At 41.7% G+C, this 967193-nt stretch overlaps 11 protein-coding genes and 2 long non-coding RNA genes across 22 annotated transcripts; 8 read left to right on the top strand and 5 right to left on the bottom strand.

The window, feature by feature from the left end:
• The first annotated feature begins 122374 nt into the window (after positions 1–122374).
• On the top strand, positions 122375–740071 carry nrxn2b (neurexin 2b). Its single transcript, XM_034615320.1, is given in 23 exon segments — positions 122375–122766; positions 200976–202395; positions 243209–243229; positions 292325–292354; positions 330449–330466; positions 399804–400105; positions 413643–413666; positions 422036–422197; positions 428713–429151; positions 430318–430553; positions 430555–430702; positions 433408–433611; positions 436789–436815; positions 459696–459815; positions 462312–462693; positions 463836–464026; positions 481718–481891; positions 486225–486344; positions 640893–641074; positions 695737–695908; positions 721318–721643; positions 727792–727870; positions 737090–740071. Coding segments are annotated over 22 exon segments (4959 nt in total). The 5' UTR covers positions 122375–122766; positions 200976–201683; the 3' UTR covers positions 737980–740071.
• A 5308-nt stretch (positions 740072–745379) lies between these two features.
• On the bottom strand, positions 745380–772006 carry LOC117779278. Its single transcript, XR_004616973.1, has 3 exons — positions 771769–772006; positions 763907–763914; positions 745380–745391 (listed from the first exon to the last, which is right to left on the bottom strand). It is a non-coding gene; the product is annotated as an uncharacterized LOC117779278 (long non-coding RNA).
• A 6992-nt stretch (positions 772007–778998) lies between these two features.
• On the bottom strand, positions 778999–816541 carry LOC117751798 (mitogen-activated protein kinase kinase kinase 11). The gene is made up of 10 exons (XM_034568719.1): positions 814605–816541; positions 796451–796631; positions 793247–793395; positions 791990–792165; positions 791194–791440; positions 788217–788333; positions 784620–784791; positions 784407–784519; positions 783602–784213; positions 778999–781589 (listed from the first exon to the last, which is right to left on the bottom strand). Exons 1-10 carry the CDS (start codon positions 815359–815361, stop codon positions 780988–780990), a joined length of 3126 nt encoding a protein of 1041 aa, XP_034424610.1. The 5' UTR covers positions 815362–816541; the 3' UTR covers positions 778999–780987.
• A 5740-nt stretch (positions 816542–822281) lies between these two features.
• On the bottom strand, positions 822282–830227 carry drap1 (DR1-associated protein 1 (negative cofactor 2 alpha)). Its single transcript, XM_034568727.1, has 7 exons — positions 829589–830227; positions 828860–828932; positions 828173–828266; positions 826458–826583; positions 824124–824214; positions 823943–824031; positions 822282–822708 (listed from the first exon to the last, which is right to left on the bottom strand). The coding sequence occupies exons 1-7, from the start codon at positions 829628–829630 to the stop codon at positions 822519–822521; spliced, it is 705 nt and encodes a 234-aa protein (XP_034424618.1). The 5' UTR covers positions 829631–830227; the 3' UTR covers positions 822282–822518.
• c18h11orf68 (chromosome 18 C11orf68 homolog) lies at positions 829836–831990 on the top strand. Its single transcript, XM_034568726.1, has 3 exons — positions 829836–829854; positions 830192–830265; positions 830746–831990. Exon 3 carries the CDS (start codon positions 830772–830774, stop codon positions 831513–831515), a length of 744 nt encoding a protein of 247 aa, XP_034424617.1. The 5' UTR covers positions 829836–829854; positions 830192–830265; positions 830746–830771; the 3' UTR covers positions 831516–831990.
• An 812-nt stretch (positions 831991–832802) lies between these two features.
• On the bottom strand, positions 832803–844027 carry rela (v-rel avian reticuloendotheliosis viral oncogene homolog A). Of its 2 annotated transcripts, none has more exons than XM_034568721.1 (11): positions 843781–844027; positions 842015–842047; positions 841617–841750; positions 840223–840368; positions 838447–838538; positions 837628–837762; positions 836746–836850; positions 835136–835351; positions 834959–835039; positions 834242–834325; positions 832803–833890 (listed from the first exon to the last, which is right to left on the bottom strand). In XM_034568721.1, exons 1-11 carry the CDS (start codon positions 843785–843787, stop codon positions 833055–833057), a joined length of 1869 nt encoding a protein of 622 aa, XP_034424612.1. In that variant the 5' UTR covers positions 843788–844027; the 3' UTR covers positions 832803–833054. The 2 variants fall into 2 exon arrangements, with proteins under 2 accessions (XP_034424612.1, XP_034424611.1); XM_034568720.1 differs by having other exon boundaries at positions 841617–841753; positions 843781–844024.
• A 2875-nt stretch (positions 844028–846902) lies between these two features.
• LOC117751801 (serine/threonine-protein phosphatase PP1-beta catalytic subunit) lies at positions 846903–866796 on the top strand. Its single transcript, XM_034568725.1, has 8 exons — positions 846903–847082; positions 861112–861243; positions 861334–861564; positions 862330–862434; positions 862781–862852; positions 864781–864932; positions 865185–865319; positions 866211–866796. Exons 1-8 carry the CDS (start codon positions 847031–847033, stop codon positions 866313–866315), a joined length of 984 nt encoding a protein of 327 aa, XP_034424616.1. The 5' UTR covers positions 846903–847030; the 3' UTR covers positions 866316–866796.
• Positions 866797–868948: 2152 nt separating this feature from the next.
• On the bottom strand, positions 868949–886827 carry LOC117751800 (equilibrative nucleoside transporter 2). Of its 3 annotated transcripts, none has more exons than XM_034568722.1 (13): positions 886625–886827; positions 878171–878227; positions 877789–877870; positions 876795–876940; positions 876223–876362; positions 876009–876143; positions 875700–875797; positions 875160–875229; positions 873792–873970; positions 873272–873374; positions 872748–872833; positions 870914–871113; positions 868949–869793 (listed from the first exon to the last, which is right to left on the bottom strand). In XM_034568722.1, the coding sequence occupies exons 2-13, from the start codon at positions 878200–878202 to the stop codon at positions 869682–869684; spliced, it is 1383 nt and encodes a 460-aa protein (XP_034424613.1). In that variant the 5' UTR covers positions 878203–878227; positions 886625–886827; the 3' UTR covers positions 868949–869681. The 3 variants fall into 3 exon arrangements, with proteins under 3 accessions (XP_034424613.1, XP_034424614.1, XP_034424615.1); XM_034568723.1 differs by having other exon boundaries at positions 886567–886819; XM_034568724.1 differs by lacking the exon at positions 868949–869793 and having other exon boundaries at positions 870910–871113.
• Positions 886828–889140: 2313 nt separating this feature from the next.
• Positions 889141–891910, top strand: LOC117751806. The gene is made up of 3 exons (XR_004611922.1): positions 889141–889151; positions 889307–889311; positions 891800–891910. It is a non-coding gene; the product is annotated as an uncharacterized LOC117751806 (long non-coding RNA).
• A 2107-nt stretch (positions 891911–894017) lies between these two features.
• Positions 894018–901848, top strand: LOC117751805 (tyrosine-protein phosphatase non-receptor type substrate 1). 3 transcript variants are annotated; one of them, XM_034568729.1, is made up of 7 exons: positions 894018–894569; positions 894977–895080; positions 897252–897256; positions 898935–899161; positions 899482–899607; positions 900888–900988; positions 901511–901848. In XM_034568729.1, the coding sequence occupies exons 1-7, from the start codon at positions 894512–894514 to the stop codon at positions 901574–901576; spliced, it is 687 nt and encodes a 228-aa protein (XP_034424620.1). In that variant the 5' UTR covers positions 894018–894511; the 3' UTR covers positions 901577–901848. The 3 variants fall into 3 exon arrangements, with proteins under 3 accessions (XP_034424620.1, XP_034424621.1, XP_034424619.1); XM_034568730.1 differs by lacking the exons at positions 894018–894569; positions 894977–895080; positions 897252–897256 and adding an exon at positions 898306–898419 and having other exon boundaries at positions 898826–899161; positions 899482–899601; XM_034568728.1 differs by lacking the exons at positions 894018–894569; positions 894977–895080; positions 897252–897256 and adding an exon at positions 898306–898419 and having other exon boundaries at positions 898826–899161.
• Positions 901849–904148: 2300 nt separating this feature from the next.
• LOC117752026 (protein S100-P-like) lies at positions 904149–907320 on the top strand. 2 transcript variants are annotated; one of them, XM_034569134.1, is made up of 3 exons: positions 904149–904360; positions 904744–904921; positions 907240–907320. In XM_034569134.1, exons 1-2 carry the CDS (start codon positions 904223–904225, stop codon positions 904882–904884), a joined length of 279 nt encoding a protein of 92 aa, XP_034425025.1. In that variant the 5' UTR covers positions 904149–904222; the 3' UTR covers positions 904885–904921; positions 907240–907320. The 2 variants fall into 2 exon arrangements, with proteins under 2 accessions (XP_034425025.1, XP_034425024.1); XM_034569133.1 differs by lacking the exon at positions 907240–907320 and having other exon boundaries at positions 904150–904360; positions 904744–904994.
• Positions 907321–918857: 11537 nt separating this feature from the next.
• On the top strand, positions 918858–932447 carry kiaa0232 (KIAA0232 ortholog). The gene is given in 10 exon segments (XM_034615453.1): positions 918858–919173; positions 921574–922148; positions 922557–922697; positions 925197–925266; positions 925375–925459; positions 925579–928942; positions 929132–929207; positions 929210–929240; positions 929934–930029; positions 930079–932447. Coding segments are annotated over 9 exon segments (4131 nt in total). The 5' UTR covers positions 918858–919173; positions 921574–921911; the 3' UTR covers positions 930110–932447.
• Positions 932448–933951: 1504 nt separating this feature from the next.
• Positions 933952–965023, top strand: tbc1d14 (TBC1 domain family, member 14). 4 transcript variants are annotated; one of them, XM_034615286.1, is made up of 14 exons: positions 933952–934774; positions 937516–938281; positions 945537–945660; positions 956634–956758; positions 957943–958025; positions 958581–958698; positions 959503–959609; positions 960509–960589; positions 960705–960793; positions 961175–961246; positions 962365–962493; positions 962896–963005; positions 964231–964489; positions 964578–965023. In XM_034615286.1, exons 1-14 carry the CDS (start codon positions 934732–934734, stop codon positions 964632–964634), a joined length of 2163 nt encoding a protein of 720 aa, XP_034471177.1. In that variant the 5' UTR covers positions 933952–934731; the 3' UTR covers positions 964635–965023. The 4 variants fall into 4 exon arrangements, with proteins under 4 accessions (XP_034471177.1, XP_034471178.1, XP_034471180.1 ...); XM_034615287.1 differs by lacking the exons at positions 933952–934774; positions 937516–938281 and adding an exon at positions 940770–941004; XM_034615289.1 differs by lacking the exons at positions 933952–934774; positions 937516–938281; positions 945537–945660 and adding an exon at positions 949668–949831.
• The last annotated feature ends 2170 nt before the right edge of the window (positions 965024–967193 follow it).

Genomic DNA, 967193 nt, shown 5'->3' with positions numbered 1-967193 from the left:
TCTTGGAGCAAGCTGGCACAAGAATTTTCTGTGGGATTAATAAAGTCTTATTTTATCTACTTGTGCATATGTTAGTAGTTAGTGCAATGCCTAATTATCTCACTAGATGGCGTTTAGAGAAATCTAAAATCCCCTGGAGCTGCAGAATAAATCATGCAGCCGAGCTAATGCTAAACTTATCTGCTACTCCACGCTGTTCAGCAGGTTTGTCACTGGCCTATGTATCCGTAGGTCTGAGGCCGACAACATACACACTGTATTTTTTCTGTCCTTTGCCAATCACATGCCCATGGAGACCATCAAGTCCCAAACGGTGATGGTTTTAATCTTGTGCACAGTTATTTACCCGATCGCACTAGAATAAAAATGTTTTGGTTCATTATGAAAGTGTGGCCGGACAAATAAGAATATCGCAGGCCACTGTCTTGATATTAAATAATGGAAACACTGCTTTGACTTGGTGAAATAGGCCTTAATCCTTGGCGACGGTATGCACTCTCAGATAGTCCTTTTATGGTTTAAGTTTGTCTGTTTGTTAGCAGAATTACGCAAAAACTACTGGACGGATTACCACAAAGCTTGGTGGTAGGATGCATTATGGGTCAAAGAAGCCATCAGATGTTGCTGTGGATCCATTGATTTGGATCTTTCACTTTCTTAACACTTTTTTAAAAATTAATCATGATATTTCACACTGCAGTGTGAGGATGTCCAGTAAAGAGAGCCGGTCAGAACCAAATGAAGCAGACCTCTGTAAAGGCAGTGGATTCCTGACCAGCCGGGTTACGAGAGCGCAACAGGTAAGAACAACACGTGTATTAGATGTTTACTTTGCAATATTGAGCTTTGGACATGGACAGTAAAACCATTTCTTAAGGTGGGGGCATTATTATTGACATTATTGATCAGTTGCAACAGCAGTTTGTGACTTGTGTCCAGAGGGAGAGCGAGTGGAAAGTGATTGATCAATGACATTTCATGTTACATTCTGTTGGAATGCCATGGTGTGGAGATTGTCCCACTGGGATGTAAACCCATGACAATACAGGTGTTACTGATTACACTGGACATTTTTACCAGAAAAGAATCCTTTTGACTCGGTGTCTGCCGAGCGCTTACTGAGTGAGATCTGTAACGTTTGAATTTCACTGCGAGATGCTTCAATCGTCCTCTAACACCAAATCCTCAACTTGCCTGTCAGTCAACTCTCCTCTCATGTGATAAGACTCTGTTACTCTGCGATGTGACACTGCTTTAGAGCGTGACTACCCGACCTGAACCCGACGGGACACATGACGGTTTGGGCCGGGTTCGGACAAAAAAAATCAAAACATCTACCGGCGCGGATCGGGCTTGGCTTCGGCTCGGCTGGGTTAAACAGAAAAATGCTGCTGCAATCCCACTCTACTCTGCTGCCGTGCAGAGCAGACACTCTATCTTTCACTTTATAACTGCAGCGTCAGACTAAGTATTGATAACTAGTAACGTGGATGCTACAAGTGATATACAAAAATTAACCAAACCAGATTCATGGCTTTAAAATATGAATAAATGGTGTAGCTGGTGGTCAAGGTATATTATCAGTATGTGCCGTAACACTGGCAACATCGATGACTGCGGCAACCCCACCATATACCCCCACCATATACCTCTTCTTTAAAGTCACTGCCCCTCTATAGGTCTCAGGGTACATGAACATTTACTTGACTATTTTATTTTAGGCTGCCTTTTAATTCTAAACCACATTTTAAAGGAAATTTCACAGCTGAAGTTCACAAGTTACTTTTTAAATGCATGACTTTTCCTTGTTATGTAGCATGTAACATTGTGACATTAGTTCAGTAAGTAAAGGATCGAAATACCTCCTCCACCGCTGGACTCATTTATTGGAAATAATGCTCCCGTTGCTATCAGGCAGGCATCTCTGGCACAGACATCAGAGCAGTAATTTGAAACAATAAGACCCAATTTGTGTGAATTTGTTCTAGTTGGAAATGAAGCTCATTACGCTTGAGGTCTTGTTCAACCCAGAGTGAGAGAAGGAACATGAAATTGAAAAGCTTTTGAAATTCCGATGGCTTGCTCTGCTTTTGCTAAATGAAAATGTGAAAGCTTTGCAAATCAAACCCCCGTCAGTCTGGTGAAATCCCGTCAGCGCTGTGTAATTCTTCTCCCCAGGAAATACCTCCCAAGTCGGACGGTTTATTCGATCCTAAAGTGCCATGTATCTCCACCAAGAGTACTGTATGTGTGCATGAGGCAAGATTCATGTGTGCAGAGCTCCGCCAGCGAGCTTTGAAATGAAGAAAGCGCACACAATGCAGGATTAGCAGCTCCACGCACAGCTGGAATGATACCTGTTGCACATACAGTGATTTTGTTAAGTGAATCTCTGCTTTTCTCCTGCAAGGCCAATCTCTGCTGGCCCGTCATGCTGGACAAGTACTTATTGAGCAAAAGATTGAAAGTGAGAAAGAAGGGATTGGTTGAAGGAGCGGGTGAAAGAGAGGGGAGGGCGTGAGGGCAACAGGCATGGCAGCAGGAGAAGTGAGACGGCGAAGGCAGAGGATGAACGAGGCGGGAACGAGGGAATGACAGAGGAGGCAGACGAGTCAGAGAAAGAAGCTGTAGAGCTAATAGGAAGCACAGAGAGAGAGATGGAGAGATGGGTTTGACTGAATAAATGAGAAATATGGGGCTGACAGGGACCACGGAGCAAAAGTGAGAGACTGCCTGGGAGGCAAAAGATGTGGTGGAAGGAGAGGACAGCTCAGCTCTGCTGCTTGCTATTCCAGGTGTCATCTTTCCCAGTCACTGCTGATTAGTCCCTGAACATATCTCCCGGGGAGAAAATTAAATATTGATCTATTTTTCCTCTCTCCGTTCTAAGCCCCCATCCTCCATTTTTTTTACTCTACTTCTTTTTTTATTTATATAGGAAAGACCCACAACAGATGGAATTTTAAATGTGACTGGTCAGGGGAAAGCTGTGTTTTCACATGTGACAAAACCCCCCCCAGTCACCGCAAGTCCATTCATGCAATGGTTTGTTCTCCCAGCCAGTGAAAGTCGCTGCACCTTGCATGCTTCCATAAGCGTGGCCGTGCACCCTCTGCATGTCTAGTGGGTATTAGGCTTTCAGGAGGTATTTCTCATACTAAGACAAAGCTGTAAATTTTAAGTACTAATCTAGTTTTTCAAGTTGTATACAGTGCATGTTATCTTGAAGTCAGATGAGAACAAAGAAAGTATCTTGTGAGAAATCTGAAAATTTCTGAAAGTTAAAACTAGAAGACATTTGGGATTAAACGTGTTCATCCGACACAGTGGCTGTGGCTGTATGCAACAGTTATGTGGTTGCAAGATTTTAAAGCAGTCCTAGATTTGTATGGCCACTAGTGGGCAGCACAACAAGCTTTAAATAAAATATTGATATTATTAGCTCTTGAAGATTATATGGTGAATAATTTTGCAAACATTCATCTGTACTTCCTTCAAACAAAGTTCCAAGTTAGTGTTTATTTGAAGGCCAAGTCGCAAACCAGTAGGCAAAAGTAGCTGCCGACAGGGGACCAGGGCATGCCTCCGCCATAAAAGCTCAAATTCTGTGCCTCTGGTACACTTTAATGCCCCTGTTCATTCATATACACTGATCTTAATTATTGAAATGTTTTTTTTAGTTTGTATACCTGGTGTAAAGATCTATTGAGTTATTGTGAAGGAGAAGAATAAGGAAGTAAAGAATGGTTATTCACTTTTTTTCCACATAAACCAGGAGAACATGATTAGGTAACATGATAAACCATGATAAAACATGATAAAGCAAAACATTTATGATATGGTGTCACAGATCGGTAATAAATATGTTACTGCAGGTACTGTTGGTACTTCCTGAGGTGAAGATTTAGAGGAAAAAGAACACAGACAAGAGTTAGTATCTGTCCTCTGCCCTCCTGCTGCTGCGATTCACTGTTTGCAGGTACCATTGGTCGAGGGAGTGAAGGCGGGTTTGACTCAGACAATAGATACGTTTATACATGTTTACCAGAATCTGTACTGTTCCCTCTCCTTGGAGCTCTCTTTTGGTCTGCTCCAGCTCTTTGCTATTTGGTGCTGGGAAGGTTAGTGTTCCTACCACATGAAAGTGATCCTACAACCACTGGCTGTAGAACATTTGGTTCTCTGTTGGTTCATCATCACAGTTATTCAACCCATTCTTAAATTAAAAACATTGAGTCGTGAAGCTCTATGTGAGATGCATTAATCTTATGGACTGTTCAATTATGTAACTAGTAAAACGGCTTAAGCTTACTTATCCCTCGGAACCCACATTTCTGCTGTGGGTTCAAGAGATGCCTGAATGTACTCTGAATAAGAGAATTTAGTGTGGAACAAGAGAGGCAGAAGGAAACCATGCTACTCGTTAGATAGTGCTCTGTGTAGTATATCGTTTGCATTACTGAGTGCACACTGTTTGCTTTTGTACGACTGCTCCGCTGCCATTGATTCCATCTGAATTTACACAGAGGAGGCCATAGGAGGACCACATGAACAGACGGTACATCACATATGGTGTAAAAGACAAAATAATAAAACTATTAATATCCTTCACACCCACTGCAGCCTCATATCCTCTCCGATAGTATCATAAATCCTCCTACTCCACCCGAGTCCTCTGGGTGGCATAAAATGAACAGCCACGCATGTAAATCCTCTCCTTTTATACCTTGTACCTTGTCCCCCCCTCCCCTTCGCCGCGTGTCTTGTTCCTCTCCTTGGCGCACTGGCTTTTCAGTGTGACGGCCTCAGCTGTGAGGGACCGGAGTGGTTGTGACAGGCCGGGATAGCAGCCGTTCCCCGCTGTCTGGGAGGATTAGCTCTCCTCCTTCAGGATGACTGGGGATGCCTCCTGGCCCACCTTACCTGGTTCCTATATGGTCTATTCCACATAACAGGGCACACTGGGCCACTACGGACTGTATGATGAGCAATGGAAATCCTGCTCAGATGATGATAAATAGTTTTAAAGTTTGTTTATCTTTTAAAAATATGCAGTGTGATTAATCACAATTAAACATTTCCAGCCTATTTTTGTGTTGGTTTGCCAGCCCCTCTGAGAGCGGTTAGAGCACAGTGCCAAAACGTACCTGGAGGTGCTCCATCTACTTGTTTTTAACTGAAATAAACCACCACAGTAATGCGAGACATTACTTTAATTACTGTACACAAATAAGGCAATTTCCAGGAAGACTAGCTGCTTCCAACCACTCTCCACACAGCATTTTACTGTACATTTGAGTCTGTTTAATGGCACAAACCAGGAGAATAAGTACACACATTATACAGACGAGTGATTTCACTTCTGTCTGCGATTTCCCTGCGAACACCTTTTAGGCCGAATGGACCTCTTCAGGGTCTCAATCAGTGGGCCATATTCAGGGGTGTATTTACTGTAGGAGGGTTATTTAATCTACTCAAAACAGTGCTATTGTTGTGATGGAACTGTTTTTCTCATCGGCTTAATAATTATCTTGGTTTTAGCATCTTTCTCACATACAGCTTGGAGTCTTATACACTGTGATTTAGACACCTGTGGTGGTGTAGGGTGTTGTACTGCATGTATATTTGAGTAACTGTTAAGTTTTATTGTACTTGTAGTACTTTAGTAATTTATATTGCCTGCCTGCCTCCGTTAATAATCTTGTGGAGGATAAAATCGCTTGAATCGGAATTTAGTTCTCCTGAGTTGTGTCTATTCCTTGGTGGTAGTTTTCGATGCACTTGAGCAAAACAGTGAGACTCTATCATTATTGCCACATTATAGGTGTCACTGGTTTAACCTAACCCCTCCGGAAGTAGCGACTCTAATGAAGCGAGTGAACGCACCAAAGCTGTTTTTAGTTTTTTTTTCAGACAACAGTGTTAAGTCTGGTAACTTGTTCGTTCGTCTTCACTGTATAAGCAAATAAGCACTGTGGGTAATAATGAACACCTTTTTATAGTGTATTTAAATGTTAATCTTAATCTACCAAGAAATTGGACATCTGGTTTGTGGGAAGAAGCAGAGTGAGTGCTGCATGCTTTTCTGTCCTTACAGCCATTAAGACTTATTGTCCCTGACACAGTAACTGTAAAGCATACACTTGCAAACCTATTCCCACTTTTCCCCCAATCAACATCTCTTTTCCACATTTGTGGGCAATCGCTATGAAAACAAATGCCTGACCTTTTTATGGACCATTTGCAATATTGAAAAACAGTAATTGTGCATTGTTTGATTCTTCTAACTACCAAGAACTGAAGAAAACACCATACAGGGCCTTTGTAGTGCTTTTGTGTGTGTGTACAGTAACTGGTATCGGTACCTTTTATCCCCAAGTTCAATTTGAACTTTCACGCATCATGAATAGCCATCAAGCGGATATAGTAAACTCATGAGATCTGAGGAAAGGACGGCTCTGGTATTAAAAAGACAAACCCAGAACAGATGGGATGCTTTGCTCTACTGACAATGCCCAAGGCCTAAGACCAAACCCCATCATGATGCCCAGTCCACCGTAGATTCCACTGGAGAAATGGCAAGTAAATCTTGACTGGCTGACATCCAAACATCCAATTATTCAGTGTCAGGGAAAAGCCTCTCCTCTCTCGCAGCCTGATTTGTATTTGAAAAAAAATTGAACAGTCCAAACAGGAAATGTGCTTTCATTTCCAGAGGCAGCCAAGAGCCAAGATTGAACGCCATTTTAATGAGCTTTCCCAATGAGGTGCCACCTGTTTTATACAGATAATTGGATGATTGGCCACCCTTAAACGACCCCTGCTTAGCAAGCAATCCTTTCTTTCTTTCTTTCTTTCTTTCTTTCTTTCTTTCTTTCTTTCTTTCTTTCTTGCTTTCTTTCTTGCTTTCTTTCTTTGTCTGTACTCTGTCTGTCTCTTTTCTTTATTCTGTCTTTTATTCTTTGTCTTTTCATCTGTCCATTTGTTTCTTTTTTTTCTGCCTTTTCCTTTTACTGTCTTTCTTTCATTTTTCTGTCTGTCTTCCTGTATGTCTTTCATCTGCCCATCCATCTTTCTTCTTTTTTCTGTCTGTCATCTGTCCGCCTGTCTGTCTTTTTTCCCTGTCTGTCTGTCTGTCTTGCTTCCTTCCTTCCTTCGAGACAACAGACAAATCATTCAACCTCTGTGTCTGAAATTAGCCGTGCCTGCTACTGGAGCCAGGCAAACTCAGCTGGAGAAGTTGGATGTTTTTTCTATTTACACCATCAAACATAAATCCTTGCTAATGAGAGTATAAAAGAAGGGAGGCTCTCTGCCTGCTTTACATTTGATATTTGCTTCCCATCTTGTGTGCCAGTGTAGCTACCTAGCCTACTTGATGGCACCATGATATACCCCGTTCTCAATTTGACCACAATTAGAAACACCGCAGCTCACTGATGGCTTTAACTATAACCTTACACTTTTCTGAGTCATTATAAATCCATTTGCTGCAGAGCAGATACAGGACTCCCTGCCGAGACAATTCACATGATTATATTCATTTCACCTTCCACACTGCACTTTCGAACACCACAGACTCTTATGATCTTGATGGTTATATCATTTCACACAGCTGCTTTACATACAGCAGACAGAGGGGGCACATGCTCAGCAAATGGATACAACTGAAGCTGATTGCAGCTTCTTGGTGACTCTGTTGGACAATTATATAAAATGTATGGAATAAGAAATAAAAAGCTTCTTTAATGTATCTATGTAGTAAGTAACATGTTACTGAAATACAGGGATTTAAATAAATAAACAACCAAATAAGATAGTAGACTTGGATAAATGCAGTACCACTGTAGAGGAAATAAATATAAAATGGATTCGATGTCGGCTTGTAAAACCATAATAAAATCATACTGAAAGTACAATGGCCTCTGTGACATCGACATTATTATACAATATATTATTAAACTAATACCAATGTATCAATGTGCAGCATTTCACTATTTTAGTTGCTTGAGTATGAAATAGTTACCATTAAAGTAGTACTTTTTACTTCAAATTCTGTCAGGTATTTTAATCCTGTGGCTCCCAGTTTACAGGACAGATCTGTCTCACATAAATCTCAAAGAAACAAACTTGTTGGCTTTACCTTGTGGACTTTTCCTTGATCTTCTATATTACGATTAAAAATCAAATCACCATTTCTGTCATTTCTGCTTCAGATGGTAACAAAGATTAGTGGTATTACTTGGTAGTACTTTGTGGGAACATGCTTTTGACACAGTTTGCGGTGCATGCCACTCTGCTTCTTGTCGGACTTTAAATAGCCAAAATATCTCCACACTACCGAATTCCTCTGACCCTTCCTTTCGAAAATGTCCCCGTCTTTTGAGCCTTGGGCTGTGTCCGTTTTGGTTTCTTCTTCTGTAACACTGTCACTCGTGTTTGTCATCTTAACATCTTCTGTACTGGTGTGCTCTGCTGCAGTAGCCCAAACATTAGCACGCTAATGCTCCTATACTCTGTGCTGTGTGCGTCAACCTCACCTGACGCGGCTGTAACTCTATGCCATTATTGGTTCGGCTGATCTCATTATCATAGGCTGTTCGTGTTGTCATGGATGAAATGAGTACTATCGACGTTGTATAAATCATGTCATATATTTCTATTGAGGAAAAGTAATTTTGTGATAATTATCAGTATTGTTTTATCGCCCAGCCCTATGGCAAACTGATATAGCGGTCAATTTCTAAATGGATTTTTAAACTTATCATGTTTCTGTGTAAAATCTTAGTCTGGGAAGGTAACCACTTACTGCAGCAGTCAAGTAAATATCGCAACACAAACAGTACAACATTACCCCCTGAAATATAGTGGGACAGCAGTTTTTAAGACAGCCCGACAGCTAAGATAAAACAGCTTGTTATACAGCTCTACATTCCAGTAGCCATTACATCTGAGCAGTGTGTTCATCAGCTACTGCAAAGCAATGATTTCATTTATAATCTTTGCCCAAGTAGTTACCTTCTAGCAAAACAAACAACTGAACTGCTCAATACAATTGCTCCCTGGAAAAAGTTCATAACGGTGCTTTCATATTTTCTATTCAACTTAAATATGCAAAGACCTGAGCTGTCTGTTGTGGGAAAGAATGGAAACAGCTTGAAACAATACAAATCTATTAATTGGGGCAGATGACAGTACAGCAAATGAATTAATTCAAAAAGGATGAAGATAAATGTGGTAGTGAGAATGCTTGTCTCTGGGGAAACGGTCTGTGTCACTGCTGGTTTGTGTCACATAACCTGCTGAAATCTGTTGCGATTAATTCACTAATAATAGCAGAATAATACTGAAGCCCGAACGCAGATGAGTGAGGTCAGTCTACATTAGTGCCTTTGGGCTACTCCTTTTAAAATCACCCACCCTGGTCCCCATATAACCATCAGAGGGTTACATGTATGAAAGACAGTAATAACTGGCAGAGTGTAATAAACAGAAACCATGGCACCTTCCTGACTTGGGACCTGACCTTTCCAAAGTAGCTGCCCCTCAATTTGCCAGCCTAGAGGCCCTTGCAGGCAGATAATAGGCATCCCCTAGAGCTACTATAACATCCATGTGTCTACATAGTGAGGCTTGGAAACACATGGCCGACTGTACTGGTGCTTTCAAATGTCAGGAGATATTTGCTGGTAGCAGCGGCATTTGGTTGTTGAGGAAAGGCTGTACTCCGAGGTAGATGGAATGGACAGAGGAGTGGAAGTTCACTGTGAAGGGACGATTTAGAGTGCAGTAAAGGGTTGAATGAAATGAAAAGCTTTATATTGAAGTGGATCTCAAATTGGGATCTGGGGAAACTCCGAGAAAAATGAAGAGAGAGCAATTTCACATGATAAGGTAATACCACAAATAATTATTTGTTATTTGGCTATGATTGGAAATTTTGTGCCACAAGATTTTATGAAAGGTCTTGTCTTCATGAAATAACACATTTCCACTAAACTACAATGTACATAGATTGAGAGCAAACCATGAACTATTAGTCTGCAACCTGTTTCAGCTAGAATTATTACTATTTAAAGAAAAGTAGCGAATCAATATTTTTAATTTAACGGTGGATTACGTGAGTACTTACAAACGAGTCACTCAAAGAGAACTCTGCAGCTCCCCGCATACAGAACTCTCCATTGACTTCCAGCTCATTGTTCTGTTAACCGGGCCTCAATTTTACTGCTTCGATTCACTCTCTTCTCTCAGCAGGCAGCAGTTTTCAACAGAAAAGCTCTTAAGACCCACTGTACCCGACCTGCCCAGCACCAAAAGGCCGCCAGACAAACTTAGCCACTAGCTGGTGGACATAGTGGGGCAACTTGTTTCCACTGCTCCAAAGGGCTTAAAAGGTTGTGGCCAGGTTTTAGCTCTATTTACTTTTCATGTAAATAGCATGAAGCAGAGTTGAGGTTGCTGCTACTACTTCACCTGCTTCCAACATGCATGGAGAAGGGGAAACCGTTTAAACCTAAAACTTTCAACACTTGCAATACACAGAACAACTTTATTGTTAGACTGACAGCTTTACAACAACAAGGTAAAGATCATGGTTTGGAATAAAGTAAACTAAATTGGGGTGAGGGTGTCTTCTTCCAATCTTTGTCAGAGACCCACAGTCTCAGACTTAGGACTTTAGGACTGTTAGACTAATGGTTTTGATGTAAAAGAAGAGATGTTGCACAAGTTGTTTCGTATATTTAGGGCCAGAAAAGGAGAAGTTTCATGCGTTTTTGTGTTTATTCAAGCTTGTGTATGCATGTGTGTCAGATGTTTGAACCTGAAAGTTTGTGGGGGGGTGGGCTGGGAAGATTTAACATGGTAATTGAGTGCGTAATGCCATCAAAGACTGCTTCATGCCATCCGCTTCTCCAATAATCTGCCCTTGATTACACACACACACATACAGAGGGCATTGTTCGGCCTTAGTAGTTCATCTTCAGATTATTGACGATCTATTGTCCCCATGGGAATTAATTCATCTGAGTTTTTCCACACTAGTGTCCTAGTAAAACCTAATTCTAGGTTGTTAACACGCACAATATCTAAATATCTCTTGTCTTTATGCCAACCTGTGTGATGTCATGTAATGTGTTTGGCAAGATAGCTTTAACCTCTGGACTTTATGTCTTTGGATCAGAGAGAATATATATATATATATTTTAGGTTTTATTTTATATCTGCATGACGTAACCCTTTGTGGGTGCCGGCATAGTTACTCTCTTGTTGATGTCTACACTGTCTACCTTTTGTAGTACATACAGTAAAACCTCCAAATTTATATCTCCATCCATTCTTTACAATATCATTGCAGTCACTCACTTGTTATGACTGTGTCACACTCGCATCGCAGAGAGAAATCCATTCCGGCTCGTATTTGGTTTCAGGTTGTCCATGGTGATACAAAACCATTCGTCTGTCACAGTATGATATACTGTACACACGGCGTGTGAAACACACTTAACCTGTGGGTCAGCGCAGTGAATCCCAACACCGACACATCTTTGATCAAGCTACTAAATGGCTCCAACAGGATAGTTGTCCCACATAAATCCTAAATGGTCCAGGTAAGCCGAGGAGGAGGGAGAGAAGCAGGAAAAAGGCTGGCATGGCCAAAGGGGTTAGTGCTGATGCTTGTAAATAACATGGTAAATATTGACTTTTTTATTTCTGAGCACTTCCACCTGTCTGGTACAAGGAGGGGAAAAATACTGCTGGAGTGGAAAAGGGTGATGAACCAGCAGAGCTGGCAGCCCATGACAAATGTAGACTGGTTTGGGTCTGGGAAAATTTGGTAGTAAGTGCATAAAACCTGCACCGTCTGCTAGCACCTTTGTGCCCATGAGCAAAACACTTCACCCCCTCCAAGCTGCTTCAGTTGAGCTGCTGGTGGCTAAATATTATATGAATGTAGTTGTTCTCTGCAGATCTTCGATGTTGATGTGTTTTAGTATGTGACCTAGAGGGCGCATACCTCTACCAGGTTTAATGCCCTATCTTGCCATGTCAAAGCAGTGTTTTCTGCCATATTCAAAATGTTCCTGCCACAGTTTGATAAAGAACTGAAAAGGTGGTTTACACTTCAAGACATTTTGCAATAGACTTTCGTTGTGCCCAGAATATATCTCTTAATGACTTTGGAGCTCCCCTGACTTTACCTGTAGCGCCACAAATCGTGGTGACATTTGAAGTTCTGACTGAAATACCTCAACTACTATTGGATCGATTGCCATGAAATTTAGTACAGGCATTCATGATCCCTTTAGGATGAATTGTTATAATATTGATAATCCAAGCACGTAAGGGATTTGTCCCATATATTGGTTGATGACCAAAATACCTGAAACGTCCTCAGCTGCACTTTGTAGTCCTTATGAGCAAATGCAAGCATGCTAATTTACAGAAATATGATGGTGAATATGATACATGTAAGAAATGTGAATGCATTGTCAGGGTTGGAATGTTAGCATACTGATGTTAGTATTTAATTTAAAACACCCCTGTGCAAAGTGCATGTGCTCCCTCACAGGCATACAAGCATAGATGTAGACTGAGGCTTGTAATGCATTGTCTCTTCTGGAACACGTGGTTTCATGTAGACTGAGAGAGAGGTCTCTACAGCAAGAGTCCTTGTGTGGACTTGAGTCGGGGGTTTTGCACCTTTTACATGGAGGCCTGTAATAGTTGCAGCACAATGTTGTTTCAATCACCTTTTATCACATCTTCTCTTTTCAATATGCCAATTTTGTTCCATTGCAGCCAAGCATAACCCCTTTTTCCTCCAATATATCCGTATGTACACTACAGGGTAAACAAAATGGAGAGACTAGAGATGAAAGGGACAGGAGCAGGAGAAAAAGCCAAAATGACAAGATAAAGAGGACAGCTGCCAAATATGAAAACCCATCGATTGCAGCAACCGCACACACTCGCAAACAGTTACGCAAGCTGACCCCTTGTTGACCCCTTGTCTTGCTCAGGTGTCTATCAGCCGAGACAGACAGAGAGGGAGGGAGGTTGAGGGAGAAGGCAGAGAGAGAGGAAGGGGAGCAGGAGGAGGATCAGTCAGAGGAAACAGACTGCCAGATCGCTGTGTGGCAGAGCAGCGTGGCCTCTGGCACTGTCACCAACGCCGCCGCCACCACTTCTGTTGTTGTTGTTGTCAGATGACGACAGGATGAAGAAGAACGAAAACATAGGAGTGTCGGGTTCAGGAGGACAGTTTTACACCCAAAATAATAAGTCGAAATGCTGTTTTTAAAATGAATAAGGAAAATTGGTAAATTGTTTCTGAAACACTTACCTTATGTTTTCTTCACATCCCGATAGCCATCAATAAATAAAATCTAAAAAAACAGAAGGAAAAAAAAGTCTGTGGTACTAATGAACACAACTAGGGCTGGGTTTAAAAAAAATCAATTCTCTGATTGAAATTGATCTTCTTTTAACTAACCTGATATCGATTCATAAAAAGGAGGAATTGATCTTTTAACATGTGCCTTTTCCCATGAGTGACACCATTTTACATAATATCAGCAGCAACATTTTAGCGAGTTAGCGTGTTGCTTCTCTCATCTCATATCTGTGTCTGGGGACGGGCAACAAGCAGACACACACACACACACACACACACACACAGTCCTAGAGGAATACTGGAATATTTCTGTAACAGAGCCAAAGAGTCCATTTTATTTATTGTTTTAGTTGTGTGTGGTTTATTTTACTTATGTTTCATTGATTTAATTCAATATTTGTAATTCTAATTCAAATGTCTGACTGAATATTCTTAAGAATTCAAACTTTATTGCTCTTTGAAATTATTATGCTATAATATTATCATGATATCAGTGCGATGAAATTGTTTAAAAAAGATGACAATAATATAATTTCCGGGACAATATATCATCCAACAAAATTTGGTAAGACAGGCCTATGAATCAAAATGGCTAACACTGCGCAGGACCAGAGCAAACCAGAGAGCCAGAGACGTATTTACCTCTGAATTAGAGACGATAGCCAGACGTTAGCGAGTGAGTCACAAAAAAGTCGGCTTCTCGCAGTTTTTAGAAAGTGCATGTTTAAGTGTTTTGGGGGCATAGCTTTGAGGAGAGGGCCTATGGGAGGGGATGGGATGTATCAGTTTCCAAGTACAACCTGCTCTTGTAGCTTTTCCAGTATTACCAACTCCAGCTTTAACCGGCCTTTCTCGTTGAGTGTGTCTTTTTGCATTAATCAAATGCTCGGTATACTTCGACAACTGACTACATGAACATTTTAAGGTGCTGCTGAGATGAGTCGATAAAAGTCTCTAAGTGCACTTTGGAATTTTGGCTGAAAAGTCTTTATATATTTTTCTCTAAATTTGGGCATAATCTCTGGGCATTGAACAAACACATCCAGTCGTAGTGAGTATTCTGGTGTCAGCTCAAGTGCCTCATTCAACAGCAATTCCAAGCCTTTTACAAAAAAGCCCAACCGTGTAGGTGCAATAAACTCCATACTAATTCACTGAGTAAAAAGGTCTCGGTTTCCTCCCTCAACCTTCAACGCTCTGCTCTTTAATTCTCAAGTTGGACTCTCACTGCTACTGCCTCAAGCCAAGGAAGACAAATCAGTCAGTTGTAGTCTTCGACCACTGGCTCTGGGTTTTTTATATCGCTCTTCTTGGTTTGTAGTTTTACTGACAAAATGGGCTCAGTCATAACACCCCCCCCCCCCCCCCCCCCCCCAATAGACCTGGACACACAGAGACCTTCCTAAAAAAGCAACAACATGTGAAGCAAATATCAGGCGGCACTAAGAAATCAGACTTTTTTAAGGGAGAATATACAGCTGACATGAGTACAGAAAAGAATATCGATAGATTTCAGTTACTATCCCCTTTTCTTCACATTTAACTCCAATATTATTTATCATAGATTCCTAACTTCAGTGTCGTTGGACTACAAAGTTGTTGCTAATGGTGAGTGAATCATCCTTCTCATTAAAAGATGCAGCTAGGCAGAAAATGTCCTCATCTAACGAATGTTGTCAAGAGAACAGAGTACAGAGAGAGACAATGCTGGAGAGAAGCCTGGTTGACTTGAGGCAGGGGAAACACTTTAGAGGGTCATATTAAATACATCATAGAAATGTATCTTATTTATTTTTAAGAGTTAGTTTTTCAGAGTTAATCATGTGCAGCCTTCAATGCCACTAGTTAACCGACAAACATGGTAAAGATAAATATGACTGATGCAACGTTTTATACTCTTTTTGTCACAATACATATATACAAATCTGAAGTATTAAATCACATGTAGTTCAAATACAGTAGCAATAGAACAGAGCATGCTTTTTCCTTGATATTTGCATAATTAGAGCGTGCTTCTTTTATATCTATAAATACTGATTCAATCAGGCTTTTTGTTTACATCTGACAATATTAAAAGCAAGATAATTTTAATGTTAAAAAAAAAAGATGTCTCTATTAGCATTAAGCTACATTGTATCATTATAATTGTGAAGTTCCATTTTACATAAGGAATTACATTTTTTGTTATATGATGCGCATAGTTAGTGAAATCCCTGTGTCACAGGTCACCTGTGTCTCCAAAGGGAATTCGGGATGGTCACAATGGTAAATGGCTGTAAATATATGTAGAGTATATAGGAAAGTCCCACCCCATAGGTTGTTTGAATAAGCAGCTTTGTACGACCCATAATTAAGGTTCTATTGTTAAGCAAGATCTAGTGTTCATGTGAGACGCATCTGTGGTCAGCAAATGCCTCAACAACATGTTTACGTTCAAGTAACAAAGGTCTCTATTTGTTACATTACACAACATCACATTTCATTTAGCTGATGCTTTTATCAGTAAACTTTATTTAAAGAGCTACATACACAACTTTCAACTTTTGAAGCTTACGTATGTTAATGCAGCCTCTTTGCAAAAATCAAAGCCAAGAAAGTGAGTGAAGAATCTGTTTGTTGATACGATGTAGTCAGAAAATTAGAAGAGGCATTTCAGAGTGTGCCTAAAATACCCTCACACATTTGCCGACAGACAAAACAAGAAATTCCCCATTACATTTTCCACTCATGCCTGTCAAACTTACAAATCCACCCACACATATGTGGTGGGGACGTTTACCTGGCAGTTATTCCAATTATCTGTGTTCACACATAGTTAGCAGCGTATGCCTGTAAAAAGTTCCATCTGTTTGTATACCACAGCTTTGTGTTCCTCATACCAGCTTTCACAGGTCATTCAGTTCCCCAGCAGAGAGTCAAGCTTTCACAAATCTCACAAACAACTCCATTGCCATTGCATTATTGTTGAAACTCCTTAGACAGAGGCTCTGTGTTCACAAAGGTGGGTGCTGCAGCAGTTCTGAGTGATGACAGTGACATTTTTATCGTGTTGTCTTCTGTTTGAGTTGCAGCTGCTGTAGACGGCTTGACGGTTTTTCCGTGGCCTGACATGAGTGGGCTATGTTTAGCAAGAGGACATTTGATGATTTGATGAGGATTTCAGTGTCAACTGAGCTTTTCTTTTATAGGAAATGTGACATGGAGCTAATCCTGCAGTCACACAGATAGACAGGGCGAGTTTCATCCTTGGAATGACAGTCAAACCATCTAGTGCATGTGGGTGCACGCACGCACGCACGCACACACGCACACACACACCACACTCCACTCTACTCCACACCCTTTATGCACCCTTTAGGCACACAACATGTACGCTATATACGAGCACCAGTTCACCCCACCCATCTGCATGTAACAGATTTAGAATTTATTCAGTAATATAGGTATTTCATTATTTGTGCAACCTGATTGGACTTTCTGATTTAGCAGCTTCAGTGAAAATACTGTGCAAGATTTTTTTGGGTTTGTCATTTGCAATTTACAATTTGTTGATATAGGCAGGTTTTATGCAGATTTCTAAATCTGCAATTATACTTTGGTGTAGCAGGTTGTGCCACAGATTTGTTTGGTATAGGGAATTTGTATAGAAATGAGTTTTGCGCAGTTTTTGTTCGTATAGGGAGGTTTAATGCAAACTAAGAAAGTTTCCACAATATATTGGTTGTATAAATATGTGATGTGTGATATAAGTATGTGATGACATAAGGCAGCTGTTCACAGTGAAAATGCACTGTATACTACCTGCACAGCACCAAAAACCTGTCAACACCAGTTAGCTTCAGTATACACCTACTTGGCATTTGACTGCTCAACAGACAGATATTTCCCTAAGGAATTGAAGAAGACCAAAACAGAGCTAAAAGTAGTTTTGTTAAGTGCAAAACACAACTCCTTGCCTCTACTGATTGCACCATATGATGGTGTGTGTGTGTGTGTGTGTGTGTGCGTGTGTGCGTGTGTGCGTGTGTGCGTGCGTGCGTGCGTCCGTGCGTGCGTGCGTGCGTGCGTGCGTCCGTCCGTCCCCTTGTGGCTGCATTGTGGATATTTTTCCTTTACATCTGAGGTTGTGAGAGACATTTAGGAACCAAGGCATCGCAGTGTGTCCTGTACATAGACAGGGGTGAAATTCTTGTTTGCAAAAGAAACATACTTGTGATGATAAAGTGTGTGCGCATATATAGTGTGAATATTAAGAAACTGTGGCAGGTCAAACTAAGACTATGGCATGCCACCACAATCTAAATAATTAATGGAAAAACACTGCATAAATTAACAACATATCCTCATTATGTTTTCAGAAAATGTAATCTGGTCAAAACAAGAAAGTATTGTTGAAAGTTGTTGCAGTTGAGTTGTATAAAAACATAGCAATATTTAGTAATATTTTTGACTTGGCAAGTTCTCTGTTTTTTTAACCACCAGCTGCATGTTTGCAGGCAGCACCCTCACAACCCCTTATCATAACCCCAAACATAACAGTCAGTGGTTTGTGCATCTGTGTATGCAGCCAGCTGGAAAGGCTGGGAGAGTCGTGGCTGTGAGCCTGCAGCTATAATTGAAATGCTGTCGGAGCCACTGGAATTGTAAAACACATCTTTTTATGTGTGCGAGAGGAACTTTTCCTCGAGTGACTGTGAAAGCTTTTTATGAACCAGCCAGAGTTTGAGTCACTAACACGTTGAACACCGAGAGAGTGAGTGTAAAACAATGGCCACGGTATAAAAATAAAAAAAAAGCCGTAGATCAGGCTGCTACCTTGAGAATGCAAAGACATAGGGAAACTGCATTCTATAGCTTCTCAGCTCCAGGCAATAGATTGTGTCGGTTAGACGCTTCATAACTTGGACAGATCAAACCATTCTTTAATTACCACACAACCGTGGGTACTGGCGGCCTTCAGACAGCCATTTTTGTTTTTACACCAAATTGCAGAGCGTTAATGGTGTTGACCGCCGCCATTGTGTTGTTTTCCGCCTCTCTTATTCTCTGATTGTGTGCAGTTATATTGTATCATATTGTGTCTTTCAAATTTTACGAGGTTTACTTCAAACAACATTGCACATTCTGTGGTCGTTAAAGGGATATTGAAAATAACTTAACTACAGATGCGTTGTAAAAAAGTAATGTTATAAAAAGGAAAATTCTGTCCTCATGTGTCCTCAAAAATGATGGATTATATTTGCTGAGGGAGGAGAATGTTTCTCTGAAATGTTTTAATAGATTTTTGAAAACACAGGGAGAAGATGACTCCAGCTTCTGACTGTGATAAATACATGGGTTTTTAATCATCACTGCCTTTTAATGTAATTGAGGATACTGTGTAATGGAAAAAAATCTTCAAATTTCCTGGGCATGAATTTGTTCTCATTACACTGTATATGTCTTAGAAGAAGCTTGAGCCTATCTGCTGCAGTTATATGAGAACCCCAGTCTTGGATCTGCTGGGTGCATGTGTGTCCTGTCTGCTCTGGCTGCACACGCACCTCAATGTGGCGTGTGTTTATGCACATGCGTGTGTTTTGCCGCCTGTCCCTCCCTGTGCTCGCTGTGTTGGCAGGGCCACCACCAACCCACTGTGACTGTTCATCAAAGTGCCGCTCCCAGGCAACCTTGTCGCCTGGCAACACAAGCGCGGTTCACCAAGGTGACACGTCAACCTGGCCCAAAGGGAGAGAAAACATAAGGAAATGGAAAAAGGGGCACAACACGCAAGCGCCACCTCCCAGCATTCCAGCTTGTTCTTTTCATCTGCATGGCTCTTCGGTGTTGCCCATTGTCTGTCTTCACTCTCTTTTCAAATCTGGCAACTCCAGAGTTTGGCAGTCGACTAAAAGCAGCTTGCAATTACTCTCTCAAACACATATGAACCCAAAGACAGGCAGGTACGGTGTCAGTGCCATTTTGTTAGAGGTCTGCTGCTCAGTATCCCTTTAATGCGTCAATGGCTAAATTTACCTCTGTAGGTGTGATATGGGACTACATGTACTCTAACCCTTCATCAACCGCCGCCACATGCACATGGATCCTCACTGGAGGCTCAGTGATCGAATGTGAAATGTTTCTTCATTTTAGAGCTTTTACACCGCAGAGCTGCAATTACCCACTGATGCCTGCTTACTGCCAGGCAATCAGCACTCCATTAGCCCCTCCGCACTCAGCCTTCAGACACACACACTGTATGAGCCGACACCCACAGTCACATACACACACACACACACGGGCAGGTGAACACACGTACGCACAAATGCACACTCTAGTTTCTCCCTTCCCAGCAACCACGGTTCTGGAGCCGACACAAATCATTGCTGACTGCTGCAGCAGTTTTTCCCTTCTCTTTTTTTTTTTTTGGTTGATCTTTTTTTTTTTTTTTCTGTCTCTTCGAGCATTTCTTTCCTCAAACCTTAAAACCACGCTGCTTCCCCAGCCTCTGCTTCCTGGAGGAACGCAGAGTTTTTTTCCCCCCATTTCTAACATCTTCCAGCAGAGGAAACAGATCATGTAATACTTTGCCCGAGGTACAGTAGAGAGTAAATGTGTTATTCATTGCCAAAGGCATTTCTATCATGTTAAGTGGAAAATCTGCAGCAGAGAGGTGACTGGGATGCAGGTGGTGCCCAAATGAACGCAAACAGACACACATGCTCACAAACACACACACACACACACATATGCACTCAAACATGTTTATGCATCAGTGCACAGTGCAGCACAGACACACAAAGTACAAACAGACACAGTTAAAAATAGTGAGATAAATGTGTAAATCTGCTTTCCTGGTTAAAATAGCACATCTCTGCTGGGAGCAGACTTGTGCATTCTAGTTCACAGCTTCAGATTGATATATGTTCCTGTTTGCTTGTGTTTACTCTCCCTCAACTTTGTAATCCAGTTGAGCACACAGGCACCCTCCAAGAATATTTTCCACCCACAGCACATATTACTTTCCTGATCAGTCCTCCACTCCCAGCGTGTGTGTGTGTATTGTCGCTGCCTGTCACCTTTCAGCCACTCTTGGAGAGAAGCCGGCCGTCCTTCACTTTGCCTCCTTTTAAATTGGCGTTCTTTTGGGGGAACTGTGAACAAACACTCCGCCCAAGGTGTCATTATTCATACTGATGACTCACAGACAAGGAGATGTTTTCCCATCTGAACGCTGCCTGACGTGGAGGCAATCGATGTCCCGCATGGCAGTACATCTGAGTGGTAAATCATATGTATCACAAAACACACATACATGAACCGTGAAGCCTGCCATGAAATTGTCATCACCGCGTTAATGTTTTTCTCATGAACAGTAAGTTATAACCACAAGGACATTGAGTCACCTCAGATTAAGTACTGCAGAGACTGTGGAAACAACACTGAATCACTGTCCTCATCCTTTTCTACAGGAATGGTGGCGCTTGACTTTGCGGGTCAAAAGAATTACACAACTCCTTACAGTGTGTAATCTATCTTTTAATTTGAACGTACACCCTTTGATGTCAAAATAACCTTTTGTAACTTGTGAAGAGGTCCGTGTAGCTGCTCTGGAAAACGGATTGCTGCAGCTGAACTACACTACCTGTCAGGAAAGTTTACTTTTGACTACACAAGAGAAAACCAGGCAAACTGGAACAACGGCACCTTTTGAAAAGAATGTTATTTATATATGCCATTTTTTAAGGTATAAAATCCCTCTTTGAAGCACCGTTAAAGATGCCTCACATCCTTCAACTTCACCTTACACTTTCTACTAGCAAGTACTGAAAATTCAACGACCTCCATATAGTGCATTAGAAGCCAAATGCTTTTTATTTCCTATGGTAGACATGTGTATCCATGGTTCTATCATTTATTTAGATTGTGCGAGTGGCACACAGGAGGTCACATTCCCGTCTCCACAGTGTATTAATACAAATATCTGAGATATGGCCTTAAGCGTGCGGTATGTTAATTCAGTCATGATAGGCTGTAGTTTGAGTGGTTTCTTCATGAGGAAAAGTACACAGGTTAATTTGGATTAATGCTGTATGTTCCGGGAACTGAGCTCCATGTTAAACACAGGTCAAAGTTATTTAACTAGAGAGCAAACAGATTAGCTGTGGTGTTCAGCACCGGCGTGTGTGTGTGTGTGCGTGTGCGTGTGTGTGTGTATAGTGGTATGCAAGTGCACAAGCATACACACACATCAAACAGATGATTAGAAAGTCAATACTGCTCCAGAAACTCAAGTAATCACTGTCTGTCAAATGATCTCAACCACACATCGTTACTTATTGTGTATGTAAACGTGGTCAAGAAACTCATCATACCGCATCATTAATCCAGGACATTTTATTTGCGGCAGTTTCATTTTGAACATTATGATGGATTTTTGGGAGCCATTTCCTCTTTCAGGTGCAAGGGACTCAATTCTGTTGACTCAGAAGCCAAAAACCTTCTTCAAACTAGAGTAGCACTCGATAGAGCGCATGCCTCTGCCAAGGTCAAGGCCAAACAGTCCTTAGATTCTGCCAACCCACACCAAATTGTAAACACTCATCCGTCATTCCTCTGAATTATTACCTGGAAAATTGGTGAAATGTTAAAGAAACTGAAAAGCTGAACTGAAGTTGAGTAAAGCCAAACATCATTGAATATATATTTTTTAAATTATTCTTTGTCCAAGCACACTGTGTTCTTTAAAAAAAAAATTTAAAATAATAATTAAATTAACAAATTGTCATATTTATTGATAGTAATTGGCTTTTCTTTTTTTAGTAAGACTACTCATGGGACAGGGGCACTTCCGGAGCAGATTTTATTTGTGGCAAGTGCCCCCCTGGTACACGCCCCTCGATTCTGCCCTACCAGGATTTTATAATATATTATAACATAATATAAACTATAAACAGCTTCTGTCCATTTATAAGTTATACACTGCCGTTTTGCACTGTATTAAACAGAGACACAAGTAGAGGGTAAAAGTAGTCTCTGATAGAGCAACTATGAGAAGTGTTTTTCGTCCGCTGTGCCAGGAAGATGAGCTTTCCTAACAACCCTCGTGTTTCTCTTTATATGTTTAAAATGTTCCTCTCTCTTTAGCCAGTCACTCAGTTTAAAGTTGTGCTATTCAGACGCGAGGGTTGGAGGGCTTAATTTTAACTGCTGCCTTATCTTTTCCTCCCACTGCACTGTTAGTATATTCTTGTTCTCCTGGTTCACTGCAATTCATTCTTTTTGTTCTACATTATGTATTGAGCTGATAGCTACAAGCCCATTCATTGAATTTTTGGGCTGGCTTTTTAATAAGTTCCTCCAATGAGTCAGGTATTGTCAGGCATGCAGAAACTCATCTTGATACCACAGGAACACCTTTAGCCGCTTGGAGCCAGAAAAAGAAATTCAACCCATCCACACACGCTATCTGTGGTTTGTCGTATCAGTAATTAAAGTTAGCCGCTGTCGGTTTGTCTGTGACTGCACGCAGTTGTGAGTACTTGTCATAAGCTGCATTCAGACATGCACTGAACTCTGCGGATCCTCTGTGTTTTCTCTGGAGGAGGTGCATGTGTGAACGCAGAAGTCTGAGTGAGGGGCTCCAGGTTATCTCTGGACTTTCTCCGCCTGTCCTCCAGGTATAAAGTCCATAGGAATTTGGGAGAATCGGATGTGAGAAAACAATGGGGGATCCCATGCTGGATTCACCGCGAGCGAGTGGGGGAGCGTTGATAACGCCTATAACACGCGACAGATGCAAAAATGAAGAAAAGCAATGCCATACACGTACAGTAGAAGACACCGATGAAGGTGTCTGTGTTTTCAGGAAAATCGCGTGATCTACGCAGCAGAATTAATAAGTCACTTCCTGCCTCTTCCTGCTGCTCCACGTCACGCCTGAATAATGCGGATGATTTGATGCTGTTGTGAACTTATCTGTGCAGAGAACCTCCCGCTGCGTCGTGCATGTGTGAAAGGCAAACCGCGGGCAAACTGCTAAGCCAATTCTCCGGACTTTACCCACAGGTCATGTTAACCACAAGTGTTTTTTCTGTTCAAGCAAATCCAGAGTGACACATCTTGTTTCATGTGGAAAGGATCACATCCCTGTCAGAGGTGGTATTCTCCCAACTTTGACTTCTATTATACTCATAAGTTTTAAATAATATAATGTATACTTTTCATATGGACTATTGTGTGTATATACCACATTTTGGAATCATCATCCTCAGTATTTGAATTAAGAAGCTCATAAAAACAAGGTTTATGAGATTAAAGAGTCTACAGCTGTGTCTATTCAATTCCTCGTGCTTTTAAATGTCTCCCTGTTTTCCTGTTATTATAGAAAACACATTATATTGTACATTTTTATTCATACACACAATTTTTCAACTATGGAGCACATGTGCTTCTTAAAAACAAAAGTAAGCATCAAACCTTTGCTAAGCAAAACAGTCCAAACAATGTAATGTTTGCTAGATAGCAGTGTTGTAATCTGTCTTCAGCCAATTTCCTCTTCCTGTTTGTTTTCACATTGATTTTTCAGATGTCAGTGATGACTTTTAAGGCTTTTCGCCACCAATCCCCTGTGTATATGGAGGATTTACTAACTCCCTATGACCCTGCATGTCATCTTAGATCAGCTGATCTTCTGATAGCTCAGAGCCCGATTGGTGACCAAAAGCTATAATGCCTTTGAATTACGTGCCCCCAAACTCTAATGGCTTCCCAGCTGAGAACAGAAACTCTAGCTTCTGCTACTGCTTTTAAATCCCTTCTCATGACCTTCTTACAGAAGCTTTAACCTCAAAATGCTCATTTAATTTTAGTCGGTCTTTTAATGTTTGATTTTATTTAATTGCAATCTTTTGTGAAGCACTCTGTAACTTTGTTACAAAGATGCTATACAAATAAAGCACATTATTATTGTCATTATTATAATAAATGTAAAACCCCAAGTTCACACAACTGAATGTTACTCTAAATAGAGCCTCGTTACAACACATCACTGTTGCACAAAGGGTGCTGGGATCTCTCAGCTGAGCTAAGACATGTCAATTCGACATTGAGGGCCACTTAATCATAAATAACCATTATAATATATTTTTTATTTTCATTATTTTTGTTTGCCTAAAAAAAGAATAATCCTTATATAAGAAAATATAAATTCCTTTGCTTATTTTGCACAAATTTATAAAGCAATATATTTAGCCTTTCTTACAGTATCACAATACCAAGAAATACATTGAATCATGACCCCTGTATTATGCTATGTATCGTACAGCCAGATTCTCGCCCGTACACAGCCCTATCAATCAAACAAGTTGCTTTCATTACAAATGCTCACTACTCACTCAAAGTCAGACAGCGAAAGTTGTCATGTTTCCCCCCCTCCTCGCTCCCTGCCTCCTATACTTCCTAGTGACACTAGCGACGTAACTAATTGTCCATAGTACTGAGAATGGAGAACAGAAAGAGGAAAAAAAAAAATCTCCCCCCTACACAAACATCTCATAAACCACCACCCTGTCAAAAATGAGCCGCTTTCCCAGTTGCAGTTTTGCGGTCTGTATTTCAGTGTATCGCTGAAAGTCGTAATTATGTTGTCAGGGAGAGAGCATGCAAGAGAAACATAATAAGCTCCACACACACAGACAGACACGCATGCACTCACTCACTCACACATACACACAGACACAGACACACACACACACACACACACACCCTCTTACACAGCTTGTGTGGAAGGGACCGCTGGGGGACAGAAGAGCCATTACGAGTGAGCTGATGGCTGTGACACTTTTGCTCCTCCCTGCCAAAAACATCGATTATGTATTAACTTAACTTTTTTAATTTCCTAATTGAAGAACATGCACATCACTCACACGCCATTTAGATCTAAGTATGTAGCCTTTAGAGCAGTGCTGTTTTCAATTCAACCTCCTATACTGATATATCCTTAGTTTGGAAAGTACCCAGCAAAATCTAGAATTGGAATTTTACTCTGATTTACCAATATTGCAACTCATTATATTGACAAATATTGCATACAACATTGGAAAACCCCGTTCAAAAAGACCTCACTGAATTGACACCACTGGTATAGAATCTATAAGTGCCTTCAGGAGGTCAAGTGCATTTGTCAGTCTTTGCACATTTGCCGGTGAGTTCAGTGGCTCAGAACTGCAGAGATACCTGAATGACCAGGCAATAGCCATGCAGGAAAAGGATATTGCTAACATTTGACAGGGACTTCACAAACGAATGAGTCAGAGATGGAACCGTAAACAACTGGAGAAAGAAATCTGCCGTTCAGTTGGCAGGAGCTGGCAGGAGCTGGCAGAGCCTGACACGTAGGGACGAAGCGCAGTCGTAAAGGGATGTGAAGCTCCATCTTCCGTCGATCAGTCTCCCTCACCCATGGCTCTTGTTACGCCCCAGCCATCAACCACACGCAGAGTGGCTAACTAGCATCCCACAGTTCCCCTTCCAATATGACAGTGTTCTTAACAGCAGCGGCATGATGGGGCAGGAAGTTCCAGGTCTCACATGCGACAATTACAGGAGGCGTGTGCATTCCAGTCGAGGCTAGGAGTTAAATAGGTAAATGTAAAAGTATATAAACACATTTACACAAATTGATCACCAAGCTTAATATGTAAATGTCTTGTAATATTATGCTCGCCAACAAACACACCCACTAAACTTAACATTGCATCGGTAGCACAGGCGTTATAAAGATGGATGAGGTCTTTCTTCTTCCTCCCACCATCCAGAAATGAAGCCAAAATGTCCCACATACAGCCGCTGCCATCTTGCGCTGAAGACGTCATTTGGCGCAAGAGTCTGCACAGTAGTGATCGTTCAGAGTCAGGTTAGCCAGACCCAGCAATGTTTTTATTGTTTGTTTTTATAGCATCAAATAACGAATTAACTAAACCAAACTTACTGGAAAAATTGGCACTTTAACATGCATCAGTGCGATGAGAACAACCTTTAATAATAGAAACCATCTTTGTGTGTATTTTGACTTTTTATTATGGAGATGGCGGGTTAGTGACCTATGCCGCAGCGAGCCACCAGGGGGGGCAATCAAGACCCTTTGGCTTCACTTTAGGGGAGCTATCATGTCGTCCATCTTTATATACAGTTTATTATTTGTTACTTTTTTTTATCACTTAAATAATCAATTTTTCCTCAGACAAAATAAAGAGTCAAAGTAGACATTCTCTAAGATGGTTTCTATCATTTAGTTTGTTCTCATCACACTGAATGTTATCTCATTATTACCTTTACTGCAGCCAGCAACCAGGGTGGAAACAAGATGCTTTGGCTTCACTTTAGCGGTGCCCTTGCCCGTATGATCGGTCTTTACATTTTGAATCACTTAATCATTTTCCTCCAACGAGGAAAAATAATAATTACAAATTTCAAATTGAAGGGCTAATAATCCAGTTTAGGTTGCACGATAATTTAAAAAAAATAGTTTTCAATGTTTCTCTTGCTCCCATGTTTTGAGCCAGTGCTCATTTTCCCACTTGTCCTTCATAGATTTCCTTACATTTGTATCATAGCAGAATATTGAGTTCAGATAATAACACTAGAGCACAGTCAGTCCCAGGCTAACCCACCTAAGTGTATTAAAGTCTATAGCCTTTCAACCAATCCATACACAAGTCCTGTCACATAATGCTCCTCTTTTATGTAGTACATTATTGAAAAAATCTCCATGTCTCCTCCACCACCATCCTTTTCCTCCAACGTCCCCTCCTCAGCTGCTGCCTCTCAGCATGCATGCTCCCTGGAGATCCAGCTGGGATAATGTGCAGCTGTTTGCTGGGCGGTGACCTCAGCACGTACATGCATGTTCACGTAACAGCACATAAACTCACACAGCATCAAATGCAACCCTGTATAAACACACAGTGACACATGCACCCACACACTCTGTCGCATAACATATACAGCTACACTGTAGTTGTGTATTTAGTTCAGTGAGCTCAAGTATTCATGCTGTAAGGTGTACAAATGTATGTGACCAGAATAAGTTACAATATAATTAGATGGTTTAATTAGGAGAATGTATAATAAGGTAGTCATCTCTTGACTTTTATTAATTTAACATTGCAGCAACATCCATGAGATGTGAGTTCAATCTGATGTTCATTAGAAAGTTTTGATAAACTGGTAATAAACTTAATTCCATTGTCTTTTTCATCAACTTGCAACATTTCATGAGCTGTTGTTAACATAAGCTGAACTTGTTTTTAGGGTAGGACTCCTACAGTGTTGGTAATTCCACAGGTTTCTACTGGGTGAGACATTTTTGTTCTATTCTTTAAACGACTGCCAACAGTAGGGGGCCCAGGTGGTAGAGCAGGTCATCCTTAAAGAGAAGGTGGGCGATTCGATCCCCATCTCCCCTATTCAGCAGTGTCCAAGATACTGACCCATAAATGGCTGTGTAGGCGCTAATAGATGCACTGTATGAGTGTGCGTGACTGAGTGAATGACAAAACTAATGTAAAGTGCTTTAAATTGTCATCAAGACGAGAAAAGTGCTATAAATAATATCTAAGTTTTTCCCAAATTCCAAATTTAACAGATACTAGAAGGAAATAGCTTTCATTCATGTTGAGATCAGATTTCAAGACAAATCTGGAGTGGACTGTTCTTTTTTTTTTTGCTGTAACCCTATTCTCAGAGATGCTACTTCTTTTGTTTTAAAGATATTTGCATGTGTACTTTAAGTATCTCATGTGCCTCATATTCTTTTTACTATTTCCACAGAAGGTGGTCAGGGAAGCTGAGCTGAAGCTCCTTCGCCAGTCTTTACTCTCCTGGTCTGGATCACAGCAGAAGGAGGTGAGTGGGAGGGCAGAGAGCAGGAGAGGGGAGGATGTGGATGAAAGAGGGAGGGGATGGCACCGGTGGTGTGGGTGGGGCTCTCTAGGAACTCAGACCACTTGACTCTGGCGCACGCTTCACAGGGGAAGCTGTCATTTCAATTATGCCGGCAGTCTGGCCTGCAAACACACGGGCGCGTACTGTACATGCACTTTCCCATGTAACACTCCATTGCTCCACTCCACCCAAACATTGCAGACATATGTAGGCACGTCTCCACACTTTGCGCCGACACACACACACACACACCTATGAAGACAGCTCCAGCTGAGACCCTGACTATCACCACATCCCCGCTCGGTGAGAGTATCACAGCAACAACATGTGCAGCAGGGGGTGTGAATGTCTATCCAGCTAATCAAGGCATCTAAGCACCGGCATCTCCACACATAGTCAGACACTTCAAAGCCCTGCTGTTGTATGCCGCCTGCATGCCTGTTGTAAATTCCTCTTTCGAATGCTACAACAAACCCTTTGAACATTCTTCCTGTTCTGGCTTCCTTCTCTCTCTTTCTCTTTCTCCCCCCCTCTCGCTCTCTTTCCCTGCATCCCTTCTGTCTTGGCAATCTGCCTCTTTCATTACAGCTTGTTTACAGTGCGGTTAACCCTTCTCACCAGCTTTTCCTCGTGCGTTCTTGCATCCTATTGCGTTGCCTGACTGTTGCAATCATGTCCTGTAGAAAGCATCACAGTGTCGACTTTCTACCATCCTACATGAAACGGGGCAAGTTGTTCTGTTTTAGGTTCCGTCAAAAAGGGGAACAAACAAGTAATCCCGTTACAAACAATCCCTCCTCCAATCTGAAGTGGTTTACAGCACTGAACCTGAATGCAGCATTGATAATACACTACAGGCAGCACATGGATAGAAGAAACCAAAAGTCTGGAAGCAGCATCAGTGTACTGCTCTTGATCTTACACTTCACACTCATCTGCACTCACAGTGCACTGCATGGGGTACAGTTTGTCCTCACATGTTCACTGGTCAGATGAGCTGCAGTAGTCCAAAGTAAAATCCAATGATTTTGAACTGAGCTTAATAATATACCTGTTGCCTGAGTTTTATTTAACCTTTGGCCTCAGTGTTACTTAGGCCCTAAGATAACAGTCAACTTGACCATTGATGATATGACATTTAAGACATGGCATCACCTCACCTGTATATGACGGCTACACGTCAGTCTACTGCTACTTACTGCAATGTATTTCTACAATGAGTTTGCCTTGGATAATCGCCGTCAATAATAATTGCTCACTGTTGAGTAATCTTAAAGCTAGGGTTGGTAATCCTGGACAAAATGTCCTCTCGTCAAAGCTACGCCCATATGAGCGTGCTCTGCCTTACAACTGCTAGAAGCCCACTTTTTCGCAATCCGCTTGCTAACTTCTGGCTATCGTCTCAGCTTCAGTGGAGTATGTCTCTCTGTTGAGAATGGGCAGGTCGGTTAGTGACAGACAGGTATACCAGTCAATAATTTAATCCGGTCAGTGTCACAGATGCTTGGTGTTATAACCAGAAAGCCCCTATGTGATTTATGTGTACCCTCATCCAGAGTAAAACACCTTTTCACCAAATATATTTGAAATTGCTAAAAAGTTTTAAATATATAATTTACATAAATTTACTTGTTAGATTTTTTTGTATATTCCTCCCAGATGGACATAGTTTTTCCAACTACTTCAAAACTAGTCTGATACTGATGAATATTAATGGTTCGGATGGTTTGGATGGAGTCAAATCTCCTCTGAATTACTGTTGTAGCCCCTGATGTAACCTTTCAATTTAGAATCACGATTCACTAATTTGGGACCTGGTTTTCTCTTTTTCAATCTTCCTGTGCCTCCAGCCACCTATTTGTCTCCACTCGTCTCTCTCCCGTGGTGTCTGAGGCGCTGAGGATGACATGCAGAGCAGACAGGCCTGTCACAGAGCAGGGGCACAGAGGAGGAGAGAGGAAAGAGGGGAGGCCACAGCAGATCATGCCGGTAGAGGCATCACATCTTAAATATGTTTTTAATAGCTTCGGGACCGAAATATATATCTCGGGTAAAGTACTGACATTTAAGTAAAACTTTGACCAACCATTCTTAAGGAGGAATTTCATTTTAAAACAGACTTACACAGTTTTTACGAAGATTCTGACATTCACCTGGGACTTGTTCTTATGTAAGAACATAATCTACGCACACTGAAGAGCACCCTTACACGCACTTGACAACTAAAGTCCATGTGTAACGTAATCGTTATTGTGTTTTTTACTTTTAATTCTACAGTTGTATGAGATTGAAATTACCATAACATATAATCATTTTTATCTTAAAGAAAGACCGACAAGTTTCAGTCCATATTATAATTCTTTTAAACGCAACTGAGATCACACTCACATAATATTTTGTGTATACTGCAAAAGATAACACTTTTAAACACATGAACATGTTTGAATAGGAGAATATTCAGTCACAAAGTATTCACCTGTACACAAAGCACTGCAGTCTCATGCCCTTTTAAGGGCATCGGAGGGGCCTTTACCTCTGCTAATTACGAATAACTTTCGACTTACGAACACATGGCATTCATCAATGTAAGAACACAGATGTGAACAATTCTGCAGTTTAAGTATACGTCCTGAATCTGACATCGAGCTTTCTTAGGAAACTTCTTGTTGTAAAGTAAATAATGCCTCACTACTCTTCCAAAGAAGTAGTTCAAGGTAAATTGACTTACTCTGATAAATGTGATGATTATACATGTTTTAGGTATGACAGCAGTTGGTTGGTCCAGATTGAAATGTCCCAGCAACTAGTGGAATGCTGCAACATTTTGCTATTCAAGTCTGACAGGCTAAATCCAATGACTTTTTTTTATCTTGTCAATTACTTTAGCAGCAGGATAAATCAATTGAAATGCAATGTCTCACTGGTCCGAACATGCGGTTGACATTTGTAACAGTAAGATGAGGTTGACATTTTAGTAAATATATTCATATCTGTTGGTTGCTTTGCCATGGTAATTTCCACACACGTATCCATGGCACCCATGGAGGAGTTCTCCTGACGTTGTTGATCCCCTGACTTTTCATCTGGTGCCAGCATCAGGTTTTCTATTTTTGAATCACTATCATCCCAACTATTTAAATGCCTTGAAAGTTCCTACACATATTGAAGGATCCTGACGGACACATTCTAATAACGCTGGTGATAAACTCCATCTAATGGCATCATGGGGTCAACATTTAATTTGTCCAATGCACTGGTTGATGAGCAAAAAAAACTAAAAATATTCACGTCAGCCTCTGCTTATTTGTGTTAATGAGCGAATGCTGGTATATAAACACCCTAAATATTAACTGCTAAACATTATCATTATCATTAGCATAGTGATTATGTCAGCATGCTGATGTTTAGCATTTAGCTCAAAGCACCGGTGCATCCAAGTACAGCTTTAGTCTAGCTACAGATTTCTAATGGCCTCTTTCTGAATGCTCAGACAACTTGAACAACTTTTTTTAATTCAAACATAAATTTACAATGCATCTGGAGAAAATACTCTCTCTATATATATATATTGTGGCATATAAATTACCATGATATATATAATGTAACTGCCATTTTTTTCACTAGAAAAACATTTAAGACATTTAAGATTCTGTGTGGTCCACAGAGTAACTGAGATACTGTCTTCACTTGTCTAAATATAACTGACTAGGTTTACATGATATATATACAGTCCATGGATGTGACTAATGTCCGAACACTCCACATGTCTTAAATAGATTGTTTATTTCGAGTATGACCTTAATTAGGTTAAGTTAAGAAAATGAGAAAATGCTGTTTACATGGCAGTGTCTTATTCTGACTATTCGCTCAATCTGCCTAAAATCTGAATATTGCTGTCCATGTAAAGCTAGTCACTGTAACTCCTCATTATCCACTGAAAGCTAGACTCCTGTTGCACATGGCTAACACTAGGACACAATCGGGTTGATTTAGAATAGCTTTGAGGAACAGTCTATTTCTGGGTGTGACACAGCTCCACAGGTTGTCCTTAACACCGAACCTTTTGTTTGCAGCCTGTATCATTTTGTCGACCCAAAGCAAAGAATGGAAGGTGGACACAGGAGGTGAAGGTGCAACCTTGGTGGAAGTAGATTTTTTTTTCCCCCCTTCTTCCTCTCGCTGAAAGGAAATGTGTGGAAGAAGAAAAAAGAAGAATGTGATGAGATTAAAGAGGGAAGTGAGAAAAGGTGGGGAGGTGTGAAGCCTCAGGTTGAAAGAGGTGGCATAAAAGTAGAAGTGGTGGGGTAAGAGGAATAGGAGGCAGAGTGCACCGCAGCTTATATGGAAAGCTCTGGACACTTGTCACACGAATCCACGATGAAATCACTATTAATATGTGGTGCTTTTGCTGCAGTGGTTTCCTATTTCTGTGTGATTTCAGCTGGCTCCGACATACACTACATGGGCGTGTGACTGGGACCGAGTGGTTGCCTTTCTTTGACATTTTAAACACTGCACACTAAAAATCATGTTGTGATATTTTTCACCAGATCGAAAAAAACGGCACATTTTCACTCCCACTCCCACATGCCCCATGTGACATATGATAATGAGTTTTATGCGCACCGTTCCAATGCGTGACATATATCTCTGTCACATGATGATAAATGCGGGACCTCTCTAAGCCAGATTGATTTTTTTATTCAGTGATTTCTCAGCTGAAAAAAATAGCTGTCAATGTCTCTTGTTCTCCAGGCACTTTCCGAGAAGGTACACGCCCTTGTCAGCAATTAAACCGCTCCAGAATAAACACTGCGCGGGCCATGGTTTACCCCTCGTCCACCAACAATGTAGCAGTTCATTTTTAACCATTAACATTTAAATGGCTGCCTCGATTGATTGACCAAGTTTGAATAGCAATTTTTACACACAAGTGATTCCTCTCATCCCCTATCAGCGCTGATGTTTTCACAACATTGCGTCGCGGCTGCTTTAGCAATTATGTTTTCACCGTGCACGGTATTTACTGTCAGACACTCTCAACAAGCCCCATTTGTAAGAGTGTGACACATGCCACATGGAGGGATGGCGACTTTAAAAAATAGTCCTGCCGAGATCAAATAATCGTCGACCAACGTGAGATTTTCAGTGACCGATGCTTATATTTAGAATGGCACCGCTGATGGTTGATTGAAAATGCCAGTGTCATGTTATCGTTTTTTATATTTGCATCCATAAAATAAAACAAATATCAACAAGTAATCAAAAACATTTTACTTCACTATCTGAAGACATCTTCGGGATCGGCTGATACCAGTAATCTCACAATGTCAGCTATCGGCCATGTTTGATGAGCGACTGATCAATTAGCTTATCATTCATGTCAAGTAAAGCCAGTCATGGCCTGTGTGGAAACGCAATCCTCAGATGAGCGCTTTCACATCTCAGTCCTCACAGAGAGCATTTTCACTGTCAGCCAACAGTGTGTCACATTGCTCCAAAAAGTAACAAATCAATGATGTGTGTAAAGCTTTATTTGAATATGCTGAAGATCATTTAGAAATGACATTGTGTTTAATGCTCCACATATAATACGATTTGTCTATAGAATTCCTTGGCCTAAAGGGCCATTCATAGAGGTTCAGTGTGTTCAGCTCAGAGGATCCATTCATCTGCACCTTCCTCATCTATTCAGTGTGATGTCTTGATTTATATTTCCATCCGAGGACGGTTCGGATTTTAGTATTACTTTCTTCTTGGGACCATTGTGATAATACTCCAGAGAAACTTCTGTGGATTGTGTTTAATGAACCAGACATGCCGGCGGTTTAGTGCAGAATGCCAAAATGCATTGCAGAGTTAACTTGTCAGAAAAAAAATTGACAGTCTTGATTGGTGCATGTCTTGGTTCCAGCTCTTTGGAGAATACATTTGAGGGGTCCAAAATATTAGATATGTCTATGTGGGCTCTTTCAGTGATATTTGATATGAAATAGTCAAATGCCTACATTATTCAGCATGTATTCTCCTGTTTAGCTACTGGAGTTGACTAAAGTGATACACAACTAGTGATCTAGATGTATGCATGCATTCTTTAGATAAGCATTTTATTTTTGTTTGAGGTTTTCTATGACCTGTCCAGAGTGTAGCCAGTCAATGTCAGCTGGTATTGACTCCAGCCCCCCTGCAATTCTTAAATTATATAGATATTATATCTATATATACATATATAATGGTATATGCGGTATTGATAATGGATGGATGGAGAGCTTGGTCTTTAAGTTTCTTAAATGTATGTGTAATGATCGGTCGCCATTACGAGAAACTGACACATGAATGGACACAAGGGTTATATTTAGAAACTCATTTGACTGATTGATGGTTGTGGTCAGAGCGGGAGTCGGAGGTCTCACAACGGGGACACCACAGGGTTGCTCCCTCTCATTGTTCGTCTACGAATGAGGAAAAGGACTCAATAGAAGTAAACTTTTTTTTTGCTAGACCTGTTTTGCTAAATTGGAAACAACAACTAAGCAAAATCCATGGAACAAACAAAACTTACCTGTTTGTGCTGCTCCTCTCAGGCTGCGCGGGACATTCAATTCCTTGGGGGCTAGCGCACCTGATATTGGTTCGGGAGGGGTTTTATTTTTGTACAATGTTTATTGAACTATTTTGGATCCGTTTGGGGTTTGTGTAAATATTTATTTAGGTTTTGGTTATGGTTTTATGCAATTCTTTTATTGTATATATTGTTAATATGTATGAAAATGTTAAAAAAAAGTTTTTAGTGTTATCCCTAATTTCAAGCAAGGTAACAGTATGAATTAATCTATTTTAATCTGTGAATTAACCTAGCGCTGATTTATTTAAGTCAAATTATTGTTCACACTCAGAAACACAACTAGATATGACCAACACTCGTCAATTTATTCATGTTAACTTTGTATCGAAATGATGAAAATCATTTGTGGCTGTAGAAGCTGTACAGTGTGACGAATAGGGCTTCAATACATAAAAAATCTGCCTGGTTATCTTGGTTGAAATAACCAACTGTGAAAGAATTCAGTGTGTGAATCAAAGTTATTCCTGATTCGTTCATGTCTGAAGAAGGAACTGCTTCAACGAGCAAACAGTTTTAGTACCATCTGCTTAAATGAGCCTGCTCAGTGTTTTAAAGTAGAGGACTGAGGCACGTTTGTTTGCACATGTGCAGTGTGTATAAAAAGTGTGGAATGGTTGCAGTTAAATACAGCAGAGCAAAGCAATTTTCTATATGAAAAGTCACATGTGATGTTTTTCAGATTCCTTGTGTAATCATTCGAATCATTACAGAGCACATATCTTTTTAGATATTATTGTTATACAAGCAGTGGCAGCAATTCACTTGAGCCTGAAATATAAAATAGCTGATTTTGAAACGAAAACTTTTTATTTCTCCACATCAAATTCTACTGAAAAACCCGGGATTGAATAATACAGCAGGGAGCCTTTTACGATATATAACGTTGAGGTGAATGAATTGAATGTGGGTAAAATTGGAATAGATGTGATTGTCTGCTCTACCTCTGCCACAAAAGCTTCAGTGCTGCTGTCGAACTGTCACAGCCTTCAGCCAATGGAGAAAAAAAAAAACAGAACATGTAAGACATACATCAAATGAATCTCTACTTGTCGTGTGCCATGCCTGAGGGGTTCATCAGTGACAAATGGCCTCCAAACCAACTCATGTGTGACGCAGGTGAGGAACGAGTATCTCTACACTCAGCATTTTGATGGCTCCTCAGATGGTGGTCGAGTATTTGTGTGTGTGTGTGTGTGTGTGTGTGTGTGTGTGTGTGTGTGTTGTGTGTGTGTGTGTGAGAGAGAGAGAGAGAGAGACTGATGTAAAGCGACGGAACCCAAGAAAAGCTTGTGATGTCTCTGGTGACGTGTTGGCTTGGTTGTCACGTGCCTGACTGCTGGCTGTGCTTTGGTGGCATGTGGCCACTCGAACATGAAGTCACATTACGCTGATTTATGCATCGCGTTGAGCATATGTATAGGTTTGGTGCTGTGGGAAATATGCTGTTGGGATGTGCACTGTGCGTTTTGTGCGTGTTTTGCTACTCTTGGTGACTACATGTGCATGCATGTGCGAAATATTAGATTGTATTTCAAGTGTTTTCCTGCCAAAGAAAAGCTATAGCCTACAGCACGTGTGTATGTATGTATATATATATATATACGTGTGCTCAATTCACATCTCAGTTTTCTGAAGGTTTAAAAATACATTTAGGAATCACTAAAAGATATGACTACATTCACCTGAGTTATGTCTAAGATCTCAAGCAAGATGACATCCGGGAAATAGTACTGTAATACCATAATAGTACAGTTTTACATAATGGTAGAATAAGTATATAAAACCATGTAAAAGCATTTGAACATTGTCAGCTGAGGAGGTGATCTACGTCTTACGTTTCCTTTCGGGGGCTCAGACCCCTAAACATGTCCTGGAAATGGTAAGTCCCCAGATAAAGGGGCTACTCAAGGTCTTAAGAGTCAGGATCAGACAGGAGGTTAGCCGACTGGCGATGGTTAGCATGCACTGTCGTAGCAGTGGCCACAAAAAATGGCAGGAAATTACATTAACTGTGGTTTAGGTAGTGATTAGCAGATTGTCAATGACTGTATTCAGGCACAGCAGAGAAATGCTGAAGTCAGCATGCTAACACGCAGGTAAAATGTTTATGCATGTTCACCATTCTAGTTTAGCATAGTAACGTTTAGCAGGAAATGCACAGTACACCTGAGGCTAATGGGAATGTCATTAGTTCTGCTGGTTAAAAATAACAAAAAGATATCACCTGATGTTTAATGCTATGAAAGTGTCATTAATTAATTAATTATTGTTCTCATCTCTCAGTTGCATACTCCCCATTATTAATTCTTCCCAACATATTAACATAATAATTTAATTCATCCAGTTACTTCATTCATTCTTTTGCCATTGGACCTTTAGTGTTTTTGTTGATATACCTTTTGAAAAGTGGGCAAAGCCAATGTGATTTGTGCATGACTAGGAAAAATTATTTCCTGAATCTAAATAATCCAGTTTAGTTATAAGTTATCCTGAACCGCTTCATTTGAAACTTCCATATGTCTTTCTTGCTTGGTTACAGCTTTCAAATACTGTCTGAACAAGCTATTACACAAAATATCAACTTAAACTCATATAGGAAAGTAAAATGACTCAAATATAAATAAAACATGATCCTTGAGTGTGTGAAACTACTTTTGGGAGCAAGATGCACATTAGCTCTATCTCTGAGAAAATGACAAGAAGCAATTAGAAGCACTTAGCATTATGGGGAACAATGGGAACATTTTCCCGTCATGGAACAACAGTGATGCTGTTTTTCGTGTTCCCTTTATTTTAGAAATGTGTCAATATCACTGTAGCTCTTTTCCCTGCAGCCAGATGAGCGCGGGGAGGTAGGATCAAAATTAACCTGTGTGTCTGGCAGCTGTGGGAGCACAGATCGAGTACCATCACAACCGGTTTTAGTGCCTCACAACACACGCTGCTGCCTTCAGTGGCACAAAGGCAAAGTGACTGGAATGGCTTTCATTTATGGATTTCCACCTTTTTGATTCTACTTTTAATTAGGTTTCCTGCGCACTCACATGTGTGCAGCGTATGCTCCACAATATACACACACACACACACACACACACACACACACACACACGGCCAAATGACAAATGAACAGAGCAAGTTCTTTCCCATTGATTCCTGCTTTTCATTATGCTGGTGAGGGCATTGGGGGGTATTTCACAAAGCGCTCTTTATCGCCCCGCGCTCTTTTATGAAATGGAAATTATAACCGTGGGAGAAAACCCTTCCACCCATCGTTGTCGGAGCCAGTCCAGCTCCGTCTGCTGGGAAACATTCTGAAGCCTGGAAGAGACATCCTCATTCATGGTCAGTTACTGATCCGGGCTTAGTCACCTGTTTCCAAAACGCTTGGCAGCCGCGTTTAAGGCTGATTAGTTACTGAGGGGACTAATGAAAACATTGTCTGTAGTCCTGCCTTTGAAATTGCTCCTCTGTGTGAGGATCCATGCTGATCGAGAGGAAGTCTCCGAAACGAAAAGGAAAAAGTGGGTGGAAAAGGTGTGAACATTTTTCTTTCCTCTGAGTGCTTTGGTGCTTTTGCCAACATCTCTTTGCATCCGCCTGTCGTTCTTTTTACCTGCACTCCTCTTTCGCCTACTCCTGCCTTTCTTGTCTAGATCTCAAAAGGCAAGCTCCATCCGGTCCCAATCATCCCCCCCCCCCCCCCCCCCCCACTTACACCCACCCATGTCCGTACACTACCTTTGCTCCCTCTTCCACATTTTTATACCAGTTGCTTCATCTCTGCTTTCACACACACACACACACACACACACACACACACACACACACACACACACACCCCACATACACGCACACACACACCAGCTGCCAATTCATACTCCAGAGGAAAATATTTTGTCCAATGAAGAAGACAACTCACCGTTCCATATGTCGTCTTTGCGCTTCACTGTGACCCAACCCTTTTTGTAATTGGATCATCTCTCTTGCAGCAAACCCGACATCTGTTATTTTAGACGATTTTACCACTCCACACTTACCGTTCACATCTGTCTGATCTTATACATTTTTCTGCCAACAGAACTAATATTTTGGATCTTGAGCTGTTCCTGTCTACATGGGTTGACCCCCCCCTGAACAGAGTCCACAACAATCGCAGCATCTGTTATTCTTGGCACATTCTAAAGCCTCTGACCAGGTCTAGCTTATGCTCCTTTGGACTTTACTGTTTTCTGTTTTCACTGCTGACCTCTTCCCTGAGTCTTAAAAGAAGAAACTTTGCTTTTACACCATCTTGCCTTCGAGTCAAGCTTTTGAGACTGAATAATTACACACATTTTCACTAAGAACATCTTGGGCATACAAATGTAACAGGCTTTCTCACAGAGGACATTTTGACATATCACAGTAAAAGCACAGTTGTAGTCATAAAATCAATGATGGTTGAATTCAATTAAGCCACTTCACTACCATGGTCATGCTATTGAGTAAGCTGGCTCACTGTCACACTATCATGCCTTACTTGAATAGAGCAGATCCACCATGAATGATAATAGTAATGCCTGTGCTTTGACAAGTCAAAATGGCTCCTGTGAACATAGTCCACTGCTGTGGATAGTAAAATAAAGTTAAATTAAAGTAGCATAAATTCGAAGCACTTAAGGAAAGTACAAGTACTTGATAATTGCAACTGTACTGAAACTGAAGCTTTAGTTAAGTACAAGTTTCTAACTGCGTGATAAACCAATCTCAGCATCAAAGTTATTTTTACCTCCTTCAAGCAGGTTGTGTTTTTGTTTGTTTGTCTTTTAGCAGGATTACGCAAAAACTACTTTGAAATTTTGTGGAGGGGTGCTGCATGAACTAAGGAGGGACCCGTTCAGATCAGGTGCCATATGCAGGATTTTTTTTTAGACTCTCTTTAGCATTGGAAGATGGGATATATGCCTCTGCACCAGCGACAGCCAGTGGCTGGAGGCATTATGTTTTTAGGTTGTCCATCTGTTCGTCCATTTGTTCTTCCGTCCCATTCCCGTGAACGCCATATCTCAAGAATATCTTGAGGGAATGTCTTCAAATCTGGTACAAATCTGGTTCACTTTGACTCATGGATGACCTGATTAGACTTTGGTATTCAAAGGTCACTCTGACCTCTCAAACACGTCTTGCCTGACTTGGACACACTGATTAACTGCAGATTTCAGTGGTCGAGGTCACGGTCACGGTGGCCTAAAAACCTCTTGAATGTGATACATGAGACCAACTTGAGGGAATTTCTTCAACTTTTGCTCAGTTGTCAATTGGATTCAAAGATGAAATGATTACATTTTAGTGGTCAAATGTCACAGTGACCTCAGATGAATCTGGAAATAAAATATGTAGAAATATGTACGTGGCAACTGTACTGGTTTGAGGAGCCATACAACGCGGTAATTCTAGATCAACATTTTCTTATATTTCTGTGTGTATAATTGCAGTGTGTGTGTGTGTGAGTAATTTGATGCAGATCTAAATATAAATCTGATCTTAGTGGATCTATGTCCTCTGCTAAGTGTCATTCTAGTTTCTTAATGCAAAGTGGTTGCATATGTGTGCATTTTGTCGGGCAATCTACTGCATGGCTTATTCGTAATAGGAAACTAAAATGAAAAAAGATGTTTCCTCTTTTGCATGTACAGTTGATAAACAAACGTGTATGAAATTGACCTAAAAAGAAATTAAGTGGAGTATTTAAATATTTTGCAACCTTAGCCAACACGTTTGTTTATGCATTTTCCAAAACACCCCTGTGTGTCCTTGTGATCACCACCATGAGGTTGACGCTTGACTGCTCTCGTGGCCTCTAACAGCCCATATTTAGAGAGAACTGCATCCCGACTTCAGCACTCACATCCTACAACGTCCCAGATTCTCTTCTAGATCACTAGACTCTTAGATCACTCCGCAGACCCTCTTGGTTAGTACATGTCGCACATGATGAATACGGGTGATTAGCAGATGTAATGACCTCTGCTGTGTGCATACAAATCAGAGCACCTCTGTCTAACCTGCTGCTTGCGAAAGCTACAGTCATGCTCTGAGGTGTGTGTTTGTATGCTCCGTGTTAACGCATAAATAAGTCACATGAGTTACTAACACACCCAGATATCACTGCAGTATATTCCACTATCTCTACAGTCATATCTTACAACGTCAGGGTATTAGCGAAGGCAGCATCAGCGTGGTAAATTGTGTAACTGTGTCATCTCAGCAGTTCTTGGGGATGTGAATAATGAAGGATGTTTACATGAAAGTGCAGCTAATGGAGGCACCGCATGTGGTCTGTGTGGGTGTGTGTGTGTAGGTGGATCGAGTTGGCTGATATACGATTTGCGTCCATGCTTGTTGTTTGCTGATATGTAATTTGCATGTTTGTGGGGTGATGTGTGAACATGTATGAATATGTGTGCGGTATAAATACATGCTCATGTATGAGGTACATAAACACCATGAAGAATTCTACGTCTTGTTGCCCAGTCCCCACTGGCTGTTTATGTTCTCTCGTTCTCTTCTCCACACACACACACACACACACACACACACACACTTGCACACACTTGTGTCCATCCTTCCACCTCCATCATACTTCTCTCCACGGACCTGCCAGAAAAATGGGCGTCTTTTAAATGGCCCACTCAGCATGGCGAGATGACTCGCTTATCATCAAGGTCTGCACTGTGTGTAGACGTCACACTCGCACACAAAAACATTAACACACAGCAGAGGATTTGTGCAAGGCTATGCATTTGCATACACACATATATTCACATGCCACCTAGCTCTTCATGCATGTTTTCCTGCACATAGTCAGATTCACACACACACACACACACACACACACACACACACACACACACACACACACACACACACATCTGCCTGCTCTGAAGCACATTTCTCATCCTCATTTTTTCCACTGCACACTTCCTCCCTCTCCCACCCTCCTTGTGTTACCCTGTCTGCCCCATAGGGGAGATTTCACACAGAGTGAAATACAGCATTGCCAACATATGTCTCCAGCAATCAATTTATGCCACAGGGCTCTCTCTTGGCTCCCTCCGCTTAATACACTGCCACAGAGGGCTGCGCAGACCGTCTTGGCTCTATTCTCATCATGTTTTCGGGCAGAATTACTCTAAAAAGAAGTATTTGCATTACTCTGAGTGACTTTGTGCTTTATTCATGAGCGTATTGACAAATGACAATAAGCAGCCGGCGTCAGCGATTGTCAGGAGAGTTACTGAAGCAGACGGTTGTGTTTGATGTGCTGCCTTTCATTTATGACTGCAGTAATATGGGAATAGTAATCGCTAGGGCAAAGCAGGTGAGTTAAAGTAAGAGCTGTTTATTTTTTGGGAGGGGTGTGTGTGTGTGTGTGTGAGAGAGAAATTGTGATGGCGCACATCAAAAAGAGCCATCTGAATTGCTTCTGGCATCTTCCCTTAGTATTTTGCTTTTAAGGTAAAAATGTGTCGCAGAAATTGTAATGATCTGTCCTGTGCAATGTTTTGTGTTCCGTGTCGCCCTGCAGCACGCCAGTAATTTCTGTGTTTCAGCACCAGTGGAGTGGACAGTTCCCTGCGAATTTCCCCTATTTTGGGCTTTTTTTTTCTCCTTCCAACAAAATAAATGTCCACTTTCAGGGTGAGGGCAGCAATGCATTAAGAACACAAGGCTGAGGGAAAGGGGGAGGAAAGAAGGAGAGAGATTAAGTGAAAGAGTGGGGAGATAATCTAACACAGGTGGCTTTTTTCTGAGGGGAAATATGTCTCAGCACTGATCTGAGCAGTGATGTAGGATCATTAATTTGCCTACTTCTTTTCTGTGCTCCTGCTGAAGCCCGCCGTTTCAGTCGATTGCCTTTAGCCATTAAGACAAGAGGCAGGATGGAGGGAGGAAAAGTGGTGAGGAGACGAAGAAATGAAGCACAGATTTATGTGGACATGCATGCATACCTACAAATAAAACACACAAAGGGTTTGTAGAGATACACACATGCCAGCTACACAAAGACATTGATTCCTTTCAGTCTGGCACATGCTTCTGGATGTCGGCCTAATCGCAGCTCCTGTGCAAAATGGAATGCTCAAATAAAGAGCCGGATGGACTGATGGACTGTCTTCATTATGTTCCAGCTCGTCTCTGCAAACCACGGGGAGGAGATGTGGAGGTTGGAGAGGTTTTAAATCACCATAATCCCTTACCAGCGCCGTTTCACTCTTGGTTTTAAGTTGTCTCTCCTTCCTCGCATCTCTTCCTATTTGTCCATGTCAAGCTACCCATGTGAGGAAAATGGGTGCCCTTCACTGTGAAATAACCTCAGCCTTTCTCTTCAAATAACAGAAAGAAAAAGAGAAAAGGTCACTGCTGCGGTTCTGCAGGGCTTCCAAACCAATCAGAATATCCCACTGTACCATGCATACATTTATAAGTGGCAGGGACCCCTGCAGATGCCTCCCCTCATTGACACAGTGGTGTTATTCAAGGCTGTAAATGCTCCTATCAATTAGCGGCGGTCTAAGAATTGCTTAGGGCAGCAGAACTACACCTCGGTGATTCAACCTGTCATCTTTTATAGATGTTGCTGAGTCCAAGGCGTGCCGGGCCTCAGAGGTACCAGCGAGCCAAGTGGTCAGCTGTGGAATTCACTCTTCCGAAGGGCTCCAATATAGCAGGGGGAATATTAAGCAATGGAGTGTCAAAATGTGAGGCTTGGCTAAATAACAAGGTCACTATTATTGCATGGGCATTGTTGATATTGATGGGGCCGAGCGATCTTGGTGGAGATGTGCGGCTTTTCCGAGCTTTTATCAGGTCCAATTACACGAACTGACATGGATTGTGTTTTAACCAGAAATGAAAACAAATTAGTGCAGCCTCAATGATATTAAAAAACATAATTTTTAAGATAAATGTGTCATTAAAACATTCTAAATCAACCCTGCCTTTTCAGAGGAGTAACAGCTCTTTGTTAACTGTGAATTCTACATCTCTGCTCACTAATTACACGTGGGAGTATCAAAAATAAACTATAATTCAAAAAATTACAAGCTTAACTAAAGAAAGTACATTTGAATTGAACCGCTGATAATTACGGATTAATCTTTTTCATAAACGGGAGCAAATAAATAGCCCTATTTTAAGAACAGTTATTCACAAAAGACACAAAAGATGTGACTGAAGCTGAGTACACAAAACAATAATACCTATTGGCAGTGATAATAACATTCAAGGGGTGTGATAAATACAATGAATCGAGTAAAACCAGTCATGATCCAAACCTTAGGGGTTTATCAGTAGGGCATTTATCCGGCCTGCCCACTGACTATTGTTCCCCACACCCAGCTTGACATCCCCACAGAAGCCATTGTTATGAAGGTCACTTTACAGAGAAAAAAAATGAAAAGGGTCTCATTGCAGAAAGTTCAGGGTGAGGACCTCCGCTTCATTCAGCTTCGCCTGCATTATGCTCCTGTGGATGGCATACACTATTCACCAAGTACAATGCAATGTAGCCTCTGCAGACCCCAGTTAGCCAGCATGAATGAGGCGACCTGCCAAGCCATTGGTACTTTGTGAAAAAAAAGTTACCCAAAGTTGTGTATCAGCTTCCTGGGAGGCAACACACTTCAGATTCAAGTGTGTGGACAGGAAAATGTTTATTCTCTTATACCAAATTAGTGGCTGACTTAAAAGTTTGTGTGGTTTTGTATTTTGTCCAAATAAGTTGTGTTGGCAAATGTGTGTGTGTGTGTGTGTGTGTGTGTGTGTGTGTGTGTGTGTGTGTGTGTGTGTGTGTGTGTGTGTGTGTGTGTGTGTGTGTGTGTGTGTGTGTGTGTGTGTGTGTGTGTGTGTGTGAGTGAGAGCGATGAGCGAAAACATTTGATGCATCAGTTCTTGACACATGCACGGCTAACAAGTTTTTAGTTCAGCCCATTTTGAGAAATTACATTTAAAAAGTGTGGCAAAATGTGATAATACTTTTTTAGCATCACTTCAATGACACTACAGTACATTGAATTTTGTATCAATGATTTGGATATCCACGTGTTATAAAAATGAACCATGTACCATAGCTGGAGTAAATATCTTTTGGCTCATGACCATTGTGAGAAATCTGCTATCCCACTCCCACACACACACACACACACTTGTGGGACATTAATGAGGAAGCCTCTTCAGATCTCCAGCTCTGAGATGAAGTGTAATGACCGTGTGAATGAGTGCGTGTGTGTGCGTGTGTGTGTGTGTGTGTGTTTGTGGACGGTTGAGGACCTTGTTCACGTTTCATAAAAGTTCTGCATAGACATGGGACAGCTCCGACTCTCTGCTTTCAATTAAGCTGGTAATGAGCTGACATTAAGGTCAAGCATGGACAGTGGTGCAGTGGGGCTGTACACATTAATCAAAAGAAGCTTCTCACAGTGGCCAGTGAACATTATTAAATACACTATTCAAATTTTTCTGTGTTACAACTAAACCTATATATGGTACCAATAAAATATCTCTGCCAGTATATCAGGCCAGTGGAATTTAACGGTGTATTGACGAATATATATATTTTTATTTAAAGTAGTAAAGTCTAAATAGCACTTTTCAGATTGAAGGGGTATCTGGGGGGGTTTGGACGAATGTTTTATTAATTGATTATACACTTATTACTGTCCTGACTTTAGCAAGTTGACTTTATTCAGACATTAAACAGCTACAGCTCAATGTAATATTGACACAAGACTCACTGAATAAGTTATTGCCGAATGCACCAGCCCATCACCCCTAAAAAAGATATTGGTTGATAGATGATGGATATACAAATATACATCATTATTCTCAGGAAATGGATTTCAAACCCCGATGTTGCTTAGAGTCTCCTGGCACAGAGGCTTGTGTACAGACGTCACATCAGGACCAGCTCCAGTCGCGTCTGTACCTTAATTCACATTCAGCATCTACTTTAAACTCTTGAGGGTTGGTGCTCCAGTGACAGATTTGTCATTTATTTCAGTTAATGCATTTACTGAGATATTCTTACATTTATACAAACCTAGAAGTTCCGGTTTTCGCTTCACGGCTCTATAAACATCAAACCAACAGGAACAAGCTCAAAGATAGATTTCGACCAACAGCGATGTTTTCACTGACTCCAGGAGAACAGACATCCTTTTGTATGTTTCCGATGCTCCGTTCAGCTCAGGTAGCTTGATGTGATAATGAAGTGACAAAACACGAGGGGCTGATGCAGAGGTCTGGGCAGAAGTCATATTTTGGATGGGCTTGTAAAAAAGTGAGTGGCCGTCTTTTCCTACAAAAAGGGACTCATAGAAACTTCAAAGTAGAAGTAAAAAAAAATGATACAATTATTTTTGCAACAATCTGCATTACAAAGGCATTGCCGATACAACGGAGCTCAGTCTGAAAAAGGGTGCACACACCAGTGTGGACATTATAACCCATTCATTCCAACTGCATGGCCTGGATGTTAAAAACCTTATTGATGTTTTAATGGGCCACTAATGGGGCAGGATTTCTGCCAGTGGTACCGATAGTCAGTGTGACTGTGTTGCTTCAGCACTATTATCAGCTCACGGATAGCAGCAAATGCGCAGGCACTGTTTGTCTGTGGGAATCACATTCCAGAGGCTTCCCATAGCTTCTCATAGTTCTGTTTTATTCAGAAATATGTGTCTCTTTCATAGGATTTTGGTAATATGTATTTTGATCATAGTTGGCTGAGGTGGGCCAGGGAGTAATGTGGATGGGCTGGTGCCACCCTGGCACATTACTGGCTCAGCGTCTCAGATGATGGCACATGTTGCCCATTTCTTGTCTAAATCCAACACATGGAGTGTTTCACCCTCAGCCAAATGTCTGACATGGAGACTCTCTGACCCTTCTGCCCTTTTCATACTGTACCACACCCACATCTCTCCCCAAGAGCAACTGCTACACATAACATGGAGTAAAGATACAGAATCTATCTGCCATAACTGCTGTGTCGTGCATTATTCGAGCACAGGGTTAAAAAGGAGCCTGAGGAGGAGAAGTTGGCAAGGGTGCCAGCTACCCCAGCACTTTGACGAGATTACCCCGCCACCCAATTCAATTAGAAGCCCACTTTAGTCACCACTCACCCCTTCAGGGTTTCCATAATCATAACAGATGGCTCTCTAGGAGACACCGACCATCTTTCACCTCCAAGAGGCCTGAAGAGCAGCCGAGCTGGAGAACTCATAATGGCACAGCAGTGGATCATGCTGAGTCTTTTTCACTCTTTTGTAGCTGATGATGTGTGTGGGGCACAGAAATACTGCTTAAATAGAAGTGAAGGCACAGTCAGTTTTACAAAAATAAACCTAAAACTGCGAAAAAAAAGTCCAGAAACAAACAGGAAAAAAAACCTGCATGTGAGTAAATGTAAGTAGATTAACCTACTTATGTGTAAGAATTAAACATGCATTCATTCAGGTGTAAACTTGATTGACTTGACAGACTGACACTTCATTGTTTCACGTTTTATAGGAACTGGGCTGTTGTAATACCCACTTCATTTTTTCTTTGATCTCGCTGTCAGTTCGCTATATAACACAGCAGAGCGATCAGCAGTGATTTGACATTGATACAGAGTTGTTTCGAATCGTAAGCTCTGTTCAAGGCATATTTCTTTTCGTTGCAGTGTTCTATTCTGGATAATTTGTACGACTCCTAGCTGCCCACTGCCAGTGGCCAAAATGAGCATGAGGGAATTCCTTTAAATCTGGTACAAACTTTCAATGTTTTTCTAAATTTTAACCAATTGTCACTTGGAGTCAGACTGATGATGAGACATCACTGGTCAAAGCAGAGGCATTCAACAGCAGGGTGGTATTTGTAGTTTAGAAATAAATTCTATATGATGACTGTCATGGGACTCTAGAGTAATTCACTTTTCTTGGTTTAAGTGTGACTATTTTTGTTTGTAATGTTTATAATTTTATACGATAGAACTATTGGATTAAAGAACACATTCAGGGTTCTAAATATAAAAAAACACAACATTGCTGATTTCCAGGTGACTGAATGTACTGTAAACAACCTCCTTCCTCAGTGTAGTCTATCTAGAATTAGCAGGAAAATAGAATGAAACTCAGACAATCATGGTAAGATTAATGATGTATTAGCTACATTATTAGCTACGTTTGTAACAGATTTGACAACAGAATATAGCATCAAGGGTAGACGATACAGAGGTGTATGAACAGTGTAAACACAACAGAGACTGCATTTTATGCACATACAAACACATAGGCCTATTGTATGAAAGCAATAAGTATTTACACACCACATAGCGTGCACATGGGTAGAAATCATTCAGTTTGTTCTGTCTGAATGTCAGAATGTCAGACAAGTCGTGCACGTCTTGCTGAAGTTCAGGTTGGTCAGTAAACAGTTCCACCACGTGCATGTTAGCTTGACCCAGCACGAACCTGCGGGGTGCATTCGATTTGAGTCACTTAGTGTGCCACTAGAGCGGTGAATTAAATCAGAGATTAATTAATGTGAGCGAAACACTTTTGAAAGTTATGCTGAGGTACAATAATGCTAATCATCCTCCCCAGAACGACACTATTATTAACTGTGTAGCATTTTTGTGCATTTATTTGTGCTGTTCACAAACTGCCATCGGCCCGGCCTCTGCTGAATTGCTCTCTTTTCTTCCATTGTCACAGCTTTTCATGACTGGTTAACATGATAAAACAGCGCTGTCGTAGAAAGCATGACAGCATATGCTGATCCTAGCATTTTCCTCAAAGCACCATCGATGGCTTTGGAGAAACAAGTGTCGCGATGGACGCTGCATGATGTCATTTTCCATTTTCGCTTAGTTTTCCTTTTGTTGACAGTGACAATAGAGACAAAGTTGCTATTCTGCCCTGAGCCAGATCTGGATGTTCACCCAATTGTTCCTACAGAGTTTATTTTGTGCCTTTTGTTCGTATTCCATCGTATTATCAACAAGTAGTGACTGTTTGCTCACTCTTAGCATCCTGATACAAATATCCCTTTGTGCGATGCCTGAAGGCTTCCCCATTTTTTTCCCCCTTGTTGAGGAAATGTGGTCATATTCCCATTGGCAGGGAATAACAGAATACAGACGAGTAAGTAAATCCCAAAACCTGACAACCAAGTGGACCATTAGTGTCCTGATCCGGCATCGAACTCGAACTGAAATGCCTCCAGAGATAGTTTCCTTTTTTTTGCGTGTGGAATAGCTCACTCTATTTTTCATGTAAACTGAGAAATCCCTCCGTGTGTGTGGCTCATGCACAATGAATGAAGCCCCAGTCGTGTCATTTCAAAATAAATGCTTTAAATAAGCAACACACTGGTCCCTTTGTGGCGCCCCGGGCTAAGGCACATGTCCTCACGTCATTAGGACTCTGTGTCCAGCTCCAGAGCCCTGTCTAATACCATCCCTGATTTCTTCCTCATGTCTCCTCCTCTTACTCCACACAACATGACTTGAAAAGCAACGGAAATGGCATGAAACTTTATATATACATAAAAAGAGTGCCCTGCTGATGGCTGTGTACTGTATGGACTCAGCATTGTGACTTCTTTTCACACGAGGAATCATGTTTCCCCCGCTGAGGGAGAAGTTGGCACGAAAGTGCCTCTCAGGTCTTTTTGTTTTGGTAAAATGAGAATGTTCAGAGAATAGAAAGCAAGCATCCAAACAACAAGCGGATCAGGGATATCACTCAAGCCTTTTGCTTTTTCAGTACCTCTTCACTTTTCTCTTTTTTTCCTTGAACACAGATAATATGCTATTGTGCTCACGTTAATTGTTTTCAATCTCATTCCAAGGTAAGACACAAACAACAAATGCCTTTGTGTTGCTGGCACAAGTTATTCGAGACCTGGAATGAACTGCACAAGAGGAGTGAGGCAGCAATCATCTTTCTCTCCACAGTTTGTGTGAGTGTACTGTATGATCAAAGCGGCTCTACCCCACCATGTGCTGATCCATCCTCGGCCAGATAGAGCTACTTAGTCCCCATAATGTCCTGGGGTCCCCTCTCATTGCTGCCTTTGAATCCCGTCACAGATAACGCTGCAGATTATATGCCTCTCCTGAGTCACTTTCAAGTTGACTGTACTCCAAAATCTCCAAATCTCTCAATCTGACTGCACACACGTCGGCAGTGAGAGTGGAACTATCCAGGCTCCTATCTGACTCTGTTGTTTCTGTTGGTGCACCAATGTGCGGAGATTTCGTATGCCAAGAAGTTAATTTGGAGAGACATAGTTGCTTCTGCAGAGCTAAAGTGCTAAAGTCCTTGACAGGTGATAAGAGGGTCATTTTATATAAAATTATTAGATTATTAGCAAAAATGAAGAGCCATCAATGGTTTCATTCATAGTAAACCTTCATACAGATCTATCTACAACTTTGCCTTTAAATACTTAACACGAATCCTGGAATTTAGACCTAAGAATCTGATTCAACAACCACATTCCATGCAGTTATGAGACTGTGACTTTAGTGTTTAATGTGACCACACTACCAGTTTTTTTGTATTTATTAATATTTGGGCCATATTGACCTCTAGGTGAGAATTTCCCAGTAAAAGCAAATTGGTAGAGCACTGGAAAAGGATATTTGCCATTTTTAACCTTTTTTGTGATTTTTTTTTAAAAATTTCATTGAATTAATAAACTAAGAAATAAGCCCTTTTGCTTATTAATTTGCTGATCTATAGATAACCTTAATTACAAAGTAATTCATTATTTGGTGTTGTGATGAGAATTAACATAAACATTGTAAAACAATATATCAGCTAAAATACCATCCATCAATAAATCATAGAATTTACGAAGAGGTTTGCAAAAACAACATTAAAAAGTGATTGTGTATAATTTTTAAATACATTAAATAATTGACAAATTAGAAACTGTTATTTAAAAGTCTGCTTGAAAATACAGTTCTAAAAAGAAGGAAATAACTAGATTGATTAAATTTAGAATACAGATTTTAATCAGTCATTTAAAAGGGCAATTTCAATCCCTATTTTAATTTCCATATTTATGCTACGTTTCCTTTTGCTTAGTCATGTACATCAGCCTCTCCATTTAGCCTCTGCACTTGCTGATTTGTGCTTGCGTTGTGACTTATGACCTGGGTACGGGAAGGAGCAGGTCATAGAGAAATAATTGTGCATTTGCATGTGACATGTCAAGCGATAGCCAATCAAAAAGCTTGATGCATCCTTTGGCTCATTTACATTGTTTTACCTAATTTGTCCCCATGCAAGGCTCAAACTGTCATGGAGAGACAAAATGATGAATATGCTTTCTTTGATGTGTCGGTGTCAAAGTGCCTGAACATGTGTGAGTAGAAGAAAAGTTAAAGTGTAAGATTAGGGTTTTCTTAGTTGAGAGACATGAGACAGACGGACCGTGATGGCAAACGTCCACCTCCTGAAAATGTGTAAGACGAGATGAGCAACAGTGTTCTTGATCTGTAGCTGAATATGCTTCCTATGGCCATGCAGTGTGAAAAGCAATTCTATTTTGTGAATTCTAAGAATACAGATATAATGTCAAGTGAAATGTTATAACTAAGTATCAGGTGTAAATTGTAATCTAATGTATACATTTGCATTGAAATGTTAATGACCATCTTTGCTTTTTCCTGTACCTGCTGCAATCATTTGAATCTTTCAGAGGTTGGAGTACCACATTTTCACACTTAATGTGTTCCCCAGACATAAATGGTGTATGTGGGGGACGGCCTGTGGATATGGTGAAAAGTGCAGTCCATGATGAAGCAGGTTCAAAAAGTGTGCACTCACTGTCTTTTTTAAATAATCATCCTGACTGTTGCAGCTGTAAAACTGCATTTTAAAATGTGAGGAATCAATGGGCGCCTCAGTTCGAGAGTAAAAAATCTCTCTGGGTGCATTAGGTGTCTGCGTAGAGGACCCATTTCTGATTCCAGACAGTGTCACTGGAGCAAATTACACCACGCTATGCCACATCGGCAACTGAATTAAATCCCTCGACGCTACACATCACAAAGCCAAGGACATTACTATCTATCAGGTCCCCACCCACTGCCAAACTATAACCGTCCTCTTCTCAATTCTAGCTCCGTTTATTAATGGAGACTAAGCGGCACACCATGCAAGTGTTTCCAGATACTAATGGTCCTGTTGTCTGGCCAAGGAGGGAATGAGCCCGAACTCTGTCAAATTTAATCTTTTAATAAGGTTTAATACTTAAGAGTGTGAAAGCCTCCGTCGTCCTACTCCCTTACCCGTTTCTTATCCAGGCCCGGGCCGCTGCTCCCCTCTATCGTGCAAGCTCGCCGCAGCAGAGCTTTAGCTTCACCCTGGATGTGTCAGCACTCGGTGGATGTGGCGACTGAGAGGCAAAGGAAGATGAGGATTGGTGAAGTGGTGGGAGGCGGGGGGGGCTGGGTTGAGCACAGGGCCTTGTTAATGGGTACACAATGTGCCGAGAGACAAGAAGCGGCGTACTCCAGCCGGCGGTGCTGTCATCACAGAGGGAGAGACAAAGTGGGATGGTGTGGGAGAGAGAGAGAGAAGGAGAGAGGGAGGGTTATTATTTCCCCACTTCGTTTATCGGTTATCATTGGCGAGCACACAGACACAGGAGGACCACAGCCTTGAACACAAACTCAACACACACGCCGGCAGGGACACGGATTGACACACACGCCTGCAGACACACGTTCAGGTACGCGGGCCATGAAAGACTTAAAAGAAATGAAGGGAATGAGCAGACACACATTCACACACACATGCACACAGGATGCATGGTTAAGTGAGTCTCCTAAATCACAAGCCAGTATTCAATTCATTAGGGAGCTCATAGCAGCTGTTCTTGTCTAACCACATCAAGGCAAAGATGTAACACATGAATCTAACTCCGAACACTTAAGATAAGTCTGCTTTTCTAAGAGACGGGGGAATTCGCTCAGCAATAGTCTGCCCAGAAATTGGTTTTAAACCCTAAGTCATAAGTATCATTAAGCCAGCAGTGTCGTCCAAATGAAATCAAAATCAATTTATTCTCATAGGCAATCCAAAAATGGAAAAGAAATAGTGAATTTAGTTCTTGATGGCAGCAGTCTATGCAGTCCTCGAGTGAAACACATAATTGTACCATTGCTTGCAGTTAGCTACAGTAATTTTATGTCATTAGTTGAGCTTTGTCAATGTGAGCTAGAGGTATGTGTTCATCTTCCTATGTGGAGTGGTTGTGATGATTCATTTGAATTTTTATAGCCTATAGCTTATTACTATTGAGGTTGTATTTCCTTAGCTTAAGCCTGAATGGGGCAAGAAGCACAAGCAGTCAGAGAATCTGACAAATTGCAGAGAAGCTCAACAATTTATCCAGAAAACTTAAAAAAATACCTTGGGTTGTTTTTATCTTATAACCAAGTATCAGGGTCAGTTAAAGAGAAACAAATCAGAGATTTTGAGAATAAAGTGGTGATTTTACAAAGAAAGAAAAAGAAAGTTACAATTTCATGAGGATAAAGTTGCAATATTAGTTATTCTGTCATTTTACAGGGGTAATAGCCTGTCGTTGACGTTAGAATGAGGAATGTGGCCATCTTGTTAAGTTAAGGTTTCACAAATGACAAAAAAATGCTTTTGTCACATCAGAGCCAAATAATTAAAGAATCAGGACGTTTAAACGATTTTGTAAGAAACTGTCTATCCTGACGAAAGAACCACAAAGACTTGGAGTAAATTGCCTGTTTAGTGGAGGAGGACATGTTTGGTAGTGGTAGATTGCAAGGCAATCATTTCTTACGTCTGCATGATGTGTAGTTTCTCAACAAACAGTGAGATTGATGGCTAATCACGATTTTGGCCATACTCATCATATGTAGTTATAAAATTAGCACCAAAGTAATTCCTGAGAAGTAGGGGAAACAGCACCAACACTAAAGCAACACCTGCCAGGCTTAGAAATGCTCAAACCATCTAATGATTTGTAAACCAGCAAACATTTCAGCTAGATTACCTTAACAAGTGCTATTAGGAGCTCAGACGTAACTAGAACATAGCAAAAGCATCACCAATAAACCTGCCGTGCACAAGAAAAACTTGCACGCACAGAAATCTGTAAATGTTCACAACAGACTGTTTATCAGACTGTTATCTGTCTCTTTCAGATAAATGTGTTAATTAACATAATCCATCCATAATGTTGATTCTGTGTATATATAATAAACTCTTCACCGATGACATGTTTGATTTGCGTTTCGATAATATCCACAAACTATAACTAACGCACAACTACAGATTATTTAGTTAGGAACTTTTTTCCAGCTCGGTGGTCTTCAATTTTTTACCAACTTTAACCGAAGAGCTTTAGTTGCTTAAACCTAACCTCACATTGATCTGGATTCGAAGCCCAGTCTCTACAAACTATAAAAAGTTTCATTAAAAAAGGCTTTTCATAAAGTAGGGTATGTTTTATTATTTAAGTTGGTAAGAAATAAATCCTCTATACATACATACTTGTAGCGGTTAACTTTAATTCAACAACATTTTCTCAAGAGCTTCATAGCAATACATACTGTTATCTACATTTCCTATACATGTCACGCTCACTGTAGAAAATCCCTGCACTTGAGCGCCATCCAAGAAAAAACTAAATGAGAGGCGTTGGCCATATTTATGATGAATGTTTTTGTGCCCTGATTCCACAGCAGCGTTCAGATTGCCTGTATTAGGAAAGAATTACGCTCTCATCAAGTTTCATATGTCCAGAAACCTGCTCTCATCTTGGGCCATAAATAAAATGCAGAATTCACCAAAATATATAGCACCGGAGATTACGGCAGCTTCATTATTTTGTGACTGTTTATTGCTCTTTTCCAAGTGATGGATTGCTTTAAAAACGCGATGGATAGATGAAGAAGAGGATAGAGGATGGAGGAAGAAAATGTTAATGAAAGCAGTCACTCACTTTGGGAGACTATAAATCATCTGTCCTTTTTATTTAGAGTTCAAAAAAAAAAAAAAATCCCTCCGGTCAGCCTCATTGCTTGGTTCGGTGATCAAATGTTCCGCCCACTTTGCTTTTCTTTGCTTCTCTTTTATAGAGTAGTGCAAAAGAATGGAACGGTGTCAATGCACTGACAAAATGAGCCACTGCATTTTAGAGCACTTTCATTGAACTGGTAGCTCATCCCCAGAGAAGCTCAAACTGTTCAACTTGTTCAGTCAGGTGCATTGTTTCCGTATAGCTGCAAATTTGTGTACAGCCGGAGCGACTGTTGCCTTTTGTTTTGGATTTCACCATCCTCCCCAACCTCGGGAGAGACAGGTTAGATACTTTTAACACGCAATCCTTCTTGGCTTCCACACAAATGCCAAGAAAAAAAAGTCTCCCGGAGCCAAATGGCACCAATTTTCTGCCTCCACAAACTTCTTATTCCAAAGAAGCAATGCTGCCAAACAGATTAATGTGAAAGGACACATACTGCGGCGCACACATAACACACAACACCAGATAAAAAGTGAATTTTCTCCTGATTGGTTCTGGGGTGGTTAGAATTCAGAGCACCGTGTTTAAGAATAAAGAATCAACTGCTGTTTGCGGCTCACACACTGTGCACTCTCTGATTAACTGAAGCAAAGGCTCTGTGTTTATACTCAACCGTCAAAGACAATAAGCCCGTGGGCAACATGGTGGGTTCAGTCTGGTCGAGGATGCGGGTGTGGTGGGGGGTGTTGAAAGGTTGCCGGGAGAATGACAATGAAGGGAAGGTAAATAACACTGAGGATACAGGGGATGAGAGTGGAGAAATATGTGGGACTGCTTTTGTGTGTGTGTGTGAGAGACAGACCGTGAGACATGCCTCCTCCAGTGCTGAGGGCAGCAGGTTCTTGGCAGAGCCAGCACTTTCGTGGGTGGAGAGAAGAAGACCAGGACGAGAGCGTGGGGGAGATGAAGGAGGAGGGGAGGGGGAATAGAGGTTTTGGCTGCAGCACTGGTGCCCGGACATGTGGCGATGGCAGGGTCATGTCAGGCCTGATTTGCTGCAGTCTCTGACGGAGGTTGACCTTGATCACTCGCTGCTTTTAACCGACTCTGCGTGCTCTGTGAACAGCGCACCGACACGTTCCCATGCTCACTCCCTGGGGCAGCGGTCAGCGGGAGGCGGCCACACTTGTGCACTTCACATACAAACACACACATGCTGCTTGAAGTTAGTGGACCTGGCACTACAGCAAGATGTGTTAAAGGGTAATAGCAGCCAATTAAAATAACACTTTTTTCCCAGTCATATCAACCAATGCCAATAGGTTTGGATTTATTAAGCTGTGAGATGTCTGACAATTCTGCTGCCACACAAAAAAGGAAGTAAACTGATACTGACATTAGTGCTTAAAAGTCTCATGTTTCCAGAAACTATTCAAGTGTATTTTTCATAATGCTGTGATGATTCAATAATTAGCACATTTGACACTAATTTCAGCATAAGGATACTGTGTTCCACTTCATTTTGTTGGTAAGTTATATTCATAAAATTGTTACCCTAGTGTAAAATATAATTAATACAATTTGAAAAATAAGTGGTAATATTAGAGGAACTTAAACAATTAAGAAAATATTAATACAGCCACAAACAACATGTCATAACAGCACTTTAATTATTTCAGCGATCGCATGATTCAGAACAAGGATCGAAAAGACTGGTCTTGACCCTTATTAACATCCATTACCCCTCATTTTTAACTAGATCTAATTTTAAGCTCAAGCACTCATCTGACATGAATTCATTTAAAGGGTTATGGGCATTTGGGCTTTGAGGGGTTACCCTGTTGTGTTCTCCTTTTCAGGACAAATTGGTGTGAAGATGCACACAAACACACACACACACTTTGTCATCCTATCTAGTGGTGAATGAATCTGAAAGGATAGTCGGGACATGAGGCACCTGTGGTGGTGAAGGTCACACATCAGAGTGCTTCCTGAAGGACACGGGAAAGTGATCCTGCCTTTAAAAAAACCCCACTGACAACACATTAGCTGGTGCCCGGGGAGCAGCAGTAATAACACACACACACACACACGGACTCACGTTTGTACATCTATCTTAGTGAGGACATTTATTGGCATAATGCATTCCCTAGCACCTCACCCTAACCTTAGCCATCAAAATGCCTTACCCTAACCCCCCAAATCTAAAACCCTCAAACAGCCCATTAAAAGTGGGTGAGAAAGTAAGGACTGGCCAAAATGTCCCCACTTTCCCGAAATGTCTTCACTCCGTAGGTTCTAGGCTCAAAATGGTGCTCACAAAGATATGTGTGCAAGAACACACACACATACACTTGCAGAGCTGTTCAGGGGATCCTTTTTCACCAGTAAACATGTGATTTTTGAGAAACCCTCTCAGATTGCACACATGGTCCATATATATATATATATATATATATATATATATATATATATATATATATATATATATATGATGCTAGGATTTTGCCTTTTTGTTGAAGCTGTTTTAGACACAGTGTAATACACACCACACTTATGCAAACATACCAATCAATAATCAAATCCTATTCTGATCCTCTTGTCCCCCTTCCCGCTTTTGTGTGAAAACACCCCACAGTGTGGCCTTGATTGTAAAAGTGGCTGTGTGTGTGCAGCACACCTCATTTCAGATGCATTTTCTTCTACAGCTTTCTGAAAGCCAGTCGGCCTGATGAATGCCTTTGTTGTTTAAAAATGCTGCTGTTGTCCAAGCCCACGTTTTGAGATAAATGTCGAGCAATTTTGTGAACGAATTGGTCCCAGCATTTTAGGATAAAAGAAGACTGTGTAAGCCAAGAGTTTTCAGCTTTAACAAGGGAAAATAATAATAATGGTGGATGATTTGACACTTTGATCACCTGGCATTCATGTAAGGTTATGTACACAGCTGGAGAATAGGGCACATACCTCGGATAACACTTTACCTTTTCACATAGTCCAAAGCAGATGTTCAAAAATATTTTGTTTTAAATGCAGTTTAGAGGAAGATATATATCGCCAAATATTTCAAAGATTTATTACTGCATAAACATTTAATTCAATGTACACAAGTAGTTCAGAGTGAGACCTTTCCATTTGCTCTGCAGTCTGCTTCGTTTCAGGGGTAAAATATGACACGTTTTTCTCCTCTATACATTTATGCCAGGTAGAGAAATCCTCCACAGGCAAAATGTAACCAGAGCTCATACATTATGATGCATAGCTGTAACATAAACTGGCCAGTAATTAGAGCCAGTTCTACATCATTGGAATTCTACACTGTGCTTCAACATTGTAGGAGTGAAGAGTCTGTCGTCTCTTTAAAGCAAACACATAGTGATGTTGATAATTTTTTGACAGGTGCACAAGTCTAAACGCCTCCCAACATAAATGGATCCATCCAGATCTGACACCTAAAGCACTTAAAATACTCTTGGGTGTTAAGCACGTTGAGAGCAGTCTTTTACTGTATCTGCAAGGCAAAAGAAGCAGTAGAAGCACATGCAAAAGCATTGTTATTGTTTCTTAATTTTACAACATAAACCTCTATCTGTCAATTTTCTGACACTAATTCCGGTTGGCACCCCACTGGGAGCGAGTAAGGTAGCCACATACGTCCCTTTATCCCATCAACGTTTACCAGCAAGAGAGTTATCATCTCACCAGCTTGTTCCTTTATTCCTCATCTTCTAGCTGGACAGTGAAGGCAACACACATGTGCCTTAAACCTTCCAATTCTAATGACCAGCAATAGTAACAAGAAGTTGGGTTTAAATGGACTCGGCAAAACTTTTTAACCCACCAAGCAGAAATAGATTAATGTGCAAGGCTGCCACTTAAACAAGAAACATTTGAAGCCTTTTCACGAAATCTTTGGCACCAGCCTTCCACCTCATCTTCCTGTGCTGCAGGTGCAGGTTCCTCTTATTGCTGTGATGACCTTGTAGCTGTTCCCAGTGATCCAGACCATGATTTGATGAAAGAAATATTGTATTTGTGAGAAATCTTTGGTAGTGTAGATTGCATAGAGAGAAAGGCAAAAGACACAGCACCAAACAGTTGATAGAAAAAAACATTATTCCCTTGTCTTATTTGTCTGTTCTATTGTTTTACATTAAATAACAATAGAAGAGAAACCAATACATACCTTTTGGCATATGAGTGCACATGCCCTGATACTTCCCAGCACTCGGTAATGTTCTGAAAAGAGAGAATCATTTTTAATAGATGTTCTAACAGGCATCAAGATGGTGGTGATGACAAAGCCAGAAAAAATACCCCACACACACTTAATAGATACACTTAATATTTCACACATAACTTTGAGAATACTGTAATTTCATCTGTGTATTTTGCTGTGAATCGCACGCGGTACATGGAGAAAACAGGCGAGACCTCGACCCTCCAGAAGAGCAGCGCAGCACATGCTTCTGCTAGACTGTTAATCAAAAGCCCTGCCAGCTCCATCTTCGTCACAACAGTTCGATACAATGTCCACTTTACTGCTGACACTGCACAGGATCCTGCTATTGGTCTCCCAATCCATCCTACTCTAACTCATGAATGAGATACTTCAACTAGTTTTATGCCTGTGGCGCAGATATTCCGTCCCGACCCATTTTGAGCCATCCAGGGCACAACTTACACTTATGATTCTATAAGTGTTTAGAGTTTAACATCCCTTCAAACTCTGTGTAACTTTGTCTACTGTAACTGAGTAGCTGTACAGGGTATTTAGGGTCACCCCACATTTTCGTCACCTTGGGAAACTTGAGTTTTTTTGTACAATAGAAAAATACAGTTAAACACTATTCTGCATTTACAGTTGTATTTCCATATGACTCCACTTTGTCACGAAGAAGATCAACTTTAAAAGATAGTATGAGATATATTATGCCCCCTGAGAATTCCCACAGGTCTCTATATGTTCACATTCTATTGATGCTATGTATTTTTCATCACACAATCTCTGTTGGATCAGCTAGCAGCCTGGATTATTGCCCCCAGCTACAGGACATGCACTTGATAAAATGTGTTTGCAGTCTGTTGACAAAGAGCTTTGCAACATGGTAACAAGAAGTGGAAAAAAAGGACATAAAAATCTATATGAGTATATTCAAGCGAGCTTAGACTTCAATGTTTTTTCAAATATGTTTCTATCAAATGCTTTTCCTAGTGCAAATGTTTTCCTGTTCATCTCCTGCATCCAAATATAGAGATAGAGGAGAAGGTGAGAGTGTGTGAGAGTGAGAAAGAGACGCATCTCATGCTGGCATGTTGTCTGATCATCTTTTTTGTTTTATTTGTGCAGAATTTTCCAATTACGACTGAGTGACATGTATTGTAGCGAATGGTGAGGGTGTTGGCGCTCCTTTCACCGCAGACAGCAGTTAATGAGCTTCATATCATCTATTTATGTGATTTCTGAGAGAGCAGATGAAAGTGAAGATATCGCTAAAAATGCTTCGCAGACACCTTTTAATTGTGATGAAACGAAATCTAAATTTTTAACCTCCTGATCAGCTTTGATCACATCGTCTTTTTTTTTTTTCCTCCTTTGTCATTTTTAGAAATGCTAAAAGCGTGTGATCCGTCACTTCATAATCTCCCTTGTAAGATGGGATAGAACCTGGTGACATGATTACAGACACTCATATACCCACCATATGGTACCTGTGTATGGGCCTCATTACTGCAGACACATTTGATTGATGGAACTGTAGTACACTACCACTATGTGTTTAACAATAAAACCTACAGAAGACAATATGCTGATACTTGGGGTTTAAATGGTTTTTAGTTAATTCTGTGAAACCAGAGTCTGAGTGAAGTGAAGTCTGAGTACTATACCGGTAAAGGTTTCATCACAGAGAAACAGAAGAAAACAGACAACAAAAGCCTAGTCTATACATTGTCCCAACCATAGATTATATATAAAGATGGACGACATAAATGAAGCTTAAGCATCTCAATAAACCCTTTGTGTCTGGCTGCATTATAGGTCATAAACCCTGCCTCCTCAATGTTAGAGGCTGGGATCAAACTCAAAAGGTCAAAGTACATGTTAAATAACAATTAAATGTTCAAGGGCAAATTGCTCCTGTGAGCCTGGTTTTAATTAGTTATTTGATGATATCACAATGGGGCATAATGTCATGATTGACAGCTGAGACTGACTCCCAATTGGTCGAACGCATGGATTGGCAGAACCCTCGATTACTGTGGCTCCATCCCCCAAACGCTACTGTGTATACCAGTGGTCGCCAACCCGTCGATCTCGTCAGTCTTCACTGTCGATGCGGTTGCTCCGCAGATCAGCTGTGTGTCGGTTGTATGTTGATCACATTGGCGGCGGAGCTGCTGGTTTATCTACTGCATTTCCTTCAATTCAAGTCGGATTATGTACTAGACTAAATGCCAGGACACTACGGTATGAAGTCACGCATCTTTTACACAAGGAAATAGTCATATTTTTGGCCATATTCAAGGCAAAGCCTATATGTAAAAACATTGTGCTGCAGTAGCAGCTCCCCTGCAGAACATATAGTTAAACTGAAAAGCAAAATATTGTGCACTGAGCAGATGCAGTAAATATGAATTGATATAAATGTGAATATTGTGCACTGAATAGATACAGTTGCATAACTGTCTGTCTGTGTATATTTATGCTCGTACATGCTCGTGACCACTGCTGTAGACTGTGGCTCCAAAATATGTAACCGGCGCAAGAAAGCAGCGTTTATATGCAGGATATTTTGGCTTTATTTCTGGATAGTGGGAAGAAGTGTCATTCGTCTTTATGTACAGTTTATGATCTGTACACTGTTTGCTTGTTTACAACCTGTCTGATCGCCTGACTGCATGTATTTCTTAACTCACTAGACTTAAGACACACCAGGGCCGGGACCATGTCTGGACCTTTTGGTGCCCTAGGCATCACATCCACTGCTGCTCCAAGGATTGATATTTTCATTATATTACTTTATGAGGAGTGTGTAATGATTTTTGTAATGATTTATTCTTTTAAATTAACTTAATTCAACTTCACTCAACACCTGTCAATTTTTAGATTTTCATACACAGTATTTCCTGTAATGTCTGGTTAAATTAGTTGGATAATGACATCCTTGTATTATTGTGACATTATCCAGGTTATCACTTATTTTTAAGCATGACTAAAAATGTTCACATGCCTAACAGTCTCTGTCATTTCTGTTCCGTATTGAGGCGCAGGAGACTTTAACTTATGGCTCCTGACCACATTTTATTATCCAATATTTAGTTTAACTCCTATTTTTGACCATTTTCCCTGCATCATGAAATTTGAAGTGCACACTTTCGGCAAGCATTAAAATTTGTGAAACAATTTACAGATGAAAATATCTTCATAAAAATTCTAACGTGCTTGTTTCCTATTTGTATCGTGTCCTGAGGTATTTTTTATTATCTCATTAAATTCAGCATTAACAACATAATGAAGTTTTCAGCAGTACATCACAGGTGTGGTTCACCTGCTGCTTGATGTCATATAGTGTCCATTCTGGACTCCTGTCACCATCAGGTGGTCTTGTGAACACTGCTGTGGAGGTCACGGTTTACCCATCCGTTTGCCTGTGTAATTGTCAGCAGGACTAATCTGGCTAAAAAGGTGGACCCATAATTTATACACCTCCTATGCGGGTAACAGCCAGTGGCTCGAGGGATTATCTTTTGGGGTTGTCCCCATTTTGTGAACAATGCGATATTTCAAATACTTTTTCATTCCATCCGGCAAAGACTTTCACTTGGATTTAAGAATGATAATTAGAATTTAATTAGATTTAAATCTGGAGGTCAAAGGTCACTGTTACCTCACACTGCTGTCTCGTGAACGCATTATCTTAAGAACCGTGTTGTACGTGTATGTTAACTTTGACCCCCAGATGAACTGATTAGATTTGGTTGGTCAAAGGTCAAAGGTCAAAGTCACGGTGGCCTCACGATCATGTTTTTGGTCTCTTGGACATGATATCTCAAGTTTGCCTTTTGTGATTTTTCTTAATTTATCAGATTTCAATGGTCAGAGGTCATGGTGACCTCATGAGTTTGCGAAAAAAAAATGTAAACTGAAACTTCTTTGTTGCTGGAGGCATACAACCTCAGTGCAGACATATTTATGGTATCGACATCTACCATGAGTTTTTATTAAATTCATCAGAGTACTTCCTTTGTCCTTTTTATTTTTCTAGTCTAAGAGCTGGACTGCGAGCATGGATTGTTTGGCCTAGGCAGAGGTATGCACTCTACTAAGTGCTAGTTTAACAGTGTAATGCACATACCTGACATCAGTGACAGACTTTTAAAAGTGCACTGGGAATCTGAAAGTAACTAATGCAATCTTGCTAGTGGACACAGGTGCCCACTTGCTCACCTGCTACTAAAAGCAAAAACATAGTTAGATTTAATGGAACTATCGGAGCAGCAACTAGGATTCTGTGGGGAGAGCTACCCACTCCCCTCATAACAAACACCTTCCAGCTAAACTCTCTACAAACACGATTACTGGTCAGGTGGTAGCTAAGCAGCTAATGCCTGGCTGCTCAGCTCTTGAGTGCTACATCAGTGCTCAGCCTAAACTAATGCAATGCTCCATTAACGACTGATTGATTGATGACGGGAAAAAGGAAATGTGACGCAAGCTGTAATAAATCATTATTGTAATTTGCACGTTGGCCCCAGAATTCCTTCCTTACAGGGTTGGAAAGCCATCATTTTAATCTGGGATAATCATGATAATCACATCATACAATCATATTTACACACACGGAATCTAAATATCTCATAATGAGAAATTGATTTGAATCTTTTCAATACTCCAGATAAAAACTAAATCAATCAGGTCTCGATAACATTTGAAAAGCACACAGCTCTTTTATTGTTTGAGATCTAAAATCAGCTTATTGATTAATTGAGTTCCGTAATTTCCAGTGCTTACCGACCTGGATGACTTCCTGTAGACGGCCAGCATCAGTCACCACATAAGGGGACACCACAGAACTTAGAGATGAATCATCCCTTAAGAGGAAAATCCTGGGAGTCCTCTATCCTCCTCTCTTCTCCATCCCACATCCTCACCCCCTGGGGATGTGTATGAAGCGCTGTTGCAGTTGAGCTAGGAGGGGTGAGACATGCACATCAGGCCTCAATGATTGAGAGTCCACATCCAGTGGCCGTGAACATCAGCTTCTACAACACACATACCCTCCAAGTGCTCTAGTCTGGTAGAGTGTGAACCCTCCCCACCTGCCTCAGTCAGAGGGGGCGGCGGGGCGGGGGGAGGCATGCAGCCCGTCATCCCCCACTGATGGATAGGGGACATTACGGCTCTTGGGGACAGGTGCCACTAACGATTAAAGGCCCCAGCCAGTGGCTCGGAAAGAATGGAAGTGGAAAGAGGAGAGGGGAAGGAAAGAGAAACTGTTGCCGCAGAACGAGTAAACACAAACGCTGCAGGGAAAGCAGACGTGAAACGAGAGGCGAGGTGGAGGGGGAGGAGGGGGCGTTGCAGGTAGAGGAGAGACAGATGGTGAGATCCGGGTTTTTTTTTTTCGGTCTCAGTGTTTGGATTTAGTGTTTTATATTTTAAGCCTGTGTACCAAAACAGTGATCACACATGCTAACAGGCCTGTTTACAGGTGTGGAAACACTTTGCAGCCCCCTTTGTTTTTCCGTGTGTGGCCGTACCGCGGCAGGATAGCTCACCCTGTCAGTGAGCTATAGGGTGAAGTCTTACCTCCCCTGTCTCAGGGGCAATTTAGCGGCCCATCATTGGTGCTCCCTCGCCTCTCTTTCCTGTCAAAGCATCAGTGTTGTGCTGCCTCATAATTGGTCAGGACCCAAATTGTTTCCCCGTCCACGGCATTACCTGTGCAATATCTACAGGTAAATATATAATAAGCAGGCAGGGCCAATTCTTTTAAATTTGTATCTCCCTCATTAGTGCAAACCCAACAACCTGCAGATTTATCTGCTATGTGCCAATCTACTACCAAATTACACGTTGGTTGTCATGTCACAAGTGGGACCGGCCGTTCCTGGATAATAATCGCAGCCACTAAAATGAACCCCCTATGGAGATGAAATGTGACAAAAATAATCAGTGCTCTGCAGCTCGTTTCCATTATCACTTCCAATCATGGAGAGGGGGAAAGAGGCGCTGTTGAGAGGAAGACATGTGAGTGAAAGACAGAAGATAGGAAGGAGAAAGCAGCTGTCCACTGGGAGCGGGCCGCTCTTTGTTGATGCCAAGTTCAACAGACTGATTGTGGAATTGAATCTCTACAGGGCCAAGGCAATGAATAATAGGCCCCAGCCGAGAGAATGGAGCTATACTTTAGGTTTCAACTGCGGAGTGAGAAGCACTGCCATCAGCAGAAAAAAAAGGACAGGCGTAAGGACCAATGTCTATCTCCACAACACCAGTGATTTTGTGGAAATTGCCTTGACATTCAACTATAATTTGCTTTGTAATGACTGAAAATAGCTGCGGATGAGTCCTCCCAGATTGCTATGTTATCAAAAATTGTGCTCGTGAAAAAACGTGAACAACATTTGCAAACAGCAAGGGGGAACCACTTCATCACCCACCCCCACCCTGCCCCATCAGCCTCAGCTCCTCTTCTGATCCCTCCATTTTTTTTTTGTAGTCCTTTTTTTGAGCCAGCCTGTCAGTGTTTACTGTTATAATGTCTAATGTTTGCTCATCTGCTTACCCATAATCCGTCAGCACACATTCCCTCTCCTCCTTGGCCTCTATATTAAGGCTCTGTCGTCATTGACGGATTAACTCCTCTGAACTTCTTGAGGCTGATACAGAGCAGAAACATGGTACTGAACCCTGCCTGGCTGTCATACCCACAACTGTGCGCGTGCGTGCGCGTGTGTGTGCGCGTGTCATGCTATCAGAGGAATTTAACATCAGAAGTCCTTCCAAACGAAAAAGATAAAGCTTTGATCAGGACTATATTACATTTACCAATAAGCAAGAAGTAACAGTCTATAGCTTCTTATTTACTTCTTGACCTCTTTTTGACCAACCATTGAGTCTCATTAAGAACAATTCTCCTTCACATGCTGCGACAATCAAAAGTAAACAGAAGCTGGAGTCCACCCTCAGCTGATATTTTCTTAAAGTACTTCCAGACAAAATAGCGAGTAAACAAAAACTTTTTTCTTCCGGCTGCACTCTTAAAACCAACGTATCCCACCTAATTATAATGAAAGGATTGTTCCCTCTCAGTTAGTTCACTTCTGATAGGTTGTCATGTGGGTTTCTGCCTCCTCTCGAAAGTGTCCCTTTTATCAGCGAGTCCGCACAGATACTGCTCTGAGTCTCTTGCCAGCTTATCTCCGTTATGCCATTAATTAGCACCAAGTGTAGCAATTACACTCAAATATCCTGAGCAACAAAGGCACAAAAGATGCCCCCCCCCCCCCCCACACCCCCACCCCGTCGTACCCTGGCCTTAAAAACTAGACCAGCTCCCACAAATGACGGGAAGGGGAGAAGGGGTGAGGAGAAGAAAATGAGGAAGGGAGATTTTTTTTTTTTAAGCAACACAAAGACAGAACTTGGATAAGACTCCACTGTCGTTTTTAATTGGTTTGTCTCTCCTGAGAGGAGCTCCAGATCTGGAAGGTTTTAGATTGCGAGCCTCCTCTTGTATATGCCGGTAAGTATGTGCATATACATGAGTGCAATTTTGCATACATACATACATGCCGCAGTGACTGAGCTAAAATTGTGAGAATTGGAGATTCACAATTGGATATAACTTACAAAGGAAATCCTACAATTCACTGTGTCTGTGACGGCTCACGTACACAGGCTCTCAATGTTCCTAGCATTTTTATTTCATTCTTAACACTCAAGGACAGGAGTCTTTGTAGAAGTGCTAACTTGTGTTTATTTCCTTTGTTGCATTTGTAGTTATTGCAGTCAGAATCTTGGTGTCGGCATACATCTGTCATCTTAAAAGTAAATCGTATACTTTAGTTATAATTGACCATAGAATTTGTGCCGTTTGATACAGCTGAAATTTTAATTTCCTCCAAAGGAGGTGGATATTTCTTGCAGTCAATCTGCAAACTCTTTGCAAACTTCTGCTGTTGCGATTAATGAAGTCTCTCCTTGACATAAACATTCACAGATGTCACATACGAAGATGCCTGTGCGTGATGTTCGAACAGTTCTCTTGCTTCTGCGGGAGGCTCTTAGTAAAGCAGAGGACCTGCCTGGTATTATCTGACTCACTGAAAAGCATCTGTCTGCTTTCTATGACAGTGTCCGTGAGCTGCGGAGAGCAGGTTGCATGCTTCTGTTTGTGAGTATTGCTTCTAACATGCTGTTCCTAAACTGTAGGTTAGCTCCAGTCAATACCAACACTCAGTGATTGCTTGTCATGTGCTACAGTGCATTTGCCGTCACCCTGGAGAATAAAAATCGACTCACTTCACATGAGAAAGAGTATAAAAATAACAAGATGAGGACATGTAGGGAGGGCTGTTGCTGTGGTGAAGGGGGTAATGATTATGGGGGCCAATACTTCGGATGGGGATTAGGGAAATTGGTTGAGTTTGGGATTAGGGTCTTTTAAGATCCTCCCAAGTACAGTAGGACATGTTGTTGGATGCAAACGGTTTGTTGTATGTACTTATGCTCCATGGTGTCTGTCAGCATTTGAAGGGCTTTGGGTGTTAGCCGGTTTCCCCACATGCGCAATTGGCCGCCCTGTGTACAGCTGACTAGACGGCAACCGTCTGGGGATCCCGGTCCCCTCCTCTAGCATCCATCAAGACAGACAGAACTCTGGGGGAAAGCAGAAGCACAAATTAGGATGTAGCACATAATCTAAAAGGTTCTTGCAGTGTTTTCAGAATTACTTTTAATTCAGGAGGGAGTTGGTAATCTACATCAGACAACATCTGTGACTAGGGGGGGTGTTTGTGTATCAGCAAGCAAAGCATTAAACAAGCAGCCGTGAAAAGCTTTTCAACTTCATATTATAAGTGCCAAACTGCAGCAAACATCTGGCTTCTTATGACGGCTCTCAAGATTTTGACATTAAACTGTAAGAGGACCACAGTGTATTTTTTTCCAATTACCAATGTCCGCTCTTGGGATTTTTTTATTTCATTTCTGCCACTTTTGTTTTGTCTACCAGTGAAGCGTTGAGTGCTGTTCCTAATGTTTATTTGATTTGGTTTCCACAGCATGAAGCCCTACCCCTACAGAGAAGAGAGAGGCGGAGGTGTGATAAGGACTGTTAAGGAGCCTGCAGTTGTGTAAGATTGTGGTGAACTTATACTCAGAGTAATGCAAGGTCAGTGCATTAGAAAATAGACATCATTACAATATTATTATTATTATTATTATTATTAATATTTACTAGGAGTACAGTGGCTGTTCTTGCATTTGTTGCCCTTTAGACATGATCATAAAGAAGCACCAGACATCATCATTAAGCTACAAATATATGATATTTCTGTATTCTAACCAGTATGCAGACAGTGTTTAATAAAAATGAAAGCCAACACACTAAAACACCACACAACAGAAACCCAGTCACAACGGAGGAGGTCAACAAAGGATGTTGTTGAGTTATTGCCAAGTGATGGTTGTCTGTTTGAGGTGTGGTGAGGATGGTAGAGGTGCTCGGAGCCCCCAAATATGAAGAACACAACAGTTTTTCCTCAAATAGGAAAGCATCAAATAATAAGTGTCGACCGGCTTGTCCAGGTTTCCACGAGTATTGGATTGACTGCAGAATGTAACTCTGCTTGTTTCCTTGTCAACATCTGTTGTCGCTGACTTCTGCTGTGCTTGTGTTTCTGTTGTGTGGCTTTTGTAGTTGTGTTGTGGCCCTTGCATTTTTTTTTTCTGCTTGTGTGAGACATCTCGGCCACCGGACTAAGAGCTTAGGGCAATATGTATTTATAGGCAGTGCATATTTTAAAAGATTGACAATCACTTGGCAGAGTGTGGTTTTTAACTGGGACAGCAGTACAGCTTAGGTGAATTCACATTCAGCCGAACGGTGAGGGTGAAGGAAGTAAATGGGACACAGCAAAAATGAAACAGAAAATCTACTTCAGAGTACTCTGTATGCGTTTCTGACACTTGTTGTTTTCCCGTGGTGCATTCAGGAGCCGCAGGAACCTCAGAGAGTTGACACAACGCTGATGAGCAATGAAAGACCTATCACAGTCACAAGCACCCTTTTGGTCTCAGCCATGATTCCCTTTTAAATTCATGATTTTTAAAAGGAAATGTAACTGCACCGCCTTTTCGATTTCTGTGAACCCCATTATTATTACTGTCGCCAACTCAACACATGCACAAATATGTAAATAATACAGTTGACTCACAGCACCAACAATAGTCTGATCATTTCGCTTCAGAAATATGTCTGACAATGGAACACTAGTGATTTTCCTTAATGACGGTAATCATGACCTTTTTTTGGGTTCTACCGCTCTACCTCTTCCCACACAGAGCTCTCAGGCTCTTTGGTTGCACATTAATTTGCTCTTATGAGAACCAAGCCTTATTATGCCTGAAGGTCACCCCATTATCCCCCGCAGTCAGACTGTCTGAATCCAAATATTCACATGCTTCACTGTCATTTCTGACAGGCCGTGGAAGCCAGGGAGAGATGTGACGTCACCACCTTTTGCCACTGGTGAAATTCAGATGCTATGCCAGACGGAGGTAAATGCTCGCATCTCTAAAATGCTGGAGGTGAAAGACTGAAAATAGGCAGCTGTGAGAGATACCCACCCTATTTCAGGGAATGCCGCAGCAAGGGAGGCACGCAAGCCGAGTGAGAGGGCTGTGAGAAAAGGAACAGGAGTGTCACATCCATTTGTAACTCCCACTGTGATGTCAGGATGCTGGCAGGGGCTCAACAACTGTGCACAGTTACGTTGATGGATGCAGGTGAGTGCTCCGACTCTCTCCCCACACACTCATCTGTGAAGATCTGTCTGTTTGTCGTTCCTTTATGAACCCGTAGCTGATAGTCAGAGACAGCAAAAGATGAGAAATTGGGCTGGTAGGATAAATGAGAGTGACAAAGATAAGAATAAAGGTGAGAGTCGGGCGGAGTGACGAAATAGAGTAGCAGAGATTGGGAGGAGAAGAAAAAGGTCTGTCAGAGAAGTGGTGTTGTGACCAGTCCAGAGAAAGTCAGACGTAAAGGGAGTACATTGTAAAGTTTGTGTTTCTTTGAACCTTGACTTGAACTTTTTCCCTTCGATTCTGTTTAAATATTAAAGGTTTGTAATTAAAAGGTGACAGAGTGGGATGCCACAGGGGGCTCTGGCTTTATTGAGCGAGGAGTGACAAAGCATCGGCCGCTACGAGTTGCAGTCTGCATCGGGGGCGAGGGCAGGGCGAAGTGAGCACTGTAATGTTTATGGTCTTTTGTGTTGTTGTGTAATCTTAACAGTTTTCGTATATTGTAATGCGACAATGTTCTGTTTGGTTCACGAGGGGGCACTCCAGGTTTGTTATCACAGCAGGCGAGGAAACGGCCTCACGGTGAGAGTGTGGGAGAGCCGGGGGAATTATATTTAGCCTGCATTGATTGTTTCATAAACTTTTGATTAGTTCACTAAAGAGTGTTAATGTCTGTGCTGTCTGCAGTGTGTGGCAACTTTTTCCACAAATATGGCTGCTGCATCCGTCATTCACCGCTTCTGATATCGGTGAAGATCAAAACTCACCCGTTCATTGGAAGATGTGGCTGCAGTGCTTTGAAAACTCCCACGTGCAAGGCTTTTGCATAATGCAGGGGCAGGTGTACACTATGCTTACCATCACAGGGGAAGCAAAGCAACAACAAATGCATCCATGGCGGACACGAACATGAACAGGACTGAAATCCTTAATGGAAAAACTCCAGTGCCAGGCCCTGTCCTCCCCTGAGTCACAGTCACATGTTCATAAATACCCACTAAGCATGAACAGAGGACCCCAGTCTGACTTTGAATGATGTGAAAGGACTGAAAGGCATAATGGAAAGGAAAGATTTGACTTGGACCAGCTAACAGTTGTTGTTCATCAAGATCCGAGAATTATTCTCTGAGAAATAAATAAGAAATTACTGGATCCACACCAAAATCTGATGGGCTCTTTCCTGACCCATGTCGCATCCTTCCATGGTAACATGTCGAGTAGTTTTTGTGTAATCTGTCTTTCACTATCAGACGAACAACCAAGTGCAGATAAAAACACAACCTCCTTTGTGGTGGCAAGTAGAAGTATTTTGGGCCTTTTGTGATGTATTTTAATGGTCTTTAGTTGTAATGTGACAGTGGTCTGTTTTATTCACAAGGTGGCACGTGTGGCTTATCATTCCTGCACACTTGGAAACGGACTTAGCGTGAGACTAAACACGGACAGTAAAGGGATGTTTTGCCTGTAGCCAAGGGTAATGAGCAAATTGTAAAAAAAAGTTCAAGGAGTTTAAACACTACAGCTCTGTCTTGAAGAGTGTTTTGGGAATTTTACAGGCGCGCGTGGATGTTGAGATGTTTTCATCTGTTTATGTCCCAGCGAGAGCCTTCGCCAGCCTCCCAGGGTGCGCTGACAGATTTGAAGCGTGAGCCCACCATGGCAGATACTGTATGTATTTCTGAGCGTTTCTATATTGCTTAATTTGTTTCTCCCCTCCACATGGGATTGCACTCTTGCTGAGAGATGACTGGCAGACAAGAAGAAAAAAAGTCAGTTTTCAGCACTTTATAGGAGCGTGTACGCAATGGCAATCCCCCCGCCACCACAGACTCGATTCCGCCTCGGAAATACAGGGAAATTATTCACTGTGTGGGGCCCGCTGTATGTTGTCTGAATCCTGAAGTTGTTTATCCTTGCCTCTCAAGTGTGTCAGCTTTGAAAGCACACTTCAAGCAGACAGTTATTGTTGTGGCCAAATGCCCAACGCCTTCCTCCTCAATGGCAGCCAAAGAGCCAGATGGTCGGGTGTCAGAGGTCGATGGACTTACCACCTCCAAACACAAAGCACAATTATCAACGCAGTAAACGCATTCTGCTGTAGAATGATCTCGTAACGCCTCAGCACGATGTACAAAAGCGTTACTGTACCTTGAAACGCTCTTGGTTAGATGAGAGAAACCCGTGTGCGTGCATTCCTCCCCCATTAGAGTTTTGCTGTGTGTTGTGAAGTTGTGACACAGGCACAGATATGGTATTGGATTCTTACCTTCATTAATCATACATGCCTTTGAGTAAATTCACAGCTCAATAAATTTAATAAGAGACTGCTGGTAGGCCCAGGCAAGTCCCTGTGTCTCATATATACCAATGTAAGAGAGATCATTATGGAAATTCGCCGACTGAGGTGAACTTTAATAACTGCTCAAAATAAATCAAGAGGCGATATGAAAAGTGACAGGCGTTTCTCCCCCTCCAGACTTCAGATAGAGTGTGCAATTGAAACAACACCCAGCGTCAGAACATCTCAAGTAATATTGCTTCTTGAGGGAAATTCAGATTATGCAGGTTAGAATATTATGTGCCACTGCTTCGGGTAATCATGTAGTGCTGCAGCCGTGCTACTATTGCAATAAATCACAGTTTATGATAATGACAGGAGGAAATCATTGACACCTATGCATCTGGAACACAATGTGTGACATTCGTGCATATTCGGCGCAGACACCTCCGTGTGTTCCGACGCTTCCACCATCAGAGAATTCCAGGGCGAGGTGTGAGAGTATGAGAGAAGATGTAAATCTGGACCAGACGACAAAACACAGATGACCTTTCTTAACAAATCTGAGATGACCTTAGTGTGTGGATGCAAATGTGTGCAATGACTGATACGTTTTCAAAGGGCAGTTGTAGCTACAGACCTATCTTAGGGATTTCACTGATACCTGTTCAGGTACATGGCTCCGATGCCGGTTCTCTGAGTTTCTGAATTTCTTAAACCGTCATTAACTTTCAGTGATGCGGACGCTTGAGGATTTGCAGTTTTCTTACTTAAAAATCCAACACAGAGGCAACCCCAGCGGTTTGTATTTAGTTAGAATCCCTGTTAATACAAAATTAATTCCAGAGCCATGAGAAGTCTGAGAATAACCATAAATCGTGTAGATTTCATCTTTTTTAACCACATGTGCTGCTTTGAAAAGTTTTTTCATCAGAACATTTGCTCAAAGTGCGGACATGAACTCGCAGTTGTGTTTGGAGAGTGGTTGTATTTTTCACACCTTGATGTTTTTTTCGAATATATTTTTCAGCGGCAGAAAAACTTTGAAAATCAGGTTCTGATCTGTTGGATTTTTCCATATTTTGACACATTTTGCCAAAGGAATATATTTTTATTTATTTAAACCAGCGGTGTAACTACCACCTGCGGAGGTTGAGTCATAAAAAATACAGGAGGAATAGTAAAGAGATGACAACATCCATGAGATCAGTAAATGCAGCTGCAGCGGCACATAAACAAACCACTCAACTGAAGACAGAGGTTTTTTTTAATCCTCAATCATGGATAAAAAGCAAAGTAGATGATAACACCACTGTGATTTTGTAAGTGGTGTCTGTTTTCCTGTCATTACCCCTCACCAGGCCTCCTTACAAACTTAACAGAGATCAGGGCAAGGTGAAAAGATGATAACAGTCACAATGAGAAGTTAGAAAAAGCTCACTTAAGGCTTCATAACAAACTGTTACAGTTTTTATTTTCGATTTCTGTTTCTACTATTTCTTTTTTGGCACTTTTCTAAAACAATGTCAATCAGTCACCTGCACAGGCTCACTGGTGTGTCTCTAATAAAATACAATAAGTATTTATCCTTTTTCTCCTCAGCTAATCAAAACGCGTCCTGACCTGCCGTGCTCTCTTATCACCACAAACTTACAATGGGGTTTATAAAAGAAATATAGTTTTAGTTGTGTGAGTGCGCAGCCCTCTGGGGATTTGATGGAGGAGCTGACAAGTGGCGAAAAAGTTTCAGGACTGACCCCTGAAGGTGCCGGGGTGAGAATTAAGCAGGCGGAGTGATGGACCCTATTTTATTCCGAGGGAGCAGATAAGGGCTTGAATCGGAATCACATATTTACAGCCGCGGTTATTGAAAAGCAGGGTCACTGCACTCAGACGAGCTCTTCAGATGGAGATTGGGAGCTCGGAGGAAAATTAACTAAGAATGGCTCGTCTTTGTCTCAGCCGGACTAGAATTTCAAGGACTTTTTTTCCTGCCGATCCCATTCAAGAAATGGACTCTTAATAAAATCGGTCACACTGCTGTGCTGTTATGAACTTACGTGCTTGTGTTGTAAGTGTTTAACATTCTTAAGAGGCAGAAAGTCTTGATTTACTGTGGCAATTACATTCTTTCTATCATTGCTTACCATTGCCTCTACTGCCCACCAAAAAAAACTTGGGACTTCAGAATAGAATATTTTATTTTTATGTCTCCGCGCTGGCAACAGCTCGTGGCCCGAGGCATTATGTTTTCAGATTGTCCATCTGTCCAATTCTTATGAAAAGGATATCTCAAGAAGGCCTTGAGGAAAAATCTTGAATATTGGTATAAGCATAAAGTTGGACTCATCGATTAACTGATTCGATTTTGCTGGTCAAAGGTCAATGTCATGTTCTTGTGAATTTCATTACATCTGGCACAAATATTCATTTGAACTCAAGGATGAACTGATTAGAATTTGGAGGTCAAAGGTAACTTTTTTTGCCTTTTTGAAAGCATTAATGAGTTAAGAATGCCTCGAGAGAATCCTCTGAAATCGGGCACAAATGTTCACTTAAACTCACAGATTAACTCAATAGATTTTGGTGGTCAAACTTTACTCTCACACAACATGTTTTTGGCCTCTTGAACATCACATCTCAAGTCTTTAAGCCAATATGTAGCCAATATTTAGCTTGTTTTTAAATTAATTTTATGTTTAATTTGCCTCAACTTATAGTTTCACGTTGGCACCCGCTCCACAGTCCACACACACATAAGCGACACTTGAGGCACCAACAGACGCACATTCACACTCTGACCAATCGACTGGCATATAAGCAAAGAACTGTGTCATAAATAGATTCTGATTGAGGCCACACTGTGGTGGAAACGTTTTCAATCATTAGTTTTAAAAAAAACTCTTGCGCCCTATCCCTGTGCACCTTGGCGCACAGTTCAAAGCCCAGTTAAATATCCAGTGAGCAGGGAATCTCTGCACATATGGTATTTTGGTGACATAATGCGCCCCCCCCCACCCCTGAAAATGCAACTAAAGTGTTCACACAACTGCAGTCATAAATTTTCACCTCATCGATCCCTTGTGGACTTGGCCAGATTTACAAATCTCCATCACACAGACGCTTGTGACTATGTTGTCCACTATTTACTGTGTGTCTGTTCCATTCAGACAGTTTGCTTGCTGCAAATACCAAGCTGAAAGTAAACATCATTAGCCTATTTGCTCTTATTTGTCTCTGTCCTTACCTTATTTGTTTGAGGAAAATATCATGGATTCAGACAAGCGGTGACAATGACGAGCAGGACTCTTTGTAAATGTAACTCTACAAACATTTACAAAGACCCAAAACTTAATCAGAGCAACACAATGCGAGATTCACTCTCGGTTATAATCTGTCTCCGCCTACAGGTGGGATGCGTAATTCACTGTTGTAAGTATGAGTTGCCAAAGAATGTTGTGGACAAGGTTTTGGGCGTCTGGCAGTAAGTGTTCCACATTCTCTGCACTTAACTCGTAGTAGAACAGTGGCACAAAAGCTAACAAGCTAACACAGCAAGCAAGTGGCCGACAAAGTTATCAATATCCGAGCATGATGTGTATCCAATCCAAAGGAATTGTTTGGCTAACTTGCCATCTAAACCCTTTTTCAAAATAATAAATAATAATTTAGCCAGTCGACTTCACTTCACGCCCAACGTCAAGCAAGCAAAACGGTGCAAGACATAGCAAACAAGCAAACGTTATTACATCCTTGTCCAGTAATTACAACTCCAGGTGGGCCTATGTCCTTCATTCGTTGGCCTCTTGCAGCTCTCACCAGCGAGTGATACATGCTCCGATTTTCACTCTTGTTTAGTTTCCTTCTCTTTTTCCTCTTCTTCGTTTTCTACGACAATGTCCTTTTCTACGATTTCTTTGGTGTTGCCATGAAGTCCATACTGTGAAGCTGCTAGCTCTGGCTGTTGGTGTGTGACATATGCTGTAAAGCAGGTTGTAATGTTCTAGCATGGTACACTAGAGTTAAGTGCAGTTCCAAACATCCAGGTCATGCTGTGGTAATGACAGACCTATGCCATTTTCTCTATTATAAGTTTGTGTTACATCAAAATCATTTTGAAGTTCTTATTTTAAGGTGTAAAAACTACCAAGTGTTGCTTTAACTGCCAAGTTAATCTTCTTTTCAAGCTATACCCTGGACATTAAAAGCAAACACAGTGGATTTTACTTTCCTTTAGTTCATTTCAATGATTTTAACATTATAGGGTAACTTCTTGCTGCTGCGCATTATGCCAACTGATTATATGTCAGGAGGAATATTTTCACATATTTCCACAGTTTCTTGAGGCACCACATAATGTATGAAAGCTGTTTACTGTTAGTCCAAGCCAAGAAATGATAATACCAAAAAATATTAAGTCCTGTATAAACAAGGCCCTGAGGTAATAATGCAGCGAGTAATATAAAGCTTAAGGTGAGCAGCCACCTACAGTAAGTAGAGGCTAGAATATGGCTGCTGTTGTTCTCAGAGGCTGGTACATAATCATTTTCTCCTTATCAGCCTTGAAATGAACCAGCCAGCGACAAGATGAATCATGCACTTCTAATATTCAGGAAGAAAATATACATGGAAAAACACAAAGGTAATATTACTGTTTACATAACATTTTAAGAGGGACTGAGTCAGCCCTCACGCACAGCAGTGCATTTCTCTCTCACTCTCAGTTCCCCTTGGCTCAATAAAAATGATTCAATGAGTAAACCTTTAACTTTTAATCTCCGTCTCTATCTCTAGTTTGTTTCAAGGTGCCAGGCCGTGAGCTTGCTGGCGCTTTTCCGTCTTTTTAGGTATAAATGTAGATGGAAGCACTCAAACTCAATACTATGCTTTATTCTCCTAAATCAAATAGTTTGCCTAACGCTATCTATATTTATTTGTAGCAGGCACAAACCAGAGGCCCCCCCAAGGTCAAAGAAAGTATCATCTTGCCAATGCCAGAAATCCTGCCTCTGATAAGAGCAAATACCAAAGCTGGAGAGGCCACAGACACAAACCACAACTACACCTCAGAAACCTCAGAGAACTTTCCCCACACTGAACCAGCTCGTGATTGATTTTCTACACAGATCTCTTAACGGGCGCTGCTCTCCTATCTGTAACAGTAATGAATTTCATTATAAGGCCCTGGAACACACAGAGACAGATAGAGATGCTGGCCAATGGCGGGGGGGGAGAGAAAGACTGAGAGAGAGGAAAGCAGCGCTGTCATTCAGGGTCTGTCTGTCAAGACTGACAGCGCATCTCCCCGCTGGCTGGGGACTGAAATAACAGCCAGATTCAGAGCAATTATAAACGCTGCCTACTGCTTTTTGGCAACCTAGATACCCCTCAGCGAGCCTTAGATTCCTGCTGTTTTGAAAATATATATTGTAACATACATGTAAATATAGACGTATGAGTTTCCACCCTACTTACTTCGGCAGTATGTTATAACTCAAGTGCCCTGTAACCACGGTGACCAAAGATGTCCCCGGGCAGTGGATGTATCCAAGCCGCAGTGAGTCAGGACGCACGATTGGATGACTCACCGCTTTCTTGGGGCTAAAAAAGCCTCTTCATCAGTATATCTCACTCTCCCTAACTCCCTTTCTTTCCCCTTTCTCCTCGCTCCTGCTCCCTCCTTGAGATCGTGCACGTATCCGCACCTCGGCGTTTCCCCCCTGTAGGCCTGAATAAAGGCTATTCGTTTTTTCTCCCAGACCCCGGGGGGGAAAGTGTTGTCGTCTGACGCCACAGAGAGGTGTCGGAGCCTTCAGTTGACTTGCCAGTCGTCTTATTTTCATATCTGCTCCAGCCTTCTGTTTGGTTGTTAAGGAAGTGAATTTCAGCCCTATCATTTTCTGGTCATTAGTATTCATGGAGGGCCGGGTCAGGTACCCCAGGAGTGATTGGCGTTCATGAATAAGCCAAATGCCACTGGAGAATTTGCAGAAAAAATTGTTACTGCAGATTTCAATCTCAAGTGGACAATCACCACAGTGTATAGCTTGTAATTTTTAGAAGTTATTCAAAAGGCTGCTCTGCTTATTTTTTTTAAATTCTTTATCATTATTTAAATCATGGCCCAATTTTTCACTGTGGGATCAGCCATTCTTACTCGGAGCTCACAGTCATTATTTATGCAGCTCAATTTCCTCCTGGACAAAATTGATTTGACTCTATTCACATCATGTTGCCTCAGAAATGATTTCCCAGATGGGGCATAATGTCATACGAAAATATTAGGTTAACACTTAACTTGGACTCTGGAGGAATTTTATTTTGAAATAGCTGCTCGATAAGTTGGCTCCCTGTTCTACGAGTACATCCAATATTTTCAAGCCAAGTGACTGCTGTATAAAAGGTAAAGATCAGTTTTAATGAACTCTTCCTTATCCATTATATATATTATATGAACAAGTTAATATTAAAACATCAAGCAAATCAAAGTGTAGTACATGTGTGTGTGTGTGTGTGTGTGTACATATGATAATATATATTTATTGAATGGTGTCCGACAATTACCTGACAATTATTGATTGTTAGGTGATTGATTAGGAGATGGTTGTATCTATAAGCTATATATATTTGTTAAAAGCTTGATCAAAGACGGAGATTTGGAGAATCTACATTCTTTCCATCTATTTTAGACACTTGATTAATATGTGGCCACCGTCGTCCTCCCTCTGTGTGACTGTTTTAATCCATCTACTTCACTGCCGTCCCTATCGCCCATTCTCATTTGGGCACTTTGATCCCTTTCCTCTGCCCACTGTTATAGCTTTTCAACAGTACATTGCCTTTTTTTCTTCTCTCTTTTTATTCAGCTCCTGTTCTTTTTGTCTGATCTTTTAGTCTGATTTGATCACTTAAACCTTTCTTCCCCAGAGTATCTGTGTAACACTCCCTCCTCTCTTTATCACCTTGTTCCTCTTCATCACTCTTCCTCCTCCTGCCCTGCAACCAGGAATTTCGCCATCACCTCCCTCCCCTCCCCTCCACGGCCCGTCACGACCTCTGCTCCATTCACCTCAGGCTGCTGCTCTCCCCTTGACACACAGTGATATGCATATATACTATACATACTCTGTCCTTCAGTCGCTCCATGTTTAATCTCTTGCTTTAATTTCATCCTAACCTTTATCCTCTGAAAAAAAGAAAAAACGACACCGCCAACACTAATTAGTCCTCTCAAGTATAGGGTTCCAAACGCTCATCCACTCTGCCCTACTCGCTCTTGTTCTCTTTCTCTCTTCCACCCATACACCAATGCACATGTTGAAGGCTTGTTGCCTCACTGACGTGGCTGCACTGAGGTGACACTGCGTCTGTCACTCTGACAGCTGGCATTTCACAGCGATCCACTGACTACGGCACTCACAAGGCAGACAGCAGCGATGAAAGAGATAGAGAGGGGGGCACTGCACGAGGGGGAGGGAGGGTGTGTGCAAAGCAAAGATCAGCAAAAAGCATTAAAATGAAACAGTACGACAGATGGACAGTTTTGCTTTAATATTTCTGCCCTTATCTTACCCTTGTCCAGGAAGATAAAGTAAACTGTATAAGCTCTGTGTGCTGCACAGTGCACAGTAACACAGTGTAGTATTTGTTGGAAGGACACACGTTGTGGTACATCAAGAAGGGAGTTTTTAAGTCAGATTCAAATTTTTTTAACCATATAAATTACGCTTGAATTGTAGATGACTATTATATAGTGTAGTATTTTGCAGTTTGATAAGGTTGTTGTTGTCAGCATAAGTGGTGACAAAGATGACGTCGATAAAAGATCTGACTAGAATATTAATTTTACCCTTAATTAAAAAAAAAAAAAACTGAGCCTCTTACTGCTCTACTGCTAAAATAAGACAGTGAATAACAATAATCTGCATGTTCATGATCTTGCATTCTGCATGACATTAGCATTTATCTTTACAGAGCCAAGTTTGGTTGTAGAGCCTCAATCTTGTTTCTTAGAAAACACTGTATATTTTAACTCCAGTAGAATTTTGTTGTGAGGCATCCTCAGTGGAATATATATATATGAAGTCCATCTGTGTAATAGCCATCCCATATAAAACTGAAAAAAGGAGAATTCAGGCTTTCAGAAAGAGTTCAGAATAAACAAGGTAAAATGAGCAGTTCCATCTACTGTACTGCTATGAAACAGAAAAGTTTGGAGTGTATTGAGTGAGCTAGCAATCCCACAAGTAAGAAAGTTTAAGTCATAATAAAAATGGAGAGCCCTGGTGTGCTGGAGAATGAAACTCAAAAAGTAATGGAGAAAAGCCTCAGCAGCACTGGGAAAGGGAGGAGTGAGCTTCAAGATAGCTCGAGCCATTCCACAGAAGAGGCAGATAATCTTTGAAAGAAATTAGAAAGAAGGTGTCAGCTGGGACAGAGCCCGACAAGGAATTATTTTTTTAATTGTCACAAACCAGTAATCACTGGGGAGAATTTACCCAAACAACGTTAAAAACATGCAAAATCCAGTCGTACATGAAACCCTAGTGTCTCTCGGATCCAGTATCGAATAGAAGGTTGTGTTATGCTAGACACACGAAAGAAGAAAAAATGAATGTAATGTAGAAGAAAGAGTTATTTTCTTTAAATAAACTTCTATCAGTGTTCTTTCTGTAACTGCCCATGAAGTGGCAGAGCACAGGTGAATAAAATACTTCTAACTGGGAAAAAAAACTAATTATAAACCAAGTTCTTGACACATCGGAAAACAAAATACAGGACTACTTGTCGGCTCGGGGCACTTATTTTGTCAAGCTAAAAACCTTGCTGTGTAAAAAAACATCAAGTTATAGACCAATTTCAAGAGAAAATGTGCAAAATGGAACATTCTGCACAACATTGGATTGGCACTTGCCAAAGCACGACAGCACCTGGGAATTTGTATTATGGCAGGGTGCACCATTTTCCCAGCAGCCTTTGCACTGACAATGGAGGTAATTATTCGACCATCAAAGTGGCTCGTTGGTGGAGAGAGAGGCAGCAGAAACGACACTTTCCAACAAACAAGGGTGGCTAATTATGAGCTGCGGAAGATGGAACGTAGTCCGACACTAAAATGAGATTTAAATTTCATTATTTAGTCTGACACTGGCTTTACTTTTTCCTCTGTGGGAGGGGCATTATATATTTCCTCAGGATTGGTCGAGACCTTGCGACTGCGAGCCCTTCCCCCTGTTGCTAATGCGCAGTCTCTGGCTTCAAATGGGGCAGGATGGCATCTTAATTTGTTCTAGCTTTATTTCTGGATAGTGGGAGGAAGAAGAGACAAATTTATTATCTTCATATGCAGTCTATTCCTGAACTGGATTTGGAGTGCTGAAAAAAAATGAAGTAGTTTAGATGCAGAAGATGGAGCACAAACGCTGTTTTCTTGTATCTCCAAATAAGCGGTTTACTGTATGGCTAGCAGCAACTTTAACACACGGTGTGGTTAAGGATAATTAAAAGGTAAGCAGTTGTTGCACGTATGTGAATCCTGAGGGATGGAATTGTCCCACATGGATTGAATTCCTTTGATACTGCTGTTACAAGAATGGGGACCACTGGGTGTATACTGTATACAGACTTAAAGAGGAGATAGTACAACCAGAGTTGACGCTAATAGAATCAACACCCAATAGGGACGGCCGAATCTGAGTAGATTACGTTCTCGAAACTGTGAAGTGAAATGTTCTTTGTCTGTTACTCCACAGAGAGGCGGCAGCTCTTCCTGCTAACGATGCACTTCTTGAATTTCATTTCAAAGTAACAGCTGCAGCTACCAGAGGAGGGAAAAAAAAAATATTATACTTAATGGTCGCCAAAGCATTTTTGGCTGGATGAAGGAAGATTTTATTTCTTTTTAAAAGTTCTACCTCACGTAAGCGGAGCGAGCGACTTTGTGGTTGTATAATGTTCCGACGGCATCTGTCAGACATCTGTGGGTATGTGATAAAAGACGACTCAGAAGCCACTTGGAAATTTAACTGAGACGAGCTTTATGCACTTTGTTTCTCCACATAATTAAGCAAAACCTCTGCTCCGGGTTGAATAAACTTTTCGCTTAATACACAATAGTTTTTTATTCTCTCTGTCTCCCAGGAAAGACCAACATGTTTAATTAATCTGCTAGAGAAAGCAGGAAAAAAACAAAAAAAACACTTTCACCCGGCAGGATACAACGTTCATCTGATAAGCAGACAGGCTCACCTGATGTGTAAAGCAACATGAGAGGATATTGTTATCTGTGCTGATGCTGCCGTGCAGCTCGAGAACGCCAACAGGCAACGGGCCTGTCTGGAGAGGGACGGCAGCCTTATCAGACCTTCAACAGACGACTGACGTTTTTCTTAATTTATTTTCGCCAGATTGCCAGATCAAGACTGGCATTTCCATCAGGTGTTGCGGGCCGCGTGCTAACATGCGAGCGCCTGGCTGCAAGGCCGTGTGTTATGTGAACAATCGATTTATGGTAATCCAGGTGAATATAAAGGTGGTAGCCTAATCATGTGTTATTTTTTATGTAACACTTGACTTCTCATTAATAATAATATTAATATATTTACTGAAGGTGCTGGCATTTCCTTTGCTGAGGAGCAACTGTCTTTGTCTCAACACTGGAGTTGCGATTACTCTGCATCGTGTGTGTGTGTGTGTGTGTGTGTGCGTGTGTGCGTGCGTGCGTGCGTGCGTGCTTGCAGTACTTGGCTCGTTCCAAAGTGCCTCAATCTTTCTGCTTCATTGCGTCCACTTTTCTAATTTTCACTTCCTCTCCCCTGCTCCTTCCTCCATTCCTTCTCTAATTATCTTTGCTTTACCATCATTTCCCTATTTAGCATATGAATTGGACCCGCAGCGTCTCTGTGTAGTTCGCTTATCATGTTCGCACCTGTGTGGATGAAAGACCGTGGCTCTCATAATGAAATGCGCGGAGAATAGCATTATAATCAATTACGGCAGTGACTGCAACACGAGTTCAAAGTTGGTAAATATGTCTTTTGTTTATACATTGCAATGTATATGACCTTGAATCATAATTAGATTACTCACAGGGATGTTTGTTGAACGCAAATGTAATTGCAGTTGAGTTTGTTTCACCACAGCTTCTATTATGTTGTCTCAGCTTTGCTCTCTCCTTTTTTTTTTTACGTCTTCATTTCTTTCAAATGGTTGATGTTATTTCAACAAATACTTGTGCTATTAATAGAAAACACTATTTATTCCTTATGTATAGGAGGGAAGAATAAAGGGCGGTGTTTTGTTTCATCCCATTAATTGCCTTCTGTTAGCAAAAAACAAATGCCTATCATGATTAGAATGAGTTTATGAGAGCTGTTCGTTCTGGAAGTACTGGAGTTACTGATGGCTTTTTAATATAGCTCATGAAGTACCATCCCATGGCCTATATCTTAATATTTCTTATTTTTCAACAAAGTTTTTTAGGATTGGCCTGCGGTAATGCTGGTTGCAGCTTTTCTTTCTGAAACTGTAAAAGTGACCTGCAGTAATTGAGCCACAGCAAGTAAAGACCTGCTGCTGGACTCAGTCCACAGAACCCGGAAGCTGCAGCACTACTGCTGCACAATGAGCTGTTCACCTGTTTATTCACAGTTCAGTGTGTACAACCCGAACTGGGGAATCAGTTGTCGTTACTGTGAATGTGCCGTTCTTGTGAATGGCTGTTGTCATGATTTGCTACGTCACTTATATCGATGCTACAAAGCGCTGGTCGCCATTTTTTTCGAAGTATATAAAGATTAATCATATTGCGTGTTCAAACACTGTACTTCTTGGGCCTTTAACACTACACACGCCAAGCCTATCTTGTTCTTCTTCTCTTTTCATATTATTATTATTATTGTTATCATTATTTAATGAATGGGTAAATGTAGCAGTAATTAATATCAGCGCCAATGAGAAATTAGATAATGGAACAAAATAACCAGTGCAACCTATTAAACAAAAGTGAATAATACTGTGGAAGTTACAAATACAGTTTATTCTACTGTGTATTCTACATTCTACAAAAAAGGAGCATTGAACCCTGATTAAAGTGTTCAACAATATTAGGAATTTTCTAACATTTTGGATTGAAGTGACATTCCAACATAATAACCCCAAAATAATACAAGCCCAAAGGAGAATGTGGCTGTTAGCTCGATCTGTGATCAGGGCGGTCATGCCAAAGCTTGGAGGCTTTTCAGTCTTGTCTTTTTATGATTTCAGCACAGATATGAGCAGCCCACCAGAGAATCTCTAATTAACAACAATTTACACCCTTTCTGTCATGTTTTTATATTAAACTGCCTACTCCCTGTTTCTAAAGCAATGGCAGGGGAAAATCTAAATCGAATCGGCCTTTGCATTTTGAATTAGCGAGAAGTGCACAACTATAAAATGAATGAAATAAAGAATTCCTTTTCTTTTTTGGGGTGTTAGGTTGCTGAAGTCAGTCAGGAAACTCCATCATGCTACATGGACAGACGAGTGGACACACTTACAGTAATGTCAGGGATTTGTACCTATGTTATTACAGTGAACACGGATGACAGACTCAAGGCAGTGAGTGGGAGGCTTTGAAGCAGCGATATCACACATTACACCCTCTCAGATTACTACCTTCTCACATAGCGTTTCTCACCCATTTCCTAATGAGCTTAATGGACTGAGAGCAGAGTCTCACCTCCTTTAAACCTGATTAGGTCAGGCAGAAAATGTATCCGCCTGGAGGGCTGATAAATGCTCAGGCGAAATTAGATAGATGTAGTGTAAATTTCTATAATACGGATCCTTTAATCCTCAAAATGAAGTACAGCGTCATTGCTTCATGTAGCATACAATAGTCTCAAACCCCCGCTTTAATTCCTGAAGTAGGTCTTGTCAAACACATAGTGTCCTTTGAATGATGTTCTGCCATGCAGCTCCTCAAGTCTGTCTGCATCAGGGTCCCTATCACCACCTAGTTTCACTCTTTATCAATATAGTGTTCCATTTTCCATCTGGTGAAATCATCGTTTCTCCTAAAGGTCACCTCCTCAAACCGCAAGATGAAAGCTTTTTTTTCCAATTAACACTCACAGTTTTTTTTAAAGGGCCTTTCCTAGCGTTCGGTTTGCCACAATGTAATGAAGCGTTTGACCTATAAATGTAGGGACCGCATGGAAATTAAGTGTCAAGGATTTTTGTCAGTGGGAGAAAATGTTACTGTCAATCTGTAAAATAAACAGGGAACAGGGAATGACGGCACAGTAAAGATGTTGATAGCAGGCAGCAAACAGGCCTGTTTAGAAATATTCAGACATAAGACATTGGCTTCTGAACAAGCTCTCCTCTCAAATGGAGCTTTATCAACAGCAAGGTATCTTTGAAAGTTATGGGTACAAACACACCACCTCATGACAGAAGACTTGTGGCAATTATACAAAGAGAGTGTGTGTGGGAGATCAGAGTCTGCAGGCATGTAAGGGATCCGGGATGATCACAGCCTTCACTGGGTCTCTGAGGGTCTGACTCCAGGGAAGATATCAGATCAGAGCCAGGCTTTCACCACCCTTCACGTCAGAGTAAATTGTAGCCTCAGCTCCTTTTAAGTGAATGGAAAACCATCCCCCAACAAATGACATCACTCACCTTGGTGATTCGTAACAAACTAGATTAATGGCACATCAGTGACATTTAAGCCACAAGAAGGGGATGAACTGATGGAATCAGTGTCTCTCTGCAGCCTTGATTCCATGACACTTGTGAGTGGCTTTCACTCCGACCTTGTTTGGTCATGAACTTTGGACTTTTCAGTTACCAGGTGTGAAAAGTGCCTCAGACAGATAAGAACAAAATTTTGCACGAACAAAAGAGGTGGCCTCGGTCTTGATCAAACTGAGCAATGGTTCGGTTTATTTTCAGTGTAAAAAAAACGTTTTTGGACAGTTAGGATTTTTTGACCAATTGCAGGACGTTGAGACAGACTGAAAGAAGCAGAATCGGCTGGCATGATTGTTTGCAGTCTTTGACTATAATGTTTAAAGGAGAAGGACATTCACTTGGTGCATTTGAATTAGTGTCGCATGCAGCACCTGAGGTTGGTGATGCTCATAGTCACACCATAATGATAGTACAGTAGCAATAGAATTAACAACTGGTTAATTAATTTTCTCCATTAAAATGGAAATTACACTACCCTCTGCACTGACCACACGCTGACCTCAGACACACACCAATCAAAGTATAAGTGGACGCAGCCCATGTAGGTGTTGATGACAAGATGTAGGTATGTCCTACAAAAGTCTTTTGTCCTCTCCTAACTAACCGGATCAAATGCACACAATTTAACAAACACACGAGTCCTAGTTCGGACTTTGTTCTGGACACTCAGGTGTGAAAAAGCCCTTACTGTACTGTGAGATAATCCACCCATCACCTTTTTTCCACACTTCAAATGGCAGCCATCTTGTTGACTCCCATGCAGTGCCCCCCCAGGAACTTTAAACAGCCCTGCATCGACGTTTGTTTGTTTGTTTGTTTGATGGCTATTTCAAGCTTGTCCCTCCCTCCTTTTTCAAATATACCCCTTTCCAACACATTGGAGGAGCACTGATTAAAGCTTTTGTGACCGCAAGGAGCTTTCTATCATGGCTGCACACGAGCTATCAAAAACCTCAAAGCCCGCTTGCTCCATGCTTTGTCTTCCAATGATGAGCAGGGAGGCACATCAAAAGGCTGACAAAACCTGTGCAAAAAGGGAATATTTTATTCATAGCTGTCAACGGAAGGGAGTGGTAAGATATTAGGGCAAGAAGGGACCTGCTGCAATTTAGATCCTGATCCCTTAACATGGTGTCACTTCCAGGATGGTGTTTAATGAGGAAATGTGATCAAGGGGGGAAAGGTGAGATCTGGGCTGGGGGACGAGAGGTGATGATATTTACGTCTCTCACCTCCACTTTGCTCACTTTCACATGAACCTTGGGTGTATTTTTTCACTTGTTACTGGGATAGAGTTCATATAACATTTTAAAACTCTTAAATGCTCAGGTGTTTAAGGAGGTAGAGCGGGTTATCTATTCATTAGAAGGTTGGTGGGTCAATTCCCAGCTCCTCCAGTCGGCATGTTGAATCGACACTGAACCTCAAAGTACCTCAAACGGCTGTGCCAGTAATTGTGAGAAAAGTGTGAGGATGGAATGAGTGAACGATAAACCGCATGGTAGACAAAGCACTATGTGTAGCAAGCTCTGAATGAATGTGTGTGTAAATGGCTGAATGTGATATGTACTGTAAAGAACTATGAACAACTCAAAATATCTATTAAAATGCAGTATTTTTAAACCTTCACTCACCATAACCCTACGTAACCTCTGTGCAGTGTTTACAGCTGATTTCAAGCTCTGACATTTGAAGCATGATTTTTATTTTTATTTATCTGGAGTAGTAAACTGTTATGTCCACAGCAATTTCTGCAGTGTAAATGAGGCCTTGTTTCCGAAAAGTCACGACTGAGGTTTTTTAAAATTGCATTAGAATGTTGCCTGCACCACAGATGAAATCCCATTCACCTGCAGTTTGCTTTGGTCTCAGTGCCACCCGTTTGTGCGTTTATCCTGGCTCGGGTTGCAGAGGTAGCCGGCCAAGTATGGTGTCCTCGATATCCCTTTCCCCAGCCACGCTTTCTAGTTTTTGTGAGGGATCCCAAGGCGTTTCCAGGCCAGCTGGGATTTGTAGTCCCTCCAGCAAGTTCTAGGTCTACCTGGGGTCTCCTTTTAGTTTTGAGTGCCCGGCAAACCTCCCCAAGGAAGGTGCCCAGGACACAACCTAACCAACTCAGTTGCAAATATCTCCAAACCTCAGCAGAGAACAACAGATCTATCACTTAAATCACTTTGGATCTATCCACTGCCAGAGGAGTCACTTAACCCCTCATCGAGCCCCAGCCTTTGTGCCAACATGGATCATACAGTGAACATCCAGACAGCTGAGCGAGTGTTTAACAGCCAGCTGAGTTGTCCCAACCCTCGCCACAATGAAATAACATCTTACAAAAATGACCACACACAAAGGGAGAACAGAGAATCAATGCTGTACTTTCGGTCGCTGTTGCCTTCTCGCAGCTTTTGCTCCTCGGTCTTGTCACCTGAATAAAAATAGTCTCGTGCTCCGTTCACACACGCAGCCGCAAATATGTGAGGATGATATGTGAGTTGAGAAAATAGCAACTTCTAAAGCCTCCGATGCACGGAACTGTGTAAAGCAGCACCCACCTACCCAATTCACTACAATACAGCTTAAACCAGCCACATAGGCTTGAATGAAAAACAAATGTGTGGAACCAAGTGGCTCATTCAGGTGCTAGTATTGCGGCAACATGGGGGGAAAAAAAATCCAATCGGCCCCAAAGGAGCTGAGTATGGAAATAACAGGAGGCATGAAGCTTGATTTTCTCAGCTTTACAGACTCCGGCTCAAACAAGTACAATATTCGTCACACAAAATGCTTTTGAAAAGCAAAACATGTCAGCAGAAGCCAAATTCTTCTTTGAGTTCCTCAGCTTTCCACTGAAACTGCAGCTCGCTGATCTTCTATTTGAAGAGAAGAATTGTCTCTTTAAATTCAGCATAAATGAGTTTTACGCCTTTTGGACCAAACCCGTGTTACAGCAATTCTCCTCCAATATTGTGTTCTTTCTGTTCTGACACCGCAGCTTCTCCTCCTTCTCCTCTTCCTCCTCCTCCTCCATGCCACCACGGCTCCTCCCCTTAGATTCACCTACTTGGAAAGAGGGTAAATTTTGAGCAGCAAGCTGTCAGGAGATAAAAGGTGCTTTTATCGGCCATTAGCTTAAGAGCATACACAGCTTCAATCAAGCAGTATTAAGCCATGTATCACATCAAGAGAAGCTAAGTGTCCATACATGGGTGATTTAATGTGTCTGCAGGCATTTTGGTAACGTTTGTGTGAGAATGCCCATCTCTCTGATCACTGATGTAACCTTTGGATAAGAAATACAGGAGGAAACATGAGGGATCTGACCTTGAGTCTGTGCTTGTGCTGTAAATGTGTGTGTGTGTACTCCAGGTATTACTCATGTTTTGGAGACCTTATTATGTTTACACAGTCACATTACAGGGATTTGTCTTCTTTATGGGGACAAAAAGCAAGTTCCCACAACTTAAATTATTAATGTTTAAGGTGTTCACTGTTTTAAGGTTTAGGTTTAGGTTAAGGTTAGGGTTATGTTATGTATGGCAAGTGGTAACTATGGTTAAGCTTAGAATAAGTCTCCAGGAAAGCAATCTAAGTCAAAGTCGTGTCCTCTGAAGTCATGAAGACGCCACTGTGTGTGTGTGTGTGTGTGTGTGTGTGTGTGTGTGTGTGTGTGTGTGTGTGTGTGTGTGTGTGTGTGTGTGTGTGTGTGTGTGTGTGTGTGTGTGTGTGTGTGTACACTCTTTTTTTGTTACCCCTTAAGGGCCTTTTCCAGTTGAAACACTGACCTTGTATACCTGCTTAAGGTTTGGGTGAAGATTAGGTTAAGGTTTGTGTGAAACAAGAAGTGGTTGATTAAGGTTAGAGATACTCTCTAGGGAACAAATGTAAGTCATTGTAATGCCCTCTGAAGTCATCAAGTCACGCATCTGTGTGTATGTGTGTGTGTGTGAGACAGAGAGAGAGTACACATGTGTGTTCAGGGAGATGTACTGTATGAGTCAGGGACAAACGCGAGCGTGCCACACTGACAGTCTCCATCACAAAGGCCTGATGTGAAGGGACAGGACGTGTCAGAACACAGGAGCAGCACTTTCATCATCCAAAGGCCAGATGGACGAGAAAAAGTCCACAAAGACACATACTCACACTTAACAGACATGTTTGTCCCACACTCTGATGTGCAAATGAAAGAAAATGCATAGAAAGACGCAGTTAATCCTGCGCTTTATCACACACAAACACACACACACACGCGGAAGAAGAAATCTGATTTATATCAGTCAATCGAAGACAGCTTTCAGACGGGGGAGTTGCCAGTAGAATTGGAAGCCTCAGAGCAATGTCACCCCTGTCATCCCAACAAGAGGGTTGCTTTTCTTTCCTCCACAGGCAAACACATCCACATGATGCGCTTGGCTGAGCGGAGAAGCTTGAATTCCTGTCGCGGGCTAAGTATTTTCAATGGATACAGTCAGGCCAGTGCCTAACGTTGTCATCAAAATGCACACAGGAATTGAGCGATTGTTATGATCTTACCATCGGAGGGTCTTTCTGGACTTTAAAAATAAATAATTTCTCCAGCTGTCTAGTGTTGCTTTTACTTCCTGCTGCAGTTTCTTTCCTGCCTTTGGGATTATTGTGTCTTGTGCCTTCCACCCGTCTCTATTCATGTCTTTTCCTATAGATTTATATATCAAGGATATTTTTTGGTTATCTGGTTATCAACTGGATAAGTTAACTCAGGGATTGCCAGCTGTGCTTTTTTATTTTTTGAAGGGATGAGGTTTTTGAAGGTTTGAGCATATGAGTCAGTCTCCTGGCAGTTATACTTTTTCTTTTCCACATTTATAGTTTTCTCTGCCCTTCCCTTGAGTGTTTGTCGGTCCCTGGTTTATACCTCTCCTTGGATCTGCGTCTACTGGGTGTGGCGACCTGGTTTTGACCAATCCATGCTAATCCTCCTGAAGTATTTAACCCCCAGTCCATCCATCCATCCAGACCCCTCCAGATTGTTCCGGCTACCACACTGTATTTGTGTTTGATGCCTTACCTCCAGTTCCATTCTGGTCACCTGCTGTGGGATTCCTGTATCCGTGTTAGCTCAGTCCAGCTCCTCTTCCTCCTGCCACACCACAAGACCCATTTACACCACAAGACCCATTTACACCACAAGACCCATGTCATGACCCCCCACCCCCCAGCCTGCTCTCCTTGTCGCCCCTCCTCTCTAAAGTCTCTGGTGATAACATGCCATATTAAATACTATACTAAATACTATTTGCTATTTCTCCTTTTTGAAACTGGCTCAAGTCTCGTGTTCTGTGTATTTGGGTCCAAAACTGAGTGTGTTACAACAAATGCATAATCCAGTTGCAGCTGCCAAGTGCAGGAAGGACAGCTGGCAAAACATCCCAGACTGTGTCAATGCGTACGTTAATAGGCTTATAATATCACTGCCCCATCATTACACCATGAGTAGATGTGACTATAAATACATGTGTGTATTCCAGTAAATTAATGTGTGTATTTTCATGGTTTGTATGTCAATTTCAGCCTTATTTTTCAGCCAGAACCCTGGTGGTGTCAAAAATGACTATAAAACATAATTCATATTTTAGAATTATGAAAAGTAAAACGTTGCAGTGATTCTGAACTGTGTTGCCGGATGATCTACAAAAGCATAATGGAAAAGGCTTTGATATTGCTGCATCCAAGAGGAAAATAATGAAATAAATAGAGTAGTGAGCCCTCCTACACTCATGTTGAGGAGCTGGCCCCCTGTAATAATGAGGGTCACTCACACAAAACAAATAGTTTGCTGGTCTCTCAACACTCGTGCCCTCTGACGAGACCCTCTCATGATCCGCCCACAGGGCTCCATGGGATATTGTACAAATGGTAATGTCATTGTCCAATAGAAATGACTCGGTAGTAAGTGGTGCTATAATTCGCATTGGTGTGTTATTTCGAATAGACTGTTTCTAAAAATGGACGTATACTCTGGGTTTGGACAGTAACGTGAAATTGAGAACATGATTCTACTTCTCTCTTGCTTTACAACGTGTGTAAACATTTTAAGGAATCTTTCTATATGTCATAATGTTCTTTGTATAAATCATGGTCCCATTTTGAGTCAATAAACAATATAGCATGGATACTGCCTGATTGACAGCTAGTAATGACCGATGGGTGTAGGTCACCGATAAAGGTCAAACCCAGCTCCTCCAAATATCGCCTCTTTGGTTTCAATAAACCAAGATGCGTCTGCGTTGGTGTCTACAACAGTCTTGTCGAAATGTGCCAGGCTTCTTTCCTTTTAAGTATGAAGTTTAACTACTTACCATGTCATAAATTTGAAGGAAGCACTTCTCAAAATAGCTACTATGGATTAATCTCCCCACACATCTCCTCATCTCCTGTTTATACAACAGACATTTCCGCCTGCTTGAGCCACTGATGCAGCAGCACTGGAACAACGCAGGTTAAATGTTTTTCTCAGGGCCATGCGGTCATGGGCGAGTGAAGCATTTGTCATCCTTCACTGACCAGTGTTTTTTTTCTGACTAACAACTTTCTGACACGTTTTCATGACATTTGGCTTGACTGTCGACTCAAATTTCTTCATGCTGGATAGTAGAACTTTTTGAAGCCAGTCCTTAGTTGTGTGGGAGAGGGAAAATATGTCAGAGAAAGACAGATAGAATTAGACTGCATGACTTGTGGTTGTGCTCTTCCTAAAAATACAACACTCAAGAAATATTCAAGTTTTGTATTTTGGAAGCGATCTTAATCGTGTGCTTTTTATTTTCTGTCTGATTTTTTTTTCTGCTTCTTGTTAGTGATGCCAGCTTGATAACTCTGCCTTATTAATCACTCTGCCAAAAACAATGCTCACTGCAAATGAACCTTTCTATATTTGTCTCTTTGTTAAATAGCTCCCATTGTGCTTTGAAACATATGTTGTGCTTGTTTCACGAGGAGTGATTGTAAAATATGTCACTGACGCCAACACTACGAGGGGAAACTCATTTCTGCTGCCGTGCCAAGTGCCGTAACGTTGAATCAACCGCTGAGGCTGACGTGCCAGGAAAAAGAATGCGAGATTCTCCTCAGGGCTTTAATTGTCTTCAAAATAAAAAGTTCAACCTGAAGAGAAATCAAAACAACAGTTCAACAACTTGTGGTCAGGTACTTTCACTGCAAAGTGGAGGTAGCTTTCGGAATGCAGTGCCGGCGAGGATATGTATAGCACTGAGCGTGCTCCACTTTCTTCAGACAGCACTGACCTTTCCCACAATGTCCTTCTCAAACAAGAAGCGCCAGCAGTCATGTCTGAAATATACAGTATGAAGGCAAAACACCCCCCCACCCCACCCAGCCCCAGTTCCTCACACAATTAGCACATTTACCGTAAGCAGGACAGTGCCTTAGTCGTCTCTGGGTACAGCTAATCATGATGCACTGCTTCCTGCAGGAAGCACATGATGAGTGGGCACATGCACAGAGGCTGACCGACACAGACACATTCATGTTGGAGTGTTTTGAATGTGTGTAAGAATGGGAGGGGCTATGGACAATGGGTAGACCCTTAATTGAAAGTGTGGTATTGGTTGGTCAGGTCTCACCAGCTAATGGTCAGGTCTCACCTGCTAATGGTCATTCAAGCTGAAAGTTAACCACCGTAACTGTTGTGTTTTTTGCAGCTAATACCTAATTAATGGGGTCCAAGGATAATTCAATGATTAAAATAACGTATCAGCTACGGGCAGGCGCTATGACCTTGGCTAAAATTAATATCACTGTATTTTATTTTAAGTTTTGGGCAGAGAAGCCTGTCCTGTCTAGTGATATCCTTCCACCTTTTACTAGTCCTGTCATATATGGCGTGTCAGCAGTAAACAATGCCTAGGGTGGCACTGATGTGGTGATTGGTTGTCCGCAAACTAGCAACTTTCCTCCTCATATTCACAGAGATGTGAATGATTATGCAATCAGGGAAAACAAGCAATAACGTGCATGTGTGGGGACACAGATTTTTTTGTGAAGCTTATATTAACTGCATCGGTTTCAAGTCAGGTTTGGATAAAAAACTGAGATTCCTACCATTTTGGTCAGGCTCTTTTAGTTTTGGACGGGTTTTGACAGCAAAATACAGCCCAAGCCACTCTCTATTGCATAGTACTGTAGTTTGCGACATGTGGGATGATTAAAAACCAAGCCAACGAATATGACCGTTTTTGGGGAACAGGCATTTCCTCCCCTGTGGCCGCCTTGCTGTCCAAACATTTTCTCTTTAAAGACCGTGTAAGCCAAAATCAGTCATTCGTCTCTTAAAGCTCTAGCATGTCAGTAAGTGATTACTGAAAACATGTTAAACAATGGGAACTGCTGAATTGTGAAGTTTGTGTGTTTTACAGCATTCCTTGGTTCCGGAGAGGGTGTTTGAGAGGGTGATCGCACAATGTCATCATGAATATTTTTAGGCAGTGCTAGCGCCTACACGGAAGCACACATGCAGGTGATGAGTTCTAGTATGTCAGGTCGAAAGGAAGCTGTGAACATATGATGCTGCAATTCAACACAACACTGATGATTATTTTTATTGATACAGGTGTAATTAATTCAATATGTCAAAAAACAGTCCAACAGCCTGCTTTGCTTAAGTAAATGTGCAAAGTGTGTACACCAGGAGACTTTAACTAGGTTGTACTCTGTGTAGTGCTTTGGTGTTTCGACAACAACTGCAGCCGGGCAAAGGAGAGCTGTGTGAGAGCAGCAGAATACTGCTCATTTCATGATTTTGAACCCTATTTTGGGGTGGTTGGCAATACATTGCTCTGTGTTGTGACAAAAATATACTTTTGATTGCTTTACACTGTCTTTAAGCTTAAGTGGCTACTTTTGACGTCACCTCGCTTTACTTGTTCAGGTGGGCTGCTCCCTTTTCACAACACACTATGCATAAAGGCAGTGGCTGATATATTTTACTTTTTAATTTGCTATAAGATATACTGTATAATGACACGTATTCAGAGCACAACTGAGCATTTGAAGTATTTTATAATGAGGCTTTTGGTTTTCAGTGATCAAGATATTGCAAAATCCATGTTTTGCTGCACTACCACACTGGTGATGAATATGACACCAATGTACCAGGCACCCCTAATATCAGCATTAAGTCCTTTGTTGTGTTTGCCATGATGGATTAAGTTTAATTCTCAAATAAGAGACTGTGGGTGCTGAATACTGAGCCTGGGGATTTTGCACAAGAGGACCGCCAGTGATGACACTGAATGTTTTAAATTTCTTGGGGTCGGCCCTCTCTGGTGTGCACTTTTGCTTCTAGTACAGTGTCTCTCTGCATCAGGGAGACAGGAGCATCCTTCCCCTCTGCCACCATCATTCTTCATTTCCATCAGCTCCTTTTCCCAAACTGTAAACACTCCCTCGCATCCTGTCTGTGACTGTGATCTCTAACCCCAGTGGCCTATGCTGCCGTCTTACTGATGTGTCCAGGCCCCAGTCACCTCCCTGGTGCATCATGGCTGAGTGGAGGCAGTCTCAGAGGGTTTTCTTCTGGTGACAGAGGCCGACCAGACCCGGGTCACTTGCTTGGGGACAGCTTGCTCACCAACACTCCACTGGGAAAAGTCGGCCGACCGTTGGCCATTTATTCAGCACATTTGTCAGATGTTCACTCTAGATGGCATGTCAGCTGCAATGCAGTGCAAAGACAAACTGCTATTTTAAAGAAGGTAAACACTCCTTGCATTAAGCATGAGCAAGAAATGCCACAGCTAAGGTCAGATATACAAAAGCCAAGCTGCACGAAGCGTTGAATACATACATTACAAGCAAGAATATTCCCCCTGAATCAATTACTGTACATTGTAGCTACTTGTTGTATTGAGCTAGCAAGGGGCCAGTAGCCCTGAGCAGGTTTCTTAAGTGCTGGATGTCAGTTTCGAAGGCAGCTTTAAAAAATATAGAATTGTTCCTTGTAAGTTTATTTGTTGCTGTGTTTATGTCCATAGTCTAAGAAGTAGAGTCAGACTGGTATATTGGTTGTCCAATTAAAAAAACGTCTGACAGCTTAACAGACATAGTAGTATATGTGTTTATTTTTTTGCCAATATGAAATGCAGAATAAGCAAAGAAGAAAATATGTGAATTTCAGCAGATCTACTAGTATCGGAAATGTTTTGCCCCCTAATATCGGAGTCCCCAAAAATCTGTTAAGCTCTACTGAAAAGAGGACTTGATAACAATCACTGTTGTAATTATGCTGTCAATAATAGCAACTGTAATAACAGCCTCTAACTTGTCTTCTTTGGCTTGTTTCCCCAGACTCGACATCCTGTGGCGGTAACTCTGTGTACTGTGAATTCATCCCCGTACTGGAGGGAATCATAACAACAGAACTTTTTGTGTTTGATTTAATTTACATAATCTGTGACTGTGTTGCAGTTGTTCTTGACAAATGCAGGTACTGTGTATAAAAGTTTGAGAGACCCAGCACAAATAACCCTGGAGTTTATGAAGCTCAAACAAATTGTGTTTCGACCATCACGGGTGTCCACTGTATTCAGTTTCAAGTTTATTTGAATTTAGTTCCAGACTAATGAATTCCATTTCAAATTGTGCTATCCAGATTGTTTTTATGACATTTTAAATAGGTAAGAAATCCAAATTATATGTATATATGTAATACAAAGTTTCCAGTGACACATATTTCTGCGCAGACTAGTTTGGATATGTTTTTCCAACATGAAAAATGCAACTTTTTAAAAATCTCAGACATGGTGCCCTGCGGCCAAGCATACTGTATCTCCCCATGCTCCATCCTTTAGCTTCACCCCCCGACCCCCCGCTAGTACCTTCACCCCCTGCCAGTTCTCACCCGTCACTGCACCAGTGCAATTACACTGCATCACTTGCCAAGGTTAGAGAGAGTTCAGTGCTCTCAAGCTCGGCCCCTGGGTCCCTAAAGGACATTGATTCCTCTGACCTATGTGTGACTGCTCTTCCTCCGACTGAGGTTCACCAAGCTTCTTGCGGCAGGCCTCAGTGCACAGCTAATTTCCCAAGGCTCAGTACAACGCGCTATTAGCGCTGAGCCTAAATTCTGTCTGCTACAAGCTGCTGCCTCTGTGAGATCTATAACCAGGCTGGTGGGGGACCATGAGAGCTCAGACACACTAAAGGCTTCCACCGTCTACTCATGCATGTAGTTGTCTCCTCCTAAACCTGTGTTTGCCCTTAAGGATCATTTCACCAGGTGTGTTCTGCTCGTGAGCCAACTATACCCGCAAGCATGCAGCTGCTGGCCATAAAAAAAAGTGTCCTGCCTATTATCAATGATCAGATATGAAGCACCTAAGTTTCCACATTTGTAATAAAATCAACAACATTCGTCACTCAAGTTGACACAAGTTATACTAATGAGCTCATAATTAATATAATTAATGAACTATTTAGCATATTTTTTTATCTACTTATCTTCACAACATCCTTAACAGGAGTATTAAAGTACTTTTCTTGTGTTAAGCCATTATGAGCTGGTAGCACTTATGAGAAACCGTTATTAATTTTCTTGTGGATGCTCCAGTATGATTAAAACCATTTTCTCTGTAGAGGGTACACGTATGAATTACTGTGTGTCTGTGATTTTTTTTATAGATATTGTGTTTATTGAATGTGTCAAGGATTCAGTATAAAGGAGACAACTATGGTATTATTGCTGAAGTATAGCTTCCTTCCCAACAGTGGTAGAATTGAGTGAGCTGCTGCCAAAAATCCTACCCCTTGTGGCACCGCTTGGAGGGGACACTACCCAGCAAAGGTTTAGGGCTAACGGAGAGGAACTGGGACGGGGCCTATGTGTTGTTGAGGGTTATTGTTGTTTATAATGATACTACCGCTAGGAGTCCCCAAAGTCAGAAATACCGTACTGTCTGTGACGTGGAATGCTGCAGCCAACTGACCTCCCCATTACCGCACCCTCTTCGTTCAGCTGTGGCAATGAGGCAACATCAAATCACGAAAGGCCCTCACTAGAGCCAGTGTGTGGTTTGTCTGTTATAGCCTCATGTTGAAAAATGTCGTTGCTAAATGGCACACTCCATGGTCTGTGCTAAAGTGATAAAAACGCTTGTGGGTTTCTGTCACGGAGGCTTTATAAAGACAGACATCTTCCTCCCACTGTACAAAAATGAAGCCAAAATAAGCTGGATACTGCACCTGACATGTTTTGACACCATTTTTAGCCAGAATCTGCACAGTATTGATTGTGGTGTTGAACCAGGCTATTGATGTCCCGCCGGTACACTTGTTTGACCAATCATAAGTTAGTCTCAGTTGTCAATCATGACCTTTCACCCTATTTTTATTGCATCAAAAAACTACCTTTAATGACTTCTTTGAGAAAATTGTATTCGATGTATATTCGTTAGACCCCTGTCCTATCTGCTAACATGGAGGAGTGCTAGGTGATTTGGTTTCACTTGAGGGAAGCTGTCATGTCATACATCTTTATAAACCGTCTATGGTCGCTGTGATTAGACACTAATGTAAGCATAATTACAAATAGTTTATTTATTATCTGCCAATAGATCCAACCAAAATCCTACATGCTGCAACTTTCCGTTCTGTGGTTGCTTGCCAACATCCAGCTAAGGTGGTATAGGTCACATCAACCTCTGCTTCCTATCAATGAAAAGTGCTGTTACGCATAACAGTATCTAATTAAAATATGACAACAGAATTACGTTTTGTGTATCAAATTATCTTTACGTGGACACTGTGTGTAACTAAATCCTCTGTGGTATTTATCAAGTCCATGGAGCTCTCTGCTGTCTTTACGTCAGAGGTGTCACACAGTGGGGACAGACACTGCCTCCAAACAAATAACCTATATCACCATGGAAACATTGACCCTGACCCAAACAACCCCCTCCCGCCCTAAGGCTGGGGACCCAACTGCAGGATAAGCAGCTTTCCAACCTCGACTCCGGTCTGGACTTTGTGTCCCTCCCAGTCCATCCTGTTATGAGGCCAGTTGCCAGAGGCCAGAGTGAATCTCATATACAGCAGCCGCTATCAGCTGGTCCATTGGGGCGGCTGGCACTCAGTTGGGCAGGAGATAGTGGCAACTGCAAGCTCATTTTGCCGCCACTCTCTGGTACATAGTGCAACAGAGTAATCATACCAATAACATTCTGGCTCTGTTACAGCACAGGGGCTCCGAGGAAGGAAATTAAAGGAACAAAGAGAAACGAGGCTCTGCTCCGGATCTCACATCATTTTTCTTTTTTAAACCCCACCCTGTTGTATGCGCCACCAAAGGAGGCTGTCCAAGGCAATAAGGCTCACAGCCTGCGGAGGGATTTGTTTTGCCAAAAATATTTGCTGCTTTCAATAATGTGGCTGTTTGTATTGAGGAGAGGAGAGAAGAGGAGAGATTGTGGTTCACATGCAATCTGTTGTAGCATCCTCAGTTCACCGGTGATGCCTTATTCTCTTACCCGGGGGATATATTGGGGAAAGAATAAGATTTTTATGACTTGTCTGTCTGAGCCTTAATTCTGCTGCGTGTGTGCATTTTCGTCTTTGTCCTATTTCCATGAAGGACACTAATCACCACCTACCTTCAAAACGCACCATGTTGGCTGAGTGCTGTTGGCTTATGGCTAAGACTGGACCCACTTAAAGACAGTGCATCCCCTGAGACTCACTTGCCAACACAGTCTCTCATCGTTCTGGTTCTGACAGGCTCTTCCTTTGCTAATCCTTTGGAAAGGTGCCTAGCCCTAGGTGCAGCAGCCCAAAGAGCAGCTCCTGTCTCTGGAGGTTTGAACAGGAGCCCCGAGGGTCTTATACCGGCCTCAGAGACACAACCCCCAATCCCCAGATATCCTCGGGATGAGCCAGGAAAATGCTGCGCCGACGAGATCTTCAGCTCAAGCGAGCCAATGGCAAGCAGTCACATGAGACAGCAGAAACTGAATCCCACTCCATCAATGATGGAGGAGAGAGTGGGAGGCCCGAGATTGGACTAACACTACTGGTCAAAATAAAAAAGGACACGCATACAGTACAAAGAGATACACACAGAGCCCTTTCCCTTCCAGCGCACAAACTTTCACTTACTTAAGGCTAACATTTGGCATGGGGATATTGTGGTTCGCTGCAAGTGGTGTTTCTCTGAGATTGAAAAGTGTGCGTGCGTGCTTGTGACTGAAGGATCCCTTTCATCTCGCCTCCACTCCCAATCTTGGAGCCCCCCCCCCACCATTGCTATCACCCAGCCACCCACTCTCCAGACTCCTGTCTTCCTCTTACAGTGGCTGCCTTAAAAGCCCCATCACTCTTCGGGTGATTGTTCTTTCTAATGTGATGACAGAGCAAGCGGTATGACCATACTTCTTTATTTGTAGCAGCCACTCTCTGGGTATAGGTGGGAGTGGTTCAAAGTGAAACGGAGAGATTGGAGTGAAGTGGTACATAGGAAGCTGCAAGGGAAAGTGGAATGAGAGGGGATAATAAGGAACAAAGTGTTTAAGGATAAAATAAAATAAAATATCCTCACATTTGAGAATGGGAATTTACATTTGCAGGTTCGTTCAGTAAATGACTCTTTCCTCTTTTACATTTTAGATGTAAACTCGCTAACAAAAGGCTTTTGCTTTCTATTGCCAATAGAGGTGTTTGCCTTTCTGCTGTTTTCCCCTCGGTGCGTCACGATCGATGTCACAAAGGCTCAGACAGCTGAGGCGCTCTCTCACCTTGCTTGCCAAATTTGCACGTTCACCAGAGTGTCATGTTTCCATTGCTACTGATTGGAGACAGAGACGATTAAAACCGGTGTCTACTGGGGGAGTCATTTGACCCCGGAGTCAATGCTGATTGTATCTATTCCCATTGCAGATAAAAGCCAGATGTGAGTGACTTTTTTTGTCCAGTTGAAAAAAGGGCTTTATGTGATCAATTGATGATGACAAAATTGTTGTTACATTATATTAACGTTAAAGGCTGCTGTAGCAACCTTTCGTCGCTGCCTTTGAGGAAGTGGTAGGATTCAAGGAAAAACATGGATGGCTGCCTTTGCTCTGGCCTCTAGGTTAAGGTCCTCACATACTGACACATCAGACATCAAATTCCACTCCCAGGATAAAAAAGAAGTGGCTGCTGTGTATTGGGGCAGACACACGCTCAAATAACTGGGAGTAAAAGTCTCACAATAAAGAAGAACAGGGATTGTGAAAAAAATTAATCGTAAAAACTATGATCATCTGTTTCACATTATCTAAATGCACCGACCATACGATCATGTCCCAGTGTCTCATACTTTGGTTGTGCAAAATTGATTTGTTGTTTAGAACTATACAAAAAGTCCAACAAGGACAATGAACTCTCCCCTTCATGACCTTTAAATTACTGTTTTCCTACAGGGCCTGTGACTTCTTGACTGTTTAATTACAGTCCTGTACAGCATGCAGCGTGGGAGGCTCCACCAAGTTAGAACAAATGTTAGTTGACCATCGTTTCTTCTTGCATCCATCATGTGGTGAGGTAGGAGATTATTCAGTAACAAAACCCCTTGTGATTTGGACGCTGAGGCAAAGTGAAGCCTTTTCCATAAAAGTGACAAGTGGAACATGGGGGTGGTTTTAGATAACACATGGAGCTCAACATGAGGGAGGAAAGTGGAAGCACTTTTCTGCATTCATTACCACAGCTAATTAGCATAATTAGTGGTTATGCAAACCTTTTATGGGGGAACCCATTGAAGAAAGGTTAGCTTTTTAACTGCTGAGGAGGAGTCAACAGATCACACACACAAACACACTGAGAGAACGACTGTATTTCAGGACTAAATACAAATCCTCACTGTCCCTGCCTCAACTCAATTGATGATATTTAGATACAGGCCACTCTGGCTCGGGAGGAAGAGGGGGTTGTCCGCTAACCAGAACGCCAATGGTTCGATCCCCAGCTCCTCTAGTCACCATTCCAAAGCAGAATGGTGCGTGATAGAAAAAGCACTGCCTATAGAGGCGCTTTATGAATGTGTATGTGAATGGGTGATTGCAACTTGTACTGTAAAGTGCTTTGAGCGGTTGTAAGTAACTATATAGTAGATGATTACTATTTTCCTGCCTTGTAGAAGTCATATATTGTAAACGTTAGACTTTAAACTTTGGTTTTAGACCCCATGAGAACACAATGGAAGCAGTCCTATGAATTAGGAGCTTCAGATATTTGTAGGATACTCCCCCCTGGAACCTAGATGCTGGTGGTGATGATGAGGAAGGCAGTATCAAGTGTGGACGTCTCACGAAGGCCTCTGATTGGACTGTTTGTGTGGAGCTTGACCTGGTATCCAGAGTTGAGCCTGTGCAGGGGGTGGAGGTGCTGAACTGACAGCTGAATGACAGGATGGAGAGAGGACATTTTACACTTTTACAGCTCACAGGTGATTGGATGAAAGCGAGCATGTCAGGTTGTGACTTGATGAAAAGAGAGAATGAGCTGGTGGAGCCTAGAGATGGCAGGACTTGGGAAGCAGTCACAAGAACTAAGCTTCATTTAGGACCCATCATTTTAACTGATGACACCGTTTTTAAAGATTATCAATAATAAATCTGTCTTACATATCTAAAAAAACATCCAGAATAAAAAGAAGTCTTCAACAAACATACTTCTCATCCCTCCCAGCTGACTGTGGGTTTGTCTCCCTTACAGTGGAATAACAGGGTCAAAGTTACAGCCAGGCTAGGGGCAGGAAATGATTCAAACACACACGTCACTAACCTGTGAAACGCGTCCCGCTCCCCTCATGACACTGTGCGAGCAAAATCACAGTTTTCATGGATCGTATTAGAAAGCCTCCACACTGTGCCTGAAAGGAGAAGGGGAGGAAAAGACCAAAAAAGAAAGAAGGGGCACAGGGAGAAACAACACTTGCCATCTGAGTGTCAGGGAAATATTTTTGATCTTTGCTGCAAGAAAGGAAGTCAGCTGCTCATCAGTGAGCCCTGCAGAGATGAGATGTAAAGAGGCTGCAAGACACATATGATTAGGGTTAGGCATGACTGTTTGTCATTTTTCTTTTGTTGTCGCGCATCAACTATACCTCAACCATGAAAGGCAATTAATGAATGCTACAGCATGAGGCTCTTATTCTTACAATGTATTACAATACATCCTCATCAACAGTAAATCCCGGTGCTTTAAAGAATCACAAAAAAGTTCTATCATGACGAGTGTTTTTATCAGCACTTGCCATTTTCAATCAGCCTATCAATGCATCTATATCATTGATGTCGGCTGGGAATTGACTATTTACTACCCCCACCCGTGGACATAGATTAATAAGCATAAGTAGGCATGACAGGCCCGTCAAGCTTTGGATTTTTCCACACGTTGAAATGGTTGAAAATATGAAGCATATATCAACTCTCTACATTGTTTGTTTGAATTTGCCTCACTGTGGTGAGCGTAGAAAGAAAACCATTTAATACAGCACAGTAATGCAATGGCGAACAAGCTCCTGTAAATACAGGAACAATGCCTCTCCTTTATTTCCATGTCGTCTTCATGGATCATAAACTGGTGATGCAGACTTTTTTGCCCGCAGCATTAGCTTCCTCATCTTTTAGTGTCATATAATTCATGCGCTTTTCAAGTGCATATTTAGGATCCTTTCACAGAATCCCATTCTTATTATTCACTGAAAAGAAGAAAAAAAACAGTTGTCAGCCAGAAATGAGGCCTGCTGTTTTTACTTCTGTGTGAAATGATAAAACACGTTGTTTCAGACATTTAATGCAGCAATAATTACGCCTGTGTTTTCTGTATATACATCTGTAAACTCTATATGTGCTATGCCTGGATGGACAAATTGACAAGTGTAGCAACAGAAGCTAAGGGACTCAGTAGATTCTAATAATATTATTGTACATTTTATTTTGGGTTGTTCTCTTTGGGGAAGGGGAAAAAGCATAGTGGAAATCTGCACAGCAGGGCACATCCTGGACAGGTCACCAGCCCATCACTGGGCCGACATACAGAGACAAACCATTCACACTCACATTTAGTCTCCTCACGCCAATTTGCATGTATTTTTCAACTGTGAGATGAAGCTGTGGTATGTGGAGAAAACTCAGGGGAGAACATGCAAACTCCACACAGAGGGACACCAATCAAACCCAAGAACCTTCTTATGAGGCGACAGTGCAAGCCACTGGACCACTGTGCCGCCCACAGCATCATAAATGAATCCAATTATAGCATGATTTGAAACCATGTCACATGTTTGGAACATATTGTTGCAAAATGGGGCAAACGTGACTCTCGAATTATTTCAAGTGAAACAAAAGCAGCTTTCAGACATGAACTCCAGAAAATGGCCACACAAAAGTTTGTAGGGATTTTTCCTGAGTTTTGTGTCAGTCACGTGCTGGATCACCATGCCAACTTACTTACTATGAATTTCCCTGCTGTATTGTTACATGGGCTTAGTGACTCAGACGTGTGCTTACACTTACAGCCCCTGTCCGCACTTTAGTACATGTCTGAGAGCAGCTTTAGTGAAAGAGGCAGAGGAGAGAAGACAGAGGGATCGGAGGCAAACACACTCACACACAAGTAGGCCACGGGTGTGATATGTCTGGCATCCAGAAACAGGGTTCAGACACTGACCTCGCATCCTGTTGGTGAAGCAAACCCAAGTCAAACACAAAAACAGAGAGCATGTGCGATTATTCTCCCATGTTCACATTTTCACACACGCTACATACACTTTTAAACCTGCTCAAGTTGAAAGGAGAGACCCATTACACTCAGTAGGGTCTCTCCCCCCCCCCCCCCCCCCCCTATTGTTACCAACAAACATGTTCTTTTCTTGTCCATGGCGGTTGGCATGAGGAAAAGAAACGTTGCAGGAAGGAAAATAAGAAAGATTTGTTTCTGAACATCCAGCTGTCCCACTGTGTGCAAAATGAAATGGCATGCTTCGATTCCAAAAGTAAAATAAAAATTGTTTTCAGTGGGAAGCCTTCTTGTTCAGGTTTCTCAGACCTGTCCAAGAAACCTCTTAAAAATATGGTGATAGACACAGAGATTTCCTTGGCACAGGCACCACTGCTGTCCGTGAATGATGTCTATATTATTTATTTTCTGTACATCAAACCAGCCCTGGAGAATAAGAGAGGAAACTGAGTTAAACATCATTTTAGGAAGAGACGAGCGGTAAGTATGCTCGCTTAAGTTTGTGCAGAAGTTTCCCAGGATTTGGGGTGAGCATTTTTAGACTCTGCATAAGTGTGTGACTATGAGACGTACTGTACCTGTAAGCACATCGGCTGCTCTCTAACTAAGTTGAAATTCCATTTCATGACACAATGACAGATAAAGACCTAACAGCATCGCCTCCCCCGTATCTTCCTCCTCTGGCTCCGTCTCTATATTCCTATGCCGCGCCTCAAACCAGCTGCAATAAACCTCAGAAATCCACTCGGCTCAGTTTGCATACCCACATCTCTGCCTTTCAGAAAATGCTCACCAGTACTTAACAGACAATTATAGCACATCACACAGAAGTATGGAGAAAGAACCTCATAATATGATTGAGGTTGTATTTACATGTTCAATTTTGAAGCCAGCACTTAAACATGGTGTGGAGTGCAGTTTGCAAGCATGTAGTGCGTCTGACACAGTGTTGGAATTCTTAACCTGCTACCTGCACACATTGGAGGGTAAGAGCTTAAGATATCCATGCTTCAATTGAGAAGAAGAAATGTATACTGTGCTTTAGTGTCAAGACCACAAAGTAGTCATTTTCTCATAGACTTCTATAGAAAGTTACTTTGGAGTTGCCTTCTCCAAAGTAAGTTTCTATGAGAAGAAGTAGAAGTCTATGAGAGTCTACAATGTTTTTTATATACAGTCTATGTCACTGACATAATTGTGAGAAGTGATCTATAGAATTGCTCTGTAGATCCGAAGAACCCATAATAAACATAGCCAGTGATTTGATATGCTGGTCACACATAAACATCTTATTAACCCGTTGGATACTCAACAGCGAGTAAGTGCACGAGAGATGTCATTTCAATTAAAATGGACAAATGAAGTGATATTGGGAAATGGAGAAGGATCACCAAGGCATCATACATGAACTGCATGGAGCAATTTATCCACCGGCTCTGCCCAATATTACCATTTAATTGATTTCTCGTGAATACAGTGAGACTCGGGATTTAGGTTTCCTGTTAAAGGGAACTGAGGGAAATGAGAAGATGTGATCATCGGTGCCACAAAACAGAACAGACGCACAAATATACCAATTATATTTCACGTCGATAGTTTGTTTGATTTACACTAGATAGCATTTTTTCCTATCGTTAAAAGTGGTGAAATTGGTAGGGAATGCAGAAAACACATCCCCATTTAATGACTTGAACACAATACTGTATAACAAAACCAACTGATAACAAAAATATGTGCTGCAAAATTACAGACAAAAGCAATACAGGTAATATATACTGGGTGTAATTATGTTAACACCCAAGCTTTACCTACTGGCGCACTGTATGACAAGTGAACTGCCAATATGACACAGAGGGAAGGTGTAGTGAGGAAAAGGTTTAAAAGTCTTATGAACTACAGCAACTTTATTATTAACTGAAACAAATTTGACTCCCCTCTTTAAATACTTGAATTGTAGAAATTAGTGGTGCACCGATGTATCGGCCGTATATCGGTAGCGGCCGATATTCGCCTCGTTTACTGCTATCGGCGTATCGGTAATAAATTTGACTTTCACCGATAACATTGGCCGATATTCATTGGTATGTTTTCTGCAGCCTGCCAATCTGGCATCCAGATTATGGTACACTGACGCCGGGTTTACACCGGGCGCTGAAGCGCCGCGCCGCGCCAAGGAAAGCCAGGCGCCTCCCATCCACCCCATTGTTAAACCTTTGTGCGGTTCACATGGGCTGCGATGCGCCGCGCCAGCGCCCTTCACCGATGGTTTCGGCGTGCGAGCGAGCGTATCGCGCCAGGAAACAGACTGAAAAATGATTTTAAACGATATAAATGACATATTTGATATGATATAAATGATCAAATATGCATCCCATACTTTGTATTCCCCTTCTGTTGTCCTGGAGTTTTAATTTTCCCAATTTTCCCAATCACATAATTAAATGTTCCCCTCTGCCCATCCACTACAGCCACACAAGCAGTCATATAGATAAAAAGAGAGAGAGGGGGGGGCTAAAGGCTTGCTTGGAGAATACGTCATTTACCCCCGACACCCGACATTGAACGGGTTACATACAACAACAAGCGGAGAATCACGGGCTGACCGACGCGGAGAAATGCGGGTCCGGTGTGAACAGCCAGGCGGCTGCGCGCTTGAGAATAACGCTGCGCGGCGCGGGGCGGCGCTTCAGCGCCCGGTGTAAACCCGGCGTTACACACCAAGAAGGCCACATGCAAGTAATAAACAAATATCGGTATCGGTATCGGCTATCGGCTAGATTGTTGTTTTAAATATCGGTATCGGCCAAGAATTTCCATATCGGTGCATCCCTAGTAGAAATTAAACAGCAGCACATTTTGACTTTTGTCTGCCAAGATATTACTAGTGTGAATAAGCTTGTGTGTTATCTCCACCGCCTCCTTCCAATGTCTTACAATAATATATGAGTAATATTATTAGGTTGTCTGAAAGAGAAATGATTGGAGTGATTTGATCAAATCTGCAGTTGGTATCTTCTTAGGGTTTAACAGTAGAGGCAGTTTATTCTTAGTATGATGTGTTTTTAGCTTTACTACCCTTTTAACTACGATGGCAGAGATATGTTTGTAATGATATAATAAAAAAAAAAAAGGGTTAGGTCATTACAAGCCAAAAGATGATAGATATAAAGGACCAAAAATGGCATAAGTATAAATGAATAAATAAATGAAAATAACAAATAAATAGATACATAAATAAATGAAAATGATATTCAGTTTGCGATGAAAAATGCTCTCTGTTTCTACATTTATTCATTGATTTCATCATTTTTACATTTATTGATTGATTTCTACATTTATTTATATCTGTATTTCTACATTTATTTATTTCTGTATTTCTACATTTATTTATTTCAGTATTTTCACATTTATTTATTTCTGTATTTATTAACTTCTGTATTCTATTAATATTCTACATTTATATATTTATTTATTCATTTCGACATGCATTTTTTTATTTCGGTGTCCCTACGTTAATTAGGTAGGGGGGTGGGGGGTTTACACAGTCTGAAGTCTTATCTCTGCATTTATTTATTTATTCCCACTTCAAACGGTGTCAAAATAGAATGTGTAGAATGTGTTTCTATGTCTTTCTGACTTTCTCAAAATGACATTACACTAATCGTCTGGAGCTGCAGTGCATTTCGATCCCTGCAGGCTGTTGCTATAGGAGGAGTCCGTTATCCATGTCCTCCTCCTATGATTGTTAAATGTCAGAGTGAAATGATGGCTTTACAAGCTGTTGGTCTTTGACACCACCACCGGGCCATTACTTGATGTTTTAGATTATCGCAGACCGCTAAAGCTTCTCTGTATCTGCTCAGGCAATCTCCCAAAAATTACATTCATCTGCAGTTTCTTTAGATATCAAAGGATATAAGAAAAACGTATCACTGAGTTTAAAAAAGAAAAAAGGCCCAGAAATATACACACATACGAAAAGTTATTTTATCCTACTTCAGGGAGGGTTTTCCTTTGGAGATTAGACTACCTGTAATTAAGTCGGAGCTAATTTTAGACTGTAATGAGAACGGATCATTAAGATCCTCTCTTTGCTTCATTTCCAGTTTTCAATATTTAAAAAGTATATTAACTACAGACAGTTGGAAATGAAATACTGTGAGTATGAATATTTCTACTTTTTAAGTTTTTTACTGCAAGAGTAAATATTTATTTTGTAGTGACATTGTGAAATGATTTTCAGAGTACATAAGATAGTAGAACCTCGTATTGAAGGTATTTTACCTTTGCCAGATGTTTTAGCTGTTCATTTTTTATATAACAACAACAAACCTTCCCAGAAAATATTGTAAATACAAGACCAGGATCTGCCTTGAACTGTAAATCTTGCACTTTGTTGTATCTGTTTCATATGTGAGAGATGATGCAAGGTGCTGTCAAAGTTTCACATCATTTGGCTTTTTTTTTTTCTTCTTCTCAAACCACCTTAATTTAAATGGTGTCTGACAGACAGAGGTGGCAGAGGTTGCTATAGAATGGAAACAGCATTCTGTATGAACTACTTTGCAGGTTGGAGTTAATACTTAAAACACTGGCAGTAGATCAAACTATATCTGCAGATTTCTTTCTTTTTTTTCCATTTGAAATAATTGTCCCAATTAGGTTTTGTGCAAATTGGTCTAAAACAATCAGCTACAAAAAGGGTAATTCCAAAAGAGCTGTAAAAAGATTGTAATTAACAGAAAAAGCCGCTGTGGAAAGATGCACGCAGTTTATTGTACCTTAAAGATAATTAAATTGACTAACACATAGGTTATGTGGTAAATCCAGCACCGGAATTAACTGTGTTTAATTAGCACCACAGCATGCATTGAATGAAATGCAGAATGTGAGCAAACGGTTTCTTTCATTTTAGTTAATTCTATCATTATAGGTTTTTATCTGCAATCAAGTCAACTAAAAGTACAGGGTGACATCTCAATCTTATTTATATCTAAGCTCATTTCTGGAATAAGACGACAGTGCCACAGCAAAAAAAAAAGCTTAACCAGTGTGGATGTGGAATTTGAATGTCTTTGAAGCATCTTTTCTAGAAGAGAACCCGACACCACAGCTCTCCCTATTGCTTTAAAGCTGCTTCCACATATGCACCGAAGTCCAGACATCCTCACAAATGTCAGTGTGTGAGTACAGAAGGAAAATGTCCAGGAAATTCAAAGCAGGCAAGTGAGCGTGTGGATGAGGGTGAAAAAGAGGAGCCATACACGTAGAGGACGCAGTGGAAAATGTCAACTCGGAAAGGCAATGAGATTCGAGAGGTTGTAGTGATAAGGGCCGATTTCAATGTCGATGTGCTGTAAACAAAATATGTATCAGTCATATCCTGCTTTTTGAGTGCTCTGTGTCTGTATGTGAGAACAGATTCAGTTGCTCAGGACATTTTCCAGATAGATGTTGGAATACAGTAGGAAAATGTTGGAAAAATTCACATTGAGGGAGTGGGCGTGTTGATGATGTTTCTAACACGTGGTGGATGCAAAACTGTAAAAAACGTAAAGATTAGAAATATCGCTTGTGAAATACACGTAGAAGATGCAGACAAAGATGTCATTTTGGAAAGACTCTTGAGAAGATTCATGAGATTTTGGTGTTAATGGCTCACGCTGTAAATAAATTCACATCTTTACATTGTGTGCTGCCCCCTGCATGCTCTACCCAGAAGCCACCTCTCACCTGCATCCTCTGAACATTTTCCTGTTGTTGCAAATGTATCTGACCTGGACAATATCCTGCTGCGTTTGTAAAAGGTGAAGCTGGTTTGGGTTCATCTCGAAAAAGCATTTATCATAAAATCGTATCTTCTCCTTCTTTTTTCAGTGACTAGCACTTACAGTGAAAACTGAAAGATGTGCACCCATGCATCCCTTACTGAGTCACAATGGAGCCACTCCATGAGTTGCATGCTGTATATCTGATCCTCCATCACAAATGTGTTACAATGGCAAAACTCCCAAACGTCAGCTTCCTTCGTAGTTCTACTCTTCGATCCAGGCCAGTCCTGCTGTAGACAGTACAGGCATTTGGAGGGAAAAAAAGGAAAAGACGGTCATTCCCCTCCTGGAAAGTGGCACGCAGCATTGAGCGTTCCCTTATTTAATGGTTCAATAGCGATACCTACTCCCTCCTGTTTGAGAGCGTTGTTTCCCTATGGTTATTGCACCATCAGTTACCCCCGCGGATGCTTGGCTGACGCAAATGCATACTTCCACGCCATGCCGAGCAAATTAAACTGAAGAGGAGGTGGAGAGAGAGAATGGGGAGATTAAGTGAGAGCGAGGGAGAAAGAAAGAGAGTTACAGGAAGGTTAGACGTGGAACAGAATGAGGGACTTGCAATCAGGAGGAAAGGAGGCCATCTTAGTATCTCTTTGAAGACACACACACACATACAGGTCAATCTTTCTAGTAAGGCCTATTTCTCGTACTTTCACTGTGTGTGTGTACAGTGTGATCCAAGTTACTGTTTGAGACCCGTTTCCTAACTAACCCAACAAAAGCAACGTGAAGTTGAGCATCCCGATAGTGCTGAAATTAAACTGGTAAATTAAACTAGACATTAACTGTTTACATTACCTGAAAGGGACATTTGCCCAAATGATGAACTATCCACCTCCTATTACCACTGATGTCATTCTTTCTTTCTGTGTGTCTGTGGATCACATATTGCATGAATTGTACGTCTTATCGGTTTCACACTTGGCATGTGTATTTTTTAAGAGCCCGAGAAAGTGCAGTGTCAAATCTGGTGCGATTTGGACACGCAATATTTTTAATATTAACAAATTGTGAATAAAGTGGTGACCAGGGCAGTCTGTGGGCGGGGCTTCAGTTGAACATGTCTTATTCTTATTCATATCTTTCTTATCTTTTAAGGGGTGGTCAAATTTTATTAAAAAATACCACAGATTGTTTTCAGTAGATAATCAAAACACAGTGATATATTCTAATTCAAAATCCCAGTCCATAGTCTTGAAGGGAATGCTCAGACCATTTTGTAAATTGGCGTATTTGCTGTCAAACTCAGAGTGAGATTAGAGGATCAATACCAATTTCATGTGCATATTCAATACAGAGGTGGCTGCATGAGGTATTTAGCTGAGCTCAGTGCCAAGTTTGTGACGGGGGGTGGACAAATGGCCTCCTTCAAAATGCTCATCTCTACCTCTTGGCAAATTAGAGTCTTTCTTTTAACTAGTCCTGATCTTGATCAAAAACGTTCACCCTTTCAAACTGCCTCTGACAATGACAGAACCAGAACACAACATAAGTATGCACACACAGACACACAACCACACACAAACACACACACACAATCAGGTAAACACTAGCACATGTACACGTGTTGCCTCACAGGAGGGGCCTTGGGGAGATTTTCACAGCCGTGAGAGCGCGGCACAAAGGCGGCATTGTTCACCATCAGCAGGCGCTCCCCATCTCGGGGGGGGGATAAAAGAGAGAGGGAATAATTGCTTCCCCTCACACTGTGTGTAAAGTGTGTCCCCTATCAGCAGCCAGGCGCGGTGAGGGCGATAGTGGCGCTTCACGCACGAGACTATGCCCCCCCCCCCACTTCACCTTCTCAAACACAAACATAAACACAACACACCGCTGTCCGTGTTCACCGCCGCAACAGCGATCACCAGAGGGGGCCCCCTTGGAAAAACGGCACCCTCCTGATGAGGATCTGTGCACACGCTGTGGCGAGCAGCGCACTCAGCGACAAGCGACACACTCGCTGAGACAAGTCGAGTCAAGTTTATTTATCTTGCACGTTTCGTACAACACTATTTGACACACACACACACACACACAGAGAAATGTACGCACACAGGATTCAATCTTATCTGTGATCTTTATCGCAAAGTGTCATCCTTTTCCTACTGTTAGTAAATGTACGTATTCTGACGTGCGTTTCACATGCAAACACCATACAGATCCACATCTCCAGTGGTGTGTGTCTGCCGCATATCTTTGTTCTTCTCTCTCTCGTGTGCAGAAGCAACTATCTGCAAATATGCTGATGTTGTCACTGTTGCATTACACCCACACACACACACGCACGCATGCACACACGCACGCACGCACGCACACACACCATGTCCAAAGGGCTCCATGGGGTAAATATGTTCGGAGCCATCATGCCTGATCATCTAATCATGACTAGGCCTTTAGGGAACAGAGCAATGCCTGCTCTCCATACATGCTGATCACACAATTTTCCCACAATGCCCTTCATCACTGCAGATTCATATCTAAGAGGCAGGTTAGATGGCTACAAAGACGGACTGAACAAAGAGAGGCTGGGGGTTTTTTTTCTCCGCCAATTTTCTATTCTGTTTTTTTTTGACAGAGATAATTGATGTGCTCTGAGTTTTCCCATCACCGCCTTTATTTTCTCTCGCTCCTTCAGTCAAATCCAGGTAATGGTTCAGCACATACGATTTGCTTGTAGTTGCATGTGTATTTTCTCATTACCTATGGCTTTTCATTGGCTCTCATACCATGTGAAACACAGACACTTCATTACATATCCTGCTGACAGCACCATGCGTTGATTTATAACAACACTACCTGGTCGACGCCCAATCAGCTGCTCTGCCTTTCTGTATAACGACGGCTGTCGGCGTCCTTTTGGGGATAGTAAATATGATAAAGAGGCAGAAAGTTCACGAAGGAGCGACGTTAGGTGTAAAACAGGATGAGCTAAAGTGGGAACAATATTATAGCTGTAAACTTTTATGTATGTTTGTTTATGAGGCCGTTAGTTTGTCCAAACTGTTTGCTTTTTTTATCTTCAATCTTCAATCCATATCATTTTTAATCGTTTTGGGAGATGAATTTGTCCGTTCATAATCTCATTGATGTTCACCTGATATATGTTCATCTGTAATTTATTAGTAGGTTAATTGATGGTTACAATCAGTGGAGCTCACACAGGCATTTTGGGCCATGCACCATCCAGTACACACAGACAGTGCAGTGTGTCTTGTTCTCGTGGTTCTGTATTTCCAGGTGAGCAGAGACTAATAGCGTGTATAAAAGTAGCAGTGCAAAAAAGAGGATTGAACTGTGAGCAATGCAAATAGGAGATCAGGGTTTGCAGGGTAAACGTGTAAATGTGCATCACTGAGCTAATAAGAAATTCAGTAGTGAAACCGAATGTAGCCTACTGCATGTATGTGTTGTGTGAGTGTGTTTTGAGAGTTCATCTTCAACTTTATTTAGATAGTTTTACAGTGTAAAAAGTGTTTTTAGATGACTTTGAAAACCTCCACTGGATGATGGGAGGGAGGGAGGGAGGGGAGGGAACTCCATCTAAATATATTTTCTCATTAGTGATCATGAAATCGACCTGTCTGGTGTTTACCCCACCTCTTGCCCAGTGTCAGCTGGGATTGGATCCAGCGTCGTCCCTCGCGACCCTCAAAGGATAAGCTGTATAAATGGATGGATGAAAATGCGAATCAATGTAAAAAAACAGCTATAAAAACATAATATACCTGGAAGGACACAGCAAACAAAATATATTATTGTAATCTTTCCCCAGGACGATAGAGGAGGATTTTTCTGATCTGACATTGCAGTGGTTCAGGTTCGCAAAAACAATTTGTAGGGTTTAAGAGATCTTTGTCGTCGTAGGTGTTATAAAGAAATAACATTGGATAAGGTTGGAGAACAATCACAGCTTAAAAGAAACTGGTGCTGCTTATTGGCAAGAGAAAGGAAAAGAAACACTGTGTCAAAGTCTTGACATTCTGTGGATCCGTCTGTCTGCACTCTGAGAAACTTTGTGGCTCAAAAAACAATGTATTATTTTCTCCTTCACTCTGGACGCACAAGACTCATAATTCCTCCGGTCGCTGGAGGCTTTGCACAGAAACACGTTGTATGTTGTTAATGGGCATTTGCTAAAAACGACTGACGCCGTCATTTTTCTTCCGAGGACACATCTCAAAATTTGCCTCAGAGGGCAGCGGCGCAGATTTGCAGCTGAAATATTCAACTCCCATTTCTCTTCACGGTGTCAGCGCGCCGACCACATCTCTGCCTTTTTTTCTCCATCATTTGTTGACCATTAATCAACATCCGTCCTACACACAATGGAAACAGATCAATTTCCATGACAAGCGTTGTGTCTCAACCCACCTTGCCTTGCCCTGCTACTTAATGATCTGAAAGGAGGCTTTTAGGTTTCTCCCCCGTCACGGCAACACTTTACAGCACGTGCACATTGATCTGCGAGCGCTCCTTCCCTGAATCCCGTCCTGTTGATCCCGCAGCTGTTTCCTGTCGGCCTCTGAGCTCACCCAGTAAAAAGTTCTAACCTGAACGTGGCCGGGGTTGTGTTGTGGATTGTCCTTGAGACTCAGCTTCCACAGGCTCGAGGTGACTCTCTCTCTCTCGATTGCTTAGACCGTGCGAGAGCTGCTTCATTCTATCTGATTGATTTTTATTGACAACATAATGTACTCACTGCTTGTGGCCGTCAGCCTCGTCTCACACATAAACAGCAATGACATTGTATATTTAACGTATCTTAGCCGGCCCATATATTACCTATGATAAGTCAATCTAACAGAATTGCTCATAAATTGATGCTAGAACATTTCACTGTAAAAACAAAAACCTTGAAATTGCTCACCCAAATTAGATTTTGGAAAACACTAAGCAACATATGTTCAACGGCATAATTAACTTGATTTTGCTTCAACTAACTTTATGAAGTTTCTTGTGTAAACTTGGTCTCGATGCATAACTTAAGGTGGTAAAATGCTCAGTTTGAACCAGAGTGCACCACAGGTAGTGGGGCCAGTTTTAGAACAGGGTCTACTAGCAGTTGTGCAGGGGTTTTCAAGGGGGTTTCCACCAACTGCAATGAATCAGTCTTTCTGACACAAACATCGCGGCTCAGGAGGTTGAGTGGGTTGTCGATCCCTGGCTCGTCAAGTGTGTTTGTTGTGTGAATGTTCTCTGAATGATCTATGATAGAAATCTATGGTAGAAAATGTGCTGTTTAAGCGGGTGAATGGGTAAAAGCACTGTGAGTGGTTGTTTGGTTTAGAAAGGCGCTTTTTAAAAAGCAGCCTTCAAAGAACTGTGGTAAAATATCTGGCGGAAACCCAGTGAATAGATGTTAGTAAAACCACTGCTTTGATTCGTACAACTTTTATTTTTGGGAATTCTTACGTTGAAGTCAAAATTAGAAGTTTCTGTAATCATGAAAGATAAATAATCAGAATTTAAGATTATTAACCAGCACAAATTTTCTAAAGAAATTTGACAGTTTGTCATGTTACTGCCTTTTATTTAACTTGATTTATCTGTATTTGTCTTCATTCCCTCTTCACTGATTAGCTGCCCACCTGTATTTGAACCCATGTGTTCCACTGTGTTCCTCACCAGTTGTTCTTGTCAGATTCCTCTCAGCGATCCGGTGTTTTCCTCACTTTTTTTTCTCTGTGTTTTCTCTGGTAAGTTTTGACCAAGCTTGATTTTTTTTGACCATGCTTCTTTGCTCGAGTGTTTTTGGAGAGGCTCCCCCTGCCTCTACTAAACCTTTTTAGTCCTGTTGAAAACTGTTTCCTGGATCTGTCGTTGAGTGTGACATCTAAAAGTGGGTCCTCATCTTGTTCTGGACATAACTGAGTTTGAGTTGTCCTCAAAATCCCAAAATCTAGTGCAATAATATGCCTGGAATTTTGGAGTTTCCCCAACTTTGAAAATCTGTCAAAGACTATAAAAGTTATAACCACTACCATGAATAAAACACAAATAGCACGCAGCTATACTGCTTAATATCTCAACTTCCACTTCCTCTATAAGTTAGCTTGACCTCTCTGTCACTTGTAGGATATTCTTTTATCACATAACTTGTGTCAACTAAACTTGTCTTACATTGTGAACCTGGACATCGTGTAGAGGTAAGAAATAATATTCTATGGACACAGTAAGCTAGTGCTGTATCTGCATACACCTACACAGCATTACCATAATTTGTGCTATTTATATTATACCATAATTGTGTTCTATGAGTTGAATTTGTCTACGACATTATTTCCTTGTTATAAAGTTGATTTCTCTGAACTTAGTCTGTAGGTCTGGCAGTATTCTTTTCAAGCTAAGAGATTTAATGTGGGTATAAGAACCACTGTCATATCTAAGGCGACCCAATTTACTTGTGTTCAAACCCTCACCCTCTGCTCCTTTATGCCAAGTTATCGTTTGTGCGTCTGATGGAAATGTGATAATGTGCCCACAACAATAACAACAGACAAGGGAGATGGCTTCTTTGGTGTGTTGATGTTTTTTTTTGTTTGTTTTGTCTGATTACACGGCACACTTGATTTGTCTCATTTCAGGGATGAGCAGGACTGCGATAGTGGCGCTGTGATTCGGGGGCTCTGTACCATCAATTCAATTCAATTAGTTTTAATTAGCGCAATGGAGACAAAAAGCAAGGGGGAAAAACAACAACCTCACAGGGTCCTCCGACAATGAAATGAATTACTCATGAGTGAAAGCTTATCACATCAGCCAGCTTTATATGTAGAGAATATTAAATCAAGGTGCTGGAAGACGTAAGACTGGAATGAGTTATGCCGATATTTAAAAGCCATGAAATCTCTATTGGATTCAAATCAGATCGTGATAACAGGGCTGATGGTTATTTGATGATATTTGGTGTTTTACACACTCAGGTGACTACTACTCATCTGTCTACTGTGAGATATTTTCATGTTTTTAGATGTGGCCTTTGAATGGAAAACTCTTGTTGAACCAAATAGTATTGACTCACATTTGATTGAAGTATACATCTAACAATGAGTGCAGTGACCTGCAGTTTTGTGAAATCCAAGCCGCTGACAAATGTCGTATACATAAGTGAGCCTCAGACGATAACTCAGACCTCCAGTATGTATTGAGAAGACATTTGTAAACCAAACTACAAGATTCAAGATTCTTTCCTGTCACATGCACAGTAAAAAAAACACTCAGTACAATTAAATTATTGCATTGCCATTCATCTAATGGCACAGAAATAAAGATGAAACACAATTACAGAGATTGAACATAAACACATACACATGTTCATACACATGTGTTTTGTGCAAGACCAGCAGTAGCGTAATCATAAAGTGACGGCAGACGAGTGTTATTGCAACAGATCATAAAGTGTATTAATCCTATTGTTGAGTGTGTGATATTGGAGAAATGGAGAAACTATATATAAAATATATACACACACACATATATATATGTACAGATTGTTTTGATAATTTTAATATCTTAAAGGGTTTTCCTCTCATTTGAATCCATCTTATGACCAATCAGATGTATCTGTGAGCCCTTGGAGGACTTCTTATTCTTTGCCCTGTGTTTGCTCCTTGTGTTAAATGTTTTTTTTGTCTCTTTTTGCACACAGCGAGGACTTTACAAGTGTCTGCTGTCTTTAGAATTTGTGGGGAATGAGAACTTATCTTGGACCCACCACAGTAACCAGCCTTTAGCCCCGTAAACCTTTTCATTAGAGATTTCAATCCCCACTCACTGTCACCAGCGTGAATCCCACTATTCCTGTGTGTACATGATACAAAATATATCTGATGTCTCATTATGTGACTCAAATACAAATAATTGGTATATTTATATATATTAAATATAGAAAAAAATAGTAAATCACAAAACAAACAAGAAATCAAGACAGATATTCTTTGAGCTTTAAAGAAAAAGTGATTTTACTAAGGGCGTTTCTGATACAGACTGGTAAGTTATTATTCGTGCAATACTGGACGAGACAAACTCTGAATACTGTAATATATATAATGTGAAAGGACGGACAAAACAGGAAAAATTGATATCACGGTTAAAGTTTGACAGCATCAGCTTTATATATTGAATGATCCCCTCTCAGGCTCATCTTCCACACAGATGCAGGTATAACTATAAAAATTGTCGCAACACAACTTTGTCCAGTCACAATGGGCCACCTACCCTCCACCAGCACTGTTTTTTAATCTTATATTTTGTCCTGAGAAATTAATTCTGAGAGGTGCCAATATCCTTTTGACAGGCTTCTCCAGCACCACGCTGCTCAATAAGCCAGTGATTGATGCTCCCCCTCCAGGTTCATTGACTGGGACTGAGATTTCTCCGTTGGCACACTGCTCGCCTCTGACGTAGACGGACTTTTAAGGCAGTGCACGCTGATGGCTAGATGGATGGGATACACTGTAAAAGTACTCCGAACACACATTATTGACTAACGTGTCAATTGTGTATGTGTGCAATGGTTCCCAATGGTTTCTGATTGATCGCCCGCTGAGGTGTAAACTGGCTTTTTATTTCGTTGATTTTTAATTCTCAACATATTTCAATGGAAATACAACAATTGTAGAATCATCAGCGTTACATGAAAGTCAATGTTAGTCCGACCAATAAAGATGTATCCTTTAAATGGACAGAACAGGTGGAAATGAAGACTTTTACTGGGACATGATGTGCGACATGACGTGGGACATGATGAGCAGACTCAGTCGCCGTCCAATTGAGGCGAGACAAAGCTGCGGACCACAGTGAGACCAAGCAGGGCTACTAATGAGGAACCCTGTCAGCCCCGCCGCGTCTGACACCATGAAAAGAGGAAATGAAGAGAAAGTCAGAGCAGAGGGAAACGCAGTTTCAGCTTCAAATGCTCTCCCCGACTCAAATGACCTTCGTCAAATGCTCCCACGTGTGCAGGCGACACCTTGTTTTTCTGCCTGGAGCAATAGCAGCGGGTTAGTCTTTAGGGTGACATGTGATGGTGCTGCAGCGAGAGAATGGCCTGGCTATAGTGAAAGCTGACCCTTCTTGTGTTTTTAAAATAATATGCTACAAGAGAAGTTATTAAAGCGCAGCATGGTTCAGAGCCCTGCTGGTTTTCATTCAAGCTATTCATCAGAAACTCTAACTTAACACGTTTAACCAAGTAGAAGAATAAAACTGGCTGCTTTTTTTTTAATAAATGCAGAGAATTGAATCCAATTAGCAAACAGAAGAGAAGCTGTAAAACTGTTGCTGTTCAGATTACCTGAGCACATTTGTCCAGTTGCACAACAAACAGCAAACTGAGCCATACCTGTGCATGCATGGGACATTTGACAGGTGGACATCTTTGGATACCATAGAAAGCATTTTATTTTAGGGCTGTCAGCTTTTGCAAAAATCAAATCCAAATGAATTTGACATGTCACACAATTCGTTCGGATATATAGACACAGGGGCACCGTGCACTGCTCCACTATGTTCACTTACAGTCATCATTTGGGTCTGTTCATGCATGTTCGAATGGTAGAGTTTTTACCGTCAGTAATTTACTGCACCTCTCTATCATTCCCACTGCACACTGCCAACCAAATTGAGCCAATCCGAGCTCCCCCTCCATCTCCTCCTGCTCTCCATCCAATGACTAACTTCACACATTCTGTTGTCTTTACCCAGTCAAGGTTCTGGGACTATCATACTGAAGCTACTCAATTCTTTTGTAGTAACCAACCACTGATAGTGATGACAAATGTTATCACTCTAAGCGGTTTCCACGGTGCTAGAATTTTGTCGGAGGTGGCTGCCTCGCAATTCTCTGTGCAGGAAAAACTCCCCGATTACTGACATACTTTCTGATAGGGCAAGAGGGCAGGCAATAGGTCAAGCTGAGGGTTATCGCCCCCAGCTGGATCAGGAGACCAACTACTCCTGATGGTCTTCTACACGGTAGAGTTTATTTGATCCAGCCATTACAGTTCGACTGAATGTTCCACTTTCGAGTAAAAAGTGGCAGCCCTAGTTTGTTTGGAATATCAGCAATACTTTAATCATTTGAATGAACTCTACATATAACAGTGATGTGTCCATCATAAACTTAATCATGAGTATCACAGAGAGACTTCAGTTAAGTTTAGTTAAGTTCAGTGTAATCCAGAAACAATTTTATTAAACAAAACAATATACCTACACATTCCATGAATGAAAAGGCAGCAGGGAAATCTACCTGCCCCTTTCATATATATATATAACACAAGGTAAATACAGATGACCATCCCTCTACAAATCACATAAAAGTGAATTATACATTAATTAATTAATAGTCATCATTATAACATATACACACTAATGGCCTGTTGGTATATGGCAGCATGTGGACAGTCTTATTTGGATCCTGTTCCATTGTAATATTGAAACATTTCATCTCTCAGATATAAGTTCCTGTCAGCCGACGTGAATCCAACTAAACTCAGTGCTTCCACCTCTTTATCCATCAGGTTATAATAAGTCACTGAACAGAGTTATATCACACTCATCTCTCTGTCATGGATAAAGATGATGCCTCTCAAAGCAGTTTTTTCTGGTTCTTGGTCAGTCAGTCTTGAGCAGACCTGGGTCTTAAGAGTCAGATTCTCCTCAGACTGGGACGACTCTCCGCACATTTGGTTCAGAGGGAGGTCGTTTGAGCTCATCATTGTTTTGCAGCTCAAGGATTTTGTGTCCTTGCTTGTCAGACGCATCAGCTGGCTCGACTACTTTGTGTTATTTACTTGCATCACAGGAAAAAAAATAATTGCTGCCATGAGAATTTTTCAATGTGTCTGAGTTTCTTTTTCTGTTAGTTTTTTTTTAATATTATCTCTGGGCCTGATCAAATTGTCTCAAGGGGCCCTAATGTATATAAAATTGTTTACTCACTTTTTTTAAGCGATCTTCAATCTTCATGAGGGAAATGTGTGTGTGTGTCTAAGTAAATAAACTAATTAGGATTATGTCGTCTGTGGAAGAAGAAAAAAAAAAGGATCTTCTTTTAAGTTGTTTTTGGACGAACTGTTTGGTTTACATAATTGGTTGCTGAAAAGTGGTTATCGGCAGTCATTAGCAAATAATAGCAGCGGTGCACTTGATAGTTATATATTTTTTTTTGAGGAATATTAGTCTGTGACTCATTAGTAATTGCTCCATTTTGACTCAGACAAAGTTGTTTGTGTAATTAGATCCGCAACTTGCAAATAATATCGCAGACAGTTCCATCCTTCACAGTTATTAGAGTACGAGGTCTATATGTTGTCCTTTGGGTATAAACGGATTTTTAAGGGGATACAATAGATTTTGTCCCCTTTGAATTCGTGTCATTTTGTGATTCCAGTAGATCAAGATGGCGTTTTTCTCTATCTTCGCAAGTGAATGCTATAATTGGTTCACATTTAGTCCTCTGGGGTATGTTTGATATTAACATCCTCTTTGACCACCCTTTATTTCTCGCGCCTTAACTGCCCTATTAGGAGCGACGATACTTGTGCAGAGCAGCAGCCAGCAGTGCACCGCCCTCCCCGTCTCCACCCCGGGGTGAAGTAGCCCTCTCCAGCCGGAGCGGGGCGTATATCTCTGCGAGTGCGGTGCCGCTGCCGCTGCTGCTGATGCCGCTGTGTCTCCTTCTCCAGCGGATGCAGGTGGAGGATCATGCGTCAAAGCGCACCGAAACGAGCAGGAGCATCCGCCAGACGCAGGGCGACGGCACCTCCGCAGTAAAAGCTTCCTCGGTGCACTGCAGCGGAGGCGCTTTAAATCTGAAAAGGAGGATCTGAAGTTGCATCTTTCTTTCCTGCCTCGCCGCTGCGTTGACGGCAGGGGATGCAGGTGGAGCGACTCAGCCAGGAACGTTCACATCTGTCTTAAAGGAGAGAGAGAAGAGGGGGGTGGAAAACCTGCTTTCTGGTCTGATCAACGCTCTGGATAAAATAAAAAAAAAACAAAAACAAGAAACACTGAAGCGCAAATTGCACCCAGGCTATATCCAGGGATTTGTACAAACCTCCTCAAGTCCTGGAGAATAATATCGGGAGGGATTGCTGCAAAACACAAGTAAGGACTTTTCCCCTCTCTGCTGTGGTGACAATATGCGTCTCAGTGCGTTTTTTTTTTCTTCCATCCCCTGGCTGTGAGGATGTATCCCTCTCTGCAAAGGCACTCATCGCCTGTCATGATTTTGTAAATGATGACAGGTGAAAGAATTTAAAGATGAGACTAAGAATAACGAGCAGTTCAGTTGCTGGCTTTGTTCTGTTCAGTGCGAACGATGCGTAATGGGTCAATATTTGGAGGAGATTTGGGAGGCGAGTGGATCCGCGGGTCTGCTGTTTGTTTTCTGCGGCTCCGGGAGCAGACGCGTTGAATCCGCGTGTGTGTGTGAGAGAGCGTGCGGAGGAGGCAAGTGATGGACATGTATGTTTTTGGAGCCACGCGTGACAGCAGTGGCGTGGAGTGGAGTGTGGGAATTCGGCAGGAAAGAGAGAGGGAAAGTCAGTTGTTGTGCTTCTTGAAGCTGTGGCTGTGTTTACGCAGCGTCCAGACGACTTGCGAGGGATTGTTTCCCCCGACACTCGTCGGACCCGCAGACCCCACTGTAACAGCTCCGGGTTAGAATGAAATATGAGCCTGAATTGTAGTGTAGCGAGTACAATGTACTGATGGATCTTAATTTCCACACACAGCCCCACTTTCTTCTCCCCAAATCCCTTCAACCCCTCTCATTCCAGTGGTTCTGCCACCGGAGAGTTCATTCAAATAATGGGGCATTATAGAGCAGGTTTATTATCATTTTTATTCTAGTAATATTTAACTGAATTTTCTCTTTAAATTAAAAAATATATATATGTATGACACAGGGAATTAGGCCACCCGGGGGTATACTTTCTTTACAGAGCAGCTGCGTAATGATTGGCTGCTGGAGAGTGAAGTGGCTGTGATCGGACCCTGTGTGTTAATATCCACAGTCTTTTCCCCACGTAAATGTGAGGACTGCGTGGCACTGAGCGTGGAATATGTGTGCCGTCTTATTCTGGAGCTGACTGTACGGCCTATCCTTTGCGGCGACTGCATGTGTCTCCTGCGCCACCGCGTCGCCAAACGCCCACTGGGGCGCGTAATGGTGTCTTTACACAAAATCCCCCGACCCAGGAGCAGCCTACAAATCACAGCGGTAGTCCGAATCAGCAGATAGCTGCGATCATGAGGTGCAAATGCGGACTGTGGGGTTTTAGCTGCACCTTCGGAAGCTCTAATTAAAGCGAGCACATGCTGTCTAGTGGAGCCGCGCAGAGGCATGAGACGGATGGGAAGGACGCGACCAGAGCGAGGATGGGAGCAGACACCACACGAGGAGAGACCTTGTAAACGCCAGTGGGGATCTGACCTATTCTGTCTTTATACAGTGAAGCTGTGTGAACTTTTATAATACATAAAATCCCCGTTATATTACATATATAACATTCTATTTCTACTTCTCCATCTCCTGTTGGACTGTGCAGCAACGCGGGCAGACCGTTACTGTGGGACAGTGGTACTAATTACTACAATTAGTACTGTTAACTACTTCATTTGAATGCATTTGCTCAGTGACACTTACAAACAAGGATTTCCACTCACAGCAGTGAAGTTGGATGAATCCAGAGAAGTGTCCCAGCTCCGATTGTTGAGACTTTTGCAAGGCAAATACAATCATGTAAAGATGATTGGCCTAATCAGACAGGAAGTGGAAGTGCATACTGAGTCCACATTGGAATTAATTAAGCAAGGTGTTGTGATTCATTTCCTGAGTGCATGCTCATACAGCCACTATGTTAAAAGACCTCACCAGCTCCACTGGGGGGGTGGGGGGGGTGGGGGGGGGGGGGGGGGGGGGGGGGGGGGGGGTGGGGGGGGGGGGGGTTTGGTGAGGGAATTTACTTTTCCCTCGTACACTTTGGCATCCAGCTGTTAATTTCCAGTCAACCAAAACAAAACCTCACAAAAAGGATTCCTCCATCAATGTAGTCCAACAACATTTTGACAATGGCCTTTTGAATACTTAAAAGGCTTCTCCCCTTTCGTAATAATAGGCCACACTGAGCAGGGCCCATACACGATTCCCCTTTTGTTCTCAGAGCTTTCAGCGCACTTCATGAAGGGTGCTTAACATTGCCTTTGTGAGTGGAGATGACTTATAATAATTGCAAATTCCCCTGCAATTTGAATAATGTTTCCAGACCTTTTCGGTGTTTGTTATTCGGCAAGTGCAGGAAGTGGATTTGAGGTCCTGTGCCTCCCTCTGTTTTCACTCGTTCCGCTGACACGAGGCTTCCAACAACTTTCCTGCATGTAAATCTCTAGCTTTTCCGACTCAAATGCAATCATTCTGGGTCAACACGCAGACAGCATGCCGTTTGAAGGCAGCAAGAAAAAAAACAACAACCTGTTTCAAATGCAGATTGTGACTTATTGCTCTGTGCTTTTCTGTGGGCGGGATCTGTAGACCTAGTGTATCGGACTTATCTCTGAGAATTAACTCAGTGAAGATGAGACGGATCTCATGTGAGTCATAAGAGATTTGGTCTCATGATGGTATGTGCAGGTCGAGCGCAGCCCTCAGAGCAGCTGTCAGATAGGAGGCATCAGTCATAAACACCATCCGCTCACAGGTCAGTGTTTTGAGCAGCTGTCATCTTCCCCTGACAGAGAGCGGAGCCACTGTCTTCTATCTCACCTCTATCACAACTTGGGCCCTCACAATCCCCCCCACGCCCTGCCGCGCCCCTCCAGTTTACCACGGCAGAGACCGGGAGGGAGCGAAATTGGACGCGGAGAGAATCCGAATGGGTAATCTGCCTGTAATCCCTCGCACGTCGGCAAAGAGAGCAATCTGCCTCATTAACTCACTGTTCTGCCGCTCGACGCCTGGCCCTCATCCGTCTTCCCATCCATTTGCCCACAATCCGCCCACAGAGTGGGACACAGGAGAGGTTAAAGGAGCTTAGGGGAGCTATATAGAAGACACTTTCGCTTGCATAAAAAAGTGGAGAACATGTGATAGGAAAATGAAAGATATCCTCTTTCCCCTCCCTACTCCCCTTCCATTTTAGCCATGGGGGCCATGATGGGGGAAGACATGCCTGGCCTGCTCTTACTCCAACCCTTCTATTTCTTTTCTCTTTTGATTAAGACACCAGAATAGGGGTGGAAGAGCCAGTGATGGAGAGAAGGAGTGTAGGACCACTCATTGTCTCTGCATGGATGGATTTGTGAGCGAAAGAGAAGGGGCGTTAGACAGAGAAGCACAGGAGGGAGGAGAGGATACTGTATGGCCTATCGATCCTATCACTTTTACGCTCTTCCCTCCTGTGGGGCCGTGGCTGTAGGATATCCTAGTCTAGATTGGAACTAACATTAGTCAGTCCGGCAGGACATTTATTATGGGAGATGTCAGAGTAAGAACATCTCTCATCAAGCTGTCAGCTGCAGAGGGAAAAAAGCACAAAATTGCCTTGTGATGGCACCATTTGAGTTGAAAGCTCTGTGCGGCTTTTAACATCTTGCCTTTGGTCTTTCTAATTGAGAGAGTGGAGGGGACTTGGGTGTTGGAATCCTGGAACTGTGCCACAAACTCCACTGTATTCCACAACGATTGGGTCATGAATTCGTTCAGCACAGCTCGCAAGTACATCTGAATCCTGGATGAGGGTTTTTTTCCCCCCGCTCTGAAATAGTTGAAATTAATGTAATCCCAGCCCCCTTTTTTCATATCTGAGTATCAACCCCCCTCCCAAAAGCAGCCACTGCCAATGAATTAATGAAGATGCTCTTTGTAGCTTCAAGTGAGAGACTGATTTGAAATATTTGCAATACCACATCGCTCGCCTGTTAAGAGACTCAATCGCGATCCTTGCTGCTATGGATGAGTTGGACTTTCTTAAAGAGAGTAGGAGAGAATCAATAATAGAGAAATAAAACAGACATGTCAAGCTGAGTAGTCACGTCTGCACCCTATCTCCTTTTGGCCTCCACTCAAATGCCTTCCCCGTCAGTTGTCCCCCCGGCCCAGACCGTGAGAGGACTCATTTCCTGGACTGGCCTGTGTTTCAGGTGTGGGACGTGTCTCTTTAGCACCTGCCAGTGAGCTGCTTTACCTAAATTAGTCCGGCGCAAAACCAGCTGCTGTTTCTCAGATTTAAAAATATCCGCCCAGACTCACCACCTCCCCATCTGGAAGGGCATGTTCGGAACAAAGCGAACCGGTGTAACCTCACCCTCTATGACGATGCATCATGTTCACCTGTAACCCGATGACAGTTCATCCTCTCGGAGTCAGTAGTAAATGCTAGTGCTGTTTGATTTTTTTTTTTTCAGCAGCAAAGCCTGTTACACCAAGCCTCATTTGGCTTTGCATCATCACACATAAACAAGAGCGTCTCTATCTTTGTATGAACTGTGCCTATCCAATCCAGGGTGTGCTAACATGTGATTAGCAGTGAAAGGATCCTATTTTAAAGTGGAGCAGGTTGCGTAACAGGGATATTGGACACAAAAAAAACCCACATAAGAGTTTTATGCTCATAATTGAAGAGTGGGTGTTAGTAACTAATCCTTATGCTGTGGGATATCACTCATCCACACTATTTCGAGTTTTGCATAATCACGCAATTTGTTTGCATAACACTTGCATATCTAACTACACAATAACATCCACTTGCAAAGACAAGTGCTTGGACATCGCCATCAGTCACTTAGTTGCTGTTTGGGACGATAAAATGCATCCACATTTTCTTTCTCTTAGGGAATGTATCATTTATTATTGTGTGGCATTTTAAAAGAAATGTAAGCAACGTTGACAGTCTGAGGAAATCCCATTCATCACTTCAAATGCAAATATACTTGCTCGTTTGTACATAGGCTGTGGCGATGGCCATGGACATACCACCAAGCTTCCTCTAAAGCACTTTAATACTTAAAGTGTCTTTGTCAGGGAATGTGTTACCTATATACCCTTCAATTTCTTTAATATTACCAATGACATATTTATTGCCTGACTCAAATTATGTTGCACAGATGGTTGACCTGAGATGTTTGAAGGCCTCAGCAGGAATGTTTGAGATCAGACATTTTATGTTTTGTGTTAGGAGTTGCCATCCTGTCTCTGATGTTGTGATACGGGGAATCTTGAGAGTCTGCACTCTCATAAGGATACTGGGCATGTCGACGTGATTTATAGTGGCCTAGTTTGCTTAAATCCTGAACTGTTCTATTGTATACAATTGGGATGGACTGTCAGCATGTACGTTTATCGCATCCAGAGTTGTTGACAGATCCACGTTGTGTTATTATTCAATATTCAACACTCTTTTATTCACCACTGTGAACGCCGAATAGAAATTCATCCGTCTTTCATCAGACTTGTGTGCAGAAGATTTTCTCTATCCATTTTTTTTAACTCATCCTAATTCTTAAATGGACTCTCAGGAGAGTTTGTTGAACAACTGGAGGTACTGCTCTCCGTCAAGTATTCTTCAGAGAGTTGCTGCGCTCCACCACAGAGTATTCCCCTCTACCAGTAAATCCATAAGGCTTTTGTCCATCCTGTCATGGGTGAATATTTTTTCAAAGAACCATCCCCGCCCCCAAATCAATACAAGATGTCCAAACCTGAGCTATGCATGCTAAAAATAAACCCTCCCAAGCTCACATCTCTTACCCCTCGCTCAATTCTGATATGTAGCTATTTCCAATACTGGAATGTACCTGTTCCTTTACGCTCTATTCACTGGCTGAAATTAGGTTGGATTGTCTTCCCCCGTGGGAAGAATGAGCCGGGCAACAGGGGGCACTCTGGGGCTGATGGGGTTCATGATGTGGAGATACTGTCCACCACTGCACCTGTGGCCACACTCCGCTGCGCTTTCTTTGCCAAGCGATGAAGAGGGATGGCCATTCTGTGGGCCACAATGGCCACTTCAGCGCGGAGAGGGAAAGGCTTTGGCAGGGCACAATGGGTCCTTTTAGAGAGGTGGTGCTGCCGCTGCCCGGGCCTGCATTGGGTTTGTGCAGCCAGCATACCTTCATCAGGCTCGTCTTGTCACAGATACGACGATGCTCTCTTTGCACACGGCCCCCGGGGCAGAGCACGGGAACGGCCACCATTTATCCCACAGACCTCTCCCATCGAGAGCTCTCAGCAGCCGAAGGACGTAGGTTGAGCAGGCAGGGTCAAACAATTACCCAGCACTATTCTATCATTTGTAATGAGCCAGGTTTAGAGAAGCTCAATTGAGCGACACCATTTGTGATTCAAAGATGAAACACAGGAATAGAAATGGGCACTCAAATTCAATCACATACACCGTAGCTTTATTGTGTAGTTGTTTTGTATGTCGGTCTCAAAAAACGAGCACTTTTACTTTTGTACTTCTGACAGCGGAGATTTTCACTTTCTGTTTTCATCACCTGCACTGCTCCAAACTTTAATTTTAAACGCTTCTCTAGTGTTGATGCAGGTAGTTTTTTGCTTTTTTTTTTTTGTTGCCATTTTCGTGGTTGTCAGGGGCAAATGAGGCCTGTGTCACATTTCGGCTTTCCTGGTTTGAAGGGAAAAGGTAGAGACACGAAGGCTGAATGTGTCAGAAAGACGGTAAGAGGAAAAGACGGCGAGGGAAGAGGAACGAGAGGAATTGCAGCGTCACAGGCCATTCTGCCCTCCCTCCATCTCAGTTCAGCAGTTTCAGTTCAACCATCCATCCAGAAAGCTTTAGTGGGACTTGCTGACTAACTGCTGTGATGCAGTGCGGGCTGTTCTCAACTCTTTTGGACCTCATCCCTATCCATACTTTTACAATTTTAGCCATTCAGTGCACCTGTGTTGGTACGTTTTTCTCCTACACTGTTTTTTCAATTATGAATCACGGTACCATTTATAACATAAACTAATTCACAACTCAGCACACCCAGTCCCTCCTTGTTTTGATATTACATATTTTAAAGTAATCTTTCTGCCCAGTTTGATCAACCCTAAAGCAAACATAACACAACCAGTGATTCACTAGGATTTTGGTGTTATCACTGCTCCCCAAGAAAATATTCTCTGCCACAGGATAAAGGGATGAATGCCCTTTTCCAGCTTCTGATTTGTTCAGCTGTAGGAACATCTTCAGTTAGGATGCAGTAAAGATTGTCATGGCTCATATACCAACAAAAAACCACAGACAAACGAAATCTAATACTTGATCAGCAGACAACACTTGTGTCACATAACAGGATGGATTGGTGGATTGACAGGTGAATCATTAGCTGCATCCTTCGGAGGACGTGGTCTACCTGGCCAGTGAAAGAGGTGGTCTCTCTGAGAATGCCGAACCGAAATTAGACGGTCTGGTCTACAGGGGCTCTTTGTGATATTGCTGTTGGCTTGCAACAGAGCTGGGAATGTTTTAATACCCTTGTGTTTGTGTAGTGTTAGCTGTTAGGTTGAGTTGAAGCGTGATAATCAAGCGTAAGGTTTAGGGTTAAAGGAGCCTTTTCAATGGGACATCATAGTCGCGCCACTGTGATGCGATGAATTTAGACACACAAGTGTGGCTGCAACACCACAGCACTGGCAGCGCAGATGCCAAAATGGTTGTGTCATGTTCTTATACAACCTACAGTATTATTATAGCCAGTAGTGTTTGAATTAATCATTGCTATTGAATATATCTAGTTTAGTTCAAACAGTGTGACAATGCCCAGAGCAGCCTCTCATAAAATGGCCCAGAAATTAAATAAGCCCAGATCTGATTGTTTTGGGATCAGAGCCACTTTTCCCATCAATGGTGCTAATTGTGAGGGTTTAGCACTTACCAGGTTTCCAAGTCTCTCTCTCCCTCTCGCTGTCTCTTTCCCATATCTAAATAGAGCAGTCCAGGATTCATCAGTGTTTTCTCTCTCTTCCAAGCTGGTGTGACACACCATTTGGCCCGGGTGTTCGGGGACTGGCATGTATGGTGACTTGTGCCTCCCACTCCCCAGCGAGTCCCTGGAATAACTCCGCGATTTGACATGGCCCCTGGTGTACGGCAAGCTGTAGAGTGTGGGCGGCTGGAAGTGAGCGTGAGCGTGTGTGTGTGTGTGTGTGTGTGTGTGTGTGTGTGTGTGTGTGTGTGTGTGTGTGTGTGTGTGTGTGTGTGTGTGTGTGTGTGTGTGTGTGTGAGAGTAGTATTAGCAGCAGATACGCTTGTGCCTATTTTGACAGACCGAGTCCCTGGGAATGTATCAGAGATTTTCACCACGGCTGCGGCCTGTCAGTCTGTCACCCTTTTATATTTTTCTATAGCGGACACATTACAAGATTTCCTGACACTGTTAACGTAATAGTTTCAGATACATATTACCTGGGAAAAAAAACATGCAGACATATCGAGAACATGCAAACTGAAAACAGAAGGACCCTGGCAACCACATGTGAGTAATAACTAAAACTAGTTTAAATAGAAAGGTTTCAGATGACACATATAGATCTATAATAGAGAAGATAAAACGAGATAAAAGCCAGTTTTTACCTGATACATTTGAAATTTGAGGTATGAACCTGCCCTCTTGCCCAGCTGAAGCACAACAAGACAAATAGCTCTATAAAAGAGCAAGAAACAAACAAACAAGAAAGTAAATAAAGATACAAAATAAATAAAAACATGATTCTATTCGATATTACATTCACAGAACAAGTATTACACCAGACATACAGTTCAGACATAATGTCTGGCCATACAGTGAGAAAAGAGATCAATATCATCACAGTGAACAGCTTCCAGGCTGGTGGAAAATCTGAGTAGTAAGTGAGAAGACAGGGAAAATGCGAGGGGAGAGGAAGAGAGAGATAAGACAAACAACACAGGCAGATCATAGGAACCCAGCAGACCTCTTAGGTCTTCCGAAACACAGAGGCTGTGTTGAAGTCAGCCCCACCAAAGCCCTTTCAAACTACCTCAGCGCACTATCGATCGAAAAGCATTCTCTCTTGCCAAGCCATTTTCTCTAAGGATGCTGCTATCTGCAAGGCGGGCACTTTGCTCCAGCTACCCACTATTCACTCGCTAACCCCCGCTCTGCCATCAGCTATGAATCCATAAGACTTAGTCACACCTGTGTGGCCTCGAGCAAGAGGAGAGCGAGCGAGCAGGCGTGTTGTTCTCGCCACAAACATTAACATCTCCATCTTCCTGCTGGTTTATTTTGTTTTTGTCTTCTCAATGAGGAAAGAAACAGCAATGAGGTCACTGCGCCCTCACAGCACAGCGGCTCTTTTCACAGTTTCCGGGAGCTTTTGTAGATTTGCAAGAAAAATAAATGATCATATTAAAGACAGAAAACTTTGTTGTTGTTGTGTTGAGGATGTTTTAAGATATTAAATAAGAATGTGAGATAGGAGATCCCTGTCAGTATGGCGAGGTTATTCCCTTGATGTTGTAGCTGCAATAATAGTTACTAAAATAATATTGACTAAAGGCAGTTGTTGTTAGCACTGTTGTCTCAGAGCCAGAAGGTTCCCGGTTTGAATCCCAGTCTGGCTCGTGGCTTTCTGTGTAGTCTTTGCATGTTCTCCCTGTGTTTACGTTGGTTTGAACCCGCTCACCCAATGTCAGCTGGGACTGGCTCCAGCTGCCCCTAAGACCTAAAGGATGAGTGGTATAGATACTGGATGGATGGGATATTTATGAATATTGCAAATTATGCAACTTCAATTTTTTTTTTACCTTACATTTATTTTGGAAGAGGTTTTGCGGATAGTGAGAAATAAGAAAATATTTTTATAATTCATATTTTTTTATGGTTTGAAATCTGGAGGTTAAGAGCGGTCCATGAAGTGATTCAATTATTCATCCTCTCAATTGTAGAAAGTATTTGTATTAATATTTGAGTGAGTGAAGAACGATTGTAAATTAACCTACTTGAAAAGAAAATGCCGCCTTCAAGGTTTAAACATAGCAAGGTGAGGATGGGTTCAGTGGAAACAAAAAGGAGATTTTCAACTAAGCTTCATCTGTTGGGTTGGTACCTCTGACACAAACATTGCATACATTTAACATTTTTCTGAATACCATTCGTTTATAATTCTTTTATCCAGGTCCCTCTTTTGTCCACTGCCTACAGTGAAATGCTGAGTGTCAGTTCTGAGAATTTCAGTGACCTTCCTTCATGTCATTTAGTGCTTATGGCACATTCTGCAGTGCATCGCCACCTCCAGCATCTCCGGTTCAGAGCTGTGCGGCTGAACCAGAAACAATGGGTGCAAGATGCACTGCGGGGTAGGCCGCAAGAACACCATGACCATCAAGGAAGGACATGCTTTGTGCACACAATCCGTCGGCACACTTCAGCACCACACACTTCACAGACAGCTCCCCGTACGGCACTTGTAAGCCGCTGTCAATTCAGCGCCGCGGACAGCTCTCTACCCACATGAGCCTGCCTGTCTCACACAAAAGACGATTGGGTTCGTCGCTTAACATCAGGTTCAACCCTGGCACAAAGGAATCTTCATTTAACTGTGTTGGATCACCCTGGTAGACTATGCTGCTTTACAGAGCTCAGATAGTAGCTTTAGTTCAGGATTAATGCATCATTCCTGCAGAAAACCCAAATCAATTCTTTGAAAAAACTCTCTATCCAGCTGTAAAATGTAGTGTCTACGAAAAAGCCAGCAGATGTTAGTTGAGAGTAGATATCAATAATGAATTAAATTTAGACTATTAATTGTGCTTCAAAACTCCTAACATCGATTGGTCCAGTGTAAATTGTTGCACTCATATTTCATCACTGCGGCTCTGGGGAACATGAAACCAACTTTTTAAATAGAAATCTCTCTACAGAGTCAATACACAGTGCAGTATTAATGCAAAATAAAGTATGTCCACGGTGTTCTAATAATGCTGTGCTGCTAAGCTTTTTATTCATGCACTTACATAATCTCTACATCACTCGCAGTAGCCCTTGTTGGCCTCGGCTGTAGTGCTGTAGTGTTAGCATTGCTCAGACTAAATAACAATATCCAAAGCTTAGTGATGCTTCATGCTAATATATATATATATAATTATTTGTTATAATAGTCTAGCTTATTTAACACACTGAAAATATTTGGCAAAGCACAGCCTATACGTTATGTAGCTTTTGATAAATGGAATTCTAAATTTACATACATGAATTATACATTAACAAACACAGGACAACTACTTTTCCTTTTTTACCATTAATCCATTATTTTCTTTTACTCGTATTGATTCTATGTCCTGGAATCAGCAGGATGTCAACAAGTTAGGTCAGTCTAATAGGAGACAGTATCACCCTTTTTCAATCGTCTACTGTGTCTGTGAACAGCAGACCATCTGGAAGATTCACCATTGGAAAACTCAGTCAGCATCAAAGGTATAAGTAAACAGTCTGACAGGGTCTTATCCCTTTAATGCCACCATAGCCGGTGTATGAGGGAGAGCCATGCTGTTGATTCAGTAACTTGGACAGCCCCCCTCCTCTCTCCACTCTCCACTTCCATCTCTCCTTCAGTCCAGCCAGCTGTTTCTCAGGGAGGGTTTCAGCACCTTGGGTAGCTCCAGATCCCGGAGTGCTGCTCCCCCTTTCCCACTGCAGTTCTTTACTAAAGCGTCACAGGGGAGCTGTTCTTTCAGCACCAACTTCCAAAGGATTTGCAGCAGAGTTCTCACTGTCTTTGTGTGTGTGTGTGTGTGTGTGTGTGTGTGTGTGTGTGTGTGTGTGTGTGTGTGTGTGTGTGTGTGTGTGTGTGTGTGTGTGTGTGTGTGTGTGTGTGTGTGTGTGTGTGTGTGTGTGTGTGTGTGTGTGTGTGTGTGTGTGTTACATGGAGTGTACTCTGAGTTTGTTGTTAGTGGAGCTCCCTGGCCAGCTCACTGCAGGAGAAGCGCTGCTCCTGCTTTTTATGATAGATTAGAGGTGTGCATGTATGTGTCTGAGAAGAGGGATGGTAAATGGTAAATGGTTTGTATTTTTATAGCCCTTTTCTAGTATTGATGACCACTTCAGTTTTACATTCACCCATTCACACAAACATTCATACAGTGCATCTTTGTGCAGCACTTTTCTCTATGAGAACAGAAAATGTGGGGTTCAGTATCTTGCCCAAGGACACTTCGGCATTCGGAAAGGGGAAAACTGGGATCCTAACCCCTGAGCCACAGTTCAGGGGTGTGCATTGTTTCAGTCTAGTTCTCGGTCTCTGCTTCTATTTCTCTGTCTTTTTCTCCCTCTGAATCAGTGTCTGTTTACCTTCCTTACTGTGTTTTTTACTGTTACAGAAATTAATTGTAAGTCTTGTGAAGTACACAAGCATGAAACTGTGGATTTGTGAGTGTTTGTGTATATGTGTGTGTGTGTGTGTATTGTGCCATTTTTTTCCCCATTATTGACTAGTGTGAATCCAGGAAGGGCTTGCCGTCCCTGTGGCTTAAGACTTCTATGATTATGTGTGATTTACAGCCCTCAGCACCCCCTGTGATGACTCTGCAGGACTTTTTTCTCTCCCCACACTTCTTCCTACCGTCATTTTGTTTTCTTCCTTACCCCAGTTTTGCCTTTTTTCCCTAACATTGCTTTTTTCCCTTATTTAAAAAAAAAAAACTCAAGCCAGACTTGAGACCAGCATAATGGAAGCTTAGGGCGAGAACTGCTGACTGGAGCCCTTTGATGTTTGGACTCCTGGTTTCGCAACAGGTCATGGTGTAAATGTAGTGATGAGGTCACGTTAAGCCCAAGCCTCTTAGTGCACTTAAGGTAGCTGTAAAATATGTAAGCTTTGGAAGTGCGCACATGGCGTGTGCAACAGAAGTCCTTTTTCAATGAAGGAAATGTTGTAGTGATTTATAGAGGATAATAATGTAGCAGTTGTACTCAGTGTGCCTCGCCGTTCTGTGTGTCTGTGCAAGAAAGCAGATAAGTGGATTAGATTTCTATCGAATTAGAAAATGCTGTCTTCAATATTCATCATGCGGCATTAAGAACTATTTGCACAGTGACATAACAATGTCAACAATTCAGTTAGAAAGTTCACATCCTTTACTGTGCCTTAAAGTCCTGTTAGAGGAACCTTTAAATGCAAACGAAAAACAGATGCATCTAAGTATGTGTGTACATTTTGTGCATGCCTGTGCCCTTTTGACGTCCCCCGTGCAGCACCTGTGACCTGGGGAAGGGTGAAGTCATTGTGCTGATGTGGCAGCTGATGCCCACCCCTGCATATGGTCCTGATAGGCCACAGCACAGCACAGGGACAGCTGCTGGGTGTCATAGCGACACACAGAGAAAGAGAGAAGGCTGCAATGAAGGCAAAGACAAGGGAGCATTTAAGATGGTTTTTATGTTTGTGTTGTATGCACTAACAAAAGCTATCTGTTTCTGTATCTCCCCTCTTTTTTGTTTTCACACTTTGTACACATCAGTGAACATTAAACATTAACACCCTGAAGGGAAATGAGACCAATTAAACTGCGTGTTGCATTGATGCATGAAACAATACTAACTCTATTGTTTTGAACACATTTTAAGAGGTGCTAGCCTGTAGATGTGACCTTGTAGCTGCGATTGCATGTCGGCATTTGCAAGGCTGTTGCATTGAGCTTCGTTACAGCACATGTTTGAGCATTTTCAATTGGTTTTAAATGAGCTTAAGTGGCCGGATAATTTGCTCAATGCATAAAGGGATGAACTAGCTTGACATTATTTGTGCAGCAGTAACAAAATATGTATCCACCCATTCGGTTTCTTAAGAGAATAAGCTCACTCTGATGAAGAAGAATCGAATCGGTCATCACCTCCTCTGCAGTGACCCTATCTTTGTGTGTGTGTGTATAACTGTTAACTATGGAGCCATTATTAGTTATGTCACCATTGTGCAGCGGCACACATTACAAAAGGCAAAGTGCTTTCAGTCAGGAGCGCAGACAGCTCCCAATCAATGCTAGGGTGGGCTAGTATTGAGTCAGAGGAGAAAGACGAGTGAGGAGTGTTAAGAAATTAGGTAACGGTGAAAGAGAAGTGATAACAGTAAAAAAGAGGAATGAAGAGAGAATGAGGCAAGGTAATGGGAGCGATTTTTGGAGGAGGAGGAGGACACAATTTGGTGTGAGGGGAAAAAAATGTTAAGGGAGGAGAAGGGTGAGAAATATGTTTCCTTTATCCACTTAACACAGTAAGAGTCTACCAAGAAAAGCGACAGACAGAGAGCAACCTGTGGTTTGACATTGGCTCACCTTGGCTGTCAGCGGAGTTGGACGGAGGGGTTATCTGTCTCCCCCCTGGTCCACTCCCTGCTGCTGTAATGAATTTATTGAGGCCTAGGGAATGGCTAATGCTCTTGTTTATGGAGGCAGGTAAACAGGTGGCAGCGGAATTCACCTCTCGCCACATTTCCTGGGGAGATCCAAATAGTTCTGCAAGCTGGGGCTCATATGCAATTTGGTTAATATTTTGTGGGTTTTGAATACAAATCATGACCACAGGAATGTGCTCCCCTAACTCTTCTATACCTCCTTAAATAGTCTTTTACACCTACCTTTTAGCGTTTTTTTTTTTTTTTTTCAGCCCCAAGTCACAGATTGGAAAAAAATAGGTCCCATGGTAATAATAAAACCCAGATGAATCCCACATGTGGGCTGAGGATTTTCTTTCTGCTCCGTCTGCCTTCTCTGTCTGCGTATCGCTACCAAACCACCCTGTCCTTCATTCATACGCTCCACTGGCTGTGCTGCGTCAAATCGGCCGCCCGAGAACTCTGGGGATGGGATGGTGAGCTGCAGGGTGCGGGGGCAGTTGGTCCATTGTGGCTAGTGATGTGGAGGAGTGAGGAGAATGTAGCTATCATCCATTCCCATTAAGAGGAGAGCAGAAAGAGGGAGGAGGGCCAGCAAGGGAGGAGAGACAATAAGTCACAAGATGCCAAGACGGCACGGAATATGCCTCTGGATGCAATGTGAGCAGGAACGTATCACTCATAGTCCGCGTTCATGCCAAGGCGGAGGGGAGAGGCGGAGAAAGCGAGCGCAGACAGAGAAAGAGGAACTAATTCTCACGGCAGAGACCTTTACTTCCTGCGCAGTGTTAAATGCTAAACATGTTACTGCTTACTGCAGAGCACAGTTTTCTCAATCCTTCGGGCCTTTTCCTAGCCTCTGACTCCTGAGAGGGGGGGGGGATGTCAGAGCTAGCTGTAGGCTGCATGCCTGTCTGAAATTGCTAATAGATCTGTCTTCCTTGCTGTCTTCTCTCCCTGGTTAGCATAGTTCAGTTCAAAGCACATAGCCATTGTCTAATTTATTTATTTCCTTCCTCATTTTTCTATGAAGCACTTAAAGCTGCAGTGGGAATCGCGAGAAACATACTTTCTTTGTAGAGTCGAATATCCAGGGCGTTCAATATTATGGGTAGGAGGCTGTCTGTCTTGAGCCCCTCCCACCAGATGAGCATGGGCATATGCACAGGCTTTCATAACGTGTATGTGACAGATGTCCCACGTGTGATTTATTGTGTTTATCATCACTCTTTTAGGTTGTTTTGGCAGTTGTTGCCAATGCTGGAATAGCAACCTGTCCTGTAAGATGTTCCGCTAGGACGTACACATGCAGCTGCCAACAGCCAATAGGAGCAGCCTCTCTCTGAGCTGCCTTGTGATTGGTCACAGTCTCCCCATCACACGCCAGGAAGAGGAGCCTGGATGAAGTGCAAAAGTCTAGATTTTTCACAGATCACTTGATTTAAATTATACTGAGAGTTTATTATTGTTTTATTGCTTAATAGGGCCAGAATATGTTGCCTACCCCTGTATTAAAACATGCAATGGTTAATGTTATGTAATGAAATTGACAAGACTGACTCTGATATGATTCTATGAATTGCATGAAAAGAGAATAAGTGTATAACACAGCGGGAGAATCATAGACACATTTCTCAAATTATTATTATCATTTTATATTTTGTATTATTTGTGAGCATGACCATCCACTGCAAACTTCATTTAAACCCAGAAGTTAGATTCATATTTTGATGATTCCACCTGAAAAAAAGCACCTGGGAAGCTACCAACATGTTACAACATTGAAATGTGTAGAGCTGCTTTTGATTTCCCTTTACACAAGTGAAATATGATGTAAATCTACTTGAAAAGTCCAATGGTCTTTAGAAACAACTGGTGCCTGTCCCCCCGCTGTGAGAAATGCAGAGGTTCGAACTGAGCAGCACCCCCCCACCACACACACACTGCCAAAATGGTACAGTCCGGGTTCACCTGACTAACAGGTGACAGCTGTGTGGCAATTAGGTGCAGCTGTTGAGAGGGCGGATACACACCTGAATTAACGAGGAGGACAATCATGGAGGAGGAGGATGAAGAAGAAGAAGAAATGTAAGAGTTTTTGTTTTTAAGATGGACATATTCTGTGTAGGTGAACATTAAGTGTTTGGTGTTAGAGCAGCGTTAATTGGCAGAGCAGGTACATTGCTGGTTTAATTGTCTCGACGATGGCGCATATAAAAAAAAACACTAATGCAGCTGGAAGATGTAAAAGTGCTGCACGTCAACCTGGCGAGTGTCGTCTATTCTAATATTCACTAAAACTATAAACTTAATTTAGCACATCTCATCTTTTAAAGCTGCATAAAAATTAAAAATAAATTCCCGACGGAGTCACCAAGTTCAGCTGCTTTTAGCGCAGTGACGCAGTTTGGCTCAGCATAGTGACGCAGTTCGTGTCATGTTGAAGAGAAAAGTCGTTTTTACCTGTTTCTTCTAACTCTTTTTAAACCGGACTGGTATAAGCAGTGTTAGGGTCTTACAGGTGATGTGTATGAAGTGGTGCAAAAACTACAGCGTCATTTAAATATGATTAAATATAGAATCATAGGTAGAGTCCTAGGTTTCAGCTCAGGCAGACTGGACCCCTGCACAGTTAAAGGCCCAGTGTTTAAGATTTAGTTGAAATGGATCTATTGGCAGAAATTGAAAATAAGTAGTGTTTTTTCTTTACCCTAGAATGGGCCATTTATATTTAAATACTTTACTTCACTAGGTCTTTAATTAATGACCATTCTGATAGTTGATTAATTCATTGATTATTGAAAGGATGAATCGACTAATTGGATTAATCACACAATTACTCAATGGCTCTTATTTAGCCATCAGCTTTTAAATGGAGCTTGAGGTTGTTTTTGGTATGTGATGACTAACAATAAAGATAAATACTTAATTTAAAAATGTCTTATCAAACTTTGCTTTTTGTCCATTTTAAAACCAAGCAAAGGCAAGTGCTGATATAAAAAAATAAATTAAAACTCAAGTATCTGTTGTTTCTTTGAACCCAGAACAGGCAAAATGCTAATATATAAAATCAAGTATCCATTTTTTTCTGTAAACAGAGGACAGGAAAAGTAGCAGCAATAAAAGCAGCAAACACACAAAACAACACTTTCCCTCAACGGAAAGAAAAGTGCGTTTTTTGTGCGTGGCAGTCTGTTTGCAAGATGCAACTACATGAGGCCACATGTCAATCACTGTTCATTCAAACTGAGGGAAGTTAGCATCTCCACATGGTGTCGTGTGAGGCTTGCCCTCTTCTGAGAGCAGATATTCCCCCCGCTGCAGAAAAGATTCGCTCTGACGGGGTGGATTTTGCAGGAATGCACAGAAAAGATCATGCCAGCTTTGAAAGTGTGGGAAAACGTCCGTCATTTCCCCTCCACCATCTGAGAGGGTCTTCTTTTTGGGATATTGCAGGCTCTGCAAAGTACATCTGAATTTCATTTCTCACCATTTGGATCGGTAGGTCCTCCTGGGTTTCATCTTCTGCCTCCCTCAGACTACCTGTGTCAGATTGAAGGAGGTTATCCAGTACTGATTTTTTTCCCCCCTGGACATTGTCCTTTTTCTGCTGTTACTCTGAGTCGCAGCCATGTATCCCAGTCTCCTTTGCTTCTATGATAGAAAGGAATTAAATTGTCCCTTGCACCCTTGTGCCATCTTCTGCGGCCAAAAAACGCAAGCTTTCTGAATCTTTGGTCAACGGCAGCTGCAATAAGAACTGGGTTGTCTCTCTCTGCTGAGATGGTGTTCAGCCATCTCTCGGTTGTCCCTTTTCCTGCACTGCAAGGAAACTACAAATATTGAAGGCAGTTTTTTGCGAGATGGCTCAATCCTCACCTTCCATGATTGCCTCCGGTAAACGATGTTTAGTTCAGCTCAACAGCGTGAAAAGACGTGCTATTTTAATATATGTTTACATGTTTAACCTGGTTAGACGTCTTCCTGGGACTGTGTACGCATGCTCGGTCATCCATTTTGTGAGTATACAGCAGTGTCAGACCTTGGTTGTTAGAAGTCTTGTAACAGACTATGCTGTTGTGTTATAGGTTGTTCATATCACTGTGTTTAGAAGGTACATTAGTGCAGTTTACAGCGTCAACGAATGTGTGAGAAGCCTGTCAGTGGTTGCTACTTTGATTGGAAGAAAGCTGGAAGGGGCATTGATGGTTTTCTTACTGATGATTTGAGGCGAGACTGTCAATAGAGAGATTGGTATAAGATGCTAGCTGAGAGCACACGCATGATCAAACAGGCTTTTGTATTTGTGGCATTGGCTACGGCCTACACTAGCCCGTGTTCAGTTACTGAATTATAAATAAAACGAGAAAAGCAGCTGATTCCTTGTAGCTTCATTTCTGAGGGACACTACAGTAAGTTTCAACTGTACATGACCCTTTTTATTAAGTGGCACCCATATTCTTATGGTCATAACATCAGTGATTGTCTGCTGTAGGCCAACAGTTTGTTTGTTTTTCGTAACAGGGGGTGTCTGTGTCTGTGATGAGTTAAAGTCTTATTTTGAAAGTCTTTGCTTAAATGGTGCATTCGCTGCTTTACAATGACTGAGCTTAGTGGTTGTGTGGCTTTGTGACTTAAATGTCACTGTGTTGCAGTGTTATGCTCCCTGCTGTTAAAGAATCACTCTCAGCCCCATCATTTGGGCATGGGATTGGGACGTGCGATTGTTTAATTGAATCTTAGTCGCTAAAAGACAAATATGTGAGTTTAAATTAATCAACAACCCCCTGCCCATAATAATAATCATATTCCTTAAGGCAAAGGCTGAGAAAGAGCTACTTTTAAATCTAACTGGTTAATAAATCCTCAACCTAAATGTATTATAGCAAATTTGAAAGCCAAATTTCTATCCTTTTACACCCAAGCTGGAAATCACAAAAAGCACTTCTACTAGTTACTGTATAGATTTTCCAACTCCGCCTTCCCCTGAACTTATATCTGGATCGTCAGACTTTTTATCTGAGTCAGTGCTTTGCACAATTAAAGTAATTACAGTAATATACAGTTTTGGTTTGGCTCTAGCAGATAGACAATGATTGAACAGTATCCTTTCTACATTAAGGTTGGGAAAGTCAGAAATTACCGAGTTGTACCTCTTCTCCGAATATTTAGTTTTGCTTTGTTCAAATGGTGAGATTGCATTTGGAGTTTCCATAAAGGACACGGCAGGGTTTGAAGAGCATTTCCAGTGCCTCGAACCTAGTGGCTCAGCCGCTGTTGCTCATCAGTGATGTCATGACTGGACAAGCGACATCTTGAACGTAAAACATGCCCAGCGGTGCCAAATTAAAAGGTCAATCATCTCGAATGTATGCTTCACTGGTTTCCTCCGTGAACTCTTACTTAGGTGTGTGTTTGCACTGCAGTTTGCCTGCGCCTTCGTTTGCTTCACCTTAATGGGCTCTTTGTGTGTCAGTGTGTTCGTAAAGTAGAAGCGCTCATATTTTTGTGTGTGTGAGTGAGTGGATGGACGAGATTATTCACGGATCTTAGCCTGCAGGCAAGAAACATTGTCTTTTCTCGTTTACAGGGAAGGGATGTCTCAGAGTGTAGGGGGCCCTCTTGCAGAGCTGCTGCCCATTGGTATGTGAAGGCTTTATAATTGAATTAGCCCAGGCCTTATGGCCTAATGTTACTGGCATGCTGAGTTCCAACGCAACACTGCTTGCTCATTATTTGTGAAAGGAGGTCAGGGGGAATTGAATGTCGAATTTTGCGTACTTTTTAAAGATGGTGCAGATGTGGGGCGGCGTATATTTTTGTGGGAGAACACGAGAATGATTTTGCTTTGATGCTCATCATCTTTAGTATTCTTCCACCAGGTTGGCTCATCCTGTGTGTGTGTGTGTGTGTGTGTGTGTGTGTGTGTGTGTGTGTGTGTGTGTGTGTGTGTGTGTGTGTGTGTGTGTGTGTGTGTGTGTGTGTGTGTGTGTGTGTGTGTGTGTGTGTGTGTGTGTGTGTGTGTGTGTGTGTGTGTGTGTGTGTGTGTGTGTGATGGGTCTGGCTGGCTGCTTGATTTACGTCAGACCTCTTGATGTGTGGATGATTGCTTCATCATGAGGCCCTGCGTAAATGTTTAACAGCTGTCGGCCATGTCCATCAGTCAGAGCTTACGGGGCACATATGGATTCTGAAAACATCTTTGTATATTAACAAGCAAATATATTCTGTTGGAACTACCATACATACAGTATGAATACAGTCCCAGATTTTGCAGTTATGTAGGCCCAGATCCGTTTGCACCAAATCTCCAGTCTGTCCCTCCTTTTTTTTTTCATTTTCACACCAATTCATGCTTCCACACAGGGCATAGTGGTTGCCCACAGACGGTGGGGCACTATCATTTATTTCAATCGGCCTTCTGTCAGTTTAGCATAGTTTAGCATAGCCACCTGAGGACTGAGGAAAAATATATGCAAATTTGCCATTACTCAGGGATATCAGCTAAACAGCACTTTGCCTCCCCGATCAATTGTGTGTGCTGTATTACATCACTCTGAGATAATATACTGCAGCCCACCCATCAAATTCCCTCATACTTCCTTTCAGCTGCATTTTCTGTTCTATAGACATCTCCTCTGTGCTGCTGGATGTGTTCGGGAATCTGCATTTGCATGCCCCTGCTTTTTGCATTCACTTATTGGCTGCTTTCACCGACTGTCTTTTTGCTTTCCAGCCTCGCGGCGGATCACACAAAATGTGCTTAAGACACATTTTAGCCTCACACAATGCGGCCGCAGTAATACGTTCGCTTGTAATGGCCCACAATCGGTTTGGTAGACTGCGGCTTGAGACGGTGGCACTGCGGAGGATGTCGGCGTGTATAATGAGGATTAAATCATAGTTGGGTCGGGAGCATTTACGAGAGCAGTGTTGAGACACCGCTGTGGTTTGGGTTTCAGTGCAGACTCACCCACTCTAAGGACGCTGAGCATTCAAGGCCCCACAGCATAGCAGACAAATGCATGTGTAAGATGTCATTGTGCATAATTTAGCAGTAACAGGCCGCCTTGCTGGTCATCCTCCTGGGCTGTGTGAATTGGATGGTTGTGATAATGAAGCTCACTCGTATGGAATGGTCCTACATGAGTGGGCTAATCTAACCTGTGGATTGCAAATACAATTGTTTTGTGAATTAATGCACAACTTGCATTAGCTCCTGTACGGATAGAGAATGGAAACCTCTTAGTTGGGTAAACATGATGGGGAAAGTTAAGTCACAAGGGAATTATGGGGGACATGATGTCACATATCTTCACTTAACACCCTCACACCCCACCACATCTTGTTTGTACTATAAAGCTGTTATGCTTAACTCGCTTTGAGCCCTCTAGTACCATTTTAATGACAACATATTCATTTAGCTGTGTTAACAAGGAATTATGACACTTAGTTGGGGAGGCACGGAGGAGGAAGAGGAGTATAGGCAAAAGGGAAGAGGAAGCAGATGTGAAGGAAGGGGGGGAAAAAAAGGCAAGGCAGGAGATTGGAGCTGATTGTCAGTGGGGACATGTAAAGTGGAGCTTAAATTCACTGTGGTAACTGTTACTTCCACGAAAGCACTCAGTGCTAGTGAGTCCTGCTGGAGAGACGGGCAGAGAAAATTGCTATCATTTGATATTCAAATAATATTCAAATACCCAAATAAAAAGCCTGTGCTTTACAGTCCCTCTGGCTTTCTCTCAACAACCAGCCTCTCCATCCTTCCTCTCTTCTTCTCTATGCTTTCTCCGACTGTCTGTTGTGCATCTCCTCTCCCACAGAGTCTGTTTTAACACAGTCTTATTTCAAGGCAAATGCAGCTTAGGGGGCATTTCAGCTCTCACAGGCAGCATCTATGTTTAACTGTTTTGCATCCAGCAGTTAAGACAAGAGACTGTGCTCTATTCTGTCTTTCTTTCCTTTTGTAGTTGAGTGTCCATCTGAATGTGATTCAAATTTTAAATGAATGATGAGTAATTAATCAAAAGAAAACCCCAACACGTGCAACAAGATCATGCAATTAAGAGTCAAGCCTCAAAGGGTGAAGCATAATGTGGAAAACAGGATGTGAATTTGTTGCTTGTATTCATTTAAAAACTCCGTATGGATCTGATAGTAGAAGCTTTTATTGTTTTTTAAGTTTTCTCAAACAATGTTTTAATGATAATTCAAGTTTTTCTTTTTTTTTTATCTGGAAATTTCCACTTACAAATTGACAATGTGCATAATACAAGTGGGAAATAGCCTTATGTAACCAGTTTACTTTTCTCATTCTTTTTCTTTTTGTTTAGCTCAGTGCAGTTTACTCTGTTGCTCTTTGAATGCTAGATGACTGATGGCTATTGCTCAAACATCTAAATACAACAAAATTAAATAAAAAATGCTCATAACAGTAAACATCTGCTCCATTTGCATGAATATGTGCAAATGTGCGTGGGAGTGGTAATGAAGGAGCTGGGAGCCTGTGTAGTTATTCTACAGTGGCTTAATATATTGTGTATGTGCCGAGGGTATTTTTAATGAAATGCTCCGTGTTAATGTTCAAATAATGGGTCCAAGTAAACCAAACCAACAAGCACAGGCTGTCTTTCCCCTCTCTGGGTTGCGTCACCCACAGTTTGGCACTGTTTGTTTTGGCAAATGACTGATCTGTTTATATGATATGCAGCGAGTCATTATGGCTGCCTGCCGTTTGGGCGTCATGTCCCTTCCTGTGTGGTTCCTGGGCACATTCATCACATGCCTAATGACCAAAAACGAGGGCCAGGCCACAGTCTACTCCGGACTTGTGGTTTTGGCCATCATGTTGCAATATGCAGATGGAAAGATGATTCTGAGAATCCAATAAGTCCCAAGTTGTGTTCCTGGTGTGAACCTTATTCCAACTGATCTGACTAATGTAGATGAGGAAACCTTCCACTATCTTTTATATTTGTTTTCCTATTTTGATTTGAAAGATTCTTTAAAAAATGCTGGATGATCAAGTTAATAGTTTTTGTTGTTGCAAAACAGTTTTTGTTTGGATATTCAGGTCCCAGGTCGATGCCAAAATTGTGCAATTTCTCACGGTAGTTTTTTTGACAGTACTGTGGTTTTGGTAGGCATCATGTATGTTGTAGTTACTGGAGATGTGATTCGTTCAGGACTAATTCGGGCTATAACTGGTTTAGTCTGAAGAGAATTAGAGCACTGGCACAGTAAACAATAACAACAATTGTAAAATGGCGGTGGCAAGTGTGGATGCAGGAACGGGTCCACTGTGGCCTGTGAAAAAACACGCCAAAACTGGTGTATGGAAATGTGTTGCATTTGACACGGATCATCAGGGCAAAGGAACAAACAAAAGTCAGTATAGTCAAGACAGTATACCACTGGTGCAATAGCATACTGTCATTTGATCATCTCAAAGAGAGACTTCTGTACACAGAACTCAGAAAGAGTGTTATTTATTAAATGTTTGTATTCTCACAATCTGCATCTGCTGTGAAAGTTGTCCTTACACAATATACACCACTAACGTTTTCTTGTCAGGCCTAATGTAGCAGGGGATCATAATGTAAGCTGGGTGCTATCGTCCTGGTTTCCCATTAATTACCTAGACTGTAGCAGCCCGCCACAGTTTCATGATGGCCTGGAAATTGTTTTACTTTTCTCTTAAAACAGTGAAACATCTTTAACTCTCTTTCTCCCGATCACATTGATCCATCTGTCATAGTTGGAATGGCCAATGGCAGCACCGGGAGCAATCCAACCGTACCTCCGGGCCATCAAAAACATCTGTAAAGGTGCTGTGCACGTTCCTGTGACAAGCAAGCACTTCAGCGAACAGGCAGACTTTGGCAAAACACCTGTCCTCTCTGTGTACCCATCATTCGGCTGCACATGACAGCGTACTACGTGTGTTCACAAGGCAAACTAAACAATACATCTTCTGTGCTTACTGCAGTGGTCAAGCTGTCGCCAGTGATGTACGTAGCCTTGTCCCTGTCTGTGCAGTCTGGTTTAGCCTTAATAATATAGGAATGTAAGTGGATTTGGTTATACATTTTTTTATCTCTTTTTGTTTTTTTGAATTAAACATTAAAATGTGAGTGGCCTGGTGGATCTGCTAGAGCAGATGCATTTAATTAATCCATATAGTAGACGTACTTCTGTGTTAGACTTGGATATGGCCACAAGACAGATGCCAACATTTGTGTAGATGGGATTCAACATCTCCTTTTGAGTGAAACACGTCGATATGATCTGTCAGCTCAGCATGTTGGCAGCTCCTCTCTTCATTCCCGCTGATATTACTGGCGTGACAGAATCACAGCAGTGTTTTTACGACTGGCAACAATGGTGAAGGGAGTTACAAAAACGCTGACATCAACATATCTGCACAATGCTTGACACCAAGCCTGAATATGAGTGGCAGTTCAATTTTAATCACCCCTCATCAGCTGCGATCATCTACGTAAACAGTGCACTGGGATGGGATAATTAATCACCAGTCCCTCATCTTCAATTAGCCGACTATTGGAGAAGCGGAAGGGAATATTCCAATTGCCGAGCTGCTATAAAGGCGGCATGTTGATGACACATCATAGTTAAAGACTTCCACCATCCCAGGATCTAATAGGCAACATCCTGTTAGCAGTCCTTCATTGGATAGTTTAGATGGGCTGAGAGCTAGAAAAGAAAGAAGGGAAGAAGAGAAAGCAAGGGACAATGGAGAATGCAAGGGACATGGATAATTTGTATCATATAATTCATAGCTGATATAATTTGATATTTATATTTCTCAGTGCAAATGGCTGGTCCCCATGTAAATACATCCTGTGGGTGTGCACTTGAGGTGCTTTTTTCATCAGAGGCAATAAGGAACAAATCAGTGTGGTCTGACTGCTTGTGTACGAGACTGCACTGCATCCAGCATTTTCAGACTGGAAACAGGTGGCACCACTCCCCCTAAAATCAATCAAGTCATGAATTGATCAATCAGTGGGTGCTATACTCAATCCACTTAGCTTAGGTAACCTTTCAATCAGTTTAATAAGCTGTGTGTGACACCGCAGTGACTGAGCTAATGCAGGGCTAGTCAGGATGCATGGTGACGGCAGATGATTTACCAGTAAGTTATTTGGCGTACCCAGAACATTCTGTCTAATCTGATGTTTAATTATCCCATGTCAGGATAGGATAACTGTCTTACTCAGACCATAGACTCTCAGATTTATTTGACAAGGTTTCAGGCTTGTCCTCCCTTGAGGATGTGATTCTTTCTTTGAAAAGAAAACCTCATCCAACATGTCATAGCTTATCGACAAAAATAAATTAACAATGTTTTTTTCCATCTACTTAACCCCCTAGTCAGCTGTCATTATACTTTATTTCATTGGCAGAGGGAGGAAGGAATGGTATTGATCTGATGTCAGGCAGGGAGTAGACACAGAGAGGGGGGGTGGGGGGGCGGAGGCAGCAAAAAAGAGAGGAAATGTAAGAGCAAGGAAGACGGGGTGGCAAAGAAAGTCTATATGTTAAGATAAAGAGGAAGAGAGGGCACGGAAAGAAACAGGCTTCCCAGGCAGGCTGTCGTACAGCAGCTGTCAGATTAGTGCAGGGGGAGCGATGGTAAACTGAGATGAGGACGGCTGAACTTTTCACTGCCTATCCCCCAGTTCCTTTGGTGGCATTGTGGCCACTTTTTCAAAAGGCATAGGCTGTCACTGAGAAGTGAACTGGGCATCACGCTCTTCCCACTGTCGGTTCTCGGTGCCAGTCCCCTGTGATGCTGGTTAGCTGGCAGCACAACAACAAAGGATGACGACAAGGGCTATACCAAACAAGTTACCTTAGATGGCTTTCTGCTTCATATCTGATCCTCCTATGGGAGTCCTCGGGTGACTCTGGCAGCTAGTTAGCCGCGGAGCAGCCACGGGAGGCGGGCATTCTCTATCCGAGGATCATGGTGCTTATTTTTACATTGCTTATAAGCTGTTACTGCTCACAGCTTCTGATATTCTGCTGTATTGGACCTCTCAGCACTCTTTGACTTTTCTAATGAAATACTGTACAGTAGACAAAAGTGGTCGTAACAACCCCTGCCAGCCCCCTGTCAAATCACCCCTCACCAGATATGTTGGAGACTTCCTCCTTCATACATCTATGAAGTATTTAATTGTTGGGTTGTTGGATTCAACTTCATGTGTAATGTTGCACACTATCAGCTGCTTTATATGGTTGGTTTTCGAATGATCCTGATAAACATAAAATAGTTTGTACTCTTCTGTTGCTTAGTTTTGATACAATCTAATGTGATCATGCTGTGAAGTAGTATTGAGCACACTATTTTAGCTGTAATAGTAGTAATTTCTAGACAGCTTGATTATTGTTGTTGTAATGCATTTTACCATGATATTTTAGCCTTATATCTGTTCAAAGGAAATTTGATACTGCCATCTCTTTTGGGAGCAGGAGAAATAACCATTTGTTTGAATCTGGATTTAGTAATTCCATTTATACCCTGAAAAGGAATTTATTTCTGTAAGAAGACATACTATTTCTACTTCAGATTTTTAGAGACCAAACAAAGTGGACACAGTGCTTATTTTTCTTTGTGACAATGCATAATTGGCACCGGATAAACATCTGTAGTAACAGATATGATATGTCACTGTTATTGTCATTCAGGATGAATATATGTGTTGAAGACAGACCATTTGGTCACCATTAGCTGAGAAGGAGTTCTTTGTAGAGGAGGATATATAATAATAATAATAATAACAATGGCTTGCATTTATATTTCACGGGCCCCAAAGAACGCTTTACATATGTCTGTACATATATCAAGCACTTCAAGTGTCCATTATATCAGGAACGGAATGGTCACTTATGCAAGAACTGAGGTACAGGTTGATCGTCTGAATTCCTGGAAATGTAATTCTAATGCTCCAGACAAATATAAGCCTTAGACGTGCTCAACATGCAGATGTAATTGCTAAGTACAGCATAAAAAGGCTGAAAGCTATATGTCTTATTAAGATAAGTATTGGATTATGAAAGTGCACTCTGGATCTAAAGCCAAAACCCCTCTTTAAAATACTGGATAATATCCAGGCTAAGCACTTCTACAGTACCTGAGCGGCAGCTTCACAGGTAGAGATAGGGCAAATTAATTTACAGTTCAGAAAGCAGCTAATGATAAATTACTGGATTGATTCACAAGGATTCAACATGCGTTGTCTTCTGATCATTGCCATTCTCCCATAATATGAAATCAAGAGAGTTTAGAGCTTCTGAACTGTTTGCTCATTTTCCTTTCACAAGTATCAGCACCTCAAAGTATCAGTCTTAACTCCTCTCAGATACACTGTGCATTTGCAGTCAGAGCACTCTTCAGAGCGTTAAATAAATTTGACCTTTTAAAGATGCAACCCCCAGCTCATTGTCTCCTTCATTTGTTGTGGTGTTCCTTTACCTCAGATGACTTACTGTAAAGCAGGATTATTTCCTGTGGGATTAAATCATAGAGTAGAGGCAGGATTAGTGATGTATTCTTTACGTCTGATTCTTCATCTTTGGCACAGGTACTGGAAATTCATTGTTCCGCCACCAGACATTTGCACACCAAACAGGGGTGAAATTAGCCTGGGCTTCATGGGCTGTCCCTGAATAGGGTAATACAAGAGCATAATCTGCAGAAGAAGAAAAAAAAGTGACGGGGGACCAAATCCACCGCTGAACTCAACAATTAGATGGGACCGTGCAGTAAGTCCCATCTTCATTTTACCGTAAGTCTCATGTGAATGCAATTGTTTCAGCCACAATGGAATCGCTTCAGTCAGTTACTTAAAGAAGGAAAAGGACAGAGACCAGAGGGAGTCACATGTCGTCCATAATCCCTCACATTATATATTTGTGATTTGATCTTGCTCAGTCTGAGCCTAATGGACTCTGGATAGAAACACAATTCATGTTGAATAAATGTTTACTAATTCATCAGTGTGTAGCAGGAGACCTAAACTTGAATGTGGGTGAAAATGATATGGATTCCTGCTCTGAAATAAAAGTCGGCCTTCTTTTGGTGTGAGCCACGATTGAGTCCCCCATCGTTACCACTTCTGTGCAAAAGTGCAAAGATTTCTATCAATTTTTGTGCACATAACTGTCAGTTTGCTATAATGTTAACACAAAACAAAGCTGACAAGCTCTCTGTTAATGGGGGCTGTGTGCACTTAGGTTCCTTCTCCAGATTAATTCATTCACAAGTTTTGCTGTGCAGCCAATAGGAGAATGATTGAAGTGGAAGGGAGAGGAAATTAGAAAATGGCTGCCTGACTCAGCATTTTGGGGCATAAATAAACAATGCAGTTGATCAAACAGGTTTTAACATTTGTGCATGCTTGCTAAATTGCTGCACCTATACATGATATCAATTTTCCGTATTCGTAAATACATCTTTAAGTAGACATTCTACCATAGAAATGTTTGGAGAAAGTTGTGTGTTTTCTAGAAAATATTTATACATTTTTTGTATTTCAACCCATTTACCATTCGTGTATATATAAGACACTTTAACCCTTGAGTATTTCAAAATTTAAGAGAGATTCTAGTCAATTATTTTTCTATCACTGTATTGATCAGTGGTGACAAATCCTCAGTCAAAAGAGACACTTGTGGCTACCAGTGGATTTACAGTAATTCTGCTGTCAGCTCCACACAGCAAACACAGATTAGTCATTCAAAGAGCAAACATTGTAGCTGACAATATTGAAACCCTCAGAACACTGGTGTGTTTGACATATGAGCTTGTCTGCCTTTTTCACCTCCCAGCTATTAGTAATAATATTTATTCAAACAAAATCGTCCTCTTGTTTTTTTCCTCTCTTCCTTTTAACCTTGGAGCTTTGTGTTGGGGCTTTGTGTCTGTTTGGAAGCCTGACAGCCTGAGCTGTTGTTGTCAGAGGCTTTGCTCTCAAATACCACTCTAGGGTTTCATTCAATCAGTCATTCTCCCTGTGTCTCAGCATGCTGTGTATCGATGTTGGTTTGGAGCCCCTCTCCCACGGTGGGTCGCCGAAGTTGATGTAGTCTTAGGGCAGAATAAGCAGCTATCCAGCTGTGGATTGATGGGAGGGAGAATTCTCGTGCGCGTACACACACACACAGGCGATCTGCTGGACTGCTATTGATCGGATCATCTTATTGCTGACTCCAGTGTAGTGCACTCATGCCAAAAGGGTTGTGGAACGCCACTCAGCTACACAGGGTACATTCAATCAAAGTGCCCACAGCTGGGTTAAGAAAGTCGAACATCACTTGAAGAACTGTAAATAAGGCACTTGTTTTTCGTTGTTTTGTTGTGAAGAGTTTGTTGCCAAGGTTTTGATGGCAATGTACCACTTTGGTACCAACATGACCAAATGACTCATCCATTTCTATGAAGCAGAAGTAGTCATCAGCTTAAATGGTCTGTTTGGTCTAAATCCCCCCCCAAAACACTCTTCCTCTTGCCCCAACTTGTGATTAAGCCATGCTTAAAGTTTGATGTGCTGTCTTTGGAGCAAAATGCAATCGAAGAAATATGAGCTGAATTGATTTTTATTTGTGTAACTTAATGCATTGAAATAATAACAGTGTTTTCATAGAAACAATGTCTGAGATGTTAAATATATTCTTTTGTGTGCTGTTTACACCGAAAATCATTTCTTAAGTAGAAAGTACCACACAACAATGGCAGGAAAACAGTTTTCTTTGTGATTCTTGCCATCTGCAGTATTTGTATAGATTGTACTTGAAAGAATACACTGCCACAGTCTGAAAATACGAATCATCTGTTTCTTTGTTATGAAGATCAATCTCTCCAACATTTCCTCCTGTGCTTGATGGGTAAGAAACAGTTGGTGAGAGATACTGATAGTAAAACGTGTACCACTGTGGGAAGTCATAAAAGGGCAGTGGTTCATTACCGGGCTAATGGACAAAGGGAAAGATCCTATAACCTAGTTAGAGAAGAGCTGTGTGTTTATGAGGCCTGGTCTCTAACGTCTACGCATGCAGAAAGAACTATGGACTCTGCACACATTAGACCAGGTCCACCCATATTTTAGTTTCATCCCTTTTCCCCCCTGAGTTATCACTTGGATTTTGATATACCTAAACATCCCTAGATGGTTTGACTAGTGTGGATGTTTTCATGGCATAGTATATCCAAATGATAAATTATTTGGCTCCATTAGACAAAGGGCAGACAAGCATGCACATGCACACACTTACATGAACTTTAGCCTGCACACACAAAACAGAAAGTATGGGTGACTGATCAGAGTGTAATGGATCCTCCTCAGGTTTCCCCCAATGCACACATCTACATGAGCAGCGACAGGGCTGAGACGAGGGTGGATAGGAGACAGAAAGGGAGAGTGAAAGCTGCAGACGGAGAGAGAGATAAGAACTTGTAAGTACTCCTCTTTCTATTATCCACCTAAAGGAGCCATTGTTACCACTTTTGCACTTGCTCAGTTGGGGCAGTGTTACGTTTCACCCTGCAGTGTGTGCATGTAAGTCTGTGTGTGTGTGTCTGCACGTGCACATGCGTATTATAATTTAAGTGTGCAGGATTATTTGGTTAGTCCAGAGGCATCACTTCAATGACTGTGTACCTACAGCAGGCAGGTGATGGAAATAGCATTGTCTCTCCTTTGAGGCAAAAGAGGTAGTTTTAACTTTGATAGCTGCATCTGGATGTTTATTTTAGGAGGGCCAATTTAGTTAGCAGCATTGAAATGGCTTAGTTTTGTCTTTCTCCTACTGACACAAAAGTATGCAGTTCTAAAGTAAACTGATCACAAAAATGTAATTCTTTCCTTGCAGTTCATTCCTGCAGTTTTGTACTCTCCACTCCCCTCCTCTCAGTCTGATCCTCTGTCGGCCTTGCTTTTTATGCAGACACCAATAGTAGGGATCATCTCAAGACATTACCTATGCAGACAGGGTAATAGAACCCACGGATTGAACCCTTCTTTCCTCCACTTGGGAATCTTTGGCCAGAGGCTCAGGTTACCAAGCTGACATCATCTTTAGTACCCCCACATCCCACAGTCAGACTTCATCTACCCCTCTAATCCTGCTCCTCCAGCTGGGAAGGATTTGCATGAATGAATGAGCAGCTCTATTGGCCCACATAACAAATATGGATTTGTATGAAGGTGGATGTCAAAAATACAATATAGTTAGTTTGGTGCTTTGTGGAATAATTCACCTGCTGTTGTGTGTCCTGTTGTTTTATCTTTGCATCTACCAAGATGCTCATGTTAAAACTGTTTAGAATTAGAATAATAGTGAAAATAGAGTGAACAAGCTCAACAATCTCGACAATGATGGCATATGCTAATTGGTGTTCAAGGAATGGAAATGTAGAGTTACCCAGTTTTTAGCAGAATATACTTTTTAGGGTAAGAGTCAGTCATGACTGGAGACCTAAATATTTGCTATTTATAATTGTGGTTTGGCTTTATGATGACATGGCCATAGGGAAGGTTGATAATGTTTGCTCTTTCTCTCTTGCTTGTTGTTTGGAGATGATGGGGTGAATTTTGGAGGAGGCATCTGGATAGGTCAAAGAGTCATTTAGTGAGTCACTATTAGTTATTAAATATTAAAAGAAGATAGCTGAAAGAGGTTTTTGCCTACGACACTTCATATGGCAATTAATCATGAAGATGGAAGGAGATAATGGCTGCGGTTACAAATTCCCATCTGCAGATATACAGTCGAAAAAAAGGTGTGAGTAAAGAGATGTATCTTTATCTGGATATTTTTGTCATATCACACTGCCTTTTTTTACAGTGATATTTTACCCTTCATGCAGCAGCAGCAGCAGCAGACATATTTCATTTGCAGAAAAAAGGTTGCCTAGATTGGCACATGATACTATATACGCTGGCTAATGCCAAGACAAAAACGACGTCAGTATTTACACATGCATAACAAACATACAGGCATTTAAAGCCTCAATATAAACAATAACTTGATATCAAAATCTGAGTGGATGCCTGATAAATGAACGTCTTCAGTCCATAAAATCAAAAGCATTGGGCATCTAATTGAACTTATTTTTTTATGCCCACACATAGGGCAGGGCCAAATGGATAATTTTTTTCATATCCGTCGATATCGATTTATCACTGTCTGTGCACGTTGTTTTGTCTGTCAAAACATGTTCTATTGATGTTCTATCGACCATGTCTTTAATTTCTATCAATGAAAAGTTATATTGCAAAAATTATCACTATCTGTACAAGTTTGCGTGAGAGTCTTCATCTCTTTGAGAGTTATTTAAATGGCATCCCCGACATGAGCCAGGTGTGTGATGTATCAGTTATGAGTCTCGGTCAAGGCCAACCACAACTCTGTGATGATTTTGTGTCCCTCCACAACGGGGTAGGAGCAGTGCGGGAGCTTAACACAGCTCAGAGATCTCCAGAAATACAAGCTCACAGATCACAAAAACAAATGTTTTGTGGATAAAAGCCTCCTGAATTATTCATGGTTGCTCATGGGCATGTTTCATCAAGTTTTACCTTTCCCACTATCGCATCAAGTGGAGTGTGAAACATGCTTGAAGCCTACAAAACACACTGTATGTGGAAAGATGATGACCAAAAAAACAGGAAAACAATACCCCCAAAACAAGAGCAGTGGAACTTCCAGGAAAAAGGCAAATTGCCAAACAACTTGATCCCACCCCCCTCAGCAGACTGACTGTAACAGCTCTAGTTCTTTGTATATTTCTCTCTTTTGTATATTTAATGTAATTCAGTTATTTATTTCCAGGATTGCACTTGTTTGATATTCTCTCCAGTAACCTTGGATGGTGAAATGGTAACTTGAATGGACAGCCGGCATTGACGTTACAGCCAGGAGTGCTTTTGGCTTGTGGTTGCCATGGATGCATTAAGGAAAAAAGGAATTCTAAATATAATGTCAAAAAGGAAAATACTACCAACAGGCAGTCCCATACAATCACTGTAACATAGCTGTGATGAAAGGAAGACGGCAAGAATGCCGGTGCTGTAGTGCTGTATGAAAGCTGAGTGGAACCAGGGCTGCTCATGGTAAAGAATCTATCTGGGAAGGTCTCTTTCAGACTGTGTCTCCATAGAAACACTGTGTGGACAGTTTATGTGAGTACTGGACTGTAAAGACAGACTCTTCTCATCCTCGTCTTCACAATACTTAATAATAGTATTTAATATACAATAATAATAATATATTGGACTACGTTCAGTTGTTTCTTCATAGTTTTTTTGTGTCTTTTTTTGTGGATTGGTAGCTCAATAATAAACGGATGTACAGACATAGTGGCTTCGGAGCAGAGGACAAACTGATGGCTATGCTGTGAAATAGATGACGAACAGTCCAACAGGTGAAGACTAATTTCAAAATAAAATATTGTAGAAATTTGTTTCAAGCCAACCTTTACCCTTCAGCCATTAGCAACAGATTGGGTCCTGACCCAACATTGTTTGTTTATAGCCTGGCAGGCTCCAAACCACCACCAGCAGACACTGGGGTCACTGTGCGCGTTAATACATGGGAATGATGTCAGTGCCATTATGCTTCTTAATACACATAATAAATAATAGAGCACTGCCTCTCCCCAGAAACCAACACACACACGCATATACAACCCAAAATGCTCATCATCTGTTCTTGCTCTTAGCACCATTATAGCATAAATCAATAGCCTAAAGCTGCCTGTTAAAGACCTTGGTGGGAATCCAACTTGGCTCTCTCAAAGCTTGCTTTTAAAGTGTTGAGATGCAGGATATCATTTTACCAATAGCCTGAGATTTTTAAATGTGAAGTCTTTTGTGAAGTGCTTTCAACAAAGTGTGCATATACTGTATATCTGTGAGGCATGTGAGTTGAATCTGTGTACAGTTCATGGAAATCAGATTTCATGCTATAACTGAATTCAAAAGAAAACTGTGTGGCCAAAGCATTAGTGCACTCACAGGTCCTCAATGGACCCCACTGCCACTTTAGCAATGGAGTGGGACAGATGAAGAGATGGGAGGGAGAAGATGGAGGAGGAAGGGGATGGTTAAGGCCCCTCAATAATTCATTTCCATCTGCTGATATAAAAGTTCTTCATTCCACTTGAAATAATACATGAAACGTCTGCCACAGACACACCCGTGTCAATTTTTAATGGTAGTCTCTTTTCCAGCGACTACACCAAATCAATCATCATCCCAAAGTCAAAATTTGGAAAGTTCCTTCTTTTATTGCTGTCCCCTGTTTCATCCAATCAAAATTATTCACAGAATCCAAGCATGGACGCTTGGTCTCGAATGGTTTTACTTTGAAGGGGCATGCAGGGACAAATTCTTCACAGTGGCATGGAATTCCTACATAAAGATGACATTTTTACTTCCCCCCTCTTTTTACTTCTATTGCAATATGCATCGTGTTGCCAGAGATCCCTGAGTACCTTCTCCTGTCTCTGAGTTGAAAGTGGCCTGCACTTTTCTTTCTGTTGTGTGCCAGATCTAATTCTCTTTTCCTCTCCAATAGTGTATTAATGCATGCACGGCAGAATTAGCAACACTCGGCTGTCCACGCAATGTTGGTGCATGCTGCAGTCTTTTAAGTAGGTGGGTGGGCTTGTCCTGGATTTTCTATGCATATACAATTTTAGGTACGGTAGAGGTATGACTAGACATCTAACGTGTATTGTGGGTGTTGCTAAACTTGTGGCAGAAAGTTGAAAGTGGTGTCAGGTGTCAATTTACATCTTAGGAACATGGACCTGCTTGACACTTACCCAATTATTTTATTGGTTTGTCAGCAGAAGACGTGTTTAATTTGTTTATAGTGAGGGAACAAAGTCTGGACTTTCTGGTCCATGGATGCATCATCGATAAGAAATCCTCAGTCAATATGTTTTAATGCGAGTGATATTATTTGGTCCCAAGGCTTAGCTAAGTCCATGCACATTTCCTCTTCTGACCTCAAATGGCACAAGACATTTTCTGGCCCTCGTTACCTCCCCTCACTTCTGCTGTTTTTGCTGACTTGGCGTCTGCGGTGATATAACCGTGACTTGCACTCCAAATTTGTTTGTTTGTTACAAACCTGTCTTAATATTACTGTGTGTATCTTGGCTTTTGTCCTGGATAAGTGTAGGTGGCATCCTGGCTGTCCCTGTTAAACCACAGTTTCTGTACATTGCATATTTTATAGATTGTGGGCCTGTCACTTGGCACCTCTCACCAGCCCTGACAGGTGTTGTCTGTGTGGCCTAAGCTTAACCTATTTCTCTAGACTTTCATAAATATAAGTGCACACCTGGATCACATGCACAGCCTTTGCACAACTGTGCTGATGAGGGCAGATTTGTTTCCAACTGGTCTGGTATGCTTCCAATGCCATAACCATCATGTTGCTATTGATTTAGCATGAGATGGTGAGCGGTTATTTTTTCGTACTCAAAAGGACACAAGGAAAAATAATTAATTGTTAAATCAATTATGCTGAGTCATATTGGCGTCTTCCTTATCAGCTGACTATGTATAATTGGTTCATGATGGCATTCTCTTTGCAAAGCAAGGTGGCCTTATCAAGTGTATCTCTCAACACAGTATAGGGCAACACAGATATGCATTTTAATCCCAGATACATCCTGTGTGCATTATGATCACACTAGACATCTATAGTGTGATCTATACTAGTTCTCCATCTCATGATGCCAGAAAGTGGCATATAGATATATCCTGGAAATTTGTTTCACTACTGCTGAGTCCTTATGAGCACAGAACCAGTGAAGTGTAAAGAACTGCCTAGTGAGGGTTCATCTATCTTTTTCTCAGCACATTTCAAGGCTTGTTTCCATTCCCATCGCTGTGGCCTCACTTCTATTACCCTATCTGCTCTGCTGGCGAAATGAGAAAATGGAAACGTGGGAACTGACCATCACAGGCTACTGCAATAATTAAAAGAGAAGCTCCTTGGGGTTTCACAAAGCAGAGACTTTGTTCCTCCACATGGGTGTCAGATTCAGGATAGACGTCGAGGACGACTAACTGTGAGAGAGGTCCTTGTCTTACACATTCCGGGGTCTCCAGCCACTACTACTTAAGCCTTTACACCTCAGGCCAACCTGATTAGGCCACCTCTGCCTTGTTTCCATCCACTTTCTCTTTATTAGCTAATAGGCTTAGCTCTCTCAGGGGGACACAGACACATTGGATCAGCACACCAACCTGTGCTCTGTCTATCTCTGCCTCATTTCCTCCCCCTGCCCTGTTCTCTCTTTCTTTCTCTGCCTCATTAACTGTCTCATGCAAAGATCTCACAAGTTTCTTTTACTTTGAAATACAGTGGATGCTTCACTTGCTGCAGCTGCCTGAGACACATGAAGGAATACAACAGATCTTTAGATGCTCTTGTTTGTGTATCGTCTCTGAGAACACATGCCTGCACAGACATGCACATTATATTCACTCAACTTAAAGGGGATGAATTATTAATGCTGTTTCCTTTCTGCATTTAGGGACCCATCCTCCTCCGTATCTTTTCCCTTGGGGCCGAAACACAAACGCACACGCACACTCAGAAAGAAGGGCAAGCTTTACTACTGCTTTGCTGATGCTTGGTGCGGAGTCATAAAAACAGACCGCATCATCCCTGACTTATCACTGGCAATATAAACATAATAACTCCACTGGGATGCTGCATTACACAGTAATTGACCCTTCCTCATCTGCAAAATTGAGCCCATCATTTCCAGCTCATGTGTGGCAACTCTTTAGTCCGGATGAAGAATTAAATTAATATCTTTCATCTTTTTTCTAAAAATAAATGTTAATTGTAAGATAAAAAAATGAGTAAATAATGGTGATATGATGACAGGGTTATTGTTCCTTATGTATTTATATTTAAAAAAAATCATCAGACATCAGTTAAATTCTTTATCATTATACAGGGAATGTATTTACAAATTAAATAAACTGTATTTTACTCTTACTCACTAAATTTCAATGCATAATTTAGACTCTAAATGTGTACATTTTCTGAAAACTGGTGATTAAAACTTAGTGCAAATGAAAGCCTGCTACAGATCATCAGATATGCAAACTAATTTGTCTGAATGTATTGTCTGGATTGTTGTATTTTAAGTAGGAGGTGCACAGACATATTGTTCATTTAAAAGTTTGAACAAAGGAGGAAAAAAAAGACTCCAAGCCTCAGGCTGTCTTTGATAAATCTTTTCAGACAAAATGGCCAGAGATGGATATTTTCTGGTGGTGGTCTTGTCTCATTGAACCTCCTGTTTAGTGATGATAACAAAACGCTGATGGTGGTTGACTAGCATAAACAGTTTAAATATGACAAGACGGCTTGTGAAGTTTAAAACACAGATTTACATGATGTGAAAGGTTTTTACTCCTCCACCACAAACAGAGACTGACAAACCTGTTTCTGTATCTTCAAATCCCTAAAGGTTATCTTGCAGTTGGATTTATGGAAGTGTAATGTTTGTTTTAAGATTGGGGAACATTTTGTCATACGTTTGTAAGCACCTGACCCACACAGGAAACCCAGCAAGATATCTATCACTTCTTGCTCCTCATTTGACTGGTTCATATCATTGCTGTTCTGGCACAAGCTTTCTGCAAAGTCAAATCAGTCCATCACGGAATCACTACATAACATGCTATCATTTATTCTTCATGCACAAGTTTCTCCAGGTCCCTGAGAAATGAGCTGTGTTGGACGCCACCCTAATGGGATGGATGATGCTTTGAGACTCCCTTGCTTTGTATAATCATTGGCGTGCTATAGACCGTCGTGGTTGAAATGAGATAGTCCCATTGATGCGCAGATGAGATTACCCAAGGATTGTGGTGCTCATGAAGAGCGTGACAGAGGAATGCCGTGCATATGCAAAGTTGAATAGAACCCAGCAGAGGGGTTTGAAGGAGGAGCGAAAAAGAGACGGTGTACATTTTGAGTTTGTTTGCACCAGATGAACGCTCCAAAATGGCAGCATATGCCCACGCAGTTCACCCAGCGCCTTTTCGTCTTTGTGTTTGGCAAAGCCTTCATCTCAGCAGCTCTAGCGGTGCCCCTCTAGCCCTGTCCTGTTGCCTGCTATGCAGCTGGGGTTATGACAGTGCCCCCTTTTAGCTACAAGGGCTAACGTGCAAGTGGAGAACAAACAAAACCAAAGGCTGTGAGCTGAAACTATCTGTGTAATGGCATCAGCGAGAAATGCTGACGCCTGGCCAACTTAACCTCCATTTTCAGCCAATTGCAGAATTTCCACTCTTGATCCCTATGGAGTTACCTCGGTACCGTTTTCTTCACACACTCGCTGCATGTGGGCCAAGCATTATAACTTTGATTGCAGGTCACAAGTGGACAAAGCGGATATGTGAAGTTTATTTACCGGTACACATACTCACAGTGATCAGCCACAACTTTAAAACTAGTTACCTGTTTTAATGTTGTGACTGAGAATGTTGTGAATGTGTGTGTCTCTGTGTGTGACTGAAATAACAAACGTGTTAAACGCAACCAGCACTCCACTTACAGAAAAACACAATTTGATTTAAGGAGCAGTTACAAGGAAATGCTCTGATTTAAAGGAATATTCATCTGAAAACCTTAAGTTATTATTTTAATTTGATTTACCAGTTGATTCCAGTCCTTCTGTACGGTATGTTTTGAAAATCTCAACCAGGCAAAGACGTTTTATATATAACTTAATATCTTCAAGTTTTGTTCCAGTAAACGGAGGCACACAAAAGTTTTATTAATAGCAGTTGTAACACGTGGAGCTGATGTGATCCAGAACACATGAAATATGAAATCCACCTCAGCAACAGGTCTCCAAATTGCATTAGTTTATGATAATCATGCTGATTAGGTTATTGTCAGGAAAAATATCCTTGTTTCGCAGCAGAGCTTGTTTTTGGAGTCTGATACAAACCTGTGTTTTCTGAAGTTCTAAGTCCTTCAACAGTGTCATTTGTTTGAACTGTACAGAACTATAAGAGAATTATAAGATACATTTAAAAAAAAAAGTGGGGTTAATGTTATATTTTAGACCACATTACTAGGGCTCCAGACTAACTTTTTACATTGGTTGCACTGGTGCACCCAAAAGAAAAAAGTTAAGCGCACCAGCACTGCACCTTACATATACATACGGGATTTCTTAAGCGGCGCTGGGTATCACAACTGATTTCCCAAAACGATTTGATTCCGATTCACAAGTTCTAGATTAAATTTCCGATTTGATTCAATGTTGATTAAGTTAAGGATATTTCCTTGTACAATACCAATTCTGCTTCGATATGAAAGAGTTTCTCAGAAAACTAAAGCTATAAACACTGCAAGAAAACCTGTAACTCCAAGCATTTTATGCCACTGGTATAATAACTATATTGCATAATCATGCAAGTTCCCCCTTTTTAAAAGAGCAATTGACTTTTAATTCTCAATTCAGTCTGACCGTTGAATGAGAAAAATATAAATTAAATATAATAAATTCCTAAATAAATAAAACATTAACAAAATATACCACACACAACCAAAACAATACATAAAATGGACTCTCTGGCTATGTCAACTAAAATTGCTGTGTGTGTGTGTGTGTGTGTGTGTGTGTGTGTGTGTGTGTGTGTGTGTGTGTGTGTGTGTGTGTGTGTGTGTGTGTGTGTGTGTGTGTGTGTGTGTGTGTGTGTGTGTGTGTGTATCTCTGTCACTCTTCACACACAAACTGACGATCACATTTATTTAGTATTTAATTGATGGTGTCAGATCATGAATCCAGATCGTTCTGGTCACTTAAACACTGATGTCCTGGCTGTGTGCTTCTCGTGTTGTGTGCGTTGCATGCGCAACAAATGTTTGAGTTTATTTTCAATGTGTTTAAATAACACATACTCATAATGACAAACTCTGGAGCAAATCAAACACACACAAAGTAAACTGCAGTACTGGCGCGCCTCCTAATAACTTGTGATTAGTATTGGTGTTTATTGTTAGTGTAAAGTTAGCGCAGGCAGGAGTTGTGGAGGTAGGACACACAGACAGGAGACTGTGAGTGTAAACTCCGCATAAGGAGATGAAAGCGAGGCAAATAATCGATGTGATCAAATGCACGTAGACACACCAGCTAAATGTTTGGCGCACCAGTGCGACCAAAGAACATTTTAGTCACACTTTCCACGATTTCTGGTCGCACTCTGGACCCCCTGTTATTATTATCATTATTGGACAAGCTGCTGCGGGGCAGATGAGACTACATGAGGTTGCCACACTCTCTAGGTAATTAATGGGAAACACTGCTGTCTGCTGGCTTTGTAATCTTAATACTGTATATCTATACTAGTGAGTGTTTTCAGTCATTGTTTCATTGTGAGTCAGGTCAGCACAGTGTTTTGGTTAGTCCAGTTTTACAAGAGGTTTGTTTATATTCACGATGAGTAAAATCCAGGTCATATTGCTGTTATATTATTCCATCGGAGTGTAGTAGTGTAGGACAGTTATTTGCATAGTAAATTAATTAATCACTGAAAATGGTGAACAATATCCTATTATTCCCTGAAGCCAAAGTTAACAGTTAAACAGGTTTTACTGAGCGACAGTTAGAAAATATAGTGTGTTGTGTTCACTGTCAGAGATTAGAAAGACAGTTGAAACCGCTGCAAGAGCTAAAGGTTGAATGTGCTGTTGGCGGTGTTTCATGTTTGTTGTGCAATGAATGTATTTATGCTTTTCAATAGATAAAGGGTGTCCAAATCCTGTTCAGACACATCTATGCTGGCTGGTATGCTCCGACAAACAAGGAAACATTTCCAAGATACCTATAATGCAGGCTGTGTTTTTCTTACTGCAAAGCAATTCAGCATATTTGATTTAAAACTTTATTAGGACATCATATACATTATATCACACTTGCAGATTGACTGCCCTTCCATTACCCTTGATGAGTTAACTAGAAAAGAGAATAGTTTGTGTGAGGAGGTCTATCAGTAGATAGTGACAGGGACAGCTTGTTTTATGAAAGACTTTGAGGGCTCTTACACCTATTTTGTTTGGTCCAGAACTTTGTGTATCTCCATTTAGTAAGAGCAAAAACAACAGGTGTGAAAGGTGTCTTGGACCATGGACCGCACTGGTCCAAAAGAGTTGTTCCAGATCAAACTAACCCATGGTTTGGTTTGTTCGCAGTGTGTCAACACTTGATTGTTTTGACTGTAAGGCCAATTTCAGGAAGTTGAGAAAGCATTTAACAATAGAAGAAACACAGCAGCTCGCAGGTTTTCTTGTATTCTTTGCCTCCAATGATATTACCTAGATATAATGTTTGAACGATGAGGGTTGTTCATTTGACTCATCGGAACTAGTGTGGAGTACTGCGCCTGAAATTTGTGATAGTGGTAGTAATACCATAATGGTATTGAAATTAACCAATTTGTTAAGTCTCACCATTCAAACAGTAAAACGACTACCTGCTGAATTGACAACACACCGACATCAGACACACACCAGTCTACAAACCAATCCACGTCAAGTAGACTGAGACGAAGCACACAAAAGTGATGACAGGTTGTACGTATGTCATACAAAGGTATTTTGTCTGCTCCACAAATTACAATGTGAAAGCAAAAGTGAGCAGATCAAAAGTAAACAATGTGATAAATACATGGACCTTCTGAACTGAATAGCACAGTGCAACCGTTAATTAAAGCTGCTATAGATAACGCAGCATCAGAGTTTTAATTTCCAAAGACTAGTTTAATTAGTAGACAATCCAAGACAACACCGATGTTGGGATTCAGCAAAACCAAAAAACAGGAGGAAGCACAGATGGCTAAAGTTCAGACAAAGACTGAGAGATTTACTAAGCTGGAAGGAGGAAAAGAGAAAGAGCTCAATGGGAGAACGTGTCGAGAGAGCTCTGGTCTTCCCTCCTTCGGAGAGACGCTGATCATAGAGTGCATGGCTGTTGTGGGATCAAAGGCTTTGTCAGTCAAAGCCCCTTGACTCCGTCTCTACAGAGCCGACTACAGGTAGTCAGGGAGGCATGGACGTGGAATAATTCATGACCAGAAAGGCTAACCCTGCGATGCACTCTCTGCCCAGAATGAGACGGCTCATCTGGGGTCACAGGTCTCCATGCCTCCCCTTATCAGGCCCCAGGCATGGAGATGAGAACAGCTGCTGGGTTTGGCCTCTGCTGCTCTGCTGTATTATCCGCTACACATACATACATCACAGTCGTATTTGGCACAAATGCAGTCATGCTGTGCATTGATTGTGTGTGGCATAAATGGCATGCTTTGCATGTATATGGGTGGGCAGGTAGGTGGATGCTTGGCATGGGATGTGATGTTTTTCCTTGTATGCGTGTTGTGTGTTTGTAGCTTTCATAACCACGGTGGCACTGAAATAAAGAACATATGATATACAATGATATTCTACTCACATTTCCAAGTTTCAAACAACACATGGCTTGGGCTAGCTGGAAGCCTATATGAATACTATTAAGTCATCTTCTGGCAGTTCTGTTACGCAAGGCTGATTGGAGACGCTCGGCCAGCATTTACGTGAACTGAAATCCCTTTTTGTAATTTGCATTTGAATGGCTGTCATACTTAATTTTACAATATTGTAGTGGAACAGAAGTAAAGATGTTCCAATGTTTGGTTTCTTAAGCATTCGATCATTGTCCTGAATTTGGTTTCAGTCTACCCACTAAACAAACTTGGATATTTACGTTGCAGTTTGAACATGCTCTGGTAAAATCAATATTATCGGTGGAATTCAACAGCAGGTTTTCTCGAAAGAAGGGAAAGTCACTTCATCCACTATTTTACACTATCCTGTAAAATAGATGTCTGCGCTTTTTTGATTCTGCATATTTACTTATTGAACTATGAAAATAATTGTGCATCACTGAGTTGACGGTAGCTAGAAACTAAAGCCTGCCCTCTGTTGTTATGGCCTAATAACCGCCATTTTCACCTACTGTACATCTGTGGATTTAACCTGTGAATCAGTCGGTGTAGCTCCCTGTGCACCAGAATGTTTAGCCCTAGGAAGGGAGATAAATATTCTCAAAAATACTATTATTATTACATATCTTCTTTTTTTTTTTTTTTTATCACTTGGTGCAAATTAGTAAAAGCCCCTGCGAGCAGAATGAGTCATTAAATAGTAGCAAATATATTTTACACCTAGAGAAAAGACAGAGCTTTTGAAATAAAATGGTTTTTTTGTACATGGACGTATAAAAAGGTAGGCTAATAGGCAATAAACACTGGGACACAGAATTAAATTGGACCTTCAACCAAACATTTTGTGGGTGATACCTATTCCATGAAATCTCATCGATTTTCGAAATCCAATTCGATACCACGGCCAAAAACTAAAAAAAAAGAAATCCTGTGTCCTTCAACACACACTTTATTAAAAATATTTGAACATAACAAACAACAGCGGCTATGTAGCCTTAAAAATGTTCCAATGTGTTAAAATACGTGTGTTTCAAACTCTAGAGCATATCAAACAAAGTCAACATCAGTACTGTACGTGTCCTAATAGCTTCTGATTAGTGTTGGTGTTTATTGTTAAAGTGTAAAGTGAGTGCAGGTCAGCAGGTCAGCGAGGAGGGAGCACATGTAAGGCGTGTCTGCCCTGATCCTGAAGTAGCGGCGGCAATCATTTTGCGGCTGCGGGCCGTATTGTTCTGTACCTATGGTACTGCAAAAATGAGTTTGGTTTCAAAGTATTGGTTCTCGTGACATCTCTATCACTAACTGTCACTAGGTGCGTTCCTCTTTCTGCCGCGCTGTCAGTGCGGACTTAACATGCTGCATGCCGTGTAATTGCTGCACCTTGGGGCAACACTTTGGGGCTGAGTGTTTTTATTCTGAGAAATTCAGATCTATTTTCCGCTCCGTATATCCATTAATGTAAGTTGTTAAAATCCAAACACTCTTTCAGGGACTTTCTCACTCTAAGGTGGACTTTTCCAGCAAGTTTCTCCAGAGCTGTGTACAATTCTCAATTGCATCAGGTCAGGTAGTTCTTAGAAAGGAGGCAGGACTTTTTGTTTGTAGCTACAAAGTGTGGTATACCTACTGGAGCATTAGGACAGGAAGTGATTGCTAAATTTCACATTTAAAAAAACATTTTTTTTAATATATATTATTTGTGATATTTAGTTTCTTTTATTTATTTGACTTAAGCTTGTTAGAATATAGTAACATACCAAAAACCCAAGCTTGCCCTCACTTTTTTTGTACATTGGTGTATGTAGTACACTGTTGACCTCTGGCTCCTCTGAGGACACATCTTTGTTAGCAACAAACAGTGCTCAGAATATATATATATATTTTTTAAACATAACAAATAGAGCTGTCCACATCCAAAGCTCATTTTATTTCGATCATCTCTGAAATCATTTTCTGTTCGGTTGCATTTTTGGCTTTATTACAGTTTTGAATGAAAGAAAACGGTTATTCAGAGCAGAACAAAAACAAATACTACCGTAATCACAGATCTGCAGTGGAGCTTAAGCCCAAAGTTAAGACCATTGTACAGATTAAAGCCATGACGTCAAGCCCGAATTTGTTGTTTCTGGCAGCATTTAGCTGTAGACCCTTCTGTGATGGTTCGCTTCAATCATGTGATTGTGAGACAAGGTAAATCTGACCACGTCTGCCGTGCTTCTCATCACTGATACATTTGTGATAGTGTTCTCTGTGATGTGCTTCCTTGTTTACTTGCCGATGTGATCTTTTCTCATAAAAAAACGGTTTGACATCACACGTGCAGAATGAGTGTTCAGTTTATCACTTCAAAGCTTTCTGGCTGAATTATTTGAAATACTACATGAATAACCACCTCAAACGCAGCACTTGGAAATCTATTAAATCCATTGCTTTGTTTGGATGATGAGAAACTCTGAAGGAATTGTTTTTTCATTTCATATTTGATTGAAACCCTCTTGTTAGAGCATGCTAGGTAGTGATGTTAACATATCAGAGAATGTTACTTTATAAAAACAAATTTTGCATCTCCTCCTATCGCTTTCATTTCTCTTTATTGTCTTAGTGCTTGCATTAACCCTGAGAATTACAACCAGCTTGTCACATTTTGTGTGTGCATCCAATTGTTCCAACAGTTGCCTTGAAAAAAAAAAAATTCTGTTTGTTTTTTGTGAATCATTCAAATCCAAGTGACCCTGGTTTTTCCAAATCGTTTTGGAAGGCATCACCACAAGTAGGAAGGTTGTCCCACCAGCAGATAAAGCAAAGAGAAGCAGAGGGGTGGGGATGGTGTGTTGGGTGACGCTAGTGGAGAAGTAGTAGTGGAATGGGGGAGGCACCCAGTATGCGCTACCGGGTGGTGCCTCGTGAAACTTTTAACTTTAAATTCTTAATGCAGTTTTGGATTGGATCAATACAATCATCTAAAATTCATCACAATCGAAATACTACTTTTGTTAATCTAGGTTATAAAAACATCTGAGCACATCACCTGCATCATGCTGATTTAAAGTTAGATTATTGTGGGTTTTTTTTGTAATTGCGTGTATTTCTTTGAGGGCTGATATGAAATATTCAACAGTACAAAAAACTGCAAAGTTTCTGTCTACTTCGTTATTCATGATTACCTGCTTTTTGTAGCTTTGTCTTTCACAAGCGTGTGAACTTGACTACATGTTTTGGGTCTTGCACTGAAAACCCAATTAGTGACTATAATATTAAACAGAGTAGGTGATAGTGATGAGGATGACAATGGGTTCATGATGACAATGATGCAACATTATTATAGGATACATGTCTGATGCAACCTGGTTTTCTTTGGCACAGAAATAAAAGAATGACCTTGTAGCCCTGTCAGGCTTCCCTGTTGCCCAAGCTTGTCAGCTTTTGGTGAAGGATTACAGGATTATGCACTGATTTGTATCGCAGCACAGGGACACCTGCAAACCTTCTCTGTGTGCTTTCATCTTCGTCTTGACAGGAAAAAGTCCCATGTTAACCCATTATAATATCTCTTTCTCTCTCCACCGTTCTTTTAAGGAATGAATGAGAGGGGAAGGGGAAACTGAGCAAGTGGGTCAGGGTGAATATGCAGTGTAAAGTGTGGGGGAGGGAAAACAGAGCAAGGGGGAAGAATGGGGTAAGAGAGAGGGCACTAAATTCCAAGGCAATAATTAAGTGGAATATGGAGCACGCCCCCGAGGGTACATTGAAATCAGCACTTTGCATTTTGATGGAATGTGAGACTGCATGTAAGCCACTTTATTAATGAGTTTATTTATGTGTGGGTGGATGGCATTCGCCCTGACTCCGCGACACGCTTGGCCGGACTCTCCCTCATACTTGCAAATTGCTGGCAGGGGGCAAACAAAGGTGACTCGGGGTCGCATCTACTCAGTGTACTACAAGCTGTGGAGACCAACCGTGTAATGATCAGTTTATTTACATAATGTCCCCTCAATGTGCCCAATCATATGGATTTGTATAGGTTCATTAAAGTTTGACCGATATGCATTTGTGAAGCTCCATTTCTTGGGATTTGAGAGACTGAGAGCTTGGGCTATACGTGCTAAATTTAGTTTTGGAGGTTTGACATGAGATACTTGAGAAAAGATGTAATAACTTGACAAACTTTTGATGTTGAACATTGTCATTATTTTCTGTCTGCTCTGCTACAAGCCAAATTCCCTCTATTGGGACTACAAAGTACTGAATTGAACTGAGCACAGGATAATAAGCATAACACGAGCTGGGTCTAATTTGAGATGCTGCATCAGTATTCATTTGGGTGCAGGGCTTACCTTAGATAACCATTGTTGTATTTAACTTTATGACTATAACGGTAACTGCACATATTTGAAAATAGTTTCCGTGCAGGAACTCTTTTATCTTTAAAATGGATTCTTAATTGTCGTATCCTAATGGGCTCCTGTGAAAGCCATCGGAAAAAGGAGTTTAATGGAAATTGAAGTTCAAGTTTTACAAGAGTGTTATATTTCCTGCACAGTTCTTTCTTCTTTGAAGTCCAGGGGTTTGTACGCCTCTTAATAAAGAGTGTGTCTGAGCTGTTAGCAAGCCTCCCCAGAGACATGTATTTGTGGTGTAGTTTATGAGAGCACTGGTCATAAAGATTTAAGATGGAGCTTTTAAGGCTGTTTGCTACATAAGCACAAGTATTGAGTGGAATGGGGGATTATTTAGTGCTGCATCAATACAGATTGTACATGATGGAGCTCCGCGCTTCATGTCTGTCTCCCTCTCTTTTTGTCCTCATCCTGTCAGGCATGTAGCATTTTTCCCATTAATTTATCATCGCAGACATAAACATGGTAATATGTCATTTGAGCTCCTGATAGAATATGATGTGGTTTTCCTTTATCCTCACATGGACAGACATGCCCCCAAACACCCCTCATGTATTGTAGTCAAGAGATTATTCTGTAGGTCTAAATTGCAGTTCCTAATTGGAGAGAATTGAACTAATGTTAAGCCCTTGGGTAATTGGTTCTGCCATTAGCACTTGGATGTTATTCACTTAAATCCATTCTGCAGGCATTTAAATTCAGCAACTGATAAATACTTTACAAAAAGAAAAAAGTTTCTAGCTGTCTGCAAGTGGGGATGTCTTCATTAGTGTTCTGCAATTAGGTTTCTGTTTACATTCTTTCGACTTCAGTAATGGTGGATACATTTAGATGCTTGGAAGTATGGGTTTACTTAAGCAAAGTAAATGTGACAAACCAAGAGCTCTGCACACTTTTAAAATGTCTTATTGAATATTATACTGGACTTAAATCAACTTCGAACATATATTGCCCTTTTGAGATGATATATTCCTTAACTAGTCCCACAACGGAGACGTTTGCCACGTTCCAACTGCTCGGACTTAGTTGATCAATTGAAATCCTCTTCCTGTGCTACGATAACTGATGTTAATGGAGAACTGATTTCAGTGGACTGACTTCACACACAGATGTTAGCGTTCTGCTCTCCTGAGAGGGCATGAGTGAGATCTTCCAGTGTGCCTAGTGTCTTGTTGATTTCCTCCAGGATGTCAATACCCTGTCATGTAGGACTGAAGGGACTAGTCTACAGATCAGAGGAGAGAAAATGAATTAACAGTTTGCTGTTCAGTTATCTGCACGACAGCTGGATCCACGTTTTTTTGATCCACATCTTTCAGTTTTAAGCTTGTGTTCCGCGTGGCTTGAGCTCCTTTGGGGTCTTGGCAGGCTCCCACTGCTGCCTCCCACTATAGCTGAAGCAGCACACTAGCTTTTTACATAAACCCACACCACAGTCAATCCCTGAATCTTTCATTGTGTGCTGCACTAAATCCTACCTTTGTGACACTTATCACTGTGTTTGAGAGGTTTTAATTCGACTTAATTACAGAGTGTGTCATGTTTTTTTTGTTGAACCCCAAAATGACAATAGTTAAGTCAACACCCTTGACACTGGTTATAATGAGCTTCACAAAGATTGGTTATTGTATAGCCAGTTGCTGCTATGCTATATATTAAAACAACAACAAACACAGTCTTAGAAAAAAATCTAATGTAATTTTCCTCAAATTCAAAAGCATTTAGATTTCAGACAAATATTGTGATGCTGGTACACAGTGTGTGTGCTCAACAATGTACATCAGGCTCAAACATCTAACAATGTGCTTACTTTGGTCCCCGATGCTTATATATCACAGAAATGACCCAAAGTGGCCTCTGACGTATTTGTTTTAAAACTGAATTAGTTGACTCCAGCAGACTGCAGGCAGGAGGTTTTGAGGATTGGTATTTGGAAAGGGCACCCATTCAAATCCCAACACCCACAACAACTTATCACCATCATAATTTCACTGGCTGCATCACTGAGGTGTTTCAACATGTACATACTGGCCAGCCCAGCCATATGCTAGTCACTTTTGTTTAGAGCGGTGATTATTTTTTTGCCTCATGTTTGTCCACCAGTAAGATAACCTTTACATTTATTGGCTAGCAGCCTTGCTGCCTCTGGCTTCCTTCCTGGCTTTAATTAAAGCTGTAATTGTGCAGACAGGCTCTTCTCTCATTATATCTAATCTTTTCTTTCAACCTGCTCGCTGTCCCCCGTTCAATTAACTGAGCTCACTGCTGTGGAGGCAGGATGTTTGGTGAAGTGCGGGAGGAGAGGGAAGTGAATGACGTTGGAATCTTGAGCTTGACGATTTCTGTTCTGACCTCATTGAGCTGCTGTGCTGGCTGCATGTTCTTGTGACATGTTTGAAATCCTATGTGGAGTGTCGCACACAGAAGCTGCCAGTTACTGTGCAAATAGGGCTGCAGCTACATATTATTTATGTTATAGCTTATGTTTTAGCAATTCAACAATTATTAGTGTTGTGAATGATAAATTGTTAAAAGTGAATCAGCTGATAATTTTTGCAAAACCAAGATTCATGCTAAAATCTTGTACATTCATGCTTTTTTGGAATGGATTAACAGTAGCTCTGTCTTTGTGAAACTGATGTTGGTGAAGCATGCCCTTCCGTTGGGTGTGAACACTGTCAAGGTTATAACTTAATCACAGTGGCTGTTCTGAGTTTCCTCGGGTGGACAGTCTGCACTGTCGCATGCTGGTTGCTGCCTGTATCCTGCTGCTTTCAAGTCTTCCTGTTAAACATACTCCAGAAGCAGCTGATTTGTTAGTGACGGAAAAAGTGATATCCAATATCTGCAAAACCCTGATTTTCTTTTCTCCCGCTGACTCATGTGGGGAGGATTGAATACTGGGAAATTTGGAGATGGATGGAAAATCCAACCACTGTTTGGAACAGAGGGGACCCCTGCCCTTTCTTGCATGTCCCCTGACACTCCCTGCACACATTGCCCTTGCCTCATTGTGATTGAAGTGGATTGCATTTCAAGTGGATTTGATGTAGAACAAATCCTCTTGTGTTAGTATTAGCACTGTCTTATTGATTAGATCCTCAGAAGAGGTATGTGAAGGGAGAGGACTGATCAAGGGGTTAAACAGAGATTTAAGGATGACAGTGGGTCTGTGTGTGTGTGTGTGTGTGTTGGTTGGTTGTTGTGGTTTCAAATAAAGTTGACCCTTGGAAGGACAAGGGATGGACTGCAAACCTGAGATCTGTATCTACAAATTGATCTCTGCTTTGGCCTTGTATAGCGGATAGACAGAGGAAGCCACACTAGGTTGTGGATTTACGTATATGATGGTAAATAACATTTCACAGCCCTAAGTATATAAAATAGTATCCTTAATTCTAAATTTCCACAAGTAGATCTGTATCTAAGATGTGTAAAATACTAACTCAACTTAAAAAAAAGTGGTTTATCTGCAGCGACATCTTAGTGTAACAATGTGTATTTGTAAATGGGTTATTTCATTAAAAAAAATCAACAAAAACACTTGTTTTTTCCAATTAAACCACAGCCCAGATGCTTGCTATACCCAGTGGTAACAAAACAAAATTACAGCCGCCTCCACAAATCTTTTGTGCAGTCAGGTATTGTGCCAGTCTGTCACAATTATTTGCTGAAAACAACGTAAAAATGCCTTAATTATGTTCCTTTGAATCCTCCGCACCATTAAGAGCCAAACACTACCCCCTTTTGTTGTTTGGCAATTACATTGCTTTCTTTGCTTATGCTCTTTTTGCTTTGTGTGTTGTCCATTTTCTTGAATAGCCTCCATCCATGTGCTTTAGATGTGACCCGCAAATAGAATGGAGATGAGGTACTGAGAGATTACTAAAGAAAGGGAAAGCAGCAGAGGGTGAAGTCAGACGGAACAACACAGAAGACAATTACCGATTACTTTATTGTTGTGGGACATCAGAGTGCATGCGTGTGTAATCTCTTTGGTGAAGCATGAGACATGCCAACTGTTATTGACGACACGCTGTAGGATTTCTGCTGCACTTACCCACTCCCTGACTGTTGCCCCCTCACCCCTTCTGAATAAACTATCTTGTATACCAGACGGAGGTTAGGAGGTCTTCGTATAGCTCACCTCATTAGATCTCACACTGGGGAATTAACCCATTCATTTAAACATGCAATATGGAAGCCAGTAAATGCAAATAAAGGAGATACAATGCACCGTGCTCATGTGTTGCCACAGATGCACACACAATGTCCGTAGAGTATATTTAAGAGCAGCATTACCCTTGGATAATATCTCAGCTGTATAAATGGCACACTTAGAGGTCAAAATATACATTTCAGATACAAGCATTGACCCTGATGCCAAAAGGTGCTGGTCTGTGCACTCGAAATTGCACATTGTTAATTTTAGTGTAAATTATTCCTCAGGCTATACATAGTTTTGTGGCCCAGCTTTGTGGCCCCCAGTCAAGGCACTTTAGCCCGTTAAAAGATCCTGTTTAATAATTAATCAGTTCCATCAGCTTCAAAGGCAGTGCTCAATCGATTGAGCAACTCCCTCACTCCAATTCACGATGCTACAGCTTCCATGAAATTGTTTCCCTCCTTCTCTAATGATTTATTATCACTGCTTCCAACCAAACATGTGAAGACTAAGAAGTCAAATGGCAATTATGCAGAAATGTGATGTCTACCATCATATCACCCTTGATCATCCCATTTCAAAGGATTAGTGGTGGTACTGTGTTTTTTTTTTAATGGAAGCTGATTTGCACTGATCCATCAAAGACCGAGGGAGGAGAGTTGGGTGAGACTGACGGCGATTCTTGAAAGGTCATCTGCCGTGAGTTACTCTGCACACAGGGAGAGGCGATGATAGTGTTGGCTGCTGAGGAACCGGGCCCCTAGGGACTGGTGCTTTGCTGTCAGCTCTGACCCTTGCCGCGGGGTCAGCATCAGTGGCGTATATATCCCTGCCTCTGGGTTGCCTCTGCAGTGGAGACCAGACAACACCCATACTTTTTCATCCAGTTGGCGCAAGCATCGTTAATCATCCACATCTCCTTTGCCCACCTCCTCTTGGTCCTACAGGCTTCATCCTTCCATTTTTATTCTTCTTCGGTCCCTCACTTCCTTGCCTGCCCTCCACTTCTAAGTAGTCTTACTTTTATCACATGAACCATGGAACAGTGTACAGTATGCTAAGCGTGGCACCGTGAGCATGGACTGGAATTCAAGTGTCTTACTGGTGTGCTTGAAGGTTCATGTTCAGCTAGTTATTGTTGTGCAGAAATGAACGTAAACATGTTTGCGAACATTTTTATTCTGGAAAATTCTATTGCCAAACAACTTGAGTGTGAGAGACATCTTTTCATTCAGTGTGAAAACACATGTATTCATGATGAGCACAATGCCGTTACCGGCAGTCTTGGCCAGGTCCACACCAAACAGGCTGGACTCTACTTAATTGCAAATTCATTTCAGATTCATGTGACCAAAGCATCTGAAGCATCTCTCAGGCTTCTTTAAATTTTCCATTTCATTTTGTGCTGCTTTGTGCGGTTTTCTTTCATCTTGAACACCATCAAGTAAGGTTGACCTGCAGTGTCCTTCGCTGATCTGATCAGTCAGTGAAACACCAATTTCCAAAGATATCACCTGTGCCAAGTCAGAAACTCTCATTCAAATGTTTTTCAGTGCAAGGTTGCGTAAATATCAAATTTGACATCATCTTTGTTGCATTGAAGTTGCACTTTAAGCCCTGTCTTTTCAATGTAGTCTGGCTAACCTGTCTTTTTTACAAAATACTAAACACTTCAAGTGTAAAATTACTTTTTGTGTTTTGAATAGTTGAACATTTTACCGCACAGATTTGTCCTCAGTTTTGTTGTGTGTTCTATATCTTGAGGTATTGCTCATTACAATACATCAAGCAGTCAATAGAATACCCACCATCCTCCAGCACCATCTATTTCTCAAATCAAACATTTTTGCCATTTCTTTGGAGCAGCATCTTATCTTGACTATCAAAGGACATGTTATTAAAGGATTTCTTAAATTATTTTGCGCAAGTAAATCAGTTTTAAGCATTGTGGTATTGTATGAGTTCTTTTACCACTGACCCTCCAGTAAAAATCTGCTATGCAAGCTCTCACTGTTCAAACAGCTCCTGATATTATCTTCTATGAATGTTTATTAAGTAAAAACCCAAAGTAACTCAGACAGATCTAACGGTAGAAAATTACATTTGTGAAAATTGGAAAAGTTCTGTGAAATCGATATTATCTGCAGAGCAGAATAATGGTTTATGTAGATAGTTTTAATGACATCTTAATGGAAATAATGGAATTCAGATTGCATGCTGATAATTTTACAATTTACCGATTATATCATTGCTTTGCATAATGAGTCAACATGAATTAAAAAGCAAGAATATGATGAAGTGATTTAAAACTGCAAACGACCCACTGGCTTTTTGTCTGCATGTCTTTAACGTTGGTCGCATCGCTGTTTCTGCAACAATGAGGTTAATAAACACTGCATTGCCTCATAATCTGCGGGAAGGACTTCTCTCCTGTGTGTGTGTGTGTGTGTGTGTGTGTGTGTGTGTGTGTGTGTGTGTGTGTGTGTGTGTGTGTGTGTGTGTGTGTGTGTGTGTGTGTGTGTGTGTGTGTGTGTGTGTGTGTGTGTGTGTGTGTGTGTGTGTGTGTGTGTGTGTGTGTGTGTGTGTGTGTGTTCTCATTTTAGTTATTAATCGATGTCCGATCATGAATCTGGATCGTTCTGGTCACTTTATCCCTGATGTCCTGGCTGTGTGCGTGCATGTGAACTGCGTCCACGCAAAATGTTGGACATTTTTTCAATGCGTTTTAATACGTGTCTCAACTCGAGAGCGAATCAAACCAACACAAAGTAAACTTCAGTACTGTACATGTTCTAATAACGTAGTGCAGGTGTTTATCGTACTGTGTAAAGCGAGCACAGATCAGCTGGGCAGTGAGGAGGAAGGATATGTGACAGGGTAATACAGCACGTTACAATGTTAGGACAGTTTGTGAAAGCACGCATCTGGGAAAGAATTAACCGACATTACCATGATTAAGTTGGTTAGAGGTTTTAAATGTTTGTTTCGATACATTTTCGGTTAATTACCCAGCCCTACTCCTTGTGTGTGTTTCTTTGTCAGTCTCTTCTTTTTCTCTTTTTTTAAGGTCAAGAGATCTTTCACAGATGAGTGTTTACTTACAATTTTGCAGCCACACACAGAGCAAGGAGCCACTGTGTTTGCCAGAAGGGAAGGATGATGAAACGAAACAATGAGTTTGAGTGGGAGGGAGTACACACACTGACTCCTGAATGCCTGAATCTTCCTCACCTAAATCAGCAGAGCCTTTTATAGGCAGCCTTTACTACACAGGGGGAAGGGAGCTGTGCTGGTTCAAGACACCTCTGGTCTGTCTCAGTGCGCCTTTGAATCATCCCAGGTATTAGGCGTCACTATCCTAGATCTTTAATGTCCTTGATGGAAACACTGTTCCTATTTCCTAATTCCAAAGTGAATTATTTTCTTCTGATAGCCCACAACAGAGTCAGATATAAAAGCTGCAGAAAACCCAAGCTCCAGGCTATTCTCGTGTACAGTTAGGGTTATCTTTCAACATAGATGAAGCTGTATGAAACAAAACTGTGGACAGATTCAGAAGAAGTGAAAATGTTTGATCCTCTACACGAAGACTGCTCTGTCCTTTGCAAAAAAAACGTTCACATACAGTTTTTTCCAAGTCTGTGCTTTACGTGTGTGGTCTTGAGGCTCATTGGGTGTAATGGGCCATGTTAATTGTGTTAACGGCTCTATATTCTACTGGGCCACATACGATTAAAATCTGCACTGATCAGCCACAACATTTAAGTCGACAAGGGTTGTGGTACATCGGAATACGTATATCTGTGGCCTGTTCAGAAAGAGTTCCTGTATGGAATTTTTTCACATTTGGTACAAACATTCACTTGACAACAAGGACAACCTCTATTTGGTGGTTTAAGATAAATATCACTGACTCCTCGAGGTACATTTTTTAGGTCAAAGATCAGCTTCACTGTTACATCATCGTTATTCAATGTTGTCACTCCAAAACACAAGGGAAGATAGTGACCAAATTTCCCACAATTTAGCTGACATATAACTGTAAGATTGTTATTTTGGTTCTTTGTGGTTAGTTTTTACTATTAAGATACAATTTTGACCTGAATCCCAGTGGAATAATAAAACAGGTTAGAAACATTGCACTGTCAAAACAAATGTATGTACTTCAGACAGTTAACTGGGTTCTCATAGTACCCAGCCACATACATTGGTAAGCTAGTTAGCTGGTGACGTGGACTTTCAGGATAATGTAAAGTAACTCATGAAAAACTGAAACATAATTTTACAGTAAATGAGACCTAATTAGGTTCCTCTTTGCTTTTTATACTTGTCTTTCAATAAGTACATTTTCTTCAATAAATTGCTACCAACTAACTCTAGTCTATTACCGAATGAAATGTGAAGCAAAGGTGCTCTTCATTTCCAGCTCCTGTATGACCATGACATTTGTCCTTTCCAAGCAAAAACAACAGACATTGATCCGTGTCGAGCTGGCTGTCCACTCCTTTTAACTTTACCACCACTGTCTCATTGTAATGGCTCAGTGTCCTACAGGTGTCATTGGATCCCATTACTGGAGACAGTCTTGATTGGCTATGCAAACTCATTAGAGGCAATGGAACCGGTGAGATTCTCATTTTCACGGCTTCCCTCATTCGCATATTGGCTGCAGAGTTCTGCGATGTGCCATTGTTTGACTGGCAGGATGAAAGTGACGGGCAATTTCCGACGGATGATTTCTGAATGACAATGCACTGTTGCCCTAAAAGTGTGGCGAGCAGCTGATGACCACACATCTCAGACGTCAGTCTGTAGGATTTAGAGGGATCTATTGGCAAAAACAGGATATCATATTAATATATAGTCATTGGTGTATAATCACCTGAAAATAAAAAAAAATGGTGTTTTCCCTACTTTAGAATGAGCCCTTTGTATCTACACCAGGAGTTGGTCCTTTTCCACAGAGCTCGCCATGTTGCACCGCCATGTTTTCAACACTGGCTGTAGATAGGACATTTTGTGTTTTTAGTATTACTTGAAATCCATCATAAATTCCCCTACTTGCTTGGAAAGGGGAGGTGGTATTCAGTTGGTAATTTCTCCTGCACAGTGGTCCTTTAAATGTCTGTATTGGTACTATTGACTGTATTTAGTAGATATATAGTATATTCAAAATGTGAAGGTGAATACCTCATCATAATAAAGCCTGCACTGTGTTTATCTGTGCACTTGGATTTAACTGCAGTTTTTCATACAGCACTTAAACTCGCAGCTTTGAGACAGCAAGGTTTCAAAAACTCACATAAAGGACATACAATACATTCAGAAAGTATCCAAACCCCTTTACTTTCTTCACGTTTTATTTTACAGCACTATGATCAAATCATTTAAAATGATAAAGATTTCCCGCATCAGCCTACGCTTAATGCTCCATAGTGACAAAAGCGAGAACATCATTTTAGATAGACATTTTAAAGTTAAATATCACATTGACATAAGTGTCCAGCACCTTTGTATGGCATTTGGAATTTAACTCGGTTGCATTCATTTCTCTTGATAATCTTTGATATGGTTCTCCACCTTGATTGAGGTCTATCTGTGCTACATTCAAATGATTGGGCATGATTTGTGAAGGCACACACCTAAACAAAGTCACCTGTTCATGTCAGTCTGTGAGATACTGTTGCCTTTCATGGCAGTAATGGATTTGACGTGATATATATTTATCTTGACGCATCGAACTAGGGTGTGTGTTGTGTAATGCGTTGCAATTATTGACACCCCTGACCTTGTCTTTATTCTCGTGGTTATAAAGAGCTACCAGGCTTAATCCACACTGGGTATACGATAGCCTGCTAATGTACTGACTGCACACATACACATGTACATTCAGATGCATAACCCCCCCCCCCCCCTTTCTCTGTCTGTCTCTATGACTTAATTTGTTAAATTCCAGAGGGAAATGATGTGTAATTTAGGATTTGAGAGATTTCTTACTAGCAACATAATCTGCCTTGCACTCTGAAGCTTCTTAAACTCAGTGTAAGAAGTTAAAACCCACCAGACGTTGGTCAAAGAGTATCTGCTAATCAAAGTAGTTGTTATGCTTCTTGGAGTCTGATTTGTAATGTCCAATAAATCACAGTATTGGATTGGTTAAATATTTCAAATACATTTTGAACTATACATACTATAAATTATATGTTGGTCCAAATATAGGACATCCCTGATTATGAGACTATCTTTCTTTTTCCAACAACTATTTTGAAATACTTCAAATACTTTTTGAGGAAAGGAAACGCTAGGGTTAGTAATCCTGGACAAGCTAGCAAGAAAAGGCTTCACTTTGAAAATATGCATCTGATTTATCCCACCACCTCCTATTGGCCCTCTTGCCAAAGCTATGCCCAAATCAACATGCAGTGCCTTATAACCACTAGAAGAAGCTACTCAGTAATTTCTGACTATCGTCTCTGCTTCAGCGGTGAATGTCTCTCCCTGAAGTCTCTGGTTATGTGCAGTGAGTACAAACAGGGTGGGCACAGGCAGGCAGGTCGGTTAGTAACAGACAGGTCTGCCAGCGAACCATTTCATTTGGTTGGAATGAAATGATTGGTCTTATTTATGGTCCAGACGACTTTATTTATTCTTGGCTATTGGGACGTGAAGAGGATATCAACAAGTAGCTTTAAGACAGCCCTGCTGGCAAAGAGAGTCCTCGTCTTTGAAGCCTTTTCTCTCCAGTGAAAAATGAAATCTGGCAAAAAATAAAATACAAATTGTTGGATATAGTCACATTCTCATTCTCCTCTCAGGCTCCAGTTAAGTGCTCTGAGATATGTTTGGTCGCCCGAGGAGTTCTGCAGGGCTCTGTTCCAAACAGCACTTAATTTTTATGAATTGTTGCCAAAACTCTGTGGCACACTCACTCAGCACAGCACCGAAATCATGGGTAATGCTTTGGTGACATGTCTGAACATCCCTAAAAAAATACTTCTAAAAAGGCTCCAAGTTATACAGTAGTCTGCAGCAAGAATTATTACTGGTTCTGAATCCACTGACAATATAATACCCCTCTTCATCCAGCTTCACTGGCTCCCTGTGTGCTAAAGGATACTTCAAAAAACTCTCCTCCTCACATTCAAAGCCCGTCACAGCCTTGCCCTCTATCTCTTAGATCTTGCTAGCACGGGTGCCATCTGAGCTTCTTCTTGTGAGCACCTTGGATTTGAAATTCTCAACCCCTTTATATCCACCTACTGAATGTCGTATTGGGGGGCAGATGCTGATATTTGGGTCTAAAAATATTTAGATATGGATATTTCAGCTCATACTTATATTTAAAAGAAAATTGGCAATGATTCCTCAATGGTTATCAAACAAAAATGGCAAAATTAATCATATTTATTATTGTTATATTTCATTAGTATTATTTCTTGCATTAGTGCTTGTAAATACATCTGAGATGGAAAAATAACAAGTGACACAGAACTGGAAAATTCATCTTGGTTTTTCTTTTCTTTTTTCAGATTTTCCTAAACCTCCCTAGAATGCTCTAAAATAAAGAGCCTTATTCACTATTAATAGTTTTATCTTCAAAAAGATTTGAAGTGGCTATTCTGTTATTATTTTATGAAGCATTACTGACTTATTGATAATGATTACATGCTGGGAAATTTAGATGACTGTTGGTAATTCAGGGTTTACTTAATCTCAATTGGTGTACAAATGGATCTGTTAATTCAGAGACGTTATGACCATCTCATGAGTGCTAGTCAATTAATGTCACTGTCTTGGGTGGGTAGTTGACATAAAGAGGTGTGTGTGTGTGTGTGCGTGTGCGTGTGTGTGTGTGTGTGTGTGTGCGTGTGCGCGCATAGATGCCTAATTTGTGCCCTTAGTCCCTTCATTATCATCTCACGAGTTTACCAGGTCAATGACACTCCCCAAAGACATGCACACCTTCACAGCCGTACATATGTCATATATTCACCTTTCTCTGGTGATTGTTTCAGTTATACACAAGTTAATAACAGCTGTTCTCAGCTCAACTCTACCCACAATTAAAAAGCCGTTTAGATTCACTCGTGTAGTGCATCATACATCCATCCTTCCCTTCTTCCGTTCTGCTCCTTCCTTATTATTCACCCTCTGTGTTGCTCACTGAAGGGAAGCTACTTCATCACGCCACAGTTGACATCCTCCTTTTTGTCAAGGTCGCCAAGAGGCTCCCAGATGATTGTTGACACCTGTTGTTTCTTTATTTTCTCCACATTGTTTTTTTCTCTCGGACGTGCTGACAGCGTGCAAGCCATCGCGGAAGGCAGCATTTGCTCTGCTGACACACTAATCATATCCTCCCTGAGTGCAAAGGGTTTTGGCCAAGTCACTGTCTGAGCGCATGTGGTGATTTGCAAAGGCTGTTTTTTAATGATGCTTTTCATAGGCTGAGTGTCATGTCCTGCTGGCTGAGCTTCAGCTGATCCATTTTAGTTCTGGCGAGACACTGCACCTTATTTCATAGACGGTAGTTGATAACGGAGCGCACTGACTGGAGTGAGATCAGGTGAGCTATAGAGGTCAATGTTTTTCATCTCTCATCCAACTGAGCTGAACCTTGACCCCCCCATCCCCTCAATCCTTCATGTTAATCCCTTTCAACCCCTTCATGCTCAACTGTGTATCCCAGTTCACCTGTGAGCTGCTGGTGCACCCTCTCTTTTTCGGCTTCATCCTTTTTCATTCTGTCCCACGAGTTCCCAGAGGTGACGGGCAGCGAGTGAGGACACTCATTGTTACGCCAGCTAGAGCAAAGCCATGCATTTTTTAATCCGCTCTGACACTATTCTCCATCTCTCTCTCTCTCTCTCTCTCTCTCTCTCTCTCTCTCTCTCTCTCTCTCTCTCTCGGCAACCTATCACCCAGCCACAGCTTGATTCACACCCAGAGGAGAGGCATTTCACCAGGGACCAAACACCTGTCTGCTCCTGGTACTTGTGCCCTGCTGTGTGTGTGTAGGCTTGTGTTTGTTTGTGTGTGTGTGAGCGACACACACCTCTCCTGTGTAATCGTGCTTTAGGGCTTCACAGCTTGTGTCTGTGGGGGTAGTGGTGGGGTCCTGCATCCACCGACCTTCAGCGATTAGCAAAAAGGCTGCTATTGTTTGCTCTCACACACTCACGCAAACATTTTGTCCACTGCAGGTAAAATTCCATCCATGATACTAATGGCAGTTTTACTCAAGTCCTCTGCTTGCCAACTGACAACAGTCTCTTGTGTGAGTAGATCAATTGATTCATCAATAAGACACTTGGCAGATATTTAGCAGTGTTGATTGAGGAAATGAGAATCCCATACAGAAACTAAATGCATCCACTTTGCTGATCCTACAGACGCTTACGCTTATTTGATAGGATAAAACGATGCAAAGACTCTAGTCTACTTCCTATATGTCCTAAGCTGTTTTTAGACATGACATGGCTCAATGAGGTCTGAACTTTGTCCAGAGATCTGCACATATGGTGAAACAGCATTTTAGGCAGTAATAACTCCCCATTATCTCTCCTTAGCCCCCAGTAACCCCCTCAAAACAATCAAATAATAACTAAATAAAATAGTAAATGAAATTACAACAGGTAAACACAAATAGATATTTGTGCCATTTCGAAATTACAAAGACATTTCAGAGTTTTTCTTGAAGAACCCAGCAGGAGATTCTGCAGTCAGAAGCCTTCACAACAACACAGAAATCTCTGGAGTGTTGAGGCGAGGGAGTGGCGCAGCATATGGGAGGCAGGACAAAATGTTTAAATTCTGCTGCAGAGATGACATGTTTCTGTTTACTGCACATCGACACTGGCTTAGGCCCTTATTACCAAAACCTCTTGTATTTTGTTGCCTTCCCAAAATTTACATCTTCTACATGTATGTCACCTCTTTTTTCATCCTGAGTATTTTTATTCTTTTTTTTTTTTCCAGTTTTGCAGCCACTGCGTGTATTAAACATCATCAACAAGTCTCTCGGTGAATCCTCCAGACAATCTCCTGCTCTATTCTCCCACATGGTCTCATTTGCACATTATCCAGAGGTTCAGCGCATGTCTGAAAGAAGCTCTGTGTGCGCACATTAACTCAAAATATAGTGTTTACATTGGAGGCATGCAATGGTCCCACTTTTTCTGATTCTAACACTAATGACCGGTATTGATCTGAGGGTGTTTATTAATAAGCTGTATGCTTCACAATGTGGAGGAGACCTGGATAATTTTTAGCTGTATAGCTTGTTTTCATAACGGAGACCTCCATTTTATGTCAAGTCTCCTAGCAAAATGTATGGGCGTGCTGATGCATAACATAATACATGCACATATACAAAATAGAAACAGATTGAACTGAATAAATAGGCCCGGTTGTCACCAATAACTAAAACAGCTATTTGAATCAGTATCGGACCTAATATGCGATATCAGTAGAAGATCAGATCTGTACATCTCTATATAAGTAGAAGGTACTATTAGAAATGTGGAAGCTGTATCTTACTCTTCTGTCTATCAACAAACAAACCTATTTCTAGCCCCACCCCTGTACAAGGCAGCCAATGATTTATTTATAATATTGATCACTTAACGTGTAACAAGATTTATGAATGCAATAGCATGCTTCTGTTTACACCATGTTTATTTACATGGGTCTCACATGTGTGAGGAGACTATAATGGAAGTCATTACTCTCTTTCCTTGTGCTCCATAATAAGAGGGCGTTAGCATTCTGTAAGTGGCGCCGCTGGTATTGAACTCTCTCTCTTTCCTTCAGAGCAAACTGGGTCTTTCCCCGTTTCCACCCCTCCTTTCCCCTCCTGATGTCACCTTGCTGCTTTTCCTCGCAGATCTCCTCGTCTCTCCCTCTCTCCATTCACGCCCATGCCTACCCTCTGTGCTGTTCTCCCTCTCCTCGTGCTTGAAGACGGTGAATTAACTCCAGCCTTCAACAGGGATCTGCCTGTAATGAAGCCTTTGTGTTTGTACTCTGAGCCGGCGCCGTTTGGAAATTGAATTGGATGTTCTCTCCCCGCTCGGTTCCTCTTACCTTCCTGCTCCCAACACAGCTCGGGCTTTCTCTATTATCTGCTGCATTCCCCCGCCACAATGCTCCACATTGTGCACCTCGATATGTGGCCATGTTTTTTGAACGCATTGCAAACACTTCCCGACGCCCCTCAAGGATCCTACACCTGGTTGGATCATATGCTACAAGTGCAATCGCATATAGAGTAGCAGCTTCCCACTTTGTGTCATATGAATACACACACATTCCTATTTCCATCCAATAAACAATTCCCCTTGTCATGGCTATGGCCTGACTTACACTGATGCTGTATTCTGGCAGCCAAAGCTCCCCATGCATTTGTACTTGCAGCCTCTCCTGAGAACTCCTCTTCTTCTACTGTCACTATCATCACTGTGTGTCCTTCAACTTGGTTTATTGTTGCTGTTTTCAATGCATTATTCCCCGTTTCCAGTCTGCCTGAACTCGCCTTATTCTTCCCACGTGGCCTCCCTGCTGTCTGGAAAGCAATCAACATAGATCTGCACTCACCAAATCCTGTCTATGTAGCAGGGGGCCTCTTTGTGTCCCCCCGCCATGCTTAGCCTATTACCGAGCGCTTTAGTCTCACTTGCCTCCTCTTCGTCTACTCCCAACTTTCTCTCCCCCTCCCCTCCCATATTTCCTACTCTACTCTCCTGGTAATGGTCGGGGATGAAAGGGAGAGCTTGTTTCTGTTCACTGACGCCCCAGTTGGCTGCTTGCCTTTCTTCTGCTATTGTTGTTGGGTCTTAACAGTGGTTAGTAGGCGCTTAAGAAGGTAAACACAGAAAGAGGGCTGAAAGGAACATAATACAGGGGGCCGCAGGTTTATTTAGGGAGATGGAGAAACCAAATAGCAGGTGGAGTGTGATGAATGATATATGATGATTTCATATTCAGAGAGAGAATAGGATTGCATAGGATGAGGGCTCTGTGCTGCAGCAAAAGGTTCCCTGAGTACTACCTAGAATTAATTGTATATGTCAAAACAAGACTTCATGTCACGTTGTCTTCTTCACCTCTTCAGAAAAAATATTATCAAACAATCACTGCCAGGTTTTTATGAAGCCAGTCAAGGACACAAGAGGACAGGAAATTTCATACTGATACACGCAATGTTTATTATGTGGGTAACAGTGAGGACAATGTCCAAACCTGACATGCAAACGGTCTGTGGAATCATAACTTTCTTTTTCAATATGCTCTTTTAACCCTCACACTTCACCCTCCACCTGGAGGAATGCAATATTACAGATTTTCAACAGCTACAAATAGAATAATGTGGTTGGTTTGCTTCTAAAATATTGCTGGGTCACCACTATAAAACACCAAAGGAGCAGAGCTGCTGTTGGAAAAGTTCCCTCTTTTAAACTGTTACAGTCAGTGTTCCTACCTCTACTGTCTCCTCAGGCTACCTTGAAGGAAAACAAACATGTATTCCTCAGACCTTCAAGACTCTGAAAGACAGGCTGCTCTTTTCTCTTCGCTGCTTTGTCTTCACTGACGAATAAATACACTAGAGTGCAACCGATTTATCTGTCAACCGATACTAACCTTTCCATTTAATGTAAAAAGAAAAAAAACATTTTCTTAATTCAACTTCTACAAAGCTTGTTGTGTTTGTTAAACTATAAATAGCAAGCCTCAATTACACTTTTTGTATCATAAGGGTTTGATAACAACATCCCAGGAATCATTACTTTTTTTCAAGCATATTTCAGCTGATATCTTGGTATCGGCATTTTTACTTCCCAACATAGTCCCCTCCAAAAATCCATATCAGTCAGGCCCTAGCATTTACTATTTCCACCTAACTGTGAGTGATATGCTTCATTGGATACATGTCAAAAGTATTATGTTTATATATCAAATGAACATCATGTTCAACATTCAACATTTGAGATGCAGACGCTTTTCATGGGCCACAGGCTGAGAAGTGAAGCAATTGCAGAACTAAAGTGTGGCAGCTGCAGTTCAATTTCAGTTCATTTTTGTCTTTTAATCCTGTTTTTATGTTTTCCTGACATTCAGCAACTTGACAAAAATCCAATGGAATCGCCTCTGGGCCAACATGTCACATATCTACCAAATACCTCCCTAAACTCTCTCTGACAGGGACACTTTATGTAAGGATTACAGAAGAAAATGCAAACATGACATTTTGACTCTCTGTTTGACTTGGCAGAAAAAATAACCTAGAACAACAATAGTCAGGCTGCAAAGCAGGCACAGACAGCATTGGAGGTTAAAGTCGCCAAAAGAGGGTGAGCGGGGGAGGATAATGGGAGGTTATGGGGAGGTGAGAAAAGTCATCTTAACAACGCATTTCAAAAATAAATACAGGTTCACCTCGGTCTCTAACCCCTAACATGAAGTGTGTGGCAAATAAATCCAGTTTTATCCTGGACTGTGACTTGAACCATCAGCGTAATGAATTAAGTCCAGTTTTGTAGTTTATCAACTGAGGAATATTTCCAAAATTTAGACAATTGTCTTGAAGTAACAGAGATATGTATACATGCTGTATATCCTCCCGCCTTGATTACTGTAATGCCTTGTGTACTCACCTGAACATGTGTGTGGGCAGCTCAGCTCAAATTTAGGCAGCTAGATTATTAACTAAAACAAAACCCTCCTCACACATCACCCAGATCTGGCTTCACTGCACTGGCTTCTAGCCTCTTTTGAATGAAGTTCTTTTAATCATATACAAGGCTCTGAAAGGCTTTGGCACCGGAGACATAACCTTTGCAACTTGCAGCCTTCAATCCAAAGAGGCCTTTGAGTACGGGAAGTGGGCATTTAAACTAAAGAAAATCCTCCTTTCGTAACCACTTAAAAACACGACATTACATCGTTCCTTGATCTCTTAAGGTTTTCCTTCGAGGTCAAGGAAAGATGATAAGAAGACTTCTTAAGGACTTAGAAAAACATTACTTCAGTGCTGAAGAATCAGACTGCACTTACACTGAACTTAGGTTTGGTTTTTAAATCAACTTTATCTATAACAAACAAAAGATAATACAGTGACACACACAATGCTGTATACATACAGTTAGGGGTGGGCGATATATTGAGTATACTCTATGTATCGCGGCTTGTTCCACGTGTGATGTATAAAATGACTATATCTCGACCATTGAGTATAAATTGTCACGTGAGTGTTTTAAAGCCGTCAGCATGAAATTCTCTTGAGTTTCGCCTCTCTCACTCTCTTCTCATGTCCCTCTCACAGCAGACTGCTCACGATCGCCACCCATCCAGACAACTCCCCTGCACGCATTCATATTTTGTATCAGGAGAGGAGGAAAGAAAGTGTCCCAGCGAGTTGACGAGTGTTCAGAAATGGTTATTGACAGTCTGTTCATATCCTTTGTGAATTTTTTTTTTGTGAACAAATGGAAAGGGTTGAAGAACATAACTTTGTTGTTGGAGTTGAAGAAACAAAACAAACAGGATTTAAATGTTAACAAGTTAAACTGAAAGTGTATAAAAAGGATTTTAGTCTGGGTGACGCCATGAGTTCTGGATCAGGTCACAAGCACACACTTGGTTCTCTGTTGTTTCGACATTTGCCTGCAATGGTGTATCCTATGCCAAAGGAAGCAGATATTGAAGTGTCTCTCCTCAGCATGCAGAGAATTTGACCTGCTCGTATCATGGCTGCCGCTAAATACCTGTGACTCATTTCAGTTAAGGACTTTCTTAAACAAAAAAAAGACAATTTTAATATTTAACAGTACAAGTTAAAAACAAAGGGTGATCCAGCCTTTTATCCAGTTCTAGTTTCTGGAGCAGCAGATTAGCTGAATGTGTTGTTGCTTTTAAATCTCAATTCCTACTTTTATAGAACATCTTTTCCTACCAGCTGAATAAATAGCAGACTGTATTTTTGTGACATTGAGCTATTTTCTTTTATTGAGAGTTTTATATCTTTTATTTTCTTTTATTGACTTTTCCTCTTTGTTCATTTTGTTTTAAATATTCTCTCCTTTTGAAGGCACTATGCGCTTATTGCTTGAAAAGTGCTCCGTTAATACAATTCTAATCATTCCGCTCAATGTAAATCAAGGTTTTCCCATTGGTGCGTGTTGTTTTATAGGACTTTACATTTAGTTTGGTTGCTTGTCTGTGTACAGCTCGCTGTGGTGACTCGACAGCTGAGGTACTGAAGCAAGTCAATCCCTCTCTCACTGTCTCATCCCCCTCGTATACATATTTTCTCTGATGGTTAACACGTTGTTCAGCTCACTATCTTTGACAGATGTAATTCTTGGCTGTTTGACATATTTTCCTCCTGGTTTATTTCTGCAGTAAAGCTAAAGACCTGGTTTTGCTCGTCATGAATGTATTTCCTCAGTGGCAGCAGAACCTGTAATACCAAGATTCAGAAATATCTTGATTTAAAAAAAATCAGGCCTGTCTGAATGCATTTTTATTATTTGGATTAAATTAGGGTTAAGTTTAAGGTGAAAACTAATACCCATACTAGGCTATATAACTGTTTTTATGTTCGATTAGGCACAGCACCCAAGTCTTGTAAAATATAACCCTGCAGAAATGACTTTTCCCTTTTACGTATTCATCCATTGGCCCCTGTCTTGTAGTTCACTGCAGCATCATGTAATAATTCATTACTGCTGCATTATAGCTAGTTTAAAGCTGATGAATGGGCGCAGTGTATACTTTTTGTAGTTCAGTCAGCCGTGTGTCAGAGGGGATAACCCCTGGGGTGTCGAGGTGTAGCTCTTCACGTGTCTGTGATGCAAAGTCACTGTCAGTGAGAGGACGTTGTTTTGTGTACAGTTTGTATTCATGGCGGATCTGTGGGAATGGGTGCAAATGTGCTTCTTCAGATTAATTTGTATGATAAGTTATTGTTTCACTGGCTCCCTTTATAGTAGCCTGTTTGTGTTTTAAAGAAAGCGAGGCAGTTTGTAAACCTTGCTGAAGGGAAGAGATTTGTCCTCAGCTCATATGCTCCTTATTGCAGTGTTTTGTTTCCCATTTATCGAGGCAAATGTACATGCACATAATTTGTTGGATGAAATTGTCAGTGGTTTATTTCCTGGATGTTATTTTCTAAATCAGTACTTATGTTCTCTTTCTCTCTGCTGTATTCATTAATACATTTTTCAGTTACGCTGACCCGATTTCCCATGGAAATCAAAAGTTTCATCTCATCTCACAGCTGCACTCATCCAAACACACTCACACACGAACATGACAAAGCACATAATCATTTAAATACTTGGACAAGGTACAGACACTTTAAAATGCATAAGCACACAATCCAAGGTAATCAACCTCCACTGAAACTACCTGTTTCAGGTTCATGGTGGTAACTCCGAAATTGCAAAAATGATTGATTTGATTATTATTTTTCAAAAAGATAATCTCACTGGAGTGATTCTTCTTTCTTCTTTCCAGATTCTTTAGCATGCTATATCATGCATTCCTTCTCGATACTTTAACATGATTACAAGTTGAGTGGCAACGAGTGTCTCTCCTACATGTTAAGCTTTTGATAATTCCTGTCTTTACTAAAAATAAAGGAAGAATCAGGAGAAGTGATGCTACAGTGTGGAACTTTTCCCACTGGGAAATAAGCTTGTGACAACGCTGGTGTTAATGATGACACCAGTCAGCTCAATATCTGTGGAGCGCTTCGATGTTAAGAGTTCACTGCAGGAAGCCTCTCTCTTGTGGAGTACATCAAGGGGTGTGGAGATTAGAAGTGTTGGCTCCATTTGCTGCCTTTCCTCATCTGACAAAGTTTGCAGATTGCCACATTAATGTTCCCAAGCTACCTTTTGGCATTGGAGTTCAATGTGAAATATTACCAATTAGACTGTTTAGCTTTTTGTTTTTCGACATCAAATCCTTCGCCCTTTGTCCTGTCAGTCAACTCCTCTCTTCACAGGATTATACAACTCTGTGATTTGACACTCTACACATTTAGTTCACAACTGTAGAATCCAGATAAATGCAATGTATGACACAGTAGCTCAGTTTATGTCATGCGCCCAACTACTGAGACAACATGTCAGCCGCTGTCTTTGTTGCAGATAGGTAAAGTGGGTTTGTGTTTGTTTTAGATGTGTTGTGAGGGCATAGAGGAAAATATGTAACGCACACAAATAGGCAAACATACAGCATTCACAACAGTCCATAGGCAATGAGCTGCACAAACATCCAGCCTGTGTTATGATGCAAAATCAATAGGTGAGCATATTGACTTCCTCTCAAGATAATGTCATCATCAGCACCTTACATTACTAAACAAACACACCTGTGATGACATCCACACCTTTTTACAAGGTCATACTCAGTGCATTTTCATTGATCAGCTCAACCGCTGTCTTTTAGATTTTCCATTTGGTTTGGCACTGAGTGGTTTCAGTTACCCCCAGAGGCAGCTGGTGTTATATTTTTTATTTTATTTCATTTGAGGGGTCATAATTTATCCTTTAGTATCCCCACTGAGGCTGTTGGGAGGAGGATGCAGTTTGTCTTGTAAGCTTAGTCGGATGCTTTTCTCTGCTTTTTTTTCCTTTAAGAGTTTAACCCCCCCCCCCCCCCCCCCCCCCCCCATATTCTCTCTAATATACTGCTCCCCAGAGGATTGCAAATGCATGCATATTCTTTCCCCTTTATCACTGCTCCTTGGGTTTGTGTAAGTGTATGTGCACATACAAGGCTGCCTGTCATCTCATATCTTGTTCCTAGTCGAGTCACAAAGTGGCATTGCATGCCAGAGCATGTTTCTGCTTCCTAAGATTTAGCGCTGAACTAAAGGAGACCTGAATCAATGTTTTCAGAGCAGTGTTAGTTCCATTTTTCATCAAGGATTTTTAGTGACTTCATTCTTTCCTCTTCATAAGAGGAAGACAACATACTGCTGGGACTTATGGGAGAAGAGAGCTGGATGAGAGGTCTTTTGTAAGACATTGCTTTCAACCACATTGCCCAGATCAATATGCCAGCATAGGAAGGGCTCTGAGTGAATTGAGAGGCTAATAATGAGCTCAGCGAGTCTACATGGTCTGTGAAATTAAACACATTGCTCACCTGCAGCAAATGCTAGTGGGCCTTGACTCCCAGTAATCATATCGGTGCCCTAACGTCAATGGAAATCACTAAGATGGAACTTTGAGTAGAAAATACACACCTCTGTGTATTGCTTGTCACTCCCCCCGGTCTTCAGTGGGCTCGTGTTTCTTTTGATTCCTCTGAAGTGTTTCTATCAATATGATCCTTCATCAGCCTTAGCTGTGATATTGAAATGTCAATTCTGTTTACAAATCTGCCATCGCCGTGATATCCTCTGAAAGTTTTAGAGTTTTTAACGTCTTCCCCCCACTGAGTTTTACTAGCTATTAGGTCTAAAAGCCAATAAACATTAAAGAGGCTGGTAATAATACCAGGTTTCCTTCGATTAAGATTGTCGCTAATAGTATTTTTATGATAGCTGCAGACAGCCGATAGACACTTAACAAAATTGATTAAACTTTTCCAACTTCATTATTCCCTCCTTGACTCCCCCTTGCCTGAATTAAACCATGCAGTACTCTTACACAAATATATCAACGTTCCCTCTGGGAAATCCCTATTTTTTTTAGAACGGACTTCCATTATAGTGATTAGTGTCAAAAACTATCATAAGGCTTATTTAATTTCAAAATTTTTAATTGGGGTTACATTACTGGCCTCCCCCAGCGTTCAGCCTTCCATCTCTCCTTTCACATAAAAAGGGGTCCTCTATAAGACGAGTGCACAGGTGACTTATAGGCAAATGGATACTTGGGGAGGTTGGGAGGTTGGCCCTAATAAGGTGCAAATATCAGGCCTGTGGCATGAGGGAAGAAAATAGCTTTTTGACACTATATTTAAGATGGTAATCGACTGTCATTTACCACAGCCAATTCACTCTGAATTGCTGTGTGTCTCAGTGTCCCTCCCTCTCCTGCTCTATCTCACTTCCTTTTCTTTCAATCTGCTGTCCTTCCTACTTTGCCTGTCACATTCCTCCATAATTCATTCGTGATGAGAAGGCGAAGCAGCCTGTGAAGCAGCCGGTTGTGATAATATTACAGCCAGCTGCCTCTATGGCGTTTGACTTCGTGGTGGCTCCTGAACCTGGATTTTACAGAGGAGCATGAACAAGCAGCAACAACATTTGCCTTTTAAGTATGTTTCCAGGCATTTAAACGTTGTTGAAATTACAAACATTAATGAAAATCAGCCTTGTATACTTAATTTTTAATTCCTCATTTCACCAACTTCCAGTGTAGCTCTTGATGGCCTTATAAGAAATACAATAACAATGCCTGTGTTCCCTGAAGGGGATCGCTTTACCTATCCGTCCTTTTATATGCTTGTTGACTGCTGCTGCTCTTATTGGCCACTCAGGTACCTGTGGCCCATAATTGCACCTGCCATTGCCCCAATAAACACGCAAGAAAGATGGGATAGCTGCGACTATTTACAGCTGCTAATGGCCCCTCTTTTTGTTGCAGCTTTCTAGAGGCAATCTCACAGTTGCAAACACAACAATTTAGAAGCAAATGCAGTTTCAGTCTCATGTATCCACAGGTACTAAAATTGATGATCAGTACTTATATTCCTAAGTGTAGCACAGAAGGGACACAGTAAGTGTGTATGTGTGTTTGTTACGTAACTGACTTGTCTGAAAAGGTCTGGGTTGTTTTTTTGGGGGGTCATTCTGAACACTACCGAATGCCATCCACAAATAATCTATTCTAAAGGAAGTTTTATGAATTGTATTGAACATTTTTTAGGATCAACTATTTGTTATTTTTATTAAATCGGTTCCCCCTCGCAGTTAATTAAATTAATCCTTGGACTGAATTAGGTTTACCAATTCACAGTGTTGTCACTTTTTGTTCATTATTAAAAAAAGCTCATGTACAACAACTGACTGATGCTAAATTTGTCTTTTTTTCCTCCCTCTAGTTTACAATGACTACAGAAAAGACCCAGTGTCTATATTGACACTGCAATGTTTTCTTCCCAAAAATACACACAATATCTTTGTCAACTGCACACTATCAGTTCCTCACTTTCCACACTGAGGTTCGGCTGTGTCTGATGGGGTGAAGATGAAGGAACGAGTGGAGGAAAGATTGTTGGCGTATGTGTTTGTTTGAAGGGGTAGGAGTTGGAAGATAGGGAGCATATGCAGAAGTACTGCTTGGCAGGATGTCTGTGGGGTGACTTATCCCTTTATTCTCTCGCTCCTCTTCCTATTGCCTTGCAACCCCCCTCTGTCTTTCCTACATGCTGTCTCACTCTGTCACTTCCTCCTCCCCTCTGTCTGTCTCTCGCTCTCTCTCTCTCCCTATCTCTCTCCCTCTCTCTCTCTTCCTCTCTCCCTCCCCCTCCCCAGATAAGGCCAGCAGAGCTGCAGGCTTGTGGGCTGTTTAATTGGAACGGGAGAGTCTTGAGGCCTGGCCAGTGAGCCTTGCGCTTCCTACCAAAACATCTGCAGGCACCGAGACAGCCACACGCATGCTGCGAGGCATATGCACTCAAACACACAAACTTAATCGGCCACATTCTCGCTCGCCCCCAGCAAACATTTAACATTTCCTGCATGCAAAGCAACTTATAACAGTTGAACAGGTAGGGTTTCAGTATCTTACTCAAGGAAGCTGAGAGAGGAAGGCAGCACTTCTAAACATGCATACCGAAAATATACTTTTGATGCCTAGAGCTGTGTTTGAGTACTCACATGCGCTTCACTATAAATATGTACACATACACAAACACACTCACACACCCAATAATATGCCCAAGCACAGTATTCAAAGTGCAGCCATTTTCACCTGCTGTAATCCACTGGCACACTGATACTCATCTAGGACCACTGTCTCCCCCCCCCCCCCCCCCCCCCCCCCCCCCTACGCAACAGTGATAACATAACAAAGCTTAACCTAGGGCTCAGACAACGGCTAATCCATTTTTCTGCAGCATGCACGCAGCACCGATTCATTTAGAATTACACTTTCAACGCTGGCCACACCTGGTCGTCTGTGAGCTTTTACGCTCCCATACAGTTGCAAGTAGGTGGAACCAAAGTTAGATGATGATGGATGGCCGCATGAGCCGAGAGAGGGAGTACGAGGAGGGAGGGGTGTGATGGGGAAATGAGAGGCATTATGAGGAGGTTAGTGTCAAACGGGGAGGAAAAAATAGGAGAGAAGGACAAGTGAAAGAGGTATTTAGAGCTCGGATGAGCAGGGGGCCAGACGGTAATGTTACAGTGCGAGTGCAGAAACTCCCTGTCAAGCTTTCCTTCCCTCTGTCTCACCGCATTATTGCTACATTACACTGCAGCGTGATGAGGCTGGCTGATGGCACGCAGATCTAATGGCGGAGTTATGCGGGGGATGATGTGTGTAAGTGCATGTGTTACTACATGTCACTGTGATTGTGTCACAAGTAGCATGGCAGGCTAAGTGTCACTGATGTCTCCTTTCCGTTTTTTTTATTTTTCCTCTTCGTTTCTATCCCTCGTGCTCAGTCTCACTCCCTTCTCTCCCGTTGTCGGCCATTTTGTTGGCTCGATCAGGGACGTAATAATGTCTTTATGAGTGATTTGCTAACGCTGAGAGGCCTGTTTCTTCCAGCCTCTGCTGTCACTGCCCGACATGATGTGGCTCTCTGTGCCTTCATGTTTCCATTTCTGTCATCTATGGCTGTCAGCACTGCCATCTACAGAGGCGGGTCCACTGCGTCTTGTGTCTGCAATTGATCTGCAACCAGCCGGACTAGTTGAAAACAACCTCTCCTCCCACACAGTCCCAAAGCCTCCAATCCGGCCTGCCTCTGCCTATTGATTGATTGATTGATTGATTGATTGATTGATAAAGGAGAAATTTGGGTGACCTTTTCCTGCAGAGCCTAAAACAAGCTGCAGAATGTTCACTCTATCCTCTTTTTTTTAATACTATTTCCCAGCTCACCCTGTATGACTGCTTTCACTTTGCGTCCTCACAACATTTCAGCTTGGATAGCAAATTCATTTACTCCCCATGATTCAACCTGCCGAGGTGTCACGGCGAAAGGAGCAACAAGAAGTGCCTCTAAAGTCATTATTAATCTGGTGGTTACAGAGCTAACAGCAAGGCTAAAGCCCCTTGATCTGTTTCATTAGCATCTTCTCATCAGGGCTAAGTGCTGTTAGCAGTAACAGCCAGCGCTAGTCACTGGCGGCTTACAGCTGATGAGGCTGATCAAACCCAGTAGTCTGATGTAGTATAAAAGCAATTCACCTCTGTGTTAGCTCACATGGTGCACATGACTGGGGGACTGTGTCATGGAGCTCAGCTTCCACAATCCTGATTAGCTCAATTTATTTTCAACTAACTTCAAGGTGTTCTGTGTCTTTCATTTCTTCTTTGGAATGTGGGTTTGTTCTTTTTTTTTTTTTTTTTACATGATCAAGTCTTTGTCATTTTCCCCCGTCAATCCCAGAGTCTCTTAATCATAGATCTCCATTCCATTAATGTCAGACTTGAGATTGAAAATCATATATACAGTTTCTCTACCAATTAATCTGACATCAAATCAACATGGTGTTATGATAGCAAGAGTAAAATAAAATGAAGATGTTTGCTAATTAGGCTGATCTCAAACTGCACTGAATTTATATTAGGACATGTAGGGAGTGTTTTGGCAGGAGAAATATAGCTCCCACAGAATTGTCTGATTTCCAAACCTTCCATTCCTCTTACCTCTCCAGCCTTCTCTCCTGATCCATGATGTTCAAGAAATCTTGACACCACCTCTTCCATGTATTTGTTTTTTTTCCAACTCCCTTTCACACCAGCTCTTTTTTTCAAGTCTGTGTTCTCCATCTTGACCAGGAATATTAAAAGTGGCTCAGCAGGCTTCTCTGGTTAATTAGAGCACAGCAGCGGCGGGAGCAGCAGCAGCCTCATGCTGACGGATGGCACACTGCTGAGCTTCTCACAGGCCAGGATTAATGGCTCCTGCCTGACTAGGATATGGTTTGTGTGTGTGTGTGTGCACGCGCTTGTTTACATGTGGAAACTGTGTTTATAATGCATATGAGTAGGTGTATTTGTGCACTGAAAAAAACAATTTATGTGTAAATATTTGTGTGTGCTACACCTCTGTTATCGTTTCTCTAGATTATTGTGCTGTATAAATATTGCATACGCTTCAGCTGTTTCAAGTGCACTTGAAAAGTGATTCAGTGTCATATTTACAGTTCTAACAAAGGTGTCTCCCCCCTCAGAGGGGGGAAAAAAGAAAAAGGCACTGCGCACTGAACTCTGTGTTGCACTAGTGGGCAGTGAGGTATTCAAACCAGACTTCAGATGATTGTCTTTGAGCCGAGTGTTTGCAGAGGAAGGAAGATGAAAGCCTGGCACAGCTTCACACAACAGGTGTAGTGTGGTCTGTGGGGAATCTGAAAACCTGGGGACTTGCAGTCGATGCACTGCAAGAGATGGATTAAACACCAAAACACAAACATTTATTCCAAGAATAATACAAGCCTGCACACACAGTGGAAGTCTTTATTCCACAATACAACACCACAGAAATACCGTGAAAGTCCCCCGACTACACACAAGAAAGCAGTTGGTCATATAATTTTACTACATTCAGACTGAAAACCTCCACAACCAATTAGACATTGTTTACCAGATGCTTGATTTGCTTTTACTCCAGCATGTAAACGGTATATGGCATCATAGCAGTTGGAGCTTATAGAAGAAAAATGCATTCACTGTGAATGCATAAATCTAACCTTATACATTTTGTATATGTACGATTGATCTTTAAGTTCTTCTTTTACCAACGTGTTTGTCTTTGTGCATTGCTGCAGCGGGCATGGAAATAACTGGCTCAAATAAATGATTTACCATTATGGCAGTTGCAGAATAACCTGCTCCCAGGTGTTGCATTCAGATAAATTGGTCCATATGACTTTTCTGTGTGACAGACTTTAAAAATTAGATAGGTTTTGCCATATTCAAAAACATCCAATCTTTGTCACAAGTGAGGGAATTAAGATAATAAATGAATGGTTTCCACTGTGGCGTGGACTCGGTTGGAGCAGAGTTTCTGTCAAGCTCATGCCAACACTCCTCATGGGATGATGTGAGAGGAAATGGGTCGGTGGTAGCTCACATGACCGTGCAGTCATCCTGAGGGTTGCAGAGCTTTGCTTGGATTAGAAGGCATGTCAGGCTAAATGAGACTGGGTACACATTGCTCTTTCAGCCTGGTTGCCTTACTCTGCTGCAGCTAGCCAAGCACTGTGAGCAAGATAGTTGTCCTTTTTCTCCAGGAAGGAATTGAGGCAAATGGATGTCACGCTAGCAGTTGGTGGGGGCGGGCGGGGGGGTGGCAACATTTTTATTTTTGGATTGAAACTGGACCAACGCTGGATTGTGCAAGTCATTTGTAAAACAATGCTGCGGTGAGGTGCTGGAGAGGAGACATTGTGGCATAAAAGTATGACAGAAATCGTAATCCCAAATGCTGGCATAAATATAGACACACACAAACTCAAACTGTTCACAGTCCACATGAACACCTCACTATCACACTGCTGAATGCAGACAGCTGCACACGCAACTAGAATCAATCAAAATCAAACACACTTCCAAACACAGCACAACCCTTGGAGCTCTGGTTATCTCCTGAGGCTTGTTATGCTTCCTCAGTGTCCTTGGGTTTGAATAGTACCATCAGCCAAGCCCGCCACAACCCCCTAATAACTGGCAACACAATGCTTGGAGGATACACGGAAACTCGACATACTAAATTTTGATAAACACAACACTGTGAAAAGACAAAGAAACCCTGCTTCGGTCTCGCGTGGTAGATAATCCCCAACCAAACAGAAATAACTTAATGAATACCCATTTTGGCATGGGGATATCACAAATCAATTTACCCAAAAGGGACACAGATTTGGTTAAAGAATGGTTGATTTAATAAGCGTAAGCTCTCTGCTGGTATCCACCAAAGTAACGATACTAATTGATTTTTGACACTGTGGCATTGCAAATGTAGCTGTTGGTCGTCAAAACCAACCCGGTACCACAGCCAAGACAAAAAAATGTATCATACATGTGAAACATATTTGATTTAGTTAAAGTTTTAGTAAATGTCAATATGACTGGTATTAATGCCATAATGGGATCAAGCAGCACATAAATGTAAATTTCACCCTTTTGGTAGAACTGTGAAAAAATGTAAGATGTGCTATGAATCTATCATCAGTGTGTTCATGTTTGTAGTAGAGCTGGGCAATTAACATGTTATGTTTTATCGTAACTGATGTTTATAACCTCACTTGCTCGTGTCGGTTAATTCAGTTAATACTTTCCCCATTGTGTGCATTCACAAATTGTCGGGTTTCCACGACGTTCATTTTGTGGCGGCGGCCCCGACATGCTGCTTCAGGTTCAGGGCAGACGCACATTACATGTCCAGTATCCTTGGACCGTCCTGGATCACCCTCCTCGCTGACCTGCGCTCACTTTACACTTAAACAATAAACACTTATGATAAGTTATTAGGACGCGTACAGTACTGAAGTTTACTCTGTAACATTGTGCGCTCACGCAGTTCCCCTGCCACAGACAACATGTGATGTGACACTCACCGCTAAGACCTCAGGGTTAAAGTGACCGGAACGATCCGACGTGGGGGGGGGGCGGCATAGTATAATTGTTCCTTAATCGTAATCGAGGTAAAAGTTTTAAATGATCTTGAGCCAAGCATGAAAAAAATACAACCCTATAAAGTCCATTTGAAGACTGTGTTAGTCTCTGTTGTTGCATCACTCAGAGAAAGAAAAAATGCCACAACATTATTAGTTTTCCTCCCTTTTTTTCTTTCTCACAGGTCTGTGTGCTCCCTCCATCTCACCCCTCTGAGATCATGATTTATGCTCCCTCTTTCTCTCCCCCTCCCTCCCTCCCCCTGCATGTATGCTTTTGTCAATGCTGTTGCCACTTTGAAGTCGTTGCAGAATAGCACAAGGGAACGTGAGCAGGGGTGAGCCTAGCTTTAATTGTAAACTGTCTGTGAGGGAAATTAAGTCTCACACAAGAAGTAATGGCTTGGGATTAGGTCAAGCCCTTGGGTCAAGACACAGCTATAGACTCTGCAGCACTCCACTCTGAAACACATTTCATTTTAATGATGTGAGCATTTGCATACGCATGTCCGTAGTGTGTTTGTATTTGTGGGGCAGAGTGGCGGGGTGTGATTCATCAATTATATTCGGTCAAAAAAATACTGCACATCTATGACAACTCTCCTAACTGCAAATTTAATCATTGTGTTAGGGAAATAAGACATTCATATTGCTCAGGCTCCTCTGGGAAGTATGCAACCACACTAAACTCAAAAAGCTTATTTATTGCTTGGCTCCAGACAAAGTTTTTATTTTATTTTTTTTGAAGTGTCAGCTTTCAACTGAAAAGAGCATAGGGATTTTCATATACAGTGCATGCTGTCTGAAACTGCAGGCGAGAGGAAACCAAAGGCAAAGCAGACGAAAGATAAAATAAATTAAAGTCCATGTACAAAAAAACCTTCCAAGGATTTCAACAGAGTAATTGCTAATTAACTTGACAGAGGATAGGTCACAGTTTTACGTGGACCCACTTTTTTTTGTGAACTGGATCATGTCCGCATGTGATTAACAGTTTCTGTGTCTGTGTTTCTTTCAGATCCCGGCCTGCCCCCACAATGATGGGACCCATACCTGCATAAACCTTTGTGGTCGATAGGTTTCAGGAGAAGCATGGGCTTTACGCTGAAACCATGAACACATCACATGCTCTATCAGACGCCGGCAAGCTCTAATACCCGTCTTCTCTACCGCTCCCTCTCTTTTGCAAATGTTCTTTTGCTTGTACTCCCCTTGAAGAAAGATCACAATCGGATGACTCTTCCCCCAAGCCTTTGGCAGCTGCTCACATTTCCTGGAAATTGCTTTGAGATCTGGATTCCAGAGACAAAGCTTCTATTTTCAGTTCAGGATAGACTAAGAGGCTTTTGAAGAAACGACTGTTTGGCAATTATCATACCCCCCCCCCCCCCCACCCCCCCTATTGCTCTCCTGCTATTGCTCATTCCTTTCCTCCAAGTCCCAGAGGCACCAACTGATGGAGAGACTAAGGAGAGAGTCAGGATAAGGACAAGCATTTTTTCAACATCAGAGAGAAGGAGAAATAACTGCTGATTCATCAGAAACATTTTAGAAGGGCCCCTGAGAGGATTACTTTCCCCACTGAGCTTTACATCCCAGTTGTTCAGTGTGATATAATAATTGCTGTTTACATTTCAAATCTGTTAGCTACACTGAACTTAGTCTCCGTGGTTCAGTAGAACTGTAAGGCATTAAGTACAGAAGGGGAAACTTGGGAACTTTGAGTATGACAAGGGGGCTAAGATTCCTGTGTTGGCCCCTGTGGCCTCTGGCCCTCCTCAGCCTACTCAGTACAGTGACGATGCTGGAATTTGGTGGGGCGCCTGGTCAATGGGCACGCTATGGACGCTGGGAAGCCGGATCAGTGGGCGAGCTGAGCTTCAGCCTCAAGACCAACATTAGCAAAGCCTTGGTACTCTACCTGGACGATGGCGGCAACTGTGACTTCTTGGAGCTGCTGATTGCTGGCGGGCGCCTCCAGCTGCGCTTTGCCATCCACTGCGCCGAGCCGGCCACTTTGCACATGGAGACAGGAGTGAATGATGACCGCTGGCACATGGTCTTGCTCACCCGCAACTTTCGCGAGACCCTCCTGATGGTCGACGGTGAAACAAAAGTGGCTGAGGTCAAGTCCAAGAGGAAGGAGATGGCGGTGGTCAGTGACCTGTTTGTAGGCGGCATCCCTCCCGATGTGCGCCTCTCTGCGTTGACGTCCAGTACAGTAAAGTACGAGCCACCCTTCCAGGGCTTGATCTCCAATCTGAAGGTCGGGGAGATGCCTCCTACTTTGTTAAATAGCCAGGGCATTCAGAGCGACCTGGAGTACCTCTGCACCAAACAGAACCCGTGCTTCAATGGAGGGTTTTGCTCTATTCAGTATGGAGAAGTTCACTGTGACTGCACCCACACCCGCTTCAAGGGGAAGTACTGCAAGGAAGGTAAGGGACCATCATATTGTGCTAGCTTTACCCTGATTTATTTCTATTGTTCCTGTGCAAGGCCCCTTTTGTATATTAAAACCTCCATCTGTTGTAGGTAAGGATATTATTTTTGCTTAGGTCCTCAAAATCTCTATACTATGTCATTAGATGCGAGAGCTGGCCTTTACCTTTGAGGTGTTGGGATGTCTTGATAGCAATTCATTTTCTTGATAGGACAGTGCTAGGAGAGGTTATGCAGAGGAAAGTTGCATCGTGCTGATGTGTATAAATGAAACACAAATGGCCTTTCCGTGGCCTCTCTAAGTCTCTTGCAGAGAGGTCATAAATGACTTATGTCTTAGTGTGGGGTGGAAGGAAGTTGTTCTAGGAGAGTCTTTTACTTGAGGTGTCGACCTCATGAAAGCTCAGAGGAGCCGTGTGTTGCTTTCTGAAAGAGCTGCTTAAGGCAGACATTTTGCAGTCTTTTATTGTCAAAATAGTTTTTAAGAAAATTCTTTGCTTGGAAAAGAAAAAAAGCTTGCCTAGGATTATGTGACTCAGGTGCTACATTGAATGTGGCTGGGATTTTTTTTGAAAACAATACTTAACATCAAAGGTGCTGAATATCTAAACAGAACATTTCAAATGCAAAATCGCACATTGTAGGTCTTCTTTTGACTGGCTTTCTCTCCTTCTGTTGTCTCAGTCTTTCCTTCTTTCCTCTCTCCCTCTCTCTCTGTGTCTTCTTTCCAAGCCTATTGTCTCTGGAATACACCCTGCTCCTGCCTTCACTTGCTCTTGGGTTGTGCTCCTGTGCTGTCAGTTCATGTCAAACTCTGTTCTGTTTTAAACTTCTGGCTCCCTCCTTCACTGACGCATCCCATTTCCATATCTGTGGTTTTTTTCCCCCCTGTCCTTCATCCATCCATCTCTCTGTTTCTCTTTGTCTCGCAGCATTTCCTTTACCCGCCTTCTCTTCTCCGGGCTATCTGGGTTTTTCCATCTCTCTTCACCTCCCTCCTCCTCTGTGCCTCTCCCGAGTTCACTCCCTTACTCCACTTATCTCTTTTTCACCTTTGCCCGCTGTCAGCACTTCGTAGTCCTGCCTCCCTTCCTCTCGCACTTAACTCCCTCCTCCCTTTCTTTCCAGTCTGCATCTGCACACCTTCCTTGTGAATTCAAAGTAAATCCAGTCATTCCAAATGCAGCCATCAGGAAAGGCATTATCACTTTATCCCTCTTTTTTTCTCCTCTTATATGTTCTATCATTATCCCATTGTTAATATATGTACTACAAAAGCCATATATGATCAATAGCCTCAGCAGCTCTCACATTGTTCTGTTTGATGAAATGACTTGTAATTACAGAGCCTTCAAAAGGTAGATAATAATTACTTTGCCGGTTATGTGCCGATTGTTTGAAGGCTTCGCAATTTCGTGGTACTCGCAGAGAAGCTGTGGCTGCGCTGAAAGAGAAACAAACAAAACATATTTTGTTCATATTTTTGTTTGTAAATTGCTTTTGATAGATCTGAAGTCATACGCATATAATCAGCCTGCAGCCACGATTTAGATCAAAGTCTTTAAGTTGTTTTGATGTAGAAAGTCTAGAGCCGGCCTTAACAGTGCAGCTCAACAGTCTGCATTGTTTCGTCTACTGCTTCCTTGAGGAGGCCAAACAAATGCTCAATCCTTCATTTCTTGTGGATGAGTTCTAGGTGGTTAAAGCCCCCTTAGCACAGCACATGATGTCACGGCTGGACAGCAATATGTCTATCTGCTTGTCTGTCTGTCTTGCGCCCTGTCTCTGTCTCATATTTCACAGTTCCTTAATTCCTCAATCCTTTCCTCCCCGTCTGTCTGTGTGCTCTGTGTCAGATTGCTGTGTGGTTGCTGGGAGCAGATACTGCTGCCTGGCTTGGCTAAATTGAGAGCAGAATACCAATGCAGTGCTACAGTGACTGCAGGAAGCATTTGTCCTTTTGAAATGGAGAGAGACAGTATGATGGAGTGAGAGGGGGGGAATGGAGATGGAGGCAAGGAGGAGAGGAGCGGATCACGAGGAAATTGCGGAGAGAGCGGTGGCTGATCAACAGTGAGAAATGGAGAGGATAGCAAGAATAAGAAATACCGCATGAAGAGATTCATTTGATCAGCGTTAATTTATTTTTAGAGATGTTCTTTGGTTTGAGCACCGTAAATTGGGTCATTATGGCTGCCAGTGCAGCGGTGTATTTATTCCTTTTATCCGACACGTGGGGTGGGGTGTAAAGGTCTATCGCTCGCTCACTTTTAGTTGGTTTTAAGACACTTTAGATGTCTGAACTAACAAATCCATGCCGCGCCGTGTTAGCTCTGTGGTGAAGGGGCGATGTCAAAGCAATGCTTGTTTTTAAAGGACTGCTGCCTGCTCACTACAGAGAGGAAGAACGCATCACTTCATGGGATCACTTTTAATGATGAGACGTGGCACTTGCGATATACAGTATTCATGTGTCTGCGTCTAGATGATGCATGATATGCTACTTGATCATTTACGCATTTAGCTGATGGTCCTTTTCAGAGATTTAATATCAGAAGAACAAGTTTGCTTTCTTGGATCACTGAAACTATAAATTAGAACCCCTTTGACACTGACATTCATTCCCAACGGACCCTGCTGTAATCACAGGTAGTTATTGGCTCTATCTCTATCTTTCGCCACTTTTATGTTTTGATCCTATTACACACATTGAAGTTCCAGATGTTGGTGCATAAATAGCTGTAAATAACCAGAACACGGTCAGTGGCCCCCATGCTTTGTACTGTTTACTGACCCCGTTTTCTGGCATACTTTTGACATTGAATATGACACACTTGGTGTGATCTCTTGATCACTCATGTTTGGACCAAAACAGTCATGTGAAATCAATAAAATAATAATAATGTCTAATATTTACCAAATATACAGATAATTTAAAACCGAAGAATAATTTAAATGAGGTTAAACAGATCCTGGAATTTTCATTAGTTTCATTTCATTCTCTGTTTTAGCCCTGCTAACAAGTTGTTTTATGCACCTATGTAGCAAGATTTCTGCTTCTACTCTGAAGTGCATGTAGTGATGAATAATGCAAAAATAACTAATAGTATTTCTGATTAAAGTACACATACCTTGATAAAGGATTGCATATTTATTACCCATTCCTAAATGGAACTCTATTTGTTGTGCTAACTTCTGAAAATACATTTGTAGATTTCAGCAACCCCAGAACCATTATTCCTGTAGGTGTCATAGGGTTCATTTTTGCAGTAAAACCTAGTTCCTGTAAATGCTGTTGAAATTGAGTTCTGTGGATTATCTAGAGTAGCCACTAGGCCCGACAATCAAAATATTAAAATGACACTATCGCTGAGTCCAAAACCCAATTTACAAGAGCTGCAATTTTTCTTGATAAAGGTAAAGTGTGTTACGACTTACCATTATAAGTCATTGTGGTGCAAAAAATATCATCTCCTAAAGAGAATTTAATTGGTTCAGTTAAAGAATCATGAATTGTGAGTTCGTCCTTAATTAAGAGTAAGCAAAACATATATTTTTGAATTATAAAAGTATTGTAGGTTTTTTTATTATTTCTGCTTCAAATTCATTCCACAGTCTTTAATTATTAACAATGATAGGAGAAGCACCTAATAAAAAAGTTGAATTACAGTGAAATAAATGTCAGCAGGATGGCATCAGCAAGCGCTTGTTTGGTTATCATAACTACAAAAATCCTATTCATTTCACTTATTTTTACCCATTGAATTATCTCAGTCAGAAGAGAAATATCAGGGCGTACCAATTATTACCTTTGCTGTTACGTTTAGGGATATAATAGTAAATTGATATTTGTGAAGCAATATTTGTCTCAAATTAATCGGTTCAAGGTTTAACATGCATCCAGTTTGGCTGCCACTCAGAACAGCCACTCATTAGCAGCTCTGTCCAAAGATGCTAAAACAGACAGTGATCTGAGGGATTGAAACTAATACGTTGTTATATATTTAGCATTGTTTTTTTTTTTTAAACCCAGTGCATTGGCTGTAAATTGGCTTGCTATAAAATTCACTCTTGATTGGCAAATAGCATGACTTTTTAAAAGCTTCTTAATAGCATTTACAAACTAAAGTCATTCCTAAAACCGAACATTAAAAGTCATTGTTTTATTTTTGGACTGGTGTTGGCTATGGTTTATAACAATTAATGTTAATAATTTAAGAAAGTGGGGGATATTTATTTTTGCGAAAAACACCTAAATAAATAAATCATAAGTACAACAACACCAGTATTAACATTTATTTGGACCAAACACAGAGAGAGTTTAATCGAGACATTTAGGGTTTTCTCTACCCTCCTCTTTACTTATAAATGCTGTATGCTTATGAACACAAAGCTTTAGAAGTGGCAGGCCTTGATGTGTATATTAGAGCATACTGAGAGAGAATGAATTTCGACAGAAATAACTTCCTTCAGGTCTGTCTGAAGCAGAGATGGAAAGGAGAAGAGCCACGTTATTACAATATAATCTTGGCTGTGTTACATAAATGAATAACGATGCACATTTAACACTCGTGCTTTGATAGCCTGTAGTGCAGTTGGACAATGATTGAAATACAGGCTATTAGCCACAAAGGTCTAATTTAAAACAAAACATATTGTCTTCCAGACTTTAGAAATCCTTTGCAATGATGAATGTCTGCCTAAAGTAGAGTCTGTACAATCTGTAAATTGAAAATGACAGCTGAGGTTTTCGTAATTTAAGGAGGTTCTGCCATCTCATCTCCCTCGAGCGCAGGTTTTTATCCTGCTACTGTCTTTTGTAGAGTCTGTATCCTCTGTTGCACTGCATTGAATGCTCAAAGAGAAGCAAGCTAACATACTACCTTGAACATTTATGTGTGTAACTGTACCTTCCCTGCTATTATCAGAGATTCTGTCCCCATATTGAAGTAGTTATGTGCCAGCCTGTTGCTATTGGGGACTGTGATTATAGCCTCTGCGGCCCATTGTTTTTATAATTGATGCTGACCCTGGCTTTAGTCTCTGTTGACCTGTAAATGACAGTGCAGGGCAAGGCGGCTATGAGCTCTCAGGGATAATGACTGCCTGAGATATTAATACATTAATTTACTCAACAGGCTGAACAGTCGTTCAGGTTGCTACCGGGGCTGGATTAGCCCCTGATGTTAAAGCCATTTGTCAGGCTTGAAATGCATAGTCACCTCATTAGAATTCAATAAAAAACAACAAATAGAAAAACAGGATTAATGTTTGGCTAATGTGACTCTTGTATTTATGGTGACAAACTGGAATTCCATATAAAACAAAACCTATAATCAGCATTTATTGAATTTATTGATCTCTGTGGTCATTTCCCTGTACCAATTTGCAAATGCACCACTCAGTGAATTTAATTACTTTACATTGATTTCAATTTTAAGTATTCGCCACCACTTCAAGGCCAATGTTGGCAATAAGAGCTGTTTACTCACCATTCTAGGAGAAACATTGCGAGTTCAGCATAAAAACCTAATTCCTGTACCTTTCAGGCTTTTTCTAGAGTGGTTGAAAGCGACGCCAACATTATGTCTTTACTTATTTAATTTACATATAACTTTACTTATTTTGAACTTAGCATTCTAACCAGCTAGCCTTAGTCAGGCCAGACAGTCTAATTCATAGACTGAACTCATTAGTTGCTGTTGTGAACGCGTCTGTGCAGAGAACCTCCTGCTGTGTTGTGCATGTGTGAAAAGCAAACTCTGGGTAAATTTTGTAGCCAATTCCCACAGGTCATGTCTCAAAACGGCTTATGACTACACCCCAAAAGTGACGCCAAATCGTCCCTATCGACACCTGGTGGCTTGAAGTGTTTCAGCTAAAGACATGTATCTGAATCTAAAGTTTTTGACCAACACCAGCTATCTACACAGTCATAATAGCTGGGTAATGGCTGGCTTTTCACTTTCACAATTCATTAGGACATGACACGATGGGGACTACTCTTTTGGGAAATGATCAGCATTCAGCTATGATTTTGCATTTGAAAAGTTATCACCCCTCACCTACACAGTTATATTGCATACAATTTACACCTCGTTCTTGGCTTGTGACAAGAAATGGTATCTGGCAATGTCACAGAAAATGTGATGTTATTTGTCCATATTCTCAGTTTTCTCTGGCCGTGATATAAACTGTATATCACCATTTACGAGGTAAGAAAATGTCGACGCAGCAGGCCTTTCCACTTGACAGTGCCATGTAGGAAACTGTTCCAAAACAGCTGCTTAGCTTATTACTGCTCACCGCTCTCCAATTCACTTTCATCATCACTTTCTATTATATACTTGGGAATATGGCAGAAACCTGGATCCCTGAGGGAGCCCTGCAGTTAACCGGGCTGGACCCCGCGTGTCAGGAAAAAGGCATCCCTCCTCCCTCCGCCTTAAAGCAAGAAGCCGTGACCTCAGGCGAGCCTCTAGCTGCAGAGTGGAAGAGACAGGGAGAGGCAGATCTGTGTTCAGGGAGTTAAGGCGTCAACTTCAAACGCACACTGTCCTTTTTATAGCCTGTGGAGATGTTTTAACAGGGTCTGCCATGAACAGATGCTATTTCCCCCAACAGGCCAGACAAATCTAGGTTTATCAGCTGCTGTAATTCATAAATGTCAAAAGCTCAGCGCCGTTCTTTATACCCACGAACTTGGTGTTTTTATATGCCTTTGTTCGATAAGAAGCTGTATGGTGAAGTATATGAACCTTTTGAAATGACCTGGTTATTTTTCATTAATTCTTCAAAACCGATCGGATCATTATCTAAATCACAAGTGTAGACAAACACTATGTCCCTAAGTTGATAACACACAAATCATTATGTTCTATCGTGTCCTTTTTTAACCTATCCACGCAACATTCAGACACCTGGAGGGTAAAGTAAGTGGACCCTTAGATTTAACAAGTGTTCCGACATCCTCTGGCAGCAATAACTTCAAACAAGAGCTTTTGTTAGGTACACAATAGTCAGTCCTGCACAGCTTCCAGGAGGAGTTTTTGACAGTTCTCTTACAGACCCATTTCAGCTCAGCCGTAGTCTTAGGATGAGTTGTTGTGAACAGCGCTCTGAGCTCAATCCAAAGCATCTCTCCTGGGTTAAGGTCTGGGCTCTGTCTGGGCCACTCCAAAAGGTGGATTTTCTTTTTTTTGAAGTTGTGCTGTAGTAGATTTACTTCTATGGTTAGGGTCATTGACCTGTTGCATCACCCAGTTTCTACCCATCTTCAGCCGGCGGACACCCACTATAACATTATCCCTTAAGATACCTTGATAAAGTCGGGAATTAATTTTCCTCTCCGTGATGGCGAGCTGTCAGGACCAGAGGCAGCAAAGCCAGATCAAAGCAGCCTCAAGATTTGATGCTCCCTCCACTGAACTTCACCTTTGGAGTGATATTTTCAAGTTGGTATGCAGTCCAGTATAGTTTCAAGAGTGTTCAAAACTGATCCAATCATATCTTCACTTTTTGATTCACTTGGGACTGTACTGTACTGACATTGTGTTGCTGTTTTATTTTTTGAAAACCTAACTAGGAAAATGGTATGGGGCCACTGTTGATATGTCAATGTCAACCACCATTGACATATCAAGTTTCTATTTCATGACCGTCCATTCTGCGTTTTGTTAGAAATAAACACTAAGTTTTCATACCTTTACAGAAGATGAAACAATATCGTTTTTAGTGCGTATTACATTCTTATTGCGTGCTCGGCCATTGTCTGCCATTTCTAAAGGCTTTAGCTGCATTTGTACTGAAAGTATAGTGCTTCTTTCTTTCAGTTGTAACATCACATTCCTCTGGGCAGGAAAGCATTCAAGCATATTTTCATCAAATTCGACCTTATGGCTCAATAAGAATGCAGGGCTGGTATAAATGATTCTAATCTTAAAGCCTTACATGTGTAAAGATATAATCCATAGTTCTTAACAGTGAGTTGAGTGAGGCAGGGCACTGAATTTGAGTGGTCATATTTGGGTTAGATGGTGACAGAACTAGGCTGGGAAGTGGCAGGGGACACCCTCATACTCCACCATTCATACATCATGGTGATAATTGCTCTTCCCAATGGTGAGGGAGGAGACGGAGGCAGTTGGGACTCAGTTTGTGGAGGGTGGGGGGGGGGGGGGGGTGCTTACTGCCTGATAATTGAGCTCCCAATTAACTTGTCCTGTATACATAAATAAGTATGGTATAGTGCTAATGATGAGGTTGTTGCCTTTAAGGTGTCCTGAACAAATTCTATTGATAACCTTATCAGCAATACAGTGGACAGAATCCAAGTCATGTCTTTAAGCCTGTACCAACCAACGACACTGATAAAGTTTAATGAAGCCCCCATGCTTATAGTTTTAATTGTATCTCATTACAATTGGTCTTCATCAGAGCGGCCGTGCTACGTTCTTCTATATATATATACACTTAATTAAAAACTATAATATATTGCAAAAAAATGCCGTAAGCCACAAATAATCACTATGATTGGAAGTAAAGGGGCACCTTTTTAAGAAAACCTACTGAGTAACAGTATGTAGGGTTTTATGGCATTTTACTCATTCTTTAATTGTATTCACATGCTTGCATATCCATCTTTATATGGTAGGGATGAATTTTCTTGCTAAATTTCACTTTACTAGAGCTAATCCAATCTCATTGAATGTCTACACCAAAGTCCAGGAGGTGGACACATTCAGTTATTAGAAAAATAAAATTGAGTCAGAGTGATAGTGGATTTTTATAGGATGTATATTAACCTACAATCTAAATCTCTAACTCTAAATTTTTGAGCTGGTGTTTGTTGCGTTTGAATAAAACTGGGATGACATCAAAGAAACAAAAGACAACTGCTCCAGATGAGTCCATAACCCCTCGTATTCGTGCTCTTTGTTGAGCTGTATGACAACTTTAAGTAAAGCTGTCTGACTGAAAGAAGTCAGTGAATGTTAAAAACAATTCTAATATTTCTTTTGACTTGATAAAAAGACGTGGTGGTGTAGGATGTTGGTCGGTTAGGTGCATAAAAGCAAGAGCCTTCCTTGGATGGTGTCAATCGGATTTTCCGGTCTACCACCATCTTTAACCTTTTCTCAGGTGAGTCCTTATTGGCTTGAAGGTCCCCGCCAGCGTGATCTGCTGTCACACGCAATTAAAGCTTGCTCTTTACCCCTGCTGTCTCTCTAGGAGTGGAAAAGTGAGTGAGAAGTCTGGCTCACACATCCCTGTCACTTGTCACTTGCTATCCATCGCGTCTATCACTGAGCTGCAGGAGAAACATATGGCTAAAACTAGAAAGGAAAATATGTCCTTGTTGCATTAACAAGGACATATTGTTGCATGTTGAGACCATGTCTGTGCAGCATTACAATTATTCAAACATGATATACAATATGTACGGATGAGACGATTATTGACATTTATGACACTGGTGATTTAATAGTATGTCTAACAATGCATGGCTGGAGTACATTAGACAGCTTTTGTAATGGAACAACAAAGCCGATCAATAAAGGGATTCTCTGATGGCTTGTTTTCACTCCGTAGCATCAGTGCTCTAATATACTCACGTCAATTGCTGAAGATTTCATATACATGGATTTTTTGAGTATATCCGGTGCGCCCCTAATGCAATTTACTTCATTTTCATACCCTCAGGGTCTGACTATTTGTGTACGCCGTTAATTAAGAGACAGGTGGCTCTCCAGAAGCTGCAGTCACTAGAGAAGGGGGGGCATTTTTATCAGCCGCACAGTGAAACATGTCCCATTTCAATATCAGCGACTCCATCCTGCCATTTGTGAACGAACTGAGACCTTACCTGCACAGAGAAATCATTTCATATTTAAAGATTTGAATACTGAATATCTAAGTAACTCGAATGTAGGATACTTGTTTGCTTAAAGGAAGTGCCATGAGTGCAAGGCCATGCACTACCTTTTAAAGTTGTGTGTGTCCATATGATATTGGACTGAAAAAGGGCATTGGGATCCAAAGTCATTATAATGCACAGTGTAGAGGACAATATGTTGGCGAGGAAATGTGGTGGGGAATACAACGTTGTAATATCTTTTATGCATGATTGCACATTAAAATGCTGCAGTGTTGGCTCAGCGATTCCTCTCTAGCCTTAGTCAGATGTATTGCTATGGTTAACTCTGAAAATGCTCTATATTACTCACTTTTTATTAAAACACTTAGTAATCATGAAAGAGCACAAATGTGAGCAGTCCATTTCCATCCCCAATTTTACAATGGATGCTGTGGGCAAAATGTCAGTTGATTGCTTTTATTGTTTGCTTATTAGAACATTGTGATTCTCCTTTTTGTATTGTCTGCATTTTTTTCAATTGGGTTGAACACTAACTATCGTGTCGTAGCTTTGAAGGGTCACTAGTGAAACCAAATAAATCAGTCGGTTTGCAAGGCACACACCAGCAGCATCATATTTGCATTAATATATTCAACTTGCAACCTTTTGTAAGTTCTGCCCTTCCATTATATCAACTCAATCCTCTGAGGAGTTATTCCTCATGTTCGTTTGTGTTTATCACAGTCCAGCAACTTGAGCTTCATTAGCTTCTGCACTCTAAGCCTAAACCTGAAGGGAGCCAACCACAGCTCGGTTTATTGAACCCACGTGTGCAAGGATGTAGAAAGAAAGTCCACAAAGAGAGGAAAGAGAAAGATAGCGAAGCATTGAACACAAACCCGACCCTCCTCCCTCAGTTCCTGCAGACTCTTAATTTTGCTCTGCAACCCCAGGCTGCTGGTGAAAACGATGACTGACTGGATTGTGACCGATAAGAGATCCATTTATCAGGTGACCCCCTGTGGTCCTCTACTGGACAGCTTGTTTGTGCATTGACTCCGGAAGGAGATATACGTGGGAGGCGGAGAAGAAAGGTTCAGGGGGGGAAAAAAACAGCATGGTGTAAAAAAAAAAAAGGCGTGAGAGCATAGAGGAGTGTTGAGACTCAGAACATGTTGCTGTCGACACAGACTGTGGGAAAACCTTCACTGTTCCTGAGCCCCTGCCCTCTTCCTGGGATCCCACTTCAATCAAGCACCTGCCAGCTGAGCTTCAAAAGAGGACTGTAATCCCCCTCCCTTCGCCTGCCAAAGACCCCTGCCACCTGTAATATGACAATATTGATAAATGGAGCAGAGAAGTTTCTGATGCCTTCTATCGTGCCCCATAACCCCGACTGAGCATGTGGCTTATGACACTGTTGATGCAGGTAAAAAAAAGACCCTGCCCCACAGTCAGCATGCAAAGGAAAAGGCCTTGATCACAACACGCGGGACTCAAATAGGCCCTTAGAGACTACTTAAAGGAGCAAAGCTGCCATCGCCGCTGATTTCTGCACAAACAGGGTGGCATTCATTATTAGTTTATAGATCTCCTGTGAACCGCAGTGGTTCTATGACATTTATTTATTTATCGAGCCTTCCAAACAGACGGGACCACCTATGGAGTTAATACAGCGTCGGCGACATCAAATTACTAGGAAATGAGGTCTGATTGCTGATGTGCTGCTGCTGTAATGCCGTCACTCAAGTTGCAAGCTGTTTGCGCTTGTGGCTCATCAGAGCTCTCCCGCCTCGCAGCTAAGCGAGACTTGACAACATCAAGGATAAAACCTCTGCTTTTATTTATTTATTCATTACGTTGCTTCCAATTTGACTCAAGCATTTTTTTAATGAAATAAGTGGGCTTATCGAGGAGCTGTGGCTATCTGACGCAGCCTGTCCGAAAGCAAGAGACATAATTCCCTTCCTGTTCTCACCGACTAAACTACAATTAGACCCGTGTTCTCCGGATTGGGCAATAACCTCGTGAATCAGCCTAATTTCCTGACGTGTCGAGTGCCATGTTGTACAGAAAACAGGGCAGTGAGTGATAGAGGTCACAAATAGGATTGCCAGTAATGTTTCACCTGCAAGGTTGAGATAAGAACATGATGCTAGTAACGCAAGAGTTTTGCCAAAGGTGGGAGCTCATCAGTCATACAGCAGAGCATGGGGATAGGCTTTAGGATGGTGCATGCAGAGAGGACAAAGTTGTTAAGAGGGCTGGTTTGTGGACAGAAAAAACGCTGCATGACATAACAACACGGCTGTAGTAGTGACACAATTGTCCCATGCCCCCAAGAAGGGGCTTATGTCCCTGATGGATTGCCCAGAGTGATATTTGTCAGGGAAAATGAAACCGCTTGAGGGGCACACTGAGTGCTGGGGGCAGCAAGTAGTGATGCCAGCCTGTAGATTGTGAGTCTGCGGAAATGCATAGACCAGGGGATGTATGTGGGGGAGTGGAGGTCTGACTTTGTGCCTCAGTGGTGTGTCTCACAGGCAGGATGATAGATGGTTGAAAGAAATTTCACAAAAAAGGAACAACAAAGAAACGTACAATAGGATAGTCTCTGACTGTGTGTGGAGACGTTTCACTTTTGTTCCTCTGTAAACTTGTGTTTTACCACACAGGCGTGAACCTTAATGGCAGTTTTCAGTTTTAAAAGCGTCAATATGATAATACGCTAATATGATGCATGAAAACAGACATTCTGAAATGATTATTGTAATTATTCAGTCTTTGGATGCTTTTTCGAGCAGTAGTCATAACATAGCACCGCACATTTATTCACAGCCATCCTTCTCAGCAAAAAGACTTAATCACGCATTTCCATAAACACACAAACACATTGACACACATCTCTGGCGTCGCTGCTCACAAACTTAGCAGGGAAGGTAAATATTGACTCAGTCTTCTTGGTAAAGGGCTTTTTGACTATTGGAGCCTGAAAAGGACATATAGTACACTAATTGTAAATAGCAGAATGCCACGGGCAGTGTGTGCTAGTGATAGTGGTTGACCTCTCTCTTCTCCCCTCTCCACCAAGTAGGCTTATTGCCAGGGGGGGCGACTTAAACTGAAGGGGTGGGTTCAGATTGGAGGTCATTCTGGATGTTAGGAATTACATGACTTCACTGTCAGTGCGGAAACATAGTTCCTGTAAAAATAGGGTTAATCTCGTTATGCCAGGAGTTCATGCCAAGTTTATACAATGAGCACAGCTTCTAGTCTCATTTTCACTGCCAGCTGTTGTCTCTGTATTCCACTAAGCCATGCATTTATTTGAATCATCTTTCACAGCTCGGAGATACAATAAATGCATTGCCTTCCCCCGCAATGCTTGTTGTTTAGCCTTGGTTTAATTTGGGCCCGTCCGTTGCGACAAAGTCATACAAAGTCACCAGTGGCATTGTAAATTGTGAAATACTGTAAAATTAGACTTAGCTCATGAATATGGAAGACAGAACAAGAGCGAGAGAGAGTAGAGAGAGCAGATAAAAGAAATCACAGTCCCAAAGAGAATTGTTCTGCTGTTCGCATGTCTGATCAAGCTTAAAAATGCTATTACTCTATTGTCACTGGAGCTATTCTCTCTGGTTTAACTCCAGAAGATGCTCTGACCCTTTCAACACTTTACCACATCTGGTCTATTACGTGCCGACAGCTCACCTTTCCCTTTTCTTGCGCGAGGATAATGCCAACTCCCCGTTTTATTGTGATGAAAAGGCAGCGCTGGCTTTAGTGTGATTCCATTTCCCCTGCTCTTGGAGCTTCTATAGGCAGAAGCCTTGACAGTACTTTACTTGAAAGCAATCACCAGGAACGACTGTTGCTTTAGTGTGTGATTGAATACCAATAAATCTGACCCTCTTTATTTCCCTTTGAACACCGGATGGTGGATGGATGCCAGCTTGTATAGACAAGAGAGTGGATTATCTTCCTTAGTGGACCTTAAACTACATGATCCTGCATCATGACGCAAAGCTTCCATCGGGGACATTTTGACCGAAGCCGAAATTCATGTAATTCTTGTAACATTTATAATACCTCAGCCATTGTGGTGGGTCTCTGTTGTTGCCCCCACTGAAGCTCCTGGCCCTTCCATCTATTTCTATTCAGTTTTCTCTTGACTTTTTTGTGTGATCTTGGCTTGCATACAAAACAAGCACAGACAATCACTTTCTGCATCTGCACACTAAAACGTGATGATTTTGTGAAGAAAGGGCAGATGGGGCAATGATTAATTCCATGTTTTATTTGTGCTCTTAATGACAAAGACAGTTTTGGCCCTTGAGAGGGGAGATCAATTGAACAGGCAAGCTCTGGACCCCTAAAATAAACATATTCCCATGATGCCTTCATGACAATGAGACTTAATAGTTCTTCCCACTGTCTCGTAATGAAGGATCAACCTGGTATTATCCCTTTATCTTCTCCCACTTGGGTGTTAATAAAGAGCTATGACTGTGCTGGGTTTTTACCAAGGTGACACATTTATTATTATACTTATTTCACACACAAACATGCATGCAGGGGAGAGACAAACAAACCAGCCCTCAACCGGACACGGATTCTACACGAGCCGGTGGGCAAGAGATGGATCTGTTTATTTTGTCTGTCTTTAGCCAGGTAACTACTGCGATATGGCCTGGTTTTTCCAGGTGATGTGTGTGCAGGCCTGTGTGTGTTGTCGCTCCGCACAGGTGGCGGGCAGCAGGGATGGGAGCAGGCCAGTGAGCAGGTAGAATACCACTGAGGTGGAAATAACACAGACTGGACTCCTCCGCTGTTTGGAGAGGCCTAGTGTGAAATGTTGCACGTAATGCTGACCGCACACTGTTCTTCCCCCTGCGCTGGAAAAAAGTCTGGTACAGGTGTAGCTGTGTGTTTTTGTATACCTGGGGAAGACATACAGCTAGTCACTAACATGAAGGCACAGAAGAGCCAAGAAGAAAGATCCATGCACCATACTGCTTATGCATAAACAAAAAATAGCAGTTTTATTTTGGGATCGTCAAATGTTTCTACAATGGTGATTGGTGACTTAAAGCTATTTTCCATGACTGGAGCTGATGACGGTAACTGAGCTTGCTGCTATTGTCACGCAAACAACAAAAATCTGAATTTGCATTGCTGAAGTTGGTGCAGACATTATTTTGTAATATCAGAGACTATACCTTTTACTCTAACAGACATTCTCAAGATTTGACTCACTCCTTCTCTCTCAGGAAATTCTTGGAAATTAGGAACATATTTCTTATACATCCAGTATTCCTCTCCAGTCATGATCCCATCTGATCGACATACTGTACATTTGAAATCTGCATGGCTGTGATTGGTAGGCACATAACTCTTCATTTGAAGATCAAACAATTAAAAGGGAAATAAGTGATTACAGTTTTGGACAAAATCCAGTCCCTGACATTCCACTGATATGAAGAGCTTTGAAATGTTGCCTTGGAAGGGAATTCATTAAGATAGGTATCATAAAGAAAAAAAAGAAGCAGGGTGAAGAAGAAAATGAAATAACATTTAACAGAAATCCAGATTTAAACCCACTGTCAAATGAGTATAACAATGAATTATGGACCAAAGTGTTAGCAAAGATTAATTGAAAAACTAAAGCCAGCAACATTGAATATGTAGGAATGTGTGGAGAAGGCAGGAAAGATGCTCGCTTCAAGATCTGAAGACTAGGGAGGAATATAAATGCCGTGTTTTGTATTTGATTATCAAATAACTCAATAAAAACTTTAACAGACTGATAACAGAATCTGAAAGGGATCATATACATTAATCAATGCATGGATTCTTAAATAATATCAATCTTCCCTGCATGTCAGCGGATGAAGAAATGCATCAGAATAAGCCAATCACTATAATGATATCTCCTGGACAACCAGATGTTTCAATAGGATCTCTCCCTCCTGCTTTTGCAAGTATATCAAGCATCTTCAACAGTGGAAACTTTTCACCGATGTTTAATTATTTCCGTTTTTACTTTAAATGATAAAGATAAAGGCCCTCTGAGTTGTAATAACTGTCGCTCAATATTATAAGCAAATCTAGAAAGTAGCAAGATCAAACCATGTAATCGGAAAGCTGATACACACTGGTCTCATGAAAACTCCACAATCATCAGATAACATGAGTGAATTGTTAAGTCCTATTCTAGTAGTTTACCTTAGATATGTAGAAACAGTCTCCAATCAAAAAGTGGCCTGTTATTTTCAGTGCTTTGCAGATATATGGGTTTGGTCAAAATTGTATGCAGCGGATCTGGGTGATCTATTCAAAGCCCGTGGCCTCAAAAGGATCCAATGACCTCAATTCAAAATCTTTCATCTCATATTGAGGAACAAACCACGAATGTCCAGCTGCAGAGCTTTCATTCATTCTACTTATTGAACCATTAGCCGAGGAAATGGGAACTGAAATGAATTTTCATAAAGAGGTGTAGAAATTCCAATGTATAGAATAATACTGCATTGTGATCCTTTACCTTTCCAATATGAATTGTCTTTTTTACATCAATCAGATTATCACTCAATGTGGCTCACTCTCAGGGTTTCAAAGTCACTTGGGGGAAATGTGAGTTGTTGCCTTCAAACAGACGCTGCAGTATCATGCTCACAATGTAGAACAATTTAATAGCATCAAAATAATAAAAACACTTTTAGGATTGCAAATCAAATCAAAAAGTGAACATGAGACCTAAAACTCACAGAAATATTGAATAAAGTAAAGGTAAATATAGATGGAGCGTCCAGGTTTCCGTCCTGGTTTAAAGCCTTTGACAGAATGATCTCATTCTTCATATTGAATAGAAAGATTTTCACACCGAAAAGATGTTTCAATGTTGTTTTAAAAAATATGTTTTAAATCAATCACTCAAATGTAACAAGTCATGAAATGGAAATAATGAAAAGATGTACTGTACAAGTACTGTCACTTTTTTTATAAAAAATGCAAAAAAAAACCCTCTTTGAATTAATCAATGACCACGAACCTTCAAAAAGTGAATCCTTAAGTATCATCATTTTAATGCTTAATGCTTTCCTCCTCTGGACAAATTGAGCATAGACACTCACAAATTTGAAAACATGCTCTTTACTTAAAACTAGTTCAATAAAATATAGTTAAATATTTGTACACAATATTAAATTAAAGCACCATCAACCCATTTATGACTAGAGGATGGTATCTCCTGGAATGATAGATGAAATAATCAAGGCTGCCCCTTGTACAAAGCTCAAACTAAGGCAATTTAAAATACTTAATAGATTACATCAAGCTGTGTTACAGCTGTACAAATGGGAATAAGGGACAACTGCAAATGCTTTGTGTTGCTGAAGGAACTCTGCTCCAGCTGCTGTGGGACTGTTTGGCAAAACAAACCAACCAATGATCAACTGTAGTCACACACCACAATCATGTGTACTGGGAAACTTGCATTATTAAAAAATATGTTTATTAATGTACACAAAAAAATGTATCCAAGTTGCAGAGTTGGAAAGAATAACAGCAAAATGACAGAATATGGTATAAAGTAGTTTGGCTTTTCAATGACGTCCATTTGATCATTTAAATTCAAAGATCCCACAACAAAATATAACCTGTAACCACTGGTTGGCTGGAAGGTGGAAACTCGTACCAACATCTTGTGGTATGATTAAGAAAATGTTCTATATTAATAAATAAAACATTGATTTCCCTTGATATCAGGCACAACTTATATCTAGGCCAAAACAACACACATAATGTTATTTATAGAAAATAGGCTAAACATGCTAAAGGCGTTGTGTGGATTTCCTCTCCGAATGGAAACATATTTACTGTTCATTAAATTATTGCGAGAACAGAAGTTGGCTTTTTAGTATTTTATCACTGTGTCACTGTCTGCGTCCACTGTCATCGTCCTTCGACCTGTTGCTCCCGACCAAAGCCACCACACAGTGACCAGCTGGGCAACACTTGAATTTTTAATACACCGGCACCACTGCCATAAATGTCTCATTCTCTTCAAAGCTTCCTGTTTTGTAGCCGTCTCCAACTCTGATTACATCAAACACTGGCAGCAGACAGATGAAGGACAGCCTAAGTGAGAAAATCAAGCACACTTACCAGCTGGTAAAAACAGTAAATTCTAACACTCACGCTTGACGGCCTAAGTTGCTGAAACATGTATTATACGCTTGACTCTTTCTGACCTGCATACATGAGTGATCAAGCTTTTTGGAGTGTGAAAGTGGCTGCGAGGAGGAGGCAAATAAAGGAGACCAGTCAACTCCCTTCTGTTCCGTCTCCTCCAAAGCCCTTCTTTTGTTCTTAGGTTTTTGGCAGCGTGCCTCGAGTCCAGTCAACTTTCACTGCAGTGATTTGTCTGTGACACATCAGTAGCTCAACACTCTCATCTTAGAGCGTTTAGGAGGGGGGGGGGGGGGTGAGTGAGGGGTGAGCATGACTGCCAACAATAGGTATCCTGTAAGGCCTGCCTTTGGTTGAAGTTGTCACTTCAGAGGGAGTTCTCACCAGAAAATAAGTCCACACTAACTAGCAGACAGAGAGAGATCGATAAACAGGCAGGCAGCTGGCCATGCAGTGTGTAATCCCACCAACCAGGTGTCTTCGATACTACATCCGCTCTTATACCTGGAGATTCAGCATCACGTTGTGTCAGTTAACATTCCTTTTGAAGAACGATGTTAAAACGATACTAATACAGTTGGCCATTGAACATGTCGAGGTTGCAAAGTATGAATACAATTGTCATGTTCATGTGCAGCAAAATTTAACAGCACCAGCAGTACAGAGAAAGCAAGAAATCAAACAAAAAAGCAAGTATAATTCTAAAAAGAACACACACACACACACACACAGTATGCTATCATATGTGGTTTATATGCAAATACAATGTCCATTAATGTTGGATAGATATCATCGCCTGCTCCATTACTGTAAATATGTACACATCCTGAGTCTGTGTTCATCCATAGCTCATTTGGAATTACATACTATATTGCCTGCTGCATTTTACTGACTGTGAAATATTTTTGGGTCATTTTCAGTAGAAAGGCTGTACATCTGACATGCCACCCATCGTTACACTTCTTCATCCTGTATGCATTCCAGCGGTGCCTCTTCCCGCTGTGCTCCCAGCGGAGCCTTCCTGTTTGGTGACTCACTGACCCCCTTGCTCATATACAAATCTGCACACTGTCCCTTTACATAACACCCACAGCCCATTTCACTTCCACTCTGTTGAACAGGACTGAAACAATGGCTGGGTACACCCTCCACCCCACCTCCTCCTCCATATTCCCTCACTATGGTTCAATGACTGCTGTCTCATTGAGGGACGGTACAGAGCCTATGTGCCCGTTGCTACATTCACATACGGGAATGATGAATGTTTTCCTCCGATGGGGGACAGCGAGGGGCTGGAGATGAGGTCATGGGTTGGGAAGGGACAATAATGCATAAATTTCAGGCAGACATTCATGTCCCGAATCCAGAACAAGAGCTGGAGCCCTGCTCTGGGTACGGCACTGCCACAGGCCAAACTCATTTCCTCCAACACATTTAGCTATTTCTGAAACGTTGAGGCCGGAGTGTGTCTCACTCACTGTCTGTGTCTGGCAAACACAAAGTACTTCTTTTAGAATTTACATTTATTTTCTGGTGCAGAACTTTTATCAAAGTTTCTGTTGAGCAGAGGGGGAGCCTTTGTTAGAGATGGTGTTGGTGTCACAAACTAATCCTGTTGGTGTATGGGTCCTGAAACGGAAAACATCAGTTCGTCTGTGAGTCGACATATTAAACTGGAGATCTGTTAAAATGGGAAGGGGTTCATCCTCTTCTAAGAGAGGGAATTAAACTGATGATTGGTCTTGTTTTAAGGCTGGGCATATTCTGCAGTGGTTGACCTCCACATAGAGAGCATCATTTTGAAGAGGTTTTTTTTCCTGGTTGTGGATGTGAATCTCTGTTTTAACCCCGTCTCAGGCTGTGTTCACACTAAGCACTTTAGTCTGATTTTATTTTATTTTTTAATTCACTGGGGCCGGTCACAACAAGGCCAGATTTTAACATTGGTAGCATCAAATACCTGCTCTTAGATGACTGAAAGAGCACGAGTAAGTCTTTTAACAGGAGGAAGGGTAGTGTGCGTCATTAAGAGCGAGAATATATTCTGAACCAAGTACAAGGATGCTAAGATGCAGGGGTTGATGGGTACAAAACGACAGGTGATGACATGCAATAGCTTTTAGTTACTCATCCGTGGAAGGCCGAGCAAATCAAATTGAATCAAGGGCAAACCACAGTCGAGACTGATTCACATATCCTGCTATTGGCTCATGTGCTCTTGAACTGAAATGAAGACTGCAGCCAGGTCCATCATCTTTACCCAAAGCACAAAGCAGTATTCAGAATAATGTTATTCCCATTCTCATAATCATTTGCTTGAACCTCTTTCAAATTTCTGACTATAACACATATTTTTACAGTCCTGGTTATGTATGTATATGGATATGTAGTTTGTCTTGATTATGAAAGTGTAAATATTGTTTTAGAGAAGTGCTGTACATATAAAGTTATTATTATTATACTTGATTCCCTTTGCAACCAACATGAATTATGGAATGCAAAATGGTGCTTGAAGCTCCTTGAGGTAATTTACATCAAGATTGAAAAACAATACACTTTGTAATAGCTTTTGAGTTGAGATCTATCTTTTCTCGTCAGCATCTGTCTTCCCTGCAATATTGGATTCCCTGTTCTCTCAGGGCTGAACACAGTGGCCCACAGCAGCAGCCATCGCCCCCCCCCCCCCCGGACCCTTATTTTTCTGACATGAAAGGCAATAAGATAATGGAGCTCCTTCTAGTAAAGAGCAGGCTAATAAACCTCAGGGCCATCCACTAGGCCACATAATGATTGTGTTAGCAATGATTCAGTTTATGACTAATTCAGAGGGAGAGGATTTGATAGGGAGGGTTTTGGAAGTCCTATTCTTGTTTTGAATTAAGTCCCTCGTTCACAAATTTTATTGGTATCAAATTGTTGTTTTGTGATTGTCCTATAAAATTCCTACAGTAGTCATATCAGTGAACAGCTACTAAATATGGTGGAAACAGAATCAAAAAGCATTAGTTTACCTACACATCAGTGATATCTGCTTTACTGCTTCCACCAGACTAGAAAATATACTACAGTGGATACATCACATTATGAGCAGACCAGGTTTTTACAATGTTATTAAATCAAATATTTGTAGTTACTCCTTAGCGGACCATCATACTTTACCCCTTTGCAATGTCAGCCACCAATGTACTCTGTAATAGCAGAGTAGAGTAATGCAACTCCCTGACACACTGCATCGGGTTTTTACAAGTAACACTTTTACATTTGATGCAATCGAAAAGCAACTCTCCAGTTCCGTTGGACCCTTCCACCCAAAAGCCATTGGCCCTGCCTGTGCCTGGCAGACTGTAAAGCACACTTCATTTTGACATTCGTCACTTACTGACTGCAGGGAGCTGCACCAATGTAGGCTCACTACCATCAGCGGCTCCTGCCTCAGAGTGCGGTGGCATTTTGGGAGATCTATGAGGGTGTTTATGAGCAGCTTGAAAAGGGCATTTTGCAGATTTATGGATGACAAGGCTAAATGATCTATGGAAAACAGGGAGGGGGGGCATTGATGTTGATTGGAAAGAGTGTGTTTGGCAGTGTATGCTTTTTTTGTGTTTTAAGAGGGGTGTGTCAATCCCTCCCAATCCCAGGGTATTGGGGACTTTCCACAGTGCACGTTTGACAGGAGGGGGAGGGGGGGGGGGGGGGTAAATGAATAAATAAAAAGGTCACGTCAAGCCATTTTCATAAAAGCTCATTAACTTTTATTTGCTGCAAAAGATGTCTGTGTAATTAGAATAACAGTGATTGAGCTAATGAAATTACAATAAGTAGTGGTGAAGTGGAACCAAAAAATAATGATGCACAGCTTACGCATGTGTGAGACTTAACTGCACGTTACTGGCAGGTGACCTTTCAAGGAGATTGAGGTAGATCCCAGGTGTTTTTCTTTTGCAAGGTGTGGGTTTAGTTTGTAGGGTTTGTGTGCATGCATGACCATGTGTGTAGCCAAAGTGTTTGAGCACACAAGACTTTCTCCTGCGTGCGTCTGTGACGAGGCGCAGTTACGGTAACAGAGAGCAGTTTTTATTGTTGCTCTGACCTTTATTTATTGGCCCCCATCATTGTGTGGTGGCGAAGAAGTAGAACAATATATGTTCTACAAATGGCAAGTTATCGAAATGGTTTTCTCCACACATTGCTCAATAAAAATTAATAAATCAGGAAGCCCGGGCTTGTCATTTATTAGCTGGGTTAATAGAGAGGCTTCAGTCACAGTTGCTCAGGCTCACAAAATACAGTGGCCTTGCGGTGTCGTGCTAAAGACGGCCGAGACAATGAAGGTTCCCACCGCAGCCAAAACAAGTATTCAGCACAATTTCAGCTTGAAAAGAAGGACATCCATCTGTGAAGTGCGCTTGGTGCAGTGATGCAGGAGATGCCTCACACCCAGCCCGACGTGATCACACTCTGTGGTTGACATGATTGGACGTTAGCGCTCTGCTCCCATATATTATTGAATGCGGGCAAGTATAGGTTTCACCGCCGTCATTAGCAGGGGACGCCATTAATGATGAATGTTGCCTGATCCCACGTTTGCAAGAGGTCAATGAGTAAAGCTCTCTGAAAAACAGTAATCAATGGTCAGCCAGTTTAATCACCGCCATGGTCTGTTATCTGTCTGCGACCTTCAGAAGGGGAAGTCATTCAGGTGCAGTGATGCTGAGACATCAAAGCAAAGGGAGATATTTCATTAAAAATTTAAAAAGAATGTGTGTAATTGATGAATTAGTGAGTAAAAGAGGTTGTTATTTGGATGAGATCAACGGACTCGCCTGAAAGTCGCTTTGACACCAGCAACGTGTTGTTCCGCCACCTCATCTTTCCAACCTGCGTGATACGTGGCTCGGTTCCATAGATATGAGGGAGATATGTCAGCCTCCCTGTCTGCTCGCTGTGTGTTCTGATAGCCTGGCAGCCTGGGTGTTTGTTTACTCCCTGTCTAGGTCAAAGCAGATGCCCTCACTCTTCTTCTCTACCTTCCCACTCTCACTGAGCTTCTGTGAATCGTGGTCTCTTGCACTCGTATTGCGCTGACCTTTATAGAGAACTGTATATGCTGTAAAGTAATGTCACAACACTCAATTTTCAAATCCTGTGCAAGTTGGCCAAAGAAGCTAAGGGTTGTCTCTGGTGGTGGGCAGACTCGTGAAAAAGAGATTAAGGTGAACAAGTCACATGGCTTTGCGAAAGCATTTGGAATCCCAATGTTGAGGTCAGTTTGCTTTCAGTAGCTACATTGGGCTCTATACAGTTTTATTTCCTGTATACGCACTATTGTATACAAATATAGTTTGGAGTGAATGGTAAAAAGAAACAATAGATAAAGCCTGAGTTGACCGTAGTGACCTCTTATTTCAGCAGGGTGGTGCAATGGTTAGCACTTTGGCCTTGTTAGGCAAGAAGCCTGTTTCGCCTGGGGGGGGGTCTTTCTTTGTTCTCCCTGTGCACAGGTTTCCTCCAGGCCCTCCAGCTTCCTCCTTCAGTCCAAAGACATGCAGAGTGGGGTTAGTTTCCATCATAGGTGTGAAATTGAGTGTGAATGGTTGTTTGTCTCTGCATCTCAGCCCTGAGATGTGCTGGCAACCTGTCCAGGATGTCCCCCGCCTCTTTTTTCCCAATGTCAGCTCAAACTGTCTCCAGCTTCACCAACAGCACTCAATAGTGAGTGGTAGAGCTTATGGATGGGTGGATGTTTTAGGGGTGGGTAGTATACCTGTTTATGTTATGTCACATCGTGCCATGTTGTGGGTTTTGCACTACAATTGCAAATGCACATGCACGTTTTATTCTTATCACACACAGAAGGGAGCTCCTTCTCCACCGACACCTGATAAACTACGTCACACCTACTGGTTATATACAGACAACAGGGTCATCTTGAGTTGATCCGCACCGTCACAGATCTTATTGAAATTCGGCACACTGAGTTAAGATTTTAAATTTCTGTTCCATAGGTTTCTTTTATGACCAAATCAGCATGCTAAGAGGTCTGTGATGGTGCAGCCCAGAAGTGTGGTTATTTGACATGGGATGACCCAATTGGCTCATTCCACCTAATGCAGCACTGACTTAATCTGATGCTGATGCTAAATCTAAACCACTTCATGCTCATTAGAAATATTTGTTTGAATAATCTTATACTCCATTTTTGGCTGGTATATTTGTGGTATGTCGGATCACGAATGATGTGGGGACTTAATTACAGAGTTGGACAAACTTAATGAATAATCTTATTATAGTAAATGTGAAAAATACATGTTTTTGCCCCAATTTCATGCTCACATCCAGGTTGCACAGCACCACAGTTCACAGCTCACACCCCCAAACAACACCATGGCTGTTACTACTAACTCTGAGAATGAATCACATAATATTTACTAATTAACCTACATTATATGGCAGGCTACTCCTCCCAATACACATGTTGGCCAGGCCTTCAACTCATTTTCATTTCTATTGTAAGCCAAACACATGCATATTTTTAAAATGTTTCCCCCTCCATAAGAAATGTTCATTTACTTTACCAATAGAGAGAGAAAAGGTCGAATTATATTTTGAGTTATGTATATTTAAAATGTGGCAATACTGTGATATTATAGAATCATATCCCTATATTTCTGACTCTTATTGTGTGCTGAATGTTAACAGTTGAATGCTTAATTTTATCCAAAGATTTAAAAAAGTACATTCATAACCTATAAAATGGATGAGGACATATTTGGGACTGATAATGTCCTGCAGATGAGCTTGTACCGGGAGAAAGATTATCCTCATGATTATATTCTGAAATATTTCATGAACATGGCTTTGATGTAACGCTCAACCAAGAGGATTTAAATCCTGCAGATGAGAACCTCACTAGCTGCTGTTTCATTTTGTCTTCTGCTGATGTATTCAGAAATGTTCAGCGGACCTGAATCATTTGAAGCCTGGGCGTTATGCATCACCGCAAAGTACACAACCTTGACTTGCTGTCAATAAGGAAAGTCATCATCATCCCATCCGTCTGAAACATTTACGTGAACTCGTGGTGCTCTGTCTCAACGACCTCCTCAGATGCTTCTCACACACACTCATCAGTGCAATGTGCTAGAGTTGAAGCTCACTGATAGCATGTTAGTGTTTCAAAAAAATACGTATAAAGTGCAAGCTGCGCTATATGTGTCATTCCTTCTGTAAATATATTTTGTTTTCTTTTGAAATGGATTCATGACTCAAAGTTAACTCTATCTCTCCGAGGAACAGCGAAATAGATAAAACACAAATATAAATAACCTATCTTGCAGAATAAAACAAGGGTATTAGAGTTTTCCCACATGATACCCGCATCAATTTATAAGAAGAAAAAAGACAGGATAAATTAAAATAAATGATAGCATTATACCAATGAAGATTGTGCATATGTAACGTACCCAATCTAACATTCCCATCTTTTCAAAAAACTTGCATTCTGATTCAGCTGCAAATCGAATACTGTGCACTGTAGTGCAAATGTTCCAACAGTACAGTGTTGAATGTAATACTGTGTGTTTCCTGGTAAGCTGTTCTGAATTCTAACCATGTAAAGTTATTCTAGTATTGAGTCATACGTTATGTAAGATAATGTAGGTCATGGCAACTCACCTGCTTTCATTTCATGTACAGCGAGTATTGATTTACTCTCATACACCTTGAATGAAGGCAGGGGATGGGATGCCCCGCGCATCCAACTGTTTTTCAAAAAACTTCACCTATTTCCTGCATTGTTTTCTTTCTGAATGCATATTTTCACAAAGACGGCAGCATTTCTGTTCACACAGCACTGAGTTAGACACACACTGGCATCTGGGACGATGGTTGAGTAGGTGTTGAGACTGTGAAGCATTCGTTTTGACACTGAAGTGTCTGTTCTTTCTGAATTTGGGCTGGGTTCAAAGTTAGTCGGCTGGTATTTTTTTTGCACTCTCTACATTTTTACCTTTTTTTCCTGTCTGCATCTGACAGAGATGCAGCCTCTTAAAAACGATGGTACTTGAAAGCTCAGCATTCCATTTTCCCACTTGTGACAACATCTTTCACATCTCTTTCTCTTCGAGGTGAAGAACAGAAAAATACTGGACCTGCAGTGCACTAACACAGCAATTGACATTCCCTGTATTTGACCTTGCACTCACAACAGTAACTTGCGTAGTTTGATTTTTAATATATTTGTATGTGCCTGGCTGGAAGGTGCGTTCATTCAAAGTGAGGTCAGCTGACTACAGGGGGTCGTTTATAATGGCTTCAAATGTGCTCAAGATGTAACATGAAAGGAACATTGTGTGTTTCATTGTTGTCTACTATGTAAATTCATTGGAACTCTTCAGTGGGTTAATAACCTTCATGCCTTGACAACAACTGAAAGATGAACATGGACCAAAACCCAACAAGCATTTGCTTTTTTAAATAAAGGGATGCACAAAAAATACCTTTCCCCCCCTAAAACATAAATGTAAAAATTAAAAACATATCAACATAGCATGAATGTGCAAGCAGTTCAGTTTCCTCAGTGTAAAGTTCAGTGTCATCCTAAAGATGCTCTAATTGTGACTTAGATAGCAAGATATTGTCATCATGCCCCAATTTTCTGCTGAGCAACTTTTAAGGAAAACTATGAAACGCTTTGACTAGAAGTATATATATTATACAGATATGCCTTTATGTAACCCTTAGAAATCCTACATGATCCCATGCTGTGAACAGATAATAACCCTTAAACCTGTTGGACAAGCAAGCAGAAATGTATATTTATAGATGAATACAAGTATGCATGACGTGAATGATTTGAATGGGCTGATATGTTGCAAAGAAAATGGAATATCAGGTTGTCCCAATAGTAATTTTTATAAAAATACAATTTATAATTATTTTTACTCCAGAATGATTACTATCAGTTTTCCAGTGTGTTCTTTATAATGTATCAAGAGCATTCAGTTGCCTAGAGGCATTAACCCAAAAAACTGTTTATTAGACATTAAAACCGCTGGTTTGTATTCCTTTTTATTTATTTTGTTTAAAATTTGCTGTTTTAGAGGACAAAATAATCTCCCAAGCTGGAGACAAATGATAGGTGTTCTCTGCAGCACATTGCTCTGCACATAACACCTCATCTTTCAAAGCTGTGGAGAAACAAATCAATACTCCTCTGTTGATACAGAAAGCGAGAAATAAAACAAGAATTCCAGCTCACCTGGGCTCAAAAGGTTTTGCTCTTTGTTTAGCTTTTGCAAACAAAGAAAAAAAATATTTTCCGCTTCTGCCTACTCTGTATTTAATTCTTGCACTGTGTACTTTGCTATTTTAGAATCCCTTCGTCCATGTAATCCAGGGGTGTGCTGCGCCGCAGCTCGGGGCCCACCGGGCTGTTCCAAACAAAGTCACATTAGCTTCTCTTCACTTCACAGCTGCGTTGGGCTCGTGGCGAGGGGGGGCGCATTTTGCTAGAGTCCTGTACTCAATGTTAATAGTTTTGCAAGCACAAGACCAAGAATGTAGAGCATGGACGTGAGGGTTACAACAGTTTACCTGGAGATTACAGCATCAGCAGCTCTCTCTCGATATCACCCCGTAGGATTTGAAAGCCATTACCCCACCATGGTGATTTTTTTTCACGCCCTCCATCTGTGGTAGTCGGAGATTGAGTGTAAATTCAACGGGCAGTTATCAGAAAGAGGATTGATCTGTGGCTTTCCATCCCAACGGAGATTCCTGACAGTTTGAGCTGCTGTCCCCTTAATTGGAGCATCCTTTCTATTACATGCCATGATCAGCCATTTCCTTTCTGCTTTGTTACTTGTGTACAGGCTTTGTTTTGTCTCTGGAGGCACATGGCGGAATCCTGTGAGCACGCCACACGCTCAAAGATTTAGTTACAGTGTATCCACAATGAGGTGCTTCAGACAGTAGACGGCTATTTCAGAGACGGATGTTAAGAAATGCGAATTGGCGCCCCTTCTTTTTCCTTTCTGCAGAAATCCCAAACAATACCAGCCATGTTGTGGGACTGGAGAGGCTGGCTAGCTCAATCCTAACTCTATCGAGGATCATCAACAATTGTCACTAAATCAGCCCCTTTAGTCTTTAGCCTCTCTCAATTCATTACAAGTGAATGGGCTTTTATTGGCGTGACCATTTTAACAGGGACTCAGGGAGTGTGTAGAAGCTTGTAAGGCTGGATCGACACAGGCAATTTACTAGGGGATCGAGGGGCGACTTCAGGCCAAAACCAGCACAAAACAAACAGAGCGACAGAGAGATTAAGAGATTTGTCACCCCCCAACCCACTGTTCCTCCTTTTATTGTCCCTCCCTCTTTTCCTTAGCTCTCAGCTTGTTTGTTTTGCTCTGCTCATCCCCCTTCAATCTTGGATGCTGTTTGGTCTTCAAGGCTCTCTTGTCCCTTTTTGTGCGTGTTTTTTTTTCCTTTATATTTTCTCTGGCAAATACATATCCCCCACTGAGACTGATATTCAAACTGTATTATCTTATCCCATGCCTTTTATATTGTGTTTTTTTTTATCAAAACTGTGCTGAAGGCTGATTCTTTTCAAAATGCAACAGCAAACAGCAACTCTTATGAGCAACTTTGAGTGGGACTTCCCCCTTGCGAGCAACTTACTGTTTCCAGTAATGTAAAAAAAAATATGATTTTGTTTCCCCAAAGCATTTTGTGAAAACACAAATACAAAATGTGGTTGTCTCTTCCAGTGCCTTCTTTTCACGAATCCGGTTGATTTTGACTCATTTGCGAGCTACAGCCATTCTACAATGTGAGAGGTCTCGGCGAGATTGTAGGAGTTTGTGTCAGCAGGTGGGATTGAAAGCACCAGGACCTACTGCACAAGAGGTCTGAGCTATCAGAGAGGAAAGGATGAATATGAAGAATACAATTTTCTTTGCAGTCAAACGAGTTGAAGCGGGTCAAACTTTTGAAAAATCTCTTTTATGACTACTGGTGAGTCATACAATGCATGCTGAGTATAACACATTATTTCCTGTCAAATCATCCTTGACCTATTACAGTGGGTTCTGAGTGAAATCCATAATGATGAAGAAAATGATTCAATTTGAACATTCATTTGTATTGTATCATGACCGTATCATATTTTGGGGTCAATTATCATATTCTTCTGTACTTCTGCTTTGCTCTTGCAAATGAAAGCTTATTTTTCTAGACCTGAAACATAACTGTGCTACTAGTGGAGCACACACCACCATTAATTTTACACATTCAGTCATCATTCATATCTATTGAAAAAAATTGTCATATTGACATATCACCGACCTCTTTCTGAATCTCAGAGGAAAGTAACCTTGACATTCTGCATTCAGCAGTTTAACATGCAGTTATAATAGGATAATAATTACAGAATATCAGCAGGGCTTGCAACTGTGTTTACACTTGCCATATATATATATATATTTTTAACTTGACTTTGACCTTTTTAATTAATGTGGCACACAGCTTTCATGTCAAAATAAGCAAAATAAACCACTAGTCAGATAATCAAGTACCTTTTTAGCACCTCAAACTGTGCCTGTACCTGTCTCCCACTCTCTGTCTTCAAAACTAAAGAATGGCTGGAGGCAACTAACAGGTGGGGAGGGAAACAAATATGAGGTCAATGGATCTAATGCCAAAATAATCACAACTCCTTGCAGTGGGTTGAAATTCCATTGTAGCTGTTCTGAATGTGACTGGACATAGAATTTGTTCTTCTCTTTTTCACGTCTACATCTGGCCAATCATATCCATCCATCCATCCATCCATCCATCCATCCATCCATTATATTTCCCATTTATTTTTGTAATGGTCATCAAGGGAGCTTGAGCCAATCCCAGCTGGACAGGTGGCCAGCCCATCACAGGGCCAACTAAAACTGCTTTCAGACTTTATGAACTCCAGATTATTATCTTAAGGGCCTTTATGTGAGAACAACATTGTCTGAGTCTGTGGACCATCTCTGTAGTTTCTCCTGCCAGCACCCTCATAAAAAAACTAATAATTTAATAATGATCATATCCAAGTGAGCCCATGTGAGAAAACAGCTGGAGAGTATCCAGAGGATTCACCGCGAGCAAGAAACAAAAACATTTGATATGTCTAGAATGAAAGAGGTGTCATAAACATAGAAGACACGGACAGAGACGTCATCTTGGAAAGACAATGCAGTTCGAGAGGTCTTGGGGATATGGGCAGATGCCGGTATGGATGTGTTGCATGTTTGCAACAGAATTCACATGTTACGCCACAATTCCTTTATGCTGCTCCACCCCCCTGAAGGCTCTGGAGGTGTCTGTGTTGTGAACATGTACGGTCGGAGAATCTCCTGCAGCGTTGTTCATATGGAAAGGCAAACTCTGAGGAATGTCAGCACAGTTGGGTCCAGAATTTGACCGGTGTTCATGGCTAGAAACGGCTATACCATACCATAGCGTCTCCATTTAACCTAATCTGCTCCAATCTGCTTGTTTTTGAACTGTGGGATGAAGCTGGAGTAGGCTACCAGAAGAAAACGCAGACAATGCTTACTCCACAACCATTTACCATTGCACCATTGTGCCATCCAATAATGCCATCAAATGACAATTATATTAAAGTTAGTTACATTTCATTAGACACGTTTTCTTTACAGTAGTTTCAACGTTTTCCTGCATGGCTTGTGTTTTCACCGATTTCTAGGGGAATTTCTACCCCTTTTATAAACAAGTCTTCAGTCTCATCCTGATTCTTATTTCACATAAGAGATAAGCCCTCTGCCAAGGTTTCTTACATCTCATATCTCCTCGCCCCCCCCCCCTTTTCTCTGTACTCCCCCCACTCATCTCTACCACTCCTCTCTTTACCCATTATCTCCCCCTTCCTCCCATCTCCCCTGTCTTCCTAGCTTGGCAAAGATAAGATTCGCCGTCCCCAGTGAGTTCTTGGTGTCGATACTAATGTGCTGTTATCATCGATGAACTGTCAGGCCACCTCCTCCCGTTCCTCCCCTGACCTTCCTGCAGTGATACAAAAAAAAGTAAAGCTTATGACATATGTATGCTCCACATGACTTTGTTTTGAAGTACCAGAGTGAAACCGAGTGAAATCGCCCACTCAGTCAGGGGTCTGGTGGAGAAATGCAGCAGCAAACATGTCACTAAATGTGTGCTGATGTGTCTTTGCTCGCAGTTGTCAAGCTCAGGGAGAGAGCTGAGTGGCGGCCAGCTAACAGTTAGTGACATTTATGAGGTGGATCTACCGCTGCTGATTGAACCTAACTATATGTGTCATCCTGGTGAAACCTGGTGAATCCAAATCCACCTCACAGCATCACAAGTATGCATATTTTTTAGCACCGGGAACCCAAGTGGGACCGGAGTCTCGTAGCCATTAGTGTAGAGTAGAGATACTGGGCCCACAGGGTGAAATGTCACTGCAGGGCCCTGATGTCAAATGGGAGCCTTTTTCTTTCCGGCTGCCACAGAATCAGAGCGCATGAATGAAGGTTAAAACACTAAAATCTTTAAAGTGTGGCAGCCACGCTTGCAGTTGATGCTGGTGCTGATGACTCAGAAAGTGGCTTCAAATAGGCAGTGACTTAAGAGATTATGCTGGCAGCCTGTCTCGCGCAGCCCGTGATGTCATCCTCTCTTCGTTTCTCCTTTTAAACCAGTTTTGCAGTCAATACTTGTTAATCTTGTAAACGCCGGCTTTATTACAGGCCTGTTGTAGCTCTGTGTAAGAGTAAAAGGCCTCATATTGGTTTCTTGAAGGCTCACAGTTTAATGTGTAGCCGCAGATTGTGTGCACCATGACAGTAGTAAGTATAGTTCATGGGGTTTATTTTGACTGATACCTGACTCTTTTTTTTTTGACTTGATGTGTAGTTAGCCCTGTTTGCAGAGTTTACGAGCGATGTAAGTTATTGTTTCACCATATATAACGTCTACATGTAGAAAATGAACACTAGGGCCACTACAGTAAACATACAGTACCGTCATTATGTAATATGAGGGAAGAATATAACATCCTGTAGTAGATTAAATGCTGATTTAAACCCCCCTCCCCCAAACACACCGTTAATCTGAACATAGCATTGTATATTTGAATATTTGCGTAATCATCTAAACTTTGTTGTATTGTATAATCTGACAAAGGATTTTGTAAAACCAAAAAAAAAACATGATCTCTTCATGTCATTTGATGAGTTTGTGATCATAGTCAGAGATGTTATGAGCAGTGGAAACAAATCTCTTTTAGGTCATCTTGAACAGGGATTAGTTGGAGGACAAGAACTCATTTCAAATTTTCATAAAAAGTCAGATTTGTCGAGAGAACATGGTGTGTATTCTGGGAGAATAAATGTCACCCTTACCCAGAAAGTTTTGGATTACCTAATGTGTCCAAACTAAAATCATCCTTCTAAAATATCACATCTGCTGTTTGTCAAGTATTTTGACATGATGCCACGTTAAGATACTTCCAACACAGCTGGAATACACTTTAATAGAAAAACAAAACTCAATACGAAATGCCACCAGTCAGGTTTGGATTTCAACAACTTTTAAATAAAGAGTAAAGGCTTGCTCGAGCCGACTATAGCTGCCATTTTACATCAGTGTTGAGTTGTCATCCAGGGAGAAACTCATTGCGGTGTAGAAAATAGCAGAAAAGCACCACTGACAGCAACCTTAATAGCCCAGAGTTCCAGGCAGCCACAAGACATGTTTTGTTTGGATTGTGTACCTCAGCGTTCGTGTTTTTTTTCCACCGGATGAAACCGCTCTCAGCTGTTGCTTGTTTTTTTGTTTCTACCTCCATGTGTGACCTCCAGCATTGTTGCCTGGATGGAGTATCGAAAAGTGTACAGTCGGTGCAGTTTGCTTTTTGTTAATCCAACAATCTAGTGAAGTCAGTCGGTGATGAATGGCATCTCTTTGTGAGATAAGAGTATTATGAATTCCAGCTCATCCTGCAGTGAATAGTGATTGCAAAAAGAAACGCAGTTCATGCCTCTGTCATGGCAAATCCTGAATAGATCCGTGAATTTAGTTCTCTGCGGCTCTTAAGTGGATCCGTTCGCTAACTGAGCACTGGCTATTGCTTCAGAATTTTATTGCGGTGACATGTGAATTATATTAATACCAAATTCAATGGAGTATAAAAATCAAGGTTAAATGTAGTGAAAAATCAGCAGAGTTGAACAATCAAATGTCATTAAGTCCGCGAGGCTCAAGGGCCCTAATGGACAGGAAAGCAGCCAAATCAGGCCAATGCTTGACTGATGAAAGATACACGCAGGCTTTGCATACACACATGTGCACACACACACACACACACACAACTAAGTACCTGCTATTTTTTTTAATTTGAAAAGAAAATCAAAAGTGTTTTAATTGTGTTTTTAAGCCATCTATAGTCCATTGCCTACTGGTCAAAAAACGTACGAACACCCACTAACATCTGACTTTTGTCGGCAATGGGAATGGATTTGATAAGCCTAAACTCCTGGGTCAAATCGGCACCAGCTCCAATTGGCAGTGATGCAAACATGACACCAGGGTGAACAAGCTAATTTGTCAAGACAGCAAGGGGAGACCCTCACCCTCAGTTGTCAGTGAGTTGGTGATGTTGAACATGATGATGATAACATCTGTGAATGAGAAAGGAGTTAATCACCTTTTTCGGGAGCTTATCTGCGTTTAAACAACCATTGTATATGCGCTAATTTTGGTGTGAAGGAGATAAATAGGTGCAATATATTTCACATGTAATCAATCATGATTCATTTTTTGTAAGTGCTGCTTCTTGCTGTCAGCACAAAGTCCGATTCCTTATATCTACAGATATCGGGCTCGTTTTCTTCTCTTCACGCGAAGCATATTCGCTGCCATCCATTCTCGTTCAAGGTGAAGAAAAGTTGAAAAGACTTTAAATAGTGGACAGATAAAAGAGTCAGATAAGTCGTTGCTGTGCCTCAGAGGAGTGTTTTGCTTATCAGTGCTGAGTTTTGTCACACTTTGCTTCCTGCCAATCACCTGATATCCACAGGAGAGATAATCGGGAAGATCTATTTCAATCAAGTCGTCTTACAAACTTTATTGTACCGTCCATGTCTTTAATGTAGGTTGCCTTTAAGTGGAACACAATTTCATGCTTTTTATTGCATCTCTTCACAGAACACAGTTTGGTTGTAAAATCTTGTGTTTTTGATAAGTGCCCCCCCTCCACTACCATATCTTATCTGAGTATTAACAAATTGTCTTTCTCTGCTGTCTTTCTGCATACTCCCGCCTCCTGCCTCTCTCCCTAGTAGTCAACGAGCGATCATCTCTTATCGAAGTAGCCTCCGTGTCATTTAAACAGTTTGGATTCTGTTCTGTTTGCCCCCCCCTCTACTGGAATACATCATTGCTGCTTTCCTATAAACAAAAAAAGGGATGCTCACAAGATATGACAACTTTATACTTTAGATCATTGACTGTGTAAAGATGCACAATGTTACGGCTCATGAACTCCATCCTCCAAGTTAGTGAATGGGGCATGGGCCAAACTAAAAAAGTCAAAACACACATCAAATAAATGTTTTTCAAAAATGTTTTCTGCCATCTACAGTGCAAATTTTTTCCGGATAGTTTGGTTTGAATTACTTGACAATTACTTGCATAGATTTGTTATGATGCTATACAAACAGGGTAAAACATGATTGACAGCTGAAACTGTATCTGTGGGACCTTGAAACCATGACTCCATCCCCCAATCGCTACAGCACACATTGCAGTTCTGTATGATGTCTTCAGTGCAAGATGGCAGCGTTCATATCTAGGGTAGTATTTCTTCATTTCTGTATCGTGGGAGAAAGTGGAGACACGTTGTCCATATTCATATACAATTTAGCTTTACATTGAATTTATAACCCATACACCTCACAGCAAAGACATTTTTATCTCCACCTTTAGTCTACATACAACCTCACAGTATCTTCCTGTCACTCTTTATCTCTGTTTATTTCTGTCTGACCTTGTCTATGATGACCCTTGTCCAATGTCCCTGATACATTTTAACCTTTGCCTTTACCTACATCCTCAGACTTTAACTCGCTGAGCTGTTATGACATTGGCAGAAGAGACACCCCCCCATTAATATATCTAAAGTTATTACCTCCTCCTGACCTCCCTCTGAAACCTGCTTTTGCTTTATGAGTCACCACTGTGCAAGGTTGTTTCCGGTAGCAAAGAGGAAAACCAGTAATAGGCAGACAGTGTTCAGAATGAACCACCAATGACAGGCTCACACTTACTGTCTGCATCTGAATCTTGATCTGCACCAAAAAATAACCACTTGCTCCTTGGCTCATGGCCTAACCTTTCCACCAAATGTAAAGTCTGTCCACAAGGTTTTTCAGATATGCAGGTTTTACCAAACTAACAACAAACTTTCACCCCAAAAAAAAGTGCCCCTTGGCAGAGCTGCCCCAAGTTCTCTGTTAACCGATTTTTAGACGAATTTTTAGGAACGTTTTTTTAGTTTTTGATAATCTTTATGCAAATGCTGGGTATCTGCCTTTAGAATGTAATTATTGCTTTTGTTTTTATAGTTGTCACATTTAAAAAAAATCTTTTGACATTGCTTTAAACAGGTGGAATATACAGTTTAAAATGTTTTGACACATTAAGTTAATCAAGGTCATTTAAATATACCAGAGACTTAACACAGCTTTTATGTTTCAGAGAGGAAAACCCTTAAATACTCTAATCCCTTCCATTTGACCCCAGTTCCCTCTTTCCCTTCCTGACATCCTACATTAAATGAGGAATACTGTATATGTTGTGCTGTTGCAAGATAAATCAGTCAATTTGTTTATTTTCAATTTTTTTCTTTATCAGGATTAGAAAAGCCTCAACTACATTTCCACATTTGTCGTGTTGTCGAGATTCGGTATGGAATCTGCAAAGGCCATGTCGTGCGGATTAACTTGTCACTCAGAGAGAAAGTTTCTGACAATGTGGGAGAGTTCAGGACAAATCTTCCCTCTGATTAGAATGTAAAGAGCGAGGGGAAAGGGGTGCATAGGGAGTTTGTCTGTCTGTCTGTCTGTCTGTCTGTCTGTCTGTCTGTCTGTGTGTGTGTGTGTGTGTGTGTGTGTGTGTGTGTGTGTTGGGGGGGTATTTCCGTGCACGTTTCTCTCCATCTGCCTCTCCTCTCTGTGTGCACTCCATCTCTGTTACTCACTAATGTTGTCATTTCTTTTCCTCCGTGCCTGTCTGAGGACATGTCAAACAGCCTTGGATGGAAACTGCCTTTTCTCTGTCTCTCTCCTTTTCTCCTTCTCACCTTTTGAAATCACACTTTCCTGAGTGACACTGCGCTGGCCAAAATAAAAGACTTTAAAAGTCTTGCCAGTGCAACTACACAAACTCACAAGATGGGGACCATGTAAAAATAATGGTCTGCATTGGAAGTTTAGAATAAAAGGCTGTGTTCAAAGATCTTACACAGTTTGTGAATCAGCTGTCCCTTCATGTGGCTACACTGTTGTGTATTATGTAGAAGTCAATACAAGTTATGCTGAAGAAATCAAAAGAGCCAGTATTGTTCACAGCGCTGTGACGCCTGTGTGTTTACAGCTGTTGGCCAAAAATCACAAACAGCCCACTCTCACTCCAGCCCAGTGTTGTTTGGGTAATGTGCTGTGTACAGATCCAAAGAAAATGTTGTGCTGTGTGCTGCCCTGGTGTCCACTCTGGTGGTGTGTTTGCTTTATGATACATTTCAGCTACAAACCCCAGGTTAGCTACACTGCAGCTGGAAAACAGACAGAAACACGAGCCAACCGGACAAATGTGTTTACACTTATTGGTATGATGGAGATATCCAAACAATACCATTTTTTCTTTTTTTAAATGTAAAACCAACTACTCCCTCTGAGAGCAACCCTCCAAACAGTTTCCCCTTTTCAATCGTTTCAGGAACTATAACAGAGTATCAGAATGCAATACATCATCTGACTATACCAAGACTGTCATTTATCTAATCATATGATTACTTACATATAAAATAAAGTCAGCTGGTTAATAAATATGTGGCCAGAATAAATGTGATTTCTTTTTTTTTTTAAAGCAAAAACGAAAGTCCATAGTTCAGCATAATGTATCTTAACTATACTGGATCCATCTTAAAATACATTATATCCAATTACTATATAGTTAATCTCTAGGTTATTGTCTCTACAAGAAAAAATAATACTACAGTGTATATGAGATGCTCCTCATATATCCTCATACATCAATATTTTAATTGGCATGTACTTTGTAAGAAGTAAATAACTGAAGAATACATACATCCCCATTACAGACAAAACAAAGACTCAATGCTTCAGTCCTTTATCTGTTGTGAAAATATTATAAAAATATAAATTAATGATTATTTTAGTCAACAGGACATCAACAGTCGCACACTAGACACACTGGTGGATCCATTGGTTACCTAACAGTTTTATTTTTGTTTTGTCTAAATATCTATTGATAATTATAGCTCCTTAATTAATTTACTTGTATTTAACGTGCTGTTCAAGAATGATGTTTTTACAATTCTACTGATAATATTACAAATCTATTCAAATTGATTTGCATGTTGAACCTGCACTATTACCCTATGCCCCCTCATAACCTTTGTCTATCTAACCAGCAGTTAATCGTGAAGCTCCCTTCACATGTGAGGAAATGGGTTGATAGTGATAGAGAGGAGATTGTTTTTCAATGCAGTCGTGCTTTTTCTCCCCTCTGTAAATCCTTTAGTTAGCTTGGTGAGGATTAGGTCTGAAAAGTCTCTCATTTGCCTCCAAAGCCTGCAGGGATTCATTGCTGTAGAAATCCAGTTTCTTCAGAGCTTCCATCTGAATTTTACTTTGGTATTTATTTGCTTATATATTTTCATTGCAGCCCATGTCTGATTTCTGCTCTTTTATATCCCATGACTGCCTTCTCGCTTAATTTAGACTTTTTTTTATTGCGTTTATCGCTGGAGGTATTGCACAGTAAATTAGAGATATATACGAAATAAATGACACATTTCACTTGCTGTCAGTTTAACACAAGTTTTTGTCTACATTTCATCTTTTTAGAGTTCTTTTTAGTCTTGGATTGGGTGAAAAAGGTTACAATAAATAATGTGTATTCCTCTTTTTTACCCCAGAAATAATTCTAAGGCACGGCTATGAGCCTCTTTTTTTGCACGGAGACATCTCTTATAGTACACAGAAAAGCTTTTGAGCATTTTCATTCGTTCTCCATGCTCCCATATGAATCACAAAGTGCATTCAAAAGACTAAGATCCCAGTGGAGCTCAAAGCCTAAGGCTATGTGGGATAGACCATAATGAAAAACAGCTCTGGGATAAAGATAATGGGTGGTAAAGACTACTGGAAACTATCAATGGCATGAAAAGGGACACGCTCCAAAGGGTGGGGCATACCCCAGCAAGTGTCTGACTGAAATCATATTTCATCCTTAAGGCTAGATTTCAGAACTATTTCCAGGGAGAAAGAATGCTTGCTCAAAAGGATTATCTGTCAAGTCAGAGTCAACCTTAAAATGATATGGATTTAACAATTAGCGGCGCTTACTAAATCTTATAGTGGGGCCTCTTGACGGATCATTCTTAATGTCCTCAGCAAACGGGGAGTATCTTTCTAAGTGCAAAATCGGGGATGCGACAAAAGTGCAGATGAAAGTTTTAGAGCTTGAATGTGATTTGTTGACACACTATAGATGCATAGGAGAGTCTAGTGAGGGCTACTCCCCATGAATTTAAATGTAATACATTTCAGTGTTACAGAGCATTTAAAAACCCTGTTTGTCTATTTCCCCAAAGCGGTGTCTCTCTTTTTTAGCGAAATATGGACTTCTATGAAGCTGAGTTTTGACTGCGAGACAGAGGGAGCACAAAGAAAGAGGGTATGAGGGACTTTGTGCAGAGATGAATGGACAGAGTCATGGCCGATGATGATGTAAAAAAACCTCTACTGTACATCAAACATCCTCTGCTACAGCTTTGGATAGAGAGAGAGAGAGAGCTGGGAGGATATGAGGGAGGACAATGAAAAAAAAAAAGGATGATGGACTATGATCAGAAATGAGATGAGGGAAAGGCAGAGTCACAGCCAGTGATTATATAAACAACCTCTACTCCACACCAGACAAACTCAGTCCCCATGCTTTAAGCTCCGATAAGCCCGCTGGTTCCTTTCTGCTACACCACACCCCACTCGAACACTTACAGAGAGCATTCATTATTATCAATGTTGATGTCTTTATGGTAAACAGCAGCACTCGTGACTATCGCCTTGACTCGTCAAACTTTCTCGTCTTTCTTAAATGTCCTTGACTGTTTCTGTTGTGCGTCCTCCACATCAAGGGGGTCATCGGATAATTATTATCTTTTCCTCCTGGAGTCATTATTTATCAACCTTGTGTTTTCTAATAAGTATAAACCTCTATTGTTTGTGCTCAAAACCCTTTGAAGATGCTTTCATAGAGGTCGATAGTAGTACATAATTCAAAAGCACATCAGCGATTTGCTTCATGCAGAGGGTGCATTCAAGAGAATCCCTTTTCAAGAACACCGCTGGTATGTTGTGGGATATCCGCTTCTCTCACTCCTCAGCCCCGTCGGGGGCCAAATGGTGTGTTTCTGACTTTTAAATGGCCGCCGTTATCATCAAATCTTAATGTTAAAAGCAACTCTAACTGTCTAGGCTTCCCAACACACAAGCAGCATATGCACCATATATGAAAAATAGATTTGCCCTTTCCAACTCTAAAATGTAGTATATTTTTCAATTTGCTTGACCTCACAGTTTTAGATAAATTGTGTGCTGCTGTGGCACAAAAAGCCTGTGAGGATTCTGTATGCTTCTTCTGTTTCTGTTATTATTCTGACTGAAAAGCTGTAGCATGCAAACACAAGGAACCAGCTCAGTATCGTCACATTTGTGTATTATTGACCATGCTACCACTCTTTACAGCAGCAACCCACGAAGACCCAGGTCCCGCACCCACAACAGCAGATCAAAATGCCAAGTTTTCCTCTGGGATGCAAAGCTCCAGGCTGCTTTACATTCTCCATCTGAGCCTCATCTTCTAACATGGGGTTTCTAGAGTGCTCGGCGGCAGCAGTTTTATATTCTGGCATTGCAGGCTGGCCTCTGCTGCTGTAGGGTAGATTTTTTATGTTAAGCGTCCTGGTTGAGCCTCATCTCTTAGACTCCCCCTCACTGAATCATTAGCTGGAGAGAAGTGTGTGAGAGTCGCCCTCTCTCAGTCGGGGATCCTCTTTGACTGAAGCCTCCTGCTCCCTATGGGGGGGGTAGGTAGTGTGGCTATGGAATGCTGGTCCTCCACACTCTCGTTGTGTATTTCTTAAATAAATAAATATGTGTGTTAGTGGGATTATTGGAACAGTCACAGCATTTTAAGAAAGTCAGATAATAGACGTGAGATTAAATATTCAGGGGAGTAGACTTTATTTTGTTTTGCTGTCGAGGCTCCAAGATCTCAAGCCTCGTTGATGGTCTTTATTTAGATTTTATCTTGTGAAGGTTTTCTTTGAAGAAAAAATAGAAAGACATTTATTTGAGGAAAAAGTAACCAACTAATGACTCTGCTCTCTGTCTCTTTTCCATGCACTCCTGTTGGACCCTCCCCTGCAGCTGAAGAGTATGCTGTTGAAGGTAAGACAGATGTTTTCCTCCTCAGGCCCTCTGATGGCTTTCCTTAATGCTGTCATGGATTCTGATGCTGGCTGCTTATGAATGCTTTTTGCCCTCCCTCCAGGGAGGGGCATTGTCAGTTTGGACTGCGGTTATAAGTGACTTCCAGGGGGCCTAAATTATAGTTTCCGAATAAGACAAAAGCAATGGCTTTACAACCAAAATCATCCCTGTTTAATCTTGTTTATTTATTCTTGTCCTTTTTAATTTGGTTTTGTTTTGACTTTTTATTATTTCTATAGATACAAGCATATGGCAGCATAATTCACACAAACATGTCAAGATGTCTTGGCAATCTTGATCCAATTTTGCAGTTAACAAGGTTTTGTCAAAGCTAACAAGATATGGCATGGTGATTTTGAGATGCTGTCTTCCTGCGTTCCTCCCTGTCCTATATCCAACAACAGTGAACTAGGGCTGCAAGTGGGGGCCCTTGAGGGGCCTCATTAGCCCTTGGGCCAGGCACTAACCTTGTGCTGGATGTTGCCTGACTTGATGGATAGATCAGCTTTAGCTTATCTGTCTGCAGGCTCCTGTCTTTCTCCACTCTGCTCTGATCTGGAAGAGATTCACCTTTTGTTTTCTGTTTGTCACACTTAAGAGAAACAGGCTTTTTTGGATCTCTGCTCTGCGTGGCAAAGCGTTGTCTGGGTGTATGAGTGTGTTTGCATGTTTTTTGAGTTGCATTTCCTCCTCGCTGAGTTTGAGATGATGGATTACCTATCACACAGCCTGAACCGGCAGGGGAAATCACTATAACAAACACCCTCTTCCACCAGGTTTTCTTTTAAAGCTGAAATCTTAAATGCCAGTTGTCTCTCAGTCTTTTATACAGCGCATTAGCTGTTTATCTTGTGGCATTTTGGAAATATGGAATCATATATCATAGTATCATTTCATTGTTATCAACTAACCCAGTGAGTTTTATTTAAATCCTGCTCTCAGCTTGATATGTAGAAAGTGTACACTTGTAGCTGACATTTTCTCAGCTTGTTCCTTCATGAGAAATGCAAGTCTCTTGTAAAGACCGTTTATGTGTGTGTGTGTGTGTGTGTGTGTGTGTGTGTGTGTGTGTGTGTGTGTGTGTGTGTGTGTGTGTGTGTGTGTGTGTGTGTGTGTGTGTGTGTGTGTGTGTGTGTGTGTGTGTGTGTGTGTGTGTGTGTGTGTGTGTGCGCACGCCCTTGCAGCCGTGTCCCAAGTCAGTACCACTGAGGCCCTTGATGAGAAAATGTCAGGGGGAAGGTTGAGAATAGCAATAAATGGTGGCAATCCTACGATTCCTGGCAACAGGGCTTGACAGATTAGCGCCCCTAGACTGATGTGGAGTGAGGTGAGGGGCAAGAAAGCTTTGTTTGTTAGGTAGAGGAGGTGGAGAGGAGCAGAGGAAGGGGATGAAGAGGAGTGACCTCCTCAAGGAAGGGTAGGGCACCTCACAAGGAACTAGGTCGTCCTCTGTAGTTTTTCACCAGACTGCAGAAGTAAAACTAGACTCTCAAACACATTAAAATGCAAAATTAAAGTACTTTTGTACGTGTGTATCAAAGTAACAAATAATATGGACTGGTGTGTGTGTGTGTGTGTTTACATATGTCAAGGCAATGTCACTCAAGCCGGCCTTTTTTAGGGCAGCAGCTTCAGTTTTCAATACTATTTGGAGAATGATCTGCAGGTATTTCTTTGCACTGGGTCAGGACATCTGTTGTAGGTTAATTTTCTTTGATTGTGTGCTCCCAGCACTATGAGAGGGGGGCAGGTGCAGGGCTCTAGCTGTTTTCTTCAGTGACATCATAACACTAATGTGAAAGTGAGAATGAAAGCTGATCTAAAGTGTTATTTTTTTTATTTCATCCGATGTGGGATATTCTTATGTGAAGGTACACAAATTCTAAAATACACATGCTAACATCTCAAGTAATGTGTGCTCTCTGAAGTCATGTCATTTAATTAAAGACAAGGAGTTGTGTTCCCAGTTCCCAGTGTGTTGTGTATCAACAAGACAGCTCAATAGATTTATTTAGTGGCTCATTGTCTCTGATTCCAAATCCACAGAGTGTACCTGCACTTCTTCCTCCTCTATTTTTAGGGTTTGCCTGTGACCGTATTTGGTCTAATTAGTGTCGGTGACCGTGTAGTCAAAGGTTGGTTGAGATTGATGATGCAAAAAGATGTGGAAACACCCCGGGGAGGCTGGTGCCCCTGGAAGGTGGCTGGTGGCCCTGGCTCCCCCACTGTAGGACCTCGATTGACGATCTGCTTGCAACATTGACCTGTTTTTACCGGTGAGCTAGCCACACGCCTCCATCTGCGTACCGCCAAGCATGTCCTTTCCCCAGAGGACTGCATGTGTGATGTATAGTTTCATTATGTAAACTCCATTGTCCGTAGCAGTGGTGTTCCTGTGGAGGTCATTAAAGAAATGTCACGACGTGCTGAATGCAGTCGTAGGTTAGGTGAAGGGGGTTGTGACCTCAAGGTAGCCTTTTCAACCACCTGGATCTGTTGGTAGCAAACTGTTGATAAAGTGCCATTGTGCAAGGCATTTTAAGTCGTACTGAACTGAATTGTGTTGTGGCGTAGTCGTCGGCAAAGACAGACTCGATACAAAAGAAGAAAGAGTGAATAAATACTATGTTACTAAGGCAGTAAAATGCTGTTCATTCAGATGCTGAAGGATAGTCATATTTTAATTTAACTTCAGCTGATGGTCTGACAGACTATGACCATGGCTGAGAGAAAAATGCCTTGTATACAATTGGATAGTAACAGATCAAATCTAACCGTGGTCCGTGTGGCTGGCCCCTGAGACTGGCTGATAGATGTAGTGACCCACTGCTGTGTTTGGGTGAGGGATGTTCCGAGCCGGCCACGCTGATCTTAATCAATCTGATCAAGGCTAATGATCTTTTCTCTCCGAGCCACGCAGACCTTCAACTTAATCTCACCCGCGGGGGAGGGCAGTAACATTTTTTTTCTTTTCCCCCAGCGTAAAAAAAAAATGGAGTTTGATGTTTGCCAGAGATATCGGATTATAGATTTGAGTGGGGGTCTGTAGTTATAGGAGATTACTTTGGATCATCCAAACGAGATTATGGATTTTGTTCTTATTTGCTCAGGAGAAATAAAACAGAATCATTGACTGAAAAAATTTACTGTTTTCTAAATGCGTCTGCATCAAGGCGACAGAAGGAGAAAACACAAGAGTATGAAGCAAATATTAAATGTACTGATGCCATTGTGGTATTAACCTAGATTTGATTTGTTTCTGGAACAAATGGTGCATGTACATGATCCTTATTAGAACTCCAGCTGCTGTTGTTTTGAATTCCGTTGGCGAAAAAGGCTCACCACCTGTGTGCTGAAAAAGGTTCTGGTCTTGCCAAGAAATGGTACATTGCTATAGCAATGAAGAACGATAAGGCATTTATTCATATAATAGCATTGCACAACAAAACAATTTGTCCATTCTTTCAGATCAATAAAGCTTAACTGCATTTTTCATTGAATGCACGGGAGATTTCCAGTGTTCAAATAAAGCAATCGATTGTGGAAGATTGCTGGCAGCCATTTTACTCACGTGCAATTGAAGAGAACAGGTTTTATATAAGCAAGCACATATTCACACAGTAACCTCATTGAATGGAAAAAAAATTACCAAGGATGGAAAGGGTGGCACAGAGCTGAATGACTTCTTTCTTCAGCTCTGAAATTGCTCAAGAGCCTTTGGACAGCAGGATGCCTTGATGTTCCCTCTGCCTGCCCAGCTACTGCCAGATGTTGCCGGGAGATTATGCATCCCCGGGTCCTGGAAGAGCCAAAGTCCAGCCATGCCTGTTCTCACAAGACGATAATTTCACCCCACACAGCTCAGAATTTTTTTTTTTTATTCTCTCCTCTCTCTTTCTATTTTTCTGCTTTGTGATAACCAAGTCTAAGGGGATGGAGTGGGCGTCCACTTGTGAGCAACTCCAGATGCTTCAGTGTCAACATGCATGGCCTTAGGCAATATTGTTTGCCATGATGGAGAGAGAAATGGATTGGACAATGCATGGCCCAGAGCTCTGGTGGGGTTGTAGTGTTTGTGTGTGAAGGAGAGCATTGCGTGTGCCAGATTGTGCTGCTCTGCTGGAGATTCTTCATTTTTGTATCTTTTCAAGTGTAGTACAGCTCTGTTAAACTTTGAAATGGCCACATATTCCCTACTTAAGCCTGTATTTGACAACAATAGTGTACATTTTCTTTTCCATAGTAAAGCTATTACATTTTTAGTAACATGTTAGTTTTTGTTGAGTCACTCACTTTTAACTAGCCGAAAGGTTGCAGGAACTTTTGTACACCAAAACAAACCAACAGCACCATTTTGACTTTATTATATTCTTCAAAAAATGTTTTAATCAACCCTCTTTTAGTTTATTATTTGTCTTCAACCTACAACACAAAAATTTGAACCTGAGCACTTTTCCTGTATTACCCTGACATACCACAAGGAGCTTTGGGAGGGATTTTAACACTCTCATCAAAGTACTTCTTTCCTCTGTGTGCTAAACGAACATTTGTTGTGCACGTCGGTACCTTTGTTGCTTTTGAAATAGGATTAAAACAAAGGCAGACTTTTTAAGCATTTCCCAGTGGACTTTGGGGTTGTGAGGTATTTGGAGTTTATATTGCCTCATCTCTCGCTTTGTTGCCTGCACCAGCTAATTTATGCCCGGTCAGGGATACAGTGGTGGTAATCCTCCTGTTTTTGATCCACCCATCTATCACTCAATGATGTTTTGCTCTCTTCCTCTTCTCTTATCCCTTCGCCCATCTTTAGGCTTTATCCCCGTCTCATCAATCAAAGTATTGTCTTCTTGCCACCTATCTGTACCTTTTTTGCATCTCTCTCATCCTTTCCTTTAACAATTCCTCCTACTTTTTGTCTGCCCTCTCTTTGTCATCACCTTCATCCCTCTCCTGCTAGATAAATGTATAGGTTCTTGCTAAGAGGCTTACTGGCAGGATGCCTCTATAGGAAGTTATGAAATGCAGCTTTAGGTTATTAAAGGATATATAGAGTGGACACACTCACAAAGCACTATATTTGGAACACCTGCACACCGCTATTCTCACAATTATCAGCAGTGCACAAAATCACAAATATGTAGGTCAGGAGCTTTAGTTAATCAATCAATCAAATTTGATTTGTACAGCCCATATTCATGATTCACAATTTGAAACATAGAGCATAACAAGGTGCGGCATCCACTGTCCTTAACCCTCGACAAGAGCAAGGAACAACTACCCAAAAAAACGTATAAACCTCAGGAAGAGCCACATGTGACCGATCCCTCTCCCAGGACGGACACAAGTGCAATAGATGCTGCGTGTAACTGAGAAAATCCGCTATATAACAGTATTTTCAGCATTGATTAGAAGAAATAGTTTCTAACATAATGGAGAAAGTGGGTCAAGTGAATGTTCACATCAAATGTCAGAATAGGGGGGGACAAATTATCTGTGCATGCGACTTTGACCATTGCGTGCTTGTTGGGGACAGCTGGGTTTGTTTGAGGATTTCTGAAACTGCTGATTTGTGGAAAACACTCAACAACAAGTGAGCTGCTGTGCAAAGAAAATCCTTGTTGATAACAAAGGTCAGAGGACAATGGCCAGTTGAAGGTGACAGAGACGCTAAAACATCTCAGTGCGTGTACACTTGTACAGTTCACTTATACTCTATAATACTTCATATAACTCATTGTGATACAGAGCTCAATCCCAATAAAAGCTCTGCAATGTGGTAGAACAGGGGATTGGCAGTGTGAGCGTGCAGCAGAAATGATGTGATGCAGTCATGTTAATATGGAGAAGAATCTCAGAGGCGTGTTTCTAACATCTTGTGGAATCTATGCCAAGAAGAACTGATGCTGTATAAAGAGCAGAGGGAGGAAGCACTCAGTACCAGTATCAGTGTGCTGTTCAGTGAGCTAATGGCATGCAAAGGACTAACAGGCTAAACCAGGTGTCTTAAACGCCCACACTGTATACCTAATATGGTGAAATAAAAATTAGAGCTATAAAACATAATAGGATTGCCCTCTTATTGAAATGTGTTCAAGTACAGCACCTCATGACACAAGTGTTAGCATCCAGTGTAAGTCCTTAATAAAGGCTTAACCTTGTTCCTTTGGTGGCTCCTAATGTTTGACACTATTATAAGAGATCATAGTAGCTCATTTACAAAGTAGGTGATTAACCTAGCAGATCTAACGCCGGCAGCGGTGATGGTCTGGAGCTTACACCCTACTGGGCACAGCTCAGATTAACACATGAAGGTTGGTAAAGTAATTACTACCAGAGCATCTCAGTCATTTCTATCCCTTTTTAAAATCCCCAATCTCATAGATATTTGCAGGCTGTGCTGTTAAAGATGCTGCCAAGTGAAGTGCTGACACATCTTTTTATTGTGTTAATTTTCAAATTATGGTAGAAGCAAGAGAGCAGACATCTTTTAACTTTCGGCCATATACAGACCACATAGCTTCCAAACGGAGCAGTGTCCATATTCACTGAGCACGTTCATTAAGAAACCGCTGAATACAGCATGAGTCGAGGCTCCTGTCAGTGGAGTTTTTATCAAAGAATACTGGAGCACACATTTATGCTCTGTTGTTTCCTTTGTGTGTCCAGACAGGACTGCTGACATATTTAGAAGCTTACACTCATCTATTTATTCTCCTGACAACGACAAACACTTTCGTAACCAGATTTCTCCATAGTTCAAGCCAAGAGTCATTGCTTCACATTTTTTCCTTTCTCCACCAAACCTGCTGTTATTTGTGTCACAACGCTCCTGTTGTGCACCTGCATCCTTTTCTGAAGTCAATTATGCCATGAAATGCCACTGACTGTAAAGCTAAGAGTCCATGCTGGCCAGGTGACACTGAGAGATTGCATTTGGGCAGAGCCCAGCAAAAAAGTCCATCTCCTGCCCGTCCCCGAGCCGACAGCTAGTACTAAGGAAATAAAAGCACTTGCACTCACTCTCACTTCCATCTGACCGCTAAGCCAAAAGGTTGAGGCAAGTGGTTACCACCACATGTTTCTTTCTTGTAAGTGTGTGCATACGTCATTTGTGTGTAAATGGGTTCCTCTCAAGACACAACAGACTTTGCAGCTCTTTGTGCACAAATGTGTGACACATGCATATGTGGCTGTGTGTGTTTTCCCATCACTGTAACTTGTCAGAGCCCCAACCCCTCTGATGTGTAATACCATACTGAAAATTCAATTTCACTGCCTGACTCTCAGTCCAAATTGCAAAGGATCTCAAAGAGAATCTGACGCATTCAGCAGGTGAGCATTTGTTTCAGCCGTCTCGTTTCAGCCTGGCCTTTATTTATTGTCAAACATTAATTTAGCACGCCTCCAATTATGTATGAAGGGCTGTTGGTGGCACAGAGGCAGTGCAGAGAGAAATGGTCTGGTAAAATGGAGATCAATAGCCCGGTGAGATGAATAAGAGTGACCAATAAAACAAGGGATATGGGGAATACAGCTATTCTCTCCTCGTCCCTCCCTCCCTTTCATAATGGGAAAATTGTAACACTTGAGTGAGCTTGTTTTGCCGCTGAGGACCTCCCTCCCGCCGCCTGAATGTAAAATGATATTAGTTTGGGATTCAAGGAGGGTAGATTGGAGAATGCATTTTTCTCTTGCTAAATCCTCCCCTTTGTTTCTCCCTCTCCCGTCTCTTTTTTGTCTCTTGCAATCACCATCTCGCTCTTTTTCTATCGTTTGATTTTTCTTGCGCCTTCTTTCTTGGCGGTGCCTTAATTCTTTAGTTTATTTGGTGTCTTTGAGTCATCTCCTTTATTTCTTTTCAAGTTAAATTCAGAAACCTTTAAATGAGGTTGGATTTAAACATAAACATTAAACACAGATAAGTTTGTGTGTGCATTAATGGTTGATAAGGTACATGGCATTGGCCACTACTGATTACTGGGTTTCATTGCATACAAAAATAGCATTTAACCTTAATCTCAGGGGGAAATCAAAGCAAGCTGAAGCATTTCGGCTGTGAAACAGTGTTCACTGCTGGTCTAGAACACTGTGCAGTGACAGGAAGGCAGTCAAGCAATGCCTTTCACCCCAGTTTAAGCCTTTTATAAGCAGACACTTGAGGCAAGCGGTGGAAACGCCTTCAGCGAGACACTGAATCCCTACCAGCTGGTGGAATGCAGCACTGTAGCAAATCCTGACCTTTGACCTTGCGAAGGATGAGCAGCAGACAAATAAATACATCACATTTAACCCCCCCACACACACTCACACAACTTCTCACTTACTCTTCAAAGCTGCATATTTGTCTTCTCAACATGTCATAATCTGTACATATCTTGTGTAATAAGACAGCTTTAAACCAAATATACCATGCTGATGGACACATAGTAATCAAAGCCCACCACAGCTTTAACCTAACCTTTGGAATAAATAAGTAGATGTATAAACAGCTGAATGAAAAAAAATACATTTCTAATTCATACCATGGTGTCTCTTGATGCAGATTAAAGTGTATGCTCAGAGGAAGAGAACAAAAACAACCCAGTGTTTTCCTTTAAAGTGACAAACATCCTACCAAACCTGTCAGAGCTGAACTTGGCACCCTTGTCGACCACCTACATAAACCTTTGTTGAGAATGGTTATGCAGGGGCAAAAAGCATTAAACTGACAAGGAGAAGAAAATAATTTATCCAGTATACAAATTATAAAAATTGTGAATACAGTCACATCTCCCAAATATCTTTAGGCTCATCCTGACAAAATGTTTGACTTGAGAATCCAGATGTACGCTATGTTTGCCTCATTAATTCTGTCTCTAATATCCAACTATATGGTGAGTTCCTTAGAGATAGACTGGGGGAAAAAAAACTCCATATCATTTCTCATATGTAGATAACAGGTTTTTCGTTTGACAGTTTGACATAAGCTCAGGATTTAGTGTTTTTAGATTCAAGCCAGAAATTTGGGTAAACTTTTCACAGTCACACATTTAGTCCGTTTTAGTCACTTTTGCTGTACTCCTATAAGATTACACCTACCATTAACTCATATTCACACATGACTGTGCAGATCCCGAAGATATGTTACAGTTCTGTGTCCTGAAACGTATTTTTTTCTTTTTCCAACTCCAATTCATATAGTAGTAGATGGGGGTGTAGTGATCCTGTCTGTGTCTGTAAAACATTTTTAGCTCTTTGGTTGGCTTTTAAAATCCACTATCGAAATTCTACACTACATTGAATGTAATCAAAGAAATGTTACTTATCATCAACATCATAATTTTGCTCCATTTGCATATGGTGAGTAAAAAGAAGATTCTCAAAAAAAGATGTGCTTGTTTTAAATGCCATACTAATTACCTAACTGAATAGACACAGAGGAAAAAACACATTTAACTGAAACTATTTTATATACATGCTATACACCAGTCTGACAGCCACAGTTTACAGAACGTAGAGGCCATTATGTCACATTATTAATATCTGAACATTTGTGTGTTTTCATCTTCTGTATAAAATTTACTTTTATAAGTTGAAATGGCCATCTTAACAAATACACATTTAGTAACTTTTATTTTGAAATGTAATTACCATTTACTCATGATTACCACTGATAAATGAGTTCGTCCTGGATTCAAACTGCTGCTGCTCTGCATCTGCAAACACAGCTCTATCTTCTTCCTTTGTGGACTGGTGTGAACTAATGCTGTTTTTACATTGCGCTGCAGTATGTATGATCAGGTCAACTCAGGGGTTCTTAAATACAGTTTGTGAAGTTAAAGCTTAGTTTACATTAAACAAACCAGACATCTCTGAGGAAAATGTTTGAATTGTCCCTTTTGCAACGTCCCTGCAGACAAGGCTCCTCTATTTTTTCCCTTCACTCTAAGTGTGGCCTAACCGCTATGATGAGTTGTTATCAGAAACACCATAAATTTGTTCAGCAGCTGCCACAAAGCCTCTTCGCCCTACCGCTGTTATTTATTTATCTGTTGTGTCTCTGATTCTCTGAGGGCCACAGAGGAGGAGCTTTAATACCAAAGGCACTCAGTGCTCTCTTCTAGTGGCTTCGGCCTGGCCTACTTGATTTCTCAGCATGTGATCATTTGGAGGGGGAGATGTAGAAATGAGGGGAGAAGTTGTAGACAAGGGTGAGAGGGAGATGAGGGATGAACAGCAACGGCTTGTACTGCAAAGAGGAAGGAATGGACAGATAGAGATAGGAAACAAGGGACAAAGGATAGAGCGAGGTAGAGGAGGGGTTAGCGGGAACCTCAAGAGCTGAGGCATCAAAGCAGCAGGCTGTTTCAGTAGGAGGAGACATGGCCTAGATACTTCACTAGGATTCACTGTTAATGACTGTTCAGCTAGACCAGGGTTTCTCTTTGTCAAGTAAGCCACCGTCATCTACAAAGTGTTAGTATACACCACGTGGCCTTTCAGCCCTGTGTGTGTGTATTTGTATCTGAGTGTGTACATGTACGTGTGTTTGTGTTTCGGGCGGGAATGTCTGCAGGGACGTCACTGTTGTTGACTGTCACTGCATTAACCTTGGTGTATGTATTTCATACATTAAGCACTAAATAAATAAATAACATCAATTATGTTTTGATAATTTTGACACTCCACACGAATGTAATGAGGCTTATGTGGTGAAAAACTCAGATTGTACTTTACAGTATCCAGGTGGGTCCGCTGGTCAACAAGTGATTCTGCTCCTCGGCTCTTTTCTAATCAATCACACTTAGAGCGGATCTTTATAAAAACCTGTGGAATTCATATATATGTGTTTATGCATAAACGGGGCTTAAAACACTGCGTTGCGTCATAATCTCCTGGAATTATCTGTATAATCTCTCTTGTCTGCAGGAGTGTGTGTGTGTGTCTGTCTGTCTGTCTGTCTGTCTGTCTCTCTGTCTCTGTCTCTCTGTCTCTGTCTCTGTCTCTGTCACTCTTCACACAAACTGACCATCACTTTAAATCTGATGTTCTGGCTGTGTGCGTCGCGTCTCGCGTTTCAATGTGTTTTAAATACGTGTCTCATGAACTCAAGAGCGAATCAAACAACACAAAGTAAACGTCAGTACTGTACGGAACCTAATAACTTCTGAATAGTGTTGGTGTTTATTGTTAACGTATAAAATGAGTGCAGGTCAGTTGGTGAGTGATGATGGAGGAAATGCGGCAGCAGGGCTGCTGCTAGCCATTCAGGTGCCAAAGGCATAATTGCTTAACTTTACAAACTCTGCAGAAGACAGAATATATTACACTACAGAACAGACATTTTCAGCAGTTGTGGGAAGCTCTGCAGACGCACACGTCTGCATTTCATTCACGGGCAAGGACCCAGGGGGGGCTGCACATCTCCACTAGCCAGAGTGTGCACAGCCACAGCCCCACCGAGCCTGGGGGGAATCACTCAGCCCGCCTGCACAGCTCTCCTGCCTGAGGTCAAGCAGTAGGGCAGGGACCCAGGGACCATGGACAGCTCCACTGGCCCAGCCACAGTGCACACAGCCCGGCCACAGGACCACCAAGTCTGAGGAAAAGCACCCAGCTCTCCAGGTCCATCCAGAGCGCACAGTGCCATGTGCAGAGTCGGTTGCTAAGCAACATCCAAACATCATTCTGACGCTCGGGCTACACTGGCTGTGGTTGTGCCGTGGAACGACTGTGTCGCGGTTGTTCACCAATTCATCATTATGAATGATTATGTCGATTATGATGATGATCATAATTGTGGTGCCCTATGCAAAGTGTGTCCTAATCCTAAAAGTAATAACTGAACATAGTACGCTTTTAAAATACATTTTAATGACAATTATAAGTGACAAATATATTGTTCAAAATATTTTTTCCAGAGACCCCCCATAATTTTGCTGTTGATGCTTTCAGGGGGTCTCAAGTGTCAATAAAGGGGTCTTGGACCCCCAAGATCCCCTGTATTTCGCACATATGTATCTGCTTCTCTCAAGTGTCTGATGACAAATTGTAGTGATGATGATGATGCTATTTGCACTTGGTTTTCCAGGCTTCCGTCAGTCAGTCTTTGCAAATTAACTTTTTTAGAAAAGAGCTTCCCAGAGTCTGTCTACAGAGCTACAGGTTGTTGGAGGGTGTTGCACTGATGTTTGAGTTTCCTCATTGTAGCTCAATGATTTCATGTTGTAGGTCATAACACACATCAGCTGGTTCTACATTAAATTTAGCCTCAGTTTGGTGGACTATCGCACCATCTACTATGTCAATCTATCATACAGAATATTCTGCATCTTGCTTCAGATATTTAGTTTACTAAATGTTCTTTAAAAATCATTGTCTTTGTTCTTTGGATCCACTGTACCTTATTTATATTTGATGTCACACCATAGAGTCTTTGTATCCCTAAGTCAGGGAGTTTTGTTGTTGGATTGTTTGAGTCATTTGAACACCAAAATGAACACGTAGAAAGCAAGTCGCGGAACAATCCTGATGCTACAAGTAGTCATTAAGCTTGTACCTCAGACTGGGTCTTGAAATCTACCCTGGCAATTAGATTTCTTCTGGTTCCACTAGGAAACCGGAAGAAAGGAAATCGTTTGTTTTCATGGCTTGACAGTTTGCAATGACTGAAACCAATCCAATCCCCCAAAACCTCTTCTTTTTTTTGCTAACATGAGGCAGACAAATGAACGCCTACACCTGTGCAGAATCCACAGTATATCCACATCTCTCACATCTAGATTGAGTATATGAATCAGTGTGTGTGTGTGTGTGCGTGGGCAGGGACATATGTCAGTGAGTGCGTGTGTGAAAAGTGAAAGACTGCGTTTGTGCATGTGCAGGACCCAGATTAAGCCGTCAACCAGTCTGTGAGTGGTCCCAGTCAGGCTGATCAATGTGGGGCCAGCTTGCAGATAATAAAGTGGTTAGGTCTCCCCTCATGCCTTTAATTGAACAAGTGTCGCTGGCTCGGCCCATCTGGACAGAAAGCATTCAGGGAATTGCCTGTTTTCATGAGGACCGTGGTGTGAATGGCCGGAGAAGAGTAAGAGGAAGAGTAACTCTGGAGCCATGTGATCCTTTAGAGGAGCTCAGGAGTCGGTAAAGAGGTAACATGTGGGAGGGCAAACTAGCACAATTAATCTTTTCGCTTAATGCGCAGAGCCCGTGCTGTGCCTTAAGTGTAAGCCTGTTTGTGCATAAATGTGTGCACCTTCTCAAAGGAGTTCCTTTGTGCTCTGTGATGTTAAACATTTTGTTAAACAGTGCAGGCCTTAATTTGTAATTTCTCAGTTCAGTCATACTTTTTCCAAACATGAGGGGATTTCTTTTTGTAGTTTTTCATCAAAGTTGACATTTGTTACTATTGGAATAATGTTTGGTCAGTATTATCCTGTGTTTTTTGTGTATGTCCTGTCCATATCTTTCACACCCATGACTGGTGTAGTTGGATAGTACCACTGGCTGTTCAGTTGAGTCCAAGGTTTTAGAAATATCAAGATGCAAAAATTGAGCTTGCTAGGTTCATGCGGCTTGCCCCCTATCCCCATTATTCAATAATATATTCATGCAATAATTATAGTAAATTATGACACTATAACTACACTACTTTTGTATTGTTGTTGACATTTCTAAAACCACTAAGTTGGTTAAATCTTTTGTAGTAAAGTATACGGTTAATCTAATGACAAAGCCTATTATCTTTGAACTGTCCACTATCTTGTTGCCCAGACCTTTGTGACCTCAGTGGTGAGCATCCTCATGAGCGGAAGGATGTCTGTGAATGGCATCAACTCCCCTCAGATGTGAAAATGAAGCAGTGTGTGAAAGTGCATTTATTTACATCCTGGAAGACCAAAGGCATTATCATGCCTAAGGGTATGGCTTCTGCATGCAGGAAGAATATCTTTTTTTTGTGTGTGTTTTTGTGTCCCATTGTGAAATCTGCAGGCACTAGAGAGTGCAAGCTGAACGATTCAGCGCCTTAAGCCAGTGGCCCAGTTGAATAAGATAAGGTCAGAACTCCACTCCTGATTTAGAGGATACAGAGCATCTCCCATCTGGACACTGACAAGAGCAGCCTCCCCCCGCTCTCTCTAAGCCAAGTCAATGAAGAGACCTTCTACCTGCCTTGTTCGCTGTTTCTCCTCTCTGTCAGCCTGAGCCCCTTTACACTATTCATAAACTTGGGCAGAGGGTTGTCTGACCTTTTTGCTGAAATGTTAGGGCAAATTAGTTGTCAGAGTAGTGGACGTGGCAGCCATACTAAGCCACAGCTCCAGTCCCATACACGTCGACCTCCCTTCCTTCCTTTACCTTTCTACTGTTGGGGCGTAAATCCCTCTGCCACCACCAAGGATACACATTTTTGTCTCTGTTCGTTTCATAGACTGCCGTTTGCAGAATTAGGCAGCCAGACATGAGCCATGATATTTTAGCAGAATCACAAAGTTCAGTCATTCACACCGTTTCATATCCCCACTTTGAGAATACAGGTATTCAAAAGCTTATCAAATGCTTTAAAAAAAATACCAGCCACGTGGCCAATTCCTGCTGGAAGTTTTCCTCCCAGGTAAACTGTAGGTCAGTCCTTTCAGTCAGAAATGAATCTGAAGACTTCTTTACAGCGGTCTTATGCACATACTTGATAAATAACTGCCCTGATTCAGTCTATAAATCACAAATCCTTGAATTACTATCACCTACTTTTACCCTGAATACAGAGCAGCTTATAATGAGCCCAAATGCAAGCAGCACCCTTTTAAAGCAGAGTAAACACTAAGCTTGCTGAGCCACTGGCCCCCCGAGTCTACGCATATTCATTACCTTACGTAATGGCTTTTTAAAATAAACAGCACTGCATTCAGCAGGCATTAGTTAGTCCTGTATGGTAATTAGCTTCTCGAGACTGTTTGTACGTTGCTGCTGGTTCACTTTTTCAAAAATATCGAACGAGAATGAAACTTTGTTGCTACTCTCGAACAACACGTTTAGATTGTGATCCATTAGCCCAGATACATGAGGTTTTGCTTTCCCAGAGTTCCTACAGGTTAAATCCTGAAAAGTATGGCATGTTCCATTTTGTTGTTATTAGTTATACTAATAACTAACTTCATAACTTAATTTATATGACCTTGAATATGCCCTAGTAGCCTGAAACCTACCACCTCAAATTGACTAATCTTGACTTGTTCAGATAGCTCTAGGGGGCTAGGATGTGTTAAAATGCAGGGACTTTTCTTTATATCCCATTGGCCTGGGAAGTCTTTAAAAAGCCCTTGAAATTGATTTTAACGAAGGTATGGCAACCTTACTTTCCATGGTTCCATGAAAAAACTCCATTTCCTCTCTTCCTTTTTAGTTGCCAATTTGCCCTCCACCTGAACCTCTGAGTCTTGTGGCTCAGGGCTAAACCGCATCCCCTCTCCCTATAGGCCCCTTGACTTTACTTTTTGACCTTAGCCTGACACTGATCCTGCCTTTTGAAGACAAGCGAAGATCAGGTGCGGATCAAGAGGTTAGTCGCTCTCGTGATGCAGTTTTTTTTTCTTCCATTCCCTGTCTGTGGGCTGTGTTTGTCTGTGCTCTGTGGGTCGATGAGTCCTGCATGCTAAACTTGCGCGGTAATGGGTGTGTGCATGTTTGCAAGTGACTCCAGCTCATCATTCAGCTTGAGAGAAAATCCATAGCAGGGTGATAAACATATTGCTTTGTCAGGGGATTGTAGGTGTGAGTGTCTCTGCGACCAACACTGTGTACACAGGACGACAGTTCTGTATGTGGACAGATGTACACACGTCATTTGAGGTCAGTGTTTTCACCACTGTGGCAGCCTGTAACAGCATAATGCTTGGGTCAAGACCAGAATAGAACTGGGCGTTGAATCATAATTTACAATAATTATCGCCATATAATTTTCTTCAATACCAGTATGACAAACTTTCAATATACTCCATACCTGAGCGGTTATTATTACAATTATTGTCTGTGGTTTCATTTACATTTGACATGATCTGATATGGGAAGACCTGTCTCCAAAGTTTATCATTAACATGAACGTGTCCGAACCTATCTTGAACCCAATCATCACTTCTCACTATCCACACACACTTAGTAGGCAAAACAGCAAGTGTTTACCTTCCCAGCAAGCACTTACAGTTGCCATATCACATCTCGCTTGTCCTTTACTGTTTACTGAAGGCCGTGATTAAGTGCCATGATGGAAAGCATCAACATCCATCCCATCCATATTTGATGAGTGAATGTCTCCCTCCCATTACACACAACAGGGGGAAGCTGTAATCAGCATTTACACATACTGTGAATAATTGTTTACCCAGATAATGGCTGTGTTTGTGCAAGCACAGAAACGGGTTGTTGTTCTTGTTTTTTTTTCCTTTTCTTTTATGATAAAGAGAACTCTGATTAGGTAATAGCACGACTGAGTTCCTGTTGTTTTTATTATTTGGCTTGTTCAGGCGGCTTCCTAACCTGTGAACTGCTGTTAGCCCCCATCACAGAACAAAAAAAAACATTGACATCACCAGGACAACAAGACCAGAATAAACTTACTGTTATTTGACTGTAGTAATGATGTGGCATAATAACTGCACAAGCGTCCTTTATGCACTCTGCTCACACATGCACTCAGCAGAGGGGTATATCATGGCTGCATTGAGCTGTGCTGAGCTAAATTACAGAGTCACCCTGTAAACCTTAAATTTGATATGAGGGAGACCCTATTTCTGCAGGGCAGCACCACATTAAAGAGAATGTGGATCCACAAATGAGGTCAGCGGCGCAGGCTGCTACATTAAGGGCATAGGAATCAGTGTCTGGCTCCTACCTATTACAAATGGCACGGAAATATTAGCATATAGAATTTGATACACATAATTTGAAATAATAGATTAGGACGGGGTCACTTTGACACTTAGTTACCAGTTTTTAAGGTATACCATCGCAACACCTACAGTATGACACAAGAATCATACAATAAAACCAACATTAATGAAAAATTTTGATTTTTTTTTGCCGAAACCATTTCTGCGAGGTGTTAAATCAACTATGTTATTTTATAGGAGGTACACTATTTTCGGCAAAAGAGTGCTGGCAGGATTGCCCAAAAAATATTGAACAGATTTCCACAAAGCTAAAAAGGAAACCATTAAATTTTAAACAGACCATGACGTAGGAGCCAATCCAAGACCAGCGCAGCCTCCACGTCTTTAACTTTCCTTATATTTACATTTGTTGTAAAACCATCTCAGGAAGCGGTGTTGCAGTGTCCAATTAAAATTCCAAAGAGACAAACCCCTCAAACCTATACCTCAATCACATACACAGTGCGTTCCAAGGTCAACCAGGGATGAAGTGACCAGTGTATATATTCCATAAAGAAACATACTATGTTACTACTATTTCTGCTATCTATGATATACAAACTTAACAATATAAATGCCTGTCTCTGCTTCTACCCCATGCTCGCACTTGCACGTGTGCAGTGACACATGAATATATTCACTTCTAAATGGTGCCAATGATTCAGTTTGTTTAGGGCTTTTATTGAAGACGGTACAACTGAACTCTTCTTCCATTTCAAAGTCCTTTATCTCTGACAGATGGCAGCAATTCATAGTGTGGGTTGAATTGGGTGATCAGTCATTTGCTATTGTGGGTGCTAGAGTGTGTGATGGCTCTGTCCTTCATATCTGAGAGACAGTATGTAGGCTGGCAGGTGACTTTGAAGTCAGTATGTGATTTTGTTTTTTTTGTGAATTGTTACCAGGGTAAAGACGGAGTGGGAACAGTACAACAGGAAATGTCAGAAGATGTGGGGTAATAGAAGGCTTTGTTCAGAAACCTCTGATGTTGCGTCTGATGAGGTCCCTCTGCTGGGATTGTTTGTGGATAGCAGTGATGTGTTGATCGAAACTGACTTTATTATTTATACTTGTTTTTTTGTTTTGGAAGCTGTTTACCAGTTTAGCTGCATTGCCATGACTGGGGATGTTGTGTTTGTGTGTGACAAACTATCGACCAGGCTTTTAGTTGTGTCCATATTCTAATGTGGCCATAGGTGGTACTTAATACTCTAATGGCCATCAATTCATAAAGATGAAATGATTGACTGGTGTACCTGTCTGTCACTAACAGACCTGCCTGCATCCATTCACCCTGCCCATGCTCTCACTGCACAAGACCGGGGTCTTCAGCTGGAGAGAAGCTGAAGACCGCTAGTAGTTAGGGAGCAATTCATCGTCGGCTTCTAGCAGAGTGATACATATTTTATACAAGATCACACCCCCATCTCACAATTTTGCATCCTACTTTTACTCTTTACCCTTATTCTTGTTCCACACTTCTGTCATTGCCTTCCACTGTTTAGTTTGCAGTGACAGCACTGACGGATGCGGATCCAACCAGTGTATGAAAGGCAGACACATGCCCACTCCCAAGGCTCTCGCCCTTCGGGCCCTCATCTTACCGGCCTGTTTTCATTTCCAGCAGCCAGGCAGGTGGATAAAATTAATGATTGCAGTTGAGAGTCCTTTTCCCCTCCTCTTTTCAGTGTTTTGAGTGGTGGTTGATTAGAAATGTGCTTTCCTCACCAGGCCCTTGAAATCCAAGTCCTGGGAAAAATATATCTTTAGCATCAACTGCTGTCACTTGGCAGAAACAAAGAACCGTAGAGATGTAGACACAAACAAGGGAGGGATGTCATGTTTCCTTTACGCCACTGTGTGTGGCAAACAATACATTTGATCTTGATTTCCATAGCTCAGGAGAAGGAGACAGTGTTTGAACTCTAGATACTTGTTTGTAGCAGGATAACCTTGCCTATGTCGGTTAATGTAGCACACTTTCTCTTCAGGTTCACAGTCTTGAAAAAAAGCTTTTAGCACCACTTTTACACTCACAGGAGAGATTAAAATCAAAGTGGCTTTCAGAGAATCATTTATAATTGGCTTTATCCCATAACACAGAGAGATTATGGTAAGAGTCAAATCACAGTATACTGTATATGTAGATTGATTTCCCAAAGCAAACATTAAATTACTGAAATGCAAGGTTAAAATCGAACAACAATAATAGAAAAGATAGGCAAAAATAATATATTACGCACAGTCGTATTTGGTAAATATAGCCAATCTGAAATGTGTTCACTCCTTTGACGAGCCATTTATACAGATTTTGTACTCTTGGTTGAGCAGCATAGATAAAAGCAACTTGAGAAGAGCACTTTTTATGTGTAATGCAATCTGTCTTGCTCCAGCAGGAAGGAAGGAAAATCAAGAGTAGGAAAAGCAAAGCGACAGGTGGAGTTTTGATACCGAGCTAAAACTGTCTGCTTTCCTGTCTGTGAATCCCCCCAGCTGCTTAGTTGAGATTTTAGCCATGCGAGGACTGGCATTACAGTCCTTGATGTTTGGAGCTGTTGCTCTAATTAATTTGGCTGGAAGTCGTGGACGCAAGCTGGTTTCTTACCATTCAGCTATTATTTCACTGAATTTATATTGATCCTCGGCCCCTGCAGCTTCAGATCGATGCTACAGTTTTAAAAGGAACAGGAAGGACTCTTTGCACGCCACTCGAAGGTGGTGTGCCATTTTTCTTACCATTATACACCGCTGTTCTTCCATTTCACCCAACACGAGGTAATGTCTGTAATGGGAAATGAAAGTCTTGCAGTGACAGTATTGTAGTGGCCATGCTGCTCATGCTTTTTTAGTTTGTTTCTACTCTTCTAAACTTGCCTGTTTGCTCGGCTTGTGAATAAACTTACTTTTTTATTGTTTGTGTGATGGACATTGTCTCCAGAGCTTTTTATTAACAGTCTAGGCTGCAGAGTGAGGTTACAAAACTTTGTGAATATCATACCTTGTTTTTCTGCATTGAAGATTTTATAGTCAACGCTATTCATTTAATGAAACTGAAGTTGCTTTATTACTGTTTACGTGTGTGGATTATGCACGAGTTTAAATGATTTACTGAATTGCTGTTATTTTACTTTGAAGACTAATTGCCAAACAGGACATGATTATGTGAATATTGTTGCCATGATGGAGACCAGCTGTCTTCGCTGGTTAGTCCGTCTGTGTCTTTATTATCAAAAGGATCTGGCAGTGATTCTGACCCGTGGTTTCACCCAGTTAGCAGCCACTGTTGTAGTTTATTAAAGGACACAGACAACATGTTCAAACAAACAAGTCTCAAGAGACGATTGTTGACTGTTAGGAGAGTTTGACATGTGGTGGCTAAGTTCAACATTAACAGAAAATAATTGGTTTTTTTACAAAAGGGTGTCAGAATGTAGCAGACGGCCAGACTAGCCATTAGACCAATAAGCAATCCCAAAGAGCCTGAAGAGACCGATTTACCTGCTATTTACTGCCACAACAATTTAATGGGAGAAAGAGGAGGCCCAGGATGGAATATCTTGTTATTGCTATTTCCCTGCTTAATTATGGTCACCATTTGGGGTCCCAACAGGGCTTTCTTCTGTGCCCCAGTGTTTTTTTTTTTCAGACTTCATCCTGTAATAACTGTATGTTATTAGTAGCCATTAGTGTTCTCCATAGTGAACTGTACACTTACACATCCACAGCTGCTAAACTCCTATCAGGAGTGCTTTCCCCAGGTAGCGCAGATTAGCACATCTAAGGAGCCGAATCTCCAAAGTAACAGGTGCACTGTTTACCCCCTCTTAAAGCAAGACTCATAGAAATGACTCTGCTCCTCTTTTCTCATGGGAAATAACTCAATGCCATGCAATGCTATAAGCAGCTCAATTCTTCAACACAGACACTCTTTAGAAACCACAATATATGGGGGAGCTATTTTCATCAAGCAACTGTTGAATCACAGCAGTTTCTGTGCATCATTTGTCTTTTGTAACTTTTTCATACTCTTTCATCGTGAGGGAAATAATCACATAAATAACAAAGCGTGCATTTCAGATCCCTGGGCCCAGGAGCATGTTGTGAAAGGAAGGGTACAGCTGTTTTTGGCAACATACATACAGTACACCAGACTGGGGGCCAGAGCCTATAGGGTCATTAGCTTCTGTGCCTCTGTCAGTGAGAGGATTTGTTCCTGTGTTGGAGCTGATTCACACTGTGTTCTGACTTGGAGACATTCGGAGAACTCTGTGCTGCCCCATTAAATGTGCAGCTGCTTTTAAATGACCTGAGCTGCCACTCCCGCAAAAAAAAGAAAGTCCCTCTTTTGAATTATGAAGCAGCTGCGTCTCTGCGTGTGTGTTTGTGTGTGTGTGTTTCAAAAGTATTCTACCTTTGGGGACATATTTCAGACTAAAAACCAGGCATTTGTGGACAGCTTCACCAGCTAGCCATTTCCCTGACTCCCTGTGTTGTCACAGTATTGTGTTCATCAGCTTTCTGGTGCATTGCCACCATTCACTGATATGGAGTGAAGTTTCACTGTGTAACTCTCTCACCAAGTTGCACTCTCACCCACTGAAATATGTCACCCTTTATTATAGTACAGTATTTAGTAGTTTCTATGGTACCAATGTAATCGGTCGGTGCCCTTAAACATACTAACAGCCATACTCAACCCTACTTGTATGAGCTTTGACCAAACACACACGGAGATGCAGGTGAATGCAATATAGCTATTATGCAGTCTAGATGCTTGCAGTGGCATTTTCTTTTGTTTGCATCATTCAGAGCAACTCTTTGCAGTTCAAACATGGGATAGAATACACATCTGGGAGTAATGCTGCTTGCAGTTGTCCTGTACCTCCCACCTCTCCCTACTATCTCCACACAACCTTTCATAATAAGCCCTCTATGTCACTGTCTTTCCGTCTCTCCTCATCCCTTAATCCCTTCAATGCTCACACATGTTAGGTCTCTACATAGACTTACATTCATTTCTTAAGACTAAATCCCAACACTGACCCAAAAATCAATTTTTTTTCCCCATTTGGTGACAGCGCATTCACTTGATTTCACTCTGAAATGTGTCCCCAAAGATACCCTATGACAGAAACACACACTACACACACACGGGTACACATAATAACCTCCATTATGATCCATTATAGTATTTTTCTTTTTCGGACTGTAGAGAAGCACTAAAGCTTATCCTTGTATTCTGCAGAGAAACTCCCTGTACCTCCTATACATTAACAGATCGATAAAAGTACTCTTCACTAGCTATGCAGTGACTTTGTTGACTGCCGGTGCATGTCCAGTTTAAGTGTTTTTTCTGTCTTCTTGTTCAATATAGCGAGTAGGTGAAAAGCAGCTGAAACAACAAAGGCTTGTGATACAGTGAAATACAATCCAGAGCCAGAGTCGAGCCATTACCATATTATCCTGCAGACCAAATATCAAATATCCCAATTAACTGTTATGCTGACGGACATGCTGTACTATCCATGTCAAGATGGGATGAGCAGTAAAACCATAGAGCTGCTCAAAGCAATGCAAATATTGTCTGTGTATGAGATTCATGTTGATTGTTTTCGAGTCTTGCAGGTGAATGTACACCAGTGTGGGATCACAGAAGCGTGAATAGAGATCACTCCATTTTTGCTGGAGTAAATCCCTGACTCTTTGCCTGGCGGTGTGCTTATAAAGAGTATTTATTAATTGTATGGTAAACATCTATATCATTATAATTTAGCAGTCCTACTGTACTGAATAGCCAGTTTTCCTATGGCCAAAATTAAATCAAATATAAATTAATGCCCATAGATGTATGTGTAAACATTGTTAATTCCCAATTTCAATGTGAGAAAATGGGCTGGCTTAAATAAGACCAGGTTTTATGCCAGCAAATTTAGCCATCTTGCAAAAATAAGTATTTATGTCCAATATCATTGGTTGATGCATATTGTTAAGTATGACATCATGAGCAGAAATTATTAAAAATGGTTTTGCTTGCTTTCCCAGTAAAGTATTTATGGAAACATCTGTTATCCAGTCAAACGTGTGTGTGTTTTGGTCACGGTTTAAATAAAGAGGTACAGCTCCTCACAGCTCATGTAACTGATAGATGCCCTGAAGCACGACTGTCACCTCTGGCGCATCGTGCACTTTGAGGCAGGAGTTTACCAAACCAACCTGACAGCCCCAAACCTGTGCCCAGTAAAGCAGTGGAGGACGTTGACGTCAGTGAGGGGAAAGTTGCATGAAGATGAGAGGCATTTGAAGTTAAAGAGGGAGATGGTCGAGTTCAAGGAATCAACTCGGCTTCCTCCTTATTTTTCCACGCCTCTGCATGGAGACCCCATCGGTGTTGTAATAAAAAGAGGCATCACTCAAAGCCAGGCGTTGACAAATTCTACCTCCTTTCAGGGTTTTCTTCCCTTACTAGCGCTATTTGCTCTGTCCTCCTGCATCCCAACCTTTCCCTTTTTCTGTACACGAAATTACATCAGACACCTAATAAATATTTCATGACACTGCTTTACTTCTGTGCAAATCGCAGATGCCATAAAAACCATAAATGTCTCTCTTCATCGTGCAGCGTTTGTGTGCATGCCTGCTGGAGCAGTGCCTCCAATAGGTGCTCATATTCCTGCCATCAAGGACATTATTTGGGGAGATTCAAGCACGGAGCGGCACGGTTCAAAGGCTTCATATCGAGTCAAGACTTGAGTACACTGATCCATGCATTCTGGGTTTCTTCTTATTAGTCGTAGTTCAGATTTCACACACACACACACACACACACGCTTAAAACGATCCTCATAAAGATATAAGTACAGGAACACACACTCATACCTCTCCTTCTCTCCAACTTTGTCCTATTTTTTATTCACACCTCCAGCCTGGGTTGCCCCAAGCTCACTACATAAGAAATGAGTTGTTTGATATGAACAGTGACAGAATTCCAATACACCTCATCCACACCCATGACACTTCACCTGAAGTGCACTTCAGGGATCCATGGTGCTTTGCAGTAAAATGTCAAATCTTGTGTGACTCTGATGAGAGGTTGTTAGTGGAAACGGCTTCAAGAATTCACTTCCTTGAGATTGTTATTGTTTGAGCTGGATTGGTTACTCTCTCACCGTCTGACCCTAATACTCTAAACAAATGATGCACTTAAAATGTGCTGAGTCCATATGCAAGATTTACTCCACAAACCTCAACTACCCTTTAAATATAATTTGTATTGATCAGTATAACTTTAAGTGAACTACATAAGTATTAATTTACACTCTACTTCATTTCCAATATGTTGTATATCTCTAGCCCCGAGGCGTTCTTTGTTCCTTGTACTTTTGCACCAAATCATCCAAGCACAGCCCTGGCTAGAGAATAAATGTCAATTTACTTCCCTGACTTTTAGCCGGAAGGTATTTGGTGCACCTGTCCTGCTCATCAAATATCCAGGAAATTTGGTTCGGATGTGAGTCATCAGAAAATGAGGCGTCCGGCGTTTTTTTTTAGTTCCCAAATTAGATTGGCTTTATTCAAGGGCGATGCCGGCCTTTGCGTCATCTCCCTTTATCTCCTGGAAAGCAAAGCAGCGATGCAGACAATTATTTTAAATGACTTCGCAAGATCCTTATTTGAACATGCTTTTTTATCTTCCGTCCCTTGTTCTGCGGTGTGACAGCGGCTCACTTTGAGTGTGCTCCTCTGTTGTTCTCTTGTCTCTGTGCATTGCAGTGAACTTTGATTTGCACTAGACAAATAGGTGGTTTCTCAAGATTTCCCCAGCTGCAGAGAAGTGCATGTGGTGTAATAGCAAGTCCGAGCTCAGAAGCTCTTAAAGGCCATTTTAGAGGCATTTAGAATGTTCTTCTGTTTGTGTCTTCCATTGTACTGAATTGATGTTAACTATAACCCCTCGGAAAACTTTGTTAAGGACATGGGTCCAGTCTGACAGGGAAAATACAGCGTTTTTACATGTCTGAAACTGACCTGGTTACATTAAATCTGCATGCAGCAGGTCAGAATTCACATGCCTCCCTTTACCCTGACCTTATTTCAGAGCCACCACTTTCTAATGTTAATTGTATTAGCGATGGTAGACGCCGTATCTAGCCCGAGGTACTGATATTTCGGGTGTCTGTATGCTGGCGCAGACTGGCTGCAGTCACAGGCAGAAAACAGCTTTTCCTCACAGCATGAAATGTCTGAATTTAACAAATACTCATATGCTTAGTGATGGAAACCAACTTCTTTAGACTTCCAGCGGCTACTTTGTTTTTCAGTGTAGACTCAGACTTTATAAGAGATTTTGAATACAATGACTCATAAATACATGTAATGATCTCTCCTTCCTACCTCCCACTCTGCTTACATACATTTTCTGCAAACAGCTAATTGTGAACCAGTTTATTCATGTGCATGTCCAATACATCTGTATTCTCCAGGAGATATCGTATAAGAGGATTTGAAGAATGAATATTTGATCATGCAAATAAATACTCTTTTTCAAATACAAATAGATGAGCATAAACAAGTTCACATCTTGCTAAGTAGTATAACTAAGTAACTAACTATAACAAGGTTGTATGTACTGTGTACATTATTTATAGATATGGACACTAATGTAATTTAATGCTGACTTTAAAACAAAGTGACCAAATTCTTTTCATGTTTTTTGTGTTTTTAAGATAATTTGTTTTGTTTTCTTGGTCATGTACAACATGTAGCAAAGCCAGCTCCCTGCTTTTGATTGCAGTAAACAACAAAGCACTTTCTCACATTACTTTGCCACTGCACCTAACTTTTCTCAGAAATAAGGACTATTACTGCATTTATTCCAAGTGTCTCTATTTTCAGTTCTCACACCGGCCAATCAATAGCTAATGGACACTAATACAAAGAGCAGAGCAAATCTCACACACCATGAGTGCCCAATCAGCCAGTGCTTTTGAAATCCAATCCACTTGAGTCGTTGCTGAGGGGGCCTATGGCCTGATTAGGGCAATTATTACACCATGTTACCTAACCGTACCTCTTATACATTCAGCTCTCCCCGGCTGACTGAGTAGGTCCGGAGCCAATCATATGTGCACCAACCTATACATTAGATTGAGATTATGAGCAACAAAGTCGACTGAACGCTCACATTTAATTTGATTTAAAAGATGTGATTATTCACTGTGTGGCTGCAATCAGCCCACACATATGGTCTTTGAATAGAGAAATCACCTCCTTAGCAAATTAATTCATGTATTCTCTATTGTGTCTTTAAAGCATTTATTGTCAAAGTGGTGTCCCATAATGCTTCTTAATCTGAAAGCGTGAAAGACACCCACTGTGTCTGCACCACTTCTGATTGACTCCCATTGACACCATGCGGTGCCATATCCCTTTGATTGTTATGCAAAGGCAGAAACTCATCCATATTCGCATTGGTTATTCTACAACTTTCCAGAGTGAATACATCTGCGTATTTTAAACTCCATTAATCACACTGTATACAATTTGTCCCCGGCATTTTCCTGGATGTACCCAAACACTGCAGCCTTGACATTCAACCTGCTTTTCTTTGATTATCTGCTTGAAAATCTTGAAGCACCGAGAGAAAGAAGATTGGAACAAGGCAGGCAGAAAACTCGAGGGCTTTCTGCCACAGAGACACACACGAGGAGTCCTTAACAGAGGTGCGGGCGCATTTTAATGGGAGAGGTGGTATTTGTTTAGCAGGGTTCGCAGCTACCCGTTGCAAGGTAATAACACCCCCACACCTTGACAAAGATCAGTCCAACGTGGCAGCCTGACACATCAGGCCACTGCAGGGTTCTTAGGGGATTTATTCTGCCTTTTTCTGTATAAACACTTTCTTATCTTATCGCTTCCCTGTCGAGTGCAGGCCTGCCCTGACAGCATGTAGCTTGAGAGGAGCCATCATTTGGGAAAACTATGCTATGTTCACGCGGCAGCCAAAAGTGTCTCACCACTGATTTTGTTTTCCTCCCCCATGTACTGCCAACAGGATGTTTGCGAATCAATATGAGGAGCAAAAAGCTGCACCACAAGTGTGCAGTTTGTGCTACAAAATACAAAACAAAACCATGCTGCGTATAGTGCACTAGGTGTTGTGGGCATTGTACAATTTATAGTTTCATAAAAAAGCAATGATTTTAGTTCCCTATAAACCAGTAGAGATGATTTTTTGTTTTGACCTTCCTCATTTAAATCCTAAAATACCCAATGACGTGTGTCTTAATGACAATATAATAAACACAAGAACCTGTTTGTCTTTTCTGATGTTGCTGGCAGTTCATAATCTCTGTGAATCTGTGTCAGGATAGATTGACAACAAACTAGTTGAAGAAATGGACAGAATTTTTGAATTGAGCATGAAAGCCCTGCAGTGTGAGCCCATGCTCTGATCTATAGCACCCAGTGGAAAAAAACATCATTGAGATGCTGCTTTGCTGCATCCTGCATTCACTCGTGTGTTTGCACTTACATGCTCACACGCGAGTCTGTGTTCAAATCAAGTAGAGATAAGGACAATCAGCTCAAATGTGTTGCTGCTTTAAAATTTGCCACACTTAAATTACAAGATAACCATCATCACTGCCACTTAGTATTATCTGCCATGATGCTCTTACAGAATAGATTACATGTATATGGATGTTGTGCATCACAGGTACAGCTCCTTGTTAACAACTGTTTGTGTGAACAGATGGAAGGTTTGTCACGCACACGGCAGACACACAAACATACACAAAGATATGCACATGCACACACACACACACCGATGACACCAGAGACGAGTGAGGGATTGTAATGGAACTGTCCATCAAGTCAGATCAGTGACAAACATGGGATGTTTTAATCTATTCCAGCAGCAGAAGGTAGACAGAGGGCTTTCAAGAGGGCACCACAACAGCAATGAACTGTGGTGAACATATAGATTCACATCTGATGGATATTTCAGGCTATTCACCCTGTCATTTCAGTGCTTCACTGTTGTCCTTTGTTTTTTTAATGCAATATATATTGGAATCAGACTAAAACCTGTTTTTGTGAAAAGTACAACTTGTCAACACTTAAGATGCATTTTATTTTTGGTGAATACCTCTTTAGGAAGAATCCTGGATGTAAACTTAAGTATGTGCAAAAATACCTTCTGGGTCAAATCTGCTTTGTTTAAAATGCAAAAAAACGAAATAGTGTAGAGTTTTGACTGTTTTTTTTCTTGTGGAACTGTTCTAACTCTAGACTACCATAAATGTCTTCTTCGTTTCCGCTCTAAAAACAGTACTTGCCAATGGCAGTACAGCGCAACTGGTGGTTTGGAGCGGCGGAGAAGGAAGATTGCAGTTTTATTTGGATGAATTAAAAATAAAACACTTATATATTTGTGTACTCACCAATTCTCAAACAGACATCTCCAGCAGTATTGGAGGTTTTTCCAGACTCTGTTCTCACAACATCTCAGGTTTGTTTGTGTGCATGTGTATTTCAGTGCAAATACTGACCTTGTTGGAATACCAGATGTTTTCATGGGGACCAAAGCCCAGGCAATGAGGCAAAATGTTATTTCTGAGGTCCTGGTTAAGGTTTGGCTTAGGCTGCCCACAATGAATGGAAGTAAATATAATGATACAGCTGCACATATCTTTCTGTGTGTGTTGGTCTCTGCTCATGCACCTGCATGCTGCCGGTAAAAGGGTTATAAATCACTGTCTAGGTGTGCGAGCATATGTTTGTGTTTTCCTTGCCTTCTCAGCCCGTTATGAGACGCTGCTCATCCTGACAGTTGGAATTGATGGCAGTCATTATTTATGATGCCGTCACCGTGTGTTGTCACCACGTGAGTTGTCAGCTGCCACAAGATGATAATCGCACAAATACCATTTGGCCAGAACCTAGTGTTTGTGTGTGAGTGACTGAAACATAAAGAGATAAACATTGGGACGTGGATGGAGTCTTCTCTACTGCACCCACATGCATGTTCAAGATTAGATTTCCAATTTAAGTCTGAGAGGACTTTGAGCCTGAATGTGATGCTTAGCTGAGTGCAGTTTTGTCTCCATATAACATTTCATCATAATACGATTATTGTAAACAAGTAACACCATGGGAACAGTTTTTAGTCTCTGTACCAGTGTGTAATGTACATCCAATACTTTGCAGACACATGCTTTTATATTGCAGTAACTCCTCTAGACTGCTCCTCTTTCAAGCTTTAAACTGCCAACACTGTGCCAGTTTAATCTCATCAGTTTGTGACTTTTATGTCCTTTACATCACATACACTGTAGGACAATGTGACTAAATTAGAACAACAATGTAGTAGCCACAACAGGTTTACGAAATATGCACAAGGGAAATAATACATTACCTCACAATCATAATTCATTTGGAAAACTTCCCCCGTGGCTAAAATGTCAACAATGTCTTGCACTAAATCTCGTTCGCCAGCCACTTTGCCAGGTATTGAGCTCTGGCTGAAATCCAATCTGCGTATTAACATCTTTGTTCAGTATCACTAAAATAAATAAATAAATCCCTTGGGATTTTAACTGTGAATTATTGAACATAATGACAGGTTTTTCTTCTCTGAAAATTAGCAAATTCATGAAAAGTGCAAAAAGATCTGGCAAGTTTGTTTCCTTAACTCAAACTTGCTGATTATTGAAACCTGAATCACAAACCAAAAGCAGCACCTAGTGAAGAGCAGTGTACTGCATTTCATGAGAACAAATTTTTTTGCAGCTGTTGACAACTACGAGCTTTTCATATTTACAGTGTCATGGCTTTGTATTTTCTGTAGGTTAAAATGTTGCACTGATTTGACCTCACAGTATTTTAAAGCATTGCTGCTCTGTTGCCACTGAGAACATAATTATTATAAAATGCTTTATGACCTTCTTTCCACCATTTTTGGCAATTTGGGTATATTATGTTGGAAAAGTCACACACACACACAAACACACGTGTGTTTCCTCATTTCATTTGCATAATTACAACCTGAGAAACTTTCTGTTGTCGCTACCTTGTTTGAGCAGATGTTCCGAATGTAAGTCCTGCACTAACCGTTCTCTCTAACTTGCCTGTCACAACACATTTAGACAGCCTTTTAGTGTGCTAGGTGCTACGGCGTACACCAGATTGGCCCTAAAGCACAGTATGTATGAGTGTGCGTGTGTGTCCGTGTTGTGCGGGTGTTGCTGCAGGAAGGGCGAGCTATAACAGGGGAGATAACGAACCCCCACCGAGGTAACGGGTGGCTTGTTGGGCTTCAAACCCACACCACTCACCACTTTCACAGTGTGCATTTCTCTCTCTTTGTTTCTCCCCTTCCCCTTATGGTGACATTTTTCGGGGCTGCATGACGCCATGAATGACAACTAGGGGCTCTTTGGAGTGTATGTCGGCAGAGTGGCCTGGCAGAAGGAGATAAGGAGAGGAGGCTGCACACATACACACACACACACACATGCCCACACACACACGCATTTTGTCCATGCTTTAAAAAAAGGACAGAGAAACATCCATACCCAAAATCCAAAGGACACTCATATCATTCTACTTGTGTTTCTGTAGTTTGTATAATATGTATCTAGAGACACTGCAACATACATTGAGGACATTTCTGCAAGCACTTTGCTTTCCATTGTTGTCAGCAGGTATCAGCTTACAGTATCAACCAACAACCAACTGAAAGGGACACAGTGATATTATACATTTCATTTGCAAGTAAAAAGGAGACGCACAGACCATTTTTCTTTTTGCTGATTTTAGAACAGAAACACAAATGAGCTATGGATATATTCATTTAAAGGGGACATAGCATGCAAATTCCACTTTGTTAGTGCTTCTACAGGTTAATGTGGGTATCTGGCATGTCTACCAACCCAAAAACTCTGGGGAAAAAACACTCGCGCGTTTTGTTATAGTTCCTCTAAGTCAGAAACGTCATGCTTGAGCGACTCGATTGCGCTTCCTGGGTATTGTGTCGTTTAAAATCATGGGGGGAGAGGGGAGCTGGCTCATTAGCATTTAAAGGAACAGGCACTCAAAACAGGTCACTCTGTGGAGGGCTGTTTTATACAGGGTAAAAAGGGTGCTGTTTTATATGATCCTTGTGGTATTTTGACCAAAGTATGTTACAGACATTTCATTAAGACCCCAAGGAACCATATCAACTTGTGGTAAAATGGGCATGCTATGTCCCCTTTAAACGGTTCACCTGTAATATTAGTTTGTAGATGCAATGTCACCTGGCACTGGCTAAAGTAGAGCTGGAAATTGTATCAAATGGGCAATATCGCAAAATATTGCATCGCTACACGCACACACACGTACACACACAAACATAAATTCATATTCCCTCAATGTCTGGTGTCTGAATAAGCCTTTAACGAACAAATACATGTGCACAACTCCCTCAATTTGTCAAAACCAACTCTGGGTTTGTTTACTTTCTTCTCCAGGCTCCGAGACATCATGACTTGGGTCTAACATTAGTCTTATGACTCTTAGAGCAGTTTGATTTTGAGCACATGCGTGTCAATCAATATGCCATAATGCTCAAGTGACTCCAAATATGTCGCACAAGTGTGCACATTTGTGCAGCAAAACAGACATCTGTGCTCCATTATTTCTCAAGTTATCACAATTTATTTCTCATGGCTTGAGAATTAATGAAACAAACATGTCTGCGTTGCTTGCACAAATTATGTGCAGACAAATTACTCACCACTTTGGAGTCATTTGGATGCTAATGGTATGCCGCTCAAATTGGTGCAAGTACACTTTTTTATTTTTGTCTGCACAAATGTGCAGAAATGATACACCAACAAACAACAATGGTTTTATTGATATCATGATCATATGGAGTGACACCTTCAGAGAGGTACAAACCTAGTCTTAACTGCCTTGCCCAGCATGTACATATTTTAATTTCCATATGAGTTTGAAAGACCGGCTCATTAGGGTCACTTACCTATTTCTGTTTATGCTCAATACAAATATGGTAAGACTTTCTCTCTGTTGAGGCTTTTCATTCTTTGACATTAATTAACACAGCTATCTGGGCCTCCAGAGCCCTTCAAGTGTGAAAGCTCCTGGTACAGTAGCACACACATGACCACAAAAACATGAATAATTATATGTGTAATTATTCCAATGCTGTTTTGAGTTGTTTCTCCACAAACATGCGTAAATATGGGTCAAAGTTACAGCTTTATGTTATAATGAGCAAAGATACCAGAGCCTGAACTCCTCACTGCTATTAGCCTGGCACATTTATAAATACTACACCAACAATTTGAAAAGAGAACTTGTTGTCTGAAAATTATAAGAAAATTGTTTTTAGGATGGCAAAATAAGCTGCGCGAGTTCCGCTTTTTGATGTGTACACCCGACTTGACTTTCATGTTTGCCGTGAGTCAAGGAAAGCCCCTGTCAAGATGCTTCATGAACATTAACACCATCTCTGGGGTCAAGCTAATGAGTTGCTCGTCTTCATATTCTGGTTGTTTTTAGAGTTTTCTACATCAGCACTGTATTTCGTGTGGCTATGGAAGATTTTCTTGCATTGTCAAACCCATCATCAGATCATACAGGGGACAAACCAGGCTGGGGCGTCAACGGGCACCATTCAGAGGCAAGGTGCATCTCTGTGGGATAAAAACCTGCAGGAGAGCTATCTGTCTTCATTCTTTGCCACTGGATTGTTTGATTGTACCCAAGGTGGTCACTGCTTGTACAGTTCTCCACAATATATGCCTGGAAGGAGGAAATATTATGGATGAAACTGTGCCTGAGCCCACCAGAGGACAGGGTCATGTGGCAGAGGTTGTCAGATTTGCAAGGGAAAAATTTCCGAGCCAAGGCAATAGATGCCTTCTGGCCTCAGGCGTCATCCATGGTATAAAACCAGGGAAGCTGCTGTTACATCAACTCACGACCCAGCTGGTGGGTGCAGAAGATCGTTCAGAGCATCAGATATTGCAAACTGAAGAACGACTTCAAACTGTATTTTTATGCACTGGTATTTTCACTATTAATTAACCCAAGTGCTATTTAGAACATTGTACAACAGTCACTGTGAATCTTTCCCAGAGGGCCTGAGGACTAATAACTTCCCCTCAAAGCACATCTCTGTTGTGCTCTGTAACAAATCAGAATAGTTGAAGTTAACGCCATGTTAATATAAAAGCACTTACTCAGAAAAAACATATTACAATCGTCTCAACCTTAGATCACTTACTCCCGTCCACTCTCTATGTATAAATATTGTTTTGCTGCAGCACTAAATAAGTTTAGTGGTGTCCTCCCATATTTCTTACTACCATAGCCAATCTTTGCTCCGACAACATTGCTGTTTTTCATAATATTGGAGTTGCACAGCTATGCTAGCTAAACCAACATTAGTTTAGCTGGCTACTAGGTCAGTTGTTTCATTTCTATATATTTTTTAAACATTGTAGTTTGTAAGTAACTTAAGAAGACCAATAATGGAAAAGGTCAAACACAATAACAACACTTGAATACATAAACATTGCATCATTGCGAGGCGATCGGTATGTAGCATTTCAACAAACGTGCTCCAGGTAAGCCACAGATGCTCATTAATATGTATAACCGTACCCAGTAACTCAGGGTGATACACTTGCACACATATAGACACTCATATTCTGTTTCACCAGCGTAGGGCCAAGCCCCAGCTTGCCACCCTGCCTCAGGGATGGCAGTGGCAGATGGCGCCTGTTCAAAGGTGCTGAATACCCAGATCTGTTGGTTGAAGCCCCAAGAGGCACCGTTGATGAGGGATAAGAAGTGGAGGTGACACTGATCACTCTTCTGCCTCCTCCCCAAGCTCCCTCGATTTCACTAAATGCAAAGGAGCCGAGAGATACTTAAGGTGCAGAGAGGGAAAGGAGAACAGAGGCAATATGGAAGTGAAGGGGGGGAAAAAAACAGAATGGAGGCTGTGTCTGGGGGGAATTTGGATGCAGACAAGGCTGTGCTACACCCATTTTAACCCAGTGATTACTAATGGCTGTATTTAGTGTTTTAAGGACCCCACAGAATGTTTGGAAACACTAAATATGCTGTTCAAATTATTAGGACGTGGATACACACAATAACATTTTTATTTCATATTCATTCATTTTTATTTTTTTACATATTTAGTAATTAGCCAGAGGAGGCTACTCATTGTATCATTTTAACTGAAAACAGCACCCACCAGTGATGAGTGTGGCCCTACAAATCAGGTGGGGAAAAAACACCTTGTGATTGATTTGGTATTTCTGAGGCAGCTCTAATTATATACTTTTGTTACTGACACTGATGAAATACTCAGAAACTATTATTGATTTTGCTGCCTGACTCTTTTTCCAAGGCAAATCCATTTCAGTACAGCCGTTATCAATCCTGATCTCGGTTTCAGGTACCTTCTTTCGCCGAGCAATTAGTTTTAATTACAGAAGCTTATATGGAAATTGATTGATCTGAATCACTGTAATCTGGGGCATTCCTAAAATACTGCCTTCGTTCAGCGTTGTTCGAAATTAATAGTGTGCATCTAATTTACTCTTTGAATTAAATACAACACATTAGTCTTTATATCGTATATATTTACACTTGCTATCATACCCTGTAAATAAGACATTTACCGAGACACGGTTCAGGCAGAACATCAGCGAGTAAGCATGTTGTTGAATACACAGCATACTTTGACAAACTGTATTCATACAGTGTAGAACCAAAACTCAAAGTGATCCGGACATTTTCTGTCGGTTTTCAGTAACATAATCACGACCACCTCTCGCACGTCACATTACCTAACATGCTTGCATTGTGGTTTTCTGTTTTAGATTAGTGTTGCTGCACTCCACCTAAACAAATCGCAGTGGATCATTTTGATGTATTTTTGTCTGGACCTCAGATTCGAACGTGCTATCATGACACCTCAGATTCGATTTTGCAGTGATTTTGATCCTTTCTTCTCTCTAACATGTCAACTTGGCATGAAGATATAGGCTCTTACATGCCACACTCACTTATGCCACACACAGACCTTCCTAAAGAGCCCCACCAGAGAGGAATTCATGTCCAAAGGAGTTTATCCCATTGAGAAAACTGCTTCCTCTTTCAATTTTCTCCCTCTACCCTGGTCAGATAAAGCTCTTTTCTGTAGTGGAAGGGATATTGAATAATTGCATATAATTGGATTATAGATTATGCAGTTCAGTGACCTTGTAGTCCGTTTTTTTGGACTCAGGAGTACATAGCCTGAGTAAGAGTGAGAGAGCAACCCGTTTAAGTTAATATATTTGTGTATACTTTACACGTCAGTTAGTGCGTTGTCGGTTTTTGAGAGTCCAGATGATCCAGACAGTTCGTGGCAGCTTGATCCCTGATGACCTGATGTAAGACACTCAACATCGGTCCTTCGATAGTCCTGACACAGATGTGTACATGTCCTGACTATTTACCACATGCTAATGTTATCACTCTTGTGGATCACCAGAATCAATCTTTTTATAGTGTCACATAATAATAAAAAACTTATAATAAGTAAAGGAGAGCAGTGCAGGGCCACAGGGGATTTTGTTCTTTGTATCTTGAGCCGGCACATTAGCATTCATAGGGTATCATGGATTAGAGCAATAATCCTCAGGAAGCTTGTTTTTTCCCCCCCTGATTTTCACGATATCTTTGGTGCTAGCCAGTCATGGCTTTGGTGTTTTCACACTACACTGCACAGAGACTGTACTTTGATATCAAAGAGTGGAGCTGTTACGCCGACAAATCTGTTTACGCCGTTCGTTTTCCATCTGTTTATATTCCTTTCTTTTTTTTTGTCGCTAACTAACTGTTAATGGCTCAGTCTAAATAAACTACAAACAAAACAGAATCACTCCCCACCAAGAATATATTTACCCGATTTACCCAAGGAAGACCAGACTTTGATTTATAGGAGAAGGTCGGACCTTGTGCTTTTAAGCCAGGCTAATTATCAAGTACAAGCCCAACAAGTACGATGGAAAAATGCATTGGAAGCAGCTTTCTCTCTAAGTGTTTTATCTGCCCTCTTTAACTTGTAAACTGGTGACCAAGTAATGACCCCCTGCTACTAAACACAGAAGTGACAAAGGCAACATGTTTAGGGTTCTCTCTCCCTCTCTCTCTCTCTCTCTCGTGTGTGTTCTTAGCCGCTAATCCAGTCCCCTCCGGGCTTCCCGGGGATGAGCTGATCCAGCTGTAACTGGTATTCAGCTGCAGACACACTGCTGCCATGGAGGGGATGAGGGCATCCAGTGCCAAATACCTGGTGACTCAGGCTGCACGGAGCTTGTCTGATGTACCTCCAGGTCCCTACCTAGAGGTGAAGGTAGAAGGCTAGGGGGCGGAGGGAGGTGGGATCACAGATTAGGGAGGTCGTACTGCCCACCTCTCGATTACCAAGTAGAAATATTGCTTATTGTCAAGAAATATTTGAGTATAGGCTCATTTTATTTTCCCCCTTTTTAAATGAGTAAACAAAAGGCAACGGGTGCAAAAATAGCCGAGAGAACAGATTGAGTGGTTTTCTTAAAGAGCTGTCGTGGGGCTCGAAACATCACGGCGGATCTCAGGATGCAGTCGTGACAGATGGGATCAGCGGAGCCTAGCATAACAGCGCTATCTGATTAAGCGATCCTACACTGTATGAGCAGTAGCCAAAATGGCAGTATCGGTGAGGGTTTTGATGGAAATAGTGATGACAATATTTACAACACATACAGTAATCCCAAGTCCCAAGGGCATTAGCAAAAAAAAAAAAAAGTGCAAATCGCCTTTGCACTTGCACACACACATCAGGTGTGGCTGTGAGATAACATGGACGTCTTGCACCAGAGGGTTTGTGTTGGTCTGCAGAGAGCTCCCCCGGCATAACAGACGGCTCCAATCTGTTTCTCTTGTTATTTTAGATAGCCAGGTGCCAGAGAAATCAATATGATTAGTATGTATTTTCATCTGTATTTGATACATCAACATATATATATATATATATAAAACATTCTCCAAATAAACGGTTGGCTCCCATGTATTTGATTTTTACAACCCTCATTTCAAATAGCCTACTTTTGAGGATAGTAATGCAATAAAATGTAAATTAATAGCAGGTCTGTGTTCACTCCACGCGTTCGCACTTAATCAGTGTTATTATGTTTACTGTCGGATGCTTACAGTTAAACAATACAGCTGCAGCAACCTGGACTTAATGGTATTCAGGATTCCCAACAATATAAAAAAAGGATTTGGCCCCACAAGGCAATTCCACTGCACTGGGAAGATTTATGAAAGGTTTAGGTTTGCCCTATATGTGCATTCCCTGGTGAGTTTACCTCAGTGGGCAATGAACCAGCAGACTTTTTTTTTTTTCAGTATCATTGCTGATTCAACTGCATCCTAATACAATTACAGAATTATCTTATTCAGCTTTATAACCCTTTTCAAATGCAAATCCCCTGTGACTTTTCAGAGTGCTGTATTATGTATTTGGCTGGATTATTGCTTTCAATGAACGACACTCCGGACAGGGGAGAAGTGAGCTCCAGTGAGTGGTGTGGCCGAATAACAAAGGGGGACAAAAAAAGAGGCGATGATGGTTAGAAAACAGGGTAAAATAAAAAAAAGAGAGTACAGAGAAAAAATGGTCTATGGATGAGAATGACCGAGCAGGAAAGACATAAAGGGAGCAGAGGAATGTGAAGCAGAATATGAATGTGAATACACCAGTATGGCCGTCGTCATGGTAGGGGAGATACTGGAGCCAGTTGCCATGCCAACAAGGGTCAGGCAGCATCTCGTGTATTTGTCCATGGAAGGCCTAAAAAGTGATGAGGGACTTTCAAGAGCAACAAAACTTGTTGAGGGGAAACAAATGTCTTTTTTCTCTCTCATCCCAGTGACTATAGTGGCTCATATATTTCAGGGATATATAGCTGACACTTCAAGGTGGAACGCACCACACTGTAAAAAAAAAAAACAATGACGAAATATTAATAAAAGCAATTGCAGGTTTTTACGCTTTTCCAGGCTGGTATGACCAGTTATATTTATGTGTAAACTTCTGTATTCAAACTAATTGATTTAACATTGTTTAATTGATTGAGACCCCTTAAGAAAGGAACAAAGACACACAAAATTGTTATTTCTTTTTAAAATGTTGTTGAGTTTTTTTATTTTATTTTTCAGCACCCATCATACGTGAAACCCAATTCCAAACGGAGCGGGGTTATTTCACAGTGCAGCGGCACCAGACGTCGCCTACATTGTGTTTAACATTGTTGAAATATTTGTTTACAAGGTTCAGTGCCGTTTAATTTTCTTGTGATCAGCTCTCTCTCTCTCTCTCTCTCTCTCTCTCTCTCTCTCTCTCTCTCTCCCTCCTCTCTTTCTTCAGCTCCTTCTCCTTGCTCGAACTCAGGAGTCCTTTTGTTTGAATATGCAGAGGACTTCTCTCTCGCGCTCGTATTTGTTTAGTTTGCCTAATTAGAGTTTGGCGAGATGAAAGCAAGCAGCGGGGCTTTTTGCTCAGCAGCTGAAACTAAACGAGATACTGTTGTCTCCAGGAAAAAACTTGACATTTGTTGTTTCCTTAATTTAGGATTGAGCTCTGCCATTTAACACCCTGGCATCACCTTCATGAGAGAAGCTGTTGTTGCATGTGCACGTGAAGGCTACACTTCATATTTGATTGTCACTGACTTTTAGCACAAACACGTGTTCTCAAATAGCACAAACTAAAGGTAGGGTTCGTAATTACTTGAAATCCTCCTCATGTCCAGATAGCCATCAATAATTAAAGGGCGTCAAATTCATTGATTGGTTGGCTTACCTGTCTGTCACTAAATAACCTACCTGCCTGCCTGCGTGCACCCTGCCCTTGCTCTCACTGCACTTGACAGGAGTCTTCAGTGGGAGAGAGGCACACCACTGATGGAAGGAGGATAGCCAGAAGTTAGTGAGCGAGTCACAGAAATGTCAGCTTGTCGCCTGTTGTCATGCAGTTCACGTTCATGTGTTTTTTGGGCGTAGTATTAACAAGAAGGTTGATGGGACGGGATGGGTTAGTATTTGTTGCATTTTTTCAAACAGAAGCCTGCTCTTGCTATGTCTTTTCCAGGATTACCAACCCTAGCTTTAAATGCTCTCAAAGATTAATTTTAAGAATGCTCTGCAGTCTTTAGATGCAAAGGCCTATGTTGAAAAAACGAGTTTAAAAAACAACAACTTTGTGAATGTATTCAGTCACAAGTATTTTCTCGCTCTGAGGACAATTAAGAGATTGGAACTGACTAAACTCTTTACCATTATTTTTTTGCAGCTGGCTGAAGAAGAGTCTGTCTGTAAGCATCTTCTTCACAACCATTTTATTCGCCAATTTGCAAAGTGGATACACCAGTTGGGACTTTCCAATCTCAGTTAAATCAAGCTGTTTATTCTTCTCCACAAAGAGAATTCCAGCTTCAGAACACAGACACATGAATTATGAATACATTTGCAACACAATTTCCATTAATTTAGCCATAATTACCCAACTCTCTCAAATGACTGAACTTCCAGGAGCACCGCAGATTCCATGGTCTAATGGTGTTTACCCGACCCAATGAGCTAAATGAAGTTAGTGCGTCATCTCAGTTGGAGGACATTAATTTTCCATTATGGGATGTTGTTGTAGTTACCTGCTGAGGCCCACCCCCTGACACAAGACAGGAAGTCACCCTCGCAAAACCTCACAGGGAGCCACATTTCAAGGAAAGTCATTACGATTTTATTTTTTTCATCCTGACGGGAAACTACAGTTCACTGCCATGCTGTTGGTGAAGAGGAAAAAGGATATGTGCTCCTAAACACCAGCTGACGGGAGAAAATTGTCAAAATGAAACATTAAACATCCCCAAACGCTCAAGGCAAGGTGCTATTTTGTACTAATGTCCCCGTAGATTACTTTGCCCTGACTGGAGCTTCCATGGCTCAGAGGACCAGGAGATTTTGTTGATGTTGTTTTTACTTTATCTCACTGACATGGGTTTACTGTGGTTCTGCAACAGAGTAGTGACAATGATACCACAACGTACCAGCCTGTAAAAGGTAAAAATGGTTCTTACAAGTGAAATATTGATATTATGTTCCTGCTTCCCTGATTTTGGAGTGAACTTCCTTTGTTGAGACAATCTTTTCATTCTTAATATCTTTGATTGACGAACGCAAGAATGAGAAGAGCAGAATGAGGATTACAGAACAATGCAAGTATATTCGGTTTGGTTGTGTGAGTGTGGACAGTAGAGACACTTTGACAGGTTTATACATACGAAAGGATGTGCAGTCACATGTGCTAATCATCCACTTGAGGGCTTGCTTCCTTCCCCCCTATCAATGCTGTTGGTCTCTCCATCACATCTGGTGTTGCAATCACAGCTTCCACCATTCCCGGAAAGAAGAAGAAGAAGAAGAAGAAGAAAAACTGGGAGTATGACGTGCATTTTGTGGCCCACTCTCCGTTTTCTGCTTCCCTAATGAGTACAGTCCAGAAGTGGCAATCAGAGGCATTCATTCTATGAAACTGGCTGTGGGAAGAGAGCGGATGGACTGGGATGCATCTGTGGCACTGGCAGATGACGAGGAAGACGAGAGGAAGGACAGATGGATGCTCTGGGAGAGGACATCATATCTCAGAGGGAGCTAATGATTAGTTTTGACCTCATAAATGAAAGGGAAATGGAGGTCAGACATAGAATTTAGAGGTTTTCCGCGAGATGTACCCAGACTGGTTCCTACAGGCCTGGAATTCGTACTGGAACTAATACAATTGACGGACGTACAGAAAGAAGATACCAGTTTAATTTGGGCCGAAACACTGCAGAGCATGAGGATGCAACTCCTGCTATATTACACATCTATATCACAGCTCTATCAGTGGTGGTGGGGCCCATTCTTTGAAGGGAATGCAGTGGGGTGTTATTTAAGAGCTTGTAAACACACTGCTGCTCCTCTGAGAATCTTTAGCCTGTCTTGTGTAAATTAGCATCAGAGAAGAAATCATCAACATCCTTTTGTGTGCCAGCTTCAGTGGCTACAACATTTAGAATTAGTCCAAGCACTCTGGCTCGACATATGGAGGTTCTATTTATTTATGAACTGTTTAATTAAGATGGAGCAGCAAATGTTCAGATCTCCCTTTCCCTCGCTAATCTCCAAGACGCTCTGGTTTATTTTTCCAGACACATCCCATGACATATTAAATGTGTTTTCATGAGCAAAATGTGCGAGTCAGAGTGATTCACTCAGCATTATGGAGTTAATTAGGGGTTGTGGGGGAGCATATTATCTTGATGTGAGATCTTTCTTTTTGTAAGACTTAACTAAGATCTCCCCACATACAAAATAGGCAGCTATTAAGCCAATAAACAAAGGTCACTGCAAAACGTGTAATTCCCTGCCGAATAAAATTATTAAGCATGAAGTGCATTCAGTTAGGATAGTGTTTTTTTTTGTTTATTCTCAAACATTAAAGCAATGGTAACCAACGATTGAGCCAAAACAGAGGACGATAATAGTGTCTATCGTCTGTCAGGGCAACATCGGTTGAATATTCTGTCTGCAAACGTTGTCATGTGCAATCTTAATTATAGTGCGGCCCTGTGTTATTGTAACTTTGAATAGTAAATCACATCCTTTGACAGGCCTCCAAACAACTTAGTGTATCGTTCCTGACAGATGATGGCTGTTGCTGCTGTGTAAAGCGGAAAGTGACCATAAAGATTTAATGCTTCACTCGCTCAGCTTAAGTGCCTCGCCTAGGGTCAACAGTTCCCTGTGGTATTTCCAAAGAAATCAAATGCATGTGAGCACACGTACACGCACACACACACAGAAGGGGAATTCACAATTGCTGTAATAGGAGTATATTTTTTATTCAGATACCTTGAGAATCTGGGGCATTCTGCCAGAAAACAAGCTCTCCAAGTAAAGACATAAACATGTAAAGTATTTTTTTTATTTCCTGTTACATTCAGAGGATGAAATCATTTATAGTATAATTTGTGAATATTAACTGCATATGTTTAGAAGTGATCCAGTGGTCACCAAAGTTAATGTGACATGCAGTTGTACTCGTGAGCATAAATTTGCTTTATTTTGACCTTTAAACTTGGATTGGTCCTCATCAGTAACACACAGAGAGAAGCAGGAGAAATATCTTCCAAGTGCAGCCAGTGTAAAATCCCCTGCTTTTACATTTTTATGGTAAAAGGAAGCAATTAGATTTAATCTTTGAATGTGAATGTAAACCTCTGATACGTAGCATTCAAAGTAAATAGTCTGCAATACAACTGCCGCATTAATCTGTAGGGGAAGAACTGTGTCATTCCTACTCGAGCAATATCTAATCCACCATGTACTCTATATAACTAAGCAACGTAAAAAAGCAGCCAACATTGGAATTGTGGAATATTCCATTGTAATCATCGTAATGTATTAAATTATACGATTGGAGGTTTCCAAACCAAATCTCATATACTCATCACCTGAACCTTTTTAAAGCTGTTTGGAAAAAAACAAACCTTTTATCCTTCACAAACTCAGTTGTGGTCAGTCTTCAGAATTCACATTATTTCCAATTAATTTTAGTTAATTATGTAGTTAGTTAAGCCTGTGGAAATTCTTCGACCCATGGTCATTATGTCCCATTATGACAATTAAATTCACCAATTTGCATTGGTGCATCTCCATGAGTGTCAGTGGCCAAATCTCATCAAGTCTCTTGGCCCAGTCTCTCACAAGTTGGAAGCGAATTTGATAATTTGACAATTTGACAAGACACATGCAATCAGCAAAATATGCTGATCTGCTACAAATAATATAAATAACACGACTGCTTTCTGCTCACTATTGTGTTAGCTTACCTGCAGAAAGCATCCATCTGATGGCAGTAGTTACAGCACAGTGCGTCATTGTTTAAGAAGACAGATTATGTTCATATTCAGATTTACATTTTAAATGTTGTTTGTCACATGAACACGTTTAAAAGTTCTGTCTCCTTAAATAGGAAGCATCCTTACAATGTATAACTGTTAAATGTATCAGGTTATGAAAGTGTAACTGGAGACAGAGAACATTGAATTGTAGTCTTTCCCTTGAATCTTGATGAATCACATTGTCTTGCATCACATTGAGTTGAATCACTGTGCACCCACACAATAATTGGCAATTCTTCGAGATGTGTATCATATCGGCCTTAGTGATGGAGATGCACATACCTTGTCCCAGCACCAACAGTATCTTTGGATTATGTATTCTATACAGCTCAATCTTCACTTTAGACACTGCTCTTAGTGACAGTTATCTGTTTATGCATATGAACCAAAGAAGCCACTGCATGTTGAGTCAAAGAAAACCAGGCAATGAAATTAAGCCATCAGGTTCTCTCAGGAAATACAAAAATCTCTCTTTTTTTTTAGCCCTTCTAAATGAGGTTTTGAATAGAGGGTTTTACTTTATACTTGCTTGATTGACATGCGAGTCCGCCTCATCAAAATAAGACGTAACGGTCATCGTGTGCTCACCCCCAAGCTGTTGCTCCCCACAGTTGCTTAATGAAGCGACATGCAGTATTCTTAAATATATTAATTCATAAACCTATGGCTGATGTCACGCGTCATTGCTTTTTCTACAATGTAATGTAAGTCCAGAATAAAAGACACCGCAGCGTCTGACAGTCCCTTGTAGGATCTCTGACTTAATTTTGGCACCGACGAAAGCTGAACCTTTTGACCAGATTAGCACCAGTAGATGAAAGCCTTCCCAGGTTTTATGAAGCTGTTTGATTGGGGGTCAGTGCAGACGTCAGATAATTGACAAGGTTTCATATCAGCAGGCCTTTCTCTTCTCTTTGGGCAGATATCAATAAAAGCGTTTTGATGTTCAGCAGAGCAGTTTCTTCGACTATACAGCGTGTACAACATCTTATGACCAAGGCAGGGTATGTTCACTGTAAGCGTTTTATCCTTTAATAAAATCTCAGTGAGCCGCGGTGTATGTCTCTGCACTGCCGGTAAGCCACTGTGGACTCGTTGGGTAAATTCTACTTGATATTAAAGTGTAGAACTTAACATGTTCCTTCCCTTTGAAAAGTTTCTGTGTTAATAATTTAAGGCACTGAAAGACATGGGAACCTTTGACATCAATCTATAGCTCTCTTTGAGATTGTAGGAGTCTACTCAGCCCTTTACCTCCCACTTTCTATTTCTTTTTCTCTCTCATAGAATAGAAATCCACAGTGAATTATTAAAGCACTTGCCACAGTTTCTATATTACTTAAGCTCTGCAAAGACACTATGCATTATAGATCAGGCTACTGAGATGAATATTATTCACATTCAATCAGAACCGCTTTCCGACATCTTTTAAGCAGATGTTTTTACAAATTGGCCTGGTTTGTGTCTGAGCCCTCGAGGGCTATGTCTGCACTTTTAAGCGATGCGAGACCTACAGCGATGATTTTGCCGTGAAACTTTATCTGTGCCCAGGCCCAGTAAAAGCCAATGATTTGTGGATGTGTCAAACGTTTTGGATACTGTGCAGTTTTATATCTCGTGCCAAGGGTGCATCAAGCAATAAGCTGCACATAAAACCATTTGTTGTTCTTATTTTATACTTCATGACTTTTATACACTAAGATAGTTCTTGCTAGCTCTCGCTAAAGTCATCAAAGGCAGTGTCCTTAAAAAAATATGTTGTGTGACTACTGTTGTGTTATCAGCGGGTAAAGAAGAGGCTTCTGTGTCGGCGTGGCACGTGCCTTCCAGAGGCACGTAACGTGCGGTGACCATATGCTGGCAAGGGTCCTTGGAGGAGGATGCTATTTAGCATGCCAGCCCGACACCACAGGGGGTTGGAGAAGCAACCACATTCTTCCTTGTGACTTAGTCCATGTGTCCATCTGATGAACGAGGAATGGTGGAAGTGTGAAGAAAGGAAGTGCAGAAGTGGGGGGGGATAATGATGATGAGTCCCATTTTTCTCTGTTCCCTCCAGTTGTGTGTCGTTGCTGCTGCCCTGAGACCCAGCACATCTGCTTGGTTGCGTGCGTGTATCCGTGTGTGTGTGTGTGTGTGTGTGTAGGATGATGAGGCTCATCATAATCTGTGAATATTTGAGAAACAGGTTTGACAAATGAATTTCTTACAAGGTCATTCAAGATGACGCTGTACCAGTTGAATGCTGATTACAAAACAGCGACATTACTTGAACTAAATCAGATACATCTCTATTGTTATTAAGCCTTTCCTATCACGATCTGTGTGTGAATACAGAACGTCTCAAAAATGACCACGTCTGCACATTAATCTTCATCTTTTAGTTGATGCAGGACAAGCAGATGATTATAACGGTGACCATATCATTTGTATTCATGTGATCCTCATGATACAAGCCATTGTATTAATCATGGGATTATTTGTATATGGTGGCTGACTGCATTTTGCTAAGTGTAAGTATCTGTCTGGTGTATCTATGAACTCATAGATGAAGCCCTAGATAACCTTATTTTAGTTTTTTCTTTACCATGCAGTTGGTGGCAGGAGCCACCAGAAGTCATTTGGATGAAATCAGTAGTTTGCAAAACAATAATGGCTTGTGTTCATCAGACCTGCAAGAAGAGCATGAAAAGGCGGCAGATGAGGAAGAAGAGAGCAGGAGGCAGCTGCAGCTGGCTGATGGAGGCTGGATGTGGAGCCAGAGAGACAGGAAAAAGTGAAAGAAAAGGAAAATAAGCAGGAAAGCAGGGGGTGGGCCAGAGAAGACGTGAGCATGTCTTCTCCTAATGACAGAATTATGACCACGCACCATCTGTCACTCAATCATAACCAGCCAATCGGAGCTGCTCTCCAATCGGCGCTGGTTTCTGTTTGGCACTCCCATCTGTACTCGCCACCGACTGAAGGAAGTAATCAAATGCTCAGATGTCAAGGAGATGGGGAGACTCATCGTTTCTGCTGGGTTTTCGTCACGGCCTCAGTATGTGTGCTGCTGTGATTGGATTCGTGCTCACGTATTGATGTAGAGTTATAGTTTAGAGGGATATATCTTTTCACTATGTCTGTTATGTTAGGATGTTTTACACTTAACTTTTCAGACCTGCCGGGTCTTTTTTCCCTCCATCAAACCGCTTGCTAGTAAAAGCTGTCACATCCTGATCAGGAGCTGGCATGTTAGAAGTTGAGCATCCTATGTTGCTGCCAACAAAACGTGTATGACTGGCTGTGAGTGGGTGTGAGTTTGTGTTTCGCTGTCTTTCTGTCATGGGAGAAATGTTGCGTGGATAGAACAGTTTGGTATTTTGCAGAGATCACATCACATCCCTCTAATTTTCCATTTCACCTTCTGATACAATACTTGGGAATTGATTTCTCCTTCTGATTGATTTTTTGGCTTTTCTTTGCCACCTGCGGACCTGTCTGAGGGTCTCCGGTCAAAGCAGCCTGTGAGGACGCCATATGACAACTTGCTGCCATTACGCTGTATGCCTTCCTCCCTTTTGCTCTGTCTATATTCTTTCTTCTACTCTTCCGTACCTTTTCTAGGCTTCCTCCACCATGCCATTGTGCCACTCTCCTTTTGCCTTCCTGAGCAGTATGATGCAGGGGGTAGGGTGGGGTTGGGGGTATTTGAATGATTTGGTATGCAGTGACAGCACCGTTCTGTTTCATTGCAGGAGCCTCCGCCTTATCTCCTTAATGGATTATGAGTAAGGGAACAAAAACAGAGGGAGGCAGAGTGAGAATGATTGGACGCCCTGCAAAGGGCCGGCAGGAAACTGACGGCATCCAGATAAATAAAACACTCAGCTTGTACATTTCCTCTTTCCCTGAGTCACAGATGTTATTAAGAAAGAGGACAATAGAGGAAGCTTGTAGTGAAAAGTCATCAGAGCTTCCGTGCTCTTTGCATTCTGATGTACCTGTTTGCTGGTGGCGCTTCAAGTGTGTTTAGTGCATTCACGCTGGGGACGAATAGCTGGCCCCTGGTTGTGTGTTCATTTCTTTGCTGCGACATTGGATGTTATCTTTCTCCTCTTGGTCCACACAAAAAAAAAATGAAATTGAATGTAAACTTATCAGTGAAACACCTCAGTTATCCCGGCCATGGTATAAATGTCAAAGCACAGGCATCTGAGTGACACCCCTGGTGCATTTGCTGAGTATGGAAGCTTCAAGGCAAAACACCCTTATGTGTTTCACTTAATCACTAATTCCAGTGCTGAATATTCAAAAACTGCAGCCGCCAGTGATGTGAATCAAGTCTGAAGGGTATTTTAGGCAGAAAGATTTTTCTTTTATCCGAGACTCGGGTTGATGCTGGTGACTGATGATATTCCAAACAGAAGTGGAAGACAACAGTCCAGCGCTGCAACGCTGCACAGTCTTGATGCTGAAGGGATATTAAGACGTAGCTCTTTGCTAGTGGTACCAGGAGTGTTACGTTTGAAATGGTATTGATTAGGGGAAGACAAGTTGGCTTGAAGAGAGTCAACCTTTTGGGACCTCTATGATGTTGAGATTTTTTGCTGCCTTGGGTTAAATCCACTTTGCTTTAGTCATTTGGTTCTTATGAGAATGAACCCTGCTTTAAGACCATGTTCACTCTTTGGTTTATTTCTCTATTTTGAGGTTTTCCTCAAATAATTTCCATCCACTAGACACGCTGCTGGATGTTTTATGGTTTTATGGTTTAATGGTTTTATGAAAACTGTCGGCAAAGTTGTTTGAACAGATATTATAATATTATCTTTCCTACCAGGCATTTATGGCTCTGCTTAGTAGACTTCCCAAACAGGTGCTCTTTGGAGGCTGAATGTAACATTTCAAACAGTAAGAGTTATTGTTGTGTGTTATGATGCTGTGTCATTGTGGATGCAAATGCTGCTGCTTTAGAACTGTTGTAGAAATATTTCCTTTCCTCCTCACAGACTAAGCTGGAGTGCGCATGTGAACACACACTCAACAACAAAGTTGCTCAGAGACAGTTGAGGTCTTTTGTTCCTTTTAGTGCGAGGAACGACCTTTGATAGGTTGAAGCTGCTCAGCGTGCCGCTTCCGCTAATGGCAGTTTTGACAGTGCTGTTGCTATTCCTCTGGGGATGGCTGCACCGCGACCAGTCTGGCTTCAGATGTGTTTAACCAGAAACTCGAGGTGTTTTGATGATGGCAGAAAGGTGCCACCTGCATTGTAGACTACTAAGAAATCAGGGTGTCAACATTTTTTTTTCTAATTCCAAATGTGTACCAAAATGTTTCATGATGATGTGAATGTCTTTGCATGTATGGCTTATTACAGTGTATGGAATGGTTTGTTCGGTGCTGTGGCCTGTTTCAGAGGTTGCTAGAATTCATCCACCGCAGCAGACGCTGATTGTGGACATCTTTTAAAACTATTGATTTGCAGATTTGCCAGATGTGTGCACAATAGCCTAGAGTAAGCTAAATAACTATTTTAGGTGGCTATTGTGATGCTGTACTCTCACATCTGTGTCGGGATAATCTTTGGCTTTGTTTTATTTATTTTTTTTACAGACAACACAAAACATTTTATCCTGTAGCGTTTTCCCAGGTTTATCTCTGACCCTCTCTCTGTGTGAGACCCTGCAGAGCTGAGATTCTTTTTTGTGTGTAAAAATTTGAGTACAGACGAAGATGACGAATCCAGTCTGAGCCTTTTTCTGCCAAACAGTTCTTTGTGTGTTCCATAAGTACTCCAGAGGAAAAAAAAGCATTTGTGAGAGCAATAGCCTTCGGGGGTTGCGCCAAATGAAAATGCTTTTTTTTCTAAACCCCCCCACACCTCACTCAAGAAGTGTTTGCTTGTTTTCTGTTACTATTCGCTCTCTCTCTATACTCCTCTCTCTTTCTCGTTTTACCTTTGATTTGAACTCTGACATCCAAGTCTGCCCCAGGATGTCTGTCACAAACTGCAGTCCAACGTTGTGACAATGCTTTTTTTCTTCCCGTGCCGTTTATGACCTTCTTTTCTTCCTCTTTCTGTTCTTTTTTTCTGTTTTTTCCCTTTCAAGGTCTGGCGCACCTGACGTTAAACGACCAAGGTATGGGTTCATTCCTTTTTATTTTGGTTCTGGTTTTCTTTTTTTTTTTGAGAGGAACTGACTCAGCCTCTTCGCCCCCAGCCCCCTCTATACAGCCGCTTTCCCTCACAGTCTCCTCCTCTGCTTCTTACCTTTCCTCAGTGCCATATCCCTCCATTTCTTCCTAAAGTCTCCCTCGCCTTTTCGTCCCTTTGCAAAATCCTCCCTGGTTGCCGTACCCTTCTTCCTCTCCTTCCATGCTCATTTTTTTTGGTTGTCCCTCTTGCTCCTCCTCGCTCTCCCTGCCGCCATATCTTTGTGCATTTCTGTAACCTCCACCAATGTGTGTCCCACCCCTTGTCCTGTCCTATGGCTAACGTCCTGGACCTTCACCTCTGACCACCTTTGACCCCGACGACCTGACCCGGGGCTGAAGGTAACACTTTTCTGCTATCCCTTCTGCTTGGGTTGAAACAAAGACAAGAAAAAAACTGCTGAATATATTGGAAATGTGTTTGTTGGTCAAGGAAAAAAAAAAAAAAAATGTGTCCAGACTTCCATTCACTAACACTTCAAGGTGAAAGTGTTGTCGAATGTGCAGAGTTTCTCATCACCACTCTGCTGACATTCCCATTGTTTGGCATTCAGTGTTCTTAAAGGCCTGCGAGTTCCGATATAACTTCAAATTATGTGTTAGACTTCCTTGATATGGGAAGATGTGACTGCAATTGTTTGGATGTTGCTGTGTTATATTTGATGTGCATTTACAACACACATGCATATTGCACTACAGCTGTTTAATCTAACCACACACTCTTTCTGTCTGACAGACCTTTGACCTTTTGTCCCCTTTGCTAGTTTTTCCACTTGTTTTAATCATAAGCACCGTTGAAAATGTCATGTCATTTTGTCTCCTATAACACCGACAATGCCTTTTAAACTAAACACAAAAGTCCAAGCCGACTGTTTTCTTTCCACAAAGTTCATCTGACCTTTCTCTGCCTCTGGCCTTGCAGTGAGGACAGTCTATAGAAAAAAGCGTTAACGCAAAGATCACAAGAAAGAAAGGAGCAAGTGAACAAGCGCAATTGCCAGTCAATGTTTTGACCTTTACTCGTGTGGAGAGAGCTTCCTTTCTTCCATCAGTTTAGTCTGTGGCTGTGATTTGAGAGAGAAGCCCTTTACTTTGATTATTCTTAAGTTAGTGTCACATTATCTCAAGATACTCACCAATTGTGGGAAAAGCTTAACAATCACACTACAGCGTTGTCCACAAAACTAGATTCCATCTGGGGTGGATGACTCTGCTTGTTGAAGCAGTGAAGCCAGTCCCTGTGCACACACTTGCAGCATGCTCTCATGTTCCCCCCCAAATGGGAGGTACCGTAGACGGTGAAGGTCAAAGTTTTATCTGCCTGCTGACAACTACATGCCCATCACAGTTACTGCTTCTGTTTTGCTGAGTTCTGCCAGTATGTGGATAACCTTGATGGTCCATGCTACAGTGGGATTTTCCTCTAGCTATAACATTGGGTCTGTTGTCAATGCTGCACTCAGCTCTAAAATGGAGCAACCTTGCAGAGTACTAAATTAGATGTTATGAGAATCGTAAAAAAAAAAATGTTTTTATAGGAAACTGGTTTGACAAAGTAGGTAATTATTATTAGTATTATAAACAGTGAAGTGAACCCTGAAACGCAGTTCAGATTCCAACATTATACCAGTGCTCTTTATACAGTGGCGAGAAAAAGTAATTAAATCCTTTGGAATTATCTGCATTCATTTATCAATGTGTCTCAAGACATGACCGAGTCTTTAACTAAGGTACAATTATGAACAATACATTGTTACTGCTCACATACGTCATTGTATCGTTCTTGTCCATTTTGGATATATAATCCAAGGACAGTAGATAGTAGATATATGGTACTAGCACATTAGGTGTGGGTCACAACTATTTTCATGTAAAATATACCCTCTGACATTTTGAGGTAACAATACAGCATCTGCTGCAATGCTAACAAAAGACTGATATCAGAAGACCATCCAGAATTCCATATTTGTCCAAGGTAATAAAAGGTTATATTGCAATCCCGAAGAGTTCAGTCAAACTGCCCATAAATGCAGATTTTGTGTGGTGGCTACTTTTCCATCAAGCAGGCGCCTCGCTAATTTGACTCCAAAGGGAAAATACAGATGCTCAGTGAGGTGAAAAATTAGCCCAGAGTAACAGTTAAAGGCTCACTGTTAGCATCCTAGTTCAGCCTTTGCATGCCTTTAGAGCATGTTAGCTAGAGCACAATGACACTCAACATCACTACAGGGAAAATGTTTTGTGCACTTAAAATAACTGAGGTTAAATTGGTTGGAAAGAACAAGCAGCATTACATATGGTTGAAGAGGGTAGTGCATACAAACATAAAAATATGGTTCCAAAGCTCCCGGTGGAGGGAGCATCTTGATTTTGGCTGCTTTGCTGCCTGTGGTCCTGAACAGCTCAACACCCTGGTGAGGAAAACTGATGTTCAAGTTTATCAAGGTATCATTCCTGATCATATCAGAGCTGAAGATCAGTAGAAGCCATGTTTGGAGAGTCCCAGTCAGAGCCCACCCCCTGTAGAGAGGCTGTGGACTAAGCTCAGAGATTGGTTCACAGCAAATATCCTTAGAATATGTCTGATCTTCAGGCTGCTCTGTTGCTTGAAATAACGCTGTGTAATTTAAAGGAGGTTCAACCTCAACATGAAAGAAACTCATTTGAAATCACGCATGAAGCGTTTGTCTATATTTGTTACGTGCTGATGAAGTTTAGATTACACAGACACAAATGATTCCAACGGGTTAACACAACCTCTTCCGCCACTGCAGTTAATTGTCATTATGGGCCTTAGTCACTAGTGTGAAGAAATAAAGTGCAGCAGCAAAGCAAAATTAACTTGAGCAGCTGTCATTAGACTCCAAGCCTGTGTTCAATGTTCTAAAGTGAGAGAATGCATTTGATTCCTCCCTTTAAGATCAGCCATGTGTGTCAGTTAAAGTGGTGCCTGAAAACTACCACGGAAAAGAGTATAGCTTATACTGATATGTCACTTGAAGATGCCTTTTTTATTTAGATAACAATAAAATAGGTGCAGTTTAACTATTTTCACAAAACGTCATGCTGCCTTTTGATATTCCACATTTAAATAACTGTGTATCCAATAATGTTGTGTAGAGTTGAATGAAAGAAGGTTGTTTTACAGTATTTTACCGATTAACTTAAATTTAGTTTAAGTTATTACTTAGCTGTGACGGTTGAGTCAATTAAAATGAGGCCAATTGTTTTATATCATTTAAAATATTTTCTCCAACAAAAAATCCCTGCTTTGCCCCTTTTCTCTGTTTTACAGTACTTTACAATGAACTCATTTGGGTTTTTGATTGGTGGTTTGATAAAATAAGAAATTTATAGATATCAAATTTGGCTTAGTAAAAGCACATCCTTTATCATAGTTTTGTAAGGTTTCATTGACCAGAAAGGGGATCTGTTACTCTAAAAATGATGCTCTGCTCAAGTAGTGTATCTTCATTTATTCCTTACTTACTCACCCACTGATATTACTACATTAGTATTTTTTTCACACATAGTTGCAAAGGAATACGCTTAGATATTTTTCTCCCTGACATTTTGGCCAATTTACTATCTATTCAAACCCCACTTCCACTCCAGAGCTCATTACAGGAGAAAACGTGCGCACTATGAAGGTTTCTCTCATTTTCTCAAAGCAACAGGTTTAACACTTCATTTCTTCTATGCCACGCGCCACAAAGACAGAATACAATTTTCTATCCTCAACAGACATTCACTGCCACCAGCAGATGATTCATAACCATAATCCCTTCATCTCTATGCAGCCTCTGCTCTTCCTTCCCCCGTAACATCTCCCGTAACCTCCTGCCATTTACCTCAGATCCCCGTCTGTAGTCCATCCCAAACTGGGCCGGCTGTTTACTCCAGCCACACGCTCATAGTGAGAAGAGCACACATCGAGACGATAGAACATGCCAGAGGAGTGGGAAATCTGACATCTATCCATCTCCACCATCTCCCCCGAGACACGCCCGGGTCTCAACATCAGACATTCGGTCTCCGATTCGTCAGGGCATACTGTAGCTGTGCCTTTCCCATCAAATCTGCCATCATAAGCAACAGGATCTAAAGTTGTAAGGTGCATGACTGAGAAAATTTCTCAACTTTTTTTTTTAAAGAGATAGAGATAAGGTTTGGATTGTGGAAGATAAGGTGAGGAAAAACAGTTATTGAGAATAAATATAATATCACACACACACAAGTGCACTGCTTTAATGTGCATGTGACTAACCGCATCTGGCTTCTGACTCCTGTACAGTACTTTTTCAAATTCTGACATTTAATAAATAGGCCACAGGCATTTGGATGTTTAATCCATAATTTTGTTTGGGGATAAAATAAAACGAGTCCTGTACAGGTAACAGTGTGTTGTTTTGGTTTCCCTCTCATCAGGGCTAACCACTGCAAGTTAAGTAAAACAAGGTACAAGGTAAATTACCTTGGGGGTGGATGCTATATTTTCAGTTCAAAGTAAAGTAGCTGATTATGCTTGTTCCATCAAACAATGCCCAGCCAGCCATTTATATTGATCACCCTGTAGCCAGAATTAATACAGTGTTTGTTCCCAGTGGACGGCCAAAACACATCTTGAAAGAGAAAAATCGATAAACCAATTTGGTAAAGGCGAGGACGTGTGACATGTTAGCGAATTAGATGATTTTCACCGGAGGATTTAGCCACTTCTCAGCTTTCCCTGCTTCACCTTTCCTGAAGTCTGTGCATTTCAGTGTGTGTGTGTGTGTGTGCACATGTATGTATCTGTGCATGTCAGGGTAGTCATGTTGTTAAGAAAAACAAAAAAAAGAGAGAGAGAGGTTTTGGTCAATGTTAACAATCAGAGGCAGGTGCCTCAGCCATCACATAACCAGGCCAAGAAAATCAATGTCAGTCTCCTCTCAAACCCAAGGCTGTCCTTCACTGCTGCAGGAAGGACAAACCCCAGGCTTCAGTCACTGCTGATCTCTATCTGCCCGCCCGTTGTACCGGCCCCATACATTTGGGTGGCATGCTCAGAAAGCTAGATATGATGTGACGACAGCACATTTAACGGAGTGATTACAAATAGTGATTATTGTTTACGAGCTTTGACAGACGCGAACTCTCTGAATAAAATAAAATAGGCTGTGTTTCTTGATAAGCAAAGCCCTTAATGTTAACATTCAAACAGAGATTACAGGTATAACTCACAAATTGAAGACAGTATTTCCAATCCTTACCCTGTACTCTGGTTTACAACACACACTGCTTTCATGAAAGAGGGGAAACACAAACAAATACTGGTACAAAGGTTTTCGTCTGCAAATTAAAATAAAGTTGCGCAGTTAATTTACATTTTTGAGTCCGAGGACAGTTCAAGAAACAGTAAGGTTCTGCTCTTAATATATTCTCATGTATTAAAACAAATATTGGGATGGCAAGTTTGGTAAGAGATGGAGTTTCAAGCTCAAGAAAAGCTGTAGCACAATTAGAGTAGTATAAAAGGAGGAAACCCTTTAGGCCATCCTCTGGGAGAAAAAGCTGCAAGAGAAGCCTGAAGTCAATGCACTGCTGACCTTGACCTAATAATACGGTCATGCTTTTATTGTGACGGGTTGAACTTAGGAGGAGCAACATCAAATACATTCTGCACAATATTCATAAAGGTGGGGAATGGGTCAGAAATGGAGTCCCTTTGGATCTGGGGATTCTGAATTTGATTTAGAGTTTTATCGGTTGGTAGCTGTTAATGTTAATGTACCATCACAATGTTGGGACTCCTTTTACACTCTCAGCACGATGTCAACCCTTTTACTTTATGAACATTAGGGTCAAGTTTCATACAGGTGTTAACCTTTCAAGTCACTGTCACTCTCCAGACAATGTGCATACACATTTTAAGTGAACAAGGTTTTTATTTTTATCTTGGAATTTGATGTTTTGAACTTCTTAAAATTTAAGTTTTCAGCCCTGAGAATCAGTATCAAAATAGAAAAGTCAGGTTTGACTGTGACTTGTCTGACATCACATTATTAACTCACTTCCTAACTGCACTGACCTTTATATTGAAGCAAAGCAATGACACGATGGGGTAATTGTAGGTTACGTTTTGATGGTGTTCTTCCACTCCTGCAGGGACATTAACTAAAGCTGTGAATATATGCATTATCACCTTGGTCCGCAAGCCCAACTCAATTATACTTTACCATTAACAGTAAACAATAACAGTGCATCTGTCTCATAAAACTCAATTTGCAATTATATCAGCCGTCCATTTTACACTTTGCTGGATGTTGGTGTAGGTGTAGCCTATTTACAATGCCCAGCTGTCTCCAAGGTGTTCACATATCGCTCTTAACAGCAGCCCTGAAGCCATCTCAGCTCTAACAAACTAATTAAGGGCCCCTTAAATAAATAAAACTACCATTTCCAATAATAGGGGGAAAAAAGTGCACTTGAATGGCTCTAAATTGGAAACATTTCCGGCCCCTTGGCTTTGGAATAGCGGACGATTTCGCCCACGGATCATTTGGTTTCCATGTGAATGAAGTCTCCTGCTGCCACCACGTCCTCCTCCTCCTCTGGAGAGGCCAGCACGGTGCATACTTGGAATCAAATTAACCAGGCCCTGGGAGATTGTCTCTTGGCAGGTTTTAATGTAGATCACCCTGGAGATACTGAAGTGAAAATGAAGGGAATATCCCGCCCGATCGGTATCTAACCTCGAATGTAATAGACTAGGTCCAGGTCAAGATAGCCATCGCTGTCGAAGCTCACCCAGCGCAGTCTATAGAGTCTTTGGGCCACTGTGTTTGGGTTCAGTCTTCATACACTATTTTTATTGATATAGTAGACCAATAGTTGGCTTTATTTAATACCTATTATTTAATCCAACCCTTATATGTATTAGCGGAAAAGCATCTTCAAAATTCACTAGTACTGAATTATAAATAATAATACTATTTTAAATCTTAACTAAAAATCTTTCTTTGCTTGCCCTGAGCAACACACATTTTGCTCTTGGTGTCCATTGCACATTTTTCCTCAAACATTAGTCTGGACATTTTGCTCGCCTAAACATCACCACAATTAAATTAACTAAATTGCAATGTCCTTTTCTGTTTTCATATAAACATGGCTTCAGATTATCTCTCTTCTCAGAAACCCATCAACACATGTTCTTGCAATAAATAACAGTCTATTGCCCCCTTTAATTCCATTATAATTAAAATCTCTCCAGGCCTTATTTGAGCCATGGATACTGTTTTCTCCTCTAAGCTACGAGCTTACTACTCAGTGATATGCATTTGTACATGTAAGAGCAATACACACACTAAAATGAAAAATCCAGCACAGAGCCATATAAACACACAGTGAAATAGCTCATTGAATTAACTTTGGCTTGAGATGGTGGCAGAGATAAAACAGTGCTCGTTACAGTATTATTATTATTTTTGTAATTACAGTGAGGATAATGGCACAAATACAAAGGCCTATCGTTGGTACAATATTAAACCCACAAAAAAAAAAAAAAATGGGCCAGAGAGAAGGCATGCAAGCCACAATGCAATTGTTGGAGCTATATTAGAACATTTCCTACTGACAAAATGCCAACATCTCAAGGCAGTGAAATGTACTTGATATTCAAATTATGCGCTGTGTCTTACTGATTACTGACTTAGACAGACAACTTTTTTACTTTTCCCCCCAGAGCTTTTCTGAGTGCTATGACTGTTGGCGCCGCTGTCACAAAGACTGGATTGTTTCCCTTGTCAGCGTTATGATAAAAACACACGTTTGTATTAATAAGCAGGCAGGTTTTGTTACTCACTGATCCAGAAGGAATAATACCAACCAAATGTTGGTTTTGAAAGCGCTCAAACCCGGGGCTCTCCCTTTTTTCTATCACTCCCTCTTCACCTTCTTTGCCTCCTCCAAAAATGATACTTTCCACAGTGGTTGTTCCTCTATTCACTATTTCTGAGAACAGTTACTGAAGGCTTACCCAAGTAAAACAAAAGTACCGTCGTCTTGCTCAACTGCAGATGTGCGTCCCTTTGTGTCGTAAATCAGGCTTTGCGGATGAAGGCCCGGTCACACATGTGTGAATGCAAAGCGACTATCGCAGGTCAAAGTTTAACAACATTGTTCTCCATGCATAATCCAGCTGCAGATTTGCTTTGCCACAGGAAGCAGATGTTTTTTTTCGCCTCCTCACTCGCACAGGTTTGAATTAAATGGAAGGCAAAATATGAGTTGTGAACATGCTGTTATAGGCAGCAAAGCAAAATGCTGATGATGTCAGTATTCTAAAGCTATCAAATTGTGCACTCAATGTTTCCTTCATATTTACTTAAAGCAAAAATAAACGTCTATTGCCATTTAAAACAAATGTTTAACCATCATAATAAGGGATGTATTCTTACTTAGGCGTTTTATGGCAAAATAAATGTGTGAAACAGTGAAACAGAATGATGAGTAATCTTTATATTATAATGTTTGCATTATCCATACTGCAAACAACTCTTTAAAATGTATATATCAACACACGTTTTCACTGAGGTTCACTGACGTGTATATGATGGGTTAAAGTATCATATAATGATGATAGTGGGACACCTCTGCGATGCAATGGCACCTGAGGAGGTGAGAACTTGTCTCGTCACATTCTCCCATTTGTTGAAGTTCTTTCTGACAGACAAGTTCCACTGCATCTCCTGCCAGGCAACATCAATTTCCTCTAATTTTAGTGGGTAGCAACAGGGTGCAGTTCTGCCACACCAACTTCCAAAGCTGTGCAGCATGATTAATGATAATCAGTAACAATTTAATCACACTAATCTTACAGCAAGTAAACATATATTACACAAAGAATAGTTCCTCCATTTCTTATTTTATACTGGTAAAACATTTTTTCTTTTCAAATGGTGATCTCAACAACTTAACCTGAATTCATTCATTCCATCACCATCAATACAACCGTGGTGTCCTGATTGAGCCAAAGGAGCCCGTTAGCATATCCATGACGGTAATGGGGTGTTTGTATTAAAATCAGTGTGTGATCACTAAGTTTCAGTTTCGCCGGTTGCATATGTATATTTCAGAACATTTTCCTAAAATCTTTTATTCACCGTTTAAACCTTTCAAGCTATCATGTAAAACGTTCAGCAATAAAGCTGAATAAAGCTTGAATTAACATTTTGCTAAAGTAGAGACAAAATGAATATTAGATGACAGTTTAAATATAACCTTGTTTGATCTTAAACAAGGTTTAAGGTGCCACCAAGTACACTCACACCTTATGATCCTCTCCATACATAATCATTCTTCCTCATCGTGTGTCCCGCGGGATCGTCATTTAGAATCTTTGCCGTGACCTCTTCCACCCTGCTCAGCAGCCTGGGCATGGTGGGCTGTCTGGCTCGAAGCCTGCGAGGCTACTGCAGAGACATTAGGCCAGGATGACAGAAGCTCTCACACAGGCAAGAATTTCTCCTGACACAGCAGCAGTGTAAAATGGATGGAGCCTCCACAGCAGCCTGAATCTGCTTAACACAGTCCTCACAGCCATATAGAGAAACGCCTGAGATGAGGAGATGTATGGCTATGGCACTTTTGTGTGAGACAACTCCAATTATAATATTGAAAAGGATGGGAAAGAGGTGTTTTCCAAGCAAAAATGGGAATATATATAATGCAGGTATATCTGTACCTGACAAAGATGATATGCAACGGGCTACTTTATGATGTGTTCTTATTAACAGGTCAGCAGTGTGCGTATGGGTTAATCCCAGTTAATGGCGTAATCACAATCATGAGGCTAATGCTGATTGACAGGTTTGGACTGAGGCCACCCTGTCTGACCTTCAATGGGTCCCTTGGGTGAAGCGAATGACAGAGTGTGAGGTGTGTGACAGTCCCAGTCCCTCTGCACCCCCCTCCCTCTCTGAGATTGATTGGAGGCCTGCATTGTGTTTCCAAGGCTAGTCACGCCTCATTATTGGCAGCTTCACTTAAAGAAAGTGACAAAACACGTCATACTGACAGAAAACTCCCACTTTACTATGCAGCGGGCACACGCAGCCAATTCCCTCAACTACAATGTAGATGTTCTCTCCTGGACCCTCATTTCAAGCCATTCAATTCAAATGGCTAATGCCGAGATAGCAGAAGCATATCAGAAGAAATGTCGGAATTAAGTTTTGACTACTATCACCATTTCACTAGATAAATAAACTCATTGCAGTTTGACAAAACAGTGAAAAACTAAGGGCAATCAGAAAATACAGAGGTTTCCATCTGTTCAAAGAATTGCAAGAATACAGGCATAAGAGTTTAACTGCGAGTTTCTTTCATTTTGTACGAGCAGCATAATGCCTGGAGAATAGATGTAGTAATTTCATGACACCCTCTCTATTGTCCTCTCTTTATCTTCCCAGCCAATCAGTCCACCTTGACTTAAATATGTCTGGCGGAAGGCAGAATTCACAAGCAGGTCGTAAACACTGTGGGTTGGCTCTGAAATCCCATCTCGTGAATTGGTAATTAAAACACAGATTGTAGCCGTATGGCTGTGCACAGTATGACATATTGTGTGCTATATCCACCGAGAATATAAATGGTTGGCGTTTTTTTAAGAAAGACATGCTTGCAACATCCAAACTGCATCGTTTTACAAATATTAAAATCTGAATTTAAGCAGATACAAAATACAAATCTAATATTTTATGAAGATAGATTTTGTATGATGCTTAAAAAGCTAAAGTAACAACAGACATGACTCAAACTGTGAGCACTTATGTGAACCTTATCTGTGTGAAACAAGTCTGTCTTAACAACCTGTACACATAAAGCTTTTTTGTAATACTTTTGAACCCATTTCCACACGGTGTGCAACAAATCACAGTAATATTTATTACAGCCTGCAAATTATGAAAATGGTATCCTCAGTGAGGGCGAATACATCTTTTGTGATGCTAATTTCATCGTCACTTATTTTATATTCATTTTCATCTGTTAATCTAATACAATCTGACAAGCTTTTAAATGTCACGTAAATTGCTTCCAAGGCCGTGGGGGCTGACGTGCTTGTTGGCACAGCACGATATTTAATGTGATCTGATTTTATAAAAATAAAATACATTAAAATCAAATGCAACCCTACTTGATCTAGCCTTAAAGAATTATGACAAAGGCTCAGACCTGCTTTTTTACTGTGAATATGTATAATCTGAACCCAAAGGTTTGAAAGATTGAAATGACAAACAAAACATAATTGAAGCTGCCCCAACTGTGCAAGTCTTAATTCATTTACACTGAAAGTAAATACAATGGAATAAAATATGTATACATTAATAAATATGAAAACAAAACAAAAAACACTGTTGTTCCATATAATAAAATTATTAATACATGGCTGGATTTAACTCTGATGATAGAATACAAAGATATTACAACGTCCCTCATATATGTTAGAACAAATAATATTAATACAAATTTGGTTAAATTATTGTTAAACTTGAATATTCTGCAACTACTAAGCTTCACTAAGCTTTTCATTTGTTCATAATTGATTTAATTTTCCAAGTCAAACATAATGCATATTTTAAGTGTGTGTATATACAGTATACATATTTTAAGTATACATATTTTAAGTGTGTGTATATACAGTGTGTGTATATACAGTATATATATATATATATACAGTATATAACTTAATTCAAAGTGTCTTGACCTCACACCACAATTTTACCATAAAATACCTTCATTACTACCATTACTTTTAAATGCTGAGTTTAATGCATGCTAAACCAAAATATTACAACAATTACCCATAATCCGGCTGTACTAGAACAAAGCACAGGGGTAACAGATCATTTACAGATACTAAAGTTCAAACCCATGGATTAAATATGAAGCACTGTGGAGTATGTCTGTCTGATCCTGGACTCTGCCCATTTCTCTGTGTTCACTGACCCAAGAGTCTGCAGTGAATCCACGGAAGAGAAGTCATTAAATCCATTTATTCTTAAAAAAATGTAATGTTGTCCGTGGATAAATCTTCCTGCTCTACACTCCGCACCCTCGTCTCAGAGCTGCCAGACACAAGGGTGATGTCCACGAGTCAGCATCAGTCGACTAAATCAAATATTAAACATACACTGAGTTGTTTTTTTTTCCTTTGCACACCCGATAATCTATTCTCTAAGATAATGTCTCAAACAACTTTACTGAGTAGAGTGACCCAAAATCTACCCCATACATTCTTTATAGCACAATCCAAGGAATTCACTGGAAACGATTGTTTTCAAAATCCTAGTCATACGCTCAGCAAGCACTCCAATCGAAATGCCATGTTTTAGACCTGCTTGCCCTAATGCATTTATACAGTCCAGCCAACATGCCCCTATGCTTCAGGGCTTTTGTCATTGTCATATTCACTTTGTGTAACTGTTAATACTGCAATTTCGTTTTTAACTAACTAACTTCATCTTATGATATGAATCTAACTGATAAAAAACCTCTCCAGCGTTCTTACTGATTTTAGGATGCCTAGAATTTGAATCGACTTTTACTTCAGGCAAGGTGTTCAACCACCCAAGGCTTCTCTAAATATTGATTTGAATTCAAGACTTTGTTGAACCACCAACTTTAGGTTGTTGCAGCATATACTGACATAAATAATGAAATCCGGGGTAGCAAATACTATGATTATAAAGCACAAAAAATGAAATAGCCATCATGTTTGATACTAGTGGATAAAGCTATTATTCTCTCTCTGTTTTCCTTTAATTGTGTCGACCTTTACCCCCAATGTTTTTTCCCCGAGATTCAATTTTGTGACCCTATTGTTCTATCCCTCCTTTTTTATACATTTGTGGTCCTTATTTGGAGAGGACTTAATTGAATTTGGCCCATGGGGAATTAATCTTGTGGCAGTGTGGTCAGAGGCTGGAAATTGGATCCAGGTCAGGTTTTTACATGTTGTAATTAAGGTCGCAGGGGGCAAAAAGTAAAGGGTGGAACTATAGTAGCCGGAGTAGCGCCCAAGACAGATTAGAGACAGAGCGAGGACGGGGGGGAGAAGTTCGGATGTGGGAAATGTGAGTAAAGCTATTGGGATGAGTAGTCAAATAAAATACTGAGTCACGGCACTCATTGAAGAAAATATCTAAAGATGACTGCAAGGAGTAAGAGACTCACGGAATAGAAAAAAAGAAGTGAAAGTGAGGACTAAGAGAGAGGGATGAGGAAGGAAAATAGGATGAGCAGCGCATAGACTGTGGCATATTTTCACTTGGTGACGTTTAACCAAAGGCACTTTGTTCATATGAGCATAGCTAAAGGGCCATAGATTACCAAAGGCTCTCCAAATGGAAGAGAAATACACTTTCTTTTCTTTTTCTGCCTCCTTTCCTCCGTCCAATGCCTTGTCCATCTCATCCGTGTCATCTCCTGCGCTCTATCTATCTCTCTGTGTTTCTGTCCGTTCCTGTTTCTCCGCTCTTGTCTGCTCTCCGGAGAGACAAAATCAGGTGGTGAGGGGAAACCGATGAAGACAGGGATATGTGGAAATAGAGAAGGGGATACGGGAAGGAGGGGCAACGGAGGGATGAGGCCCATCAGAAGATGAGTGTAACAGGAGTAGAATGATAATGACCATAGAGCCCTCGCTCTCCACCGCTCGGGCTCTCTACAGATGTAGTGTCACAGGGAGAAATCCACAGAGCATGCATGTGCTGTAATGTGTAATCTAGTCCCTGCCTACACACGGCCCTCTCGACTCGTACAAAACAGAAGCTGCTGTAAAACCCTTGAGGGAGCAGGAACTCCCAACAATTACCACAAGGAACATCAAAGCGATCGCACAGTCATAGAATTAATCACCCTCTTCTATGACACACATATCCTCACGCACACTAGATGAAGCGGTCTTGCCTCATATCTTATTTCTACAGTCTTAGCATTGTTCAATTGCATAACGCTCATGAATACCGGCTCTGTGATAAAAGCTTTCCAGGCGTTTAGAGAGAGAGAGCCAAGAGTTAAAAAAACCCCGGTCCTTTTCCGCACTCTGTGTAATGTTCTGTAAGCATTTAAATGTAGACTGCAGCAAAATTGAAAGCTGAATAAGTAAATTTTAGGCCGCATATTTAATAGTCTTTTCAGGAAGAAAAAGCAGCCCTGGCTGACCGATGAGAGGGAAACGTAATGAACAAAAATAATCACTCTCTCTTTCACACTTTCTCTCCCTGTGTCCCGGAGAAAATGATATTTACTGCATTTAGTAAATACAAAGAAAGGAGGTGGAGCTAATCTCTTTGGTGGGAGAGGAGGACAGACTAATGAAACATGTCGACACATGTATTAGAGGCTGCCATAATTGAATAAGGGGATTTGGACGAGAGAGAACATTATTAAGATATGTGGGGATTTAAAACTGTAGAGAAAAGAGGCCAGGCCAACTTAGTCAAACCAGGGACTAAAAACATCTCCTTTATGTTGTATTGGGGGGGAAAGAGGCTTGTTTTGTTTCTCTCCGTTGTGGCTTCATATGTTATTTTTATGTTGTATTCACTAAAATATATGTCTATGTAAACAGCAGCCGATGTCCCTGGTTTATTTATATTTACTATACAGCCATGATGGATTTGAACCTGTCAGTTTGATGGTTTCCTTGAAGAATCTGACCCCCACCTGCAACCTTGAAACCTGAATTACGCATTCTTACATATTTGTAGTATGGTACATATATTATATACTATATATAACCATTCAAACAAACAATAAATAAGTGGCAGGGCAAATATATTCAGTGGGAAATAAGTATGTTGGCCTGATGGTGGTGCAAGAGCAGTAGTCATAGTTGAACCAAAGAATAGATGCTATAATAATATTCCTTTTACTTTTCAAAAATGTGCGCAAACAGCGAACTCTCAAACATTAAAAAGTAAGTATACATGGCACACATATTTATACTGCGGATACCTTTTTTATTTCCAAATGCACTCATCTTAGCAGTGCCTGCACAGGAGAATACCGTGTCATTGCTGCTCACTAGGACTCTGCTGACACGCCCCCCCGTTTGCCTAAACTCACTTGATCGAACAGACGTGCAAAGAAAAAAAAAGGCATCGTCTGCAGCGATTGGGTTGCCTCAAACACAAGGGTCAGGTAGTGGAAGTCTTAGGCCCAGGTAGCAGGTGTCACTTTGATGAGCGAGTAAGAATTATTCAAACTTTGGATGGGATTGTATCACTATAATGTTTTCAAGGCAGGGTGATATAACTGCTTCAAACTGTTTGAGATGGAGGGGTGGAATTCTTGCCCACCATGTAGGAGGGCTGCTTCAAATTCTCATCAAATGTAAATTGGGCATTTTGCTACACACCTGAACAATGGTTAAAAAAGTATTTGCACTGATTGGGTTCTGCAACGCACCAAAACCTGTTTCTGTTCGGCCAATGTCTGCGAGAAGAACATCACAAAATGTTCTGGTTTCGCAGTTGACAAGTGCAGCTTCAATTTATACGTTGTCCCATTGTTCCGGATGTACCATTAATGGGAGTGAAATGACACATATAGTGACAGAAGACAAAAGAGCGCACTGAAACAGGCTTTAACCACACATTAGGTGTGATTACACTATATTCAACGTGGTGTTGGAGCCTCACCTTGCATATCGGTTAACACACTGTGACGGCACAGTGTCTTTGCCCCTTGAGTGTTTCAGTCCTATTGCTAATTAGCAGATAGTCACAGTCTCAGAACCCTTGCCTCCCGCTCACCTCCTCTAATCCCCCACCGCATGTCATTTTAATAATTAAACACACTAAAGCCGGGGATATTCATCTTCGTGTGTTACAGGACAGTTGATGTAGACTTAATCTCTAATGTCCATAATTGACCCAAGGTTTTGAACTGTGCCACTATTTGCCTACAGCACTGTCAACAGAATTAGTCCGACATTAAAGTTATTTTAAATTTCACCGTGCTAATTATGTTTGAATAAAAACATTGAAATGGAATGAGTTGCAGTTTGGAATGAGTTGCAGTTAATTATATATTTGACAGACTTGTAAATATTATTAATACAATGACTGAGAAAAAGACACAAATTAGTTGAAAGGTCTTCTGATACAGAGGCTTGCTTCAATACTAAAAAATGACGAAACCTTAATGAGCAGCTATTCAATGGCCATTAAATGTGAAAAAGGCAATGTTGGACGACATTACAGTTTTTCAATGAATATATCCTGAGGAGCTTTCTGTGCAATGCACTTTGAAATTCCCACCTGACTCCTCCGAACATGATGGCACAGCTCGGTGTCAGTATACTGTCAGGATGCTGCAGGTCAGAATCTTTAGCGGCTGAATCGCCTCAGTTTGTAACTGCACACATTTGAGAAATGACTGAAAGTGACCTTGTCCTCCAAATGGCTCCTTTTGCAGTCGTGGTACTGATCAAAGCTACCTATCTTATCTCCAAATGGGTTTAATTGGGCAGACAATTTGTGTAGTGACGTTTTCCAGATATTACTGAGGCTTGGTGAACCAAAATAATTCCCCCTTGTTAAGATAAGAAGCCAGTGTCAACTGTGCTTTCAGCGCATTCACTCTGCGCTCTTAGCGTCAAGGTCAACTATCGAATAAGCCAGGCACCAAAGTTCCTCACCAAGGTTAATGGTGAATTCAAGAGCTGTTAACAATGTATTAGCTGTTTTAGATGCAGTCTTTTGTCACAGGTACACTCTCTAAGTGTGTGTACCAATCAATAGTTCCAAGACTTAAATGACATGCTATTGTGTACTTTTATTATTTAACTTTTACCACAGCACATAACTCATTTCCTTCGTCAAAAAAAGGAAAAGCTCGCAGCCTCTCTGAATTACCCCGCCTCAGTTTCGTCCCTTGCTAATTTTGCGAATTCACAGGGCAATGGGTGGTTTCGTGCTCGCCGGAGCATACAAGCAGAGTCAGTGAGCCAAGTGGAATAACATTAGAGGCCCTTGTTTGAAACTGCAATCAGCGCAGGTAGTAGAAGGGGGGGGATTTGTGTTGCTGTTCTGATCAAGTGCATAACTAATGACTGCTGTTCTAAATGTCAGCGGAGACGCACACCTATTGTGATGGACACCTTCGTAGCCGAGATCACACAAAAACATATCAAATTACGGGTCAAAATCAAAACAAGGGGTAATTTCTTCAGCAAGCAGCAGGGGACCCGAGATATTATGAGGAGAAAGAGGAGTGGTGAGACTGGGTGAGAAGGGGGGGTTTGAGGAAGAAAGGAAACACAACATCAAGTGAAGCCATTACGCAGAGGTGAGGACCTTCATGCAGACTGTGAGCTTTTATGTTGATTGAGAACAAAAGAGGTCCTGTGTAAGTTATAGGCCCGCTTAAATGTTAAAGCACATTCATGAATAAGATATTATAGTTATTTCTCTGGGTGCATGATTTGCATTCCCTATTCCCAAAGCCAGTTGGCAAAGCATTTTTCATTTGTATGATTTAAGTGCCCTTGCCTTTACGGAAAAAGGGAGAAAAATGACTACTCAAGAATTACAGTACACATTACACTATATGTCTGTGGCATATGCAAATATAAAGGTTTATGAGTGCTGCGATCTTCTCTCACACTTCAGACAGTGCGCTTAAAACTGATGTGCACTTTGGTGTAAAATGTGATTAATTAATCCCGTTCCTTTTAAAATACAAACATTTGTTAGCTCATGCAACAGGCCTGCTTCCTTAGGTGGCTGTTCTTGTTTCACCTGCATCACTCTATAAGTGCCTCTGTGTTGAGGGTAGAGTTTTTTACAACAATGCCCTCCTGAGGAAATTTAGTGTAAAACAGTGTACAGGCACTGCTCGTCCAAACTATGTGTAGTAGTCAGTCATTCTCTGAGTATTCTCTCTATCTCTATTTGACTGCACCCGTCATTTTTGTCCAGCTGCTCTGCTCAGTTATTAAGTTTGATTATACTTTGCCTAATCAATATTCATTCCAGTATATCACATGGGTAATTATGGACATGCACAGATAGAAACGGTTAATTTCAAATGGAGAAAACATCGATGATGTATTTAATCAGTCTTGTTTTGGGGTAGGCAATGCCCTCTGGAAGACCCCAAAACCTATTCTATTCTGGCACCAATTCAGGCTCCGTATGTATTATATATACACAGGTACTTAGAAATGGAGTGATCAAGTGAGTTCAGTTTGATTCGGGAGTCACATGAAAGTAAATGGAGAGATATTCCATGGGGAGTGTGACTTAGTTTTAAAATCGTAAAACTTTTATTTCTACAGAACTAGAGTGCAATACTCATGTGACTTTTATTCAAGCAGAGGAGTCTTAAGAGTCTTAGGTTATTCCACAAGTCTGCCTATATGATAATCTGCTAGTTGCCGAATGATCTAAATTCAGTATATGCACAAAGTCTTTAGCTCTACAAAAACAATACACAACACCTGTTGCTTAACACTGGAGGTGATTTCATTCCGTCTCCATCAGAGTTGTGTGTGTGTGTACTCACTTGAACTCTGTAATGAAACAGCCATTGTAAGTGAGTAGGTTTAGATGTGAACCAATTCCCTTATAAAGAACAGTTGCTACAGTGATTAGAGGTTTGCTTTTCTGTACTGTGTTAAGGAGATTTAGTTTGATGCCTTCTCTGCTCCTTATCCCATAATTCCTGCCCTGCATCAACTGGTTCTTCTTATTTCTGGCCCCCGTCACCCCTTTATTTCCTTTGGCTTCAGGATAAGCTCATCTGGCTTTTAGAACATTAGCTTTTTCTTGACCCGTCAGACTTCTTTTCATCTCTTGCATTCTCCCTCTACACATTTTCTTAGCTCCTTTAAATGTCAAAGTGCACCTTATAGTTTTTTTTTACGGTTGTGAATACATTTTAAATGGACAGCATGATGGATAACATGACAGCTTCCAATTGAAGCCAATCGTTGCCTGTTAGTAAGTTGTACTAGGTCCTACCCTCTCTGTTTTTGCAGATGATGGGCCAAACTAAAATAAACCTCACAAAATAATATTTACCAGACGCATTCTCCAATTTAATGTACTTCCTATCCTGCTAATGTGCATTTTTTTTTAATTGTCTGATTAGTTTTGTTTCAATTAGTTGTTTGATGCTATTAAAAGGGGGTGTGGCATCATACTGACAGACTGACTGACTCTGGAATTTCTTACCTATTGTACAGGTGTGACTTTGGATATCAAAATTTGCTCTGCAAGGCACCACATAAACACACATAAAAGAAGAGTGAAAGAGTTTCACTCTTTGCTTTTCATTCAAGTTGTAACACAAAGTCAGTTCCTCCATTCCTCCACTGAAGCAGTACAAGATTAAGAGTGCGACCAAACTCTCTTGGAGCACTTCATGTGGACTGTGAAGCATTTAACACTTGTTTAACCAAGTGAGAGCAATGGCATTCCAACTTGGCTGTAAACCAGTAGTGTAGTGCAGGGTATATGGTGGTATACGGTGTATGCCCACTTCTAAATCACCTGTTGTGTGCATCATTCATTCGTGTCCTGCAAGCAATGTTTTCCTAGGACAGCGCAGCATCACCCATCTTACTCTGATTGGTTAGTTAGGATAAGAATATCAAAGTAAGCCAATCAGATGCCAAGTAGGGCGGGTCATATCTGTGTTTGCCAAACTCATTAAAAGCTAACTACTCAAACAAAAATGTCATGTTTCATGACGTTCAGTTGACCTCTGTGCTGCTCGCCAGCAGCTCCTGTGGTGACGGTAGTTCAGCGGTACGCGCTCTGTCGCCACATCCCCCACCCCCATCAGAGAGGATACTGATGGTGACAGAGATTCTACCTCTCGTAGAACAAGATGTCAACCCCAGTGAACACTTTTTAATGGCAGAACCTTTGACATTTTGATAATAACATCCAGCGAATTTATTTTTATTTAAATAATTTTGTAATATTTGCGATATGAATGGTGGCACACTCTGGCCTACACTGTCTGCTGCAAATCAGCTATCCATGTGAGAGTTTGAAAAACATACACTACTGGCCCATAGACAACTGAGTTGACTCAAAATGCATCAATATGTAGCTGCATAACCCTGAAGTGTGTGGGCAGGTATTGATGCAGCATCGGAGTCATAAATTAAGTGACAATTTAAAAAAATTGAGTACCTACCTCTCCAGGCACCACTGCTGAAAACGATTAATGAACCTCAAAATTTGTGAAATTCAGCTCTCAGCCTTCCTCCAAGTTGATTATTATAGTTTATTCATAGTCAAACCTCTATTTGTCCATAGCACACAAGATAAAGAACACAACAGAAACTCTTTTTTGCTTGTTTTCCAATTTATAAAAAAAATATACTGTCTGTGTGTCTGAAATTGAGCATAAAAATGTCACACGCTTACCTACATTCCCCCAATGAAACATTAAAATTCAGTAGATCTGGATGTTTATATGGATATGCACCAAATTGCACACACTCACAGCATAGAGGCATGTTACAGGTCATGATCTTGCTGTGGGATGATACCCTAACCAGCTTCATTTGTTATTTCTCTTTTTCTCTCCAGTGTAATAGCTATATACAGTCCTACCCTCTGCAGCCCAGTGTCATACTGGTACCGCACTATATAGTGCTGCAGAGGGTGTAGTAATAGATTTTGTTCCAATCTCTGCACCGATAGTGCTTTTTTACAGAATAATAACCAGTTTTAAATTCATATGTAGTTAATGACCATTTTCTATACAAGTGTACCCTTGAACCATCGCCCGTCCCTTTGAAATCAATTAAGCTGCACCAAATTGCACATACTCATATTATCAGTTCCCCATATATGCCCAAACATTTTCCCCATGAAGATCCATTAATTATTCCCAGGGAAACCTTTGAAAATGTCCTGCATTGTGAAAGAAAGTGGGGAAAGAAAATCCTGGATCCACCCCATTGTTTGGACCAGAAACTTGAATGGGTTCTTTCTTGGCCTACGTCCTGTGGAAACCTGCTCGCTAGTTTTTACATAAACTTGCTAACAAAAATAAATGGATAAAACAACCACAAAATGGTGGCAAAAACATAACCTCTCTTGTGGAGGTAATAACTAGAACCAGTGTAATTTCCGTCTACGTATTTCTTTATTTATTTAGTCACTGTGACCTTGACCTTTGACCACTGAAATTTGAGTCCAAATGACAACTGATCAAAAGTTGAAGAAATTTCCTCAAGGCAGTCTTGAGATATCACCGTCAAAAGGCCCAAATCATGTTTGCAAGGCAAAATATGTGCTTTGAGGGGTCACATTGACCTTGACTTTTAACTGTATTCTAATCAGGTTATCCATAAGTCCAAGTGGTTTATGACAGATGTGATGACATTCCCTACTGGCAGTCCTGATAAATCCCATTCACAGGAAAGTAAGGTCTCGGTGACCTTGACCTTTGACCTGCAGTCACCAAATAGAAGTGTTCATTTTTGAGTCCAAGTGAATGTTTGTACCAAATCTGAAGGTATTCCCTCAAGCTGAAAATATGTCATTCAAGAAAAACATAAACAAGTTTATAAACTGCATGAGGCCACTGTGACCTTGACCTTGACCCCCAAAATCTAATCAGATCATCCTTGAGTCCAATGTTTGGATCAAATTTGAAGACATTCCATTAAGGGGTTCTTGAGATGCCGCGTTCACGAGAATACAGTACTAAGTACTCACTGAGTGAATATCAAATAGAAGTGCCACCATTTTTTAAGTCAGCCGTTACACAAAGTCTAAGTTAAAATCACTTTGACCCAGACAATTAATTGGAAGATTAATCAACTAATACTGATATTAAGTGAATAATTTAATCAAGCAGCCGGGCTCGGCAAAAGTAACCACACACCATTAACTCGGGCGGAGCTTTACAGCATTACAGCATTAGTCCAATCACATCCAACAAAACAAGCACACTAATCATAAAGGAACAGAGAGGAGGCCTTGATAGTCGGCTACTCCAGCATTTATAAAGTGCTCTCGTTAACCCTTCATAAAGCAGCAAAGCAAACTGGATCGTTGCTGCTTTGTCCTTATTTCACCCTCATCCATAGACGAGTCGCACTGTGCCAAATCCTTCATTTCCCTTTATAATATGTCCTCTTCATACACTTTTTTTTCTCTCTTTCACCTGTTCCTGACTTTCGAGTTCACTCACAGTTCCCCACTATTTATTGCCTTTGTGTAATTGACTGGACATTTCACAAAGTCTCCGGCAGGCATCATTAAAAAATACTTAGGACTTTCAATGCTCCAATCAGGTGCCTAGGTAACCAGTTTCAGATGAGCAGGAAGACTGGATGTCCTATCCAGCTGAGCAGCTGATTAAATCGGTTTATCATACAGATGATAACCATGGAACAAAATGGGCCCACTGAAAAGGCAACATGCGGTTATTTGAAGGCATGACAATTATCTTGCAGTGTGTAATAAGATGCCATCCGGGTTGAACAGGGGTGGAGTGTAAAAAGGTTTGTCAGTAATGTTTGATATGTGTTTCCTCCAGTAATTATAGATACATTATATGTGCTTGCATATCAAAATGATCCACCAACTCCCCTCATACAATGACCCTTTGGACAGGAAGAATATCTTACAAGATGAGATAGACATTTTAATACCATAAGTGTAGATGACGTGAATCAGACAAATGTCTCTCTATTTCGGCCCATTTTATCCATTATCGTTGTACTTGCTAAGAAATAAAAAAAAACATTTCAAGTTGTATTTAGTGTTTAGTGTTCTTGACAGACATATTCACAGTTTCAAAGACAGGCTGGAAAATTACCCATTGTTCTTGTGGGGGCTTTCTAATGGCAAATCGGGGAGCACTTTGGTGGCATCCAATGCAATAATAATATAATGTGTGGATGTTTTTCAGTGACAGTTTTGACAACGTAGAGATAAAGATGAGCTCATTACAGAGCCAAAAAGCAGACCCAAACCATGCAGGCTGTAAATACTGACGCTCCATCAACTGAAAACCCTGAAAAAAGAAAATTCTTCTTACTGCAAGACAAGTAAACATTGTTCACAGTGGAAGCTGTGGATATAAAATCTGAATGTTGAGACATTTGAGGGTTCCTTTGTATGTGTACGTTTGTTTGCATGTATGTGTGTGTTGGCATGTGCACTGTCAAGGAGCACTTGACATCAGAGGAGAGGTATGGGCTGAGGGTAGCAGAAGGGGATTTGGTGAATTACCAGGCTGCAGCCTCAGCATCGAGTCCAGAGGATTAGAGCAAGGACTAGGGTCTAGGAAAGAGGTGTGCAGAGGCACGAGTAGGAGGGGATCAGTGTGTGTGTGTGCACGTTTGTGTGTGTGTGTGTGTGTGAAGAATTGGTCAAACACTGGCTTCAAGCATTACCTAACAACTAAGAGGTACCGTGTCACATCAGAGGCAAACACCCTCAAGGTCACTGTACAGTGTGATGTGTGGAGGGCTGCACTCTAAACGTGTGCAACACATTTTTAATAGCACACTGGATAAAATAGGATTTGCAAATTCACTCTGATTCAATGAAACACTGTACATGAACCGCCTAGTGGATTTTGATTAAAGCTGATATTCCTGACTAAATACTGAGCAATTCTAATTATTTTATGCCTCCCCACCATAGACAGCCATGGCCAGAGGCACTATGTTTTTAGGATGCTCTTCTGTCAACAGACGTCTGCCTCATATTTCTTAAGGATGTTGCTGAAGGACTTGCATTTCTTAAGCTTTAGTTGAAGGATCAGATATTCAAAATTTATCCCATTACTATAGATATTCCTGTATGCTTTGAAAGTCATGAGTTAGACCTTTCAATAAGTCAAACTTGTCCTTGTCAGGTAAAAACTTTGAAACAGTCTCTTTCATTTTCCTACCATCACTGTCAAGCAGAGGTGTCAGCCGTCCAATAGCTACCATGACTCCACCTCTGCACTCAGCAATAGTCAAATTCTCTTCCTGGGACCTGAGGGAGGTGAACACGACAATATCTTCAAGCGAGTTGGCTCAGATCCACCCAGATGTGTTTTAGGTCTCTGTTATCACGTCAAGGTCATCGTGACCTCCTGTCCATCCTGCCCGTCAGCTGCAATTTACTGCAATTTCTCTTTTTTACTGTTCACTTTTAAGTCAGTGTGACCTCACAAAACTCTTTTGGCCATAACTAGGAATTGTTGTAAGAATGAGTATCCTAAATATTACCAAAAATATACATTATATATTTTATTAATTTCCTTCAAAGTCTTCACCACATAGTCTTGTACGTATGAGTCTGAACAAAAATGGATGCTAACTGCAACTTAACTAGACGGTGGAAGCATACAACCATGAGGTGATAATTCTAGATAAAGGTACATTTTAAAAATATACCTAAGAACTGTTTCTTATGTATTATTTATTTGTGCGGACTCTAGCCACTGCAGTCTTTCTGATCCACACTGCACTCAAGAAGGTCCATAATGACAGTTGCGACTGTCTATTTTCTCCTGAGACAGCCACTCACTTTCATTTAGAACTATGTATGTAGCCAGTATCCATCTGACAAACCAGAGAACCACTCTAGGTATCAACCGAACTGTGTCACTGTTACCTAGCAACACAGCTTTCTCCTAGGGCCAGCTCTGGTTCAGGAGGTGGAACGGGTTGTCCACTTAAGGTCGTGGTTAGATCCCACGCTTTCTGCGGGCTACATTTTGAAGTGTCCTTGGGCAAAATACCGAACCCACAAATTGCCTCTTATGGTTTTCCCATCAAAGTGTGAGTGTGTTAACAAATGTGTGTAAATGGCATGCAGTTCTAAGTGCTTTGAGTGGTTGATTGGACTATAAAAGCCCTGGATAAATGCATCACCAATTATCATCTGTTACGTCCTGTGAATGTAGCTGGATAAAAAGAAAGAAAATAAAAATTAAATATTATAGACCAATCACTTTTATCAGGTGTTAAAGGGATAGTTCACTTTCAATGAAAAATGAAAATTCACTCATTATGTACTCACCACTGTGCCGATGGAGAGGAGGGTGAAGTAGAGTCTCAGGGGTAAACAGCGTTGCAGCCGAATCCAATATATTTTAAAGTCAATTCAGAGGTAATAAAACAGAAAAAAGCACAACATGCCACCATGCTGCTCGCGTGGTGTCATCCAAGTGTCTGCAATCCCCGACATTCATATTTTACACGAAAACGGCGAAACATTGCTGAATGCCATAATATCTTTACATCCACTGTAGGCCCAGATTCAACACCCAAACAATGTCCTTAGCAGACTGCAGAATACACTTTCAATTGCATTCTATTGCTTGATCTTAATTACCTGGGCAGTTTACCATTTCTTTGAATGGTGGGGTGTGCTTGTTAACTTTGTTTTCACTATTTACTGTCAGTCTCAAAATATGTGCTGCCTAATTGGACACGTCTTTTAAGTGGGGATTCACTGTGCTTGATGCTCTCTGTGCATCAAAAACAAACCGCTGCCTTTCTGTGCATGTGACTAAACACATACACCTACATCTTTATTTAGCTGTACCAAAGGCCCCTAAGCTGAATGGCTGTCAAATGATTTAATGGAACCTAAATATTCGATTGTTTTGATATGGTCCTCTAACTAACAAGAATTCAAACACCTCCAGCACTATGGCATTTGTTTAATGTGAGCTATTTAGGGCATGGACACAGACAGCAAACATCAATTCTGTAATTTTTCCAAAGTTCCACTTTTCATGATGGCTCTCTCTTAGATTTTAAGCTGTGGTGATTTAAAGTCTCCCTCTCACACATTTCCCCACCTTCCACTGGCAGTGTCAGAGTCACATATTGAATCTATTTTTACTGCTTGGGACTATGTGATGACCCTGAATATGATCTAATGCTTAGGAGAGTATTTTAAAAACGCATTTTACTCGTCCAATAAAAGAAACATGAATCGTATATCCAATATTTATACCGTTACTTTACTTATGTTTGCTGCTGATATAGTGAGGATTGAACAAGCATTATATTCAAACGTAAAAAAAACAGGGCCAGCAGAGCGGGGTCCGACCTCACTTGGAAAGAGTCAGTCAATAAACGTACAGTATGTATAACCAACTTATCCGTAAACTGTATGTTGCAGCCTCTTGAATCCTGCTTCTTTGTCCATCTGTCACACACTTGTTTGCTTTTACTTGGATTCTTATTGTCTCTGTTGTTATTGCCTCTTGTAGTTATCTACTGGATATCTTTAAGGTGTCCTTAATTGCAAGACAACATTGATGATAGTGTTCCTTTCAATTTTAACACCGGTGGTTGAGCTATTTTACATGTGTAATAAAAGATGCTTGATGCTAGGTTGTGAGGCGCAACACCAACAGCCATAAAACGTATAATGAGAGCAGAGGACAAATCCAGGTGATGTCAAAATAAAGCCAAGGTCACTGATAGGTTTGACGCCGTCAATTATCAATTTATTACTGAGAATTATTCAATGTTAAAACGTTTCTATTTTAACCGTCACCACTTTTCATGCCTTTGAGGCAGCGGTTTAGCAGACTACTTGCATGCACTGTAAATTAGTGTCAGCCACTTATTGCAAGTTGAATCAGTGAGGAAGATGAACACACACACACACAGCAAACTAAAATTAAGACAAAAACTCGAAAAGAAAACTGAAGCTACACTTTGTATTTTTTTAATCTTAATAAATAAACAATTTGTATCAGATTTAAATGTATTTATTATTCGAGTACTTATTATTTTAAAGTCCTGCATTTCAATGACCTCTTTGAAAGATGTTCTGCACATCTGCTTGAGAACATTTTGTCAACTGGACCTTTGAAATAGAGTGACACACTTTGCTTTGGATTGGGGAAGCGAGGATCTGAAGACTCTAATCATGAGGCTGAGTTACTGTATTTTTGTGGCTCATAAAGTCTGACGTGATAAAGTTGTGTCAGTTTGAAAGCTTCATGGCACCTATGGTACAGGTAGCCCCACTCGCCCATTTATTCGTGGTGAATCCAAAAGCGATGCAAATCCCAGGTTTCAGAGAGTGAACTATGTTTATAGTAGAGTCATCTAATCAAGAAAACCATGACTGGTGGTTTTCCTGCTTTGCTGGCAGGCCAGTTTAACATTGGCTCTGTTAGTGGCAGTGGGGTCATTTTGTTTAAGTAACCTCTCTGATGAGCTGGTAGCCTTGGGTGGAGGGCCCAATAAACTCAGAAGCAGACTTGCTTCATGTCCAGAGGACGTCTGGGCATACGGAAGGACTCCATCCTTCTGTGATCAGAGAGAACACGGTGCTTCTTCACACGGCAGAAGATATGGTTTTGCAGGATGACAGCACAGTTTTCCTTCCTTTTCTCTGTTAAGAACAATAGCCTACCTCTGGGGTAGTATATTACAGTGCACACATGGCCTCGGGGCTTGCTTTACACCGACACTCCTTTCAGGTTTCTGTTACTTTTTGAAGGGTTGCTGCGGAGTAGTGAGGCCAAGATGATAGTTCTAGTTCACCCCAGATTGGTTTCAATGATTTCACCTGCTTTTCAGGATACAAGGTCTTTGTTTTAGATAGTTTGAATTCTTCGTTATTACAAAAGCAGTCAAAATGTGCTAAATTTGTGAGATGTGGAAAGTGAATAAGTAGAATAAGTTGTAAGTAGAATATCCATTTACTGAACTAACCCTTCAAAACACTGGTCTCTATTGGGTCACAGTTGCCGGTCATTGGTGGCCATATTTTCCTCATACGTGTCCACATAAATAACATAAATTATACAGTAAATACCTGTGTTGCTGTATTAAATGAGGCATTCATTATACTTTGATGAAGCTCTTTATTTGACCATATTAATACAATACCTTTACAGTCTCAATTCTTCTTTGTGTCATCATATTAAAAATGTTGTGTGACATTATTGGCGTTGAGGCATTTAAAAACTACTGCTGAAATACTGCAGAGAAGGTTGGAAAGAAGCTTCATGATGCACAAGATTAAAGAGTTGAAGTGGATCTAACTGCCTTTATATGACTGCATGGATTTAATGACATGGGTGAGTAGCTTGTCACAGAGTGTAAAGTAGTTGTGGACAACAGTCAGGAGTCAGAATCAATCATATTACTTCATGAATCAATATAGGAGACTTCACTGCTTTTACCACACTTGAACATTTTATGCTGAAAGTTATAAATAACATCAATAAATACTGTGATTACAGTCGACCTTCCACCTTCTCCCTCTTATCAGAGAGTGCTGTAATACTGATGACCCGGTTGACAATAATCTGTATAATCTGTGAAGTAACCACCACCTGACACACATGTCTCTGCACTATGTTTGATGCATTAGGCCAGAGTCAGACTAAAACAAACTCAAAGGCATATATATATATATATATATATATATGCTGCTATATTTTTAAGGGTCACCGTTAAGTCTGCATTGTTTCAGTATGTGTGTACGTGTGAGTGGGAGAGATTAGTTCACTGGTCTGGCATGGTTGATTAGAGCATATGTTTGTGGGATGGAGGGTAAATATTGACTCTCTTAGTGGGTCGGATGGGTGTGGGTATTAACAAACCCTGACACGCGCATCACTACAGCCTGTTAGCGTTTGCATCCTAATAACTATCAGACAGCAAAGCTCCAGCGTCTTTCCATGATCATTATGGGAATGCTTTGCTTCCCCAAGCTCCTTATTAGCGCTGCCTATGCATATTGCTGTCAATAGCGTGTGTCATAGAGAAAGACAGTTTGTGGGTTTGAAAGTGAACTTATTAATGTATTTTTGCCTGGGAAGCTAAAACAGCCATTAACCAGTAATGTATGTCAAGTCCATCACGGCAATGCAGCTTAATGAATACACTGATCCACTTGATGATAAATAATATGAATAACCTATAAACCTCCTTATCAATTTGTTTCAGTGTCAAAATCACCTCGAATATCTCTTTGTAGTTTGAGACATAGTCAATAAATACATTATGCAAACTAGTAGATCTAAAAATCCAAGTGTGATATGATGATGGTATATCGAAGCAGATGGAGGTCAGCTCCAGCAGGGTGTGCTTTGGACTTGAGGAGGCGGAACTCAGCTCCGATGGGCTCCGACCCATTTTAACCCCTGGATACGTTTGAAGAATATCATTAGAAAAGGAGAGAGGATGGTAAAAGCAGCAGAGATAATCTGCTCATAGGAGAAACAGCAGAGCAGAGATAAAGAGGCAGAATGGGAAATAATGTTTAGGAATTTATCTTCATTTATCTTTTTTACTTATTCAAGTCAGGTTGTTATTCCCTGATCGCATGCGCTGCTTTGAAAGGCACTGCAGCACAAGTTTTGAATTATTCTCTCACTTCATTATAATGCATGCTATCTGGGTAACATTTTTACCAGACACCAGTTGGTTTCTGCACAATGCAACTGCTGGAGAGCTTAGCATTTAAGCCATGGAAGCCAGGTTCATGTTCCCAAGTGAAAATTCTTAGCTAAGAAGTCTCGCTCTGTTTCAGTGAGTGTCACTGTCGCACCTCTCAGCACAGTGATGCAAATGAAATAAAAAAGGTTAAGCAGTGTGATGGAAATCTGGAAATACAAGAGGCTGGAAACACCAAAGTTATCTACGTGTATTTTAATAGGGGCTTTCTGCAGAAAGGATCAACACAGAGAGTCACAAGGATCTCAGAGTGAAGATGCAGGACACTCAAATGCAAGGATCTTATATAGGAGGACTAAGGCTGTCTCTCTGAACCAATCCAGACTGGTTCTGTAGGTGCAGGAGAGAGAGGAATCTAAACACAAACAACTGACTTACATGTGTTTCCTAAGGAGATAAGCAGACATACATTCCGTTCTTTGGAGGGTAAATAAGTGGCAAAAGGATCTGACAGTTTTCAGGTCATACACAGTTCAGACCATAAAAAAGCTCAGGTCATAAAAGTCTTTAGACAGGGCTGCAAACACTTACTTTCCAACTACAAAATAGTTTTCAACCACACTTAGTTCATTTTTCTACTACAGCAGTTAAAGCTGTGATACCTTCAGTTGTTTGCCTCCAGGCAGAAATAAATACAGATTCTGCTATGTTCAACGCACACTAATTTACTCACTGTCGCACACAGGATTTGTAAAGTTAGATTTAAGCAGGGCATGCTATTTAAAGACAGAGGACGATTACTTGTCAGTGACATCTTGAGGGAAAATTGAACAGATGAACTGAAAAACTTCAAATGCTGTAGTTTAGACACATGATGTTCTCAGCATTTGGCTGGAAAATGTTACCTCACGTTGAACTCGGTAAAGTAGCTTATTAGTAATGTATATGATGTTTTTATCTGGCACTGACTGAAGAGTCATGTCGAGGTCAGGAGCTTCATCAAGCATCAGAATGGGGGATATTTGAGGTTTTATAAAACTGCTGATCTCCTAGTTTTTTCATAAACAGCAATCTATAGAATTTACTCAGAAATGTGTGAAAAACAAACAAGAACAAAACAACCGGTGAGCATCAGTTTTGCAGATGGAAACATCTTGTTGATGACAGAGCTCAGGGGGGAAATGACTGGCCGGGTTGGAACAGACAGAAAGGCTGTGGTAACTCAGATAACCTCCTTTAACAACTGTGGTTAGCAGAAAAGTATCTCAGAATGAACAGCACATGAGGCTCTACTCTTGTCAGCCAAGAAGAGGAAATACAAGGCTAATGTGTAGTTTAGCTTTGAAGCTTCAACCATAGCCATAATAAGTCTACATCAGTATTCAAACCCTGAATTTAAAGATAAATTAATAAACATTACCACTAATATCTCAATAATCCGTGTTCCCATGAATCAACGCTATTAGTTATATGATTAAAAGTTATTCTAAGACCAGGGGCATTTTTGTATTCATTGTTTTGTGCCTCAAATATATCATCTCATGTTAAGTGTACTGACCACATGACAGGCTGGCAAGTTTCAATAAAGCTTTATACTAGTGAAATAACAAGATGAGGGAAAGGTACAAAAAATAAGAAGTATCTTGAATAACTTCTACATTTATTAAGATGACTCCAAAGGAGTTCAGTGCCACATATGATTACTGATACTGCCATATTATAGATCAACAGGTTTTGCAATAACCTGAAAACTTTTTTGCAACTGCTAATATGCTCCATGCTATCAAGGGATAGGATTGTACTCTGGTTTTTGTCTACATCTCTTTACAACATTTTATGGATTCAATGCCATGAATAATTGAGGCCCTCTCCAGTATTAACTTGCTGTTCCTATTAAACTGCTTGGTGAATATACGATCACCATTCTTCACTAGAACAGCTTTTTACTTTGTTTTCCATTAAAGTCTAACCAGGTTACAGGAAAGCAATGCAAACAGTGAAAACCCATCCAAAGGTGGTCATTGTCTGTGGTGAACCTCCAGTGTGGGATGTCAGGGTTATTTTGTCTCTTGTACATTTCCAGAGCACGGTGGTATTAGCAGCTCACTGTTTCTGTCCATTTAGCATATTAGGTTTAGTCCAACAGTAATACGATCTCATTTAAGGCAGATTCCCTTGTTTGCTCACTGTTGTGGAAAATAGGCAGAAAGTCATTCCAGCAGTTGGACCTTCACCTCTGTATGAGAGGATGAGTAGATAGACGGGGTCGATTTTTCTGCACAGTCTCTTGGGGGTTTGGTAATTGCAAAATCATCTCACTGTGTATATACTGTACCACTGGCACAGTATTGACAAATGTGTTATAGTTGTGGTCACATTAAAAGGAGCATATTATCTGTTGTTTGTTGTCAAAAAACAGTGACTGGAATGTGAAATTAAGTATTAAACATATAATGTTATATCTCTCTTCATGTTGCCTCGCTTCCTGCCTCTGTCTTTAAAGCTACAGTCTCACAGAGTTTGTCAGAAGTAACACATCTGTTACTTCATGTCTGCTGCTGAATGAGGTTAACAGACTGGGGATTGATGGAAGAATCGCATTATTTACAAGGAGGGTGTCTGTGGTGACATTCACAGAATTCAAATGCTGCTAATGCGAACTAGACATGTCCTACCTACTGCAGCAGCTTCAAATTGAAAGCAGTAAACTGGCAAAATAACAAGTTGGCTTCAACAATGTAGTGGTTCTGCAGCTTAGTACTTACTGGTGTCGAAGTAGCAGCTATGAGAGCATAAATAATGTTGTGTAGTTGTTGGTGCATGCTGGTTGAGAAGCAAATATTTTTTGCAAAATAGAAATGACCTTTCCGTTGTTTATTTGTAAGGAAGATCTTCAATGTTGGTACATTTACATTTATTTGACTTCTATATTTTGTCATTATTCTGACTTAATTTGACTTGAAAAATCCAGGTGACAGAACTATTTTAATGCTAGGGTGCACAGTACCAGGACCCTGGGATTAGCTGCCTCAATGACCAATTAGCCTACATCAATTTAATGACAATGGTCTTGCTCCTATGGCTTGCCAAACGGTCTGTTGATTATACTTCCTTTGGACTAACTGGGACACTTAAATTGAACAGAGCCCCTGTTAGCAGTGTTTGTTACACCTGGGGCCTGGGGGTTGGCAAGTTTGTTGAACCTGAGATGAGGTAAACTCCATTTCCATTCCATAAAGTGAGATATCCTCCTTAGTGATAAGGAACTAAAATAGGACTCAACAAATACAGAAAGTGGGGAACGAGGGAAGCAACATCAAAAATCTCATAACATTTTAATGAGGGAACACCAGAGGTAGGAGGAGAAAAAAAATATAAAAGCAAAATAAGACAATAATAGAAAAGGAAGGGTGTAAAAAAAATAAGATACTAATAGATAGGATATGTATTGAAGTTAGTAATACTTGAAATGCAAAGTAGGATATTGAAAGGAAAATAACTCACCAAATAAAAATTGAATGAAAGGATATACCAAGTAATAAAGCAAAGGAATGTGTATGGCTGGATAAATAAATACAGTCAAAGCCAAAGTGAATAGACAGGTCTTGAGTTTGCTTTTGAAAGATCAGATCTGTTCCCGAGACAAGACCATTAAAAGCTTTATAAACCAATAGGAAGACCCTAAGATCAGTTGAAGTGGACAGGTGGCCAGTGCACAGACTTTCATATTGAATATGTGCTCGCTTGCTGGTCAAAGTCAACACATGTACAAATGAGTTTAAAAGCAATTGTAGCTGAGATATATTCTTCTTATGGAAACCAGGTCTTCTGCTGCCAGAGGCACGTCGTCCCCTCCTGGCTACAGATGATTCAAAATATTTGAAACGCAATCTAGCAGATAAAGAATTTCAGCATTTAAACATCCATTATGAATATAAAAGTCGGCTACCTAATGTGGTTGAGTGGACTTCGCTGAATGAAATAAAACGGTGTTAACTTAATGTCTCTTTTATTCAACTCAGGCTCTTTCGTAACGGCTGTGTTTTTAAAGGTAAAAGTGCATCGCCACAAATCCTCATATTAAATGGAAGCTCTGTCCTTTATTTACCCATTTATGTGTTGGATTGCATTATTGAAGCTCTAAAAAGAACGGTTATGTTTTTTCAGAGTAGATTGAGTAATAGGGCCACTTTAAGGGGAAATAAATCAGATATTTTGAGAGTAAAGTCATAATATGATGAATATGGGAGCATTTTATTAAGTTATACTGTTATATAAATAATGTAATACTTTTGGCTCTTTAGCACCACGTTATCAAGCATCAGGACGTCAAATAGATTGTGCAACAGGAAACTGGGTTTATGCAGAGGAAAAAAACACACAACCTCTATTGTGGAGGAGGAAATGTTTGTTTGTGGTCGACTGCCTGCTTATCGTTAGTTACATCTACATGGTAGTTAAATGGGTTTTGCAATTTCTCAAGAACCAATAAGATTGTAAATCAAGATTTTGGATCCAGAAGGAGTAAAACTCTGGTGATCATGGGTTCTCCTTGCTGTTTATATGCTTTTCTTCTTCATTATTGTAATATTATTACTTTTTTCTTCTTAAATTTCGATTTTATTCTTACAATATAACATATTCCGTCTCAATTCTGACTTTATTTGCGTAATATTGCGACATTGTTCACAAAATCTCCTTTTCTCCCCTCCATATGGCCCTTATACCCCCTCATACTAACTGAGTCAGTTGTTGTGGATCTGATTTTTTTATCTCAACGTTCATCAACTTAGGGTGAGGGTTTGTTAAACCTTCCTTTTGGAACATGATCCAGAGCCTTTTCTGCTCTGAACAATGAAAAATTACTTTTCTATGTCTGCCTTTCTTAACATTATCCAACTTAACTGCAATATCCTGTACCTTACATCTGAAGAGGGCTCTGTAACATCAATGATCCTACCATAATTTTCAATCAGGATTTAAAAGTTGAACAATCAATAACCTGCATGAGAGCAAGCCAGTAACTGTGTTTTTTTGTTTTTTAACTAACATGTAAAAATAAACATGAGTGGACCTTAGAACAACTTAGCAAATTGGAACTTGAAAAGTACATTAAAACTGTTGTTGGTAGGCTACAGGAAAGTAATCTGACATGCGTGTTTTTTAACATCTACCTTCTCTAGATAACTTTAAAATCTAGAAGGGCACTAAGCATAATGCATATCTACTCCCAGTCCACATAATCCAATAAATTGAATCAAGCTGCACCAAATTTCACACACTTATTGAAATCAGTTCTCTAAATGTGCTACATTTTTTTCTTTCATCATGATCCATGAGATATTCTTTATGATATCAGTGACAATGTAAAAATTGTATAGCTTCTTCCCTGATCCATACCATGTCCTTCCACCAAATTTTGTGGTTAACCCTCAATTAGTTTTTACCTTATCTTTCTTCCAATCAAACCAACCAATAAACAAATGGACAGGGTGAAAATATAACCACTTTGACTGAGGTAAAAACTGTTGAGCCCAAGTATGCAGCCAATATGTGGATAACTTTCTTTTTCCTGTTAACCTGTGATGTGAACTTGAAAAGTCTGCCCTTACACGGCCTTGAATAGTTCTTTTTCTTTTTACCTTTTACACGCACACACGTGTGTGTTAGTGCCGTGTGTCTCACTCATTCATGTGTGCCGTGTTCTCTCCACACTCTCATTTATGGGCAAGAAGGGTTGACAGCTGAGCGTTGCTGAAAGGGTTTTGGGGAGTGTGCTAAGAGATGGACAGTAAATCGACAGCAGCCAGGGGTCACTGCTTCTTGGCTGTGAGACTGAATTACCAAAATCTAACAGTGTGTGTGTGTGTTGTGCAGCTTGACTTTTTCCCTGACGCCTTTGTGGTCACAAAAAGTCACATGCATTGTTAGGTGTAATGATGTGTATCATACACAATACAGATGGTGTGGAAGATGTGACTGGGTAAAAAAAAAATACAAAAGAAGTCTACTCAGTTTCAGAAATTGACGGAAGTGTCACTACACCTCAGCAGCTTTCACTTCAAAATTCATGACAAACTGAGCACCAGACTGTTACTGGCATCCAGCTTGTATCCGTATACAGCTGCCATAACATGCTATTACACAGGAGCATGCATGTCGCTTATATTTTTGTTCTGTTGTGGTCTGGGAGAAGTTGCAAGAGTTCTGTTTGGCCAACTATCTGTTCACCTGCTCCGTTCCCCTGTCTTTGGTTCCTGTCTCACAAACACTCACTTCACCTACTTGCCTGTGTCACTGGCTACCCTCGTGTTTTTCGAGCAGGTTTGTCGATATCCGAGCGAGCACGGCAGCTGATACCATTTGGGGGTTGGAGAAATCCTTGTCAATATCCAGGATATTAACAAACAAGACCTGAGAGACGGAAGCGTATTGATTGTGTTCATTCCTCTGGCATGTTCTCGGCTTCGGCCTCCCTCCACCACTTTGAGCATTTAAGCCCTGTCTCAGCTCTTGTGCCTGGACTGTAGTTTGAGCCCAAGGCCGGTGCTGCAAGGCAAAGCGCCCTGTGCTCCATCTGCTCTGGCTGGCGTTCCCGCTCTGATCCATGTGTTGGGATTGAAGAGGCTTCTTTTCACCTTGGACATGTAGTGGTAGCCATCTCGCCAATATGGATGACAGCCTGTCCTGCATGGGCCACTTTGTTCATGGCTGGCAGTGACATAAGGGAACTCTAACCAGCAGCTCATTGGCCTGTGGTGGAAATCCCCTCTCCCTGACAGTGTTCATTTGAGTGTGCTCATGAACTTTGTATCTATGCATGTCTTTAAGTAAAACCGTCAATAACACATAGAGATTAAATTACAATTACAAACATTGAACTCTTTAACTGATCTCTGTCATGGTAGCAACATTCATAGAATCACTCCCCTTTTGGCAATTTGTATTCAAAGTAAAAGCACCACATTTGTTTTGTTGCTGCAGTGGTTTATATCGAGCTGAATTACAGAGCTTTTAATTTGTTGTTCATAAGTTGTGGGTGTGAATATAATGTCGATCCACCCACGTGAACATTGTCTGAAACATATTGACTAAGAAATCTTTATTTTAGATAAACCAAGTTTTCTAGCTTCACTCTGCACCATAGACTCATCACACAAAAAAAAATGTTTTAGAACTGTTTGAGGAGTAATGACGAGGAATACATCTGAAGTACCTCTGGAGTATTAACACAGGCCAATAGAACAAAACATTACAAACTGGCAGGTTTAGAATGGTCACTACACGAGTCTCTTAAGTGGTCACAAACCAATGTTAAGCTACCCTCTTATCACACATTACAAACAAGCTGCCGTTGTAGAACAGAGAAATACAGAAAAATACATAAGACATTTCCTGGAATAGGAAGGCACATAGGCCCAAGACAGCTGTTTTGGCATTTATAAAATGCAGCAGGTGCAGATATTGCACTGTGTGTGTATGTTTGTGTGTGTGTGCTGCTCAACTTCCCTGAAAGAAAGTTATGCATTTCATAAGTTAGTTGGACGTGCCCTCCATCAAGAATTGATCTTCACAACCACTGTATACTTACTTTAATACTTTCTTTAACACCTGCCAACTGATGTAGCAGCTCCAATTTTTTAATTAGGAGTCTTACCTGACAGCATGGATCAATGATATGAAAAGTTATGCATGTTTTTTTAAAACACTTCTTACTTTTTACTGAATCATCTGTAGGACATTGGAATGAATGCCAAATGGAGTGAAAGCCTTGTTATTTGCTTCCCTTTTATTAAACTGTGGGTTTATGTATTGGGTGATCCTTTAAATTTCTTTAGAACAACCCCGGCCTCGGCTCCCACCCTCTCCTGCTCATGCTCCGCTTGCTCTGTCGCTGTCTGTCACTCTGTTTGTGTCTCTGACAGTAACTGTGCACGATGTAAAGTCTACCTGAAGCATCGCAGATGTGCCATGTCATTGTCAAAGGACGTGACAAGAAACACAATCTCTGCTCAGTGATGCTGCACCTATGTGTAGTAGAAGTTACTACATACTGGTGCCACTAAACTGTTGAATTCTTATAATTGGTTTCCCTTACCTTGATTTTATTTTTTATTATTAATATTCCTCCTGGCTAGGCTGCTTTAACCTAAAAAATAAGATACTAATATAATCCAGGGTTTTAAAAGTCCCAAAAACATGGTAATTGCAGTGAGGGAAAATAGTTTGTAGGGAACCACACAATGCAGTCTTTTTTTTTAATGAGTCCTTGGAGGAGTTGTTTGCAGAGTAGAGAGAAGTGGACTGTCAAGAAGTTTGCTCAGAAAGTCAACTTTTGATTTTTTTAAAACTTGAATTAATAAAATAGGAATTCCGCCTTCTGAACATTCCTGGTAGTTGTTCTCCTCCACCGTCCCAATTAGCAGCTCAGTTTTGAGTCCAAAGTGTGGAATAGCACTCGTCTTCATGCTAATTCCAGCCTGACTTCTTTTATTCTCTTCTCCCTGCTGTTAAATCTCATGTTGTTGCGAGCAGGTATACTCAAGTGACATTCTGCTCCTCTCGTTGAACTGATCCATCTTTTCTTTTTTTTCCCCCTCTCTTTGTCCTCTCACAGGTGACTCATCTCAAGCCGGTAAGTCGTCCTCGTTCTATACTTTCTGCCACTTTCGCATGTTCTTTTATATGCACTCACCCTGTTGCCATAGTGACAGACTGGTTCCGTCACCTCTTTATTATACAGCTGGAATATTTGTGAACATTTACATGCACACAAACAAACACCAATTATATATGTTATCTTCAGTTGCTGCGCTTAATGAACAAGGAAACTTTCCTCTGACAAACTGCTGAATAGAAATCGCTTCTGAACTCAGCACTTTTCTCTGTCTGCCTCCTACCCTGTTCTCTTACATTCTTTATGCATTGCAGCTATTTGATATTGCCTACTACATTACCTTCCATTTGTTTGTATTGTATATTAAAGAGGGGATTTCTAACTGTTTATTGCGAGAAGACAAAACCCTTAGCCCCCGTTTTGCTCAGTCTCATAAAATGCACTGCCTTCCAATGTAAATGCAAATTCAAAAGGTTTCAGTGAATGACTAACCGGTTTGAGAGCACAGGGACAATTCTGGGTGAATGACATTGTGCTGTGCAATGCTGTTATGCTGCACTGCCTGCTTTATCAGGACCCAGGATTCAATGAGTTATTCCACTGTCATTTTCAAGTTCATGAAGTTTGTGAAAGTGACTCATGTAGCAGCTCAGATGCAATGACTCAGACTTGGAGGTGTGGATGCCAGTAAAAAAGACTGTGGTTATATTTGCCCCATTATATGTTCATGTGCCTGAAGTGGATTCTGATTATCAGACTTTCAACTAGTGTGCCTTGTGATTGTGTGCTTCCCATTTCCAAATGGGACGTGTAGTAGCAATGCTGATGTACAATGCATATTGTCACGCCTATTAACGGCTGACTTTCCTTTAGCTAGCTCTACCCCATTGCACTAAATTTCGAAATGACTTTCCCATTCATATAACTTATGAGCAAGAAACGCAGTTATGGGCGAATTCTATTTCACCCTCCGTGTTGTTGTGTACCAGGCCTGAAGTGCTGTGGACCATTAAAGCATTTATTAAAACACGAACAGAGGCTTTATCTGTAAATATGCTGACATGTCACAGTGTGCTAGCTTTCAATCAGCATGTCATTTGGAATCAGCGAGGGTGGGAGACTTGAGCGAGGGGAAGGACGGGGAGATGGACGGACTAATGGGACGTATCAACACCTCACACAAACAGTAGAAACCAATGAGATGGGTAGAGTTTAAAACTCTCGCTCACAGCACTTCGCAGCAGCCAACTCCTGCTTTAGAAATGTGTCAGTGTTATCGCTCGCCTCCTAATAATTGGCTTTGTCTCGCTGCAGTACCCTCTATGCATTATGAATGTGTGGTGGCAATCTACAGCACAGCAGAATGCGTAGCATGGAATGAGAAAAGTTCTTCTTTTTTTTTTTATTCTCACACAAGGGATAAAGAGGGCGTGATAAAGATGTTTTCAATCAATCCACTGGTGTACATTTTCCCCCGAGAGTTTTGTGCTGTGATAATTCAAGCATGTCTCCTGTTCCTTATACGGAAAATATTGTTGTGTGTGTGTGTGTGTGTTTGCTTGTCAAGCTTTGTCCAGTGAGTGTTTGGTCCAGGGTTCTGATGTCGCCTGAATACTAATGTGGCATTTTGTCTGTTTACTGCAGCTCGGACACTCGGTAGGATTGAGTGTTGCTTTGGGTACACGTTCACCCCCCGGGGTGCAGGGGAGAGTAGGGACACACACTCAGATACCACACCCATTTCTTACTACCCTGCCAGAATCAAGATCCAGAAAGGGTGAAGGAGTGAAAAAAAACTAATTCAATTTTCATCTTGGAGGCCAGTGCAAATTGAGTTTCATCTTCATTAAGACCACCGGGCAAAGAAGAGGGAGATAATTCGGCTTTGCTTTTCAGATACAAGCTGTTTCTGTGTCAGTTTGCAAATTCAACATGGTTCTGCCATGTGTGCATTTAAGCGCATGCACATTCCGTAGGCCTTGGAGGGGTTTCTGAGCAGCTCGTACTTTATTTAGTGTTGGGCATACAGTGATGCATCGCATATTGAGCAGAAAGAAGTTAATGTTCATCCGAAGAACCAGTTAGGTGGTGAAGAGTATATTAGCTGTGGCTGGATTACATAGTGTATTTTTTGTTTTAAATAAAAGTGTAGATAAAGAATAGCAAATAACTCTTTCATTAGATTATTATTAGACTGTACCACACTTTGCTGTATGGCAGTGAGTAACAGCCTGTGATCATTGTCCAATCCCCTTCATTGGTTTAAACATAATGCTGTGTATAGCTCTCATAAGTTTTTGGAAAATCGGATCAGCTGAGTGAATTACTGCCAGTTCTCACTCGAGCACTCCTGCGCGCGCACACACACACACACACACACACACACACACACACACACACACACACACACACACACACTGTACACATTTGTACTTCTATCTTAGTGAGGACAATCATCGGCATAATGCATTCCCTAGCCCCTAACCATCCAAACTAAATGCCTAACCCTAACCTAAACCTGATACTAACCCTAAAACCAAGTCTTAAACCTCAAACAACCCTTTGAAGACGTGAGGACCGGCCAAAATGTCCTCACTTTCCAAAAAATGTTCTCACTCTGTAGGGTCTATGCTTAAAATGGTTCTCACAAAGATACGAGTATAGGAACACACACACTCATCCTTCCCCAGAGCCTTTGTCAAAATTCAATAGATGCTACGCAAACCCACATTGGAAAGAATGGCACATCTAGCTCCGTACCAGTTAGAGAGTTTGACAGTCATTGTTGCTGGAAGTTAATATTGCTGTTCTTCGAAATTGTCAAGTTTCTTTTTTTCCATCGCTGGGCTTACGAGGCAGGTATTGGCACAGGTAATTGGCGTCCATCAGATGTAAAGGCTGACAGGCGGACTAAAGGCAGAGATCCTTATCCTATTGCTGAATTTCATTCTGAGTCCAAAAAAACAGCATTACCAGAGGCAGAGACATCTTTCCCTGTACATCTCCCTGTCTCTCTCAAGCCTTGTACTGCTCAGCTCAGATGATTTGCATGTCTCTTTCCCTTTTTTCTGCCTCCCTCCCTTGAATGCCAACGCCAGGCTATTCGGAGCCAGCAGAATCCTCTTCAAGCTGATGCTGCGAAGGGATTGGCCTGCTCACCACACATGCTCGCACCAATGCTCAGCGAACCACACATCTCCAATTTGGAGGAGAAAATGAGGGATTCCGGCTCTGTGCTGGAGTAGAGGTTGATTCTTAGTGGGACATATCGTTTTTCTCCACGTTCCATTTTTAATAGTCATACAAACCCCCCTCACAATTTGTCAATTGCCCAAGTCATTATTTTAATTGTGTTGTAGTTTTTGTAAAACTCCCACATTGGTGAGAAAACGTATGTGAAGGCTTTGGAATGACCTAGTTTCCTGTGTGCGTTGTTCATGATACGAGTTGATCTTCACTTGAGTCACACATATAGACAAAGGCAACTGGTCATTCTTACTCACAGACCTGCTGCAGCTCAGCCGTACTCTGAAGGCCCTTTCAGGTAGGATGTGACTCCGGCACAGTTGAGCTCAGAAATCCATTCGTCAAGATGCTTTTTTCTTCTGCCTGAACCTGCCTGAATGCTAATCGAGCCCGACCCAAACCGGACAGGCATTCTTATTTGGATTACCTAGTCCCTGACATTATTGCTCCTTTTTTCCCGATAACAGACACGACTAAATAATCAGCCCAGCTCATCCCAGACCATCTGTACTGGGTTAACATCTGGGCTCTGACTGGGCCACTCCAAAAGCTGGATTTTCTTAGTTTGAACTATTTAGTAGTAGACTTACTTCTATGTTTAGGGTCGTTGTTCTGCTGCATCACCCAGCTTCTACTGATCTTCAGCTGGCGCAAAGCCACTCAGACATTATCCTTTAAGATACCTTGATAAACTCAGGGATTCATTTCCCCCTGTATGATGGTGAGCTGTCAGTACCAGAGGCAGCACAGTCAGATCAAATCAGCCTCAAATCACTTCACCATACTTGGTAGGCAAACTTCAGGTGGACGCCCACTTCCTGGGAAAAGAAGACAGAACTAAATCAACTCCATTTAAAGGCAGTTTGTGTAACTGTGGGCCGATGAACCGTTTGGGATTACAATGTAACCCTTTGTAGCTTTATGCAAATCAGCCATTCTTCATCGTCGGTCTTCTCAGACTTATTTTTTATGAGACGTGTTTCACATAAGCAGATGCTTCTTGTGAATTGCAAAGTCAATATGTTGTTTTCTTTATAGGTTACAGCCGCCCTGACCCACACCCCCCTTGTTTCTGGTCTCATTTATTGGACTTGAGATTTGCAAGCTCCTGACTCCAGTTAGCGTTTATTTAATTTACATTGTCGATGTATTTAATATGGACAACAGCAATACAATGGTTTTTATTTTATTAGTTTCAATAGGTTGTTTGCTCATATAATGTTTTAGGACTACTTTGAAACAAATGTTGCGAATTCCAAGGATTCACCTACTTTTCCTTGACATTGTATGCAAAGCTGGACAATTTATTATGTAAGTTGCTTTATTCTGAACGAATACAGGTCTGGAGGAACAGCCCCCCTGTAAACATTGAAACGGTTCATAACGTTCATAATTTATGAATTCCTTTCATCACCTTGGTCATTAAAGTGCTGCACAGTGAGGCGATGTTCTGTTTGATAGAAGCGACCTGGCTACTTAACTGAACAAGTCTTATACATGGGTCACACATGTAGACACAAAGACGGTTAACACTCTTCTGTTGTCCCTGGGAACGCAGCTGGCACTTTAGTTATTTCCCCCTGTCTGGTGATAAACAGCACAGCCTCAGGAAGAGCACAACAAAATGTCCAATCCACAATATAACAACCGAGCCTGTGGTCACATTTACATACTAAAGGAGGGCGGTAATGAGATAGCTACCTGAGATAATTACTACTCAAGGCATCTGACTCTCACACCTTACCACAGGGAGCCGGTTTAACTCACTGCAATTAAACGGCCACTCATTTGCTCCATTTGAGGCACCGTTTATGCCATTTTATGCTTCACTGTGTCTTAACACAACGGTGGCTTGAATAGCGGAAACTCCGAGCTGCAAATGCGGAAGGCTGCATGGCCGTATAGATTTATAGATTGTAAAATGATAGACATACATGGAGGAGTTATAGTAGTGTAAACCGTCCATTCTGATTCAGTTAAAAAGTTAAAAACCCTCGCTGCATGTTTGTGCCCATTACTCCATTTAAACATGCTCACTTTCCTCAGGCACTAATATGCATCTCACATTTGGATCCTGATGAGATTTATTTGGGATTTCATTGACACATAATGGCAAAATGTATTTTCTCCTTATCAAAATGTCCTTTTTGTAGTATACGCTTTCTTTGAAATTGCCAGTGGACACCATGTCTTGCTTATTCCCCACCCACGAGTTTCCTGACAGGCTGTTCTTGACAAGGATTTTATGTTGTTTGTTTGTTTTGATCCACCTCCCTACTTTCAGATTTAGTTTGTATGCTTGTGTTGTTGCTACACAGGATGTGGACCAGGGAGTAAATACATGCAGAAATAGTTGTGTTTTTAAGCTTTTCCCTCTGGCTCGAGATGGCTTGGATGATAGGTTATATATTTAGGATTGGAAACAGTTGTATCTGACAAGTCAGACCAGATGCGGAGCTAGGTGGAAGAAGAATTGCATGTTTGACCCTTTCCCCCAGCATATAAAACCACAACTGTCTGGCTGTATATTCAGTGCGACTTTGCTGTGGCTTAGAAATGGCATCATTAACACTGATGACAATAAATCCAGATTTTTAAAATGTTTATGTTGCTGACAGTGACTCTTCCAATTGCTCTGTTGATTTCCTGCCTTTAGCAGACTGAAATCCTTGACGTGACAATCACTCAAATTTGCCGCCGATATATTTCATCCTTGTCTTTTCTCAAACAAATAAATTAAACTGTAATATCTTGACTGCTGAGAAATTGTGTTGGTTTGCTATGAGTGATGCCCTGTTAATAGTGTGTAATCGTTGAGCTTAGTGTATTCAGCTGAGCAGCGCGAGACTACACACCAGGGATACAAAATGAAGAGCACTGCTAGATCTACATTGGTGCCAGCATGCGAAGATTAGCAGCGTCTGCTTCCATTAGCCTCAGAGTAATTGTTAAGACAGCAATGAACAGTCCATAGCTCTAATCCCCAAATCAAAGAGAAGTTGCACAGACCACCAACGCTCAGATTTGATTTCTCTCACTCAAGAAACGTGACTTAATCTTTCCATCTCGTTTAGAGATCAGAACACAGAGCCCACATCCTTCCCGTCAGTGTTTTCCAATTATCATTTTCACAAATTCCCGAATGATGAGGGAAAAGGTGAAGACGTTGCGGTTAAGACAGAGGTGCTGTTTCCAAGCGCGTCTGGAGATTCTTTAACGTGCAGCAGCGTGTGCTACTGTGTGCTAAACCTGCATCCCATGGGAAAGTGAGTGTAGGAGTGTGAATACAAAGCCAGAGGAGATTCAAAAAGTAATGTGTAAAAGAGTTTGTTTAATGTGCGCACACACTCTTGGAAGACACTGACAGAATCACAAGGACAAAACCCGCAAACGTAGACATCTACAGTGTATCTTTCCATCTCAACCTCACCTTGCAGCTAATCCCTGTTTTTTAAGAATCGTCTTATCTCTATTCATATTTCCTCCCCGCTACTGATTCACACAAAGTCCTCTGGCGTTTGTTCGAACTCAAGGCTCATTACAATGCTCGGCAGGTTCATTGCAGATCTATTAGGTTGATTGGACTCCATGAGGGGGTAGAGGAAGAGCTAGTATGTGGGAGGAAAAAAAAAGGGGGCCAGACTAATGTGGCTATAATATGGGAGCAGCAGGCGTGTTTACTAAGTATAGTGCCAGGCCGCCGCTGTAGATGAGCCTTGGTGCCCTGTAGCTCTGCAGCTTAGAGGGAGCGTCCATTAAAAGCCACAGCTTATTACCAACAGCTGGTGCCGGATACTGCCCAGGGACAATCGCATATATTATCACAGGCCATCACACACATACACATCAGTGCACTTTCACTCGTGTGACTTTAACTGACGACATTCATTCCTTAATTTGATTACATTTGTTCCCTTTTTGATGTCTTTGATGGTGAGTGAATAATATAGGACAGAGGACAGATTCACATACTTTTGTATTTGAAGACACTGCATTTTCAGTCAGTGTCCACTATATTGTCGTCAATTTCCTGTTGATGAAATTCGATCTGATTGGATTCGATGGTGGCTGTGGAGCCTGTTAGGACGTGGCATTTTGTTTTCCAAATGAAAAACATCTGATGGTTGTAAGTCAAAACAAGGAATGTTACGGAATCAATTTTCTTAGCGTGAAAAGATGGGAGGTACAAATTATACTTGTATTGATTTATTTCCACTATTACTCTGACAATACCTAATCGTAATTAGCATGCATGGTGTGAGACGTCGGAAGGGCTGAGAGGCTCCCGACGGCGTGTCAGAAAACGGTTTGAAACTCATTATGAAGTTCCATTTTACAACTAAATTTGACACATGCATGATGAACAACGTAAGTCGATCAGGTGAAAGTCCTTTCTTGCAAATATGCGTCGTCGGTGAATATGAGGCAGTCAACAAAAATGTCCGGGGCAGGATCAAGTTACAACACCAGATTTGGTGAAATTGACAATACCTAATCCTAAATGTAGTTTTTAGGCTGGCCTTACATTTGCTTTAAAATGAATGTGTATGTGCTCCTGAAAGCTGCCTCGTGTATTCTTTGTCCATTTGTTTGTCCAGACTTAGTGGGAGCACGTGTATTTTACACTATTCATCAGTTGCCCGAGGCCTGGACCAGAATTGTGTCAATAACTGGGGAGTATGTGAACAATTAGATTAATAATGCAATGGCAAAAAAGCAGGTATATCTCCAGCCTGCAGTGTAAATGGACATACATATCCTCCCTCTAGTTCAGGGGATTGGCTACTCGCGAGGAACTGAACAAATCACTCGCTCACAGCGACACACACAGTGAGATCAGAGCTCGTTCACGTGAAGCAGCCGGTCAGTGACTTTGTTGAAGAACAGTGAAAACACAGAATTTCTCTGGTCTCAGCTGCTCAGTGATCAGAGCAGAAGCTGCAGCTGGTTTGTACCGAGCTGGAGTTTCCTGTGTCATCCTCCACTCTCACTTTTACCTTCTAAACACTCGTCATAAGTTATCAGGACCTGATCAGTACATTAAGCAACTTAGTGTTTGTTTGACTCGCTCCAGAGTTTATGAGGCTGCATTTAAACATCATGAAAAATGACTTGTCCACATGTTGTGCTCAGTACAGCACGAGACGAGACTCTCACAGTTAAAATGAGCGGCGCGACGCGCAGACATGATCCAACACCATCGATTCATAACTAAACACATGATCGGAAGTTTGTCACCTAAATCATCCCAATAAAAACATTTAACAATGTGAACTTGCTCATTTTTGGAACGGTGAACGTAGTTAAAAAAATATATGTTTGAATATATGTCAAATATGTTTTGCGGCTCCAGATGATTATTTGTTGGAAGAGGGGGCAAAATGGCTCTTTTGATTGTAAAGGTTTTCGACCCCTGCTCTAGTCTCTCTCACACACAGTCACTGATACAAACACACACACACAGATCCCAACTTGTCTGTGTTGCCTCAGGGTCGAGACAGTGCGACTGTGGGTCTGAGGAGGCGATGGCAAACAGCATCAGCAGCAGACGGTCCACTCCTGCAGACTCTAATGGAGTGTGCACACACCTCTGAACTCTACGCAGCAGCGCGGTGTAGAGATACGCGTGTGTGAGACACCAAGCCCTGATTAGGTATTTGTCCAGAAGACCATGCAGTGTCACTTTTACTAAGCCTTCTGTAAATAATTAGTTTTTTCTAAATATTGCCTTTGGGAAAATGTGCTAGTACTTTTCAGATTTCCACTCCCACAGTTAGACATACATAGACATTTAAAGGTATTTGATGTATATACTTCAAAGTTAAATTAAAGACACAACAGCGAACAATTAAGGTAACTTTATAAATGGGTATAACTTGGTTGGCGTAATAAATATGGTAGTGCAGACTAAAAAACATTAATAAAGCACATTTAAAAGTCAAATATCCTCTTAAAATAATGCTCTAAATTAAATTTAATCTTTGTGTAAATTTAAAGAATATAGCACCAATGACGATCGTTAGGATATCATCATGACATACACTGAGCTTCTGGCACATATAGCTGCTTCACAAACACACGGTTCTTGTTTTTCTATCTTGCATAACCTGTGCTCTAAGGCCAACATCACATTATATATTGCCACAGCAGAGATATGATCAGACCTGCGTTAATGTAACAAAATCCGATTACGTGCTTTTCTACTGCACAGGCAGAAATGAAAAGATTATTCCTGTCACCTCAGGGGGAAAAGGTGACAGACGGCTAGAAAGGCTGCATTATAGACAAAAAACTAAACATTTACTGCCCTGGGATTAAAACCGAGTCAACACTGAGACAGATCAATTGCCCAGGTGGAGCGATGTCAAATAAGTGAAAATGAATGTCAACAAACCAGACTAAAGTGTAAACAACTGACCACCTTTGCTTCTTTAAGCAAACAAAACAAGAATATATACATCTGACCCCATACAATCTCAGTATTTATTAAATAGATTTTTAATTTCAGAAATAATAACACACAAAAACAATTTATAATAATACCTACTCTGTTCTCCCAACCCCTGCACGAGGCCTCAGGGCCCACGGATCCCATCATGCCGTACCGACTGTGTATCTGTTAGCGATAACTGCTCTGTGGTTCCCGGCCACAGTCGGCAGCAGCCCACAGCCGGGCCTGATCAATAGGGATCCCAATAGGAGGGATGAGGCCCATGAATCAACCTGTCTGGATATGACCCAACTCACATACACACAGCAGGACACATACAGTTGGCACGGAGCTAAAGCGTGCACATGCACAAGTAGTTCTATTCAGGGACAAACGATCCATACATTGCTATGGAGACACACACACACATGCAAATGATTAAAATGTAAATGATCTCAATTCATAAAGGAACCGTTACTATGTTCTACATGTTAGTTCTTTTAATTAGCTTTGTCAGCATCAGGCTCGTTATAAACTGTCATGTGGGCCAGTCATCAAGGTCATGGTTATCCAGAAGACACAGAATTGAGGGTAAACAGAATGATGGGCTGCCACTGCACGTATATGCACGGGTATAATGTAAACATTGGTGCAGTTTAAAGGGTTTCTTTCCATGGGATGTATTGTTTACCAAATCACAGCCTCTTTAACTAAGATGAATGTATGCAGCATTTGTGGTGTTTTTGATCACTTGTACGTTTCTCTGTTTGCATGTACGTAGCCCATTGATATGCAAGGTGTAACAACATAATGTTCATGGAAACCATGTGCGAGGCATCACTAAGTGGCAGTGACAGTGGCAGTGTACGTGGTTGATGCAAATGGGCCAGAGCTTATACATTTCTTTTAGATCTGTGTCTGTCATTAGTATCACATTTCCATACATGCTGCACTATATGTGTATACATTCTGAAGGTAAGCAGTTTATAAATTGCATAAATTGTTTTTTACTTTGAGTTTAAGCTTTCTACACGTTTAAGTACTGCGACGCCCATTTCTGTGACCTAATGAGAAAACACAGAGGGTTTTTACAAAGTCTGTGTTCCTCTATTGCAGCAGCCAGGTGTATATTATATCCCATCTCATAAAGCAGCACAAAAAGAACTCCACAGTGCCAAGTACAAGGGCCAGGAGTCTCGTTGGTAGTGTGGCTGAGGCTGCCGCATCACTGCTCCGCTGTTTTATGGTGCACAAGCAAGCGGACGTCAATGGCTGGCACAGGGTTTGATCGTAGCCTCTCCCTTCTTTATATATCTCTCTACATGTGCATTATAAGTAGCGACAGTTATATACCAGCTTTTTGGGGAGAGACGGTTAAAAGACGTGGGGATCTGCTTTTACATTCAAAGGACACAACACAAGAATGTTGGAATCAAATTGCTGATGGTGTAACTGTGAGAAATGGGTTTCTGTGCCTGGCACGTTGTCCAAAAGGGTTGTTTTTAGTCTTTTAATTATTCATAGGTAAGTTTCAACTTCTATTCCATTTTAAACCACGTGTGCGCACACTTTGGTGGAATGATACTACGTAGGCAGATTTGCGAGGTAGTAAGAGATAATGTTTCTCCGCATGAGAAACATCACTCTATTGACTTCAGACCAGGTTGGTCAACTGTTCAATTGTTTTCTGCTGCCAACAATGAGCCTGACTACACCTCATTTGAAGTCCAACATGCCCAAAGCTGCTTAAATCGTCACGAGTGCATTTGCTCTTCAAACAACATGGGTGCTCGACGGGGAAATGAGAATCATGCTTGGCATCACTTTGCAGAGGGAGTAGAAAAGTCTCCAAAGTCATGCATGCCTTTGCTGCTTTGTCGCACATTACTGCTTCAGCAGACACGGAGTACATTTTCATGCACATGAGGAATCTGCCCACCAGGAGAAATTGGTTTGAGGCTCAGAATTAATGTTGACATTCACTCCATTAGCTCATCTCTAACACACGTTTACATGCAGCTGGTCATTTCTTCCCTCCTGTGTGCTGGAGTCTGGATCTTTAAATGTATTATCTGCTCAGCTCAGGGATTTAACTTCCAGACTTAGTTGTCATCATTTCAGTTTCAGGTTATATTTATATTATGTTAATGGAATGAAGTTACTGTGTGTATTGAACTGATTTAGCAAAATAAAACACTGCAAGTAATTGCATCTCAAAATGTAGAGCTTGTGTGAGAGAAGGGGAACTGCCTGCTCATCTCTTTGACCCGGTTCAGACCTGGTAATAGCATCCATCCGGAGTAATAGGATCACAAGTGATCAGCACTAAGTACTACAATATCAACAATGATCACCACATAAATGTGTTACATCTAAGCACAAATTACGTATTTGTTTACTTGCATATGAAGCAGGCAATCACAAGTGGTCACAGTACGTTCAATAAGCACTTTGATTTTTCAACTTCAGATAGGATCTCTCAGGTTACTATCAGGTTACTATCAGGTCTGATGGTCGCCATAATATAAAGGCAAAGATGACTGCTGGGTAACAAGTATATAACATACTTGCTAGGTTCACTTTGTATGAGGACAGGATTGTTCTCTCTGTATCATATCAAATGTAGCATTGCTTTCTTCATACATCTTGTTTTGCTAGTTCAGGACATAATGAACATGCTTCTTTTGAAATGATAATAACGAGAACCGTCCATCTACCCGAGAAGGTCAGGATGTCAGCACTGATCTCATGATGGTGTTGTTGTCATGGAGATCTTCAGGGATAAACTACTCCAGGGATGAATTATGTAAATGAACGATATCAGTGCATCCAACTCCTTCAGCTCTTCCTCCACCAAAGTAAAGTGTCTAGTGGGCTGGTGCTTAGAGATGATAAATGGCGGCTGGTAGACCTGGAGTGTTATCTGTGCTACTGAGGCCTGCAAACTAGGAGAACACTGAGGTAGGACACAGCAAGACTATGAGGTTAAGGTTGATGTATCGCTGCGCAGTCACAATAGGATTCATGTTGGAAGGGCCTCAGTGAGCATTGTGAGACTTCGAGGACCAGTAGCTGCAACTGAGTATGTGTTGATGGAAAAAGGGAGATACTATGCAATTAATGTTTGTATATCTGCGTATGTGCGCAATCTAAGAGTCCTCAGTTTCAAATGAAACACTCACACAAAATTTTGTGTGAGTGTAGTGCGAGGTTAAGGCGATTCCACTCCTCAGCAGAGATGATTGACTTTTTACAAGACTGTGTGTGTGTGTGTGTGTGTGTGTGTGTGTGTGTGTGATTGATAGATGTGCTTGTTAAAAGAAGGCGTGCGGCTGTGAAACGACCGACCAATTAAATGCAATCTGTTCCAGAGGACAGATGACATCATAAAAAGTGCGTCATCCTGCCAGTGCCTACATGATGCCCGCACACACATCAACGCAGAAGCAAATAGAAGTACTACACCGGCGCGGTGGCTTTTAGTTTCTATAGAGGGAGGTTTTGCTCACTATGCTAAAAATAGGTCTTTGACAAATACAGTCATAATCATTCACCTGCATGTCTTCTGCTCTTCCTCCTCTGACCTGTGTGTGTGTGTGTGTGTGTGTGTGTGTGTGTGTGTGTGTGTGTGTGTGTGTGTGTGTGTGTGTGTGTGTGTGTGTGTGTGTGTGTGTGTGTGTGTGTGTGTGTGTGTGTGTGTGTTGGCCTGAGTGTGTGACTATGGAGATGCAATAGAATATTCCTTGGAGCAGAATGGCGCAACATTGTCAATTTCACTATGGAGGGAAAAAAAAGATTAAATACATTGCATGTACCAATCTAAGTAGAAATATATGAGTTAACACTATAAATGAAGACATAATAAATAGTATTTATGTCACATTTGTAGACTGTAATTTGTGTTACTTAGATTTCTCCCTCTCCTTAGATAGCCATATCAAATTCATTCTCACTACCGCAAGTGACAGACGTGCACAGCATGTTGGGACATATGAAACCTGCCATCACAACACAATCCAAGACGTAACAGGAAGGCAACATCAGGGACAGACAGTGGTGTGACATATCTTCGTTTTCCGTGCAGCGTTTCACCGTCTCTGTCTTTCCTTTCCCTCCCATTTAACTGTGAAGCTTACATTCTGTTGCCTGAGAGGTAATTAATGTAGACGAGACTGTTATGCAACACTTCTCCTCTTCTCAGCGTCATTGTGTCCCTCGTCCACTCTTTTGCCAAGGCTGTTGTGTCACTGCAGACGAAGTGGGTCATACTTTCTTTGTATCAGCTTTTCAAAACCTCTCTTCTTTTTTTTTTTGTGAGTTTCTACTTTTTTTTCCTGTATGCACTTTTCATTTCTCTTTGTGTGCGGGTAACCTTCCACACCGCACTATCAAGTGTAGGAGGGTGCAGGAGACCATTCAATATCCAATCTTTGCCAACAAGTGTGGCTTAACTTTAGTTCATAAACATCGATTCAGGTGGAGGATCTTGTCAGGTGGATTTTATCAAGCACCGGAGCAAAGTCACACCTAAAATGTGGAATTTAAGTTAGCACCCTTGCAATTGTTTTTTCCAGCTTTGATGCCTTCACAATGATTTGCAATCAATTTCACAATACATAAAGATATAGATTGTGTTTTCTAAATGACAGATGGTGAAGCAGAAATGCAGTTTGAATAAAGTATTCAGCTGTCTACCCTATTGAATATACAGTGACAGTGTTGTCCATCCAATAAGCACACACTCACATAAAAACACACACAAAAAAACGCAAAGGTACGATGCTAACACCAACACTATCTGACTTCTCCTCCGTCTTATATGTTGGCCCCTTATTTCTTTCTTCCTCTTATTTTTTACTTTCATATGTTTTCTAATTAGCACTCGCTACTGGAGAGGAAGACAGTTAAACACACACACACACACACGCACATTAAATATATTTAGAAAGCTTTATTTACCCTTTGCCGCATGGGAGAATGAGCCATATGGAGGACTGCATTTGCTGAAAAACACAAAGACACGATAATGAAACTCAAATGTGCATGTGCTTAACAGCCTGCACAACACCAGTGATGGTTTAAGACATTGTCACCACCTGTGGTCTTTTCTTATCCACACGTGTAAATCCTGTGCAGTCTGGCTTTCGCGGCACAATATGTAGGAATCCACCTTATTTGAGGTGTGATGGATGCACACGTACTTATAAATAATCCATAGTTCACAAGAAAGGCTCCAATGGCATATTTATCTCCATCAGTGGCAGAATGTGTTAGGATTCAGTCACTGCCGGTGTGTGTTTACGTGTAGCTGGAATGCGCAAGTCTGTGTGCGTGTTGAATGATACTGGAGTTTCTGCCTTGAATATACCCACCCCCCCTACCCCCGCCGCCCCCCCCGGAGCACTCAGGAGCTAGAATTAAAGTGGATTTAAGGGAGGCGAAGGTTGGAGGAGAGCGAGGGTTTATAACTCTGATTGCCATGCCCACCACTCATAATGAGACGCATTACAGAGCTGATGTTGTAAGATTAGGGTGACTTTAGAGACATGAGCAGCCTTACAGATCAGAAGAGAGCGGGAGAGAGCGGCGTGGGCAGGGGAGAGGCGGAAAAGAAAAGGGAGGGGGCATGAAGGGAAAGTGAAAAGAGAGAGTAAATGGTGGATGGAAGGGGAAGTTTGGATAAGGCCGAGACAGAAGTAGAGAGATCGGCAAAAAGAAAGATCGAGGAGGCCAGAAAAAATGGCTCCACATCTCAGCAATGTTTTTATTTATGTCAAAGGGCTCAGAGATAAGAGAGACAGGGAAATAAAAGAGAGGATGATGGAGGTATGCAGATGGTGGCGCTGGAGGAAGGAGGGACAAAAAACAACAGACAAAGGAAATATGCATTCCCGTCAGCATGCGAGAACAGCAGAGACTCTCTGTTATTAAAGCATTGACAGCCTTTGACAGCGATATAGCTCAGTTTTGCTCCGGCCCCATCAACGCTTTGACTGGAAGTCAGAACAGGCTCGTATGTCATGTAGAGCGCTGACAGGTGTTTATGTCCTCTTTCTGTTAGAATTGCTAGTGATGAAAAAGAAAAAAAAATCTCCTGTCCAATGCCCAGCGTCCCACTTGTTTGATTTGATTGTGTAGTAAAGCTGATTTGCTGGGACGGCACGTTCCCCAGTCATGTCGAGGTTTATGATATGCACTCAGAGTTTGTGTGGCTGCCAGCTGTTAGACAAAATGTGAAATACAATATGCTGCGAAAGCCAAAAGCTGACCCAAATGACAACGTTTATAATCTACTAATATCTATTTCTACTCTGTTACCACAGTAAACAGAAGACAAAAACAATACAATTTTGTATAGTAATAGACAACTTTCAGCTCAGTTTTGGTGTTTATGATTCATTACTCCTGCTATGCTGTTTGCAACAAGTTTAAAGAGACTGTGATCCAATCTAAAAAAACTGTTTTCATGGACACTAGTGTTACAATATTGACCTAAGACAATAGTCTGAAACAGATACTGCCACGTATGCAGTGTTTTCTTACCAACCCACCAAATAAGTTCAGTGTTTTGACCTTAGTTGCATTATCTGGACGTAAAGCCATGGGAGATGAAATAATACAAAGGAGTTGTAGCTTTTGCACAATTAGAAATAACACACTGAAAAAGTTATATGTAGCATTGCACATTAAACTTATTCAGGTTGGGGTTTTAAAACTGGCAGTCATTTTGGCATAGTGGATGTAATGACATGGGTCATGGCGTAACATGTAAACAGGAATATGAAAGCAATGTTCTATTAGTGATCTATTAGCACATGCAAACTCCTGAACCTAAATTACATTATGAGTATTCATAGTACTATGAGGGGCCATGCAGGGGTTCAGCATCTTGCCCAAGGATACTTCGGCATGGCATTCGAGCCGCCGACCTTCTGGTTGGAGGACAACCACTCTACCCCCTCAGCCACAGCCCCACAAAATAATGTCTTATTCTGAACACAATCAATAGGAGTATTGATGTCCATGTAAACGGGGCCTGTGATGGATTGCTGGTTTTCTAAAGGGGCTCTTCCATTTGAACATTTACACCAAAAAAACATCTATAACCAATTTGTATTTTCATACTCCCTGTTATTTGTCCTTTCTGCTACAATGCACACTGTCCATTGTACTGTATGAAGTGTTTCAACTACAGAGTGGCTACTCAAATATTACTCAAATAATCTCAGTCATTGTAGATTATGTCATGTCAAATATTGTTACATTACTACTACTGCTACTACACAGATAATGGCGATCTTTGATCGGACAATCAACACACAAGTGCATGCTTTGTTTACAGTTATGTCCTCATGTTGTGGTTTCACTTCAATTCTCATAAACTGTACATTTCACAAAGACGGTTGCTGTTGACCACTTTTGTGCATTGTGTCTATTAGAATGCATTTTCTTCCAAGGACACGGACATCCAAAGGGAAGCCTTTGATAAATGCCTGAGGGTGTAACCAAGGACTGCTCTGATTCACAGGGACCACTGTGACAAACAGTCTTTACTGTGTAACATGGTTTAATGGGCCTAAGAGTGGACGACCTTCTTTACGACTTCTACAACATCTTCATCATTGTGTGTGTGTGTGCGTGTGCGTGTGCGCGTGCGCGTGCGTGCGTGCGTGTGTGTAAAGGGGGTTACATGTACGCAGATGGTGTAGGGACACATTTGCACCTGCATTTTCTGTTTTGCAGTGTCTATGATAATGCAGAGCAAATGGCAATGGACACATTTCTGAAATGTTCTGAAAAGATGTGTCTGTTTGACAAGTTGAACTGATTGGGAATATGACAATGTGTATTTTCTGTCATAAATACAATAATGCAGTAAAGCAAGTGCACATATACAGTATATGTAGCTGTCAGTTTATAAGGGACACTTAATGAGGCAGTCACGTTGTGAATCCTCCCTCTTGGAGATTAGGATTTTCCGATTCTGTGGAAACTGCATTTGAGAGTTGTTGATTCACCTGGATGAACAACTTGGAGGCTTTGGGGGTTTGTGTTGCTGTTGAACTGCATATTATTGTCCAGAGTTGTGTGTCTCTTGTTAAACCTACCCTCATTAATTTGAAAGGGATGGAATATGACAAGAAAACGGATTCACACATTGCAGTTTAACAGCACCATGAACAACAGCCTGCACACAGACACTGAAACCTTCATGAAGGCAGATTTAATGCAACAACTGCTGTACTAAACTTCATTAGATTGAGCTAGATATGCATTTATACTTAACTTACTAGCTTAATAAACTCACAAGTGGTTGTATATACACGTACGTGATACAAAGGTACAATTCTGTACCATTCATATGTGGTCAACCTGCTTGGCGTTGAAATAGATTGCGATGTTAATGTTATATACAATATTAGTCTTGTTCCAATATTGCTTCACTAGTACAATGTTCTGGATTGTGCCACAATTAAAGTTGCATGCAGTGCAAAATGTCGAGGCTCAGTATCCACCATTAGTGTCAGATAGCATCGCCACTGAAGCTAATCAGGCTACATTGAGCTGTATTTGACAGTTAGCTGCTCCCTGTAGTGACAGGCAGCAGTTGCATTATTCAGCTGCAGAGAGGTTTGGCGATGCTCTTTGTCATACTGCTGTTGTGGTAACGTAATTAAGTCAATGGTAAAGTCTGTATCTTTTTCACTGGAAGAACATTCACAATAAGGTACAGATGACATACCCACAGTTGAAATACTGTGTATGCAGAGACATTTAGAATTGTATTTCCATTGCTCTGTATGCCTTCTGTTGGGCTTGACGTGCTGTTTCCTACAGCTCCACATTGAAGTCCCATTAATATGTAGTATTGTCCTTCTTCTAATAGTGGGCTGAAGATAGAGTTAAAACTCACAATTCTAGTATAAAGATGAAATGTTAGTAGTACAATATTTGTTTCTGAATTCAGAGGATTTAGAGGCTCTCCAGTAAATAGTCACATGTCATATTTCACAGAGTGCTACACTGCAGTGGCAAATAAATCCAGCTCATTTATGCTTCTATCAGATGGAAATTTGAGAGCACTTGCTAGCGAAGGTACTGTTACAGCAATATGAACAATTGAATTTGCCATTTAACTGGTATGTTTCAAAAACAGTCATATACCAGATGAACAATTTAGCAAAGGTCTTTGTTTAAATAAGCCAAAATATCACTAGGAGGGGAATTAAAGCATTCTTTAAAACTCCAAGTCCACGATTAGCAACGTGATTCTCTATCACTTTAATCCTGATGTAAATCCAGATGCAGCCTGAATAAAAAATTTAAAAAATACATTTTCTAACATAGGAATAATGAGGATTTTGCAGCCAGCTGTCTGGATTTTTTTCCTTTTTTCCACACACCAGCGTGGCTTGCTCTTTAGTTTTACTTTATTTTTCACACATTTGTGGTAACAACAGAGTTAAATAGATTTATGATACATTTATATCTATGTTTTGTTCTGCTCAAAAAGACATGCATCATTTTGACTCCATAGAACCACCCTGCCCCTTGTTTGTCTCTGCCGTGCATCTTGACATTCCCTCTATTCTTTGTAATCACCATTCTAAACAGGTTGTAATCAGCCTGGCTGGGAACCGGCTAAATCAGAATCCTCCATTCTGATTGGGAACAACAGCATGTCGGCCTCCCAGCTGATGGTGGAGCCACTGTTATTATTATGAAATCCCTTTTGAATTCCTCCTTAATCTTGACAGACAAATAGGAGCAGAGTATACAGTATATGAAAGACTTATGCAGGGAATAGGGGTTTTCCCCATGAAACACTTACTGTGGATTTATGGACGTGCAAGATGAAAGAACATGCTAATATGTGAGGGATTTAAAAATATGAACGTTTGACATCAAAAGCAAAGAGGGATAATAGAGAGTAGGTGCTGAACAATGTGGTGCTGGGCTTAATCTCCACTAATTCTGAGCAACTTCGACACAATGCCAATTGTAACCTTTTGTCTGTATTTATTAACGAAACAAGCAATTTTACAAAAGCATTAAAACATAAAATACAAATATCTCACACTGGTAGATGAGGAAACTTGACAAATCTAAGGAAAACAATGAAAGATTAAATTCAATAAATTCATGTTGAAAGCTTTATTTTTGTATTTAGTTTTTGTTTATTTCCATATCAATGTCCATGTTATTTTTAGAGGGTGCTGTGTTTTATTTTGTAAGTGGGGTCCTTCAGTCTATTTTGCTGTAACTTTGCAGGTGGTCAGCTCGTTCCTGTTCCTCAGTATTTTATTCAAAGACTCTTGGATCAGAACATGCTACATTCAAGGATTTTTTTTTTTTAATACCTAATTGGTTTCAAAGTCATCTGCAGGAGTATTTAATGAGCACATTCACAAGTATGCATTCCAGATATTTACACAACAATCTGTTGGACCCGGATATTCAAAATTCAACATTATTTATTGTTGCATGCACACTAAAAACAGGCGTCACATTGTGCAATGAAAATCTCACACCGCTAGTCCCCCAATGGCAACAGAAATAAGGATTGAACACCAGAATAACTTACTTATACAAAAAAATATTAACACACATACACACATATGTATATAAATTGATACATCGACACATATACACATTAAGTGTGTATGTATATATATGTATTTTGTGCAAAGAGCAGCAGCAAGGGAATCATTGTATAATAAAGATGGACAACACTTCTCCACTTTCTCCTGTTTTACAAAAATGATGTTAAAATCTCCCTGATGCTGGAGCCTCCATCTGGGACTTTTGACATTATTTGGAGTCAGAGTCTGTGCAGCAGTGATTGTTGTGTCGCTGTGGAGCTGAGCAGTGCCCGACAATTCACAAGTCTGTCTCAGCTGTCAATCATGACGGCTTGCAGGGAAGCCCCATTAGTCTGGAAACTTTATACATATTTGTGCATAGTGTGCTTGTGTTGTGTTAGCACACCTTTCAACATCTCCTTGAAATTCTCTCCGCAGCTTTGATGTAAACACATGTCTGAGTGTTCTGAGTATTCACAGTACGCTGTCGAAAGCAGCCAGTCCATTCCCTCGTTCACAGCAAGGCCAACTCAGATGGATGCTGCCATTGTTGTGGACAGAAAAGCGCCTCTGTGTTTGAGGCAGAGTTACAAACGCTGTGGTTCACTTTGCAAAGACTTTTAATTGTGTTGGGGAGTCACCAGCTTTTTGTACAACAGGGCTTCTGACAATGCGGCCCTGATTGTGGTTTTGGACAAACAATGGCCCTGTGATTTTGTGCCACTCGGGCAATGATTGCTGCCAGAGCAGACTTCCTGACTTTGTGTTCCTGTGATGGAGATGACGGGGGACGACGTCAACACCCTCCTCATGAGCCACTTCACATCGGGGCTGTTTACGTTTTCATTGTCTCCGAGTCGTGCCGTGCTTTTGTCATGCCTTTCTGGGTTACCAATACCAAGAACACACGTTAGTTTTGTTTCTCTACATATTTCAAGTATTTGCGGCTAATGACAGCCCTCTAATAACAAAATGACTGATCGCATAATCTTTAATCACAAGATAGTTTGGGTGTGGCTACTCATGTAAAGTCAACGCACAGATCATAATGTAATGTTAGAGCTTGGAATTTGATAGGATTGGATCAACAGTCGTGCTGATCCCGTGTACTATGCACAGTTGGCACAATGAAGCAGTAAAAATTGCAGTTTTAACTTTTTAAGAAATTACAATATGGAACCATTACTCTGAAGAAAATGGCTCATGTGAGTGAACACCTCAGTTCCTGCTCTGTTGGCTGAGTGGTTGCGGTCGAGGTCAGCGCAAAGGACAGAGGGTGAAAAGGGCCTGTTAGCTGTGGGTTAAAGGAAGTCGACACATGAATCACAGCCAGGACTGAGAACTCAGTATCTGACCGTCATCCACCACTCTCCTCTGCCTCCACCTGCAGCAGGTGTCGAGACCCCAACACTTGACACACACTCGGCTCGACAGAGTGATCGATGGATGTTGGCCCTCTTTCTCTTGATGGGTCAGTATGAATGCACACACTCACAAATGGCACACCATCAGGGACACCGCCTGGCCTCACACCTCACAGCTGCCCCTTTGGCTCGGTGTCACTCAGCTTTCCTTTTCACAGCCAGTTCTAATCTGTTCAGCTCCATGCTTTGAATTCATACCAAAGACCTTCTCAATGTTCTCATTGATGTATTTAGCATCTTCAGACACATCACACCTTTTTTTTCTGCTGACCTTACCCTGTAGATCTCAGCCCTTGTCAGCAAATGTATGGCTTTGCTAAGATCCGTGTTCTCATGGCGCAAACACCGACATGCATTTACACTGGACCAAAAGCGATTAGAGTATGAGATGGAGACACAGTGTCTGTGCTGGTGCCATGCGCTCATGCATGCTTGCGAACCTGCGTGTGTTAAAGTTTCCCGACTAATGGGGCTTCCCTCCAAGCTTCACCAGCATCAAAACACACAGAGACACCACATGACAGATGCATTTGATGGATCTGTTCAGCTGCTGTGCCAATCGACAGGCGCATAGGTAGTTTGGCACAGGCGCTGGGAATAAATATTCACAGCAAGTTTGCTGTTATTACCACAGCTCAGCCATAGAGGCAGAGAAAGATAAGCCATGTGGATTCTTAATGTCACTGGTTGCATAGAAGACATGCAAAACAAAGAACAGAAAAGTTCTGACCATGACATACTTTGACTGAATTATCTGCTTCAGACGCAATTAATCCACTGTACCTTTACAGAGAAAGTAGTTATTGTCTGCTTCATCAGTGTTAAAAGCCATGAATGGCCTTGATTCTGAGGTATTATTTAAATTTTTCATCAAATGATAGTGTTTTTTCCCTCAAGGGATATGATTGACTTGTCTGCATTTATGTCATGAAAGAGGCCAGCATGCAGGACTGTTGTTTTCTTTTCAGTTGACATTCTTTGGCTGAGACATAGAAATAATGCCAATGCAAGGCCATGAGCAAAGTGCTCCATTCAAACACCCGTCACTGTTGTTAAATGTGGACCTTGTTTGCTATTGTGTTGCCAGTGCTTCCTCTCAATCCTGGCAGAATGGACGTTACCTAGAGAATGCTTCTGTATTTGCTACTAATATGCAGATATAAAAAAATTAAAAAAAAGCCAAATACCCAACCTACATGAATCCATCAAGAAAGATGGCGACATGAAACATGCATTATGGTTGGGGTTAAGTGAATAATAAAATTGCAGGTGCGAAGCTTGCGTGGGTGGATGAAAGGATTGGAGCCAGATAAGTGGTTAGAGGTGGCAGGATTGCGTTGGAGGAGGAAATGATGGTGTGTGTGGGGGGTGAAGCAGCTTTCTCTTCTTGGCTGGGTTGAAAAGCAGGGCGGAGGGGGGGGGGGGCAGCGGAAGGCTGTAGGTGGGCAGGAGATCTTCTGATTGCATTAACCTATTAGAAACAAAAGTGCAGCTGCTGGGTCGTGGATACATCATATCGCTTCTGACTTAGGTATTAATCAAAGCTTAGATTGTCAACAATCCTGTCTGTATCTAATGTAACCATGGTTACACTGCTGAATATATATTCATTGTGTGGTTTATGCATATTTTTATTTATGTTTGACCTTCGCGATGTCATCCAATTAATGTCTGAATCACAGAGCATTTTAAAGGAGCCTTCATGGTCATTACAATATGTGTTTGGGTTTTCCACATCACCAGCGATGAAATAGTTTAGTTGCTTTTGAGTCGTTGCACTGGGAATGATTGGTTATTTGTAACGACAGTGTAAAAAATAACACTGTTAACCATCAAAAGCCCACATCAGTCGTATTGCTTGGATGAATATGCAAAGCTGAATTCATAAGTAGGGAGAAAAACTCGGCAGTGGGAATTCACTCACTCCCCTCCCTAAATATTATGCCTTTGATTAACACATTTAATGGCCAAAATTGCTGGAGTGAAGCTTCCAGCATACCTACTGTATATGAATGATCTGCCAAGTGGAGTTGTCTGGAGAACTGCATGTGAAAAGATGTGTACAAAAGCAGTCGGCGTGATCCGGCCTGGAGCGGAAAACGGTTTTTGAAATTGTAAATTTTGCTCTCTTTACAAGTACAATGAAAGGCCTCTAGTGACACAGTATAACGATTGCTTACTGCTTTGCTATTGTAGGATACTGTATATAGAGGCCCTCACCATGGCTGTCAACGTGGATCTGCATGATGGGGTCCACATTACTTTGATAATGGATACAGAAATATAGTTTTGTCAGACAACACAGACTTGGGAATTGGATTTTGATAGGAGTAGTGAGAACGCAGTGGCGGAGACTTCATACATCTTACGAGTTTCATATTGCCCAAGGCCCCGCTCATCCACTCATCCAGCCAGACATTGCTCATGAAACGAAAGCGAGGGAGAGAGTATGTTTAGAGACTCTGTTCTTCTCTGATTTGATTAGGACGCGCTCCATGGCTAAATTTAGCCTTAGTGCTTTGGACAGCACTCACATATAACTCTGTTGATTGTGTTGATAATGTATTTGTATGCAGCAACTTTTGCCCCGTTGCATCTATCATGTATTCCCTTAACAGGAAGTAGGGGAGAGCATTGGTGACACTGTAGAGATAAAAACAGACTGTAATTAATGTTTCACTCACTATAACTTAGTTTTTTTTTTTTCAGGAAATATAAAAAAAGCCTATATATTATATATATATATGATTGTAACATTATATTATCATGCTAAATTAATGATATTTCCCATGAGGTCCATTTGAAGAGTTTCATTCCAACATTTATTATCCACGATGTCAAAGGCAACCAAAAGGCACTAATCCATTCTCTAAATGTTTATTAAGTTGAAGGAAAGTGTTCTTGTTGTGTCTAGGTCTGGAATCCATTAAAAGGAAAGGATAATTCAGTAATGTAATAATTTTGTATCCATTGAAAAATAAATAGACCATTCTCTCCCTGTACTAGTAAATATTGTTGCAATCCCTGAGACCAGACCAGCAGAATTATGTCCTTGTCACTCAACCTAAGCCCCTTGTTGTATATCATTGGACATCATTTGTATTATATTGGTGTAAGTACAAGGGTGCTCAGAGAGCATATACCTGCACCAAGACTAATTCCTGGTCTCTATATGTTCAAGGAAGTGTCAAAGAATTCCTGGATCCACCGGTTTATCTGGATCTGCCCGAAATTGGTTATTTATTGGGCCATGTTCCACCCATTCCATAAAACGTAATGGTAATCAATTCAATAGTTTTTTTATAATCTTGACAGACAGACCGACCTTGGTGAAGATAAAAAAAAAAGGTGCTTTGTAAATCAACTTTATATCCCACAATGCAATGGCTGGAACTGATGATGATGATGCTTCTCATAGCTGGTTTAACTAAAACAACTTGTTCAAACAAATCCTTGGTAGTGTGGAGCATGGCTTGCAAAATAAAATGATTCCCTCAGATCAGACAGTGTGATCCCTTGGACAACAATTGGTTGGTCTTTGTTTGTCTTCTATTCAACCACAGGCCAGAGAGAAAACCTTTGAATTTATTGTTGATTTTTTCTGAATATACCATCCCCTCTGTGATACATAACATGTTTATTATATGTAAAGTAATCATAGACAACTTACAAAGCACACAACAAAAAAAAGTAATACCGTACACTTAAACCAAACCTGCGCCTACTCACACACGTGCACTCACTCATAACTACACTGATTTCACATCTCATTTTCTTCTCTTGATAGTCACCACGATGCTCCTTAGTGACAACATGCAACAGCTTATATGTGCTTTGTTCACCTTGTCCGTGACATGACAGCACACAGCCAGAGGGGAGCCCCCTGCAGGACATCTCACTCTATTATTAAATTGTAATTTCTTGGCCGTAATACACAATTCATGACCATTGTTAGTATCCATGAATTGCTTTGTCATCTAACCATCCTGCTGATCTCCAGATTTGAATCTGTAAGTGCGTCTGTCATAAGTTCCAGGTTTTCAATGACATTTCTGCTGAAAGGAAACTTTAGGACAAAGTCTGGTTACAGCTTGAGGCACAAGATATGTGTGTGTGCAGTCAGTCTCACACTAAGGATCCCTGATACTGCAGCCTATTACGTTGAGCTTTATGCAAACAAAATGTTATGCATTGCTATACATACCAACAATTATTAGTATAGATGGGCCAGGTCTTAACACTGTGCAGTGTTGGTATGTGACTATTGGAAACCTGGTGCTTCTTCATTGCTTCAATTGGAAAATCGAATGGAGCTTCTGTCAAGAGGAATTTAATTGCTTAGGGATTTCTGCGGCAAAATGCCAACATGGTAGGAATGAGAGAAAATAAGTGCTATCAACTGAGTAAATGAAGAGAAAAAAAAATGCTGATGCATTGTTTTTTCCTTAAAACCCCAGCTCTACCCACACCTTATTTTTGGAGTCTAAAAAGTTGAGATCCTCACGGAGTTTTGCGAGCCAGCTATGCATAAGGAAATAACATTTCGTCAGCATAGATCATTAGTCTTTGTAAGGCCTATACTGTCGACTACAGAGAAAAAGTGAGGATGGGGATTGGATATTTATGCTGCATACCACAGGTGGTGTGACTCCCCAGGACTTGGTGTTAAATCCGTACAGCATTCAGTCTTAGAGACGCTGCCAAACACTGATCTGTAATCACAATACATCCATCCTGCCCAATAAAGGCCAAAGCCTGAAGCTACTACTCTTTGTTAATTTACCTTTTTAACGGTTCAATTTATATATATATATATATGCATGCATGATTGAGCATGTGATGAATTACATGCATCTGAATGGAAATTACAGTTGTTCAAATGTAAGCACGGGTGATGGTTTGTTGTAAAAACTGCCTTGAACCAGTCAAATGCTCCGGTACACTCGCATGTGTTCCTTAGTGGTTTTTTTAAGATCATATGTATGCAGTCTTGCTGTTCCTTTTTTTTGTGCAAATCCTCCTCCTTGCCCTCCATGTCCGCCCATGCAGCTCATTAGGGCTAAGGGCACATCTTGACTCTGCCATCGTCATGGCAACACTATAATTAAACTCCTCGGGGCATCTCTGCCTGTTTCAGCACCCTCGCCTCACAGGCACTTAGAAATCATGCTTAATTTGTGTGTCCGTCATAGCTGAATATAGTGTGCAATGTGTATGGGTCTGTGTCTGTGCACAGTTGTACAATATACACCTACATTGACATGTGGGAAGTATATATATATCAATATATGTATCCAAATTGCTGTGAACTGTGTATGGCCTCAGTGCCAATTGTCTTGCCTTGAAACCCCAGTAAAAGTTGTCCGTCTCCAGCAGGAGCCAGTGCCACTTATCTACCTGTCGGGATGTGGCAGAGTGGAGCAGCGATTTGTATGCACAGAAACACCCCGGCTGTCATGGGGTGGGCTAACCCAGGAGATTAAGAACCTGTCGAGGCTTTAGTGTCGGGAAGAGATCATGTTTTGGTCTTAGTGATCAGCACTAGCTACCACATGACAGCGTGATAAACAGGGGACTCAGACAGCATATCTTGGTTGATTTAAATAGCCCCTCGCACTCACCTCACTATTAACAGGTCCGTAGCTACTCTGAAGGATGGACTCTTAATGCCTCGTGAAATATCTTGGTTGAGAACGGCAGCGTGAGGGAGAAGATGATATATGGTAATGTGTTCAGAAAGAAGGGATGATTTACTGTATAAACCAGAGATCAAGTCAAATAAAAAAAGAACTGACTGCCAAATATGTCCTGGGATGAGCCATAAAACACATCCTCTGAATATTTTATCAATGATGGATCAGTTGACAGTTGATTAACAACAATTTGGTAATTGTGACTCTGAGATAGGCTCTTTCAATAAAAGTGAATGAGGCCAATTTAATTTGTTTCCTCTGTCACAACAACAATGGTGTGTGTGTGTGTGTGTGTGTGTGTGTGTGTGTGTGTGTGTGTGTGTGTGTGTGTGTGTGTGTGTGTGTGTGTGTGTGTGTGTGTGTGTGTGTGTGTGTGTGTGTGTGAGAGTGTGTGAGGTCCATTTGCCGTACTCGACGCTCATGTCCTCACCTTCAGTCTGCAGTTTACTTCTTTGATTTGTCTCTTTGTCAATACACGGCGCTCTGTCGTCAAAGGCAATATTCTCAGTGTTGACGCTTTCAACCCAGTTGGCTTTTACAGCGTGACTGCCAGTATTACTCAACCTGTTTTACCATCCCTCCTCCAGGCTCCTCACGGGGAGAGGTGACATTGGTGTTAATGGCATATGTCTGTGTTTTAATAGCTTCAGGGCAATGTGTTGAATAACTCTAATCTGGGTTTTGGGCAGTACAAAAAAAACAAAAAACATCCAACAAGAGTCTGCTGTGGTTACAGTGGTGGATGTGCTTTGTGTGGGCCCTTTGGGATGCATGTAAGTAGGCCTTATCCATGGAGCATAATTCCTTACTGGGCCTGCTTTGTTGTCACAAATAGGATTCAGCGTCCACTAGACGGGCACTAATCCGGGGCAACTCTATGTAGCTTTTTAGTCATATCAAGATTTACCGTATATTGTTAGCTTCTCATATTAATCTTGCTTGACTTGTTTTCTTTTCATTTCATCTAGCTGGCAGAGAATAAACAAAGGAGTGTGCCAACCAGTGTACTAGGACTTCAGGGCTCCGAGAAAATATAATCAGGCATTCTACTAGCTATTGGATCAGGCATTATCAGCTAGCAGAATGTGCTCTGCTTATTATCTTGGCTCAGTCTTTCCCTAACTGCTACAAGGCCGTTTAGCACCTGATGCTAACAAACACTCATGAAAATCCCCTTGGATGGTTGCACAGAGATTTAAGATGTGGTTAGAGAAAACGAGACAGAAGGCTAATGACTACGTGACGGAGAGAAATAGATGAATAAAGAAAAATATGGGGGGGGGGGGGGGGGTTGGCATCTCAGTTGGTGAGGGGGGCATAATGGATCTGAACTTAATCAGCAATCAACATTAATGTTGACGTTGCTGTGTTTATTCAAATTAATCATCCAGGACAGGGCACCCCCCCTCCCCATGCCAGAAGAGCGGAGAATATGTCTCCGCAGTGCCTTGCCAAGGAAATTGATGATGAATTACTCCGTTTATCAAGTCACCCCCATTAATGAGCATGCTGACGGCCCCGTCTCGATCCCAGAAGATGTTTTCTTTGGCTTCAGCGGATGGTAATTTGGGTCCTGAATATATATATATATATATTTATTTATTTTTTCTCTCCCCTGCTCATCGTCTGAGTGGAAAGTGAAACTGCAACAAGCTTCATTGGTAATGGCTAGGTGTGACGCTGAACCCTAATGCATTTCACTGAACATCTCACTGGTTAGGTAAGTGGATGAGTAGCAGCAGCAGAAGCTGTTACACTGAAGTGAGGAATTGAGAGTATGCATAAATCCCAGGGTATCTTCTCTGGCAGTTTTGGGTAAACACAGATTAATGTTGTTCGACCGACACGTCAGAGAGGATGTCTGCTTAGATAATCAAGACGTACTCAGGGTACTGCGGCTGTGTTCAAACAGATTATCGTCAAAGTTTCTCTCCCATTATCAGAGATGAGTGTTGTCTGTCCCTGATGAATAAGAAAATGTACCTAAATGCAAAATGATGCGGTAAAGTTTTAGTCGGGCTTTAGATGTGACGGTAAATAACAATTTAAAGCTGAATCAAACTGATCAGAGAAAGTGTTTATTAGCAAGGTATTTGGCTTAGTTCAGCAACGTGTCAGGCTATAGATTGAAACTAAATGAAAAAACACTGGAGATTCATTAACCACTGGCCTTTCCACGGGAGATGGATGGCTGAGGATGGCAAAAAAAAGAGGTTGAGCAAGAAAAAGACGCAATCAGATGAAAGGGTGAAGAAAAGGTTGTGGCGAAGGAAAAATGGCTAGATAGCATAGAGCGCATTTCTTGTGTAGGCCATTCGTCATGTACAGCCGGAATGGGAAGGGGAGAATGAATGGAGGTGCGGAGGGGGAGCAGCGGAGGAGAGGTGGGGAAGAGGTAGAGGCTGGGGAGTGATGAACAGTTGGCCTATCCCATCAAGGATGCCTTCTAACCTGTGCTACAAAGAGGGGCATCCATCACGGAGGCAGGCGGCAGTGCTTTACACAATTGCACAGACACAGCACCGCAGCGGCCACATGCTGGGCTCACACTCACAAAGGGCACGGCAATCACCGCCAGGGGCTACCGTGCACCAGCAGCAAACTCTATTACACCCTAAGGTGGGGAGAGATGGTTTGCTGTGCCATGGGTGCAGGAATGTGCTTCTTTTCATCACAGTCTTCATCAATCAAAGTATTTTGTGTTAGGATGTTTTTTTTTGTATTTAAAGGGACTTTGATCCTTTTACTATTAACATGAAAAAAGTAGTGGAATTTTGAATGAATGCCTCTCGGCTCAGTTGTGTGATGGAGCTACTGATATCAGCACGGTGACCTACTCTGTTCTGTCAAAGGTCATTCCTTTAAGACCGTTTAGAAATGTCCCTATGATTGCAGCGATTGCTGAAATGAACAGATTTTAGTCCATAATGTTTTGCCGTTATGGAAGCTGATGTGTGTCTGAAGAGTGTCAGATTTTATTTATCTGTGGAGGGGTGGTCTCAAGCCATCTACTGGAAAACCTCTCCATTTCCTGTGTGTATTAATTAGCGTGCACGCACAATGCAGCATTTTCCCCTTTTGTGTGGACAGGTCTCCATTTCCTGTTTCAGTGCAAGTTTCCCAGTCACAGAGAAAATAAACACCTTTGCCTTCCCTGTACTGCAGGGCAAGCATTTATCTGCGTAGCCCTGACAGTCGCCCAGCTGTGTGTCAAATGAGCCGCATGAGTGTCTTATGTGAAAAAGTGCATTTCACATGTGTGTGTCTGTGTTTTTGTGCATGTGCAAACTGAAGCCCATTCATCTGTTTCCTCTGTGGTCCGCCTGTTTACGATATGGGGACACAAGTGTCGCTCTCGGCTCGGCAGATGTTGGTGCTAGCGTCGCTCGACTGTTCCCTCTTAATCATGTGGGCTCACGTCAGACACCCTGCTGCTGCAGTTATGGATTAGTCTCTTCCAGATATTGACTGCTGGCGATGCTGAAGGCTGGGGGGAGGCTGATAAAAGACACCTGAGTGTGTGTGGCACGCCAGGGCCCCGACTGCGGTTTTTATTGACTTCCTGGCCTAATCAACAGTCAGAGCCGAAGGGAGAGCTTGTTAGCAGCCATGTACTGCTTAGATGCCTTCACGCTGTAAGAGTGTAGGTGGTTGGATTGATGGGGGGTGGCTGTGCTTGTGTAAATGTCAATGTGAGTTCAAGAACAAAAAATCATAGGCAGAAGAATAAAAATCCGAACCAACAAATGCAAGAGCTTGCAGGCACAAGCACACACACAATACAGGCTTCCTCTTCCGTTGCTAGTCTCACACTTTGTGGTGGTAACTGCATCCTCAGAGCATCATTAGGAAATCCCCAAAAAACTAATTTTGGGTTCAGACTTCCTGCTCTACCTCGTTTTCATGTCGAGCTCTGAATGTGTCTTGATTTTGTATTTTTTCCTGTCACAAATGTCATGGTGAACCACCATGAAGTCTCTGGAAACATAGATCAGTGCAATTAAAACTATGAACTACTCACACACTCTGTCTTAGTTGTGATGTCAAGTCTAAAAATGTAAATACGAACTTGGGACTCAAGTGGTCAGGCCTTGTTAGTCAAATAATTGGTTGTGCATTTTACCAGGCATGCCTCGGGTCTGTGTGGACCACTGGTCTTGCTGTTTCATCGCTGCTCTGTGACACCTTACAGTGTAATGTGCTCTAAAAATGGTCGACTGGTTTGTACAGCTGTACTAGCCGCCTCGGAATTCCTAATTGAGTCTTAAATTTCGTGTGCGTGTGGAATTATGTGAACAAAGTTTTACAGTAATAGACTCTAAAGTTCCAAACTAAGAATATAAGTTAATACAGCAGGCTATATGCATGTGTAAGTATGTATTGCATTCATCATTGGCAGTTGGCTTTGCACTGTCAGTAAACAGAGGAGGCATTTCAGTTTGTGCTGTGTGCATTTCATCTGAAACATCATTACGTGTGTGGCAACATGGACAACAGCTTCTGCCTTTAATAAGATTTGGTTGAAATCATTGTCAGAACAGAATTAGAAGCTCCTGTGTTACAATAATTTGCACACAACTTCTATCTATAGGATACTTTGACTATTTGATTAGGTCATAATATGATTATTATCAAGGTGGGGTATTGGCAAAAATATAAAGATTGCATGTGGGGGAGCTCATTCAATAACTTATCAGTAATAATAGGGGTGAGCTCATTCTACTAAACAAAACAACTTGGAATCCCCGATAGTTTGTGTGTGAGTGTATATACATTGTATATATTATATATCGCATCATGTCATTACAATAGGATTCCATTGAAAGTCAAAGTCAATTTAAAGAATATTTTAAATGCATAACAAGGGAACTCGTCAAGAACAGTTTTACGAAAGAACGATAAAAATAGATGAATAAAGAGACAGGACCTTTGTGCAGTGATTTTTAAATTGCTTGTTTCATCGTATTCTCCTGCCACATAGACACCAGAGTGTGTTTAAAGTAAGATTATTTCTCTCTCAAGAAAAGTTCAAAGTCCTCAGAGAGATGTTTGTATAACTAGATCTCTTGATGTTTTTTTTTATTTCCTTTCTGTCTTCCCCCACTACAGCTCCAAACAGTTATCAAACCACAGCCCTAAGTGCTGTTGACACACTTCATAGGTTTGGACTTTATTTGTAAAGACAAACGCGAGAGGAGGAAGACGAGCGAGTGAGCCTGGTCTGTAGACGGAGGAACGACATCTTTATAAGCATTATTAAGAATGGATGAGGGCATTACTTCCTTTTTTCAATATCTGATTTCGAGTTAATGAGGGAAATTAGAGCGAGGGGAGGTAGAAAGACTGATTGTAGCGAGTAACGGGGAGGAAACGCAGTTGTGGTGCTGGGAGCCTTTGTAACCATGGAGATCAGTGGGGAGGCAATTAGAAATGTGCAGATCGTTTTGAATCGTCTATGCATAATTGATTAAAATCATCTACATTGTGGTTATGGTGGTGTTAGTGATGATGAAAATGAAGAATCAATACTTCATTTAGTGGTGAGTGTTACAGTGAATGTGACAGGGATGTTTCTCAGTTAGAACTCAATACAGAAACCTGCGTCCAAACCTCGAGAGTGTTGGGTCTTGTTTGCATTTTGTTGTCTCAAAAATATTGTTTTTTTTTTTATTCAAGGGCTTTGGTTTTAGAAACAGTGGGGAATCACTGTCCTTATAACATTTCCCCACTTTAAACGTGTCATCTTGGATTGCCTCTCACTCCAGGCCTCAGCATTCTTCTGGATGGATTCATATTTTCCTCCCTGTCTAAACGTCAGTCTGGCAGCAGTCTTTGCTTCCTGCTCTGTTTTTATGGTCCAGAGGTGATGGAAACCTCATTGATGGTTCTCAGTTTTGTTGTTGTTTTGGGGTCTGGTTTACAGTCTTGCTGACCTTCATTTGTACAGCATCCGGCTCTAGGGAGTAGTTTCCAGCAGCACAGCTGGCACTTGGCTCACTATGAGTGTGTTGTAAAAAGTATATGTGCACTGCGTAAAACACATCTCTTTTATTGTCCGTGAATCCTTTTTCCATATGTTGATTACTTGACTGCCATTACATGCCATATTTTTCCTGAAAATGAGTAGACTAAAAATGAGTAGACTATATATATAATTGTATATAGTCTGTATATATAATTCTGAATATTTTACATTCAAGTGTACTAGGGCATCTGGCAGATGCACATGCATTGTTACTGAACACAAAGTTTGCAACATAAACAAAGCAATGGCAAATGTCACGCTCAAGCTACACTCGGTGCATTAGCAGCGTGTGATGGTTGTATCACTGATCTGCTACTTCTTTGGCACATCTGCCGCATGCCTGCTCCAGAGCTGCTAGCTTAAGTTTCTGGTATGACTACTGTATTTCCTTGTAGGCCTTTGCAATCAACTAAATGCGTGAACTCTTTGGTATGAAGCTGTGCATCATCTGGTCCTGCAAATATTTCACAATATGAACCTTATTAAAATGGCTAAATGTATTCAGTCAATAACTCCAGAGTGCTTTTACTTTTGAGTATATAGTGTGTCAGAACTACATGGAGTCAGATGTTGATACCTGCTTTTATTCTATTTCACCTCATTTGTTAATCCAGATATTTCTAAAGGGATCAAACTGTTTTGAAAGAGCCCATGAGCTCTATTTATCTCCATAGAGAGCAACTTGTTTTTAATGTTTCTTAGAAATCCTGCTCGATTGTTGATCATTTATAAATGCAAAATATTGTGCATCGATGTGTTTTTTTCCTTTTTGTGGGTGTAATTTTTGAAAACAAGTCATGCTGCGCTGTTGTGTGCTGCAGAGGCAGATTAATGAAGGACAAATTCACACTGAGCATGTTATTAATGTTTTAATTAAATTCTCAGCCAAAATTACTGTTGCCGTTCAAAAAACCTAAATGAGGTGAAATGGTAATTGCAGCTTCTTGTCTGTACAAATCCAAAAGAGAAACATTCTAATAACCAAAGTGTGTTGAAGACTTAAGAAAACATGCAGTGAAAGGCTCCGCAAATTTGAACAATGTTACAAATTTTAATACCTATTTGTTGATGGATTTATTTTATCTTTCAGTTCAAACCCTTTTAGCCTTGTCGCTGTCCATGGTGCTGAAAGAGCTTGCTGCGATACATTGCTTTGCTGCTCTGCTTTTTGTGGCTCACTGTGCCATTAGCAGTCGTACAGTAGGCGTGGAGGGGGGGGGATAGGCTGTCAGTCATGATAAATCACGTCGTTTTCTCCGGCTTTTCACAGCAGCACACCTGTCACACATGACACACTCTTGTCACGGTGAGAAGACTCCTCTGTGGTGAATCTACACCACATGCTTCTCAGGTTCGGACGGAAGTAACACATGTGGTTGTACATGTGGTCTGAGCAGAGCATTTGATGTTGTACTATAAAGAACAGAATACAGGCTGACTGGAACTGTACTAGTATTTTGGAGGTTTGGAGGAATCCACCATCTGCTTTCATGATCGCGACAGACGATGTGAACACAAACGCTTCATATACGTGTTGTATGTCAGGGAGATAGCTGTAGGCTGATGGTCAGGACAGTCAAGGTGATGGTCAGGACAAGTCTCAACAATACAAAAACTGGAAAATTGGAAATAAAAGTATTGATACAGCTTACATTTGCTGTTTTTTTTAAGTTTCAGTCTTTTAACTTCATTGGGTTGATGTGTCAGAGCAGCCCATCTCCTACAGTCTCTTTCCAGGTATCCATTGCTTTCTTTCGGTCTCTCTTCTTTCTTCCAACACTATTCATTTGTCATATTGCCTGCCTCCCAGTTAGGACCCTGTCTCCATGGTGATGGGGTGTCCGTGCCACTGCCTGGCATCGTCACTCCAGAGATTTGCTGCTCGCTGGGCTTGCTGCCAAGCCTGCCTCTTTCCAGGTGCTAGTGTGTTGTAGTACTAGGGACGAGGAAAAAAAACTGTTAAATCCATGACTGCCAAACAGCAGTTGTTTGCAGCTTTGTAGTGACTTGGACACCTGACTTCTGAATATGTGACATGACTTACAGTAGAGACATTTTTTAAACAAACTTCAAAAAATTACTTTTGCTTTCAACCAGGTGTTGGTCTCGCCTATATCAATGCTACATTGACACTCAGACTGTCATAATGCAATTGCTACACATCATTCCATTCTGTTTGATAGATGGATTTTCCACAGTATTATTATTGTATTGAGCTTTGCAGGGTTGCATGTATGAACTTTCCCTACATTTATTTAAAGTATCTCTCTGGCATTGCCATCAAATCCCATGAAGATGCTGCTGAGGAACAGAAGGCCACCCTGCAGTTTCAGCTCTCATTTTCATCTTGTTATGCTCAGATTGAAGCAGAGAATATTTATATGCTGACTGTCTTTAAAGAGACATTTTTAGGTTTTCAATGCTGTTATTTATGCAGCACAAGTTTGCTAAGGCATTCTTCAGGAACCAAACTAGGAGCAAAAACACCCCTTTCTATTTGTAGGTGATGCTTTCATCCATACATACTTCATGTGCTTGCACGGCAATGTGTCCTCTCAAAGTTTAGCATGCAGGGCACTTTTATGGTCTTCCTGCAGAGTAGATTCCTCATGGTTTTTACACTGTGCAAAGGTCTCCTCAAAGTGGTGTATATTGACTTCTTGAGAGCATTCAGTATCCAGTGCACTGATAAATACGCTGATAAATGCCATGACCCTCATTGACAGCGCCTGCTGTACTTTGCATTAGTGCTCTTCTCTGCCTTTCTTGATTTATGGCCACCTGATTATGGAGCCCAAATCCATATTTTTGCTTTCAAGGCACAGGATAATACATACAGTGAGATATAAATAGTTGCTCTTAATACACAGAGTAGGCTACAGTGTGTGAGTGTGTCTGTTGTGGCCAATTTAATATTTGTCCCTGTAATAAAGAAACATACTAGGCCATGCTATAAAGAGGTTCCAAAGTGGGGAAGGAGGGTTTCCTTCGGATTTAACCTTCCAAACATTGTTTGTCATGTCCAATTAAGTATCCACCTTTTCACTAATTTACATTTAATTAAAGATTAAAAGATGATTAACCAACACGCTATCAACAATTCAAATTGCCTACTGTCTATGTTTCATTTTACAGTGATGTACGGCTGCATGTCATCAGAGAGAAAACAATGGCACATTAATAAAGGCAATAACGTCTGAACCCCGTGTCTGGTGTCTCTGCTGAATGCCTCCCTAATAAGGATATAACAACATCTTACCACAGTGGGAGCAATGACACAGATTCCCACCACATTGTAGATAAAAGGGTGTGTTTGATTTTGACTCCATGACAATCCTATTCACACCCTCATTAACACATACATAATGGCTTTGTGTGTTGAAACAAACGCAGTTTCAGTCCTCTGCCTCTGACTCAGAGCGCTGCACTTGGAATTGTTCCTCTCTGTTTTCCCCCGTCGGTCCGTCCTCAGGGTCTCACCTGTCTCATTGTCTGTCTATCATTGTGAGGATCTCCGTTGGCTTGTATACTGAAGTGAATATCGTGGAGTTTTGGAATGTTGGCCCAACAAAACAAGCAATTTGAGGACCTTGATGTTGGGCTCATTTGGGCTATAATTGGACAAAACAACTTTAAACTTAAAAAGTGTTTAATGCAAAACAGACATTAATGAATGCATTCATTAAATTAATAATCTGGTGCTACTTTGAAATATTATTTCACAAAAAAGGTGCACTAAATCAACTGAAGCAGAACCTATACTATTCTGGGGAATTTAAAACCCTGTCTTTGAGGATGATATCTGCAGGGAAAGCGTGGCGTCTGTACATCCAGTCTGTTGTGACAGTGTATTAAAAAGTGTGGGATGATGCCACCTCTGTTGACATGAAAATTGGATTTGGTCCTGTAATAGCAGATTATGAGGTTGGATTAGATACAATACAGCCGAATGCTCAGTTTTGTCATAAAATAGCAATTGTTAGCAAAGGGTTGAACAACATTCCTCCATCACCCACAGAGCACCATTATGTGCTATTCGCATGTATATTAGGTAACGTCAAAGAAGAGAAGAAAGAATAAAATGTCAAGGTCAAGGATTCAAATGTACCACAATGCCACACAAACACAAGGATACATTATCACATTTTACAGGAAGTAACAATGAACTCAGGTTTTCTCTCTGAAAATGATCAGTATCAATATTATAATCTATATCATGGCTATTATCAGTGATTTTGTCATCACCATTAGCCTGTCAACATTCCCACTAGGGCTGCGCAATATATCAAAAAATCTATCGTCATCGTGATATCAACCCTAGATGAATAATTGTCATTAGAAAAGAATACGAAGAGAATAAAGAGAATAAAGACAAAAGAGAAAACAGAGATTTGATGAAACAAGACAGCTCTTTTTAAGATCCAAGAACCTGAGGGAAAAGTAACAGTACACACACACACACACACACACACACACACACACACACACACACACACACACACACACACACACACACACACAGCATGATCGGACACGTGTAAACTCAGTCTGGGTAAAAACAACAGACTTTGTAAACTTAGTCAATGTACGTGGAGCTGGAGGAAATGTCGGTGCGCTTAGTTTGTCTTTACAGTGTTGACGTATGACACAGAGAGGAGCGTTAAATTACAGACAGAGCCACTGAAATCTGTAAATAAATAACTGTTGACGGTCCATGTATTGCAAGATCCCACATTAACACTGTAAGTGGACTTAGTGGAGCTGTGCATGGCTCCCTGGTGTCTGCCCCCAACTTGGTGGTGCTGCAGCCGTGCTGTGCGCCTTCTCCCGCCGCCGAGCTGTCCGTGGTCTCTGCGTCTGTAGCCAGGGACTGTTTTTGTTTAGTTATCGCAGGTCATATCCTCATCACGATATTAAACAACATTATCTCAAATAGCATCTTTTCCTAATATCATGCAGCCCTAATTCCCACTCATTATTCAATTTCCGCTGCTACTAACATCAGCAGCATAATATCTGGCATTAAAAGAGTCAATAGTTTGTTTACTGTTGTTACCATTATATCTGTCAGTGATATCATAATTGACATTGATAATACATGAGTAAACCATTAAGGCTTAATTTCATTCAGTGACACACAGACGCATCATTATAACAGCAGATCAAGCTCAAAGGTGATTGTAGATATTTGGCCGTAGACAGTTGTTGATAAATGACAGAGCCTCTCACACAGCTCCACTGACATCGTGTGTCTTCCTTCTGTCTCCTTGGTTGGTCATTTGTAGGTCTATTATTTATCAGATGCAACCACATGATCTGTGTCCTAGTTCCACACTCAGATGCATGTGGTGCATGTATTAATACTATTGTGTGTTTAAAGGTGGGTATAGCAAAAAAAAAAAAAAAAAAACACTCAGCTCAGATTATTGATTGTTTTATACACTGTTGATATAAAACTCTGACAGTCACAGTTAAGATAGTCAGAGCTGCAGATGACAAATGTACTGCAGATTGGACACGGGTTTCTTAGTGAAGTTTAATTGACAGTGACGTCCCAAATATAATTGATTGATTTCCATCAGCACAGGTCTTGTATGATATATTGTTTGTACAAAACCTTCATTACTTACTGGAGTCCTTTCATTCCTCATTATTCTTTAATTAGACATTGTTTTTGGATCTTTAGACTTTGCCTTAGTTACAAAACAGACCAATAAATACTGCCTGCACAATAAATACACACAGGGCCACACATATACTGAAACATCAACCGTCAGTCACCTTGACTCTATACAATGACAGCTCCCACTTTCTATCTCTTTCTTTTTCTCTCTCTCTCTCTCTCTCTCTCTCTCTCTCTCTCTCTCTCCTTCCCTCCCCCTCTTGCATCATCTCAGTGTGTGAAACATTCGCCTAAGCACCTCATTATGCACATTGCAGCTCCACACGCTTCATACTGTGACATGCTCGGATTGTTAATGACAAAACATGGTTTGACTGGAGAGTGGGAGTGGCGCATTGTGGGCGGATGACGATGATCGCGGCGTTGGAGAGGGAGGGGGAAGGAGGCGAGGGGTTCCTCCCTCACAAATCAAGTGTGTCAAATTACAAGATTGTGTTACATGATTAGCATCTACATAATGAGCAGAGTTCATTAGCCCCCTTATTAGCTGTGATTGGGCTTTCCGGATGCCCTGCCGGGGAATCTAACAGTGTTTGGGTGTATATGTGTTTATTGAGGTGATGGATTTTGCGACTGCATCTCAAGGGTGCAGGAGTGTGTGTGTTTGCTGGTCCTTTGTGTTTATTCTATGAGGTGTTTTTAAGCTATGCGTTTAATCCAGGGAGATAACCATTGTGAATACACCGACGAGCACATAAGCGCTTGCATGAGAAGATATGTGTGCACAAATACACCGTTTAACAAGTTGGCACGAGCACATGCAGTTGATGGTGTGTTGTTCATAACCTCCCAACGACCGTACACATGGCATGTCTCTTCCCCCAAAACGCACACAACCACCCCCGTCTGTGAAGCATCTGCTCAGAACAGAGCGTGTACTTACCTGCCCAGCATGCCAGCCCAATCCACTGTCGCTAAATCCATTTAGTCCATATGGCTCTGACACGTCTCTTCTTCTGTGCGTGCACCATTGGTGTGTGTGTGTGTACATGCACGAGAGTGTGTGTGTGTGGCTTTCCTGGTACCTGACTATGCTTTGAAATCGCTCTCAGAGGGCCTACCTCTCTAAAATCTCCCTCGGGATCACTCAGGATTTTACCTGTGCTGTTCAGCAAAGATTCCACATCTGTTTGATATTCTTTTTACTTGTTTGTGCTCGCTGTGCTTAACACACCATGCTGAATTTGTGAAAGACGCCTGTGTATGTGTTGTTGATAATTCAATACATTATTATGTATATATTTTAGATATCAGGTATTTATGGTGTGTTGAACTCCCTCCTCCCATTTCTCAGCATTACTTTTTGTACACACAAAACTGTTTTATGCCTAAAAAAAAAAAATCCCTAGTCTTGACACTGACACCCTTGAGGCTGACACCCTCCTGCAACAGCATGTTTTAAAAGCCTTAAGTGTGCATATGCACTGTAAGCATTGCTAATTAAGTGGCAGGAAAATGTGTTTAGTTCACTATCATCAAGTTTTTGTGTTACAGCAGGTTAAAGTATTGCCGCGTCTGCAACAGGCAATACCCAGAGGCAATATGTTTTCAGGTTATCTGTTCATCCCATTCACATGGACACAATATCTCAGGAACACCTTCAGGGAGTCCTTTTAGATTTATTAAAAATTATCAGTTGGACTCAATGTACTAATTCAATTTTGGCAGCTATGGTCAAGGTCATGGTGACCTCATGTACTTGTGCCCGCGATGTATCCAGAATACCCAAAGAAAACGTCCTTACACCTGTCACAAACATTCCCAGTTAAATGTCAATATGGCTCTCTAATTTTCTATATTAAGATACAGCAGAGTAATTTCTTCCTGAAACAAGAATGAAGTCACACCCTCTGTGTGTGTCCTGCCTGTGTTGTTAGTGCACGTTAGTGAATGTGTGTGCATATATGTGAGTCACAAAATGAGGGGGATGTTGGTTGTGGCTGCAAATGCTGTCATTGTGAATATTCTTTCATCTGTATCCTAGTTTCCATGGTACTGTACATGATATGGAAATTAATGGTTATATCACCAATGTTGGGAGAAAAAAAAAAAATCCAACTTAACGCAGAAACTTACCTGAACAATGCATGTGCTCCTCATTTTCTCCTTGACTGCCTGTCACACTCTGCAATTGGTACCAATGTGCCACACGCATACAGAATAAAATGGCAGAGAGAAGCGAGACTGATAATCTACATCCACTGAAAAAGAAACTGAAATCAGCAGCGTGGGATACTTAGGATATTCCTCCATGCAGATCAGAGTAGGTGTCCCATTTACAAGTTAAATCCCTAATGAAAAAAAGATGTGAACGTTTCAACATCGACCATAAAATGCACAACAGAAGTATCCCCACATAGGTGTGTGTGTATGTGGGGGTGTGTAAAGGAGAGAGAAGGAGCGATCAAAAGATACAGACAGAATCCATCTTACCTACAATAATAATTTGGAGCTCTTGTGACATTTCTTGCTATTTTCAGAATTTTTTTAACACAACATTCAATCAGTTGGTTATTTGAGAACATATTCAGTCGACTACTTCAACACGATAATAATGATTTGCTTTTTGAACACAAAATACAGAATTGAAATGAGCAACAGCAAAATCCTGCCTTTTCATTAATGCATGAGTAATAATAATCAATGAGTATATCATTATTTGATATACAATGGTCACAGAGGTTTTCTTTCTGCATTACGTACTTTTACTTCCACTACATTGGCATGACAATATTTAATTTTACGCAATGCAATGGACTTTTACAAAACAACTGATATTATCTGAAAACTATTATCATACTGTGGAAATAGTATCCCTAAAATATGATGTTATCAGCTTTTATACAATTTCTCCTGATTACCCAATGAATTATATGTCCTTGACGTGGATCTATCCCTGTTTATTATAATTATTCGTCCTGCTGCAGGAAACATTCAAGTGAAATCCATCTTTTTATCTCATGAGAATACACTACAAGTATGTGCAAATCTTTTAAAAACATGGATTATTAGTTTATGTTTCTATAATGACTAGAAGCCCTTTTTGTGTTTGATTGTATTCTGTTAGTCATGTCATATTTTGATTTCACAGTGCCACATTTTATCATAGGTTATGTTGGTTTTGTGTATGAAAAAGGGTGGAATGTTGCCTCAACTTAGAAACAAAGTACACAGGTACTAATACACACAGATAAAGACACGCACATATATTCCCTTAGTGCTCTTTGCCCCCTTTCTGCCCTTTTGTTTTTGTCTCTGTCTTCGTCTGTCAACATATCGTAAGTGTACGATGAGGAAGTGGTAAGTGGCAAGGCATGACCCTTCCTTCCCCTTGCACACACACACACACACACACACACACACACACACACACACACACACACACACACACACACACACACACACACACACACACACACACACACACACACACACCAGGTCTGTGCTTGTATCTTTTCCCATCCTATCCCAGTGGTATTGAGGTGCTATCTCTCTCTAAGCTGTCAGGATTGTCAAGTACCTGATGGATGGCAAACAGATAGGGTCGGAGCAGCAGGACATAAACAGGGCTTCCTTGTGCTGCCTGCCCTTGCTCAGTCTCAGCCTCCACTCAGCTGGTGGTTATGGTGGAAGGCTTTCCACTGGGCCTTGTTTGAAAACTGTTTGAAAGCATCGCTCTCGTCAGTTTTCCCAGAACAAAATGTCTGAGGGGCCTAGCCTGTTCTGACATTTTTTTGCAGCTTTGAGACATGCACTGAAATCCAGACATTCTCCTCAAGTTGTGAGGAGGGGCTGTATGTGAGAACATACATTCTCGGGGTTCATTACTGCCGTTATTCTATGGACTTTTTCCTTGCAGCCCCCCAGTCAAATGTCCAGAGAATGTCTGAGTGAGCTCATGCGAGAATACAGCAGGGAAATGTCCGGAGAATTCACAGCGAGCAAGTTGATGTGTTGAAGACATTTCCAACATGTGAAGGACCTGAAACTGAAAAAAACCAACGATAATACAAATATCTCAGTATGTCAAAGTGGTTTCTGACACAAAGAAGACACACACGAACATGTCAAGAGAGTTACTTGGTGATAACGGCTGATACCGGTGTCGCTGAAAAATAAACAGAAACATGTAATTTCCGCTGTAGAATGTTTGTCCTCTCCTGCATGCTCGGCCCAGACGGCACCCCTCCCCTTAAAGATCTGGACAATCTCCTGCTGCGTTCTTCATATGTGAAAGGCAAAGTCCAGAGAACGCACCCAATCGTCAAGACGTTCTCTGGAGTTCATGTCTGCAAACAGCTTCGGAGTCATCAACTCTGTAGTTCAGATTTAAGATGGCTCAAATGGATTCATCTGAACAGCTCTTTGTTGTGCATGTCTTTGGAATTGCAGTGGCAGTAAGCTCTTATCGAAGGTTACAGGTTTCTCCATTCACCAATGGCCGTGCTGAGTAAAATCATATCCATTTTTCTGATTTAAATCAAAAAGCAAATGTCATCAACCCGATGCATCACACTTAGGTTGCAACTATAAATGTGATTATAATGTTTCGGTGACGTTACACGGGATCTTTGAACCCTAGGAACCGCCATGGTCCCTCCTCATTCTACAGGTGAATTAACAGGAAGACAATCACTGTATCCATCATTCGAAACTACCACAAAGGCCTTGTCTCTAATAGACCAGAAAAAAGAAAGGGAGGTGGCTCAGGAGAGAGAAAATGCAAGGAAAGGAAGGAGGTTGCAAAGATGTGTGCGAGTTGATGTAGTAACATGTACATTGACATATGCTCATATAATTACATACTCTACGTAGAAACTTTACTTTCCAAGTACAGTAAGAAGCATCAATGTGTAAGTATATGTTTTTTTTTTATTTATGTGCATGCGACGTCAAGAAGCTCAGAGAGCAGAGCATAGAGATTTACTGTACCCTTTATTTACGACAGCAAGCTCCTCTCTGAGGTCAGCGCGCGCTACGTCTTTGAAATGTAATTATGTGGCGATTGGTGAAGTGTGGATGTGGATGTGGCAATTTATAGGCAACTTATTCCTGATGGATAGCGACGGAGCCCTTCCATCCATTCCACCCCACCTCTCCAACCCCACCCCCCGGCACGTCCAAGGCCCCGGTGCAGATTAGAATAAACGAGGGATGAAGGTGCAGAGGTTGAGGCGGTGAGTGTGCGTGGCCCGCTACAAGGAGAGGGCAGTGGAGGCATTCTGCATGTGACTGATCTCTGCTCTGATGCTGGCCATCAGATTCAGGGTTAAAGGTATAGGATTTGAAGTTAATGAAAGTTTCTTTGATATTGCTGCCACTATTGGCTTTAATATCACAGTCTCATTCAAGTCCATGTGATGTTGGAGGAGGATTTGTTTTTTTCCAGTTTTCAGTTCACCTGTGAAATGTCAAACCCAGCAACCAACCCACCAAACACTCCCACTCGTGCTTAGAACTGCATGTAGCTTGTGAGCTTCAAGGTCACCCGCTGTATATTCACATGAGAACCAATTCAGCGGTCATGAAAAGGCGCCGGTCGAGCAAGGATTGTTTTCCTGTGGACATAATTAACTGCGAACAGAGATTAGGATTATTTCATTTAGGTAATCTGGCCCAGGAGTCCCCGGTCAGCAGTGGGCTGGAGAGATAGAGGAGGATAAATTGGTAATGTCTTAAATGAGCAGCTACAACGGGCGTGCTTTGGCCCCAACCAGACAAATAAGCATGCAATCGCCCCATTGCCTTCTCCCTCCATTGTGACAGGGCCCAGAATGGGAAATCATTTTTCCATTTATTTTTTAATCATTTTCCCAATTTCCCCCTCCCTACCGTCCCATGCCGAGAATGTAATTTAATCTGCGGGCCACTTCAAGAGACACATTTTTTTTGTTGTGCATGCTCACACCTTGTCGTACAGCACACATTGCATATGTGCACATTCGGACGCACACGCGGACACACTTCTCTCCGTTCCTTGAAGTTGTGGTGTCATGTTGGGGGATGTCTCCTTAAACTACTTTCTCACTCTGTACCAAACGTTTTGATAAACTTAAGATTTAGAGCGGAGTCCAAAAGTCCGAGGCTACTCTGCCATTCAGAAGAATTGAAAGTCTGTACGGACTGGGTAAAAATACATTGTGGCTGCAGAGTTGGTGGTTTAACTGCACCGTGGTGGGCAGGTGATGGGTGTGTTTACAGTGTCTGTGTCTCTGAAGGATGTCACAGCATAGAAAAGGGGGCCCAGAATTATTGTGTCCACCCACATCATGTTTACATCCCTGCCGGAGACATCTCGCTTTATGAACGTGGGGGGGGTGGCAAACATTTTGACAGAGGGGGACTCACACGTACATTAACACACACCCAGACCTGCTATGAAAACAAAGAACAGAGAAGCTCGGATCACAACACAAACAGCGGGTGTGTGACATTCTTTCTCAGTACAGGACTCCATTAATGAACTATAGCTCAATGTAGAAAATCCTTATTGGCTGCGATATTGATGTTCAAAATCTCATATTTATCTATATTTCTTTATTTCTTTGGTATGAGTGGCATTTGTTACTTGTCGCTCAAAACAAGGAACTGAATAAAAGCAAGCTGGTTTTAAAAAAAACAACAACAATCCTTTGAACTGCATTCGGCCTCCAGTCTGGGCTTTTATCACCGAGCGATGGTTGACACCAGCTTTGCAGTGCGCACAGGCTTAACAGTTCGCCTGCATTCAAAGCTCGGCAGCAAAGCCCGTCCAAAAGTATACGTTTTATCTCCACGGCAATCTCAGTGGAGAGCTGTCTGTCTGCCGCCAACACTGCTCTGTTTACAATGCCATGGACTCTGAAGATTTCTGTTTACCCTATTTTCAACTGGCGGCCGCTGTATAGAGAGTGCAATAACCCACAATGAGCAGTGCCCCTATAATTTTCCGAATGCATGTATCTATGTAGTAAACCTCCCAGGGCTAAATCATTTGTGCTGACAAATAATAAAGAAGAGGTGGAGGATTGTAGGCGCTGGCCCATAAATATTTAAGCACTGGCGGATTATTACAGACTTAGCTTTTATGGGAGGCCTCATCTTTGATTGTAGTGGCTTGGAGGGAGAGGAACTGTGTGCTCTGCGTGCATTTGTCTGGCCGCGGTGTCATGCTTCAAATGATTCGCCAACTTAATTTGTGTCTGAGATTTTGTTTATTCTCTTTATGATCTCGTCAGACGTCCTACGACTGCACATCAAGACGTCACTGTCTGTGTGATGCGTTTCTGTGATCTTAAGCAGAGCCTTTTCTGCTGTTGTGACAGGCCTCTTAGACCTCAGAGTGTATACGGTTTGATTTGTATAAAACAGGGTGATGGCATGGCAACTGCTATATTATCATTGCTTTATGATGGGGTCTTTTTTATTTTAGTTAATATGTTTTTGTTTTATCCCAATTTTTAGCTATAAGATGTTATTGGGTCAACTTGACATCATCAATGCATATATTCGCTAAAGCGTTTCAGAGCTGAGGATGTGATCTTTAATTAAGATATGATAAGATAAGCTTTACTGATCCCACGTTGACAAAATTCAGATAGTCAGAATGAGGTAGACAAGGGGACACTTGAAAGTACAAAATAGAAAAACTTTATGATGATAATAGTAATAAAAACAGGGAATAAAAATACAGAGAATATACACCATTCACCACAGATGGACATTTTATTTGTCAAGAAATGTGCTTGGGTAAAGTGCAGTGATGCAGGATGATTGCATGATAATGTATACTGTGCATCATGTATGATATATTGAAATAGACATACATATGTCAATATATACACTGTATATAGGCAGGTATGTTATACACAATGAATTAGTATATTATGAGTAAACTGGGGTGAATAAGAATAAAAACCTAAATTTAGTGAGTAGAATATGTGAAAACTGGCAGAGTGAGGAAGAAGAAGAAAGCATGAAGAGTGCATGAGACCAGGATTTTCTTTTCCACAAGGAATCCCATCATGCCACCTGAAGTCTCCTCTCTCATTCACTCCACTGACCCTCGGTCACATCCCCACTGGTGCAGACCAGCTCCCGCCTTCCTCTTGGCCTATGTTGGTTGGTGAATGAGGAAAAATGAGTGTGACATTAGCTATCGATTCCACATTAATGCATCGGGCTCCGATGTTATCCCAGACACATTGATTTCTATTCTGGTTGTCACTGGCGAACACAAAAGAAGGTGAGGCCTGCTGTGATAAATGGATGGGGTGTCTTTTTTTTAAATGGCTGCCAGCTCCTGACTTGGTGTTTTCCCAGAGCTGAAGGCGTCCCACATGGAGAAACTCATGTGTAAGCAAGCAGGGAGTGGAATTATTATTTTCTCCCTCTCAGTTTCAGGTCTAAACTGCATGCTTTCTGCCCTGACCAACTGGTGTGATGTGTTTGACATTTCAGAGGTAGCTATTGTAGCAGTCATTGGAGATGTCAGTCAACACATCCCATCATGAGAGATAAAAAACAGTCCAGGCTCGGGATTGCCCCGCATGTCAAATCAAATTTTGACTAACAGTGCAAAAGGTACCCCACTGCAGATGTGAAGTGCTTTTTGCGTATGTTGGCATAATTAGCCTACACTGCACAAATGAATTGTGTAGCTGCACTGGTAGTATTATGGTCTTTGTTCAGCATCTGGCCGGAGGTGCAGAGGGAGGCCTGCACACAGGATAATGGGGCTGATGGCAGGTGGCGATTTGTGTTGGGTATCTGAAAGCATTTGTGTCTGACGGTTGGCAGAAATGCGGTCATGCCAGAGTGGACACATGAGAATTTGCCAAGCAGTGGTGTGCAGTGCTGCCAGCCACTCATTTGCTCGACTCATTGGCGGGTTGGTGTGCTGGTGATTTGGCTGCAATAAACATCACAGTGCAAAGACTTAAAAAGTATCTAATTACATTTACTACGGTTCCTTCAATTATCAGCGTGTGCTTTTTTGTCAAATTTCAGTCAGTCTCAGCTGTCAATGATAACGTGTCACCCCATCAAATAACTAACTAAAACCAACTCACCAGAAAGATTAGCACTTGAGCAAGTGGATAAAGAACTACCCAAAATGACAGAAACAATATTTGAGAAATATTTGATGTGTACTTTGACTTTTTAGTTTGGTCCATGTACCATCCACTAACATGGATGAGACAGGTGTTATCGCCTATACTGCAGCCAGCCACCAGACGGCAATCGGGGCACTTTTGGTTCAATTTTGGAAAGCTGCCATGTCGCCCATCTTTATATAGAGTCGTATGTCTGAGTCTACAGTGTGAGCTGGTCACAGTATCTGATTTTACTGCATGCAGCCACAGATCCCCAGTAAACAGAAAGGAGATGCCTCTCACAAACATCCACACATTTCATGGCTGACATAACAAGAAACCAATATATACGTCAGTATGTGAGATATTTGTTATTAAATAATCGTTCATTAATCGTAATCGGGGTAAAAGTCTGCAATAATTGTGATGTTGATTTGAAGTAACATGGCCCAGCCCTTACAATTTATATTTTTTCTAGTGATGTGTGTATGATGTGTTTAAAACCAATTACATACAGGATATTGTCATTTCTCCTAGTCATGCTTGTAAAAAGGTCACCATACTGACCAAGTACAAAAGGTCTGAGATTTAATCTTAAGCTTTTGCCTATGAGTGTGTCAGAAGTCTGAATTGTGAACCTGAAGGGCACAGTTGACATTGTTTGTGGCCGTGTGTTGCGGTCCTTAGTCACCAGGCCTCCCACACTCATCTCTTGTTCCTAAAGCTGGCCTCCCAGTCAGCCATGTCACAACCACTGAGTGTCAGATGTTCGTGGAGTGGTTATGATTGACACGTACTGTACATGTGAGTTTTTATAAAGGGAGAAAGAGAATAAATCTGACTTTTACCAATATCTAGAACACACATAAAGTGCATCATAAAAGTTTTAAATTACTTCAGGACATGCAAACATGGGGGAAGACGAGAACAGAGACCATATGCTGCTAATGGTTTGCAACTTCATTCACATAAATTAACCATTACAGTTGATCTTGTAAATCTGTTATCATTAAACAGTCATAAAAGTTTGTGCTGTTTGATTCACTGGTAATTGTTCTCCATGATTAAACGCCAACCATTACCATGCTGACAGACTAACTATGGTGCGATGATCACTTTTATTGACCGGCGGTGAATAATGCACAATAACAAAGAGAAACAAGGGGGATGACGACTTTCCTTTTGACCATATCCCATCGGAACACACACACACACACACACACACACACACACACACACACACACACACACACACACACACACACACACACACACACACACACACACATTGTCCTTTACCTCTTCCCACAGTCCCCATGACTACAAGTGGTTCTTCACTCCTCCTGTCTTCTCCCATTTGAAATGTCTGTTCAAAGGTCAAATACCACTCAGTCCATGCCCCTAACTTCAGCTGCCGTTTCCTGGAATTCTGTCTTTGTGTCACAGAATACACTGAATCGCTCCGTCTACCTCACAGTCGAGCGGCTGCAGTTTTCTTGAACGCTGACAGCAGGGTCCGTTCCTGAAAGTCCAGCGTTTTCTGCACTGAAGACTGACTGTGGTGTTTCTTTTTTTACTTTTGATCTGGCTGGTGAAACACACTGGTTGTTTTTTGCTCTAAAGCTGTTACCAGCATACATGCTCCACATAGTATAGATGCAGGGCAAAGAATCGCATATGGCAGCACTGTGAATAATTCAGTTGTTTATACAATGATTCTATACCTAACTTTCATTAATCCAATAGTGTGATTGATCATGATCACCATGCTGGGATTCTCCAACCACCGACCCTTTTGTTTATTTGTAAAATATTCACTTGTGTGTGTATGTGCTGGTAGAGTTGGCTGGTCTTGATGGGGAAATGTGTGCAACACTTAGTGTGCCAGAGAAACAAAAGACTCAGCGCCAACACTGTGGAGCTTCATGGAAACACAGCGGGGAGGTGTTTGTACCTGAGAATAATTTCACTGTTTCTACACCTCCCCCATCAATGCCTTTCCCCTCCTCCCTTCTCATCATCCACTTGTCTGTCCAACAGCTTCTCCCTCCCCCCCCCTTCTTCCATCCCCAACTCTGCTTCTTCCCCGTTCTCCTGAGGTCCTTTGATTTTTTTTTTTTTTTCTTTCCTCCCTCATCTCACAGCTCATTTGGTCGTATATGCAGGGCTAAATGTGGCCAGGTGCTGAATTCGTTTGCCTGCCGCATATTCTGGGAAAAAGTATGGCGTTGCAGCTTTTGAGCTGGACTGATGGAGAAAATGTAAGCTTGTAGACAGGACGCCGGTATGGAATGGTAATGTAGGACGAAAGAAGGAGCAAATAAATGGGAAGGGAAAGGGAACAGGGGTTCAGAGAGGGAAATAAATAAAGAAAACTACCAGAGAGATGGAAGGATTTTTGTGTGTTTTTCTGGCGTAGGGAATTGCAAGGGAAATGCAGCAGGAAAAGATGATGAGAGAAGGCAGATAGAGATGTATTGCAAGAGGGATGGTGATTTTCGTGGTGATAATGATGATGATGCATGCACAGCTCAGAGTGAAGAGAGAAATGGACGGGGGAAAGAAGGAAGAGAGGAAACTGTCCGTAGAATTACTGTGGCTGCCAGAAAGAGACTAAATCAAATGGCACTTGGCACAGCGGGCCCCCTGCTCCACGCAGCTGGTGAAGGAGGGAGAAAATGGGCTTTGACAGTGGGGAGAAAAGATGGAAAGGAGGAAGTGAGGGCAGCGGAGGAAAGGTTGCGGGGCTGCAAAGGGAACCGGCTTGTTGAGATTCGAAAACGCATGCAATCTCGCGCGCGGGGTGAGGAAGGGGAGGGCGGGGTCACTGTAGAGAACAGGACAGGAAATGAGAGACATCAGTCCTGGTGGATATGCAGAGAGGGAGAGAGGGTGAGGATGGAGGGATGCTGGCATGGGGAGCAAATGAAGGGAGATTTGACATGCGAGAGAGAGTGATTGGGTGGGTGCGGAGGCGGGGAGTGGGCGATGTCATGCTTCAGGACATGTTTCCTCCTTTTGATGGGTTACTGCATATTGTGTCAGCATTTACACCCATATGCATCATTCCTATAGTACAAGCTGCCTTGTACAAAATGTAAAGCTTTAGCTGCAAGAAGCTGCACCAGTGTTTGCATTTATGATTGAAAGTATATTATGTTTAATAAGTGCAAATCAAATCCCCTTCTTTTAATCTTTTAATTACAAAAGGGCACCATTTAAAATTTTCCAAGTGGCATGATTTTATATTTTGAAGTCTGTGTGTGTGTGTGTCTTTGTGTGTTTATCTGTGCGACTGAGTCAATCGCAAGAGGAGAGTTTAATAGAAGCTAGGGAAAGCTTACGCGATCAAAGCAGAGAATCTTTGCTGGCACTCGGCAGCAACAAGAGGGCCAGTCAATGCTAATTTCAATAACTCTTTAATTATTGGTGTCAGAGCTCCTTTGGATCATTTTGCGCTGTGCGAGCGAGTGAGTGAGAGTGTGAGAGACAGAGAGAGACACAGAGAGAGAGAGAGAGAGAGAGAGAGAGAGAGAAGGGTAAGAGGCGTTGAGATAGATCAGCCCTAAATCATATATCATCAGTAAAATATTGATGCAATTTGAATGACAGCAGATACAGGAGGCCAGTGGAGGAGAAGTGCTGGAGATGAGATGAGGTGAGAACATTAACATTGGTGGTAAGAGTTTGGTTTTGGATGGGAAAGAGAGAAGAAGATTCCTCACTCTCCTCCTTCCCTTTTCCCTGCTTTGTTTGGATTATGACTGGTATGTGTGATTATTGATACAGTACTGTTGCAATCCATCTATCTATCCATTGGCATGATTTTTTCAGCTACAAATATGTGTAAAACAGTTTGCTGCTACTCCGTGTCAGGGTGCGTTATATTCAAATTTGCTTAAATAATGAGGACTCATGCAGCTCATCAACCAGGAGATGTTTTTTATTGCCCTATTCAGTACAGCTAGGAGTTGGATAGAGCCCAAAAATAAACCAAGCCAAAAAAAAAACTAACAAGAAAACAGCACACACTGGAAATGGATCTGATCTGATCTCCCTCTCAATGCCCTCTTCCCCCACATTGGTTTTTGTGCCTTCCTGCTATGGCACCACCAAAACTGCAGATCCTATTACAGCCAAGCAAACAGTAATAGGGAGAGTAATCCACCACTCTCTGTCTGAGAAATTGAGTGGATTCAGGCTGCCACTTTACCTTTTACACAAGTGGTGCACCCCCCTGACCCCCACGTATGGGCCTATCAGACAGAATAAAGCCAAGGCAGAGCTCCAGAAAGGAAAACAATAAATACAATACTTTCCCCTTAATGTGGATGGAGTGTGATAAGGTTGCTCGACTTCTAGTCAGGGCTGCCTTTCTGTTTCTCCACCCACAAATTCCAAGGAAACTCCAGGGATAATTAGTCCATTGTATTTTAACATTCAGATACTTATCCTTGTTGCCCATCTAGTGAACCTTTGGCTCATTACCATCCAGTGTTTAATTTTGTTACACAATAAAAAGGGTTACGAGCATCGACATTGGCAGTGGTTTGAATACATCTTGATGAATTGCTCCGATCCTTGTTTGCCCTTTTCTTATTTGTGTTTCCTCCTACAGAGAACAAGAAACAAAGCCTTGTACAAATCCCACTTGGTCTTTTCTTGAAAAAGTGAAAAGCATATTTTAGCACATAGTCTGTTACTGCAGATGCTCAGTGCTCTGAGTAGGAGGCCTGGAACAAATCTGCCGACCTGGTCTTTGTTGTCGGGGGAGAATTAACACTTGGCTTTTCAAGGGCTGTTAAGTTGCATTATGTGATGATGATATAAAAGTTACATTCAATTTAGCTGGTTTTGTTTCTCCAGTGAAGCCAGATTTGCTTTATGTCACTCAGAGACATATTATTGATGGCAGGCATTGTGCATGGTTGCCTAGAAGAGTTTGTTTGGCAACAATGACATCTACATTAGATAACTATAATTCGTAGAGTGCATGACTCCTTAAAGACCCAACAGACCCCTTATGAAAACCATATTTAAATTCACACACACTCATTAATATCAGCCCCCCTAAACATGCCATTTTTTTCCATCAAGATCAATGAAATACTCCCTAAGAAATAAGTGAAAATATAGAAAAACACTGCAGCTCACAAAGTTGAAGACAGTGAAAAAAGTCCTGTGTTTATCCATCCCATAGTGTTATAGTAATCCAGCTAGATAGTCAAAAACATAACCTCCTTGGCAGAAGGTTAGGTAAAAAGAGAAGGTGTGCATCACGCTTAAGGGCTGCCATCGTAACATGTTTGCGCCTACATTTGTGTAGGTGTATTGTCTTTCCTGTTACTATGAGACGTTACTTTGACCATAATATATAATATATCAGTATATGTGACATACAGAAAGTGTGTGTGCATTGTTAAGGCTTCAGGCATGTGTTGGTATGATAGTGGTAGTTTTCTTTAATTTAACCACACATCTTAAAACACAATATTTTCACAATTTACTTTGTTTTCTTCATCCATCACTGAATTGGTAAATTAGGACCATGTTTAAAAACAAATGTAATTTAAATCTTAAAATGTGACACCGCTTGATGAAAGTCAGGTTTAATTGCTAGCGCCTATACAACAATAAATAAATAAAATAAGCCGTACAAAAACCTATTTACTTACTGTAGCAAGATAATTACAATTTGTTATACCTCAGTCTTGCATCGCTGAGTGTACTTTATTTTTTCTTTTCTTTTCCGAGCTGTGGCATAGAAGGACTGTCCATTCAATCCAATTCAGCAGCAACCCTTTGTTTCTGTGATATATTCTGCTAAATCATTGTTGTAGTTAACTTTGTTACATTTGTATTTATTTATGCTGTCTCAAATCTGCTTTGGAAGTTATTGTGTGATATATATTTTTTAATATATTTATCAAACTCATCCCCTTTTTTTAAGTTTCAAGAGCCATCATTTACTAACAAACGGTTAACTCTTTAGTCTGTTTCAGTCATCAGATTATATTGAACAATTTGTTTTGGTCATTTTACTCAAAACATTTTCCTCACCAAATTGAATGAGTAACTGCAAATTAGCAACTCCAAGTCCTCACTGTTCTTCAAGGTGCTGCTGGCTAGTTATGACACATGCAGCACAGGAAACTGAACTGTGGCATTGAAGGGAAAAAAAAATCAACACAAAATAAACTAGGTTTTACTACATTTAATTTGGTCTTTTTTCCTCAACAGTGTAGACACAGTCAGTGTTGGGACATTCTTCCATGTTTGTCTTTTAAAGAAGAGATATTTATTATTTACCTTAAATATGCCATGCACTTTCACATATTGCTCTGCGATAGATTGCCACTCTGTCCTCACTGTGAACAATGGCCGGAGTTGTCACAAAACACCCCGAGGTGTCACACGAACCTTATCTTCTGAGTTCTTTGTTCAAGGTTAGCCCGCAGAGCCTTCAGGGAGCACTTCACATGTCTGCGGCGTAAAGACTTGTGACATTGACACAGGAGTCAGAGTGGAGTCACGTCTCCTACGTTTGACAAGGTTGTGATGCGGCCGCCGTCATATTAAGGGGTAAGCAGCCGTTGATGCAAAGCAAACTCATGTGAGAACAAGTCTTCTGTTTGCGTATTGTTTCGCTTAGAAAAACAATCATCCGATACCCACAGGCCTTAGGAAGCACATACACACTGCAGCACACACGCAATTAAACACCCACATACACTCGCCGAGCCACTGCCCACGATACTGCACAGAGGTGTGTGTGTGTGTGTGTTTGTGTGTGTGTGTGTGGTTACACAGAAGCAGCAATACTCTTCTGAGCCTTCAGATAGCCAGCGAGAGACAGGGAATGAGTAGGACAGATAGGGCCCAGTGTCTAATTAACTTACTGCCTTCAGAGGATGTGTGTGTGTCCTTAAATCCAAGGCAAATGATGACCACTGGGAAGAAGGGCGGGGGAGAGAACAAGGGAAAGGGGGCTGCAGTGATGCAGAGAAAGAGGGTGCTAATACATGGAGAGTACCACTGTCTGTCGTTCCTATTCCAGTTTGCAAGAAAGGAGTCATATGTGTTCTTTAAATTACGATCACCCTCTGAGCAGGTATTTATATATATATATATATATATATATATATATTACGTGAGTAAACCTGCTATAAAAGGCAATTGGCTCATTTCCTATTGCCTGTAGAGGAGTTGTCCTTCCTGTGTTCTTCCCCCTGTGCGTCATGTTCGACGTCACAAACCCATTGACAACTGTAGAGCTCTCTCACCTCGCCGTCTTGCCAAATTAGCCGTTGACCCGGGTGTCTCATTTCCATACCTGCCAATTGGAGCCGATTAAAACCTGTGTCTACTGCAGAGCCATTTCTCCCGCGAGTGAATGCAGAATGTTTCCATTTCCATTGCAGACAAGAGCCAGATGTTAACGGGTGCTTGTGGGTTTTTTGACCAGTGGAAAATGGATTTAACACAGGGTTATTCCCAAGAAACAAGAAGAAAAGAAACATGCGTCTGGATGTGAGCTTTCCAACGGCTGTGTTGATCTTGTTCTTTATGTCAGCCGTCGCCATCCAACAGTATCAATGGACATCAAAAAAACATCTCGAGACACCTAGTTGTACATGAGGAGAAAAGGCCTGAGGTGTTATAGATTTTCAGTGAGTGATAGAGAGGGTCCTGCCGCTCCACAGCAACAACTCTCAACAGCAGCTGCAGACACAAAGACACTTCTGGGTAGAACACCGCTATGTGAATGTTGAATGCAAACACCCGATGGGTATTTGCTCTTAGACTTGTTTTAATTGAGAAGCAAGGAAAGACATGTGTTGAGGCCAGTATGGCTGCAGAAACCTCTGTGTGAGCCTGAAAAACAAACTCACTTAGACACAGAAGACAAACAAAGATGGAGAGGCGGGGGCAGCGGGAGCCAGTGAATAAAAGTCTTTAATTAGACCAGAGTGCCATGGAGTGCTGTCTGCATGGATCACACAGGCTAGGCCTAAAGGGATGAGTATAAAGGGAAAGTCACTTTCAAGCTACAGCAATATAATGGGACCCCCATAGCACCAAGCGGGGGGTAGATGTTTATTTGCCTTATTTCTGTGCATGTGCGCAAGTGTTTGTTCATCCTAACAAAAGTTTCCCCGCGTTCAACCTGTTTCAAGGTTGGCTCAAACAGCTGAAGTCATCAGTGTAAACCATGAGGTCTAACGTGCAACTCTTCTGCTATTATCGTCCTCAGCAGCAGCGGCACAGCTGCACACAAACAGAGCCTCTTGCTAAGCCTGGTGTCATATCATATGACACCAGGCTAAGCAATATGGCTAAGCAGGCTGTTCACTGGGTTGTGAAATTGAAATGCAGCCTTGGTTATTAGACAAGCAACTCATCACCCATACTGCTAGTTCACTGTCAATGGCCACTGTAGCATCAACTAACAACAGAACTCATTTGTTGATTAAGAAGAGCTGTGTATGTTGTGTGCGTTAATGTGTACGAAGCGCTGATGCAAGTATATGGATCTGTGTGTGTGTGTGTGTGTGTGTTGCTTTCACTTCGGGGCCACCTGCCTGTACATCACTGAGGCCTAATGAGTGAAATACTCATTGTTACAGTAGCAGCTGCAAAAATGATCGCCCTGGTGAAATACCCCATTTGTTCTAGTGTTCCAACACTAAACTGTATATAAAGGTTGATGATATGACTAAAAAAAAATGAGGCCAAAGCATCTGAAATGCTGCCTCGTGGCTGACTGCAGTGCAGGTCATAAACCCCATCTCCTCTGTTAGTGGATCGGACATTGACCAAACTGAACGTCAAAGTATCAAATACATTTTTCTCAAAGATGGTTCCTGTTCACACTGATGTATATTCAAATGTATTTGTTTCCAATAAGTTTGTTTTCAATTAGTTATTATTTTTATAAAAACAGGGTGAAATGTCGTGACAGCTGAGACTGACTCATGATTGGTTGAGCATATGTATGGGGCGGGACCTCAACACCACGTCTCCACCCCCCCCCCCCCCATCACTAACCATGACCTCTATTTAGAATTTCCATTAATGTAATGTACTTGTCTTGCATGTGAATAGTTTTAGAGCCACCTGGTGGTAATATTGCAACTCCATTACAATGGCAGTGTTCGTATCCAGGATATTTTAGCTTAATTTGTAGATATTGGAAGAAAGTTGAGACACGTTGTCCATCTCTGTAAAGTCTATGGTTCTCACAAATTTACTCTGGCTTGCATTTATTTGTGTTAAATCATGTTTATTTTTATGGGTAGCCAGTCGGCTAGTGAGGTAGGATTAAAATCCCCCACTTCAAAAGGATGATAATGCTAATTGTCAGGATCATTAGTTATCCCGGTGGATAGAACTTAACCATATCAAATGTTGCTGCAAGTTAGGCAGACGTGAGTGAGAAGACATTGATTTAGACAAGGCTGCAGGGAAGTGTCTGAAAAAAGAAATGTTCTGCCCAAGTCAGACTCATTTTGTGTTACAGCAGTTGTCAAAGTTTGAGCTTGTCTGTATCCTGAGCAAAAGCACTGGTTTACATAACATACATTTGTAAGTGAAAATTCCCTGCAGGCTCAGTAGAGGTGTAGAAGTGAAGAGATGACACTGCCGCTCAGGTTCTCCCTGTACACACACATTCAAACTCAATAATTCAGAACCAGCAACAGATGTCTCTGTGAGTGGGTGTGTAATCAATGCTTTGCAAAAGTGTCCATTTGCAAGTAATTTACTTCCTTATTTTCAGTTTTAAAGTTTCAATCACCTCGATTTTTGGAATAGGATTTGTTAAGGACGTTTCTTGTAAATGGGTCTCATAGTTGTTGGAGTGGATTTGGATCTGAGTCAAAAACAAGTCTTTCTTTTTGTCGTTTTTCTGTCCAAAAACATGTGGACATTTTCTCATCACTCCACCTCCGACAACAACTATCATTAAGAACTGAACACCTTAATCTCGTCACAAAATTTTAGTAACCATTCATGTGCAGAATCCTTAACTTCATGCACAGATGAATTCACTCTTAGATGAGCAGATACAAGAGCATTTCATTTTGACTTCTTAACACTACATGTTGTATTTCCCTTTTCCTCCCACCCAAAATGAAGCGACAAGCTGTTGTATTTGTTTTGTGGACGTACAAGGCTGTGAAATAAAATACACAATGAAACTGTACCTACACCTATAGAGCAAATTCTGTGTGTGATCAATATTTTACAAACTTTCCTCCCAGTTGAGTCAGTACTAATATGTAAAATTGCAGTGAACTTATGAACATGCGACAGTCAATTGTTCAGTGTTTGCAGACACTACCTACATCCATTCCGCTGAACTCTTCCCTAAGTTTTTCCTGCAGTATATGATGCTGTATAGTTGGAGAAGGACCATGTGTTTTCCACACTTTACTTTTCACCCTTACACTTTTTATTTACGGGAATAGATATTTGCTTTATCTGAACCTGGTATAAGTAGCGTTTGTTTTAATATTGATATGTTTTTGTTATTTATTAACTTTTTCTACTAAGATTTGAAATTTTATCTTGGAGTTTGTGCGTCTTTTTACAAAACTATTTTTTATCTTCTCTTAACTCAGTTGTTTTGAACCGGCAGGAACAAAAATACTCCCTGCTCTTCTATAATCTAATTTTGGGAAGCTCTTATCTCCGCAGCTCAATGCCTCTGTCTCACTCCGTGCCACACGGGCTGATTCATGTTGCCACATCCATCATTGACAGGCCTCCAGAGAGAAAGGTTAGCATTTAGCTAAAGGGTCTCCAATACATCAGCAGATTAATCCTATTTGAGCTCCTGCTGTGTGTTTGTTGTCCAGTCTGTGAAACATCAGAGGTGATCATTTCTTAACATTTACCCTCAAATGTCAGTGGAAATATTGATTAGATATAACCGTTTAACACAAGTTTGGCTTAGCTTTCTTCATACATCGACTTTTATATATTTCCACTTACATTCCTTCTTATATTTTGTGTAGTAATGGGCAAATTTGTTTTCCATAGGTGTAACAACATGGCATAAATTGTTTGAATAAAAAAAAAACATATCAGATTCTCTTAATATGTGTTAGAGAGCAGTTTTGAAATGTCCCCCTTATGCATGTCATAGTTTAAAAGTAGTCAGATACACAATGTTAAAACCCATGCATCATACCAAACTCTATGTTTGTCTGCAAACAGCCATGTTTCTCAGCTCTGATGTTTGTCAGCAGCAGGTTCAGGAGGTCAAAACGTCTTCAGCAAGTGGTTTCACTCATTAAAACTCCTTTGACTGATTGGATGCCTTATTAGTGGTTCAACATTGGCATTTGACCCAACTAAGGTTGTTGTTTTGTATGTGTGTGCATGTGAGAGAGAGAGAGAGAGAGAGAGAGAGAGATAGTTTTGTTGAGCCTCAACTGAAAGTCTTATTCATTGCGACGTCTTCATGATAAATAATAGTTTTTCTTTCGTTTTAACCCAATGTGGAGGTTCCCATGTGTTATAGTCCCTGTCACAATTAACACTATGTTGGAAGGGCTGCAGTCATGTACTAGTCCCTTGACCTATGGTGTTGTCAGCCTCTTCTTTTCCCTTGCCAGTGATCAACTTTCAAGGTTTTGCACAACCCATGGGTGGTGACGATTGTAGAATATACCTGCTTCACATGTTGGTAATTGTCTATCACTAATTGGACATTAATCCTCATCTCTGTGGTTTCCAAATGTCAAAGACATCACTGGTGGGCATTAAAAAGAGGATCAATCTTGTGTCGTGGATTTGTTTTGTCATATACACAAGTCAAACACAAGAAACGATCAACATCATTAACGGACTAAGAAATCCGACTTTTTTGGTGTACGATACAGTTTTAGCTCTTTTCCAAACAAGAGGCCAACTCTGTGCCGCAGCGCACGTTTCTTTTAATGTGATCACGAGCGTGCACGCACACACTAAACAGCTACACTACTTCATTCCACTGCCGGCGATGACATTAACATATTAAGTAAAGCCGTTTACAATGGATAATTCTTCAGGCTGTTTGCCAAGGATCCTCACACAATTAAAGGAACACACATAAAACAACACAAAGAACCCTCACAAAAACAATACCACATTGTTTTTCATTTTCCCTCCACTTTATTGACAGTGGCAGAGTGACAGTTCATGATAGACTGTGCAAGAGTATGTATTTCATTAAAGGAGATGTACGTTTCTCTTTAGGCGGTCACATCACATCGCAACTCTAACATTTTTTTCCAACACAAACTAACAACCTATATTTCAGACCTTAGGCTCTTGTAATTGTAACTGTAAATAAGGGGCTTTGTGCAAGTATGCACACATTTTTTTTTGTCATCTGTGAGAGGGTTTCACCACAGTTCAATATAGAGTTAATGAGCCAAGACCAACCAATACTCACTGGAGCCATTGAAAGAAAAAAATAATCCATACCTGTATTTCAGATGGCTTCTTTCATGTTGTTGAGGTAAAGAATGTGGACATTAGCCTGATCACTGTAGCAGAAAATGGCCACACATAGGAAGTGTACAGTTAAGTTATCTTAGAAGTCCTATTTCTTGTTTACAACATTGGTCCGGTGCTAAATGATGTTTGACTTGCGGTGCGAGTAGCTTTCATAGGACACATCTCTGTACTCTGAATCATTTTAGTTCTAAAGTCATCTAACTGCTTGCAATGAAAAGGTGTATAAGCTGTGTTTAAGTCAGTAAGGTCGTCTTCAGCACTGAACGCAGTAGGTGTTACAGGAATAGTGTTTGAAAAAAGGGGAGAAACATTGTTCTGGCTCAAGTTAATTGGGATTAGTATGTACACTGCTCAAAAAAGGAAATTATAATATAATTTGTTGCGAACAAAATGATGTAACAACGGTCAATGGAAATCAAGTTCATCAGCCCTATGTAGGCTGGATTCAAAACCACGCCGAAAATCAAAGTAGCATTTTTTAATTACAGGCTAATCCAACTTGCTTGAATTTCATCACGGCAACTCATAATGTGACTCAGCATGCTCCTGATGAGTGAGAGGATGGTGTCCTGGGCGATCTCCTCCCAGACATGGATCAGGGCATCAGTGAGCTCACTCTGTGGCAGTACTTGGCGGATGCACCGATACATAACATCCCATAGGTGCTCAAATGGATTTAGGTCAGGGGAACATGAGGGTCAGTCCATCGCATCAATGCCTCCGTCATCCAGGAACTGCTGACACACTCTGGTCACATGGCCACTAGCGGTCGTCGAGCCCTCGTGCCACCTCATGGAGTCTGTTTCTGACAGTTTGGTCAGAAACATGCACACCACTAGCCAGTAGGTCATTTTTTAGGGCTCTGGCAGTGCTCCTCCTGTTCCTCCTCGCACAAAGTAGCAGATACTGGTCCTGCTGCTGGGTTGATGCCCTTCTACGGCCCTGTCCAGCTCTCCTTGTGAAACAGCCGGTCTCCTGGTATCTCCTCCATGATCTTGACACTGTGCTGGGAGACACAGCAAACCTTCTTGCGACCACACGTATGGATGTGCCATCCTGGAGGAGCTGGACTACCTGTGCAACCTGAGTTGGCTGCAGGTACTGCCTCATGCTACCAGTGGTGACAAGGACATGAGCAGAACACAAAACTAGAGAAGAATCAGTCAGGAAGGAGAAGGAGAGAGCAGCTGTCTGTGGCCACCACATGTAAAACCATTCCCTTTTTAGGGGGTTGTCTTTCTTTTGCCTCCGTTGCACCTGTTGTCACTTTCATTTGCACCAAAGCAGATGAAATTGATTCACATCACTTGTGCTTCCTAAATGCACAGATTTATATCCCTGAAGTTTAACTGACTTGGTGTTATACTGTGTCCATTAAGTGTTCCCTCCATCATTTTGAGCAGTGTACTCTGCCTGTCTTGCGGTCTGTCGGCAAAGGAGCACACAAGGCTATCGCCGGTGTCACTTTACGTGACATTTTCTTTGTGTTGCGGTAGAGCCCTCCACTGTGATAATAGTCATCTACCACCCACAGCGGGAGAGAACAGAAATGACTAAGGAGAAACGAGAAAGGGTAAAGAAAAAGGAAAACAAGTGCAAATCAGAGAGTGAAGGAGCTGGGGTGGAGTCACGAGCTTGCTGCTATGGCCTCTGATATTGCTGTTACAAAAGTGACTGTTTCCAAGGCAACAGATAATTAAAGCAGCATCTATATCCCCCATTAAGTCTTATCTTCAACTACCTCAAATTATTCCCAAGAACATGAATGTGGGATTCAGAGGGCATGTCAAACTGTCTTATGAAAATGCTCCATTTAAACTAGTGGAGATGACAGTGAGTGAGGGAGTCAAAGAAGGTGAGACTACAGCGGCTCCCTGCTCCTGACGCTGCCCAACTGGAGACACTCCTTGTTTTCGGTGTGGGTTTTGTGACCCAACTTGCAGTACCACTGTACCAGTGGAGAACGGATTCCATATGCAAATCGTGCTCAATTCTTTTCTCACCAGCTCTACAGAAAGATTTACTTTCTTTTTTCTTCTTTGCCACCTGCACACCACGACCTTCAAGTACTGCCAATCAAAGCAATGGCGTAAGGGATTAAATTAAAACGAACCGTGCACTCTCAAAATGTGACCCGCAGCTACATTTAAAGGTGGAGGAGCAAAAATAATCTAATCAGGTGTCTTTATGCCAAGGGCTCTTGAAATGCATGTCTCCGCCAGCGCACTTAGTCATGGGTAAGAATAAAGTCTATAGACACCTCATGGATGTGAGATTGTACTAATAAAGTCAAGTGGGTGATTACGTTGGCAGATACAGGCTCAAGGTACTGGTTAATTTGACAGTACAGTTAACAAAAATCAACAACCTTGTTAAGAAGTGACTGACAATTGGGACAGGCAATAGCTATTTTCTTAAATATATATACTTTTTAGTTTGGTTCAACCATATTTGGATATTTCGGATATATTTTCAATGACCTTTTCAAGAAAAGTTACCAGCACACTACAGTCCTCTTCCTTGTATATGATGCATGACATAATGAACAAAAGAAACACTGCAAATGGTGTGATCGCACATTCACTATGGCTCAACAAGCACATAAGGTCAGAAGGAATGGACAGTGGAAAGAAAGAGCCTTCAGCAAACGAGCTGGGCAGACAGAAAGTTATGGCTCCTTCATTATAGGATTGCAATCAGTCCACGGATCGATACGTACAGTAATCACCAGGTTGGTGCAGAGAGGGGAGAAGAATGGGAACAATGTTCCTCGACTTCAGCTCGATGTCAGTGGCCCCACAAGAGACTGGAGACATAGATCCATTAACCTATTCCCAAATTACCAATACAGCTAACTAGATAGTTTCACAGGCCAGGTCAGGACAGGGCCTGCAGGCAAGGAGGATACTATATAGGTGTTAGTTAGGCTTTAAGACACATAACTTCTATGATCACTACATACCTAATGGTCATAGCAGGAAAGTGTGGTTATCAACAATAAACAACAAGTTTTGTTGTGTTTTCTCTGGTGTCCTGTACTTCAACAAGTCTGTTGGTTATGGGGCTCAATTTAGGGCAAGAAAATACCTGAAGTCAAAGGCCAAGCTGAGACCAACCATAGTGCTGTGTTTAATGTCATTAATTTTGATTGTTGAGGTCACAGGGGCGGGACACACGGGGCTCTGGCAAGTGGCATCATCTGATGATAAGATGCGTTGGTCTGGCGGATATATTGTCTTGTTTTGTAGTATCAGTCTATAAACTGCTAGATAGTCTTTTGCCCTTCAAATGTTTAAATGTAGTACTCAAAGTGGACTTCCTAGGTCATATTTCATCCTGTCATCTGAGCCTGCAGCAGTGCATCAACACCAATGTTAGCATTTTTGTAACACAGTTGACAGCACAGGAGGCAAAACAAATCTAATCTAATTTGATTTGGTGCTCAAGCTCAATTTTATCCCAGTTTGAATAACATGTACTGTCCATACATTAACTGAAGCAAAGTGTCATAGCAAGTAATCATTGAAGGGTGGATAGAACAGAACTATCTGCGTAGTAAATAAATATCTGGACTAAAATCTTTAAATACTTACCCAGGTTGTGCTTTGGCTAAATTATAAGCTCACCAGCCTCACGGAAATATATCTTCAAAGCATCTTAACCACACCCATTTCAATACAAATCTATAGAATCTACAGGTTTATAGTAGCAATTTTTAAGCTTTCATACATTCCCAGTGACTTGCAGTAAATTGCTAATTTCGGGATGACCCTGCCGCAGTCCCATGATGCCCAGCACACTGCCACTATGATAATTTGGCCTTGGATACAAATTCATTGGCCTTTGCCCGAGCTCAGAATCCCACATATGTTTTTGTGAAGGACAGCTGACAGTTCGGATTTATGAGTGAGGGAGACCAAAAGGGTCAAATACATGAGGAGTGAAACATAAAGCAGGGAGGGGCCACGGAGATCTGAGCCATCAATCAGTCATCCCACCTCAGCAGTTTGTCCCCCTACCCCACCCTGCTCCGCCGAACTCTGACACTAGAACTCCTTTTAAAATCTACAGAATGGGCCTTGTCCTCTCTTTCTGCCAGTCGGTTGCCTTGAACTTCCCTCGGTTGCTGTCTTCTTTCCGTCGTGATTTCCTTCATTCTTTTCATCTTTTTCTGTCTTCTATTTTCCATGGATTTATTTATGTCTTACTGTTTGTTTGTACTCATGCAGTTGCGTGGGTTTTTTTTGTGAGCATGTTTGCATGTGAAAGTTCTTTAACACTGGCAAAGCGTTTAAAAAAAAAAAAAAAACTGCTCACAGACCTTTGCGTGTGCCTCGGAGCTAGAGCAGGACACCGGCCTCTGTCTGTGGATCCAGCAGGCGTCTTTGATTCATGCGGCATCAAAGCCGTCATACGGCCCTGACTTTTCCCTCTCTCATGTCGCTGTCGGATACCGTCTCTGTGGGGTGGATGGCACTCGTTGCGAGCTAATAGAGTGTGACTGTACATGCACATGTGGAAGAGTGTGCGTGCACGTGTGCAGGAGCGGCGAGGTAATGTGACGTGACGAGAGGATTTGCCAGCATGTGGTCATCTAGATTTTGGATATTTTCACACACACTTGTCTTGAAACCATTCTCTTTTTTTTTCTCTCATTCCTTCTAATGCTGCCTAATTACCAATATGTAATCCAATCGGCCAAAAAGCTGCATGTTAAGGTTCATTATGCGTTGACTAATGCACCACACAAGTTTGGATGGAGCTATTCATGCAGCTCATCTTATTAAACCTGTTCTCTCTCTCTCCCTCTGAGCTGAATCCAATTTAATAACGCATGCTGCACTGCACTTTTATTACTGTAATATCCACCAAAGACGAGCCTAAAATGGCACTTTCAGGGCAGCACTGAGAAGCACGGACTGTATTTGTGTCCTCGTGACATTTTATCACTCTTGAAGATGCTGTGTTTTTCCAGGGCAGGGGCACTTGTTATAAATACCCTCGGATCAAAACGAGTGAAGCTGCAGCAGGGGTTGTCAGGGCTGCAAGAGAACAAAATGTAAAGTGTGTGTGATGGTCCAAGTCAATGACATTGTTTCCACTCAGGCTGGAATTCAAGACTCTTCCTCTGGCCTTCCTCCCCCTCACAGTTTTACAGTGTAGCATGAAGCAATGTAGCACCCCCTCAAGAACAGTGAAGGTCAGGGGTCTCTGAGGCCAGGCCACTCGGCATCTCAGCCGCAGCAAAGTGCTTATCGCTGGTGATATGATTGTTCCATGTAGGTTGTACCGGAGGTGGAGGTTATTGCATCTATATTGTATAAACCATAAAGGCTGAGAGGAGAAGGAGAAAGTCTAAAGTCCAATCAGGAGTTTTGGGAAAAAATCCAGTGTTACTTTATTGTACTAACTCCTGTGTTGAAAGGTTTTTTTTTTTTTTCTTTCAAAGAAATCAGATGTCAGCGAGAGAGTAGCACTTCAAGAGCCGGCAGCGGTTTGGGGTTTGTGTTCAGATGTTAAACCCCAAACCGCTGAGCGTACCAATCTGATGCAACGAAGAAGCCGCCTGACGCGAGCACCATGAAAGGCTGAAGCCAGCAGGTACATGTGGGCAGTTGGTGAACACTGGCTTCCCACATCACATCTGTTACATCACTGTGACTAGATGTGGTATCGTTCTTTGACCCCTAAAAACTACCTGGTACTCCAGGTCCGCTCACTCGGCTCAATGACATCAAACACCAGAGGAAGTCGACATTTAATTAATAATAAAGACGCTATTATGGGTGGCTAAATTTCAAATGAGTCATTTCTGTAATGTAGTCAGGGCCTTCCGTGAGGTTAATTGAGACCTTGACAGCACTTTAGTCTGCGCTCCGTGCTTGTGTGTCTTGTCTTACCTCAAGCTGCAGCGCTCGGCTCTTGGGTTTTTGGAAGGAGATTTGATCTGAGTGAAAAGTGTGTGTGTGTGTGTGTGTGTGTGTATGTGTGTGTGTGTGTGTGTGTGTGTGTGTGTGTGTGTGTGTGTGTGTGTGTGTGTGTGTGTGCAATCACAAGAGTGGTACCGCGGGAGTGAAATGATGAGATACAGATGTACAGGAGATTTAAAAGGAGAAACGGATGTATAAAGACAAGCACATATTCACAGAAGCTAAATTGGTCTCAGAGAAGGAAAGAAAAGAGTTGTTCTCTATATTAGTTTTTGTGTCTTGAAAGCCGAAGCTGAAGTGATCTTCTTTTCCCCCCTCTGGGAAACTAGGAGGGCTTTTCCATTGCTCCGCAGTGTGGAGGAGGATCACGGCTTCCTGGAGCATATTGGAAATTACTTAACCCGAATTGCAATATAAGTATGATGAGTGTTTGGATAACATAGCAATGTATAACCGGCTTGTCAGTGTTGTTTGTTCTCCTATGTCTGCCTTTAAAGTGAAGAGCAAAAATGATAAGATTTTGTCGATCCTAGAGAAAACTTATCACGGCTTTTTCTTGGCATGGTGACAGGACGGACTGGTGCAGCAGTCTGTCCCCGTCCTCTCCTTTCTCTCCCTGATCCTCTCCAGCTTTATCGCCCTCTCTCAGCATTCTGCTCATTAAACAGACATAAACAAAAGAAAGTCTATTTTTTTTCTGTTTACCGCTTGTGTCTCTCCGTCGCATTTCGGCTCAATCTCGCTGTGCTCACGGAAGCAATCGCAAGCTGTTTGTTGCTTACTGTTAACAGCCCATACTTTGGGAGGGGGTCCAACTTTAATACATAATTGAAAATGGTTGCTGTGGTCCATTTGCCGCGCTTTTATTCTTCTGACATCAGCACCGCCAGGAGGCTGCTCTTGGGGGATTCGCTTTTCTCTTTCTTTTTTTTCCTCCTCAGTGTCATTTTCCCTCTCCATCTATTCTCTCTCCATTGATGCCTTTCTTTCGATGACAATTCACACTTCAGTTGAGATTGGTCTAAATTTCAATTTCAGCCAAAATGCTCTTTTAAGTAGCTGTCCCTGTCTGGATGCCATTTGTCCTTCACTTCCTCTCTTTTTTTCTAACTCTGTAAATGTTTTCTTTTATGTGAGTGCATGCACCCATGTCATGTTGATGTGTTTGTCTCGACGTGAGCTCTATCATCCCCTTTAATGTCCCAGAAATATAGCAGTTAGCTGCTGTCACTTTACAAAGCACTTTTATTGCACGGCCGCTCACTAAAGCTCCCTTTCCTTTTCTTCCATGCGGCGGTTATTCCTCAATTTGGTCTTAATGAAATAGTGTAATCAACTTATGTAGGCTACCGCACAGTCCGTGGACATGTCCCAGTACAAAGTGCAAAGCTATCAAACTGACACACTATTATCCATCACCCCTCCTCTCCTCTCACCTGCGATTGCTCCTGTGGCGAACTCTCTCCCTCATGAGATTTGGCTTTCAATCCGTCTGCCCGAGGACCACCCCCTCCGGCCGGCCCCCGCCTCTCCCTCCAGGGAAATGCACCGAGGTCTTGGAGTGATTTTGCTGTAATGGAACTTCAGGATAAACTAGATTTGATGATCCGCCCATACAGGAGGGCCCCTGCCTCCCCTCCCCAGCCCAGTCCCTCGCCCTCCTCGTGTTTCAGCCCTAAACCTTATTACCTGAGTCTGATTCTCCAAACTGACCTCCCTGGGGAAGCAGAGGTGGGGAGGGACAAACGAACGCAGGAAGTGGAGTGTCACTTCAGATCACAGTTCATGTTGGGGAGCCAGTTGATTTGTATCACCTCCTAGTCGAGGAAGAGTTATTTGAGAGATCTTGTTGTTGTGTGGTGTTGTGTTGCCTCAGTGCTTTTTACCTCTAGAAACAGATAATTTGTACCATGCATCTTGGGATTTGTAGTGTGGAGTCCAGGAAAAATCCTTGTTGCTGTCATTCCGCCTAATTTAAGATGCAACTCTATTAAGATAATGTAATTAGAATCATAGAAAACCGTACGGAAAACTAGATAGAGGCTTATTCACGAGTTCTCCTTGCTCAGTGGCTCCAGCGTCAACGCTGTGATTGAGGTGTCAGTGTTGTGAATGCTGCTGCAACAGGTGTTTGTGAAGTTGCTGTCAGATACACACTGTGTCCTCCCCGCTGCTGTTCGACTGCAGCTGTTTGACATGTGTCCATTGAACAAATGGGCTGTTTTGACTGATAGTGTGTGAACGGAGCTCACTGCCGTGGAAGGTGGCCATGTGCTGCAGACAGACTGACAGCCTGTAACAATGCTGTCAACACCTTTTCCCTCCTTTTCGTTTACTCTTTTCTGTGCATTGCTTCTTCAGCATTGCTGTCTCTTAATGTTCTTTACAATGAAATTCCTTTGGACAATATTTTTTTTGTCAGTTTTAAAATGTATATTATCCCAATATTTATATTATTTATCATGCTAATCATATACTGTAGACTAAAGCCCAATTCATGCTTCTGCGTCGAAGCTACTCCTTAGGTATGCACAGGGCTTAGCATTCATAGTTGTGCGTAGGTGTGTGTGTGTGAGTTGTGCTGCAATAACACCACCGAAACACTAATGGCGTTAGAGTTTCTATACTGGTGTTAAATGTCTTCTGGTTTGTGGTCTGAATTTACAAATTCTCTGGCGTCTCTGTTTATATGGAATTGGCCTTAAGAGCCGACATAGACCAGCAATAACATTGGTGTGATCTTGTCTTTCCTTTCTCCAGGTAAGGAAGAGTCGGTGGCCACCTTCAAGGGCAACGAGTTCTTCTGCTACGACCTGTCGATGACGCCCATCCAGAGCAGCACCGACGAGATCACGCTGTCCTTCCGCACGCTGCAACGCAACGGCCTCATGCTGCACACCGGGAAGTCGGCCGACTACGTGAACCTCTCCTTGAAGAGCGGAGCCGTGTGGCTGGTCATCAACCTGGGCTCGGGGGCCTTTGAGGCCCTGGTGGAGCCCGTCAACGGCAAGTTCAACGACAATGCCTGGCATGACGTGCGCGTCACCCGCAACCTGCGCCAGGTAAACACTGCCTATGTAATCCAGGGCCACCGCAGTTGGAGTGGGGCCTCTCCTTGCCACCCACCCTATCTCTGTTGCTTTATTTGACTCTCTATCATTTCTCTCTGCACAGGGATCGTACAGCGAGTGTGTCTCACCTTCCTTCTCTCCTCTGTTGTTGCTGCATTAACAGAACTTTCTGTTTCCAAGTGGAGTTATCAGAAGGCCGCCGCTGCTGTTTCATTCTGTCTTTCTTCCTTTCTAAAACATGCAAAGATCCACCTTCCTTCATATTCAAAGGTCCTTCAAAGGCTAGAGGTGAAAATGCATCGCAGTCTAATGAGATTTTAATTGTAATTTAAGTTAGATTGTAGCTCTGCTGTTAAGGTGTTCCCGAGGACATTGTCGTTGGCCGTTATTAAAGAGCCACTGCAGATAGTGGTCTGTTCAATATGTATGCACATAATGTACTTGGCTACACAAATAGAATGCACCCTAATTTATCAAAGGTGACAATGCACTTAAACCCTCTCTGAACAAATAACCAGACTCATCTTTACAAATCTTTAATCGTAGCAAATGGAAAACAAAAGAGAACATGCAACCTGAATTTAGACGTGTATGGGTGTGATTTGGTGCGAGGCTGTGCATGATCCATCAATACACATGCACAGCCAAACACGTGTACGTGCACATACAGCGTCCTCTCTGGACGCTCCAGGTCATCAATTGGCAGTTGCAGATACCAGCAGTGAGATACAATCAATTCCACTTACACTTGCCGTGCTTACTTCTTCACGGTTTTTTTGGGTAATTGTAATTGGAATGAATGTCTTGTCAGACCTAATAATGGGCATTGTAAGTAGCCTTGAATGCAAAACGAGCCTGATGTGAATGCATTAACACAAGATGGTACATCAGCTTTTAAGTTTGCGCTTGCAAAAATACCCCCTGAAAGTTTGAATACGGGAAAAAAGGCAGATAGTGTCAAACTCGTGTACTTTAAGACACTAAATTGTCAAAAAAAGGAAAACCTGAGAGCAAAGTGATTCTTAATGTGGACGTTAAGTGCCATTGAATTATAGGGGGGGGATTTCAATGCCAACCCGACTCTGCAATTTCTGTCATAAAGCAATAATATCATAATATATTTCAGTAAAGTAACTTAGACATGGAAATGGTCCAAGATTTGTGGAACTGATGTTTTATTAGCATATACGGTCTTTGCCGTAGGATAATGGCTAATGATCACACACTGAAAGTCAGATGCACCTGCTCAGACACACACACACACACACACACACACACACACACACACACACACACACACACACAGCCGGGGTCAAATATGTTATGCTGTAGAAACTATGTGTGATCACCAGAGTGAGACTAGCTTAATGAGTTCGGGAAGCCAACACGATTTTAAAGATTTACAGCGTGAGCCGGCCGACCTACCGACAAGTGCACCATAATGACCATTAGGCAAATGAGTAACACAAGACACTATTATTATCTGTCTGTCTCTCCATCGATGTGCCCAGCTGTCTATACATGTACAAAGAAATGCTATGTGACTGCAAGGATTGTGCAGTGAAAGTCAAATACAATTCTTAATTTTTAGAAGGGTTTGAGTCTTTAAAAAGTATAAAAAACGTAGTAGGATACATTTTGTAAAAATAACATCACTTAAGAACTATTAAACTATCTAAATTGCCACTTTAGGAGAAACACAAAAATCAAGGTGAATCAAATCTCTCTTGAAAATATCAAGGTGTTGAGTTATTGAAGATTTGTGCTGGTATCCTATTGTCAAATTGAAAGAGTACAATAATATTAACTTTGAAACCTTAATTTAATAGTGTTTTAAACACAGACATATCTATAATATGTCTTTCTCATTTACTGATTACATTCAGAATATAAGTGGGAAGAAGAACAAATCCTAAATCCAAAGATTTGTTCTCAACAACAGACGTTGCTTACTTGAAACTAAACTAAGCACATCAGACAGTGTTAATATAATCTCCATATATTATTGGGGTAAAAATTCAAAATACATATATTTGCTTGCATTGAAAACCAATCTGGTATCTGTCCGTAGTGTCTATGTCACAATCCAGAACTGACCACTCACGTCCACTGTCCAGACGATGTCCATTAACTCATACAGCGGCTTGAATCCCCCACAGATTGCTCTAATTGACCTAACAGGCAGCACAAGTGTTGCAGAGCGCTCTAGATTTACACTGGAGTGTTCCCCACTAAGAGACCCAAGGAGGCGAGGTATCGATGCCATTGACCACCTCTGACCCTGTGTTTACTCCCGCACTGATACCCAGCAGATCAATGTGCACTTGTATGCTTTAAGGCCTCTCAGACCATGCACCCATTTACCCAGTTGCACACATGTCAGCCGAAATGTAGACTGACACACGTGTAGATGCATATGGTCACATATCTTTGAATACACTGTAGGGAAAGCCTTGATATGTAGATGACCTTTTTTTAATATCCTGTTAGCCTGGGAATTAAGGAAATCTGTTGTAGATCTTAACAATCAGTAACACTCCAGAGCAATTAATTACTTTACAAATTAAAAAAAATAAAAAGTACAATGTGCTCAATTCTCCTATTATTCTGTATGAAATGTGCATTAAATTGACATGGTAGTGTGCGGAGTTGAGGAATTATAAAGGACGGATAATTTAACAGTAACACCTCAATGTCATGTTTTACACTACAGAGACATTACAAACTATAGGTTTTGATGGCTGAATTAAGACTTGTCTAACACAAACCGACTCAATACAAGCTGATCAGAGACAGTATTTATTACCAGTGCTGTTCTTTATGCAGTATAATTTCCAAATATATGTCTACCTTTAGACTCCAAACATCAAAATCCCTTTTTCCAGATTAAGTTTAGCTTTAAATATTGACGAGTGCAGATGATTCGTCCATCAAGATGCATGTCCTGTCCCTCCCACCATGTTTGGTTTGGCTTAGATGACAGTTAATCACAGCACCCATTGTTTAGACATGACTGGAAGTGTCAACATAGAGCCCACACAAAGACACATTTATCGCTTTGCACTGCTCTTTCCTTTGTAGTCAACATGATATCTTGCGTTACAAACAGCCCCGCAGTCGACGCGACAAGCGTTGAATCCCATCTCAGGTTATCACCCAGCCCCATTTGTCTCGCAGAGTCTCATCCACTCTGTGTCTGGTGCTCCTCTAATGTCATGCATATCTACCAGTGCATCAGTAAGCTGCAGAAATAACTAAAGCCTGTGAGATCTCACTAACCAGTCTCCCTGTCGGACTCTCTCACTCTCTCTCCCTCTCTCTCTGTGTGTATTCAACATATTTCTCCTCAAAACCTATGCATTTGTCAGCTTTGTGCAGGATAAAATGAAGCAGACAGAATTAGGTGAGGTGATAGGGACACTCCGCCAAGAGAGTGGAGAGAAAGGAGGAAGCGGAGGGGCGGGGAGGGGAGAAATGCTCCACGGCCAATAATGCATCACAGCTTCAGAGCTCCACTTGGTGGCGTCTGGAGGAACTGCATGTGTGCATGTGGATAATGGCGCGTTTGAAGAATTTGTCTAATCCCTGTGGTATACAGATCATATGTAGGCAAGGACAATGGCCTTGACCTCATCACTGTAAATCTCTCCCCACTACACACACACACACGCCCTCACCTGTCCCACCACATTCACCGCATCATTGGTTAGCATAAGCAGCAAGGCAGCCTCCCTCTGTTCCCCCTGACATGATGATCTACCGTCATGTACATGTTATAGACTTCAGCACCGGTGACCATCCTTGCCCTCTCTCTCCTGCGGGATTACACACACCGTCTACGCACTGTGCAGACAGAAGGGCGAAGACAAAGACGGAAACCCTCGTGTTGGGTGACTGGTGGAATGATAGATGTATCCCTTACACTGCACCAGCCCCATCACATTGTGAAACTAGGTCAAATATGAAGTGTGCAAGGACACTCTCGTCAGCATGAATGTAGCAGTTAAGGTTGTTCTCTTTATACATGGACAGGACATAGTTTTAAATATCTGCACATTCTGTTGCCTTAATATATTTTCATATTTTTGAGTATTTATTTTCTGATCTTCCTGGTTTGATTACTTCAGAGTCTTTCTCGACAGACTAATTTGCGAGGCTAACTTTTATTGGATAACTTAAACAACGTGTTGTTGTGTCACTAACGACTGTCGTTGCAGCAACTCAGAGTCAATCGGTCGATTTGTGTGTGTTGTTGCAAGGTTGTTGCAATGTAGCAGCAGGGCAGATGTTCAGTGCTATAGTTAATGTTTGTGTGTTAAAGTATTGGATGTGTATTGTATTTGAACATTACATCTACAGACAGGCTCTGGTATCACTGCCTGCTGGGAGCATTGACTTCAAACACAAAAAATGTAATTAAAAAGTAGAATAAAAGAGGCAAGAGGTTAAAAAAAAGTAAACAAACTCGATAGAAGTTTGAAATAAAGATAGAGTAAAATACAACAATAATATGGCCTTAGATTGTGTGTGTCACATGTATGTATACATGTGACACACACAACTTTTTGATTATATATACAATAGGTGTCTACATACATGTGCTCCTATTGTCTCATGAAAATCAGCCTTTAGTGGCAATGGCTTCCTCTAAGGTAGTTACATATTCGTTTGCTGTGGTATTTCAGCAGCCTCTCTGATATTGATATAAACCAGTTTCATGGTGTATTCAGATATAAAAAAAGACAATGCCAGGAAATATGTTGGATGATTTCGATCTACTGGGAAGATAGGAATACAGAAATCCAGTCATTTATATGTTAATGTGTTTTTGGAAGGATAACTATCCAAGTTGATGACCACTTGAATCAAAAAGGCCTCCGTCTATCTCTCCGTCTCTCTATCTGTGTCTTTGTCTCTCTGTCTGTCTGCTCAACAGACACATGGTTCCCACAGGACGCTGCAGGCAGTCAGTCAGTCAGGAAACATGAGACAGGCTGCCAGGTCGAAGGAAATGCGTGCTTGTATGTCTGCGTTCCTGTTTGCTCGCGAGGAGCAGAGCGAGGGGAATGAACGATTGTGTGCACAGAGAGTGGGAAATGAAGTGTAGTCCTGTCATCTGAGACTAAAGGACTATCGAAGCAGTGGGAGGATGGGGGGAGTGCACTGGGAGAGGGACAACAGTTTGTTCTCTACTATGAAAAAAACAAAACAGAGGCATGTTCTTTTTTACAACTAAACGATCCAACATCCACTGTCTCCCAGAACTGGGGCAATAGCTTAGCCAGCATCTTGAGTGACAGACCTTTGAAAAAAAAAAAGTTACTCTGAATGTTTTGGTCATTGTGTATCCACAGGCATGTGTGCAGCTTCCTGATTGTTAGGACCATAGACTCTGTATAAAGATGGACGACGCGTCTCCACTTCCTCACACTATCTAGAAATGAAGCCAAAATATCCCGGTTACGCAAGCCGCCATCTTGCGCATTTAGAGTCTGCACAGTACTGATCGGGGAATGAAGCAGCAGAATCAAGGTCCCTTCGATACACACAATCAATCAATCGTGAGTTAGTCTTAGCTATCAAGCATGACGTGTCACATTATAGGATTAAATAACTCAATAAAACCAAATTTGACACAAGAATTTGCACTTGAACATACATCAGTGTGATAAGTACTAACTAGAATTACAGAAATCATCTTTGAGAAAAAAGTTTCTAAGTTCTAATGTGGAGAAGGCAGGATCTATTACATGTACTGCAGCCAGCCACCAGGGGGCAGTCAAAAAGCTTTGGCTTCATTATTGGGGTAGCTGTCATGTCCTCCATCTTTTATATAGTGTATTGTTGGGACTTAGGCGCAACCTTCGTAATAATTGATAGTAAAACTACACACAAACATTGTACAAGCAGCAATACAACGTTAGATAAATCAGTTGAGAGCACAACACATCTAATTATAAACTTCTCGTAGCCTCCATACATAATAGAGAATGGTGCTAGCTAGGTGCACGTCTTAACACACACTGTTCTCACAATGCATGCATACGCTGTTTCAGAGAGCGAAACTGAGAGACAGGAAAACCTCTATGAATGACAAATCTTTGATAAAAAATAGACTTCCCACCCCAAAAACATTATAGAGTGATTTGAAAATGACACAGTGTCACAGATCAGTTGCTGCCATGACTGAAAGATTCATCAGGGAGACTCCCTGTCATTTATTAGTGTTTTAAAATCGTGGAGAGGCAGAGTGATCGTCCAAACACATTATTCCTTTTGGAAATAAAGAACGTCTAAATGCAATGTAGCCTTTTCACTCAGACTGTGTAATCCCCGTCATGAAGACATATTTAAGAGTCGTGTTTTAACTGGCAGTGCATATTTCATATTAGTCGACAGAATGAGAACATCAACCCTTCCCCTCCTTCAATCAATACCAGGAGAGCGGATACTCCCCACCTCTTCATTGTTCCCACTCTTTCAACCTCCCACACTCCCACAAATTGTTTTTCATCCGTTTCAGTAAGGCATGATCAGCTACAATTACTCCCCCTCCTCCCCATCCTCGTCCATCAGTCAACCCCCCCCCCCCCCCCCCCCCCAACCTACCTCCCTTCCCAGCCAGATTCCCTAAGAGAGAGCCAATCAATTATTTTCTCCTGCGCACGGTCCCCTCCCTCTCTGTCTCATTTTCACTCCGTCTCTCTTGTCCATTCTTGCTAGCAATTTGTCACTTAGCAACTGTGTCTGCAGTTCTGTTGGGTGGCAAATTGTCCCTGCATGGCGGCAAAACTACAGTTGTTGCGTTTACCCTGTGCACACAATAACAAACTCCTGCAAGACGCTATAGCTGCTTTCGCACATGCATTAAATTCCGGGTAATCTCCTGACATTCTCCGCAAGGGGCTTTACATGAGGAAGCAAATAGTCGAGTCTGAGGCTTTGGAGTTTGTCCTGCCCGCCCTGTAGTAAGAACTCCCGATGAGCCCACATGAGAACACAGCAGGAGCTGCTCTGGAGGAGTCACTGCGAGTGAGTCGGCACGTTGACTTTTCTAATATGCAACAGACACAAAACTGAAAAAAAAAAAAATAATAATACAAATATCTCTGGGTGAAAAATGAAGCCACACGTGTAAGACAATGATGAAGATGTCAACTTTGATTCGAGAGCGTTCAGGGATGAGGGTCGATGCCATTGTTGATGTGCTGTAAACAAATTTTGTATACAACAAATTTTGCTGTATACAAAATTTTGTATACAGCAATTTTGTATATGTCGCGTCCTGCCTCCTGCATTCTGCACCAACCCTCTGATGAACGCTCCGGAGATTTGTGTTGTTGTGAGCTCATCTGATGGGAGAATTTTTTGCTGTGTTCTTCATATGAAAGGCAAAGTCCAGAGAAAGTCCAGACCCAGTTGTGGGGACATTCTCTGAATTTCATATCTGTAAACGGCTTATGATAAAACAATGTCTGACAAGTCCTGATTTACAAGGAAGTTGCGTTTTAAACCCTTGTGCCCTGCATGGTGCTTGGACCTGCTTATAGGGACAAAACGAGAAAAATATGTTGGAAGCAAAAGTAATTGGATAAACTACTGAGTAAAATAACTAATTTTGTGATGGATTACTCAAACTATTCAAATCTGGAACCCTTGTTTTACATGTTTTGGCCAGCACACACATACATTTGCTGAGTAGCTCCTATAATTCACATGTTAACATCTCAGTAAGGTCAACTTTATACGTTTAGCATAATGACTGGACCTCCTGTTGCCAAATTGAAAATGCCATTTAGAGTGCTCTGCGTTGCCAACCTGCAGAGCAGTGCACTTTTATGGTGACAACAGGGATTGCTATTCAAGGCAGGCAGGAGTAGTGGATTTGTTTGATGCACATAATGACATGCTAACACCCCTGTAATCCTTTCTCAGTTTACTGCCAATGACATTTTAAGTATTCCTAATTTTCCCCAGCTGTGCTGTGAGGAGCAGTCGCCGTGTTGATGTGCGTTTAGGCTTTTTTTTTATTTACTTATTTCCCTCGTGCTCCTTTCCCCATCCACGGCCAGAACCTCAAGCACAGTTCCTGCTCATGCGTCGCCCAAACTACAAGCACCTCCTGCTCAAACATCGTCCTGACTGTCTGATACCATCACAGAGAGGTTCTGTGCATTTGAGGGGAAATAAACCCCAGCTCATTTGCATCGCATTTCCACGGCATTAGCATATCTGCATGCATTCCCACTCTCCGTTACTCATCAGCCTCATTTGCCACTACCTGTATCTGCTCTAGCACTTTCATGTTTATTCATCCCACTGTCATGCAGGCCTCTAATCGGATAACACATCTCTGCACCATTAGCACATTGAAACAGGTGGAAACGCGTAATAAAACGCTAGTGAGACAGAATCCGGTAAGAGATAGAAAAAGAGATTATGGGTGAGCACAGGACGAGTAGAGAGGGGGAACGACTTAGGAAGAGAATAAGGAGAGGCAGCCCTGTAAAAGACAGACTAGCAGTCAACATTTGTATGATATTTTGTGTCTGTGTAAAAATCTGTCGTAAAATGAGACCGAAGTCAATATCGCAGGCATCTGTAGCTGCTACCTGCATCCAAATTGGGAAAGTGCGGTCCCTCCAATTTCCTTCGCTTGCTTCAGTTAGTGACTTCTGATAATTTTCGAACTCTTAATGACACCAGATAACTCTGAGGGTAAAGGCAAAATCTGCGATATCGCTGTTACAGGAATGTTACATGGATAAGAAGTAAATGATGATATAGCTGAATTTCAAAAGTAGGAAAAAAAATGTCCAATCTTTGGGACGAATAATTTGTGCTCTGAAGGTAAGGTTTGTTGTTTTGTTTAGTTTTTTCTCATCAAGCGTATTCACAAGCACATACAACATAAATGCAATCAGGAACAGCCAGATCAACTTTCTGATGAACATCCATATTCATGTTCAGCTGCTACAGCTGTGTGCTCACAAACTGGATCAACATTTACACGAGTTAAGGGACAGAAATAAAAAAGGTAACTGTACAGTTAATCTTTTTGTCCAATGTATTATTAATTCCTAAATTACAATGCCTTCTCTGCTGTTGAGCCATCTGTCTGTAGAAAAGAAAATTGTGCGTATTTAAAATTAAACATGGAGACGAGAGCATGTGAGAAACGGCACCACACAATGTCATCTGGTTCATTTCGTACAATGAAGGCACAGTGATTTCAACCCGGGAATATAGGGCATGTTGTTAAAAGCAGTGGATCTGTATTGAAATGTTTTTTTTATATATTCTCAGCAGTTGCACTTCTTTGACATTACGGTGAAATCTAAGGAGAGGGAAGGTCCACTGTTCGAAGAGACTATCTGTCAGTCACAGACGAGAAAATAGAGATGTGGACAATGGGAAGCACAACAGAAAAAAAGGAGAATTATGACCATCTGCATCAAAATATACAATATGTTCTCCTGCAATTTCTCTGCACACATACCTTTAAAGAAGCACACAGCTTCGCACACTGTTTGTTTGCCGACTCCTCTCCGCTGTAATTGCAGTGACATTTATATTCGCACCTGAAGCCTGTCGGCCAGTTTCCGTTGCTTGGAGCCAGACAGAGGCAGTCGAGAGTGAATGCCGGATGATTGGAATTAATGCAGAACCAAATGTACCTGAAAGAGCAATTTTGAATTGAAGCCCAGGTCCACTGTGTCTGACAGGGTCATCCACAGAGTGGCCGTGTTACTGAGGACAGCTTGTCGCACCACACACGCCAATAACATGAATATATACATATACCATGGATTGGGCTTATACTGTCTTTCATGTGTCACTAATCATTATCTTAATTTAGATGGGGACTTTTCCTCCAGATGACAAATAGCACCTCTTTTTCCTTCCCTTCCGCCCCATAATACAATCACACAATAGGTGTTTTATCACTTTTTTCTAAAAGCCTAAATTGGGAAATTTATAGTAGAGCGGTCATCAGTCTCAGCGCTTTCTCACTTACAATGATAAATCTATCTGGACCGGGTATCTTGGCTCCGCTGCACTATCCATTGATCATTTTCACAGCTTTGTCATTAAATATTTATTCAGCTTATTCGCCTGTGGCCGCAATTCAGTAACGTCCACCGTGACGGGTGTGTAAAAGATCAGCGTCTCAACAATAACATCATTTTACGTCTTGGCCAACCCTGGCCGGCATCCTGCTGCTCCTGTGTATATACAGGCTGCCGGAGCCACCATACACAGCTCCAAAGCACCATGTTAATAGCACTAGCATTAGCTCATACCCCCTCTTTTACCTCATCTTCCAAAATGTAATAATACAGTGTATGTTTATTTCGTAACCCAGAGGCACCTCTGGGACAGGTGCAACACTAATTTGTTTGTCTGGGCCTGTGGTTGTTTACATGACTCAGAGCTTTGTCCTCACTCAGCAAATACCACGGCCTTCCTTTTCCCACATGGGTCAATTACAGAGAGGATGATGGGCTGTCACAGCAGGGGCTCCAAGCATGTTGGCTTTGAGGCAAATTTGTAACAAGCACAGTCGGGAAGAGCAACTTTACAGTGAGACAGTAAAATCAACAGGACAGAAAAAAGTGACCTTTTTAAAAATAATCTTGCATCCCCATTTTATTCTTATTCTTATGCTAGAGTCAAAATCCCTTGCCATATATATATCTCACTACTTTCTGTTGTCAGCCCATTAGGTTTCTTCTATACTCGATACGCATCAACGCTCCATCAGTGCTGCACACACTTCCTTCTTCAACGTCATGACGTGCAACAAAATTGGGGAATTGTGACAGAAACCCCTTTAAAGCAACCAGTTCCCCGTCCGTTCTGTCTACCTCCTGATAACAAAAAAGGAACAAAAGTTTAATTTTCTGCACGATTGATCTTGACAATGGAGCGCCAGTTAAGCAGAGCTTACAGCTCTCAAGCCTGCAGTAAAAACTGTGACTTGTATAGCAGCTACGCCTCTAGATCTATGCATCGACGTTCACGCATCAGTTTCAGTGGCTCGGTTCGCTGCTTTTCTCTCTAGCCGGGTAGTTTATTCATAAAGCGCTGCCTGCTTCTTTCTCAGCCCCAGTCTAACTCCCCATCTGGACTCAAGTGAGTGATTAGGTTATATCTGTGCAGATAAACTTAAAATAAGACATCATAATTTAGTTCCCACTCAGCTTCATCAAGGCACCTCCATAGAGCAAATCAACACGCCAAATGCAGTCGAAGGAACAAAGAACAGATTTAATAATGGACAAAGAACAAATTAAGTTTCCTCATTCACTGAATTCAGGTGTTAAACACACACGGGATCCAAATGTATCCCTTCCTTTTGTCAGTGGGACAAACAGCCTCCATGTTCTCTCTCTGCATGAGATGATGCAGGCACTTTGCATCCAGCGTCCAAATGCGGTCGCTTCCTTTCATTCTTTCACACATCTTTTCACCCGCTGCCATCACTTTATCATGTTTCTATTCAAGAGATCATCAGCAATCTTTTTTTGAAGGATACATTTCTCACCACCATCCCAGGGCTGCTCTGTCAAAGAACTGAGAGATAGATAAGTCCGAAATCCAACATCATCATCAAACGGCTGAGAGGGATCTAAAAACGTACAGAGTTCAAAATGTTGCGTCCCTCATCTCGTTTGTCCCCCCCGTATCCCCCGACCGTCTTCAAATGAGTTCTGAAAAGGTCAAAGTCATTGTCACCTTTTTAAGGGTAAATTTGTCTAACTAACTATCTAAACTATACCATTGTCAGTATCCTGGTTTTTCAAGCTTCGTATCACATCCACTCTGTTGGCATGGCATGGATATGCCTAGTTAATCGTTTAAGAGGAGTCATTAGACAAAGTGGATGGCTGGCGAGAGCATGTTAATGTGACCCCTGATCCAAGAGTGGGCGTGGATGAGTCCTCAAATCTGCCACTTAGCCCCATAGGGAGGCCTGTTTATGGTGAGCATTTAGACTGAGCTCCCACTCAGACGCCAAGAACACATAGAACACACCCGTCCCCTACGCACGCACGCACGCACGCACGCACACGCACACACACACACACACACATGCCATACCATTCCCAATAAGTGGGATCACATGCATTCACCCTTTTTTGTCCAAATTCAGTGCATCAGATATGGTCACCTGCAGCAGTGGACAGTTTAAACTTTCAGATCAAGATATGAGATGTCCTCTAGACGTCCACTGTGTCCAGAGGGAAAACTCAGGGCAGATCGCACTGATGGATCCATTCACCTTCTCACTGCCATCTGCCAACTTGTGCACTTGACTCAAAATAATCAGATCTTTGCGGGGGGGGGAATAATACTCATGAAGGCAAAATATTTCAGCACCCCAGGGAAAGAGAAATCACCAAGATTTGATGAATGTGTGACATGTCTTTTTGTCCATTTCATGTTCTTTATGGTTTTTTTTTTTTCTCTTCTCAGGGACTACATATATTGCTGTTGATAGGATAAATTACTTAACATTTTAAAGACTTAATGGACATTTCTCTCTCTTTCAGGATGCTGCAGATACCGGAACCCTCAATGAAATGTCTCTGTCCTTTTCTCCGCCTGTCTTTTCTTTTCATGCTCAATAGTTGCTTAACCTAATGCTGTTTTCCTTAATGCCCTGATGAATTCACATCACTACCTTCAACACTGGAAACACACTGTGCGTTTATATCTACCACAATTGTTCCTTTCTACAATGCAATAATTTATTTTTGGTTTTCTCTTGCATATATCACAATAGCTCCTTACTTGGGAAATTCACGGAAAACTGATTGCAACGCCCAGTGCTTAACGAACGCCATTGTAAAAATGGAGTAGACCCCACCGCCAGCAGGCTCCCGCTGACCAAATTAGCCATTCAGATTGAATACTAATACTGGTGTACTTCTCCCTCATCCCCTCCCCCACTCAAAAACCAACACCCCCATCGAAACTACCCAAGTCCCCCCTGTGGAAGTTGATTTGCTAACTCTTGTCTCTTTTACTAACAACAAGCTTCCGAATTCTTCCAATTTGATTCTTTTCATTGGTGGATTTTTCTTTCCCCTTTACCTCCTATGATTTCAACAACTAACACTGTGTCATTCACGGAATGTGAGCCATCTGTTGTTTTCTCTACTTAACTTGCAACTTACATACTAACAAATGTATTGTTATCCTTTTGATTCCTTTGGTTCTTTATGGATTTATTTTGTAGATGACCCCTTCAATCGAAATAGTAGATTTCTTTATTTCTTTATTTGGATGTTTTACTACATAAACAATGCGAAATATATATTCTTTTTAAATTATATTTTACTATTACATACAATTTTTTGCTTGGAGAATGGAGTCGCCCGTTAAGAGGAGAAGCTGGTTTTGCCGAAGGCGATTTTTCTTTTTTTCTTTCCCGCCTTTTTGGGGTTGAGGTGTGTTTTCTTGAGTTCAAGGTTTATCATTATTTTTTTATTCTTTCTCCTCCCCCTGTTTTCTCCTGAAGCACGCAGGCATTGGACACGCTATGGTAAACAAACTGCATTATATGGTAGATATCATTCTAATTGTCTATACTTTGGTTGCCCTGGGTTTTCCGTTACCTCTTTCTATTCTGTTTGCTTTACTGAAAGTACAATCCGTCATCAAGGTAGCTGAAAAACTCCACCTCTCTGTTTTTCTTTAAGCCCTCTTCCTATATATATGTTATTGCTTTTTTTTATTGCCATCCAGTTCTTCCCCTCCTGAAAATAATTGACGTGTTCATCCAAAGAGGTCTGCCCAAAAAAAACATACAGAAAATTGAGGTTTCAAGATTTTTATTTCTTTTGCTGTTTATTTTCTGTCTCTTTTTTTATTTGGTTGTTTTGTTTAGATTTTTCTATAAATTCAAACACAATCCGTATGAAGAAAATAAAGATCGTAATGCAATGCGATTATTTGAAGAGTAGTAAAGAGTTATCTTTATTTTTGTGAATCCGTTCCTCCTGATTCATTTTCTTAGACAAACCTTGTTAAGTGAGCGCATGCAGCAGGTTTCTCAGGCAGATAAACATGCCACTATGGCAGCTCCAGTGAGAGGAAGTAAAGAAAAAAACAACTTTATGTTCATGGATTTCAGCAACTCTTATCACCATTAGAGGATTGGGCTGAGGAGAGCTTTGTGCTAAGATGCCTCAGTTGGACCTGTTTATCAGAGCCACCTGTTATCCACCGCTCGCCATCCTGTGGTTTATGGAGTCATGAAGAGTATTTACAACTCCTGATTTAGTGGTCAATGCCACCCATTGTCAAGTAGGTCTTAAATGAGGGCTTGATCCCATTAGTGGCCTCAGAGTGATTTATGATCAAGATGGGGCTGTTCCCAGACCTTCACCTGAACACACCCGCTCCGTTACACACACATATGCACACTTAGTCCAGCTGTAATGTGCCAACAGTCTCCTGAACTCAACTGCAACCAAGAGTACTGAACTGAAGCTCGGCACTGAAAATGGAATGGCATTTGCACCTTTTACTGAGCAGCAGATGAGGGGAGTTTGCAACAATAAAGTGTCGACATTATTAAAAGAAAGACTCTTAACAGATGCTTTTATTAGGCTGAATGAACTAGAGTCCTGCCAAAGCACGCTGGTAACCACCCGTAGCATTAGCACGTACTTGTTATCAGACTTACTTGCTTTCACTGGACTTTACCAATCAATAGATGAAGCTCTCTGCCCATTGATGCAGACCATAAGAGAACTGCCTGGGTAAATCTGAGCTGTGTGCGATCGACCCCGTCATTAACACTAACACTAACTTATACTTCCTATACTTTACTGGCCTCACCCCTTGCATGAAGAGACTTGAAACCCCCCCCCCCCCCCCCCCCCCCCCCGTGCAATCTTTCTCTTTTTGTTTCTATTTCAGTTTTGGTATACAGATTGCTTGAGTATATATGTATATGTATATATCATGGCTAACATATATGCATACATATAGCAATTGTCCTAATATAATCAATACGGCCATGAAACATGTTAGCCACACCCTCTTGTTGTTTTGTTTATCTTTTTTATCTTATATTATGTATGTTGTTTTTTTTTACTTTTATGAGTTTAACTTCAAAATTAACTTACTAAAATAATTAATGACCTCACACCTTATCTTGCAAAAACTACCCCAAAAAAGGGAAACGTAAAGAGGGAGACAGATTTTCATTTTCTTGGTGAATAGAGGATTGATGCCTCCAGGAATAAATCTGGCCAATCCATCATGACACACGATTTGAGAGAAAGAAAAAAAAAAAAGTGTTGTTATGAGTGTGCAGAAAGTCACTGTATCCGTTCAGCCTGTAGCCTTTCTGTCCAATTGCATGGAGGACAGTGATAGTTCATTGGTCCGACCTTTGGGGTAGAAACTGCTCTATTCACCAAGACAGAATATGTCTTCTGTCCCCTCTCAGTTTTTTCCCATTCTTTAAAAAACCCTCTCATAACCGTTGATCTCATCTGTGATTGGTGACATTGGTCCCATCCTGTCCTCACCTCCACCACTAAACTGACAGTATCCAGTGGTTGTGTCCCTGCACCCTGTCTGCATGTTTCTACTGGCTAGAATGTTTCCACATCAGCATCCTCACATGGTGTAAATGCTGCTCTAGCCCAGCGCGTGTCAGTCTGTTGTACACGTGTCTACATGGGTTTTTTTTTTCTGTTGCACCAGAACATTGAAAATTTTATTTCTTTCTTCATTTGTCTGGTGTCGTTGTGCCCTGCAATTTCAAATTCACTTTCCCACTACTTTGCTGTATCTTGCATCAGATGCTTCATTTTTTTTTTTTTTCGTGTGTGTTTGTTGTGTCTAATTGAACCCCCCTCCTCTATAACCAATCTTCCTGTCATCTTCCCATCTAAGTGCATGGCTTGTGTGTGTCACTCCGTGAGCTTGGACGGATTCATTTTGTTTCTTTTTAACAAAAGCAAACCTTTGTCACATGAAATAACACATTCAGTCCAAATCTGGATCTGGTTCGGGCAATCAAATTGCAGAGGACTTTTAAAGAATCCTCACCTACTCTTACCACTCTGACTAAATTTACTAAAACAGTGTTACTAATCTACTGTTTGAATCAAAACCTTTGTTGTAACTGTACTAACAACCATTTTTGTGTCTGACTTTCCCTTACTTACAAAAGTACTAACCGATTTCGTTCACCCACCAACCCTTTTAACTCTTTTCGGCACAGAGCTTAAAAAAAAACTCTCCCCCCTTTTTCTCTCCCCCATCCTCTTGTCAAAATGACACTCGGCCTAACTTCCCAACCCTCCCTCATGTCTTTACTAACCTAGGGTTTTAGCTTAGTTCATGTCATAGTTATTACTAAAAGACAGAACCATCTCTGGACATCAATTACACCCGGCTAATAATTTGTTCACAAACTGCCAGACACCTATCGAAGTCCACCGCTGAATCAGAACCCTTTCTTTCCCTTTCTCTCTTGAGCATCCTTCTTTTGAAGGAGGTCTGACTTTGACCTCAACCAATGGGGAAGAAATGTGTGCATGTGTCCAAAATATCCAAAATATAACACATTATTTCTTCCCTGAAAATGACAGTAATCAGATGTAGTGCCAACAAGGGTAAGTGATGCACTTCAAAGGTAAGCTTGATGCCAACTCTCTGCATGGATAATGCCGTTAATGTACAACGGTACTGGTAGAGCGAGGCTATATGAGTCAGGAAGATGCTGACGAAGGAACTGCAGATTCTGGCTCCGTGCAAAGATTGGATGCTCAAAATCACGACCGCCCACGGGAATCGAAGCTTGGAAATGATCTGTGCTTTTAACTAGGTGATGTGTACGTGACGAGAGTGAGTGGCTCACACAAAGCTAGTTTCCATTGTATGTGCTGAGGGCCTGACAGGATATAGCTTCAAATACCATCCGATTAAACAATTTCTCATTTTCACTTGCTATATCGGGGAAATGACTCACATACGCTTCAAGACTTGCTTTGATACTTCCCAGCCCCTTCATGGGAGTAGTGGCAGCTTTACTCACGTTACTTTGTCTGTGCTCCTCATGTGCATCTTTTTTTTTATTTTACCTTTATCAGCACCTACTGTAAGTCACTGCCAGACTCCTGGAGATCATTATAATATAGTGGATGAGCTCTGTGTGCCCTCAGTATGTTGAAATTGTATGCAAGTATGTAAGATGGGATCTAGATACATCTCCAAGCACATTTGATTTGCACTTTAAAGGATACATATTATACTTGTATTCAGGTTCTTAATTTGGATTTGGGTTATTACTTAGAGCACATTCTTCAATGTCCAAAAAGCTCATCACTTTCAGCCTCTGTCTGAAAACATTGGGTTTTAGCTCCAGTTACTTTAAGGCGCTCCCTCTGATAAAGCCCCATCTCCTGTGATTGGTCCAACCACCTCAAATGCAATCTTAAAATATCCCCTTAAGTGAATTTACTCCGCAAGTTAATGACTTCTCCCTCGGCCCATACCCCATATCCATCAACTTTTAATAAAATGTATTCAGTTGTTTTTTATGTAATTCTAACAAACAGACAAACAGTAATGAAAACATAACCTCTTTGGGAGAGATTAAAAAATCTAAAATCTTAGAAGAAAGTGAAAATCTGAAAAAGCCTATTATGTCTCTGTTAAACACCCACAGATGAAATATAGTTGAAGTGTACCATGGGTTCATTTCAAGTACATTGTTGTCTTCACTGCGATCAATAAGACCTTTTATGTGCAGTGTTAGTGTGGTCAGTACAGTCCCTAGCACAGCTGGAATCATCTCCACCCATCTTGTTTACTTGATGAGAGGGGGGGGGGTATCCACTTTATGGGGCCCTCCGTGCTCAGCAGCCTGGAGTCATGGAGTCAGAGAGTCAGTGACACGGTCAGCTCACCACAGGACTCCACACTCAGAGCAGTGGTAGTTCACAATGCACTACATGTGAGGACCCACAAATACAGCTTTATTGTTCTCTGGGTAGTTGGAGGTTTACGAGGAACAAGTAAACAAGTGGAAAATTGATTGAATAGAATGGAGGTTATGAACATAAAAGCAATCATTCCCCCACCACAGGGCCATTGAGGAAGTCAGTTCAGCGGCATGTGAATGGGTAAAAAGGAATGCCTCTCCTGATTTGAACTTTGCAGGTATAGCAGTTCCTTCACAGTATCTTCAGCTGCAAACAGCTTCACCCTGTGTTTTCTGTTGTACCCGGGACACAGTTCAGCAAAGATCAGCCAGCTGTGTCAGTTTCTCTGCTTAGCTACTGGGCTAAAGAAGTGTTTGAAGAGAAGCTGGGTTAAAATCAAGCAATCCTATAGAAGCAGAAGTGGTTTGGGGTTTAGCTGCTTGTTTTAGGTAAACTATTCTAAATCTAGAGATTGTTATTAATGTATATCCAATAGAATGATGTTAAGCACTGACAGACAGTAGAATGTTAATTAATTCATTTTTTTTGTTTGTATTTATCTGTCAACAGTCTCATATCACTGTTATCATGCATTATACAATGTACTTATTGGATAAATAAATGGAGTAACATCACATAACTGTAGGTGGCAGTATAGCCAGGCCTTGGAGTGAATGTCACTAACCCTGGCTGTTCTGTGTGTCCTCACTTAGCATTGCTTTGGTTCTGTTACTCATGAATACTCATGAACAATCATGGGAGGGCACTCGTTGGTGGTTTTTAATTTAATGACCTAGATCCAACATTTCAACCATTCATTTGACCTGTGAGCTTGTATCACCATCAAGTATAGAGGAATAACACAGGGAGAAGATGCTGGAGGTTGACATCTGCAGAAATATGTCACAAAAGTGAAAGTGAATGTTGTTTTTAAAGACACTTTGTGTAATCTATGTTAGCTGTTATCTTTGCTTCAATCAAATTTACCTATCAGGGTCAGATGCACCCAGAGTATCAAGAGTATTTCTCAGCTGCTGTTAGTCAATATCACAAGGCCGTTCTCACCTTGGTGACAAGTCAATATCCATCCTGACAATAGTATCCCAACAACCTCTCTGGTATAATCTTATAACAAATTGTCGGGCTTCATTTCAAGAGCACTCCGTCTGCTAATTGCAGGGAACATTTTGAGATAAGAATGGAGGCTGATTAACTCAAGGCTACGTGGCTTCCTGGCTGGGAGGACCAGGGTGTTTCAACTATCAACCTGTGATATCGTCACCCTTCCCTTCCTCTGGCCAGTGATGCAAGTGTCAGTAATGTGACTCAACGGGATGGGTGTGCACTCTGGTTGAAGCAAAGACTAGCTTAACGCTCGTGTATAATTAGAAAGAGGAATTACCTCAGAGGAAACACTTAGTTGGGTGTTGTACTTAATAATTTTTTTTAATTAATTTTTTGAAGTTATCAGTGTGCTTATTTTGGATCTTTGACATATTGTCTCTGTGGGTTTGTTATTGATGTTTAAGTCCAACCTCTTATCACATGATGAATCACTGAATAGAATACGATCACCCTGGGTCTTTTCTGTCATTTTTTCATACACAGCATGCATCAAAAGCTCTGATTAATTTTTTAAGTGTTGGAACCTGGGATGATGAAGAGAGCACGGGAAAGAAACAAAATGCAAATCGCTTACTTTCCCTCTTAAGTTTGGACATATATAGGTGTCTGGCAGCCAACTAACCAATGCTAATCAGCCATTGCCCCAGTAAGCACATCCAGCCTTGAAGATGTACCATCAGCAACCTGCTCCTTTTATAATATGTCGGTTTTCTTCTGACCTTTATTCAACATTTTAATTTCACAAGCTTTACAAGTTATATCTCTACGCTCAGACATTTCAAATCCTACATCCTTGCCTTGAGAGAAGGTCGTACCAAAGGTAGACAAACTCTGTAGGAACTTTCCATGAGCCCTTCCCCCGTTTCTCCTCTCTTGTCACTGGGAGATAAATGAAGTGACGGCGCGGAGAGCGCCAACCACGACTTCCAAACACACCAGCACTGTCCACCGCAGAATGTTCATGGTCTTTCCCACCAAGTAGCAACAGCAGACATAAAAATGAGTTGCCCTGTTCACAAGGGAAGTACGAAAAAAATGAAGAAACAAATAGTCACGAAAAAGAAGACAAGCACTCGGCTGGGGTGACGCATCTTTTGAGTGCAGTTGCTAAGGTTTCTCTTCAGCTTTCTGCTTTTAAGTGTTTGCTGCCACAGGAGTGGACCTGAACCTCATATCATTAGTTTTTATATTCAATAAGAGAGTTTGAAATACAGGGCATTTTTGTATTGTGGAAAAACAAAGTGAAAACGTTTCTCACAGACTCATAGCCCACTATTACTGTAGAAATAGGCTCATGATAGCTACTCTAAGGTTACTTTAGATCCAACATGCAAAGTGAAGTGTGTTAAATGTGAATTGTAACTACAATCACATTTTTAAAGCTGGACTTAAGATGAAATAACGATGGTTTGGGCTTGCCTCATTTTTGAGAGTGCAGGTAATTTTAAACAGATGCTCGTGGCTCCCCGCAGTGCTGTATTTGTGTTGTGTACATTTATGCAGAATATCAGAGGCACGAGTGCTGCACCTCTGCCCAGGCCAGCTCGATTAGGATAATTACACAATAAATTGGCCACTAACCGTAGAAGCCTCTTCCAATCAAGCAGGTGTATTTCTGCTGGATATTTGTAGAGTAGCATAGCTGTGGCACTGATGGCAAATACAACTATGGCATCAATTACACTTTTGCAACTATTAGAAAACAAAGTGAAGAAGAGAAGATTTAATTTGTGATGATTACTGTAGAAGTGCAGAGCAAATCATCACAAGTTTAAACGTGCAACTGAGTTTATCTAATGTCCCATTTTTATTCTCTCTTCAGGTTTTATTAAAATTGACAAGTCAGGGTCTGGTGTAACATTTAAAACAGTTGCTTCACCTGCTCTTGTAAGTGCAAACGTTACATCACTAAAAGTCTCCACACATGCCGCTGTAATTGAGGCTACAACTGCTTTGATCAGATTCATCGTGTTTCAGACATACAGGGTTACTGAGCGTTAATATCACAGACATCAAACTGTCATTTGAACCAAAAATATGATCAAAGAAAAAACGACATTCTGTGAGTAAAGCCTGGTGGAGCCACACAAACGTAGCATTTGTTCTTCTGTTTTTTAAATAATTATTATTTTGGCTCTTAAGTCTGTTTGCTGTGCTTCAGTCCACACTGTTTCATAGCATCCGCTTGTGGCTGTGTGTTTGATTCCACCCAGCGCTTTCTGCTGTTAGGAACCAAACATGCAGCACAGACTATGTAACCTTGCACAAAAGACCAGACTTGAGGCAATTAAATATTGAAAGGGGGGTTATTTTTACTTGTAGTTCCTTGAGTGAGGGCTGGTTCAAATGAGGAATGTTGCAGAATATCTATGAGGGAAGACATTTTGGTACTGTGAATGCAGTGTTACCTGCAGGATCATGTTGTTGAACTTGATTTTTTAGTAACATTTCAGTCAGTGCTTTAAGTTTATGATAGTTTGGAGTGTTTAGTGTTTAGAAACTGTATATTTTAAAAAAGGAGTGGCTGCTTTTGAGGCACTTAAACCAGTGTCAGCTACAGTTCAAGCCTTTAGTCAGGGAGCACAACACGGGTCCCTTTCCCTCAGCAACTGCACTCTAGAGTGAAACCCCCCCAGTCTGACTGACACCAAAGCCAACCAACCAAGCGATAACTAATAGGGGATGCCCCCGCTTATTACCTATGTTTAATCTATTTTCTTCCTTGTTTTTCTTCCTCATTCTTCTAATTTCTCTGCTCTCTCGTCATCCTCTATTCTCTCCCCCTTCTCTATTTTCTACCTGTCTTTTTTTCATCTCTTTTGGGCCACGCCTATGCCAGGTGACCATCTCAGTGGATGGTATATTGACCACCACTGGTTACACCCAGGAGGATTACACCATGTTAGGCTCTGACGACTTCTTCTACATCGGAGGGAGCCCCAACACCGCTGACCTGCCCGGATCGCCAGTCAGCAACAACTTCATGGGCTGCCTTAAAGATGTGAGTGGCTCCGTTCGATTTTGCAGTTTGTGACTGATCAAACACCCATCCACTCTTTATACTGTATTCCCCTGCCTCCAGCTAGTCGGCTATTTGCTTTGGAAGCAGTTCAGACTGCACCATCCTGCATCCTGTGTTGCCTCATGGGAAGGAGTGCAGATTTTAAAATGTTTTTTATCAGTTAAATAGTGTCTGAAAACTGTGGGTAAGTCGTTCTCATTCCAAAGAAAAACATAGAAACATCACAAAATTGCGGTGATAACAGACCCCGTGTTCAACTGTCGTGCAGCTTCATCCTCACGCAGACTCACACAAACACAGTGCGTATTGACTTTGGCACAGTCACTTGAGAATCATCAGCCTGTGCAGATATAACTCCCATATGTGAGAGTAGGAGGTGTCAGACAAACAGTATCCTGAATTATTTCATGTGTTATTCCCTCCTCCTCCTCCTCCTCCTCTAACCACACTGCAGACTGAACACATCCACAGGCCCTGCACACTCCCACAGTGGGATGGAAGAAAATCTCACACGGGTTCACATTTTTAATATTCACACACACTATACACAGCCACACATCAGCGGTGGCTGGATGTGCAGGGGGACAATAGCCTTATAATACTTTCTTTCTTCAACTCTGACAAAAAAAACACTTATTTTCACCAGGGCTTTAATTCATGGCTTAACAAGCCGTCAAGAGGACCAATCACAGCTTAAAGTATTATGCCCTTGTAAATGTAATGACTTGTATAGAGGCGACGCAACATGGTGCCATTGCTTTTCCTCATGAAACCACGCTGATTGAATAAGTAATTACTTTTGCCATCACTTTTAATGGATTGCACAGTAATCGCCCTATCTCTAACTTAATTATGCCTGTAGAATTACATTTTCATTATTTGGGTTGCTATCCGAAGGATCCCTAGTGGGTTTTAAACTTCCTAAGGCGTTTAACTATCCTCTCTCTCATCAAGACAAGGCTGGATTTACAGACAACGTACAGACCGAGCGCAGGGAAAGGGGGAGTTAACAGTAGGAAAAACAGACAATGGCAAGTGCTAGCAGCAAAAAATAGAGGTGAAAATGAAGATGCAAGGTGAAGACGCAGGCAGCTGGAAATCGCATGACAGAGAAAAGTGTTGGAGAGCAGAGCATTTACGAATCTGTCGGACAGACTTAGCTATCTGCCAGTAAGTAGCTAAGCAACAGTAGGTGCTGCCTTTAGAAAAGAGTGAAAGAAAAGAAGTCTGTGTACGTTTTGAGGTAAAGGTGAGATATGGTTGAGAATGGGATAGGTTCCAGGCAAAATCCAGGAGAGAAGTAACATTACTGTAATCATGTTTGACCTTCTGCAGAGGGCTTCATTTAACCTCAGGTCTGGGTCAGCACTGAAAAACATGTCTCATAACTGTGTAGAATCATAACGTGTCCTTAAATCGAGAATTGTATGCTGATAGCTTGACATGGTTTGACAAGGCCTGATAATTTTAAGATTCCAACATGGGGGCGGGGGTCGTCAGCAGCGTGTTTCTCCCTGTCCGAGTTCAGTGGCACAGCTTGGATTATCAGTGGTGTTATGGTCCGGGGCGAGGCTTTCATGCCGCCGCCACCGCGGTCAAACGCCTTTTGATACGCTTGGCCAACACCCTCCAGGCGGCAGAAATCTGAAGGAAAAGCGCAGCAGAGGAAGAGTAAAGAAGGCACCACACCAAACGAGGCACCGAGGCCCTATGAAGTTTGTATGTCCTGTGTGTGTGCTCATACGCGCGTTCAAAGGTACCCACATGCTATGATCATACGCTGTGTGATGTATCCGTGTTGTTTCTTAGCACAGCGGCGTGGTGTGAAGTCGGGTCTCTCCCTCTTGTTTTCCACAGATCACTCTCCTCTTCTGCACGTCACTGTCTGTCTCACCACCTCCGCCTCTTCATCTCTCTCCCAGACAGTGACCTTGCTATCACCCAATTCACACTCCTCCATCCATCTCAGTCTCTCTCTTTCACTCGCTCTCTCTCACCCTCCCTCACCTGCTCGTCCTCCTCACTCTTCCCACCGCTCTCATCATTTCTTCTCCACCTCCCTCTTCCTCTCATCTTCCCTTTCTCAGGGGCAGTTTTCTGTAATTAAGTCCATGCTAGTGCAGTTGGTGCGCCAGCTTTGCCACCCTGACGGCCAAATTAAAAATTGATTTCTTCGACTGATTCCATGCACTGGATGAATGCTCTCGCCCTCCTCCTCGCCCTCGCTCTCTTTCACCCTCTCTCCCTTCCTGCCCTCCCAACTTCATATTGATGCTTTATCTCTTTGTCTGCAGCTTCCTCCTGCTCTCACCTTTGTTGAATGATGACATTTTTTCGCGAGCCACCCATCACCCGGACTCATTTCCCCACTGACCACGAATCAGACTTCGTAGTTGGAATGGTCCTTTGCCCTTTGCAGTCACATTTGCTTATCACCAAGGCAGCAGTTATATTAAGTGGTAATGCTGACAATAATCAGAACCTGTCAGAAATTTAAATTGATAAAATATGTGATAAATTAGGATTGATCGGTGGATTGTCTATGAATCTATTGCAGCACCTGTACAAAAACAGATAGTGTATGTGTTTTTTGAACATTTATAACCCCCAAGTAAACCAAGAAAAAAAAGCTGATTATATTTATCCTGCTTACCTGCAGGGTTTTGGATTTGCTGGGTTTCTCAATGGCAAAACAAATCAATGGAGTCACCCCTGAGGAAGGCTTTGGCTCTGCTTTAGTCGTACCATTAGAACAGTGAAGGCACAAGTCATGAGTCCATGTCGGGGCCCCACACGGTTTGATTTTCGAAAGATCAGTGAAGTTAAACCTGCACAAAAACAGCCCGCGGCTCTGCAGCCCATGTCAATGAATTCAAAAAGCCGGGAGTGAAAAATCAAATCAAAGAAGGGTCAGAAACCTTGTTGCTAGACATTATTAAACTTTTGCGAGAGCTCTATTTATTAGTGGACAAGCCAGCGAGCTTCTCACCAGTGGGCAGTTTGGCTTGTTAGATGAGCTGTTGTGACCTACCCTCCCAATATTGAAGAGGACATATTACAAAGTGTCTGTGTAAAGCCAGACAGCCCCGAGGGATGGAGATATGATGGAAAGGCGTATGGTCTAGATGAGTCAGCACATGCCTTTAAATAGAAACCCCTTAGATAGTCTTGATTATTTGCTTTACAAAGGCACTCACTACTTGATACACTTCTCAGAGTGGGCCCTGCATGCCTCTCGCTCTTTAATGCATCCACTCTGTAACTCTGCTACCCTCAACTTCCTCTCATTTGTCATCCGCCATCATCTTCTCCCACCATCTTTTACGTACTGCTATTAGCCTGATGTTGCCCCTGGCTACTCCTCTCGTTTTATGTGTAGTCTTTTGCTGGAGACACACTGGAAAATGACACATTTCATACATGGCAATGCTGCTGTAGCATATTTATCAACTGGAATGCCAGTAGAGTGCAAACCTCCACCAAGGCCAAACAGCCCCTTATGAAACTACATTCAAATTCACTACATGCAAGTTGTTATTTGGATCTGCACCACCGGTCCCCTAAACATGCCTGATTTTAAAGGAATATTAATCTTAATTTTTATCATCAAGATCCATGAATTATGAGATGCAATGTAAAATAAAGTTTTAAAAAATGGATCTGCACCAAATAGGTGACCCATATGCATCCTTACACCAAGTTCAGTTACACAACATAAAACGAAAACATAACCTCCTTGGTAGAGCTAATTATCGTTGACCTAATAATTAACTGACTGGTTAAGGATCATCCTCTTGGACACACACTCACAGGTAGATGTCAATTTGACAAGAACGTGGACCAAATTGTTTTATTGGTTTATTGACACTTCTCATTGGCCCTTGTGTGAGTCATTTGAGTGTGCAAACAAAGAGTGATTTTTTCCACTCAAGCTTAGATTTCGGTTGGTATTCCCAATTAATCATCAGAGCCGTGTTGCAGGTACAAACTGACCCTAGAGTCATGGTGCAGCCTGTTCCCTGCTTTCAATCCTGCCTCATCTTTTCATACAAGCTGTCTGTTCGAGCTGTTCTGTAAAATCATTACACCAGGCCCTGCACAGCATGGATCATCAAAAATAAATACCTAAAAATAAATAAAGTCAAAATAAATATTCCCCTTCCTCCCTCTGCATTTTCTTTCTTCCACCTACTCCTCTCTGTCTCCAACACCTTAATCTCGTCGAGCTCACACCTTATTAAATGCCAGTGTTATCGTTATCATGGCTAATTACCAGGAATAATCTCTGCTAATGACGACATGATGAGATGTGCAGTACATGTGGCAGCGTGGCCAATGTGGGAGAGAACTGAAGGAAGGCTTAGGTTCAAGAATAACCCAGCACATCTGTGTTCTTATGCTCCATTCTGTGCCTGTGCGTAGGCGTGGCGCTTGACAGAGAGGGAGCGAGTGAGGATACATGTGAAAAATCGAGTTGGAGGGTATTGGAACAAGACACTGTGAAAGACAATGAGGAATGACATCAGCGGTGTGGTGAAATTAGATAGTAAAAAACCAATACGGCGAACCACATTGCACGAGATGAGACGTTCAGTGGTGCAAATATGACCAACAGGCCAGCGGGAAAAAAAACGAAAGAGTAACTTAATATTCAGATAATAATTCAGCACTATGTCTTCCTCTCTATTTTCAGGGTAGGAATTTGTTTTCTGGTTTGATGAAACAAGATGAGGGTTATTTAAGAAGCAAGATGTAGGAAATAATCCATATTATATCAGTGGATCCAGAGATGTCTCATAATTTCCCCCCTAATATAATTTAACTGGATTTTGAACCTATTGGGGCACAGCATGTGACGGCTGCATCACTGTCATTGGTGTCTGTTGTTCACACAGGGAGCGGGTCTGTTGCGGAGCTACTACATCTGGTCTGTGGTATGACTAGTGTATTTCCTCAAATAAAAGTATAGGTCAACTAAATGCCAGGACACTACAGTATGGAGCCGATCCTGCAATAGCAATAAAATCCTCGATAAAAAAATTAATGGATTGAGTCTACAGAGACGCTGGAATGCTTTTACTTTGAAACAGGTACAGGAAGTGTTGCGAATGTTTATGTCGTGACATATTCAACAGATAGACATGGAAACGGTGGTGGAGGATTATTTCCACTCAATTTTCGCTGTGAACCGCTCATGCATCCAGCGAGGCCCTGGTGTAATGTTCATGCGTAACGATCAGAGATACGTTTTAAATCTCTCTGCCAGGGTGTAGTCAACCAAAAGAAACAGATCCTACTGGTATTCTAAATCAATATAAAACAATATGTTGTGAATTGAAAGAGTTGAGTAATGAAATTTCACAGGGCAAGTCATGGGGAACCAGGGATGTTCCCCTTGCTGTTATCAAAGAAACAGTGTTTAGCTCTGAACATATAGAGAGAGTATCCTGCTCTCTCTATATCACACACACACACACACACACACACACACACACACACACACACACACACACACACACACACACCCCTCAGCTGTGTCACACTGTTACCTCGAGGACGTCCTCTCAAAACAGTGTCTGCAGAGTATTCTACAAATAAAAGGAGAAGTGAAACTATGAAAGACAAGGACAATTTACTTTACCTTTAGCACATAATCCATTGTGAATGCACACAGTGAGGAATAGACACACACTTTGAGCTGAAACAATGGAGCCGTGTTTCATCAAAGGCTGTCGAAGCCATTTGCATTAAGGCTGCAGGCAACACGTGCCTGTGTCTGGAAATCCCCTGGAGCCTTTATAAATTTTGTTTTACCCATTTATTGTGCACATACACTGACATATCTGAGCCTTTTTGCTGGTACGACAAATACATTACATGGATTTGACCAAGATGAGGGAGTTCATATGGCAGTGATCAGAGCTGGATGCGCTCAGAATGCTGCGCAACCCACACGACCACAACACTCACAGACATCAGTAGAATAAATGAGAGCTCGCCCTGGGCAACTTGTTAGTCCCAAGTGGTTGCTCTGTGATTTCATTTTTTGTGTGAAGGATTTTATTACCAATTCGTGGAACGTCAGTAAATGGAGCACTCGTCCGTCTTAAGTTTGTTGTTATCGAGGACTGTGGGCTGGAGATTGAAAATCAGCTCCTGTAGTGAGTTGTGTCAATGCTGTCGTCGCACTCCTGCTCCAAAGAAACTGGTGTATTACATTCACGTTGTGATTCATCGTCTCCACTTGCTGACGAGCTTTCTCAGCAGCATCTTTAAATGACACTGAAGCGTCATTCTAGCGATTAGGATGCATGTCCAGGCTCTCACTATTGTGGACAGGATGTTCTTGTCTCATGCAGCTCTATTCTGTGTGTATACTATAGAAACGTTTTCTATAACAATAATGATATACTACATGCCGTTTTTGAATCCACAATCTTGCTAGTTCATTCAGAATTATAACCTTGGAACTATTTGTTCTTTCTGCCGTCCAGGTGGTGTACAAGAACAACGATTTTAAGCTGGAGCTGTCACGGCTGGCCATCGAGCGCGACCCTAAGATCACCCTGAACGGTGACCTGGTGTTCCGCTGCGAGGACGTGGCAGCCCTAGACCCCGTCACCTTCGAGACCCCCGAGTCCTTCATCTCCTTGCCCAAGTGGAACACCAAGAAGACGGGCTCCATCTCCTTTGACTTCCGCACGACGGAGCCCAGCGGCCTCCTGCTCTTCAGCCACGGCCGTCCTCCGAGTCCCAAAGAGCAGAAGCCCGGTCGGGAGCTGAAGACAGATTACTTTGCCATGGAGCTGCTGGACGGGTATATGTACCTGCTGATCGATATGGGCTCCGGGAAAACAAAGCTGAAGGCCAGCAACAAGAAGGTCAATGATGGTGAATGGTGCCATGTGGATTTCCAGAGGGAAGGAAGGAAAGGTGAGGGCTGCGCATCATCTAGAAAATTGTGTTATTTGATGTTAAGTTATTCACATTCATCATCTGCATTTTATACCCATTCCTGGCATGACTATCAATAACAGCTCTGGAATTTGTTATGACCTCTATCACCATAGTTCATCTCGAAAAATTCAGCAATTTTGTATTTTGGGCAGATCTGTGCCTTTTTACAAGGTGTCACACATGCATTGGCAGCTTTACAATTGTTTTTCAAAATGTCGTTGCTCGTATTTTACAAAGCCAGCAATATGCATGTGTACTAATATACTCAATCTGTTACTCAGGTTTTATTTTGTAGTTCCCATAGGCAGCAGATTGAAGGGTCATATAGTATTAAAGCTTCATCAGTGACAGCAGAAGAACAGACTGACTTGACTTTGACATATTCTAAATCTCCATAGCTCTTTATGCGAGTCCAAGCACGTACTATTAATGATACACCCAGTGTTATTTATGAATGTAAGTTTATTTTTCATACCTGCGTGGTGCACTCTGATGACTCCGCCTGCATGTGGGCACAACAGGAGCATTGTGCTTCAGTGTGCAGTGTCTGATGAATGATCTGTAGGTGGGCAAGCACCTTGGACATTATACCTCACCCTAATGGCGTCTTCTAATGAGGAAGGGTGTGAATGAGTGTCTGCGTGTGTGCACGCATGCATGTGATCTCACCGCTGCTCCCGCTGTAATTGGCTTTTAATAGAAAATTAAGACGGAGTCGTTAATCACAGAACGAGAGAGAGCCTTTTGTTTCACACACTCCCTGCTGCATTCTGCTTCCCTTCTCCTCCATTTAGCCTATTACAGACACATCAGACACACACACACACACACACACACAAACACACACAGGCTAACACACTACTGTCTTCTTTTCTCCCTGTCTTTTGTCTGGCTGGTCTGGGTCCCTAAATTATCCACTTACAGCCCCTCTCAGCCGTACATTCACTTACTCACCCTCTCACTCATCCACTCTGCTCCCCACAAACACACCCACCCATCCACATCACACGTTTCAACCATTTCCACTGTCTCTTTGAGTCATTAAGACACACTTTCATCCATCCACTGAATACAAGAAGCATGTCACAATTTGATCAAGATGTCCTGTGGCATTGTACAATATTTGCGTTTCTGTCTTTTAGGATCTATCTCAGTAAACAGCCGCAGCATGCCCTTCAGCTCCCCAGAGGGCAGTGAAATCCTGGACCTGGACAGTGATATGTTCCTGGGCGGGCTGCCGGAGTCTAAGTCAGACCTCATCCTGCCGCCAGAGGTTTGGACAGCGCTGCTGAACTACGGCTACGTGGGCTGCGTCCGCGATCTCTTTATCGACGGCAAGAGCCGCGACGTCCGCCGACTGGCTGAGATACAGAGTGCGCTTGGGTGTGAGCAGTTTCTGCACGCGGGAGCTTCAGAAGCGCTGCAGCAGTACTCCGTGTGGCAATGGAGGTCTGTGCAAAGAGGGTTGGAACCGCTACATATGTGATTGTACCAGCACCGGATACCTGGGCACCAACTGTGAGATAGGTAAGGAATGTGAAAGATGTCTGAGGACATTAGGACTTTCAAATCAACACTTTGTTCGTACATAATTGTGTGCAAATGACACATTCTCAACCCCAAACAAGACCCACAAAATGACACAGGAATCTCTCTCATCCCCCTTTTCCACTGGTCAGAAAACCCACTAACACCCAGTAACATCTGGAGTTCTGTCTGCAACGGGCATTGATTCAAACTGCATCCACTCCCGGTTCAAAGGACTTTGCAATAACACTAATCGGCTCCGGCTCTGATTGGCAGTGATGCAAGCGTGACACCAGGGTGAACACATTAGTTTGGCAAGACAGCGAAGTGACGTTGAACATGGCGCACCAGGTGAAAGAAAAGAAAAGCCAACTCGGCTTCTGGCAATGGAAAAGTTATTTGTTATTTGCCTGTTTACCCACTAATTTGGATGTAAAAGAGGTATAGCAGGGAAGCAAATCATCACCTCTCATAATCAAAGAGACATGCTTAACATTGGTTCAGTGTAAAAACATTATGTCTTACACTCCATCCAATAAACCAGAGCAGGAAAACAAGTGTAGAATGAGCATTTCGGCACGTTCCACAATGCACTGCCTTGTATTTGACACGACCAAGCAGCTGCTGTACTGTAGGAGCAAGAGCTCCACAGGGAGCTGTGTGTGAACCAAGTGCCACACGAGTCTGGGAGGAGGGGGGGTTGAGGCTGAAGCACTGAGAGGATGGCAGCAGCGACTCTGAGCAGCCAGGCCTACTGCCGCCATCTGTGCCAGTCATGCAAACCCAGGTGGCGCGAGGTGAGCTAGTCAAACAGCACCACGTACGTCTGATTCCTCCCAATTAGCCGCAGACGCCTCACGTCATGGTTCGTCTTTGCACGTCCGTGGGGCTGAGTGAGCCATGACAGTCCTGGATTGTGAGGGACAAGGAGGGTAATGAGGGAAGGAGAAATGGGATTCAAATCAGGTCGGTGCAGGTAGAGGATGAAACGTCTTTATTTTGAAGGCTGCTGTTTTTACGGCTTCTCAGGTGGCAGGTGTGGTTTTTTACTGATCCTCCTCTGCCATCTAGTGGAGTTATGTGTTACTGCAGCATGTGGCAGAGAGCACTTTTCTAATAACCAGCCGATTCTTTCTTCATCAGTAGACTGAGTGCATAGATTAACAGAGTGTAGGGACAATCAATGATATTGACTCGACGAAGAAAACCTCAAGGATATTACAAGATTCCGCCAAGGCACATCAAATTAAAATCATCGATGGTCTTTTGAGGAGGGGCCAGGGCGCTAATGAATATGCTTTATGAACTATGGATTAGTTTGATGACTGAGAGACTTATTCTACATTGCATCCCATTTTTAGGTAAGAAGGGTGTTTTTCAAAGAGGGTGAAATGTGTTGATCCAGCTATGTGTGATTTAATCTTTACTGCTGTTACCAGTTGATCCACCCGCAGGGACTTTCCTGCATCTTTAAACATTGTGTTTTTGTACCCTCAAAAACCTAAATATGTGAATTACCCCTGTGACAGCTACTCATGTTAGCCTGTGGTGAGACATATTGATCCACATGATAAATTATGATTACTCCTCTGGAATGTGTCACTCTACACAGCAGTCTGTTCCTGGCATGGCTGCCTCTAAGGGTGTAACCATCGTTGTACCGGCTGTGGACGCGATGACTCAGGAACCAGCTGCTCTTGTCTGGTCTGATTCTAGATTGTGAACATGTCTTTTTTGTGTCTCTCTCTTCTAACAATCAGTGTTTTCAATTTGTGCTTTGGGAGGTTGATGTGTAAATTGATGAGAAATATAATGTTCATGTAAGAAGTCCCGAGCATATTCCGCACACTTAAAAACACCAGCTTGACACAAGTGAAGACACAATTATATTTATGAGGGAAATTACACAGTTAAAGGTGCAATTACTAAAACACAAAAAGTGACAAAAGCCTGGAGGAGCTGTCTACACGCTGTCAAACTTTTTATTAATCCTCTTACCTGCCTGAGAAACAGCAATGATTTATCTCATCTTTTGATGGATATGCTCAAAATCATCTTTCTCACTGAATGTTCGCTTGATATTATAGGTGTATTAAAATAGATAAGACATTTAAATATATACAAATTTTTACCTATAGATCATTGCCTATTAGTTTCATTTAAATCTGATCGTTAAAGTGTAAAGATATGTTAATATAATTACACATATTTGAAGATCCATTTCTTCTAAAGGAAGTTTGGACTTCATCTCTTATGTTTTTTTTCAGTGTCATTAGATTTGTCAAGTAGTTGTAATTGGATGTCTGGAATATTGGCAGTTGAGGGGGATACGGTGGTACAGTGGTCAGTCAGCAAGGTCCCACAAGGTTCCTGATTTGAATCCTTGTTTTGCCAGGGTCCTTTTTTGTAGAGTTAGCATGTTTATCCTCCAACAGAAATGCAGATTTGGTTAGGATGATTGGAAACTCTAAATGTGAGTGTGAAAGGTTGTTTGTCTCTGTATGTTGGCCCTGTGATGTACTAGTGACCTGACCAGGGTGTACCCCATCCCTACTGCGACCCTCAAACAGATAGCCCTAACCCTATATATTTGATATCGTCGTCTGATTTCATCTGATTCTCTGCTCCACTGTGAGCATTCCCTCCTTTGTCATGAGTTATACCCACTTTCTCACTCTTCTGTCCTCTCCTTCACCCCTGCACAGAGGCGACGGTGCTGAGTTACGATGGCAGTATGTACCTGAAGATCATCATGCCGGTCACCATGCACACGGAGGCCGAGGATGTGGTGCTGCGCTTCATGTCTCAGCGGGCTTACGGCCTGCTTATGGCCTCCACCTCCAAGGAGTCGGCAGACACCCTGCGCCTGGAGCTGGACGGAGGCCGAGTCAAGCTCACCGTGAACCTCGGTAGGCCACTGTGATTCATGGCACATGTCCCTGCTAACCTTTCCCTCAGCATCCCCCTGTCTCCTCATCTTCACGCTGTCTTTTAGCATTGTATACTGCTGAACTTGAAGGAATGGTTTGGCATTTTTTTTATTTTTTTTTATTTTTCTATCGTTTTTGGGTGGGCAAAAGCTTCTAAATTTGTCCCTCAGTTTCATCAGATCAGTTTTGTCTAATAAAACGTATTTTATTACATGTATTGGGTGAAGTTGGCGGTACAGTAAGCTAAAAAGCTAACGTATACCCATTATCACCCACCAGCTTACATTAGGAATGCTAAACGTTCTCAAAAGCTATAATTAATTAAGAAAACTGAGGAATGAATAGAGAAACTTCTCCTCCACAATTTGATAAAGTGCCTGCTGCCACAAGATAAAAGCAAAATAATGTAAAGTGAAATGAGGAGGCATCCCCAGAACAGTTATCTCACCCACCGTGGGGAGCCACCTTGCAGTCGTTTCTGTTCCATATTCGTTGACCCCTTATCCTTCCCCATCCCTTCCTCATTCATTGTCTTCTTTTTGTTCCCTGTGAAGCCCCCCCAGCACCTCCTCTCGCTAAAAAGCTCCATCTGTAAAGCTCCGTCCTGGGCCCCACCCGGAGCCTGAACCCACTAACCTGTCTCTACAAACTTCAAGGTGGCCTTGCTCCTGTCTTGCTCCTCCTCACGATCCTGCTCTATTCCACTTAGTTGTGGAGTTATCTGAAGGGCTTGTCTGGTCCACTTCTGCCCAGAGGCTTTGCTAGGAGAAGATACACATCCTCATCATTGGTAATTACACATCAGTTTAAAGTGGATGTAAAGAGGTCTGAAAGGCAATCTTGGAGAGGAGAAGGTCAGGAAAATTGTAGAGCGATGTTTGCAAGATGGATGGTTCCGTAGAGAGAGCGAATGCATTCCCTCTAATAACCGGCTCCGTGAATGCAGACCTTTTGACTTATTAAAATTTCATTGCGATGAATATTAGTGCTCTGGGGAAGATGGGTATGACCTTCCAGCTCTGGATACTTTAAGTCTGTCCTGATCCTTCTGAAGGAAAAGACTTTCAGCAGTGAGCGAGGAGGAGCGTGACAGAGATGCACCCTTGAAAATAGGAGTTTAAGCCACCGTAGAGACAGGAAACAGGCGGTGGGATAAACAACGGTGGACATTCCTCTTTTTCTATTTCTCCCTCTGTCTCTTTTCTATCTCTGTCTCTCTCTCCCTCTTTTCTCCTCTCGCTCATAATCACCCCCAAGTGGCCATGACTCAAAATATGGAACTTTTCATCCCTTCAATGGCCTGTATGTCTGCGGCCCTCGGATCAAACAGTCAGAGAGACCGACTCACAGCTGTAGGTGACTAAAGCTGCACACAGGGCCACAGACCTTTTAGAAATCCCCATCTAATACATACAGTCTAAGAAATTAAGAAATGAATTGTATTAAAGTCCCATCCCTCCACTTTTAATTGTGCTTAAATGACACCTCAAAAACACTACACAGCTCTGCTCAGGATGTTAATACTGACTCTTGCAAGAAAATTTAATTAGAACAAACATGAACCACATTTGACAATCAGCAGGGAATCCTCCATATCTCTTAAAGCGTTAGTCCTTGTGACAATTATTGAAATCCTGCAAATTAATAAAGAAAGGCTTAAAATGTTGAAGATCCCTGTGCACAGCAGTTGGTGCAGGATCTATCACAATAAGAAAATTAAAAAAAACTCCAGCGCACACCAGGATGCCAGGACTGACACTATCGGACACTATTAGTGGGCAGATAATGATGGTAACCTGTGCAATGTGTCAGCTGTCAGATGACGCCCGGCACAGTCTGGTTACCACCTTGTATTATCCTCCCTAAAAAATCACTTAAAATCACGAGCAACCTACATATGTGGCCCGTAGATACATATTGATGCACCTGTATTTATATCACGTCATATCTCCGCAAAGTGACGCCGGTCCCTGGCTGTTTGTGTCCACTATTCTGTAGCGGTTGACAGCTCGAGACCACAACCCAGCCACACTGCCACATGCACATGCAGCTCGCAACCACAAGATGGGGCAGAATAGTAGTAAATTAATTTAATGATGCAATTCTATGGGGGGGATAACAATTTGATACTTTAGCGATCCCTGCAAAGGGAGCCGCGGCTTGTATTCTTTGCCGCACTGCTTGTAGCGAGCAGTACACAGCAGGGTCTTATTCCTTGTGGTTTGTGTGCACCAGGCGTGAGGTGGCTGGGATGTGCAGATCACCCTTTCTTGTCATTTACACTGTTGGGTTTCTCGTCCCCAAAGTGCTGCAGAAGGCTTCTCAAACTGCCAGGGGGGAAAGAAAGGTGGAAATTAAGGGGGCACGACAACGTTGTGCTCCAGTGACAGCACAGCAGATGCAGGTAGCAGGGTATCTGAACACAGCGTGAGCATAATGGGCTTCACAGTGTTAATTTACAATCCGCGTCAGGAAAGCAAACACCTGGTGTTATCATCATTTAATTTTGTCGAAAACTATGTGATTTTGAAATTGTAGGCTCTATCTGACTTGTTTAATGGAGTTAACAGTATGTGTATTATATTAAGTGTGTATATTATGATTTACAAAAGGAATTAAAATAAACAAGATTTTTGATGTATAGTATTAAAACAGAGGGAAACTAGATGAGGGTTCAGCCGGATTGGTTTAAATATTCTACGCTTTATCCAGATAGAACCTTATGATTTCAAAAACACCATATACATTTTTATATTGCCTCTTAAATCACATGCATTTTTTATTATGTACTTGTATGCTAACAAGAGAGCACTTTGAATAGTTTATTTTCATAAATATGATACGAGCAGTGCCAACACGGCTCCATGCTGTTCTGCCATATAGATCCCACGGTGTAAGTCTTCTGCTGTGCTTTGGGGGCAGTGGGTGGAAAGGGGATGAATGATGGGACTGATGGAGGAAAAGGGTGATCCTGACTCAGAGTCTGTCCCCGGATGGTGGCCCCAGAGCAATGATTGTCTGCAGAATGTACCTTGAAGGATGTAAAATGTCTTTTTTTTTCTCTCTTTATCCTTTCTCTTCTTTCTTTCTTTTTGTCTCTCTCTTTGTCCTTTTTTTTTTTATTTCAACTCACCATTTCGCTCTCTCTCCCGCCAGATTGTATCAGGATAGACTGTAGCCTCAGTAAGTGGTTCTATCCATTTTTCTGACTAAAAAAAAAATGTATCTGTCTATCTCATCATGATTCTGTGCAGTGGCCCTTTTCTGCTCTCTCCTGACCTCAATGATCAGTGACACCACTCTCATTACCCATGTTTTTATTCTTCCATATTTTATTTCATTCTAGTAAGCATTGGTCATTTATTTTTGTTCATTACATTCTTCATTTTATCTTTTTGTACAATGCATGATCTAAGTTGTAGTCTCCTTCTTTCCATAAGTATTGTCACTTTATTTTTCCTCTATTCCTTCACAGATTAAACTAATGTTTCACATGCATATTCATAAGTAGTTTTCACCACGCTTGCCAACAGCAGTAGGACATCACTTCATTATTTTCCTGATAATTTCCCATTCTGTTCATTCCCATGTCAAAAAACACATGCAGAAAAGGGCTACGTCACACTCCCCTGTCGGATTTTCCTGTGTTCTATAATGCGGTGCGGAGCATCGGCCCTGCTCGGCTGCACACGCAGGTGCTGTTTCTTCTCTATGTGGCCCCCAGAAAGCTAATTGCTTATCCACTGAGAGAGGAGGCAGCACCTGTTGTGTGTGTGTGCTTGTTGTTCGGAGAAAAGCTTGTGTTATCGTGCCCCGTGCTGACAGAATGATAGCAAACACTTATTTCTATCATGGCCTGTGACAGTTGAGCAACTAGCCCACAGGTAAGTGCTGCCAGCCACCAATGACAGAAATGGAGAAAACCTCATGTTTGTGCTTGTGTGTTTGAAATTACTACAAATTATTGTGTGTGTTTTTTTTGTCAAATAGTTGTCCCATCTGTTGCAGTTTATGTTTTCAGGTTAGCTAGTATGAATGGATTAATAATAGGCCGTTCATTGTGCGCCGTGTAGTGCCCGTGTTGTGCCAGCAGGTGGTGGTAATGAGCTGTGTGAGTTTGTGCGCAGCTTTTGCTCGTTAACGCTAATTAGTGCTGCAAATGGACGACTGAAGGGAACAGGTCGGTTTCAACACAATATGATACAGAAAAAAGCTTTGAAGTGTCGATTTAAGTGATTTAAAGTGCGTCAGTTAAGGATAATTGAAGTGTTTTGTCTATACTATCTCAGTGTGAGGGGCCCACAGTGTTAAATCCCAAGCTGTTGTTGGCTCAGAAGTTAAGTTTCTGTTGTGTTTGTATTCAGCTCGAGTGCCTCATGGCGCCTGTACCTTTTTTATTTTATATATGTACTGAATGAGTGTAGTCAGAGCTGAGGCGTGTGTCAGCAGAATGAGCTGTGAGAAGGCATGTTTCATATGTGAACAGTCCAGTGCTGGACAGTGTGTACAGGAGGTGGTTGAACCTTTCCCTGTAAATAAACTGACATTTCCCCTGGAGTGTCTGCGTGGTGCGTGGTGGCAGCTCATAAGCAACCACGTTCATACTTCTACTGGGGGCTATTTGTATTTTCTGTGGGATTTGTGTGAGTTGTTGGTGATTACCATGAGTTTGCAGTCAGAAGGCTCAGGTTTAATTAAGGATCTGAGTTTGAAGTTAGATTATGGCTTTATGTTAAGAGCTTTGTTGTGTTATGGTGATGGTTAAAGTTAGGAAAATAGTGGAGTCACTGGAGCTTTTTTAGCCTCATACAAATGTGTTTGCATGTTCTCTATGCCTCTACTACATGTGCTGCGTGTAGGCACTTAAATGCACTTTAACACTATTTATTCATGACTTCAAAAGCCTCCACATTGCATGGAGGTGGCCTCTGTGCGTACGATGAATAACACCACTTGTTATGTGTGGAGCATCCAGCGTGACACACAATTCAAACAATGCATGCAAGATTACCATACCCAAGGTTAACCACTAGATGTCGAGCAAGCACTGGGGATATTATGTGATCTCTGCAGTAAGGGAGGAGAGGGAGAGTGAAGCTGTGCGATTTTTCTCCCACCTCAGGGATCTAAACCATTTCTGTTGGGCTTGTTAGACCCGGTGTAGATTGTGTTGGATTGTAACAAATCATTTATAAGGTGGTTGGGGTCACGACAGATTTGTATTTTCTCCTTTTTTTTTTTGTCACTCAGTCTTGCAGTGCTGCCGGCTTTCCTCATAGAACTACAAATAACATGGGAAATGTCGTCTTCAGTCATTGTTTTCTGAAATAAGAATTTATTTTTTTTGCAAGGAATGTTTATGTTTAACCTTTACATTTCTTGGTTGACTGAGCACCCTTGTACAGCAGTGCCCTGCTTCGTGGGCACTCAGTCACACTTTCTTAAAGATCCTTAAGTATGAGTGTATAAAGTAGAGAGGGAGAGACCAGGGAAAAAAGAGGGAGAAAACCAGGCAGAGCTGCAAACAATTTATTCCATGCCATGACATCTCCCGGTCGATTTCCTACTCTTCTAAAGCCTTGAATTTGATTCAGAAAATCAGTGCACCAAAGTCTCTGCCGGTTGCTCCATGCACGTCGGTTTTCTTGCTTGTATTTACATTAGCAGCAGTGTGTAACGATAAACATTTATATCCCTTGCACATTAAAGTGAATTTGACCCAACTCTGCATATAGATGTTTACACTAGCCTGTGACTGCTGGATTAGAATATGAATTTCTGTATGTCACCATAACTTTAACATCACATCACTGCATCATAACCTGTGCAAAGTCTTAAAAACTAAATGAAAAATAAGATTTAATAACTCAATGAACAATAAGATTTAATAACTAAATGAACAATAAGATTTAATAACAATCATCTCGGCAGACTAAGGGACCCAGCAGGTTATACTGTACCATTTTGTACAAAAACAGCTTCAGCAAATAGAGCTGATTGAAATTGCAGTTTTTCGGTCTGTGGTTGTAATGCTGTACTATACACTATTGACCCTTTGACCTTTTTTTATTTCTGGACTTTGTAGGGCTTTGCGAGGCTTAGGAAGTGATAGTTCAGCCCTGTGTTTTTATTGTGATATATTTTGACCTTGATCTCCCACCGTAATGCAACGAGATATTATATGGAGCAGAGCTGTAAGCCTTCCGCTGCATTCAGGTCAGGGTGTCGGGCTGATGATATCTGCTGGAAAGGTGGCCTTTCTGCAGCCGGCAACACCTTCTCTTAGCGCCAGATTAGATTTGGCATGACATATGGCCAGCATGTGGGGCACAAGTGGTCCATCTGGTAATGTCATACCCTTTGGCCTATCCACCTGCAAGTTCCCACTCCAGAGCAGACTGAGACAGTGTGTCTGTGTGTAGATTAAAGGTATCTGATCAGTGTTCAGTATGTAAGCATCACTTACAAACAACACCTAAAACTCATAGAACTCATTGACACTTTAGATGAGTAGAGATTCTGTGAAAAGGGCTGAATATGCTCTGTTTTTTGTGTTACCTTACGGAACCAGTGAGTTAGCATCACATCTCACATATCAAGTTTTGTCACTTTTATATTAAGTTTAGTTTATTTATTTTTTCTGCACATGGCAACTTCAACACTTAGTTAAGGTTAGGGGATGTTTGTCGTTATGGTTAATCAAAGACATGACTGGGGTGAAAACTCTTTGAACAAGAGGGAAATATTATGTAGTCATGCAGTAAAACTAAGGTTTTTGGCAATGAAGACTAAAAAAATAAGATTAAGATTAAAATAACATTTTCTCAGGGCTTTATATCAGTATAATATTGAACTTAACTAGAATCATCTCAGCAGCTATTTTGTGAAGGTATGTCAACTATCATTAAAAAGTTTGTGTGGCAAATTTTGGGAATCCCAGATTGTTGTTCTCAGTAGAGCTCTTATACAATACATGCAAAACACTCTTTTACATTCATATCATGGGTGATATGAAGACATTTCCGTCAAAAGCAGCCTTTCATTTTACTGTTTCTGAGCCTCACAAGGTAAACATTCTCTTTTTAGTGGCTATCTACTAGATGGACCTTGTAGTGATATATCTCTTCATCTTTAGTGCCCTTAACTTTTCCATTTTATTCTATGTCCATATAATCTAAAGTCTGAAAAGTCCATCTTCTTAGGAGTGAGGCAGGCCCTGAAGGTAATGTGGGGTATGTGATAACAGTAATTTGACAAAAGATCCACCTTCAGTCTCTGTTACACTTCGTCTTTTGTGGTGGCTTAAACCCACTTGCACACCGGGCTTACTGCACACTTATCCTGCTCTAGAGTGAATAAAAGTACCACTAACCTCCCAGTACGTTATCTTGGAAAATTTGCTTCAGCATTTGTATTAATATCTCCTCAGTGCATCGGGGATGGCAGGAGTTCAAGATCGTACAGAGATAGGCAACCCGCCCGGCATTCACAGACATTTCTTTTTAAATTAGAGCTATTGATTATCTGAGAGAATGACTTATCTGTGTCATCTTCTTCAGCTGAAAAAAAAAAAAATATATAAAATAGTTTAATTTGCAGTCCAGTAGTTTGAGGCTACCACTCCTACCAGGGATTGAAGAGACCCCCTACCACCCCTTCCATTAAGGGGCAATACTCATTATTGCAGAGTGCCAGCTCCTCAGCAGGAGTGTACTCCAGTGTAGGGTCTGCTCCTGTCTGCCATTTAATTGTGCTTTTGTACATCAGTGTCATCCTACAACAGAGGCTGACTGACGCACTACAACCCTGTACGGGATGTACTGATACAATATTAAGTAACCTACTGACTGCTTTGAACTATACTTTTAGATAAATGTTTTTATTCACTTCCAAATACATTTTGACATCACATGGGTTGCTGTTGTAATAATGAGGCTAAACTTGTAATGCCATAAGAATACATCTGAGCAACACATTCATTCAATATAATTATTTTAGTTAGATCTGCTGATGCCTTAATTATAAGACTGTGCTATGAAGTAATGCTATGAATCTACTTTAGGTATATGCTGTACGTATAGTCTCTATTGGTCTTTTGAGCTGTGGCAGCTGCTACTGCTCATGCAGACTACCAAAACCTTTGTGTTGTATACAAACAGTCTTTGTGTTAGTGAAACATCACTTTGTGGACACTAGAGATTTCCAAAGAAATGTGTTTCATGGGACTGAGTACTTTATATACAGCATGGACACTATGGCTGAGAGGTTTTGTGTATTAATATTTTGACCAGTGGTGTGAAATAGTGAGTGTGGCTAACCATGCCCATGTGAGTAGAAAACTAAAACTGCGGTATCAGGTTTATTGCAAGAGTCATATCACTATAGGGAAATCCAACCATTTGGAAGGATGCACAAAATCCTATTGATTTTCACTTAGTAGTAACTAAATACCTATTTTTTTCCAATGACACACTACTTGTCCTATAATCAAGTAATTTCCCAACTATGTAAATGTAGGTTCACATTTATAGTTTTTTATTTAGCTATGCCATACACCAATAAATATACTGTCACTGATATATGCATTCCCACCAGCACTGATGCTCATGGACGCACGCACATGCATTCATAGATTCATCACTTGACACATAGTGAGCAGAGAAATGAATACACACACAGATAGGGGGCATATCTCCGTCACCTTCCTCAGTCTTTGCTGTTTGCTCCCAGGATCTCAGCCGTCTCACTCCTCCCCATGTGTTCTCCATAGTCATGACTACTGAAATATGTAGCAGAGTTCATGTAACCCTGTATCAATTTCCACTGCAGATTAAGTACATGTGCTCAGAGACAGCCCCTATCATGGCCTTTTAAATTTGAAAGTATTGTGTGTTCACTCCAATTTGTATTGAATTGGGTTCTTATCTGCTGCCCCAGCTCCCTCATTTGTCTCAAAGCAGATGGCTCTCTTACTCTTACTCATACAAATATTGAATTTGAATTTGTTTCCAATAACTCACTTAAATCATGACTCATCACGGCCCAACTCAGCCAAATAGATGTCAAAGATGGATTTGCAGTAGGCACTAGAAGCTGCCCCCAGCACAACATCCTACAGTTTGTGAAGTTTAAGCATGTATCAGAGTTAGACTGTATAACATTTATTTTGGATATGCTTGGATTGGGATTTGATTTTTTTTTAAGGCAATTTAATGCTCCAATGGAGGTTAGCCCTCTTTATATGTAATGCTCATTTTATCCTCCAAAACTCCAGGCCAAATGTGATGCAAAGAGCCAATAAGAAGTGTGTTATTAACATATTGCCTTGGATATGTGCACCCTCGGAGTATGGCTGCACCATTAGATATAAATAGATTTATGTTAAAAGCAATCATCCAGGTCAGCGATGGACAACAGCAATTAATTGCACATTTTCCACCAGTTAACAAGTTTAACTTTAATTAAGAGTCGTCCGTGTGATACTAGCACACTGCTAAACACCAGTGAGACACATATATATGGTGAATCAACACATAGGATATATGAAACTCGTATATATATATATATATATATATATATATATATATATATATATATATATATATATATATATATATATATATAGTTGCCTAGCAGTAGCTGGCTGTCATACACCGATCATTTTAAAACAACATGGAAATCAACATACACATAAATACATGCATTGATGCAACTTCATCTTCTTCTTCTTTGTTCAGTTTATTTGCGGGTGGCAACCAACGTCAAGGCCCATTATCATCTACTGGATCGACTTCTCTTCTTAACTCTCCCTCAACTTCAATACATTTCCACATATTTTATCACATTTTGCTCTTTGCATGTTTTGATGCCTCATCAAATGTTAAACAGAAATGGCCTAATAAAGAAGTGCTTTGAAGCCTATATGAACTTCAAGTGAATAAGTAATCACAGTATTTTCCTAACAGCTGCAATGGCGTGTGCAAGAGTTTATGTGGGCAAACCCATGCACGCTAACTTGTATATGTACACGTGTCTGCTAATGTTTACATTAAGATTTACTCTGACCTCTCGTTCTATCACTATGCATAGTGTTGGCGTGATGATAGCAATTTATGTAAACTGACGCCAGCTTCTGTCAGTATGTTCAAGTACAATTACAATAATCATAATAGCCCACATGTATAAGGGAATGTGGTTCAGTAATCACAACAAGCTCTTTCAGTCTCAATTATGCAGTCTAGGTGATTGACCAACTGAGAATGTCCTTGTCGGCTGTTAAAAATCTTTTATTAAACAGTTATTGACTTCCCCTATATTGCTTTTATTATATTCATGTGAATACATTTCCTGAGATGCAGAATATTTTCGTCTATTTGTTGCTGTTAAAAGCAGCTCAGGAGAGACGATCAGCCAAAACACTCCCGCTGTACTGAGTTGCACAAATGAGTCGACGAGCTGTTATTGGCAAGTACTCACAAATGGAAGGGCACTCCAGCTGAAGGACATGCTGGGAAGGTGATGGACCATAGTTGTATGAAAAACTTACAAAGCTTAGTCGTATATCATTTATATTAACTATTTTTAAAGCAGTGCTCTGTTCTGATTCAACGCTCAGCAGCCTAAAAAACATTCCACAACTGTTTCACTGTCAAAAGCCCTTCACTGTTGAACCCAAAGGAGAGAGAAGTTTTAGCAGGAAGGAAGGGGGGGGGGGAGCAGCAGATGGAGACAAAACCTACATTGACAACGCAGTGCAGGGGGGTGGCGAGTGCAGATAGACACTGATGTCCACTGACAGATGAACGAGTGGAAAGAGAGTGAGACAAAGACAGAAGAGGGAAACAGGGAAGACAGAGGTTATGAGTAATATCGAGTGAATGAAGATGATCTAAGAACGATGACACTGTGCCTTGTATCATTTATTTTTCCATTTACTCCATCCTTTCTTCCTCCTGTCTGTGCTCTCTGAACTTTATAGACACCTGAGGCAATCTGCTTACCAGACCAAACAGGATGAGGAGATTTACATCCTGTCTCCTTCTTGCAGGAATCGTCCACACTAATCTCCACTGTTGACTTCTACTCAATTTCAATTCTTTAACATCGACAAGGTGGAAAAACGGTACATTCTGTATTTCCCCCTGGGGCCTGGTCTAGTATTGCGAGGCAGCCATGTTAAGGAAGACACTGTCTGCCCTCCTGGTCCACTGAACGGCTTGTGGAGCATGTTGGGCAGGAGGATAGCAAGCTTGTCTCTGTGCCTGCTGGGACCTGAACAGTGTGTGTCTGATTATACATTTTCAGGGATGCAGTTTTGGCCGACCAGTGGGTGAAATTTTACCGGAAAAAATGTCATGATGCAAGCAGATATAATCCAGTTTTTACCTGTGTGATGGCCAATTGGGTTTCAGACCTGGACAATTCACAGGGATTCTAATTGACCTGGGAAGTAATTGTATCTGTTTGGTTGATCTGTTGTTGACGTTACAACCCAAAATATAACTATTGAGGAATTAGGAGATGGATGTAGCCCAGATAACAAATATATATAAAATGGTGAACAGTTTAATGAAATGTATTGCAGCTCTTTGTTCTAGTTCTGCATTACTTTATAATGTCCACTGTACATTTAGCATTCTGTTAACGTTCTGTTATGTCTTATGCATTGCTTGGAGAGACCAACATGCAGTGACAATGACTGACTTGACAGTTTTCAGGGAAAGATATGGGTGTCCTCTGATTTGTCGTAGTGACCTAATAATCACAGTTACACTAGTTTTATTATGTCAATATTATCAAATAAGATTTAAAAAAGGTGCTGTGGTTCTTGAGTGTGTTAGCGCTACTGATTCTGAGGATTTCATGAAACCAATTATCGTTTTTGGAACTTGTGGAAGTGTTAGAAGAAAATATCTTATGTATAAATTAATATATAAGCCCAAACGCTTTTAGTTTAGGTACCATGGGAGCTGGCAATCACTATTAAAACAAATAAATCTTAAGTGCTTAAGCCTGGAATTGTAAAATAGTTTTGTTTACTCCATCAGTAGCAAAAATAAGTTCCCATCCGAATTGGGTGCAATCTCCTTTTGCATTAGTTTTTCACATATTTTTTGTTAACGCAAAACAAAGATGTCGACATTGATCTGATATCAACAACTGCATTGAGAGCAATGCCTCTATGTTGAATTGGGATGTGGCTGCCTAATGGGCATAGCTTCAGTCCATGATCAGTCTGCCTCCTTGCAGCGCTGCGTGGCACCGGCGACAGGTTAGATGTGGACTCATTACACAGACTCTAATGAGAGAATCTGCAACAGCCTGGAGCTGTCTAAGCCCATCCTGCCTTGCAGGACTGATGGCTATCCCATGGGGCCATCCCCTCCTGCCACAGCATGGTGGGAAATGCGGTTTAAATCATAAATCAGCATTCCCCCCGGGACCTTTTTCTACAATGCTAGGGTGCAAGATGTGAGCAGGGGGAAGGGAAAAAAAGAAACTGTGAGGACGAAGGGAACTGATAAGAAGCAGGCGATGGAGGGTGAGCATCAAAATGGAAAGTAAGGAGGGAGGTTGCAGATGGTAGTATGAAAGGGAAGAAGTGTGTTGCCTGTGTTTGATGATCCAAAGGGAGCTCTAAAACTCTTGAGGAAGGGCAAAATGTATGATTTATTCCCGGCTTCACAAAATCAATCTGCTGTCCTCTCAACATCGTCCAGACTCAAATATGTCTTCCTGCGGTGGCCATCTGCAATTCCAGAGGCTATCAACAACGGTTATCTTGTCATGGATGCTAAAGCACCAGCACACCCCTCCTGCACATTGGCGAGAACAGTGGGAAGGAGAAAGTGTGTGGCCGCTGATAGCAGGCAGTGAATACAAATGTCTGTATGCGAGAAAGCATCGCACACATATTTCTGCCTCAAAGTGTGACTCCCGTTGTCACACAAACACGAACCCAGTGGCTGCCTTATCTCAGTAATTGGTGCAGGGGGTCAGAGTGGCAGGCGTAGATAATCATGACTGGGGGTCATAATCTGTTTGCTGCTCCCCTCACTTCTTATTCGTCTTCTTTCATCGACCCCTCCCTTATCATCATAGCCATACACACCCACACACAGTTTCATACTCTGACACACTCTCGGCCACCTCCCATCTTTCTAGTCCCTGTTCGTGATGCAGCACCACGCTTGAGATGTTTTGGATGGTTCTGCAGGGGGGCTGTTTTGCTGTTGTGTCAGCATGCTATGGTGTCCTCAGCTGACTGCCAGACCCCCACTTAACAATCCTCAGTCCCTTTCACCCGCCCACAAAAATGCAGCCCCACAAACCCTACACTCCCCTCAAACAAATAGCTCTCTTCACAGACGTATATGACACATAAAGCAGAACAGAGCGCTGCTTTACGGGGGAGAAGGACTTGATAGATTAAACGTTGAGAAATGTGGGTTAGAATTGTGACAATGGTGAGTGGGAGGAAAGAAAAAAACATAAATGTAGTGAGGAGCAACTGTAAATTGAGGAGTGGGAAGCGGGAAAGGGCCGATAGATGGAGGGTCTTGATGTAGTTGTCTCCTTGCATTTTTATCAGAGTAATCTGCTCATATCTTTCATTTTCATCACAGCACTTTTTTGCTGTTAGCATACAGCTGCCATTTAGAACGGACACGTGCAGGCACACTCGCAGGCACACTCGCATGCACTCACACACACATTCACACAAACGCGCCCAGCTTTTCATTAGATCTGCAGCGATAGGCCTCCACTCCTTTGAGATAGAAAACATGATATCTTAAGATGGGAGCCAAATGGCATTATCGTCAAAGGATGTCTTATCCTGATATCTCTGAAGAGCAAAGTCATTCCTGTCTCTCGCCATAGAAACCATATTAACTTCTGCAGCCTTATATAACTTGCTGCTATTGGTCTTTGCTTTTACAGAAAAATATCTTGTCCATATGGGTCACTTTCCTCCATTGAGGAACTCTCAGCCCTCTCATAAACCACAGTCCACAGCAGTAGAAAAGTCATTTATACTTCTATGGGGTGTGTGTGTATATAATAACCATTTGGTAAATGATCCTTTCTGCACAGTGACTGAGGAAATTCTATGTGGCGTGGCCAAAACACACTCCACTATAACTATTGCTTGACTCCTATTTAAACAAGACATTTTCAAATCTGAAAGTCAATGAAGGCAGTTAACACAGTTACTGGTCATGAATCATGATGTCGCAGCCATGAGTTTCTATATAGGGCTTAATTTACATAGTCCTTTGTCTGTAAATGTACTTGTAGCCACATGTATGAGAAACGAGTCATTTTACGGTTTGTTAAACAGGTTTTTCTCAACATTGAGTTAAGCAGATCTTCTAGGAGTTATTTCATTTTTTTTTTTAAAGATGTACATGGAAAAAAACAGTGAACAATAATGTTGAATTAAACTGAGCACTAGACCGTCATACACTGTCAAACCGCATTTGTTTTACTCGTATGTGCACTTTCGTCATTTTAATGTGTATTATTGCTTACTTGTTCATGTCAAGGAGGCATATTTATCTAATCTCGATATTAGATACTAAATAGAGACAAACATGCTAATTAAAATCACTCAAAATTAACCAAATTTGAAATATTTGTCTGTGCTCACCTTGGCATATTTATTGTTAACATTTATATGAAATTCAGATATTTTCTTAAACCAAGGCCCATTCAAATCACAATGTGTCTGTGGCTGTGAATAATAGACTTTAAGTTAAATAAGAACATAGAGTGCTGTGTTCATAATGTCTTTATCACAGAGCTTTGAATGGATGTGGTTTTCTAATCAAAGCAAACAAGATTACCAGACAGTCACAAAGCAAAGAAGTGAAAATCACCCGAAGACCTTCCAGTGGGATTCCTATTTATAAACTAAGCCATGTATCATTATCTGATTTCCATTTGAAAGTGAGGCCATGTTCTGCTCAATGGGAATTACTATAAACTGTAGGAAATGACATAGCCACCTGTAGTGTTGCAATTAACTTCAATAAATGTGTGAAATACATAAACAGTGTTGACATCGTTGGTGGCACTGGAGTAGCATAATCAGTCTATGAGAACAAATCATAATTTCTAAACGCCTGTCCTTCATTTCCCCTGAGCAAGAACACCTGTCTAACTCCAGAAGTAAACTCGTCTTCAACAGGAAGCATTCTCAACAGATCGAATCATTAAAACCTACAATATGTCAAAAAAGTATTGTTTAGAAAGGGAGCACATTTGTGTTCACCTCTACCTTATAAGATGGCATCTTTGCAACCAAGCAAAAGATGAAAGATTTTCCCAGTCTAACACAGACTCCAGTAATGACTAAGCTCAAAACAAGTGCAGTATATTGAATAAACTCTCTCCAATAGTTTCCACTGAATCTAGAACATTACATTTCATAAACACCAAATTGCAGATAATTCAATACAACTACATCCTGTCATGGGACTTCTGCAGAGCCCTCGATGGCTGTAGAAGATAAACCAGCTAAATATAAAGTATGACATGCAATTCGATCATAGCTAATAGGTAATTTGCATCAGTAAAGTTTCAGTTTAGTTTCAAGAAACATCATGCTTCAGTGAAATAAATGGTACTTATTTGAAAATGCAGACTAAACTCCCCAGTGATTCTGGGGCCTACATCTCCTGACTGCCTCATTGTCAGTACGTTGTAGCAGTTTATTCCGTATTTTGTTCTGAATAAGAGATAATATTGAAAGGTGTTTTTTTTTTTTCAAAGGTTATTATCTGTGTTATATAGCATCCAGGAGATTACATGTATGGAACATGGCTGCATGAAAAATAGTTTCCTCACCGTCTGTAACCCACAGCTTTAATAGCTTTGGATTCCATCATCTCGCCGTTCCTCTATGCAGGATGTTAAGATAGGGTTTTTACAGAAAAGAGCCAGAGAAGCCCCCACATGATGAATACACCTGATTGCCTGCTGGTGGGTTTGTGTATTAGAGGGAAGCATTTTACTGATGGGAAACACTATCTGCAACTAATGTACAATTTCAGACAAGTAAGTTGCACAACACTGTATTCACTTTATTATTTCATGCCATAAGGATTGAGAGAACATATCAGAGGGTGTTAAGTAAAAGTGATCTTTAACAGTTTTTAATTAACATTAAAATGATGTTAAACCTATTTTTATAATGTTTCCGAGTCACTAATTTATACTGTGTATTTACCCAACCATCATTTATACCATCTTATATTTTAATCAATTACTTTGAATTATAAGCTAACATATTTGCTTTAACTACCAATAACTTTACTGTATTATTATTTAAATACATCGATTAAATAATGCTAAGACTATTAAACTGTAAACATCAGGTCTAGGTAATCGTAACACCTCTGCGTAAATGTTAATTATCAGGCTGCTTTCATGCCACCATAGTGTTCAGGTACTTCAGTGTTTGAATCACCCGTGCTATTATCTGCAACACTACGGTTGGCTGTGTCATTTCCTTCAGTTTGTAGTAATTCCCCAAATGAGCCATTGGGCATAACATTACCTCACTTTCAAATGGAAATCATATAATGATCATATGCAGTGAAAAACCTACACCGAATAACTTAAAGCTGAATGAATAAACATGTGACCTGCATATTTCTAAGCACTTTTGGAATCAAAGTCTGCTCTCCCACCTGTCACAATGTACTTTTTATTTGTCTTTGTTTGTTAAATGCAGTGATAAATCATTTTCGTTTTAAATAACACCAGCACACTTTGACAGATAGCACTACGCCCTGTTTGCATTTCATAAGGGATTTGACACATAGCATTTTGCACAGAGCGTCCTCAATCTCCCATTAACATTTCTAACAAACGTGTTTAGCATATGAGAGCAGCGGCAGGGGGGTTGTATGGTGTCGAGTTGTGGCCCTGCTGTCCAGACAGCATTCGACTGGGGTAATCAAGTGTGAAGGTTGTGAGGAGCAAACAGCCATTAACTTCCCAAACACAGGCCATCATCACCGTCTGCGGAACACCGAGGGGAGGGCGTGTGTGTCGGTGTGTGAATGAGAGCAAGTGTCAGGGCTGGAGAGTGTAGTTTAATATTGTGTGTGTGTGTGTGTGTGTGTGTGTGTGTGTGTGTGTGTGTGTGTGTGTGTGTGTGTGTGTGTGTGTGTGTGTGTGTGTGTGTGTGTGTGTGTGTGTGTGTGTGTGTGTGTGTGTGTGTGTGTGTCCTTCATTGCTGTCTGATGATGGATAGAGTGGATTGTGATTGTGAGTGTGTCTGATGCCAAGTGTTAGTGCACAGTGTGTGTCTGATGCTATAACTGTCATAAGATGAGAAGAGTGTGCTTGTGTGTGTGCACGTGCACATCTGAGTGTGTGCAATGGTGCTTGCAGCAGGGAAGTTTAAAGCCTTGACTTCCGTCTCTCATAAATAATATTTGCTGTGAGTATGTGTGTGTGTTCTTTCAGACATATATACCCTGTCACTTTTATCAATTTATACAGATTTGCAGGCAAATCAGGTCGTGCATCCTACTCTGTGTCCCTATTCAATGTGATCTTAGCGCACATTATTCCCATATGGCAGTACAGTATGCCTGTGCTGGCCTGTGACCGCTTGTTTGACATGCCACTGTGTCCGCTGGTGTGATGCCATGCCGATCCAACCCATCTGCTCCGGGGCCGAGCTGGCACAGGGGAGAATACATTGGAGGCAAGCAAAAGGGCATTGGACGTGGGGTTTGGTGAGGCATGGAATCCAAAAACCCTCCTGAACTACTGCCCTCAAAACAGTCCAGAGCACAAACAAGGGTGTGATGGACTGTTAGTTCTCAGTAGAGACCAGGAAAGCAAATATACTTAAAATGGATATGCAGTCCACATTACTAGGCGCAGAGTAGGGCTGCATGATATTTGGAAGACATGATGAAAATATGAGGGACGGACAGACAAAAAGAGAGTTTCTGTGTGTGTCTGTGTGCTGTTACCTTTCCCTGAAGTTCTGGGACTATAATAAAGAAGCTATGGAATTACATTTTTTAGTAATCAATCAAATATTGTCATCAATTTGGCCTGGGATAAATGTGATCAATAGCAGTTTCCACTGTACTAGAATTTTGTCGGGAGGTGGTGGTGGCACGAAATTTGATGGAGGCCCTTGCAATTCTCTATGCAGGACAATCCCTGCATAGAGAATTGCAGGCCTGTCAATGATCTTCATATTTTTAACATTATCTCAGGCAGCAGGGCTCCATCTGATTGACCAAATATATTGATATGCAGAATGGCACATGGAACACCATTTATCGCAGTTCAAGCAGTCTTTTGCGATACGTATATCGCACATGTTGACATTGCAAAGACAGTTAATTTTCGCTGTACCATGCAACCCTAGTGCGGAGTACTCGCACATTGTGTTGATGAAAGTATTATTAAGACTGGTGTGTTAATGGAAACCAAGTGTTAATAACTTCATATCTGACAATGTAACTAAATTAGTTATTTAATGGAAAAAGGACAGAGATTTTAACGAGTGAAAAATATCCAATCAAAAGTCAATCTGTTGATGACATTAAAAAATAAACATTTTTAAGGTTGCCATTTTAAAGTGTTACAAAACAAGACGTGTTCATGACGATTGTCAACTTGTGGTCATTATTAATCACCTCTGTCTCATTACATCATATGATAGAGGTGTATGTAATGTAAGTGGGTTGCTGTAGGATTGTGTTATTACGTGTGCGTGTGGGTTCTGGCAGCGGGGTTGTGAGTGTGAATGTCAGCAGCCATATTTTGCTGATAACATCTTTTCAAATACAATTACAGCTTTTCTTACATCCACATCCCATTGAAGTAAAATTTATGGTAAGTCAAAGGTTAGAGTTGGGAATTTGGCAGTTAATTTGTAGCCGGCAAAGGATACATTCATGTAAGTATACTGTTCTCAGAAATGCCCTAAACCACAGGTGTATGACTGTGAATCTGTGTGTAATCTTGGGGTTGGGGTGGATAATCAGTGTGTGTTTTGGAACATTATCAGGGTCTCTTTCAGCGCAGCACTGACATGTGTGGTATTTATAGGATTTGTTCATTTGGGTGGGTGGAGAGCTTTCAGCTGTTTGAACTTAAGAGGCAACATGCTGCGAGGTTCTATTTACAAAAAGAAGAAAAAAAATCAATGGCAAGTCGAGCAGATTGTGAGGAGATGCAGTTTAAGAGGGTGTTTGAAAAGCAGAATACTTGGAGCCAAGTTGTTTGTGAATTTATGTACGTTTTTGTAGGCAGTAGTTTGTAATGCAGCCATTTGAGGGTAAATAGACTGTGTTAAAGGAAGAAAAGGATTGTCCGAGACACAGACAGGGAAGCAACGGTGTGTGTGTGTGTGTGTGTGTGTGTGTGTGTGTGTGTGTGTGTGTGTGTGTGTGTGTGTGTGTGTGTGTGTGTGTGTGTGGTGGCGGCGTTCCTCTTCATTACCAGCTCTAAGGAGACATGCCAGCAGCACAGATGGCAGAGGAGAGAGGGGGCATGGGGTTGGCACATAAACCTCAACTCACCCTCAAACACCACATACATTCATACACTAAAATGGACATGAATATTTGTATAATAAATCTTCAAAATGCAATATGTTTTGTACTTGTACTCTGCTGTTTATCACCATTACTAAGCAAAATACAAACATTCCTGCAGATGTGGTCCTGAAGATCACCACACACATTCACACATAAAGACGTGCCATGATGCCACACCATGATGTTCCTGTGCCAGTTTGTTGGCTGTGAAAGCTGCCTTGCTGACACTGCATCTCTCTATCTTTTGGCTCTCTCACGTACTGTCACACACACACACACACTCCCGCTGCCCCTACTCCCCAATAAGGCTTATTCTCTCCAAACCCTTGCTGTCACCACTCTTATAACCTGAGACATAAGTTAAAGTTTCAACAGCACCTTTTTCAAAATAGGTACCATTCTTTTATACTTATAGTCTCTCTTTCATACACACGCACATGTACACACACGCATGCATGTACACACATAACATTTGTTCACATAATGCATTCTGTAGGCCCCTACTTTACCTCAAACATTAAACTTTACCATTACCATATAACCGGATTCTGACCCTAAAACAGCTTACAAGGTCGAGGACCACCCAAAATGTCCTTACTTTCAAAAATTGTCCTCACTCCTCTTATAATCAAACTGCTACACATACACAATACAGGACCCCAATGGTCCAATTACTGACACTGGTCTGGCAGGAAACCAGGGCCATGTGTTTTTGTGTGGGAGATGTATCTATTGTGCGCAGCATGCGCTGTTCTCATCTACAAGGTTTAATGTATGATCAAGCTCTCTCTCTTTCTCTCTCTTATACACAGACGCACAGGCAGACCTCCCATAAATGTAGGAATCAGGAAAGCCATGTAGTCTCAATTCAGAGCCTACTACAGTACATGTAAGAAACCTGACACATTTCTCTTGTAGCTGATGACTTGTAAATCCCTCTTTAAGCATTAATTATGCATTTACTAAATGGTGTTCATTTTGACTAGTTACCTGGGTAACGACAATGGCACAACACTAAGATACAATGAAATATCTATAATTATTTATTCTTTTAATTATTTTCAGTATAATTTACACCTCTCCAGCAGACATATTGCAGCTGTTGTTGCTGTTTTGTGCATATTTTGTCTATAATTTGCCTTGAGTTGTTCAGTGAAAAAATCTGATGTAATGGCTTCGGGTTTTGCTTGTGGATAATTATTATTATGATTATTATTATTATGATTATTATATTATTACCATGCAAGGTGTACCAACATGCTCCAGTTTAAGACTGCTGGACATTTCCACACCCTTTTTAATGGATTTTTATAACATTTTTGTCTAATCTAAGCTCAGCTGGTAACAAACTCAATGCCATTATGCACATTATGAAAGACATTTTTTTTACTTTTATACACTATGCTGATTCAAAGAGCCCAATTGTTTAACTTAGTTCTGTGATCATACTGTATTTAGTAAGATTTTATTTTTTATCCTTGCAAGGAGTATTATGATCATTTAATTTGAATAAAGATTATTCAATAATAATTGTCTCATGCACCACCCAGCGCTGGTGATGGCTCAATTCTGATTCTCATGGCAATGCTGCCATTCAGCACATAACAATCCTGCTGGGTGTTTCCTATGTTTTCAGTTTTATAGAACCAATTACATATTGTTTTTATTCATTTCAAAAGTGGTATCCATCTGCAACAGGATGTGCATACTTCTGTGTGATTATGAACAAAAGAGTGTGTTCACTATCCAATGTGCTTTCCCAGATGGGTGCACAACAGGGGGTTGCCTGAGGTCCATCACCTGGTAGTAAATGCTAATTGTGAACATAAATAAGTCCTCCACTCATATGACACATACACATATTCTCTGTTTGATTACAGCATCTGTCTGTCTCACTAAGTAGATATTTTATTGATACATATTTTGTTCTGTCCCCACGTATTCCATATGAATCCACAAAGATGCCAAGCGTTACAATTCCTCCTGGCCTGTCAGGTTATGTTTTTAACCTCCTCTACTGCTCTGCATGAAAAATCCATTTCAATCATCTGGTATCCACCCTCATCTCTGCATCTTCTGTTTTCTCTCCCCCCTGCTCAGTCTCTCATTCTCTCGCGGCACATTTTCGTCAACACTCAGATCAGCATCAGTGTCCTTCCTCTTTCCTCAGAGTGGGGCTGCTGAGCTGAGAATGAAACTCTGGGGATTGTGGATCTTTCTTGAGCCCATTTTAATTGGACTGCAGTCCACTGTTGTATTTTCTTTTCTCTCATGGGTTGCTTGCAAGTGTGTGTGTGTGTGTGTGTGTGTGTGTGTGTGTGTGTGTGTGTGTGTGTGTGTGTGTGTGTGTGTGTGTGTGTGTGTGTGTGTGTGTGTGTGTGTGTGTGTGTGTGTGTGTGTGGCTTCGTGGAAACTCGTGACCTCAAACGTCCTGAGTGCTAGCTGCTCATAATTATGTTCTCTTGCAGGGAATTTGAATTACAGAGCTTGAACTGGCATTCACGGCTGTATCCTATACTTGAGGATGGCAGGTTCTGTCAAACATCGTAAAACAGAATATCACGCTGTAGTAAAAGGGGAAATCAACTTACATAGCAGCTCAGGTTCCCCTGTTAAGTTGAGTCAGTGTTGAGATGAAAAATGGCAAAGTGGCACATTCAGGGCAGAGCATTGTTCTGATACGAGATTGTTTATGTTCAGTGTTAAATTTATGTTCTCTCAGGCATGAGTAGAGGCTTTCCAATGCTACAGTGATGTTGCAATGCTTGTAAATGTGTTGCTACCTCTGTTATACATTCAAATCCACATGGCATGTTAATATAAAGTAGGATTCTCTGTACATATCAGAATGGTTTAGGATATAAACTGTCTGGTTAGCTCAAACATCATGTTGAATCCCCTTAGCAAACACTGACTCTTTGAATTTCTGACACTGCACCCTGCAGTTACCCATTACCCCTATAATCCCAACACTCTGACTACATATGCTTGAGAGATCCCGATAAACTGCTTGGTTCAGTGGCTTGCCCTTGTGTATGACTGCATGACTCATGGCAGGTTGTTTTTGCCATCTACTGTACCAACAGCAAACTTGCCAGGGACTGCCTGTGGCCCTATCGAGCTGTGGTAGTGTTGTTAAGCCACTACACTGGCTAGCAGTGATCGTTCCTGTTTGGCCAGCTCCGAGCCCCCTGGTCAGCATTAGACTCTGCTGCGCTCGTTAGCGTAACAACCATTTCAGGAAAGCTTGCTGCTCCGAAGACAGCATCAGTCAGGAATGATTGGAGTGACAGTGGGGTTGATGGACCACACGGGGCCCCACTATCATGCAGAATGTAAAAGAACCAAACTGAAACATGCCTCATAACATTGTTTCACCATTCTAGGTTCATTTTGGGGCTTGCAGTTGCGGTGTCAGTGACTGAGAGGAGAGAATTCATTGTGCTTGGCAACTTATTTAATTTGTCAGATGCTTCTATTTTAAGATCCTCAGACGAGTGAAAACATGTTCATCAGTGGTCTGAAAGATTTCTGGATCTCTGTGCCACTTTCTGCATAGTCAGAGAAAAACATTTTTATGTAATTTCCTGATTGTCACAATATAAATGCTGTCATCATTGCCTACTGCAGACTGATGTTCAGCTTCACTCAAGTTGTTTTGATTGTGGTTTAGACATGATAATTATACAACAGTGCTCTAGTACTCACTGCACACACATAGCCTGAATAGAGACTGATGGCAACAAACAGCAGCCATTGGCTGACAGCTTGTGTTTCATTGATCCGATTACATTAATGATGGCTGTTTACACAGAGAACGGAGCAACCAATGATGGATGAGTGCTGGTAATAGTGCAACAACCCGCAAACATCACACCTCTCATTTATGATGTGGTGACACAGCCAATGAAGGTAATTCACAATCCTGGCTATTTTAAAACTGGTTAAGAAATCTCCCTGGCACGTCTTCGTCTCCCATGTGGCATATTTAGGAAGTGCCAGGCAAAGTGTGGCGCTGTGAGGGGACAAAAGAGATGCAGAGATGAGGAAAGAAGAAGCTTCTGTTTGTGTGAAGGCAGCCCTTTGCCCTGCTGATCTCCAACACAAAGCGAGAGGGCACAAGTGACAGCCTGATAATTAATTGCATTTTAATAATCACCAGCTCTGTTATTAATGAGCCTTGCGTCCCCCTTTGTTTTTCTAGCAATGAGTACTCTGCCAGTGGCTGCATTAAAGGCTTAGCGGCTCATTTAACCCTGGACCACTAGCTCTCAGCTTTCTTGTTTGCAATCTCACCTGGGCAGTGAAGTGAGGCGTCACTTCACTTTCAGCAATATGCCGCACTGAGCCAACACCAGGTGTTTCATCAGTATGAAGTTTTGAGGAATAGGTTTTGATTAATACTGTTCACATCATCATCTGGGCGTCAAGTCAACACGCAGGCCAAATTCTGTAAGATAGCATGTTATACTTATCATCGTCATACTCCTGATCTCTGCAAGCTATTCTTTAATGGTTGACTAGCCCAACCCAACTCTAGAGAAGAGAGTATGACAGTGGCCTGGGGTGTGTGTTGATACTGTGCACCGCCCTATGCCCCTACACCCTAATGGGTCCTGGGCTGCACTTCTACCACCATCTACCCAGAGTTTCTGGTTGCTTGGCTAGCTCGACCAGAGTATATATCTTAAGCTCCCTCATTGTTACTGTTATTATGTTTCAAATGGTGCTTGCTATGTATGCAGCAGTGGCCCTTACTCTCCTGCGGCCTGTGGCAGCCAAGCCAAATAAATATTGCATGGACTGCATTCTAAAGGGTACTCATTCCCCTTCATTTGTGCTGCCTTAGACTCTTCTAACTTTTACGATCTTGCATCAGCCAGCCAGCTCTCCGGCTGCTCTGTTGCACTTTGGTTCTCAGTTTTTTTTTTTTTTAAAGGTTCCTTTTTACTCCTGTTTTTTATGATCATCGTTGTTTTTTATTTATTTTTTTGACTCTGTCCTTAAATTTATCTTCGTATCAGCTTTACCTTTGCTGGCAAGTTTAATACACTCCTGCTCTAGTTGCAGCAATACAGCAGGCATTTCCTTAATATTTACTTCACACATGGTGTGATCAAAAGTCTCTCTGTCCAATTTCATGTGGCTTAAGTCAAAAAGTGAAAAAAACAACATAATAAAGTAACTTCAGTTAAAATTCCCCTATAAACGGGGAAGAGGACACTCATGTTTTGTCTGTACTATATAATACACTCAGGCTCCAGGCAGCCAGCCTGTCAGAATAGAGCCAATGACCCTAGAAGTGAAGAGCATTTTCTAATAGTAGATGTGTATTAAACAACTCATCAGTACTATTACAGTAAGAAAGCCTGTGACTTTTGATGCCACAGTTTCTTTATTTACCAGCCACAATGACACTACAGTGCCTAAAAGTGTGGTGAGCACAGAAGGAGGCTGAATACAAGTGACTGGTCTCCTGTTGCATTCTGCTATTTCAGTCTGCCCTGCTGTCAACAAGGTGGAATTCTCCTCTCATTATTCTGTTTACACACACACACAAATTCTCGTTCACTGATCACCTTCACCTCGGTGCTGTGACACTTTGCCTGTCCACTCCTGCCAGGCCTTCACTTTAACTTCTGAAACCACGTTGCCATGCTTTCCAACTCCGGTGTGTTTTGAATCCTCAAACAAACTTTGTCATATCAACTAATCCCTGACAGCCAATGCTTTGACTTTGGCCAAGAATCATGTCAGCTCATCATGGTGAATAACAAAAAGGGTATGAATGACCACCGTCTTAATTCACATGTTTTTTCCTGCTGTCCCTCCCTGTTGCTGACATTAGGGTCTATTAAACATTTCTGGAACACCATATGCCATTGCATCAAACTGTCTTTTCCCTTTCAGTGGGTAAGGTGAAACAGCAGTAAGAGAGGCGAGCAGAGGAGAGGGGAATTGGAAGTGGAGATGTGGAAAGGGGGAATTAGGGAGGAGAGCAGTTTGTGGGATGAGCGGTTAAACTGCCTGGTCTCACCTATTAACTCCTCCACTTATAGGGTGTGTTAAGCGAGTGCTCCATGTGCTTAACTGAGACATGAAATGCTCTGTGAAAGCAGAACTCGACTTTATATAATGCTTGTAACAGAGCCTCTCCAGTCGTCGTTGGCTGCCTGTTCTAATCTGCTTCCTCAGCCTATTACAAGGTATTTGTCCTACTGTCTTCAATGACATCCTGCTGCAGCACTGTGAGCCTTTCAGAAGACATTTGATTTCACAGTCCGTCAGGCCAGACATTTGATTCCTTTCATTTCCGGTATACTGGGAAAAATCCATCATGTGAACATGTTTCGCAAACATGCAGATTTTCTCCAATAGTTCTGTCACCTATTGTGTGTAAATCTGGTGTGTGGGTGCGTGAGTAGACACAAACACAATCCCCGCTGTGCTGATTGTGATTTGAATCCCCCCTCCCCACCATAGGCAAAGGACCGGAGATACTGTTTGCGGGGCAGAAGCTGAACGACAACGAGTGGCACGCGGTGAAGGTGGTGCGAAGAGGCAAGATCCTGCAGCTGTCTGTGGATAATGTCACAGTGGAAGGTTAGTTGGGTTTGGGACACAGCAGGATTCATTTGGGGTGAGGAGCAGCTAATGAAAGCATTGTGACTGTAAGGATGGTGATTTACTCGAACAAACCATGTTACCCTTTCCCTTCATAAGGAAGTCGACTAATTATGATGATAATGAATCGGAGATATGGTTTGTTAATTTATAGTTAAACAGATTAAGGGAGACAGGTAAGAAGTTTGAAATGTTTATCCGCAAATGTCATTGTCGAAATTGAAGTGTTTTTTTGTATTTGCATTGGTGAGTAAACATTAATACCCATCTTTGGTCGTGAACTTACCCACTCACAGTACGTCTAGGGCTGTAGTGGTAAAAAAAAAAAAGGTGGGTAAACCAAAAATTTCGGGCAGCTCTCACACTGCTATCATAAGGTCAATGAACTTTATTCACCCGTATAAGAGACTATATATACACGATGACACTAGAACCACTGAAATCAAATCATATTGACCAATAAACAAGCATTTTATTATTGATATTATTATTGTTGCTATTTATTTGTACTGGTGTGGGGTAAACAATGATGGAATGTTACTAAGTATAATTACTCAATTAATGTATACAAATGTATTGAGTGTTAGTTAATCTTCTCCATTAGATCTCAGAGGCAAATGTACTTTTTTACTCCACTATTATTTTCTATCAAGCTGTAGTTGCTAGCTACTTTACCAATTAAGAGTTTTAATATGTTACAACAGTATAAATCCTGCTTTTACATTAATGCATACAACATAACAGCATACACAGAGTGCATTCATTGTAAACATGGCCTTAATGTTAATGTCCAGCCAGCTTCATTGGAAATTAGGTTAATTATGTAATTGTTAGCATATGATTCAGATAGATCAATGCGGCTAACAACAACATCTTAGAAATTAAGCCTGATTGAGCTCATCAAACTTCATACAGGCATTTTGTTAATCTTACTAACTGATAAACAAGCAACCACCCTTTACCATTTGCAAACTGTAATGTTGTGCTGGATGTTTGAGAAAGTGACAAATCGTCAGCAAATCTTGCTGAAGATCTAAATGGTATCATTTAGATCCCGTTAGCTTCTCTCTCTTTACCAAGAGCAGAGGCGTGACACACACACACACACACACACACACACACACACACACACACACACACACACAGCGTAGTAGTGGAGAGAAAGGTGAAGGGAAGATGACGAATTTGACTCGTTACGTGAAATTAAAGCATCTCAACAAGAGCAATTTATTAATTCAAAACAGTTTAAACACAAAGATGGTCTGACATGAACCACAAACATCTGAAATGCAGATCATGAACATATATATATTTAACATGTATGGCCACATTATATAATATTTTTAGGGGTGCTCGAGCTCGAGGTGTTGAATTAGACCCACATTTTTGTGAGTAAACCACCATAAAAAGATGGGTAAATGCTATTTTATATTTAAAAAGGTATGTAAACTGTACTTTTACCCCCCACTACAGCCCTGAATACTTAACATTTTAGGAATGATAGAAATTGTGAGCAAGCTAGTTGCAACCACAGCAAATCAATGCATATGATGAAGAGCTGGATGAAATATATGCAATTGAGGCCGAGCACAAAAGAGAAATGCAAAGAGTTTTTAGAGAGAGATAACTGTGTGGTAGCCGTTGTGTACAAAGTATGCAAGAACAGGTTCTGCCAGCTACTAAGAAAATGGCAAGAGAAGGATGAAAGGTCAAGGGACGAGGTGGAGTCACTTGTGCTCACTGTATTGTGGCCCCAGGCAAAAGGATAAAAGGGCAAAGGGTGAAGGAATAGGTGAGAACAGAGTGTAAGATAGATGACAAGCTAGATGGAGGAAAGGTAGTGGGCACGTCAAGGCCAGAAGCAAAGATTGACCCTGTGAAATTCTGACTTGTTCACAAACTGGTTCATCGGGAAAAATAAGGAGAAAGCGCCCAGGGAGTCCTGGCAGAGTATTTTTAACCGGAAGGTTGCCAAGCTCATTTCTCAACATCTCACAGTTAACACTATGTTAATTGTGGTGTGTGTGAGCAGTGGGAACAAGAAATTTACTGCAATATCGTCCGTGTATAATATCCATCACAGCAGGTTAGAAAAGGAGCTGAAACCTTTTTTGGACCTATGCATTAAAACCGTATCCTGTACACACTGTTTTACGTATTGTTACATTAAATGTAATAAGCTTAATAATATGCCAAAGTCATATATTATATGCTTATTGTAAAAATATTATAGCAGACAAGGTTAATTAAAATTTATTATATGTATACATTGTTTTTCAGTTAAAGGCTTTTTAATATTAACATGTCTTTTCCATTGAGTTTTCCATTGAAAACATATATACATATAGATGACCTATAAGTTTAACTTACTCGTCTTAAAAACATATCTATGTGCTACTGGTTATAATGTTCAATTAATATCTCTATTTTTAAGTTAATGGTGTTTTGTTTTTTCTGTATCCTTCAACGTTCCAGGCCAGATGACTGGTGCCCACACACGTCTCGAGTTCCACAACCTCGAGACGGGCATCATGACTGAGCGTCGCTTCATATCTGTGGTGCCCTCAAACTTCATTGGCCATCTCCAGGGCCTGACCTTCAATGGGCTGCCATATCTAGACCAGTGTAAAAACGGCGACATCTCCTACTGCGAGCTGAACGCCCGCTTCGGCATGCGCCACATCATTGCAGATCCGGTGACGTTTCGAACGAAAGGCAGCTACTTAGCGTTAGCAACGTTACAAGCTTACGCCTCCATGCACCTCTTCTTTCAGTTCAAAACCACCACGCCCGATGGCCTGATGCTTTTCAACTCTGGAGACGGGAGTGACTTCATCGTTGTGGAGCTGGTGAAAGGGTGAGTGGTTTTTTGTACACTGGTGGGTACGTTTTAAGTGATTTCTCAGTTGTGCCCTTCTTGCCTCTCCAATCTGCTGTTGACAGAAAACAGAAAATTACCTGAGTTCGCATTGGGCTGAAAGTCATGGAACGTATTTTGTAACAAATCAAACCCAGCGCCACAGTGTGTACTGAAGTATTATTTAAACTATATGCTTCGGCTGTTCATCAGTGTTTTTTTGGATGAAAGTTGGTGTAGTATATGTGAGTAATCAATCAGTTATCTTGAAAGCTCGGCTGAAATCTACACATCCTGCAGGTTGTTATTGGCTGGTAAACAGAAAGTGTAGAACTATCTCCATCTGTTTTTCTAAAAACCTGTCTTTGGCACTCGTTTGGTACAATCTGATTACTTTGCATATGTGTGAGCACAGTGCATTTCTCTGATTGACAAAGTATTTGGACAATTCTTGAAGGAGCTTGAACCCTGGAAAACCTGGTTGGAATTGTCACCTTAAATACTGTTTATAATTAAAGGATCAAAAAGAGGATTTAGCTATTGTGTCCCTCTTCCTCTTGTGCTCTATACTTAGCCCTGTTGCAACACAAAAGCCTGAGCTGCCTCTGCAGCATAAAGACAAGAGGCTACATAAAGGGACTAGAATCAAGGTAGAAACAAAAAAATGCATACCTTCAATGGAACAGCCACAATAGCCTTAACCCGAAACACAAAAGAGAGCCATATTTGTGTGAAGGAGGGAAGTGTGCCACCTCATCTGCCTGTGGGCAAACAAGGGATTGGAGACAAAAGCAGGTTTCTATATTTACATGTCAAACCAGTGAGTAAATGCCATGTGCAGACACATCAACTTGAATTTGTATTTAACCCAGAATATGTCTTAGAGAAGAGGATCAAGACATCAGAAACAGTGTAGGAAATAAAAAAATATTATCCGATCTTCAATCACTCCATCATGATAATTGAAGGTTGAGTGCTGTTGATTGTGACCTGTTATCAGTGAGGGGTTACTATTGTAATGTGAAGCCAGATCAATATGAACCATTGTTGTCCCCATTTTCCAAAATTGAGTTCTGACTGAGCAATGATTGATTTTTGATAATGACCTCAAACAGCCCTTACACTGATATCTTTCTTCACAGGTATGTCCACTACGTCTTTGACCTTGGCAACGGGCCGTCGCTGATGAAGGGCAACTCAGACAAGCCGCTCAATGACAACCAGTGGCACAACGTGGTGGTCTCCCGGGACGCCAACAACGTGCATACGCTAAAGATCGACTCACGCACCGTTACTCAGCACTCCAATGGAGCCCGGAACCTGGACCTCAAAGGTAAGAGCAGGCCACCCAGTGCTCAGGGATAGATTCTTCCAGAAAACATAACTGCTGATGGGAAATACTTATTACATTGTCATCCTTGGTTTGTCCCTTTTGTGTTGTTGGACTGTAGCCATGAGAACACGCCTGCTCAAATTAATCTAAATTAGATCCACTTTCAAGATCACAGTGACTTTTACAATAGGAGCATTGTACATCCATTGGCATTCTTAGGCACTGAGGATTTCCTACAACACATTTTCTCCTTGAATATATAAAAACTTGTCTCAAAAAAACAGGTTTTAGGTGAGTGAACCTATCTACATTTTATCATGTACTGCCTTTTTCCCTGAATTGCAAGGCCAAGGTTCAACAGGCAAAAGTAGGTGGTGTTCACATGTGCTTCCCAAACAAGGGTGGACAGTCGGTGAAATAAAACAAAAGCCTATCCTCTTCTCCTTGAAAGATAATCCCCACCTATTTTGTCAGACGTTGGATTTACAGGAAAAGGGCAATAACAGCAATATCCTTTACCAACTGGTATCTTAACATCACCTAAACACTGCAGACCAAGGTGAAAAAGGAATCATATACTGAAAACGCTAACAGGTTATCGTTTCATCCTTCTGTGCTTTGTTCCCTTCTCTTTTTTTTAAACTTTCACTCTCTTGTTTCAACCGAGCTGCCTGACTGACTGGAACAAACACCTTCACATTGAGTACACTTGACTTTTACTGAGGAAACAATGACTTTAGATGGAGACACCTTTACTACTTTGACTTTAAAGTGTGTTGCCCTCACGAGTCATCTTGAAATAACAGCAATGGTTACAAGGCACTCAAGTGTGAGAAAATATCTGGTCCAGGCTGACTGGGACTGGAGGCGCAGGTAGTTGTGGGCTTTGGATGTCTGAAGTCGCGTCCTCTGACAGTTGACAGCATGGAAATCATAGATGAAGAGATATTTACTTGGAAGAGAGACAATAGGAACTTGACAGTGGACAACAGAGGTCGCAAGGTAGTGTCCTTCATGCTAGACTCTTTCAAGTGCCTGTCTCTACTAGTATTAAGATTAGCTCTAGATGAGTCATGTGCTCTTGAGAGCACTGTAGGTTGTTGTGTAAAAACACATCAGATATCAGATTGAGCCCCCAGGGCGATTGAACGCTATGGGGAGTCAAAAGATCAAACGACGCCGTGAGATTTTCCAGGAAGACATGATTTATTGACACTTTCCCTTTCCTTGTCCTTTGGTGTATGCATGCTGCAATTAGAACGGATAATCTTAGTGTCCATAAGCCAAAGACACAAGGATTTAAGAGTTTGAAATATCTCGTAGTGGTTTTAGCAGTAAGAAATACAATTATCAGCCTAATGACACAGAAATGTCTGTTGAAATGCAAATAAAATGCAATATGCATATATGGCCAATTATGTTATTGTCACATATGCGCTAGAGTAGGAATGTAATTACTACAATCAGTAACTCCCAGATGTAATTAGTGCTTGCTTTTTTGAGTATAGCAAGATGCAACATAATGCTTTCATTATGTATTGTGTGTGATTGATGGACAAAGCACATCTCCTGTGCATCTGTGCAGTCGTCACAGCATATCTGCTCCGTTGATCTTTTACAGTAAGGTAATTGATGTCTGTTATTAGATGGGTTTTTGACCTTGATTGATTGCTTCCAGGCTGTGACAGAGACTGTTGTCAATCATCACTGACATTATGCTGCAGGTGTTGAACCGTGGATTACCCTCCTCCCTACGCCATCTTCAAATTCTCCCACCATTTGCAGTCATGTTACACTGCGTCCTTTCTAATCAAGCAGAAACACATCACAACTAATCCCCCAGCAGAAGAGATGCACACCCTTAGCTGTCATTATAGTTTAGGAAAAGAAAACATAATCTGTCTTCTCATTGTTTGGGAAAAGCAGTGTTCTCCAAAGCTATGCAACTGGTGTTACCGTTCTCTCACTCAGCCTGACTGATTAATAGAGAATTGTACCACCTCCTTTTTAAAACCCCACCAACCAAGCGTGCGCCCCCAAGATCCCTCAGCTGCCCACCACAGAGCCATGCAGCAACAATGGCCCAATTTGCATATTCAAAATTACAGACACCCCGCCCCGCACAATGATTTGTCTCACAAATGAAACAGAAGGCAGACATTTCTTTTCTTTTCAATGCCCAATCAACATTGTATACATGGCTGGGGAGTGACCCTCTATCTTTATTAATCTGTGAGCCACAGCGTTGGAAACTTAGTTATTTTCATTGGCCCATATCTCTATCTTAGCAACTCTTGTTTTCAGGGGGTGGGGGGTCGAGGTGGCTCAGTGCTAGTGGGAAGAATACTAGTTGGACGGAAGTCAGGGGAAGATGTCTCACTACTCAATTCCCTTATCTAATTGGGCATTCAAACCATGCTCTGTAGTTCTGCTGTGACAATTCCCTTGCTAAAATATCCTACACAGCTCAAGCACTGTAGTGCCATAAACATGGGAGTAAAGCACCAGATCGAAACCTGTATAGGTGGAGAAAGACATGTACATATCGTTTATACTACCACACATGATGGGCAGATACTGTTCTTCCCTTTTACTATTGCACAAAGGCTGTGTATGTTCTGGAAGTGTTACAGTCACACAGTGTGAAATGAAAGAAACAAACAAACTAAACAAAACACAAGTCGTATAGCAACATTAAATCATCTCTCTCAATCTCTTTGCTCTGTTTTAACACCATTTCTGCCTGCATTTCAAAGCAAAAAAACTATTCTCTAAGCTTTATCTGTGTAATTGCCCAGAGAAAATGGGGAAAATGGGTTTTGTGCTCTCTGTCTTCCTCCTCTTTGTTTTTGGACAAGCAAAAAATCTTCAAGGCATCCCTCTTTGTCAGCTTAAGTATGATGAGGGAGCAACACACACTCGGTCCCCGAGGATAGCACTCAGTGGATCTAGTTTTGTGTAGTCAATGCAGGTCTCAGAAGAAGACATGTTGAACATACACCATGCAGGGAATAAAACTCTTTCGTTTCTGTTGACAACCTGCACAACACAGTGATAGCAGGTTATTTTTCCATATTCCTGCCCTGGAATAGCCTTGTCGATTCTCTCAGCGATCAGTTTGAAAGGAGCCTTATCAAATATGCCACAGAAGCTTTACAATATGATAACACAAGACATGATAAAACAGAATCCTTTAGTCATACCACTGAAGGTGACAAATCCAATAAATCATGAGAAGCTTAAAATGATTGCCAAACAGAGTTCCGATTTTTGGAACATGCAGAATTTGTGCTTGTTCGTTTGCTATGGAAATAATTACACATTAGGACCTATACAGTTCAGCCTCCAGCCTTAGTCGTGACTGTCTTAAACAATTAGTCAGCGGGGAAAAGCAAAGGGAGAGAGAGTTCCTTCAGCCATATACATTTCACTAGTATAGCACATCATGATCAATGTAGAACCACTTGTTGTCACATAACTAATTTGCATAGCTGAGCAAGAATGGAGCCTCTAACAGATTAAAATTGTCTCAGACGAAGTAAATTTTGGAATTTCCTTAAATGTAAACCAATGGGGGATGCTCAACAGTATAAATGTGTATCCGTAGACAACATGGCTCCCCAGCTGCCAATTTCCGGCAGTAAAAGTGTTATTAATTATAACTGAATGAATATATGAATATATTCAGGAGCAAAGGATTCTCCTTCCTCAAACACATCCCTTTGTTTTTGTATGAAAGTGTTAACAAAGAGAGGTTTCATAGAGTACGGTCTGCTTTGCCTGTTTCCACGGTGCATTTAAATATTTTGCTACATGGACTTTAGGGCCCATTTCTTTATTTACAATTTTTATGAGGCTGTTTGATACAAAATATCAATAAATATGTTCGGTAGTGAAATATGTTGTGCCAGCCAGGTGGTTCTTGTAGGAACATCATTTTTTTGTTGAGGCTTTGGTGTAATTACCAGAAATTACAAAGACCATCAACAACCTCTGGCGATGATAGCAGGAACAATTAGCGGCATCCTCTTTATGACAGGAAGCAGCAGGTCTCATATGATATGTCTTCATTTGAGTAACACTCACCAGTAATACCACTGGGGGTGGACAGGGGCTAATTGTCCCCATTTGTTTATGCTCATCATGCCAAGGTTCCCCAATTAATTTAACAAAGATATATTGATCATTAATTCATTAATGCTACATCTGACACCTTGCAACAAGGACAGGTTAAGGTTGATTGGTGAGTGTTCTCTGACAAAGACCAAAGACAATGTAAACAATAAGCCACAATATTAAAACTAGTTACCAATGTTAATGCTGCATAATGTGCATGTCCTCCTCATTTATTAAAATTTGACATGGAAAAACAACACCGAATTAAAAAGTTTTAGCTCTGAATCCCAGCAAACAGCGCTCCCCATATTAAACAAAATAGATGTAAGCTTTAGTAACTGTTGTTTCAGTAATTGTGTTTATTTATAAAGCTGAAGTTGGAGTGGCGAACAGTGTTGGTCATGTGGTAGAGGACGTAAAAACACCCATTGCCCTGAGGGGAATAACTTGCTTCACAATGCAACGAACATGACAATATCAAAGATATTAACGCTATTATCAAATACAGTGATGTGACATGAGGTAAAACACTACAATAAAACGAATGAAGCCTTTTTTCAGGTTGACGAGATGCAGAGAGGAGGAATAATTTTGCAAACCATAGTCAGACTGTGCCTGTCCCTTTCTTTTGAAGATGCTTGCTAATGAGACATACTTGTGTTGAATTGTAAAGACATGACATTGAAAATGTTCCATTTTTTTCAACAAAAGCAGAACAAATTGAAACACAATGTAGAGAAGAGGGTTGGCAAAGGAGAGAGAGGAGGAGAGAGAGGAAAGTAGGTACACACATTTTAATGAGCTCTACTCTTGCCAGCAGTAAAATTGAGATTAGCCATTTGATCAGCGCAAAGCTTTTCTGTCTTCTGTGTCCTGGTTAATATCAGTGTCTGACAAACCAAGCTAAGCTAGTCGCTAATCCTGCCACAATACCTGTTTACCTGTATACCTCTTCTTGCCTCTCAGTAAACCAGGTGCAACACAAATTCTAACCATAGTCTTTCCTACCGTCCCCACAACAACCAAACATAATCCAAGAGATAAAGCGGTATTTTTCATAATGGACAGTACAAGCAGCACCAAGTGGAAACCTGATATTTAAGACACTTCTATTCACATATTTCCATGAGATAATATAGTGTTTGCAGTAACAACATTGTAGAAGCAGGCTTACTTACATATATTCATGCCTGTGACCTGCCTAGTATATAATCTATAACCATGGAAATATGTTAAGTGCCTTGGTCAAAGGCATCTCAGTAGGATGTACTGTATACATGTACAGCCAAGACTCTCATAGTAAAATGCTATTTTCCTCTTTTTTTGAGTCTATGGTCGTCACATTTGTATCTGTGACATATTACTCATATTGTTAACATAGTTGTGGCCCTACATAGCCCACACATTCACTAGTGTCCAAACCGGCTCCCAATAACATTTTTGAATTCCCCAAAACTGGATGAATAATGAAATCGTCCATCGACTTCTTCCGATGCAATTGAACAGCTGTTCTACTTTGAGCTCTTATCTCTTTTCCCTGTAAGTATGGAAGAGCCCAGGCACCTTGTAAGGAAAACTCTTAAAAGCAAAATCCTTCTTTAGCTGACTGAAATGAAAAGCGGAACTTGAATCAACTGGCAGACAAAAAGTCAAGAAAATAGTTATCCATCTTGTGAATTTCAGCCACAGTCCTTCTGCCGCAGCTCTTTTTGTCTGCTAATCCACAATTCCCATGTGCCAGTCGAGCTTGAATGGTTTCCTTCAACAGGCTGATGACTTCCCAGTACTGAAGTCCATCAGCAGCTCCCACCTCATCTGGCTCATTTTAGAGGTAGTCTATAATATATTAACTTGAATGTTAATATCATACTACGTAGATAATTTCCATGTGCTTCCCTCTCTACTAGGGGGGATTTTTTTCTCCTGCTACGCTTCTCCATAAGAGGATCAAATTGAGCCTAGCAGCTCAACTGTCTTGCTCAAGGACATAGTATCAAAGTGTATTTGTTAAAAAGAAAACATGATTGTATCCACATTGTCAGATAAAAGGAACATGACTCACACAGCTTAGAACCCTGAAACCGCTGCTGTTTGAGCTTTCATCACTTTTGACGATACAAAAATAGTTTGCCAGCATTTGGCCTTGTGCGGGCAACACTATGTTGCATAAATCACCCTTCATGAGCATTGTAGTGTATTTGCAACACATTGTGCACGGTCATCCCGCTGTAACCAATAGTTTAACATTCCCTCTCATTTAAAGCCAACCCTTTAGGTGTAAGCACAATCTATTCATTATATTGTGTGGAGATTAAATAACATAATACCAGGGTCTCTTTTATTATGTAAGAATAATTTGTATTATCCTTCTCTTCCATAATGGCATGTCAGCAACAAAAGGGCGGTAAGACCGATTATGTGATGGACAAGACCGAGATGTGATCATACTCAAGAAAGTCCAGCTGTGATAATTGAAACCCTATTCATTTCTGCTTCAGCCCCCATGGAAACAGTAGAGGAAGTAAAGTGCTGCAACTGCTGTGATGTGCAGCACTAATTACATGTCTTTGCTGTGACGCTTTCTTGACCTCATAATCTTTAGAAGAGCACACAGTGTTAGCTCAAAGGGTGTCAAATGTTAAAATGTTACAAGGTCTTAATAAGCTCAATGCTGAAACCGTTGAAGGGGCGTTTCAACACTTTGGTTCTGTAATTGCTACTAGGTGTTAGCTCAATGAAACCTCCATTGAATTCACGGGGGGGAAAAAAATCCTTCAATACCAGTCTCCTAAACACAAAGGCTGTTATTTTTATCCACATGATAATGTACGTTTCCAACAGCGAATTCCACTCAACTGTGTTTTGGCAGTTTTACCAATAGTCTTTTATGATAAAGATATGAAGGCTTGAGCTAGGGGCATCACTTCATTGATGTCTGAGACCATTAATCTCACTCAAACAGCCACCTCGGCTGCTTGAGCTTTGCTGAAATGTGGCTTTTCTAGACTTCAAGATAACTTTTATATTTTCATGTTTTCAATGCACGAACACCGAGGAGTAGATGAGTGCTAATTCCGGATACAATTGTTCCTTATGTGGCCGACATAATGTGGTTCCTCCAATTATCTTAAGACAAGTGTCAGTTTCTTGAACCTAATCAGGCAGATAAGTAGTGTCAAGAAAAAGACACACTGGTAGACATATTAATTAGTTTTAGGCAAACGGATATTAAGACTCATTCTGCTAATTGAAATGATTAAGATGGATTATTCTGCCTTCAAACGGGACCATACCAGCTTCCCAGTGGTCCCTTGAGTCTTGTCAGCTGAAAGTGTCACGAGCAGAAGCAGTGTACCAGGTGTGAAAGTAAGTTTTCAGTTCAAATCTGATGTAGCTTGAAAGAGAGAACTGAGGAATTGTCACTTTTGTCTGAACCAGTTTATTAGATGTACTACAACACATGTACCTAATTCAATTTCCTCTTAAACAGTGCTTTAGTTTGCACCTGGTGCAGAATTGTGAATGACAGAGAGGGACGAGGCGATGTAATGAAGATCTGCCAAAGCAGCGCCTGAATGCATTTGCATAATAATAACTAAACAAATCACTTGCAGCATAACTGGATTAGTGCCTCTTGTCAGATAGTATAAATGTCTCGTGCAGTTTCTCAGCCTCTTTCATGACATCTCCGCATGGGAAGCTTCAGGAGTGTGAAGACGATGGAAGCTGTTTGTGAGCCATATTCAGTTCATTCACACTAATTTAATAAATACATTTGTCATTATCTAAATCATTGTCTGAACATGTTGTGACGTTGCCTTTATCATCGTCAGTGTAAATCAACAACACCTATCCCTACCTAGTTTTAATTAATCAATGATAAATCACCATTATTGTAGACATAGTGCCAAATATTTAACCTAAATCATCATTCGACAAACACATGTTAAAGAAGACCTGTCTTTGTTATAATCCACCTCTTACTCAACTGAAAGTTAAGTAAATATGACAGCATAAAATGTCAATTTGTAAATCACCTTATATGTAGTAGTTTCAGAAAGTTTCAGAAAAAATGGATAAGTGTATACTTATCCATTTTACTTTTGAGTCTTTTTTATGTTGTTTGGCAAACTCTAGGCAGGCTGCCATGTGTCTCAAACACAAAGGCACTTCTGTCCAGCCACTCTAAGATAACCTCACCCAGGCTGTGGCTGATGGAGTGCTGCTGAGATGGTCGTCCCTCTGTGACAGAGACTGATAGGTCCTTCCTGGAGATTCCGAACTTTTTCCATTTCTCATCTCAATCTTATCGTAATCTTATTCCTTGGACTCAATGAATCGTTTTTTTTTAACTTGACATTGTCCAACCCAGTTCTTGACAAATCTTCATGGACAGCTAGTTGAAGAAAACTAGGGACACTTGAGTGCCACAGCAAAGGGATGTTTCCACTTTATCTTTAGAGCGTGTTGAGTGAGTATTGATGAGTTACATTTTTTTGTTGGATCTATAACAAAGTGAATGAGACTGAAAAGTTTCTTAAGAAACTGACGGTCCTTTGCAAAGTCCCCTAAAAATGTCAGCTTCCCTTCAAGATGTTTTGTTTCCTGTTTATTCATATCCCTCTCATGTCCTTCTCTACACCCTCTATTCTCAGTAAATGGTGGGCTAGGTAGCTTGAGTGCTGCAATAGAGCAGTGTGGTTTAGCTTGTTCTCCTCCCTGACCTGTCTTACATTACAATTTACTATGGCATTACTCACAATTTTGGCCATTTTCCCACCTTCCTCTCTCCCTCTTCTTTTCTCCCTTTCATCAAAAGACAGCTTCTTCACCAGAGGTGTAACCAAAATGGAGACACCACTTGTTCTGTGTATTTGTGTGTATGCCTGGACTTGTCTAATAACTATAAAGTAAAAGCAAATCAAATGCAGAGTGATCTGTCAGTTAGTCAGCTTGCAAAATATCATATAAACAAACCATTTAGTAGGAAAAAATTTACAATATATTAATCCTAAACGGCTACTAGTTACATTAGTCTGAGTATACTGTTTATAGTTGTTGAGTTGTACAATGCTTTGTGAGTTGTAGAATTTGTATCAGTGTCATAGGATGTCATTCTCTTAAATGTATAGATAATCTATGGTATATTACAATTTGTTGGGCCAGTCCATAGCAACTGCAATGGATTTGAATTAACAGTATTATGCATGTCTACACGGTTTCATTCCTATGATTAGCTGTTGCAGTTGCTGGCAGTTTGTTCAATTCATGGTAATAATAATTTAACATAGAGTATTTTTATACAGCAAAGCATTTTGTATGTGTTTGTGAAGAAATGCAAACTTTTTTCAGACAGGAATGTAGAGGGGTAGAAGAGGACAGTTAAAATAAATAAATAAAATTGGATCAATTTGTACAAATATAAAATGTAAACATTTTACTAACGTGCAAAACATGGTCTGTGAGGTTAAAACATATGGTTGATAGAAATTGATTTGGATTGGGTACAACACATTTCAAATTGTCCGAAAAATAGATATACCACATCTTTCCACATCATTCCACTTGTAGGCTTATTTAGAAGCGAATGCGACTGGCGTTGTCCTCATCAGTCATGAATCCCTTTGGGCCTCATTGGCTGGCCTCTAGTCCCCTGGCAAAGGCCCTGCTAGTAATAATGCTCCCTCATGAATTGGATATTGTCATAGGTGCATTTTCTTCTCTACACATGCACCGGTCTCAGACTCAGAAATAGATGTTGAAGGAGAAAAATCGCCCGTCACCCATTGTGCGATGTTACTGTTTGTAGACCATAAAAAGGAAGAAACATGACAAATCCACTTTAAAAAGATTTCCCTGAAAGATATTTTTACAGAATTGTAGATATTTGATTGAACACGTCTCTCATATTAAACAGGTGAGTTAGATTGGAGTGAAATTGCAGAGCTGTTCTTCAGACTGTGAATAATAGAATAACTGCTACGACACTGACAACTGGTACACCGATTCACAGCTAGAGATCGAAGTGATTACATGTAATATCTTAAACATACGTTCTGTGAGCCTACAGTCAGTTGCAAAAAGGCATCAATTCAAGTGCACATCCATTTCTGCCATTTTTAATCAGTACAATGAAACTTTGACCAGCAAAACGATACTAAGCTTGAACAACTGACACTGACTCTGAAGTCATTTAGGGTTGAATCAAGTAAAGCAAAAGAAGATGGGTTGAAAAGGGAGATTTAAAAACAGGACAGGGTGAGGATGCTGTGAGCGCATAAAGTGAGGGTGGAAAATGAAAGGGCAAGGGAGATTAGGACAAATATGTGGAAAAGGGAGAGTAAAAGATAGTGACGGAGCAAAGTGAGAAAAACTGACGGGCAGTAGAAAGAAAAGAGCACAGCTGAGGCAAAGCGAAAGGACACCGAATACGAAGTGACATTTCATGGAGGGAGAATGGAAGCATGAAAATGTGTAATGATGCCTGTCTGTGTCACTATACAATCTTTCACAAAGTGCCACCAGCAAGTGCTGGCACATATCAGGAGCCCACACAGGGACCCACAGACCAGCTGGTTGGGTTTGGGTCAATCAGGTTGCAGGTACATAGTTTTGATTGAAAAAAAAAATATTCAGGTATCTTTTTCTCTAATATACATACATTTTCCTATAGAGAAATCATGCTTTAGTTTTGATACAGCACACTTTGCCACAAATGGTTGTGGAGCAGCTTTGCTTTTAGACTGCGTAGAGGGCTGCGTTAAAAAAAAGTCCCTGCGGCAAATTCGTGGACAAAAATGCCCTAAAACTGTATACAAAAATTGTATATATATATATCTTTTTCTTTTTCAATTACTTAATTTATTTAACCAACTTCAGTCCTGATCATGAATGCCAAATATTCATTCATTTTCATTATTTTAACCCTTTCAACTTCCAGCTTATTTGCATGATACAACCAGTTTTTATGTAAAAAATACCCAAAATATGAACTATTTTCCATATACTACATGATAATGACATCATTTTTGGAGGGTTAACAGAGCCTGGCATATGTCACTGATAAGCAACAACATTAATGTTCTTGCATTATTAGTTTTTGTGTAGTATCACATTTAAATGAAAAATTCCTGCCATTACAGTTGAGAAAAATATGCCCCTCGCCCAAAACTGCTATCACATATTATATATCAAGATTATTTTTCTCTTTTAATGACTTACCAGTTTGCTCACGTAAAACTAACAATGTTTCATAACAAAAAAGCATTATTTTCCATATGACTAATACTAGGGGGAAATACATGTATGTTATATTTTATGAAAACATAAAAACAGGAATGCATGATTTTATGTTCGAATGGCAGTGGGATCAAAAACACAGTTGTAATAGGTTTCAATGGGGCCATTTTTGTCACGAAGGTGCCGAAAGGTACGATTTATTTTACACAGTGAAAATTCCACAAAAAATACACACCTTTGGGATAAGTCCAACAAATAAACATAAAAACAGGCAAAACTATCAAAAGAAAACAAAAATGTCCACAAGGTGCCCCAAGGGTTTAATAATCCATATAGTTAATTTTGACAGACACCTTCCAGCACACCTGAAATTACTTCCCATTGCGATGGTTTCCACTGATAAACTTTTGTGACTCTCACTGTTAATGCTTAGTATGTGGTTATTGTCAAAAATGTACTTAGGTGATGGCATGAATTTTAATTTTGTGGGTAAAGTATTTAAGGCTACATGGACTGGACTGTTTGCGGCTCAAACAACAATATGTTGATTGCAAGTGAGAACAGGAGCAAGCAGGAAGGCTGATGTTAAAAAAAGTGACGTGCATTTTAAAGACGTAGTGAGTCATCTTAAACATGTAGTACGTTTCACACTACATGCTGCATTGCAAAAGCAGGAATCAGTGCATGACAAATACAATGAAACATCAGTTGCCCAGTTTCATGCTTAAGGTAGCAATTGTGGGGAGGGAGGTTGAATTTGAATACAGATGACATTTTGCGCAAATTGTGATACGAAAGAATCTTGATTCAGCATACCAAATATATGCAGACTATATATATATATATATATATATTTGCGCTCGCTGCAATCTTTTGGAACTGTGTAAGAGAGGTTGTGTAAGACAGAGTTTGAAAATGCATTACACCACCTGTAGTTGCAATAAAATAGAGAGTTCATGCACCGGTTTGTGAAAACATGTCAATACAGTATCAAATAATTACAGCTTGAGTTGCCTTGAGTCCTTTTTTTTCTTTTTTCTCACAGAATTATAAACATCTATTTCTGTACCGCTTGTTTTCAGATACACACACACATCAGAGACACAACATAATTATCCAACTTATAATTTAGCATCAGCAATTAACTCACAAGCAGCACCATCATTTATCCTTTACACCAATCGTCTTGTTGTGGCATCTTTGTATATCAGAGCACCTGTGTAATTAGCAATCACAGATCCCCTGCATCCTCCTGCTGGCTGCCATTGTTCCAGCCCCGCCTACAACACCCCACCTCCGACTGACACTTATTCATTCGCACTGCTCACAGCATATATGTGTGTTTGCATGTGTCAGCAATCATTACATTGTTCTCAATTGGAGCCTGCGTGAGAGCAAAGCACACACAAGCAACACGGGAGGAGAGAGCGAGGACCCGAGAGGGAGGCAGAGGTTCTTAATAGAGCATTTAATGAAAGTTAATGGTCGGCTTTGGGTTCACCGGGGACTTGGCACGGAGCACTGACTATTGTTTAGAGATGAGACCAGGCATTGTGCATCTATGGCCTATTCCCATCATCAACCCTCTCTCAGTTAAGGATATAAAAAGTGTTTCTCACTATATTCCTTAATATGGGCAGAGGCTGCAATATCTTTGCTTCACTTGGGAGCCAATTACAGGCGAGGAAAAAATACAGGTGCTATCCTGAGTTGACGAGGCAAACTGACCTAATACATCAACAAGTCGATTAATACTACTGTTGGATTTGGTTCAGGTCCATGGTTCAAGAGGGTTGAACCTAATTTCCTTAATTAATCATGGGCGTGTTTTGTAAATTGTAAAATCAGATTGTCACCCGTTTGTTTTAAAAACAGTGCTTGTGTGTGCTGGCAACTTAGCAAATTGCTATTGAGAGGCATCAGAAGGTGGTAGGTTTGATCCCAGTCTTCCCCATTATGCATTCCCAAGTGTCCTTGGGCAAGATACTGAACCCCAAAAGCGCAACAACTGTACTGTGAAGCACTTTGAGTAGCTATCAAGACTAGAAATAGGAGCTGTGAGATATTCTTTAGTCTGGAAATAGAGAAAAACACTTAAACTCTTAAAACACTGCACATGAAGTGTCTCAAGCATACTAACGCCTTTCAGTCAGTGCTCTTCTTTCCTAGAGATTAAAGAATAAGTTGTCATTGGCTGTCATGTGTCTGAAGGTCATCCACTCCTCTCTCTGTTGACTGACTGATCCAATTTTCATGTCAGCAAATCTGGATATATGATGTTTCCTCACCATGGAAGATAAATTAAACCATCATCGCAGAGATCTATATTTCACTTACCCTCTGAAAACCCGGATTGTCCAGTGTAAATGTTGAATCAGTGTTCTCATCCAGATTGTGCTGTGAGTGTCTCTCTAGGGCCCCCGTATCATAGCATTCCAACTCCTCCCATTGGCCCCCTGAGAGGTCATTATGGTAACGTGGAGGTGGTGGTCTCTGGCGATGTCTGGGATGCTGTAATTGGTCCCGTCTGGTGGGTTTCTCTGAGCTCCTCAGCAGCACTGCTATTCATCACTGCTGGGGCAGCAGAGCCAGACCAGGACACTGTTTCTGGCTGGGAGTAAAATGGTTACTCATTGTTCTGACCTGCCCATTCTAGAGTAGTCCCAAAAACATGAGTCAGTGGTTTTCCTTAGACACCTAAGTGGGAAAACAAACATTAATTTCTGTGAAAAAAAACACTAGAAAAATATATATGAACAGGTTTTTGATGTGTCACTCAGCTGCATGAGTTTATATATGTCACACTACTGGGATAAGTTTTGAGAAGACATCGAGTTTCACACACGCTAACCAGGCTCCTAACAGCTTTTCAATGTCAGCAAGTGGAACTTCCTTAGTAAACACCTATTTGAAAACAAGGTGGAGGAGCCATAATGTGAGCCACAGAACAAACTGTTCGTGGGCCAAATGGACAAGGAAGTCAAAACTTTCCCCAGAGAAATCTGTAATTCAGATTTAAGTGTTCGACTCCAAACCGAACACAGTGACAGCCTGCTTCTCTGAGTGGGTGTGTGCAAGTGTGCTGCATATTTATTCATCTTCGGTTGTCTTAACGCCACTGAAAGAAAAACAAAACTCGCATAAGTTATTCCTTACAGTACATCTCTCCCGTCTACTCTGGTTATGCAGTCCGCTAGTGGAATCTCAAACATGCTGTGGACTTCTGCAGGAAATGCGCTGTTTGCTCTTTTTAGATTAACTCCATACCAATAATTTCATATTTGCTAAATGGTTCTTAGAGCTGCGATTTCGGGGCATCACTCAGCCAGACAGATAATGAATTTGTCGTATTGATTATGATGCCCGGGAGCCCCGGATGGGAAATATGATGTGTCAAGTACTCATTAATTCCAGAGAGGAGTTGGCAAACATCATTGACTCATTCCATTACACAAAGTCCACATATAATTGACCTCGTGGCTCATTGCTTCCCGGAATGGTAAAGTTGAAAGTGCTAAAGTTTTCAGCTGTGAGGAAAAAAATTCTGACTAGAAAGGTTTTGTGATGGTTCTATACTTTACAGGATCTCGCCCATGTGTGAAAGGTTTTGCTGGATGTTCATTTTATGCCTACTTAAAGATAAAGTGTAAAGTAGGAGTTTTGTTGATGAGAAATGCCTGAAGCATTTCAAACTGTGTTTATTCATATGCACTTACATCAAAGGCCTCTTTGTGTTTTTCATAATTTCACTTGGCATTTTCTGCACAACTCCACAGAACAGAGGGCTGAGAAAGGAAGGGAGAAAGAGAGAGAAAATAATTGGGCTTAAAAGTGGATGGATATTTCCTTTTATGTTGTAATGTAAAGAGACCTTAATTGTGCTTGAGCACCAAGATATTTCAAAACTCAGCCTTATCATCTCGCTGAGGATTCACAAAGTCTGCTTCACGAGAAAGTGCTGTTGTGTACATTTTGTTCTTCTCCCAAAAGAGAAGAGTACAGTATGTAGACAGGATCATGACATGAATCCTTGTAAGCATCAAATGCTATTTCCATTGCTTCAGGCTTATTGTCGTACAATCTATTTATGTCAACTGTAAGCTACGTCTTTGAATCATGCAATATACAGAACATGTTCGTGGCACCTTTGTCACGACAACCGTTTTGTCAGCAGATGTGTCTCACGAGCATAGCTCCCAACATGCATGCTGCTTGGCTTTAATGTCAATTCTGTGTCTCTCGGTACCTGAGACGTTTACTGCCTGTTACCTGCATCTGATGTTGCACAAAAGCCCAGTGCTTCAGCAACGCACCACATTTTTTTGGATCATATACCCCATTCTCCCACAAATGGGTCAAAGGCCACCTCCGATCTTAATGACAGTAACTAGAGGTGCTCAGATTGATCGGCCAATATTCACTCTAATTAGTTTGATCAGATTAGGCAAAACAAACAGCTGTCACTCATAAAGTGCAACGCTCAACAGACATGAGAAGGAACTGAGATGGCTCACTCGTCATTTTTTTCAATAAATACTTTGGTATTCTAATGTAGGTAGTTATTTGGTGGAAATGGCTAATGAGTGAGGCATCTTACTTCTCTTCTAATCTCTGTTGAGAGTTGCACATGCGCAGTATCGATTAAACATGACTGGCTGCATAGTGGGCTTCGCCAATCTGGCAGTTTTACCAGGTGTCTGATCAACATTAGCTTCTCTGTGATGCAAATGACGTGTTTGTGCTCTTGTGTAAGCAGCAGATGTTTTCGTTCTGCAATATCACCAGACTCCCTTTCAAATTGCCCATTTTATAGAGATGAAACTTTATAAACTTTGTGAAACGTTGTCTACAACTCTTTGCAAACGTGGGTGATGTACTTGTTTATTTGCATATAGTGCGGGGGATTCTATCACGAGTTGGCTGTCGGATCGGGTTGTCTAACCTCCTCTATTGCGATCCATTATGTTTGTGACTCCCGGGTGAGAGCCTGTCACAGCCCGGCAGGACAGACGCGGCAGGGTGCGAACAGGGCGCACGTTTCTCCTTTCTCTGGCATTAATGCCAACTTTGTCATCTATCTGTCATATGAAAACATCAGATTTCCACACAGTCTGAGAAAGTTTAAGTGTGTGTCCTGCTCGTATAGTTCAGTTGTAAAGTCCCGTCACTCCTTTAGCTGCTGACAGCGCAGATCAGACATGGGACACAGACACGGACTGGTACAGGAGTTTAATGTGGAGTTTAATTGAAGAAAAAAAAGAAGGAACAACTTGACAGTAATAATGGACATTTACTGAGTAGGATTAAAACCTGTAGTGTTTATTTGCATATCGGTAGCAGCCAATACTACTTCAAAAGATCTGTGATCGGCCCAAAAAATCCTGATTGCAACACCCTTAACAGTAACAGCAAGAAATGTTATAACGAGCAAGTGAATGACTAAACTGTGTGCTGTGTAGACTTCATTATTTCAGTATGATCTCAGCCTTGTTCCCTTCAGCTGTGGTCTTTTATGAACATGACAGTTCATGTTAATTAACTGACTGCACATCAATGTCTCATAATTAAATGGCAGATTAAGTTATCTCACAGTATATACCCACACCTTTAGTCTATACACAAAGAACATGTTTTATTGGAGTGTGGCATCATTGAACTGTAGTTGTATGAGATGTGTAAAGAACAAGAGTGTAAAGCTTTATTTGTACTTTCCCCCACAATCAAGGTGATTCTTGTTTTGACACTTGAGATCTCGATGGTGCATTAATTAGTAGCAATCCACTCATTTAACATCCATACAGTCAAAGCAAAGTGAAAGCACAGCTATGCCAACAATGCTAGACTTGCTAAATAGCTGCTTGCTGCCAGGCATAATTGTTGAGAGTGCATTAAGCTTTAAAAAAACACAAAACAACCCAAGTGTCTCACCATGGGGCTCAGACACTGATGGGAGCAAAACACACATTCTACATAAAGATGGGCAGAAAGATCATGGGGCAGGATCCACTTTGCATCATACTAATGAAAAGTACAGCAATGAAGGCTTCACTGATAGCTGAAGACACCACACACCATTCAAACCTACAACGTCATGCTCTCTGGGGTCCCAGGCACCTAAGAACCAAAAGGAAGAAACTTGTTTTGTATGTACCTCAATCCCTAAATGGAACTACAGACACTAATGTCGATTTGGGTATAAACGTTTGAGCTGATATCATACATTATAATGTTTACTGACCAAACAGGTTGTATCCTCTATATTGTATTTCATTTAAACTCTGAAAAATGTAAGATCTTTCAAGTTTTCACAAGTGATTCCGTTTGTGTATTTTGCAGGGGAGCTGTACATCGGTGGCGTGACGAAGAACATGTACAGCAATCTGCCCAAGCTCATTGCGTCCCGGGATGGGTACCAAGGTTGTCTGGCCTCCGTGGACCTGAATGGGAGACTCCCCGACCTGATCGCAGATGCCCTCCACAGGGTGGGTCAGGTGGAACGAGGCTGCGACGGTGAGTGGAGGAAGCAGCTGTCCATCACCCACAGGAACAGTTCATAAATTTAGCTCAAATAACTTCATGTAGTTTGCATAATACCCAATGTGTGTTTTACTTAGTTGTAATACATGGTACTTTTTCAGCTATATTTCCCTAATTACCAATGGCATTCATCTCATGTTCAAAACAAACGATAAATCAACAATAAGCGCTCCTGTGAATCAACGGGGATCAAGTTGAATTGATTTCAAGTGTTTGTGTTATCTTCCAAGGTGTAATCCAGTGTTCCGGGGGGGGGGGGGGGGGGGGGGGGGGGGGGGGGGGGGGGGATTGTGTTTTTGAAGACAACTTTATACTGATTTGTCATTAAGGATATCTCAGTTTGAGAACATGACAAGTAATCATAAGGAAAACAAGTCAGGAGTGCAGCAGCAATCTGCCTCTTGTACGATTTAATTTCAATCTGTCGTGTAGAGATGGATATAAAAACAAGTAGTTCTTGGTTTCCTAACTGTTTCACACACTCGTAATTATACTGTGCTAACTGTTAATTAAAAAGGTAAAAAGTGATTTTAGTCGACATATTTATACAGTACAATGACAATGTTTACATGCCACCTTTATTCCCTGCTTTAAACAGCTGCTCTGCCTTTTTCAGTTTTTATTTGTATCTATAAAGTGGATTTGTTTCCCTCTGTGGCCTGATTACACACAGCACTTCCACCTGCACTGAGCCTTCTGTGCAGAGACACCAGTACAGTAAGATGGTGCATTTTTCTGTAGCTGCCTGATATACACCAGTGACCAAGCCCAGACTTACAGCTCAGGGCAGTCTTTACAATCAAAGTCCCTGTCGTCTCTATATCCGCTCTATTGCTCCATAAAACCTGCATGAGTGTGGTATCTCTTTCCTCTAATATTATTGTCAGTGCGGCTAATCTCAGCGACACCCCCACTTTCATTGGCTTTGGCTTCATCAATCTTGCATTTGTTTTGTTTTGTTTCTACGTCTGCTGCGCTCAGTTCACCGTCCTGTCTCCAGCTACATGGCTTCTGTGTTGAGTAGTTAATCCTGAGTATAGCAGCACATTTTGGGTGTAGCATTTTCCCCTTCCATACACCCCCCCACCTCCGCCGCCACATCTCAATGGCATACTGAGCGTTGGAGAGCACATACTTGATTTCCCTGAGGACTGCACCGGCCGACTCAATGCAGCACTGATCCAGTGCTTTATTTTTCTTCTTCACTTGATCCTTAATGCTACTACTTCTGCCAGCCAGTCTTATTACCTGCCTACAGTTACACACTACAATTACTTGGCTCCAAAGACAGTTTAAAACTACATTAAGTTATCATATTGACTCCTGCAGGCACCTGAAATGGATGCGAACATTATTGTGCCACGGAGCTGAGCATGTGTAATTTAACAGTTATAGAAGCGGTGGACCTTTTTGACAAATAGTAGGACACCACAACCTGAGGCTGTTGCAAATGTATTCCCTTGTTGATATTGCAGGAATACATCAAAAACTGTTTGAATTTTTACTATAATCATATTCAGAATATTATTCTTCACTCTACACTAAAGATGCCAAACGCTGACATCACATAACAAAGTTAAAACTATAGCAATAGTGTTCTAGTTAATCTATCTCCATCAACTGCTAGTCAGACCTTTGGCTGTGCAGGAGTCCTACAGATGACTCTCTTAAAATGCAGTGTTATTCTGCGGATGGACCACTGCCAACATCCTTCCTGACTTGGCTCTGAGGTCACTGTTGCTTGAGGACTGGGAATACAGAGTGGTCAGAGGTGGCTGCTGGTCCAAGTCTCTGTAGACCTAAGGCCAGACCAAGGCCAGAACACTGAGCTTGTTCTTGTGCCTCTGTACTAGCTCAGCAGATGATAACGGCAAAGAACATGATGTGGAAAAGGGAAGGAGACTGAGACCGAGAGAGTCGAAGGGAAGATACACAAACAGTGTTGCTGACTCACTTAAAGTACAGTATTTAAAGTATAAGAAGAGTTACCAAAAAGTTTTTGCTGTTCAACATTGAGAGCTAAAGTTGTCTATCACTGCCTACTTATAATCAATTTAGTTTCACTCCCAAACCAACTAACCAGGCTATTCACAGTGATTTAAAAACTGGATTTAACAGTTTCACATTAAACATGTCTCCCTGATGAACACGGGACATCACTTTCTTTTTGTCTTCTAACCTAAGATTCAGACGTTTGATGACTAAAATCCTTAGTCTGGGTAAAGGTTATAGTAATAAGGTGATAAAAAGTGACTGTGACGTGACTTTGAAATGCTATAAAAACAGTTGACTGTGGAATCTTTAATGTGCAGCCATTCTGCAGACAGACGGCGCTGATGGAAATCTCACTGTGGCTTACAGACGTCTCAGTTGCAACACAGCTGTTAGTTGCAGACGCAGGTGACAGCAGCCAGGAAGTGGAGATTTGTGTCCACGTTGGTCTTTTACAGCGATGTCAGGCTAACCCCCTCCGTATATTGTCCAGTATTTTCCTGAACGTTTGGAGCTAAAGTGGCAAATGGAGTTTTATGCTCCAACAAACATGAGGCACCTACTAACAGGTTCTCAGGCAGCCATACAGAGTTAGTGTTTGGCCGATCAATAGTTGAAAGAAAGGCAGGGTAAGTGATTACATTACTTTATTAATTATTACAGTGTGCTTAATTAGCGCCTCAGGGGGGCCCTTTATTAGTGAGTAATAAATGGGGCAATAAGGTGGTTCAGACGTACTAACAGAACAAGCTGATGGAAACAGAATTCAATTTGGGTGAACATTTTGGACCAGAGTAAAGTGAGTAAAAGCTCTCATGGATTGTTTATTGTTTTGGGTTTTATTATTTTTTTTTCTTTTGGGCTCTGGGGGGAGGGGGTGGCATTTTTAATTGGGCCATTTGTTAAAAGCATAGTGAGATATCGGTTTATCTATGTGGAAACAAATGAGTCTGGCAATGAACCATGGCTCTTTGAAAATGTTTGTGTTTAATTGAGATTTTAATGAGAATCCCCACCACCACCGACAAGAGAGTTACCACACATGCTTATTTTTAGACACATTTCCTTGTCTCAGATTTGATCTGCATCCTAATCTTTTATCTGCCATTCAACTTTTATATCTTATTTTCAAAACAGCTATTTAAAATTAGGGTTTTCTTGAAGGGAAGATTAACGATGATATAGTATTAGCCTATAATAATACAGAGTCAGTTAGAGAAAACACTTGATCAATTATTTTCCGTATCATGTCAGCTCGTGTGATGAAGCCTTTTGGGTCAATAGTATATACAATGTGGGGAGGTTTTCATGGCAGTCTGTCACACTACCTATCTGAATAAGTGGCTGGAATTCCACTGAGAAATTACAGCGGTGGAGTCTCTAATTGACAATTTAAATGTCTTCATCCATCCATGACCATGGGAGGGAACAACAGGCGAGAGCGCCCTCACGCCTTCCCCTGAACACACACACACACACACACACACACACACACACAGATAGATGCTGAACTGCAACTACCTCGAACAACATTAATTTCCAATGCAAATTTGCCCCATGTCCTCCGATTACACAGGGTTTCAACCTTGAATTAATGTCAGATTTAATCTGAATACATTTCTAAGCAACATTAATCAAATCATTTTCAGTCTATGGATGAGCAGCTACTGAGTTTAGTTCTCGTAACTGGATCTTTTCACACAAGTATTAGAAATATGAGATTTATTTTACGCTTTTCACACAAACAATGATTTCATAACAGTAGATATAAAATGCAATGGATAACTCTTATGTTTAATACAAATAAACTAGTAACACAGTGACAGGGCCTTGATACTCTGCAGCTTATGTGGATCAGATGGGTAATTGGTAACTGTTCTTTATTTACACATCCAGCTAGCAGCTAGCAGCATGACAAATCCATCAAAGTAGATTCCTAACTCCTAGGTTTAATATCAATGCCACTAATGCTCAATGGTTTGCATCACTTTGGTTGTTAGTTGTGTTTGGTTTGTACAGAGCTAATAGTGGCCTCCCTGTCACCTTTCACATGACGGGGGGCTTGAATGCAAATGTCATATGTTCCTAAACGGAGCCTTAAAAACCCTCCTCAGCTGCAACTACCCAGAGAAGTGGACAGCCAGCAGCACTGCCTGAGGGGTTTGTGTCTGGCTCAGCTGAAAATGCTTTACATACTATGCCACACTCCTCATTACTTGGTTTCTGTGCACCATGCGTGGTCCCTAACTTGAATTCCGTGTATGTTGTGGACTGTTAACTAAATCCGGAACTGTTGCTTTGGTCCTGCCCTCAGGACCCAGTACCACCTGTACGGAGGAGTCTTGCTACCATCAGGGGGTGTGTCTCCAGCAGTGGGAGGGCTTCACCTGCGACTGCACGATGACGTCCTATGGTGGCTCATTCTGCAATGACCGTAAGTGATATGTCTTTAATGTTTGGTTTAAGTGTGTATGGCTGGAGTGAGTGTTGCGGGTAGATATTTGCAGGGTCAGATGTATGCTGCTCCTGGTGCTTGTTTTCTTAAAGCTGCACAAGACACTTTGCTCTTCTGCTGTTGAAGTGGCAGTGAGAGACTACATCTGAAAGTTCCCATTACTCAATTAATCAAAGTAATTGAAGTACACAGCACAATCTGTCCTCATTCATGTTGCTTGGGTAACCATCATTGGTGCGTCCAGTGCTCATTTGCATCTCTTTAGGTGATCATTTGTGTGGATCTTCAGGCTCTCAATTAGTGGAAATGGGATGCTCCACTCTTCTACAGCCTTAATCTTTCATTTAAGCTGATAAGACAGTTGTATCTCTGCATGCATACATATATGGCCATGTGCAGCTTTAACAGCACTACAATTAGAGCCTCACAGATCATCTCTCACATCGCCTAAATACCAATAATTTGACAAACTTGACAACATATTATGACTAACTTGCTCACATGTTACATATCAGTATTGTAGGCTACATTGCACTCAACATGAACTCCTCTGTAATGGTCTATTTCTCGCACATTATACATAGTAACGCCTCAGATTGTACAACTCTGACTTTGCCATGAGATTGGTTCCTCAGCTGCTGAGGCACTGCCAACACATGCTGGGATGAGAAATGGTGATTTAAATCCTAGCGGCCTCCTGCCATGTGGTCACCTGCTAGGCGGCTGGTGGCAAGGAAGAGCAGGGAGGTTTGGAGAAGGGGTGAAATACTTCTATTACAGTGATGTTGTTTATTTCAGGGGTTTTAAATGCTTCTTTTCCAGGCTGATGGTAAGTGCGTACATATGGCTTTGGTTTGAACCAGCTGCATTTAACAGACTTCATCTTTCACATGTTGATTACTGAATATTAGAAATGTGCTTATAAATAAAGAAAATATATTTACTCATTGACATTTAGCTTAAATATTAAATATGTTTTGGCAGTGGTGGAGTGATATGCCTCGTGTTAGGTGTTCAGTGTACTGTCTCATCTCATTAGCAATGTTCAAGTTTTAAAGATAAAATGATTTGGTAAGATAAATTATATATTTGCAGTGCTTAAGATCTCCTTATGTAGCAGAGCTTAGCTTGGTAAGGTAGAGCATGTGTACAATTAGCATTCCCAACTCCTCACAGGCTTGATTTAGACAGGGGCAAAGGCAGGGTGACAGGCTAATAGACTTGTTTGCATAAGTCTTTGTTTGCTTATTAAGCGGTTTGTGCTGAGTTAAGCTCTATCACCGTCACGTTCTCCTCTCTTGTTTTTTTCTTAAGCACCCTATGTTTCATTTGTGAAGTTATGAAGTTTATCTGTGACTGTTGTGTGCTGATGCTGTTGTCACGTTGCTGCCATGTTAGCTATACAGAATATGACGGCATGACAGTCAGGGGCTGATTAGCAAGGTGTTCCTTTGGCTCTTGGAAGACTCCAGCAAGGAGGAGGCGATAATAACTGCTCTGTCGGCATGACAGCCTTGCTGAGATAAGCAGAGAGATCCCTCGCTCCTTGAGAGAGGAGTACAAACGATGAAGAGAGGAGAGGGGTGCTGATTCCTGCAGTGGGCTTTTGCCTATGGGGAGTGTTAGCGGTTTTGCCATGCTGGTTTCACAGATGACAGTTAAAAGTGTATGGCACCAGGGAGCATAGCAACATGGGCTCTGTGGAAAGACATAGGAGATGTGTGTGTGGCTTTTGAGTGTGTGTGTGTGTAGAGTGGAAGGAAGGACCTCAACAGCAGCCTGATCAAATGAATTGTATAACTGCATTTGAGAAAAAGAAACATTAAAGCAGTCTGCACTACAGGCAGCCTTGTTAAACCGTCAAGTCCAAATCATCTCAAACTAATGAATATGATTAAGTATCAACACTGACTTATTATCCTCTTTGTTTCTGATCATGCAGTATGAGCAATATGTGAAATGGGCTGCAAGTTGAAGTCCACTCTTCCTTGCTCCTCTTGGTCTTCTTCATGTGCAATGTTTTCTTGATGAGGGGCTGCCACACTACAATATCACACATCTACAATGTCTGAGAGAACAGCCACCACCTCTTACTTATTGATGAATGAGGCCAATTTGAAAATAAGACTGGAAAGGCAAACCAAGTTTATTCATAACTTCAGTGATAATTTAACATGACTAGATAACTTTTAAACAGCTGGAAGAATAAATATAAACACCAATACATTTTTGCATACATTATGTATTTTATCCCAAAAGTGTTAGTGTGTCAGCCTCTGTCCCAGTGTGCATGCATTGCTAAAGCTGGTTTGTATTGCTGCATGTTCTTTCCTTCCTGACAGCAGCTGCACATCTTCAGGCTTTCCTTCCTGGCTTCATATCTGCCATCTTGCCACGTTGGAAGACTTTATTTCATCTCTTGACCTTGACAGCCGGCTCCGAGTTGAACTTTTGGCCCGTTCTCTTCCTCTTTCTTATCTTCGCGTTTCCTTGCTCTTCGCCGCACAGGCAACCTTCTATCCTTGAGCCTTTTAAATGAATCAACATTTGTCGCAAACTGTCAACCTTCAGAGAATTTCCCTTGAGCCTCATCTGAAAAGCAAGGTAGGACTTAATACACTGGGAAGCATTTTTAATTTATGAATTCATGAAATCGATGTGCCAGTTTGGCAGATATTGCATCATTTTTGTTTTCGCAATAGAAACAAAGGACGTGAAGTGTTTGATCACAGCCCGGTTCACAGGATTACACTCTTGCTCGCCGTAGCATTCCTCTGTTTTCTGTCATGTGCCCTTGATGTGTCTTCTACCTATGTGAAATGCAAAGTGTTGAAAGGATTTAATCCCTGTTTTTTGTGTAGTTTATTTTCTGTAGCCACATAAACCATATAGCTTGTATCCTACTTGTCTATGCCTGCATGCATAATGAGAACGAGACCGGGATGAACAGGTGTATGGGTCGCATCTCTTTGTAGTTTCATATATAATATTTTATAAGGATATGTGTGTGTCACCAAAAAAAGAGGCAGAAATAAGGCCACTAAAATGAGTCATAGAGAAGTAAGCTGCCACGTGATCACACTCTTTGTCGCTCATTCAGCTTCCACACTTAAAACACTGAAAATATAGTGCATACATATAGATAGTGCACACAAGCACTTTTTATGTAACCAGCCAGGCACACATTTGTTGGCCACACGTACCTTTTCATGCTCTCTGACCTCAATTCCAAAGTTTCTTTTTTTTCAATTTTGCCATCAAAGAAAAATTATAAAACTTTTAGTGAGTGATCACCACTGAGTTAATAAGAGTTTAGTAGGTGTGTGTGTCCATGTGAAGACGACACTGCTCAAATAAAAATATATACCTGTGAAACTGACTGGTCTTAGACTTAGTGGTCCATAAAGTATCAATGAAGCACTCGGAGCCAAGTTTCACATGGTAAACATTGTTCGGTAGAGAAATGCCTAAGTCTAATTTCCTCAGTTTAAGCTCAGTCATTTGTTTCACTCCGGCTAGAAAGGTTGTCAAAGGTATTGACGCTGCAGTTGTTATTTATGAATCCTGATTCACGGTTGAACAGAGGCGATATTATACACAGAGAAGCTTCTATTGTGCAGCATTTTTCCTCACCGACGTTTCATACCAGATAAACTGAAGTAATTTATCTCTATTGGATTTTTATTACCTGCTGGACATAAGCCAGTCATATTTGTCTCCTGAGATATGATGGAGGTTATGTCTCTGACTACATCTATAGAAGCACTTCAGCAAACCTGTACATTTAATCTTTATTTTTTAATCATATTTGTAAATAAAATAGCATCAAATTTGAAAAGGTTATTGAATCCTAGTGTTGCCTAATTGGAAAGGAGGATGAGTCATTAGCTCCATTAGTCCTCGTCTCAATGGAGTGTTAGTGTCACATTATTTTCTAAATGCTGTTACAGAGACTGCTCTTCTATGCCAAGAATAAAAGCTTTCCAATAATCAAACTCACTTAATCAAGTAATTATGCCCAGCTATGAATCCTTGAATTTCTGGAATGATTCTAAATCTAATAAAGGGACAGTGGCCAGAGGGACGGGCAGAGGACAAAGGAAGGTGACATGATGAGATGCTGGTCGTAAAGTCGGATTACTTTAATGTCATCTGCTCTGGTTGACATAGTTGAAGAGGCTGAGGCCATATTCAGTAATTTGAAGATGTGGACTTCTCTCAGGCATTATTTAAAGCATGCTTCTATGTTTTTTTCTCCCCCCCTGTATCATCAAAAATTCAGATGTTTGTTGTAGATGTTTTCTTTCCTCCTTAATTCCCTGGTCAAGAAACTATTTTTGAGCGCTCGCTCTCAGCCCCACCCCCATCGCAAAGCTGCACGGGACTGCAAACTTCTTTTTACATTGGCATTACTTATTGATGTGCATCCATCTGACACGCTACATCGGAAAAGGCACTATTGAGAAAGCCAAGCTGTCTGAGTAGCAGATAGTTTATACTGGATGTGATCACCATGGCCGAGGGTTAACGCTGTTGCCTTGCATGGATAAAGGGAAGAAGCCGCATACTGCTCACTATTTGTCAAGTTGTATATGTAGCAATGCTGGTGAGCTCAGAGCATTGTAACAGTTCATACTACGATGGTTTTTGTATCAAGAATATTTCTGAGGCTCAAATCCAAGTGGAGAAGTTCCCATGTTTTTAATAGTATAGCTTGCACATCTTCAGTTACCTCTTCTGTCGGTCACTTTGCACTGACAGGCTGACCGCATTACACTCGGATAAGTACTGTGTGTGTGTGTGTTTGTGTGTTTGTTTGTTAGGTGGGTGAGTGGGGGGACTAATATATGAGGCTCAGCTTGGAGGAGGGAACTCGTACTACTGAAATTGTTTTTTTGTTGCATTCCTCTCTACATTAGTGTCTACAGACTTCACCTCAGCAGCCACATTCACCAGAGTACCCTCCAGCCATGTTTTCTATCAAATATACCTTTTCTAAAATGGCCTCTTCTCTTACATTCTCATTGACAGTAGAAACATGTGGTGCATTTGCTGTAACATTGAAAAACACATCACATTCAGTTGGAATTGGAGGTGTTTGCACACAACTGTACCACTATGTCCATTCACACATGCATTTGTGAAACAACGAATACGAAAAAACAGTTCCATACCCCCCAATCGCATACACATACACAAGCAAGCATTTGTTATTCAGCAGCAGACTGCAGTGATTGACTGGTCTATTTGTCTCTGCGTAGCATATAAGTGGGCCACTTGGTATTCTGCCTTATTCATCTGGAACCAACTCAGACAGAGATGCTGTGTAAGGGGCCGCTGTACGAGGAATTTGTTTCTGTCCTGCTCTCATTCTCTGTGCATCGCGAGAGAGCGACCAAGAGAAAACAAGGCGGAGAGGGGATGGACAGGGTGGGAGGAGAAGGCTGTGCAATTCTTTGTTCAGCTGTATGCTTTCTCTGGGCGAGCACAACACATGCATGTGTAGAATGAATCCAGCTGCCGTTGCATAGTGCTGTCAGGCATACTAATTGAGTGCAAAGTGCCAGAGTGTTTGCAGCACTGCTGATTTCAATCTACCTCCTCCCTGCAATCCCTCACCTGTTTCTCTTTTCTCCACCACTAGTACCGCGCTCTCAGCAAAGGAAGATGAATGTTTACCCGAACAAAAGCTTGTCATTGAAGCATATATGGTTACTGCATAATGTGTCCTTCAATGTCAGACCACTCCAATATGTGCATTCATAAATTACAGAAAATTACAACTACCTCCAAACACAAGATGTATTTCACTGTCAGATGTCAACAGTACACCAGTAATGGTTTTGGATTTGAGGAAAATGTAAATAATTATAACTATATAATATTAAAATTATAAATGTCAAATATTTTGTTTTAGCTGACTAAAGTGTGAAAGCATCAGTTAGTCAATAGTAGCAGTTGGCCTTCCACTAAGTGTGAAGGAAATCCTAAGATACCTTTAGTTCAGAACTGAAAAGGTGCAAATTTGTGTAAAGGTATAATGTGTGCCATTATGATACTACTAATGTGCATCTGTGAATGAAAGTACGCCTCTGCTTTCTAGTGTGAATGTACTGTAGCTCTTCCTTTAGTCCATTCCTTATGCCGTTTGAGGGCCATTAGACTGAGCGAATCGACAACAACTCTAAAGGACTAAGTGCAGTGCACTAAGCTGCCCCTTACCTTTGCTAGCCTACTGTTAATGCTTGATAACCTTGATGAGTTTCAACAGGCACTGGTCACGCCTAGCCCTTGTTGCCATCCCTCCCCAGCAAACTTTAATGAAACTTGATCACTGAAATGCATTCACTCTCATCCTCTCCAGCGACTCTTTAGGTGGTCATTTGCTTGCATCGCTTGAAATCCAGCAGAAGAAAAATAGCAAATAAATGGCTCCTGTTCGCAAAATAGCAGAAAAGCCTCTCGGATCCTGACTTCACTGTTCGTGCGATGCACTTGGTTTAGCTTTATCATTGATTGCCAGGCCACTTGTTGTGATGAAGGTCACACTGATTACCACACAGACTCAGTGCTCAACACAGTTTAGATTAGGACAGACTAAAAGGGATTCTCATCACCAGCTGAAATCACTCAGTCCATCTCAGGAGGAATGAGTAAGCAGAGCCAGAAACCTCAGAGGACAGTAAAAGGAAAACTCTACCCTCGAACCCCCTGATCCAATAAAGGAAATCAACTGTTTTCACCCAAGATGCCCTCAGGGAGAGAGACAAGCATGGTCGAGCATAAAAGCCAATACATAGGAGGTGTCTGACCTGCTTTTTGGGCTCATATTTCCTCTTACTCTCATTCCCATTTCTGTTAAGTGTTATTCACTCCTCACCTCCTCTGCGGCGCACATCTTCTCTGTTTGCCAGCCGGTCCCAAAGAGCTGCTGTCCGGACCCAGCAATTAACCGCCACCTTATTAGGCCAGAAACACAGGGTGAATCCTGAATAATTACTCTGTCTGTTTTTTTAATGCTCATTAATACATACACACACACACACACATACTCACACAAGCACCCTGTCTACTTCTCAGCTGTTTACTGCTCTAGAAATGAGATGGAGTGAGACTGGTGGGGGTCGCGGCTATCTTCCCATTTGCAGGCGCTGTGAGTGAAAGCATGAGCAGAGAACTGAAAGGATGGATGGAAAGCGTTGGAATGGAGTGAGCGTGAGTGAGGAATGAAATAGTGTTTGGGCATGCAAAGGCAATTTTGGCTTCCTCTAAAGATGGCAGTGCTTAGCCCATTGGGCTTTAAAAGTCACCATGTCAATAGCTTGAAGGGGATTGGTTGAGGGTGGATGAACACATTCTGTGCCCTTTGATGCCCAGGGCGTTATGCTCAACATATTGCTTAGGTGGAAATTGTGCTTTAGCTATAGTCGTCAACTGACTGGAACACTTATAATTAAATGGCATTTTTAAGATCTGCAATACCTGTACGGTAGATAAGATAAGAATACCTCAGCAGCAAAACTAGCTATCTTTAACATTAAGTGCAGTTATTTGAACTCCTGTATTTCAAAAACCAAGAGAGTGAACGTCCTTTTCCTTCAGGATTCAGTTAACCGTCTGCTCCTCATCTATTTTCTCCAGAGCGTCTGTTTGTGAGCCTGGTAGATTTGGCAGGTAAGCTAGACTTGTGCCTGTCTCTTTGGGGAAAAAATTACCAAAAGCAGCTTTCTTTCGGTCTTGATGAATTGTGCTTTGTGTTGAACCGGTGGAGATTTTCAACTCCTTGGTTTTAATTACAGATCGGAGATTTTAAACAACAATGTGCAGTAAAAGACAAATAAAGGGGCCTTGTAATTGATTTGAGATCACTCCAGCCACTTGCAAACATTATCTAAAGCGTATAACTCTGGAATAAGACTATGGAAGAGGCATGGGGGATATTTCAGCATGTGTGTGTCTGGATTTAGAAAGAGAATCAAAATAAAAAATAAGGTAAAAACAAAGCAGGGAATCTATTATTTCCTGTTGGTGCTTTGTAAATAGCAGCGTCGCATATCTGACTAGTGTCAATATTTTGGACCTGATTGAATTCAGTGGTGCAAATACTCTCCCAAATGTCATACAAGTGCCAAACATGGTGTGTGTGTGTGTGTGTGTGTGTGTGTGTGTGTGTGTGTGTGTGTGTGTGTGTGTGTGTGTGTGTGTGTGTGTGTGTGTGTGTGTGTGTGTGTGTGTGTGTGTGTGTGTGTGTGTGTGTGTGTGAGAGAGAGAGAAAGAGAGAGAGAGTGTGAGAGTGTGTGTGAGAGAGAGTGTGAGAGCTTGGTTTTAGTATGACACAGATGACATTTACAGGCAGGTGCAAAGAGATATTTTGTCATTTATTTTTTGTTATCAATTTCCAACCATTGTTCTAAGTTGTTCTGACTGATAGGTAGTAGATATGTACATGTTAATATGTTAAGACTTTTAATTCTACAAATATGTAGAATTGTCCATGTGTAAGTCCACAAACATCTACACTCTTATAGTGACAAGAACACACAGTGTTATTATTACTACAATGGCTCAGTCATGCAGACAGGTTAGTGTGTACATGTCAAACACAGGAATAAATACTGCCCAATTTATTATTCATAACTTTTAAATAATTGCAACTTGTGTTGGATGGCACACGATGAATGACTGCATTTTGCACTCAACACCCTTGGCCGGTCCCTTTGTTTGTTGCCAGATTACTTATGTGAGCGGGAGAAAAAGCCCATCTTTAGGAAGGTGTCATCTCTGTTGAATGAATGAATGACAGCAGAAACAAATTGTATCATTGGCAGTGCTGACCTTAGTAGCCAGAACTTTAGGGAGAACTGCACTCCCGGATTACATTAAATATTGGTCCTGGACAAGTGTCCACACATTGGATGTGGTGAGAGGAAAATCCATTATGCCAGACAGTCAAATTCCCTCACTTTCTCTCCCCATCTCTCTCGCTCTTGTGCTTGAGCACCGTCCTCCAGACATACCCTTACAGAAACAGACAGAGACACGCACACACACACACACACACACCCCTGCAAACAATCAAACTCTGCTGGGAATGTCAATTTTTCCATAGGGCATCATCCCGGACAGAGACCTTTAGTCGAGCTGACGTGGTAGATCATCAGGACCGACAGATACACAAACACACACGCGCACAAACACACACCATGCTTGTATTTATTCCTTTAGGGGTTGAGCTGTCGATAAGTTGAGCCGACAGTCTCCTCTTCACCTTGTCGTCCTCCTCAGCCCTTCCTTTTCCTCAACTCCTCGACCTCCCTCCTTGAACAACACCAATAACTTTAATTTCCACCGCTACATCCTGTAGGTCGAGCGCAACCCATCTCACTGGCAACAGGACTTAAGCATTTAAAGTGTGATGGATTTAAACAATAGCACGATGATGATAATTGAATTGTGATCTGTCAAGTGTATTCAAACCAGACTTCCAGTTCTTCAAGTATTCATTCAGGAAAAAATGTGAGCAATGTTTTTATAAACATTTGTATCACTGATTGACAGTGGAGTCAGACATATGCCTTGTTTTATTCAATGTATTTTGCATTTATGGTAATTATATATCCAAATGAATGCAATAGCGATAATGACTACTAACATCCTCAACACTGCGCTACAACAAAAGTCAGATTAGATCAAAGATGTGGATAAAAGAATAGACTTTCTCCAACCTGATAACTCGGCAATGTTTTACAGAACCATTTCCTTTACATGCTTCATTATACACACCATCCCCACATTGTTAGAGATGATTATGATAATAAAGCATTTCAAATCAGCAATTATAAAGCTGAATAAAGGGTTGTGTTCAACATGTTTTGTGGATTTTGTAGGCAAGGAGTTGTCAACACAACCCGAGCACGAATTGGTTTGGGGAAACTTGCATAGATTAAAGTTGTTGCAGAAAGATGTAATCATCAGACACTGCATGTCCATGAACTCATGATATCCTTGAAAATAGTATCTCTATTTGCAGACTGTTAGCTAGAAGCTAAAAATGGGTTTTGGAAACACACCTCATCGGAAGCCAAGATTTAACACCTCAGATATTTTTTCCCTCTCCACAAAACCTCTTGAAAAGGGAAACAAATAATCAATGGCATGGATGTTTGCTGTTAAGGAGAAGAAGCAGAACTCTCCATGAACTGCAGTTAAGTTAAGCAGCTACGTGAGTTCACAGGGAAACCAGTTGGAAGATATGTTTCTATGTGTCTTAAACACATATTGTAGCAAATTCCCAGTTGTTGATGATTTTCTTTGTAATGACATTTTCTACATCCTGTCAAATGTCTTTATCATTTGGACACTAATGAAAATGGTCCATGTAGCTTTTGTAATTGCCTCGTCCAAGTGGTAATAATGTGTTCTAACATAGCAGAGCTCATGTCCATGTCTGTGGAAGTGGTCCCCTGTGAGATGATAAAGTGTGTGGAGCCTGAACGCTCTTATATTCATTTGAAACGGTGAGCATCAGCAGAGAGCAAAATGAATTCAACCCAAACCCCGGCAGTTATTTTTGTACGCTGTTGGATCGAAATGACCCTTACATCTTCCTCTGTCCGTAGACCAGTAATGGAGTTCCCCAAGCGGAAAGCTGGTGGCTATTCTACAGCGAGCCTGAATCAGGTGGCCAAAGAGGGTGATAAATCAGGAATATCCTTAACTCCCCTCCCCTAAAGATTTAATATACAATGAGGTGCATATCACTACATGGATTCAAGCTGTGACATTTTAATAGATGTTTTTCCCCTCTTGGTTATCCCATACTCCTTCTGTTAAAGCCCCTCATGGAATTGTATTACACCACAATAGTATTCCGACATATCCAGAGAGAGAGGTCTTATTGATATTTACTCTCATGAGGACTACTTCTTATTTACTGCTGCAATAGGGCTGCATTGTAAAACCCTGCCCTCCTGTGTATGCCCTCCATTGTTTAAGACCTTTTGACTCAATGGAGATGCGTGGACGAGTTGAATGTGCTTGTTTATCCCTGTGTGTGTTTGATGCTGTTACTATTCTAGAATGCACTGCGTTGAGTCTCTTAACAGTATAGCTTTATTTCAATATCTCTGATTTCTTATCTCTGACGGATGACATTGGGATGGGCTGGGTACAGAGGAGAGCATCCGAGAGAAAGGGAGCATAAGACGATGTAGACAGAAGCAGCGGGAGAGCGATGGCGCGCTTTTCAAAGCTCCCCTTCCATAGCTGTCGAGGCAGAGGGAAAGTTGGAATGTATAATCAATCCAGCCTTCTCTTTTCCTCTTAAAACAACTCCCCTCACTATCTTCCGTCTTGTTTTTGAACTTCAGTTGCTCATAGACAGTGACTCTGACTTTGCCAGGCACCATTAATAACATCTGATTTGTATCTGATGTTTCCTTACAAACTCTAGATTTATAATTTAAACATGCAGCAGCCCACAGCTGCATCATATCAAACATGGATTGGTCCCCTCCTATTCCCCTTACTGTTTCACACTTTGGTCATTAGTCCTTGGTTCTTAGTCTTCCTTCTGCAATAAGGGATACCATACAATTTATTTTCATTCTAGACCTTTGCCCAATTATCAGGAGCATCAATTTAAATTACATTTTTTTGATCTGAACAACAATAATCAAATTTGTATAATTTGTTCATATTTTCTAATGCAAAAGCAATACCCTTATTACAGAATGCAGATGAGAATTGTACCTACTTTCTGTTTGTGTTTGAATTTTCTTTCTTTCTTTATTTTTTGTATCTGTTTCCTGCTCATATTTTTGTCAGTTACATTTTCCACCATGTAGGATGTTTTGTGTTTTTTGCGATCTGATTGGTTTGTTTTACCCACTCAGCACAGAATGCAAGGTCCCTTTGTTGGTACATCCATCTGTAGTCATGTTGTTTCTGGAACAGAACTATTTGGGGTTTGGGTTTTTTCAGTTATCTTTATCAGACAGTGAGGTGGTGCCTTTTGGATTTGTTGAAATTTATTTTTTCTTTATGTATTTCCATGGCAACAAGTACAACTTGGACAAACCTCTTAACTCAGAACTTTTCACCAATAAGCAGCAGAGAGACACCACACAGCGCTCTGTTGCTTGACATTGATGCAAGTACAATTTTATATTTTCAATCCAATAATTTGTAGAGGATTTCCCTTTGTAATGCTTCAACCTATATCAGCAAATATTTAGCATTTTTTCATTGCTGTCTACAGATTGTCTTGTTTTCAGTGGAAAGTTAGAAGAAACGTATAGATCAGTTGGCTGTTCTTTATCACTGAGAAAAATATTACAACTTCAGGTAACTATGCAAGTCTCTCTCTCTCTCTCTCTCTCTCTCTCTCTCTCTCTCTCTCTCTCTCTCTCCCCCGCCCTCTCTCTCACATGTGTCTAAAGCATCTGAGGAGGACCAGGGATCGATTGAGGCCAGGCGGCATATGAGCATAACAAAGTAGATGAGTGTCCTTGAGCAGAGCAGAAACCACATTTATAATCCTGAGCGATGACAGCCACTTCTCTCTGAATGCAGCCATTCTGACTGTTGCTCAAAATGCATGTCAGTAAAATTGATAATACATGCGCTCGAGCAAATTTGTTATCCAGCACTCATCAGAGAATCAAGAAGGTTTTTAATCGTGTTTGGACTGCTGAGGAAGGTGCAGCCGGAGCGTCCGACCTGTCTCCATGAATCTTGTTGCCTAATACCTCTCTGTCTGGCAGATCACTGACTACAGATGTTTCTCTCTATTATTTTCCAAATGTGTCTTCTTGCCTGACCGGCTAAAAGTAAGCCAGAACCTCTTCCCTAGTCTCCACCCCTGTGCTTGGCACTTTCTGCATTATTCATGGCGAGGCTGTTCTTTGTAAATAGAGTAGCTTAGGCCGCCCAGTCAGCTGGCGAGTATTGGAGGAAACCTTAGGCAGGCCTGACAAAATATTCCCACTGTAAGAGCTTTTAAAAGCAGAGGTGGGAGGGAAATGAGTGCAAAAATGACACCATGAAACAAAATGCAGCATCGACATTAAGGCAACACCCCCCGCACATACACAGCAGTAGCCTTAGTTAACCCTGGCTAAACAAACAAGACTGGAAAGCTAATCTGCCTCCTTCAAATGGTAGAAAATGTGCTCACAGCAGCAATGCTGTTGAATAATTTATTTACATTATGTTTGTCCATGTGTGTGGTGCTTTGTTGAAATAATTCCTCCCTTTCACTCAGGATTATCCATCGAACTTATCACTGTTTTAAAATGCAGGTGAATTGAAGAATATGCCTCAACATTGTTTTGTTTAGTTTTTTTCCCTCCTGTGAGTTGACGGGGTATGCATACATGATGGGACTTAATTTGAGGGTATTTATTACTGGGAATGTGCACTGGAGCCTGATATTAAAGAGGTCCAGGTGCTATATAATTTAAGACTGTATTATTGACCAGCTTTGATGAAATCGTTAAGCCCACCGTACTGCAGAAATCCAGAAAAATCTGTTGCACCCTGTGTGCAAGGGGGCAGGGAAATGCTTCTCCCATGAGTTGCAGCAGGCCCCGTACACACTTGGTATAAATATGCATCTTTTGTGATCCGATCTTAAGTGGACAGCTCTTGGTACAGGTGTGAAGGCCCTCAAATTGGATAGTGATCAGATCACACCAGACCACATTCGGGGGGGGGGGGGGGGTCTATATTTATATAGAGCTTTTCTAATCTTGATATACACTCAAAGTGCTTAACTGTACAGTTTATTCCCACTCACACACACATTCATATGTTTATTTGTTTGTATTGAGTGGAAGTTGAGTTCCGATCTGAGACCTGATCCTGAGTTGGCTCCACATTTTAATGCCAGGTGTGAACACATTTAGAGCTGTCCACTTGTGATTGAATCACAAAAGCCCCATGTTAATACCAGGTGTGTGCAGGCCCGTAGACGCACACACCCACACACACCTTGTTGCTCTTAGTGACAGTGGTGCAGAGAACTACAGGTTCAAAAGTGTGGTTACACCTAACCAGAGTTCTTACTGACAATGTTAAGTAGTTTGCATGTGAGGCTGCAAACGTGAGAAATCCAATGAAACATCTTGTAAAAGAAACAAATAGTAAGCTGCCATACCTGTCATTGCCTCAGGTACGTTATGCACATTGGCAGCCTGCAGCCTATGCACAGAATTAACTTAATTATACAAACATGGGTTAATGATTAGCCCAAGCAGAGCCACACCTGTAGAAGACAGTGACGAAGATGTTAAGACACCTTTAGGTGATTAGGAAAGATTCCTGTGTTGATGTGTTGTAAAAAGAAGCCGGTGATCTCCGGAGCGTAATTAACACACATTACAAGTTGCCTCGGCTGCCTGCACCATCCCTCTCTCCGGCTGCGTTGTGCATGTGTCAAAGGAAAACTCAGGAGGTCATGTCTGAAAATGGCTTATATTATCGACATTAATGGATTGTCCATCTTGGTTGCCACGACTCTTGTCACATGCCTCCCTGTCCCCTCCCATTAGAGAGTTGGCCTCCAGAACTAGAAACCCATTGAGTGAGCATGTCCTTCACCTCCCTATTCAATGAGGGAACCGGCCGGACAATAGCTGACCACCTAGAGGGGAAATGAATTGAAAATCACAAGCAGTTGTGGGATTAACCTGAGGGCTGTTAAACTCTCATTGAAATGCAGTGGAAGAAGAGTGACAAGATTTATTTTCCCCCACTCTGCCTCTCTTCTCTTAAACCCCCTACCATTCTCACCCAAACCTCACCTGCACCACCTCCCTGGGTCCTACAGTTAAATTTAGCTGCCCTAATTCCTATCGTCACCTCTTTAGTCTCTGCCGATAGCTGTAGCTTTGTCTCCGTCAGCTCTCAACATTTTTTTTTTTTTTTTCGGCATTGGTGTAAATCTTGTAGCCTGTCCAGTGACTATATGTTGTTGTAAATTACTGTACATTAGGCTTTCCTGCTGCATGGCAACTTCTCACATTTAGTTTCTCTAGTATATCAGTGGATTGACAAGTACACACACACACACACACACACACACACACACACACACACATACATAAAATGGTCATTCTTCTGTGTATTCTTTATGGAAAATCATAAAATCTGGCTATTAATAAAAAATAAATGTCCCTCACCTTTCCCGCAATGATTTTCCTTTCATTCCAATAAATGTTTTGCGGACTCCTGAATTAGCCCGTCTTCGCTGCTCACCACAGATGTAGCTTGCATGAGTAGTCTATATACAGGCATTAAGTGCGTTTCTATCTAAAAGCCTCTCCACTGTGTGCAAATGCGCACAAAAGCTCACATCCATACCCTCACTCTTACACACACACACGCACACACACACACACAGTCTAATAAATATTGCCTCCCTATTTTGTGTCATTCCACTCTGTGAAGAGAGGCCCATATCGACAGGCAACACAGCTTTGCTGGATCAATAGTCTTTCTCCACCTCTCTCTTTTCTGTCTCGGTCTCTCGCTCCCCCACAACTCTCGCACAAATCGCAGCTCCCTGTTCTCCCTCTGATCCTCCAGCTGGATTACTTCTGATCTTGTGCATATATAGCCAGAAACCACACAAGCTCAATCTCATTTGGTTTCATTTTCAATCAACTGCTCAATATCACACATGTTGCGAGGTGGCGGGGGGGGGGGGATTCTGCATTTGATTGTATATCACAGAAATTCTAAATAGCAAGGAACACAGTGGCTCAACCCTGATTTGCACAGGCAGGCAACGTCAGCAGAGATATAATGTGCGACTGGGAAAAGGCCGAAGGTTCACATGACACCATATAAATCGAGCTAGATTGAACACAGCAACAGTGCTCTGCAGCTTCTTCTCGTATAAATAGTGTATAAAACATGGAAACACACATAGTGTATACAGAGAGTAGAGGCTAAGTTCTCCTAATACATATTCAAAAAACATGCTTGGCATACCTCATTCATATTCCCCACTTTAGGAAATTTCAGTGGAATCCGTAATAGCTGATGAATTATTGTGTTTAGTCATCCACAGTGATAATGTCATTACCACTAATAAACCTGCTAAATTCCTCAACTTTATAAATGTTCTTCCAATCAGTGCTCAGAACTTTACCTGAGGAAAGCAGATTTATTATTTGGAGAGTTTGTGTTGTCCTTGTCTCTGAATCCCCACATTCATTGGGTTTTTATATTTAAAGGACTTTCAAATTTCAAGACGTTTTACTGTCTTTCTAAAACATGAGACACATGAGAGGATACAAAGCTACAGTAAGTATCGCGGTCCTGGTTTTATCAATAGAGTGACAATCAAATCCACAATAAATAAATAATGAAACACAGGTACATTAATCACAACAGAATTAGACACAATTTAATATCAAGGCCAACATCTGCAAAATGTTAGTGGCCTTATTTTGAATGTAGTACATGAAGAAAGGAAGGGTGAGAGAGGAAACTAGAGATGCAGGGATGCACAGAAAGAAGTACATGCCTGCAGCAACACCCCCCACCTCCCCAAGGGCCCAGCCACAGCTTTGTGTAAATACATGGCAGCAGTGCACAGCAGAGCAGAGTTTCTTTGCTCCGAAGCAAGAAATCTGGTCATTTTAGGAGCTAAAACAGCAGGAACGCCTTCTCCTCCCATTCTTTTTTTGTTCTGCCTTTTGAAGTCACTGCACATTGGGAGTTGTCTGGGCTGCTTTAAAATGTGTTAGTTGTGTGTTTCACAAGTTGGACTGCATTAGAATACGCTTAGAATTAAGATCCACTGGCTCAATGCAGAGTTATAACTTTGCCTGTTTTTTTTCGAGATAAAGTTGAATATGCAGTGTAGTGGATGAAATAAAGGAAAGTAAAAGAGGAAAAGATTAAATGGAAAGATAAAGAAAAGTGTGACACTGTACAGTTTTAGTAAGTCATACGCCACCCACACTATCATTGGTGGCATTTGGGCCTGTCAAGTACTGAAAAGGGGGGGAGAAATCCTAACTTTTGATGCCTGGCCTAGCTGCAGTGATAAAATATTGAAGCAGTTCTCAGTTCACAGTGCAGTCACCGCTCTTTAGATATTCTGCTTCAAGATAAAAGGCTGACCCCCCCCTACCGCTGCTGTACTTCACCTCAGCCCTTCTCATCATTTACTCTCCCTTTGTCTTACTCGCTCTCTCTGTCTCTTGCTCACCTCGTTTCACAGTTCTCGTCCTCGCTCACTTGTATTCCTCTGTTATCTGTGTATTTGTATGACAGTGATTTAAAGTATGGGTTTGAGTGACAAGCCATGATGGTGCCGCTCAAAATTAAGTGGGTGGTTTGTGTCACATTAGATGGGTTTAAAGCTTGTACGTGTGTTTATTTATGACACTGTTGCGTGCATCTTCGCTGACCTGAGCACATATGCGATTAGCTCTTAAACATGTGGTTCACCCCAAACTATTTACAGACAAACGAAGCACAGTCAGAGAACATGGGTGAGTGCACAGTGTCTGTAATGTAGTATTGTTGTCTCTCGATACAGTAAAACGCTGCACAGCTAACCATGTGTATAGCATAACAAGCTTTCCACACATACTTTTCCCACAACTAAGAGATTTAATTGGGTGTTTTGGATCTAAACTGACCCTCAAATAGGATCTTGTCTCTGAAAGTGTGCTGGCAATTAAACATGTGCGCATCCTGTTTGACACCCTCCCAAATTAGTATTAACACAATATCCTGGGAAAGTACATCTGTTCAGCACTTGTCACTTTTCTCTTGAAATATCCTGATCTGGAAACCTAATTCTGTCCAGATATTCAAGACACACATAACATGCTGACGCCAGCATGTTAGAAAGATGTGAACACAATGTGAATATGCCCATAAACTGTGAAGTGAGGAACAGGAACAGGACTGTTAGGTAGAACTTCAACATTTGAGAATGAACAAAAGCTGACTGTTTCTTGGGTGCTTCATGGTAACGACTACTTTCTGCAAAAACCTGGTGTGAATTTGAAAAAGTTGGCACCAGAATGGTTGGAACCAGTATTCTAAATTACTTTAATGTCTATGCCTACTTTCTCTCTATCTGACTCTTAATCTCTCCGTCTCACCCACCCTCTCTTCCACCCTCCTCCCATGTGGCAGTGATTCATCACAGCAGTGAAACTGTGAACACAGGGAGATAGACCAGTGAGGAGCGTATGGCAACTACAGCTGTCAAACCATTAAAAAAGACAAAGAGGGAGATAGAGGAGGGTGGGAGGCTTTTTTCATTTTCAAGTATTGTTAAGTCTATGTGACACATTGAGTCAGATGGGTTGCAAAAGTAACACGCAACATACAGTCTACTGGATGTTTCATCCCAGTACACAGTGATGTGGTCGATTTTTAGATAATAGGAGAACGTACAATATACTGAGAGGGACATGTATCTGTTAAAATAATATGCTTTCCAAATGCTCTTTTATAGGTGACAATGTAATTGGATTATCATTTCTAATACACCTCAGAGTTTGTCAAATATGTCCTGCAATTTCATCATTCAACATTAGCTGTGTAGACACAACCATACCATCCATATTAGGTAATACAGATTCATAATGAACATTAATGCGGTGGTGATATGCCATCTATCTATTTTATAAGGAAAATACAAACAAGGTTTCAGATTAAATTTCTGTGTTCAAAATGAATGTCCCATCATTATCACCTATCATTAAATGATTTGCTGCACTGATGCCTTCCATTCATCCCACATCAAATATCCTAGGCAATGAAATATGACAACTTTATGTTGCTATTAGAAACAGGGTAACAGGAAGCTATCATACCTAGTGTTATCTTCAAGTTAAACAGTGTAATATAAAGAGTTTTTTCCCAAGAAATTTTTCACATCTTTCTTTTAGAATTACTCACTACTGTGTTAAGAGGGTGTCTCACTGGATCAGATGTAGAAGAAAGCAGAAAATGCACAACTTAAAGTTTAGATAAAATAAAAAGGAAACATCTTCATCTATGTACTACTGGTCACATCCACTCTGTGCGTGTGTGTGTGTGTTCTGGGAGTCGGCTCTTTGGCCAATCACAGCCACTTTTCACTTTGCATGTCAGTGTGGGAAGAGATAAGAATAGAGAGCAGGTGATTTTTGGTTTAAGATGCAGTCTGTATGCTCAGCTCTGAGAAATCATTCAGGCTTTGAACCTTGTCTTTCCCCTAGTTTCATGCCTAAAGTAGCTGTCTTTCTGTGCGTGTGTGTGTGTGTGTGTGTGCGTGTGTGCGTGTGTGCATGTGCGCGTACGTGTGCCACAGATAACTTCAGACAGAACAAGAAAGAAAGATGTAAGGAGAAAGATAAGTTGCGCTGATTGGTGCGTGCAGGGCAAGTGAAGAGAGTGAGGCAGCCATCTCCAGCATCAATGAGTCACACACTCCGTACCTGTGCTCTAGTGGAATCCACTCCACTGTCATCTTCTCTTATTCTTATTACTTCTACTTACTTTGTTTCGGGTTTCTGGCATCTGCCTCGACTCTTGTCTCTAGTTTTTTTTCTCTACAGGCTGTGTGATAACCTCATTCCTCCTTTTCAAGAACTATTATAGGAAGTCTCACTTTTAACTTGACAATTGTACAGTTTTGAGATTTTATTAGTTACTGGAAATGATTAGACAAACCATCAGTTGTAGCATTTGCTCAGAGAGGAAGAAAGCAGCGAATGATTGGATGATTTTCTGCCTCTGTTTGATTTCCTTCTCAAATAAAAAATAGTTGGCTTACCCGCTCTACACCAAATGTTGTTCCCTACATCCTCATTCTTGGTTGGAATGCTCAATTGCAGTAATAGACTGAGAAGCAAATGTTTCTAATTAACTAACAGTAATGTGACGAATAAGTTATCCTTACTTGAATTGCAATCATTAGATCCTGACTAGCTCACACTTTTCAAACTTACCTCTGTCATTGACGCCTGGCAGCAACTCTCACCTTCACCTAAAAATCGAAGTGATCAACATGCTTAACTTGTGTGTTCTAAAAGTTGATTTTAGGCTTCATTTGCGCATGGCAATCAGTCCTACATGCAATTCTGTGGCAGCAGGGTGCCAAAGTCTGCTTGGCAAACAGGTTGCAAAAAATTAATTATGGGCCAAATGAGTCTGTTAGTCATTGGCTGAGAAGTAGAAATGGATGTCTGTGTTTATATATCCTGGCTTGGATTTGTGCGTTCAGCCACTGTGGGGATAATTATTTAAAAGAAGAAATTGGAGAAACAAAGAGAAACGTATATGTAGAAATAGAGAGGGATAGGGTGTGGCTAAGGAAATTGGGCTGGAGACAGCGTGTGGAGAGGATGAATAGCATAATTAAAAGAAAATAGCCATTTCATATTGATTGCAGAGATGTAGTGATAGGATTGTGGAGGAATGTCCTGGGAGGGCAGCTGCCCCCAGGCCAGAGTGAGAGATTGTAATGGTAGGGGGCAGGGATAATAAGCTTCCACATATGGAAACCGTTGCTCTTTCAACATGAAGTCATCTGTTACATTTTGATGGAGTCGTGCAAGAGCATGAAGACACACACATCCGTGCATTGCCCCACTGAATTACAAATACAGATATTGGCACGTGGCCGCCCCACAAACAAGGTTTACACGTACACGCACAACTTGCAAACATGATTAGTATTAACATTCTACAAAAGGCACGAGACCCCCCCCATGCATAGAGATGTACACAAACAGAGACGTTTAATTTGTGGATCCTGCTTCCCATTGGCACGCTTTCCCTTTATTTTCTATCACTTCCATTTTCAGTCCCACAAGCTGGAAAACAAAACAGCAGTGTGTGCCCTCTGGGGAAGGACAGTGAAAGTAGAGAGACATCGGTCCCCCGTACAGCGTGTTATGAAGTGTATCTGTTGCCGCGTAGACCTAAAGCATCAAGGTCCATGTATGAGTTTTGGTTTACTAAGCTGGCAATTGCAACAGATAAACAAAAAGTAAGAGAAGAGAAGGAGAGAGACAGTTAAGATGTTTTATTTTTCAAAAAACGGCTCTCTCATCACACTGCTTCATCAACAAATGCCGGGCTGATCGAAACTAGTAATAAAATATTGAGCATTTAAAAAAAACACAATTTCTCTGTAGAATGCTTGTGTTAGATTTTGTAGAGTCAGGGTTTCATTTTGTTCTTTTAAAAGAATGGGGTCAAGACAACATAAATCTAAATAAATCTATCTCGGGAGGCTGCTCCCTAAGATTAGTAAAAATCATAGTCCAACTGCACTTTTTGATGTTCAGAAATGCACCAATGGCATGGCTGCATATATTTCACAGTATAGCATTTTATTAAAAGTTGAAAGCAGATTGGTTTTACTTTTCTCATACCTAAAACCGATGATGCCTGTAAGAACAAAAACAAATCTGCAATAAGGCAAAATAACCACATTTCCAGACTGGCAACAATTTATATTTTCCTAATTAAAAACTAACTATGTTGTATGTATTTGTTAATGAAGCTATAATTAATTCATTACATTAGACGTAGGCATATACTTCAGCATTAAATCGGAGTATACATACACACACAAACATACATACTCAAGCAGTACTGGCATATGTATTCTCCACTTGCATCTGTTTCCACCCATCTCTCACCCCCTGCTGTGCAGAGGAAGGTTCCGTGGATAGACATTTGTCATATATCTAAATCTCATCGGCTCCAGCGCGAGCAAGTGTTTTGGGAGATTGCGCTTTGTCAGATGACACGCTGACTTCAGAGTCAACAAGATGACAACAAGTGTTGAGTTGTTTTTGCAGCTTCAAATCTCTAAGTTTAAGTCGGTCAAGTTTGCCACGTCGGCCTCCCACAGGTAGCTCCGCAGCTGGAAACATTGGGTGACAACGTCAAACACTTCAAAGGGAGAGAATGTGGTATAAAATTTAGCTTGAATGCTGAAGGAGCGCAAAGCATGTACAGAAGTACACATTCTCACTCAAAGGCACAAGCGCAGGCACCCGCTCACACATGCACTCTTTCAAACATGCGTGCACGCTCAATCACTTCTGTGTCCTTTGACTCAGTCTTTCAGCTTGTCTTTGTTGAATTTATCACCATAATCCTTCTGTCTTTGCTTGTTCAATAGAGAAATGGAAAAACTAAGCCAGAGGGGTGGCAAGGAGGGGGGGCAATGAGGGAGACACACAACCGCAAAGTAGTGGGAAATACATTGAAATGCATGGGTGCCCTTGCCAGTTCTGATAAAGCTCACAATATACCTGCATCAAATCTCATCAAATAGTCATCAGTGCAGATGCTTATAGCAGAGGGTCGTACCTGTGCACATGAAGGCCCTGTCCACGGAGCTAAATGTGCATATGTGAGAGAAAGTGTGGATGTGTGTGTTTGGACCTGACCTTCCTGCAGGCCCCTCCATGTCCTTGTGTTCAGTGCTTTGACCTTTTGACCACCACTAATGCCATAAAGCACTGTCGCTGACACTGGACACACCTGAAGTGTTCTCTCTAATGCAGAATCCCCCAAGGTCAATCCCAAACAACCCCACCTCCTCCCTCTGTGATCACCCGCCTGATCCCTTTCATGATTTCAGAACCCCCCCTATTCACTGTCTCTTTTCCTCTCTACTCCTTCTTTCAAATTCCACCTCTATTCTTGCTCTCTAAGCTCCATTGCCTGCTGTGCCCTGCACCTGCCTGGAATCCCAAAGGGACATTGTAGTAGTGTCACCTCCTGGCAACACAAATGCACACCTACACAGACGGACACAAAGACATTTACTGATCATCTGTGGACACCCACCTCTGCTCTTGATATACCTGGCCTGCAGGGGTGTAAAGTGTGTGGGGGAGAGAGGAGGAAGTTGGAGGGTTAGCAGAGGTTGGGGAAAGGAAACCGGCTGTCAATACAGGTCCTGGGCTGAGCAAATGTCAAAGGCGGACATGCCAGATGGATTGAGAGACACTGGGTGCTGTCTTCACGGTGTAGTGCCCTGAAGATCGATCAAGAATAGCCCTTGGTCAATGCTGCTTCAAAGTCAAAGTGCTGCATGGTAAAAAAAATGCAACTTGCTGTGGAAGCTTACTGCAATACAGAAACACGTTTTTTCTGTACTTAAATGAGAAGTGAGTGCCATGTACAAACCTTAAATGTGAGCTAGCATGTTCAGCAGGTGTCAATACTTGCCTGAGGTGGCTACAATCAATCTCTGACATCAAGATTGATTAAATATTCTGATCTCTTTCCAGACATAATTCATTCAGACCGCGTGAGTGTAAAAGAAAAGTCAATATATCAAATTGAAAATGACACCTCCAGCAATGCTGTATCTCCATCTCTATTCCAGAGAATCCTTGAAATGTGACCTCTTCTTTTAACGCTATTAAGTTACAGATGTACAAACTGCTGCACCTGTCACATACGCCTTGACAGATGTGGACACTATGAGCAGAGCTTGATGTTAGCAGATATAATCATATGTTAAAGCACACACGGTGCGGAGGCCATGGTTTGGATCCGGACATGTTTAAGCTTGGCAAATAGTACCAATAATTAGCTGGCTATCTGCAACAGATTTTTATCCTTCCACAGTGGTGCCCAAGCAGCCATAAAGCCAGGGCCGAGTTCAGCTGAGCGCACAAATACCAGAGCAGGAGGCAGGGGAAATAAGAGGCGGGTTGAAATGTCTCTGCACACTCTGCCTTTTTCCTCTCCAGTGATTGATGCTGGGCATTGTTCAGTGGCTTTTAGTCACAGGCTTGTAATTGCTTTTTGACATTGCTACAAATGAGAAATTACTCTGTCCCATTACCAGCGCAGGAGATAAACAATAGGGGGGCTTCAGCGTAGGAGGGCGATAAGACAGTGTTTACATAGGGAAAGCACCGTTGTTCACATTCCATTTATTTGAACAGAGTTACAGTACGCTGAAAAAAGAGGGGCAGCTGAGAAAGTTAGTTACCTTAGAATATAAATGACTGAGGAATGCCTCTGCTCTATCATTGTAACACAGGGAGACACGAGTACTTAATTACACTGATTTCACTTTTCTTAGCGATAATTATTTATAAAAGACATAATTAGAGGACAAACAGTATTAGTCAGCTACCTCAAAAATCTGATCATGTCCTTAATATTGTAGTACACTATTTTCTAATGTAATAAAAGTCCCTATTGCAGGATTTTAAGTGGACCACATTGATTGAAGGGCGTGGTGAAGGAGAATTAATGAGAGTTTAGTGCTTGTGTGTGTGTGTGTGTGTGTGTGTGTGTGTGAGAGTGTGTGGGGCCTATTCCCTCCACATGTAAACAGCCTATTTTAATAAACCCTATCCCTTCACATGTCAAGCCTTGTGCAAGTAATGTCCTGGAACGTCACTCACTGCTTCCTTCCTGCCCCCTAACAAGACACCTCCCACCCTCCACGGCCACCACCTTCCTCACCCCCTCTCCTCCCGACACCCTCCCCATCCAGTCAACCGTGGCAGTGACATCGAGGGGGAAGCATTGCTAATCACCCATCACTTATCTGATTCACCACTTGGTCACGGAGTGCCATGGTGATGGGTGACTAAGGAGATGGCAATTGTGAGAGTGTGTTTGTGTCTATGAGTGAACAATCAGGTGTTTGATGTTTGACTAGTGCTAACTTTGCGCAGACGGAAATCTAATGCTCTGAGCACTGGGAACTGTTAGCGCTATCATGAGTATAGAGACCATCCGGTTTTAACTGGTGACATTGCCCATACATCCTAAACATGAAGCGCATGACCCGCAGCGAAACGCACCAAGCGTATCAAGAGCCTGTTTGACAGTAATAGCCTGTCGGTTGGGCTGTTGATCGCCTCACTTGAATTGGCTGTGCTTACATCATAGCTGTTTTCTGTCCGAGTGAAGTCACAAGTCTGCACTTCTCAAGCCAAGTCTCCTGTTCTTTAGAGCTAAGTTAGAGGTATAGTTCACCCAAAAAAGGAAATTCACTCATTATCTACTCACCACTATGCCAGTGGAGAGGTGGGTGAAGTGTTTGAGTCCACAAAACACTTTTTGAGTTTCAGGGGTAAACGAGTCTAGTCCGTCAAGACCAAGATTAGCTTTGAATCCTTACTTTTGTGACTCCAGTTTGACTCTCAAGTCTCAAGTCCTCAGCTCAGGCTTATATCGCCTAAGAAGATCTCCCTAGGAGAATATACCATCATACTCTTCTGTTATTTCAAGCCTCTCTTCTCCCCATACTCCTCCTTGCTCCTCCCCACTGTCTTTAATTTATCTCCCTTCCCATCATTACATTTCTCTTTAGGTTAAAAATAGAATCAGTTAGTCATTGTCTATACTGCCCCCGCCTCAATGCAACAGAGCAGAACTGTAGACCTGTAATTTGCGTATGAAACGTGTGATCTGAATTAGACCACCCCCACAGTCTTGAAACCTCACACTTGACTCCTGTCAAAGCAAGAACTGTGACAGGAAATGCATGATTTATATGTATCTGAGCCATGTTAATTCATGACTTAGCTCTGCTGCAGTGTGTTGACACCCCAGCATTGTACGTATATGTGTTGCAATTTTAGCGGACTTGTGTTAGCGTATTTCACCATCTTAATGCGTGTTTCACAGATGTGTAAAATGCATCTTTAGAATTGCATGTCCAGTATCAGGTGAACTCTTTTGGGTGCAGCAACAACAAACTACATTGATTTTAGCAGAAAAATGGAAGTAAGCAGCTTTTCTCATTGAAGTGCCAATGTTTTTGAAGTGTGATGAGACTGTGCATCTGTGATGTCTGAATCGTGTTAATCTGCGATACAGGCAGGTTTTAAATCACCACTGTTTCGGCTTGTAAACACTCTTTTAACTTGTATCACTCTGTCTGTCGTGTTCTACTCAGTGACAACATAGATTTTAGATGCTGTTATTAAATATCCAGGGATATTTATGTTCTTTATTTGCTTGGTTACATCTTGACAATGGCAGGGTTACATCCCCAGTATGTTTGCCAGAAGCTAATATTGTAGCTCCCTTTAATCGCAACTCTAGAGTGTTTTATGGCTTGCTTTGATGCATACAGCCGCAAGATGCTGAGGAGCTTGTTTGCAGGTTTTTAAAAAAACAAGCCAACAAAGATCTCTCCAGAGAAGCAAAGATCCCTCAAGAATACATCCCAGCCTTAGTGATGGAGACAACCTCGCGTGCAGTCAGTCCCTACACTCCAAACATGCTCCCTCTGTGTTGTGAGCTTCCCAAATGATTCCCACCCTTGCCTTTAGACATGGAAAAAACAAATTCCTTAATTGGTGGAGCTAGTAATGTTATACATGCTGATGACACAGGATGAATCAGTGCTTGGTGCCTGAAGGTGGTGCGTTGTTTTCTCTTCTTTGGCTCTGCATATTTGAGGCTAAGGTAAGCTACTGATTGCATGTCAATTAGTTTTGTTGAAGTAAACAAGAGGTCCACTACAAGTTTTTATGTGATAGTAGCTTGGCGAGGGAGACAGAAATTCAGGCAAAGACGCATATCAGTTTGTTGGAGCACTAGTTAGAGGAAACCACTTTGCATTCTTTAGCCATCCGTGCTTTCCAGATTTTTACCTCCTCACCCAGAATACTAATAACACCCCAGCTGCACACAGAAAAGCCAAAGAAACCGAGGATGAAATATGCAACAAAAATTGTTTGTTTGTGGTGCGAAAGCCAAGGTTGTTTGTCATCTGAGAGAGGAGAGGCGTTCCCAGGCTTAACTGATTCTGTCTGCTATGGCCTCCTTACAACAATGATCCAATCAGGGGGAAGGACTCACCACCACCCAGAGAGCTACACCTTTTTATTTAGCAACGTGTTATCACGTAGAGAGATATGATAATTAAACAGGAAGAACACTGTTGCCACCCCAATAACCCTCAGTTAGATGTCACCCATTAATGGTGCTTAATTGGCTCTGAAAACGAAAACCACGCAAATCCAGTATTTTTGATGTGAAAAGCAAAAAGTAATGAAAATGAATCAGAACCCCTGTTGTTTCCACCCTGTTCTGCTTGTAAGAGAGCTTTAGGTGTTTGCACTGGCTGACACTCACACACACGCGCACAAGTACAATCCAACACACACACACTGTCTGTGACTCATGGTTTGATAAGTATTGTGTGTTTAGTATGCTTTGTGATCTATTCTCCAGTGTATCTCTGAAGTGTTTAATCACTGATTATTCTGTCACTCAGGAGCAGCTGGCTCAGTGAGTTCAGTGTGTGTGTTTGTGCGTGTGTGTGTCTGTGTGTTAGGAAGACAATTTAAAAAGGTGCCAAAACAAAGAGCAAAAACTGACAATTAATTTGTATACGTTTATATCCTCTACTTGTGTTACTCCAACATGCATATTTAACATTTAGATGTTGTTGATGTTGATTATCTTAGATTGTAAAAATCCAATTGTTTTTTGCTTACATTACTACTGCATTTGTTCCCACCAATATGGCATGTATTGTAGGTTTTTGTGGGTTTTAAGTAGAAGAGGTTTACTAGCAAACATCCACAATGTCATACTCTAGATGCAGTAAAGCACATTTAAACATATGGTTTAGTAACATAGCAAAAATGATGATAAGCGGTTTAGTATTTAATACTGTATTAAGAAACCATACTTGAGTACTATCTATACAGACTCTTTAACCATCATAACAAAAATATCAATCACACCCACACACACAAACACTAACTGAGGCATGCTGAACCTGCCTTTGCTTGTGGAGATAGGCTCTATGGTGTGTTTCAGGGAACTGTCCCTGGTGCTGAATTCAATTCCAAACCCACTGGCTCTTGCTGGTAAAAAAAAAGACTAAACTTAAGAAGATATTTGGAAGAGGATGTTTGGAGGGAGGACGCTGCATAATTCAAAGAGGAAGGCAGCGGGAGATTTGTTTGAGGGGGAAATGACAGAACATCAACAACCCTGACATGCAAAAGTGAAAGATGAAGAAGAAGCTGTTGAGAGGGGGAGAGAGCATGCAAGACGGCCTCACATGTGGTGTTCTAGTAACAGTTGAGCCAGCACATGTGTGACTGCTTCAATGGCGAAGGCATTGCCAAGGGAAAAGAGCAAGTGGACAAGTCACCAGTGTCTCAGAACCTCTCACTGATGTACTGTCCATATGTCAGCATTACGACGGGGAATGTGCATATGAATCACTTTTGTATGTTGTTATGCCCTGCTACTTTCCCTCTCCAGTAAGATTGCTAGATGGATGGATAGCAGGAAAGTAGCTTGGCTACTTGTGGCTCATGTTTATAAATGCTTTTTAAAGACACTATTATCAGTTATTTATATTTGCAGTACTTTTTGAATCCAAAGTCCAAATGTAAGAGCTCACCTTAAGTAAGGATCCGTGATATATGCATAAAAGAAAGAGACAGTATGGCCAAAATTTGACTTAAAATAGGAATACAGCATTTGAGCACAGCAGTGGGAAATGTACCTGCGTTCATGTGAAAATCGAGTATGGCTGTGTCATGTCCATGTAGGGCTCAGACCCATGTGGATGTCATCTGAGCTGCAGCCATATATCACCTGATTCAGCTTTGTGGCTATAAAAGCATCAAACTCCAGACAACAAGTCTCTCTATTGATGTTTTACATCTCCCACTGAAGCCCTAATCCATCTTTGTACCATGGATACGTCGGCTCAGCCGTGTGCCCAGGTTAATCAATGCAGCCAGCTACACTTGTAGTGTTTGCAGCAACTTGACAGATTTCAAGTCTCAGAGTTGTCATTGAATGCTTTATTTATGTAGGCTTTCAATTTTTGTAAAACAGTGCAGCCATAGTTTTATATCTTGAACATCTCGCCCATATGAATACTTACTTGACTTCAGTCACATGTCAGGAGACTACATCATTTGAAGGATCAATGGAGACGTTATCCTGTAAGGGAAAGAAAAACATGCCAATCACTGTTTTCTTACATTTTCTTAACAGCTTTAGATGTTTGATAGATGTCATGTTGTGGGAGAGAGGCGGCTCAATGGCCCCATATTCAGTGTTTTTTGGGTAAGCCCACTTCACGAGGTCAGAAATACCTGCGAGAATCTGTGTGCCTTCGGCTGTGCTATGATGATGGTGTGTGTGTGTGTGTCACATGTCAAGCTGTATTCCCCGGTTATAATGTTAAGGCCTCAAGCAGTATCATTTGATTGTTGAAGTTATTGTAATCATCGTGCTGCTGTAGCACCATAATGAATAGCTACACAACAGTAACAATCAGAGTTGCACATCAAAACAATGATACATGCAGGCAGGCGTGGTAGCATTGCCAGGCCTTCAGGGTAATCAACAACACAATGGTACAGTAGAGAGGAGCCAGTCGCACACAACAAAACCGCCTTTTCAAAACAACCCTCAGCAGCAGGGGCGAAAATGTTTTGTTTTACACATTTACTTCACACAACAGCTCCTTTGGCATTGCTGTGTGAGTATCTTGATCTGGTGGTGGTTCTGTATTGAGCTACAGTCTTTCAATAAACCTGCTTTTTTCTCTGTGGAAGAACACAACATTTTCTTCGATGTTTTAACTCGACCAAATCTGTGTGCAGTAGCTTTCCTCAACATGCCATTCATTTTACACTTACACTTTACCCAGTTTACCATAATCAAGGCATTCTCATTACCTTGGTTTCTCATTTAGGATTTATAAGCATTATATGATCATTTAATAATGGTTATTAGTGTAAGTCACCTGAGGCTGTGTTTAAAAAGATAATGAATAACAATTGATTTAAAAAGTCTAATCATTGTGTATATATATATAGACGTTATAATTGCTGACAGTACTGCATGTTAATAAACACTCAAAATGCCCTTACAACAAATAACAATATATAATAAACCATTAATTAACATTTTCTATAGTGATATAAAAGCTTCATAGTGGGAGTCAAGGTGGATCGTTACATTAAGCTCTCTATTTGTAACATCTGACTAAATTTAACATTGCAACTGTTCACATGCGAGCAGTCACGTGGATTCCGAACAATAGGCCGAGTGTTAGTGATTTGTTTAGACACACTCCATCTTGCTTCTCGTCTGGTCTCCACCATTTGTGTCTGTCTCTATGTCTGTCTCCTCTGCACTCTGCTTTTATGTCTTTCTCTTGTTTCCTCTCCCCTCCTGCCGATCAATGGCTTCCACCCGGCTTATTGATATATGTTGTGCTCTCTGAGTAACAGAACACTGGTCAGAAAAAGAGTCATCCTCCAAACTCAGCGCAGGATATAAATAGAGTTGTCACTCTGAGACATCACATAGCTCTTACTGCTACAGTGTCATGTTTCACACTTGTAAAACTACGATCAGTAAATTGCCTGTCACAGTTACTTGAGTTCCTCCAGCTTATTTAAAGATAAGCATTTTTCAGTTCTCTAGGGCTATTTGGCATAATGGATATTGAGCACATTAATATTGTTCTCTGCTCATTCCAATGTGTTAATGTTTTGCTGCCTCAGCCTTTTATATTAAGGAGGGAGGATCCGTCAGTGTTACAAATTTTTTCAAACTAAAAACTCTTGAAGTGACAGAACTAATTCAACCTCTTCTCTTTCTCGAGTTTTGTACGTATTTTTTTTTTCAGCCATCAACCTTGACACCTTGCAACACTGTTTGAATGACGTCTTACTCAAAGCAGATCAGTACAATCCCATTGTATCCTGTCACTCAATAGCTAGGAAGTTCTGTGTTTTTCTTGTGCACACACTTGAACATAGTTATTTATCTATTTATTTTGTTCAACTGTTGAAGCCTGTAACAGTGGGAGTATGTAGGCGAGTCAGAGTGGCAGGTTTTCTCTGGTAAAGTGTCGATAAACACAGAGGGTGAAGTGACATTGGCAGCATGGCCTTACTCATGAGAACCGTACTCCATCTACAAAGTTCAGTGACACACTGAAGAAATTCCAATGAAAGCAAGGAGGAGAGACAGATGCAGGAGGCTGCAAACTCACTCCAGCTGACCCAACTAGCATTTAGCCTCTCTGTATTACATTTTCCTTGATAACATTCAGCTGTATTTCTGTCAGTAATTACGGTTGTTTTTGATGGGTTTGCCAGGGACAGGATGGAGATGTACCAAACATGCTGTGTGTTCTACTTTCACATCCGTTACCACATACATTTTTAACCACCGAAGTTTCCCAGCTATTTTCTGGGAGTTCTCCCAGCGTCAAGCTAAACATCATTTGTATGCTTTTGATGATGAAACAAAAAAATCTTATTTCATTATTCAGTTGAAGATTACTCTGAGTCGCTTGTGATAGGTTCAGTAGTGGCACCGATGATGTATTTCATCTTCTCAGGGTATAAAGGATAGTGCAAAAGGCAAGCTCTTTCTCTTACTTTGTATTTCAAGGAAAAAACACAGCTCAGGGTGTGACTGCATTTCCTGTCATAGTGGTACACTGAAAAATATCCCCCAGCAGATTATTCACATATTTGCATTTTGCTTACTATAAAGCACTTTCAGGTAGCTGCAGTAAAGCATTGCCAGGGAACTCCATTAAGCATTCAGTGGTCTGTCTCAGCTGAGCAGGCTTATGGGTTTCAACCTTACCCTTGTTCTCCTGTCACTGATATGCAACTATACAAATTACAAGGTCTGTGCTGCGCTCACAGGGGCCCACCTCAATCTCCTCCTTCCCCACGGCTTCATTTAATGACTTCATCAGTCATCACACGATTTTTTTTTTTTTCCATCATTAGGCTGTGTCTGGCCAGAAACATTCCTGGGATTGGTTTGACTTGCCTGGGAAGCCAGTAAATCATGCCAAGGGTCTTGGAGATCCAAAACGCCACGATTATCGTTTTCAATCAGACTGCTTTTGGGGCTGAGCTGGCTGGACTAAAAGCCCAGATCATTGACTCTACAAATGGGACCCTAAGCCCCTGGGCTGTTAACCCTTTTTCATTCAAGTTGGCTTACTGGCAGAACTTAGTATCTAGTGGTTTAAACGAGACAGGTCAGTTGGTGGTTCTCTGTTGGACCACATTTTTCACTTCCTACTAATGTAACACCCATACATCATTATTAAAAACATCTGGTTTATAGAGTATATGCTCTATAGAAAAAAAATGAACATCTTGTGGGAATGACATGAGCGAGAGGTCTGGGCTGGATTGTAAAGGGCACTGCAGTTAGATTTGATAGCTATATGTATGTCTGATAGTGGATAAAAAGATCGGTATTTGGTAGATTTGGGTGCATATTTTAGTAGCAGACTGGTATTGACTATAACCTCATTCGTGTTTTATTTGGATTCTTCCCCTTAATTACCATGTGTTTATATTGTTGTCTCAACTGGGAATTGTGTATGTTATGTAATGCTGGGTGACCACTACTGTTAATAATGACCTCTGACCTCAGTGAAGGCTTGGGGATAAAGAAAATATAGAGATAAATTCCAATAGTTGGAGTAAAGCTATCTTAAATCCTTCTGTGTCTGTCTGAGGCCTCCCCCACGAGAAGCTTGCCTGAAGTTAACTGTGAAACTTGTGAATTGTGTGGCTGTGAAAGGATAAAGGAAATCACTACTGTACATACAGTACAGCCTCCCCATGGACTCAAACTAGCAGAATCAACCTTGTTTCCTTTGTGACAACATCTCAACACCTTCAGCCGTTTAAAGCTGCAGCTTTTCACGTGGTACACAATATCTTACAGGGATGAAACTAAAGTAAAAACATCGGGATTAGGAGTCGTCTTTCTCACGAGCCTCCTCCATCTCCCCACCACATGTTTCGTCTTTTCTTTTCTCCTCTCCTGCCGTTTTAGCATCCTGTGTAGACTGCAACATGTTTTGGCCCCCACAGATTCATGCCTCAACATTTGGGAAGGGAGTAAGGTTTTCAAGAGGCATTGATTTGCGATAAGTTGTGAAACATGGACAATCGTGCACAAGTTCGTATTTTATTAATTTGCCATCCTTAATTGTGCAAATACACGCACATAGCAATGAACACCCACTAACTGTGTATCGGTGCAAGCTGTAATCTCTGTATTCTTAGCATCATCTAATTGCTCTGCCTATCTGCTAATACCCTTCCAGCACTAGTGTTTGCTTTCCAATGATTTCTATCCCCTACTGTGCCCCCCTCTATAGCCATTCTCAACTAAATAATGGATTTGTTTGATGCTAGTTTCTCTCCCCTGGCTAACTGCAAGCTACGACCGTTTTAATGTGATTCTCTTTAATCTGTTCTTGCATTTCTCCACTGTATGTGACCCTTGGAGATAGCGGTGAAGCCATTATGTGGAATCATTGTCATCATGCATGCTGCCATGGCTTGATTGTTGTACCTTGTGCATTTTGACAGTACACCAGGTTAGGGTTGGGTACCTAACTCTGTACTTTTAATGGTACCAGCCAAATTATGTCGGTACTACAGGGTTCACGTTATTGCCAAATTTTTGTACTTTTGAGCGCATCTGGGTGATAGATTATGTATATGTGAGTGAGAGTGAAAGAGATAGTATATGTTGATGAAGAGAGAGAGAGAGGGCAAGACCATGTGACTCACCCCTTGAACATGATCACGCAAAGCTCATTTCTGATCAGTGCACACAGTCGGAACATTGGCGAGTCAATGGGCGTAGACACCCAGGGAGCCATGCACGGCACCAGGGCACAGACCCAGCAACCATCAAAGTGCGCACAGTCCGGCCACAGTGCCACCAAGGCAACATGCACATTTCCACTATGTCCGCTTGCAGTGTTCAGTTGGGTCTTTTCATAAATGTTTGGACCAGCTCTGTCAGCAATTTACTGCTCCACACTTTGTCTCTATCATTCACGCACAGCCAACCAAATCGAGCCAAACCGAACAATGCTCTGGCTTTTTAAATTTTTTTTATTTAGTTTACACGTGTCGGATCACACTGTTTGAGTGTGAGTGCGTGTCATCGAAAGACGAACTGAATATTGAATGAATTTGCAGCAATGAAGAAAGATTTGACTAATTGAATAAAAATATGGATAATTATTTGGTGATAATTTTTGCTTTTGTGACATAATTTCAAACAATCAACATGTAATCTGCCTGGCTAGCATTCTTAGGTGAACCGAAACGTTAGGGTTAATGTTTGGGATAAATATATTGTGATTCTGAGCTGATTGTACCTTGATTTAAAGTTCACTATAAACATTCATTATGCTACTTACCCAAAAGATTGTCCATTTTTAGGACTTGAACCTGGATACTTTGAGGGGTTTAGCAATGGCCTTGTCTGTCATTCATTCTGAGGGTTCAGTTTAATCTGAAAAAGCAGTGTTCAATGCCGGCTTTATTTGGTTCGTGATTCCTCCAAACTTAATGCCTGACGGCTGCAGTTTAGGAAAAGTATGATAAGGACGAGATGAGTAAAACACTTGATATAAAAAAAAATACTGACATGATGGCTATTGTATTTTACAAACAATTACAGTCACAGATGAATGAGGCAGGTTTTAACTTGGAACTGGAAAATAACAAGTTATTGGTTTTGTCTACACTTTGCTTTTTACTCTAAAAACTGCGGTCATTCCCGGGAGAACGATGTGGCAGGTGCTTAAACCACAAACTCCCACATCGATGCACACATACAAACATACACTCCTACAGGCGCTGCTGCACAGTGCTTCTTCTTACAGCCCTGAACAATAGGAAAGTTTACAATATAGAGCAGTCTTTTGCTTAGTGGCATATCTTTCACACTTCACGTCGCTTATAACTTTTCAGAATGTTCAGCTTGGACAACAGACACAATCATACATTTCCACACATTCACAAACACACATTGATGTAATATAATCACAGCAGGTGCAAAAGCTGTAGACAAACTGTGTTAGAGGCCCAGAGGCAACCGAAAACAGTCTCTGCCAGTCTGAGTAACAGCAACAGTCATCTTGTTTCTTTGGAATCAAAAGGCACAGACAAGACTAGCCTGCAAACAGATACACAGGAGCCTTTAGTGTTCAGTGAATGCTCATTCTTTGTGTACGGATAAACATGGGAGCCAAGTAAGGTCCTTCTAAGATGGGGGTCATTGACTTTATACATTTCGAAAACACCTTTTCAGATTACCTAATTGGTCAGTATTGACTTTTTTGAACTTATGTGGTGGTGTTCTCTTTTACAGCATAAAATAAAAAGGAACAGGGCAGAGACTCACAGTGCAGTGGAGGTTAATATGTGTCCTGAGCTGGTCTGAGGCATAAACGAACCCAGCGCCTGCCTAGGGCCCATCCGGCCACTTGAGGGGCCCCCAAGAGTGCCGGAAATTAAGGGGATTGCTGCCTAATACAGTCAGTTTAATCCATTCTTGATGCCTCTGTCAGAACAATGAAAAGACTTGTTTTTATTCACTTTACTTTTGTCTGTTCTCTGAGAGTCAAGAGACTCAAAGAAAGTAGACCAGGTCTACTCAATACAAGATTAGATTTAAAGCACCAGCAATGTGAAGGGCACTATTATAATAGATGGCTTCATTTGTTAAGTCTTACAGCAGCAGGCAACTGGCTGGAAGACGAGGAAATGAGCATATAGATATGAATTAGGACAAGGGTTACTAAATGGGGTATAAAGAGCGTATATATGTATAAATATGGAGGGGATAAAATCCTAATGCACTGTAACTATAATAATCAGGACAAATATGTTTATTTGTATCTATATACTTATTGTATGTCTTTATCTTAGGTATGATCTTCTATACTGCAGGACAAAATTATTCTTATAAATATTAATCTCAAAAATTAATTTTTAAAAACACCCTTTACTCAAACTGAGCACATCCTGCTTTTATGCCATCACAGCAATAGTAGTTCAATGGTACCTCCTTGCTCCATGCCTGTAGTGAGATGCTGTCTCACTCTGTTGTATTCTGGTACAATAATTGTGTTGATTATTCAAATCAGTCAATATAATGCACTCAGTATATAAAGTAATTAAGTAACAAAAAAGGGTGTTTCGGTTGGAGAATGGATTATGCTCCTTTAACTGCAGGAAGGCCATTTCATGTGAAAGCATGTTTCTCTCACTCTCCTGGCTGTCTATTGTAGGTAAATGACTGACCTGTTGAGATAGACATCGCAATCAAAACCCTATTGAAAGTCATTTCACACAAGTAATTGCTCCAAATTGCCTAAATCATTATCCCTGTGTAGATCTGTGTTGGCTATGTGTGAACCAGCAGACCTTATGAACGTGCATTGCCATCACAGCAGAGAAGGGTGTTGTCTGTATAACAGCAGGAGAGACACTCAGATACCAGATTCGTCCGACGATACATTCTGGATAAATACATTGTCTCTAGTGAGGTTTCAGTGGAGTGGCATCATTGGTTCAGGATGTCATATCAATATCGTATCTGTCTACAGTTTGTTCATCATGATCTAATCAGACGCTTGTTATTTGCAGACACACTGCAGCTCGTTTGCCTGCAGGTAGAACCCTCCTGGCCCTGACATTCATCTTCTGCGTGAAGTCTGCTGACTGACCTCTCATTGTGTGCAGTGGCTTTCTTGGCACTCGTTGTGAAGCAGACATGATAATGAACCTGTAGGAACTGCGGCGAGAAGGAAAGATGGACCACTGCCGAGACTGAAGCTGCAAATAAGGAAAGGTCAGGAAGAGGAACAAGCAAAGCTGTCACTCCAAGCAAATGTTAGAAGCACAGTTCACCGGGCGTTATTAGGCAAAGGTGGGCCAATTAATCCTGATTAGACAGCAGTGTGTTCAGGGGTTAGAGGGCGAGGGCTGACTGCTCTTTTTGTTCTTATATGGAGACATGAAGAATGGAGGAAGACCTCCCTCTTAGATGTCTTACAAATGATCTAAAAGAAATTCATTGTTTTGTCAGTGCTATATTTTTCTTTATATGCAATTCTTATTCCCAAAAATAACAAAAGTGGAACTGGGTTTCCCTTTATAGGAGTTACTTATATTTGACAGTTTTATATAAATGGTTTACGCCTGCAGGTGATTTTTATTCACTCGTGTCGTGGTTTGGGGCATCCACACCTTACCCTCTGTCTCCACCGCCTTTAAAGCGATAGTTCGCCCAAAAATGAAAATTCACTCACTATCTACTTACCACTATGTCGATGGAGGGGTGGGTGAAGTTTTTGAGTCCACAAAACACTTTGGGAATTCAAGGGGTAAACAGTGTTGCAGCCAAATCCAAAATAATTGAAGTAAATGGGGACTCCTTCTTCAAACGTGAAACAACACTGATTATGTAATCTAATGTATCACAAGTGTGGTGCCGGTGGCCCTCACCTGTTAAGTGTTTTTCCTTATTCCACTTCTTCACTCTGCATCATTCGGACCGGCCCTCTCCTTTTGTTTAGGTGATTTACAGACATATGACATGAGATCTGTTTTGCAAATGGGCAAAATATAGTGATGGATTGTCCACGCCCTCTGCTTACATTCATTCTACTTCCTGCAGAGGTCTCTAAATGTGAGCACTCTTATGGGAGTGTGTCTGAGATAAAAAATGTTAACAGTGCAGTGCCAGCGACACCAGCTGTTATAACCAGTGTTATATATCATTTTATGGCCTTTTTATTTTTCCATTCATCGCTTTCTATTTGCAGCCTCTTCTTGGCTCATTCATAGCCTCCCTCCCTCCCATCTGCATGCTCCTGTCTGTCTCACTTTCCGGTATATGGCTTTCATGATGATTTCGCAGGTGCACTGTGATTTGTTCCAAAGCATGAGTTATGACAAAAATAAAACACAGGACAGGGACTGAATACAAAAAGGTATCAATACAACCTGCCCTGACTTCCAGGAATAGAGGACAGTGCAGTTACCCTGGTCGCAACAATGGAGAAGTGTGTCCTGATCGGTGCTTGTTCTGTGCATCGCCGACAATGACAGCTAGGGACTTTTTCATATCATATTATTTGTCAATAGTGGATTCAAGTGTTAAGTGGGAATGTGAGATAAGTTTACTCTCTTACTCCCCCTCTGTCAATGTCACTGTCCTTCCTGTCATTGAAGAGTGACAAGGCAATCACTGCCACATCTGCCACTCTCACGCAGGAAGTGATTACTGAATATAAGAATTGATGAGCAGCTCTCCTCTTCTGTCTTCTCCATCGGTCCAGCCTCTCATCATCATCAGACCAATGTGACAAATGAAACGAGCATGTTCGTGCCAAGAAGATGTTTTCATTTATGCTCAAGAAAATAATTATGAGAAGGTAAAGTCATGTTTGAAGAATTATATCTCTGTTAAACAAAATGTTTTCTTGCCCAACCTTGAAAACACGACAGAATTGGCGAACGTTCTGAAATGACTGTCACTTAGACATCATAATCTTTGTGTCTGTGAGGATAGCAGGCTTTTTATCATTAAATCGAGCTCAAAGTGAGCAATGGCAATTAGGAGGTGATGGGAAATTATGACACCAATTTGAAGCATAATTTAAAGAATTATATGATTAAATAGAATACATTATTTTATCCATGTAATCCCTATTTCTCATGGTTTTCTCCCTGCATCCATCCATCCCCTCTATTCCAATCTACCCCCTGTGCTTCACTTTGTAGTTGTTGCATGTTTCTTAATCACACTCTTGTGGTTCTGTGTTAATGTTAAATCACTTTAATGGTGTATGTGTGCTCCATGAACACAGCAGTACAGCTCAGAGTGCCCTGGGTGGAGCACAGTGTAGAGCGATGCTCTCTGCTGCGCCTATTAATCGATGGATCTCATAAGAGAATTGCATATAAAGAGCAATGTCAAAAACAGAGCCACAACTTAATCTGACGAGAACATCTGCAGACACTCGAGAGGCATCTGTTTGGCCTGGGGTTACTCATCAAAACAAATCTGCGTCAGTCCACAAGAATTACAGATATGTTATCTAACTGTTGCTGATTTACTGTTCTCTAACTGTTGCATACCTCAAAACATGTTTTCTATGAATTCGGGAATGACGTCTGAGTGACAGCGCTGATTTAAGTACCATTAATATTTTAAATGAGCTCATTTTGAAATCATATCATGATGAGGTGGGGAGGATTGGAAGTGAACGACTCTGGAAGGGGAATCAGTGGAGCCACAAGACTCCATTTACAGTTTGTGCCTATTGGAGATAAGTTGATACCTGATAGATTCAGCTATGGTGAATGTGTCTTTTCAGCGATAGCTTAAATGTCTCCATCCTTTCTACACTGCCCGGCTTTCTCTCTTTCTTCATTGGCTCTACACCAGGTGTAGTCCAGCTTCATCCCAAAAGTCCCTTCCCGAATTTTACTTCCCCTTCCTTACCTCTCTGTCCCTCAACTCTCTCCTGAGGAAGTCCAGAAGCTAAAGGCTTTGTGTTGAGTCCTCACCATTAATCAAGCCCCCATTAACTAAGCCCATATACAGCTTTGGACTAATTGATACCCTGCAATGGGAAGACAAGGAGGAAAAGTGTACAGATGTAGAGATAGAACAGGGTGTAATAGGACATTTGAGAGGACAGGCTCACAGTGAAGTCCCAGTGTTACAATTAATGTATACTGTCGCCTCTAGAGGCTGCTGTCTGTGGCACCAGTGTAACATCCACTATTGCCATAGATTCCATTGGTTATTTACATTTCTAGGATTTCCCATGTTTAGTAGAAATGTCTCATCGCACACTTGACCATGAAGGGAAAAGCATCAGTTTATGCAGTCCACTTTACCTGTACAGTTTGTCTTACAAGATTTAAATGTTTATTAGCGAGACACATGTTGTGAGTATTAAAATATCGTGATTCAGATTTTTCTTGGCAAATATCATTCAGTAGAATTCACATAATCATTGACTTGCTATTTAATAGACCTAATGATTTTAAGTGTGTAGTAAATAGCTTAGAAGTTTATCAGAGTTGGCTTTCAACCATCAGACTGAAGTACAGTTAAATTAGTGTTTACCCCACTGTTTTCTTGCTGGGATATTTTGAAATTACAAATAATGTTGAATTCCCCACCTGAGCTGCAGTGAAAAGAAAGATTTACTCCTCCTGTCTGACAGGTAATCAGTTTAATAACAGCCTTTGTTTTTCCTTAGTATTAGTTGAGTCCACACAGATCTTTTTGATTAGCTTTGGTGCTGTGTGTTGCTGATTATGTCTCTATGCTTATAACAAACATTCAGCCAACTGGCCCACCTGACACTCACACACAGAGACTCATATGTGCACAAACATAACTTTTCCCTCATTATTACTTGGAGGAATGTGCTTAGCTGGGAGAATCCAGACAGCAATTATCCAAGCCTGAGCGTCAGCAAGCAGCACTACGCACCGGATGAAGGCCGGTTAGACGGAGACAACACCTTGTTCTCGGGATTGGATAGTCCTCATCAGAGCCCAAGCCGCTCTGTGACTGTCTTTAGTCACAATGAAAGACAAGAGGGAGAACACTAACAAGGCCGATTTAATAGGTTGCAAAACAAGAGTATTGGAGTTGGGTGGAAAATTTAAAGAAGTGTCCAAAGGCACTGTGATGTGATGTATCAGTCGGTCGATAGTAATGGCAAGTTGGAAGCCAGAATGATGGTGAACACATACATCTTTAGAAGTATCTGAGAAGCAGCCTTTTTTCTTCCCTAATGGAATGAAAAAAACAACAGCATAGCTTCTTTTTTTAGGCCACATATGCTGTTTTCCATCAAGTGGTGACAAGAGCAGACGGTGAAAAATACTGTTATATGAACTGCTGCAGCAGACACAAGCTCCTCTTTATGTTCAGATGTGGCCTTTTTCCAGGTACGATTGGTTTGTGTGTCTGTTGTGTTGGCGTTAACAATAATCAGAGTCAACATGGGGAGTAGCAAAGATCAACAGGAACTTGACTTTTCAGGACATCATCTCCTGTATCCAAAACCAGTCATTTCCCATCACTGCAGGCTTTCCACTTCTTGCACGACAGAGGCTCTGCAAATGTCTGAAATATATATGAGGTGGTGCAGGATGGCGCACCATTTCAGGACCTCCCATTATGATTGTGAATCAGAGAGTTCTCCTCTGTGCTGAATAATTCATGCAGAGAAAGTATCTGCTTAGTCAGAATAGTTTTTTCCCCCTCTACCTGATGCAGGGAACGGATCGAAAGACGTCAGCACTTGTCCCAGAGTGGCTTGGGTACAGAGTTGCCACTAAGACAAAGTTCAAGTGGAGGAACTTGTAAAAAGAAAACTAAAAATTGAATCTTTGCAAATTACAGGTAGATATTCACAACAGGGGGTTGTCCAAGAAAAAACTGTTAAATTATAAGTCAGTAGTTTGATCCTTTCGCAACCTGCAGTATTTTAACTGCCATGATGGGAGAAAAGAGCAGGTTAGGTGGATGATGAGTTGGGGCAAGGAAGGGGAAGGGCTGTATGCGTCTCCCCCCTTTATTTATTCCAGACACTCTCACTGTCCCATTTATTTATTCCAGACGCTCTCACTGTCCCATTACTCACGCAGCAGCCCAGGAGCTCTTACTCACTGAAACCCTGTTAAAGCCCTGCGTCAGCAATACAGACAGACTGAGAGAGGGATGAAGCAGAGGGAGGAAAAGAGGAAATAGACAAAACAGAGGTGAGATAAAACACTCCCCCTGCTCTCAGCCCCATTCTTCCTGAGTCTGTCTGCCGGTGGTCGCTATCCAAACCTCCATTAGCCGCCATGAATAATGAAAGAGAACAATGAGTGTGTTAGCATTGAGCTATTTCCCCCTTCACTGCTGGGACCCAGACCCCTGTGAGCAAGTGGGTGGCAAACAAGGTTGAGAAATTACAACAGATGTGCCAAGAGTTCCCTCTCATACCCGCGCTGATTTAAAGGAGAAAATTAGAGTTCCTTTTGGAGCTACTCGCCCAATCCATCTTGCTGTCAGATGGGCTGGTGTCAGGGGAATCATCGTTTATGGACTCTTTATCAGTTTAAGGTGAAATGGCTTGGGGTACAAAACTTTGCTTTGATTGGTTAAGAAAGTTACAGATTGAGTTTGGTTTCCCTACACTTGACTTTTCACCGGCCGGAGAGCCTTGGGTATATAGAGAGCTTCTATTATGTTTAGTTTCAGAGCTTAGTCAGTTCACCTGAAATTAATGTGAGTTACACTGTTTGTTGCTCTTTGTTTTATCCTCTGCATTACATATGTATTCTGTATCAGGACCTATATGAAACATGCTGTACCTAATGCGTATCATGATAATACACTTTCCAATATTTGATCTTTAAAAGAGTCGTAATACTTAATGTATGATTTAAATATGCCCTGAGAGGAATCTTTTAATGTATACTTTAACAAGTCTCTTCAGGATGTATCAGGCACCGTATATTTTGGTCACCCAAAGTACCAGTTTACGAGAGAAGTCTGAACATTTATAAAGTGATATTGAATATGTACACTGGTCTAGATGTAACCTCTATGGTGGAGTTTTATGGCGATATTATTGATTTATTTACTGTTTGTGTCATGTTTGGCTTTCTCGCTAGTGTTATGACTTGTCACTGTTAACAAAAGTATTTTAAAAGTATACATGGACCAACAAGCCTGACCAGCAGGAAAAGTATTTTACTTGAAATCAATTTAAACAAACAGAACATTCACTCTACTCGGTTGGTCTTATGTATCCCAGTCTGAATGATATATTTAAACAGTAGATATAGAATTATAAATTCCTCTATATTTCCAACAAAAAACGCCTCACCCTCCTCTCTGTGATTTACATCCCTCAGCTGTTGCCAAGCCCATCACTACCTCTTCTTGTTGTTGTGAGAACACTTGAAACGGCTCAAATCAGACGGCAACAGCTGGCCTCAGACCTCTGCTTGGGAAAAATGTCAAGACAAGCTGAGAGCAAAAGAGAGGAGCCTGTAGTGATGGTACAAAGAGTAGGGAGATAAAGGCTGAATGAGAGAAAGGTAAAGACTGACAGTCATGAAGAAGCGATGTGAAGAGGTCGAAGAAAAGGGAAACATTTACACGGAGAAGTGAAGCTGTGAGAGCAGACATGAAAGCCCAATGTATTTGTAATGCCCACACTGTCTCTTCAGCTCCTCCCCTTTAATGACGACAGGAAGAGGTGCTCGGATGAAGCAATAGAGGCAACGGGAATTTGTCAAAAACATGACACGCTTGCTCCATCACGTCACTCTGACGGGCTGTCAATTACTCCTGACATGTGGCACAGCTGTGTCCCCTGTCACAGGGCGTGTGATGGATTGTTCAGCATCTTGAAGTTGTTTCTACATTCCTGTTATTTCTCATTCACTTCCTACAAACTGACAGAAGTCGGAAACAGGAAAATGAATGTATAGTTTCCTTGAAACTACAACTATTGGGTGTGTAGAGTCATAAAGATTTCACCAAACAGAGCACAATGCCTTTTGAAGACTGTATGACGAAAGCAGCTTTGGTAGTGGGAGTGTATTACAGCATCTATGTGACCGTAATCATTTTTCCAAATATATTGCAACTTATTTTACCGCACCTACAAAAATACTGACAATTTTCTTGCCTAGAATTGAGATCATAGTTCTGTCATGAGGCAGTTGTCTGTCTCATGATATTGTTTCGCTGTAAATGTTTATTGCACTGCCACAGGAAATATGTGATTGTGCCTTATCCATTGCTGAGGTCTGTGTTGTCATGCGGCAGTTGTCTGTTCAGCTGAAGTTGTCTGGGTAGAAAAAAGGAAAACATTTAGCCTCTATTAGAGTTGGCTCTAAACACAACTCTTTCCAACAAAGACTCTTGGTAAATTGTAAGTGGAGCGCATTTATATAATTATCACATTCTATCCAAAGTGCAGAACAATGTGCCTTTCATTCACCCATTCCCACCCACTGACACTAATGCCAGTTAGATACCACAGAAGCAACGGGCCTGACCATCAAGAGAAAAGTGGGCTCAGCATCTCATTGAGTGACTCCTCCCATTCCCACAGAATGTCCCTGCGACCCTGACGCATCAGTTTAACTCTAGCTGCAGCCGTGCCCCTCACCTCAGCTCTTTTAATCCTGATGCTGCGCGGTCACAATGATGGTGTTGGTTAGGATCCATTGTTAGATGTCAAGTACAACACTCAATTACTCGTTTCTCCTGTTAGCCGGTGCAGGGCTGCACACGTGTGATTTCATGCTTGACCATGCATAGTCTGTCTCGATCTATCATCCCTCCTTTCTCCCTTTCTCCTCTCCAGTCTCCTCTGCCTCAATTATTTATTTGGTGACAGGCAGGAAAAAATGAGGTGAAGGGTTTCGACAATCTATTCTCCTTTTGTTTTTGTTGTTTATAATGAATTTAGCTTTTGTTTTGGAGTCCTTTGTCTGTCCTTGCTCCTCTGCCTTTGCTTTTGATTCTCTCCCCTTCATCTCTCTGCCTCCGTCTCATTCTCTCAAAATTCAGAGAATGTTTGCTTCCATAGGAGACGTGCTGTAGGAAACTGGTTAATTGTGTGCTGTGTTTGCATTTTGTTCCAGCTGATATTTTAATCATCAGGCTTCAATGTTGCCTTTTGCTTCTGACAGTGTGACAGAGATGTTCCAGTGCTATGAGTCGCGTATTCCCATCACATATGCATGTGCATATGTGATGGGAAACCCCCTCAGAGCCCACCTTTCTTTTTTTCACTCCCTTCTTGGAACGAAGATTAAGCAAAATTCACAGTGATGAATATCAGACTGGACTCGTAGTGGAGCATCACCTAAGATATTATGGTTTCAGTGCTAAAACCTTTTAACTGAAATACTGTATAGCTCATATGTGTGTGACAATAATTCCCTCATTGTCAGCCTCATACAGTATTTATGTTTTCTTACTTCTGTGTAGGTAAGAGTAAGGGCGTCAGTCTAAACCTGTCTTCAAATTCAAATTTGCTTGAGCAGATTAAAAAAATAGAGAAATTGCAATGCCACAAGCTACTGAAGTTTTATGTTTTATGTTTGAAAAACAAATTCTGGTGTTACATTATTTTTGTTTGTTTGAGTATTTTTAATAATTGGAGAAATGTCTCTCTCTGTATGTTGACCGCGTATCTCAAGAACCATCTAATTGGCTTCAAACTTGTGTATTGTTAATGGCCCATGGACACGTGATAGAGATCAGAGATGATATCCACAGGTTTTAGTTCATCAGAGAAGTTGACATGTTTGGGGTTTCACTAAATGTGTGCGTGCAAGTTTTGTGCTTGTAGCTGGATGCTGGCACACTCGTGCAATTGTGAATCAACTCCTGAAAGAACAAATTAATCTGTGAGACATGTACAGCTGTGTCGAGGTCTGTTGTGAACTCCCCTGCTTCTTTTATTATTTGTCAGGATGTTGTGCCTGAGCACTGTGGCTGGTTACCTCCCTCAGACATCCAATATTTCCCAAAGCATGACCCAGACAGACAGAGGTGTAGACAGCAATAGAGGAGGGATGGTGACCTGTGGCAAATGAGTAGCTCTGCTTTAATTTCATTTCATTTAAAAAGCTGATGTGAAAATAAGGCCTGATCATAAAAAAGGAGTATTTATACACCAAGAGAGAAGGGCTGTATTTTTACTGCTGGAGGGGTAATGAAAAGAGATGGGTAAAAGGAGTGCTTCCATTGATTCCCATAGGGTCAAAGGGGGGGCTCAACAGATGTACTGTTCTGATGGAGTCAAACTATGAATGGCAGTTTAAGCTTCTCACAAACACACTCTGACTTCTTTAAGGTATCTGTGTGTATGTGCCCAGCCTGGTGATGAAGTGTAGTTCCCATCGCTATGTGTTAATGATCTCCCCTCTCCACACCTCTGTCACCCCACAATGACCCTCATCTCCAAATTCAAGGAAACGGACCCATTTCAGAGTGCCACTGCTCGGAGCTGCCTATCTGCAAAATTCTCAGGGCGGGCTTTTCAACCCACCAGTCTAATTTACAGCGATAATGATCGAGTGAATTTAAATCAGTCACCATCAGGCTAGGAAAAAGTTTGGGGCATGGTGGTACAAAGGGGGAGAAGTGATTAAAGGTGTAATAGGTGGGCGAAGGGGCATTCCTCGACACCGGGAGGCATGTGAAATATGAAGCCCAAAAACCAAAGTGACAGAGAAAAATGTCTTTCTCCCTTTTGCTCACTTATCACTGCAAATCAGCCCTGCGTCATCACACAACTCCTCAGGTCCACAACTCGTGAGCACTAATGAAGAGGCCTAGTGGACAGGGGAAGACGAAAAACAGGGTGATTACTTCTTGCTAGCCATGTTTAATCAGTCTCCGACGATGCTTTAGATAAATTCTGACCCAGACTTGATAGGAACCTAAAACAATTTATCCGGTGATGGAGAATTCAAGTAGCAGTTTCCTGAAGGACATCTCTGTCCTTAATTACATTCTGGGCAATTTTCCATTAGGGGGGTCAACACAGACAGCCTTGTTCAGTCAAAAACTAGCAAGTGAATTGCTAGCGTTTACCTTGTTATTGGTTCCTCCGATGCCCTGTGACCTCACTAACCTTCCCAGACACCCGGTGGCCTCACTTAAAGCTTCACCATGCATTAAAGGGCATGGTTTGAAATAGGTGGTCATAACATAGCAAGACCCATAAAATGTGACTTTGTGCACCAATGTTTCAAACTTTTAACACTTGGCCTCTTACTTAGACTAGCCCAGTAACCTTCTCCAGGACCGCCAGGGTGCTTAATTTTTGCCTTTGGTGCTTGAGACTGCAAAGGTGCAATGTTCCCTGCAGAATAAACTGCTGAATGTGAGAGAAGGCCAACTTTATATAAGGACACAATCATGGCCGTCCTTTGGAAATAACGTTTTCTAAAATGGGGACTTTTTTTTTACACTCTGGATAATGACTGCTTTGCATTGATAGCATCTTCACGTTAGGTTAGCATCCACTCATTGCAGCCACTCCCTTGGGTTTAATGTGTAGATGGTAATTTCACAAATAAATAAAACAAAACTCACCTCCATTTGTTCCGACTGATCTGGGAGCCTTGTTGTTGATATGATGAATACATCGGAGAGAGGTGCTGTAGTGCATATATCTTACCAGCCCAGAAAACAAAGCAAGAGATGACTGTGTGCACTAGAGATGCAGAGATTGCAGTTATACCTGCAGATCTTCAGGTAGTTCGGGTAGGGTCATAAAAATGAACATTTGTGATTAATACCGGGGTATTAAAGAGAATCTTGTGCATTCCTGCAACGAGCGCTGGGAGCGAGATCTCATTCAGCACAGCCAGGTGCATCATTGAGGCCAGTAGGAGTCAAACCTTTTTTTGCAGTTTGCAATTACTAGTCAATGCAAACAGAGGGTCCTAATTTTGGGCCAAGGCGCAAAGTGTAGTTTAATGTCCAGTGCGCAGGGTGCGTGTCTGGGCTTCGGTGACAGGATGCTCCTCGTGCATCTGAAAGTTTATCCTATGAAATTAAAACAATTTAGTAACAGGAGATTTTTTACAGATGTGATATATAAGGAAAGGAAGGATAAGGGGAATATAAAAAGCAAGGTCTGGTTGGTTAAGTCCCCGCTACTAACACACGCAGTACATCTCAATCCCTCCCTGTTTCCAGATGCGCCAGGTGCGTCCTATCACCAATATACCAGATATGCACAGTCACACTCCCTGTGCCATGGCGCATGAAAATAGGTTCATATGTTTTTATTGATTCTTAATTGCAAATGTTTCCACAACAGTGTCCTCACAGTCAGTGCAGACAGCGGGTGTCAAACTAGGGTCCATTACAGAGGCTGCATCATGTGATTAAGTGAAATGTTTCATTTCTCAAACCCAAGAGGCTTCTTTAGTTCAGTTCAACAGGTCTTGTTCGTAAAGAACAGATTCATATCGCATGGCCACAAGTAATTTTTCTCTCGTTTCCACGACCTAAATAAATGTGAATTTAATTGAAACCAGCATAATATGTCACCATGTTTTCACCAGTAGAGGTGGAGTGGAATGTTCATGGGTCTGCAGGTCTCTAATTTGGAGAAGATAATTCCTTTCAGTGGGTGATAGGCAGATGAGTCAAGCATACATGTGGATGCGGATGTCGTCGCAGCCGATCCGTGCATATCTAGTGTGCACAGTTATATAGAGCAGATGCATAAACAAACACTGGAGTGAATTTTATGAATACACACACAAACTGTTCATGACTGTCATGAATAGAGTCCGTAACAGATGTAGGTCAGACTGACCGAGGCATTGATCTCACACAAGCACAAGACTAACTTCCTCTTTACTTATTGTATCACATCCAAGCTACTGCATACATATCAATGTGACTGGAATGCATGAGAACTTGCCAATAACAGCATTTCATTTTGATATTACTTAACTGCTTTATATGGCTATAACGTCCACATAACTGAGAGTTACGATATGGTGCGCTCCCACACGCAGAGGTAATGTTCTGGGCTGCGTGGGCAAGCTGGGAAAGGTCTTCCACTGCCAGTGGTGCTGTAGATGGGGATGGGGGTGGTGGGAGACACAGAGGACCAATAGCTTCAGCTCATGTCCATAGGGCCTAGATTTATCTCTCTCTTACTGTATTGTGTGTGTGTGTGAGAGAATGGAACTTAACTTAAGAGGAACATGTGTTAAATGTGCACATACATATTATATATGTAAAATGTTACCATATTGTATTAATCAACTTTATGCTCTAAAGGTTATTTCAACTTAATTGCTAAATAAGACAAACTAAATAAATATTTAACAACACACTGGTATTATTTTATTTGAAGGTTAGTTCTTTTTTTAGGCAAAATATATAAAAAAAATAGAAATAAGGCTGATATTTCACACGTAGAAAGGATGATTTGAACACCTTTCGACAAGCCTGTTTCATTTAATAATGGTTAGCTAATAAGCCAACCCTATCTGCCATCAGGTGGACATTGAGTCGTTTCATAATTTCAGGTTGCAAGATTCAGACACACAATTACAAGATCTGGATGTGATGATTAAGTAGAACTGACTTAAAACTGCCGAGCCTCTTTGGATTAAATGGCAGAACATTATACAATCCTGTCCTCAGTGTACCAGACTCCATTTTGCTAAATTCAAACTGGAGTAAATCTATTACTCATCTATCTACTCATGTGTTGGTCTTTATTTCACTGTCCCTTAGAGGAGTTTCACAAACCTTGATGGCCATGTAAGCCTCAATGATCCAAGTTAACTAAGTATCTTGACTGGGGTGGCTCACGGTGGTTACATTTTGCACACTTACACTTAGGATAAGATTATAATTTATAGGGTCTCTAACTGTGTTTTGCACTATTTTGAAACCTCCCTCCCTGTTTCTCTCCCTTGCTCTCTCCATTGACAGCCCAAATCCATAAAGTTTTTACTGTCCTCCGAGGCAAATGGCCTTGTCAGCTTTCAGCTGTAGTCGTGCGTGTTCCCGCAAGGAGCATGCAGTCCTGAGGAGGCGTCTCTCTGTGTACCTGTCACTCGGGCGCTGTCAGGTGTGGCATGAGAGCGTGCATCACCACAGATTGAATCTAATTCTGTGGGAAACACAGAATCCTTATGATCCCTTGATAAATTTTTTCGCCACTGTTAAGCCGGCTTTGATTGATACGTGTGACAATGAGAAAGCACGGGCGCCAGTGAAAGTGTCTGATTGATATCACGGACAAATACTCCACAATTACGAACTGAATTGCTAGCTGACCCAAAATGACTTTGTCATTAGTGTGACACAGTGGCTGCCCTGTCCGTGCTTGATGGCAAAATGCATTTGGAGTGGGGATATGAAAGAAACTGAGAAAATCCTGGCAGAAAGAATAAAATGAAGAGAAGCATCTGTTTTAAATTAGACTAGTTATAACATTTTAATTACTGACTAATTACTAGATTTTATAATACACAATCATAGATTATCATTTTTGGATAGATTGAACATGACTTATTTATGCTTTGCATACAGCTTTGCATACAGCCTATACATCTTAATGAATGCATTTGGGTGTGGTTACAGACTAATCTTCCACACATTTAATTTTGTATTTCCCCCACTGAATAGTCCTCACAAGGATAACCTGCTGTGATAGATCACATAGAGAATGAAGGGTGGATGGAACATCATCTACAAGCACTGACAGATGAGAGTGGCAGGGTGAGGAAATGGGCTGGAAAATTTGGACTTGTGTCATACTACGATTTCCATTTCCTTTAAAACAAGATGTAGTGTGGCAGCCTTCGAATAAAGTAGCAGGAGAATGGAATTGTCTTATATCTGATGTGGGGGTTGCTCTTATAGTCAGAGATCCAGTGCAAAAGAACAGAGGTAACAAGTTAAAAAGCTTAGACCCAGTGTGAATTAGTGGGGCTCCAACATTTTTTGTCATTATCTCTTGATAAACACTGAGTGTCCTAAAACTAAAATCTTATGTCTAGTTAAAAACCTTATTGTTTTGATTAACACCCAGCAATTCAACATTATTAAGCTACGCATGTAGGCTAAGATGCTGATGTAGTTTTAGATGCCCATCTGGCTGTTTGTCTGGGTCACTCTGTGTCTTATACGGAGAAAGTGTCCATGTAGCTGTGGCTGTGGAGTCACAGGAACTGATTCCTTTATGGTGTATTTCTTGAGATATTTCATACTTGATATTTTCCAAAGCTGTTTACTATGCTTCTTATCAATTTTTGTTAAGTTGAAGTATTTGCAAAATACACAGTTTGAATACAATGGTGGTCCAGATGAATTGTTTATCATCAACCCTAACTGAGCAAAAAAAGGACTGAGCCATGCTTAGTGAAAGTGGAAATCTACCACTGCGTACATTTATGCTGAGATTTGCCCACTTTAGAGTAAAAAAGACACATTTCATTCTCTCACAGTGATCATGTATTCAACACAAGGAACACCTTGGGCCTCAAGTAATTTACAGATTACAGCACCTGATACTGCAATCACATGAAACTAAATTAAAATAAGCCTCCTAAAGGCCTAATGAGTGGAGATTAGTGTGTCGGCTCTTTGCTACTGGGTGCTAAAAAGTCATGAAGCAAGCAAAAGGGTTTTCAATATTCTAAATTATATCCAAAAGAAGTCCAATTATGATGTGCACTTGAGGGCATATTGGTGAATGACCACTAAAAAAGGGTTTGTGTCACTGATGGGCATTTGCAGGTTAGACTTCTTTGGAATTCCCCAATAGATTATTCTGTCTTGTGGCCAAACGGTATGACTGGCAAGGAACTGCAGTTTTATCCTCTATTTTTAGGGAGAAAATGAGTCATAATGAGAGCACTGTTTGTGTGCGTATGTGTTTGTGTGAGTGTACCAGTGTACGCATAAAATCCCTGGCACATTCCAGCGTGTCTTATCCACTGCCAATAGCTCAACCGAGTCCCTGCAGCCCCAGTAGACCAGTGGCCGGTCGTCTGGGTAGGAGCAGACACATAGATGCTACAGTGAATGCCATATGGCTTGTACAGGCCCCCGTGGAGGGTCTGGAGCCTCAGAGAGATGCCCTAAGAGCCGATTGGTCACTGGAGCAGGAGAAAGAAAATAAGGATTGGAGCAAAGGATGGAGGGAAAAAAGGAAAGGAAGGGTTTGAATGTGTGATATTGAAGGCTTATAGACCTCCACCTGCCTGCTACTTATTGCTAATTGGCCATCAGGCTCTTGATGCTGTGCCAACACAGTAGTAGGGTGCCAGTGCACAATCTGACTGCCATATTTTCCATCTCTCGCTCTCCCACTTTCTCTCTTGCTCTCTTCCCCTCTATTAACTCACATGGACTTTGCTGTCCTTCCCCATCCTGTCACTGCTGTTGAGTCCACAATCTATGGAGACCGCATGTAATTGAAGAGTAATATGATCTGAAAGGCCAAATCCTGGAGGGAGAAATAAACACCATACAAGATTGCATATAGTTCCCATGGTCTTCAGAGGGACTGTCCTTTGAGGCCTGTAAGCTTGAGAAATGCTCAGGTATCACATCGCTGTTGCCAGGACTTGGCGCCCGGTGTTCCTGCACTCGATTAAGTGAAGTTGCTACTGTAAAATCAACAGTGTTTTCTGTGCATGCTAACTAGGTGTGTGATTGCATAGTGTTAAGGTATGCAGACCTATCTACAGACAGCTGCTGACTCTTCCTTCTGGGAAATACATTACTGCGCTCCTGTTTGAACTGTAATTGGAAAGGTGTTAAACCCAACCTCTGGTGTCTTTAAAGTGATTTGCTGGTGTGGTGCCTGCACAGGTTTGCTGATCCTCTGCTTGTCAGTGTGTGAAGTTACTGTGAGTGCAAGTGTGTGACTATATTAACACTACTGTCCTGCCCCCCTTAGTTATACATGTATAATCAGATCTTATGTATTACCAAACATCACACATTTAATAACTGGCACAAAACAAAAGGGGGGAATTGTTTTGTAAAGTGCCTTAAGATAATTTATATTATGATTTCTCGCTACTCAAATAAAATTGAATTGAAATGGATGTGTAGACACTCTAAAAAATAATTTAAAAGTTTGGTCATTTTTCACATTAAAAAGCAATTTAGGATTTGTACTATTGAGTTTATTGGTAATAAGAATCATATGGTGATATGATGACACACAGTTAATGCACAGCTTGAGTCTGGGGCAAACTTGAGTAGTCAGATGATTGAACATAAAAATCAGCAGTGTAGCGTAATTACTTTTACTGCTCATGTGCAGTAACTACATGAGGGCCAACTAATAGCTAATGTAAACTGGATGTTTTCAATTGACTGCGTCATGAATCACCTTCATTTTAAAAATGAAAAAAATCATCTTAAAGAAATAGAAATGATTTGGAAAGTGGCTAGCATGTGTCTCAATGCCTTTGATTTTGACTTCAAGTTTAGCTGCCTTAGGTGTTTGTGTTTTAGGGTATAATTGACTTTGTGGGACACATTTCTTGCCACCTTATTAAGTTGCAAATGGTCATTGCCCCCTGATGTGACAGATTTTATATTTTTAGAGAAAACCCTGGTGGAAACAGTGCATTTTCTTCCTCTGTAAATCCCTGTTTTACAATATGAAAGTGCACTTTAAGCAAAAGCAGGAGTACATCATTGGCAGGATTCATTAATTAGGATCAAGTGGTATTGTAACATCTAGTCTAAACAAGGATTTAAAAGGTCTGTTATGACTGAGTGAAAGTGGCTTTGATTAGAAATGAGTACGGCCACTTAAACGTCAAATGGTGACAAGTGGATTGGGTTAATTAATAGTCCTCTATAGAAGAGCTAGGGGAGGGGTGGCTTGTGTTTGATTTGCATTGGCTCGAATAAGTGAGGGGAACGACTTGAATTGATTGAATCAAAGTTACGTGCCTTTTCCACACCATCATGTTTTTTTAACTGAAAGAGGGAGACAGAGGAGAAAATCTGCCCACGGGGAGTTGAAGCATCAGTGAAAAAGAGAAGGCAGAGGAGGAAGAATATTATTATGTAGCTGGGCATTGCAAATTGAATTATTTAAATGTTCGCACTGTAATCATGGCCAAGGGAGTGACAATAAAACGACGAGAGAGCCAACAAATGAACCAGAACAAGAGGAAAAAGTATAGGCTAGTGTAGGGTGAGTTTTTTTTTTCACATATTGTTGTAACCATTCACGTACTAATGCTCTCTGCCCCCCCAGAACAGACTGAAGCTTAGGTGCCCCACATTACCCCAATTCACCCTTTTGTTCATGCGTTTTTATTTCAGGAACATTGATCATTTTATAATTCTTTCGCTGAATGTTACTTGGAGCAAGTCGAATATTCCAGTATCTGTATTCCAGACTGTCAGTAGGGTTGAAATGACAGCTTCCATCTGCATGTGCTAATCCCCTGAGGTGTTAAGGATGGTGAATATCCCTACAAGGGACCATCTTGTCCTATATTCCAAAATAACCGTTCACGCACTAATGCTTTCGGCCCCACAGAAACTCAGTAGGTTATTTGAACAAAATTATTTGAAATACAAAGTTTCCCTTCCCCCTGAGGTAGAAAGGTCCGAGTTCCATGAGGTGTGACTGAATTTGATCCTGTGGGCTCCAGTCTCAACACTGCCTGGCAATCAAATCACACCTCATTGGCTGGAGAAGCAGACTCCATGTTTGAACTACAGCCAACACAGAGGGGAAAAAAACAACATGAGAAAACATTAAGAATAACTGCCATGGCACAGCTTAGGTTGCCAACGTTGTATTCATGTTTTTTTTATTATGTAACCTATAGTTGCAAGCCAGTCCCAGTGAGTCAAAGATCCATTTCCTCCCCTGATTGAATTCCAACCCAGTCATTTCGTGTGCCATTAATCCAATGTGCTGTTTTTTTTTATATCACGGTTTCCTCTGTAGTTCCAATCATCCTTGATTAGCAATCCCCCACTGCATGTTCTTTTCTTATTTCCATAACCATTTATCCTCTCATGTTACAAGCTAGCAGTGTTGCCTATCTCTTGGCCAACAAAAGGACACCCCTGCACATTTGCTCTTATTAGTGTGGAAGCCTAATGACTTTATCAGCTCCTGTCTCAGAGTGATTTGTATAAACCTTGCAGTGCATAAGCGGGGCCAGACATAGGGCCGAGCTGAATAAAGAGTGTAAAGGTCTTTAATTAAATGTGTCATCTTGGCTTTTGATAAGCCCAGCGCAGCATTAGGGCTGCCCGCTATGGAGCTGGAGGTTGGGAGAGAGGACTGAAAGCCAACTGTCCCCATCTATCATCAGTAACACAAATGGCGAGAAAAAAACATGTTTGGATACATACTTCCTCCTCTTTTACCTGTGTAATGTTATTCAGGTTAGTGAGACATTATTTTTCACATTGCATTTACATTGCATCACTTAGGACAAGAATGCAGAGATACAGTTCTGGTGTAAGAACCTTTGTGCAATAATGAAGCAAAGTGTAAGTTGGAATGTGAAGGTCAGGGTGGTGGATGTAGCAGTTGTTTAGCAGACTTGCATTATTTTTGCATTAATAAACTAATAATGTTGGCTGTTCCCTACATCCTTAACTATAACGTAGCCTAGTTGTCATGGGTTTTTATTTCAGAAACAAATCGAACATTAAACATTTTATAAAACTGTTGCTGAACATTACTTGGAGCTCGTAGCATATCCCAGTATAACGGGGAACTGATTGTCAGTAGGGTTGAAATGACAGCCCACATCTGCATGCCATAATCCCCTGAGGGGTTAAGGATCATTCCTTGTCTGCCAACTATGCTCTGTCTAAGTTCCTCGGGGTGGTTGGCAGCAGTATTATAGGCAGTGATGTCAGCAGTTTAGTAGAGGTTTCAGGGAGATCACTATTGAAATCACCAGACATCATCTGACAGCTGAGAGTAAAGATGAATGTCTTGTCCTAGCCCAATCTTCAGATATGGATTGCACCTAGAAAGTGCTTACACAGCCCTCTTTCTCGGTCTAAATTATTGACTGCATACATGTAATGTGTTTACATGGCCTGTGTCCATATGAATAAGTAATGCCATGTCACGCACAGAGCATGTAAAGAGATATGAAGGCCTGAGATTTCCGCCCCTAGCGAACGGGGAAGAAGCTATGTTGAGACCATTGTTATGTTGGGTTTGTTTCTGACCTATGATTACATTAGAGAGTTAGAAATGCTCAAACAAATGCTAAGCCAACCTTAAGACCCTCTTCATTGTTGAGTTTTATGTTGGTCTTTGCTCCCATATGGCTTTAATGTAGTTAACAATATATTTTCCCTTATGTATAGGATTTTATCTCACCAGAAAACTTAATTGCATGTCTCTAAGTTAACCAAAATAGACACTAAAGAGAAACCAGTACGGTTTGTTTCATTATCTAGTTCTGAAAACCAATGCACTTAACAACTTCTATGACATTAGTCTGAGCAGTAGTACTTAAGCTTGTGTACTGCCTGAGGTTGATGATACTTCCATCTATCCATCATCTATACCACTTGTCCTTGATGGTTGAAGGGAGGCTGGTGCCAATCCAGCTGACATAGGGTGATAGTCATGGCACAACCTGAACAGGACGGCGTGGGGGCCTGACATATAGAGACGAAATAACCATATAGAGCCAATCAAGCATTTTGATGATACATTCCAAAATATTTCATAAAATAATAATGTGTGATATCAATCGGGGATCTAAAACATTGCATATATGTTGTCAACCTGTGACAGCATTAATTTACTTCCCATCACAAAATACTTGTCATTAAGTTTGTGCTTCTTATACATCCATTCATGTGACCTTGTGTCGTAAATGCTGAAAATGTACAAGCTGCCCCTGTACAGTGAGTCCCATATGCATTTGTTTTCAGTCCTTCAGTTTAGCCAAAGGCCACAGAGGCCATGTTCATATCACAAATTAACATACTGTATGTCTCAGGTCATCCGATCACAAGTAGACGGCTCTAAATGCATCCGTTCACATCTGGCATTACAATACTTCTCCTTCTACAAATGTCTTGAGTGACACTTGCGAGTCTATCCCACTACCCCACTGTATATACAAATAAACACATACATTGTTTCTGTTTGCAAAGACCAAATTATGTTGATTTGGCAGGCGGCAGCAATGCACTTCCCATTTTTAGTCTGCTGGGAATTAAAAGATGTAGTCAAAACAATATACGTACAGGCTGTTTTCCTTGGCATGCTCCAGGCACACCAAACAGACCAAGATTTTTGATTGCAACTGTAATACATATCTCTGTGTGGTTTCAAAATGGACATAGAGATATGACGAGTATGTACTTCCTCTTACGCAGAGGACTGGTTGAATCAGTTGAATAGGCGGCCCTTCAGTGTGGCACAGGACACAGTCGCCCACACATGCTCAATGAATGTGGTCGAAAACATATCCGAATGTGGTCTGAGCAATTTAGGTCAGTAGCTCACTAATGAGAGGCAAAAAGAATAATTGCTTGCATTATAAACAGTTGAGTAATGGCCTATGTTCAATGCACATCATCATAGATTTGTCATGATGTAACCACTGTAGCAGCTCTATGTCTGCACTTTGTGTGTTTGTTGTGTGCACTTGTGCCTTTTTGACACTGCTCTTTGTTCATGATGGCTTTAAATGGTTCAGTTTAATAACCACTGATACAGACACTGTAGTTCATTAAATCTGCTGGAGAAGAAGACAAAAGCTTCAGGACTAATTATTATGTTGGCGATGTCACCTCGTGCCTTAGCCCTGAGTGTGTGCACACATTGTGCATGAGGATGAGAAAGAGGGAGAGAGGCGAAGAAGTATATGAGAATTACTGGGGGGGAAAAGAATAAATTGAACTCAAGATTTTAAAACATTAATTAAAAAAATTACGATGTTAAATGTATTTACCCATCCAATTACTTTGTTATTGTTTGATAATCATTTTGGTGACGCTGTCCTAATTAAACTCTGTCAGTCCCCGGCTATTAAAATGTGCAGCACTGCACTTTTTGCCATCCTGATTGGCAGCAGCAGTCGATACGATGATGGAAAGCCATGTTCACATATTCAAAGCAGGTCTCCTCATCTGCGTGTTGATAACCTGGACATGTTAACCCTTCAACCTTGTGCTGCTGCGCGTCAACAGATAAGCTCTAGAACTTGATGTCTCCATCAGCCTCATCCCTAATGAGCCCTCATGTAGCCACTCGATAGGAGGCCTGCACTTGTGGTTAATGTCGTCTATTGAGCTGAAGCACTATTGGCTGTCAAAGGAGGGAGAAGACAAGGGAGAATGGAATGATGTGAGAGAAGTGTGGAAATGTCAAGGGCATTCCTGTACATCTGTTTTTGAAGCACAACTCTTCCTCCCTCTGTCAAACACTTGAGGTACAGTTCAATGTGATGTCAACCTGAAGTTTTCAAGATCAAATCTCGAGTCCATGTTATACGCATAAAAAATCCATCAAAATTCGACTCCAACCACAGGAGCGCAGCCCACTTGTCGTTACGGTTACGTCTTATTGGCTTTATGGGAGAAAATCTGCAGTAAAGATTGATTTGTTAACTGCAGGGATTTGTGATGTAGAAAAGCAGCAGGGTTGCCAGCTTTGCCACACAGTATAGATCTATAAATGATGATTTTGTTGCATTCTGTATTCCCAGCACCTATCACACTATAGTAGGTGTGAACAATCCAATTGGGGGTCAGTTGAAAGTGTGGAGACCTGGCTTTGTAGGGGCCTGGCTCTTCAGGTGAATCCAAGGTCTTTTTTGTCAAACGGCACCAACTGGTAGACACGCTGGGCACCGCCGATTACTCTTTGGCTTTGATATAAAGAAAATCCCTCCAAAGAAATGTAACAGTGAGCAGTAACAACACTAGCTGACATTCACATAAACAATATCATTGATCCGTCACACGCACAAAGAGTGGAGGATGAGAGAAGGTCAGGCATGGAATAGAAATAGAAAAGATAAAATTGTGTTGAAGTAACCTTTGTGTTGATTGAGAGTGAAACCACACAACAAAGTAACCAGACCTGACACAATACTGTCAAAGGTTGGTGCACAGACTGAATAGTTTTCATTTGTATTTTGCTTTCCCTAAGTGTATTCAGCTGCTGTGCTGCCCTGTTGCGGACAGCGGCGGCGGCGGTGGCGGCGTATGTGTGCAGAGCGTGTAATGAAGGCTGACACACTGAGGAGGCAGCAGTCACCCTGTCCATTAACTCTGAAATCCTGATTCCAGTCAGCTATACTGCAGTAGAGCCTCTGTAGTTATGCTGCACTCACAACATAGTGCACACACACACACACACACACACACACACACAATCTGTCTGAATGTAGGCACAAATTATCCCAAAACATACCCTAAAAGGTTATTTTCTACTTCTCTTTTTTGAAAAGTTGTACTTTACCGGTGATAAGTGAAACTGTATACAGAGAACTGGGGGGGGGGGGTATTTTCTGCTGAGGGGAAATCAGTGGAAAGTGTTTATTTCAAGGGTTTCTCCCCTAGATAAGAGATGACACAAGAAGCAGCAAACATCAGGAATGGGGATTAGGACCAAACTGCCTCCCAGGGGGAGAGAATGATACAGACTAGAAACAAAGTTTAAGATGGGTGCTTGTGCAGTGGGGGAAAGGATTAAAATGACAGGTGTGAATATCAAGAGCAGAGTGGGACATCCTGGTCGAAGGACACTCGGTGCAGGTAGGGATTGAGAGATAGGGTCTGGCTTAAGTTACTATCTGCCTTACTCTCCACTTATTACAGTCCTTTCTCCTGGATACACAATCTCTCCTGTTTCAATTAGTTTCCCTTGCCATATAGTCTCTTCCCTGTCGCCCATGAGTATTTTATGTAAACTTTCTATTTCAATAATTAACTGTCACTGGTACTTGAGGCCAAAAGAATTGCAAAGTTGGCCAGACAGCATTTGCGGTACTGAAATATATCCACTGTCTGTGTGAACTTACATCACACTACAGAAGTGTCTCCACTAACAAATGTGCTGAAGAGGAACATAACTGATTACAGTTGAGTTAAGACGTATTAAGACCTGAGATTCAAATCATGCGTAATTAGAGCAACAGCATATTCTCAGCAGTGCTTAATTGTGTCTCCCAGAAATGTCTGATTGTTTCATATCTTGGTTGCTCAGAGCTTATATGGTTTTAGCCACAGGTTTTATTTAGAGCTTGTAATCCAGCCTGTTTAGCCAATTAGCATAACACAGAACAGATCTATGTATTCAGTCGATTTATTGCTGCTTGATAGAATCAGTTACAGAAAACATTCAATGTGGTAAATGTGAGTTTTAAGGAAGATAAATGTCTTAATTAAGAGACTGCAGAAGCTATTGTTGCAAACAACTTGTCTTTGCAAAAGACTCTAGGGGCTCATGGCACACCACCCCTGTGTTTGTGTGTTAACTGAGCGACTCCCATAAGAACATATTCTAAAGCTGTGCTCACTGAAAACCTGAGCTCCATGCATGAAAAGCCTTTTTAGCACAGGTTGCTCTTTTTACACCCTTAAATGTGCAAATCCCTCTGAAAACACAGTGAAACACTATATCTGCTTTCGACTACTGTACATAAATATCAATGACTCTCTTGAAAACCACGCACGTTATTAACCGTAGATTAAACCGCAGCTCGAGCCATGCATCTCTTATGTGCAGGATAAAGCCAAGTGAATTTTCTCCCCAATCTGTTCCCTGCAGATTACCCATTGTTGTTGTGTGTTAATCTCAGTGATATCAGCGAGGCCTCGGCTCTCCCTATCTGGAGTTTAAATCAATAGGCACTTCCATTTATCGAACATGGACACCAACAGAGCATCATAAACGGCTTATGTCCTAAATAAGCTGTTGTACAGTGCGCTCTGTCTGTCGTTCTGACGATCTCCCTTTTTTCACCCTCTTTCACAATACTCGCACATTAACTGCTGTTCCTCTTCACATAGGCTGTGGATAAATTAGATATGATTCAGCAGGCATTTTAAACACCGGGGCGTCTCATACCCTAGAGCTCTGCAATCTGGCGCCACAGAAAGATGATGACTCTTTCGTTCTCTTTCTCGTACTCTCTCTCTCTTTTTCCCCTCTCCTTTCCTAACTTCCTGTCTTGCACCATGCTCTGGCCCCCTCTCTCCCCAGCGCTACTGTTGGGTATTCATTGCGTATAGAAATTGTATTTAAAATCCTTAAATCCTTGTCAAAATTTCTCCCTGTGTGCAGGAGATTACTGTGAGCCAGTATTATTCTGGAATAGCTTTAGCAGGCACTCTCCCTCCCCACCACCCTTTGAGCATGTACCCTGATTATTACCTTCACAATGGCACATAGAAAGGAATCGTTTTCAGGTTCCAGTAAACCTGTAAATCACCTCCTGAAGTTGTTGCAAGGCAAGAAGTAATCACTTGAAAAAAGGGCTGTTCTTGCTGCTATGCGCTAATAACAATAAAGAGCCATAGCAGCTTGGAGTCACAGTGTAAGTTGCACTGACACCTTTTTTCTTCTGTCAAAGTGCACCAGAAACATCTCTTCACCATATTGTTTTGGCTCACTGAGACTAATATGCTCAGAGGCCAGTTGTCCATGGCCTCAGGTTAGGGGGCCCCTCATAGACATCATGGATGAGGGAAGCTGAGGTGGAGATGAGCCCATCTGGCTCAGACAGCTGGGTCCACAGCTGGAGGGACAGACAGTGACAGCTGATTCACCGCAGAGAGCTGGGCTGCAGCTATGGATGGATGGATGGCTGGAGGGAAAGGAAGGAACCAATGGAGAGAAGATAAGTAGAGGTGGGACAGAGAGAGATGGGGAAAAGCTTGCCAGCCAACCAGCAGCACTTTTATTTTGCATTTCTGAAGCACCGAGGTGGAAAAAGAGAATGTAATTTGTCTTTGTAGAGATGAAATCTACCGAGCTTGGCAGGTGTCATGGGTAAAATCTTTTTTTTTTATTGTGGCACCAATCAGTAATTTTTATGTTGAATTAATAACTTGTACCCACAAACAAGCCTCGTTACCATTGACTCAATATTTTTGGGGCATATCTTGAAACATCGTTGGAATGCATTTTTATCCAATACAGGTATACAAATACTTATGTAGCTCTGTCGAAAATCAAAACTGTTTTCACTGTCTCGTTAAGAATATATTCTCCCTCACAATTGTTTGTTTTTCTTTTTCCCTGCTTTCTGAACTGCAGTTGTGTGCAACTGACTGTGAGCAGACATAGACCGAACAGTATTAATGTTTTAGTACCAAAACACAACTTGCAGCTTCTCTCCTGCCTGTGCTCCTCTCTGAAAGGAGAAGAACAGACAACAACCTGTAACTGTAGTTCTTACTGCTCTACTTTACTGTTTTATTTTGAAAGCGCATAATCAAATGATTATAAGGCATTCATTTCTGGCAAAGATAAAGTAAAAAAAAGGAACATCCGACACCACCAGGCTTTGTAGAGATCAGTTCAAAATGATTCCGTGACCAAGGAGCCTTTTTGGAGCATCAGCCGTGGCCCTGCGGTCACCTGAGCCCCATCTGCTCCTGTGTTGTCAGGACAGTCAATAATTTTGACTGTGGGTGAAAAAAGAAGCTGACTCGACTGATGAGACCAGGGTGAGGCCCCATTACAGCACCCTGAGGGGCAAGCCATACCTCTGCTGATTAAATATTCAACATCTCAACCCACTGATAGATATCAGATCTTTCTAATTACCAAACAGCCAATTAAATAAGACAGGGAGAGCTAACATAAGATTGGCAGACAATGTCATCCTGAATATGATCGTTAATGAAATCTCTAAGAAAATGGCTTTTATGGTGATGGGTAAAGGTAGAAAAAGGGAAGAGAGGGGGAAAGTGATTTATATATTTTCCCTCATCTCCTCTCTGTCTCCCCCTCTCTCCCCTTGAGGATATATCATTTCACATGATTAAGATGTGTGCAACCTGCTCCTCCATTCAAGCGAAACAGGAGACACCCCCCTAGCCAGTTATCTTCCCTCTCTCTCTCTCTCTCTCTCTCTCTCTCTCTCTCTCTCTCCGAGCTGATGCTTCCTGTGCCCACAACACACACATTTCGCTTTAATCCATCCCCTCTAATTACCAAATATACTATCGCTGCATTTTTTCCTCTCTGTCTTTCATCCCGATCTGCTCTTTTTCATTAAACCACTTTCCTTACCCTCCGTACTTTTTTTCCATTATTATTGAAGCCAGCAAGTCAAATCTCTTTCATTATCCATCTCGACCCCGTTTTTGTCTGGCCATCATTTAACACCATAACAATACAATCATTTAACTCGGCATTCTTATTTTTCAAAGCTGGTGTAGCCACAATGCTATTAGTGGATTTCTTTGTCGATAACTCTACTCACAGGCACCCATCAACTGCATTGATGGCTTAATATCTTGCTTTCATTCACCATCGTGCTCTTTTCTGTGGTTTACATTGAGGGCATTGGTGGTTGAATGTCTGCGTATGATTACTGGCAGAATAACTGATGCTGTGTTAATGGAAAACCAATAGACTTTAATTGCCAAACCTCTCGTAGAGAAGCATATTAAAGTGAGTAAATAAACAGTATGAATCACAGGCCATAATCAGGCTGCAGTCCCATGTGCCTGCCCTTCCCTGCCTTAGACAGCACACTGACAAGACCGAGTGCTGCATATTTTACATTCACTTAAGATGACATGATAAAGTTTTACAGAGAAAAATAACAGTTTATGTTTGAGACTCCCCAGAACAAATTAGACTTCTGCTGTTCAAATGCCTGAAATTATCTATTTTTATATTTTCTAGTCATGAAGCCTCGTGTTGTCTTGTTCTTTCTGAAACGCAAAGGTTATGAGTGATGCATCATAAGTCTCTTCAAATCAGGTTGCGATGGGTGGTTTGGTGCACAATGTGTCTTTAACATCTATTGTTACCTTTAGTTTTTTTCAACCCTGACTATAACCACGATGGTTCCCTAGCCTCAGAAATAATAATGATCATATATAATAATATCGTAATAAAAACACAGTTGTCCCTTATGGTACTTGGCTCACTTGGCCTCAGGTCATTGTTCGCCTCGCTTCACCTTCTTTTCCTCCTCTTCTTTTGCCAATTAAAGTTTCAGGCTTGGCGGTAGAGTGAATGTCATTAGTCTAAAAGAACGGAATCGTGGAATCAACATTCTTTGTAATGAAAAGATACAAAATAAAAAATCCTTTGAGTTAGAGTAGACATCTTTAAGAACTTGAGTTTTATGAAGACCATAAAGTTTGATCAGGCACGTTTTTTTGTTCCAAAAAAGGCTTTGAAGTAATTTGAATATCTTCTCTGGTAGATGATTTTACAACTGGCAATGCTAACGCCAAACCATTCTTTCATAGTCTTATATGAGTAGCCAACATTGGCGCTCAGTATGGACGACGTTTCTCAACAGAGCACTTACATAAACGGCGGACACCGGGGACGCAGTATGGCAGAAAGCTACTGAATAGCACAAACAGGAGACGGGAGTAAAAAATTGATGACTTGCTTTTTGTGTAACGCCTACCCCTGCAGTGCGAGCAATGAGATTATGCTTGTCCTACTTTCCTGACCTCACCCAATCTGAGCCTTTCCTCTTTGGGTGTCGTGTATTGCTGCTTAAACCCCTTGAAATACATCTATACATCAACATTGTTTATATAACCACTCTTAATATTCTTAAAAGAAAATCCCCTCTCACTTTGTGTTTCCATCGCTGTTGCTTCTAAACATCGGGTGGTGTCTGAACTGTAATTAATTAGGTGTATAATGGAGAGACGGTTTCCTCAGGATTAGACTATAGACAGGAGGCTTTGATCCCACGTCTGTCAGTAAACTAATCCCACTTCCTCTCTCGGTGACCTCACTTCCCCTGAGGGATTTTGGAGTCTGTAGTTTCATTGGGCCGAGGGTGGTGTATTTAGTTTCCTTGGGGACCGGGAAGTTGCATCACACGACAATGAGGACCTTCATGGCAGTGTGTGTAGTGCAATTAGTATACATGTGTCTGGAGTGATTGTTCACCTGTGTGTATTTGTGTGCTCTGTATTCCCTGTTTTTCCTGTGCCGGAGGGGAGGGGAGCGGAGCAGCAGGTGTTGGCAGTCCTTTGTGTTTTATGTCGTAATGAGTTCCCAGTCCGCACACTCTCCTCACAAGGACACAGCTATGGTGTCAGGAACAGTAATGGAACACAGAACATGTTACATATACTATGAAATATGGTTAGAGGTAGTTTGATCATGAAAACCATAATGAAGACGTTTCATTATAAGTAGTTGGCTGTACATATAGATTCATTTGACATTTACAGTTTTTAGTTTGTGTTTTGCATATTTTACCTTTCTTCTCCCTTTCTGTTTGGTAACATTTTGACACTACATTGTCAAAAACATTTGAATTTGCTAATATACCTTTATTTAAAAAAAATTCTTGCCTCATCAATCAAGCAACCAAATCAAGCCAGCAGCGCTATTTACACAAGATGCTGATAAAGCCTTCGATTGGCTCGAACAGGCCTTTATCTCCAGTGCTCTGCAGAAATATGGGGTTGGGGGAAAGGAAAATAGGCAGTGGATCTGGATGATCTATTCAAAGCCCATGGCCTCAATAAGATCCAATGACCTTGTTTCAAAACCTTTCATCTTATATTTGGGAACAAAACATGGATTTGCATTTCCAGGACTTTAATTAAATTTAGTTATTGAACCAGTAGGTGAATTAATAGGATCTAGAATGAAACTTAAAAGCGTAAAATTAACACAGCTTCTTCAATACATCGACCACTCAAATGAATCAGGAAACAAAAAAATAGACAATGCAATACCTTACTCAGTCATAAACATGAACGTCCAAAAAAGGAATACCTGAATATCAAAACCATAATAACGAAATTGAGGATATCCAATTAAATTGTATTTGTATAGTGACATATCATAATATACATTATCTCAAGGCACTTTACATAGTAAGTTTGACACATTCAAAATTGCAGAGAAACCCATCAGTTCCCACAAATTTACTATTTGTTCTATTCAATAAAGTTAAATATTTTTTACACAATATTAAATGAAAGCCCCATCCACCCATTCAGGCCTGCATCCACTCATCTGGTAGAATGATCAAGTTCTGACGCATTATAAAATTACCATTCAAGCTAACAAAGTTCCCAGTAATAAATCTGTGCTTTATGGACTGCTGTGTTTTATCCTGCTGCACCTGCAAAAAAGGTTATGCTCCACATCTTCATTTTGCAAAATGCATCATCTTTCCTCTAAGTTCAGCAGTTCACATGCAAAATCAGGACATGTGTCACCCTGTGTGTCATATCTCCTTCACCCTGACAGCAGCAAACGCAGCAATGAATTTAATTCTAAAGAATATTCAGTCTGACATTTGAATGAGAAACATAATATGAAAATCTCCTAAATGAATAAAACATAAACCACAGACATCCAAAACAATAAATAAAATGGGCTCTCTGGCTCTGTCAACAAAAATTGCTCTTGAATAAATATTAAACATTCGGCTCAGGGTATATGTTATCAGGACAGTAAACATAATGGTTATGATTTACAAGAGCTTTTAGCTTATTATTGTATTAAGTTAGTATCACAGCGTTTCACCTAGGATTGTGTGTGTGTCACAATGTCTTTTAATAAGTGTTTCATAAACTCTCCAGCGTCTCAATCAAGGACAAAGTAAACGTCAGTGCTGTTCATGTTCTAATAACTTGTGATGAGTGTCTGTGTTTATAGTTAAAGTGTAAAGTAAGCACAGGTCAGCAGGATTGTTAAGGGAGGACACTCATACAGAGACTCTGACGCTGCTTCTGTTCTGACCCTGAAGCAGCGTCGCTAATCGTTTTAAAGCATTGGTTCGTAGTGGAACTATGTATTCACACTTTCTCTTTCTCACTGTTGGCAATACTCACCTCGATCACCTCCTCTTCTCCCTCATCTCTGCTTCACGTGTGTGAGTGAGTGGGGGCGGGGCCAGCCTGTGTGTGTGTGTGAGTGTTACCTCCACAGAGGAGATGAGATGAGGAAGTGACACGACAAATGACATACAAATACAGAGACACACCTGCTAAATTTTTGGCACGTCTGTGCGACCAAGCAAAACTCTGGACCCCTGTAAAATGTTGTGACTAGTGGATAAACACACAGGGTTGGATAGTTACAGATTACGGATTACAAAAATAAATAACTCAAAACAGCACCTATTACATTTTAATTAGAAGATAGTTACATTGTCAAGTGTTACATAACCTATTTATTATCTATTTATAATTTTGCTACTTTAAATCGTAAATGTATTTATTAACGAACCAAAATGGTGTCTGACTTACAGGGTTTCTAGGACAAACTGCTCATCATAAGAATTCAAGAGAAATTAATATTTGAACATTTTTGTGAGCGAGTCCATTTTTGATTAAAATGCAGTATTTTCAATGCTTACTTTTGAAGTAGTCCAAATGTAGGGTTTAGATTCCAATTACTATACATCAACTAATCTTACCTAACACTGCGTACACACACACACACACTCTAGGATGTGATTGTCTTACATACTCCAGAGGATGTGCTTGATGACAGACAAGTCATTGGTGTAAGAAATCTGTTTGTGGTGTTCTTTGTAAGTGTCTGTCTGGAGTCCCTGTGTGTGCGCCTGTGTCCAAACATCAAACCCGACATGCATGTGTGCCTCCCATCTTTTCTGTGTGCGTGCTCTCCTCCTTCAATTCTCTCCACTCATTCCCCTCCCTCTCTCTCTCTCCCTTTATCTCTCTCTCTCTCTCTCTCTCTCTCTCTCTCTCTCTCTCTCTCTCTTGCTCTCTCAGCTCCTACCAGACACATACAAACACACACTCTCTCTTTCTCCGCTCTGCCCAGCGTATCATAGTCACCGCCTGTGCATTCAAAGGATCTGAGTGTGTCCACCTTTCTTTCCTCGGCTCTGTTTCTCCCCCTGGTTTTTTTGCCTTGCTCAGAACGGAGCCGCGTGCGTGTGCTATTTAAGTGGGGGGGGGGGGTTGTCTGACTTGATCGGAGGAAAAAGCAAAGGAAGAGCTGTGCGGGCAGGAAGGATGCACTCGCTGCTGCAGCCTCTGATTCAATTAGCATGAATTTCACAGCAGAGGCAGCAGCGGCAGTAGCGGCAGCATCATCATCAGACTCTCTCCCAGCAAGCCAGCAGCAGCACCCTGTGTCGGAGCTCCACCGAGAGGACCAGCGGCTGCTTCTCATCTGCCTCCCACCCTGGAAAGCAGCGTTTAAAGGGGCAGGGGAAACCGAATCATTTTCCGAAAGGGTGAAGAGTAATCGCTCGTAGGACGGAGCTTGCGTACAAGTCTAAGGATTGGAGGATTGTTGTTTTGAACTGGACAGCGACCACTCTGATGCTGCTTCAGAGTTAAGGTTATTGTTTAATCCAGTGAAGGTGTCTTCTCGGTGCTGGTCTGCGTTCCATGACCCATATTGATTTATTTAGTCAGAAAACAAGAGAGAGGAATTCAGCACCGCCGCATTTGGAAATAGCCGACCGTTTTTGTCCTCCTTCACACCATCTTTCATTTCTTCACAGTTCTCTTCTTCTTTTTATTCATCTCTTGTTTTCCTGCTCTTGGCTGCAGACTGAACGGGTTCGCAGCTCCTTCAGGGATTCAAAGCCCCGAAACGGGATTTGGCTGCTCCTTCATCACAGCACCCTTGTCTCTGCTCTTCTTTTTTCGCCTCTCCCTCTTGCTCTCTGTTTTTATTTATCCATGCTACAGCTCATTTAAGTTGTCTCCAGAAAGCTCTGAAGGGATGGTGGGAGTCTTTTTCTTCGCAATGGAGTCTTGGATTATGGGTGGAGAAACCCTCTGAAGATCTTCCCAAGGCGAAGGAAACCCTGCCGAACAATTAACTCAAAGCGCTGTACACAAGATATTTTTCAAGGAGCTAAGATGGAGTCTTGTGTTTGCTAATTCTGTGCTGCTAAGCTGTGATTGTTTGCTTTAGGGTGACAAGAAAGTTGCATGTCACAGAAGAGGTTTAGATTTTTAGGGAAAGAGTGGGAGTTCTCAAGGATCCAGTCAGAAGCTTTTGGATATCAACACTAGACTGTTGGAGGATTTTTGGGGTCTTTCTTTTCAGTAAGGATTTTTTTTTTTCCTTTCCAATCACTTTTGGGATTTTCAAACGAGGATCCTTTTTTTTTTTTCCTTTTTTGGCTTATTTTGTTTTTTGTTTTTCCCCTTCCCTGGGCTTGAAAACAGGGGATCATGGGCCCCGGATTCGTTTGAGATGTTCACTTCCTGTTTGTGTCGTGTGAGGGGGAGGGGCCTTATGCCCCTTTCAGGCCCTGCCCCCATGGAACAGGAAGTGGAAGTGGAGGTGGACAGAGGGTTGCTATTTGTACCAAGGCCAGCGGCAGCATCAACTGTGGTTTGGGCCAGTCCGGCCTTCCTGTTCCGGCTTGTGCTCTCTCTGGCACTGCTGGTGTTCCCCTGCCCAGCCGTGGCCGCCCGAGTTTCCTCCTCCCTCAGTACCACCCACCATGTCCACCACTTCCACAACAAGCATGGTACTGTGCCCATTGCTATCAACCGGATGCCCTTTCTTACACGTGGGGGCCATGGTAAGAGCATATGCTTTTGTTAGTCTTTTCGAGACACTTCAGCCAATTATTGACCGGTGATTTTGCTGAGCGAGATTCCAAAGTACATGTTTGAGAATGAATGAGAGGAATGACAGAGCCCTAGGGGGTCAATGACAGTTAATTTTCTTCTGAGTTGATTTATGGTGGCAGTGAGCTCCAAGTTGACTACATGAGCCCAGGCATTTGGTTCATTCATCTATTGATCTCTGTCATGTCTGGAAAGACTGCAAGGAGCCTGGCCCGGGTGACCAACCTCACTGACACAACTCCCCATAGGCCAGTGTCTTGATTCATGTCCCCGAATTGGCAGAAGATGTTTCCAGAAGCTCTTCCCTTCTGGGCTTTTTGCAGCACATCCCCAGCCAGCTGGGTTCTGCTGCTTGCCTTTCAAGCTCAGCAGCCATCTTGGGTCTGATGTGTTGAACTGAAGCCAATTTAAATTCATGTAATCACCACCCGTAGCATGATTGTTGACGCGTGATGGCAGACACTAAAGGAAAAAATGGCCTGAACTGGTTGTTGGGATGCTAAAACTTGCATGGTGTGTGTCACGGTACATTATGTACTCAGGAAAATCCATTGATAATTGCCTGAGCACTCCTTATACTGTCCTACTTTCTATAGTATATGTCTTTGGCTCAGTGCTTTGTGGTGCATCAGTTGCTGCACTGTTCTTAGCCTAAGCTGTCAGGGATGAGGCAGAGTTTCACACTGATGATTCCTTTGATGTTCCCCACCCCGAGCTTTTACCGCTGCAATGTTTCTCCCCCTTTTCCTCTGAATTTGTTACCCATGCTCCTTCAAACACCCTGTACATATATTACTGTGACACGACACATTCACAGCATTTACTTATCCCTCAGCATGTTCGTGCTCATGTCATTCCATTTTAAGCCATTCTTCTCTGTTTGTCGTCCGTTTCTCCCCCTACCTCCTCCCCACCTCTCCTCTCTCTCTCACTTCAGTCTACCTGTAATCTGTATCAATCAATCCGGTGTCAGATGGGCAGAGGAGCCTCACATAGCCCTCTGCGGTCGATTGGCTGCGGTGAGCCTCTATAGACATTATCAGCGCGCAGCCTCTTCCCTAGTGCTAGGTACTGCAATAGATTTATGGTTACCCACATTCTCCTCCCATCACACAGCTACAAGTTCTCACAGTCAAAGTGTGACTGAACACACTAATGAGGGCTAACCTGCGCCATAGAGGGGATACGCAGGAATCTTCTCAGGGTCTTGTCAAAGACAAACTGATTATGGATTTTTTGACGTTAAATGCGAGTATCTTGATCCATCAAATCCTTGAATTTTTTTCAACTTATATATATATCATCTTTAGCTCTTAATATTTTTCACTGAATTAAAGGTGTTTGTATTATTTTCAGGAAGGTCTTGATAAGTAAAAAATAAAGTTAGTTAAAGAGTTAGTTAACAGTTAAAGAGCTCTTTGAGAAATGAATGGCAACAAAAAATGCTGATTTTATTTATTATAATTATTTTTAATAAGGTCCAGTTTATAGCATAGCCTATACTGTACCAACACAAATTAGAACTAGAGGATTTCTAGCCACCCAGCGTTGTCACACTTTAATGACAAACATGATCCACTGCATAAAACAGACATAAAAAGGAACAGGGAGGAATTCTGCATTTCTCAATTGATTTTTTTTCTTTTTTCACTAAGAGCTGAATTGGCTGTCAGTTTGGGTTTAAATGCAGCTGAAAGCATGGTCTGCGCTGGCCGTGTTTTCCAATTTCATTGTAATGTTAATGTGCACTGCTTTATTTGTGGTGCTGCTTAACTGGGGCATTTGTGATTTGAACACTTGTCAAACATGGTTTTATTTGACGTAGCAAGATGTGATTGATGGGAGAGAGGCAGGATGATCTTTGGTTTGTTCAAAGTCTCACAAACCTTCACTTATTATAAGACAGATGAGCATATTAGCACTTCTCATCTGTGTTGTTGTTGCTACATATGTTGAGCGTGAGCCAAGTGTTGACAGAGCAATCAGCAATTCCCATCTCTGTTTTCAGTAACTGAGCGTGAATCATTTATTTTTTCCAATATAAAATTGACAGTGTTTCGTCCCAATGCACACTTTCTCATTTTGTCATTTTAAAGTACACTCCCTAAAAGCACAAGGCAGTCCATCCGAGAGAAACACTGAGTAACAGCACACAGACACTTTCTCCCTTCTAAAATTACACCTCAAACTATCCTCTTCTTATTGTTTTTTTCTTTATATTTTCCTGCCTTCTCTTCCTTCTAGCTTGGATAATTGGATTGCACCTCTCACATCTCGAGCTGCTAAGCTATTTAAATTGACATAATTAACATAAAAATGTTCTCCGGCTCTCTCTGTGGATTTATGGCTGCCAGAAGATATTGGCCTGCAAGAGAAACGGTCTGTTTGCCCTGTGGATAGGAAAGGCTACATTTCCATAGCAAACCATGAGCTCAGGCCCAAGCCGGGATGTCGCTCCGCACCATACTAGCCTGTGAGTCGTCTTTCTGTTCTCATGTGCTGCAAGTTTGGTGGTCTTGCGTGTAAAAAAACAGATCATTAAAAAACAGCTAAGCAAAAGCAAGAAATAATTTAAGTTGTTGGTTGGCTGTATCCGCTGTTCTTTTTTTCCCTGGCAGTATGCTGTAGCAATTACTAATGTGCGCCTACACAGTAAACACTTCTGTGTCTCGTTCGGTTTTCGTTGTTTTTAGTAGCACACTTGAAGTTTTTTCATTATCATGACAAAACGGCGCACACACATTAGAATGCTGCTCTTGTCTGGGGAGTCAATTTCAGTCGCCATCATAAAAAGTTCCATTGCAGTCTGGCATATCAAGTCCTTGTCTGAAATGCCAGCTCTCCATGTATTGTCAACCAAGTGGCATAGCTTATTACCAGCATTAATACCCCACTCAGTGATAAGGGCCCACTTGTTTCAGAGCCTTTTCGGTAGACAGTTTCTAAACTAGGTGTCATTTTCCCAACACTGTATCACAGCCTTTGCCACTACAGACACAGACACGCTCCCTCCAACTTGTTCAGCCCTCACGTCGGCTTTAAAAGCCTCCAAAAGCTGTCCATTTGCAGGGGCACAGTACGCTCAACAAATCTTAGTGTATGCTAGGAGAGGAGGCACCTGTCATCCATTAAGCCGTCACTGTGGCCTCGAACCCACCCCTGGGTTTTAGCATATCAGGTCTATGAGATTCAAGGCTCAGTGTTATCTGCAGCTCTCTTCCCACAGTGTCATTATTACGCTACATCTGTCTGGATGAGCCCCTACTGTTGTCACTTGCAGGCACACACCCACTCTATGAATACACACATGCAGCGCTGCCAATATAAGTATTTCAGTATGTAGCACATTGAAGACATGTGTAGAGTTAGACGTGCATTACATATGGGCTAAAAGGACATTGTGCTTACATGTACCATGTTCGCAAAATGGGATGATTAAATGGAAGTCGGTGAGCATTTAGGTGGAACCATCTTGGAAGAGCTGTTGTCACCCGGCACTAGGTTTATGCACATATCTTCCTCCGTGTCTTTAAAGTGATCAGCAAACCAATATCTGAATTGGGGCTATAGCATGGGACCCACTATTTGCCGTTGTTTATGATCCTCCAAAGTGTCTGTCTAACCAAATGCAGCTTTCTATTTGTAAAACAATTCATTACTCTCTAATCAGATGCTGCTATGTATCACCTACATTACTCTGATTACAGCTAATTGAACGGTCTTGTCAAACTGTGGCATTTGTCTTAGCTCTCTTCGTGGTGATACGTGACCCCTCACATATATACATGCATATGCTTCTCAGCTAGTGTTGCATTGTCCTCTCGCTTAGATCCATTGGGAATGTGATAGTTCCCGTTGCAACCTGTGACTTTCTTGTGACAAGTCTTATACGTCTCTGTGAATCGTCCTGTACAGATGTGTTGCATTTAGTGCACCTCGTATGTTCCTCATAAGATATTTACAGTCCATGCATGAATAAGAAAACACTGCAATTAGAGAGATTGCACTGAGGTGTGAACAGCCCACATCGTTCTGAATAAAAACCAATTAGCTTTCCACAGGTCTTTTTATTTTTTCTGTGATAATCACTCTTTTGCACCAGTGGCATGACTGGTTGTGTTGGTGTGTCTGGCCACATTGATTGCACACACACTAACACACACACACACCTATGCACATTTTGTATGACCCTGTATTGCAAACAGAAAGCAAATGTTTGAGATAGGTGGTAATCCTTACCTGAACACCCCATGGCATAGGGCTAAAGGGATTAAAAAGCTAATTTTGATTCAGCCTGTCTTTGATGTTCTAGATGGTGAGCTTCCAAGAGATTTTACTGCTGGGTGGATCACTTTGTCCTTAACAGTGGACAGAATTTAGCTAATTTGAGCGAGTTCCAGCAAATGGACGAGTATAGTCATACGTGTGTGTGCACATGCTTTCTAATGTGCACAGAATTTTGTGTATATTATAAAAATGTCCCCAAGGTTGAAACGCCTTCCTCAGTGGGTGAGGGTTAAATTTCAAGAATCAGCAGCATCATTCACCTCACTCCCTGCCCATCATCTTTGCTGACCTCGGAAACTGCGGACATTCTCAACCTCTGCTGTGTTTGTGGAAACAGGCGGCTGAAGGAAGGGATGCAGGAAATGGAAGGTTGGCCTCGATAACCTCAAGCCATCGACTGATTTAAAATTCAGACAAGGCCATAATTACAACTGCTCTCACGTCACCTGGGCCTCCTTTCATCTTGACAAGTGGTTTGTGTGTGTTTGTGTGAGCATCACCCAAATGTGTTTTTTTCTTTTATGTTCAAAAGGAAAACACGTCCATTGTTTTATACCCCAGCAAAGCTTTGTTTACTGCTAGGCAGCAGAATAAAAGAGGACGATAATTATTTGCCTCAGAAAAGCAGGGTGGAATTTTGTTGTTAGCCAATTTTCAAAATATGAATTACATCAACAAAATGAACATCAAAAAGTGAAAATAGGAAGAAACTGAAAATGGTAATTTACAGCAATATTAAATTATGACAAAAGAGTTTGCCCACATTAAATTAAACTCTGAAATAGCCTGCAGCGACAGGGTCTACTCTCTGTGTTGATGTTAATTACAGGGTTGCTGTGGTGGATGCCCCAGCCCCTCCTCTTTTGCTGGTCTGTGGTAATCATTGCAACCCACTACGCAGTGCCCTTGAAGTAACTGCAGAGATGGTGTTGACACATGTTGACCTCCCTTTATAAATTCAATTCCCCATCATCTGTAGCATAGATCTTCTTTATCTTCTACCATTTTGACTGATTAATTCCAATGCCAGTGGTGTTTCTAAACACTTAATTTACTATCATTACTGTCTTTGTTCTCTTTGTGTTATTTTATTTCTCCACTCTCCCTTGTCACTTTACCCCCAGTCTATATTATGTTCATCTCATTAGCACCATCATCTTTGGGTGTTTTAATGTTGCTTTGTTTCCCATGACTGCTGCTCCCCATCTTCCCCTTCCTTTGGGAGAACAGCCTCTGTTTGTAGTCCTCTGTGTGGTGTTGCTTGCTTGTAGGTCGCACATGCATACTGATGAGGTCAGCTGCTGCCTACACCCATACATCTGCCCTGTCCTGCACAAGTAGAACCACTAGCCCTCTGAGTCCTGCGGTCCAAGCACCATCTTTACTGAAAACCACACATCATGTGGCCCTCTCTTCTGAAGAAGTCCTGTCCTTCTCTTTCACCAATGGCCTATGTCACTGTTTACTGTGCTAATGACAAGCAGCTATGTTTGATAATCACCGCTTTATCTCTTGGCGGCAGAGGGAGGTCAGGTGCTGTGTGTATGTGTAGGGATGTTGGGGAGAGCTGTTGAGTGCTCTCCTTTGAGAGTCAAGTCACAACCCTTCTCTTTCAGAGAACATCATTAGTATTCATGATTCTCCCTCCACACGAAGTCCAGGGTGCACAACCACGAGCACGGACATGCGCATAGTGATGAGAAACAGAGAGGACGCCTCAGGTGTTGTGGCCAGTTAAGATAAGCTCGCTGGTTTGATATTTTCTGTCCTGCCCCCACACCCCCACCCTCCCAACCCCTTTTGTGCTGCAGTGAAAAGGGGACATATATAAGCCAAGTGTGCCAGGCTACACTCCTCCGAAAAGCTGCCAAGGCCAAAAATGGAGCAAGTGTGTCATCCAGCTTCAGTTACTTCCGAGATTGTTGAGCGCTGAGCCCACCATTGCGGGAGTAACTCTACCATGTTTTCTTTTTTCAATAACTTCTTGGTCTCTTGCTTGGTACTTGGCTTCAGGCTTGTGCATTTTTGACATTTTATGAAGTGTAAAGCAGGAAAGTGGGTGTTTCAAGCATCACTCTGCAGCAGTTTGATTCCACTTTTCCATTGTCTGATACCAGAAATGCACTTCAGCAATAACCTCAAACTTTCTGTCTCAAGCTGTATATGTTTTTTGCTTGCTGTCATATGAGTGTCTCCTTGGTGGCCTTCTTTCCTGAGTATTTGTAACCGTCACACAGCTCTAAGCCAAGGACTGAAGTAAGCCCTGAGTGTTTGGGTAAAAGTTGTCTGCTGCAAAACGTTTGTTACTGTAATGTTAAGTCAAAAAAGCCAACAGATGGCACCGTGTCATGATCATTCAGAGGTTGCAAAGTTTATTTTATGTTTTGTCAAAATCTAAATGCATTACAACCATATATTCACATGTCAGGGAAGTTAATGTAGTAATAATAAAAAGCAGTTTAATGTTACAATAACAATAGAGAACAAAACATTTATCCGACTTCTTGTTAAAATGTTTCTTCTATAATATGCGTGCGTCTATAAATTTGACTCATAGTTTCTGTAGAAACTTGTTGGAGCACAGAGAAACACTCTTATAAGGACCATGTCAACTTTGAGATACATTGATGCAAAATTCTTCTCTGTAGTCTTGTGCATGCAGCCAGCAAGCTAGCAGGCATATTTTCCCTGCCTGGCAGTGAAATTGATTTGCCCTGTCCGCCGCTCTCGTGTTGAGGCACCGACACAAAATAAGGTGTCATACACAGCTGCGGAGACCAGATGAACGCGTTCCACCCAACACAGCCATTCATAGTTTTTCTATTAAAACGAATGACTGAGTGAGGTGAGAAAAGACAGTGCTTTGTAGGGCCGAGGTGCTGGGGATCCTCCTCCACCTCAGGTTTGATTAATGCCCCTCCGAAACAAGAGAACGCACGCACCAATCAATATGTCACAAGCGAACACATATGAATGGATTTGGCATTCAGGCTCTTATTATTTGCAAGTTACCAATATGTCTTTGGTCTTTTCATTGCTTATGTAGCCGCACACATTGCTCAAGCAAAAAAGATGGTCGAAGCTGGGCCATTGACGGTGTTTGCTTTGTTGATTACTGTTACTGAAATAGTAATTCAGTCTCATACATTACATTTTCCTCCTTACAAACTAAATTGCACCCTTCATCAACAGCAGCAGGTGTACTTAAATCACAATTTGTCTTAACAAACCGTTTCCTTTCGGTTGGAATAAGTTGGCATTGAGCTACAGGGATGTTCTCTCCATTCCTACCGCCCTTCCCTGCCAAAGCACATGAAACAATGCAGGCTCATAAGTGGGAGTGCTTCACAGCGTAGGCAACGGCTGGGCTTTGTATACAGCGGAGACAAGGGGGCCGGATCTTCAGAGGGTGCGGTGATGTAAGCTGACTTTAATTATTTAGCCGCCAGATATTAAAGTAGTGCGACTTGGGGGCCCACGCCAAGGATTCGAGTCTGCACTGGGAGTGCTCGCCATTAATAAACAAAGTGGCTTATATTATGCATGACTGATGCTTTGAAAAACCGCCACCTCTGCCTTTCTACCCAGCAGAAGGAGTTTGGGAGGAAACCGCACTCATCAGCTTTGCAACTATGTAAATGCAGATCTCCTGCCCCCCCACCCCCCATTTCACAGCTGACATTCCCCACCTCCAACCTCAGTTTTCAAGTGGCCTTTGATTGTGGTTTGTTTCAAAATGATGCTGTCAAGGAACTAGTAGCCTACAATATAATAAAATAGTATATAATAAAATGTTATATTGTTCAGTAAAATATTATTTGGTAATGGAAAATTATACAGATCTGTGCAGAAATTATTATATTCAACTTTTTGTTAGCAAAGGCAGTGTTGACAGACATGAAGCCATGAACAAGAATGACTTTGTCAGTGCACTTGACATATGAAAAGGAAGGTTATCAAAGAAGAGAAAATTGCTTATTCACATTCAAAAACAAAATCCTGAAATTGTTATATGGAATGTGTATTGCATGATATGAAAACATGTCCTAAAATTGTAAGCACTTAATTAGATATCATGATTGTTGGGATTGCATCATTTCAGTTACACTATTGATTTGAACGCTGGATAGATTCCGTTGCATCTGACAGGGCATCCATACGCTAGATGGGACAGTACAGTAGCCATACAATAAATCTGACAAAACCAGAATTATTTAGATTCCCCCTTGCTCTGTATGTGTTTGATTTCAGCGTCTTGCAAGAGAATGTAGTTGGCGGCTGCAGCATCATGGCTTTGGTTCACAGTACTGTAATTATCATGAATGATTCTTTAGTTGTTGATGCATGTTCAAGAGCAAAGCAAACCTCAAACCGTTCAAATTAATTCAATACTGATTAATGACTAATCAATGATGCATTAACTATATTCTATGCCTTATTTCTCAGTACCTATTGCGAGTAGTGCATGAGCCATTAAACATTCATCTATAGAGCAAGCTTTCCTCAGCTGGTCTCCAGTGAGGCTCCATCCTGCGTTTTATTGCTTTAAAAAGAAACTTTCCATTGTTGTGTTGCCTTCAAATATTTAAATGTAATTTCCTTGACTGAGAGCACTCACAGCAAGAAGGATGTCAACAGGGGTTTCCTTGTCAGCTTTTGTTTATTTCATCTGGTTGACAAAGGAAGCAACCCATGGGATGGTGCATTGTATTGGCCATGCTTTTGTAGGTATTTCATTTTATTCTTTTTTTGTAGTCCTTGGGTGCAAATGACTGCTTGCCATAATTATTCCTGATGTGCTCTAATTGTGCTTTTTAGTGCAAAAGGCAAAATGGAACCATTTGCTTCATCCAATGCATTTCACTGTTTAAAATGATCTGTCAGGACGTAGAAATGAATGTTTACTCAAGGTGCTAAACAGACAGAAACTCCTATGTATGTGCATACACAAAAACACATAAATAACCATATGCACACACCCACACATGGTCTGCCAGCAGAAAGTTACTTTGCGGAGTACAAGGGAACATCAGAGATCTCAGCATCTTCATCTGACACATCTGTGTCAAGGCCCCGATGACTGACAGACACAGCATCCATCACCATCATTGCCCTTGCCACTACCACTAGTCATCCCTGCATGCAGCCTCCATATCGCAGAAGGATGGGGAGTAGGATGAGCTATCTGATGGAAATCAGAAAGAACGGTGCAAAGAGTGGAGATTAATAGAGTAGGGAAAAGGAGGAGAGCTTTCACAGCAGGGCTGGCAAAGCAAGATTGGAGAGTAAGAGAGAGAGAGAGAACTATAGAGAGTGATAGAGCCCCGGTACAGTGCGATTGAAGCCCTAACTCATGATCTTGCACACACATTCTTGACACAGTTAGATGTCCTCCCTGGGGCCTTTGGGGGGGCTGTAGAGATGAACCAAGGAACTAGTGGACCAGAACCAGAGAGAGTCGAACCCCTTACTACTTTCCACTCCACTCCCCAATCTTATCCCAGCCCATCAGTCATTTCACTGCAGAAATAGGTTATTCTTAAGTGTGCCCAGGTGACCGTCTCATTTAAGGGTCCAAAGCCCCGCACAGCTTCACAGGTCTTGGCCACAAGGTCCTAAACCTCTGCCTTTCAGCCCATACACTATTCTACTTTGGCACCAGTAAAATGTGCATTGACATTTTCCTTTTCATCACTTACCTCTCTATTAAACACATTTGATGGAAATAGCCCTGACCACAGAAGAGGGCCTGAAATAAAACAGAGGCATCAACGGTCTACCCATATAGCAGATAGTTTAAGATAATTCCATTCATGAATAAAAGCATAGAGTTAACTTCAATAACCAGACCACCATTGAAGATCTTATTATGTAGATGTGGTGCATTTGCAGTTATCTATTTGTAGGACCTGGTTTTCAGATTGCATGTGGACAAGGTGCAGCTTGTATCCTCATGCAATGGAGGAACAGTTTAGGTCAATATCTGCTCAGAGTCAAGTGAAAGCGATAACTCGAAATGGCCGTAAACTAGATTTATTGCAGTGGAGAACAGAGAAGGCAGAGCATTCCTAACGGTAGTGGAGCAGTGAAGGCCTATCCAGCATCATCCTGTACTTACAGATAGAGTGGAGTCTATAATCTGTCTGTGATAACTGTAATGTCGGGGCCTTTATCTTTCATGGGGGAAACCCAGAGGCTTATCTCATGGCCTGTATGTAAGGCAAATCACTCCGTTGCCCATCTCCTCCACCTCCCTCTCTTCTTCCACATGCCAGTATGTGTAAGTAATGTTTCCTCATTGGGCAGATTATTGACCGCCAATGGCAAGGTGCGTGGGCGGGCTGAGAATTTGAAAAAGGATTGTTTGCCTACATTCTCCCATTTCAAACTGCATTGCTGAGTGTAGGATGTCTTCCTGCAACATTTACAGGGAGAAACATGACATTTCATCGGCTTCTTTGTTTATCCTGGAGGACTAAACGGCCCCTTAGCCACATAGATTGAAATTGGCATCAAACACTTCTCCTAAATACTGAGAATTCACACTTAATTTGACTCTTCAACGTAATTCAGGCTCAGTTAAAAGTGTTCAGTTGTATCTTTTGCCCTGAAAACCTGGATTTAGTGAAGAACCACAGTATCTGCATATTCATCAGTGCGGCTAATAGCCGTTGTACACAAGCAGTCCTGCCCCTTTCAGCCTGGATAGAAGGCTAGGTGTACCCACAAAACTGGTTTAGATTACAACTAACTGTCATCCTGAAACCAAATCCTACAGGGACAAGTATTATTGTGCTGTGAGTGGCCCTTGCATTTGGTTGGGTTGTATTTTTTTAGTAATGCTGGCTCTTGTAGTGATCAGATTACAGACCTGCTTGCTCTAATGTTACCAAGACAAACACCCTGGCATCTTGTCAAAGACAAACAAATTGCAACAAGACTCATTTGGGGGAGCAGCAACAGTCGTTAGGCATTTGAGGAATTACCAACAGACACTTAACATGCACGGTAGCCAGACATATCTAGCTCAAGGTAGATAGATGGTTGGCACAAAGTTAATTAAGGCCTCCACCTGGACACAATTGCTCAGCTGCTATTGAACGTGTTTGACCCTCCGTCGTCTACTTGTCTCCATGCGTGCGTCTGTCTGCATTCGCAACACTTAATGTACAGGAGCCTTGATCTATTTGACAATGACTTAGTGTTGTTTTAAGCTTTTTCTTACTAATTTGCATTTCTTTCCTTTCCATTGTTGAGGGCCAGATAAAGTACGTGTTTATACTCCGTAGCCTGAGTGATATATAGCAATCTTGTGTGCTTGGCTTTATGCAAAGGTGGAGTTCCCAGTAGTGCACTTGACTTAAAACATTTCCCCCGGGAGATACTGTGCTCCCTACCTGTCAGTCATATGTCTTGCTTTGTCAGTTCCTCCAGCCATTCAAAGCCCCTGTATTCCTTTCTGGAGCTGTTCTGTGGTCTCTCATACAGTGCAGACAAACATAAAGCTCTGCAAGTATCGACTGCATTTCAATCACAGGTAGAGGCTATTGTCCGTAGGCTGTACTTTAGGGATCAAAAGGTCAGAGCTGTTCAAGAGTAATAAACAGAATTAATGTTGGGCACTGGTGGAGGCCGAGTGGAAGATAGTGAATGCACCATTTCACTATCTTAAACAAGAACATTTCAACCTTTTTGTTCTCATTCGGATACTCACTGAAAATTGAATTACTGTTCTTACAAGGCTGTTACAACAGCCCACTGTATTATTTTTGGAAACAATTTCAATCCTAACACACAGACGGAAGATGTGGGATTCCACAGCTATTTTTTACTGAGCTGTCAGTGATTCAGAGAGGCTGAAAGTGTGCAGATGATGTGCTGAGACTGTAAATGCACTGTATCCTACTAATCTCTTATGACTTATTCGATTTGCGCAAATGTAAATGTATCTCCAGCGCACACTCACTCACATAAAAAAATTGCTAATCATGTCCACAAATAGCACAGGAGATCCTCTTTAACGTGTGTGATTCTCTGTAGAAACGTTTAACTCTTTTAAATGTTCATCACATTTTTTAATTCATTTTGTTGTGTAAATATAACTTGCACATAATCCTTTTGTGGTGTCAAAGCTCAGGAGTAATTGTAACACCGCCGAGGCATGCTGGGTAGTGAAATGAGAGCTCTGATATGTGTGCTGCCTTCTGGCTGACATGCGGTCCATTTGTTACCAACAGTTACATTGGAAGATGATGTTGCTTCGTCCACGTCATTATCAGAGTACGTGCATCAACTTTTGCAAAGGCAGTGACATGTGTTATGACACTGCTACTATGTGTGTGTCACACAAGGCCAGATAGATGGAAGGACAGCAGCACAGAGAGGCGGAGTGGATTGATCAATGCAGGCACAGTGGGTGAGCAGGTGAGAGTTGGATAGTGTTATTTTTCTCCCTCTCTCAGTGCGGGGAGGTGACTCTAGCTCGGCGATATGAAGAGAATGTCATGCAACATTACCTTTCTCTTCGCCTCAGACGCAAATGAAGTTTTATTTTTTTGTGCCAGGCTGTGGAGAGGAAACAATTCTTGCTCCTTGATTAATGTCTGGTGCGTTGACAGGCAGCACACAAGAAGGAAGTAAAGAAAGGATTGGTAAGCCTTTATGCATTCTTACTCTCTGATCTGCCAGATATATTAATTAGACTGTCAACAGGCTCAGAGGAGGGACCACAGTGTCCAGTGCTTCCTCCCTCAGAATGTTTTCTCCTTTCTCCTTTGGTTAGCTGACCTCCCTCCCTAAAGTAGTACTGCTATTTCATCTACAATCATTACGAGATTTTTCTTGGAAAAACAGAATCCCTGTGGAAATTGTTTGCTTTATTTTAATAAGATACAGTACTTAGGTGAAGAGCCAGCAGCGATATCATGAATACCTAATATGTGCCTTTGTCCAGTGAATCACCAAGGCACACTTTTGATTGTATTATTTTTCCTCCGAGTCCTTCTGTTGCCATATTGGACCCCCTTCCCTACAATCTGGAAACAAGAGACAGTGACAGCCAATGTGACCGTGTAGCCATATGCAAATCTGTCAAGATGGCACCAAAGGACATCTGTATCCATATGACAGTTCTCTAAATAGTACAGTGGTGACGTCAGCAGGTTTGATTACCCAGCTAAAACATGACTGTTTTCCAGATGAGTTTGGGCAATTTGCATCCGCGACTATCAGTGCCAGTAGTTAATTATCAAGTAAAGACGACCGCACAGCCAGCTCAACTGTAATTACCTGTCAGAGCTGACCATCAACTTTGGCTTTGCATTTTATAAAACTCCCTCCATTCTCAACCTCTCTCAACATTCATTTTGCTGTCTTGTCATTCAAATGCTTTTGCGGCTTATTTGGGGTGGGAGGGAACCTTGTCTTTTAAATCACACATCGCCTTTTTTTTGAGTAGCGACAAAGGCATGGCTGCTGTTTAATGGTGGCAGATGTCAGATATGACAGAAGCCCTCTTTCAATGGAAGCTGCCAGAAGGTTGTCAAGTCTGACAGGAAAGGCAAGGTGACATGAGGTTGTGGATTTGGACAGTGGGTGCCCAGGCCAATTTCAGCTGGCAGAATAGGGACTGGGGGCTTATTTTTGCCATCACTTTCTCTTCATGTACTGAATACAGCACAAACAAGAGTAAATATACTAAGTAAACCACAATGCATGTGTTGTGGATGAAGCTGAGAAGTGAAGAAAAGCAAATACTTGCAGTGCGTGGGTTAGTGTGCAGCTGTGCCTGTGTGCGTTAGTACAATTTATGAAATAGAATCTGTTGCCAAGCTCATTAGAGAGTCATGCAACACATATTACATTGTTTGTGCTTAGAACTGCTCCGCTAAATGTCATCTCAATACCTTTTGATGAGTGGAAACTGACACAAGGTTCTTCACACCGCACAGAGTGGGAGGTATTTGTGCGCAGTAAAGGATAAAACATATGTGTGTGTGCGTGTAGACAGTGTATTTGTGTGTGGGTGGTAGAAGGGCTGGCATCCAGTCATCTGGAAAGGTGACTTTCACTCCAAACAAACAGTTGAAGCTGAGGTTTGATTGGCAGGAGAATATCCACTCCACTCTCATTACTATTTGATTATGAATTAAGCTGTGCACACTAGGATGGAACAAATACCTTGTTACAGGTGTGGCAAGAGATATCTGATGATCTTTTCACCACATTTACTTAAGACTCAAGGACGTCTTATGCAGTGGAGAAGCCTTAAGACAGGGATTTCTTTATTAGAGAATCACATTGTTTGCAGGGTTTCTTTTGAGAACTATTATATAAAACTCCTTTGCACCAAACTTTGCACAGTATATCGGTAAATGTTGCCACTAACCACAATGGTCGACACATAAATAGAAACATTTTAGACAGATATGTTTGCTCAGTAATTGCTCATTGTTCTATCCCAGACAGAATGACTATATGTAATAATTACTCCGAGCCTCTTAACGTTTTGTTTCAAGCTCAAAGCTGTGATGGATTTTAAACTAGGCGTGAGGTGAAGTTTTGGAAAAAGAGTACTATAAAAATGACTTTGAGTGCTGGGCTATGGTTATTCTTTTAAATTTGAAAAACTTTGTACGGACTTGAGGTGAGGTGTGTTTTCCTTGCAGGTCAGGCATTTTTACTATCAATAATCTTCCTGGACATGCACTTATATAGACCTGTCGAGTATAAGGTACCTGCAACCAATAAGTATGATGTAATAATTAGATACACTCATCTTCCATGATGTAAAGCTTAAAGCAGACAGTGAGCTGTCATTCGTCCTGTATCAGGAAGTCCTTTGTGCTATTACAGTGGTAGCTGAGGTGTGCTGCATGGCAGCTTGTTCCTGTAACATGACACGGGGGACTTTGCGAGCGCCAGCCCACGTTTTGCTGCCACTGTGACTGACTCTGAAGCCAGTATCAAGGCTGGACACTGCTGTCAGAGCTTTCTAGAAAAAAGCCACTGTCGGAAGAAAAAAACTCAACAGAAGACGGGCAAATCCCCCCCTCTTCGATTCATAGCTCTTAATCAGTTACTGTGACGCAACTTTGTGTTGCATTAAGCAATCAATGAGGAGGAATAGGAGACCGAGGGGAATCTGGAGGGAAAAGTGGAAGAACCTTCTTTGTAACCTCCTCTTTGAAAACCAAAAAGAAGTGATGTTATCACCCTGAGTCCTGTACTTTACAGAACACCGAGGTTCTTTCAGGCAAACACCTGAAGGTAAAAAAAGCATCATTTTGATTCACTTGCTACGTTATACAAATGGGAGCGTAATAATGCGTCTTGGAATTCATAATCACTGCACCACTGTCGGCCCTGCTGGTGATCTGCCTCACAAGCGTTATCTCAGAGGCCCCAATTAAAAACTTCCCCTGATTCAGTAACATTGTTGTTCTAAAAACATACTGCTTACTCTCACTTTCCTCACCACAGTGTCTTTGACAGGAAGATGACAACACTTTGTTGGTTCTGCACTGAAAGTTACCGAGTAGAATAAGAGGATATTAAGGATGGAAGGTGCGCACACATTGTTTGGAACAACCGGTGAGTTTTGCAGGTCTATAAGACAAGACCAGAATTTACGTAAATAAATAACACTAAAGTCATGTTTTTTAAAGCTCTTAAAAACGTTTGATTATCCAAAATTTATTTTAAATTCAGTGGGATGATTTGTTATATGAGGTTTAAACACACAGCACAAAGAATTGAGGTGATAAAGGTTGCACAACCTGATGTCACACCCCTATGAGGGGAACCTCTCAAACATGCCGTGATCTCTTGATGCTTTCAGGGTGACTGCTAGTCCTCATTGATCCGTTCTCCCCTCTCTCTCTCCACCCCCCCCGTTCCCGGCCAGTTCTACAGTATTTCTCCATCAGTGATGTGGAGCTAGGAGGCTTTCAGAGCTTGCTGCTGGAGCAGCTGTCACTGCCACAGCGGACACTCTTAATTGGCTCCCCTGGGGCAGCCCCCTTGGTGGAGTAGAGCGGGGCAGTAACTGTGGAGGCACGGCGAAGAGAACCAGAGCCCATGGAGGCCTAGTTTAAAACCCACTGAACAAGCCTCTGGGCTGCATTACTGTGCCTTATAATTCAGAACACAATTGGAAGCAAAATACCATTTCATTCATTTTACAGGACACGCAATGTCTTTATATATGAATTGTTTAAAAGTGCCTGCAGCTGCTATTCTTCCGTAGATGTGTTGAAAAACAGTCGGCTTTGTGAGACTGCACCAAGCACACATAATAATCGCTCAATCTGTATAATGATGACATCAAAACTCAACTTCAAAACTATAGCTATGGAAGTAGTCAAATGCACTGAATGGCTAACATAGCATGCAATCCAGCTAAATGTCAACATGCCAATATCACCAGCAGTTTCAGAATGGTGAAATGTGGTTGCCATGGTTATTTTTACCCATCTCCTAATATGTCTGGCATTTCAGAAATCGCTCCAACCACTTGTTTAACATGAACATTCCATGTAAACCCTTGTCTTGACCAAAACTGTATGTGTATACAAAGAAGGGACATATTCTGAGAAGAGTTTGTGTTGTCGGTTACAGTCGGTTATTCCTGATGTCTGTATTATCTGATGCAACGAGCCACTCCAGTCCCAGCACAGTCACTGCAGCAATCACTGCCTTTCCACATCCTTCCCCAGTGCTCTGCACACCTCTACTCTTTTTGCAGTTTCCATTGTCTTCCTTTCTTCAGTTTCAGATCACCTTTTTACCTTGATATACCTACGTCTATCCGTGGCTTTTATTCCTTTTTTTCTCTGTCTTACTGGCTTTGGGATGCTCGATGCCGGTGCAGGAGGATGAGTCAGTGAATCAGACATCTGCTTCCCCCTCTCCCACTCCCTCATTTTTATTCCTCTGCTCTGCCATCCGGCCTGCACTCCTTCATGCCACATGCCCCTGATATCCTTAGATTCCCTCTCGCAATACCTTTTGCCTCCTCACCCCCTCATTCTCTCCCTCCTCATATTTCTTTATCCTTCTGGCTTCATCTTCTATCTTTTCTGTCCGTCTCTATCAGCTGCAACAAGGAGGCTTTATCTTTATTTTCTGGTCCCCTCATTATAGCTAATGCAATTCCATCACTTGTGTTTTGTTTTTTCTCCTCTGCCCCTCACCCCCTTTAGTCCAGCTCAGACTGATTAGGGTGCATTGTTATGTTTCTCCAATAAAAGCATTACTGTTTCTCCTGCTGTTAGTCTAGATGCAAGTTGACAGAGGCCGAGCTACTTGAAGGGACGGAAGGACGAATGAAATGTGGGACGTTCGGAGGGGAGAGCTTCAGTATGAGAGAGCATTGCCAATCTCACTAATGGCTGTGTCTCAGTATAGCTAAGAGATTTCCTTTTTGGCAAGCACAGTGTTTACACTCCTTTTCTTTCCCAAAGTCACTTCAGAAGCATGGATGTTGGTGTGAAATCCGGGGTCTGTGCGCACACACTCAAACTTTACCATGTTGACCTCACTCATTCATTTATTTGATCTGCCTTGAGAGTTGATTTGGCCCTGACAGAACAGATCAATGTAACACACACCAGAGCTGATATCAGCCACAAGGACTTCACCTAAAGAGTATTAGCACATGAGAGCCATTCCAACAAGAGCAAAGCCTTGGAGTATGATTCATATCCATTCAGTGGTCTATTAAATGGTACCAAATTAACATTGAATAGCAAGGAAGAAGCAACTGCACGGTATGATATTTTCATAGCCTCTGGTTCCCTGGCTTTTTCAACAGATTTCTTAATTAAAGTTAGGTGGGGGGTAAGGGGGTGATTGACCTTTCAGCTCAATTTGTTTCCTAGCAGCCGCTGGATCGGAGGCATATTTCCCTTTTTTACCCATTGAGTAACCAAGCGAGGAGCGAGGGCTGCACCCCCGGGTATCCTGTAGTCTGAATTATACAGTCACTGGGCCTGGCTGTTTGTGCATCTACTGTACAAACACACAAAGGTATTCATAGCACAGGAACAGAATTATGCATCCGTGTCTGTTCTTGTTAGCAAACAGTGCACGCACAGCGGGCGCACACCTGCTCTGATGCACCTGCATTTAAAGTCACAACAACAGGAGCTGTAGTGGCAGCAACACAAACACTGAACAATGTGCCCATACAGTATAAATGAGAATTCTCGGCCAGTCCTAACAAACTGTAGTTTATAAAGTTGAGTTGTCAAGGAAACTTCTTCACTTCAAACTCAGGAGTAAGGGAGTCATAGCTCAGGTCCTCGATTATTCTCACTAACAAACCAGCTGCTTCAACACTGACATTTCACTCACACCTGCTGTTAATAGTTATTTCAAAACCCTCTAATATATAATTATATGCTTTAGCTCATTGTGATTTTCAAGCAGCTGTGTGGAACATACTTTGAGCTGTATTTTACTTACAATGTTTCTAAACAACAGTTTATTAATGGTTATTGAGTTATGACCCGAAGGAAGATTCAATAGCTAATTTTGCGTCTTTCTTTGTTCATTTATACAGAAGTGTATCGCATTCTTAAAAATATTTTTTGGGGGATAAATAACGACTTAATTATCTTATAAAAAAAATAATTTATAGCAAAATATCTCGTTAATTCAGAGAAACAGCCCTATTTTTCTGAATTAGCAAGATAAAAATTAATCATACCTAAACAGGCAGGACATGTTTGCTCCCATGAAAGTGAGAGCCTCTTACTGGATTATACAGTCGACTATTTTGTTGATTTAGAAAAACCAAGCAGATTTTTAAAATTTTTTTTAATGAAAAGTATCTTGTCCTGTTTTTCTGAATTCACAAGATAATTAAGTCTTTAATTAGGAAAAACAGAGCAGATGTTATTTTTTTCTGAAATGAATGCAATACACCTCCTTACATTTACAATATTATACCTCCAACAAATAATGAGGCACACATTGCAAAATTGTCAGTGTTTTGGTGAAGATGGCAAATATTTAATCATTTATACAGTTGGCTCCTGACATTAGCCTTGACCAGAGCACCTAAAGCCTCAGTTAAATCCTAACCAATACGGAAGTGGATGTAGTTCTGGTCACCACAGTTATACCTGCAGAACTAATGTGAAGACATGAGGAGACAACTGTGGAGTGATGGAGGGTCCTAGACCAAGGCCAGTCTGGCCAGTTATGGGGTTAGTTAAGCGGCTCACTGAGGTAACACTCTGACTCAGATGGAGAGTGATGGCATATCTGGACAGGCACAGTGACAATTGAGATTGATGAAAGGTGCCACTGGGAAACAGATGAGGGTGTGATGAGAGAGGACATGTCAGATGGAATGGTGGATAAAGAGGTCAAAGTTAGGGGAACAACATGAAAAGGGAACGTATACTCGGTACATTGTGATCAGAAAAATAAAAGCTACTTTGAAGTGGTGCCTCATGGCAGGAACGCTCTTCAAGAGGACATCCTGCTGGGTAGAGTACTGTCAAACTCTCCTTCATTTGTCTTTAAGACACATATTTACAGTGTCTGAGCAAATCTGTAACTGATTTGATGGACTGGTGCTCCTTATGTAATTAAAAGTCAGATCCAGATTTGTTGAGGATTATTTTCACCAGTATTGACACTGATTCATCAGTTCAGACATACAGCCATTATATATGGCTATAGTATCAACACATTTGCCTTAATTACTGACAGTAAAGACAAGTAGTTGGAAACGTAGATACACAGGTCATCATCAAATTAACGTACTATAATTACATGTTCTGTTGTTGAATCATTACAAATTTAATACAGTGGAGACTCATAAGTTATATGGTAAATATTCATCTGGATATGGCTTCATGAATAAGCAGTGAGAGAGAGAGAATAAGAAAAGAAGTATATGTCCTCAGCCATTAAAAAGATATAGGCAACCATGATAATGGGTGTGTTGTCCTTCTGCCTGATAGCGTACTCCTCTAGAGACCAGCCTCTGTGTTAGAGAAGAACATACATTAGCCTGAGATTATAGTGCAGCTGAAACACAGTGGCAGAGAAGAGGAGGAAGGAAGCCAAAGGCATGATAATCTGGCAGAAGTTAGTTATACCGTGAATGAGAAATGTGCAGAAAATAACCAAGTGGAATGAGAATGAATGAGAGTTGACAGAGGAAGTGAGTGGGCGCAGGCAGTAACCTTGAGGTTAGAGAAGCTTGGCTGTGACAGAGAAGGAAGAACACCGATGTTATCTCTGCGGACAGAGGCAGCCAAGACACATAACCAACTGTTGCAGTGCGTATGTGCAGTGACCAGCATTACCAGACTCTGCTCTTTCTGTGCAACTCCCAATAGAATTTTATGAATGCCGGAGTGTAGCTGTAAAAGAGTGTTCATACTCAAACGTTTTGCCAAATATTCCCATGATCTCAACAGTAGCATGACAAGATGTGTAGAACTTGTCCTAATGGCGATTCAAATTAATTTATTTCTGAATCAGATTGTGTTAAACAAATGTTGTGGCACTCTGCCAGCTAGATTGCGACTGATTTAAACTCTGGTGAGTATAAATATCCTTAGCAGATTATGGCAGAAAAATGGCTCCCAGTTTTTTGTGATTTCATAACCTTACAAAGAGACAGAAATTGAGAGAGACAAAAGAAGGGTTTTATACTCTGTCTTAATAGAATATTAGGATCCCAGTTTCAGTGGTAGTCTATCCACCAATGGTCAAGATGTTGTGCTTTTTGAGCCAGCTTCATGCATGTGTGTGTGACTGTGTGAGAAAGAGAGAGAGAGCGTGAGACTAAACCTGTAGCAGAGGAAGAAATTCAGCTGCCTCCTCTTTAATGACGTTATCTCCATACATGGTTATGCAAATTCACCCTGGGAAAGCCTGCTCTCATTGTAACACATGTTCTCTCATCTAAAACACACGAGCTGTTGCACGTCGAACCAAGAGAGCTCGATGGATCATCTCAGTCAAGACCTTAGACATCTCTATTCATGCTACCTCGCTCTATAGAAGCTAATGGATTTTCCCTGCAGCGCATCTTTATTGTCTAATGCACAATAATGTCTTGGATGTTTTATGAGCTCAACCTAGCGAGCAGACATAGAAGAAGGTAACGCCAAGGCTGATCGATGGCGAGGTAGTTGATGGATATAACCATATGGAACAGGAAGGTTGTGGGGGAGATGGGGAACACACAGAGCTGTGGTGCTGAAAGCTACATTGGATGCCTAATGCTGTTCTGCAGAGACATCAGGCCTTAATGCACAGTACAAGGATTCTTGTTTCGTATTTATGGTGAATTATTAATACGGAGATGTGGCTTGCATATGTGGCATATGTGGCTTGCATACACGGATAGATTTGGACAGAATGGGACCAAGGGTTATCGGCAAATCATCTGTATTTTTTCATAGACAGCATATTTATTTCATTCAAATTCTTGTGGTGCCTTCTTTCTTCTAAAGAGAGCAAATGTGCTGCCCTCACTTTTTAATCAGCTAGTGACAGTGATGGGATCAGTGCTTTACCACCTATGTTTGGTTGAAACTGATAGACAGGACCCAAAGTGTTTATGGTCCAATTAGTTAAACTGATTTCTGCCATTCTGATGCAACATATCATAAGAAAGTAAATATCATCTAAAAACAAGTAAAGTTGGGTACAACCTGAGAGACACATTTCACTCAAAAACAGCATCTCCTTGTGTATATGCATGTTGCTTGGAGAGAAATATGTTAGTTAAACTGCGCCTAGCGTGAAGGGATGGCTCAGCAGTCCTGTGGGAGTGGGTCTGTGTTATGCCTGCGATGCTTGGCTGCACTAAGCACCCATCTGCAGGAGCTCCTGAGCTCGGCGCCTGCTGATGAGAGAATCAATTTAAGTTTGATGTTACAAACTGCGCAGGCGGAAATGTATGTGTGAGACAGAACAGAAAAGATGTATACTTTTAATATATACTATAAAATTGACTTATTACAGAACGAGTACAGAAATAGTCCAGTTAATCCATCTGAAGCACACGAAGGAAGAGCTTCTAATTCTGACCACTGCACAGCTCCAGTTCTTTTTTGTCCTACACCCCTTCTTCTCTCCAAGCCTTTGCCCTCATTCCTTCTTTTGAACTTCACACTGCAAAAAGTCACACAAATGTACAGCATATCAACTCAGTTTTCTATTAACATTAAATGCCATCGCTGCGACGCTGGTCACCTGAAGGTGAAGGGCTTGACTGGATTATTCTCGTATTGTAAGAGAGACAAAGAGAAGCCCTTCTGCAGCCATTTTAAAGTCTTAAAAGACATGAAAACATGGTGGGGAATACTCTGTATCTCTGCACACGCCCGGGGGAAAAGAACAATAACCTTCTATTGTGGATGGATCAAGGCAAAGGCCCTTGCCTACAGATAAAATTTAACTCAGCACGTAAACTAGCTGACGTTCCACTGCTGTGTTGGATATCAGCCTTTAGATGAAGGGACAATTATTAAATCCAGTTCAGGTTCTTTCTCAGCTTCGCGGCTCCACTGACTTGGCCCTCTCTTTCTTTCTGAAGCCCCCCTCAGGGCGTCTGCAGCCTTCAAAGTCGCTGGTCTTTAGCCAGCCAATCCTCTTACCACCAGGAAGAGGCTCTCCCTTCGACACAATGCTGACGCTCACAGCATGAAACCTGTCAGATGTGTGTGAGGTGGGAGTGTGTGGCATGTCTCTTAGAAGCTAGGTTTATTTGTATATATGATGTGATTCCTTAGTCCAACAGCCATTATCACTTCACAGTATAATTAATAATGTAGTATTTTGCATTAATAACCAATGCTTTTGTGTCTGTGTGTGTGTGTGTGCGTGCTTCTGAAAGGCATTCATCACATGCTGCACTCTCTCTTATCTATACATATAGCACATGTGTATGATGGTCATATATTTGGCCGGCCAAATGGACAGTGTGTCTCTTTCAACTGGCCTGGTGAACTCTCTTTGCCGGTGTTTTCGGGACACTGTTAACTCCTGATAATGACCACTTCACTTTTTTTTATTTGTTATTCATGCCACTGATGTTTAACATTCACTCTCTTGACATCAGGCGGACAAAATGTTATTTTTTGAATGGGCAAGTTGCGTACATGAGGAACTGCTCATTGGTGCATCTTTGTCTGAGCGGGTCTGATGGTTTAAAGTGCCAGTTTTAATGATTTAATAACAGCGATTATCACCTTTGGGGGAAAAGGATAGACAGTTTATCGGTCTCGGGAAAGCTCGAACAGAGCTGGCTGTGTTTGTGTTATTGCTATCTCTGTGCCACACACACAGACCTATTTGGATGGTGGCTTTATGGGCAGGCTGGGGACGAGACGGATGCATGTGTGTTTGCATGTTAGATAGAAAGATGTTTTGTTGTTTATCCTTCAATGTCGACCTTGTTGCGTATTTGGATCATCCCTATTCCTTCATTGCTTTTTAAGGCTTCAGTGAAAGACAGAGAGAGATGGGTAGAATCAGAAAAAATGGAGAGAAGATTTTGGAAGAAAGAGAGGCACAAAGACAAAGGAAAAATTGAGATGTTGCAAAACACAAAGAAGGAAACTGACACCCAGTGTTTGAAATAGTGGAACCTCCAAGGGAATGTCAGGTATAGAAGGTAAAGAAAGAAGACTATGATGGAGAAGAAGTCATCTTTGCTGCACTATTCTCCTGTCTAAGGTTTAAATGAAAGCACCATGGTCTCAGTCTAGCTCGATAGTTTCAGAAATCTCTGGGGAAACGCAGAGGAGCCTGGGAAGGAGTAATAGTTCTTATGGACACTGATTCACTCAGAAAATACTTTCCTTTCATTGAAATCCATTTTGCCATCACTCTTTGTTATTTCAGACACAGTCGGGCAAATCAAATGTGGGCGGTGTATGTGTGTGTTGAAAGAACATAGACAAAGTTGGTGGAGCAAACAAAAAGGAGGAGCACCTTAGTCTAATGCACCATGCTGCCTTGCTCAACGAGCACATTTTACACATCCGTAGAAACTCACATTCGACCTGCATATTTCATAAGTGCAATGTTTATTTCATCACATGTCCATCTCTCGCTTCGTAAGGACTCGGTTAAGCCCTTCCACCGTGTGGCTTGTCTATTGTTTTTTTCATTAGTATGCAAAATCATTTCACGTATCGTTTGTTCAGCTGCTTTAGCTTATTTATCATTTGCTTTTAAGAAGGCGTAGCGTAACTCACAAGGCTTGAGTGGGCATTAAACATAACATTTAGTAAATTGTTTGATTCAGATTTCAAATGACATTTTGTTTGTGTGGACAAAGTCATCCTGGATAGAAATATGTAATGTAATAGGTTTTAAACGAAACCAAAGAGTCTAGTAGTGAATAAAACATTCTCCAATGTGTTATTGCCTTCCCAAAAGCTTGAGTATTTTCTGATCGGTCACCTACATGTATGACTATGATATTGATAGGTTAATGGAACAAAAACTACTTGGTTGTTAAGGGCAGGATCATCATTAAAATAAACTTGAGTAGGAGATGAAAAGTGAACTGGTAGCTGTCCCAACATCCTCCCTACATGTTATATCAGCACTATAATGTTGTTGCAATCAAAGGTTGTTTCAAGTGTATTATCTTTCATGTTTCTGGTGAGTTCAGCCTCTGAGGTTAGTGTCTTCTTTCGGTCCTCACATCTGAAGCAGTCACCAACCCCCTGGGTTCTTGCTGCCATTCGTAGCTGCCATCATGTGACACTGGAGCCTTTACAGTATTTGGGAGAATCCAGGAAGTGTCTGCCTCATAGCGCTGGTAAATCTTCGTCCCATTTGCATTCATGTTTTCACTGAAGTCCCTGTCACAACGGGAATTGGCTTACACCATGTTGAGGATTCTGTTTTTAGCACCAATTTATCTTTGAAAAGACTTTGTGAACGCAACGCTGTGATATAGAAATGTGACATGGGATCCCTTGTGAATGAATGGATATATGCATTACCTCTGATTCCTGCTCATGGTCACTGATGTTTTCTGACACATCCAATTTGGGTGATCTATCCCGTGCATCTGCAAGGAACTGCAGCAAAAGGAGCTATTTTTAGCATCATGGCTTCTCCTATCCGGATTAATTTTGCTGCAATGTCCTCATTGGATAATTAAAAATTTGTGAACAATATGATCACAAGAATAATTAGATCTACGTTGTGTTCTCATCTTCAATAGCGATAGGATTTAATGTATTCTGTCTGTTTCGAAAAAATGTAGAGCGTGCCTTTGTCTTAAATGCTGGATGTCTTATTTTTGTCTTTAATCTCTTTCTCACTAAAAGATGTACGTACACACTCACATCCTTTTCCGTCAAACAGTCTCCCCACCGCCTCAGCCACAGAGTGCATGTGGTGTTGCTGGGCCCGCTGCATTGCTCAGGGGCCATTAATTTCCAAGCTGTGCTTAACGCATTTGGCACTCTCTGGGAGAGATGACATGTATATGTATGAGTTTTCTGGGGCCAGGGAAGAAGAAAGCGAAGAAGGGAAACAGACGAGAGTGAGAGAGGAATGAAGACAACTAGAAAGAAGGGATAGAGAAGGTAATTACGGAAAGGAAAGGCGGGAAGTCAAGGCACCGCTATGGCCCTAATGGGACAAGGGGAGAGAAGTATGAGAGGCAAAATAATAAGAGGCATATGCTGCATTCTAGACACATGGCCCAGAATAGTGCATTAAAACTGCAACCCCAGTTGGGATGCAATATTTCAACAGGACTGCATGTAAGAAAGCTACACGTTTGTGTTTATATCATTCACAATATATGTTTAGGGTAAAATGCTTTAATTAAATATAAAACAGACCCTTAATGCCAAAAAGTGCCTTTGGATTCAGAAGAGTCAATAGGTGGACAACAAAAGATGAAATAGAGTCAATGACATAACTTGCATGAATCAGAGACCAGCCTACACACCTCCGTGATAAACAGAATATATATCTGCATCAAGGTGTCATTCCCCATCTCCCCCATCCTCGTTAGCAACTCCTCCATCCAGTCAAAGCTCTTAATTTACCCAGGGATCCTGTACCATCATGATCAATGCACTGCTGAGACACAGCAGCACTCAACGCTAACTGAGATCATAGGAGCCACGGCATTCTCTTTTTTGATTTGTCTGCAGGTGAGACATTCCACATGGGACAAAAATCTATTGATTGGATAGTCTATCTTGTGAGAAATCAACACAATGTCAAAGTGAGCTGTCACTTTTTGTACCTCCATGTCTCGTGCAGGTTGGTCTCATTTTAATGAGCAGTGCGAGTAATACCCTTGGGTGGGGCCTTGCTTTGGAGGCCTTCTTTTGAAGCAGGCTCTTTGCTAAATATTTAGGCCACAGGGCTGATGATATAAATAAATATGGAGATGTTCTCTCTCCAGTAATGCCTGCCAGTCTCTGTGCCTCCCTTTGCGCTGTTCTATTCCGTGTTTTGGGAGTTGCAATTTCATAAAAGCTCCAAAGAAAATGCAGAGTATCTCTGCAGTGCATTGTGTGTTAATGGTTCAGATTTCAGGATGAATGAACATCCATTGGTCCTGGCTAAGCTCTTAATTTCAGGGTTTACTGCATTCCTCTGCTTTATTTTGTTGAAAGTGGAATATCTTAAGGTTTAGCATGGTTTGTCAGGCAAAGAAGACATTTGAAGCCCTAATAGTTATGGCATCTTTCAACACAGTCACTTAATTCATTTGAAATACAATTTCAAAATGTAATCAACAGTGTGAGAAGTTGACACCTTAGAGTTTGAGGCTGTAGAGGAAATTGCATGATCACAAACACAACAGCATTTAAAACAGGTGTCAGATCTAGTATTGTCTCCAACTCGCTGTCCTGTTCTTTTCTCTTCACATCTTCAGTCCATCTTGGATTTGATTTTTGATCTGTTCCCCTTACATTCCAAATCTGCTTTAGCTTTCACTTTATTGTGACAAGGATCTAATGCACCGCTGAGAAACTCCTCTTTGTTTTTGTGGGGTAGCTCCATGACTCCTGGGTTTGTGCTTCCTTTTATTGTCTTTGTTTATTTGCGTATAGTTTGAAATGGAATCTTCCAAATCGGTAGTCAGTGTGCACGATCACAATGTAATTTAGAATATGAGAAATATTGATTTTGTCTTCATGATATGACCAGCAATGTTTTTAAAATGGCTACAACAGACAATGAGGAGCTCAAATTAAATTAATCTCTCCTCTGCGTGGATACTGTATACTTTGTCCCTGTCTGTACGAATTTCATGGGTCACTTCACCCTTCCTGCAAATAATTTTAGTGTTACCTGTCCAACATTATACATATATATTTATCTGAGATTGAGATTTCTCCCGACACCTTGGATAGGACATTGGAAAATTGTTTGTGTGTCGACGTTTGCTTTCTTTGTATATTTTGTGCTTAGGATTTTTAGGGATGTTCCCTTTATTTTCTCAGAAGGTGAAGCAAACTCACGTCGTCATCTATACATCAGAGTCAGAATATAACCTGGGTCCCTTAGTTTGCCCTTTTTCCCACTTCTTCCATATCCCATCCATCCATCCACTCATCTATCCTCCTAGTCTGACTGAGACTGATTTCAGCTTTTCCCTTTGCTTGCCTACTCGTGTCATCTCCACTTTCCTCGCTCTTCCAAACGGCTGCTTGTTTTAAGGTTACACAGCCTGCCTGTTCAGCCATGTTACAAGGAGCCTGCTGAGGCTGGGAGTAAAGAAGGTGGAAAGGAAAAGTAATGGTCCAAGCCTTGACATGGATTTGGCACAACCCGTCGGGGTGGGTTTAATGTGGATGGGACAAGGAGTAGCCCCACTGATGCTGTTACCAGTCAGACTGTTTTTGGCAGCCAGATCGGCGGGCTCCCAGCTGGGCATCTGGATGGTTACACAGGCATGAAGTGGATTTCAAGAGTGTGTGTGTGTGTGTGTGTGTGTGTGTGTGTGTGTGTGTGTGTGTGTGTGTGTGTGTGTGTGTGTGTGTGTGTGTGTGTGTGTGTGTGTGTGTGTGTGTGTGTGTGTGTGTGTTTTAGAGGTGTTGGCTTGTCTGCAGGCAGTGTGCATTGTGGCGTATGTGCCCTTCATGTGCCCTTTCTCTATTGTTCCATCCGGATTACTGAAGTTTTTCTCTAATGCACTCTAACTTTTAGGTGATGCTTGTAAATAGTAAAGGGTCTGTATTTATATAGCACTTCTCTAGTCTTCTCTATGAGAGCTCCACAGTACAGTCTGTGCCATTCACACACAGATTCATACAGTGCATCTATGAGCCGCACTTATCATCTCTATGACACATCACTCGGCACAGCCGTCAGGGGTGCCGTTAAGGGTTCAGTACCTTGCCCAATGACACTTTGGCATGATGAATGCGGCAGACTGGGATCAAACCACCAACCTTCTGGTTAGAGGCCATTGCTGCTCGTAAGATATGATGCACAGTTTTACTGGGCCTGTAGAAGATGTGTGCACATACACAGTACTCTGTGTGTATTTGCTTTTATTTGCATCTTCTGTTTTACATTTACCCAAACATTTGTTTTGATTCTACTTTAATATAAACCTTAACCACAGATACTGAAGCATTACTATATTTTGCTCCAGTCATAATTTAACAGCAGCTTATGGTAATGCCGTCTTCTTTTTTCCCGTATAGAAATTACCAAAATATTGCAGTCTGAAAAGTTGTATCAAAAGATGTGTCTTTGGAAAAACACATTTAAATTATCAATCCCACCTACTGCTGCCTAATCTCTGTGTGAGCTCCCAATTTGAATTTCCTCAAAATGGAATAAACAAACAACAAGGCAAACAGATTAATAAATGAACACACAAACGTATAAATAGATAAATATCTGCACAGCTCATTAGCATTTTGCATCGTACCCCCTGTAAAGCTGCACAGCTCTCCATCCAGTCTCTGTCTTTCGAATTATCCTTGAACCAAGTTGCTCGTGATATGGAAAGATGAAAGGTGATGATCCCTCTATCCTCCAGATTTTCCCAATACACACACACTCACACAAACCCTAGTCTGTTCCCTCCTTTACATTCCTTTACTCCTCCCCATCCATCTGCTTGCACTGAACTCCTGACTAAATACTTGGTTAAAATGGCGCTTAGTACTGAAGGCAAGAGAATCAAAATTCAGAATACCCAATGAGCTGATGTACCCATGCATGTGCACACATGCACACACACGACTTGTTCACACACACATACTGTACCTGTGCATAGATCACTCACAGACAGCCACAGCAGGTGCTCTCATGGAAACTGATGGGGTGGCTCAGGTGTGAAAGTCCTTTCATGTGTTAGTGTCTCCTCTGCAAAAACACACACATACCAGCTGAGATGGGGCAGTTAGAGGAGGACTGAGTGCCTAATGCTTGCCTCTTTTATGCAAGATTATTTTTCAAAAGGTATCCCTGCTTGATAAGCAACAATATAGTTTTAGTTGAATGCAACCCAGACCTCTAAAGTTACAATCTAAATAGATTTATAGATGATACCGAAATGCAATTAGAAATGGATTTATTTACCAGCCTGTTATTCCCTCAGAGTGTGGAATGGAGTTTAAAGCTTCCATCTTAATTAAGCGATAGATTTTTTGGGGGAAATGTGCTGGAAGACATTGTGCTTGGACACCATAGTTAAAATTCTATGAATGGCCTCCTGTTTAGCAGTTGTAGTATATTTTTATTCAGTCGTGAAAACATATTATACACATAGTTAACAGTCTATGTATCAGGTGACTGAAAAGGCACACGCAGGCAGAAGCAAGATGCTTATATGCCTGACATTACAAGAATGTTATATTGTAAACACACACACACACACACACACACACACACACACACACACATATATATATATATATATATATATATATATATATATATATATATATATATATATATATATATATATATATATGGAAGGACAGTCAAGAAAAGTGAAGGTTAAGTTAAAATGTGTAGTTTGTTTGTACTTACTATATAAACTTACTTGGCAGCCAGACTCACATCCCGGCTGTGTTTCTCAAATATAAGATTTGCCAGAATGCACAGCAGACTAATAATATACATTATAATGGACTCTAGGCCACGATATTGCTGTTCGTTCTTTTGTGATACAGTTAGGTTGGAGCCCCAACCCATTTCCCACACATGCGTTATCACTCTAAGCCGATGCAGACAATTTAGTCTTTTCTCATCCCTGCACATAAGAAGAAACACATTCACACATGGATCTGAAAAATGAGACAGGCTAGGATGAATGTAGGCCACTGCATAACATTGAAAAATAGAGCTGCTATTAATTTTGCTAATATGGCAGTAAATAGAATTTATTTTAGTCCACCTACATTTGTATGTATTCACTTTCACATTCAAACTGGTACACTGCCGTAGTGTATTCTGTGTTGCAGCCTTTGATTTAAATTGGACTTTGTTGACTGTTCTGATCTGTAGGAGGCAAGATAGCGTTACCCCTCATTTTCCGGCCTACCAGTGTATGTGGTGGTGTTATTGGATAATGGTGGTTGAAAAGTAGTCTGTTTTTAGCCAGGTTGTGTTCTGTGATTTGATAAAAGGCAGCTAAGGAGAATGGAGAATGTTGTTGTGTGTGATATGGATTCAGTCGAAGAGCTTTGCATGAAAAGGTACTAGAACATTAAGAAATTATATTGTTTCCCCCCCTGCCAGGGTCTTTACCTTCATTTCCTGTAATGCACATTAGCAGCACCTAAACAAGATTTTTTCTTTTCAGTGCAAAATGCCTTTTGGCAAGTGTGTGTTTGCACATTTGCCTTGGTCCAGGTCCTATTTCAAACGTGTACCCAGGGGCTTCTGCTAGGAGGCAGCCAGCTCAGGTTTGTCTCGGATCAGCAGATTTCTGTTGTCAAATATTTTTCCGTTGCACTTCAGCCACCAGCAGTGAAATTGAGAGGAAAAAGTGAACCGGAAACACAAAAGCTTGGGGAAAAAATCCAACTATTTGTCTCGCTGTGTTTGGCACCAATGTAGCTTTTTTCTTTTGGGTCATTTCTTGTTTCTGTCCTCCCCCCTGATGTTTTGATTGTGTCAGACTCCCAGAGAAAATCTGGTTGTTTCTCCTGTCAAAACACATTGTCATGATGAGACGATGCCATTCCCATATATGGCTAAACAGTCCTCTGTTGAAAATACCAAGTGCTTCATTGACCTCTTTGTAAACACAATGTCCCAATTAAAGTGGCAATTTCTACTTTACACAAAATGGCTATAGTATATCTACAGTGGGCTAATAGGGCTTCTGGTCGATAATAATAATTGCCTAACCATCTTTTAGCCATGTAAGATTTACCGTTCCCTGGAGTTCCAAGATCCTCCGAATCCTCAAGCATCCCTTATGCTGATCAGGACTTAGTGTCACACACAAGGACACTTAGGCAGGCTAGAGGTTTGATGATAAAATAGCTTTAAAACTCTGTACTTGTATAGGACAATCTATCAGACTTTACAGAAAGCATGAGAAGTTCATAAAACAACGGGGGGGGGAATAAAAGCCTTTAATTGAGGAGTGCAGATATGCCAAGATATGAAATGTAGACATTGTTTCTGTTATCGACCAGCCCTTATTTACTATCTGGACATTTCTTATAGTCTTTCTATAAAGCAGTAATGTCACGTTAAATGTCACAGAGCTAAGAAAGAGTTTTTTTTTTTTTATCCCTTGCGAATTGTCTGCTAATATGCTCACACAGCTACTCTTCCTCTGAATGTTCTCTACAGTCCGCTGCCCTGCCTGAGGGTCCTCAGTCCCCTGTGCTTCTCACGCGATCAATAACAAGAAGGGGACTTTCAATTGTATCTTTACCTCCCTCATACCTGCGTCACATCACAGACAACCATTGCTGCAACCCACCACATACGGTAGATCATCTGCTCACATGCTGCCCGCCCCCTCCACCTCTTTTCCTCTGCGTTTCTCTGCCTCTCTCCATCCCCTCTTCGCCTGGTTCACACACTTACCCTTTTACGTTAAACTTTGCTGTCAAATCTCCGCGGGCCGCCAGAGCGCAAAGACAAATGTTTCCGATCGAAATGAGAATGGATTTTCCCAACGGCTTCCGTAATCAGTGGTTCGTACATTTTCATTTGGATAAAAAGTGGCGAGGGGCATGGTTGCAGTAATGACTGTCCCCACGGGGAACTGAAGGGCGCCCAACGACAGAAGGGGGTTTGGTGCTGATAGGGGGTGACCGGAACATAATGTTGATGCTAGGAAGGTTATGTTCCAGCATGAAGCTCAGTACCTTGTTGCTGAGATTGAGTCCGCCTTGGATTCCATTTCATCAAAAGGAGGCATTATGATAAAACTGGAAAATATCAACACTTTAAAGAGGCCAGTTGAATTTAAAAAGGACCTGAAGTTCAATTTGACTCTATTTATTAATTTACACTATTAACAGAAAAAGACATGACCTGGAGCACTCTCGTATAAAGAGCAGAGATAATGGCATGGGCTGAGATCTTTGTCATGAAGAATAAGGTCGGGAGAGAAACTGAGAAAAACATAATTAATATTGTGCCCTGTAAAAAGTGCGATGAGTGACAGTTTGTGCCACACAGACCGATTTAATGACGAGGTGGAGGCGGGGAGGAAGGCGGATGCGGAGGGCAGGAGTTGGAGCCAAGCTTAATGGCCTATGCAGCGGCGAGTAGCGAGGTAAAGCAGCCTATAAATCCATGTGCTGATGTACCAGGCCAGGGCTTGGCACGGTCCCCTGCCAGCGGTTAGTGGTTGCGTTCCACCTGACTTCCCCCATTCTTCTGGCTCCTATTTCTCTCATTCTGCCCCATGTCTTATTGCCGCTGTCGTGACATAAGCACCTGCAGTTCTATTTTTGTGATGCCAGGTCGAGATAGAGGCAGACATACTTTGATCCCTCTTTAACCTTAGTGCACTGTAGCCAGCACAGACCATAGGGTTCGCTGCACTTAATATGCATTTATTTAGAAAATGTAAATATAGTTTTACAAATGAGAAGCAGAAACCTGGGCCCCCGCTGTTTTTTTGGTTGACCTGGTGGATTTTACCCACAACAGCTTTGACTTCAAGCAGCTGTGAGCATTTTACACCCTCACTCCCAAAGAATTGTCTCTCAAAAACAAAACATCTTCTAAAGTTTATGCACGCACTATCATTGCTGGAATATAATACATCCAACCCATTTGACAGCTTTATTGCAATACAAAGCAGCTAATTTAATTTAATATGCAATACACAGTATATGCTAGTGGCAAACCTGCACCTCCTACACATGGACATCAGTTCACTCTGGGGAGAAAAGTAGTCGGTGTGAATTTGTTGCTGCATCAACGGTTAGGAAAGATACAGAAAAGAGATGAGGCTGATTTGTCATGATTGATGCAAGGCCTCGTGGTGCTTTGCAGCTCAGCTTTTTGAGGAACATGTTCATTTTAAGTTGTTTTCTATCTCTCACTCAATTCTCTCCAATTTGGTGTTGCCAATTCGGTTGTCCTCTAGTCCTCATCATTTCTAAGTACAGTGTTGACGGGGAGTGAACCACAGGGCTTGTGGGTGACTGTAAAAACAGTGAGGATGGAAAACCGGTTGCAGAAACAAAAGTGTTCTTCAAGGGATGCAGAGACTAAGAGGATCCCCAGCATGTAGCATCTTGCAAGTACAGGGATATGATGTAAGCACAGTAGCAGCTCTGACAGCAGGCTGTCTTCCTTTTTTCAGTGGGTGCACCCTTTCGGGGCAGCTGTTTGACATGTATATGGGACATCGTCCTCTCACCTCATTGCATATTCATATGAGCCAAGGTAATGCGTTACACAAGGCCCGCTGACGAAGCCGAAAGAATTTGCTTGAAGACACATGGTGCACTTCATCATCACTTGTCCACCTTGCTGGGGAATGTCACAGCGCTGCAGGATTCATACCTTTCTCTAGGTCACTGATTCTCTTGATCCAAAAAAAATAAAAATTCAAGGCAAGGGCTGCTGGGATAGAAATGAACAGCAATGGCTGTGTGTGTCTGTGTTATGGGGTGTGGGAAAGTGATTGGTGTGTATATGCTTCCTCTTCGCCTTTGTATCCCTTGACATTTCCTTCACACTTGCCCAGTTTGCTTTTCTTCCTTCTCAATTTGATCATGATAGGATTCAGTGATGGAAAGGTAGCTCTCCCCCTTTTCTGCTGTATTATTCCGCTTAATTCCCCCACTCACAAGAAAATTAACTCTTTTATTTTATTTGCAATGCTGAGCTTAAGCCAGATCTATCACATTTACCAAAACTGGGAGGACTCACCCCTGTGGCTTAATGTGTTGTATGTCTCATGGTAGGCTGGACTATTTAGACTAATTGAAGCACAGCATGGTTTGATAAACAAGCTGTTCCCCCCACTGTATGCCACTAATAGAATCTCCTCACTTGAATTAATAATGGCACAATAATTTAGTCCATGTTTATCTGTGACACTGGGGATTGAACAAGTTGGGAGGACACTAAATTGTAAATGAAAATGTATTCAACACATATTGAAATTAAACCTCCATAACAAGTACTATAGTATTTTACCACCAGTAATCTCATCATTTAGTTAGTTTTAATTGCAGATATATAAGTTATTTTCACTGTTATTTTCACTGTCACATGTCACACTTTCACATACTACACAATACAACTTTAGTCTGCGATTTGTTTGTTTCTTTATATGCACAAAAACAAGAAACACTGTAACTGTCTATACAGTATTCTTTTTCTGGAGTGGATTTTCCCTTTAAGGGCATCTGTTTTGGGCCATAGTGTAGCTTTAAGTGGCTGCTGTTGAGTATCTAGTTGGTTACAGACTGCCAAGTGGCACTTCACAGATTATTCGGTGACTGCAGTAGAGTTGCCCTGTAGCAAAGTGGAGGATAAGAGTAAAACATGATAAAAACCTGTCGCAAAAGGCTGGATCTTCTCCCAGGCCAGCACTGAGCAGATGGAGATAGCTAGGCTCTGTTTGCTGGGTTATTGTGGATGTGCTGACAGTGAAAGACCGAAGGCTGTCATTCACATTTGATTGAAGCTGACATTTTGTTAGGGTTAACCCCTCCGCCCTTACTTGATGTGTGGAATCAGCCTCGGTTTGCTTGTCGGATGGTTTCCATTAGTCTGGCGGTTAGGTGTATAACAACGACTCCCCTGTGGATTACAGTGTTGATAGTCTGTCAGTCACCCACATGGAAACGCCAGGATTCACAGAGGTTTCTCCTCTTTCTCTCCGTGTATCCCTGCCTCTCTAAACGAAAGCCTTGATTGATAGCTACAAGTCAAGTAATCTGTAATCAACTGAATCCTCAAATATGAGACTGTCTTGTCCATGTTACTTTTTTTAGACAGATGTGAGTTAAATTAATTTAAGTGGCTGGCAAAATCTGCAGTGTAGCTTCTCTTTTCCTCTGTTGTATTGCAAAGAGTGATGAGCTCATGAGAACGGATGTGCATACAGAATCACAGACACGGAGAGAGACAGTAAACTGCAAGTGGTACTTTATATCAGACCAAACATCAAATAAAAAAATTACTATTTTCAGGACTTTTATAAATGTATTGTTGTAAAGCAACTAAAAAGCTTCTGAATATTATGAAACAAATCAGTTGAGAGTAACCTACCTTCCGCACACCTCTGAATCGTAAAATTAGGGGTTTCCCATCCACAGATATGTCAAAACAGATAAGCCGATCTTTTAAATGGCTCAAAACTGCGTGCGCTCTATTTCTGTTGGAAGCTGTAATATTTCAGCACTAACAGCAGCTAACTGGTGTTATGATAATAAAAACAGGCTTGTGGGAATTGAGCTGTATGCTTGGTAGCTGAGTGAATACATGGTTTTCTCCTGCAGATTGTGCACATTCATAGAGGGAACATTCACATCACTACTTCTCACACAAATCTGCATATATGACAGCTTAATTATCATCCTTTGCCTTAAACATTGCATTTGAGTTACTATTAAAACCCTGTGTTGACATCAAATTCTTGAATGTGCGACATTATATTAACACCGGTAACCAGGTCTTTAGTGTTAGGTCACATCTGTGTTGTCTGTCACAGTTGGAATGTGGGCCCAGTTGTATTTCAACAGTATCTTCCAGTAGGTTTTCTCCCTCAGACTTCACTGAGAACATAACAGTGCTGTATTGTAGCAATGACTGCCATGTTGATGAAAGTTTATCTCTTGATGCAAAGTAAAGGATATTGCTTTTGCTGGAGAGCATAGTACCGACAGACATGTTTATGAGAATCGGTTTTCTTGAGATTTGAATGCTGATAGAGCACCCGCCACTCCCTTACTTACTCGGGCATGATACTTTTACAGCTTGACACAATACAATAGTAAACACACGTCTGGAATAATTTGTTTAGCAGCTCATAAGTGTTGGATATGAAGACGAGCAGAAGAGAAATGCACAGCAATGACCCAATCTGTTTGAGGATGGAAATTAATTCAATCTTAAGCAATTCTGGCTGAGTGACAGGCCTGACGAGAGGCCTTGATTTCCCCACAGCGGCGTTGCTTCATCTTAAAGCCAACCTCATACATAAAAAGACCCCCAATTAGGAGTTAGTCAGGGCTGCCCACCGTCCTGGATTATGATTCCATAATTGAGTGTGCTGGAGGTCACTATGCTTACTGTCTCTGCAGTGGGGGAGGGGTGACTTTATTTGGGAACATCCTTGCCAACAGTAGGTGATGGCTTGCTAATAGCTGCCAGCTCCAGGCAAAATTGCCTGTCAATGAAGGTAATTGGGCTCATAAGCCATTGTGTGCGCTCCATCCACATTCAGACACTCTATAGAAAGTTTCAAAAAAGCAGCGTTATCAGACAGTCATATCACCACACGGTTTAAGCACATGTGACATGTTGAGGTGACGGGATCACCCTTGGTCAGACGCAAATTTAAACTGTTACTTTAGCTGTTTTACTCTGCATACATCCCCTGTAACTATTTATAGTTAACTGTCAGATACACAGAGCTCATCAGGTGTAGCTGAAAAGTCAGCGCTATTTGTTACCTCTCAGTGGGTGTGGATTCACTGACTTCTCATCAGGGAAGCCTGTTCACTGCACAACCCTATTTACCTCTGGCAGTTTCTTACAAACATCTGTCCAATCCAGTGCTCCGGTTGGCCCGGGCAAAGACCATAGTCACTCTCTCTCCTCCTCTTTCTTGAAACGCTCTCTGAAACTAGCAGGTTTAGCTTTATGACCCAGGTGTTTAGCTCAGCAGTTTTCCCCTCCTCACACACGCCCTGCTGCATTCTGTTTCGGCTTGTGCACTTCTTTGTCTCAAACCCACTGGTGACACCAATCAGGGTTAGGTCTGGCGCGCACAGAGCACAGCTATTGAGGGAAAGCGGAGAATAGCAGCTTAGGATCGCATTATTACACAGGTATATCTTTTCTGTGGTTTTGCTTGTGACGAAAAGCAGCATATATGAATGGATTTGTGTGGTTTTGCTGCAGGTAAGAACAAGTATTGACTTTAATATTAGCTGGCAGTGAAGATATACACTTCTGCTTTTCATAAGAGAACCTTTAACAGACTAATGAGATACAACAAGTTAAGTCCTGAAGGGGATTTTGATTTGGTACCAAAGAGAGAGGGAAAAAGAGGGGCTCTAGCCTTCAGCCCTACTTCACCTTCATAGCTCCCATAAACCAGGAAATGTTCTACAAAAAAAAGGGAAGGGAGGAAAATGATTTGCAAATTGGGAAAACTGTATAAGCAGAGAGCAAACGGTTCAGTATTCCGTACACGGTGGCTCTGAGCTGTGTATGGGTGTGTACATAAATTACAGTTGGAACTTAGCCACGCACCTTGAAGACCCATAAAAGCACATCGTTGAGCTGAGCTGTTTCGAGTCCAGTTGCCTCCCTCACTGTCCTCATGTTTCATTTCTGTATCTCACCGCGTCTTACTCTCAGTCTGCCTCCATGTCTTTTTCATCTCGCAGCTTCTTTTATTTACCATGTATCGTTTTTGCACAGGCCTGACCCAGGACTGTGTCAGCTGGTGATTGAAGCCATCAATTATTTAAAAAAACACAACAGAGTTCTAGCCAAAGTCCTCCTCCTTTATGTTTCTTTAGTAGTCCGGTCTAGCAAAGATGTAGCATAATCTTATGGCTTTAACATTATCCACATGGGAGTTTCAAGTGTGGTTACCTTGCAAAGACATGTTAGCCAGTAAGATTGAATTCTCCAAGCAGAGACAGCAGGAACATAGTTCTGATAAGGAAAGATGTAGGAGGTGATGGAAAAAGGCATGAAAAGCGTATTTCAAATGCTGCTTTTATAAAGCAGCGTCTAGAGATTAGAGAAAAAAGCTAAGTTGTACACAACCTCTGCGGGGGAAGGTTATCACGGGAGACTTTGTCTGTATTATTCTCTAATTATTCTGTAGAACCATATCAGGCTTTGTATGGGGACAACATCAGCCATGTTTAAAAGAAGTGGAGCATAGGTGACAACAAGGTGGTGGTGGTGAGGGTGTCTGGATTTACCATTGAAGTTAGTCACAGGCAGAACAGTGAGTGCTCAGTGCGGCCCCTTTGTGTCTTAAATGTAGGAGGCAGGCCTTTCACTTTACCCACAACTGGACCGCTGCGAGACTCTGATGCTATGGTGCTAAAATGCACACACATGCACACTAATGCGCGGATTGCAGTCATACCCATGGACTAGCGGTTGATCTGCAGGTCGGGTGTGTAGGGCCATAATTTCTAATTAATAGCGGATGGGTTTGGGTGGGTGACATAGACATCAAACATCATTAATGTGTACAATATTAATTACATTATCTCAAATGTAAACGACAAAGAAAGAGAGCCTTGTGCATTCCTGCAACGAGCGCTGCGAGCGAGTGCTCATTCAGCGCAGCCAGGCGCATCATTGAGGCCGAGATGAGTCAGTGAAGACATAGGTCCCTATTTTTGTAGTTAAATGCCCAGTGCACAGGGAGTGTGTCTGTGCACATGTTGTATCTTAGTGACAGGATGCACCTGGCACATCTGTTAACAGGGAGATTGAGATGTGCTAAAGCACGTACAACATGCCCACATATTATGAACTTAGCTAAATAGCTGCATCTGTTTTATTACAAAATAAGTTTCATTCATCCGTTGAACATACTGTTTATGATAATCAGCAGCTGAAGTTGTACAGTGAGTTTTCGTCTTAAATAAAGTTACAGCCCGGTCTTTGTGTCCTCAGACAAGCTGTTCAATTTCAGAAAGTTAGGATTTGTTATTTTTGCCACTGGAGTCAAGCAGTGGAACAGGTAGCTGTCAAGTTGAGAAGCATAATATTAATTAAAGACACAGCCAAGGAACGAGTCCAAGTTAAAATCAAGCTCTCGAGCTCCGACCTGCTTATTCATTTATCCTCTAAAGAAAATGGAAACACCAATGAGATGCATTAGAACGGGGTCATGAGCAGGGAGAGGTCACACTAAATCGACGAGCGCGTTCATCACAGGATTTGGCAGAAGAAAATTTTAAGCACAGGTGTCCTACTTATTAGCAAAGTACCACTTGCAGCTTCCTGCCGACTCATATTGATGTGTGTGTGTGAACTTCAGCTTTATAAGTTTTTTCACTTGACCTGTAATTCATGACAGTCATTGACTCAGATACTGATAAATCAACACAAATACATACAGGCCATTTCAACCCTGAGTTGGCTGTGAACTTTGTTACACTCATCAGTGGTATTGACTCGGTTATTATCTTCCCATGACTGATGACAAAACAGGTAGAAATGATTATTGGATTGCCGGAGAAGCAATTGATACAGCGTGCAAAAGAAAAGTCAGTCATCCATGAAGGTTTTATTGACGTCCTAACATGGAAGAGATGGAGGAGGATGAAAGTGAGGGGGTACAAGTACAGTCAGAAATGAACACTCACATTTTGTGTAACAACTGCCGAGTGTGTTGTTTCCCTTGTCTAAAAAAAAGTCTCACGTGCTGCCACTCATAATTGCGTTATAAAACGTTAAGTTGCGTGTTAAGGGATTTGCCACATCTCTGGTGATAAAATTAGATACTTTTTCTGTCGGTTATTTCCCACTAAAGAACATCTGTCCCCTTCTCACAAGGACATTGTGGTTCCCCAGTGCAAATACTTCCGTGTCTGTCAGTGCATTAAATGGAAGGGGAGACGGAGTAGTAGTACACGAGGATTCGGTCGAGGTCGCCCTATTGTTGGTGGCGTAGCTTCACACCAGCTGGGCCCAGGTCCCTCGATGAAATTAGTAAAGGAGTTGTCCTTGGTGGCATCGGCTGCCTTTCACCGACACAGGCATCTTCCTTTTTTTCCCAACAAGTCGTAGTGCAATAGATTGGGGACAAATGATTAGTTGGGTCTTAATGAATTAGCTCAGACTAATCGCTGTTTTATTGTTTAAGTGTTTTCTCTTTGGAGTACAGAGTGTTGCAGATTAAGTGTGTGGTTGTGGACATGTGTGTGTGTGTTTCATTTGTTTGCTTGCATGTACACACACTGCATACTTGTCTTCAACAGCGTTTGCTTGAGAGGGTAAAGCGGTTTTTAATACACCAATATTTAAGAGTTTTAGTTTGAAGGTGCCTCCAGGCAGCAATTTGGTGCTGATGTTTGATATTTAGACCATTAACTTGTCAAAAAGCATAACAAAATAATAATACGGGTTCCACCTCTTCAGAATTAGCTTGAACAAGAAAATAGAGTGTTTTTGCCACGGAAAGCTTAACTTCTTGGTTTGATGTCTCTTAAAGTAGGTTCAGACAGATTCACTGCAGGTTTTACAGCCCGTCTGAAATCGAGTAAGTAAGAAAAATTCAGTACCTGAAAGATACACTGGCTCATATTCTTTCCATCGATTGTCGGATCCTTGAAGTTAATGCTACACATTAGGGCCCTTGTGTCTTGGGTTACTTTATTTTCCAAACATGCCTCAAATGAGGCAAAGCTGAATCATCTTTTTTATTTTAACTCTCCTCTCTATTTCACTGCTCTTCTGGGATCAGTAATGTGAGTACAAAGCTATAGACAGTAACATTTTTAAGACAGATTTCTATTCTCTTGTAGCAGAAAACAATGGGACTTCCCAGGAAGACAACTGTATCACCAATCAATATCCTGACATACAAACTAAATTTCAATTGATCCACTGTTTTTGAAAATGGTCGGTGCACTCTGTGGACATGGGCAGTTAAATCAATTGCAAAACTACAACACCACATACAATAAACAAATTACTATTGAGTGGGTTAATAGGATCGCGGTGCTGTAAACGATGCAGTACACCAGAACACATCTTTTATGATCTGACACCTTCACTTTTTCACAAATTTAAAATTAATACCATTTAGTTAAATTAAGGTCAGGAAGTCAATCCTGACTGTGGTTTACAGACAGAATGACAAAGTGTGGGGTCCGGTGTTAAAGCCGGACAAATACACCTTGCCCTCCACCCGGACCTTTACCTACAGTCACTTTGTGGCTCCATGACAAAGTGCCACCTTTTGATTCTGAGAGAAGACGTTTTACCTCTTTCCCACAACCATTGGAAGTTGCTTGTCCTGCCAGTGTTACATCTTGCATGATGCAAAGAAAATAAAAAAATCCCACTGTAGCACATCGTTTCTAGGAATAAAAAAACTAAGTACACAAACATTCATGGTTGTTTACGTGCCAACGCCTGGAAATGAGCATCATAATGTCGCACAGAAAAAGTGCAGCGTCTAGACTGCTAAAATTAGGAAAAAGAAGAAATTGGCACGCTCGCCCAGGGGTTATGTTTCCATAACTGCTGATAAAAACCTGTCTGCTGCAGAGTCATTTGACTCAGGAGGGAATGCAGATTGTATCCAGTCACATTGCAGACAAAAGCCAGATGCTACTGGGTGTCAGTGGGTTTTTTGACCAGTGGAAAAGGGGCCTAATGATGTTTTTCTGATAGAGGACAGCCTCACTTACTGAATGCATACTGCAAAATGTGTTTCTGCAGATAATGTTTTCTGTCTGCAAACAGTCGCACTGCATGTCCATTCAGACTCTTGAAATATTGGTAACTCATCCATCCTAAGTTTGTCTTGATTCCCATTTAAAGTAATTTATTTAAAATACTTGTAAAGGTTCCCTCTGTTTTTTCTTACCAATGCCACCTCCCATCATGCATCCTTCATTCTAGGTTTCCTTGAGCATTCTGCCCACTCCATATCCTCCACGTCCTTCAGCGGAGGTGCAGGCACTGAAAGCAGAAATAGCCACTCATGCATCACTTTAGTCACACAGCCTCGTTCACTCCTCATCTCTCCATCTCCCTTTTGTCTTTTCAACAAAGGAGCACGAATATCAGGGTTAACCCTCCGAGAGTACGGCACTGACCGACCACCCGGAGCTCCTACACTTCTTTCCACGTCTCCACGGTCAATGTTTCACTCTACCATGATAAAATATAATAGCAGCAGGAAAGTGTGTATTCATGTCATTTGAAGGAGAAACATGGAGCGCTGATTGTGGAAGGATTTAGTCTGAATTGCCCAAGGATCTTCTCATGGACAAAATTTGCCTTTGTCTTCTTTGTTTTTACTCTTGAGCTTCATTCCTTTTCCAATTTTCAGCCAATGTTGATGTTCAGACGGAGTGATGTGTTCTTCTACGTCACATCTATGAAGACACATGTAAAATAGTAAACACCAAAGTAGAAAATTAAGGAGACATATTTTATGTATGTAGAACACACAATTTCAAGTATATTATTTAACCTAGTCTTTAAAATCTTCTGCCTGAAGGCAAAAAACACTTAGGATGAGATTTATGTCCTTGAAAAAACTTGTTTGTACTCAGTCTGCATGTAATTAGGGTTTGACTTTCTAAGGCAGCAGCAAAACACAATATCGGCAACCTAATACTATGAAGAGTGAACTTCAGGTTGAAGTTTATGAACCGCACAGCGACGACTTTCAGTCCGCACTTTGTTTGGTGTTAAAAAATAATTACATTATGTTGATTTATTATTGGTGATGTTTTTTCCTCTCACAGAAGCTTTACTTTATTTTCTGATTCACTGCAGCTCCAATGAACTCTTCTGCGGTACGCTCGCCCTTTCTCTACTGTCGCTGAGATTTATGTGGAATGCAGGTTAATTTAAATTCCCCCACCCGAACGCAGCACATATCCGCACTTTGCTTTTCAGAGGCAGAGATTCTCTCACTAAAACTGGCCCTTGTAAATGTTGTGAATCCATCAGTAAGCATGTTAAACCATACTGATCTTATCTCACACAGTTTTGCACAATTCTCCCTTAAATGCATATAAATAAGGGAGAGATGTGCAGTGATTGCACAGAGTGCTCTTCTGTGGCCGCCTGATAAATCACAAGCATTTCCATAGCTCCTTTGATAAAAGGGCTTTGCAGCTCAGTGCAAACAAACGGTTAGAGTAGACATACATACACACGCCATGCTTCACTGATATTTGCTGTTAATTCAAAAGATAGTTCTTTCCTAGCACCGATGATTGGTGGAAAACATCTACACAAGCACATACACATGAGCACAAACCACACATTGGCTCCCAAGGTCACTCGACAGACAGACACACACACCCATCTCACACTTTATCCCTGCGGCAATTTTATTTCATTTTAGGTTTCCAGCAAAGTTGCTAAAGAAAAAGTCAGATACACCTCTACTGCTCCGTGCTGTTCCAGGTGAAGTTGTGGAATGGAACCTTTTAGCAATCTTCCCTCCATCCTTTGCCCATGTGCAGTGAGTGAGTGAGTGAGTGAGTGAGAGAGTTTTGTATCACCTTCCTGGAAAGACTGCGACATGTTGGATTGAAGGGGAGAGACTCAGACATTGAGATTGATCAAGTGCAGCATCACAGCGGACAGGCCACTGATTGTAGACAATAATGATCAAAGGTGTCGGGTGCTCAGCGCAAATACCCACTTACACACACTACAGCACCCATTGGCCTCGTTGGAAACACCTGCACAAAAGATACACGTGTTTTACTCGCTTGCTGAAGCCACTTTAAATGCATTTAGACAAAGCAGACTGTAAGTGAATTAAGAATGAAGATTGTCTGTGAACTCTGAGTGGCTCAAAAATATAACGGTTATTATTGAATAAAATCATCCCTTTGTTCTTTTCTTGTGGACTTACTCCACGTTTATCACCACAAGCCGTAATGAATATAAATAGTTTTTAATCATTTAGTCAATGGAAGGACTAATTAATCACATAATCAGACTTTAGCTCAGTTGTAGCTGCATTGGACATGACTTGACGCGGCATAATGCTTTCTATGCTTGTTTATTTAACCAGGGCAATTAGAAAAAGAGCTTCTGGTGGTATTAACCCAACAGTTTGAGGCAGACAGACGCCCATGGTAATGGGTCCGTTGGTTTCTTATCTCCACTGCCGCCAAATTAGTGGTCATTGTGGCAGCTCCTGGGTTTCTCTCTTAAATATCGTCGACTCTCGACCTCACTATGTAAAGTGCTCTGAGATAATGCATGTTGGGATTTGGCGCTATATAAACATAAAGTGAATTAGACCAAGTAAGACTGGAGCAGTGAAACCCTTGAGTCTGCTGATTTGCACTACTCTGCTCATGTATTTAAGTTTTATTTGAAAGAAGAAATACGTAGTTTCTCCTTCCAAAACGGTCTTGCGGTAAATACCACCATTCAATGTACTGTACAAACACTTGAGGTTTGTGTGTGTTTCCTCTGTCCTCAGAAGCCACCACAATAACAGCCTAGGCTTAATAATGATTCCTAATAGCGAGCAGTAATTGGAAATGGCAACTTCATTAGTGAGTGACGGCAGCAGGTGATAAGACAGGGGAATACTCTGTAGTCAGTGATGCTAGAAACTCATTATCTGCAATGCATGCCCCACTCCTTAATTATTTGAGAGGATCCTCACACTCTTCAGAGCCCCTCTGTCTCTTGGACTGTGGATTTTTAAGTAGTTTATTTAAAAGAGATATTTGGGGTGCCTCTGTTATCTGTGTGTGGGAGGTGGTGGATGGCTTTGGGACGCAAGTGATAAAACAGAATAGGCGCAGTAATGAGAATATCCTCGCTTCGGCCTTTGATGCGAAGATGATGCGGCATCATGTTTCCTCTTTTTATGTGGGTTGGCCTCACTTCAGACTGGAGCGGTTGTTTGATTTTTTAATATGGCCAACGTTACTTGTTAACATTTTTCATGAGCATCTTATTATTGCTGCCCAAATGCAATATGTCACCAGCAAAACCCTGAAGTTAAGCTTTTGCATGCAGCCAAAAAATAGTTTTCCCATTTTCCCATGCACTGAAGGTACAGTTAATTAAAATAAGCAGCCTTGTGTGAACACGCAACCTGAAAAACAAATGATCTGTTATGTGCCATATACTGAAAACGTGCTCCACACGGAGAAAGAGAAAGAGAACATCAGACCTTCCCTTCTTTTCTTTTTAATGGCCCTACCTCTAAACACAGCCTGTAAACAGTCCACAGCAATTAGAGACATTTTATGTTTCTGTAGCTTCGGCACAAACACATAAGTGCTAAAGTGCTGATAAAAGTTGCATTTGTAATGTGATTATTAGTGATTCTGTGTGGGCTAGACATATAACATAACCTCATTTGGGAAGCAGCAATAAGCAAGCAGGATTGCCAAAGAGGCTAAACCCACCGAGTGTATGTGTGTCTGTGTGCAGATGACCTGCTGTAGAGTTTATACCTGAAAATAGTTTCCTCTCATTTTGCCCATGATTGGTTGCCACTGGGACACTGGTGCAGAACTGACGGAGAGAGAGTCAAAGACAGAGAGACAGCAAGAGCACTTGAACCCTTGAGTGGCATTGGTGATGCTAATGCACTGCTCAGAGACCGAGCGTCAGAGACAGCAGAAGAAAAAGAAAATTGAAATAGTATAAGTGATTGAAGGAAACAGGGGAGCGGGGCGGGCTAATGACACTGAATCTACGAGATCACAGTGATTGAGAGAAGAGATAAGATGATCTCTGATTATCTGCACTTGCATAAGGATCAGAGGGAGAAAAAGAAAAGGACGAGCTCATGCACAATGCACACAGACGTGTCAGATCCAGCAGTGTGGCAGGAAAGAGTCCCGAGTGTGTGTGTTTGATCCGGTGTGATGACCACAGATGAAAGCCATTGTTTACACCATGCTCAAAGGTCAAACACATCATGTGTGTTAGAGAGAGGTGGCTGGAGTGCTACTGGTGTCGCTCAAACCACTGGTGCAAATGGAAGGGAATATATGTCCAAAAATATGAGGTGCGATACACGTTGGTGTATTTCAATGCTTCCAACCCATTGAAAAAGGTATTTTATATTTTTCAAACCACTTTGAGTGCCTGGATCAATTTCTCAAATTGTTGTACATCATTTGTGTTTTTGAGCTTTGAGCTGAGTTCCCAAGGTCACACACACACAAAGCTGCAGCAGGATGTGATTGGGGATGATAAGCTCCCCCTATGTTTTATCCTCTGGGCCATCCTCATGCCAGTCCCAAATGCCTGGAGGGGCTCAAAGCTGCTACGGTGTAGAACGGTGTGGTGTGGGGGGGGGGTTAGAAGGGGAGTTTATGAATGATTTGCTGTGTAACATGAGCGGGCAGCTGCCACCATATAGCCGCATCATTCAGGATTATAAATATAGATTCATGAACATTAGAAACACCCTTAAGCTGTTGATCCCTCGAAGTGGCGGGACATATTTCTGCCTCAGTACTGACGCATGACAAACACACCGTAGAACCCAGGTGTTCTGCTTCTAATCAATGGATGTATTAAAGGGAGATTCCAGCATCTTGCAGCCATCGGTGGTCGTGAGGGGACTAGCAATAGCTTGTTTTCTGCCGGGAATGGGCAAGACATTGGCGTCGCGGCAGCCAAAGAACTGTCGCATCCATCCTGGTTGGAATTCAAATGGATCACCCTCGCCGGGATCAATACTGCATGATAATGATGTTGTGACATTTGAAAAGGAGACTGTGTGTGTGTGTGTGCGTGTGCGTGTGCGCACCCCTTGAAGTGTGTCCTGTGCGGGATGTTGTTGGACTATATAGCACCTATGTGCCTGTGAATTTGCCGCCACACAGACATCCTTTTTATTTCCCTGCAAACGCTTAGTCAGTGGCAACATTAACAATATTATGACTATCAAACATATCACTCGTATAGTTATTTTGTTTTTCATTTAATTGCCAAAAAATGCAATTACACCCTGTCTTTTAAAATTGGATTTGCTATGGGTCACCAGGGGAAACCAGCTCACTATTGTTCTGATCTATTTTAAGTAGTGTTAATTGTCAAAGCAGGATGTTTCTACCATTTCTTATATTTGGTTTTATGAAAAAACACAGTGACAAGCAAATCTGGTTATGGCATTGGGTTCTAGGAAGTAAGTAAATCATCTCTCTTGTCATTGCTGGGAAAAGCAGTAATATTATTATAATATGTTCCTGTATCAGGTTTCTGAACAATAACATACCTTATGGGCCTGTAAGCCAAAATGAACGGCTGCTGTATCATTTGAAAGCTTTTTATGGCATTGACTTAATCATAACAGTTAAATATCTTGTCTTACAATTTGTCTTAGCCCGAATTTCTGTTGTTTTCTTCTAAGTCTTTAGTTTTTTTACTGAACAGAATCAAATTTACCCCCTATACCTTCCAGTTGACACTTTTTTGGCCTCAGAACACCATAGTCCACTGACTTTTGCAATGTATTAGTTTATGCTGGGGCAGCTAGCTTTATGAGCGACATAAGCGATCTATCAAAGAGGTTGAAGACAAGCCTTTAGCACCATTGATCTCTCCACTCCTGCAGAATGTGCATATATACCCCCTATACATCACTGGATGGCACTTTATCAAGAGAGATGGATGAAACACAGTGGCAAACTTTGTCTGCATTAGAGATACTAAATATTTCTGAGGGTGCTTGCCCTGCTGATTAATGGCTTCATAAAATGTCCACAGCTACCCCTCAGCTTTAGGCAGCTTTTCAATCACAGAATAGTCTCAGAGAGCAACCCACCTACAGCTTCGGAAAGTGAAGTTTAAATCAGATTTGTGTCTGTTTTTGCATTGAAACGTTTCAATCTGCATCCTTTACATCCTGAGATTACAGTCGAGAGTGGGGAACCGTCTGGTTTTCCACATCTTTTTTTGTGCCACTCTCTTCCTGCTACATCTGTCAATGTGTCCTGCTCTTCCGTGCCTCCAAATCTCTCCTCTCTCCATACGCTTCCCTGTTTTTTCAGTGCGTCCTGTGTGTCCGACTCCTGAAAGAGCTGGCTGCCTTGTAGTGAAACACTATTAATTACCTTGTCATCCCCTGACAGTTGGCAGTGACAGGTTTTAGACCAGCTCTCTGAGGAGGTGGGCGGACACTCGCTGTAAATTAAAAAGCTGGGAGAGCTTGTCATTTCCTGTCATTGGTATATTTAATGAAAAAACTGAATGTGCGTGCGTCTTTATATATCTGTGTTTATTCTGGCAAAAGACAGGCCGATAAACCTGCAGAATAACCAACAGATGGGCAGAAGGAGAGAATCAGACATATATTGACTATGTGATAGACCAAGAAACAGCTGCTGGTTAAGTGGACAGAGGTATGGAGAGAAATGAGGCCAAAGCATACAGTAAACCAGCAACCACAGTGCAGTAGAATAGCAGCACCTGTCGTTTTCAAAATGCGTAACATCCTGCTGGTTTCTCAAGCATGTTCAGGCAGTAACTTTGGACTCTTAACTACCAACTTCCTTTCGTTTTTGTCAAAATCATAGTTCTGCACTCATGTCCCTGCCTGAACTTTCCCCTAGCTGGCATTTTCTACAGTGTAGCTACTCATGTAACGGCAAGAGATATCTCCTCTAACATGGCAGAGCTTGAAGGGAGGAATTACAGACTCTTGCAGCTTGAGAAATCCCAAACGTGAGTTCTAGAGAGATTGTGAAAATGGCACTTTACAATAGTTTAACAGTTTTTGCTGAAACACACTTAGAGATAATGCAGCATTCGTGTAAAATCGGTCAAGCCATAACTACACGTAGTCAGGTGGGACAAACCTCTCACCTCAACCTCTGACTTGCAATTTGCAGTTAGAGATACTTTGAATTTCTAACAGCTACAACGTCTCCCACCTAGTCAAATAAACCATCGACCTCTGAGATGGCTAGAAATGCACCACAGCTGGCAATTACATCAAAATGAAACTCAATACTAATTCTAGCACACTATACACTGTTGTCTAGCATCGTGTTTGACTTAGTTACAACCTGCTACACATATCTAACACAACAAAATAAGCTATTTTATGTTTTATATATGGTGTGGTTACAAGCACCAGTGCTTATCACCCTTAAACAATGTGTGCATGTTGACAGAATGGGGGATGTTTGCAGCCCATCTGATCATCTCACTGCTTGTGTGCTGTGGTGGCAGTTCCCATTGGGAAGTCTATTCTCGTCTCTCTGTTCACCTTCTGCAGATACACTCGCCTTCAAGTACATGACGTGCAAATGAACACAGAGAGGATGAAAGATCAGTGTTTGTTATTTAATGTTAAACTAATGCTGTCTTCACCTTGAGGTGTGTCCTGGCGTCTTCCATCTTATATTGTCATTAGATACTGAGTGAGGTGCTGCATATTTGGTGGCTGCACATTAGACTTCTCACACAAAGGAATAAAATACAAGGGTTCTGCTTGGTTACAGTAATTCAGCAGTTAGTCAATGTAGGTGGGGGCTCATTGTAAAAGACATTGCATATAGAAATTTCCATTGCAATGTACTCGTTGACCTCCCAGATTCCAACAAACAAAAGTAAGAGAAGAACAACCTGCCGGTAATTGTGAGGCTTCAACCTCTCTGCTTGAATTTTATGGGTGATGCACAGTTACTTCAAATGCAGTGTTGTATTCCTTTTTTACCAATGTTCAGCACATCACACAGTGAGCATAGCCAGGCCACCATCTCCGAGTTTCGCTCTGGGGAGAGATGTAGTTTTTGTTGTTTAGATATATACCGTCGCACCCGACCGCTTCACCTAATGGAAAAGCCATGTCACATTTCCCAGGGCCTCGTGCCCACTGCAGCGCCACATAACAGGCGTGTAAGGGATCCGTGCGTGTGCCAGGCGGCAGCGGTGAAACAGGCGGAGATGCAGTATGCAGTGTTGTTGATCTGGGTCCAGACCCGTGTTTGGCCCTGATGAGTGTGAACAAGCTGCAGCAGCCCAGGGGAGCTGTCCATGGTGCTGAAATCAAGGCTCTCGCTCTCCACTGCTGAGACTGCTGCTCCTCTGCTGCTTCTCGAGCTAATCAGCCAACACAGAATCCTGCTTCTAACCTTGGCTTCATTTTATCCATGTCTTTAAAGGAAATGTGCAACTTTAACTTTAGTTGCACTCCTACTAGACTACTAAAGGTTATTTTTCTGAATGGTCTTACTGTTTCCATCTATAGAATGAGTTTTTTAGGCATTGGCAAAATTCTTGTTTATATCAGTATTTGCATCCAAAAGGCAAAACAAGATTATAAAGTAAGTTTACTTTATTTGACATTTAAAAAACTTAATATTGGATGTGCAGAAGATATTAAGAGCTGTATTAAAGGTCACACATTTGATATGAAGATTCATATTGAAGTTTGGAGTCTTATTAAAAGTTTACTACTTTTTTTATTTTTACTCCTCAGAGAAGAAAAGATTAGAGCTGCAGGAAAATTGCACCCTGACTGAGTGAGCTAAAAGTGAGCTTGTATAAAATTATTCATTGATGTCACAAGTCAAAAATGAATATATTGTGAATTCCAGCTAGAAGTCTCCACACTACCTTCTGAGAATCTACAGGAAGGAACGCAAATGGAAATATCTGCTTGGCTGTGGTCATTGAGATGGTATCATAATGTGTGAAAGCAGCTTTTAGTGCAACAGCATATTGTTGTCTGATGCTGTTAAATGCAGCTTTAGTCTTAAATGTGGGAGGGAGAGTCCACTGGGACCAGTCTGTTATTGTCAATCCTGCACTGAAGAGGGTATGGTTTTACTGTGGTTTTATACCTGGAGAAGCCAGAAGAAGAAGATGGAAAGAGTCAAAAGAGCCCTGGGAAATCTTTCGCCCCATCTCGCAGGCACCTCAGCTTCCCTGTTCCTCTCACTCACCTCACTGACTTTCAATCGCTGCAGCCAATTTGCTGTGAGAGAAACCCCACGCTGGCAAGAAATGAAAACCGCCTCAACTGCTCAACACACACCTACCCCACAGCACCGTCTTCTCCACCTCTCCATTCCCTCCTCCATCCTCCATTCCCTCCTCCATTCTCTCTCCAGTTGTCCCAGTACATCAAAGGCCTGGAAGAGAAACATGGAGACTCGCTCCGTCGCCCATTTGCTTCCCCACTCTTCATTTTGTACCTCAGCCGCACTCCTGGGTTTCTGTCTTGTGCCAACTCTGAGTCACCGAGAGAGGAATGGGGAGGGCGAACATGGGAGAAAGAATGGTGCTCAACCTCTATGGTTATTGTAATGCTTGTTGACTCTATTCTAGTTTTTTCTTTTTTCTTTTCCGGACTGGCTTCATCATTACTCCCTTTGACTCACTCGGGCAAATCAACAACCACAGGAAATATGATGTCTAACTAATATTGATATTATACATGCTTCACTCTTTAAAAGGTTGATTTTTGACATTATTTGCAAACAGAAACACTTGGCCGACAGATAACTTTCCACTATAACACTATCTGCTGTAATACTTAAAACACCATATGAGTGGGAATATGGTGAGTGAACCATTGCATAGGAGACAGGAAACAAAGGGAGAAACACTAAAAAGAGACACAGAGAAGGAGGAGGGTTGTTTGCCTGGGGCGCTGGCTCTCCGCAGCATGCTGATGGCGGTGTCAGGGGTTTGAGACTGTAAATAATTTACTTTCTCACAGCAAAGAACACACACATGCACTCATGTAGAGAACACTCAATCAAGCCCTCTACCTCTCTCACACACTGCCAGTATTTGTGCACAAACCTGCACATACAAAATACATTTTATTTTCATCATTTACTTTAAAGCTAGCGGCTTACTAGTTCATGTTTTTGTATATTTTCTTTGCTGAAATACATAAGAGTAAAGATGAGGGGCAAAGTTTACTCATGGGCCAAGAACTCACTCATGCAAATACAATGCAGTGGTAGAAGTATCATTACTCGTGATGGGCTTCCCTACATTTCCTGTCCACCTTGTCTTTTCTTCTCCTGTGCGTCGACACGTATTTAAGGTTCTGATACATGTTCAAATAGCCTCGCTGCAGGCCCATTCCCCTCAAAGCCATGACACAAAATAACCTCACTGTTTGTTATTATCATCTGAGCATTTAATTGCATTTTGAGAGCCCAGAGGGAGCAGTGTGCACCCTTTTACCGTTGCATTGTGATGGCTTTATAGTTGTTCAGTCTCCGGCATGAAAACACCATTACTCCCCAGAAGGCTTCGCTTGACATTTAGGGTGGAAGTGTTGAGTCTGGGGGAGGGGGCGGTTCGGCGGGATGGGAAAGAAAGGATAAACATGTAGAATTAGGTGGGGGTGGTGGGAGTAGAACAGGCGGAATGGGTGTTCATGGGAAGGCACGCAAAATGTCAGACGTGAGCTGCACAGCGAGCTGAGAAGTGAATGTCAGGGGGCGACGGACAGCTGCCGAGCAATTTCCTGGTCATTAGCAAGGTACCAGTGACTTGGGGCTGTACTTTGTGACCTCAAGGCAATAATCAACCTGCCTGCCTGTAACTGAGCTATGGGCTATGTCAAAAAAAACCGTGTTGATTCTGTGAAGCATGCAGATGTTATAGTTTGCATGCTTCACAGAATCAACACATTTTTCCATCTGTAGGCTCCGACGAGGGTATTAAGTATGTGCACTAATATGATTCATACTTTTCTGAAATGTTGCTATTCAAGCTTACCTATAGGCTATAGAGCCCAAGACAAACATGCATGTGGCTCTTTCATTCTATGCATCCAATTGTTTTCATACATGTTCAATAAAATCATTAGAATGGATTTGAAGGGTAAAACAGAGCATTGTAGGGAGGGGCCGTAGCACAGTAAATATCCATCTCATTAGGCTCTAGACACAAGCGCAGTCCACCCCGAATGCTGCCTCTGCTCTCCTCACAGCAAATACTGCCAGCAAAGCTAACCATAAGGACGCAATGTGTGCGATCCTGAGGTAGCGAGTTTCCTCCCCGTCAGCTCCGTAAAATGCACACTCTCTCTGACTCAATGTTACAACTCAGCACTCATAAAAATCACTTGCCAACGCAGCATGGAGCAACACTTAGCATCATTTCCTCAGTCTGAACACTAAACAACATCCTGATTTGCATGCTAACAGTGTTTAACGGATACACGCACTGCCCCTCCCCTCCTGCCTTGTTCCCTCTGAAATGCCAGTAAATGGTAAGGGCTCCGCAGCAATCCCAGCATCCCTTATGGTCTCATGTTCCCTCTTGGCGTGACACAGATGGAGAAGGCCATGCCCCACCGGTGCCACTTTGTTTGGGTGGTGTTTCGCTGTGATTTTGAAGCCTGTGGGCACTGGCAGGGACACACAGGCCTTTCCTGGCAGGGAGTCATATCATCTCCGCAGGATGATAAGTTAACATGAGTGAGGGGGTTGTGAGTTGGGGAGTGGAAAATAAAGATATGATACTGCAGTGCAGAGGTGTGTGATAGAGTTTATATACACTGGACTCCTTTTTTAAATTTGTATGTATACATTTTTCTACTTTGATAATTTGGTACTACTCTCACCCATTTTTTCCGGGCGGATGCCGCCACCACCTCACCTCCCTGCTAATATCCACCTTGACAGCATGTCACCACAGTAGCTGCAGCTTGTCAGCTCTTTCTTTGCACACTGACGGATGCATTCCACCCCTTCCTCCCTGGATTCCTTCCTTCCTACCCCTCTTCCCGTTTCCCACCTTCCCATCTTTACACCAGTGTGTTAATATTCAGGGCGCACGGAGCCAGACAGTTTGTTTGCAATTCGATAAGACGATTGGAGCGGAGGGGGTTGTGGGAGGAGAAGACATTCTGGAAATATCAGCAAATTGGATTTAGTAGGAGAAAATAGCAGGTATCTGATAGCATGATTCTATTAATGCAGGGGGAGAAAGTAAAGCAGGTGGTGTGTGTGTGTGTGTGTGTGTGTGCGTGTGCGTGTGCGTGCGTGCGTGCGTGCGTGCGTGCGTGGTGTTAATTAAGGAGGTGCATGGAACACTTCCCCCACCACTCCCTCTGTGACAGGAGGTAGGCGTTTGAAAGCTGGCACTCTGTCCGTCTTACAAGGTGCCCCCCCGCCACCACCACCACAAACTCCTCGCTCCCTTGTATCGAGGCCAAAATGCTCAACAAAGCAGTTATTGCTTGCTGTGTTTGATATGGAAATTTTAAAGATAGCTGCTAATAAACATTGAAGTGCAACCTCCGCCGCCTGCCAAATGTTCACTTGGAGAACTGGCGCTCCTCTTGCACCGTCTGCACACCGTTTCACTAAATTGGGGACAAAATAGGAAGCAATCAAACGCTGCAAACACACACCCTCTCCACACCACAAGCCCTGATCCTTTTTTCCTTCCCGCCTTCCCCCCAGTATCTTCCTTGGCTGACCTAGATAGTGAAAAGCGAGGAGATGGAAAAACACGACTTCAGCAGAATCAAAATGCTTTTCAACAGTCTCGCAGACTAGCCTTTTGTTGTGCTGCTCCATATGCACTTGCATATTCTTCCACTTCAGGATGGCAGTATCTATAGCAAAGGTTACTGTTCACAACACTTATAGCTGGATTCCTTTGTCTTTTCTGCCAAATACGGGTAACTCTGATTTCTTGACTTTAGAATTTGTGGTTTTACCTCATTTGTGTCTGCACAGAAGCTGGGACATCACATGCTCAAACCCATTTTTTACCACCCTGGTTTCTGATAGAAACCCTCAGTCTCTCTCTGACCCTCTCATCAAAGTCCAGTGTATTTCCATCACAACACACTGTTTGCATGTTTCAGTCCAGTGTCAGGAATAGAGAAGACGACAGTGCCTGTCCTGTTTATGTGCCGCTCTGCCAAACTAGGTCATCAGACCCTGGAAATTTGAAAAATGAATACTCTCCTGAATTCAAAAACAGCCTGTCTGGAAAGATTGCCTGTGCCAAACACGTTTTATATGACCGCCACACAATGTTACCAGTGCAAGTAGTAAAAGTCAAGCTACATCTGTGTTGTCAAAAGGTCATTTCAGGTGCTTGCAGTTTAAAATAAAAAAGTTGTATATTTTTGAGGCAAGAAATATGACGTGCGTCTTTCACATCATGATCTGTGGCTTTTATTCTGCCAATGGATTCCACATGTCGCTCTTGTTCTTTGCCTCGGTTCTTTTCTTTCCGTCCTGGATGAATGACTTTGTGCAAAGGACGACATCTATTACATCCTCTAAAGAGAAGCCATGGCTAAGTATGATAAATGAGTGATGAATTTATCAGTGTGTGATGAATGTACAGTCTTGTCCAGGTGCATTTGAACTAACCAATTCCTCACTTCTTTCTCTCCCTCTCTTTCACTCTCCACTCATGCTCCTGCTGATGCCTTGAAAACAACCAAATAGGTAAGTAACGGAATTCCACTCTGTGCACTAAAATGTCAAATTTAGTTATTTTGTTAATTTTGTTTGGTAGAAAAGTCAGAGACCACACGGCGCCAGGCTTAGGCAGCAGGTACAAAAGAGATGCAGAGTGGGCTTCGACGTTTTCTTCAATAGTGAGGCATTTCCACTGCCTAATGAATTTTAATAGGATTTTGGCCCTTTTGAATAAGTATGACAGTGGTTGTGATACTGTATCTGGTGATTAAGGCACCGTGTGCAATTTGCTGTAAATTACATGTTTAGCTAAATCCCTGGGAAACCTTGACTGTACGTTTTCAAAGAGCCTGGTCTATGTTTAGACATTGCATTGAATTTAAAAAGACAAGGGGAATGCTTCCACCACTGACTAATTGTCGACTTCCTCCGTGTATCATATTGTAATAGTCAGGGGACATTGTAATATTATAATAAATAATAAATATACGGGGATTATAAAAAGGGGCAATTGCCACATTTGGCAAATGACCTCCTGTATTTGTAAACGAGGGCAGCTTGTGCCACCACCTCTGTGCTGTTGATGGGCCAATTTATGTCAAACCAGTGGAGGACATTTGGCGTTTTCTTCGACTGCTCCACTCTGTGCTGGTTCCTTTTTAACAAAGTATCATTGGGTTGCTCATTAGAGCTCACAGCAGACTGCATTAGAGACGAGATGCTTCACTTCTCGCTCATTTTGTCTAGCCCTCTCTCACTCGCATCTCCCTCCATTTCCGTGTGCATTCTGCCACCACCATGCTCTTCCTCGCCGCCACAAAGGCAAATTGCTCATCTGTCTTTCTGGCTTTATTCCACCCTTCTGTCTTTTCATTATTCCTCTCTGTCTCCTTTTGTCCTTTTCATAATAATGAGAACCATATTTTCCGTCTTATTTTACACTCCCACTGCCTGCTCTACATAGGAAGCCTATCAGAGAAGGCACGTCTCAGCGCTGTCACTGACACTTCATAAGGCATTTGCATTACCTTACAACGGGAGTTTGTGTGCTGCAATTTAATTTTCTCATTTGATCCCTTTCAAACAGCTGTATTTGAAATATATGAGCCTGTTTAAATTCATGAGGTCAGATGAAGTGCTTTCTGTAATTGGAACAATTTACACACTTTCTTGAAGATGCTTTCTTCACCCATTGGTGTCAACAGTGTGATCAGTGTGAGGGTGACAATGGCCACCACACTTTACAGTAGCAACACTGCACAGTTGTAGTAAGGATTGTACATAAATTCTGATAGTGAACAACACACCAGAGTGTCATTATTATATTGATTTAAAGGACTGAGGTGCAAAGACTAATTTAAAAGTAGCAGATGCTATAGAATTATTTGAATGGTTTGAATTTGAATTAATAAGACATATTAACATATTAATATGCATAGCTAGCATTCATCTTTCCAGTTCTGCCGCAGGCATTTATCAGGTGGTAAATATAAAGATCTTGCAAGTAAAGCTTCCAACATATTATTTTCCTGAAAATTTGATAGTGAAAGGATCTAAGTAGGAATCTGTACCAACTAGATTTTATTAAGAGCCATTTTCACTCCAGATTAAATTGCAATTATTCCCATTATAGCTTCTGAACATTGTGCTGAGCTGCACGCTTTCCAAACAACTTGGTTTTAATATGAACGTGAAATGACCAGTCTCCTCACTATATCAGTCTGTCTTATCTTTGGTAGAGGTAATGAAACCAGAAGCATCATGTGGTGATGTGTTATGAGAGTTGATAAGCCAGAGGACAGGTAATAAAAGAGGCGGTTCATGGCTGCAAGTGCAGGAAGCGACGTGTGGGATACGGAAAATAAAATGGATGATTCAAGGAGATATTACAACAGGCATGAGGAAAGAATAAAAAAGCTTTAAAAAGAGAAACTTGAACTTGAACAACGTATAACATCTCTACACTATGAGAGCTCAATCAAGGTACGTAGTCCTGATTACTCCTCTACATTTTGCCCTAAAGGTTTTTACCAGTGAAAAAGAAAGGAGTGAGAGAAGCTGTTATGGGTGTGGGTAAACATGTATTGGGTTGTTTGTGTCCCCTGCAGACACCTTCACCGCTACCAGTGTTTCACCTCAGGTGACCTCACCTTCATTTCAGACAAGTGCTGTGTGTTAATGTGAGGTCAAACTGGTTAATTAACTTGTCAATGGCATCATATCTCCGTGTGGTTGGCTGATACAGAAGCATGAAATGTAGCCACATTTTTTAGATCTTTTCCGTTCATATATTTTAAGTGGATGAAGGTGTGCAGTCATTCTATGTCTGGATCTTGAGTTATTAGCGTCCCCCAAGATGTCCTGTCTCCACGGAGAAAAACCTTTTTCTTTGTGAAACTGCTTTAATGAGCATTTGCTTTGGAGAGTAAAAGACCTCTGTGTATAATTCACCTTCCGGTAAAATCTCCTTGAAGAACTAAAGTTAGAGGGACATGCAGCTAGTGCAACTTTCATATGAGTCATTAAACTATAACGTCAATCTTCCACCAGGTATTTTAGTTGCCTAACCCTGACCATCCCTAAACCATAGTTAATTTACCATGATCACAATCTGACATGAACTATAGCACGGTTGCCATGAGTAAGTAAATAATGTACTGGTGGTGTTTTCAGATCAGTACCTGTGTTTGGTAAAAGGGCTTGTTTTGTAACATGAGAGTTCATATAGACAGTTGTGTCTGATAGGTTTCCGAGTACAAATCACGACACACTGTATTAATATGTGGTTTCTCACTATGTAGAAATAAATAGAAAAACAAGAATTGAAATCAGTAGAGCGCAAACCTCCGCTAAGACCCAACAGTCTCCCTAAATTAAAACAAACCTGCAGGGTCACATTACGTTTATCAGCTACACACTGGTGGTGGTTACAGCGTTCTAGCCCTATTTGTTACCATGTAACAGCTGCAAAAACACCCTGATGAAAACAACATCAATCAATATAGAATTTTGTTTAGTTCCACAAAAAATTCCATTCACTCATTTATACAAACCCCCCTAAATATGTCAAAATTCTTTCATCAGGATTCGCACATAATTTTATGAGAAATGAATGTGAATATTGAAAAAAGCCCTATATTGCAATGTTAAAAAAATATTCCTACATCTGCCCCCTGATCCAGATCTGCACCAAAATGTAATGGGGTCTCCTCTGACTTGCACCACGTCCTTCCACCAAGTCTTGTGGTAAACCATCCAGTAGTTTTGGCGTGATCCTGCTAACTAACAAACAAACAAACAAATGCACATGAAAACATCACCTCTTTGGCAGAGGTAATTAAAAAGTTGCTAATTTTAATTGTTAAATTTACACTTTCTTATTAATACCAATGAGAAGCATTAAATCATTAACTTGTGACTCAGAATGACATTAACAATAGATCGTCTACACAGTCTGGAGTACAAAATGGCATTATGCACCTTGACCAGGAGTAAAATCCTGCTTTTCACATGTTGATTTAATCTCAGAGACGAGGTCAGTGACTCTGTCGTGCTGCGTCTGCATTTGAAAGATAAAGTCACTCATAAAAACCAAATGCTCCCTGCAGCATACCCACTGCTCTGTGAATGACCAAACATATTACAGGCAAAGCGGAGGCGACGGTGAGATCCAAGTGTTCCCTGTTTTGATTTGCCGCTGTTGGGTTTGTCAGCATGACTGACAGTCAGGAAAAAATAACTTTGGGAGAATACCTGCTTTGTTCAGCTGTGAGAAAATACTCATGCAGTAAATAGTAAGAAACACAGCAATGCAATCACAGATGCTCTCTCTCTCTCTCTCTCTCTCTCTCTCTCTCTCTCTCTCTCTCTCTCTTTCTCTCTCCTTCCCTCCCTCATCTTGAATCATTTGTTTTCCCCATGGAGGAAATGTCCTTGGAGACCTGAACACTGCAGGCACACTCTCAAATCCTATCAGCTCTCATCATCTTCTGACTGGAGACTGGCTACGCTCAGCTATTCGCAGTCTGCTTCAGAAGAATGAATATGTATCAAAATGTCCCAGAGCAGACTACTTTATGTGATATCCCTCCAGACCTCTGCAAATTACTTCTACAACATCATGTCAAATTTAAACATGAAACTCACCCGAGCCAAGAATTTAGCAGTAATGTCCATGACTTCTGAAAGCCCACACACATTGTTCCTACGATTTAAAAAAGATGCTGTGTGGGCTGCGTTGATCGGGTTGAAGCAAAGTCAGATGAGGTCATATGGTGTATCTTTTTAAATGACACTCAACAGTTAAAGGTAATCAGTCCATCGTGCATTTGATCAGCAGTGTTTGAGCCCCGTCTTCACCCCGCTGAGACTTATTGTTCTCTTTCGCGATTTCACTTGAATATGAATCAGGATCGTAAAAAAAAAGAAGAAATATAGATAACAGACATGACCGGAGGACGTAAAGTGAGTTCAGTGAAGAGTAGAGTCACAGAGAGCAAATGAGTGAATATCGTGCGGGGACAACGTGTGAACAGAGGTTTGGAGCTGCAGGGAGTGGAGCTGCTGGTTTCAGTGGTGCTTTAAATGACCCTGCTATCTCTCTTGCATTAAACACACTGCCCTGCAATCTGCACTAAGCCTCAAGCCTCACTCTGTGCAATCCGCTTACCCTTGAATAGCTCTAAATTAGCAGTTGGCTTTTTTCACTTTATGCCTCTGACGGGCCACAGGCAAGTTGAGAAGTTGTTTTCTTTCTTTTTTTTTCCAGAGGTAAAGACTTAATACAGCCTGAAGAAAAATGTGTTTTTAATTAACTTACCTTAAGGCTGGTCCCCATCCCGAAACCTTTGATTAATTAGATGGGACTGATTCAGATGATGGAGCCTGTGGGCGACCCAGGATGCTTCAGTCTTTCTTTAAGGACTTCATTAGCCCAAAATCCTTTAATGTGACATCAATAAATTGCACGCTCCTGAGACCTGAATTTTCTTCTTAATGCCTAATAAGGAAGGAGGTGGTGAAGAGGTTCGTTTGTTTCTGCTTCGGAGACACAGTGCTGAGTTGGCTCCATGGCTCACTGACATTGTGTCGAGTCTGGAATTTTCCTCTTCACGTTTGGTTGTATCCCTTTAACTCCTCACCTGCAGTGCCACCTTATACGCGCAGGTATATGTTTCCTGCTTTCCTCTTCAGTTGCATCGTGTTGGCCATAGATGTGACAACACACAGTCTCAGTGCGCGATGCTGACAAACCGGTGTCTCTTAAGCTGATGTGTCTTGTAGCGATGCAACATTAAGCCTCCCATCTGGTGGGATTACCATTACAGGTGTTTAATTTGGCACCTGCATCATTAGTGCTTTATCACGCTGTCTGACACAGTCAAGCCGCCTCCTCCAATGACAATGACCTGCATTAGCAGAGATTAGATGGCAGGGATGATCGGAAACACGACGCAGCAGAAAGATAATTGGGTTGCATGGGTGCAAAATCTCAAGAAAGAGGATAAGCAGGCAGATAGAACTATACACATGTAATGGTTCAAATGGAAAATGGAGAAAAAGGCAACATAGCTGCACAAGAAAGATTCCTGAGTGGAAATATGTCATTCCCTCTAGTGATGCCACAGCTCCGCCTTAGTAACCCACTAGAATTTTGCAAAATTTCAACATGCCCAATAAAGGATTAATAAAAATGCTAAACTGCTCCCACAGCACTAAATGCCGACTGTGCCCTATCCAAAGATTAGATATTGTGCGTCTTTGTGTCCCACCAGTGTACTTGAAAGTGTAAAGGTATGGCAGTCCCTTTAATAATGTAGTTTTATTTTATTATTCAGGTTCAGCCTGTTTCAAACAGGTTGGATCTTGCCACATGCACCTTTTAAAATTTTAATGTAACCCCTAGTTAAACCAAACTCAAGAAGTCAGCAGTGTGTAGGACCAGTGAATCCTCCCTCCACAGCCACCCCAGCCTGCTCCTTCCGTCTTTTCACACTCTCCTTACCTGATTCCCTTTTGAGAGTTCAGTGTATGAAATGTTTAGAAGTGGAATCAATATGGTTTTTGTATATCTGTTAAATAGTTTCAATAGTTTCAATGTCCTTGTTAAGCTTGTAGTAAAACTGGCATCCCTAATAGATCATCATAGATATAGTTAAAGGAATAGATTGATATTTTGGAAATTGGGTTCATTTGCTTTCTTACCATGACTAAGAGGTGAGGATCATTACCGTTGTCAAGTCTGTCTAGACTATCAGCTGAAGAATACCTGGAAACCACAGATGAAGAGAGACCCTGGCTCCTTCAAAAATCATCCCCCAGCCTTTTCACGCTAACTGATTAATATGTTACATCTTATGTTCATCTGTTCAAAAACTGAAGTTGACAAGTTTTGCTTCAATGTGCTTGAACTATTTCTTGGCCAAGAAACATGAAACTCCCTGTTAAGCTAAGGTGATGGCCTGCTGCCTCCAGCTTCTGACATAATGCACATACATGAGAGGAGTAATGATTTTCACATCACACTCTTGGCAAAATAATTCCCCAAAATATCAAACAATTCGTTGAACATGTTCACAACAGACATCATAGAAAATAGAAGATTTGTGACTGGCTGCCAGTGTAGATTATAAAGATAAGAACATGGGTAATAATGTATTGATTTTTGCATTTGTGTGAGGGTTCGACAGGTGATCGATGTAATACTCACTAAACACTTAAAAAATGCTGGCGGCGAGGAATGCTCTTGAGTCAGTAGCACCCTCAAGTGCACTGCCTCTATGACCGGAGCAGTAAACAACATGGAGTGTCAGAGTGGGGGACAGGTTGACCCGGGTCCACCAGCTGATCAGAAGCAGCAGTCACTACAGTTAATGGATTGTTGTCGGCCCCGCTGTCTGCGGAGGAGATTTACAACCAGCTCCCATCACAGGAACATCAGCATCTGCTACTTAACATGCGGCATCCAGTCTGGGAAGACCAACACACAAACCAACACACGCACATGAACAGACACACACACACACACTTGGAAGAACTGATTTAACAACAAAAGCAGACAGCTGTGAGGCACAGCAGTGATTTAACAGCACTAGAGAAAGTGACACCACATCCGTAATCTTCTTTCTTCCATCTTCTGTTGAGCCCTGTTTAGTTATGTTTCAGTGTAGACGCGTATTGTCAGATGTTGAGTGTTGGTGGGCCACACTCAAAGTGAAATGTTGGAATGGAGACCTGTCTGGTCTGCCATTTTTTCAAGTATCGTTGTTGTGTTCCCTTATAGTCGATACACTTAAAACGTTGTTTTCTTTTAGTTTACGACAGAGTCCAGCCTCTGTGACATTTCAGGTGAGGAGGGGCATCTTTTAAAAAAACCTCCCACCCGTGCAGTTCAGCTCTGTATGCACAACATGTTTTGCCAAATTGAAAATTAAACACACTTTCAAAAAACGCAGGCAGCCATTTGGTGCCATTTATTTCCTCGTGCAGCAGCCAACATCTTGTCAGAGCAAGCTTTTTAATCAGACGCGTGCAGGAGCCTGCCTTTGTCGAATGAAAAGAGAATGACGAGGCTGACGGAGGAGGGGGTGGGTGGGCGGCTGGGGTGGGGTGGGGTGAACAATTGGCATGAAATGAAGTGTCGTCAAAGCCAGTGCTTCGCTGAGCATAAAACAGTCAGGAGGGGATGATTTATTGTCGCAGGGAGATCAAGGGCTCTGCTCTGTATGCATATTGTATGTGTTCTGACGGAGTTGTGGCCCCCACTGAGGAGTCTTTCTGAAACAGGAAATCATCATAATACCCAGAGTGGCAAAAAAGCTTACAAATTGAAACCTCTGACTGGTTGAGTTTTCTTTCATTCCCCTTATAACATTTACTCCTTTGAGTCTGTCCTTTTTTTGTTGTTGTTGTCATTGAGTCTCTTCCTGTCGGCCACCTTCTCCGTCTGCACGTCACCCCCTGATTCACATTCTGTTTATCTTCCCATGCTGCCCATCTCTCCCCCCTCGCTGCCAGGATGTTCCTTCTTATTCCATCTCATCCTCCCATATTTCCCTGTTCCCCACTGCACCCCGGCTTTCATCCCCTCGGCCCCTCGCACTCCTTCCTGGAGACAAATCAAGACAGCTCCCTCCTTGTTCTCTCAGATACAAGAGAGTGCGAATGAGGCAGCAGCGAGGGGGGCTTTGTAGTCAAATTGACTTGTGCCGTGTTCACCAAACGGATGAGCTGGGCAGGTCTCTGCCTGGGCTCAACAGTATGCTTGACACACTCATTTGTCATGCATTGGTCTGTGTGTCTACTCCTGCCAAAACACTGTCCTGGCTCCCATCCCAACTCTCTCCTTATTCTCTCAGCACTTAGGCTTGGGGGGAAAACACAGGCACAAAATGGCTGCCGCTGTCACTGCACAGTGCTTTCACTGAGTGAAGAGGAAGGAGTACGCTGTGTTTCTTTTTATCTTCTACGAAGAATGAGATGATGCAAGTCTCTGTGGTTTTTTTATGTGCAAACTGTGGACATTCGCTTTTATTGTCCAGCACAATCATTTTTTATCCTCATTAACCCTATGATTTGCCATTAGTAACTTAAAGAGGGTCCAAACTGATTCTGACTTTAAATTTTCATTGTCTATGATAAGTGCATCTGTGCAGGTTTTTTAAAACACGGGGAAAACGATTTCCCATTGCCAGTAGACATGTTTTTGTTTATTTGTGGTGATTCATGTTCGACATCAGAAAACAGGATTAGTGAGCAGAAGAAAGCAGCATGGAGATGAGTGACTGTGCTGGCTGTTAGTCTTTTGTCTTTTACTTCACTCTCTATAAATCGAACATTGTTTGAATGCCACTTGAGCTGAGACAGATATACAGCTTTGATTGCTACAAGCTTTGATTGCCTCCATGACGGTGTCGTCACGTCAGCTGGAAAAAGGACCAAAATCGCTGTGTCCACCCAGATGTTGTTGAGTCATCTGACCCAGGAATTAATCCAGATACTTCACTTTCTGAAGACAGATATAAGTGGGTTCCTGTCCAGTGGAAAATGGGCTTCAGGAAGGCTCCAGGACCAAGGTTTCCTCTGAGACTGTGGTTTAGTGACCTACATGAAGTGATTAATTACCTCAACGTGATTTATGACTTTGGCCTTAATAATATTTAGTCAGACATTAGTCATCGCGTCACTTTGTCCCCAGAAATTGAGAAGTATAAATTGATTAGGAAGTTTTGGAGGCAGCTTGTACACAGACTTTCCTCTACATTAGAGCTTATAGTTGCGTCAGCCTCCATTTTCTCACTGACAAGCAAATTTTGAAAAGGTCAGTTGTGTTTTTGTGCTTCCCTTGATGTAGGGCAGTCCCCCTCTCATTTTTGCTCCCGCATTCTCTTTCTTTCCCCTTTTTCTTTGTGATTACAGTGCAGCGTGGACACAGTGACCACTGTACGCTTGTTATTAAGGCCAATTTCCATCACTCCTTCTCCTCCTCCCCCGTCCTGTCACCAGCACGCCTCCACTAGGGAGAGAATGGATTTTAATAGGCGCTGGTTGATTAGTGTAACACTAACAATGAGTCAAGTAGCGTGAACGACTGTGAAGAGTGAGGTTGATTTAGAGAGGCAGGGGGCGAGGAGTGAGTGATATGAGGTTATTTTATTCTATTTATCAATATTCATACAGTAGTTACATGTATAACATTCACAACAGCTATTTATATTGATAAATACACACACATTTCCTGCAAGTTGAAACTTCTGACTCACTTCCCTCTGCCATTAATGCTCTGAGTCACATGCTGTTTGTTTTCATGTTTGTTGAGAAATAGAGAGCATCCCACTCCTCTTTCAGTTCCACTTCCATGTCAGTGTTCCGTGCACAAATCTCATGGTAAAATTTATTATTTTCTTTTGACTTTCGACTGACATGTTTTTAATCAGAAATTCCCAACCAGAGGAACTTGTACCCTGTGAGTGTCTGCAGCTTCCCGGGGGTTTATAGAAAGATTGTAGACTCGCTCGGCTTATTAAAATTCTAATTATGATTAGTTCAAAACATAATTGTGTTGTGACAGGTGCAGAACACACCTCCCACTAACCTGAGTGGGTTTTAAGAACTTATCGTGCAGAAATGGCTTTCTGAATGTCATGGATGTGATGGTTGTGTACACTCTAGTACACTCAGGTCATTATTACTAATGCAAACTTGACCAAACCTACTAAAACTCTAAAAAATGAATACGAGTGTTGAATAATACATTTCAAAGCACTCATTTGGAACATGTACAGTAGTGTCGAAGGGCCTTGAGCTCGTACTGTACATCATGGAACTTTGTGACCCATTACTCTAAAGTATAGAGTCTTTTATCAGTCTGTCTTCTGTAAAAAAAACCCTGAGAAAACAACTCCTCAGGAGAATGTTCACCTAATAATGATGCTTCTTTGTTTGAAATTTTTTTTTTTTTTCAGTTTTGACTTTGAACCTGCTCTAATTAAGAGCAGGTTTAGTTTTTTAAGTGTGGAGGTATATCTCCTATAGAAACCTACATGTCACGATGTCGTGTCAGCAGCAGAGAAACTTCTGGCTGTTGCAACAAACCTCATGGAGAGTGTGAGCTGTGATGCATTTATTATAGATCTCTCTCTCCCTCACTGCCAAATCTAAAGTAGGTCACTGCAAAACTGAGGGCCACTTTAAATCACTCCGTCCATGCACCATAGCTCCTGGTTCCCCGGTGATCGCTTTCGTTTCTACATACATACCTGTATATTTACTCAGAGATTGTGTTTATATTGCAAACATGTCAGCTCTCTGACGTGGCAAGGGTAAGGATCTGAAATTGCATTAAGGAGCAGGATTTATTGCAAGAAGCTGCAGACGAGAAAGCAAATGGGCTGATTTTGTGCCTTGCAAAACATTTTTATCAAGTTAGGGAATTGTGGGTGATGTTATTAACCATGGCAATAACATCTAATAAGACTAAAACCCAGTTTATTTGTAGCCCAGTGGATAGTCGTTCCTTAAAGATGAAGCAGCGTCAAGTAGGCCTGTGCTCTAACTCCCTCTGTGGCTGCTTCGGTGAAGAACAGTGGGTGAAGATGAAGCGTTAGCTTCGGTTAATGCCTTTAAGCCAGTGTTAACGAGATGGGTATAGTCTAGCCACCCTGGCATGTGTAACATAACCAGAGGAGTCAAACTTCTTAAAGCTCCAAATGCACCAGGGATGGGTGGCGAAGGAGGCTTTCAGCCCTGCCGTCTGCCTGACAGCCTCTATGACAGTTTCCCTGTGATCTGAGAGGGCTGCACAGCAGTCGTCCGAGGCTAACAAGCTCCGCGAAAAAGAAGTAAGGGAGGAACCAGTGACAGGGGAAGAGAGAAAATGGGACACACATTATGGGATGATTTCAAAGTCAAGCACTCAGTTAAGAAGATGGCGTGTGATGGCTTTGGAGTGAGTGGTTTGCATTGCTACTATTACCATGTGGCGGCTGGTCACCGAGGGGTAAATGAAACAGAGGGAGAGCCACACACACACAACCCTCGGCTCACTGCAGCCCCTGATTACAGCTCCCTCATCTCTCTTGTTAATGTCTCCCCTTTCTCTCGGCTCCTGTCTACAGCAGAGCTGCTTTGTCGTCTGTTTGCTTGTATGAGCACTTGTATTATTCACCAAAGCCATCCCACTGAGTCATGCACACTCATACACTTTGTGTATGCTCAGTTGGATTCCATAATTAAACTCAGTTGTATTTAACATTATAACCCTGATATTGCACATTCAAATTTAGACTTTATAATAAATTGTCTCAGGCTTTCAAAAATACATGAAACATCTTTCTTTTTTTAACCTTGACATATAATGTAGCCTATGAAAGTCTTATTTTTCACGAAAAGTCTATAAATAAAGAAGCATTATTTTATTACTTTTACCAATAGTAGCTTATAAGGTTAAATAAGACATTTTGCTAAACAATTATCAATAAATATGATCGCTTTCTATCAGACATTACCTGCTTGTTTTTAGGAAAGTTACATGTCAGAACACAGGTTGCCTTGTTAAGATAGATTTTAGTGTCGCCACGAGCTAACATTTGATTTCAATCAAAAAAGAAAATCACTCAGTCATTCTCTCCTTCCTTGCTCCCTTAGAGAGGGAGCAGTCAGATGTGAGCAGAGAAAATCTGCCCCAGTCACTGTGAGGCAGCTCTTTAGGCCGCCCGTTGGGGAATAGCTTTACGATTGTATTGATCAATTTTTCAAGCGCAATTAGGTCTCGCCCTCAAGTTACGTTGTTCACTTGTGAACCCACTCTGAGCCAGGTTGCTACCTCGGAACAGAACGAGAGGTGACTGACTTTTGGCTCATTAGATTACAAGCCTGAGGAAGGTATTGGATTCTTGTATTGTCCCTGTGTCAGCTTGTCTTTCATGGAGATCTTGCTGTCACCCAGTTTTTCCTGTCCCAACTTGCCTGACGTTAGAAAAGGGCCGGTTCCCCTCCACCTCTTTGCCTCTCCCTCCATGTTGCCTCTCTTTTTCTGCCTCATGCTTCATCACTTCCATACCTCCCTCCTAATCCATCCATCGCTCCTGTCCTCACTCTAACCTCTCCCTGTCCACCACCTCGTCCTAGTATTGCTGAAGGCGAGGAGGTGTGTTGGATGTTAGAAATCTCCCCGATGTTACCCTTTTAGAAACAGCAAGGCCTCCTCATCATACCTGGGACGAGGCTACTGGCAGAGTGCGGCCTGTGTCGGCTTCTGCAGAGAGACGGAGAAATGAGGGCAGAGATTGAGGGCGGTGAGGAAAGAGACAACACAGAGAATATAGCAGCAGCAGTTGAAGGGCAGGGGGAAGGAGTAATGGGAAGGTTAGCAATCTTTCATCCCTTCTTTCCCTTCTCATCATCTCTCCTTCCTTTTCCTGGGTTTTAACCATCTCTCTCCATCTGTCTCTTTCCCTCTCTCCCTCTGCCTTTGCATGCTGGCTGCGACAACAGTGGGAGAAAATGGAGAGCGAAATGTCATCTCATTGCTCCATCTGCACCCGCAGCTAACGTGCCTGTGATATGGCTGACACCCGCTCATTCTTTCTCTCCTTTCTCATCTTCTCCTCTCCCCTCCCCATAAATCTCACCTCTGCCTATGACTTTGCTGAGAGGGAGATCTCTTGTTTTGTCTCCACTGACAAGATCACCCAGAGCTTATACACCTGCCGCTGCTGAAAGCCCACATTTTTCTTCACCCGTGCTCCATGCTGAACCCTATTTTCTGTGATGTAGCAGTATATACAGGATATATTTCATTTTTGCGGTGTTTCTCTACGCCAGCATTTAGACAGTGACACACTTCCAACCAGTCACAGCTTCACAAAGCAATGTGTGTTTTCAGAAAAATTGCCACAGAAAAGCTCCACTTGGTGAGAGTCTTTACTGCTATGACATTAAAACTGGGATCACATGCTGAAATATTACACATAGACACATTTTACCTCAAAACTCTTAAGTCAATTCATAATTACCTGAACCCACCGTTTTGCAAAGTGTGCTTCTGTAATTTTTTGTTTAATTGACCATATCACTGTGATTTAGTATTGGGCATTTATTTCCTGTTTCTCTAGCTGCTTTCAGACATTCACTGAACTCTGGAGATCCTCCACAGTTTATCCGATCGGGTGTATGTGTGAACGCAAATGTCCAAGTGAGAGCCTCGGAGTTTCTTCGTCTGGCCTCTTAGTATATGAGTTCCTCCGCAGGTCGTGTCTCAAAATGGCTTCTGTTGATAGTAGAAATGAAAGATTGAAGTGTTTCATTGTCATAAACACAGTTCACTAAATTACCAAGTTTGTAATTGTCCTTCCCTCAGATTTGTACTTTTATTACTTCACATTGGAGGTGAATAATACAAAAAATGCATTTTGTCTTTCCAGAAACAAGTAATTCTGGATAATACAGTTTCCAGTAAAATAACTTTTTCTTATGAAACCTCTGCACACTGAAGTCACTTCATTAATCTACCTCTTTCTAGCATTTGGAGACAGCAAAATTAAAAGCTGATTTTTTTTGCAGGCCCAAGTGATTCTGTTGCAAACTTTTCCATCTTGTTGCACCGGCTCTGATAACTGTAAATAAATGATCAGAATAGAAGCAGCCACACTAAAGTTGTATCGAGTATGACTCACCCATGTAGCTGCCTTTGTGTTTCTGAATCATGGTCTAAGATTACATTTTGCCTCGTCCTCTCCTTCAGTGAATCTTGTTTAAATGAGCAACTGTGCAATGTCATTATATGAAAGCTAGGGGGCCTCTGCCTCGCTACATGCACTGAAACCCCGAGTGATGCAGGCGGAGAAAAAAATATAGGGAGCACAAGACGAGGAGGTCTATCTCTATATCCTCATAGCCTCGTACAAGAAGCTAATACTTCTTGACATCCGTGAAAACCCTTTTTTAATCTGCTGACTGAAAGTGATGGGGAGGGAAAAGAAAAGAGGAAGGAAAGGAGAGATGAGGAAGTACTGCAGGAGTTTTCTGTGTACAAAATCAGCTCCAATTTGAAAATGATCCTCTTACATTTTTTTGGTTGGCACGTCCTTTGGTCTTGCCGAGAGGGGCATTCAGCCGTGATGTGTCTGGAAATCCTTTTTTTCTATGCAGACATAATTTATTGCAAGGTTGGAGCTCACATCACATATCATAAACCCTGTTAAAGTCAACGCACTGTGCAGAAATGTGTAATTTCGATGAGCCTGAAAGGATATAGCACTCATTTGGTGCTAAACTATAGATTAACTTTCCCTTTTCCATTTATTCTCTGTACATGTATTTAACTAAACAAGTGGGTGCCATGTATTTAAGGAGTTTCCACCTGTGCCCAGACAACCAAAACTTGTTATACCTTGGCTCATAGAGACGGTAAGAGAATGCAGGAAAAAAAGGAGCACCTTTCAAAAGACAGTGGGGCGCAGAAGCTTCTCTCCGTGATTTGACAAATACTCTGCGAAAGCGTATACGTCATACATCTTGAAGGCTCTGTTAGATTGCTGTGATCACTGTAATCACCTGTTCCTGTCCACGCTTTGGCAGGGAAGCTCTGCTAATTACAGAGAAAATGTTAGCGGTTTGTTTACCAGCGAGAACTAGCTGAAACAATATATGTCCACGCCATCGCGAGCCCCCCCCCCCCGACTGGCTGTTGTCTGAGATGTGTTGACTCAAATCCAGGGTGAACTGTCCTCGTTATTTGTCTAATTTTCCTCATTAGCCACGGCATACACACCAAGTAGGAGCTCGGGAAATGAGTTTGGGGCCGGTCGGGGCGCTGGAGTTATTGTGATGGTGGAGATGCCATTGGAGTGCGAGGACACTGAAATGGCTGCCTGGTTGCATCAAATCACTTTTCTGTTTGTGTTTTGGGGGCAACTGCGCTGTTATCTGCTCTAATCTGTTAATAAGACAAGATGAAATAAGATTTGTGCTTTATTTGCCTCCCAGCATTTCTTTCAGCCATCTTGGCTCCAATTCATTTCTATAACCTGTCTTATTTCACTTAGAGAGGGAGCGTGAACAGTCCTTTGTACTTAAAGGCACTTGAATGAGCATGCAATGAGAACAAATGTCTTCACACCAGAGAGCCACACTTTGGTCTTTTCATGGTCTTTTTCAGCGTTAAAGCAATTCCTCCTCCTCTACAGAATTACACCATAGTGACATTTAAGAATTGTAAATGGCTTCGTAACAGCCTCAGCCCATCTCACCAGGGCTGCCACGCATTGTCCCAACATTGTCAACAGGCTCTGAAACAGCCCGCAGCAAAACACTGGCTCGTGTTTTCCCGCCCTGTTCGTCCCCCTCATGAAAATGCAGGTTCTTTGTATTCATCAACACAGCTTAGGTTCAAGCACCGCCTCCGGGCTGCGAGCTGAGGAAATCACATGTGAATGTAATGTGCTGTATAAAGGTCGGACGAACCAAACCTGTGCATGTTAGGAAAAGTATAGAAAGTCTGCGTGAGAGGCAAACATGCAGAAGAACATGTATGTAAAGATACATTTAGGTTATAAGTAATGAACAAGTACAAACTTGCTAACACCTTCACCCATTCACAGACTAAGAGGCTTTTCTTTCTCTTTTTTCTTTCGGCCAACCCACTGTTACTGCCTATATGGGTGGTTTGCTGTATGCAGTTCCATTTTACCTGCAACAACCTTGAACACACTGAGCAGTGTCATTGCATTCTGTCTTATATGGTATCTACTCAATATCCCCCATGATTTTTTATTTTCACTCTGATCCAACAAGCATAAGATAATGAAATGTCCCACTGATCCTCTAAACGTCATGAGAAAAATATATTGTTTTTAATTACCCTCCAGAATGAGATAAGCGTTTTCCAATCTAACACCCTTTTTTCTGCCGCGTGAAACCATTTGCCACCGCAAAAATCGTTACATGACAGTTTGACAAGTAGAATTATTTTCAGATTTATCATTTTGTTAGGATAAGGCCACAATTTAGGTTTAGAAGAAAGGTTATGGATTTGGTTAAAAGATAAGATAAGATAATTTAGTCCTTTATTAGCCCCACCATGGGGAAAATACCGTGTTACAGCAGAAAAACAAACGAATAGTAAAAACTACAATATAAATCCATATAAATATATAGATATATAAATTTACTTTTTGTATAGAAATATAAGTATTGCACATATATGATATTGAAATTGCATGGATGAAAATTATTGGATCTACCGTGTAAAGTTTAGGGGACATCGCAATCATTGTTCAGAGAAAGCGCCCTGATTGTGACAGAGAGCAAACAATTGAAGTCCAAGGTTTTGTCGAGCCATCCATCCACTCAGTTTCCTCCCCTGTGTGTGCTCCATTTGCAGTTCCATAATAATGGAACTGCAAACAACAGTCTGCCATCTAACGGTTTATTTTTGGTTAAGTTGAAGCAACTTAAGCTACTTAAACTACTGCAGTGATACATTTGATGTCCCCTTTTGACTGAAAACAATGCACATTTTAGTTTCCTCAATGGTTTCATTTTGTTCAAAGATGGATGGTTGGATAGAGCAAGGAGCCCTCTGAGACAACTTGTGATTTTCGTCTGTGTAAATAAACTCAACTTGACTTCGTATTAATTCTGCCCTGCAGACTAAAGAGGCAGTGATCTTGCATATGCATGGAGTGAAGGCATGTGCAATCTGCATGAAACTAGGTTTATGGCTCATTTCCTTGTAAAGGAAATGGAAACCCAGCGCTGTAACATTCTACAGTTTGTTTATATAAAACACAAATGAATCTGCGCAGGGTGAAAAATCGGTGACTTTAACAGAACATTATTAAATGCAGCAGATTGCTTGGAAGTCCAGTTGGCTCCTCTGCTTATATGACACACCAGCGAAGAGCACGAGACCCCCAGCAGCAACCCCAGTGTTTGTTTTCCATCTTCTTACAGTCTGTGTTTGTTTTGTTTGTGTGCAAAAGCATCTGTGAATTCGTAGTTACCCCCGTCAGCAGCCTTATTTGCTGCTTGTGCATTGGCCGCCAAGCAGTCTCTCAGCACCAGCCAACAAATGGATTGTTATGTAACGGCCCCAGCCTGCTGTGTTTGACTGCCAATCTGTACAGAAAGAGAGGGGATCAAGGGACAAAGGGAGGGTAAAAGATAAAGAAAGAAAGGGAGGCAGGCAGTTAGAAAAAGGGGAAGGAGCAAGTTACGTGCCTCTGGCTAAATGTTTTGGTTCCAGACACAGCACAGCAAATCTTCTCTGCTGTTCTCCTTTCTCTCACCGTGTTTGGCTGTTGTCTCATCACATCATTGGTTCGGCTTGATTTGCTTTCCATTGAGGAGCTCTCAGCAAAGCGCAGACGGTCATTTATTTAGTATCTCCCATTCCTTGCCCAGCTCGTCCGTCTTGCCAGCTCCCCCCACATGTGAAAAATCAGCTCTGTGACAGGCGCACTCAGACAGTCGCCTCTGTCCAGGAGTCCCTCTGGGCTCGGCGACACGAGGGAGGAAAGACAAAAAGAATACAATCAACTGTCTCTGCTTTATTCAGGCACTTCGACACTTGACATCACAGCACAGAGGCACCAATGACATTTCAGATGACTACTCAGGCTCCTCAGAGAGATGGCTGGTTGATACTTATATATCTGTGTACTTTTAAATCGCCCTCTTGCTGCATCTGCTGGGTCCAACCCAATCTCAGCTTTTAGCATTTGGTTGTTCAGCTCAAAATCTCCCACAGCAGTGTGTGTCAGATTTTAAATCTTGTTAGATGAGAGAGGATGGGACCACCTTCAGTCTTCAAAGAGCCAGTCTTATATGGATATGATCTCATAATAGCTGTGTGAATGGGTAATAGACCTGCTACTGGGGCAGACATGGACATTCAGTTGTGCAACATTGAATCCCCACCCCTCAGCTTTCATGTGTCAACAACAGTCAAAGCTTCACAAGATCTAAAAATCCTTGTGTAGACTGACCTGTGCCAGCTCACCATGCGTGCATGTCAAAACACGCTCAACATACATGCGCGCAATGTTTAATGCATGCACCTCACACATCCACTACAGACTGTGTCGTTCTTTCATCTCCCCACTTCATCTGCCTCCACCTTTGATGTGGGATACCCGGGAGTCTGAGGAATACAGTCCTGGGGAATGAAACAGAGTGGATCTGTGCTCCCGCTCCTAGGAAGAGGCTTCCCATTGATCCCCCTTGCGTCTAATGCTCTCTCTCTCTCTCTCTCTCTCTCTCTCTCTCTCTCTCTCTCTCTCTCTCTCTCTCTCCAATCACTCTCTCCATCACCTCCCCCACTGCGTCTGTCCGTCCCTCCACCAACATCCATTATAAGCATCTTTTCTCCTCAGCCAAGATGAAGGTCATTATTCCTTTAGCTGAACACATTGTTCTTTGTTCTTCTGACCACTCCCCTACCTCTAATACCACAATAATAAGTTATCTGAGCCCCACAGCGCACTCTGCTCATTTCATTAAACAGCCATTTCATATGTTGCTCCAACCGGTCAAGTATTCTGCAGCCCTGGCTCTTAAGTTCCTAAAGTGGAAGTTGATGTAAGCTCGGATAAACTGATTGTGAAAGGTGTTGACTTACTCACTCTATTCCCGACGAGTGGTGTTTCAGAGATGCCATTACAAACATGTAACAAGCTAGAGAGGTCAGTGGAGATTAGTTTTATCCAGTGGGCAACGCAAGCAGAGTCGGGAGGCCCTGTTACGGTACTTTGGTCAGTATCTAAGTGTTCTGCAATGGTAAACACGGAAAGTAAGAGATCCTTTGGTTTTTGTCTCCTTTTCTGTTTATGCAAGGAGACAGACTAGTGATAATTAAATTGTTTAGTGTGTGAAGGTTTTGTCATAAATCGTTTAAAAAGTGTATAGTGGGTCATCCTCTTGCCAGAGGGGTGTCAGCTCTATCGCAGTCTCCCCCATTTCGCATGCAGACGTGTCCTTTGGCAAGGTACTGAACCCCAAATTGCCCCTGTCGGCTGTGCCGGCGGTGTATGAGTCATGCATGACAGAGAGGTCATCAAGACTAGAAAAGTGCTGTATGAATACAGACCATTTGCTGCAATTTGCTGCTTTTCTTAGTTCTGTATAATTAAACCTTATAACAAGTTCAGGTTTTTTAACTTTTCTGTACAAAACAAGCAATCTGACTTTCACTTTGAGCTTTGAGAAACTGTGTTGGGCATTTGTCACTGTAGACTCGAGACCTCATCAGCTATAGCTATTTGGGTTGTATTTACATTATATACTGTTAAATGTTGAAAGCCAGTCATCCTGTTCCTGCTTGTGTAATTTTACAAATTTCATGTGGTCACCACTTCAGTGATGGAATAACTAACCCCGGCTTTATCCTGTGTTTGTTTATGTACTGTGAAGGCTACTCCAACGTAATTAGGATGATGTTAACACTAATGGCGTCCATGTGTATTAAATTATGTCAAGAAGAGCACACACAATTCCCATAGATCCAGCAGCAACAAAACACTCTGACCTTTTCAGAACATCACGGTCTGATGACTCTGTATGGGAAGTAGGGATGGTATACTGAGCAGGTCCGTAATTAATTCTTCATGCATCACATGCCAATGTTGCCGATACGCAAAGTGCACCTGTCTCCTCTGACCTCTCCATTCTGGTTCTTCAGTCCCTAATTCTTTATTTTAGCTCTGGTACACAACAGCTACTGTTCACTTACTCTGTGTGATCTGCTTTTACCATGTTTTGCAGGACATGTGTTGAGGGCTGGTGGGTTGGGGTCAGTTTGTTGATGCGGACCCTCCAAACAAGATTAATAATTAAACGACGCAGTCTCGAGATGAAATATTCACGTGTCTCCGTCTGCAGCTGCTGTTTGATTGGAATGCTATTAGTAGAGTTATTGCTGCTTTCAGTGTAGATGCTCTCAGACATGCACTTAAGTCCGCACATTCTCCAGAGGGGCTGTATGTGAGAATAGCTATGTGAGAATAAGGCAGGAAAATGGAAAATTCACAGTGAGCAAGTGGATGTCTTGATGATTTCTAACAAGCGCCGGAGGCAAAAACTTATATCTTTGGATGAGAGAGAGACATAGAAGATGCCGACTTGGAAAAACAATGACATTTGAGAGCTTTTTGGTGGTACCCAGGCACCACCATGGGCCTGAATGCGTTCTTCATATGTGAGAGGCAAACATTTTCATGTCTGAAAAAGTCTCCTCTGAGTCTGTATGACATTGAAAAAAATGCATTCATGTGAGACCAAATTATATTAATGCTGATAAACACAGTTACCACAAAACTTTAGAAATGTCTTACTTGCAATATGCTTCTGGTAGAATAGATGCTGCAAGATACATTGCTGTCCCCAAAGTCTCTAAATCAATATTTCATGTTTAGATTCTGGATGAGATTCAACTAGAGCCTCATTGCCCCAGTCGATGTTTCCAGGAAGCCAATAATCTTTTCCTGAGGTAGTCAAGAACAGCTCTGTATCCCTGCTGCTGTAGATCCGAGATACATCATTGAATTAGATCAAGACGAGGTCAATCCCAGTTTGGATATATGGGAGTGTGAAATTGTTGACGTAGAATAGAACTGTTGGTGAACTGGTGTAAACAACTACCTCCAACGGAAAATAGCTAAAGCCCGACACGCACGATGATGTAATATGCTAATTAGCACAGTCATGACAGGATCCCATCATATTTGCATTATGCCGAGTGTCAGCCGGTTTTACGCTCTGATCTATTTGCTCCTTTTCTACACTCTGTGCTCGCATATACAGTATTTTTATACGTTCAAACTCCCAATAAAACTGTTCTCATCTCGACAGTTTTGTTTTTCTGTTGTCACACAACTGTCCAACCAAATTAATCACAGATTCAATCCTCTCTGTACTGTCGAGACTGGAATCTTTTCTTCCCGGTATTTTTAACGTTCCTCCTCAGCACGTCATCATTCCCACAGTCATCCAAGCATCAGTTACACAATAGTACAGTCATTTACATCGATGACTCAGCGTTATTACTTCTCAAACCACTTGATTGCTTTTTGATCTTCTTCTTCTCGGCTCTTTAGATGTGGAGCAAAAACAAATGATAGCTGAAGTAAATTTACTCATGACATTTCCTCGGGCTTGTACATGTAGTCTAAAAAGGATGCTACACCATAACAAAAGGTTGGAATAATCACTTACGCCACGAGGAACTGATGGACTGATTATCCATGCTTCAGTAAGTGTGAGCATGTGTCTTTTGATGAAAATAGAAATTGCTTCTCGCCGTCTACGCAGCTCTGTTGGGCAGCACTGTCTCAAAGTCAGCAGACTATTGAGCAGGCTATTAGATAGAGGAGGGTATGTGGGGTTGATCAATAAGCCTTCTAGATGATATATATGCAGGGCAGATGTGCTGTCCTGCCTAGGTACCTCTCACAACTCCTCCATCTCTCCCTTCTATGTTATTCTTCGACCTACCTCCCCACCGCCTTTCCCCCTACTCCCAGTGGAGGACTTCATTTTAGGATAGTTGTGAAAAGACAAAGGCAGCGTCTGAGCAGTAGCTGAGCATTGTATTTTTACGTATCAGTCTCTGTTAGTCGCTTACCCTCCGGGGACATGGCATTTTGAAATGTTTCAAACAAACCTTACAAGCTGTTGAAAGCAAGAGAGGAGAAACATTTGAATCCTCCCAAACTGTAAAAGGTACTCCTGTGTATCAAGTCCCCGATGGCAGAAATCTGGAGGGGAATAATATCAGACATCTGAAGTTGACAGACGTCATTTCCCAACAGTTTGAATGGTAATTGACAGAGACGTGCACTGTTGACATAGTTGACAACTGACGCAATCATTCAATGAATTAAGTAATTATTTTTGTCAAATTTAGTAAATTAAGTGATTCTTAACAAACACAAAGTTTGCTTTCAGTACACTTTGATTTTTTTAAAGCAAGACAGAACAAAATATGGTTTGAAGACGTTCTTTTAAAGCAGGTAACAATCTGTCATTAAAATTTGTTGAATTTTGTCTGTAGATGATTTAACTAAGAAATGTGGGGGCATTATTCCCCTGATTCGACAATCAACTTGGAAAAAATAAGCACCAGTTTCTAAGTAATGTCACTCCCTCATTATAACCTCCCTAATAGTGTAGTTCACACACAGACACTACAAGAACAATTTAGCCTTCAACGTTGAACTTGGACTGTTTTGTATTCATTGGTTTAAACAGATTGAGAAGCCACAGTCAGTGTTTTCGAAATCGCAGCTTTATTGTTTTTACAGAGATGTCATAAAAACTGTGCAGCTATAAAAGAAAATATTACATTATTGTGTTAAAAGAGTCAAAAGGCAAAGATGCCACACTTATTGGAGCTCCAGTTAGAAGAACAACAAACTGGAAATAAGACACAAAAGATTAAAGTCTTCAATAAAGGCACTCGAGTAACACACAGTTTAATACATAGTGGATTGGTCCGAGATTCCAACAAATTCAATCGACTCTGTACCAGTGGGAGGACAGTGAGGGATTATGTCCTTCTTGCTGCTCTGGTGGTTGATCTGGACTCCAGCAGCCCCATTAGTTAATCATAGATATTTTTTTTCATTTTAGTAGCAAGGGTTTAAAGGGTTAAATCACTCGATGACATCCGTTTTTTATCCTTTGCCTCTGTTAAAGTAGGGCCTTGATGATCAGCTGCCCTTTGACTGTGGTCGATGACTTTGACTACTGTTACTGATACTTCCTATAACTTCCAAGTAGATTAGTTTGGCCCATGTCAAGAGTTCCCATGGGGCCCCTAACCATCAATAACCCCAGTACAAAATGCTGCAGCTGCTTTAATGCAAGACCTAACTGACATTGATTGACCTCGTAGTCTGATATATTGTGTAGTGATGATTAAGCAGTGTGCATGCTCACTTTGACATTTTAATTGAAGTGAATCAGGCACTTGAGGAGATCTTCATGCTTGAGATCTACATGACTGTAGTATAAGGGGACATGTTTCAAGTAGTGATATAGACGAGGGTATGTACAGTATGAGAAATATATATATAATTAGTTAATTAGTGCTATGATTGTCCAAGTGTAAGGTCAGTCCAATTACTCTTTTTTTAAATAGTTCAGGCGACTGGGATTCAATGTCCCCATCTCCAAGCTAGTGCTGCAGAACTCTCCAGACCCAATTACCACTGAAGCTCTTATCACCCTGTTGAGATCAGAAGAAGTCAAATAGAGGGGAAGAGTTTGAATTTCCTTGAGGTATAGAATGGACAGGATATAACAAGATCAGAACTATTATAATCGTGTAAGGTGTGATGGATTAAGTTGCAGCTGCAAAAAACCTGCTCTGAAATGGCTTAACAGTTTTACTCTCTTATCCTTCCTACTTATATCAGTATGACAAATTCTTACTTGCATCGTAATAGATGCTTGAAAGTAGGCGTGGTAGAAATCTGAGGAGTAAAAAGATTTTATCTTTGATTAATGATGTCATCTTATTGTCAGTCACCCTACCTGGACTCTGTAAAGTATTGGAAACTTTGGGACTTCCATAATCAAGTGTCATCTCACCTCATGTAGCAGGAAGGTCTCTCCAATCCAGCCTTATAGAAAGCATAGATAGAAGATGGATATTATCCAACCACATCAGAGGGGGGGGGACTCGCTATTTTCATTTTAGATACAACCAATCTTTGGGGTGGCATTTCTGCATTTTCTAATATACCGCCTTGGAGAAAAATCTATCAGTTCAAGGGCAGGGGCGTGCGTGTGCGTGTGTGCGTGTGCGTGTGTGTGTGTGTGTGTTCTTATCACCGAGTTCTAGTCAGGATGTGTGTATGTATCTCTGCAGCTTCAAAGATCAACAGCTGTCTGGAAACTTTTGGCAAATGTCTCATCTCGGCCGTTCTCTCTCTCTCTCTTTTCCTCCCAGTCTACACATCCCTTTGTAATTGTCTCTGAAATAAATGTTTCCAATATAATATGTCAAAAAAAAGGTTTTCAGTGTCCTCATTTAAAAAGGAATCAATAGCTGTCTCCGTCCTTAACTGCTCCAAAGAGTCAGCACTGATGCAATAATACATGAAGGTTGGAGGAACCATCGGTGTTATTGAGTTATTGTTTGAGAGCCTGTCTGAGAGTTTAAAATACGAAGTAGCTATGTATAAATTTACGTGGGTGTGCAGTGCCGTGGTGCCTCGGGGCTTATTGCCTCTAAAGAATGGACTTCGTCAGTCCCTTTTTTCCTCCCGGAATGTTCATTTTATCGCCAGCCTGTCTCGCAGTTTTCATGCTGTCAGCTCCCACGAGGCGTCGCGGCTGCCGTTCGACACGGCAACATTGACCACAAGCCTTAATGAAAAATGGTGGCTTCTGCTTTCGCCTGATATGACCTGTTTATCCCCACAGTAGATGATAGTGGCCTGGAATCCACTATACCAATCAATGGCCCCTCGCAGAGAAAGCATCCCAGATGATAAACTTAGTGCTAAATGCACTCCTCTCTGACGACAATGTAGAGAAGAAGAGTGAGGAAAAAGGGGGAGGGGGTGAGCAAAATCAAAATCAATAGGTTTTTCATTACTGCCGTGATTCATGAGGCTTTTCTGATTATTTTTCCACCGACCCATGGACAAAGGAAAGTGGGGTATTTTTTGGTCCGTTCTTCTCTCAACTAAATTACCAGCCAGCCCGTGTGAATGGAAATAATAATTAAGGGGCGTCCTGTAATGTTTTGATTCATCTCCTTGCACTCTCTCCACCTCTATCACCACAGGTAGGATTGATTGGCCAGATCGATGGCCCCAGAGCTAATTGGACAAAAGTAATAAATATTTAGCTTCTTTTTTTTAATGGGGGGGGGGAGGGTTGTGAAACACCTGGGTTCAACAGAGCATTTCCATCACTAAGGCTATTCTAGCAAAAGCAGGTAGTCTGATTGCTTGATTAGTCCACGGTGGAATGAAGGTCAGAGGAATCCATACCTGGCGAGGTTTTTGTTTGCCAACAACTCCCTCGGCAGCACTAATTTACTTTTAACTCACCTTTTTAAATAGAGGCAAATAGTTGCTGTTTAGAAGAAGTCAGATGCAGATGTCTCTGCCTTATTCTGCACACAGACGTGGATAGTTGTGCATCTACAGATACACAATAGATGATCTTATGAACATAGTAGCGACTTGAATTTAACCAATACAAAAATAATCAATATGGGAGTTTTCTGAACTGCCACATCGTTTAGTCTTATGTTGGTTAGGTTCATGTTGGACTGTTACGACATGGAAACAACGTCTTTTGATGGTAGCAGACTGAACACAGAGGCAACACCCCAGTGTCATATTCAGTTTGTATGCAGAACTATAAACCTCATTATGAGGTTTTGTAAGTGCTACAACAACTGCACCTTTGCTTCTCAGAGAGGTTAGTGAAAAAGCAACACCACACATTGTTTCAAATAAACAATTTGCACATTTCTGCTGCTGGGGTCCCTCAGTCCACACAACAATAGTTTGATGACGTCGTGAAATGAAGTGGGATCATGAGAGATGTTGTCTCTGAGAGGTTTTTACGAGGGCTCCTCCTCAGCTTGGTAGATGTGGTAATTATTATTAATTTCACAATTTTTCAAAAGTAAAAAAGAACACAAACATTAAGAGGATACATGAGAGGTGACCAGATGAAACACAGTTACAGTGATTAAAATTACAGATTCAAAACTTGATTGATGGGCAGAAATATTTTGCAATTTATTTGACATGGCTATGACTGTCTGGCTATGACGCTTTGTGATATTGAGGAGATCATTCTCTTGGTTACAGCCAAAGATATATGTCCTTCAGACTTAATAACAATAATAACTTTATTTGTGTCACACTTTTCAACACAAGTAACAGTGCTTCACAACAATCATAATAATAATAATATTAAAAGCAATAGACATCAAATGATAATAACTTTTTTATAAAGTTGTTTATAAGAATTGAGATAAGTGGGGAAGCGTTTCTGAAAGTCTAATCTCTTCTGGCAAATTGTTCCAAAGTAAAAGGGGGGGCCCTCATGGCAAAGGCTCTGATTCCTTTGGTTTTTGGCCTAGACTTGTGAATGGTTAGCAACGCCCAGAGGATCTCAGACTGTGTCCTCTCTGAAATATAGGGAGGGACCAGCTTTAAAAGTAATTCAAAGAATATTCAAATCAATCCTAAAATAAACAAGCAGCCAGTGCAAGGATGCTAAAACAGAGGTGATATGGTTGCATATTTTGGATTGTGTTAGAACTCGCAGCATTCTGCACTTGTCTTCCTGGGCACGATGAACTCGTTTTTCCCTCTTTCTTTCTGCTCCATCTCATCTAACATTAGTGTGTGTTGCATTGCAGTATTTGGTGGATTTTGCCTCAACCAAAGCGGCAGGTGTTTGCTGGGAGACACTGTGACACATGGATGCACCCTGTCAAGCCACCCACCGGAGACTCTGCAACTTCTTTGTCTCCTCATTTAGAGCAGAAAAGAGCACACACACACACACACACACACACACACACACACACACACACACACACACACACACACACACACACACACACGTAAGAGTGCTATACAGAAAGTGGCCACTATCAACCGGATAAAAGCAGAAAGACCTGTGAGACCACTGTCATATCAGGACCACAGTGACTCAGGAAAAATAAATAGGTGCACTTTTCATCAAATGTATGTGTGTGGTGATTTGCTTCAAACTTGACACACTGTGACTGAGTGGAAGCTCTGCACATCTCCAGTGCAGTCACATACATTAACCTGTAGTCAACTTTTCTTTTGTTTTTCCCAACATGGCTCTTTTCTCTTCTATAACAACATGGCTTCCCACCCTATTTTTATCGGCCATTTTAGAAATCTGTTCTCCTCCTCCATCCTCCGCAGCAGTCGGTCGCTCAGGCTCCAGTGCTGCGCTGTTAATAAACACAGGAAAGAAAAAAGAAAAACTCCAACTTTCCTCATCTTACCACCATCAACAATTCACAGACTCCCGTACCCTGTACACCCTGCCTCTGTAGCCCATTGTCTTTCTTCACCCTCTCTCTCTCTTTTTCTCCCCTCCTCCGGCACACAACCTCTTTATAGCCCTCATTGCCATGCTGCGATAATTAGTCAGCGCTAAAATAATACAGCCTCAAGAAAACAACAAGAGCTCAGCAGAGGGCTTAGCTCCGCTAGGAGGGAAGGAGGATAGGAGGAGGAAGGGAGGAATGGCCAGAGCCTGAAAAACGAGAGACGGAGAGAAAGAGAGAGAGTGAGCGGCAGTTTGAATGCCTGTTCTCCTCATCACGGCCTCTTCTTTCCATCCTCTCTGGTCAGAGCGCACCTTGACTGAGATTTGTTGGGTATTAAAAGTAATATAGGTTTGTCTATGTGTGCACATATGAGGGAGCATGTGCTTTCAGTGGTGAGATGAGCACAGTATGAAAACCCCAGTGCTGTACGATGCCGTGTCCATACCGGCTCCACGGTGCATCTGTGGATCTGCAACTAGAGAAATTACTTAAAAACAAAGTACAGCTAATTTAGATTTTCTTTTTCATGTAGGTGCCACTTGCTTGTTGTAGCATCTCAAATGTGAGGACTCATAATAGTTATTGTTTACATCATTATAATTGAAAATCTTTGAATTTTGGACCGAAAATGCTGCATATGACCAGGGGCCAAAATGTGGAGTCAAACAAAGCTTAATTTGACCCCATTCATCTAAAAAAAGGGCACTAGTGCTCTGATGGTTAGGCTATCAAAAACTGAGATTAGAAGGATTTACAAAATGAGGATGCACAGAGCAAGCAGTCAAATCCAAATTTGAAAAAGGCCTTTGTTGCTCTTGAGTTGGCTGTCTGTGTAGCAAGCCTGGCAGTTTGGGCAAAGTTACAATTATGTGATCCATACTTGAAAAGAGGTTCAACTCTGTTCTAGTGCGTTTTGGGCAGCTTTATAAAGATACTTATACATGCACCAGTCTTTGCACAAGCATCCTGTGTAATATATATATGCGTGTGTGTGCGCGTGTGTGAAAGGGAAAACAGACAGCCCACAGGGTTGAAAAGTGAGGTTTCATATTTCATATACTTTATGCTAATCACAGCCAACGCCCGTCATTTCTCATTCACCACCGGGCATATCGGAGTCAAGCCAAGTCCTTACTCCTCTGTTCCAGTTCAAACGTGAAAGCGCTCAGTGTACGAGGTGGATTTTTCTTTTTTAGGCTGTAAATCCAAAAGAAATTTGAGGCAAAGTACCTTTGACGCGGAGATCTGAGGAATGTATTTTGTTGACGTTGAGTGGTGCTGGTTATACTGACAGCATAGCCAACACAAAGTTTGTCAGTTCGCCCTAGTTTGAATACAACGCAACTGCAGGCAACTGAGGGCAACTGTAACAGCAGAGGCTCTGAACATTAACATTTCAAAGAGCAGAGACAGCCAGCACGGGTGCGAGTGCTAGCGCTAATGCTAAACATGACTTCAGGATCATGATATACACTGGCAGTAAAACAACAGTTTTCAAATGGGATGTTCAAGCCAGCCATTTCTCAACTTTCTGTGAAATGCTTTCAAGTAGAATTCATATTGTGAGCCAGAATGTGACTTTTCTCTCACATGTCTGCGTCTGCAAATTATATAAAAAGTTATGACAAATATTAATGAGAAATCTTCATGATCAGTCTCTTGTATCCGAGACTGATCATGCATTTGTGTTCATAAACACAGCAGTCATCTTTCCAGCTTTTACACTGTTATTATTGCATTGTAACTAAATGATTGTCCAACTTTCTTCCTGTGTTATTTCTGCAGCTGGGACAACTTACATCTTCGGGCGAGGCGGAGCCCTCATCACATATACCTGGCCACCCAATGACCGGCCGAGCACACGGGCAGACCGGCTGGCAGTGGGCTTCAGCACGCAGCTGAAGGAAGCCATTCTGGTCAGGGTAGAGAGTGCCAAGGGACTGGGAGATTACCTGGAGCTGCACATAGTAAGATACCGCCTCAGGGGTAATAAGGGGGGAATGTGAATGTACCATAATCTATATTCAATCAGATGACTCATTGAGAAAAACCCAAAGAGAAAATGGGGGATTGGGAAGAATCTATATAGGGAAGGTAGAAAGGGACAAAAGTGGGTTGCATTGTGTGCTGTGATTCCATGGAGAATAGACAGTCACTGGAGAATGAATAAGAGGAGGGAAGAAATGAGTGAAATAATGAAAGAAGGACAGAGAGAATTGTACTTTGAACTAAGCAGGAGCGGTGGAGGAAAGAAAGGGAAGAGACACAAGATGCATGCGTTCTTGTTGTGCACTCCTAGATCTCAGGAACATTTAGTCCTACTAAAGTGAAATAATTGTTTTAATTTTGATTTAAGATGAAAAGCTACGGAGAAAGACTAAGACAGTGCGATTCAATTTTGCATATGTAAAGATGTTGAACTTCAGGTCTTATTCAGGTGTGGCTCACATAAGCTCTTTTAGACATGATACGGCATAGTTTAAACTGCGTGGAGTGTGAAGGAATTGTCAACAAATGGCATGGAGATATATTTTTGGGGTGTGTGGTAGTTGCGTGGCTCACTGGGAGGAATCAGAGTGTGCAGAGTGCAAATGACTAAGCAGCCAACAGTGTCTCGTCTTATCCCTTGTCTGTCGAACTAGTTATGAGCCTCATCTGTGCCTCACTGCAGTCATGTGTTGGGCTTAAAGGTCATTTACAACCACCTCCAATGACAACTTTAAATGGCAACTGAGGCAGGAGTGTGAAAAATGCATTTACTCAGACTCTTAATGGTCTCATTGACCCTAGTGCTTCATTTACCTGATGTTCAGTCAAAGTTCATATTCATTCTAATGGGGGGGGGGGGTTGTTAATTACCAGGACCACACCTGGTGACTCTCATCCACTCATCTTGTTGCTGGGGGACACACAATTAAACACTGCAGGTAGTCAGGTTCACAACGACAGTGTTTCCCTGTAACAGCTGGGGGGAAAGATGTGTAGAGATAAGACTGTGTCACTCTTATCTAGTCTAAACTGCACTATCTGCACGTGTGTGTGTGTGTGTGTGTGTGTGTGTGTGTGTGTGTGTGTGTGTGTGATCACACTGCTCCAACATCCTGGTGACCCCAATTTGTTTGAGCTGCCCATTCCTGGAAGCGACAGGGAACATAGTTGACCCCAGGTCACTTCCCATCCAGTGCTCTGTAAACTGAGAGGGACGGAGGGAGGCATGATGGGAAGGAGAGAGGGATAGGTGGAAGAGTTGGGGGAGTGGAGGAGGGATATTGCGTCAGTGATAAATAATGATGACTATAGTGATGCAACAACTGGTGCTGGAGTTGAAGTGGTGATGTAGGTCAACTGAAACAATTTAGAACTTTTGAATGTTATACGTCCTAATTACTCAAGACAAGACACAGACCTGTTCAGTTTTTTCTGGAACAACTTTAAAAATGGTCCCTGTTTAAACTGTTGGCAGCATCTACTGTGGAATAGCCTGAGGAGCGAGACTTTGTTTTTCGGGATGAGGCGTCACTGTTAAATTTTTAAATGTAATTTTCAGTGTTGCGAGCGCCGCAGCAAAATTTAATTTTCCTATAGGGTGTCACAAGAAATCTCAGAGGCAGATATCTCAATTCCTGGGGAAATAAATCCAACATATATGAGCAGAGCGAGGAGACACAAAAGTTTGGCAAGATAAAGTTCTTTTTGTAATTTCAGTGAACTTATCCTTTAACTTCGATTCAACTTGAAGTACTTTTTCGCTGTTCCTCCAGGTTAGAGGAACAGCTCCTCTCTGTTTATCTGTACCTGTTGCTCACTATCTCATTCTTCTCTCAAGTGCACCGTCTCCATCTAACTTCTTCCTTTCATTTACTCCCTCACTCCCTCGTCTCTGGCCCGCTCTCTCTCTCTCTCTTTCTCTCCGTCTCACAAACACATCAGTGCCTCCGCCCCACCAGCCCGGCTTCTCTGCTCCCATTGCAATTACATTTCATTTGCTGCCATTCCTCCCGTGTCGCTCCCCTAAATGACTCTGTTCAGCCTGTGGTGGGTGTTTGGGTCCTGTTAATTATGCCCGTCTCTCTTTGAGGCGAGGAGTACAGGCAAATTAGACCTGAGAACCCAGGAGCCGTGGCCTCATATCATTCCGCCTGATGGGGGCCTCACGGACCCAATCAAACTATGAAATAGCTCTACGTTCAAACAGTGATGGTGGCCTTGAGGTACTATACCTTGGGCCTTCTTCGTTAGCTTTGGCTCGTGGTTCCCAAATCCAGGTTAGCCTGTGCCATGGTCTCCAATAAAATGTTGAAGAACGTAATTGGCATATTTAAAAGTGCTCGGTTCAATTCATTGTTGACATTTTTCGAAATTCTGAATTTTGAGAACGGACATCCACAATTACACATAAAGCAAATTATTATATTGATTGTTAAGTTAATATAAGTCCGTAATATGGAGTCAGTGTCACAGACTCTGTCTTAAAAGGTTATGACACATCACCGTCTGTTCATAACATGCCACCAGGGATGTGATGGTACAAACCCATTCGTCTCTTTCTATACGCTCCCTTACTTATAGCAGGCCTCCATCTCCTTTATTCCTCCCCCACCCACTCCCTTCCATTACCTGACACAGGGCAGGACATCACTCACTACATCTTCCTGACACGGCAACATCAGGCACCAGGGTAGAAGATGTAAAGTGGAGGTTGTGGGATGAGGCTCTTGAGCCGAATCTGCTGAGTGGGACTGCTTTAAAAAAAAAAAAAAAGGACATGACATATCCTCACAAGACCCTGTTTCGTGCACTCCCGTAATTATTTACTGTGGGTGTGTCTGAAAGTGCGGCAAACTTTCCAGCTGACATTTTGAAAGTTCTAGATGAAAAAGCTTTGAAATTCATTATCTGGAAAATGCCATAGGAATGACTCATCGCCGAGCAGACCAAACATGACGGTGCATATTGCTGTTGCAGTGCAGCGTTGATCAGGTGCGTCTAATGCTCCTCCGTCACCCAGGTCAAGGGACATCAAGCGCTAGTAAACCAAATAAATGGCAAGCTGGATTCTCTGTTCATCCAGAAGACTTCATTGCTTTTACTGACTGGTGTGGGAGTTCCTCCGCATTTAATCACCCAGAGAAGTGAAATACCACACAACTCCCCAAGAGTCACTAGAACTAATTAAGCCTCTTGGATAAATGGTGAAACATTTTCAGGACTACTCAGTAAGTCTGGTCACTGTTTACTCTCTGTGCTCAAATGAACATGTCGGTAGCACGTAGCTCAAGTTGTAACACCCAAGTAATGCACTCGTCTGAGTTAACAGCTGTTTTTACAGAAGGCTGCCACCGTTTTTTTGGTCAAATCAGTCATTGTAGACTTGGCACTAATCCACTCATTCTTAGACAAAATGCTATTTCTGTGTAGCTGTTTTTTTCAGCTTGCTTGGCTACTCCTGGATCCATCTACCGTATTTCACAGAGTTCTATTTCATGATGATTTCTGATGTAGAATGTGAATAGACTCCTTGATTTTTCTGGGCCATCCAGTGACTCCTTGTCCATGACTATGAAGCCATTCCAGTTTATGTATCTGGTTTCGTTTAAGAGTTCACTTCATGCCTTGAGGGAGAAGTTACACATTGTACGTTTAAACAGGCTTAAGATTCGGAATATTCACAATAGATAGTGTTTTTGTTCGAGAGGTTAAGAATGAATCTTCACATGTTATTACAATCAGGAATCGAAGCCACACAAAAGAGACAAATAACAAAAAAAAGTGACAAATTTCTTCGTTAGAAACTTTATTCTCTCCAACACTGAAAATACCCATCGGTTTCACAGCTCGCAAAACATGAATTAAATGGGAACAGACACAATTATTATTACTTCAGTGAGCATTTCTGTTTCCTTTCAATTTAGTCGACAGGATGTCCCCCAGTCCCCCCGATGTCTTTCACAGAGTGTTAGCTCAACAGAAGTAAAAATGGTCATTTGGGAGGGCAGGACATCATCTTTGCCAATCTTCATGACATTTCCACCATCAGGGCCTGGGGTGTGAGATTCAGGGAATGAAGGGTACAGACAGATATCGAAGTGGGCTGATAGCTAAATCTCCCATCTGTGGCTGCTGGAAAAGGTAGATGTCCTTGCAAGACCTTGGAACCCAATCATAAAAAGAAAAATGTTATAATTTATTTTTAAGAAGAAAGTTTATTGAAGCCAAAAGCAGTATTTATCTTCAGTAAGTTCATTTTTTTCTTTTGGTTAGCCCTTTTGAAATCACTTAATGCACCAAAACTGTGTCTAAGTATAAGGAGTCTAAGTCGCTGATCATGTGTCTGGTCGCAGTCGTAAATCTCCACTTACAGTTTTACATTAGCAGCAGTAATAAAATAACATTTTCAGAACAGGTTTAAGATGAGACTTTTGAGTCAGTATCCCAGACAGCTCACCTCGTAGTTCAAGTGTTATTTTAAGGATGCACCTTCCTCCTTTGCAAGTGTGATAAATGAGATGTAGGACAAGAGTCTGGTGTGTTTGCCCTAGGGTCCTATCCTTTTGTTTTTGTGCTGACAGCCTGAGTTTTTTTTGCCTGGTACACAAACATTGGCAATTCGAAAGTTTGGCATGCAAAAAGTGTTGCCTTTCATTTTGCCTTGGCTAGAATGCCTCATCTTTCTCCTGCTGCATGCTCTGCTGTCCTTGACAGTGATGCAGTCAGCCACTACCCTGCCCATTAGTAAACTATGGCATCGAGGTGACCTAAGTTTGGAAGACCAACTCACCTTTTGTGTCCCACATCCATAAGTCCTACAATATTGAGGAAATGGCGTGTCTAGAAGGGCCTCACACGGCGTCTACTGTCCTCTGCTTTATGACTCCTCAGGAATTAACAGAAACTACCATGCAGGTTCTTCACTCTCAACAGAAGTAATGTGCATTGCTTTGTTCATTTTTGAATGTTTTTATGAAGCTGTTTCATTTTCAGCAATAAAGGTACAAAAGTGGAGAGCAGCAAATTGGGGTTATGGTATGCACAGAGAGATGAGTCATTAATGAAGGAACAAGTATTGGAGTCATTCTTTTCATGAGCTTCTCATAAAATTGCGAAATGGCCTGACAGAAGCTGTGGTGGTTTAGATGCACCTTTCAAACGAGGACTTGCACAATCTTTTTTCGTTATTTTCTCCAGGGTGTCTGTTTGTATTTATTGCTGTTCTCACAGGCACCGCTCACCTTTGACAGTCATTACATTTACAGCTGGCAAGTTGTCGCAGTAACTGCTCTGTGGGAAGTGTCTCATCTGCAGTTATGGGCCAGTGCACAGCGCACAGCGGGCCAACCCGAATACCTCCATCACTGGCTGTCCGGTCCCGGCTCATAGCATTAAATAAGGGCTGACTCTGATTACGCGTGAGGGAGACATCCCTCACCTCAGCTGTCTACTCCGAGCAGGGGCAGAGAGCAAGGGAAGGGGGGCGGTTAGCAAAGGGGACATGGCTATATTTTCTCCTCTTGACCCCACCCTTACCCCTCGCCCAGCGTGTGACAAATTGACTGAGAAAGGAAAAGGGATAGACAGTGCACCCCGGTGTTCATGTTTCTGCTCACAAGCTTTTTGTGGCCAACATCCCCGCAGTCAAATGTGAAGTGCAGCATCTGACTTCATGAGCTTCATGATGCTAATGTCAGAGATGAGCTCCTTTACTCTCACCGCTCACTAATGAGATAATCACTTTTTTTTTAATACACCACCGCCCTGCGTTTTTTCATTTTCACTTTCCGACAGCCACAGGTTATCTATCAAGGCTTTAAGCCGACAACTGTTTAATTATGGGTTGAAAATGTGATCTGACATGCGACGGCAGCCTGGGATAAGATGAGTGGCGAGGAGAACAGGGTGGATGGAGAGCTTTCAGAGTGCAGTGGGGAGCTGAGAGATGCTGGCGTCAGATAAAGGCAGATGGTGATGCAGATAAAACTGTCAGAGGGAGGCAGAGGCTTTTATCCTCCACTCCCTGCCCCCGGTAACACAGACACACACAGAGGGATGGGTGTGTATGCATGCACAAACACACGCACACACATAGACACACACACGGCCACACACGCCATTATTCCCGACTAGCTGTCAGTAGCACCCACTGCTCTGAGGTTCCAGCTTAAGTTGTGTACAGACACATTTGCAAGGACACCTTCACATTCTCTCACAGGACAGGTGTGATTAGCCCTTGTAGACACTTGAATTCATTCACAGTCACAATTTACAAAAGAAGCCCTACACATTCTCCCCCTGCATCTTGTTATTTTTTTTTATTTACAAGCCCCACACACACACAAACACTTCCTTTCTTAAATGGGTGTCACCACTCCGGCCTACTCTCCTTCATCTTGTCAGGGGAGAAAAAGCCAAGCACGCCGGGAGAGACGGACGGAGGATGCGTGGAGAACAATTGAGGGGGAAAGGGAGGCATTGTTTTTGATGAATGCAGCTGCCTCACAAAGGGGAGCGTGGGCCACCGTCGGTAATGAGATCGGGTCCTGGTGGGTTTGGCAGGGTCTCTCTCCTCAGCCGCTGGGAGGATGACAGCATATCGATTAATCCTCCCCTTTCGCATCACTAATTAATCGTCCCATGTGGGTGTGGGGTGTGCGCTGAAGGGGGGGCAGATTCTACCTTAGATGTATCATCACAGGGGGCTAACTTTAGATAGACAAGGAGATTAGGAGGCAGACCTTCCTATAAATCCCACTTCCTTCACTAGGATCGGTAGACTTCTTGAATAACCAACCATTCGTTACTAAAATCCATTCATTTGACCGGTGATGCTTGTAGAGGGTGGTACACAGCATGGGTTTAATTGCTGCCTCAAAGGCCTGAATCACAACACAAAAAAAGGAGCCTGCCGCTGGTACCTGTTTGGTCATTTGTCTTGATTTTTAGACGTAGAGCGCAAATCCAACAAGTAACTCAGAAGTGCTGAAGTGCGGCGAGCTTCACTTCGCTGTGTGGCTTTGTTAATGTGTCAGATCTGTATGTAAGTGGTCTATTAGACGGCCAATTATTTATTACACTGAATTATATGCTGTCAGAAAGTCCCGGCTCACTGCACCGGTTGGAAGGATTTCAAGCACATAATTCCTTAAGCTAGCAAAGCACTTCTGGCCACACCCCCAACCTGTTCCACCTTTGCCACCTGGTTTGAAGTCGCTGTTTGACGTGTGGTCAGAAGCTCAAAGTGATTAAAAACCGTTGAGTACAGAGAAGGGCAGCTGTTGCCTGAGAAACGCTGCATTGATTTACTCTTGAGATATACTCTCTGAAGAAAGTGATGAATGGAATCACATTGAATGCACAAGTGTTGATTAGTTGATCTGCACTTCACTGCACTGTGGTTTGCTACGCCTTAGCCTCAGTGAGTCCACAGAGAGGAGGCATTACATTACACTAGGCTGATTTAACAAATGTTTTGTTCAAAGCAGCTCACACATCAGAAGCAATTTGGGGTTTGGTGTGGACAGGAACAGAGGATCAAAGCTCCCACCCTTAAAACATAATCTGAAGACTTGACTCAAGTGCAGGATCGCTTTTCCTTCTGGGCTGATAGTTCTGTCGCTTGCATTTAATTTGTCCTCATATTTAAACATCAAGTAACTGTAAGTTCACTTATCGTTCCACTTAAATCGTGGACAATACAAACTTGTAACTGATAAGTCCATGAAAAAGAATTCATCATTTAGTTAACAAGGTGGCTTCAACTCTCTTTACTGCCTGTTGGTCACTGTTCCTGTAGATCACTCTGGCTATGTATCCTGTGAGAATAAAGTGGTAGATGGGCTTTTGGATCAATAAGCTATTAGGGTCCAGGAGAGCAGACCTGTCTGTATGGTTTCCATCCTGCCTTTAATAATCACCTGGGAAGGCAAACTACCCTCTTTCTATTCATTCTCGTCATTGTCTGCCATCTTCTTTCTTCCACCCATCTACCTCTGTACTCCTGCTACATGCTTGTAGTGTACGCACTGGTTCAGCTTAGTCCAGATGTCTGCTTCTAATCTAATATGATGCCTGTGTTTTATTTTTATAAATTTCCACACAAATGTTGTCATTGGCATTACGTTGCACTGACACAGCCGGCTTAACCGTGTCATATTACTGAAGATTGCGTAAGTGTGGGGCATTTTACGTTTGTTGTGTGGTAAAATGAAAGTAGAAAGGAATGGAACAAATGAAGGAAAGTAGAGAGAAGGAAACAGACGGGGTGTTAAACTACCCCTTCTGCCAAAAGGTGCGGATCACTAGCGTCAGATTCACCTTGTTGTGGGCATGTTGTCAATATTTCATTGACTAAACAATTACATCTCCAGAGGGCTCATTGGTAGATTCTGGCATCCCAGAACCAGCCTCCAACCTTCACCCCCTAATCAGTTTTCATGATCCCTCGATGTTATGTTGATTTTCTTGGAGCCCAGCAAGGATCCCTCCACTTGAGCCATATCCACTGGCTGCTTCTTTCATCTGCCTGTGAGACTGACCAAGACAGAAAATCAAGAGCGTGGATGGTGGAGAAAGATGAGAAAGCGTACATTTACCCAGTCTGCTTTGTCTTTAGTGAGATGCCCTGAGGCACAGACCACTGTGAGGTCCTCTCCGAATGTCACAGCTGCACATCCACCCTGCTTTTTCCCTCTGGATGCACTTTATCCAGCCCCCCCCCCCCCCCACTCACTACAGTAAGCCCCTGACCAGCAAAGACAGGCTGTCCTGTTTATTATCTACATTCATCTAACACAACACAAACCAGCATCCGTCATTACGATGTCGAAACGATGCCTTCATTTGCATTCTGATTCATCTACACCTACTAATGCTGCTGCTGCTGCTGCTGCTATTAACTATTCTCTATGACTAATACGCTCATTTTCTGTACGAACACACAGGTGTCTGCACCATTCTGAATGGTCTCATTAAAGCTTGTCACTTCTTTGATTAACTGGTAATGCTGACACATGCATACATTTCAGAGTGGATATGTCATCCTTAAACACCAATTTCAGGGTGCTTGCATGCAAACTCCCAATGTTCATATTTAACACCTCCCCCCAGCATCTGGCTGTGCCTTGAGTATCATTGGAAACTGCCTATCTAAGACTTTTGGACTTTGGCTGACCCTTATGTATTTTCTCCCCTATGGTTCAGCACCACATTCATAATTCATCCTCGCCCTTTCCATGGAAGTTTGTCTATTGACTTTCTGTACTGTTTTAATGAAGCTTATGCTTTCTATTGATTGTAAAACCACTATATAGTGCACTGCTCCCCTTTAATATCTCAATTGACCACCAAATGAGCATCCTACATCACTGTTGCCCCACATTCCTTGGAAAAAATAAGCTATAGCTCTTTGCCCAATACCTCCAGGGCTTTGTTGCAGTGAGGAAAATCAACACAGTCAGGCTAGTCCAAAGATCTGCTTTGAACTTTTTCCACCTCTTTCTTAAAATGGTGGTCAGCTTAAAGCCCAAACTCGGTTACCACATCCTTGCTCGCTCTTATCTCGGTGTACTTGTCCACTACCTGGGGGAGGGTGTTTCCACCTGAACATATTTGAACACAAAGGAGATGCTGAAAGCAGAACGGAAAAGAACGACGCTTAGAAAGAGAAAGTAACATACAGACTGAAGGAGAAAAAAAGGACAAGCAACTGAGCTGAGAAGAGAGAGAGAGATGGGCAAGAGAGGCAAAATCTGTTTACATCTGCTCATTCATGCGGAGTCTACATGTCTATGTTTTCAAGGCATCTGCGATGTGCTCAAGGCAGAAATGATGAATGCATCTTTTCTCTGTCGCCGTTCTTAACTTTGCAAGTCCATTGACCATTCTGCTGTTGACAGACCACGAGAAAACCACTTCATTATTTAGTGCTTTTGTTGTTCAGAAAACGAACGCCATTAAGAAGGAATGTCTGGAGCCGTCAGCATGAAACTGGTCATGGCTGAGAGGGAAGCTCTTAAAAAAGGGGCCGTTGTAGAGCAAAGATAATAGGAGAACACGCTTAAAAACTGCAATTCTTTTTTAGGCGCGTTAAGGAGCTCTTAATAAATGCCATTGCCTGTGTGAGTTAAATTCCACATAAAATCCCCTGAGGAAGAACAATGGGAGACAATCGGCTGGACCAGGACCAGAGCGGTGGCTTTTCCATGATCCTTTACTATTTCTCAGTTTGGATTTTGCTTCACGTCCGAGTCACTGAGGTTGCATCTATAGTTGACATTGATTGGTTCATAGATGAGCGTATGTCAGATGATATTATTATGCATTGGTCAGTTATTTTATTTGCAAAACCTTTTGAATAGGTGCATAGAACAAGTTGTCTTTCTGTTTGAAGATGAGGAATGAACCGGCTCATTTCATTGACTTTGATCCGGACAGACACCCCCTCTTTGGTTAGATTATGTGCTGTTTAGAGGCACATTTCACACCTGTTGTTTTGGTTCAGACCAAACAGAAAAGTCCAACGGTCGGCACCAAACCCAGGGAGGTGTTAAAGCACCTTTAGTTTGTCATCTAAGGCAATTCAATCCACATTTACTGGAAACAGTGTTAGTGTCAATATTTGCCCTCCTTCACCCAACCACCTCTGCAAGCACACATCTGTTTTGAATTGTGTGGTGACATGTAAGCTTGTACAATCATAAACATGTGAATCTTTTCCAGCCCCCTGTGCGATGATGGCAGCATTTAATAGGAAAGCTGTGTGCACAACCACAGTGAATGTTAATGATAATTGTTCACAACAGGCAGTTCTGTAATAATTTTTACAATTTTGTTTTTGGTTCTCCTCCAAAGCTTGTCTGATCTTCTGACAGCTCATTGGATTTACTTTGTGGTGACTTTGCAGTCGTACCAAATCCCATCAGTTAAATTACATCATTTGTGCTTCTAGAAATCATGTCTGAGACTAAAAAGAACAGTCACTATAACCGTCTTTTACTTCTAAGCGCAAAACTGAAAATGTCGTCTTATCCCTCATACTTAGCACATCGCCCTCTTCTCTCTTTTCAATTTTTTCTGCTCTACGAGTCGAGTAGTTTCACCAGTAATCCATCCCCGCTGATATGGGTGAGTGAGGTCTCAGCTCACTGAGCAGTCAACTGTCCTGTCTTCCCAAAGAGATGAAATCCTGTTGTCGGAGCAGCAATAACCGATGTCCAATGGGCCCCCATGGTCTGTGCAAACCTGTCGCAGAGACCATGCTATGAATGTTCACTGCTGCGTCTTTCATGTGCTGCAAATAGGATTCCCCCGCCGCGGCTGCTGTTTGGTAAATCTGTCGTGAAGACCAGTTTGGGTTGGATTTGTAGGATTGGTCAAGTTTGAGAAATGTGTGGACAGACAAAAGAGGATGAAAAAGGTGCTGAGGGAAGTTTATGTGTAGCTTTAAATGTTTCTTTAAACAGATATATGTGGTTGAGTCATAATTATGATTCCCCTGTAAAGGTCCCTCCTCTTTTGCGTGATACTAATCATTGCTACATTGTGTCAGTTATTCGGGCAACATAAAGGAGCAGCAGCTTAATGCTCTCTTCTCTCACTCAATCCCCCCTTTCCCCCCTCTTCAACAACAATCAGCTTGTAGTCTGTTTACTGTGTAGTCTTTGACTGTATCCTCTTGTGTGTCTTTTGTGTCTCCTTTGTGTTAGAATTGGCTCTGAATTTGATCAGAGATGGAAGAGGAGGGGTGGAGGGAAAAATTAGCATAGCTTTCATTTCGGCCACTGCTCTTTCTCCTGGGAGGGGGGGGGGGGGGGGGGGGGGGCAGGGGGCATTGTGAGGGAATCACACACGCAGTCAAACAGGAAATGGCATCAGCAAACAGAAAACACAAAAAATGTGTTTCTTGAAGCTTGCGTTCACAGGAGCTGTGAAAATCAAGACCCGAAGAGGGAGGTGATTGATTCTTTTGTGACACGTTTATAAGATGTGGAGAAAAAAATCCAAACAAAACAAAAGAACTGTGTCAGCCTTAGACTACTGTGAGAAGTCAAGTCAGGCTCTTTGATTTTCTCTGAGCAGACCTGTCTCCCATGCTCCGAGACACATGCCTAATATTTAGGGGGAAGTAAAGCCACAGGGGAGGAACCTCTAATAAGTGATTGAAGGATTGGTGTCATCCTATTATTCCTGCACAATTTAGGAGGAGAAGGAAGTTCATTATTCATTCAGTGGCTGCCACCACTCGGAATTGGGTTTCTTCGGTTCATCCAGTTGGGTTTGGGACGATCACATGCAAGAAGCAGCAACAGCCTTTTGTCAATTAGTTTGCAATCACGTCTTGTTTTGTAAGTTTCACTTTGAGCTGTAACTTCTGAGAACAAATCACAAGCTACTCTGCGCGATGGAAGGAACGTCATAATTTGCAAGTGAAAGACAAAGACAAGCAAAGGTAATCTCCAGCAAATAAGCTTTGGGCTTATACTTAATCAGGCAAGCAGGAGCCACCAAACATGCATGTCATTAAATGTGTTGGAAGCTCCTTTTTTGAAATTTTGAAATTAGCAAACGACATTGAGGAAGTCGCGACAGTGAGTGGGTTCATGTTATTCTCGTGTTCCCTCATTTCCTAACTCAGTCTCTGTCATTTTTTTTTTATTATATCTGTGTTTTTCCTCTTCCGCTCCATCTTTGCAGAGTCAGCACTTGCACTTAAAGAGTCAGGCTTCAGATTGATATGCTGAGTAAGTGCTCTTATATCCGTAGCTGATGTAGCAAAAGGCTGAGGGAGAGCTGGTGCAAGTAAGGCAGGGAATATTCACCACTTTGACTGTAATGAGGGCAGGAAAGTGCCCAAAAAGGGAAATGTGCAGACATTATTTTATCGGCTCTGATTCGGGACATTTGGGGACATGAGCAGATTAGCAAACGTAGCAGTGATGAATCAGACATTTTCCAGCAGATCTGTAAAGTTAAAGATTGTACTTGGCAGTGGCAGGGTCATGGATTTGCATAAGAGGTCACTTCCAAGTCAGAGTCCACCAACTCTTGACTATTATCCTGTGCGTTTTGGGCACATGGAGCCTTCCCACCCAACTAAGACTGGGGCAGTAGCCGTCAAGCTGTTCATCTCCCGAGCAAAGAGCCGGGCCAACTCGAGGAAAAAAAGACTTGTTAGTTGGACGTCTTCCCAGAGCAATTAGCTGAACCCATATGCCTGTTTGATTAATACACAGATGAAAATTATCTTCTCCCAGCCACTCTGCTCGGCTTAAGCTCCCTCCATGGTGACCAGGTTGGATGTCAGTTTGTACAGTTTGCCACTGTTGACTCGTGTGCCGGGCATTTGTGGTGTAGCGTTTAAAAAGATCCCGTTGGATTTGCAGATCCACGTAACTGCTTTTGTAGCATGATAAATGGAGGAGAGGGCCGACCACAGTCATCCGTGTTGACAAATGAAGCCTTTCCCCCGTCTTGCTTACGCCACCTGTTTGCTGGTCTCACATAGCTATGCAATCTTTGCTCACTCAGCCGGGGCACAATCCATACATATTTGATAGATAGAGCAAAGTTATCAAAGCTGACAGTCCCAGTAATTAGAAAAAAGGCAATAGTCGAGGCCAAGGAGACCATTTCCCCGATGGATTAACAGCAATCACTTACAGCGGCGTCCTCGAGCTGTTTACACTGGCAGTCATGAGGCAGATGTTTTGAGCATCAGTAATTTCTTTCTCTGGATCCACTTGATCAAAAGCAGTGAGCTAACTAATCAGTGGTCTGCTTCCAAAGCCGCAGATGTATTATCATCAGAGAGGAAATAAGATGCGTAAACAACAGGCACTTCCCGTCCATCTCTCTCTCTCTCTCTCTCTCTCTCTCTCTCTCTCTCTCTCTCTCTCTCTCTCTCATATTCATGCACAGACACATGTGCAGGCGCATACACTGCAACCCACCTGGGAGGGATGACCTGAACACTGACTGTGATGCCAGTTACTCAGAGAAGAGGAGAAGACCCAGGAGATAGTCCTAGGGCCTCCACCAGCTGTTTTAACAAGGCCCACAACAGTGAGCCTTTGCCGGGTCAGACAATCAGGGGTGTTGCCTCTTAAGCTTTGGTGCCCCCCACCAGGTGTACAGCTCTGTGGTATCCTGCTGCGCTCTCCTCGATCTTCATGGACAGGCCCAAAAGATCTAAATGCTAAGGCAAAAGGGGCATTGCTTATATTGTCCCACACAAGAGTTCCTGTTGACAGAGCCATCCCAGGGGCTGAAAGGTTTAGAGGGGAAGCAGGAAGGGAAGTTTTCACACTCCAAACATCACATACGCATGCAAACATGCACACAGACACATGCTTCATAAATTTCTCCATGCTGGAGGCTGTCACGGCAGGGTGTTGAGATGCCATGCTTGCCATGACAATTAGCTGCACATCTGGCCTGATGATTCAGGGAGTCGGCCAGGCAGCTGGTACAGCACTACCAGTGTTTAATGTGTAAATCTGGAGGGTCCTGCACATTTGAGAGTGGATACAGTCTGTGAGGGGAGGGGGCTGCAAGTTAGCCACTGAATCAGATGTTAAATGAAAAGTGTGACAGGGCGTGTTGCCAGCAGAGAAATACTGCTGCTTTTCTCAGACAGCAGGTGATTCTCAGCTGTAGAGTGAGTAATGGAGTGTTTCAACTCCAATTATGAGCACACGGAGCAATAGGGATCAATGCACACACTAAAACATTATGTGAACATTTACATTCCCTGTCTGTTTTTTTAAGATTCAGTAAACTGTTGTTTTTATTTACTGCAAGACCATAGGAAGACTTGACCAGAAGCCTAAATCAATGTAATCAGTTCCTTCAGTCATTTCCTCAACAGAGATTCACGGTCTTTGAATCGCTGTTACTACAACAGAATAGCATTCTGTATTTTCATTGATGCAAGCTGTGACAAGTCCTGCTAAAAATTATATTAAAATTAAACAATGCATTACATTAGTGCAGTGTGTACAAACACTAAGTTCAATTTCTCACCCACAAAATGTCACAAAAGTCACACCAGGATAATTTACAGCAAACTAATGAAGGATCTTAAAAAGAATAACTATTATGTGATATGTTTATACTATCATTTACCTCCATTTCACTGCTCCCAATTATCCACAAAGCACAACAAGACCTCACCGATCTCTCCGTACCATGCAAGGTTATGTTTTGTTTTTCCAGAGTAAGTGCTCATCCACAGAAAAAAGCAAGAAATATCCTGTGGCTACAGAAGATTATTCTGTGCAGCTGGTTGCAGGATAACTAAAAAAAATATACACATTTCTCCGAAAGTGGCATGCATGTAAACCGAGCGCACAAACAAATGCGCAGATGTGAACTGCAGGCACAACCATCGCTTTCCGTCCATGCTCATCTGGGTGAAACAGATAACAGATCAGCAGAGTGTAGAGTCTCATACCTGCTGAATGACATTTGTGATATGACAGGGGATGTGATGATGGATCGGGGGGGGAGAAAAAGAAGGAAGAATGCAGGAGTGAGTAGTTCATGTAGTCACGTCTCAATGCTACTGCAGATGTTTAAGATCCACGGAAGCTGCTTTTCAGGGCACGATTTGTACTTTAGTTTATTTGAAGAAGCATTTCACTTTCAACAGTGGGGGCAGGTTTTTGTGACATGTCATATAATACTTAAACCAGCAGTACATAGTAATTTAATGTAAGTAATGATTTTGTGATCCTATTAAATTGCAATACATCAATAGGAGATGGTAAACAGAACTAATGTAGTATTATCATCAATAAGAGGAATACAAACCCATAATTTTTAACTAAATATTTGTGAATATATTTTGTATCAATTGTGTGTGATTAAAAGGATTTGTTGTACTGAGCAGCAGCTTGATTTTAAAGATTTGAAAACTCTTATGTTGATGTGACGCCTGATTTACAGCATTTAATATTTCTAAACTTTCAGAAGGCAGTATCTGAAAGAAGAGAATTTTGTTACACCTAGATGGCATCTTGATACCGTGACATATAAGAAACAAGGGCACAAGGCCATTAAACAGAGCAAATGCCTCCTTGTGAGGCTGAGAGGAACGTCGCACTCCGACACCCAGCCACCCATCACCGGCCCCACAAGTCCCTGACTCTTAATTATCCCCTGGAATGATGAAAATGAAAAAGAAATAGTAAAGATGGAGCCATAGCCGTGGCGGCTGGTGGGTCATTTAGCCGAGCATTTATAAAATGAGATCCCCTGCTCGGTCTGGAGCCATATTAGAAAGTCTAATGTCTGTCTGGAGAGATAAAGAGAGCTAAGGTCACCCTAATCTGCCAGTTATGCTGGGCGACGTATCGTGACTGCCGGAGGTTGTGGCCCCAGACGCTCACCGACACCTCGCACAGGCAGCCCACTCAGTCTCGCACAAATTTAGCGTTCGACCAAACAGGCGCAGGTTCAAGTCATCAGAATGAGAAAGATGTAGAGATAGTGATGGGTACACCTGTCTCTATCTCTTTGTTGTGAAGCTTATCTGCTATTTATCAGGTCCATTAGTCCCCTCTTGAACTCAAAAGTATAGACAGCATATGTGTGTTATTAGTAATAAGTGTCCAACTATAATTAAAGCATCAAGAGAGCCAAACTATGATGTACAGTATTTTGAGTGATGGAGCATCACCAGCACTGAGAAAGAACCTGCAGAGTTTATATACTCGGTTATAGTATCCCCTCAGTACATTGCCATACACTCCAACCAATATTCTTTTATTCTACAAGGATATTAACAGCATATGCCACTGTCTTCTCTCTCCTGTATTTAGAGATGCAGCACTCATCTCCCACTCCCAGTTGGCTGGTGAAGGGGAGAAAGAACCAATTCCCCGATCAAACACAAAATTTAAAACGAGCTTTAATTAAACTGTAAACTTGCTCACAGTGTCCTACAGCACTTTTAATCTGCTGCTTTGAAACTATTAGTTATTAATCCAAGAGGTGTTTGTTACGATGGTGCTGATCCCCCTATAATTACCGGAAGTGATCACACACCGCTGCGGTTCTCTTGGATATTTGTTCACAGCAGCCATAGAGTTGACTTTGAATCTGATAGGAAATCGTGTAATGTCACCGCTGGTGTGTTCAGCAGCATCTGATAAAGCGGCAGCTCCTGAATACATTCTCCAGTGAGAGCTGCCTTCTGCCACCCCTGTCTCACATAGGTGATTCAGCATACGTACAGAGAGATCCATCCGAACTTCTCGTTTTATCTACTTCTTTCCGACATCCAAATATGAGCTGACTGGACTGTCAAAGCCAGGACGGAACTGCCGTTTGATTCGGACAGTCTCTGATCGGTGGAATATGGCTCATGTTATAAAAATGAGCAGACAGAGCCAGAAATCCCCACCCGGCCCGAATCAACATCCTCTGCCAAGCAACAAGCCACGACCCTCTTGTCTCGCGGGCGTGTAACACATCATGACCCTGGCGTGTCCTCCAGCGAGGCCCTGTCCTCAGCCTTTCTCGCCCTGTCAGTGTTACTTGGGTCAGGTTAGTATCAGCTGAGGCCAGGGTGCCATGTAACCTTTCACTCCTTATCAAAGTCACGATAGATACAATCTGCCCTGAGTCGCTGCCTCTCCACATCTTGATCCTTCTGTTTGCATCATTTTCTTTCCCCACTTCACCTCACTACTGAGGTCTTCACTCTTTCGTATTAGGGTCTCCTCCACTGCTACTACAGTGTGATGGCCCCTCATTCCCACATCAGACTGTAGCTAATACTCTATTAAACATGTAACTACTTATTGTTTTGAGTCCACATAATTAGTCAGCTGTCAAAGCATTTATTATTATAGAAGAAACAGAAGCTCTTAAGAAAAACATTTCATCAGAAATGCTGCCTACATGTCGGTGTATATATGTGTGATTGACAGTTGAGCAGGCAGAGGCGTAATGATATGTAAGCGAACTTGTACTTGTGACTTCTATCTAACAAGATCAGAACTGACAGCTTTTTTTTTACATTTTGTTAATTTATTTCATACAGTCATTTACCATTAAACAGTCTAATCTTAACTTTTATTGCTGTGTATTGAAGCTGTTTGTCGTGCTGTTGTTAATTTGCCATCTTACCTGGAAACTTGTCAACAAACTTGCAATGTGTTCACAGTGTTTATTTTCACGAGCAACACAAGAAATGCAGAGGGAAGGAGACATGAGTTAAAAGTTTGAGTAGTAGTCCAAAGTCTGTTGTGCAGCAGTCCCATTTGTTTGCTGTGCCAACCAAGGTGGACTCATGATGTCACAGCTTCATGCAAATATTATTTTGAGTGACATTAAATTAAATTGTTATTTTGCTGTCTGCAAAAAGCTTCTTTACCATATATGAAAAAGACAGAATCATGCATAGACAGGTTGTTCCATCATCAAAACATAAAATAAGAATTTAACTCCTGTGGGTTCTCATTTTTCTTTAAAAAGAGCACAGTTTACTCTCTCTCTGGATTTTCTATCCACCTATTTTTTAATCACCTTGCTCTGAAGATGGGCAAGTTAATGCATGTTGAAAAAGCCTGGACCCTGCCATGTATTTGTTCCAGTTAGACAGGGTTTAGCCAACTCTGTAATTGGACTGTGGTTAATCCCCGCCTTTCTTTTTAGCCACTTTCAATGGAGGGTAAATTACTTCTTCGTCTGCCTGTGGCACAAATTGGTTTAGGGAGTGTGTGTGTTTGTGTGTGGCGTGCACGCTGTAGAGGTGAAAAATGGTGGTGCTCCCAGGGTTCTAACACGAGAGCAGGCTGCAGGTATTTAGTCAATAGCAAAGCAACACATTTTTTTCAGGTAAAAGCAGGTATGAAATCCTGCTATGTTAAATAGCCATTGCTGTGTGCTCCACTGAGACAGCATGTGATGGATGACATGCGTGTTATTTTATAACACTGACTTGGGGTAGATGGTAAACCTCATGCACAATTAGCATCCTGAGGGTGAAAGGCTGTAAATCTGTGGAGGGTAAAGCAACTGCATGTGTGAGGTTCCAGTCTGGAGGCCCACGTAGTATGGATTGCTGTGCAGATACCTGCAGAAAGCCAGATTAATAGTGATGGGAAGATGAGATGCCACAAAGAATTCATTATCCCCCCTCTTGAATAAATGGGCCCTGGGCTGCGACTTTGCCGCTGCCACCTCAGATATAAGGCACGCTTTAATAAGAGCTGTCGGGAGGTCTGCGTCCTGAGCATGTTCATCCCATATGTATATGCGTGTTCAGGCCTCTCTATCCCATGCCTGTGTCCTACACCTACATGCACAGTTCTGCCCACATTGCAGGGGAAGATGTAAAGGAATAAGGAGTGAATTGAATCTTTCTTTTAAGTTTGTTTGAGAGGATTGACGATCTTTTATTGCTTCCAAGAACACTTACGGTGCACATCCTGCTGCCGGCCTTCCTGGAAAGGCTGGTTATGGACATCTCATTGAGTTTCCCAGACATTTGCTCTATGGATTAAGCAATCATCATCTGACTGTATAACTGTCTATGTGTATCTACACTGCTGTATTTTTGTATTAACCATGCCATAATACTCTTGTGAACTGCAGCACTTAAATGGTCAGTTTACAATCTCTTTAAGTTTTGGACATAATTTACATATTATGTTGCTGCCGCTCCTTTTATATAAAATGCAAAGCATTTGCCAAATGAATAAATAAAGCTATAGTGGAGTTTGATTGCTTTTCAGACCTTACAAACAGGCATGTTATCAAGTACTTTGATGGAAGTACTGTATGTACTGCTAAAGTACGTACTTTATGCTGAAACAAAAAGCCAACAACTCAAGCTGTGTGTGTGTGTGTGTGTGTGTGTGTGTGTGTGTGTGTGTGTGTGTGTGTGTGTGTGTGTGTGTGTGTGTTCATGTACAGCTATCCGGCCTTTAATGGACTGTTTTGGCGTTAAGACTTGGTTTTAGGGTTAGGTTAGGGTTAGGCATTTAGTTTGGATGGTTAGGGTAAGGGGCTAGGGAATGCATTATGCCAATGAGTGTCCTCACTAAGATAAAAGTACAAACGTGTGTGTGTGCACCACCCCTAAGGGCCTATTGTCACTGCAGCACAGACAAGTGTCAACACATGGGCCTGATGACAGATCCCTGCAGCAGTGGTCTCACAAACATACACAAGAGGGGGGGGGGGGGGTAAAATCATGTTCGATCTCGATGATGTCTACAATCTACTTTTCAGCCAAATCTTATCTTAGAGATTATGACATTTTTTTTAAAGTTACACTCTGTCCCTGATAACATTGATAACAGAATGATTGCAACCAGATGGATGCAAGAAATTCTGTCACATGTCTCTGTCATAAAGTCTCCTTCATGCATTGTACTGTATTTGAAAAACAATTAAACATGAGCTAGCAGCACGGCAGAAGAAGAGCTGGTGCCAAAAAAGAACAGGACTCGACGTCAGTAGTGTGACAGTGGTTCAGCTGTGCACAGTCAGATATTACGATAGAAAGTGATGCAATAAATCTATTGAACCACTTTAAAAGAAAGCATCTAAAGGAACATGAGGAAAGTGTTTCACTCAGGTGGGTGAAACCCCGATCGTCTGAATCTGACAAGGTCCCAAAACAAAAAACATGCATCATTGACTGGCACATTAGAGCAGGAGAAAAATACAATGAAAGCAGAAAGGAACAGAAAGAGGTAACTGAAGAGGTCACATTTTATCAAGCTGAAGATATAGTGACATTCAAAGCTGCAGACAAAGTGACATTTAAGACACTGCAGCTCTCTTTAGTCCAAAGGCTGTTTCACGTTCAACATTACTTTTCAAAATTGAGATGAAAGATCACAATGCAGATCATAGATAGTGATGATATGATGGGAATTTGTTTGGGAGGAGGGGGGGGGCGCCCATACTTCAATTACTTCAATCACGCAAAGCAGTAAGTACAAGTCGATTTTTAATATTCTGTAGAAATTGTGCACGTGAATATGCTGAGTCTGTGGGGGGGACAAGAAGACCCCAAATACTGCCTGTTGCCCTCAGAGGTTAGTTTGTCATCAGATGATAGCTGATGGGCTCTCAGATTGCTTTACTGTAACTATCTTTTAAAGCAGCTGCCCAGGTTCTATTCTGTTCCATTTTACTCTATTCAGTGCTATTCCACTTTTGTCCAACCATTATCTGTGGGCTCTAAATCTGTCAAATCCATTGGAGTGATTGGGTGTTCTATCACTGGGGCCGCATCATCTGCTCAACTGCTTCAATGTGGACTCCAACCACCACCCCCCCACCCTCTTCCTGGCTCTTATTTTCTCATCATGCTGCTTGGCACCGTCTGCGATGCTTTTGTCTTGTCTTCAGCCAAAATGGAAGCGTCTGGCTCTGGCCCCCTTCAGCACCGGCTGAAGGAAGGTTGTATTTACTAGTGTCAGTAATTGGGGTTGCAAAATCTTGTGTGTGTGTGTGTGTTCGATGAGGTGATCATGTAATATAACATCCAAATTACAACTCGGTTGTTCTGTTAAATCTTTATTCAGTACTTTGGTAGTTGATCATACGTAACACATAATATATATTTAGATCAAATCTAAATTTAAACCTTGCCTCTTTTCTTTGGATGGCATCACATCTTGTTACGGCCTCAGAAAAGGCAACTGGCTTGCCGCAGTGCTTCCATCCTATCTGGGCCGAATGAGTAACTTTGGAAACTTTTTTCCAGCATAAAATGCCTCTTGTCGAGAGCGACTTACAAACCGTGACATTCCCTGTAGGTTAGTGGGAGGTTGAGGGATCCAATTTTTCAGACAGTGATCCTCTCGTAAGTTTTACATTAGTCCATTAATTTAGAAGGTAGGTTTGAGTAATAGCAGCAAGTGTTTTCTGTTTTCATGCCACAGCGCAAAGGGCCTTAAGGCAACTGCACGTCACTACAGACTCATCCACTTCAGAATCATCTTGGCAAAGCATGTAGAGCTAAACAGCTCAACGGGCCCCGGGGCTATTCTGTCCGCTGCACCTTGCATGAAAAATATGTAAATACATCAAGTTTTATGCCTGCCACTAGGAGAATGCAAAGTGCAAACACTTCATACCATAGGAAAACAGTGATTTGCAGGCAGTGGTGACCTTAAAGCAGCACACATGGCTGTACACCACACACCTCAAAGGCAAGAGTTTGTTACCCCATTAATAAAAGCACAGCACCGAGCTCCGGGGATGATCGTGACAAGTTCCTCCTCTTTAACTCGTGCCCTCGGCCGTCATTTTGAGTGTTTGTATTGAACTACCATTCTTTCTCCTGCTTGTTGCACGGCCAGTATGAAAAACTGAGTCAGGTTCCACACCCACCCAGTCCCCCCACCAGTTTAATTTGCATAAATGATGACTGATTCAGGTCAAGTGACCTGATTGGCTGTCATTGCATGTCTCTAACTGAGGACTGATGACTCATTTAATTTAGTCTCCCTCTGCCCCAGGCACTTTATTCTTTATCATCTTTTCTCTGACTGTTCTCTCAGTCAACCCTTCTCAGTCAACCCTTCTCTCTTTTTCCACTTTTTCTGCTTTATTGCCCTTTTATTCATCACCCCGTGTTTCCCTCCTCTCCTATGGGAGACAAGACTGTGTATCAGATTGATAGTGTCGGACATGATATTGCTGGTCTGATCACTGAGGCCCACCGTGTCTCTGAAGGACGCCAGGCTGAGACAAGGTGCCCTGATTTTCACACCCAGGCGTCAGACCACGTCTCTCTTCCACCCCCACCTTGGTCTCAACCAGCGCCTTTATTCAACCTTGCTTCCCTCAAAACCTATAATTCAACCCAGGAAATTACCATCACCGAGAGCGAATGCATTTCATCATGATCATTTTCCTCAATTTAAGTCACAGCAACAAAAAGCCTCCAGGACCTTTTAGTTAGTGAGCATGGTACTTTTAAACGCCCATCGCCACAAACATCTGGCCCTCCATCATTTGAAGGCGCCGGCACAAAATGTGGGCACCATTAATAAGCTTTATTACAGCACATTGACATTTCAGTGATGTCTTTTTAATTACTTTGATTGATAGTTTTGGATTGGGATGAAACCAGGACGGTGGGTCAGGAGGAAGGAGGGGCAGATACTACGACGATTCATTCAGTTGTGAATTGGTAACCTTTCCGACTCGCAGCTTAAATGTAAATGGTGCCCCAAGGGTGATGATCATACTATATATCAATGCCTTTTAGATTCACTCAGAAAAACAAATGAGTCCTTCTAAGTGAAAATTTCCGTTTTTCCCCATCGAGAAGTATATATTACTTGGATTTCTGGTCAGCAAAAGATAAATCTGAAATGATTATAGCAAACACCAGCTGAATAACTGACTAACCATGGCCTGAAGCTAAACCTTTCAATTCCTGTCAGCTTATACATGAAGAGAAAAGGAGTCTTTATTAAAAACAAAGGATTCATCATTTTCGCTTCAGACTTTAGCAGATGTTTCTGTAATTGTTTCCCCCTTTGGGTCATACGGCAGTGTGCTGGCTTTTGTTGCCTCATCTGTTTGTGATGATTTAATTAAAACTCTCATGATCTCCCTGTCCCAAATGGTGGAGACAAGCAGACAACTCCTCATTTCTCTGTTCACTTGTAGGTTGACAAAGCTGCATGTTGTAGTCATGAGACTATGGACGAGTGTTTAAAAGTACCTTAACAATACACTTTTTTTTTTTTAGAGTTACATTGATCGTGGAAATCCTAAAATGGGTGAACAGGTCCACGATAGATTGCACTTTATGTTCAATCAGAGATTTGGACAGTCAACATGTATGTATGACTGAGTCTTTCTAATTAAAACAACCATTAAATGTCCACATTCTGAACTGATCTGTCAGTTGAAGTTTGCAAAATTCCTCAAATGTTAATGATGTTATTGTACGATTCTGCTTTGTCAATGTGCCGCTTGTTGCTTACAGCGCTGACAGAAGCACTGACCCGAAGCACAAAGACAAGCACAACAGAGGAAGAGGGTTCCTCCTCCCCTGTTTCACTCTAGACCTCTTATCAAACAGGAAAAACATGTCCTGAGTCACAATGATGACCGTCTTGATAGGTGAGGGCAGCGGAGGGCTGTTCTCATTTTCTGTCATGAAATGGTGGATAAGGGATGAACCGAAGCCGGCCAGGAATGCTCAAATCTCTTTGAGAATGTTATAAATCACAGTTTCTCCACATATTAAGTGTGGTAATATATTTTAGGCTTGTACTGAGGATGAGACAACATAGTTTTATTTGTTCTTGGACAGATTTCCTTCATATTCACTACAGAGCTACAGCTACAGAACACACGTGTGTTCACAGCCCACTGAAGCCAATGACGTCCAATGCACCTCCCTAGTTTGTGGGTAATGCTCACCAGATGGTAGAACTCTATATTGCTAAGTGGTCTTGTACTAGAGTACCTTTAATCACTGAGGAGCACTTTACAATTTTGGAGCTTCAAGTAACGTTATTGCCGATGTGAATTGGTTCACATCAGTCAGTTGCATTTTATGGGTGGTTTATTTCAAACTGTAACAGTTAAAAGTGCTTTAAACGATATTACAGTGATATTACTATTTTCAGATGGTAAACGAAGACCTTTTTTGTTATGAATCGTCAAGTCAAATCTGTAGGGACCAGCAAATTGTAACAAAAATACATTAAATCAGAAAAAGAAAGAACAGAAACCAAAAACTAATCATAAAACCAAGATGAAACCGCAGTAAGAAAAAATAAGCTACTGTCAGCATTAGTGTCAAAATACACAAGTCCAGTGAGTTAGGCTATAAAACTCAAACAGAAAACTAATGTGGTTGGATGTACTTTCTAAATTAAGCTATAAACAGTGCAGTCTATTTTTCATTTTCTCACCAGTGCTCTTTCCCATGTGCACTACATAGGCTCTGATTAACGGTTTCATTCTCACCAGCCAGTGACGACAGCTGTGCTGACTAATTCAAGAGACATGAGCTGAGTGCTACATCATATCACCTCAGCATAGCAGCTGTAGCTCGCCAGCGTGACAACAGATTTCATTCAGCGGTTATAAAAGCATTGGATGTGATTTCACTAGGATTATGAAATACTGACAGGCAAATATTGGGGATAATGACTACAGCTTTTACCCTGCAGTCACATTTTGCACAGAGGTTGATGTGAATCACTGCAGCCGACAGTAGATCGGTGTGACGCTGATGGAGGCTGTGATTGACTTACGACACATGTAGGATCCTTCCTTTTATTTAATAGTTTAATTGTGTTCGTGTTGAGAGCGGTCATTAGGACTAAAATGTGTGGATTAAGAGTACTAGTACTCTAGCCAGTATTTGTAATTAACATTCTGTATGCAAATTTTATGAGCCTATAAATGTACACTATTTGTTGCAGGATAGAAAAGCTTATGAAACAGCATTTAGACCTTTATGTGGCAGTAAAGCTCCTCAATAAAACCCCTACAAATGAAACCTTTTTATATGAGAAGGCAGCAGTTTAACTCAAGCGCTGTGTTTCACAATATCACCCAAAGTGTTGCACTCCATTGTTATCCTGCTTTGATCGTTTTAATTTTCAGTTCCCTCCGCTTGTCTCTACCCCCTCCTGCCTTCCACCATCTTCGCTGGATGTCACACATTGCGAGCCTCTTCGGTGGAGAGCAGTTTACTTGATTGGGATGATAATCAAAATCTCAAGTAGCTTTGCACCTTGATGAGAATGTGCTTCATGCACAGTTTTGTATCCAGCATGTCCCCTTTTTATCCTTGTAGGTAGCTGAGTGTTTTTAACAAGTCGACATAATTGATCATGAAGTGGGAGGCCTTTCACCCCAGCCACAAAGCACTTGACACTCTTTGAAATATTACAAATGAAAATGTTGGAATTTCTCAACTGTGTGCCATAATTTCAGGTCAGTGGGACTGAATAGCATTTTTCTGACAAATCACATGCATTGCACCTTTCAAAGAACTTCAGACTCCGTCACAGCACTGTAAATTATGTATGACTTAGTGGGGTGTGTTGGCAATGACTCATCTTAAAGGTGCACAGCCCCGTGCTCAATGCACCTACATGTAACATGGTGTGTGTTTTGTTGAAAAGGAAGTCTGACTAATTTGAATAATGCATTTAAAAGAATGATTCTGTCTTTTCTCTTCCATCAGTGTTGCTCACTGCGGCGTCGGTCTGTGCTGTTCTTTTCCGATCTCCAGCATTTAATTTAGCTTTAATTAATACAGCACAGCTTCTGAGTCACTCAGAGGACAGTGTTAACTTTCCACTCAGAAACAGCTTTCTCTGACTTAATCTAACAAAGTTGTACAAAGCTATTTTTGAGTTTAGGACTTTAGAGAATGTATCTGCTTTGTTAGATTTTACCTGCTAAGGAGACGCTGCATTACTTTGTATTAGCAGCAGTGACGTCGCCTGTTTTATTCTGAGCTCTTTTTAACACACACACACACACACACACACACACACACACACACCTATAGCTCACAAACACATGCACATATTAACTACAGAGCCACACTGCTAAAGAGCAATGGCTGAAAATGCTATTAGCAGCAAGTGAGAGGGATGGAGTGAATGAAAGATATCCATCTTTTATGAGCGTTTCCCACTTCTTCCTTTGGGTGCATCCAACCGTGTACCCTCTTCACTAATCCCATTTAGCAAAAATGTAATCAGAAAAAAGCCCATTGGAGTCTGTGTTTCCCCGTTCTCTTCCTGTGTGGGCTCAGTGGTGGAGTCTTGCATCATCACGATGCTCATTTCCTTTCCTGCGTGCTTTCACACTGACTCAGCTCCCCTCGTCGTACCGTTGGTGCCCTGAGAAAAGCCACCTCTGGGTCGCGATGTCCATTAGTGTCGCAGGGTATTACTCATCCGCCTGTTTTTCTGTAGGTTTGGTTGTACCTTCATTTGTCAGTGTCTTTTATCTAGGAAAAGTCACCCAAGCTTGCAGTTCTTTGCAGCAACACCCTGCTCTACATGAATACAATAACGCACAGTGATTTGTGGGAGCTGAACGACACGGTGCATCCACATCCTTAATGTAACATCTGGAATCCTATTATTTTTCTTATTAGCAATAACAGTTTCCCTGTGCAAGTAGGGATTATAACTGATATTTAGGTTTCCCCTCCGAGGTGTTATTTACCATCTGTCTAACATCTAATCATGTCCGCTCATTTTTCTTCCATTGGACTTTGCTGTGTTATGTCACCAAAATCATAACTGTGCAGGACTAAGACGATCATAATGCTTTCATGATGCATCATGAGAGAATTAAATTTTTATACGAGATAACATTTACAAAGGAGGAGTATATTTTTCGTGGAGGTGGCACATTTATTGCTTTTATTGCTTCTCCTATAGAGTTTTTATTATTGGAGTTTGTAACTGTGTTCTGAAAATTACCATATATAAAGATCTTTGCTTTTCTAAATATCTGCAGTAAAAGCCCTTTAACATCATCCTGGCGGATTTGACAGTCTTTTCTAGTTTATAAATCCACATCGTCTTTGTTTATTGGTTTGTCCACCTGCCTGTCTCAGCAGGCAACTAGCCTGTGGTTTGCAACCCCCCCCCTTCCACTCTACCACCAACATGTTTTTATGGCTTCATGGTGGTTTGAGGACAGCCAAGCGAAAAAGAAAACATCCTAATCTAGGGCACGAGCTGCATTCCATTAGCTAGGCCTGCCAACCCTTATCCATTGATCTGCCCGGATTTGGGAGACTTTCTAACTTTATATTTTGAGGAGTTGTGTGGAGTGGGACTAGCGCCTCACTGATCTGACAGATAAAAACAAAGATGAAAGAGCTGCATTTAGGCACAGGCCTGGGACAATGAGCAGAGACGAGAGGAGGGGGATTGTACTGGAGATAAAGGGATGAAGTGGGGGATGTAGAAGAAGATGTGAGAGGCAAAAGTATTGCCCTCCAACACTGGTGAAGGTCATGAGGTTTAGTGTAAAAAGAAAGAAAAAAAACAGACTGGAAAGGTACATTAGTACATGTACTCGCTTGAATCGAATAATAAGAACTGCGCTGCATGTTTCCTTCGGCCTACAGCATCTCACATATTCCCCCTTTCAGGACATAAAAGATCACACTGTCAAAATGTCATGAGGTCTGACGGCAGGCACAGCTGGCTTGACTTCCTGTGGCGAACGCTCACCCACTGCAGATCACTAGCAAAAGGAAAAAGAAGCACTATCAACACAGTATATGAGCTATAGTGTTCTGTACAATAGCAATGAGGGTGGAGCAACAGAGAGACAAGTTGACGTCTTTTTGCTTTCACATTTAACCGCTGTCATCATGGGTTTTCTCAGCCTTTCTGACGCCCCTCTCCATCCCTCCCTCCACCATTCGCTCTCGCATCTGTCTCCCACGCAGTGTAAGTTGACCCTGGAAATGCATATTTACCCAAACACTTCCTTAATTAAAACTGTCACTCCCCTCAGCTCGGTGGCCCATCCTAGCCCCTCAGCCCTCACTGACAGCCATTCAAGGCAGAAAATCTGTGGACTGCATCGCCCTGCTTGCGGGCTAATCTCTGCCTCTCACACCCTGTTTCTGAATTAACTGTCCTCATTATCGCATCCTCCCAGAAACGCTCCCTCTCCTCTCCTCTCCCCGCTCCCCCTCCGCCTCCCCCAACCTTTCTCTCCTCCTTCTCTCTCATGCAGCGCTTCCCTACTTCCTCTAGCTCACCCCCAAAAAGTAGGACGAAAGGAGAGCGAGGGAAAGAGAGCTTTTTTTGTTTTTTTCCTGTTCCCTCGCCTAAAGTTGAGAAATTCTAAATAGCATCGTGAGTGGCCATGGGCGAGAAAATGCATTTTGGTGTCAGCCAAATGATAATTGCATTTCAGCTGTGGTGGTGGATGGGGCCTATTACATAAGCAAAACATGAGAGTTCACCATGTTCGGGGGTTGGAGCTGTCACAGAGGTGTTTTGAAACGGAGCCAAGAGAATGTGGCTGCATTACCAGAGCCCAGCCACAAATCATTTAGTTAAGACTTCATTAACCCTCACTCACCTCCTAATGATGCCATGCAGTTGTAGCCAACTAAATGTGTTAGTTGTTCAGTAGTGAGTTCTGTTGGTAGATGTAAAGAGTGTTATTGTAATCAACCCTAAAATCAGTATTGCTGTACATCTCTATTCTCAATTAATACATAACAGATCATCTTCTAAAATTCTTGGATCAGATTACTTTGCAATGTAGTCAGTTACTATATACAATTTACATTGTGTTATTCCGTAATTCTGTAATTAGCAAGATAATCCGTTTAATAGTTTTGGATTGCCTCAAAGACAAACATTTTAAATTATCATTTTGAGAAAAAATGCAGTCCCAACTTTTTTCTCCTGAAACTTTTGAAAAGATATGCTAATAAATGCATTTTACAAATTAAGCATCCAATATCATTAGTTTCTTCATTATCACATGTTACCTAATGAGATGAGCTATTGCTTCCTTTATAAACTATAACCCTCTGCCAGATGAAAATGGGTTTACGAGTAATGTGATGAAAATAAATGAAGCAAATCCCCAAGTAAAATGCCTCCCACATTTAACTGAAAGTAAACAGACCTTTAAGTTGTTCTTCAGAGTTAAAGTTGAGGCCTTTGCAGACGACAGCAGTTTTAGTGTTTGTGTTGCACAAACGACAGAAGACATAGATGTTTATGTGTGAATATTTTTGATGTTGAATGTATGGCTATACTGCCAGGAATGGAGGCTGTTTTGGAGACTTACAGTCTTAGAGTCTTAAATTTCTATTAAGGAAAAGTTATATCCCGATAATTATCGCTATCTTTTTATCGCACAGCCCTATATGTATTCAATTACTACCCAAACCTGACGACTTGTGTATCAAAAATCTTTCAATTAGTTTTGTACCAACAACTAACTATAGAAAATGTTGGGTGACGGAAACATGCATTGATTTGCAAGTTGAGAGATTAATTTCCCATTAAAATGGGACTCAATGCTTTAATTGTCCAACAGACAGCTGAATAAAGCTTTATTAAATAAATGCTATGACCCCATCCATGGTTTAGATTTGCAGTGATAATTACTGCTCAAAAAATAGTCGGTTACTCTAAAATGGTGACACACATTTGTGCTTTCAATACCTAAAATGGTCAAGGATGAGGCAGCAGTCTATGTTTGACGTAAACCTCTGATACGTCAAACATCTCTCACTGTAGTGTAGCCAGGTGCAGAGCATATAACTGAATCCTAAAGGGATTTAGCTCGCCAGGTGATCTGTCTTTTTGCCGATTCAAGCCTGCCTCCTCCAGGACGAGCACAATACACGTACTGTAGGTATATTCACCCCAGTGAGGATTCTTGTCAGCAGCCAGTACCGGCTAGTCTCATTATTCTGAAAGCTTCTGTGTGTGTAGCGCCAGACCATCTCTAGTAGTATGGTTAATTGTGTGCATTTTGTGCGTCAGGGCAATTTTCCAAAGTCTTACACTAATAATTGTCATAATGTGCATGCACGTTTGTTGTCAGAGAAGTTGAAGTGCTGTAAATGAATGAGAGGTTGACGGCCACAGCTGGAGACAGCCCCCAACACAAAGTAAAGGTTTCCAGGAGCAGAGTACAGCGTGCTCTGGCACTGATAGAACACTCCATCAGTTGTCGACCACACTGCAAGCTCTTTGATAGCCAGCACTTTAGCAAGTGGACAATTCCATCGGCAAGGATGAAGTTAAGAGTCTGGGAGACTGATGGACAGACTCGAGATGTCAGGCAACAGTGAGCCAGAGCCGGAGGACAGAGATGAAACTGAAAAGGAGAGGGGAAAAAAGTCTGGGGGAAAAGCAGGAGGCAGGAACGAAGAGGGGTCTCAGATGAAGCCCTCAAATGCTTTCATTATTGGCTGTCAGATGCCAACATGAGATAGAGACCGTCCTCAAGACGTTGGGTCAGGACTCCAATCTCCAGCCACAGCAGAACGAGAGGGGCTGCAGGGGGAAAACAATTCACCATTACTGACATGTAGGCGATGGAGAGAAGCTCTGCAACACTAGGCCTTGTAAACAGAGACACACGGGCTGAATGGTGATGCACAGTGCACCAGTGTGTCTGTTTGAGTGAATGGAGAGGCACCGCTGAATGTACTGCTACACTCCTGTAGAAGCGTACCTGCACTCAACTTGATATTCAGCTGAGGAGAGGCAATTTATTTAAAATATTGAAAAGAAAAACTAATATCTGCTGGCAAAATCCTCCTTAAACACACCAGTTTATATATCACACATTGACACACACACACACACACTTCGAATACAAAGCTCTCACTCAAAAAACAAATCCAGAGTCTTTTACTTCTTATGAGCATCGCTCTGAGACACACGTCGTTGCATTCCTCCCCAGACACTGTAGCCTCTTTTTCATCTCTGAACTAATGATGTTCCCTTGGCTTTATTCACTGAGGCCTTTTTAATGACGTGCGGGGGAGGACAGAGTGGGGTGCAAGAGGAAGGGGAGGCACATTGACCTGCCTTTTATTGAGAATAATGGAGCCAAAATGGCTCCCATTGGCTCCAATATTTCCCAGGTGGCTGTTCATTTATCACCGGACCTGCGCTTCCCGGGAGAATCATAATACAGACGGGGAAAAAACCATTCATTCCCCATTAATGGTCGCTCAGCCTCTGCTGAAATATTGTGACAGGAAGAGTGGCATCAAAAGCATCATCTCATATCTGCAGCCTAGATGCTCTGTGGCTTTGTCCTGTAGTTTAGTTAAGCATTGCCAGAGCTAGATCTGCATCATAGAGTCAGAGAAGCTTCTGGTGATTGTTTAGTTCAAGTGTTGAGTAGGAGTTAATAGTAATCCTTGCATCCAAATAAACGGCTCCCGTTTTTTCTTCCAAAAACTGGCTCTTTACTCTGTCCAACTCACTGGATCCATTTCAGGATGCAGTCCCACCATAGGCTTTCTTCTCTTACTGCGAGAGTGGAAGAGGTGATACAAACATGTCACTCACTCTGACATTTTTACTCGTCACATAAAAAAGGCTCCAAAAATAACAGAATAGCACACTAAAACAAGACAGTCTACAAGTTGTTAAGTGTGCAGAAAACCAACATTTCACAGCTGCACTGAAATATTCATGGTGCAGGAGCTCGTTCCAGACAGGCGACATCGACGATAGTGGATTTATCTGTTTTGTCAGTCTCTGCTTATGGCCAAGACGGCTTTACAAAAACACCTCCTCCCCCAGGGGATACAATCCTAGCATTTTTCACCTTACATCTCCCTCTTCAGTTTCTTTAGCCTTCTCACCTTTCTTCTTTCAGTGCAAAGCGGTACTGTGCTCACTGTTTTGAAGCATCGGCTGTCCAGGAAGAGGGTCATGCTGCCAGCGTGCACCTTACCAATAGGCTATCTAACCCAAAATCAGAAAAGTCTTCTCTCTCTCAGCCTTGACAACGGAACGCCCTGGGTGTGCCTGGAAGGCAGAATTAGGTTAAGGAAGAACCCTGTGAATCGGAGTAATGTTGAGATCAGTTCGGCCCCTGTAGGATGTGGTATGCTGGGATCAGAACTCTGCCTCCACTGCGTACCCTCCAGCTTCCCTCTGTCCCTAAATAACAGCTCAATAGTCTCCTATTGCTTTTAACTGTTACACGCAGTGCAGACAGATCATTACATAACTGGGGCCAAAATTCACAAAAGTGCTCTACAGATTGATTTTAAAAAGACGTTGTGGGAGCTCTGAAGTGAACTTTTGCCGACAAATGTCCAGCATTATCTGAAATAGTCGCACTTCTTAAAAATGTACTTTAATGCAACGTCCTTAGTGTCACTGCCCATAGCTGCAACCCATCCATCTGACAATAATCTATACTATTAATATCTATATTTATGGCTGACTGTAAAGCATCTAATTTGGCCATTACAAAGAATAATCTATTTGAGTTGTCTGCAAAAAATGTCTGCAAGAGGACAGGACAGGACCAATATTCAATATTCATCACAGGCTGTGTTTACACTGATGTAATGTGTGTCCAGCTCAAGCCAAGTCTTAAACTGCTTTCAGACATTCACCGAACTCTGGATAATCCCCTGAAATGAACCGGAGGGGCTGTATGTGAAAAAGCAAATGTCTGAGTCAGTTGCTGCGGACATTCTCTGTAGTCTCTCCTGCCAGCCCTCCAGATAATGTCTGATTGATTGTGATTGCTTTGAAACCTGAAAAGAACAAAAAGAATACAAATGTCACATGATGAAAAAGAGATGCCATACACATATAGACACGCAGACAAAGATGTCAACTTGGAAAGACATTGAATTTCGAGAGCTTTTGGTGATTCGGGCCGACACCAGTGACAATGTGCTGTTTTGTACATTGTCACTGGTCCCTGCCGCAGAATTTATACATGAAGTCCTGCCTCTGCATGCTGTGCCACCTCTCGCCTGAACGCTCTGGAGATATCTGTGTTGTTGTGAACGCATGTGACCGTAGAATGTCCTGCTGGGTTCTCCATGTGTGAAAGGCAAATGTCTGAGAAGGTCTCGACCCCATAAAGCGGAGTTCATGTCTGGAAGCAGCTTATAGCAGCGATGAACTTGGTAAAGATTTAGTTCTCTACTGAATATGTTTAGTGGAATAAATGTGTGCTTGTTTACCACCTGCTTGAATATCTGACTGCTCTTTTCAATCACTACATTTGAAGAGCAACTTGCATTAGCTGGTAGTTTTTGCTTGCATCACCACGCACGCCAGAGACTGTTTGACGCTGTGTGTTCGTATCCCTGATGACTGTGGTCAAAGATGCGATGGAGGCACGTTTAGTAAGTGATTTAGATCTGTCTGCAGCACTGAGAGGGTAGTTCAATTTTGTCGCCACCCAAAATGCCTTGTGTGTGTATACATGGTAATGCACAGTGGATTCATGCTGCCGACCAACAACTCATCATGAGCTACAAATGAGGGCTATTTATTTCACCTTGTCCTTAACGATCACAATGGGGCTGAATAATCCCATTTCAGCTGTGTAAAATCAGCGAGCTATCTACGGCCCATTACCTTGGATGTGAGGGGGTCTTTAATAGAGAGCGCCGTGGTGGCGTCCAGTGTCGATAGTGTTTGATACGGGGAAGCAGAGACCCCGGGCTTAGTTTACGCACTCTAATCCTCATGGAAAGATAAGGCCTTTAATGTGACACACAGATGCGTATACAGCCGTCACAGAACGTGCAGTGCACGAGCACTCAGACTGAAGGGCTTGAACACCACACCGATGCATTTGCATACACCTTTGCCTCTGATATCGTGCTGTCTCTGTATTTGACGTTATCTCTGGCACACGAACAAAGAATCCAAAGTTGCGCACACACACACACACACACACACACACACACACACAAACAGAAACACTCAAACAGACACTGTCAAAACACTTAGAGTATGGTGCCAGATGTGAGGCATCTGGGTTATCTGGAAATAGGACTTTTATCTGATGCAAATCATCACCTCACAAAACTGTGGGTGGGCGGGTACTGACTTTCACCAGTGGTGGCCCCAAGTGTCATTACTCCCTCTGTCGCTATCATGAGCTCAACATCTTGTGTGTGTGTGTGTGTGTGTGTGTGTGTGTGTGTGTGTGTGTGTGTGTGTGTGTGTGTGTGTGTGTGTGTGTGTGTGTGTGTGTGTGTGTGTGTGTGTGTGTGTGTGTGTGTGTGCGCGCGCGTTCTATTTCCTTGCACGGTTCGCTTCATTTCCTATTCAGAGAGATTCAAGGCAGAGGCAGCAATCAGTGTTTCCCAGCTTCTTCTGTGTCTCTGCCTGACACCTCACTGAAAGTCAATGCCTTACCAAGCAGAGCAGAACAGCCAACTATTAAACATGTACACTGAGCTCCGAGCCGCGAGCCTCTGACATGTAAACAACTCTCAATGAAGCATCTCCAGCTGCGCCCTGACAGACACACTCTAACCTATCAGATCAGTTGCCTTGATCAGTGTCGCAGTAATCAATCTCCATTATGTATTATCTCCGTGATCAAGGAGTGCGCAGGCATACACACACTCATCATCATCAATTGAGATCTGTGTTTATCAGCTCAAATGAATTGTATGATGCACGTTGACGCTGCAGATCCATAATCACAAAAATAGTAGAGGCCAAATAAAATCCACACACATGCACCTGAAACTCTGAAAATCAGACATAACTGCATGAGGTTCAGTTAAATATACATGGTCTTTTATACAAGGTGCTATTAGCTGTGCAAGAATGCAATTTTTACGCCCCAAGCAAGCAGGGTATGAGTTATTATTTAATGTTTGCAGTGCCGGGAGCGACCCAGACAGAGAGATAAATAGAAGGTGGCAGAGTTCAAGAGAGAAGCAAACAATAACGAGTACAAAGAGAAGCAGGGGGAGACGACCAGCTGGGCAGCATTTATGCAAATTTATATTCAGCAATTATGAAAATGAATAAGGAGAATAGAAACAGAAAACTTAAAATAAATGGCTTCAATAACACAAAATAAAATAATTGCACGTTTAACCAAAATAGATATTTATGACAGAAAAAGATAGGCATTTGTTATTGTTGTTTAAAATTGTACATTAACATTTGTGTGTACAAAAGATAAATGTACAACAGAGTCAAAAAACATTTCACATTTTCATACATTGGTTAAATGACCATTATGGACTTGGCAAAACAGAATATGAGCAAAGGCTAAAGATCTCCTTTCTACTAAATACATGTGTTTATTTATATCAACCCAACTGATAAAAAAAACTAATTATTCAGTCTTGCTGGGTTTCTATAGTTTCCCAAGACTTTGGTGGGCTCTTTCATGAAACACCAGCGAGACAGACACAGGTGAAGTGAGGAACAGAGACGAAGGCAGACAGTGAGAGAAGCGAGAAGATGGGAAGCTAGGGAAAGAAAAAAGGGAGAAGGCTCATTAGGAGAAATTCGGGCAGGAGCAGTTCTGCATTTTCCTTCTGCTTTGTAATTAAGAAGTGGATTAATGAGAAAGAGACACAAGCGTCTGCCAATGCCACCGCAATTAACGAGCTGAGGAAAGTTTGTTGTTCCGTGGCTGCGCGAGCGAGAGCAGAGAGCGGTCATGACGTTCCACTCATTGACTTCCTGTCTCTTTGCATCCTTCTCTGTTCCCCTTTTTTTGTGCTTTTGGCTCTGTTTATCGCCCCAGCTCTGAAAATATCCCCGTTCCACTCTTTTGGAAGCTTTCCCATTAGCCTTCACCTTCTCCTGAATAATAGGCTACTTACAAGTGGGGCAAGTAATGCATGTGCAAGTGTGTGTTTGTGTGCTTGTAGGAGTGTGTTAGTCAAGGTCCTGATTCTTTACAGGGAAAGATAGACATTGGAAATGAGGTGTGGTCTTTGATTCTCTCAGTAACAAACAGATCTGTAGTTGACCTTGACTTAAGCTGTATCTCAATTCAGGGGCCGCTTCCTTCAGAGGACACGGTACAGACCGCACAGGCCAAACCTAAATGAGATGGTCTGGTCTACAGAGGATGTGATCAGCGTCACCAGCTTGTCCCACCCATACTGTTGTCGCCTAGCAACAGAGCTGCAGTTGGACAAGACGAGAAAGTTTTGATTCTCATTGTTTTTTAAACATGTCCTGTTAGCGGTTCGGTCGAATTGAAACGTCACATACACATACCACATACATGGTAGGACCATTACATCTTGGAAAAACAGTTAGTCACTGAAGCGCAATGAATCATGGGATAGGTTGGGCTAAAAAGGATCCACCCATTGGAGCTTTCGTTTCCTGAAGATGAAAGAATGTATTTTTAGGCTGCATTTGGAGGAGCCTTTGAAAATGGGACAGCCTAGTCACGCTGCTGTGACGCAATCGGCCTTCAAATGCAGCCTCTGAAGGATGCAACTCCTGAATTGAGACTGAATTGAGAGCTTTTCACTGCAGACTGTCCCAGACGGTCCTTTTTTTCCAAATTGTTACTGTTTTGGTTTATTTGATTATATTTTAGTAACACGTGTCTCTGCTCTTTAAACTTCTCGCTTTTTAGATCCTCCTAATGTTAACCTTGATATTTACAAGCATTAGTTCTACTTTTTACAGTCACTATCAAACCTGTAACTGACACTTACTTGACAGTTTAAATCGGCGAAATAGAAATAATTGAAAACAATTAGGTCAATAAAAAAAAGACACATTTCACTGAGAGATGTTTCTGCTCGGCAAACCCTCATTTGACGTAAATGGACAAAATTATAGACATTATCACAGTATAAATCAATGCTGTGCAACAGAAGCTCAGGCTACATCAGCTGCACAGGTGAATCAAAGCATTTCTAAAAAAGGTACAATAAAACAGACCATTATATCCTTCATGGAGGGAGAATTTTGTATTAAACTGCATCACCCTTAGCTAGGTGAACATAATAAACCAGCAGCTGGATGTATTTGAGTTGTCTAAACATGCCTAAATGTGTGGTTTAGGATTAGGACTTGAGATTCAGGGTAAACAAATGTTACTGAACATGCTCTTCAAAAATAAAAACAATCATTTGAAGGTCCTCACATGTACCAGTAGACGGCTGGCATGCATACGTGTGTGTTCCTGTCTAAACCTATCAGTGTGTGTGTGTATACAAGCAGACAGCAGGTGTGTGTCAGGGGTGGCTGGTGCATCGGGGGGGGGGCAGGTGTCAGGTGTGTGAGGCTGAGGCGGAGGTTTAGGTGTTGTGCGGCCTGTGTGTAAGATAGGCAATGATGCGTGTTGGCAGAGTTGTCGGTTCAAGTCCATCCCCATGTTTTTTTAGTCTATCTCTGAAGCACACACTCAAATACACACATTCATGCATATAGTGTAGATAGCCAGCTGTCCAGGATGATATGTTTGTCTGAGATGAAGATCCAAACTCCAGTGGTCACAGAGTGGCTAAATAAAAGCAAAGTTTTTAGATTGTAGCATAGTTGCATTTTTTTTTACTTGAAAACCTTGAAGACTGTTACTTGATCTAATATTACCTCAGTCTGTACCTTTCCTTTGCTTCCAAGTAAATTCTGCTGTTAACAGTTATATATTGTCTATTATTCTTTTTGGCATTATTTTAAAACCAATCACACATCTTCTTAAGCTTGGTCACTTTTCATAGACTCAACAGTGTATTGTAGTGTGATGGATAATAACCGACAATGATCTTATCTGTTTCTGTCGTTTCTTCTCCAACCTACATCTACTTTATACCACACGTAATATACTGTACTCAGCGGGCACCACATTATCGCCCAACCATGGCTCTCTGGTGTATATCACAGATGTACTTTGGCGCTGATGTTTCTTGGTATTCATGGGGCTCTTATTTATTCACTTGGATGTCAGTAGAGAACATGTACAATGCCTGTGTCCAGAGGCTGAATGTGGCACACAGTCGTGATGTTTGCATGTTTGGTGCACTGCCCGGTGCTGCCACTGGTACACACTCGCCTACGGTCTGTCAACATACGAGTGTTCTGTGTTTGTGTGTGTGACAGCATGGAGATGAGCTCCCCATACAAATCTCTTGTAACATTTTCCGCATGCATGGTGATATATATTACATGATTTCTGTCGAAATGCAGTCAGTGACGGGAAGAACAGCGAGCGCTGAGCGTAAGCCCCGACCAAAGGTTTTTCTGTTTGTCTTTGTTGCACAGAGTCCTCACATGTATCCAGCAAAATCAGTCACAGGGATTTCCTGAGTCTGACATGCAGGTTACAGTAGAACTGAGAACATTTACATTAAACTGTACTGACAGTAATCCTGATTTGAAGAAAAAAACGGTTTCCTAAGATGTGATTAGTTTTTAATGACAGCACTCTTAGAAATGTTGAATATTAAGTTATAACCCAACATATAGACCTATTATTAAACATAACTGCCATATGTATTCAACAACATGTGATTTTGATGCAGTATTTGGCACATTGATATTTGAACTAATGTAGTGTACCTCGAAATTTAGGTTCCTATTGGACAGTAACACTCCTCATTGTTCTTGTACAATTTCATCAGTCAGTGCAAGAAGAAGTAAAACTTGAATGTAATCCTAGTGTATATCATCCAGACTGCAACAAATGCACTTTTCATTCACCAAGTGTAGTAGTAGTTTCCTTACCGTAGTTAGTTATTTGTCATAACCATAAAAACAAAGCCCTAACAGAGCTGAGCATGTGTCCCAACCAACACCAGCTGAATATCCTATGATTCATTGCACTGGGTAATTGTTGTGCAATTGTATACTGCATGTATTTCTAAAAAACACACATTGAATGAAATGAAAATGAAATCACCATCAAATCTCAATTCATAAGCTCATTCTGAAATTGCAGCAAACAACGCTCCCACAACCCAAATAATATCAGCATATATCACACGTCTTCATCAGAAAATTCCCAATTCTGAATATGCCGTTTACATGACCATTATCAAATTCCAACAATAGTGGAACATCAGTGTGCATGTGTGCTCCTTCACTTTGAAATGCCCTTCCTCTTCATTAAACGTAGTAGGACTCATAGACTAGAAGAGGTTTGGAGGCGAATGTTGATTTCACAGTTTAAATGGCAGGTATTTGTGGACTTTCTTCTCTTAAGTGGACTGAATGAATTGCTCATTTCACCCTCCTGCCATTCATCCTCTCTCCCCTTCACGTCTCCCCTCTCCATCATCCCAATGCCACCGCTGAAGACATTTATTTGGAGGGAGTGATGAGGTGCGTAGTCTGAGGTTTCTCTGCTTGATTGGCTGATACGTTGTGTGGTTAGCGTTTGGAGGGGACGGGCGGAGAGCAGGTGAGAGTGGGTACTGTCTGAGTATCGAGTGAGGGGGCTCTCGTACGCGTTCACACGCTCTTTGAAGCGATTGAGGCGCCCTGTGATTGATATTTGATGTGTGATTTCTTTTATCATCCAGGTATTATTATTTTTTCAGCCTTTGAGGTTGCACAGTGGCGTGGTGTTTATATTTTCTGCCTCAGACGTGTGTGTTGAAGCAGGAGACACACGCGAGAAGTCAGAGTAAATAAGAGCTCACATTAAATCATGGTGGATTTATAGGAGTTGGCGTTTGGAGCTATAGTGGTTGCCACGCACACATGTACACACACATTTACACAGGCACACACACTCTGACAGTACAGTAAGTGGTTCTGCCCCAGTAGAGCTAAACAAGGCCAACAGTCTCAGTTATGGACAGTAAATAGAGCAGAGCAATACCTGTAAATAACCAACAACACAGCCTCATAAATCCTGTGTGTGTGTGTGTGTTGGGGGGGGTCTGGCGCATAGACAAACACAACCCATGAGTCCAGAAGGACAGGTGGGTTTGTACGCCTGTTCTGACCCAATGCAGGTCACTTGGCATTATGTTTGTGCACATTTCTAGATGAATTCATCCCTCTGTGTGTGCGTTAATGTGTGTGTGCACTGCAGGAGCATGTATGCGAGCCAGAGGTCCCAGTGACCAGTGGGATATGACCTCTGTTTGTCCTTTATGCCTTTGCCTCCATCCCCTCTATCGTTCATCCAGACTGCTCCATGCCGGCGTGGGTCAGACAGGCATATGTGCACACAGTTAATGCTGGCATCCCTCCCAGTGACCTGATACAGGTGGACTTGCCCACTGGCAAGGAAATCATAGACCGGCCACAAGCAGGGCGCACAGATGTATAATACAGCAGCCTGCTGACACAGGATATTTCCTAGGAGGAGTGTTTCATGTGTAGAAAATTGCTCAAGTTCTCTGCAGAGGATCCTGTGTTTGGGCGAACACAGCCAAGAAACACCTACAGCTCACCACGCAGCAGAGTTTTTAGATGCACCTGATAGTTAGCATTGCTACTGCTAACATTTGAACTGTTAATGAATGTATTGTGTAAAAGAAGTGCAAGCAGATGTCAGTTGTAAGGAGTAAACATTGGGACATTGGTTTTCATTTAATGACTTAACTCATTGGAGAACCCTGAAGGAGAATATTTAATTAGTGCAGATGATTTGATGCTGAAATGGATCAATAACTGGTCTAACTTATTGATTATATTCTATAAAATATATACTTATTGAACACACTGGATTAATTCTGGCCTTTGCAGTAGAAAATATGCTGGTTTGAAAAGACTGTGACTGCAGATGTCAGAGGAGAGAGGAGCTTGCTTGTGTGTTTGTGTGCATGGGCCACAGACTGACACTTTGGGGGAAATTGTTGCTGCTAGTTGACAGCACAATCACAATGATGTTCACAGTGCCTGCTCTCCATTTTTATTGTAAACCATCTATTCTTCTACAGACAATATTTAGTTGTATAGCTGGAGTGTGAATTCAGGTTTTTGTGTGTGTGTGTATGTAGTGGGCAGGTGAAAAACATTTTTTAACAAAAGGAGGGGAGACACACTGAATGCCAGGCCATGAATGTTCATTTTCCCGGCGCATGATTCATCACGACGGACGACCGTTGCCGGTGGCACTCTGAACTGGCACGGCAGGGTTGCTGCGGTGACACAGCGAGAGCACCTGCAGCCGGTGAGACAGTGGCGTTTATCACCTGCTGGGGGCAGCTTTATCCTGTAACTCAAAACCTTAATCAGAGATCTTGGACTGCAGCGGCTAATACAAGAATAAGTAATGAGATGGAAGGTGTGAGCATGTTGTCAGTGTGGGTATACGTGTGTTCGGTCTCGCCCTGTAGTCTCAGGTAGTGGGGGGGGGGGGGGCGTGCAGCCTGACATGCCCCGATGTACGTCTGAGGGAGAGATGGAGGGAAAACCTTATTTTATTTTTATTTTTGTTTCACTTAGTTCAAACTGAGGTCTTTGAAGACTGTGATGCCGCCTTGTAAACAAAAATCGAACAGAGCTGTCACTGCCACAGACAGCGTCGATGCATTATGAGCAACTTTGTAACTGTCACTTGAAACGAAACACTCTTTCTTTATAAGCACAGTCACAAACAACATTAACAAACATCAGCAACAAACGACATTCGCTTTGTGCTTCTGTGTTCACTGCTGCCTTTTAAAAAGCAGGCACGCCTTTATAATTTGGCATCTATCACAATAGTCTATATCCCTGCACTAATTATTTTAATGGAAAATGTCGAGAGCTGTGAAGGTTACAATATTAATGTATGTGCCTCTGCTCCGAGTGATTGCAACAATGCAGTGTAAATGTTTCATCAGCATCGTGTTTGACTGTAAAAGCAGTCACCCCATCGAGACACAGGCGAAAGGTTAGAAGAATGTAATTTATACATTTAATTATTCATCTTCTGTTCCAGTTTGCTGCACGATAATTTACCACTTGTTTAATTTTTAAAGTGTGCACTATATGAGCTCATTAGCTGCTATTTAATACACAATGCCCCGGTGTTTTTCTTCCCAGCAATCTGTGAAACGTGGCTGCAACGTTTATAGAGAGTTAATGTAAAGTTAGCATGCTTAATTTATTTTGTTTTATTATATAAGGAAATGATGCCAGAGCTTGAATAGAAGAATCGGTGTCATTAGCTTGAACTGTTTTGTTCGCTGTTTTCTTGTCACTCAGGTAGATAATGGACTGTAGCACACCAACTCCGTATTGAGCTCACTGAATTTTTCTTCTGCCTTTGTCGCTTTTAACAAGCAATTTATTTTGATGTAGGAGCCGGAATTTAAAAAGTGTCATAATCATCTGCTGCAATAATAAATTTTCAGCAGTAGAGTTTGCATAAAATAACATTTGGTACAACAGTGTCTCATTAATGTCACTGTCAAATTACCTTTGAGCAACATTTTGAGAAATCAGAGTAATTAAATTTCTTAAGCATTTCAAACTTACATTTGTGCTCCCATGAATACACTGTGTTATTCATATCCCCGTCTGCAGTCCTAATGTGACAGGAAGTATTACAGGGAGTTTATGCTTTTGTTAAGAACAGTATCTATTCTTTCTGCTACATTTACCGTTACTGTTGTGTTTATTGATTTGGTTTATAAACACTGAAACACAAAAAAGCATGACGCAGTCTTTATAATTCAATTCACTAATCTTAATGAACCTTGTATTAATTGTTGATCTTAAAAAGATTATTTGTGTTTGCAGTGAGTTGTTTGTCTTTGAAGAGGCAGTTAAGTGAAGTGAAGAAATTCAGTTTTTTTTTTAAGCACTTCACAAAAACAAAAAATCTTTTATTTCCCTGCTTCAGAGGCAGGGTTTTAGTGTTAATTAGCTCCGATGTAGAACATTGCTCTCACCTCGATGTCGCCTAAGATGTGTGATTGGCAGACATTCAGCTAATCAGAGGTGAAAGAAGGTGACTTTTCAGTGTTGAACAGTGATTGCCACAGGGGAGAAAATATCACATTGTTCGTTTTTTTTTTACTGAAAGCATTACTTTGAGCTCACTTCAACTGAGGAGGAACATTGATGTTTGAAGCACATGTGGATTCCTTCATTTTATTTCCATCTGATATGCACAGTATATATGAACACCCAAACAATCTGTCTTGTCTGGACTTCTCATCAAATTGGTCCCAACCTATTGGTAACACAAAGTCACCGACACTCATTCAGGCTCTTCTAACCGAACAGACACAGGTAGGAGTGGACAGATTAGTTTGGGGCCTGCAGGGCTCCACTAGGCCGGTGCTGTCACTGAGCAGCCATGAAGAGAACAAGCTCTTCAGCAGCACTTGACAGATGTGAGGTCGACGACTCGAGGCAACGGTTCTGCCTCAAATAGAAGTGCTCAGGGGTGAAGGTGGCCTGGGCCGCGTGAATGTGTTATGAATGAACATGTTATGAGTTTTAGATAATGACTCATGCCAATAACTACAGCCACAAAAATGATTAACGTGAAACGTAAAAATAATGTGAAGTTTTATTTCCTTTACAAGCCTAGATTAAATTTGCTTAAAGGCTTCAATCAAATTTCTGACATTTGGGTAAAATGTGAATCAGTGCATCAGTTACCTTTATGTGAATATATTCCAGAAAGTGTGACAAGACTTAAAATGTGCAAAAATCTGAACATTGGAAACCAATGTCTCACCAGATTGTTGATTCTGTCAAGTGTGAGTTGCGATTGAGTATTTTAAAATGTCTTCCTTTCTAGAATAACTGGTACATATTTCATTCATAATGATGGCAACTTAAGTTTGGTTAGAGTGATGGAGATTGTCATTGTTGTGGTTCATAGAAACCTCGCTGTCTTGCCAAATTAGCTCGTTCACCTGGGTGTCTTGTTTCCATCGGAGCCAGAGACGATCACAAACTGTGTCTTCTGCAGAGTTATTTGACCAGGGAGTGAATGCCGATTGTATCCATTCCCATTGCAGACAAAAGCCGGATGTTAGTGGAGGAGCTTAGGTCAGATGCTACACACCCATCCACCACTCAGACCTCCATATCCTTACTTTCTATCTTGCTGCATACAGTACACCAAGGCACATTACTCTTCTTTCTGCACTGGCAATGATTGTTGCTATTGGATACAAATTATGAGTTGCCTCCTCTTCCATTAGCTATGTAATTCCTTCTCTGCTGCGATGCTGGAAGCTTACCATTTGTCACCAAGAAGTGAACCTTTATAAGCTTCAAAAGAGTTTATTCCAGGGAATTGGATTGAACAGGTGTACCTAATAAGCTGCGCACACTGATGTAGAAAGACACACAGCAGAAAGGATTATGGTATCAGATTTATCCCACACCCAGTGATTTGCTTGGAAACAACATGTGTACAGTGTGTGCGTTGGTTTACCAGCAGTCAGCTCCACAGCAGCAGCACAGACACAGGAAGGCAATGAAAGGGAAACAAGGCAGGCAGCCAGGGACACAGGGACAGAGACACAGAAAGAGATTGTGTCCGCTTTATCCCTGTTTGCTCAGTTTAGCGCAGGGCAAATATTAGCCCATGTGCTCGGCAGCCGTTCTTCTCTACTGGGCTTCAACCTTACGCCCTGCCCGCAGAGACTAAAAGGCAAAACAGAGAGCAGGAAGCAAGGGGAAGGGAGAGGATGAATGGGAGAGAAGCAGAGTTATCAAGGTAACAGATGGAGAGTGGCAAAAGGCAGAGAACAGAGACCGAACCATGGCAGAGAATACAGAGAGTAAGAGAAAGTCAGAGTTAGAAAGAGGGCAGTATGTGGTCCAGTTCAAAAGAGACACTATTTTTACTGTTGGAGCAGAGCTCCGAGTTCAGTATAGGGCTTGTAATGATGACTTGCGTGCAGCTTGTCATCCTGCCTGCATTTTATGGTATAGGTCTTCTCCAGCTTCACAGCAGGGCTCTCACTTTCAGACTTTCTCGTTCATTGTGCCAGGAAAGGTTCACTATTTAAATCTGTCCAGACCACAGACTGTACAATATGTACCATTGCTGTTTTCAATCGAAGGAGGTTTGCAACCGCAGCGGAGGAAAGAGAGAGCAAGAAGTAAAAGCCTCACACAATCATGCTCTTGTGTTTTTCTTTGCGGCTCTGTTCTGCAGTGCAGAGGAAAAGAGATAAAGTAGAAGAGGCAAAATGATGCTGCGAGGACAGAAAGTGGAGAAGGGTGGAGAAAACAATGCACAGAAAAAACACTTTGCTCTCGAATTTGTCCGAAGGTCACAGTCATTCCCTTCTATTTCGGCCAGCTGGCTAACTCGCTTCCCCTCAGCACAGAGGAACCGGCTGCTTCAAAACAAACACACACTCACACAAACCAAAACAGACATTCACACATATGCCCCACCCGTAGCTACACACAGTCACACAAAGTGTAAAATCATCAAATAGAGATAGACAAAAGAGGTAATCTCCCGTTTCAGTTTCTTCTTGCAGTGTATACCCCAGCATGGCAAATTGCATGAGCAAACTGAAGATGAAAAGAGACGGCGTTGGCACAGTTCTGTCCTCTCACACAATCTCCAGACTTACTTGCTCAACTCATCTCGTGTTCACTCTTTACAGAGTTTACATAGTTACAAAACCTTGTCCTCCATTGTTTGGCCACAATACATGAACAAGCACAGCGCCGGGTCCCAGTGTTCGCCTATAACTGCAACTTGAGGCGTGTTTGTTATACGATGACAAAGATGTTGAAGTTATAGGAAACAATGGGTTGGGAAGATCGTTGATCACATGGAATTACTGAGCAGTTGTAGACCTGTGGCTCAGGAGGTAGAACAAGTCATCATCTGAATTGTGTTGGTTCGATTCTTGGCTTCTCCAGTCCACATGTCAAAGGGTCTCGGACTAGACACTGAACCCCAGATTTCAAAGGGAAAGATCAAGGACGTATAGTAAGGGCTGTCATAATGTGTGGATGAATGGGTGAATGTGATGTGAACTTTGAGTCATTGTGAAGACTAGAAAAGAGAAATTGCAGTCCATTCCATTTACTGCGGATCGATGTCTTTGGGAGTCCGGCTGGGCTCAACCTATATGTAGGCTCCAGCTTTATTGGTCTTTATGGGATGTCTAACATAGAAATGGATCAAAGAGGACTCACCATCAGCTCAGATGAGGTGGAGTGTTTTTTCTTTTTTAAATGACTTTCTTTCTTTTCAAACTGACTGTGAATTGGTGATTATCTACTTGTCTGCTCTGTCTGGCTCAGCTATATTTTGAATCAGGTCTAATTATAAATCTTTTTTTTTTTTTTATGTATGCAGAGTTTCAGGTTGTTTTTTCATGTCTCTGTTTCGAGACAGGTCCAAGTTTCCACCATTTACTTCAGTATATTGCAAACTTATTTTCAAGTGAAATGGATTTTAGCCTTTACAGATTTAAAAGGTACTTTAAGAACACAAAAACGGTAAACTAGGACATTATTCCTTTGTCATTCCATCTGTACCGCCAAAATATGAACCGTTTTATATCAAGGTTAATATTAATAGGGATAAATCGCACAGTGCAGTTGATTTATTCATAAATTCATTATTATTCTGGTTTTGTTTCAGTATCTAGTAAGACATAAAGTTAACACCATGCAACACAATTAACCCATACAATGTCAGGAAGGATTAATATTGTTTAGAGCTACGAAACAAAAGGCAGCTTAAGAACAATGTTCAAGGACTCAGCTATCTCATTTCACAGTCTTTACTAGATTTATGCTGCCAGGCAGGAATAATCTACAAACTCATTTTGTCTAAAGCTGATACGCTTCTCTCCATCAGCTATAGAACACTGCGAGTATCCACTATTTCTATCAGATCACCCACAAGAGCGTTTGGATCGATTGGATTCTACCAAACCCATGTTAGCAACTCCAGTCAACACAGTAATGAGCCTCTTGGGAGTGAAAGAGTGGTTGATGAGGGCAGACAGATTAGAAAATGGAGAGAAAGGAGGAAAATCAAAAGTCAAAGTGAGCAACATGAAAATGGAGGACATCTGAAGGTGAGGCAGTAGCCATTCCATTCCAAACAAAGTCAAAAAATTGATTTTGAGGTTCTCATTGCTCTAATAGGCAGCAAGGACCTTTTTGTTATCTGCTATTTAAATTCACTGAGAAAGGGGATATGTTGGCAGAGGTTTGGGAGCATTAGCAAAGAGAAGTCATATCGCAATGAAAGCATTCAGAAACACTCAGACCTGATCACTTGCTTAAGTTTTTAATAGTTTTCTGACACTGATTAAATGAGTCATCTGCCACTGCTCCACTTTGTCCACAGAAAGGTATTCAGTATAATTAGCTCTGGTGGCAGATGCAGGGATTATTGCCATATCTGTGTTTAGTGAATTGATGAAGGATTATGTGGAGCTGGAAAAGGCAAAGGATAATTGAATGAAGAAAAAAGAAGCGGAAAGGATAAAAGGATGTGGATGGGAAACTTTATTGGTCTTGTAAGCCTCTTTGTCCCATATTAAGTCCCCCAACCTGGCAAGCATCTCCCAGTGTCTGGGCCTACCAGGGCTTTTGGTACTAGGGATGTCAAGTGGGCGGATGGACATCGATTTCCAACGCCACTGTAACACAGATACTTTTCTGGTTTTTCTGGCCTCAAGGAATACGCCCCTGCAGCTCCAGTGTTGTGGATCTCTATCACTTCTTCTGTATACCTTCCTGCTGCTAGTTCTTTCATCATATCGTTGCATGACCGCTTCTTCCTGCCCTTCACCATTATTCCTCATATCTGTTCGTTGTTTATTCTCCGTATTTGTCCTTGCTCTTCTCCATCCCCCATCAATCTCTGGTTACTGACATGAAAGCAATGTGCTTTTTGAGATGTTCAGGTTTCACTTGTGCATCCTGATCAATTTAATCTTTCTTAACACATTTCTTGGCAGCACGAAGAGTCTGAGATGTAAATGATGATTCTATTTTAGTACTAAGGTGACATACTCCCTTAATATCACCACTCAAATTTAATTCCTTTTCTGATGATAAGGCGGTGAAAGGCAGACGGGCAACATTTGATGGATGCTTTAAGATTGTGTCACTTTCCACAGAAGTGGAGAACGTCTGGATCGTGGACTTAATGGAGAGGCAGTTAGATGTGCATGAGTGTAGACACAAGGTCATAGGTTTGATTCCTACAGTCGACGTGGCAATGAACTGTGCTGCTTCTGAGTGTCCTTGTGGAGGAAGCTGAACATGTTACCTCTGTGGTCTTCTATTCTTCTTCTGGTATTGGCAGATCAATTCACATTTTCAAATGGGTCTGGAACCTCTTCATTTTGGATTTCAAAAAGTCGCAGACCAAAATTGCCTCAGAGCACGATTATATTAACCTACAAACAATCATTAATACTGTTGTGATAGCGGATTCATATCGTTATCAGTGACAGACATAGGTCATTAACGAAAATGCTGCAGCGATGCTTCTCTGTCAGTCAATGTATCAAATCCGCCCCATTTTAGATAGTTGGTTGTGATTGGCCCAACCTGTCTCAGGATGGATGCAAACCTGTTTGAATGAGGAGGTGGGGGGCAGAACCATTCACCAGAGCAGATAAAATTAGCTCCCTGCTCAGTCTGGTTTCAGGTTAGTGCTTTTTCAAACTAACATCTAATAAAGCTGACTTGAATATTTTTTATATAAAAATGGATCTAATTGAATCTTTGCAGTGTTAAAGATGTCCCAATTAGTGACAAACCCATTATCCCTTGAGCTCTATTGTTTTAATGTTGCAGGCTGCAACTGTGCTAGTTTGATTGTGTCACATGACTTAATGACCAATGATCTCTGCAAGCCTGAGTTTCTAGTGTGCTACAATAACGTTATAAAGTATAAAACAGATGCTTTATACTCACAAATGCAAAAGTAAGATTGAGATTGTTTAAATAAAAGTCAGCAGATATAAAGAAGCAGTGCCCCATCTCAAGCTTTGTACAATCAGCTGGATCCCAGCCACTAGGAAAAGGCATAAACAAATCCCTGAGTACGTGAGTGTGCGTTTACGTTTGTGTATCCAATCAGCTCTCTGAAGCTCTGTAAACAAGGCCGTGGTGTGTGGCGGCACTCAGCATAACCTCACTCAAGGACGTTCTCATGTTGGCATATGTGTGTTTGTGTTTATAGTGGGAGCGGGTGGGTCAGATGGGATTCACACCTACAGGTCTGATGGTGATTGTGCTGAAGGACACAATCCATCAACAGTCTCAGTGGTGCACATCTTGCCTGAATCGAGTCAGTGTGCGTGTGTTGTTTTTCTGGTTCTTGAGATTGGTGGCTGACACAGGAGTTGTGGTGCTAGCTGACAACATAATCAGGATTATGGCGGATGATGTTTTGGCTGATTTATTTTTCCCTGTCTCCTTTGTTAGCATAAATGCTGCTTCCCACCGCTGCATTTTGGCTCGCTGCCAGCGTATGTGTACTCTGGGACAAATCGGTAAGCCCAGCATGAGTCAAGCTCTGGTGGGAGATTCAGATTCAGACGGATACACACACACACACACACACATTTTCACTCATGCAGTATATACACACCCACACCACATCAGTCTAATTCATTGATTTTTCAATCAGATCTGATTCTCCATCAGAGCTGCCGCTCATTCTTTTCAGAGCAGAATAGAATGAACAGCCGTGACCACTGACGCTGAAATAAGTCAAAAGAAAGAGTCAGGGGGGGAGCAGAGATAAAGTGCTAATACAATGAGGAGATGGGGGGGCAACTTTCTCAAGGTGACTGCTGGAGACCACTGCAAACACATACAAATGAGTTGGCTGAGCAGAATTAGAGAGAAGGTGTGGTAAATGGAACCAAGCACAACCCATCTGCAAAGTGTGTAGATGCTGCCCTCCTCTCGTCCCCCTGCCTCCCAAATTGAGATTACACGCATGCCTCTCTGTGTTCGAACCCTGTGTCATTTGAGGTGAATGATGAGAGGAGAAGACATGAAATCTGAGTATTTCAGTTCCAAAATGGCTGTTGGCCCTTAGTCTTTTCCTCTCTTTGTCACAGACATTCTGCACACATTAAGTGAACGGGCAGTGGCTGATTTAGCCAGCGAGGAGTCTGAATGTTATGCAACCGCCCATTTCTTCTTACATAACGCTGCAGTTTCAGAATGGAAGATTAGCCCCACTATACTGTTCTCCTTGTAGCAGATGCCTCAGCCGATTTCCACTCACAGACATTATGCATCACATGTTGACAAGCTGATTAGCCTTATATCCTCAGAAGGGAGAGGCAGAGATACCATATGATGCTATATCAGGCTTAGTTGCACAAACATGTGGGGCATCTGTCACTAATATCAATATACTACCTAACTGCAAATAGCACATAAGATTCAACATTAGTGTATAGAGCTGGTATAAGTTGAAATGCTCAAGCTGTAACACTGTCTGAAATAGAAAGCTGCCTTAAACCATGTGGAAGTGTCAGATTTGTGGTTTAAAGAGGGTACGACTGATCGCTTTTTCGCTGGCCATCCAGTAAAAATCTATTTATCAATCATTTTCTCTGGCCACGCTGCTCCACTGGGTGATTCATAAGCTAATAAATACTGCAGCTCCACATACTTGTGCTTGTTCGTCAAGTTAGGCTCAAGCAGATACAGGCTGTGATACATTATTGGGGAAATGAGAGAGAAGCTGATGAATAGTTTGCGTTTGCACCACCAGCCGGACTATTAATATGAAATCTGTCAAACCAAATCAGCAGAATCAGCAAATTCCTGAGCTGGTCAGCCGTGTTCCCCCACCGATTCTTGAACCACGTTGAGACAGCAAAATGCAAAACACCTCGAGGGATTTAAAACGGCCGCCACTGTATCTGCCAGAGTCTTGCTGAATCTATCCGGCAGTTGCGTCTCTGTCTGTTGTTTTTCTCTCTCTAATTTGCCTTTTTGGAAGTCATGTATCAGATCTAAGAGGCGAATGCAGGATGATGTTGAGGAAATGCAAATAGATCGAGAGGGAGATGTGTGCGGAGATGAAGCTGTAGGGGGTGTTCGAGGGAAAAGCGCATCATGATTAAGAAATGAAACCAAGAAACAAAAGCCGTCAAAAAATGCATTCACATTCTTCTTTTGTTTGTTTTTCCCTCTTCTTAATTGACTACCAGCGAGAGAACAAGATCTTGACATTTTTAAGGGGCTTTGAAGATGTCAAAGCACATTTAGGCCTGTGAGGATCATCAAGGTTCCTTCTGTGTTGTTATCGCAGTGTTACACTCTGCACCTTGCTCCTCTTCCTCTTCCTCTTCCTCTTCTTCCCGGCGTGATCAGCCAGGGCTCTCGTAAGGCTGCTGATAACCCTGATACACACAGGCCAAATGCAGCCACGTTCTAATGCACCCTCATTCTCATTCCGCTCTCGCCTGCAGCGTTTACCTCGATGCACTCTCGCACGCTGCAAGGTCATGTTGAAATATTTCAGATGGAAATGCTCTCCGTATTCCAGCACTGCTCCTTCTTGTCTGCGGCTGCTGCACAGAATTCCAACGCCACTTTTCTTTGTCTTTGAGAAAAAAGGAAGGAGAAACTCTAATTTGAGGATTACGCAAACTTTTCTTTCCTTTTTTTTTGTGGCTACTCAAATCTGTAGTCAACTATCTGTTATGTAAAAAGCACATCAGCAAGTTGTGCTCTGCTAAAAAAAATTGTTTTCATTGTACTCAGACCTAAGATATTTGGCTAGATTTATGCTTGAGTAATTAAAATAATATCCAAGAGAAAATCTATACTTAACTTTCTTACTTTTCTCATCTGATAAAATCTTTCCCGTTAAAACTCAAAAAAATAATATCCACTCAAGGTCTTTGTTTAACTCAACCTCCGTAAATTCAGAGAGATGCTGCCTTCCTCAGACACTTGAGGTAAAAATTGGATGTGATTGAAAATCTATCATAAAGCAGTGAGCTTTCCCTCTAGTCTACAGCGGACCCCCTACCTGCACCACTGATTGACCTACAGATGGAAAAAGAAAATGTGCTAACCATTGGATAAAAGACAAAAAGCGTAACATTCTCACTCCTGACATTGGCTGACAGCTGCAGCAGATTTAGAGCTGCTAAGCAGTAGTTTAAACGCTGTAGTGTTTAAAGAGCAGCCAGGGCTTATTGTCAGTTACCTCCCAGTCCCTCCGTTTCAGTGTTGCAGGCTTCACTGCTCCCAGTCATTCAAGGAGTTTTTTTTCCGCTTCTGTTTCCAGAGATATGTTCGCTTAAGGGAAATGGCCATTACCGCTGCATTAAAATCGTTTAAGAAAAAAACACTGGTTCCCATCGGCTTCCCACTTTAATGGGCTCAATACATTCCCTCAGCACCAGGAAGAACCCTAATGTTGCGGAACACAAATGCTAATCTCTCTGTAAATATCACTCAAATTCACTCTCCCTTCTGCTTCTCAGTCATAATAGCATTGGTTCATTATGCTTTGCCCTGGCAAATTGAATTAATTCTCCAGGCAAAGGTGTTATGATTCTTCTAATCTTCCTGGTGGGGTGCAATGGACACAATCCTGGCTCTTCCAATTGATCTACCCACATTTCACTCACCATCCCCATGTTGTTGTTCTTGCTGCAGTATCTCAAAGGTATCAATAGTCAAAGCTTTGATTCAAATATGATTAACATGTGCCTCGCTAATCTCTCTCTGACTGTATTCATATTCATGTCTGAGAATCAGTATTGGATTTTGGCGTGCATGGGGAGAGCGAGTGTCAAGACTGCATGGGTCAGTCCATAACATGAATCAATTGATTAAGTGCCTTGGAAGCTAGAAGCACTTGGACATTTGAGACGTCCAAGCCTCTTTGCAGGATGAGATCATTTGTTGAGCAGTCCATCAGGCTCCACTCTGAGAAACTCATCTTGGTCTAACTCAGTTCTGATCTTCATAGAGAGCTCTTTGCTGTATCTGTTTCCTGTTGTGCTTCCACACTGACTCCTCTTGTTTATTCTGACTCTTGATCTGTGACTTATATTCTGTTGATCCCTCTATAGCATTAATCACGGCCAGCAGCACTGCCTCTTTCACTGCCATTTGAGCATGCTCAATTAATAGCCTAATCATGGCTGTCATCAGTGCATGGCCATACTGTGGCCTTAGCTAAATATTACCCACTTCATGCAGCACCGAATAGTGGTTAGAGTGTGCATAAATTTGACTGTGATTATACCGCTCATTAGCTTATTGTACAACCTCTGCACTTATTTACTCAATTAACTTGCTATTTTAAGTTCTGTTAACATTGGGGGGGGGGTTATTTTCGTTTTTTAAATACTTAATCAGCCATGAATAATGGAAAACCGCCGCGAGCAAAAGCCACGCGTTCACCTCTGAATATCTTGGCATATGGAAGGTGGCAAAATAAATGCACATACCTAATGAGATAATGGAATCAATGAAGTTGTTGCCGCCGCAGTGGGAAGATGAGCACTGTGTAAAAGTGACCCTGTCTGCAAATGAGCTTGACCCTGTTGTGACGACCAGGAAGTGTTCCGGGTTGATCAGGGATGGGCAGCAGGGTCTTCTGGGTGTGCAGAACTAAACAGCGACAGAAGATTTACTGTCGGACAGATAATTTGTCTGTAATGATGCTGTCTGGTGTATGTACTCTGTCTGTTTCTCGCTCCCCCACCCCTCATTCTATGCCTCTCTTGCACGCTGTAACTCTGTAAATGACTTTGACCTTTCCTGGGACTGAGGACAGGTCCCACAGAGGGAGAGCAGAAACATGGCGGGAGATGAGAGTAGAGTAGGCGGTTGACTGTAATAAACTCGAATCAGTGGGCAGCTGTCAACACTAATAGATGGGAGAGGGGAGGGGGTCACTGGGTTGATGAATTCTAAAGGTGCCTGAGTCCTCAGCGAGTACTTGTTCTTTACGAGGCTGATGTGGGAGAGATCTGATGTTCCATCTGAAGCAGGATGATAGACCAATGACCTGGTGTGATTGATTATGTGCTTCATTTTTTTGTTAACCAGTTAGCTGTTAAAGCTGTAGGCAAGAAAGTCAGAGATTTCGTGGGATAGGCTGAACACAGAATGTTATGACTCAAAATTACTTAAAATTATACACCCATAAAAAGCAATTTTCCCTGAAATGTTGGTTTTGTGTAATTTGTTTAATGTTAAGGACTCTTGATTGTACTGTATTTAGCTACACCCTCCTCACAATGTTATCTTTTGTCCTCTGCCTGTAGGAACGGGGAAAGATCGGCGTGATCTTCAACGTGGGAACGGACGACATAATCATCGAGGAGAGCGCGGTGATGGTGAGCGACGGCAAATACCATGTGGTGCGTTTCACACGCAGTGGTGGCAATGCCACACTACAGGTGGACAGCCAGCCCGTCATCGAACGTTTCCCCTCAGGTAGGAACAGGTCCCGAATCTGGGCAATGTTTGATTAAAGCCTTCACAGTTTGAATTCTCAGATAAACTTGGTAACACAATGGAGAGAAAAAGAGGGATGTTATTGAGTGTGCCACCTGCCTCTTCAAGTAATTTTTATAGAACACTCTGTAAGGGCTCCAGTTTATTTATCATGGCATTCATATTTAGAGCGTGTCTGCATTATTCTAGGTGATTAAGTCAGGTTCTGGTCTAAAAAGCAAGAAGAGCAAAACAGTTTTCCTCAGGCAAGCAATCTCCCGTCTAAGAGCATCGACCTCTCTGCAGTTAGTCTTTCACTGTAGCTCCTGGCACTGTGAAAGCCAGCACTGAATCAGGGCCAGCACAACGTGAATATGCCGGTCAGGTTTGTTTGGTGAGCATAGGATACAGAGGGAGCACACTTTACACTGGGAAAGTATGTGGAGGTGTTTAGACATGCCTTGGCTCCAAGATAAACACCGACGCAACATCATTACACATACAGACTTTAAATGAGGGCAAGCACCCGATGAGTCACTGCTTGGAGTGTGCTAATTCCCCTGCTTGCTGTTTAATCATGGAATTCTTTTTTGGCCCAAATGATGAGGCTATTTTCGGTGGTACAGAAGCACTCACTTAATTTCTCTCTCCATTGTGTTTACCCTCTGTTCATGGTTGTTTTAAGGAAGACATTTTGTGCTCCCATCATGAATTTGCATCCGGTGAATACCAGGCGAAGCCAGTCTCTCCTGCCAGCGTAAGGTATTAATGATCACGTGGAAAACTAATAACCTGCTGGAGTTTTTCAAAGATTTTCTTATATTTCAACATCAGACTTTTACATTTCCTTCCCCCCTGGAGTCAGTGTGTTCCGTCTCCGTTGTCTAAAAGCACTATGTACTGTCATTGTTTAAAATGGCTGCTAATGTGGCCGTGATATTTACTCTAGTTGACATGGAGCAGTGCGACTGTGGCATCCTCTGTCACAGCAGTGATCCCATATTTTGAGGCTATGTTTTGGCATTGAGAGAAGTGTATTCTCTTGCTAATCCATCAGCACAGTGAGGCCGAACTGAGGGGCATGCATCACAGCCAGAAGAGGAAGAGCCCTGACAGATCACTCTTTTCAGTTGTTATTATGATGGAAATGCAGCCTCTTTCCGCTATAGCAAACACGCCAAAGAAGAGCCTTCAACAACAGTGGCACTCAACAGTAGCACTAAGCGCTTAGAAGATGACATCGCAGCAGCGTGTTAACATTGGCAAGTGAGCGACATCATCCATATCCGTTTTGTCGCATCAAGAAACGCAAATGCACAGCCCATAATGTATTCTTTTTATTCCTCTTACCTTCCGCCCTTCTGGCTTCTGCTGTTGTCTTAGTCAAACATTTCTTTCCTTTTCCTCCGCTGATCAAGAATTGAAGAGTGTTATTTTGTTGTTGTTTGTTAGTTTACTTGAGGAGTTTCGTGTTTGTCTGCAGGGGGCTGGAACCCGTGTGAAGTTTTAGGAGGTTACGGGAAATGAAGAAAGGAAATGGATGAAGAGGAGAGGTGTGGGGGGGGTGCGTAGTTGGTTGATTTGTAGAATGGCTTTTATTCATTTATGTGAACTAGATCCTTTCAAACTATTTTTGGGTGCGTGCTTTGATGGCTTCGGCACCCGCTTTGAAGGCTCTACTCGTCATCGTCTGGTGGGGCGGCGTCCTGGGGAAACAGAGATGTTACACATTAGGAAAGCAAAACCTCGGATGAGGCTGAGGCACAAAAGGGCGGAGGAATACATAGGGGAGAGAGCGAGTGAGTCAGGGATGGAGCGAGGAATTTGGGGATTGCAACTTCCTAACTGAGACAGGAACCGTGCAACGAGACAGTGTGACGTTATATCTTGTAGAAAGGAGAAATAAGTATGGGGAAGCTCCCTTGTTGAAACAAGTTTCTCTAACCCAGATTCAGACATCTTTTGATTCTCTAAACGAGACAAAACACTCCATGCTCACTATTTGGGAGCGTGTTCAGAACCTACTTCATTTTCTTGATGCTTATATTATGTAGTATCATTGCCATGTCCCAGTGGACGATTGAAAACATCTTACAGTGTCCACGTAGCCAGATTGAAAATAAAAAAGAAGTTGTGTCGAAAGATATTTCCAACAGGGCTCTCTCTTAGTTGTTACAGGTGCCAAATTTTTCTGGTTCTTCTGACAAAACACGGATGTGCCGTTTCCTGTGAAATCTCCTTCCCCAAAAGGACTGTTGTGTTCCAAATCAAGCAGTCTTGTTGGGAGGTTGTTGCAGTTTTGAACCCTGTCTAATGCTTTGTGCTCACAGAGCTACATGTGGGATTTATCCTCTTTGTAGTCCTGGTCTAAGAAATGCAAACGTTCCCAGAGGAGAGGGATGAGAATTGTAGAGAATGTAAATCTGTCATCTCGCACAAGAAGCACGGAGACAGGTTATCTATGTGTATCTTTTTCTGACATTTTTGTACACTATAATTAGGGCCACAGTCCGAAAGATGTGTCAGATTCAGATGAGTTTGAATTGCTGTCTGCACAAAGCCTCCGTTAAGGCCCCGGCAGCAGGCTTATAAAGAGAAGGCCACAGCGAGGTGATGATTGAGGGAGACAGGATGTTGACAGGAAACATGGCCGTCACGGGTCAGGCACATTCATCGGCAAAGCAACACGTCTCCTGACGTCCCACGAAGTGATGTTTGTGGTCCTTAGGGAGTGTGTGTCTGTGGTTGTTTCGGTCCGTGTGGGATTCTATGTGCGACAGTGCATGTGTGTGTGTGTGCGCGCGTTGTGCTTTTGTTTGTGTGTCTGTGTGTGTGTATGTATGCATTTGATGGACAGAGAGCAGACAAAAAGTGTCAGAGGAGCACCCGACCAACTAATCCAGCGTGTCAGGTGTCCCCAGTGGGTCTTCCAGCAACAGTTATTGGCCCACCCTGCCTTCCACATTCCCAAAATGGCAGACTGGCTCAATAAAAACAGCCCTGTGTCACACTGAGCACCTCAACCTGGCCACAGACAAACAGGCAGATGTTAGCAGCAGTGCCATACGGACCATAATTGTACCATTTCACACCCAATTCCCTTTATTTACTGGTCATCTGCTGTGACGAAGGTAGCAGACCCCGTGTTGCTAATTGTTTAGTCTGTGCTGGTTTATTTTCAATTTAATACCACAGCCAGGAAGAATATTTAGTTCAGATTTTGTGAAGGGTGGGCATCATTATCAAATGCACACACCACTAGTACACAGCGGCCTCATCAGTGTTCTAGATTTTGGCTTGAAAGCTTTGAGGCTTTATTCGTTGTTGTGTTACCAGACCACAGGTTCCTCTTGTTAGAAATAATAAAGTAATATTTATTCCAGTGAGAATTACTTCAAAAGAGAGTTTATTCTTTAAGACAGTATCTCTGACAGAACTGGACGCAGCCCAGGTTGGGATAATCCCCTCTGACCCATACAGACTCTGAAATGAATGCAGAACAAAGTAGAAGACTATCCTCAGTTTTGCTGTGGGGCTTTTTTAGCTTCTGTGTTATACTAAATAAAGCACACATATGAAGCTTTTAAGTTAAGATACAACACATTCTTCTCCTATAAATGAAAAGTAAAACCTGAAATGACTAGTAGCATAGTGGCTAAGTTTCGCTAATATAACGCTAACGATATTGAATTGCATATTGTTGTATTTCATTTCTACTATATTCAACTATTATTTACTAATAGGAATATTAATTCATTTTATATTATATAATCTTGACTTAATAATTTGATTAATGTACCTTTAATATTAAATGTTAAACAAGATCAATTTGTGTCTATCTATAATAAGTCATTTGATATTTTTGATGTATCCATCAACAATTAACCAGCAACCTCAATTCGAAATGATCAGTGTTTGTATCCTAATAAGCCCGTGTTATTCAAATCCTGAATACAGCATACATACTGAATACTGATGTAGTGGGAATCTGCCTCCATGTTATTGTTTTATGGGCTGTTCTCTCCCAACTCTCTAACTGATCAGATGAAGTGAGTGGGGTGCTGCTACAGTATTAATCCCCTTCTTATGAGGAGAAGGCCGCCTTTCCAGCAGCTGCTGCTTTAAAACAAGTTTGAGTAGGAGAAAGAAAGAGCTTCAAGGAAGAAAATGTCCTAATGGTGTGGTTTTGAGAGTGCTTATATGATTGAGTTGTGTATGGTATACCTTGGTCTTGGTGTGTATCTTATATTAATGTGACTGTGTATGTACAAATGTATATGTTTGTTCACCTTTATTGCCCGTGTGCATATACATGTGGTGTATATACATCTATATTTGTATGAGAGAATGTGTGCAGTGAACAATATGTAGGTGTTGTTGCGTGAATGCCGACTCGGCTTCTAATCATCACCTTGTCTCTTTGTAAATCGCCTCACATTTCCATTTTTTGTGGCTGTAGTAGTTCGCCACAGTAAATTAGTGAGAAGGGGGCTTCAGGAAAAATCTGTCCATTTGCTGTGGGTTTATACCACACTTGGCATTTGGGCTTCATCGCAGTGCCCCCCTGAGCTTTGGATAATCATTTTGCATTTTACAGCCGTAGTTATGTTGTCACCATCACACCATATTGGCTGTGATTAACATATTTTGCTGGCTCATAACTGTGTCATTATGACCAGTGAGAGCACACAGCGTGCCGTCTTTCTTCCACACTTACTGTTTCTTTCTCACATGCCAGTATTTCCTGACAGTAAATCTCCTATAAAACTGTCACGTTGATTTAGTCTCTGACAAGGCTGCGGTTGAGCAAAATTAGAATTAGAAAGTGGAGTCGGTGGCGGTGGGCCTGAGGATGCTGGGGGTGGTGTGGGGGTTGCGTGAGTGAGGGGTGGAAGCAGCGGAGATCGAGCAGATGAAAAGCAATAGCACTCTTCACCAAGTGCCGGGTACGCATTTCTGAAAAATGATAGACTGAGGGAGGAGAAGAGTGTTGGATGGAATAAAAGAGAGGTGAGATCCAGTATGCATGCTGGAAGCTAACCGCTGTCTCTGCCGTGATGGATGAGGATTTGCACGTTCCACAAATTGGATTGCATCACAGCAGGGAAGATTACATGAACAGTGGCCCTATACAGCGTAATACAGCACATGCAAGAGTGCACACACATATTGTTACATCGTCCACAAGCCGGGATTAATTTCATAACAAACACACAAATTACTTGGTACTTGTAATGCACTCAGACAATCAATGCTCATTTTTAACAGACTAGCACACCGCTTACTACCGATCATAAATCCGTGAGAGGAAAGATGGACCAAGTATAAAGAGAGGGCTATTGTCATTCCCTGTTTTCTTTCTGTAAGGCGTTTAGAGAAATCCACTCAGCGTGGCGGCTGACCATTAGAGAGAGGGAAAAAGGGAAGTAGGGAGAAATGTGGGTTCACGAAGGAGGAGAGAAGATCTCTGTGTGGGAGAAAACAGCTCAGACAGAAGAGCTGGAGCTCTTAAGATCTTCTTACTCAACTGGTCTAAGAAAAGGGTCAACAAAGCTCTTGGCTGCACTCTTTCCGTATCATCCCTTGGACCTTTATGTCCCTATTGTTTCTAGATATCCATCGTCCATTGTCTTGGCCACCTCCCCATGCAGAGAGAAAGAAAACCAAGCGTGAATAAGCATGGAAGATAAAGAGACATTGTAGAGGCAGCCCAAAAGATCTGCTTCCCTTTTCCCTTTGGCAAAAACAATATGAAAGCACTCAACTGAGCCAGTTAAAATGCTAAAAGTAGGGGAGACCAACAGGATTAGGACAGGAGAGGGATGCACTTTGTACAAGACAACACAGTCAGACAAATAGCTGGAGGCATATGGACTAGATTTCACTTCACTAGCTCAGGCCTCCACACAAGAAATATGGAAGCAGTGAGTTTGATGCCCACAAAGCAGAAGATGAGAGTCAGAGGAGCGAGCTGGAAGATGAACACAGCACAGCGTGGCCTCGTGTCCTTACATCACATCCATTTGAGAGGGGACACCTATGTGTGCTGTAGGTTATTCTCATGTGTCTGTAATCTATGGCACTGAGAGTCCTGACCGTTTGCAGTGTTGCAGCAGTACAATGAAAGTCCCACTCATCAACTAAATGAATACTGCAGCAGTGGAAAGTACATAGGAGCAGTGCAGTAATTAAGTCCACCTTTGACTGGTTTTGTTTTAAGAGCTATTTCAAATTTAAGACTCAAGTGTTCAAACTTACTTTGAATTTCTGCTCCACTACAGAGGAGATACAGAGATGTAGAAATATTCAGCTTTTCAACCCATGACACTTTTTATGATCATCATATGATATGTGATTAACTACTGTTAGTATATACATAGTTAATATTAGATTTAAAAGTAGTTTAACAGGAATTTACAAAATGTCACCAACTGAATCAAAGCCTCTCTATTTCTGATAGATATTTACTAAGAATTGTGTTATATAAAAGACACAGTGATTGGACTAGTGAGCAGAAACCCCCGATAGCCAATGAGAGGAGTGACATATGATTAGTAGAACCATAACCAGAACCTCAGTGTGCAAGGCTTCGCTGTCTTTTGCAAAAACACAAAGATCGTCAGTTTACACTGATACATTTTTTTTTAGCATTAAAAAAAATAATCAACTGTCCAAATATTTGATATACTACATCCTATACCTTCTCTTTATATCTCTGTGTCAGGTTAACTTTTGAATGCAGGCCTCACTACTGCTGCTTTTACTCACGAGGACTACAAGTACAAGAAGAGAATTCCTGTTTGAATGGTCCCACTGATACCATGAAGTAGCGGAGGGATTCTTATTTCAAGTTGCTCAGGCTGAATTAAAACCAAAATTATAAACATGTTCATTAACTCTAGTAGTTAGTGGAGTAAGCAGCAGGAGTTTTTGAAGTTGGGCTCCAGACTGTGTGGGAGTCAGTCATATATCCGATGTGATGCATGACCGACATTTGTCATAATTTGGATTTTTATTTTACGTGATTCAGGACTAAACAGCAGAAAAAATCAGAAGCTGTTAAATGAAGTCAACCCGCTCAGCCACTTGTCATTGGTGACAGCTCCACCTCATTCTGTGAGTCCTTATTGGGCCTCTGGTGCGCTGCGACTCCCTCTGATTGGATCTTGCACAGTTGGAAGGTATCTCCAATTATTGGCCTGTGGCTATGAGATGATGGAGGAGAAGAGAACAGAGAAGTGGTGAAGAAAGTACTGACGAGGAGAGAGCGAGAGATGGAGGGAGACATGGCTAAGTAGTGCAGAGCAGGAGAGGGAAAAGATTGCTTTGGGTAATTAGAGAAGTGACAACTTTGATTTCCACATGAGTCGGGGTGGGGGGACTTTCTCTGGCTCACTCTGGCAGCCACCCTCGCACAAATCCACCGTGGCCGAGATGAAAGGTGGTGAGGATCCCGTGGAAGTGAGAAGAGCGTGGGGAGAAGAAATGAAAACGAGCTGTTGGATTGATAACTGCTGCACAGATGAAAGATGAGTGAGAAAGATGAGTAGTTAAAACAGTGAGATTTCATCTCTTTCAAACGCATGCCAACACAAGCGGTGGGCGACGTATTTACATTGAACAAAGGAGTCTGGTTAGGAGGTAAATGGCTTTCTTTTCCTTTGCCGCTTCACATGAAGAGACAACTTGCCTGCAATCGTTGGCTTAAAAGAATCGGGAGAGGAGAAAAAAAATGCTGCAAAGAAATGCCATCTTATGTAAATGATATCCCTTTTTGAGCATCTTAAAGTGAACAGATCTGATTGTGCAGATTAATTCAACTTCAAACAATCTAGATATGTTAAATTTTCTTAATTTTACTATTGTAATCCTGAGACCCTAAAAAATATTGAAACATAGAAACATCACAAACAGGTTGACTATCTATCATGCCATATGACTTTTTAAGAAAACAGGACTTTTGGGATTTAAGAACAGAGATGAATTTAGTAGCATAGGGTTACAGTACATGGGGCAGTGGTTTCCTCTCACCATCTGCTCTGAGAAACACCCAGTGGATATGAGAGCAATCCATCTAAAGTTACCTAATGAAAAACAGAATGAGGCTGGTTTGACAGAGAGCGGTTTCTGTGAGAGGAAGGGAGAGCGCGATGGCTGGTGGCCAGTCGTCTCCAATGTAATCTCCATTCTTGTGGATGGATTTCCAATGTGGGTGTCCTGTACAAGGGCATCTGGCTGCCTGCCTGCCTGCTACATGATATACAGTTGGCTCCTGGGAGTCTCCACACACGCGCTCACATGTGGTCACACATATGCACCGATACGGAAGGAGACAGAGGGCAAGACCGAACAGTGTGTGATTCATATGCTAGATTATCAGCACACTCGAGCTGACTCTCCCAGACAGACATAAAAATCAGACACTCTACACTCCCAGCTCGTACACAGGTCTCTCGCCCCGACCTCCACCTTGCTTTCTGTCTCCCAGAGGTGCCAGCCAGTCAGTGAGTCCTTGCCCTGCCCCTAGCGCAGCAGCTGTGATACCCACCCCGGACACGGCCCCATCATATCTGTTGATGTAGCCAATGCTTCAGGCGCCAAACTCAGGGTGCGAGAGATGGAAAGACAAAGTTTCTGTCTTCCAGAGAGGAGAGAGTGTTTCAGGGTGGACAGTCTGCACCTTTGGGGTCCAGAGGCTTGTCGGCTGGGCAAACAAACGTGATTAGTGTAAGTAAGTGTGGGGCAGCCTGGGACATGCACTCAATCTGCTGGTTTGTGATCCATACCCTGTCCTACACCTCGTGTAAGATTAGTTATCTGTTTGCTCTATATTTAAAATACACAAGCTTTTTCGCCATATGTCCACCAATAATACGACTCAGTATGCTACAGATATTTATCATTATGCCTATTCATCACATTAAGGATAACAGTTTATTCAGTTAATGAGATTTTATTTTAACATGCAACTCTTTGAATAGATCATTTAAAAAATGGCCCAAAATGGTTGAAATGCATGAAGAGGATGATGAGAAATCATTAATATTGATCATGCTCCAAAAATACTGTATCCTACATTTCCCTTAATGCAACCAGAAGCATCTCTGGTAAGCAAAATCAGGCTTCTTCTCTCAGACTTGACCAAGATCTAGTAAGTCTCCATGTAAACTGGAGTGCACCTTTAAGGGAACACAAGTCTCCATGTAAACTGACTGCAGCCACTTGAGTCCTTAAGTCACGCTAGGCTATCAAAGAAAAAATATATTCCTCAACAGCTTAGAGGCACGTTTTGATTTACTACTTTATATTTCTCTCTTGTATATCAGATTTCCTTGAGCGCCAGGTCCGATTGCATTGTTTTGCCGTCTTTCATATCAAGCAAAGGCAATAGTCTTGGGAGAGGAGCCAGTGCGATAATGGCGGTGAGGGAGAAGAGAAGGGCCCAGATGTTTAATCTATCCCCCCATTCTCATGCAGAGCAGGCTTCAGCTGGTGTGGAGACGAGCGAGAGGGGAGACGTTTCTCTGGTTCACTCAGAATGACTTATTTCTCCAAGGATCCCAGTTGAGCAGATGCAAACAAACAAGCGGGACAGGGAGGAATTTACATTTTCTGACACTGCGGTGGAGAGGATACAAAAGCTGTCCAACAGAACTTTATGGCATTATTTTTTCCTGTATCTCTACATTCATTTTTGCGAGGGTGGCTGCCAAAATTACATTATGGTTTCCATGATTTCCATTACTTCCCCAGTTTGCTTTACCTTATGTCTTTTTGTTGAATAGATACAAAACCATTGTGTGTTGGATCCTCAGTGATTATTGTTGTTGATGATGTAGATTCTTCTCTCCCGTGTATGCCAGGGAGAGAAGATACATATACATACTGTACATATACAGGTCTCTCTTAGCATTTATAGCTCTCCTTTCCAAGCACTTAGTATGACTGTGTGGAGTAATGCATTTAATCTCCCACCACTAAACTCACCGTGTTACCTGGCAGGGAAGAGGGAAGGAGGAAGAAAGAATTAACAATAAAGAAAAGTAATTGGTGGAAAGGGAAAAGGTGGAAGGTAGAAACTCAAGGTAAATGGAGAAATAAAAGGGAAAACTCTGCAAGAAGAGAGGGAATAGGACATAGTGGAAGGAGGAAGGAAAGAGTAAAGGCTATAGAAGAAATAATGGGAAATGGACTTTGGCAGAAGGTTAAGAATGAACCGTGGATGAAGGATTGTTTGAGAACAAGGGAAGGACAGGCTGAGAAGAAGAGCGGTTAGAGGGGAAGAAGCAGGCTCCAAGGATAAAGTGAGTAAGACAAGGAAAAGGGATTAAGGAAAGCGCGATAGAAGCAAGAGAGGAAGGAACTATTCCTCAGAGGAGGCACAGAGCAAAGGAGGGTGAGACCATTTGAGAAGCCGTTTCCTGGCTGCAGTATCTAACAACCGCCACTAGGGGGAGAAGTAGTTCATACTCATTATCTACCATTATTTGGATGATAAAATGGATCCTTCATAGGATTAAGTTACTGGAAGCGGCTGCCTCAATGCAATTCAGACAAAGTTAGAAGATGAGGTAGCAGATGTGAAAATAGAATCACAGCACTGATTCATCTCCTTGCCTCCTACTATATTCATTTCTGTTTGTTGTTATTTTGATCACCTTTAAATTGCTCCACCTTTTAGTTTGTTCACATCCCCTGCAGGGCTTATTCAGGCATTATTGCAGGCAGTAAAAAGCACCATTACCACCAATTACACATTATTCAAAGATCAAAACATCCAGGAACAGCTTCACTGCTTCATTTTCTATCTTTGCCTTTCTGAGTCAGTTCTCTCGCCCAGATGAGCAGAGAGTTCCAGGTGCAGCATATGAATAACACTGAGTCAGATGTTGCCGTACATTGGAACCACGTTCTCCTCCATGCCTAACCTGCTCGCCCTCTATATGCTCCTCCATCCATCTGCTGTCTGTTATTCATTCCTGCTTTCTTTCTTCTCTCCGCTTTTCTTTCTCTTTTCACTTTACACATATTTTTTTCAATGTAGCTTTTCTCCCCATGCACAAACAACTGTGTATTTTCATATACACACAGTTCCTCAGTGCGTGCGAGCCATTATTGCGCAGGCAGGCGTGGGTAGAGAGACCCCTGGGGAGTGGAAGTAGGTACTGCAGAAAGGAGAGGTGGTCTATTTTAGATCACTGCGGCAGCACAGAGCAGCGAAGGGAGCAAAATCAAAGTATACTAATTAGGATGCAGGATTTACTTCAGAGCTCTCCTATTTGCTGTTTAGACTTTGCTCCCAAGCCCTCCCTCAGTCTCTGACTATTCTCTCTGCAGCCATTGTCGAACCATATGGCTCTTTAACATTTCATATGGTAACAGAACCACTAAAACCGACTCAAAGTCAGGCTGAGACTTTAAAGATAATGTAAACTGGTGAATGAGAGTGAAATCACAGCAATAGTTCATTACAGAAACGTCTGCTTTACCCCAGTAGGGTACTTGGCTCCATTGGCTCAGTTATGCAGTCGGAACTTGGACTGAGTCGTGCTGTGGTGCTATTCGTGGGTAATGATGGGATATGATGACATTGGCTATGTGAATAGTCCTTAAAAGTTGAATTGCATCTCCTTGTATGTGGAAAGTGACACATTTTTTTGTTAGATTTATTGTGTTGTGTTGTAAATGAAATAGTTTCCTGTAAATTATATAAATACTATATTAAGTATGTTCTGTATTCGTCTGCGCTCCTCAAGGACGCCTGGGGATTCCCTGACCCCATTTTTTGGGGAATGACTATGCCAACATAGCGGTCTTATTTTTAGCCTGTAATCTTTGGAGATTCCTTTTTGACATACACAATAACTCCTAATTAAGTCTCTGACATCGCCACCACTTTAGACTTCATCAAACCCCCAGCCTGGCCACCACCAGTCCTCACCTCCCCTAATTCCAGCTCCAACTCTATTGGCGGTGTTGGAGATGTGCGCAGTACGACCCAGAGGTTGATTGAAGTGAAGTGAGGGATAATAAGTTTGCACAGCAACGATGGAACTTCTTTGACTCGCTGATGAAGTGATGCTAATTGCCGAGTGCCACTGAGAAGTGCTCAATTAATGCATAAGGGAGAGAAAAAACCCTGAGAAAAACAGAGTGCAGACAGTTTCACTAAGTCCTTTTTCGCTTTAGGTGAATTGGAAAAGTCGGATTCAAAGTGAAGTGATGCTCCACGGGCAGAATGCCATCCTGTTGTCGGATTTGCGAGGTAGTGATTTCCTAATCAGCGACTCTTTGTGTGCAGTGGGAACTAAAGTATGTCTTCCTTGAAACAACCATGAAATGTGTTTTACTACTGTGTGATTATCTGACGCTCATGTGAAATAACAATGCTTTATTGCTGACATTGATGTGTCTTTTCCTGCTTTATTCATTTACAGTGTACTAAGTGTGTTGTTCAATGATTGCTGGTTCTGTGCGACTCTAGCTTAATTTACTTCATTACCGCTAATGTGTTTCTAAAGTGTATTCACTTTGCGGAAGTTATCTCTTCTACAAGTGTAATTATGCTTTATCTAAATAATTCATAAATCTGTTTAACTTTTTGGTACATTTTAAAATCATTTAAACTCAATGTAACTAGAATGCTGTTAACTTGTCTAACCAAACCAACCAGCCTAAAAACACATCCTCAAGTTCTTCCTGTCCTAAATAAAGCTGATTTAAAGAACATAACTTGCTAAACATTTGCCATGTTGCCCTTCTAACCTCTAACCTTTCAACTTCCAGATTTTTTGTAACCTCTCTTAATTTGTCTTCTCCAAATTTCTTAAAGGGAACTTTGATAATGAGCGCCTGGCTATTGCTAGACAAAGAATCCCATACCGACTCGGTCGGGTAGTTGATGAGTGGCTACTCGACAAAGGTAATAAAATCCCTTTAACTCCACTAATGATCTAACCGCCTAACCTACCGTTAACCACCACTCTGGAGGAGGTGCAGTGCCACGCAACAAGGGTGATTGTGATTTGGCTCTTTGACAGAACTGTGGGTCCCCTTTAATCTACTACATACTTAACATGCCCAATTGTGATTGGCTGATACATCATAATCCAATAATTTCAGTTATTCTCAATCGGTAGAGACATGTTGGTTTCTACCCCATATATTCTTTATATTTTTCAAAATAGCTCTGCACTTGAAGATGTTCACTGTGCTGTTGCTGGCATTCTAGAGAAATTCCAGCAAATACCTTTGAGCAATACCACCATTTTGTAGCATTGGTGTGTAGATAACCAGGGGACCACATGTAAAGCACCTTAAACTGGGTCTGCATCTCTTCAGAGGATTAACCCCCAAATAACCCAACATAACCCCCTAATAACCTGACCACATTTAAATAGAATATTGATTCCATATGCTTTTCCTTTGTCTTTTGTTGGCTGAATGTGAACTTGCATTGACTATATTTAATTTTCAGTCTTGAAAACAAACAAACACTGTATGACCTGTCACAATTACTGGATTTCCAAGAAGAAAGAATCCCCCATGAAAGTCACTAAAAGTTAAAGGGACTGTTGAAGTGTTTGGTCAGTGATCAGTCTACATTCATTGCAGCGTGTGGGCGCAGTTTTCTGCCCAACAAACATAACTAGTGTTCTCAGTGTCGAATGTGGTCCCATCAAAGTGATGATTCTTTAACCCTTTGAGTGCCGAATGTCCCAACCCCTTTGTCTTTGTCATGTGGCATGTGTTTGTGTTGCTGAAGGTGGTTGATTCTTTAAAAAATCGAGGAATAAATCAAGACAGAAATGGAGCTGACGTCTGTGTTGCAGCAGGATCGCTGACACTTAATTCTCATGCACTTTGCGAACGGTGAACTCAGGTAGTTTAAGATCAAGAAAGACAGTTATGAGAACATACAGCACAATTTAGAAGAAAAAAAACAAAATATAAGGATGAGAATTTTAACCAACAGTTGTTTTTTGATTGGATTCAGAGATCTACTAAAATCACTATGCGTTAGAAGTTCTCGGCTTTAGCCAGTTAGCTTCAGGGGCTTCTCTGAATCTGTATCATAAACAAATACTAAACAGATGACGATAATAAAGATTGGTTTCCGAGAGCAAAATGAAGTATTCATCCAACAGACAAACAAGATAAATGAGGCACTTGTATATTTATTACACAGAGGCAGAACAATCCCCGCATTCATTTGCGGCTCCTGTGTTCTGACTTTTCTGTCCTCCTTCGAGGGGTGCACTTCTACTCAGGGTAGTTAGGGCACAAATCAGAATGAAAAAGGCTATGGAGATGAGAGTTGAATGAAAAACTGGATCAATAAAAAATGACTTACCCACTTATGAAATGATTTGTACATGCCATTAAACTATAAAGAGAATGAGATTGAAAGTGAATGTATTATTCTCTTTCTTCTATAGTTTGAAATGAGCCTGCATCCAATCCTTTAGATGAGAACAGTAGGAGAAAGCAGGAAGATCACATAAACAAATAATCTCAATCAGACCTCAAGTGACAGCTTTGATCAGTGTGCATCTTCAGAACAACGTGCAGGACTGCCTATTTGTTTATCTGATTGGATTCCTTCAAACGAGAATCAGACACACGTCATGGACTGAAGAGGCAAAGTGGTTTTGGAAAACCAGAAAGGGTGTATAATTCTAGATAATGAGGGGGATTACCAGACATTTCCGAGCTCAAAGGGTTAAAGCTGTTTGTTGCTTTGAGAAGGAAGCAGCTAGAACTTAACACAAAGAAGCTTCTAAGCAGAATCTAACCACCTAACAGCAAATCGAACTCCACCCACACTAACCACTGAGGGCTTCTCTCATGACTTCCCACCTTCCCCTGCGAGCCTTGATTGAAACAATTTGATCAACCCTCCAGCTTCGCCCTGCTGGTGACAAATTCAGAGAGCCCTCAGTTATAACCCTGTTATAAATTATGTTTTAACGTCTGAATGCAATTGGACCTGGACGTCAGTATTTGGAAGAACTTGGACAGGTTGCGACCATCGCTCGGGACGAAAACTAAACAAAAAGCTAACAAATGTCTAACTTCCACTAAAAGAAAAAAAAAACTCCAAGCAACGTCTACCCCTTGCTTCCACTGTCACGTACTGCAAAAACTCAGAGGGTTAAAACAGCAAATAACCAAATTCAAAAATGACCCACCTCTGGTTCATTGAAACAGAATGTATTTGAAGAAAGGTCCCTTTAACATTTATTGTTTTCACCACTCAGGAATGGTTTGGATGTATTTTTGTGTATATTTGCTCATTTTGGTGAACAGTGTGTGAGCATCTGAATGACGGTTATTGACTGTTGTGTGTGGTTAGCAGCCTGGATCATTCAATTCAATTTGGATTTCAATTCAATTCTTTTTCAATTTTTATTTTACTTTCTTTACATAGAAAGGCAGAGACCTTTTGTAATAGATGTATACAAATGGTCCCAGTTGTGTTACCAGTGTTTTTGTGTCTAATGTTTGATGATTTTCTTACCATGATGCCTCACAGGGTTTTAACATGTGAAAGAGCCCTTGACCAGAGAGCACAAAACAATCAGCCCCACAGGTCTCCTCTCACAGTCTTTTCAATGTTTCATCAAATATGCAAAACTTAAAAAGCATGGGAAAACTCCACATACTTCCCATCTCAAGACATGTACACCATTTTGTTCATGTGTGGAAAGACACAAAATATGCAGACAAATCACTCGCAATCACTCATACAAATCAGTCTGTGAGTCACACCGGGATATAATGGCAGTCGCTTGGGCCAGCAGTGTCCCCAAGGAGAGCTGTGCTGTGTCACTGCATCCCGTTCTGAAGCCCTCAGCCCATCTCCCCTACTGTGTGTGAGGCAGATCAGAGTGAGCATCTCTGGCCAACTCAGTGCCTGCTGACTAAATCCAAAACGGCAGCCATTACAGGGAGCCAGTGCAGGGGGAAAAAAATCTGAGTCCCAAAAGTTTTAACAGCTCTATCTGAGCCAAAACTTACTCAGATCATCTCTCTCCACATGATGGATCTGTCATCCCAGGTTTTTCATGGAAAACTTTGCAAGCATTCATCTTTGTCAGTGGAGCCCTTTCTTCTTCAGGAACAATAATAATGCTTTGCAGCTTCCAACTCGTGAGGGAGCTCCACTAGGAAACAAAGATTACAAAAAACAGCAGCAATCAATTTCCCTTCGTCTTTTACGTTAGCAGATGAGCAAAAAAGCTCCCAAAAGAATTGGAGCTTTATACCTTCTTCTAGCGAGGAGCCTGTCCCTCTGGAGCAAACCAATAGCATGATGATAGAGCTTTGAGTTGAGCTACAGGAGTGCAGGGGGGAGGAGAGAGGAGGAATACTAGGACACCAGGTCTCTGTGGCCCAAAAAGCAAGTTGAAGCACTAGGTTTAATGTTTAGTGTTTAATGGTCTGGCAGAAGCTCCCCCCATTCCCTAATCGAAAGCAATCAAGTCCTCCCTCTTGGTGTGGGGCCAGAGCCCAAATCAACATCTCCAAGCCCGGAATTGGTCCAGATCTGCTGTTCATGATCCCGGCTTTATTTCAGAGATTCTCTCACATCAGGCTGCAGTCAACAGAGAGCAAATCCGTCTGAGTCTGCCTTTCAGTACCCCTGTGATGAGCTTTGTATCCCGCTGAGTTACTATCTTGTTTTCTCATTTGATCTTCCTGGGCCATTCTGGCCATATTTGAGGGAAGCAGGGGAAACATTTCCAATGGTAGCATGCTTGCTCATGAGTAGAAAAGTGGCTGTACGAAAGCTTTGCCATTATTTCATGGTCTCCAACCATGAAATGGCCTGAAAACAACACAGTCACAGCTGGAGTGAATAAAAAGAGCGAAGATTGTCCCCAGCTAACCACCGTGCTTTCTCTCTTTGTGTCTCTACGGCGACAGTAGCTCTTGTTTAAGATCTGCATACAGATATAGGAGCCGGGATAGAGCCACATCAGATTAAATCCAATCTAGTGTCTCCAGAGTCCTGCAAATTCACCGCCACAATCTCTGCACCCTCAGCTGCCTTCAAGGACCTCAGGGCTCCACGCTGCCTCGCAAAGCTTTCCATCTAACTTCATGCCGCATTTTGCCCCTCATCTCCATTGTAAAACACAATTAATTCATAGTGTTCTACCCAAACCAGCCCAAGTTAAAAGGAGTAAAGAAGCAAAACGCTCTTAAGTACCAAAGAGAGCCTTGTGCCGAGGAGATAACTGGGGAACACTTCATAATCGACTTTGTCAGCATCCCAACCCACCCCCATTGTACTCCAGCCTTCTTCGACTTTCTCTCTTCTTAGTCTTTTTTTTTTCCTCAGAGAAGAAAATAGGAATAGAGGGAGTTCTTGTTTGTTGATACAGATACGAGAAATTCTGCAGGCAAATGAAGGATTTATGAACACAAACCCGTACAGACGCTGCATCCAAACGGTCCAACTATCTGTTCTGCACACCACAAAGCGTTGTATTGACAGAGGTGAATTCTGGGCCATCCCTCCCACCCTGTAACTCGGCTAAGAGAAAACATTTCAGATGGAGGCTTCTTGCAAACATATGGCATTCCTCGTCTCTGCGAGATAACGGGAGTAGAAGGAGGATGAGAGAGGCGTAATGACGAGGGTGGTGGGAGAAAGATACTGCTCTCTCCAGCTGTACTCCTTTTTATATCCCCTCCACCAGGGATGGGTGCACTTGGATCCTCCTTTCTTCACCCCCTCTCCCCTCATCTCCACCTACATTCTGGTGGTTGTTATAGACATACAACCATTATTTTACAGCTCTCAACAAGCAATATGTGCGTTAGCAAGTCGAGCGTGGCCCAAACCCAGCCCACTCCCCCAGCTCAGCTAGTAATTACCGACCACATCTCATCTGCATTGATGCAAAGCTATAACTAGAAACTAAGTGTTACTCCTGTTACTGCAACTCATCTTAGGCAACTTTCCATCATATACAGGGGAAGCTGTTAATAGTCATCATGGTTGCAGTGATCAACCAGAAGTTTGGGAAAGATTAATTCCTATAGAAATGCTGATTAAATAATGAGCTTATAATGAAATACTCCAGTAGATGATGATTGGACGATTATCTCAGATTCATTACTTTTTATTCATGCTATTATTAATATACAAATGTCAATTAGATGGCAATCTACATGCCAAGAAAAAGAAAGTGATAATTATCATGTTTGAAGTGATCAAGTTGACCCTGAAAGATGTGATCATTACTGTTACCCCTGTACTGATGGATCCTGACAACCGAGAAGAGTGACGCAACCTGCACCCAACTGTTAACACATTACAAAAATACTCACTTCTGGAATAAGTGAGTGCTACGATGTAGAGCACTTTGAGTGGTCATTAAGACTAGAAAAGTGCAATATAAATGCACTCCATTTACCACCCCATTTACATACAGTTGTTAGTAAGAACAGCTACAGCCAACATGGCTGAAGGAGGAAGACCCACAGAAACTCAAACAAATAAAAAAAGATATCTCTGTAAAACCAGACAGAAAAAAACAACATCCCTGGATTATTATAATTGATCATGTTTTCTCAATCTGACACTGGAGAGCATGGCAGCCCAATCAATAACATGTGTGTCAAGATTCTTAGCAATTCAGGTCTTGGAATTTGTTATTTTGAAATTTCAAAGAATATTCATATAAGGGCATCATATCCAAAATGGTGTGTTAATATTGTAGGCATATGGAAATTCAATAGTAGATAAGTGTGATCAATAAGTGATTACTTACATCAAGAATATGATTAAAATAAATGCAATTTTAAATGTAATCTGAAAATGTAAATTGTAATATGACAAATTTGTCCCATAAATATTTGAGACAGTGATTAAAAGTGTGCACACCACAGTTTAGAATGAACCATTGGGGATCATTCACTTCTGTTATCACTTCAGGTACTGCACATTTGGCTCGCCTCTGTTTGACCTCTGGTGTCTTTCTGGTGAACTCAGCGTTCCCAGAATTCTCAGCAATTAACCTACGTGCACAATGTTTCCATTACTGTGAGAAGACAGGGATTTATCCTATAAAACCATCCCCTTTCCAGTAACACAATTAACATCCTGTACTTTTGACTTTTCCTAACAGTAAGTCTATAATCACAGCAGTATTTATAACAGCAAGTCTGGCTGAGTATGGTATTTTCGTATTCTTCCCACCCCTGTGTAAATGTATACCCACTTCCTCTATATGAGCATCTTCTCTGGTCAAATCACAGGGATTTAGCGAGACGTACAGTAGGTATATCGAATAAAACCCCGTCATTACCGCAAGGTTAACCATGTGATTAGACGACCGCACTTGAAAATGACAGTGGGACGATAGAGGATATTCACCAGGGGTTCCATAACATCTACATGGGAGGCACTAAAGTGCACTTTCCTTTTCCTCTTTCTTTTCCTATTTGCTCCAGTATTACCGTACGTCTGTCTCTACTAAAGATACGCGGATCGGCTCTGATGACATCCGAATCCGCACGTATGCTTGACTCATCCGCCCATCACCCACCAGAAGGAATTATTTTCTCCAATTTAGAGACCCGCAGCCACATGAACATTCCACTCCACCTCTACTGGTGACAATATGGTGACATATTACACCTAAGAAGGCTGGTTTCAATTAAATTCACATTTATTTAAAGTAATGTTTTTTTTAGAAAAATTTAAATGGTAACATGTATCTGCATAATAATGGAGCCTCTCTGGTGACATTTGGGGGAAAAAATTTGGTGCATCTGTAAACAGGGAGAGATTACCCAATTACCAAATGTGCATTTTGCACGGTGCGCCTTGGCCCAAAAAATAGGACCGTCTGTTTTCATTGACTAGTAATTGCAAACTGCATAAAAATGTAGACCCCGCCTGGCCTCAATGATGCACCTGGCTGAGCTCTCGCTTGCAGCACTCGTTGCAGGAATGCAAAAGATTCTCGTTGTTTGTCGTTTACATTTTAGAGAATGTAATTAATATTTTATATGTTAATGATGTATGATGCCCAACTTAACCACCCAAACCATCCGGTATTCATCAGAAATGTTCATTTTTACAAACCGACCCGCGGATCAACCGGTATAATTGCAATCTGCGCATCACTAGTCTCTGCCTCAGCCGCTATCTTTAACTGCGTCATTCCTCTTGTTCTTTTTATCAAGCCTGTCATCCACTCCCCTTGTCCCTCCCTGTGTGCCCTCACTCTGTCTCTTTGACATTCTATCCTCATGCAGGCCAACTCTCTCCCTGTCCTCCTCGTGTGTCATCCTCCCGCATTCCTGTCATCTCTCATGTCCCCGTTCTCTCAGTCCCTGCTCAACCTCTTACTTTATTTCTCTCTCTCTTGCTTTTGAAAAGATAAATCAGGAGCTGCCCAATGGTCATTGAAAAAAAAAAAGTACATGTTATGTATCTTTAATAGTTACAATTTACTTGAAACGCTGTTGTTGCACTATAGTTAAAGTCAGCTACCGTTCCTTTTTTTAGAGACACTGTAAGCCCTACAGTATGAGGAAGTCCACTTCTCCCTTCATATTGATTACCTGCCAGCTTACAGAGGGAGGGAGGGCTGCACACTATTCCACTGTGCATTATAAATGTAAAAATACCCCCCCCCCCCAAGCTGCACAAGGTACTGTGACATGCAGGGGTCATTACCACAATGATTCGGCGAGGAAATCGAAGTCGGAGCGCTGCTGGCCTGTCAGCCACTAAGCCCCCCGGGTGATCCAACCAAAGGCGGGTGTGATTGCAGATGATAATGCCTTTAGAAATAGTCGTGACCGCTTTCTTTTACCCAGATGCCCTATTTAAGCATCAAAGAGTGCACAGCTCCCAACTAGGATCCTATGTTCTTCCAGGCTGTAGGACAGGAGCAAAGACTCAGCTGCAGCACCTCTGAAGCACCATGTCTACTCAGGAAACTTTGGAATGAACAGAAAAAGAATACAATCCTCATCAGTATTAATCCTTAGCTCTAATTAACATGACTATAGGTAATATGTGTTTGACTGCTCAGCCCTCCTCAGGCTCCTCCTACACTCTGTTTCCAGCATGTTACTTTGTATATCCCTTCATTACCCAGCGCTATTTTTACTCTGCTTTGTTGTAACCTAAAGTTGAGGGGCTCTTTGTGCATTCCACTTCCCTCTATGGATTTCTATAAGAACAAGCTGTATGGATTTAAATGTAATAGGGACTGACAGAGTTAGGAGAGTGGTGTGCAGAATCGAAAGAAGAACAGAACTAACCTCTTACATATTTGTTCCTGGGGATGGATGGATAGATTGAATGTGATAGCCATGTAAGTTAAAGTAAGATATTAAAGTAAACTTTAGTCGCATGAGCTACAAAACAGCTTACATCTAAGAGACTGTCAGACACAGCTCTCTGTCAGTAGGATGGTGGCATGGTCCTCTGTCTCCTCAGACTCTAGGATCTGCAGCAGGACTTAAAACTGTCCCACTGACATCCCAAAATATGTCCAGAACCAGGGCCATGAGCTTCAGCTCCTGTATGATGCAGTGGAACTCTCCTCCTCTAACTGTGCTTTTCTTTCTCTACCTTGTGAAATGGCAAAGATCTGCTCTTGTCAAGTGAGAAGGAGGATGAGATCATCATCACTGGATGCTACTGAGGATTGAGCTAGCGTAGTTCTAATCAAACTTTTCATTGAAAGAATGTGGCAACTGCAGCAAATTTTCATTACATCTTTGTGCCATTTAGTTGGCACAACTCCAGTGTGGTACGGCCTTTACAAAGCCTCCACCATGGCTGTAGACTCATTTAGAAATGCATAACTACTGGTCTTGCCATGGTGCTAGTCTTTAAATATTCTCACTAATCTGTGTAGACCTAAATCAGGTTTTAATCAAACAGAAGGAAATAAATAAACATTTTCAATTGTCCCCCAGCTTGACAGAAATATTTTTTTGCCATATCACACACCCTAAAAGGTAGAGAGACAAATGATCGAAGGCTAGATCAAGTTTGAGTCTCTCAGTTCGTCTGCAGTGGCTCATTGCAGAAAGCCTGATCATTCCGGTGGCTGCACTGCGGTTAATTAAGGCTTTGTGTACGGCCGTGAATGTCCGTTATCATAAGTGACTGGCTGCCTGCCACCCTCCCCCATTCCTAACCCCTCACCCCCCTGCCCCGGGCCCCTCCCGAGCACAAACCTCTGCCCATTAAATGCCTATCACCTTAAGAGCCCTGGGGAGAGAGATGAGGCAGCAGCCACCCAATCAAGCCAAATTGGTCCAATAGCCCCTCATCAATGTGCAAACCCCATGTTCTGGGCTGTCTGCTGCTCACACACATGGCTGTCCAAGCGCACATAAACACACAAAGGAAGAAGCGTATGTAAATAAATGTTGGGCCAACACACACTACTTGAAAAGGCCAACTATCACACACATAAAGGTCATTTCAGTGAGTTATTATATACCCCCGACACACACCCTCTTCTCAGCAGCACTGCCAAACCCAGCTCCGTCATTTAACGTGCTGTGATTGCTTGTCATGCAGAGGCTTCTTTTTTTTCCCTACCACCCAACCCCCACCCCACTCCACCCCCGCTCATGGCTGCTTCCAAAATTGGCTCTAAAACCGCATGTCACTTTTGATTTGACCCGGCAGACCCTGAAACAATAACTTCATCAGGCCCTGTTAGAGTCTCATCCTGAGCAGACAGCTACAAAAACAAACACTGATTTCCCTTCATATAGTCTGGGGGGCACCTTTCTTCTCTTATTTTTTGGGCCCGTCTCACTCTCAGATCACAGTGCCTCTCCTGCACTAGAGGCTCGTCCTTCTGCATTTTTTTTCCCTTTGCGAAGGAGGCCATTGTCACCTGCAGGATTAAATCGGTCACCCAATGGATGCTTGTACACCTCAAGAAATATGTCATGATACACCGATGTATGTGCACTGACTTTCGGAGGTATTTCTAATCCCCCCAACCTCCTACACCATAAGCTACTTGTCAATATGGCTTAGTTATGACTGTGTCACTGACTGAGGGTGCAACTGTGACACCAATACACTTAAGTCCTCTGGAGTACACTGTCTTCTCTGAGCAGATCACACTCTGACTTGGAGTTGCTGCCCACACACATGGAAAGTCGGGCATTTGTAGAGGAACTTGAGCTGATTAGCAAACTAAGAGGACTCTTAGCATTCAGGAAGTAAGATGAACACGTGTGTCCTCAACTTCTTCTTAGTCCACGACCCTCTCAGTGGAGAGTGGGAGTCGACTGCTTGAAATGGGAGACCCTGTGGGCTGATGTGCTGAGGTTGTATATATGTGTGTCCTCTGGTCAAGGACATTGACTGGAAGTGGGGTGGGAGGGGTAGGCATGAGGCAGTGTTATATTGTTTTTGTGATTTTCTGAGTGTGATTGCCTGTGTTCTCAACCCCTCTGTTTGTACACAAGTGCAATTATTCTCCTGTATTTTCCCTGCTGATGTCCACAATCTGTCTCTCCCATTCCTTCTGTTTATTGCAGTATCACTCCCACACCAAACATGCGTTCGGTATTGAGATAATAGAGTGAGACTCAGCTTATTATGTCAACAGTGCATATGCCAGACATTAAGTCTCATTATAAAGTTAGGCGAGGGGAGCTGGGTCCCTTGTGGGCCCCTGATGGGCCTAATGACCTGATAATGGGATGACACGTGTAATGGCCCATCTCAATGGAATAGATTTATCTTTCCAGCTCTTCTGTAGAAAACTTACAGACACACACACACTGAACATGTGGTTTATACGCCCACACACGACCCACACACACATGTGCGTAAATCGACATTTGTCTGATAAATCCACCCACACGGGGGTTACACATGCATCAGAACAAGTGCACGTGCAAGTGTAGAAAGAGAGTAAATCATAATTACAGTGATGAAGTACCCTCTCTGCTGTCTTTATTGAAAACAAATGGGGCCTGGGCTGGCCTCCAGTGCCTCTATGCTGATGAGGAGAATGCCGTCCTCGCTGGCGGCCAGTCCTGCACAGGAAACACTTACATTCAAAAGACATCCAGAAGATGAATCCGTCATCATTACACACATTTACACACACAGAAGACACTTTCTGCAAATGACATGTGCATGAGGTGCAAAAGTCCACACATGAGCAGAAGTAGAGCAGTAGTCTCTCATACCTGTGTAAAGAGTAATAAATATAAATACACGCATGCACACACACAGAAACACACACTCCCATTAGGGCCAGAGGGGTCTCTCATTTCAAAAGTCCGTAGACTACCTTCCCCAGAGAGTCTAAATTTCCCTCTCAAATGCACACATTAGTGTAGTATTCCTTTCACAAACACACTCCCTCCTTCCTTACAGGGATTGATTCATCCATAAAAAAAGCTCTTTGCCTCCTCCCGACCTTCTGCTCTAATGATTACCTCATCAGGTCTGTTTTCTAACCCACTTGCCTTCACCATCTGCCCCTCGCACCTACATCTCATATAATAAGGGTTAAAGTTTACATCAGTCCAAGTGGCATGATGGGACGTCCCCGAGGAAAGCCAGGGGGCAAATATTGGTTCGAAAAAAAGAGAGAAAGTCTAAATAAAACCTGAACTGACATCAGCTGAAGAAAATCCATAGAGAAAAACTACACCTGTCAGACTGCCCCCCCCCCCCCCCCCCCCCCCCCCCCCCCCCCCCCTTCACCACAAGTCCTGGTAACACATTAGTATTGGACCCTGGTTAAATGGCCCACCTTATCCTCCCTTCATCCATCTATCCATCCAGATGAATGGTAATGACCACAGAGAGGCTGCTGAATTAAACATTTCCTTCCAATGAGGACCCTATTTTCCTCCTTTAGATAGCAGAGCAAGGTGCCATTTTTTTCTGCTGGCAGAGGTACTTTATCATTGTGCAGCACAGGTGCATTGGAGGTCAATGACACAGACCCGGCATTGTTCTAATACATTCCATCTTAGGGCAAATGAGATGCATTTAGCTATGAACTTTCAGTCTCAGGGTCAAGCCGCAACTGCCCCTGCAATCTATTTGACTGTCAGATTCAGGATGCCTTTGTGGGAAAATGGCACGTGCCCAGCTCTGTAATGGCTGCAGCTGCAGCAAGCCAGGGTCCAATCTCCCTAAAGTGTTACTCAGGAGATCCCATGTGATTGAAACAGTCCCACTATATCCCTTGTTTCACACTGTGTACAACCTTGTGTTTCATGTGGAAGCTCACCTAGAGACCGTGACTCATTTATATTCTCTGCCTTCTCTCTCCTGCTTTCCCTCTTTCCACGATTTCTCTTTTCTGCCTCTCGTACCTCCACTTCCTCTCTCCTTCATTTCTGCGACCTTCACCTTGTCTCTCGCATATCAGGTCGCCAGTTGACCATCTTCAACAGCCAGGCGTTCATCAAAATTGGTGGCGGTGGAGAGACGGGGCGCCACTTCCAGGGCCAGATCTCAGGTCTGTACTACAATGGCCTGCAGGTGCTCAAACTGGCAGCAGAGAGCGACCCCAATGTCCAGACCCAGGGTAACCTGCGGCTGGTGGGTGACGTGCCCTCAGTGCTCACCACTGACACCACCTCCACCACCCCGCTGGCTGACATGTCCACCACAATCATGGAAACAACCACAACCATGGCTACAACCACAACCCGCAAACAGCGCTCGCCCACCATGAGGGACAGTGTGACACAGGTGAGTTTGTAATTCTAGGCTTATTTACATGACTCCCACTGAGAAGCTCAAGCAGAACCTGTAGCAAAAAGATGCTGCTGTTTGAGTAACTGAGCCGGGGAGATATTTCACTGCAGTGCATTGTGATGAAACATTGCCAGTTACTTTTAATTGGCTTTCTAAAGTTCGTCCAAAATCTCAAAGTGCTGAGAACAATATTTGAGAGATTAAACAGCATGGCCAAGTAACCAGATGACCCTCCTTGGACGAGAAGGCTTGCATTTCAAAAGGAATCGTTCATCGGCTGCAAGGTCAAACAGTCACGTCCTCAGCACAGTGTTATGTGCAAGCCTCCCCTTGTCAGCCCTCGGCCACTTTCAGATGTTCAAACAACCCCCAGCCTGAGAGGGAGTCGCAGAGCAGCTTTGTGTGGCTAGTCCTATTAGACCAATCAACACAGCAATTTTGATTCGCTCCCAGACGATATGGCTGACTAAACCCCAGATGTGGTACGATGCTGGAAATTATAGCACATCCAGGCAGATCAACAAAGGCTGGAGGAGGGGAGGAACGTAATGAAAAGGAGCTCCCGCAGCAGTAACAGCAAAACAACTTAGGGTACCATGAACTTATACTTACTGCCCCTCCTCACGCGCGTGTGAGAGGCTGTGATTTATAGTCGGATGATTATCCACATATGCTAAGTATAGCAACTGCTGGCAGTATAAGCAGCAATTAGCAAACAGCAGGGAAGTGCTCTTCCCTACATGGAAGGGGTGGGTCATCCAGGCCCACTCCTCTCATAAGAAGACCAAATAACAGACTCCAGGGAGGAATATGCTTCAGTCCGCACACAATATCACCAGCTACATGCTGTGTGCCGTGCAAAAAGAGTGCTGCGTAGCATTTTTGAAAGTGTGATCCAGGTCATCTCTGAAAACGATGCAAGCTTCTTTTCCGTGTCTATGTTGGATGTGCATTATGTCAGCCTTTTCCACATTATTGTAACGGCTGTGAACTGGAACTGCTTGAAAGCTCTTGTCTTTAAAAGCTGTCCATTTCATACTTTGAACTTCAGCTGTCCAACAAACTTAGATGATGTTGCCAGAAACACAAAGGCAAGGTGCCAATTACCAGTGTGTCTCTCTTACGCACATGTGTTCATTAGTGCGATTCATGTCCACAGAAGCTTATCTGAGATCAGTCAGCAAGCCACTCGTGCTCGTCCCTGACAACCGTGATCAGCAGATGCTGAATAGATTTAGACGCGCTCAGTCTTTGTCCCTTTATCATCATATCAAACCTCAGCAGATCCCTTCCTTTCAGCGTCCTATCGGCCTCATTTTGAATAAATTCAGTGTTGCCAATTAGTGCGAAGTGAAGGTGAGCCTTGCTAACATCAAGTAGAAAGAAAATTGCAATGTTAGTTGAGCTCACTGCTCAACTCCTGGTAATTTGTTATTTTTTCTTCCTCCTGTAAGAAGTCACTTAACAAAGCCTCCATAGCCTCATCAAGGCAGTGCTCTGATGCCAGCTGACAAAAGATACAAAGGGGGTTGTGTTTCAAAAATGTTCACCCAAGCACATGCCGTTTCAGTCATGGTTGCGGCTGCCATGTAACTGCAAGCAAGTTGAGAATTGTTGCACTTAAAGGTCAGTTAAAGCCTCTTTACAAAACTGTCTGGGTTGTGCCTGGTTGGCAAGACATGGTCTGCGGTTTAGCATTTCTGGGTCTTCTCTCTTAACATGGGATCAATAGAACCCGACTCTAAGATGTCACATGTGGCCATCTACTCAGTTCAGTGTTATATCTCTGGGCTCCAGACTTTTCGGCGGAAACATTCTTTTGCATTCATCTTTTAACCAGCTTTTATAGCAGCGGTCTGTGATATGAAATTGGCAGCGATAGAGAGCACAGTTTGATGAATTATCTGGAACCATTTTCGGATAGCAGAGAACTCGGAGCGTCTTCTGCTGCTCTGTTGTTACAAGCCTTAATGTGTGCTGCACTTGCTGAGAGACGTTTATGTTTGGTCATAAAAAAGCTGAGTACCACCTTTAGAGTGTTTTTTATTGCCTAGAATCTATTTTTCAGTGAGTGTGCACACATTTTAACAACATCTTTTTTATTATTTTTGTATTATTATGTACCTGGCTGAGCATGGTGTATTGTCACAATAGCCCAAAATAGCATTTAGGATATGTGCATGAGAATGAATAGATACTAACGATGAGTCAATCCACATTCTTGAATGAGCAAATTTTGTTGTGCACACAAAAACATGAGATCTTTATTGTGGTGTGTCGTTGCTACAAAGTCCTGATTATTCTTACAGACAGTCCCAGTGTGACAGAATAGTTTTAACTCCGGGATTTGTAAAGATATCTTTAAATGGTTAGAGTAGACAGAGTTGTAGCCTGTCAAATTAAGCCAAAAAGGCCTGAAAGCACAAGGATTATATTGATTTTGAACAGCCGAGAGGCACCAGACAGTGTATGAAATCTCTTATATTTGCTGTTCTGAACACTTGATGTCTGGTGTGTCTGTCCTGGGAAAAATCCTGTGGCGCACAGGAAGTACTGTTGTTTGTTTTGACATTCACGGCAGCAAACAGAGTTTGTCATAAATAGAAGAAAATTGGGTATTTAGCAGCAATGGAGTGTATCGTAGCTGTGCAGACAGCTTGGGTCGGCATGAAATTGGTTTAATCATCAGGCCAAAAGATGAACAACTGTGTTCGAAAAACATGTGGTACTTTGATTAAAAAAAACTAAAAGTTTCTCTGTGTACAAAAACTTCAGGGGAGGCAATAACTCTGACTCACAAGGGGAATTTCTGCAGTCTGCAGATTAAAGCCATTTGTTTTCTTAGAATCTGGTTTAATTTTAGATGAATTCAGTAACAAGGGTGCCATGTTTAGTTCCCAAATGAAAAGAAGGGTTTTCAAATGCAGGACTCTGACTGGCTTCTACTCTGCAGAGTCCCATGGAAATTGTAGTATTCAACCAGAATGACACAAGATTTCTGAGAAACTAAGTTAAGTTAATTCAAACGGATGTCTGTGTGATCCTTTCAATATCTGGAAGAGCTCTGTGCTTCTGTGTTACATAACACTGAGGATATCTCTTTTTTTAAACAACTTTAAACCCCCCGTTTTAATTAGAATTGGGAATAACACCTCGGGAACCAGTATCCCTCCTTCATCACAACTCTGACACAACTTAGTCACTCTCTATGATCAGTTTGTGGAGCAGTTATTCGACATTATTCTACAATCAAGAGAGACGTTTGTTTCCAATCTTGTGTTAGTCATCACTGTTGCAGTCCAAGAAATATGCAGATTCAGATTGCTTTGTGCTCTCCCTTTCTTTGTCGCTAATTGCAAAGAAAGATGATGTCCCTGACATCCCACCTACAAAGCTCTGATTGGTTCGGCTGTTTATACAAAGGAACTGTGAAGCAGAGAGAATAGCAGATCTGTTTAAATTTGACAGTAATGAAGTCAGACTTTGTATTATACACCCAACATGATTAGATAACCCTATGTGGCTGATAGGTTTGTTTGATGAAAGTCAGCCATTATATAGATTCTTACTGAGTTACCTCCACATACAGTACACAGTATGTCGCAGGAAACTGATAACTCACTATATTCGTTATTCGAGTTGTGTATCATATACCATAGCCCAAATAAGAGGAGGAATAAAGGATTAAAGAAAAAGAGTGAGTGTGTGGTAACTAGAAGAGAAAGCAGTAATAATTAGCAGTTCCAGCTCACACCAATATCTTATCATATGGAGCCTGTGGTGTAATTTTGTGCTAGAGCAAACATAGTAATAGTATGCTTAATACCGCAGTAGGCAAAGCTAACAGGAACTATTGCAGTCTAATGAATATCCCCAGCAACCACCAACACATTCTGAGACAGGAGACGGGCCAGGGTGGCGGAAAGCAAGCGAGCGGAAACCCAAATTTCAATTTCTCCAAAAGCTCTGAGCAACCCGCCGCGCTGTAGCTTTGATCATAGTGGAATAATGCGCTTTGATGCTTAGAATAAAAGATCTACCTTTTGATGTAAGTGTGTGGGGGTATGTTATTTTCCCCCTCTCTTCACCCCCTGATACTGTGGGTTTCCATGAAACTGTTGGAGTCATCACTTGTCTTGCTCTGACCCAAATTTGGTGTCGGGATGTTATAAAACTAAGATCACAAGCTGCGCCTGCGCTGCTGCTGTCTTAGGTCGAGAGCCGTCCCAGGTGTTTCTCTTGTTTGGATGGATGCAAGTAGATTCAACTTGGAGAGTTCTGACCGAGTCAAACTGGAGTTCGGAGCTACTCCTTCAGCAGTGCACTGCGTTAGTGGGCCTCAGGGGACAATTTCCCTTCAAGTGAATTACACTCAGCGCTGCTGTTGTGGGCGTTCAAGAGGGGGAGGGTGCGAATTGAGGTTTACAAGTGTGTCAGATATTGAACTAAATTACAACTGCGACAACTCCAGCAAAAATGAGTAATTTTGTATTGAGTTAAAAATATTAAAACATCTGTCGCCACAAACACAACGTGCTTTGGACATTTATTGATGTCCGATGTGCTTGATTTAAAAAAAGTGCCCTTTTTCAGGGATGCATTATGTGCGGCAGTATATGGACTCAGGGAACTGATTGCATGGATGGACTAGAACTGTAAGTGCATGTTTATTGGGATGTTGCTCGGTAACTGAGGCGGGGTCATTAGGCCCATTTGACAGAGCCAGGTGAGCTGAACACACACTCCAACTCAAACAATTCAATTTAGGATTGATTACAGCCAGGTCATGGATAAATAACAGAGACGACTACGTAGCAGTGTGTCTCTTGAATCAATTATACTCATAAAGGCTCCATTTTCTATCAGATGACCCCATCTTGAATAACAAGTGGAGAATGAGGATAGCGGCAGGGAGGAGACTCGGGTGTCTAGACATGCAGCTGTGTGAGTCATGCAGGAGTGAGGACAAACCTTGGCTTCTAAGTTTGAACCACCTTGTCAGTTGTAATCTGTTTGCATCAGGTGAAGAGAAATGTCTGCAAACTGTAGGTCAAAAAGGAAAGTGTGTGTATATTTATTCATATATACACACAGCATATTTTTTACTTTTCTACGTGCACATTGAGGATAACAGCTACTATCTCTGAGTGACTGGCCACTAGCTACTGGTTAAGTACAGACAAGCTGCCCTTGACTGAGCTTCCACCTTTCTTTTTTCAATCATGATATTGCACATATTATTATACACATGCGCAGATGCATGTGGAAACTGAACTTGTGCATTGTAAAATAACTTCCACCAGTCTTTTCTTCCTGAGTGTTGGGAGGCAGCAGAAGCAAGTAAACGAGCAAATGACACTGTGATTTATCATCTCATGCAGTACGTTTGAAAAAAGTTTGTGTCAGGATATTGTGACACATGCAGCGCAGCTCCTTTAAGGGAGAGTTCAGTGCGTTGGTTGTGAGTCTCAGTGAGCTTAGTAACTTGGAGCAGAGTTAGAAGTTTGCGGTACAGCTGTGAACTAGCAATTAGAGCTGTGCAGTTTAGACTCTGTCAGTAAATAAACACAACAACTCAGCCAAGGTCCCCTAGTGTCACTGCTCTCAGATGACCCCAAGATAACCTGCATTGACTAAATTAATAACCACCTTAAATAATTCATATTTATTATGTTTACAATACCCATGGTGAACAACTGACTCATTCATTTGGGTCCTGCAGCTCTGCTTGTGTATGTGAAAAGTCTGGTATATATAATATTTTGTGTCTATTCAATGGGAGGATTAATGCTGGTTTTTTACTTTTGTCCAGAAAGAGCTTCTTTGACTATAAACACACAGGTTTTAATCATAAAGCCCCCCCACCTCCACCTTTACAGCACATTTGCTATTTCTAACAAATTGCTAAACAAAAAAAACTTCATGTTGTAACCAGAGAAATATATTCCTCCCCTGGATTTAAAAAAAAAAAAGGTATCTCCTGGCTGTATAAGCTTGTGTGAAACTAGGTATCATAGGAGCCACGGATCTTCACTGTGGCTGCCTGAAGCTCTTAATCCCCTCGGATGTTCTGTGTATCCTCTCCACAAATAAAATGTGTCCTGACTCTGTGTCCTCTTCCTCCCTGTATCTGTTCTTCTAGAATGCGGATGACATTTTGGTAGCATCAGCTGAGTGTCCTAGCGATGACGAAGATTTGGAGGAGTGTGAGCCTGGAAATGGTGAGTCAACTCAGGGAGTTCTGTCTTCATTGTGCTTGGTACAAAAACAAAGCACAGTCTAGAAACGTACGTAGACAAATGCTGTGCTCCTTACTGCACTTTCATGTGACACTTGATGACTGCACAGCCCTCTGTATGCAGCTCTGATTGTTTGATCCAAACTCCTTTCTTATTGGTTTTCAAAGCAGCAGGCAGTCTTCAGCACTGCGCTCCATCAAGTGCTCAGCCAAGTGGTATTATCTGGCATTTACCCAGCTGTTGCACCGATCTCCTGCCTCGACTTTAACAAGGCAGGACAGTTTCAACGTGGAAACGCAGCTTGTTCTGCGCAGCGCACAGCTGTAGGCTGGCAGGCCCGACGGCTGAGGCGCTGTTAGTACGAACAGCGGGTCAAGCAATGTTCTGACACCATGACAGGAGGTGGAAGTTAAAGGCCACGTGTCTAAATCCCTGCCTCTGTGGTTTCTAGCTCTATTAAGCTGACCACGGTCAAAAACTGCCAAGAATCCCACACAGTGAAGCAGTGTGATTCAAATCACTGCTGCCTCTAAAGGAACAGCTCCCAAACACAGACACACAGATCCATAGTTAATGATATTTTATCTTGAAAGATCCTGTTTGACAGCGTAATGGATTTAACTCTGGTGTGGGTAGGATAGAGATAAAAACAATTGCCTCAATGAAAACTATGATTATAATATATTGTTATTCTTCTGAATATGCAGTAATACGACCTTAGGCATAATAAATCATTAAAAACTAGCAACTTTAATGAAAAATACTTAAATATTACATTCAATCTGAAGACCTGACTTTTTAAGTCACAGTGAAACAGAAGTTACTATTCTTATCATCAGTAATGTGAAGTACCTCAAAGTGAACATGTACATCCTGTTAGTTTTAAGAGAGGTTTGTCAGATCATTAAATTTGATTGGGTCATGCAACGGTAGGTGTGGTTTATAACAGGAGATTACGGAAGAAATAATTAAATCAAACCTTAAATATTATGAGATTCATGAGTCCTCCTCCCATTCTGCTTTGTAAGTTACAACCAAAGCTCAAGTGTTATTTAAATCAGTATTATTTATTTTACATTTTTGGACAGTAAACAGAAAAGAGGCAGACAAGTCACATAGACTGAGAGATCAGGGGTTTGACACCTGTAAATTTAGCCCCGGACACAACCTGGGTAGCAACTGCTGCGGGAGAGGACAACCCAGCAAAACAGTTTGTAGAGATTATTATGGGCTCAATTCAAAGGGTTTTACAAAATAAAAAGAAAGGCAAATAACAAGTATCTCTCACTAATCTTAGCATGGACCCACCAAGGCGAGTTTGGGGACATGTCTTGTGATGGTCCTGAGGGTAGAGCGGACAGTCACAGTCACAGTAACCATAATATCTTTGTTTGTGAAAAACGCTTCACTCTGTTAGTCAATTTGAAGAAGTTGTTGTAGGGATGGGGATTAGAGGTTTTGCTGGACTGTTGATGGCGTATTTTAGTGATTACAGTAATCAGTATGTTGGTGTGAGGAGAACCTGATCTGAGCTCAAGTGTGGCATTCCCCTGTGGTCTCTGTAGGTGGTTGGGACAGAAATAGAGGCTCAATTCCCTTCTTATCGAAAAACAGAAATGAGAGTTTTTCAGTGGATGCTATTAATCTCCTGTGGGGAAATGCAAGTCTCTCCCTCTCTGTCTCTCTCTCTCTTGTGCCCACACACACACACACGGAGCAGCAGACACACTTACCTTTCCAGACAGACTCTTGTCTCTCTCACTCTGTGGGAGTGAAGTTTTCTCTCTGCAGCCATTTCTCCTGAGAAACAACAAACACACATGCTCCGTACACACTTTCCAGATAACACCGGAGTTCCTGCAAGGTGCACCAGCGGGTCGGATAAGCCTGGGTGAGAACTGTGGACAAGGAAAGAGGAATCAACATTGTCCGTAAAACATGTCCCCTCTCCATCACTGCTCCGCAAACACAGGCCTGTAGTCATTGTGTGACAGCAGCGATTCCCAGTGTTTTCAATTACATGTGAGAATGGAGCTTATTGAAGTGCCCTCAGGAAGGAGGAAAAATGTTAAGCACAGTTGTGGATTTTCTATTAAGCCCAGCAAGATATGACTGCTGGGAATTCATGGGGATCAATACACCACCTTCTTACAGAGCCAGTGGAGCTCCGTCTGCTGAACAGATGTGTCTACCTGCAGCTGTTGTACTACCTCACACAATGCCAGGCATGCAACTTGTTTTCTTGCGACTCCATCTTGCTCCAGGATTTTTTTTAACTGCCTAGTGCTAAGTGATGACCCTCGATGTGAAGAGCTGAGATGATGATTTCCAGGGCAGCCGCGGCCGCTTGCTCGGTGACGGGCTCAGAGTGGGTGCAAAATGGACCGAGCAGGGGAGGCATGGAGAAAATGACCAGAGGAAGCGATGATCAGGAAAGAGCTGGAAGGACTGCGTTTGTGAGGGACTGAGCCTCATTGAGATTTGTGTCACGTTCCTTTGCGCTCAGAGCAGAACGGAGAAACGGGGAGAGGAGAGAGACAGAGCTGCTGAGAGAAGAGAAGGAGGAAGCCGAGGAGAGGAATGCGAAATTGAGAGTGTGAGCGGAGTGAAATTTGCGTGAACGATTCCCGTGTTTCCCACCAGGCTAATTAAACTTTGACTTTGTCAGGAAGCCTTAATTACATCACCCACTTAAGGCTTTGGTGTGGATCCTCCAGCGTTGTTAATGAGTCAGGAGAGCGACCAGACCCAGGAAGTGGGAACCTGGATTACAGTTGAAGAATGTAGTGGGTATGGAGTAACAAAGGGAACACCCACACACAGAAATTCAGATAGATACATTATTTGTATGTTCACATGAACACACTTAGATTAAAAGCATATATAGACAATAATTGTGACATAGACAGAGAAATGATATCAACATCTCTTCCTCCAATATGAGCTCATTAAATCTCTTCATCTCAATGTTCTACTTCGGGTCTTTTCTCTACCTCAGCACGACCTCACTTTCCTTCTTTCTTTCTTGCATTCCTCCCAGCTACTTATCAGCAGCAGGATGTTAGAGGCACTATATGGGTTTTACTGTGACAAGATCAGAGCTTAGAGGAGCTCCTCAATAATTCATCAGACACAGTCAGCGCAATAGAAAGAACCTGCGAATGTTCTTTTTAGGGCAACAATTGCAACTAAGAGATGTTTAAAGATGTGTTTCGGTGTTAGATATCCATCAGTGTGATTCTTAAATGATCTCAGTTTCACAGGTTAGATGTTTGGTTCCACTGGTTTGAATTCAGTTCCGTGGCTTAGATGTTTGGTTCCACGAGTTAGATGTTTGGTTCTACAGGCTAGATGTTAAATTCCACAGGTTGATTGCTTGGTTCCACTGGTTAGATACTTGGTTCTACAGGCTAGATGTTTGGTTCTACAGGTTGATTGCTTGGTTCCACAGGTTAGAAGTTAAATTCCACAGGTTCGAGGTTTGGTTCCACAGGTTCGATGCTTCAGAGGAAGTCTTCTCATTTTTAAACATTCTTCACATTTGATCATGTTGTGTGGAAATTATGATCAGAGTTTAGGTTGAATTTTATGAATTACTAATAAAAATAAACTAAGTGGTTTAGAATGTGTAAGAAAAAAATAGCTAATGAATTCTAAAACAGGGTAGTATAAGGAATAATACAGGATATAAAAATAAACTGAATTGAAATGGAAAAAAAACATAATTAATTGATTTCAAATGTCATTAATAAATTATCAACCTATCTTAATTCATTATTTATTACTAACTAATACATTATAAGATGCAATTTTGATAACAAATTAAATAATTTAGCAAAAATAAAACTTAAATCTGCTTAAAACTGCTTAGACATTGGAGGTACATTAACAAAGAGAAGGATTATAATTTACATAGAGTCAGGGGAGTTATTACAACAGGTGAGTCAAAACAAAGAAATACACAGGCTGGTGCTCAGTCTACTGTTAAATACACGGAAGTTTGTTTAAATCCCCCTGTAAACATTTATTTTCAAAACATCTTATTGAAATAATAATTAAAACCTGGTGTTAACACAAAGCAGTGTATGAAAGAAATATAATAAATTGTGTTTGTGTGCCCCTGTTTTCTCAGCAGGGGGTCTTTCTACTCACACTTCAACTTGTAAATACACATCATAGTTTCTCCCATGACTATGGTGAAAAAAAACCCACTGGTTTACAATTTGCATGAACCACATAACCAGGGTTCCTGCAGCTCCTTAAATAGTCTTAAATTGTCCTAAATTGACCATAAATGTGCTGCAAAGTATTGCATTTGCAGTCAGTGCATTTAAGGCTGATGGGAAAATGATCCCGACAGTGTCCTACCACAAAAACATCTGTGAAACGTTAGTCCTGAGACACTGCCAGTTTTATGTTTTTAATAGCGTAATGTTAAGTATTCATATGGGCAGTGCACGTCGCAGCACCAAACAATTCCCCGTCTTACAAATCAGTGGTCAGCTACGGAACTGCAATGAGCCCTGTAATGCCTCACAGTGATGTCTCCACATGTCAGCTGTAGTGTGTGCACCATTCAACAGCTTAAGTTTCTTAACACAATCAAACGACTGCAAATTCACAAAAGAAGCAGTTAGACCCAGTGATGTATCATTTATATTACTTTAGGCTACACTGTAGTTTTAGAGAAAACACCACCAGTACTCAAGAGATCTGCCGGTTGCAGCTTGTGCACAGAAGCTAAAGTTATCTCACAAGTGATGCTGACTGGTTTTGATAGACACTAACGTTACCTTGGCAGTTCTGGTAGGTAGCCTGGGTTAATCCATTTGGCCTGCCGTGGTAAACCAGAACTATCTTGTGTGGTCGATGTAAGTGAGCACTTACATAATAGGTATGTGATTGAAAACTAGTTTCATGGTAAAGTCAATGAAGCTTTAGATTAGATTCACTTTATTGTCATTACACAGTACAGGCACGATGTAATGCAATTAGGTGGCTCTAACAAACAAACAAACAAAGGGCAATTGAGTTTCTGTCTCTCTTGGCCTGGTAAACAACAATGAACCCTCCCTGGTGCCTGGCTGCTTACGCCTGCCTAACCATAATATCACCTGGTGCTCAGTACCTTCAAAACAAAAGCATAAACTATCAAAAGTAACTAAAGATACCTAAAACAATATGACTATTGTTTATTATTATTATAAAGGCATAATCTAACTAGTTATATTAAATGAAACAAAAACTAAATAAACAAATGTTCAACTATTAAACACTTAAGAAAACAGTAAAAAGCTCCAACAGTTTCCCTCACTCAATGTCATTATTCTGATATCTTATTAAGCTTATTAATACGTTTACTTAAATGTTTTTGACATTTTTGGGGTCTTAAAATTACATTTATTGAGGTCTTTAAAAATGGTGCAAGAACCCTGATAACCTAGTTATTCAATTTTCTATCACTTGTATTTTCCAGAGGCCAGTTAGCTTAGCAGTGGTTTTGTTAAAATATGCCAAAATGACCCTTTTATTTAATTTAACAAATACACTCAAAGGCATCCGGCGAAAAAAACAAGCTGCAGCAACAGGGCCACTGCAAAGCAGGTGCAAAGCAGTAGATTTTGAAACCTCTGCATCAGGTAGAAATTCTCTGTGCATGTCGGAGATTCACATCATCGTGAGATGGAGACACAGCCTGGCAGGAACAACAAATCCAGTCAGCTTTATATGGTGGGTCCAGGTGCTACTGAGCAGCAGGGAGGTGACTCTGACTGTCGCCAGTATGAGACACCACATGAGCAGGGCATGATTTCTTTGTGTCTCTATAATTCACTTTGCCTGAAAGCGACAGCAGCAGTTTATGGAATTACATGTATGAAGAAGCAGCAGCTTTTTTTCTTCTTCCTGTAGCACAGATGATAATGGCAACAACTGTACCTACTGTGGCATGATTTGAAAGCAAGCAAAGGAAAATGTATTGTGCTCTGACACGCTGTTGGATTTTCCATCTGCAGCCTAATCAAAGCTGAATTACAGAATCATCAAACTCCAAACAACCTTTTTGCTCTAAATATTTCAAATGGATGCGAGCGGGGCAACATGAGCGGCAGAATAACGATGTTTGTCAGTAGACCGACATACATGCATCAGTATCCATCTGCCCTGTTCTCCTTTTGAGTAAATAGGAGGGGAGGGGGGTGACTCATACTGGCAGCCTTGTGCGTAAAGATAAAGAAGAAGTGTCATCATGTCGGCCAAACGTGGTTCCACTGCCTCAGCTGTTCAAATCATTGGAGTCAAACTCAATCAATCAGGCTCAATATCTTAGAGTCTCCCTCGCTTTAACGCTTAAACGACACTCGCACAATGTTACAAGAAAGGGACGCCCACGCACTGGAATCACGCTGTATGTATTTTGAAAACAAATATTTGCATCCAAAATGGTCTCACGCCTGGTTTTGGTTCAAACCACAAGGTGACTCAGTTGAGAGTAAGAGCTTTAAAGCAAAATAGGCTGATGGCAGTGTGTATGAAGAGTTAAAAATACCTTAATACCTCATGCTCACGGTGACAAATCATGTTCCCCACTTTTTCTATAAGTGTGTGGTTCTTGGCAGCTTTTTAGCAGGTGAACACGTGTTGTTTGTGACTTGTTATTTTTCCCCTCCCAAACTAAACTGTGTCAGCCTGCTGCGAGCCTGCCTCTGGGTGTCGACTGAACAATCACAGCTGCATACAGACAGAAAGCAGTGCAGTCGTGGGGACGGGGAGAGCCAATCTAAGTTGTTGATTGGTTTAAACTATGGGTGCTGTAGGTCTGGGTCACACAACAGGAAATGAAAAGATGGTTCACTCGATAACTGCCTCCAGTTTTGAGATGTGGCTCACTGTGTCTGAGGGCTGAGATTCATTATCTTTCCAGTAGCCACTGCCTGCCAGTCATATGGGAGGATGCCTTGATGCCTCCAGGCTTTGGCTGTTAAGCACTAGGGCACAGCAGAGTGATTCAAGTCATTTGTCTGTACATATACTTTTTAAGATATTAATATTAACCTCCTGAGAAACAAAATGTTCCTATTTCGGCAACGATAAAGAAGTAGCCACTGCCTGCCAGTCATACTGGATGTCAACCACATGTACTTCAAGTAGGGCACGCAGTGAGTGGAGGTAACTCCTCAGTGATGGGTGGGCTGCACTCGGAGCAGCAGGTATAAAGCTTGAAATTGCACTTTCAGCATCTCTGCAACACAGACAGATGGCAAAGTAAAGATAGCAGCAGCGTCTCACCCTCAGTCACGCATTCATCTCGTATCTCTGAGGTCCCAAAAAATGGTGCTTTTTTTCCCCTCTTTCTTCTCTGACTTTGACAAGTTATTTAAAAAAACAACCCACCAAAGATTTCTTTTTGAACACACTAAACTTGCAAAATCCTGCTTGGTGCTTTGTTCCTTAAATGTGCCACCATGCTCTGCTGTCCTCTCAGCCTTCAAGGTGAAACACAGCCCTCAAACACAGGAAAAAAGAAAGAAAGTATAATAGCGATAGAGTAACGTGAGCATTGCCATGGAAACTATATCCTTTCTAGCGCTAGCATTGAAATGAGAAGTTCAACTCTTCCTCTAAGTTTTCATTTCCTTTACAGCTCTGACATTTTGCTTAATTTTAAGGCCTGTTTCTGTCAAGTGTGTTGTTATATGCTGATGTGTTGCCGGGGCTTTGTTAACTCAATGCATCACCATTTGTAACAAAGCAATTCTTTGAGTGAAAATGTATGGTTGTATAACTGACTCCGTTTGAGGGGCGGGTGGCTGAGCTGATTAAAAGGTCATGGGGAATTCTTACAGTCCCCAAAACGTCCCCTATCATCCCAGAAGTGCCCGACCCAACCCCTCTCCCACTGAGTCACACTGATTTACCTCTTCAAATGAACAAAGAGCCAGAGTCATGATTTTATGCTGGTGATGTTGGCATTTCTTTGGTCATGTGTTGCTGTTACCTTCCCTTTTTTCTCCCAACAAGATGTGCCATGATCTAATCCCCCCTGCCATGTTTTTTCTAATGTTTCCTTGACTGTATCCCTCACAAATTCAAATGTAGTGTATAATAATGATATTCTGCCATGCTCTGTTAATATATCCACAATATATTTAACCATTAACCCCAGTTGGGCCATACACTGGTAGAATTCCTCCTTCTTACAGTTGACTTTATTCTACATCCAAATAATTGTTATCTAATCTGGGTGTTCATTTTACAGTTGGATACAATTAGATTACAATTTTAACTGTTCACTAGTGGTGGTGGCTGTTTAGGAAGAGCTCGATTGCCCCATGTTTATGTGTGGTGGTTGGGAGGGAAGTGGGCATCAGAGACTCATGTGAAAAGGGGGCAGCAGTGTTTAATATTGTGTGTCTCAGTGTACTGTTATGTGTACTGAGAGTTTGGGTTGGAAAGCAGGGGCATCGGTTTCCTGCAGCCACTCCTGAGGGTTTGCACAGAGATTAAGCCAATGACAAATGAGAGTTAGAAACCACCATAGGGGGAAATTGGGATCGAGCCAATTCTTAAGAAATTGAGGAATAGAAACACATTGAATGACTTATCAATATACACCCAATAAAGAACAAGAAGAGAGGAGGTAAACAAGGGGGGGAAGTTGTTTATCACTATCCAAGAACAATCTTACACAGCTTTCTTTTTGTAATTTTTTTTTCATGCAAAAATCATGCGGCCAATTTGTTGATGTAAGTGACCTGAACCTCGTGGTTTGCTATCTTATTTAACCAATCACAGCAGAAACGTGTGAGCGTTAGTGTAGTAAGCATTGGTAAGACAGGAAAGTTAGCAGTGAAAGATAGGCTGTCTAGTACAATAGATGTTAAGTTGTTGAGTGTAATTTGTAGTCTGCTTTTATCCTGTATTAGTCATATGACATGTCAAGTTTAGGGAGTTAGGTCAGAACAGGAGCAGAGTATTTTCTTACAGCTTGTAGCTTATTTCAGCTCAGAGTTAGTCAGATTATTAACTTTTTAAATAGAACAGTCTAAACTTGTAGAACTAACCTCATGTTAAGTCTTAGTGCTGTTCTAATACTGGTGTTGCTGTATTCATTTGAACTGTTTTCCTCTGTTGACTGGAGGTGGTCTCTTTCTCAGGTGGTCTCTGACACTCTTTCCCTCCATTCTCTCTTTCTTGTCCTAGGAGGTGAATTAGTGTTGCCAATAATAACGGTGGACTCCCTAGACCCCCCATCCATCGCCACCCACTACCCAGTAATCCCCCCGCCCCCAACCACCTATCGCCCTTTCCTCACCCTGCTCGAAACCACCAAAGAGTCCCTCCCCTTGCCCAACGGCCGGCCCCCATGCCCCCTGGACCAGGAGGACTGCGAGGAGACCATCGAAGTGTCGGCATACGGCTCGGGGGAGATGACGGAGTCTGATGACGAGGACTATTACAAAAACTCGCCCCTGGTTACCGACAGGACTGTGCTCCCTCCTCCCCCGGCCGCCGAGGGTGGCGTCCAGAACCCCCGCGACCGCCATTTCTCCCGCTCTCCCAACTCACACCGCCCACCTCTCTCCTCCACCCCCACGGCCAACCCCGACCAACTCAGCCCGCGCATCAAGCCGGCTGCTGGCGGCAGCAGTAGTAGCAACAACATCCCTGCTGGGAAAATGAACACCCGGGACCAAGTGCTGCTGCCGCCAGCCCACCCCTCTTCAGACCCGGGCCACCGTAGAGTCCCTGGAATAACCTACCCCCCAAATTTCCCTCATGTTCCCACTCCAGATCCCACGTCTCCTGAGAGAGGGCTCCCAGGCGCTGTGGAGGTGCAGCAGTCCAGCAGCACCACAGGAATGGTGGTAGGCATCGTGGCAGCCGCTGCACTCTGCATCCTCATCCTGCTCTACGCCATGTACAAGTACCGCAACCGCGACGAGGGCTCCTACCAGGTGGACCAGAGCCGCAACTACATCAGTAACTCAGCCACGCAGAGCAACGGCGCCCTGGTGAAGGAGAAACAGCCCAGCACTGCCAAGACGGTCACCAAGAACAAGAAAAACAAAGACAAAGAGTACTACGTCTGAGGGAGCGCCACCCTGACACACAGAGACAGACAGCAGACGCACTTAGAGAAGGAAAGAGACAACAGAGAGAAAGAGAGAGAGAAGGAGGGAGACAGGCGGTATAAAGGAAAGAGAGAACATAACAGAGGGTAATTCATTATAAACTCAGTATTGTCAGGTGACCCTTCATGGTTCCAATTCCAGTCTATTCAGAGGGAGCAAAAAAAGCCAAGGTGACATCGTGGTTGTGTTCAGTACTTTCTGATCCTCTAGACTTCTTATGAACTGTTGACCGTGGTATGTTTTAGGGAAGGCTGTCGCACCTCAGATCTCAATACTGTGCCAACACCCTTGTACCAAATGCTGATAAAACAGTGATTTATGGATAAGTATATGACAGGTTATTTAATATCTTGAGTACTGTAGGAAAGCACCACCATCAGTATTTGTGTCAGGGTCTGTACTTCATTCTGAGGTGAGCTTGTGGTGAAAGCCGTCACCTGAGGCAGTATCAACTTAATATTTTCCAACTAGGCTCGAGTTAGCAACATGAAATCCCTCTGTAAAATCGAAATACTGCCAAATCCAGCTCCCACCACCAGATGTCTCTCTCTCTTCCTCTCATTTGCCTGTGCACTCTGTTTCTCTCCTTGTCTACGGCGTTAATGCAGCTGATGCAACGTAAACTCTGCCGTGTTTCAAGCATGTAGTATTCATTTACGAAAAAGAGATAAAAACTGTTTTTCTTTCTGTGGAGTTAAAAAAAACAAAAAATATGACAATGATTGATGATCATAACAATGTTAAACGTAGCAACTATGTGAGATACCACCGCTCCAACCTAACGGATGCTAACTTGTACGTTTAGCCGCCAAAAACTTGTTGAGGCCAAAACCCCTTGGTCGTCCTTTCCAGCAGATCTGTGTCATATGTTTCTGGGGCTCCGAGGTGCCCCCTAGTGGGCCAGCAGAGAAACTGTCACGTCCTTGCAGTTACTAATCACCGGAAAACAGAAAAAACCTCCAGCAAACAAGATGAACTATGTTCTATAAAATTATAAATATATGTATAGACGTTGCAGAAACCTATGGACCTAAATTGTGAGCGAGTGGAAAGGTGCGAGTTTGCTGATATTGCGCAGCGAAGATGGACTTTAGGATTTTTGACGTCAGAACAGTCTCACTACCCAAGTCCTCTGCCTCCCCCCGACCTCACCCTTTCATGAACAGGAACAGGATGACTGATGCAATGCCTTGCTGCAAGACTCAGTCACTTGGTTTGCACTGTTCTTTTTTTATTTGGTTCTTTTCTCTGGAGAAATGGGAGACATTTTAAGGAAATTCTGAGTTGATTCTTGCTGGAGTTCCACTGTGGAGAGAGAAACCTTGCAGCTGAAAAAGCAACTGTCTTTCGCCCCTCTCTGGCCTGACTGGACTGACGGCAGCCAAAAGGCAAAGCAAACTTTGTGGGAAGAGCACACAAATGACAAGGGTGAACGGCAGTTCCCTGGAAGATGTACAACAAGAACTCTAGTATTCCAATTTTCTCAACTCTATTAAAAAAAGAAAACTGTACCATGAAATGAAAAGAAAAATCCAGAAAAAAGTTTGTGAAATGTCTAAATATTTGACTCTCATTCCATTACTAAGAGAAATGTGTTTTCCCTCCTATCATTCCTGTTTGGAGAAAAAAATGTCTATGATTCTGGGAAACCAAAATTTCTATGTACTTTTCTTTTGGTAATTGAGCAAATGAAACCACACGTTCTCCTTTAAATTCATCTGTCATCCGCAATCTATTTTTTATCCTCCATCTTTGCCTCTGTATGTCCTCATTCCCTGTGGAGTAAGCAGGTTTAACCCATCCTCCATCGTTTGTTTATTACCTTTTTCTGTCTATATGGCTGGAGACAAGATGGCCACCATTTCATTTGACAGGCTCCATCGATTCACTGTCCTGCCACGTTTGTCTGGTTTCGCGCCTTCTCCATTCCAACCGTACTCCTCCCAGTATCTTCCTGTTCTTTCTAAATGTTATTGTAAAGTGTTCCAGTGAGATGACTCTAAATATGTGTACATTAACAGAGGGAATACACTTGGTTATATACTTCTTACTCCCTGTGTTGCGTGGTCTCTTCATCATCTCCCTTGATTTCATCTCTGAAGCTGATGATTTGGACTAAAATTTTAACTTACATCAAACTCATTTGAAAGATTCAGATTCTAGTCAAATGCTCTACATGCTGCTGTATTTCATCATTCCACAGTGGGTCTGCTTTAGCAACCTAGAAATTACAGTCACTGTCACTTAATGGCAGAGTATTACATTGTAGTGCTTTGACTAGAAGAGTGTGCATTCACTGTCAGAAATACAGTTTTCAGTGAAGGACAATTTCATCTCCTTAACTATATATCATGGGCCCTATGTTTTAGCCAGATTTCCTTTGCATCTCTCCTCCTTCAGACTGTTGAAGGAGCGCAGACCTGAGGCAAACACACTGCACGGCATGAAATTTGCAGGTGCAAGCAGTGCTCTGAACACTAGGGGGTCGGCCGAGTATCAGTATAAATGCTGATATTTGGCATTTTTTAAGATTATCTGTGGTGTTTTTATCCGATTGCCGATCAAATGTGCTACTTTGGCTATGATGCAACCGACCATCCCACCCACAGCACTGTCTGACGTTACGCCTATCATCACTGAAGACTACCGAAGTTCCACAGTCCAACGCAGAGGAACGCTGTGTTTCAGAGGTAATGGCCGGGCCACACTGGCCATAAATAATATAATTTTCAGTATGATATCATCATACATCAACATGTATGTTATTCTAGATTTTGACAACCAGAGTTTAATTTTTACTGCAGATTATCGGTTATCGTTGTAGTCTGGTCTGTAATTTGTATTAAAAGCAGAAAATGTTGGATGTGACCACACCGACATATTTCATATATTTTTTTTTGATTCAGTTTGACTTACACTTCCCGAAGATATTGTATATTATCTAACTGCACCCTGAATTCACTGCATATAAACTTCTATAAATTATAGGAAGAAATTCTCTCTTTTTGTCCAGAACTTTCTGCACATCAGCATAACTTTAGAGGAGCCAATTTTTCAAAATATAGGATAAAAATACAGGATCTTTTGGGTGTAATTAACTATGGAAACATTATACTTCCTGATAAGGAACAGGCAGGGGGAGGCATGCATAGTTCTCTCAATTTTGTCTGAGGGTGGCCTACAGTGTCAGACTTTTTAAAACCCTTGTTGTGGAGAGAAGGGCAGACTACACTCTTTAATATGTTTTATCAAGTGAAACAAAGCTGGAGCTTATTAGTGGTACAGAGAATGTTTTGCTATCACTTACCACAACAGAGAGGTCTGGATCATCTCAGGACAGCACATCCGGAACTGGCAGGGATCATTTGTATTCTTTGAGAACCCCTGTGCAGTGGTGACGTGTTGACACTGAAGTAAAAAGAAAACAGTCAACCACTGTACTGATATGCAGCCATGCAGTTTCTTGTAACTTGTGATCAGATCTGCAAAGGCAGAGCTAATGGTTTTTGAAAATGTGTTTTCATTTTATGACTAACAGAGGTGTTGCTTACCTTACTCAGATGATCAGTCAAGAGTGCTTTTGGATAGGTGTTGCTTGGCTGTGATCCTGGGGGACTGAAAAAGAACCAAACAAAACAAAGTAAGATCATCTAATTTGACTGAACATGTTTCAGACCCAAACAGACATTTCTTCTTCCGGTCTGCTTCTTAATTTCACAAAAAAATTGTCAGCTGAGAAGATTATGAGTATTGTATGAAACAGTGATGACTTTCAATAAACCAAGTCTTATTGTTTGGTCTGGAAATCCACAATTTGGAACCATGAAAGTGCAACAATCATCAGTGAGTTTTCAGTCTTCAAGGACAAACTTCATCACGCCTCTAAATGAAAGGACTTAGAAAAGACTACGACCAATCAGCTTGGTGAAGACGCTTCGCAAGAGGCTCTAAGAGATTAAATTATTCCCCCAGTGACAAAGACCAGACGATATCACGGTAAGGCATTGAAATGTGAGTATAGTAAGTCAGTAAGTGTAATACTATACGAGGGCATCGAATCTCATTGTTTTTTAATTGAAAACTGTCATGTTATGAGGAATAAAAGGGTCTTAGTATAATAAAAAGTATAAAAAAATACTAGAGTATAGTAAGGGTAAAAAAAAACTAACAATATTGGCCGTGCATTTTAACAGACCCGACAAATATATGACTAAACTAGTTGCCAACTATTTTTAAAATTGATTACAAACGATTAAATGGTCTAGTTGTTGCAGCCCTAATCACTACATCCCTGCATCACATCATTGCCTGGGGAATAGAAGACATGCTGATGATCCAAACTTTAGAGAGCAATAATACAAATGAAGAACAGAATCAAACACCCCTCCAATCAGGAACAGCAGGCAGCCACTGAGACTTAACTTCTCTTTAACACTGATTTTTGAAAGACAGAGGCTGATAAGTGCTCTAATGTTTCAGTGGTGATTTATTCATACTATTAAAGATGGAAATCTGATAATATTCGAAGGAGCTATGACATTCTCCAAACTATTTGACCAATGTCAATTCTGAGCTACACATGCACATAAATCTCAGTATCTAGGGCTACTGTCAGTGCTTGATAAATTAATAACTTACAATAAATTAATACATAAGCCTTTTACTATAATACGATAAAAAATGTCTTTACGGTCTGGTTCCCTCTGCAGTTGAGGTAAGTATAGGCCACAATTTGAGAATTTATCACCCTCGCACATCTGACTGAACACCGCCATATCGTTTTCACTCCACTGGTTTTCCATTGGACCGGAAGAAGGACGAGGTGAAGAATTGGGCCGTTATGTGACAGGTCTCATGGGAAGTAATATTGGATCAGTTTACCTCTTTTGCCAGAAATTAGCCCCTGACCACACAACACTAATGTGTCCATCAAGATGAATCTGTGGAGGCAGAGGCTGCTAGAGGTGACGGAACCAGCACATCAGTTTCACACGGTCCTCTGTAACGCAAACAGAGTGTGGGCGTTGGGCCTTCCTCAAACGTTCCTCTATCACAGTACTAGTTCTCTTTAAACCCTGGCACACCATGGTAATCTATAACCCTCCACAAATTACAGGTGTAAAATAATAGTAATTAAATGGGATGACTGTACAGATGCAATACAAAGCATTGGAGAGGTCATGCATAACACGCATGTGCACTCTATATACCCTAATCAGGCAATCTTGTGTTTTTAGATTATGATAATGCCATTTCACAATGATGTCATCGGAAAGTAATTTGAAGCATAACAAATGACTGGTTAATCTAAATAGGCTGTAAATATATAATATCATTTTCTGATTTCATAGTGACATCAGTGCCATATGATCAGCAACTATATTTCGATCTATATAAGTTTTCGATCACGTCTATAGTCGAATAAGATGCAGAGAGATGAATGACCTTATTTTCGGACTTCTTTGTGACGTCTTCATGTCACTTTCCATCTTTAGATTGACTATCTTGCCTTATTATTTGCAGAAATATCTTTCCGAGCATATTTTGTTGCCTTTGGATTACTCAGCTCAGAAAGTGAATCAACTGGAAATACCCTTCAAAGTAATATTCCCACCAAATTTGGTGAAAATCTGTCAATGCTTTGTTGAGTTATTTTGTATATACACACACTCATATGACAACTATCCCAGGTACAGTATGTGTATTACTTGGCCGCCTTGTGCATCAGCCAGCACACGAAATATGAATTAACAATAACAAGACCATCACTGCATGAAACAAATGAGCAATACATTTGCCTAATCTGCAAATCAGTGAGTTCATGACAACATGAAATAACAAAGTGATCTGTACCTTGTTGAGATTATTCAACTCCTGTGCAATTGATGCACTGTATGAAACACTCAAATACCCGATTCCAGTTACCGACCAATTAAAAGGCTGATTTTAATCCAAGTAGTAAAACTGTACAATTCTGCCGGTCCACACTACACATTTTAAATACATGGAAATAATTACTGATGCATTGGAATATTGCGAGCTGAGTACAGAAGCATGACCGAGGAGGGCAGAGAGGACTGAGTGGGAACAGCTAGCTGCAGAGGCAAGACAGGACTGAAAATGAAGTGACCTTTAATATTGCACCAAAATGTGCAGCAAAAACTAAAGTACAACACAGTGCTGGAGTAAATTAATTACCAACACTGCCTGTGTTTGAGTGCACACCTCTCATGTGCTGCAGTTTACATCTTGGCTGACAAAAGCTGCCACTTAAGCACTTTGTGCAACTCTCACTCCCTTAACTGCCGGGCCCTGATCAGATCCGGCTTCAGCCTGCTCATTTGAAAATATTCTCTTTAATTTAATGAACACATGCTTGTGGAGCAGCCAGTCTCAGGCTGGATGTTTGTTGACCTGTATGAGTGATGAGTGAAAACGCAGCAGTGAGAATAGCTACAGATGCAAGTGGGAGGACCGTTACATCACATGTAGTACAACTGGCTGTCTTTAACAGAGGCAGAGATCTAGCAGAAGCTGCAGAGGAGGCAGGAGTAGAGATAAGCCCTCAACCTCTGCTTTCCACTGTAGGCAATGAGGCACCTGTCACAGACAAAGGCCACAGTCCAAGCAGGTTTACTGATGAAAGTACAAATGGAAATGTCACAGTCACGACAGGGGAAAAAAGTTGATTTGAGTCAATTTTATGTGCCAGAACATTTAGTTCTGTTGCAATGTGGCAGAATTCCTATTCTTCCAGTGATTGAAACCAGATCCATATACATATGAAACGCCAATCGGCCAATTTGAAACCCTTTCAAGATGTACAAAAATTCTAAATTCCATTGACATTTATAACAATGTGAATAACTAAAAATAAAATCTTGGATAGATTACTCAACAGTAGGTTGTCTTTAACTCCATAGGTTTAAACATATGGAGGGTTTAACAGAGCAGTCCATTGTGAGACCATAGACTGTAAAAAAAGATGAACATCCATGAAGCCAAATAAGCTAGATCGCCACCTAGAGGCTGTATATAGCATATAGGTAATACACTCTGCCTCCTCCATTTCAGTGAATGGGACATGGGCCAAACCAAAAAGTCAAACATACATTGAATACATTTTTCTCAAAGATGGTTGCTGTCATATTTGGTAGTTCTTATCACATTGATGTGTGTTGATGTTGTAAAAAAAACGTCATGATCTACAGCTGAGGCTGACTCACGATTGGTTGATCATATCTATAAGCAGAATGCTGATAACGCGGCTTTCTACTGCACAGACTCTGGCTCCAAATGACGTCAAAAGCACAAGATGGCGACAACCTTATACAGGATATTTCAGCTCGTCCAATAGGATGAGGCAGAGACTAATCATCTTTATATACAGTGCATGGAAGAGAAAATCTGGAGAGATCCCCGCTTCAACAGATTTACTGAAAGATCCTGTTCATGGCAATGGGACCGACAGATGGACAAGGCATAAGGATAATGGAGGAGAGCTTTTGTGCATTTTACTTATATGGACCGGAGGAGTAATTTGCTCAAAAGGCAACAGGAAGACAACAGGAGGTTAGTTACAGGAAGTAGTTTGGCCACTGATTCAGCCCACTCACTAACACAGTAAACAGCTGCAGCAGCTCAGCTCCATGCGGCAATTAAGGTACTTTAAAAATCCTAGATCATTGCCACTATTTGCATCTAATGCCACACCTACTCAGTCAAAACTGAACACAGTGACATGACAAACATCTGGTGTGGTTTAAGATGTCATTATCACGCATGAATAAACATATATAAAAAAGAAACTCCTACAAAACTACAGAACTTGAAGCTGTACATCCATGAGTACACGACTAACAGGAAATGCTTGTAGCTAATTCTGAATGCTCCAAGGTTCTTTCTTTTTAAGGATATGGTGCCGTTCAAGACTGTGGACAACATGAGATTCAAGACACCTTAGATGCAGGGTTTGATCTGCCAGTGTCCTCTGTGCATTTTCCAGTCTTAACAACCACTAAAAGCCCTTATGAGTCACGGTCATCCATTCATATGGTGTCTTTATACAGTGCTCAAAACAATTAAGGGAACACCTAAATCACACAACAGATCTTGATGAACGAACTATTCAAGTTGAAAATCTTTACTGTTGTTGAGAACAAAATGACGCAACAACGGTCAATAGACACCAAAATCATCAACCCATTGAGGGCTGGATTCAAAACCAGACTGGAAATCGAAGTAAAATAATTAAATCACAGGCTGATCCAACTCGCATGAATTTAAATACAGCAACTCATAATGTGACTCAGTAGTGTGAATGGCCCTTGAGTGCCTGTATGCACACTCAACAACGTCTGGGCAAGATCCTGATGAGTCAGAGGATGGTGTCCTGGGTGATCTCCTCCCAGACCTGGATCAGGAGCTGGAGCTATGTCAGTCTGTGGCAGTACTTGGGGGTGTTGGATGCACCGAACCCAGGGCCCACTGCACAAGCATCATTTCTGACAATCGCTCTGAGGATTTCATCCAAGTAGCTAACAGCAGTCAGGGTCCTGTTGGCTATGACATGGAGCTCTGTGCAACCCTCCAAGGATAAGCCTCCTCAGACCATCAGTGACCCACCACCAAACATGTCATGCTGGATGATGTTACAGGCAACATAACGTTCACCACGATGTCTCCAGACTCTTTCACGCCTGTCACATGTGCTCAGTGTGAACCTGCTCTCATCTGTGAAGAGAACAGGGTGCCAGTGGCGGACCTGCCAATGCTGGTGCTCTCTGGTGAATGCCAATCGAGCTGCACGGTGCTGGGCTGTGAGCACAGGTCCCACTAGAGGACGTCGGCCCCTCATGGAGTCTGTTTCTGACAGTTTGGTCATTTTGCAGGTCATTTTGTTGGGCACAAAGGGGCAGATCCTGGTCCTGCTGCTTGGTTGATGCCCTTCTACGGCCCTGTCCAGCTCTCCTCGTGAAACGGCCGGTCTCCTGGTATCTCCTCAAGCATCCTGAGACTGTGCTGGGAGACACAGCAAACCTTCTTGCGACCGCACGTGTGGATGTGCCATCCTGGAGGAGCTGGACTACCTGTACAACCTAATTGGGCTGCAGGTACTGCCTCATGCTACCAGTGGTGACAAGGGGACATTTTTTGAGCAGTGCTATATATGTAGGACTTTTCTATCACTCTTGCATCCCATACACACACTAATAAATATAAAAATGTATTTTGTCATCAATGATAGTTTTCTCACAACGCAAGTTTAACCAGGTAAGATATGATGAGACACAGTGTTGGCACAAAAAGGTGACACAGAGAGACACTGTTATGTTATTGTTTCATCGGTGAGAAGTAGAAATTTGTTACCAGCGTTGTATTTGTTATATACTGTATATGATGAACACTACACAACACAGTCCCTAATTCCAAATCCTGATCTTTCCTGCTGAAAACATCAATCTCAGGGTGGAAGTCGATATCCATCAGTCAATCGTCATCTTATACTACTCTTATACAAATAATAGACATTGTTCAAAGGCTGTTTGTTCTGTCACCTCTCATTGTGATAAATATGAGTCTTGCCTGAGTTTTGTATCCCCGAGGATAAAAAAGGATTCCTCTGCAATCAGATTTAAAACAGTGACTCAAAAGACAGTGCAGCTCTCCCGCCGCAGGGATTGAATCAGCACAAACACCAAAGACGGTACCAAATTCAAACCCCTGTTTATGAATCTGGAGCAGGGGTTAGTAAAGGTAAGGAAGGAAGGAAGAACACGACTTCTCTGCTCCAATTTGTGCGGTGTTTCCTTCCTATTTCATCATCCAACTGTGAGACGTACCCTGTGGCCGCTTCCCCCGTTTACTCTGCAATCTGTAAAATATGACGTGAACACATGCATGGATCACACTACGATAAGACAATCCCAAATATTTCCAGACTAAACTTGGTGTCCTCCTCACTGGCTTTGTTTCTGCCCCGCTCTGCTCGACATTCATCAAATTAATGAAGTAAAAAAAAGCCAAAAACAAAGCCGTGGCATCATTTCCCCACTGGCACAAGGCTTTATGGTAAACATGCCTGAGAACTTAGTGATCATAAGAGATGTGACGTCACTGCTTAGACAGACAATCGACAATGACACCGTCTGAGCAGCCGCCGCCCCTGCTGTGCAAATTATCAGCCCTGTGCTCGAGTGTGTATTCGTGCACGTGGGGGTGCATGTGAGCATCAGAAAAAGCAGGGCAGCCTCAGACTTGATTTGTTTATTTGCCTCTTTGAGTAAAAGCTCAAATGGGCTGTGAGACGCCTGTGTTGTTGAGTGTTTAATCATGCAGCCCCCAGGCAGAGTTTGGGACGGGGGGGGGGTACAGAGGAAGACATTGTTTGAAGCCTCCAAAGACAAACAGAGAGGTATACAGGCATTATGAGTGAGTGGCCTCAAGAGTTTTGGACCCACACATCCACACACCTGCAGACAGCAGAGTGAACTGTGGCAGTTCAGAGATTGATGCCGGTTTGACTTTTGAGAATCAGACATTAAAAGTGGGCTATGGTGTTTTTGACGACTAGGGAGCACTGTCTTTATCAGTGGGTCCTCTTTCTGTTTGTGACTTACAAACACCTTTGAAGACACACAACAACAGGCGCAGGTTCAAGAATCTACCGCAAGGAATTCAAGACAATAAAAACAGGGTTGTATCTTTAAATATGTGCCTGTGGTTCACAGTGTTATGATAGTTCACAGACGACTCCCTGCTCTGAGGAGCCATGGTGCAGCATCCCAGTTTCGCTGTCTTCCTCAACCAACAAGTAAAGTTTTACATGCAGTCGAAGACTATAACTGTTTATGGTAAATGGGTTTTCCAGTCTTGTTGACCACTCAAAGCAATTTGAATATTAACTTGATTGTGGGTGGGGTTCGTATTCAACCTGGAATGACCTGTTCGAATTCAAAATCTGCAGTTGAACAGAAGCGCATCAGAACTCCTGAACTGGTTTTCTCTCCTGATTCGGCAGAGGGCGATCGCTGTCAGCTTGACCTATTGCCTGCCCTCGGTAAAGTAAGCCAGTAATGTTACATTATGTTGCTAAGTAAATGGTGGACGCTATCATGCAAAGCCGTCCTGAGCAGACGATCATGACACTTTGCCATGTGGAATGGGGGAGACTGGGATCGAACCGCCGACTTTCTGGTCAGCGGACGACCCGCTCTCAATCTCAAACCACAGCTGTCCCAACAACAGGTACAGTACAAGTCGCATTCCTCCAGTCGGACACAAATTCATACAGTACTTCTATACACAGCACATTTCTCTTTCAAACACCATTCATTCACTTCACCGTTGTAAGTAAATGTTTACATCCTCATCCGAGTAGACCCCCCAGGAGGCCTCTCCACCATATGCAGGACAGTCAGCATCAGTAGCCTCTCCGGCACTCCCCTGTGCTTCAGCAGCTCTCCAGGGTTGAGTGTCAGATCAGAGCTTCTTGCCAAGACGTTCAGTAGGCTGGAGTTGGGGTTTTGTCTGATGACACTCGCACTGATCTGGGATCTGCTCCACCACCGGGGGGGGTCCCTCTATGGTGCTACACTTGGCAAAAGCGCCCTACTTGCCTCCACGTCTCTTTCTACCAAATCTGTCCCTCTTCTTTCTCTCTGGTTTTCCTCTCTCTTTTCTTCCCTCTCGCTCTCTCCTCACAAGATGCGTCATGGTGTTTAGACTAATTGACAGCACCTCTTGGGCATGACACAAATAGAGCCTCAATTTACAAGTCAAATGTGTATAAGGAGCAGTGCGTAAATGGAAGGCAGAGCTGCGAATGCAGCAGGAAGGGGGTGACAAGGATAAGGGGATGGGAGGGGGCTGATGAAAAAAAAACTGGCTACAAGATGGTGAGCAGGGGATGAAAATGGGGCACAGAGGGATCACGGGAAAAGTAAGGGAAGCCTTATAAAGTGAAATCGTGTGTGTGTGTGTGTCTGTTCCAGAGTGTAAGCGCCTGTGTGGCTGCTCACAGAAGTTTATCTTTTGAAGTGGGTTTTTGCGTGTGTGTATAAATGTGCTTTTGTCAGCCTCAAGCACAAGAGTATATTGTTGTACAGTAGGCAGTATGGACGTGCATGTGTGTATAATATATAAGATAAGCAGGACTGTGCCTGTGTGTGTATGAGAGAGTGGTTGTCACTGCGGCGTAAAATCCAGACTGCGGGGCAGAGGGGAGGATGATGGATGAACAGGTAGCTGCCTTCAAACCTCCGCTGCTGGAATGAAGCCATACAAACACACCACTCTTACCTATCAATCTGGCTGTCGGCAGATTACACTGTCTCTCTCTCTCTCTCACACACACACGCACGCATGCACGCAAAGTGTGAGAAACTGAGAGAGAGAGAGAGAGAGAGAGAGAGAGAGAGAGCGACTGAAAGGGAGGCGAGGAACAAAAGATGGAGAGATGTCAGGGATGGAGGAGACAAATGTGTAGTGAGATTATAAAATCACTCAGCTTCTGAGAGGGTTTATGTGTTAAGCGAGTGTGTGTGTGCGCGTGCGTGCGTGTCTGTGTGTGCGCGCTCTTCACCATCCCTCTCTTACTATTTTTGCCCAGTTGCCATGGCAACCATCACCCTTATGCTTGTGTGCATGTGTTTGGGAAATGTAAAGTCAACGTCGAGGCTTGCAGAAACATTGTCCACACCTCGAAGCTGCCCGCACCCACCCCCCCTCCACACAGCTCTCACCTCTCTGCTGACGGAACAGAGCTAAACTGACTCCCAAACACACACTTCTCCCAACACAATAATCCGCTCCTCACCACCACACCCAGCCCAACTCCCACAAACCTCAGATAACCATTCACTGTTTCAGATTATTCATGGCCTCAGTCACTCTGAACAAATTAAGGACATATAGAGTAACTGGGTTCTCATTAAGGGTTATTCAAGAGTGGGCACCATTATAGAACGCTCTAATTAAACTGCCATGGCGGTGAAGCTGCATCCGACTGACCTCACCGCCTCCAAAGACCCTTCAGCTCGACCACGCAACCAGGATCCACTCATTACCACCCTGCCCTCTGTCTGGGCTAATCAGTGTGTGTGTAACAAGTGAAGAGATTTTTTAGAACTGATTTAGCATTGTCCTGCAGATCTGCGTGGCAGAGAGAGATGTGAATTCACACTATGACATCACTGCTGCGTCTAAAACCACAGCTGCACACATGCACTCAAATTTGAGGTTAGCGTAGTGAAACTGATTTAATTTCAGATAAGGATTCTCAGGACCACATACAATGGACACATGTAAGTGTGTATGCTGTTTTTTGTGTGTTCATATTTTATGTATCAACCAAATATCAAATGACGACATGTAACATTATTAACCCACCTATCAGTCTACCGTGTCTTCCACAGATTAAGATCTGTGGCAGCAGCTGAATGTACCTGCTCTGTGGACCCCCCCACCCCACGAGAGAACTTGCACGGCTACAGCTGAAACTGTGATGAGGCCTGCCTGTCTGTGAGGACAGTAAAAACTTTATGGATTGTTTGGGGGCACACCAAGTGAGCAAAAGAGCACTGCACACAGTTCTACAATGAAGCTGGCAAGACAAATTAGAGTGTGACACCCCCCTAAAGTCTAATTTGTCTAAGTAATTAATGGAAAACACAACCTATATGAATCTATATTACCACGTCAATTAAGTCACTATTTGTTTTAAGGCTCAAGATTCCCTTGTAGCATCAGATGCTTAATCTGACAAATGGACAACTAACTATGAACTGCAAACCACATTTCTATACAGTGTGCAGAGATGGACATCAGTCTCCAATCTTGTCTATCATAATTACCATAGATGGCACAATGTAAAAGCTTACACATATATCTTCAGTCTGTTACAATAATCAGTTAAAATGCCTCCTTTCAACCTGTGTCTTTCAGCACTCTCTCTTTTAACATCAAAAAAGCAGCAGCTTTATTTTAATGTGTCTATTAATCACTTGAAAACACATGGTAGTGGTCTGTTTTGCTGCAGTAGTGTGGAGTACTTGTTCCTGGGGACGTGTCTAATTACTGTTGTTTGTGCTTACTTGGTGATACCTCAGGTCAATGACTGTATATAACCAAGGACAACATGAGATCTTCTGAAAGTGAAGCCAAAACATATTGATCATACCCTGGCTGCCGCCTGCGGTATAAGTATAATGTAGCAATATTTTTAGGCTTTATCACGATACTCAATATATCTTGAAGAAATAACCTCATAAATACTCAATTTAACCCTTTGATGCAAACAACCGAAGCAGTATAATGATTCTAACAGTCCCTGCAACATTAAAACATTCATATTGATAATTACTAGTGGTTTCTATTGGAACACATTTAAACTTCCCTGCAAAAAGAGGATTAAGTGTAACAAAACATTCATATATTTTTTTCAAACAAAGCAACTGCATTTCAACAGCAGAAAATGATGTAGTCCCACATACTGTGGCCTAGTTTAGACCCTTAACAAAAACAGAGCTCGAGACAACAAAAAAGTGTTTTTAACAAGAAACCCTCAGAAAGACATTTCAAAACAACATAATTTAAAGTGCACTTTTTGTGCATCGTGTTTGTGAAAATAGGTCAAAAACAGGAAGAGAAAGAAAGCAGACTGTGTGCACCACAGAGGCAAAGATCCAAACTGTCACTGAGACAAATGTTTAAGTCTTTAAAATGAATTAAAGACGTGATTACCATGGCTGCCTTTAGATTGGGGCTGGGCAACTAACCGAAAATGTATTGAAACCGACATTTATAACCTCTAACCGACTTAATTCTGCTTAATTACGTTAATACTTTCCCCAATGTGTGCATTCACGGACTGTCGGGTTTCCCGCTACGTCCCGTCACCCTGCTGCACGTCCTCCCTCCTCAGTCCCCCGCTGACCTGCGCTCACAGTGCACGTTAACAACAAACACCAACACTAATCAGAAGTTATTAGGACACGTAGGCTACAGGATTTTACTTTCATTCGCTCTTAAGTTTAGGAGAAACGTATTTAAACAAATTGAAAAAAAGTCCCAACATTTTGCACAGACGCAGTTCACACAGGAGACGTAACGTGACGCACACAGCCAGGACATCAGGGTTAAAGCCCTACTTTAGATCTTTATCTCATCCACTGATTCGCATGTAACCCTAGCCCTTCTCATTCACTTTAATCCGTCTGACCCATTTGGACCCATCATTGGTGTTAAACACACAAACATGACTTATTGTTCTGCAGAGGGGGGGGGGGGGGGGGGGGGGGGTTCAAATTATTGCCTCCACTAAGGAGGTTATGTTTTCGTTGCTGTTTTTCGGTCTGTTAGCAGGATTACGAAAAAACTACTGAAACGATGTTCTTCAAACTTGGTGGTAGGGTGAGGTATGAGCCAAAGTGGAAATCATTAACTTTTTTCAACATTACTAGATAAGCCGTTAGCCTTAGTGGATATGGAGAAAGGTGTTGGTAAGGATATCTACAATCATCATACTGCTGTGACCGTACGAATCAAAGGGAGATGTGGACAGATGTGGAGGCTCAGGTATTCTTCATTTAGTAGAGGGTGACATTTCAAATGGCAAAACGAATTTGTGGTTGCATATTTTGCTGTTCCTTGCTATACAAAAAACAGCGCCAGGTGATGGATCCAGTACCGCTTCTTTTTGGATTCAATTTGTCCGCCTCCATCTTCTATTACTGTCTATAAACTCAACACGCGGAAACTCGCTCTGGCGCTTTGCTTCTTTTTGCCCTCTCCAGGCTCTTTCCCTGTTCCCTACTGATATAAAAATACACACACACGTGCACAAGAGAGTGGTCTGGACGGGGGGGGCAAGTGTGTGTGTGTGTGTGTGTGAGATGTATGTAGGTCTATATGAGCGAGCAAAAAAATGATGTGACACTTTGCACTCCATGTTCGAAATACAGCCATTTACTACATTGCACGAATGACAAGCCGTAATACATCAAATATATTTGAGATAGCAGCTCCTCCTTCTCCTGCGGGTGTGTAATTTGTGTCAACGTATCCATGTGCACATACAAGACCGATTTTATTGCTATGTGGCATTATGTACTGAATGTGTTCTTCATACGAGTGTGTCTACATAGAGCATATCATCGGTTGTTAGTAAGGTCATATAGTGTCCTTGCACCTGTCACTTTGAATATATTTGACAACGCAGCTGTGTGAGTGTGTGTTTTTCTCTTTGCATCAGTATATGTACGTGTGAATTTAAGGCACACACACACACATTACTGGAAACATAGGAAGATGTAATGGCTTCCGCTAACGCTCGAGTATTTTTCGAGATGTTCTCAATAAAAGAAGACGAGTGAATAAAATGAGAATACATCTGTAATATGAGCAGAAGGGAATGGTGAAATTTAAAGCTGAATGGGGCTGAGGAGTGATACATTCTGGCGTGCCACATTGAATTACAACCTTAAAAATGAGAAATATCAGCGCTGCTGGCTTTTTTTTTTTTTTTTCCAATCGTGGAATTGTTTACCACAGCTTGAGTTTTTTTTTTTTTTTGCAGCCAACGCGGCTTCGTGCTTCACCCTTTCCATTTAGACTGAATGTGCTGTTGACGGTTGTTATTTGCTGGCACCAAAATAATTGACATTTTCATCATCACACTGTTATTATCTGATCACCAGTGGGATTTAAAACTGTGACACAGTTAAATTTATTATCACTATGATGCCAGTCAATTTAATTCCAATTTTAAAGTATTGTCAATATCTACAGATTTGTGCTGTTACTTACGAGAAATAACAGCAGCAGAAACGGGTTGAAGGCAGCACAGAGGAAGTTGCCTGTTTTGTTGATTTAATAGTTTAACATACAGTGTCACAAGAAAAACAGAAAGTTACTAACACTGACTAAAATGTAGCAGAACCATGAACCATTTAAGTCACATTGGCTTTTATGCATGGTTTGCATAACCATTTCATATTTCTCATCACAATCACTATAGCAGTGCTTGTTGATTTTCAGTCAAGGTCTGTCCCTCCTCTTTAACTCTATTCTGTGTGTATACTATTTGCTACTTTGCTTTAAATCACATTAACATACAAAAAAGGTTAATTGGTGTAATTTGAACATCATCTGTCATTTTATATCCACGCAATACCATCGCTGGTATTTACAGATATGGTAAAATAAGAGTAAATATATTCAGTCACATTTATAGGTGACAGCTGAGCTTCAATAAGTGTTTTTTCCATAAGTTAATTGTCGGTTTAGTCAAATTGTCCAATAAAAGTGACAAAACGCCTCCAACCATCACCTATCTGTCACTCTGAGAAACTTTCTATTACCTACAACATTTCCCAGCGTCACACCTGATAAACCATTATTTGTTCACATCTGTGTTTCCCCAGCTATGGAAATCATAACAACTCATTATGTATTCTGAATGTATAAAACATCCATTCCCAGGATGAAGTCGGAGCCTCTCATAAATGCCAGCTGACATTCAGTTTAACTGCACTGCTAGTTATCCAAAGAAGCTGCAGGTCCAACCAGAGTAGACTGAATCTGCTGTGTTGGGAAGTTTAACCTTTAACCCTGAAACACCAAACGACACCATGACAGGTAAATCTCTTTCTTTCATTTTCCACCTGTCTGTCATGTATGGAAATGAGCGTGACGGTAACTTCCCTTATAGGATCTCACGCCGAGTCTCCTGGGATCTCATTTACTCGAGCATTTGATCATCACCTCCACATGTAAACACGCCAGAGTCACAAGCCATGAAATATGAAGGCTTCGTTATAATCAGTCTCAAGTTCACTGTCAGCATCTTGATAATTGTGAATTACTCAAGAATATATAAAGCTCCTCCGCCTACTGCAAAGCTATCAGCGCCATGACAGACTGCACCTTTCTGAGCTATTAACAGCACAAATATAATTAAACTCATCAATCAAATTCATTTGCTTTTCAATCACTGTTTCACAACACCCAATATTGGATGCTAATAATATCTCGTGCCACATATGAGTTTTAAGATTAATTTAAATGTTTGATTAATTGTCTAGGAGGAGTAACATCACCAATCTTCTGTCACTTTAAGTCAACCTAATTATTAACAATAAATAATGATAAGTACATCATGAGTGAGGGTTACAACAGATACAAAGCTTAGGCAGTCAAATATGAAATGATTAAATACAATGCACAGATTAAACAGCATGGTTATTCTATCACCAACACCAATCCTGTTACTGCCATTCTTTAAGTATTCATTCAAGGTCATTGAGAGTATGTCGCCAGTTGCAGGAAAAGCACACCCATACGACTACCCACTGATTGCTGCCACTACCATTAAACATCCATCCAAAAGTAGAGCAACTTTTATCCACATTTCAAGGGAATTGTCAGAGGGAAATGTATGCCTCTGCCACAGCTGTCGCTGGTGGGGCATAACACTATGTTTTAACTCTGTCTTTGAAGATATCAAAGAGCACCTGCAGGTGTAAAGAGTGGTCCAAGGACACTAAGTTTTGCAACCTCAGTCTTATTTCTAATGATTGTTTAAATACAGACACAGCATGTCAAACATGTTTGTGCAATAAAGCTGCAAAATCATTTAATTACAGATCGATTCCGTTAATATTCAAATTCCTTGTTTTATATTCTCAGTAGACTTAGTATGTGCCAGTGACTGTTTTGCAGTTTTGCAGGAAAAGTATCTCAAATGATTAATTGATTAACAAAACTTGCTGATTAATATCTGTTCATCAATTTATTCATGTGACAGATTTTGCAACACTGTTTCATTTAGTTCTAGTGTCGGAAACCTTTAAAAACAAGCTAATTCTAGTCTACAAGTACAATTACTTTGCCACTTGAATCACAGTACTGTGATTCATATTGAATAATTCCTTGCTCCTTAACAGGGCTTCAAAAGAGGGATCACAGATACCTGTTGTAAATTAGACCCCAGTGTAACTAATCCAGCCTTTTAAAAAGGTCCAGTGTGTAGGACATGGGGGGGATTTATTGTTAGAAATTGAATATCATATTCATAATTCGGGGGGGGGGCTGGAGCCAATAGTAGCTGATACTGGATAAGAAAAAATTTACACCCTGGACAGATAAATCCAGATTCAAATGGGAATCTCTTCTTCATAGTAAACAAAATAAGTTTGGGAAATTTCTTTCATGAAACCTTTTACAAGATAAATTACAGTAGAACCAGAAGAACAGTGTCTTTGTTGTTTTGAATTTTTTCCTTTTTGAAACCATTACTGCAACCAACGGCAATTTGTTCTATAAGATTTAAGTTCAGGTAGTACAGCAGAGCAATTTAAGTGGGTCAGCGCCAAACTGTCAGTAATACACTGCTAAGTCTACTCAACCCCATCTTACACATTAACATCACCAGGCAACCAACAACGCTTCTGGAAGAGCCATCTAGATTTGACATTAAGGTCATACTAGCCAAGGAAGTCTCTACAGCACATCTGTCACATCTGCACTAATAGAAACAGGACAAGACAATTATTTCCGTCCTGCAGTTAATCATTGTGATGACGTTGATACAAGAATTTTTATTTCTCTACAATTTTATTCCTAGATATCTTTTTCATATTGCCAGTTGCTCTTTTCATCTATTACTGTTAGTTAAAACTGCTCATTTGTTGCACTGTGCATCTAGTTATCAGTCATGTTTACCAGGTATTAGTGGATAATTTCCTTTATTTGGACTTAGTAGTTGCCTTTGAAATAAAGAATGGAATTCCACTGATTTAGAAATAATGGCTTCATACATGAGATTAATCAATTTAATTAACCCATTTGAAGTTGTTCCAATAGGAGCTGTTTCATCCTTTTACTGTGCATACTAAATTATGCCATAACAACATTAGGTCAGATAGGAGTGCAGGCTGTTGTCAGTTATTTATTTTATTTGTGCGTGTGCCTCAATTTGTGTGAATGGCAGAAGAATGGACTAAGCCACTCTATTATAAAGTCTCTGTTCAAAAAGTGAACATAAAGAGACGACAATGAGAGCGAGCGGGTAGAGAAGGAAGGTAAAGGACCCCAGCACGCAGTAAGCACAGAGGTGGGTCAACTCATGAGGTCTATATATACAGCCAACAACTCAACCAATTTATTATCTCCTAAGCAGGATGAATGGGCTTCCCGGATTTCATTTGGATAAGAAATGAGGCACGGCAAAGAAAACTGATCCGTCATCATTTCCATGTGCCCGGGACAGGCAATGAATGGCTCTTAAGAACACCATTTATTACGGCTTACGCTCTACAGTGTACCCCTGGTTCCTCTTTAAATGTTCAATTGCACCATTGCAGGTGATGAATCAGGACATGGACTCTCAAATCCCCTGGGACGGAGTCTCGGGGAGAAAGATGAGCTGCACCATCGGCCCTCTGCAGCAGGGCAGATTGCTGCTGGTGAGGAAATCATCACACTCAATCAATTTTACTCCCTTTTTGCCAATTTTATCATCTGTTCTTTTTTTTTTGCTCATTAATCGAATTACAGATAATTATTTATATTTAACTAATCCTTTTAACGCAGAAGTTCAATTACCTGAGTTAAATTATTAGCCCCAAGTAACATGTCTGCATCAGCAGATTTGAGCTTGACCCAGATATGGACACAGGATTGTTGCAGTACATGGCATGGAATGGCAAAAATGTGTAATTTTGGCAACTTATTTTTTTAGTAAATACATGTTTTTAGTTTAGTTTAGTTATAGGCTAAAAAAATGTAAGATGTTTCAGTTTATAGTTTTTGTTTCACGTTCATGTACATTTTTTGTCATGCAACTTTAAATGTTATGTCTTCATATTTTGTGGCTACAGCTATCACCACCTTTGCGTAGTTACCATGAATACAGGTGTTCCCACTAACCAAACATTACTGCAGCTTCACGTGATGTTAAAATACCAAACTGGATTCACTCACTTATTGCTAACTATTCATTTTCTGGGTTTAGCCAGCTCGAGAAGTGTCGCCATATATATAGTCGTCAGATTACAACTGTGATCTTTCTTTAGCAAAGATGTAGAGGGAGAATTTGCAAATTCCTTTTGATATCAAGACTAAAGATTATATAGACCACGATGAGGACATTTTACCTCTGGGTGATAAACTCACGCCATGTGACGGCACAATGTCTGCACTTTAGATCTACTTTAGATCTTTTGATTCTCGTCAGATCTTTAGATATTCCCCTGGCTTTTTTTGATTTATATATTTTATGGAAAACTTGAAATAGTGCAGTGACAAGTTCTCGAAGGTTAGAACTTTTATTAACTGATCAAATAAGGTGGATAATGGCTTGCTTTGCATAATGCTGCGCTCCAGATGCTGCGACTTTCAGAAAAAGATTGCATATTCAGTCTCAATAATGTTATTAGGTTCCCTTTTGGTTTTGGGAGTTTAAATCCAACGTTTAACTCTGACACCAGATCCTCCGCTACCGTGTTGCTGGCCAACTCGCCCCTCACCACACAAGGTTCCACTGCTCAGTGATGGACGCAGGTTGTTGAATCAGACTTTCCATTAAAAAAGGTCTAATTGCCTGCTTTTTAATCGTCAACAAAAATTGTGTTACTTTTTATTCAGTTTAAGTCTTGTTCACATCGTTATAAAACTTTGTCAATTAATATTTCTATCATAGTTTTCGTTGATGTAATTAATACTATGGTCTAGATTTTTCCACATGGTGTTAAAGCTGCACATGGAACAAGTACATGAAATTTTCTTTGCTTACTGGCTTTTAAAGAAAATGGGAGACGGCACTCTGATTGGTTTGTTGCATGTTACACCTAAAACACAAAATTAAGTACAAGAACAACCAAGTACAAGTATAACCAACTATGCACCTGGCACAGGAGCCATTTTTGCTACAGTTAAACGAACAAACGGTGATTTGGACATGACTTGAATGCACTTCTGTCCACCATCAGTTTATATTGTTATAATAGACCGCATGGAGTTTCTCTCTGTGTGCATTAGTCGCTCAATCATTCTTAACTGACGTCCTTGATTACACAAATTCCGTCTAAATGTGTTAGGTAACTCTCCTTTAAAAAAGGCGTGAGAAAATCAAACCCTAGCAAGACAAAGAGTGAGGCTCCATGTAGCAAACAGCTTGATTTATGGTCAGCCTCGCGTCATCATCACTTACAGCAGAGATAACTTATGAGTCATTAGAATATCTTGTCGGTAATTCTGCCGCTGCTGCACTTCCTGTATTTGCTGAAGGCTAAAAATGTAGAGAAATGCAGAATAACTTCAACTCACATCCATTAGTAAATTAACCTAAAAATCTGATTAGCCACAATGGATCCACTAAACAGTAATTAGACCAATCCCACTGTCCATTACACTGGAGCTTCTTGTGCCTTTCACAGCCAGAGCCGAGGTGCTCACATACAGTATCCAATGAGACACTCTTTGGGGACTTACTGAGCTAAATTAGCAGCAGATAGCTGCTGTCTCTGCCCGTTTTTGTCACAACAATGAAGCATGTAATTGTTCTGTAGACGTGCACTAAGGCCAACCGCGATATTTACCCTGCAAACACTTCTCCCTTGGAAATCTTCCCATGCATGCAGGCACATTTGCTCAGGGCTCTTTTATCGGATGCTGCAAAATAAATTTAAAAGAGGCTGCGTTGTGTAATTGTTTGTGTTCTGCTGGCATGCATTGCACACTCCTTTGCAGACATGCTCCTGTTAAAGTGAGTTAGTTGTGAAAGCAAGTGAGATGACGGATAATTATTTTCCCATGTACCAATATACGCTTGTCACAGGCGGCCAAGAACAGTGGACAATTCAGCACAGAGGCAGGTGAAGCACGTTGAGGTGAAATGCAAAAATCAACCTTTGATCAGTCAGACGCGACTGCAGCAAATGGCATCCCCTCCAAATGACTCAAGTAAGTCATCCTGAAGCACGTGTGTATTTTGCAAAGCTCATAACAATAGCGGAAATCACTGCGATTCAAAACTACATATTCCTCCTTTGGTCTCGCCGTGATACTCACGCTGTTGTGATAAAGGAGCGACGACTGACGACTGTGTAATGTTTTAATTCAGCATGTATTTCCATAAAGACCTTTTGTCTGTAATTTCCATGATCTCAATCTGTCAATCAGCCCCGCTCGGTTATGTGTGCCGCTCTCTGCGGTGGGAGGACCCACTCTCCCTAAAAACATCATTAGTCAGCCCCGCCGCGTGAAGCTATTTCTGACAGCAGCTCATCAAAGGGGCTCCAGGTGAGCGCGGCAAAGGGAAGACATGCTCAACCCCTGACCCGATGCTTTACAATTCCCGATTGGGGGCGAAATGGGAAGCCACAGTGGAAGAAATGGCAGGCAACAGTGATAACAAACAGAATAGATTAGTGCACTAGGTCTCGTGCGATTATGTTCTGCAGCAGCTGCACACAGGAGACGGCTGTGCACTTACACACTGCCCTCTAGTGGCTACATGTGCACAAACTCAACTGACTGGATGCCCTCTTCAGCCTGATTTCAGTCTCGCTGATTCTCCAACTTTTAGTATGACATCAGCATTAAAGTGAACTGATTCATACAGTAGAAATGAGCTCCGTTATCCTTGGCTGAAGACGTCTTGGTTTTCCTCCGGTACAGCACTGGGGACATCTTTGTTCCAGTGTCACTTTGCTGTGAGCCACTCTTATCACACTTCCTGGCTTCTTTCCTGCTCTGGTTCACTCGTTATCCTGTAAAAGGACTTTGTGCAATTTGGCTGTGTGAGCACAAACCGAGCATCAGATCGGCACGAAATAGATTTAAAGCCTGAGGTTCTGACATTTTCTAATAGAAAGGCTGGAAATAGCACAGGCATTTTAGATGAGGGTCTCGTGGAAATAATGTAGTTCCTGCACACGCTGCTGCTGCTGGTGCTGCTTTTCAAAATTAGGATCACACACAGAGGCCACCATGGTCGTGCATGTCTCAGTATTCAAATCACAGTCTGCATTAAAACCGTATGCAACCGTTTTGATGATATATGCATGTTGGGAAATGTATTTTGGACAGGGTACAATTGTGTTATTATAAATATATATACACACACATTTCATATATATATATATATATATATCCAATAAAGAAAACGCAAAACAGGTATATAAATTGTCATTATTCTTCAGATGTCATTATCAAACATAATGTAATTGAGGCATAATATTTAACAATTCACCTGCAAACTTGCTATAATTATCTATAAATAAAAAGAAAACATGAAATACAACCAAATCTATAGAACTTGAATTTAATAACATAAATGCCCATATTTTCCTCATTGCTCCCTCTGCCATGTTTGCTTTGCAGGTATTGCAGTAAACTATCCCCATCTTTGGAGAAGAAGTTCCATACCCTATCTCCTGTTTGCGGCCAATAAACTTTGAGCTGAATCATTTGATGGAAAAAACAATGTCTTGACTGCTATTAGAGGTAATACTTTGAAATGATTATATATCAGCGACATTCTGGCCAATGCTCGGCAATATGACTCGGAGAGGTGAATATCGGCAAACCGATGAACTGGTCAAGCTCTGACGCAAACGCAGACACTGAAGCCTACTGACTGTTTAGCATTGATTCACAGAAAATCGTGACGGCTCTTACAATCCTGCCAGACAGTGATGTTCAGATCAGTTTACAGACCAAAGAACGCTCCTGAGTTGGACTCAAAATGACAACGCAAATGATAATCTTGCCATTTTCATTGCAGAAAGAGAAGTTTCATCCTCAAGGGCATTTTAAGAAAAAAATATATATATATTCTTGAGTCTAATTAAAACCTTTTTATATGGGTTTAAATTGAACATATACGTGCGGATTTGATTAACACCACCTACGCATGTGCGAAGGAGTGGGTGACCTCCTGAGAGTTACCTAAATTCCTGCCGAAACAGCTTTTATGACTCTTAACTGATAAAAAACACACCTCGAGGTGAAATGTGAGGCTTTAAATATAGGAGGTATAAAAAGACTTTCTCACTTCATCTTGAGAATGTGCTGTATTCTGGGCTCATTCCAGCTCATGTCACAGCACAGGAGGCTCCAGGGTTTCTTAGCTGCCGTAATCATAGAGTGGGCAGAAGGAGAAACTACTTATATTACCTTTACATATATGAATTAATGCGTCCGCTATTGGAAATAGTGTAAATCATGGATATGTATGTATTTATGTTTATCTATAATTATAAATAATAAAGCTTGTGGGTTGACGTAAAATATCAAACCTTCTTTCTTTGTTGTCAATCGTTTGATAATGACATCTTGAGAACTATTGCCATTTTACACATGTATACATTCTTCTCCCTAACATCAGTATCAGCATCAGCCCCCCAAAAAATCTGTATCGCTCAAGTTTTAAAAGAAATGCAAACTATTCTCTAGTTACAGCTTTGAAATTGAGAGTATTTTTCATGTCATTGAGAATTGAATATGGAAACTGAAGATGGAGTTGCAGTTGACCAAAGCAAACATTTTATATTGTCCCACTGAACTCCCTGAAGCTGCAGTGGACAGTTTCATGGAATGTCAATTAATCCGATAAAGAATTGTGGGGTAATTAATATAGCGTGTCCAACATCCTTGTACAAAAAAGATATCTATAAATAGCATATGGTAATTATTAAATTGTTTAAGTTAAGCAAAAATGCAAACAGCAACATACGCTATCAGAAATCACCTGGGACTCAAAAACATTCTGGGAGCCATTTATCACATCTAAAAACAAGCAACTCAGTTACTGGAAACATGAATCAACCTATTAATCACTGTGTTCAGCCCTGAACACACAAGTTACACTCTCCTACAGAACATAAAAGCCTCCTGTGAATGAGTGAGATGAAGCCGTCATCAACCGCAAATTAAGAATCAATAATAAATGTATTGCGTGATAAATACTTGTCGTCTATCAGAAACACAGAGGCCACACAGAGCCACAATTTCACAGAGGCAAAGATGCAACATATAGGTGACATGCATCCACACAGAATTTAAATGAAGCCATTTCCTGCAAACCAGTGAAATACAATATCCATAAAGAACACATTTCCTATCCCAGGGCGCAGTCAAAGAGTGTATTTATCTTAGGAAGGTTCCTAACTGCCATAATAAGAACAGTAATATAATAATAATATTAATTGTCTAGAGGATTAGGAAAGGAGCTTCAGTGCTTCTTAACTTATCTCATTTAACAAAAGGTAACACTGGGTCATCCTTTGAATTACATTTCCAGACCTATGAAAGAAAAGAGGAAATGCCGTCCCACATGCAACAGAGCTGCAGTTTTATTCTCCTGTCACGAGCTCCTGATTTCTCTTATGTCACATGTGTCCAGTCAGGAGTCACATTGAGCAACAAGCATGCTGAACCTGTAGTTCACAATATCCGTATCAGAATTAAATACAAATTCAAGAGTTATTTCAACCCCCTGATTGTGGAATGCACAAAAAGTTATCTCCACTTAACCAATATCTATAAAAAAGGTCAAAAGCACCATACCAGGGAACTCTGCTTACTTATGTCATAATTTACTCTCAGCCCTATTGTATTATTGTTTTAATGGTAAAGACTTCCTTGTTGTATTTGATTTAATGTCATTATATTTAAACATTTTAGTCCTGTCAGTTTTGTTTATATTTTCAATAATTAATATTTTGTTATCTCTTCCTGTGAGTAATTGCTTAAATGTTCCCTCTGAACTTAATCATTGCTAGTAGTATTATTGTAATTATTGACATTATTATTTTACATTTCTGTATCTTGCAATTTCCGGTCTCGGATTATATAAAAAAATCTAATCAAAATATGTTTCTGCGTACGCTCTATTTTTCTACATGTGATCATCTGTACACCCTCCAATTTAAAATATGAAGGGAAAAAATATTGGCTGTGTATAAATTGAAAACAGCTGTTATTTATATATTGCTTCAATGGTAGAGAGTCTGTCACACAGAAAGATGGCTTTAAAAAAATGGCACCAAGGTTCTCCTCTCCGAAATCCTGATGACGTTTTCCATCGGGGTCAATCAACAAGTGGTTAAGAGAGGAGATTATTTTACTTTGCATCTAAATCAAACCTGAGTTACACAAGTTCACCTCTCATCTAAATAAATAAACACTTTTTAAATCCTGCTTATTTGTTGTGTCGACGCACGTGCACCTGCAAACACGTGCGTGCCCTGCAGTGCTCGTGGCAGCGGGAGGCACAGCAGGGCGAAGAGGACAATTCATACAAAGGAGAAGATTTTACACATACAACTATCTTTATTATATATTTAGTTTTTACGGCGGTGGATGAAGTACCCAGACATCTCACTTAAGCAAAACTACAAACAAACAGAAAATATGTAAAGTAAGTAAGTACTTGCTTTTAAATTAACTGAAAACATTCAAAGTAAAAGCACTTGCTGAGTGTTGCCTATTCCCCTAATGCACCAGTCTACTACATCATTACCGTTCAAGTATCTGGAGACAGTACAGTTTTGCGTAGCAGATCCCAAAACACAGACTACTGATGTTGATATAAAAACTAAAGTAAGGATTAGGCCCTGTTGAGAATTTTGACATCAAATAAACAAGCTAAAAATAATAATTCACTTTTATTTTTTACCTCTGAATTTAATTATTTTAAAGGCTGAATTAGAGAAAATCATTAGATTGTTGCAGGTTAGGAGGGATCTTGTCTGAAAACGCATGCACTGCTATATTGAAATCAGATATAGTAATATAAATCATGCATAATAGCTAATGTGGCATAAACCTTTCTGCTACATTTTAGTTATTGCATGTTGTTATTGTTATATCACTAATGTTTTAATAGTACTTGCTTTATATGCACTATATACTTAAAGTATTAAAATTTAAAGTACTTGCTGAGTGTAGCTTATTCCCTTATGAAACTTTTTTTTAAGCATTGGTCTTGAATGTGTGATGCTGCTGCTGCAGGGGGCGTGGTCTAATGATACCTGCCTGCTCTGATTGGATCAATCGACTGATTCCCCTCTCATTATCGATTGATTGAAAAAAAAAAAAAACACTGAACAAGATGTAGTGGGGGGGTAGAGAGGTCAGATATTTGCTGATATAATGACGTGGAGTAAAAGAGAATTATTAGTAATTATAGTACCCGTAAAAAAATTACTAATAATTCACTAAGCAATCGACTCTGTTACATCCCACCACTGTGTATTTCCTACTGGATGGTTTTATTGTTGCCGTGAAAAGTCAGGAACCCCAATAAAAGAAGAGAGAAAAAGCACCGCCTCTTAGTCACACTCTTCTCAGTGCCACTCTCAATAGGATGAATAAGGTCTGTGGCACTGTCTGTATTCGATAGGGATGATGCAGTTTAACACAGTTCCAATACAGAGCATGAAACTGATGGGCTGCGCAGAGAGTTTATAGCCGCTGCTAATTTTCAGCTCGTGTCCCCAGTTGCCCTCTTGTGTGATGTGCCGTATCATTTTAAGCTTGGAGGGAGCGCTCAGACTTTCTCAGCCATTCACAAAATGTTAACGTCCATCAGTGGCTCTTTTGTTGCTCCACAAAATGCCTGTGCACAGACTCGCTGTGTAACTCAGTTCGCAATTGCCCTGGTATTTTTCTGCACTCTTTCCTGCTGCAACTTAAATTGCATCGATTGCAGGTTATTCCCTGAGGCTCGTGCTCCCTCCACCTAATGGTGCCCAGCCTGGATGAGGTTAGGGTGATGATGACATGCATTGCCTTTAATTCCCAAAGTAACACTGATATATTGTTAATGTTATTTATTTATTTGGCAAAATTAGACACCGGCTGTTGAACATCTGTCCACAGATCACAGAGCACTGCGGAAAAAATCCAAGAGCAGTTTTGTTCAATGACTTCCTTTCAGTGGACTCACGGAGACAGTGTTAGAAATAAGATAAGATACGATAGACTTTATTAAACCTGATAAAGTCCGAGATTGCTCCAAGATTACAGTGACTGTACAATATACAATATAGTACATTAGAATAAATCAATAGTATTAAGTTTAAAAAATATAAGTGAAATTGAAAAGCTTACGGTAAGTGATAAATATAAAGTGTATTATAAAATATAAAAATAAAGTGTATTATACGTGGAAATAAATAAATAGTGTATACAGACTAAATGCAGAACCAGTGTCTATTGGAAATAACAATAGAAATGAAGATAAATTACATGAGACAGTAAACTAATACTAAACTAAAGAGGCAATAGAAAATAGTAATGAGAATGATACGACTGAGTAATATGAAAGTAATATTGCACATTATATTTAACAAATTATGATGCTAAACATAATATAACTCGTGAAAAATAGTAATATCGCACAGTGTCTCTTCTGACCAGGACTCATTTCACTGCATTTATTACCTAAATTCCAAAGCTGAATGTCATCACACGTATTTGATTGCCTGACTCCAGTTGCATTGTTTTTATAAACTTCAGTACTTCGGCACTAAGTTACGATCTGGACATGTCATTACAGAAGTAATGAGTTATTTCAAGTTTAAACATTTCACACATATATTTCCACTGATATTTTTAAAGGGTTCTGTCTTGCTATGGATGGGTTGATGCAATGGACACCCAATGCAAAATGTATCCTCTCCTTTCTTGTTTGGCTATAATCGAATCCATGACAGAAAATGAATAAAGAGGAAGCTGACAATTGCATGACTGAGACCGGTAAAAGTGCCCAAAACAATTGTCATCTTCGCAACTTCACAAAGTGATGAACATCCTCCTCTCCGCAGCTTCGGCATCAGAATCAAGCGTAATCACATTTTGAGGAAGCATCAGGTTTTGTTCCTTTTTATTTCATTTTGCTGCTCTGCAAAGGCAGCTGAGCAGAGAGAGAAATGGAGAGAGACGGAGAGAAGTTCATTCCCGCTCTTCATTAATGTCAATAAGAGGTTCTCTGCAGGGGAATAGAGGACCCTGACTTGTGGGAGCTTGATTTGACGACTGAACTGAGCGGAGAAGGAAAACATCCGATGCTGAGCTCTGTGTATATAAATGATGCTGAGCATGATCTTTTGAGCTGTAAAGGGAACAAGTTAAATCTAATTTTGAAGCATGGAGGACAAAAAGTGTCATTTCTTAGACTAGATTACAAAGTTATTCATTATTTACTATTTTAGATAGAAATTATCAAATTAATTTACAATTAAAATATCTATCTATTAATAAATAGTTCAAATCAAGTTGGCAATAAAAACAAAATTTGTATATACATCAATGAATTCATGAATAAATGGTGGACTTTAAAAATGTAATACAGTTAAATTTTTGTTTGAAAAGAGAAATAAGAAACTATGATTAAAAATAGAATTAAAAATCCAACGTATATGTACATTGGAAAAGATTTTTGAACCAATAAATCAACAGAGAGTGCATTAGGACACAATTATCTTTTTAATGACGTATATCTAAAGCACCCCAGTTTGTCAAATAGACTGAAGGAGCTGCTTTGCTCTACAGCAGGGGTCGGCAACCTTTTTGACAATAAGTGCCAATGTAAAATTTCCCTGTGAATTAGTGTGCCATATCAATAGTCTTATTGTTGAACCACATTAATATTTCCAACAGACATGTCATTTTATTCCATCCATATTGGCTATATATATAGAACAACACTTTAAAGAAACATGTTTATCTCATGATTGCAATAATAAGTTTGTCATTAACCCCACCAACCACACTCATATTCAGAATTGCAAAAGCTTGCTTCAAAGACTTTGAGAGAGTTGGCTTCTCATACCTGGACACTGCACGTTTGATTGATTCTCCCTTGTCTGCCTGATGCTTGAAACTTCTTTCGTGCTTTGTCTCAAAGTGGCGCTTCACACTGGACGTTCGGCACACAACACTTTCCAAACACAACGTGCACACAGCACGGTCCTTATGAAAAACAAAGCCACAGTCTTCTGCCCATGAGGGCGGAAATGCCCGTGTCTTCGTTTTTTTAGCTAGCGGACATGACGTCACCAATACACCTGAACGGCTGCACTTCACGGAGACTCATGTGGGGAAATGCGAGCTGCGCCGGCTGGGAGGCTTCTTCTTATTATTATTATTTAATGGCGATTGGCATCGAGCCTATGGCGCATTACTGGCACCTAGTGGCTGGGAGGTGTTAACATCAATCAAGCTAAATAATACAGGCTGCGTGACGGCAAAACCTTTGAACATTTCTTTAACAAGTGTGCCAATGGTTATGGCGCCGCGTGCCATCATTGGGGTTGCCGACCCCTGCTCTACAGGCTCTCAAACCCTCCTGAAGTGGAGAGGAGCTACGAGTTAGCCACCCAGCTAAAGATCATTTAGCTGCTAAAAAGCTGAATGTTTCCTCAGGCGGTGGTGGAGACCAAACCAGAGCTAAAAGGAATGTGGATATTGGATCTACATTCAGGAGAGGGCCTGAACAGCACATCAAAGTGAATATTAATGATGTGTAGTATCAGCAGGATGTGTGAATTGTGTTTTAACAATTGTTCATCATAACAACATGGTGAGATTATATTATGTCAAAAAATTGTTCTGCTGTCCCCAAAAGGACATAAAATGAATGAATGCATCTTTACCTAAGTGTTATGCTTTTAGTTTGTATTCAGCATATATTTTATATTTATTATTTCGTCCTTTAATGCTGTGTATAGATTCTTCCATCCTTGCTCTCTCAACATGACTATGCTCAATAGTGCTACCTTAAGAAATTCAATATTCAACTCCATTTATTGTTTAAACAGAGCAGAATATTTAAAATAAAGATCATATAAATAATTGAATCAAATAGATCAAATAAAAAGCAAACAAAAAACCCCACTTAGTGCTCACTGTGAAGGCACTGCAGAGCCACATCACTGTGCTTTATAGACTTTCATTCACAGTGTCCATGGCAACATGAGCCTTTGAGACTTGCGCTGGGATAAAGGAGGGCCAGGCGTTTCTCCGTCACGTCCTCGCTGACGTCACTGATCCTTCTCTCACCGTGGTATCTCCCCCCCCCACTCCCACCTCATGTCGTTCCTCTCATTCTTCAAACAGATTCACATTTTGAGTCGATGGCCTCTCTCTGGAGAGATTTGATTTTGAAGGGTTCACTTGGATCGGCTGCAATTTCCACGCAGCCCTTTTCAATTTCTGACATCCCAGCGCAAAATCATCAGGCAGACGAATCACATCAGACATATATCCAGTCTACACGCATAGAAACACACATCTGTGAGTGGCTGGTGCCTCAGTAGCTCAGACTCTAACAAATCCCTGAAGTGCTTCGGAATTCCCCCTTTAAAATTAGCGGTGGTTTAATTCTAGTGTTATTTAATTCTCCAGAAACTTACCCCACAATTTAGCTTCGCCCTTATCGTTATTCACATGAAAAATCTGATCAGACTGAGGGCTAAAGGGTTTAATGTGGGTCAAAAACAGAAGCCATCATTCATGTGTCTACACGAGGGGTCCAAAATGCAGACACATGAATGCACTCACACTTTCTTCTCACAAAATTGTTTATGAATGAATGAATGAATGAATTAATGAACACACACACACACACACACACACACACACACACACACACGTACTGTCCTTGCCCTGCCATAACCTGTATTGTAGCTGTGAAGCACCAGTTCTCACTACTGAACATCTTATATCCGCATGACAGAAATAGAACGTACACACAGTCATTACTTCCACTGAACTAGTCCTCATTTTATGGATGGGAAATGATGTGAGAAAACGTTGAACTATGGTTTATAACAGAATATTTCCTCCTCCTGGAGCAGGATCGATGCAATTTCAGGCTTAATGTTTGAACTAACTGGAGGGAAATGACCACATCTGTCCACTGGAGGTGACCACAGAGAGGTCATATTTTCCTGGCCACTTTAGTGAGTATTCAGAATTTCAATAGGTTTCTCCTCCACTTTAGTCCAAAATGAAAAATCCCCACGACCTCCGGATGGACTGCATGAAGGTGCATACAGATACTCACTTTCCACACAAGGTGGACCCTCGTGAAATTGGCGATTCCCCAGTTTTTCCTCAAGTGCCACAAGAAGATTAGTATTTTAGCTTCGAAGTATCGCAACAATTATTGGTTAGACTGTAAAGCCATTTGTTAAACCCAAAAGGATAAATTGCGATGATCACGTATATACAATATAATCGTAAAATAAACAAAAGAATCACAGGAAAATATCTCATGAATTGAAAAGATACAGTTATGAGATTATGTAATTTAGAACACTATTTATTTTTCTTTGTTAAATACGAGGACTGATTTACTTTGTCTGGAGCAGAATTTACCATGAAATATATATATATATATATATATATATATATATATATATGATTGTATCGATAAACCATAGGGACTGCTCTCTGGATAATAGATTATTTTCAGGACAGAAAAGATTAACACAATGTCAAAGTTCATACAATATTAATATTGCAGTTATATATTAGACAGATGCTGACTCAGGGTGGGCAGCGACCTGCCCCGACCGTTTGGATTGAAAGGAGAGAAATGGTGAAGAGAGAAAGAAAAGAGAGTTGTATATCTAAGTTATAGGTTTAATGGTGAGAGCAATAATTACAGCAGAAATGACAGTAATTAGTGTTGAGCAGTAGTATCAGATCAGGACCCTGCATCCCTTGAGATACCTTCAGAATGAGGACAGAGAGAAAGAGAAAGAGAGAGAGAACATAAGCAGTCTATGGAAGGACATAGCTCTGCCTCCCTTTCTGCTCTTGGAAACTCTAAGAACCACAAGTAAACCTGTATTTTGAGAGTGAAGTTATCTATTGGGATAATTCACTACTTTGAGATATGGTGGAGCTTGGCCATTAAGGATTTGTATATCGAGAGAAGGAACATGAATTCTGTTCTGGATTCAACAGGGATTCAGAAGTAAAAACCTACCAGTCATTCCTGAAGTTTGACTACCTGATTAGTTTGTCCGGCTTAGTACAGCGGAGTGTCTGTAAACGGTGCTAGCTGATAATATTGCCTGACAGAAGGATATATAGGGTGAGGGTTTTCGGTCCCAGTACAAAACCCTGTGGAACTCCATGACCAATGTTTGTGTGCCTGGGAAAGATGTTATTAGCATGAACAAACTGGAATCTATCCGATATAGATGATTCCCTTTGATCACAACTAATTGTCCAAAGGAACTAAACGGACTAAAAGCGTTTTTTGTTTGATACAAAATTCAGCTGCACCCTTTTCTCTTCAATATGAATAAGGTCACAAACAACTCTGGAGTGTTACATTTTATTTGGTCTCATCTCTTTTTGAGCTTTTTCCTTAGTTTTTTTTTTTTTCCACAGGTTAAAACCCATTATAATAGTCAAGAGAAATAAAAACATTTTCACATACTGTATACAGAAATAATCCTCTTGACACACAATAAAAACAGTTGATTAGGCCCAGCCCAGTGCGAGATTTCACAAAAATGCAACAATAACGAATTTTTCAAAGCCTGATGACCACTAAAACTCTAACTCAAAAAGAGCAGAGACAGTTCTGAGAGAGATGTAAAAATGGCTGCCAGGGCAATGCAACAATTACGTTATCACATCGCCTAGGCTGTAATAAAACACACACACAAAAAAAAGACATGGAAATGAATCTGGAACAATTATAATTAAAAGCAAATAGATACAAAGACGGAGAGGTCGACCTTGTCCACCACTTTAAGGTAGGGACAAAATCCTCATCTCCCTCAAGCAGTTTTATGCACATAAAAATTCAGTATGGGTGCCCCAAGGGGACATTTGACCACAATTTAGGTTTGGGATTTTTCAATTATGTACACAATAAAAACAGATTTCAAGCTCTACCAGGCAATTCTCTTGAATTTTCTGCTACACAAAAATACTCTGGCTTGTAGAGGAATCATTTTGATACAGATTTGGTCGAATTCAGAGAACTGGAATGTAAAGTTAATCTGCCTCATGTGAAGCACCCATACACGCAACTTAAATACTCCAGTGAAAACCTATAAAATGTTTTTGATCATATGAAGCAATCATCCATCATCCTAATGTAGACTGCGTCCATGGCCATCTATACAGAAACATATTTTAAATCCAGTGTGTAAAAAGATAGCCATTTATAAATATCCACTTTCCCCCCATTTATAAATTTTGTATATGCCCCTAGCTTGCTGGTAGGAAGCTGTCAGAAGGAAAAGCCTTTTACAGTAATGTGATGCTGTGAGTGGAAGAGATGTGACCGGTGAGTCATGGGGATTTGTACCATCCAAACCATTTAAAATTTCTATTATGGATCATTTAGAGTTCAGTTAGTTAAGCCCCAGCATGAGCACCTGAAAGAGACCACCTACTGTTAAAAACCCTCGAGCTGCTGTCAAATACTTTACCTTGAATTATATCTGTGCCTTAAAAGACCTTAATCGGGTTAAGTGCCGGCTGTAATCTTAGCACTCTGAGTGTTTATTAGACACAGCGCGGACACTTAAGTCAATATCATTTCGTAGGCATTCAATTAAGTGTAAATAGGACATTGGACATTTGTTACTACTGATGTTTTTGTTGATTTACTCAAGCTATAACTGCTTTTTACGCTGAGTTCATACGTTCAGCATTCTTCCCACAACAAGTTAACAATGAGACTTGTCCGCGTTTCATCACACCAGCATTTCAGAACAGAAAACAAATCTTTTCAAAATCAAGTATTCATAAAGTACATCATGGGACAATTTTGAAGAGGGCTGACTGCTTAGCATTTTAAGGCGGGACAAAATAATTGGAGGTGAGTGAAAAGCAGCCTACTGATGTACAGATGTAAGGTGTTTGTAAAATGTTTCTCAGACAGGGTTGTAAAAGAAAGAAAAAAGCCAGTTTCCCTCCCAGGACTGTAATAGACATCATTTCATTCGACCAAAATATCTGTCACTAACCGACCTTCCTGCCTGCACGAACCCTGCTCTTGCTGCCAGCTCTTGCTAGCTTTTCCAGTATCACCAACCTTAGCTTTAAATTTATGTTAAATTGTAATTACATACCCAAGGTTGAAGGGCACATTTTAGGTCCTACTGTTGTGTGGAACCAGAGGCTTTGTAGAACTAGCTTGTGCACCTGATTTGTACAACGATTCCACATGATTAAGATGAAAGGCAAAAGTAGTAACTAATCATTTGCTTTTATCTGTGAACAATGTCAAGCACACAAAAATATAAATCAGTCTGCACAAGGGTTGTTTACTCAGCGCACTCATTCAACACTAGAAGCAGACATTTTGAGGAACAGGTTCTATGCAGAAAGATCACAAAGTAATTGAGTGTCAGTAGCTTCGCAGAACAATAATCTCGACCATGGGGCTGCAGTATGCTGTTGAGAGAAGGGGGGTTGAGTGTGTGGGCCTCGGACTTAATCTCAAAGCTAAAATCCATGTTTATTTTCTAAACAGAGCGCCAAGAGCTGTCACTGTGGTCTTGGAAACAAATTGGTCATCCTTTCATGGCTCCGATTCGTTTAGTTTTCGTTGATACAGACAAAGAGGACAGCAGATGGTGACCTTGGATGCACAGACAGAAGCAAATTAGAAATAATATTCACTCTTTGAAAGACCGAGCATTAGCTTTCGCACTTTGCGGTGCCTGTTGCAGACACGGCTTTTGTCCACGTCCCTATTGGGATGTGCAATTCCTGTACAGCTAAAGAAAGGTCATATTTGATCATTTGGGCTCAGCCTGTTAATGCCAAACAAAGGCCTGGACAGGTGCTTTAGTTTCATATGAGCCAGAAAGAGCAATAATGAGACTCTGGCACCGACGGCTGCCTGTGAGACAGCTGAAATAAGCCTGATAACCAGGTACATTTGTAACATCTACTTAATTGAACAATAGCAAGCAGAGGTGCAATAGGGTGAGAGCCAGTGAAATGCCAGGGCATCTAGTTAGGCGTTTCACAATTTACTCTTCACTAAGCCGCCAAGGTGAGACTTCATCAATAAAAAAAATGTATCAATATGTGGAGCGTATTCAGCCTGAGTTTTCCCAATCTCCTTGTTGTTTCTACAATTTTTCTCAGTAACCACGAAGGAGAGAAAACATGCTTTAACTAGCGCTGGAGCAATTTGAGAAATACAGTGTCCTTCTGACTCGACTCTCCGGCTTCGTTAAAGTCGACACCAGAAATGGGTATGGTTACGTGCACGTCATGCTCGGTTACTTTCAGTAATCAGAATAGTTCAGTGATGGTTCAGTGCAGGAGTTGAAACTATTCTTTGAGATTCAGTTTTGTCAAGGTTCACAAATCTACCCTGGAGCTTGGCCATGTTTACAGAGAGGGCTGGGCAGAAACTAGATTCAGTCGTTCCCAGTGCAAGATCTTCTCCGTTGTTAGAACTGATTGGTTTACACAACACTGTGATGCTCGCTTTACTGTTGGCTGTTAACTGCAATGATACAGCAGCAGTAGCACATGTCAATCAGAGAAAAGCATTAACTTCTGCCAGCATCACTCGCCACCATGTTGTCACTGTGACAAACGCACTGATTGGGTCATACTGATACATTTATAAACTAGAATTAAATCACAGTATCTGCATTGTGTTGAATATGTTAAAGTATCTAGAGCCATAACTATATTTTACACCATATGTCCTGATTTACCAAAAACAGACGGATGACTATGGAGCACCAAAACTGGCAAAGTGCAGTAACAGCTTATCAGACAAGTCAAAATATTACTGAACACATCAACAAATAATAGTGTTGGGCAAAAAAGTAATTCGGGTGTAAAAATATAAAGCTTTATGTGATTAGCTCCAGCAGGAACTAGATTAGCACTTCAATGTGATGTCCGTGTGTAAAACAAATTAGGTTTTTACTGGAATTTTGACCTAAAATAATGGAGAGCCTACAGCAGGTTTTACAAGTGGATGCTGCTACTATTAAACATAAAGTATATAGTTGAATCAATGCTTTAACCAGTGTGAATCCGATAATTAGTATCTATGTAAACGTATCTGCTGTTGACAAAGTCACTTTAAAGACTGAAGTTTGAGTGTAATCCTGATGGATGATGACAATTGGCGACACTTTTCACTCTTAACTCTTTTACTAAGCCAACAAATAAGTAGCTTGCGATATGATTTTTTTCCCCTCATTCTTGATAATGGCTGCGAAACACAACTGCCACTAGTTGGTGCCTCTTGGCGTGATGAGGGTCACGGCCTTGGGTTGCTCCACTGTGCCGTCTCATTAGCTTTTATTCATGCAATGTATTGGCAATTTGCCATTCGCTGATTGAGGCAATGGTCTGAGCTTTGAATTAAGATCATCAAATCATGTCTGCTCCCTGCCGCCCTGTGGAGCTGGTGGCCAGATATCGCTCCCTCCTGTAGAGAATTCACTTCCATTCTCCCCGGCTGCTTGTTGTAGAGAGACGCTGATTTGCAATGACGGATGGGGCGATGCCTCCAAGAGCAGAGAGTCGCAAACAACCCATCAGGAGTTTCTTATGGGAGTGCTGGCTGTCAGCTGCGGCAGATGGGTGGATGCCATGGCTCATAAACCTGACAGCCAAAACTAAGAATTGCTCGTTGCCGTCATATATGTGTCCCGGTCACGTCCAACCAAAAAAAAAAAGCATTTCAACATATTTTCATGAACGGGTCATTTTGCAGCAGGTGAGGTTTCTCACCACTCCAAATGAAACACTTCTGAGAAATAAAAGAATTTCCCCCAACTCTGACTACAGGCAATAACTTATATGTGAAATCCATGGTGACTGCTGTTATTACAAGTAATATTTTATGTCGGACTCAATCTGCGCACCCTTGATGGAAAACGGCAGGTAACGCTTTTTCAACATCAGCTCTGGGGGGGGAATTAAAGTGAGCGCTGAGAGAACATCCAGACCAGACATGAGTGGCGTTTTGAAGTGGATACTTGACACACGCTGTATTTGTGACAGAAATAATCAACCAGACGTTTCAATCATCTCAATTTCCTTTGTGTAGCCTTTTCTTTTTAACTCACAGAGCTCTGTTGACAATAACAGCCCTCCGAGCCTAATGATTATCAGAGGATGGCTCTTGTGACTTTGTGTGTTGACACAGAGACGCGTCAATAACTCATCACTTGTCACGTCTATAAAATGGCGGCGAGGACGAGAGCAGAGGAGGGGTAGGGAACAACGCTGAGGGAGACAACAGCTAAATTAAACCTTCAACGTTTGGCCGACTTTGAAGAAGATCCCCACAGCTCATGTCCTGTTGATGGCAGGAGAGACTGGACCAGAGGTCAATATGAAACAACGGAAAATGGTGAATGTGGGTGATCCTACCAGCTGTATCTGTCCAGAAGAAGCAACTACGCTTAAATGAGAAAGCAAGAAAATAGGATGGAGGAGCTGCTGCTGCTGCTTTTTCTTCCATGTTCTCAACATTAATATGATAGAAACTTTGTATTCTACTCTTAGCTTCAAATTACATCCTTTCCTATGTCATAAGAATTTGTACAATTATTGTGTCTTTCCGAAACAGGCACTCCAACACCACAGGTCCATTTTACAGAGCAGGTGCCAGCTGTGTGGAGGTGGGTAAGTAGGCGGCGTATGAGCTCTCTCAAACTAACTGTGTAACCCATGACATTAAAAAGGATTTTTAATGACAATGGATTTTTTATCCTCCTTCCATCAGTTTTCAATTTGTACAACCAATTGCAGCACCACAAATGCTTTCAAGAGGAGTGTGCACCATTATTTCCCAAATGAATGACATCTCACCCCTCTCAACGACTGCAGGCGTTTCACCCCCTCAAGTGTAGCCATACAGAACTTTGACCATTGAAAGTGGCTGGACTCTTCACTGTACAATCTACCTGCTCTTACCAGTGAGTATTACTTTGGATGTCCAGTAGTAGATGGAACAGATAGGTTAATGTGCAATAGAAATATATAATAAAGCTCCCCTTTCCATCCAAAAACAAATCTGCTTCCCTCCCAGCACTCCCTAGTAAATGGATTGTCCTTGAACGAGTGCCATTTCTTTCTGTTTTTTTCACGGACAGAAACCTGGCTGTTACTGAATTGAACGCTCTGCAGTCTGCCCTCCCGAAAAAGCTTCCAGAGTGCAAGCAAGCAAAGGAATGGGACTAAGAAGAAAAAAGGAGTACAGCTATCTACCACATCACCTGAGGGGGAAGGGCACAGAAAAGGGTGAGCGTCCGCAGACACTCACACAAACTTTATGCATTAAAAGTGCGCAGCTTCTACCGAGATGGAAGCCGATGCAGCAAGCGACTACAATACCTTGTGAGGAGGATGCATGGCATTTACGTAACGTTGGGGGAAATTAATTAAGAAGATATCCGAACGCATTGTTAATTCTCCCTGCTCTTATCAAGAGGCTAATTATCGCTATCAACCTCCTCCATTCGTCAGTAGGATTATTAGGCTAATCTCAAAGCTTTCCCCCTTCGGAGACGAGGTCTTTCGCTCTTCATCGGAAACAAAGCGGTTATTGTCTTCCCATGACACGGTGTCAGTGATGAACCCAATCAGTATTTCTACCCTGTAATGCTCCAGTGAAAACATGGGTTACATGACGAGTTTGGGCCACGTGTAAGGGGGTCTCTTCCAGTTGCTCACATGCCTGACCTACGCCAATTATGTTAACGGACTAGACGCTTGGGAACCCGGCTCACTCCGGTTATGCATCACGAGTCTGAGATGTTGTGACCTGCCACACCTCACGCATTTCCCAGGATGCCTTTTGAGAAAACTGTCGGAACATGTTACATTAGGTGTGCAGAACAACCACTGACAATAATGATTGTGAGCCAAGAGTGGGATGAGGCCGTTTGTCAGTGGTTGCTCTGCTGCATTCTCCTCTGTTGAGGCTACTGATGCTAAAAAATTCCTCCCTGTATTAAAATGCTCAAACGTCTCTGCTGCATCTGTTCTGAGAACATGATATGTCAGTAATCCAGAGGTTCCTACCAGATGTTTTCGGTACTGACATAATGGTTTAGGATGGATTTCTTTTCTGACCATAGAACTGTGAGTAGAGTTCAGTAACGCCTAAGCTCAAGTTGTGCAAAGCCAGCCTACAACTCACAACCTCCCTAAAACATCTGATGTTTGACGCATTTTACCAAAGGACTTGTTTGACATTGTCGGAAATTTCTTTTTGTTGCACAGAGTTAAATGGGAAGAATACCTCTCTCATGTGCGTAAGCTGAATATGTTGCTCACATCAGGAGATGATTAGCTTAGCTTAGCATAAAGACTAGAAACAGGGGGAAGCAGCTAGCCCGGCTCTGTCCAGGGGTAGCAAGTTGCAGTTGATGTTGAATACATTGAATAGACAGATAAGAGAGTGGCGTCAACAATGTCGAACAAATCTTTTGGAATCAGGTTTTGCAGGTATCACTTCTATCAAATTTGTATTTTATATACAGTATTATAATGCACATATTTTTTACAAACTTTTTATTTTATTCTCTGATCTATATTTTGGATTTCTTTTTATTGTTTTTGTCTTGGTCTGTATATATTTCTATTCTTGGCTGCAGCGACTAATGAAATCCAATTTACAGGGGTAAAAAAAACAAACATGAATTTCAAATCTTACAGCTCCTACTTTCTTCGATACAAATTTTGATGGATCCATGAGAAAGAAATGCAACATTTCAGATCTAGTTTTTCTAGTTCAAGAACTGGATGAAAGGACCAATGACGACCAAGTTAGTGGTGCACTGTGAAATTGTGGGCTGGCTTTGTGAGGCCACTGTGGAGATGACTGAAGAAAGCGTCCATACTGATGTACTGTAGTATCTTCTAATAGTTATTTTTGGTTTGAACCTTCCTAAAGCATCAGACGGGTGGTGAGAAGACAGTCGGGATAGTGTCAAACAAGTCAAACAATCACAGAAAAGTATATTGAAGTTACATTTAAATACTATTGTCTCTCTCTGTATCATCCAGTGTGGCGAACCCACCCGTCTGGAGCTCTGCGGAGGCAAAAACAACTTATTTGCAGACACTCTTTGTCCCAGCTCTTACACTGTCACAGTGGCATTCTTTGGCATAGGGAGGGAACGCAGAGGGCTCCCCTGTCTTGTTTCCTGTGCTCTGTCGCCTGCCAGCCCAATGAATCTGTCCAATCCCTGGCATTTCCCGAGGAATGTGACTGGAATGTTATCTGCTTCCAAGTGGAATGCCTGGGTCATGGTTTTGTCTTGGATTTCATGAGCAGCCTAGAATATCCACTCTGAGTGCTTTCTCCCATAATGCAACAGGGCAGACTGTTTTAAAAAAAACAAAAACAACAGTAAGCTTTCCTTGAACAATGAGTCTAGACATACATGCACACAAGCGCGCACACACATGGAGACGGCATTTTCTTCCACAGCAACGCTAAGCTGATTTGCAAATTTAAACCAAATTCAAAGCATCTTCCCTACGCACCAGATTATCCATTCAAGGAACCTTGAAAAGATATATATTAAAAACACTTCATGAAATAAGGCACTCCAATTTTTCATTGTCCTGAATGCTTTCAGTCTGCAGAGAGGTAGCGACAGATGAAGCCGTGCAAGTCGCCTTATCCACCTCTGCATTGTCACAATGCTTCAAAGGTAGGGGGTGATGAAAGCAGGTGATATGAGCAGTCTGATAGGATCTGAAGATGGAACTAGTGATCTGTGGTCTGCTCCTTCAAAGGGATAGAGAAACAGAGATAGAGAGGGAGAATGAAATGGGCACCAGCTGTTGGTTTACCTTTCCTTTAAGATGTAGGACAAAGTAGTGGAAACAGTCCTGGTCTGTGCTCCTGTGATAAAACTGCACTTTTTAAACACTCAGGAGGGAGACGTGGTCACAAGCCAACAGACGAGGCCTTGTTTAGAACCGGTCATCTCTGAGCTGAGTAGGGGACTTGAAGGGCTTGAGCCCCATTGTCCGGCGGGGGTGAGCCCTCTCTTTGGTGCCATCCAGGGGCTTGCTGCAGGCCGCCCAGCCCAGGTCAATCAGGGGCGAGTCGGCTGGGTTGAGGGGGACAATGCGGAATGAGGGCAACGTGGGCGAGCCGTTGGTGGAGCACGGGGCAGAGCGGGATGTGTGAAAGGGAGTTGAGAAGGGGTCAAATGGTGAAGCTGCGTCCGAGTCGCCCAAGGGGTCAGCTTTGAGGGCAAATGGATCACAGTCCGGTGATGGGAACGGGTCACAGTTGGTGAACGGGTTTGTAGGGGAAGGCTGATAGCCCAGGGGGTTGCTGTCCGAGCGGATAGGACTGCGGCCCACAGTTGAGTTCCCTCCGCCAGTCGAGATGAAGCTCCAGGGGTCGATGCGGGGGCGGATGGGTGACGGGCGGGGCCGGGGGATGACGCTGACCTCCAGGCGGCGGGTTTTGGGGCTGCAGAGGGCAGGGTTGGGGTGGAGAGAATAGGGCACAGAAGGTTTATCCTCGGCGTCCTGTGTGTCTTGGCAGAAGGGCAGGTCCAAAACTGAAAAGAAGAGAGAGAAAAACATCAAACGTGCTCTGCAGCCTTTTAGAATTAAAACTCTTAATGGCTGAGGGACTTACGAATGACAGACTTCAAATACAAAAGTCAAAAACGTAGCAGCTGAGGCAAAGATATCCTGAATAATTATATTAAGATTCTAGACAACTGTCTCGTTGACAACAGACTCCGTAAGATGTGTAAAATGACAAAGACTAATATATATATAAAAGGTTTAAACATTCAACATATTAAACATCTTCATCACCCCGTCCTTCATGTTCTTGCTGGAGGAGTTTTCAATTGTTAATCTGGAATGTGCTTTCAAACTGCTGCACTGCTGCTCCACTGCTCTTTGATGCATTCCTACCCCATCTGAATGCAGCACTTGTTCGTGCATAATTCTAGAAAACACATACTCTAAAAACATGCTCACATTGATCCAGACAGAAACATGAAAGTAGAAGACTACTGTTGCAAAAAGAATTGGAACAAGCACCAGGGCAGAATGTTGATGTAATTAGTCTACATTGAGAACAACATAGTGCCGTGTAACTACATGACGGAGCTGCAAGCAGCAAGTGTAAATTAGCACCGACAAGAACATTAAACTCAGAATAAATCACCTCGGATGAACATTCGCTATGTCCAAATGCGATGTGTCTGCCAAATGGCATTACTTACGTGAACAGCAACTCTCCGTGCATGCAAAAGATAAAGCTGACAAGACAGGGGAATCGGGAGTCACATGAGCAAACCAGTGTCGGTATCCTCTAAATTCATCTCTCTCTTTCAAGCTTGCATTCACAGCCAGTAACCTTGTGGCAGTCTGTCAATGCATCTGAGTCATTGCGCTCAATAAACGTAATAAGATGCTTAGCTAAAACATTCCCTGTTTAATTAAGTGTGGCTTTTCGCCTCTGTGCGCCCCATGTAATGAGCGCATGCGGTTTGTGAGATCACGGTTGTTGGCGGCGGAGCAGGCGAGATATGTCTGCTCGCAACCTGGGGGCAGCGCTGGGAGAACGGCGCTGTGGAGAATCCGGGGCTTTGTGAGTCAAACGGACCAGATACGGAGTGTGAAATGTTTCCCAGGGGGCACTCTTAAAGCCCCTCGTAAAGCCCACTCGCTCTTAAAACAACCAATACCCACGCCTCCGTCGTTACAGCTCTAAACTGTGTCAGTGCTTCGAAGAAACGCATATTAGTCTTTGGGAAAAACATGTGAATGCACTGTAAATGAAAGCAGCTGGTATGCAGATAATGTCTGGGAGCACGGCACTGTACAAGAATTACAACAAAAGTGTAAATATGCCCCATGAGAATGGATAATTGCCTATTTCAAAATGTAATGAATGCTAATCCCTCTGGCGTGTGCTCTTTTATCATGTGTCACGCATGTATTTAACACAACATACAAGACACATTACATGTCTGGATATGAGCATATTTGCACTCAATACAACCATAATGCACAGCTGGGCTCCAGCCAAAGACTCTGAGGGAGAGCCCAGAAAGACTTTGCCGTGTCGGTGAATTCATGAACAGATGATCAGCAACTCTGAATCCAGCACTCTCTGGCTCTGTGACCTCAGCTGTGCTGCCTCATGTTTCGCCGTCAACTTTGCAACAAAAGAGAATCTCTGACTCTGAGGGAAAACAACAGGGGCAGAAGATTTGATGCTAGCTTTGCTGAGCAAGTATTAGCAGTGGGGCCAGCTGTTACCGGAGATATGCAAATTATTACTCAAGGTATAAGTTGGATCCAGTTTTAGTGTTGGGCGTCCTGAAGAAATGTGGTTAAATCATGCAATTAAGTTAAAAAGAAACCCAAGACCCAATCAGGAGAAGAGATGTACTTTCATAAGGTTGGGAGACAAAAGAAAAATGGTCAAAATAAACTTCAAATGACTTCTAGCCCCGGGTATGAGTCAGAGGATTTCTTACACTTCACATAGTGCAAGGATCTTTTCCTCTAAAATTGGTGGAATACCCCTTTAAGGTGAAAAACTGACCTAGCTGGGAGGTGTGCAGGCCTTGGCTGGACCTCCTCCTCCTGTCAGCTTTGTGCTCCCAGGCCTCGCAGTTGGTCTCCCCGTTGGAAGAAGTGGAACTCAGGGTCCATTCCGCTGGGCTGTTCTTGTCGTGCTGCAGGGGGGTCCTGGGGCTCTGCGGACTGTGCGGCGTCCGGTGGCCACTCCTCTCGCGCGGGTTTGGCGGTGGTGGAGTCAGGGGCAAGGGCTTGAGTTCTTGGTACTGCAGAGCTAAATCCAAGAGCGGTCTGGGGAGCGGCTCAGAGGTGGATAATGAGATGAGATCGTCCACTACTGGGGGGTCTGAGATGAGGGGCTTAGGGGAGGAGATCTCCAGTTCGAAGGTGGTGCGGTCCTCTAGGGATGGGGGGTTAGTTCGAGGGGGCACCCTTGGGGGCATATCAAGGCAGCGACCCAATCCTACTGAGGCCAGGAGGGAGGCACCCCCGAGCAGGGCCTGGTGCGTGCCCCTAATCAGGCCACCGTGGGAACCCCTCTCAGGCCTGGGGGAGCCAGCTGGGGAGGAGCCACCTTCCTCGCTGCCCGAGTCTCCCTGAGGTAGAGGAAGCCGCAGGCTGTTCTTCACTGAGGAGCCTGCAGAGAGAGAAAAATGATTTTTTAAGTTTTAGAAAGACACAGAAGGAGAAAGAGACAGAAAAAGAACACTCAGTGCATTTATTATTCATTTAGCGTATTTATAATTCACACTCATGCCAGTGTGAATTATAACACCAGCTAATGGAAGATGCAACTGGCGTTTAGGCAGGTGATGGAGGGCACCGGTTACCGTTCTGTGCAGGGGGAGGGGTGGGGGTGGAGGGTCTGTACTCCTCAAAGTCGTCCTTGGACTCTCCGTTCTCATTGCTGTCTGACCCCAGGAGCTTGGCTCTCATCGAAAGACTGAAAGCGACAAAAAATTAAGAAACACTGAAGCGTGGTGCTGAACTAAGTTGAGTCCTTGTAAACCCTAAATGTTCACATGTCAAAGAAAATGCTTTACCTGCTTTCCTGCGGACTGAGGCGCAGCACTTTGGGGCTTTTGGGACTTTTCGGGCTCTGGGGCCTCCAGTGGGGGCACAACCTCATGTCTCCATTCGATTGTTTGAGAGAGGACGCCTCAAGAGGCCAGACTGGGCTCAGCCCGAACGACCTGCTGTTGTCACTGGGACTGACTGCAAAGAAAAAGGGAGAAAAATATAAGCTGGCACATTATCAGTATGCATGCCACCCGGCTGTATTCTAATGAGGTGAGGGAGGCATTTTTTAAAAGGCATCTTTCACAACAACAACAATTAAGTCAGGCCTACACTCGTCTCCGACACGGTGACATTTAACTGACCCCATGGCTACATTTCATGAAACTTCAACAAGTGCCGATCTCTTCTAAATTGTGTGACGATGACGTCATTATAGGGGATTCAGTCTATTGGGCAATGTCAGAATGGTTTACAGAGCAGGAGGTGGAAGGAAGGGAGGAGCCTCTCTTACACCAAAATTATCAGGTATGAGCAGGTTTTTTTAATGCAGTTAAACTCGCTAAAAGAAAGGGGGGATGCTGATTGAATCCATCGCAGACAAAAGCCGGATGTTAGTGGGTTTTTGGACCAATGAAAAAGGGGCTTAAGAGAAGATGACAGGAAGTACAGTGTGCAAATAAAAGCTGTGAATTTCAAATGGCATTCGCACTCTTTACCTCCCCACCGACTGGCACGTGCTCCAAACACAAAGCATGTGAACAGTCAGTCATGCACAGACTGGGCGTCCTGCCACATCACCTTGCACTCACACTTTTTTTAACCTCACACCCCCGACAAAGCTAAATGGAACCTTCTCGACACAAAGGCTGACATGTTTGACAAAGGAAGGGACAAAAGTGGAAAATGGAACTTTAAAAAACTTTAAATCTATTGTTTTTATTTCGCCGATTTCTGGCGATGCTTATTCCCAGCGATTCCCTCGCTCGTTCCTGTCATTTCCATTGCAGCTTCAGAAATTGCAGCTGTGCTCTCTGAACGGACAAGTTGTTCTGTTTCAATTGGCCTGTACTACACTGGCGGCCTGGCTCGTGCACTTTGCCTCCCGTCTCTCTCTGACACAATGCTTTTCAAAGCATCCACAGAAAGTCAGTTGATAGTGTCAGTGTTGCAATTTCCACCAATATCCAACTGTTGCTTGAAAAAGAAAATCCCCAGCATTTTCCTCTGTAAACACTCCTTTCCTTTTGCAATTTGTCCGCATTAATGTCATCATCTTTATGTTTACATGGTTGTAATATTTTTGTATATTTCCCCATTAGCTCATCTACTCATCATCAGCCCCATGTTGCATTTCTACTTCTGTTAAACATTATTAACAAAGGTGATATTCATTTGCTGCTACATATGAAACAAACAGCTGTGCAAACTGCAGATGTTGATCAGGTGTAATGTTTACTTTGTTCACCGTCTTAGTATCAGCATGCAATCCTCAAGTACAGCTGAGGCTGAGGAGAATGTCGTTACCTCAGCTAAGGAGGTTATGTTTCCGTCTGCATTTGATTGCTTGTTAGTGAGTCAGACAGGATTACAAAAAAACGTCTCGACTGGTTTCCACTGACTTTCCTCTGGACTTTACACTAGGGGCTCCAGCCGGGAAAAGTCAGCAGAAATTCTGGAGGCTCTCACTCGGACATTTGCATTCACACATACATGAAGAAAGTCCAGAGGATCTCCGAAATTCAGTGCATGTCTGAAAGCAGCTTTAGTTTTGAGGGTATTTCGTCATAAACCGAAGCGTGGGGTGAATGTTAACTAATCATCTATATCATCCTCTGAATATCCAAATTATGTTCCTTCAGGTAAATATTAGGATATTTATCTAAATGAATGAAAATATTTGCATTAGGGTGGCGCTAAAGAGAAATTCAGGAAACCACTCAAGTCAACAGGACTCTTTTATAAAAGGATGGCAAAGAACTGTACTGTTAAGTGCTTTGAGTAATCAAGACTAGAAAAGCGCTGTATACATAAAGACCATTTATCATTTGGACCCTGTGTTAACTTGCACATTACAAATGAGAACTTGAACTCAATTTTATCTCTATCAATGCAAGAGCTGTTGAGATATTTAATTCAGGACAAAAGCACGGGGTCGACCAACTGACAATGCCTTCATTAGAGCAACACCACTAGCTAAATTGGAGTAATAATGATAATAATAATAATATGGATAGCATATACAGCAGAGGATGTACATGCACAGTACATGTAGCAACCTCTATGCCTCAGGTACTGGAGGTGGAATGAGGAATAGCACCAGTGAGACAGTAGCTAAAACGAACCCTGCAACCATTGCAAAAATAAATGAGGGCAGCTGTAACCATTAGATAACAGTCTACCGAGATGTTAAAATGCTAACTCTTGTTCTCCCAAATTAAAATAAGTCCCTCAATAAATGTGGGATGATTTAATTTCCTTGTTATTGAATTCAGTAGACTTTGGCAGAATGGGAGACTTTACCTCAAAGACGATTGCTCTGTAGGTTTTTCTTGTGCCACCCCCTTCACTAACTTGTATTCACTGAACAAAAACCATGTTGAATGGAGCTCTGTGCACTAAAGCAAATCATTTTGGCAGTTCTCTAGACAAATATGTTTGGAAAGCAGCAGCAATAAATCACTGCTTTCTACTCAGAGGGCAAGCATAAATATCCACTAAACACATTTTAATGACTGGCACACTCTTGGCTTAGTGATTGCCATTAAGGGGAGTCATTAGGAAGTAAAGAAAACCAGCCCTCTATTTAATGAATAAATGAAGCCGACAGATGTTTTGGATTTACTAACCACTTTTACAGATAAATGTTTCACTGCAGTTTGTGCTTTTATGCCAACCCCCGGTGGTAATTGTTTAGAAAAAAAAATCCCTTTCACTGCCTGTTGCTGCACCACAAATTTCCTCTTGGGTTTTGTTAAGACGGCCCGTGACCTACTGCCTACAGGCTCGATCTCGGGGCGTTTGTCTGCGAGCCTGACAAGCAGAGGAGCATTGTAAATCTCTGCCACTGCTGCAACCCTTCTCAACCCCTTCTCCTGCAGCAATGAATTCCTCCCAGCTTATTTTTAATTCAGTCAACCGCACTGTAGCCACTACATGCATATAAAAACTGGGGAGCGTTTCTGCATGGAGAATACAGCTCCATGGCTCCCCCCACTGCAGCACTGGGCGAACTGCAGTCTGAGTCAGGCTGCAGTGGGAAAAAAAGCTGCTGAGCCGCTGAGAGGAAGTCAGATAATATTTGGACTGGAACAGACTATTGAAAAGGGAAAAGGGTGTGTGTGTGAGAGAGAGAGAGAGAGAAAGAGAGAGAGCATTAAGCCAGAGAAGGGTAGAGAGAACAAGAGGGGACCCACAGGGAAACAGGGGAAGACAAAGAATTCGAGTGGGTGGTTGAGAACACATGAAAGAGTATTGAAAACTGAGATGTAATGTTGCAACAGAGTCTGTGTGTGCATGCAACAAGGCCAGAGATGCGACATTCTTAGTTTTTTCCCCAATGTCTCTGGAGGCTCACACACACACACGTGTGCGCATCCAGGACAAAAAATGGCTGCACTCACGTTGGATCGCACGGAAACGTGGGCCGAAGGAGGGCGAGGAGCCTGAACCCAGATCAGGAGAGTTGCGCCTCTTCTCCAGGCCGGGGGAGGCTTGCACTGTAATCTTATGGATGAAGTCTGCAACAAAAACAAACACACACATATTTATATATATCCATTCCAGTCTGTATGTCGACGTGACCTTGGGCTGGACAGTGAACCCCAAATTGCCTGAGCTGTATCATCGTCACACGAGTTTTGAGAGGTGCTGTATGAATGTGTGTGGGAATGTGCCTTGTAGTGTAAAGCACTTTGAGCGGCCGTTGTCAAGAAAAGAGCTATCTAAAGGCCATCCATTTTACCATTCCATTTACACACAACTCTGGGTTTCCTCGCTCGACTTCACATTCATACACGCCAAAGAGCTGTCAGCTGTTTTGAAGGTTGCAACACTTGTGTTTAGGTTCCTTATTTCTCCAAAAAAGCCTTAACTGGCTGTCACGGCAGTTTCAGAGTTTTTCCAGGAGATTCAGAGCAATACATGTTCTCATCTCAAATCCTTACATTACATGGCTAATTTCTGTTAAGGGATTGAATGGCACGTAACTGCTAGCCAGGGATAAAATAATGCTGCTGCCACAAATACTACTGCTTATAACAAGCTGCGTAGCTTAAGTGCTAATTAAGGCTTAGTTCGATTTAAGGGCACTAAACGTTAATTTAGGCAAAGATATCAGTCAATCCAAAGGGAACAAACTCAGGCTTTACTAACAGTGACCAACGCAGCCAGGAGGGAAATTTTGAAATAAATTATTCTCTCAAATTAGTTACTCATGGCCTCATATTATAAACCATTCCCTCAAATTAATGTGCACGTGAAACATCAATTCCCTTTATTTGATCTGTCATTTGTACCCTTGGCTTTTTTTAATTGCTTCCCTTAAAATCAGTAAATCATGTTCTTAAATTGCATATTTACCGACATTATCAAGTGCAGTGGTCTATAATGAGGACAGAATGAGATATTGCTATTAATTTGAGGTACTGAGTTAATTATGTGGTTTGACATCACAACGTCATTATTCAACTGCACAGATTGTACACAAAGAAAGACACACATCAGGCCTTATAGCAGCTCCTGCCATTAGCTAGCATTTGCTCGCTAGCAAAATAAGATAACCTTAAAAACAATATTTTGTTTAAGTCCTAGAATGTATGTAAAGACGTGTACATGACAGATCCCCAAAAGTGAAGCCACCCCCTGGTGGCTGTATAGCAGTATAGGTCATACATTCCACCTCTTCCATGTTAGTGTATGGGACATGGCCCAAATTAACATCAATACACACGTCACATTATTTTCCCCAAAGATGATTTCTGTCCTGTTTAGTTCTTATCACACTGATGTAGGTCCATGGTTTATTTTTTCTACAAAAACTGGGTGAAATGTCATGATTGACAGCTGAGACTGACTCGTGATTGGTCCAGTGCGTTTATCAGCGGGACCCAATACCACGGCTCAATCCCCTGATGGCTACTGCCCGGACTCTGGCTCCAAATGAAGACAACAGTGCAAGATACCAGCGCTGCTCTCTGCTATATTTTGGCTTCATTTCTTGATATTGTGAGGAAATGGAGATATGTTGTCCATCTTTATATAGAGTCTATGGTTCCAGTTAACTGAGATGACTCCAGCCAAAACCTGAGCTAAAATTATACATTTGGACTTCATATAATTTTACTTTTACTTAAAATGTGCCATAGCCACGCACCAATGTTGCTGTCGCTCTATTTCTAGCAAAAAGTATTTGTTTCTATGTATATTTACCCTCTATATAACCATGACTGAGCCAAATTTGCAATGCTACAGAAAAGCCTCAATGTCTTTTATCCTTGAATTTTCATTCTTTCCATTTCTTTTCCTGGTTCTGATGGAATAAAAACAATTTAAATCCTAATTCCTGAAAAAGAAACTTTTTGAGAATACGTGATGAACTAAAAGTTACTCCAAAGGGTGCAAAGAGCAAGACTAAAACAGGATGAAGGAAAATAATAATAATCATTGGTGTAAAGAGGAAAGGAAAAAAGAAAAGGTCAGAAGGACAATAAAAACACTAGGGAGGAGAAGAACAGAGACAGAGAGAGAGAGAGACAGAGAGACCAGCATATCCATAGACAGGAAGTGTTGAGGCGTGGTTGGCTCAGTCTCCCCTCTCATCAAACCCCCACCACCACATCACTGCCCTGCTGCTGCTGGGAAAGGCCTAACCACAACACCACGCGCGCGCACACGCACACACGCGCACACGCGCGCGCATGCACGCACGCACGCACGCACGCACGCACGCACACGCACACACACACACACACACACACACACTGAACCCCAGTGGATGTGAACTGCAGCGGCCCATGTGACTTTGTGATAGTAGAGGATACATAAGGAGCAGCAGCCAGCTGAGTGTTACAGGGTAAACAGGTAGCAACAAGAGAGCGAGTGGGTCATTGCAGATGCAGCATCAGCAAGTCAGACCTGTGAGATCAAGGCTTTAGTAGCATCTTTGTCAAACCATGGTCTGAGTGGAGTTCCAGGGGCTTTTTCAGAATAAAGTGATACCATTTTTTTTTTTGAAGAGCTTTTTTTGTGATGAAAATATAAGAAAACTATTTCAAAGTTATTACATATATGCAGCACCAAATATCATGAGTCCAGCCCTGATATGATCCTGCAGCAAAGCTGAGCTACAAAACAGTTGCACCACAGAACACCACCCCCTCCCACACACACACACACACACACACACACTTCCTCTTCACTGCTCTCTTGCATTTTTTTTGTTTGTACTTTTGTTGTTGTTTTTATTGCTTGTTGAGACTGAGCCAGTAATGGCTCTTGGAATGGGATTTCTCGTCAAGACTGCAGACTGACACAATCCGGCTATATTTGTTTGGGACTGAACAAATCAAAGACACTTCAAACACACACACAGACACACACCTTGGGGCATGCTGATCTTCTCGCCATTCTTGCTCTTGAGCTTGTGCTTCTTGAAGGTGCCCTTCCTCTTCTTGACGTTGGGCTTCTCCTGGTTCTGGTTCAGGTGGTGGATGAGGAGGCTGAGTTCGCGCTCGAACACGTCCTGCTCCCACTGGGCCAGCTGCTGCTCGCGCTGCCGCAGGAACTCTTCATGGGACTTCTGCTCCAGAGCCGCTCGCTTCAGCTCCTCCTCGCGGCACCGCAGCTCCTGATGGAGGAGGGGGGAGGTGTTTAATATAAGCAGGTCCCAATCATGCATGACTGAGGTTATGCAGGTTTACAGTCCCATCTCCTCCTGGGTGGCAGTGAAGTTGATTGCAGGGAAACCTTTCATCAGTATTGTGGCAAGATGACTAGCAGCTTCTGTTTGACATTTTATTTGATGTCACACAGATTAGTGTTTGATCTAAAGTGTTCAGTATATGGGCTTCTCCTCCAGGGACCTTACATTAGATACTGTTCCAACCAAATAAAAACAAAGATCAAAGTCAAATGAACATCCAAAACTAAAATGAATGTTTCTTTGATGTGCCGTCTTTGGAGATAATTTACTTCAGGTATGAATGTAAAAGTGTATTGGTTGCAAAGATTGCTGCTATTTCTGAGCCTGACCAGAGTGTTACACCAGAGAGGAGACAGCGAGAGAAGCATGATAAGTCAGCCTCTAGCAGGAGTTGAGAGTTCTGGGTAGCTGAATGGATCGCAAGGATCATTGGAGGAAAAGAGGTACGCGAGTGGTTTGCACAGTGCCTCATACCTTCTCCTTAGCCCGGAGTTCATCAAACATGTCCTGGATCTCCAGTTTCCAGTCCTCCTGCAGGGAGTGGAAGGAGTCCTGTGGCATCTCTTCCTTCACCTGCTGCTCCAGCGCCGTCAGCTGGGCCAGGATGGAGCAGAAATTGGGTCTCCGGTGGGGGTCCTGGTCCCAGCACTCTGTTACGTATAGAGCAGACACAGTCAGACAGCGGGTTCTACACCACACACCTGCACTCTTGGGATTATTATGTGTACAGTTGCATAGGTGTCCTCACAATGAGACACAGGTATTAAGGCGTTTTATGTTGGAACAACTCTAATCCTTCTGTGTCCTTAAATTACTATAAGATTTATTTAGTTCGGTACCGAGTGGTAAAATCTTGTTTCCTAAAAACAAATGGAAAAATCTTGTCTCCACTACAGTTTCACTTCTTTGGACATTTGTCTTGAATCAAGGGACGTGAAAGAAGGAAGTCACCCAGTGATTCACCATTTTCCTCACACACACTGATCTGCACTGGAAAAAGACCAATTGTATCACCCAGATAACTGTGAAGACTTAAAATCAGGCCAGAGTTGGTTATTTCTGTTAATTGAATGAATATTCTGCAGCAACACCTGTCGTTTGTATTTTCACATATTTCAGGCATGAGTGTGAACCTGTGTGAACATCTGGAGTCAGATTGATCGCTTACTCAAAGTGTCACGCTTTATTAACTGGCTGTGAGGGGTTTCGCATAATTTGCTGCAACACTTGGGGCATTACAAGCAGATCAAAAACCAATCCAATAATTAATTAATCCTCTGAGGTGGCTATCGGTGGTTTGTGCGCACTGATCTCCTTTATGAACACAGTGGTAGAAAAACAAGCCGACATCACGACAAGAGGCTAAGTGGAAAGACTGCACACAGCGTCTGCTTCAAAGCAAACGTACGTTCGGTACAAAGCAGTTAACATGTTAGAAAGTACCCAGGTGACGTTTCTTTTTAACTTGAAACTTAACAAAGGAAGAGGACAAACAGTTACAAACACGCTGGTGGCCCCAGCACGACACACTTCCCCTGCACAGCCGAGTTATTAACATACAGGAATTTGTTTGCTCAATTTCAACCCAGCTTTGGGGAAATGGAAAGAGAGCATGCCGGGGACACCAACGATCACACGCAGGAGGACTCGCACACACCACTGAACTGACAGCAGCAGTGGCACGAGGGCATCCAGGTACATTGCTACACATAAAGGTGCGCCCCCCCCCACCTGACATGAGCTGAGCAAAGGGTTCGGGGCACGTGGAAGGGATGGGCAGCGTGAGCTTGTTGACGGCGACTCCGTAGGCGACAGCGAGTCCGTCAATCCCTTTGTACGGTGACTCTCCTGTTAGCAGCTCCCACAGCAGAACACCATAGCTGGAGGGGGGGGGGGAAACACACACCACAAGGCATGAGACAGTGCACTCGGACTAAAATTAGACACAGAATATAATTTCACAACAAGCATCATTATACAGTATTTTGCAACACATATAGCTCTGAATTCTTTGGAATTTTAAAACATGTGATACATTGGAAATTATTTGAATCAAGCTGCTGCAGTATCACTGTACTAAACAAGATTTTCATTTCAGAAGTCTATGTTACAATGCCCATTCGTGTTTAAAATACGTTCTTGACCGCTGCAATACGGTAATGTTTTCATATCCTTAAGCTGTTATAAATACATACTTCCCGCAGCTGCCTCACTGAAGAGGCCTTACTGTAAATAGAATCATGGCCGATCATGGGTTTTTCAGCTCAATAAGTCTCAAATTACCAGCACCAGGATTATCTGAAATATAGTTTAGTCCACATGTTGCTTGCAGACCATTCAACTCAATGTTTGTGGATCAAATCTGAGTATAGTACACACACACACACACACACACACACACACACACACACACACACACACACACACACACACACACACACACACACACACACACACACACACACACACACACACACACACACACACACACACTAAATATATGGAGTTTAGATACTTTGTTGCATTATGAATTGTAAAGTGTAATTTTAATTCCACTTCTTGCTTACTGCTCCACATTAGGCCTTACATTTTCACTATCATAGCAGTGACAGAAGAGAACCAAGACGCATTAGTGCTTTGGAGAAATTTGCATGATGAAGCACGTGCTGGCAAAGCAGTGTGAGTTCATGAATACCGAACGTGAGCCAACACAAGTACACACACACACACAGAGACACACAGACACACACATACAGACAAAAAAAACAGGACTTTGGAGGCCACACAATGGGAGCAGCCCTGTGTCCCAAGAAGTTGAAGCTTGGTGCAGGACTTGGATCTCCCACACTGTCAATTAGCCCTCGCCCGGACCTGACCGAACGCACAGTGGAGGCTCGCTAAGTGGAGAGCTCAGGCCGCAGCCCTTTTTTATTTAGTTCTTTAATTACAACTTCCACACACTGTGACTGTGCAGAAACGCTGCTCGCCGGCTCGCCCCGAGGCGGTCGGCGTCTCCGCGTGGCAGCTCTGGAGACGGGCGGCCATGGACAAATGAGAAAGAATGGCAGAACAAAGATGACCCTTCATTTTCAGTGCAGGGCCGCCCGCCTGCTACTCGTTCATTTCGCCGTTCTCCAGATTGCGCAGTGATTGCTGTGAAAATGAGGTGCCGTGGGTTTGTTGTCGAGAGGCGAGGGAGACGGAAAGTGAGAGGATGTACGTGTGAGATAGTGAGAGAGCAAAGAGCCCATTGAAATAGTAAAAAAAAAGAAACTACACTCTCTCGGAAAATAGGGTTCTATCAAGTACCAGAAAATTCCTTAAGTGGCTTGCACCAGAGCAGAATCTCTTTTGGTGTTCTCAAGGACGCTTTCAAAGAGGTTCTCTGTCACAGCATGCTCAATTGGTTTCACATAGACTATGTATGAGTGTGCAAAGATCCTTTTTACGAATGGATGATATGGTCCAAATCCACAGGATTAAAATTAAACCCTGGCATATGAGAGTCACTGCAATAACCACAATGCAGCAAAGCCGTGAATGCATTATTGCTTTAATTCATAATTTATATATATATTCCCTGTTGCTGAGTAAGGACGGCCCGGCTCACTTCATTCCAAATGCAAATTCACATACAGCACTTAGAAGCCATCTCCAATCCCCTCTCAACAAATCACAGTTGTTTCGGTCGTTATTATGAAACCACAGACCATAATTGAGGGACTCTTCTAACTCTGTGTAGATGTGGCCAAAAACCCATACAGATAGGAGCATGTACACACACACACACACACACACACACACACACACACACACACACACACACACACACACACACACACACACACACACACACACACACACACACACACACACACACACACACACACACACACACACACACACACACACACACAATTCCCAGATAAAAAGCTGTGGTGTGGTCTGGTGTGTGGCCTCCTCCTCTGTCTATGCCAGAGACAATGAGACAGTGTGCAGCACACATGTCCCCACAACAAAGCACAGAGCATGTCTTTGAAGAGACGCCATCACATGGCTGCGGCGGCCCGCTGCAATCCATCACTCCGTCCCTGCATCTCTTCATCACTGCCTCCCCCCGCGCCCTCCAACCCTCGCTTCTCTGCACTTTCACCCTTTCCCCTCTTTTTCTACCACTTAGCTGAAGAACTGCAGATAATTAGCAGACGATATTGAACGTACATAATTTAATGGCGCACTTTTATGAAGACTGCCCGTATCTTTTTTACTTCGATATCCCTTCCACGGGCATTTGCCTGGCAGCTGAAACTGCCAGTAAAGTGTTTAATAGCAAAACATCCTTGTGAAACCCCTGCATTATTCACAAACTTTGTAAATCTGTCACCTTAGAAACTCTAATACAGTCAGCTAGCAACTTTCATCAGACTATTAAACTGAGGATCAGTTTTTCAAATGTCAGGACGCAAACTTATTTTCTGGTGTCGTAAGAATGTGGCTGTTATGAAGACAAGCTGTGACCTTTTGGTTAAAAGATGTCACAAGATAATGTTAGAATAGTAGCTCTCGGAACTAAACCACCTGCCTACAGGCCCTCGCTTTATGTTTAGTGAGATATGAGCGGTATCAACCTTTTCATGTAACTGACATTAAGACATAAAAGTATATTTCCCAAAATGTGAAGCTATTCCTTTAAGGCGCCATGACTGATAAACCATACCCCCTTTTCTAAGGAATCATGACAAACACAACAGGCTTTTGATTACTCAAACACCTTGCGAGCACACCTGCACTCACAATAAAACAAAGTCCTGACTTTCTTTCTCTCACACACACACACACACACACACACACACACACACACACACACACACACACACACACACACACACACACACACACACACACACACACACACACACACACACACACACACACCTCCAGACGTCGCTGCCCTTGGAGAAGGTGGAGGACTTGATGACCTCCGGGGCCATCCAGGCGTAGGTGCCGGCGGTGCTCATCTTGGTGGTCTTATGCCACTCCCTCGCCAGGCCAAAGTCGGTGATCTTCAATGTCAACCCCTCCATGCACTCATTCTCTATGGGCTGAGCCAGGAGAACTGATGGACACAGAAGTAAAAAAAAATATACAATCAGTGATTACAAATGACAGGAAATGCATCCCTGCAGACAGGTTTTACACTGTTCTTGCTTGAAACTGAGAAAACTAGAGACACACATTCTCCATGTCTCTCTCACTTCCTCTTCCTCCTCTTTGTGGGCCGCTCAAATCCAAACTGACAGTGGCAAACGCTTACAAGTATCCTGTTACACAGTTCATTCACATTAGATTTATCAGGCAGCTCTTTCCCTTTAAATGGCTGAGGGTGACAATTACAGGTGATTGGCAGCAGGGTCATAAAACTAATGTGTTTTTTCCTACTGTGTATAGCGTGGTTTAGCTGGCACCACCCTCAGCTGAGCTGCGTCATCAGCGAACTAGCTCAACACGTTAGCCACACAGGCGAATAGAGAGGAAGCACCTTTTTTTTTTTTTTTATTGAGAGTCCGGCAGCTGCTCTTTATCGTTGTATTACTGGTTTGTTTGGTGTTGTTTGTTCCACTAATTGTTATTTCATTATTATTTTACAGGCAGCCTCTCCTTTCCACGGCTACTTTTGGAGCTGAAATTGCAGTGAGATTTCACTTCTCATGCTGCTTTGTTTTTCTGAACAGGAAGCAGAGATTTTTACAGTTAAGTTAATGAGTACGGTTAAAGGAAACAGTAATGAACAGTGAGCGGATAAGATGAAGGCAAGATACTTATTGCGTGATACTTATGCGAGTGAATTCAAACCTCCGACACGAGTGAGGTAATCAGCAACACCTATCTTGCTGCCCGGTCGCATGGAAAACAACCCACACTGCACCCGCATCGCAAGCTCTGATCACAGATCGCACACGTATGAGTCGTGTGTAAAAAATATATTGTATTACGTGATTTTTCTTGTTGACGCACATTGGAAATATCTGCCAAATTTGTCCAACTAATTTAAACCAAAAAGCCAATGTCCAAATATAGAGTGTTTTCATTTTAAACACTGTGATATGCGTCGCTCCTGTTATTTCAGACCTGCCATTATGCGGCTGCTGAGACATACTCTGTATACAAGTTCAAAGCACAACACGTGTTGACGAGTTACAGTTTATGGAAAAATAATGCATTGGTTCATGATATGAATCAGACTTTTTCATATGAAAATCTTTCAATTCCTCTTCTGGTGATGGGTGGCTTGTTATTTGTGTCCCTGGAAAATGCAGAGCTCTATGTACTCACTTCATGATATTTTTTTAAGTCAGCTTCCCAGTGAAAATAAAAAAGAAAGTATGATTTCACGTTGACGTAAGACTAATGAAATACTTGAGACGGATGGGGTTTTTTTTTTTATTTCCTTTCGTGACAGAAAAGTCACACAGCTTTCTTTTGACAGCAGGCCCACTGCACGTCACAGGGAGCTGCTCTTAGAGGTACAGAACTGATCATCCATTCATATTTTCTGAGCAGAGAACACAGAGTTGCCTCACAGACATATATAGTTCCGTCTTACACGCCTTCAAACTAAAACTGTGTCAAACTAAAGACCCAAAGCAACAAACAAAACCAACTCAGTTCATTAAGTGTGTCAGAATGAGAAAAATATATATTTAGGCCACGTTAAGTTCTTATGCATGTCAGACGCTGTTTTCAAAAAGACACTAATGTGGTTTCAAAGAAGAAAAGGTGAATAAAAGCTTCAAGTGTTTTCTTTGAGTTGATCATTAAAGATTCATGATAATGAGACCACTGCTGATTAAGCAATTTCTGCAGACATCCGCTGATTTGCTTTTGCTCCTGAGACGAGAGGCCTCACAGGGTGTATCTTTCTTAACTCACTTTAACTTTAATACAACTCCAAAAATGCTGGTTTCACTCACATCAAAACATGAACTAGAATGGCACTAAGAGCACATTCCTCCACCGAGGCCAGACAGTCCCCTTATGAAACCAAATTTAAATTCACTAGATCCTGATTTTTATTTGGATCCGCCCAAAATTACACATGAATGTTAGTACCTTTAACATGCCTGGTTTTTTCATCAAGATGCATGAATTGTTATATGTTGCTTGTACACTCAATAAAACCTTAAAACCTTTTTGAAAATATCACCGTTTGTGTTTTGTGTGGAGAAACCTTCAACTTGTGTCATAAAAGAAACAAGTCGGAGTGTAAACAGAGTACACTCAAAGTGAACAAAATATTGGCTCTTGCCCCTAAAGGCCAATTCATCGTCAGATGATATCCGATGGGCTCAGAGATTGAGATTCAGCAAATGCTGAGATGTCAAAACACGGAAAAGTTACATTCGACTCCTTATTTGACCTTTAAACCAAAAATAAATGACAAAATATTTCCTAAATTTAAGGGACTCTGAAAATGGATTTGGAGCTTAAATCTGGGCTTTATCTAGTTTATTTTGTATTAAAATATGTATTTTAATGTGACATAGATCCTAGCTGTGAATTCAACATGAACAACATGATGACACCAGGATTCAGTAAAACAAATCTGAATCAGTAAGTGGATTTACTGAGGATTATCACATGAGAGCAGGTCAGATATGGAATGCTGGTGTCACATACAGTCAGTAAACAAGGACGAGAATAGAGAAATCCAAAATGAGATAAGTACACATTGTAAAAGTTAGATGATAGATAGATGGCTAGATACTTTATTGATCCCAGGGGGGAAATGTAATAACCTATGAGTTAACATATTGTGGTAACCAGCCACACAGCATTGGAAGTTCTCCAGGCGAGTTTCTGTGAGAACAGAATATAAAGCCAAGGATGTCGGTGGCTGTGGTGTGACTTTGTATCACATGTCTCAGTATGATCGGCAGCCGTGCCTCTCTTCCCCTTTGCTGGCAGGATGGGCACCGTTCAGGGAGAGGCTGGCCGTCAAACGCAGGGAGGAGAAGCAGCAAAGAATTTGACTTATTATAGGGAAGTAAGACTCCTGCTATTTGCAGTCACTTTCTGACTTTCTGAGCACGCCGCTCTTTTCCCTTTGTTTCCTCCTTTTGACCGAGTTTTTCACAAAAAAAAGAAAGCGACCTCCAGTTTCTCTTTTCTCTCACTACACAAATATGAATTTTATATATGCCTCCACGTATAAACGACTCCCTCGGATTCTCTCTTTGTTGTCTCTGTCTTTGTCTCTCTCTCTCTCTCTCAGACATCCTGTGCTGTGCCTCGTAGCCCAGAGGCAGCGAGTTTGACGTCACAACGGAATGCATCACAAGAGGTTGTGTTGTCTGCTGTGCGAGTGTCTGTGTACGTTGATGGGGCGGAAGACTTGGTTCTTTTGCTCGTGTATTTGAATGAGGATTTTTGCACCCAGTCCTTCAAAAACTACACACAGACACCTTCCATGAAAACATACTGTCCATGCTGTCTCTGCAATGATGACAGGTGCAGACTGAGACAGTTAATGGAGGTTTCCCCCTTTGTTTTAACAGTCAGACAGACATCTTTCTAAATGAGGGGGGGGGGGACTGCATTAGGGTAAGTCAATCACAAACTGTCACATCGACTTCTGCCTCGAGAAGAAGGCACAACCAATAAAAAGTAGCCAATGGTCAAAACAAAAACAAGCTCTACAGTGTGCAAAAAAAGTGCCTGCTCATTTAACCTTTCTGCAGAAAATCAATTTCTGTCCATTCTACAGCTGAGTCATTGTTGCTGTCAATGCCACAGGCCCTCAGGGAGGGGGTGGCAGTGGTGTGTGGGTGTGTGTGTGGGCGGCGGGGGAGGTTGTATTTACTGCAACAGGCTCTGATCCCTTGCTCCAGTGCTGGTCAACGATTGGTAAAAACAAGTCCACGGTCAGTCACCCCTATTTCCACCCTGGTGCTCACTCATAGTGTCGTGACCTCACTTCCAGGAAGTGACGCCGGTATCCACCCAATTACCTGCAAGCCCCTTACTTTATAAAAGAAAAGAAAAAAAACACAGGAGCCCATTTGTTCCTGCTCACCGTTCATTGTGCACATTAACGACTATTTTAGGAAACTGGGGTTAAGAGGGGTCACGTGGCTCCCGATACTGACAGCGACGGACGGGAGGGAAGTGGTGCTGTGGTTAAACGAGCTGAGGTGACAGAGTGCGAGAGAGAGAAAGAGGTGCCGAATGTTGATCAGTATCATATGATTGGGTAAGACAGGGCACAGCTAAAAGTGGCTGTCTGGGCTTAGAAAGCAGGATTATAGATAATGGTGGGTGCACACAGACACACACACACAAGCACACACAAAGCATTCATTCAACATGGGCAAACAGACACTTAACACAGAACACGCTCACATTCTGTGTCAATTTTTTTGCAATACACCCAGCAGCACACAAGTAACAAAGTGTGAGAAATCTCCACTCTAAGACACAAACAGACACAAACACACATAGAAGAGCTTGCAGCTGAAGTACACACATGAATACACAACAGTTATATACTTTACACACACATTAAAGGTGTAGGTCATATCCCAGGGTTATGGGTGTGCTATTAACTGGCCCATTTAACTACTAATCAGCCACGTGATACTAGATTATTTATTTATAAAATGTAATTTATCAAATGTGATCACAATGTGTCTGCACAATCCCAATCAACCATTTTGTATCACTTAGGCCATTTTTAAACAGACATTTTATATGCGTTCTCTTTGTTAAGAAATCCAGTGAACCATGCTCAACTAATTATGATGACACCAAACTATCCGAGAAGAAACAAGAGGAAGGTTTTTTTGGGGTTCAACAAACGCAGTCTGTAAAATACAAGTGTGAATGTCGATTCTTTTACATATTTTAAGATAAGACTGTGTGAGCCGTGTTCACATTAATTCTAACTTGACTACACCTTTTTGAGCCATCGGTAAACAAGGAAGACTTAAATGTGCACCTCACTGAATCAGGAATGTGGGCATGGATGTTGAATATATAATTGGCCCCTCTGTGTAAATTGTGGCCCTTTTATGGCGCCTGATTGCGAAAATTTCTAAATCCGCCATTGTTGACAAGTAAGTCTGACTTGAAGACAATCGAGTTTGACCTTTGACCTGCTACTGGTTATGTACAGTTGATAGATATTTGTTGCATTACATCATTAGAACTGGATTAACTCAAATAGTAGCTCAACATTTTGAGAAATATGCTCATCTACTTTCTTTTGAAGGGTGAGAGGAGAATATCAGTATCATATTTGGGCATCAGGTGGTCAGTGTATAGTTAGCCTAGTTTAGCATAAAGAATGGAACAAGGGGGGAGATGGCTAGCTAAGATGTGTCCGAAGTGGAGCATTACACCTACGAACACCTTTAAAGATAAACCAATTCACAGTTGTTGTATTAGGCTTGACCTTGACCTGTAAAACTGATACCTGACCTGCATGATGAAACTATTTCTTGGCAAAAAAAACATATGGGCACATCAACTCTAATAACAAACATACAGAGACAGACAGACAGACTGACCTATAGACAGCATTGTATCCATCCTGTGATATTAATACGTTTAAGTAGAGAGGCATGCTGGGTAAATAACATCACAGTTGTTGGCCTCAGGCCTATCTTACACCAGTACATGCACCCACACTCACAGACACAGATTTATTGTAAAGGCCAACAGACACATGCACAACATGGTTCCTACACATACATAATCAATATGCATGACTCATAAATATGCATATGTCTATAAACACACACCTACGCACACACACATAACCAGGCATAGAAACAAACATGCATGTCCACACTAAAAGCATCGCAGCAGTTTCAGCACACACACACACACGGCACATTCTCTACAGCTCGAGCCGAGGCGGAGTGCATCCACAGTCCAGCGGCCTCCCTCCTCTCACCACCGCCATCGCACTGACGACGTCTGCCGCAATAGTCAGCTGCTTACTGGACGGCATGTGGTAACACACTGTGTCTAAATCAGCCGCTCCCCCACATAACACAAAGTCTGCTGCTGACATCTTCAAAACTGTACTGAGAAACAGTTTGGAGGTTTTAAGTCGTGCGCTGAAGTCTGGAGGTGGGGGGGAACGTTGGCGGAAGCTGTGGTCTAATAAAAAAAAAAGGAGAGAAAAACACCCACCACGCCATGCTGTGTCGAGTAGCTATAGAAACAGCACTAACACAAATAGCTAAAGCATGATCACCATATGTAGGACAATTTATAGATAGATTGCACATAAACAACACATGATTTTTCCTTTCTTCCCTACATCCTCTGTTATCTCCCACCTAAGATCACATTTTGAGTAGGTGTGTTAACAAAAGTGGCAAAACAGGGCAGGAAATCCACCTCTCCTTCAAAGGATGCCGTCGAGTATAATGACTAGATCAGTCTTGCCCAGACAGAACATCTCCCTGATAGAGAGGCGAAACCAACAATGTCGCCACAAAAACACCGTGACAGATCTCCATGGCAACAGGACTCTGTTTGGCATTGTTTGTTGTTCAGAAACAAGAGTGTGTCAGTTGCAGACATGACTCCTGCCAGCGCGGCAGCCTAGATAAGAGTTTGGTGCTGGGCCTGAGTCCACCCTGGAACAGTTACCTGAGCGAGGAGCCCAGTATCAGGGATTTTTGCACGAGACTTTCCAGGGCTGATTTAACATAAGCTACCTACTGATAAAGAATTATCATCCCGGCCAAATACAGACTATTTACAATTCCCACGCTCCTCATATGTCATTACAAGTGCTTTAGGCCTATTTAGATTTCATAATAGCTGAATAAATCCACAGCTTAATGTGCAAATCAGCTCAAGCTCGTGAAAAAAACAAAAATAGTTTCATGGAATTTGTTGTGACATCATTGCCAATGTAGTGACCTCGTATTTCAAGGAAGTTACAGCAGCCTGAGGACAAATTTCTCCACTGTGTGGAAGCCAGTCATGGTGAGTTTAGGCTAACACCTCTGACCTGCTCTTCACACTGTCCTAGTTAGCCAAACACACATCTTAAAAGCCTTTTCTCTTGTAATGTTGAAAGTCAATACAGCGAGGCAGCGAGGCAGGGTTCTGCTTGAACCAAGTAAAAGGCTAATATTACATTTTTCCTGGGGCTAGGCATTACAGTCAAAAACTACAATGGCACTCAGTAGGCCGCATACCACCACCAAGGCCCAACAGTCCCCTTAAATCCAAATCAAGCGGCACCAAATTTCACACACTCATAGAAATCAGTTCCTCAAAGGTGATTTTTTTCATTAAGATCCATGAATTATTCCCTAGAGAAAATGTGAAAATGTTTAAATACGCCTTATCTCACAATGTTAAAGAAAGTTAAAAAAATATGTCCCTGGATTCGCCCCTGAATTGGATCTGCATCAGTTACCTTGGCGGAGGTAAAAATTAGTTGATATCTAGAGGGGTCCGCTTCTGTCCACCTGTGTCTGAAAACAATGACCCACTGCTCCAAAGATATCGAGTGGTACAGTCATCACTGTGTAATGTGTGTCGTACAAGAACAGAAGCGACAGTAACTTACATCTGCAGCGCATGACATTCAAAAAGAGCAGAAGCTTGTAAAGGTTCAACGTCCTGCTCAAGGGCATGCGTCAAATTCTGAACAAACAGTGATAGAGGCAGTAACCTTTCAGCTGCAGGTCTTTCTCTAACCCTCCAGCCCAGTCACGATATCATGCCACATGCAGACTTCAGCTCCACAGAGACGCTCTCTGCCTCCTCACTCTGCACCTCACTTGATTACTTTCTCTCTATAAGTCAGCACAGGAGCCACATCTCTATCTCTCATCGCATTTTTTAACCTATCAGTCCTCACAGCTCATTCTCTGGAAGGGTCACACTGCTTGAGAATTTTGAAAGCAAATCAGGCCCTTATTGATATTACAGGCCTCTGTGGCTCAGGAGATATGAACAGGTTGTCCAATGGCCATAAGGTCGGCGGTTCAAACTCCGAGTCCTCTAGTCTGCATGCCAAAGTGTACTTGGGCAAGGGACTGACTCCTAAATTGCCCATGGCAGTTGTCCTGGCAATGTGTGTATGAATGGGGGATGTGACTTGTACTGTTAAGTGCTTTGAGTGGAAGATAAGATCAGAAAAGCGCTGTATAAATCTGATATGATAGTTTGCGTTTATTTTTCTATTCAGAAAATAAGTCAAAGATAGAAAGAAATCCAGAAAAACACTAAGAATTTACCCAAAAGTCCAAAGTCTTCGAGAATTTGGGGACTTCAAGGTGCTCAATATATTTGTCCAAGTCAAAATAAATATCTGTATTAACTTTTTAAATAGCCACATCAGTTCAACCTAAGCCTCCTCTATGCTCTTTCTACCTTCCTCCCTCTCCCTCCCTCCCTCCCTCCCTCCCTCCCTGCACCCGTAGGCGCTGGGAGAATTCCAGCAGGGTGGGGGCTTTCCCCAGGAAGAACGGGAGCTTTGTCCCCTGAGGGACGAGGCCATAGGCTGACAGACAGTCTGGCAACCTCTGACCAGGCAGCTAGTGAGAGAGAAAGAGAGATAGGGCATAATCATAGTGCAGCAGATGTCAACTCACGGTGAAACCAGCACTCATTCCGCTGGAGTTTCGTCTTAGCTCTGAGGCACACAACTGTAATAATAATAATAATAATAATAATAATAATACTCACAACAAACCAGGCCGCAACTGACTGGTTACTATGAATAGAAGAGTCTGCAGTCAGTCTGAGGCAGGCTATCTCCTCCTCACTTGATGAAGTTGCAATTCAGGTTCAAGTACATTTTTATTGAGCCTCTACACAACAAGGCTGTCAGTAGTTAAACCTGAAATCCCTAATGGCAGTTTATTGTGTCACTTTTGCGTGGCGTGCTGCAACACTTCACATCTTCATCAACACTTCCAAATAAGTTTGAAGAACCTGTTGGCTTGTTTCCAACATCCGTGAATCTCTGACTGTGGGTTTCTTTGTGTTGTGAAACTTCTCGTCAGCCAAGCCCCTTTTCCACTGGTCAAAGAAACACACTAACGTCTGCCTTTTGTCTGCAATGGGAGTTCACTTCCGGGTCAAATGAGTCTGCAGTAGACTCGGGCTTTGTGATATTGGTTTGTGTTTATCTGCTAATTTTGGTTTAAAAGGAGGCAAAAGCAACTGAGTTGAAGAGTGATAGAGAAAGTGCTGCACATAGATGTACGAGTATGTGTGTGAATGGGTGAAGGACAAAAATTGTATTGTAAAAATGTTCTGTTGATTATTTTTTAAAGGAATTGATCAATTTTTTTGGTAAGAAAATGTCATAAATTTAAGTAAAACACTTATTAAAACTTTTCAGGATCCAATACCAGGGTCCAAGAATAAAAAACCCAAACATATCAAATTTGAAACGACAAAACAAATGGCAATATGACCAAGACAAGACAGTTTTTTTTAAATCAAACACATTTCAGAAAACAAGCTACCAGCTTATCATCGTCACAGTGATGTGAAACATACCCAAGGGAATATTCGGTTTCTGAGCATTAACGCTGTCAGAGGGGGTTACAAATGATTCCCTATGCAAAGTATCCAGCGCCAGGTATGAAGGCCGAGAGGTCCTGAAAACAGTCACTTATTAACAAGCCTCCAGTCTTCACATGTTAAAAATTAACCTTCATTAGTGCCATTTCCTTAGAAACTCAAACATGGGGGTCCTTACTGTGTTGACCCCACAGGGTAGCAGCAGTCGGCAGGGCTGATGCTCTCAGACGGTAAATATGGTGGATCAAGCACAAGCTGGTACAAAAGAAAAACGCACTGCACTGATTCTAGAGTACATAGCCATTAGATAAATCACTATACAACCTCTTTTTGACCACATACAATGTTTTCCAGGAACCTGAACCTGTTCAACTTTCCTGTTTGAGTTTACACCACGCTGGAGGAACCCTGGCAATTACGGGCAAACAGTCTAATTGTAGATGACAAGAAAATGTTTTTTTTAGTGCAACACGACCTTATTGCTTGAGCTTATGTTGCAGAGAAGACGGAATATTAGACTCAAAGCTGCTCTGGAGGTAGAAATCTATTCATCATTTCATTTAAATATACAATAGCTTAGAGCTGAAATGATTAATCAATTAGTTAGTTGGTCTAATGTTTGATAATTGATAATTTCAGTCATTCAAACAAATGTTTTAAAATGTTAGGAGTTGATATTTGTCTTAACTGAATAAATTGTTTTATAATAAAGGTTAATGTTAGATAGTGTAGGTCGGTCTCTGTCTTGACAAAGGTCTGGGGTATTTTCAAACCAGGGACAATGATGAAGTCCAGGGCATTACTGATTACTTTCATATTCCTGAAACAGGATGTTATGTTTTCATAGCGGTTTGTTTGTTTGTTTGTTTGTCTGTTAGCAGGATTACACAAAAACGCTGGATGGATTTCCCCGTTACTTGGTGGACGTATGTGGGACTGATCAGGGAAGAACAAATTAAACTTTGGTGTGGATCAGGGGTTATTATTAACCTTTTGGACGTTTTCACCAATTTCCCAGGGACTATTTCCTGGATAGATGAAACTAAATCTGGCATATTTAGGGGACTTGTTTCTATGAGTCTGTTAAATTCAGTGCGGCTTGATTGACTTCAAGAGGACTGTTGGGCCTTGGTGGAGATATGCATTCCATTATATTATCTGGAGCCATAAAACCATGCTTCATGTAAAAAACGAAAGCAGCTACATATAGCAGCCAAATATGAAGCAGCACGTCTTCCATTTAAAAGGCATTACACTCCTGTGGCCCAGTCATTATTCAACAAAATAAGTGTGAAATTCATGCCTTTCCATGTTAACTCACAGGAGACCAATACATTATTGTATAGTATTGTATGGCCAGACAGTGTAGGGATATGCTATGTACCAGTGGTGAATAGTCTTGACTTTAAAGCAACCTTATTGTAGGGTATTTCCTTATCTTCTCTGCTGTTGTGCTGATATAGCTTTTTCCTGCATAACAGATTTAAGACCTGCAACAGCTGCATTATATTACTATCCATCGAAAATGGGTTACAGGATTACTACGGTGCTTTCTCCTGAGGATATGTAAAAGGACAGCCATGTTGAGAGAAGGATGTTAAAGAAGTCAATATAATGTGAACAATGTTCCACTCTGTGTAGTGAACTGATAAGTAACACTGCCTCACGTTGCCTTCCATCCAGAACCCACCGCAAAAGAAAATCCTCGGAACCGTTTTCTCTTCCACAAACATACATACAGTAGGTTTTCACTCATTTGCATGGGCACGGTCTTGTGATCTGGGGTAAAAAAAAAAAATAGAGGCCGAGCTGAGAATGAGGCTGCAGACTAGAGACAGGAAAAAAAAACAAGGGCAGATTTTCACTCTGGCCGAGTTCTGTAAACCTCTGTACTTCCTGTGTGCTCTGACCTTCCAGTGCTTTTCTCTTTTTTCCCCCCCCCTCTATCCCTCTCCTCCTCCTCCCCCCCTGCAGTTTCGTTGTTCCTCCCCTCACTCATCCTGCCTGGTCTTCACACACACACATATACATTGTGCAGCTTTCATGATTAAGCGTGGGTTTGCAGTCATTGTGTGGGCACATGTTCTATATACTATGAAGACTCTGGCCGAATGGTGCAGAAATTGCAGTAATAGACCAAAATCATTTTCTAATTAAAAACCCAAACGTCAGCATACAGATTGGACTTGATTAAATATCGATCATTACAGGGCAGGGCGCATACCACATGAACATAAATGCCTTGAGCAGCAAGTCCCAGATTTGACTCTCAGACAGCCAGACCATCTGCTACATGTCATCCCCTTCCTCTCTTTCCCACGTTTCCTTTCTGCCTTCACTATTACAATCGAAGACACTTAAGTAATGACAATGGCTTGACTTGAATTTCTACGACTATATAATATCACCCTGAGATTGTGGCTTTGGCTTTTTTGTTCTGGAACAAGGAGTGCAATAATGACACAATAGCATGTGTTTGCTCGCTGCTGATCTTTTGCACTTGACATGTTGAAGTGGCAGCCGAAATACAATCAGTTAAAGAGGCCGTAATGTTTGAACTTGTGGATTGAAGTACTACTGCTATGATTTGTTTAAGTGACATAACAAATAACTGTTTCTTTAAGCAGCTGAATGTGGCATGAAACTAGTCTGAACCTCACCTTGAGGACATGAACACGTCCAAAACTCGAACATAAAACTAGAATTACCTGGTTAAATGCCTTTGCCAACCAAAGCAGTTTTAGTGTATATAATTTAATTTGAATAACTCGTATGAGGTCACCGTGACCTTTGATCACTGAAATCAGATCAATTAATCTTTGGGTTCAAGTGACAACTGGTCCAATTTTGAAGCGATTCCCTAGAGGCAGGCTTGAGATATCATGTTCAAGAGGCCAAAAGCATGATTTGTGAGGTCACAGTGACTTTGACCTTTGACCACCAAAACCTTATCAGTTCATCCTCGAATCCAACTTAACGTTTGTGCCAAATTTAAAAGAGGCGTCCTTGAGATATCGTGTTCACAAGAATGGGATAGACTGCTCTGCGTCATGTTTGTCTGTCTCCTCCACAAACATAGAATAAAGAGAGTATTCAAATGAATGGTATAGCCAGGAAGCTGACTCAGCCATATATTAAGTTTGGCTTGCGAACTCCCCTCTACCTTATCACCCGCTGACACACACTGTGAGCCGGCAGCAACGCAGCTGAGCTCCGCCCCAGGTGACCTCCTTCAGACCCCCTCTCGGGACACCCCAGGCACCCCTTAGTTGCGCCAGTCAGCAAAAGCAGCACTGGAGACGCAGGCGTGTTTATGGATGGGTTACTTCATGATGATGCAGTTTTTGCCCTGTTTGACTTTTGATGTTTCACCTCCTGCTGAATAGAAACACTCAGCCGATGCATAAATTTGCTCTTCACGGTGGAGAGGATCAAAAAGTGGTGAGCTAGTTGAGTCATTCAAAAAGTTTGAAGCCAGACACTGAGTGGGTTATAAATTTCCGAGTCTAGAACAGCACTGTATGTTAATGTATTCACCGTGCTGATATGAAACTGAAGGGATATTATTTTACACAGCATCACAGAGATAATGCAAAAGTTCCTCATTTATAGTTAGAGAGTTTATTTCTACACTGAGATCAACTGGGTCGATGAAGCATTTGCTGAATCTGCTATTCATTCTCATGCTCCAGTTCTCTTTTCTTATTAGAAAACATGTTACTGTCCAGAATTTAAAAGACTTGACAGACAATTCAACATCTGGGGCCAGATGTTCATGTGATACATAATGGTACAGAAATCACTGAACCACTCTATAAACACAGAATGTGTAAAAACAAGTGGCTTTACATCATGTGTAGCTTAGCTGAGTAGAGTGTGATGAAGCAGACAGAAGGATAACCCAAAGCTTTATTGATTTCAGATAATCAACGTCGTTCAGTATAACAAATAATTAATATTTTGATTATTGATAAGATAAGATGTACAATGCAGGAGCACAGGGACATCATGTGTACCGTTTCGGTTTGTGCTTTTATTCTGAAAAGCTACACATTGCAGGTGACTCCCCATGCAGGTGACTCCTCCTGTTTGAACAAGCATTGCAGGTTCAATATTTAAGCCAGTGTGTAGATATGTGTCTAAAGTTTCTCTAATGGACATACACAGCGATGCCGGCTTCAATCGATTTTCTACTAAAACGCCTCGGTTTCCTTTGGATGACTTGGTTTGACTTGGCAGTGATTCCTACATTTGGTCCATTAAGAAGCCAGCAGGGCTTATCAAGAGACAGACTGACAGCTCTCTCACAGTCGGTCCCAGCGGCTGCCTCGGGCTTGTCACACCCTCAGTCCCACTGAGACTCTGCCACTCATTTTCTGGCTCCAGCTCCAGTGGAGCGAGCAGTTTACCTACAGGTGATGTCACACACACTATGGATAAGGGTTTCTAACATCGATGGTTTAAAACAGCTTTAATAAAGTGTCTATGGATCAAACTGATTGTAGATGGACTGTATTCATAAAGCACTTTTAAAGTCCTATCGACTACTCAAAGTGCTTTACAGTGCAAGTTGCATTCACACACACACGTTCATACAATATTTCTACATGCAGCACTTTTTTTCTATACAGCTGTCAAGGGCAATGTGGGGTTCAGTATCTTGCTCAAGGATACTTCAAACAGCAGACTGGAGGAGCCAGGGATCGAACCACCGACCAGCCAATTATTAAGATTCTTTTTTACCAGCAGTAGATAAAAACTCACAAAATGGAAATTTATTTAACACTCGAATAGAACTCAGAGCGCATACCTCCACCAAGGCCAAACAGTCCTTGTACATTCAATCAATCAATCCAGCTATCATCTATATTGTTATCCTTTGAGGGTCCCAGGCAGACACGGGGAGAACATGAAAATTCCATACAGAAAGACCCCGGGAACATTCTTGCTGTGAAGCAACAGTGCTAGCACCCCCCCCCCCCCAAAAAAATGTAATTAAGCCACACCAAATTTCACACATTCATAGACATCAATCCTTTAAATGTTATATTTTTTCATCAAGATCCATGAATTATTTTCAGGGAAAATGTCAATAAAAGATCTGAATGGCAAAAGTCAACGGACATTTCCATTTCCGTCGGTAGGATTGTTTTTTTACTGTGTGTTCTTTCTCTCTCAGTTATCACCTAAATTCAATGCTACAGCTGTCTTAACAAAATACAGGTGCATGTCCAGACTTTATTGTGTTTAAATGCCCATATTCCCTTCACTAAATAACTCGGCACAACTAACAAAATACCTAAAATGTCAGAAGTGCCCCCTTAATTCCACCTGCTGAACAGGGGAGGGGTATTGGTATGTGTGTAAGGGTAGTGGTAACAGGAGAGCAGTTCACCACACACATGCAAACATCACACACCCAGCCGCCCGTATACTCAGACACACACACACACACACACACACACACACACACACACACACACACACACACACACACACACACACACACACACACACACACACACACACACACACACACACACACACGGGATGTTTTGAGTGCACTGCAGTGTGGGGCACTGGGGGCCCTGAATGAAAACATGCCGGTAGAGGGATGTATCAGATGTTTGTCTGCATGTGAAAAAAAAAAAAAAAGACATGTTGATCCAAGATCTAACTGTGGCTTCTTCCTGGGAAAAAAAAAAGGGCCTGCGAGTTTCAGCCCAGCGAGTGCTTAGCTTGGCACTTTCCCCACCAGATCTAACTAAAGCCTCTGCAGAGCTTTATGGCGTGCGGTGATGCCTATATCCCTTTTTGGATCTATGAAGGTTTTGTGTCAAATTGAACAGAACTACTAGCTATACAGCCTAAAAAAATAACATTAGCCGGGCACTTTTCAGTTTGATCATTAAGCAAGTCAAGGTCCAAAGCAAGATTGTGTGTTCTAGGTCTGTTCAAAAGCTGTGTGGCTCAGAGTTGTTCTCTGGCCCAGTGGCCACTCTGGTGTGACCACTGCTATCAGAACTAGCAATGGCTAAGAGTAAATCATTTGATAGATCAATGTCTTTCCTATCAGTATAAGTTCCAACAAGTGAAAAGTCTCTAGTTTTAAATGATACCCATTAAGACCACCACGAGATATACAGTACTAGTCTAAGGTGAGTAAGAGTCTTGCCCCCAGACATACAGGCAGAAGAGTGACTGACACAGGCTCCCATATTTTTCTCTCTTCTATTTACTTTCAGTGGAATTCCAGTTATGGCCCCTGGCTTAAACACAAGCTCTTCTTCATTGATCCAGTTTCATCAGAATGTTCCCAACAACTCAAAGCGCTCCACTGGTCATTAGCTACAACTGCAACTCTTGGCAAGCTCTTGAGGGATAATGACTATTCACCTCAATCCATCACGGTAAGAGCTTTGCCCTTATGGCCAAAAGCAATCTCTTTTTTTAAATGTAGTTATAAGCTGGTGGTCTCTATCTTCACCTAGTGTTTAGGTTAGGTTGATATGATACTTTACTTGAGTATAATATGATGTTAAGAGTGATTTTTAACCATCATATCATATATAAAAAGGAGTTGTTCTATTTCTAAACCCATTTCCTCTCCTTCAATTATTCTGTAATGAATACATCCTTACAGCTACTGGAAATATGTTTTCTGCCTCTAAAAAAAAATTCTTCCTGTATGATTGCACCGGTGCACAACAGCAGATCTAAAAAGAAGAACTTGCACCATTATTCTGAGGAACTGACACCATAATCTGAAGTTTACCATTGATGCTTTAGTACATTTTGTACTGCCAACCCAACAGGCCTGTTGTCTGTTTTTTCCTTGCACCTGTGGAATAAACCTGTCGGCGCCTCACTTACATCACGGTACATTATTGTCAACCCTGACAGGGTTTCTTTCTAAATGAGCCCCCCTCCCTGTCCCCGCTGCTCCCACTCGCCTCCTCCACACCCCCTCCACCGCCACAACAGGATATTGCTCAGTGGCACAGCAGGGCTATGGTTGTACAGAGACGTGTAGGGGCAGGCCAGGGACAAAGAATTAAAAAAAAAATAACAAGAGGCTGGAGGAGGCTGGAGAGCGATAGGATCTCCCCGCGCACAGAGAGAGGGATTGTGTTCGCCCCGACCTGCCTCATATACAAAGATTATATTAACAATAACTCTGCTTTGCACTACAGGAGAGGTTTTTCCAGCAGAGAGGTCTTGCTGGGAAACAACCTGACACAGGGGTGAAGATAAGCGAGGGGTGAAACAGAGGGTGAGCAGATGCTGACGAGGAATAGGAAGAGGGATGCTTGATGGTCTGAGAAAGACGGACAGTTTAACAGGTGGTACTTGGTCAAAAGTGAAAAGGATGGACATGTTGAAGGGTGTGGGAGAAAGATTTTCTTATGATGTGTTGAATGGGGATCCAATTCTTTAAACAAACCTTGAATCAAGGATGTTACCCTTCATGTACTAATAACTAAGGCCATATTCTCAAAACCTATGTTAATTTACGGTTATGTTTTTATTAAGGAGCAACCATTATCGTTTTCTGTGTTGGTGTCCTCGAGCAATGAAGATCTGCAGTAACCGACAGGAAGAGCTGAGGGAGGTCAGCAACTTTTGGAGCAAAACAGATACAGACAAAGAGTTGACAGGGATTTGATGCTGCATCACAAGAAGGATAATAACAGAGGGGAGGCTGCTGTGAAATTCAGGTGGCTCAGTGTTTAGGTTAGCTATGAGCCCCATTAGAGCTGAGAAAGGCATTTGTTCTGCTTCAAAAGGGGGGCCAGAAAGCTTTATCAGCACCTTCCTCCCGTGTAGCTTTAATGACAAGGTCCAATGCGTACGTGTCTGCTATGAGAGCCAGACACACTGACGCAAGACCTTTCCCTCTACCCCCGGACAGCATCAAAGTCCAAAGTGTGAGTTGTGGTGGTGCGGAGATGGAAAGCTTCCTTGAATTCCTGACCTTTGCTAGAAAAGCATGGCATTTTGTGCTGTCAACAACACATATTTGCAGGCCTTTCTGGCCTCTGCAGCCTTGGCCTATCTTCTACAGCCAGGGAGTCACATGACTGGGCCTCAATCCAAAAAGATGTGCTGTCGTAATACTAATCTCGAATGCTTTGTCATGATTTTGACCTGGAGCTCAGGATAAAGCGGATATATTACCCCAAGCACAATGAGTCAGACTGGAACAAATATGGTACAGAATCAAGAGTAGAGAGACAATTCAATTTCCAACACTAAAGAGTTAATAATTCTACTGGATGCATTTGTTGAGTGTGTTGAGAGAGTTTGAAAGGTCTTTATTCTAGATATGACCTTGTAAACACCAAGAGATTCCTTTAGCAGCTTTGTGTACACTAGTACACCATGTTCCAATGCTGCCATGGGACATGTTGACCCACAGAAGCCCCAGTAAATGTTTATACATTTTATTTTCCTCTGTGTATCCCTAACAGACAGTGGGTGAACTCAGCTAAATTAATCAACACTGCAGACGTGATGGACTTACTGTTGTTGGACTTGAGATCTCGGTGGATGACGGGGACAATGGCCTCGCTGTGCAGGTACAACATCCCTTTGGCAATCTGCACGGCCCAGTTGACCAGGACCTGTGGCGGGATGCGACGTCCTGCCAGCGCCCGGCTCAGCGGGCCACCTGATGCATACTCCATGATGAGGCACAGGTTGGGCTCCTGCAGGCAGACACCTTTCAGGGCAATGATGTTCGGGTGCGTGAGCATGGCGAACAGACGGGCCTCCTGCCTCACATTCTGGGCCGTCACACTGATGTCCTCGTCGGGGTCCTGGCGTGCTGCCTTCACGGCCACCAGCCCGCCTCTCCATACACCACGATACACCTTCCCGAAGCCACCGACGCCAATGACCTCCTCCAGGCTCAGCTCCCGGAAATCCAGCACATCAGGTTCGAACTCGCCCACCACGGCCGGGCCAAGCTCGCTGACAACGCCGCTAACTGGAAGTTTCCCGTATCCACTTGGCTTGAAGGAGCCATAGTTAGACGGGAAGATGCCCACCTTGTCGTTGACCTTGCCCGCCCACCAGCCCTCGTCCCCTGATATCTCAGTGTCCAGAGAGAGGACCTCCACCAGGTCACCTTTACGCAAGGTGAGCTCATCTTTACAGGACGCCTCATAGTCGAATAAGGCTGTCCACACGGGATTGGTGAAGTTCCCTTTTTGTGATTGATCCAAATTTTTCCAGTTCGACAGTGAGCCACGGCTGAATATGTTCTTCAGTGGCTCCATGGAGCCTCAAGCAGATGTTTTGACTGGATCCGATTTTGCACCCGAAGGGTTTGAAAATAAAGTACAAAGGAGTACTTTATTGAACCTCGCTCCCTTTCCTGTCTTTCTTGTTGGTTCATCAGGGACCAGTGAAATGTATTCAAACGCTTGACCAACAAGTGGGCTACAGGAGAGGATTCAGAGAGAACTGAACAGCAAGTGTCTTTCATTCGTCTTCACGTGAGATGCAAACCTCTACATTTGAAAATGCAGAACCAGCCGAGAGACCGCTCTTGTTTTCTTGAAGTGGATCAAAGCTCAGAAAGGCAGCATGGTCGCCACTGAATTTCTCTCTGTGCGAGTGATGTGGTGTGTGGTTTCCCCAACACATGGTTTGAGCACAATATCATTTCACCGGCCTGTACTTCAGAGGCTTCTGAATCACCTCACTATGGGCAAATAGGCCAGTGGCGTCCCTCATGCAAAAATTGCCACCTGTTGAGTTGAGATTATGAGGACCAAAAGTACAAAGACGAAAATAAAGTAGCCCAAAGCTTGTTGGGAAGTACTTAGATTGTTGCAACTCCAGATTAAGTTTCCCACAGCGTTGTGTTGTCCATTTTGAGTTTTATGTATTTTTAGCCATTAAGTGCAGTGGCCACCACAAGCAGGAAGCGCTGAGAAGCGGAGAAGAATAGCAGGAAAGGAGCATTCAGTCCGGCCAACCAGAGTTTTACGACGAAGTTTCAGGGCCAGTTCGCATTAAGCCCAAACCTCCAATAACCGCGTCTGGCCGCAACTTTGCTGCGCTCCCGCATCCCAGTGCGCGTGAGTATCCATGATTACAAGAAAGCACGCAACGAGCTGCGCTTTTAGAACAACATAAAAATAAAAAATAAAAAGTAGTTTAGTTTAGTAACAGGAAGAGCGAAGCAAACCTGCTCGGCTCCACTTCCCAGGGAGCAGCGCGCAGGAAAGAAAAAAACAGGTTCCGTTAGTTCCTCGTCGGAGTTGAGCGCGTGGCCTGGTGCTGCCCGGTGGTCCCGGTGTTACAGTCGGTGGTTCACCGGAACTGCGCCTCCAACTGCGCGTCTCATCACGCTCCTCTCCGTAGGTCGGTGCTCACTCGTCAGGACCTCGAACCACTCGTACGTGTGCGCTGACAGTCCGTGCGGAGGGTGGGGTTTCTAAACTTCTTCTCTCCCAACAGGAAAAGAGTCAGATGACAGGCCACGGTCAAGCCGGACACAATTCAGCGGTGGCATTTCCGGTCGTCGCTATCAACGTAAAACCGATCTCATGAGCAGCTGTATTTGAGTGACAGGCGACGTGAGGAATATTTATAGAATTTTTGCCTTTTGCTGTTGATCCAATAAACAGTAGCTCACACAACAACTGCACGTTACAACTTCATTAGTTAAAATGAAATCGAATGTCCCTGTATCTTGACATGACTTTATCATTCAGTCAACATGCTGCTGCGGGAAAAGTACATCGTAAGCGGAAGATCACACAAAGAATGACTCTTATACTTTATTTACATGGTCTGTGTATATTTTTGGCCTTTGTGATAGAATGATAAAAGGCAAGAATGTAATTCAAGCATCATAAAGTTCTTTTTTTGGAACACTTGCATACTGTTCATATTTCATGCCTTCACAGGTACAGGTCCAAGAATGCCCTCATTATAAGTGTCGACACCGAATTTTGAAATAAAGACCTATTTAGAATGTATAAATAGCCATTAATAAAGATAAGATACGATAATCCTTAATTAGTCCCACAATGGGGACATTTTCCGGATTAGAGCAGCAAGAGTCAAAATAGGCCTCGGTAAGTAATAAGTAACATGCAATGCTTCGGTGTAAGGAATATAAAAAAATGTAGAAAAATATGAATGGAATTGAACTAATTAATACAGTGTAAAAACAGGAGAAATATGTTGATTGATAAATGGATGATTAATCTTTAATTTATGTTTCAAAGAGAAGGGAGAGTGTATTTTTTAGGTTTTACACCACTTGTTTTTGGAGAAAAACATCTACTATCACACAGTTTCATGTCCTGTTTTACCTAAGACTAGAAAACATTACAGACATAATGATTTAAGTAATGTGACACACTTCAAATAACACGCAATAAACTCCATGTGCACCAAATAGCCACAATTTCTAAATAAAATATTAAATAAATTTAAATTTTTAATTAGATATAAGTAATTATCTCCTTGTGTACATATATGCATATATGTGTATAATGTATTTATGAGAGTTTGATTTTGAGTTCATGATTTCCCTTTGTTCTCATGGTTATCCTCCTGTTAACTTTTGTGTCACCGGCAGCGCAACAAGCTTGACAAAACAATAGCCACAAAAATAACAATCTAGAGTAAGTAGAGGAAGAAGATTAAAGTTTTCCGATAATTTCTAGGCTGTCATGGTGTTGGGTTGAGCAGGACAATAGTTTTTATGCAGTTAGTTTATCAGTAGTTTATTTTGGATAGAAAAAAATGCTTTAACTTGGCTCTTATTTTGAAATTCACCCCAGAAGTTATTTTTGTTTACTATGGATGACTTTACATTAATGGTAGCAGGTGCTAAATTCATGTCTACTAAACAAAATTCATTTCCTTAAAATATGCTTTAGATTTTATGTACAGTTTCCTTTACATAACATAGTTGACCACATGTAACTACTGTGCGTTTCAGTGATGCCACTGTACACACTCAATAAAGTTTATTCTGTATATAAATGTACGAATGGTTATTTTAAATACATGATATATGTTCTTTTGTGCTTTACACTCTAGTTGATTTTTTGCATCCGTCTGCTGCTACAATAAAACAGTATGTTATAGTGTTTTCCTATGGAATCAGTTGAAATGTTACACTTTGGTGAGACTAAATATTCAAGGACACTAGTTCATTAAAATCCCCCCCATAGTCACAGAGAAGAGGACAAAGTGCTGCTGTTGGGTTTCTGTGAGGAGAAATTTGTTAAAGATTTTCTTTTGTCTGGTGTCACTTTGAACATAAAAAGGGGGGTTTGAAGCTTCACTTAAAGCAACACATTTAAAAGGCCTCAGCATGTGGCAGGTTTCATGTGCTTTATGCAGTTTGATGGGGGCAACTTACCCGACTGCGGCGGAGGAGCCTTCACTGAAATCTCATTTGAGAAGGTTTAGATTTACCGCTGTAAAACTCTACACAAGATAAAGTGAAATATAGTTTTACTCCAAAGAGAATACTTACTCTCGCTTTCATCTTCCTGCTTTAAAAGCAGCAAAATAGTTCAGCCAATTCTTATGATAAAAATGTACAAAGCACTGCTTCAGCAATGTAAAGTTATTTAAACAGAATCTAATATTCAAACAAACCACAGGCTATAATCTAAAGTAAATCTTCATATAATGTTCTACAAATGTTTGCTCTTCTGATCGGACTTCATAGCTATGACTTTATGTCTTTCTATGGAAGACAATTCCTGTTCAGTAAATCAAAAAGAAAAAATGGATAAACCTTTTACTACTCATGACAAAATGAGGAGATACTCAGTCAAAATTTAGAAAATCTCTTAACTGACTAAGTATCTTAGTGAGTCAAAACAATAGACTGTATGTGGAGCGTCCATGGGTCTCTTGAAAGGCCCTATAGAAATTCAAGCTATTATTAGGGTTGTTAAAGCTGGATGACATGTCTCCACTTCCTCCTGCCAGACAGAAATGAAGCCAGTATATCCCGGATACGAACACTGCCATCTTGACAATTTAGAGCCAGAGTAATACACGAAGAAGACTCTGACGAAGAGGAGGCAGGGTTTATGACCTAAGTGACCAGGGGGTGATTTGGCTCCACTTCTGAGAAACAGTCTACCGTAAACATTTGGGACATATACACATTTTCCCTCTTTTGGTTGAAATGGGCTTCCATACAAACCAAACCACTAATGTAAAAACAAAAAAAAAAACTGATTTCAAGAGCCACCCAGTGTCCAATCATTAACATGACACACTGATAATAATCTCACGCCATATGCCTACATCATAGTTTGTCAGATAGTTAGTTAGATATTACACAACACAAAAATCAGAGATGTTTCCAGTAAAGAGGAGAATTAAAAACAAACACTGAGAAGACCCAGTGAACAAATTGCCACTGTGCAGAGTGATGCAAACAGAAAACTAAAATCATGTATGTATTCAAACTCTCTGCACTGTCTTCAAGCTTCTCTCTCTAACAGCCCCAGTTGCTTTGCAGTTTCAGATTTCACACACACACATTCCAGGCCTCTAGATGAAACAATCAATATGACAATTTGGTAAGAATTTGTATTTTCTAAGCTTTTTACAAAGTGCATGAACAATTTTCAAAATACATTCAATGATGTGTGGCTTTGCTCAAAGCTGCAGAGCCAACAGTAAACAAGGAACGACTTCAATGTTCCCATTACTGAATCAGGAGTTGTGTATGGATGTTGGACATATAATTGGCCCCTCTGTGTAAATGGTGGCCCCTTTATTGCCCCTGATTTAGGAAAATCATAGATCAGCCCCTGCACTTTGATATTTAAACTACATCTTGTAGATAGTACTTTCATTGTGTTACATGTAATGGAAAATCCTGCGACTTTAACTTGAGCAAGTGATCTCTGATTGTTATCTCAACTCTCAGCAGTTTATATCTGCTTTGTCCTCTGTGTTTTCCAGCCCTGTGTTTAAAATGAAATCAAGTTTGCCCTGTCTTACTCTGTCCTCACTAGATGACAAAACACCCCCTCATTCCACCACCAACCAGAGCAGAGAGACAGAACTGGAAATAAGAAACAACCCAGTACAGATCAGAGTGTGTGTTCGTGAGCTGGTTCCCACTGTTCCCTGTGATCAAGGCCACAGACTGGAACACAAGGTGCATTTTAAAACACGTGCTTTTCAAGTGGCTGCACATGTGAAAGGATTTTGTTCTCGCAAAGGTCGGGGAATTCCTCTTTTTGCCACATTTTCCCATGTTTTTCGAAAGTAACAGAGCAGCGCACAGCGACTCAGTGGCTTCACGGGAGGGAGGGGCTGGGAATCACAGGGCCACCTCTGGCCCCCGCTGGCTGCTGTGTGGAAACAGTGTGCTTCCTCCCGCCAGCCCTTTGATCGCTCTCCTTCCCCTCCCCTGCTTCCCTGCACCATGGCTGCCTCTTGTTTGGACACCGACCTCCTAAAGTCAACCACCTAAGACCCCCCCCCTCCCATTCACACACACACACACATACACAATCACATCAAACTCCACCCTCCTCCCAGTCCGCTGAGTCAACGCTTGTGCAGGAAGGATGCAGTTGTTTATGCGTCCCTGGCTCTGTGTTGCTTGGTCAGTCGGGTGGGGGTGGAAGGTGCGGCTGCATTTACACGGCAAAAAAGTGTTTAAAAAAAAAAGTAAAGAGGGCAGGAGGAGGAGCGAGGAGGCTGGACACACACAGACTCAAGGACAAGTGGAGCAGGGTGTGTGTGTGTGCCCGTGTGCCCGTGATGGTAACAATCACCTTTTCAGAAACCTGCAGTGTCTTGTGCTTATCTGATTCAAATGCCAGCAGGAGACCGAGGACAAACAGCTCTTGTCTTTCAGGTTGCATGAGTCATTGGCCAATAAATCAACACAAGATATGTCCACGAGGAAACTTTTCAACATTGCAACACACACACAAAGTAAATAAACCAAAAGGAGAAGAAGCTACAGCATCGAGTCAGGACAACAAGGACGTTTTCTAAACATGTACAACTGTAAATCGAAAGGGAAGCCACTTTGAAGCATTTTGCGTACAGATACAGCAGACGTCGGGTGCTGCTCCTCCACCTGCTGAACAAAAAGCTGCGTCTGAAGGTGAACGCTGTTGCTGATTTGCGAGACGTGAGGAAGCATTTCAGGCTCCTCATCTCCCCGACATGGAAAACACAAGAAAACCTTTTATTTAAATTGAAATATGAACTTTATTTCACCCATACAAAATAAAAAGAATGTTAAAAGTTTACAATACAGTGTCCATGTCTATTTGGAAACATTTCATACTGAGACCGACATATAAATGGGAGCCCCGTCTCTGCTTTACATCTAAAACAATCTAAGATAAAGGAGAAAATGACTGGAGGGGTGGCCAGAGGAGAAATTAAGAGGGGACGAACAACTTTAAAAACAAAGTCATGGTTCTGGATTCTTCTGATGGGCGATTCAGGGGGAATTTAATGATCGTATAAAACAATACAGGAGCTCGAAATGCCTGACAGCATCAAAAACAACAATGTAAATCATTAACCAGCTGATATGGTCGTCTCCAGGGCTGTGGTCATGAACGTTTACAGTCCTCTTGATAAAAAGCATGAATTAAAAATAGATAACTAATTCAAAAAAAGCTGCGGCTTGCTAAACTATAGCAAAAATACACCTGCGTCCTCGTTTATGTTAGTTTGATAATTTAACTGACTTGTTGATGAAAAGCCCGAACAGCAATTATTCATAGCCAATCGATAATATAATATATAGACTATGACCTTTTCCCTTCGACAAGTGCTGATCACCTTCCACAATCTTTACAAGCTCTTGTCCTGAATTCCTCTCTATTATTCGCCTTTGTATGATTATTAAAGGCTGTAATTCAGGCTTTAACAACCAATTGCTGATTTATTTTCTTTCAAGCCAACCTGAGGGTTTGCATGACGACTGATACGTTCCCTTCATCATGTCTATTACAGAGGATCAAGGTAGAAAGGAAAGTGCCAAAAGAAAAAGCTACGAGGCAACACAAACCACACCTATCCTGTCTGCCGGGGGCTCATGGCGAAAACAGCGACGACTGCCATTTTTAATAGTCAAAATAGAACGACTGACTTGTTAAAAAACATCCTTGTTGAACTCTCCTCTACAATAAAATAAAACCCTTTTTTTTTTTTTTTAAAAGAAAAAGAAAAAAGAAAATTAAAACACATAATATACAACCAGTTTTCTGTTTCCTGTGGCGGAGTCTCTTTCAGCCGGCTGTCGAGAGGTTTTTTCTGCCAGCAGGCTGTGATGAAGAGTCTTTCCCTCCTCTGTTTAGAGTGCCCGCCGCAACAACAACTCAAGAGATAGAAAATAAAGCTGAAAGTGTATGTGTTTGTGTGTGTGAGAATGATTGGTGGAGGAGGTGGGAAGACGGAGCTAAGAGTCATAGTCTTCATCATCGTCGTCATCCTCGTTTTTGTGCGGCGCTGGGGCTGGCGGAGGCAGTGCGACGCTCATCATGGAGGGGTGCGGGGCGAAGGCCATGGTGCCCTGGGGCTGTGCTGGTGCCATGCTGCCCGTTGAGGCCGTGTCGCCCATGTGCATGTCTTGGGGGGGCGCGTCGGAGCTGCGGGGGCACAGGCAGACGTGTGAGAGATCAGGGATGTAGTATCACAAAGCACACATCATTAAACACAATCTTCTGCAGTCAGACGTTATTGTAAGGTCTCAAGGGTCAACGTTTTACACTCCATAACACTAATTAGAGTATATATATAGTTAGTACTAAATATTTATATAAAATACAATATGAGCTTGACTTCATCTCAATAAACCTGTCCATGGACCTAACAGTTTGTGTTTTTTGGGCTCTTCACAAAGCTGCTTTACCACCGTCCAAACATTGCACGTATCCTAAACTTGTGACTTTCATGTATAGCACAATTGTTAAATGCATCATAGAAGCAGTGGGCTTCCAGTTGCCACATTTTCTACAATACAACTAATAAATCATGTCAGTGTGTAATCATATGCTGCTGTGAAAGTGAAGCTGAGAGAAGGAAATCACACATTCATCCTCTCACCAATGACAAGTCAAAGGACACAATTCACAGGGGTCTTGGCAGGGTGTGAAGAGTAGCATATGGTGGCTAATGTTAGCTAATGTTAGGCTGACATTGCTGTGTTCCTTACAACACTGAGCATCTTCAATGACTTGATGACTCCTCTCTCTCCTTGTGCTACTGTTTGAGCTTCACCACAACCTTGAGATGGTCCCTGGGGGCCACAGTGGAGTGTCTCTTTAAAGACAAATGGGGATTAGTCTATTCACAGACAATTAATTGGCAACTATTTGATAATCAAATGATCATCATTAGTCAGCTAATGTTTGCTTGTCCCAGTGTCATGATAGAAAAGTTTTAAGCAGGAGCTAGCTCGAATGTCAATTTAAAAACACCTGGGACTGTTGGGCCTTGGCGGAGGTATGCACCCTACTAAGCGCCACTTATTTATCTTTGCCTCAATTAGTCATTAAATTTCACGTTATGTTAGTTAAGTGTTTAATTCAGAAGGTTGCTGTTATTGGGGATGGTGTTGCATTTTTACGAATGTTTGTTCTGTTTATTCAAAATTAATGAAAAGCCAATGAACATAACCAAACCAAAATCTCCTCATTTTCACAAGATACAGACTAGACATGCAAATACCCAAACCCCTCTCCGGGTATTTGGCCTGAGAGGACAATTACAAAGACGCACATGGTGATGCCGATGTTTGCTGTATCTGTCCAGAGGTTTTGGATGCAGTGTTTTTTTTTTTTTTTACAGTATCATAGTAACACAGGCGATCTGTGTCCCTACCTGTTGAACCTGGCTGCAGCCTGTAGATTTGTGCTGGACTGAGAGCCGTCCTCCTCGTCCCCCTCCGTCTCGCTGTCTTCAGAGTCATCCTGCATCGATCACGAGGAACACAACAATGAGCCACCTCTCCACAAATCTTTCAAACTACAGATAGTTATTGGCATGCAGACGCAGCTCCCACCTCTTGCTCTGACTCGGTGCCAGACAACTTCTTGTCCTTGCCTTTGGAGCCGACCCCTCCATTCTTGCGTCCAGTTCCTGGTTTCCGACCCCTGGGAGTAAAATAAAACATTTTTAGAAAAATTATATAAGGACACATGAAGGTAATAAGCTTTAAAAAAGTGGAAAGAACATTTGGAGACATCTGATTAATGGCTGTGCTAAAAGATTCTACATAAATTTCATGATCTGTGCAGACCAGAGTAAAGGACTGCTGTTTGCTGCTTTCTGGTTGGAAAAATGGCTCACACAAGGAAACAAGTTATCTAACATTTTTTCCTTTTAAAACAGTTTGCATTCATTAACCATTGTCAATTCCCCTGTTGATTGTGAATCGATACTGCACACATTCATATTTTGGGCATAAACACCCATTTTATATATATATGTGTGTGTACATGTAATTTGTCACAAAGCACCACAGCTACACACATTTCAACATCTCATAAAACTAATTAAAAATTAGAAAGTCAATTTGCAGCATAAATCTGCAAGACAGTTAATGCCAAGATGGAACATTAAAATCACTGGAGATAATTTCAAAGCAGAGAATAATGTGACCAACACTGCTGATGGAAATTCGTTTGAGCCATTTATATTCAAAAGATGCTGTGACTCCACAAGCCTCATCCTCAAAGCAGAGGCGAAACATCTCAATATTAGCAGCTTGCAACCACTTTAAATTAATGTGAATCGAATCGGCCACACTGTTTAGTGAGAAGAAGACATCTTGCTCATTTATTTTGTGTGTGATTCTCTGCCAGACTCTCTGCTTCAATTTAGCAGCAATGGCGATGTTTGATTTGACAGTCAATACGGCTCTCTCTTCTCTACAATCCTCAGTAATTAGTTCTCGCTCTGTGAAGATGAATAAATGTGCCCTTTCTTTTCTTTTTTGGCTGTTGTTAGTCTTGCGTAAGAAAATAAACTGGGAAAAGTAATAAGGTAAGAGTGCAAAGATGACTAACAATACTTGTATCAATTTCATTTTCCAGGAGAAGCTGTTTCAGGAAGAGGTAACTGGCTTTGAGTGCATGTAAAGATGGCTCTCCCGTTTGGGATTCATTACTTTGTAATCTAATAGTTTGGGTGCATGAACCTATCAGAGACGACAGAATGACAAATTGATTAATCAAGTGATAAACCAGGTTAATAAGTAAAACTTAGCAGCATAAAGATGCAGTGACTGTGTATGGAACAAGCAGTATCCACTTTGACTGGTAGTCACATGTGTGTGTGTGGGGTCCAGGTATTACTCATTTTGTGGGGACATAAATCTAAACAGTCACAATATGGAGAATTGCTTCCTTATGGGGACACAAATCAAGTCCTTGTTACGTAAATGAGAACATTTTAAGGTGGAGACATCCTTTAAGGTTAGGGTAAGGGTTAGGTTTGAGTTAAAACGCAGTACTCTTAGAGAGTTCTCAGACATGACCTCTGTAGGATGTCCGGAGAGTTGGGTCCAGACTTTCTGAGGAGGTTGCCTTTCACAAGTGCACAACACAGCAGGAGATTCTCTGCTCAGACGCAACAACACTGAAATCCTCAGAGCATTTAGGCGAGGGGGGGGGGGGGGGGGGGGGGGGGGGGTTGCAACAGGCAGACGTAGGACATCCGTGTCGGCTATTATCAACAAAAGCTTTTTTGACATCTTTGTCAGTGTCTTCCAAGTGGCACGGAAACGGTTTTTCATGCAAAGATATTTGTTTTCTTTTAGTTTCTTTCATTTTTGCTTCTGTCGTGAGTTAGAAATGTTATCAACACACCCCCTCCCTCGCGGTGAGCCCTGTGGAGGATCTCATGCTGTGTTCTCACATCAGCTCCTCTGCACGTTCTGTGGACTTTATAGTAGGGGACTGGCCAGACAAAGTGTGCCGGCTCTTTCTCTCGGACATTTGTGTTCACACATACAGCCCCTCCAGAGAAAATCGGGAGGATCTGCAGAGTTCAGTGCATGTCTGTAAGCAGCTTTAATGAGAGGCAAGGCATGGGCACATTGGGGGCCATGGCTATTAAAAAGTACAGATTAAATCCTTTGTAAAATACAGAATTGATTAATTAAAAAGCCCAGCATAACAAATTATTTTTGTATAATAAAATAAGGTTTAACGGGACCAATGAAAGAATTGGGGCAGTGGGAGCTGCAGCCTTTTATTCAATTTTTCATGGCTCGCATGGTCTCTCCTCCGACTGTAAAATGAAACGAACCCTGCAAATGTTAACATGACCTTAAAAATAGCTTAAATAATAGTTAATAACTGTGAGTGTTAGTGTGTGTGAGAGAGAGAGATACCTGCGGGAAACTTTTTCTCCTCCCCCCTCAGTGTGGTTCTCTTCCCCCTCGCCCTGCATGTCTGGCACTGTTGCCACCAGGTCTTTCAGGAAATCAAACTGTTGCTCCAGTTCAATACACTGTTTTCTGTGAACAACACAAGCACACACTGTTCAGTCAGACCTCTGCCTTCTCTACAGAGTCAAAACACATTCAGTCAGCAAAATGTCCGCCTCATATCAAATTTGAAAAGGCGATAAAAGGGGAATAAATATTCATTACAGCAACTTGAACGCGTAACACTATCATCTCACTCTTGGCCATAAATACTTTCAGATACAGCACAAGGGATTTGATGAGGCAGTTTGTTGCAAATCCACTCAGCAGCACTATTTAATGCTACATCCACACTTCTGATTCTAAATTCACACTAATACGTCACTTCTGATACGTTGACATGTGATCTCCACAATACTTTGGAGTTTTCAGCCCATTAAACTGAGAATTTTTCTAACAGTTTGAAAACTCTAAGGTTCTATTTTATTCTGGTCCAGTTTAGGACCTTATACAGGGCGGGTTTTATACGAACTGGCTGAACCAACTTTATCATTATGACAACCAGTTGCCGACAGCATCACAGCACTAAATCCAACTTGTATTTCCTTAGTAATAAGCAAAATGACATGATTAACATAATTCTATATTCTTTTTAAGGACCGTCACAGTCTGATGAGTTGTGTGAAAGTTTCTGTCAGGCAACATGAGGGAGACCAACTTTCAGCAGAAGCACCGGGAACTTTTACAGCACATGATGTGTCAGACATAGTCTCAAAGATAACTAAAAAAGTTCCTACAACATTTCAGATTTCACGCCTACAAAGTTTGATGGTTGTTTTGACAAATAAAACATTATGTGTCACTCAGTGTAGAGTGATTGTATTGCTGCTCCAGGGAACGGTCACATATACACAAATGCATGCGAATATCATGGATCAAAGTTCACCAAAGTTGAACTCCACATGAAGCCTTGCTGTGGATTTTCTCCGCCACAGGAAGCAAATATAGTTTCACCCCTCGCTCGTACAGATTGGATGTGAGGGTTCGTTACTGCTACATTCGTGTATGTGTGGCCGTGCCCTCACTCTCTGCTGCTTCTTCTTATCTGGTGTTTATTGGCAGCAGGCAAACCTAATTAGAGGTGCATTATTGCCACCAAGTGGACTAGAGTTGTTGCAGCCTCGACAGTCTCCTCAGTTTCAGTCTACTCAGGAGCTTCTACTGAATCTAGAGAAACATCCAGCAATTAAATTGGGGATACTGGTCCAGTATTTAGCTTAATGCCAAACTGGTTTGAGATTTTTTACACTCGCCTCAAAGTGCGTTTTGCCCGTGTTATGCTTTAACTGCGTACATAGGCAGGAGGCAAGCAATGATTGGTGCGCCCTGAGTAACACTAGCCTTACAGGTATTCCCACAATATGCAATGTATTATATGTGTAATACGGCACCTAAAAATGTGTGTAAAAAGGAAATAAACACAGCACCTTTTCAGCTACATGCATCCAAAATCATAATTCAACTTTACCATAATGTCCTATAATTATGGTAAAGACACAACATGAATTCACATATAAGGTGTGTAAGAGAGAATGACTTGGGCAGAGGATGTCTTAGAAATCCAAAGTCCAACTCCAGCACAGGGAAAGACACACAACTACAGAAGTATAGAAACTTACAGATGTGACGTTGTCATCGTCTTTGCGTTCCTCGACTGGGTGACTTGACAGGCCTTCGTAAGCAACGATTCCAAAAAAAGCTCCAGGGCTCTCGCTGACGTCTCCGTTAAGGAAAGTATGATGCAGCAGATCTGTGTCCATCATTACAATAAAAATATGTAACTTACACGGCCTGGCTTGCACTGACGCTGCATTGAGGCTGAAAACTTTCACAACTGATGATGAAAGACATGAACAGGCTGACTGCAACACAATAATGACAATGAATATTGTTGATGAAAAATATCACTTAGAACTGATTTTGCCTGTTATTTGAAATAGTGTTATAGAGTGCAAATCCACAAATTTGTCAGATGGGGTGACTTGTGTTATTTCAATCATCAGTTAATATTTTAATATATTATATTAAAAATGCCCATCATATGCCCCCCGAGAGCAAAAAGTGATCTTTCTAAAACAACAACATAAGTTCAGCTTTTGTCTTTCAATTATTCCAATTGATCAAATATTTCAGCTTCAGGTCAAACAATTGGTTTGAGGGCCCTGGAATGAATGAATGAATGAATGAATGAATGAACGAATGAATTCAGACCACATAACACCACACAACACATTCACACCACTCGTACTGATGATCACAGACGATCCAGACCATGGATCTGTGGAGATATTTGGCAGGAAGGATACAAATTATAACGGGGACTGCTGCAGCCACCTTTCCTATTTCTTCATCTGTCTGCATAATCTTCTTAATCCTCGCCTGTAATGACAAATGGGTTTGACTGTTTAGTGTGTGTACACAATGAGTCAATACAGGTGAATACGGTGACACAACAAAGCTTTACCGTTGTAGTTATAAACAGACTCAAAGCAACTTTCGCACCCCAAACCCATTCACTAAAATGTTAGCAAGATACAATACAGAAAGTTTGAGTTTAGACCATTAGTGGTATTCAGCTGCCTGCACGTTTAAAACCGTTAACTCCCGTCGTGTGGATCACATCTACTGTCGCAGGTGCCCCGTGGATGTATTGCTCATTGTGCGGCTACAACAGAAAACAGCTGATTTACTCTGATACCCCTAACCCCTCAGTTTCACTTAGCTTGCCATGCTAAAAACAACGTTAATTAGTGGGGTCGCTAGCTAGCTAACGTAGCGCACCTTTAATGAATCGTTGTAAACACTGGGGAGCCAATACAACCAGCGACGGTCCTCACATGAAATGTAACGTCTCGATAGCACAATTTACATTTTAGTGGTAAAGTTCTTGTGTTTACTAGCTGACCTTTTAGCCCCACAGGCAGGAACACAGGCCAAATCCTACTCAAGCTAGCTAGAGGAGAATTTAGCATTATTCACACCAGTTTGCTAACGCTAGCTAATCTTTACGCCGGTTCGGCGAAGTTCAAACTTACCGGGGGGAATCTGGCGTTGTATTTCTTCTTTTTGCTGGGCATAGTTTGATCGCGTGGAAGGCCGACCTAAGATAAAACGCACTATATTCTGGATTTTTACTCTATATCATGTGTAAATCGCCTCCTCCGTGCACACACACACCAGATAGCGGTGGCTAGCCGGCTAACACGTTAGCACGTCGTCGTCGTCACTCGTCGCCTCCTGCCTGGCGCGTCAGTTCGCAGGGTCCCAGCGCCGTCAGGTTGGAGCACACGAGGAATATAAAGTAATGAAAGTATTGTTGATCGTGATTAATAGTGTGAGACTGACATTTGATATCTATACAATATAATAAATAATATCGAACCTATAGATGATCGGTGGGTGTACACAACCCCGAGGCCCCCGGTGAACAAGAGTCGTGTAACTACATTATTTAATTCAGTACTTCATATGCTTACATTGATAAATAAAAACGGTTATAGCAATAATTCAACCTTAAAAGTAAGACTTAGTTGCCGTTGTTATCTTTGCTTTATCAAAAGTAACATCCAGATGTACATGAATTGATATCAAATTGTCTGACATCACAGTGGAGTTTGTCATTTCGAGCTTGGACGCAGAAGGAACTAGACTATCATCTGCGCTGCGCGTGTGCGGGAGAACCACACTGGACAAGAAACTTCAACATCTGCAGGTGGGTCAAACTTTAATGCAAAAACTCTTTTATAAATCAATGCACGATCATTTCAATTGTCCTCAAGCAAATCCGTGCTTTATAACGTTAGTTGGAACAGTCGGCTGGGGTCCATTCTTTATCCAAGAAGATGAGAATAAACGATTGCTACAATGGCTAGAATGGCTAGCCAGCTTGCTAGCTACAATGAAACTAGATACGCGTAAAAATAAGTGTTTATTTCTGCGTGGGTTTATCGCTGTTGAGGGCACACACAATAACGAAAGTCTTTTTCATACGGAAGTATTTTTCATACGGAAGTGAGTCTGGGGTGGACAAATGTTAGGCGTGGAACAAGTGTTGCTAATGTAGCATGCTAGCTAGCAGCACTAGTAAACACCCGCGAGCTACAACAGCTGCCCACCTGTGTCTGGGTTTGAACCAACACAGAGGCTGCTGATGTGGTTCAAAGTTTAACGCACGACTCCATCATTTCTGCAGGACGATCCTCTCACACTGACGGCGACATGGAGGAGGAAGAGGCCCCGGTCGATGGCGAGGTGGAAACCACCTTTGCCGCGGAGACCTACGCCGCTGAGTCCATGGCCGCAGATCTGGACCCCTGGAATGTGTTCGACTCCAGAAAAACGCCCAGGTCCGAGTTTGAGGGCTGGCTGGAGACCAACAGGCCCTCGCAAGTGTATAGATTCGGCGACGAGGAAGGCGGTGGCAGCCCCGTGGGGTGGATCGCCGTGCTGGGCCCGGAACACGGCCCCACTGGTTCTGATGTGATGGGTCTCCAGGAGAGCTGGGAGAAACTGTTGGGCAGTGGCCGGTCTGTCTCCTTCGAGACAGTGAAGGAGCTGGCCCTAAACCACGGGGTCCTCTCAGGCAAGTGGCTAATGCACTTGGACTCTGGTTTTAAGTTGGACCATGCATGGGAGTGTGTGGCCAGAGCAACCCTGGATGGTAAGATCTCCATGGTTAAAGTCAGTGCCTTCGATCCCAAGGGAGATCCCCAGCAGGTCATATGCTGCTATAACCAGAACTTCACTGATGAGAGCGATGTTATAAGGCTGGACTCTGCCATCCGTGCCACAGGGGTCAAGTGCTCCCTCTCCTACAAGCCAGACGTGTACACACACCTGGGAATCTACCGCAGAAACCGCTGGAAGCTCTGCCCAACCATTTACGACAGCAAATTTGACCTGGAGTGCGTACCGAGGCGCTCCCACATCATCAACAAAGTCACCAATCTTGAAGTAACATAAGCTGGTCGGAACAAGAGGATTCGTTTTGCAGGACGGGTAAATGAAGAGGCACATAAAAGGTCCCATGAGATTGGCTGGATAGTCCAGAACACTGATTTTTATGTTGGAGTCTGTGGTTGAATGTTTATCTCAAGTTCTTCCTTGTTGCAAAAAAGGCACTAAATCTCATTTCAGTTTTGTCTTCTCATGCTGAAATGTCAAATTGTATTGAATATATTGTAATCATAAGTAAGAATATTTGTATTCTTGAGGTTCTGTTTCTAACACAATGATACTCACCTGACACAGTGGCTCAAGTTTGGGGGGGAAATTGCATCAGATGAAGCATTTCTTTTTGATGCAATATACTTCTCGTTTATTTTTTTCTTAGAGTTGCCAAATAAAAAATCTTTCAAAAACCACATGCATATGCTGTTGTTTTTATTGTCGTGTACAATGTGTTTAGATTTGGACAGAATTAATTCATTTATGACAGCAAAAAAACTGTACAGAGTTCAATCCTGCTTACATCATACTAGTATAAAGCTGCCTAATGCCGTCTCAATAAAGCAAATTAAACTGTCGCGTAAAGCAAGTTGAACTGTAGGTGTGAAATCGTCATATTCATACAATAACTAGAAAAGCTGATGAGAGAGCAGAGGAAGCCGAGCTCTGGGTGAGGTCAGAGCGTGAAGCTTGAACCTCTTAAGCTTCTGTTCTATAAGCATGTACTCATTAATGTGGCTTTTTGGATAATTACTTACATATATACGCCTTCATTTGCCTCTTAAAACTGAACAAGGGCATCTGTATAGAGACAGTGGTGTTACAGCTGCTGCTGACCTTCAAAAAACATTCTGTTGAGTTACAAAAGCACTACATGGAGATACTTAATTAAAAGACAAAGAGACATCCTTTGCATAGACTTGACTATACTTGATTAAAGTCTTAATGAGATACACCGGCTGCTGTGTTTAAAAATAAAAAAAAGGCAGACCAAACACATTTCACTTAAAGACAGTGATCAACACATTAACACTTACCACAGCTACCAGGGTTGGCAGAAGTACAGCTAAATTTTAAACCAAAAACATGCTTAACATGTTTCACAGAAAATATCCTCAACAGGAAAACATTTGAACAGACTCCTACAGCATCTGATCTGATTGTCTTGTTAAAACCAACATTTTACTGTGGGTAAATCTTCCACTATCAAGTGGACGCAGGCAGTAACAGTTAATGAATGATGCTAAACATAGGCTTGATAAGGGCAATGAAATCTGATTATGCTCTGTCCTGTGTTTTATCTTTATATTTCATTATATAAAGCCTGGCTAAACACGCTCATTGAATACCATAAAAAGTCTTTACTGGTATTTCAACAAGCACATCAGTAACAGTAAGCAGTTTGCTACATTCTGTCTGCTCCAGCCCTTCATATCCACCTGGTTTCCTTTATGTGTTTGGTAACAGCAAAGGACCTCTAGTTCTGAAGGTTAAATGGGCAGTACACATGGTCTATGTGAGTGTGTCCGTTAAAAACAATCACGTGGACAAACTTTAACTGGGGTGTCCTGTCACAAACCCAACATGGCTTTCGCTGTTGAGAATGGAAATAAGACGATCCTCGTCAGCGGACATCAACTCATCCAACTCATCCAGTACAGGAACTTGATGGTGGATGTTGTTGGATGCGACATTTGAGCCCTCGTTCTGGAGCAGGGTGACGATGCTGTTGGGGTAATTCATCCAAGTGCTTCCTGGGTTGCTGGCGGGGTCAGAAGTGTTCTGGGCAACAGTGGAGGAGCTGGAAGGGGCCTGTTGGCATGAAGCCTGAGCCAACATCGAGGTGCAATTTCCAATCTCGCTCATGAGGCGGGGGTTCAGAAGGTCCACAAAGTCATCCATGTTTAGGCTGTCCAGGGTGCCTGGGGCCTGAGCTTCAGAAAAGCTAGGGAACTCTGGGATATCATCATCCAGTGGTGCGTCCACACGGAAATGAGAGCTCTGGAGGGTATAGGAGCTGTTGGCCTGCGAGGACGCCGTGCTACCCAGAGAAGCGGAAGGCTCCTGGGCCATGGCGGAGGAAATGTTGGGGAAGAATTCATGCAGATCAGACAGGTTTACGGTTGAGTAGTCCGGGTTGGCAGCGGAGGTGGTGGTAGAGGTGGAGGAAGATTGTGGCTGGCTCATTGAGAAGTTGGCCACTAGTGTGGCTTTGGGCTGGTTGCCCAGGCTCAGGCTCTCCATGATCTTCCATGTTTGGCTTGTAGTCACAGCTGAGATGGAGGGGGAGGCCTCTACCTTGGGCTGGACTGTGAAGAGCTGACCCGGCTGATTGAATAAGTAGGAGGGCTGAGATTTCCCTGCACTGGCACCAGAGGGCACCACAGCTGCTGAATACACACATCAGACAAACAAGCAATTTCAGTTCCAAATCATCAGTTTAGAAGTTCAGTGTGTAGAATTTAGGGACATCTAGTGGTGAATTTGCATATTGCAGCTGAATACCCCTCAGCTCACCCTCCCCTTCCAAACATGAAAGAGAACCTGAGGTAACCTTCAGTTGTCATAAAAACTCAAAAGGAGTTTAGTTTGTCCAGTTTGGACCGTACAGATTTACTTGATAAATGACTGAAACAAATGATTATCAAAATAGTTGCCAATTCATTTTCTGTCGATTAACTTTTATCACTATTCAAATCAGAGCTGACCTCTTGACCCCTCTCAGGGATCAACAGACTCACCAGCTTGTGCGTTCATAGACGGAGGCTTGGCAGTGACTGTTCTCCGTGCTGTGCTTATGTGCCGTCTATCTTGTGGAATGGACACTGAAATTTGAACAGACATGATTATATTACACTGCGACACACACGCACACGCACACACACACACACACACACACACACACACACACACACAGTTACCTTTTTAGATTATTGCAGAGTGACAGAAAACAAATCTATGATGTCTGAGGCGTCTCACACAGGCACACTAACGAAAAAAACGAAGGCAAAAGCGGCAACACAACTATACAAGCTACACAACAAAGACACAATCACATCAGAAATGAGCGACAATGGATGTTGACAATGAAACGAGCAGAGCTCCTTTTTTGCTGTCAAGTGCGCCATCGTTTGTGAAAACCCAGTCAAGTTGGCCGCTGCCTAAAATTTGATCCTTGTCTACTTGATCTGCTACGATACCGATTTTTGGAGCACCCTCAAGAAGAACGCACTTGTACCCTAACACCTTGGATAGACAAGCACCAAGTTTTAGGTGGCGGCTAGCTTGACTGGGTTTTCATAAACGACGGCTCGTCTCATTGTCAACATCCGTTCTCGCTAACTTTCGTTGTGGTTGTGTTTGCGTTGTTTGGCTTTTTGTCACTTTTGGATTCCTGTTTTTTCCATTAATGCCCATGTGTTGACGTCTTGGCCACCGAACAAATCTCATCAACATACCACTAGACAACATGGGTCCCAGCTTCAGGCTCTGGAACATGTCTCCTGTGCGCTTCCTCTTCTCAGTCAGTCTGTATTCATCTACAAAAATCATTAAAAAAAAAGAAGTTATAAGACACAGGTTGGAGAGTTCCACCTTAAGGTATCACACAGGAGAATGAGAACACTGTGTCCGACCTGGGTCAGAAGGCAGGTACTGGAAGTCCATTGGCTCGCTGACCTCGCGATCAGAGGGCCGGCGGAGCTGCATCTTCACTCTGATGGGCTCGGTGAGATTAGAGTCGCGATAGGGAGGTGTGCGGAACACGATGGCCACCTGCCTGTGGACGTCGGCCTGGGAGAAAGTGCCCTTTCCCTCCCAAGAGTCCTGGAAGAAACGCACCTCGATGTCCTCTATAAGGGGAACAGAAGGTGGGAAATGTAAGGAGAAGCGCAGAATGGACTCAAAGCATAAAAGAAGAATCAAAGTCAGACAATGGTGTTTGAGGTTTGAGGATATTAAGAGAGAATAAAAGCTTTTAGTCATGATTAATGAATGAGCTGTCACTTCTGCTGCTATGCAACACAAAGTTTGGTAAAAGCTTACAAGCCTTGTAAATAGCTTTAACTGGTAAACGTTAAGTAAGAACCAGTATGACGTTATGGTGGCTCCGCTTGGGAAGAAAGTAGCTACCTGACATTTTCCTGGAGAGGTCAGGACCAAAGATTTTTAGAATGTAGTTCAATTTCACAGGTTCACACACTGTATTCACACTGATGTAATGTGTATCCAGCTTGAGCCGAGAATCAAACTGCTTTCAGACATGCACTGAACTCTGGTTCCTGCCAGCCCCCCCTAGTAGAAATTCTGGATAATGTAGGAGTGAGCTCATGTGAGAATACAGCAGGAAAACATGTGACGAATGCAATTAAAAAATATCAAATATCTTAAGATGAAAATGAGGAGCCATATGCTGGTGTCTATGTGCTATGGCATTTACACATCATGTCCTGCTTCCGGCACACTCTACTCAGACGCCACCCCTCCTCTGAACTCTCAGGAGATTTCGCTGTTGTTGTGAATGCGTCTGACCAGGATAATAAGGACTTATTGCCTGAAAGCGGCTACAAAGGGTAAAACTGAGTTTACAAGATGCAGGGAAAGTTCAAACAGCTTTTACAAAGAACATTACAAAGCTGTTTTAACATTCTAAGCATGGACAGGCAGAGACCCAGTGGTATGCAGTGCAGCCTCACCAGAGAGTCTCTAGTCTCCAGTAGAGACACAGTGCTGATTCATTAGTAAATAGGAAATGAGAAGTTGGTCGTCTGAATACAGGAAGAAAGCTTTCCCTTCCAGAGACTGTTTTGCATTGCACTTCTCACAACAGATACAGCGACAGACAACGAAACCTCACATGTGGCCAAAAATACCGCTTCATGCTGGTTGTATGCAAAGAGCAGCTGTTTTGGCCTGAAATTCAACACTTGCTCTTTTTTTTAAATCAGGCTCTTTGGCTGCTTTCTTTTAAATTTGAACTCTAAAGCCCTGTTCAGACCTGGTAACATCCTTCCTGACAGATCCAATCACCACTGAACAGCGCTCAGTCTGCTGTGACCACTTGTGATCGGATCTCACTTCCTCGCTCTACATGCAATTACACACATTTGTCATTTCTGTTCCCAGAGACCAAATGATGAGAGGAGTCTGATGTGACTCTGTTGGTTAGTTGTTGTGAAACTGTAGTGGGTCAGAGGACATGAGGACATGAAATGCAAAACTATTGTACACCGCAGACATATTGTACCTTTTTGCACTTTGTCACACAACAGAAAGATTTCGTCCCCTCCCTTGCAGCTTCCAGAGTTGCGGTTGACTCTGCAGATCTTCAGCTCAGCTGTGTTTGGGGCTCCTGCGACACAGAAGAGAGCATAAATAACATAAATAAGCCAACAGCAAAGCTACAGGTTCATACCAGACACCTGCTAGATGCAGAGGAATTTGGGCTGTGGCTGACAAATCAATGAGCCTTTCCAATTTGATTATAATTTCAACACAGGGAAGCAAAAAGTTTCTGAAATATTCTACTGTATATAATTGTGGTAGAGTGGATTAATCATTATGAAAAAGTCCACCTTTTTCAGAGTTTTAATATAAAAACTAAATGTCACATTTTGAAAGTGAAACCAACTTGCGTGAGAACATTTATTCACATTGAATCGGTGTTAGATCCTGAGCTGAGACAGGGCCATGATGCCACACACACACTAACTACATTTCCTCTGCACAGGAACATACAGAGAATATCAAAATGTCTTGATGACCTCATTTTATTTAAAATACAGTATCCCCCTAAATTCTTTTGTAAAAAAAGATTCTCCAAACTTACTGTGGAGAAACTGAATTCATTCAATTGTAAAAAATAATAAAAAAGGGACACAGTCACAAATGGTTTCTTGAAGGTATCTTCAGATTGACAAGAAAGGTTTGGATGCAAAGAGGAACAGTGTCGGAGGGATAAAACATCGCAGGAGATACTGACTATTGTCAGAGTGTGAACTTTATATTGCATGAATGTGTGACGAAACAAAGCTCTCCTCAAATGGATAATTAACATATGTGAGATTAAATAAACCTGCATCAACTGAACTTAAATATACAACATATGTAGACATGTGTGCCCACTCACTGTTGTCGTAAATGGGCTGCGACACCACAGGCTCCAAAGGAAACTGCTCCCCTGTAGACAGAGTGATGGAGGCCTGCAAGCAAAGCCGCACTGAATTCAGGTCAAACTCCTCTTCCCAAACCTTCGCGTCTGGAACTGCAGCCAAGAAAGAGCAGAGAGAAGGAAGGGGTGACACATCGGTCTGGCAGAGCACTGCTTCCTGTCACATGCAGGCTGTCTGTATTTAGGTATCAGTGGAGGGGGGACAGCAACAAATTAAACTTCCTGTTGATGTTGTGGTTACTGTCTGTGATGTTTTCCTGTTAAGTATTATCTTCTCTCTTTCTCTATTTTGTGTGTAACACGTGAATATTGGGGCGGAGACTATGCCATATTATTCAATACATTTTCAGAATTTTTTTTTAGCTTCTGGTGCTTTGTGGCACCATTTCTCTATAAAGCCATGCTAGCTACAATACTGCTAGGTACAGGTTGAGATACAAATGTGGTGTTAAACCGGAGGACCGTAAAAGAGTGAGAGAGTAAAGATATCACACGCTTGATAAAATGTAATCAGGACAGTAGCCAGCGTAATGTTGGCTAAAAAAAATATTTACGGCTACAGTATTTTACCATTGTTATGCCTCGCAAGTACGCCAAGAAAAAAATATTATTGCAGACCATAAACTGTATATAAAGATGGATGCCCCAAATATTTGTCTTTACATTTGAGTGGGACGTTTGGAGAGTTTCTCCGCTCAGCGCACACCAACTACCAAAAGGGCAACATCACAGAAAGTGCTGAGGGCTGTACACTCGTCTGCAACCATGACTACTCACTGTTGAAGGGGTTATTATTGGTCTGCAGCCTGCAAGTGATGGCCTCAGTCACATCCTTCTTCTTCACACACTGTATGCCCAGGTTCTGAAAACTGAAAGAAAAAAAAAGTCTAAGACAAAAACCACAAAAGCGTAAACCTGCCCTCTAATTCTAACACTTGTAGTACTTGATATTATGAGCTTTTTATGGGATATAACATAGTCTGGAACCGACTCGTAACGGTTGGTAAATAGTCAATTTACAGTTTCACACATGGTGCGGTCCATCAACCCCCATTTTAATTTTCTTTGCACCTCTGCTTTGGACATTTCTGCTCCCATAAAAACCACATTTAAAAATAATAAAGCATCATCACTTTGGATCACTACCCACATCCCAAGTTCAGCAGACAATCGAGGGGAGAGTGGGTGGAAGTAGAAGAACACTTGACTTTGAGTGCACCGCCGAGAAATTGATATATTTCAGACCACAATTACTATAATAAGGTTGTTAACAATTCAAAAGCTTAATGCACTTAAGATCGTTCCTTTTGCCAATAACCACTGCTTTAGAATGCTGGTAATCACCTTTAAAACTCTCATAGAAATAAATTAGGTGAACTTTTCTGAGTCTTCTACAGTTTTATCTTTTTTTTTTACCCGTCATTTGATTGTTGGTACATCATGTTTTCATTTTGTTTCTCTGTCTGTTAGTTTGCAGGATTGTGCAAAAACTCCTGGATGGATTAACATGGATCTTGGTGGAAGGATGTGGTATGGATCAGGAAAGATGGTGTGGATCCCAATAAATGGGTACATCCAGGAAATTTGTGTCACTCTCCCTGCAGCATTTATTCAAAAAATGTTTAGGTTCATAATGAAACTGAGGTAGGATAAATTAGAATATGGCGAGCTGCCACAGTCCAGAAGATTGATGGGAAACACTGCTTTGACATGGAGAGATAGGGCATTTGATCTGTTCTTGGCTTGATCCAAGACTTACTTAATCACAATTTTCTGAAAAACGATTAGGTTACTCATGGTTAGTTCTTAACTGAATTGTCGTTGTGTACAGTCTGGTAATTATAGCAAGTGAACGCCTCCCTTCCTACTGGCTGTATTCCAGATCATTTCAAAAATGCCTGTGTGTGTCCAAACAAAGAAATAGGCCTCAATCCTTCTGTCGACGTTGATCACAGACGTGTCTCCAAATAGCCATGTAACTACAGTGCAGCTCTTTTCTAACTGTAGAGTCCAGGAGCCATTAACATGCTGCACTTATCAAAATATCAATATTTGTACGTGAAAAACAGAGACGGGCATATAAAATTCCCTCCTGCCGCACAGACTGGTGCATTTATTTAATGAGAAGTTTAAATGTTATATAATTAAAAGGGATCTTATCAGTCGGTGCTGCTGCCATTTATTTTTTTCTTCACACATTTAATACATTTTTTAAAGATGTAGAACTAAAACAAGCCGCTGACAAAGAGCAGAGTCTGCAGAGGGAAACTGAGCTTGTCGTTAATTAGTTTATGCTGTTAATGTTTTACCCAGCTCCAAACTCAAGGGGCGGCTGGCGACAGTAAACACATCAACTCCCGCAAATGATGAAGGCTGTTTCTAGGCCAGTCTCTAACAAATGCAACCTTGTTCTGGTTTGAAATGCGTCCCCCCCCCCCGAGGCAGCACAGTGAACACTGAAATGAAGTGAACGCTGAAATGGAGTCACAACAAGCAGAATTTACTCGCGTGTATCGGAAGCGCATGAAATACCGAGTGTCACGCTTCACGTACCTGTGTATTCGTCTCTCCTGCAGGTCAGCCTCGTAGTAGCCATGTTTGCAGTCCTTCCCGACCAGTTCGTGGGGGTGAGGCTTGTGCGGCGCATTCTTTGTCACCAGCGAAATGCGCACACGCAAGGGGCCGCTGTAGTTGTGCACCTGTGGGAGGAATGTGTCGCACTTCGGTGAATCCAAAATTCAATTTTAAGGGCACTTTAGAAGGGTGGATGTTTGTTTTAGTCGACTAGTTAAAAGGGTTTGATCTCACCAGTCCCTCTGCTGAAACCCCTGAGAATAACTCACATGTTTGTCTTTGTAACACAGGAAGCAACAATGTTTCAAATGCTTCAAAGCTCAAAAAGCTTTAAAAAGCAATGGCTAAAAGCTCATTAATTTATGTGTTATATGTCATTTGTTTGATTCTTACACAATCTCAAGAGAAAAAATATTACTTACTTATATTATTACCTCCGCTCAGGAAGTGTTTGTCTGTTATTTAGCCGGATTACACAAAAAGCTACTCATCAATTTCCAGGAAATTTTTTGGAGGGGTGGGGCATGACTCAATTACATTTTCAGGCAGATCCAGGATTTATAATTTTTTTTTATTCAACACTGTAAGATAGGCCCGTTTTTCTAAATTTTGGTTTGTTTTTCAGAGAATAATTCCTGGATCTTGATGAAAAAGGGGACTGATATTTATGAGTGTGTGCAATTTGGTGCAAATCCAAATGAAAATGTGGATCTAGTGAATTTAAATGTGTTTTTTTTTTCGTGAGGGGAGTGTTGGGCCTTGGTGGACGTACGTCTAGTTTTCACGATCAATTCATCTTTTGGGAGTGAGAAATATTATCAGGAGGTACAAGACAAAGAAAGGAATGCTGCAAGCTGAGGTGATCTCTGACACGTGGTTTAAAAAACACTTCACTTTAAATTATATAATGAAGCTGCTACATATTTTATCATGCTGTAGCACATGTCTTGGTCTATTTGGGGTACAGTTATATATAGTATGTACATTGTTTTTTGTAATATCTTACAACCATCCTCTTTGTTATAATTATCTCCATCTAGATTTGCTTTCTTTTTTCTTTTTTTTTTTTCATTCTTTGTATGACTAATGGTGTTTCCCTTAGCGACTGTTGCGTTTGCTCCTCCTCAAGTATCACTGTGTTAATTTATGTTGTGATACTAAACAAAGTTCTTGCTTTTCTTGCCAGAGATGACTCAGCCCTGACCTACCCCCTAGTGCCTCCAGGTCCAAAACAATGCAGGCAAGTATGGAAGTGTCGTAGCAGAACAATAAAAAGTAACATAATCTAGCATTAAACCCTTTTAAGTTGGCAGAGCGACATTAAATAGATCACAGCTGGAAGACGTGCAGTAAAATGTTTGGTCCGAACTCACCTTGATGGCTGGGTGAGTCTTAGTGGTGTCGTTGCTCTTCTCTCCGGGGATGCTGCCGGCTGAACGTCCTTCACACTTATACCTGAACCTCATGCCCCTTGGCTTTGGCTGCTCAATAATCTCTATGAAGGGGCCTGCTGTTGGGACAGACGCAGGAGGCATGAAAGGAAGAGAGGAAGAAGAAGAACCTGCTTGAATTAAATGGAGTTGTCACTTTCGGAAACACAAAAGCACTTTGTTCAGATTGTGGAACTGCCTCTCTACATGGCTTTATCTCTGTCAGTGTGTCAACACGGACATAGCCGGTCATCGGTACACAGGGTGTTGAAATGTTTACACGTGAAAAGTCTGCAGGCAGTATCAGCAATGATTCACATTTGCGGGAAACAGCTTCTTACCTGGGTTGAGTGTCGTCATGTCCCATCTATACACTGTGGTGAGTAGAAAACAAGAGAAGCAAGTTTAACACTGTTAGTCTCAGAAGAAATAGCAGTACACCGTTTATACTCATGCACACGGCACCAAACCAAATGCAGCATCAGCGCGTATTTGTGGTTTAGGGAGAGTTTGTCATTTGTGTTGTGGCCTGGGTGGAAATCTTTCGAGACACAGCAGCGTCCAAAGAGGTCAAGGGACGGCGAGTAGCTTCCCAGCTAAATATAATTACTCATTAAAAAAAATGCCTGCCAGAGCTCATAAAGAAGAAAAAAGGGCAGAGTGAAGCAAACAAAGACCGACAGGGTGTAAGATCAGTGTCAAATTACCCATCTCATTGAGAGGGAAGAGCAGGCAGCGCTCTTGTTTCAGATCCTCGGTTAGTGAATCGTTGAGATTCACAGACACAAGTGCGCTGCGACTTTAGATCAGGTGGTCAGAGCTCCACCCTGCAGCTTGCAGCACTTGTTCTGTACAAGAGTTGGAGCAGGATACTTTCCAAGTTGTAGCAGGCGTGTGACCCGGCCACAGACCACAGTAAATGAATGTGTGAACTTTTTCGCATCTTAGCTTTAGACCAAGCAGTGACAGATGTAAACAGTCACTACTTGATTATTTTACGTAGGATTAAAGTGGATATTGGGATTAAACAAAGCATAAGTACAAGTAAGTGTGTAATGTGTGCAATCACGACTTTTTATTTTAAAGACATCCCTGTCAATTTGTTGAGACTGGATGCTGTGAAAGTGAAAGTATCCTACATCACCACTATTTGGTTGCAGCACTGAAAGTATTAATATCAAAACACAGCTGGTACATCTGAGACACATGTGTGAGTCACTTTCACTGCTTCAAAAAGTTTGTTGAGCCTGTTCCTCTCATGGATTGTTGACTTTTAGTGTTATTTAAAATTTTTATACATCAACAACTCCTAGAAATGGATTAATCATGTGTATCAACAAAGTAAATCTGTTTTGGGAGGTCTCTGATGTTAAAAAGCTTGAACGCATCGATCTCCATTATAAAAACATGCTATTTAATGTTTATTTCGTTTACAGGGAAATGTAAATATGACTAAAAAGTTGAAACAGGGACCGATTTGAAACGTCACAAGATAGTCTTAATATCGGCGTGCATATGTCACAAAACAACAGACCGGAACTCACCACAGTTTGTGTGAAAAACACAGAGCGTAATTTCCACCTATACTTAAACCAAAGTGGGCGGTTGCAAGCAGCGTGGGCCGATTGTACTCAGGAGGATTTTTAATTGAAACCAATGAAGGTTACCCGCTTACATGTTAGCCGAATTGAGGAGAAATTGTTCACAATGGGCCGCAGCATCTTACAATGTGAATGCCAACTCGTTTTTCACCCCCAATGTACAGATACTAATAAAATAGCCACATATTTCAAAGGAGTATTCCATGAGGTGGAGTGACCCGTCAGGGCCTTGATCTCGGCAGCTTGTGGTTCAGCGGTGCCAGGTGAGCGAGTCACGTGAGGAACAGAGGAGTGAGTGTGATTGAAACTATCCGATTTGACAAAACACGAGAACAGTAGCAGAAGTGAATCACAGCCCGATGTGTGCGTTAGTGTCCGGGAAGAGAAGGCTCCTCCTCGGGGCTTTCCCCCGGACCGAGCGCAGACAACAACTCCCTGGAACACTTTCACCTCCACGGCCCTCCGCGAGCAAACACCCCGGACCGACACGCAGCGGCTCCACTCACCCTCCATGGCGGCGTCCGCGTCGCGATCACGCTTCTCCCTCCACGGCCCCGTTGTCCTGATCCTTGTATATGTGGTTGTTTTTCAGCCACAGGTCGCTGCACACTCTCCTAACTTCTTGACACAGTTCTCGTTCCGTCGCTTCCTTCGCTCCACCTACATCAGTGTGCAAGAGTCAAGCTGCAGGCAGGTACATTCACACGTGTTCCGGTGACAACTTCTGTTTGAGGAACGTTGTTGCTGCAACTGTTTGTTTGTTCTGTGCGTAAAACGCTTCTTTCCAAAGTCAAACTCATGACTGAACCACAGCAGGGTATTCATTTCACCTTTCAATCATATCTCAGCTGCTTCTTCCGTCTTTTTAAATAGAAACATTACATTTTGGGATTTAAAAACTTGAATGTGTATGTATAAATATCAATATATACATACCTAATGCGGTATATGCAACCTGTAGGTCATTTCTTTCAATTACAAATGCTCTGCTATGAATTGCAATTAGACCTTTTGGAAGCAGATAGATTATTAAGTGTTTTTCAGTGTTGTCATTCTTAAAAGTGATTAAACTAGAAATGTGATTTACAGATCCACAACACAAAACGCCTCTAAATAAAGCTCTTACTTTCAAAACGTACTTTTTAAAAACTTTATTTGTTATTTAGCTATTGCTTATGTTTCTTGTATCCTTTAGTAATACCATTCATTTTAAATAAATGATTGGATTTGTTGCCCTTGATATTAGATTTGCTGTCTTTGATTTTAGTTGACATTGTATTATTTTGCTTGTTGTCTCTGATGATTTGAAAGGTGCTATACAAACCAAGTTATTATCATTACAGATATTAGTGTCTTCTTTATTAAGTAATAATATGGTTTGATTTATTAATGTTGACAGATAATCTTTACATTAGGGTTATATTTTAATTTATTTATTCCTATGTACTTTACAAGTTTTCTACCAAAATGTGCAGTAGAATCGTATTGAAAGTGTTTAGGAAATTGCAAAACTATATTTTATAATAACCACAACAATGGAATCTTGATCCAACAAATATTAAGAGTAAAAAAACAACACATTTTACCTTTTAAAATCAACACATATTGACTTGTTTAGTCTTTCATAGAAAACAAACAAGTAATTTAACATCGTACTTCGTGATTTGTGTATTATTTGACAGGTTTCAGGATTTCAAGATGAAAACTCTGGACGGAGAAATACAAATACCTTGTGATTTGTTGTTGTTGGATTATGTCTGTTTATGGACGTTGTGTGTGTCTTGCAATGGAGAAGCATATTATTGATTTACAGCTGTATGTCATTGAATCTATCAACAGAAGAAAAAGAATAAAGGTCTATTTGGAACATACTCTTAAGTCATTTGAATAACTTTGTGCTGTTATTTTGAAGAACACTCGCATATTTCCTGTGTCATCCTCTGGCTTGACACAGCTGCGCCCTTCTGTCTTTCCTCTGCATTGCTGCTTGCCACCACCCACTCCAAACAGTGCGGAAATACCCAGATGACGCAGTAGAGAGGAACAGAAAAGTGAGTTGTGAGTGGGAGAGGCCACAGCATAACTTCTGGCTTTAGTCATAACCTGGCAGAGAGTTTCAGACCGGATCCACCTCAGTCTGTGCCAGAGGTTTATTCTCAGGGTTTCTCCAGTAAACAGACCCTGGTCGTGTCCAACACCCGGCTCTGATTGAACTTTTAAAGTTTTTTATAAACATCTACAGACAACCATTCCCCCACTGACCCACGAGGTTCCAATCAGCACAGTGAACCACATACAAATCCTTTTCTCAGGCCTCAAGACTGGCGAGACACTGATAGCAAACATCTCCCATCATAATATTTATCTGACAATCATTATTCTATTTTTAATAATAAAATGATTCTAAAAACAGTTCATTTGAAAGCTTTGCACGTACATGTCCTGACATTACCAGGAGAGGGCGCTGCAGTTGCATAAATCAGCATCTACTGTCTGTGGATTTGGCCCATGATAATATTTAGTGACATTTGTCATGTTTCTCCTTTTTTGTTATTTCTTCCAGTTTTCCTCATTTACATTTGTTTATCGGTCGACTGCACTAATGTTTGCACACACGATCATTTTTCTAGCATGTGACCAGGGATCGAAGTAGATTAAACATCCAACTGTTGCAAAAGTTGCCAACTAAGTTCATTTATTTCCAGTAGCCATATAATGTCAATGGCACAGCAACCTGTTGCAGACCCTGCTGATTGTGAATGAATTTGTTATAAGATATAGATTATGCATTTTATGTAAGACAGGAAAGCTTCTGCATGCAAGGGAGTGATAATAATGGCTGTTTAAAAAAAATATTTGAGGAATCCTAAAGTCAACCCGCTGAGAGAGACTGTGGAGTTTGGTTGAAAGCCCTTGAAAAAGGTAAGTGGACCTTGAGTCAAGCTTCTTAGTCTCTACACATTATGTGTGTAATGTATACCAATTATATCATATTATTTTGTATTATTCCATATGTATATATCTTATTGTGACGTTTCACCCATTTGAATGTAAATACAAATGGTTTTAAATTCACAATAAGATACATGATGCATATGTGTATACCTTTTTGTGTTCATATTATATTGTATATCATTGTGAATTTATACCCATTTATATATATATATATATATATATATATATATATACACACACACACACATACATAGAAATATATATGTGCGTCTTTCCACACAATTCAAAACATCTCCTTATAGTGATGTGCAAATACAGTTTGCATCGTGCCACTGCCCTTTAGTCAAGTACATTTCTATACAAAACACTATTCCGTAGTGATTCTCTTGACTGCCTCATTCTGACCTGTCTGCTGCTGTGACAAGTGGATTTTCATCAGTAAAGTTTAATCTTATCTTATCTTGTATTACACTACTGTAAAAAATATATATTCTATATTTTTTTCTTTTGAAGTCACAATAATTAGTCAGGAATAAACACAAGTTCTTCATTACATTCTTAAAACGTATTTCAGGTGGTTTCTGTTTTTATTTCTTTGCGTATTGTGAGTGTAACCGTCACTGGGGGGAGTAAACACACCACTCTGCCGCTTCTGCCACAGAAGCCGGAGTGTCCGAGGGGTCCGTGAAGGCAGCACCGTGTTCCTGAATGGGAGGAGGTCGGCGGTGTGGCTCAGTGCGGTGAGGCGGTGCCTTCACTGCTCCACACTGCGGAGGGAGGCCGGAGCTGCTGGGTACAGAAATGGCGGAGGGGGAGTTGGACGTCGACTCGCTGATTTCCAGGCTTTTAGAAGGTGAGTCCACCGCCTCGGCACATTCACGGCGTCCTCGTCGCTCACCGCTTCTTTCCTGAGTGGTTGTTTAGTTAGATTGTTTTTATTTGGTTGGAGGAAGTTGATAAGAAAAGCGGCCGCGTCACTCGCTCGCGGAGCCGCGGGTCGGAGTGAGCAGAAACTAGTCCCGTTGGTCGGTAACGCGGATCACAGGCACACGCCTCTATCGCTATCATGTCTTGTTTTCAGATTAACTCGTGATTCATTGTATTTGCGACACTTTGTTGTTGTCGTGAATAACAGTTTGAGTTCGGGATCAAAGTTGCAGCTGCAGGACTGTTTGCACCCACAGACAAACCAAACCTTTAACTACAGCAGCGAGTTGCCACCTGGATTCATGCTTCAGTCCTTGTGTTGCATCATTAGTTTTGTTTTTACCATCCAAAGTGTCTCAGGCTTCGAAAACGTCTCCTCTCCAACAAGCTTTCTCTTCTACAACCAAACACACGCCACGATGGGTGGTAGCTTGTGGCCACACGAGTCCCCGAAGTTGTCATTTCTCTGTAAATAAAGCGCAGATTGTAAAATCCTAGTCGCCGAATCTTTCCAGGCAATTACCTGCCCTCTAAATGAGCTGTTTCAGTATTGCCCATTAACTTTATATCCAATCTTAAGTAGAAAAGGCTTTTTTTTAATGAGGTCTGGCATAAGAAGAGAGAGGACACTTCATTGTTAGAGTTTTTACATCCTACTATGTTTACACAAAACTTAGGCTTTGATGTTGTTCAATTGTAGATACACCTGAGCTGTGCAGATTATACAAAGGGAGATTTTGTATTGAAACCAATGAAAGTTAGTGGCTCAGATTATAGCCGAATTGAAGAGAGGTTGTTCGCAAAGAGCAACAAGCTTTTGTAATGTGAATTACAACTCTTGTATTTCCCCAAATAGACGGATCATCGTTAAATTGCCAAACATTTCAAAGGAGTTCCTGCAGATATTTTCACATCATTGCAACTGCTGGTCTCCTGATCTTTACTGTTGTGTCATGTCATCACACATTCCTAAAATAACCAGTTTTCCCAGTTTTCTTCTGGATGAGAACTGCATGTAATGTTTTTCCATCTACCCAGAAAGCTAATGTGTCTGGTTGATCATATGTATTTGGCTTTTTCCTGATGTCAATAGTTTGAGGCTGTCAATGCTGCACAAAAGTAACCTCTGTACTTTCGAAGAACGTGTTGTTGTTGCTCCTGTGCCACTGTTATGTGTTGAGTAGCAGTGGGTGAGTTTCTTAGCGGTGCTAAATAAGGGATCCTGACACAGGTGAGCCGATCTGTCTGTCTTTCTCCTGAGACAGTGTCCCTCTGTGTCTTCAGTAAACACGTCACCGCCAAGGCGCTCGTAAACAAACATTCATGATGGATTCTCTCTTACACAAATAAAATCTGTGTGTTTTAAGATCAGACACACAAAAACATACACAGCTTGTCAACAACTCCCATTGAACGAGCCTGCTGTGCAAGCTAATCGTGTGGATTGATTGGGACTGGTTAGATAATAATGCTTGTTTTGATCATTGTGTGTTTAACACAGCTGTGTGAGTCTGTACTGTCAGCTGGGCTGGACTACACTAAAGCTGGTTAGCATGCTTCATATTTAGTGATTTCTTCTTTTTTTTTTAAATGCAGTGAGTAGGAAACCTCAGTTAAGGAAATTTGAGGGATCAGGGTGTAAAGGTTTCTAGATGTGCGCTGTGGATATATCCAACCATCTATGTCCTTCCAGCCTCAGCTAGTCTGAATCCGGCCGGCTGATATTTGGTGTGAAAATATGAAATGAAGGGTGGCTCCGACACTGATGGTTTTCTGCTGGCTGATAGTGATAGCTTAGCATGGAAGGACGTTGAAGTAGCCTCAACTCTCACTTACAAGTGATTTCTGCAGCTCGCAACTGCTGAAGGAATTTAATCTCCATAAATTAAGATTGGCTTTGTCCAGCTAATCTTGATACTTCTGGATCAAAACCAAAATGTATTATTGTGAAATTTTGTCCGTTTTCAGGAGCCAGGATTGGACCAAGAAGTTCCTTTTTCTTTTGAAAATTGTCCTATCCTCTCATGGTTACCAAAAACTGGCTGAACACTCCTGAATGAACAGTTTTGACAGTTTTTAAGGAGCCACTACTAGGCCACATTCACCCCTTTTCCTCTAAGACAGTTCTAGGGCCGTTTCGTAGCCAGTGGCTACACTCGAACCAGTTTTTTGTGTTTTGACAGCCAAAGAAGTGTCTCTCAGCCAGAAAAAATGGTTCCAGAGTGGCACCAACTTGTTGCTGGTCAAGAAGAAAGACCCGCCTAAGTCAGAGGCTGGGGGCGGGATTATCATTACCAACAAGACCAACCAAAACTTTGTTGTGTCCACTTGTGATCGTATCTCACTTCAACGCTCTGTGCGAAAAAAACACGACAATTGTGTTGACCAAATTATGTTGTTTTTACCCAGTCTGAGTTTACAGATGTGTCTAATGACATGGAGTGTGTGTCTGCGTGTCAGCAAGGGTAGTCGGGGGCGGCTGAATGAATATAATATATAATAAGTGCTATTTATACATCCTAGGTGTTGCGACATAAACTGTGACGTATATGGTGACGTGGCTGTAAGGCGGCTCAAGCCCATGGAAATCCAAACTGGTTCATAGAAGGTTCACAAGTTGACCCAGCTCCAAACCAGCGCAAGTACCAACCCAGCACTAGCGTTCACTTTGGTGGAAAGGGGTAATTTTGGACCGTATCAATGTGGTTCAGTAGGCAGCCTGACTTGGCAGGCTTGAGAAACCTCCGAAAATGTACTTGGACCACAGCACACAAATGTTTCCACAAAGACCCAAAGTAACAACAACATGAGGGTTGGATGAACTTCATGTGGATTCATGTATAACTTTGATTCTGCACTGCAAACAAAAGATGTAATCACACTGTCAGGTCAGGTGGCCAGAGCTGACTGCTGAGCGTTTACTGTTTATATCAACAGGCGAAGTGGCATTAGGCTAACACAGGCGGACGTATTTGGGCCATTACACAAGCAGAATTCCAAATGCACACACTCAAACTGTCCCTGGTGTGTCGGTTTGTTTTCGTTGGGGCTACATTTTATTTTAGGACTTGACCTTTGGGCAACACAAAGACCGCTCACAGGCTTCTCCCTACTTATGGAACCTTGATATCCCTCGTCTTGGTTTACTTCACCAGATTTACGTCTACAGCTCGCTTTCGTTTAGAAGTCCACTAAACGGCCTCAATTTTCAATTCAATTCAATTTTATTTGTATAGTGCCAAATCATAACTTACATTATCTCAAGCCACTTTAAGGTCGAGACCTTAATATTTATAGAGAAACCAAACAGTTTCCACAATGAGCAAGTACTTTGGCGACAGTGGAGAGAAAAAGCTCTTCATAAACAGGAATCCTTTCTCCTTGTCTGTAAGAATAAAGAGACCTTTTCCCTCAGGTAGGAAAGGATTTCCTTAAACCGCTTCAACAGGGGGTTCGTCTCTTTTTCCCCCTCTGCTCTCTGCCAGTCCAGAACCAACACGCACGCGCACACACACACACACGAGAGCTCCCTGATCTAGTAAATGTCAACAGGCACAGCTGTCCCTGGTAGAAATTAACCTACCCTTTAGATGTCACACACACACAGGATTACAGTGTAGAAGGGTAATACTGTAATACAGTAGACATCCAGTTCTACCTTATTTTTATTTAGCTTTTTGCTATTCTTTATGGTTTCATCAAATTATAATCTCGTGTAACCGAAAACTGTGAAAGATTTTCAATGTCTAAATTGGACTATTAGCAGATACCTGTTTGTTTTTTTTATCATGTTGTGTAATGATAATATAGTGAATACATACATATAGAAAATACATATAACATATAATGTATATTTCACTTTATTTTCTAATAATTTAATTTGTTTTTCATCATGAGCATGATAATTTAACTTCTGACTACGCTGTATTATTACTAACCTAATAATTTGTGCATTCCATGATTAAAATGAATTGGGCAAAGAGTCCTTTCCTTCTAATAAAATTTACATTATCCTCACTTAGAAGCTAATTGTTGTTTTCTTAATCGCTTACACAAATAACTCTGGCTCATTGATTTAAGAATTTTAACAAACGTGGCCATGGTAGGATTTCTATAATAATGTTTACAACACATGCCTCAGCAACACCGAACCTTTCCTTCACACACAAGTTTGCTCTCAACCAACCTTCATCTGCTTTTTTACGAATGCTGTGCTGTGATGCAGTAAAGCAGACATTACAGAACCCAGTTCACCCAGTGTGCCCATGCTAAGCCCACGCTGGCCCAGTGCACGAGCAACAACAGGCCCTCTGTCCGGCCTGCCAGCACAGGTGGCCCGTAGGCTGTATGTGCCACTACAGTCCCATACCTCAGCCAGTGAGGGTGGATACGCAGCATGGAAAGTTGCATTTTGAAGACATTTTGTCATTTCGGTTTATGGGCAAAGACGCCAGCCAAGTTGTAACCCAGTATGTATGAGTACATAAAATCTCCCACAGAGCATTTCTCTGTTCAGGAGCTGTCCAGGTTGTGTTTGTCACGGACTGTTTACACTGCACAGATTTGAGATAATCTGCATTCACTTATTTAAAATTCGATGTAATTGACTATTAGAGGCAGCAGTCCATCACTTTCTACCTTCAAAATTTCACACAGTTGCGTAGCTGCCTCGGAAGTTAATCCAGTGGTAGCGAGTGTGTTTGTTGGGGCAGTGTGTAATTCCAGAGCAACTGCAGCTTCTGCTTATTAACACAGGACCAATAGTCTGACTGTTGCACACGTGAGGGAACTTCTCACGTTGTTTTGACGTAAGAGGCTCGCTCAGTGCTATTTGTTTTGTTTGCGCTCACCATATGACTTGTAGTTCAAGTGGTTAACGCAACTTGCATGGTTTTGCTAACAGACAACACGAGACATCCTTGAAAATGTATGTTCTGCATGTGGCAAATGAAAACTCTTGTAACAAACCTCCTGTAATAGTTCAGGACCAATGTTCATACCAATAACTGTACTGTAATATCTGTACTCTGAAACATATGAATCATTAAATTCACCTCCAACGTGAATGAATTCAGTGTCTTTTGAACAAGCTCCTTTTAAAGAAAAGATTTTATTCAATCAACTAGGGTCAGCAAGTTCTTAAGTAACTCTGTAGCGGATCTCAGACATGGAACTGGACTCCGCACTTCCTCCGTATTTTCTCCGAAGAAGTCTATGCATGAACACAGCAGAGGATCCCCCGCTGGATTCACAGTGAGCGAGTGTGGGGGTCGATGACGCTTCTCACACGGGAGCTGTAAACATGATCACGTGATCGCCGAAGCGGATTTAATACATCACCTCCTGCCTCTGTCTGCTGCTGTTTCACCTCTCGCCTGAATAGTGCGAAGGATTTGTTGCTGTTGTGAACGCGTCTGCACAGAGAACCTCCCGCTGTGTTGTGTATGCGTGAAAGGCAAACTGCGGTTAAACTCCGTAGCCAATTCTCTGTATTTTACCCGGAAGTCATGTCTGAAAACAGCTTGTGGGGCCAATGTGGCTTTGAGTGGTAACTAAAGGTCAATGGCAGATGCTAAGACTTAAACCCCTTTTCCACTGACCCACCCGCTTACATCTTGTTTAATGGACACAATCGGTATTCACTCTTGGGTCAAATGACTCTGCAGTTGACACAGGTTTCGGTCGGCTCCAGTTCCAATCGGAAGTGGTAAAAGCAGCACGGGTGAAAATGGTGAAGTTTTGTCCTTTTTTTTAATTAGCATAAATCACTGCAGACAAGGTAAGGCTGTAAATGAAGCAGTAGAGTTGAACTTAGCTTGGTGGGCTGTAGTCTGTTGCCTATGAATTCACCTTTTGTCTTTCTTCTTGCAGAAATGACATAATTTCACTTTAATTTTGGACATTTTACAATGACATTTTCCCACTAAGACTTATTTAATAGGTGAAAACAACTCCAGGTATACATACATGTGCAGTGTAATATAGATCATTTAGTTTCTAATGTACCATTAGACCTTTTTTCTGCTCTTTCACAATGCGTTTATATTGGTGCCACCATGCTTGTTTTCCTGGGACTGCTGCTGTATTGCGTGGTGTTCAGGCTGCTGGCGTGGCACTCTGTTGTGGAAACAACAATGGTGGAGCCTGTGTGCAGTGGTGAGCGTTCACCCCCTGGCACCAAACATGGCACAGTGCTCACTCTGCCTTTTCAGCTGTCCAGCGACGCTTTCAGCTAAAACCCGTCCGTGCCCTCTCCCTCTATTCACTCTCTCGCCTTCTGTGTCTCCTCCACGCAAGCTTCAGTTTCTCTCGTTCTCCTCTCCTCTCCATCTCTCCCTCTTTCTGCATCTACAGTGTTCATTTCTCCCCCAGTCTCTCCTCTCAATTTCATCCTTTCTTTTGCCCCACAAAGACATCCATTCACCCGTGGCACTTAAAGGCGGACAAAATGTCCTCTGAAAATGCAAAGCCTGCACAGAAATGCCACAGCAGTCAGGATTTTGGCCTTGAGATTCGCTCCCACTCTCCTCGCCAGAGTTGCTTTGTGTTTCGTGTTCACTGAGGGGTCACTGTTTTCCATAGCCACTGTGTGGGTGAGCGTTGGATGGAGGAGCGGAGGGGAGCTGCTGGCCTCGTGCCCAGTTGGAAAGAATGGAGTTTGAGAACTAAAAAAGGTCTGACTGGGCATCTTTATTGGTGCAGCAGTCAGTAAAACATGCACAGTCATACCTGATTAAAAATTCATGGGTCTGTTTGACCCATTAGATTCTTTGGGTATCTTTTCTTGGCAGTTCCAGAAAATGAAAAATCCTGTTTTTACTCAACTTACAATTTCAAGTCAGATAATCTGCACTAACAATAGTTTTTATGTATGCTGATAAGTGTTCTCTAGACCCTGCACCCCCCCTCAGCACCACAGAACATTTTAGTATCTTTCAGCTCATAGTTTTGGTTTTTCTGTTATTTTTGTTTCCTGCTCTCATCCACAGCTACAGTCAACAGCTGTTTTCAGCATAAAAGCTCTTAAATCCACTGTATGCCTAAAACATTGTGACTAGCTGGTGAACATAGTTATTTTGAGGTAATAGAATCTGGTATTTTTTCTTTAGGAACTAGTGGAGACCAAAATGGAGCTAAAAGCAGAGAAAGGGTGAATATTGGAGTCATGTTCATCAGGTAAACACGACTCCAAATACATGCTAATGTTGCTAAGTTTCTGCTGTTAGAGGTTTTGTTTTTCAGTACGTTTGCCTTCATTTAAGAAATGACATGTGGATACATTATTATTATTGTTGCATAAGGAGAGAACTGCATTGATGCCACTTGCGGGTAGGCGCACAACTTTAGCTTTAACTATGAGGTCTGACTGTCTAAGTGGATGGTAACAACTTTATGGACGATAGTACCAGCAAAGTGCAAATAGTGCTTCACACAGCTGTACAATGCAGCAACAGAGCAAACACCGACAGATCTCTTGTGTTATTATGAGAGGGGGTTCATTATGAAACTGTGGCAGGACAAAGAACATTGGGTTATAAACATGGTTAAACATGTTTAATCATCTTTTTGTTTTTGTTTTGTTTGTGTCTTTCGTTGCAGCTTCGTGACCCTGCATGTCCCTGATTAAAAAAAGGTCTGTAAGATAAAGACAGATGAAACACGTTCTGTGGCAAATACCACAAAAGATACAGCCAAGGAAAGCAGTAAAACAACCATAACAGGACTAGAATATACAAAGTCGACATGAGCTCAACAAAAGTATTTTTCATTGTTAAGCGTTTTTATTTTGCGACTAAAACAAAGGCGAAACTAGAAAGCGTGCTGGCAGCTCAACAGTTGAAAAATGGACTTATGGCCTCAGTCTTATTTTTAAGCTCCAGATATTGTGCTGACATCAGTGTGTGTGTGTGTTTGTTTTCTTGTTGACGTGAACGCGCTGACGCAGCTCTTTGCCAGTGCAGCTGACAGCCGCTACATTGTTGTGGACCTTCGCTCGGTGACGGAGCCGTGGCCTGTGCCAAGCGAGTCTTGTTCTTTCTCCATCACATAACAAAAACAGAGCCGTCCAGCGCTCCCTCTTTGTCCCGACTGAGTCGCCTGCTTCCTCCATAGAGTAACGCCCTTATATGGTAATGCCTTGAAGGAGTGATCTGTCTGTAAGTCACTTATCTTTCAGTCCGTCTCTCTATCCCACACTGTGCACTGTTCAAGTGAACTCTGCTCTTTTTAAATGAATGGAAAAATAGTTGACCTCCTTGACCCTTAGCAAGGAGTTTGCCGCTAGTGAAGCAGAAGAATGATGACTGAAAACAACCTCTTGTAGATCACTACTCCCTTTGTCTTTTGTGTTTAAAACATATACACGTCTTTATTTTCCTGCTTTTTACTGGCAGTTTGGGGGAAGAACTGTTATTAAACCATCCACAGAGAATAAAAAAGGAATCTCTTGAACCCGTGACTCTGTACTCCAGCCCTGGGTCTATTTCCAAAACTGGCCACACAGGCTCGTCCCTGCTATGTGCTCTGCAACTTATCTCGGTCATGGTTTGACTGAGTGCTCGCACAGTCATGGCGTAAGTTATTTCTTGTGTGGTTCAACATGCAGCATAATGGTGGGTTGGGCAGCACTCCCAAATATTTACTGTTTTAAGTCGTCAGGTATCTGGACTTTAATTCAGGCTCATTCTTGCTGACACAGATCAGTCACTGTAACTAAGGTTAGTGAGGCGCAGTGTTGGGAAGAAGCCATTTTCACTGTCAGTAGATGGCGGGTTAACAAACTATCTCAGTTTATATTATGCAAGTGTGGGGCTGGAGCTGAAATCTAATATTGACCAATCTGCCAATTATTCTCTGGATTATTTTAAATTTGAATTTATAATTCTGGTTTTGACAGAACATCACCCTAACCCCAAAGATACTTAGATAATACTCTGCTTTTCTTTGTTTTCATGTCATTATTAAATTCATATTTCTCAGTTCTGAACTGTAGGTTGGACAAAACAAGACTTCTGATCTCACTACCAATGTTTTTATCATTGTATTCATACATTCATAAACCAGATGGGGTTTCTATTACATGTATAACAAGCTGAAAAATTACGAGAAAAAATCGTATTTATTTAAATTCAAGGCCTAAAAGTCCAATTGATTAAACTGTAAATGCTGTGGTCTCCGTGGTCTTGTTTTCCGCGTAAAGTATCATGTTAGTCATTGTCCTAAAGACATAGTTTCACCCAGAACAAAAATATTTGAAACCGTGGATTTTGATGGGATTTGCAGATGCTCCAACCAGAGAGTATCCTCAGTGCAGCCAGAGCCGTGACCATGTGAAGGCTCTGTGAGCTGTCTGGAATGCAAAGAGGATTCTGGGAGGGGCATGAGGCGTCGTCGTCTGACGTCAGCACAGTTCATTGGCAAGGTGGAGGAGGACTGTGACCCAGGAGTTCAGTCATAGCCAAGAATACAACTTAGAGATAAATAGATGAAGAGGAGGAAGAAGGAGGGAGGTGGAGGGAGGAGAAGGAGGGCTTGGGGAAAAAGGAACAGGGAGAGATGGATAGAGAGAGGCTGCAGTGCAGGCATCTTTACATTCATAAGCCTGGGCAAAGAAGGCGTTCAGTTTTGAAGAGGTCAAAGCGTGACTAAAGCTAAGCCTAAAAACCGAGGGAGACAGACTAACGTACCTGACCAAATTTGGAGAGATGAACTGGAACACGGAGCGGAGATTCCCTCTGATCGGGAGTGCGGAGCAGCTGAGAGAAGCTGGTGGAACATCAGCTGCTGAGGCGAGGCTGTCATGGAGCGAGGCTCGACACTCGACTGCTGCACTCCGACAGAGTAGTGACACATAAACACTGCATTTGTTTGGATTGTCTGTCACTCTGTGAGACTTTTAGTGTTCGCCTTGATTGAGGAACGCATCTCAAGCTGCTCCCTGACATGCACCGAAGTCCAGACATTTTCCTTAAATATTGCATGTGAGAACGCTTATGTGTAAGTCAGTTGCTTTAGACATTTTCTGTAACTTTTCCCACCAGCACCCAAGTAAGAAGTCTGAGTGAGCCTATGTAGGAACAGACAAATAGGTACATTTGGAAAGACGGTGAGCTGTGCAGGGTTTCCTGTTGTTGTGAATGTGTCTGACCCAGATAATCTCCTGCTGCGTTCTTTATATGTGAAAGGCATAGTTTATTGTTTGGTGTGTACATCGTCACGACATAAAGAGATATTCAGTTTGAAATCCTAGAAGACTAAAAACCTTTCACATGTTCGTGGCTAGAACAAATGGATTTTAAGCAGTTTTGCAGTTAAAATATTGACATGATTAAGTGGTTGCTGACATTTTTGAAAAATCATTTTCAGTTGAATAAACTAATTGATTAACCAGCCAATCATTCAGTAGCAGTTTTCCAGTCAGATGCTTGTACATAGCTCATGAACAGGGAGTCCAGAGAGTCCGACTAATGTAAGAATGGTCAAAACATCTCTTTAGTTCCTGGCATGGGCATTCAAAAAGAAAACCTCCTGCATCCTACACTTCCCAATGTGCAACCTGTTTGTAACGTTCTCAGGATGTAGCTCAGCTGTTTCCACAGGCCGGTGTTTCTCACGACAAGTAAAACATTCTGGTGACGGGCGCGTCGCTACTGTCGCACCTGTGGTGTGTATGTGTGTGGGTGTGTGTGTGTGTGTGGACAGACTGTTTCTGTTTCTGACTGGTGAAATGCAAAATGATCAGTGTCATTATCCACAGAACTACTGAGAGAGTATACTTTACAGTTGAATTGTAGTATTTGTCATATTTTTCGGTCTGAATACTTACTGTACGACAGGGAAGCTTGCTTTATTAGTTTGTTGCTAAAGGAGGAGTTTTGGGATGTTTTAAGAATCTCTGGTAGTTTCTTGGAAGTACTGATATGGGAAGTTGAATTGTAAAGTGTGTGTGGGTGTGGGTGTGTGTGTGTGGCTGCGTAGGTATCCTGTCGGGGTTCCTCCGCTGCTGTCAGATGCAGCCCATGTTAGTATGCAGGGCGTGGGTTGGTGGTGATGCCACTTTATCTGCAAATCAGCTCCTTTCCCTCCCTCGAGATACAGCAGCAGCTTCGCTCACCAACACAGGCTGGAAATTGGTCTTGCTGGGTTGCCATGGTGATAAGATTTGGGTACCACCTCCTATTCTCTCTCTTTCTCTCTCCGTCTTTTTGATTTCTCAGTGTCTTTCGCTCCCTCGCTTTCTCCTCACTGGGGAAGCTGCAGTGCAGTGGTGACAAAGTAAAGGCTGCTCGGATACCTCCCCACAAGGCCCTAGTGGTACGCTCTGAAGTCAAGGTCACTGGATCAACAGTGTGTGTGTGTATTCAAGTGTGTGTTTGTTTTTTTTGTGTGTGTGTGTGAGAAGCAAGAGACCGAGAAATTGAAGAGTGTGTGCATGGTCCTGGCTCTGCCCTCACCATATAATGAAAGGGGATCTTCCAGGCAAGTGGGACTAGCTGTGTGTGTGTGTGCGCGTGCGTGTCTGTCCTATATCAGGCCTCCCCTGTCAGCTGAGCTAGCACAGACCTGCAAGCGTGTCATCACACAGCTAAAACGGAGCGTGGTGAAATCATTCAGGCACTCCTTGCTTGTGCGTTGTGCTCACCGGAGGATATGTTCTACAAAAATACCAGCAATGCATCGTGTTTGTGTTTCTAAACCACTGCAGGATTTTTCAGGGTGTCACCCATTAAAATCATATTCTCCACATGCCCCTGCTGTGTTGCCGTGCTTTGTGTTTACCTGTGAAATACGACCGCTGGACAGTCTAACTGTAGTGTTGCCCTCAGGTGGGGCGTGTGCGATCACAGCTTGTGTTTGGTCTGAGACGGACAGGGGGACTGTAGGCAGAAATATCAGGGTCACGTTGCACGCACACACGGCTGCACACACTATTGTCCTTTAAAACTTTATGTAGAGAACACCCTCAGAGCTGCGAGCTGCAGGAGTTTGATACTTTGATACCTTCTTTTTTAAATACACCAATTGCCGTGGAGCTGTTGCTCTTTCTCTGACCACGTCTGTCTGATTCACCTATTAGTCGCCATTTGACGCCGGCTAGGATTTCCATCATGTTGCTGTGGTGTCATCTGACAGAAGCTGTCTCAGTCAGACCTGGCCCACTTCTCTTAGCAGGAGGGGAAGGAGGGGAAGGAGGGGGTGTCTGTGATTCTACCATTCCTCAGAGCACGGGGAGAAAAATATAGGGCAACACATGGAAATAGTGCAGGGAAAGTTGAAATTGAAAAAGGTAGCTATAATTGGTGGGAGTCAGTGCTGGGTCAGTGTGTCGGCTCATGTGAGTTTCCAAAGCAACATTAGGGAAATCAAGAGTTTTCCAGAGGCCATTTAGTGTCTGAGCTGCAGGGATATTATTCATAAACAACCCAAAGCTTTTTATTTGGCACGGTGTTACAGTCGGAAACATGCTTTTATTTCAGTGCACACTTTCCATTTGATTCATCCAGTAACTATCCAATATTTTACGAACAAACTAGAGTGGCCCAACAGTCTTCTTATGAAACTGGATCCGATACGCACACACTCATAAATATCAGTCCCCTAAACATGCCTGACATATATATTTTTTCCATTAAGATCCATGAATTATTGTCAACATATCAACACAACACATGTTACCTCACAATGTAAAAAAATATTCCTAGATCCGCCCCCTGATCCGGATCCACACCAAAATTTCATGGAAATCGATTGTGTAGCTAGTTTCTGCGTAAATAAGAAACAAACAAATGCAGACAGAGGTAAAAAAAAAAAGAAGCTTCATTATGCTTTCAGGGTGGTGCAGTATATGAGGTTGTCTGGCTTCTTTATATAATCCATTATTTCCATTATTGGTTCATCTGTAGGGTAATTGACTGTCTTCAGAAAGTAGAGAAATAAGATGTTCTATCTTCTAATAATCCCAATGTGACGTCATCAATTCTTCGCTTAATCATCTTATACAGTCGGTTAGGGTAACTTTTACTGAATGATATTTGTTCCTCGTGTATCTTCATGACAACTTAGCTGATTTTAGACTGTATGTTTTAGCTCTTGTACAGCTGACCACCATTGGTGCACTGACTGTATTATTGTGAACAAGTGCAAGATGAGAAGATAAGAAATGAATACACAATTTTTTCCCCTTTACAATAAAGTATTGAAAAACAAAATCATTTCGGTGGTGGTACAGAAACTGTAGAAATGTCTTAATCTCATATCCCCTTTGCTTGAAATGGGTCAGATTAGATACTGAAAAGATGAGTTAATATTATCTTGTGTTTCTCTTGTACAGCAGCGGAAACACTTAAAGGTTTAAAGGGACTAACCTTATACACCACCCTGATGCAGGATCACAGCTCACTTGTTTGCTGTGTACATATTAGAACTTAAAAATACACCAGGTTGTAATTTGAGCAGCACAATAAATCGCCTTCAGGCTGCGTCACTTCTCTGAAATCTCCCACGTGGGTTTACTTCATTTATTAAGTTTCATTATAACTTGCTCTGCTGAATTTATTAACAGTCTTATATACATTTAACAGTCCGTGACTCGGAGTCCCGCAGCTTATTGTTAAGTGACCCCCCCCCTTCTCTTTTCCTCCCTGTTACACAACAGGAAGTGTCTCCAAAAACACCCCCAGCAACATCAACAATGCCGACACAGGCCGTTTCCATCCACTGTCTGTTGACTAAACTCGGCCTCCCATATTTAGATTGGAGTTCATTTCAAAACTCGTCCTGTGGGGGGTGATGTGTACAGTTGTGCGATGAACAACGCAGGCGTAGGGTTGAGGAACACAAACTGGGGAAAACAAGTTACTGAGGAAACTCCGGTTGGATCGCTGGTTTCTAATTAAGACACACACTCATTAAGTTATGCATTAATACTGACTCCACCTTTCCTTTCCCTCCACCAGTGCGAGGATGTCGTCCAGGGAAGATTGTCCAGATGACGGAGGCTGAGGTGCGCGGCCTCTGCATCAAGTCCAGGGAGATCTTCCTCAGTCAGCCAATCCTTCTGGAGCTGGAGGCTCCGCTCAAAATCTGTGGTCAGTAACCCCCTCGCTTGACCTTGTTCTTTTAAATTACACCATGAAGTCTGTCTCCGTCCTCAAACCTCCATCCCTGCTCCGTCTCAGGTGACATCCACGGACAGTACACAGACCTGCTGAGGCTCTTTGAGTATGGCGGCTTCCCGCCAGAGGCCAACTACCTGTTCCTGGGGGACTACGTGGACAGAGGGAAGCAGTCGCTGGAGACCATCTGCCTGCTGTTGGCCTACAAGATCAAATACCCCGAGAACTTCTTCCTGCTCAGGGGCAACCACGAGTGTGCCTCCATCAACCGCATCTACGGCTTCTACGACGAGTGTGAGTGCTCGGCTCCCACGTAGCGAGGCAGAAGTCGAGTGTGTTTTCGTTTTCAGTTCGAGTTCCATTGTGGTAGAGCGAGCTCCATTATGCATGTATGTAGAGAAACGAGCCGAATAAGTGAGATAAAGTGCTGCTTTTAATCCTTAAACTTGTAACTGTTGAAACCTTGACATTTGGTAACAAGGACACCAAAACTGGAACATTTGGAAAGCAACAAAAATAATCATTAGATGAATATCTCGAGAACTGTTCATCGTATCTGCTTCATTTTGTATGTGTATTGTTAACGGCCTAAGAAAGTGCAGTGTTGAATTTGGTGCAACTTGAACATTCGTTCAATATTAATAAACTTTGGATAAACAGGCGACCTGCGCTCAGTAACGACGTTGATCACAACAGCTGATTCTCCAGTTCAGGTTCCGCGTGCTGACTGGAGCTTCACTAGACTTTGAACAAACAGGCGAACAGCAGCGGCGGTACCGCTTCAGCGTTCTGTGGACAGAGCAGCAGGTTTCCTTGCAGGGGCTCAATCACTGCAGGTCACTTTTACAGTTTCAGAAAGAAAAGCTGCAACCAGCATCACCACAGGCCAAGAAAACAGCCCATTCCAGACAGGCAGGTTTAGCACAGGCAGTGCACTAGTTAATGGTGACCAGTGAGGCGTGTGTAATTCTTATGTTGAAACTCCTGAACATTTTTGATGAGCCGTACATGATTCTTTGCCCTGAGGCCTCCTGACTCGCTGCCTCGTTGATCCCACAGGTAAACGCAGGTTCAACATCAAGCTGTGGAAGACTTTCACCGACTGCTTCAACTGCCTGCCCATCGCTGCCATAGTGGACGAGAAGATCTTCTGCTGCCACGGAGGTATCCATGTCGAATATATGAATGCATGTTTCTGTGCACATCCCGAAAGCAAGTCCTTAATGTCTGTGCTTTCTCTGGGTTTGTCCTCATCGCTCACCATAGCACTGTCAAAGCGTAGTGCTGTGCCTGATCTGGAAAGATACAGTTTAACTGAGCCTTGTTGACAAATCCGATGTGAGGTAAATGGGTCAGAGCCAGTTTATAGCTTCAGTGATATGGGTTAATACCTGCACGGGCAGGAGGAAGGAGGTGGGGGGGGAGGAGAGACAACGATAACGACGATGATAGTGATGAGATTTAGAAAGTGTATTAGTTTTGTGTCATTGTGTTGTTGTGTTGCCCTCAGGTCTCTCTCCTGACCTGCAGTCTATGGAGCAGATCAGACGCATCATGAGACCCACAGATGTGCCCGACACAGGTGGGTCAGCGCGCGCGCGCACACACACACACACACACACACACTGAAAGCAGGCCAGATGTTCCTCATGTCTCTATCCCATCTACCTCTGTACAGAATGATAAAGAGTTGTAGTTTTCATCTAAGCTGCATTTTAAGCTGCTGAAAAGTCACTTTTCATTCATGTACTTAATTACTGTGCAGGCTTTTTTATTTTATTTTCTATTTCAAAACCCAACCTTGCTGTTTCCTCTAGATACTTCAGCTGTAAGCAAATATGTCCCGTTATGCTCTGTTGCGCTGATGGTGACCCAGGGAGCACATGAAATATAAAAAAGCAGCCCCCACTCAACTATAGAATGATGTTTGTGAACCTTGTGCACATAACCACTTCAAGAAATGCAGTTTTGCGTCTGTCTCAGCTGCTGTTAGTTGAGAGCTGCTCTCCTTAGCTGCTTTCAGACATTTTCCTGAAATGTTTTGGAGGGGCTTCATTGGAGCAAGCCAATGTCTGAGTCAGTTGCTCCTTGACTCTTCATGTGTGGAAAGAAAAATCTTGAAACGGCTTAAAACGGCTTAGAGAAAAGTTATTCGAAGGCTTAATATGCAGCTGTATGAGGATATGAAAAATATCAGTATCCACATACAAACGATATTTAAGTACCATGTCCTGCCAGGTTGTTGATTTTGATAATCAAGAAAATCTGGGCGCATATTCATTGGGCTTCTCAGTGCAGGAAATCTGCCCCAACTGGTCAAAACCTCTCAGAATGACGCAGGTTTGGTGAAAGAACTTTATCACGTTTCTAATTCTGAGAAGACTTGTTTCTCTCCTGATATTTAGGAGAGCCAGGAGGTTGTGTTTAGGCATCGACATGCATTTGCAGTCTGTGGGAGGAGAGAGGGTAACTGATGATGGCGAGGTTATTAAAAAGTGTTTTTGTCTTGGCTGACCTTGTACGGGTTTACACACACACACACACACACACACACACACACACACACACACACACACACGGCCGATCCTGCTCCCACTGCAAACTCAACAACCTCACAGCGACAGGGAGGACGCAAACTGTGATGACTTGGCTCCATAGCAACCAACAATTTCTGCAGTAATACATCAAACTTCGATCCCTCGTGCACCTCCTCCAGAAAAATGCTACCGATCAAATCTCTATTGCTCGAGTCCTGCTCAGAGGGAGCTGCTGTTTGGACCGAGGTTTTCTTTAGCTGCGATTCCATGGAGTGATTCTGAGATGAATATAAATACAGGTCCAGTCGCTTGTGAGCTCAGCCACTGATAAATTGTGTTTGTGCTCTTTTGCTATAATTTATGTTCCAAGCACGAGGCGAGGACGCAAGGAGTGAGTAACTGCTCACTGCGTCTGTCTCTTATAAATCCTCGCACTTTGAGGCTTGCTCCTGTAGCTGGTTTTTAGATTAGGGAGAATTCATCAAAAAATAATATAGTGGTATAACTTTTTAATCTCCCTGACCCCCCAAGACGTACACAGTTCTTTTATAAGTCAAGATAAAACCAGTGGAGGTGAAGCCTCTCTCAGTTGGAGGCTTCGCCCTCTTCCTGTCCTTATAAGGCAGCTAGTGTTCGAACGCTGGCAGCCACCGTCTCAGATCCTCTTATGGTCTTCTAGGGAGACTCCAAGTGTCTGGATGTGAAGAGAGTGTGTCTGTGTGTGTATACAAAAGGAGGCCTTGATGTTTTAATACCTTTTAAGAAAAGGCAACTTCCGGTAGTTTCAGGTGGATTTACAGCAAAGCTCAGCGAGAGAATTTGATGCCGTGACCCAGATCTACATGTTTGATCAAAGGTCAAACACAGACATGGATCTTGTTTTCCCGTGTGAATGCAGCTGCTCCCTCTTCTCTGATGAGCATTGGTTGTGGTGTACGATGGAGTTGAAGAGTTGTGTGTTTTCCCCCTCCAGGCCTCCTGTGCGATCTGCTGTGGTCGGACCCAGACAAGGACGTCCAGGGCTGGGGCGAGAATGACCGCGGCGTCTCCTTCACCTTTGGCGCTGATGTGGTCAGCAAGTTCCTGAACCGCCACGACCTGGACCTGATCTGCAGAGCCCACCAGGTACCACGCACGAAACCTCCCATTACTCAACAATATAAATGCATAGGAAACCAGCTCCCCTGACTCTAACAACAACTGGCCGAATACATCAGTCTAGCCAGGCATCTAGTTGTGGTTTACCACAGCCTTGTGTTACCAGAATGTGTGTAAATGCATCTCTACTGAAAAACCCAGTTCACCTAATGATGTATATGGAGATACCATGAATCAGGGCTACAGTGAGTGATATCCCTGTGAATCTGATGCCCCCAGGTGGTAGAAGACGGTTATGAGTTCTTTGCCAAGCGGCAGCTGGTGACTCTGTTCTCGGCTCCAAACTACTGCGGAGAGTTCGACAACGCCGGCGGCATGATGAGCGTGGATGAAACCCTGATGTGCTCCTTCCAGGTATGCAATACTGACAGAGTCGTGTCAAAGTACAGACATGGGTCTGGTGCCCAGTACGTGCACAAAGCAGATAAACAGGAACATAAGATTTACATAATCAGGGAATTCCCTTTTGACTTAATTAAGTAGATGTCACCAAAAGTAAATGATATTTGATAACAGTTCTATTCATTGCGCGCAGCAGCTTCACCGCCCCGATCAACAGATGTGCTCATAATTAAAAAGGAAGAAAGAAACTATACACAATCAAAGACTATGAGCTTAAAAATCACGTGGTATTGGTAATGAATACATTGATCAATAATTATAAACAATGAAATATAGAAAGAAAAGATCTGGACATTGTAATGATGCTGTACAGAAGAAAACAAATCCATCATGCTGTATTATCACAGGAAACGTGACGCACGGCTCTGGATTGAACTAGTGTGTTAAATCTTTAAAATGGACTCCATCTCAATCATATTAAAACGCTGCATACACAAGATTATATCAGTGTAATGAATCCAGTTTATAATGATAAAACAGACAGGGGCCCAATGATGCTGCATCATGAGATACTAGACAACTCACTGCTTCTAATGCTGCTGTGTTGTTACCTATGTAGTTTTATTTTTGTTATACCAGACTGTTAATTGTAATGGAGTAGTTTTACTCCTGAAGAATCTGATTACTTAGTTAGTCCACAGTGAACATGTAGCTCACTGTTTATCAAGGCTCATTGAAGCAGAGTTTATATACATTATATTTCCTTCTGTACTTCACTGGAGTAGCAGTACAAAGAGGCATTCAATTGAAATACAGTGAAGTACAAGTACCTCAGATTGAGATTGTGAGGCATTTTATTAGATACACAGAATTAAAGGCTAAAGCTCCTGTGCCCGTTCCCAGATCCTGAAGCCATCTGAGAAGAAAGCCAAGTACCAGTATGGAGGGATGAACTCGGGACGGCCCGTCACCCCACCCCGCACAGCCCAACCCCCAAAGAAACGATGAAGAAGGACGGAGGGAGGGAGAGACGGAATGAGAGCGGTGACTGTCGGTGATTTTCTCCCGTTGGCTTTTCACAACTCTGAGTAAAAGCAACACTCGGCAGAGGAGGAAAACAGACGAGCGCGGCGGCTAAAAAGACGCACCCAAACCTGTCTTTCATTAAAATTCTCAATTCTCTGATCTGCCTCTGAACTGCTGTCACACACTCTTCTTCTTCCTCCTCGATGCTTTTCATCCGTGTAACATTTTTAAAAACAAGTGTTAAAAAAGAAAATATGCGAAAACAGCGAGGGCGTCATTCTGTAGCATATCAGAGTGTTTTCTTTTTCTTTTGTCCTTTTGCCTTTTTTTCTTGACAACAGAATGACAGCTAATTTAGTTTACCACATCTCCTTACTTCCCTGCCTGTACACACACACACACACACAACAGGTATCAATGACAACTGCTGGGTTTTCAATAAATAATACAGGGAATAAATCCACGTGGACGTTGTGTGTCGTTCTTCCACCTCAGGCACTTCTCCAGATCACTCATTTAAAACGTGTGTGTACCAGCTCAGGACCTTATTCCAGTAAAACATTGACCTTGTCAGGACCAGTAGACCTGATGGGGACTGAAGCCGAATGAGGCAAAACGTCATTTCTGAGGTCCTGGTTAAAAGGGCTACTCACCACTTCATTAAACCAATAAGAATAAAACAAAATCCAGATTTATAGTGACTAAAGTTAACTCAGTTATCCTCATGAAAAACAGGACCCTATATTTGATTTTGTGATCGAAGTTCTCTATACTGTGCTTCCTGCAGCAAATATCAAGTATTCTCTAAAAAAAAAATTCTTCCCTGACCCCTTACACCAAGGGAAAAAAAGTTCTGTTTTTGTGTAATCTTGCATCCAGTTTATAACAACTACACACACACACAACTGGTTGGAACCATTCATTTATTCACAGCCAAATCGATACACATACATAATGAACATGCATGGATTCCCTTTACTGTCACAATCTGTACGGGTGAACTGCAGGTAACGTTATGGTCGTACTAGATCGGAGAAAACACAACGGGATGATTTTTGTGTTGTTGAATTAAATGCATTGACTGAAAAAACTGACAATATAAAACTGTTGCAAACACAACGTGAACCTTCTTGTTTTATCGTTAAGGCTGAATGTGACAGAGCTGCAGCTACAGAGCGCCCACAGCCTGAGAGCGGCCCCACGTCGCATCACTCTCTTTACATTCTTCAAACACCACTTGAACAAGTACAAGGGAAATATGGAGTTACCAAAAAACAAAAAACAATTTGTTTTGTTATCAACATGGAGTCATACATTTGGAGCATCACATAGAACATGAACAGAGATCATGTTCAGTTGGCATCAACTATATTCAAAATCTGGGATTGGCAGAGGATTCAAGGCATTTTTTAACTATTACAATAAATGGTTGCCATGTTAAGGAAGAAAGATTCAGAGCTTGTGAGAATACAGTCGTAATATTACGAGATTAAAGTGATAATTGAGAAGAAATCAATTACGACTTTTTTCTATGTCAAATTACAACGCATTTCTTGTAATATCGCGACTTTATTTTGAAATGTCAGAATTGGTTTTCCTCAACAAGACTCAATACTCCGTTGTACCTTGACAACTACTCGCTGTATTTGTCCATTTCATGTAGTGTCAAGTCACACTTTAAAACAAATGCATCAAATAAAAATCCAATCCATATTACATTAGGAGTCAGCCCTTGGTTCATGTCGAAGCAGCAGCTGAGACAAGACAAATTTCGTTGACATGTACATGACACCTCATACTGTAACAACCACTCATTTACTGTCAGTAGAATAAAAAGACGCAGATAATAATAAAAATAAAGGCTTATTAAACACTTTTCAATCCACACAGATTGTGATACAAAACCAGCAAAGTAACGTAAATTAAATTCTATACATGAAGATGTCTGTGCACTACAAATAAAAAATAGAAAAACTGAGATTTGTAACTGGAGCAGAGCACATTGGTAGCAACATAAAAAAACCCCAATACTATTGGACATTGTTATGTTGCAAATATAAATATCTACACAAAATTCTACATTTGTTTGTCATTTTCCACAATGACTCCAATATTCACAAATTATTTAATTGTTTGTGTTCTTACTAATAACAAAAGCGTTTAGCTGCCCGGTGTCCTCAGGACGAGCATCAGTTTGAAAAACTCACTTTAAAATAAAACTACATGTTGGACCTGATGTTATACTCTGTCAGCAGAAGAATGCTGCTCCGCTCACACAACCTGAAACCTGAAACCTGGAAATACAACCAACCACCACCTGCTGCTGCTGTTTCCTGTCAGTCAGTCGTAACCTGTGATGTCACAGCACAACGGTCTCAGGTTTTATTCAGAGGTTTTTAGGTTCAAATCAAAAAGAATGGGGGAATTCTTTAAAGTCCTCTGTCCAGTAGATGGCAGCAGTAACCTAAATGCTGGAGAGGGACAGGTTTGTGGAGGAGAAGAAAAACTGGCACTGCCACAGGGCCCCATGAGCATAGATGGATTCTGGGGCCCCTGGGAACAAACATGTTTAAAGCCCAGGGGCCTCCTGATCCTTTGGGTCCCTGAGCCTGTCTCCCTTTTGCACTTTCACGTATCCATCCATGTCCATGGTAAATTACATGACATTTAAACAAACAGTTTGTTCTACATCTTCAGCATAGTGCTAGTTCATTATAAAAACAAAACAAAATAATCCTAGAAAGTTCCCATCATCAAAAATAGCAAATGTTTTAAACACAAGGTAGATAGACTCGTAATTATTCAAGCCATCAGTCAAATAACAAGAAGCTATCTCGTATCAAAAGCCAAACAAACGGGGTGTAAACAAAGATCAACTGTGGCAACAAGAACAAAGATGATACATAAATCTTCTTGAGTGCAGCACATGGAAATTCATTTAAATCTGTATCTCTAAGGATTCCCTTTATCTACACATCAGCAGTGTTAAATTCCCTAAACCAATCAAGAGGTCAATCTACACACACAAACTGTAAACCAAATAACGCAGTAACACAATAAAAACAATCCTATGAGAAATTAACAAAGAGGAACTCTTTTCTAACCGTTTTCTATAGGCAACATAATAAGCAGTTATCAGGAATATGCAACATTTCCCTTATTCCTACATCTGAAGGGAATCTTGCCATTTATGACCAAAACCACTTCATGAACTGAGTGCGTGTGTGTGTGTGTGTTTTATTTTTAAAGTGGGGCCCTCGGTTGTCACGATCTGACAGATGGAAAAAACGTAATGGTCCAGGAGGGTCAGACTGAGAAACCATTTATCAAATTTTCTCCGGTGTGTGTTTACACCAGCGCTCTCAGGGGGAAGGACAAGCCCGCTCCTAAAGACAGACCCAGGGCCAGAAAGAAGGTCATCAGGGCTCCTGCAGTCTCCGCGTCCTTCAGCTCCACTAACCTGGGGAGGGAGAGGGGGAGGGAGAGGGAGAGGGAGAGAGAGAGAGAGAACGTTCACTTACTGACCACACTTAACCAATTAATAAGTCGCATGATCATTTTCAGAAGACTGCTGAGTCGACACAGTGAGCATTTAGCCACCTTCAGTTTGATTAGTCACAGTGATGTGATATTGTCATGGTGATCGAGGGGTGATTCCACACCAACACACCTTGTTGGTGCGTTCAAGGACCCTCAGAGACTTGGCTGCTGCACAGCATGTTAATTAATTATAAGATATATACATATTTAAGCTTATAATTCTTAAAGGTTTTAATAATATCAGGTACGAGTGATTTAGCAAGAAAGCGTAGACGACTGACAAGGTTTAGGAGTTTCGACTCGTATCATAAAGGAGACTAGATGGATTGTAAACAATGTAAAGAGAACAGTATACTGAGTCTTGGCCTGGATATCCACTGTCTACACCAAAAGCCCAAAATGATTGGCTCTTGCCACCAGAGGTTAACAGGGTGGCTTATTGCAAAGCATGAGGTATTTGTTATCAAGGTTTGTGTATTTTATTCATTCATAATTTCAGCTTAATGTGTATGAATACCACACGGTGCTATTCATTTGTCTACAACCCTTAAACTTATTCTAGATTGGTGTAGACTTTATAGCTTTACATGAGCTTTTGTTTCTGTGGATGATCAGTTTCAATACGTGGGCTGTTTTAAAAGAGTTCATCGTGAACCAGTAATATGGTTTAAAACTTGTGTTTTATTACTTTCCACAGCTTCATGGCTTGACTGAGTCAAAAGTGATAAATTACATTATAACTAGTTAACTTTTTTAATGTTAGTGTGTATTTTAGATGCAGATTCATATTTAAAACAATCAAAAGCTTGTTGTAATGTTGGTCATTTCTTTCTATTAAAGAAGGTTTAGTAGCTTTTATCTTAGAGCCTAACACAACGAGTTCCAACCGTCCACACCCCTGAACGTGTACCTACGGTCAGCTCATAATCGATCAAATGCCCAGAACTGCAGTAACAGGTGGGATGTTGTTTGCATTGTGGAGTGAGATCTACACCATTAATTATTTTTACTTTATTCAGCATCAGTGGGTGTGTACTCACTGTGGTGCGTAGGACATGGAAAGGCAGACGAAGTAGCCACTGGACAGAGAGAAGAGCGCCATGATGACAACGAAAGCAGCGTCATGGGCGAAGTAGACGGGAAGGAAGGAGCGAGTCTGGACGTTGCAGAGCATCAGCAGAGGGATGAACACCACCCTGGAGATGACCAGCACCGGGAACAGAGGAGACTCTTTACGAGGCTGTAGAGGGGATGACAGGAAAGATGGGTTTGTATAAGGAGGATGGACAGGAACCAGACAGAAAGAAAAAAAATCACAAAGGAATCAGTGGTAGTGTAGATGTGGGCAACAGGAGGGATTTCGACGTGTCGCCGTGGGAGCTGAGATGGGACCGTCTGACACAACAACATAAAAACAACTAAAACGTGCTGCCACTTTCTGGCAAAGTGACAACGACAAGAGAGAGCGAGCGATCCCGTCAGGCGTCCAGCCAGTTTAATATGTTGTATTATTGTTCCACTGGAGGATGACTGAGGTCATTTCCAGTCAAGGACAAAGAGGCAGCGCGTCATGTTCTCTCCATCACTCACTGCAACAGTTTCTAATCACTGCTCTCACCTGAATGCTCTGTAAACACAGAACTGGATACAATAGAGGTTGACAGCTGTATGTACTGTGAGACAATACAAATGTATCAGCCATCAGAGATCTGCTGTTTTGAAGCAACGTCGTCTTCCCTTTAATATCTGTCGGAGGAATTAATTCCCAACTATAAAAAAACAAAAGCACATGTAAACATTTTCTAAAATAATAACTTTACTTATGTGGCACCTTTAAGAACAGGGTTTATAGTTTACAGTGCTTTGACAGACAGAGCAGAAAGAGGGGCAATCGCAAAAAGTCATTCACACTAATAAAAACAAATAACAGTATCACACAAAGGCAGTAGATACAAAAAAAAGAATCGGACCATAAAAGGAAAGAGACAACATTGCGTTAAAGGAAATAAATACCAATAAAAAGATTAAAAGTGATAAACATATAAATATAAAAAGACAACATCACAGGTAAGTCTGTAAAAATATATATATATTTTTTTCAAGTAATAGCTGTGTTGAGTGGCCATTTTCAGGTTGTTATAGTATTATATAGTTGCCGTGAATTAATATTATTACTCATGCTTTAACATGTTATATGTATGTTAATGTTGCAGCTGGTTGAGATGGAGCTAATGACATTATTATTATTGTAATTTTATGTGGAACAAAGCAGCAATTTAACAAGACAATAGTTTATTTTGATATGTTAAGTACAACTAGCAGTCAGATTATTGTAGTGGAATGAAAAGTACAGTATTTCAGGACTGTTATGACGTAGAATTATAAAGGAGCAGAAAATTGAAACCAGCTGAACTTTGTCCTTGCCCAGTATAAATTTGCATATGTTTGAATAAGTAAGATAGTGAACATGGCAAACATTATACGTGTTGTGCACCAACATGTTGCATTTAGTCGTCTCTACGATCAGAGTCACAAGCTTGGCTGCACAACTGAGTCTTCACATCACAGTCTGAGTACTTTGATTTGTCAGGTATTCAATTTCCTGGATTATCTATTAAACTATATTATGTCTGTCTTCAAAAAATAATTCAACCTTTGATTTTTTTTTAAATACTGTATCTTTATACAAGAGTTGTCTGTGCTGGACATGTGAAGTTTAGTTGGTTAGCTTTTGACAAAGCATCAAAATGCAAATAAAGCTAGAAAATAGCAGTTGTTTGGACAAACGTATGCTACAAAGAGAAGTCTGATTATTATAAAACTGAAATTAGTCATGTAATTGATTAAATCTCACCCAAATACATAGATACTCACCCAGCGTATGATGGTGGTGATGGTGCGGCCGAGCCAGTCGTTGATGTTGAACATTAAGAAGCAGCACACTGACATAAAGTAGCGCTCTGGTGAAAGAACAAAGGAGGAATTGACATCAGGCCACAACTTAAAAGAGTATAGAGATTTTCCAAGTGATTGTTACTGTACATCGCTCCATTTATGTTAGACACTGTCTTTTCTCATGAACGTTGAGAGTATTATTATCATGTTGATGTGCTCTGTTGCACTTCCATCCCTCACTTGAGTCTCTCCCTGAGGATTCGGCATTTCATTCTCTTGTTAAACCGGATTTGTTGTAGTTTTTCCTGGTGCTAGTCAAGGGTTAGGAACAGAGGATGTTGCACCTTTATTGTTAAGCCTATAGGGCAAATTATAATTTGTGAATATGGGCAGTACATATTCAATTTGATTGATGGATTGATCTTTTGTGTATATAGACGTCCAGTATGTGTATGTTGTTTGCAGCAGGAATCTACCAGAGTTAAACAAAGGCTCAGTCATACCCCATTTTCCTGGGAATGATGTTCTGACATCTGCGGTGACAGCAGGGAAGACAGACAGAGTGACTGTGAACACAAACGTCACACAGAACGCCATCACCCAGATCTGAAAAGCAAAGAAAAGAGAAACAGCTTATACACAGGACTAAATGTGCATTTATGTGCTCCTCAGAAGGTCCAATTTCCCAGAGTGGTGAATTTAGTTCCGACTTTGGACCAAGCTTTGAAATGGAAATGTGGAAAAAACATTGTTAACAAAACATGTTGTATTCATTTGTTCAGAGCCTTTTAACAGCAACTTGACACCTCTTTCATTGATTTACATAGTAAAGAAGATCAAGTGATGAGGTCAGCAACTCTGAGTTGTTAAAAGTTGAGATGGCGTTTACACACATTTTTCTAGTCAGGAAGTCATTTCACGGATTATTCCGACAACATGTGAACACACACATAGTTACTTCATGATGCACTACCATATCTGACACACAGAACAATTGATTGTCGTAGTTTCAATGAGACTTACCTTTTTGAACACCTCTATGACGGAGGCTTTGGCTTGTGTCTTCTCCACCAGCTCCAGTGACAGGAAGGCCTGCTTATTATCTTCCAGGCTGGGGTCCACCTTTGTCTCGGCTTGTTCGCTGCTGCTCACCGAGCCATTAGCATGGCCGTTCAGCTTCCTGTTCTCCACTGTGCTGCTCTCTGCAGTTGAATATGTAAATTCGTCTTAATGCCGTCTCAAAATTAAAGTACAAAACCGTACACACAGGGGAGCATTTCTTCTCTGCATGCGCACAGAGCAGTATCTGCGAGCGGAAAGGCATAGTCACAACTAAGCATTTATGCTCCGTGTGCATGGCTGTGTTTCACGCTTGCAACTTCTCAACACCGACAGACAGTTGCTCAAATGAAATTTTGTGACAGTGGCTGATGCTCCCTTCCTTCGATTGGTCACTTTGAACCCTCCAACGTCTCTGATCTTTGATCATGTAAACCCCCTCAATTTTCTGTGGCAATTGTAAACTTTGTGGATCACATTACTGCTGTTGACAAAACAAGCCTATGCACCATATGCAGGCGTGGTTCTTATGTGCGCATATTGTGAGACTAAATAAGTCCATTGTTCTTTTTATCCATACAAAACCTTTACTGTTCAAGGTAAGCTTGGGGGAAAATATGGAATCTGGTTGGCTGCACTATGCGAGTCGGAGCACCTCTTTGGGTTTTTGAGTATTCATCGCTTATGCGGAGTGTGTGTGTGGGACTGTGTGTCAGTGTAACAGGCTCTGTCTTTGTCCGAGCGCTGCTGGGACTCTAATTGGATAAACAGAGGGTCAACTGACTTAATAAGATAATGTTCCACTGAATTGATTTGATTCAAGCAGACTGAAGGACTGAACTGTGAACTGGAAAAGTAAACACACGCTCGCTCACTGTCAAACAAATGTCTTGGCAGAAATTTAATATAAAATAATCCCAGTGATGTTTTCACTACTGTGTTTCATCTAAATTGTACGAATTGTTGTTTCTTTACCCTCAAATGGGCCCTTTATATATAAGTACTTTATATGTACATCGGGAGTGGGTCCTCTATTTGGAGGCAGCCATGTTTCATACAGTCGTACAAACTGGACAACTTTTTATGACAACTGAAGGCTGCCACAGGTTCTCTTTCATGTTTGGAAGGGGAGGGTGAGGTGAGAGGTATTCAGCTGCAACATGAAACTTCACAACTAGATGTCATTCTACACGCTGAACCTTTAATGATGTTAATATTGAAGAATTAAGTCAGTAGGTGAAATGAGTGTCGCTTTGAGACAGAATAAATAATTCAGAGAGTCAGCTGAGGAAGTTTGTTTAAGAGTGTGTAGGGTGAGTTTGGCCATCTCACCTTTCAGTAGCTCGTCTGTGGCACCTGCCTCATACTTGCTGCTTTTCTTCAGATAATACTGGGCAAACTCCTGCATGGAAACAACAGACAACACAAGTTAGACCTTTGAGCTGAAAAATACACAAACAAAACAGAATACATAGACACAAACGTGAATTATCCTGTTGAGACACAGCACAGGTTTAGAAGGTAATTCCCATTGAAATTAAAATTCACTTTGTCCTGCCATCATTTGGCTTCTATTTCACTTCCAGGAACCATCACAAAACATTAAAGCTACTGAGGTTTAAACAGCTATTTACACAGTATCAAACTATCTAAAGCAAACTATCTTAAAAAGCTTGGTTATGTATTTACTGATTGAGTTTCATTTCCAACACTGCAATGTTAAAACCATGACAACAGTTGCTTCAGTGCGACTGTGTTAAGATGTCGTTAACTATTATGTTAATAGCTAACAAAGAGTGGGTTCACAATAGTTTAGTTGCGGTTGAAAGGATTTCGGGTAATGTAGTCATGCAGAGATGGAAGCTGACTGACCAGTCGAGGTAGAAGCAGGTAGCTTAAGAGTGTGACCACTGTTCCCAGGCATGGTGTAAAGAAGTACCCCAACGCTGCTGACTCAGAGTCTGCATCACCTGAGTCACAAAGCACAAAGACATGTGTTAGCCACCAGCTGTTGAAGGGAGAAGCTTATAAAAATGATCAAACTGCTCATAAGGACAACACGAACAGAGTCCTCTGAGTGTCTTTGAGTTGGGGGTTGGAGTTGTAATTTGACTAGCTCGACATGCGTTTCTAGGCAACTGGGGATTAAGCACAAAGTGGCATTTTGTGTGGGTGGCTCACTGGCTATGGCTAGCAGCATGGCGATGGCGGCGAAGGTCCCGGCAAGGCCCTGTCCGCTCATGAAGACAGTGCTGTACTTCTGAGGCAGCAGACCCACCAGGCCGAACAGACTGCCCTGCAGCACGGCACCGAACGCTGGGGAGAACAAGTGTTGTGTCACTCAACATTTTTCAACTGTGTGTCACTCTCGACAGGCTTTCACTCACAGACTTACAGTTGATGAACCAGATGGTAGCCATGGTTACTGAGAAAAAGCGGTCTGCCTCCATGGGCACTTTGACCAGCACTGCTGTGAGGATGAAGAGCAGCAGGATAAAAACGAGGCTTCCTGCGATACGCATCGCCTCCGATATCCTGAAAGAAGAACAGTCGACATCCACATTAGTGATTTAACCAAGAGCGTGTTGAATTTTACACCAAACTGGAAGAAAACTACACCTGAGTCAGTGTTTAATGCGACAGAGCAAACACCTACTCTCTTATGTAATTATGATTTGAGTGTAAAAATGTATTTTGTTTCATTAATAAACTGTGGCAGCACAAATTAGAAAATCAGGGGCCACCCCAGTCGAGATTATTAGTGGGAAACACTGAGTAACATATTTGTAAAAGACACTTGGTGAAAGCTAAGACCTTAAATTTATTGTTTAGAAGCAAGATGCATTATTCCAACTGAATATCTTTCTGTTCCTAGATAAACAAAAGTCATAATTTCTTATGAACAGCTTCTGAACACTGCCCAGGCCCAGTGATGACATCATCTTTACTTGGAACCCAGTCACTGACCTTTGGTAGAGGACGGAGTTGAGCAGGGTGAACAGCAGCAGGGGCAGCTGGGACAGCAGGGTCATCCAGTTGTTGAAGTAGTACTCTTTCTGGATCACCACTGTGCCGTTGCTCCATTCTGTTGTGTTTAGACGACCTTGGAAATACTACAAACACAGCAGGACAGATATTAGATCACCACTGCCAAATCCTACTTCCACTTAAGGATAAGGATACATGAAATTGGGACTGCATACTACATTAACCAACTATGGAAGATCAGTCATTTTAATATAATCAAGCAGTAAAATATGTTTCATGTTGTTGTTAAGTATACACAAAATAGGTAATGAGTGCAAGGAGTGAGCATAAAGTGTCAAAGACCAAAAGATAATAATCATAATACAACCTATTAGTTGTCATGCTTTATTAGCAGACAGGAAACTAATACTAATTGTTACAGTAGCTTTAGGACAAAATAAAGCTGTCTTTTCTTAAAATCCAGGTGGCCGATTGGAGCATAGATCCAGATACATGTAGTTCTGGCAACACTGAAATAATCGTCGTGAAGAGAGGCTTTGCTCCGTCACATGAACATCTGTGTTTGCGCTTGCCTTCATCCACATGACGGGCTGGGTGGATTTATGGGTCCCCTGCAGGGTATGACAACACCCTAAACCCAGAATGCACAACATGCATGATCACTTAATACCATCTCTGACAAATCCAATCCTTTATGTTCCCTTACATCACATGATGTAGTTTTTTAGACCATTTTCAACCATCCAGCATGTGATTCTTTAAGAAGTTTAAGTGAAGCTCAGGACCAACAATTTCTGAAAAGTCATTATGGAGAAAGGGTTTTTTATGCAGAGGTGATTGAAAAACTGATAAGATATCATCTATGACTGAGTCTAAAACATTTCATGCATAATGTGTCAGAAGTAGATAAATAGACACACATAGACACTTATTTCATCCTGAAGGAAATTTAGGAGAAATATAATGTTTTTACCATTGAAGCAGTCATGAAGAAGTTCCATGGTAACAGTGTTCCCAGGCCCAAAATGAAGAAACTGATTCCCACCAAGCAACCCCTGTGAATAAGAAGTGTTATTTGAAGAAAGGTTTACAGCAGCCAGCTGGACACTGCATTACAGTATCATTCTTAAAGAACAGGCAGCCACTATTAAAAGGGTGTAGGCTTTTTTCAGCTGCTGTATATTACAAATAGGGCTAGAAACCTGTCACAAAAACATCATGAGACCATAGCTGTATGTGCTCTACTGAGTGCAATTCTAGTTTTAATTGTTACACCAGCAACATCATCAGCAACAAAGACAAATTGAAAAGTGATGAGTTTCTTGTTTGAAACTCATCACTCAACTAGTACTCACCGATCCTGAGGAGCGTCTGTTCCTTCCTTCATACTGACGTAGGAGGTTCTGGTGAAACTGCGAGGGCAACAGCAGAGAGGAAAGGTTAGCCACATGACCGAGGACAGCTGATTGGACAAGTCTAGAACATGAGAATCCACTCCCTGCGCGCGCGCACACACGCACGCTCAGTTTTTACACTGAGTGCACTTTCATTTCTATTTCATTTCTATTGTGGATACTTCCCTAAACATGCCAGTTGACGCTTCCTACAAACAAAAACGGGTTTTTCATTCACTCACCAGTGTTAATTTTGGCAGCTATTTTTGATTTAGTCTTAGTCTTTAGACAAAAATGCATATTAGTTTTAGTCACATTTAGTCATTTTTATCCTTCTTAGTTTTAGTCGACGAAAACTAATTACATTTTAGTCTAGTTTTAGTCACATTTAATAGCCACATTAAACTCCTTTTCTTCCCTTCTCAGGCCCAGGGACCCCCTGTGTTGTGTCTACAACTGCATAATAGTCTAGCTTGCAGTACTTAGGTTGTCCATTAGATATCCCTCCTAGCATAGGTCTATAGGATGTGACGTATGTAGGAGGAAGGGATGAGTTATCTAACACATTAGCAGAACGAGTGAGAGTTGCAAGGCCAAAAGAAGGTCCTTACTAAACAAACAGACAATCCCAGCCGAAGCTCAAAAGGCATCATATGATGTGGCATATTTAATTGCACAGGCAAAAAAGCCACACACAATCGGCGAAACGTTAATTAAACCCGCTGCTGTAGATAAAGTAGCCCATGATCTGGAATCAGTGCCGCTGTCTAACGGGACTATTGCCCGGCGCATCACCGACATGGCCCAGGATATAAAGTGCCAGCTGGTGGATAGAGTTAAGAAAGGGAAATATGCTTTACAGTTAGATCAGGGGTGTCCAAAGTCCGGCCCGCGGGCCAACTGCGGCCCGGGAACCATTTTTTATTGGCCCGCGGCAAATTCTAAAAATATAATGGAATGTGGCCCGCTAGCACTGTCAAACGGAATAAATAAATCATACATTTTTAAAATGTAATTCCTCTTTTCACCACATTGTGGCAGCATCACTTTAATGCTATCTGGCTCTGCTTCCTTGCCGCGCCCCCTTCTCCGCTCATTTCTACCATGGCGACTGCACAGAAAAAGAGGAAAGTTGACACTGAGGGCCGCCGCTTTCAAGAGAGATGGGAATTACAGTACTTTTTAACAGAAAATCGAGGCAATTGTATTTGTCTCATTTGTGAAGAGAAGGTTGCTTTGTTTAAAGATTTCAACGTAAAGAGACACTACCAGACTAAACATGCTAAAAAATATGACAAGCTAACAGGGAGTGACCGCACTGAAAAAGTGAAGCACCTGCAAGCTGCTCTGGCATCACAACAGAGATTCTTCACACGGGCCTGTGAGTCAAAGGAAAATATCACCAAAGCAAGCTACGAAGTGGCCATGTTAATAGCTAAACATGGCAAATCTTTTACTGAAGGTACATTTATCAAGGACTGTGTCATGAAAATGGTGGAGAACATTTGCCCCGAAAAGAAGCAAGAATTTATGAATGTTTGCCTGGCACGTAACACTGTGGCACGGAGAGTCAAGGACATATCGTCAGATATTCAGAGACAACTGAGGGACAGGGGAGTGACTTTTGATTATTTCTCATTAGCCTGCGATGAAAGCACCGATGCTTCTGACACAGCTCTTGATTTTTTTAAGAGGAGTTGACGACAACATGAACGTAACAGAGGAGCTGCTTGACCTCCAAAGCCTTAAAGACCAAACCAGAGGAACGGATCTATTTGCTTCTCTTTGTTCAGCTGTTGATGATATGAAACTACCGTGGAGTAAAGTTTCTGGGATCATTACCGATGGTGCGCCTGCCATGGCTGGTGAGCGACGTGGATTGTCCACGCTGATCCGCAATAAAGTCAGCGAAGAAGGAGGTAACGCTATAAAACTCCACTGTATAATTCACCAGCAGGCTCTCTGTGCCAAACATCTCAAATGTGATCATGTTATGAAACCAGTTGTAAAGGCAATCAATTCTATTCGCGCTAAAGCTCTACACCACCGACAGTTTCAGCAGTTCTTGCTTGACATCCGAGCTGAATATGGAGATGTAATATATCACAACGATGTGAGGTGGCTAAGTCGGGGGTCCGCAATGCAGAGATTTGTCTCTCTCAGAGAGGAAATTAGAATTTTTTGGGGTGAAAAGGGGCAGCCGATGGAAGAATTGTCCGATCCTGTATGGCTGGCTGATTTGGCTTTTTTGGTTGACATAACGAAGCATCTGAATGGGCTGAATGTTAATCTTCAAGGACGAGATGCAGTGGTGAGCCAGCTATACGCTCACGTCAAGGCCTTTAGAACAAAACTGCAACTTTTCCAAAGACACTTGTCCCAAACAGAGCCCTGCACCACACACTTCACAGCTTTGAAAGAGGTAATTTAAAGTTTCCCACAGGACAACATTGGTGCGCAAATGAAGAGTTATGCAACAGCTATCGCATCTCTTTCTGTGGAATTCAACAAACGCTTTCAGGATTTTGCAGTTATTGAAAAGGACATGTTGCTTTTCTCTTCTCCCTTCTCCGTGGACCCTGATGATGCTCCTCCACAGCTGCAGCTGGAGCTCATTGAACTGCAGTGTGACGATGAGTGGCGCGCCAAACACCTGCAGCTTTCTCTTGTTGACTTCTACGGGCAGCTGGATAAAGGCAGATTTCTAGAAATGCGAACATTTGCTAAGAAAATGCTGAGCTTATTCGGCTCAACATATTTGTGTGAGCAGACATTCTCTGTCATGAACTTAAACAAGAACCAATTGAGGTCAAGACTGAGTGACTCCCACTTACGTGACATTTTTACGCATCTCAACCACTGCCCTCAAACCAGACCTGGCCTCTTTAGTGAAATCCAGATCTCAACATCACCCTTCACATTAGTGTCAGCAAGTTATCGGTTTCTTGATCAATCTGAAATTGAGTGCTTTGAACTCCTGTTTAAAATGACCATGAGGCAAAGATTTTTATCTAACTCATGGAAATGTAATGTATTCCATACAGTTCAATGTTATCTGACTCTCCAGATATAAATGTTTTGGGCAATAAAGCGAGCTGCAGCCATTGTCTGCAGTACCTGTCATGTCGTGTCCTTCCCGTCATTGCAGTACACAAGGTACAGCACAGTGAGTCTGTATAGCATACAGAATAACATTACCATTTGAAAAATAAAAATAATTGTGACAATGAATTTTTATTTATTTATTTATTGTTCTATAGCAGTGTATATTTGCATGCAACTTTTGTGGTTAAAAAACATCAGACGGAACTATTGGCCCCCGGGCATCTTCACTTTATCAAATCTGGCCCTCTTTGCAAAAAGTTTGGACACCCCTGAGTTAGATGAATCCACAGATATATTAAACTCTGCCCAGCTGCTTGTTTTCATCAGATACAGTTTTGACGGAAAATGTAATGCTGTTTTGCTCTATTCTGGTTATATTCTATTTCTTAAATTGCTATAAAATAATATCATGGCTGTAAGGCTGTTGTTCTTTTGTGTTGTATTAATGCCCGTGTTTGCATAGGCCTAATAGTGCGTGTGCGTGGCTGTGCGCAACATTATATACCACATCCAGGGTAGGTGGGGGTCGCCAGTCTCTGGCACCGTTATTTTGGGGGTCGCGGGCTGAAAAGTTTGGGAACCCCTGAGTTAGTCAACCACCAACATTTTCTTCTCGTCTCATCAATGAAAGTTAAAATAGATTTAGTCATAGTTTTTATTTTCAAAGATCCGTTTTCGTCACGTCTTAGTCATGTGAAAAAGGTCGTTAACGAATATTTTTCGTCATAGTTTTCATCAACGAAATGAACACTGTCACTCACTACATTAAGTTACAAGCTAGGCTAAAAATAAAGGCCTGTTTATTCCCTGGTGAGATGGTCTCATCTGCATCTCACTGAGACAGTGGTATGTTCTCAAAGCTTGAAGAATATAAGCTCAGTCAAAGTTCACTGCAGTCTAACTAAAAAGCCTGTTTAATGCAGCAGAGCAGAACTAATTACAATGTTCTAGTAAATCATGGACAAGACTAACAATATGTTGTGTTTATTTTACCAACATGTCATGGAAGGATCAAAAATGGAATAGGAAGGGAGTTGCTATGGCTGAGAGACGGCAACAATGTTTGGCTGAATCAAATGAAAGGACATCAGCAGGAGGTAAAACAAAAATAATTAATATCCTTACTGATCTTTGGCAAAAGCCAGTCAAACAACCGGCAGGGTTTGGATGTCTGCGTTTGTAACAAAGACCCACTCAAATTGACACAAAAAACATATCCTGAGTCCACTTAAGGTCGGGGCTGAAAACAGACAGTCACAGCCCCCCTTATCAAGAGGAATGTCAGCTGATGTAATCTCACTAAGCCTGATATAAGCCACTTAAAAGGCTGAAGTCATAGGACCAGATGATTTAAAGATCCCATACTTAAAGGTACAACATGTAACTTCAGCCACTAGGGGTCTCTCCATCCAAACAATAACAAAAGACATAGTTTATGATGTGGGGAGGCAGCGTGGGATCATGGGAGTTGTTGTCTTCACTACATTTGCAGATGAAAAACTACCTGATGCGACTCAGGCGAAAAAAACATGTTCATGGATGAGTTAATGTATTTAAGTTTTATTATGTTTCACAGCAAATGGCAATGAATAATAGCGACCATAGTCCATAACCATAACAAACAGTTACGGAGCAAGTTCTAAAAGCTTTGGTGTCTAATGGAAACTAAAGTGGTGGGAAGGAAATCTTGAAAAACTTAATTTTTAAGAGCATTAATGTTACAAATCTTAAAGATAACCTGAAGATTTGTTTGGATTCATTTGTTTAATCAATTTAAATTTCCAACTTTAAGTACCTAATTCAAGTACAATATCTTTTCTACTTCAAAAGGTGCTTTGTCAGTGTCTGACCTGGAGAGACATGTGAGTAAATAAGTAAACAAACTGCACCAAAATGGTTCCCAAACTCGTTGTGACCTCACAAATCCTGCTCGTACATTCACAAATTAGAGATTTGAAGTTTGCTGAAAAAGCTTTCCCCCTGCAGCTAATGAAAGCGAGACCAGTCTATTAGTGACGCTAGTGAAGCTCAAACAACCAGGGGACAGACAAAGACCATTTTTGGAGGGGGACAATTAGCATTCTAGCCCTTTTCTCCACCTTCTTTATTTCCTGGGTCAATCCACCGCTCCCTCTCTGTCAGCAACTAAATGTACCCGACAGACAGGAGAAGTGGCACCTCCCACATCACTGAGGTACACATGTTAAACGTGAGAAAAATGTGCAAGTCCTGCATGAACACTCGAAGTGGGTCACTACCAGCATAGTTGCCTTTACAGGCAAACACAAATCATTCTTCAGATGTCAGTCCCTTAGAATGCAGCGGCTCTTTAAAAACACACAAACATTACTGCACGGACAATCTCTCCTGTATTAAAATGACTTTTCTTCAGTATATTCAGAAGGTGTGAGAGACAGACACTGGCTTTTCAGCTTGAGGCATTTAAGTGGGAGTGTGCAGAGGAAAAACAGCTGCATAAACACAAGGCTAAAATTATTTGCTCTGGTCCAAGGCACAGAAAAACACTATTGGTGTTCGCCTTTCTATTCACTTAGGAGAAAAACCCTCCTTTGTCCGTTGACGTTCAACTAATGTCAATCTTGCAAATCTTATCTTTCGATATACACATGCACTCACAGTATTTGACTAACACAAGCAGCTATGTTTTCCTCCACAGACAGAAATCAATCTGTCTTCAAAATGTTTTTTATTTGCTGGGCCGGGCAGTTCCACTGATAATATACTCTATATTCACACGGTTAGCCTTAGTACTCAATTTGAATTGTTTTGTTTTTTTTAAGTAGCTGTTTACATTATCTTTTAAAATGTGGCCAGTATCAGACTCCAATGTGACAGAGGAGCAAGAAGTCACACGCAGCACGCTGAGTACGGAAGTAAACAAGGAGAAGTCAGCAATAAACATGGGAGCCACAGATGTGAGCTTTTACTGTTCAAAGTTTCTCTGATATCTGCTTTCAAACACAGACCTGTTACTATACGATCCCTCAAGTTTAACTTGTACAGACTTGTCACCCAAGTACATATGAGGTTAAAACCTCACTGTCCTTCCACTGACTGCAGTTGTCGCAGCTCCGTCGCAGCTGTCGCAGCTGTCTTCTATGTTTGTTGTTGCCAGGTGACTCCCGCCCACTCCTTTGCCTCCAAAAATTGATGAGGAATTTTGATCTAGAGTGACGTCGAAGTCGCAGTGAATTCCGATATGAGTCACACTGTTCTGACTTAGGTACCGTTTAAAAAAATCTGATTTGAAAAAAATCGGATTCCAAGTGATTTGAGCTGTCATTAAACAATCAGATCTGGGTCACATGGGTGGAGGGAGATCAAATCCGGGCCCTCTGGGCTGGGTGAACGTATTCTTACTGTCCTTCCTCTGCTGACATGCAGAGGAACAACACGCAGGCCACAGAAAACAGATTTCATTTCATTTAGCTGACGCTTTTATCCAAAGCGACTTACAATAAGTGCATTCAACCATGAGGGTACAAACCCAGAACAACAAGAATCAAGAAAGTACAATTTCTTCAAGAAAGCCAAACTACAAAGTGCTATAGGTAAGTGCCATTTAAGTGCTACTAAATTATTAGTTTAAACTTTTATTTCAACCTTCTTATCTCCGCCAAGAAGGTTTTGCTTCAATCTGGGTTTTCTTTGTCTGCCTGTCTGTTAGTGAGCAGGGTTTTTTGCAAAAAGTTCTACGGTGAAACTTAGTGGGAGGATGTGGTATGGGTCAGGGGAAAACCCATAGAATTTTGGTGCAGATCTGAATCAGGGGGCAGATCCAAGAGTTGTTTTTCACTTCAACGTTTTTCAAAATGTTTAATTATATCTCAGAGTAAATCATAAATAATGACTGATATCTATTGAGAGTGTGTAATTTGTTGCAGATCCACATAAAATACTGATCTAATGAATTTAAATGTGGTCGGGCCTTGGCAGAGTGAAAAAGTGAAAACTGAATTTTAAGAAATGTAACTCAGGTACCTCCCACTTCTATTAGTCATCTTTAAGATGTGTCTACGCCATGAGTCGGGTCCACCTGTGGTAAATTCGATTAATTGGACATGGCACAAGAAAAGGCGCACACCTGCTCATATGAGGTGGAGCAACTCAAAGTAAACAACCACGCCATGAGGTTGGAGGAGTTACCGACAGAGCTCAGAGAGAGCATTGTGTCGAGCATGCTCCAGGTAGATTCCATATCGAATTTTAACTGTGTAGCCCATATTTACAAATCCCTCTTTGCTTAATGTACAACATCCTCTGTCCTGTGTATGTTTATCAAGACGTTGCAACATTTCAGACGTGATCAAGAGAAACACGTGGCTCCTGAGTGCTCACAGCAAAGATGTACAAAAACAAAATCATCAAATCTGTTTTCATTTAGTGAGTTAAATGAGGTGATTTAGCACAAGGCTGCAACAGATCAAAATGATCCAATGTCTTCACACACCCACAGTAAACGCTGCTGATTGTGACACTCGCAGGTGAGTTCATCTCTTCGCACAATTGAATTTCAGACATGAAGGCCAACATTTGTAGATTGGGGTTGTGAAAACAAAACACTGAGTAGAAGTGGCAGACACCCGCAAAATAACAATGTTAATGACCCGTCCCTGAGATCACATTAAAAAGAAAACCCTGAGGGAAACACTGACTCAGTGGTTCTGCTTACTGGTGCTTTTGGCTTTCCTGTTATGCTATCTGTAAATGCTTCTGATTCACTGCTGACTCATTAGATTGCCAGTCTTCACAGTGATCCAGCTCAGTGAGCATGTGTTCACACAGCAGCAGCGTCCGTGTAGCTTCATCACCACAAGGAAAAGAGAAATACAGTAAACCGTTACTGATCAGCTCCTTTGTCTGAGTGCTGCAGGTAAACAAACGTATTCTTTGTTAATGGTGTGTTTCACTGTCACATGTGGACACAGGTCGGTGCTAACTGAAATATATAACAGAATAAATTACCATAGTCGTCATGTAAATATAGAGAAGCAGGTAATTCCTAACCAAGTCCACTCGGCTCCATCCTCACATGAGCTACCGACTCACTGGAGGCAAACGGATGCATTAAATAACAAAACAGTGAGAGGAGCCGGAGAAGAGGAGATGGGAACCAGCGGACCCGAAGCCAGCAGCAGCCCCCTCCTCAACACACAACCACAAACACACAAACACACAAACACTGACGTCCCCCCCCCCGACGGAGACACCGCGGCCATATCTGCACGTACCGAGCTAACGTGATGCGGAGCCCGGTGCGGAGCCTGTAAATGGTGGCGAGGGGCTCACCTCGGGTTGAACGCTGACCTTGTTGTCACTGTGTCTTCATAGTGTTTCCGCCGGGAAACCGAGTCTCGTCCACACCGACACAAACCGCCTCCTCTGGAGCCTCGTTCACGTCTACACGTGGCGGGAACCTATAGAAATGGCCACGGCCGCGAGCTGCGTCTGTTTAGTCTGCGTGTGTCGTCACCCCCCAACTCTATACACTTCCGGAGTAGTGACACGTTTATACCCGCGAAAACCTTCACGTGTTCGGAGCTAGAGCTCTTGTCAAGAGACAACCTCACCTATATATATTTATATATGTATACACATGTATGTATATATATTTATATATGTATACACATGTATGTATATGTACATATATATGCATGTATATGTGTGAATGTATATAAGTATGTGTGTGTCTATTTGTATATGTCTGTATGCAGGCACGTGCATAGAGAGACCCCTAGTGGCGCTCAAGCACCTGCCCTTTTGCCCTGGATGAGAAAAGTGCCCCTTCTGGTGGAGCCTAATTTTTTTCTTCATTCATCAATATTTAAGAATACAAATTACTCTCTGTCATCAATTCCCCCCAAATGTGTTTTGATATCTGACGGGGCATTTATTTGAGTTCTTGCGCTCATTATTGAAATGAAAGGTAGGTCTTAAGTTGAGCTACATGACAGTCTGGTGAGGTATATTGTGGTATATTATTAGTGTAATGCTGCTTATGCTTCAACTCTCGTCAGAAAACAGTAAAAAAAAATGTGTGTGTACTGTGTTGTCAGCTTTATAGAGATTATGTAAGTCACTCTTGATTATTATGCACAACATTGATTTATCTCATTTACAAAATTTGCAGCATAATGCCAAGAAAAGAGAGACTCCAAAAGCAGAAGGACAGGGAACTGCAGCAAGCAGCTCAGGGTAGCAGCTCTCTTTTATCTTGGATCAGGCCATCAACTAGTAAAACAAATGAGGGCGAATCAGTAACCCTACCTGGTCCAGAGGAGCCCATCACAGATGAGGAAGGACAGACAGAGTGTAGGACTGAGTTATGTTCAGGGGCAGCAACAGAAACAGTGTTGCCTGAGGAGATGAGTCAAGAAGAGGGTGAAGTGACAGCAGCTCCCTTTACATCACAGCAAGGGCATGTGGAGGAAAGAGCTGTTGATGAAAGTGAGGATGCAATTTCAAAAATAGCCACCATGCCATATCCTACAGATCCGTCCCATGTTGAAGCATTTCACATCAGGTGCAATGAGAGCTACATTGCTGTGTGCTGCAGTGTAGGGCCCTGTCAACCAGAAATGTTTTTTCCCAAAAATGCTGAAGGGCGGTCATTCCAAAAGCATTGGTTTTCTGGAAATGTGTGGCTGGAGTATTCCCCAAGTTCTGATTCAATGCATTGTTTCAGTTGTCGGCTTTTTCTACCTGAAGATAGATATAAAAGCAGAAAGGAGTGGAGAAATAGGATCAGAAAGTGGAATACTGCTCTTGAAAAAAATCAAGCAGCACTCTGTCACAGACTTCATTTGATGTATCAGATGTAAAGGGAGTGGAAGCCAGAGAGCGAGAGAGGCAGACAAACAGAGACATACTGACCAGGTTAATAGATCTCACAGTGTATCTCGCAAGGCAGGGACTAGCATTCCGAGGTGATAATGAGAGTAACTCAAGTAACAACCGTGGTAACTTTCTGGAACTCGTGAATCTATTTTCCCGCTATGACAGTGTGCTGAAGATGCATACAGAAAATATTGGAAGAGTGAAAGTCACCAAGAAAAGGCCCCAGGTGTCACTGCTGTCAAACAGAAGCCAAAATGACCTGATCACAGCACTGGGTACTTACATCAGGAGGGAGATCCAAAGAGAAATCCAAGAAGCTGAAATGTACTCTATGTACTCTACATGTGTATACATACATGTGTATACATACAGACTGTATGTATATATATATACATGTGTGAATGTATGTAAGTACATTTATAGGTATGTATATACGTGTATATGTATATGTGTGTATGTTTATATACACATGTCTTTATGTATATGTTTGTCTGTATGTATATATACAAGTGTGAATGTATGTACGTACATATATATGTATGTATATTCATCTGCATATGTATATTTGTGTGTCTATATGTAAATGTCTGTAACGCACATATTTTATATATTTCATATTTTATTTTATATATTTTGTAAATCTTATAAGCTTATATTTCTAATCTTGCATGGAGTTATTGGAACATGCACAACTTCCCCCTCGGATCAATAAAGTATTTCTGATTCTGATATATAAATGTATGAATACATATATGTATGTACAGTATATACATGTGTATATGTATACGTGTATACATGTATGTTTACATGTGTCTGTAAATATTTGTATATATGTACGTATACATAGCTTTGTGCTTTATTTTTGTGTAACTTTATCCTCGTTTTATCCTCCTGTGTTATTGACTGATTATATTTCTCTTCTTACAGTTGCTGTTTTTTAATTTCCTTCTTTTCTTAATGTTAATCACTCTGTGGCTTTGTTAAGACAAATGCTTTCTAGATAAAGTGTCTTCTCCTTTTTCTTGTTGTTCTTATTCTTCTACATCAGTCATTCCCAAAGTGTGGGCCGCGGCCCCCTGGTGGGCCGTGAAGCCACTGCAGGTGGGCCGTGAGAGGTCATCAGAAAATAAATAGATAAAGTTTCAGATTTGTAAGTAAGCGTTGATTACCACCAAACATTTATGATTGATTTAAAAAAAAGTAATCATCACAGGTAATGAAACAAAGACAAGAGATTTAAATTCCACGTTGTTCTTATTTTATCTGACCTATATAGCAGGTGTCGTTGTTTTTGCTGACCGTCACATTAACACTTGAACGCATCATTAGCGGGTGAATCACAGGTGAGGGAGAACTTTGTTGTCTGCTGGGTCGAGCAAGATGGAGCCGAGGAAAGCTGCTGATGACGAAGGGGAATCAGGAAGTCCAACTGAACCATTCAAAACTAAAAAGAGGACTCAAGTGAGGACCTGTCGCTGGCCCAGAGGACAACCCCCAAGCCTGTGTGTGTGCTGTGCGCTGAGATGCGAGCTAACAACACCCTGGGGCCATGTAAAGTGCGCCGCCGCCATTTAGAAACTAAACATGGACAATATTTATCCAAGCCTCGAGCATCTTTTAAAAATACGCTGAGAGAGCCTTAAGTATATTTGGTTGCGCCTCAAATGTGTTTTTCTTCTCCCGGATATTCTTGTTGTGCTCTGTTATACAAACAGTAAGAATATATTTTTAACAATACACTATTTGCACTTCATGTTTTTTTACATTGGTTGCTTTGCAAATTGTTACGCTTAAATGTGGATGTTATTGGATTTGCACTGCATATGCCTGCGTTCATATACAATTATTTTTGCTATCAAATTAATAATATGTATGATTCTAGTCCTGTGTGTGGATCATGCAGTTGTGATCAAAGGTGTGGGTGGGCCGCACACATTTTTCAGTTTTCAAATTGGCCCGCGGCATTCTTAAGTTTGGGAATGGCTGTTCTACATGATGTATTGGGCCCAAACCATGTGTAGTAAATTAAATCGTTTATCAGCTGCATCACACACACGACCGTACCAGGAGGAGCCTGGTGAAAACTCACCAGGCACTGAGGAATTCATTGAGTTTGCACAGGAACAGGTTCCAGTGAACAATACTTTAGCACTTATTCTTGACAGCCCCTCCCTAACCGGCTCACTTATGTCAGGAATCCAACACACATGAAGTTGTGTGGTCTTTTCTATAGAGACCCCTGATATCATTGATTAAATCTTACAGAAGACAGCTATTTGAATATTGACACAGATTTCCATCACATTAGCCACTGGTCTGCCACTATCTCCTATTTCTCCTGTGCTGTATCTTGACACAGAAGAAGTAGGACCCACTCTGAGGACATGAATGCTGGACTTTTGTGCCGATTTTCAAATTTGCTAATATTGTAAATAGCTCAATCCACCTAATGCACTTTTCAAAGCGTTTCCATAGGAGTTGGCTGCTCTCCCTGGTTACCTTGGCCAGCTGGTGCGTATAGGTCCATCACGTCGAAGAACCTTTCTATGTCAACTTTCAACGAACCATTCATGTAGTCTTAAAATCCTAAAATGATTTGCTGTACTATTACTAAGTCTGTGATGTGGAGAAAGAAGAAAACATTAAGTTCTGGTACAGGTTGTTTCCAGGAAGGAAGTAGGGTGCAGCCAGGAGAGTGTGTGTGTCACAGTGAGTTGTTTTGCATTTCCTCTTCCTGGTTTACCGCAACACCTGCTCCCACACCCCTGCTGAAGGCTCACCATCCCATGCTATTTAGTATGTGTGTATACTCAACACAATGACGTGGCAGTGGATGTTGCCAAGAGAAAACACACGTCAAAATTCTCTGGGGTCTCATTTATCAAACATTGTGTAGGATTCATACTAAAAGTGTACCTACGCCAAAGGAAATTCCGATTTATAAAACCGTGCGCACGCACGCCTGAACGCAATGTTCGCTTTATAAATCACAGTCCACCTGAAAACGTTCGTACGTGGATCTGCCTCCAAATCCGCCCTCCACACGCCCACTTTCAACCATAAATGGTCAATGCAAAGCACGTCATGAATATTAAATTATCCTGCTGACCAATGGGTTGCCACCGTGAGTCCTGACGGAGTCGCGGCATCAAGCGATGAGAAGAGGAAGCGATACTTTCTGAAACTGACATGGAGGTGTTTGTTAGTGAGGTGGAGGTGAAGAGCGACTTTATGGGACAGCAGTGATGTCACTAATAAAGAAAATACACTGATACTCTGCTGCTGCTGTGGATAACACAGTGTGTGAGAGGGAAGACGATAGAAAGAACCGAGCCTGAAATAAAAAAAGATCTAATTCAAAGGTGGAGGCAAAAAAAAACACACTGAGAATTTGAGGGGAACTTGTTGTATCTCATGTTCGTATTTTAATCATCCAAAACTGCAGGATTATTAAATTCAGAGACAGCTGTGATGTCCTCAATCTATAGAATTTAACAGAATTATTATTATATGCTCGTGTTTGTACTGGGATGGTTCGGTTCCGTCGGTCGATCTGTGTGATGCTGGACTCAGTTCAGCACAAAGATCACAGATCACAGATCAATAGAATCTATATCAGCTGATCAGAATATGGGTGTCCTGCGCCCTCTGCTGGTAGAATGTGAGAACTGAACTGTCAGGCATCACTGTGCGATGTGCACATTCGATGATGTATCTCACCACATGAGTGCGCTACTGTCCGCCATGTGAATCCAATAAACCTTATTTGTATTGTGCCATGTCCCAACACACATTATCTCAAGGTATTTTTCAATATTATAGAAAAACCCAATAGTTCTCGCAATTAAAAATCTCTACTTACTAAGAAACCCATTTTGAGATTCCACATTTCACTCGTTTTTCACCTCGACATTTTCTTTTCTTTATGCATTTTTAATTGTTCTGGCTTTTGTACATAACCAATATGTAAAATAGTTTTATTAAAAAAAAACTCCTGTGCTACTGTTAAACTGTGCGAGATGACGAGAAGATGTAGAGATTGTTATTAAGGAGCATTTATATGGCTGTGATTATGGTATTGGTAACAGAAACAAGTGGTCATAGCAAGTGGTTGTAGGTGCTGTCAGTGATTGTGTTTACATGGACACTAATATTCCGACTATTGAACATATTCTGAATAAGACATTATTTGGATTATGGTGTTTAATCTAACACCAGTTGCTAATAGAAGATTCCTGTTTACATAGTCTGATTGTGGCATCAAGCAGGTGGTAACTGTCGCACATTATACATGTCTACATATTATTGGAATACTTCACTTAATTCCATTATTGCTTATGACCTTATGAAAGTGAAAGTAATCAGGAAATGCTGTTGCCATGGCAGTGTCTTATTCAGAATTTTATCCTTATCGGGTAAATATTGCAATATTGGTATCCACCTAAACAAAGTCAGTGCTTCACAAACTCAGTGACTCAAAGAGCCACTGACTCCTTTGTGTTGTAATTTCTGTGTGTGGTGAGACGACGCTACTTGATGAAAACTTAAATCAAAGGGACACAGCGGGATTTTCAACCTGTAAGAAGAAAACCTTGCCTTTGTGCTCCATCTTGTTTTCCTTTTCAATATAACCACATGAAGGGCACAACACTGAAATATCATGATGGAGAGTAAATACTAAATTGTCTGGTTCCCAAATCAAAAGCTTTTATTTATTAACTGAAGGAAGTGTTGCCCAAAACTTCACCTACAGCACAAAACAAATACTGAGTGAGAAAGTTAGAGGGGATGCTTCTCTCATACTGTATTTCCAGCTGGCAGAATGAAGACGGCACTGACGCGTTCCACCAGAGTCGGATCATTTAATATTTTTCCCCAGATGTCACTTTGCTGCAAATAAATCATGGATAAATTGCTTGTATTAGACCTATATTGTTCTGTGTAAACCCACCAAATACCCAGATATATTCGCACTCAGTGAAGAGTGAATGTTATTTATGAATCCCAGTCCCACATCTTGGAAATAAGAGTTGTCTCGGAGAATTTAATGAAATAAGCTTCAACATGCGAGATGCTCTGTGGAAAACATATATTCTCACAGAGGAAAGCCAACATGTGAAAGTCAACTTAAAGCAGCTGTTCTCTGACTTTGAAAAGGGCACAGGGGGGAAGCAGATGTAACATTTATGCTGTGCTATGGCTCACTGAAGAGAAATGGAAGTGAACAACTGTGATGATCATTCGCAACACCTGAACTCAGCCTGCATCAACTTTCCTCTGTGCAAAGGTCTCGTCTCAGTCGTGCTGGAGTCTAGCAAACCTTTATTCAGCCCTGGAAAACAAGGAAGGCCATCCAAACAACGAGATGATTAAAGCAGCCCACACCAACGTGTCTCTGGCTGTGGAAAAAACTGTGCTACTACACCCCCTGGTGCATTATGAGGGCATTACTGTACATTGCTGTTAGAATTGTGAGGAAAAAAGGGGCAAGTGACAAAGGAAGACAGACAAGTTGTTCAAAGCAAAGTAATGAACCCAAAAAAGATACAGACAATGTTAGGGTTAGTTATTTTGATGTTCATCCCAACTAGTGGCCAGTAAATGATTAATGCAGCTTTCAACTCAGTCTATCAAATAAGACTTACCAGTGTCTTACTTCATTGGGTTATTGGCAGCTTATCCCCCCCTTCCAAAAAATTAACGAATTAAATGCATTTCTTTAAAAGGGAAAACTCAAAATGACTAGAATCATTACTTCCGCCAAGTCCCAACAGTCCCCCTAACCAAATCCAGATTTTTACTTGGTTCCGTACCAAATTACGCACACTCATAAATGTTAGTCCCCTAAACATGCCTGATTTTATTTTTTCACCAGGATCCATTAATTATTCTCAGAGAAATCAAGGAAAGTGTTGAAAAATTGCCCAATCTTACAATGTGAAAGAAAGTGAAAAAGAATTCCTGGATCTGACAATGATCAGTGGTGGATTGTGGGTAACTTGGCTATGAAAACAGGAGGATAACCTATGAAACTATGAACCCAAACAAAACCAGGTTGGTTCCCAGCCTATCAGGAGGGACAGACGACGATCTATTCAGTGTTTCAGTTTCTGTGTAAGAGGGAAATAAAACTTGAAACTCTGTCACGAGAACAGAGAAAAAACGATCTGAGCTGCACGACCTTATAGTTTCCTGTGTGTGTGGTGTAAGTGTTACTTATTTTGTGAGGGCCTAAATGATGTTAGTTCATGTTATGTCTTCTGAGTGGGTGAAGTGGGAGGGACTTAGAGAAGCCAGAAAAAGATGAGTGGCAGTAATCAGTGGTGAATCAGTGAAAAGATGAAGCTTCTTCTGAGCAGTCTGCTGCTGGGCTCTCTCTGTGCCATCTCATCTCGCAGTAAGTAGAAACACGACTTATTTACTAATAACAGACAATAGTAATAATAATAATAATACCACATCTGTTTCTGGTGAGATTTTGTGCAAGAATTCTCAGAGCCAAGTCACCAAATCTCCTCATTACATCAATTATTGGTGTCAGAGGATGAATCTTGTAACCCTGCGTTGGTCCAAGAGCCAATGAATTTATGTAAATGTAGAAATCCTGTTCCCCAAAAGTTCATGCTAATATCTTTTGGAATATTTTATGATTTTGATCAATTTGTTTCTGCTGTTCCAGTTTGTAAAAAGCGATAAATGAGTGTAAACAGTCCATTTCAGAATGTTGTGAGGTCTGAAAATAGATCTATTTTCACGAAATGATGCAGTGTACACGGCCTTATTCACCACTGTGTCTCTTTATAGGTGCTTCATCTACAGACATCTATGTGACCCAGACCCCTGATGTTTCTGTCACGGAGGGCGACGCTCTAAACATCACCTGCTGCTTCACCTCGAAGTCTGAAAGAGCGAGGATCAACTGGTGGAAACATCTGACAGAGAATGGGAATCACTCCAGCGTCATTAATAAATGGTCTCAGATGAATCATTCCTGTTCAACTTTGACCTTTTCAAATATCACAAGAGAGGATTCAGGGAAATACATCTGCAACGTGACGGTGGAGTTACCGTTATATTCCATGAAGGAAGGAAATGGTACCGTCATCACAGTTAAGCCCAGAGGGAACAGTGAACACAGCAACACACATTTGGCGGTAGGTGATAAAATACCACTGGCCTGACATGCACTCAGAGGTCATCTCATATATTGGTTTGTCAAGGGATGGAAGGAATGGTGCTGATGCAAAAAAACATCATTAAGAATGAATTTACGGTATTATATAATTATCATTTTAAACCCTGGAATCAGTCAAACTATAATCAAACCCAGATGCTTGTTAAAATTGACATTAACACGAAAGCTCTATGTTAATATAAACAGGCAAGACAAAATGACACAGTGGTTTTGTGGTAAAAAAGCAAGAAGCATCATGCTTGAGGTGTCGCTCAAGGGACGTCACTGCTGTCTGTTATTCAGCTGGTCTAAACTCAAACAAAATGGTGACCATTGTACACATCACACTGTTAAGCATCAATTAATATTGAATATGGATAAAACAGGAACTTCACTCTTTATTATGTAACTATATTAATTACTTCAAAGTAATCTACATTTTTTTATATTTTGATTACTTTTCTAACAAATGAGTGGGGGGAAAAGTTCTGAAAGTTCTGAAAGCAAATTTAGGGAGGTAGTATCGCCGTTACATTCACTTGCCTGTAGATGCTTCATTGCGATGTCGACAGTATTGTGACGACTGGTCAACAACTCCCCCACCGTGCAGTGAGGCTAGAGGCCTTTTTTAATTTCAGAAGGAGAACACAGCATTTCTAAAACTGTGAAAGGTGTTGGTGTCTGATAGTATGACCACTCTCCTTGGCCCAGGCGGCGGGTCGCAGGAACAGCGGACTCAGGTTGTTTAGAGCAATGTCTGTCGGTTTGATTGGCAGATAAGAGGCAGTGGAAACTGAAGGAGGACAACGAATCAAATCCGAATTTGGGCAAATACTGTCAAATGAATGGAGCCTGGCATATTTAGGGGAATAATATCTATGAGTATGTGAAATTTGGTGCAGGTCCAAATAAAAATCCGGATTTTGTGAAATAAATGTGGTTTCATGCGGACACTGTTGGGCTTTGGCGGAAGTCTGCACTCTGAGGACCTGTCTAGTATACAATGACATTTATTTAGCAATTTAATGACATACTTACCATCACTGTTTACACATTTTATATATTGTATCAAATGTTCCTCTGTAATAAATAAGCCACTGAATTGAGAAGTGCCACACCAGAGCTCAGGGCCATTATGACCACTACCTTCATTACGTCACATGCAAATGGGACACCAGGCTGTGACAGAAGCACTTCAACACACTGGTCTATGTGGGAGATCAAACCATTTTTTGATTTTCTTTTTTTAATTTACAATATTTCTGGTCCTGTTGTGTCTGCACCATCCAGACATCCTCATGTTACTCTGATTGCCTCCACTGTTTCTGCATGATCCCCCGTCGCTCAGATTGTTGAATAATAATTGAATTGAATCTTTCTTAATTCAACTATGCAGATGACACACAAGTCCATAACAGTGTGATCAGGTGACTACAGTCGCTTACATGGGCTAAATAGGTGCATCAAACCAATCAGTGACTGGGTGTGCTAGAATTTGTTTTACAACTAAACACGGAAAAAGGGAAGTCATTGCTTCTGGCCCCAAAGAAGAAAGACTAAAACTCAGTGTTCACTTTAAAAACACAGCAAGCAAAGGAAACAAGATCCAGGGAAAAAAAGGTTCTACAGCAGTGTTATCACAGGTGTTTAAAGCTGTCTCTCTCTCAGATGGTGCCTGGGGGGAAGGGTTGATTTACACCCTGAGGTGCCTTCCCATCATTCTCCTTATCACAACCTCCTTCTGCGTCTACCGATGGAAGGTTAAAGCTCAACAACAAGTACCAGGTGATATATAACTTACCTCAAGTGTGATGATACTGTAAATGTTGCATTATATGGAGAGTTATTGATCAGTGCATTCATGTTTCAGCTACCCCTGGGAATCGGGACGTAGATGAAAAGTAGATGAAGTTAGATGAGGCTGCAAACTGTTGTTAACTGTAATTCCTCGTCTTCTCCCTGGACTACTGTCACAACAAAAGGAACAAATCTCTCGCTCATTTCATTAAAAATTCACCAGCAACACTTGTTGAGAACTTCTGCAAACTTCTGCAAAACATATAAATAAAAAATGATGCCCTGTATCTTGCATTTTATTTGTGTGTGTTCACTGAGTGGGACACTATGCAAGGTCTATTGAAGGCCTTGTCACACTATAATGCTCAACAGTGTGGTTTCTGATGTAAAAATCCCATTCATTTTCTGAATAGAGATGTTGATTATCAGCCATAATATTGTAACCATCAAATATGGACTTACCACAAGCTACCTGATCGTTAAATTATGTGAATTGCTCCTGTAGAAGCTACAAGTCTGTATATCATCCGCTGCTTTAAAGAAAATTGTGTTTTACTTGCAATGTCAAGGAGAAATACTACACTACCCACAATCCTTAGGTGTAGTAGTTAACCCTAACCCTTGCTGTCACAATGGAAATGTTTATGCTATGTACACACACACACAAGTTACATACTATGATATATTGCATCACTACATTAACAACCAGGTCAAATTAAAGAAGTCCACTAGAATTCATTGTGATCATTTGCAATGGTTTATGGGATGTGTAGTTTCCTTTTGTTCAGCTCAGCCTTTGTTGTCTGTGAGAACCCCAGCTCCAAAACATGGAGTCAGATTCAATGCATCACCTGACATGTTGATATACACGTCCATGCAAAGACAATCTTGCCATCATCCTGATGATTGATCAATACTAAAACAATACAAAGTCATGAATTTTTCTCCTAAACATATATATTTAGTCTGTTACCGATTTCATTGTTTCAGTTTCTGTGTAAGAGGGAAATAAAACTTGAAACTCTGTCAGGAGAACAGAGAAAAAACTATCTGAGTGGCACGACCTTATAGTTTCCTGTGTGTGTGGTGTGTTACTTATTTTGTGAGGGCCTAAATGATGTTAGTTCATGTTATGTCTTCTGAGGGGGTGAAGTGGGAGGGACTTAGAGAAGCCAGAAAAAGATGAGTGGCAGTAATCAGTGGTGAATCAGTGAAAAGATGAAGCTTCTTCTGAGCAGTCTGCTGCTGGGCTCTCTCTGTGCCATCTCATCTCGCAGTAAGTAGAAACACGACTTATTTACTAATAACATACAATAGTAATAATAATGATAATACCACATCTGTTTCTGGTGAGATTTTGTGCAAGAATTCTCAGAACCAAGTCACCAAATCTCCTCATTACATCAATTATTGGTGTCAGAGGATGAATCTTGTAATCCTGCGTTGGTCCAAGAGCCAATGAATTTATGTAAATGTAGAAATCCTGTTCCCCAAAAGTTCATGCTAATATCTTTTGGAATAATTTATGATTTTGATCAATTTGTTTCTGCTGTTCCAGTTTGTAAAAGCGATAAATGAGTGTAAACAGTCCATTTCAGAATGTTGTGAGGTCTGAAAATAGATTTATTTTCCAGAAATGATGCAGTGTACACGGCCTTATTCACCACTGTGTCTCTTTATAGGTGCTTCATCTACAGACATCTATGTGACCCAGACCCCTGATGTTTCTGTCACGGAGGGCGACGCTCTAAACATCACCTGCTGCTTCACCTCGAAGTCTGAAAGAGCGAGGATCAACTGGCGGAAACATCTGACAGAGAATGGGAATCAGTCCAGCGTCATTAATAAATGGCCTCAAGGATCCCAGATGAATCATTCCTGTTCAACTTTGACCTTTTCAAATATCACAAGAGAGGATTCAGGGAAATACATCTGTAACGTGACGGTGGAGATACCGTTATATTCCATGAAGGAAGGAAATGGTACCGTCATCACAGTTAAGCCCAGAGGAAGCGCAGGTGGGTGACAAAACACCACGGCTCGATAATGTTGAATTAAGGGTTTAAAGAATACCTGGTTTGCAAATGGATAAAACTAGTAATAATAATGTGTGTTCAAAAATTGGCATCTGGCCTTTTCTGTAAATAAAGGCTTTATATCGCCTTTAAAACGGCAGATCAGTCAAATCTAGCTTGTTTCAAGAATAGTAAGTGCTGAGTGCAAGGTTTTTAACAAATGTGCTTTTCCTCATCTTAAAGTGCAACCTATATAGTCTCCATTCTAAATTACCATAATCATATCTTATGTAATTATCATTGTAATTTCTTCCCCCCACCAGAAAATAAAGATGTCCCTCCGGCTCGTTCTGATGAAGTCCCCATAATAATTGCCGCTGCTGTTGTGGGTCTGTTGCTCCTCATCGCGCTCGGCTGTTACTGCACTCTGCGAATCAGACATGGTACAAGTACAAATTTTGTCTTATTGTTGTATTACATTATAAACCCAAGTGACACATTGTCCTGTAGATCAAATAGGCAGATCAGTCAAATTAGACACACACTTTTTTCTCCCACGTACTTAATTGTGCAGATAGCTTAAGCTTAGTCTGTGAATTATCCATAATGATATTGCTTTTGATTTTGAAACATAATTGATGTAATTCATTTAACGCATTTATGTCAGTGCCCCAATCTAAAATCCCTTCCCTTGTATTGGATGTATTGGGCCAAATAAAACCAGAGAATATCAGTAGCGTTGCACATGAGTAAATATATTTCCGTTAAAATCGTGCATTAGCAGATTACAGTCACGAGATTATAGCTTCAGTTTCTCAAAAATGTTGCGCAAATGAGCTGGCAGTCACACTCCCTGGCCACTTCACTTGGTAAAACTGTACAAATTGTGCTTATTCAATTAAATGTTTATATTTGAGGCTGGTTTTAATGGTGGAGTTGTAACTGGGGCGGGCAAAAATGTAACACCTCCGAAAAATACTTAAACGGCGCACACAACTCCAATCTCAATCATAAACATATTAATAACTCTTCGATATTGTCAATCAAAAGTGACCCTGGTTATTTTTATAAAGGAATAATTTATACTGGCTGTGAACAGAGGCCGCATCACGGGTTGGGTTTTACTTGTGCTGTACACCCAGGAAGCGCGACCTGAAGCAGACACAGTGCAACATTTTCGTTTTTTATTTAGAGTCAAGCTTCTGATCACCTAATGGTCACTGTTTTGGTCTCTACCTCTTTGGAAAATGTCTGGCTCTTCAGCAGCTCTTTGAATGCTATCCGCCTCCTGCTGTAGTTACCACCGAGTTGGTTTGAGCCAATCCATCTAACCACCAGTTACAGAAGATGTGGTGGAAAATAGTCCACTACTCACTGTTGTTTGAGTAAAAGAAGTCATTGCACTCTTTTCTATCACATTTTTTGTTTCACTGTCCATACGCTTCATTTGTGAAAGGCCGATTTTAGAGCATCTTTATTTAGCCGGGGGCACTAGATTTAAAACAAGATTGGACTGGGGATCATTTTAGTGAAAATGTGCAGGACTCAGAATTCAACCACTGACTACTGAAAATGAGAAAATTGCTTGTTGCAACAGGATTAGCTTCTGTGCCGCAACTGTATATTTGTTGTATTTTTGGGCAACAGTCCTGCTAATTATTTGTGTGTGCATGTGTGTGTGTGTGTGTTTGTGTGCATATGTTATGTGTGTGTGGCTCCACGGGTTCAGCACAAGCAGTCAGGGTGATCTACGAGGTTCCCCACATTGACTCCGAAGAGGCAGATATGGATAAACACAGCACTAGCTCCTCCAGAGGCTCTTCTCAGTGGGTGAGTCAAAGGGCAGCATGTCAGCGGCTAACACACACACACACACACACACACACACACACACACACACACACACACACACACACACACACACACACACACAAGATTTCAATACTTATTGACAAGAAATTGAATTATTATATGTTTACACATGCTTTGTAGCTGGCCAGACCATTTCCCCTATAAATCTGGCATCTTTTAATTAGACAACATTATATTATAAGGTTGGAGCAATATAAAGAAATCCAGTAAGTTTGAAATATAATGTCCATGTTAAACCTCTTCAGCTGCTCAAAAAGCGTCAACCTCCAGTGTTGAGACATTTTTACGAAATATAACTGACATCCTGTCTCTGACTAAATGTGCCTGTGGGTCACGCCTACTCGGTTTTATGTTTGCACATTATAAGGTCTATTGACCTTTGAGCACCACAAACCCATGAGCCTTTTTAATAGCCTTATCTGACATTTGTGTTTATACTATGATACTAACCTTGAGTTTATATCTTTCTGGCTCTTTCAGTGTCAGGTACCAGTGTATGAATCCTTTGATTACTTTGAACGGGTGAAAAACAAAGAAAGTGGATGAGGATCTACTCAGCTCATTTCTTCGTCTTCCAGTATTTTCTGTATTTACTTTTCTTCATGTGAATAATGTACAATAATTGACTTATGTCTACATTGATTGTGTAAAAGATTTTTAAATGTTTCTATAAACTGCCTCTTATTCAAGTATTTTCTGTATTTACTTTTTCTTCATGTGAATAATGTAAAAGAATTTACTCAGATCCATATGGATTATGTAAAAGCTTATATATTTGCAAATATTTTACTATTTTTCTATAAACTGCCTTTTATTCATCTTTGTGGATTACATTCTTTTCAGTCATGACATGGTGTGTGTGTGTGTGTTCATTTACAGACAGTTTTACTTGTATCACACTGAAAGGGTTTGACGGGATCACACTGTGGTCCACATCAGTGAGTGGTATTGAGGCAGAAGCAGAGATGCAGGTCCCACGGTGACTTGTGTTTACGATGGGGACACTGAGAGGAAACTGTGGTGTTGAGGGGTTGTTGCGTAATAGGTCAGTGACAGGAAGTGGAAACCATGCCTGTGACGGTCGAAGTAGCATTGTGCGTACATTCACCACACAAGGCCCTCCAAGTGGATACAGAACATCTATAAAGATACATACAGGCTCTTACTGTAAATGACCATGCTTTCCAGTCATTATCTTAACATCATTCATATCACAATACACGGGCTCATACATTTCTGTCCCAAGACCATGTTAGTAAAACACATTTAGAAAATTTACACAAAGAATAGAAGAGCTGACTTTTTCCCATTTTGTCTTCATCCTCTACCATTATGTTATCATGTTATAATGTTGAACACGATGTCAACATTTGTTCATTAATGAAATCAAAGTTTGAGGTTAACACTTCATATCGAAAGAGCAACTGGGTCAAAAGATGTGAAGCTGTAGCTGCTTGAAGACAAGAAATTAAGCCAATTGGTGACAAGTACTTCAAACCCTCTATCTAACACAGAATGATCAAATGTTTGTGCTTAAAATTAAACATTTTCACTGACTGTGTCGCTTTGCTTTGTGCCTCTTGTCCACTTACAAATATATTGACTATTTTTATTTCTCCCTTAAGGTTTGCATTAAGAACGCTAAGCACTGTTTGTGTTCGCATTACAAATGCACAATGTCAAACATTTTCAACATTGCATCTTTGTTCTTTCATGGTTTGTATGCTAAAGTGTTAGCATGTACACCAGATGGCACTAAAACCCACAACGCATGATTTCTGTGTTACATTTCTACATAATTGCTCTGCGGCTGTGATAAAGTCAGTGAGCTGATAAATACTGGCCTCATTGGCAGCTACTTCTCAAACAGAGCTGCCAACCCAATGAGTCAGCCTGCTTCGGATTGAAAGAATGTGAAAGGCAACAGAAAGACACTCCTTCACATGCACGTTAAAGTGTTCCACCCTTCACGTGTATGTACCCACTTGCAGATCCTGCAAGAGCTTTGAACAAACAACCACCTTTCTTTTGTTTGCAGAAAGCAGCGCCGTACAAACACACTCACCACACCAGTGGGATATAGAAGTAGGCTACTGTATTTACTGCACTTGTGTCTTTAACATTTCATTCAAGCTGATGACATGGAGTCCAATTTGTTAAACGCATACAGCTGTAATACACAGAAAATTACATAAACATACATGTACATAAAGTGTGTATCATATGAATACTGTGACGTCCCTGTTTCGATAGATAACACAAACACACCCACACACACCCACGAACGCACGCACGCACGCACACACACACACACACACACACACACACACACACACACACACACACACACACACACACACACACATAGCTCTTACCCGATTGTCTTCCATTGATTTTAGGTATACGTACTCTGACCTTAACCATAGGTACTACTTGCATAACCCATACCCCAACCTAAAACTAAAACTAAACCTAACCTTAACCTAACCCTAACCTTAAACCTTACCTAAACCTAACCTTATCCCAGCTTTAACCCAACCTTCACCTAACTTTAACCTTACCATAGCCCACCCTTAACCTAGTCTTAACTTAACCTGAACCTAAACCTGACATTAACCTAACCTTAGCCTACATTAACATAACCTTAAAACATGTGTTCACTTTAAAATGTAATGATTTATGTTATGGGCACTTGCTTTGTGTCCCCATAAGGAAGAACAGTATACTCACAGCTTGTACTTGAACTTTTATAAGCCCTGTCATGTTTCCTCTCGTCGTTCATGTCAACCCTTACACAGCAACACAGTAAACACTTTTTACCTTTCACAGTCAAATAATTGGTACTAACCTCAATGCAAAATTGTAATCAGAATCTGATTTCCCTGTGTCTGGTTCAATGAAAAGACCTCCCTTTCGATCAATAGACGGCTGACTGAAGCTGTGTATGGTTTGGGAGGTAATGTGTACATTGGGTGTTGCAGAATTGAGATTGTGCTAACATAGGTTGAGCCACTACCTTTAACAAACACTTAAACTGGTATTCCATGACCTTTGAAAGCTTTATCAGTGATCATGCAAATATTTTTCAAAGGGTATATAAATAGTGTCCTCTCGGGTCTTCCACTCCTCTACTACTCTGCAATTCTCCGATTTTCCTTTTTACTGCGTTTACTGCCCTCTCAAGCAGCAACCATGACCCAGCTCGAGACAGCAATGGCCAGCCTGATGAAGACCTTTGATACATATGCTGCGGGGGAAGGAAAAAAAGACACCCTATCCAAAGATGAGACCAAGACTTTACTGCAAAAGGAGCTTCCTGCCTTGCTCAAGGTATCGTTCAACCCTGGGGAGGGGCGGGTGGAGCACTGAGACCTGTTTAATGAGCCTCAGGCACATGAAGGATAATCATCCACTAAACTTACTTCATTCTGCATTATATTAGGTTCTTGCTAAATTACAAGAGAGACCAACAATACTGGAAATGTATTGACTGTTGATTGTGGTATTAAAAAAATGATGATTCTACATATTTGGCACATCATAAAACCCATTCAACTGTTTTAAGTAATGGTAAGAAAGGGTTTTAATTTCAGGGTTTAGTGTCCTTCACCGTTTGGTATAGAATTTGCCTGTCAAAATAAAATGAGGTATTTATTAATATCTACTATGGTAATAATATCCAGCAAAACTGATGATTTTGTTGGTGTGTGCAGGCAGCGAAGAACCAAGATGAGGTGGACAGGCTCCTGAAGGGCCTGGATTTTAATGGTGACTCCGAGGTCGACTTCACCGAGTTTGTGGTGCTTGTAGCTGCCCTGACCTGCGCCTACCACGACCGTGCCTGCAAGAAGTGAGCAGGTTGTCCGCACCCTTGGGTGGAGCCAAACGGAGGCATAATCGGCTTTAAAATCCTTGTAGTAACTTTTTTTTGGAGAAGCTGAATAAAGTTATTTATCTACCTTTACCTGGTTGTGTGATTAGTGTGAAATCCGGAGCAGTAAGAGGGTGTGGTAAGACGTGGCAAGAATATGAACAGGAGCCAAAATACAGATGGTGCCTTGTGAGATTTAAGACATTTCTACATTATACGCTCTATTGTACATGGACATTTTGAAACACCCTCTTGGGAAGATGCAACTATCACTCTCCCAAAATGTCCTAACTCTGTAAGGTCTAGGTACAAGTACACACGCACAAACACACTCACACACTCACACTCACACATGCATGTGTATACTCATGCTCGGCTTCTGACATAATCCCAAAAATGGGGCGTGGACTGGCCGCTCCCTATATTTCAAACCGTTTATTTTCACAAGCTAAGACAGGTTCTCTTGTAGGGCGTTGCTAACCATTCCAAAGTCTGGACTGAAAACCAAAGGAGACAGTGCCTTTGTCGTGATCTTTATTATTATTTATTATCTTTATTATTATGAATATTAGTATTAGTTATGAGTTTCATCTTGTTTGTTGTAAAGCACTTTGTTACTAGTATTGAAAAGTGCTACAGAAATAAAGTTATTATTATTTGTGTATATGTCACATATGTCTTTGTGTATATAAATGTACATATATTTATTATATACATGTGAAATGAAATGCTATGGAACCAAAAATATGGAAATTTATGTACGCATGTATGCATTGTGGAAGATGCGAGATCGTAAAGGATAGGAAATGATTTTATCGTGTTGCAGCAGCTGGTCAAAAAAGCCACATGAAGAACATTCACCGCATTTCCTGTCTAACTAGAAAAGCGGAACGTGCATGTGAAACTATTAGTGCTAGACGTACCTCTCTCTAAATACAGCATGTTTGCAAAAAGCAGCTTGCAAAGATAGTGGTCATCACACTGGGAGGTTTGTTTATCAGAAGTTGTTAAAAGTTAGTGCAAAAAACTACAACCAAAATGGAGATCTCAGTAGAGCGCATACCTGCAACAAGGCCCAACAATCCCCTTAAATTCAATTGTGCCACACCAAATTGCACACAATCAGTCCACTTGCAAAACTGTAAAAATGTCCCCAAAAAACGCCGGGCTTCATATGATGCTTCTCTCTTATTATGTTTGAAGTTTGTTTGAGTTATTACCTCTGCCGAGGAGGGTTGGGGTATGGTACAAGGAGCAACCCCTTTTTAGACCAGATTTGATTGAGGAGGTGAATGCAGAAAATTATTTTTTTACACAGTACATTCACAAAGCTTGGGGGTTTCACGATGTTTCCTCCCCTGCAGCGTAGAGTTGACGCCAGCACACAGTTTATACCTTGCACAGTTAAATTACCTCAAATGAGCCAAATCCCAGTATCAAATACCCCTGGGCCCTGTGGTTTGTCGAATGATATGCGTACACATTGGGTGTTGTAGAATTGAAGATGGGTTAACATAGTTGTACCTTTAGTCATACTCTTAAGCTGCACAACCCTTTGAAAGCATGCTGTATCACCGGTCCCAAACCGGTTTATCAAAGGATATATAAAGAGCCTCTCAGCTCTTGCACTCCTCACACATAGACCACTCTATTGACGGCTGCTTTTCTTCGATTTTGTTCACCACCTCGCAATGGCAAACATCACCAAGTTCCAGGAAGCCACGTTCATCCTGTTGGCAACCTTTAGAAAATATGCAGGGGGTCTGGGAGATGAAGATAAAAACACCTTAACCAAAGCTGAGTTCAAGACTATGCTGGATGCGGAGCTGCCTATTTGTGGCAAGGTACTGTACAATCCACTAAACTTGCTTCATTCTGCATTATGTGAGGTTTGTGTTAAATTGACAGTTGATTTGTGGTGTAAAGGGCATCAGGTAGGAATGTTAAACAAAATCACGATTCAGTATATTTGACGCTTCATAAAGCCCATTTACCTGTTTTAACTAATGGCAAGACGAGGCTTTAATTTCAGGGTTCAACGACCACCTTTTTATGTCCTTCATGCTTCTTCATGCGTCTTTCAGTTACCTTAATTTGGCTGTGAAAACAAGTAGAGAGAAGAGAAGGTAAAAAAAACGTTAAAGAAAATGTTCTTAACAACAATGATGGTGTTGTGTTGGCATGTACAGGGGGAAGAAGGAAAAAAAATGTGCGAGAAAATGATGGAGGATCTGGATGCGAATAAAGACCAGAGGATCGACTTCCAGGAATATATGAGCCTTGTAGCTATTCTCACCATGACCATGCACAGTATGATCAACAAATGAGCAGGTCGACCGCAACGGCAGCATACAATCCCTGTAGTAACAGGTTTTGGAGATTTTTCTAACTGCTGAATAAAGAAATGTTTCTACCTGAACAGGTTTGTCATGTGTTTCATGATCAGTGTGAAATCAGAAAGAACATGTGGTTGGACATGGCAAGAATATGAACGGGATACATATGGTTCTTCCTGAAATGAATGAATCTCTCTCTCTGTGCAATGTGTGTGCTCTGTCCTGGACAGGCCTGCTCTCTCTCTCTCTCTCTCTCTCTCTCTCTCTCTCTCTCTCTCTCTCTCTCTCTCTCTCTCTCCAGGCTTTATATATGCATTATATTATGCATATGTAGTGGTTCAAAATTTGAGGTGACAGTTAAATGCCAATGAGGTATACCACATATATCCAGAAGCAAGTGATATTGCATTTTGTACATTATTTTAAATTTTCCACAGTTCCTAATGAATTCTGAATATATATACAGTATATATATACAACAATGAGCGGGTTAAACTCATCAAATGGAATCTAATTAATGAGGGTTTGGTGAAATTATAGAAGGGAACACAACAAAAGATATCTGTATATATTAGACAAAATTAAATTAAAGAAGTTCTCTTTATATCATGCTCAGAGCAAAGATCAGGCAACACGCTGCTTCTTAATCCACCTCTGAGATTCTCAGTGAGTCTCGGGGGTCAGGCCATCGCTCCATCAGCCCACCAGGAAGCACTGGCCAAGAAACACACTGTATCTCTCGTCCAAGCAGTAGCAGTAGTTCACAAGGCCTATGCTGCCCCCTAGTGGCAGATAAACTCTCCTTTTCGTTTTTTTCTGACTGGCACTAGTCAAGCACAATGCACAGCAGGGATTCATCACAATCACTATGAAATAAGCACTGCTGCCATATGCATGATTTCCCAGTTGCATGTGCCTGCAGCTGATCTGACAGCGCAGAGTCTGAGGCCTAACAGTGCCGATTGTGAAACGTGGCGGGCCTGTAATCGGCTTGCAAGGTCATTGAGCTCAGACTCTCCTCTCGCCACTTCCGCTCTCGCTCCCTTGCTTTCTCTCTGCATTACAGAGGCTTACGGGGATTAGGTGTCCAGAGTGGAGGAGGATGTGGCTCTGGAGTCAGGAGATACAGGTGGGAAGGTGGTGCACTGGTGTGTGCTCTGCTTCTTTTTTCCGTTGTGTTTTTTCCTTTATCTGCATCCTAGTGCACTCCTAAAGTTTTAGTAGGAGCAAGTAAAATGCAAAAAGCACAAACGCATAGCATTTTTACGCCTTACAATGTATTTCACATGATACATTGTTACCACTTTGCACTACGCATTGTATTCTCCGAGGCCGGTCATGGGATGGTCGAAAGCTCCAGGGATGATCCTCACACATGGCGGCAAAGTGGGTCCATACTCAGGCCTTTACAAATCCTTCATTACTCATAAGAATTACATTATTAATTGTTCTTAATTTATTTTCTATCTTTTATAGAGGTATTTCATATGAGAGGCTGGTGAAAAATCCTCAGTGTGTATCTTTCTCTTGCATGTCACATCACACTGCAGAGCATCTCTACCAAATACCATTAATAATGTGGTAACAGTTAGAGATCACTCCTTTTTACTAATGAGTTTCTGTCATTTACTTAGACTGTAGGTGTTTAACAGATGCCGGCCTTAGCAATGGCTTGTACCATCTAAAGCCATAATTACTGACCCTCTGTGCAAATCCAGGAGGAAATTTAAAGTTTTTGAAATGAAGTAACTCGTTTTTCTAGATCCAAAGATTCAGAAAACCCAAGCAACTCGTCGGCTCCGTCGACGAGTTGAAAGGGAGTCTTTGTGTAGTTGGGTGAGTTCATGATAAAATTGTTTTTACATCAACATCCATATTAATACTTTCTAATTTTGGAACAATGTTTTTTTCCCATAGGCTTCAATCTAAAGCCATGCGTCCATGAAGGGTGTTTGTGGTGTTGTGCACACACACACGCACGCACGCACGCACACACACACACACACACGCGCGCGCACGCACGCACGCACACACACACACACACACACACACACACACACACACACACACACACACACACGCGGCTCAGCTCTGTCCATGTGAGGTAGAACGTTTATGAATACCTCATTCTGTCTTAAAGCCACACATCTCTGGTCATATGAGCTGCCAGGGTGTCCAGCTCATCTCGTGGCCTGACTTCTCAGCCGGGAGAATCAAGATAAACACACTGCTGATCTTTGTCTCCACACTTTAACCGAGCGCGTTTTTCTTGCCCTTGTAGCCGCCACTGGGTTTTACTGAGGAGCTGTGATACAGCTGCGAACACTCAAAGGCTGCCTGATTCATGACTGCTTGACTAATGGGCTGTTTGAATATTGATTAGATAGATAGATAGATAGATAGACAGATGTACTTGTGTAAATTATTGTGTTACAGCAGCATGTCAAGGGCATTGCACATAGAGCGAAGAACAAGAGACTTCATGCAAGAGATGACAAACTATGAACAAGAAACAAGCGTGCACAATTGCAGTGGTTGTTTGCAAAGGGAAGGATAGGAATATGAATACAATAAAATATGAACATAAGATTTGCAATAAAATATGTTATAACAGGGGTGATCAGAGAGATTATGTCACGTTTCAATGTGGAATGCTGTGCCAAATGCACAGAATAGCATTAAATAACATTAAAGCTGCTCTAATCAATATTTTTGTATGAATAATGTATGAAATAATTATTTTGTTAATAAGAAAGTGTTTGCTAACACGTTCTCTGCCAGTTTTATAATGTCAAAATACTTCATTAATTGTGTTTACACTTTGTTTGCACTGCCCCCAAGTGGCTAAAAGATACACATCAGTAAATGCAGCTTTAACTGTGCATACACATGAACCCTGCTTCGAATACTTATTGATTTTCCTTTTGTTGACGATTTCCTCTATATGTTAAACATTTTTATGTATTTCTTTCATTAAAATAAACGGTGGAGAAAATACTATTTACAGTTTTTAACCATGTTGCTATTATGTTATGCTGTTATGAACAGAATTAAGAAGTATTGTTGTGACCCAGGTTTATAAGTCATACACACTCATGATACAATATATTGCCCGACAGCTGTGACGTGTCAGAAGCCTGAGACTGTATGATTACCAAGGACTGGAATAACTTCTGTGTTTTTACATTGCAAAAGAGGATTTGACCACAAGATAATCATTTGCCAAACAAAAGCTCTGTTAAGGGGCATTTTATTCCTCTTCACCTTGAAACCTGTCTTCCAAGAATGACCTGTTGACTGGAGGTTTGCGTTCCAGCTAACAAACAGTTGCCAGGGCTTAAAGAACACAGCACAGAGTTCCTCCCATGCCATGCATTCCTCTCAACTTAGTGTCACCGAGGCCATTTCTGTCAAACTGGATGGTGGTATCCGCCTGCTTTGAAGACTAAAGTCCTGTCTCTCATGATTGCGGATTTATGAGCCCGGCTGTGCGACACTGTCTCCACCACCACATGCCATTGTCAACAATATCTTTGATTTGCTGATAAGATTTGCTGCATCGTCATTATCAACATGACCGAAAGGCTCTAAACTGTAAGGGGGGGGGACAAAGCAGCCCTCAGTCATACCAGACAACAGTGTCAGCACTGTCACCTTTGACCTACACACACACTCTCAATGTCAATGTCAATTTTATTTATATAGCACATTGAAAAACAACTTGGTTGACCTAAGTGCTTTACAGGAGTAATGGTACAACAAAAGGACAGTAAAAAGGTAATACATTATAGTGCAAGTAATACAAATAAAATACAATTATTAATGTAAAATAAAATAAATAAATAAAATAAAATAAAAGATATATGATAAGATAAATAAAATCAGCTGCGATGAAACGTACTCAACTCGAGCAGAAAGCCTGGGAGAACAGGTGTGTTTTTAGTAGCCATTTAAAGTTTGTTAAAGACGGGGCAGATCTGATGTGAAGTGGTGGGTTGTTCCACAGGTTTGGGGCGGCTACTGCGAGGGCGCGATCACCTCTGGTTACGAGCCTTGTCTGAGGTTTATCAAGGAGCAGTTGAGTGGCTGATCTCAGTTCCCTAACTGGAGTGTGCATAAAGAGAAGTTCCGATAAGTAAGACGGTGCCAGTCCGTTAAGAGATTTAAAAGTTAAAAGTAAGATTTTAAAAACGATCCTGTGACAAACAGGAAGCCAGTGTAGGAGGCGCAATATGGGTGTGATATGGTCTCTCTTTTTTGTCCTAGTCAGCAGGCGAGCAGCAGCATTTTGGACTAGCTGCAGGCGTTTAATGGAGGATTTGTCTAAGCCTACATACAGGGAATTACAATAATCCAGATGCATGGATAATTCTCTCTAGGTCTTTTTGTGGGAGGTTGGCCTTTACCTTTGCTATTTGTCGCAGTTGAAAAAAAGCAGGCTTATGGTGCAAGGGGCTGCTTGTGTGAGAACTTGTAGCGCATTTGTTACCTTCACCAAGGAGGTTATGTTTTCACCTCTGTCCGTTTGTTTGTTGGTTGATTGCTGAACAATTTCCTGAGGCAGGTGAAAAGGGAATTGCAGAAGTCTAAAGCTGCTTTCAGACATGCGCTGGACTCCGGAGATGCATCCAGATGGGTTGTTTGTGAACGCAAATGTCCGAGTGAGAGTCCTAAGTGCTCTGGCCTCCGAAGGAGCTGATGTGGGAAAACAGCAGGAGATCCTCCGCAGGATTCACAGTGAGCTAGTGGGGGTGTTGATGACATTTCTATTAAATGCGACAGGTGCAAAAAAAACAAAAAACAAAAAGAACATAAGTATCTCCAGATGAATAAGAGGCGCCATACACACAGACAACACAGACCTCAAGAGAGTTTTTGGTGACAAGGGCCGACGCTGGTGTGAATGTGCTGTAAACAAAACCACATGATCTCGATAGTGGAATTAAACGTTGCGTGCCTCTCACTTTAGCACTCCAGAGATTTCTGAATTGTTGTGAATGGTTCTGAGCGGAGAATCCCTTGCTGCGTTGTTCATGTGTGAAGGGCCAATTGCGGAGAAAGTCCAGACCCAATTCTGCAGACTCCGAATCCTCCGGAGGTCATGTCTGAGAACGGCTTGAGATAACATAATCTACCTGCAGTTGCTTATTTTATCCTCATCACTCCTGATTGAATATTTTGTAACATGAATGTAATTCTAATGTTTACTTTAAATCTCGTTTAACACCGACAACATCTCCTCCGTTTCAGTCCCTCATCCATTAGTTCCTACTAAAGACAGAAATATGCAAAAACAGGTTACATATTATCGTAGTTTCATTTTTTATGAAGGTGCAGTCATTTCCTACAACAGCTTGGCACTGTTTTAAAAGATAAGAAATTAGTCATGTGTTGGGGAATATTTCCAGTGGTGAACCAAACTGACAATGTTGTGTTGTCTAGTTTTTAAAATTACAAAGTTTGTGACACGGCTGATCATAGAATTTAAGGAGGTTCTCACAAAATTGTCGTTGTTTTGGGAATATAAGCGATGCAGCAGTGATGTGACTCGACTGTCCCATTTCGAAAGGCTCTGGGAAATGCAGCTGGCAAAAGCTTCTTTCCATCCCAGCGAAATGAAGGCACTAATTGGTGGATTGTTCTGGGACAAAACTATCCCAGGATTCAATGTGCTGTGGTGATGAACTGTATTAGGCTAAGTATTATGTAGTGGACTTTAGGGGGGGCTTTCAAACTTTCTCATCATGTCCGCCTGCAGCTCTGAGAAAAAGTGGATTGAAAACCTGTTGAAGCGAGTTGCCTTTCATCATCTGCAGACAACAGGCAGGTTAACAGAGGTCACTGAGGCCCTGCTATTTGCATTGAGAGCACACTCACGCCTGCTCTGTGCTGATAACAGGCCCTCTGTGGGTAAACTGTGGCTCCATGATGTAATCCACATTTTCCTGCATTTACAGCCACTTGCCTGTGACGTAATTAAAACGAGCAATGTGTGTGCCCTGTCCTGGACAGGCCTGCTCTCTCTCTCTCTCTCTCTCTCTCTCTCTCTCTCTCTCTCTCTCTGACACACACATACACACACACACAGCGAAACTCATGACAAGCAAACTTTGTCCTCCTTTATCTTCAGCAGCCCCATGAAGTCCTTCAGCACAGACACATTTGGGCGTTGTTAGTTGTCTTGCATCACCATCAGCCAGCACATGTCAGTAGCAACCCTAATACTCCTCAGAGCTTTATTAAAACCTGCAGACAAAACAATCACATGCGAATGATACCAGGATGTTGGTTGTTAATTCTAACGCAGTAGTGCTGCTGTTAGAGCCTGGAGTAATGGGGGCCTTTCGTTATAATAGGAAGAGACCAATGACCCGGAGCCATCAGACGGATTGATCTGTATCTACTGACCTACTGATTGAGCTCTGTGTTGGGATATTATCTGCGTCACAGGGAGATCAGCTCCTTCAGATCATGTGCTAACAAGTGCTGCGAAACAAAGATGAAGAAGAGCTTCATACATTGTTTACAACTGGAGTTGACCTTTTTCTCGTGTTGTGTGTTATGTACTGCTGGTGGCAGAACAAACTTTGCTGCTCGTTAAACCACATCGTTAGAAAAAATGGAAACTAACTGATTATTTGTGGCTAAATAAATATGACCTATTTAGGCACAGTTGAACTTTAACTCACTGTAATTAATTTGTATGGTTAGGGAGCTTTAGGCTAAATACTGCTTGTGTAAGGATATGGGATAGTTCTTCAGAAATCAGAGGAATCTATCGCCGTTTTCAGACATGACCTGCGGGTAAAGTCGGGATAATTTAGAAGTTTGCTTTTCACACATTCACAACACAGAGGGAGGTTCCCTGCACAGACACAACAACAGCATCAGCAACAGCCGGGTGCAGCAAACAGATGCGGGGCGTGACGTATTAACTCTGCTGTGAAGGTCACGTGATTGTCTTTACAACACACCACAAGCTCTCGTGGCATCTTCGTTGGGAAAATACGGAGGATCTGGGGAGTTCAGTGCATGTCTTAGAGCAGCTAAAAGGAATGCATCAGAGTCCACACTGATACTGAACATTATTAATATTCATTGTCAACACAACATAAAACTGTGCCCCTTCCCCTCTCTGTGTTTTAATGTTATGTTTCTTGGTAATAGTTTGCACTACCTCTGCAAGTAACGGCATGTCTACAGTCACGAGTCATTAAAAAGAAATATGGCAGAGGAGGTATGGTATACAGGCTGAGTGCCGGAGGAAGCATTGCACAACTACGAGCGCAGGAAACAAAAGAAAACACAAGCAGAAGCTATTACAGCAGCCTGGGGTGAGAGCACATAAACATGCATGAATGTTGTACAGAGAGCAGACAGTGATAAACAACCCTGGAGACAGGAAAGAGGAACCAATGTCACATGGCTTGTTTAGGGCGGGATTTGTGTCTTCTCCAAAGTAGGGATTGGTCTCTTTGATGAATACTTCAAGCTGTGATTGGTTACCCGGGGAAGTATTTCAATTCTGTGAAAGGATTAGTGTCCTGAGAAGTGTGTCAACTTGACAGCAGCGGAGAATTGGTGGCTGTTTGCTGCACATATGGCATCAGTCCCTCCTAGGAGGAATGTTGTCATGTGACTGTCTGGATACTAGTGATGACTAAGTTTCATGAGTTTGGTCAAAACACCATCAGGATGAAATGTGACGAACGTATATTGTCTTAAATAAGGATGATTTACTTGAGTTACATATTTACCATAGAACTAATCAATAGGATCAACTGTTTATAGCAAAGTATTGGACTTGAAAATTAGCAGCAATTTATTCTAATAATCCAGGTAATAATTATTCATATATGATCATGATTCATTTGTATATATTACACAGTTAAACATATGTCAACGCCATTTATAGTTGCAGGTTTCTTGTCTTATTTGTTACCATACAACAGCAAATGAAAATATCTTCATTGCAGTTCCATTTGGATGTGCATCAAGATGTCCACCTTCATGGATACCAACCCCCTGAATATGTCTGAATTTTTTCATCAGGATTCATACATCTCGCAATGTTAAAGAGAGTCAAAAAGAAAAATCCTGCATCCACTCCCTGATCCAGATATACACCAGGACTACATCCTCACTGGGTTTCTGTTTGAGAACGCATCGACTCTGCCTGGAGTCCACAGTAGTCCGGAGTTTTAGAGTTTGGAAATGTTGCAAGACTCGTTCTGATTTGAAAACTCCAGGGTTGCATTCTAGTCTAGACGGGCAGACATGGAGATGTTTGGAAATGAGGACGAAGAAACTCACAACCACCTTCACTGATTCGTCAGGCTTTTACCACATGACCCCCCTTCTGGAAGAAAACAACCAGCATTAGCCTTGGCTACCAGTGTCGAACGCAACAAGGATAGGCAATTATAAGCATTGCTGACCCTGTTGTTTTTGCTAGTGGCGTTAAATTCTGCTTATTGCTACTGCGACAATTCCTGTGTGTATCAGCACGTGCATGCCCAGTGTACATGAGCGGTCATGTGATATGCATTTTCAGGTGTGTTAGGATGGACGGGGCTTTAAACCGATATGGAGTCCAACCGCTGGTGTGGACAGAGACTGTTTTAGTTAAGGAAAACATAGTAGTTTGGGTTACACCCTTCCAAAATATCACGGACCCACACCGCAAGTTTCGTGGTAATCCATCCAGTAGCATAATCCTACTAACAAACAAACAAACAGATGGAAACATAACCTCGGAGGAAGCCAAAATGCTCTATGCCGCAGACTCTGGGTCCAAAATGCTGAAGATGGCTGCACGGGTTATTTTGGCTTAATTTCTGGTTAGTGGGAGGAAGTGGAGATGCATTGCCCATCTTTATAAACAGTCTATGGTTTGTGAGACACGATCTAAGAGCTATTTAAATTCTCAATTGTACCATTTTGCGAGTGTGTGTGTTTTTTGAGCATGAAATGTAATGTAAAGAAGCGCAAGAGGCAGGAAAGCTGTGATGTTGGGGACCAAACAGTTATTTTTTCTGAACCGTCCCATTCATTCAGATACTGTTTGGCTCTTAAAACTAGAAAAAGTGGAAAAACCGTCGGCGTTCCCATTACATCACAAGTCTACACCACATGCTATCTAACGCGTGAGCTGTGACTAATAAAGGATTTACCTCAGTGACCCACCCTGACCGGCTTCACCTCAGACAGCACTGTGAACCCGCTGGTAAGGTGGAGAGCGCTACCAAAGCATTGTGGGAAAACTCTTTGCTTTCTCACAACCTCAGGAGTGAAATCACCCAGAGGCCTCTCACAACCCCCCCCCCCCTCTTCAAGCGAGGGGATTATGGGTCATCTTTTAACTGTGCCATCTGCTCCCAAATGACTTTCAATTAACACTGGCAAATGAGAGAGAGAGAGCTGTCGGAGCGGAGAGAGAGCGGCGCAGGCTGAGATGTTGCTCGGGCGAATGTTAAAGTGCTGCGTGTTGCTGCACCCGAGGCTGAGGTTCAGATGAGATTTTATCAGTGACGGGGGAAAAAGAAAAAAAACCCAGAAACAGTTGGTGAGGCAGCAGAGAAAGAATAACAATCCAACAACTCTGGGAAGTCAGCTCATTATTTCAATGTCCATATATTCTTATGTAGCATATATTGATGTTGAAAAGCAACACAGTTTCCTGATCGATTGGTCCCCTGTGTTGGAGATGGTCAATATGTCAATATAAGGCCTTTGGCTGCAGTGCTCTTCAGGCTGCAGATAAAGATCATAAGCACAACTCATAGCATTAGTCTGCTAACAGGCCGTGAGGGACTGTGCGTGTTGTCCTGATGTTACACATATTGTAACATGCCGACACTTACACCGATACGCCGTCTCACTCACACGAACATACACACCCCAAACACACACACTCGCATTGTCTACATTATTTGATTTTCCTCCAATGTGCATAGACTCTGTACCCTCCTATACTGACCTCATTTGCTCTGTCCCTATTTACACTCACACACTCCACAAACACATAAAGATGATTACCTTTCATGTGTTATTACACGTGCAATTGTAACTCATTTCATACAGCCCGATGAAGGTAGGAGTATTGCAACTTTATTCCGTCTTTGTGTTGTGTATAAAAGGAACCAAGACAGAATGGAGGGGGGCATTGGTGCGGTAAAAAAACGAAAGGGTGGGATAGACGCTGATGCTGTTGTATTGTGTGTGTGTGTTGGTGTGTGCATCTGTGTGTGTGTGTGCAGCGGAGTGTCAACAGCTGGTCAATAGGCCTTGACGCCTCCTGTCCCAGAGATCATAACCCCTGGGGTCAGAGGGCGGATGAAGTGTGCCACACTATAGACCCATGGCAGAGGGCAGGTGGTCAATCTAAAGGATGATGCACCACCCCCAACATTCACACACAATTCATGGTTTTGTGGTAGGAGCAGTTAAGCGAGATAACAGTGGTGAGAGTCAGCCAAGATAAAAGGAGATGAGGTTGGAAGGTGAAGCTCCATCAGTGGTCTATAATAAGGAACAGCAGGTCCCAGTGATACTAGTCAAAAATAAAAACAATCAGTACCACGGAAAGGACATTTTCTGTTAGTATATATGTGCATCTGCCTGAAAAGATGCGTCTGCACCACACCAGTACAAAGTCTGTCTGCGTCAGATCATGTCAGAAAGAGTACAACATTTCCAAAGAAACAAATAACAGAAAAGAATATACAAAACCATCACCATGAACACATTGTGGTCCCTTCGACAACAGAGGCTTCGGAAAGTTTTCAGGTCCCCTCACATTTTTGCACACATAACCCATAATGACAAAGTGAAAATGTATTTTTGCAAATTTTTGGAAAATCGAAAAAACTTAAACCTCTTATTTACAAGTGTATTCAGCCACTTCATTCAGTTCTTCATTGAAGCCCCTGGGCAGTTCCAGCTTTGAGCCATCTTGGGTAGCAGCTTCGAAGACCTGGATTTGAGCAGCTTGTCACTTTCCTCCTGGTACATCTTCTCAAACACATTCATATTGGAAGGAGAGCATCCGTGAACTGCCATCTCCATGTCTTTTCACAGATGTTCTATATGGAGTGCGAATCGGCCACTTAAGGCAATTCTTTATCTTTAAAATTAAATCTACAACACAACAGTGTGCAAAAGGTTTCTGAAGTAAGTAATATTGCATTTTGTTTAATACATACAGATGCGTTTTTTCTTTTGTTACATGTTTCTTTTTATAATTTCCTCAAACCCTCATTAATTAGATTCAATAAGACGAGTTTAACCCGCTCATTGTTGTTGAATATATTAATATATATATTCAGTATTCATTAGGCATTATGAAAAATGCAACAATGTACAAAATGCAATATAACAAATTCAGAAATGTTTTATTCAGTATTAATTATACATAATATCATATTATGCATATAAATATGTATATATGTTTTCTTTTTATAATAGCCTCAACCCCCTCATTGATTAAACACCGTGTGATGACCTTAACGTGTTGTTATGCAGCATCTCTCATTAGGGTAGGGGCACTACTTGGGCTTCTGATGCAATCCTCTGGCGGAGGAATCAAACCTACGCGAACAGGACGGCGGAGGTTCGCCTTGTTGCCTGGATACGAACGCGGAGGGCGGCGCATTCAGTGGCCCTGCACGGAGTGAAACTGGCCTCCGGTGGCGGACATTGCGGCTCGAGGTGGCATGTGTCATCGAGGGACGACCCCACTGCGGCCGGAGCCCGAATGTCGCCGGTTTTCCTGACGTTGTTGAAGAAGCGCTGGATGTGAAGACAGCGCCATTTCTGTCGGCGTCCATGATACGCGATGCTACCGCAGCGGATTCCAGAGCCTGAGCTCGGAACGGCAGCGGGAGAGAAATAGCCGCTCCCCTTTCCCCGCTCCTCTCTACTTCAGCCCACGGCAGGTACGTGAACCTCTGAGCCCGGTGTCGCATCTCGTTTCTCGCCGTGGCGTCTCCGCTTAGTGTCCCCGCGTCTAAGTGAGTTCACTGTTTCGCCGTGTGACGATATGGCGCACATTTTTGAAGGGGAAACCGTCTGACAGTCCTGTGGTGGTTCACCGGGGCAGCCGCTCCTCCTCCCCCTCGGCCACAACAACAAGAGGACGTGAAGGCGAACGTTACTTTGACACGGAATCCGCTTTCCCTGCTAGATGCCCGGCTGCTGTTGGCACCGTGTTATCTAATGAAAGTCCACATTGGCCTAACGTTAGCGGGTTTGCTGCTTGGCTAACCCCTTAATGGAGAACCGTTGGGGCTTTAATGTCACCGTATACAAGTAGCCTCCGCTCACCTGCCCGACTCGGAAACTGGCGTTGGCCTCGTTGGTTTCGAGGAGACAGCGGGACTGGACGACTTTAACACAGAACATGTCGCGTGTCGTGTGCCTGGTGCATGTCAAGGAATCACTAAGATTATTAAACTGGATAAAGGACGGGGAGCTCCCGGGAGCTAACTTGGCTAACTTAGCTAACGTTAGCTAAAGGTCGGTGGCGGAGCTAACCTTGCCGTTTGACTGCTAAGTGACGGTTGCTAACCCGAAGTTAACAGCTAAAAGTCGGCGTGGCGTCGGTTGACACTTCACCTCTCACCGCCGATTGTGTAGTCATTGAACATGATAGTGACATTAGCCATTAATCTCAAACACCGTGTGTAGCCAAGCGATGCAGCGTTGATACAAGCGAACCAGTCAGGGTCTGCACGGAGACACACACACACACCAGGAGTAAAGTAGCGTGATTCTGCTCTAAATAGACTACATTGTTGGAGAGATTACAACACTGGATTGTGGGGTAAAGCTGGAATGTGGACGGGGCAGTCAGGGGCTAAGATCCACACAGAAACAGCTGGGTTGTAGTTGTCACTGGTCAGCCATATTTAGCAATCATCGACGGCGCTAGCGGACCCATCAGCTGTTTGCTGTCTCGATGTAGCAGACCGGCACGTCGTCATTCTGTGAAATGGCGTTGCGTGGCTGCATGCGGCAAAGCTTCTTATCTTTGCCCTTTTGACGTCTCGAACGGGCAACTCCATACTGTGCCACTGGAGACTGACGAGTGATCCAGCCAATCAAACGAGCACAGCCTCCATTTGCTCGTCGCGTCGGCCCCCTCGTCCCACTGCTGCCATATGAGACACATGCACATGACAGACAGCGTCTCCCCGCACAGTTACACTCGCATACACGAGCCGGCATGTCACGCTTTGCTTTGTCATGGAAACTAACCGGGACATTTTAGGTGTATTCCTCACCATGAGAGGGGAGACAGCAGCTTGTATACAACAACACTATTGAGCCCAGAGAATATTCAATATATGTAGTGTGCAAATAATGCAATTCACATGCAGTATGTGTAATATTACAGTTTTATTCATTATCGTGCAATATTTCAATACCCTGTGCAATATCTCATATTACTTGCCTTTTTATAATTTCCACTTACTGCCACTTTTGTTCTTAGTTTCTCTGTCTCATGTAACTTGCTTATTTGTATGTATATTTAGGCACTGGTTCTGCATTACTCTGTATACACATACATGTATTTTTCTTTCATTTGAAATATACTTTATTTTGGATTTCAATTACATTTTTTTTTCATTGTATTCTATTTTATATATAGGATTAATGAAGTTTCATCCTATCCTCTCTTTAATGAACTGTGATGCAAGGACTAAGTTACAAAGACAAAAGACTTGGACATGACTTCATACAATTTGTTAAGACTGATTAGTTTAGGAGAGAAACTCAATTGGTGATAGGTCATTTTTTTGATTTTTTTTAAACGAGAGAGAGAGAGAGAGAAATTAAAACTTGAAACATATGTATAGCGCCAAATCACAACATGCATTATGTCAAGGCACTTCACATAGTAAGGACGACTGACTCCTTTCCCTTTGACAGTAGAGGAGTTTCGACGTCGCGAACGCACCAGCAACTGAGGTGCCCCCTCACCTCCTTGTCTTGCCAAATTTGTGCGTTCACCCGGGTGTTATGTTTCCATCACTGCCGATCAGAGCCGGAGCAGATTAAAACCTGTGTCTACTGCAGAGTCATTTGACCCAGGAGTGAATGCCGATTGTATCCATTTCCGCTGCAGACAAAAGCCAGATGTTAGCGGGTGGTAGTGGAAAGGTGGCTTTAGATTGCATTTACTAAACATTACATGTGAATAACTTTATTGTGAATGTTTGAGATACATCCATGTTAATGTGAGATGTCCCTATCTTTTGAGTGGGCAGTATTTTCAGGAAAATGATCTCATTTACACCTATTTACTTTGTAAATGTATGTTTGCTCTGTTTCAGGTTGTGCCGGTGAAGTGAGACCTTACCCAAACAATGGACCCCTCCGACTGAGACGCAAACACATCTTGTGTTTTCTCAGCAGCTGAGAACTATCAGCAGCATAAGCCATGCCTGACGAGTAAAATAACCTTTTGCTCAAAGCAATAAAAAAAAAAGAAAAAAAAAAGCTACTACATGCCTCCTCATGTAGAGCTCCCTCAGTGCATCCTGCTGGAGTGACTTCCCCCTCTTCCAGATAGGTTCTGCCTCATCCTCTCTCCGTACCCTTTTCCACCGACCACCCATAATTACCCATCACAATGCTGCTCCGCCTGAGAATGGCCAACACCTGAGGTCCCATGCGTCCAGTGAGCACCGATTCAGACGGTCCTGCTCCTCCTGAAAACTTCTCCTGCCCCTACCCCATCGTAGGCCCCCTGCCTGCCTCAGAGATGTCCCTTCTCCAGTCACTGGGTCCTGTGCAAAGCTGGCTTGGCCAGGAGCTTGAGAAGTGCGGGATTGATGCCATGATTTACACCCGCTATGTCCTCAGCCTTCTCCTGCACGACAGTTACGACTACGACCTGCAGGACCAGGTGGGCTCCGACAACCTCAATGAGATATGTCATGTCTAGTCAGAGGCTTTTATAATTTGCCATTGTGTGTATTGTCGAATGCTTTAGAAGTGAGTTTTATTCATGAGGGGAAGTTGGTGTGGGGGATATAATCGCCTCGTTAGAGGAAGACCATTTTCACAAGAGAGGTTAACAATGAGGCTTTTCTTTCATCTCATGACTCGTGTACCTCTGACTAACTCCTCTGATCCAATTTGCCTGATTTATGTGTTAATTGTTATGATGCATACACCTGTATAGAAATGCCCATACAAATGTATCAAATTTATGTATATATGTGTGATTTTATTATGCTTTGGCTTTTTCCATGTTACTTTATATCACTAGTTTGTCCTTTGGGACTGACTTGTCTTGGTTTGTGCCTGACAGGAAAACGACATCTTCTTGGGCTGGGAGAAGGGAACTGGGAAGAAATGGGGTAAGAGTAAGAAGAAGGGAGGGACTGACCTGAGTCTTGAGGAAATGAAGAAACAAGCCGCTGTGCAATGCCTCCGCTCCGCATCTGATGAAGTAAGCATTGTTCTGCCCGTTTGATGTAATCCTGTGATTGTCATTATGTTCAAGTGGTGGTCAAATGATGCTTCACTTGTCTGTGGTGTAAAACAATCATTATGCTAAACCCCTTTTGCTTTGGAGGTATGCAGACCAAAAACTGTTTGACCTGTTTTTTTATGGAGCTTTTGAAAGAAAAATAGGAAAAACAGAATGGAGAAGACTGGGGTTGTCATTTGTGTAATTATGCCAGAAACCTGCTACTGTCGTATTCCTTGTTGCTTGTTAAGGTGCAGTCATGTAGATATTAATTGCATGAATCACAACGAGTCAGTGAATGAAGCTTTGTTTGTGTGGGAGGCCAAAGCGTTGAACAAGAGAAGATCTTAATTGTAAAGGCATGGTCACCTCATTTGGCTGAGTGGCCACACCTTCAAGACAATTTTTTCATATGAACGCTGGACAATGTCCGGAGAATCAAAGAATCGGGGAGTTACCCTTGCACATGTGAAGCAGAATCCCAAAGCTAGTCTGTGTCTGGTGTGTTCTCACCTTAAGTGACCTGCTCTATACACACACAGGCTCAATTAGGCATTACACACAGTTTATTCACCGGGGCTGGCAGGGTATAGTCCATCTGATGTCCAGTCCAACTGATTTGTACATTTGCATTCTCACATACAGCTTCAATAATGTCACAAAAAAGTTTAGATTTGCAGTGCAGGTGTAAAAGCACAATCAGTTAGTCTTTCTTATAAAGGTTTATTAAAGGTGTGTAGAATTTAGGGGGATTTATTTGCCATTGAATAAAATATTGATAATTATATTTTTATTTGAGCATAACTATGATTGAGTATTAAGGCCATATAAAAGATGTAGTATTTTATTTGTGAAATCTATACTAAAGTATAACTTAACAAGATTCTCCACATTCCTTATTTTAGTATAGATGAGTATAGATGATCATCTGATATTCTTCCTGTAAAATGACATGTATCTTAATATTATCCCTTTATTCACGTAGTTCTACGATTTTCTCCCCTTTAAGAGGCCCTAATACTTATATATCCCCCTGAAACTAAAAATAAAGTTTATTGACATTAGAATGAGCCTAGTATATCTACATCAGGACATCTACAACACAAGTAATACCTCTCTTCCTCTATTGAGTCTTTAATGTTGCACTGTCATGTTTCCCCACACAGACAAACCAATCAGAAAGGGCTCTTTATGTTTCTAATGTTACTCAAAGGCCACAGTAGATTCCCCTTAACTCTTTGAAATGGAATGAGAAGATGAGGTGAGGGGTATTCGGTCCGCTGCAATTTGCAAACTCATCACTAGATGCCAATCAAACATTCAAACTGAACCTTTTAAGGTCAGCAGTTCTACGTTGTTAGTTGACAACAAACAAATGCTCTCCCTGCTTATAATACGCAACCTTCAAATAGTGTCATCTGTATGTAGGTTGAAAAATCGACTGAGCGATTAGCTTACATTTTAGTCTGAGGCCAGCAGTAGTAAGGGAGGTGTGCTTTGGCTGAGAGTGACACAGAGGTGGGGGGAGGAGGGTTTGTAAGGCAAGAGGAGTATTGAGCTCTTCTCTGGGGACTGGACTCTGCAGTCTATTTTTTAACCAGCACACGCTGCACAGGATTGCAGCAATGAGCAGCGGACTTGGTCAGCTGACCGGCATTAGCACAATGATGCAAGAGGAAACACAGGGCAGGAGAAAAGCTTGCTTTGCCTTTCATGAGGTGGCATGGTAAGGAAATGGGAATATTATTTTCTGGAAGAATGAACATGAAAGGAGTTAGCTTATGAGTGTGGCAGGACAGATACTACTGAGCAGCTTTGTTGTGATTTGATTAGCCATTTGTTTTGACAGTGGCTATTTGGAGTGAGCTAACATTTGAACATGGCTGTCTTGTTTATTTCAATCCTTGTCCTTTATGTCTTTCACATATGATGTTGCTTGATTTGAGAAGGCAATAAGCCAAACGTGTAGTAAATGCGCAAGGTTTCACAACATTGTGACGCAATCACTTGTGCTACTGCTCAGCCCTTTTTTTGTTGTTTTTTTGGAAAGCATTTCTGCACCGTAGCTAAATATAGCACAGTCATCGCCAAGCATGCCTGTGCTCTCACAAGTCAGCTGGTTTGACGTGTGTCAACCCCATGCCTTTTAATTCTTTCTTTTGTGTCACATATGGGGTCAAAGTATCTATTTGCTATTCTGCATTCTTACCAAAGGCTCTTGGATCTTTCAACATCCATCATGTCTGTCTTTGAAAAATTAATTATTCTTTTGTGGTTATTTCAGCTCCCACAGTACTACAAAATCTCTTCATCACTCAATATGTTTATATGTTAAAGTGCTGTGACCAATTCTAGCTAATGTTCAAGCTCAAAGTCTGGCCACAATATTTAGTTTGGTCCTAGTAGAGTTTTGTCCTTGCTTACCTATTGGACACTATGTTACTATAAATCTGTCTTTTGTGTTGTTCTTCTGTGTAGAACTCTGGAATTGAGAGCCTGGTTGAAGAGCTTTGCTCTAAACTTAAGGACATCCAAAACAAACAGAAAGGTTTGCTTTATTCCTCAGAACTATCATAAATCGAACATTTTAATTAAAAAATAAAGTTGAGTAATAACTGTTCTAATATGATGTCTTATTGTTCAATGTATTTTACAGAGGAAAAACAGATTCAAAAGAAATCTGATGGCTCTCAGTCTCCAGAGCGAGCTGAGTCCCCCTCTTCAAAGGACCAGGTGGAAATGTAAGCCACATCATGGACACCATGTACCATTATGTACACACCCATATTTACTTTTTTATTTAGCTACTGCTCTGAATACATTCAAATCAAGTTTTCTCTCTTGTCTGTTTTGACTGCAGGTATTATGAAGCCTTTCCTCCTTTGTCAGAGAAGCCTGTTTGTCTCCAAGAGATCATGACGGTGTGGAACAAGGCAAAGACCTGCGCATACTCAAGTTCATCATCCTCTGCAGCCCCACAGACCAGCACGGACACCTCCTCCCCAAAAGATTGCAACAGTGAAGGTGAAGCTGCAAAGGAGAGAAATCTAGAAGCGTGTACTGTCACCAGTGAACGAGGTCAGCAACGACGAAGCAAGAAGGAGAAAGAAAACCGGTATCAAGGTGGCGCAGCAGCGGAGGAGAAATCTACCGTCCACTCTAAGAGACAGACCAGACACAGATCTGAGGGCAAATACAGACCCAGATCCTGGTCGTCAGGCTCTAGTGAGGCGGGCTCCAGCTCAAGTGGGAACCAGGGTGACACCAAGTCATCCAGAAGCAAGGCAGTTAGAATAAGGCACAAATCCAGAGAGGCTGCAAAGAACAAGAGAACACGCAACAGTGGACAGGTGAAGCTGCAGGTGAAGGTAATTGACAAAGACGAGCGAAGAAACACAGGGGGGAGCAGCAGCGGCGTCACCGGAGGTGCTGCCAAACAACCACAGCTTTACAAAAAGGGGAAGAGGCTGCTAAAGGAGATTCGTAAAGATCCAGGCTGGGTGGAAGCAAAAGAGTTCGGGGTTGAGGCCGCAAACAAAAAGGAGTACATGGAGGAGCCACTTTGGTATACTGAGCCCATCACAGAGTATTTTGTACCTTTCAGCAGCAGACAAAGCAAGCTGGAAACAAAATATCGAAGTAAGATAGACTCTTCAGACAGCTTTGCCATGTCAACTGACATGGAGAGGCTGCCGGAGAGAATCCATGGAATCTGCATTGCCAATGAGAGCTACCAGAGAGCATACCTTGCAGCAGGCTCGTTTGTGGATGGGCACTTTGTGGAAGGGCCTGGTGAAGCAGAAGACGAAACTGCTGAACTCACTGGGACCTCCAGCTGCCCTCAGCCAGAGGATGGAGATTTAGATGACAAGCATCTGTCTGAATTCACTCACTTCTATGAAGTTGATATTTATCAATCCATATTGGATACTAGTGCCTCAGACTCAATACAAGAGAGTCGGATCTTAAGCATGATTCGACAAAAAAGCAAAGAGCAAGGAGACGTTGAGGCAGATTGTTGTTTAGTGTTAGATGGCTTTGAGCAGCAAGGGAAAAGTGCAATACGGGCAGACTCACAGGAAGCTTCGGGATCTGTTGGATTCTTAATGGAGGATCTGGAAAACATGGCTCAAGTGTGGGGATGTTATTCACCCTCTACTTCAGAAGATATCGATGGAGAAAGCTTCATAGGAGACTCTCCCATTCGCCTCTCCCCTCTTCTCGATAGTGTTTCGTTCACCCTGAGCAAACTATCTGGAAATGTGGAGGAGCCACCTGTTTCTGAAGCCACCGGTGAACCATCTGGTTTGAACTCATCCTGCTTCTCTCTTTTCGAGCTGCAGTATGACAGTCCCACTTTTCCTTTTCCCCGCGACTCACTCACCGTTGGTCACGAAAACAACACAGATTCTAGTAGCTGTCTCGACCCACATTCTAATAAACAGTCTCGTTTGCTAATATGGACCAAAAATAGTGCCTTTGACGAAACTGAACACTGTTCTAACCTTTCAACTCGAACATGCAGTCCGTGGTCACATTCAGAGGAGACTCGTTCAGACAACGAGCAAGGAAATGCTGCGACAGAGGATGCTGCTCAAATTGGCAACAAAGAGATTGATTGTATAATCCCTCCTCTCTCTGGTGCTTATCTAGAGGACGAAATCTTGGATTTTTTGCAAGAGGAGACTTGCCACAAGTGTGAGGAGGTCAGCGTTGCCACAGCATCCAATCAGACCACCAAAAAGTCTAAATTGGAGTCCATTTGTGGAATCGCATTGGAAGAGGATGAGAGTAAACAGTACAGCACTGGCATGTTTTCAGACAACACAAACCAACAGAGTGATGATTACAGCTCAGGGATAATAAAGGACATTTGGACTGCAATTGGAGATGGCAAATCTGTAATGTCAAGGCAAGGAGTAGAAAATCCAAGTGAGGGGCTATTCTCAGATGAGTCCGGCAGTTACTGCTGCAGCTGTCTGGAGGTGGAGGCAAAAGGCGTTCCAATTCAGGGGCCTCAGAAAAAAGCAGTGCAGCGGTCAGAGTATCACCTTTGGGAAGGCAAGAAACAAGAACAGGACCTAGCCAAAAACAAACTTTCAAAGGTAGATGGTGCTGGGGATTACATGACTCCGTCCAAGCCCTGGGACTTGAGCTCTGACAAGGAGAGTACGTCATTCATCCTAGGAGGGGTGTATGGAGAGCTGAAGACTCTAACTGGTGATAAAAATTGGGCTGTCGTGCCGCCAAGTGACACCCAAGATAGCCTGCTCAAGTGTGCCGCCGCAGCTGCATCTGCTTCTAGCTCGGACATGCTCACCATCACTGGCACAGATGTGTTCATGAACAGGAGCAGCTGCTTTGCCCCTGGGCACAGGCCCCTGTGGAGGCCTCTTGTGTCCTTTGGGCAGAGTGACCAGGCCATCAGAGGAGGCGGAGATGGATTGAATAAGGGATTTTCTTTCATCTTCCATGAAGATTTGCTTGGATCGTACGGAGGCTTGCATAGTGAGGAGCAAGGTTTAGAATACCCGTTCGCATCCTTCAACCTAAACAATCCCTTCTCTCAAGTCCTCCATGTTGAGTGTTCTTTTGAGCCTGAGGACATGGCCTCTTTCAGTCCAGGATTCAAGCCCAAATCTATTCTGTGCTCGGACTCGGAGAGTGAAGCCTTCCACCCACGAATATATGGCATAAACCGGACACAGTACAGGGCCATTCGCATTTCTCCCAGGACCCATTTCCGACCAATTTCGGCCTCCGAGTTGTCTCCTGTTGGAGTGAGCGATTCGGAGGCTGAGACTGACAAAGAGGAGATGAGTTTTCCCGTCCTGGTGCCGGTGGACGTCTTTGATGATCCTCAGGCAGACCTCAAACCTCTGGAGGAGGATGCAGAATGTGAGGGTCCTTATTACGGGAAGTCAGAACTGGAATCTGGTAAATTTTTACCCAGATTAAAGAAGTCTGGCATGGAGAAGAGTGCCCAGACTTCTCTGGATTCACAGGAGGGCTCCAGTACCCTCCTGCCAATCGCTGAGCAAGAAATTTGCTTAGACTGCAAAACGGCAGCAGCTGCATCGACTGCTGGTGGACAGACGGATGTCTCAGTCGACAAGATTCAAAAAGAGGAATCTTCAGAAGAAAAAGAGTCCTGCTTATGTGCACCAGCATGTCAGATCCCCAAGTATGGGATTGCTTATGACTTTGTTGGAGATGTGCCAGAGGTGAGGATTTCTTTGAAATAATGTCCTGAGATTAATATGTATTTATGCCGAGTGTGCTAGAGAATTGTAACACAAACATACACCTAACCATTGAGTGTTTCACAATCTACTGTCGGCTGCTCCACCTGTGATATCTTAGTCAGCCGTTTACTGAAACACACTTAACCACTTCTCATTTGTCCTGTTTAGTTCCCTCTGTTAAATATAAGTGGACAGGGAGGAACAGGCAACCAGCAAGATGAGTGCTGGTGGCAGACCACACTCTGCTCCCCCCTTTTCCCTGGATCTCAATGTACAGGTACATTTCTTGGAAGAAAAAAAAAGTTAGAAATTATATATATATAATTTCTAACATTTCATTTGCAATACTTTTTTTTCCCACAATACATCAAACCACTGACTGTTAATGTCTTTGACAATATATTTTTTCAATGTAAGGGACGATCAAAATCCCAAAATTTGTTCTAAGGGTTAAAATCATTAGGAAAGATACTAAACAACTAAATGTTGAACACAATATGACCTGCTGCTATTTGTGTGGTGCAGGAAAAGTCTTATTTCTTTTTTGCATCTGGATGTGGACACAGTATAAAGAGAAACAGAAAGTGAAAAAGAGATGAATCTATAAAATATAAATTTTCTTGATTGTAAACCTTGATTGATATGTTTGAACAAAGAACGATCAGTCATTGATTGTGTGAATTCCCACAATATTATCCTGCCATTCAGTATACGGTGCACAAAGGTATACATACAGTGTCAGGGAGTCTGTCTGTTACACTAGGAAACTCCTGTTGCTCCTGCTGAGCCATCAAAACATTTAACCTATCAAAACAGAATCCACATTTTTGGTAAAAGCTTTTATGTGGTGAAGACATTTTACACAAAATAGATATAGGTCCTGTTCAGTTTAGTATAACAGAGTCCGGTGTCAGCGTGGATATTTTCTTATGTAACAATCTAACAAGTTTTTCCTGACTTCCTTCTCCAGGGAGCAGCAACATTTGAAAGCTCCAGTTTTGCAGAGGATGCCTGTCGTCGAGAGGGAACCCTCTTCTCCTTTTGTGACTGGACCTCTACCAGCAAAGATTCAGGGTCATCTCAGAGCTGGAAAAGCTAATGTAGGCTAATTTTCTGAGACACCCCTTCAACCCCCCCCGCACATAACCCCTGCTGGTTTTCATTTACTAACTTAAATCCATGTGTAATCAACAATCAGATCAACAACAAGTGAGTGAAAAATAGGAAAACTCAAAAAATATGTTCTGTCTTTGAGTGATGCCAGTGATGTGCGAACATGCATTTTAGAATTTCAGTTGATTCTTCTGTACACTGATCCTCATTCAAGTCTCTCAGTTAGTTAGTAGGGGCAATCTTTTTTTCTATCCTTGTCAGTTTTGTTCCCACCAATTTGCTTTTGAACCAGGTTACTGGTAGTTGGTGGTGTCTGAATGGTTGTGCATGTGTGTTTGTCCAGCCAGTCTCACTCCTTTTTTCTAGTTAAACCTAACATTGTGTGAAACGACTGCAGTCGCATCCTCTACTTTCCATCTTGTGTTCAGAAAGACAACAAAAGGATGTTGGGGTTTTTGAGTTGTGTAAAAGTTTGAGAGTTAAACTGAGCTAGTTTGGTTGGAAGACTTTCTGAATGTGAAGTAGAGAATGTGTGCAGATTTCTTCTAAATATCCGTAAATTCCCCACGTGTGAAAAGTTACTATAAATGAGTCTGATTTTTGAATGGTGATAGTCTTTCAAAAGCTAGTAGTAGACTTAGTACGGTTTGTGAGGCTAAAATAATAAAAATCCTTCAAAAATAATTTAAAAAAGGAAATCAAAAAGAAGTTTTGTTGGCAAAAATACAAATAATCTACTTGAAATGCAACGCTGTAAAAGAATTTGGGGGGAGAAAAAAAGTTTGTGAAAAGACATGACGACAGCCATTTCTGCAGACACCTGTGTTGCAACTGAATGAAACTTTGTTTTATTTTTTTTTGTAATTTCTATGGTACAGACTATTGGTGCTATAAATATGTTCAAACATCTTTTTGAAGATCCATTATATGGCTGACGTAGACGGCAAAGCCTAGTTTTGTTTGTAGTCCAGACAGTCAAGACTCCATGAATATATTTTTACGAAAGTTGTTAAAAGAGGAAAAACTGTTATTTTTTTCTTTTGCCTGATCGCGGTTCTTCTAAATGTGGCTTGGTTTTTATTTTGAGGTAGCTGCTTAGTTGTCAGGCCTGTAACAGCTGAAACAGAAAAACCCTGCAGGTATTTAAATCTTGTGTTTTATCACATCCTTTCAGTCCATTGTCTCCAAGCAGAAAGGACAAATTCTGCATTGAGCGAATCAACTGTCCATGCTGCAACTAAACTAAATCTATAACTAAACAAATAGCGGGGCAATGTTTAAACCAAAAACATACATTACATCATCACACTAACATACAAATGCTTTTTTCATGTGACGTGTGTTTTTATTTGTATTTTATTTTATTTTTTTTTTTGGTTTACAATATATCTTGTCGGAATATTAAGTAATGTCTCACTGTGTGTGTCAGCATAGAACTTGTGAAGGCACTGGTTCCGAGTGAGTGTACGAGAACTTTATCTCAGAGAAATGTGAACCTGTGCAGATGCGCACATTCACAGAAATGCAAACGTGTCCGAGGAATTAAAAAGAAAAAAAAAAAAAAAAAACCTGAAGAAATTAGTGTTGAGGTGTGGTTTGCTGACCTTTCGTGTGACCTGTGCTTTGAAAATGAAATTTAGTTAAAGCATCTACAGATACATTTTTTTGAACAGGTTTTGAGGACAGTAGCAGGGCAGTTTATTTGTCTCATACTTTGATACTGAAGCACAGATGAACTCAAACCATCCCTCCATTAATGAGTAATTAGAAATATGTCGGCAGAGTAAGCAGACTTGCTGTAATGCACTGTCGCAGGTGAAGGTGTCTCTATTCCGAGCATGGCTTTGGAAGTGGCTTCCTCGTTTTGACAAATGCAAAGAGTAAAGGCCCACGGCGTTTTTCTTTTCTTCCCCTCAATCCGATGCCACCCTAACCCCCAGTAGCTGAATGAAAGGTACTCAACTTCAGGGTCTTGTCCCATTTCTTTGACAGTCATCAGACACTCAGGAATTTTTTATAAGCATAACTGCATAATCTACACTCGGACCTGTGACAGTGCATTAATGTAAAACATTTCTTTGATTGTAGAGCAGAAATTACTGACAGTTCTCTCCCAGCAAACCACAGAGAGGACTGTTGTTCATTTTGAGCTATAGGTTTAGGAAAAAAAACAAAAAAGAACTAAGCCATTGAGATTGCATAAGCAATGCGGAGGGGGATCCCAAAAACCCTGAGTCCTATGCAATTCCTTGGCGCATGTAAACATTCAACAGTATATGAAGAGAAGTCATTCAGTTCATTTTGCATGTTGATAACTTATGAGTGAGGGACATCTGAGAAAAAAACCAAACCAAGGAATGTCTCTAAAAAAGGAGCATGCAAACATCACACTCCATCTTTTTATGTTGGGTTGAACAAAATAGTTTTGGTTGAAGAAAAAAATATTACGAGTGAGGTTGTGTCAATGAGTGAAAGAATGTGATGCGTGTGTGTGTGCGCGTGTGTGTGCGCGCGTGTGTGTGTGTGTGTGTGTGTGTGTGTGTTTGTGTGCGTGTGTGTTTGTGTGCGTGTGTTTGTGTGCGTGTGTGTGAATGTATGCAAGAGGCTGAGTCACAAAAGGCACTTATTGGGAGTTGAAAGGAACGCATCACACCTTTCCTCATTTAATTCTTCCATTTTGATAGGCCGTATTTAAAGAAAAAAAAAACAAAGAGAAAGGAAAAAAGAAGAAAAAAAACAGCGTATGACGAGAAAATGTATTCAGTGAGGGTATACGCATTTGGAACGACACTGATTGGGTGGCAGAGTTTCAATTGCACTATGGTTCGAAGAACATATCCTGCACTGAAAACATTGTGTTTTCCTCGTCTTTCATTCCCCCCTAGATGATGGCCCTTCACCCTCACCCCACCTCTGTGTTCCTAAAGCCCATCTGCCCCCCCCGAGTAGCTGTGTTGTTCTAATTTCATGTACACCCAGAGTAAATTATTTTGTTTCATTGTGGATTTTCTTAACATCTAATAAAGGAATAAACCAAACCTCAACCTGTGAACTTGCCTGTCCTTCTTTTACACTTGTTATTTAGTTAATTATTCGGTACATATGCCATGGTGGTGACTACTGCGAATGGAAGGAGCCGCATTTAGCTCAACAACCACCTGGTGACACTAGAGGGCAGGGTGAGGATGCTGTAGGACCATAGTGCAGGAGAGACCGCTCCTCCCCTAAAGGGCTACACAATGTACTGTTTGATGACTTCTATTACATCCTTAAAACAAAAACAAAATTACTTAATTACTTTTTAATAGGAAAGAGAATCAGAATATTTCTTGAAATAACTTGATATACTTTGTGTCACAAGTAATTCTCAAGTGATTATTTAAAAATAAAACAAAACTGAAGTGATATTTCTTCTACATGTTTTGAAAACTGAATTTCAAAGATATGCATATTTTTGGTTGCCCATCTGTGTATTTTATATATTTACAACCACGTGAATTCATACAATAAAGGCACAAATGGACTGAATATGATGAACGTGTTTCAGTCAATATGTCAACTTTACGTCCCAAGGTCTTACAGAGGAGATGATCTTTTACTGGTCCCACCGGAGAGAAATAGTGAAATACATACTAGTAATAAAATATAAAGAAACAATATAGACACCATGAAATATAAAAAATTAGAAAGTAATATATACATTGTAAACAGAATATAGTGTAACAATATTGTAATATTGCACATTTAATATTGAAATTTCACAAATCATTGTTTTGGGGCCTGAAATGGGAAACAGTAGATATTGTATTATTTTGTTTTGCACTGTATATTTACATCTACACCTGCACTTATAACTAACTGAAGTTTAGTCATGCTTATTAGATGTTCATTCATTTTGATAAACGTCAACACCAACAACAACAATGTTCTTTCAGTAAAGAAGAAGTAAAAGAGAAACTTAGAAGACATATCATCTAATGTAATAAATAAAAAGCCAATGCAATGACACTAAAAGTAGAGGATCTGTAGAGTTCAGTATTCGAAGAGAGAAACTCGGGTTGTTTATATTTTGTCCACGGTTGTTGTGCGGTCGATTATTAATGTCTGCAGGTCCAGACAGGTGAATCCATCGACGGTGAGCATTCTCCACTCGATTACACCGCACTCCCTGCACACAAGTTTGTTTTAAAATGGCGGCGGAAGCTCGGAGACAGGTATGAAATATTTACGATACCGGATAAACTCGTAAAAAAAAAAAAGATGTGCCCGGTCGCACAGTTCGTTTAACGCCAGGGAAAAATCTCCTCTCCCGTGTTGATGCCGCGGGACGGAACAGAGGAAATGTCCGTCGTGTTTCAACTTAAAGTTGGTGTGTGTTGAGGAAGAGCTGGAGAGGAAACGGGCGGCAGCGGCAAGTGCGTCCGGCGAGAGAGTCCGGTTTGTCCGCGGCGTTTGTGTTCACCGGCCCTTGAATGCGAGTGGGGTTTGTGCGTCCGTCCGTAGAGCTGTCCGACACCGTGTGTGTTCACCGAGCAGCGTTAGAGGAGGAGGAGGAGGAGATGATGGAGGAGCAGCAGCAGCAGCGGTAGTCACAGCATCACCATGGAGCGCACACCTGCCACCCACCTGTAGCATCCCCCCCGGCCCCGGGCGGCATGGCGAACACGACCGGCCAGGAGCGGAGGGACAGCCGCTGCGGTGAGTCGCCGCGACGGATGAATGTTCGCAAGAAACACGCGAACTCACAAGCCCGACACTGCACTTGCTGTTCTTCCCTGCTAACATCGCACCAAACTCCTTTGACAAAAATCAACAAACATAAATGCGGCCCTAAATATTGTAGCTTTACCCCGTGGATCAACCACAACACTTAGCATTTAGGATTTATTTAATATCAGTGTAGATTTCGGCCTACTTTTCATTTGCCAAAGGCCATTTCCTGAGGTATACATTTATAACTAAACCACCAATATACCTCTTAGGGAATTATTTGAAACCAGTTTTTAGTTGGGCAGAATCCAGTCTGCACTGGGGCATGCTGGGAGACTGTTTAAACGTTTAACTCCACACTTACCGTGCGGTTTTGTGTCAGGCTCTAAAGTTCAACATACATCTGACACACAAGTTAAAATGTGAGGTCATATCCTCTGTCGGGCCAGAAAGTGATTCTGAATGAAAATAGATGTGTGAAATGCAGCTGCACTGAAAAACAGCCTCATACATTTGAAAACCTCTTTCAGTTAATGTGCCCCCGTAATATTACTCCATTCATTCTGATCTTTGGCTGAAGAAGGGCCACTTTTAAAAATTGAATAGTATTGTATCTTCCTTGGCCTTTCGTCACGTCACAATTGGTGATGGTTTCCATTATGAAGAAAAGATGATGGTTAAGTTGCGTTCCCCTCATTGTGCCTGTTGATAATGGTGTTGGGATTGTGTGTGCACTCAAATAGGTGGCTCAACAAAGCCGACAATAAGAGCAGCAGCTCAAAACATGCCTGGGTTTGGCCCTCACGTTGTTCACTCCTTAGTGATTAAAGCCTCATGAGTGGTACAGTATCACATTTTGAATTAAGTACAATGTGATTATAATATCAAAGAGTATGTAAACAGCCTGTAATTCATCGGTGAGCCCTTGTTGTACATTATTTCCACTGTGGCACAGGACGAACCTGTTGCTGTGTTTTGGGACAAAGTCGGTCAGGCTCACATGACCACCTGCAGGTCGGGGTTTAGAGCTTGGGCAAGAATCTGGATTTGTGTGTCAACCAGTACACGAGACCCCGTGTTGGGGTTTTTCAGCGGTTTCACCGTGCTCTCGGTTACAGCATCATCTTTGAGAGAATTTGTCAGGCAAATTTTGGAGTGACTCTGAGTTACATTGACGAAGAAAGTAAGTCGCACCTCGTAGAGAAAACAAGATTTAATGGTTTGTAGCTCTCCAGCTCCTTTTTGCTTCTGTGTTGAAACAACATCCCAGTGCAGAGCTCAGATAAACTATTGTTACTGCAAACTCCACTGAAGTTCTTGACAACAACAGTGTGAGTGTGCCTGTTTTCAAAGCCCTTATTTCCCCCTTGTTTTGTCCAACAACAGAACACCTCCACGGCACACACAGCTAGCTACAACTCTAGTGTCGTGTCCGAGTTCTGTCAAATGGATATGAAGTGTGTAACTGATGGGGTGGGAATGTGTCTGTCCCTGAGAGGCAGGAGTTGAATTAATGCAGCTCGAGAGCTTATAGACACGAGCTAAAAGCTTAGCTTCCCAGCTGGAGTTACAGCATGGTGTAGCCCTGCTGGAGCCCTGTTCATGTTACACAGCAGACTCCAGTTACAGCCTGGTTACTGTGGGATTAGGTTTCATCTCACACGGCTCCTACACTCGTATGAATCTAAAGACCCTGATTAATTAGCAGAAGCCCTTTTAATAATATCCTATTTTGTCAATTTGTAGACTGATGATTGGTTTGTTTATAAAATAGCATGAATCACAACCAGGGCAGATTAAGTGTGTTCCTGGAGCAGAAATGAGTTGGCCTTTGTTAACCTCCACATTATCTGCATTGTATATATCACTTAGTAATTATAATTTTTGTGTTTGTGGTGACCTGATTAAGCATAAATCTATTTAATGCACTAGATGAGCACAAGATACACGGAAACATTGAAGGGTTAATTCTTAGATGCAACCCAGAGGAGACCTAAATATAATGTAATTATTTAAGTGTCCCCTTGTATTTTGCTTCTGTGGTGCAGACAATATTACTAAACAAATCAGCAATTACTCAAACGAACTGCCAGAAGGTGAATCCCCGGGGCCTGCTCTGCATGATTAGTAATTATCCTTGCTACAATGCAGTAGAGCTGAAGGCATCGTGTTTATATGACTTATTTAAAAAAAAATCTCACAATATTGAATTTATACTGATATCAAACAGAGAAAAGCAGCAAATCCTCACTTTTTTATTCATTCATTCATAACAAATAAATCAATCATCTAAATTGTTGGAGATTGATTTTTTATTAGTTTTGATTATTTAAGTAATTGTGGAATGATATTGCATATTATACAGACACACAGCAAATGTGAGATATATATATATATATATATAAATAAATATGGTTGCAGGAGATAACTACAGTAACTATAAATACAGGAAGTGTTGCAAATATTTATTTGTGACATATTCGACAGATAAACATTTAATTTTCAATGTTTATTCTGCTGTGAACCATGTGCAATGTTTACTGGCCTTAACAGTTTATCAGTGGAATTGATGGCAGTGAAGTTTTAATGTGGATTTAACAACTGTATTCAGTAAAATTGGCCCCTCTGTTTAAATTGTGGCCCCTTTTTATGGCCCCCGATTTAGAAACATCCTGGATCTTTAAAAAATATATAAAATCAAGAACTAATTCAGTCATGTTCTTTTGAAGGTGTGTCTGGAGAAGCCGTAGTGGAGAACGGCTCTGTGGTCAAAGATCTGACTGCCCCTGACCTCCATGATAACACCAACCATCACTGTCATGAAGCCAGCACAACCCCATACCGCAAACCCGTCCTGCCCAGTTACAAGCCATCCTGCTCCTCTACCCCCACCTACTACAGCAGCCCCCAGAAAAGCTACTCAGACCTGGACAGCCACAGCTTGACTTCCCAGGACTCAGGTATACCCACTCTCGAGATAAACCCTCCCGAACCCATCCTTCATAGCCACCAACGCCCAGGCGACGCAGGCCTCATCCTGGATGCCAGTCATGATTCCCCTGCCACTTTACCTTTGAATAATGACAACACCATCCGCAAATCCTCCACCTTCCCTCGCAGCGGATATGACTCTATCCGCCTCTTCAGCCCCACCCTCAGATTATCAGCCCCCACGGGTATGGGTCTCGGGGGCGGAGCCTTAAATCGTAGCGATGACATCTCTGTGTGCAGCGTGTCCAGCATGAGCACCGAGCTGTCGGTCTCCAACGAAGACATCTTGGATTTCACTGTCACGTCTGACTCCAGCGCCATTGTCACCTTGGAGACAGACGACAGTGGCACCGCTCACTTCTCAGATGTCACGCTGTCGTCCTCTCCAGGGGACCCCAGAGACGTATGGAGTCCAGGGCGATCCTACCTGGGGTCAGGTGTCATGCAGCAGGAAGAAGTTGTCAGGCAAAATAAACTTGGACCTCTAGCTAGCTTATTCAACAGGTGAGTTCACATAAGACTCAGCATAAGTCTTTAAAAACCAACCATATTTTTACAAGCGTGATTTCGATCGTTGTTTTATTTTTGATTCAATTCGTGCGATTGAATATGTCACTATTATTCATTCTATTGTCTACACAGTCAAATGTAGGCAGCCTGAGCAAGATGATTACGCATTCTCTACTTCCTCTCATTAGACTCTTTGCTGAAGACCTTATTGTAGCCTTACAGAAGCGAACATTGCTCAATGTTTTACAAACTCGCTTAGCCAAGACATCCTGTCCCCTCCCTCCTCTCTTGCGTATTACAGTTTCTCCAGAACATGACCCTCTCCTCGGCTCAATATGTTACAGCATTTGGAAAGTTTAGGTTTAAGACATTGTATTTATATAGAGCAAAAGTTGTCCCAAATCAAAGACAGTGAGATTAATGACAGAGACCAACGCGTGGGCACATCTAATAATAAAGTCTGGTCGTTGGAACCAATATTATTTTATACTCTCGAGGAAAGGAAAGTTCCTAATTAGCACCATCTTAGCTGAGAAAACAAAGTAGGACAACATATTTTGCTAAGAAACTGGTTGGCGGCACTGTGGGACCACACACTATCTCAGGTTATGAAAATTCTTCCATGTAGAAAGTGTCACTTCCCAATCCTGTGACTGTATGTTTGGGGGTGTGGTGACCTTGTGGATTCCTTCTTAGATTCTCTTGAAGAGTAGCAAACGACCAGGGAAGTGTTCCGCCTGTTGCTCTTAAACAAACAAGATCCTTTATCTGCACTTTGCTTCACCCACAGAGTCTTTTCCTCCACTATGAATTTGTAGTATTGCACAATGGTGGTGAGTTTATAATACGACCTGTTATTAGAGCCCAAGCACAGAAGGCCCTATTGCTTTTCCTTTGATTATTCAGGAAAAATAATTGCATTTTTGACATCTTGAACATACTCAAACTCACCAATTTTCACGGGCGCGTCAGGCCTGGTGAACATTTACGTATTTTGGAAGAATTAGAAATGGCCCTTGCAAATTGCTCAACAGCGCCTCCTAAAACGCAGCAATTCTGTCTGGTTTAACCGATCTTCAAGAAATTGGGTACACACGTGTATCATGACCGGACTAAACAAAATGTCCCTGGCACCAATACAATTAGTGGAACAGGAAGTTGGCCATTTTGGATTTAGTGGCCATTTCGGACGAAATTTTGATGAGTCGCCATCAAAACACAAGGTTGTTGTATCTCGGACACACATGGTCCAATCGACTCCAAACTGGACATGTATGAAAAGAGTCATGGCCTGATGACATCTACACATAAATCATGACTTAAAATCACAGTGCCCCGTGGTGGCAACAGGAAATGTCTTGTTTTTTGCACATCATACACTTTGATGTACTCCTCCTCGTCCATTGGCCGCAACCATGTCAAACTTTGTCAGAAGGTCCTCAAGACATTGACGAAGTCTTATCAAAACTGTGAATTTTCATTGAACACAATGTTAGTGGAGTGGCGTCAAATTTCAACGTGCCGCCATGACACACGGAATTGCTGTAACTTCAGTGTACTTTGTTCAATGTCCCTCAAACTACATGTGTGTAACAGCAGCCTTTACAGCTATTACACAGCCAAGATCAGGCCTGGCATTGATCTTGACTATGATCATTGTTTTTTTGGCCACCAAATTCTATTAAGGTCATCACCAGTGACCAGAGTCCAAGTGAATGTTAATGCCAGATGTGATGAAATTTGCTTTGGGTATTTCTGATATATTAAGTTCAAAACAACATAAGGTCACATGACCTTGACTTTGTGACCGTCGGCCACCAAAATGTAATGAGTTCTTTGAGTCTAAGTGAATATTTTTAAGTTTTCTGAAGGCACTCTAGAAATATCACGTTCGTGGGAATTGGACAGACGGACGGACAACCCGAAAACATAAGGCCTCTGGCCGATGGCTTTCGTCGGTGCAGAGGCCAACAATTCAGGCATAGTTTGGAGATTATTTAGTGCAGCTTGTCTAAATTGAATGCGACTGTTGGACCTTGTCGGTGGCATGAGCTTTACTCGGTGCCATTCTAGTTGAGTCATGTGATTTTTATTTTTTAAAGAGTAATGTGTTAGGAATATTTGATAAGTTACCTTCCCAACACTGGTTAACCCTAGAAATATGTGAGTGGACATACAAGATCCCCTTGTGGCCACTAACAGGGATGACTATTAAATTTAATTCGTTATGCTCACTCACAGTGTAAACTATTGTTTACTGTAATTGATTTTCGATTCAGTGTCATGTGTGAAGTAGCAGTACTTTCTTTAAATCCCCACCTCCCTCTCATTCTGTCAAGTTATCTCTCTGTTATCACTCCTCGCTCACATGGAGAAGTTACTCATTCCCTGAGTGCCCTTCAGATTCCTGCGTCTCACACCCAGGAGGGGGGGCGGGGGGACTCCGAGGAGCAGCAGTTTCTTCACATTCTCACTCTGCCTGAGTCCGGTGGCTGTGGGGGACTTGCGTTAGACTCTCGGTGCAAGCAATGAGTCTGAACTCAGGGAGAGCTTGGACTTAGTCAGGAGTTTTTGCTCTCCTGTGTTTAGCCATTACTTCTTTCAAAGATCAACCACTCGCTGCTTCATTCTCTGTGTTGTTTTGATTTTTTTGGGGCTCATTGTGTTTTGTGGTGAAGGAGCAGGATGGCCGCCCCATCACTTCTGTACATCGACAGGTAGGATAATAATTCAGATAATTTGTCTGAATAAAAGTTTGTTCAATGATTGCTGTTCTTTCAGCCTGTACATTTGTACACAGCACATTTTTTGTTTCTTCCCTATATGTCGTTTTATTTTTATGAAAGCAAACAGCAGGGATTTGGTGAGAAGTTGAATACTGAGGCTTTTGTGCTGGACTGCCGGTTGCTTGTTGACTAAATACACACTGTACCTTGGATTAAATTTTTGCTTGGTGGAGTGTTGTTAAAATGCTTGGAGCAGCTCCAGTTCATTCGTGTCTTTTATGATGTGTGGAAAATAACTTGGTGTACTCTGCTTTCGTTCTTGTACTAGCTTGCTCGGTATTTGTGTATGAGGGATCCTCATTGTCAAGTGAACCATACGAACCACTGGGACCCCTTATCACCTTATTTGCACACTTCAAGACTGAACATAAGTACTGTGAAATCCCCCAAAAATCTTTAGAGACTTCACTACAAACCAATCCAGTGCAAAGCCTTGGGTTGAACTCAACATTACAAACAAGCACCTCCTGCCAGTCTTTATGGATTTTCTAGCTGCTCCACTTGAGCACCCGACCATACCGGCAGCCATTCAGCTGTCACATTGAAGCACATTTGGTTTGGACTGAATGCAAATGATGCTTGTGGTTTGTGGAAATTTGTTTGTTGGCAGGTCCGAAAAAACGTGGTCATATATATTATTCCAAGACTCAGTCAGGTTCTCCTTTTTAAAGGCAGAACTCAGTCGGCCTCTGCACTTTGATCTGTGCAGCATTGTTTTATGGTGGCTTACAGGGTTACTAAAGTTCAACACTCCCCATAGCTCCATTCTTTGTTACAGTTTACTTTTTCCACCCTCGGTTTGTGCTGTGGTGTATGATGATCTGAGATATGAGTCCAAATTCAATCCATTGCTTTTGAAAGTTACAACTGTACGCATGTTTTTTTGTTCAATTCTTGAATAATTCACAATTTGAAACTTCTTAATTCATACTGGAAATAGGAGTTTGACCAGAAAACATCTTCATACAGCACTCAGGCTTCTTTCCAAACTTTCAGCTGCATCTCCTGGTGTTAGCGGATGGAGTGTGCTCTATTGTAATGGTGATGTCTCGTTTGTCGTCACGTGACCTAAATGTGGAACATATGATGATGGATCATATCCTAAACATGTGTGTTTAGATGCTGCTGAAGGCCCTGAGAAGTGTATCGATAGCCCAGATGAAATCTAGTCTGTGAACCTTAGTGTTAGGAATTATTTCTTTGTCAGTTCACAGGTTATTAATGGTCAACGTCCTCTCTTTAGATTAGATTTCAGTGTTTTTTCACTCTTCCATGTCAGCTGATGTGTCCTTCCTTTCTGTTTTCAGAGTTCAGCAACTTTAATTACGACAGATTGGATTGTAACGCCCGCTGCCTATAGCAGCGCTGCACGTTTTGCTCTAGAATTGTCTGACACCTTAGGTTTCAGCACCTTTTCTGTTTTCTCTCCAAGAAAAGACAAATTAAAATTTCATCTACAGAGTGTTGGTTACATTAGATATTGTAGCAGCCTGTGAATAAATGGTTAGAGTGTCTGACTTTGGCCAGTCACACTGGAATGAACTTTTTATCTGGAATCGCTTAATCAGCTCCTCATGGTCCGAACCATGCCTACATACAGACTGTTTTTATATTCCTGATAATGGATAGTATGAAAGACAACTGCTATAGTTGCATATGTTAATAAGTTTTTGCAGTAAACACCTTGGTGGTTTTTTTATGCAAGTAGCCGCATTGTTTCAGACAATTTAGCAGCAAAAGATGTTGGCTTTAAACCTGTTTTACGTTTGCCACATTCAGCACAGTAATATTAAAAATGCAGACTTTTACAGTTTTTAAGAAGTTGGCATCTTTACATCATGTGTCTTCAGAGTTGTTCTCCTATAAACTTTAGCCTGATTCGTTACCCTGATGCTGCAGTGTAAGTGTAATAGAAGCATGTGCTGTTGATTTGAGTGAAGATTCCACAGCACAGGCAACATGCCGTTATCAGCCACAACATTAAAAAAAAACAGTTACCTGTTTTAATGTTGTGGTTGTTTACTACAAGGTGAAGCATCAAGGAGGCATGGCTGCACATTTCAGCAGGCTTAAGGATGATCATTTTATTGTCTCGCACACATTGCCTCGTAAACTATACAACTCATAAGGGCAAAGCTCTGATATACAAGTGCCAGAATTATTGGATGCTACAGATGTATATGTTTTATTTTTATTGTCACTCGAGTAAAGTACTTGGACTAATTTTAGAGAGACTGGAACGCGATCTTCATTGTTTTATAACTATTTGTTTTCTTATGATTGTAAAATGACCTTAAGTCTTTCTCACCTGCAATTGCAGTATAGCCCCTTTTTCTTTATTCAAGAGTGGGGTCTTTCAGTTTGGGAGCAGGACTCATTGACGTGCACGTTCATATTTTGCAATGGTTTAACTCAAAAGCCTGCACTCTGCTTGTGCTCAAACTGTGCGCTTGCACTCACATTTTGTTGCTTGGACAGATTTGAGAAATGATCAATCAGATTTCAGTGAGTTATCAGCGAGCACAACAGATGGCCACGTGTCTTGATTACAGCTCTGTCCACAGTAAACACAGGAGCCAGCTGCAGACACCGTCAGCTATCAGCTGTAGCTGTATCTACTCAGCGTTTGTCAGCATGTTGTCCTGTCAGCACTCCCCTGGAGGCAGCATAGAGCCCTCGGGCCATGCTGTGCCGCACATAGCAGGTCAAAGGTCAGATTGATCCTCCTGAAACTACTTTGTTAGTTAACACCTCCTTTCCACATCTTTCAGGTCCTCGCAGTTGAGTCCAAGTGGTGTCAACGCACAATCATTACATAAGGCAGTTGCCACGGTGAATTGCTCTTGATGAGATTTATCAGAGGCAAACAGCCGGGTGTGGACTCTTTGATTACTCTGCCTGTTATGTCACCTTGCTTGGTCAGAAGAGGCTTTTTGTTTGACCACTTCAGTCACGTCTTTTTGTGCTCGGCTTTTTTCAGGCTTTTAATTAAAGCCCCCACAGACAGACAGCTCTGTGATAACACCGCTCTGACGGAGTAATGAAAGGAATAGCTGGCTAAATAGTGGCCCTGCTGAAGATAAAGAAGGCTTTTCAGCAGCTTTGTCTGTGGTATTTAAACACCAGGTGATGGAAGATAAACAATCCATGCAGATTGCTCTCTCTTCCAGTCGAGCACTTTTCGTCATGATAATTTGAAGTGGAAGTGAAGTTCTTCCATGAAAGCAGCAAAAATGATTAACTACTGTTACACATGGTGTGCTAGTGTTAAGTTTAGAGCTGGAACTATCTTTTAAAAATGTTTATTATTATATTGATTGTTTTTTCGATGAGTCCATACATTTTTCCGATAAGTTCTAATTAGTCGATTGAGGCTTTGGTTAATTACCAAAAAATAACCGTAACTTCTACCATTAACTGCTCAAACTTTTACTCTTGTAAAAAAATAAAATAAAAAGGTTAAAATAATATTGACATGAATTTACAGGCATCGCTGCTGTATCGTTGTTTTATGGGTTTTCTTTGAGCTGCTGTGTGTGTATATATTATAGTAGAGCAGATAAGCTAAAAACATTTCAACGGTATTGTGCATTTAATAATATAAGCACAAAACTTTCTCCAGGATTTCTATAACCCATGAAGTTTATTTTTAGATGTGCAGGCATTTCTGATTTAACCTTTGGGGCCATGAAGTGGGTGAAGAAACTTCAGGCAGTCAAATAAAAATTTTTTAGATCATTGGCATGTGGGTGATATACTATACATGAATTTTGATTTATTTTTAATCTCTAATTCACCCTAGATGGCAAATAACTGCTTTAAACTGTTGTAATAATATAAAAACTCCCCGACCCCCCCCCCCCCCCCCCCCCCCCCCCCCCCCCACACCAAACACACACACAAACACACACGTACAAAAAAAGCCCAGAAGCGGACCTCACACAATGAGCAATGTTGTTGCCATGTCGTTATCTCTTATCCCACCCAATGACATTAACAGTTGAATATGGTCATGTGCCAAGCAGTCTGATGAGCATGATAAAAACAGTTGCCCTGCTGTGCTATCAGCCTCAGTTTTACAAAGCATGCGGATTAGCATTTTATAAAGTCTCTATTTAAAAACGTCAAAACCCCCACACTTTGAATGACTGTTTGACAGGGAATGGGAGCCACCATCATTGGGGTTGCACGTAAACGGTGTGACGCTTAATTACTGTATTTACATAATCAACGTTCTGTACGGTATCGTTGTCACATAGGTTGCTCTGGGTGATTCATTTCTATTAGCTTCTATCCCAGTAGTTATGAGGGGACACAGACTTCTGTAGCTCTGGGGGGCCATAACAAGTGACCCAGTAAAGACCATGATAATAGCTTGTGTTGTACTTTTTGCTCTCTGTTTTGATGGCCAATTCATTTGTCCTCCTGCCTAATTCCCGCTCTCCATCCGGCGTCTCTCTCAGGAGCCTGTTTGCCAGGAGGGTAAAGGACAGTCGGCCAGTGGAGCAGCCGGATCCAGGGTGGAAGCTTTTCGGGAAAGTCCCCCCACGGGAAGGCCCCATCAAGGATCCCAAGAAAATCCAAAAGGTAGAACATTCTGATTGATTGATTTATTTTCATTTGTTGGTGGGGAGAGATCCCAGAGTTTGGTTGTCATCTGGCAAATGAAGAATGTCTCTTGTTGACTAGATTTACATAGACGCAAAATCAAGTAGCTGGTCAGATAACTCCCCTACCCTGTACAATATTTTTTATGATCAGATATTAGTCAATATATGAAAAGGGATGGGGGGGGGAATGCATACACATACATAGAAACGTAGAAATATACAGACGCTCGAGACACCAAGGAAAAAGCCATCCATCATAATCTCATTGAAACATTGAAAAATAAAAATGAAGTAAAATAATAATATATAGAGAATTATGATTGATAATTGATCTTCCACATGAGGCAGAATAATAAAGCGAGTTCTAATGGTTATAGTGTTTGCTTCATGCATCTTTGAAGCAGCTAGCACTAAATTGATAAGGACTGTCTAAAACCACTGTTTTTGTAATCCAGTGTCCACATACTCGACCACATTTCTCTGATGTGACAGTAATACTTACCCAGTCTATGTTTCATGCGTGAAAAAGCTGGTTAAGCATTTACGATCCGATTTCTCCAGCATAATCTACCACCAACTTGACTTCATTTAATCCTCCAACATGACACAGGGAGCCTGGTTCTTCCTTCACACAACATTGAGGGTTGGCATAAATCAGATTTCTTAAATTCTTCCCTTATTCCGTGCTGAGGAAAATGAAACCATGTAAAAGAAAGTATTGGATTCCCACACACTGAGTTTAGAAATTCTGTTATGTGTTCAGATGTCTTACCATTAAAGCTTCTTTTCTTTTATGTAGTTCGACTGCAGTGTTCAGAAAAAACCATCACATCTCCACTTACAGACTGAACATTAAAAAAATGGACGATATAATTTCAGACCAAGCTTGTTTATTGTTGTTTATTGCTAAAAGCCTGCCATAGCTTGTTGTTCACATAGAAACACCTGAGACTCTGCTCAGCTGTGTTCCATGTTCCATCCTCGATAGGATATTTATCACATGAACCAGCAATAGTTAGTTGAGTTTAACACTATTTGCTTTGTTTTTGCAGTGTTTTAGTTTGAACCTAAAGCAACATCTCACCATCAGTGACATTAAGGTCCTACAGCTATTTTTAGAAGGCACCAAACTGAAAGACAAACAGTGTGTTTTTAAATATTGACTCGGCTAATGTTTGACCCGGAAAATAATGTGCACAGTCAATGGTAGCACATGCTAAATGACAACATGCATACAACTGTGGTTTAAAGCAGGAACACTTCCTTTGTAGCATCTTAATTATAACACAATCAAGTTTTAGAAGCGACATGCAGTGATGCTACTTAGTAATGCTACTAGTTTAACTACACTTCTCAGTAGAATTCTCTTAGCTTAGCTATTTTGAAAAAGATGTTCCCTTTTTATAAGTCATGCAGCATTTCTCAAACAGCTTCAATGCAGTATGGTGCCATTTTGAGTTTGAGCTTGGAGGTTAGCTTCCCATTTTAAACAAAAGTGTAATTCTGCTGTAGAATTACTGATAAAAAAGGCCTGTGGCTCCACTAGAGACTGTGTCAAAGTGGCTTTCTCAAAACGACAAAAGTGTAGATCAAAATTTAAAAAAGGTAGAATGAAAACAATTCTGTTGTAGTCATGATAAGACATGATAATTATCCTCAAGCACACAACAGCCAAAATGGGAACAGAACTATTTATATACATCCCAATAGCTAAATCAGGTTAATATTAGCCACTGATAGCTTTCTTTCTAAACATGCACTTGAGTTGTGTTATTTTTCTGTGCCAGACTCAGCTCATTGTGTCATTTTGAATTTCAGCTTGCTGAGTGACACAAACACATTCATGTTGTGTTTGTGTCGCTCAGCAAGCTGAAATTCAAAAAGTTCAATGTCGTTCAGAGCACTTTGTTAGATAGCCAGGACAGACTGGACAAGGAATTTCTCAGTGCCAGTGTCTCTGGCCTAATTAAAAAGCACGGTTGTTTCCTACAGGCAAAATAAACCAAAGAACAAGATGGCAGTATGTAATTAGAGCCTGGAGAAGCCTGTAATTGTGCTACTGTTTCCCCTTTGGCTGACATGAGGGAAGGAGCCCTCTCTAGTGGGCTTTGTGCTGTTGACACTGGGATAAAATTCCTGTTAATGTGCTTTAATGTACCACTTATAGCCATTTAACCTGTTACAAGTTTGGTTAAAATAACTGTAAATGTAATCTAAATTGAGAAGGGTTTGACAAAGTCTGCCAGAGGAGCGCTGTTGGAGTGTTTCCATTAACAACCAAGATGGCTCCTGCTGATGTGGAGAGGTTGAATCTGCTAATGTGAGAGTATTGTATTAACTGGACACATGTTTTATCTAAAAGAAGCTCAAACAACTACACTTGTCGTGTTTGATAATTTACATCACACGTTAGGTTTCAATCCTCTTGCATCCAGAGGAATCTTGGTCTGTGCCCATTGATGACGCCCCTGTGTAATCAGTAATGAACTGAGAGGTTCCAGACCCGTATCCAAGTGCATATTGTTGATGACAGGCTCATCCATGTCGACTGTCTTGTTGTATTGGTTTAAAATCGGAATTCCAGGATTTAAATGTTGTCTCTCTAAGCAAGTGAGTGCGCACACACACTCACTATACACACCCTCAAGAGTTTAATATCCTCAGTCAATCTCCTCTGTGGTTGTAACCTTATATTGGACCTCAGGAATCGGTTAACAAGGATCAGCTTTCAAGCTTTTGTGCTGCCAGTGGCTGTTCAAAGGCGGGTCATTACACTCTGTCCGTGTAATGCTTTATTTGCCAGGGTTATTGTTCAGCTACTGCGGGACCTTCCGTGCTATTTCTACCAGCAACTTCTCCCCTTTTTTTCCTTTTAGAGCAACTTAACGGATCAAGTTTATCATTTTAATTTACACCACTTATCTGTGACTTCAAGCACTCGGAGGCCTTTGTGTAATGTGTGGCTGCAGTGAGGAAAATAAACTGGTCTGTAGTCTGCTGAGCCTCTGAATCGCATTGTGTGGCAGACGAAACGAGTCTGAGTTACTGGGACTTGGGAGTAAGGCTGAATTGATTCATTTTAAATTTTATCTGTGTCTGTAATAAACTTGATTCGGACTGAGTGAAATGATTGGCTGGCGTACCTGTCTGTCACTTACCGACCTCCCTGCCTGTGCTCTTACTGCACATGACCGTAGTCTTCACAAGCCGGAGAGGCATACACTACTGAAGCAGCGACAATAGTCATAAGTTAGTGAGCAAGTCATGGAAAAGTCCGCTTCTAGCATTTTTTCAGACTGTGTGCGTTCATGTATTTTGGAAGCATAGTTTCGGCGAGTCTTGCATGCTCCTGCTCGCTTTTGCAGGATTAACAACCCCAGCTTTAAATCCTGTGTTGACTCTAATAAAAGAGGGCTTTATGGAGGAAGATGGTTGTATATAACTTTGCTGCTATAAAAGGAGCAAATGGCATTTTATCGATCATCATATCTGAGGTGGTTAAAGTTGAATATATGCCTCAAACATGGGAAAACCAACATTATGTGTCTAAGTAAGGTCATCCAGAATGGCTTCAGAGCTACTTAGTGTAGATTTGGTGACTTGGGGTCAAAGCACAAGAGTTCCTTTTATATTAGAGGTTTTTGAGACCTTACTTTTAGTTTTACTGTCACGGGTCTGTGTGTATGATGAATTCCTGAGTGGATGTTGTATCTGAACAAATCTTCTCGGAAGTTTTTATCTTTCCCAGAACACTGAATACTCAAAAACTGTGCATCTTCAGTACAAGGTACAAGACTGCTGTTGGGAAAGCATTGCATTTATATACAGAGAAGATCAGTCTATAAGCAGGGAACAAGGGAAACAAATCTCAAGACACAACTGGTAGATTCAACTTGTTTTGGCACTAAAGCTGCAGCTGCTCGATGAGTCCTGACTGGATGAAGAGAGCAGAGAGCTGAGTGGCTGAAACCTGATCTGTTATTCTGGGGTTGATTATGATGCCTGGGTACAGCAGAGCGCAGAGCACCTTCAGCAGAGAGACCGGGGCTAATAACACACGGCAGTGCTGATTTACTGACACACGCAGCAGCATTGACAGACCTGATGCAGAGCTGCTCAGTGTAGCGTCACTGCTCAGAGAGAGTGGGGTGAGTAGGGAGAGAGCGAGAAGAGGGGTGTCATGCTGCTACCACATCCTTTCCAATGCGGGGTGTGTCCCTCTGTCGGCAGTTTGACTGTCCCTCTGGCCTCCTATTGCACCTCCTGGGTGTCCGGTTGCCAGGAGTGAGCGCTAAGGGGCAGCAATGACGCTAGGCTAGGGTTTTTGGAATCAAACCCCCACCGGAGGACTGGCCGTCTGTAAGAAACCGCAGCGTTCATGGTGAGTGAGCACTTAACACTGAGGACAAGCGGGCGAACGTGGGGACCCACTGTCATTCTCCTCGTCTAACCGAATCAGAGGCCATCTGTATTCAGAGCATGAGGCAGCAGAGGAAGATGATGGCTCGGATTTCACACAATAGCCTCTTTCAGCTCGTTGTAGCTCTGTGTTTCATGGTGGACGGGTGCAGGATGCTGATTGTCAGAATGTCTAAATCACTGGAAAGATGAAGATAATGTCTGGTTTTCTTGATGCGTTGATCGACTAATCCCCCATCTTAACTGCATGTTAGTACAACAAAAAGCATGTGCAGCAGCATGATAGCCTTGTCTCTTTTCTAGTTTGGCTTTTTGAAGTGTGTCAAGGGATTTCCTCCTGCTGCTATCACTGATGCTGTAGGAGACACAGAGCTCATTTGACAGCTGAATCAGTGGGACTTCCTTTGATTAAAAAGATAGAAAGAAATAAGTTACTATACCTGCATAGTGTTTTTGTGACCTTACTCATAGTCCAATGTGTTACTGTAGATACTGTACATTTTCTTCATTCTGTCTCAACTAAGCTGTAGTTTCCAGTTACTATAAATGACCAAGTGTGATCACATGTTTACATGGACACCGATATTCATATTTTAACTTGATTAAGCCAACAGTCTGAATGCGGCTGCCATGTAAACAGTACAGTATTTTCTGATTACCTTAACCAGAATAAGGTCATACTTAAAATAGACAATAATTTAATAAAGACGTGGAGTATTCCGGCCTTTATGTAGACCTTGATACATCTTAATCAAATTATAACGTCCAATTGTAGTTTTCACTGCATCTACATACAGCAGTTACCAACTGCTTGATGATGAATACCTTAGGTGCAAACAAGATGGAAAAATAAAAGGAATCTGAGCTTCTGCAAAAAAAAACTTATGGTATACAGTTGCATCATACATTTAACTGTTCCAGGTTGTGGTTTTAAAACTGGCGAACTAACTTAGGACGTAATTACATAATGACATGAGTTATAATCAGATCGTGCTCTCTTACATGTATGAATGGAATATTCTATTGGCAACTCATGTAAACACCCTAATCAAACTAATGTCTTATTCTAAATAAGGTCAACAGTGGGAATATTGGTGCCAAGTCAATGAAGTTAATTTAAGGATATTACATAAGTGAGTCCAAAAATGGAATGAAATCAAATAATGCAGTGTAATAACAATAATTCGATTAAGATCATTTATTGAGTTAAAAGACTTGGTAGTAAAATCCCACAGTGTGACTGTTGCCTTTGCCCAAGTTTACTAAACGACCAGTCAGTCTACAACATTAAATTATGCAAAGTTCACTGGAAAGCTACTGCTAAAACAAGATAATTATGTCAGTCTCACTTGGAACAGAAATGATGTCACTCTATTTACCAAAGAGCTTATAGTTTTGTTTGGTTACCGTTTGTCTTTTAGTCAGCAGGATTACACAAAAACTGGACGGATTACCACAAAATGTATTGAAGGATACAGTTTGGGTGAGAGAAGATCCCATTCATTTGGTGTGTATCAACATTTTCGTTGATTTTCGTTCAAGTATTTGTTGAAATGAATTCTGCTGAGTCAGACTAAATTGATGGATGTTCTCCTGTGTTTGAGTGGTGTACACTGAAGTGCTTATTCAGAAGATATTCTAGCATTTAAGTGTTGCACTTCCATCAAGTTTGTGTACTGGCGGTGAGCTATAGCAGTTTGGCGTTTTGCAGTGAAACCAGGCTAAGTGTCCTGCTGTGGCCTCTCATCTCTTTGTTAAGAAAACCAGCAGGGTTTTGACGTGGCTGTGATGCAAAGGCAACAACCCAAAGCATAACTGGACAGTTTTACTAGCAATTGTGACATTGGTGTATTTTTAAGTCCATGTTGCACCTTTTAATCATTGACGCATTCATTTACCTTGAATCGGCCCCAGAAAACAACTGGATGAGGACTGGAGTTGCGTCCTATTGTCTGCAGTTCGAAACCATAGAGGACATGAACAGCCAGCCAGCTAGTCAGTGAGTGCAGCCAGGCGCCCAGAGAGCTCTTACATCACAACCATGAAATCAGAGAACTCTACTGAAAGCCAGTGTGACAAAGCAGGTTGCTCTGGCAGCCGGTTATCATGGGATGTAGTAGCTATTACAGCTCAGGGCTACCATGGTGGGACCGGAAGGGTTTTGTATCATTGTTAAATCTGTGAAAATTTCAGAGAAACATGACAATATGTGTTGTCGTTTACTCTGTTTGTTTTTTTTGTCTGCTGCCAGATAACCAGATATTCTGGTTTGTGTTGCCAGATAGCCATTCATGAAAGTGTAACTTTATGAAGCAACATGAAACACTCAGGAGCCAGTAGGGGAGATTCATTACTTGTATGTTTCATTACTTGTATGTTTCATTTGAATCCATGTAGTCCAACGATAAAGTCTCTCAAAGCAGGAAAAACGTTGCCGACTGCGATTTGTACATGTGATGCATTCAATACTAAACAAACAGCCCATTTCAAACAGGCAGGTTTCGAACAGGCACTACACTAGTTTAACAACTATGAGGAAGAACACTTAAAATAGTAGTAGTTATACTTTGTTATGGTGCTTGCACAATGTTTGAGAACATTGAAGAAAATTATATTGCAATAAATAATGTACTTTTAAAGGAAAGGTAGTTAGTACAGGAAGAAGAGGTGGATATTGACGTGTGACAAATGCATGCTAATCAAAACAAGTTTTTATAAATCTTTTTGCGAGGGTTTGCGAGATGATTAACAGGATATTAAAGTGGGGGAACAAACACCATTCTGTGTGAAAGAGGACAAGGCAAATTGTGCTGCAGTTGAAGTAGTTAACATCTCCAGGAGGAAGAATGTAATGTAATAATGTGCAGTCTCTTTCCTTCTCTCTCTGCTCACTTCTTGTCAGCGTAAGTGCTGATTCACCGGTCGTACTAGTTCTTGAGTAGCAGAGGAATGCACAATTGTCTGTTGAGTGTTAACCGGAGTCTTGCTCTGACACCATCAGTATTGTTTTGTTTTTATAACTTGGGTAATGAGTTGAGCTTTTAATAGTCTCACTGCTCATCTCATTATTGGCACCTCCCATTTTCTCGTATCCACACATATCTCCCTGTCCACAGACGCACCTCAGTGCAGTCTTCTGTTTCAACCTTGGTAACACCTGCAGTGCTGCTGAACAGATGCCAAATTGCCTCCCCCCAGTCTATCTACCTCCCCCTCCTCTCCCTCCCTGTCTCTGCAGTGTCCATCCATTCCCAGGGTGAGAAGCTCTGCTTCCCTTTTTTTTATTGGCCTGCAGCTGTTCCCTCAGGTACTCTCTGTCCTTAATAAACCAAGCAGCAGTACATGCATGTTAGTAGTTAAGCACCGACTCACAGTGATAAGAGACAAACAATATATATTCATATACCTTATTTTAATTTACTTTGATTTGACTGGTGGATAGGAAGTATGGTTATGATAAGATTGCACTTATTAAGTTGATTGCTTAGATGGGAATACTGTGATATTGCTTAAAAACATGTCCATTGTACATCACGGTTACCGACTGCATTCACCTGTGACCCACTTTACTTACTGTAGTTGTGCATAAATACACTATTTTCATGCAGTAAATACTATTGGTGACCACTATTGGTGTATCTTTGCCTTTGTCATATGGTGCTGGGCAGAGCAGTGGGTTCATCACAGCGTCCTCGCAGAGAAACAGCCACCTGCTGCGGGTAAATTGGTTGGATTAGAGTGGCGAGTGCGAATCAAAACAGTTAAAGTTCTGGGCTGTCAAAGAACAAGCTGAAAAAACTGGGGAAAAAGAAACGTCCAGGCTGAGTGGGAGTGTAGAGTTGGGTGAAAATTCTTTGTAGGTGCCTCACCCCAAGAATTTAATTTCACATTACACACTCCACTGGTATTTTTAATTGCAGCTTTAAAGTAGAATGTCCCTCCCACTGCTCCTTTTGCTCTCTTAGGTAGGGACAGGAACATTTTGTATTGGTACGGACTATTAAGCCTGTTGCAGCACTGTATGTTGGACCACGCAAAAACGTTCTCTTTCAAGACAAAGATGAGCAAAAGGCCTTATTAGTCTCTCCTCCGCAGCATGAGGGTGATTTGGACTAAACCTGTAGCTGGTTTATAATCCTAAATATCCTAAATCATGCAGTCAAAGCGGGTACAAGGGAGGAGAGTAAGTGCTGGATAGACAGTTTCAAAAAAATAATCTAAGTGAGGATATAGTTGGTCAATGAAAAGAAAAGTAGGTGTAAGTACTCACACAGGACTGGTGACTCACCCTTTAGTGTAGCGTTCTCTCAGCCCAGTGCTCAGGGTGCAGTCTTCCCATGAATCACATCCACTCTCCAGCGGTGCAGGACGTTTTCCATTACCACTCAAACTTCCAACTTCATGCATCCTCCTCATCTTTGCTTCATGCACCACTGCCCTCATTTCTTCCTGTCTTATGTGTCAACTTCTCTCCCTTGATGTCCAACCCTCAAGAGATGTTTTTGGCATTTCCCTCTCAGGCTTTCCCGTTTTCCCTCTCCCCCACCTCCTCATCATGACTCTGGTCTGCAAGATCAAGAAACAACATGAACAATCTGATGTTTTGCTTGATTACAGGCAAGTGCAGCATAAAAAAAATAGAGTAGCCGACCCGAATGAAAATATAACTTACATATTTTTGTCCGGTAACCCGACTCGCTTGCTGACTATAGCATTTAGCTCAGAAGTACAACCTGAGACAGTCACCAGCACGACTGTACACTCTTGAATCTTTTTTTTTTGTTTTACACTTTTTTCATCCTGTCAAGAACTGTCTGGCAGGTGCCCTGTACATACATTTTATGGCTATTGTAAGTAATTCATGGTAGTTTTATGTCTTTTTTTTAATTTGGATTCATTTGGATTTGGTGTTGTGTCCCCCTCCTCAAGCAGAAATTCAGCCTGATTCAATTACCTTTATTTGTCCCTCAGGGCCAATAGATATCAGGCTCTGGTACATCAGACAGCATCACAAAGGCAGATTAATAACATGTGCTGCATCAGTACCAGTAACACACTTGCTCGCTCACACGCACACACCGGAAAGAATAGATTGTTCTGCCTGTATTGTGGCCTGTGCAGATCAATGCGAATGTAGCACAGTGTTGAGCTGATTGCCTGCAGACCTTGGCCTGCATTATTAACCAGCTCGACACACACTGGAGGACATTCTGGACACACAGAGGGGTGTGTGCGTGCGCTCATATTGCACTTGCCCTATTTAAAGTAGCTTCCTCATTAACTAGTAAGACAACGCAGCATCTTCCTATGGTCTCCTCTAAAGGTCGTCCCTGCACAATTTGGGCTCTATCTCCTCTCTAATTCCAACTGCTGGATTTACACACACACAGAACCTGAAAGTCAGTCAGCTGATACTTCTGTTCAAGTGCTCTTCTGTGGCTTTAGCTGTAACAGACTGACAGTCACATGGCCTCCTCTTTCTATAGGCCTGTATCACACTCCCAGGGGTGGAACAGCAACCACACACATTAGACACCAGCTGACAAATGCTCAGAGGCCATAAGAACATTGTCACAAGGTTGTCAAGACATTTCTCAGTGTTCCTGTGTGACTTAACGTGGATGTATGAGCCCCCCCCCCCCCCCCCCCCTTATTTCTTTTCATGTTTTCCAATCTCCCTCCTTTTTCCCTAAAAATCATTACAGTTGGAATTAAATGTCAGCTATAACCATTGTGGTAAATTCCCTGGCTGTGGAACCGCATCCCTGTTCTGCCGGCTGTCGGTACTTTGAATGCGATATAGAGAAACTAAATCCAGTAATTTTCTTCAAACTATTCACTTCCCTATATTTGTGTGTGTAGATCATGTGCATTCGTCATTGCCACCGGTAATGTGAAACTAAGGCCTTGTTCAGACCCGGATTTAACATCCGTTCTGAGTGGTCACAGGAGACACATTCAGGAAGCATTTTAATACCAGGATCAGATCTCACTTCCCTGCTCTATATGCAAATAAACATGTGCATCATTTGTGTTTGTGAAGACCAAATGATGTTGTTTTTACCCAGTCTGAATATATAGATGTGTTTGTGTGTGTTGGTGCAAGCGAGAGAGAGAGAGCCCGAGTTGGTCAGTGTTTATATTGTGACGGTGACTACAAAATCAATATATGGGCACAGAGAATCGTAAAAATATGTTCAGGTTATTGTGAAACTGTAGCAGGTCAGAGGACGTCAGCTGAGTAGGTTGTCACTCATGTGGCCCAGGACTAATTTGCGTTCACACAAAACATCCATCAAACAACCAAATGTGGTTTCTGTGATGGATCTTAGAACGCATTGAGGACACCGAGGAACTGTACTTAACGCTGACCACTTGGCGTCTGCTCACTCAGGGTGGATGTTAATACCCGGTCTGAGCGGAGTCTAAAGAAAGTCTGAATAAAACTGTCCTCGGCAGTTGGTTTCCCTGTTATACTGTAATTAGGTTCATTTTATGTGTATTTGTCTTAATCCTCTGTTTTTGTTGCAGGAATATGAAACAAAGAGTGGCAGAGCTGGACCCGGCAACTCGACGTCTCCCAGGCGGAGTGTGAGGAAAAACCTGGACTTTGAGCCACTCTCCACCACCGCACTTATACTGGAGGACAGACCTGCGTATGTAAACATACACAGACACACACATAGTCGATCCTTTGGTTGTTGGACTATCCCACATTTTTCATTCTCTCTCACCGCCAGTGGGGTTTACTCTTCAGAAAATAAAGCCGTTGTCTCCATCCTCCCCCATCATTCCTTCTTTATCAGCCCTCCTTCCTCTGCTAGATCATTACCCTGTCAGTCATTCCAGCTCTCACCGCTTCCCCCCGTTCGTCTCACAAACAGTAAACGAGAAGTGTTGCTGAATGTTTAATGGCCCTCCCTCTGCCTGGCTCCATTACCCTGCTTTTTTGTTTTGTGTTGAATTTGCATTTTGTTTACATAAAAACAGACGGACATATGCCGGGCCTCACTGGGCTTCATCTAACATTTAGTGGTACTGCTCTACCGCATGTTGAAGAAAAACAATAGTGTAATTTAGCCTGGTTTTTCTGTGTTTACAGGAAATTGATTTTAACACCTCGGCTAGAAAAACTGAGTTCAGCTGCTGCAGGCTTCTTGCTACATACAAGCTTCCTTATCTGTTTCCATTGTCAGGGGCTCCCTCTACTGGTAGAAATCATTAAGAAAGGTGAACCTACTGTATTTGGTGATTCAGTAGAAATATAGTGCATCATCTCTGTATTTGTAGAATGGAGTAAGACAAAACAAGTACAGGATTTTACTCTTGATTCACTTGCTAAAATGTATTAGGAACTGCATCACATGTGTCATCAGACAGATCCTGAAAAACAACTTTATTTTGGGCTTTCACTCATCCATATGACATGATCTTCATCAGCACAGTTTCCCCAGTTGTGTGAGATTATAGATATTAAATTAGCATTAGACCGCGAGGTGAGATTGCTGTTTCTGAAGTCAGAAATTATATTTAATACCCAGTGTTATAAAATGACTAGTTAGTCAGATATTAGAGGACAAAATAAAAGGGTCAAGTACTGTACATAATATGTGACCTCATCCATATAAATGTTTAACAAAGCGTAGACATCCAAGCCCCAGCTGACAGCATCTCCCACCACCAGAGCAGCGCGATAAAGGGAAGTGCTCGTGGCCGGTTCCTGTGCACGTTCTCCTCTCTTCGTTGCACAGAAGCACTCAGACATGAATAATGCAAGTAAACCTCAGAGAAACTCAATGCTGCTAACCCATTTACTTAAATGCATGTCTGTGTGATACAGGAATCTGCCTGCCAAGCCAGCTGAGGAGACACAGAAACACAGACAGCAGTATGAGGAGATGGTGGCCCAGGCTAAGAAGAGAGGTGAGGACATGTGACAAAAGAATCAAGGTTCACCTGCTGTCTTTGTCTAGGGTCAGAGGTCAGCTCTGGAGCACTGGAATTCACCAAGACGGCATCAGGAACCTGAATACAGGAACCTCCTATTTATTTTGTCCTCCACCATTCTCTAAAGCTTGCCGTCTCTATCTCTGTCTTTCCTCAGCCTGGTTTCCTCTTTACTCTCTCATTTACCCACTCTTATGCCTCTTTGACACCAAAATTAGCAGGTATACAGAGTTTGCCTCTCCCCCCCCCCCCCCCGGTGCATCATGTTCAATGCCATAAACACACTGACGACTGAGGTGCTCTCTCACCTTACTGTCTTGCCAAATTAGCACATTTACTTGGGTGTCTTGTTTCCATCACTGCCGATCTGAGCTGATAAAAACCTGTATCTACTGCAGAGTCATTTGACCCTGGGGTGAATGCCGATTGTATCCATTCCCATTGCAGACAAAAGCTAGATGTTACCGGGTGTTAGTGTGGAAAAGGGGCTCTACTGTATCTGACCACCTCTCCTCACCCTCCTGTGTGTAGAGCTGAAGGAGGCTCAGAAGAGGAAGAAGCAGCTGGAGGATCGGTGTAAGCTTGAGGAGAGCATTGGCACAGCCGCCCAGGTCTGGAACCAGGAGATACTGCCTAACTGGAGTACAATGTGAGTACAACCACTCTCACTGAGTTCAGAAATATAACAAAGTATTTCCCCAGAAAAAAACCTTCGAAATGTCCAGTGCTTTAAAATATAGTAGAGCACCTTGATGTTGTGGCCCATTACCCCAACCCAGTGGTGGAAATCGGTACTGTTATGAGTTATTTGAATTGGTTCTCATCATTGCATCACCCTCTTGTTTTTCACACGATTGTGCTCGTATAACCATTTGTCGTATTCGTTTTTTTAAGACACTGTAAATTTCATAAATGTTACTGAACCTGTTGTTAAAACGCCAAGTTGAAAAACGGCTAAAGTTAACTCTGAGGCTCCAGATTAAATACAGTGAAGTGTCCTCATTGATTCAGCAATTCTTAACTACCATCACACCATGTTAAAGCCCTATGAGACAAATTGTGATTTGTGAATATGGGCTATACAAATAAAATTTGATTGATTGACTTACCCAGTGCAGAGAATCCACAGCCTGCTCATGAACAAATATATATAGTTGTATATAATCTTGACAAACATATGAGGACATCATCTTCTTTATAACGTTGTTGTAGGTAACTGTACTTCGCCGCATACTAAAGCATTAGTATTTTTTTTTACGACTTTTTTTAAGTACTTGTGATGGTTAAAATCGGTGCCTGGAAGTGCTGATGAAGCAAATTTTGTGTGTCAAAAGTCTTTGGCGGTGGAATCTCACATAGTTTGGTCTTAAATTTTACTTCAAGTGGTTGACCAACATGTGCTTCTTTGCTCTTTGAAGAACTATATTTGTTCCCACATTTCAAACTCTACCAGGTGCACATCTCGGCGAGTGAGAGACCTCTGGTGGCAAGGCATCCCCCCCAGTGTCCGAGGCAAAGTGTGGAGCCTGGCTGTGGGCAACGATCTCAACATCACACACGGTACGTCATGGGAGTGAACGTGCATCTCCGAGCAAATGAGGAGAAATGGTGAAACTGTCAGCTTTACTGATTTGTTACCTATTTGCTCTTCCAATCAATCAGTATAAATCACTCTGATACTTCCTCCTTTCCTTCATTGTAATATTTGTGTGAACAGGCCACACATACATGCACACACACACACACAGACACACGCGCTGTGCACACACACATAGATGAGTGTGGCAGTTTGTCTCAGCGTTTGTTATTGAGCTGAAGTGGCAGTGAGATGGAAGGTCTATTAGAGCAGGAGCATGGTCCACTGAGCACGAGTACAAGCACGAACATGCAGAATTTCAATGAGTTCTGTGTGGCTTGAGACGACAAGCACTTGTACTTCTACACCTAATGGTATAATGAATTCCCAAGCCCTTTACCCTAACTTTAAACATTACAACTGGATACTAACATAGTAGACAACAGACGTATCCGTAGCAGAGTTGATGCGCTTTCAAAAACCTAGTAGTGTGGCTGTAGCTTCTGTGTTAAGATATCTCTGTAATAGCAATACATCTTTACATTAGACTGCAGTTCTCATCCTCTCCTTACAAACCCTCTGCATGAAGTAAATAATCAGCCAGAGCAGTGTAGAGCTCCACATCGTGTTTCAGAAAGCTCATTATTTCCATCCCGTACAATCACTGGAAGGCAGCCACAGGTTAAAGCCATGACGGGTACATTCATCGTACTGCAACAAAATAAATGTCCCCTGGACGCAGGAGATCTGCTTTCTGTCATCGCCTCACATGAGCTGAATCCTTTCTTCACCTAAAGTGGTTTCTGTCCAGTAATCCTGTTCTGTCAGTCCCTTAAGCCTCTGTCTTCCCTTCTTCTCTTAATGCTGTAATGTTTCCCTGCAGAGCTGTATAACATCTGTCTGTCCCGGGCGAGAGAGAAGTGGAGGACCACGCCAGCACCTTCCGCAGAGACTGAAATTAATGGTAGAGATGGACAAGAAACTGTCAATCACTGTTTCTGGCTTTTTTTTTTTTAACCTGAGTTCTGGCCCACATCTTTCTGTGTGTTTCTGAACTGTCCGCCATGTCTTCCCATTAGATGCTGGTTCTTCAGACAGGGAGTCGAGCCTGGAGCTGATCAAGCTGGATATCTCGAGAACCTTCCCCCAACTGTGCATCTTCCAGCAGGTCAGTGAGAGAAGCTCAGCCAACACGATGGTGCTATCACGGCTGCTTTTTCCTTTTACCTGTTCAATGTGTTTCCAATGCAGAAAGCAAATAATAGGATACACTAAAGAAATCACTGACAAAAAATTCACTGATACAGAAATCTCTTTTTCCTATTTTGTTGTTTAATTTAGCTTTTTCCACGTTCTTAGAAAGCTTAATAGCCTCAAGCTTAACGCTGGTTAACATTAGTTTGGGACAGCAAAGCAGAGGATGACATAACCTTGATATTATTGTAACAAAGCAAATCTAACACTGCATTTTCTGGGTAAGGTTGTGTGTGGTTAAGTTTATTTTAAGTCTATTTGTTTCTATGTCTTTATTTATTTTGTTCCTTACCAGGGCGGGCCCTATCACGATGTGTTGCACAGCATTCTGGGAGCATACACTTGTTACCGGCCAGACGTTGGCTACGTAAGTCACACACTCACAGAAGCAATACTTCCCTGTTAATTCCCTCTAATCAAATGTGTAAATTAGATATTTGTATTCTTTTTGTCTTCAACACGACCACTTGCTCGCAGTGAATCCTCCGGATGATCTCCTGTTGTTGTTTCCTTACATGGGCTCACTCTGACATTATCCAGAGTTTAACAACTCCGGAGAGTGTGTCCAACAATTGACTTTTGACCGACGTTTTCACATGCAGCCCCTAGACATTATGCAAAGTTCGGTCCATGACTGAAAGCAGCTCAACAGAAACAATATAAGCCTGAACCCAAGTCCTTAGAATCAAAACAGGACTAAGTTGGTTTAAGATTGGTCTAAGATTGAATCGACTCAACGCATGGTGAGGGCAACATAAAGCTCAATAACTTAAACCAACTGTAGATAAAAAAAAAGTTGATAAAGGGAGCTAATGTCTCCCTTCCCTCTCAAGGCTTAATGCCATCTCCTGATATGTGCTACATTTTTAATACCACCATGGAGACGAATGCATAAACTTCTTTATTTTATTTTTTTTTAAACTCCCCTGTGCCTTCAAGCAACATCAAACTTTCTAATTAGTCATTGGCAATACAAAATATATGACAGCCGTTTCTTGGTGTTTTTAACATCATGCTGTTAATTTGTGCAAATTTGTGTGTGCACGTTGAGCTTGTAGATGCTGTGGTTTGTCTTTCTGCTCCTCACCACAGCCCAACGCTCTCCCCACGCTGTACTTGTCAATAAGTAACTAACTTCCTGCACTGACCCCAACGCATGAGCTGCCTCACATGCACAGTCTATGCATTCACATGTGTGCACAGGTTGTTTTTTTTATATCCGCCTTCGTTGGTATTTCACCAGATACTTTCAGACTGAAGCTTGGATTTGATTTACGTTTTATAGAATTTGTGTTTTAGATGAATAAGGGTGCTGTGTAAAATTCACCTGTTAGCAAGTGTTAATTTGCTCCTGCACATTTCTCTGCACTCACTTTCAGAGATGGAAGTCAAACCACATCAAATCATACTTACAGTTCTATACATACAAGCTCAAAGTGAGACCATTTTTACGTGTTTTTTCAATCTGTCTGTGTGTGTGTGTAGGTGCAGGGAATGTCATTCATTGCAGCAGTGCTCATCCTGAACCTGGACACAGCTGATGCCTTTATAGCTTTTGCCAACCTGCTCAACAAACCGTGTCAGATGGCCTTCTTCAGAGTCGACCACAGCCTTGTCAGTACAGACACACACACAAACGCACACTAACGTAGAAACATTGTCATTGCACACATCTGAGTGCGAAAAACACAATTTGGTCATCATGAACACATGTTTTTAAGTGAGATCTCATCACATGTGATCACAGGAGACACATTTAGGATTCATTTCAACACCAGAGGTGAAACGATGAACTTAGAGCTTTTCACTTGTGATTGGACCTCACAGGACAGATGTTAATAAAAGGTACAAACAGGGTCTTAGACACGTCAACACTGCAGAAATCACTTGGCGGTCTCACACACACGTTTGTGCCCTGTGTTTATGTTTTTAGCTCTGACTCACTGCCCTGCCGATTGAACCGGTCTGTGTTGCTACATGTGACCATCTTCTCTCCTCTCTCTCTCTCTCTCGCAGATGTTGACATACTTTTCGGCATTTGAAGTGTTCTTTGAAGAAAACCTACCAAAGCTCTTTGCACATTTCAAGAAAAACAACTTGACCCCTGATATTTATTTAATCGACTGGTGAGTCTCCAGCTCCTCTGTTTTCTACTAGTATTATTTATTTATTCGATCTCTTTTTCTCCTCAAAACCTTCATGATATTCTTACTCACTTTAATCTTTTCAATATTCTATAATATTACAATATGACCTGTTTGAACTTATGCCATTTCACAACTGGAACGGAAACATATATATATAAATATGAAGCCACAATATGAGAGTACGATATATTCTCCACCCACGTGCAGAGTTGACCTTGTTCCCCTCCCTGACGGATACATGTCATCTAGAAACAACTCTCGTTCTCACATCGACTCAGTGTCGAGTTTGTTCTTCTGAGGAAACCGGACGGGCTTCACTTGCATCACCCACACCCCACCTGCCTTGTATTACTTGGTGTTCACATGTTGGTGTTCGTTCTTTAGTGTCAGCCACAGAGTTATTTTTACTCTGAGTTATGAGACACGATTTCTTGGTTTAACAATAATAATGATAAATAGACGACAGTGCTTAAAATATTTAATATCAGATGAGGACAAGCAGCAAATTATTACATTTGAGAACCAGGAAATATTGAAACACTTGGCATTTACTTAAAAAAATAACCAAAATAATTAACAGATTATTATTATTTATTAATTAAAATAGCTTCCCATGAATTTTCTGTGGATCAATTTATCAGTCCCTGCTGGGGATGCAGAATGTTAGCTACACTACATATTTGTCCACAGCACAGTGGTAATTGGTGTGGTGGTGATCAATGTATTATGTGTGGAACTTCGGCCACACTATCTGGTTATTTATTACCTCTGCCAAGGGGGTTATGTTTTCATTTCTTTGTTAGTTAGCAGGTAGTTGTGTAAAAACTACTGGACGGATTTCTTGGTGGAAGGATGTATTATGTGTCGGGGAAGAACCCATTACATTTTGGTGTGGAGCCGAATCAGGGGGCAGATCCAGGATTTTTTTTTCACTATATCAATGCGAGATGTGGTGTTTTCCAATATTTTTGTTTATTTCACAAAGAATGATTCATGGATCTTAATGAAAAACATCTGTCATGTTTAGGGAACGGATTTTTACAAGTGTTTGCATAAAAAAAAAATCGGGGTTTAATCGGGGGACTGTTGCACTTGGATTGAATATTCTTCTGTATGCACTTGATGCGCTTAAATTTCTCTATCATCTCAAAACCAGTATTAACCGTTCCTATTGCCCCGTCCCTCCCTTCATCCTCTCCTCCAGGATCTTCACTCTGTACAGTAAGTCGCTGCCGTTGGACCTGGCATGCCGGGTTTGGGACGTGTTCTGCAGAGACAGCGAGGAGTTCCTTTTCCGCACGGCGCTCGGCCTGCTGCGTCTCTACCAGGACGTCCTGACCTGCATGGACTTCATTCACATGGCTCAGTTCCTCACCCGCCTGCCGGACTTCTTACCGGCTGAGCAGCTCTTCCAGCAAATCGCTGCTGTGCACATGACCAGCCGCAACAGGAAATGGCCACAGGTGGGGTGTTAAAGCAGCGGCTTAGGCTTCTCGTTCCATACGGTTTCTTGAATCATTGTTTTCCTAATTATATCTACGTTCCCCTCAGGTCCTGCAGGCTTTACAGAAAGATCAGGAGCGGGGCAGCCCAGTGTTGAAGCGCTGAGCCGCGATCAGGAGGTCCCACTAACGGAATCCAGTTCCCCTCCAGACTCTTACCAGGGACCTGAGAGAGACCTATGATCATTTGGGACGTATCTGGAGGGGGTCTGTCAGTGACGAGGCAGGCATGTGAAAAGGAATACGAGGCCTTATTTATCTCCACCCACCCCTCCTCTGCTCTGAGGCCCAGCAGTGGACTGTAAACTGTAGCTGGCAGACGCCGAAGAATGTACCACACACTCCCACATACATGTACCCAGCAGACTGACTCACGTCCAGGGGAAACGACCAGTTAATACGAAAATCCTCCACTTAATTCTGTTTCCGCCAACGGTTCCACTCAAGAGGAATGTCCTGAGACAAAATCTCCAGAGTCAGATCTGTGAATGTCAATGTCACAATGTGTGGATCTCTTTGTATTTTCATTTCCCCCCCCCCCCACCCCCATGTCCTGCGAGTTTGATTTCATCTTTGGGCTCAGTCTGCTTTTCATTTACACGTTTTTGTCATTGAACATTTTAGTTCCTGAATCATTCCATGAAATCATCTCATGTTTTGTGGGAGTTAAAACCCTTGAAGTTTGGTGTCTCTGGAAGCACCAGATTGTTACAAGTGATGAAATGTGCTCAGCCTCTGAAAGAGGTGATAAGCTGCCTGTAAAATGAGTTTTACAGTAAATTTATAAAATACTGGAAATGGAGTAAATAATAATAGTAATGTGTTACTGTGGGAGACACACAAATCACAGCGTCAGACTTGGACTGGCCCTTCCCCCGAATATGTTTGAGGTACATTTCATCTGGTTAGTGTTTTGATTCTTATGTCTTGGTGTGAGTGTTAATGTCTTGTGCGTTTATTTAATATTTATCTAACTGATGACGGGACTTGTTCCAGTGACATGAAAGGTTTTTGAGGAACCTCTCCCTCACACAAATGTGTTTGGAGCTTATATAGATCTGTGATTTAACAACTAAAACACATAAGAGGTTATGACTTGAGCTGCATCATTCATGAGCAGATTTGTGCACTTTGAGGACTACAATGTCCACTAGGGGGCATATTTTGGCTGAATTACCTCTGGGCAAAAAAGGAATTCCTTACCGCTTTTAATTTTGTTTGTCATTTAAATATCTAATGTGATAATTCTCCAGGAATTATTTTTTTAATGTGGAGGTTATGGCATTTCTAGCAGCAGTGACATCTCTTTAAACTTCCTGTCCTCGTATCCTAATCTATACTGCCCCCACTGGTCATGCGCTTAATTGCACGTTGTGGACAAGTGGCATATGATGCACACAACACTTAAGATTCAAATTCTGGATTCAGCAAGAAAAGCCATCGGCTGCATCTTTTTTACCACATATATTTTTATTTTGACAAATTGGCACTATAACAAATATGCCGAAGCTGTTAGCATTTCCTGTTTGTAGTGTATCCATAGATTTACAGACGGCTATCACTGGATCAGTTTGATACTAAGGAAAAGTTAAAAATGTGACAATTCTCATGCAAGTTCTGGACATATAAGAAGCATATCCCCCCCCCCCCCCCAATATGACTTGAAAAATCAGAGGATATGTTGAGGATGTGTAAGTTATATTTAACGTAAAAATATGTGGGCATGTTCAGAAGTGACTGAGACGAGAAATGCGATTTTTGGAAGCAAATTGTATTTTAAAGCACCTTAATTTCCATGTGTCGCGTTCACTGCTGCTGCGCCATCTGTTGTTCGCATTGATGAACTACAGTTACTACACTGGCTAACACATGTCGCTTTTACCTGTCCTCACACGTTATCTTTTGACTCATGTTGCTAAGAAAAGAAAAATGACAAGATAGAACATGTCTGATTGTTTGATCTGCTGCCTTTTTTTGTCTCAGGAGATAATAAATTGGAATTGTGAGGCTTTTGGTAACGTTTTCCAAGAAAATGGAAATAACAATTGGTTGCAGGAAAACATCTTGGTAAAAAAGTATACAGGAGCTATCTGAGGGTGTCTGTTTTTCTCCAGCATTTGTATGATTTACTGGTCAGTCTTAAAAATCTGTGATTACACCAGTCTCATTACTTGTTTGCATTCTGTGGTTAACATTTTGCCCCATCGTGACCAGTAGGGGGCGGGAAGATTTGTCCATGCAATGTTTTTGACAAGTCAGCCTCCATCTAGCAAGTGCTAAGACAGTACACGGCACTATTAAAGGTTCAGTGTGTAAGATTTAGGTGTGAGGGATTTATTGTAAATAATCTTTGTGATGTTTCCACTAGTGTGTTTCACCTAAATTGTACAAATTGTTCTTTATTCTAAAATGAGCCTGTTTATATTTAAATACTTTATATATACATGAGGAGCGGATCCTCTCTCACCTTTTGAGTTTTTATGATAACTGAAGGTTTACACAGGTTCTCTTTCATTTTTGTGCGGGTGAGGTTAGGGGTATTCAGCTGCAACATGCAGCTTCACCACTAGATGTCACTAAATTCTACACACTGAACCTTTAAATAATCAGATGTATTTTTTAAAGTGGACATTTGTCTTGCTGTTGATTTCATACAGGATTTGTC

The sequence above is a fragment of the Hippoglossus hippoglossus genome, chromosome 18 (genome assembly GCF_009819705.1).
Source record: "Hippoglossus hippoglossus isolate fHipHip1 chromosome 18, fHipHip1.pri, whole genome shotgun sequence".
Classification (NCBI taxonomy): domain Eukaryota; kingdom Metazoa; phylum Chordata; class Actinopteri; order Pleuronectiformes; family Pleuronectidae; genus Hippoglossus; species Hippoglossus hippoglossus.
Note: the sequence above shows the minus strand (reverse complement) of the source record. Positions and strands in the feature narration are given on the sequence as shown.

Coding starts and splice junctions, on each gene's coding strand:
- LOC117751798 (XM_034568719.1), bottom strand. CDS start 815,361: ATGGAGCCACTGAAGAACATATTCAGCCGTGGCTCACTGTCGAACTGG. Junction 784,792..788,216: donor ACGTTTCCGTGCGATCCAAC/GTGAGTGCAGCC, acceptor TTTTCTTTGCAG/TCAGTCCCAGTGACAACAGC. Junction 784,520..784,619: donor CTCAGTCCGCAGGAAAGCAG/GTAAAGCATTTT, acceptor TGTCGCTTTCAG/TCTTTCGATGAGAGCCAAGC.
- drap1 (XM_034568727.1), bottom strand. CDS start 829,630: ATGCCCAGCAAAAAGAAGAAATACAACGCCAGATTCCCCCCG. Junction 828,933..829,588: donor ACAACGCCAGATTCCCCCCG/GTAAGTTTGAAC, acceptor TTGTCATTACAG/GCGAGGATTAAGAAGATTAT. Junction 826,584..828,172: donor ACGATGACAACGTCACATCT/GTAAGTTTCTAT, acceptor TGTTGTTCACAG/AAAACAGTGTATTGAACTGG.
- c18h11orf68 (XM_034568726.1), top strand. CDS start 830,772: ATGGAGGAGGAAGAGGCCCCGGTCGATGGCGAGGTGGAAACCACCTTT.
- rela (XM_034568720.1), bottom strand. Junction 837,763..838,446: donor CAATAATAACCCCTTCAACA/GTGAGTAGTCAT, acceptor TCTTGGCTGCAG/TTCCAGACGCGAAGGTTTGG. Junction 835,352..836,745: donor GTGTGACAAAGTGCAAAAAG/GTACAATATGTC, acceptor TTCCCCTTATAG/AGGACATCGAGGTGCGTTTC.
- LOC117751801 (XM_034568725.1), top strand. CDS start 847,031: ATGGCGGAGGGGGAGTTGGACGTCGACTCGCTGATTTCCAGGCTTTTA. Junction 847,083..861,111: donor GATTTCCAGGCTTTTAGAAG/GTGAGTCCACCG, acceptor TCCCTCCACCAG/TGCGAGGATGTCGTCCAGGG. Junction 862,435..862,780: donor GATCTTCTGCTGCCACGGAG/GTATCCATGTCG, acceptor TGTTGCCCTCAG/GTCTCTCTCCTGACCTGCAG.
- LOC117751800 (XM_034568722.1), bottom strand. CDS start 878,202: ATGAAGGAAGGAACAGACGCTCCTCAGGATCG. Junction 876,363..876,794: donor AACTCCGTCCTCTACCAAAG/GTCAGTGACTGG, acceptor TTCTTCTTTCAG/GATATCGGAGGCGATGCGTA. Junction 873,375..873,791: donor TCATAGAGGTGTTCAAAAAG/GTAAGTCTCATT, acceptor TTTGCTTTTCAG/ATCTGGGTGATGGCGTTCTG.
- LOC117751805 (XM_034568729.1), top strand. CDS start 894,512: ATGAAGCTTCTTCTGAGCAGTCTGCTGCTGGGCTCTCTCTGTGCCATC. Junction 894,570..894,976: donor CTGTGCCATCTCATCTCGCA/GTAAGTAGAAAC, acceptor GTCTCTTTATAG/GTGCTTCATCTACAGACATC. Junction 899,608..900,887: donor GCGAATCAGACATGGTACAA/GTACAAATTTTG, acceptor CCACGGGTTCAG/CACAAGCAGTCAGGGTGATC.
- LOC117752026 (XM_034569134.1), top strand. CDS start 904,223: ATGACCCAGCTCGAGACAGCAATGGCCAGCCTGATGAAGACCTTTGAT. Junction 904,361..904,743: donor AGCTTCCTGCCTTGCTCAAG/GTATCGTTCAAC, acceptor TGGTGTGTGCAG/GCAGCGAAGAACCAAGATGA.
- tbc1d14 (XM_034615286.1), top strand. CDS start 934,732: ATGGCGAACACGACCGGCCAGGAGCGGAGGGACAGCCGCTGCG. Junction 956,759..957,942: donor ATACTGGAGGACAGACCTGC/GTATGTAAACAT, acceptor TGTGTGATACAG/GAATCTGCCTGCCAAGCCAG. Junction 960,590..960,704: donor CGCAGAGACTGAAATTAATG/GTAGAGATGGAC, acceptor TCTTCCCATTAG/ATGCTGGTTCTTCAGACAGG.